We start from the raw sequence: 1,153,433 nt of genomic DNA on the forward strand, positions 1-1,153,433 counted from the left end.
AGGGCTTTGAGTTCTTCAGAGGCAAGACGCTCCAAAAACACAACGTGTTATTACCTCCAAGTCCACAGCAGCCAAGAACATCACAGTTCAGGTCCCTGCAGAAATCTCTTCTCTCCCCAGACCTGAAAGGATCCGGCGTGGGGGCAGTGGTCCTTCAGCTTCTCCTCCAGCTGAAATGCCCAAGTTTGGAGAATGTGGGGGGACTTGACCATCTGGTTAGGGATGAGGAATGTGGAAGTGAAGAATGTGATCCTTTAATCGCTGACCCTCAAAGATGAAAAGGATATTAGCTATTTAGCCTCCACTCCTATTTAGAGAAGGAGAAGCTGAGTCCAAAAACTTTCATCACCAACATTCCGTGAAGTCCTGCGAGATGTTAGACAGATGCTGGTTAAGAAGACGACTGGGGAATTCCCGTCATGGCTCAGCGGAAATGAATCCGACTAGGAACCCTGAAGTTGCAGGTTTGATCCCTGACCTCACTCAGTGGGTTAAGGATCCGGTGTTGCCGTGAGCTGTGGTGTAGGTCACAGGCACAGTTCAGATCCCACATTGCTGTGGCCATGGTGTAGGCTGGCAGCTATAGCTCCGACTGGACCCCTAGGCTGGGAACCTCCATGTGCCACGGGTGCAGCCCTAAAAAGCAAAAAAACAAACAAACAAAAAAGAAACAAGATGACTGGGATCTGGTCTTCACCTTCACAGGACTCCTCACCTAGTAGAGAACACAGGCACATTCACAATTTGTGGATAATATCATATGAGCATTATTGCAAAGTGCCACCAGGACTCGGACAAAGATTGAGCTGAAGTTGTCCGGCAGTCACATGTCCTTCGGCAAATCATTTCAACTTTCAGGCTCAGAAAAATGAATACACAAGCGATGACATCACTCGCTAACGTTTTTATCATGTTTGACAGCTCCCTAATAATTTCATAATCACTGACTGACTTAATCCCCCTGTGAAAGAAGAGAAGGAAGCATTATGATTCTCTTTCTAGAGATGGAGTCCCAGGCATAGGGCCTTGATCTGACTCCCAGATGGGTCATCTGGAAAAGAACCAGGAAGGTAACTAGACTCTGGTCCCCAGTGGCCTGCCTCCCTGCCGGTCAACATTAGCGAGCCCTCAATTCTTTAGATCCTCATATTCATCAAAGGTTCAAGGCCACCTGGAACTGAGGAGGCTTTGAATAAGCATTTGTAATGATCAGAGAACTATGAAAAGAATCAATATTTTTCCTTCTAAACTCAACTGCCAACCTTTCCTTTTTTTTTTTGCAGCATAAAAGTTCCCAGACCATGGATCTCACCAGAGCCCCAGCAGTGACCCAAGCCACAGCAGAGACTACGCTGGATCCTTAACTTGATGAGCCACTAGCAAACTCCTAAAACATTTCTTTTTTTTTTTTTTTTTTTTTTTGTCTTTTTGCTATTTCTTGGGCCACTCCCACGGCATATGGAGGTTCCCAGGCTAGGGGTCTAATCGGAGCTGTAGCCACCGGCCCACGCCAGAGCCACAGCAACGCTGGATCCAAGCCGTGTCTGCAACCTACACCACGGCAACGCCGGATCGTTAACTCACTGAGCAAGGGCAGGGACTGAACCTGCAACCTCATGGTTCCTAGTCGGATTCGTTAACCACTGCGCCACGACAGGAACTCCCTAAAACATTTCTTGATTTAAATGACTTCATATGTTTTATTTTGGTTTATTTTACATTTAATATTTGAAATTATACAAATAGATCCCACTGTATAGCACAGAGAACTATCTAGTCACTTATGATGGGATATGATGGGGGATAATGTGAGAAAAAGAATGTAGATATATGTGTGACTGGGTCACTTTGCTGTACAGTAGAAATTGATGGAACACTGTAAACCAGCTATAATGAAAAAAATGAAAATCATTAAAATAAAAAGGTGCCTGTAAAAAATAAATAAATAAATTACACAAGTAGAATGTGAGTATATTTTTACTACAAAAAATTCAAATATCTAAAACAAATGTCCATTTAACTGCCCCTCTTGATCCTAATCCCTACTCCCTGCTAACTCCCAACCCTTCTCCTTGTCCCCTCCGACCCCTACTGTTAGTAGTTATCAATATCATTTTAGCCCTTCATTCTGTGCAACAATCATATGCACATACAAAAATACTTCCATGTGTCTTGCAGTTTGTTTCTTTTCTTTTTTTTTTTCTTTTTCTTTTTAGGACTGCACCCGTGGCATATGGGATTTCCCAGGGTAGGGATCAAATCAGAGCTGTAGCTGCCGGCCTACACCACAGCCACAGTAACACCAGATCTGATCCACATCTGTAACCTACACCACAGCTTGCGGCAATGCCGGATCCTTAACCCACTGAGCAAGGCCAGTGATCCAACCTGCATCCTCATGGATACTCAATCAGGTTCTTAACCCACTGAGCCACAGTGGGAACTCCTTGCAGTTTGTTTCTTATTTAAGTGGTCTAATGGTGTATACATTGTTCTACAATTTTTTTGTGAGCCTCGTTAGTTGCCACAGATGTACCGTATTCCCTTATATTTCATAATGTCACCATCCTGCAGGTAAGCCATATCCCTGTGAATAAATCTTTACTGATCAGTAGCTTTTTCTCTGTCACAAACAACGTTGCAATGAACATTTTTGTACCTTAAAAATACACACACAGTGCTATATATTGTATTCTAAAAGATAATTGCTAAGTTTGACTCTGAAGGTATTGCACTGATTTAGACACTCCAGCAGTGTAGGGGAGGACCTATATTCTTATATCCTTTGCTAAGACTTGTCATTGATCCTCTTAATTTTTTTACCAATCTGACAATTTTTTTAAATGCACTGTTGATATAAATTTGCATTTCAAATATAATTCCTTTAAAATGGAAAATAATAAAAAAGCATTAAGATTGAAAATATGTTACCTTCTCCAGAGAAAACATGACATAATGAAAGATAAAATCTCTGGCCTCAAAGGGTCTGGGCTGGCTTCCCAGATCTACTGCTTACAAGCTGGGTGACTTTGGCAAGTTGCTCAACCTCTCTGGGGCTCACCTTCCTGTCTGTCCAGCTTGTGAAAGAGGTGTCATGAAAGTGTTTGTTTCATCAATGGTTCACTCTGTGCAAGTGTTAGACATTGTCTGAATTTTATAAGGTGAGTAAACCTATTCTCAATGAGGTAGGTTACTTATTTCCAGGCACCAAGTAAGCACCTCATACAGCTACAAGAGTCCCTGTTTTATGTTGGAACATATTTATTCAGACTTTTTGGCAATCTGAAAATTAGACTCTGAGTTTTGTTTATTTATTTGTTGGTTGGTTGGTTCTGATTCTTATTTGTTCGCTTGTCTCTCTCTTGCTTTTCTTTTATTTTTGCCTTGCCCCAAGGCATGCAGAAGTTCCCAGGCCAGGGATCGAACCTGAGCCACAACAATGACAATGCTAGGTCCTTAACCTGCTATGACAATAGGGAACTCCTTGTGGTTTTTTTCTTTAATAGAAGTACATACAGTATAAGACATGGGTTAGCTGATCAACATCAGGATATCATGTTACCTAAACCCTGAACTTCACCAAGTGAAATGCCTCAGTCTCTTCACCAATTTCTACTGTCACAACTGCACCGTTTGCTAGACAGCAAAGCACTCCCTGATTTGAGGAGATGAAAGATTTGATGCACTTAAGACACAATCACATTTATTTTCAGAGATGGGAGCATTGTGGAGGCACAGAAGACATTTTTCATCTTTTGCCACTGAGCCCCATTTCCCTTTCCTGGCAGCACCCCTCCTTTCCATCCATTGAGTCAAGTCTGAGTAACCTCCATTCCCAGCCCTGGAATAGAGCATGTGACCCAAGCTTATATCAACTGACCCACAGGCTTTAGCCCCTGTGATTGGCTTACAGCTGGGCATGTGATACAAGAACCTTGTATTTGTGCAGAGTGAACCTTAGGATTTTTGCAGACCAAGAAGGGACAGAGAACTTTCGTATTTTCCCATGGCACATGATCCTGAAAGGAGTTCATCCTGGAAACGTCCGGTGGCCTTATCATGGGAAAAGATTAGACGCACTAAGAGATGGAGAGAAAAACCAGATCCCAAGAACTTTGCCAAAGCCAGGTGTCCTCCTGGACATCGCAGTTATAGAACCTAATAAATCCCCCTTCCATGCACAGACCCTTTTCTGGGGGAGGGGCAGGCTGAATCTGCTGTTCTGTCCTTGGTGATGACTGACACTAATGGAATCACACATGAACATTCATGCTCAATGTTTCCTTCTGTACACGGAGGGCAGCAAGGTGTTATGGTGGAAACCCAGGCCTGGAAGGCAGGACACCTAGGTCTGTCACTGGCTTTGTCTCCTTGGGCATCTGTTTCCATAACTGTGAAGTGAGAGAGTTGAGCAAATAAGCTTAGGACACCTTCTTGCTTTGACACTCTCTGAATCTGTAAACCTGAGATTCTTAGCGCTCTTGTGACCACTGGAAGCTGAGATGGTCAGATACTGACTCTTTGAGGCATTCCATTCACTGTGGTAAAGGAGGGCTTAAGTGGCCCCCAGTGGAGGGGACCTGAAGAACCTTAAACAATTAGATTCCTGTATCTCCACCAGAATTGGCTCCAGAAGAGGGTCAGTATTTGCAAAAACATGGAACATTCTTCCCTCTGGGCTCCTTGGGAAAAGCTCTCGGCACGATGGAGGGTGTCTCTCTCTCTCTCTCTCTCTCACTATTCATGGCTTGCCAGTGGGAACAGCCAAGAAAGAGAAGTCACATGGCCGGGCCTGCTGCTGGCACAGAATATTCTACGCAGCTGATGGGAAGAGGGCTGCCCAACTCCTTACTGGGGCGTCCGCTGAAAGGTGGGCCCAAGAGTTGCCACAACATATTCTGCAACAATCTCTATAAAGGGTCCCATAAAGCAGGATTCAAATTCAGCAGTTGTTGTTTGTCTTTTCTACATGAAGCGTCAGGCAAAGCATTTTCATATGCATTCTTTTTTTTGTTTGTTTGTTTGGTTTTTAGGGCTGCACCCATGACACATAGAAGTTCCCAGGCTAGGGGTTGAATTGGATTACAGCTGCCAACCTACACCACAGCCATGGCAATGCAGGATCCAAGCTGTGTCCTCAACCTACACCACAGTTCATGGCAATGCCGGATCTTTAATCCACTGAGCGAGGCCAGGGATGGAACCCACAGGCTTGGATACTAGTCAGGTTCATTTGTACTATGTCACAACGGGAACTCCCTATGCATTCTTTTTTAAACCTCACAACAAGCCCTTGCCCCCTAATATCACCTCCAGTCTTATAATTATAGAAACTGAGGCTCAAAAAGGTGAAGTTGAAGTAACTTGCCCAGGGACAAATAGCAACAGAGCCACAGTTAGTGCCACCAATGGGAGGGCAGATAAGGGCCTGAAGGCTGCATTTGCCTCATCTCCATCCATCCCACCACTGTGAAGTGACCAGGACTCACAAACACATAGGTCAGAAGCATGTGTTCCAGTCACTGCTGCTTTTGTAAACACTCAGAAACAGAGTGTTCTGGCTATTTATGTGCCTGTCACTTCCTTGACCGGACTGTGAATTCTTCAGCAGGGCCTGTGTGATCCAGCTGTGTGGCTCCAGTTCCCGTACAAAACAGGAATGTGAAAAGCCGTCCTTCTGTCTGACCGTCCACTGACCTCAGAGGATGACTGGACCTAAGCAAGGGTCACCAATGGGATATGCTCAGGGACCAGGCAGGCAGCGGAAACACAAGAAATCCCTGGCCAGGTCTGAGATAGTAGGGAGTGGTAAGAGACCGAGGGAACCAAACATGCAGGACCCGCCTAAGACACTCAGGTCCAAAAGTTTCAGAAAGATGGTACAGCCAAGAAAAGCATGCAGCCAGGGCCCCAGAGCCAATAGGTCACAGCCCCTCATGTAACTCCGCCCCCAACAATTGAGCTTGGCTTGGCTTGATGAACATCCCTCCCTCCCGTATTGTCATGTCAGTCTTCCCAGATGGAGACCATGGCTGCAACATTCATACAAGGTTCTCATTTAACACAGTGTGTAGGAGACACTGGACATTTAATAAATGTTTGCTAAATAAACTTTGAAAGAATCAAATTAGGAGTTTCCATCGTGGCACAGCAGAAAAGAATCCGACTAGGAACCATGAGGTTGAGGGTTCGATCCTTGGCCTTGCTCAGTGGGCTAAGGATCTGGCATTGCCATGAGCTGTGGTGTAGGTCGAAGACGTGGCTCAGATCCTGTGTTGCTGGGGCTGTGGTGTACGCTGGCAGCCATAGCTCCAATTTGACCCCTAGCCTGGGAATTTCCATATGCTGCAGGTGCAGCCCTAAAAAGAGAAAAAAAAAGAATCAAATTAATGTTTACCCCAACTGCTGTAAGCCTCACTAAGCCAACACTGGGCAAAGGAAGCTATGGACTCAATTTCCACTGTTCTACAAATCAGCATATTGAGTATAGGGTTTGGGTGGGGAGCCACTCACACTAGGTATCTAGAGGTACTATAATACCTAGAGGAGCCCTTGAGGACAATAAAATGCCTCCTTGAGTGGTCTCTAAATGGAGAAATATACGCAGTTCATGATTCGACAGTATACCCCATCAATCACCCATTCTCCCAACAATTATGGTACTGGGGCCATAATGGTGAACAAAACAGATAGTGCCTTCCCTCAAAGAACTTACAGTCTTGTAATCAGCTCATCACATAAATAAACGTTAAATCACAATGTAATACTTGCTCAGAAATAGGCCGTGCTTCTGGAGGGCTGGCAGGGAGGATCAGGGAAGTAATATATTCACTGGCTAAAGAGGGGAAGAAACAATTCTCCTATGGTACAGCAGGTTAAGGATCTGGTGTTGTCACTGCAGTGGCTCAAGTCACTGCTGTGGCAGGGGTTCAGTGTCTGGCTTGGGATCTTCCGCATGCCATGGGTGAGGCCAAAAAAAAAAGTGGGGGGAGGGAGAACAGCATATGAAAAGGCCCCAGGAAAGAAGTGTGTATGGCAAAGAAAAGGATGTGTAAGGCCCTAATGACTGAGCAGAGGAGGGAGCCTGAGGTTGAGGAGGTTGGTAGAGGTCAGACCATTCCAGGCCTATAGGTGATGGTAAGAATGTTTACCTTTATTCCATTAGCATTGTGAGTCTTTTTACTCCACTAGTGAAAAAAAAAAAAAAATGGAGAAAAAGAATGTATATATGTATGTGTGACTGGGTCACTTTGCTATACAGTAGAAAATTTTTTGTTTTGTTTCGTTTTGATTTTTTGTCTTTGTCTTTTTTAGGGCCACACCCGCAGCATATGGAGGTTCCCAGGCTAGGGGTCGAATCAGAGCTACAGCTGCCGGCCTATACCACAGCCACAGCAACACCAGATCCAAACCTCGTCTGCAACCTACACCACAGCTCACAGCAACGCCAGATCCTTAACCCAATGAGTGAGGCCAGGGATCAAACCCTTAACCTTATGGTTTCTAGTTGGATTTGTTTCCAATGCGCCACAATAGGAACTCCTGTACAGTAGAAAATTGACAGAACACTGTAAACCAACTACAATGGAAAAAATAAAAATCATCTAAAAATCAAATATAAAAAATAAATGCTGATTTAGAGGGGAAAAAAAGATCATTCTTAACCTTATGCTAATTCAGTGAAATTGAAAAAAATAATAATAAAATGGTTCGTTGCTGCCACAGTGCTTCATTCCTCTAACCTGGACCCCATCCCCAGGCTGTTTGTGAGTCTGTGACAAGGAAGAAGAGTTTTCAACTCTTTTGGATGGAAAAAGTTATTTCATTTTTAGAGTTTGAGCTGCAAATGAGATTTTTCTTTCCAGTGTACCATGACATTGCCACAGAAACACCATTAGACACCCTTCTGGCTGCAGGCGCCCAGAGCCCTACTGTCGGTTACTTCATGTCCAACATCACGTCAGCCAGCACTTTTTCATCTTTGGGATTATACAGACCACATCTTAACCTGTAAAAAGATCACAGACTTCCCACTTGACACCAGTTATACTTTCAAATTTTAATAACCTAATACTATTTACGTTACCAACCCCCAAATTGAAATATTTAGGTATAAGTTCAACAAAATATGTGAAAGATCTATATGAGGAAAACCACAAAACTCTGATGAAAAGAAATTTAAAAAGATCTAATAAGTGGAGAGACAATCCGTGTACATGGATTAGAAAACTCAGTATTGTCAAGATATCTGTTCTTTCCAACTTGACCAATAAAGTCAATGGATTATTCATCCTAGCCAGTTATTTTGTGAATGTCAACTAAGTGATTCTAAAGTTTATATGGAAAGGCAAAAAAAGATCCAGAATAATCAACACTTTATAAATATGGAGGAGTGACACTACCCAAGGACAAGATTGACGATAAAGCTACAGTAATCCACACAGTGTAGAGTTCCCACTGTGGCTCAACAGGTTATGAATCCAACCGGTATCCATGAGGATGTGGGTTCAATCCCTGGCCTTGCTCAGTGCTTAAGGATCTGGTGTTGCGGTAAGCTGTGGCACAGTTCGCAGACATGGCTCAGATCTGGCATTGCTAGGGCTGTGGCATGGTCAGCAGCTGCAGCTCTGATTCAACCCCTAGCCCAGGAACTTCCACATGGCACAGATGTGGCCCCAAAAAGTAACCCCCTCCCAAAATAAAAAACAGTGTGGCACTGGTAAAGGAAGAGACAAACCAATGGGACAGAAGAGAGAGCCAGAAAATAGACTCACGCAAATATAGTCAATTGATTTTTGACAAAGGAGCAAAGGCAATTCAATGGAGAAATGCCAATCTTTTCAACAAATGGTGCTGGAACAACTGACCATCCACATGCCAAATAAATAAATAAATAAATAGTGAATCCAGATAAGGACTTTACATCTTTCTAAAAATTAACTCAAAATGGGTCATAGACCTAAATGTAATTCAAAACTATACAGCTCCAGGAAGATAAGCTAGGAGAAAATCTTGGTGACCTTGAATTTAGCCATAACTGTTTAGAATTGACACCAAAATCACAATTTATGAAAGAAAAGATGGATAAGTTGGACTTCATTGAAATGAAAAACTTCCACTCTGTGAAAGACACTGTTAAAAAAAAAATGAAAAGACAAGCCACAGGAGTTCCCATTGTGGCTCAGTGTAACAAACCTAACTAGTATCCATGAGGCCACAGGTTCCATCCCTGGCCTCGCTCAGTGGGTTAAGGATCCTGCATTGCTGTGGCTGTGGAGTAGGCTGGCAGCTGTAGCTCCAATTCACCCCCTAGCCTGGGAACTTCCATATGCCAAGGGTGTAGCCCTAAAAAGACAAAGAAAGAAAGAGAGAAAGAAAGAGAGAAAGAAAGAGAGAAAGAAAGAAAGAAAGAAAGAAAGAAAGAAAGAAAGAAAGAAAGAAAGAAAGAAAGAAAGAGAAAGAAAGAGAGAGAGAGAGAGAAAGAAAGAGAGAGAGAGAGAGAGAGAGAAAGAAAGAAAGAAAGAAAGAAAGAAAGAAAGAAAGAAAGAAAGAAAGAAAGAAAGAAAGAAAGAAAGAAAGAAAGAAGAAGGAGTTCCTGTCGTGACTCAGTGGTTAACGAATCCGACTAGGAACATGAGGTTGCAGGTTCGATCCCTGGCCTTGCTCAGTGGGTTAAGGATCTGGCTTTGCCGTGAGCTGTGGTGTAGGTCGAAGACGCGGCTCAGATCCCGTGTTGCTGTGGCTCTGGCGTAGGCCGGCAGCTATAACTCCGATTAGACCCCTAGCCTGGGAACCTCCATATGCTGTGGGAGTGCCCCAAGAAATGGCAAAAAGACCAAAAAAAAAAAAAAAAAAAAAAAAAAGACAGAACAAATGAGAGAAAGAAAAGCCATAGACTGGGAGAAAATATTTGCAAAATATATACCTGAAAAAGGACTTATATCCAAAATATAAAAAGATCTTTTAAAATAGAAAACAAACAACCCAATTTTAAAATGTGCAGGAGTTCCCACTATGGTTCAGTGGGTTAAGAATCCAACTGTAGCAGCTCTAGTCACTGCAGAGACATGGGTTCAATCCCTGGCCTGGCATAGTGGGTTAAAGGATCCCATGTTCCCACAACTGTGGTGTAGTTCATAGCTGTGGCTTAGATTCAATCCCTGGTCCAGGAATTTCCATACGCCACAGGATAAATAAAATAAAATGGGTAAGAGAGCTGAACAAATGCCTCACCAAAGAAAAAATATATATGGCATATAAGCACATGAAAAGATGCTTGGCAATACATATCATTAGGGAATTTCAAATTAATACAACAATAAGATACACTATATACCTATCAGAATGGCCAAAATCCAGAACACTAAGAGTTCCTGTTTTGGACAAATACCAAATACTGATAAGACTATAGAGCATCAAGAATTCTCATTCATTGTTGGTGGGAATGCAAAATGACACAGTCACTTTAGAAGACAGTTTGGCATTTTCTTACAAAAAATAAACATGCTTTTAACACACAACTCAGCAATCACATTCCTTGGTATTTTCTCAGATGTAATGAAAACATACATCCACATAAAAACCTGCATGTGGATATTAATAGCAACCCTTTTCATAATTGCTAAAACTTGGAAGCAACCAAGATGTCCTTCAATAGGAGAATGGGTAAACAAATCATGACACATCCACATAATGAAGTATTTTCCAGTAATTAAAAAAAATGAGCCATCGAGCCATGAAAAGACACAGAGAAAACTTAAACACATATTAAGTGAGAGAACACAATCTGAAAAGGCTCCATACTGCATGGTTCCAATTACATGACATCCTGGAAAAGGCAAAACTGTAGATAGAGTAAAAAAAAAAAAAAAAAAAAAAAATCCGTGGTTGAGAGGGAGGAAAGGAGAGATGAATTGGTGGAGCACAAGGTATTTTTAGGGGAGGAAAACCATGCCGTATAATACTGCAATGGTGAATACATCTCACTATGCCATTTGTCAAAACCCATAGAGTACACAGCACGAAGAGGACTTCAGTTAATAATCATGTATCAGTATTGGCTCATTAACTACAACAACTATACCACATTAATGCAAGAAGTTAACAATAGGGGAAACTTGGCAGAAGGGCAAAGCGGTATATGAGAACTCATGTACTTTCCACTCATCTCTTTTGTAAAACTAAGAGTACTCAAAATGTAATGTATATTAATTTTAAAATGCCAATGATTAATAAAATATACGATGACAAAAACACCATGGTTTTGGTAGCCTGGTGTTTAAAAATTACATTAGATTGGTCACAACAGCGACCACATACACTTGAGAAAATACAAGTACATGAGTACATCAGACGCCTGTGTTTTGCAATTTCTAGACAATCTTGAGCGCACGTATAGATTCAGACATACTCTTGCAGTAACTCCACAGGCTTACAAGAATCCAGAGTCTGAGAACCATGATGGAAGGCTTTATAGACATTTCTTTTTCCTTTTTTATTTTTATTTTTTATTTTTTTGTCTTTATGTTTTTATTAGGGCTGCACCCCCCTGCATATGGAGGTTCCCAGGCTAGGGGTCTAATCAGAGCTGTTGCTGCTGGCCTACACACATCCACAGCAATGCCAGATCTGAGCCGCATCTTCAACCTACACCACAGCTCACAACAATGCCAGATTCTTTTTTTTTTTTTTTTTCCCACTTTACAGCAAGGGGGTCAGGTTATCCTTACATGTATACATTACAATTACATTTTTTCCCCCACCCTTTCTTCTGTTGCAACATGAGTATCTAGACAAAGTTCTCAATGCTATTCAGCAGGATCTCCTTGTAAATCTATTCTAAGTTGTGTCTGATAAGCCCAAGCTCCCGATCCCTCCCACTCCCTCCCCCTCCCATCAGGCAGCCACAAGTCTCTTCTCCAAGTCCATGATTTTCTTTTCTGAGGAGATGTTCATTTGTGCTGGATATTAGATTCCAGTTATAAGTGATATCATATGGTATTTGTCTTTGTCTTTCTGGCTCATTTCACTCAGGAGGAGATTCTCTAGTTCCATCCATGTTGCTGCAAATGGCATGATGTCATTCTTTTTTATGGCTGAGTAGTATTCCATTGTGTATATAATATATACCACCTCTTCCGAATCCAATCATCTGTCGATGGACATTTGGGTTGTTTCCATGTCCTGGCTATTGTGAATAGTGCTGCAATGAACATGCGGGTGCACGTGTCGCTTAAGTAGAGTTTTGTCCGGATAGATGCCCAAGAATGGGATTGCAGGGTCATATGGAAGTTCTATGGATAGATTTCTAAGGTATCTCCAAACTGTTCTCCATAGTGGCTGTACCAGTTTACATTCCCACCAACAGTGCAGGAGGGTTCCCTTTTCTCCACAGCCCCTCTAGCACTTGTTATTTGTGGATTTATTAATGATGGCCATTCTGACTGGTGTGAGGTGATATCTCATGGTAGTTTTGATTTGCAATGCCAGATTCTTAACCCACTGAGCAAGGCCAGGGATCGAACCTCATGGTTCCTAGGCAGATTCATTTCTGCTGAGCCATAATGGGAACTCCGATATTGCTTGATTCATGAATGAAACACGTTCCCCTGGAAGATAGGAGAACACTAATTCAGGTCAGCATTGTTCATATTAAAACTTTTTCCACCCTGGGATACTGTGCATCGAAGGGAGGACTGAGCAAGAGATTGTGTGTAAAACCATCTAACAGGGCGCCTGGCACATCTTAGATGTTCAGTACATATTAAGCAAATCAGAATCTGGTATTCTAAAGGAGATCTATCAGAGGGAGCTGGTCTGGATTGGCTGACATACAATAGCTCTTCCACCTGGATTTGTGACTCAGGCCCCACCCCCTTTTTAATGGTTTGGGTCCTCATTTCTGCTCTAGGCCAAAAGTTTTGTCACTCTAAACTGGGTATGGGACAGAGTTACAAATTCCCACAGGAGAGCTCTTAGGAAGGCACCCTCTCTGAACCATTCCCCAATTTGCCCTCATACCCTATGTTGTCATGTGCACCTAAGTATGAGACCCAAACTCAGAACTTTGGAGGAATACAATGTATCTCAGGGTTGAAGAAGAAATTAAAAGCTGTCCTGTCCCTCTACAGTGATATAACAGCTCTGAGAAGTTATTAAAAAGACATTCTAAAATCACAATGATCTGGAGGAATGAAAATATGTATCCATTACGGGATCAAGGTTTTTGCTGAATTTATTTATTCAAAGTATTTATTCCTTCAGTTCTGTGTGCAAGGCACTGACAGTGTTGGGTGCTGAGCTGGCTGCCTCTGCCTAGTGTAATAAAATTGTCCTTTCCATGTTGTTCCTTGTAACCTTGAGTACACAGGGATCCAACTGTTCCCACTCTGACCTACTGCTCTTCCTGGAGCCTCTTCTTCCTCAGTCTCTTGAGCAAATCACTGACCCTACCTCTTGGAATGATGAAAGGTCTTGGAAATAGTGCCGCAAGAAAAATGAAAGAAACTGGGGAGTTTTACTTGATAATGAGAGAACCCTTGATTTCACAAATCTGAAGGACTATCATAGGAAGGAGGGTTTGATTTTTTTGATTTTTTTTATTTTTTATTTTTTTTTGGTGTGGAGCCAGGAACCAAAATTGCAAAGCTGTTGGAAGTGGCAGAGAGACCGATGTCATCCAAAGAAAGAACTTTTCACCAGTAAGAAGATTCCAAGTGTGAAATAGACTGCTTTGGTAGGTAATGAGCTCCCCATTACTGGAGGTGTTCAAAGATTAGATGTTCAACAGACAAGAAGTTTATAAAGGAGAGTCCTTCAGCAAACTTGGAAAGTGTGAGACTGATCTTAATGACTTAATTTTTTTACTCCAAATCTGTTTCTATAAGCATTGGCTATATCCATCGATTTCTGCATTACAAATCAGATAACACTCTACTTCGTTTCTTTAGAGTTTACAAAGTGCTTTCAAGTACATGGTCTCATTAACTCTTCATGACAAATTTTTAAGAATTGTTATACTCACTTTATAGTTGAAGCATCTAAAGAAAGAAAAGGTCGAGAGAAGCAAATCAATGATAAAATCAAAGGAAATTATCAGACTTCATTTGGGGGCTCATTCTTCCTGCTGCAGAATCACAGGCCAATAACATTCATCCCATTTTCAAGATGAAGAGATGAGGGGTACCGGATCCCAGACAAGGGAAAAATGTTTTCCAAGTGGCTAAGATGCTGTCACTGATTCCTAGACGGGGCATGACTTTTTCTCTGTAGTTCAAAAAGCAGAAAACACTGAGTCTTTGAAGTTAACAAACTTATTATTCATGGGTCAGCTTCTTCTCACCCACAGCATGCTCTGGGGTGAGACCAGACTGACCACCGCCCAGGTGTGAAGGAGCAAGGCCTTTGTCGCAAGGGCAGGAGAAAAGAAGAGAGAAGGTGATAGTCTAGGGAGGATGTTGAACTGAAAAATTCCCAGGGGTGACCAGGAAATCAAGAACCACTGGTTTCTTCCTGTAAAAATGTTTTACATCTGGAAGGGCAGTCTAATGACCACCCCTCCTCCCTGCCAAAAGAGGGTATAGATTGAACAAACAGAAAACTCCCAAAGGCTGATGAAGGGATTAATTCCCACATAATAATCACGCTATGTTCTTCTCTTGCCTTTCATCTGTAGATTTCAGACAGTTTTGCAAACATCAATTAAATGTTACAACATTGCTTTGAAGTTGGTATTATTATGTCCATTTTCCAGATGAGAAAACTGAGAGGCTAAGGGGCTTGCCTAGAGGCAACCCAATCAAGATTCTAGGAGGCCAAGCCTTTCAAACTCTAGCTATGGGCCTCCCAGGCAGAGAGCGACCAAGACGATCTGACAATGCTATTCCTAGGCTTGGAGCAAGATTCTTGAAAATGCCTTCTCCCTAAGGGGCCCTGAGCTCTGTAAGAACATTGGAGGATTTTTCCTTATCAAAGGAACTGGGTCCATGAACCACAAGATTCAGGGGTAGACTCCATGAATCATTCCTCAGCTTTCCAGTGTGATGTCATTTCTCCTCTTCAAAGCTGTCAAAGACCCTTGTGGTTACCTCTTTTATGGTCTACCTTGGGTTATAATTATTCACATTGGCATCTGGCTTTTCTCTTAAGATTTCAGACAGGATACCTTACATTATGCCTTATGCTGGTATGAAGTCATAAGTAAATCCTTTTTGATTTTATTTGAGATGGGTTGATTGGGAAAAGTCAGAGCAGCAGACAACTTCTACAAAGTATAAGGACCTAAATTGATAACACTTGTCCTCCCCAGAGATAACAACAAGGTTTGCCTGCCATTTATATTCCACTAATTTTTAAAAAATATTTCATTACCTAAAGGCACTTCTGGGTTTTCAATAGGGGCTCTACTTTTACCCTAGGAACCAATGTTCAATTGGGGTTGTCAAGCCGAACCAAAACCCAGTGAAGTAGCTTCATGGGAAGCCATCAAAACTCAGTAAAGGAGCTTCATGGAATAACACATGTGGCTAAGCATATTTGGGAATAACAGACACATTGCATGGAATAAGAGCATGAGATGAGCAATGTGCTTTACAGACTTCACAACACATTTTTATAAGCACTATCATTTGAGCTTATTAAGGCATCATGAGATATGCAATTGAGATGCCATTATCTTGTTTATTGATGAATTTCATCAAGATTAAGTAACTACTCCAGGTCACACAACTATTAAATAACAGAACAAGGGAAGAAACCAAGAAACATAGAGAAAGAAAAGAATGGGAGCTCTCTAAATCCCACTACTTCCTTTTCCTCCCAGCTTTCCAAACTGGAATTTACTTTATGCTTTCTTCTTTGCCCACCTCTATGGCTTGCAACTATGTCAAGCAGCATCCATGCTAAGCTATTCTGGATCCTTCTAAGCCCTGGTCACGCTGCGGGCAATATCTGTGCAGCTGGAAATCCAGAGGTCACCTGAACATTATCTGCTTTTCAAAGAAGAGTGGAGCGGCAGGTGCAATTTTGCTGGCTTGGGAACCCACCTCACAAAAGTCAAAAAAGTCTCTATAACAGCAGTCAGCTGAAAACCATTTGCACATTCAGTGAAGTTGTCTAAGCCCATGGCGGAGAGATGGGAGACTTTGCTGACAGTCCCAGTGCTGCCAACCAACTGTGAGTATTTGTTTTCATTCCACAGATATTTAATGAGCACCTAGTCAATGCTGAATATTGAGGTAGGTGCTAGGGACACAGAAATCAAAAAGATGTGTTTCTTGTTCTCAAGGAGCTAACAGTGTATGAGACAAGACAGACACACAAGCAGATAAAGGCATTACAATGTAACGGGTGCTTTTATGGAGATGTCCCTGCTGAGTCTTCCCAGAGGAGAAAACTAAACCCAGTGTTGGCCTCTTCTGAGCGCTGGGTGCTGCGGAAATGCACAACTTGCACACCCATGAAGCCGCTCCTGCCAACAGAGATCCTCTGGGTTGCATAGTTTCTCTCCTGAGGGTGGTACCACCATAGGTAGGGACAAAGAGATGAGGAAATGGAGACTCTCAGAGACCTAAGAGTGAGCTTAAACAGAGGCCAGGAGGTAGGAGAAGAGTGAAGGGATCAGTAGCCACTGCAGGAGAAAGTGCCAGGAGCAAGGACAAGCTGAGGCATGACAAGGCCAGAGGGACTTGAGGGGCTGTGATGGGTCTCCAAGATGAAGGGATGGGCACAAGGCATGGTGACTGTTTCCAGAATGGCAGCAAACGTTTGCTCATAGCCTGAAGCCCAGCCTCACAGCCGCAGAGAAGCTTGTCTCTTCATTTCCCCACTACATCCAACTCCTATAACCTGAGGTCAACAGCATTTCTCTGACTCTTGCAAATCAGACAAAACCAAACCAAATATGTAAAAGCTTTTTACATGCTTATAAAACATCACACCAAGGGGGAGCAGGGGATGTTGTGAGAGTTTGGGGTTAGCAGGTGCAAAGTATTATATATAGAATGGATAAACAACAAGGTCCTACTACATAGCACAGGGAACTATATTCAAATCTTGTGATAAATCATAATAGAAAAGAGTATTTAAAAGAATATGTGTATATGTATATATATCACATACATATGTATGTATATGTGTATAACTGAATCACTTTGTTGTACAGAAGAAATTAACAAAATATTATAAATCAATTATACCTCAATAAAAAAAAGGAAAAAAAAATTCTATCATGCTTTATGCAAGGGAGACTTCAGCTCAAAGACTTCACCAACAGCCTAAACAAAGACAAAATTAGTCCTGCAGGTGGGTGAGGATGCAGGCATAGGCTACTCTTGAAAGTACTGTCTGCACCCTTTGGAGACTCCCTCCAAAGTATAATCATTGTTCCCACAAGCCCCTGCCTGCTCCTCAGACATTATTTCTGCTAAAACAGGAAACACTGACTACTTGATAACTGCATGGCGATAACTCAAATGCTGGCCAACCCATCCTCTAATATTCCCCAATGAGCTTTCCATGCTAAGCCTTTCGGCCAATCAGCTTTCTTTTTCTCAAAGCATTAGGATGCCATCAATAATTACAGATTAAATATTAGCCATTTCCCCTGCCCACAACAACCCCAATATTCCAGTTATCTATGAAGATTATTAACCTTCTTAAAATGTCCTAGGAAGCTCTCTTAGACACAGCAGACAATTGCCTCTGTTAATCACCTTTTCCTTTTATTCCAGTATTAGTGCTCAAGCTGGTCCTCCCATACAGAGAAGTGATGGCTGCTCCCCATGACACTCTCCCCATCCTAAATCTCATATGATAGTCATTATCGTCCCCAGCATGCTTCCAGAAAGTGGCTTTATTCTTGCTATTTGAAAGTCGATTCCAGAGACTTCCCAAGCAGCAAACAGCTCACGAGCCTGTCAGGCACAGCAGCTGGGTCTCTCCAGTATCGTGGTGAGAGAAGGAAAGAGACCTGGCCAAGGTCTTGGAGGAAGGTACACTCGCTCTCTTTAGGGTCTGACCCCCTCAACTGCATTCCAAAAATGCAGTATGACTTTGCTCTGTAATTCCCACCATGGCATTTACAGAGCACCCATCACGTCATCTGCAAAACAAAGACATTCGGCCACAAAGAAGAAGACCAAAGCATGTTTGCCACCCAGGGATGAATTCAACCAGCTTTGCTTTTAATGGTGATTTTTGTTGCAGGGGGGATGAATTTTTTAGGAAGTATCTAGCCGATACTTGTGTCAGGCCCTTTAAGGACCTGCTGAAATCTCACCTTTCCTATGAACCAGCTTCTTCACCCCACCCTACCCCCCGTGGGAATGAAGCTCTCCTTCAACAAAGAGCTTGTGCCACCACTCAAGCCCCTTTGCACTTCTGTCTTTCATTAGAATTACTCGTATGTGGTGAGAACGTTTCTGACTCAACTCCATGTCCTCTGCAACAGTGTCTGTTACACAGTAGGCTCTTCATCAGCTCTTGTTGAATCAAATACATGCAAGGTGTATGAGGCACCTAAGAAGGAGAGATGGGATTACTATTGCACCTAGTCATGGCCGTTAAATAATGAAAACGGCTGAAACAACAACAGCAGAAGTAACTTTTCCTAAGAGCTGTCTGTGTATCTCCTAGGACACAGTCAATGTGCTCCTGATTTTCTACAGCTCTTCTAAGCAGATAAGATTAGAGGTTTGGATTATCTCACCAAGAGCTATCACATCTATCCTGTCATCTAAGTCACTGAGTAAGCCAGTAAGATAAGAATGGAAAGGAGGCATATCCCAGTTTTCCCAAGGTCAGACAGAGGAAGTGATTGCTCCAAGATCCAAGCATTAATAAGTGGTAGATCCTGGACTCAAATTCTCCATTCTTGATTTGGAGTCCTTGCTGTGAACATACCTACACACTGTTGCTAATCATAATAATTATAGAAAGCCAAGAATCAACAGAGCTGTAATTAAAGACAGTCTTGTTTTCACCTTCAATTATTATTTTTTTTTTTTTTTTGGTAACTGCCCTAATAGTCGATTTGTATAAATCTAAACTGGGCTATATATTTGTTAATTGTCTGTAATAAACAGATGCAGTTGCACCATCATGCAAAGAACCCAGGTGAGGAAGGGTTTACTAAGGCTCATTTGCATTCAGATAGCAAAATAAGACATGAAAAGTACCTCACGGGAGAAATCAGAACTTTTGAACACTGATATTTCATAGGTCAATGATTCTCATAATTCTAGAGACACTGATGCCTGTCTATATCTGCAACTGCTCTTCATACTCACTTATATTTAGTTGGAGAGGATGCTGATGGATAGATAAGAGCAAATTGCAACCGACACAATACTGGTTCAGGTTTATGCTCCAGTAGCTTGAGGACACTTTGTGGCCAAGTTTCTTATGTTGATCATGTCAAGGTTCCAATCTACTTGAGTTTAGAGGAACTTTGTTGCTCAACTTTATAATATGCAAAAAAAAAAAAAAAAAAACCTGGACATGCAAACAAGATAAGCTATTCTATTTTTAGTGAAATGAATAAATATCATTTCTATCCTTTTATAATAATCAGAAACCAGGTATATATTCCAGCAGTCTTTTCTTTTTCTTTTTCTTTTTTTTTTTTTTTTGTCTTATTAGGGCTGCACCTGCCTTATGTGGAAGTTCCCAGGCTAGGGGTTAAGTAGGAGTTGCAGCCGCCAGCCTATGCCACAACCACAGCAATGTCAGATCGTGCCGCAGCTTGGGGCAACACCAGATCCTTAACCCACTGAATGAGGCCAGGGGAGATCAAACCTGCATCTTCATAGATACTAGTCAGATTCCTAACCCAATGAGCCACAGTGGGAACTCCCACCAGCCGTTTTTGATAAGCATTCAATTATTTTTTTCCCACTAGAATGTGTTGAGATGGAGGTGCATACATCATATATACACACACACACACACACACACACACACACACACATACACACACACACATATATATATATACACACACACACATATATATATGTATGTTTTGGTCCCATTTTGCTCTCATTTCCTATCCAGTGTATAAGACCATTATTCCATTGGGAATTAATAAGACAGTTATGGGCTAGAATAAATTTCCTTACCATATGGTTGTTAGGAAAAGAGGAAAACCTTTTCTTTACTCTCCATTCTGATGGTTCCTTCAGGGTGGTGAGCTACAAAGGTAGAATACCCTAGCCCATCTGCTCCCTACCCTGGGTAGAGAGAGGAGCAGGTATTTCTCCAATGGGCCATTTGGAAGTGGGGTCATGGCCTGTGCACCTTCCCATTTCTTCCCCTTTTCACCGTGCCCTCCAGGAGTATATGTTCTCCATTGCTCCTGCCCCAGTGTAAACACAGCAGTCAAGGCCTTAGGCTTGTGGGAGGCCACTGTTGTCCAGCATGGCTGGTCATAGGGTTGGTAAATCTATACAATCCTTGGTTCAGAATCAGGAAGTCTACTCACCCAGAGACATAAACCGCACACTCCCGAGAGGGTAAGCGACAGGACCACAGAGCACGGCAGATGGGGCAGCTGCTCCCTCATCAGACCCAACCTCAAGATGGCGACATCACTCCTGACCCTCCAGCACCCATCACCAGGAGGGGCACGTGGCAGGCACTACTTTATACATGTAGTGAGTTAAAGTAGAAGTCAGCATAAGAACTTAGAGGTCTTGGTGTGGGAACTCTGACACCACACTGCTGCTGTGGTCACCAAGAAACTCGCTCCGGTCTGTCGAATACCACACACATGCCCCCACCTGTGGTACATCCCCCACACAAGGCTCCGTTTTATCCCATCCTCCAGTAGAAACCAAAAGGGCCAGCACAGAGTCTGGCTTTCCCTCACAGTTTCTTTCTTCTTTCTCAGAGAATCTTGTACTACCATTCTGCCCCCTCTTTCTCCTCATTTACCACCTACCACTGAGGTAATTCCCCTCAAGCTATTTATTTTTGACTCGGGCAAAAGCAGCCTCTGTGGCCCCCTGCTCATGTCTCTTCCCTGGATCGTCCCCATTTACCACAGGAGATTCTCTCTTCACCCTCGTTTCCCTTCATCCACTCTGGTGTGAGCCGTAAACCACTCTCAATCTGACGGCCCTAAGTACCGTGCTCATGACACCCCAAGTGAAAGGCAAAGGAAGACCTGCATTTTGTGGTGAAACAGGCTTTACAAGGAGCCTGTTTCGTGTGCCCTTTAAAGTCCTTGAAAATGCGCAGAAGTTACTTCAGCAATTCTGCAAAGGTCCCTATCAATTCCCTCATCTTCTGTTTTCTTCAACTACTGATGTGCCACCTAAAAACTTAAACAAAAATACCACCCTATATTTTAAATTACTAGAATGGGTGTTACTATTTTTAACACAAACATACTATTTAATTCTATTATGTGGCCCGGAGACTTTAGAGAGACAGGCTGGGGCTCCACTTACCATTAAAAGCATTACCAGCAAGCAAACCCTGAGTTCCAAGGAGTCAACTCCAGGTACGTTGTTCACGCTTTGTGATCCTTGGAGACTCCCCCAAGGAGCTCTGTGATGGAATTGAAAAGTGGAAATGTGCAGGCCAATCATTCTGAACAATATTGACCCTCTTTTCCAAAAAAAAAAAAAAAAAAAAAAAGATATTTTACTGAATCAATCAAATAATGTTTGCCTGGGTGGAAGGGAAAATACATCTTGGAGGACTGTTACATTTTCACATTCTGTTCTGTGTTTCACTCTGGTCTGGGGTATTCTCAGTCTTTCTGCTTAAAGACCCCCGGGCCAGCAGGGCTCATCTGTCAGGCCTTCTGCATGCTGCTCTCTCATCTCCCTCGTCTGGTGACACAGTAAACCAGCATCCAAGTCTGTCATTCGGGCCAAGTCCTTTTGTTGTCATACCTGTTTTGCAACACGCAACAGGGCTCAGAGCACGATATGGGTTACACAACAGGGGTTATTAGTATTATTAGTAATCTTAAGATCAGCAGTGGAAGACATGGGGGCCAGTCTCTTACTTTTTCCTTGGAGGGGCATGCTGGGCCAGGACACCCTGCTAGATTTGCCATAGTTGCATGCTCCCTTTTAAAGCTCTCATTTGATGGAAAATTATTATTCAGCCATAAAAAGAAGGAAATTTCACCATTTGCAACAACATGGATAGATCTGGAGGACATTCATGCTAAGTAATCTAAGCTAGATACAGAAAGACAAATACTACACGATCTCAGTTATATGTGGAATTGAAAAAAGAAAAGAAGTCAAACTCAGAGAACCAGAGAGAGGATGAGGGAGATGGGGATATTGTATAAAACGTACAAAGCTTCAGTTATGCAAGATGATTAAGTCTTAGAAGTCTAGTGTACAACATAGTGACTATAGTTAATAATACTGTATTATATACCTGATATCTGCCAAGAGAGATCTTAAGTGCTCTTACCACAAAAAAAAAGGTAACTGTATGAGGTGATGGATGCATTCATTAGCTTGATTGTAGTAACCATTTCAAAATGTATATGTATATATTAAGTCATCACATTGTACACCTATAAAAAATTTACAGTTCCTCAATAAAATTGGAGAAAACAAAACAAACAAACAAAAATAATAAAGGCCTTATTTGAGAGTATACTTAAGGTAGGAGTAACTGTGGACTGCATATGTGCCAGGCTGTCTGGCTTTTATGTGGCAGTGAGTTTCAAAGTTTATAGGAGTTTCCTAAGAAAGCTATTATGTAGTGCCTGCAAACCTGGGGATCCTAGGAAGCTGGGTTCAGAAGCAGCCCTTCCCACCTGGGAGAGGAAACCTTCTGCCAGGAAGAAGCTGAATTTGGGTGCAGTTCCTCCTGCTGGGAGAAGGTGGAGCCTCTGGTCTCAAGGCAAAATAGTGAGTTCCCAGGGTTATTTTTAGGGAATCCTGTTTGTCACCCCAGAGTGGGACATTGAAAATGGTCAAAAATCTGCCTGCAGATAAATCTGTATAACAGGTCTTATAATTACTCCATTTTCAGAGTCAGCTTTGAATGTCATCATGTCTATAACTTAAGTTTCATCCTCCTGTCCACTGCCCTTCCTCACAGGTTCATTATCTCTTTTTTTGGCCTATTGAGCTCTCTCCTAAATCTTCTTCCTCCCTCAGATCTTTGCTAAAGATGATCTGTTTCCCACAGTACAGCCCTGAAGTGCAGCCTTGACCTTGTTACTTGCATCAGTCAGGATGGGTTAGGCTATGACACAGTAACAGACAAGCCCAATGTTACAGTGACTTGAAAGGGCAAAGACTTACTTCTCACTCTCACTGCACATCCATCTTTGGATGCTGGAGATTCAGCTCCACATCATTATTGTCCCCACTCCGAGATCCAGGTTGATGAACCAGCCACCATCTGAAGTACTACAGAGGCTGTAAAAGAGAGGGGAGAGAGTTTCAGAGGGTCTCACACTGACCATTCACTGTCTGTCTGGAGGTGGGAAAAGCCACTTCTGCTCACAGCTCACCAAGGCAGAGGTGACCTCATGGCCACACCCACAGCTGGCCAGGAAGTACTGTTCTATCGTGTACCCAGAAGGTGTAGACCCAGAAATATTCAGTGAATGGCATTAACGACTATTTCAGTGGTCTTGCTTTCTAAGCAAACTAGTAAAAAACAAAGTGATAGGGAGTTTCCATTGTCGCTCAGCAGTAACAAACATGACTAGTATCGATGAGGACGAAGATTCCATCCCTGGCCTTGCTTCAGCGGGTTAAGGATCCAGTGTTGCCATGAGCTGTGGTGTAGGTCATAGACTCAGCTCAGATATGTCATGGCTGTGGCGAAGGCCAGTTGCTACCGTTCTGATTCATTCCCTAGCCTGGGAACTTCCATGTGCCATGGGTACAGCCCTAAAAAGACCAAAAAAAAAAAAAAAAAAAATCAAAAACCAAAAAAAAAAAATACCTGATAACTTCCTGTGTTTTTCAAGATAAATGCAAAATGTCTTAGGCTTCAAGCTCTTCCAACTTCTCATCTAACCTCAAGTTACTAAACCAGCAGTCTCTCCCACTTTCTACAACACGTTGCAAAAAGAATTAACTGCTTCACATTTAACGGTACAAAAGGTCCTCATGCGTTGCTACCCCCATGCACCTTACCTTTGCTCCTACTGTTCTTTCAATCAAATTCTAGCCATTTCTCCAGGTCAAATTCAAATGACATCCCTTCTAGGAAACCTCCTACAACTCCCAGCCAGAATCAACTTCTTCTTCATGCAATGTCTTCCTAAAGCCCCATCTGTGCTTCTTTTTGGTACTTAGCGCAGATTCTTTTCTATTATAAAGAAGAATAGTTATAATTCAGTCATAAGGCTAAAAGAGATTTAAGAGATCACCTAATTTTTAAAGCTTCCACACACCACTGCCAAGTCTGCCATCATCTGTTTAAAAATCCACGGTTTAGGATTTCCCGTCATGGCTCAGCAGTTAATGAACCTGACTAGTATCCATGAGGACGAGGGTTTGATCTCTGGCCTTGCTCAGGGAGTTAAGGATCAGGCATTGCCGTGAGCTGTGGTGTAGGTCATAGATGTGGCTTGGGTCCCACAGCATTGCTGTGGCTCTGGTGTAGGCTAGCAGCTTCAGCTCTGATTCAACCCCTAGCCTGGGAACCTCCATATGCCATGGGTGTGGCCCTTAAAAGACAAAAGACAAAAATAATTAATTATTTAAAAAAATTTTTTTAATTTAAAAAAAATCCACGTTTTGGGGGGAGCTCACTGCCTCCCAAGTAGTCAGTCCATTTACCCTTCCAGACTTGAAGAGCTCTGACTGTTTAAAAAGCAATGCTCAGAACCTATTTTAAAGCTCTTCACCATATGAAGCAAGTGCTTACATGCTTTGTTTCCAAACAAGGGAACCAGGGAACCCTATGAGAATAGGAAACATCTTCTTAAGTAGCAAGGAAGGTAACAAAGGAAAGTTCTGGTTGAATTTATCTCGTTGTGCTGCTCAGAGGCTTCTCGGCTTTTGGACTGTGATGTGGATAATCTCCTGTGAGACTGAAAGGGATGGAAAGACACCAAGGCAACCGACCTGCCTTGTTTACCAGAAAACTCATGGGTGTCTTTCGCACAGCTGTGCTGGTGGAAGTGTTTAGACAGACGGCTGTGTGGTCCCAGACAGATGTATCCATGCCACGGCTCACTGTCAGACTGTCAACCTGAGCTGCCAGGAATACCACACAGCATGCTCTAGGTGGCCCAAACAGAGTAGAGGAGGGAGCGTGCAAAAAACACTTCCCTCATTAACCAGGGCAAAAGCCTATCACCTGCTGCACAGACTGACTTCTAATAGCAAAACAGACCATCTCTGTCTAGAAAGTATCCTCAGATTTTCTGGTGCCTTCTCCAGTTGTTCTATGGAAAAACACAATTCTTGAAAAGAGCACAGATTTTATAATCACCGCCAATTACTCACTGTGGGGCCCTCAATAGTCACTTCATTTTTGTGGGTCTCAACTGTAAAAGGAGGCAAGTAATAGTTCCTGAGATTGACCAAAATGCCTGGCCATGGCCTGGCTCAATAAATCATAGTTTCTTCCAGCCTTTTATTTATTTATTTATTTATTTATTTTTGTCTTTTTACCTTTTCTAGGGCTGCTTCCCGCAGCATATGGAGGTTCCCAGGCTAGGGGTCTAATCGGAGCTGTAGCCGCCAGGATGCAAGCCGAGTCTGTGATCTACACCACAGCTCATGCAACGCCGGATCCTTAACCCACTGAGCAAGGCCAGGGATCAAACCCACAACCTCATGGTTCTTAGTCAGATTTGTTAACCCCTGAGCCACAATGGGAACTCTCAGCCTTGCTTTAGATTAAAGCAACCTGGGCCCTGTACCTGGTTGGTTCAGCAGGATCTTGCACTTTTGAGGTCCCAGGCTGGCCCATCTCCACTGGGTGAGGCATCTACAGGCCCTAAGGCATATGCCCACCTAGAGTCAGTAGGCTTCTAGGCTACCCCCTAAGAATCCAAGACTCGAGCATTCCCTAACAAATAGTCCTGAACCTACTGCTAGTACCTTGCTTCCCCAAGTCTGTCCTGTGGAGGACAAACATGATGCTAGTGTGGGTATCCCTAGGCCAAGGGGCAGCTGTGTACAGGGTGCCAGGGATGGGCTGGCCTGCAGATTGGGTTGTGGGTGGATCTTTTTCATGAAGCTAGAGCCCATGCGTTGTAAGTGTACACAAGACACTGACCACTCATTAGCTGGGGTGGGGAAAGAGGAGGGGAGCAGCAAGGCAGGGGCCTCATTTTGCACACTTGCCTTGGACCTCACAAATGATAGGGGCAGGCCTTGTTCCTCTCTTCCTCGTTTCTAATCCTAACCAGAGCAAATCTAATCTAATCTAATCTAATCTAGTGCATGATTCTGAAGCTGTAACACATCTTTCCTTTTTTTGGCTGAAAACCATTCCATTATAAGTCTATATCCCAATATATTTATCCATTCATGCTTTGATGGACATTTGTTTTTTTCCACATTTTGACTGATGTGAATAATGAGCTTTCTATGAACATGGGTATACCAGTATCTGTTTAAACCCCTATTTTCAACTGTTTGGGACTATATAAACCTAGGACTGGAATTGCTGCATCATATGGTAATTTTATGTTTAACTTGTTGAGGAACTACCAAACAATTTTCCACAGTGGCGGAACCATTTTGATATTCCCAGCAGCAATACACAAAGTTTCCATTTTTCTACATCTTCGCCAACACTTGTTATTTTCTGGGTTTTTTTTTTTTTTTTAATAATTTTTCTAGCGGGTAGGAAGTGGTATCGCATTGTGGTTTTGATTTGCATTTCCCTATTGACTAATAATATTGAGCATCTTCTCATGGGTTTGTTGGTTATCTGTATATCTTCTCTGGACCAGTGTTAGGAATGACTTTTAATGAGTTAACTACCATTCTCAGGATAATGAAAAGAAGGGAAAGCTAAGAATAGTCTAAACTTACTACTACTCCCAGGGTACTTCTGAGGACTCTAACAGAGCCAGTCCCCCATCTTGCTCCTGGCCTGCCTCCTGGAGGCCAGGAAAGCAAGCCCTACCCCAATAGAATCACTCAGGAACCTCCACACCTTAGAGTTTGGACCCACTACAGACAACGCACTATACACAACCCACTGAATATGCCTCCCCAGGCCCCCTTAACACATAAACACACCTGGTCTCCTTTTTAGATTACAGGATTACACAACAGCATCTGGGATTTGGGTTCCCGTGGAGCAGCATCAACCCTCAGTATGTGGTCTGATCTAGGGCCCCAACAAAAATAGCCTACAGAATGCAAGCTGCACACCTTGTATAGAGCACCAGGGTTAGGGAAGCAAGGGGCAGCCCCAGCCCATCCAGGTGGGTGGCTCTAGGCTTCGTCCTACTCCTTTCAACCTCCTCACACATAACTTACAGTACAAAGAAAAGAGCCATAAAGAGAAAATGGCCAATACCCCCTCATCTAGCCACTCACCATGTGGGGAAACCAAAGCTTGGGGGACCTGCTCAATACCACAGCTCAACACGGGTCTACAGCTTGGGTCTTCCGCTTCCCAGACTCTGCTCCTGAAGCACAATATGATACCACAAATGTTTAGACATCCTTATGCCAACACCAGCAATTCAGGCCATGATGTGAGTCAAGTTGAATTTCTTCTGTGCCTTGATTTTTTCACTATATAACAAGGCTGGTGATAACTCTCCCTCCTTTCCCTCAGAAGAACTAACATAACATGTGTATGTATGTGTTTATATATGCTTCAAGCTCACTGGGAGGCAGTAGCTATATAAATACATGTGTATATTTGTACTTACACTTTTTTTCTTTGTGACCTAGTTGAGGTGGAGAACCATTTTGGGACTAGGTGAAAATGGCACGTACTAATTCTCCTTGCTTCTTCCTGCCTAGGTTCTTACCTCACGTTCCTGGGTAAAATGAGTCCCTTTAACTCTAAAAAAGGAAGTGGATGTTGTTCTGTGAGGAGCGTTCCAGGCACCCTAAGTGTGAGCACACAGCTGTTGGTCTGCGTTCAGGGTGACAGTTATGTCAGTGAAAGTGACAGCTAGGGGAAAACAACCCAGTGACCTGCCAGGAGCCCCAGACTGGTACCCAAAGACCAGGGTTTAAAGACAGATGGGCCACCCAACAACTGGAGTGGAACCTTGAACACGTTACTCCCTTGCTTGGGGCCTCAGTTTTTCCATCCACAAAATGAAGGGTTTAGACTAGCCCGGCAGATTTCAATTTTTTAAACAGCAAGAAATTCTCTTTTAAAGATCAAATCTCATGCAGAGCTCCAATATTACCAAAAAGCAGATAAAAATGGACCCCCTCTCTCTGAAGGTACCCTCTCCCATCCCCAAGTGAAACTATTTGCTCAGCCTCCAGCTCACTGGAGTGAAACTCTTCTAATTAAAATAATATATGGTTCTTTCATGAGAGTAACCAGTTAGATCTAGAGAAAAAAAAAAAAAAAGAAGAAGAAGATAGGCTAAATAGGGTAGTAGGATAATAAGGACAGGGGTCTGGGGAGATGGGGGGTAGAGAGGGTAGTGGGGAGAATTTGGGCATTGATGGAATTCTGAGACCATAGCCTACTTTTTCACCTCACATTCCCCAAGAGGAAACTGAGGCCAGGTGGTTAAGGTTTAAACTTTGTGACTTTTTGACCCAGGAAGTTTTGAGAATCATAATAAGGAAATGATTATAGCATGCTGTGAGCTCTTCAGAGACAAGCAGTATTTAAATACAAGGTATTATTACCTCCATAGAGCTCTTTTGATTACCACTGTGCTTGAAAATGTGGGCAAACCACTTTTATTTTTCAAAACTCAGGTGTGTTTTTTCTTTTTTTAAAAAAAAAAAAAAGTTCACATGTACAGTACCTACCCTATCCCCATTATAAGTTAATTCTCGCTGCCTTGTCGCAGGATAATTTAAATGTTCAAAGGTATATTATATTAATTTTATCAGCTAAATTGGCTGTCCCACATTTAAGACATCTATTCCTTCCAGCTCACTCTTCTCCCACTATTTGAAGGACTGTTACATTAACAGTGAAACAATATTATACTGGGATTTTAAATGTCAGGACCTAATATCATTCAACAGATGTACTAGAGAGGAACATAGCACTCATAGACTCTGAATAAATCAGATTAGCCCTGAAATATTTGGCTCCTTGATACAGGGCCTGCAGTTAAACCTTAGAAGTCAACCCCACAAAATTCAGACTGTTCTTCTTTCAGAACTGAGGGACCTGAATGTTTAGTTTCTACAGTGCTCTCGGACTTTAGGTCAGAGTGTGGGGGTTCCCGTTGTGGTTCAGTGGGATAAGAACCCGTGAGGATATGGGTTCAATCCCTGACCTCAACAAGTGGGTTAAGGATCCAGCATTGCCATGAGCTGCTGTGTAGTTCTCGGATGTCACTCTGATCCAACAACGTTGCTGTGGATGTGGCATGAGCTGGCAGCTGAAGCTTCAACTTGACCCTAGCCTGGGAACTTCCATATGCCACAGGTGGAGCCCTTAAAAAAAAAAAAAAAAAAAAAATCAGCAGTGTAGTTCAAGCCCTGATTTTATTGTGCATGAGCAAATTGACTTTGGTAAATCATTTCACTTCTCTGGTCCTGCTTTCTCTCTGTAAACTGGGGTCGTCTCCCCACCTTGCCTACTTCACAAGGCTGCTCTAAGGATCAAAATGATGTGATGTGGAAAGCCCCATCGGGTCCTGCTGCTTACTAGCTGTGTGACCTTAAATAAGTTGCTTTTCTACTCTGAACCTCAGGTTTCTCATCAGAGGAAAGAGGTTCTTGATGGTACTTTTCTCAGAGGGTTGTTTTGAGGAGTTTAAAGCCTCACCCATGTGAAGGCTCGGTCCATGTGGGCACTTATTAAAAAGCTGTAACACTCCATGTGCCTAAAGGGTTACTGTTGTTTCTCCCTAGTTCTGCTTTCAGTGCACGGCAGACCTAAAGATAACCCTATATCTATTGTCTCGGAACCGCCTGGGTGCTCTTACTCAAAGGAAAGGAAAAAGGAAATACACTGTGGCCCAGAATGGGATTCCAGAGAAATCCAAAATGAGCTGTGGTCTAAAAGCGACTTCTCTCCAAGCCTATTTTTAACCAGCTGTGAACTTCTCTAATACGCAAAGAGTGATGCTGGGCTCCCTGAATAACTCCACTGAGGAGCTGCAGCCCACTTCTGCTACTATGTGAATTTATGGAGTTCTGGTCTCACACTTCATTAATGAAATACACGGTGGTGCTGAGACAGGGGGCCAGACACCTATAACTCTTGTCCCAACCTCCCCGTTATAAATCTCCGTGCCTCATTCACTGAAGTGGAACAACTGAAGGGCTGTTAGCACCTGCTCCTTTGTAGTGTGGGCTCTCTCCTTTTCAGGCTGTTTGCAACAGACAGCTTTATTAAGAGATCACCATTCAAAAGTCTAGGCCCAGGAGTTCCCATCGTGGCGCAGTGGTTAATGAATCACACTAGGAACTGTGAGGTTGCAGGTTCGATCCCTGGCCTTGCTCAGCGTGTTAAGGATCCGGCATTGCCGTGAGCTGTGGTATAGTTTGCAGACGCGGCTCAGATTCCTCGTTGCTGTGGCTGTGGCATAGGCCGGCAGCTTCTGGTCTGATTAGACCCCTAGCCTGGGAACCTCCATATGCCTTGGGAAGCAGCCCTAGAAAAGGCAAAAAGACAAAAAAAAAAAAAAAGTCTAGGCCCAAAGTACAGGCCCAACTTTGTTAAGAATGCTATCAGTTGCAAGTAGCAGAAAACCCAACTACACCAACTTAAACAAATGGAAATTTCTTTTTCTCACACAAAATATACACAAGAAGATGACTGCTGGTGCTAGCTGAGAGGGACCATAAAATCATCACAATTCTATTAAGTTGAAATTCCCTGCGCTTTTCCTCATGGTTACATTCTGGCGGCAGCAGCTACAATCATCATATACATATTTCAGTGAACATAAAGGTGGAGAGAAAAACTGCGGTATCAATATCAGGGAGTCAAAATATTTCTGGACCCCTGCAGCAATTTTACTCTTTTTACCTTTTTACTCTTTTCACCTCAATGGCTCAAGAACTTGTCAAATGGCCACTCTTTCTTCGAAGGGGATTAGGAATAAAAGAGTGATTGCCTAAGAGTGTCTGGCAGTACACACCCAGTAAAGGGCTGCTATTTGAAGGAACAAAAGTAAATCATTGAATGATGACTAAAGAAACAGATGAGTGAGCATTGGACACAGAGGCCTATCCTGAGATTGATTCAGCTCACTTATCATTTTTTCTAATCCCCTATCCAGGTGTCACCCATTCGCATCCCTTTGATAGCTCTCCAAAGTCCCATAATACCATATTTCCTCCTATACTTAACTTACTACTCAATTATCTATTTTTTTGACTAGTATTTAAGCCCTTTAGTGGCAAAGTGTGCATCTTATTCACCACTGGCACAATTCCTAGAACATGCTAGTTAATGTGTAAATAATTGTTGTTGTATTGAGTATGCTCTCAAAAAAAATTTTTCCAGAAAACATTAAAAGACTTATGACTTAGCACACACATACACATATACTTTTTTAATTTTCTTTTTTTTAATTTTTTTTTTTAAAAAAGAAACAATTCATAAGAAGAACCCTATAGTTAGGATATTAGAGTAAGGTACCCAGTGATAGTGCCTGGGTTCCTTAAATTTGCTGTTGACTAACCTTCCTGTTTCTTTGAGATGGCCCCTGACCCCTTCTCTTCATTTCCCATTGACTCTATCCCTTACTCCCTAGTTTAGTAACTGTCTTCATTGTATTGGGCCTTGGAAAAGAAGCAGGGTTTAGACATGCACATGTGTGATAAAAACAGCATGAGAAAACGAGTGACAGCAGAAAAGCATGGAATCAGAGTGGCTATCTGGGATTAGAGCACAGGAGTTTAAAAAAAAGCAGAAATAATGCTGGAAATATAGTAGGGATCAGATTAATTAATAAGAGACTTCAGTTTACAGCTAAAGACTTCAGACCTGGCATTCCCTGGTGGCTCAGTGGGTTAAGGATCTGGCTATGTCACTGCTGTGGCACAGGTGGCAGCTGTGGCATGGGTTCAGATGTCTGGCCTGGGAACTTTTGCAGGCATGGCAAAAAAAAACCAAAACCAAAAACAAAACAAGTTCAAACTTCATTGCTTGAGCAATAGGAAGCCATTTTTATGTAGAGACTCACAAAACCCAAGCTCTCCTTTTACAAATTTTCATCTGGTAATGGCCATGAGTAAGGACCATAGAGCTGAAGAGATGAAAGCCAGGGAGCTCAGTTAAAAACCTATTTGCAACAATAGAGGCTGAGATGAAGCAGATCTGAACTAAGGTCATGGTGGGGAGTGTGAGCGTGACTCAGGGGAACAGCTAGAGGCACTGGCATATTCAAGTAAGATGTATAACTTGCCACTCCACCAGGCAGGCAAACCAACCAGCTGACACGCTGGCCAAAGAGAGGGATGCTTAGAAAGAGTGGTTAAAGAGAGAGAAAGCAAATCTCAATTTTGGCTTCAAGACCATCTTGAAGAAGACTCTGATTGAACTTTTATGGCCCCTCGTGGAAAAGTGAGAGCATCTTTTTCTCCCAGAGATTCTTCCCTATTGCAGTGTGGAAACCAGATATAAGAAGGAGAATGATCAGATCTTTAGGGGGTGCATAATGGATGTCCAACACAGTCTACCCCGTGGACCAGGTCCGACCCTCTTGGCCTCACATTACTTGTTTCATTTCTGTGTGGATCTGGTGAATTGCAGAGGGACAAAGAGATCTTCTAATGCTCACACTGAACCTTTTCCTCTCCTACCCAAGGACTGTCGTCAACATTGCTGAGGATCAGGTCAGTAGCCCTGCATGCGCATGCACTAGCTAGAAGTGTAGGGGATTTAACATGCTATGGAGCAGACCTTTGACCAATGGGAGCTGGGAACCAGAGGATAAACTCTTCCCTCTTCTCCCCCACTCCATTAATGGGTAGTATTTATATGCAGTTTCTAAGGCCACTTAGGGGTGCTGTCTCACTTATTGAGCAATCAGTCTCACTGAGTAATGACAAGCTCAATAACCATTTTCCTACTGAATTCTCCCTTTTTCCCTCCTTTGCCTCCTTTTTCATTTTTGTTGCCTGAGATAAGATTCCTTAATAAAGCAAAATAACATAATCCCTCTACTTCAATTCTGATTTCTGGTGGACACACGCTAAGACAAAGAACAGCGATTTAAAAAAAAAAAAAGGTACAACTCACAAAGTACACTAGAAAGAAAGTCAAGGATATTTATTGCAAGATTACTTGTGATTAGGGGGAAAGGAGGAGCAGGGGTTAAAAATCAAGTGATTAATTCAATAAAGGTACATCCATACAATGACATATACCACTCAACTATTTAAAAAAATTGTGTGTCTATGTATGCAAGGTTGTTTGATCAAGAATGCAAATAGCCTAGCAGAGTGATCTCATTTGTATAAATAAGATAAGTATCTGTACTTTATCTGACACTAGTATGTATCTCTAGTGTGGGACTTCTCATCCTGGCTCAGCAGTTAAGAACCCAACTAGTACCCAGGAGGACTCAGGATCGATCCTTGGCCTCACTCAGTGGGTTAAGGATCCAGCGTAGCTGTGAGCTGTGGTTTATGTTGGTGGCTGCAGCTCCAATTTGACCCCTAGCCTGAGAACTTCCATATGCTGTGGGTGTGGCCATAAAAAAAGAAAAAAAAAAACAAAAAATCTAATGAGTATGTTCTTTTGTTTCTCCTGTCATCCTTTGTTTCTCCTGTTAATGTGATGGTTGGAACTCTAGCCACTGTCTTGGACCATGAGGCTAAAGTTCATGCTACAGGAATGGCATAGAGGCAAGACCGAAAAGGAAGAGCCTCCAAGAGCAGGGCTTCTTGTCCAAAGCAGCCTGCATCCCAACTCACATGACATCTTTTGCTTCTCTGCAGGGGCTGGCCCTGGGTTTTAGGGCCTTGTGCTGCACAGCAGGCTGGGCCCAATAGTACAACTTTCCAAATGTGTGTCCTCTCTCTACATCTTGAATGCAATGTATTCCTTCTTTCACGTGATGGAATTTTTAAAAAGAGCCTACATTGGGACTCTTTTTCTTCCTTCATCTCCAAATAAGGAGAACTCATTGCAGGCTGGCTCAGTGTCTATCAACAGGGCAGAGGTACCGAACATTCCTCAGATGTCCCAGGTTTCTGCCAGAGCTCTTTCCTACAACCATCCCTGGAGGGGCAGTGTGTCTGTGTGGTGCGAATACACCGCCATGGCCCAATGTCTGCTGTGGAGTGGGTTGTCTACGGTGGGCTCTGCAGTGTGTTGAGAAGAAAATTTCTGCTTCTGCCATCCTCCCGTCTCCTCATGGGTGTGGGGCGGGTGTATTTGTAATTGGACGCAGTCTACATATTTTCACTAGACAGAGTCTAAGCCACAGTTTTGAACTAGATGTCTCTTCTCTGTTTGTCAATGACTCAAAAGAAAAAGACCCAGGATACCCAATAATTCATTGTGAGGCCAGTGCTCCTGGAGCAGACAATCACAATTCTTCTCTGCCTGCTTTGAACTGCCTTTTAATCCAGTGTTATTCCCTGGGAAAAAAAAAAAAAAAAAAAAGAGTTTAAGATCAACACACCAATAACCAAACAAACCCTGAATTAAGCCTTTTTGCAACAATAGGAAGAAGAATATTACAGTTTCACAACTCTATTTTGTCCAAACAAACGGGTCAATTCTCACTCATCCACTTGATGAAAAATCAAGAACAAGTGTTTCTTCCCAAACCAGTTTCTTCCAGACCCCAAGCCAGCTTCACGCCACGGCTCCAGCAGATGGGGATGTGTGTGGATTTGGGATTACCCACTCTTTGCTGTCACTTGCAGCTTTGCCACCCTCCCTCCCCTCTCTGTGTGTGTAGAATGGGAAATTAACTACAATATTATTTCTACCTCTTTCCTGCACCCCCACAGCATCCCTTCAGACTGCCTCTGTGAACCAGACTTTGATGCCAGGATTGGAAGGGAAAGCCTCAGACTCTCTCTGTGATGTTAATTTGGGCAGAGCACTGCCTACTCCTGCTGTAAGGGAGCTCACCTGCCCTCACCGTCTCTGTTTTCCATTCCTGCTCAGAGTGGCAGGGAAGAGAGAGGTGGTGGCCTTGCCCAGCTAGCTCCAGCCGAAGAGATCAGAAATGCTTTGGAAGCTTAGGGGAGGCAAAAGAAAGGCAAGCTTCTTTCTTTGGAAGACTCCTAATAGGAAATGAAGCTGGACATGGGAGTGTGAAGTAGTAATAAAAAGAGATGAGAGGTGAGCGGGATCAGGCAGTTCTTCAACTACATACTTCAGCTTTAGATACTCCCTCCAGTGGCAACCTAGAAGCTGTCTGTTTCTTTTCTTTTTTCTTTTTTTTTTTCCTCCCTTTATTCCTCTTTCTTCTTTTCCTGAAACACATCTTAGAGAGACTGTCTAATGAGGCAAGACAAGCAAGACATTAGCCTCTAGCACCAATTTTAGCTCAGGCAGTTGAAAGCATCCCAGTTACTCGGTGAACACTACCTGCAGGGCCATCAGCTCGCCTTTTGAAATGTCCAGCCCCCGCTTTGAAACTTTTTTTTGGCAGAACCAAGTGTTCTCTTTATCAAAAGGGCTCTCTCGGGCAGAGGTAAGAGGTTGAGCTTTCTAAATATTTCTTTGCTCTGGGCAACAGAAGAAAACAATGTTTCCTCAATTTGTAACACAGGCTCCTGCATAGCATCTAGTTGGTTTGTCTGTCCTCTGCTCACTGAATGTGTCACACGTCCATGGCGCAGGAGGGGAGAGATACAGAGACGACTTATAACCCATAGGATTTAGCAATAACTAGATGATGATCAGGTAAAATGGCTGGAAAGAGAGGGAGGAATAAAAGATAATCCCAATGCTTTTAGCCTGGAGACACAGACTTGGTGACGTGGGCGGGGTGGGGCAGTGAACCGATGGAGAAATTCCATCTGGGGGAATACCAGTCTGTCGACACAGATTCTGAGAATGAGGAAGCCCACCCTACAGCTGACACCTATCCTTGCTTTCTATCTCTTCTTCTCCCACTTCTACTCTGTGCTTAGATCTCTGCATAACTGATAAGAGATTATACACTGCCACAATTTTGGATAAGTTTTAAAACCTATCCCGGAATATGATCAGTAAATTCACTTCCCACCCAGAGATCTGATTAGCAATGGAAAAGGACTCTGGTGCAGTTAGGCAGCCAACACCCAGCCAAGCACCTTTCGACATTGCTCCACTGCCAACCACCAGCTGGGATCCTGGGCAAGTCACCTGACCTTCCTGCACTTCCCTATCCTCGGGTGGGGGAGGTTGGGGGTAATTACATCTACTTCCATCCCCCTCAACAAAATGCCAAATGCTTCCGAAAGAATCCAGATGAGAGGTGATGACCCTCTGCCTGAACAAAAACAGGCAATCAAGGTGGAGGGTGACAGGTTCTGAAAGGCAGCTAAGAGGAGAGGAAGGCTGACAGCATGTGTGAGGCCAGAAGGAAAGGGTGAGAAGACAAGGAACTGACACTCTGAGAGTCTCCATGCTTTCTCACTGTGCATCAAGAGCAAGTTTTGAGAGTAGAACTTGTTTTCTTAAAAATCTAAGAGAGAAAAGGAAAGACTGTCATTATTATGCCAGAGTCTGTTCATTGCCTCCCAACATCTAGTCTCTCCTTTCAGTAATTGCCCTGGTTTTTGACTGGCCACAGAATCAGTCAGCTGGATTTCCCAGCCTATCCTGCTGCATGAGTGTCCAGATGACTAAGTCCTAGTCAGTGAAAAGTCAGCAGATGTATATATGTCTGCCAGAAACTCTCCTTAGAGGGAGAACATCTCCTCTCCTCATCTTCTCCTCAGACTACAAATGTAATGGTTGGAGCTCCAGCAGCTATCTTCTTCCCTGAGGTGGCCTTAAGAATGGAAGTCCTCACATTAGGGTGACAAGAGAAAAGGAGTCTGGGTCCCTGATCCGTGGGACACTAACTCCCTATCCCAGCTGCCTACCTCAAATGTATTTCAAGTGATTGCCTTGGTTTCCGATTGTTGCTCGGACAAATCACTCCAAAGTTACTAGCTTAAAATGACACTTTTTTTTTTTTTAACCATGGTATTCTATAGACCAGAGTCTGACAGGGGTCTTAATGGGCAAGATCTAGGTGTCAGCAGGATGTATGGTAGTTGTGCCTCCTAGTCTTTTCCAGATTCTAGAAGCTCCCCACACTCCTTGGATCATGGCCTCTCATTCTGTCTTCAAAGCAGCAATATCAGGCGTATCCTTCTCATACTGCCATCACTTTGGTTCTCTCTTACGATTTCCTCTTCCACTATAAAGTATTTTGGGGATAGCATAGGACCTACCTGAATAATCCAGGATGATTAAGGTCAGTTTATTAGCGACTTTGATTTCAACTGCCTCCTCAATTCCCCTTTGCCACATAACCTAAGATATTCACAGGTTCCAGAGATCGGGACATAGACACACAGTGGAAGAGAAATAAATTTCTATCTTATACAAACCACTGATTTTCAAGTCTTTGTTGCCCACAGCTGAGCCTAACGTATTCCTGTGACAGACACTTGTTGAATACCCACTGCCATGCCATGGTGGTGCTGGCTGGGGTCTGATAATACTGGATGATCTAATATTTCTGGTCCTCCAGAGGCCGTGAGACTCATCTTACAACATCACATGGCCCCAGAATCATCCACAAGCCCACAGTAATGCCACCAGAGAAGAAAGAGGCCATTCACCAATGAACTGACCACAGCTCCTGCTCCCCAGCCTCTCAGGTTTGCCTCAGCACAGAGAAGGATCAGGGTCAGGAAGAGACTTGCCCAGGTGTCCATAGAAGTTCATGGCATTGCCAAGACTAGAACCCAAGTCTCTGAATACCACTCCTCCATCACATTATTTTCCTGGGTTTTTCAAGGAAGGACATACTGGACATACTACCCTTGGTCCCTGGCACCCAGTCACAACCTCTGGCACAGGCCGAAGACCGTGTTTACCTCCATTGCAATGATTCCAGTGACATCAGAGACTTACAGAATTTGGCTGGCCTTTCTTTATTCTCTTTCTACCTCTGGGCTATGCATAGTGAAATTCTCTGATGGTATTCATTTTCCTGCCCTTCACACCCTCATGCTCCATTTTTCCTATTTGTTAAGTAAGTTCCTATGAGTACTTAATAGGACTTATGAGGTAACATGGATAGCCAAAGATCAAGTTAAGGGCTCAGGCTTGTGAAGTTATGTGATTCAGTGCCATCTTTGATTTTGTCCTCCTCTATCTCTCTGATTGTCAGCATTTCCATCTTGAAAAAAAAGGGGGGGGAGGAGACAGCAAATGTGCTTCAAAATACTTGCAAGGAACAGCTCATAAAACTCATTGTGAGGCACATTAGCACCGCACACAGTGTCATCTAACTGCTTATAATGAAATGTTGAGCAACTAGGAATCCAGCTCACCCCATCTGGCTCTGAGTCACACTCCCTAGTAACACTAAGTGAAAGTGAAGAGAACTTGCACCAGGCCAGGATACAAAGCCGGGAAGTGCCTGACAGCCAACCTCACATGGAGATGTGCCTGAGAGCCAGTGGACCTGGAAAACCTTCATAAAGCCATTTGCTTAAACCCTTTGCTCTGCTCTTCTTAAAGATCGATTTCCCAAGCTCTCTTTGGTAACTGTTTCTGGGTTACACACCCAGATAGTTGGAAAGACTTCCCTTATGTAATTCAAGTGTGTTTTCTTTGGCTCTGCCTTCAGTGGGAAGGGAAAAAATTTATTTGCATTTCCCCCATACCCCCACCTTTATAGTAATATCCTTTCTGATACCTCATGGCTGGTATTGAGATAGCTCTTCTATAGGACTTCTCAGTGTTCATTGCACATAAATGCAGTGGGGTGTGTGTGTGTGTGTGTGTGTGTGTGTGTGTGTGTGTGTGACATTTGCCAGGACTAGAACCCAGGTCTCTGAATACCACTCCTGCATCACATTATTTTCCTGGGTATTTTGATGAAGGACATATTGGACATAATCCCACAGGACAAACTCCCATAAGAGTGTTTTGTTGTTGCTGTTGTTGTTTTATGGCTGCACCTGCGGCATATGGAAGTTCCCAGGCCAGGGATTGAATCCAAGCCAAAGCTGCAACCTACACTGCAGCTGCAACAATACCAGATTCTTTAACACATTGTGCTGGGCCAGGGATCAAACCCACACCTCCACAGCAATCCGAGCCACTGCAGTCAGATTCTTAACCCACTACACTACAGTGGGACTCCCCCGTAAGAGTTTTCACATTGTGTTAAAAATGCTTGAGTCTGAGTGGTTTAGACCTGGATGAGATCTTATAGATCATTTCTTCAAAATATCTAAATTCTGCACATGAGAAGATTGTGGTTCTATATGGTCTTGCTCAAGGTTATACAATTAGTGTTGAGACAAAGAACTGTCAACCAGGCCTATGGAATTTTGATAATGATGTATCACTAGATAATATTTAGCTTATGCTAATTCCTAATTTTTACTTTCTTTGCATAATACCTCCTGATATTTGTAGAGCACTCATATTTATTTTGAGCAAAAGCAGTCATCCCCCTTCTTGTATAATAGTTGTTTACTCTTCTTCTGTCAGAGAACTCATTTTCCCTCAATTAAGCATAATCCTGCACATTCATGCCAACTTCTTTAACTTAAGGGGTCATATTGAATTGCAATTCTACTCTACTTGGTTTCATCTTAACTTTATGGAAGAGCTCCTATAAGCCAGTCGCTGTCACGTAGCACCTCATCTGATCCTCCAGACAACCCTATCTTAGGGATATTATTATTCACATCTTAGAGTGGAAACAAAATGAGTCAGAAAAAGATTAAGCAGTAGACCCAAGGCTGTCCATCTGCTGAGACCCATGTCTTCTCTTTTGTGCTTAGGACAGCATGTGACCTCTCACACAATGGCAGCCAACCCGCATAATTTTCTTCTAGCAGTAAGTCAAAGAATGGTGCTCTTTTTCCAACACACCTACCATGGAAGTAAATACTAAGTAGCATAATTAGCCAAGGCCAATAGGTAGAGAAAGTCACATACTCTTCAAGTTGAAGGTGAATGATAACTTCAACATTCCCCACAACAGAGGTTAGTGAGAAGAAAGTGTAACTTTTCCTTTCAATATATAGTCACAGCTATGTAAACAAGGAGGAAAATGAAGACGGTAGATGGTAGAAGATGCCTGGAGTCTGAATGAAGGAGTGGTTGTTTCTGAGGGGGATCAGGGAAAATGCCTTGGAGGAAGGCCCCAGGCATGCGTGAGCGGGAGGACTCAAAGAAGAAGACATCAGGGCACAGGCAGTTGAGCCAGATGTTAAGAGAAGGAGACCAAAGTGAGGACAGGTTTGGGAAAAGGCGTGAAATGAAGAACTCCTGAAATAACTGGGAGTAATAAGCTGGGGCGGGGGGAGATAGATAATTCTGGGTTTCCGTGTATCTGAAGGGTAACCAGTCTAAGGCAGGTGAGACTTGCTCTGTGAATTGAAAATTCCAAGTTATCGGTTAATTAGGTTATACACAGTCAGCAGTGGTCTCAGAAAAGCTAAGCCAAGAAGGAGGCACATGGTTTCTAACCATTAGACCTGCTCAGTAATGGCATGGCTTTCTTTGGAGAGAAAGCCACCCAGGAAACCCAGAGACCCCCCCCAGCCCAAGGAGCTGGGTTGTAGAAAGTATTTCTGCATTCTGGGGGGGATGGGCTTAGATAAACCCCAAAGGCACTTTCGTTTCTGATTTTCTAAAATTCCAAAAGCCCCACACAAGAAAGAACATTTCAGACTGGAGAACAACATGAGGGAGACTGGATCTCCTCAGAAGATGGGCCTTCCCTGTGCAAACAATGCTCTGTCTCCAAGTGAAAGGAATACTTTCCAAGGTACCATCCAGCCTGGGTCTTAAATTAGACCTAACAATGCTTTTGCATCTTATATTTTTTTACTGCCAAAAAAAAAAAAAACTTCAAGAAAATCATTACACTCCTTTTAACCTTCCATCCTAAATTTTACTGATTGTTGCATTAGAGGTGAATTTTGTACTGAATATATATCATTTGGCTGGTAAACTTATAGTCTGAGCTAATATACGCCACATCTGGAGTTCCCATCGTGGCTTAGAGGTTAGTGAACTTGACTAGCATCCATGAGGATGTGGGTTCGATCCCTGGCCTTACTCATTGGGTTCAGAATCCAGCATTGCCGTGAGCTATGGTATATATCACAAACACAGCTCAGATCCCACATTGCTGTGGCGATGGAGTAGGCTGTGGGTGCGTGGATTAAACTATTTTTTAAAAATCATATATATATAAACATTGGAATTCCCGTCATGGCTCAGCAGGTTACAAACCCGGCTAGTATCCATGAGGATGAGGGTTCAATCCCTGGCCTCTCTCAGTGAGTTAAGGATCCGTCATTGCCATAAGCTGTGGTCTAGGTCTCAGACACGGCTTGGATCTGGCATTGCTGTGGTTGTGGCTGTGGCGGACAGCTGCATCTCTGATTCAAGCCCTAGCCTGGGAACTTCCATATGCAGCTCATTTTTAGATAATCATCTATCATTGCTTACATTTTTGTAGTCTTGTTATGGTTTTTACTATGCATTCATGACCTTGTTTAATTTTCAGACAAGCCTAGGATGTTGGCAGCACAGCTATCACTACCCTTAGAATGAAGAGAGAGACTTATGTGCAAGGCAACTGGGGCCTGAGGTCTGCCTGAGTATCCTGGAGGCCACCCTAGAAGCTGCAGTTCCTGGCTCCTGTCCCAGGACTCCTCACACCCCTGCCCCGGGCTTCCCACAATGACTCAGGGCACTGCAGCTTTGTCACAATTTTCTGAGGAAAAAGCTAAGACAATGAAAGGTCAGTTGATGGGGCCTAAGGTCATAGAGTTCCCTTGTGATGGGTCAAATTAGTTTTGAATATGTGGCCCCAGAATCTTTGAAAATCCCTTCACTCACTACTGGTCATTCATCTAGAGAGACCCAGAGATAAAAATTGACTTGTCCAAGTCCCCTAACCATAATCAGTGAGTCCCCAGTCTCTCACTCTGAGTGCAATAGATTTCTTACTTTTCGTAACAAGCCAAAGATGGAAAACCAAGATCCATTTCTTGAGAACATCAGTCATTTCCATAGGCCTCTGTACTCTAAACCTGCAGAAGACACTTGGATGGATTATTAAATATTGACATCATCTTCCCAAGCATTTCACTAATGGTTCTTTATTCCTCAAATGAATATTGGGTACAATAATCTATTAAGAACCATAGGTAAGTTAATTACATTTAAAGCAGCTAAGAAACTGGTGGCAGGGCATGGGGGCTGGGGGGAACCTTTCTTTTTTAGTCCCTTCTCTGAGATCTCCCATGCTGCTGTTTCAGCAATGCTTACCTCTGTGCCCTAAAAATACCCAGACTTTCCCACTTTCAATCCTTTATTCATGTCATTATCACAGCCTGGAATGCCCCCCTTTCCTCATTCTTGATCTATCAAAACCTTACTCATCATTTCAAGATTAGTTCAAGGTCACCCTGTGTGAAGCCTTTCCTAATCTCCCCAGTTGGGATGAATCTCTCTTTTCTCCAGCTCTCTTCTTTCTTTCTTTCTTTCATTAGGGCCACATCTGCGGCATATGGAAGTTCCCAGGCTAGGGGTCCAATCAGAGCTGCAGCTATGGAGCTGCAGTTGCTGGCCTGTGGCACAGCCACAGCAACACCAGATTCAAGTTGCATCAGTGACCTACGCTGCAGCTTGCAGCAATGCCAGATCCTTAACCCACTGAGCAAGGCCAGGGATCGAACCCAAATCCTCATGGTCACCATGTCGCATTCTTATTCCGCTGAGCTGCGATGGGAACTCCACCTCCAGCTCTTTTTTCACTCAGTCTGTAGAAGGAATTTTTAATTACATGTCTGTCTCCTACACTAAGCTGTGACTTCTTAAGGACCCAAATCAAGTGGGATTCACGTGGGCCGGGTGCACAGACTCACAATGTGCACTTGACATATGTTTACTGGAGAAATAAAATTACCATCAAATGCCATTTCCTCCTTTCCCTTTTCTTATCAGACATTCAAAGATATTCAACATCTCGAGTGTCTTCCTGCTCACAATCTGTACCTCCTTTTCTACAAATATTCCATAAGGGGTAAGCAAGCTGCCACTGTTATGAAACACTTGCCAGGGATTGCTCGAAATGGTGCACAGCTCACTAGTTCTATTAAATCTTAAGGGTTTCCTTTTTCTTTCTTTCTTCTTCTTTTTTTTAATTGCAGTTCAGCATAATCTTTTCTCTCCTTGTTAAGCACTAAGAAGAATGCTCACGAATCAGAAATCACTGAATATCAGAGCTGAAGAGAATATCCAGTAATCTAGGCCCATCACTTTATTAAGAAACAGCGAAAGTGAACCTTAGAAAGAGCAAATTACTTGGAGTTCCAGCTGTGGCTCAGTGAAATAAGAATCCAACTGCAGCCATTCAGGTTGCTGCAGAAACTCAGGTTTGATCCCCAGCCCAACGCAGTGGGTTCAATGATCAACATAGGTTATAGCTATGGCTTGGATTCAGTCCCCGGTCAGGGAACTCTCCTATGCGATGGGTGCTGCTATAAAATAAAATACATAAAATTACTAAAATAAAATAAAAAAGGACAAGTTACTTGCCCAATTACTTGCCCCAGTCAAATAGCACATTCCTGGCATGCTGAGACAAGATTGAGATCTCCTGCCATCCAGCCAACGTTCTTTCCAAATCTGGTACTTTGTTATGTGGTTTAATGGCTAAAACAATATTTGACCCTATTCTTCATTCCCAGCTATGAATTCCACGTCTTCATCTGGGAGAAGAGGGAATCCCAGCTTCCTGGTGCAGCCTCGATTAGCCTGACGTTCCCAATCCTCAGTGAGGGGGTCTGGCCAGCCCTAGCCACCAGCTGCCCCGCTGCATCTCCATGTAGCCCAGAGCAGATGACCTTTCCTCTTATCATCCTGTTACTCACACACTCACCTCCCTCCAGCCTCCAGACCTCTCTGCTTCAGCTCTTCCGTTGGTAAGGAAGACCTGTCCCCATTAGATCCAGAAAATCATTTCCTACTCATAACAAGCAGTCTTATCCCCATGTGAAGTACAGAGAGTTTAAGTCGCTTAATCTCAGGTCACATAGCTTGTGAATAGTAGACCTGGCTGTCTAGGTCATAAGGAGAGGAAAAATCAGGAGATGAGCCCAGGGGTCTTCCATTCCCAGAAGGCCCCTGCTCCTTCACATTCATTCCATTCTCTCAGGAGGTGACATCACTAGTTTTCAAACTCTTCTTTCTTGAGCTCATTTGGGGAAATGATTCTTACCCTAGAGAGTCACTTCCTAGGGCCATTAAATGTGGGAGAGATGGGTCTTAAGAATTTTTTTCCTACTAAAAATGGCAAACACTGTCATGATTTTTTTTTTTTTTTAATTTGTAAATGGGATACTCACATTTCCTCACCTCACTAGAAAAATTCACCTTTAGGGTAGAGTACTCTATGGAAAATTCCAATGGAGAAAGGAAAATTTCTCAAAGAGCCATGAGTAATCACGAATAGAAATTTTGAAACAGACAGGACAGGCATTTGGGAACCTCTGGTGTTTGGGACTGTAAATGCTAGGTCTTGCACAGATAATAACTTCAGTTTCAGAATAAATGAATGTGTTAGCCAGACTTCAGACTTAAGAGAGATTTTGCACTGACTTTGGGTATAGATTTCTTTCTCTCTCTCTTTTATTATTATTATTATTATTTTATCTGCTGCTGCAACATATGGAAGTTCCCAGGCCAGAGATGGAACCCACGCCACAGTAGCAAACCAAGCCACAGCAGTGACAACACTGGATCCTTAGGCCACTGTGCCACAGGAGAACTCATGGGCATAGACTTTCTTAAAGAACAGTGTCTGATGGCCCATTTCTATAGCGCTGCATTCTTAAACTGGCAAAGAAGCTGAAAGACAGAATGAAGCATCCTTAACGTAGAGCAATATGCACTAGGTCTTTAGAGCGAGGACATACTCATTCTTCAACCGATGAGCACCTGCAGTCCTGAACTGGAAAATTCAGGAGGAAAGGAAGGAAAAAGGTAAGGAAGGGAGGGAAGGAGAGAGAGAGGCAGAGAGGGAGGAAGGGAGGGAGAAAGAGAAAGAAAAATGGAAAGAAGGAAGGAAATAGTCAAATGCTGTTTCTCTCCTCACTCCATTAAAAAATTCTCTCAACTATTATAAGGACAAATTCTATTCTATACTAAATTCTATTTTCCACCCAATACTAACTCTCATATCCAACAAACAAACACACACACAAAACTAACCCAAGGGAGGATTAATAAGTAGAATTACTCAAAAGAATGCTTAGTCTGTTAATTTGAAAACCTCAGTGATGTGAGTTGCAGGGGGTTTTTTTTGTTTTTGTTTTGTTTTGTTTTGTTTTTTTGTCCTTTTAGTGCCACACTTGCAGCATATGGAGGTTCCCAGACTAGGGGTCGAATTGGAGCTGTAGCCAGCAGCCTACACCACAGCCACAGCAACACAGGATCTGAGCCGCATCTTCAATCTACACCACAGCTCACTGCAACACCGGATCCTTAACCCACTGAATGAGGCCAGGGATTGAACCTGAGTCCTCATGGATTATAGTCTGGTTTGTTAAGCACTGAACCATGATGAGAACTCTGAGTTGCAGATTTTAAAACATTGACATTTTGCTTTATTTGGGGAGAACACTGTCTACAGAGAGTTGCATGCCTTCCCCAGGCCCGGCTGGGAGTGAAGGTGGCACTGACCATGATGGGGCTGGAGCTCTGTGAGCTCAGCTCCAGCCTCTATTCATCCCACAGCAGAGGGCACTGGCCCCAGTGGGACAGAAAGAATAGATACCCAGGGAGAAACAGGAGTTGACATCCAGAACGAGTGAGAACACTATGCTGAGAGATGGGCAGCCATCTTGGCCTCACTATTGCTCACTTTGTGAAGGTTGGCAATCACTCCCCTTCAAGGTTGTAGGAGAATGAAGGGACATGGTCAGGGGGCCCTAAGATCCTCTTCCTACTCTAATGTTTAATGGCGTTTGTTTCAAGTCACATATTTCACTGTCTGTTTTCCAAACTATAATGTGGCCAGGTGCACCAAATGACCTCTAAATACCCTTTAGCTCTGGGAATCTGTGATTCTTTGACTAAATCAGGGATCACTAAACAGATGGAAAAGGAGAGAGGCTGTGGTTGCCAGAAGTATAATGGATATCAGCCTGCTCCTAATGCTCTAGCTCAGCTTAAGACATGAGGTTCTCCAGTAAGAAGTCAGAGGGCAAGAGGGTAAGGCCCAGAATAGGAGCTTCTCACATCTGAGGTCATCATTCTGCCCCACCACCCCTGCTTCTAAACCTGCTGTTTCAACAACCCTGATCATCAGAAGATCAGCCATGCCTGGGTTTCACAAGTCAGGGTTCTTTATAGGACCTCTGAGGTCACCAAACCCCAAACTTCTTCCTTAAGTATTCCTAGTAAATAATCTTCCAGCCTTGTTTCCATTTTTAAAGAGATTTGACTCCCGAGAAATGTCTTGGGTCAAAATGTAGGTCAAGATCTGTCTCCCTTGTAACTTCTCCCATTGGTCTGATCTGTCCTCCATGGCAACCTATCCTCTCTTCCCTCATGGAAACCCACCAATCCTTTGGAGGACAATACACAAGGCCTTATTCCATCTCCTCTAGGGTAAGAAATTCTAGTTCTTCTGATGGCACAATTTTCAGCTACATTACTTTCCTGGTCTGTAGATTCTCCAAACTGTCAAACATGACATGGGACTTGGTGGATAAAAGACCTAGGTTTGAATTGTGCCTCCATCAATGGGCTGTATTCCATCAACACAGCTGAACTGAAATTTTTATGTAGGAAAATGAAGTATTGGACAAGAAAGCATGTAAGTGATGAAAGTGGTTCATAAAAATTATGACTGCTGAAAATAACAATTACTATTAAATCAAGAATATAATCCAGTTGGGCTCCAAGAGTACAGAATAGGAGAGAGAGATTGCTTCCCCTGCTCTGGATATTACATTCATATGCTTTAGCTTATCACCACCATAGTTATTTTGGAGGCTGTCTCAGAGCGAGTTCATCCTGAGGTCACAGAAAATCAAATACTGCAGATTTATTACACATGCTGTTGTCAGCCGAGGTTTTCCCAGTTCATGCTATTGTAAATTTGTGGGATTTACATTTGTCTCTGACATTTTATCTTTGTTTGTTCACCCTTTTCAGATACTTTTGGACTATGATTCAGCCATCAAAAACAGTGCTTTCCAATCCAGGCTTCATATCAGAATCACTGTGGAAATTTTTAAGCATAAATATTCCTCCCAAACTCTATTCCCGAGACTTTGATTCATTTGTTCTAGAGAAGGACCTAGGAAGCTATACATAAAACAAGAGTCTTACGTGGTTATCAGTCAGTACATCAGGCTCCATCAGCCTGCATTTGGAAATCCAGGGTATACCACAACCTCATTTGCTCAGTTTCACTTGCATACTAGATAAACATGATTTTTTGAGGGAACTGCCTAGAGGGTAAAAAGCTGTCTGCATGGAAGGGCAGGCAATGACTCTTCCATACTTCCTGCATTCTATTAATGTTCTTTTACAAATAATTTACTTCTTCATTCTATAAAATAATGTAGATGCAGCAACCTATAGGTGCTCAGGGCATATGGATTATCAGATGCACAGAAGCTCCAGAATGTCCCATTTCTTTTCCATCAGGCAGCGTCCTGCCTGCCCAAACCAGAAGTATACAATCTGGCCAAAGAGAGAATCCAATGAAAGAACCTAGAAAAGTTGACCATCTCCTTTGTCTATTTCCATCTTATTTTCCCTCTGAAGTTCTCAGTTTAAGTAATAGCCAAAATCCTAGATGCATATATCTCTGGCTGAGAGCTGACACATGCAACTACTTGCTACTCCAATGCCCATGACAGACACAGATAATCACTCACAATCTTCTTCTTGACTAAGTCCAGATGTGGCTTCTAATTCCTTCCCAAATTAGAGCTCAGTTCAGCTACTAGCAACCTAAGTAGCCATGTAAGTTGAAAAACTGCACCCTCAATCTGGCCAATACTTTACCTTTTTATTTTACAGGAAAGCCTTGGAGAGATGAAGTTTCTTGCCAAGTTTACACAGCCTTATCTAAAATGATCTGGAAGAATTATTCCTGGACTGCAAGAAGCCTTATGTCTTCCTAATTCTGTTTCATGATTCATTCATTCAGCATACACGTAATGAGAATCCTCTATGTGCTAGGCAAGCACGGGGTAATGGAGGGGGGCAAGGAGAAAGAAGAGACATAGTTCTTTTTTCTCTCATAGAAGTCCAATAAGATAGACCTGCAAATAATGACCCAAGGTGGGTGAGGATGGATGACAAAGAAACTCAAGGCAAGAAAGACTCATATGATCATCATTTTAGGAAACAGAGTTCTTCACATTTTTTAGTTTTAAAAAAAGGGGGGGGGAGTTCCCTGGTGGTTCAGTGGGTTAAGGATATAGTGTTGTCACTGCAGTGGCTCAGGTCACTGCTGTGCCTCAGGTTTGATGTCTGGCCCATGAACTTCCACATGCCCCCAGGGTGGACAAAAATAAATAAATAAATAACATGAATTTACCACAATAAGAAAACATACTATATTAAGTTCACATCTGCGTCCATGTGATCCCTTCAAGTTTCCTGCAAGGTAGAGACCCTCTTGTCTCTATTATCTCAATAACACTTAGCATGATATCATGTACAACCAGAATTTTGCCTATAGCCTAAATCTTCTTACACTTAAGTCCTGGGTGTATAAGAGCACAATTGTGTTACTGAAGACTTTTAAAATGTGTTGGCTCTATGACTACTAGATTTCTTTATATGTTTCTATGTTAAGAGGTTTTCCCCACATTACTAAGGTTCTGGTTTTCTTCTTATATACCTCTTAGACAAGAGCCTCCTTGTTCCATAAACCCAGAGATCATTTCTCTGGCCTGTTCTGGCCCTTAGAGCCCCACTCTAAGCCCCTGAATTCATTGTTCTTAGAAATAGGCATTTCTGAAAACAAGATGCCATTTTGTGTCTGGGGTCAGAGCTCAAATCTTTCTTATTGCCTCTAGTGAAATGATATTCTGTTCTCTTTTCTCCTTATAAGTATAAAACATGCCCTAAAGTATGTGCTAATTAATACATCTGTTTGTCTTACAAAGTAGTTGAAAAGCATCTATTTAAACTGTGATTCACATTTTCCCTTTCAGCCTGTCTGCAGATTTTGTGCATGAATCAAATGAGGAGCCTGATTGCACTACTATTTTAAAGAGCCAATTAAAAAGTTCATTAAGTGATACTGGTGTGTTTTAGTTCAGGTAATGGAAGTGTAAAGTTATACATGGCATTAACAAGCTGGAAGTTACCTCTGGATTTAATGGCAAAATTCATTTCTTCCCCTTTCTAAAATACCCTCCTGGAGGACAGCTATGTGTTTCCACCAGAGACAAGGCATAATTAGGGCACAAAAAAGTAAGCCATATATGTGTACTCAGAGAGTTCAATGACTAAAGCTTTATAGTCAGTCCTTTAAAAGAAAGGCTGACTTGGAGTTCCCATCGTGGCTCAGTGGTTGGCAAATCCGACTGGGAACCATAGGGTTGCAGGTTCAATCCCTGGCCTTGCTCAGTGGGTTGGGGATCTGGTGTTGCCATGAGCTGTGGTGTAGGTTGCAGACACGGCTTAGATCCCGTGTTGCTGTGGCTCTGGCATAGGCCAGCAGATGCAGCTCCGATTCAACCCCTAGCCTGGGAACCTCCATATGCCACAGGAGCGGCCCTAGAAATGGCAAAAAGACGAGAGAGAGAGAGAGCGAGAGAGAGAGAGAGAGAGAGAGAGAGAGAGAGAGAGAGAGGGAGAGGGAGAGGAAGGAAGGAAGGAAGGAAGGAAGGAAGAGAGAGAGAGAGAGAGAGAGAGAAAGAAAGAAAGAAAGAAAGAAAGAAAGAAAGAAAGAAAGAAAGAAAGAAAGAAAGAAAGAAAGAAAGAAAGAAAGAAAGAAGAGAAAGGCTGACTTGTAAGTTCTCCAATCTAGAGCTTGGAGCTTTAACCAATCATGCACTTGCTACCAGGACTTGGAATCTTTAGTAAATGAGTCCAGATAGAGGAAAAAATTGCAGGTCGGGCAGAGCACCCACACATGGACCAGACTGTTCCTAAAATATGATCTGGACTGTAGATCTTGCCTGTTTCCCAAGCTCATTCTTTCAGTCTCCCACTTGTTTTGTGAGCCCAAATATCACTTCAGTAAGTACCTTTTCACAGGAGACCACCAGAGTCTGTTTCTGTTGCTTACAGCCAACGATCCTGATTATCTCTAGAGGAGCTAATTCCTCCCTTAGAAAGCTTGATACAAGCAAATGACAGACATCCTTACTCAGTTACAGAGAGACTGCTATGGCACTATAAATTTCTAATTACTCTACAAAAATGGGACTAGCTGCCACATTAAAAAAGTGGTACATTTCTGGTTGAGACAAAGAGGGAACTACCATTTGTCAGAGAAGCTCTGGAAGGGACTCTTGGATTTGGCAGGAGAATGGACAAGAATATAATCAACAGGTTTAATGAAAATGCTTTCCGAGGGCTAGAGACCCATGGTTTTTTCAAGCTATGCCTCTCAGCTGGCTGAGACTCGCTGAAGGCTCTCAGGCTGGAGGACTTGGGATTTGGGCTGAGCGCTGGTGGGAAGAGTTGAAGGTAACATCTTTCTCTGGTTTCCTTGAGACCAAGTTGTTAAATCTGGACCAGTTCCTTGATTGTCTGTGAGGGGTAGCAAGCCCCATTCTCAGTGATGAGGTGTGACCTCCCCAAAGCCTTTTTTATCTAGCAGTTTTTCAGTTGGTTCTTTGCACATTCTAAAGTAATATCTTTTTGCTCAATAAGGAGCAAAAGCTACTCTGTTCCTGGGGTAGGAATCTTGGACTGGATAATCCATCAGGTGGCTTATTCAAAGACACATAGTCTACAAGGTGAACTAGACTGCCCCGAGATAATCTATGAGGCTGAAAGAAGATCCAAAAAGCATACATTAAAATCCAACTCTAAAGAATTGAAGTCTATAACCAATGCATCAAGTGATGTGATCATGCACAGACCATCTTATTAGGTTCCCTGGCCATCTGTCAGCTCAAGTGCCTCCTTTCAGGCTGAGAAACTAGCTGCCTGGAGAAACAGTGTCTTCCCTGCCATCACACTCTGAGTTGGGATCCACGCTAGAACAGCATCTATGGCACCCTACACCGTGTTCCTCCAGCTGTCTCCCACAACGTTCCCTGTCACCTCCAGCCCCACCTGGCAGGCTGCTATCTTCTCAGCAAGGACTGAGCAGGTCTCCGCTCACACCCCCTCAGGGAGCTGTCTGTGACGCTCGTGTGTGGGGGGAAGCTCTCACTAGGTTCCTGCTTATGCCAAAAACACCCTGGGAATAAATAAAGGTCCCCACTCTCACGCCTTCTCCTCCTACCAAGGATGTACGTGAAAAAAAAAAAATTTAAAAATAAAACTCGCAGAGGAAGGGATTCTCTGCTATTGAAAGACATTCCTTAACACATATTATTCAGTTAATAATTTGACTGATTCCATGAATATTTTTTAGAGCCAGAAATAGGGCCTAAGAAAGCAAATAGTCCAAAGCCCTTTATTTACAAGTGGACAAACTGGAGCTCAGAGCCGAAAAGGGCATTTGATTAGCTCAGTGGGCTTTCCCTTGGACTAGAACACTATTTTCCCTTCCTCGGGGGCTTCCTGAAGTGGTTAGGGCTTGCATGGATGACATAGACTAAGTAGCTTAAGAACACTGGTGCATAATTCTTTTGGACTCCAGGAAAGAGTCTGAGCTGCTTTCACCAAAGCCTTCTGGTAGGGCTGCTGGGGGGAAAGGTGAGGGCTTTAGAGCCAACAAACTCTTTTTGCAGTGGAACCAGGGACAAGTCAACCTTTCAGAGCTTCAGTTTACCTGTCTGCAAAATAAGAAGGATAAAACCAGCTAACCTGCTGTCTCTATGGTTGTCTGGAGGATTAAAGATGATAATTTTGCAAAGCCTCTAGCCCAATGCCTAGCACACTGTCAAGGAGCAGTACCAGTTCCTTCCTTTCCTGCCTGCCCCCCTGCCCACCGCCTCACTTCTTCCTGCCTTGGCATGTGTGGGAAAAACTGAAATAGACAAAAACCACAAGGGGGCTTTTCTTCTTGTTGAAACCTATCTCCCCAACAGTAAAGACATTTGGCCCAGGGGCTTCAAGACCCCTGAAGGCCCTACTATAAATATCTTTGGTATGGTAGTGTGCACATATAAAGGGCTGGGGAATTTCAGTAGCCAGGTTAGCTAGTCAAAACAAATGTTCTTTATGTTCTAAAAGAATAAAGAGTTCCTCAGTGTCTGGGAACAGATGCAATAGCCCTTTGCCCTGCGGACAAGATTTTTCAGAGAAACAATAAAAGCAGCAAACCCCACTTAAGTCCAAGGACCTGAACTTCTATACACTTCCTTATAGGAATCTGAGATGTCAGATTACCTAGCCTCCTGACTAGCCCTGGAGTCCCATCTGTGTATTTCTGGACATATTAGGGACAAGGAAGTGCTAATTATACGATGGCGGTTAGGTTTTTTATTTAAAAAAGCTTTTTAAAAAATATAAGCTAAGGGAGTTCCCTTCATGGCTCAGCAGTTAACGAACCCAACTAAGATCCATAAGGATGTAGGTTCGATCTCTGGCCTCGCTCAGTGGGTTAGGGATCCAGCGTTGCCGTGAACTGTGGTGTAGGTCATAGATGCGGCTCAGATCCCACGTTGCTGTGGCTGTGGTTGTAGGCTGGCAGCTGTAGCTCTGATTCGACCCCCAGCCTGGGAACCTCCATATGCTGTGGGAGCAGTCCTAAAAAAGCTTATATATATATATATGCTACAATCTACCTCCTGCCACTTCCAACTTTTGATTCTTTTGATTCTAATCCCTGTACCTCTGGGGTCACAAGGGCAAGATCATTACTTTTCTAGGAGTTCTCAAAGAAAGAAAACCATTGCTTTTCTAACATTTGGGTGCAAGGGTTTCTACAAGAATGTTAAAACATAGGCTATTTCCAGTCACTAAAAAGTAATCATGAATATTGGTTTACGGTGACCATAAGTGGGCAGTTATATACATGTAGTGTATAATTTTTCTGTGGTTGAGCTTTAACTCAACTTTTAAGTCACCAGTTTCCAAACATGGCAGAGGTGAAAGGTCTGGGTTTAGATTCAGTAAACTCAGGTTAGACCCTTGCCCAGTCTGCCTGACCTCAAGCAAGTGTCTGAGCCTTGACCTCTCACCTGTGGAAAATGGAGATAACCATGGAGTTGCAGGCTCTGCAGTTAAAAAAAAAGTCTGGAGGAGTTCCCGTCGTGGCGCAGTGGTTAACGAATCCGACTAGGAACCATGAGGTTGCGGGTTCGGTCCCTGCCCTTGCTCAGTGGGTTAACGATCCGGTGTTGCCGTGAGCTGTGGTGTAGGTTGCAGACGCGGCTCGGATCCCGCGTTGCTGTGGCTCTGGCGTAGGCCGGTGGCTACAGCTCCGATTCAACCCCTAGCCTGGGAACCTCCATATGCCGCGGGAGCGGCCCAAGAAATAGTAACAACAACAACAACAACAACAACAACAACAAAAAAAAAAGTCTGGAAATCTGACTTCACGTGTGTGTGGAAGGGAGTGGGAGTTCACTAACTCACTTTAGTTCCTGTCTGAGAGTGAACTGTATGAGCTATGTAAGTGTCATTGCACTCATTTGTAGGGACTGAATCCTTCCTTCAAAATATATCTTAATTGGGTCTTCCCTATTTAAACATTGTTAAAAGGGAAGGTTGGAGTGACGGCCCCCAGGTCATTTCTAAGTCTGTGATACCAAGTTTGAAAACCCCTGAATTTATGACTCTAGTCAGCACTAAAGAATCTTTTTATTACAAACCACAAAAGATGCTGAAAGTAGTTGGTAAACTATGAACTGGACTCAAAATGTAAAAATCATTATGAATTATTTTGAAAAGCCAAGTCTTTGTAAATCCTGAGTATGTAGTTACTTCATCCTCACAAAAAGCCAGCGCCTCTGCAGTTAAAAATCTGTTCCTCAGAACCATCCGTTACATTATTTTTCTCTGTGGTGAGCTTGTGCCCACAGTCTAAAATGGACACTTTCATTTCAGACCCATTTTATTTTATTTTATTTTATTTCCATTTTTAATTTTTTACTTTTTAGAGCCACACCTGTGGCATATGGAAGTTCCCAGGCTAGGGTTACGCCACAGCCACAGCGACGCCAGATCCCAGCCACCTCTGTGACCTACACTGCAGCTTGTGGCAATGCATGATCCTTAACCCACTGAGTGAGGTCAAGGATGGAACCTGCATCCTCATGGATGCTAGTCAGGTTCATAATCTGCTGAGCCACAATGGGAACTCTTCAGACCCATTTTGAAAGGCCCAGAGAGCTTGTCAACAGTCCAGATATCTTCACTAAAATAAGGGCTACTATTTCTTTCAGTGTTATGCATTATACGTATCCTTTAGTCTATGCTATGTAATAAGCCCGTTCAAAACCTTAGTGACCTCAAACAGTCATTAGCTCACAATTCTCGTGGTCAGTGATTCGGGCTGGGTTTAGCTGTGTGGTCATTCTGATGACCTTGCCTGGATACACTCATGCAATTCCAGTCAATTGGCAAGTCTGCTTGGAGCTGATTGCTGCTGGCTTATAGCAAGGCTGTGTGCCTGCATTGTTTAGCAGGTTAGCTCAGGCTTTTTCACATAGAGTTGAGTTTTATACAAAGAGAGAGAGGGCAAAAGCAGAAGCTGTGAGGTTTCCCAAGGCCTAGACTCAGAAGTTGCAAAACATTGGAGTTCCTGTTGTGGCTCAGTGGTTAACAAATCTGACTAGGAACCATGAGGTCATGGGTTCGATCCCCGGCCATGCTCAGTGGGTTAACAATCCAGCATTGCTGTGAGCTATGGTGTAGACTGCAGACGCAGCTCGGATCCCGCATTGCTATGGCTATGGCATAGGCCGGTGGCTACAGCTCCAATTAGACCTCTAGCCTGGGAACCTCCATATGCCGAGGGAGCGGTCTTAGAAAAGGCAAAAAGACAAAAAAAAAAAAAAAAAAAAAAAGAAGTTGCAAAATATATGGCTGCTGTATTCTTGTATCAGTCAAAGTCATGAGGCCAGCTAGATTCAAAGGGTGACTAAGTAAATTCCTCTTCTTTGTGGGAGGAAGAGCAAAGTAACATTGTAAAGAGACTATTGTAGCTCTCTTTGCAAACACAGTACACCTCTAACCAATGTCAGTTTTTGCTTAGAGATACTACAATTGATTTTCTTACTCCTTGATATTTCAACAAGGTCTAACATATGATAAATGCAGTTTGGGATCCAAAATACATACAAGTTGTAGAGAGAGTGAAAATAAATCAGAATTCTTCAGTCATCGGTGCTACTGTAAAGCCTAATCTCCTGCCCACAGTGTCTTGAGGTCTGGCCTGTGCATCTGCTTGCCTCATTAACCTGAGGCTTCTCTTAGGATTGCAGTTTGTCACATGTTACTGGGAAATGACCCATGAAATTTCCTCTGCTGGAGGTCTCTTAACCCATGCATGGTAGAGCCAATGAAGTCTTTAGAAATGTCCTGTGCTTGCTCCTTGCTAGCAACAATTATCTGTCCATAAATGAAATTTGCCTCAGAGAGAAGTGGTCAAATTTATAAAAACATAAAAATGGGGAGTTCCTGTTGTGTCTCAGCAGAAACGAATCATAATTACCCCTCAGACTCTGGTTCAATGGATCTAGAGTAGGTATTCACAGAGTAGTAGAGAATATAAGGTATGAACAGGAAGGAAAATGTAATAAAATTGCTTTTAATATAATAAAAATGTGATAGAAGAGGTATAGCAAAAGCACTGTAGGTATTCAAAAAAAGGAAGATATTTTTAGCTGGAGAGGGAGAAATCTAGAAAGACTTTCTAGAGAAAGAAAACTTTGACTTGAACTTGAGCAGTTGAGATATATTACAGATGTACTGAGGGATCACCTATGGTTGAATGAAGAAAATAGAATGTCTCTATCTCTGGGGATGCAGCAGTGCTGATGATTGGTCTCTGGCCTGTGTTGGCCACAGCAAAGTGTTAGAAGGAGACCTCTCTTGACACCTTTTTTTTTTTTTTTTTTTTTTTTTTTGCTTTTTTGGGCTTCACCTACAATATGGAAGCTCCTAGACTAGGTGTTGAATTGGAGTTGGAGTTGCAGCTACTGACCTACACCATAGCCACATAGCTGCAGCAATAGCAATGCAGGATCCAAGCCATGTCAGTGACATACACCACAGCTTATGGCAAGGCTGGATCCTTAACCCACTGAGCCAGGCCAGGGATGGAACCCACATCCTCATGGATACTGGTTGGATTCGTAACCTGCTGAGTCACAACAGAAACTCCTTTTGATATTTCTTATCTGCCACATATTTGAATGTCAACTCAAAGTCATTGATATGAATTCCAGAAGACATGACACATACATACATGGAAACCATCCCTAAACCATAAAATTGGAAATAAATGCTAGCTGTTTGTGTTCTAGTAGATTATGCGTTTCATATCATCCAGTTTACACAGCATAACTATGGCCCTAACAGATTATCAATAAAATTCACATGGAATGAATTAAAAATTGGTCACTTAATTGGATCTGGGGCTACACATTGCGAAGACTGACTTGCCTGACTCAGAACTAGAGTGCAAGAAAACTTCATTGTTGATGGTTTGTCATGATGATGATGGAGTTTCTCAGAGGCTAGGACTGCTGAGTCATGGGGGCTCATACACTGACAGTAAGGCAAAAGGTTATTTGGGGACAGCTGTAGCTGCAGAAGGTGTGTCTCCACTTGAGAAGGCAAACAATCAGAGGTGAAGCCTTTAGCTCTAGGTTGCTCTGGAAAAAATAAGGAATACTATAGCAGAAACTAGGTGATGTGCAAATCAAGAAAGATTCAGACTGCGCATTCTTGTAAATATTAAGCATTATTAATAGTTACAGTACTTTGACATTATAGTATTCAGAACACAACAACTGAAGTCCCTAAAAGCCAAACTTGGCTTTGTCATCATTTTTAGGATTACAGAAGGCTAGATTTGGAAGGGGCCTTAGAGAGCTCTTAATCCAAACTCATTTCTTCTAATTTTAGAGCAAATGGTTCCTCTGGAGCCCAGGAAGCAAGTTGCCCAAGGCAAGATAGTAAGTTGTTCCAAATAAAGAAAGATACAACATGTTCTTTTGGTGCTTTTAAAAAAGAAACACTTAAGTATTTTCTTGGGTTTTCTATTTGTCAAGCCTAAAAATCTATTGATACTTAAAGCACTCGGTTGCTATATTAACCAAATTCAAAGCAATGCTACACAGCCAGTAAAAGAGAAGAAAGAGCATAGTGTTTCCACCATCTTTTGGACCTACCTCAAATCCTAGGACGAATGATGATTTAGTCCCTTAACGATCACCTATTGAGGCTTATTATAATCAAGGTATTTTCAAAACTCCCAAAGGCCTAGAAGAGCTCATAGTACAGCCAAGGCATTAGAATATTACCACTAATACTACTATTACTACTAATAACATAATAATGTGAGATATAACATGTTAAAGACTTGAAGAGACATACAGGGAGTTGAAGGAGGGCCAGAACAACAATGGTTCTGACTATGAGAGAAGTCTTTGCAGAGAAGATGACACCTGAACCGGCTTTGAAGGATTATAGGATTTGCCCTCACAGGTGTTTTTGGTAGGCTGAGAGAAGTGGACTTCCCAGTTAGCAAAGACACTGAGGTGGCAAAGCATGAGATGGGTTTGATAGAACAGAGAGCAGGAAGGGAAATGGTGAGAGAAAAATGCCGGAAAGGAAGGCTTAGGGAAAATACCGCAATAAGTTATGGTTTGCTTCCCGGCTTCCGTAGTCTCATGATGCCAGAAGACATTTATTTTTTTAAGTTTATTTTTATAATCTATATTAATCTACTCATTCAAGAAAGCTTGAAAAATATAGAGATTTAAGAAGAAATAATTTTGTTTAACAATTTGCTCTATTTCTTTCCAGTATTTATTTATTTATTTATTGCTTTTTAAGGCCACAGGTGCGGCATCTGGAAGTTCCCAGGCTAGGGTTCGAATGGGAGTTACTGCTGCCTGCCTACCCACAGCCTCAGCAATGCCAGATCCTTAACCCACTGAGCGAGGCCAGGGATCCAACCTGCATCCTCATGGATAGAAGACATTCATTTCTGCTGCAACTCCCTCCAGTACTTTTTTTTTAAACAGACATAGCTGTTTTGACTTTTTTAAACATTGTCTTAATCGCACTTAATTGTTTTTCTCAATAATGTTAAACCTTACTTGTGTGATAGGTCCCACAAGAGAAATTTCTTGTGTCCAATGACAATATTAATCTCAAAAGACAGAAAACACCACAGTGAAAGGGATAAAATGAAAACTTTGATCCAGACATGGCTGTGAGAGGGCACCACTCTTTCCTACTGCAGATGCTTCATCCTACTTGTTTAGTCATGGGTGACCTTTTTTTTCCCCCAAGAGAAGGGTTTTACTTATTTTTGATTGTTTTTAATCTTTCCCCATTTTTAAAAAGTTTTGTAATTAAATTTTTTTTTTAATTTTTAGAATTTTTTCAAGTTTCATTGAAGTACTTGTGAGTGATCTTGACCATGCTCCTCAAGGACCTCCTGCTGAGGTGGGGGTCTCTGTCGACAGTTCACAGAGCGGTTTTCCGATCATTTAAACCATCATTTCACTATTCCTGAGTTTTTAACTTTGGTTCCCTTCTTGGTCTGCAGCGTGTGTCTTACTTATCCAGTGTTTATCAGACAGTATCATGCTTAGGAATTATCTGGGAATTTGGTGAAAATGCAGATTCTAATTGAGTAGGTCTCAGGTGGGCTGGAGATAACACATTCCTAACAAGCTCCTAGATGGCGCTGATGCTGCTGGTCCACAGACCACACTTTGAAAAGTGAAATCTTGGAGTATTTTCTTTTTCTTTTTTTTTTTTTTTTTTTTTTTTTGCTTTTTAGGGCCGCACCTGCGGCATATGGAATATGGAAGTACAGCTGCCGGCCTACACCACAACCACAGCAATATCAGATCCAAGCAGTGCCTGTGACCTACACCACAGCTCATGGCAACACCAGATCCTTAACCCGTCCAGCAAGGCCAGGCATTGAACCTGAATCCTCATGGATCCTAGTCAGGTTTGTAAACCACTGAGCCACAAAGGAAACTCCAAGAGATCTTGGAATATTTCCTTTTTCATATCTGAGATTTTGCTCTTGTTGCTTTTAGGCAAGTAAAATGCATTCACTTGGTTAAATCCTTTCTCCCACAAGTTATATAAATCTTATATTATTTACTTTCACCACTTTATTAGAGCCAAAAAACCTAAGTCTAAAGTGATTTTTATTCCTTGCTAAATCTTTTTCCACCTAGATATTTAAGGAATTCTTTGTTGTTGTCTTTCTTTACTCTGTGCTATAAACATTCCGCCCTGATGTGTCTGTGAGAACTTCTTGTCTTTGGTTTTGCCTCAAAAGCAGTCTGGACCCTATAACTTGCATACCCAGGTAACTTCTGCAGCCCAGGAAAGTTTCTTCTACTTATGCCCTAGTCAGGGTTTCTGACCAACACTTGTTTCTGACGGAGGTCCTGCTTTCTTCCTAAGGATGTACTTTCAATAATTCTTAGGTTGGATCTCTGGCCCCTGATTTAAATGGGTCATTTTTTTTCTCTCTCTCTTTTTAAATCTCTTTAGCTTTTTCTCCATAATCTAGAAGAAATTCTCCTTTATCTTCTATGTCATTGGCTAGACTCTTCTAGGTGGTTTCTGCTCTTGGTTCTTGTCCCCAAAGTGGATGTTAATTCTGCTATTGCACTTTTTAAATTTCCTAAACTATTTTTCCACTTTATTCATTTCCCATTTCAGGTATTCTGTTGCTTTTCCATGTTGGAATCTCTCTTTAATACTTATGTCTTTATGGAGTTCCCCTTGTGGTGCGGTGGAAACAAATCTGAATAGGAACCATGAGGCTGCATGTTCCATCCCTGGCCTCGATCAGTGGGTTAAGGATTCAGTGTTGCCAGCTGTGGTGTATGTCACAGACGCGGCTCGGATCTAACATTGCTGTGGCTGTGGCATAGGCCGGCAGCTGTAGCTCTGATTCGACCCCAAGCCTGGGAACTTCCATATGCTGCAGTTGTGGCCCTAAAAAGATGGAAAACAAACAAACAAACAAACAAACAAACAAACCCCTTCATGTCCTTGTTTCAAAGGCATTACATTTAAGCTTTTAGGGAATGTTAAAAACTTCTTTCTCATTTTCTCCTTGTTCCCCTGGCCAATCAAATCTTGTCCTCCCTTTGTTTTTCCAGGATAATGGTCTCTTTTCCCTTGTTCTGCAGAGTCATGGGCATTTGTCATTCTTTTTGTGTCTCATCATCTGGATCTCCTTCTTCTCCCTTCCTGCATTTGGAAAATATCCAACTTCGTAGAGCAAAGTTTGTTTTCCTTATTGGAGCTGAAAATGCCAGAAACTTTTCTTTTTCTTTTTCTTTTTGGCCATGCCTACAACATGCAGAAGTTTGGAGGCCAGGGATTGAACCAGTGCCTCAGCTGTGACTAGAGACACAACAGTGACAATGCTGGATCCTTAACTGGCTGTGCTACCAGGGAACTCAGAAAATCCAGAAACTCAGTCTCTCCATCTTCCTTACCATCAGGGCACATAGAGGAAGCAAAGCTGAACTGGCCAACCCCAGTTTACAGATGTATCATGGTGGCAGTTCTAAAGATAGCACCTGGTGGTGGGTACAAGAAGGACTGTCCATAGCCAGCTATGACATTTAGGCATATCACCAAATGATTGGTCCCTTTATTTAAGGGACCAATTAAATAGCTTCACTCCTAACAATATAGTCCTTGAACCTGTTCTTTAGTCTGGAAGTAGCCTAGGGAAACTCCTCAACATCAGTGTCACAAATTTATTTTCTGTTTACAGTATCAGAGTCCAGTTTACTTCTTACAACTAAGAACAATCAGTATTCTTTCTTTTTTAATCTTTGCCATGGCATGCAGTGGATATGGGATTTCAGTTCCCGGGCCAGGGATTGAACCCAGGCTACAGTTGTGAGAGCTGTGAATCCTAACCTTAGACCACCAGGAACTCCCAGAGCAATCAATATCTTAAACAGATCCCAGGGTGGTCTTACTTTCTGGTAACCATTTCTTAAATGAATGGTCTTCTGCTTTTATTATGCAGTAAATCCTTGACTCCTCTTTGTCTACTTGGGTATGGTCAAACCTATTCTCAGAAGAGAGCTGGATGTCATACCACATTTAGAACCAGTTGCTGGTGTCTTTAGGATGTCATCCTGTTTAGGTCTGTTGGAGTTGGGATTTCCTAGCTCTGAGAAAGTAGACATAGAGGTCAGATGGAGACAGGAAGAGCTACCTAGTGCTCTTTTGAACAAATCTTGTTGTACAGTTCAATTTCTTCATCTATTAAAGTGGAGGGTGGGATTCAGTGATTTCTAAAGGCTGCATACCTGTATATGCATGCAGGTTGACCCACTGGTGATGAGGCCGGCTAAGAGGGGCCAGAGACAGGAACCAAGCTCAACACCCACTCACCCCACCCCTACCCCTGTCCCTCTGCTTAGAACGATCAACCTGAGCATAGCTCTGGACAGTCTATCGCTTGCTCAAAATTTCTCCATGGGCTTTGGATGAAGTTAGTGGCCAGCATAGATGGCCACCTGCTCTGCCAGGCCTTAATGCTTCTTCTTGTTCCTTTCTCTGAATTGCATCCCCTCTCAACTTTGGTCTGATATTTGCTAGCTTTATTGCCTTCTCCCTCATAAGTTCTTTTCTTATTCTCCCCACATTCTACACTCAATCCATAATGAACTATTTTTAATTCCCAATCCTACTGTGATTTCACAGTTTTTGGTCTTTTCTTGTTCTGCATCCTTGGCTGAGAACACTCCTCATCCTGCATTCCTACACCTAACTAATGCCTGCTCTTCTCTTGTGTATCAACATATTGATTGTTTCTTTCAACAAGTCTATGGCCTCCCCCTAAGACCTAGGTGCTCCTCCTTTAAGCTCCCATGACACTCTGATTCATCTTTATTTTGTTTTGTTTTGTTTTGTTTTGTTGCTTTTTAGGGCTGCACCTGTGGCATATGGAGGTTCCCAGGCTAAGGGTCAAATTGGAGCTACAACTGCTGGCCTTCGCCACAGCCACAGCCACAGCCATGCAGGATCTGATCTGCATTTGCAAACTACACCGCAGCTCAGGGCAACGCCAGATCCATAACCCACTGAGCAAGGCCAGGGATCAAACCCACAACCTCATAGTTCCTAGTCAGATTTATTTCTGCTGCACCATGATGGGAACTCCTGATTCATCTTTAACACAAATCACTCTCTAGAGTAATTGCGTGTGTGTCTATTTATAACTCCAACTAACCTCTAGCAAACTCTTTGGCTATGTCTTAGTATCTGTTGTATTCCTAATATTTAGTCAAGTGCCTGCCTTATTGTAGGAACTTGAACATATTTGTGAAAGAACATAAGAATAATTAGAAGTAATTCCTCCCCAATCCTGAACACACATAGCACTTTAAAATATGATGCCTGGAGTTCCCGTCGTGGCGCAGTGGTTAACGAATCTGACTAGGAACCATGAGGTTGCGGGTTCGGTCCCTGCCCTTGCTCAGTGGGTTAACGATCCAGCGTTGCCGTGAGCTGTGGTGTAGGTTGCAGACGCGGCTCGGATCCCGCGTTGCTGTGGCTCTGGCGTAGGCCGGTGGCTACAGCTCCGATTCAACCCCTAGCCTGGGAACCTCCATATGCCGCAGGAGCGGCCCAAGAAATAGCAACAGCAAAAGACAAAAAAAAAAAAAAAAAAAAAGATGCCTTTTTTCTTCGTGTAAAGAACAGTCTTATTAGACTGTTCTTTTAGAGTAAAATCCATGACCATTTCAATTAAATGTCATGTTTAGGGGCTGCCTCATTAACAGGTACTCAGGAATTCCTGTGCTGTACCATAACCAAAAAAAAAAAAGAAAAAAAAAATTAACTGTCCAAATTGGGCTATCTTTGAGAGTGAAAGGCAGTGGTATTAACAACTACCTTATGACAATAGGCATTAAATTAGGATTGCCCAGGGCTAGTGGGACATATGATCATCTTATTTATTTAGCAACATCCCTTTGCCAGATCATTAATAGTTGATCTGAGACTTTGATTTAAGCTAAAAAGTGCAGGGTCAGGGAGTTTCTGGCTTTATACTCACTCTTTAGAAGGAAAAACTGAGTATGAAAGCTTATCATTTCATAATCAAACTGTAAGCAGTGAATTAGCAACAGGGAACAGGGTCAGATAAACTGCCTGTGATTTTTTTTTTTTTTTTTTTTTTTTTTTTTCTTTTTAGGGCCACACCTGTGACATACGCAAGTTTTCAGGCTAGGGGTCAAATTGGAGCTACAGTTTCTGGCCTATGCCACAGCCACAGCCAACACCAGATCCCAGCCACATCTGCGACCTACACCACAGCCAGCAGCAATGGTTGATCTTTAACCCACTGAGTAGGGCCAGGGATCGACTCCCATCCTGTTGAATACTAGTTAGGTTCATTACCGCTGAGCCGTGATGGGAACTCCCAACTACACAGGATTCTTGATTCTCTTTATTCTTTACCCCAGTGAATGCTACTTCCCTTTTTACGAAGTTGGGAACATGCAAAAGGAGACATTGCAATTTAGATAATTTTTGAACTGTAATAATTAGTCATTATAAAATAGAAAGAAACAAAATCAAATCTGTTTCTTCTACCTCTGCCATGGTGATCAAGCATAATCTTCTAATTGTAATCAGAGGTAGGAATAAAATGTCAAAGCCATGTGTTTAGAGTTTAATTGGAGACTCAGCCATCATCCTAATGCAGCAACAACTTTTTTTTTTCTTTAAAGAAGAGCACTTAGAGCATTTAGACATTGGTTCAGCAATCCTCCATTTGGAGCCCTGGAAAGAATTCTTAATTCCACTTCACTTGGGAAAATCAAGGCTCAACATATATTGTATTTTGGTCAGTGTGTGTTTTAGTAGATCTACTGTTATCAACAGGTTGACAGATTTAGGGTCAAATGGTCCATGAGAGAACACTGAAGGCTAACTTTGAGAATGGTGTTGTAAATTTCAATGGGGATAGGAAAAGCAGTGCTAGGAATACCAATCATTTCATACATTTGCATAATGTTTATAGTTTGCAAGGCGCTTTCACATCCATTATTATTAGCAGAGTTGGGACTAGAACCCAAGTCTCTTGACTACTTGCCTGAGCATCCTCCCCTGTGCTCAGTTATATGGTGCTTGATCTGTGCATGGTATGGAGGACCTAAAAAATGTGACCTGGTTACTCAGAATTTGCAAGTTCTACTAAAGTTGATTCACATGGCTTCTATTTCTGTTAAAGAAATCTTGAAGTGTTCTGGTTCTCTCCCTATCTGTCTATTAAACCACATGTTGTGAGCAAAGAGAAAGCTTATAATAAGCTAGTCTACTGAAATAAAGATAGATCTCATAACCAGAGCCTTCTCAGTGCCTTGCTAGTATCTGAGACTCAAGTTACACAGCTGTAGCCACCTGGGTGATCTGGAATTAGAAGGGATCAGGACTTACAGGTGAGATATTAAAGTAGTTTGGTTCTCCATAAGTCAATATGACAAATGACATAATACTATGTGCCTGACTGGAAATTTGTGTGGTTCAAATAGAAGGTGAAAACACCAAGCACCCTTGGTTTTTATTGTTTTTTGTCTTTTATGGCCATACTCACAGCATACGGAAGTTCTCAGGCTAGGGGTCGAATTGGAATTGTAGCTGCTGGCCCATGCCACAGCCACAGTGACACCAGACCCAAGCCAAATCTGCAACCTACACCACAATGCGCAGCAACACTGGATCCTTAACCCACTGAGCAAGGCCAGGGATCAAACTTGCATCCTCATGTATACTAGTCAGATTTGATTCTGCTGAGCCATGACCAGAACTCCCCCGAGCCCCCTTGGTTAAAAAAAAAAAAAAAAAAAAAAAGGACACAAACATGAATTGCTGACCTAATGTTCTCTATGGATATCTATTTTGATTCCTTTTTTTTTTTTTTTTTGGTAGGATCACACTAATATGGTGTACTCAAAGTGTCTTTGAATTTTCCTAGTGACCGTACAATTGGAACCTCATCTCATTTTGGTTGAAATGAAAGCATATAGTAAAAATTTTTGCTTGAAATTATCCTTGAAATATATTTAAGAACGTGTCATGTTGGACACCAAACCAGCTTGTTTTTCCTCCAGATTTGGAACTAATTGCTGCTTATTGGTTGAACCCAGAATAACCAGCTTACTTTTAATCAGGGACAATGCTAAATTTAAAAAATGAGTATCTTTAAACAACGAAATCATAGGAGTGAGAGATTGTGACAATGAAAGGTAGGCAGACTCGGTGGGAGACCCAGTGTGGGACAGCAGGTTCACATCTTACATCTCTTGCTCCTAAGAACCATGAGGAGAGGACCACTGGCAGCATTTCCATGGTTCCCTCTGTCCTCTCCCTGCTCTCACTGTGAATGCTAAATGCATTAATGATGAATGAGACTAGACTCTCATGAGAACCTGACCTCACAGAAGGGGACAAGCAGGAAATAACTTTTTAGGGCAGAGTTGGCCAGAGATGACAACATTGAAGAGTGAAGCTGGAGAGAAAAAGAGATATCAGGAACTACCCTGGGTTGTGACTGGGGTGGTTGGAAGCTGGGAGGTATAAAGCAGAGAGAACTGAGAAATTTGAATTTAGAGGCATGTTGAATTTGAGGTTCTCAAATAAAGGTTGCAAAATCTAGAGAGATGCTAGATTTAGTCTACAACTCAAAAGTGAGAAATACAAATTTGAAAATTGTCTATCACTGGGAGCTTTTAATTTAAATTAAATTTATTCTGCAAAGTAGGAGAAACCTGGTTTCATTCAATTTGAGGTCAACCCCACCTGTTCACTGGGGATACACTAACAGAGACTGTCTTAAGCTACACGGTTGAGTGAAGGGTTGTAAAGATTAGAAATGTGGGTAAAAAATCTCATGAAGTATTTCAAAATAATATCCCACCACAAACCACCTGGCATGGATTCCTGAAAAGATTCAATTGTAAAAAGAGGGATTGCAGAGTTCCTGCTGTGACGGAGTGGGTTAACACCATGATCACTGGGTTGAGGATCTGCTATTGCCACAGCTGTGGCACAGCTACCACTTGGTGCTTGGATTTTATCCAAGTCTGGGAACTTACACATACCTTGGGTACTGTAGGAAAAAAAAAGAAGAAGAAGAAGGAAAAGAGGGATTGAGGGATTGCAACTTTCTATATATTTGTTGCTGATTTTTGTCTTAAAAAAGGAAAGTTTAATGTCTTTGTCTTAACCAGACACATAGGAAAATTTAAAGTAATATAGGTTTGTTGTAAGAAAATTTAGATAAGTCAGAGGAAGAAAGCATTCTACCACTTAATGATAATCATTTTTTAAAACTTTGGTTTAGGGAGTTCCGTTGTGGCACAGCGGAAACAAATTCAACTAGGATGTGGGTGTGTTCAGGATCTCTGACCTTGTTCAGTGGGTTAAGGATCCGCATTGCTGTTAGCTGTGGTGTAGGTCACAGACATGGCTCAGATCCTGCATTGCGTGGCTGTGGTGTAGACCAGCAGCTGTAGCTCTGAGTTGATTCCTAGCCTGGGAACTTCCATAAGCTGCGGGTACAGTCCCAAAAAACAAAAAACAAAACAAACAAAAAAACTTTGGTTCTTATCCTTTCAGACTTCTTTACATTTCCCTCCTTTTCTTTTCCCACTTTAAAACCTCATGCATGCAAGATACAGGAAAATACATGACCACATAGTTTCATACGATATGTTCACAGAAGCATCATTCATGATAGCCCCAAAGTTGAAATCATCTAAATATTCAACAACTGGTAATGGATAAATAGAATATGGTATATCCATCTCATGGAATATTATTAGGTCATAAAAAAGTACAAAAACTATTAATACATGCTACAACCTTGAAAACCTCCTAAGTGAAAGAGACTAGATGCAAAGCCACAGGTTTTGAAATTCTATTTATATGAAATGTCCAGAATATGCAAATCTATAGACAGAAAGTAGATTAGTGGTTGCCTGGGGCTGGAGGCAGGAATTGGGAATGTCTGTAAATGGGTTTAAGGTTTCTTTTGGGAATGGTGTTCTAATATCAGAGTGTGGCGATGGTTATCCAATTCCATAAAGTTATATAAAATCATTCCTATGCTTAAAATGAATGGATCTTATGGTATATAAAACTGTCAAAATAGAGATCACAGACCTCTTTTCATTCATGTTAAACTGGTTGGAAATGTAAATCTTCTCAAATCCCTATTGTTGGGCAGAGATCCTCTCTCCTGCCCTGAGAGCTGCTGTGATTCCCTTGTAGTTGGGTGAGGCTGTGTATTGCATCCATGAATGAGGCAAGGCACATCTTAAAGCATATCCTCAGGAAGATGTCCAGATCACCAAGAATTATCAGCTCTTCTGAGGAGTCACACACCTCTTCGCAGCTTCCTAAACAAGCCCAAGAGGCCCCCAAGACCACGGCTGCAGGCATGGACCCCTTGCACATCATCCTTTACCTCTTGCTGTTTTGTGCAGACAGAAATGCGTGTTCCATGTTTGAATTCCTCCAATAGGTCTTGGGCTGTGTCTTCAGGCTCATCGTTGCCTGCTTCATCACTATCAAGGGAGGCTCCCAGTTGAAGTAGCAGATCCAGTCCATTCAGTGGTCCATTGAGAGATCTCAGCTGAGCCCTCCCACCCACCCTTTCCCTTAGAGTTGCTATGGTATACTATCTTGTGTTAGCATGTAGAACAGGCACTGTGTATTTTTCTGAACACTGTAATCCTAGGTCTAGAATCGTTAGCAAGTGTATAGTACATATTTATTAGAATATAAAGTGTGTATGGACTGCCTCCCTTTGTGTTTGAGGCTCTATGAAACTTCGTTGGTAGTGGACCTAAGTGGGATTAGAGCTCCATCCATCAACATTTCTACTACCACAGACTGACCCCCTGTCAGACTGCTCTGCCTGACCTCTGAATTCCATTGGCTTTCAGGTGTGGTCACAGCTCTCCTAGGTTCTGGGCCTACCTGATATCAAAAGCCAGCAGACTTGTACTAGGGACTGAATTGGATGGGCCAGAATGCATTCAAATAATCTGGTCCTGTGATCTAGCAAAATACAAACAATGATTACAGTTTCTGACTGAAAACTCGGCTGCAAAGCTTCGTAGGAGTTTTGTGGGTTAAGAGATCTCCATGGTTTAAGGATCTGACGTTGTCACTGCAGTGGTTTGGGTCGCTGCTGAGGCACAATTTTGATTTCTGGCCCAGGAAATTCCACATGCTGCAAATTCAGCCAACAAACAAACAAATAAACAAAACTCGGTAGTAAAGTTGTGTAGAAATTCATGGCCAGATACAAGCTATCATTTGTCTATATTGGCTTGATTCCTTTAAACAGATAAAGTAGTTTGTGACACCATTTTTCTCTTAAGACCAAATACTCAAGACATTTGAAAACTTGATAACGTATTCTTTTTTTACATGGACATCATTTTTTTCCTCTATTGTACATGAGGTGTGAAGAGCAGACAGTAAACAAACCTTTTGTAAACTGCTTCATTATATTGAATGCTGCATTTACTAAAAGCCTATTACTATTGTTTACCATACCAAGTTTCCATCTCTTTACTTTTGTAAAGGAGGCTGATGCTTCTCTGACCCAGCCAGAGGTCTTGTTTGCATCCCAAGCTGGCAAAATAATCTCGAGAAGACAACTAAGGTCAACTACAGAGCAGGATACATCAAATATTTAAACTGTCATGAGTGCTTAGTTCTTCCTGGAAAAAGATGACCTTGGATTTTTTTTTTTTTTTTAAGAATTCATTTCGTATAAAATTGCAAATAAACATTGCTTTAATTCTGTATCTACTCCTGGAGCAGAACTATATATCCTTAGACCTTTTTATAAAAGTGACAAATGCTGAATGAGAAGGCCTAGAACAGTGCACACAGAGGATCTTGAAACAAATGACAAATATTAATAATCCCCTCTCCTTCCTCCCTCCCAGCACCTGCCCAGAGTCATGGTCTAAGATAACATGAGCAACCTCCCAGAGAGAGGGTGTTAACTATGTTGCTTTTCTAGTTAAGGCGGGGGATTCACTCACTCACTCACTAGGTAACATTTGTCCATAAGTCCTAGGTTTTGCCTTGGCTGCAGGAGGAGAGAGAAAGTCAAGGAGCCCACTGTGAAGGGTTGGTTGTATGTTTGAGAGGAACAGGTCAAACACACTTATGTAAATTTACAATGCAATGGAACAATCACCTGCATTCCTTTTTCAGAAGACAGAGAAATCATTTTCATATCAATGGAGATTTGAAGAGAATGAGCCACAGAGAGGATGCTGGCAGGACAGTTTAAAACTGCATTTATGGAGGTGGATCTGGGAAAGTATTTCAGGAAGAGGAAACTAAATGAGAAAAAGCCCAGAGACAGGAAGTGCAGGAAGTTCTGTGTTTGTGTGTGTGTTGTGTGGTGATGTTGGAGAGTCGGTGGTGCCGCGTATAGCTGGAAAAGCTGTTCTTGGAACCAGGGAGGGATAATTGAAGAGTTTGGATCTAATGTGGTTGATATCATGGAACTGTTATAAGTTTCAGAGTATAATATGGAATGCTGTGCTTTCGAAAGACAAATTTGGCCCACAGGTTGAAAATGGCATTGAAACTGCACAGCTCAGATTGGAACTTAAACCCACTGTATTTTAATTGAAATCACACACTTTGCCTCAGGACTTGCTGAGGTTCAGGGACTTTTTCTAAGTGCAGAATGAATTCAGTGAGAGGCGAAGGATAGGTAAGAAATAGATTTACTGTTGGAGTTCCCCTTGTGGCACAGTAGAAATGAATTTGACTACTAACTATGAGGTTGCGGGTTCAATCCCTGACCTCGCTCAGTGGGTTAAGAATCTGGAGTTGCCATGAGCTGTGATGTAGGCTGCAGACCCAGCTCGGATCCTGCATTGCTGTGGCTGTGGCTATGGCCTGCAGGCTTTAGCTCTGATTGGACCCTTAGCCTGGGAACCTCCACATGCTGCGGGGGCGGCCCTAAAAAAAAAAGAAAGAAAAAGAAGTAGATTTACTGAGAGAGAAAGACACACACTCCTTAGACAGCATGGGTGGCCAGGAAGATACACATTCATTCTATAGAGAATTCAGTCCATCTCAAAAGGTTTGAGAATGCCCCCAAATATAGAGTGCTTGATTTTTATGGGATGACTAATGTGAAGCGAAGGGATGGTGAAGGAATGAAAGGATTATTCCAGCTTTTTTCAGTAAGAGTGGCAATTTCCAGGAATTTCCCCCCCTACACTTTTTTCCTTTTTTCTTTTTTTCCCTTAGAACTGTCATAGCGCCTACGGGCGTGTCATTTAGCATATGCTAATATATTACAATGAGCGCATAATGAGGCTCAAGGGCTCCTGGGATTGACTCCTCCGCCATCTTGGACCTAGCTGGTTCTAACCAGTTTATGTCATTTCCTCAACAGCTGTCTTTTTTTTTTTTTTTTAAGTTTTTCACTGCACCCTTCCCTCCTGTTTCAGCATCAAATTGAAGAACTGGGAGCATGTTGGACAGTATAAAATCTAAGAACCTAATTACCTTAGAAAATGACACCTGGGGTTCCCTGGAGGCTTAGCCATTAAGGTAACTGCTGTGGCTCGGGTTCAATTTCTGGCTTGAGAACTTCTGTATGCAACGGGCTTGACCGAAAGAAAAAAAGAAAGGAAAAGAAACAGACCAGAAAGGTGTTGACTTACCATGAGGTTACAAAGCAGTTTTAGGGCAAGGAAAGGACTCTCAACCATATTCTCCTCTCCCAGTCCTGCTTCCATTTCCAAGTGACCAGACTCCGCTGACTCCCACTGGTCTGCTTACATCCAGGCCTCATCTCTTAAGGGAAGTATCTGTATACCTTCCACATCATGACCAGGAACAAGAAGAAGAAGGGGGAAAAAAAAAAAACCCAAAAGACAAAAACCACAACAGTTGAAAGCCTACAGTGATAAAGGCAGACACTTTATTAAGGACTCAGAGACAAATTACACCCTGATTCCAGCAGCAGAGAAAAACAAGGTGACCAGGAGCAGGATACAAAGTCATGAGGACTGAGGGTAAGCCCAGAGTGACTGGGGCACTCTGTGGGGGATATATCCACTGGAGGTGGTGGGATGGTGTTGAAAAGAAAGAGGGCTCCTGGGAGGAAAAAAAAACTGGTATAAAGGCAGTTAGGATGTTTGGCAAACATCAGAACTTCCATTGGCCGGAGCGCTAAAGACTGGCAGATGTGATGCTGAAGGACTATGCCAACTACACTTAGGAGTTTGGCCTGATGGGTTTTAAATTGAGGGGAGACCACATAAGGTTGGTGTTTACCTTCCATCTTCAATGCTCTTGCTGTTATTATTTCTCCAATAGCCTCTTTATATCTTTTCCTCTTGGTCAGCTGTGGCAAATTATGAGTTCTGCACATTGGAAGGTTCAAACTGAGACCAGATGGTTACTCAGCAGTGGGTGAGAGAAGGAAGAACCAGGCTGCCTGGGCTCGGGCAGGGGGTGGGGGGGTGTCTCAGCTTACCCATGTACTAGCTCTGTGTTAAGAGCAGACTATTTAACCTTCCAGGGCTTTTCTTTCCTCATGGGCAAAATAGAGAAAATAATAATGCAACCTCTAAAGTGTTTTGTGAAATGCAGATGAATCCTTAGAATATTGCTGGTCACATATAAGCCCAGAAGAAAGACTGACGCAAGGTACACAAAAGCCTTTGAGCAAGGGACTGCCAGGGTATGGTGGGACTACAACTTAGCCTTGTTCAAAGTCTTTTGTGCCATCACTGGACCAAGGAGGTGGCATCTGTAAGCTTTTAGGCCACCAGGGTGTAACCCTCTCATCACATGCCCTCTACCCCCCTGAAATTCTGTGCATCTCCTAGTCTCTGAATTGGTAAACCTGAATTTCTCTAGCATTAAGTCTGTGCATTTATACAGCCTTCCCTTCTTTCCCAAGTCCCTCCACGCAGCAGGTTTTAATAGGGTTGTTGAAAAAAAAGTGAGAATACAAAAGAAATCAGATCAGCAAATGAGAATGAGGCTTTTGATTTGGGTTTGCACTGAGACAACACTGCATGCGGTTCACCAAGCATCCAATTTATGACTTTGCCTCTTAGACTCCTGGTGAGTGCCTCAAGAGTAGAAATTATCTTTTGTGATTAACTTTATATAATGCTTGTGCTAACACCATGCCCACCTGAGCAATTCATAAATATTTCAGGAAGAGAGACACAGTGATCTTACCCAACACACTCATACAACAGTTTCAACATAATTAGGAGCATTTCTGGATCTAACAGAGCACTCTTACAATGTGTATGATGAAGGAAATGAATGACTCTAATTATACCTTATTAAATCTTATTAATCCTCATTAGAACCCTATTATTCTTGGTAAGTGGGTTACTGGGGAAGAAAAAAAAGATTCTGGTCAAGGCTTGTTATAGTCGATGGGGAATGGGTGAATTCATTCTTAGTTTGTGTGATATTAGGATTTTTTCATGTTAAAAAATAGCACTCAGAACATGGGTTTGCTGAAACACTGAGGATATTGTAAGTGGACAGTGTTGTAATAGAATCTGATCTTTTTAAAGCCCCAGAACAAAATCTCTTTAAGAGCTAATACTTTCTATTTCAAATTGTATTAGTTTGCAAAGAGAAAAAATATTTCATTATTGCCTGGAATAGGTACCTTAATCTTATATCTCTGCTACTATTTTCCTATTTTTTTATGAGTAAATGAAAATTTGAGAACAAGAAAATAATTTGGACCTGAAACTGACAACACTTATGACCTGAACTTAGCCAAGAACCTAGAATGGGATTTGAACCCAGCCAAAACCCAGACTGGGAACTGAACCCACGTTCCTGAACCTGAACCTGACAGCAGTAATGGGCTGAACCTAGCCAGAATATAGTTTGGGGCTTGAACCCATGTGTCAGGACTCGAACCCAGCCTAAACCCAGATTGGGACTTAAACCCAAGGTTTGAAATTAGAATCACTACCCTGCGTCTGGACTCACTGAGATACAGGTTCTTCATGTCTCCATGCAGAAGGAATTCAGCAAGAGACAAAGTGATAGGCAAGAAATAGATTTATTAAGATAGGACACTTGTGAGAGATGCAGGAGGGCAGGCAAGGAGGCTCTGCCCCCAGGATCCACTGGGCCACAGTTTTATTATCCAAGGGGAGTGGGGATTGGAAAAGCCCGCCTCTTCCTTTCTGGGAATACTGGCTCCTCCTTAGTATCCCTAAAGTGTGTAAAATCCATGGAAGGGTGGTCCTCAAACTCTAGCCCTTGGTCTATGAATGCAGGCCTCATCCCATCCCCCACCCAACAACATGAGGCAATTCTCAAGGCTCCACTAATGAAGCAAGCCTGCCTTGTGCTGATGGTTTTCTTGAGCAATTTATTAACTCACAGTGATCTCCCAACGTCCCCTAAGTTTCTCTCTATAAATGTGGTCCTTTGTTGGGACTTCTACAACTACCTGTGTCTACTCTATCCCTATCAAATTCATGGTTTTTAAGTTAGAATCACTAACCTGGTGACTTACTGTGGTTCAAGTTCTTTGTGCCTCAGCGTAGAAGGAATTCAATGAGAGACAAACTGATAGGAAAGACTTAGATTCATTAAGAAAAAGTGCTTGTGAGAGATGCTAGCAGGCAGGGAAGGAGGCTCTGCCCTGAAGATTAGGTGGGCTACATTTTAATAATCCAAGGGAAATGGGGGTGGGAAAAGACTGCCTCTTCCTCTTTCTAGAGTAGTAGCTCCTCCTCAGTAGCTGGTAAGAGAGTATTGACTCTGTAAGGTCAAACTAGGACTGTCCCGGAGCTTATTCAAATCAGAAGGGTGGTCCTTAAACTCCTGCCCTAGGTCTGAACCTGAATGCAGGCCTCGCCCCATCCCACACTCAAAGACCTGAGGCTTATCTCCTGCCTCCACTAGTCATTCTGATGGCCCTCCCCATTGATCAATCGCCAACCCACAGTAATTTCCCAAATCTCCCCAGGCACCCCTCTCCATCCATGGTCCCCCACTGGGACCCCCACAACCACACGTGCCATTATCCTATTCCATCCCTATCATACCCAGGAATGTGTGAATTCAAAAACTTTGCACAAAAAAGATGCTTGATAAAAGGCAGGAGCAAAAATGTTTCTGCATTTTTTAATTCTTGGTTAAAAAAAAAAAAAAATCCCACCAAATACCCCCAAAAGCAAGTTTTCTAGGTTTCATGAATTAGTAACTCACTGGGTACTCTCACTATTTATTAATAGGAATTAGAAGATCAGGGCCTCCTTGTTGAGTGGAAAAATCATGGGATTAGTCAGGGGACCTGGATGGGGGAAGGTGGGTTCAGGTGTTTCGTTCTGTTGCTTATTTTGTGTTGGGCAAGCCTCTTTACCCGATTTTTTCCTTAAATGGAAACAAGGGACTACAATTTGTCCTAACAAAAAAACATAATATGCCAGTGAGAAAAAAGTGCTTTATCACGTGCTGAGGTGAGGAATGATTAGACATCAGTAGGATAGAAATACAAGGAAACAAAGTCCCCAGCCTTAGAGTGCCTTCCAGGCAATGGCTGCTGCCCCTTTCCTAACCTTTTAACATAATAAATGGTGGCTCTCCTGGTTGCTCACATTTAAATGTCTGAGGAAAAATATCCAACCCCAAACTTCCAGTATCAGGTCTGCCTTTATTCAAACCAGTTCACCCAGTTTGCAAACTTTTTTGAAGCTGGAAGCACCCAGTAAGCTTTCTGGGTTTCCAGTCAGGGCTGTGAAGTAAATGTTAAACTCCTGGGGTTCATTTATTTAAGCAAGAGACAGAGGAAGTTGCCTTGAAGCAACTAATTGGTATGGCTATTCAACGCTCACTGGCAGTCAGAGCCTTCTAGGAACTGACTTCATCGCGGCCCAGGCAAGTTCGGAATCTCTGTCTAGGGTGGTCCTTGTAGCCCGAAGACATTTGGTTCACTGCTCTGCAGGAAGCAGGGAGCCAGGGTGACGGGAACAGGGCTGGAAAGATGAGCATCCGGGTCTCATGCCTGGATCTGTGGAGTACATGACCTTGCACAAGTCACTTCTCTTCTGAGGGCTTCGGTTTCCCCATGTGTGTAGTGGACGGGTTGGAAGTTGATGTTGGTGCTCTGACATCCAGTACTTTTGAGCCTGGCTGGGAATTCGGGGCGGGGCTCAAGAGCAAGTCTCCGAAGGGGATTCAAAGGCTGGATCTGGTTTGCTCAGGCTTACCGCCCCCCCTCACCCCGCCAATCTGGCGCCCTAAACAGTGGACGCGCTTTCCCCCATTTCTTCAATAGCCCCTCACCCCGGCAGTGTCCTCCTTCTTCGTTTCCTTCCTCTTCCTCCAGTGCAGGCAAAGCCTCCACATCTCCCTCTTTCCTTCCTCCTTTGCAAGCTCCCCGCGTCTTCTCTCCCTCCCAGGAAATCAACGGCCCTCGGGTGCACCCACCTTGGAGCAAGGCCATGGCTCGCGGAGGGCGCCCCCTCCCCCGGCGGCGAGCGCGGCGCGGCGGCCCCGCGGGCACCCGCCTTCCCATACCTTACATGGACAAATGCGTGCAGGCAAAGTCAGGAATTCAGGCCCCTGACGTCAGCCTCCAGCTCTCAGGGCACCGCACGGGAGACCGAGGGGAGGGGGTGGGGACGGTGGGGAGGAAGGAGGGGGAAAGGCACCAACCAGCAGCCGCTCCAGCCCTGCCGAAGTTTCACTTTTTGTCTGTGGGTTCGCTCCCGGGCCCCGCGCGAGCTTTCCCGGGATAAGTAGCTTTAGGAAGCGGGGGAGAGCCGGGCGCTGTAAGGTAAGGGCTGGCGGCGCGGCGCGGGGCGCGGTGCGGGGCTCGGGGCCGGGCCTGGCCGGGGCTGGGGACAATAGGAGGGGGAGTGCCCGGGCACCTCCTCCTTCGCCGCTGCCTCCGCCTCCAGCCGCCGCTGCCGCCGCCGCTGCCCCGGTCTCCTCCTCCCCGAGGTATTGCTGCAAATCCTCCTTCCTTCCCCCCCACCCTCCGCCCGCGGGCGCCTCGGGAACCCCCAGCCCTCCCCGGGCGCGAGCGCCTCCGGGGTGGCAGGAGCGCGGGCCGCAGGGCGCCGAGCGCGCGTCCGGCCCGGGCCGCAGGGCCCGCCGTGCGGAAGTGCTGGCCGCGGCGCGATCACGGGGTGCATGCGTGGGGGAGGGGGACCCCGAGTTTTTCGGGAAGCGTTGGCCCGGGGTTGGGCGGGGTTGGAGCCCTTCCCTGGGCGCCCCCTGCCCGGGCTTTTCAGGGCTCCCAGGGGGCGGGGCCACACCCAGCCGCTTAGAGCTTTCGCGGAATCACAGTTGTCACAGTGGAAGGGGCCTAAGAGTACAGGCTTCGAGTTCCCCCATTTTCCTGTTGAGGCAACTGAGACCCAGAGAGAAGGAGAGCCTCCCCCAAAGTCACTTATTAGAAGCCGGGCCATAATTAAAATAGATGGCTCCCAACTCCTAGGTCTTTTTTTTCAAGCATTTCTTCCTTCGGCACACACTGGTGCGGGCGCTGTACTGGGTTGTAGGGTCCTAGAGGCATTTAGGGCCCAGACTCTGACCTCAGTGGAGCGCTCAGCTGAGGAGCCAAGCCTGACCCAAGGTAGACGATGCTAAGTGCTGGAGAAAAGGCACGAATAAAGTTTGAAGGGGCTCTGGATAAAGGATTTGCTTTTCTGGTTCCTAAGGAGGGGTCAGAGGCTTTTGAAGGGTGGAGGGTTTTCTGAAGCCAGTCAGGGACAAGGGCAGAGGCCATTTGCAAGAGAGAACTGCAGAGCAGAGAAGACTAAATAAAATGTGGAGAGTGGAGATGAAGCTGTAAATGTTACTGTGCAAGGAGGCAGGGGCATGAGGTTGGACGGCCGGGGGTGGGGGTACATGAGATGAAATAATCAGTGGAATTGTGCCTCAGTTCTTGAACGGAGGGGTGTCTTTGTGACTTTGGGGTGCTAGAGGTGCTGAAAGATCTCTCCGGCTTCCCTTTCCTTCCCAGGGATCCAAAGCCATCTGGCCCTCAACACTACACGCAAAAAATGTAGGTTCGTTATTTGAGCTTCTTTACTTGTACCAGAGTCACTTAACTTTGTATCCATCCCCTCTCTCTTTTCATTTCCTCACCCTTTTCTAAATTGCTTGCTTTCCAATAAAACTCATTCTCACTAAAGTGTTAGTGACTTAGTGGCCTACCTCCTCCAGCACAAGTGCATTTTAAGAAAGCTTTTAAGTGGTAGGAGGGAAAGCAACTAACATCCTCCCTTCCCCACATCTTCACCCTCCCAGCTCTTAGGGGTAGGGAAACAAAAAAAAAGGTTCAGCGAAGGTGGGTGCTCCTTCTAAAGCCTGCAGTAAATAATGGTAGACTATGGAAGGCCAGAACTCCCTGGAGGGTTCCTTCTACCCCATGACCAGCCTTCTTCCTTTCAAGGTCCCTACCTGCACCAGGGTCAGTTAAAAGGAATAATGTGTATCATATTAAATCTTTACAAGGCAGTTCCCCAACCCCAACCCCAGGCCTTTACAGTCAAGAATGTAGACTCTAGATGGGTGACAAGTAGTTGGAGTTAGCTGTCTGAATGATAGGGGTGCAGGCCTGGGGCCTTTGTGTCTGGCAGCCCCCCCAAGGTCATGCTGCTTATAAACAGTAGGCAGTTCTAGTGCTGCTTGGAGGATTGGCAGAGGGAGGAGAAACTGAGCTGTTGAGCTGGTTACTATGGCTGGGACTGGTTGGACCCTTCTTGGAGTGGTATGTTCCAGGGGACAGTCTGTTCCAGGTGGGGGAGGAGGCTTCATTTTGAAGGTCCTTATGCCAGGCATGGATAATGGCTTAAAGTTATCATTTGAAGCTTTTGAGCAGGCCAGGACATGAGCGAGAGGGGAGGAACTGGCATTGGGAAGACTTCTGCCACCTATTCCAATGAGAGAGGCAATAATCTGGCCTAAGAGTATTATCGGTGGATATTTGATCATTTATTCCACATATGTTACTGAATATCTATTAGGTGCCCTTGGCAAATATGAAAAATTTATGGCAGGCTTCTGTATTTTATTGAGACAAATAAGTTGAGTTTAATAAAAAAGCATACTTTTTCACATTTTAATATCACCGAAATTGGATTGTCTTAAAGTCACAAATGTGTCATAGTTGAGCAGTTCTTCATTCTAAGTTGTTAATGGTACATCTTACAGTTGATGGTTTAGAGTTGATGAAATTGGTTAATCATACCCTTTATGAATGTACAGTGCTTTGCACTTTTTTATAAAAAGTTTCCCATCAGATATTCTATTTGAATCTCAAAAATCCCCTGAGAATTGGGCCTAGTGACACTGTCATCTCCATTTTACCTCATGTCTAAGGTCACTCAGATAGAGATACCCTCAAAATTACAGTCCTGAAGTTTGACTCTTGGTGTTAATATGTGACTTTAACTTGTTATGGAACTAGCATGGGTTAATTGGGAACTGGGAAGTGTCAGGTTGAATTTGATGTCAGAACTATGCCTTAAGATGCTGGAATGATGAGGTTTTTTTTTTTTTGTTTTGTTTTTTGGTTTTTTTTTTTCGGTTTTTGGCCAATGGCAGAGTGTAACTAACAAGGACTGAGAAGCTCCCGTAGCCCAGGGATTCACTGCATTAAACAGAAAATGGGCAGGGAGATAGAAGATGCCAGGTAACATAGTAAAACCAGAGGATGGAGCACAGTGCTATTTTTACACAGAAGGGAAAGGAGCAGTGCATGAAGCATGCAAATTCTGGAGCCTACCTGCTGTGAACCAGGAACTGGCTGGTCCTGGGAGCACAAAGATGAGGAGAACATGGTGCCTGTTCTTGAGGAGGGTGTGTGCATGTGTGTGTGAGCATGTGTGTGTGTGTGTGTGTGTGTGTGTGTGTGTGTTGTGTTGTTTTAGGGGTATGTTTCTGCTGCACTGAGGAGGTTTGACCTCAGGGAAACTACCAGAGGGAATGGTGTCTGAAGAGAATCTTTAGGGCCAAATAGGAATTGCCCAAGTGGAAGGACAGGTAAGAATTTAACTCGTTTGTCACATGTAGATGGATGTAGGGAAGAGGCTGGTTTTGAATGGCCAGCAGTGATTGGGGTGGTGGGAAATGGAGAAAAGGGAGGGCTTTCTTTTTTTGCTAAATAGAATTAAATGGGCTACTAAAGGATTCTCTAGAGATTTGCTTGAAAACAAGTCTGGTTAAGGGCTCTGGGACCCTCTGTGGGATTAGATATTGGGTTGGTAAGGCAGGAAGAAGAGCAGCACATTTAGTAACTGGTTGAGTGAAGCTGAGACTTTGACCCTGGGCAGTAATTAGGAGTCCTAGTTCAGTGCGTTGGTGGGTGGGGAATTTCCTGGAATAAGGCATCAGAAGGCTGCACCTAGCTAGAAGAAAGCTAGGCAAGGAAGGGGGAGGTTTAGTTGTGAAGCATGTAGGAAGCTCCTATCTGAATGGAAAGGCACTGGCTTGAGGGTGTGTGTGTAAACAAAGGTGGGGATGGGGAGTTCCCATCGTGGCGCAGTGGTTAACGAATCCGACTAGGAACCATGAGGTTGCAGGTTCGGTCCCTGCCCTTGCTCAGTGGGTTAACGATCCGGCGTTGCCGTGAGCTGTGGTGTAGGTTGCAGACGCGGCTCGGATCCCGCGTTGCTGTGGCTCTGGCGTAGGCCGGTGGCTACAGCTCCGATTCAACCCCTAGCCTGGGAACCTCCATATGCCTCGGGAGCGGCCCAAGAAATAGCAACAACAACAACAACAAAGGACAAAAAAAGACAAAAAAAAAAAAAAAAAACAAAGGTGGGGAAGTGAATAAGGAATAGAAGTGTGTTACTGAAATCTGTTCCACTTGGCTTGGATGAGTGGAAGAAATGGTGGTGCATTCTTAATGCAAGTCGTAGGAATGGGAAAGGACCCTGGTGCATTGATGAGGACTGCACCTTTCCAGACTTTCTACAAACAGGGTGGGTGGGAAGCCGGTGGGGAGGGTTTAATGGCTTTCATACTTGAAAGCCACATAATTGATGCTAGAAAATGTTTATCTTTTTGTCCTTTTTTAATAGTAATAATAATAATAAACGAGTACTAACCATGTACTTATATAATTCTCATACTGATTCATTAAAGTAGGTTTTGTGATTATTAATTTCATTTTGTGAACTTTTCCTCATTTACAGCCTCTTCACCACTTTTCTGTGCCCACAGAAAAGTGCAAATTGTAGATGAAAAATTAAATCAGTCGATCTAAGAAAGAATTGGAAATTTTTATTCAAGCCAAATTTGAGGATTATAACCTTGAAGGAGCATCTCAGAAAGCTCTGAGAGCTGTTCTGCCCGTTAGAAATCAAGGCATGGTTATATGAGTTTTTGAGACAGGGCTGTAAATCAAATTATTTACAGTTTACAAAATCCAGATCTAAGGATCATCTTGGTGGGTCATGTGACCCCTTACGAGATCAAGGAGGAATGTTATCTTTTAAGGAGTTGTCTTGTTGATGCTAGGAGAATGTTATTCTTTATGGTTAAGCAGATATTCCTGCTGATGGGGGAGGTTTAGTCAACATGCATAATGCAGATCCACAATGCACAGTGAGGGAGAGAGGAGGCCAAAGGGCAGAGTAGAATTTTATGTTTAAATTTTTCTTGCCTTACCATAAAATATGAATTTTATTTCACAGAATCATTACTGTATTTCAGTGTTATTCCTCAGCATTTAACTCAGTAACATTCACTGGGCCCAGCTTTTCACTTCTGTAACTGTTGCTGCCCCAGTTCTGCGTCTCTCTTGAGATGCTACCATTCCCTCTATCATTTGGTATCTTCTCTTTTCAAGAGAGACAGAGCTTTCCTAGCAAATATCTGCCTTCTCCCTCAACATTGCCACCTCCCCAGTCCCTTGTAGTAATAAGGATTTGAGGAACCTTATAGAGAGACAGTGGGGACATTATGATAACAAAGTAGGGAAGTGATGGAGGGTCTTGATCTCAGTCATTGTGCTTCATCTATGGCTCCTGGAAAAGTGTTCTCTGGAGCAGAACCAAATAGCTCCTAGGTCCCTATGTTCCATAGGTCTTGCAGACCCCTTCCTCCAAGAAGGCTTTCTGGCTCAGGACTCTGAGGGGTCAACTCAGGTCCTTGCTGTGACCTACTTACCTTTGGTGAGCCATTTGTATTTTGATGACTTGCAGATAAGGCATTTTCTGGTGAGAGGAGATAGACCCTGGGAATGGCACCCAGCAAAGTATATGCATCTGTGGCTTTCTCTTCTTTGAATCCTTCTGTCTCTGGTGCTTTGAGGGATGTTCAGCAACTGCTTGTTTAGTCATTTAGAATGACTGTGATCACACATACATGTGGAGTAGAAGGGGACAAGGAGTCTGATAATGGCTTCATGGCACAAGGTTCATTTTCACCTTGAACTTAAAAAATCAGTCTCTTGTATTTAGTTCTGCACATTATTCAGGTACTGAGTGATTACCACATGCTGGAAATGAATCTTACAAAGTCAGTTAAGGCTCTGTCTTCAAGGATCTTCTTTCCAGAATAGGAGACAGACAGAAATAGAACATAACACTCTACTAGCATGTTGAACAAACAGCTAATGGGGGCACTAAGAAAGGGGTGACTAACCACCTGGAAGGACAGGCAAAAATGCTCACAGAAAAGAAGACATTGAGTTGGGTTTTGAAGGGTGAGTAGGAGTTCATTTGGTAGACAAAGGTGGGACAACTTTCTAGGCAGAGAGACCTTGATATATATGCATAGGCCTGAGACCTAAGAGTATTTGAGGACTTTGGAAATCACTGAGGAAGGTGGGGCCGGCCAGCGAGGGTTAGACTGTTAGACTGCACAGGGCTGACAGCGTGAGTTAAGGATGATGGGAGTGGTCTTGGCAGTGGGGACAGGAGGGCTTTTGTTACTTTTCGAGTAAAGGGTGTTATTAAATCTGTGTTTCAGAGGACTCTGGTAGCAGAGTGATAGCCGGTCAAGGCCAGAGGCAGGGACCCTGCTTAAGAGGCTGCTGAAATGTTCCAGGACAGGAAATACCGGGTCTGAACAAGGTCAACAGAGTAGAGAGGGAAAAAGTTGTTTGCTGTTAGAATCATATCAAGCACCATAGTTCCTATTCTTGTCTTTCTAATTATTAACCAGCTTATTAGCCTTGACTAGAAAAACTGTTTTATGGGTACCAAAGCTTGTAGGCAGTAGTAGCAGTAGACTGGCAGCGGGTTCATGCCTCAGAAGTGTAGACTGGGCCCTTGGTGTGGCCAGAGTGACTTGACCCCTTCTTTTGCAGATGAGGCCCCAGGGAAAGGACTGAAGTGCTCAGTCACACCCTTGTCAGCTGAGCTGGAGTTGGGTGTTGGCCTTTACTCCCTTTCCTGCCTTCTTTCAAGGTGTTTTTGATTCTGTTTCTGCTGAGCCTGGCCTGATGCATTCCTTCTCCACCCTACCTGAAGGGCTTTGCTTAGGAGAATTTGGGAGGGGATAAAACTTGGAAATCCTTGTTACTGGGCTTGAACATTGTCCTTTGCACTTTGAAAACAAAGTGATTAGGAAGGTTCAGTTTGGGTGTGTGTGTGTGGCTTGGGGATTTATTTCTTTTTCTGCCATTTATGCCACTCTCTTGTTTCTAAGAACCAGGCTTCTGATTTGGTGATAATGTTAAGATTCCTTGCCTGTGGCAGCATCCCCCCCATCACCTTTTATTTTTACTTATTTTTGCTTGCTTAAAGATTTTCAGGATGTCAGAATAGATCCATTACAGGTAGAGCCTGCTGGTTTTTCCTTCCATCTTAAACCTGCTGTTAGAGTCCGACTCACAGAACCCATTAGCATTTCACAGCCTTCATAGTACTTTTTATATGGTGAATGCATTTTGCAATCATTTTTATTACTTAGCCTCCCAATTTTCATCCAAGAGATGGGTTAGCGGGATCATTCTTATAGAATGTGGACAACAGTTGAGAGGTGAATACATGTCCCATGGGGTGCTTAAGTGGTAGAGTGAGAGTCAGACCCCCAGCTTCAAAGTTCCTGTCCTATAACTTCCTTCCCTTCTGCAGATGAGCAGGAGATGATTGATGTGAAAGTCCTTAGCCAGCCTGATACTCAGGCGAGAAAATATTATTATTTCATGGTGTGTCCATTATTAGCATTAGCTGCCCACATCTGTGACTTTGGAAGGCAACCAAAACTCTAGTTGGAGGAGTTCCCATCATGGCTCAGCGGAAACGAATCCTACTAGGAACCATGAGGTTGTGGGTTCGATCTGTGGCCTTGCTCAATGGGTTAAGGATCTGGCGTTGCTATAAGCTGTGGTGTAGGTTGCAGATATGGCTCAGATCCCATGTAGCTGTGGCTGTGACACAGGCCAGCAGCTATAGCTCCGATTTGACCTCTAGCCTGGGAACCTCCATATGCCATGGGTATGACCCTAAAAAGCAAAAAAAAAAAAAAAAAAGACTGGTTGGAGAACCCAGAGCCTGGTTGGAGACCCCAGAGCCTTGAGGGAAAGGGCTTCAGATGCTTTCATTTTAGTTGTTACCATCACCATCTTGGTTTTTGGTGTAAGAAAACGGACCTGTGTTTGAGCAACTCATTAGCCCTGTGATCTTAAGCAAGTTCCAGAAAGTGCCTCAGTTACCTTCTTACAGAGATCATATAATAATCCTGATACATATGTGAGAATTAGGCATTTCCATGATAGTTTTTTTTTAATTTAACCAATATGGTTGCTTTTTATTTATTTTTAATAATTTTTTTGGAGTATAGTTGACTTACAAAGTTGTGTTAGTTTCAGAGTAAATCACTGTATCCATTCCTTTTCAGATTCTTTTCCCACATAGGTTATTACACATTATTGAATAGAGTACCCTGTGCTATATGGTATTTTATAAGCAGTCATATGGTGTGTGATGTGGCCATGCAGTGGGTACATGTGGATAGTTCTGGGTTCCCAGCATGGTGTCTAGCCCATAGTAATGGCATCTTGTCTTCCTGGAGGGGATCGTGGGATTTAGACCCAGGCTGCTCCAAGTTCAAGTCTTAGCTGTGCTACTCAACATGGTGGCCACAGACGATTTGGTTCACCAGCTTACTCATTTTAGACTTCTTATTCATGAGGGCACCACTGTTGAGAAGTGTCACTCTGGAGGGGTGAGTGCCACAGATGTTCACATACATTTGCAGGTTTTGCAGAGAGATGGTTTGTCATCAGTGAATGGTTGTGCAATGTCCCTTCTTCCATGTGGCCATCCCACTCTCTCTTGGGTTTTGTTCGTGTTGTGTTTGTGTTGTGTTTGTGTTTTACATCTCCTGTAGTCTTTTCTTCTGTCATGGCCTGCCATCAGAGCCCCCTGAAGTTCACATGGAAAGCTGGTGCTAAGGGGTGGGTTCAGGCCTTCCACAGAAACTTGTATGGGAATCTTTCATGGGGCAGGTAAGCCAGATGATCAGAAGAGGAAGTGTTATTTCACTCATCTTCAAGGCATGTGCTCTGGCCTCCTTCCATCCCCAGTCTGGGCACTTTTTCTGCCATAGCCCTTATCAACATTCCTTAGCCACTCAGCCATCCACCACAGCTTGGCCGCCATAGTGCAGAGGGCTTCAGGAGGCAGAGCTGCTTATCCCACTTGGAGAAGATGACTGTGGCCATATGTAGTGTGAGTTCCTTGGCATTTTTAGGAGACTGCTTTTTGAATCCTGTCCTTAAAGTTAGTCTCAATTTTCTTGTCTGTAAAAATGTCCGTAGCAACAATACTTTCTTCAGAAGTAGAAGAACCGTACTTTTTGGTTTTCCCAGGACAGCCTAAGTTTATGCCTGTGTCCTGGTGTAGCATTGCTAGTGACCCCTTTCACTTTCGAAGATGTTCTCATTTGGAGGATAAATTATATGGTCACCCTACTTGTTAGTATTGAGTAAAGTTTATGAGTAATATGTTTAAGGCCAGGCCTAGGGTAAAAAGTCTGCAAACATCTACTGTTTTTGTGCTCAAGAAATGTTTGTTCAGTGAACTACTAAAGTTGGGGGTTGTTTGAGGGGGATGACTAGTTAACAGGCAGTTAGAGTTCATTAGTGTTGATAAAAATGTGTTAATACCTGTTTAGAATATAAGAAAGTACCAGGAGAGTAGTACAGATAGAGGACTTAAGGAGTTCTCTGGAACATGTGCAGAATCTTGCTGGAAGGGCTAAACATTGAAGAACAGGAAGGCCTTGTCCAAGATATGATGGGGCAGCTAAAAGTGCTCTGGCTACTAATAGTTAAGAAATAAGATGGATTCTCTGTCCACTGTCCAATGTGTGTACTTTATCTTGGTTTTTGAACCTATTTTCCATCCAGTGTCCCACCTTGATAAAGATCTCTAACTGTAACTTTGGAAGCCCCAGTGTGGTACCAAATTCTATGCCAAGAGGTCATCAGAGTAACCTGTGCTTATTCTGCCTAATGAATTTCCAAAGAATCTGGTTCTTGTTTAGTTCCCAAGAACAAAAACAAAAACCAAAAACTTAATTGGCACCTGGAGCTTCTGTCTTGTTTGGTATGAAAATGAATCATTTTCAGGAACTGTAGTAGGGAGTTGCTACCCAGAGGGCTGGGTGTGTCCTGACTCGTGGGAAAGGCAAACTCTGCAGTGACCTGGAAGGTAAGCAGCACCTTTTCTTAGAATGAGGTGAAAGGTAGGTCAGCTTTCCAGTAGTCTGGTTGTTTCCAATCTGCTCACAGCAGCTTCACTTGGAGACTGAGGGTTCCAGTAATGACAGCTGACAGGACCCTAAAGACACATCTGTCCGTCATTTTGCTGCATTTGTGTATTCATTCATTTGACACCAGGTGCCAGGTGTACCTGCGAATGAATGAGTAAAACTTCAGTCTATGTTTGGGGGAGAGAAACATGAATGCTGTGCTATCCCTACTTCCAGAGGTCATTTAATAATCCAGAGCGTATGTAAAATATATGCAAAAAATATCTGGTGACTCTCCTTGAACAATGACCAACTCTAGGCACCTGGGGGTAACTTCACAGATAAAAAAAAACTGTCATTTGATTCGGCCTTGAAGGATGACGGAGGGTTTGTCTGAGGAGGAGGGGGTCACTAAGCAAAGGAAATAACATAATAGGGACTTGGAGGTGAGAAAATACATGGTGCATTGGAAAATTGGAATTTTGGGGGGCAGACTGCAGAGTAGAGAGGCCATTGGAAATGAGGATGTGAGAGTAGTTTGGGACTTGGATTGAGACAGGTCTTTGATTGCTGACTGAGGAGCTGAGACTGCACTGTGAAAGAAGCATCAGCTAGGAAAAGGAGGTGACTAGATCTGTGCTTTAGGACAGTGATGGGTTACTGTGTGCTGGATGGATTGGAGGGGGAGGGTACTGGAGATGGTGAGATGTGCTGCTGTAGTCCAGGCACAACATAATGGTAGCTGAATTAGGGTTGAGGCAATGGATCTGTGCGACAGTCCACAGGTGGAATAGAGGCCATCTGATATCCTAATTTAAACGAGCGGAGACTAGGCCTTGAATAGGTAACACATACAGAGTCACAGCCATGGTTTTGAGATAACCCCCAGGTGATCCATCCTCTGTGCAGTGTCTTTAGAGGGGTACAGGTGCCTAGTTGTTGAGATAACTGTTTGTCAAGAGGAGGATCTCCATCATTTTGTATCTTTTTTTTTTTTTTTTTTAATCTAATTAGGAGATTCCATGGAATTGGCTCTTTCTGGAGTTGTTGAATCTCTAATCACCAGAGACACTCAAGCAGATTGTGATGTAGTAGTGAAAACTCAGGCACTGGTTGAAGACTTGGTCTAGAACGTCTTTGACGTATATTAACCCCGATTCTTTTTTTTTTTTTTAAGTCCCTCCTTCCCTCCCTCTCTCCCTTTTTTCCCTAGAAAAGTTTCTTATAACAATCTTACCTGAAGTTCTTCTATCCATTTGGCTCTCCCAGATCATTTTAGCCAAACTGGACAAAAGGCAGAGATAATTAAACATGGATGATTAGGCATTAAGAATGGTGGACTCTGGTTCATGTAGAATGTGGAGGGAATAACCATTTTGAAGATAGTAAGTTAACACTCACCAGGGATATCTTTGTGGCCTAGGCCAGCCTGCATGGTCCCGATCAAAATGGGATCCACCATATATTTAGGACACCTTCTACTAGTCGACATTTTTACAATGCTTTACAGTTAATCATGTGTTTTCCTATAGGTAGATCCTCACAATAGTCCTGTGAGTTGTTATTATTATTCAAATTTTACTGTTCAGGAATGAGACTGGGAAAGATTAAATGACTTGCCCAGGGTCCATAGTAGCTGGACATTGAACCATAACTTCAACTTGAGTTTTCTATTAGCATAGTTTCGCATTCATCCTATTGCCAGCCCACGTAGATCCCCAAGACAGGCTCTAGCTTTTGTTCATATTCATATCCTAAGATCCATTGGGGATTCTGCTATGTGGTAAGGATTTAATAAATGTTTGTTGAATGAACATGTGCATGGATAATGTGAGTGAAGTAATAAATGACAACTTGATTTTTAGGAGAATCTTTAGTAGTAAAAAACCTAATTGAGAGAGTTCCCATCATGGTGCAGTGGAAACAAATCTGTCTAGGAACCATGAGGTTGTGGGTTCAATCCCTGGCCTTGCTCATTGGGTTAAGGATCCGGCCTTGCCGTGAGCTGTGGTGTAGGTCGCAGACGAGGCTCGGATCTGGTGTTGCTGTGGCTCTTGCGTAGGCTGGCGGCAACAGCTCTGATTAGACCCCTAGCCTGGTAACCTCCATATGCCTCAGGTGCGGTCCTAAAAAGACAACAACAAAAAAGCCCCAAAAAAACAAAAACCTAACTGAGCTCCTCTAAACATTAATCAATCTGTTATCAAAAGACAATGGAAAATATCTCATTTAGAATATATTTACTCAACTTCATTAAAAAAAAAAAATCCGCACTGAAAAAGCTCTCACCAAACTCTTACCTGACTGAATACCTCTCTCTGATCTCTTAGGAGACCATATTCTTGATCTTAACCCTAAAGGAGTATGTTCACCTTTCTGTGTGTGTACAGTGTTTCCTTTCACTAAATATTATTGCAAGAAAAGCTCTTCCTTCTTTTGGCCTGGGCCTTATATCTGTCTCTTATGTAACTAAAGATTTGTTGAAATTGACAAATCCTGCTGTAAATATTACCACTGTGGGCACTAGGATATTTTTCAAAGAAATTAGGTAGAATTCAATATGTTAAAACATGCAGTGTAAACATCAGTGGACAAATGGTTTTACTTCCTTCTAAATTATTTCCTGAAGACAAGGATTTCTTTGGCATTCCCACTTTCCCTTACACTGGTTACCATTTTGTCCCTTGTATTATGTGGCTATGTGAGTATGTATCTGATCTCCTTAAGGATGTAGTAAAAAATGCCTGTATGGCTGGGGAGTCAGACAGTTCTGGGTTCCAGTCACAACTCTACCTTTTGATAGTCATATAATCTTTTTTTTTTTTTTTTAAAGGGCTGTTGCACCCGCAACATATGGAGGTTCCCAGGCTAGGGGTCGAATCAGAGCTACAGCTGCCGGCCTACACCCCACATCCACAGCAGTGGCAGATCCGAGCCTCGTCTGCGACCTACACCACTGCTCACAGCAAGGCCGGATCCTTAACCCACTAAGTGAGGCCAGGGATTGAACCAGCAACCTCATGGTTCCTAGTCAGATTCATTTCTGCTGTGCCATGACGGGAACACCCATATAATCTTAATACTGGTTACTCGGCCTCTCCGAACCTCCAATTGCTTATCTGTGAAAGGGGTAATAGTGCCTTCTGTGTAAGGTGCTTGTGGAAGGGATTCCGTGGTCAGTGTAGGAAAGCACTGAAGCCTGACCTGTGGAAAAAAATGCTATCTTTGTTCTCTTTGCTCTCTGCCATCCACCAGATGATAAGACAGCTAAGATCTTTTCCCTTATATTTCCCCATAAAGTATGACCCACAGCAGGTAGACCTTAAATAAATGTTTATCAGCTGGTTAAATAAGTTTTAAGCTCTTTCAAAGGAGAATTATAAGGACATAGTACTGAATAATTCTATTACTTTTTATACAGTTTGCCATTCAGCCTCCAGAAAGATTGTACTAATTTGCAGAGTCATTAGCAATGTGTGGACTAACTGGTTTCTCTACGTCTTCCCCAGGATTTAATTTTATAACTTGCATTTGTCTCCACTAAATTAATATGTAAGAAATCATATTTCATTATTGTTTCAAGCTGCATTCCTTTATTTAGTGAAAAATTTTCCAAGTAGTGTTTTAGAGTTTGTGTGTCGTCTTGCGAGAGCTGTCAAATGGCTATATATATACATACACACACACATATATATATATATACATATATATATATATATTTTTTTTTTTTTGGTCTTTTTGCCTTTTCTAGGGCCGCTCCCGCGGCATATGGAGGTTCCCAGGCTAGGGGTCAAATCGGAGCTGTAGCCGCTGGCCTACGCCAGAGCCACAGCAACGCAGGATCCCAGCCTCGTCTGCGAGGTACACCACAGCTCATGGCAACTCGGAATCCCTAACCCACTGAGCAAGGCCAGGGATCGAACCTGCAATGCCCTCATGGTTCCTAGTCAGATGCGTCAACCACTGCGCCATGAAGGGAACTCCAAATGGCAATATTTTAAAATGGTTTGGGCTGGAGAAGCTTCAAATGAACGGGCTGAAAATGTTTGGTGTTTGGAGTTGCCTAAAATCCAGTTTATATATTCATTCACTCAGTCAGTGTTTATTGGGCACCTACTATGTACCAGGGACTGTTTCAGGGGCTATGCATTCTACAAAGAAAAAAAGTGAATAAAGTCAGTGATCTCCACTCCAATCTCATTTAATGTGTGTGGTTGCTGAGATCTTGAAGAAAGAGGTTAATTACCAAAATCATTCAGCTTGTTAAGTAACAGAGCCAATCATTTATTTGCACAGCAATTATGATTTCTTATGTTTTGTATTAATAGCCATTTAAACCATGGGAACATCCTGGAAATTACAGAATTGTGATATCTAAATAACATCTCCAAACTGTATCTACATTGAGGAAGCTGAGTCCTGATTTTTGTTGTAGAAAATATGATCACCTGCTTTTTCCGTCTCATATGTAACTCCTTCATAGACCTCATTATCTCTTACATTTGTGTTCATTCTTAAATGAATAAACATTATTAAAAAAGGACTAGAATTTTGCATAGCAAAGGAAACCAAAAAGAAAACAAAAAGACAACTTACAGAATGGGAGAAAATAGTTTCAAATGATCCAACCGACAAGGGCTTAATCTCTAGAATATATAAGCAGCTTATACAACTCAACAGCAAAAAAGCCAATCAATCAATGGAAAAATGGGCAAAACACCTGAATAGACTGTTCTCCAAGGAAGATATACAGATGGCCAGCAAACATATGAACAAATGCTCAACATTGCTGATTATAAGAGAAATGCAATCAAAACTACCATGAGATACCACCTCACACCAATCAGAATGGCCATCATTAATAAATCCACAAAGAACAAGTGCTGGAGGAGTTGTGGAGAAAAGGGAACCCTCCCGCACTGTTGGTGGGAATGTAAACTGGTACAGCCACCATGGAGAACAGTTTGGAGATACCTTAGAAATCTATCCATAGAACTTCCATATGACCCCACAATCCCACTCTTGGGCATCTATCCGGACAAAACTCTACTTAAAAGAGACACATGCACTTGCATGTTCATTGTAGCACTATTCACAATAGCCAGGACATGGAAACAACCCAAATGTCCATTGACAGATGATTGGATTCGGAAGAGGTGGTATATATACACAATGGAATACTACTCAGCCATAAAAAAGAATGACATCATGCCATTTGCAGCAACATGGATGGAACTAGAGAATCTCCTCCTGAGTGAAATGAGCCAGAAAGACAAAGACAAATACCATATGATATCACTTATAACTGGAATCTAATATCCAGCACAAATGAACATCTCCTCAGAAAAGAAAATCATGGACTTGGAGAAGAGACTTGTGGCTGCCTGATGGGAGGGGGAGGGAGTGGGAGGGATCGGGAGCTTGGGGTTATCAGACACAACTTAGAATAGATTTACAAGGAGATCCTGCTGAATAGCATTGAGAACTTTGTCTAGATACTCATGTTGCAACAGAACAAAGGGTGGGGGAAAATGTATACATGTAAGAATAACTTGATCCTCATGCTGTATAGCAGGGAAAAAAAAAATAGGACTAGAAAAAAAAATTACCCCATCTAAGCTTTTTAGATCAACTCTGAACCTTTTTGGACATATTTTTGGTAAATAGGAATAAGAGGTGACATATTTCTTTATCAATAACATAGTTGATTTAGTTTTAATAAGGCAGTTATCTTCAGGTAATAAAAATTCAACTAACTTGCTATAACTATCTTGTTTAAAGTCAATTAACAGCCTCATATTCCTCACTTGGTGGGTAAAATTTAATAGAACTTGAGTTAAGCATTTATTGCTTATTTAATTCAAAATTAAGTTAATCACCACAGTTGGTAACAACCACTGAGTATTTAATTAACATTCAGCAAACTATCTTATTAAGTCTAAATTAGATACAGACAGGTCTTGTTTATCCCCATCAGTTTGTAAACACCATTTCCCTACCTCCCACCCCAGAGGGCCTTTGGTTTTCTCCTGGTTTTACCCTTTGGATTTGTCATCCTTATTTTCTTCTGGTCGACACTCCATTTGGGTAAAGAAGGAGAAGAGTTAAGGGTCCGCTCTGTTATGGGAACTTCTGGCTTGGGGCATAGATGAGAAATTTTTCCATTCCATTTCATTCTATTCCTTTTTTTGTTTGTCTTTTTGCCATTTCTTGGGCCACTCCCGTGGCATGTGGAGGTTCCCAGGCTAGGGGTCCATTTGGAGCTGTATCCACCAGCCAACGCCACAGCCATAGCAATGGATTGTTAACCCACTGAGCAAGGCCAGAGATCGAACCTGCAACCTCATGGTTCTTAGTCGGATTTGTTAACCACTGTGCCACGACGGGAACTCCATTCTATTCCATTTTTTAAGAATTACTGAACACGTTCTCTGTGTTAGACATTCTTTTAAACACTTAGAAAGATAAAGGGGAGGTCATGTTGACATATTTGTTTTATTTTCTCATGTTAGAAATGCATTCATTTAACATGTATTTTTTGGCCTACAGTTTGTAATGCACTCTGCTGGGTGTCAAGGATACTGTGATGATTTGGACAAGATCCTTGCTGTTAAGGAAAACACACAATCTAGTTTGGGAGGTACACTAGTAGAAATATTGGATAAGATGCTGCTCTAGGAGTACTGAGGTCTCTTAGTGTTCTATGAGAAAAGGTCTCGTGGCTAAGTAAGTTTGGAAAAGTCCAGGCAGGTTAAACAAAATTAAATTTGTATCTTTACTGTGGGACTTAGCTGAGTCTTTAGGAAACTAATGTGCATTGTGACTTATCAAGAGGTTTGTTCCCAAAGTTTTAGATCCTAGAATCTCTGTACACCAATCCCGCCACTCCGACATTTCTTGGGTATTGTTCTGAAGTGCTTTGGGAAAAGTCACTGTGGGCTATGGATCCTGTCTCTCAGCATCTCAGCCTAAGAGTGGGGTACTCAGGCATTCACCTTAGTAATCCATACAGAGTTAGAACTTCTGATTTGTATGAACGGCATGCAGAAAAAGTAGATGATTTCAGGCACAGGGCCTTCTGGCTGGGGTTGAAGGTGGGAAGTCAGAGCAGACTTTACTCACGGAGAGGAGCTGGGCTTGTGAGAAAGACACAATTTGCATAAGCAGAGAGGCCTGGAGGATTGCTAAAGTGTCATTGGGAATAGAACAACTGTGACATGACTGATTTGGTAGAGACACCCCTCCCCTCCAGACACACGGATACAGCTTAGGCCAATTTTTGTTATAGCCTGAATCTGGAGAGGTAGAGGTGGCAGACTTGGGTGCAGAACTCTCTGCTTTGGGCCTCGTTTCAGCTGAGGAACTGTCCATGTGCAGTAGCGATATCTTCTATAAGACATCTGATGCTGTGTTTGGGGAAGAGCCCCTGGATGGCTTCACGGATGGCTTGGTTCTGTCAGGTCTGGTGTCTCTTTGCTCCTTTGCGTCCCACCTCCTCCACCTGTCCTTCCTTCCCAGCATCCCTTCTTCTGATGAGTCACTTGTGTCTGCATTTTTCATTATCTATCTGTATCATCCTTTCCATCAGAGGAAAGTTACTGTTTATATTCTTCCTGACAAGTCATTTATTCCACTTAAAATGGTGCTACCAATTTTCTCCTCTCCAATAGCAACCAGCAGCTGAAACATGCTTGAGCTGATCCCCATGCCAGGGGAGATTTGTCGTCAGGCTGCGTTCTTTCAGTGTCCACCTTTTAAACCATGTCTGTATGGAAAGAAGCACAGGCAAAGGAGTAGATCTGGCTTCTGTTTTTGGGCATGAGTTTTCCCCTTTCTGAGCCTCACTTTATCCATCTGCGTAAGGTTAGCGTAGGCTAGGTGTGCTCGTGAGGTCCTTTCAACTAAACATGTTGAGTGTTAGTATTTGCTAAGTCGACATTTGCTGGAGTCAGTCTGGGTTGTTTGATGAGATGTATATCTTTTTTTTTTTTTTTTTGTCTTTTTGCTATTTCTTTGGGCCACTCCTGCGGCATATGGAGGTTCCCAGGCTAGGGGTCGAATCGGAGCTGTAGCCACTGGCCTATGCCAGAGCCACAGCAACGCGGGATCCGAGCCGCGTCTGCAACCTACACCACAGCTCACGGCAACGCCAGATTGTTAACCCACTGAGCAAGGGCAGGGACTGAACCCGCAACCTCATGGTTCCTAGTCGGATTTGTTAACCACTGCGCCATGACGGGAACTCTGAGATGTATATCTTTGAGCCTGGTAATATGATGGAATGGGCAATGAGCTGAGCTCCATGTCCTTATATAGGGGGCATGGTTCTCCTATGCCCAGCCTCCTACTGGACTCATTTTCTTTATATTGCCTGTGACATTTTAGTCATATCTCCTCTTTTGCCACTCAAGCTTATCTGTTCTTTGCCAACACTCCTTATGCTATAAATGTTCCTCTCCTATTGCCCAGCTGGATAACTGCCTATCTTGTAAGGATTTTTTTTTTTTTTTTTTTTGGCTGCACCCAAATCATGTGGAAGTTCCTAGGCCAGGGATTGAACCTGCCACAGCAGTGACCCAAGCCATAGCAATGACAACGCCAGATCCTTAACTCACTGAGCCCCTGGGGAACCCCTCTTAAGGATTCTTTTTTCCTTTCTGGCTCTGCTCATGGAGGGTGTCCACTCTGGAACCTTCTAAAGACAAATGGCTATAATGGTGGGGCAGCTAAGGAAATGGTGATCCTGGCCAGCTGCAAATCTTTCCAGGAGCCTATTTGTTCTTCAAAACCAGTTCTTTTTTTTCTTTTTTTCTTTCTTCTTTTTTTGCTTTTTAGGGCTGTACCCACTGCATATGTTGGTTCCCAGGCCAGGGGTCAAATTGGAGCTATAGCTGCTGGCCTACGCCACAGCCATAGCAACACAGGATCCAAGCCTCATCTTCGACCTACACCACAGCTCATGGCAACGCTGGATACTTAGCCCACCGAGTGAGGCCAGGGATTGAACCTGTGTCCTTGTGGATGCTAGTCAGATTCGTTAACCACTGAGCCATGACGGAACTCCTCAGAACCAGTTCTTTATTGAACAAATATTCTTCAATGCATGAGACCAAGTCTTGCTTTGAGGAAGCCCACAATGAAAGTGAGAAGCTTTCTGACCTCTGTTTGATACTTGGTGGAAACCATAGCCAGTGAGAAACATTACAAACTGAAGAGGAAGGTTTTTTGCTTTCTAGAACTGGGCAATGTGCTCTTAAATACTCAGCGTGGATTCTTAAGCACCTGGGAAAACTAATCACATAGAGAGCTTGATTCATAGACTTTGAAAAGGCAGCCTACATATTTCATTTCACTATCTAACTGGATGGGGATGAAATGTCAGCAGGCAGTCTGGCAGAGGCATAACATGAGCAGGGGGTGCAAATAATCAAGAATGTCGTGTCACGGGGCACAGGAGCCAGCACGAGCCCAGAGACGTTGTTCACGCGTGGAGTCACCATTAGTAATGGCAATGAGGTTTGGTTTTGTTCTGGGAAAGATTTTCTAAAGTTAGGGATTTACCTTGAGAGTCCTTTGGCTTTCTATTTTTTATATTAACCGTAATCCTCACTTCTTGAGCTTTGTGATTAGTTCTTTGGATTTTCCTAGTTATATATATCTACTTAAAAATCCAGAAACATTTTGAAGCTTTGATGGGAATAAGAAAATTACCTGTCTCCTTGTGGTGATAAAGTGAGTTGATACAGAACCAACCCTTAGAACAGAGTGTGACACATGGTAAGCATCCATTAAATGTTAGCTACTGTCAGTATGTTATCCTTAAAAATTCAGAAAATTGTGATTTGGACAATATATTAGATATGAGTGGGGTTTTTTTCTGTCTTAAAATAAACTTTTCATTTTGGAATACTTTTAGCTTTATGGAATAGTTGTAGATTGTACAGAGAATTTCCATACACCTCTCACTGTTTCTCTCATTTTCAACATCTTATTACCACAGTACATTCATTTGTCAAAACTAAGAAACTGGGAGTTCCCGTTGTGGAGCAGTGGAAATGAATCCGACTAGGAACCATGAGGTTGCGGGTTCGATCCCTGGCCTCGCTCAGTGGGTCAAAGATCCAGCATTACCGTGAGCTGTGGTGTAGGTCGCAGACGCAGCTTGGATCTGGCATTGCTGTGGCTCTGGCATAGGCCGGCGGCTGCAGCTCCGATTAGACCCCTAGCCTCGGGTGCGGCCCTAAAAAAGCAAAAATAAAAAAACAAAACCAAAAACCAAAAACCTAAGAAACTGGCATTGGTACATTTCTATTAACTAAACTCCAGACTCTTTAGCATTTACCGATTTTGCCATTAATGTTCTCTTTCTTTTGCAGGATGCAGTCCAGGGTACTACACTGTATTTAGCTGATATGTCCCTAGCCTAGAGTGGCTTTAAAACTTTCATTTTTCTTTTTTTAAATAGCTAGGGAGGGATTTTTTTTAATAGAAAAGCCTGTTACAACATGTAATGCTGAATGAATAAACTGGAGCAGCTGTGGATGAAATGGGGCAGGATGGGGCCCATTTTTCTTGCCCTTCTCTGCTTTTTCTGTTTGAAAGGGCTCTGGTAAAGGAAGGCTTAAATATCACTATAATTCAGTGTCCTTGTTTTCAGGGGAGGAGACTGAGATGAGGACTGGGGAATGATGATGGGAATGGGAATGTTGATGTTGGATAAAGCTGGAAGCCCAGAAAAGGTCAAAAAATGATGGAAGTGCCCTGATCCTATACCTGTTAGTAAAGGGATGAGTGAGCAGCGGTCAGGGACTCTGGAAGATCTGGATTTGAATCCAGGCTTTTCCACTGTATGCCTCAGTCGTCCTTATTTGTAAAGTGGGTCAGTGGTCAGTGATGCTTCACAGTACTTAATACTAATAAAGTACCACAGTTTACCTTGTGAAAGTTAAGTAAGCCAAGACGCTTACTTTTAGCATAGCCTGCAAGATAGTAGGTTCTCAATAAATGTTTGAAAAGAAGCAGCTTTGGAAATTAGGAAAGTTCATCCTTAGAACTTATTTCAAGAGGACGGGGACAATTTTGATGTAGAACAAAAACCAGCCATTCATAAGGAAATCTGTGACACTCAGGAATGGAAGCAGTGTTTGAGTTTCTGATAAGCAGGGTATACTGTCTGTTTTTATTCTTGGAGGCTTTTATCATACAATACTACATTATGTTGCAGTCTGACTTTCACACAAATTGGATCCCAAAACTTCTTACAGGAATTAAAAATACAAACTCGTGGGCAGTATGTGTTTTATAAATTACAGAAAACAGTAGTGAAACGACATGGCATAGTAAGTAGAGTTAGCCTGCGGCAGGCACTGGTACCCTGGAGGAAGACAGGGATGTGGTGGCTGAGTAGTTTTAGACTCACAGCCAAACTGAGAGGAAGGTACAGAGATTTCTCTCATGCTCCCTGCCCCCCATACATGCATAGCCTCCTCCCTTATCACTGTCTCCCCCTGGAGTGGTACATTTGTTGCCATTGATGAACCCATTGATGATAATGGTATATATCATTATCACCCAGAGTCCATAGTTTACATTTGGGTTCACTCTCAGTGTTGTACATTCTATGGGCTTGGATAAATGTATAATGACATGTATCCATCATTATACAGAATATTTCAGTGCCCTAAGAATCCTACCAACTGCGTATTCATTTCCTTTTTAAAATTTTTTTTTATTTCTTATTTTAATTTTAATTTTTTTTTTCTTTTTAGGGCCGCACCCACAGCATATGGAGGTTCCAAGGCTAGGGGTTGAATCACCACAGGCACAGCAATGCTGGATCCTTAACCCACTGAGAAAGGCCAGGGATCGAACCTGCAAACTCATGGTTCCTAGTCAGATTCGTTTCCACTGTGCCATGATGGGAACTCCCTGCCTATTCTATTCATTCCTACCTCCTAATCCAACACTTGGCAACCACTGATCTTTTTACTGTCCCCACCTATATCCTTTTTAATCTCTCATTTATGGACCAACTGACTGTTGGAACTTAACCTCCACTGCTTTCACTTACTCTTGCTTTTGTGATAGCACTCTCTCAGTTTGGATTGCTGTTCTCTGCCATCATCACCTGTTATAATCCAATTTGATCTTCAGGGTCCAGCACTTCATCCATTAAGCAGGTCTTGATTTCCACCCTTCATCCCTAAGCAGGAAATAATCCCTTCCTCTTAGGATTTCCTGTGGCCCTATCTGGACTATGTGCAGGGCACTGAACACTTTTCACCTTCTGTTATAGTTATCTGTATACCTATCTTATTTTGGGTCTTCAACTTCTTTAGAACATTCATTCCCATCTGGAATCTGGCAGAGGCATAGCAAACACTTGTTGAATGGATGGATGGATGCATGGATGGTTGGGTGGATGGATGATTGGATGGATGGATGGACAGGTTTGACATCACCCACACTACTCTCAAACTTAATTCCTTTACAACAGGATTGTAACTTGCTAATCTTTACATACATCCCCCAAATATCAGCCCAGAGAAGATGCTCTTTTATTTGTTCATTCATTCATTCATTTCACAATAGACTTTCATGCTTTATTTCAGAGTTGCAGCAATGAATAATCCATTTATTGATAGTCTGCATGGAGAGTAGGGTATTCTTTGGGATATGTTTCCATTCTTCTAAGGTTGATCTGGAATTTTTTTTTTTTTGAAACAGAAGTACTAAGAAAAAAATATTTTGTTAAGAGTTCCTGTTGTGGCTCCAGCAGGTTAAGAACCCAACACAGTGTCTTTGAGGATGCGGGTTGGATCCCTGGCCTCTCTCTGTGGATTAAGAATCTAGCATTGCCGCAAACTGCGGCATGGGTCATAGATGTGGCTTGGATCTGGTGTGGCTGTGGCTGTGGCTGTGACTGGCAGCTGAAAGTAAGTTTGACCCCTAGCCTGGGAGCATCCATATGTTGCACGGGCAACCGTAAAACGAAAAAAAAATTTTTTGTTTCATGTACATGTGTCACTGATGTACAAATCAAATCCTCTCATTCTTTCAGCTCACTTGGTAGTAAAGAGAGATTGCTGAACTTAGGAAGGTAGCAGAGTATATGGGAGTCTCTTACTCACTTGCCTTAGGGTTTTGAAAGATGGCACCAGGATGCCACAGTGCTCATGCTTGGGTTTCCTTGCTAATGTCTCTACTTTTTTTTAATATAGTGACAGGATGCATACTGCTGAGGTGGTAAATTGGAAAAAGAAGTGCAGTGGAGTCAACTATTTCTTAGGGCCTTCTGCATTAGTCACAGGAGGAGATGTCAGACTCAGCCAGATGAGAGAGCCAGCTGACTGAAGTTCATGCCAGGTTGAAATCAGAGTGGCATCATTGGGAGGACTTTGATGATGCTGAATTGAGGAAGCTTCAGGTTCTCAGAGTGGAATAGCTGGAAGGATCAGAGAAGTCATCTAGTCCAGTGGTTCTCAGACTCAGAGGGTCACCAGAGTCATCCTGGAGGGTTTGTTGGACCCTGTCCCAGGGCTTAGGATATAGTATATCATGAATATGCAATTCCAACAAGCTCTCAGGCTGTGTCTGTGCTGATGAGAACCACTGACCCAGTCTAGCTACTGATCTGGTTGTTTTTTCATAGATGGGGAAATGAAACCCAGAGATAGGTGGAAAGGACTTGCCCAAAGTCACACAGCATTCAGGAGTGAAACTGGAGTCAAAATCCTTGCTTGAAGTCATTTTCATACTATTGCCAGGGACTACCCAGGAACAATATTATTTTTGGTTTTGCTGCAGGGTGATGGCAGGTTTCACCAGCCTTGCCTGGTCTGATCACAAATTATTTTTCAGGGCCTTCCATTTAGCTGTCTCCAGTTACGTTTTCTTATTCAGTTAACCCGCACTTTTGACCACTGCTGTGCACTAGGAATTACAGTTGAACCAGAGGTGATACATCACTGTGGTAGTCTGAAAGCATGGCCTTCAGCTAGTCTCATATTTAGTAAATTACTTTTTCATGTTCTCATCTGAAAACAAGAACAGTAACACCTCTTAGGGCTGCTGGTAGAGCACTGAGCAGGTACAGGGCCCTCACTGGTAACTCTTGTTGCTGTCATTATTACTAAAGAGGATGAGATGTGGTCTCCACCCTCTCATGCATAGGTGGCTTCCTGAATGTTGCAATAGAGAGAAAGTAGGAATTAGCGGAACAAACACAGGGCTTGGCTTTAGGAGAGCTGAGTTCAAATCCCAGCTTTGCCACTTACTAGCTGTATAGTCTTGGGCAAGTTATCTGCTCTCTCTGAGCTATCATTTAAAGCAAGTAGACTTAGTTTATGTAACAGAAGAGCATAATGAGCAAGAAGAAGGATAGAAATTGGAAAGAGGTGGAAATCTGTAAACCAGGTGCAAGTTTTGGTTGACGTAGAATAAATCTTACTCAGGAGGAAGCCAGTAGAAGGAGATGCGTGGCCTGAGGCTTGGTGTTGGAAGGGGCATCAGGCCTGGGGGTAGTCCAGTAATGGTGGACTCTGCTGGTCAGCCCAGAAAGGGGACTGCTTGCAACTCAGAAGAGATGTCTTCCTCTCATATCAGGGACTGCGCCTGTAGAGCCACCAGTATAGGAAGGGAGGCCTGGTTGAAGTGATGTGGGCGCCGGCACTGGAGCATGGCTGGAGAATCTGGCTGGAGTGATGGCATCTGCTTTGGACTAGGGCTTTGAGGTGCATTCACGGTTCTGCACTGTGGACCAACACATGAGGGTGAAAGACATTGCAGTGATTAGAACCTAGGATTGACCTAGGCACAAGAGATTAGATTAGAAAGGTACTGAATATGATTGCTTTATGATATGTATCTCTCACAGTTGGTTCAGGAGCTGGGAGAGGCCTGGCTAGAGGTTGGGGTGGTCCAGGGGAAGATAAAGTCTCCTAGAAGCCTCAGTTTCCTTATCTGTAAAATGGGAGTAGCAGTGGTGATTATGTTGATGTCCCCCATTCTTTCTGGATTAAGGGTGAAAGTACTTGTCTGTGGGAAGGTGCTTCATGGTTACAAAATACTGGAGAAGAGCATGGTGTTCATGCTATAGGAGAGTACCAAAGAGCTGTAGAAGCATGAGAGATGGGGAGATGAAGCAGCCACAGGACTCTGAAAAGTCATCCCAGGGAGAAGACAGGGATGCTGAGATGGTGGGACCTATGTGATGACTGTGTAGGGTTTAGGAGTCCACAAAAACATTGCCTGGGCTGATCCAGAGCACAATCTTCCCTTCTTCTCCATGGAGCTTTTGGCATGGGTGGGCCCAGGGGCTCTGTTTGGGTGGCCACTGTAGCACCCTTGATTCACATGGGTGAGAAGAGTTAGGCTCTTGCGGCCTAACTAGGAGGGAGTGTTGGAGGAGGATGGTGCTTCTGGGATGTCCAGGCTGTCTGGGTGCTTTACAGCCAATCTGTGTTTGGATCAGGTTCCCCTCATGCTATACCCCAGTTAGGCTGCCCCGCCCCATGTCTTCTTTTCTCCACACATCTTGATTGGTCCCCCTCTTCTCTGCTGCCTTGGGACTACTCCAAGCAACCAGGCCGCTTGCTGCCTACTACTTTATTTTCCAAGGTCTCTGAATCTCCCTTTCTTCAGATCTTCACTCAGAGCAGTATGGTATCATTTTCCCAATGTTTGTCTTCTGCCCACTGCATCAAACTTTTCTTCCTTGGTTGGAATTAAATCCTGAGTGATCACTTACCTCTTTGCTTCCCTCAACTGTGGGTCTCACTGATGGTGAGTCAGAGCGAGAATCCATCAGGCGTTTTCTTGGTGCAAAAGGAGAGTCATAGCCGACTTATGGAGTTGACTCTGTGTCCGTTGTCTGCCATTCTCAGAACAGGGCGGGGAAGGTGAATAAAGTACCCTTTCGGCCGTCTGGGGCCTTGTGGTCAACACAGGAAACAGACATGCAAACCAGATTGAGGCATGGGTGAAGCAGTGCCGTGTCGCTGGGTGTGTGTATAAGCAGAGGAAGCATCCTGGCAGCAGGGTGATGGAGAGAGCCTGTCAGGTTTCCACAGTGATGGCCCTGTGGACATGGAGACATGTTTGGCCATCAAGAAAGAAAAAGACGTTTTGAGAACGTTGATGTGGGCCCTGTAGAGCCAATCCTCCACATTCCCTGTTGATCGTTGAAGCCTGCTCACCCCCAGGGCTTTTGAATTTGGTTGGAAGGCTGTGCTGAATCTTCCTCAGTGACCCTCTTTTGCCTTCCCTTCATCTCTGGCTCATCCTTGAACCTCTGACAGATGGCCCTCCACGTAGCCCTGTGAGCTCCTCCCTGGCTCCTACCCCAGCCCTGCAGCACATTTCCTGTTTCGGGCCTCAGGGCCCCTGGAGGCCTGGCAGTCTGGCCAAACCTGTCTCTCTCCCCTGGTTTCCCTTGTGATTCTGGAGCCCTTGTCCTTCTAGAGTGCCTGTATCTGCTACACATTTGTTTGCCCAACTCATGCTCTGCACTTCTAGATTCCTCCCCTGCTCAGATTTCCATTTAAAGCCACTGTGAACAGGTCTGAGTGTCCACTGCCAGCACCATTCCCGGTTTACTGGAACCCCATTTCTCTTCCTGCTGGGAAGCCACCCTTGACTGCAACTTGAGCAGGGCCTCTCTGCAGCCTTTTTTTTTCCTCCAAGAGCATGACCTCTGGCTGGAGAAGGGATCATCTGGCCCTGTCTTAGCTCATCCTCCATGTGTGAGGCTTTTTTCCTCTAACTCCTCGTCCACTCAACCTCCTGCCTTAGGTCTACTGAACAGAATGGCACCTGCAGGCCTGTTCTTTTTCCTGGCATCTGTGCCTAACACTCAGAAGTAACTTGTGAAAAAACAGGGATGCTTCGTTGGGTCTACTTTTAGAAGGACGTCAGAATGGCCTCTGGCAATGCCTGGGGGCGGTAAGAAAGTGTTGGTTTGATTTTCCAGTTAATTTTATTTCTAGGCATAAATACATGCATGGCCTTGTTCGGAGAAAACGAATCGTTTTGTGAGTGGAACTGAGTGGAAGACCCTTACCTACCAGTTTTCTTCCTGCTCTGCTTGAGCTTCTGCGATTCCCGGCTCTGCTTCAGGGCAAGCATTTCTCCAGCTTCCCTGGGGGCTTCCTGCCCTCTCACTCACCATCTCCCCTGGCCTTTGGGTAAAATCTTTCCCTGGGCACACCTCCACCCTGCCATCATCTGACCTTGCCTTGGTTCTAGGAATGTCTCCTGCCACCCCCTGCCTGCCTCACTCTCTGCTTCAGCTAATGAGAGTGTTACTGGTCACACTGTCTCGCACGCCTGTATGTCTTCACATGTGCTTTCTTCTTGGCCCTGGGCCCTTTGTTTCTATCTGGTGAACACCTGCTCATCCCTCAAAATGTAGCACAGATGTCTCCTCCTCTCCAACCTCCTCTCAATCCCTCAGGAAGAACTGAAAGCAAAAAACAAATGCAAATTTTCTAAGTATTGCTCTCCGAGTAGTACATACTCATAATAAAATATTTCAAATATACAGAACCAAATAAAGAAGGAAATGAGACTCACCTGTAAATCCACAATTTAGATACAAACACTGTTTGTTTCTAATATTCTTGAGTAATTCATTACATTTTTGTGCATTTGCGTTCTTCTGACATGTTGTCTTACAGTATATACAGTTTTGTGTACTACCCTTTCACCAAAAAATAAAGCATGAACATGGCATTAGGAATTCCTAATATATGTTATTTTTGATGACTGGATATTATTCCATCATAAGAATATGCTGTAATTTTTAATTTTTTTTGATAGCTGACATTTGAGTTTCTAGTTTTTCATCATTGTAAATAGCACTGTGATGAACATCCTTTTTATCAATTCTTTATCTACACCTCCGATTATTTTCCAAGATAGATTAGTGAGACATCAGATTGCTTGCTCAAGGTACAAAAACTTTTTTTTACTGTTAATTTCAAAGTAATCCATGGTCACTGGAGAAAATTAGGAACATTACGGAAAAACACAGAGAAGTAAATGAAAAACTGCAAGTAGCCACTTGCAACAACCAATGTGAAATTTAAGTATAATTGGCTCTCTGCATCTCTTTATCTTTCTAGCCCAGGGATCAACAAACATCTTCTGTAAAGGGCCAGAGAGCAAATATTTCAGGTTTTGTAGGCTTTTTATTGTCTATGTCACACCTTCTTCTTACTTCAAACAAACAAACAAACACCTCTTTAAAAAATATAAAAACCATTACTGGCTAGTGAGTCATATAAATATAGTTTGCTAATGCAGTTCTAGCCTCCAAGGTGGGGCTGTGCTGTACATACTATTTTGTGTTGCTGGCCTCCACCAGGTAACTACCCCCTCATTGCTTCTTATGGTTTTCTGTTTTATGCCGCCCGGATATTATTAATGGCTTCTTGTTGGAATGCCCATGACACCTTGGCTCTGCCTCTCATGTAGAATTTAAAGCATGTTTTATTGTGAATGTTTGCTGAGATGTCTCTTTTCCATGTCTTATTCATCTCTGTCTTGCCAGACCCAGCATGGTGTGGAGTGGTACCTAGTTGATGCTCAGCAAATTTGTGTGTGAATTTATCCCTTCAAAATGTCTGTGTCCAGAACATTGCTTCTCAAGGTTTGTTTCTTGTGCCAGTCCCATCATTATTACCTGGGACTTGTTAAAAATGAAGACTCTCAGCCCCATCCCAGAATCTGCATCTTAACAACTTCTTCCAGTGATATGTTTGGATAGTAAGGTTTGAGCAGCACTACTCGAGCTCACCTCTGCTCTTTTGGGCATATGCTTATTCATAGGCACCCCTTCCTCATTCTTTCTATTGGTAGGAACTTCCTGGGAGTGGACCACTGGCATGCACTGGTTCAGATTGGCCTGGTTGGCTAACATAGTTTGTTTCACAGTCACCATCTTGCCTACTGGAGCCTGTGTGGCTGCCACTGCTTTTGTCTGGAGGTGGAGGTAATGTGAAAGGAGCAAGCCTTTAATTAGTACCTGTTGAGTGCCTGGCCCTGTGTCAAGATCTTTATACACTTTTTCCCAAGGATGAGGCATGGTGATCTCAACTGAACAGTATGTAGGACTCTTTAAGGTTGGCGATTCTTCTTCCTTTTTTTTCCTGCCTTGAATTCTTTTTATTTATTTATTTATTTATTTGGCTGCGCTTGCAGCATGGGGAAGTTCCCAGGCCAGGGGTCAAACCCACACCACACCAGTGACCTGAGCCATAGCAGTGACAATACCAGATCTTTTACCACTAGGCCATCAGCGAAGTCCTTTTTTTTTTTTTTTTTTTTTTTTTTCTTATTTTTTTTATTTAAGTATAGTTGATTTACAGTATTGTGTTAGTGTCAGGCTTACAGCATAGTGAGTCTGTATTTTGGCAAGTTACATTCCATTATAGGTTATTACAAGATAATAGGTATAATTCCCTGTGCTATACAGTAAATCCTTGTTGTTTATCTATTTTTATTTATTTACTTATTTATGTCTTTTTTTTTTTTTAAGGGCTGCACCCATGGCATATGGATGTTCCCAGGCAAGGGGTCTAATTGGAGCTGTAGCCAACAGCCTATGCCAGAGCCACAGCAACGCCAGATCCGAGCTGCGTCTGCGACTTACACCACAGCTCCTGGCAACGCCAGATCCTTAACCCACTGAGCGAGGCCAGGGATTGAACCCGCAACCTCACGGTTCCTAGTCAGATTCGTTAACCACTGAGCCACGATGGAAACTCCTATCTATTTTTATATATGGTAGTTTATATCTCTTAATCCCATACCCCTAAACTGTCTCTCCCACTAAGGCCAGTGATTCTTTTTTTTTTTTTTTTCTATTACTCAAATGAATTTATCACATCTGTAGTTGAATAATGATCATAACAATCTGATTTCACAGGATTTCCATCCCACAGCCCAAGCACATCCCCCCACCCCCCAAACTGTCTCCTCCGGAGACCATAAGTTTTTCAATGTCTGTGAGTCAGCATCTGTTCTGCAAAGAAGTTCAGTCTGTCCTTTTTTCAAATTCCACATGTCAGTGAAAGCATTGGATGTTGGTGTCTCACTGTATGGCTGACTCCACTTAGCATGATAGTTTCTAGGTCCATCCATGTTGCAAAAAATGCCGGTATTTCGTTCTTTTTAATGGCTGAGTAATATTTCATTGTGTATATGTACCACATCTTCTTGATCCACTCCTCTGTCGATGGACATTTAGGTTGTTTCCATGTCTTGGCTATTGTAAATAGTGCTGCAGTGAACATTGGAGTACATGTGTCTTTGTGAGTCGTGGTTTTCTCTGGATAGATGCCCAGGAGTGGGATTGCTGGATCAAATGGTAGTTCTATGTTTAGTTTTCTGAGGCATCTCCATACTGCTTTCCATAGTGGGATTTGCAATCCCACCAACAGTGTACTGGGGTTCGTTTTTCTCCACACCCTCTCCAGCACTTCTTGTTTGTAGACTTTTTGATGATGGCCATTCTGGCTGGTGTAAGGTGGTACCTCATAGTGGTTTTGATTTGCATTTCTCTAATAATGAGTGACGCTGAACACCTTTTCATGTGTTTTTTTGGCCATCTCTACGTCTTCTTTGGAGAATTGTCTGTTTAGATCTTCTGCCCATTTTTGGATGGGGTTGTTTGTTTTTTTGGTATGGAGCTGCAGAAGGTGTTTATAAATTTGGGAGTCGATTCACTTGCAAAGATTTTCTCCCATTCTGTGGGTTTTCTTTTTGTGTTGTTTAGGGTTTCCTTTGCTGTGCAGAAACTTTTACGTTTGATTAGGTCCCATTTGTTTATTTTTGTTTTTATTGTCAATACTCTGATAGGTGGATCTGAGAAGATGTTGCTGTCGTTTATGTCAGTGAGTGTTTGGCCTATGTTTTCCTCTAAGAGTTTTCTAGTGTCTGGTCTTATATCTAGGTCTTTAATCCATTTTGAGTTTATTTTTGTGTATGGTGTTAGGGAGTGTTCTAATTTCGTTCTTTTCCATGTGGTTGTCCAGTTTTCCCAGCACTACTTATTGAACAAGCTGTCCTTTCTCCATTGTATATTCTTGCCTCCTTTGTCATAGATGAGTTGGCTATAAGTGCTAGGGTTTAATTCTGGGCTTTCTATCCTGTTTCACTGATCTATAGTTCTGTCTTTGTGCCAGTACCATGCAGTTTTGACGACTGTTGCTTTGTAGTATAGTCTGAAGTCCGGGAGCCTGATTCCTCCAGCTCCATTTTTCTTTTTCAGGATGTCTTTGGCTATTCTGGGTCTTTTGTGCTTCCAAACACACTTTAAAATATTTTGTTCAAGTTCTGTAAGGCCAGTGATTCTTAACCTTCAGTCAGAATCAGCCGGAAAAATTTAAAACCATGTACATGTCCAGCTGCCATCCCAGTCCTGAATCAGAATTTCTGAGAGCTAGCCTGGTCACGAGTACTTAGAAAATATTCCCTAAGGGTTTTGCCAGGCATCCCTGGCTTACGAACTAACAGTCTAGGCCACTATCTTGCTGTGCAGATGAGGACAGTGAGGCTCAAAGAGGTCACTGAGATGTGGGAGTCACCTAGATTTTAATCAGAACGATGCTGGGTCTTTTGCCCGAGGACCCACATCTCAGCCCCTCAGCTGCTGCCAACCTGAAGTGATGGGTAGGAAGGAAACCAGGGGAAGAAGGGGCCACCTGTCCCTGGTGCTCGAGGCAGACGTGCCCCAGGGCGACAAGTGACTCTGCAACCTGGGTGAGGGGCGCTGACTCAGTATCGACTTGGGATCATGCTGCTCTTTCCTTTCCTCCCCACCTCTACCCTCCTTCCTGGTCCCTGCGTTTGGGGCTGTGATTGGAGAGGCGTGAGCACCATCCACATCTCCAAGTGGCTGAGGCACCTGCCATGGCATCTGTTGTCCTTCACTCTGCAGAGTGGTGGGTGGATCGCACCCTTCAAGGCAGTAGCCAAAGAACCTGTGTTCCCTCTGACTTTTCACTGCCCTCTCAGTGTCAGAGTTTTAATGGGAAGTCTGGTCAGCCCTTGCTTCCAGTCCTGACAACCAGCGGCAAACACAATGGGGTGTTGGCCAAGGCTTTGCAAAGATCTCTTTTGGAGGGGTGGATGGGCATCACGGAGAGGTCAAGGGTGTGATTAGCAGTCTGATTATGTGGCAGGCTAGAATAGGAAGCAGGAATAGAACTAATTACCATGGTAGCTGCCATTTATTGAGTGCTTACTGTGCCAGGCACTCTGCCTGAATTATATTTCTGTTACTCCTTTAACGGCTATGAGCGGCCTGGGTTGGGGGCCGTGGTTGATGTCTTTCCCCAGTGGTAGGCTGGAGGGTGAACCCAGTTCTTGATTCCAAAGTCCAGGCTCTTAGTTGTCACGTGACACTGCTTCCTCAGCTGGTCCTATGCTCACTCCCTCACCTGCTGCTCTTAGAGATTTAACCCAAAAGCCCAAGGAGATAGATTGAACTCAATATTTAAGAATACATAGTTAGAGATATCAAAAAAAAAAAAAAAAAAGGTGTGGACTGTTTGAGTGTTGAAACACTTCTGGTTGTTGGAGGTGATCAAGGGGAGATGGTGCGCCTCTGGGTGGGAGACAGTCAGATGGGGATTCGAATGGCCAGGGTGTTGTGAATCTAATTGAAGGAGAGCCAGTCATAAAACAATAAAAAGCACATGAGGTAAAAATGTACAGATTGGGCCCTGCAGAGACTCTGAAGTTTTTTTTTAGTGTGGCCTACTTCTGGCTGTGGTGGCTTCTGAGGGCCTCCCTTGTGCCACGACTGTCAGCCTGGGGAGTCCTGCATGTAAGGACCTGCCCACAGAGAGCTCTTCATCCAGTAGTGGGGAGGACAGGCTGCCATGTAGAGATAAACAACCCAAGACCAGGTGTGTGGGGAATGCAGACAGGAGTGTGCCTCATGGGCTTACAAGAAGGGGTGGGCTCTATGAGCAGGGAATTGTGGTTTTACAGCCCTAAGCCATGCTTTTGAGGGTGCTTAGACTCCTTCAGATGGAGCTCACTGACTATGCTGGGAAGGCGGGTCGGGCCCTGTGTGGAGGACCTCTTGGGCTTCTTCCTAAAGTTATAGAGATCTGGTCTCTCCCCCTGCTCCCCCTGCCTCCAAAGTAGTGGAGGAAGAGCAGGCTGTCTTAATTCCATTAGCATTTACTGTGTGGCCACTGTGACTGGAATAAGCAGAGGCCACCTCTAAGGATAAGCAGGGGTGAGCTGGAAGAAGTCAGGCAGGGCCCTTTTAGGAGGAGGGAGCCATGTTGGTAAAGGTGTGGATGAGACTTGGTTATCTCTGCGGGCTCGAGATGTGTACAGATCCCACATCTTTTTGTCGTCCTTGATCTTGACCTGGGTTCAGTGCCTTGGTTTGTGGAGCCAGAAAGAGTTGGGAAATTCCCTGTACTTTGATCTCCGTCTCTCTAATACTTTCTAGTAACTGAAAACCGAGGAAGAGGAGTGATTTGCAGCTCCTGGAGAATTTACTTTTTATCTCTATATTTTCCTCCCTTTTCTTCAGCAAGAAATAAATTCCACTGTGTATTACTAACCCAACAGGTTCTTTATCTTCCTCCCACCACTTCCAGCTGAGAGACTTTTAGCATTTTTTTCTTTTAAGGGCTGCATCCTTGGCATATGGAAGTTCTCAGGCTAGGGGTCGAATTGGAGCTACAGCTGCCAGCCTACAACACAGCCACTGCAATGCTGGATCTGAGCCACATCTGTGACCTACACCACAGTTCACGGCAATGTTGGATCTTTAACCCACTGAGCAAGGCCAGGGATCGAACCCAATCCGCATGGATACTAGTTGGGTTCGTTACTGCTGAGCCACAGTGGGAACTCCAACTTTTCGAATTTTAGAGTGGTCCACGGATGCTGGCTTATGGTCATGTGCATTGTGGCCCCTGAGGAGGCTGTAGATCAGGAGTGGATGTCATGGCTTCTGCTGTGCTAATACTTGTTTAATAATTTGCTTGTCCTTGGCTTCCTATTAGGCTGAATACTTTAATGGCAGCCTCCATGTGTTTTCAGCTCTGTATCCAGAGCTTAAACACTTAACACAGCATAGTACCTACAGGAACTAATTGCTCAGTACATTTTTGCCAGATGTATGACTGAAGGGCTCCTGTAGCCTGCCTTCATATGTTTATGTCCAATGTAAGTTACTTCTTACCTCCTGTTGCAGATCATTAAAGATGGGTGAGAGAATGCCTGGGAAGTTCCCTTAAACTCACTGGCTGGAAAGTTTTGAAGAATTCATGGAAAATTCTAATGGGAGTATCTGGGCATCTGGTAGCCAGGTGGACACTTGCTAATGTGTAGTAGACTTACAAACGTGGGCCAAGGCCTGTAAGGCACAGCTATATTTAAGGAGTATCAGTATCAACCTTGGTTCCAATTTCATGATGTCCAAATAAAGGGCCAGGAGTGTCCATGTGTCTACAAAAGGGGTTTGGGTGAGAGGAACTGACCGGTGGGTGTGATGTAGGAAGAACAATGCTCAGACTGTGTTTTTTAGTTGAACACCATACCTCTGGATTTCTTTTTTGTATGGGATAGCGTCCCTAAATCATGGAGTTGCCACATGTAATGGGGAAACTGGTACATCCAGTACCTGAATTGGATCCTAAATCTTTGTTTCATGCAAGATCGTGATTTAGTCCTATTTGAAGCCTCCCCTCCCCAGTGTCTCTTCTCTTTCCCAAACAGAGGAAATCTGACATCACCCCTGTCCAATTTATGAGGAAAGTTTTGGGTGGATATGCAGGGAAAATTAGCTGATAGACATAGACTGCAGAAGGTAGGTCTCCCTGTGCTGTGTTTTGAGAGACAAGTGCCAGGCAGAGCTGCTGTCCTGGGAAGCCTGGCTATATTTGGATGGTCTCAGGTGGGTGGATGCTGAGATGTGAGAGATAAGGGTGTGAGGCCAGAGCTGCTGAGTCCCCAGGCTTGTAGTGATGGAGCTCAGACCTATGGGTTTTTGGTGGGTCATGCTGTACAATTCTTTCCTACTTAAAACAAGGGCTGTGTGGAGTATAGACTTTGGTAGATGAATGCCTAGCCAGGGCCCAAGTTTTAAAAGGTTCTAAACCCTGAGGTGGTGACAGCTAAGGTGCTGGATGGTATAAGAAGGAAACATTAAACACCGGCACAGGTGCAGTGTGGAATTTTGGAAATCCCTAAAAATGGAAATCTGTGAGAGTGCTGTTTTGGGCTCTGGGAAATATTCACACAGCGACACTGGCCTATCTCCTTAGCCCTCTCTATAGAGACACCTTTTATTCCTGTTCTTTTGATGACAAAGGGAGAAAAGGCTTTAATTTACAAGCTAAGGTGGACTGGATTTGAATTTGTGCCCTATTACCCCACAGCTCCATGACCTTGGGAAGGTTGTTTCTCCTCCCTGAGCTCCAAATTCTTCATCTGAAAAGCAGGGAAAAACTTTACCCTATAGGATGGTTGTAGGTCTTGGAGAGAAAGTTGGCCAGGAGTGCTGTGTGCTCTAAGTTCCATTTGTGCCCAGTCTCCCCTGTTGGCTCCCTGAGGTCAAGAATCAGGTCTGACTCATCCCTGCCCTCCCTGTAGCACTGAACACATGCCTGGTGCATAGGAGCGCCCAGTAGATGGGTCCTAAGTGACTGAAAAAAGGAGTGTTTGGTCTGATGGCTGGCATTCCCCTGGTCTTAGAAACCAGAGAGGAGAGAAAAATGGTTTAGGAATGGAGAGTCAGGCCTGCGGGTTCCTGTTTCCTCATTCAGGGTGCGGTTGGGGATTGCCCGGAGCCACAGTTCCTTGAGACTTACCACCTCAGGCCTAAATCTGCCTCCTTTAATTACCTCCTTTCCAGGGAACAGGAGTCCTTGTTGTCTGCCCAGAAGCAGCTAATTATAGCTCCAACCTCTAGGCCCTGGTGTGCTTCTAGGCCACAGGACTGTGCAGCCTGAGCTGTCTGTTGATTTTGGGGTTTCCTTGGGGATTCTGTACATTTTCAAGTTTTCATTGGGGTCTGCCTTTTATTTTGAAGCCAGTGAAGAAAGTTGAGGGGCATAGAGTGTTCACAATTTTATAGGAAGATGTTTAGGAGAGAGTTAAAGAGCTTGGGGAGAGAAGGGGAGAGGGGAGTTTTAAAAAGCCGGCAACGTGACTTAAAAGGGGGATCTTGTGCATTTAATGTTTCCACAAGAGTGACATTTCATAATGGTTTTCCCAAGAAAGTCCCTTCACATTTGATCTTGGTGACCTCTGGGTCATGCTCTTTGAAACAAATTCCTTTTTCCTTTGAAATGATATTTTTATTATTTAAAAAGATTTTAAAAGATGTTCAAATAAATGCTCATAGTAAAGATAAAATACTATAAAACAATTATTTAAAAAACCCAAAAAACTAGGAAGAATTTCTTGTCCCATTTCCCCCCCACCCTAAATCCCTTCCCCACATGTAACCACTTTTTGTTTTTAATTCTTCTAGTGGTTATTGTCATATCTCTAAACAATGTGCCTATGTCTTTAGTTTTTGAGTTGTTAATATGAGATGTACCTATTGGTTTTTATTATAGGTAAGAATTAGCTCATATGCACACTGGTACTTCCCATCTCCCTTCTCAAATTTTGATAGCTGGATCACTTCTTTCACTCTCTGGGTTAGTTTCCTTTATAAACTTATATAATATGTACAAATCTCCATTTCTTGGCATATCAGCTTTTGACAGTACTTCTTCACCCCCCATTTTGCAAGATGAAGATGTTGAGGTTTCTCCCTACTTTCCTCTCCCACTTTTACAATTTGTCAGTTATGTTTGTTACCCTTTGCATCTCCACCTTTTATAACAACATTCATGTCTGCATGTACTTTTATATAGTTTTGTAATCATAGTGGAGGCTTCTTTGCTGTGTCTGTGGGTTGATTTCAAAAAACTGAAAACAGTCAACAACATTTACATTATGATTTCTAGGTAAATGTTGCTCAATACAGAGCTAAGTCATGTGCTGTGGTTTCATTTCCTTTTCTAGGCTTCTGAGGTCGCCACCTTTAAGCCACTCGAAGGAGACTGAACTTTCCCTTAGTATCCAAATTTAATAGATCCTTCTAATTCTCTTCTAGTTGTTCAAAATCATCCCAGGTTGTTTGTTTTATTTGTATAATGAGTTGCTTTGTTGTTGTTGTTGTTGTTACTGATATCCTTTGAGTTTGAGGTTGTATTTTTTTGATTGGGAGAAGAAAATTAATTGTTTTTACTGTATCCTATATATCTTCTGTCTTTCAAACTATTCCTCTGCCTGCTTGGGGTCTATTCTATGTTGCGTCTTGAAGTTCCATCAACTTTTTCTTTTACTTTGGACTGGTTTCTCCAGATTTCTCATGCAGTCTTTTGCTTTTTTTCTGGAGTTTCTGATTGCCTTCTTCTATTTAAACCCCTATGTCTTTCTCATAACTTCAGATATTTCCAAGCTGTCATGGAGGAGTACTGAGTCATGCCATTAGCTGCTAGTCATCATCGTTATTAGTCAAAAAAAGGTATATTATTAAAATATCATCTACCAGTACTTTCCTTTGCTCACTCTTACTACGCAGTTTTGTTTGCTATTTTCTTTTCTCCAATGAATATGTATAAACATTTTTAGTTTATTTTATAATTCACGCTTTTTAATGGCTACTTAATACTCCATTGGATATGGATTATTGCCAGTTAATCTGCTCTTCTAAATAACAGTGCTCTGGGAGTTCCCATTGTGGCGCAGCAGAAACGAATCCGACTAGGAACCATGAGGTTGTGGGTTCAATCCCTGGCCTCGCTCAGTGAGTTAAGGATCTGGCATTGCCATGAGCTGTGGTGTAGTTTGCAGTCACGGCTTGGATCCTGAGTTGCCGTGGCTCTGGTGTAGGCCAGCAGGCAACAGCTCTGATTCGACCCCTAGCCTGGGAATCTCCATATGCCGTGGTGCGGCCCTAAAAGGACAAAGGACAAAAAAAAAAAGAAAAAAAACCAAAAAAACAAAATAGTACTCTGAAATTTTAATGCATGAAGGCTTTTTCTTTAGTTTGTTTTATGAATATTTAGTAGGGAAAGAAAACGGGTTGTGTCATCATCTTTGAGGGTGTATTCCAGGGACTTAAGTTTCTGTTGCATTCTAATAGTGGTCACTTGGCATTTCTTATAAAGAAACCCTTTTCTCTCTCTCTCTCTCTCTCTCTCTCTTTCTTTCTTTCTTTCTTTCTTTCTTTCTTAGTAGGAAGCAGGAAAGAATTACCACCACTAAATCAGCACCTTGAGTTTTCTTCAGGAAAGTTTAGGAAGATTTAGTGTGATTTATTGCTAACCTGATACTGCCTGGAAATCCACTGAGTACCGCCCTCTAAGTGAGCCCTTGGGGTCAGCTGTGGCTCTGTGACTTATACCCATGATGCTTTATCACTCCAAAACTTTATGTGCTAATTTTCTTGGCCAAGTATTATTCAGCCTGACCACCTGGATCATTTCCCTTATTCACTGAGGTTGTCTCTCAGTGACTGTTAATTCTCAGTGACTGTTGGAGAAATTTGAATCCATCTCCAAAATCAAAGGGGTACTCCCATTGAGAATATTCTACAAGATGTATAACTGCTTCTTATAAGGATAGGATTTGAAGAATGGCAGGGTTATTAGAGTAAAGGAACCACAGTGAAGAAATCCACAGTCACAGGAAACCTAAATTTTGATACATTGATGAGACTATCTTATTGTTTTGTTATCAGCATTTACTCTACGGGATTTTCAAAGTCTGTGTGACATAATTACATAAAAATGAGACCCTTATCTTTGAAAAGCTTTACAATTCATTGACAACACTGATCTCGTGCTTCAGGACATATACCCAGGTGCATTATGGAAAAATTCTGAGTTTAATGAGTCACAGTCTAATTATTTTGAATAGTGGGTGATAACATATTGAAGGTGATGATGAGACACATAGATCCAGAGTATCGCAGCTTGGAGAAGATCTGCTCCAACAGTCCCATTTTATTATGAAGAAAAGGGGACGCAGAGGAGAGAAGGACTTGCTCAAGGTCATATAAGTGATTTGTGGCAGAACCAAGTCTAGACTCCATACCTCGTCGTCTCTAGTCTATTGTTCTTTTCTAATACAGTCTCTTATAATTTAAATTTGTAATTTTATTTCTAGGTGTGTAGACTGTAGTTCACAGGACTGGACATTAGAGAAACTTTCTATCATCTACAGAGATACAGAATATTTAAACATGGAGGGAGTTCCTGTTGTGACTCTGTAGTAATCGGGGTGTGGCCCTAAAAAGCAATAAATTAAAAAATAAAAATAAAAAATAAAAATGGAGAGAATACATTTCCCTGGAATGGAATCAGCAATAACTTAAGCTCCAAGACATAAGGAATCATTTCTGAGATGAGGGAAACTGGTGGGCAAGCCAGGGTCCTTTCTTAGGATGTAACTGGAGGCATGCTATTGTTACTGGTCTCTGGGGAACTTGAGGGTTTGTTCTTGGCTAAGACACCTCCATTCTCTAGGACACAGATTCACATCTATAAAATAAGAGAGTTGCACCTGATGGGCTAGGCTTTGTAGATCTTTCATCTCTGAGTTCTGTGAGCCCATGATTGTGTGCTATGTCCTATGTTTAAGATTACTTGGGGGAAAAAAGAAGACCTTGCTGAATCACTAGCAGCATCACCTGCTTTGGTCTGTCTGGGAAGTAGGTCAGAGCTTGGCAGACATGAAAATGTGGTCGTCTGCAGCTGTGAGCTCTGCCTGGGTCTCCGTTGTAGACACCTGCCACAGGAAGGCTCCACAGGAGGGGCTGACTCTTGGAGGTGGAGAAGGGTGAATTTGTGGCCCTGATGCTGTCATGGAGAGGACTGATTGGTAGGAGGAGACATTTGGGAGGGATGAGGGAAGCACAGCTAAGTGACTGGTAGAGAAAGGGGACTGGCTTTTATTGACTGCTTATCTTGTGTGGAGCACTGGCAAATCTTTTTTTTTTTTTTTTTTTTTAAACTCCTCTTGGGGAGTTCCCTTTGTGGCTCAGCAGTAATGAACCTGACTTGTATACCTGAGGATGTGGGTTCAACCCGTGGCCTTGCTCAGTAGGTTAAGGATCCGTTGTTGCCGTGAGCTGTGGTATAGTTCACAGATGTGGCTAGGATCCTTCGTTGCTGTGTCCTAGGCTGGCAGTGGCAGCTCCAATTTGACCCCTAGCCTGGAACTTCCATTTGCCTCAAGTATGGCCATAAAGAAAGCAAAACAAACCAAAACACCTCCTCCCCAACACACTGGAAAATAGGTGTCATTATTTGTATTTAAGGATGAAGAGGTTGAGGCTTGGAAGAGTTTAGTTGTCCATTGTTAGGCTGCTTGTAAGTGAGGGTGGAAGGTGTCAATACTGGGTCTGACTCCACATCCTCTTTTCTTTTTATAGTCAACTGTGCTCTGTTCTAGGTGTTGGGGTATAGAGATGAGATAGGCAAGGTCCATGGCCTCAAATTGCTTGCAGTATCTGACAAGTAAACAGATCCATTCTTTGAGAGAGTGAAAAGTGCTACACAGCAGAATATAGCACCATAAGGACACAGCAGGGAATTGTATGTTGCATTTTTATATCCTAGTCCATAATATTGTGTATTCAAGAGATGCGCCTATCCAAGGAAACCGGACAGCTCTGGATTGAGATTTTTGAGGTTAGAATTCAGTTGTGGCTGATGTGATTCAGCTGTGTTACGTGGCAAAGTCACCTCCCATCACTAATATTGGAGAAAGTAATCCCTGTTTTTCCTACTACACTGGATGATGAAGGAAGGGAAGTAAATCAATTTGATGTGCCACTGTTTTTAAAACCCCAATGGGTTATAAAACTATAAGGAGTTGTGTTTAACAGCTTTGCCTAACTTGTAAAAGATAACTTCTTATATTTATTCCCTATCCTTTGTGTACTTTGAGGAAACGCATTTCCCTTTGGTCATTTTCTTCCTAGAAGGACATCAAGAATGAGGACCCCTGTGCAGCTTCAGGAGAGTTGGCATTGGACTTGTCAGAATCAGGGGAACATTGTGGGTGTGGAGCACAGAGCCGGTCTCTAGGTCATGTCATTGGAAAGGGTCAAGATGGATTGGAGAGGCAGCAGCTGGGGTCAGAGTGATGGACTGGGCAGCTGGGGGAGGTGAGAGTCACACTGAGTCTGACTCGAAAGCTGCACACAGCAGGGGCATTCGGGCAGCAAGTACTTATTGAAGGCCTACTATGTGCCAAGTACTGGCTGAGGAGGCAGAGGCATAGGAGACATTGTGGATCACTTCAGTGTTTGCCACAAGCTTTGCCCTGTGTGGAGTGGAGTGTTCTGTTTGCTGAGGAGTCACGTGCTTCTGACTCTCAAGGAGCATCCTACCCAGTGATTAATTCCCACCCTGTTCCAAAAAGCATGCCAATCAACATTTCATTTACAGGTGACTTATCTGTATAGACAGGGGTGATATATAATGTATATAATATCCTTTACTGAAGGGGCACTGGCTCTGCTATGGGGAACCTTTTTGTTGCTGGATTGTGGGAAGGCTCAAGGGGTCCTAAGGGAGGAATTAAGAAAATTGAGGTGGCAGGAGGACATTTGGGAGTCTCGAAACAGAAACTATTTACCAATGAGTAAGCACATATTTAAATTGATTAAAATATTTAAATATTTTAGCAACCTGTGTTGCCATATCTATGTGTACTGGTCAACTCTCTTATTTTATTTTATTTTTTTTTGTCTTTTTGCTATTTCTTTGGGCCGCTCCTGCGGCATATGGAGGTTCCCAGGCTAGGGGTCCAATCGGAGCTGTAGCCACCGGCCTACGCCAGAGCCACAGCAACGCAGGATCCGAGCCGCGTCTGCAATCTACACCACAGCTCACGGCAACGCCAGATCGTTACCCCACTGAGCAAGGGCAGGGACCGAACCCGCAACCTCATGGTTCCTAGTCAGATTCGTTAACCACTGTGCCACGACGGGAACTCCTGGTCAACTCTTTTAGTGTCATTAGTGTAATAATTGATGTGCGTACAAAGCAGAGAGGAAGAGATTATTGGAAAGGCTTAATGGAATCAAAAATGACACTTGTATTGGGTTTTGCAATATGAATAGGAGTTCAGCAAAAGCTTTCTAGGAAAAAGGGAGAGCGTGGGCAAGAGCATCTGTGTGAAACAGCTTAGGACATGACTGGGTGCTTGAGGGGCTTAAGGGACTTTGTGCTTAGGTGACTGTGAGCATAGCAGTGCCACTGAAAGAACAGGAAGAAAGAAATAAGAGCAGCATATCCATTTTATCCTTTCCTCAAGGGAAGAGGAAAGATCCAGAGGCAGGGGGCATGTCAGGCAATTTTTGTTTTTATTTCAGATATAGCAGTTTTTCCTTATCTACAGGGGATGTGTTCCAAGATCCCAGTGGATACCTGAAACCGAGGATAGTGCTGTGTTTTTATACTGTGTTTTTTCCTATACATACATACTGTGGTAAAGTTTAATTTATAAATTAGGTCAATAAAATATTAATGACAATAACTAATAAAATAGAACAATTATAATAATATGCTATAATAAAAGTTATGTGAATGTGGTCTCTCTCAACGTATCTTATAGTATAAATTAAATTTACTGCCTTTTCCATCTTAACTAAGTACTTATCACACACTGTAGTCATAATTTTTTTACAGTTTGAGTTGTAACAGCAAAACTAGCATGGATTTCATTTTTCTTCTTAACAATTTCATGGATAGAAGAAGATTCATTCTTCCTGTAGATCTTAGCAACCTCGGCATACAATTTTTTTTCCTAAGTCGAGAACTTTTCACCTTTTCACTTGAAGGAAGCTCTTTACAGCTTCTCTGGCGTATCTGAATTGCCAGCTACTCTTGTGTTCCGTGCCATCCATAAAAGAAGGATGACTTGAACACAAACACTGATACTGAGACAGTAGGTCTGATAACTGAGCTGACTGCTAAGTGACTAAGACAAGTGATACACTTGGTGCAGGGGTGATTCACTCTGGGGATGACCAATGGTGTGAGATTTTATCAAGCTACCTCAATATAAAGCCGATGATTTGCTTATTTCTGGAATGTTCCACTTAATCTTTTTGGCCCATGTTGGCCTCGAGTAAGTGAAACGGCTGATAAGTGAGAGGACTATAGTAGCTGCCCTGGGCCAGGTGTTAGGCTATTTGCAAGCATTGTCTCTAAATCTCCAAGTAACCCCACAAGGTAGGGGTATTAACCCTATGCATATCACAGGTTAGGAAGTCAGAACTCAGCATGTAACTCATACAGTGTCACGTGGTGGCAGGAACAGGACCCGAACTCAGGTTTGTCTGACTGCAGAGCCTGAACAGTCCACCTCTATACCATGTTGCTGCTGTGCCCCATGAACTGGTCTCTGTGAGGAACTGGAGGCATCACTATCCTCCTCTGTGAGATGGGGATCAGAATCCCTGCTGCAAGGGTCGGCAGTGCTCAGGGAAGAGGGAGCCTCCCTGAGTGCTTGCCAATCCCCGCAGTCTGACCTTGGCAGGGATAGAGGTGACACTTTAGTCTGTGTCTCCTGCCAACTCTGACTTGCCTCCCCCCCCTTCTGAGACCACCTCCTGGTGGTGACAAGGAATATGCTCATCTCATGGTTGCTGTATATTTCTGGTCTTGTGACTGGACTTTTCTCAGAGCAAATCAGTAACTTGGTTCTTGGTTAAAATTGGCCTCTCCTGTCACTTAACTTTAGGGAGAGAGTGTATTGGTCGTGTGCCCTTCATATCTCTTACTATCCATTAATGTTTGTGTTCTAGTCCCCTCCCCCAACAATAAAAACTAGAAAGATGGGGAGTTCCTGTTGTGGCGCAGCAGAATCAAATCCGACTAATATCCATGAGGATGCAGGTTTGATCCCTGGCCTCGCTCATTGTGTTAAGGATCCAGAGTTGCCGTGAGCTGTGGTGTAGGTCGCAGACATGGCTCAGATCCCGTGATGCTGTGGCTTTGGCTGGCAGTTATAGCTCCAATTTGACCCCTAGCCTGAGAACTTCCATATGCTGCCTGTGTGGCCCTAAAAAGCAAACAACATTAAAAAAAAAAAACAAAAAACTAGAAAGACAAACAAAACCAGCTGAGAGGCAGTGTAGCATGTGCAGAAGAGCACTGGGCTTGAGCCAGATTGCCTGGATTCAGTTCCCAGCTCTGCTGCTGGCTACCTCTGTGCCTCAGTCTTCTTGTCGTAAAATGGGGATAATGATAATGGCACTTAGTTATAGAGGTTGTTGGGAAGATTGTATGAGTTAATATTTGTAATGTGCTTAGAAGATTACCTGGCGTATAACAGGTGTTTGTTAATCAACAACAGCACTTATAAACGGGCCCTGCCTTCCGCTGCCAGGATGTATTGCGTTCTGTTTTGAGAGCACTAGTCTGGCTTTGGCTGTGTGGTCAGCACAGAAAGGTGATGCCTTCACGTGTGTGGTCTGCTGGAGGCTGGTTGTGATGGCTGGTTTGCCAGAAGTACTTTATTGGAAAATGTGTGGCTGAGAAATACCAAGTAGAGCAATGATTTACCTTTCACTAGTTGAACAGAGTTCAGACTAAATGGCATATATAGTTGAGTTTATCTATTTTAAAATTTTTATCAGTACTGTACTCTGCAACCTGTGTATCAATAGTTTTATGTGGCTGGGTAATTCTTAGTTTGGCTTTTAAACAAATCAGGAGTCACATAAAGGGAGCCAACAAAACATCCGGATTCTGACCAACAGGGTTTAAGGCTCTGCTCTGCCACTCACATAATGTGACTCCATGGGCAACCCCCGCCCTTTCCATCTAGGGACCTCCACTTCCTATCCTTGTTCTTTTTTTTATTTTTTATTTTTTGTCTTTTTAGGGCCGTACCCGCGGCATATGGAGGTTCCCAGGCTAGGGGTCAAATCAGAGCTGGAGCCTCGGGCCTACACCACAGCCACTGCAGTGCCAGTTCCAAGAATGTGTCTCAAACCTACACCGCAGCTCATGGCAATGCAGGGTCCTTAACCCACTGAGCAAGGTCAGGGATCGAACCTGCATCCTCATGGATACTAGTCAGATTCGTTTCCACTGAGCCACGACTGGAATTCCACTCTTCTTGGTCTTATTGCTAAAATTAGGTGCTGGATGGTTAGATGAGCTTTTAAGTCTTTACCTAAGGCTTGTGACCATGTCTTCTGTGGGTTTTGAAGAGAGAAGGGAGGACTAGTGTTTTTGGAAATTTAAGTATTAATGTTAATGTGGTCACACAGAGTTTTATTTGCTTTTGTGTGTGTACAGGTAGACATTTATAGTATTATAAGCTCATATGGTTTATATTTATAATACAGGAAAAGTTGTGGTGATACTTTACCTCTATATAATACTTTAGTATTTTCCTTATTCTGAATTTTTAGTGAGTTAATGAGATATGCAGAGTTGTGTTATACTTTTATAGCAGGGAAAATGGAGGCTCAGGTACATGACCTTGAGACCTGTGTGAGTGGTAGATCTTCTGACCAGTGTTTTACAGAGTTGTTTTGCTCTAACAAAATTAGAGAGGCTGACGATGTTTGTGGTTTTTGAAGGAAGAAGGAAGTTTAAAAGGAATGGAAGATATGCTGTTTTATATTAACATTGCACTATACCAAGGGTCCAGTCATAGTGTGAACTGAGACTAGAAATTTAAAGTATAGTTGATAGAGGCAAAGAAGCATTGAGACTTCACTAATTTTCTCAATGGAATGACAATCCATCTATTCTTCTTTCATCCATCACCTGTCCATTCATTTTATCATATTAAAAAAAAACGCAGTGTGCCAGCTTCCGTGCTGAGTCCTGACTCATCAAATTTAAATAGGAATGACACGTGGCTGTTGAGGATTTAAAATAAACCCAGTTTAAGTTGAGATGTGCTATAAGTGTGAAATACTAGATTTCAAAAGCTTAGTGTAAAAAAAGCAAAATATCTTATTAATAAGTTTTATGTTCATTACTTATGCAGTAATAAATGTGGATATATTGGGTTGAATAAAATATATTATTGAAATTAATTTCTCCTGTTCCTTCTTGATTTTTTAAAAATGCGGCTGCTAGCAAATGACAGATTGCATTTGTTGCTTGCATTATATGTCTGCTGGGCAGCGCTGCTCTCTAAGCTTGTTGTCTAGTAGGGGAAGTAAGATATATACTCACATAACCTTCTTTGACAACATGCCATCCCTCTTCTTTGCTCCTCTGTCTTTACACTTGTCTCTCCTTCCTCGCCTTCTTTTGGCTTCTTAGCCTATTTCCAGTGTGACCGAAGTCGCTCTCACCCAGGTCTATGGGGTCAAGTTTATTTCTTGTCAGCACTTCTCTGATCTGGCCTCTGTATGGTCACTCTTGACCGCTCTTGCTTCCATGGCTTTCTTCATTCTTCCCCTGCATCTTTGTCTGTCCTCAAGGTTCCTTTGTTGGCCCTTGTTCCTGCTCACATCCCATGTGTTGCAGAGCTTTGTCTTCAGCCTCTTTCTGTATCTGTGTGCTCATGACCCCTGGGGGATTATATTGAGACTGGAACTCCTGAGTTCCAGACCCATATATGTAAGTGCCTTTTGGACACTCTGAGTGGAAATCTTAATGTTACCTTAGACTCAGCATGTCTTTTAGCATTGTCACTTTGGTGAATGAAATCAACATCTATCTATTCACTCAGCCAAGCCTGGAAACTGGGACTCATTCTGAATGCTTCCTCCCTTTACCTCACCTTTCTATCCATTCATCCTCAGACTTTATTGAGTCGACCATGGTAACTCCTCTTAATCCATGCACTATAGGTAACTAACTACACCTGACCCACCTGCTCCCTCTGCCTCGGTTCACCCTCACCATGTCTCTCCTGAAGTGTTTCGGTAATTCTCAACTAGCCTTTCTTTTCTATTTCCACTTTCCTCTGTTCTATTCTCTGTCCTTTTTCTTGAGTGATTTTCCAAAAATGCAAATCTATTCATGCCATATCTCTGTTTTAAAAATCTTTCAATGATTTCCTCATTCAGGGCAATATCCAAAACCCTTTTTATAAAATAGAAGACTTAGGAATTTGGCCCCTGCCTCTTTTCATCGTTGTCTCACTAATCTCTAAACAGATCCTGTGCTCCAGGAACACACATGGGGTTCTCTGTAGCCTCCATGACTTAACATGCACTGTTACCTTGTCAAAACATCACTCCTCTCCTACCTCATCAGGGTAGCTCCTCTGTGCCTTTTAAGACTTTGCTTTGCTGTCACCTCTGCTTGGAAGCACCTCTGACCCCTGATATCTCCACTTCCTTCATATTTGATTATTTATTGAAGTTAGTTGCCCTTCCTTGAGGGCAATTGTTATTCCTTTTATTTCTGTATCTTTAAGTACAAAGTACGTGTGCAAGAGATATTTGTTGAACAAATAAGTGCCAAATAGAAAAGGATAGAGATAAGGCATTGTGGAAGTTGTGATGAAAATTCTAGCTAGGTAGGGTTAGGAGCAGGGAAAGTCCCAGGAGAGGTGGCATTTGAGCTCTGCCCTTGAGTCTGATGGCATTGGGTTGTGAGGATACAGAGGAGACCTGGTGGCCATCATCAGGGTGCTATGTTCTACAGCACGCAAAAGTGAAGAATGCATAAGGAGAGTGATCTCAGGAGTGCATCTGGTCTAGTGTCTGTCTTTGGTCCCCAGCTGGCTTGTATACCTCATCATAGCTTCCTTCCCCCAGTACACAGCTGGCCTGGCAGCTCATGAGCATCCTTGCTCCTGAGCGGCCCTGGAGGAAAGGAATGCACAAGAGTTGCTTGCATTTTTATCTTTACTTCTCCTTTGGAGTTGCCTTTCTGGAGAGCAAAGAGGTGACCTCAGCAGCCAGAGTCTGAAAGAGCAAAATGAGTCATCTTAGGCCCTAATGAGGTACATGAGGGTCCCTTCCTGGGAGTGAGGGTCAGGTGAGGTCATGCTGTGCCTGGGGTGAGCTTTGCCTCGGGGCTCCAGGCAGCACTGGAGCAGAGCTGTGCTAATTTTACCCATAGGAGCTGACTGTGCTGAAGGGCAGGGCTTATGACATTGGCCTTATCATCATCCTGTGATGCCCAGAGTTCCCAAGGTACAGCCCCGTTATGTCTGGGCTGTTTTTCCTCTTCCTGTTTAATACCTTTTTTCCATTAGGTGTGCATATTAGCAAGCAGGATGCAGAGGTGCAGAGAGCTTCAGATTTGGTGGGAGGTCATGGGGCTGGATTTGGATTCTGCCTCCACCCCTTGCTCACCAGCCATCTGACCTTGGGAGGGTTATAGAATCTGAGACTGTTTCCTTATTTGTAAAATAGGACTTAGACCTGTGCCCTAAGAATGCTTCTAGGTTATGCACTAGGCCAGACATAGTAAGCAATTATTGTGTGCCAGTCGCTGTTGAAGCTGCTTTTTTCACAGTGATCCACCTAATTCTATAAACAAACCTACAAGGAAGGTACTGTTGCTATCCCTATTTTACAAATAAGGAAACAAGGACAGGAACAGACATTTCTGAAGGCCTCCTCTGTGGGGCTGCACAGAGCAGATGGGCTAGGTGTGCTGCTGATATGCCTTTGAGGTACTGAAGTATTCAGTGGCAAATCTGGAAAACAAAAAGGTCAAGCCGAAGAATTCTCAGGCGAGTCAGTAATTATGCTAAAACCATGCTTCATTTTACAGGAATTAGAGTTTCTGTTGATCATAAACTAGTTTCTGACACCTGCTACTTATGTCCCTGAGGTCTGTTTGGCTCATTACAACAAAGTAAGATATTTTTCTCCCCTTAATAGAGGCAAGGGACTAGGTCTTGGGTATGGACAGTCATAGGTCTTACTCGAACAGATCAGAAATAGATGAATGGATGATCAGTTAATGGATCTATATTTTCCCCCCTCTTTCATGTATCAGGCTTAAGTGCTAGAAAGGCATTCCACATAATTTAAATGGAAAGGGATTAATTCAGAGAAAGAGATGCTAACAAAATTGTTGGAAAGGCTGGAGCAGTGGGAACCAGGAGGCTACACCTATAGCAATTGTGTTTAAGAATATATTTCATAGCTACAATCCAGGGATAAGGAAGGTGGGGTTAGGAATCCCCTGCCAAGGACTCTGACACTTTTCTCAGTATCCTCAAAGTTGGTGGCGGGCATTGGATTGCCAAATGGAGCAGTGTTTTCACTCTTGATTCCAAGGTATTGTTTGCCAGTTGAAGTAGGACTTAAACTTTGCTTCCAACTTCTAAGAGTCCTACAGATACATCTTATTGATGGAATCTAATTTATTACTTTCAAGAAAGTGTGGGGAATGTAGTTTCTAGCAGTCTGCCTTTGCAGTTCAGGAAGTCACTTTGGCAGGTGGAAATAACCTGAGCCAATGGAGAGACTATGCTTGTCACTAACACAGCCATGAAAATGCCCAGGGTTATTATCCACAAATACTTAATATGTGCCATTAATTATAATACTGTGATATAACTGGTATAATAGTCTTCTTAATATTTGTTTATTTAGATAAAATATATCATATCAATATACTTAATATCCCAAAAACCAGGCCACTTGCCTAGTCTCAGTTTCTGAAATGAGTTCTCCTTAGTTTTGACAGCAGTAGTTGATTTGTAATTTTCCAGCTCAGTTAAATCTCCTCCTGAGAATCATGCCCTGGACAGTTGTCTTGTTTACATAATTTGCTCATGAATGTTTATTAAACACTTACTATAAGCCTCCTTGCTATATTTGGCACTGTGGGCAGAGATAAGTCACGGATTCTCCCCTCCCTGGAAAGGGAATATATCAAGTCCATAGTGAGAATAGTACTGGTAAGGTCACGGTCAGTGTCCTAGATAGCAGGCTGAGCAAATTCAGAGAAGAGAGGCTATTCCAGCTGGACTGAGAAGCGAGGGAGCTTTCATGCAGTGTGACAGTGGTCAGGTGATTGGCTCTTGGGGACAGTAGCATCACTTTAAAGGGCTTTTGCAAATGTGGTGGAGTGTTTTTTGCCTCAGAGCTGGAGGCCAGACCATTGTTCTGTAGTTATCAGATGCTGGGTATCCTGTAACATGTGAGACATTGTAGAAATAATGGCTTTTCTTCAAAGAATGATCTCATTCCAGTTGAGAACTACCAGTAGGCCTTGAAGGATGTATAGGATATTTATATTTGATCTTGGTGCGGGGAAGGGTATTAGGTTGAGCAAAAGCACCACAAGCTAAGAGTTCATTCTGAGTAAAGAAAAGAATGTGTGCTGAGTGGCACTGGGAGAGAGTTTATGGTGGAAATAGAAGATTGAGTCTGAGTTATTGAGAAACTGAAGATATTAGATAAAGCATTTGAGCCATTGGGAAGCCACTGACGATATTGCTGCAGGGTTCTTGAGAACCTTATCGTCTTATTGCTGTGCATTAAAGAGACATCAGTGATGCTTTTTGATTGAATGAATGTTTCAGACAAGTTGTTTATAGGAGTTGGATCAGTTGCTTCTTGGGTTTTGCCATCTGTAGGATGCTATGGTCCTGGGAGAGCGTGGCAGTGGAGCATTTGGACTTGAGAACACACAGAGAGGGCATGGTGGCCTGCTCTCCAGATACTGTTTGGAGGTGGAACCAGACAAGAGTGTTGTGGTCAGGCACAGTTGCAGTTGCCTATGCTAACCAGAGAAGCTGATGTCCTCAGAATCTTGAAGGAAAGAGAGATTTTTCCTTTGCCTTCCCTTTTGGAGCTGTAGGCCATGAGGCAGGTAAGATGCAAACTGTGCAGTCCACATTAATGCTCATGCATCTTGAGCTTATTAAAAGTTGTCAATCAAACCAGTAACTTGCTGACAAGGTTCATGCACTGTGACCATGACTGCAGTTGTTCTTGGGGAGTGGTTTGCCGGTCTGTCTGCGTGGTGATGCTGCCACATGGCATTCCTTGTGCTGTCCTGTAGGTCCTGGTGGCTTTTTTTTTTTTTTTTTTTTTTCTTGTTAACTTTTATTTATTTTTTTAAGTTTGTATAATGATTTTTTTTTCCCATTATAGCTAGTTTACAGTGTTCTGTCAATTTTCTACTGTACAGCATGGTGACCCAGTTACACATACATGTATACATTCTTTTTTCTCACGTTATCAGGCTGCATCATAAGTGACTAGACATAGTTCCCATTGCTACACAGCAGGGTCTCATTGCTGGTCCATTCCAAAGGCAATAGTCTGCATCTATCAACCCCAGGGTCCCCATCCATCCCCCTCCTCCTCGGCAACCACAAGTCTATTCTCCAAGTCCATGATTTTCTTTTTGGTGGAAAGGTTCATTTGTGCTGTATATTAGATTCCAGATATAAGTGATATCATATGGTATTTGTCTTTCTCTTTCTGACTCACTTCACTCAGTACGAGAGTCCCTAGTTCCATCCATGTTGCTTCAAATGGCATGATTTTGTTCTTTTTTATGGCCATGTAGTATTCCATTGTGTATATATACCACATCTTCCTAATCCAGTTATCTGTTGATGGATGTTTGGGTTGTTTCCATGTCTTGGCTATTGTGAATAGTGCTTCAATGAACATGCAGATGCATGTGTCTTTTTAAAGGAAAGTTTTGTCTGGATACATGCCCAAGAGTGGGATTGCTGGGCCATGTGGTAGTTCTATGTATAGATTTCTAAGGTACCTCCATACTGATCTCCATAGTGGTTGTATCGGCTTACATTCCCGCCAACAGTGCGGGAGGGTTCCCTTTTCTCCACAACTCCTCCAGCATTTGTTATTCGTGGACTTACCAATGATGGGTTGGTGGCTTTTTGACACTTGGATTAGTCCCTCTTCCTTCTTTTGGGATGGGTGTGGGAATTTGGGAAGGAAAACTCAAGATGGAACTGACATATACATAAGACATTACCTTGTTGGTTCCTCTCTAAGGTTTTATTTCTGAAATCTTTCGGGGGGAAGAGAAAGGGGTGTGACCTCAAAGCCCTCATTTTATGGCTCAGAGAAGAAAAATGATGTGCCCAGGGCTGTGAAGTGAGGTGGCTGGGAGGCCGGTACCTTTTATAGCAGGGTTTCAATTGCATTCTGCTGCTGGAGGAGAATGTAGTGTTTACCACCCCTGGACCCAAAGCGCTGTGCTTGGCTACCAGCTCAGCTACTGACCGTATTCTGGACTCTCAGATTTCTCATTTGTAAAATGGGTTTCATGGTCATATCTTACCTTAAACATTTAAAAAGGTATGGCAGATGAAAAGCTTAGTTGACTACAAAGAAATAAAGAAATATTTCTTCTTACCATGGTGTTGATGTTTATGGACCAGTAATTGGCGGGAACATCTTTAGAGAAAGGATGGGGCAATGAGGTTGCTGCTGACTACACACTGATCATAGAACATTCCCAAGGGTTCCTCTTCCTTACAGCAAATAAAGAGATCTTTGGAGGTACAGGCCAGGGGGAAAGCGTGGCCAAATCTTGGAGTTGGGAGGAATTGGGTGTGTACTATAGCCTGGTGCCCTCAATGGGAGTGTCGTGGGAGATGTGGCTGGAAAGATGGGTTGGGGCTCATCCTGAGCGCTGGCCTGAGGGAAGTTGGACATTACCTTTTTTGCAGGGCAGAACACTGGTGAGGAGTCCACTGGGAAAGCCATGATGAAATTGAGGGTTAACTTGGCAGCCCCTTCAGGATGTTCAGTGGAGCTGGGCAAAACTCTGGTGAGAGACAGGGAATCCTGTAGCTGGAGCAGGGGCCTCCAGACCATTGGGAATTCGTGCAGGTATAGAGTTGTGAAGCTGTCAAGGTTTTTCTCACCCATTAACTCCCTGGTTCTATACAACATTATTTGGAGGTAGAAGGCAGGATTGCCTTACTTACAGGTAAGGAAATTTAGCCTCAGTGAACAGGTGGCATTTTCAGGCTACTGAGCTGGTTGGTGTGGAAGCCAGGTACTGGGGTGCCGAATCTGACACTTCTGTGCTAGTGACTGGATCAGTTGTTTTCTCAAACTCACTTTCTTGAACCTGGACTGTCTTGGTTGACATACTTGGAGGCCTAAGATGGCTATGAGTTTCAAAATTCCAGAGACAAAATGCAATATTTTCAAAGACAAGCTGTAGGGAATTTGGAACACAAAATGTCCTCCTCCCTTAGCTCTTTATTGCCATCATCTTGTTTTTTTTAAGTTGAAATGTCCATGAGAGCAAGGAAGGAAAGAAATGAATCCCTGTCACTTACTGAGCAACTTCTTTGCTCTGGATACAGTACTACCTGCTTTTCCATCTGTGGACTTAGATACATTTATAGATGGGGTGATCTTAACGCAGTATTTATCGTTACATTCTGCTAGGCAACTTATGCATTAAATTAGTTAATTCCTATAAAAAACTTATTAGGTGGATAATAATATTATTTCCTATTTTACAGATGAGAAAACTGAGGCTTAGCAAAATTTAAATAACTTGCTTCTGAGAACACAGCTCCTAAATAGATTATCATCCAAGTTTTCTAATTTGAGACCTCTTTCTTCCCTGCTGGACTGTATATTGTCTATCTCACTGGTAAAAATGCAGAGCTGCTTATCAAGGAGGTATATCTCAGAACTTGGTGGTTACTAGAATCTGACCTGGAAGGTACTATAAAGAGCTCAGAGGATGCTGGTCTCCCCTGAGCCTGGGAGACTCTGAGAGGGACCTTGGTGTTGGGGTGTGTTTAGGGGAGGTGACGAGTGCTTGGAAGAGTAGGAGAGAAGGAGGCTCTGGAGCCCAGTTTTAGCACCTTTGCTTTTATCTTTGTTACAAGCCTAGCATCTGCAAGCATTTTGCCTGAAGGAAAGCTCTACTGCTGAGAAGAAAACCATTGTGCTAGCTCAGTCTGTCCTTGTACTAAGGCTAAAAGGCAAAGTGTTTACAGTTGTGAGGGTCCCGGAACTTCGCCCCTTTCTTAAGGAAGTATGTGTTCTGTCTGTCTCCCTCTGAAGGGACTTTGGAGCACCCATCTGCAGGTTCAGGGTCATGCAGCCCCTGAGTAGCTGTGGAACCTTTGCACATGATCCTTGACCAGTATCTTTTGACTTGGCTCTGTATCCCCCTTGGATCTTGGGAACCTTGCTGAGATTAGTTCCATTTTTGTGACTGGATCAGTTGTTTTCTCAAACTCACTTTCTCGAACCTGGACTGTCTTGGTTGACATACTTGGAGGCCTTGGATCTTGGGAACCTTGCTGAGATTAGTTCCATTTTTGTGAAGAAGACAGTGGAAATTACAATCAGTGTTGTGTTACTTCCCTGGCCCAACCTTCAAAGACGTTGTTTAGCTGAATAATGTGTAATTATTGATTGTCCACTGTATGTAGGGTGCTGAGAACAAAGGCAAGGTTCCTGACTCTGAGGGCTTCCTGGAGAGACAAAACCAAATAAGGAATTTTGTCAACTATTTTTGGAGATGATTATGTTTGTTATATAGTATTTTTGTGTGTGATAGTTATGTGAAGATGATTTTATCTCATAGAAGTGGGACAAGGGAAGTTTGGGTAATAGCAAAGAAGAGGTTAGAAAATGGAGAGTATGGTGTAGAATTGCAAGGGGTTAAGTTTGCACTGAGAGTTAGTTAATCCTAGCCTCTACCATTTCTGTCTCTGAGACTGGCACAGCTTATTTTTTCTTTAAGCCTTCATTTCTTCACCTGCATTATGGGATCCAGACTGTCCAGCTCACTGAGTTGTTGATAGGATTAAATGGGACATTGTATGCAGCATATTTTGTACAATGCTCAGCGCAGACGAAACATTCAAACACTTAGAGTTATTATTTAACAGTGAGGAGCCAAAGAAACTATTTTTTAAATCTGATCAATGGTGTGATCAGAGATTGCTTCTGAAAAAACAAACAAACAAACAAAACACACTCTGCTTTTTTTTTAATTTTTTAATTTTTTAATTTTTTATTTTTTTAAATATTTTTTTTTTTATTTTCCCACTGTACAGCAAGGGGGTCAGGTTATCCTTACATGTATACATTACAATTACAGTTTTTCCCCCACCCTTTCTTCTGTTGCAACATGAGTATCTAGACATAGTTCTCAATGCTATTCAGCAGGATCTCCTTGTAAATCTATTCTAAGTTGTGTCTGATAAGCCCAAGCTCCCAATCCCTCCCACTCCCTCCCCCTCCCATCAGGCAGCCACAAGTCTCTTCTCCAAGTCCATGATTTTCTTTTCTGAGGAGATGTTCATTTGCGCTGGATATTAGAATCCAGTTATAAGTGATATCATATGGTATTTGTCTTTGTCTTTCTGGCTCATTTCACTCAGGATGAGATTCTCTAGTTCCATCCATGTTGCTGCAAATGGCATTATGTCATTCTTTTTTATGGCTGAGTAGTATTCCATTGTGTATATATACCACCTCTTCCGAATCCAATCATCTGTCGATGGACATTTGGGTTGTTCCCATGTCCTGGCTATTGTGAATAGTGCTGCAATGAACATGCGGGTGCACGTGTCTCTTTTAAGTAGAGTTTTGTCCGGATAGATGCCCAAGAGTGGGATTGCAGGGTCATATGGAAGTTCTATGGATAGATTTCTAAGGTATCTCCAAACTGTTCTCCATAGTGGCTGAACCAGTTTACATTCCCACCAACGGTGCAGGAGGGTTCCCTTTTCTCCACAGCCCCTCTAGCACTTGTTCTTTGTGGATTTATTAATGATGGCCATTCTGACTGGTGTGAGGTGGTATATGCTCATGGTAGTTTTGATTTGCATTTCTCTTATAATCAGCGATGTTGAGCATTTTTTCATGTGTTTGTTGGCCATCTGTACATCTTCTTTGGAGAAATGTCTATTCAGGTCTTTTGCCCATTTTTCCATTGATTGATTGGTTTTTTTGCTGTTGGGTTGTATAAGTTGTTTATATATTCTAGAGATTAAGCCCTTGTTAGTTGCATCATTTGAAACTATTTTCTCCCATTCTGTAAGTTGTCTTTTTGTTTTCTTTTGGGTTTCCTTTGCTGTGCAAAAGCTTTTCAGTTTGATGAGGTCCCATGGGTTTATTTTTGCTCTAATTTCTATTGCTTTGGGAGACTGCCCTGAGAAAATATTCATGATGTTGATGTCAGAGAGTGTTTTGCCTATGTTTTCTTCTAGGAGTTTGATGGTGTCCTGTTGTATATTTAAGTCTTTCAGCCATTTGGAGTTTTTTTTTGTGCATGGTGTGAGGGTGTGTTCTAGTTTCATTGCTTTGCCTGCAGCTGTCCAGGTTTCCCAGCAATGCTTGCTGAATAGACTTTCTTGTTCCCATTTTATGTTCTTGCCTCCCTTGTCAAAGATTAATTGACCATAGGTGTCAGGGTTTATTTCTGGATTCTCTATTCTGTTCCATTGGTCTGTCTGTCTGTTTTGGTACCAATACCACACTGTTTTGATGACTGTGGCTTTGTAGTATTTCTTGAAGTCTGGGAGAGTTATGCCTCCTGCTTGGTTTTTGTTTCTCAGGATTGCTTTGGCGATGCTGGGTCTTTTGTTGTTCCATATAAATGTTTGGATTGTTTGTTCTAGTTCTGTGAAAAATGTCATGGGTCATTTGATAGGGATTGCATTGAATCTGTAGATTGCTTTGGGTAGTATGGCCGTTTTTACAATGTTGATTTTCCCAATCCAGGAACATGGAATATCTTTCTATTTCTTTACATCTTCTTTGATTTCTTTGATTAAGGATTTATAGTTCTTGGCATATAGGTCCTTTACCTCCTTGGTCAGGTGTATTCCAAGGTATTTGATTTTGTGAGGTACAATTTTAAAAGGTATCGTATTTTTGTATTCCTTTTCTAATGTTTCATTGCTGGTATACAGAAATGCAACTGACTTCTGAATGTTAATCTTATATCCTGCTACTTTGCTGAATTTATTAATCAGTTCAAGTAGTTTTGGAGTTGAGTCCTTAGGGTTTTCTATGTATAGTATCATGGCATTTGCATACAGTGACAGTTTGATCTCTTCTCTTCCTATATGGATGCCTTTTATTTCTTTTGTTTGTCTAATTACTGTGGCTAGGACTTTGAAAACTATGTTGAAGAGCAGTGGTGAGAGTGGGCATCCCTGTCTTGTTCCAGATTTGAGTGAGAAGGCTTTCAGTTTTTCCCCATTGAGTATTATATTTGCTGTGGGTTTATCATAAATGGCTTTGATTATATTCAGGAATGTTCCCTCTATGCCCACTTTGGCGAGGGTCTTGACCATGAATGGATGTTGAACTTTGTCAAATGCTTTTTCTGCGTCTATTGAGATGATCATATGATTTTTGACTTTTTTTTTGTTAATGTGGTGTATGATGCTGATTGATTTGCGTATGTTGAACCATCCTTGTGAACCTGGGATGAACCCAACCTGGTCATGGTGTATAATTTTTTTGGTTGTTGTTGGATTCAGTTAGCTAAGATTTTGTTGAGAATTTTTGCATCTATATTCATCAATGATATTGGCCGATAGTTTTCTTTTTTGGTGGTATCTCTGCCTGGTTTTGGAATGAGGGTGATGGTGGCCTCATAGAATGTCTTTGGGAGTATTCCTTCTTCTTCAACCTTTTGAAAGAGTTTCAGGAGGATGGGCACCAATTCCTCTTTATATGTTTGATAGAATTCACCTGTGAAGCCATCTGGTCCTGGACTTTTATTTGTAGGGAGTGATTTTATGACCTCTTCAATTTCATTTCTAGTGATCGGTCTGTTCAGTTGGTCTGTTTCTACTTGATTCAGTTTTGGCAGGCTGTAAGATTCTAGAAAATTGTCCATTTCTTCCAGATTGTCAAACTTGTTGTCGTATAGTTGTTCATAGTATTCTCTTACGGTTTTTTGTATTTCTGCTGTATCCGTTGTGATTTCTCCTTTTTCATTTATAATTTTGGTTATTTGGGTTCTTTCTCTCCTCTTTTTAGTGAGTCTGGCCAGGGGTTTGTCAATTTTGTTCACCTTTTCAAAGAACCAGCTCTTGGTTTTATTAATTTTCTCTCCACTCTGCTTTTAGAAGTAGAATCTAGTCACTTTAGCCTGCAACAATTATTTGCTTTCAGTTTACCTTTCTGAGTCATGTTTGTCTCTAGCCATCTGCACCCTTCTCCCACTAGTGCCTGCGCATCCTCTAAGCTTTCTCTTCACTGGACTTAGCTCCTTATGGCCTGAACTCAAATCTTTCCTCTTGCCTGCAATGTCCTTTACTCCTTCATTTCCCCTTTCCTCTGTCCTACCCTCTTTTAATAGCTAGCCCCAAACTTCATTCCTTCTATTGAGGGGGGATAATCCTGAAGTCTCTTGTCCTGTATTATGGTTAGTCTTTCTCTTCCACACTTGTGAAGTCTGTGGTACTGTCTGCATCTCAGAGTCCTTTGCTGTAGCATACCTGAGGATGTAGGCACACACTCCTGGTAGTTACTCACATATTTATGTAACAAATTAACCAAGTGTCTTTCTCCGAGCACAAGGAGGAAGCAGATGGTAAAATGCAGCCAAAAAACAATCATCTGGAGTTCCCATTGTGGCTCAGCGGAAACAAATCTGACTAGTATCCATGAGGACACAGGTTCAATCCCTGGCCTCATTCAGTGGGTTGTTGCCATGAGCTGTGGTGTAGGTCTGAGACGTGGCTTGGATCTGGTGTTGCTGTGGCTGTCGTGTAGGCCTGAGGCTACAGGTCCGATTTGATCCCTAGCCTGGGAACCTCCATGTGCCATAGGTGTGGCCCTAAAAATAGACAAAAAAAAAAAAAAAAAAAAAAAAAAGAAAAAAGAAAGAAAGAAAAAGAAAAGAAAAACAATCATCACCTGAGTTGTGTGCTGCTCAGTCTTGGGAATGGATTTCTGGGGTTGAAGCAAATCTTGATGACTAGTGTTGTGGGAGAGGCCTGAAGGAAACCAGAGCTGCACCTGTGCTTTCAGAGCTTCTCGGGTGCCCTCTGGCTCCTGGTGACCTGTAGCAGGACCTCTGGTATGTAAATGGGCTTCTCTGCTGCCTGGGCTGCCCAAATGACAGGCTGATCCTCTGTGAGCTGGGCTAGAGGTTTAATGGGGTTGGAGATTTCTTTTGGAATCTGCAACTTGAAATATCCTGTACCCTTGATTAATTCATGTTCGGGAGCTTCCTTAGTGCTTTCTGGTAAATAGCTCTGTACTGTACGTTTATTTCCCCACGGGCTTGTTGCAGAGACTGGAGCCTGTGTTTCTAACAACTACTCCAAGGAAAACATCGCAGGTCACGTTTCCGGAACAGAGCCTCTCAGAGGGTCTTCCCAAGCACCCATCTCTATTACTTGCTTTTGGCTTGGCATTTGCTTGTAGCTAAAAAGGGAGAGTTTATCTTGAGTGGTCCTGTAGACATCTGTGACTTGGCAGTTGAAAATCTGACAGTTGCTGCTGAGTTTCAAGTGCAAGAGTGAGTCGCATATGGACAGAACCCTGTAGAACTGGAATCATTTCCCCTCAATTCCCAGAGCCTTAATGTTTCTTTGTCTTGAGCATGACCTCACTGCTTTTTGTTTTTGTAATGGAATGCATAGTCATTGACAGGTAATCAAAATAATCCCCTACATTTTTGCAACGCCTTTTTGTTTTCCAGAAGGCTTTCACTTGCATTATCTCATTTGATCCTCATAACTTCTCTGAGAGGTAGGCAGAGGGGCTATTTTAATCTCTAATTTTCAGCTGTAGAAACTGAGGTTTAGGAAAGTTAAACAGTTGGCCTGAGATCATGTATTTTGTATGCAGTGGAACTGGAATCTTAAATACTTTTCCTCTTAAACCAGTGTTCTTTTAACTACTTACTGTCAGTGTGACCTTGAGAATATACTTAACCTCCTTGAGCCTCAGTTTTCCTGTCACTACAGTGGGTATAATCTTCCAGGGATAGTTGTCAGTAGAGATTAAATGAGATTGTCTGGGAAAGCATTTGTTTACTCAACAGTAAAGCATACTACTAATGTGAGGCATCATTCCTACACAGACTTGAATCTAAATAGTGCCACACCTGAACTGTGGCAGAAAAGAACATTTTCCCCCCATTTTGTAAGGACACTGAGGTCCAGAATGGTGCGGGCAGTTGTTAGAGATCACGACAAATTGGCCCTGCTGCCATGCCTGTTATTCTGAGAGCACTTGTGTTGGCAAGGCCCTCTTTTCCTACACAGCTCTCTCTTCATGTTCCTTGGAACAGTCTTGTATCCTGGAGACAGTTTTAGGTCTGGCGGGATCAGAGAGAGCCAGTGGGGAGCTGAGAATGTGGATCTGCATTCCTGAGCTTCCTCCACAAAAGGTGGGAATATGGTGTGGTTGAGGGAATGGAGGTGGATAAGGAATTGATCTTGAAGGTCTCTCCTCTCCTCTCTCAGTGACTGGGATTGAATAGGGTACCTCTTGTGAACCCACAAGGCTGGTGATACATAAGCAGAATGGGTTGTTTAGCATTAACATTTACTGTAAAAACCCCAAAAGGATGGCTGTCAAGTTGGCAGCAAATGCAGTAAAAGTTAGCAGTGTCATGTGGTCAGGATGCAGCCAGGGGATCTTGGATAGCTTCTTTCTGCATCCATATTCACCTGCAAAAGTTCAAAACCCATCTGACAGATATAGGTTGTTTGGATCAAAGACGCGGGACAAGGAGCCGGAGATTGAAGGTCTAGGAGCCATATTTATTTCCATATAAGGAAGAACTTTCTGTTGGAAAGATGGAATTTACAGCTGCAGGAGATAATGGTCTCTACTTCACTGGAGACCTTAGGGATGCTGCGGGGGGATTCATAAATAGGAAGGGCATTGGGTTCTGTGGCCTTGTGGTCTCCTGAGATCCCAGAGCCAGCAGTTTTCAGTGGTCAAAGAGGAAGAAGGGCATACATGCATTGAGGAATGAAAGATCCCTTTGAGGATATGGAAACTTACCTCATGCTGCTTTTCATACCTATCCCTGTAGCTGTCTCCTTGGTCCTTGCTTTTCAGAGTTCTCAGGCTATCCCTGGGCAAGTATTTTCCATGGAATCTCTCTTTCCTCTGCTAAAATGAAACTGTTGGAATATTGGAAGGGACTCAGAGGTCCTGAAAAGATGACAGTCTTTCTACAGAACCACTGAGTTGGTCTAGTTTCAGTTATAAATGAGGACCACCTCCTTACCCTCTTCAAGCCTACGCCAGGGACCTCCTGGGAGTACCGCATTGGCAGGAATTCTATGCTGAGTTCTAGTTCTGGCACGAGGTGGAAGGTTTTCTGATCCTGTTTCCTTATCTCACTGAATAGTTACTTATATTTATGTTCATTTATTAAACATGCAATCAATATGAAATGTTTGCCATTTTTTTAAGGTACTTGTGGCATGCTTGCAAAAATAGAAAACAAATGATCAGAATAAATGTCAGGACTATATCGATAGGCTGGGGAGAAGCAGCTTTTAGAGCATATAGCTGGACAATTTTGGGATACTACTCATTTTGTAGATGAGATAAGATAAGCTACAAGAGAAGAACCAATTTATCCAAAGTGGTAAGGAGTGACTGATCTGTGTGTAGGGCTTGGGTCCCCTCACTCCCCAATCAGTGATGTTTATTGCTGAAGATTGCCAGGGGATGAGAACAAGTAGCCTCCTGGTGAAGGACCAGAGTCCAGGAGTGGGTGATGATTCTGAAAAATGGCTCATCTGATGTAGAAAGCCTCTACAGCCAACAATAGAACAAGATTCTTCTAGGACATAGAACTACCAGGAAGCCAAGATACAGATTCCTTCTCTGAGCACACCCCTACTTCCCCACTCCATCATTTCCCCCAGCATCTCAACTTTCCTTTATCCTTCTCTAGAGTCATTTTAGACTAGCTTCATCACTGATTGACTTCACTGGTTCGATTTAATCATCAAATAATTTTTAGGACATTGAGATCAGAACTAACATTGCAAACTTACGGAATTCATCTTACAAATTGGACGTTTCACCCTTCTGTCCCACTCCTCCTTTCCCATGTTCTCCTGGAAGTCTGCTTTTATTCCTGGTCTTCCTGCCTGCTGTCTGCTCTATGAAGAACTCACACGAAACTGAGTTCCAAGAGGACTCTGCCTGAGAGAGTCAGGAATCCGAGTTTGAGGGTTGTTTTAGGACTCATCTGCTCCCCAAAAACTGTGGGCTGGATTTTTGGTGACCTCTTCAGATGCATCCCCTCAAACACCTCCTCAGATTAATAAATTGACTTCACAAATGTAGCTGCATTCTAGATGGCCCCATTCTTAAGGGGACCTTAAAGCCTTAGTTGAAGGCCAGTCACTTCCATGTTTGGGCGAGGGAGCCTATTTGCTGTAACAGGAGAGCCTATGGAACAGTTGAGACTCTACTTCTTTTGGGGTTAATCATTTACTCCGAGTAAGGAATTCTGTCTTTAGTGGGGCATGTTCTTCAAGTGCCAGAGGAGAGAAGGGTGATTTTTCTGACATCCTCCAGCCTGCTTCTCCATATATGGAAATGTTTACCCACCACACTGATCTATTGGAAGGGAAGGAGGTGACTCAGGGTTTAGGAGAAGCAGGATTTGAATTCTTGTTTCCAGAAACAAAGTCGCCCCCTCCCCCCGCCCCTCCCCCTCCATTCCTTTGCCCCTTGTTCTGGGAGCTGAGGCGAGAATGTTTCAGTGCTGTTCCCCTCAGGCCTGGGGACCACCTCCTTGCAGTGGGACTCAGGGTGTGTGAGAGAGAGTGAGGGCCAACGGAGGGCCAGCTGCCTGTGGGGCCTTTCAGCGCGTGAGTACATCATTATTGCCAGGTCGAACCGCATTTGTGCCTGCAGATCCAGGGCTCAGTGTCCTGAGGGCTGCCCGGTGATGGGATATGTGGCTGGGAGCTCGGGCTGCTTTCATTTAGGGTGTGGGCAGCTGTTTTCCCAGGGGAATATTTCTCACAGTGGGATCTAGTGACGGGCTTTGTCTGAGCAAAAATTCTATTATATATATATATTGTGTGTGTGTGTGTGTGTGTATATATATATATATATATATATATATATATATATATAAATTATTTTCTTCCACCTGAGGCCTAGTTTAAGTTGGGGAGAAAGATAATTTGGTAGTGTTGTCTGTCTGATTGCTAGTCTAAAGTAATATGCCAGAAGGGATGTTTGTGGCACTTCGGGAGGGATAGTTTTATCTTTAAAAGCAGAGTTATGCTTAAGAGTTAAGAGTATGCAAAATGTTGCTCTATAGCATTTGCGCGACATACCATCTGCAATAAATACCCGGTGTGCAGGGGATTGTGTAGAGTTGATGGACTGTCACAATTGGAAGGACTCCAATTAGAGATGATTCAGTTGATCTGTCTCATTTTACAGCATGACGGGACAGGGAAGGCCCAGCAGCACAGCTCACCTGCCTCATAGGTGCAGGCTAATTAGGTGGGTTAGAACCCAGATCTTTTCACTCGCCGTCATTCTTTCTAACACAGCAGTGAAGATGACTTTTAGGCAAAGGCAGAGAAGATGCCCATTTTGCAGATGAGGAAATTGAGACTCAGGATGCCAGAGTTGTCCACATTTACTCATCTAATTGGGGAGAAATTGAGAACTAGAACTAAGTTCTTCCAGGTCAAACCTCTTTCTGTCATGTTCTGTTGACTCAGAGGTCTGAATTTGTTGTTTTTTAAAATTTTACCCTTTTACCCTTCTTTGGATTATACTTACCTTTTTCAGTTTTGCTCATGTGAATATTGTTTGAATGTGAGCTGCTACCTTCTGATCTGCTTTGCTGCCTATATCTTTTTCTTTCCTGAAAGGGGATGATAGTTTGTCCAAGGGGAGGAACTGAATAGTGGAGGCCCTTATTTCAGTTTCGTCCCTCACGGAGAAATTATGCACAGGCCTTGAAAGAATCTGAGCAGGGCTTTCTATCTAAGCTTCTACCACTATTATTGAAGCTGCAAGAATTCAATAGTATAATTCCCATTCACAGATGAGACTTGATTCTGACTAGATTTTAAACATACACACACACACACACCCCCAACTCCTTTAGCCATCTTTGATGTGACAGCAGCTTTTGACAGAGATCAAGAGGGCACCACCCTGTTACAGTCCAGTCCCACAGATGTTACATGGCCTTGACGAGTATCACTTTGTAGTCAGATCAGTTTTTGTTTAGCTTGGGGGCCGGGTCCCCTTTCTCCACTTCAGGGAAAGTATTGGAGAGGTATTTTGGGGAAGCACTTGATTCCCAGTAGCGTTAGGTGGCAGATCATAACAGAGAGGAGGAAGTGCTCTGAGACCTGAGTTTGTGTGATCAGTGAGGCAGCTCTCTAAGCTGCTCTGAAGCATCAAGGAGGCAGGGACTTGCCCAGGACTCCCAGGAACCTGCACACACCCTGCCCCCTCCTTGCCGATGGTACCTGGGCCGTGGCTGTAGGCTCTGTTCTCTGAGTGGGAGGAGGCTACCTTGAAGCATGAAGGCTTGAAGCACCTGCCACCGTGGTGCTGATGACAGGGGCACTAGGAGGTTATGGCTGGTCATATGGATATAAACGCTATTACTACTAATAGGGAGAACTAACTCGCCTTGACTGCTCTGAGTGCCATGTGCCGGGCTAAGCCCTTGACTTAGATTGATTTACCACCACAGCTACCTGTGAATAGGTACTTCTAAGGGGGGTATTTATTTATTATTATTATTTTTAAATTTTATTGAAGTATGTTAGTTTACAATCCTAATTTCTGCTGTATGGCAAAGTGATTCAGTTGGTACTATTTTTTAAAATTTTTAATTTTTAATTTTGGTATCATACACATTACCATTTTTTCCATCCTAACCATTTTCAAGTATATGGCTCAGTAGTGTTAAATACAGTCATATATCCTGGGCAACAATCTTCAGACCTCTTCATCTTGCAAAACTGAAACTCTGTACCCATTAAACATTCACTCTTCATTCTCCCCTCCCCAGTCAGTCCCTGACAACCATCATTCTACTTTCTGTCTCCATGAATTTGACTTCTGTAGGCCTCTTATAGAAGTGGAATCAAACAGTGTTAGTCTTTTTGTGACTGACTTATTTCACTCAGCATGTATCCAAGGTTTATCCATGTTGCAGCTTCTGTCAGAACTTCCTTCCTTTTGATGGCTGACTAATAATACATTGTATATATACACCATATTTTGTTGATCCATTTGGGTACTAACTTTTTTTCTTCTTACTGTACCTGTGGCATGTGGAAGTTCCTAGGCCAGGGACTGAACCAACACCACAGCAGCACGCTGAGCTGCAGCAATGACACTGGATCCTTACTCTGCTAAGCCACAAGGGAACTCCTGGGTACTATTTATTTACCTTCATTTTACAGCGGAAGAATCTGAGGCTTTGAGGGGTTAATAAAAGTTCCCCAACATCACACAGTCAGTAGTGGAGCTAGGATTTGAACCCAGGGAGTGTGACTTCAAGGAATTCAGCTAGTGAGAGTGTGAAAAACCAGGGTGAATCTCGCCTGGATGGTGACACCTTCTCACACATTGCTGTGACATTTCATTACTGTTATGTCTAAGGAATAGCCAGCCTGGAGCAGAGGACAGGGCCTAAAGATGAGATTTTCTAAGCTGGCTCTGCTGCTAACTCTGAGTCTGACTTGGGTGATGATGTGTGCCCCTTTCTGAGTGTCATTTTTCCTACCTGGAAGATGGGGCCGTAGTTGATGACTGTGAACGTTTGATCATTGCGGAGTTGGACTCTAAGCATTCTACTTGGTTTATTGCCTTCAATTCTCCTGGCACTCCCACAAGGCAGATGTTGTTGTCCCCCCCCCCAGCCTTTTTTTTTGTCTTTTTGTCTTTTAGGGCCACACCCGAGGCATATGGAAGTCCCCAGGCTATGGGTTGAATCGGAGCTTTAGCTGCCAGCCTACTCCAGAGCCACAGTAACTCGGGATCTGAGCTGTGTCTGCGACCTTACACCACAGCTCACAACAATGTCAGATCCTTAACCCACTGAGCGAGGCCAGGGATCGAACCTGAGTCCTCATGGATGCTAGTCAGGTTTGTTAACCACTGAGTCACGACGGGAACTCCATATTGTCCCCTTTTTACCTGAGAAAAGTTAGGTCTAGAGAAGTGGAAAATTTTATCTAAACTCCTCCAGTTCCTGAGAGCAAAGCATTAGTGATCAGCATCTGACTCTGAAGCCCAGGATATTAGTGCTGGGCTTCTTGCCTTTAAGCAACCTTTAAGGTTTCTGTCTTCTGTGGCATGCATTCATCTAATTTTATTAAAGCTTTATTGGATTCCCACTTATGTGCCTCATACTCTTCTGGGCACTGATCCAGTACCGGGTTTAGAGTGAGAAAAAGACACGAAAAAATGATCCCTTGGAACTTACATTCTAGTAGGGAAGTGTGGAGGAGGCAGATAATAAATGAGCATGTAAACAGCAGAGAATGATAAGTAACACTGAGGAGTGTTCCCAGAGGTGCTCTGCCTGTGAGGGAATGGAGGAAGGGCCCTGGGAAGTGATGTGTAAGCTGAGCTCTAAATGACAAGGAGCCAGCCCTGTGGCAGGCAGTGGGGAGAACATTGTAGGCAGAGGACATGGTCAGTGCCAGGGCTGTGGGGTGGTAATGAGTTTGTGTCTTAGAAACAGAGGAGCCCAGTGTGCTAGGAATAGGGGGCTGCAGGAGGAGAACATGAGATGAGGGCGAGGCGAGAGCTGGTAGGTGTCAGTGGGCTCAAGAAGGGGCTTGGACCTGAGTGGGGGTGTGATGGGAAGCATCTGAGTTGTGTTTACCAGCATCACTGGGGCTACTGTGGGGGAGATGGATGGCAAGGAGGAGGCAAGAGTAGAAGCAAGGTGAGGTGACTCTTGAAATAGTCCAGGTGAGAGGTGGAGGTAACAGTTATTAGGGCAGTCAAAGTGGAGCCAGAGAAAAGAGGATGAGTTCATAACGTGTTTTGTTGGGATGGTCTACAGGATGTCAAGTGCAGTTCCCTACAGAGAAATGTCAAGCTCAAGTGAGCAGGAATCTGAGAGACCCTGATGGAGGTGAAAACATGTGCAGTGGGGAGTGTACAGACTTGCAGCTGGTCCAGACTAAGGAGTCTAAGTCCTCCCTGCTTTGGTTTCTAATCTTAAGCTTCTGGCCAAGGAATGGAGTGGCTTCCTGACTCTGACTTCCTGGCTGGGAGCTGTTGGAACACCCGAAAATAAGCCCTGAAGAACACGCTGCTTCCTTTGCTCTCTCTGGGTATTTGTATAAAGCATTCTTTCCCACCAAGAATACGGAACATTCAGAGTGATGTTGACTTTATGGGCCATATTTAACTTAGTGTTTTTCCTTGATGTGTCCTCTGTTTTTGCAGAGACTCCTGCCTCTTGTAAACTCCATGGTGAGAAGCCTTCAGCTACCTTATATCTTATGGGTCTGGAAGGCTCTGGGCGGGGGTGCCTGGAAAAGCTGGGCTTCAAAACCTCACCTTGGCCTGGGGACCCTGGCCCAAGAATACCCACCTGCTCCCTTATTTACATTTGAATTCACACTTGCTGGTCCTTCCACGCTCCCTGTAATTCCTCTTAATGGGCTGGGCTTTCCTGTAAACACTCCAATTTTCAGTGCAGAAACTGGTCTCAGAGAAGTTAGGCCACTTAGTCAGTGTAAGGAGGTGGCCGAGTCAGATTGGGAATCCAAGACCCCTGACTGAGCCTTGTGCTCTGGCCACCAGGTCAAAGTGACCGAGCTTGTAACCTTATGCCCCTGGGTGTCTCATGGCGATCTTATCCTGTACTCAGCCTAAGCCTAGAGATGCTCAGAGATCATAAACAAAGTCATCTGAAATTCACTCCTTTGGCTTCATCACATACTTCTTTCCAAACAGTTTATAGTGTATAGTTACTGGATTTTTTTTTTAAGGTCTTTAACATCATCTCTTAAAAACAATGTTTTGTTTTTGCTCATGCGAATTTCTTTTAAAATTTCTCTCCTATTACCCATTCATTTAGTCAACAAACATTTATTGAATTCTTACTGTATGCCAGGCATTGTGCTAGGTGCTGGGGATGGATTCAAAGATAATTTGGAGGCGTATGGAAGGGGAGTGGATAATTACAGCACAGTGAGATAAGTGCTATAATAGAGGGATATATAAAGAGCTAGAAATAGCACTATGAATAACATCTCTGAACAAATTGCTTTCTTTTTTTCCTTTTGGATTATTCCCTTATGTATATTGCCCAAAGTGGGATTACTGGGTCATTTAAAAGATGAAAACAATTTGGCACAAAAAGATGTAATGACTTGCCTGGGGAATACAGCTCAATTTTCAACTGGGGAAAAAATTGTTGACAACTCCAGATTTAGACACCTCACCAGGAGGATTGGGCAGTTTTTACACTAGTCCTATAAGCATGGTGGTTTTCAGGGGAAGCACCTATTCTAAACATATCATCCCGAGTGTAGAAACACATATCTTTATATTTGATCTTACAAATTTAATGTTCATGCCCACAAGAGCCTATCTATGTAAGTTATTATTCCATTTTATGATGAGGGAACTGTGCTTTTGCTAAAAGGAAGTGACTTGCTCAGGATTCCATAGTTAATTAGTGGAGAATCCAAGGAGTTTTGTAAAGTCTTTTGATCCTACCACTGCTGTCCTGTTCTCCATGCTCCGTTCACCAATTAGAAGGTACTTATGCTCTGGTATTCATTTACTGATATGCAGAAACTCTTCTCAAGAAGATCAGGAACTGCCAGATAGGTATAGAAGTCCTAACCTCCAAAGGGTCCAGTGTCCTTCTGCACATTGACCTGAAAGGACCTGAAGGTCCATTTCTCCCACCACCCCCACTTACCTTCCCCTGCCCAGGTCCTGAAAGGTTAACACGTGGCCTTAGCACTGAAGCAAGAATTCCAAGGAAAGCTGAGTCCATGCCACAGTTATTATTTTCCTAGTATATTCAACTGTATGTTCCCTGACTATAAATTTTCTTATTTTGATATTCATATCATTTTACTAGTATTTTTGGTATTTAAGTAAAAATTCCTGCCTGTGGTCCCCAGGGCTAATCATAACCAGACAGCCGTACCTGTCCACTGTGAGTGTCTTTGAGTCAACCACATGCCCTGCCATTCCCCAGAGACATACCTGGAATTTTCTCATTTTCATGTTCTAACTCATGTTGTTCCTTTTGCCTGAGATGACCTCTCCCATCTTCATCCATAACACTCCTGCTTCTATAAATTTCTTCACCGAGACCACCTCCTGAATGAAGTAATTTCTCTTGTCTCATTTTCCAAAATGCACACTCCCCCACTAGAAGTGATCTCTGTGCTCTCTGTTCTGCTGACTCACAACACAGTGGGCTATGAGGCGATAACCATGGGATCTGGATTTGAATCCCAGCTATGATGCTTCCTAGCTGGGCAGGCTGTTAGGTCAGCTAACTTGATGAGTTTCCTCATCTGTCAAATGGGTAGAAATAATCACACCAACTCACAGGATTGTTATCAATGCTTCTTCTGTGGCACTTCCTGTCTCCCACTTTATGCTTTATCTCTCTTTCTAGACCGGGAGCTCTGTAAGGACAGGGAAGGATTCACATCTTACCTGTGTCTTTGACACCGGGGACCACAAAGTCTTCTTTAAGAGAAAGCATTGCATGTAGTCTTACTGGTGGCATCAGTTCAGACTCATTACTAGAGCCCATCACGTGGTGCTAGGACTCTGTGATGTGGAGCTTTGAGCACACACATTATAGGCTGGATAGGCCTCTGGCTCCTGCTTCCTTAGTGACAGGAAAGAGGCTCAAGCTTGTGTTTAGCCTATGTTCTTCTGATTCATCAAATTGGGGGTAGTACGAGCATTTCCCTAAAGGCAGGGTGGAAATCTTGTCTGTAACATGAGACTTGGTTTCTTTCTTGGGTCTTCCACAGGTGAGAGTTCCAGATTAGAGGAAAAGGTCAGTAGAGGTGTGGTTTTGGGGCAACAAGAGGGCCACCCACTCCTTTGACTTCTCTGGGGGGTGGACCATAGAGAAGAGGACTCTCCAGAGGAGCTTTCCTTTATTTTATTGTATTTTTATTTTTTTTGCTTTTTAGGGCCTCATCTGCGGCATATGAAGGTTCCCAGGCTAGGGATTGAATCGGAACTGTAGCCGATGGCCTACACCACAGCCACAGCAATGCAGGATCCGAGCTGTGTCTTCGACCTACACCATAGCTCATGGCAACGCCAGATCCTTAACCCACTGAGCAAGGCCTGAATCCTAATGGATGCTAATCAGATTCTTTAACCCCTGAGCCACGATGGAAACTCCAGGAAGCTTTCCTTTAGCTGTTCCCACCCTTGCCCAAGGGGAAGCTGACCCTGGAAGGGGATTCAGTTCCAGTAGCTCTACCATTTAACTTTCTCTTGTCTCATTTTCCAAAATGCAATAGCCATGAGTCTTGAAAGCCAGTGTTTTAGTCTGGCGCATAAGGTCCTCCATGTCCTGGCCACAACATTCCTTTACAGGCTCTTGTCCCACTGCATCCTTCCATGTTTTCTGTCACTGGCCGCACCAGATTAGTCACTTTCCCCAAGAACACCCTCAACTCATCTTCCTAATGCCTTGGTACATTGTATTCTCTGGGCCTATTGCCCACCTCCTCATACATGGAAATCCTCTTGGGTGTTCAGACCCAGTTAAAAGTCATCATTGGCAGAGCTCTTCCTGATCCTCAAAGGGACGCTGCATGTACTGAGACTTTGCACACTCTTCCTCTGTTTTGTGTATCCTGAGTGAGCCTGTGAGTTCTTTGAGAGGTCAAGGCATGTCTAATTCAGCTCCCACATCTATCTGCTGGGCCCATACATGGTGCCTTCTTAAGGACAGGAGGTGCTAGCAAAAGTCTGTTCTTTGCACCTCTGAATGCAGGACGGCTGACATCGTTACAGCTAACATTTGCACCAAGGGGTGTTGGAAAGCTGATTCTAAGGTTACCTGCTATTTGTTTGATCACGAGCCCAGACATTTGAAATCTTTTTTTTAGTTGCCCTGATAGCAGCTCATTGCCAGTCTTTCTCAGCCCTGCTTCCCACATACCCAGCTGAAGTCTGCTTAGTGCCTGGGCGCTGAGCTTTTTATTTCATTTGAGAACATAACAGCAAGGTGGCATTCAGTAAGGATCTACCTGCTTTTAACGTGAACAGTTTTTAGCTGAAAAGTTCAGGCTTTGTTTTTTTTTATCCCAAAGCTCCTTAGAAAGTGAACATAGCAGAAGAGTTTTTTCAGGTATATTTCTGCCTCTAGCAGGACAGCTGTCCATAGTATAGCTGTAACTGCAAAGTAACAAACCTCAGGTCATGGAGCTTGATTTTGAAGACCTCAGGTCAAATCCTGGCTTTACCATTTACTAATCCCAATTCTTGGGCAGTTGCCTGACTTCTCTAACCCTCAATTTCCTCAGAGGAAAATTGGAAAATCTTTCACATAGGGCTGGTAGAGAATTTAAGTGAGGTCTTGGGCATTAAACTAGGATTTTTACTACTGTCAGGTTCATCAACTGGATTTGAAACCTATTTATTTATTTATTATCTTCTTGGGGCCGCACCCACGGCATATGGAGGTTCCCAGGCTAGGGATGGAATACGAGCTGAAGCCGCCGGCCTACACCAAGCCACAGCAAAGTGGGATCCGAGCCTTGTCTGCAACCTACACCACAGCTCACGGCATCACTGGATCCTTAACCTACTGAGCAAGACCAGGGATCGAACCTGTGTCCTCATGGATGCTAGTCGGGTTCATTAACTGCTGAGCCATGAGGGGAACTCCTTCAAGGCCATTTTAAAATAGCAGTTCTAAGGAGTTTGCTTTTGAAGGAAAATGCCTGGGTGTGTAAGGTGACTTCCATGTGTTTTGTTTTATGTAAGGTGACATCCATGTGTTTTGTTTTATTTTTATTTATTTATTTATTTATTTATTTACTTTTGTCTTTTTGCCATTTCTTGGGCCGCTCCTGCGGCATATGGAGGTTCCCAGGCTAGGGGTCTAATCGGAGCTGTAGCTGCTGGCCTACCCCAGAGCCACAGCAACGCAGGATCCAAGCCGCGTCTGTGACCTACACTACAGCTCACGGCAACGCCGGATTGTTAACCCACTGAGCAAGGGCAGGGATCGAACCTGCAACCTCATGGTTCCTAGTCAGATTCGTTAACCACTGCGCCACGACAGGAACTCCTGTTTTATTTTTTGAATGACAAAATAGTTGAATTTATAGTCAGGGGCCACACAACATCTAACATACTTAGGGAGCATACATGGCTTATAAGCCTCAGTGGTAGTCCTCATAAATTAGAACCACAGAACCATAGGCTTTGAGAGATTGTAGATAGAAACTTTGGAAGATGAGGGGTAAACACTGATTAATGCATGCTGCGTGTAGGCTCTGTCCTTTGCAGGCTGGGTATGGAATCCTAAGAAGTGATTACATACACCCTGGTGAGTAGGTGATATTTTAGCCCCAGTTTGCAAACAAGGAAGCTTGTAACTCAGGGAGGTCCAATAATTTACACAAAACATGTCAAAGCCTTGAACTTCATCCTTGTCATGACCTCTAGAAATCCTTTCCATATGTGACAAGACCTGCCTTTACTTTGTTGATCCTTTATCCTTTCATTTCTGGGCAGCCACAAGTTCTGGGCAGATAAAACAGTGAAAGTTGGTGGTCTTGATGGCTCATAACTTGTTTCATGAATTTAGAAGTTTCTTGACTTTTCCTGCCAGGAATCTACTCATTTGGAGCTCATTTGACTATACTCATTCATCAGCTTCCACTTCTGTTTCACCATTTTTGGAGATGTTTGCCTTTACTCCGCTCCACTTTTGAGGTCAGTGTATTTGAAGGCAACGTCAAACTTACTTTGGAAAAAACAAAAAACAAAAAAAAACCACAGGTAAAAAGAAAAAAAATTGGTTGAGTATTTCCCATCTTCTCCATCACGTAGAGGTGGGAAGAGACAGCACCCGCTGGGAGTTAGGGAATTCTCATCTGAATCTGTCACTGACCAGTAAGATGACTTTGGCCAAGTCTCCCTTTCCCTTGGACGGGGGGTGTGTGGGGGTGTCTCAGTGTCTCTATCTGTAAATGGTGAGGACACTGTCAAGTGACTCCTAGGATTTTAAGACACTGCATGTTTTGTGGTGTCAAAACCATCAATTTCTGCTGAGGTGCATAATCCCGAAGCTGTTTCTCTGACACTTTTCAATCTTTAGGTTTAATCTATTCAACAATGTATAATTTTTTAAAGGGAAGCTTTTATAGACACTTCTAAAATATAAAATGGGGGGGATAAATGGGTGTTAAAAAATAGAAAACAACCAATTAAATAGTGTATAGTATGTAATTCTCCTTGGAAACTTACCACGAAATTGAGGAGCACTTTAACAACTGGTAATTTAAATTGCATTTGAACTCTGCTAATGGTTTGTTTGCATAGGAACTTCAATCATTTCACAGCAGTTCTTTAGCAAAACTGCTTGTTCTCTTTATGGAAAAGAAGAAAAAAAAATGTTAAAAGAGAAGTTCACTATGGAAAAGGGGGACCACAGAAGTTTGTGTGTGGAGGGGGAGCTGTCAAGTGCCTGAGGCATGCCCCAGGGCCAGGGTGGAGAGCTTTACCTTTCAATGAAGTTTAAAAAGCTGCCCTTTGGGCCTGTTGCAGAAACTGTTCTGGTTTGTATTTCTTGCTGCTAAAGGGGTGTGGAGGTTTGGGGGGGGGGGGGTCTGTTTTTTTTTTTTTTTTTCTTTTTAATGGGATTGCACTGTTCACAAGGCCAGTGTTGGCTTCTTCTTCATACTCCCATTTCTCAGTAAGTTTGAAATTATGGCTTTCTTTCATTTTAGCATGATGTCTTTGAGAATTCAAATGCCCTTTAAGACCACTAGCTCTCAGGAAATGTGTTTCTTTACTGGGCTTATCTTGATTATACTCCACTTTCCTAATTTAATTTCTTTCTGCTGTCTAGATAGACTACAAAGCTTTGAAGCAGATGTTCTGAGGTCTGGGTGCGTAAGTCCTGGTTCTGCTCCAAAGCTGATTGCGTGACCGAGGGCAAATCTCTTTGGCCAGTGAATGTTACTGACCTCTTCTGTTAAAGTGGCTGTAATTTGGTCCAGTGGAGCAATCCCTGGCCTGGAGCCCTGGACTTTCTGCCACTGAGTAATGGGGGGCTTCTCTGGTGCCCACTTCCCTCCTCTCCACATTTTCCTCCTGTCAGTTGAAAGAGCTGAAGTGGGTCATTTTAAGGTCCTCTTCAATTTTGAGCTTGTACAGACATTTGAAGATTGAATGAGATAATATACACAAAACAATTGTATGATTGATTCAATAATGTTTAAAATGACAACAGTGTAAATGAGTCATCATTTTCTGGTATATGGATTTCCTGTGCATATATGAAAGTCACATTTTATAACAATCTACTACCGTGGAATACTTGCCTGTTGGAATTTATGTTGCAGAATCCTTAGCAAAATAGTAGTGGTTCTTAATGAAATAAAGCTGGTAATGAGGATTTACCAGGAAGTTTCCAGCCCTCTGTTGCTCACTGGTACTCATTTTTACGTTAAATAAACTAAGGTTCACAGCGGCCGCTAGATCCTGTAGTTAGAAATTTATGTCCTAATTCATATTCCTTGTCTCTTTTTTATTTATTGTGGCTCAGATTTTGCTGTTAATTTATTCTTGCCTAAAATGTAAGTAACTAATTGATCTCTTTCACTTCTGATATTCTGATGAAGCAGTTGTGCCCCAAAGCTGAGGTATAAACACACAGCATCCGTTTCCCCATCATTCTTAGACGTATTAGTGAAATAGAAGTGCCGGAAACTGACTAGGGGCTTAGAAGGTATAGAGGTCCGCCACGAGATTTGTGGGTTTCAAGCCTGGCATCATTCCCAATATGATTTATCCAGAAAGTTCACAAATCTGGGAAGTTCTAAAGCTGGTAAAATCCTAGAGATTCATAAGCAACCTCCTTTTCCTTTTCACAGGTGGATACATTGAGGAAGCAGAACTGAAGACGGAGCCCAGTCTTCTGATTCCAGTTTAGAACTTTTTCCATTGTTCTACTGTTACTCATAGGAGGGAAGATATTTTTCCTCAGTTGGTGAGTCCTACGCAGAAAAGACTCTACCCTTTTGTAATCAATATGCATATTTCAATGAGTTTTAAAAGTCAGTGGTTTTCTCTTAAAGCATGGGCACTGGTACCTGGGATAGACTAAGAACTAAGAAGAACAAAATGTTCTTCCTTTCTTCTGGAATGGATTTCATTGGTGATGGACAAGATATAATACTTATAAAATGTGTGGCAAAGCAAAGGCAGACTCAGCTCTTGGAAGGTGGCAGGAAGAGAAATTGGAAGAGGACTTTGGGTTGCCAATAATTACATTACTTCCTTCTTTCTCCTTTGGCATGGAGGGAAGTGTTCTTAAAATTGAATGACCAGAAAGTCTCAATGAACAGTGTTATGGGCATTTGCGAGGAAAAGAGGCAGTAGTATGGAATGGCTAACCCCTGTGCAAGTTGTTTTTTCTGTGTTTTATAGCATTTTCACAACAACCCTTTGAGGTGGTGGAGGCTAAATTTGCTTAGGCAAGGGTATACACCTGTGCCTTTAAAGGGCCTGCGTGGGCTCCATGGGGATCTGAGTTTGAATCCTCTTGCATACTCAGAAAGGGGACTGGTGAGCAGGTAAGGTAAGCTTTCTTTTGTGTTTTGGAATCCTCTGTGTTTATAGCAGGTGGAATAGAACATCATGTCCTAGAGAAGAATCAGTGACATGGGATTTCCTGGGCTGTTAGGGAATCGAAGGAAAATAGCTGGGGGATTCTGGGAAAGGCTTCTATTTAGAATTCTAGATCTGTGCTCACCATCCCCAGTGCTGCTCCCTATGTGCCCTACCTCTAGCTTTTTGCCAGATAAATAATATAACTTGCCATGTTTATGGTGCAGTTTTTCAAAAGAGCATGGAGGCTGTTGTGATGTGATCCATAAGACCTAACTTCATTTAGAAGTGTGGCTGAGTTTATAGTTACATTTTGCACACTTTTTTGTTCTTAATCAGTGTATCTTAAAAGAACACCCGACTTTCTTTGTGCCTATGGATCTGCATAAGATAAAAGGCTGGAAGCCACTGCTTTGACTCTTAAACATTTCAAGTCTGTTAACATTTCAAACAGAGTCTGGAATGTTTTGCCCCAAGCATACACTTTGAGCATCAGATGTAAATCTTTGTTATCTGCTCCACCTCCTGAGTGTTTTCAGTGCTTAAAGTTAAATTGTGATGAATATGAGGCCTTGTGTGTCATGACAGAGTGGGAGAGAGCATCTTAACTGGAGCAAGTTGGAAGAGACTGAGATGGGTCTGCTGTCTGTAAGCTAATTATGAGCCTAGAGTGGCCTTTGTCTCCGAGACACCAAAGCAGCCTCAGATTGCATTATAGAGAAAATCCTGCTGAGTCCAGGGAGCCCAGTGGATTGGTGAACCTCAGGCCCGTTTTTAGCAGGACCTGGGCTCTGTTCTCTGCAGTGCTCCTTGTTCTACCCTCTTATATTCTGGTGGCTTCATCCTCAGGATGTTCCCCCGCACCCCTGTGGTCATGAGCTGGCTGCCTGCTGTCGCCTGGCAGCTCAGAGCAGCTACACAGTGGAGAAGAGGTAGTCCCTCCAAGGAATACCAGGTGAGGTTAGCAGGCAGAGAGAGGACTAAAGCTTTGTGGACGACTACAAACCTTCTTTTTTACCCTCTCGTTGGAGTTCTCCTAGAGTGTTGGACTTTAGTTCTTGCCTCTGCCTCCAAAAGGGACATTAACCAACTGGTCTCTCCACACTAGGATGCTGAAAGTACCAGAAGTGATCTCCCACCAGGAACCGTTACTGAAATGAGACCTGGAAAAGGCAGGATGCAGGGTACACAGGACAATTGCCTTTAAGAATATAAAATGTGGGGAGTTCCTGTTGTGGCTCAGTGGAAACAAGTCTTATTGGTATCCATGAAGATGAGTGTTTGATCCCTGGCCTCACTCAGTGGGTTAAAATCCTGCTTTGCCGTGAGCTGTGCTGTAGTTTGCAGATGTGGCTCCTATTCTGCATTGCTGTGACTGTGGCATAGGCCGGTAGCTGCAGCTCCAATTTGACTCCTTGCCTGGGAACTTCCATATGCCACAGGTGTGGCCCTAAAAAGCAAAAAAAAAAAAAAAAAAGCAAAAAAAAAGAATATAAAATATGGTCAGAAGAGGGCCAGTATCTCCTGCTCATGTGTATATCCCCAGAGGTTAGTGGACTCTCTGGCATTTACAGGTGCCCAATGCATTTTCATGGATAGAAAGAGTAAATCTAAAGCTAGTGACTGTCCTTTTCCTGAGGGTGTTCTATCAGGGCTGGCCAGTTCTCTGTTGGAAAGCTTTAGGAATTCTAGCACAGGTGAGGTTGGACTGCGTGGTTTTATGATAATGAAACAAATATCTGGACAGAAATAGGTTTTTGGGACCAGTATGGCTTAAATGTGTGAGTGCATAAAAGGGCACTGAGTATGGTGAGGTGGAGTATCAGAAGGCCTGCCCAATGTGCAACCCTAGAAAAACAACATCACTCCACCATCATTTCCCCGATCTGAGAATTAGGAGTAATAATCTTTGTCCTGCCCCCCTCTCATGTTTGTTTAGAGCAAGAGGACTGATTGATGCCAACTTTTTTTGCAAATGATAAAGTGTGGTCCATACATGATAGGTTATTACAGTTGTTTTCTTCTTTACTTTGAGTATAAAGAATATAAAGAAAAATAAGACATTGGCTATAAAGAAAAATATAGATCTTGAATATAAAGAAACAGGATTATGTACTGTGCAGTCCCCTGCACTGGTCCTGGTACAGAGTATATGCTGTGTGTGCCTTTCCTTCCCATGCTGCACCCTCATCATCCCCAGGTCTGGATGGGCACTAATTTGTCCTCCGTCTTGGAAAGGAGCTAGATCTGAAAACTTGCTTAATGATGATGGTTGAAGTTGAGATGAAATCGTGTGTCATTATTTCTTTTCATAGTTGTTTTTGTTCTTACAGTGGGAGGTGGAGGGAGGTAGATTCAAAGACAGAGGAAGTCACAATGCTTGAGAAATCCCCTACAAGCTACAGTCTAGCCATTTGGGTCTTGATTTGTTTGATTAGATAATCATAGCTTCTGCTTTAGGCGTGACTGGCCCAGTTGGAGTCAGGAAGGAAATTATTTCCCTCTGTTGATACTAGTGTACAATTGTTGATGGCAGCCAAGGGCTTTCAGTTTTAATGTTTCCTCTTTGATCCTCAGAAGAATCAGGTATTAGTCTCTGCCGGAAGCAAAGCATTGGCCACTTCCGTCAGAGGTGAAGGTCTTCATTCCCCACAGTCAGTTGGTCAGGTGGTTTCCGGGCATGTGTGACCATCCGTGTAGCCAGCTTTCATTGCTTTTATGTTTTCACTTCAAAAGTTATGAAAGGATTTATTGGGTCCAAGCAGGGACTCATCCAGCCTCCTGAGGCCCTGTGGGTCTTCTGTAACCCAGGGAGGTGTTTGCTGTCTGTGAAAGTGGAAGGTGGAGCTAACTGTCTTTCTCTCTTGCTTCCTTTCTTCTAATTCCATATTTTTCATTTTCTGACCTCAGCACAGTGGACATCTACTCTACCTTGAGCAGAGCCCCGGGATGTCAGGAGTTCTCAGGTTCTCCCTTACTGGGTTGCTGTGTGGTTTAAGGGGCTGATGGTGAATGAATGGAGAGCCCCATGAGTCCACGAGTTTAGATTGCTGCCAAATATTTACTCCTGGTTCACAGAGTGTGTGCTTTTTCTCTGCCCTGATCCCAGTGTTTTTCTGAAAGTCGGTGACACTCAGGATTTTTAGGATACCAATGGTGAATTAGGCATAGCCCCTAACCTTGAGGAGCTTATAGTCTAGTTGGAGAGAAATACATACAGAAGAGTGAAATACATTTTAGAAAGTACTATTTACAACACACATTCATTAATCACCAGATATGTTTCTGGTCTCATATTAGGTGGTTGGGAAATTGTGGGGCTTAAATGAAAGGTTGGGGGAGTGCAAAGAATTAGGAACACCGGGAAGGTTTCTAGGAGGAGAGGGTCTGATCTTAGAACTTCTCAGTGAACCATGGAACTGTAGTTTGACTCAGTAGGGCTGGATAGGTTCTGAGGGTGGTGTAGCTGATAGCAGAACACGGACGGTCAGGCAAGGAGCCGGTCACCTTCCACGTGTGCTTCATCCTCTGGTTCATTCCCTGTCAATGTGCTGCTGGTGAAAGCATCATGTTGTCTTTTGTCTTTTTTTATTTTTGGGAGGGCTGCACCCTCGGCATATGGAGGTTCCCAGGCTGGAGGTCAAATTGGAGCTGTAGCTGTCGGCCTACACCACAGCCACAGCAATGAGGGATCCGAGCAGCATCTACAACCTACACTACAGCTCCTGGCAGCACTGGATCCTTAACCCACTCAGCAAGTTCAGGGATCGAATCTGTATCTTCATGGATGCTAGGCAGATTCGTTTCTGCTGAGCCACTAAGGGAACTCTTGAAAGCATCATGTTGACTCTGAGCTGCACTGATACATGGTCGTCTCCTGGTGGTCAGAGCATGCCTGGGTATATATACCCAAGCCAGGAAGCATCTCTACATTCAGGGGGACAACATCTCTGCATTTCAAGAGTTCCTGATAGTGAATCTCTGTGGTCTTCTCCCTAAGCCCCAAGAAAAATTGTGGCATCAGTAGGGACCTTTCAATCCAGGACTGGATCTCTCAATTCGAGTGCTATCTTCCTTATCTATTGCTGCGTAACTAATAACTCCAAACCTAGCACTTGAAAACAGGAAGCACTTATTATCTCACACTTTCTTTGAGTAAGCAATCTGGGGGCAGCTAGGATGAGTTCCTTCAGGTCTCTCCTGACGTTGCAGTCTGGGTGTCTGCTGGGTCTGCAGTTTTATCTGAAGGCTCCACTGGGAAGGACCCACCACTGATCTCACTCAGTCATTGGCAGGATCCAGTTCTCTGGGGTTGTTGGACTGAGGGCCTCAGCTCCTTGCTGACTTAAGGCTGGAGGCTTCACTCAGTCCTTGCCCTGTGGGCCTCTCCCTAGGCAGCTCTCAGCATGGCAGCTGGCTTCCCTCAGAGCAAGTGAGCAAGCCAGAATCCCTCAGATCAAGCCATATTCATAGCCTTTTCGTAACCTAATCCTGGAAGTGACATACTATTTCCTCTGGAAGCAAGTCACTGCATCCAGCCCAAGTCAAGGGGAAGGGCTGCAGAAGGGCCTGAATAGCAGGAGATGGAGGCACAGGGGGCCATCCCGTGACTGCCTGCCGTACACACCCAAGCTTTCAAGGCATGTGCTGAGTGAGGTGCATGAACTCACAACATCTGTGGATCCATTTTACTTGAAGATGTTTTGAGGAGAACTCCATTTAAAATCTGAATATAAGCATTGATTTATAATTGCAAAGAATTCAAAATTGTTTGGCATGGCTTTTCAGAGGAAGAACAGAGATTGGGGAAAATAGGTCAAAATTTGGAGGCTTGAGCCTTGATGTTGTCCCTTTAGTTAAATTTCAGGGTCTACATCTCCTGTTGAGTCATGCCGTGTCCTGAAAAGTTGCATAAATCAATATTACTTGGCTCAGACAGTGTGTCTCTGCAGTTATGAATAACATTTGTATTAAGAACAGTGAACCGATACACAACATTACTGTGAGACTGACAGGATCAGACAGAAAACCTCAGCCAATACTTTCTGTCTGGCAGAAAGCCCTTTTCCAGAGCATCCGTCTCCTCCCCCCACCAAAATAGTCTTTTTAGAAAACCAAGCTCAGCTGTACATTTTATAGAAGATGACAGGTTCCCTTAGAGCCCACCTTAGCATTCCTAAAAAATTAATGGATATGGGAGACTTAAAAATGATGGTTGAACCCATTAGCAGCCTTGCAACCAAATTAAGGAAAGCTAGCTTTGGTCATTGAGACTGTCACTGGCCAAAGTGTTAATACTACTCCCACTCCATACCTCCTTTTGGCTACACACACACACACACACACACACACACACGTATATGTTTTGTGATTGCAAAATGTTTATTATCAATGATTTAATTTTTATCGAAAGACCATGGTAGGAAATAGCTTCTATTGGGTGAAGGAAAGGTAAAGTGGAAATTGGAGTAGAGAAACTGTCATATGTCAGTTGCATAATCTTACTTAAGTCATGTAATTGTTTTAAAACTGGTCTCCCTCTCTGAAAACAAAATAGTGCCAGTAGCACCTACCTTACAGATTTTTTTGGGCTTGCAAAGCAGCATAATATATTTAGAGTGACAGTTATGTATGATACTTAGTGCGTAGTTGATGCACATAAAACATTAGTTTCCAGGAGTTCCTATCGTGGCGCAGTGGTAATGAACCTGACTAGTATCCATGAGAACGTAGGTTCGATCCCTGATCTTGCTCAGTGGGTTGAGGATCTTGCATTGCTGTGGCTGTGGTGTAGGACAGCAGCTGCAGCTCTGATTTGACCTCTGGCCCAGGAACTTCCATGTCATGGGTGTGGCCCTAAAACAAAAACAAAACTCCCAAACCATTAATTTCCATTCTCCCTAGTAGTCTGAAACTGCTAGAGACCACTCTTTGTCAGGCCATTATTTCAATGTCCTCACTTTGCACTGTCCCCTCCACTTGGACCAGACCTGCATCATTTGCATATTTTTCTCCAGATTTCATCTTTTCCTGAATAACTGAAAGCCTTAACATTTACAATTTTGCTCAATGGCTCCCAAGACATAAATACAGACATCATAATATGCTCATGTTTTCTGGTCTTTGGAAATATAGTCATTCTGAGAGCTAAATATCTGTATACTTTGTTTCATGAGGAAGGTCTATTGAAAAGTCATTGTTGGTTTTCATGACAAAATTCTCCAGTGCAGAGGACCAGCTCCACTCAGCTGCCATCAGCCACCTCTTCCTTCGTGAATGGAAACTTCTCTGAGACCTGCCCAGGGCTGACCCTCTCTGGTTCCTCTTTGGACTTCTTTAGGATGACATCACCTCCTCCTGCTTCAATGGTGACTGGCTTGAGTTATATCAGTTATTAAAAATGATCTAATATTTTCCTTTTAAATCTAGGGCCCTGGCTTGTTCTATGATTAAGCTAGTGATTTATTTATAATATGGTACGAGACGGCTGCAGCCACTCTATGATGTAATCTAAGAATGACATGAAAACAAAATAGGCTTTTACATAATGAAAGTGTTCCTGTAATACAGCTTAGAGCAAGGCTTTTTTTTTTTCCCCCATTGAGAATGAAGATAGATTCTTTACTTTCTTTCCATTCCTTTCTTATCTGCTTTTCCCAATAGTGAGTCTTAAGGTCTTTAAGTCAATTAAAAAAAAAAAAATCAGCATTTAAAACACCACAAAGACTCTGGTTGACTCTTCTAATCTCATCTTGTCCTCATCTTCATCCCCTCCCCCACTGCTCTCCATGGCCCCTGTTTTGGCTACTGCTCTATTCAGCAGCCTATAGCCTCCTCTCAGCACTCCATGGTCCTCACCATTCCTTTGCTTATGCCGTTCCTGCTACTGGAAATACTTCCTTGATCCTGAATTTTCTTCTGACAAAGGCAGATATAGTACACTGGTTTCTACAGACAGCAAACTTCTTCAGGCCAACTCAAATGCACCTCTTCCTCCAAGCTTCTCTGAAGCTTCTACCTCCTATTTGGAAGCCTTGGTTTGTATTTCTTATAGAACTTAATACAACAGCAAACTTCTCATCCCCACCTCACCGAACACTGATAGAATATCAGAGTTAGAAGAGGAGGAGGGACTCAGGTGAATGGGGGGAAGGAAGGGGTCTTTGTAGTTCTGGTTCTGCTCCTAACACTGACACATGGGAGAGCATAGCTGATCTTTGAGCTTCAGTTTTCTTCATCTGTAGAAAGAGTGGTTTGGATTTCATTTCATGTGGCCACATGGTGGATTGGTAGTGGCTCCTCTAGGTGCTGTGTTGAGAAGGATTGTGAAGCTGTATCCTGAATGAGAAGGGGAGAGTCTGTGATCATTTAGCAGTGTCTGACATGGCTGAGACAGGGGAATGGCGGCATACAGGAGGTCTCTGGGCAGTTTTTGGACTGCATAATTTGGAGATCCCTTTTTGTTTTACCTTCTGGGATGCTTTGACTTGCTGACTTTAAGTGTCTTGCCTAAGGTCACACAGGCAAGTAGTGGCTAGAATTCAATTCTCAGCTATAGAGCTGGTTAAAATTACGCATTCTAATCTTACCTTTATTTATGCAGGCTGGCCATGGGAGTTGAGAAGCTGGGATCAACAGGACTTGAGGGGCCATGGTTTACTGGAGGCACAAAGCTTCTCAAATTCTGTATGTTTTTGAGGTGGGGTGGGGTCTAGAGATGCTCTTCACCTCTTTGTCTTCTTTGTATCCAAAGAGTAATTATGTAAGCAGTACTCTAATTTATGTCAAAGATGGCATTTCAAGGGCCAGGTCAGAAAGTTAGGTTTCTCTGCCATGGTCTTTCCATGGGTCAGAGCTCACAGTGTTATTAACTCATGGTCCTTTGGATCCTTTGTGCCCTTCTGCTCCACCCCAGACAAAATTCTTAGCTCTTTGGAGAATGCTAAATTGCTTGAGCACTAGGTCAGCTTCCCCCTAAAAAGTTGGGACAGTGAGAGAGAGAGATAGAAGAGGGAAAGGATGGGGCAGTTTAGGATGGCTGATGGCACTGGAAACTAGAGCGTTTGAGGGATGGAAGAAGGAACTGGAAGTCATTAGTGTGGAGAAGAAAGAATGGGGATGGAGGAGGAGGGAGCAGATGGGACCCTACCGTAGGAGGGGACATGAATTTACTCTCTGTGACTCTAGAAGAAGTTCTCAGAGCAGTGGGTGGGAGCAACAAAAAAGCAGTGTGAAGAAGAATTTTTTAATATTAAGAGAAGACCTCAGTGGCCTAGGCCATTTTGGGGATTTTAAGTTCCCCCATCACTTTGGGGATTTAGATAGAGGCTGATACTGATGGGTCCTTGTAGAGGAAATAAAAAGTTGTGTTGGATGCCCTTTAAGATCCTTCCTGTCCAGGAGCCTGGACTTTTCTGAAGAAATATTTGTGTGCATTTTGTGTGCAAATTAAATAATTTCCATTTTAAAGTGAAGGCTTTATGGAGAAAAGTGATTCTTATTTTCTCCAAGGTCTGGGCACACAGAAAGGAAAAAAAATGCTGACTTACCTTGGGCAATCTTTTGTTTCACTTAGCAATATTGATGAAGGAATGGAGGCTAACTGAGGATGTCTTAGTACTTGTTTGTAAATGTATTTTTAAGGATGATTTCTGGCTTTTCAAGATAGTTCCAGAGAATTCTGTTCTGTTGGCCTCATTCAATCTGCTTCCTACCCAATCCCCCATCTGATGTCAACTGTTAACTTTTCTGTACTATCTTTAGTAAGTGCATTCATGTCACTTTACTCTGCTGTAGAAGGAGATTTCTAGTCTTTCTTCTCCACTACATTGTAGAAGGTTAAGCATAAATCCTGTCTTATTCCATAAGACGCCCCAGTGTAGGGGTGCCCAGTGTAGTGGTTTACAAATAATGATGATGACCCATTAACCTAAGTGGTATTGAGCACCTACTATGTGCTAGACTACTGCAGGTGCAGGGAATAGAATGGTGAAAAAAGTCAGACAAATCTTCTATTTGATGGAGACAGACAACACACCAATCAGTAAGTAGATAATATTCAGATTTTGATCTATTTTCAGAAGGAAAATAAAGCAGGTTAAGGGCACAGAGGGTGGGGAGGACACAGATTTAATTTCATTGGTCTGAGAAGGCCTTCCTGATTAGACTACACAGGAGCAGGGCCTTGGATCAGTGAAGCAGTAAGTTGGAGATGAGAGGAAGAAGAGTGTTTCAGGCTGAAAGAAAGCAATAATGGCAACACCAAATATTTTTTTAAGTCCATATTGAAATGCTCAGAAAAAAAAAAATTCGGTTGTGATTGAAAGAATACAGAGAAATCTAAGAAAAGGATGACAAGGGTTATATCTGGTTTTCAGCTTTAAGAAGCAGGGACAGGGTCTGGAGACTTGGGACAGTTCCCAGGGCAGTCTGGTTGTGGAGGGTATGGTGGTGCTCCGTGGCGGAGGACCCTCCTTTCTGAATCTCTGCTCCTGCATTAGGCGCACCTGCAGGGAGGTTGGGGCCCTGGGTGCAGATGGGCAATTGCATGCCTAATCACCCATTCAAGCACCCACTTATTTGTTTTCCACATGCAAATATGGGTTTTTTGCAGATGGATTTAATATATTTGTTGCTTCCCCATTTTATTTAAAACAAAACAAACGACCAACCATGTCAGTTGAGGGCAACAAATAGAAACAGGAGTATTATATGGTCTTTGCTATTCGTGCTGATTACATGGCTGAGAGAGATCCTAGGCAAATCAGTTTTTTCTGCGCTCAATTTTAATTTTACTTTAGAGTACCTCTTCTTTATTATTAAAAAAAAAAAAGTTTTAGAGAGGGATGTGGTATTATTTACCCTAAATCATTTTCTCAATATTTCAGGCTCCATATTTTTACTGTGTGTGGTTTCCACTTTCACATTTTTATTTTCTAAACTTCTGGCCCATTGTTTGGAAAAAAAAAAAAAAAAAAGGCTTCATGGAGTCTCCAAAGGCCATTGGCAGGTGGTGCCTGCAACTTCTTTAGCCTGGAAATAAACAAATAAATAAGCACAAATTAGAAGTATTTGCCCCTATTGATGTGCTATTATTACTTATTGTGCAAGATCATGCAAAAAGTTACCTCCGTTTACTTGGGAGCCCGTAGATAAACACCAGTACCCGAGAGAGGGCTTTGGAGAGTGTCTGCTTTGATTTCTAGTGAAATTTTAGAGCTCTAAGTAGGATGTCAGAATTGGTATATGCTTTGGCATTTATTTTATCCCACACACCTCACTTTACAGATAGGGAAACTGAGGCCCAGAGAAGTAAAATGACTTGTTCAAGGTGTCAGAGAATAATAGGTAGAGATTGGACTTGAGCAGTTGGAGCCTTGGCAGGTGGCTGCCTCTGTGGCCGGGGGAAGAAGAGACTGCTGGAGCGCACAGAGGATCTCATCTAAAGGTGAGGTCTATGTGTAAATGGGAGCCATGGGTCCCGGTTTTTCTCTTATAAACTAATTAAAAAATCCTTTAAAATTTTTATTGAAGTATAGTTGATTTACAATGTTGTGTTAGTTTCTGGTGTCTGGCTATGTATGTATATATATTTTTTCTCTTTTTAAATATTCTTTTCCATTATGGTTTATCACAGGATATTGAATATAGTCCACTGTGCTATTAGGACTTTGCTGTTTGTCCATTCTATGTATAATAGTTTGCATTTGCTCCTGTCCAAATCCCAATCTACTCCTTTCCTACCTCTTTTGCCTAAAAAAATTTTTTTGTTGTCAAATTTTAAGCAGAGAAGCAGTGATAGGGAATGTGGGTAGGGATTGCTTACAGCTTCCTGAATAACAAGGTTGTGGACTGAATAAGAGGGTCATTGGGGTGATTGTGTGTGGGTGTGTGTATTTGAGAGAGAGAATGCTCAGACGTGTGCACAAGAGAGAATGAGAGAGGGAGAGGATGAAGATGAACAAACTAACAGGGAAAGAGCAGATCATTTACTAGTAGGAACTCAATAGTTAGGCAAAGGATTTCTGAGCCAGGAGAAGGTCTAAAGCTTATTAAATTGTGTTGGACTGCTTTATTTTGTAGAAAAGGAAGCTAATGTCCAGAGTGGTTGAGTCATTGAGAGCCTTGCTCCCAATCACCCAACTTGAAATGAGTAGTTAGAATATCAAACCAGCAACATCCTTTGATAGGAACTTTTATTTGAAAAGTACTAGTTATCGGTATCAAAACGTATTTACTGGTTGGCCAGTAGGGCTGCTCATGGGAGAGGAAGCATCTGGACATTCTTGGGTTCTTTTCTCAAATGTGGTTTTGGCAGGAGAAGCTTGTCAAGGGCTGAGAGAGTTCCAAGCGCAGGGCTTCTGTTCTTGCAAACATGACAGAGACCTAATCAGACATCAGATGAACACTCAACTGACCTCCCCAATAGCCAGCTTCCAAGTGATCCTCTCGAAAAGTTAGAATTGGAGATGAAGGCCAGTTTGTGGCTCTTATACATGTTTTTTAATGTAGGAACCTTTCGCTTTTAAACATTAAACGTTAGGGTGCTGGTTTATGGGGGCTGTATGCAAAGTCCAAGGTGATATTTTTGGAGGTAGCCTTGAGAGCAGGAAGAGGTATGTATGAAAAGGGCAAACTTGTTGGGAAAGTATTGAGAGAGGGTCAATGGGTAATGGCTGCAGGATTAATGAATGGTCTTGGGGACAGCTTTCACCCTGAAGGCCTCTAGGAACCCAGTGTGATGAGCCAGGAAAGGCTATTGATATAAGATGCAGTCAGCCTGCTGAGACTGCCCTGTGTATGTACAACTGTCTGCCCTGAAGTACTTTTTCTCCTGAAGTGTCTTTTTTTCTCCTGCTGAGACTTCTTGGCTTGATCTAAATGCTTCCTACTGTGTGCTGAACAATCCCAGACACTGCCTGCGGCTTTTGTGTCCAAGTCAGACACAGCGTGTTGGGAGCTGAAGTGGCTCCATCCTTATTCCCAAATCTTTCTCTCCTCTCTCCCCCACTGCACCATGCCCACCCACCTACCCCTTCGAGAAAAAAAAATCATCCAAATTGTTGGAAGGTTCATTTGCATTTATTTGTGTTTTGTCCCTCATTTGTTTCTTGTTCACATCTGAGATGAATTCACCTTATGTGAGACTACGTTGAAACATACTTGAATTCTCTCTTGTTCTATGATTTCTTTTCTTTTACTTAAAAAAAGGATTTTTCCTTTTCTCCTCGGACCTCTAGCTTTCTCGTCTACACAGACAATCTATTTTTGAAGACTCTTTAGGGAGCTGCTGACTTTGTTAGAACTCCTAGTATGCAATTCGGATGACAGAATCCCACAGTTAACTTGCTTTTCTGGAAACAATTTATTTTCCCTTTAGCTTCAAGGAGGAGCAGTGGGGAATAGGGTGTTCTGAAAATAAGGGAAAATGTGCCAAATGAGTTGCTGATTTCTAGTAAGGCACATGGAAAAAAGGTTTTATTTCAGTGACCTCTCTGCTCACTGGAAAACTCTGGCGTGGTAAATTTTGTGATCTGAGGCTGAGTGCTCTTGGGTTATAGTGAGTGATGCAGGAAATCTCAGGGTGGAGGGTGCTGTCTTTTTGGGCTCAGGGGTGTTACAGAGACATTCAGTCCTTTGGCATTAAGACACATCATTTCTTCCAGTCTGGTCCTGGTTAAGGGATAGTTCCATCAATCCCTAAGTATATGGGGCACAGAAGGAATGCAGAGAGTTTAGAGAGCCAGCCTTAATATAAGTTGGCATTTGAGCATGACCATTGCATGCTCAAACTTGGTGATGCCTGCTGGATTTGTTCAACACATTTCTCATGTCTAGACACAGGCCCCTATCTTACATCCCTGCCCCCTTCCCCAACCCCTTTTGGTGGTGTCTCTATTTAATTCTTTTTGTATTTACATCTATTTGGTATTATTAAAAATAACACACTAGGTAATGGGGGGTGGTGAGCAGAGCTCTGACCCCAGTTCTGTACAACCACCTGCAGAACTACCCTCAAAATTTTCATTTATTCAACAAATATGTAAATGAGCACTCTTTACATGTCAGGTACCCGAGACACAAAAATGTGTAAGACACGGTTCTCTTACCTTGGCTGCTTAACAGTTGGGGGTAGATTACGAAGTGACTTCTCCTTTCTGGGTCTTCTTTTTATATATGGAAGAGCCAGTGCTGGGCTAGGTGATGGCCATGCTTCTTTTTTAAGGCTTAATTGTAGTCATTTACACAAAATTCATTAATCATCCGATAGCCCGCTGATCTAACTAAAAATTGGGAAACATTTCCCCTTGCTTCCTGGTTTACCAGGGGTGATACTGAAGATGAATGAGGAAATATCTCCAAAATGCTTTAATAAGCAAGTTGGAAAAAGACATGCTATAAGTTCGAGGCATTATTATTAATGGAAAAATGAAAACAAGGGCTGATGTTTTTAGAGTGAGAACAGATGGTTCCTTTGTTTAGAATTTGTGTACAAAGGAGAGAGAAAAAGAGATACTTGCCATATTGTTTAGGCCTTGAATGTGAGTGACTTTAAAATGCCAAAACAATCTGGTGAGGAAAGTCCCATGGATTCAAAATAGCTCTGACACTGATCAAACTATAATTAATTTAACAAAAAAAATGACAGTAAGAAAAATCCTAATAAGAAATGCCACAGTGACAATTGACAGAACCTAACAAAAACTCCCATTTTTGCGTCAACTCTAGAAACTTAATTCTTCCTGTGTTCAGGACTTGTACCACACAGCAGAACAAATTAGTGGGAACTGATTTAAAACTGTATTTCTTTCTAAAGTCGTCCCCGCCCCCCGAGTTATTTCAGTTTCCCATGACTCATAAAGGAAATCTTCAGGATTCACAAGAAACTGGCAGCCCTTTCCCACCTTGTTGGATACTGATAGAAAACTGCAAGTTGGGGCCGTTTAATGGGAGAGCACATCTCAAAGGACATGGGTGTTGGTATTGCAGAACGCAGGGTCTGGGAAGACTGAGAAATTTGAGGGCAAAGAGTTGTGAAATGGTTTCTGTTTCTCTTCCTTCACTTCTTATGATCTGTCTTTGCAATCCATAATTAGTTAATGTGTCCTTTTGGGATGATCCTTGCCCTCTTGTTGCCTGTCACTCTTGAGATGACAAAAAAAAAAGTGTGGGCTGTGAGAATGAGGTCTTAGGCCACAAGGACTTTCACCTCCTCTTAGGAGGCAGCTTGTGTGAGAATGCCTCCCGTACAGTGGAGATTGCAGAGTGAACTTAATAATCAAATAAGAAAGTGTGTATTCTTCTCCAAACCCCGACGTTTCTTGTGGGTCGAAATAACTCTGCTTTTGGTTGTGCCCAGCTTTTAAAAAATCAAGTAATGGCAAATATGTCATGTTACGCAGAGTTCCATTTGTGGCTCAGTGGTTAACGAACCCAACGAATCCAACTAAGATCCAGGAGGATTTGGGCTCTATCCCTGACCTCACTCAGTGGGTTAAGGATCCGGCGTTGCCATGAGCTGTGGTATAGGTCGCAGACATGACTCGGATCCGGCATTGCTGTGGCTGTGGCATAGGCCAGCAGCTATGGCTCTGATTTGACCCCTAGCCTGGGAACCTCCATATGCCACAGGTGCAGCCCTAAAAAACATTATACATATATATGTATAATGTTACCCCTACATTTGTCCTTTGTCCATGAATTCATATGTTAGGGAAACAGAAAGATTTCCGTTTCTTGACTATAATTGTTGAAATATTATTCCAAATTTTCCATTTTATTTATTGATTGATACCATAAAACAGTGTGATACAATGTAAGGATTTTCTAATGGAGAGATGACTTAGAGTATCCCTTGGGTATTCTATCTGCTGCTTAATTGTTTTGTCATCTCGAGCAAGTTTCTTTATCCCTTGTCATTTCTTCATCTCTAAAGTGAGAGTATCCACAACTTTTTTTCCCCATTAACATTAAATCCATAGTACCTGAGAGCTTTGGGAACAGACAGGTATTTCTCCTCATCTATTCATTTTTCTGACCTTTAAGTGGAATGGTGACTTTTAAACCCGTGTAATCATCAGCCTCAGTAACTTTCAGACGCCTCTAGGAAACAGACACTCTGCACTTCATTGCACTAATTTGTTTGTGATTAACATTCTCTGCCCTTTATTATATCCCTAAGTCAGGTTTTGAAATGTAATTATAAGGTATTCTTTCCTTCTTGTACTAAAATACCTTGCTCAAAGTTACTAATCCATTAAGTGACAACAATTTATTGACGTCTAAGGTTTTTCTTCCATTTTAATAGTCTTTGGGGAGAGGTTTTAGGGTATCAGCCTCCTTTGCCAGAGGTTAGTGACCAAGGCCTGGCAAGGGGACTCTTGTTGTCTCAAGTCACCCACATGAACTAGAATAGGAACTGTATTCAGCCTGTGCTTAAAGGTCCACAGGAAAGTGTCTGGTCTTCAGAAATCGGAGAGGAATGTTGATGTGGAGTCTGGAAACCTGAGTGTGACTAAGCTCAAATCACTTGAGCTTTCTGAGCCTCGCTTGACGCATCCATGAAATGGGGTAATGATCTCTTCTCTGCATGAGGGCTGGGAGCTCTCCAGACAACTTCTGTGGAGCTCTTTCTTTCCTGGGATCTATGATTCTGTGAGCTAGTCCCATACCCACAGTACTAGATGCCGGGTACTTGGGTGGGGAAAAAGTGATTGAGGCTGTTTTTGGAGCCTTAGTTTTTTTTTTTTTTTTTTTTTTTTGACTTTTTGACTTTTTGCCATTCTTGGGCTGCTCCTGTGGCACATGGAGGTTCCCAGACTAGGGGTTGAATCGGAGCTATAGCCGCTGGCCTACACCACAGCTCACAGCAACGCCAGATCCTTAACCCACTGAACAAGGCCAGGGATCGAACCTGCAACCTCATGGTTCCTAGTCGGCTTCGTTAACCACTGAGCCACGATGGGAACTCCAGGAGCCTTAGATTGTTTATAGACTACTCAGTAGAAGAGCAATACCTTTGAAAAGTTAGGGAACACTTTTATATATTATATAAGGGACTTGATAAAAACATGTGATAAAAACATGTTCACATATGCAGAGTTCCTTAAAATTTATTGACTTTTCGTCTATAGATGGATGAAATTGGTTTATTATTTTTGCCACTTTATTTTTGTGGAAACTGAATCAAGGAGTGAAATAAGATCATGCTATCAGTGTTGGTCTGTAAAGCAGCAAGTGGTTGAAGCTTTTCCTAGAGCTTAGGAGCTGCAGAAGAGTTTAGATTCTTCCAGTCCAGTGGTTTGCAAGCCAAGCCACCTATTCAGATCTCTAGCGGAATTAACATAAAGCTCTGTCCCTAATCTGCTCACTTGAATCAGTTTTATTTTAAAGCACCTGGGAGAACCATTGATCTAGTCTTGATCTTTGATCTGTGTTTTTGGTGGCATCTTGGTAAATATTTCTCTCCATGGGCCACACTCCTGGGCTCTCACACCTCTGACACCTAAGTGAAACTGCTGGACGACCAAGAGTTCACTCAAACAACATGAACATGCTGAAAACTCGACTGAAAAGGCTCATAAATTCTGCGAGGCCTTGAAGTGAAGGTATAAAGGAAGAGAAGGAGTTAACATTTTTTACACTGGGATGAGCCTTCTTTTATTCTTCTAAGAACATTTAAAATGATAGCAAGGAATATATTTCATTGCTTTAATTGTTCAAGGTCTTTTTAAAGTATGTACAATAAAATACCATTTAAGCTAACTGACCTTTATATTTTAATGCTTTTTGGAAAAGAAAAATACCCAGTATTCAGCTGCAGTATAATTTTTGATTTCATATATATATATATATATATATGAAATCAAATATATATATATATATATGTATATATATATACACTCACTTTTTTTTTTTTTTAAAGTCAGCAGAGCCTGTTTTGGAATCAGAGGGCTGAGAATTCTGCTGCCTTCCGATATATTTTACCTGTTTCTGTTTAAACATCAAATTCTATTTAGTTGATGGTTCTTGACCTCATAATGTCTAACCTTCATTACCTTTTTTTTTCCCCTCCAAACTTACCCAGGAAGGAAACCTCAAGGTCTGATTCACTACTTTTTTTCTTCTGCTAGGAAGTTCAGGTGGGCAGTGGAAGGTAGCAAATGTGACCTAATCCATAATTTGGCACAAAAGAGTACTCCCTGGCCCTCCCATGCATTTGAAGGTACTTAACCTCAAAGGCCACTGCTGATCAATTTTTAAAAATTGATGCTAGCTATTACCTTGTTAGATATGGCTCATCTTCCAACTCTAAACTTATTCTTTCTAGAAGGGAAATAAATAGTACTCGGATTGCAAATGTGGTGAACTGGAATTTCAGAGGCTTGAATTGACCCACAAATCTTGTAATTGTAGCCCTAGTTACATATACATTGTGGCCTTGGACATGTTAGGTATTGTTTATACCAAGGAATTTTTTTTTTTTGGTCTTTTCTAGGGCCACTCCCGCAGCATATGGAGGGGTCGAATTGGAGCTGTAGCCACCGACCTACACCAGAGCCACAGCAACGAGGGATCCGAGCTGAGACTGCGACCTACACCACAGCTTATGGCAATGCCAGATCCTTAACCCAATGAGCGAGGCCAGGGATTGAACCCGCAACCTCATGGTTCCTAGTCGGATTCGTTAACCACTGAGCCACGGCGGCAACTCCTATCCCAAGGAATTTTAAAAGAAACTGTGTAGGATATTTTTCCATGTTAAGAAATTAAAATAGACAAAATTCTTTGTGTAGCTCTCAAATGTATGGGTACATAAGTATTATATGGAATGAAGTAGTTTGGGCTTAATTTATTTATTATTTTCAAATCTTGTTAGAAAATAGAGGAGTTCCCGTCGTGGTGCAGTGGTTAATGAATCCGACTAGGAACCATGAGGTGGCGGGTTTGGTCCTGCCCTTGCTCAGTAGGTTAACGATCTGGCGTTGCCGTGAGCTGTGGTGTAGGTTGCAGACGAGGCTCGGATCCCACATTGCTGTGGCTCTGGCATAGGCCAGTGGCTACAGCTCTGATTCGACCCCTAGCCTGGGAACCTCCATATGCCGCGGGAGCGGCCCAAAGAAATAGCAAAAAGACAAAAAAAAAAAAAAAAAAAGAAAATAGAGCTACGTCTTCTTTTTCTTCCCCCCACTTTTTAGGGCCGCACCTATGACATACGGAATTTCCCAGGGAAGGGATCGAATTGGAGCTATAGCTGCCGACCTATGCCATAGCCACAGCAATGCCAGATCTGAGCCGTGTCTGTGTGACCTGCACCATAGCTACCAGCAACACTGGATCCTTAACCCATTGAGTGAGGCCAGGGATCAAACCAGCCTCCTCATGGATGCTAGTCAGATTTGTTTCCACTGAGCCAAGATGGGAACTCCTGGCCTCATACTTCTTTGTGACTACCTGTGACTGTGCGCCTGATGTCTGTACTACCTGGTCACAAGAAGGGACTGCAGAGGTTTTGGGGTCTTGGTGGCTGGCTTTACAGGTCTGTAATTCTCTTCAAAGTTGGGAAATATACCAAAGTCTGTTTTCCCTAGATTTTGGGGAATGAAGAACTCCAAATAAATATTACCTACCTTCAGGAGTTAAAACTTGAAAGTTTGTTAATTTCTATAGGAAGAACAATAAACCCTCCTGTCTTTTAAAAAATAACTTATCTGATGATAATTTAATAATGATGTCATAGCCGTTATTGTATGTTTTGCAAACTGAGTTCTGCTAAATGTTAGCCGTTGATCTGTTGATAGGTATTACATGAAAAGGGGAATATTTGTGGTCGAACATGTTTGGAAAATGCCAGCTTATACAAATTTGAACACATTTCTTTGCTGTAGGACTTCTCAGAGATCTTAGTATGAATTTGTCAAATGTATTTACTCAAGAACAAATGTCTGTCCTGCACCCCAACCCATTTACACTCAGTAACATCTTTGATACTTTGATCACAGTAAGGTTTATTAGGGCTGTGATAGTGTATCATATAGTACGAGGATTCCACATCCCCTTTTTGATTTTTCTCTTAAATTCTTCTGACGTTAAGCTCTGTGAAGACAGGGACTGTGCCTGTTTTATTCACCACTGTGGTACAAACACCTATAGTGCCTGGAGTGTACTAGGTGCTTTATTAAGCATTTCTGAGCTTGAAGTTATTGGCTTCTTATTGACCTCCCTGCAGTGTTTCTGGTTTGCTTCTCCTCCCAAATGCTTTTATTTATTTGTCTTTGGTGCCACACTTGCGGCATATGGAAGTTCCCAGGCTAGGGGTTGAAATGGAGCTACAGCTGCAGCCTACATCACAGCTCACGGCAACGCTGGATCCTTAACCCACTGAACAAGGTGAGGGATTGAACCTGAGTCCTCATGGGTACTAGTCAGGTTCATTAACTGCTGAGTCACTACTGGAACTCCTAAATGAATTTGTTTTTAACAGCAGTTTCTTTTTAGTCTTGATAATCAGATAAATGTATTTGCAAAGGTTTATGTGTTTAACTTCCTGGCCTCTTTAGGGGTGTACAGCTTTAAGCAGGAATCATTTATTGCATAAATGATTTAAACGTTGCTGCTTGTCACCCAGGAATAGGCGTATAGAACTGCCCCTGGAAGAAGCAGCTAGTTTACAAGGCAATGCCCGCACTTGGGAGCTCTGCCTTTCTGCGTTTTCAGTTTTGGAGTCTTACTGGAAACCATTGTTGGTTTTCTCTGTCCCATGCATCTTCTATGTTTGAATACCTTTTCATTCCTTCCTTCCCTCCTTTCTTTCTTTTCTCTCTCTCTCTCTTCCTTCCTCCCTCCCTGTCTCCTTCCTTCTTTTCCTTCCTTCCTTCCTTCCTTCCTTCCTTCCTTCCTTCCTTCCTTCCTTCCCTCCCTCCCTCCCTCCCTCCTTCCTTCCTTCCTTCCTTCCTTCCTTCTTTTCTTCCATAGCCACATCTGGGGATATGGAAGTTCCCAGGCTGGGGTTGTATGGGAGCTGCAGCTTAGACCTACACCACAGTTTGTGGCAACACCAGATCCTTAACCCACTGAGCAAGGCCAGGGATTGAACCTGCATCCTCATGGAGACTACATTGGATCCTTAACTCACTGAGCCATAATGGGAATTCCATTGAATACCTTTTCTAATCAATGGCTACTCTGAATACCCAAGTTTTAGCTGCTCTGAAAGATGACAACCTATCTCCTGAGGCTGGTTCAGTCTTCCCTGTTCAGTCTTCCCTGTATGCATCTCCCATCCCAACCAGAATCTTACAAAGGATTCCATGTTTCAGGTTTGTTAGTATCAACCATAATGTGTGCTTAAGTGTGTGCATGTACACACACACACACACATGCACCTCTGAGTGAGGTGCTGAGTTGTCAAATACACATTCTGATACAAATACAAAGTTCGATATCATAGCTCTTTGGGAGGTTAGAGTTCTGAGCTATTATTGTGCTTTCTTTCTTTTCTTTTTCTTTTTGTTTTTTAGGGCCACACCTGAGGCATATGGAAGATGAAAATTCCCAGGCTAGGGGTAGAATCAGAGCTGCAGCTGCCTGTCTACTCCATAGCCATGGCAGTGCGGGTGGGATCTGAGCTGCGTCTGCGACCTGCACCACACAGCTCATGGCATTGCCAGATCCTTATCCCACTGAGCGAGGCCAGGAATTGAACCCACATCCTCATGGATACTAGTTGGATTCGTAACCTGCTGAGCCACAATGGGAACTCCCTAGTGTGCTTTCTTTATTTTCAACATTATGTTGATGTTCTTTTTGAATATACAAGTAATTAATTTTCATTGTAGAAAATTTGCAAAACACCAGACAATATAAGTAAAAAAATCTAGATTGGCTGTAATTCTGTTAACCTCAAATACAATATAGTGATAATGTGCTCTCCTGTGTTTGTATACATTGCAGACTGCAGTTTTGTGCTCTCATGTTTAAACCAGTTCGCTGTTGTTAAATATATCCTGTACTTTTAACATGAAAATTAATATTATAATATTTACGTATTGCAACGCTCAACAGTTAACCTTTACTCAGTGCCTGCAAGGCAAATCCTTGTCTTCATGAGTCAATGGTTATATCTTCATTCACTTCTGTACTTCTGTGGGCCAGCTCAGGACCATCTACGCACATGGTTTTTGCTTAGCAATTGCCAGATGAATTTCGGTGACTAGATGTTAAACCAGAATTGGATCTGCCTACCTCCTCTTAAGCAGTTAAAGCCTACTCTTGATGTATTTCAAAACTGCATAAGAAAGTGAAAACCAAAACAGGGGAAGCTGCCTTATAAGGGCAGGATGAGTTCAGGAAGATTATACCAGTTCAGTATGTATTCCCTTTGGTGATTTGAAAGTGTCTGACACTTCTGAGACAAGGCCTCAGTTTATTGTGTGGTCACCACAGTTTGTCTCTGATCTTTGTCATTTTAGGCCTGGAACCTCACACCCCCTTTTAAAAAATTAGCAAATCAGGTTTTCAGTAGTGGGATAGGGAGGAAATTGAATTAGTGAAATGCACAAGGCAGCCCAGGATCAATCAACTCAGTGCCACTTTCATGCATGCCTTGGAGGAAGAGCTTTGCCTTCATTGGCTTGTGCTCACATGCCTTGGGGATGAGATTGGTCGTCTGAGGAGAGGCATTGCATGGTGAAGGAAGAATCAGAACAAAGCATTTGGAGGATTTAAATGAGGATATTCACTGCTTCACAGGCATCTTCCTCTTTGGAGCCCCAAGAAGCTCATGTCCACCAAACACAGTGCCTCTCCTCAGGTGAAAGATGGGGCCTTTGTAGCTGAACGATAAAAAATAGACTGTGGTGGAGTTCCTGTTGTGGCTCATTGGGTTAAGAATCTGACTAGAATCCATGAGGATGTAGGTTCGATCCCTGGCCTTGCTTGGTGGGCTAAGGATCTGGCATTGTTGTGAGCTGCTACATAGGTTGCAGATGTAGCTCAGATCTGGTGTTGCTGTGTCTGTGGCGGAGGCCGGCAGCTGTGGCTCTGATTTGACCCCTAGCCTTGGAACTTCCATATGATGCAGGTATGGCCCTAAAAAACAAAAAACAAACAAACAAACAAAATCACCCAGGGCAACCTTACAGAAGGATCATCGAAGTCTTGGAATGTAACCTCCCAACAGTTCTTTTAACAGAAATCGATGCCTAAATGTTTAGATCCCTTGGCCGTGGTCTCAGCACGGCATCTCTCTCCTCTGTGTAGTGCTGGATAAACACAGATAAACCCTCACATCCTGACTCACTTCACTCATGTCAGGGAGGTTATAAAATATTTGTGTGGCTTACTTAAGTGTTATTCCTATTAGGCTTTTTGGGAAAGTACCCTCTGCCTTGATGGAGCTGTGCAAACATCTTGGTTGTTTCAGCAGCAAGGTAAAGAACCTTTTGGTGGAACTTTGGGTGAGCTCATATATTGAGCATGTGAATTGATACTGGAAAGGAGCAAAGAGGATACAGCGGGGGATTATGCTAGATGCTTCCACTAGACACTTCATACAATCTTTCCAACACGCACTCAAAATATGGATGTTTTTCCATTTTATAGGTGAGAAAGCTGAGGCTCTGATATTTTGCATTACTCTCTCAGGTCACAGAGGTAATATAGAACTCAGCCTCAAAACCAGGTTTGGAAAGCCATGAAATTTGTCACTGTTCCTGCCTACCCTGCCACCTGCCATTCAGGAACATCACTGTTTTCTCTGAGTTTGTTGATAGATTTGGGACAGGCAGCCTCCATTTGGGCCTTGAAAGTCCTATTCTGTGAAGGCTTTCTTCGTACCTGCAGTCCTACCACACACACTCCGTGCCAGACCTCTGTGAACACAATGATAGTTATATACATATTTGTCTCCTGTGCTGGACTGTGAGTTCTTCTAGATAATCTGACTTAGTCTGATTTGTGGAAGCCTTTTGATACGTATGTATTGAAAATTCAAGTTTTGCCCTGGGTTGTGTTTTCATGATAAGACACTAAAAATCTAGAAGTGCTATCTTAAAATTAGGTGACTCAGTTGCCTTTAAGTATGCACTGACTTTGGTTTTTGCTTTAATATTTGGTGTAAAGATGCTCTTTGCCTTAGGTCTCTGCTTCAGCCCTTGGAAGGGTAGTGTAGCTGAATGCCTACTTCATTAACATTTTGGGCATCTCTGAGTCTGTGCAGGAAATTATTGAGTTCTAATATTACGTAGGTTACTGTCACAGCAGCATAAAACCATTTGTAATATGAACAAACATGCATTGCAGATTTGCTATTTATATCCAGATATTACTTTCTAGTTAATATCTGGAAAACTAAGTTAATTTCCAGATTAAGTTACTTTCAAATATAGGTAAACCTTTTACATGTAAATTGAAGTGAAAAACCTTTAGTGTTTTGTACCCTGAAATTAGACAAATCAATTGAAATATAAAATAAAAGAGCAAAATGCAACAATATTTAATGGTGATTGTGAGTGCTATTAAATTTATGGGTAAAACAATTATTAAGAATTTTTGCATGAACAATTAGGGAAATAAATTGATAGTAAATGCTAGTATTAGATTAGGTAAATCTAAATTTGATAACTGAGAAGAATGTCATGTTCTTTCTTAGCTAATGTGTTTATAAAAATTGTAATAGAGGCACTCTTTTTTTTTTTTTTCTTTTTCTTTTTCTTTTTCTTTTTAGAGCTGCACCCTCAGCATATGGAAGTTCCCAGGCTAGGGGTCAAATTGGAGCTATAGCTGCTGGCCTACACCACAGCCACAGCACTGCAGGATCTGAGCTGTATCTGCAACCTACACCATAGCTCATGGCAGTGCTGGATCCCCAACCCACTGAGCAAGGCCAGGGATTGAATCCACATCCTCATGGATACTAGTTGGATTCGTTTCTGCTGTGCCACAATAGGAACTCCAATAGAGGCATTATTATAAGATGAAATTATTTTGTAATTCCTAATCGTTATAGGAGTGGTTGGTGTGTGCATTTGTAATTAAAAAAATGACTATTAAGAATTATTATTATTTTTTTTGTCTTTTGTCTTTTTAGGGCCTCACCTACGGCATATGGAGGTTCCCAGGCTAGGGGTCTAATCAGAGCTATAGCTGCCCACCTACGCCAGAGCAATAGCAACGCTAGATCTGAGCCACGTCTGCAACTGACACCACAGCTCACGGCAACGCCAGATCCTTAACCCAATGAGCAAGGCTAGGGATCAAACCCACAACCTCATGGTTCCTAGTTGGATTCGTTTCCACTGCGCCATGACAGGAACTCCAAGAACTATTTTTAAGTTTAATTATTTAATTTTACTTAGGGTTATGAATCTTTCCAGAAAAGTCCTATTTAAGAATTCTTTAATTTTTTTTTTTTTTTTCTTTGTGGCATGTGGAAATTCCTTGGCCAGGGACTGAACCTGAGTCAGTGATCGTTTTCCAGTGATCATTAGGGAAGTTAGTCCCTTATTAAAGAGAAGGAACCTGTGCGTTAGAGAAGTGAAGGGCTTTAGTTGTCCAGGTGATGTGTGGAGGCTGAGCATTTGATTCCTTCTCCATCTTGGTTCTTGGAATCCTCCAGACCTGGCTTTTAGTCCCAACTCTAGAGCTGCCGCTGGCACAGAGTAAAGCATTTAATTTCCATACTCCCTCTCTTATTAGGATAAGTATTGGTAAGCTTATTAATTAGGGTGTGTTTATAGTTCTATTCTGAACTTCAGTCGCCTCTAAGTAATTAAAATTGACCACCTTCTTGATGATGGACATCTCCTGATGTGATGTGCTCTGTGTCCCCAGCTAGCCTTGGTTTCCTCTCTTACCTTGCAGAGTGAGGCTGATGGTCATTTCACCACCAGAGACCTTTTAGCTTTGTCATTTTCTTGTGTGATGAGGGCTGAATAGAGGACAGGCAAGTCTTAATGACGGTTGAAGTTCAAGCCAGTTTGTGTTTGCTGACAAAAATGACTGAGGGCAGTAAATTAACATCTAGGTTTAAACTGGCTGGTTTTGAGTTGACACTGGAACTGTCAATAAGACTTGTTCTCGGTTTATGAGATGAAATTGATTATCTACCACATATATTTCTTATTTGTGTCTTTAAGTTCATTGTGTGACCACAGAATGCAATTTTGGAGGCAATTTCAAGTTGGTTTATTTGCTCAGTAATGATAATAATGTATTCATTATCATTTAGTGAGCATCTAGTATGTACCAGCCTACATCCACATATCATTTTTAATCTTAGAAGAAAAACAATGTGCAAGGCGTATATTTTAATTCCCACTTTGCAAATAAGGAAATGTAGGCTCGGAGACATGAAAGGACTTGCTTAAGTTCTTGTAGAAAGTGGCAGAATCAGCATTTACTTAGTAGCAAAGCCTGTACCCTACCTATATACTTCCATATTGCCTCAACATTGAAGGCTGGAAACTGAGATCCCTATGCTCTTCCTTCCCCTGTCCTATTGGTGGGAAAAACTTTGCATGGGCCAGTGCTGGCTCCTGCTGCCCAGGTGTCCCTTGACTTGTATTCTGATATGGGGACACACCTTCATTGATTACGTGATGCAGAAGACCCTCTTGTGGCATCTGCAGACAGAAAAAGGGGAAAAATCACACCCCTCTATAAAAAGCTCACTCTGAACTCCCCAACCACAGGGAAGGAAGCCTTGAAAAGGAGCTGGTGTGTGATTGGGAATACTGCACTGCTTGAGCTGAACAGTCAGTTCTTTTATTTGCTGTCTTGCTTTCCTGCGAGCATTTTATCCAGACTTTTAGCAATGACTCCCAGTCCTGGCTGCACAGTAAAATCACCTGGGGAGATTTTAATTATAACCATCCCTGGGTCCTGCCTTCTAGATATTCTGATTTAAATGGGTGGGGATGGGACCCTAGGTCTCAGCATTAAAAAAAAAAAAAAAAAAGCATTTCAGAGGATTCCAATGTTCAGCCATAATCAGTGCTTTAATGACAGAAAAGCTCTCTCTTTAGTCTTTCGTTGATATGTATACCTTCTTCTGATCCCAGCGAACCCTCAGTCTTATTCTATCAAGAGGCAGAATTTACACACCAAAAATATTCGTGCCTTTTTTGAGGTGTCTTTGACTTTGGAGAGGGTGCTACAGGAATGGATATAGATGCTGATATCAGTGGCGTTAGGATGGGAATGAGCCACTTTGGTTAGGATCATTGGGAGCAACCAAAAGAAAGAACTTTGGTTTTGCTATCTTCCTTCCTAATTCATTCTCCCTTCATCACCCTCCTGCCCCCATACCAGATTTTCAGCATTGAAGTAGTGTGTTTTCTAGTTTGGTGTATTCATAGTCACATCCAACAATTTTACTCCTGAGCCTATTGTGGCTTATTTACACTAGTTGGATATATGTTTATAGCCTCGTTACTTTTTGTTCACTGACTTAATTTACTACTACATGGAAGAGAATGGTTTCAATTGAGGAGATGACTATGTACACAGTACACATACAGAGGGACTCCATCTTGCTTTGGTGGAAGTATACCCAGACTCTCAGCCTGGCACTCTGAGTTCTTTCCATCATCTGATGCCAGTCTTTCTCTCTAGAATTAAGGCCACTCTTTACTGTCCCTGGGCTCCAGCCAGCTGAACTGTACCCTGGGCCAGGATCTGCCTGATCCCAGCCTTTGTTCCCTTCTTACCCTGGTGAAACATTACCTCTGTCCCTCATCCCAGTGGCTAGAAATAACCTTTTCTTTCCTAGAACCCCACACTGCTTTGAGTGGGAACACTTTTAGAACTTGTCGCATTGTACCTTGAGCTATTCTTATTTATGCGTGTGTGTAATTCTTCCCCTCTGTAAGCTTCTAGAGGGTGGGGCAGCCCCAATTCTGATGTCTCCTGCGGTGCCAAGAATATTGGAGGCATTCCCTAAATGTTTTTTGAATAAATGTGTTACTTTTAGCTCAATTCAGCAGTTGTCAAAAATTAACCTCAAGAGATGTTGGTAGCTTTGGTGAACATTTGGAGAGGTCTACTGTGATGGAGTGAAATCCGGTGACCTAGTTACAGAATATCCCCTGCAGGCTCCCTGGCGAGGAAGGCTCATGTTTAAACTCTGTGAAAGAAGAGCCTTGGCTTATTTATGGCAGTGGTTGTTTACGTGTCTTTTAAAATGACCACTCCCCTCCCCCCTTTTAAAGTATAAAAGCAATGCGTTCTCATGCAGGAAAATTGGAAATTTCAGAGGGCTAAAGAAGAAAATAAAAACCACCTCTAATACCTTCTCTTATTATTAATAAAACCTGTTCTATTTTAACAGTACATGATAATGCAGGGTGCTGTATTTGGAGGAGAGAGTTTGCTTTTTTTTTTTTTTTTTTTTCCTTTTGGCTTTTTAGGGCCATACCTGCTGCTTACAGAAGTTCCCAGGCTAGGGGTACAATAGGAGCTACGGCTGCTGGCCTACACCACAGGCACAGCAATGTGGGATCTGAGCCATGTCTTCGACCACAGCTCACAGCTTAACCCACTGAGCAAGGCCAGGCATTGAACCCATATTCTTTTAGATCCTAGTTGGGTTCGTTACCACTGAGCCATGACCAGAACTCCCAGAGCTTGCTTTTTTGTATTTTTTATAACTTGTGTCAGGTTCGGTGTGTCCAGTGGGTGGGCTATAGTTGTTATTATGTGGGCTGTTTTTATCATCATCATCATTACTGAAACTAAACCAAAATAGATATTGCCACCATTGGTACAGCTCAAGAAGGTCTTCACTGGCTGCACTGTGGTTGAGCACTGTACATTTACAAGTGCTTGTACTCTTTTTTTTTTTTTTTTAAACAACTGTCTCAACAACAGCCACATAGATGACATTGGATGAAGCCAGTGTTTCGTAAGACAGTGTGTCTGGAGTATGGTGGTGAGATTTTGGGGTGGCCACTGGAGGGGGCCAGGTGGCAGGCCTGGCTAAGGGCAGTGAGAGGGGCTGGAAACACGTCCTATGAGAGGCCTCCATGGCTCTTGCTCCTTTATTGGAAGATGCTCTGAGCCTACAGCAATCACTTCATCTTGGTGTACAGTCCATTGTCCTTGCAATATTTTCACCCACAGTAATGGATTTTTACTAGTTATGCAAAAAGAGGAGGGGGTAATTTTAAAGATTGAGGGACCCCCTCTCACAGTGTATTGTGTGTATACCAGATGAAGCTGTTGGGGAAGTAAGATTTGTGTTTAGAAAGCATGTTTGGGCAAATGCATGGGCTGGTGGGTGTGGTTTTATTTTTATTTTTTCTCTCTTTTTAAGTTTTTATCTTGTTCACTTTTATTTTTAAGTAGTTTTATTATTTTTTTAGAAAATGTTTTCTGAGCACCAGAGAAAATTCGAACAATGAAGAAAAGTACGAAGAAGAGAATAGAAATCTCTCCAAATTCATTCTTTAGTGAAAATTATTGTTGAAGTTTTGGAAAACACGTTTTAAAATCTCTCTTTTTGTGTGTGTATGTATATATGTGTATATATGCGTGTGTGTGTGTGTGTGTGTGTAGTATAGATACAGGCATACCCATATTTACATGAATGAGTAATTGCAGGCTTTTCTATGATGTACCTTTTCACTAAACAACATGGCTTGAAAACATTTTAATTTCAATAAATGTAGACCTCTCACACTCAAAGTGTAATGTTCTTAAAGAATGGTGGTAATATTTAAAACCTTCTTTGTATATATATGTATATATATTTAATGAAATGTATGTATACTCATGGCTTCATGATTAAAAATATTTCTTTAGATATAATTGGATAGTATCAGCTTTACCTCTATAGTAGTTCCAAGAAAGGTCCTTTGTTAATTGAGGACATACTGTCTAAGTGTTTCGAATGGAGCCAGCACTGTGCTTGGTGCAGGGATCAAGAATCTGAGATGCTGCTCCTTCCCTTCTGGGTTCAACCTGGCCAAAGTGCAAACACCTAGAAGCCCCAAGTGCTGCCATGGGTGGGTGAGTGGGAGCCCAGGGGACAGTGATGACAATCATTGTTATTGAGCTGCTGCACTCTCCCGATATTCCCTGCAATATGATTCTGGTTATTATTAGAATTAATTAGTAATAAAATTAATATTAAAAATAGTGGTTATTTTGGTAAAAGTAACATGTGCTCCTGTTTTAAATTTAGAATGTACAGGAAAGTATAAAAGAAAAGGAAAACCACCTGTAATCTCACCCTTGACAGGTAACTACTCTGACACTTTATTTGTGGAGGTCTGTTTGGCTTTGTGACCCCAGGTTTTTTAACTGAACTCACTCTCCACAACCTAGTTCTCAGCTCTACTTTACATAACATTTTTAAAGTGTTCAAGATTAAAAAATCATATTTTAACCAAAATGCACTTTCTCTCTTTTGACACCTCCCAATCTCACACACACATACACACAATCACACAAAGGGCATCGATCACTCTTGTTAAGAACCAACCTCTCATTTTGCTGATAGAAAAACTGAGGTTTAGAACTTATCCAAGATTATGTTAAAAAAAAAAGTGGGAATCAACCCTTCAGCCGAGGTCTCCTAAATTCTTGTTCAGTGCTCTTTCTTTTCTACAATGATGCCTCTGTACTAGGTCATAGAAATATGGATGGAGAGAGAAAAGGAAAAACACGTCAATTCTAAAGAGTGCAGTTTTTTTTTTTTTTTTTTTCCTGCATCCTCTTGCTGAGCTATTTTGGTGACTATTAAGCACATGCACAATCCTGCCTGTCAGAATGTTCTGGCTGGACCAAGAGGCCATTCACTGCTGACTGCCGCCATGCTGTCCCTCTATCATGGCAGGCTGCACGGAATCCTGGGCACAGAAACTAGATGGGAACAGTCTTTTTCAATGTAAAATCAAATTTCAGGGTCTGAGTGTACACGGAAAAAAATTGCTGCCTATTTTGTTAAACTGTACCTAACAATGAAACAGTGATAATAAGAGTGTGTTACTGGCTGGGGGTAGGGCAGTGGGTGATGTTGGGGTTGATTCATCTTAGTCTCTAATTCACTCATGAGTTCCAATGAGTCTCATACATGGATACAAATTATTAATTCTCTCTAGATGTGACCTTATCATTCTAGCTCCCCAAACCTTCAGATGTTTCCTTTTGCATATAGAACCAATCATGGACTTCTGCTTGGCATTTAAGGCCCTCTATGATATATCCTTGACATTGATATAATAAAAAGATGTAAAAATGTAGCAGTTAAGAGCCAGACTTGGCAGCCAGACTGCTCCACTACTAATAGCACTGTTACCTGGGCAGGTTACTGACCCTCTCTGTTTCAGTTTCTTCATGTGTAAATTGGGAACAGGATTGTTCTGGGGATTAAGTGCGTTAGAATTTGTAAAGGTTTACCAGTGACTTGGTCGTAATCCATCACATAGAAAGTGCTTTACTTGTTTATTAAATTGGTACGTTTCCAGCTCTTCCACCAATAGCACATCCCTTTTGCATTAGACTTTGAGTCATTCCTGAGACGGTCACCTCATTTTGCTGCCTCTGTGCAGCTATGATTCTCACTTTTAACAAGTTGGCTCTCTCATTTCATTTCTGACTGTCCAACTCCTCATCATCCTTTTAAGGACAATTTCAAGTGCATTTTTATCCATTTCCTTCTTTACTCATTCACATTCTTCATTCCTTTAACAAATTTTTACAGAGCATCTTTTGTGCCAGGGACACAGTTTCTGAACTCGGGAAGGTCTGTTACTTCTGCCACCCTCACCCTTCCATTGACATATTGCCATCAACCTTGCTTTACAGTTTCTAATGGATTGGTTTGCTCTCCCCTGCTAGAATATTGGCTCTTTGAAAGTAGGGTGCTTAATACTAGGTGCTTATTGAGCTATATTTAAATTGAGTAAATGAACAAATAAAGACTTATCCTTTGTGGGTATAATACCTTCTAATAAACGCAAGAAAATAGAAACAATATTGTGTGTGTGGTAGAGGGAGGAAGAGAGAGAGCAAGAGGGAGAGTGGGATAGAAATGTTGAATGAAGAGAAGGATAATCCTGGTTCTTAGGGCAGTGAACTACTTCCAAGTTGAAGAAAAGCAAAAAGACAGGAATGAGATGGAAGCTGCCGAAGTCGAGAGAAACTGGGTGAGAGAGTAGATTATTCTCTGAACTGTAAAGCATTTTCTCCAAGAAATGGTTTTCCTTAAGTGGTATAAAATGTGGAGTGAATTGGGTCTCACTTTTCCTTTTCCTCTTTAGGAGGTTGGAGCTGATTTTTAAAATGAGGTGGGGGAGGGAGGTGGAGCTTGGAGAAGGAAAGTGAAAACTGTTTTCTGAAGCCTTCTTTTTGCCAAGCAGCTCTTTAGAGAGAAAGTTAGAAGGAGATCCTGCCAAAACTGACCAGAGGCATTCAGACCAACTTGTTGTTTCTCTCATCGTTGTCCTGGTTCTCTCCCAGCCCTATTCTCTACTCCAGATACCTTCTTTCCTTCTTCCTTTTGTTTTTAAACATGTAAGTATTAAAGTGAGAAGCTGGGGGATAGGGGGGCTGCAGCATTAAAATGAAACACAAAGTAAGCAATACATTTCAATCTTCAGTTATAAAAATGATGTTTTAGATTTATTTACCCAATCTGTTTCCTGCTGGGAACTTCTTCTCCTGCCACTGCTCCTCATTTGTTTCCCAAATTTCTACCCACTTTCCGACTCAAAGCAGGAGAGGAGACTCTGACCACACAATGGGATTTGAGAAGGGAGCAGGGCAGCTTTCAAGTGCTGACTCTAGAGGCAAATTCCTGGCCTTTTTCCTTCTGAAGATTTTTCAGCTTTTTTTTTTTTTTTTTTTTTTTTTTTTTTTCTTTTAAGTCTCTTGAAAGTTTACTACTAAAGACCCTTCGCTGTGGAAGGCACAGTTTCCATGATGGACCTGCATTGACTGTGTCCTTGGTGTTTGCAGGCCTCAAGCTACTTTGTAGGGATGCTGAGATAGAAAAATTGGACCTCTGACGGCAAGGGCTTGGGGTGTGTGTGTGTGTGTGTGTGTACATGTGCACTGTGGGTGCTGTGGGGAGACTGGTTTCTGGGGATGGAGGGTGGGCCAGGCAGTAGGTAGATTGTTATGTTCATACCTGAAGATCACCTGGAGACCTGCTGTAAACTTATCAGTGACACAGGGAGGGCAGAAGGTTCTGTTTGTTGCCACTGGGGAAGGCTTCACTGAGGGTGTGGTGTTGAAAGGTCTTGAAAGATAGCTAGAACTTCAATAAACAAGGAAGAGAGACGTGCTTTCAAGACAAAGGGAATGGGGAAGACAGAAAGCGGGGAGTGGCAGGCTGCGTGTGGAAGGTATGTGAAGGTGAAGCATTGATGTCAAATCATAGAGGTGATAGATGCCCCCCATCATGTGTTTGGGGCTTTTCCCCCCTGTTAGCAGTAGGGAGAGTTATGTGTTTTAGAAAGAGCTGTGATAGGATTTCTGTGGTGTGTGTGTGTTTGTATTTCGTTTTACTTTTACTTTTTAACTTTCTGAGCCTTTTTAGGAACTGTGAGGCAACCTTAGCTCTGGGAAGTGTTCACTACCTGTCTCTCTGTCTTGCCTTTCCTTTTCTGGCCTGGCTTGGTGCCTTGTCAGGCTTCTGATAATGAAGTGTGTCAGGGCTGGCTCCTGGGAGCCATGCGAGCAGACCCTGGGCTCCTTCTCCAAGGTTCCGGGTCCTTTATCCTCCTCCTTTCCTCTTCCTCCTCCTCTTTCTCTATCACCACCCCCAGCAGCAGCAGCAGCTCTCCCCTCCCTAAAATAAATAAACCAGTCGCTCCAAGAGGTTCCAAGCACATTAGTCACATATCCCAGAAGTTTAATACAGAATTATTTTGACAGCGAGAACAAGAAGTGTTTTCTAGTTGAACGCACAGAACTTGCTTCTTCCAACTGGGCTTTCTGCCGCAGAGACAGATGATATGTTTTTTAGATGGAATCGGCTGCGCAGGAGACTGCGTCGCTTCCCTTGGAAACATGACAAACTGCTCACTACCAAAAGTGGTCCGGGAAATTATGGGGGTGGGGGAAGAGAAGAGAGAGAGAGATCACATCCTTGTTGAGAATATAACTTTCTCCCTAATAACTTCAGTCAGCCACTTAGAGCTTCTATGTGTTTATTTATTTATTTGGCTGCCCCTGGAGCTGTGAAGTCCTTTTTAAATCCTGGGCTTATGGGTGTTCTAAAAGATGAGGACAGCTCGAGTTATTGCAATGCGGGTGGCTCTCCAAGCATTCCAGTTGAATAGCTCTTCCAGAAATATTTCTTGACTCACTAATTTAGCACTTTCTGTTGCTGTTACTAAGCAGATTGAAGAGTCTTCCCTGTGATTTCACCAGACTACTCTAGGGTTGACGTGTATCCGATTATTCCTATCTGGCCCATGGAGAGATGGAGGAATGCAAAGCTGAAGTCCACTGGCGCCCAAGAGGGCCTTTTCCCTGTCTTGCCAGAGCGCTGTCTGAAGAGTCAGGGAAAAGAAGAAAAGTGTGTGTTTCTTTCCCAGCTTTGCTCTTCTCCTTTAGCGCCCCACCTCCAAGTTCTTCCTGGGTGGTTAACCTGGGCAGGAAGACCCAGAGCTGAGCATGGAGGAGAGACATTAAGGAAGTTCCAGACCTGGGATACCCATTCGTTCTGGCTCCCATTATCCTTCCCCTCTTGATTCTCAAATCTTTCTAGAGTTACAGCCTTATTGGGGGTTGGGGGTAGCGAGCTGACCTCTCTAATTGCAATGCATGCTCTCTGGAGCTCTTTTAACTTTCTCTGATTGTATCTCATTAGCCCCTCATTCCAAGGCCTTCGTCCAAGAAATGTCTTTGTGGTCCAGACATTGACTGGCTGTATGACCTTGGTCAGTAGACTCATTGGGCCTTGGTCTTTTCAGAAACTTTTTGTTTATGGAATTCTTTCTTAAACCCCTTGTGAATTGTCATCTGAAACCCCAGTACAGGTTTCCCTGCTATCTGAAAGTGAGAGTGTTCCTATGACACATTTTGTGAGCTGAAAAGGAGTCAAGTGCAGAAGCAACTGCAAACTCTGAATGCTATTTTTGCTTTTTGCCATTTTTTTTTTTTTTTTGTAAGAACGAATATCCTCTTTGGCTTTCTTTTGGTCAATGAAACAGATACTAATGTAAGCCTTTTCATAAAAGCAAAGTGGTGTAAAGAAAATTTTTGAAAGGTAAATGATACCTTTAAAATAATCAAAGTATAATTATATGGTGGCACTGTTATGTCATTAAATGGTTAAATAGGCTTCCATCTAGGGCTGAGTTATGGTCCTAAATTCTGTGCCTCTGTGGAACCCACTTTGAAAGCCACTGTATTGGAGGTGCTTCAAGCTTCTGTAAGCTTTCTGCCTCTCTGGACATCTCTTAAGGTTGAGAAAGTGGCACCTGTACCGATGAGGAAGATGGGCCCAGAGGGAGACTTGGCCCTTCTGGTTTCCCTACACTGGCTGTGAAATTCCATGTGATGAAGGCCTTTTAGCCTGCTCACTTTCAGTGATTGTTCTCAGGGGTTTGTCAGCTCCTAGGCCTCCATCCACACCTGGGCCTGGTCACGTGCCTGGTCAGCACCTCCTTATTATTCATTATATAGTATTGAGTGGTCATCTCAGTAATTTCTTCCCAGAGCCTCTGTCTCAGGAACATTTATGAGAGGAGTAACATTGTATTCAAACCCCTCTTTTTCTTTTTAAAGAGCTGAGTTTACTTTTTATAAGAAAAGTATTCCTCCACTGATACTTATACAGTACCTGCATTTGTATGACACTCAATTATTCCCCAAAGAAGTTTCTGACCTTTATGATATACTTTACATTTTCTCATTGCAAAACAATTTCTAAAGAGCTTTTTCTTTCTTTCTTTCTTTCTTTCTTTCTTTTTTTTTTTTTTTTTTGTCTTTTGTCTTTTTTCAGGGCTGTACCCGCAGCATGTGGAGGTTTTCGAGGCTAGGGGTCAAATCGGAGCTACAGCTGCCGGCCTATATACCACAGCCACAGCAATCCCAGAACCTTAACCCACTGAGTGAGGCCAGGGATCGAACCCACAACCTCATGGTTCCTAGTCGGATTCGTTTCCAATGTGCCACAATGAAAACTCCCAAAAGAGCTTTTTCCAGCTAAGATTCCACCATAACTCTGAGGCAAAGGAGACTCAATGAGATAATCCATATATAATCAGAGTTAGGCTTGTAGTTTATAGTTAGGTTGAGAAGAATTGTAGGGATGTGAACTTTAGACTCCCTAAAGTTCATTGCACCAAACCATTCCTTCTCCTTGTAGCAGGAATTATGAGTGAATTTGCTACTAACAGCTACTGTCTATGAAGTGCTTATTTATGTGTCAAACACTGCTAGGCAGGCACTTTGTAAAAAGCTCATTTAATCTCTTCACCTGTGGTATAAAGTAGAAATGATCATGTCCAGTTTGCAGATGAGTCACTGGGATATTGAGAGGACAAGGAACTTGCTCAGGGTGCTGCCTCGCAGAATCAGTGGATCTTGCACTCTAACAAGGAACACTTGCCTCCAGAGGCCTTTCAAATAGAGGCTGTGATCTCTGCCCATCCTTGGTCCTCACTAAGGAGACAAGATATGTTCTCTTGAAAATGGCAAAGCTAGTTTGTGGTGACCATGTGCTACAGTGAGTGCAGCTCATTGTTATGGGTTAACGGTGGCCTTTTCCCCTCTCTTCTCTTGGAGGCCATGACATCTTGTTTATTTGTTTGTTTTGCTTTTTAGGGCCTCACCCGCAGCATATGGAGGTTCCCAGGCTAGGGGTCCAATTGGAGCTATAGCTGCTGGCCTACACCACAGCCACGCAACGTAGGATCTGAGCCGTGTCTGCAACCTACATCACAGCTCATGGCAACACCAGATCTTTAACCCACTGAGTGAGGCCAGGGATTGAATCCACAACCTCATGGTTCCTAGTCTGATTCGTTTCCACTGTGCCACAATGGGAACTCTGGAGGCCATAACATTTTCACCTTGTCCCTTCTACTTTCATTTTAGATTTTATGTGCTCCTCATTGAAATTACGGATCCTGTGCCATTGGGCAAGTTATTTCTATTCCTAGGGCCTTGGTTTCTCCCTCACTCAAATTAGCTCTTCTTTCCTACTCCCATCTTTTTGTCTTTCTAAGTTTACATGTCTGGGGAATGTGCTTATTGAATTCCCTTTGTATAAGTTCTTTCAAAAATATTGTTGGGAATTATAGATGCTTGGTAAATTCTTGTTTTAAATTGAAATGATAATTGCAGGTTACTCCTGTTTTCAAAGAGATTTTCTGCTTCTGAAATGCAATTTGTGAAGTTTGAAAGTCAGACACTGCATGAAGAGATAACTAAGTCATATCAAGACAGATGAATGCCTAATACATGTTCTGATTGGTTTGTTGGTGGTGTCTTTCTTTTACAGTGTCTCAGTTTTGTCTTTCTAACGCTTGCGTTTGAACTATCCTTTACCTAACATACCTGTGAACGAGTATATGCCCACACACACACTCACACACATTTTTTGAGAAAAAAAAATGCTCTTGTATTTGTTAAACTTGTCACTTTCCCCACAGAATCTGGTTAGCAGACCTTCGGGTGAACAAAAGAAAAATCTTTTTTTCTGGTCCAAGTTCAGGGTGTGAATCAATTCTCCCTGCCTTTTGCATTTTAGTAAATGTTTCCTAGATGGATTCTTCGGATTTCCAGTAAAGACAAACAGCTCAGAAACCAGATTGCATTCATACCCAAGGCCTGAGTTCTGTGACCCAGGCATTGGAGCTCAGTCCATATATGGCCAAAAGAGAAGCAGGGAGAGGGAGTGGAAGAAGAATACCAGACATCAAATGCATTCCTAGGAAGTGTGCGTTCGCAACTGACAAAACAGGATCCTTATTGGTTTCCATCTTCTGTAGAAAATGACCTGTGACGTTTTCAGAAAGAAGCGGATGTTCCAAGCATCTGCCATGGGAAACAGTTTTATTTTCCCTTTTCTTTTTGGTCACATGTAGGTTTAATTTGGAGTCGGTATTCAAGTCAGTGCTACCAAGGAATAAGGACTAAGAAATTATTCTTGGAGTCAGCACATGTGGGTTCTCAGCCCAATACGGCTGCCATCCAGCTGTGAAACTCTCTCTGGCCTATTTCTCTCAATGTCAGAGTGGCCGGGCTGAATCTGATGATCTCTGGGATCTCTACTATTTCTGTTTTCTTTGGTTCTAATTCTGCCTGAGATTTTCCAGTTCTTGTAGAATTCCCCACAGAAAGTAGTTTCTAATTCTTCCAAATACTTTCTGTGGTTTGTACTTAAAAGACAAAATAAAAACCCTGGTCTTGAATTTTTCTTTGTGATTTTCTTAAATATATCTTGGACACATTAGCTTTCACTTGGCAGATAACTTCTTACTGAGGGTGGAAATGATTGCATTTACCACATCTTCATGGTCTTACTTCTCTGCTTGTCCCTCTTGTTTTTGGAGAAGAAATCTGGGTAGGCCCAACACAGAGCTGTAGGAACAGGTGTGAATTTGGCAAATGCAGCCTTGTGATGGCATTATTAGTTTTCTGCTTCTCTTAGAAATTTTTTTTCTATGTGGGAGCAGTGAGTCGGTAGGAGGCAGCTCCAGAAACCTCCTCACTCCTTAGGAAATGGAACTAGGGATGTGAAATTGAGGTGTTGGTTTTTTAGTTAGTAATTGGATGAGTCAGTTGTCTGTCACAGATGTTAAGATTGTTAAGAAGAAATAAAAAGCAAAATTCTGGCCCTAGAGAGGACCACAGTCATTTGTACTTTATGAGACGTGATTTCTTCCTCTCTCCCTCTCCCTCCCTCCCTCTTTTTTTCTTTCTCTGTCCTTCTGTCCCTTCCCCTCCCTCCCTTTCTTTTAATTAAAATTAGTTGTTTTGCACTGTTGTGATAATTTCCACTGCATAGTAAAGTGATTCAATTATGCATATGTACATATCCATTCTTTTTCAGATTCTTTTCCCATATAGGTGATCATAGAATATTGAGTAGAGGTCCCTCTGCTGTACAGCAGGTCCCCATTGACCATCCATTCTATATACTATGGTGTGTATATGCCTGAGGCATGATATTTAATACTCCTCTTTGTCTTTATGGATTCTGTAATCTATTGGCAATAGACTTACAACAGTTTTGTTGCAAAAATTTGTTAATCGTCTGCTCCTTCTGGAAGAAGTTCTAGCCAAAGTTAACCTCTCCCTTTTCTATTCTAAAACTGTAGCATTCCTTTCTCAGCTGAGATCAAGGGAGGTTTCTTTCTTCCCTGACAAAATATTCCAGCTCTCAGGCTTTCTTATCTTGGTGGCAGCCCATGCCCTCCAGCATACTGAGTGACTGTGGAATGGTGCTGTTCTGAGGAAGCCATTGTGAGGTTTGCAGGCACCCAGGGAAGGCCCCTTCCCCCTGCTGAGGCCAAGCACAGTGCCACTTTCCTTGCTGCAACAGCCCTTTCAATGGGACCATAACTGCTCCAGAGTAGCTGCTAAGTCCTGGGCAGAGGAGAAGGATGCAGACAAGTACTGAGAAAGCAGAGAGCAATTGCTTCAGAAAAAGTGGGAGCTCAGAGGTCTGTGTTCTGATAGTATCTGTGCCCTGAGCTTGCTCTTGACTTGGTCAAGATGCTTCAAATCCCTGGGCCTTTATTTCTCCATCTGGAAAGTGAGGTGTGAATGGGCCTTAGAGGTGTCTTGTGAAAGCATTAATTTAATGTATTTCCAGATTGTCTCTTCATGTCTCATATTCCTCCTACTTCATATCCTCAGTAATACTGAGCTCATCAACTTGCTCAGAGTTCTGACCATGCCTTCTTAAGGTCAGATAGAACAAAGCCCTCTGAGAGCTCCTGCTCACGATACTATGTTGACCAAATTCTTTTTTTCTTCTCTTTTTAGGGCCCCACCCACAGCATATGGAGTTTCCCAGGCTAGGGGTCCAATCAGAGCTAGAGCCGCTGGCCTATGCCATAGCCACAGCAACGCAGGATCTGAGCTGTGTCTGCAACCTACACCACAGCTCATGGCAATGCCAGATCCTTAACCCACTGGGTGAGGCCAGGGATCAAACCTACGTCCTCATGGATGCTAGTCAGATTCTTTTCCGCTGAGCCACGACAGGAAATCCTGACCAAATTCTATAGTAAAGCATTCAACTCTTTTCACAGTGTAGTTCCAACTAATGGTTCTAGGTTGGGGAATGGAGGCTTCAGCTACCTTTCCTTGCATGTGTGGCCTTCATCTTCACTTTGAGCTCACTTAGAGCCTTGGAAGCAAGAAGGTAGGTGTATATATAAAAAGAGGAAGCTTTGCATGATGACAAGGCAGCATTCCTGGGGCTGGAGTAGAATTAAATTAGGATTCTCAGGCTCTGTGGTAGATTCTACCAATAATTTAGGGAATATTTAAGGAAACTGGGCACAATGTATCTTCTGCTTTGGTTAAAAGTATACATTGTAATGGTTACAAGTGCTTGGTGCTATTATGAGAAAACCACAGGGAAGGCCAATCATATAAACAGTAATAATTCATTGGCCATGACTAATCCTTTGGGGACTATGGTATGTGATGGAGGTTTCTACAGGGTTTTCCAGTGGACTAACTCCTTTACATACCCATTAACTCATCAGATCCTCACAACAGGTCCATGAGGGTGGCAGGCTATGAAATATACCCTCATTTTATTTAAGAGCGAAGTGATGCTCAGATAAATTTAAAGAGGCTACCCACATGGTAAAAAGATGGCATAGCAAAAATTTCTCTGTTGCTCTAATTTCTGCACTGTGTTTCTTGCCTTTTGAAGTTTTGGTCTAGCCAGTAAATCAGGATAAACACACACACACACACACACACACACACACACACACACACACACACACGATGTAGAAGATGGTATTTAATTACTTGTGAATTGTGTGAGCCATAATATTTGGTGAATCAGTCTTGGTGATGAGTAAGGAAATATGATAGTCAGTTCACTTTCACAACCGAATTCTCAACTAGGGTACCATGCCAGAGAACAGAATTGAGACTTTCTAGTTTTGGACTGTTTATTCTTGCATGTGTACTTTCATTTACCTAAGACAACAAAGAATGAATAATTATTGAACATGTAATACGTGCCAGGCTTGGTGCTAGTTCATGGAAGTGAATCATAAACTGGGGGTTGGGAAGGACTTTAAAATGTGTGTAGAGTACCCCATCTTTCCTTTTATCTATCCGTCTCTCCTCTGTTATTCTTATCAAGTGATAAGTCCAACTGGACCTGACTATTTAATGTGATCATTTGTGGTAGAGGGGAGTTGCTGCAAGCACTTTAATCTTTAATGTTTAGAGAAATACCCAAACTGTTTGTAACTTTCGTCATTGGTAATTTATGCGTCTGTTAAATGGCTTTATGAAAATAGAATCCTCTTAATTTTTTTTTTTTTCTTAGAGTAAGTTCCTTATGTTGGTGCCTGCTCTTGAGAGAGATTATTAACTTTCATTTCTCCTAAAATTTGGATTCTGGAAGGTGAAAATTGAGGAAATAAGCCCATGCCGTATTCTTTCCTTTTAATTCCATTTTTGAGACCGGAATTGTGTCTATATAATTGCTCACATTTTGGGTCATGTGGGAACATGTTCTGGCAAATGGTGTTTGAAACCTATTTATACTTTCTTAGAAATACAAACTCTTCAATTTGGAAGAGACCATAAAGATTCTTTCAAATAGCCCTAGACTATAAATTCCTTGAGGTCAAGAGCTGTGTCATGTTTATTATTTCTGTCCTCTTCCTGCTGCAAATCCAAATGCCTAGCACAGGGCTAGGGGGCCTTGATAAAAGAGTTGGATTAATTGAATTTCTTACTTTTAGTCCTTTCTTTGCCCCTTACTCCACTTGTCCCATCATTGGGAGGAGTTGTGTGGACCCATTGAGCATGATGGGTAAGTATATCATAGAGTTTGCGCCCTCTCCCCCACCCACCAGGGCTTTAGCTGTGTTTAGATTTAAGAACTCTGAGTAACTAATAAAATGTGATTCCAAAGCACTCTGCAGATGGAAAGTGCTTCTTGTGTAATAAATAATAACAGGCTCTCAAGATTAGGCAGAGCCACAGAAAGAAGTGCCAACCTTGCAGGCCATAGAAACTTCAGATAGACCTCACTGTGGAAGAGTGAAATGGTTGATATTGACTCCTTTCATTACTTTGTAATTAGCTTGTTCGTCTTCAAGGTACTGCCATTCCTCTTTAAAGGCAAAGTTACCTTCTGAACTAGCTGGGGATTAAGTCTTCCAATTACCATTAGGAGAGGCATGGAAGGAACACCATGGAAATTGGTAGTCAAATCCGCTAAGTAAGCTTTAAGCCAGTGCTGAAACCTAGTCCTTTCTAGATCCTGCCATGTTTCTCAATGCTATTTCTTTTACGAGCCTATAGTCATCTCTATTTTACTTCTAGAGCATTGCTATTTTCAGGAGGTGGAAAATGGCACCTTCTCTAAAGGAGACAGTGGAATGGTCAGAGCCCATTCTGCTTGAACCATTGATTTCAGAGTGATTTGAGTGGCGTGCCTTTCCTTTGCCCTGGAGTATGGGTCAATCTGATTCAAATTTGGTGAATATATGGTGACTGCCCACCAGGAGCCATGAACTGTGTTTCCACCTGTGTTATCCCACCTTATTAAAGTGAGTGAGCTGAAGTATAAACAGAATCTTACTATTTTTCTTGGTTCTTTCAAAGCCTCTTTCTTCTTAGCAACAGTGACCTACTGTAGTGGAGGATTATTCATTTAAGCAGTAAATATTTATTCAGCACCTACTATATTCCAGGAACTCTTCTTGGTGCTGGTCAGTGAATAAAACAAAGTACTCTCAAGTTAACATTTGAGGGATTTAACGGGAATATTATTTTTTTAAAAAATGACTAGGCAGAAATATGCTTAAAGAAATAAACACCACTAACAAACAACATACCAGCTCTTTCCTTTGGCCTTTCTTCCTCTTTCTCTTGTCTCTTTTTTCTCTTTATAACCTGACTCAACACCCTTTACCCAGTCTTACCAAGAAGCCCATATTTTCTTCATTCCTTTCATTGTCTCCTCTTTTGTCTGCTTATGTGTAGTATGTGGAGTGCAGCAGATGAGCCTTGATGCTGGCTTGATCCCAACTTCGTGCTCACTCTATAGCTGACCTGTGTTGGTGATTCACTTCTGGGCATGGAGTGGTGGGTTGATGCCCATGTTGCCAATCAGAACTTGGAGGAGGGAAGGGTGGCTGGTGGCTCTGGGGCTTTTGGTTGCCCATCTAGCAGCACTGCAGTGTCAGGATCCTGCTGAAGAGATGAACATGGCTCCAAATCTTCAGCGCACTAGCTGTTAATCAGCTCAGAGGGGCCTTTCTCAGGAAGTCTTTCTTGATTATCTCCTTTCTTAATTCTTATCATGCATCTATGCCAGAATAGGAGCTCAGTAAATTTATTTATTTATTTATTTCTTATTTATTTATTTCTTTATTTATTTGCTTTTTAGGGCCATACTTGTGGCTTATGGAGGTTCCCAGGCTAAGGGTTGAATCAGAGCTGTAGCTGCTGGCCTACGCCACAGCAACACAGGATCCAAGCTGCATCTGCAACCTACACAATAGCTCACGGCAATGCCAGATCCTTAGCCCACTGAGCAAGGCCGGGGATTGAACCTGCATCCTCGTGGATGCTAGTCAGATTCATTAACCCCTAAACCATGACAGGAACTCCGAGCTTGGTAAATTTAGTTTCTTTCACTTCTCTGAAGTCTCATGTCTCTTTATTTGTGCTTGACTTAATGGCACTTGCTCTTTAATTTCATGGTTCTTGTGCCCATTTCTTACCCCCCTAGGAGGCATGGACCATTGCCATGTGTGTTGAAGTGTGTTAAATGAACTAGGGATGCATGGGAGGTGGGGACACATTTTCCTTTTATAAAAACTAAAACTACTTTCTTGTTTTGTGATGAAGATCTTGGAGCCACATTTAATATTAAATCTTAGATTTTAGTGGCTCAAATGCAGATGGCTAACCTCTCCATTGACTGAGTGGTTGAATTTTCAAGTGCTTCAAGTTCAAACCTGGATTTGAACTCAAGTCTGAGGTTTTTCAGATGCCTGATTATTTTTGGGTTGTTGTCATCCACCCCTAAACTAGATATTTGGGAATGGGACCATGATAATTCCCTAGTAGATACAAAGTAGACCTGGAGCTTTCTTCCCAGTTTCCATGATCATGACCCCCCTCTTTCATGCTTTACTTCTTGCCTTTTGTTTCTGTGCTGGATTTCAGCCCCCAGCCTCTCTGGTTAGCATGATGACTCATGTTTATAGCACATGTACTAAGTGTCAGGCATTGAGTAAATGACTTTCCATACTTCCTTTCATTTAATCCTCAAAGCCAGCCTGTGTAGTAGGTACTAATATTAGCTATGTTGGATGATGAGGAAATCAAGGTTTAGAGAGGTTTAAGTAACTTGCCCAACATCACACAACATGTAATGGCAGGGCGGTTAGAAGCTAGATCTCTCAGACACCAGCTTTTGATTTCTAAATTATTCTATTCATTCCTCTTTTTCGTTCCTGCCCTTTTCTGCTCACCTTGCTTATGAGAGCCAAGGACCAGGTAGTGGCTGGGAGGAGTGCTCTGTCCTCATTTTGCCTATTGGCACCTGTAGCCAGAGCTCTTGAGTGTATGTTCTATTCTTCTGACCTCTCACCAGATTCTAAATTGGCTTTCAGGGCTGAATTCACTGACAAGCACCTTCTAATTGGTTCATTGTTTTTCATGGTTTACTTGGTTTATTACCAGTGAGGGACAGCTTGACATTTACTTTCCTATCTGTTGGATTCTGATCTCCTCTCAGTGTTTCTCTACTCTTAGTAAAAGCTCTGTGACTGTAGATACAATGATAGCAAGTGCCTTTTCACATATCCACTATAATGTAATATATTATAGTAAGATCTAGAGGAATACTTGAGTATTTGGGAGTAGTCTAAGAAATGAGAGTGAGGTTTGGAGAGAGATGTGGCCTTCACATCTTCTGGTGGTTGATGGTGGGCACAGTCTAGCCCCCTTGAAATCACTGTGCTCTCCAGGGACCTGTCTCAGCCCGGAGCTTATATTATTGGTCCATAGCATTTTTATATTGCTTTATACTTGCAAAGTGCTTTCCAGTGATTTATTATCTGTTCTTGTTTTTAATAGTCCATAGGTAAGTTGATATCCAGCCTTCTGGGAACACAAATGCATAGAGAAGGCTCATCTCATCAGATATTATTGGATCTGGGGTCAGAACTCTGCACTCCTGGGATAAAGCCATTTGAGGTCATTGCCTCATGAGGATTAATAGGAGATCAAGTGGACTTAACTTTAGCTTCCAGTCTCTCAGGCAGAGGTGGAATGATGATAGCTATTTAAGGAAATTGCATGAAAGTCATTATCAAAAGATCAGGATTCCAGTTCTTACTCAGCTGTTGACCATCTGTATTAACCTTGAGTCATTGCTTTGCCTGTGTCTTGAATTCATTCTTTGGTAAAACAAAGGTTATCCTTCAAGTCCCTTTTAGATCCATCATTGTGTTAAGTGTAATTCTATGACTTTAGATCCCTTCTTTGGAAGGGGTAGTTGGTGAATTATGTGACAGGAGACATGGATATACATTCTCAGCAATTAGGGGATGTGCATTCAGAAAATGCTCACTTTCCCTCTTCTAGGATCCAAGGACACCCTGACAATGCTAAGCCTTCAGATTCATCTGATGAAGCACATCGTCTTCACTCACTATGAAACTGAAGTAGTGAGTGGAGCTGTTAGAGGAAAGGCAGACTGGAGCCAAGACCATTAATCCTGCATCTTATGGATGTTCTAGAAAGTAATTAGCAGGCTTGATTATCTCACTGGTTCAACACACGTTTTAGGGATGTGATGTAATGTGAGGAAACATTTAGTTGTCAGATTTTAGGTCTGTATCAAATTTATTCTTGCAGGAAAAGCTAGTTGTCCTGGCAACCTGAAATTGATTTTCTTTTTGCTCTTGTCAGCTGAAACTGTCCCCTTTGAATCATTCCTCTAATTTAATATAGAGACTCACCTGGGGACCAAATCGTTCCTGATGACAGGTAACCCCAGCAAATGGTTCCTCTTTCCTACCTGAGCCACAGACTATAGTTTATCTCTGCCTTCACCCCACGTCGTTCTCTTTGTGGTTATTTATTTGTCCGTGGAGTCAGGTGCGGAAGTAAAGTGGCATTCAATTAATTAGGAGTTTGGTCAGGCCTGTAGAGCAATGATGTCATTGGCAGCCAATCACAGCCCTTCATTTCCAGTTACTTCCTGGGCAGGGATGGGATTAGAATGGGTTCCAGGAGACGGAGTCGTTTAACAGGGACACCTAGCATTCTGTAACCTGGGGAGGTGATGTAATGGCCCAGATGGCAGAGAGAAAATGGAACTTCATGGCTATTTTTTGCCTGTCAGTCATCTCTATCAAGGGGAAGGGGATGATCTTTAAGCTAGGAAGAGTAGAATCGACATCATGAGGAAGAAATTGATGTCCACGATAGAAGGGGAGGTTGCAAGAGAGCAGTTTGCTCTACTGAATTATTTCAGAGTTCATGGGCCACACACATTGCATCTCAGGATGCAGAGAACGTCTGATGGTGACTGTGGAAGGGCTGCCAGTAAATGTGAAGAAACCTGGAAATCAGCAGAAATGCCAGAAGTGAGAGATGAGGAAATAGATATCAGTTATTGAAAAATAATAAATAAATAAATAAATAAATAAATAAACAAACCCCTCAATATCTAGGGTCTAGAATCTGCTGACTTTACTGTGATTCCTGGTATAATTCTAGACTGACTTTTTAGATAGGTGATTTATGAGTCTGTGAAGGGAAGCTGTGTTCGTCAGGGGCCAGAATAGGGTCACTTCACTGTTTCTCTTTTTGTCGGAGTTAATTAGCTGGTGGTTTAGAGTGATATCACAGACACAGTGTAGACAGCAAGGCTTTGGAGTCAGATTGTCTGGGTTTAAATCCCGAGTCCTCTGCTTAGTAGCCATATGACCTTAGGGAAGCTGCTTAATTTCTATGACTCAGCTACCTCTTCTATAAGATGGGGCTAATAGGACAGAGGAAGGATGCTGTGAAGACTCAGTTAAATAATGCATGTGAAGTTAAAACAACACCAGGCACATATTAAGCATTCAATAAACATTGCTATTATTACTTGTAGTAGGGAGACATTTGAATTTAATAAAGCATTTAAAAATCTTATATTTATAGATAAGATGGAGATATGCGAGGTGGATTATGAAATAGGCAGTGGATTAGTTTATGGGTCCATGAATGAATATGCACTTCTTAGTAACATGGGTAGAAAAACTTCAAACTTACTTTGCAAGGGTGAGGATGCAAGGAGGGTGTGAGTTTGTGACCATTTTTGCAGCTTACCAATGCCTTCCCACTCCCTTATCCTTTTTCTCCCAAGAAGGAGCCATCATAAAAAATTGAATATGTGTCTAGTTTCCCCCCATACACTTATATTCCTATAAATATATTTTTTGGTTTAAAAAACTCAAATTATTTGTACAAAGTTTATGTTCTTTGTTCTTTCAAAATATAACAGGACTATCAAAATTGAAACAGTCACTTGGAGTTGCAGTACCATATTTAATTTATATATAATCATCCTTATATCCATAGGGAGTATGGTACATGTACTTCTTTCCTATCACTCTGTGGCCTTGGAAGACTTTTCTTTCTTTTTTCCTTTACCTACCCTTACCGTCTCATCTGTTCCCTTTCTTTCTTCCTTCCCTTGCTATCTACTACCTTACCTTTCTTCCTCTCTTTAGTTTTGTAAATCTCTATCCTTAGCTTAAGTTGGGTCTTAGTGACCATACTTTACATGATGCTATAGGCTTTTGGAGAATCAGGCTTTGGCCACCTAGTTCCAGCTCTGAATTGTCAGGTCTCCCTAACATATTTTCTTGGGCTTCTATTTCCTTGTCTTTAACACTGGAGGTTGTGATACCATGTCCAGCCTCAAGAGGCCATATTGGGTGATGCATGTCTTACATAATTCCTTGTTCTGTCTATGGGGTAATAGGAGGTTGGCCTGCATACAGATGCATGTTCTCTGTAATATTTGGAGGGGTAGGTTTTATGTTGGTGGGACACCCTAAGAACAGTGAGCTCAGAACCTCTGTCATGAGACTTAATGTGTTCTTTTATGGCCTCCCAGTGTCTGTAACATACGTGATAGTCCTGCACAGGGCCTTATCCATTCTGACTTCAGGCTGCCTTTTCTCCTGCTCCCTAACTCTTCCTTTCCACTCCACGCTCATACTCTTCATCCCACGTGGAGGACCATCCTGCATGGCCAGCTATGGATGCCAAGCGACATCCATCCATCCCTAGCTCCAGTTCCACCTTCTCTGAAAAGTCCTATTTAGAATCAGTCTTTTCCCTCCTGCATCCCCCATCTCATGGTTTGAATTTTCAGAGACACTTTTACAGACTACCTCATATTTTAATGAGTGTTCTGAGCTCTGATCTGCAGAAGGCATGTTTTCTGAGCCTTTGGATCCTAGCTCAGTGGCTGGCATTTTTAGGAACTCTATAAATGTGTGTGAAATTGAATTACTTAGGAGGCCTGAAGGGTTGGAAGGTTATCTGCAGTTAACCCAAGGAACTAGAGGAGCTCTTGGGACTGGGTTAGGAGAATATAGCTTTTAAGAGCAGCTATCAGCTTTGCCCTGGCTTCTTCTTAATCCCGTTTTTCTTGAGGCAGAGGGAAAGGGGATGTCTTCTTAAGATGCTGGTGACATTCTCAGTGAGATTAGGGCAGGATGTGCCATCTCCTTTCCTAGCTCTCAAGTTCTCAGAGGATCAACCTTCCTTCTATCAGGATTTGCCTTTGAAGAGGAGGAAGTGGTTTACATGATGACCTCTGAATTTCTGACTTTGGTTATGAACCTCCTGTCCAAGGAAGGTGGACAAGCCAAGGTGTCTGTTTATGAAACTGAGTGAAATTCCAGCCTTGCTTTGTGACCCTGACCCTTAGGAACACTTCAGGTTCAGGCTGCACTCACATGCTGTTCTCTAGAAACCCATCTTCCATATCATCATTATTGGGATCTGAACTCAGTTGCTGCTTGTGAAACACCTTTTCTTGATTGGCAGTGCAGATTCTGCATGTACTGCTGAATGTTGCTTCCAGTGACTCATGCATAGGAAAAAACTCTTTGTGTTTAACATGCCATAGACAGAAACCTTAGGTGGAAAGAAGATGTGTGATGAAGAGGAAAGAGAAAAAGAGCAAGGCCAGGACTCCTGGTTCCAGTCCTAAATGTGCCAGAGACATATTGTGTATCATGTGGCCTTAGTTTCTTGATCTATAAAATAAGACACTAATAATTACCAGGAAAGGTTCTTTTTTTTTTGGTCTTTTCTAGGGCTGCACCCATGGCATATGGAGGTTCCCAGGCTAGGGGTCTAATCGGAGCTATAGCTGCCGGCCTGTGCCACAGCCACAGCAACGCCAGATCCGAGCTGTGTCTGCAACCTACGCCACAGCTCATGGCAATGCCAGATCGTTAACCTGCTGAGCGCTGCCAGGGATTGAACCTACAACCTCCTGGTTCCTAGTCAGATGTGTTAACTATTGAGCCACGATGGGAACTCCTAATTACTAGGAAAGATTCTTATGTAAGTAAACTGGGATTACTTAGGTTAAGCATCTGGCAGAGCACCGGACACTGTTCAACAACAGAGCATCTCAATGAAGTTGTAGAGACTCACTTATGAGCCTGGGCTCTAGTACCATTTGAAATTGGATGATTTATATAACTTCAGTGTGACTAGGTTACTAAACCTCTCTGAGTCCCAGCCTAAATGGATTTTATTTGGGATTAAATATATCTTGCCTACTAAGTTGGAAAGATTAGAGAACCTTTGTTAAAGACCTAGCACAGTGGTGTTTCTCAGCTTCTGGCCCTGGGTTGACCCTCCCCACTGCCCCAGCTTCTGTGGAGTGATGAGATGGACTCTCTGGGGTGATGTGCCACACAGGTGCTGATGGAAATTTCCCTCAGAGTCAAGGTGCTTTCCTGTCTCCTGGGCAGAAAACATTCTTCTCTGGAAACCTGACCTATAAAGTTGATTTAGTTATGGAGAGGCTGATTTTAGGAGGATACAAACCAGAGTATGTATGGAAAAGTGCAGCCAGTCTGGTGGAGGTTGTTTTAAGAACTTTCATGTGAAGAGCTGTTGAAGAGCTGGCAAGAAAGATGGACTTTGGGTGCCAGGAGAAGGTTGAGATGGTGATGGAGAGATGAGGAAGTGCTTGTCCAGGGTGGAAGTGACCAGGCCTAACACAGGAGAGTAGCAGGTGAGGATGGAAGGGTGGGGCTTAGCAGAAGGAAGATGGGGATTAGGAGGCCCAAGGAAGAGGTGGAGGGTTCAGATCAGAGTACTGGGTGCAGAGACACCACAGAACAATGAGGGTGTAGTTGTGGGGCTTCCAGAATAAGGACAGGAGCTTTCTGTTGTCACCATCCTACTAGGGAGAAGAAGGAATGGTCCTAGATGTTTTTATATGTGTGTGTGCATGAGTATGTATTAGTAATAGGACCAAAGAGGTTGGGGACTTACCCAAGGCCATGCAGCTAGGAAACATCTTTCATTTGCTTAAAGTGCTAAGTTTGGTAATGACTATGAGTGACAGAAATGGGCAGGAGGAGTGTGTAGGGAAAGGGCCTGGGCCCCATTTCCTGCTCCCTCCCAGGCAGGTAGTGAGTAGGAGTTTTAAGTTTCACTGTTTGATAGCATCACCTCCTCTGCTTTCCCAGAAATTATTCCTCGAAGTATGACTCGAATCGTTACTCTGCTGGGAGATGTCTCAGTTCAGAGCTGACTTTCTGCTATGGTTGTTTACTAGAAAAATGGTGGCCCTGGCAGTTCAGAGGTGGCATAATGAAGTGAAAGAACAGGGGGCCTGGATCTGAGAGTTGGCCCTGCTCTCAGAGGCAAATGAGATTGGGTGAGTGAATACACATCTTAGTGCCTGGCTTTTTCCTCTGTAAATTGGAGGATGATGATTCCTACTTGATGAATTTGTTGTGACGATGCTTTGCGAATTGCAGTGTTGGTCCTGGTACAGTAAAGTGTCTGGACTTGGATTTTGTTTCTGTGTGTATGCAGCAGAGGGGGAGGTGGTGAGTTGGTCAGCTCTCATGGCTGGTGCAGGTCTCTACTAGTAAGGTTAGACCCGCATTTTCTTCTTTTGGAGGTGGCATGTCTTGAAATATTGTGATTACTGCCTGCTTGGCTCTACCCTGCCTTGGCCTGATCACTCGTCTAGCATTTCCCCTTTAACCCCAGCTATGGGCTGAGAATCTCCTAGCTCTTGTGTTACTTGGGTGGATTTCTGAACTTCTGGGCCTTTATTTCTTCATCAGCAAAGTGGGGAAAATAATCAGCTCAGCTGCTGTTTGTATTGTGAGGATTTGCTGAAGAAAGAGATGTGAAAACCCACTGTAAGTTGTATTGAACCTTGGTATTTTTGGAGCCCATTTTCTTTCTTTTCTCCCTTCTGCTAATAGCCAGGGGCTATCTTTGGCCTTCAAAAAATGAAGCTGTACAGAGTAAGAAACGGGAGCTTTAAAGGAAGGTGACTCTCCAAGGCTCCAGAGTGAATTGGCGTCCTGGATCTGTGCCCAGTTTTGTCACAACATGTCAGATTCCTCCCTTCTGTGCAAGCCTGTTTTGTCCATGCCTATGACTTTCCCTGGGGGGAAATAGAAACTTCTGGACAGGGTGTCAGCTCTTTGAAGCCTTGAAGGTGGTGGGAGAAGTCTGTGGAGTGGCTGCTGCGGCTGTTGAGGTTCCTGTTCACTGCCCCTGGTGTCCAGCAGTGACTAGTAACTTGGGTATTTCGGTTTGGGGTGAGTCACCAGGCCCATGAGCCAGAGGACCTGTGTGTGCTTGGCAGCAGGCTGGGATTAATCCGAAGGCAACACTGCTCGTCCTGACCCCAGGACCCGCATACTCTGGCTGGATGAGGAAGTCCTCTCTGATCCTCAGTCACCTTAGCTACATATGGAAGCTTCTGGAGAAAAGATTTTTCTCCTTTCCTGCTTTATGGGGTTCATGTGGAAATCAAAGGACAGAAGGGATTTTTAATAAATAATATTTCAATATTCAGGTAACATTAGTTTCTGCTTCTTAAGACAGGCAGCTGATTTCTCTTCTTTGCTCCCTGCCAGAATTAATGTATTGATACCAAAAAAGAAAACCAGGTAAAGTCCTGAGGATGGTTGGTTAACAATCCAGTGTTTTTTATTTTTGTATTTGGTGTCTGAGGTCTCTGAATTTAAGCCTGCACTATGTCAAATATGTCTTGGGGGTACAAAGTAAGAAGGGACCATGTAAATGTAAATCAAAGCACAAGTTCAAGATCTCAGGTTTTCCTGACATGTCTATCTTGTTTTACAATATTCCATTCTTCACAGACACTGGGGCTCTGGCTCCTGTGGAGACACTTCTTACAGAGACGTAATCTTTTGGCTCACAAGGTCTATATGTGGGAAACTGAGTCCCAACAAGGCCTCGCATGGAGGAAATGGCAAAAACAGAGATGAGAAGCCAGCTCTTGGGATCCTCAGTTCCCTGTTCATTCTGACACATCACTCTTCCCTCCTGTCAGGTGAAGAGAGAAGCCAGATGGTTTGACAAATGGTTCTTGTTGCTGTCAAATCTGGCTTCTCTTTCTGCTCAGAAAGACAGTTCTTACCTTCCCTTTTTTCGGGGGATTAGGAGGGGTGGCGGAGAGGGAGGGAGGTGTATGGAGGATGAAAAACATTTTACTGCCTGGTTCTGTGGCAGAGATGACCAACAAGCTCTCGTTTCTTTGTCAAGTAGTGAAGCTGAGGCGATGAGGCATCGTCACCTTGAATTTAGAGCACACAGAGGCCTAGAAATGGCAGGCTGTATTAGGAGACAAACATTGATTTTGTATATATTCATCTGAAAAAAAAAAAGTTTAAGATGCCATATCCATAAATACTAATAAGGCTGTCTGATTCCAATTTTCAGGTGAGATTAGCATTTTATTGAGTATTTTATCTGTCAGATTCAATACTCAATGTACCATCCTCCCAGGCTTATTAGCATAATTGCTGTGCTTAAGCAACAATAAAAAATTCAGCAGTAAAATAGCAGTTAGTGCAGGCAATTTGTTATCAAAAGCTTTTACTTAAGGACAGCTCCAGCCTGCATTTATTAGCAAGTTAGGGTTATAATTTATTTTTATTTGGAAAAACAAAAGGGGGGGAAGATTTTTGCTTTTTTTGTTTTGGAAATAATAGAGAAATTAAAAGGCATTGCCTCTCTGGGAAATTGTCTACATCCGTTCTTCTTGTGCCCAGAGCAGGCTGGGATGGGAATGGATTCCGCTTGTGAGGTACAGTGGCTCAGACGAAAAGTCACTCTCCTCAGCATTGGAATAAGTGGGTAGTAAACGCCCATTTATGTTAGTACAGGTGTTTCCAAAACACTTTTTGTATCCCTTTTGTTGCTTAAATCTCAGACTAGTCCTGTGAGGGCTCCCTTTGGAGCATTGGAGACAGAGTTGGAATGGTTTTTTGTAGATGGGGCAGTTGGGGGTACTCTTACAGCTGTTTTTCCTTTGAAGTCCTGGTTGAAGCAATTCTGTCATATGAATTTTCTGTTTATATCAAGTGTCCTCCATTTCTTGTATTTATAATCTATCTCTCTCTGTCTCTTTTCTCTTTCTGCCCCCACCCCGCTCCGGCTCTCTCTTGCTCACTAGTTCAACTGACTCAGGAAAGCCCTGTGATGATCATCTGTGAGGAACTCAGTGCAAAAATAGATGATTTTATAAATAATGTGGTAGTTTTTATAGAGAAGACAGATAATATTTTAAAAGGTGGAGGTTGGGAAGTCATTTTTCTTTGTTTCTTAGGAAATGTATCAGAAGTAAGAACACTAAATTGAAGCTTTTGAGTATGTTTTAGGCTTCAATTATGAGTAATAATTTTCACATTGAAGGTAACGTTTTGGGTGAAAATGGACAACTGAAGCTCCCAAGTTTTCAGAGAAGTTATCTTAGCATCTTAGGATTTCTTTCCTCAGTAAGTTCGGAGAAAGATTATATGAGCATTGACTCTGAATATCTCTAATGTGCAAGGTATGTGCTGGCCATTGTGGGGTTTAGGGATCAGATCAGAAAGGGCTGTGAGACTCAAGATGTGTTTAGACTATTAGAGAGGAAATTCATAACAAAACAGCTTTTTTTTTTTTTTTTGCAAGTACGATTCTTTATGACCCCCTCTCTTTTTAAAAATTAAAGCATGATTTATAATGTGCCAATTACTGCTATGTAGCAATGTGACTCTGTCAATATATATATTGACACATTCTTTTTTATATTATTTTCCATTGTGGTCTATTCCAGGAGATTGGATATAGTTCCCTGTTGTGTACAGTAGGACCTTATTTATCTGTTCTAAATGTAATAGTTTGCATCTACTAACCCCAAACTCCCAGTCTGTCCCACTGGGCTCTATATATGACTCTAGTAGGAATTGATTTTAGATTCTGCCATTTAATCTTCATGTTTCATTCAATTATTAGTGAATTTTTATTGAGTACTAATTATGTATTGGTCACCGTCATAATACTTTACATGCATGATCTCATTTAATTTTTATAGCAATACTCGAGGTGGTGGCAAGTACTCATTACTATTCTGAGGAAGTTGAGGCAAAGGGAAGCTAAGTAACTTGTTAAAATCACACAGCTGGTGATGGCACCTCTCTGCTCTTCCTGTCTCCTAAACGCATGTTCTTTCCACTGCATCGCTTGGCAAAAAATGAATGAGTAGCTAGCTAGGCAGATAGACAGTACCAGTGATGATTACAGGGCTGGGTTGTTCATTGATATCAGAGCTGGGGCAGAATCTGTTTACAAAGAGAACTAAACTTGAAGCTGGTAGGGGTTCAAATCCTAGTGTGCTGCCCAGTATTTTTTTAAAACCTTGGTTAAATGACCTCTTAGTATCTCAGTGTCTTTCTTTGAAATCTCCCTCCAGTGTCACTGTGATTAAATTAGAAAATGTATATGAGAGCTTTAAATGGTGCCTCCTGGTTGGGTGTGTAGCAAGTGTTGGGAATACCCAGGAATAGGCAGTCTGTGCACAGTTAAGAACAGCTATTAAAGCCAGACTCCTAGGGTTTAAATCTCTCCACTGTGTGACATTATAGAATCTCAGGTAAATAGCTTTATCTCTTTTTTTGCCTAAAGTTACTCATCTATAAATTGTAGTTACATCATATTATCATTGTTAGGGTTAAATAAGTGAAGAAATAAGTTAAAAATGTATGTAAAAATATTTAATGATACCTGGTATAGCAAGCCCTCTTATTATTCTGTCCTGCTTCAATAAGGAGGGATAGGTACCGAGTGAAAGTTTTAGGATCCTGGCCTATTCACTCAAGGACCAGAAGCACTTTAGCCTGGAGTATAGGAATTGCTATCCACAGCCACTCATGATCTTGGAGAAGTTTTGGCTTCTTTGTCCCTAATTCTTGATTATCTGCAAATGGTAGTTGAGAGTACCATTGATAGAGGTATGCCTGGGGAGTAGGCATCTATGTCCTTGATAAGCTGCTTCCTGGAGCATCTCCAAGTAGCTACTGAGGGTTAGTTTGCTGCTCAAAGATGGTGTGTAGGGTGGAAGGTTTTCTTTGTCACCCAGGCAGATGTTGTCTTCCCTTCACCCAGTCCACATGTGCCTGGGTTCTGTCCTCAGAGCTGTCTCCCACTTCCCTCCTCTTCCAAAAGACATTGATATACTGGGGCCACTTCTTCCTGGGACTGTTTTTCCTGCACCAGAAGGAGGTGAGCTGGGATTTTGGCATGACACAATTTTTTTTTTTTTTTTTTAGTCTTTTTAGGGCCACACCCTCGGCACATGGAGGTTCCCAGGCTAGGGGTCGAATCAGAGCTGTATCCGCTGGCCTATACCACAGCCACAGCAACACTAGATCTGAGCCTCTTCTGCAACCTACACTACAGCTCATGGCAACACTGGATCCTTAACCCACTGAGCAAGGCCAGGGATAAACTTGCATCCTCACAGATACTAGTCAGATTCTATTCCGATGAGCCACAGTGGGAACTCCTTGGCATACCACTTTTTGAAGAGTGATGTACTCTAACATATTTCACATACCTTCAAAAAATAAGAATACACTGAAAGACACTAATTTTTATTTTTTCCTTTTTATTATTATTACTTAAGAACCACACCTGCCGCATATGGAAGTTCCAACAGCCCCAGATCTGAGCTGCATCTGTGACCTGTGCTGTAGCTTGCAGCAATGTCGGAGCCTTAACCCACTGAGTGAGGCTAGGGATCGAACCCGCATCCTCTTGGATACTAGCCAGGTTCTTAACCTGCTGAGCCACAACAAGAACCCTGAAAGACACTAATTTAAAGTTGTGCTGCTGAGAACAGCTCAGAGATGAAAGATTCTTTGGGCACCTGTGCTTTCTTGAGCTGATTGTTCTGCACAGCACTTATCATACAAATCTTGTCTGTGTGTGTGTGTGTGTGTGTGTGTGTGTAAATGAGTGAAGCTTCTTGGAATTGGTAGCGCTGATTTTGGGGGGTGTTTCCTTGGTTTATTCAAAATAGAAACAGAAAGGCAAAGGTGTTTGTTCATGTCAATTGAAAATGTCTTCATAGGAAAGGACATTAAGATAATACTTTTGAGTACCTTACATTATGAAGGGGGCTTTGTGGTTTTCAAAACGCTTTAATAGATATTTTCTTATGTGCACCTTATGGCATCCCTGTGAAGTAGGCAAAGCGGAGCTTGTCCTTCATTTTCCTTTTATAGATGATGTAACTGAGGTTCAGAGAAATGAGGTGAGTATTCTTAAAGCAGGAATGGAGCCTTTAAATCTGAGTTGCTTTCTGCTTTACCACCCTCATTTGAGGATAATGAGGTAATTCTTACCAATGTTATCCAGGTTATATAACGTTGTAATAATCCTGAAAGATGTTCCCCTTTATTTTTCTTTTTTCTTTGGTTAAAGAGTTAACTGTGATTTGATATTAACTTGTTTCTCTCCAAATGTGAGCAGCAATGAATTTCTACAACTTTCTGTTAAATCAGCATGTGGTTTTTAAAAAATCAAATGTCAAAGTATTTCCTGAAATTTGCTTTAATGAACAAGAGAGGTGAAGGTAAAATTCCCTTTTTTGCATGAGGTAATTAGGGAAACAGGATGTATGAACTTGCTATAGGAACTTGCTAAAAAGGAACACTTGTACTCATGTACCAACTGGATGAATACATTAAACAATATTTATGCTGGTAGAAATTTAAGTGAAAGAAGTTTTCGTTAAGTGTATTGTTTGTTTTTGGTTTGCGTGAAAACCAAATCTATTTCATGAGTTGGATCCAAGGAAGGTGTACATCCCTACAACCCAAAAAACAGAAGCATGAGTTAGACTTCTAGTTTGACTGCAAAATACCTTTACCTGGGAGTTCAGGTGTGTCCTCAGGATACAGGGCAAAGGAATAGAAGATGCTCTTGAGCTTCATAATGACTAGGAGTTACCTCTCCACTTGCTTAGAGGGTAAGAAGGACTGAGTTCTCTTTGGCAAATATCTTTGAGTCTCTTAGACACATGACACGTAATAAGCCCAGTGCTGTATTATTAGCTTCGTGTACCAGAGTGTGAGTTAGGTTACATGTGTTTTGGAAGCTATTTCTTATTCACAGTTCGTGGTTTCTTAGGTAGCAACTTCTAAGTGAATTGCCAGGTTCCTGACAATGTCTTAAAAAGCCTTCTTTAGAAGGAGGCAGAAAGTCCTTTGGTTTGGACAGATGACCCCCTTGACTTTCCATCTTTGATGGTTACTTTTTTGGTCTACATCATCTGGTGATGCTGCTCAGATGGATGATGAAGTTGGCTATGATTTATGCTCTAGATACATATCAGTTTGTACTTTTCCAGGACACACATAGATATGAATTCTCTGTCTCCATGAAAGTCTTTGTACCGTCTATTATTGTCATGTCATAATTAGCTCTCACTCTATAAACAAGGTTAGAAATGAAGTTACTAACATGGCAAGTTGGATGTAAAAAACTAGGGAGTTCCTTCTCTGAGTTTCTCTCACACCCATAATTCTGTTAATCTGGCATTGTTTTCTCCTACATGTACTCATTTGGTCTCTTCTACTAGATTTTAACCCTACAGAGCAGGTGTCATATCTTATTAATCAACATGATGGCGCCTGGCACATAGTGGATGCCTATTTCTAAGATGTTGGGTCATATCTTAAGAAGCTGGGAGTTCCCAGTGTGGTGCAGCAGGGTAAGGATCCGGTGCTGTCTCTGCAGTGGTTCAAGTTGCTGCTGAGGTGTGGGTTCAATCCCTGGCCTAGGGCAGTCGGTCCTCAATTACTGTAGCTGTGGGATAAGTTGCAGCTGCTGCTCAGATTCCACCCCTGGCCTGGAAACGTCTATATGCCAAAAAAAAAAAAAAAAAAAAAAAAGAGGAGCCACCATCTACAGTGTCTAGCTACATCATGTCAGTGAGAGTTCTTTTTTTTTTTTAATCTTTTTGCCATTTCTTGGGCTGCTCCCGCGGCACATGGAGGTTCCAAGGCTAGGGGTTGAATTGGAGCTGTAGCCACCGGCCTACACCAGAGCCACAGCAATGCGGGATCTGAGCCACGTCTGCAGCCTACACCACAGCTTACGGCAACACCGGATCCTTAACCCACTGAGCAAGGCCAGGGATTGAACCTGCAACCTCATGGTTCCTAGTCGGATTCGTTAACCTTTGAGCCACTGAAGGTCACAGGTCATATGATTCCATTTATATGAAAAGTCCATAATAGGAAAATTCATAGTCTATGAAGACAGAAAGTAGATTAGTGGTTGCTGGCAGGGGTGGGGTGGGGCATAGGGAGTGACTGCTAATGAGTATGGGATTCTTTTGGGGTCAGTGAAAATGTTAAGTTAGATTGTGGCAGTGGTTGCACAGCTCTGTGAATATACTAAAAACTGAATTGTAGATTTTAAATGGGTGAACTGTACGGTTTGTGAATCATATGTCAATAAAGCTGTTAAAAAATCAGTACCTTGCCTTTCGATCTACAATCTCTGAGGGTTGTTTCAGCAAATCGGATCATCTATAGTGCCAAATTTTTAACTCACCTGATTTTTTTTTTGGGCCAAGAAGTCATGTATACTTAACAATGGTGACCATTCAGAAGGAAAACTTGTTAATACAACCAGAGCCACTAGACTTGAAATTTATTTCTGCCCAACTTCATGCACAGTCTTTTCAGGAGCTTGAAAAATTTATACTTCCAGAAATGTTGATTAGTGAGATATCTGATAAGAAATAACAGGGTACTGACAGCCCTGATTGTATAAATAGGCGTTTGGGATTGTGTTCATGGTTTGCTTGTCAGTATAGGAGAAATGTGTGATTATGTTGAATGGTGGTTAATTTCCTTATCCACCCATTTTAAAAATAAAGATGTACGGCTGGGAGACAGGTGCCCAGGGAGAAGAGGAGCCCTGAAGCCTTGATAATGAACCCCAGAAAGAAACAGGTTCCTATTGAGGAGTTGGCATTTGAGTCTTGGCCCATGTCAGGCTGTCTGATGAGCTGGGGAACTGTAACTGGTGCCTTAAGATTTTCTATTTACTCTTGTTCTCTGTTTGTTTAGACAGCTTTCCCCCCTCCTCTTTCAAGATCACTGTCCTACCCTCTGTGACTGACTTACTGTGTCAACAGAGTTGGAAGAGCAGCCAGTGGTTGTGTGTAGAGGCTGGAGGAAAGCTGTGCTTTCTAGCTTTGTATGTGAGCAGTTCATATACAAACACTTCTCTTTGATTAAGTATCCAGTGAAACCAATTCACATGAACTCCAATTAAACTTTAATGAACAAGTGGGTGTATTAATATCAGCTGAGTAATGCAGGCAGCACAGATTCCAGTAAGTGAGTCACTTCTGAGCAGCTCATTCCCCATGCACGGTTAGAATTACTAGAAAGCTTCCAGCTATATTTGAGTGGATCTGGTCTGGGCCTTGTAATTCTAGCAATCCTCAGGGCTTGTTATTCATCTCGTGACAAAACCACAGTGATCCAGACCTCTGTTTTCAGAGCTAGGAATGGGGTTGGGGAGACTTTTTCAAATTGAGCAATTAGGCCTTTTCATGAAGGAGTGACCACATGGACTTTTATGTTGCTCTCCTTCTGTTTTTTCTTTTTTCTTTTTCTTTTTTTTTTTTTTTTGGTGAGAGTTCTTTCTCCTTCAACCCAGGGACAATTGTAGGTGAAGGTCAAGGCAGTGAAAGTGGAATCTTCAGTTTTGAACTGAACGTAGTCCCCCCTAAGTCTCACGTCATCCCCTCCTGCTATTCTGCCTCAAGTTGGCAAGCCTCCGATAGTTATACCAGACACAGTGAGATGTGCTTGGCATGGTGAGCCTCTGAGGGCACAGACCCTGTTCCTTCAACTGTACCTATTTCCTAGGGAAGATTTTTTTTTTTTTTTATTAAATTTTATTTTCCCACTGTACAGCAAGGGGGTCAGGTTATCCTTACATGTATACATTACAATTACAGTTTTTCCCCCACCATTTCTTCTGTTGCAACATGAGTATCTAGACATAGTTCTCAATGCTATTCAGCGGGATCTCCTTGTAAATCTATTCTACGTTGTGACTGATAAGCCCAAGCTCCCGATCCCTCCCACTCCCTCCCCCTCCCATCAGGCAACCACAAGTCTCTTCTCCAAGTCCATGATTGATTTTCTTTTCTGAGGAGATGTTCATTTGTGCTGGATATTAGATTCCAGTTATAAGTGATGTCATATGGTATTTGTCTTTGTCTTTCTGGCTCATTTCACTCAGTATGAGATTCTCTAGTTCCATCCATGTTGCTGCAAATGGCATGATGTCATCCTTTTTTATGGCTGAGTAGTATTCCATCGTGTATATATACCACATCTTCCGAATCCAATCCTCTGTCGATGGACATTTGGATTGTTTCCATGTCCTGGCTATTGTGAATAGTGCTGCAATGAACATGCGGGTGCATGTGTCTCTTTTAAATAGAGCTTTGTCCGGATAGATGCCCAAGAGTGGGATTGCAGGGTCATATGGAAGTTCTATGTATAGATTTCTAAGGTATCTCCAAACTGTTCTCCATAGTGGCTGTACCAGTTTACATTCCCACCAACAGTGCAGGAGGGTTCCCTTTTCTCCACAGCCCCTCCAGCACTTGTTATTTGTGGATTTATTAATGATGGCCATTCTGACTGGTGTGAGGTGGTATCTCATGGTAGTTTTGATTTGCATTTCTCTTATAATCAGCGATGTTGAGCATTTTTTCATGTGTTTGTTGGCCATCTGTATATCTTCCTTGGAGAAATGTCTATTCAGGTCCTAGGGAAGATTAAATGAGATAATGAGTATAATGCTCTTATGTTCATGGCTAGTACATAATGAGTTGTCCATAAACATTAGTTAACTCGTGCCAGTGGAGGAGTGATGGGAGATGGAGATGATTGTGACTTGACAGTGGAGGGACTAAGACTCTCCTAGATATTTGACTTACACTTAAAAATGTCTGTGATTACAGAGTGATAAAGATCAAGTGTGAATGAGCAGGGAGGATTCAGGGACCAAAGAGGTTCCTGAGGTTGGCCGCACCTGAGAGGCTGCGTGATCCTGGCCTGTGGGTCAGGTAGAGGGTAGGGTGAGGGAAGGATTTGGAAAGGCAGTTTGAGAATGAATGAAGAAAGTGAGCGAAGGCAGAAGCCCCTGACATACGACGTGCAAGGTAGGGAATGTTTGGTGTGGTTAGATTGGATGATGTGTTGGGGCTGGAGGGGGCTCACTGAGGCTGAACCCAGCCTCTGCCTTAGCCCCCGAGCCTCAGTTCTTTGGTGTTCATCTAGAAACCAGTTGAAGGTAATGCAGTGGTCAGACAGCTGGAGATAAACACTAGGTTGGAGAATGGGCTTTAGGCCTGTTAGCTCAGTGGGCTTGTTAACACAGCATCCCTGAATCAGAGTTACCCTCTTCCTCTCAGATGACATCTGTGTGTGAGGACCGTAGTGGACAGAGCCTGTAAAATTCCTAACCTTGAAGGGCAGAGAGCTTGTGCTTCCTGCAGTCAGGTACCTCCCAGGACTGGGAGGAAGGGCCTGAATTGTACACTCCCAGTTCCTTCTCCAGACTTGATACTTAGATAAATCATCGCTTCTTCCCTGTGGACAAGGGAGTGGAGGAAGGCCAATCTGAAAAGGCTTAAAGCAAGATAGAAAAGAAATATTCTTTCACCTCCAGGTTTCTCACCCTCTACTCTCACAGTTTTTTTAGGGGCAATAGTGTTAAGCTGGAAGATAGGGCAGAGCTGTATTGTGAAGTGAGGGACAGTTTTCTGAGCAGAGAATGATGTGATTCATTCAGCCTGTCATTCAGGCTAGTTCGTCTTTTTAGGAATCACCAGTTGAAGGACACATTTAGATAAATCAGACTCAAGTAAACAGGTCTTCTGTAATGCTCTCAAGGTATGTGGTCCATCAGTCACAAAATCAGCCTCAATTTCAGAGATGGCAACCACTCCTCAGTGTTAAACTTCAGACCTCACATGTGAATATGAGACTCTTTGCTCTCCTCTCAGATTTCTTTTCATAGAATGCCATAGCATAAAGAAATCCACAGGGTAAATGCATAAATAATAACAGCATAATAACAAAGCAGGAGAATCTACTCAAAAAGATTAATTCCGTATTTGGAATTTTGGATAAAAGCAGAAGGGATTCTTGGAAATCAGGGTTTGAAAATGTTGATGATACAAATTAGGAGGTATATGTCTCTTGGAAAACAAAGGGCTATATCAGGTTTTAAATATGTTAAATCATTAGTTTATTTAGCAGTTGGAGCTATGTATTTCATTATTATTTGCCAACTGCCTAGGGTATTATTTCTTTTTTATCCTGAAGAGAGAAGTCTGTTATTCCCAACTTACAGATGAAACAATGATAGGCAAATATGAAGATCATTATCCTAGGACACCTGGACTAGAGTTCATCAGCCGGATTAATCCTTTATTTTATATTGAGGCTTTCATTTTGAAATGAAACAACAAAATTTGTTTATAGGGACTCAAAAGATAAATGAATTGGACTTGATTTTGACATCCAAAGGGATCAGGGGGATGTAATTAGCTAAGGGCTCTAGCTTGATTAGGCTGAAGAGCTTTGTCATAGAAAGTTAGTAGCCGTGATGGATTATACATATTTGGTTTTGGGGCTGGTAACAAATTCCTTCCAATTCAGGGTTCATCCAGATCCTGTTGTTGTTATTGCAATATTTAAAGAAGTATGCAGAGGGATATGCTCATCTATTTTTATCTCCTGTCTTTTTTTTTTCAAGTTAATGAATATATTGTATAAAGTGATCATACAATAATCACTTGAGGTGGATACCTTTTGCAAAACCATCCCTTCAAAACCTAAATCCTATCCAAATTTCCCTGTTTATTTCACACCAGGTCTCCTAAGTAGATCTTCTTTTCTGGGGATCTTTGACAGGTCAGACTGCTCTTCCTCTGGGGCTCCTGTCTGTTACCCTGATCACTCTTTGATCCTCCTTTCCTCCCTTTGTCCACCGTGAACACAGGTTACCTATTGGCAGCTTCATCCTCCTGGGAACACTAGCTTGGGTGTCCCACTGCTTTCCTTCCCTTTGGTTCTCCTGAATTCCTATTTCGGCAATTGCTCTATACAGCAGTAGTTTCTCACCTATGTGTGCAGATCAGCCTCTTTTAGGGAAGTGTTATGGGAATTCAGATTTTTTAGTTTGCATTCCTAAATCTTTGGGTGTGGATGTGGGCATTCCAGTGAATGCTCTGCTTAAAAGCTACTGTCTCCAGTTTACTGACATTGTGCAGTGCTTAGAATTAAAGTTTTTTAAAACTACATTTAAGGTATTGGTTCAGGATGAGAAAGACATAGTCAAGGCATGAAAAGAGAGTCCAGGAGGGTGGAGAGGAAGCTGGATGATGCTACAAGGGAACCAAGGCTCAGTGTCCTGACCATTTGCTTCTTTTATTCCCCATACTCATTTCCAGAGTGAGTTTTTAATCTGCCCAGCAACATTCTCCTTGTGCCCACGTGTGTGTTCTGAGTTCTATCCTAGAAGTCTCTACAGTAGGGGGACTGAGGGCAGGAGTTTTTAGCTCAGCCCAGCTAAAGATGAACCCAATCATGAGGCTCTATCTTTTTCTATAGGTTCCTACCTTTTTATAAAAACCCAACTTTTCTTCCTGCCCCCAGGCCCTAAGCAGCCCAGTGTTTTTCTCTGTATGTTTTCCACCTAACTAATCTGTCTTATACCTTTCATAATACACCAGCTTTGGTCAGAATTTGTTACTTCTTTAGTAAAAATCCAGAACAGACAGGCTATGGTGTGTTTGCTTACTGGTGCAGGTGACATGGAGGCCAGGCTTCCTTCAACTAGCATTTTGCTCTCCTTGGGCTTTTTTGAGAGTACATTGCAGAATCAGTGTTCTGACCTCTCAGTCATATCTTCCCTATTTTAAAACTGCAGAGTGGATCTTACCACCTTCCTGGGGAGCACCTCATCAGTAAGTTCTAATGGAAAAAACTTGTCTGCTAAACAGGGCAGGAAGGCGTCACAGAAGTACTGGTGAGTCATCCCAAGACCAGCAAGATTTGAGCTCTGGTGCTTCTTCAATGCTGACTCGAAGCCTCCCTCTGCATACTTAAGCAGCTTTCGAATCTCTGTCTCAGATTTCCTTATCTAGGTCAGACCTCGTCTTTTTAAAAATTTTGCATGGACTCTACTTCATAGATTGGATTGGTCCCTTTAGGTTAATTGGCTTTGTATGCTTTGAAAATAGCAATAGTAGGACATTTTGTAGTTCTTGAACAATCTTTCCTGCCCATTCTGGGGTGAGGTATTAAAGAGCCCAGAAAAGCTTATATGTATAGTGTTTTTTTTTAATTTAATTTTTTAATAGGAGTTGATACTTTGGGGTTAGGAAAAGAGCAAAACAGAGCTGGAGCCCCTTTAGAAAAAAGGCTAAAAAAAAAGCTCTTTTCAGGAAACCCTGAGTTGGGTCTGCCTTGTCTCATTTTGTTGTATGAGCTTGACTGCTTTCTGTTGGTGAGGATCCTTGAGCCCATGTTTCTGAGTTGTTGAACGGATCAGATGGGTTAATAATGCATATGAAAATACTCTGTAAGTGGGAGAATAAAATAAACGTTTCCTATTTGTTAGCACAGGTGCTGGACTTTTTCCTTAAACAAAATAAACCTTTTTCACTTATAAATATGATGTACACCCATTTTAGACCTTTAAAATGCCAAAAATACATAGTTAAATCCCACATAACTCATCATACAGAGATTGCCATCATTCTTTTCACACATGTAACCACTTTATACTTTTTTCTAAGAGGGGTCATGTTACACATAGTTAGTATTATATGTTTTCTTTGCATGATACTGTGGTGTAAATATTTCCCCTTTTTTTTCAAAAGAACATATTTTAATCACTGCATGATATTACATTATATGAGTGATATGTTTGGCCATTGTTTCCATTATTAAGCGCTGAATTTATCAAGAAGAGAGCTTGCTTTAAAACAAGGCAGGGGCCTTGACACTGTTTTTACAATAGAGGAATTTGAGGTATTTTATTTCACCCAGTATTAATATATATTGGACTAAGTTTAGAGAAAATTCTGATGGTAACAATCTCTTAGGCCAAGTTGTCTTAATTAACATAACATTAATTAGAGAAACATTGAAATGTAGTACTAGTACAGGTAATCTCATGAATGTACTGCATTAGGTAAGTTGCTTTATGCCTTCTGGGAGACTTTTTAATTTTCTCTTATTAGAAGGAAGTGGTAAATTTGTTTTGCCTGAGGGGTTAATTTTCCATAGCTGGGCATATATGTAATAGTATGGTTACCACATATTTAGATGTGATGACATAATGATGAAAAGAAACATTTGAACTTTAAAAAAATTTTTTTTGTCTTTTTAGGGTCGCATCTGCAGCATATGAAGGTTCCCAGGCTCGGGGTCGAATTAGAGCTATAGCTGCCAGCATATACCACAGCCACAGCAATATGGGATCCAAGCCACATCTTCGACCTACACGACAGCTTATAGCAACGCCAGATCCTTAACCCACTAAATGAGGCTAGGGATTGAACGAACCCATGTCCTCATGGATTCTAGTCGAGTTTGTTAACCACTGAGCCAAGATGGGAACTCCCTTTTGGAACATTTTTAAAAATGATGGTTTAAGGAACAATGGGCTAGAAAAGGAATCATGCTAGTATTTCAGTTCTGAGATTGACCTTTTTGTCATGAATTTATCTCTTTGCCTGCCTCTCTGTTTGTGTTTCTTTCTTTCTTTTTTTTTCTTCTTTTTCCTTTTTTTTTTTTTTGTCTTTTTGGCATTTCTTGGGCCGCTCCTGCGGCATATGGAGGTTCCCAGGCTAGGGGTCCAATTGGAGCTGTAGCCACCGGCCTACACCAGAGCCACAGCAACTCGGGATCAGAGCTGCGTCTGCAACCTACACCACAGCTCACGGCAACGCCGGATCGTTAACCCACTGAGCAAGGGCAGGGACCGAACCCGCAACCTCATGGTTCCTAGTCGGATTTGTTAACCACTGCCCCGTGACGGGAACTCCATTCTTTTTCCTTTTTGGCTATGCTTGCAGCATGTGAAAGTTCCCAGGCCAGGGATTGAACCTGCACTGCATCAATGACTTTAGCCACAGCAGTGACAATGCAGGTCTTTAACCCACTGAGCCACAGAGGAACTCTTCTTTTTGCATTTCTGTGTGTCTGCTTAGCATTTTGCACTTCCACATTTGCCTGAATTCCATGCTGCTGTTTGTCCAGGTCCCACCTATCCATCCTTCCGCTTATCCATCCAGTCATCCATCTAATCCTCTATCCCCTGGCCATTCTTACCTACCCCTCCCATTTATCTGTCTTTCCCTTCATTGCTCATCTTTACCCATCTGTTCATACAAAATGAATGGAGACTATTTTGATGGAAGCATATGCATTTTTTGGTTGCATTTTACAAAGGTGATCATAGGAACCAAGGACATGAGAACCAGAAAGTGAAAATGACTAGAATGCGACCATTTTTGTTTCACCTTGAAGTTGGGAGGATGTTCAAAACTGACTTGATTACCTATTCTGTAATGCTCATCAGAATGTTCTTAGTATACTGCATTTTGGGGAATGTTGTTTCAACTAATATTTTTGCTAGAAATCAGTCACCAGTAATAGACTAAATGGGAGCTTTTGAGTAGTAAATTCAGAGGGAAAAATAATTTTCTTGAGTTTGAACTAAGAAAGGCAAAGATGTACAAATGACATCTTTCTGAATTTATTGACTTAAACATATATTGTGGAGTTTCCCTCGTGGCTCAGTGGGTTAAGAACCTGAGTTAGTGTCCATGAGGATGCATGGTTGATCCCTGGCCATGCTGAGGGGGTTATGGATCCAGTGTTGCTGTAGTGTAGGTTGCAGATGTGGCTTGGATCCAATGTTGCCATAGCTGTGGTGTAGGCCTGCAGCTGCAGCTCCTATTCAGCCGACCCCTAGCCCAGGAACTTCCATACGCCAAAGGTGTGGCCCTAAAAAGAAAAAAAAAAAATGTATCGTGTCATTTTCAGGGAATTTAGATATAACAAACAAGGGTATTTTTGAGGTTTAGGGATCTATAGATAAAATGGAAAGGAAGGAACCAACTCTTACTGAAAACTTATTTTCTTCTGATTCTGAGAAAGCTGCTTTACACCCATTTTCTTTAATTCATATACCAGCCTGTGATGTAACTTATATTATTTCCATTCTGAAGATAATAAGCAGAGACTCAAAGACACTCAATGATTTTCCCAAATTTATGTGGTTGATGAGTGGCACAGCTTTCTTGGAATCCAAACTTGTTTGGACTCTGAAACTATTACTCTTTGCAGTAAACCCTACTTGCAAATACCTATGCCAAAGACTTGTAAAATCTTAAGTTGTATATCAGCTCTTCACTTTCAATTTTATGGTAACTCAGCCTCTGAAAAGGATCATGCGGTATTCAGTTCTTTTCTTGAAAGATGAGAGGGTTTGCATATGGATGTGAAAAAGAAGACCATTCTTAGGATAAGGATATAAGATTCAATTTATAAACCTGACTTTGGTAATTAACAGAATGGGGGTTTTCCTCATGTGCAGCTGTGTGTTTGTGTTTGACTTAACCTGAGTCTTATTAGTCAGCTTGATCCAACAGACACAAAGATCTCCTTCACAAGATACATCTTGTGAAAACAGATAAACCAATGAAATATAATAGCAACTCTCTGCAAACTTTTGTAAGTTCCAGAAAGTCAGAAAACACAGGTATTGCAATATATTTTGCCAGACCAGCTGTTATGATCACAAATGGGCCTGAAATAAGCCTAATTTTGAAGACACAAAATTTATTTAGTTCTTATATTTTCCATAGATTTGAAAGCTTGTCCCCTCTCTTTTTATCATGCCAAACTGTAGCATTGCTAATCACATTCTGGAAGTTAATTTTGACATATCTAAGAACAAATGTAGAGACTGGGTAAAAGCGGCTCTGCCTTACATGATCTTATTCTCATTTTCCATCTTTAGTTTTCTCTTAGCATTTATTAGTTGCCTACTGTCTACCAGGCACTGTGCTATGTGGGAAGGATACACTGGAACTGGGGTCAGCAAACTTTTCTGTAAAGGGACAGATAGTATTTAGCCCTGTTGCAAATACTCATTTGGTTATCAGACAATATGTAAAATTGTAAATTGTAAAATATCAGACAATATGTAAAATATATCTACCACAGACAATATGTAGACAATTGAGTGTGGCCATGTTTCAATAAAACTTTTTACAAAAAACATGCAGTGAGCCGAATTTGGCCTGTGAGCTACAGTTTGACATCTCTGGTCCTAGAATGCCCATGAAATAGGGAATGTTCCGAAGTGCGTTGGTATGTCACCAATGCCTAGAACAGTGCCTAGCACGTGGTAGATGCTAAATAAACATTTGTTGCATGAATGAACTAATGAATGAATGAATGAGACTCCTTTTCTGATCTCTAAGAGTTCATAACCCAAGAAAGGAGATAAGAAATACATGCATGGGCGTGTGAAGGGTAGTGGAATCAGGTGGTATTTTAACTGGATCCTAAAGAACAGGTGAATATGTCACCAGCCAGAGATGGAGGAAGCATACTGCATGCAAAATGAACGATGAAGAATTTAGATGTTCTGTAATAGGATTTCCCTGACTTGTCTAATCATTGAAATTGCTTGTTATTAATAATGCAGATTCTCAGTACCCTCCCTAGAAATTTTGATTTGGTAAGGCAAGTTTGGTCAGTACTAATTTATGAATAAAGGCTTGGGAGTAGTAGAAGATGACATGGCAAAGATATACTAGGTTTTGTTTTTTGTTTTTTTGTTTGTTTGCTCTTTAGGGCAGTATCTGTGGCTTATGGAATTTCCCATGCTGGGGGTGGAATCGGAATTGCAGCTGCTGGCCTACGCCACCGCTCCAGCAACACAAGATCTGAGATGCATTTGCAACCTACACCATAGCTCACAGCAACGCTGGATATTTAACCCACTGAGCGAGTACAGGGATTGAACCCGAATCTTCATGGATACTGGTCGGTTCGTTACTGCAGAGCCACAAGGGGAACTTCATTAGGGTCATTTCTGATGGAAATTACATATTTTACTTTTCCTTCCAACAGAACAAATATTGACTGATGGCAGCTGGACCTAGAATTATGCTATTCCTTCTGTCCATAGAATAGAGGGGAGATTCCGTAGATAACCACCATCCTTATCCACACACATTCATATTATCCCCTTTTGATCTTATAGGAGTAATCCAGACTTTGTGATGGAATGGCATATAATTTAGTCATTTGTATAAATTATAATAAAATCCCAAATTCTGTGTAGTTACTCAACTTACTGCTTTTGAATTTTTGATTGGCAACCATCTAAGAGGGCAAATGTGTTCAAATGACAGAGTGGAGAGCTTTCTATCTTTTGCTGTAACTCCAGCTCAGACGTTTGTTTACTTGAATGCCCAGATTTCTAGACTGCGACCACTGGGAGGGTCATATGTCTCCTTTTTAGTGATGGGGGTAACTGAACTCTAAAACATAGGAAGTGACTTGCTCAAATCCTGTCACCAAATTATTGGCAAAACCAGAAGTATAATGGAAATATCAAGTTATGCAATTCAGTTTTTTTGTCATAGTGCCATGTCACACTGATCAATAAAGTTCCCAATGTACATATTTTTTCTTCCCCTTGAATCTCATAGCCTTTTGCCCCTACCTTTTCTATGCTGCTTATCATCAAGTTGTATCCTAATATCTTCTCTTGGACCTGTATCTCACTGTTACCCCAAATAAAGACAGCTCTGTTTCCCTGGAGAGTTTAACATATTTCCTGGCACTTTAGCATGTATTCAGCAAGTAATTGTAGACTTGAAATATCTTGAGCATTTTTTTCCTTTCTTGTGTGTTTTGACTCAAGTTTCTTTGCAGTTATATTGTCAGGAAAGTCAGGCTCTTCCAGAATTGCTGAAATACAAAGATACTTCTCTTAAATTTCCTTAAAAAAAAAGCTGAATTCCCCATTATGGCTGAGACCTTACTTAACAGCTCTTTTGATAGCTAAATGTCAGCAACTTCAAAAAAGAAATGTCAGTAAATTATCAGAGAGAGAAATTGCACATTTGTTTGGAGAGATATATTTTAATTGACCACTTAAAGATTATAGAAAATCATGAGAAATTTCATATCTTGCACATTTCTCTCAACTGCTAGAACTTTTTTTGTTTGTATCTCTTAGGAGACTTAATTTTTATTTCTTTTGCATTACAGTTATATGTATATATATACATTTGTCTCTCCAATAGATGGTAAGCATCTAGAATCAAAGCTTTAAAAAAATGAATCTCTACATCTCCACAAAGCCTAACTCTGTAGGTGCTCATACTAAGTATATTTGTACTTGAAGAAACATGGATAGAAAATCTTTACCCATCTTTACCCATTTACTTAATTCACTCTTATTTTGTATCTGACTTTGTGCCATGCTTTGTGCTTAACACTGGTGGTATGACTAGATTGAGCAGGGCATATAAAAATGAATAAAAGAACCATGGAATTCTAGTTTTGTGGGGATGTTGACACATAACACATAAATATAATGTGACATAGAAATCTTGGATACAAATAACCTCTACTAGAATCTGGAGGCAGGTTAATTCTGACCAGGTGAATTAAGGGAGGCTTCAGCAAAGAGACAGTTTTAAAAATACACCTGAATGTGTCTTGCTTTTCCATTTTAATCCCTGGGTTTGGTCTTTGTCAACATTGCACATACAAACACACACATGAACACACAATATGATTTTTTTTTTTTTTGCAGCAATCTGTTTGGTTGTAGATTTAAGAATAGAACTATCTTTACCTGGGACAAAAGTTAGAGAGGAACAGGTTTCACTGTGTCACCTGCAGGTTTTCAAAGTCTGACACAGATGGCCTTCATTATCAGAGGCATGGGCAGCAAGCACATTGGCTGGAGAGAGAGTATCCTGTTCTAATGGTGTTCTTTCCAAGAACTTTCCCATCTAGTTGCTGTTCTCAATAGTTAAATTACACTAAATTGTTCCTTGGGTGGAGGGAACATCTCATGGTGGAAGAAGTTTCAACTTTGACGTCAGAAGGTTCTGGTTCCATACCTGACTTTACCATCTATTATTGATGTGACCCAAGACCATTGCTTATCCTTTCCAAGGTTCAGTTTCCTCATCTTGAAAATGGTCGTAATGGAAAGTACCCCCCTGAGTTGTGGGATTAAAGGAGCTAATGTTTGCCAAGCTTCTGTTTCAGGGCCCATGATATAAGAAGTCATTGGCCTCAGAGCCAGGTCAGTTATGTAAAAGAGGGGCAGATGACATGTAAGTTTCATGCTTTTGACACAGACACAGTGCATTGACACAGTTCATAGGCAGAGATCCTTGACTAACACAAAGAAATGCTTCCAGCCCTTTGCTTGACGCACAAAAAGCCCTCTTACCTAGGTTTCATTTTCCCACCTTAGAGTCTTAGAGACATATTTTGTTTTTCTTTTTATTATAGGGAAGACAACTGATGAAATCCCATTGGTTGTTGGCCACTGTCTGAGCCCGTATCTAGTGGGGAGAAAGGTGCAGGGCATGGTGGGGAACATGGAGAGCTTGAGAGGGCTGTGTCTGAGAAGAGTGGCAGCTGTCTGGTATACACCAGTTATTTTTGCCTGGCATAGATCAGTTATTGCACATAGGAATGCATGGTCAGATTTTTTGTGTGAAGTGTTTAGGTTTTCAAATAGTGGCAACTCATTCAAATAATTTTAAAACATCACAAGAGATACTTCCTCATGGAAGTAGAAAATTGCCACTTACAACCTCACTTAGTAACATCAACTTTGGCTCAAAACTACAATAGCAACAAAGTGTTTTAAAAGTCTACACTGGACATGGCATAAAGAATCCATTTAAGGACAAGATTTGACCTGCAGCCGTCCAGTTTGCATTGTCTGTGCATGTTTTTAACCGATAAAAGTAACGGTAAATGATGGCCAACACTTCCTGAGTCATTTCCATGTCCCATGCACTCTACTATGGACTTTATATGTATCATTTAATTTTTATAGTAACCCAAAGAGATACTGTTACTATTATTATCATCCCAATTTATAGATAAGGGCACTGAGTCTCAGAGAGATTAAGTCTCTTTCCTGAGATCACATAGATTGTATGGACTACCAGGTGAGTTTCAAATTCAGGTCGGCTGTTCAAAACCAAGCATACCAGTGGTTCTCGGACTGATTGTATGTTAGAAATCACTGGAGTACTTTAAAAATACCGTTGTTCTATCCTTACCTCCAAGCTAATTTAATCAGAATTTCTGGTTTTAGGTCCACCTCAGTGAGTAGAGGTAGAAGCACTATAGATAACAATCTTTCCACATCAAGTGCTCTGTATTTCCTGCATTTTATTTGTCTTTAAAGTATTTATTACTCTTCGAAAATTATGGTTCATTTACCTATTTGTGAATTTTTCTTCTTCAGCACTGGGGTGTAAGCTCCATGAATACAGGGGTTTAGTTGGGTTTCTGGTTTTGTTTGGTTTTTGCTGTGTCCCCACCATCTAGATTAGTGCCTGAAACTTAGTAAGTATTTATTAAATAGTAATTTGAATGAATAATTGATCCTTCACTATAGGGTACTAACAATCAAGCGAAGAAGACAGATAGGACATATTTGGTTTTATGAGATAAGCTGATGGTAGTGATGGTCAAGCTGATTCTATTGAAACTTGGAATACTATTATTTATCTCAGACTTTGTTAGGACGAATTGTCTTGATATGCACTGGATGGACTGTGGGGTATTTTTGTTCATCTATTCTGCTGGGCTGTATCCATTCTGTGCCCTGGTGTGTGTGTGTGTGTGTGTGTGTGTGTGTGTGTGTGTGTGTGAATTCACTAATAGGTAGCACACTCATATTACCCCCTTTGGGCACAATATTTTAGTGAGACAGCTAGGAATTACAAGCAGGGCATTCTGAGTTTTGTTATCCAAACAAAGGGCTGCAGAATAGATTCAGGATTGATGGTTGAGGTTTACCCAGTCTACAGAGAATTCAGATCATCTCTTCTCTTTCTAGGAAAGCCAATTTCTATAGGTCATGCTGCCATCACCATCTATAGCAATAGTTCGCAGCCTCTATTCATTGCAGACTCTTATGATAATGTTCACATAAGAGAATACCATTGGCTTTGACCAAGGGAAGCAGGCTGAGGTTATATGGAGTAACTGGAGACCTAACTATAACTCTGCCTCTTGTTCTTCAACTTAAGAAAGGCAAAGGGGATGTGCATGACAATATCTTCTGGATAACCTTGCCAGGACAGTAGTTTCTAAATAAAAACAATTCATTTGGAACTCTAGGACTTTAACAATAACTAATAACAAATTGTTTGTGAAACACCTGACCATGGATAGGATAAACCTGGTAAGAGTGAAAATTCTTAACTACTGGTATGGCCCAGGCACTGAACCATCAAAACTGACCCAACAGAAACCATTGCTCCATCAAGTACAGCCTTGCTGATGGAGTCACAGCCTGTCATGACAAAGCAGCTAAGAGCCAGCAATGTACCGAGGATGGAAAGAGACTCCAGCTTGCTCTTCTTAGGCAGGCAGAGTGTGCAAGAACCCTTGTTTCACAATGATAAAAATTGGGTTGAGGACCTGCTCTTGCCAGTTATTGCGAGGGGCTTCTGGACAATTCATGTGCCCTTTCTGAGCCCATGTTTCTTCTAATTCAGTATGAAGGAGAGTAATTTTGTCCCCTATTACCCATGCTTGATAGGATGGGTAAGCCCCCATGAAAGAACTTTTCAAGATGAAGCTCTATAACCAAGGTAAGGATGATGATGAAGAGAATGATGACAGCAGTGGTTTTTCTGCTCTTGTAGGTTGATAGTCCCTGCTTTCTCTGTCCAAATGTAGTCAAAATGAAGGTTGAGGGGACTTTGGGAGAAAGGGGAGAAGAGCACAGTTGTGACTGGACTTTTCTTCTGTGCTTCTCGAGAATAGTCATGTCCTAGAGTCCAAAGGTAAAATTCGGAGAGTCAGTTTCATAGTTAAGATTGCGTAGTGCAGTATTCTGGCTCATGCCTCTATACTGGTATTCATGAAAAGTGCCATGTCTGAAGTGGCCTGGTTGTTTTGAAAATGGGCTGATTTTGACAAAGGGGAAAAATTGGGATTCGTTTACTGTAAATTGCAAGTAAGAAACAACAGAAAGTTGAATATTAGAAGAACTTGGCTATCGCAAAAACCACACACTTTCACATCAGTAAAACATGGAGTTCTGATTTGAGTGAAATGTGAAACTCCTTGCAGACCACAGAGAGTAAAAAGGAGTACTTTTGTTTCATTATTAATACCATTGTCCTTATTTCTCTAAATGAGAATTGATAGCAACCATAATAGAATCTTTCTCAAAGACCCAACACAAAAAGAAAAATAAAACGAAATAAACAAACACAAAAACCTCACCACTAACAAACCCAGTGCACGAGGATGCGTGGTCTCTAACTAGCCACTGTTAAGTCATCAAGTACTAGAGGAAGGGGCCCACATTTCTTCTTATTATCACAGAGTTGTCATTAGATGTTCTTTTTTTTCCCCCCTCTGGAAGACTGGCAAATTTGGCCTTTTGTAACATGGCAAGAAGGGTAATTTTGTCCTCTCATGTGGCTGGGCATCTGAAGCAGATGACTTTGTGTGTACCAGGACTATCCAAGTTCACTAGGAGAGAGAGGCAGGGATGCTGGATTGAGGGGTGTGCTATAGAGTAAAAAGGGAGCTCTCTCAAGGTAAAACAAGGTAACCTTTAAAAATGAGAGGCCAGTGGAGGTGAGTGAAAGAGGTGCATTCTTTGCTGACAGGACATGTGAAAGTCTATGGAGTGGAGGTCAATAGCTTTGAGTTTTCATCCCTTGGACCTACCGCTTAACCACAGCTGGCCTCTGCTCATTTCTCAGCAAAATGTGGGAGTCAAAATAGATGATTTCCAGTCATTCTCCTGACTGGTATTTAAAATTGATTATTATGTATTCAATTCTTGCTTCATAGGGACTTGGGGTGTTGTGGCACTGGGAAGGGAAGGGAAGCTGAGGCCAGGGGATGGCGTTAGGTGTTGGGTTGAATGTATGAGGCTGAGCAAAACAGCACTAGAATTATTATTTTTGTTGTTGCCGTTATTAAATTAGGAACAGTTTTGTAGTACTGGCAGCTAAGATTTACTGAACATATATTCCTTGCCGTATCTTGGGCTAGGTGCTTTATACATGTTATTTAATTTTCATCACAACTCTGTTGAGGTGTGAATTTTAGCTTTCTGTTTCACAGCTGTAAAAACTGAGGTATTGCAAGAATAAAGAACGTCCCCAAAGTCAAAGCAATTGAGTATCTGAATTAGGGTTCAAACCCTGACATTTTTGTCATTCTTGTTCACATATGCCATAGTCAATTGCAGAATTGGAAGGTTGAGATCATCCTGCAGGTTTCCTTCCTCTCCATATGAAATTCTCATGGATGCATTGTTGATCAGACTCTCTTTAAAGAAAAATAAAAGTTAATTTGAGTCAGCAACACAAAAATATAGTACAAAATTTAAAATTTACAAAAATGCATGTAAATAGAAACAAATCTTTCTCTTATCACTGTCTCATTTCTCTACTTCCCCAACTCAAGAGGCAAACACTATTATCAGTTCCTTAAGTTCCCTTCTAGAACTCAACTGGGTATGAAGAAGCATGTATATATATGTGTGTGTGTGTTTATATTCCTTTATGTTGCAGTGTATATAGAATATTTACACAAAGGGGTGCACACTGCACATGGGCATCTTGCTTTTTTCAAATAATTATATACCTAAATGATCATTTCTATATTAGTTAGTGTCTTGTGTCAGATATCTTAGAAATTTAATTTACATTTCTGTTGTTTAGTGATTTTGGACATCATTTTAAATAGGCTATCTGGGAGTTCCCATAGTGGCGCAGCGGAAATGGATCCAACCAGAAACCATGAGGTTGCAGGTTCGATCCCTGGCCTTGCTCAGTGAGTTAAGCATCCGGCTTTGCCATGAGCTGTGTTGTAGGTAGCAGAGGTGGCTTGGATCTGGTGTGGCTGTGGCTGTGGTGTAGGCTGGCAGCTGTAGCTGCAATTAGACCCCTACCCTGGGAACCTCCATGTGCCATGGGTGTGGCCCTAAGAAAAAAGAAAAAAAAACAAAAAAAACAAAAACAGGCTATCTGCATTTGTATTTCTGTTTTTGTGAACTGCCTTTTGCCTCCTTTCTATTGGATTGTTGGATTTTTTTCTTGTTGATTTGCAGTTAATAAATGAATCCTTAGTCTGTGATAGGAGGAGCAACACCCCACTATTTTGCCATAGTTAAACTTGCAGACTAAAGTTAAAAAAAAAGTATATATACATACATATATATATGTATGTATATATATATATATATATATATATATATATATATATAGTCAATTCAGTCTTTTGGTTTTATAGTTTTTGTGTTTTGTTTAACACTTAGAAATGCCTTCTCCATGTTATAATTATTTAGAAAAAATCTTATAATTTTCCTGCTAGTTATTTCATCTGGTCTCTCTCCTCTCATTCTCCCCCTCTGTCTTGCTATCCCTCTCTATCTCTCTCTCTTTCTGTTTCTGTCTCTCATCACCGATTCAATGAAATTATATTTTAGGAGTTCCCACTGTGGTATAGTGGAAACGAATCCGACTAGGAACCATGAGGAGGTGGGTTTGATCCCTGCCCTTGCTCAGTGGGTTAAGGATCCAGTGTTGCCGTGAGCTGTGGTATATGTTGCAGACACGGCTCGGATCTGGCGTTGCTGTGGCTGTGGTGTAGGCCAGCGGCTACAGCTCTGATGGGACCCCTAGCCTGGGAACCTCCATATGCTGCAGGTGCGGCCCTAAAACGACAGAAAAAAAAAAAAAAGAAATTATATTTTGGTAAAAGATGTGAGGTAGGGATCCATTTTGATATTTTTCCGGGTCCATCAGCCCAAAAACTGTATATTAAATAATCCATCTTTTCCACACTGATTTGAAAAGCCACTTTTATTATATATTAATTTATTTAATGCTGAAGTACTTAAATATTTAATCCTTAGGAATTTGCCTAATTTAGGAGACCTTCTGTTCCATTCATTTGTCACTTCATGTATCTTTATCATGCATCAGTTATTGTAGCTATATGTTTTTATTGTCTGATTGTGCTATCTGATCATGTTACCTCACTTTCATTCATTCCTTTTTTTCCAAGTTTTTGTCTGTTGGCACCTGTTTATTTTTCCATGAGTTTTAGAATGAACTTGTCCAGGTCTGAAAATAATGCCTGTTGACATTTTATTGGGAATTGCTCTAAATTTAGTCATTAACATCTTGCATTATGCATTGTAAAGATGTTATTTCTTTTTCCTAGAACACTATGCCTTTGCATTTGAAGTCTTCTTTTATGTTCTCAAGGACCATTTAAATTTTTCATGTAGACCATACATATTTCTTACGGGTTTATTTTCCTAGGTATTTTCTGCTCGTTCTAGTAAATGAAATTATTTCTTATATTATGCCATCTAACTGATTATATGTGTGTATATGTGTGCATGTGGGTTTGTATAGCCTTTTGATTTCAGTATATTTTCTACCCAGCCATTTTCCTAAATTCTTTTATTACTTGAATATTTTTTTCTACTTTCTAATTAAGTAATCTTATCACCTGCCAATAATTTAACTTTCTCTTTCTAATTTTTATAACTTATACAGCTTTCTTCTATTCAAATGTCTACTGCCTGTAGAAGACTGAATATTAAATAGCAGTGTTAGAGTGAATGACCTCTTTTTCCTAACTTTAATGGGAATGCTTATAACATCCCTATTATAACAATTATAATATTAATTGTGATGTTTTGAGTTTTGTTTTGAGAGATATATTGTGTTAAAAACTAACCGTCCTTATTCTGAGAGTATTTTTTTTAAGTGGAGATTGGTTGTTAAATGTTTATCAAGTAATAATACATTGTTTCCTTTTCTCTTTTCTAAGAAAATATCCTAGATTTTTCTCTTTTATCATATGAATTTGATGAAATATGTAAACACATTTTTCAAACAGGAAATCATGCTAGTGTTCCTGGAGTAATATCCATGTTGTCATAGTTAGCGTGTTATTTTATTTTATTTATTTTATTTTATTTTATTTTATTTTTCATGCTGTTAGAATCTAGAAATCAGTAATTTACTCACAATTTTTGCATCAATTTTCATAAGTGAGACTATTTGAAAGTTGTGTGTATATGTATGTATTTGCCTTATCTAGTATCGATGTTTTCTTTAAATCCTCATAAAAATAATTTGTCAGCTTTTCTTTTTCTTTGTTTTTGAAATAGTACAAATATGGTCTGTTACTTAATAATGTGATAGAATTCCTCTGTGAAACTGCATTGACCTCGTACATTTTTTGGAAGGGTGGAGATGTTTGCTTTTTAACAATTTTTTATTTTTTCTATGGTAATTGGACTGATTTTTTTTAACATCTTTTTTATGGCCACTTTTGTTAACTGGGTTTAGGAAATTCACCTATTTCAAATTATTTGAATAGGTTAAATAATTTCTTGTAATTATTTTCATTTCCCCTCTGTTTATGGTTATATCCGCATTATTCTTTTTTTAAATTAATTAGTTAATTATTTTTATTACTCAATGAATTTATCACATCTGTAGATGTATAATGATCATCACAATCCAATTTCACAGAATTTCCATCCCACAACCCAAGCATATCCCCCCACCCCCCAAACTGTCTCCTCCAGAGACCATAAGTTTTCCAATGTCTGTGAGTCAGCATCTGTTCTGCAAAGAAGTTCCGTCTGTCCTTTTTTCAGATTCCACATGTCAGTGAAAGCATTGGATGTTGGTGTCTCATCGTATGGCTGACTTCACTTAGCATGACAATTTCTAGGTCCATCCATGTTGCTAAAAATGCTGGTATTTGGTTCATTTTAATGGCTGAGTAATATTCCATTGTGTATGTCTACCACATCTTCTTGATCCACTCCTCTGTCGATGGACATTTAAGTTGTTTCCATGTCTTTGCTATTGAAAAGAGTGCTGCAGTGAACATCGGAGAACATGTGTCTTTGTGAGTCGTGGTTTTCTCAGGATAGATGCCCAGGGGTGGGATTGCTGGATCCAATGGTAGTTCTATGTTTAGTTTTCTGAGGCATCTCCATACTGTTTTCCACAGTGATTGAACCAATTTGCAATCCCACCAACAGTGTACTGGGGTTCCTTTTTCTCCACACCCTCTCCAGCACTTCTTGTTTGTAGCCTTTTTGATGATGGCCATTCTGGTCAGTGGAAGGTGGTGTCTCATAGTGGTTTTGATGTGCATTTCTCTAAGAATGAGTGATGTTGAACATCTTTTCATGTGCTTTTTGGCCATCTGTACATCTTCTTTGGAGAACTGTCTGTTTAGATCTTCTGCCCATTTTTGGATGGGGTTGTTTGTTTTTTTGGTATGGAGCTGCAGAAGGTGTTTATAAATTTTGGAGATTAATCCCTTGTGAGTTGATTCATTTGCAAAGATTTTCTTCCATTCTGTGGGTTGTTTTTTCATTTTTGTTTAGGGTTTCCTTTGCTGTGAAGAAACTTTTAAGTTTAGGTCCCATTTGCTTATTTTTGTTTTTATTGTCAATAGTCTAAGAGGTGGATCTGAGAAAATGTTGCTGTCGTTTATGTCAGAGAGTGTTTGGCCTATGTTTTCCTCTAAGAGTTTTCTAGTGTCTGGTCTTATATCTAGGTCTTTAATCCATTTTGAGTTTATTTTTGTGTGTGGTGTTAGGGAGTGTTCTAATTTCATTCTTTTCCATGTGGCTGTCCAGTTTTCCCAGCACTGCTTATTGAAGGGGCTTTCTTTCTCCATTGTATATTCTTGCCTCCTTTGTCATAGATGAGTTGGCTGCAGGTGCGTGGGTTTATTTCTGGGCTTTCTATTCTGTTCCACTGATCTATATTTCTGTCTTTGTGCCGGTACCATATGATTTTGATGATTGTTGCTTTGTAGTATAGTCTAAAGTCTGCGAGCCTGGTTCCTCTAGCTCCATTTTTCTTTTTCAGGATGTCTTTGGCTATTTTGGGTCTTTTGTGCTTCCAAACAAACTTTATGTTCTTTTTTTTTTTGTCTTTTCTAGGGCTGCTCCCGTGGCATATGGAGTTTCCCAGGCTACGGATCTAATTGGAGTCCTACACCACAGCCACAGAAATGCAGGATCCAAGCTGTGTCTGCGACCTACACCACAGCTCACGGCAACGCTGGATCCTTAACCCACTGAGCGAGGCCAGGGATCGAACCCACAACCCCATGGTTCCTAGTCAGATTCGTTAACCACTTCGCCATGACGGGAACTCCCAAACAAACTTTAAAATATTTTGTTCCAGTCCTGTGAGAAATGTCCTTGATAATTTGATAGGGATTGCATTGAATTTGTATATTGCCTTAGGTAGTATAGTCATTTTTATAATATTAAATCTTCCAATCCAAGAGCATCGTATGTCTTTCCATCTATTTGTGTCATCTTTGATTTCTTTCATCAGCATATTATAGTTTTCAGAGTACAGGTCTTTTGCCTCTTTAGGTAGGTTTACTCCTAGGTATTTTATTCTTTTGGAATATTCACATTATTCTTAAAGTTTTAGGGTTTTGTGCTTTTTTTCACTATCCTCCTTTTGATGAGTTTAGGCAAAGTTTTACTATTTATTCAAAAAATGGTCCTTACATTTACTTATTGGCTCTGTCATTCTTTATTTTCTTTTTAAAATCTTCAATAATACATTTCTTCCACTTTGCCTAGGTTTATCTTATTGTTTTTTTGATTGTTTCACCATGACTTTTTTTTTTTTTTTTTTTTTTTTTTTTTGTCTTTTTAGGGTCATACCCATGGCATATGGTGGTTCCCAGACTAGCGGTCAAATTGGAGCTGTAGCTGTTGGCCTGCTCCACAGCCGCACCAAGTTGGGATTTGAGCCGCATTTGTTACCTACACCACAGCTCAGGACAACACTGGATCTTTAGCTCACTGAATGAGGCCAGGGATCAAACCTGCATCCTCATGGATACTAGTGGGGTTCGCTAACTGCTGAGCCATGACAGGAACTCCTCAGCCTGACTCTTAATTCACATATTTTCATGTGTTTCTTTTTTATTAATATAAATAAAATATACATCGTTTTCCTTTAAAGATTGCTCTACCTGTATGCTACACATTTTGTTAAGCAATGCTTTTGATGTAGTTATTTGGCTACTTACAATTTTCTAAAATGACATATCTAATTGTAATGTAAGCCTTATGAGGATAGGAACCTGTCTGTTTATTCATTTGGAGCCTCCCATAGTGCCTATCACATAGCAAATGCTTAAGAAGTATTTTTGTATGAATAAATAACCCTGTGAAATAATTATGGGATTTGTGGCCAGTTGCTCCTGTTGCTCTAGTTCATCTCTACCATCTTTGGACATTCTCTCTTGGTTTCTCCTAATGTGGAGGCAAAGGAAAATATAAGACATGCTTCATGTTACATTTTCAGAGTATGTTATTCATAGATTTATTTTTGAAGTCCACCAGCACAGTTTCTCCCAAATCAAATGAACCTGAATAAAAAGATGTTTATAAAGATTAGCCCAGAGAAAATATATTTGAGTTGAATCAGAATGTTAGAGCTGATGAGTTTTCTGAGATCATGCTTATAATTTTGGTGGACTTGAGTCCTTTGTTCAAGCCAAATCTTGTAAACAGCCCCAAGTCCAGAATGTAAAATGATAAAAACAGAGCTGTTGTAGTGGTAGGGAGGGCAAAGAGCCAGGGGAAGCCCAAAACTCTACTGCTGGCTGTCTTCCCTCCTGACCTCCTCCCATGCGTCGTTTGCAAACCAATAGTTTAAGTTCAAAAACTCTCAATTTTCAGATGAGAATGAAAACAAAAATGTAAAGAAGGCGAATGATTCATTCAAACTTACTCAGTGAATTATAGGCATAACGTAGGACTACAACGCCAGCCTTCTATTTCGCCTTTAGTGCTATTTCCAGGCTCCCGGTAAGCCCCCTGTACTTTGCTTCAATGTGTGCTTTTTGATGGACCTGATATTTGATGTCCTCCCTCGGCAGGCCCAACAATCCTTTAAGGCATAGACTACTTATTTACCAATCCTGGAGGGGAAAGCTTTGATTCAGGCTCTGAGTTCTAAGAATTGCAGACTTAGTTTCTAGTCTCCTGATGAAACTGCTAATCTGGTGCCAGTGGTGTTTCTGCTGTATGGACACCTGCCCACACAGCATGATTAGAAATTATAATGACGACGATGAGTCTTCTAGGACACCCACGTTCTTTGCGTTCTTTGCAAGATATTTCTGCTAATAGTCGCTACCAGAATCAGTTGGAAAACTTTTTTTTCTTTTCTTTTTCCTTTTTTAAGCTTTTACTCCCTTTCTAAATCAACTAAAAATGCGAGTCTAATTCTGGTGTAGGTTAAAGATTGGGGCGCTCCATTTCCTGGTGGGTTACTTGTTGCGCAGGAGATCCTAGAATCTTGGGTGTGTGTGGTAATGGAAAGCGCCTTGGGCCACATATAATAGGATTGGGATCTAGTTTCAGCAGTGCCAAAAATTACCTGTGAGCCCTTGGTAGAGGCTACTTCCCTTCTCTATAACTTTGCTTCCTTTCTGGTAAGTGGGCATCCAGTTCTCTTGTGCCTGTTTAGTAGGGTGGTGGGAATCAAATGTGGTTAGTAAGTAAGGAAATGCTTCATTAGCTGTACACGGTAAATTGAGAAGATTGTTATCGGAAGTTATTTTTGCCTTGTTGTTAATTAATGCTAAGTTTATATTTATATTTAGTGTAGTATAATCAAACAGTATGGGAGTGAGAGCTGGGAAGACAGACCATTGGGGTTGGTTAGGCCAGATAAAGAACCAAAATAATGCCTGAAATGTTATAGTGTATGGGCTGTCCCTTGAACCAGGAAGAATACTGCCATGAAGATAAGGTGCACTGGGAGAAAAGAGAGGGTCTCAGGAACTGAATGTCTCCATGGAGAAATAAAAATAAAAATTAGAGATGAGATTATAGGAGGCTAGAGTCAAGGGTGTGTGATGGTGGAACAATGAAGTGGATACAATAAGAGGCAACTAGGAAACTTCTGGCACTGACTTTGGACTCTGTGTGTCTGGCGTGTGGGAGGACAGGCAGGCACAAACAGAGAGGTTGCAGGGAAAAGAGCATCCTCAGAGAAGAGCCATCTCCAAGAAAGCCCTCCACATGCCCTTCAAGCAGTAGAAGCGGTTCCAAAGCTCCTTAGAGCCAGGAATGGCCTTATCTTCTTTATTTGTCTCTCTGTCCTGACCTTTACATGGCACTTTGTTCACAATACTTGCCTTTAAAAATTTTTGTTGTGGGCCTTGCTTTTAAATTCAAGGTGTAAATATCTGAAGGAGCATTTAGGGGGGTTCTGACAGAAAAGAGCTGATTTGGGTAATTCCGTTTCTCTTTTTAGCTTCACTGTTTCCTCATCCAAAAAGTACTGAGATCCATGACTTGGTTTCTATAACACTCACTATGTTTGTTAAAGGGAATTTTTTTTTTTTTCTAAAACTAAGACTAAAAAGAATTCTCAGTGAATATGTTGATATTTCTGATATAGTGCTGAGGCTTCAGGAAGAAGTAAAGTGTTTCCAAAAGTCTTTTTCCTTTAATAGAGGACTTCATTTTGTATACTGGACTTGGATAATCTCAGCTTTCATTCTTGTTATCTACCTACCTACCAACCACATAATTTTAGCATTATTCCTGTCTGTCTGTCTGTCTGTCTGTCTGTCTGTCTATCTATCTATCTATCTATCTATCTATCTATCTATCTATCTATCTATCTCTCCATCCATCCATTCATCCATCTGCTCACCTACCACACAACTACCTACCTACCCACTTGTCTATGATAGGATTTAGTTTCTCTTATTCTTTAGACTTTGGTTGGTTTGGTGAATCAAGACAACTGAGCTGAAAAAAAAACTGACTTTTGAAAGAAAAGTTTGGAAAAAAAAAAAAGTATGATTCCTTGAAAAGGGTTTTCCCCAGCCTAGGTTATATAGTTTCACAGACACTTAGGATGGGGACTAAAAAGCCTGGACACGATGAATATCTGAAACCCTCTAAATAAAAGTGTTGGCTAAGCTTTTTTTCTTCTTAGCACAGATGGAGACAAACTCTTTTTCAGTAAAACAGAGCCAATATAATCTTTGAAACTTTCAAACGTCTTCATTCCCCAGTAATGTTTGTTGCTATTGGTGAGTTACAAAAATAATAGAGAGTTCCTTTATGCACTTCACCCAGCTTCTGCTAATATAACCAAAGAACATTTACTGAAGCTAAGAATGTATTACTGGTACCCATAATTGGTTAAACAGCTTTTATTTTGATTTTCGCCGTTTTTCCACTAATGCTTTCTGCCTGTTCCACAGTCCGACTCAGGATACTCTTCTGTATTTGCATCATGTTTTCTTAGTCTCCTGTCTACAACCACTTCTCAACCTTTCCTAGTTTTTCACCACCTTGTAGTCAAATATACTTTTTAAGTGTATTTGGCAGGTATTTTGTAGAATGTCCCTCAATGTGAATTTATCCTATGTTTTCTCATGATTAGGCTGGGGTTGTGGGTTTTAGGAAGATTACCATAGAGGTAAAGCCTTTCTCATTGCTTGCTATCAGGGAGTACATGATATTAACATGACCTCTTACTGGGATGTTAACATTGCTGCTGATCTGTTTTGTTTTATTTTATGTGTGTGTGTGTATACATATATATGTATATATTTATTATTTTTATTTTTATTTTTTTGCGTTTTAGGGCCGCACCTGCGGTATGTGGAAGTTCCCAGGCTAGGGATCAAGTCAGAGCTGCAGCTACCAGCCTGTACCACAGCCACAGCAACATGGGATCTGAGCTGTGTCTGCAGCCTTTGCCATAGCTCATAGCAATGCTGGATCCTCCACTGAGCAAGGCCAGGGATCGAACCCACATCCTCATGGATATTAGTTGGGTTCTTTACCATTGAACCACAACAGGAACTCCTGTTTTATCTTTTTTTTTTTTTTTCTTTTTAAAAGAAGTTTATTTTTTATATTTTTGTCTTTTGCCTTTTTAGGGCTGCACCTGTGGCGCATGGAGGTTCCCAGGCTAGGGGCTGAATTGGAGCTATAGCTGCTGGCCTATACCACAGCCATAGCAACTCAGGATCTGAGCCACGTTTGCAACCTACGCCACAACTGACGGCTAAGCTGGATCCTTAACCTTCTGAGCGGAGCCAGGGGTCAAACTGCGTCCTCATGGATATTATTTGGATTTGTTAACCACTGAGCCATGACGGGAACTCCCCTGTTTTATTATGCTTTAATTAAAGACCATTTGTCTAGGACTGTTAACATTCTGACACATTACCACATTAGTGGTGACCATCACTAACTTGTCTTCAAACTGACAGCTTCATTCTAATGGAAAGTCAAAACTCTGAAAGCACATGTCCCCAAAAGCTCGATTAGAAAATGTGATTTGTATCTGAGGTCGTTGTTGGGACTGTCCTCCTGTCCTAACCCTGTAACTTGAATGACAGTGCTGGTTTTGGGCATTCTTACCTACTGAACAACATAGGGATTGGGGCCCAAATCTGAGACCAAATCTCCAGTAGAAAGTGGAAAACTAAGGAAAGCAAGAAAAAGTGAGAGATGGACTCTGCCAGACTTTTGCATATGACCCTTCCCCTTGACTAATAGGGCTTAGTGGGTGCCAGCCATTATCATCCTCCTTCCTGTCCTGGAGGAAGGAGTGCTGCAGAGTGGTAGAGAGAGAGCTCTTCATTGTTTGACAAAGGAACAGAATCTTCGGTATTCATGGACCAAAACCAGAAGGTATGGAATGGTGAAGAGTTTTTTTTTTTTTTTTAAAAGTATTGCTACATGCACTGATGCATTGCACATTTACTGAATTTTTACCTACATTGTGTTGTCCTTAGAGGATGCACAATGGGCTTGGGAAGAGAAATCCTGATGACTAGAGTTGGAAAACAAATTTTGGTTCAATCCACACAAAAGATTTGAAGGTAGAACCTTTGGTCCTGTATGTGATGATATCCTAATGGGTAGAGTGCCTAAGTTGCTATATTGTTGGTAATAATCCTTAGTCCTGTTAGATTTTCCTCATCCTCACAAATGGGACAGAGCCATTTTCTCTCTCTGGCATTTGTTACCAGAATGTCCTACAATTTCTTGGTCTTGAGGTATAGGGTTGAGAGAAATACTGTGCAAGTATTGGTGGGTTGGGTCTGCCTGTGGGAGTCCAAGTATCTTAATAGCTATTATAAAACTTCTCTCCTTTCTCCAATAAGTGTTTCATTCTGTTCATTTACTGGAAGGTTGAGGAAAAGTTGTAGATGTGCTATCCAACATGAGAGCCGCTTACCACATGTGGCTATTGAGCACTTGAAATGTGGCTAGTGCTACATGTTTAAAGGATAAAATTCTGTATGTATTTGTAAAATAAATTTCTTTTTAATATTCTTTGAATATGTGGTGACTAGAAATTTAAAATTGCATATGTGATGCACGAGATATTTCTATTGGATAGTGGTTAGAATCTGGGAAGGGTTTGGAGCACAGTGAATTGACCTTGTATTTTCCTCTGAGTTCTAATAATGTTGGCATTAAAGGGAAAAGCTTCAACAGTCATAATTTTCATTTAAAAAGTCTGATTCAGAAGAATTGGCTCATTTTACATTATTGCTTGGACTGGAGAAGAACCTGACATTTGGTATTTTCATAATTGAGAACATAACTTGCTGACTTAAAAAAAATCACAACATTTTGTGCTTGGCCTTAGGTACTAGACTTTGAGCTCTTGGAAAATAGGGACGGTGTCCTTTCTCTTTTTACCATCCTTCTCCCCAAACCACACACTAAGTAACACATAGAAAGTGGTTAACTGGCATTTGTTGAGAAGCAAAACAACTTTTAAAGAAGTGAAAACCTTATAAAGCTACCCTATATTTATGGTTGAAAAAGAGAAATATCTACCTTTATAAGTCAACCCTTTTTCTTAAGTCAGCCACCAAAAGTAAAGAACATTGATCCAAGTGTTTATTTACTTCTTGACTTAATTATCATTCTCATCAGGTGTTCCTGTCAGCTCTGCATATGATAAAGAATCTTTTCAAAATGCCTAACCTCACCATCCCCGTGGGTAAGGGGAGACAGAAAAAGATTCTCCTTGCACAAATTAATCCTCACCTTGTTCAGATATTAAATCTAAGGCCCTGAAGTCTGGATTATTCTTACTTTTCCTCATGTTTGATCCTTTCTATTATCTACCTATACTGTGGAAGATCTGGGAATAATAATGAAAGATGAGTTTAAGCTTGGACTATATTAATTTTTCACTTGGTTTTAAAATTTTATTCTTCTTCATGCTGAACCAGAGCCTCTGTGAACACATGATTTACAGCCCTCACTCTTCTATTTAGTTAATTCCCCTGCATTTTCCTTCTGCAGTTTAAGACATAGGGCTGTGTAAGAGAGCAGGCTTTGTGTGGTGTTGTTACTCGGCCCAAGCCCTGTGTTGGGAAATTAAGGATCCTCCATGGTTTTTGTTTTTATATTAGACATGGTGCAAACTCTGCCTAATCCCTGAATATAGACTTAGTTAAAGACGTATTGCCTTGGTCAGAGACAAGACTTATAGAACCTATGATTGCTTCGTTGCTCATTATTCCTAGTAAAGTCCTTTTGAAAGAGGATTTTTGGTTATATACAGTTATATACAGCTTTATTTCTAAGAAATATTTGAGCATTGATTCTTTTGCTGAGCAGAATGGAAGATTTTGGATTCTCTTGGAAGTATGGACATGGCAGCTGTAATGAATAAAAGAAGTACTGGTTTTGGAGTCTGAAGACTTGTGTTTACTTCCTAGCCCTGCTGTTTTCTAGCTGTCAGATTCTAGATAAGTAGTATATCATCTCTGAGCATAAATTCCTTCATCTGTCCAAATTGGACAATATCTACTTCACAGGGTTGTTGTATGTTAATAAAGGTGGCATATCTATTTAGGGACCAGTATTTAGGCTTTATAAACACTGAATGAATTGATTTTCTCACACAGGTCTTGTGATGTTGCTGGTGATAGAGCCATAGCCATCTTCTTTCTTCATCTGAGAGGTGGGGGAGGAGAGCATTGGGGTTATTGTGTGGTAAAATCCACTTTAATTCTAGCTGTGAGAAAAAGAGCAGGGAAAATGTGGTAAGCAATTGCCTCTAAAAAGCTCGGACTAAAAGCACTTGATGGATTTGTGCTGGCTTCCCGGTAGACTCATCTCTGTACTGCCCGCATAGTACAATTAATAGTTATTACTCAAGAAGGAACAAATAAAAAAAAAGAAGGCAGGCATAAAAACATCCTTTCATCTTCCTGAAGATGGTCCGTTTTGTCAGGTCCGTGGAGCCATACCTGTGAATCATCCTGGGAAAGCACAGTGTGGGTGACTAGAAGGAAGATCTTGTGGTTCGTTTCTTACCCACTTCCTGGGCTGGGAAATGTCTAAGCTCATCTTTCTTATCTGCTGATGCCTTGTCAATATCCACTACCGTTCACCATGCATCTTCACAAACAAGGGCCTCTTTTTCACATCCTTACTCCAAATACATCTTTATGTAGAGAACCTGTTACTTTCTGGGCAGAATTGTAAAGCAAAAACAGAATAAAATTGAGAGGGTAAGCCTGGGGCCATGGAGAAACACTGGCATAGGTGTGGAGAGATGTAAGTGTGTGAGCACAGAAACATTCTAGCTATGTTTGTTTTGTGAGGGTATGTGAGGGTATGAAGTAACTCACAGACTTGCTCCTGATCTTGGCTGCTTCGCTCCTATGCCACTAGAGTTCATGGGTCAAGCTTGGCCACATGCAGTCTCAAAGTTTAGTTAGACTGGAAAAGAACCCTGACTTTAAGGATGAATGCTCCAAATGGGCATCTAATTCTCCTACAGATTCAACTTTGTAGGTAGAATGGAGGTGAAGGTCATGGATTATAGGGTCTCCTTCCCTGATTGAATCCAGCTGAAGCAGGAGTGATTCTGGGCAAGCTACAAATATCTCAGAGTTTCCGCTCGATCTTCTGTGAATTAGGAGGAGGGTCGTTGTCATTACTGGAGGTGGCACATGTTGTAATGTGCCTGGCACAGAACAAGCTCTCAGTAAGCGTTTGGTATTGTGGTTGTTATTGTTAGTATTTGTCACCACAGCCATTTTCCTTGCCCCTATCTTACAGGGGTAGACTGTGGATACAGGATATATTAATTGTGAAAGTGCTTTGCACTAGAGAGATGGAAACCATCAGGTAAACCAAGTCATTAAATAAAGCCTGGGATCTATTCTGCCATCTTCTTTTTTACTTGCACTCATGGATTGCTTGGCCTCAGGTCTTAAATATTCTTTTTTGCTGTATCCCTGGGACATTTTCCTTTTTCTCTCTTTCATCTATTAGTGCCCTGTGACATGTTCTCATTGCCTCCTGCTTGACTAGACACTCCTGGAGCCCTGGTTCTCGAAGTATGGGTTCCCAGAGCAGCAGCCTCACCATCAAGCCTCACAGCTTGCTAGACATGCAGCATCTCAAGCCCCACCCAGACCTGTTGAATCGTGGGGGCATGTTCCCTATCCTGCTGCAGGGTCTACCTACAACTCTATTTGCTATCACCTACTACCTTTGCTCTGAGTACATGCTTGGCCAGCATGTGTTTGTTCTGTTGTTTGAGTAGTTCCTGATTCTGATTGTTCAGAGATGGTTGAGAAAGTAAGCACAGGCCATGGAAAAGCATTGGAGTAGAATAGTGACCCAATTCAAGTCACCATTTGTACCCTGACTGTGCAGTAGAGTCTGAAATGGTTTCAATACTTTGATGATTTCCCCTTGTGACCCTTCTCCACGCTATATGGAGATAGCTTCTGAAATTGTTAATTGGATCCTATCACGCCCTCTGGCATCCAGTGGCTTCCATGGTATTTAGAAACATTCCTTTATCTCCCACCCCTAACCACTTTACTCAATAAGCTGCAGACACATTGACCTCCCCAGACCCCTGTGTATACACCAAGTTTCTTCCCACCTGACCTTCCTCTGATTCTCTGTGTGGCTGTCCTGGAGTCATCATCCAAGGCTCAAAGTTGTCTCTTCAAAGAGATCTTCCTTCATCTGTGGGTAGAGTGCCACCTCACGCACCCTCACCCCATTTCTTTCTCCCATTATTTTGTTTTATTTTCTATATAACACTGCTGGTTCTCTGAAAGCATGCTTAGAATGCCTTGTTTTCTTTTTTTTTTTTTTTTGCTATTTCTTTGGGCCTCTCCTGCAGCATATGGAGGTTCCCAGGCTAGGGGTCGAATCGGAACTGTAGCTGCCAGCCTACGCCAGAGCCACAGCAACGCAGGATCCGAGCCGCGTCTGCAACCTACACCACAGCTCACGGCAACGCCGGATCGTTAACCCACTGAGCAAGGGCAGGGACCGAACCCGCAACCTCATGGTTCCTAGTCGGATTTGTTAACCACTGCGCCACGACGGGAACTCCTGTTTTCTTTACTATACTGAAATTTCTTTTGGTGAAAAACATCTTAGTTATAATAATAATGGTGAAGATTTGCTTAGCGCTTAGCATAAGCCGGCACTGCTGTAGTATACTCCATTAGTAGTATACTCTGGTGGAGCCGTTCATATGGATTATCTCTTTCTCTTAAAGTGTTATTTATTGGCATCTTTATCTTCTTCTTGTCTTACGCTGTCAGCTTCCTAAAGATGGGGACCTTATCTGTTGCCACTGTATTTCCAGACTGTGGAAGACTGCCTGACATAGGAGAGGCCCTTGGGAAATGGTTATTTAAGGAATGAATGGGTCTCAGAAGATTATCTTTTGGGAATAAATCTACATGCAAGGAGAGAACAGAGTCTCTTTCACCTCCTATACCAGATATATTCCTTGAGAAGATAACCTTAAGTTGGTCTTTAGTCTAAGAAATGGATCAGGCATTGGAATCTGATTTAGCATTTGTTCTGGTGGCCTTGGGCACACATGCAGATCCTGACATGTGTGGCGGTTGTTGAGTGGCACCTTAATGAGAACAGATCCTTTCCAAAGTCTTAAATTTGGCACTTGGCCTGGTTGGAAATACAGGGCCTTCTGACTTTTACGTTCTTTGTGCGCACGTTGTCGATGTGCGTATGTGAATCTTTTATTATGGACTCAGCCGACAGTAACCATGGTGAGTAGACCTATCACACAGCATTTTTCTGAGTCAGTTTAAAATGCTGACAATTAAATATACCGTACTCTTTTAAGCGATCCATCAGTCTCCCTTGTTGTCATGGTGACCGGAGTATATTTAGAAATGTGACAAGTACACTGAGTTCAATTGCACTTTTGCCAAAACATAGTTTTGCTGCTAAAATTGAATTTCCTGATTGAAGATCCAAGTGCTGTTAAGGGGGCATGATCATTTCTATACATTCTTCTGGAAATGTAACTTACATCATTCTATTAAATCAGCAGTTAAGTCTTATCAGGCTAGTAAGAAACTGACACTAGAAATGGTTATACTTAAACTGGATGAAATAGAGTGAAGTAAAGGCATTTTTTTCCCCTTATAAAAGAAACTTGGGCATCATCAACATAACTAGTTTAATGATTTAATTCTTTCATATATTTGTAAGAAATTATATGTATGTGTACGTAAGTTTATTCCTCTAGATTATAGTTTTTATTTAAACAAACTTATCAAGGACCTCCTCTCTACACTTGTAATCTATTAGCAATGTTAGGGCATCTTTTTCATTTTGGGTCATACCTCAGATTGGTAAGTGTCCTTATTGTCTCCATAACCTCATTCCTTTTGGGTTTCAAATGAAGTGGAGCAAAGAGATAAAATGAACATGACATTTGGCCAAATGAAGGGAAAGAAAGTCTCTTGTCTAATTAGGAACTTGGTTTGAATCCTCACCCCCCTCTTGTCCTTTATTCTGTCAACACAGTGCTAAGAATGATGCTGAGTATGAACTGCTTGCTTGTTTGACCACAGAAAGTTTAGAAACCTATGCAGTGGCTAGGTCATTATTACAACCTGGATTTCATTCCCAGTCAAGGACAGATTCTTGTTCTTGATATGAGGAACAAGTACTCCTGGATAATTTTGCTTCTCTGTTTCCATGGAGCTGAAGGCTTTGGTAACTGGGGTTAATTTTGAGCCCCTGATAATATATATGTTAAACTTTTTATTTCTCTCATGTACATAGCAAATGGTCTGTTTTGGTGAGTAATGAAAGTTTGTAAGATTTATTGAGTTTTTAGTATATGCCTGACACAGTATATACTAAGCTCTCTGATGCATCATTTCACTGGAGCGACACAGTAATCTTATGAGTAGGTCCTTTTGTCATTCTTACTTTACATTAAAGAAACAGATTTAGGGAGATTCTGTATCTTGACCAAGAGCATACCTTGAGTAGTGGAGTCTGATTTCTGATCCATGTGTCTGCCCCATGGAGGGCACACAGTGAACAGTTGTTGATCGATCAGTGGCCTACTCCATGGTGAAGTCATGCAGGTGTTTCTGGGTCTGCACATGCTAAGATTGCAGCTATAAAGGTAAACACGTAGCCAGATCTAAAAGTAGAGCTGAGCCACTTTGTATCTTCCTGAAGGTTTAGTACTAAAGATTAGTATGAGGCAGGAAGGAATAGACATAAATGCCATCAAGACCAGTGGTTTGGCCTCAGAAACTATTTACACTCTTAAAAATGAGTTTTTGTTCATGTGAATGATAGCTAATGCTATTCATTATCTTAGAAATTAAACAAAAATAAAACTGACATTCTAATAAAAATATTTGCATGAAAATAAGTACATTTCCAAAATAGACAAACAAAAAATTAGTGAAAAATGTAAAAACTGGATTCTTACCTCTGCATTGGCTTTTTCGTGATATGTATTTTGATTAAAGTTTATGATGAAAATCCAGAAAGCATTTCTAGAGAGAATTGGAAAAGGAAGTAATTGAGGTAATTGTGGATTTTCTTCTTTGATAATACACCAAAATTTGATAGTGATAGTTTCTTAAAGTTTAGCTGTGATGTAACATTTGAAATCATATCAATAAACATTTTTTTTTGGTAATCTGTTATATTAAAATCCACTGGTCTTATTTTTACTTTGATTTGATCTTCCCCTGTGATTGTGTAACATCATTCACTGTTTATTTGGAAAATATTAGTTCATGGAGTTATGCATGACATGTTTTATTATTTAGCATTAAAAATTCATTAATATCACTACTGACTTCATCAAAACAATATTTTAAATATTAGGAAGATGTGAACTGTATAATAGTAGATGCAAGTTTCAAAAATTTTAATTTTCACTTTTACTTTTGAGTTTTATCATTGACAATAAACCCTGTTAGTTGTTTTCCTTGGTAAGATAGATTCTCTTGGTTTATTTTTGAGAAATGTGTAACATGACCAAGCCTGAATGACAAGTTTGTCATTCTTTCAAATAAAACTGGTGTTTCATGCAGAGAGCTGTTAGTTCAGCTCTCCATTCAAACAGTCATACACATGCATTTCTTTTCCTTACTTTTTTTTTTTTTTTTTTGCTTTTTAGGGCCACACCCGTGGCCTGTGGAAGTTCCCAGGCTAATGGTCGAATCAGAGCTATAGCTGCCAGCCTACGCCACAGCCACAGTAACGTGGGATCTGAGCCACATCTTCGACCCACACCACAGCTCATGGCAACACCAGATCCTAAACCCACTGAGCAAGGCCAGGGATTGAACCCGTATCCTCATGGATACTCATCGGGTTTGCTACCGCTGAGCCAGGACGGGAACTCTACACATGCATTTCTTGGAGACAATGATTTGTTTGGGATTTAACGGAAGTACCTCATGGATATTTCCTACTATCTCACACAGAATATTAAAATGCTGTAAGGACCTTGGGATTGAGATTTAATAAAATTAAGAATTTCGATGCATTAATGACAGTCTTAAGTGAAACAATACTCCTCAACCCCTCTTTACTGTGGGGCTTGGGGGTGAAAAGTACAATGACTATCACACACTTTGGTGCACTTCCTTGACTGATGTTAAACTCTAGCCATTTTTACTCACTTATTACTTTTGCACCATTGATGTGAAAGTCAACACAGTGAAAAATAATCATAATATCTTAGTTTTATGATCTTGAGTCTAGAGAGTACCCCACTAGTTTATGGATCCCACATTGAGAGCCACAGATCTGATCTAGCATTTTATAGGAGAGGAGTGCTGGAAAAGACAGCCCCACCAGTTAGTGGTAGATTAGGGGCTGGGTCTCAGTTGTTAGTGCATTCCTCTTGTTTTTCATTGGATGTCCTATTTCAGTTTCAGAAATTTCAAAGTAGGTGTTTTTGAACTTCTTTTGTGAATATGCTGATGCCAAAATGTATAATTAATTATTGAACATATAGGAAGATTTTTATGTTTTTTGCATATTAAACCCTTTGCATATTTTCCCTGCTCTATACTCACCACTGCACCACTGCTCTCTCTTCTGCTTTTTAAGATTTCAGTAGTCACTACTGCTGCCTCTTTAAACAGAACATGCTTTGTCTTTGCCAAGATGGAGAGAAGTCGAAGGAGCATTTGACTACTTGTTCATTTTCTGGTTTAGAATTCCAGCTTTGTGGGGAAAGAAGAATCACTGAGTTTGAGCTGAAGCAACCACTTCCTTCTTCACTTAGATTAGTTAAAAGTCACAGGAAAGGAAATTATACATACAATCATTATCTTTCATATCATTACAAGTTATCTCACTGGCCAACCACCCTAAAACTTCTATTCTCTAGTAAAGCCTCTCTCTCTCCCTCTCTCTAACTCCACCCCACTGCCCCACACTTCCCTGCAGGAAGGAAGTTATCCAATAAGGCAATAGAACCAGACCCAGAAATTGCATTTTTCTTTTTAATACCGCTCTCCTGTTTTAGAGTAGCTTTGGGGAAGGCTGGGGGTTGAAAGAGTTTGCAGTGTATGAAAATGAGTAAATCTGGCAAATTGTGAAAGTAGATTTATAGACTCTCAAATGTGTTGTTCTCTCATTTTTAAATAAGTTGGATATTCTCTTGCGAGATGTCATTTTTTCCTATTTCTCATCCAGTATTTGATCACTTTCCCTCACCTGTGAGCTTTGTGAAGTAAACTTTGTTATCTGACTTTCTGATTCTTCCCCAATGACTGTTTTCATTGCCCAAAAGTATGATCAGATTTGGCCTTTGATCACCCTTGTGAATCAGCTCTTCCCTAAACCTAGACCTTTGGTAACTTCCTCTTCTTTCCACAAAACTGATGTTTCCTGCCATTAGTTACCTGCAAACCATTTAGTCTTTTTTCTTTCTTTGTTAGATTTCTAGTTGTGGTTTTCCCCAACCATTTATTAGGCTCAAAAATTACCTAGCAACAGTTCTAACTCTTCACAATGTGTCTTCTGCCTCTTTGTCAGAACTCCTGAAGCATGGAGACTGTCCGGTGCTTGGTGCATCATAGGCTCCGTGGATGTGTTGAATGGGTGTTATTTTTATCCAAGCGTCTCTTCAAAGGGCATTCTTCAGATATTTATCTAGTACTCTGAGCTGTTGTTCATCTCTCATTATTGGGCAGCTAAATCTCTGAAACACAGAGCTGCCCTGCCCCATCCTCCAATGCAGACTCCCTCCCATTGCTAGGATGTCATGCATACTTTTCCTGGCAGATGGCCACTTAGCCTCTACTTGAACACTTTTAATTCTTTGTGAGGCAGTATGTTCCACTGCTAGACAGCTTCATGGTTTACTGTTCTCCTTTGCATTGCATTGAAACTGGATTTTTCATCATTTTAACCTGAATGGTTGTAGTGCTACAGATTTTTCACAAGTATAATATGACTTATACAGGGCATGTCCTCAGATACCCAAAGACAGCTTTGTTTCCTCATTCATCTTCTTCCTGCTTCAGTCTTTTTCTCACTACCTACATCCTAGGACCTGAAAAGGTCTGGAAGCTCATATTTTTTATACCATCCCTGTTTCATCATGCCATTCAGTTCTACATGCCTCTTTGTTATTTTCATCATGCCATTCACTTCTACATGCCTCTTTGTTATTATACTGGGAGTAATATGAGTTTGGGGGCTTAAGAGCTGGGATATGAATTGAAGAACTGTAATTTACTAGGTGTTTGAACTTGACCAGATTACCTTTTCTAAACATTCATTTTCTCAGATTCAAAATGGATATGTAATGATTTCTAAGAATATTTTTAAGAATTAAAGTATGTGACATGCATAGCTCAGCTACAGAAACATAACATATTTAATACATATTACTTTTAACTTGATCAGCTTTGATCTTTTTTTTCTACACATGACTTGATTTTTAGAATTCGTTATTTTAAGAATTTCTTTCTCCATTTCTCCCTGTTTAGATTTTATTTATACCTATAATCTTTTGCCTACATTTCTTTTTTTCTTTTTCTTTCTTTTTTTTTTTTTTTTAACTGTTTTACAGCCGCCCTTGTGGCATGGAAGTTCCCAGGCTAGGGGTCAAATCAAAGCGTAGCTACCGGCCACAGCTACAGCCACAGAAGCATGGGATCTGAGCTGCGTCTTCCCCCTACATCACAGTGCACAGCCATGCTGGATCCTTAACCCAGAGTGGGGCCAGGGATTGAACCGGCATCTTCATGGATACCAGTCAGGTTTGTTTCCACTGAGCCACAACGGGAACTCCTGCCTACATTTCTGTTCATATGTTCAACCTTTATTATTCTGCCTGTGAAAAATATTTCTTCACCTCTCTAATGGGTTAGTGACAGCTGGGTAATTGCAGGTTACTTTTAACTCCTCACTGAACCTCTCACTTAGTAGCCGCTAGAATCATTTAGTTGAACAATGTGTTTTTTTAAATTAACTATTCAATTAATTTCAATTCAACCAACGTTGACTAAGCACTTCTTGTACGATATGTACTGAGCTAAGTGCAATAGGAGTTGCCTAGAACACTTTTATCGTTTGTTATATAGTCATTCAATAAATATTTTCTTGAGTACCTACTAAGGGCCAGCTTCTTGATTAGGGGTTTGGATTCAAGAAACTGAGTTAGACAGAGTTTCTTCTTCAAGACACACTAGCAGGTAAAAATTACAAAACTGTGTGGTAATTTCAGTGATCTAATATGAAACTAGGCATTGTGGTCATCTTCAGAATGGCTGCTTTATCAAACCCTTTTGGGTCAGGAAAACTCCAGAGCATGGGAGAAGCTTAAAGGCTAAGTAGAGGCTCAGAGTCCACTGGCAAGATGAGACCTATACTAGGATTTAGTTATGTTTAGTTATAAAGCCAGCCTTTAAATTCCATGTGTTACAGTTGACTCCCCCACCCCTGCTTCCTAGAGTTGAGTACATACACCCTTTTCCTTTTTTCTGTTTAGTTGCCTAAGAACCAGCTTTGGGGACTAATTACTGTATGAATGCATATTTCTATATTCCAAGGTAGAAATAATAACATAAATACGTAAGAATAATATCATGACTGTAGGACACATTACAGAGCCTCTCTCCCTCATTTCATTTACTTATAAAATAGCTTATGCTTGCGAGTTTCCTAAGCGAGTACTTTCAGCACTGTTACTGATAGATATTATTACAAGAATTAGCACTGAATAATTATGTATTTAGGATTTGCAAATAATGTTTTCTCTCTTTATTCCAAAGTGATCATGCTGTTACTGTCTGATTTTATTTAGATCATAGACAGCTCTGCCCATAACCAGGTATTTAGGAAGGAGTCCCTTTTCCACTCTGTCTCAGCTTTTCTACTAGTTAAATGGGAATATTACTGCTATCACTACCAGTAATACCAATTTCACCTCATTGGATTGAAGTGAAGAATAAAATCATTAATCTGTGTGAAAGCATAATGTATTTAACTGATCATAATTGTAAACACAAAATGTAACTTTGGAATGACCAAATTATTGGCTGCTTTGTCAAGGTGAGTTCAGCTTAATTTAATTAATTTTCACTTGTTTCTCTGAACTTTCTGAAGTAGCTTCATTTCTAACTTTCTTCTGTTTAGCCAATAGGTATTGCTTGCAAGAACTATGTATTCAATGTACACTTGTTGATTGAATTTTTTGAAGTACTAATGTCCTGAAATCCAGTGTTGGAAATTTGTGAGCTACTTACTTATATTTTCATTTAGGATTCCTAAAGCCCTTGATTTAATTTCTAGATTATAAGTCCCACTGATAGAACCCTTATAAATATCACATGAAGAAGATGAGCATTACCTTTAGGCCAAAGCAATTTACTTTAAAAAAATCTGATTAATTTCAACACAATCATCCAGGATGTCAGAAGATCTCAGTGCCTTTGATAGATGCTGACAGGTGAACAAATTAAAATCAGGGAGGGAAGCAATTAAATACTGGCAAACATTACTTTAATGAGACAACCAAATCGTTCATAAGCCATGGAGTGTGTTGTATTCTTGATAAGTGTCTTAGGCTATCAGGTGAGCATGTATTTAAAAATGTTATTATATGGGATTTGATGATGGCAGTGGAGGACATTCTGTATTTGTCATCTAATGCCTTTGGCCTAATCTCACATTTTAATTGCTTTGGAGGTGAGACTTCCTAATAATCATGTTTATGACATTATTTAATATATAATTAATCCTCTCACAACCACCTTAGTCAATCCATAAAACAATAAAATGCACAAAGTTTAGACAAAATAACTTTTGGCTTTTTCGCAGTGGTTTAGAGATAACCATGGTTGAGACCTGTGGAAAGAAAAACAGAAAATCCATATTTCATACAACTTCTGTGCAAACACTTGGGGATTGTAGTGCTAACACCAGAACCCAGGTCCTCAGTCCCCTTTCCAGTGTTCTTTTCAAGATAAGAACCCTTATTCAGAAGGAACATCTGGGCCCACATGACTGGAGACTTACTTGTTTATTGGCTTAGATGAAGATTTTTACAAGGCTCTGATAGGACTTGGAAAATATGAAATATTAAGGGGAACCTCTAAATAGGCCTTAGTGATTCTCATGCCACTTGGTGGGAATTTTTGTTCCTAATGTTAGGATCATCATCCTTGAGTAATATTGCTTAAATATTGTCCTGGGGTGCAGTGGTTGATCATACCATACCATGGTTTGTGAAAAACCTGTCAAAACAGGTCTCTCTGCTCTTTTTGTTTCTCATGTTCTTCCATTCTTTTATTTTTTCCTTATTCCCCATCATTTTTCTTTCTTCTTTCTCTCTCTCTCACTCTTTCTCTCCCATTGGTTTCATTTGTTCTCTCCAATTTTCCCCCAATACAGTAAAAATTATCAATTATTTAATAATAGTTCTAGCTAGGCTTGGTGAGCTTTGCTTTGCATTGATTCTAATTAACAGTTTAAGTTTGGTAAGTTAGAAGTTGATTACACAGATTTCTTTATTTTTGGTTGAAATTGCTTCTGGTTGAAATTTTTCTTGGGAGAGGATGGGTGATTCGATAAAGGATGCAGACCTACCGGGTTCTGGTTCAGCAGTCATAAAATACACAAAGGCAGCCAAGGATAACTGGCTTCATTACCAAGATGCTAGAGTGGGATTTGTCAGTTGTCCAAATGTCTTTATGGGTCTAATGGAGAATTCCACTGCATTGGGAAATACTTGGTTTACAGAGGACATGTGAACTCCAACTGTGTGAGAAGAAGATGGTGAACGTCTTAGCTAGAAGGTTTCAACTTTCCTGTGACATGAATTGACCCCTTCAGAAAAATTCAGTGGTGCTGCCTTCTGTTGTTTCTGTGGCTTATGTTTTGATAGCTTACCCAAGGATGTTGCATCTCTGAAACTTCACTGAGGAGAGCTGAGAAAGTGTTCATGGCAACCCTGCATTGAACACTCCTCTGCCTCAGCTTAGTAATGTGTTACCTTCTGGTTAGACCACAGATGTGAAGTCTCTCTCTATCTCCTTTCACTTGCTAGTGAAGCAGGACTCAATACTAAATGTGCTTTGGTGCCTTGACAATGGACTTTTAAAGGGTATAAACTCATTGTACTTTTCTCCCCAAATAGAGCACCCCCAAATAGGAGATTGCAACGTGTAGGAGAAGAGTCTTTCCTTGTTTGGGGATTGAGATACAGGGTTAAACTTTTATCTGCTCCAGGTTAACCATGTGATCTTTGAAGTTTGGATTTCTGATTGGTAAAATTGGTGTAATAAAGTTTCATAGGGCTTATGTCAGTGATGATTTGAGATAACATGGTCATGAAATATTTTTCCATTAACCATAAAGTATAATGTTAAAAGATGATTAATGTTTTGATTTTGGTGACATATGACAAGGAGTTTTTGTAGAGTATCCCATCAACCATGCTCTGTTCATAATCTGATTTGAGTCCCGTATGAAAACGGGACATATTATTAAAACTTCCCAGAGGTCTTTTATGTCTCAATAAACCTATTCCTATGTTAAATCATCCCCTTGTGCTTGCAGTCCTGTTGACAGCTCCTTATCTCTGAATCTAAGGCATGATATAAGCACAAACTTTAGGATGACCTGTGAAACTTGTACTTCTTCACCTAAAGCAGTTTCTTTTAAATATGATTCTGAAATTTTGAGGCTTTGTTCTTTAGAACTAAAATTCTTTATTCTAGTATTAGGTGAGGCCATGTAAGACTGATATAGATAAATATTGTGGTATTTTAAAACTAGGGACACAAGTCGAGGAAATGCCCGATCCAGAGATATCCTCTAGCCTTATGTGTTTAAAACATCAATCATATAGGCACGGACTCATAGGAAGAAATGTTACCATTTTGTGCACCACCTTTGTTCATACCTATAGATATGAAATAATGGAGGATAATCTTCGAGGAAAAGTTTAACTCAGCTTTGGCTCTGAAGTTGCTATGCTATGCCTCATTTACCTAGAAGGAAATTGACTTGCCTGAAGCCATTGGTGAGAGAAAGACAAGTCTGACTGGCTCCAAATCTCATGTGTTTTTACTTCTTCCTTGCTTCAATAAAATGGCCAGTTTTATTTCATTATTCCCTCCCCCACTAAGTCTAATATATCAAATCAGTGAGTTATCTGTCTTTGTATTTTCCCAACCTAATATCCCAGGAAAGACTGAGGTAAGACCAGTGAATGGACAGACCACTGGCTGGACAGGCAGAGCCCAGAAGGTCCAAACTTGCACCCAGCCCTGTACTTTACTGTGTAGTTTTGGGCAAGTTTCCTACCTTTTCTGAACTGAGTTTTCACATCTGTAAAATGAAGATGATAATACCCATTTCCCATGACATTTGTGAAGTTAGTCATGGGAGAGATGTTAGTTCCCTTCTTGTCCTCCTTATCCCTCTGTGAACTTCTTATTCTTACTTATGAAGTGAGTAGAATGCTCTCTTCCTGCTTCTTCACCAGGTTGTTGTGGGCTGAAATGAGATAGTGAATGTGAAAGTGTTCCGCAAAACAAAGAAACTGCTGTGTAGATAGAAGAGCTTCTAATTATTAATGAATAAATAGAGCTTGGAACCTATGAGTAACTTTTACCTATTTCATTTACAGACACTTGCATTGCAATCTACTGAACCTTTTGTCTACTGACCATTCCAAGAGCTAGCTATCTAAGGTAAGAGAGGCTTGGCATTATTGCATTTATTGCTAATAGGCATCTTAGCCAACAATGTTTAAGATTGATTTCACCACCAACAGAAGAAATACAAAGGCATTTCATTTCTTGAGCACCGAAACCTGAAAAATCGCCAAGATAGTGTACTGTCCCCTCTTATGTCTTCTTCTTTTTTTTTTTTTTTTTTTTTGTCTTTTGTCTTTTTTTTTTTTTGTTGTTGTTGTTGTTGTTGTTTTGTTGTTGTTGTTGTTGCTATTTCTTGGGCCGCTCCCGCGGCATATGGAGGTTCCCAGGCTAGGGGTTGAATCGGAGCTGTAGCCACCGGCCTACGCCAAAGCCACAGCAACTCAGGATCCGAGCCGCGTCTGCAACCTACACCACAGCTCACGGCAACGCCAGATCGTTAACCCACTGAGCAAGGGCAGGACCAAACCCGCAACCTCATGGTTCCTAGTCGGATTCGTTAACCACTGCGCCACGACGGGAACTCCCTTCTTCTTCTTTTTTTAAGGGTCATACCTGTGGTATATGGAAGTTCCCAGGCTATGGGTGAATTGGAGCTGCAGCTAGCCACCTGAGGTCTGAGCCATGTTTGCAACCTATACCATAGCTCATGGCCGTGCCAGATCCCTAACCCACTGAGTGGGGACAGGCATCCAACCTGCCTCCTCATGGATACTAGTTGGTTTTGTTTCCACTGAGCCACAACAGGGACTCCCCCCACCCCACACCCCTTATGTCTACTTGATTTAATTTCCCCTTCATTTCCTAGCTTTTTAAGGTTTCCTACCAAAAGCACAAAAGTCTGGGCAACGTGGAAGTATTTAATGTCTCTAGTATGCCATACCTAGGATATTCTTGTCTGTTGCCTTCTTGTTTCCTCAGTTAGTATGTAGCAGGAGGGCTTTATCTCCAGTTTCCTGGCCCTTAATTGAGTACATAGCTGCACTATGCTGCCAGTGTTACCTGGCTCTGAAGGGGCCACACTTTACTAGTTGGGTCTGTCACTGTCTCTCATCTGCCCAAAACACTTCAAATAATTTAAGGCTACAAGAACAACAAATCTCAAGGATACAGAAAATGAGTTAGAGCCCTTTGAGACCTAGGACCCATAGTATCTGCATGTCACTCTCCTGGGGAACCAGTGTAAAGTAGGTAGCCCTTTGGCAGAAGAATTCACTCTTCTTAAGTTTGCTAAGAAAACAGATACTAGTAAAAATAAATTTTAAAAAATTAAAAAAAAAGAAAGAAAAGAAAAACAAGAAGCATAATGGTTGTAAAATTTGTAAAATATGAGTTTTCTCCTGCAGATAAACAGCTGATAGCTGTATTTCACAGCTAGCTCTGCTGTGGTCCGTATACTCTTCTAGAAGTTTTAGAAGAGGTGGGGTAGTCAATGTGCTGTTCCTAACTGCAAGCCCTGTAGAATAGCAAATTTGTGGAAGATTTGTTATCAGCATTTAAAGTACTGTAAACATTTGTTCTGCTGAATATTTTGTTTACCTTTTGCTGTGTATTTCCATGATCTTAATCATGATTTTATTTACACAGACCTTTGAAAGAATTGAAGTCTGTTGGTACTACCCCATATTTGTATGAGTTAGAAATTTAGAATTGAGTGGAAATTTTAGTTTTACATTAATATGGTTTTCAAAGCTGATATTCACCATACACATAGAATAAGGACAGGTCATGTGCAAACAAGGCCAGTGAGGAGACGTATGGACCATGAAACTCCTCTATGAGTAAATCAAACAATGCAGCCACTTGTGTTGTTTGATTTTATTCTCATTTCTACAAAAATACCATCTTATTTAAAAAAGATGGTAGCCAAAAATACAGGAATAGCTCCTACCTGTCTTTTTGTCCATCTGTAGTCCACAAAATGCCCCTGCAAAAAATCCTTTCCTATGTATTTCATGTATTTTCATGGGTAAACATATCAGAAAAGTGTACTATAGACACACCATAGATTTTGATAGCTCTATGAGGCAGAGACCTATTTGTTCATTAAGAAACTGTAGTTATTACATTGTTTCCTCCAATGCCAATTGTTAAATATTAATAAAATAAGTTTTGAGAAGTGGTTAACTATGCCCCCCTTCTTCACTAAAACCCATTTTGAAATTACCAAGAAAATTTTAATCATGTCTTGAAAGATCATGAAAAATTGCTCTTGAGACAGAGGGATTTAATATTTATTTTTCTGTCTATCATCCATCTGTCATCTATCTATCTATCATATCTATCTGTCTGTCTATCTACTTTTTTTTGTTTTGGAAGAGGTTTTGGTGTGGAAAATAGGATAAAACTTCTCAAATAGCCTTTGGAAAGTAGAGAAGTAAATATTATGGAGACATGCTACAGAAATTTAAAATAATCTTGTGGTAAGAATTGGTATCGGTGGCAGTAATGAAGACAGAATAACTGTTTAAATAAATAATTAGACTTGACAGTAGACGTGTCAACAGGTACCCACTTAATGAGTGTAATCATTGTTTTTCTCGGCTTTCAACGTTGATCCACTGACTGTGGTGTGTTCCCTGTCCAATTTCCAAACCAAGTCTATTTAAAGCTGTACTTCATGGAATCTGAAACTGTATACCCTGTTTACTATTTAGAGCTGATACCCGATGTTCTTTAACAGGGAATATCTGTACTTGAGCAAGAACAGGTTTCTGGCCTCTGGTAGAACATTGATTTTCCTTATTTTCTACAAGGTGATTCATTAGCAGGGATGAATAATGCCCAATTAATTCTCATGGACTTGTCTATATTGCTAGAGTGCATTGTTTATTATAATTTAATAGAAACAGCCCTAATCTGTCTTAACACAAATAAATCAGTGATTTTTTTTTTTTTTTTTTTTGAGGTGGAGGTAGAGACAGTAGTTATAAGTAAAATTATTTTCTTAGTCATCTGGATAGAATCTCATTGTTTGCAGGAGTGAAGCAATGCATTATGGGTTATGTTCTATGAACCCAAATTCATGAGAATCTAATTCTACTGCTAGCTCTGGGCCTTGGACAAGTCACTTTCCCTTCTCTGGGGTCCTTTTCAGTATCTAACAACAGATAAAGTTGGACTGGTCAGTATGGCATTTCTTCTAGTCAAATGTCCTATTTTTTACAATGTTTTTCCCTTGGCCAATCCTTTCTCCTACTGCCGCTTTTCCAATGTCATAGGAGAATGCAGTATGTGAAAATAGTTGTTCTTTTCAGCATTTGACTTTTGTACATACCAGAAGGGCAGGTAGTGATTTGAACTATACATACAGTATGATTGGCCATTTATGCATTTTTTTGGTTCCCATTCAGTTTCTGGTAGAAAAGAAAAAACATCTGTTCTTCCGTGTTTCTCTGCTCTATAATCTGGGTCTCAGTTTCACAGACTCTGGTAGCATAGAGAGGTTCCTCTTCTGTTTGTTGTTTGACTTTTCCAGGGTTGCAGTCAGTGACCTTAAGGAGAGATCAGAATGTTAAAGGCAGAGGGGACTTTAAGAACCACTCTAGCCAAATTCTTTCATTACAGAGATGGAGATTTTGGGTCAAGGAGAGAATCTGATTTGTCTAATGTATTAGTGGGCTAGAAGATCTGGGCTAGAATTCTTTCTTCTGACTCCATAGTTATATCTCTGTTTTAGGAGAGAAATCTCTATGTGAAGTGTGCTTTCTCTTCCTGATTTTAAAGGGACGCCATTTTCAGGCAAAACCAATCCCATTGTCAACACAGGGATGTGAGCTGCCCTTGAAACATAAATGGATGCCAAGCCTCTCTGTTTTTTCCATGAGGCATGGTATAGAGGATTCTGGCTGCTTGTCTTCTCTGTGTTTATTAGGAGGCTGTGGATTTCCCTGTAGTTCTTCCTGTAAGAGATTACTTGCCCCTGACCTCACCACTGTGTCTTCCTGCCCTTTTCTGATCCAGTGAATTATAGGAAGCTGAGTATGAGTTCCTAGCTGGCTATGTACTACGCATAGTTGGGAACATTAATAAAGAGAAGACAGATGCAGGATTAATACACAGGGGACAGGAGAGTAATAGCCAACATGGTGAAATCTAGTTCAAGGCCTGCAGTTCACAGTCACTGTGCTACCCAAGATTAACAGCAGCATCTTTCATTCTTTCAGACCTTCTCTCTGCCTTGTTCTCGTGGGACTGGGCTGGGACTGACAATCAGCTGGGATGATCTTTGCCAAAATCAAACTAATGTTTTCATGAGATTTCCAGAGAAGAGAGTAGTAATTATCTAATAGTTAGAAGATAACTTTGAGGCCACTGGGTCTTAACACTTATCTTATACCTCATAATCCTGGCATGTAGAGTGTGGCAATTATATTACTGAGTCTGTGGTTCAATCCTGGCTCTACTTAATTTGCTGTGACTTTGGTGAAAGCATGACTTTCCTCTGAACCTCAGTTTCTCCATCTGTAATATGGGAGGGGGAGGAGGCGGAAGCGAGTGAAATAGATGATGTCTGAGTTTCCCCAACTCTGATTTTCATGAGTCTCTGATTTTTCTAAGGTCCCATAGCAAGTTTGCAGCCAAGCTGAATCTGAAATTCTTTGTCTGGTTTGGAGTGCTCATCATGAAAACTTCCACTGTCTCTTTCTAAGCTGCATGCTTGTGTCTTTTAGCCTTGTTTTATTAAATAAACTTCTTTCTCTCTGAGTTGGAAGATCCCTTTCTGTCAAGGGACTTGCCTAAGGCAGTAGTTATTAATTTGTCTCTCTGTGTGTGTGTTTAGCGGTAGGGGAAAGGATTATGGAATATTTGGAAATGCAGATGAATCTATGAAATAGAAAATGCATGTCTGCATAGAATGTTGTCTATAATTTCAGGAGGTCTGTAAACCTTCTGAAGATCATATATAGGTTCTAGATTAAGCAAAAGATATTTTTCAGTGTGGGAAGTCTGTGATGACATTTGGGTAACATACATTTCCTTTGCTGTTGGATTTCTCCCACAATTCACCTATTGTTTTGCTCTGAGTGTCAGACTCATTTATGAGCATGACTCTGGACATTTATTACATTTCAAGTTGTTGAGTGATGTCTTAATATTGAAATTCTTATTCTACTTATTTTATTCATTCACTCACTCACACACATTCACTCACTCAGGTGTTGTTTTAATCCAAAATCTGCTAAGTGCTATCCATTTTAATACTTCATTTCATTAATCTCATAAAGTAGAAAATTATTTTTTCCCACCTTTCTTATGTGGACCCTGAGCTCAGAGAGTTTGTGTAATTTGTCTAATGTCATACAGCAAATAAAATAGCAAAGTCTGGATTCAAATGCACATCTGCTTCAAGATGTGTGAATACCTCCAGAGATAACACAGACTATGAATAGGGACAGTGAAACAATTCTAAAAACTGTAGAAGTTTCTGGTAGGAATTGGACAGAGGCCCCCTGAAGAATACTCTGAATGTGAGCAATGGGAGTTCAGAGATGAACAAGATCATATGTCCTGAAACATTTACATGAAAATTCATTAATTAAGTACTCTGCTGGTACCTTCAGGCAGAATAAGAAAGTTGGGCAGTTGTATAAACTGCCTTATAAATAACTCATATTTTTCCCATTCTTTCAAACTTGTATCAGGTTAGTATTCTCAGTTTCTCCATTTTTATAAGTGAGAGGAGGAGGAGACAGAGTGATAGGGTCATAGAGCCCTGATCATACTGCAGGTTATCAACTGAATTGGAATCTCAATGCTTTGGGAAATCCATTTGTTGTTTTCTCCCTATTATGCGGGGGATTTTTACTAGAGATAGACTCCTGGCTGTGCACAGATCAGCACAGATGCAGATGTGAGCAGTTAGAATTTGGATCGTGCCAAGATGTAATGACTGCCACATGTGTGAAGCTCATCTCAAGGCCTGGTGACCCACCGTGAGTCTATGTGGGAGCCCTGGGACTGACCGCTGGTGTGAGACATGGAAGAGGCCTTGGAGATTGTCAGGGGCAACACCTTCAGATGGGCAGGCAGAACAAGGACCAGACTTCATACCAGCATCCTACAGTAACAGCTAATTAAATTTTCTGTCATCTGTTCGCTCATGCTCATACTTCCCAGGTAAATATAGCTGGATTGGGAATCCAGCACTGTTAGCTGCCGGACCTTGGATGCAGTATCTTGATTTCTTTGGATCTCAGTTTCGTTGTCTGTAAAATGGAAATCACACCCTAGTGGCAGGACTGTTGGGAGGATAAGTGGAATACCACTGTGCTATATAATACAAAAATATTATTGTCTGTGTGATTAATAGTTTGCATCCTAGCCCAAATGAGACAGGCACATGCGACCTGTTCTTATAGATTCTACTTCCTAACTTCATCTTTAGATTTTTTAGATCCTTGCTTCTTAGAGTTTGGTTTGAAGACCAGGAGCATCAGCATCACCTGGGAGCTTGTTAGAAATGCAGACCTCAGGCCACACTCCAGACTTACTGATCAGAATCTGCATTTTAATAAGATCCCTAGGTAGTTCCTAGGCTCATTAGAGTTTGAGAAGCATTGTTTTCGGCTGGAGACCAATTTCGAGTCTGTTGGCTACAGGCCTGCTGACAATGACTGGGTCTGTGCCAGCATTCCTAGGCATTCCTTCCCCAAGCCTTGAGAGACAGGAGGGAGCCCTGTGAAGTTGCTCCCTGGGAATCATGGAAGGCGGGTTGAAGGAATCCAGCAGTCTTTATCTTTTCAACGCCCTTCATTTCCTCAGAAGTGGGATTCACCAGGGGTCAAACTGGGACTGGATCCCAAGTCTTGAGGCTCCCAGAGTCCGTGCTCTTTTCATTATACACTGATGTCTCAGTCAGGAGGAATGCTGGGCTATGGGTACGATAACTCTTCATTCCCCATAGAGCGAGTATTTCCACACTGGCTGTTTTACTCTATTACTCAATTCCTAGAGGGGAAGAATTAAAAAAAAAAAAAAAATTAAAAAAGCTTGAGTCGAAAGCCAGGATCCTGCAGCTTAATCAGTTATTTTCGTTTTTTAATGAGGGAGACTATTGTGAAATAAGTAATTATTAATTACTCAAAACTAATGAAATATTTTAGTTTCCTTGCTAAAAAAGCATATGGAAGCTAAAAGAAAGCATATGGGTGTTTTTCGGGAAGCATATTGGTGAATGGACAAATTACAGTGGTGCCAATATGCCTTTGCTGTCTGGCTGGGGCCATCACTACATGTGCTGGCATCTGAGTCCTCATGTGTTTAAAGGGATTATTTAAAATTCCCATCTGATGTGTGCCTTGGGTTGCCTCTGGAGTTACCCAGCTCTGCCTCATAAATCTTTCTGTCATGCTTTTACTCCGATATTACTGGTCGAGAGTCACTTGGTTAAAAACCTTGGTGGTTGGTGGCTGCCATGCTCTTCCTTTCTAGATGTTTCTGTTTCTCTGCAGTAGACTGAGCGGGCCTGTCCAGCCAATGGCTAGGGATTGAGACCGTGTCCACCTGACAGTTTACCACAGCATCCTTTAGGCTGTAGAACTGGACCTCCTTGCTCCACTGGGGACTAGGAGTCAGATTTTAGGCCCCCCACTGAGTGTCTGCACTGCAGATTTGTCCCTTGTAAAATTGGCATGGTAATTCTAGTGCATCTTCACTCAGAGGCATGGCTGCTTATCCAGTTTATAGTCCATGCTCTTTGCTTCTCCTCACCTTTTCTTTATGTCTCTTCCTTCTTGTGTATTTAGTCATTCTGGTAAATAGCTTGATGGATTGGGAGAAGGTTGAAACTATTTTGGCTGCTCTGGGGAGTGTGCACATCCAGGCTGGTGATGGTCAGAGGAGGCATGATGTGTTTGAGAAGGTACTTGACCCAGTGTCAGAAAACCAAGGTGTAGACCAACCTGACTTAAGAAGCAATTACTTAGCACCTACCAAGAAAGGTGGCTTGCTAAGACATTGAAGGAGGGAGCTGGCAGGTATGTGGAGGTGAGTTTGATTCAGGGCCAGCCAAGTCTCAGTGTGATGTGTGGGCTCAGTAATTATGCTTTGTGAGCGAGAGTATTTGGGGAACTCTTTCTAGAGGAGGTTTCTTACAAAACCAGGGACTGGATTTGGCTTTGAAGGATGAATAAATGGACATCAATGGGAGATTACAGGGACCTGAGGGGAAATCTCTGACAGACAAGAATCAGCTTGAGGCAACACTCAGAGGCAGGTGAGTATCAGCCATGCCCAGTAAACTGGGCACGAATGATAGAGATGTATAATTGAGAGAAATCACCTGTTTTCTGGTGGGCCTCAGTCTCATCTGCAAAGCATAAGCTTTGGACAATTTGGTTCTCAAGAAACCTCAAGAACTCCAGTTGGAATACTATAAGATATCCTATTCCACAGCCAGATAAGCCATTCCGCTAAAGGCTGGCAGCTGATAGTGGCAGAGGAGCAGGACCCAGAACTTAAGTGTCCTGTTTCCTATTTCAGTGCTCTTCCTACCATTCCATAGAGAATTATGATATGATGAGTGGATGGAATGACCATTATTATTCTAGTCTTTAATGTATGAAATGGAATTTTGAAATTATCTAAGATGTAAAACATATATGTAACCATCATACATACATGTTGACTCTTCCACCAGAGAGGTCCAGCTTCTATAAAATGCTGCTTTCTTCCATTTTGTCCATGTGGGCTTTGCTTTCTTGCCTGAAGGACTGGCATATTTCCCTCCTCCTAGGAAAGCCTTCTTTCTTTACCCCTTGGCTTGGAAGCATTGCACTTTGTTTTATAATTAAACTTTATTTTGTATTGCCATCTTTTTTCTTTCTTTCTTTTTTTTTTTTTTTAATTTTAAGGTTGTACCTGCTGCATATGGGAGTTCCCAGGCTAGGGGTTGAATCAGAGCTGTAGCTGGTGGCCTACACCATAGCAACAGCAACGTGAGATCCGAGCTGCCTCTACAACCTACACTGTAGCTCACAGCAACACCAGATCCCTGACCCACTGAACGAGGCCAGGGATCGAACCCGCATCCTTGTGGATACTAGTCTGATTCTTTTCTGCTGTGCCACAATAGGAACTCCTGTATTGCCATCTTTTTATGTTTCCTTTTATCCACCTCCCCCAACATACACATATTATAGGGGTTCTGAATCTAAAGACAACTTTATTCTGCTTCTCTGAATTCCCTTTAGCTCCTGGCACAGTGCCCTCGATATTGTGCTCAATAAAGAAGCACACAACTGTGTTCTTCAACGGTTTTCCCTCTGTTTGTTCCTTGTTTTTAAGATGGATATGACACTTAGAGGCTTATAGAATTTCAGAACTGGAAAGGAACTTAAAAACTCTGTATAGTTGAGCCCCTTCCAGGGAAGAAATAGCTTACCTGACTTTATCTGCCCAATTAGTGGCCTGAGAACAGTGTCCCCATCTGACTAAGCAGCAGAGGGCTGGTTGGACCTGAACTCTTGCTCACTGCTCGGCAAGCCTTGGCCAGGTTCCTTCTTTCTATGAAGAACGTTAGTAATAAAGGTGGTACCCAGGATGCTGCTGCCATGTGAGGCAGATGGAAACAAGCAGATGTTTAATGGGTATCTGCTATGATATACCATGTGATGGGCACTTCCACATAATTTAGCTTGGTCAGTCATCATAAGCTAGGATTCCCACTCCTACAAGGGAGATAGGTTGTAAACAGGACATTTAGCTAAAACCCTTCCCTTTATCCTCTGAAGAGTGCCTGGTAGTGGATTGGTGCTTGCCTCCTGAATGTGGGCAGAGGGTCTGCAGAGTGGTATTTCCTGTTCTAAGAGTAACTTATGGGGAAGACAGATGAAAGCCAGCTGAGGTTGTGGTCACAATTGTGTTGGCAGGACCTGTGTACTCCCAGTGTAAGAGAGGACTTGATTCTTCCCCTCTCCTCCATATGTGCATCTCCGAGTCTTTGGAGAGCTTCGACTTGAGCGTCTCACAGTTGGGGGTTGGTAGTATTGGCCTGTACTTGCTCTCGTTACACCTTACTCCCTTCTCTCCCCTACCCTACAGCCCCAACTGAGTCTGTTTTTCTCACGCCTATTCATTCTCCTCACTCTGCCTCCTTCTCCTGAGTTAACCCTGGATGGCCTCAGGTCCTGATGTCTCTTCAGTGGCAACGTCCTCTGTACTGGACTGTGAAAACCCTGGCATGGAAGATGATACACAAATCTGTTAAATACATAGTAAAAATAGCTTGTGATCTATGGGACTCGGTATTAAGCAAGATGATATTAACGAGGTTTGAGTGCTGTTCTGAAATGTGGCAGCTGCGCACGCATCTTGGCTGCTTTCCTCCCTACCTCTGGCAGCTTGCGAGCAGTGTTGCCATGACACTCCTTGGGCTCTGTTTAGATCAGCTATTTTCTGAAGGAGTCCCTGACCTTCCCCACAATAGAAACCGTTGATGTGGTCATGCCAGTGCCTCTCCAGAAGCTGTGTGACTGGTGGGCCCCCAGGTTGTGACTTGGAAATTGCTGGAAGCTATTGGTGAGGACACAGACATTGAACATTTAGGAAGCAAGAAAGACTTTTAAATATCCTCTAGTCTCCTTCGTTGAGTGAGCATACTGAGGCCCATTGAATAGAAGTGACTTGCTCAAGGTCGTAGCATGAAGTAGGGACAAGGCTGGGACAGGAACTCAGGTCTCCTGAATCCCAATCTACTCTTCCCCTGCCTAAGGGTCCTTTTCAGCCCAGGTGGCAGTGGATGGAGATGAGCCAGGTCTAGGGACATCATTGTCCCTAGGAATGGGTAGAGGAAGTGAAGAGAGAAAAGGGAGCTCTGTGCAGAGGGAGAAAATGGCTGGGGGGTGTGTGGTTATGGATAGTGCAGGGGTGATAGAGACTAGAGTAAATGCCTGAGGTGCCACTCAGCAAAGCCCATCTAAAGAGGTTCTTTCCTAGCAGATTCCATAGACTGGTACATTGAGAAGTAGATGCTTACAGTGGCAGGGGGATAATAAATTCATGTTCTCCATTGCTCGGAACGCCTTCCTGACCTCATGTAAGACTGCTCATAAAACTTCCATTAAGAGCCATTCTTCTTTTTGGGGTGTTTTATTATATAGTACTAATTATTGTTCAGGGAGTTCATGAATGAAATGGTGTCTCCTCCATAAGATCATGGGGGTCCTAGAGATAGGACTTGTGACTTAGATGGACCTTCCTCTCTTTTTCCTCCCTTCCTTTCTCCCTCCTCCCACTGCCCCCTTCAATCATGGCACCTGGAAGAGACCTAAATCATATGTGTTGCACATCCAGTAAATTTTTGTTGAGTTGAACTTAGTGGAATTCAGATGACTTCTTAACTAACATTTTTATTAATTATGGTGAAAATTGGCAAATAATGATCTGGGGGAGGAGTGTTCTCAGCAACGTGGATTCTGTACAGTTTCTTGTACACTCTTGGTTAGCCTTAATGAAACCCAGTATACTGTCCAGTATTATCCTTATTTTACACTGAAGAAACAAAAGTGAAGTGACCTGTTTCAGTTCATTTCAAGTAGTAAATAAATGGTGGAGATTTGATTTGCATTTAGATCTTCTGTCTTCAAATGTTATGATGTTACTTCTACCCTTCCCCAATACTTATGGAAGGGGGGCTATCCCATAGACAGGGGTTTACCCTTCTATCAAGGAGTCTCCAACCTTTTAGGGTTGTAACCTACCCCCTTAAGAGTTTGGAAATTAAATATGAGGCCTCAGATTCAAACAGTGATTGATTATAATGCTTTGCATATCCTTAGGCTGATTTTTGTTTTCCTAGTAAGCCAAGGGAAAAAAAGAGTGTTTCTATATTCTTCAATTTGCTTAGTTTGAAGTAAATTTAGAAATAGTGTGCAAGACACTTTTAACTTTTAATAAATTTGGGTGCATCCAGACTATGGGGAAAAAAGGCCTTCTGCCCTACATGAATTGACTAATTTAGCTAAGAACAGAATTAGACCACTTTTTTTGGTTGCAAATGAAGGATGCAAGAATTCTTTGAACCTGTAGCTAAAGCCTAGGCTTTGGTTGATATTGATGTTTTGTAGGTTTTTTCTTTAATATTTACCACATTCATTAGGTGATATCCAGTATGCTTTCCTAATTTGTATAGGATTTGGATGCATTTGATTGAAAACATTCTGCATCCTTTGTGAAATACCATATATGTGGAATAGTTTTCCTTTGTTATGTATGTGCTTCAGAAGAACACTATTGTCTAATTTAAATTTCAGTACAGAGGCAAAGCTTATCTGTAGTGAGTAATATCTTGATATATATAGATCTCCTGTTTCTTTTTTGTGTCTAACTTTCCAGGTGTTTCAGGAGGAGAATGAGTTGAATAATAATGGTATAATGTCCAGAGAGAAGGCGGAATACATGCAACAAATATGCTTGTGGATCTATTTCTGTAGTGTGTGTGTGTGTGTGTGTGTGTGTGTGTGTGTGTGTGTGTGTATGTGAATTAGCTCATAGTCTTTTTTATAAAATTGTCTATACTTTGAAAGTACATAGTAACTTTTGAATTACCAGAGAAAATTGAAATCAAAACTTGGATGTTCAGTGGGGTGAATATCTTATCTTTTATTTTAGAGCTGTAGGTAAAATCAAAAGTTAGAAGATAATATTGTTTGCTGTTAGATGGAAACTAGCCCTATCTTTATACTTGCTTTGAGAGGAAAGTTTGACTTGCAAATCTGAGTATTCTTGCAAACTTCCTAAATTTCTTCAGCACCCATTGATGCTCAACTTTGCTTAATTCAATTGCATCAGTTTATACTGGTCAGTGGTTTAGAGAACATGTTATTTATTATAAGCAATGCACATACACGATAAATGAAAGAAAAGAAGCAGCAGCACTTTACACTGAAATGTTTGAAGCAATCTGCCTTGTTTTAGAATTGCTTATGTATATGTCCCTCTCTTCCTTTCTTGCTTTCCTTCTTTCTTTTTTTTTTCTTTCTTTCTTTCTTTTTTTTTTTTTTTTTTTTTTTTTTGCTTTTTAGGGCTGCACATGCAGAAAATGAAAGTTCCCAGGCTAGGAACTGGCCTACACCACAGCTCATGGCAATGCCGGATCCTTAACCCACTGAGCGAGGCCAGGGATTGAACCTGCATCCTCATGGATACTAGTCAGGTTTGTTAGCGCTGAGTCACAATGGGAATTCCCTGTGTGTCTTTGTTTAAGTAGATTGGGAGCACCTTGAAAACAGGAGAAATGTTTTATGCATGTTTGTGACAATGATTTTGTGAATTCAGGTGCAGTAAATCAAAACAACTTTGATAATATCCTTTATTTGAAGTTGATAGGCTTATTCAGAATTTCTTTAGAGGTCATCTTATTACTTTTGAAATCTCTCTGCTTCATAGACTTTCTGTGGAATGAAGAAATATTGTCCATCTGCCTACTTGCAAGAAAAGTGGATAGTTTAGTGGTGCAGGAGCCTGTTTACATACTGGCCCAAACTGTCACTGTAAGAAAAGGTTGCATATATTCTAAAATGTTACAGAGCTAGGAAAAATACACACACGTAATATTTAGAGTGAATATATATGTACATATATATATGTATGATCATATATATATGTATGATCTGTTCCTTGTCACAATATTTAACCCAACGTGCTATTTACAGTAATGAATCAAAATGTCAGTTTTAAAAATATAAAGTGTCAAAGTGTTCCCACGTTGCGGGAAAGTTTGATGTGACAGTTTGTTAATCATATGACTATTATATCAAATGTGTCTCACAATGTTTTTTGCTCAGTGCTCTTATAGGCTCCTCGCACTTTTTCAGTGAATTCCAAGTTCAAGTTACTAACCAAAGGAACACATTTGGGTTACGTGTCTCCCACACCTCACACAAATGCTGCTATGTTTTCCTGTACTTACAGCTGAATGGATTTAACATCACTTAGAGTAGTTGGATTTTGTGCTTGACACATTTATATATACAAGCTAAAAGAAAAACAAAAAAACAAAAAAACCCTGCTGTAATTTTGTTGTTTTCCCTGCAAAACCATCACATGAAATTTTGGCTGATAGAATGGATGTTTCGTGTTTCTCCAAGCTGGGTTTTTGCAAGGTATAATTTAGATGCCTTACTCTTTGACCTTGGGCACATTTTGGAATTTTGCTTGGCACATTGATTATATCAACTTCTTCATCCTAATAAAAGGATGGAATCCTAGAATATAAATACTATATATATCTGGGAAAAGGCAGCATTGTTTCTTTCAGAACAATTTGTGGCTCTGTTGCCTAGTAGCTCTGGTACATGGACCACATTCAATATCTGGGACTCAGTTTTCTCTGAAGAATAATTATGAAGGTTGAGGTTAGATTAGATGAGTGAATTTTTAAATTTATGGCTTCAAGAAGCTCAGAGCTCTGAGATGTAGGGCTTCAGGTGATGGGGGCGAGGGGTGAGGACTCTGGGCCTTTCTACCTGAGCAGCTCACCCTTAGATCTGATTTTAGTCTTATATACTATTTCATGTAAATGAAAGTTTCCACTGATTAAACATCCAACTTCTCTACCTATGGGGAACCACGCTACAAGGTTACCTTCCTGAGCGATTTCAGTGGGTAGCCACACCCACAGATCTCACTAACCTGGCCTCAGGTTCTTTTTGTGCATCCAGGCAGCCTTCAGGGAAATCCTTTCAATGACAAAGGATTCTCCATGGTGAGATTTGAGAGAAGGGCTAACCTAGGTCATATCTAACTATATGACCTAGGTAACTGAGGTCATATCTAGTCTAATTTTAATACTTGTATCTTTTTAGTCTTAATACACTTATGTTCCAAATTCACAGATTTTTAGATCAGCAAAGATTATTATTTAGAACATGTACAGGCAGAGGAAGATATAGAAGGTTTTGCAGCTTCTGTTCCAAGATATGATTAGTACTCCTTAAGCTGGAGCATTTCAGCCAGTTTGGGGAGGAGGGTAGGCACCTACAGCTTGAATTTGTAGTTAATCCATCATTTTCTCCCTCCCTCCACTCCATACACATGCAACCACCACTACCTTGATCCACAGTGCAGAGCATATTCCAATGTATATTTCCCATAATGTTAGGGAAAGAAAATAAAAAGTTGTAAAATACAAATCAAGGAAAAGGCTATGAGAATGGCAAATGATCAAGGAGCAAAACTTAGTAAGACTTTAGAAATGCCTTTATGTATGAACATAATAAAATCAAATTGGTGAAAATATTTCTTATTTTTCTGCCTTTTTTTTTTTTTTTTTTTGGCCTTTTAGCCCGTGTGTGTGCAGCATAAGAAAATTCCCAGACTATGGGTTGAATAAGAGCCACTGCTGTGGGTCTGCTCCCTAGCCACAGCCATACCAGATCCAGTCCACGTCTGTCACCTATTCTGAAGCTCACGGCAATGCCTAATCCTTAATCCACTGAGCAACACCAGAGATCAAACCTGTGTCCTCATGGATACTAGTTGGGTTTGTTACCGTTGAGCCACAATGGGAACTCGAAGAAGATATTTCTTATAGATAAAAAAATGTCGTGAAGGTTGGAGAAAGAATGAATGTCTATTTTTCTAGATACTAAAGTATCATTTTCAAAGTTCCTCAGGGATCAAATTATGGGATTAGTGTAACTCTTCTAATATCAGAAATGGTGAAGGGCGAGAATGGTCAAGTCTGTAATTTTGTCATGATACTTTCTTGTAGTGAAATGCTTCTTTGTGACAAATCTTACAAAAGTCGTATGAGCTCAGAAGCAGTAACTGAGTGCCAAGACAGAATGTGCTTTTATTGAGTCTCATATAAGCCACTGGGGATTCACCTGGGTTTATTGGGCTGGGGGGAGGGGTGACCCAAAATACATGCGTAGGATAATTAGAAAAAAAACCCAGGTGTGATTCCTGATGCATCCCTTGAAGAAACTAGTGATATGAGGCAAAATGTTCTAAACCAATGTTGAACTCTAGAATTTTGAATGGAACAGGAAGCATTTTGTGTATAGTTTTGGTCAAAGTAAAATAGTACAATAGATTATTGGGAAGGAGGGGATGACATGAGGACAAACCAAAATAAAAACCAACACGTTTGTTTTCTCATTTGTTTAGTATTTAACTTTTGCATGGACTCCCTCTGCCTCTTGCTAGATTGTAAGGACTGAGAATTCAGAGCCCTGTCTGTCTTCTCTGTATTCTAGTTGCCTAGAGTCACTCTTGGCTCATCTATGAGCTCAATAAATATTTACCCAATGAATGAGCAATGCTGAAAGATAACATTATTGAGGAAAGAAACATGACATAAATCTGGAAAATTCTGACCTGGCCACTTCTAAACTCCCCTGGAACCCTTACTAAATGCATATTGAGGAGTTCCCATCGTGGCTCAGTAGTAATGAATCCAACTAGGATCCATAGGATGCGGGTTTGATCCCTGGCCTAGCTCAGTGGTTAATCAATCTGGCATTTCAGCTGTGGTGTAGGTCACAGATGTGGCTTGGATCTGTCATTGCTATGGCTGTGGCATAGACCAGCAGCTACAGCTCCAGTTCGACCCCTAGCCTGGGAACTTCCATATGCCACCGTGCGGCCCTAAAAAGATTTAGAAAAATGCATATTTAGTTAGGTGTGAGTACTTTGCCTCATTAACTCACTTAATCCCCATAATCCCCCTCTGAGGAAGGTATTGCTATTACTGCCATTTCACAGATGAAAAATTGAGAACCAGAGAGTTTATCTAGGACTTGAACTCAGATAGTCTGTCTCTAGCAACTCCACTTCTAACCACTAAGCTACATTTACTCCATACTATGAGTATAATTATACCTGCCTGTTCTTCCTCCCAGCATGTTGTAGGGATGAACCAAGATGACAGGTGTGAAAGTATTAGGAAAGGGGTGAACCAACTGGTGAAGGTGAGACAGCACACAGATAACTATCATTTAAGGTAGAAAGTGGAAACTTGCTGAGAAAGTTCAGTGAGGAGCAAAGAACGATTACTTCCAACTGGTGTGGAGGGCAGGGGATTAAGGAAGGCTTCTTGGGGGAAGTGACATTTGGGTTGGCCTTGAATTAATAGGATTTTGATAAAGGGGATGCTTCCTAAGCAAATGGAATGAATAACATAATAGAGGCACCGATGTGCAAAGTGTTGAAAAAGAAGGCATTAGTTTATCGAATTAGCAGATTCTTTGTAAAACAGCGTGCACAGAGTAATGGGGAAGGGAAAGGGCTTGTGGAGGAAGAGGAGGATGCGGTGAGTATAGATAATGAATGGGAAGGTGAAGAAGCATAACAAAAATGCTGCCACCTTCTTAATCTTTCTGGGAATGGACTCTAAGCAAACGGATGATCCCTGCCTTATCTATATCATGCGCTGACGTATTGTTTTCTCCTGCATGGTCAGTAAATAGTAGTCCAAGGAGATACCACTCTTAAAATTGGTCCCTGTAAGCCTGGAGAATGCGGCATACTCTGGCGCCCTCTTAGGTACTGACAAAGTACATTAGCTTGCTAAATCTTTCAGGAAACCCTGTGGGACAGCGGTCAGCTTGCTTTCAATTGACTCTGGAACTTGGTTTTTCCCTTTGAGCAACCCTAGTTAATATCCCCCTGTAGACAGACTCTTGGAGACCTCCAGCCAACCTGCTGGACTGATTCATGTCTGCTTTCCAAGAGATCATCTGGGAATGGACCTAGATCCATTTTCAGGCAGCCCAGAGTCCCATTCTGAAAGAAGAAGTTACACAGAGCACTTTTGCCTGTAGAAGTGGTTATGTGTCATTTAGAAAGAAAGCTGTGCTCAAGATAACCTTGAGAACCTGCAGCCCCTCTGAAAAAAGTAAGAGTGAGAAGCAGGAAGTGAAGGAGCTGTAGGTCTTAAAATGGAATGTGGCTGAGTGTGATGCTTCATAACCACGGGACCTCCCCCAGCAGGCTGCCCTGTGAACTTTTATGAGAAAACATCCTCCAAATCAGTCACTTACCAACCAGCCCGAGAGAGGACCCAATGCCTAGCTCACTCTCACGAACTGCAGTGGCCTGGAAGAGAAAGAAAGTCAGTGTACTGTGTTGAGTGTCCACTCTGTGCCGGACATCACATTTGGAGTCATTGTGTAGAACTGTTTTATTTAATCTTCTCAATAGTTCAACTGGGTTAGGATCATTAATCTCTTCTTGTACAGATGAGGACACTGAATCAAGGGTGCCTCACTGGTGCTAAATAGATCTTGTTTTACACCTTGGCCCTTTGCCATGGTTCTTTCCATCCTTGTCTGTCTGGTGAACTTGTGTTTCTCCAGGTTGTAAAAGAGGTTCTCTTCTGAAGACCTTCTAAACCCTGAGGGACCTCTTGTCCTGCATCACATGATGCTTTTGTTGCTTAGGTCTACATACTTTCTCTCAAGATTTAAACTTTGGGCCTGAGTGGTTCTAGAGACTGCTCTGCTTGCATTCAGCTTTCTCTAGTTCAAGATTTCACCCCAGGTTTATTCGGACCCTGTCCTTCACAGGATACTACCTTCCCAGCCCAGTGTTCTGAACCTTTTTTTGCTGACATTTCTTGAATTTTCTGGATTCTAGGCCTCCTAATTTTTCATGTTGTCCCCCCTCCCCAACGCCCTTCCCCCCTTCCCCCTTTTTAGCCTACCTGTAACCGTCTTGTTATTTACTCAGGTCTGACTTTTACTTTCAAGCAACACTTTTCAAACTTTCTATGCATTGGAATCACCTGGGCAGTCTGTGCCTCAGAGGTTATTGTCCTGGAGGCCTGAGAACACAGTGTGGAAAAATTTATATTTCTAACAAGCTCCGAAATGATTCTGAAATTGTCAGTTTGTGGGCTTGCTTTGATTAATACATCTTTAAAGGACAGTTCAAGACCCCTGTTTTCCAGGAAATTTAACTATCTTTACCCGAAGTGGTTTATTTCTTCCTTTCTCTCTCTCTCTCTTTCTCTTTCCTTCTTTTATGTTTTAAGAGAACCCATCTGAGGCTCTATCCAATTAGATAACTTCCCTAGGGCTCCATTATCAACTTCTTGTGCTTGATTAAACACTTCAGATAAGAGAGACAATGTTGAATAAGTGAACACAAGTTTAGTTGGAGAATCTCGAGAATCCTGAATTCACATCTTGTCATTACTTCTTATGAGCTGTGTGTTTTGGGGCAAATCACATCTTGTAGAGTTGAATCTCTTCATCTCTAAAACAATTATTCCATTTCTTCCTGCTGCAGAAGCTCATGAAAAACATCAAATGAGAGAGTAGATATATAAGTGCAGTACAAATGCAACAATGTTCACAGTAAATTATTGTTGGTGTTTTGTTTGTATAGTTGACTCACTTTATCATTAATTATGAGGCATGAAAGAAATGGCTTTGTTTTTTAATGAGATGTGGGTTGGAAGGTGGGGCTGAAGTGGTGCTGAGATTTTAGGAAAGCTGTTTTTGGTTTCTGAAAATGATTCTCACACCAATGGTTGTGGGCCTGTGCTCACATCAGAAAAGCAATGTGCATTTTTATTGGACTTCTTCAAACTATGATAATGATTATGAAAATTGTGTTCATTTTCTGAACTTCTCATGTAAACCTGAGAAGACTGATGAAATACTAATAGTGGTTGTCATTTACAAGGGTTTGTAAGATTGCTAGTGGGTAAATTTATAAGTCCTTATATTTCTGTTTTAAATTCTTTTATTTAAAAAATTTATTTTTTAATTATAGTTGATTTACAGTGTTGTGCCAAATTATGCTGTACAGCAAAGTGACCCACTTACACACACACACACATATATATATATACACACATTTTTTTTTCTCATATTATCTTCCATCATGTTCTATTCTGAGAGATTGGGTATAGTTCCCTGTGCTGTACAATAGGACCTCATTGCTTATCCATTCTAAGTAATAGTTTGCCCTAACCCCACATTCCCAGTCCATCCACTCCCTCCTCTCTCCCCCTTGGCAACCGTAAGTCTCTTCTCTACGTCTGTGATTCTGTTTCTGTTTTGTAGATAGGTTCATTAAATTTCTGTTTCTTAGAATAAGAATACCTAAAATCCTTATATTTCTGTTTTTTTAGAACAAGAACTGTTCTCTTCTAGGTTTTCTTAAGATTAAAAATCCATTTCTTAAATGCCTACTATGCAAAGCCTAGACAGGGCACTGAGGAATAAAAATATGGGTAGATGGAGTTCCCGTCGTGGCTCAGTGGTTAATGAATCTGACTAGGAACCATGAGGTTGCAGGTTCTATTCCTGGCCTTGCTCAGTGGGTTAAGGATTTGGCGTTGCCGTGAGCTGTGGTGTAGGTCGCAGACGCGGCTTGGATCCCACGTTGCTGTGGCTCTGGCGTAGGATGGCGGCTACAGCTCCGGTTCGACCCCTGGCCTGGGAACCTCCATATGCCATGGGAGCGGCCCAAGAAAATGGCAAAAAGACAAAAAAAAAAAAAAAAAAAAAGGGAAATACGGGTAGATGTAATTTATTTTTTCACTGGAGTTTTCAGTCTGATGTGAGACATATACACATGCATAACTAGCTGTTTTACAAAGCAAAACAACCTAGGTGATAAAGGAGAGCTTCAGGTGGCCTGCTTTTGGGAACCAAGAGGAGGCTTTTAGTGGGTGTGCGGGTGGGGGAGGGGCTCCTAAAAGAGGTGGTGTTTGAGCGCTTGAAGGACAGAAGGGATTTCAGCCAACCAACTTTAGGTTGGAGCAAGCCAGAGGGAGAGAGAGACGTTTCCTACAGTGTTTTATAGCTGAGGTTATGGGGAAAGTATCGATGCACAGAAACAGAAGAACTTCTTTGAGGATCTTCTGCTGATATTCTGGTCCATCTGACTATGCTTGCTTTATTTATTTTAGTATATTTGTCCCTCCTTCCTCATGGGATATTCATTTATGCTACTTCCTTGCTGGCCTTGTCTTTCCTGGTCAGCCTCTCTCTCTCCTGCAAAGTTGGCTCACCCTTGCTACCATGTCATACTCTTTTCAACCATTTCTTTTTCTGGTCTCCAGCTATTTTAAAACTCCCTACCATCCTCAGCTTTTTAAATTTTTTTTAGGGCTGCTCTTGTGGCATATGGAGGTTCCCAGGCTAGGGGTCAAATTGGAGCTATAACTGCCAGCCTACGCCACAGCCACAGCAACACAGGATCTGAGTTGAGTCTGTGACTTACATCACAGCTCACAGCAACGCCGGACCCTTAACCCACTGAGTGAGGCCAGGGATGCAACCCGCAACCTCCTGGTTCCTAGTTGGATTCATTTCTGCTGTGCCACGATGGGAACTCCACCTCTTGTTTTGATTTGTAATATTAACGATAGCCTTTTAAAAATTTCCCTGATTGATGAGATTGATGTTTTTGCAATATGAAGACACTGATTTTCTCTTCTCCAGGCTCTGGATCACCAGACCTGTAACATCAAGTCTAGGCAGTGCTTGTATGTGTAAAGTGCCTATTGTGGCCAAGAGGAGATAAGGTCACAATGAAAGGAAACAGGTTGTTAAAATCTGTTGGAAACATCCAATCAGTTGGCAGATGTGTCTGGGAATGCAGTATAGACTGACTTCACATTCTGTGGCCCGCATGTTAGAAGCTTTTGATGTTCAAAGCCTTATATTTTGATACTTATAATAATGTGTAATATAAGTATATCAACCAAATCCAGGCAATTTCACCATCCACTACATTATTAATTCCAGATGGGAAAATTCATTAGGGCTCAAATTTTGTTTGAGGCCCAACTGTTTCTTAAATTATTATTACAATTATTATCTATTTATTTATTTTTTTACAACCGATGGGAAGAGAAATTTAACAGCTGTGTGATTAGCAGGGCATGAAATTAAAAATGTTTTGCACAGAATCAAGAGGTTGTTTACTACAGAATTCCTCATCTGAGAATAAGTATCATTAAGATTGGCCACAAGATGCTCTCTTTCATTATTTAAGTTTGAGTTTTCACATCCAGTTCTTTGCTAAGAGGTCTTTAACCTTTTCTGGAAGGAAAATACTGGCCAAACTATCACAGAGCATCTCTGACGTTGACAGTCAAGGTAAGAACCTCATTTCTTTCATTCACAAAATAATAGTGCAAGGAGAAGTTCAACCTCACTGCTCTCAAGAAAGAACGAGTAATTTTGAGGAAGTCAGGTAAATTAGAAAAAGCTACAACCCAATGAGTGGTTTTAGTCTTTTTAAACTCCAAGAGTGTCACCTTTCTGTGAGTGCTGGTATAGTCGCCTAGAATGTGCCGTTTATGCTTAATGTTTCCTTTACTGGCAAAATGTCACTTCTTGAGTCTTTTTGCAAAAATTCCTCCTTTGACAGGGTTCTAGAAAGTACCACCTCCTTCTTTTGTGTTGGATGTCCACAGCATTCCCCAGAAGCAGGAGAGTGAGTCCTTTTGCTAAAGTGTGAAGCCAGCTCTTGTGTTCGCCTGAGCAAGCATGAGTGCTCTGCTGTGCATTTGCCCATCCCCTTGTCGAGTGGAGGGAGGTCAAAACAGTACCTACCTCCATGGTTGCTTTGAAGATTTATGAGAGGGAATGGCTGTAAAGTGTTTCACGCTCTACCTGACTCATAATCAATGCTCAGTTAATGTTCACTGCCCCATTTTTTAAGGCAATGTATTGTTCTGTGTGTGAAGGTCTAGCACACATCCTACACAGACTTGTTTCACTTCTAGCCTGGGATCTTTCCTCTATCCCAACCTTTCTGTCTTCGACTGAATTGTTCCAGTAAGATAGTTATTTATATACTTAAATTCTTTCTTTAGACAGATTAATTCTTTTTTATTCTTTTTTTTTAATGGGTCGCATCTGTGGCATATGGAAGTTCCCAGGCAAGGGGTCGAATCGGAACCATAGCCACTGCCCCCTACACCATAGCTACGACAACTCCAGATCTGTGCATCCAAGACCTATACTGCGGCTTGCGGCAATGTTGGATCCTTAACCCACTGAATAAGGTCAAGGATGGAGCCTGCATCCTCCTGGACATCGTGTTGGGTTTTCAACACACTGAGCCACAACGGCAACTCCTAGACAGATTAATTCTTAATTCTTTCTTTCAATTTTATCTTTCTATTTGATGAATTCAACCAGATCCAGTCTCTGCCCTTAAAGGGATTTTTCGAAGGGGAGATTGAGATTGATGAAAGTTAATGCAAGCTAGTGCTTATTGGAGATAGGCTAATGAGAGTTAAGATATTTGGATAGTATCCCTGAGGTCTAGTTAAGGAGTTTGTGGTCATTAGAGGAGAGAGACATTAGTTTTGTTTGTGGTTGGAGGCAAATGTGGAGAAAATGAAGGAAGTCTTCCTGGAAGAGGAGGGATTTGATTTGGAACCTGAATGCTGAGTAGAATTTGACCTGATAGAAAAGGGAAGAAGACAGGCCACGTGGAGGGTGTGAGCTACCCTTGGCTTTTCATATTTTCCTCCTACTGCCCTCTGGCCACCATCCAGGCCCTTTAGAGAGCTGTTACTGCAGGTGGGACATCTGTTGCAAAGCCAGTTAGTGTGTCTTTCATAGCCCCCAGGTCCTATATAAAAAATGAAGAGCCAACCCCTGGTGAATTCTAATAAATGTCTTTTAAAGGGGATGTGAGAGAGGAATAGCAGGAGAGACAAAGGCAGAAAACATTAGATGTTTGTAGAGGGAGTATAATGAAGGCAACCAGGTGCTCATTATCTTTTTTTTAGGAGAGAGATAAGTACCTTTGCTTGTGTGTGTGTGTGTGTGTGTGTGTGTGTGTGTGTGTGTGTGTGAGTGACTGTTTTCTGTTTTCTCCTGTCCCTCCTCCCCCTTCTTCTTCTTTTGAGATGGTATTAAAATCACTTTTGTCTTTTGCCCTTAAAAATAGATCTAGGTGAGGTTAGGCAAGAGAGTATTTCCTGGAATATATTATATGCTGGGCAGTAGATCTGGGTATTTTAATGTCTCTCCTGTAGAAGAATGTCATTGTAATTTGGGATGCCACCAGCAACCCTGTGGTATTTGGTGAGTATGTTTCAGTACTGTGGCTACTCTATATCAACTCTCTGCCAAGTCAAGGTGCTTTTAAATTTACAGTCACTTTTAGCAAGTGACCTATGACCTTGTGAGGCACCATAATGTGCATGTTGTTGGTTAAACACTACATGGCGTGGTTGCAAAATAACGAGACAGAAACACCCTGGAACATGTAGATGCAAGTAGTAAAGTCATCAGAGCATTGCTTCTTGTGGGGCTGCCATTTTGGCACAGGGAGCAGCACTTCTTCCTAAGCACTTGTTCCTAAGTTGCTTCCCCTGCTCAAAGCATCTTTGGAATCATCTTCAGAGATTGTGATGAGCCATCTTAAAAAGTCATAGAACTATGAGATGTGAGATCATGAAAATACTTACCTCATTCTGAATGTGAGAAAACTGAGGTCCAGAGACAAAGTCTGCTGTGTGTAGCAGAGTCTTTCCCTTCGTGGGAGAGGCATCAGTTCTCAATTACTTCATTAGCTCTCTATGCCCTATATTTTCTCATTCTTTATCTGCTTTTATAAGCTTGTGATTTAATTAGAAAGAAAAAAAAAGAGAGAAACAATCGAAGGGGTGGAAGGAAGTTCCTCTTAGCATTGCTTGACATCAGAGCTTATCTGTAGTGCAGGGAAAACCCAGCCTTTGTGGGATGAGGCTTCTTTTGTACTTATAAGACAGTCTCAAGAAACAGAAGTCACTTTGTCAAAGTTTTTAGTTGGTTATTGTTACATCTATTATAAAATCTGGTGTGAATAAAGATAAATTTAAAATACATGTTCCTGATTGAACTGTAGACCTTATCTTTCAGAAATAGGATACTGTCAGGGGCAAAGCTACATCCCTGCCAACATTCCTTCCTAAATGTGCTCCATAGGATACTTGCTCCACACGTGGTCCGTTCAGGTTGGGAATCAGTTGCTTTTTTAGCAATCTCCATTTTGGAGACCCTTCATGCACCCTTAGCATGATTAACTCTGAGAAGATTTATAGGTAAAAGCAATAACCACACCGTTCAGGTTTTCTCAAATTTATTTTATCACAGAACCATTTTGTGGCTGATTTCCCAGACCCACGTTCTGTCGAACATTCTTTGGATAGCATGACTTTATTGCTAAAATTCTCAAGGTTCATATCAGTGATCTTGTAATAATCTTGTGTGAAATATGAAGTTATTTGAGCTAAGCTATAGATCTTCACCTGCCCTCCCTCTCCATAGGAGAAATTACAGGTTTATTTCAGGATCAAACACTTTTCAAATGAAATGTTGCTAGGAGGAAAAAAAAAAAGCAACCCTTTTAGAGCCTAATAATTGCAGAAAGAAGACAGTGTTATACCAGCCAAACTCAATTTTGTGAATTAGGGCTTTAGCTTGGAGAGTTGTTCCTGAAAATAGCTTGTTTTTAAGCAAAACTTTGTTGGCTTTTGGTGGTGGACTTTTTCACCATCAAAAGCATGAATATGGGTGATTTTAAATGACGTGTTTCTTGCATTCAAAACCAGGGATTATGGAGTAAACAACACTTTCTTTAACTTTTCTGAAACAGTTGGCTTGACCATCATGGCATTTTTTTTTTTTTTTGTCCTGTTTATTTGGGATATTTCCTTTTGTTTTTTTGTTTTTGTTTTTGTTTTTGTTTTTTGGAGTGCTGGAATGGCCTTTGTCAACCTTGTCCAAGCCTGCACTTGACAGATGAGGAAATAGAGGCCCAGGAGGCTTTGGTGACTCTTTACTAGTTGGTGACCAACTAGAGCTAAAATCAAGAACTTTCACTTCCTTACTAAAGCTTTTCTTGATTAGATAGTAGGTAGATAGATAGATACATGTAACACAGATGATAGTTGGATGCCCATAATTAGAAATTCTTTTACTTTTACTCACGAGGTAAGAAACCCTCCATAGTCCCTTAACCAAGTTCTTTTTTAAAAGAACTTCACTCACCTCAGGCCAGTTCTTTGATATTATTCACTTGAGAAATTAATTCACTTTGATGGGAAGAGATAATTGTGAAAGAGAGGATCATGCTGCCCATCTTGATGTCTTATTTCAAGCTGAGAGATTCATACAGCAAGACGATGTTAAATTTTTCGACCTAAGAAGAACTGGCTCATCATCAATAGCTGGAACACTCTGGCTTAGTTATACATCATTGTGTGGTTATTTCTCTCCTCTTTCCCTCCTCCTTTCTCCTAGTTTTGGCCTTTCTTTATGCATTGCCCCTGTCTTCAGCAGAAGGGCTATCTTGCTTCAAAGACAGGAAGAAAGCTCAGATCCAAGGAAGACATTCCTTCTGCTAGGTTTCTCCCAGCTGTAGCAAAAGCAAAGTAAAATTCTGATGCCTTTGAGTTTGTTCCTTTAGGTAGAAGGATTTGACAATTAGGAAATTCCCCAATAAAAAGCTGCTATGGGAATCTGTAGTCTGGGGCTAGCGGTAACTGTGGTGTAGTATCATGTGAAAGGCAAGGCCATTAAACTCAATAGTGGAAAATATGAGTTCTGGGCTGCACTTCTCTCCTACCTAGCTATGGGATCCCGGGAAAACCAAAAAACCTCTCCAAGCTTCATTTGACCCAGTCTTCTCATCAGAACCTGGGGAATCATGATTCTTGGAGTTGTGTTGATTAAATGAAATAATGGATATGGAAGGCTTTATAAACTATAAATCACCCTATAAATGTGTCAGCATATTATTGCAATCAAGTAAGCAATAATAATAGCAAATACATCCACACTGCTGCCTTTGAGCCAGGTACTGTTTTAAGCCTTGACGTCTATTAGTTCACAGTTCTGACCAACTCTGTGTGTTAGTGAACAGCACCTGGCATCATAAATCACCAAGCCTGGCTGCTTACCTGGATCAGCTGCTGATTTACCAATGGTTGTGGGCACATTTCTCCCTTCCCTGGACCTCAGTTATACTCTTTGTAAAAGAAACACTTGGACTCTGTTGAACGTAAGGGCCCTTCTATTCTGGCATTTGAGATTCTGTTTGGTAGGTTTTTTTGCCCCTCATAGGCCCAGGCATAGATCAGTAATCAGAGCTCACATTTAAACCGAGGGCTATCATCATCTTAACCATTTTACGAATGAGGACACATATAAGCACAGAGAGCTCAAGTAACTTTTCCAAGGCTGTGCAGCCAGTAAGGGTACATCAGAATGATGGCAGCTAGATTGGGAGAACTCTTCAGCAACCCCAGGTGTGTCATGTTTTCAGACTTCTCACCTAATCAGCTCCATGATTATCATTTAGCTCTTTAGGTTTTTGGTGCTTGTTGTCATTTAACTCCACAATTAGATTCCCAGTGTCTTGATTGCCGGTAGTGCTGGAATGTGTATTTCCAGTGTCTGATGCAGGGTTTGGCAAGTGGTATAGTGTCTCTTTGTGTGTGCACAATTTTTCTGCCCAAACTTAGATTCTTTGAATCCTTTGGGGAGGCCAGCCATTGGCATCTCTCAGAAGTGTGTTAAATGACCTTTTCACATAAAAAGTTGGTTAAAGTTGATGACTCCGGACAAGTCTCCACATGGGAGACATGTTTCAAGTGCGGCCCATTTGTTTTCTGCATGGCGTGCATGCTCCAACTTTTTCAGGGCTGCTTAACTTGAAGACTCTTTTCCAGAGTCTTCTGGGTGCTTCACCTTGTTTTGGCTTTGCTGTTATTTAATTTTTCTGAAGATCTGGTTTTCTTGGGCTCTGGAATACAACCCAAGATTTGTGGCTCAGTTGCATCTGGGAAAGAGTCACACCCATTGAAATTGGGAGAAAATTGACTTTTAGAGCCCAAAGAAATTGACACAAATCTTAGATCATAGACATTTTCTATCTCAGACTCTGCCTTCCTTCTTTGTGTGGTGCCATTCCAAGGTGTCTTGGAGGGTTGCCTTTAACTCCTAATCCATTCGATGTACTTATTTTACCATTAACACATCATTCCAGTGAATAGTCTCTCTGATCTCCATAAGTGATCCACTCTCATTCATTTACATATGAACTATGTGATGTTATCTACCCATCATACACAATTGTGATACCAAAATGAACTAGACACAATCCCTGTTTATAAGGACCTAATACTTTGAAGGGGCAGGGGGTCATGATTTCAATCAGCAATTAGTTCTTGGTGCCCACCATGACCAAGCATCAGGCCCTTAACCAGAACTGTGGATACCAGTAGATACCAGCTCTCTTATCACAGTACTTCTGGTCTAGGAGTGACAAACCACTATATTCATAATTTCACAAATAATTATATAATTTTTATTGTGATAGGAGCCACAAAACAAAGGTGCAGAGTGTGGTGGGAGTATTAAACTTTTTTTTTTTTTTTTTCTGGCCTTGTTTGTGGGCAAGGTATGTTTTCCCAAAGAAGTGGACTGAGCCAGGGGAAAATGGACACAGGGGAGCAGGCATGGATGGATACTCATATGAGGTAGAAAATGGTCAGCACTCAGCTCAAATGCTGTGGAAGTTGCTTTGAGGAAGAATTTTTTAAAAGCTGGGTTGATGATAAAATTCCTTTCAGAATATTTTCTTGCTGTTCCCTCTATAAATGATGGGCTTTTGTAATATCATGACCTGCTTTAGTAACTGTAAATTGACTTATAGAAAAAACTTAGGTGTTTTCCTTGCTACTTCCTAAATGTGTTAAAATAATTCATATGTACATCCAAAGTCCTTGAATCCAATTAGTAAGTAAAACACTTTTCGGGTCATTATTAAAATAAATAACAGGTAAAGAAAAACTGAAATACCTATGCCTTGAGCTTTTTGCTGGTATTTGGGAGTGTCTTAAGAAATCTTTTCAGATGTATCATTTTCATTCTGCATGTATTTATCTATTCAGAGTGTCTCCCTTGGGTTTCGAATTTTACTTTTTTGGAGGAGGGGAAAACAAGAAGGGTAGAGGCAGAGCTGCTAGTTACTGCCATTCAGATTATATCCTGCTTCAGGGCAAGAGGTCAAGTGGGACTCAAGTCTTGCCCTCCCTCTATTTGCCAAGCCAAGGTAGGATGCATCTTTCTAATGTGCTCAAAAAAACCCTAATGGTTAGCAGAGGCCTGGGATTGGAAATGTCTGATGCAGGTTTGTTTTTCCCTGAAAGCACTCATAGTTTAGTGGGGGAGGCAAACATGGGGATAATAAGCATAATTATATTGCCAGCCAGGATGAAATATGTTAACCAGAGGTACAAATGACATTCTGAGGGGACTCAATTGAAGGATTTTACTTCTGACATAGTAGAGAGAGCAATTGAAAAGCCATGTTGGATGGGCAAGTTTCTTCTTTTTTAAATCATAGCTTTATTGAGATCTAATTCCTATGTGACGCAATTAACTTTTTTAAAGTGTCAAACTCAATGGTTTTTATTATATTCACAGAGTTGTGCAACTACCACCAAAATCAATTTTGGAGCATTTTCATCACCTCCAAAAGAAACCCTGTACCAATTGCCAGTCACCCCTTCTTTCCCCTAACCTCCCTTCACCTGGACCTAAGCAGCCACTAATTGACTTCCTGCTCTGTAGAGTTGCCCAGTCTGAACACTTCATTCAATGCAATCACACAATATGTTCTCTTTTGTGACTGGTTTCTTTCATTTACCATAATATTCTCCAGTTTCATCTATTCTGTGGCATGATGAATAGGTTTTTGGTTGCTGGGGAATGGAAGGACGTTCACCTCAAAATGATGTATTAGGGTGAGATAAGAGAAAGACCTTCTTAAGACAGTCTGGGCTGTGTTTGAGAGTTGAAAGTAGAATATTGCATCTGCAGACTAGGTCCTGTCAGGGACGTTGTGATAAGTGTAATGGGAAATATAATTTAGAGTAGATTATGAAAATTAAGAATAAGTTTCAACTTCCTTCAGCATGCAGATGTTTTTGAAAGTGGATTAATATGACTCACTAGATGTAAGATCGAGAGAAACTGATAATTAAAACTACAAGGTCACCTAGGTTGGTAGTAGAAAGCCAGGTGTGAAATTAAGAACTCCTAACCCCCAAGTAATTTTTCCTTATTTTCCATTGCCTCTTACTTTTTGTTTGTTATCTGAAATGAGTAGAAAAATACAGGTGACTTTATAATTATTAAAAAAAAAAAAACTGTTAGAGGCATGTGAAAAAAATAAACCTGTATAGGTCATAGTTTAAAATGCTCTTCCTTGAGTGCTTGGGATAAGGCAGTATTTTCAAGATAAAGCCTACTATGTATGTTTGTCACATCATGAAGAAATAGGCTCTCCTCTGGCCCATTTGGTTGCCTCTGTAGCATCCTGTCACGTGCTGTTTTGGAGACAGAGTCTGTATTAGTCAGTTTGGGCTGCCATAACACAATACCATAGACCAGGTGACCTAAAGAACAGAAATTTATTATTATTATTTATGGTTTTTGAGGTTAGAAGTCTGAGATAGGGGTACCAGTGTGGTTGGGTTCCAGTGTGATATATTTTCCTGGCTTGAAGAAGGCTGCCTTTTCACTGTATCCTCACATGGAGAGGGGCAAGAGAGCAAGCTCTTTGGTGTCTTTTCTTATAAGGGCACTAATTTCATCCTCAGGGCCCCTACCCTCATCAAAGCCCAATTACCTCCCAAAGGACCTACATCCAAATATCATCATATTGGAGGCTAGGGCATTAACATATGCATTTTGTGGAGAACACAATCCAGTCAACAGCAGAGTCTTACTTTGTTCTGATTTCCTTTGGACTGATTGCCTTGGATGAAAGTTAAAGGTATTCCAAATGTAGTTACCCTACATTTGCCTTTCTTAGAGCCTAGGGTAGTTACTCATTGTTTGTTCTGGAGCTTATGTCACAGGCTTTTTCAAGAGGGATTTTTAGGGATCATCTGGTTAATTGACTGTTAAGAGTTAGTGGTCCCTGAGCCTCCTGAAATTGTTTGTGTAAAATTCTCTAAATTTGTGTGGGGACATATCCCCTTCTCCTCAGTATGTATAAAATGTTCAAGTGGTTTGTGTCCCTTCAAAGAGAAGGAATCTCTTACATACTAATAATATTGAGCTCCTTTACCAATATCATTAATTTTTCTTTTTTTTTTTTTAATATGATATTTGGAGTCCAAAGACCTGGCTCCAGCATTTATTTATTTAAAAATTAAAAAAAGTTTTTTTCCATTATAGCTGGTTTACAGTGTTCTGTCAATTTTCTACTGTACAGCACAGTGACCCAGTTACACATACATGTGTACATTCTTTTTTATCACATTATGTAAGCTGCTACAACCACTATGGAGAACAGTATGGCGGTACCTCAGAAAACTATACATAGAACTACCACATGACCCAGTAATCCCACTCTTGGGCATATATCCGGACAAAACTTTCCTTGATAAAAACACATACATCCACATGTTCATTGCAGCACTATTTAAAAAAAAAATTATTATAGTTGATTTGCTGTGTTCTATCAATTTCTGCTGTACAGCAAAGTGGCCCAGTTATACATACATGTATATATATATGTATATATACAATTATATCTTCTTTTTCTTATATTATCTTCTGTCATATTCTAACACAAATGATTGGATATAGTTCCTTGTGCTATGCAGTAGGACCTCATTATTTATCCATTCTAATAGTTTGCATCTACTAACCCCAAACTTCCAGTCCATCCCTCCTCCTCCTCCTCCCCCTTGGCAACCACAAGTCTGTTCTCTGTATCTGTGAGTCTGTTTCTGTTCTGTAGATAGGTTCATCTGTGACATATTTTAGATTCCACATATAAGTGATATCATATGGGGTCTTTCTCTTTCTGACTTTCACTTAGTATGAGAATCTCTAGTTCCATCCATGTTGCTGCAAATGGCATTAGTTTGTCATTTTTTATGGCTGAGTAGTATTCCATCATGTATATGATCTTAACTAATTCATATATTGATGGACATTTAGATTGTTTTCATGTCTTTGGCTATTGTGAATAGTGCTGTGATGAACATAGGTGTGCATGTGTCTTTTTGAATGAACGTTTTCTTCAGATATATGCCTGTATTTTTACAACTCATTCTTATGGATTAGGAAACTGAGTCATATGGCAGTTGTTAACTTGCTCAAGGTCACAGAGCTAGAGCTAATAGGTGACAGAACCTAGACTCAGACCCTGCAGTTAGATGACAGAGTCCAGGATCTTTACTATTATGCATTCTTTTTCTTTTTTAAATGGCCACACCCTTGGCGTATGGAAGTTCCTGGGCCAGGGACTGAATCTGAGCCAGACCTGTGACCTACTCTGCAGCTGCATGAATGCTGGATCATTTTACCCACTGCATTTGGCTGGGGATTGAACCTGAGCCTCCACAACCACCTGAGCCACTGCAGTCAGATTCTTAACTCACTGTGCCATGGTGGGAACTCCTCTTAGGCATTCTTACCTTGCATGTCCTTTACTTTCTTCTCTTTTACCCTTTTTAGACTCTGGAGTTGATTAATCCTCCTTTGACAAATGGGCAGTAGAAGTCCAGAGAGAAGTGAAACATATTTAATATGGTGCTGTGATTAAAAACACGTAGCTGTCACTATGTGACAATAATGCAGACAGACCAAAAGTCAAACTGAGAGACTTTAAACAACATTTTAAAATTCAATTAAAAATGCTCCTTTTTCACCTTTGGTTCTACCACTGACCTCATCCTCTCCCCACTCCTTTCTTTCTCTTTTTCATCTTCTACTTCTTCTTCTTTCTTCTTCTCTCTCTCTCCATTCCTCTCTCCCTTCCTTTCTTTCTTCGACAAGCGTTACTGAGCACTTACTTCATTGGACTAAGATGGAATCATTAGTAATTCAGTGTTTTAATGTTCCTAAAATGGTCTTATGGTGGGGGACCTGGGAACTGTCTTACTCCTCTGTGGCTGACATCTCTCTATCCTAGAAAATCCTTGATGGAGCTGTCACACTGAAAACAGTGTTGAGGAAAAGCAAAGTACCTAAAGCCAAGCCTTATCATTGTACAGAGTAGGCTCCCTGATTTCTGATTTTGGAGATTGGATAGTGCCAGTCATTGAAATAGATGATGCTGAAGGGAGCTTACCTGTAATGTGGGTATAGGGCTGAAAGGGATTTTTTTTTTTAAGCTTTTCAAATTTGAAGATTTTGCAAATGAATTACTGTCTAAGACTAAAATTTCGAAGAAAGTGAGAAACTTTAGAAGAGAGAGAAAGAAGTCCTCTTCCTCTTTTCCTTCCAGAGGATGGCATGTATCTCAAGTCTCAATTGCCCAGACTGCCCTTTCTTCCTTTCTTTCTTTCCTTTCCTTAATTCCTTCCTCCCTCCCTCCTTTCCTTCCTTCCTTTTCTCTCTCTCTCTGTTTTTCTTTTTTCTTTTTTGGCCACATCTCACAGTATGAAGAAGTTCTTGGGCCGGGGATCAAACTCATGCCACAGCAGTGACTTGAGACCACTACAATGACAATGCCAGATCCTTAACCTGCTGTGCCACAAGAGAACTCCCAGACAGCCCTTTCCATAGTAAACTTGGACCTTGTCACCAGCCCCTATTCTATAAATCTCCTTTTGTCATTTAAACATGTGTTCATCCAGGTCACTTGTATATTTACTAAAGCTGGAAAGGAGATGGTGTGATACAGTGGAACTCATTTTTACTTTGAAATCAGTAGTGTCCAGGCTTTGTTTTTTGCTATTTGTGCAATTGATTGATTGATTTTTCTCTCAACACCAAATTCCAAGTCTGTAAAATGAGGTTAACAATAACTTACCCTATCTGTGTCACAGAGTTGATGTTCACTTTTTGACTATGGTAATGATGTGAAAGCTCTTTAAGAGGAATCTTTAAAGAAATCACTTTTTCCACATTTATAATATAGTAATTATGATATTTATTTGTTTTTACTTTCCAGGTAGAATCTAAGCTCTTTTGGATATATTTATTTATCACTTCTTCCTTTTACATACTATTTTTCTTTTTTAGCTTCCTCAGTACCTATATATATTAGATGTTCATTGTGTGGTAATAGACTCTCATTTCTTTTCTTCCGCTTTTTTGCTATTGTTGTTGTTGCTGTTGTTGTCGCTGTGGCATTTATTTTGAAGAGGTTTTACCTGTATATTAGTGGGAAGTTAACTTCTCTATAAAGAATTTATTCCTTTACTGTCTCTTGCATCTGTCCCTCGCGTCTTACCCTCTGCAGGTGTGCCGTCCTCCTGCCACCTAAGGTAGGTCTCTCTTGATATCCTCACTCTGCCCCAGCAATGATGGCATTAGGGTGTCTGCTAACACTTAAAACCCTATAGGGACATAGGGTCCAACCACTTCATAGAAAACTAAGGCTGAGAGGGAGTTTGTCCATATTTGGTTCAGGTCAGTGTGGGTGCTGGTTTTGGACTGGTGCCCATTCTGTGCTTTCTATTCAGGCTTACTGGTGTTTGTTTAGCTTCTTCTTGCCTTTAATTTTTTTTTTTTTCAGTGTTTAGGATGAAATTACTGACTTTTGTCACATTAAAATTTTATGAGGATTCTATTTTTGAATCCAGTTCCATTCTTTTCTACCTCAAATTACACTCTCCTTTCCAACCGGTTGTGGTACATTTGTTCCCAGACATAATCAGGGATGACACCAGGCATAGAAGATATTTTTCCATGTATTAATGGAAAATTTAATATGTTTGTTTTATCTGATGAATGTCGACAGTATAGACCCATATAATCCATTTTAACTGTTTTTTTTTGGTAAATATTATTCTCAGTTTACTTTCTCCTCACTTCCTGAGCATGGTTTGCCACTTAATAAAATGTATTTTTTTTGAAATCAGACATTGTGTAAGGTGCTTTAGGAATTGAAACTGTGATTAAAATGTAGCTCCTACCCTCAAGGAGCTTCTTGTCTGGTGGAAGAGATAGACATTCTAATAGGAAGTATATACTATTGGCTAGGCTGGGTTAGGATACTTTCAACATTAAAGCCACCAAAGTGTGTCTGAAGAATGTGAGAAGAAAAGATTAAATTTGAATGGGGATTCTTGTGAGGTTGCTAGTATACTAATCTTTCACGTGTATTTAACCCCCAAATTCTTTCTCTTTGCTGAGGTGATTTGTGTTTATACATATATATATACACACACAAATATATATTTTTTTAATTGAAAATTTCTACCTGGCTTTTGCCTCATTCCAACTCTCAGTCTTTTTAATTTTAATTTTATTATGATTTGAATAATATCAAAGAGAATAAAAGATTTATGCTTTTTTTTCTGAAGATGAACAAAAAAGGTATGAGGATGATGATGTGTATCTCAATGTTTAGAAAACTGTAGAAATTAGAGAAAGGTTTGCAGCATATCAGGAAATGGGAAACTATCTTGCCCATGTCTGGAGGTGGTTTGCTCAGATTCTTAGAAAGTATTCCTTCCATAGATGATGCTTAAATCATAGCGTGTGTATAGTACACAAACAAACATGTACACGTGCCAATCCCTCCATATTTTTAACCATTTATTCTTGACTCTTTTCCATTTGATGAATCATTTTACCTTGTTCCTTTCTAAATATTACCTCCACTGGGACCTAATTAGAACCCCTCAAAATTCACAGAACATTAAAATACATGTGGGCTCTAAATGTTATCTTTAGGCATTATACAATATTAGAAACTAATTATGGTTATCCACTGTGTATACAGGTATATAAATATCTCTTCTCCCAAATTTGTTGTCAGGCTACAGTGAGAAAAGTCTAGGAAATAATTCTCATTAGCCTTCAAATTTCGAAGGAATTTTCTTCCCTAGAGTGATAATACTACAAGTTGAGACTCCACAGGCTCTAAAGTAAGTGTCTGAAGGCAAAGTTTACCTTTTTATTAAGTTACTGCTTAACTCAGCACTGAAATTGCTATATGACTCTATGAGGCAATGACTAGTTCTACTAAGCAAGCTTTTGTAGAAAAGATATACTTTGATGCTCTCTATTGAAAAGTCATGTTTAGAAAAGAAATTTAATTCAAACTCTAGCACATCAGAGTATATATACAAATATTAAAATGACCCGAGATTTGGTTGTAGAAAAATGACAACACAAAATGCTGTGTAGGAAATTACACAACCTCTCAAGTCTGAAGGTCTGGATTTTAGTCCCAATTCTGCCTGTGACTTGATCTGTGGGCCTTAGAAAAGTCAGTTCACAAGCCTGAGTCTCATTTCTCCAACTTTAATAACCAAAGAATTGCAAGCCTTAAAACTGGAAGGCTTCTAAAATTGGTCCCCTCTTTTCAAAATTTTATAAATATAGGATGAAATCTAATAAGAGGGATTCTCATGGCCTTATCAACTCTACCATTCTGTGCTAACCTACTTTTCTTTTTTTTTTTTTTTTTTTTGTCTTTTGTCTTTTTAGGGCCGAACCCGCGGCATATGGAGGTTCCCAGGTTGGGGGTCTATAGCTATAGCTGCCGGCCTATGCCAGAACCACAGCAATGCCAGATCCAAGCCGCGACTGAGACCTATACCACAGATCACGGCAATGCTGGATCCTTAACCCACTGAGCAAGGCCAGGGATCCAACCCGTAACCTCATGGTTCCTAGTCGGGTTCGTTTCCGCTGAGCCAGGATGGGAACTCCCTCATGTTTGTTAATGTAACAAATAGCTTGTTCTCATCAATCTATTTATCTCTGAAATAATTATGTACATGGTTGCTCAACTAATAAATGCATAAAAATGAAAAATATAAACAAAATTGCAACATTGTATCAAGCTCAGACCATTTAGAAGGAAAAATGTTACCCATAATTCTGCCATCTTGATACAGGTTCACCCTATCATTTTTGGGTATTTCCTTCCAGTCTTTAGCTATTAGCAAAAATTACCATAGAGCTGTGTATCGCTTAGAATCTTACATTAAGCATTTTCTGTATTGCTGCATATTATTAAATGATTACATTTTTAATATGTTTAATACTCCATTGAGTGGTTATGCCATATCTTAAATATTCTATTATTTTCATATATGGCTGTGATTGACATTTTTATGCATAAATATAGCTTAGTTCATCAAAAATCTTAAACATGTAGGAAGGTTGAGATCTCAGAGTCAGAGGTTAACCTTTCATGGTTATTCAAATTCACTGATGATTTGTGTTCTGCAACGGATGTTTCTCTAACTGCAGCAGGAAGGTGCGAGTGAATCAGAATCTCCCCAGTTGTGCCAGAATTACATATATTGTCTTCTTGGTATTAGTGTTTCTTTGGTTATTGCGATGTTAAACATGTCTCCTGTCGCATTTCCAGTAATATTTTGTTTATGGCATTTGAACATAAATACCTTGTGATCTGTGAGAACCTATTAACAGCAAAATGAAGCACAAATATTTTAATGAGAATTGTTCATGGCTTATCTTAAGAGGTTCTAGAACTTTTTGAATTTTATGAAGGAGGCTTTGAATAAATTGAAAGACATACCTTATTCCTAAATGGAAATATAAATATTTTTAAGTAGTTATTTTCCTTTACATTTCATGTAATCTCAGCACAACTCTCAAGAGAATTGTTCTTAAATCCTAACCAAAAATAAAAAAAACTAAAATTATCTTGATAATAAACAGGCAAAATAGCTAAGAAACATTTGAAAAATAAGGGTAATAGGGACAGGGACCAGCCTGGCTAGAAGCTGAAGTTGATTATAAGGGATTCCTAACTCAAGTGGGTAAGTGTTAGTGCTGGAATAGAAGAAAGCTGTTGTGGTGACATAACCCACCCTGATATAGAGCAACTACACACGGGATTGAGTATGCCATAAAGGGACCATCTCAGCATTCTGAAAAGGGGGTTCCTCTAATGGCACTGAATAATTGATGGGTGCTAATGAAAAAGAGTTATATCATAAATATGTATATAGACTTTGATATGAATTAAAGGTCATGTTATAAAGAAGACAACTAGCAAAAGGCTTTAATTTAATAAGAGAAGAGATTGATTATATCTTTAGTAATTGGAAGCAATAACTTTTTTAGTTTAGAACTTGAGTTTGCAAAATTTTTCTGTAAAGGACCAGGTAGCAAATATTTTAGGCTTTGAAGCCAGTGTGTCTCTGTCACAACCACTCAACTCTGCCATTGTGGCACCAAAGCCGCCGTAGACAAGAAGTCATATATCTAATAAAGAAATAGAGGATACATCTGTTTATAAGAAGAAGCATAATATTGTGATAGTTTCCTTACACATCTGTTCCCAAGTGAATTTTATATGCCTTTTAATTTTTTGCCAAACTGTGTGTGAAAAGCAGTATCTCCTTACTTTTTAATTTGCATTTCTCTACTATTAAAATTGTGTGTGTGTGTGTGTGTGTGTGTTTTATTATTATTTGCTCTGTTTGTTTTCCATTGGGATCTCCTCTTCAGTGAATTACAAGTATGGTTAATTTATCTCACTTATTTCATCTTCTTGTCACCTGATGTCTCAAGCCTTGGAAACCTGTGGTATCTCCAGACCAGTGCATATAACAGGGCACCATTTTGCTTCATAAATTATAACTCTTCCTGTAACTTTGTGCTTAAGGGCCTGGGACTTGATTTTCAGTTCAGATCTTACCTGTGTCCAAGTCTGGCTTATTGCCAATACATTAAGGCTGGAGGACCACTTTGTCTGTGTCCTGAATGGTTTTGGCTGTGTGGATCTATTGCTTAGTTTCTTCTTTAGAGTTAGTTGTTGTCTGAATGTTATCAGAACCTACCTATGCCCTTTGGACCATAAAATCCAATTGTGGGCAAGATCTGCCTTTGCATTTTGTCCATCCTGGTGAGGAATCTTAGAGCTTGAGCCTCATTCCTCTAATTATGCTACTTTAAAGAAATGGCCAGAATTATGTTTCACTCCTGAGTGATGACAGCTATTTCTGTTTTCCAAGATATGTGACTGAGACAGTGATGATATCACTTGCATAGAGCCACAGAATTCTTAGACGCACCATGAGATTATGATAATGACTGAAACATCCTTTTCTTAGACCAGGGTTTCCAAGTCCTGGGTGAGCTGCCATCACAAAGGCTGCTCCTGCCCCTCCCTGCAGTCTTTCCATTGTGTGTACTACAGGAACTGAGACCATTATGACAGAGCTGAGCTGGTTTCTCTTCTCTTTCGGGCATTGTTGTTTGTCACAATTCTGATCACCATTTCTTCCTCCTGATTATAAAGTTGTAAAATCATGGCTATATTTATATTTCCTTTTGCTGCCTAAGCTTGCAAAGTACTATTCACAGCCTTCCTTTGAAATTCCTTTATTAATAATCTCTCTCTCTCTCTGTGTATATATATATATATAATTTGCTATTTATGAAATGTTGTTGTGTCCAGTATCCACTTACTCCCCATAAGCACCAATGAGGTAAACAGGGCAGAGATTGTTGTCTCCATTTTATAGATGAGGTAGCTAAGGTCAGTGAGGTTTGGAAGGCCCTGGCCTGAGGCTACCCCTGGAGCTGGTAGCATCACTGTCTTTAAATTCATGACCTTGACTCTTCAGACATTTTTCCTCCTATCTACGGAACTGCTTCGCTTTTATGAGTTTCAGGCATTTTGTTGTCCAAGACATGAAAAAATTGGTGACTTTTCTTAAGATATCTAAGCATTATTGCATTTGCCTAATATTTATTTTACTATTTGTCTAAGTGCTTTCAGAGAAGACAGATATATGTAAATATTCCCCCCCCCCCTTTTTTCAGATAGTAAGGCAGACACATTCAAAGAAGATAGAGACCCTGAGGAAACTGTTTGTTCTTTGGTATTCTTAACAACCACTGCAACCCTGAGTTTGGATTTTTTCCCTGAGGTTTTCTAGTTGTAGGCTGCCACAATGCTTAACATTTGGGGGTCACTGATTCTTGTTCCTATTTTAACTGTGAGGTTTTTGTGTTATGTGACCTTTGTGTTCTGACTTTCAGATTTAGGGAACTGAAAATTTAGGAAGTTTTCTTAGGACCTGAATCCAAGTAAATTCCCTTACGGGTATAAAGACTCATAGAATTGTGGAATGTTAGAGGTTAAAGGGACTTTCATTCATCTAGCCATCTTGATTTGAAAACATGGCCAGTTATTAATAAAACTGAGGCTAAATTGCTGGGGCTAGATTAGGCTACCCATTGGCTTGTTCCATGTCACATCATACCTCCCCTGCTGTGTCATGCCTCTTGCCACCAGTCTTGAAGCTCTGAGAGGGCTGGCACTGTCTGTTCTGTGCATGGTTCTGCTCCCTAGTGAAGATCAGAAGGATTTGCATAGGCACTTGAGACCTCTTTGCATAGGAGTTCGGACAGTGGCTGAGTGGGTTAAGAATCCAACTGCAGTGGCTTGGTTCACTGCAGAGGCACAGGTTTGATCTCTGGCCAGGCATAGTGGGCTAAAGGATCCAGTGTTGCTACAGCTGTGGCTTGAATTCATTCCTTGGCCCTGGAACTTCCACATGTTGCGGGTGCTCCCATAAAATTAAAAAAATATAAAAACTAAAATTAAAAAAAAAAATTTCTTTGCAAAATGAGTGATTTGAATCTGTCTCTTGTTGATAAAATATTACTGTCTATTGGCAAACAGAATTTTAAAAATATGTGGGGATTGGTCAGGGTTTACTGTGGGAAACAAACCATTCTAGATGTTTTAAGCAGATAGGTTTTAATGCAGGATGTTAGGTGTTTCAAAGTTGTGGGAAGGATTGTATAGAGCAAGCTGTAGGCTGAACTTCCAGTAAGAAATCTCAGAATCACACAAAATTGCCATGTTTTCCACAACTGTGACACAGAGGTTCATGAAGCTACCAGTGAACTGTTGTCTTCAAGAATACAGCACTCTGCTTATGAACCAGAGATTAAGAAGCCATGGTTGGGAAGGTAGTCACTGGACCCTAAAACATGGAGCCCAGCCACTGTCTGCCACAGCTGCTTCTTGACAACCACAAGGCTGAAAACTGAATATAGGAAGGTGGATGCAGAAAAACCCCTCTGTCTCCGCGACTATGCTTCCAGCTGAAAGCAAGCCAAAGCCACAAAGCATGATCTCCATCTTACTTTTGTCTTCCAAGTCTCCCCAGTATTTATATTTTGGTGGAATCTCTTTTGCCTCCCCTGTAAGTCAGCCTCTGCACTGTGGCAAGTTTAATCCACCGTATCCAACACAGGAAGGCTTACTGTCACATTTCGGACATGTCTTCCATAAGGTTCTGATATTAAACTGAGGATGAATTAACAATTATATTCCATTAAATCTCTCTTTGTCAGTGTAATTAATTATATAACAGAAGGGAAGGCAACAGTTTTACTTTAGGGAATCCCTAAGGGGAATTCCTGTTTTATCAGAAAAAATGCCATAAGGAGGGAAGATCCTGAGTTGGGAGAGTATTCTAAACTGTTTTGGTTTCATACGTCTTGGAAAGTACTATGAGGAGACATGCAATATTATGATATAACAGAGCTTACTGTGTCTAGGGGGAGTTCCATCTTTGGCAAGGGTTGCCAACTTTCCATCTTGAATGCTTCACCTTCTCCCCTACCTCTGTGGAATATACATTTAGAATTTCCCAGGGAAATCAATATAAAATAGTTTATTTAAAATGTATTAAGTAGACATATAGCCTATGTGCCTGCACTGATTTCTTTTGACTTTATTTCCCTTAACTCTCATGTAACCCCTTATTTAAAAATGTTAAACATTTGTAAGTAATCCCCCCCATCTTCTCTATTATACCCTATTGAATACATTTGGGGACATTGTATTTGTTTCCTGTTCACTCCCTAATTTTTTCCTGTTCCAAATTAAGAATTAGGCAAATGTGTTGTCCTTCTACTTGAAACCAAACAGACACAATAAAATCACTGGTGATACTGCTGGTCATGAGGAGTGGGCATGTGGTAAAGATATAATTGAAGTAAATAATCCGGTTTTCTTAGGAAAGGTGATATTCTTTGCTTCAGGAGAAAAAGACTGAGAGAGTAGGGTCATTGATACCAGCTTCCTCTAGATTTCTGCTGTATCTAATATTTTTCTACTCCTGCACAATCATTTTGGTACATTTTTCTCTCCTTACTGGGAAGCACGTGCTTCTGCAGGAGGGAATCCCCCAAGGCCCTCTCTCCTTCCCATTGCTAATTGTTCTGTCCTCTTAACAATTGCAGCAATAAACTCAAAGTGTGGGAGGTCTTTGGCCATATGGACCCTTTGGGAGAGGACCCTATCATGTTCAGAATTCTCTTGGATTCAGTGACCAAAACCTCATTATTATTGTCTTGTAAGTAAAGTGACTATATAGATTAAAATATAGTCTAAATTGGGACACTTCTGAGAGGGAAGAGGGCACTGCTGATAATTACACTGAAACAGCAGGCATAAATTGGATGTATGGTCCCCCTAATTATAAGGACTTGTGGAAAACAGTGTTTAGCATGTGAAGTTCAGAAGCAGAACTTAACTCTTTATATTCCCAAATCTTTAAGTTTACTTTCTTTTATGTAATAATCACTTGCTGAACACTGCTGATGGGACAGATTCTCTATTAGGAAAACAAAGGAAGACAACATCGTTGTTCTTTTTGTCCCTCACAATCATTATAATATTTTAGAGCAGAGGGTTTTCAACCTGGCTCATAGCATAGGTCTCAAAGGAGGGCTAAGGAGTAATAATGTTTTGTACTTCCCCCTACAAATGAAGTTGTGAAGTTGCCAAAGGTTAAAGATTTAAATAAATTTGAGGAGCTATTTTATCAATTTGCTTATTTTATTCTTGGGATTTTCTTAAAGATTTGGCATCAAGAAATATTTTTTTGCTAACAGAAAGTTTGAAAACTACTGGTTTGAGATTTTTAATTTCATCTTATTGTTCTAAAGCTATAAGGCTAAGTTAAAGAAAAGGGAGAACTGGACTTTTTAAACTTGGTACACAGAAAAAAAAAAGTAGGAAACTAGGTAAATATTTAAAATATCTGGAGGGCTGCCATGTATACGTTGGCTTGTGATTCCAAGGCCGAGGTAGGACTGATCAATGTTTTCTTAGGGGAATACAAGTTTCAGCCTCACATAACTTTCTAACAGTTACAACTTTTGTGCCATGGAAGGGGTGCCATGAGGTAATGAGTTCCTGGTCATTGGTTGTGGGCAAACAAACTGGCAGAGGGTGTTTAAGTTGCAGCTTCAGCTCCACATTAGAAGAAATAACTATTAATTTTATGTTGCTTGGATATTAAACTTCTATATTGCTGAATAAGTCATCAGCTACTACCTTACATCATATGGGTGTGTGTTATTTCCCTAGAATGTCAGCCAATCCTGTATATTCTTCATATTTGGCATTGTCTTTTTTTTGCATATAGTCAGTAATTGATAATAATTCACCAGCCCTCACATCGAGAGAAATTAGAAAGGGAATATCATCCACCTATGTCATTTTGAAACTGATCCGAAACAGCCTGGCTCGTTTTTACTCAGCGGCTATTGGTCATTGCTTTTACAGATTTTTGTCTCTGTTTCAAAATCTTGAAATAAAAGTGGAACAACTTCCAACATGACTTAAGAAAAAGGTCACTAGTTGAAAATGGTTTCAATTGTTTTGCTATTAAATGTGAAATTGCAAAACTAGCCTCTCTTACATAATTTGAATTTATAACACATTCTAATGAGAAACCTGTTTTTTCATACCATTTCAAATATTGAGAAATTTCTCCAGGCTTTTGAATTGGTGTTAAACAGAAATTATTATTTTGGAGCATATAATACATAAAGTTGAATCTCTTTGTATTTTAAAACTCTATCTCATGGCCCTTGAAGGATGAAAATTTGTGCCTCTTCTCCCTCCTCCTTTATTTTCCCAATGATTGGGCATGTTAGTTTAATTAAGCAATGTCCTTATATTTTACCCTTAGAGTGAGGTAGATTTTGGATTTAATAGAAATTTAAGATGAAAATTAATATTAGAGAAACAAAGATTAATTTGGAAACTTTAATTTATAATAACCATATTATCTAAATTCAGTGACATTAATTCAAATTATACTGTCAAACTCTATGCAAAAGCTCTAAATTAGTGTACAACCATTAATTGAGATGATAGGATATAAACAGCACAGTTGATAGGTGACAGTTTTGTGAGCAATATAATGTTTAAAAGTCTGACGTGTAATAGTTAACTCTGTGTCTTGTTGCTGTGATTGCTCTTGGCAGGCTATGTGGCCTGGGCAAACATTGCTTCACAGAATCACAAGCTGCAGTATCAGATGTAAATACAGCCTGAGATTTGTCAAGAGAGGGTTTATATTAATTGAAAATGAAATGAAATATTTCTACTTTTTCAAGCTATATCTAAAATAAAGTTTTTTTTTCTCTCTTATTCAATATACTTTTACTGGGATATCAAGGTGAATTTGTAATAAAGGAGAATACAAAATTATTAAAAAAATTCAAATCAATTAAATCATCCTTCAAGTGCTAGTTAGTCTCTGACCTGTCTAATGGGTACAATGGACTTGTAAACAGATAACTGAAACATGGTATTCATGTATTTTAATACAAGTTTGAGCAAGCTGTTGGGGAATGCAGACAATGAGCAGCAATTAACTTGTGGACTTACTCACTTCACAGTGGTTTTAGAATGAGAGGATTCCAGCCAGATACCATCAAAGGGAGGCCAAACTAGAGAAGTTGATATTGATGCTTTTTCCCATAGTCACTTTTTCATCCTGATGGAGGGGCAACATATAAACCAGGATTTTAAGCCCCTATGAATCAGAGATTCAGAATCTCATCTTTGTAAATCCAGATTTCCACCTTTAGAAATAGATTTACTGAGCTCAATGGGCTCACGCTGTTATTACCCCTTTTCTTGGTCTTGTACAGAAAAAATCTGTTAGAATCAGAGCCATAGAAGAAACTTACTTAGGAGAACTTTTTTTTTTTTTTTTTTTTTTTTTAAATAAACACAGCACATTCCACAGACCAGCTATACCAGTCTGTAACATAGCATGTTGTTGAAAGCAGGGTTTTGGAGATCATCTTGTTAATGCTTATTATTTTAGAGCTGGAGGATTTGAGGTCCAGAGAGGGTATATATTTTCTTGGTCACTTAGCCAAATAGAACCACTGTCATTAAATGTGACCCAGAGTGGGAGGTCGGGGGTCTCCTGACTTCCATGCTCACTTCCAGCGGTGTGGGTACTGACTCTTTTGGAAGAGAAATTCTTAATGTCTATGTCCTTTTCTCTGCCGTTTACCTACTCTTCCTAGTATCATCCAACAATCGACAGAGTTTCTTGATTCTTTAATGAAACTTTTCCACTGCAAACACTTTCTGGAAGCAGAATAACTGGGTTTGAATCCAATTTCCAGTATGTACTAGCTGCTATATTACCTTGCATAAGCCACTTGAACTTGTCTAAATCTTGGTTGTTGTATATTCAAGTTAAAAAGAACAAATTGTTCCCTAAGATTTCGCCACCTGAGACTCCATATAACTTCTTGGACATCAAATGGCCTGTCCTGGCTGTTGTCACCCGTTTGTAGCAAATAAAAACCAGTGAGTTAGTAATTGGTTTGTTTCCATTCTCTCCTTTACCTTCTCTTGCAGCCTGGTCTTCCAGTGCTATTGTTTTCCTGTCAGGGCTGATTGTTTCATTTGCAAATGACATTCTGAATCTGAAGTGACAGTGCAATGTGGAGTATGTCTCTATTCAGCCTCACTTCTTTATGGGAGACAATTACTTACTTGAATAGATTGATGCTTCTCTTTTTCTTCTTGGTTTACTGGGATCTGCAGATGTAGTTGGGTTTTTCTTGCCACCACCTGTGTTGCCAGCATGGGGATGGCACCTTTAGCATTGATTTGCATTCACGCTTACTCTGTGCAAGGCAGGTTGGCCTTAATGTGTTGATTCCTAGCCTACCTCCCTTCACTCTACAATTCCTGGTCAATGGGACTCATAGGAGTGAAGACAGTTTTTGTAAGAACTTCATCTTACTCAGCTGGCGGACTTTTAGGAGGAATCACGGGACATGAGAGTTGGGAGGAATGGTAGCCAGCATCTAATCTTCAGTTTACAGATAGGGAGATGCGCTGGGAGATATGCTGAGGTTCAAGACACAAGAGTTCAAAAGACGAAAGTGGTAGAGCCGGTGAGTGGCTGAGCTGAAAATTATGCCCAAGTCCTTTGCATTTCAGTCTAGTGTTTTTTTTTTTTCCAGTATTTCCAACTGTCTCTCAGATAGTCTATATAAAGGTTTGGCATTTCTGTGGAGTTGTTCTCTCATCACCCCTTCCGAGTAATGCCAGCTGTCCATGCAGAGAGTGGGGCACTTAGCCAGTGCAGGGCCAAAGCTGCCTGTAAAGAGAAGTGGAGTGAATGCATTGACATTTTCAGTCCATGGCAGATCCTGTTTGCCCTTCCGGCTCTCATCTGACCTGATGCTTCAGAGGAAGAGTGATTACATTTGCTGTTCAACTAACAATTGTGTGCAATTTTCAGCCTGCCTTATTCTTGAACGTTGTCTTCCCACGCTTCCATCACATGCCACAGCATATTTGCTTCGTAATTACACTGGTAGGGACTTACCTACACCACTTGGAAAAGGTTTGCCTAAAGTACTTATTTACTTGTGCATAATAAATCTTGATTGATACCTTGGTAATCTCTGAGATCAATCTAAGGTTCCCTCCCACAAGAGGGAGGATTGAAGAGTCAGGGCAATGAGTGACAAAAAAAGAAGGGGGAAAAAAAGAGGACTGTACTTCCTCACTGGTGATCTAAGAGGAGAATTATAGATGATTTGGCTGACTTTTACTTGTTTCTAGCTATATATATATAATCAGGAGCTTCCATAGACTCATGAGTTTTGAGTAGAGTTGTTGTTAGCGTTTATCTAGTAACCTAATGACATCTTTTTCAGAGGAGGACACTGTGATCCCAGAGAGAGCAAAGGTTGTACTGTGAGCTCATGGTATAGCTAAGACTGGGAGCTAGGTCTGAATTTAGAAGATCAGGTATCTTTGAGCTGAGTTCCAAGTTGGAGAAAAGGATAATTAGCTGTAACCTATAAGGGGAAGCTCAGTGTAGCATTTTAATACCCCCTTAAGGAAGCAGTTTTGAAATTTTAGGAAGGCACTGATTTTTATATAAAGAGAGAAGATAGTGAAACATCTCTAAAATATAGGAGAATGTTATTTAAATCTCAGTTGTTTAAGTGGACAATCCTAAAGTTTAGTTGGCTATCAACTACATCTGATGTTTAAGTCGCAAAGTATCTCAGCTTCTCAAATCTTCCATCAATAAAATGGTGATGTTAATACCTGCCATGTCCCTCAGTATCATTCATTTATTCAGCAAACATTGACCAAGAGCCAGGTCTTGGGTTAATTGCCAAGGGAGATTTAGGGACTAATGCAACATGATTTAAAGATTAATATAAACACTCTGAGTCAATCATTAGCAACACTTGAATCAGAATACATACATAAAGATTCCCAGGTGAATCTAGTGTGCAGACAGTTTGAAAACCACTTCCTTAAGCTTATAGTACTTGGTGTTAGATAATACCATGCAATGGGTGGTTGGTTGTTTTTAAATTTTGGTAATCTAAGTAAATATTTAAAGAAGAGTACACTGTGGATTTTAGAAAAGAAGCAAAACTTGAGCAAACACTAGTTCATTCTATTTTTGTGGATGACAGTGACTTGTCATTTACATGCCATCTTTAGCAAGGCTTGGTAACTTTTTTTAGTATTAAATGTCACTTTACCTGTAGTCTTATGTATTCCCTCTGGTGAGGAAGGGTCTTGGTTGTCATATGGCCTTTTGCAGTTGTTTGTGTTTGGTTATGTTTGATCAGTTTGGTCAGACTTTTGGCTTTATCAGTTTGTGTGGCTCATGATAGATTTGATGGAACAAAGCAGAGAAGACATTGCGGCAAGTAGCACCCAAGAGCTACGAATGGATATAAAAGCAAAACCTCCTGTTTCTATGTGATGACTTCCTTTGGATTTTGGTCTTTTCCTTTTTCCTATAGAGAGGCTGTACCATGGTGGAGACCATGGACTTGGGGGTCCAAAACTTGTGTCCAAGCCTCAGCTTTGCTATTTGTTAGCAGTGTCTCTTTGAGCAAGTTTCTTTAACTCTTACAGCCTTATATTCTTGATCTGCTAAATGTGGAGAATGATAATCTTACCTCATATAATAAATAGGATGATTATGTGGCCAGTAGAAAATTTCATCACATATAATAAGTCCTCAATAAATGCTTGCTATTTTTTGTCACTCTGTAGCTTTCTTGTACTCACTGAACAGTTAGGAGGAGAAGACAGAAGAGCAACAGAGCAGCAAGAGGTGAAACCTCTTAGGTTCTTTGCTTTGCATTTGAGGACAGTTCCTGAAAGACTAGTGCTTAGGGAGCCCCAGTCCTCTAACTCCCTTCAGCTTTAGGCATCTTGCTTAGATAAGGGTCACTTCTCTTGTTTTCCACTCTTCTGATGGTGTTTGTATATTTTCAGAGCCTCTGTGAAGATTTTTCCTTTCACTTCTTATTTTCATGATGATTATAAGCTTAGAGTGAAACCAGTCTAGGACCAGAGGAAGTAAGAGCAGAGTAAGTTTTGGTCCAGCAAAACCAACTCTCCCCAGTGCTTATCTTTGTGTTTACAGTGGGTCTCTTTCTGAGAAACTGAGAAACCCCATGGAAATGTTGTAGTTTGCTCATTCACTAAACTTGTGAGGTTTCCGCAAACCCACTTATCAAAATGAAGGGGTTTATTTAAGATTTCAGAGAAGGAATGCACTATAGAATATTAGAGCTGAATGGGACTTTACAGACATTCATTCTGCAAATGAGTATCCTCTCTGGTTAAAGGTCAAAAGGACTATGTCTATACTATTGTATTTAACACCTTCTTTGGATCCATCCTGCAGGGATTAGTTTTTCTTACATAGTTTTTATTCCTGTTAGATTTCTTTCTTTTTTTTTTTTTTTAGGGCCTCACGGCATATGGAGGTTCCCAGGCTAGGGGTCTAATAGGAGCTATTGCTGCCGGCCTATGCCACAGCCACAGCAATGCCAGCTTTGAGCCTCATCTCCAACCTACACCACAGTTCACAGCAACGCCAGATCCTTAACCCACTGAGCAAGGCCAGGGATTGAACCTGTAATCTCATGGTTCCTAGTTGGATTTGTTTTTCCACTGCGCCATGACGGGAACTCCTATTCCTGTTTATAGAGAATAGTTCTAGCTGCTGCTGCTGCTGCTGCTGCTTCTTCTTCTTCTTCTTCTTTTTGCTTTTTGGGACCACACCCACAGCATATGGAAGTTCCCAGACTAGGGGTCAAATTGGAGCTACAGCTGCCAGCTTATGCCACAGCCACAGCAACGCAGCGTCTGAGCGGCACCTGTGACTTACACCGCAGCTCACAGCAATGCTGGATCCTTAACTCACTGAGTGAGGCCAGGGATCAAACCCGAGTCCTCATGAATATTAGTCGGATTCGTTACCACTGAGCCATGATGGGAACTCCTCTCCGCCCTTTATAAGCTTCTTTTGTTTTCTTTATATGACATCTTTAAAAAGCACAACTCATTTAATCTTCCAAATATTTTCCCCAAATATTCTCTCTGAGTCCCTCATTTCAATAAAACTTGTCTATACCCTGTCCCACTGAAATGACTTCCTTTTTCCTTCTGTTCCAGAATTTCCAGGCATTATTTTTGTTGCTTGTTCCATTTATCTTTCAGAGCTACCTAGCTTTCAAATTCCTTGTTAATGGTTACCTCTGTGCTAGATCCTGTGACATATCCCAGTTCGTTGTTTTGTGTGTGTGTGTGTGTGTGTGTGTGTGTGTGTGTGTGTGTGTACACTTTGTGTTGTTCTCTGTCTCTTTTCACATAGAAAAATATATCTTCTTCAGGTAGGCTTAGAATTCCTTGAATACAGGATGATAATCTGATTCATCTGAGTATAGGATGAGACTTTGCTTTTTATGCAGCTCCACTGCTAGGCAAATAAATCTATTCATGCATTAAATTAACAGACATTTTTATTGAGTGCCTATCATGTATTAGGCCCTGATGTTAGAGAACGATAATTACTCTATGCTCAAGGATTCAAGAGTTTAGTTTCTGATACAGGCAAGCAGAGAGGCAGAGTGACATGTGATGAGCATGATGTCGGCGGTATTCCAGGTACTGTGGAAGTGTAGTGAATGGGCACATAACTTGAACTGGAGGATAGAGAATGTGATTATGTCTTTCAGGACAAGTAGGAAGTGATGCTCAGGATCTCAGTGGTACATAGTTGATAAGACATCATTTTTAATTGAATGGAAGGGAGCAGAGGTAAAAACCTAGAGGAAATGGATGAATTTCCAGCAGAATATAAATGCTGAAAAATGACCTCAAAAGAAGTGTAAAACTCCTATGATTTTTGTAGAAGTTATTAGAAATATGATTAATCTCTATTATTAAAGAAAGTGTCACTGAATTCTGATAAAGCATTTAAAGATTGGATAGTTTCAATCTCATCAATAAATAAATCCAAACAGTAGAAAAGGATACAAAACCCCCATATCAAAACCTATAATGATAAGTAAAACAAGTAGAGAAAAAATACTGTAGAAAGGTCTTACTTATGATTATACGTACAAAAATTCTCTATAAAGTACCATATTTAATTCATCAGTGTACCAAAACTTTACAACTATGATTGAGCAGGATTTTTTTCTAGGATTGCTAAGATGGTTCAATATCTGGAAATCTATCAACAGGATTCATTATATCTCTAAAATAAGGGAGGAAAAAAAGGCAATTGCCTCAATGGATGCTTAGAAGGGTGATACAGAGATTCTAGAAAGGGATCAGTAGTAACCAAGGAGATCAGCATTTATTCATTCACCCATTCATGTGTAACATGTTTTTCTAAGGGCTTCCTAGCCAGGCATAGTGCTGGTATAGTGAGACCACTTAGAAATTTCCAGCCTATTGGGGCAGATAGGCAGGTGATTAAATAGCTTATGTGCAGAGTTTTATCAGTATGAAACAAGTCATAGAAGAGCCTGAAAATTAACCTACTCTTTTTGGAGAGAGGCAGGGGATTGTTCACAACATCAGAGACATTTTAGCTGGGTCAAGATGAAAATAAAGGGGTGGCTTGGTAGAAAGGAATGGGAGATATATGGCATTGGAGATGGTGGATACAGCATGTGTCATTAAATTTCATTATAAATCCTGGGAATGGTGTCGCTGGCCCATTGTTAAAATACGGAAGAATGGTTTGAGAAGATGCTGTTAAGGTCATATGCAGATACTTGCCCAGACCCTGGCACTTAGTGGAGGTGTTGCTGGAATTGCCTCCATGGGGAGTACACTGTCAGGGTAACATGTGGTGCTGCGGATACCGAAAATATGATCAAGTCAATGGTTTGCATATGGATGCTTAAATTTTCCTTTTTCTTACTCTCTCAGAAGTTGCCTCTTCCTTTATATCTACAGAATTTCTGAAAAGGCCAGGATTCTACAGTCAGTTGGCAATGTGGGCTTGCTCTGGAAATGTGCCTTTTTGCTTTGGAAATCACTATATCCTATATTAACCCATTTTTAAAGTTTCTATTTTGGAATAACTTTAGAGTTATAGAAAATTTGCAAGGATAATATTAACCCATTTTAAAAAAAAACTCTACAAATAAAGTTTATACTACAAATGTGCATGGTGAATTAACATTTTCAAATCTTTATCTTACTTTTTCCCCACTTATATTCACTTTAGTCTTGTTGAAAGTAGGACATATTTTATCCCCTTTTAGTAGAAGACTGATGCTCAGTTAAACAAATAAAATCAAAATTAATGTTTCTTGGAGTTCCCATCGTGGCTCAGTGGTTGACAAAGCTGGCTAGTGTCCATGGGGACGCGGGTTCGATCCCTGGCCTTGCTCAGTGAGTTAGGGATCTGGCGTTGCTGTGAGCTGTGGTGTAGGTTGCAGATGGCCACTTGGATCCTGCATTGCTGTGGCTGTGGTGTAGGCCGGCGGCTACAGCTCTGATTAGACCCCTAGCCCGGAAACCTCCATATGCCTCGGCTGCGGCCCTGGAAAGAACAACAAAAAAATTAATGTTTCGCACCCCTGAGAGATGAGCTTGGTTTTGGTATTTTAAAAAAAAAAAATCTCAAAGAATTCTGAATGTACAGACAGTTTTAAGAACCAGGAGTAAACCAGAATTATGGTTGTTCTTCTATATTAGTTTTGTGTTGGGCTTTAATGGTGGTTTAGTGATGTACAAAATAGAGTTCCTGTTCTTCCAGGGAACTCACAGATTGTCAGGTTATCTCATGTACATAGCATATGCACAGGTACAGGGGAGGAGGAGGAAAAGAAGGACCTGCAATCAGAGTGAAAATCCAATGATGCCACTGGCTTAACAGAACTCCTCTGATTTCTTATTCAGAGTCTTCCTGATTGATTCCTCTCTTACCATTAGATTATGAAAACTACACCTCCTACAATTTTCCTCGACTTACTTGCTTAGCCCTAGGCAGTATATAAAACACTTTAATATTGTTATATCATTGTTTGTCATTAAGAAACCATCAAAAGTGTTTTAAACTCTGGGAGTTAAGTTAAGTGGAGGTACCTGTGGCTCTGGGTGTGGGGAGGGGGCTGCTCAAGGTTCTGCCACCTGCTCCTGGTGTGGCCTAATGCTACCCAGGACCCATCTCTCCCTTCACCTCATCTCTCCGTGGCCATGCCATGTGCTGAGGCCTTTATTTTTTCCTGTATTTCCAGTGTTCTTTGTCAATACAGACATCTGGAAGTCATTGTGCAGCCCTCTCAATTAATTCAGTCCAATTAATAAATTACAGGGTGGATTTGGGGCTGGGAGTGGTGGGGGAACCTTCCAGGCATCCCCGGCTGGAGAGCTCTTACAATCAGACTTGGAGAGCCCTCCTCAGAGGCAGTCTGCAGGGCTGGGCCCCAGCCTGCAGGCTGCCTGGAGGATGGTTGGCCTACCCTGACACCAAGACATTTTTCTTTCCTTACAGAGTGTATTTTAATAGGAGGACAGCCCCTGGGCTGGCTGGTGTCTCTCCTTCCTGACTGAGTTTTTCCAGATTAGCCTCCTGTGGGGCTGCCTTGCACATTATAGCAGTTGAGTACTTTAGCCCCTGGCCATTAAGTACCAGTAATTGTCCCAGGCAGTGTCGCAAACAGTGCCCCCTTCCCCAATATCCAAATGCCCTGTGGTGAGGAACAGTACATTAAGTGTCCTGCCATGCACTTGTGATGTCCTTATTTCAAGAATAAACTTTTAAAGGTTCCTGAATGCCTGAAGAATGAATTCAGACTCCTTAAGCTTGCTTGCAGAGCTGTCTCTGTTTTTGTTCCATCCCACATTTTTAGTTCTTTTGGTATATCTATGTTTCCTTATCCCCCTTGTTTACTTTTCTGCCCATGTAATGTTGCCTACCTTGTTCGGCCCGACCTCTGCTCAGCACTCAAGGCCCAGTCTGAAGGTAACCTCACTAATGAGGTCTTAGTTTTGCTCCCAGCAAGAAGTGATCTTATCTTTTCCTACATTCCAGCAAAATTTTTATTTATTTTTTTACCTCATTTAGTTACCTTATGACCATTAAATTGATATAGTAATCATATTAGTGTTATGATTACTATATAATAAATTATGATATATTTATAATATTAATAGGCTATTAATAAATTGAAGCTTTTTTTTTTTTGTCTTTTCAGGGCCTCACCCACAGCATATGGAGGTTCCTAGGCCAGGGTCTAATCAGAGCTATAGCTGCCTGCCTCTGCCACAGCCACAGCAATGCAGGATCCAAGCTACATCTGTGACCTACATCACAGCTTACGACAGCACCGGATCCTTAAGCCACTGAGTGAAGCCAGGGATTGAACCTGCATCCTCATGGATACTAGTCGGGTTTGTTACCACTGAGCTACGGTGGAAACTACTGTGTTTTTTTTTTTTTTTTTTTGAAGCTTTTTTTATACCAACGTTGCTGTTTTAAGTGTCTGTTTTATCACAGACACTTCTTTAGATTAGCGACTATTTCTTACTCCTATTTATTTCCTAAAGACTGCTAGGCACTAAAATAGTTAACTGTTGGAAGAGAGGTATTTGAGACTGGTTGAGGGAGTGCTCAGTTTTTCTCCTCCTGTTAAGATAAGCTTTTCATAACTTTCCTTCCTTCCTCCTCCTTCCCTCCCTCCCTCCCCTTCCTTCCTTCCCCTCTTCTTAGAGTGCTCTTTAAAGATTTCATTACATGTGGATTAAGAAGTAATAATGAAGTGAACTAGATTGCCTTCATTTCCATGTTTCTTTAAAAACAGCAGTGCTTATTTCTTTTTAATTCTAGATTCAACAATGTCTCACCCATCTTGGCTGCCACCCAAAAGCACTGCTGAGCCCCTTGGCCACGTGCCTGCACGGATGGAGACCACCCATTCCTTTGGGACCCCTAGCATTTCAGTGTCCACACAACAGCCACCAAAGAAGTTTGCCCCAGTTGTTGCTCCAAAGCCCAAGTACAACCCATATAAGCAACCTGGCGGTGAAGGTGAGTGTGGGGATTTCAGAGGTGGGTGCCTCTAATGGGAGAGTTTAATATAATAAAAGTGATTTGTAGCTGTGGTGGGAAAAGGTAGCTCAAAAATCTGTAGTGTGCTTATTATTGTGTGTAGACTACCAAAGGTTAAAGAGCACCTAGTAACCATCTAAGCAACTCTTTTTTGGGGGCATAAAGAGTCTGTCATCTTTTAGGGGTTGTATGACTAAGATCACACAGTAAGTTAGGGCCAGAGCTACAACTGGAACTCTCATCTCTTCATTCTTAGCTTAGTGCCCTTCTATTGCAGTGTCCTCCAGCCCATCCCATTGTCTTGTAGAAATGTGTTTATCACCCAATTGCCCCTCCCTCCCTCTTGTGTTTGGACAAGTGTCCTGAAATGCTGGGATCTGATGGGAAACCCATACAAGACAAAGCTAATAAGGCACTTAGAATTGTTTTCCACTCTCTGCTGTCTGGAGAGTTCTGTGTGATCTGCATTTGTTGAAGCCCACAGACATTTGAACGAAGCCTAGTTTTAAGGGTTTTAATAATGTACATTCAGTTGACATCAAGGGGAACTTGAAGATCTTCCTGATCTCAGCATCCCAGGTGTACATGCATGGATAAGCTCACACACTGAACCCCACAGGCAGCATAAAGAGTGGCATACTATTGGAGTTACCTTTGTGGCTCAGTGGTTAACGAATCCGACTAGGAACCATGAGGTTGCGGGTTCGGTCCCTGCCCTTGCTCAGTGGGTTAATAATCTGGCGTTGCCGTGAGCTGTGGTGTAGGTTGCAGACACGGCTCAGATCCTGCGTTGCTGTGGCTCTGGCATAGGCCAGGGGCTACAGCTCCAATTCAACCCCTAGCCTGGGAACCTTCATATGCCGCAGGAGCGGCCCAAATAAATAGGAAAAAAAGACAAAAAAAAAAAAAAAAGAGTGACATACTTTTAATAAAGTTTCCATATTCTTATCAATCCATGTCAGCAGCTCATCTAAGCCCATGAAGCAGTAGAATGTTAGACTTTTGGGAACTGAGGGAGAAGAGGCAGTGAATGGAGATTATTCCATGCCTCTATTTTCTCCCCCATCCTACTTTTTAAAACAATTACCTCACCTTCTCCAGGATGTTTGTAATTCCTTCTTGGATGACATTAGCGTGTTTGTTTCAACAATTTTGCATGAGACTGTTTCACACTCTGTGATGTAGTCCAGTCTTTCTCTTTTCTTTCTAGTCCTCTCCATGCCCCCATAAACACTTTACTTGTCTATTCATGTTTTAGGACTGAAGTCAGAGGCCTAGTCCAGATGTCCAGTTGTGTCAGGTAGCTGGACGCTTAGGCAGGTGGAAGGGAGGAGGTCATGAACAGCTGGGCTGTGGCTTTTTGGGTCTCCGTCGTTGAGAAAGGGCAGCAACAAGACCATGAGAGATCTGCTCTGGAAAATCAGTACATGAAGCCCTTGGTGCACTACCTGTCCCCATGCAGTGCCTGAAACCCTGTTGGCCGTGAAGGAGACTACACCGTTTCAGCCAATCAAGGACACAGTGGGACTGGTTTTCTTTGGCTATTCTTCTTTAGTGATTGCAGGGCTTAGGAATGGGATGTAGAGGAGAATCCCTCTTCACATGACAACAGGAGTCATTGTTGGCTTCTGCATCTGTTTTCTCAGTGTTTCCTCTGCTCTGATCACTAGGAGGTTTGTTATTTTGTCTCCCCACTTTGGCAAGAGCTAAAATCCCTTTAATATGAAGGGGACAAAGACAGGCTTTCTTGTAGAGAAGGAGGCAGAGGTGTGAGGAGTCTAGTAGGTATCACCATCAGTGCACCCCTGAGGGCCAGGGTGAAGCAGGTCCTAAATAGTACAGGCTAATAAATGGTATGTGTGAGAGGGAGGAGAGAGGCGTATAATGGTTGCCCTTCAGACTCCTGTACTCTGAGTGCTGGGAGTTCTGGTGAACTGGCCTCTTGGTAGACTTCCTGTGTTGAGATGCCCTATCCTCTTTACTATACTATGTGAGGTGCTCCCGCTGTCTAGCTGGTTCTCCAGTGACACTGGCATCATCTCTGATGCTTTGCAGCTCTTTACTCAACTCTTTCTTTCTTAACATGTCACTACACACCTTTTTGTCACCTATCACAATCCTGCTTGTTTCACCTTTCCCAGTGTCTGGGCCTGACCTAGATGTACAGATGTACTCTCTCTCTTCCCTGGGGCTCCATATACGTCTTATTTCTACTTCTTTTTTGCTCCTCCTGCTCTCAATCTGACATTACTGAACATAAAGTTCAGGTGAGGCACTATGCTTTTTCATTGTCGTTATTGCTTTGTCCAAGTGTTTTGTTTTGTTTTTTGTTTTTTTTTCCCACATAATGAAGTGGAACTTAGAGAAGATAGGTGACATTCTCTATGTTTTTGTGGCTACTAAGTTTCTGAATGAGAATGTTGTTCCCACTCAGTGTGCTATACTTCATGGCATATGTGGCACTCAGGTCCATGCGATGGTGATGCTTTTCTACTTCCGAATAAGAGTATGAGCTTTGTTTCCCCATTTAAGCAACAAGACGTGGTTTCCCACTCATCCTTATGTTCCTCTTGGCTCTTATTATGCTACTGTGTTTTTAGTGGCAATGGTTGTGTATGGTCACATGTATGTCTGTATGTTCTTATGTGTGTATATATTTGGATGGATGGCGGATGGCTGGATGGGCGAGTGTACTGTTCGGTGAGTCTTCTCTTGCAATCAACAGTTTGGAATGTGGCATCCTCATTCCAAGCAACTCAGTCTCATTTCATTTCTGAAGTCTTGATTCTTTCTTGCAATTCTGCCAGTCTCTCTCTTTTTAATATAACCTTTTTTTGAATACATGAAGGAAGAAATTTCCCTTGCATATATACATTTTAAAGACAAACATGGGCAAAGGTTCATGGATATTCAGACTTTTTAAAATGTAGTTATATCTCTTCATCTGCTGTATATTATGACATGATATTTGTTAGAAGTGTAAGATTTGCTTCATTTTATATTTAATTTAAATGTTAGTGCATCTTCTCTTGCTTTCAATTTTTTTATAATTTATGTTACTCTTTGTTTAATTTTTTTATACATTTGTAAAGTTTATATCCATCTTTTTTTCCTTTTTTGTCCATTTAAAATGTTCTATACCATTAGTGAAATCCCCAGGTAATAGGTAACTCATTTTTTATGTACAGGGTGAGTTGATGATACCATGGTCTCATTCCTCAGCTCATGCTATTCTTTGCCTCTATACACACTCACCCCTTGGTTTCTAGCCCATAAAGTCTTAACATTCATAGCTTAATACAGAGCCTGACTCTGAAGAACCTAAGCCACAAAGGCAGAGCATTAGAACTAATAGGAATCACATAGTCCACCCTTTTCTGATGTAAGAGTGAGAACTGCAGTGCAGAGAGCATATGTGATTTTCTTGGAGATGCATGGCTTGCTCATGGTTAAGTTGGCATTGGATCTCAGGTCCCCTCTGTCTGAGTCCAGAGTTATCCAGGATCTCGTGAATCTCTTTGTCACCCTGCCATAATTGTTATGCATCTTGTACAATCCTTATCACAGCTGGCCTTCTAATAGTAAATCTATTTTACATAGGCCTGTCTCCTTCAGTAGACTTGGACCGTTATAGGCAGGGGCTGCCTGATTCTTGCCTTTACTGCCAACAGCATCCAGCAGGATACCTGACACAGAGTAGGTACTCAGTAATGTTTGCGGTGAAAGTTAACCACAGTGGAATGAACCTGCTTATCCAGGCAGCAGTTTCAAGCTTCTCAGCTGCTTATTAGGCTTTATAGTTCTGCAGCTCAATCTACATGTTTGAATGACTTTTACCTCCTCTTTCCATTCCTCGAGCTTTTTTAGCGCAGGATTTGTTTATCCACTGCTACCTTGAAGTTACCGATTACATTTCTTGCCCTGATATTATGTCTGTGATCTCTGGGGTTTGCTTTCTTATTTTTAAATTCTCATTGTGAAAGTAGGAAAAAAATGCCTACATGTTTTCCACATCAACTTATATTTATGTGATACCATATGTTATAACCTTCTTTTATAAGATATTCTGCTAATAACTTTCTTTACAGGGCTTTGGCACATCTAAAAATGGGGTATGCTCACCTCCCCTCCTTCCTAGTTATTAGCTCTTTAGGCCTCAGGGCCCTTTTATTTTACTACCATTATTCTGATTTTTTGTTGATTTTTTTTTTTTCCCTCAACAACTTGTGTGTCTTAGAATGTCCCTAGATTTCTAAATGTCTTTTTTGTGGATTTCCTGTTGTGGCCTATTGGTAACAAACCTGACTGCTATCCATGAGGACATGGATTTGATCCCTGGCCTTGCTTGGTGAGTTAAGGATCCGGTGTTGCTGTGAGCCTTGGTGTAGGTCGCAGACATCAGGTCCTGCATTGCTGTGGCTGTACCTAGGCTGGCAGCTGCAGCTCCAAATAGACCCCTAGCCTGGGAACTTCTATATGCCAAAGGTGGGGCCCTAAATAGACCAAAAAAAAAAAAAAAAAAAGAAAAAAAGTCTTTTTGTCTCCTGTACCATATGCTTATGAGTCCATGTATATTTTTTATTGTTTTGTCTTACAAATTTTACCATATGGAGTGTCTACATTATTTTTTAGTTTAATGAGTTTGGTATGTATGTATGGTTTTATATCATCACCTTCTCTTCCAGACTGATGAGGGCAACAAGATGATGTGATTTTTTTTCTGGTTATTAAGGTATTAGTCAGTCAGTAGTGTTCTTTATACCGAGTCCCCTCTCTGCTTCAAATTTGCAAACAAAAATACCCCAAAGCCTTAGAGTTTGATGCAGAACAAGATATAGATATTTCTTTTTCTATTCTTGAAAGATACCAAAGTAAGTGAGGTTTCCTACTTTACTAATTATTTTCATAAAATGGCTTGAAATTTTCCTCTTTTTGCAAGTCTGACAATTGGAAATTTGCTCTCAATAGTTTGGCTGAATGAAATTTGATAATATTTTGTATCCATTATTATCATAAAGAATGATTTGTAAAGTTTTCAAGTTTATAAGGTTGAAGTTATCTTGTGGCCTGGAGTTAACTTTCTTCAATATCTGAAATTCCTTTTTAGGTTTGTTTTTTTAGTGCCGTACCTGTGGCATATGGAAGTTCCCAGCTTAGGTGTCAAATCAGAGCTGCAGCAAGTAGCCTACATCACAGCCACAGCAATGCCAGATCCAAGCTGCATCTGTGACTTACACCACAGCTCATGGTAACACTGGATTCTTAACCTACTGAGCGAGGCCCGGGATCAAACCCTCATCCTCATGGAGACTAGGCAGGTTCATTACTGCTGAGCCACAACAGGAAATCCTAAAAATATTATTTATTTATTTATTTTTGTCTTTTTGCCTTTTCTAGGGCCGCTTCCCGTGGCATATGGAGGTTCCCAGGCTAGGGGTCGAATTGGGCCTGTAGCTACCAGCCTACGCCAGAACCACAGCAACGTGGGATCCGAGCCATGTCTGCGACCTACACCACAACTCATGGCAACGCCAGATCCCTAACCCACTGAGCAAGGTCAGGGATCGAACCCGCAACCTCATGGTTCCTAGTCGGATTTGTTAACCACTGTGCCACAACGGGAACTCCCTAAAAATATTTTTTAATGTAAAGTTTTAATACAGCGTATCCATAGGGTACAAATTCAAGGTAATCCTTTCAGTAGAATTTTTTTTTATTTGTACAGTCCTTTGTAGCTTATACAACACTTTTATATTCATTGTCATTTAATTCTCAAAAGAGATTTCTTAGTGTAGCTCTCTGAGTTAAGTAGAACAGATGTTATTGCCATTTATTGAGTGGTAATCTACCAGAAGTGAAATAACTTATTCAGTAATCACATAGCTAGTAAAACTGTAGAGCTAAGCTCTGTTCTTTATATCTAGGGCTCTTGCTTATTTTAACCGGTTCTTTCTATTTATTGGATGTTGGGGTAGATAGCCCCATCTATTCTAACTCCATTATTTTATTATTTCATGACTCTTCTTTGAAATTAATTTGAATATGGTTGCCCTTTTCACAAACTTTTCCTACACATATTACCTTTTATACTTCCTTACAGTATAAACAAAACCTCTGTTTTCAAGCTTTGCCTGCATTGCTTCATCTAGACTTGTAAAGTCAGATTGGAATAGATGAATTCTATTCAATGACAGTCCTAAGCCTGGAGATCTTTTACTAGATCTCATTGTGTTTTCTGCTACCTGAGGTTACTGTTCTATTCTATGGAGAGGGAGTAGTTATAGGTGATTGCTTTTGGGTTAAACTTAGTAACTAGAACAGAATGCCATCATAAACAATGGGTCTCCCTTGTTTCCTTTCTACTTCCTTGCCAGAGCCATTCTTCGTGCTTTAATCACAGTCTTTAAGCAGCAGAAGTAGAAAAGAGTTTGAAGATTATCTAGGCCATTTCTTTCACTTGTCAATTGTGAAAACTCAGTCTGAGAGGGAAGAGAATGTCTTCCCAAGGTTACCCAAGAGTTTGGGCTGAACTGGCTCCAAAATTCAGGCCCTAAATGTGCTTGTTCCGATGGGTCTCCACTGTTTTAGATTGGAAGAAACAAGGTTGGGGCTTGGTTCCCAGGAATTGATGAGTCTGATTATTGCTTTTGGGTGGGAACTAGACGTTAGTGATGTGAAGTCATGTAACCTGGTAAGCAAGACATTTTTGTTTTCTCAACAGATAGCTAAAATTTGAGGGAAATGGATGGCTACCTATGGCGATGTATTTGAAGAAGTAACTTAGAATGGACTTTTTCTGCCATTTTTATGTTGAATGTGTAAGCCAAGTTGATGCTTCTTCTCTTACAGTTAGTAAAATCTTTTTCTTTTTTAAACTTGGAATAATTGGTAGTAAAAAATGTATGAGGACTGATAGTGAACTCTGAACAAGTGATATCTAAATATTTATACTCATAGCATACTCTCCCGTCTCTGGAGTCTTGTAGTCTCTGTCTCTGATGTGAAAGGCGAATATGGCTTGCAACTTTGGACGTACACATGGGAAACATCTTGCTTATTTAGTTCTGCCAGTCCTGTTAAGCTGCCAGCCATCACAGAAGAGCACTTGCAACTTCTCAGACTGTTTGTTATAATTACTCCTGGTCGGTCATGAGGATAGTCACAAATTCACTGAACCATCACAAACTCTAATGAGACTCAGTTTGACTGGCATGTCCCTTTTCTAGTTCAGGGTAAGTATCTTGAGCCTCCTCTATCACGTGGAGCGCAGTACATGAATTTTAATTTTCAGAGCCTCAGGGGGGAAAGAGGACAAGCCATTCATTCATTAAAGGGGAAGATAATAATTGTATTAATTTGATTTTTACATTGCATCTCCCTGAAAAGAAAAGAACCTATAATTCTTTGGGTGAAATCAGATCTTACTAAATATTCCTAGGCCTTATTGACACTCAAAAGAGCCAAAGTTCAGTGCTATGTTGGTGGTGAGGGCATTTACATTCAAGCCTCAGTTTAACCACTTGACCTTGGGCATGACAATTTCTTATTCCATATTTTCTTAATTTATAAAACAAGTTGGTGATATTAGTTATCTTATGAGATTGTTTTGAGGATCAAATGTAACAATAAATGTAAAAATGTTTTATAAGTCATAAAACACCTAGGAATTACTATTACATACTTACTAAACGATCACTTACCTGAAACAGAATTTGTGCCAGACACTCTTCTAGTGGGCTGAAGTGATGAAAAAAACTTAGATTGATTCCTGTTCTCATGAAGTATGATTCCTGCTGTAATTAAAATAACTAGTTTTTATTAATACTAAGTAATATTGATAATATTATAAAATGGTATTTATTTAATAAATGCATTTCATAATTCTATACATACTGTTACAAATAATTCTAAGTTATCCAAGTACATAAGACTAATAAATGTATAGTGATATAAATATTAATAGTGGTAGTATTCATAAATACTGAGAAACAGTAATTAATTTCTAATAACATCGATAAGAATCACAGTGCCACAATACTATAATATTACAAAATTCTTGAACTTGGAGGAATCCTAAAAATTATCTAATACAACACCTTCATTTCTTGGAAAAGATAGTTAACTCCCTAATAAATTTGTAGGAGTTATAAGGTCTTTGCTCTAGAGATGCTGTAAATAATGAATTGAAATTGTCGAATACAGGCAAAGGCTATTACCTCAGTATTAAAGGTGCAGAGAGATCAGTTGGCTTGTTCAGTATTACAGAATAGTAAGTGGTGAGGCTGAGTTTGGACCCTGTGGACCCTTCCATGATTGCCATAGTTCTGTGCCACCAAAGCATTATGGTTGACTTGTTTAAAAGTGACAGTGATAGAATTAATATATGTGCAAAGAGTAGATTAGATGTTTTAGAACAAAAAGAATTCATGTTTGTTGGCTAAAAATCTCTTTTATTTTGCAACCTGTCAGATTAATTTACTGCTGAAGTGAATTCCGTAATGAGGTGGTGGATTCCTCATCCCTGCCTTACCCAAAAACTGTGAATAATGCAATATTGTATAGTGAGGTGCTCTTTAATCCTCTTCATTTTTTAAATTATATAAAATGTGTAATACAATTTTCACTTCATATTTTAAACCTAAACAAAGCTTAATTTCTTTCTTGGGAATAAAAATAAATATAGAACCACAATAAGTTATCACCACACACCTATTAGAACAGCTAAAATAAAATAATTGTATCATATGCTGGTGAGGATGTGGAGAAGCTGGATCTCTCAAACATTGCTGGTAATCATATGCAAAAACTGGAAAACTTTTTGGCAGTGCCCCCCCCCCTTTTTTAACCAAAGTAATTGTGTACTACCTATATGATTTACAAGTTGTACCCCTGGGCATTTTATCCAGAAACATGAAAAGTTATGTTCACGAAAACCCTGTATGTGAATGTTCATAGCAACTTTTTTCATAATGGCAAAATACTGGCAATAATCCCAAATGCCCTTCAGTGGGTAAATGTTTAAGTAGACTCTGGTACATCCATGTAATGGAATAGTACTATTTATTAATAAAAAAGAGTGATCTATTGATACATGTGATAGCCTGGATTGAATTAATGGCATTATGTTTAATGAAAAAGAAAAATCAATCTTGAAGGATTATGTATACCATATAATTCCATTTATAAAACATTCTTGAGATGACAAAATTCTGAAGATGGAGAACAGAGTAGTGATTGTTAGGGGACAGGAGAGAGGATGGAGTGGGGCAGGGAATGCATATGCATACCAAGAAAAGCAACATGGAGCCTGTGGTGGTGGTTATGTGAACCTGCATATGTGTTAAAATTGCATAGATCTATATATGCACACACAAAGGAATGCAGGAAACCGAATAAGGGCTAGTTGTCAGTAATGAAATAATGTCAGTTTTCCTGGCTTTGATATTGTGTTATATCTATATTACATGTTACTCCTAGGAGAAGCTGGGTGAGCCGTTCATGCGATCCTTTGTATTATTTTTACAACTTTCTGTGAGTCTATATTTTAAAATAAAGAAGTTTAGTAACAATTATACATCTCTCTATCTCTCTATCTATCTCTCTATCTATCTCTATCTGTCATCTATCTTCATGTTTTCTTCCCTCTTAAGGTGACATCTTGTATGCACCATGCTTTGACGGTTATAATGGTAGTTTGAACCAGTAATTTTCTGTTTTGGGGCCAGTCATCAGAAAGACTTGGGGAACTGACAAACAAACAAACATACAAACAAATAACACAGTCCCTGAGGCTCATGTCAGTCCTATAGAATCAGAATCTCAGGGCGTGGGCTTCAGAAATCTGTATTAAAACAAAACAGAACTCTTCAGATAATTCTGATTGGTGCTCAACCAAGTTTGGAGACCATTTGTTTATTTCAGTAATTCCAGGGGTCACTGGTGTAATACCTTCGAGCCTTCTCCAGTTCCTATGAGCACAGACTCTCTCCTTAGTTAATGATGCAACTATTGAAGTCATGCATCTTTTATCATATGAAAAATGTGGAGATTCAGAGAGAATCATCCTACATGTTGCTATGGTATTCCCTCTGTGCTTTCATCATAAATACCAGTTTCTCACATATATTGTCCTAAGGACTTTTAATTTGGATCCCCAAACAGAAGAAGATGTAAATAAAAATGAAACATTCTTTTAGAATGCCTCAGCAATGCCCAAGCTTCTGCATTTGCTCTCATGTAACTTCAAGTAACAGTGCCTGAAATTCCAGCCGATTTTGGGTCATGAAAGGCCTATGTAAATCATCTATAACTGGATTCATTATGAATGTTATGAAAATAAACCTGATACTTAAGCCTTTGGGCGAATATACCATATAAAGAAGTCTACCCTGGAACAATAATTGACCCTAGGAGCTGTAAAAGAAGAAATAATATCATGATATTGTATTTTTAGCATCCTTCTTTAAATTTATGGTATCCAGAAACTGGACGGCGGAAAATAGCACCAGGGACAAATGAATACAAGCCCCTGAGGTGTGACACCTTGAGCCTGCTAGCACTTTGACCTTCTAGCATTCTCTCTTATTATCCATTCTGTTTGTCGTTTTGTACATTGCCTCTCTCAAACAGAAGAGATGATCTGCCAGTTGAGATAGACATGTAATAGCCACCGTATACCCATGAAGTTGTATTCTGTAAATTAAGTGTAAAAGCTGATGAAAGATGTGCTGTAGGAGAAATTGGGGGAAGCTTCACCAATGGTGCATATGGAGATGTCAGATGAGGGGACATCTGAGCTGAGTCTTGAAGAGTGAGTTAGTTGTTAGCCAGGCAAAAAGGGTGGTGGACAGCATGACATGCCAAGCAAAGGGAGCGGCATATACTAAAGCAGAGGAAGTTGCCCATTTTGAACCTTGTAATTTTAGCAGCTCTTCTCTGACATACTTAGACACTTGGGAGCTTTGCAATGAGCAAAGTAACTTCACTGAGTGGACTCAACATCTCGTGTGCTTTGACATATATCTCTAGGAATAGCTCCAGGAAGTTGAGTAGCTACAGGGAAGAAGCACCAAGAAATAAGAATATACTAATCTTATTGCACCGTGGGCAAGAAGTACCATCTTGCTGGTCCTGGCAAGAAGGATCATGCCATTTCTCTCCAAGTGTCTATCATGCTTGAAAATGAAATGTTTCTGTATTTGCAGATGCTATGACAAAAAAGAAGGGGAAAAAAATCGTCTCTCTTTTAATTCTACGCAAACTAGGTCAAACCAGCCTTTTTACCTAGTCAAACACTCATCTTTAAGAATGTGTGATGTGAGCCAACTAAAAAAAAGTATTTTGTTCTGGTTTATCTCTTTTTTTTTGGAGTGATCCTGAGAAAATAGGAAGCAATGAAAGAAGAACTTTATTATGAAATATTCATTACAACTTGCAACTTTAAAGATGTGTGTGTATATGTGTGAGAAGAGATTTTGAAGCGCTTTCCCACATAATCTCTAATTTAATCACTACCATCTACTGTAATGTATTATGGTTCCTTTATTATTAAGCTTCCTGGAGACAAATGAAAAAAAAAATCTGAAATTCAGAGGACCATTGGTGAAGCTTATAAACATAGAAGCCACATTTGACCAAAATTTTAGTATTTTCCTTTAAGTAAAGCATGGGCAGGTGATATTGAATAACTGCTTTATAGTAAATGTTGATTATTGCTATTACTAAAATGATTTCTATGGCAGAATGTTGTTGGAAGAATGAAAAACTTTTTAATGGATTTTTTTTTTTTCTTTTTATGACTGCACCTGTGGCATATGGAAGTTCCTGGGCCAGGGGCTGAATCAGAGCTGCATCTGAGGCCTGTGCCGCAGCCATAGCAACACTGGATCCCAGCCTTATCTGCAGTCTACGCTGCAGCTTGTGGCAATGCCAGATCCTTAACCCACTGAGCGAGGCCAGGGATTGAACCCGCATCCTGACAGAGAAAGTATCAGGTTGTTAACCCACTGAGCTACAGTGGGAACTCCCTTAGTGGATTTATTAGTCATTTCTTCTAAAGTCCACTCTGCTTTGCTGTTAATCTAACCTTTTTAGTTACACTGTAAAAGTTGGTTATTATGACCCTGGGTCTACAGAGATTATAACACAAAGTGAAACAATCAGCACAGGGCAAAGCTGGGATTTGAATCCTTGCTTTTTACCTTCAATTACAGAGCTTTTCCTCAACACTAAGTTGTATCTCATGTTAGTGCTATTATTATTTTCTATTAAAAGAAGAAAAAATTCTCACCATTATTTTTCCTAATCATGACCATTCAGAGCTGTATGGAAATTGAAATAACATGTGAAAATTGCTTAGAATCACCTGTGCATTGGTGTATATGGAATGATGGATGAAAGTTAAAACAACCAAAGTGATTCCTATACGTCATTACCAAGAAGACATTATTTCAGAGAGTCTTTGGAAAATCACTTGACATATCCATTAATTCTGGTGAATTATGTCATCTTGCTTAGCTTGTTAGATGTCATTGATGGTTTTATTGATATTAAAATGAGATTAAAATTACATTTAAGTTTACTGATATTTTTGTTATTAATATGTTCATATATTATCATGTCCTGTGGTGTATTAAGTGCTTCCTCTGTAAAAATTATTTACTGAGAAAGAAATCTCCAAGTTATATGATGTGTATCTTGAAATGTCACCATTTGAAGTGTCATACATACCCACCCAATGTGGTTCCTGGTAGACTGAATTTGCATTTTCATATCTCACCCTCTGCCTTACTTCAGTTCCCCTACTAGGCCCAATTCAGATTTATCTCATACCATTTTTATTAAACAGGGCTCTATAACAGATGGGAAAAGAGTAAAAACACATTCCAGCCCTTAAACAGTTTTTATTTTCATTAGAAACCTGACAAATGAAAATGATAATGTAACTAAAAATATAAAGCTATAAATTCTGTTTGTGAAGTGGCTTTATGTTCAACTTCTCAGATGGTTTAATTGAAGTTTCTTGGGGCCAGGACCAGATCAGAAGGTTAAAAGAGGGGAGGTATTGGGGTGGCAGGATGTAGATTAACCTCAGGTAGATCTGAGTTCAAGTTTTGATTTTACCCTTTACTTCTCTAGGAATTTGGCCTTACTAGTTTAAGTGGCTACCTAAGCTCTTTCAATTTGTTCTTACATTAAAATAGAGGTACATATATCTCTAAGAGTTGTTTTTAAAATTAAGCAAATAAATTGGCAGAGTGTCTGTCACAAGATAATGGTCAAATTGATGGAAGCTGCCATCTTTATTGTTGCTATTATTATTATTAAAATTAAAGTGTGAATATTAACCCTAGGAGTAATAATTCATAGTTTTTTCATCCATAGATTTTTAATCATAATTGTCCAAATATAACTATGGTTGGCCAATTTTGAAAACACCTTGGTTTTATCCTTTTTTATTCTATGATAATGCTTTGCTAATTGACACTTTAGGATTATCTTGTTTTATTCCTGTTAAATTATACTATGTTGATAGGTCCTTTTTCTGAATGCAAAACACCTTTCTCGGAGAGAAACGTTACTTGAACTATATCAATATAGAAGAAGAAAGGATTCATTTTTATGGTATCTCTTTAAGAAGGAGGGTTTTGTTTTTTGTTTTTTGTTTTTTGTTTTTTTTTTTTTTTGTTTTGTTTTTGGCTTTTTAGGGCCTCAACTGAGTCACATGGACATTACCAGGCTAGGGGTTGGATTGGAGCTGCAGCTACTTTCCTACGCCACAGCTCATGGCAACGCCAGATCCTTAACCCACTGAGTGAGGCCAGGGAGGGAACCCTAGTCCTCATGGATGCTAGTTGGGTTTGTTACTGCTGAGCCATGATGGGAGCTCCCAAAGAAGGAGCATTTTTTTTTATTGAATTAGTATTATAGATAATAATGTAAGTGAACATTATGTAATGAAAACTATAAAGTAAACCAGTGATTTTTATTAATTTAAAAAGTCTTTTTTGTTTTCCAGATTATCAAATGAGGCAGAGAGATTTTAGAGATGTTAGTAATTATATCATTACAGGAAAATAATTAATTGATTTGCTAGGAATTTTATCTTGGGTCCTATTCATCTCTGGGATTCATATTTGAAATTTAGCCAGTCTCTTAAAATTGTGTTTACTCTTGGTCTATGTGTATAACTTTTTCAGGGAGAGGGTCCATATGTCATCAGATCCTCAAAGAGATGCTTAACTCCACTCATTAAGAAAGATAACCTCCCCTGTTTTAGAGGTCACCAGTCTCCCAAGCCATTTATATCAATGTTGGTTAAATGAAAGCCAGCTTTCCCTTTTCCTCTTGCCATATTAGGAGGTAGAGTCTAAAAAGAGAACTGAGAATTTGGTGGTGATGGAAGTGGGGGTTCTAATAATTACATTAAAAAATGCAATGACTGTACAATATAACATGTAGACACAATTATATCACAATATATGGTTTTGATAACATGTTCATATTTGTTTGCACATCTCCTCTGGGCAGTGCATTTATAAGGTGAGGCATAGAGATGGATAAGGCATGGGTTCTTTCCTCTGAGAGGGAGGCCACACAGATATTCATTCACATTTGATTATTGAGGCGATGGAAGTTCTGTGATGAAACTGCTTGTACCCGGTTCTACAGGTACAAAGCAATCAAGGAGATTCCTGAGTCCTTTATACTATAATATGCTTTCTATTGCCTGGCATGTAATTATTACCCATACATTTTTACTTATTCCTCTTATATGTGAATTTAAAATGTCATATTTGTTCTGCTTCCATTAATGCAGTTTTGAATGATGATTCATCAGTGCAGTGGCCTATTTTAGTGAACCACAATAGCTTGGGTAGAAAGAAAAAAAAAAAGATTCAACATACTCAGGAATGGAAAGCAGCCATCTTTTTATAGCTAAAATTGCAAACATCTGGCAATTACTCTATTCTACCTCCCTTCAAAAAAAGAAGAATCGTCCGTTCAACTGTGGAGCCTGCCACTGTGTTTAATCAAGGCAGCTATGCAAGCCTCAAGGAGCGATAGGTTTTGATTCAAGGAGGCCATTGCCTAACCCAGTTGGCCAGACTCTCTTTGGAAAATACACCATTTAATACTGCCCATATGCTACTGTGTTATGTAATGATAATAATGGTAATATGGCAATTAATGGCTGTAGAAAATCCGTATTTGCTTTCCTGCCCTAGCTCATTTGTGGTGTCTTTTATGATAGCTTTTATGTTTTTGCAACTTAACTGTTCAGGTCAAGTTTGCCTCTCTCCATCCTCTGGAGCTTTTCGTATTCCTGAGTCGAAGGTTCAGCTATATCAATGCAAGTCATACTTACTGATTTGATTTTTATTATAAACTGGTCTAGTAAAACGTTGAGGGAACAAATTCATTTCTTTTGAAAGCCTGACAGTGATCTTATAGTCAAAAAACAATCCACTGTGCCTATGATTCCCTCATACCCCACCCTTTTTTCTTATTATGATAATTGCTTGTGAAACTAGTTCTTCCCTCCCTGGCAAAAGTCAGCTCTGCTGGCAGGGGAAGTGAGAATGACGGGTGGTTTGCAATAAGGGCTGAGAGTCAGAACTTCTGCATTTTTCTCTTGGGGCCAATGCCAGCTTTCACTCTGGCCATGACCAATGTACTCACCTTTCTATTCCCCATTTACCTTTCTCTTCCTCTGAGCCACTGAAGGGGATAGGTGGACTTTTCCCTTCCCAGGTTCTGCCAACCTTGCTGTCACTGTTTGCGTTTGGCTCTAGGGTATCTTGGTCAATGATCATTATGTGAAGGGATGGAAAAGATGTAGTTTAAAAAAAAAAAAGTTTCAATGGCATGGCAATTTTCAAAAACAACCTCAAGTACTAAAAATAGGATGTTTTCTGGTGTTATAGTGTTAGCATTTTATGGTACTTGGAAATCATAGGCATGCAGTGGGGGCCATGAGCTTATTATACCCTTGCTTTTTATGCCTTTGGTAGAACTATGTTCAATACCAAAGCCACTGCCTTAGCTTTGATATTATAATTTTACTAAGCTGTCTCTCCTGCCAGTCTTCCCAAAATCCCACTGAATTTTGCAAACATTTCATTAACTTAACTGCAACTTTACAAAAGTTGAGATTGTGATTGGGGGGGGGGGTTCTGTTTAAAAACATATATAAAGGGAAGAAAAGAAGCAAGAACTCCTAATAACCTAAAATGCATATCTTAGTACAACTATTCCATAGAGACCTTGATGGAATAATGGTCTCTGGAATCTCAAAATGTGTGTCTCCCTTTCTCTGTCTGTATCCAGTAAATTACTGATAGTTCTAGCTTTTCTCCCTCATGAGCACATCTTAGAACTTGGACTTGTTATAGGCAATATTGTTGCCCAGTGCTTTTCTCCTTGATGACCTTCCTAAAGTGGAAGAGCCTGTGCCACTTTATGGCTGTGTTGTACTCTTACTTAAGGGCTTAAAAATCCACAAACTTTTTAGAACACAACCTGTGCTATATTGCAGAGGACTTTAAATGTCTCAGTAGTTCTCTACCTTCACGACATGCAAGAATCACCTGGGGAACTTTAAAAAAATGCTGAGACTTGGCCTTCACTCTCAGATAATTCTAATATAATTGGTCTAGGATAGGCACCTTTTCTTTTTTAAAAACATTTTCCAAGTCTTAGAACCACTGAGACAGTCCAATCTCTCCTCTGATACTTGAGTTCCTATCACGTCTAACAAGATGTTTTTCATGCTTTTCTTGAATATTTTTAGTGTGTGAAACTGAAACTGCCCTTTCTGTCTTTGGACAGTTCTGAGTTTTTGGAAAGTTTGTCTTTATTTTGATTAGAAATCTGCTCTCATAAAATGTGGACATATTTTTTAATCTTAGGAATTTATAATCTTTAGCCATGGAGTTTAGTTAGTACTTAAAGTTTTAAAAATGTGCCCTCAGGGAGGAAAAATCTGTAACAATCTGATCACATCGCTTGAATGGTAACCAGTTGTCATTAAATAGGACCTCTTCCTTAACCACTTTTGAGTTAGGAGTCTCTGGAAAGGAATGGTGAAGAACAAACAGAAAAACAAATTAAACAAATGTTTTTTCTAGGGAGGCATCATCAGAGTTACCTTGCCAACTAGCCAATTTGACCTCAAGAGCAGGAACTCTTCGCTGGTCACCATTCAATTCATGGTGTCTAACGTGGTTGAGGTGCAAATGAGGCATTCAATGACTACTTACTGAATAAATGATAAGTATGACATTTATTGAGGTGGCTCAAATTAAATATACAAACACTGATAGTTTTAAGCATAACAGCAGGTTAGAAAATACAGTGGGAGAAGGTCCCTTTTGCAGGGGAATAAAGCTAAAATGCCCAAATGCACACATTTAATAAGAGATATGAAACATATGTTCACACAATGAAAAAACAAACAAAATATAACCCTCAACTCTCTGGAAAAACATAAGTCTTGGTAGCAGTGTCCCTGGTATAGATCTGTCCTCTCAGGCAGCCATTAGATTGCTTTGGCTTTAACATATGGTGGAGGTGGGAATATGTTTTATTTGTAGGGTCACTTGTATTTCTTTTGGATTAAAAGATATTTTACTATATTCAGGTGAAACCTGCTGCACCCCAGGTCTACCTCTGGTCCTAGTTCTGCCCTTGAAGATTGCAAAGGAAAGTCCTCCTCCCTATTATTTCCATTGTAGGGTTCTAAAGCTTTTAATTATTTTATTCAGCCTATCCTGGAAAGCCTGGTTTATCAGGGCCCAGAACTAAACTTAATGCTGTTGAGTGCAGATAGAGAATGGCAAAATTCTCTAAAAGAATTACTTTTCCTAAGCAAAGGTGTAAGTACCAAGAACTGCCTTTCAGCACAGTTTCTTAGGCTTACTGATAGGACTAGTCTATGTGGTATATTATAGTTGACTTTTAAAAAAATCACATATAGTTTTGATAAATAGAATAGAATAAAAAGTCTTGGTGGAGAAGGGTGTGGTAAGGTCAACAAATAACTTTAGATCTTTCTTGAGATTAGATTAAGTAGCTTGATTAGGGCAAATATGACATAGCTGAATAAATGAGTTGGAGTTCTTGGAACCTAGGCAAGTCTAAATTTTGAGGAAACAAATTAGAAAAGTTAGAGTTTAGAATGAGTAATAGTAAAGGCAAAACTAAGGTAATTAAGATTATTTGGAATTGCCCATGTAATTGTTTTTTGCAGTAGCTATCCCTGATTTATGCTGTTCATAGGTTTAAGTTGTTTTATGGCTATTTATTTATTTATTTATTTTTAAAGGGAGATGGATAATCTACTATTTTCCCTCTGCCCATGCCAGTGATTTGTTATTTGTGTGTTGCAGTTACATGCTACCCCTACTTGGTTGTAGCATGCCTAACACATTGGTCAATCATAAAAGTGAACATCAAAACCGTTGAAACTCAACCCATAAGTTAAGGTGATAAAGTTGCAGCATCATTCTGCAAGTACACTGACCTTTGTGATTTATTATCCCATATATTTGATTAGAATGTGAAAAGCATATAGTTAGAGTAATAGAGGCAGATGATTGAACACTCATAGACATCTGGAGAGGAAGTACTGGGGAGATGGTTGCCCAGAACTTCTAAGAGCTTTTTGTGGCAACCTGAGAAGGCAGAGGCATAGGCATGGCTTGGAATTCAAAGCCACAAAAATAAGGCTAAGTTCAATAAAACTGAAAACACTTTTATACCATCATTGATGTATAACTACCCCCACATCAATTTAGATATTTTTTAGCGTAAGTAGATTTTATTCATTTTGATATTTTTCCTTCAATTCATTTAACTATGTTATAATTAAGTTCTTTTTTTCCTCTCAGGCTTCTTGGATTCCAAATAATACTATGTTTCAGCCATAGTTCCCTTTAAAGACAGGGTTTTTTTGAGGCATTGCGTTTTGCAAATAGTGAATCTCTAGCATTCCTAAGCAGTGTATCTCATTTAATTTGCTCTATATTGGATGTAACCCAGATAAATATTATCCTATGTAAAAATATTAACAGTTCTAGACTGAAATTATAATTGGGAATTGCTGCCTCTTCTCCTGGAAAACAGTCTTAGCTCAAGGTTGAGAAAGAGATGTCTTAGGATCTGTGCCTATTTTAGAGATTTCAAGAAATTTTCCTTCTCTCCAGCAGCTGCTAGGAACCTTGTTGCTAATAGATCAGTGCATTAGTTGGATATTTGCTGGAAGCAGAGCAAGGGCAAGCTAGAGTCACAGAGAGAATTCCAGGGCAATAGGTTTGCAGGTAGAATCTGGACACCATTGGTGAAGTGCCCTTCAAGCCTTCTGTTTCCAGAAATAAACTTAATCCTCATAGCACATGCTATTTCTTCCCTAGAGTGTGAAGCACTGTGAATCCTAGTTAATAGCTTGGATCTCTTGCAGAGTTTGACTTTGTTCTGAACACAACCTCAGAATCATATATGGATACTCAATTGAAAGGAGAGAACCAATAACTTGCTAGAATAAAGGAAATTTTACCTTAGCTAAACCCAAAGGGAAGGAGTAGCCAATCAAGAAGGCAACTACTGCACATGACAAGAGCTAACTGAAGGGAAGTGTGGTCCAGTGGAAAGGATACTTATTTGTTGCTCACTTATAGCTTTCATACGTCACCAAATCACCCTAGGTTGATTTCCCAATCGTAGAACAGTGAGATTGAACAATATTATCTCTTCACTTCCTTCCTGCTCTAAAATTGTATCAAAGTATGATTCAGCTACAGAAATTAGTTAAAACTGGTTACTCCTGAAAGGCGTGGACTAAATTTTTCCCATGGAGTTATCATGACTTTAGTAAGCCTGTGAAATGGGCCATACACTCTGTTCCCTTTGCCTCCTTCTGCTATGCCCTTTCAGCTCTTCATTAGAATGGAAGCCTCCTAGAAATATCCTCCTACATTCTTTTTCCTACACTAGGCAAAATATAAATTGATTTTGTCAACTATATATAGTCCATGAGGAAGCTAACATTTTATTAGTTTCTACTATATGCCAAGTATCTCTATCATCTTTTTTTTCCTGTATCATCTTTACAACATTATTTGAAATTTGGTACTAATATTTCTAATGTTCATATAATGAAATTGAGGCTCAGAGAGAAAATAAGTTGCCTGATGTCTCATGGCTCATAAATAATGAATCTTTGATTTGAATCCAGCCACCTCTAAATCCAAATTTCATGATCTTTCTATTGTATTTTGTATGCTGATTTCCAAAATCTGTGCAAGAAGTATTTGTTAAATATGCTCACACTTAGCCACAGATCTATATCTGTATCTACCTGTATCTCTATATTCATATTTTGCTAGTTAGCCATCAAAAAGAGAGAGGTCCACATCTTCAAGAGTATGCCAAAATGGAACTTTGCCAGAAGGATTTCTATTTTTAATAGAAATCAGAGCTTTAAACTGAAGGTATGAAGTTCTAATGATAAAAATTTAGATATCAATTAGGGGAGGAATCTAGGGGGCATGATGTCAGTGGATATATACTATAGATGATATATGAACTTGGCCTTACCGTAAAAAGAGAGATAAAATAAAAGTACTTCCAAGTTAGCCTCCTGATGGTGTGAGGAGGGGAGAGAATGGATAAATGTCTGGCTGGCTGCCTGATTCTTTGAGGTAGTTTAGAGGAAACATAAACCAGGGATGATACATTGGATAAAGATTTGGAATCTTTGTTATTTCCTTAAACTTATTTACTTTTTAAACAATCATGGTCTGTTTTAAGGGCATCAAAACCTTTAGAAAGGAACCTATTACCATTTCTTTTAACCTTTACTGAAATGTGTGGATTGGTGAATTGGAGAGGAGCCTCCAGAGATGGGAAGAAGAGCTTAATCTGAACACTCATTTATTTATTCATTCAGCAAACATCCATTGAACACCTGGGACATTTAGGTGTCCCAAGAGCTGTGCAGGATTAGAGATAAACAAGGTGTGAACTTTACTTTGGCTGTGTTTTGGAGGGTAGACTAGAAGGCTCTGGCTAAGAAACCATTTAAGCATTTCCTTTCAGCTTTGTCCTTTTCCAAGCTGGAGATGAATCAAGAGCATTTTTTGGTCTGTTTGTTTTCCTGTGAAATAAAACGTGTATATATTAATACTATAAGGAAAGGGCATGGGGCCTTTATTGAAATATATTTCAGTATGGATATTGGCTGCTGTGATGCTAGATACCAGTGATGCATCATGACCACCATTTAAAGGAAGACAGGGAAATCGCCTTAGATCCTTATAAAAATGGACCTTGGAAATCTTGATCCAGTGGTTGTGAGAGGGTTAAAGAGTCCATCAATTTGTAACCAGACCCAGTGATCTTGTATGAGCCATGTCAGAATGTTGTCTGCATGCCGTCTTTTCTGATCGCAATAATCGGGTCACAAGAGAAAGAGAAGTAATAGAGTGTCTCTTAGCAACCAATCCCAGGAGAAAGAGAAAATTACTCAAACCCGGCCATCCAGCCAGGGAAGTAGGAAAAAAAAAAAAAAAAAAAAGCCTGAAAGTCTGTTGAAAGTGCTCAGGAACACGATTCCTATGTGGTAGTTCCTATAGGCTGGCTTGAGTCTCTTAAAAAAAAAAGTAGAAAAAAGAAGGAAAGTAAGAAATAAATAACTAAACAAACAAATCTCTAAAATTGAAACCTTTCTTTTATTTGCCTTCCTTCCTTTCTCTTGTTTTAATTTATTTTTTTAAACTTATGTCAGAAAGAGGGAGAAAGAGGCAAAGGGTGGGCAGGGACCAAAGAATCTTTGTCTCTTAGAACAGGAACTTGGTAGTCCAAAGCATGAGTGGATGCTGGTGGGGGGAGGTGGTATCATTTCATTGCACCCAAGGTTTCCAGTTCAGATTGGAAATACTAGAATGCTCTGCTAAGGAACAGGAATGCAAAGTCTGGAGCTGGTATTATTAGTTTTATAAAACCTGTTTCCTCTGCCCTGCTTGTTAACTGCGTAGCAGTCTGCTCTGTAGTTGTTAATATGTATCACTACAGACTTTGGTGTGAGGGAGTGGTTTTCAAACCTTTTTTGACACAAAGGGCAGCAAGAAATAAATTTTACATGGACAATCTCTCTCTCTCTCATACACACACACTTATATATAAAGATATGAAAGAAAATTTCACTTAATGGTACATGTTCTTTACAGAGTAGACATTTATGTTTTCTATTCCATTTCATTTAAAAAATACTTTTGGGGATCCAGTAAATTGATTATTTGTTCCATTAATGAGTTGTTTTCTAAAGTTTGAAAAACACTAGTCTCAGGTCAGCATTTGCCTTCCATTTTAATTGTATTAAAATGATGCCAAGTAGCAAGTTCAGCCATTTTGATGAGCCCTTACGTAGCATTGTGATATTCTGAGTAACTGTTGTTTAAGCTAAATATCTTGTATGTATCAAGAAGATGCATCATAAGATCCTGGTTTGAAATTTAGGGATATAAACATGAGGCAGTTCCTCTTGGCCTGTCAACAGTTTAGAAAGGTACCATTCTGTGGCCAAGAAGCAGTAGACGGGGCTCAGGAGACTTGCTTCCACTTGGACGTATTCTTTTCTCCCATGGAGCTCCTTGCTTGGTGATGGGATTGCATTAAATAATGTCATAAATTCCTTCTGACTGTAACGTCTTAGAATTTTCAGCTGTAAGGAGCCCCAGAAGTCATCCACTCCAATCACTTTATCTCCAAGATTCCATTTCTGAAGAAAAACATTGGTAGACTCCCTTCTTCCTTCAAGGCTCTGTGTTAGGAAGCATGGTACACGAAAGACTGAGTCTGAGCTTCTCACTCCAGATATCTCAGTCTGGTGTAGGAGCAGAGACCTAAGCAACTAATCTCACAATTGTTACTAAGTCAAATGTGCTAAACACTGTAGTTTGGGTAGAATTAAAATATAAAACCTCTGAGGAAAGGATAATTTAGTCTTGACTGGGTAGGTAATGGCTGGAGGAGGAGGAAGCTTTGGGCCTGGACTTCAAGGAGAAAAATGATTTATACATGGAGATCTCAATGATAGCGAGACATTCAGGTAGATAAATATGATAAGTAATGGAAGAGTGGCACCTTAATTGCCTCCTCTGAGTTATGTTTTTTGGCCTCACTGAGCTCACCATTCAGTATGGTGAACCCAGTGTAGTAGGTTGGTTCCCACCTGCAACCCTTGAAGTTTTCTGTATTTTATGATTTTTTTTTTCTTCCCAACTCACCTGACCCCTTAACAATGACCCATTGTCCACCGCCTAGCGATAAGGTGAAGTTTGATTAAATATCTATACAGCGTTCCCTGCTGCTAAGAGACACATACTTATGTAAATACGAGGTGTTATTACAAACTTCCCTCCACTGCAGGTGGGGAAAGTAAATAAGGAAATATAAATTAATGCACAAGCTTTTTAAAAAAAACAAAAACAAATAATACTTGAACTTTTTTCCTTTTCTTCTCTTTTTTTCCCTTTGGATAGGACCTTATTTAGTTCAAACTGATCTTTTGGTAGTTTATAAATCATGGAGATACCCTGCACTGTTGTGAATATTGGAAATAATGTTCTCAGGGATGTCACTTTCTGAACAAGACTGGTTTGGTTAAGTCAGTTAAAGGAATTAAGTGAAAAAAACCAGAATGAATCCAAGGATTTTGTAATATAGCTCCCATTTTGTACCTCTCCTTGAGGAAGACCTGAATGCTCATATGTTTTAGTCAACTATTCAGTTCTCTGAAGTTTTCTTATTGGTGTAATGAGGCAGATAGGCATATTGCTCTCTTGAAATTCATTTATGAACCTGCTTCTCCATAGGCCTCTTCTAGAACAATATTATATTCTCAGTGCTTCCCTCTGGCCCCAACCTAATACTAACAATATGACCACACTAAATGTAATTCCTTGTTATTACATGGTATTTCAAGCATGTACTTATAGCCATTATTGTATATGATCCTCAGAACTCTTCTTTGATAGATAAGTGGCAGGGGATACTCTTCCTATTTTGTAGATGACTAAGTTGAAATATCCAGAGGTGATGTCATCTAGTATCACTCACCTATAAGGCATGATATCAAGGCCAGAATAATAGGTCTCCTGACTCCTGAGCCAAGGGAGATCAGGTGGATCATGGAGGGTCACTGCTATTGCATAATTCAGATGACCTGTTTGAATACTTTTAATTTTAGATGAGGAAACCGAGGCTGAGAGAAATGGAGTTCTTAGTGTTTTGGAGTTAGGTACACAAAATTGAATCTTCTGTTTCTTGTCTCAGGTGTTTAGCCTAGTACCTCACAGGTTTAGCACTCTCCAGACTCCCTATTCTGATCATAGAAATGTATGGTGCTTGTTTTACTGAGAAATATATATGCATTTCACAAATGACTCCTCTTTATTGTTGATATTCATCTATGTATAATTACTATTTACTTAGGACCTGTTATTTGTCTAGTACTATTAATTGCCTTGGGAAACACTACCACCACCACCACCCCCACCAGAAACTTTAGACGTGAGATTTTTTTTATTTAATGATTTTTATTTTTTTCCATTAGAACTGGTTTTAGACCTGAGATTTATGTTTGTAAGGCTCAAAAGTTCTTTTAATGAGATTTAAAAAAACAAAGAACTTATTAGAAAATAGTTCAGACTTTGAGTTCAAAAGAAATTTTGAGAAAGAGTATATATCTTTAGGTCCGGACAGTCAAAAGTAGGTGGGCTCTGAAGGTTAGATTGGTACAGGTCGGCTGTGGGGATGGGGCAAGGGATGGGGCATGGGATGGTGGGTGGTAAGCAAGCAGAATTGGAGTGGAGTAGGGTAGTCAGCTTGAATAGAGACCTGTGACTGGGATGGGAATGTGAGATGAGGCACTTAGGCTGCAGGAAGTTCTAGTCTTCTCAGTGTAGAAGGGGTGATCAGAGAGACAGCAAGAAGACACTGCCAGCCTCCAGCTTGCAGCCCAGAACCACGGTATGAGTTAAGAATGTAAACTCCTTGGAATTAGGGAGCCTCATCCAGCTGTTTACACAACCGCTCACGTGGAAATAATTAGAAATTAAGATGATGCTCTTTGATGTGAACACCCATCCTAAATAGCACTTGAGGCTGCTGATGATTGAGACTTCTTCTGTGGGCTTCAGGCTTGGATGGATATGGGAGGATATGAGAGCTTCCGCTCCCAAGTGCCTGCATTTGAGTGACGTGATAAATAATGCCTGGATTTAATTTGGGGAGTACTTGTGTATCTTTCAGAAGGAAAAGTTCCTGCTATTAAGATGATATGTTATGCACTTGAAATTTTCTAATGTATTTCAATCATATAAATCCTTCTTAAGGTATTTTTTTCTTTGTGGACTTTAGGTAAATTTGAAGATTATTGGTAGATTTTGAAAATGTGCACATGTGCTTTTTGTAAGAATAAGAAAACAAATTCATTAAAGAGTACACCCACAGTCCTGCCTCCTTAATATATTGATCCCATTTTCTAGGTACCAATTTTGTCTCCAGCAATATGGTCTAATGTATAGAATTACTAAAATTATTTTTAATAATGTGTAATCAGGAGAGACATGCTTTTGCATTTTTTTTCATTTAATGTTATAGAATAAGAATTTTCCCCATCATATTTACCATTATAGTGTTTGGAGTTAGATAAACCTGAATTTATTCAGATATTGCCCTGTGGCCTGTTGTATGTGTTGCTTTCAGTGTTTTCTGCTAGAGAACGTAGTAGAGGTCTTCATGGCTACAGCCTTTTGAGGAGATAGCATGTTGAAGAAAGTGGAAGCATGCTTAATACCAGCTTATTACTGGTACTTGCCAAAGTATTCTTTTAATTAAATTCCATTCTGCTGTAAATAAAACAACGTGGTAAAGTACTTGGGGGCCATAAAGGATATTTGAAACTGGTTAGTTTAGAAGATTTTTATGTGTTTGAGATGGGTGAGAATGGGATGGCCAGACTATTTCTTCAGCCACACTTATTGAATTTAAATAGGCGAGTGGAAGAAGTCAACCACAATGAGGGAGAGATTGTCCAACTGGATTGCTTGAATATAATATCCCTTAGGGCTGGGGCATGTGGTTTCATTGTAGTCAGGACAACAGAGCACAGTGATGGATCATAAGTGAGTAAGCAGATGGAGATCTGTTGGCATACATGGCCAGGGTCATAGCTGTGCAGGTGGTTCTATTCCTGTGAAGAGTCATGAAAAACCCCCCTCTTAGACTGAGTGGGGTAATGATAGTAATGAGAATGATAGTAAAGTTTTCTGAAGTGTTACGTTGCAGTTACTATTCCAAGCATGTGTGTGTGTGTGTGTGTGTGTGTGTGTGTGTGCGTGCGTGCGCGCGCGCTTATTTCATAATAATCTTATAAAATAGTGCTGTTATTCATTTCTATTTGTTGAATGCACAGAGGTGTGAAATGACTTGCTCTAAGTCACATAGTTATTGGAGTTCCTGTTGTGGCTCAGCAGGTTAAGAACCAGACTAGTATCCATGAGGATGAGGGTTTGATCCCCGATCTCTATCATTGGGCTAAGGATCTGATATTGTGGCAAGCTGCATGATAGGTCATGGATGTGGCTCGAATCTGATGTTTCTGTGGCTGTGGTATAGGCTGGCAGCTATAGCTCTGATTCAGTCTCTAGCATGGAAACCTCCATATGCTGCAGGTGTGGCCCTAAAAAGATTTAAAAAAAAAAGTAAAAGGAGTTCCCATTCTGGCTCAGTTGGTTAAGAACCAGACTAGTATCCATGAGGATGTGGGTTTGATCCCTGGCCTCACTCCACGAGTTAAGGATCTGGTGTTGCCGTGAGCTGTGGCATAGGTCAAAGATGTGGCTAGGATCCCACATTGCTGTGGCTGTGATGCAGACCTGCAGCTGCAGCTCCAATTCTACCCCTAGCCTGGGAACTTCCATATGCACAGGTGTAGCCCTCAAAAGCAATAAATAAATAAATAAACAAACAAACAAACAAACAAACAAACAAACAAAAAATTGTCGCAGTTATTAAGTAGTAGAACTGGGTTTTGAACCCAGGCACTCTGGTCCTGGTGCTACACTCTGCTGCCAGGTTATGAAGTAATAAAGCTATAAAGGCAGATATGGCATGCCTTTAGAGTAGGACTGCAATCCCTTAGGTTTTTAAACCAGATTGACCTAAGGTTTCCAGCATTTTCTAAAGCTGTTGAACTGAATAAATCTCTCAGCTCTAATGCCAGGATAACCTGCAAACAACACAAAGAGATTTGGCCATAAAAGAGGATAGAGATCAAGACATTTATTATAGTTCTTATCTCTTTTATTTAGTTCTTTGTGTCTGAGAGAGTATGAATCTAAAACATAGTAGTAGATACCCATAAATACTTAAATTTCAGGTTTGAAGGAAGGAATGGATGGATGAATGAATCATGTAATACATATATCCATTTCTTGGAGGTTTAACCTTGAGCTTAGAATCTTTGTTTAACTATAATTAGCTTAGACTAGGTATGGTCATTTTACTAAAGCATAATTTTAGGATTAAAAGGTAACTCTGCAAACTGTAAAGGAATACTGTTAATTAGTTTCAAAATGTGTTAGTTTGATTTATTGTTATCTTTTTCTGATAAAGAAAGGGTGTAGTCTCCCCAAAAGTTTAGTGATTAAGTCACCAGCCGTCTTTTCTATTTTGGTAGTTGTGGTAATTGATGTTTCCTGGAAATTTTCCCCCTGTTCTATTAATACCGCCAAAGGGGGTTACAGCCATGACTCACTCCAGGAAGTCAACCATCATTTGCTTCCTCAATCTCACCAAACAGTCCCCATGTACAAAATCAACGACTTCTGCAAATGAGTTACTTTATAGCTCAAGAAAGTTCTAGATAATACAGCTTTTGTGGTTCACTTTCTGCTTCCTGCTGTAATGGGGACTAAAACAAAAATTCATGTTTTGCTTCTTTGTGTTCTTCAAATCTCTGACCAGTTAGGTCACTAGTGTGGTCTCTTGGTTAAGAGAACTCCCACCTGCTGTCTAGCAAAAGTCCCTTGGCGCTCATGTTTGCAAAGTTACACCTGGGGACAGGGGCTTTAGCAGTCAGGGAACTTGAGTTCATGAACTCCAGTGTGGTCTATATTTCTTAACAGTGTACACCTGACTTTGTGTTTCTGTATTCATTCATTTGGCCTTTTTTAAATCAATTAACACATTCATTTATTCTATGACTAATTCAGTATTTCTTGACCATGAGTGTGTGCCAGACACCATCCTAGGCATGAGGATATAGTGCGGATAGCACCTGTCCTCAGGAAGCTCCCAGTCTGCTTACTGTGTACTCTATTACCGAATTACTCACACAGGAAAGAAACTCAGTGAATGCAGAGAAAAGGAATCAAGCCCCAGTGATATATATAAATTTGTGAAGCATAAGGTTATTCCCGTTCATTCTGTAATTTTTTCTGCCTGGACTTCATCTTACCTACTCTCCACCTACCCCTACTCCCTCCTGACCGCATACCCATACACACTGGGATGGAACTCAATTGTGCATTTTTTGTGGCACCTCATATTTTCTATCTTGGATTATAGTAATTTATCCTCATGCCTTAGCTTCGCTGCAGATTCTTTGGGTAGAAGCAGTGTATGGCCCATTTCTGGGTCAAGGATGTCTCCCTTTTGACCTTTGCCCTCCCCCAACTCTCCTGGCCTCCTTACACAGTGCCAGATAAATGGTGTTCGACGTGTTTGACCAATGCTGGCTGTGTGATCTTAGACAAATAGGTGAACTTCTCTGAGTCTCCATGTTCTCTTTCACAAAAAAGAGGTTAATTTTGCCTACTTCCTAGGTTGTTGTGAAGGTTGGGTATTGTATTGAAAGTTCTTGTAATAACGTCTGGCACTTAGTAAGCACTTGCTAAATGTCATCATTAATAGGTGATTTTACTGCTACTTATGAATTGCCAACATTTCCTTCTAGGATTTTCTTGTAGTTCCTTATGATTGGTAGAGAAGAGACATATAGTCTAGGACTCTACATCAGCCTTCTTTATATGGGAAATTAGATGTAGATAAGCTGTTGTATATATCTCATACCCTTATATGATTGCTGACAAAATATTAAGTAAAAATTATGCTACCATTTCCCCTTGATGTCAAGTCATGGTATCATTAACTTCTCAGAATTTTTCTAGGTACTTCCTGCTGACAACAATTTTTTAAGGGGTTATGTTAATTGGTACCATCATCTAGTGATGCAGCTTGATCTTTGGGTTTTGACTTGGGTCCTTGGTCCTTGGTCTTTTGTTTATTCTTGTTGTGTGTGGCGGAATTAGGCAGAAAGACTTTGATATCCTCTTACCTCCCTCTCCCATCTCCTGCTGGCAGAGAAAATGTAAAGAAGAACAACAGAGTGACTGAAAAATTGCTGTGATGAAAAAAAAATGTGTAACATAATGAGAACTCCAACTATACACATAATATATATGAATTTATGTGTATATATATGAATATATGTATATATTTCATATGGCTATATATATCAGACTTTTGGGTTGACATATTTCTGTGTACACACAATATGCACTTTTCAAAACGTGTTTATACTCCACTGTCGTGGAATCCTTACAGATTAACCCTCTCTAGTTGTCACAGCAGTGATAGTGGTCTCCATTTTATAGATGGGGAAGTTCAGAGTCAACAGCTAATATGTTCTAGAGCAAGGGCTGAACCCAAGTTTTCAAAGTCCTGAGGCAGGAATAGTTTTTCATCACATTGTGTGTCAGAATATATCAGATGACAATTTAGAAACGTGGATTTAGATCAAAGGTGAACATTTATTTCTGTTGTAATGTTGCTTAACTTCCTAATAAAAATAAAACTGCAGTGAAGCTGCATTTGTCATCATTTAGGAACCTTCATACTCCTCTTCTTATTTTTATCACAGTTGCCAGGATCTGTGCTCCAATAAATGGTCCCTGGAAGGTTCAGTGTTAGCGTTGAATGGATGTTTTCAAATCCTCCTAAGTTTGTCCATTTCAGTACTTACCACAGTTTCTAATTGCATATGTGTGCAATCATTTGATCACTGCCCAGACTTAAATGTAAACTCCATGGGGCACTGTTGCATTTTAGGGGTCTAAGCAGGCAATAGGTATTTAGTAAACAACTGTTTAATGAATGAAAGGACACACACTTGTTAGATCCAGAATGTCAGTGCTACAAGGAGCCTTTTAAGTATTTGAATTTGGCTTAACAAAATATTACTCAAAACTTCTTCTGTTCCAACCTCTGACATAGATGCTTTGTAGTTTATATTGAGAAAAAAGACACGATTTCCATCATCAAAAACTAGTAATTTATTGGAGGGAGCATTTAAAATATGTGATATGAATTCTAGCCGAGCTCTAGGCAAAACTGTTGGGAACTACAAAGAGGTATAAAGATATACTTCTAATCAGAGACATTGCGCAAGGCTTTCTGACCATGTATTTCATCTGGATCTTGGAAAGTTGATTTTGAATGGGAACAATGTTAGGAAAGAACAGTCTATTTAATGAATGGATCATGGGGATGAATCATTGGGTCATAGTGGAGGAACAGCAGGAATTGTGAGCACTGATGGCAGGACTCAGTATAACCATGCAAAGTTAAATTATTCTTCCTCCTTTTCCACCAATTATTGTGTTTCCTTAACCCTTCTCTTAGTAGTCCACACCACTATTCTCCCTTTCTCTTCTTTCTCTCTGTCTTCCTTGCCAGAATCTGATACTTGGATTGTTCATACATTAATGTGACAGATAGGTGGCCTGGGCAAGAACATACTTTCTATGATTTGTAGCTGCAGGCCAAGTGAGGTGCTTCCCAAAGTAGATTTCTTTGGCTTTTCTTGCTCAGACTGTTTTGTGGCTATGGCTGAATTCAGTTCATAACTTTTGCTATGGAGAGTTTTTCAAGCTTAAGACTCAAGCACTATGTATGCCTGTTTAAATATAAACCTTTTTAAAAAAAAAATGGAAACTGCTTTGCTAAGATGCACGGTGCTTTTCACTGTTGTGTATCTGACTGCAGTGTTTTTCCTGAAGATGTCATCTGGCTTTATAGAGCAGGATAACCCAGAGGAACTCCCACTGCCTCCCAGGGAGGGCCTCCTAGCTTTAGAGCACATTGAAGGAGTTTACCTGTCTGTAAAACCATCCGGGGGCGGGGGGGGGGGGGGAAGACAAAAAAGTCTCTAAGAAAGACACTTTTTTTTTTTTTTCCTGTTTCAAAGGTAAGATAGGGGCAGATGGACAGTCATGAAAGCATGTTTGTGATATATCCTCTTAGAACTTGATTTTCACTGCTCGATTTTCCTTGCTCTTATGACTGATATTATCTATACACAGAGGAACACGTAAAATTTGATAGAAGTCAAGGAAGCCATTTCCATACTTGGGCTTCATTTACTGGTTCATTCATTTACCATTATCCCACCAACAGAAATGCTGATCCCTGTATGTTATTGAAAATGATGTAAGCAGAGTGAAAGAGCAACCGAGTACTGACCTGTTTTTGAGATCTGGCCTGAAGCTCTGTAATATGGGAGAGGTCACTCATCCTACTGAACTCAGTTTCCTTATTTATCCGGTGGGGGTAAACAGTATGTTTCTGATGTTCAGTATGCTTCAAATGGTAGCTATGTGCAGAAATGAATTGTAAATTTCAATTGCTGACTATGAAGGGCTGTAATTTTTCACCCCCTGGCTAAGGAGAAAATGGGAGCTCGAGTCTTATGTACCTTTCTCCTCTATTTTGACTTCAGTGGCACCAAGAGCTTCAGAACTTCTTTTGCTGACATTCCTAATTAGCAATGCCGAATCTCAGCCTTGTATCAATCCTCCCCATTGCTTAAGATGGAAACAAGTGTTCCTGTTATAGCTCTACCCTGTGCATGACAGGAAAGAATCGTGTTGCCATCAGAACCTTAATTTATCAATCTTACTGACTTAAATTTTAAAATTGCCAGCTTCAGATGATTCATTAACAAAGTAGTTTTTCAAGCCTTAGCTTGTTCTCCAGGGAACAAAAGGAAATGGCTCACACTAGCACTTCTAATAAGCTCTCATTCAGCAAAGGATGGTGTGCCCTTAATTTTGTCTGCATGCGTATGAAGAATGTTCTTTAAGAAGAGATTCTTCCCTCTGCAAATGCAGTGCATAATTTTCAAATTCGCCTTTAAATCTGCCACAATCCTGTTCAAAATCTGTGTTTTTCCTCTCTTCATTAAAATGTTCCAACCTGGAAATTTCATCTTTGGAAATTCAGACATTTTTTACTTCTTTTGAAGAGAGCAAATAAATGATTTCACTACTTTAAAACTACAAGGATGACATATTTTCAGCCTGTATGGCATTGGTATGGTTGAGCTGTATTCTTCTTCTAATAATACAAATAATCCATTTGTGTCTATGTGTGTTTGCATTTGGATCTCTGCCTGTATATTTTGAAAACAAAGTGGTCTTACAAGTTTAGCTATGCATCAGAATCCTAAACTTGGAACCAAAGGTTATATCTGTTTCTTTGATTATATATTGACTAGGAAAGCATCTGTTATACCCAACTAGATTGTTCTCTGGATTTTGTGAAAAGAAAGATGCAAGCAAAAGTTCATAATAGAAAGGAAAAGAGACACTCATTCATTCACTTTTTAATCAGTCAAGCAGTATTTGAGAACCCATTATGTGCCAGATACTACTGTTTTAAGACTTGGAATAAGCAATGATCAAAGTCCTAGCCCTCATGGATTTTACATTGTACAAAGGAGGATAGACCAGAAGGAAATATATGATAACTCAAGTGGTGAAAATCTCTCTCTCACTCTCTCTCTCTCTCTCTCTCTCTCTCTCTCACACACACACACATCAGTGCAAGAAGATAAAGATTTCCTCTGTCATTAATGATAGGGAATAGATATGATGATTTGCCATCCATTTCATCATCCTTAAAGGCCTCTCTTCTTAAAATGAAATACTTAATGTGTTCCTTTCATGACCTATCTAGTAAGGAGTGGGAATTGTCTGCCACTTTTGCACCTAATGCTTTTAGTTTTCAGTAGAAACAACTTTCTCATACTCTGCTTGAAGGTAATGGCTTGCACGTGTGTTTTGTGCTTAATAATCTCAGGAGAGTCCTGTCCACAATACTTGCCTTAAAAAGGCTTGTGGGGTACCACTGAAATGACTAGAACCAGCTCTCTTTAGTAAGCACACTGGGATCATCTCGTTATTTGAAGTGAGCCTGTAGGTTTGGCTTCCTTCTGCTACTCAAATCTCACCTGGCCTTTATGAACCAGTGAAAGTAGCAGGTGGCTTTTGGCTTTTAGTCTTTCTGAAGTGTATCTCTTTCTGCCACTCTCCAGGCTCTGTGCCAGTGAGCTATCAGGGTCCACACTTCATGAAATAGACCTTAGATCATTTCAGCCCTTTTCTTGTAAAAGCATCTTTGTAGCCTGTTGGTTACTATTGATGACATTTAACTCCTCTGCCTTTAACTCCTGAGGTGACTGCTTTCACAATTCATCTGAAAGCTTCTGTTGGTTTCTTTCTCTTTCTTTCTTTTTTAAAAAACTGCTTGTTATAAATAAATATATATTTAATATTCTAGTCCTACTCTATTTTTCTAACTTCATTTCCCTGAGCTTTCCTAGTTTTTTACTGACCGATGAAGATACTGTGCTGTCCCCAGACTTGTCCAATCTCTCTTGGTGCACTGAGTTCCTTGCCATCTCCAAGTCCCAGCTTGCCTTCTTCTCCTTCATAGCTCTTTGCTTGCTAACAGTTATGTTCTCAAAGTGGCAATGAGGTGGCATTGTCCAGAGTAGGACTGGATGATTTATATTGCTCTTTTTACATTTCCTCCATGCCCCTTTTATCCCTAATTCTCATTTTTGAGCTTTCTAGAAATGTTCTATTTACCATAGACCTGCTGAGCTGCTAGTTTCATAGTTGTTTTCTAAACTCAGATGCTGGTGACTGCATGACTATTGGAAGATAAGATGCTGTCTCTCCTCCAGTTGTTGGCCTTAGAGAGGCTTCCTGAAGCATAGAAGCAAGGAAGCTTCAGAAAGCCTGAAGTGGTGTTGTGGCCTGAGTGATATAACTCTGATTCTTTTGGGCCAAGAACCTAGAAAATCTTGAGAAAAACCTGGAAGATCATCTGGGCATCAACTCTGACTATACCTTAGAATCAGGAACAGAATTTTTATGAACTTACCAGTGCCAGAGCATTCCTCTGCAGAGACTGATTTAATTCTTCTGCAGTGAACTTATCTGCACATTAGTGCTTTATAAACATTTCTCATATGATTCTGCGAAACCAGGTTTGAGAAGCACTGAGTTATCTTACCACCTGATTTTACAGGGAAAAATAAGGTCCAAAGCAAAGGTAACTTGGCAGGCTTCCACAACAGTAGGACCGTAGACTTGAGACAGAAAGATCTGACTCCTAGTTTACAGCCAGCACTGTTTCTGCTGTGTTTACTGCCATTTACTCTCACTTGGTGAGTCAGGTTGTCAACTCTGGACGTGGGAGGTGGGGAGACTCCCTGACCCTCCACCACTTAGGAGAGTAGATGGGAGGTTGTTCAGTGCTCCAGCTATTCAGTGTTACAGACAGGGAGAGTTTGCAGACTGTCACCTCAAGAGGTAAGACAAATCTGGATAGCTGGGTGTGTATAGATTTTGAAGAAAAGGGTCATAGAATTTAGCTTTAGGGCTTGATATTTCGAAATTTGAGGTGTGTTTATAAGAGGTGTTTGTCATAATTGTAAAAAATGTCCTATTTGTTGACCAATATTTTGGGTTCAAGTTATGATTCTGGCTTTTGATGGCTTGCAGCATGGGCAGATTGTTTCTTTTGAGCTTTCTTTCCCCTGTCTTTGTAATGGAGATAATAGTCCCTTCTCCTTGGGTTTTAGGCAGTTACTTTGAGATGACATATGTGGAAGCTGACACATGATAGAGACTCAGTAAGTGTTAATTGATTTGGAAGCAAGGCCGGTCTTATTTACTGCAGCAAATGAGACAGGACTAAGTTTGTGGCCAAATCACAAGGGTGATTTCTGTCAAATTTGCTTAGGACATTCCCTGGGACTTTGGTGGCAGACTGTGGACAAGTCTTACCCGTGAAACATGCATGGCATGTAATGCCAATGGGAGGAAACAGCTGAGCCTGTAAGACAGCAAAGTCTCAAACACTGGTATCACAAATGCATTTTGCACTATTTTCCAATATACCTGAGGCTTTTATGTTTATAAAGATCTTAGTGAGTCCTAGAATCATGTACTTCTGAAAGTCCTTGAAAGTTAAGTAGTTTAGGCTCCCATCCAGATCTTGAATCCTGGATTAATGTTTGCATAGACTCTGCCTGCACATCTAAGGTGATAAGTGATTCATTACTCTCTGGAGCCTGTTTATTTGTTGGTGAATCATGAGTTGGAAACATGTTTCCTATACTGAATTCTGCCTTCTTAAGTCTTTGCCTTCTGAGTTAACACAGAAAATCTGATCTTTCCACTTGAGGGCTTTTCTTAGTCAAATACTATAAAGTAGCTAGAAACAGAGCTAACTCTTGAAGGCTGGTTTGCAGTATGTTAGAAAATCTAAGAGAAGTTGAAAGCCATGAATGAAGTTGGGAGCCACAGTTGCTCTTTTGTCCTTGGAAATAAGAGTTTCAAGACTTTCACTCTATTGTACCTCCATCCCATGACTCCATGAACATCTCTGCTCTTTCTTTCTTCTGTACATCAGATCCCATAGACTGAATTAACAAGTGACTCCAAGGATGGTAAATTTTCATAATTGGTCCTTTAAGAACTTCTCTCTTGTCCTTGTCTTCATTTTTCCTTTAATTTTTTTTTTCTTTGACTCATCCTTCATCGTCATTTCCCTTCTAACTCATAGATCCCTGCTTTAATGTGTTTGGAGTAGTCCTTATATATGCATACATCTTTAGACATATATAGTATTTTGATTTACCTAATAATGATGCCTAATGATTATCACATGCTAAGTTTTGTCCCAAGTCTTTTACACATATTAAATTCAGTAATTTTCACAACCAACTCTCTAAGGCAGGAGCTATTATCTAACTGGTTTTATAGATTAGAAAACTGAGCACAGAGAAGTTGCTTTCCCAAAGTCACATAGCTGGCAAGCTTATAGCTGAGCCAGGATTCAAACCCAAGCAGTCTGACTCTGCACATCTCATTCTTGGCTGCTTTGCTCTAATGCCTATAGATTGTGATACTGTGCTATTACAATATATAGATAACAATTGTGGAGGATTTAGGTTTTATCAGACACTTCTTGTATGGGTTAAATTGTTTAATTTGAATAGTTCTAAAATACTGGTATTAATTTTTTTTAACAAATGAGAAAAAATTGCCTACACTTCAAAACTGGGCAAATATATGTGAGATACATTTAATCATATACACAAAGAACATTCAATGAGCATGTAATGGTTGGGACCCCTGCCCCATTTCTGATACACACTCTTGCCCCCAGAATGGGAACTACCACTCCATTATTACTAATGGATTAAATAATTATATTAATTTGCAGATCTTAGCTCAGGTTTGTGACTAGGAGTAGCATGCTTGGTCACAGTACATTCTCATATTCAATTTCACTGTGTTATGCCTTTTTTTTTTTTTTAATGCTTACAAGCTGCACCAGGGTTCATTTCCCCCAGTAAAACATTAGGATTCGTGTTTTCTCCAACACATTGTATCATGTGATTTTATAATTTTTACAAATATGATGGGTGTAGAGTGGTAACTTCCAGTTTCTGCTTCTATTCTACACATGATAAGCTTACTCATTCTCTCAAAATTACAGGGGCAACAGGTTTGTTTCACAATGGCAAAGTATCCATTTATGGTCACATAGATCTCTAGGATTGTGGTCATGAGAATCATTTTGCCAGCAGGGTTTGTGGGAGGGAACAGATTCTCTGAGGAAGTAGTGTTATCAAGGCAGATTTCTCTACTGATGCTCCTCCATCGTGTGAGGGGAGGTCTTATTTCATTCCTCCATTTTTCCCAAAGAGTGACAACCATATCTTGGGAACTTTTCCAGGTACTTGGGAATGCAGTTGTGAGCAAAATCGGCGTGACCTTTGTTTTCTTGGAACCTCTAGTCTAGTTGCTGGGATAGCTGTTAATCAAGCACTCATGCTGACATGAATCATGGCCAGTGCTATGAAGGGGAGACAGGAGCTCTGGAATATAATAGGGGTAGCTAATGTGCTTATGCTTATTTGGTGCAAGCATTTGGGGATACTGTATGTTGGGAAAGTTATAGGTTAAGGTAAAGTGGTGGGGAAGAATATTCAGACAGAAAGAATAATATGTGCAGAGATCAAGAGCAAGACAGAATCTGGTATCTTTAATGAATGGCAAAATCAGTGTTGTTTTGAAGGCTTTTATTCATTTATTTAACACATTTCTGTAGAGTGATTATTGTAATTCAGAATATGTTAGCCAACAAGACATAGCACTGAGGGGTGAGTGAGATGAACCTGGATTTGCAGGCAAGGGGTTCTATCCTGCACTCATGCTTCTAATTAGCAGCCCATGGTCCAGTGACCTTTATTTGCTTTTGTTTATTAATGATTTCAGATCTCTCTTAACTTTCTGTTTACCTTTATCATGAGGTGGTACAGTTTGTCTGAGACCCTCTTCAACAGTGTCCTATATAAAATTTTGTCTTACTATCACAAAGAGATGCATTTTTTTGTAACGATTTTTATTTTTTTCCATTATAGCTGATTTACAATGTTCTGTCAATTTTCTGCTGCACAGCAAGGTGACCCAGTCACACATACATGTATACATCCTTTTTTCTCACATTATCATGCTCCATCACAAGTGACAAGACATAGTTCGCAATGCTATAGAGCAAGATCCCATTGCTTATCCATTCCAAAGGCTATAGTTTGCATCTATTAACTCCAAGTTCCTAGTCCATCCCACTCCCTGCCCCTCCCTCTTGGCAACCACAAGCCTGTTCTCCATGTCCATGATTTTCTTTTCTTTGGAAGGGTTCATTTGTGCCATGTATTAGATTCCAGATATAAGTGAAATCATATGGTATTTGTCTTTATCTTTCTGACTTACTCCACTTAGTATGAGAGTCTCTAGTTCCCAAATGAAAAAATGGGCAAAAGACCTGTATAGACACTTCTCCAAAGAAGATATACAGATGGCCAACAAGCACATGAAAAAATGCTCAACATTACTGATTATTAGAGAAATGCAAATAAAAACTACTATGAGGTACCACCTCACACCAGTCAGAATGGCCATCACTAAGAAGTCCACGAATAACTAGAAAGGGTGTGGAGAAAAGGGAAGGCTCCTGCACTGTTGGCGGAAATGTAAATTGGTACAACCACTATGGAAAACAGTATGTAGGTATCTCAGAAAACTATACATGGAACTACCATATGACCTAGCAATCCCATTCTTGGACATATACCCGGACAAAACTTTTCTTGAAAAAGATACATGCACCCGCATGTTCATTGTGGCACTATTCACAATAGCCAAGACATGGAAATAATGTACATGTCCATCAACAGATGATTGGATTAAGAAGATGTGGTATATGTACACAAGAGATGTATTCTTAACATTAGTTAAGTCTCCTTGCTGTGTTCAGCAAATATTGCTCCTTACTTTTTTCTTTTGCCATAAGCCAGCAATATATTATTTGTTGTTCAGGGGCACGCAGTCTGTTTGTGTGCAATTGCCTTTGGGTTCTGAGCCTATTGTTTACCTGATTGCCACACCTCTTGTTTGTTCTTGTCCCCAGAAAAACCATACTTGCTACCAAAGTCAGGCTCTTGTCTGCTCACTCAGTATTGTCATACCGACCACTTAATAGGTCTTTGAGTTTATTTTTTTTCTCCCAAGGGTGATGAAGTCTCCCTTTCCTTCAGTTGACATTTGATATAAAAAGAAAACAAGAAGAATAAAAAATTGAACAATTTCTATCCATTCCTGACTTCCTGACCTTATAACATGTTTTGCACCTACCACTTTTGCCCCCTGCCACCAAAGTTTGTGAGTGAAAAATGGCTAAAGTTGAGGTGAGATTTTATTATTGGCCCTTGCTTAATTTTCTAAGGGGCGAAGTGGACATAACACCTAATGTAAATGGTTGATATCATGAGATAGAGACTATAGCCTGTTATTGCCTTGTCTGTCTAGTTGATGTTGTTAGTTCATGTCCTGTGAAAACCCGTGTTTTGTCACATCTTGTTCTTTCTTTATATCAACATTTCTCTTCTCCAAGTATGTGCCCCCTCCAATTCCTTTCTTGATTCAAGATCTTTGGGTTCAAACTCACCTCAAACATTAAGCTAGCTCGCATACTGTATATGGGCATGGTTCTCATTTGTACCCAGTGTCCTGCACGAAACAGACTATAGTTGGTTGTTTAAGACTCCTCCTTAGGTGGACCTTCCCTTGTGGGTTCGTGGTTTCATCTCTCTTAAATTTGCTCCTCCATAGGCATCTGTTTCTGATACCGTACAGCTATGTTATTTCTCTTCGACCCTTCCTTCTTTCTTAGGTGTTGCGATCCACTTGTTCTACATCCCCATCATCTCGGCCGTTCCATGGCATCACACCCCTCCATTCTTCAGCAGTTGTTTTGTTTAGACCCTTGTTTAGACTCTGGCACTCCTTGTCTCCAGGCCCTGGGCCTCCAATCACTCTGCACCTTGCACTGTTTCTTCTAAAATATTGACCCAATCCTGTTAATGGCATATTGCAACCATTACTGAATCCACATGCCTGTGGGAATAAGTCCCAGTCCAGCCAGGAATCTATGATCCCTCGCTGATGGAATCTGCTTGTTTAACCTCAACTCCAACTGCTTTTCTTTACACTCTTCCCACTGGCCAGATTGGACCCTGTGCTGTTCTCTGAAAACATGCCATGCTTTCCTTTCCCATGTCTTTGCTAGGATGGTTCCTTCTGTCTAGAATACATTTTTCAATGTTTCTGCTTATGCATATCTATTCTATGATCTTTATCAAAATAGTACCTTCCTTATGAAGCCTCCTTTGATTCCTTAGCTGAAAGTTATTTTCATTTCCTTTGAGTTTCTGTTACATTTTATGGGTACTTCTTTTCTATTTCTTAGCATTTTATAGATGAGGAGACAGGACTCAATTTAAATAACTCTAACTCACAAATAAATATAGCAGGTAGAACTGTGGAGGTTCTAATTCACGTTTCATGAAATGTTCCTTCTACCATATCCCATTCTTCCCTTTTCATATAGTTCTACATTATGTAATACAGTTAAGGGCAGGGTACTGGAATAAAGTCTACTTTTTTTTTTTTTTTTTTGAGTGCTTAGTGTATTCCAGACACTGTTTTCTGTATTTTAATGTTTATTTAATTTAATCATCATATGAATTCCTATAAGGCAAGTAATCTCACTGTCCCCACGTTACATATGAGGAAGTGAGGCAGAGAGGTTGAGTAACTTATCCAAGATTATGTAGCCAGCACGTGATTGCTAGAGTACCAGTCCAGGAGTCTGGCTACACAGCTTATGCCCTTAACTGCTCTGCAGTGATGGAGATGAGCAGGAGCTGAACATAGAAGCCTAAAGCTACTAACATTTTCAGTTTATAATATTTGAGAATTGTGGGCTGTGTTATTTCTCAGTAACTTTTCCCAATAGAAACCTATTTCTTTGATTTATGTTTCAAGACTTTAATATTTTCAAAGATTTCTCATTTGTGGAATCTGAAATTTATAATTTGACATAAACTACTAGAACTTTCCTACCTGCAAATAATTCAGCCATATAAACTTTATTTTGTATTATTTGAAAACAACTGCAATTTTTAGGCATTATACATGGGGGAAAACTATTTTTGTCTTATGTTCTAGAAGATATTCACAATATGCTATTGGAAAAAACAACTTCTCTTAGTAGTGAGCGTCTAGAGAAGTATTTATAGAAGAGAGATTACACAGATTGTTAATACTCTGTTTTTATGTTTGTCTATCTAAGAATTGAGCTTAAAATAGAATCATAGTTCTAGGGCAAGACAATTAGAGTGGAAGGCAGTTTGATAGATAATATAGGCACTACTTTATCAAGTTGGATGGTTTTGGGGTGGTTTATATAGACAGAAATTTTAGCTGAGAGCCTGATGTTCTCTCATGACCATCGTTAGTAATAACATTTGGGGACAAGCAAAGGGCTACCATGGAAAGGACAGACCTGATATTCTTGGCCTTCTATTCCTAGAAAGATTCTTTTATATAGTTTATGTAAAATGGAATCTGTACACACTTAGGAGAATGTGATTTCCTTGAAGCTGAAGACTAGGTTTTATGCATTCTTGGTAATAGGCTTCCATTAATATATTTGGAATAAATAAAACACACTCAGAGGAGGAGTGCTCAAATCCTTGCTTTCCTTGATTGGTGAGGTAATTCAGAGCATGTATGAGATTTAAGTCAGTGGAATTTTATCAGTCACCTCTTCTATTTGTTGACTGAAATGCACAACTTGAAAGTTCAGAGTTTTATTTCATTCATTGGACAAAACTGAGGACGTAAGCCTGGGACACATCATCTCAGATAACTCTAAGATACTGCTCTGAAGAGTCAAGGCAGAGAGCCAGGAGGTATAGGAGCTTTTGCAACAAAAACCAGGCAGTTGGAACATTAAAAGATAACTATTAATAAAAAAAAAAATATCTCAAGGAATTTAGCACTTTTCTATGTGTGGGAAGATGCAAGAGTTTGGGCTCACTGAAATCATCCTTTGGTATGCACCCCAGCTATCTGGGGCCAGTATCCTGCATCTTCTCATTCTCTTTCCTCACAGGGATGTGCACAGGGGTGGCTACAGCAGCAGACTGCTAGATGAGGTGGAGGGGCGATATCCTACTTCTATCCTGAGTTCGCTCAGGGATCACTGTCCTGGTGGCTGTAATGTAATGGTTTGATGGCTGCAACATCCTTTATTTTTTGATAAGGCATAGGTTATGTTTGATGGTAGATATGTGTACTTTTGATTTAAATATGAGCCTTAAAGTGAACTCTTTATGATAATATATTGACTAAAGGAGAATAGCAATGTTGGTGAACTTTAAAGGGAAAAAAGTGACTGTGACCTGGTCTGGCTATGGTAAAACCAGCTCTACAAAGAAGATATTAGTTTGGTCCAGCATTTTGCAAAGAATCTTTTTATTAAGGGAAAAAGAGAAGTACCATTGAGAAATATGGCTGTGAAAAAGTAAATCTTTATTGTTGCTGACTCATGCATTCATTTGACATTTTTTGATACAACATAAGAAACTGTATACTTCACATTACCAAAGTGGGTCACAACCAATTAGTAGGTCAGGAGTCAAATTAGTAAGTTGTGATATGACCAGCAAAAGATAAATACTTCATGTGTAGTGAAGGTACGTATTGCTTTCATTTCAGTTGTGTGTGTGTGGGTGCACGCACACATGTACTTGGGTCATGCTGGATCTCTGTAAAATGCATTTCTTATTTTGGTTCATGATCAAACATATCTGAGAAATTGCTAGAGGGGGGTGTATAAATCAATCATAGTTTCCATCAGCAGGTAGCTTACAGATTAAGTAGGTATATATATAACAATAAGGTAGAAAGTGATAATGCTATAAGGAAGACAGATTATCAACTATGAGAATGCAATGAAAATAAAATAATTTGAATAAAGAAATTAGCAAAGGCTTAATGGAGGAGATGACTTTTGTGCTAGATTTGAAGAGTTGGTTTATTCTGAGTGGGATTTGGAACATGGGAGTTTGGATGGGGATTTATGTGTTGATACTGTTAAAGGGTCAAAAATATTCCATGATATTGCAAGGAAACATTGCATTTCTTTTGGCCACCCATAGCATAGCTAACTTTGGCTTCTGAGAAGAATGTGAGCACATTGAGTAAATAAGTAAGCTAAATCAATGGAGCTGGGGCATTGGGAAATGCCTGTGATTTATGAGAAATGGAGCTAAATCCAAGGAAACTGCATGGAGTAACATGATAATAGTCTCTGTTTACTTTTAAGTTTGCTCATGTAGAGAATGCAGCAGTCACTTAAACCCTGAATCCTTTGAGGAGATGGAAAGAGGTAACTAGCCGGAGCTGGCATTGCTCCTTGCAGAACTTTAGGCAGCTCTAGTATCTGCATTAACTCATTAACTCTTTGGAAAATCTAGTACTGACATGTGGTATCCAAATCGGAAGTTTACTAAAGAGTCCCAGAAATTCATATCTGGAAGAGAATCATTTGAGAACCATTAGGAAGAAACATTCAGTTCTCTCTGGGAACACATACATGGGTGGTCAATTAGGAGTGACTCTTTCCCCGAATTTGGGCCTCTTAAAAAAATAGAGCAGGGCTCCTCAGAAGGTGCTGCAGTCTTTGAGTCTGGACAATGCTACTCCTGGGTGAGCCAAGAGAAGAGGTATTTCAGTACGGTAGGAGGTTTGTGTCAATGTATTCAGGGCATTTCCTCTTCTATAACCCACCACTTTACCCTGAAGTCACTATGTTTGTAAAGTTAAACAATGTAATTTTCAAAAATTCCCAGTACACAAGAAAAATGAACTGGGATACAGGGATTTTTGGGTGCCAATCTAATTTCAATTGCATCTTTTTTTAAAATTTAACTTTATTTTTAAAATTATTTCCCCAATACAGTTTTTTTCCTGCTGTACAGCATGGTGACCCAGTTACACATACATGTACATGTTCTATTTTCTCACATTATCATGCACCATCATAAGTGACTAGATATAGTTCCCAGGGCTACACAGCAGGAGCTCATTGCTAACCCATTCCAAAGGCAATAGTGCATCTATTAACCCCAAGCTCCCAATCCAACATACTCCTTCCACCTCGGCAACCACAAGTCTATTCTCCAAGTCCATGGTTTTCTTTTCTGTGGAAAGGTTCATTTGCACCCAGTATTAGATTCTGGATGTAAGTGATATCATATGGTATTTGTCTTTGTCTTTCTGACACATTTCACTCAGTATGAGAGTCTCTAGTTCCATCCATGTTGCTGAAATTGGCATTATTTCATTCTTTTTTATGGCTGAGGAGTATTCCACTGTGTATATATATCACATCTTCCTAATCCCATCATTTATCAATGGACATTTGGGTTGTTTCCATGCCTTGGCTAATGTGAATTGTGCTGCAATGAACACGCGGGTGCATGTGTCTTGTTTTTTATTTTATTTTATTTATTATTTATTTTTTGTGTGTGTGTCTTATTTTTTAAAGTGAGAAGCAGCCATTAAAATGCTAGAATTTGCCTGGAGAGAATTTTTGCACTGAGTGAAATACTAGCTCTTCACTACAATGGGTCTAAACACATGAACTGGTCACATATTTAGAATCCTATTGTTTAAGTGTCATTTATCCCAACACTTGCACTCCTCAGGGCGATGATTTGACTATTAAAGTCTGGTAGTATTCCCCTTCTCCTCTGAGGTCACTGAATTGGTGCTATACAGAGAATGATGGCATTATTGATATAATGCGCAGCATATTAGTATTAAACTATGAGCTAATATATGGAGCAGTAGATATTGTATTTTTAGTTCATTTCCTTAGGCAAATGCAAATATTGTACTTTCACAGTTACCTCAGGCGTTCACAAGTGAGAGTTACAGTGCAGGCATTTTCCAGTAAATATGAACCAAGTGGTATTATTAGTTTTGCATCCACTAGGTAAGCTTCTGAAGAGATAATTGAAGGAGAACTTGTATACGGGGCAAATTGGATATGTATATAAAAGATTCAGCAGGGATTTGAGGCACTTCCAACCCACATGAAACATTAAACATATTGAGACTAGCTTGAAGATGGGCTTTTTCTTGATCCTTGAAGGGCTGTCTTTTTTATTTTGTCAAACCGGATGAGGGCAGCCCATTTAACTGAGAAGTGAAGTGAACACAGTGAAGCTGCATTACCTTTCTTAGCTTTAGGAGAGAGGGGGTTGCTGTTATAACTTTTAAAAGTATATACTTTTCCTTTTTTTAATGTTTTGCTATGGAAAAGTTCAAACATACACAGAAGTAATAAGAACACTGTAATAAACTTCCATGAATATATTACTCAGCTTTAGTAATGATTTGACTTAGGCCAATCTTGTTTCATCTATACACTTGTTTGTTTCTCTCACCCAAGATTAATTTGAAGCTAATCCCAGATATCATACAATTGAATTGCTGTTGTAAATTTTCAGTGTTAGTAGTTGTGTCTAAAAGATTTCTCTCAACCTCTTTTGAAAGGTATTTATTGATCTTGTGGTTTTTGTATGAGTATAGGAGTGGCTACTGTTTTATGGAAGAGGAGATTAGAAAATGCAGTCTTTTGTGTTGCCTATTTCTCTGCTTTCTGAGGTAGGCTTAGCTTTAGGGTCTCAAAGTGGGGGTGTTCAGGGTCTAACCTCTAAGTGATTAGGAGAGGCACCAGTTTAATCTAAGTTTATTGTAGTTATCTAGTCAGATAATCTAGACTAAAATTAGTGATCCTTTTGCACTGAGGCCCAAACCACTAGCATTCTTTTTTTTGTGTCTTTTTATTTTTATATTTTAATGATTTTTATTTTTTCCATTATAGTTGATTTACAGTGTTCTGTCAATTTCTACTATACAGTAAAGTGAGCCAGTCACACATATACACATATCCTTTTTCTCACATTATCCTCCATCGTGTTCCATCACAAGTGACTAGATATAGTTCCCTGTGCTATACAGCAGGATCTCATTGCTTATCCACTCTGAATGCAAGAGTTTGCATCTATTAACCTCAGACTCCAAGTCCACCCCACTCCCTCCCCCTCCCCCTTGGCAACCACAAGCCTGTTCTCCAAGTCCATGAGTTTCTTTTCTGTGGAAAGATTCATTCATGCCATATATTAGATTCCAGATATAAGTGATATCATATGGTATTTGTCTTTCTCTTTCTGACTTACTTAACTTAGGATGAGAGTTTCTGGTTCCATCCATGTTGCTCAAATGGCTTTTTTTTTTTTTTTTTTTTATGGCTTTGTAGGATTCCATTGTGTACCTATACCACATCTTACTAATCCATTCATCTGTAAAAGAAGAGTGAGGCATGGAAGGAGGGAGAGCAGACATAAAGGCCACATTTGTTCCTAACAAGTGGAACTGATGGCTTGGTTTCACAGCATGTCTTCAACAAAAGCCCATATACTAGTGTGCTTCAAAATAGTCCATGGAGAGAAGGAAGGGAGAAGAAAATTTGCACTGGTTCCAGATTCCCATTGCTCATAGTATGTTTTCTGTTCAGTATCATCTTTTCCAGGAAACCTGTTTCATTAACTCTATTTTCCAAAATAATTCTTTTCAGTATGATTTTGCTTTTCAAAATAAAAAATGTGGAAAAGGAAATTCTGGGGATCCATATGCATAGAGGTCTTTCTAATCAAAAATGATCTCGGAGTTCCCGTCGTGGCTCAATGGTTAACAAATCCGACTAAGAACCATGAGGTTGTGGGTTCGATCCCTGGCCTTGCTCAGTGGGTTAACGATCTGGCGTTGTTGTGAGCTGTGGTGTAGGTCACAGATGGGGCTCGGATCCCGTGTTGCTGTGGCTCTGGCATAGGCCGGTGGCTACAGCTCTGATTTGACCCCTAGCCTGGGAACCTCCACATGCCGTGGGAGCGGCCCCAAGAAATGGCAAAAAGACAAAAAAAAAAAAAAAAAAAAAAAAATGATCTCAAGGGAATTATAGCGTTTCATAATATTCTACCCCAAATCTAGTTCTGTACTTTAATATCTGATTATCATCAATAGAATCAACTTAATAGTATAGTTATTTTCCTCTTAGTAATGTATGTTGAGTATTCATTTGGATTCTTCATTTTGAGGTCAGAAAAATGCCCCAGTTACATGTACCTGTTTTGTCTCAGTCAAGAATTTTTCATCTTTCTTGTGTTCGTGAGTCTCTTGCTTGAAATTGGACTGTCTCCATTTAAGGAAAGATGGAGAGTTGGTTGACAATTTCATAGCAGCAATTTGATGAATTCACTTCCTGCACATTAAGTAAAGGACTCAATTGTGTAAGAATTCTAACTTTGGTTTTTTTCTGCCTTATGATGAAAATTTTTGGAAAATAAACAGCTGCCTCATTAATTTGAAGACATCTTTCTATTTATCCACACCAACAACCAACTTTATTGGCTGTGCCTGCCTTGCCTGTTTTTGAATTTGAACATGATTTATAAACAAAGAGTATATAGTTCTTAGAGTTGCCTGGAGTTGGAGTGCAGCTATCAAGGCTATTCAGATCTCTTCTCACAAAAAGCTTTTGTCCTTGAGAATGGCACCTCTACTTTAGATTCGGTTTTCCCAATCCCCTACAGAGAGATTGAGCAAGATACCCCTTAAGTATTCTCTCTACTTTGGTCTTTGAAGACTTCAAATGACTGATCCCTGCATTAAACATCTCCTGGAGAGAATAATGTAACTTGAAAACCTAGCTTTGTTGCAGAAAGCAACTTTTTCGAGGGATAGTGACCATTGGAACAGCATTCTCCTTAATCCTTTGTCCCCATTATCAGCACTGATTCTATTCCTAGTATGAGAGAACAAGCTATTCTAGATACCTCATTTATGGCTTATAAAGCATGATAGCATTTTAGAAAACTATATTCTTAGTTTCTTAAATTGTATGTATAAGCTTGACTTCTAAACATTTATTTTGAAAGAACATTGGTAAAGTGTTGAAATCAAGAAGCATGATTAAGATGATGAGGAACCAGTTGGTGATGTCTGAAATTGTTTGATTAGGAGTGGTTCCTTGGATAAACTTGATATGAATTAGCAATGTAAGAGTGTTCATTAATGGAATTCATCTAATGTATAAGTTTACTGTCTTCTAGCCATTCCTCCACCTGGAATCTTGGTATTCACTTTTGAGCACAACACTATAAAATAGATATTTTTATCCAGAGAAAAGCAGCCAAGATGGAGAGAGTGATTGACACCATGTTTTACAAGGAACTGTTGATTAAGTTGCAACCATACAGTGACCATACAGGGACCATACAGTGTAACCAAATATTCTTATTCCATGTTCTTCATTTTTTAGTCAGGTTTAAATAGCAATGCTCATCTTGTTGATAACTTTTAACATATGCCAGCCTTATGAAATAAGGAATCATAGGCAGGGTTTTACTGTCCATGTAACCAACATTCTACCATTAGGAATTTAGGTTCTTTTCAGTTTTTCATTATAAAAGCTTTTGGACATAGAGCTTCCCCAGCTCTCTGTCCCCATTTCTTTACCCGCATCATTCCACCCAGTATTTCAGATTTACTTTGTGGAATTAGTAAATAAAGTGGTATGATGCATTTTTTAAATTCTGGATTTATTTTACCAAATCTTTATCCTAATGTTGCCAACTTAAACATCTATTAGTAATGCAGGATAATGCCTATTTTACTGATGCTGGTAATTTTAAAAAATATGTTAATTTTGAGAAACTCTTTCTTTACTTGAATTACTAATATGACTTTTTTTTTTTTTTTAAACATATTTGTAAGCCAGTTATACATTTGGTACCTATAACTGGCCACCATGCTAAATTCTCTCTCTCTCTCTTTTTAATTATTTCCCCAATATAATTTTTTCTCTACTGTACAGCATGGTGACCCAGTTACACATACATATTATATACATTCTATTTTCTCACATTATCATGCTCCATCATAAGTGGCTAGACATAGTTCCCAGCACTACACAGCAGGATCTCTTTGCTAATCCATTCCAAAGGCAACAATTTGCATCTGTTAACCCCAAGCTCCCAATCCATCCCATTCACTCCCCCTCCACCTTGGCAATCACAAGTCTGTTCTCCAAGTCCATGATTTTCTTTTCTGTGGATAAATTATCTTTATATTATCTCTTCTACTGCTTTATTTTTATTTTATTTTATTATTATTATTTAAAAAATTTTTTCTTTTTCGTTTTCCTAGGGCTAAACCTACGGCATATGGAGGTTCCCAGGCTAGGGGTCTAATTGGAGCTGTAGCCACTGGCCTATGCCAGAGCCACAGCAATGCTGGATTCGAGCTGCATCTGAGACCTACACCATAGCCCACAGCAATGCTGGATCCTTAACCCACTGAGCGAGGCCAGGGATCGAACCCGCAACCTCATGGTTCCTAGTTGGATTTGTTAACCACTGAGCCACGACGGGAACTCCTCTTCTACTGCTTTAAATTAACTTTTATTTCATTTTATTTTATTTTTGGCCAGATCTGTGGCACGCAGAAGTTAAGAGACCAGGGATTGAACCCACACCACAGCAGTGACACCAGATCTTTAACCTGCTGAGCCATCAGAGACCTCCCCAATTAACTTTTAAAATATATGTTGTTATTGTTATTATTATTATTTCTCTTATTTTTAAGATGGGGAAACAAGACACTAAGGAACATGTCCAGTGTAATGAAGCTAATTAGTAGCACGTTTGGGGTCCTAAGTTCTATAGTCTTTAGCTTGATACTCTACTATGTCTCACATATATATCCTTTTCATTGAATATTTTAAATGATTTTTATGTTGTGTTAGTGTCTTTAGGCAATTTGTGTGAGTTTTTAATTTAAGTGTATGTATGCATTGCCTTATTAGGTGTTGATTTTCAATTTTGTTCCAATTTGGAGTCATGTACAAGTTGATTTCAGTTTTTTTTTTTTTTTTTTAATTCTGCTTTTAACCAAACTGGAACTACTTTGGTTTAAGGTGAGGATCTAAATTAATTTTTTAAATGACATATATGTGTTTGTGTACATATATATATATGTTTTTGCATTTCCATTTAATGAATAATTTTACCATTACTTATTAATTTTGCTATCTTTTTGCTATATATGTATTGAGTGTACATGCATGCATATTTTGTTCCATTAATGTCTGTCTATTCTTGTATAAATACTTCCTCATCATCTATTTCATTTTACATTTCTTAGCCATCTTTGCAATATCTTTAAAAAGAAAGAGGACTTGCAAGAATCCAGTTCTGACCAACTTAATTTTATTAAGTGCTCTTTTCTTTGCCAGAGGGCATGGGCAGCATGCTACCTTGTCATAGCTAGGGGAGAACCTGAGTAAAAACTTTACCAGCTGTACAGTCCTCTTGCTCATTTACCTTTTAGTAAGGTGGACAGTAAACACAACTAGATTTTGTTTATTGTCTTTTCTATGCAAGGCTTTCCTAAGATGCTTTTGTATCTTTTCTCTAATTGTATCACCAGAACACCCTTATGAAGCATGCGAACTGCCTTGTGTACTGACTTGTCCCAGGTTTACAGCAAGCCCATGGCAGAGCCAGCACTGAACCCTGTATTTCTTTTTCCTTTTTATACGTCTGCAGACTGAGAAAACTTCCCATTTACAGTCTCTTATTTGTAAGTGTGCTTGATATAGTATTGGATTTGGAGTTTTGAGAGAAAGTAAGACATACTTCTTTCTCTAAAAACTATTGCTCCATTTAAATACATGGAAACGCAGGTATGTGTTCATGTTTCCAGCTCTTAGTCTAAATATCTTTGGGTCGTTTAAAGTTGTTATTGAAATCTTGATTCAGACAGAAAAGTTGAATTTCTTGCTTTTATAGCAGAAATTTTTGTGGGGTGGATGGGAAGTGGAACAAACCATTTTAAGTAAAACATGATGAAATCTGTGAGGTCCAATGTGGAAGCTACAAATGTGACTTTAAGTCTAAATTAATAATAGAATTTAAAATTTTACTCATTCAGTCACTAGCCACATTTCAAGAGCTTCGTAGGCACACTTGGTGAGTACTGACATAATAGAGATCATTTCCAAAACTGTAGGCATTTCTGTTGTACAGCATTGGTGCACATGATCTACACACAGAAGATTTAAGAGAAAGGAAAAGCAGGCATTGAGGTATACTTTATTGGTTTCTGTGTGTTTTAGTCAAAGAACCCTTCTTTAATGATTGATGCATTAGTGAAATAATCATTATTTCAAATGATTTCATAGACAATAATCAACAGAACAAGATATATAAATCTTTGTCTACAAGGACAGACGAAACTTATTATACTTATTTTATAACTAAGGAGATTAAAAGGTATTTCATAGCCCAATACCTTAAATACCAGACAAACAAAGGCTGTATATATTGGAATAAAGTGTTGAGGTCTTTCTCTTTCTAGAAATATGTGGTCTTCTTACATTTATAACTCTGAGGGTTTGAGATGAACAGTCATTCTGAGTCCTTTAAATGTTCAGGAAGCTTAAAATGAGACTCTTTGTATTCCACATAGGGGTCTAATTTTAGTCCCGGTTCGAGGCTTTTAGAAAAGCCCTGCTATGAAAACAAACCAGAAAAATCAAACTAGAACCAAGTGGATGCCAGGATCTTTAATCCATGATCTTTTATTCACAGGAAAATATGGAAGTAGATCATGTGATATATGTTTGGGGAATTTATTTATTATTTTAAGAATGTCCCTGATTGAAATTTAAATTTAAATAAAACCAAGAGTATATCTCCTTTTAGCCATCTCCCCAGACACCTTTTAGTGACAGGTAGAAATGAAACCTAGTAAAATTTCATTTCTGGAGTACTCTGCTTGCAATTTCATCCTCTGGCACTCAGGATCTGGTGTTTGGTTTGTGACTAAGATGAGTGGTTGGGGGTTCACATGAGAAATTCCACAATGAATGAGTTGGAACCCTTTGGCATCATGTCCAAGAAAGCTCACATGTCCTAGTTAACACCATGTGAAGTAAACTGGACCTTCTTAATGTGGTGGCCCCAAAGATTGGGTTTTAATCCTCTGGTGTGAAGGCTTTCACAAGTCTTTTCAAGAGCTTAAATACCATAAAATACTCTGACAAAAGCCTTCATTCCAAAGAATTTGTGTGTTGGCTCATGTCAAGAGCTCTTAGGGAAGAACAATGTGCCTAATCTAATAAACAAACAGATAATCTAGTTCAGTTTTGCCTAAGTAATATAATGTCTCTATCAAACTATTTCCTGCACCTTGAGTTCTATTCACAAGGAAAGGGTTCTGCGTGGGAATGTGTGTATATTTTCTCCTAACAGGAGGGCATTGAGCCCCTGTGACTGGATGTCTTGTTTTTCTCTTCTGGGTAGCTCTGGTTGTTTTTGGTGGGAATTTTCCGTCTTGGTAATTCAGTATTTTACTTGGTTTTTATTGTAAAGTGTGGAAATGTGTACACCTTAATTTAAGAAATATTGTTGCATCACCTCCATCTCAGTTAACAAGGGTCAGGTCAGAAATTTCTCACACGATTTGAAGCCTTTCTACCAGATTTTTATATATCTATTAAGTCAAAGTGTTTAAACTATTTCCATAAAGCAAGTTTCTGGATTCCTGAGGGGTAGGAGTTGCACAAATTGATAGCCTAAATGTTCCCCTTCACACTGCTATGTTAGCATTCATTTGTCCTTTGGAGAATTAGAGTAAAATATAACTTTTTGGGAAATTTTGAATACAAATAGCTTCGTTTTCAGTGAGGCAGCGTGACTTGGGAATCAGGGTCAGACCATAGGTATTGTCTACATTACAAGTTGCTTTCCACTTGATCTTGCTTAGAGAGTTATGTGCTATCCTTGGTGAGCACTTACTTTTAGTTGGGATAACTGTCCTATCATGGTGTCTGAAGGTGTTTTCTGATTATATCTATTAAAAAGAACCAGAGTCTGTTATTGCCATTAATTGACTCTGGTACTTTGAGTGGTGGAATCATAAATTACCGGTGTTGAAAGGACCTGTAAAGGCCATTTATAAAGCTCAGAGCTCCTTTATAGTGTTCACATCAAATAGTCTTCGTGCTATACTTCCAATTACTTGGCACTTACACATTCTCAAACGAGGTAATTTCTCCTCAGTTTTTACTTTTATACCTTAGGATTTATAAATGTACTTGCACTCTATTGAGAGACCTTTGTTAATGTTTCTGTGATATTCTTAATATTTCTTCTAAACATTTTTTTCTATAACATAATAAGAGTAAAGGCACATATTTTTATATCTTTTAGTATCAGTTATATTTTTGTCTGAAGAGCTAAATATACTTGAAATAAAATGTTCCCATCATCTCTGGTATATGCTGTATATAGCTCTGTCATTTTGCTAATTCATAACATTTATTTTTCTCAGAGTAATAGATTTTATCACCCCCTTTGAAAAATTGGTGCATATTTAATTGTAATGATTGTTATTACTATGAATATTATTATTGACTAAGATCTCCTGATGGGGTGTATCAGGTAGCTGTTGCTACTACAGTATGTTCTATAACAAATAACTCAGTGCATGCAAAAATACACACTTATTTAACTCATGAGCAGGCATGTTGACCAATTTGGGATGGACTTAGCTGGGCAGTTCTTCTGGTCTTCTCTGGACTCACTCATAGGTGCACTGGTTGCCTGGGCTTGGAGAGTGGGGCAAGTCCATTCTTCTCCATCTGATTCTTATCCTCCAACATACTAGCCTGGACATATTTTCATGATCACTGCCTTTTTAAAGCATTGCCATGTAGATCATAGCAAAAACACTGCCCTAGCATTTTTTATTCTATTTATATGGTTCAGAGAAATGACATTAACTTTCTCTAGGCTTTAGCTGGAGTTTATGTGGGCAGATTCCTAGTCATTCTGAGTTTTCTTATTCACCAGATTGACCTAAGGAAAGCAATCACACAGGGAGAGTATGAAATCCTACCTCAAACTTCCTAAAATTCATCAATCTGATATCTAATACGGTTTCTTTTCTTAAATGTGGTACCAAGGTGATAGTTGCAAAAGGAAAGTAACTATATGTAACAAACTGAAACTATTTTAAACAATATATTTAAATTTTAAAATGTGGTGAAATATGTTGACATTTTCAGAAGATTGTGGAAAACTCCACAAAATGTGTACCATGAAAGAGCTTTGATGCTTTTCTACATCATGCCCCTATGCTGACTTACTGTCCTTTGAGGTTTCTAGCACTGTGTGCACACTTCCCTTCTTTATGACAACTTGTGGCTAGCACAGTAATGGCCCCAAAGATGTTAACAGCCTAATCTCTGGAAGCTGTGAATATGTCCAATAACATGGCAAAGGGAATAAATTTTGCAAATGGAATTAAAGGCCTTTCGTCCTGAGGGGTCCTTAGAAATGGATGATGGGGCTAGAAGAAATCTTTGGAGTGATACAATTTGAGTAAAAACGCCATAGCCTTTGCTGGCTTTGAACATGGCAGAAGGGGAGCACAAGCCAAGGAATGAGGGTAGCCTTTAGAAGCTGGAAAAGTAAAGACATGGTTTCTCCTTAGAGATCTTGCAAGGAAAGCACACATATTGACACCTTGATTTTAGCCAAGTGGGATTCATGACAGCCTTCTTATTTATAGCAATGTAAGATAATAATAATAAATTTTCAGCGCTTTTCAGTAATTGTTTCTGGTAAGTTTTGCAGCAACAATAGAAAACAAATACATTATTATATTGATATTATTTGTTTATGTGTCTATTCTCTCCTCTAGACAATAAATTTCTCAAAGGCAACAATGTTGTCATATAAAAAAAAAAACCTAAAAACTTAGCACTATTCTACATTAAAGAAATAAAATTTACTGTCGAACCTTGGAGAGGTCTAGTATTTACTCAGTGTGAACACTATATATGACTAGTCCTGCCCTAATTATTAGGCTCTGAATTTTTTTTACTCCCTAGGAACACTGTTTAACCTTACTGAATCTTAAGTTTCTCATCTGTACAAGGAGTTCAAGGGCCAGATCAGGTTTGCCATATTTTTCTGAGAGTCCAAATGGAACTACTCAGTTCTGCCAACTGAACACAAAGGCAGCCATAGGCGATAAGTGAATTAATGACTATAGCTGTTTTCCAATAAAACTTTATTTATAAAACAGGAGATGGTCTGCATTTGGCCATTGTTTGCTGACCCTATACTAGCAGAACCTCCTATTCCATTCTGATTCCTTTCTAATCTGATACTTTTGTGAGTTTATATAGAGTTAGTGCCATTAGTGCCGTTAGTGTCAGCTAAGCCATGGAAGTGTCAGTGGGACTTGGTGAAGTAACTCAAGTAATGAGATGGGTCTGTTTGTAAGAAGAAGCAAGATATTGCCGAATCAAGGGCCAGGAAGGGAACTGCCATCATGTCCCTGGCAAACAGACCTGGGACAAATGCTCTTAAGGATGAGACATAAGGAGAACCTTGAATGCCAAGGCTGAGCTCACTGAACTTGAAACTCAGAGAAGTGGAACTACTGTTGCAGGAATAAAAGGGAGCCATAAATCCTTTGCCCTCTGGAATGAAAGGCCTTCCGAGGCAGCTGGCCAAATGAAGCAGGAGGAGGGGGTGAGGTTTGCACTCAGCTAAATTATGTCTTTGGGCAGCCAGACCAGGTCTGCTAAAATAACAAGGTGCTTGAACTTCTGCCCAGAATACGTCATCAAACTTTGCATTTGGGACAGTCTTCTATCACATGACTTCCTAATCTGAGCAAGGGAAGAAAGCAGAGTGAATGAAATACAAAGAATGAGGTTTTTCTTGGAGTGCCTCCCTGGAGACAAAACTTGACTTTTCAGGAGATTACTTTTTGAATTCTCTGTTCTAATTAAACAAACAAACAAAATATAAGTTCATGGATCTAACAGATTTTGCAGCATCTAATAAGATTTTGGAGGCCTTTTGAAGTTTGCTCATGATGTGAGACTTGCCCATTGCAGGTATTGGGTGTGGGTTTATAGGTAAACATGGGCCAAGAAGAGCCCATCCAGAACTAAGAAAAGGCACAGGGATTTGAGGATGTCCTTGTTTGTCTGACTGCCTGGTTGTGGTGGTTGTTTTGCCTTAGCTATTTTGCTGAGTTTTCGGGACAAAACCAAACTGTTTGATTGCTTCATCACAATAGCTTGTTTAGGTCTTACAAATTGTTCAAGATCAGTTTGTCCATAATAAAAGTGACCTAGTAATATCCCCAGACCCAGTCACAGAAGCACTTGATGTGCCAAGTTAGTGCCACCTCAGGGCTCTTTATGTGGTCCCTCTCCAAGATTTCTAAACATTCCAGAGAAAGCACAATGCTTGTTTATTTGGCTGCTAGGTCTTCATTTTGCTTTTGTTTTAGTTACACTCCTATGCCTCTCTCTCCCTTTCCCTCCCCCTCCCTCTTTCTCTCATTATATATACACTTATTTTTACATTGAGAGCCACTCAGATTTTCCCTTTAAGGAATAATTTAAATTGGCTAGGATTCAACTTATGGTTGTCAAGAATCCATGCATATACCCACTTGGAAGATATTTTCTTACCTCTTCTCCATCTCAACTCTCTGAGGCATGGGAAGAGGTGCTTTGGGACTGGAGTGATGAATTGTACATGGTATGTGCCCTCAAGGAACACTTTGTGCAGGTAAATGGCTACTGTATTCTCAATAAGATGTATGGTGAACATGCCCTAGCAGGGCTCCAGAGGGTGAGAGTTGGGAAGGTTCTTTTGTTGGGGGCAGCCAAGGGAGGCTTTGTAGGGTTGGCAGGTGACCTGGGCCTCTGAGAACAGTTAGGGGTGTGAAATGAAGACGTGGTGGAGAGGAAGGTCCTGATACAGGGAAAATCCTGAGCAAGTTCTTGGAGTCAAGGAAGGTAGTCAGACAGACGACTGGGTAAATGGCTTAGCAAAGTGAGCATTCTGAAGTGGAGAACTTGCAGAGCTTCTGTTTGCAGCAGTGATCTCAAAAAATGCATAATCACCAGAGCACTCTAGGAGGGTATATGGTAGAACTTGTCAGCTTGCTCCATTTTCTCATAAGAAGCCCACCTTGTTTGGGGATTCTGACCGTACAGGAGGAGGTCCTATTGGATCCTGGGAAGCCTGGAGCAGGAGCTTTACCAAGCCTCTAGTATTCCCAACCCATCCTTCTCTAAAATTCCAGCACTGTTGCCATCCACTCAGTTGGCCATATATGTGAGGGTTTATTTCTAGATTCTCTATTCTGTTTTACTGGTCTTTATGCCTGTTCTTACGCCAGCACCACACTGTTTTAATTACTGTAACTTTGTGGTGAGTTTTGAAACCAGGAAGGGAGAGTCCTCCAACTCTGTCTGTTTTGTTTCCAAAAATTGTTTTGGTTATTTGGGGGGCCAATGGAAGTTTTCAGTCTGGCAACAGTGTATATGATTTGTTGGAATGAACTAGATTGGGAAGAATGGAAACCATTTAGGCTGTTTCATAAATCTATGTATGAGGTAATATTTTTGTGGCAGTAAAACTGGAGAGTGGTAAATGGATTTGAAAATTTTGGAATAATTTAATGTGGCTTGCTATATTCAGGGTGAATGAATGAGACAGAAAAGAGAAAATAGTTGTTTTTTTTTTTTGTTTGTTTGTTTGTTTGTTTTTTTCACCCAACCTTTGTGATAGGGAGAATTGTACTAAAGTAAATAGAAAAACAGAGGACCCAAGGGAAGGTGAGCGGGTCTGTGGGTTAGGGGATCTGAATTCCATTTTGAGCACTGAGCTAGAGGTTCAGATGGGGATGCCCAGCTATCAGTTACAGATATAGACAGGGAATAAATGAGTACCACTATGATCTTGGTCTCATGTTGCTTATAAATAGTATGCTCATTTATAATTGATTTTTTTTAATGTAATACATTTATGGTTACCATGGTGGCAAGAGCCAGATGAAGGGTCGTGGTTGGAGAGAGCAGCAAAGATGGAGAGCTGGAGAAAGGTAATTCCACGAGGTTTCTGTGCATTGCCTTGGCTCAGAGGAGAGAGAATGCTAGATGCTATTGACGTGTGTTTTATTTTGAAGTGACTGTTATTACTAGGGTCCACAATCCTTAGCCTTGATCTCTTAGAGCCTAATGTTCCTGTTCTCCAGCTGAGAGAGACTAATTCACCATCTTGTGTTGTAAACACTCACTCATTTTAACTGATTACACCTCCAGTGATTCTCAAATCACAAAAATTACTAATTGCTATTCCTTACACATCAAAGAATGAATCCCGAATAATTAACCCCAAATAAAATTAGATGAATTGGCCCTTTTAATTAGAGTCCCTGCTGCTGTTTGTTCTGAGCTTCCTTTTCTTACTGTTAAGAGACTTTTACAATGATTAAAACTGTTTAAGACTTAAACAGCCAGTGACCTTTTAATACAATATAAATCCATGAAAGCAATATTTCAGCTAGCAGGTGGCGAAGTAAATTTTTAGAGCAAGTACCTGTCAGCTCCAGTATTCTTTTGGAAGAAAAAAACATACATGCCAAAAAACAACCACCTTGAAATGAAATGAGTGTCTCTATTTGATTATTTTTAAAGCATTTATGCATTTGCTAAAGCCTTAGTCTCGATGAAATGGCAGGGTTGAAGGAGAGTGAGTAATGGTTGGCATCATTTTATATAAATAGTAGCAACAATTTCTCAGTGAGAAAAATTTGAAGTTATTTGTGCATAAAAGACGAAGGCTGGAGAAATCACAGAAGGCCCCTGGTCTCAGTCAGCCCCTCATATCTTCAGGGAGTCTCTTGAGGCAGGGAGGTGGGCTCCCACCATGGGCTCAAGGAAGCTTTGTGGGACTTCATTGCTGCTGATCGTCAAGCTAGGAGTCCTGGTCTATCTGTACTGCATTCAGCCAGAATGGTACTGAAGATCTTTCATGTGTTCCGGCTCACCTAATCCTAGTCCTAGATAGCAAGAAACTCTTCTCTTCTTCATAGTCTTCTGCAATGTAGGGGTTGAGCAAGTTTTCTCTTCATTCCTAAGCCATTTCAGTTTCTCACACTAAATTGCCGCCTGCTGTGGCAAAGGTGTCGTAAACCAGAAGTTAGGAGGTTTGGGTTCATAGTGGGTTTCTAGGTATGATGCTGCTCTATGTGATTCTCTTTACCACGATAGTTGAAAATTTCTCCATCTATAAAATGAATTTATTGGACTAGGTAAATGGCTTTTTTCCCCTTACAAAATTAATATTAAATTTTTACTTTTCATTTTGAAATAATCTCAGACTTTACAAAATGTTGAAAAATAGTATAAAGGATTCTCACTTAGTAGCCTTTATCCAGTTTAGCCAAATGTTGGCTAACATAATTATAGTACAGTTACCAAAACCAGGTAATTAACACACACACACAATACTTCGTGCCAATATATGTAATTTATTCAGATTTTATCAGTTTTCTGTTAGTATCCTTTTTCTGGTCTAGGATCCTATCTAGAATCATAAGTTGCATTTAGTTGCCTTGTCTCCTCAGTCTTCTTTAAGCTAGGATAGCTTCTCCGTCTTACTTTGTTTTTTATGAAAGTCAATGATTCTTAATTAGGGCTGCACATCAGAACCATGTGGGGAGCTTGCCAAGATACTTGGTCCCAACCCCAGACTCTGATTGAGGAATTGCAGAATGGGTCTCTCTCTGTGTAGTAAAAGAAAGTGTTTCACAAGATAATGATGCATACCTTCGTTTAAAAGTCAGAGCTGTTTCAACACCTCAAGCAGTACCATTTTTAGTTTCTATCCATATGGCTTCTCTCTTCCCATTTCCTTCATTTGCCTTTACCTTTTTCATTCCCATGTTTTTTTTTTTTTTATTTTTTTTTATGGGCAGAAACCTTAAGCTCCAGAATTCCTGGAGGATTTGAAGGAGTTTCTAGCTACCTTGTAGGGTATAGATACTATTAAGTCCTGTCTACAGGCCGTTTATTGCAGAAGAAAGGACAAGTACAGAACACATAGTTGCATGTTTCTTGAGGTAATGGTGCTTCCATGACCAGGTGGTGACTTAGGGATGAGGACTCAGTGCCTGTATCCTGAAGACATGCTCTGAGTAAGTTAACATGTAAAAAGAATGGCAACAACAACAACAGCAAAGCTAGGCTGCTGTTTTTAAGACCAATGTTATTAACTGTTCAACTGTGAACATCATGCTGAATCTACCAGTACTACAGTGTATTGACCTTCTGTCAGTAATTAGAAGGGGATAAATGATCCATTTTAGAAATACATATGTTCATTTAGGCAGAGTTCAATTCAGTTTAATATAATATAGAGTTATAATAAAGATCATTTATAATAGTAATGCTATTCTATTTATCAAGCATGTCTATTTATCCTATGTTCTCTATATACTCTCTAAAACAGAGAGCCTGCCCTCAAGATGCTTATGGTTTAGTAGGAGAAACCAGTAGATGCACAGTTAAACTAACAGAAAGCAGAATATATGCTTCAGTTAAATCAGGAAGGAGCAATATGTTAAACAATAAATGTGAATTATAGGCATGCATTTTTTTGTAAAGTGAAATGGTTCATTCATTGAAAGTGAAATGGTTCACTCTGTCCAGATATATAAATGGTGAAATAAGTTAAATGAGCTACTTAAAGTGTTTTTATTCTAAAACCACACTGCCTCCAGCACCATCACCCTGTTTTTGGAGGGAAGGTAAATTTCTTGTCTCAATAGACATCACAAGATGATGTCCCATCTCTATAAAGAAAAGGGGTATTTTTAGAATGGTCTCTCGACACATTGATATATATATGTATATATATATATATATATATATATTTTTTTTTTTTTTTTTTTGCCAGCTTCTTATTTCAGTTGCAAGATTTTTCATTTCCCTAGACTGTTGCCTCATGCTCTGTCCATGGCATGAATTTTTTAACTTTTATTTCATTTTTAAACTGAGAGTATTTCACTTTTTGGTGTTGGGGCTGATGGTACCTGAGTAGCTGATAGAAGATTGATGCTTAGGCTTAAATCATTGACTTATTTATTTTGAATGCCCATCTTTGGAAGTCAAAATATATGGTGTGGTTTGTGTTTGAGTGGGAATTACTATGTTTTTGTAAGACAACTGACACTTGGTAGGTTCAAAAACGCTGTTTGGTTTTAGTCCATTTGCAGAACCAGATTGTCCTCCCAATTTCATATTATTTGAAAATCATTCAGTGCTTTTCAACTAAGAAATTGAATTTGCTTTTCAACAAATGTAAACCACTATGTGATAGATATAGTATGCTTAGATATGATGCTCTGAGATGTTTTCCTTCATACAGACTATTTATTTGTAGTTAAACATGAGGACTGTTGAACAAAATGAAGACTCAGGGATTCTGTATTAGCTAGATATAGAGTGAAACTGTCCATCTGAAAATCAAGGAGACTTCATCTACTTTAAGATAATCATTCTTCCTGCTTTTAATTTGTGAATCTCAAAGAGCATTTCAAGTGAAGTTATTTAGAAAGATGACGGAGACATTACATTTTGGCTTGGGTAAATATAGTGGTGCATTAAAATTAAACACTGGCTTAAGTAGATTCTGCAATGCATTTCAAAGTATCTTCCTTTTGATTTTTAAAAAATGCATGCCTATAATTCACATTTATTGTTTAACAATTAAACCAAAGGAAAAGGCATTAAAAAACAACACCTTGTCATCCCATGAGCTATAGACAGCTATTATTAACATATACAAAATGTTTATATGGAAATAGTGCCCTATTATAAACACTATTCAGTAGCCCACAGAAATAGTTATTCATGTTCTTCTCCAAGATACTCCATGACTCACACCATCACTAGATATAAGTCTTGGTTTAAATATTACCTCCTTGAGGCATTTTCCAAACTTTCTCTTTAAAACTGCAACCTTTCATCATCACCCTAGCAGTCCCTTATCCCCTGCTTGCCCTATTTATTTAAATAGTACTTATCAAGATTAGATATTAAGTATGTTTTATGTTTTTTTTTATACTTATTTCTTTATTTCTTTTTGCTTTTTAGGGCCGCACCTGCAGCACATGGAGGTTCTTGGGCTAGGGATCCAATCGGAGCTGTAGCTGCTGGCCTACACCATAGCCACAGCAGATCTGAGCCCCATCTGCAACCTATGCCACAGCTCACGGCAATGTGGATCTTTAGCCCACTGAATGAGGCCAGGGATTGAACCTGCATCTTCATGCTACTCAGATTCGTTTCTGCTGCACCACGACAGAAACTCTTACATTTTATTTTTAAAGTATCCTCCAGATAGAGTATAAATTGCATGAGTGCAGCAGTTAGCACTTAGCTTTTTTTTTTTTCTTTTTTCTTTTTTAATGTTGTTTGATGTTTCCTTTTAGTATCTAGAAGGATGCCTGGAACATAGAAGTTACCCAGTCAATGACTATATAGATGTCAGATCTACGTCAACATCATCATTTTGATGGCACCATAATTTTCCAGTGTGTGACTTAGTGCAATTTTTCTTTAACCAATAATTTATTGATGGATAGTCTGATCATTTCCATTATATTTCACTGTGATGAACATTTTTTAATGTGCTTCCCTGTATACTCTTTTTTTTTTTTTTTTTTTTTTTTTTTGTCTTTTCTAGGGCTGCACTTGTGGCATGTGGAGGTTCGCAGGTTAGGGGTCTAATTGGAGCTGTAGCTGCTGGCCTACCACAGAGCCACAGCAATGCGGGATCCAAGCCGAGTCTGCGACCTATACCACAGAGCCACAGCAATGCGGGATCCAAGCCGAGTCTGCGATCTATACCACAGCTCACGGCAATGCTGGATTCTTAACCCACTGAGCGAGGCCAGGGATTGAACCTGCAACCTCATGGTTCCTAGTCGGATTTGTTAACCACTGAGCCAGGAGGGGAACTCCCTTGTATACTCTTAAGTTACTTCTTTAGTAGGATAATTTATTAGAAGTGGCATTATGGATCAGTGTATAAATATATATATATATATATATATATATTTTTTTTTTTTGTCCTTTTTGCTATTTCTTGGGCCGCTCCTGCGGCATATGGAGGTTCCCAGGCTAGGGGTCGAATCGGAGCTGTAGCTGCCGGCCTACGCCAGAGCCACAGCAACGCGGGATCCGAGCCGCATCTGCAACCTACACCACAGCTCACGGCAATGCCAGATCGTTAACCCACTGAGCAAGGGCAGGGACCGAACCCGCAACCTCATGGTTCCTAGTTGGATTCATTAACCACTGCGCCACCTCAGGAACTCCACGTGTATAAATATTTTTGAGGGTTTTAATACCTGTTGCCAGATTTTCTTGAGAAAAGTTTTATCTGTAACACTCCTATTTATATGTAAGTAGTGTCCAAGAGTGCTGAATTTCTTATACTATCTTGTACTAATATTGCTTCATTACTCTTTTTAATCTTATTCCTTTTATTTAAGTTCCATGACTTAACAAAGTAAGTACTTTTGGAATCAACAAATTGTTTTTTAGTTAAACAGCAAAAAGGATAAGTGGAAGAAAAATAGAAAGGTTATTTTTATAACATATAATTTGGAGTTCCCGTAGTGGCTCAGTGGTTAACGAATCTGACTAGGAAGCATGAGGTTGCAGATTCCATCCCTGGCCTTGTACAGTGGGTTAAGGATCCGGCATTGCTGTGAGCTGTGGTGTAGGTTGCGGACGCGGCTCAGATTCCGCGTTGCTGTGGCAGTGGTGTAGGCTGGTGGCTACAGCTCCGATTCAACCCCTAGCCTGGGAACCTCCATATAACGCGGGAGCGGCCCAAGAAATGGTAAAAAGACTATATATATATATATATATATATATATATATATATATATATATATATAATTATATGCAATTAAAGCCTCGATTCCAAAGATGTCTAGCATGGGAACTAAAGAATTGAAGCTAGTTAGTCCACATCGCCTATCTTCTCATTTAAAGGTGAGGATGTTCCATTTGATGGAGGCAATGTTGTTGCTAATTTGAGGACAGTGAGAACAAGGAACTGGGGATGCCCAGCCTTGCCCTTGTGATAATTATCACTTCTGCCAGAGAGTTCTTAAAGGGGCTTCACACTCAAGGAACAGAAGCAAAATGGGAATTCCATAACTGCTTCATGAATGTTTAAGCTCTCCAAGACAGAGGTCTGCGGTCACGCTGAGATGATGCCGAGGCTTTGGCTCGGAATGAGCAGGCTTTTTATCCTATCTCTCATATGAAAAACATGTTGTGTAAATTAGGGCAGTTCCTTTCATGTTTTTAGTGATAACCAATGGGTAGTAAATCGATTAAGAAGACTGGAAGATGATGCGTTAGATGGATCTTATCCTCAAGAGTTTCTTTTTTTTTTTTTTGTAATTTTTTTTTTTATTTTCCCACTGTACAGCAAGGGGGTCAGGTTATCCTTACATGTATACATTACAATTACATTTTTTCCCCCACCCTTTCTTCTGTTGCAACATGAGTATCTAGACAAAGTTCTCAATGCTATTCAGCAGGATCTCCTTGTAAATCTATTCTAAGTTGTGTCTGATAAAGAGTTTCTTAACTTCCGCCATATTCCCAGTATTTCCTGGTAGTTTTTAAAACCTTATTCAGCTCACATTTGCAAATGACACATTTCTAGGTCCTGACGAGACTCTTCTTTGAATCATGTGTATATGTTACTTTAAAATTATAAGTGGGTAAAACAATTACAGGTTCAAATTTTTATATAATGGGAGTTCCTGTCGTGGCTTGGTGGTGAATAAACTCAACTGGTATCCACGAGGACTCGGGTTCGATCCCTGGCCTTGCTCAGTGGGTTAAGGATCTGGCATTAAACTGAGCTGTGGTGTGGGTTGCAGATGTGGCTCAGATCCCACGTTGCTGTGCCTGTGGTGTAGGCCTGCAGCTGCAGCTCCAATTCGACCCCTAGCCTGGAAACCTCCATATACTGTGGGTGCGGTGCGCGCGCGCGCACACATACATACACACACACACACACACACACACACACACACATAGTGTACTTTGTGTACTTTGAACACTTACCCAATACTATCAACTGTATTTATTCTTTAAATTGAACCCGTGTATACTCTGGCACAGTAAAAAGGCCAGCACTTAGTTTTATAAAAATAATGAGGCATAGTTTGAAGCTTCAAGTATCTTAGAGGATAGAAAAACTGCCCTATCTGAAAAATCCACCAGACTGCAGTAAATCCTAATGGGAAATAACTCTCAAAACAATATGCACCTTCCTTTGGTTTCTCCTTCATGATTTGCTGCTAATTCCCTCTCAATTAAAACAATCTCAGATTTAAAACTACAGCCTCAATGTATTCCAAGAACTTCAGACTTGATACACAGCTAGTTACCAAGTATCTCTAATAGGATGCTTAATAGGAATCTAAAACTATATAACTATAGAAGCTTCCCTTCTATTCTTATTCCCCAGTTGCAAAATTTAGCTTCTTAGAGGCAACTTGATGTTACTGATGTCCTTGGAATCCATGTAAAAGATACTCCATGATAATAAGGCATATATGCATATATATCACCACACAAATAACATTTATCTGCTCTCCTAAACCTTGAATCCTTTGTTTGAAAAATATTTTACTCAGTGTGCTTTCTGATATAGTGTTCTTCGTGGCACATGTGATATGGAAACTGAAGATGGATCTGAAGGTAGAATTGTAAATAACGTCTTTAATACTTGGTTTCATAAACTAAAAAATAATTGCCTCTCATGTATGAGGAAAAAGCTATAATTGTGACATAACTCAATCATCTTACAGAGATTGTCATTCCTATTACATTTGATTTCTCTTCTCCCTTGCTCTCTTTACTCAACTTTGTTCAGAGAGCTTAATCTTCTCAGATTTGGTTTCCTCTAATGAATGGGCAAGTGTAGACTCAGCTGCCCTTTTGTTCATAAGTGAAAAGAAGAAAATGTCATCTCTCATGTACATGTTGTCCAAATCACTTACATATAATTTACATTAGCAATGTTCAGATTGTGGACTGAGACACTTTTATGGGTCACAGTCACCCTAGTGGGTCACAGACAACACCTTTAAAATAAATAATTGAATAGAAAATGTCATTAGGCATTACATTGAATAACTACGGTTTCTTGAAACAAGGGTTTCCCTTACTTCCCTTCCTTTGTTCCAGATATACATGTGCTTATATATGTCCAGGTAGTGGATTTGTGTCACTATATAAAAGGTTATTTCTTTATACTGCATTGTGGTAAAAAAAAAGTTCAGGGTCTCAGTTTTAACTGCTTTGATCCGCAGAATGACACCACGAGTGGATATTGTTATCCTCAATTAGTAGATGAGGAAATCTGAATCTGAGATGATAGCATTGTCTTTTCCAAAGTGAAGGACAGAGCTAGGATTTGTACTTTACGTTTTTGAGCTTGAAATTTTGTACTGTTTTCTTTGTAACATATTTCTTTTCTCTATTAGTTAATGGAAAAGAATAGCTGTACTGGAAGCTTATGAGTTGGTCACCATAATTGCTTTTTATTGTGTGTGTGTGTGTTCCATCCCAGTATCTTTTGTATTCATAATTTAAATTCTTATTTTGAGGAGCTCATAAGTGATTTTATCCACACTCACCTTAAAGTTTAGATTTTTCTTAAAAAAAAAAAAATCTCCATTTAGGAAAGGTAGAGAGCCAATACTGCTAGCTGGAAGAACCTTCGAGCCACACTCTTCCTTGCGCAGTCCACAGATTTACATCCACATGACCTGGGAACATAAGTTAGAAATGCAGAATCTCAGGCCTCAAATCAGGATCTGCATTTTATCCAGATCTTTTTGGTGATTTGAACATTGATATTTGAATAGCATCTAAGGTATTAGGTAATATTTAAAATTTTTAAAATGCTTTTAAATTTATTTTTTTGGAGTTCCCGCTGTGGCTCAGCGGGTTAAGAATCCAACTATTATCCTTGGGGATGTGGATTCGGTCCTTGGCCTTGCTCAGTGGGTTAAGAATCTGCAAGCTGTGGTATAGGTTGCAGACACGGTTTGGATCTGGTGTTGCTGCAGCTGTGGTATATGCTGGCAGCTATAACTCTGATTCTACCCCTAGCCTGAAAATTTCCATATGCTGCAGGTGTGGCTCTAAAAAAATAAATAAAGTAAAATATAATAAAAATAAATAAGATAAAATTTATTTTTTCAATTTAATTTAAATTTTATTTTCTATTGGTGTATAGCTGATTGACAATGTTGTGTTAGTTTCAGGTGCACAGCAAAGTGATTCGGTTATCCATATACATATATCCATCCTTTTTCAGATTGTTTTGCTATGTAGGCTATTACAGAGTATTGAGTAGCATTCTCTGTGCTATATAGTAGGTCATTGATTATCTATTTTATATAGAGAAGGGTGTATATATGTTAATCCCAAACTCCTAATTTATCCCTTCCCTCTACCTTCCCCCTTTGGTAACCATAAGTTTGTTTTCAAAGTCTGTGAGTCTTTTTTTGTATTTAAATAATTTCATTTTTTTTTCAGATTTCATATGTTAGTGATATCATATGATATTTGTCTTTCTCTGAATTCACTTAGTATGATAATCTCTAGGTCCATCCATGCTGCTGCAACTGGCATTATTTCCTTTATTTTTTTTGGACGAGTAATATTCCATTGTACATTTATACCACACCTGTGCTTTTTGGCTATCTGCATGTCTTCTTAGGAGCAATATCTATTTATATCTTCTGCCTATTTTTTGATTGGGTTACTATTATTTTTTTATGTAGAGCAGCATGAACTGTTTGTACATTTTGGAGATTAGTCCCTTATTGGTCCCTTCATTTGCAAATATTTTCTTCCATTCTGTGGGTTGTCTTTTTGTTTTGTTTATTGTTTCCTTTTCTGAACAAATTTTTTTCTGTTTAATTAGGTCCCATTTGTTTATTTTTGTTTTGATTTCTATAACTCTGTGAGGTGGATCCCAAAAGATCTTGCTGCAATTTATGTGAATGATTGGTCTGCCGCAGGTCATTTTTTTTAAAAACATCAATTGAGTGATCACATGGCTTTTTATTTACTTAGTTATTCTATCTACATTTATTGAGGGATAATATGGCCCAGGCCTCATGCCAAGTGGTGGGGTTATAAAGATAAATGATGGGAGGGCTCTGCTTGTTAGGAGCGAATGATCACAAACACAAAAGATGCATTCAGGTCTTACAGATGCTCTAATAGAGTTATGCGTTAGACATGAAAGGGGCTGTTACCTAAACCCATGTGTATAGGTTTACTTCATTGATGATCTGATGATATGACTTGAAGATCTTGGAAGCAGTTCTTTTTACTTGGCAGGTTTTAATTGTTTTTTTAGGGCTGTTTGACCAAATGAAGGCCACTGATTTTCTCACTCCTGGATGCACATTACAGTTATCTGGGTTGTAAAGGAATATGGACATCTGACCCCTCCTCCTCATTTCCTTTCCCTATCTTCAATGTCCTGAATGCACTGGTTAGAGGTAGGGTTTGGGCAGCAACATTTTTGATAAGGTTCCTTAATGATTCCTGTATGTAGCCAAAGTTTAGAACTACTGGGTGGAATTAATGAAGTTTTATGACACTTATATTAAGGATATAGGGCAAAGCAGTCTCCAAAGGTGCACACCTTAGAGTGATAAGAGAAGTAGACATGTTTCCTTCTATATGACATGTCTTTGAACCTTCCAATTCTGTGGGGTCTAAAATAAGAACAATATGGTACTTTGATTAACGCAGTGGTTCTTCAAGTGTGTCCTTAGGACCAGTAGCACCAGCATCATCTGGGAATGTATTAGGAATACAGATTATAAGGTATTGAATCAGAGCCTCTGGTGATGGGACCAGCAATCTGTGTTTTAAACAGATCTGCCAGGTATCTTAGTGAGCTCTAAAGTTCCAGAATCACTGCTGAAAGAGTTGTAGGAATAAAAGATAGCCTAGGAAAGTCTTAGCACAGTGCCTGTTGCATAGTGAGAGTCCAAAAACCAGAATACTCTAAAGGTTGTGTGTTTGACTCCTTGTAGGCTGAATATATGGCTAGGAGCTAGATTTGATAGCTGTTGGCTACTCATAAGGCAAATGCAGCTCAAATGAACAATCTCGAATGTATATCAGCACAACTAAGTCACCAATCCTTCCACTGCGAAATTTAGACTCTTTTCTGAAGACCTAAGTTGAGACGTTTTAGCACTATCCAAAAGTGACTCATTGAGTGGTAGTGAATAGTTCCACAACACATCTAAAATATTATTTTTAAAAGGAAAAAAAAATAGAGAAATTATTTTCTGTTTTTATTTTTAAAATGAAACTTTCCTTTTCTTATTTGAATTTCTTGCAGAAAGTATTTAAAAAGATTCCATCCCATGAACCTATAGTGATGTTGGGTTTCCTGGTACCCTAAAGCCTGGATTGTACATAGATCTCCAAATTGGATATTTCTTATTCCTACTTCTCCTAATCTGTCCTGGACATACTTTTAGATTAGTTTTTAGTAAATCATATTCTTAGAAGTGTTTCTTTCTCCGAAATCCTTAATGGATCCTCACTGCATGCATGTGTGATAAAATTCAACCTCTTTGCTAGATGTGTAGTACACTGAGAAGCTTATTTTTATACTAATTTTTATAACCTACTAATGTTATTTTACATTCCTTTGTTTATACTATATCATACCTTGCTCTTTATTTTCTAGACCCTGATTTTTTAAAATTTATTTTTACCATTATGCCTTTATTTCCCTTTCTTTCTGCCTAGCATGGACTTACTCTACATCATAATGTTCAGGGGCTATTTAAATGCTCCAGTAAAGCTACCTTGTTCATCCAACTGGACATAGCTTCCTTTATCTTAACTTCCAGAAGAGTTTATTTGTAGATCTTAATAAAATCCATCTTCTGTTACCTTACCTGTTTACATATTTTTTCCTCCTCTATTTGACTGAAAATTTATGAGGACCAACACCAAGTCTCATATACCTCAGTAATCTACCGCCCAAAGCACCTTCTCTGTTTTGGCTAAATGTACTCTACATTTACTTTTATGTCACTTTTAAGTATCAAATCTGGTTCTCATTCTCCTGAAAGTTAAGACTGCTAATTAAAATGAGGAGAACTAAAATAGGCAATAATTGCTACTCAGGACAAAAAGGCATGTATCAAAGCCAGTTAGAAAGCAGTAAAATGCCAGCTGATACAGATCTTCCTTGACTTGTGATGGGGTTAGATCCTGATAAAACCACTGTAAATTGAAAATATTAAGTCAAAAATGCATTAATGCGCTTAGCCTGCCAAACACCACACCTTAGCCAGCCTACTTTAACATGCTCAGAACACTTATATTTAGTTTCTGATTGAACAAAATCATCTAACATGAAGCCTATTTTACAATGAAATGTTGACCTTCTTATGTAATTTATTGGACGCTGTACTGAAAGTGAAAAACAATGTTTGTATGGGTACAAGAATGGTTATAAGCATATTGGTTGTTCACCTTGGAGATTGCATGGACGACCTGGAGCTATGTCTGCCTGCCTCTGCCCAGCATCACAGGAATATTCTCCCTCATATGGCTAGCTCAGGCATCAATCAAAATTCGAAGTATGTTTTCTACTGAATGTCTGTTACTTTTGCACTTGTAAAGTTGAGAAATGATAGGTCGAACCATTATGAGTTGGGGACTCTATATTTTTTAAGTGCTGTGAAATTGCATCTGTATTTACTGCATTGTGTTTCCTTTCCATAGGTGATTTTCCTCCACCCCCACCTCCACCTCTAGATGATTCCAGTGCTCTCCCATCTGGATCTGGAAACTTCCCTCCTCCACCGCCCCTTGATGACGGTGCTTTCAGGGCACAGGTAGGATCTGTGGTTGAAATTGTGTTTATAAGCCATGCTAGGAATCATGAATTCTGAGATTGTTTCTGTGGTGGATAAACATTTATCCAGAGCCTACAGAGAGCTTTACAATTCACGAAGAGCTAAGGCACTTTAATGCAAAATGCCCAGCTCAAGCTTCTCAGAGTTCTGCTGGCTTGCACTCTGAAGCCCTGGAAATCCTTTTACCTGCTAATTTTATTTCAAAACTGAAAGCTATTCTTTAGGAATGCTATTTGAGAAGTCCACATTTTCTTGTTATCCTGGGGACACACAACGATGCTTTTTTGTTGCCTCATTTCTCTATTCACAAATGTTGCATTCTAAATGAGTAAAGCTGATATTTTAAGGCTCTGGTTGGTCACTGTGGGTACTAATTGGTCAGCAACATCTTTCTAGCAAAAGCAGTAGCAAAAATTCTTAGGGTTTTCCCTTCTGAGTGAGGTCAGGCATGCACAGTATAGTTTGTATTGACTCTTCAGAAGTATTGTGCTCCAGGGAGCGTTGATAGCATAGTGACCCAGAGCTGGAGTCAGAAGCATGTAGGAGCACTGCTGACCAGCTGCCGCTGTTTAGGCAGTTAAATGTCAGTTACACCTGGAAGGAAAACTAAATAATAGTCAGAATTATTCATATTTTTAGAGGTGATGTTCTTACTATAGAAATGTTAAAGAAAAAATTATTATTTTTTAGAGAAATGTTGGCAAGATTGGTGAATGAGATGGAATAGGGTTTGGTGTTTGATTTAAAATAAAAAGAATAGGGAGCTACTGAGTGAGAATATAGGTGAGAAAATACTAGTTATGAGTTGATAATTGTTGGGTGAATGGAGTTTTATTTCATTATTTCTTCTACTTTTGTGTAAGTTTAAGATTCCCCATAGTACATTTTAAAGAGGAAAAGCCATAGAAGGTAAATGCTGAAATAGTTTAGTGCATTTTCTGGCTTGCTTTCTTCTAACCCTCTTCTTGAGGGAAGACAAAGGAAGAAATCATTCATTCATTCAACAAATATTTCTGTGCTCTGTGTCATCCTTTATAGCACTAGGAATTCTATGGCAAAAAAGACAGACAGGGTTCTGCCCTCATAAAATACATACGTTAAAATGTTCATCAGAATGAGATCAGTGCTATGAGATCAGGTCATGGGAAAGGGAAAGAGATAGGGCTTACCCTATCAAGAAGGTGACACCTAAACACAGACTTGGAGGACAAGAGGAAAGAATGAGCCATGTGGATGTTTTGGGATGTATGCTTTCATATAGCAGGTCTTAAGTAATAGAATAAGCTCTTCCTATTATTGGTCAGTTGAAATTTGTAAGTTCCAGTTATAACCAGTAAGCTCTAATTAAGTTTGGGGACCAAGTCTTTTAAAGGCTATTAAAAACAGTATGTTTTACATATATATGTCATTAATTTCTACATTTTATCTTGCCGTGGCTAATAAAATCAAAGATCACTTGCCAGAAATGGATAAGACTCCTGCAACATACATATTTATTTTATGCAACAGGTAGATCCCTTGGTAAATAAAAATAATATGATTTTCATTACTTTTAGTCATTTTTTATTAACAATTAAAAAACCCTTAAAGTTTGCTTCTTATATTCCTTTGCTCTCATTTTGTTGGGGGCTGATCTTTGTGTATTGCTTTATTTATACAATCACTTTATGTAATCTATCTTCCTTGAATAGCTATGAAACTATCTTTGTAAACATTTAAAATCTTAAGCTCTGAAAAGTTTACTTGACCTTGTGATGGAAGACTTGTGTTTGAACACTAGTTGAGCCGTTCTTTCTAGCCACATTATCTTGAACAGGTCACACACTAAGGCTCACGTTTCTCTATAATTAAAAATAAGGTACTGTATTACTTCTAATAATTAAATGAAATACAGATGGATTTGAAAGTGCTAAACTATAACCACTGTACAGACATTTTGATGTTATAATTGTCACCATATAAAAATAGCAAGAGCAAGAATAATAATAAGCCTTCCCAAAGGGTTTCATTAGGAAAAATTCAAACATGAGACTTTCATAAAGTTATAAAAATTCTATTTCTTTTCTGTATGGCCCTTGTCTTGGTAACTATATCCAAACCATGACTTTGTTTTTGACAAGGAAGGAAATAAACAAAAAGCCTGTTGCCATGTTGGCTTGTGTTCTCAGTAAAACAGAAGGAAGAAGGATAAAAAATAAAACGGAGTTTGCCAAATGGAAAAGGGCAAATCTGGTAGGAGAGGCATGATGTACTTGAATATATGGAAAATTATCAGCAAGTTCAAAAGAAAATGGGTGTTTCCTCTCCTTGTTTGATAGTGATGTGATGTGATAGAGGCTTGGACCCACTCTGGCCATATTTGCCCCAGCTTTAGATATGACCTGCAGTGGAGCCCCAAGGAATATAGTCACTGGAGAAAATTTTGCGCTTTTTCCTCTCAGCCATGGTGAAAACTCCTGTTGCCAAGTCCAAATTATAGCTGGTAAATGTGTGTTTTTATGTAGAAGTCTGTTTATGTTTCCAGCCAAATTTTCAGGTCAGAGCCAAAAGAACCTCTACTAACTGTGACTATAAGAATTATAAGATTTTCAGAGCTGAAAGGGACCTAAGAGATCATGTCGTCCAACCCTGGCGCCAGGCATCTACTTACTGCCTTTTGAAGTACTTGCTAAGTGAAATGATTTCCTCTCTTTGCAAATGGGGAAACTGAGACCCAAGAAGGTGTGGATCCTGTGGTTCCTGACAGAGCCCTTTTGAAAAATCTTGATTCCCGATCTGCCCTGCCTCTCACTGTGCACATGGTTTTGCTTGAGGCCTCTCAAGGCTCTGAGATTTAGATGAGATGAAAGGTTTACGCACTTGCTTGGAAGGACCAAATGCTTTTGGAGTTTTGCTTGACTCTAAATTTTTGATGTGTGCTCTAATTTTTTTTCCTTTGCAAAATGTGAATATTTAGTGACAAGATTTCTTGTTTTGAGGATTCTCACTTTTATAGGTAAAGATGAGTCTAGGATTTTTTTTTTTTTTTTTTTTTTTTTTGGTCTTTTTAGGGCCACAACCACAGCATATGGATGTTCCCAAGCAAGGGGTCAAATCAGAGCCATAGCCTCTGGCCTACATCTCAGCCACAGCAATGTGGGATCTGAGCCATGTCTGCAACCTATACCACAGCTCAGGGCAACTCTGGATCCTTTACCCACTGAGCAAGGCCAGGGATTAAACCTGCATCCTCATGGATACTAGTCAGATTTGTTTCCACTGAGCCAGGACGGGAATTCCAAGTCTCGGAAAATTAATGAGAGATTTTTTTTTCTGTTATTATCTGTTTGAGCTCAGAGTCTATAAGTTTTGGCGTGACCATTTAACTGTCACTTTATTTATCCTTTTGCTGTTCATTCATTTATGATAAATTGAATACATTCTATAAGTCAAACACATACACTAGAGATATTTGCCTTAGAACTTGGCATCATGGTTCTAGTTCTGAGTCTCAGTCTTGGGATTCTTAGCTTTGTTTGATCTGATGCCACAGTTGGTAATTCCTTTCTGTTTCAGCCAGTCAAGGGGCAGACATGTAGTGTTGTTTAGAATAGTTTTAAAGCGGGAGCATATGTCATAGAATTTGCAAGGGAATTAGAGATCATAACTCAAGGGCCTTTCCATTATTTGAATCATCTAATTCTTTTCAATTTAATAAAATGTGTATGGGTGGCTATTACATGTGAGGCAATGTTGATGGCAAAGGAATAGATCAGGTAATAACCTCTGGTGCAAGCTTGGGAGATGCATATTTAGACAAATTCTAAAATAAAGTGTTTCATGGAAAATTATGCTTCAGTCATCATGTTTCGATCAGAAGTACAATCTTAATTCCTGTTCTGTGTTAGAGGATGGGGGTAATAAATTACCTATGACTAGAAACATGCAAGTAGGATTCTTGGAAACAATTTTGATTGAACTGAACTTTGATGACCAATTAGGATCTTAATTTTCAGATGGGGGAATGGCTTTATAGGCAATAAAGTAAGAAGAACCCGAATATTTTTAAATTTTTTTTTTGTCTTTTTGACATTTCTTGGGCTGCTCCCACAGCATATGGAGGTTCCCAGGCTAGGAGTTGAATCAGAGCTGTAGCTGCTGGCCTACCCCAGAGCCACAGCAACGCGGGATCCGAGCTGAGTCTGCAACCTACACCACAGCTCACGGCAACGCTGGATCCTTAACCCACTCAGCAAGGCCAGGGATCGAACCCACAACCTCATGGTTCCTAGTCGGATTCGCTAACCACTGAGCCACGACGGGCACTCCCCAAGAAGAATAGGAATACAGAATATTCTGAGGAATATTCTGAAATCATTGTGTGTGTTTGTTGTTTTTTTAAATATAAGGTTGCCATCCTCAGGTCTGTTGTGGGATGCCAAGTGGTGCTTTGAGCCCTCTCATCCCTTGTGGGAAGCCCTGTGCAAATAGGGGTGTGTTGTCTAGTAGGCTTCCTGGAGCTCCTCAGGGATTTACTCGCTGATACCTGATGGCTTTGACTTCAGGTGCCCTATATTTAATTTCCTCATTTTATGACATCTCTGCTTGGCTTTTTTTCATGACCTCCAGCTGTTGCCTCATCACTCTGCCCCTTTGTGATACAGACCATGGCTTACTTTCACATGCCTGTGATACAGGGCTTTTACCCATCCAGGTCCCATCTCCTTTCCCATCCATCCAGGCAGGATGGCTGCCTTTGAAAAGTAACTTCAGCCCCTCCCTCAGGGAGCAGACTGTTTTGTCCATTGCTGGTTACTCTAAGTATTAACAATATCTTTCTCTCATTGAACTGAAATTCATCCCTTTATGGTTTCCTCACACTGATTTTCTTCCTACGCTCTTAGAAAATGATGCATATTCAGAGTGTCAGGCCAGGAGAGAGAGAGATGTGTAGGTAGGTTTACCTCAAGGAAGTCGTCATAAAGCTCCTGAAAGAGGTGAAAATAGTGTCCTGTGAGCTATGCACTGAACTTGGGGAAATGCCCAGAGTTTGCTGAAAAAAGAAGGAAGAAGAGAAAACTTCTGAAATCATTTAAGGTCTTTTCTTAAAGTCATTTTCCAAAAGTTTTTAGCCCACCTCATTTCTATCCTTGTGAAAACAGTTTCAAAGATCTTATACTTGTAAGACGAATGGTGGATTACAGTCATTTATCCATTTACTTATTGTGTATATTTAATTTGTCAATAATAGCTTACAAACCTACTGATGCTTTGGTAGAATTGGCCCTGGGATCTGTATTGTGTGACCCTTAGTCTAGGACTATCATGAAACAAGGTATGGGATGAAAGGATTTTCTTTGTAGACGTAGAGGACTCAGGCCCACAGCCACGCGTACATTCATTCATGAGCTCACAGAAATAGGGAGCAGGCCTTGCTTTATATGATTTGGACATACCCTTCCATAGAGCTCATCCCTTCTGCTGCCTGGTAGTGGGGTGAGGAAGGAAGAGGCAGGGTGCAAAAGGGGATCCAGGCTTCGTAAATTAAGAATGGAGATGTGGTATTGCTAGAGCAAAACCAGAATTGTCAGCAGAAGTTTTAATCTGCTATGAAGTACTTGTCCTTCCTGTGCAGTGAGGATACAAACATAACTTGATCCATGAAAACATACCAAAGGAGTGATTGATATGCTTATTTCTTCCTGGCCTTTTGCCTTGTTCCTTTGGGCCTTGGGTTAATGAGGCCCTAGTTGATTTGTAAGGTTGTTTGTGACCCTGGCAACGGCAGTAGCAGCAGCAGCTTGCTTCATGATTATCTCCTCCTTTTACGGTCCACATGTGGAGGTCAGGGTCAGTTTAGCAGAGGTGGTAGGTTCTTAGGCATTTCACAGGCTCTGGTCACTGTGAATTTCTAGGGGTGAATGTCAAGGATTTCCTCTGCCTTGTGCTCTGAATTATCCTCCAGTTGGGTATTCAGATGATAAAAGAGAGATTTCTGGTATCTAAACATAAAAACTTCTTTGAAAGTAGCAGCCAGAGCCAATAGGGAGTATTCCAATGATTCATTTAGTAATTTGACCATTTTTCATGAACTGTCATAATTTTTCTTCATTGTTTTTTAAGACCCTGTTTTAAAAAGGTAACCTTTTTTCCTGAGATCTATAGTGGAATATGTGTACACACACTTATTTGACCATATCAACCCAATTACCACTGTTGCCGCTACATTGAAATAATTCAGGACACATGTAGGCATCCAGCAGTGAAATTTGTTGTGGTCACGTCTGTTGTGTGTTGGGATAACCAATGAGGCTAGTTTTGTTTTAGCTCCTGAGTCTCGCTGTAGGGAGTACTTTACAGTATTTACATATTACAGAAAATTTCCTTTACCCAGAGTTAAGCAAAACTTCAGTTGGTTATTTCTGAGTCAGTGGAAGTTTTTATTCCATTTTGTCTTTCCCATTGAGAATTTTAGTGATTGCTTGAAAGCTGAAACATATTTATTTTTTGCTCTGTCTAAAAAGTTAATGCCTTTTTTTTCTAGTAATGTAAATAAATAAAACAATATGAATTAAATATTTTCAAACATGTTTCTCTATCAAGGAAAAATTATGATAGTCATACTACACACCTTATCCCCCTTATGAAGTCTGAGCACTCTTTTCTCTGTCTCAACTAAAGTACTGTTAACAGCTTGGAGACTGTATTGAAACATATTAATCTTTAAGCACTTCTTTATAAAGAATTACTTTCCACATTAAATTGTACCACATTATTAATAAACCATAGCTTTTATTTTTTTATTACATTGTTTCTTATTTGCTATTTTTTTTCCTTGAATTCATCATCCTGATTCTTTTTTAAAATTTTTATTTTTCTCTTGCAATTCTTTATCAAATAGTTTTTTTGAAAGGCTATCTATATATGTGATATATTTTTTGAGTCCTTGTATATCTGAAAATGACTCTCAAAAAAGGTTTTTAGCTTCATAGTTAAGTAAAAGTTTGGCTCTAGTAGAATTATAGGGTCAAATTTCCTTATTAATATTCAACAAAGATTTCTATGTTATTACTTTGTATCATTTAGTCTTCAGTGTTGTTGATGAGAAATCTGATGCCAGTCTGATTCTTTTCCCACTTTAGTAACTCTTGTTTCCTCTGTAAGCTTTTTTAGTGGAATTCAGCAGTTTTATTAGTTTCTAGATAGTTTCCCTTGCCCTCACTGCAATATTTCTGCTCAGCATTCAGTGAATCTGTTTGATCTAAGAAGTCAACTTTTTATTTGGCTAAGCGGGATTTTCTTGTGATGTTGGGAAAAACGCATTTTGATTTTTCACTTGCCTATTTCTTCCTTATGGAACTCCTGTTTTATGGCTTTGGATTATTTTTCCATTCTTCTTATTTGTATTCTTTTTCAACAGTTCTGCCATATGGAAGAATCCTTGTTTGCTTGCTTCTTTTATTTTTTATTTTTGTGGTGATGATGTACTCTCAAATTATAAATGAATTTATAATCCCTGAATTTAGGGAGAAAATATGCTTAGGGGTGACTCTGGATCTGCTATTTTGGTAGACCTTGCTAGCTTGCACTGCAAACTTTTATCTTTTATCTAGATCAGGAACATACAGTCCTTTAAATACCAGGGCAGCCATAGGGCGGGTGTATCCAGTTGTCACTGTGTGTGTTTAATTAGTGGAGGCTGGCCAGGGAATGGGTTTCCCTTAGATTCACATGCCAAGAGCAGAACAACAAGCATCAAAGTGTTTTATTAGTTATTGAGATCCATTGGAAGGTAGCAAAGCCCCTGTTTTCCCTGTAGTACATGCCCATTGGTACACAGCAGCAGGCTGTGATGTGGTCTCTGAATTCTCAAGCCTTTTCAGTTTCCTCCTTCACTATTTCCTTATTCATGCCTTTTCAAATGACTATGTTACCAGGAGTGTCACGGAACATGGCAAAGCACCTTTTATTAGAAAAAAAATGAACTCATTAAGTGATTTCACTGCTATTTTGACTGGTTTTCATTATATACCCTAAACTTCCTTTTCCAAGAGGCCTCCCCACCCCCCACCCTTTTTGTGTGGCAGTTTGAAGTCAGCCTAGATATTGCTACCTTTTGCTATTTATCTCAAGCTCATTCTACTGCTCTTGAGGGCTTCACCACAGAAAGCCCTCCATGATTGCATCATTGAGGCCAAGCTAAGCTTCGTGGACAACGTAATATGATGGTGAACATCATAGGTGCTGATCCAGACTACCCGGGTTCACATAGGGCTTATCACTCACTAGCTATGTGACCGCGGTCATGTTACTTAACCTTTTCATGCCCCTGTGTGCTTATCTGTAAAATGGGAATATCTGTACTTATGTCTTTGGGTTGTAGTGAGGTTACATAGAGAATATTGTATATGCCTGATAGATATTGGTGATAGTACTGTTAGACTATTTGGTGGGCTAACTGATCTCTGTGCTGAGTTTTGGTCTAGTTATTGCTGTCCTTTGCTTTGTACCACACCTACTCAAGGTGCACTAATGATGCCATCCCTTGTTCTTTTTTTTTTTTTTTTTTTTTTCGTCTTTTTGTCTTTTGTTGTTGTTGTTGTTGCTATTTCTTGGGCCGCTCCCGCGGCATATGGAGGTTCCCAGGCTAGGGGTTGAATCGGAGCTGTAGCACCGGCCTACGCCAGAGCCACAGCAACACAGGATCCAAGCCGCGTCTGCAACCTACACCACAGCTCACGGCAACGCCAGATCCTTAACCCACTGAGCAAGGGCAGGGACCGAACCTGCAACCTCATGGTTCCTAGTCGGATTCATTAACCACTGCGCCACGACGGGAACTCCCATCCCTTGTTCTTTTGCTTGAGGACTTTAGGTCCTTTTGAAAGAAATATTCCCACAAACTCTTTCTGCAAAATAAATGTTTAGGTTAAATAATCTTAGCTCTCTGATGGCTCTAAAATTCAATGTCACACTAATAAAACATTAGCTCTTTGTAACTTTGTACTTATTTGCAAAGTGCAAAATACTTTATGTTATTGAATTTGATCTTTACAAATAAGAATAGCAGGAATTCCTGTCATGGCAGAAACGAATCTGACTAGGAACCATGAGGTTGCAGGTGCGATCCCTGGCCTCACTCAGTGGGTTAAGGATCCGGCGTTGCTGTGAGCTGTGGTGTAGGTTGCAGACGTGGCTCGGATCTGGTGTTGCTGTGGCTCTGTTGTAGGCCAGCAGCAACAGATCCAATTAGACCCCTAGACTGGGAACCTCCATATGCCTCGGGTGCAGCCCTAAAAGGATAAAAGACAAAAAAAAAAAAAAGTATAGCACGCATACTATTTAACAAATACAAACAAAATTAAGGCTCAAAGAGTTGAGGTGACTTGTTTAAATTTCCCAAGTGTCATGGAAGCAGTGATTTATTTTAAAATTGATAAAAACAAAAGCAAAATGCATTTGGGGGCCTTTTAAGCCTCTTGGCTTAGTATCAATTGCCTTACAAATGAGAGAAGGCAAATCATTTTAAATTCTCAAAAAAACAGCTGAAGTCATCAACAATATGTGTTCGTGGCTAGTGGCCAAGGGCCACTGAGATAGCTTTCTGTGTAATTCTTTAGTGGAAATAAGTACATCTTCTATCCAGGCCTCCTGCCTCTTCCCTGGCAATCCTGTCGTGGATTGTACCATGTACTTCTTATCCATGGATTTAGTAAGGAAGCCCTATTGGGCTCACAGATCCTTTAGTTCCTTTGTAATTTACATAATCCACTCAACACAGGCATAAAACAACTTGATCTGAAAGAAGGGGTAAAAGTGGAAATAGAGGATGCCAAGACCAAAAACCTAGGGCATTAGCTCATATTTTATTTTTGGAACTATAATGTTTGGGGGAGATTTTCTGCTCATAGCTTATTTGGGTTGATCCATTCAAAAGTCAGATATTTAAAGCTGAAAATATATTATAGCATGTAATAGCTATACAAATCCTTGAAGGGGGTAAGCCATTATTATCAATATTTTATCATTGATTTTCGTGAGTCTGACCTAAGAGTTTCACCCTGCAAATTTCATAAATTCCAACTGACAGGGAGTGTTTATATATATATATATATATAAAATGATTTTATGCTTTGTGTTTAATGAAAGACTTTCATATACTTTATCTCCCTTGAACATTTAAATAACTTATGAAGGGGAAGGTAGGGATAATTCTCCATCGTGTGTTAGTGAAGGGATTGAGGCTAGCAGAGGAGAGGTAATATTACAGGTTTCCATTGTATTAGGTGTCCTAGTAGTGATGAGACCCTACATTTTTCTGAGTTATGCAAGTCCGTTTCTTTCTCTTTCAGCATCACTGCTTTATTGTTACTCTTCCTTTATATTATTTTTCAGTGAAGGATAGAAAATACCAATTGTCATGTTCCTCTCTAGGTAGTATCATTACTTGGTAGTCTGTGGTCTTATGAGTTCATTTGTAGAATACTCTGTTACAATATTGTCTTCAGCCTTTTAAAAACTGTTTGCGTCTTTACAGATTGGAGAATTGTACTTTGACATTAAAATATAGGAAAGCTGTTTGTAGGCCTTTAAAATGGAATTCTTTCCAACATTATAAATTTGTTTTTACATTTATTTCACCAATAAAATTTAGTAAAGATGTCCATTTTTATTACTGCAGGAAAAAGTCAAATTGGTGGTGCCTGGTATAAACTATGTTTCTGTGGGGTTTTTTTGTTTGTTTTTTGTTTGTTTTTTTAAACTTGGGGATAAGGGTGACACAAGAAAGAGAGGATTCACTTTGTAAGAAATGTAGCTTTACTGGAGGTAAAGGATTCGGTTTATGAGAGTCCCCCAGAGAGAGAAAGAGAGAGTGAGCAGCAGCTCAGCCATTCCATCTTTTCCCTATAGTTTGTTTCATTTCCTTTAGTGTTTAAAGGAGTCTGTGCCTGTCCTACAACCACCTCCTGTTTTGAACTGTAGATGACACATTGAGATGATATGTTGTTATATTTTGGGGGGCAGATCATTCCTAAGACCCAAATCTTTCCATTTTTTTGGTCTTAGAATTAAGTGTGAAAATTCTATTTCTCTTATCTTCTGTTTTTTTGGGGACACTCAGATGAAAATAACCCATTTTGATAGCACTGTCTACATCAGTAAGTAAAGCTTTACCTTAAAAAATATATTTTTTGTAACATTATTTTAAAGTCCATATGCTTCTATTCTATTATGAATTCTCTATTTAGAGCAATAAGTAATTCCATGGCTTTCAATGGTATATTGGATGTATGATGTATATTGAAAAAGAGAATAGCAACTTTCCCCTGGACAGAGATATGAGGATTCAAGCCATAGCTAACTATGATATGGGGACTTGAGAGTCAAGATCCTGACTTCATATGACCTGCCTCAGAACTTCACAGAGGACCTGCCTGGCTCAGGCTCAGATATTCCATTGAGAGATGATGAAACACTTAAATAAAAAATAGTGCACCAGAAGAGTATTTACTGTGCACATCTAGGAGACTTCACCATTTTTATTTTCATTTTCCAACAAGCCATTTTCTTAAGTTGAAATGTGCCTGTTGGATTGTTATCATTTCCTTTTAGCTCATTGAAAGCCATACAGTGTCACTTTAATTCTCTTCTGATCCAGTGGAGATAGAAACCAGTTTGGGGCCTGGTGACTACTACCAAGAAGTAATTCTGTTATTATAGATTCTGTCAGTGAAATTTTCGCCCTTTCCTTCTCCCACCCTGTTTCTTTCCCTAAACTGGGATTTAAACCCCAGATTATCATGAACTTAAGTCATTTCAACTCTGTTGAAATGGTTCTTGCATGTTTCTGCCACCTCCCCTGATTCTCCAATGACTGCCCTTTTTCTGACAAGTTCTTCTACCTCTGTTAGGCAGGAAACACTTTTAATGGTTTGAACCTCCTTCTTCCACCAATTTTCACTAAAAATGAACTTCCACGTTTCCTCTGCTAGATCTGAAACTGTTCTCTCAGAACCCTGTTCTTTTTTTCTGTCCCTAATTTTTTAGGTAGCCACTCAGTCTTCTCCCTTTTGACCTTCTGTCTTCTCTCTGTAGAAGTCCCAACTTTCATAGAGTCAACTTCGATCCCTGTCTACTCAATGGCTTGAACTGGTTAGTTATGATTCTTGGCACTATGTCTTCCTTTGACAATGTTTGTGCCATTTATTCATAGAAAATCTTTCCACAGGGAAGACCTTCACCTTCTTTGCATTCAACATGTCCACAAATTCTACTCATCCTCTTCCCCCAAAACTTTCATTCTATTAGAGGTATTTCATTGTCTCTTAAATTCTAAAATCTGTGGTCATTATTAATATGTCTTACTTTTAAAATATTATCTATCACCAACATCTGAGCTGTCTATCTGTCTATCTGTCTGTCTGTCTATTTATCTGTCATCTATCTATCTGTATGTATTTGTTCAAAATGAGTTTCAGGTTTGTTCTAGTCTCTTCATTTCCCAGTATGATATCCTATCTCATTCCTTCTCCATCTCACAATAGAACTCATTGCTTTATGGGTCCCTCCCCTCCTTCAGCTGTACTTCGCTAACCCAATTAGTCTTCAAAAATTTTTATTTTCATCCTATGGCTTTTTGCTGACTGCTACATTAAATTTCCCCTCTTGGTTGATTTTCAGAGTACTCCAAGACCTTTAAACACACTTCACCTCCCACTGTGCTCTTTCTGTCTTCTCTTTTGTGAGACCAATGTCCTCATTGTCAACTTCTCATGCCGAGTTAATTTCCCTTGTGTGTTTCTTGCTCCCTGAAGCATCCTCATCTCTCAGCTGATGAGAAATACTCCCCATTTTTTTAAAGCTTGATCCATACCCTCTAATACCACCAGCTCATCCTGATCTCTCCCTTCTTTGCTTCCAGACCCTATTGACAGGGTGGTTTGGTATAGTGCCAGGAAGCCCTACTCTATTACTTATCAGTTGTGTTCCATCTTCACATGAAAAATGGGAACAATAGCTTAGAAAGTCATTTTGAAGATTAATTAAGGTAAAGAATTTAGAGTATCCAGTAGTATCTGGTTCATAGTAAAGGCTACAATGTATTAGTTAATGTATAAATCAGTTAATTACGTTTCATTTTCCTGCCACTGAATATATGCCTTTTTTGGGACTGATTTAATTATGCTATGTAACTACAAACTATATATCATAAAGCCAGAATCAAAATATGCCATAGGGGAGACCTATAGAAATCACTTAACATCACGAATTGTAGAGCCTCACCTTTTAAAGGCTCATAATCCAGCTCATCTTTCCTGTGATGCAGAAATGGATACCTAGATTTCTTAAGTCAGCTGCCCCAGATGACACATTTGGTAGGAGAGCTGGCCTCAACCCCAGATGGAGGTTTCTGGACTTACAGGTTTGAATGTTTTCAATTATCCTCTTGTTTATTCCCCTTTTAGAAACTGTTTGAAGGCTGGATTACAGCTCACATTCCTCCATCACCCATAGTCTTTAACCTCATTAAGGGATATGTGGTTGATAGTTGTGGATTTTTGATTCATTCCTTGTTTTGGCCATAAGAATTCTCTGGAAACATCTATGGAGTATGGATTATACATGGGCTTATCACCCTTTTGATGCTTTTAATACTGTTGTAAACATACAAAGGGTCCAACATGTACACTGCTGTGCCTTGGTTCAGTGTGGTGGGGAAAGCAAATGGGAGAGGAAGTTATATACATCTTGAGGAAATCAAGCTTTTCTATTTTTAGCCCTTGCTACTGTTTGAAAAGTACAGTCCTGTTCATGGCAGTCTGGCATGTGTTTCCTTAGTACCATTTCAAACAGGGAAAAAATAAATATGGGAATTTTTTGTAGTGAAAATAGTTATTTAGTGAAATCACGTAAGTTCCTTCTTTTCCTCTTGATGAAACCTCAAACCCACTAGGCACAGATTCCTCAACCTCAACTATGCATGTCAAAGGCTCATGCAGAGGAGGAAACTGCAGTCAGCAAAACCAAGTACAGCACAATGTGCTCTGGTGCCTGAGAGAGAGGCCAGGGAAGGCTGGGGGAGGGGAGGGTGAATTCCTCCGTCAGTGGAGTCTTAGCCACCTACCAGATGGTGCCCCTGGAGAAAACTGAATCCTGAACTATATAGATAGAGACACCTAGTGTCACAGCCCTTTGCTTAAACTGTTGCTCCTGCCTGAGTCTCAGCTCTTCTTTCCCTGAGTGCCTAACAGCCACTCCCCCAATTCAAATATGTAAATTGCTTCTCTTTAGCTGTTTAGATGACATTTTGGGGATTTTTCTAATCTGAGACTGTGTTAGTTCTCATAAGAGAACAGTAAAGAATCTTATGAAAGACAGGATAAACACCTGGTCTCTATTTATTTTATTCTATTGTTCTTTTCTTTTTTTCTTTCTTTAGCACCGCATGTGCAGCATTTGGAAGTTCCCAGGCTAGGGGTCGAATCAGAGCTGCAGCTGCCAGCCTACACCACAACCACGCAGGATCTGAGCAGCATCTGCAACCTACACCACCACTCATGGCAACACCAGATCCTTAACCCACTGAGTGAGGTCAGGGATTGAACCTGTGTCCTCATGGATACTAGTTGGGGTTGTTACCACTGAGCCACAATGGGAACTCCCACCTGGTCTCTATTTAGATGGATTTTCTATAACAGAGCAGGCCTTGGTCAGAAGAGGCAATGGTAGGGTGGTTTGGAGTCTACTGTATGAATTGAGGCAGACCAGACCCTGCATTAGGGTGATGGCCATGACCATGGTGAAGGTTGGCTAGAGTCCAGAGTCATTGGGAAAGAGGAAGGAATGACAAATGGAGGAGTCTGAGATACTTTTCAGGATCGTGACTTTCTTCAGTAAAGAGATATTTGCTTCCTATCCTAGTGTTTACCAAATAGGAAGTTCCTCTGAAAAGTGAGAACTCTGAGCTAAGTGCAATGTGAACCTTACTAAAGGAAATGTTGATACCGTAGAGAAAAGATTACGCCTCATTAAGGAGAGGGACTATACAGTCTCCAGATATAAACAACTCTACTTATATAAAATTGTGATGGTAGGGTGAGAATAATACATTGCTGTAATGAATGCTAATTTGTGGATATTGCTGTATTGTTGTCAATGTTTTTTAATTGAATATGTATTAATCTCCAACAGGGTGCTATGAATAATGCCAACTTACAGTTGATTTATCAGAAGACTTTATAAACACTAGTAAAATGGAAAGTCACAGCACCCCTTCAGGGTGGTAAATGTGGTTGCCATTTGTACAGATGAGGACAAGTGAAGTGGATTGTGTTTGCTCTGTTGGCACCGTGGGTGAGAATGTGAAACTGTCAAATGAGAGAAAAGTCTTTTCCCTGTCCCTGGGAACTGGGTTAGAATACATTAGTAAAGAGCTCTCCTTAAATGTGTTCAGAGTTGTGGGATTTTAATTAAATCATTCTGGTTATTGTTAGCACTTGCATTAGCACCTGATATCCAAATTCCAGGCCAGCAGATTTCAAATCAAGTATGGGAAAGAATTCGGGTGAGGCTTGCAAAGGGTTTGTTAAATGCAGATCACTAGGCCCTGCTCCCAAAGGTTCAGATTTGGTAAATCTGGAAAGGTGGGTGGGGGGCTAAGGATTTTCCCTTTTTTTTTTTTTTTTGGTCTTTTTGCCATTTCTAGGGCCGCTCCCGCGGCATATGGAGGTTCCCAGACTAGGGATCTAATCAGAGCTGTAGCCGCCGGCCTACGCCAGACCCATAGCAACTCGGGATCCGAGTCGCGTCTGCGACCTACACCACAGCTCACGGCAATGCCGGATCCTTAACCCATTGAGCAAGGCCAGGGATCGAACCCGCAACCTCATGGTTCCTAGTCAGATTTGTTAACCGCTGCGCCACGGCAGGAACTCCAGGATTTTCCCTTTTAATGGGGGTCTGAGGTGCTTCTGTCCCCAGAGGAGGCTCAGCTTTCCTTCAAACCTCAGCCTTTTCTTTCTTATAGGATAGGACCTATCTTTAGCCACTCAACTCTAGCCTCATCCTGAGACCAAGACTTGTTACTTAATATCTGTAGGGTCTCAGCTCACTTAGTATAATCCTGCAATCCTCTCATTTACAGAACACACTAAGACCTTCTGTACCCTTAGTGTTCTATTGGACATGTTGTTCCCAAGACCTCAGCCCACTTTGTTTTCAGAGTATCCCTTTGCAGTTTGTATTCTTATTCTTCTATTTCATATGCAGGACTAATGCTGAGAGGAGATATGACTTGGTGTGATGTTGCACTGCTATAAATCCTTTGGGCCTAAATCCAAGTAGACACCCAGATTCTGCTTTGAACCACAGTTGGGGACAGAGCCTCTGGAACTGGTTTAAGTGGAATTTATCATAAAGAAAAAAGTTCATGATGGAATATGTATAGTGAGGGCAGGGGTGGTAAAAATAACAAATTCAGTTTTTCGTTATTTCTTTGTTATTTGTCCTGGTTCTTTAATATAGACTAAGTATTGAACTATTGCTAAGTAAATAGTAGCCATTTGATTATTGCTTGACTCTACCTTTTCTATGAATAGGAAGCATTTCTCAGGAAAGCCTCAAAAGGGGCCTGAGCAGAATTGTGGCACAATGGAAGGCTTTTTCGGTGGAGATAAGAACAGTGAGGCTGGAGCCAGCATCATCTTTTGCCTCCTTTGGCTGCTTGAGCCTCTACCTGGGGAAATACAGTCTTCTCGTAGCACCAGTTAATTTGTGTTCCAGGGGTTGAAGGCAGAAATGCTTGTTGTCTTGTGGATTCACATTTATTTCTGATTAAGGCAAATTCAACTTTTTGCTATTAGTCCTATACTCACTTTTTATCAATGGCACCTTTTTCATAAAAAATAGAAATTCCTCCTGGGAGTGTCTTTAATGTAATTATCTGTGCATGGCCTGAAATATATGTTATTCATACCACGTGTTTATTCCCCCATCAGCACTATGTCCCACAATACAACCACCCCTCCCTACTCACTACTTCGGCCTTGGGGACCACATTTATCCTTTGGATATCTGTACCCTGGATACCAGTCAGGCTCCTTCTGTGTTTAGGGTTTGCACACCTGCATAATCTGACCACAGCTGACCCTCCAACTCTGAACTTCATCTCTTTTTACCTGAAAGAGCACTTGTATTAGCCAAGTGCTGTGCACATTGCAGTGTTCCTTTAATATTTTTATATTCATGTGGTAAATATCTTACATACTTTTTCTCCCTCCAAGATCTTCTTAATTCTCATTGCATCCATGCAGCACTCCACTCTCTGATTTCTCTATTTTTCACTCTGGCATCTTGTGTTTCATATATTTTAATACTTGCCTGACTGTATGCAGCCCTATAATGTGGTTATTTGTGGACAAACCAAGCCCTCTAATGCAATAGTTAGCATTTGGAAGACAGAGAACCAGTGATTTTCCTTGTTTTCTGTTTCCTTTTTAAAAATATTTCCTGTCCTTCATATCAATTATCAGACTGAATATCTGATAAATATTGATGGAAAAGTGAATGAAAACTGCACTAAACGGGAGGTAGGAGGCAAAAGAGAAGCTTGGAGCTTGGCATTTAACAGTAGCTGCAGCTGTGACCTAATTCAGGTAACCCAATAGGCCCCTATAATCTCCATTTCATGGTTGAAAGGAAGCCCTTTCCCCTTTACACTTCCAGCCTAGTGTCACAGAAAGTGCAGGATCGAAAGCTCTAGGACAAAATGTTGGATCCCGTAATTCTAATTCTCACATTTTCTACCTGAGTAACTTCACAAAGTCTCTTTTTCTTTGAACCTTGATTTCCTTTTTTTGTAAAATGGGAGTAATGTCTACCCCTTTCTAGGATGGCTGGGATAATTGAATGTGGTAGTGTTTATGAAAATACTTTTATAAACATAGACTCTTCTCTGTTGACAATGGCAGTGTAGAGGAAGGTATGATTTTCTTTTCCCATATTCCTAGTAGCACCTGCATCTCAGGCTAGTGCCACTGAGTGGACTGAGTAGCTGGCCAGCAATGCTGCTGGTTCAAAGGATATTTTCCGGAATAGCAAGTTTGACCAAGAGAAAATGGTGGATGGATCTAGAGTGATTATTAGGGAACCAATGCATCTTTTATTATTAGGAAATATGATTCCTGCCATTTTAGGTGATTTCCCCCATATTTTTTTTTTCCATTCTTAGCCTTTGAGATAAGACATAAATGTATGTTTTGTCTTTTCCCCTCCTGCCTGCTTGCTAGGATGCTGTCACTCTCACCTATCTTTTTCCATTAGTCAGCTAGCACCTCTGAAGACAATACAGCTGAATGCAGCTTCCTCTCTAAAGTTATCAGTAACCCTATTTTTGAAACGAGTGTTTCAAATTGTATCTTGTTAGTATCTGCTCTACATTTTCTGTGTTTTCAACTATCAAAGTACACTTACACTAAACAGAAACAGGTAATTTGGTTCCAGTAAGTGGCTTTAAGTGAAAAAAAAAAAAAAATCACTGGTAACAATGAAAAACTTTAAATTCCTTATAATGTCAGGTAGGTTGTATTTATATGACTATGTTCGATTAATAGAACTTTTAAACTAAAAGGAAACCTGAAGATTGAGTCTAAACCCATTATTTTGCTGTTTAGAAAACACAAGCTTAGAAAGGGAAAGTGATTTGCCAAGGTCACTTCATTGAATTAAGGCAGAAACAGGACAAAATGCCTAGTTTCTTGTTTCTCTACTCTCCTTGCCTACACTTTCACCTCCCTTTTCACTAAAGGGAATTCTGTGATTGTGCTGGGTGGGTATTATGTCACTTTTCTGGGTCAACATTTTTAAAGATTCCGTCATCTTCCGACACTAGGGCACTTGTAAGTTTCTTAAGAGAAAATTACAATGCTATCTTCATTTACTTTACAGTGAATTTTGTGTGGGAGAACTGGGGGAGGGGAACACGGATTCAGGTCTCCCTTTCCAATCCTTACCATTGATTGTTGGGCCAGTAGTAAATCACTTATGCTTTCTGGTCCTTTGTTTCCTTTTGGTTCGATTATGGTATTGTATTGTAATAGGTGCTAGTTTAGGTGCATCCTGTCTCCAATGGCTATGAATCTAAATGTCTCCATCCATTCTGACCATTGCTCATCTAGAAATTTTTGTAGCACTGATTTCCACCTGTGTTCCAGTGTTGCATTCTCAACTGCCTGGAGTATGGACTCTTCTTCTTGCTTAATTTTGTTGATCTTGTCCTACCAGTGAGATTGGAAATCCTGGGACAATGCCTGTGCTCCTCTCTTCTATAAAGTTTCCTCATCTGAAAGATGGGACAAGAATAACTTTTTGCTTATTTCATGGATTCTTAAGAAGAATAGTTGAAGTAATGGGTGAAATATTGCTTTGGAGAAGTCGTTTTACAGTGTAAAGTGTTCAAGTTTTAGAACTATTTCAGTCCCTTCCAAGACATCTAAATCACTTCTTGAGGGGATTTTATTATCTTTAAATGAAAATTTTGAAATAACTGCTTACATTTTGCTTCCAGTTCTAATATTCCATGAGCCTGAGTTACCTTTTCTATGCAAATCATCCATAATCTATTCATACTTACCCAAACATCTTTTATCTGTAAGTCCTGGTTGATGGTGCTTAGCACATAGAATCAGGTCCACAAAAGTTTAAAGGTATTTCTCACTCCTTTATCAACTTTGTTGATCAGCCCCTTGGCTTTATAGCTTTGCCTACTTGACATGGAATGCTTGATGCAAAAACTTAATGCTTGCCTTGTTTTTTAATTTTGGTAACATTTTGAGGGGTCATAAAAGGATTCAAGGAAAAAAGGTGTAGAGATAATGAACCAATATATAAAATTGAAGTCAAATTTCTAAGTATTTGAATATTTGCTTCCAGTTATTTCTGTGCCATTGTTGGGGAATGTGAGAAGATGGTTTCTGGAATTTATCATGCCCCAACCTATTGGTACTGTATTGTCAAAATGCAAAATAAGAAAACTATCATCCATGAGGTTTTAAAACAAAATCAATAGCAAAAATACCTGGTGTAGTCTATTTTCTATTTCATGCTACAGTGGGGACCAAAAATACTTCAGTCACTCTACTTGTTTCATAGGTTCAAATTCTTCTTCTTCTTCTCCCTTCCCCTCCACCCTCAAGCATTTTTTCCTTAATGGAAAACCAAACTCCTTTTTATCTCTACCTTTTAAAATGTCTACTAATTGAATTATTTTGTGTTAATTGTATTAGGCAAAAGCATTCCTGGGGAAGTTTCCATGATGCCATACGATGATACCTTTATAGTTATTTCAGTTGTATGTGTCTCCTTTTCTCTCTCTCTCTCACACACACACACACACACACTACAGAAAAGGCAGTAGTGTAATAGAGTGTTTGCTGAACTATGTGTGTGAACTGACAAGGTGGCTCCTCTTAAGAATCCTGTTTCTTTTTTTTTATAATGATTTTTATTTTTTCCATTATAGCTGATTTACAATGTTCTGTTAGTTTTCTACTGCACAGCAAGGTGACCCAGTCACACATATATGTGTACATTCTTTTTTTCTAACATTATCAAGCTCCATCACAAGTGACCAGACACAGTTCCCAGTGCTATACAGCAGGATCCCATTGCTTATTCATTCCAAAGGCAATAGTCTTCATCTATTAACCCCAAATTCCCAGTCCCTCCCACCGCCTCCCTGTCCCTCTTGGCAACCACAAGCCTATTCTCCATGTCCATGATTTTCTTTTCTGTGGAAAGGTTCATTTGTGCCACATATCAGATTCCAAATATAAGTGAAATCATATGGTATTTGTCTTTCTCCCTCTGACCCACTTCATTTAGTATGAGAGTCTCTAGTTCCATCCATTTTGCTGCAAATGGCATTATTTTGTTCTTTTTAATGCCTGAGTAGTATTCCATTGTGTATATATAACACATTTTCTTAATCCAATCATCTGTTGATGGACATTTAGGTTATTTCCATGTCTTGGCTATTGTGGATGCAGTGAACATGTGGGTACATGTGTCTTTTTCAGTGAGAATCCTGTTTCTTTTTTGATAGCTTGCCCAGAAAATCCACAACAGAGATTTTCCAACTATCTTTCATAAAAGCGCTTCAGAAGATATTACTGGAGACATAGGGAAAAGACCCAGTGGGTGGAACCATGTGTTTTCCTGCTTATTCTTGAACCAAAGAAGCTCTGTTTTTATCTATTTTAAGTAATGGGGTTCTGTGTATGATTTCATTTTCGGTGTAGGATTCTGCTGCTTAAAAAGGTGTGCTAGCTCTTTCTTTTATTGTCAGATAATTAATCTTATTGTGTTTAGTGTTCTTATTTTATTGATGGATAGATACTCTGTGTATTTTTCCATGTTATTTTGTAGATATTCTCATACAAATTAACCTTAATTGTAATTGTAAAAGGGACCACTTTGAGTACATTATCAACATTATTTTATTAAGTTTAGAATTTAGTAGAAATAATTCATGAGTAGATAAATGGAGTGAAAAGTGAAGTTTTTTGTTTTTTATTTTTTATTTTTTAATTTGTATATGTGTGTGTATGTTTTGCTTTTTTATTTCAATAGAACAGTGAACTAAGGGGCTGCTTGTGTGTACTCAAACACAGACCACTTTAACCCTGTCCCTGTCCTTGATGACATCTGAGTTGGCTTAAACTCTGAGTGGGCCTAACTCTGGTGGGTTTGGTTCTGGTTGTGAGTGGGTATCAAAGATAGTGGCAGGCAAGTTGTGAAATGTCATTATAGACTCATGCAAGAACTTAAAAAAGTAAGAGAGGACCCACATGGTTCATACCCCTCCTTTTATAGAGGTGAAAGCTGGGTTTCAAAGAGGAAAAGTGACTGCCTGATGTGTCACAAGTAGACCTAACCTCTTGCTGTCATCCCCATGAATGAGAGGGTCTTGTGCTGGCTGCTTCAGGAAGGCTGACTGTGGAATAGAGGTCCCTTGGGATATTTACATATAAAGGAGTTTATCTTAAGGGCCCATGTGGATGAGATCTTGCACCAGAAGGCTCAGAGATGGGGCCATATCTCTCTCCTTTTCATTCTCCCTGTTCTTCTCCTTTCTTCTCCCCTTTCTTCCCTTCCTCTCAGATCCTCTGCTTTTCTACTTTTTGCATGCCTGTTAATTTCCTCTCTCCCATAATTGCATCTTATCCTCTTATGTTCTCTCATTATTAGCCACAAACATTTTCCTTTTGGTTTATCCTCACCACTGTTCATCCTCATGGCAGTTTTGTCACATACTGCTTAGTTCGTATTTATAAGAGAAGAAGGTTTGGCAGCATCACTCTTTTTTTTTTTTTTTTTTGGTCACAAGTCAAAGGTTAGATTCACCAGTTGTTGTGGACAGGTTGTCCAACTTTGCTTTTGTGGGTCTCAGTGTCTAAAACATGATTCTTTTGGCAACAAAGGCCAGGGCAAGACTGTTTCCTTTAAGGATATATGGGTTGATCAACTTTGGGTGAATGGACTAGGACAGAAAAGGATGAGATTATAGGGAAAATGCAGGGAAAAAATGAGGCATGTATCCATCCTAGTGTTAGGTTTTGATGCTTTTTGCTTCAAGTATAGTAGAACCATGAAAATCCCTTTGTCTCCTGTTGGTACCTTACTTCCTGTTTATTCACTGCTATCCTCTCATTTGCCAAGCTATTATTCTCCTTTGAATTCTGAAGATGTTGTCTCTGTTTGAATGCTACAGTGTTTGTACCAAAGATGGCTTATTATGGCACCTTTCCCCACTGTCATTAACATGTAGGTTCAATGAATCTTCTTAGATAATAATGAGACTCAAATTTTAGCCTGGTTTTGCATATTAGAAAAGTTGAGTTGTATTTCTATCAGCCATTGGATAATAAACTGAAGAAGTTTTTTTTTTTTTTTAATCTCTATTTTTTCCACATGGTTTTACAAAGAGTCTTAAAGAATATACTGTATTTATTATCACTAGGCAAATATGAAAGTCATATTATTCAGTAGACTGTAACCTTCTTGAGATTGGGGATCATGCTTTCCTTAGACTGCTTGCTACTTAGCATAAATGATTTCATAGAGCAGGATGGGAGAAGAGCCATTCACAGGAAACAACAATGAGTTACCCTGTGAACATTACTATCAAGAGAGAATTAGACAGAGGAGAGTCATTTATCATATAAGCTGTCTTCATGGAGGAAAGTACATATGATAAGATAGATGGGATTTTGAAATGATAAGTCCTTCAACTAAATGAGTGGGAAGAAGGATGCACAGCCATGAACTAAAGCATTTTTTTTTCTCATCCAACATTTTGGGCCTCATTCAATAAAATGACATTTTTATTAGATAAAATAGCTCTTATATTCAGTAATTCTCACTGCTGAAAGCTGCCTGTCTCAACTCAGAGTAACTGGAGTCAGTGTAATGAGGGTGCTCATATTATTACACAGTGTGTGGGATTGTTTTAAGAAGCAATGCTACTGTTTTCATTTTGTTTTAACCTGGATCTCTCTTACCCATTATTTGGATTGTCTGTTGGCATTTTCATGGCCTCATTAACTGTATAAAACACACACTCTTTCATCCTTTTAAATGTTTATTGTCTTAGAAATGTCCTTAGAGCAGTGGTTGTCAAAATGTGGTCCTCAGACTAGCAGCATCAACATCTCTTGGGAACTTGTTTAGAAATATAAGTTCTTGGGCCTCACCCAAGATAAACAGAATCAGAAACTCTGGGGTGGGATTCAGGAATCTGTGTTTTAACAAGCTTTCCAGGTGGTTCTATAGAGGTTAAAGTTTGAGAACCTAAAAGTATGTTCCTCACCATTAATTCACAGCACTATTATGTGTTAAGAAACACAGGGGCCCCATCTAACTGAAGCCCCTCACAGCTGATATTTTCCTTTGACTCAAAATGCTTTTTTTTAAAAAAATTGAATTGTAGTTGATCCTCAAAGTGGTGCTAGCCCCAGGAGCAAGCAAAGCAATTCAGATGCATTTAAAAGTTTTAAAAGTTTAAAAGTTAACTCACCATGTCAGACAAAGCTTTTATTTTGAGACTTTGATTAAGGTAATAAATGAGTATCTGACTGCTTAAGTTGTGAACAGTACTTGACATACGTGAGCTCATTTAATTCTTACAGCAATTGTATGATGAACTGAGTCACAGAGAGCTTAGGTAAATGTTAGCTTGAAGTCACAGAACTGGTAAGGTTCCAGGTTTCAAACCCCTCTAATCTGACTCCAGAGCCTTTAGCCCACTCTTTTTTGTTGTTGCTGTTAAGGATGCTTTGGGGGCAAAATTTAATAAAAAATGATCACAGAGAAATTCATTGATTATATTCTCAGCTTCATCAAAGATGGAAAGGTGATGGATACATAAGAGTTACTTAGTTTTGTTGCTAAGAGGTAATACAGCTTTTTTGTAACCATTTTTTTCTGTCACCAGTCATCTTCTTTTCAACTTTGGTATTAGAAATAAAGGGATAATGAACTTAACTGACCATAAAATTTAAAAAAGGAAGTGGAATTCATGCTATATTATTAATACTCAAATAATACCATTGAAAAGAAAATAAAAATTTTGGGAGTTCCTGCTATGGCACAGTGGGTTAAGAATCCAACTGTAGTGTCTCTGGTCACTGTAGAGGTGTAGGTTCAATCCCTGGCCCAGCCGGTGGTTTAAAGGATCCAGCATTGCTGCAGCTGTGGTATAGGTTGCAGCCATGGCTGGGATTCAGTCCCTTGCCTGTGAACTTCCATATGCTGCAGATGCAGCCCTAAAATTTAAAACAAACAAACAAAAATTATATGTGAAAGGAAAATACTGTTTTGTGCAACTAGCCTTCTAGGATTCCCTAAGGTGAGGTAGTTTTATATTCCTAAACTATCGCCAAGAGCTTTTTTTCTCTCCCCTAATGAATCACAAAGGGAAGTCCAGGCATGGTTAGGGGTTGAGAATCCCTTGGTGTTATGCCTGGGGTCTGCCCCAAGGAGTTCTTTGAGCTTTGTGAGGCATAATGTGAATATCACAGATTTATCACCTCTAACATCTAGTTTTTTCTCCGTTTATTGGATTTCCTTCCCAGGTGTGTTTTTGAGCAGTCAGATGCAGAACTTGGCTCTTCCAACCTCCCTTTTGCCATGTGTCAGTGTGATTGCTTGGCCACTTCAAAGACTGAGGTTGTTGAGGATTAGGTCAGTTTATTCATGTTTTGAGTGTGACACTGGGTATTGGCTCTAATTCTATGATGCAAACTTCCTAGAGAGAGTGGTTCTTAATTAAATAGACTGTGTCCCAATCCTTTGTTTTTCTTAACAGCCCGAACAAGAACTCTCTCTTTAACAGTGTTGATTTGATCATTAGTTCCCCAATGTTTTCTAGCAGAAGACTGTGTAGTTAATTCTACTCCCTACCTCAAAAAGGAAATGAATACTTGACAAATAAATTGTATTATATTAAGCAGGATCTTTTTATTTCCATTAATTACTAATAGATACTCTCACCATTTTGCAACCACCAATGCAATACTCCAGTAATCCATTCAGGCAAGGATCATCTATGGATGCTGAAACCAGTAGGTGAAAGGTTTGTGAGGAATAGAATATTAGCAAAGTCTTAATGTCTCACCTCTTAAAAGGGAAGAAGGGTGTTCCTGCTGTGGTGCGGTGGGTTAAGAATCTGGCATTGCTGCAGCTGTGGCACAGGTCAAAGCCTTGGCTTGAATTTGATCCCTGGCCTGGCAACTTCTGTAAACCACAGGTGTGGCTGAAAAGGGGGGGAAAGGGAAGAAGACACCTTTTCAGTGAAGAAATCTTGTGCACCCTAGCTTCACCAAGTCATTGAACTTGTCCTCAAAGGGCCAGACACCATCATGAGCTTCCTGATGTGATGCAGTGGGAAGGACACAGCATCAAGCAGCAACTATTCCTGATAAACTTGTGTAATCTGGATCTGATCATCAGACAAAGCCAGATCGTTCAACTTCTTATAGGATACCTGGCCTGAAATCTTTAAAAGATCACAGTTGTATGAAAGACTAAAATAGACTGGGGTCTGTTCTGAATTAAAAGAGATGAAAAGGTCATATCAGTTCAATGTGTGATCTTTGATTGGATTCTGGATGGAAATTAACAACAATAGATGAAAGAACATTACTGGGACTTCTGGTGCAATGTGAGCATCCTTGCATATCGGATAACTCTACCCACATTACATTTTTTTGGGCATAACTATAGCAGTGAGAAATTTGGTGTTCTTAGGACATTTAAGCTGAAGTATATGGAGGGGGTGTTTCTGCAACTTCTTCCATATAGTTAAACTACAATAACAAGCAAGAAAATATATCTTTCTCATAGGAGAGAGAGAGAGAGAGAGGCAAAATGTTGACCATTGATGAATCTGGGTATCTGGGTGGAGGGTGTGTGGATGGAGTTCATTTTACTACTTGTTCAACTTTTCTATGAGTTTAATTTTTTAAGATAGTTGGATATAAATATATGTGAATGAATACTCTTTCATGACTCATTGCTGGTATTCCTTGTCTATCACCTCTAGTTAGTGGATTAGCAGTATGATCCTTTTGGTCTCACATGATATTCATTTTGGTACTAGGCTCTGTTTGTTTATTTTTTCTTTTCTTATTCTTAAGCTTTATGGAAACTCAATTAATAATGCTCGTAACATATTTGGGTAAGTAGAGAGAAATAGATGTGTTTAACCAGAAAATAAGATATTAAACTGCTAACAAGCCAACAGTTTTCATGCTAAAACTATGTGCATTGGGGTTATTAGAATGAATAAATTTCAAGGGTCTCATGTGCTGGAGTTCCCGTCGTGGCTCAGTGGTTAACAAATCTAACTGGGAACCATGAGGTTGCAGGTTAGCCTTACTCAGTGGGTTAAGGATCTGGCATTGCCCTGAGCTGTGGTGTAGGTCGCAGACGCGGCTCGGATCCCACATTGTTGTGGCTCTAGCGTAGGTTGGCAGCTACAGCTCTGATTAGACCCCTAGCCTGGGAACCTCCGTATGCTGCAGGAGCAGCCCTAGAAAAGGCAAAAACAAACAAACAAAACTCTTATTGACAGTACCTAATCATAATGCTACCACTTGTTATATGGAAGGTATATTCCTGAATATTTACAGTGGGGGAGTCATTACTATGTAATTCTACTTGTGGCACTGATAATTTTGATTTCCCAAATTATAGTAAGCCCTGATTGTGATTTGGTGGGCTTTTATCATATACATATTTATTAAATAAGTGAAATTAAGTGTCTTATAGAAAATAAGATCCAATGAATGGCTTATTCATATGAGTTTTATAGCTGTTAGTAAAAGGGTGCGGTCACTGGACCCTTCATACCCTACCTTTCATCCCACCTTCAGGCACCATCCATTACTACATCAACCACCTCTCTGAAAGTATAATCTGGCAGCACCTTGCTTCAGATGCACAGCTTTTCTCTCATTTTCTGTCCTGGGACTTTTCTGCTACCACTGTATTTTTTGAGACAAGTATGTGGGAGTTTACAACCCCATAGGTGTCTCTAAACCACTGGAGAACTAGAACCAGAGGATAGATGCTCTCTTCTCTCATTTCCTTGGTGGGAAAATCTGAGGTGTATTTCATGGGACTCCTAAGAAGGCTCCCAGGAGAATGGAGTGCTGGTTGCCCATTTTGGTGACCCATTCAACTCAGCATCTTTGAATTGGCTTTTCCTCCTTTCCTGCTTAACTTGCCCAATTCTTCAATATTCTTTCTTGGAATCGATTCTCCAAATCAATGACCTGCACACAAGCTTTGTCTCCGGGTTTGTTTTTGGCAGAACCTGGACTAAGACAATGGAGTCACTCTAGTTACAGTGGAAAAGTAAGGTAATTGTTGTTATTACACTGACTAGAAAAAACACTAGATAAAGAGTTAGAGAGTGGTTCTTTCTTATTGTTATTTGGCTTTAGGCAGGTCATTTAACCATCAGGGGTCTAGTAAGGCTGCAGTGAGAGAAAGTTAAGGAGAAGACATGTGGGTCAGTGTGTAGGATTCCGTGAGCTGGTTTTCCTCCAGTGTATAGTGTAAAGTGTTGACAGTAGCAAAGTAGTTCCTGGATCTAAAAGTGCTGCAGTAGTAGATGAAGCATCAAGAGAAGGGCTGGTGGTGGGAACAGGACATCAGTTATTTGAACTGGGACATTAAATAGAGACTCAGTGGTAAGAAAGAAGCCGATCCTAATCCATAATAGGGATTGAAATGCAGAAGCAAAGCTCTTATGAGAAGGCCAGGCAGGGTAGCAGGAGGGTAGGAGGCAATCTTAGGTGCACAATCTCACAGCATTAGCCTGGATCTTATTCCATTGTATCAATCTAATATGAAAAACTGAAAATGAGGAGCAGTCTCAACTTGGAGGGAAGGGAGGGTGAAGTCGTACATGTACGGGCTGGTAGGACACCATAATTACTTGTTTCATTGCATAGCTCAGGGTAATTCTGTAACTTTTGAGTCTCTGTGGTATCCCAGTAGTTAGGACATGGGCAGTTGCTGTGCCGTCTGCTACAGTAAAGTACTGATGTTGAAGACCTGATTAAATCCTGTCTCTTTACTGATACCCCAAGGGAACACTTAATGAATGATGTTCCCTTTAAGAAGAAGAATAATTAACAATAGCCATATTATTCATATTAATTTATGGTTACTGGTTGCTATAATTAATGCTATTTATAAAAATCATCATAATTATAGCACTTTACAATTTAAAGAGTATTTTTCCCATCCATTTTCTCAGCTGAGCTTTGTAATATCCTCTGGCTTAGCTAGGGCGAGTGATGTTCTCCTCGTTTCGTAGATAAAGAAGCTATGGCCCAGGGAAGAATTTAACCAGATTCCAACCCACCACCCTTACCAATATTTTGTGCTGTCTATGAGTATATGGAAATGTATTTGTCATTCGTGATAATGTTTGATAACTGCATATAAGAGAATTAGATTCACAGAGTTCTCAGTTGACTTCTGTAACAATAATGTCCTACCTTTCTTTGTACCAGAATCCTTTGCCAGGATGTTCACATGAATTTTAAATTTTTAAGGGATTTTTTTCTCTTAATAACCCCATGCTATTTCATAGTTATTAATTCTTAGTGAGGTGAAGATGAGATCACCTCTGATAGATGGTTTAGCTCTTTGAAACATCTAGTCATAGGCAAGGGACCTACTGGCCTTAGAGAGTTCGGTAAGCTGAAATTTCTGACTCTAAGAAAACGTAACTGATTTCCCATTACTGGCTATAGCACGGGGGTTGAGGATAGCTTCTCAGTTTTCACAAGGACGACCTTCAGATCTGGGCCATATAGCATGAGCCTCTCTCTCTCTCTCTCTCTCTCTCTCTCTCTCTCTCTCTCTCTCACACACACACACACACACACACACACACGACCTTCAGATCTGGGCCATATAGCATGAACCTCTCTCTCTCTCTCTCTCTCTCTCTCTCTCTCTCTCTCTCTCTCTCTCTCTCTCTCACACACACACACACACACACACACACACACACACACACACACACACAGAGCATTTTGCTTCCCTTTATATCCGCTGATCTCGTTGTACTTCTAGCTGATTTTACCCAAAAGATATGGATATGAAAAAGGTTACTGGCTGGACCTGTGGCAGACTCTGTCATTACTAATACATTTATTTACTCCTATTATTTATTGAACACTTCCATGGATTAGTCCCTGAGCAAGATTCTGGGGAAATAGCGAGGAGGGAAATAGACAACTTCTTTGCCTTCATGAAGCTTACATTCTCCTGGAGAGATTGATGATAGAGGAAAGATAATATTAGATAGAGATAGCTATCATGAGAAAAATAAGCAAAATAGGGTGAGGGAATAGATTGCCATGGAGACGTCATACAAATACACCCAGAATGAGAATATGATGAGAATATTGTTTCAGATAATGTGATAAAAATTCCCCATAGTTAAAGAGGCCTCACGAATAAGGATGCCACTACCTCTGGCGCTGGGCTACAGCTCTTTAGAGCTTGATGTTATCATTATGCCAGGGATAGAAAAGGCCAAATGGATTAACTCATGCTGGCTAAATTTACAGGAAACTAACCAATATACTAGATCCTGTTAGAGGTGTTTTATGCAAAGAATTAAAGAAGTTTAAGAACTCAAGGAAGGTGGTTTAGGAGCAAGCTCCTAGGAGAAAAGAAACTAGTGTTCTTAATGGGAAATACTATTATGCTATCATTGCCTGATGCAGCATCTTCATTAAACACATAAATTTACTCATAAAATTGTAAGATTTTAATGCTAACTTGTCTGGGTATTCTAGTTTTTTGTTGGTGCTGAGTATCCTTTGGTTTCCTGGCTTTTTCTGAGGTCTTCCAGGCACTATGCTGATGTTTAACTTCCCTAGACAAGTGCAATAAAATTGATTAGATTACACTAACTTCCCATTATTTCATTCCGACTGGGCCCTCATTTTGATTTTTTTTCTCTGATGGAGTCTTAAGAGATATTCCCATCATATGTTCATGATCATTGTTCCATTGGCACCTTAAAAAGATTATTTTGATTCACTCTGCTTCCAAACTCTAGGGCCACCTTTATATTTCCTTTGCATTTCATTCTGTATTTCCTTGCCTTAAGCCCTAGGCAAACTATTTACTTGTTTTTCCCAAGCATACTTCCACTTCCTGGGAATGCCCTATGGCAATGTTATTGCCCTCTGCTCGCTCCACATGGATTCTCAGTGCAGATAGCAGTTGGTGCTCCTGTTTACGCTGGACATTATAAATCCTTAGATCCCTGGCTTCAAAATCCATGGTCACTGCCACGTGCTTTCCCTGCAGCCCCTTGGCCAGGATCCTGATTTGTCTTAATCTGATTCACCTCTGGGTCATTTCTTGGGCTTGTGTATCTCACATAAATACACGCCTGGATCACTGATCTCTCACTGATCCCTCTTCCTGGACTGTAAGTCTCTCTTTGCCCTTTCCTGCTCCAACGAAAACCCCATCATTCTATTTAGCAGTCTCTGAATCCGGAATTTGCATTATCTCCCCAGTTGGATCTGCTCCTGGAGTGCAGGGATGGAGGCATTTATTTCCTTTAACTCATATATTCATCAAAGAAAATATCCTCTAAATAGCAGTCTGACTTTAGGAAAATCATCTCATATATTTTAGTTTTCTTACTTGTCAGAGAGGGATAATTCTGCTCTATCCTACCTCACTGAGATTTTATAAAAGCTTAAAAGAAAAAAAAAAAATGAGGTGCTGAAAAGCTTGGACAAAGCCACAGTATAACTTGAAAAATTTGAACTCAGACTGACATGGATGGAAACTGGATATATCCCTTTTTCACGTGTTGATGTTGCCTCTTGCAGGGAAATCCTGGAGGCAAGACCCTTGAGGAGAGACGCTCCAGCCTGGATGCTGAGATTGACTCACTGACTAGCATCTTGGCTGACCTGGAATGCAGCTCCCCCTACAAGCCTCGTCCCCCACAGGTAAGAGCTATCTGTAAATGTCTCCTCAGTGACAGCCACAGATCATCTGCAATTACTTGAAAGGACATCTTCTTATAACCTTTTCATTCTTTTTTTATTTTCTCCATATCAACTAAGTTGTCTTTTTAATATCAATATGTATTAGTTAAGAGGCAGAAATTTCTTAAGCTGATTCGATTAGTTTTTTTCTTTAAATTCACATAACAGTGTTCTACAAAAACAATTTTATAAAATTAAATCTCTTCTCATTCCCTTGTTCTGCTCTATTTTTGGCTTTGCCTAGGTGGATAATTTGTTATATGTTGGCATGATGTTTAGAAATATAGTTTACCATGGCTATGTTAAAGTTAAGATGAAGGCTACATCTTTTCAAGAAATTCATTGCATTGAATATTGAAGTGGCTTCCCTTTTTGGTTTCAAGTAATGCTACAGGGGATATGTCGGTGCATATTTTCATGTCTCAGATATTTTATAGTGGGATTTTTGCATTGACATTTTCTTTACTTTTATTTCCACCAGTGGTAAATAGATTACATTGGCACCAACAGTTTGAATATATCAATTTCACCTTAATCGCACCAAAATTTGGTGACAACGATTAATCTATTTTTTTTTTTTAATGAAAACAGTGCCTTGTTGTCAGTTCTTCTTTGCATGGCTTTGCTTATTTTGGAGCTTGGCTATTTTTCTGCACCTTCGTTTATTATCTGCATCTCAGAAGCTAATCTTTTCACTGCTAGTGGTTATTCCCTGCCTTCCTCAGATCCTAAGAAAGTAATGGCAACTTGATTTTAGGGCTTCTGCATCTTCAGAAGATAGCAAACAGGACTTGTCATGTAGACCTTGGACTGGCACTGTTGCTACTGTGCTGTTTGATTCTTGTGTGATGTTTCCTTGACCTACAGCATTTCAGTTCTTCAACAGCAACTCCTACATTCACAATGGTTCCTTTCACGAATTAAAAATCAGTCCTGCTTCTCTGCTGTCAGTCATTTCAACACAGAACTGCATAAGGCACTTTCCTCTTTAGATGTATTCCCATTGCCTTTTCTAGACATATAATAGGATTGTAAGCTATGTAGCAGTGCAAGGCAAAACCCACCAGAGCTTAGCTCTTCCTTAGATGCAGTCACTCATGACTCCACCTGGCCTGTCTGTAGTGAAGATGCACTTTGTTTCTGTGAACACGTGATGAGCTGAATGTTGGAAGCATGTGCTATGATCTTTTGGGGGAACTGTTAGGAGAAGGAACGAGGATAGTTGAAAGGGAGAAAAATAGGACCGAGATGTCGTCTTCCAGGAGCCCATATTACATCTTCCAGGAGCCCATATTACAAGTTCAACAGTGACAGACATGTAGCAGCACAAGGGAAAGAGTGAGATACTCTTTTAAAGGTTGCAAAGTCTTAGAAGGTTTATCTGAAGACTTTCATGTTCAGCTGAGGCCTTTGTGAAATTGTGATGTTGGAGGCAAAAAGGGAGAGCAGCCTGAGCCACAGGGCAGGGAGTCCAGGCTGCATTCAGAGAAGTGCAAACAGTCTGGTCGCTGCAGACAAGGCCATTGAAAGATGAAGTGGGGTATGGGCCTGGAATGTTTCCTGCTGACAGCCTCTGGACAAGTCTGAATGCCAGATTAGGATTTTGATCTGTCTTTTATAGATGATGGGGGATAGTTGTTGATTTTCAAGCAGGGGAAAGCTACTATTCATCCGGAAAAAGAATGTAGGAAATAAGATAATCTGTGGAAAGATGCAAGAGAATGGGCTCAGATCTCAGAAGTGGTCTCAAGCAAGCCTTGATTACTTCAGAGTTTCTAACTATTGTTTGATGTTAAGCATATTCTACCCAAGAAAATTCTTCAAGCCCAGTTTCTCAGAGCAGCAAGACTGCTGGCTTTGCCATTGGACTCATTTGTCTTGTGCTTAAGTGCCTCCATGCCCTCTCCCCATTTTTTTTTTTTATTTTTTATTTATTTATTTTTTCCTCTCCCCATTTTTAAATAGAGTTTTTGTTTAATCTTTTTTATTTCCTCCTAAATTCTCATATCCTAATATATACTGGGAAGATTCTTCTTAGAGGTTTTTGCTTAATATAGCCTTCATTCTTGAAGGCTGTGTCTGTGCCTGCCTCCCATAAACCGCTGCATTTTAATGGGTTTATTCAGCAGCCACATTCTTGTGCAATCTTACTGTGCACACAAACTCATAATCACTGATATTTGGACAATGCTTTACTGATTGTAAAGCATTTTCACATATATTCACACTTGAATGAAATACAAATGTCTTAACACTGAGATATACATGGTACACTTATTTTGTGGATGAGGAAACTAAGACTTAGCAGGTAAGTGACTTGTTTTAGGACATATGACTACAGTGTGAGCACAGCTGGAACTTGGATTTAGACTTGTGTTTGATTTTTAAATTCTAGAATCAGATTGAGAACATCCCTCTGAATGTTTTTCTTTTTATGAGAAAGCCAGAGTCAGGGGACACTGTTATTCATATGACTGATCAGGGTCCCTTGATTATGGCTTTCTTATAAAAAAAAAAAACACAAAACACTCAGAGGGTTAAAAAAATTATTAGGATGGGCAATATAGGAGTGGGGGAGTGAGTGGTACAAACTATTATGCGTAAGATAGGCTCAAGGATTATATTATACAACACAGGTCATATAGCCAATATTTTATAATAACTAAATGGAAAGTAATCTTTAAAACTGTATAAAATTAAAATTAAAAAAATAAGAAATTGTCATAATCCATAAGTAGAACAAGTTGAGAATTGTACTTTTGATGTGCCAGTTCCATTCAGAAATTGAAGAGCGAGCCTTTCTAACTTCATGATTATTCTAATTTAGGAAAGCAAGAGTTAATTGGGAGATATAGCTCATTCGTCTGAATTATCCTCACTCTAATGAAACTGAATTAGATGTGTTAATATTTATTGGTTAACATAATTATATGCTGTGAGAACAATAATCACATAGTTAAAACATTAAAAAAAAAGTGCCAAGAAAAGATGATGTCTGCAGTAAACTGTGTTATGCTGTAATTAAAAGGTACTTGAAAAGTACTAGAAATGTAGACTGTTAATGCTCAACTTTGATGTTTTCATTTTTGATCCAAAGCAAATTGCAAAACCCGTTGAATCCTCTGACTACTTAAAGCAGGCTAGTAGGTCTATGATTTGTCATTATTCAGCGTGTGTTTTGTGCTTAGCCAAACCCACCTCTGAATCACCTTTGCAAGGCTGTTTTGACTCATGGATCTGGGAAAAAAATGCTCATACCTGTGGAATGTTTCTACAGTAAGAGATCCAAAGTTATTCTGTTCACATAACATGTCTGAATTCTTGAAAATAGATTTTATGGGGCATTTTCTTCCTTTTTCCAAAGGAGCATTTTCCACTCTCAGATTTTGCACTTTTATTTTTGTTCACTGATTTATGCATATTTTTATTTGGGAAATATGGCTTCATTCCTCATTTTCATTTATTTGACTAACATTTACTGAGATCCCACTATGGATTAGGCATTGGAGGTATAGCGGTTAGTATCAATATGTTCTTGCTCTAGAGTAATTTATAGTCTTATAGAGGAGACAAATGCATAAATAATTCAAAAGGATACAGGAGAAAAGCTTTGTTGGATGTGCTACTTTAAGTTGTCATGTGAATCATCAGATGTTGAAATTGTCAGGAAATCAAAAACAGGATTATCAAAGTCATATTTTATACCTTTTTAGGGAAGTATCAGAGAGGACTGCACAGAGCAGGTAGAATTTGTGTTCTCCTGGCTGCATATGCCCTGGGAAGGGCATGGGATTCAAGGTAAAAGAATTATAGGAGAGAGGAAGCCAAGGAATGTCGGCAGTGAATGTCCTTGTTGGAAGAATAAGGATTGCGATATAGGGTATGTGGAGTACAAAGTGAACGTTAGATTAAATCATATGCACTTATTACCTAAGTAGCCTTGATGCCCAAGGACTCTCATAGTAAGAAGGAAAATTGAGGGTGTGCTACAACAGTGTTTCTGATATCAGGGGATATCATCTTTATCAACTTTTACAGAAGATGTAAAAATATACACTAGTGCCAGCCACTGCATAGAGAAGTGCAAATAAATTATATTTGTGTTTAGCACTAAATTTTTTAATTATTTTAAAATGTGTGTATTAGGGAATAGTTTGGGAAGAAGAGGCATGAGAAGTTTGGAGGTAGTTTTGGAGTAAATTGTAGATGGTATGATCCTCAAGTACTACAGCTTAGAGGTCATGTAGCCACTCTTTACAGAAGCAACATTTTTGTCTAGAGGAAGGAAGAACATTGCTCAATGAGGCCCAGGATCAGTGATTTTTTTTTTTTTTTTTTTTTTTCTGAACCATGACATAATGGTTCCCTATGCATTCTAAGTTTAACCAAGGCACAGTTTGTTTCCCTTTAGCATTTTATTTTATTTTATTTTAGTATTTTTTATACTAAAAAAAATACTAAGCATTTTAATTAGTTATTTCCAAAATATATTTTGTGGTACTTTCTGTAAAATATAGCTTGAAAATATAAAGAGTAGACAAATCAAAAACATAACATAAAGGTAAACAGAAGTGTCTTTGAATTAGTATGTATCTAGGCCCCACCCCTATTCTACTGTTCATAAAAGAACACCTTATACTCTTGGGAAGAGCTACATCAGGGGTCACATTGAAAATTCTCTTAATTTCTTTCTTTTTTTTTTTTTTTTTGTCTTTTTGTCTTTTGTTGTTGTTGTTGTTGTTGTTGCTATTTCTTGGGCCGCTCCCGCGGCATATGGAGATTCCCAGGCTAGGCGTTGAATCGGAGCTGTAGCCACCGGCCTACGCCAGAGCCACAGCAACTCGGGATCCGAGCCGCGTCTGCAACCTACACCACAGCTCACGGCAACGCCAGATCGTTAACCCACTGAGCAAGGGCAGGGACCGAACCTGCAACCTCATGGTTCCTAGTCGGATTCGTTAACCACTGCGCCACGACGGGAACTCCGAAAAAATTCTCTTAATTTCTTAGCAGACAAAGGATAAATACATGGATTTTTGATTTTCTTTTCCTTCTCTTGCCTAAATGAAGGCTAGAGTCTGGTCTTCTCATTCCTAGTACAAATCTGCCTTTTCTTCCCTGCGGTGAGTTGAGTAGCATTGGAGCTGGTACATAGATGACTTGGAAAAACTTCCCGAGATTTTATATTCATAGGGATTTAGTATTTTTGAATCAAGTTTTATTGGAATTGGTCAAATGTGATTTCACTGTTCTCACTTAGACTAGGATGAAAAAATTTTGAGAGATTCTGGGATAAGATAGGGTTGGACATAATTTGATATCCTAGATTCCAAGTTTACCAATAAATCTACTCTCTTTTCAATTTCATGTGATCACTTCTCTAAAAAGAGCACCAATTTTTTGTGTGAATTTTCCACATCACCAGTCTGAGCTTCCTCCTTTATTTCTAAAATGGGTGTAGTAGCTGCACTTTTTCCCCTTTGTAAAGATGCAGTATTCTAGAGTTGCAAGAAATTAGATGTCGTGTTTGAGGAACAGTTTACTCAATCCTTCCCATTTTATTTTGGGATTGTTAGCTTGTGTCTGGAGCTTGCTACTTTAAAGGTTTGGAGCTTGTACTTTGTGAATGGTGGTTATTGCATCAATGATATATTTATCTTTGTCATTTAAAGCACTTAAAAGGTATTGTAATTTCTTAGTCTATTTGGAAACTGAGTTCATGCATACTCTTTAGTTATATTAACAAGTCTTTAGTTGTAATTTCAGTGCTCCCACACTGAATTCCTTTCATACAGCAATAATCTATGAGACAACCTAAGAAATCATTTCAGGTGTGTCTAGGTTGTATGGAAGGTTTTTTATTTTGGATTCATGTGGTCTGAGGCCTTGTGGGCAGAGTAACTAGGGTGGAGTCTTGCGGTACCGTGGATCTTCTATTCTCTTGTGTTCCCTGTTCTAACTTGCAGAAGCCATGAGCAGCTGCAGGGGAGATTAATTAGTAATTAAACTTTTAATAGTCCATATTTTTCCATGAACCCCATCATGTAGGCTACTTGGAGATGAAAGCTGCAACGTACTAATGCTGTGTGATAAGACATAGATGATCCTTGCAGACTGGGACTCTACCGCTGCTTTGTTTGGCTTCTTGGGAATGGAGATAGGAACGAAGTCCTATACTGTTGAAAAAGAGAAGACTTATGCATGGTGTCTTCCTCTCCCTGTGCTCCCCTTGGGGGTTGGGGGAAGATTAGGCACATAGTGTGATTTGCTTAAAAAAAAAAAAAAAAAAGACCAAAAGACCAAATTTATCTATGTATTGTATTGTCTGCTTACTAATAGCTATTTTTGAGAACTTTGGTAAAAGTTGAAATATTGCAGAAACCTCATGTATAAGATACCAAATGGAGTCTAGTCAAATAATAGGGGTAAAAATACCATCTTAATAGAAAAAGGGATCTAATTCTTTGCAGTGCCCATATTTAGAAGATCTAGGTTTTATTTTGAATTCTTTCATACCTGCCAGGAAACCTCAACAGTTAAGTAACAGTGAGGTGGGGGTGCAGGAGTGGTTAGCTGACTCAGAGCTGCATGCCATGAGTCTGATGACGGGTAATTAATTTTTAGATTGTATGTAATTGCATCTCAACAGTTATACCTCCTCCTGCTTTTTTATAAGATGATGTTTGTGTTTGTGTCTTCTGTGACTACCATAACAGAATTAGCTTCAAGACTTTGTTTTGAGTTCTATGAACATGTAGAGTGGAACTTTAGGTTGAAAAATTGCACCTTTACAAAGCTTTTGTCCCCAAATACCCATTTTACTTGCCCCAGTGTAAGAGTGTGTAGTGTAAGTTAGCTCAAGCAGTGAAAAGGGAGGAAGTTGAGCAGACAGAGGAAGCCAGCTCTGCTGGAGCCTAGGCCAGGGAAGGAGAGAAGTCTTCTCTGGTACCCTGGCCACATTCCTCTGGGTAACCTTTAGCTGTGATTTGTTTGCAAGACCTAGGCTCAGAGATCATTGTGTTACAGTATACTGAGTCAATCCATCCAGGAATTGGTTTAAAATGAAATTCACAAAATGCCTGTTGAGCTTCTCTATATTACAACAGCATCTCAGTAGAAATAATTAGCCCTTTGTCCATGCAGAAGCACATACCACATTTGCAAAATTAAAGAGCTTTCTTGTCAGGACTGGTTTCTGTATTTCTTTTCTCCTCTCCCACTGTTTAAATATCTATTTTGGGGGTAGCCTTGGTCTGAAGCTGTATGGTCCCCTTTATTCCCTTTACAACTTTTTTTTTTAAAATAAACAAAATACAAATCCAGCTATACTTTTTACTTAGGAAGATTAGATTTTTACCATGGTAAGTATATAGGAATGCTGTGTTTAAGAGAAAAGGCCATATCTCAGATAAGATATTGTCACTGTTTTGTCCTTCTTGACAACCATTTCCTTTTATGTGCTTTATAGCTGAACTAATGTATAATGATGATAAAGATGGTCTCTGTAGACAGAAGGTTGGAGGTGGTTAATAACCAAGCCTACATGTCACATTTGTCATGGTGAATAACTGGTCTGTCCTCTCCACAAAATACCACATTGGAGTATAACTGCTAAGTTTCTTTTCACACTGTGGAAAAATTACCAGGGAAGTTATACATTGCCTTTCAGTGAATATATTAACTACAAATATGAAACTTAAATTTGTTATGCTTCATAATTTGAACATATATTTTCCAGTTTACATAAAACTGCAAACTCAAATTTTACTGAAAAAGATACAAATTAACTGCTGTTGTGCCAGCAGGTGTAGTTTTCATTCATAAGTGCAGACAGGCCACTTGTGAATTTTGGAATTTATGTCTCTGTGAACTTGACTTCGTTGAAGTCCCAGATCCTCACTCTAATATACATCTTTCTGTTGGGGTTCTAGATGACAGAAGAACGTTGGATCTTGTTTTGTTGTTCTAAATCACAAATTACGCAAAAGTAAAGTAAAAATTCTAATAATTTTACCTCATAGAGTATATGTTATAGAGCCAGCGTAAAAGTGTATAATGACTAAAAGAAAGAAATAATTGTGATAAATACCAGACTATGAAGTCCTTGAAGCAAGATGAACTTTTGTTTCCTGGCACACAAGAGGTATACAAATTTGTAACTGCTGAATAAATAAGTAAATGCTGTCATCAAATCCAGTAATGATGGAACTATTTACACCTTAGAAATCTGTTAGAGGACCCAGTCTGGAGTTGATGTTGAGTTAGTGCGTAATACAGTGATAACTACTTTCTGATTTTTCCATAATTCATAGTATTTGCACAAATAAAAAATAGCACGGCTTAGGCAAATGAGGTTTGTAAGGACATCTTAATGGTGGCTGCTGAATCAGCTATAATTTCTAGTTCTGTCCCAGCACTGCCTTATATCACTTGAAGGCAATGCACATGGTTGAAAAGATGATGCTATCTGGAGTTATAATTCATTGCTATAACTATTCTCTTATTATGGGGATGGTATAAAAATAAACAGCAAGTTATTTTCTGTATCGTCTATAGAATTGCTAAAAAGAGAGGACCATTATGTTACTCGGTGTTTCCTAATGCAAAAAGCAGCATGATAAATTCTTTAGATTCAATGATAGGAAACAAAAAGTTACGTGACTGATAAACTGATATATGCATCCTTTTTTCAGAAAAAAAAAGAATTATCATAGGACTCTTTTCCTTGAGCCCATGATTCATCTCCTTTCTTTACCATGTCATTGTTGATACCTCATGACCTAATGTTTGAGATGCTATAAGTATATGCCAATTTAAGTCATTTCAAAACTAATTAACTGCCTTAGTCTAACTTGTGCTTTTTGTAATTTATTTATTTATTTATTTGCTTTTTTAGGGCCGCACCTGCAGCATATGGGAGTTCCCAGGCTAGAGGTCGAATCGGAGCTACAGCTGCCAGCCTACACCACAGCCACAGCAATGCAGGATTCAAACCATGTCTGTGACCTACACCACAGCTCACGGTAATGCTGAATCCTTAACCCACTGAACAAGGCCAGGGATCTAACCCGAGTCCTCATGGACACTAGTCGGTTTATTACCACTGAGCCACAATGGGAATTCCTAACTTATGCTTTTTTTTTTTAAATTTAATTTAATTTTATTTTTTTTTGTCTTTTTGCTATTTCTTGGGCCGCTCCCGCGGCATATGGAGGTTCCCAGGCTAGGGGTCCAACCAGAGCTGTAGCTGCTGGCCTATGCCAGAGCCACAGCAACGCGGGATTCGAGCCGCGTCTGCAGCCTACACCACAGCTCACAGCAACGCCGGATCGTTAACCCACTGAGCAAGGACAGGGACTGAACCCACAACCTCATGGTTCCTAGTCGGATTCGTTAACCACTGCGCCACCACAGGAACTCCCCTAACTTATGCTTTTTAAATGGAAATAAACTTTCTATCTATATGTGCCTGTAGACATTTTTTAAAAATATGCAAAATTCAGATGTACTTTAAAGAGATAGTTTAATTCTAAATGGATTCTTTGTTTATATTGATGGTAAACAATGGATCCATTAAAGTAACATATTTTGATGGCATAAGTAAAATATAAGAATTAAAGTGGGCTAAAAAGAGAGCATATGTATTTATTCCTTTTAAGAAATGTGATGTTTCAGAAAGCTTGAAGTACCAGTAGTCAGACATGTAAGCCCCTTACCCAAATCATTTGTTAAGTGTCTTGAACTGCTTCTAATTCCGTCTTGATATTGTACTTATTATATGAAAGTACTGGAAAATGTTACTTCTTAGGTATGCCAGAGGTGCTAAGCTTTTTTGCAATAAGGAATCTTCTTGGCTGTCTCTGCCACCCAACCTACACAGAGTGATGTTTAATTTCCTAAATGACTGATGTTAAATTGATTGTTACCAAGGCGGTCAAAGCTAGGGAACAGATTTTATAAATAGCATCCTGGATGACCTAATATTCTATGTAATCCTAATTTTAGGGCTCCTTTTCTCATTAGCCAACCTAGCATAGCTAAAGGTTATGATGCTTAAATTTGTTCATGGGGAAGTCTACTTATAAATCAGACCTCACAGCCAGCAAGTAGAAAAAAAAGAGGGAGGATCTGGGTGGTCCGTTGGCTGCTGTGTTAGAACAACTTTGCTTAGTACCTTCTGAGGAAGGGTGTGTATGGAGATGCATCATTCAGCCGTCACCTCTCTACCCCAGTCCATCATAACAAAGGACAAAAGAGAAAGAAATAAACAATATAATTTATGACCAGAAATGTGAGAAAAAGACCAAAATGTTTCTTGAAAACTGGGACTAGTGAAAAGTGGCTCTCTGAAAAGAGACATGCAATTCAAGAATGTGGCCACTCTTTATGTTTTTCTAAGAGCTTCTGGGAGTCTCTCTCTATATTCATTGATTGATTTTTTTCAGTCGCTTATAAATTTTTTTCTTTCATTTGCTGATTATAACTGATCATAAAGTCTCTGTTGAATTGTTGAGTGGTATTAAAGAAGTGAAATTAAAGAAGACCCAAACAAATGGAAAGATAATCTGTGTTCGTTGCTTGGAAGACATGATATTGTTTAGATGGCATGTTCTCCAAATTAATCTACAGATTTCGAGCAGATTTAACTCCTGTCAGAATCCTAGCTTTCTTCTCTGGCAAGTTAAAAGGTGAAGGATAAAATTCATACAGAAATTCAAGGAATCCAGAATAACCGAAACAATTTTGAAAAGAAAGAAAAGCAGAGACTTGCACTTCCCAATTTCAAAACTTACTACAAAGCTATAGTAATCAAGCAATGTGGTACTGGCATAATGTATACATATAGGATGATGGAATGGGATTGAGAGTCCAGAAATAAACCATTACATTTGTGACAATTGATTTTCAACAGAGGTACCAGGTTATTCAATGGTGAAGAGTGGTTTTTTCAACAAATAACGTTGGGTCAATTGGATAGCCACATGTGGAAAAATAATGTTGGACTCCTGTCTTATATCACATACAAAAATTAACTTAAGGTGGATCAAAGACATAAATTATAAGAAGTAAAGTTATGAAACTCTTAGAAGACAATATATGAGCATTCTTCATGATCTTGAATTAGTGACACCAAACACACAAACAGTTAAAAGAAAATTGATACATTGGACTTTTTCAAAATTAAACACTTTTTTGCTCCAAATGACACCATTAATGGCATGTATAAACAGTCCATGGAGTGGGAGATTACATTTGCATATGCTATATCTGAAAAGGGATTTGTATCTGGAATCTATTAAGACTCTTACAGCTCAGTAAGGAGATAAATTATCCAGTTAAGAAATGGACAAAGAATCTCAATAGACATTTCTCCAGAGATGTACAAGAAGCCAATATGCATAGGATAAGATGCTTGACATCATTAGTCATCCAGGAAATAATTAAATCAAAACTAAAATGAGGTACCACTTCACATACATACTAAGATGATTATAATACAGAAGACAGACAGTAACACATGTTGGTGAGAATGTAGTGAAATTTAAATTGTCATATGTTGCTGGTTAATTGTTAAATGTTGTAGCCACTTTGGAAAAAGTCTACTAGTTCCTCAAAAGATTAGAATTATCATATGATCAAACAACTCTATTCCTAAGTATATATCCAAGATAATTAAAGCATGTCCACACAAAAATCTGTAAATGAACGTGCATAGCAGCATCATTCGTAGTAGCCAGGAAGTGGAAACAACTTAAAAATCCATCAGTTAAAGAATGAAAAACAGGAGTTCCTGCAGTGGTTAACGATTCTGACTAAGAACCATGAGGTTGTGTGTTTGATCCCTGGCCTCGCTCAGTGGGTTAAGGATCCAGCGTTGCCATGAGCTGTGGTGTAGGTTGGTGGCTACAGGTCCAATTAGACCCCAGCCTGGGAACCTCCATATGCCGCGGGACCAGCCCTAGAAAAGGCAAAAAAAAAAAAGACAAAAAAGTGTTTTTTAAAAAAAAGAATGAAAAACAAAATGTAGTATGTGCAGAAAATTAAATATTTTTTAACTGCAAATTAGAATGAAATACTGATACATGCTATAACTTGTATGAATCTTGCAATTTATGTTACATGAAAGATGCCAGATACAAAAGACTTCTTACTGCATGACGCAATTTATAAGGATAGACTAACGTATAAACATAAAAACATTGGTGGTTACCAGTGACCAGGAGTTGGGGGAATAGGAAGTGACTTCAACTGGGGAAAGTAGTTATTTTAAAAATGACTTTGTCTGAGTTTCCATCGTGGTGCAGCGAAAACATATCTGACTAGGAAACATGAGGTTTCAGGTTCAATCCCTGGCCTCACTCAGCAGGTTAAGGATCCGGCATTGCCATGCACTGTGGTGTAGGTCGCTGACATGGCTTGGATCTGGCATTGCTGTGGCTCTGGTGTAGGCCAGCAGCAACAGCTCTGATTAGACGTCTAGCCTGGGAACCTCCATACGCCACGGGTGCAGCCCTAAAAAGACAAATAAATAAATAAATAAGTAAATAAAAATAAAAATGACTTTGTCTTCGATAGTGATACAGGTTTCACAATTCCTTGATTATACTAAGGACCATTGTACATTTCTAAAGAGTGGATTTAGTGGTATGTGAATTATATCCCACTTAAAATTTTAAAAGATAAAGTGAAAGTCTATATTGAACAGTGTGCCTGGAATACACAGATAAAATTGTGCATGACTCCCACCTTTAGAAGCTTGCAGTCTGTTGGGAGAATACAATATGACAATTACAGCGCAGAGTATACATCCTAAGGAAAAAGCACATATAGGATGTTCTTGGACAAGGAAGAGGTAGAACTCAGTTTGGATATCATGGGAGCCTTCTGTGTCTGCTGTCCTTACTTGGATAGGCATCTCCACAGATAGGATAAGACTTCCATGCAGCTCCAGAGAGCAGAACAGAGACTAAAATTTAGAAACCAAGAAAGGGATTCAGCAGTCTAATAAAAGGACAGTACCTTTCTAATAGCAAGGGCAGTCGAAGTTTAAAATAGGCTGCTTCAGAAGATGACAAGTTTTCCTTCATCAGAAGCATTGGAAATGATACTCTGGCATTTACCAAGTATGTTATTTAAACTCTCTAAATCCTCAGTTTTTAACCTGAGTTAATAATACATCTTAGATTCTACATGAGGACCACACAAAATAAGGGGTGCACTATAATGTGTGAATACATTATCTTGCACATCATAACACTATTATTATTATTGCTTTCACCACCATCAGCATTATCAAGTAATGTTGGCAATAATCCTGGGAAAGGAATTCGGGCAACAGATGGGAGAATTGATTTGAATGATACTAGAATTTTGCAGTACTCTCATTCTTAGTCACAGTGCTTGAGTTTTCTGTTCCCTGATATAAATCTTGGAAAGAAAGAGAGACCTTGTTTGTATTCCAGACCACTCCAAATTGACTATTTATGTACCTAAGGCAAACTACTTAGTGTTAGTAATGGTTTTGTATTATTTGCTATGATAGCTAGTATAGATGTGTGATTTTTTAGAACTGTTATTGACAAGAACCTTCAGTGACCTTGGAGAATGGTTTTTATGAATATCAATAGAACTGGTGAACATGGAGAAGGGTTATAGATGAAAGAGTGAGGGTCAAGCCAAAAGAGACTACTTTCTTAGCCTTGCAAATATGTGTTGTCTCTTAACAACAAACAGGTGGGAATTTCCGTTGTGGCGCAGTGGAAACAAATCCGACTAGCAACCATGAGGTTATGGATTCTATCCCTGGCCTTACTCAGTGGGTTAAGGATCTGGCATTGCCATGAGCTGTGGTATAGGTCGCAGATGAGGATCGGATCTGGTGTTGCTGTGGCTCTGGTGTAGGCTGGCACCTGCAGCTCTTTTTAGACCCCTAGCCTGGGAACCTCCATATGCCACAAGTATGGCCCTAAAAGGACAAAAAAAAAAAAAAAAACAACCAACAACAAACAGGTGGCACAACTTGGTTAGGCCTCTGGAAACGATTATGTAAGATATCTTCTGAGGTCCAGAACTTCCATGATTGGCCAAGAAATCCCCTCTCTGGATCTGTTTCAATATGTGTAAATTAGACTTGAGAAATGAGATTATCTCTCATAGTGATTCCAGCTTTGAGCTGGTATGTCTATAAGCTGTATAAAAGATGAAAGCTATATTCAGTTTTCTTTCTCTATTTTTATTTTCTCACTGTAGACAATTTTTCTGTAAGATTGGGTTGAAGTTGTTGGGAGTCATTATGTACAACCAGAGGGCAGTGTCTTCAAATTGAAGGGTCAAATTCATGTTTTTCAAGATAATGTGAACCCAGATTTAAGATGTTTAGGACAATTTGGAACCCACCTCATAGAGTTTAAGATTGTTCAGAATGCGGTATTGTAGTGAATAAAATCATGGATTCTAGTGCCAGACTGCCTTGAGTTCAAAACCCAACTCTACCTGTTTTTGTGTGACCTGGGATCAGTTCTTAACCTATTGGTGCCTCTTTTTTCATTTCTGAAATGAAGAAAATTTTAGTATCTACCTCATGGAATTATAAGAAAGAACAAATGAGTTACCATGTGTAAAGCACTTAAAATAGTGTTTGTCATATAGTTAGTGTCATTTGCAATAGCAGATCTTATTATTGGGGATTAAATGATTATTTTAAAATTGTCCAAGTTACTGCTTTTATGTAAAAAAAAAAATGTTGTTTTATAAATTTTGTCTGTGATAACCATACAACTCTCTAATAAGATTATCTCAGATAAACTGGGAATGATTCTTACAATACCCCCAAAGAGTAGGGGTCTAGCCTTTCCTGGGCCTTTATCTAGTCCTTTTGGTGATTTTAGTGGCTTCTAATGCATGGACTCTAAAGCCAAAGATAGAGCAATAACCTTTCATTTCACATATGCGTGAATCACCAACATCTATTTCTGTGGGTTACAGGATAATCCCTCCGATAACTGAATAAGGTTCACTTTAAAAACAAAACAAAAATCAATGACATAGATTATGAATTTCACACAACTTAAGAAGCCTTACTTTGGATGATGGGTATACTTTGTTCCCACTCTATCCCACCTGCATACAAACTAAAGCATGGACAACTGTGGTCAAGTTACTCTTCTTCCAGATGCCCTGGAGGGTATGTAAGACACAGAATGCTGGCCTCTACTCCCTGAGTTTCTTTTGTAGCATTGGCGCTCAAACATTTGTGTTTTGAAGAAGTTCCCAGATGGTGCTGATATTGGGACCGTGCTTATAATCAAATGTTTTATAAGCAGCACCCTCTTCCTCTTTTGTCTCATCTCTATAGCTGTATTCTCCGAAGGCTTGCTCTTCTGTCAAAAATGGACACTAGTCTAATGTCTTCATTTTCTAGAGGAGGAAATCCTAACTCAGAAAAATATTTTCCCCTGGTCACAGTAAATTGACAGAATCTGGAAGATTTTCTTAAAATTGAGGATGATTTGCATCTGTAATTTTTAGACTAAGCATTTAGACTTAGAAAACTAGCATTCCAATTCCAGCTCTGGTATGCTAGGAAGTATGAATTTTAGTTGCTTTATCTCTCTGAACCTCTCTCTTTCCTCCTCCATGATAAGAATACCTCCTCTGCTTACCATATATGGTTTTGTGAGAAGTAAATGACATACTGTGCATTCAAGTGCTTTGTAAATTATGAAATGCTATACAAATATTTTTCAAACTCATCCCAGTTATCAGATGCAATATCATATTAAACATAATATATTTTATGATAGGCATAACATTCTCCCACTCATCCAGGGTAAATTATTGACTTTTCCGACTGTTTTCAGGAGGAAGTAGTACAGTATAAACATGGCACATTTTGCGTAGAATTTTTTCTATTTCCTTCCTACATTGATTTCTCTGCTAATATGTTTTTAAAAATTAGCAATTGGAATTTGCCATTTAGCTATTTATTCATCTGAAGACTTAGATGTGAGATGTGGTTACATGCTATGAGTTTTTCTCCTAGAATCCTTTAATATAAGACATCCTACAAGTCACATTTATTAAGAATGAAATAAGTGAATTGCAGTTTTACTTGAAATGAATCTCTCTCTTTTTTATTTTTTGGCATTTGCATTTGTACTGGAAACAGAACTCAGGCAACTGAAGTGGATTCTGCTTCCATTTCTGCAATTAACATGTTGTGTAAAGTCTATCATTTCCTCTCTTCAAGCCTCAGGTCCCCATTTCTAAATGTGGCCAAATCTTACTTATTCCTTCCACTCACAGTGTTTATAGTATTAGAATTATGAGGCAACTTTTAAATGATATTCCTCACCTCCTTGTGAAACTCTGAATGGCATATCCATATTGATCTGGGTCTATTCTAATAAGATCTTTTCCTTTTCATGCTTCAGGCCTAACTACTGCATTTCATCTTAAGCAGTAGAATTCCTCCATACCTTTTGATCAGTATATGACTGGGTTTGTTGGGGTTATGTTTCTGTCGGTGTGACTGAAAGTTTAAGAAGACTATAACAAAATTGTCAGCTTGATGTAATGGAAACAGCTCCAGATTTGGAATAAAAAGATCGGGCTTTGTGATTTTTGATTTGCTTCTGAGTAACTATGTGACCATGATAAACTTTATTCTTTAAGATGTGGTTACTCATTTGGTAACATTTGTCATGTATATTTATTTGTATATGACAAATACATCAGTTCTTGTTTGTAAAAATTCGTTATGAACTATAACAGCCTTTTAAAAAACAGTGTGTGTTTTTAATGAAATTAATGAGGTGTAGTTTGAGGAAAACAAGCATCACCTTTTGCCAACAATATTGAGTATCACTTTCTAAAAATACAGATAATTTTATGTATTTTTTTATCTGGATCAGTTATTTATTGGTATATGATAAGCTACCCCAAATCATAGTACTGCTTATTTTTCTAATGAATCTGCAATTTGGGTAGTGCTCATGAGGATGACTTATCTCTACTCTGTGAAATCAGCACAGGTGGCTTGACTTGGGTGTGGAGGATTCACGTTGAAGATGCTTGACTGTTGGTCAGCAGGTTGGTGCTGGGAGCTTTGCAAGAGCTGTGCATCAGAGATCATGGTTTCTCTCTCTCCACACACTACTTGCACTTTCTTATAACATGGTGGCTAAGTTGCAAGAGCAAATATCCCAAGAGAACAAGGTGGAAATGTGTGCATTTTTATGACCTAGTTGGAGAAGTCACAAATAATAACTGTACGCTGTCAGTTGAGATAGTCACAAGGATTTACCCAGATTCAAGTGCAAAGGACCTAGACTCCACCTTTTGATAAGGTTCTAGAATAGTATATGTGACAGAGATACTGTTGGGGCCATCTTTAGAAAGTATAGTCTGCCCTTACACTATATTATGTTGTACTGTACCTATAGTACTGCATTACACTATGTCATTCCATCTTTTATCCTGTCATATTGTAATGGCTTAACATTGGTTTCCATTGTTGAGTACTTACTAAGTGCCAGAAATGTTGTAAGTTCTGTAATTCTCTTAGAGTTCGATTAATTTCTATAACAAACCTGTGAGGTAATCATTATTCTCGTTTTCACAGATGAGAAAAGCCCAAAGCCCAAAGATGTTAAGTAAGCTGCCCAAGGTCAAACCAGCTAGTAAGTGGCAGAATTCAGATTTTAAACCAGGCAATCTAGTTCTGGAACCCATAATTTTAACCATTCTGCTAGAATACTTCTATGCTATTCTCTCTATCTCAAATCAATACCCAAACCATGCTCTTACCCACACCTTTCCCATCTCTGTCTCCATCTGTATACCTTATAGAGTAGATGGAGAAGCAGAATTCATTGGGAGGAATCACATTTAGGAGCAGTATTATCTTTGAAAGTGATGGTCTGAGCATGTCCCCAGGTTCTCAGGGGGCAATGCTAGAAGGCCCCAAGAAAAGAAACGACTTAATGTGTCACTAGTTCCATCCACAGTTTGCAGTTGTCACTATGACTTTGCCTTTGATTTCAAACGACCTATGGGAGTCTGGGCAAATCCACGACAGCAGCTGAGTAAAAAGAGACAGAGCAAAAAAGAAAATCAGAAACAGGGGCCAATATTTGACAACTAAAGTCGTTGAAGGGCATCTGTCTTTGCCGCCCCCCTCCCCCCGGAAATTCAGCTGTTTGGTGTTCTGCCTGATGATCTACCCAGTAAATTAAGTCCTATTAGTTTCCATATTGGAATTTTTATCAGTCTAGCCCCCAAATTGAAAAACTGTAGCTAATTGTATTTTGGTTTTATCAATTTAAAAATATTATTTATTCATTAAATAATATCACTTCTTTATTCAGCAATTGTTAGGCTCGTACTGAATACAGGATGGTGCAATTTAAAATAAAGGGAATCATAGTTCTTAGCTTTTCTCATCCCACAAGGGACTTGTAATGTAGGAAACAGATGTGTAAACAGATGACAGGAATACATAACAAGTACATTGAACAAGGTTTTATGGATTCATAGAGGAAGGTGCTCCAGTCCCCTCCTGGAGAGGTCAGAGGGAGATTTCCAGAGGTGGCATTTACATAGATATATTAAGAAACTGGAACTAGTTCAGTCTGGCTGGAGCTCACGGTGTATAGGGCAAGTGTCATGACGTAAGTCTGGAAAGGAAGGCAGGTAGATATGTATCTGCCTTAAAGACACAGTGATGATTCAGGACCTGGAATCCCAGGCAACAGACAACAAACATATACCATGTTACATTTCTCTGTGATCCTTCTATCTGTCTGTCCTCATTGCCAATGACTCATCTAAAAACTGTCAGGATGGGGGCTAGAAAGCCCTCTGTCTCATCGGGGTAAAATCACACCAGGCCCAAGTCACTAGAGCCGCTAAGCTCAGCCTTCTTTCCTCTCGCACCCTTTCTTTATAAAGCTGCTGGGCCAATGTCCAGCAGTGTCCTGGGGTAACATTCATGATTCGGAAGTGTTTCACTGAACAAAAATTACATTTACAACAGAGAGTCTTTTTGATTACTTGGCACTTGTGGATTGTTAATCCATCTAACATAGGATGAAACTGAGGCCCAGTAATGTGAAATGTCATACCTTAATTATCACAAAAAGAAAACTAGAAAACTCATTGCTTATTAAATCTATATCTTCTGTCTTCAAACCCCAAAATATTTCTAGTACATCATTGGTCCCCCATTGTGCAATCTCTGTTCAAATGAACTCTGAGTTGGAACTTGATATATAGTGGCTGAAGTAGAATAGCTCTGGTTAAATATGGAGCTGGGACTCTTAGAGCATTGCTCAGCCTCATTCTGCTCACTCCAGATGCTGCCCTGAGGCCGCTCCATGTCTAATGTGAAAATCAGACCCATTTCACTGTACTAATTCCTTTTTTTTTTTTTTTTTCTGTCTTTTATTAGGGCCACATCCACTGCATATGGAAGTTCCTGGGCTAGGGGTTGAATTAAAGCCGCAACCCCCATCCTATACCACAGCCACAGCAGTGCTGGATCTGAGCTGTATCTTCAACTTAGACTGCAGCTCTTGGCCATGCCAGATCCTTAACCCAGTGAGTGAGGCCAGGGATTGAACCCTCATCCTCATGGATATTAGTCAGGTTCTTAACCCACTGAGCCACAATGGGAACTCCGTGCACTGTGCTAAATTCTTCATGTCCTTCCTTGGAGCTCTCAGGAAGACCTAATCATCATTTTGCTGCCCAGAATGGGATTAATGGGGAACAGGAGCCCCTGCCCATGTGGGTCAGTCATACCATTCTTCCTCTTATCCCACTGTGAGTTTCTACGGATCAAAATCCAGGCCATAAGAGAATAAAAGAACTAGATGATGATGAGGGCAGTGTGGTACAGTGGGTAGAGCACGTGACTTATCTTAATTCTGTCCTTAACTGATGAGGGATTTTTTTTTTTTTTTTTTTTTTTTTTTTGGTCGTCTTTTTGCCTTTTCTAGGGCCACTTCCAGCAGCATATGGAGGTTCCCAGGCGAGGGGTCTAATTGGAGCTGTAGCCACCAGCCTACACCAGAGCCGTGTGGGATCCAAGCCACATCTGCAACCTATACCACAGCTCACAGCAACACCGGATCCTTAACCCACTGAGCAAGGCCAGGGACTGAACCCGCAACCTCATGGTTCCTAGTCGGATTCATTAACCACTGCACCACGAAGGGAACTCCTGCTGAGGGATTTTTAGTAGACACTCTTAGTCCTTTCTTTTGTGCTGGCATTTCAGTTCACAAATGAGGGATTTGGACCCCAGTTTCCTCAGGTTCTGTTGGAAAATATTCCATGAGGCCTTCATTCGTTGAGGAAGACACATAGCTTGTCCCACTTCAGACCCTAAGAAGCATCAACCCTAGTGTTTCGCACTCTCTCTCATGATCCCTGGTGGTATATATTTTGGAAGTCCATGTTTCCTGGATAGAGGGAGCTTGACTTGGTGGGTTGGACCAGTTATCATCATGTAGAAATTAAGTGCTTCCTCACTTTTGTCTATGAATAGGTTCATTGTTCAGACATTTCATTAGACTTTGTGCCTTTTAATGCTGCCTTGAATATGGAATAATAAGTGAGGAAATCCTTTGGGTGAAGGAGAGGCAGGGGAGAAGCAGAAAAGGAGGACTATGAGTGTAAAAGTTGCCAGTTGTTATGTCTCTTGTCCTAGAAGAATCAGGACAGATTGGATTCAGATGTGAAAAAGAGAAACAAGGGCAAGCTAGATACCAGGAGGGGCATGGTTGGTATTGATGGCAGAGCCCTTTGTAAAAGGCTGCTCATTTCACCTGTCCTCTGTCCAGCACTTCAATGTGGGAAGGGTTCTTGGAGGTCCTCTGGATCAAGCCCCTCAATCTGACAGTAGAGGACTCAGGCTGGGGGCTGACTTGCCTACTCACAGTGCTGTTGCACAGCCCTTCCACAGTGTGGTTCATGGTGAATGGCCTCTGCTTGAAGTGGTGGGAGCAGGGGCCAGGTAGTCCTAAGCCCCAAAACTGTGGGTCCATCTAAATAGTCATTAAAAGGTGCTTGGTGCTAGGAGTGAGACCTGATTGAGAGGAAACCAAGACTCCCACAGGAATGGCAAGAAAACCATGAATATAACATTTTGATAACAGGCGCCACTGTAATTCCTGGAATATATTTGATGTGGTTAGAGGCCTTGAATTTATAAAAATAGTTAAGAGATTCTTCAGTACAAAGTAGTTTCCCATGTAAGCTGGATATTGGTGGACAGTTCAAGAAAAGTCTTTGTTTTCCTCATTTACTCATCATTTATTTCTTGGATTTGGAACATAAGATATGGCAGTAATGAAGTATATTATCTCCCCTCATATATGAAAGCTCCACAGTATTCTTTTAAAATACAGGAAAGATATAAATTGATGGGGGCCTCATTGTGGTGCTTCTACCTCTCCAAATCTTTTTTTTTTTTTTTTTTTTCTGATTCCATGGATGCCATCTGAAGAGATTAGAGGATGTTGACTTGACTGTTAGTTCAGAGACCTGCAAATGGTGGTTTTTTTTTTTTTCTCTTAAATAATTTGTTTAGTTTATGTATCTATGGTAGCTCAGATCCTAATTATCAGACAATTCTGTCTTATAGCTATTCTCTGGCTTCACCACTGAAGGCTGTAGTATTGTGCTTTATCTCTTTATCTCCAATTACGGCAGCTGAGATACAGAAAAGACTGATAAACCCAATATACATCAGCTAGGTTTACCTAAGACTAAGTAGTACAGAGGCCCCTACCACCACCCATTTCCTTTTCTCTATGGGAAAATGAAGTTCTTCATTAAAAATTAAATTTTTGACCACTTCACAGCCTTTCCTATAGTGGGTAAGAAACAAACATGCACAGACTCACACATCTATCTTTATGCTTGTTCTCTGTTCAGCAATTTCTGAGAAGAAAAGACCTTAGAATGGGAGAATAGATTGGGAAACTTAATCTAAAGATGTTTCATTGTAATATGAGATATCTAATTGCCCTTTTAAAAACAAACAGGATAAGTGTTTCTATAGCTGTTATCGGTTAAGACCTTTATTTTTATTTGTAAACTAGCTTCTTCCCATCTACGTGACCCTGAGTTCTCTAATCTTTTCTTCACTCCTTTCCTAGATTCCTCAACCCCACGTGCACACAATTATACATGCATTCACTTATACCCACATACTCACACATTTATACAAACGTCATGTACACACATATACTTAGGCACCCTACATGTGCGTATAGTCATGTACACACAGTCACAAACAGACATACATATATGCAACACACACCCCACACACACACTTACATGCATACACCTACACATATAATAGGTATGCACACACATACACCTATATATTTTGAGTACTACTTAGAGGTGTGATCTTTAGTATCTGAAAATGTCATAGTCATAGTTGGTATTGTCTAAGTTCCTATTGTTTTTCATGATCTCTGCTAAATACTTTGCATGTATTATTTTGTGATTATATTTAAGTGTGGTGCTAGTAGTAGCCCAATGAACAGAAGAAGAAACTGAGGCAGGGGGATGGTTAAGTAAGTTTCCCAAAGTCACACAGCTCATGATTGTGCAAGTGGGATAACAGCTGTGGGTGTCTCATCTCAAAGCCCGTGCCCCTATCTGCTACACAACGGTAGTTGGAGATAGTACTTAGAAACGACTTAGCTGCTTAAAAGAAAGACTCTTCAAAAATAAAGGAGAATTCTCACATTGAGATTTATATCAAGTAACTTTTCCAGGCAGAGAGGCAACCAATTATGATAGGAATAGATCAGAACATCTATATCCTTATCACTTTCGCTGTCTCTTTCTGGTCATTTTTTGGCAGGTATGTTAATGGGGAAAATAATTCAATTTATAACCTCATAGAGGTGTAATTAAGCTCTGTTGGGATGGTGCCAAATGAGGTCTGTTGGAAAACATGCAGAATTATCTGCATTTGAGGTATGGGTACTCTTGTCTCATTACTTCTTATACCGTCTTCTGCTGTTGACCTTTTCACCAAGTTGTTTGCCTAGGGATGGGAAGCCATCACCGATCTCATCAGTGCCCTTTTGTTTATTCTAGCAAACACTTGGGTTGGCTTCTCTGTTACCTCATTGCAGGGATATTTGGAGCCAAGACACAGCTCTTAGTTGATATGTACAGTCCTACTCTTTGTGAGAACCAGTGTCTTAGGCCTGTTCATTATTATCCTTTACATTGCATTGAGTAAAACTGAGAAAGAACACTGAGACATAGGACTGGCTTGAAGTTACAGAGTTAATATTTAGAAGATAGGGAATTTAGAAAATAGAACTTAGAAAATAGAATCAGTCCAATTGTCTTTTCATTATTTCATCATTCCTACCTTGGAAATTGATAAACACATAGAGATTCAGGGTTGGTATGCATTAAAATATTAGTGCTAAATTTAAAAAAATATTATAGTTGATTTACAATGTTCTGTCAATTTCTGCTGCACAACAAAGTAACCCAGTTATACCTATGTACACATTCTTTTTCTCATATTATCTTCCATTATATTGCATCACGAGTGAGTGTATATAGTTCCCTGTGCTATGCAGCAGGACCTCATTGCTTATCCACTCCAAATGCAATAGTTTTCATCTACTAACCCTCAACTCCCAGTCTATCCCACTTCCTCCACCCAACTTAGCAACCACAAATCTCTTCTCCATGTCCATGAGTTTGTTTTTTTGTGTGTGTGTAGATCAGTTCATTTGTTCCATATATTAGATTCCACATATGTGATATCTTATTGTATTTGTCTTTCTCTTTCTGACTTACTTCACTTAGTATGAGAGTCTCTAGTTCCATTCATGTTGCTGCAAATGGCATCATTAGTGCTGACTTTTAATTGATGCTTTTGTGGAAAGTAGTATTTGTGAACTGTCACTGTATTCCCATCATCACTTTGCACTCTGGTCTTGAGGCATTCCTGAACTTCATGTGGGCCTCCAATGATGCAGTAGTTTGACAGGGTTCTTCTATGGTAAGAAAAAAAGGATGGTGTTTTGGTATTTGTTTGACCAAGGTACTTCAAAGGCAATCTTATTTTATCAGACTCTTAAGAGAACTCTTCTTCCCTCCTTTTGATACTCTTCATAACTTCTACACTTGGTCTTAGCCAAAAGGCCGAGAAGCGATCTTCATAACTTCTAAATTAAAAAACTCTTTGTGTTATAAATAGTAATTTGTGCAGAATTTTTTTTTTTGTCTTTTTTTTTTTTTTTTTTTTGCTATTTCTTGGGCCGCTCCTGCGGCATATGGAGGTTCCCAGGCTAGGGGTCTAATCGGAGCTGTGGCAGCCAGCCTACGCCAGAGCCACAGCAACGCAGGATCCGAGCCGCGTCTGCAACCTACACCACAGCTCACGGCAACGCCGGATCGTTAACCCACTGAGCAAGGACAGGGACCGAACCCACAACCTCATGGTTCCTAGTCGGATTCGTTAACCACTGCACCACGACGGGAACTCCCCTGTGCAGAATTTTTAATGTGTAATTCAGGATAGAGAAGAATAAGAAATCAAATAAAGTAAAAACTAGCAACAGTTTTTGAAAAATAAGACAGATAAACCAAGCTTTGTGGTAGTAACTAAGCCCTAAGCATTTCTTTTTGGCAATTGAGATCTTTGTAAAACACAAATTAGCTAGTCTATGGCACTCACAGGCTTTAGGCTTTGACTGGAAAGTCTGTTGGTTAGAAATGGTGGGTTTCATAGATTATGGTGAGAAAAATTGTATGAATGAATATCCCTTATTTCTACAATGGAGATAATGGTAGCTGTGCTGCTTAACTCATGAGGTTGTGTGTTTAAATGAGATGATATCAATGACAGTGCTTTATTATGTCTCCAAATATTAGTTGGTGTCATGGATTTTTTAGCAAAGTTTCCCCTTAAGAGTCTCAGGCTGCTTGTTACTTACAGTAAGAAACTGTATTATAGGATATTTTCAGTAAGAATTATATAAATTTCTGCACAGTGAAATAATATTTTTAAATTTAATAATAAACCTAGTTGTTTATAAAATATCTAATACTTCCAAATATTTGAAAGCCATGTTGGCCTCTCATCAAACTAATAGGCATATATTGAGCAGATATTCTGTTAATCACCAAATGATAAAAAAAATAAACTTTCCCAAAAAACTATAATATATGTACTAACAGAGGATAGAGAGGAGGAGTTTTCCATAAAAGGAGAGTAGAGAATGTACAGCTTATGAGTGTGAGAGTGGGAGGGATGATGGTGTGTGTTGAAGTTTAACTTTCTGCCAAAGGGATTGTTCTTCATTAAAAAAAAAAGTTCTGTTCGAGCCTGGCATTTATTAACTGGTCAGTTGTGGGCATTCAGTGATACTGGTTGGAGTTCTGCTCTGGCAACAGAGATCTCCAACATAAGAAACTTCAGGGAACTGAAGCAATTCACTTTTAATTTGGAGTAAGGTACAAGGAGGAAGAAATGGTACAAGTTCAAGTTACAAAGTTGTGTTACTGTCTTGAAGGTCCTTGGACATCAGGTGGAAAAGCTTAGGCAAATAGTTTAAATATTCACTGATTGATTGCATTGTGTCCATGGGGCCTTTCCATGCCTTCTGTTTGCTCATCTATCAAATGAGAGTCTTTGCTTGCTAATCTTTAAGTTGTAACTCTGATCTCTAATGTCATAATTCCTTGAATTATTAAATATTAACATCCCACTGAGAATTATTTATTCAGTACATATTCATAATAAAATTGCAGTGGTTTCTGCAGTAAACCTAGGTGCTAGGGACCTAGCATTGAATAAACTCAAGTTATGAGAAGTTCAGTGGGAGCTGGTGTAGGGAGAATAGACATGGAATACTGATTTAAATATGATCTGGAAAATTCTATGAGAAGTAATTAGAGGATGTTGTAAGGACCATTACCTACTCAGGAAACATCATGAGCTAAGGCCAGAAAGTAGACTTGAGCTTGGTGTATATATTAGTTTTCTGTTAGTGTTGTAACAAAATATCACAAACTTGGTGACTTAACCATTTATTATCTTATAGGTCTGTAGTTCCGAAGTCTAGCACAGGTCTCTTCAGCTAAAGAGAAGCTGTTGGTAGAACTTCAATCTTTTCTGGAGGTTCTAAGGGAGAATCACTTTCCTTGTATTTTCCTGCTTCTAGAGGATACCATATTTCTTGACTTTTGGCCTATCCTTTTTTTGGCTGTTCTTTAATAGGCATATCTTCCTCTGACAACAACTCATTAAGGTTCTCTGTTTTTAAGAAGACATGCAATTATATTAGGGTCACATAGATAATCCGGGATATCTCTCCATTTCAAGTCTTTCATCTTAATCACGCCAGCAAAGTCTCTTTGGCCAAGCAAAGTAATGTTTTCACAGGTTCCAGAATCAGAGTGTGGACATCTACAGGGGAACCATTATTCTGTCTACCACAGTCATTTTATGGGAATGAAAATGATTTCCCATTGTTAATAATGACTAGACTGAGGATGTAAGTAAGAAGAGATGAAGTCAGATCATTAAGTGTGTTTTGTACTTTATGGAAAGATTTCTGAAGCTATCCTGATGTCAACCAGGAACTATTCACTTCCTTTTAGTACAAGGATATTTAGCCTATAATGAAGTTAAACTATTGAAGTAAGTAACTTGGTGGTACCTGACAATCCTTTGAATTTATTTCTATAAGAAAATTAAGTCTATTTTTTGGCTTAGTATACTGGGACATACTCTGTATCATATGCATATTATTATGTTCCCCATTCATTTTTACCTTTTTACCATGTTCTTTTCCCCCCTCTTCCCCTATTTAGTTTTTGTGGAAGCTGAGGAAATGCCATTCTTGGTCCGTGACTTGTTGCATGAAAAGTTCAGGATGGCTTTCATCAGACAAAGGTGTCTCAGATTTTATAAACTGGAACTTGGTAGCAGCAAGGGGTGCTTAGGAGGACAAAGACATGCCTGTTTCTTGGCACAGTGGTACATGGAACTTGTGCCTTCTGGAGCTGACAGGAGTTTGAGTGAGCAAGTAGATGGTTTCTTCATGTATTCAATACAAGTGCTATAGCCAGCTTTCTCTGGGGTCCTGCAGAAACAGATCTAAGAAGTCTAACGAAAGAATCGACACCACTTCCCTGTGCCTTTAATGTAAAAGTGGGCAGTTAACTTGTGTACTTGTTTGGGAATGATTCGTAAAGCTGAGAAGGAGCTAGTAAATAGAAGGAGCCTAGTAAATTGAAAGATTCTCCTGATGGAACAAGGAAATTGAGATTTATTGTTCAGTCAGTTCCAATTACCTGTTGTGTTGCAGAGGAAAGCAGCTAAACAGGATGTTGGCTTGTAACACCATCAAGGTGGAATCAACCTCAAAGGAGACCGTGTCAGAGCAGTGTTCAATGCCTGAACTTCTACCAAGTGAGTCACTTGTGAGAAGAGGCCTTGATGCAGATAGAATCAAGGTGCCACATTATATCTGATCACAGAAATGTTAATGCAGAAGAACAAACTGGCTTTGATCTTCATGGGATTGCAGGCTGAGGAATAAAGAGGGAGGTGTATTTCTAAAGGTCATCTCTACAACTTATGAGAAAATGCTTCTGTGTGGCTGCATATCAAGAATAGGAAGTGAGCATATTTGAAGGAAGACTGCAAGCTGTTTTCCATGTGTGAATTTCACATGTGTGTTTGTGTGTATGTGTCTTCACATATGCCTGTGGGTTTCTGGAAGTGTTTAGCATCCTGAATACTCATTTCTTCTGTGTTGTAGCTGATAACATCTAACGTCCAGTGTGGTGCATGGAGAGGAAAAAGCTTCTATCTCCTGCTTTAGATGTAAATTAGATAACTTTTTTTTTTTTTCAAAAAAGGTGTGCCATTTCAAAATGACTTCTTTCCTGACTTGAAAGTAGAATTGGCAACAGTGAAATGATCTCTACACAAACTCAGAAAGGATATCTTTTGAACAAGTAGTAGTTGAATTTCATACCAAACTAGAAAATGTTAAGAAATTTGAGGTGGATTGTTGTTTATACGGGTAAACTAGGAGAGCCCACAGGGATGAAGCTGTTTGTCTGAGGTCATGCAGTAGGTCAGTGGCACTGCCAAGACTGGAACCATCATCACCTGACTCCTATTTCTTTCTAGTCCAGCACAGCTGCCTCCCAAGTTTAATAGTCTATGACTCACAGTCCAAATCTATGGTGACATATAATATGTTACTTTGATTCTAAATCAACAAGCCACTTTTAGAAGTGCTTACACTGTTACATCACTTTCTATGCTATTGGATTCTTCAAGTTGAGTCTTATTTCTAGAACTCCAACAAGAGTAACAAGAGGAGCCATTTATTCATTATCACGACAACTATGTATTAAACACTTGTTGGGTGACAAGTCTCCTCTAGAGAGTGAGGGTGCAGCTATGAATAAAACAGAATGTATTTCCTTAAATGGTTACTTTTCCTCTGGAGAGAGGCATCATAAGCAGATAAACAAGTAAACATTTACGTCTGATAGAAATAAGTGCTGTAGAGAAAAATAAAGCAGACAAAAGGAGAGGGAATGCTTTGGTTGGAGTGGATTAATTGTGGCTGCTTTATATAAGGCAGTTAGAGCAGGCTTTATGAGGAGGTGATATCTGAGCAGAAATCTCAGATAGGTGAGGGAGTGAGCCATGCAGATATTTGGAACAGGAGAAAGCGTGTTCCAGACAGAGGAAGTATGAAAGCACTGGGAGAGGAACCTGGCTGGCACCTGGCTTATTTGAGAAAGACTGAAGTAGCCAAGTAAAGCTGGAGTTGAGTGATCTACAGGGAACGAGAAAAGATAAGGGCAGGAGGTACCAAGAACCATTACCTCGTCATGTGATCAAACTTACATTAGCGATCCCTCTGGCAGCTTTATGGAGGATAGAATGTAGGCTAGAAATGATAGTTGGTGGGCAGGTATGGGGCACCTGCTAAGAAGTAGTGAGGTTCCAGATATATTTTGATGGTAATGTCAAGTTTTGGGGACAGATTAGATGTAGAATATGAGAGCAAAGGAAGATTCCAGGGGGATTGCTAGGTTTTTACTAGGTAATGAGAAGAATGGAGATTCAATTTGGTGAGGTGTCAGGAGGACAGCAAGACAGTTTTGTGGTTTATTCTTTTTTTTTTTTTTATGAGAATTTGATCAGCAATTTGGTTTTAGGTATGTTAGATTAGAGCTGACCTTTAGCCTTCCAAATAGCAGTTGGGTAGACAGTTACATATTTGAGTCTGGGGTTCAAGGATGAAGTGTTGACTTAATATAGACTTGGTTAGAAATGAGTAGATCCAAATTTAAAATTTTGATACTGAGTGACATTATCTAAAATAGTGGATTATGCCCTTGGGCCAAGATTTTGATATCTCTTGGAGACACCTAGGAACCATTAGAGATGTCATGAACAGTGATAATGAGGTGGAAGGAGAATCAAGAGACAGAGCCTTCCAAAGATATAGGGAAAAAGCACTTCAGGAGTGAGTGAAGGATAAGTTAACTGCTCTGTGGATCAGCTGCCATGAAGATTAAAAATCAGACCACTTGGGAGTTCCCATGGTAGATCAGTGGTAATGAACTTAACTAGTATCCATGAGAACATGGGTTTGATCCCTGGCTTTCCTCAGTGGGTCGGGAATCCAGTTTTGTCATGAGCTGTGATGTAGGTTGGCTTAGATCCTGTGTCACTGTGTCTGTGGTGTAGGCCAGAAGCTGCAGTTCCGATTCGACCCCTAGCCTGGGAACTTTCATATGCCGTGGGTGTGGCCCTAAAAAGACCAAAAAAAAAAAATCGGACCACTGGATTTACATCTTTGATGGTTGTTGCATAAAAACAAACAGTTCTCACCACTCTTCTGAGCTCTTGGCTCACGCTTGTTTTTCCTTTTCCTTTGTCTAGGTGAAATCAACACTAAATAATCATTAAATACAAGACTAGAATTACATTGTCTGGAGTTCAGTCCTAGTCACATTCACAGTTGTCTTATTTGATCTTATTCTGTGCTTCTTCTTAAGGAGGGGGGCGGTGATATTATCTACCTCATAGATTATTGGGAAGACTGAAAGAGATAAACATTTAGCACAGTATATGTCATATAGAAAATGGCTCATAAATGGAATAAAACGATCAGTATAATTAACAAAAATAAGCTTGCCTTATATTTTCTTTTTATCCTGAGAAGCCCATAACATCTTTCTAGAGTTGGGGCTGAAATGATTGTCCTATTTTATGGCATCTGTTTTTTTGTTTGTTTGTTTTGTTTTGTTTTTTGGGTGCATTTTGTCCTCATTCCATGAACTGACTACATTATAATCTATTGACTTCTACATAGCTCTCCCCTTTAGATGGTAAGCTCCCTTAGAACTCCTATTCTGCTCATATCTCAAAACTTTTGGCATTTCAGAGTTGACTTTAAAGTTCCTGAATGTCCTGGTGATGGATCAAAGTGTCACCTGCAGGGTCATTCTAATACTCTAGGTAGTAAGACAGGGGCAGGGATAGACACTTAATTGCTAGAATTTCTTATAAATGAATTTTAACTTCTTAGAATAATTCCTCAGTGTCTTTTAAATTACATTCCCTTCCTCTGCAGGAAATATACTAGTAGAAATACACAAGTAAACCTGTGTAATTTTCTTATACCTGTAGGAAGGGATCCTGAGCTTTTATTCAGCAGAGTCGACCTTTGAGATGGGTGGTTTTCCTATGGCCTATAGAGATTGCACTTTCTCTTTTCCTAGTACCTAGGACTTAAAACAGGCCCTCACTTGAATTCTTCCCCTTCATAGTTCCGGAAGCTCAAATAATGGGTATCTTTAATAGTTTCAGAAGTGTCTTCAGGAATTAGAAAAAAATAGTAGGCGTTTGATATTTGTTTCTTTTCTCTTCTTTGAATTATATGGATAAAGGTAACTTTACAAATCCAGCAAAACTGTGTTTATTGGGTTTTAAAAGCAGGTTTTCAAATCTAAATCAACACTGGGCCAAAGGAGTACATTAAGCAACAACTCCAGGAGTAAACCTGCATTTTGAAAGTTGGTCTGTAGACAGAAAAAACTGTTGTGAACAAATATCTGCTCCAATTCCTGCACCTTCATTTCCTAGTCGGAATAAGGGCAATAGGTGTTTCTTGCTTTTCTCACATCACTTTAGGCTGGATGTTAAGGTAACGCCTTTACCTCCTCGTTTTGCTCCAAGACTGCTAAGTTCCTAGGGAAGAGGCTGTATCCATACTTCACACCTGCCTGTCCTTCCTCAGAATGCTGTGTACCCTGTTGCACAACCAGAGTACATTGGCTAAAATATTTTCCTGAGTAAGGGTCAGAGTCAGGAAGGATCTGAGGGAAATCAAGAATGTAGAAGTCAAATCCTATTATTGCTAATGCCACGAGTTATTCAAGATGTTATCAAGTCCCTAGACTGTACTTGTGAGTGCTCTATTGTTCCCTTTTCTGTGCTTGTCATTATACAGTAAGCAAAGCCTTAGAGGACATGAGAGTTGAGGAGACCCCAATTTTAATCCTTCATGTTATAAATTATCAAACTTGCACCAAGAAGTGAACTGACTTGTGTGAGATCCCATAAGCTGATAACAAATGGAGATGATCAGTATCATGAACAGAAAGCATGCAAGTGTGTGTGTACATTTGCTTGTTCCTTCTCCCATGGACACTCAGACATAATATTATCTCCAGTCCTGGCCAGGAAGTTCCTTGTCTGACTCTCAGGTTTTTTTGTCCTTCTACAGAAATATAAGCTTTTCCCTCACATTGACTACTTAATTTTGGGTAAACTATGACATAGAAAAAAACACCAGATAAAAACCCATACTGTCAAGCCCTGCCCTCGCATCCCACTGTGCTGAATTTTATTGGGCCCATAACCTCTCTCTTGTTGCACACCTGCCCAGTGGGCTTTCCAGTTTTCTAGTTCTTGGTCTTTTTCTCTTTGTGTTTTTTTTTTTTTTTTAACTTATAATGGCTCTCATCACTTTATACCTGATATTCTCATCCTTCATCCTTTTCTGGATTTTGCCTATCACCCTATTAGACTTGGGGTATACGGTTCTTCTGGCACTTGTCACTTCTGGGCTCTGTTATGCTTTGGTGAGCTGTTTACATTCTGCTTCTCTGATTAGACGGGGGACCTGGTAATGGTGGGGGTGTGTTTGTGTGTCCTCCATTTCTGGATTTTCCATTGTGTCTAACACACTAGTACTTGGTATGGGTTAGGCTCTCTGTCGTTGTTTGCTGAAAAAAATGAAGATAAATGGGGTGGGGGTTCAAACTGGCAACACTTTTTAAAACAATTCAGCAAATAGAGTTACCCGGACTGCCAGGCTATAGTTATTTTTGTCATTTATACCTCCCACTTGCTGCTCTAAATACAAGCAAAATAAAACTGCAGATACCCCAAAGGCCAAAAATGAATGTGATGGTCCAGAGGACAATGGGCCACATGGATTACCTTTGATTAACTTTCTGCCTAATGATGTGCATAGGACTCTGCTTTTCTCAGAGTAGCAATGACTCTGTTTTATTCTGCATTCATGGGGAAAAGAAGAGTTATGGATCCAATAAAGATCCTGACTTTTTGTCTCCAGTTGGAGACACACATCTCCGCAAAGATGAGGAAACAAAATATCTGTGTTCTACCTCTGTGTGCTCTACCCGCGTGTCTGTCTAGCTTTGTGACCCTAGTATATCCCTGTCCCTCTGGGCCTTGGTCTCCTCAGATGTAATAAGGGATCTGAAGCAGTTGATTCCCAGTGTGCTTCTTACAGCCTGGAATTCTAGGTTGAGATACAAGAGTAATTCCTTCCACTGATATATGGCCCAACCTTCAGCTCTTAATTGGTCCACAGTCATGTAAGCACAAGTACCTGATTATTCACACATTTTTGAATATATAAATTGCGTAAAACTGTTCAATGATGGTGAAAATTGAGTCCTAAATATTCTATCAGATGTATATGTAATGTAACCTATTCAGGATTTCATTAGAGTGTAAAATGATAAGTGAAATATGCACTAAGTGAGAAAGACTTAGAACATTATAAAGGAGTAATACCATTTGTTTTTATGAGTTAATGATGATGGTATAATAAGAGCTCCAGTTAGATGAAGCCTGGAGCTGACCTAGGTAGTTCTGTCTGCAGTCGAGAACCAATGAGCATGTCTTGTTTTCATTATTGTATTTCTATGTTCAGAGAATCAACTGTTGTACTGAAAATTGGAAAACAAAGCTTCCAGCTAGCCTCTTTGTCCAAGTCATTCTGGCCCCTTACGCATGCCAGCTATATTTATAGTTTTGCATATTTTATTATTCTTTTACCACAGCAGAGCCATAAAAAGAAATATTTTTCCTTTGAAAAAGGTACCCAGAATCCCCCAGTTTCTCATCAGAGAAAATGAAAACACTTACCTCGCATAAACTCACTTCAGAAAATGTGAATGTGACACTGTTCCCAAAACCACTTTCTCCTTTGTATGCCAGCTGTCCACACAGCAGCTTTCCTGACTCCTCCTTCCAGCACCTCAGACCCTTCAGCCTGCTGGGCTGGGACTGGACCAGGCCCTACATCTGGCAAAGCACAAAGGGCTCCTGGTCTCACTCTGGCATCAGGAACCTTGGATTTTCTCTCTCTCTCTCTCTCTTTTTTTTTTTTTTTTTTTTTTGTATTTTTAGGGCCATACCCACAGCATATGGAGGCTCGCAGGCTAGGAGTCAAATCGGAGCTGTAGCTGCCAGCCTACGCCACAGCTCACGGCAATGCCAGATCCTTAACCCACTGAGCAGGGCCAAGTATTGAACCGGCATCCTCATGGATACTAGTTGGGTTACCACTGAGCCACACTGGGAACTCCAGGATTCTCTTCTAACACTCAGAAGCTCTGTGAGCCCTAAAAGGATATTTGACTTCTCTGGATTCTAATTTCCTCATCCTCAAGAGAGAAGTGGTTACATTTACTTTTTGTCCTGACTGGAACTATAAGAAAGAATGCATAGAGAGCATCCATCCCCTACCCTAGTATGCACTGCCTTGCTTCCCTTCCTCCAGATGGCCTGTTGTCATTGTTGCTTCAGGTTTTTTTTTTTGTGTGTGTGTATCTTTTTGCCTTTTCTTGGGCCGCTCCTGCAGCATATGGAGGTTCCCAGGCTAGGGGTCTAATTGGAGCTGTAGCCGCCGGCCTACGCCAGAGCCACAGCAACGCGGGATCCGAGCCGAGACTGCAACCTACACCACAGCTCACGGCAACGCCGGATCGTTAACCACTGAGCAAGGGCAGGGATCGAACCTGCAACCTCGTGGTTCCCAGTCGGATTCGTTAACCACTGCACCACGACAGGAACTCCCGCTTCAGCTTTTTTATCTCTATGCTATGTTATCCCCCAGAAGGGCCTTCCACTGCTCTGGTAAGATAGGAAAGAAGGCAACCAACCACCCCTCAGGATCCCATCCAGTTTAATGAGGCCTCAGATGACTACCCAGCAGTCTCTACAGCATTGTGACATCAGTTCCCCTGTGTGTTTCTCAGACTTCTTTTGTTTCATAGTCTCCATAAGGTAGTATGGGATCCACCAGCCCAGGAGTCCAGCCCTAACTCTCAGATTAACCTACTCTAAGACCTATGCCAACTCATTTCCTCCTACATGTTTATATGGCAGTCCTATGCTTTAGGTCTTGCCCAAGCTGCACAGATTATTCATTTAGGCTTTTGATTATTGGATGTTGAAGAATTGAGGACCATCCTTTCCTGTGTTCCTATCCTTTCCTAGGACTCAAAGTTTACACGTTCCCACTTTTACCCCTGATCCTCACAGGTAATATTTCTCAGCCTGGCTGATCTAGAGGCCTTTTTGGACTGATCTTCCTTCTTGATATTGAAAATTCAACACTTTCCCCTGATATTTTAGAGTTTACAGAGTATCTTCACTTGTTCTTTAGTATTGAAGTCTCAGGATAACTTCTGAAGATGGGAATTCTTATGCACAATGTAGACATGAGAAAACAGGTTGAGATGAAATGATTTGCTCAGAAGTCCTATAGTAAATGCTTCATAGCCTAGATTTCAGGCAGCAATCTTCCTCTTCCAAAACAATGCCCTGGCCTTTGTTCTGAAGGTAAACTTGACTCCCAACCTGAGTTAGGATGTCTGTGTGCTTATTAGTCCCTAAACAAATATGTCTTTTCTTACATGAGAATAAATTGAAATGTTCAAACTTTTTCTGAAGCTTATAGGATCTACACTTCCCTCCTCTTCCAAAATATTCCTTATTTTAAATTCTTTTTTAAGCTCAAAGGACATTTTACTCCAGTGCAGAAGGTCTTTGTTACCATTGGCTTCTTCAGAATTATTAGTAAAGCACATTTCTTCATTGTGATTGACAAGAGAGGTTCACTTTGTAGCTGAATGTACATTGCCTTGGGTATTGTCTCCAGACACAGTCACTGTAAAAGGAAGTACTTTTGTTTTAATAAGCACCCTTGATTTTTCTCCCCTCTCTTTAATGGAATGCCATCCCATACTTACTAATCCACTGAGCTTGTCAGTACACATCCCTGTCATTACTCAAAAATGTAAGGGAATGGTACGGTGTAGAAAGAGCACTGGGCTAAAAGTCAGAAGAACAGATTACAAACCCTCCTCTTCCACTAATTATTTGACTTTGGAAAATCTCTTATCTGAACATCTTGTTTATCTTTTACAAGGCATTGAACTAGACTATTTCTAAGGTTCTTTTCAACTCTAAGGATTGATGAATTCTTCAGCATGTTTTTCTTCTTAAGTTATTGGAATACTATCCTTTATTGTTTGCATTTTGCAAGGAAATGCTTGTTGCAGGTAAAATTAGGAGGCTTTGCAGCTATTGATTGAATACAGACTATGCGAAATATAATTGAATTATAATAGAAGTTTGGAGGAGAGAGACATCCAGAAGAGGAAATTTAGAGTAAAGTGCAAGTTCTATAGAGAATGGACATTGTTGAGGATCTTTATGCATGGAGGTGAGCAGGTTGAAATAAGTTTGTGAAAAAGGGTCCTTTTTCCCTGAGTTGGGGGGTTTTTCAGTGTGTACTGCATGTTTTCTCTCTCTCTCTCTCTCACACACACACCTCTTTTCAGCATCTCCTGACTGTTGTCCTTTTTAGTTCAACAAATAGATAAACTGCCAAGATTAAGTAGATTTGTACATTTGAAAAGTAACTCCTTTAAAAAGATGGGGGAAAATCAGATGTACCAGTATCCTTAAGCCTTATGATTGTCTTTTGGGGTTGTAAGAGTTTATCTCCCCCTTGGCTGTGACTTCCTGCAGGACAGAATTTTTTATGTATTCTTTCTTGAATTTCAAGCACAAAGTATGGTTCCACCATAGCTGGTATTCAGCAGTAAATGCTTGCTTCACTGAATTGCTCCCTGCTTAAATTCCTAGGGAGGAAGGGAGAAAGGTGTTTTTTCTTATATAGAATCATTAGGAGAATTTGTTTTTCTCATTTGGTATGTTTTAATAGTGTAGTCGTGGAGTGGGCTCTAAAAAGGGTTAAATCTAAGGATGAGGAGTCACAGTTCTCTAAAATGGAAGATCTTTATCTAGCATCTCTTTTGTCAGCTTTCTGTTTACCTACTAAGAGAATATTTTTTTGTGAGCTACCAATAACAAAATAAAACTGTGGCAAAAGAATTGACAGCCTGGATCTATTATCTGCCTGACCTGACAATTAAAAGAACTTATAACTGTGTTAGCCTGCCAGATGGATCTCCTTGAAGTATAGCGTGCTGCACTTCTGAGCGCGATTCAAGTGCGAGCTTCCTTTTCTCCCCACTTCATGTTTGTTGAGCTTGGGAAAGAAGCAGTTTTATGTGAACTAAACCCACTCATCTCAAGTGTGTTTAATGACAGCAGTATATGACAGATAAAATAAAATCCTACAGCCTCATTTGATGTTTGTTTTCATTTCAGACCTTAGTGAAAGGAGATAAAATGATGTGGCTCAAATGGAGGAGTTTAAAATAAATTATCTATTATCACACACTTACTATTTTCTCTCCAGAGAAATTTGAGAGGTCAAATAATACAAACATGACTAGTACTAGTTGAGATTTATAGAGAGCTTAGTAGCTTGTAGGGTGGGTTTATGTTTATATTTCATCCTTTCCTGATGTCAAGTCTGTGAGTTAGCCTGGCCAGAAACCACTATCCCCTTATTACACGTGATATTGAATTAATTTTCCCCAAACCTCTACTTCTAAAGTGGGTCTGTTGATTTTGGTTTTTTAAAATTTTGAATCCAGTGCTTCTTCCAGTTTTCTGTGCTGGCCCATCAGTCCAGCACAGGAGTATGTGTGCAGGACATTGGAGGCATCCTGTTCTTAACTTTACTGAAACAATATATGAATGGAGCATGTGGATAATCTCTCATCACAATATCCCAACAATCATAATTATGTAGACTAGAACTTCAAAGTTATCCCTTACTATCCACTCTATTTCTTCTACTCACACTGACTCTGTACTTTCTTCATAAAGGAATCCTTACTGTCTGTTGTACATCTTCCCAATCTTTTATCAGTACATTAATATATATGACTGAGGACATACAAGTGACACTCATTTTAAACATAAATAGTATGATATTATCTTTTATTTTTAATTTGTTCTTTCCTTCTAAATCTCTATGTCAGTAAACGGGTTTGACCATATTGTTTTTAATACCTGTCTAGTGCTCCATAGTTTTGAATGTACCATCATGTACTTCTTCTGCACGGATAGGCATTCAAGATGGGCTTCAGCTCTTCCTTATTATAGCTAATGTTACAATGAACTTCTATGCATGGATATCTTTGCCTTTGTGTGAATCCAGAATCAAATGTCCAGAATTGGAATTTCTTGGTTTTTCAAATTTTATCAAAAGTCAGTTTCAACCACCATCCCAAATGTTAGCTCATGTTACAGACATGAGGATGTGTTCAAGGATGTGTTCAAGGATGTGTTTTTCAGGCTAATCTAGACACTTCTCTAAACAGACGCTTGTGGCCAGGAGAGTAAATGTTGAGGAGGTTATTTTCCATGGCTCTGTGGTTTGGAGAGAGGCGGTGCTCACCATGGAAGAAGAGTAGGGTATTCTTGTGACAATTTTGTTTACTTAAAAAGCCACATCCTTCATTAAGCTACAATAAAGTACTTAATGCAATAAAAAATATGTCCTAGAATTAAAAGGCAAATGGTGCAATGCACTCAAAAATACCTTGAGTTTATTCTTTGTTAAGAAACAAGTGTTTTGCATCATGAAGCTTAAGAAAAATATGGTTCAACTTTCTGTACCAGTTATATCATATGAATGTCCAGAGAGTCAATTCTACCTCCACATTTTCTCACTGCAGTGTACTGGAGGTAATTTATAGGGGCTCCAATCTGAAAATGTGGGTATGGAAGAGAGTAGAGCTCTTAGATGGTATGTAGATTGTGGAAGAGTATTTTCACAGGTATTTTCCAAATCATGGTTAATGTGTAATAAGGAGAGACATAAAATAAACTCCCTTTTCCCCTCATCCTTCTGTTTTCTTTTTCATTGTTAAAACACTTTAGTTATTTTTAAAACCATAAATACTAGTACAGGTCAGAATCATGTTTGCCTAAGTCCTTTTAAAATAAAGAAATTGTTTCTCAGGTTCATTGTCCTTAGGTCCTTTCTAGTTGTAGGAAGCCAAGATGTGCTTAAAACTACCTCAGATGACATTAGATGGTGAGAATTTGTGGTAAGATCACAAAGAGAAGAAAGTCCAAAAACCATGTCAGCAGCCAGACAACCAAGCCTTGTGGAAACTTGGAAGATCTCTGAGAACACAAGAGTAGCTGATATTGTCATCCCCTCCAAGCAAACACCCTATGTTTCCTTATCCACTGGGTTTCCCTTCCTAGGACTTAGCTTCACTCAGTTTTTCTTTCCATTTCCTACTGCTGCTCCTGTTGCTGATTCTGTTTGGTCTTCTGGACAGCACTATGTTCCTTCTATAACACCTTTCCTGCCTTAGAGCTTCTTCACACTACTCTATCCATCTCTTGCTTTTGCTCCGTTCTCTTTTTGCTACCAGCTGTTCACTCTCTGTATTCCTAGCACTCAAAGCAATGGGAGCCAAGATTTTAGCTGGTTCCTGTCCAGTACAAATTGGGAAGGACTTCTTCCCACACAGCTACTGGAACTGGTTTTGGTTCAATCTCTGATCCAATTAGTTGTGGGACAAATTCAGAATTACCTGTTTACAAAGCAGTGGTAATGGCTTTATTAAAGACAAACAAACAACTTTTTGAGGTTCTTACCTACACAGAGCTGTGGATGTGGTAGAGACTCAACATTTTATGTGCTCCCCTGTCATGGGAAGGTTTTAACCTAGCCAAGTGGAAGGTTTTGAAGATGTAGCATTCAAGCCCACATCTTGATTAACATTCAGAAGATTCTGGTGCTCATGTTACTCTAATCAACAGTGGAACTAATTGGAGTTTAGCTTTCCATTTTAAGATTCATTGTATCCATCTTTTCAAGAAATTTGCTATAAAAAAAGGGGGTGGGGGTGGGGGAAATACCAGATTAAGAGGACTAAGGCTAAGTACCCACTATCCTCCACCCCTAAGTAAAAATGAGACCTATGTTCTCACCTGCGTTCAGGAGTGGAAACCCTGTAAGATACTAATGAGTGTGGAGAAGGGAATGAATGAGAGAACTAGGTTCTGGAGGAGGCAGTATGGGCTGGAATCAAGAACACAACTGGAAAGATTTGCTTAGCATGGAGATTGTTTCACAAGAGAGACAAGTGCATCTCTGGAAGCAGATAGGTTGATGAGAAAGGAGTCATGAGGGAAAACATTTATGCTATATAGCCTCTTTCTTCTCCAAAGTAGGGAAGGAAGTTATGTATGGGAAAAGGGCATGGAAATGTGTGAGGCCAAGGACATTTAGGTATACCCTTTGGGATGTGCAATAAGCAGATCCTTGAAAAGGCTGTGTTGTAGCACTGAGGCCCACTTGAAATCTCATAATCAGGGCTGAACTTTTTCTTATCTTTCTCAAGAATCTATAAAATCCAAGAGCAGAAAAAATAAAGAAAGAAAGAACGAACCAATGAACAAATGAAGGAAGGCAGGAAGACATTGTGAGTGACTGTGAGTTAAAGTTAGCATAAAGGTTGAGTGAAAAACAAGGGAACAAGGCTAATTGACTATTAATTTTGTGACTTTAGAGAACACAGTAGATAGTACCTTCCTGGCTCCATGTTCAGCAGCCATGGAGAAGTAGAGGAATCAGACAGATGGAGACCAAAATGTCTGGCTTATGACAGATAAGTACCTTGGATGACCGGCCTTAGCTTTAAGTCCAAGGAAGTGACTATTGTTTTGCCTTTGAGTAGACAGCCCTTTGATCATGGTCATCCTTGTCACTCGTAGACTTCTCCTGAGATGAAGCTGTCTTCTATACCCCCCTTACCAAAAAAATTAGAGTTTGAAAAAATAGAGAAAAGCATGATCCTACAGGCAGCAGAATCTGAGTGGAACTTGGAAAGGAGTTGAGATATACCTGCCCTCTTTCTTTCCTCCATGTTACCAGTGAGCTAAATCACTGCTTCTCATCAGGGGAATGAGTGGGGTATAGACAGATAAAATGAATGTTTCTTCACTGAAGGTCCTTCCACATGGAAGACTCGAGTAGGGAATGAACTTTCCCCCTTCATTTAGAGATGGCAGTTCCAAAAAGTGTGTCAAGGGACTGAATGAAGTTGGGGTGATTTGATGTCTTGTGTAGGCAGAGAGATTCCAAATGGCTAAGGCAAAAATGATGAAAAGGGGCACCTATTCTGGAGTGTAGCAATAGGTGGAGGTGGGTCTGGAATGAGCTGGGTGGGTACTGCTGAGTGGATCTGAGTGGCCAGTGGAGAAGGAAAGAGGGAGGAATTTTGAGTCAGGGTGATTGGATGATCTGAGGTGGGATTTCTCCCCCATGCTTGCAAGGTATCAAGTTCTGTAACCTAGAGATTTGCTCCTCTAATTTTCCTATTGCTTCTGCCTTGGGCTCTGGGTCCTTGTTCCATTTGTACTTAGTTTTCACTATAGTTTCAAAAGCCTTTTATCTCTGACACTGTGGGGTTGCACACTCACTAGCTTTATGTTTGCTGAAAGGCAGTGTAGAGCATATGATTTTTCCTAACGTTCCAGTCTGTACAAAAGCTCGTGTGTGCCTGCCTCCAGTGGCAGTATCACATCTAGATACTCATTCCCTCATCTGCAATAAGATGTGCCCACTTTCGTAGATTTTAAAGTGAGTTTGTAAAGTAATCATTTTGCCTGATCCTGACATTCTAAGGAATACTTAGGATTCTGATGGTCAGTCTCAGTGAAATTTTTGTTGCATCTAAAATGGAAATTTTCCCATAAGAGCAAGATTAATAGCAATTGCTGCAATTACTAGAGATTTGTATTTCAAGTAGTCTTTATTACATCTTAATGACTCTTAACGGTATACAAGATCAAGTTTTGTACTGGCCTTTTTTTACAGATTTTAAAACCAACAGCCGGAGAGGTTTAGCCAAATGACTTTTGAGCCAAAGCTCATCCAGTAGAATCTTTGCAGGAGGAACTGTCTCCCTTGACAGTGCCACGTTTCTAATGCCATCAGAGAAATACAGAGTTCCCCACAGGTAGAGCAGGCCCCTTGATACCCAAACACATCTGTGACTCTACACCTGTGGGTATAGGGCAAGTAAGTTCCTGTCCATTAAACCTTTCTTTAAAGTGCCAGTATTCCTTAAAAGGGATGCATTGATACAGATATACTTTACAAATTTCTAATAAGGAGAATGAGCACAGCAGTGAGCCCATTAGAAAATAATTGTGAGAAATCCTCAGGTCTTTGACAACTTTCAAAGGTTTTATTCTATTTCTGAATGTTCAAAGCTAAAATTTCTAGTAGTAGTATTTTTAAATTCTGAATAGAATTTTTATTCATAAATATGTTGTTAGATATATCATGGATTGTGGGGAAGAATAAATAAAAACAAATAGAATAAGAAATTTTTGATATTAAAATAATTGAAAGCATTTGGTATTTGATGGACAGAAAGGGACTTTTACAATAACTCAAGGTTATTTTTTAGAAACATAAATATATGTTATAAATGTGTATAATTTTCTTTATTAACAAACCCTCAAATTTTTGCAGATGTGGATAAGGCTGTTTGCTAGAATGTGCAAATTGTGTCTGCTAAGAGATGGTGTGGGCCTGTCACTTAGGGCTTGGAGACAAAATGATTTTGGAACAGCCTCTAGTTCTTAACCTGTGAATAAGGAAGAAAACTTTTACAGTGTAGTTAATAGAACTTTTCATATGACAGAAAAATGGATTAATACGGTTCAATTTTGTATTCTCCGTAAATTTTCAGCTAGCTAAGATCTTTGATGAGGAACAATTACAGAAGTAAACAATTGTGTTTCTTTTCAGTCTTCCCTTACATGATTCTAAGAGGATAGGAAAGGGTTTACACCTTGATTGCTTTTCCTAAAAGGTCTTGGCTTTCATATGTGGGTGCAGGACTCCACACACAACTTTTCTGTACTTTGAGGGATTTTGTATGTAGAAGAACATTATTTTGAAATAAGCATTGATAGGAACTGTGCTCTTTTTAATCTGTGTCATATTTCATATGTTAGCTTCATTAGCTTTTTCTTATAAGCTCACCAAACAACTCAGGATTTTTTTTTTTTTTTTTTAATTTGGGGCCGCATGTGCAGCATATGGAAGTTCCCAGGCTAGGGGTAGAATTGGAGCTCTAGTCACTGGCCTACACCACAGCCACAGCAACTCAGGATCTGAGCTGAGTCTATGACCTACACCACAGCTCACAGCAACACGGAATCCTTTAACCCACCGAGCAGGGCCAGGGATCTGAATTTGCATCCCCATGGATACTAGTCGGGTTCATTACCGCTGAGCCACGATGGGAACTCCAGGATTTTTTTTTGAATCTCAACTATGATCAGCCTAAGAACAGTGATCAAGCCTTGGTACTATCACAGTCACCTATCTGAAAGCGCTCTGTATATTGGTTTTGACCTTCTGTCCCCCCCGCCATACATACCACACCCCATATTATCCTTTTAGTTCAAAAAGCCATGGTCTGTTTTTATGTAAATTATACCAAAATTGTCACTAATCATATTTGGGGAACTAACAATAATATACACTTATTTCTAATATCATGCTGTGAGATATGATGCCAAATCGGATCTCTTTTTTGCTTTTAATTAGTCAGCAACATTTATTTAGTGCCTCCTAAACTCAGAGCAAAAAGCCTGGAGAGTGGAGAAGGGCACAAAGTAGATCTAAACACAAATAGACTATCATCCCCAGAATAGCTTCCCTTATCTTTATGAATACAGAAAACATATAAATGAAAGGATTAAGAAAATTCAAAAGCAAAATCTAAATGAGTGCAAATTGGTCTGGTAAGAACTAAGTTATGTAAATGCAAAAAGGATGCAAATTAAGAAAACTTGAAGTTCAGTATTTAAAACTGGCATCTTTCTACTTTTATTTTGGTAATACTTTGCCATGAGAATTGTTAGAATTCTGTATACCGTACACTTCAGTGAGGAATATTTCCTGCTTCTGTTGTATCATTTAGGAAAAGCAAACCTAATTCATGACATTTTATGGAGAGCTGAAGCTGTAGAGTTTTGTGAGTGCCTGGTAATCTTTTCTCATCATCAGTAAAACCCATTATGTAATCTTAAGTTATTCAACCTCTCTGTGCCTCAGTTCTCACATCTGTAAAATGGGAATGAAAATAGGACCTATCTGATAGGATTGTTAGGAGCATTAAATGTATAAAACTATATTTCTTCTATTTTATGAAACACCTTTTTTTCCCCCCATGGTTTAATTTCTTTGAGATTGACGTGCATACTATAGTTGATTTGATGAGAAATCATTGTGTTACAGATTGAGACACCAGTTATTTCTTTCTTAATTCTTATAAAAAATAAATAATAATGTATCTAATTATCAAATGTGTCATATTGCACGTGTAAAGCACTTATTAGAATAGAGCGTGATCCACAGCAGGTCTTATAGAGTGTTACTGTTATCATTGTTGGAATATCATATCTGTGATTTGTAAGACATTCGTACCTAATCACTTTGACTTCTGCACTATGAGGCAGATATACTTAGCATCTCTGATTTTTATTTGAGTAAATAGAGCCTGAAATATTTGTCAGACTGATGAATGAAAGATGTAGGCCATGAGCTCAGGTTGTTTTATTTATGCCACATATTTCTCACCTTTATTGAGTTCTACTACATTGTATGAACTCTGCATACTAAGGATGAGAGGTAACTAAGGCAGATGAGGTTTTTTCTTTGACCTTAAATCCTGAAGAGAGGTTGGAGGAATGTAAGGCATAAACAACAAGTCAGTAAACAAATGGAGATGGCAAAATAGGATAAAAGGTGCAGAGTGTCAGTAAAGATGTTTTCTGAGAAGGTCAGGGAATGTTTCTCTGAGAAATTGACTTCTGAAGTGACACCTTAATGTCAAGTTTTGAACTTGTACTTGCAGAACAATGCATGTGTCTAAGACAGAAATGAGCTTTTATCTTTTAAGGAACTGGAATGGGTTAGGGAAATAGATGTCTATAGTCCTAAGCTAGCAGTGATTTTAGGCTTCAGATAGCAGATTCTGAATTTAGTTTCTCAGGAGCAAGGATCTGGGTATTCTTAACCATACGTCATAAGCTCATTTTTGTTTGTTTGTTTGTTTTGAGTGCTTTAGGGAGCTTCTAATATTCCAGAGAGGGATGTGAGCATGTGGATCAGTTTATCTTCTTTTCTAGATGAGTACGCTTAAGAACAGGCTATGAAATGATTTTTCCCTAGTTAGTTTTCTAATATTGTACAGTACCAAATGATATCTATTTGACTTACATATGTATGCCTAGGTGTCAATTTTGGAGGGTTTTTAAAATTCCAAACTCTTCCAAGTGAAAATTTCTAATACAGTGAATCTTAACTTTTCATAAGTGTATGGAATTGTTCCGTAAAAGGAATCATTAGTGATTTTTTTCCCCTACTTCTGTGGTTCTTTGGTATTTCTTCTCTTGGTATCAGCTATTTAGAAATATCAAGTCTGTCTTGAAATAGCCCATCAAATAATGACTCATGTCAAGCCAAGAGGTTTTTTTTTTTCCTTTTTTCATGATTATCAGCATCTGTTTTGTATATCTGATCATATACAAAAAATAACTGATGATCTATTTATTTCCAAACATAGCTTTTAGCACCAGTATTTGCTTCTTCCATAGTCCATACTCATAACTCTAAATCTGACTTCATCAATGACGTGCATCTTTCTAAGTCAGATACCATTAATGATATTGATTTGGGATGAAGCATTCTTTTGGGGTCCTGTCCACATGCTCTTGGGTAATTTACTTCTTTTACTGATACTGAATCCTTATTTATAAAATATGGATCTTGAAATATATGAATTTTCTAGCTATATCATTTGAGATATCATTATTAATTTACTTAATGAGAAATATCACATACCTTTGTGATTTGTACAAAATGGTTCATTGGTTTAGAATCTAGTATAACATTTTCATTTTTAATAAATCGTTAAATTTAATTGACCATCTTTTAGGTACCAGGTTACACAATAGGGATGTAACATATAAGATCTCTGTCAAATAACTGAGTGGTTAAACTATGGTGACAATTACGGATTGGTAACTCAGACTTTTTAAAAAATATTTTAATGGCCACGCCCACAGCATATGGGAGTTCCCAGGCTAGGGGTCCAATCCGAGCTGTAGCTGCAGACCTATGCCACGGCCATAGCCATGCCAGATCTGAGCTGCTTCTGAAACCTACACCACAGCTCATGGCAACACTTGATCCTTAATCAACTGAGAGAGGCTAGGGATCAAACCCTTGTCCTCATGGTCACTAGTCAGGTTTTTTACCACTGAGCCACAATGGGAACTCCTCATATTTTTTAAGTAACAAATTGTTTTGATATGTAATTCATTTACCATACAATTCACTGACTCAACTTATTTTTAACGGAGATAATTACTACATTTACTGAACAGATATTTTACGAGCATCTACCATGTGCCAGGGACTTTCTAAGCGTTGGAGCTAGACTGACAATAGTTCTATAAAACCTAGCTTCTCACAAAATGTCCATCAACAGATTTTTTTTAATTAAATTGAAGTATAGTTCATTTACAATGTTTGTTAGTTTCAGGTGTACAGAAAAGTGACTCAGTTATACCTACATATATAATTTGTCTTTTTTTCAGATTCTTTTCCCTTATAGGTTATTACAAAATTTTGAGTAGAGTACCTCTGCTGTACAGTAGGTCCTAGTTGGTTATCTGTTTTCTAAATAGTAGTGTGTATATGTTAATCCCCAACTCCCAGTTTATCCTCCGCTTCCCCTCTCGTAAACATAAGCTTGTTTTCTGTGTCTATGGGTCTATTTAACAGACTCTTTTCTAAATGGTGTTAAATACTGACATTGGGTCAGTAAAGGATATTCTGGCAACACATCAGGGGGACAAAGAAAACCTGATCTGGGGAGACCTGGGGAGCCTTTTGAGAGGTTGTCATCTCTAAACAGAATCTGAGAAGCCTGTGAGAGTTTTCTAGTTGATAACCTGGGGACAGTAGAGAGGGGTGAGTTTTTTGGGAGGAGGAAAGAAAATGAGCCACTGCACAAAGGTGAGACATAGGTAATCCATAGAGTTCAGTAAGGTGAGAGCAGGGGGGACAGCATGGGAAGTACACTGGGCCTGAAGGTCAGAGCTGTCAATGTGTGCCTTCATAGAATTAATTGTGTGTCTTACTATGAGGTCACAAAGGAGGATGAGGTCAGCTAGAGGATGTGATGTTTGAGTTTAGTCACAAAGGCTGTCTAGGAGGGGTTTTTTTTGTTTGTTTTTATTGAGGCAGTCTATAGTTAGTCCAGGCAGAAGGAACTACAGTTGTAGAAATACATGTGTTTAAAAGAATGGTGTTTTCAGCTAGGTAAGGAATTCGAAGGACTTAGAAGATAAGGTAAGTGAAACAGAGAAAGAATATAGCCAAACTATTACATTGTGAGAGTTGAAGAGCAGCTTATAAATGGATTCAAGCTGTATAAATGAATGTATAAATGAATTTGTACATTGCACTCTTCAGCCTGTAGACATTTGGGGGTGGGGAGGTGAGGAGTTTGAATGAAGACTGGAACATTGAAGATTTTAGAAAAGAAATTAGAAGTATGTTTTCGAAGATCACTCTGGATATACCTGAATTGGAGGATCCGTGGTTTTTAAATGAAAGTTAGGAGTGTGACATCTCTGTTGTTTAGTGTAGCTTATCTAATTAACATTTTATATAAAATTCTACCTGTCAATTACCCTTTCCAACAATGATCAATCATTTCTAATATTAGGAAATTGTAATTAAATATATGGCAATGGTAACCGATGTTCACTGAAAATTTACTATGTCACTTTCATGTATTAATTCACTTGATCCTTGTAATAGCCCAATGCCTCAGCCTATCATTTCCCCACATTTTACAGATCATGAGGCCACGGTCCAGAGAGTCGAAACTGAAACTAGCGAGTGGCAGAGCTGGTATTTGAGCCATGGCAGTCTAGCTCCTAAGCCTGATTATATGAATTGACAACTGAATACATAATCGAAATTACTAACAGTGATTGTGTTAGTGAGAAGGGATTTTGGGGCAGTTTTTTGTTAGTTTTTTACAGTTCAGTGATTCAGTGATTTTGCAACAATTACCCAAGTCTAATTTTAGAACATTTCTTCCATCCCAAAAAGAAATCTCATGCCCATTTGTAGTCACTCTCTATTCTCACCTCAACCCGATGCAACCTTGAATCTGTTTCAGTGTTAAATCAGTCTTTAAATGAATATGACTTCAGTTTAGTGACAATTTGTTTTGAATGGAAGCAATTTGATAGGCTTAGCAATTTAGGAGTGTAACATAGTTTGAACCTCTAATTTCTAACATCTGTTCAAAGTAGTGTTCTCTGTTCATAATTTAGGGCAGCGAAGGGTAGAAGTGCCAGCCCTGAGTCAGTCATTGGTCATAAGCACATGACTAAGACTGCTCCAGGCCCCACACTTGAGTTCCCCATTTGTCTTTCGGAGATGCTGGAACATAAATAGACACATTATTGAACAACATTGGAGAATGGAATTCTTCTAGAAATTTTGATGTATTTGTATTAAACTTCTTCCTGTTATAAACTATTGAATTGTTTATAAAACATCTAGTATGTATAAAGCATTTGAACTGCTTGGCATTTTGAGGATAAAATCCACATCAATTTTAAATGAAATAAAACTCCCCATCCAGAATAGAATAGTAATTGCCAGACATAAAATAGCCCAGCTGTGGAGTGACTTAAAGGACAATTGGTCTAAGGCAGAAAGTACCAGCTAGGATGCTGCTATGCAAATAATTGTAAGGCCTGAATTACTCTACCTATTTGGTAGCACATATATCTAAAATGGCTTAAAATAAAAATTGCAAATGTACCAGATTTGATCAATCTTAGCATTGCTTTTTCTTATTCTCCTAGTCCCAAGTTAAAAATAATATCCGCCTGCCTCATTTTCCTGTGTGCTAGTTAGTAAGGATTAACTAGAGTTCTCAACAGGAAAGCAAGATATAGTAGACGACATTGTATAGTGAGTGAGAGCCTGCTAGAGATAATTACATAGTCACTCCCACTATATTACCCCTCAAAGAAACTGAGCCTAATATTCTCATCCTAAGCAATTTAACCAACTTCTAAAAAAAAAAAAAGTATAAGATATTATTTAGAGAATGAAATAGCTACTGTATGTAATCAGGAGGGAGAATTATAGCAAATTATAATACTCATTTGATAAGTATATAAAGAGCTACTCTCAAAGCTTTGTACTATACCTCCTAGGTAATTGTTGAGTTGTGCTAACTGTCCTTAATAAAGGAGAAGAGATAAAGAACTGCTAAAAAAAATCAATTGTTACAGTTGTTCTTTAGGTTTTCCCCTCTGGGCATAGATTAAGTCTAATTTCATGCTCTGCAAGGATCAGGCACACATTTGGTCTTCAGATATTTAATAGTGGTGATTTCTTTGCCTTTTCAAAGCTAATATCCATGTAGAAACATAGACACTAATAAAACTAAATGTGATAAAAATGTGTTTTAAGAGCCACAGCATGTTTGTCTTTGTAGGTATATATGTTGTATATCTGTGTTCACTGCATATACCTCCCAATATAAAAAGATAGGGCTGCAGGCATATTCTGTCAGTAATTCTTTGAATATAACCAAAAGGAGGCCCAGACATCTGCTAAATTGTCCCTTTAGTCTATTAAAAAGAGTTAGCAGTAATGCAAGGGTTGGTTTCCCTTTGGTTTGCTTTAAACAAAGTAGCCCGGTGTAAAAACTTTAAGAGACTTGAGTGAGCACTTTCCTTAGAATTTGTAATTCTTGTGCCTGCATTGTCCAAAAAAAAAAAAAAAAAAAGTGCTGATCTGATTGCTATAATGAGAAACTGTACCACATAGTCACTAAAAACAGTTACTCGAAAGATGGCAACTATATTAGATGGAAAACACTGGATCCTGTACTTACTGTGTGACCTTCGTCAGGCATTGTAGTATCTCTGTGCCTCAGTTCCTGATTTCAAAATGGCATGGTAATACAGTGCCACCTCATGCAGCTATTAGGAGACTAAATAGCTACTATACATAGATCAGTAAAGCACTGTGTCTCTCACATACTTACATTTTGTCAACTCTAAAACCCATATTCACATCCTGAATATTTCTGATAATTATTGTTGGTTAGTAATTAATAATGAAATGACATAGTTGTCATTGTTGCAAATGCACATCAAAACTCGTGTGGAAGGAAATCCTGCAGGTGACAGTGGAACCGGAACCCTCTTATCATTGCTTTTGATAGCCAAGAAAACAAGACTATGGGAAAAACAGAACTGTCATGACTTTCAGTTGAAAAGTAGTTTGAAGTGGTGAACTCTAACTACGAAGAAGCTTTAGGAATGCTTCAAGTTGTTTCATTTATATATTTAAATGGTGTCTTTTAATATGAATATAATGAAAATTCTAATAACAAAAAACAATAATAATTTAAGTCAGTATTTTTTGTTTCTAGTCAATAACTGGTGGTGCATTTATAATCAATGACACCTTTTTTTGATAGGACATTGTGGTAAGCACTCAGAAAAAAATGTTAGCAGTTCTAATTAGTACTGGGTGGAGGTTAATGTGGGTAGGTGTATTGTAAAATTTAAGGGTTCTAAAGCCTTTGATTTTGAGTAAAGTGTATTGAAAGCATATCTCGGACTTAGCAAAAATCTAGAGAATTTGACTTGCAGTTCTATCAATATGACTCGCCTAAGTTTATTAAGTGGATATTGCACTAACTTGGGCTGAAATTCATGTCTGCTAAATACATACGCACTATCCTTTTCTCTTGATTATGAGAGGTAAGTTGAATAATAGAAGTGAAAGCACTTTGCAAACCAAAGTGAGAAGTATTAGTCAGGCTAGTGCAGGTAATGCTGTGCTAACAAATATTCTCCAGATCTCAGTGTTTAAAGCCAAGGTTTATTTTTTGTTTCTATTGCTTGTTCATTGTGGGTCAGAAAGACTTTGCAGGCTGATGGAATAGCCACCACCTCAAACATTGTTGGCCTCTATCCCAGAGTATAAAAGCTCTGAGGTTCTTGACCTGGGAATCGCATACTCTGGCCTATAAGTAAACCATGTGGACTTGCACTCACAACTTTTTAGTCGAAAGTATTCATATGGCTCCATCTAGCCATAAGGGTGCCAAAAAGCAGAGAGCTGAAATATTTGGAAAATAGCATAGATGACTACCAAGTTTGTAATACTACTTCTACTGCTAACAGCTCCTACATACCAGGGATTGTTGTAAGTACTTTCCATGTGTGGAGTCCTTTAGCCTCATGAAGTAGGTATGCTCAAGACCTCCATTGTACAAGAGGGAAATTAAGGCACAAAAGAGGTAGACTAATAACCTCTGCAGAATAGGCAGAACAGGGTTTTGCAAAATATAGTGTGCATCGATATGTATATCAAACTATAATGGAATATAATGTATCTTTTTAAACTGTAAAAGGAAGATACAGTTGAGAAATCTTCTATTCTGAAAAACAAGAGAGTAGACTAAGTGATCCCTAACGCTCCCTAAAATTTCACCTGAATCCTAAAGTGACCTGTGGAAAAGGTGATGCCCCTGTTTCTTTTGGAGCCTCGTCTTCAGAAGCCAGGGGCCCTCTGCTGACCAGCACACTTACCTCAGGAGCTTAGGAAAAGAGTGTTGTCCCAGTAGATGGGCTGCCAGGGTTGCTATGATTGATCCCCCTTTGACTTATTTGAACTTTCTCTTTGAGAATTTTAAACATATGTAAAAGTAGATTATCGTGAACTCAATATACCAAATTATTAGTTATCCATACACAGTTATCAATGCCCACCCCATCTTGCTTGACAGCTTTGTAAATTAACCTGGCCACCTATCAAGTAGAGCTTTTTTTTTCTTGGCTTTGTAGGACTCAGAGAACAGAAAACTGGTGACCACTTGGCAGCTTTGTACCAGGGAGGCTTAGCAAGGACATGGGAAGGATGGGATTGAAGAGATCAATTTGAAGAAAGTGCACCACTAATCAATACCTTGGACAAATTTTCCAGCTGAGGATAAATGTGGTGACAATATTTAATCTTATCCATGGGACACCCTTGCAAGTTAAGTAGGGAGGGAAAGGAGATATTTGCCCTTACTGTATGTCACAATTTTTGCCTTCTCTCTAGCGAAAACTGCAATCTTGCCCACCACTGAGATGGTTAATAAACAGGGAAAGCTGGACATCTGATATCTGTTATGGGGTAGTGTTAGAGAGCTTTGTGTTCTCGGTCCTGCCACCAGGCAGAGAATCCACTGAACTAGAAATCAGTGACATCTGAGGGACTTGTGTCCCCAAACCTCCCTGCCTCTTTCAAAGACTCCTATGCTAACTGTCTGGGGGCCTCGCAAACCTGTTGTAACATTCAGTTAACAAATGTTCCTCAAATGCTGTGAGCTCCCTGTTCCGATAGATGTGACTGAAATGTAAAGTACCTTTCACTGCCTTATTTATTGCTCCAGCGAACACGGTATATGTTGGCACCATTTATCTTCATTTTAATTTTATCTCTAACAAATATAGGCATTAATTTAAATCACATACAGAACATAACAGTTTTTATAGAGGCAAACTTATTCCAGTGTGCTGCATTTTAATATCACACTTTACCATCTTTTCTCACTTGATTCAAGAATAGTATCTCTTCCTGCCTCAGCATTTAATCTGAGGACAACAGAAACTTTTTCTTGTGCGTGCATGTTCTTGCTCTCAAACTTCATCTTTTTTGCCGATTTGCTGTTGGTTGCCTAGAAGTTTGTAAGTGTGAGCGCAGGCATATATAAGTGATTCTCTTTCTCTTTGGCCAGCTTTATAACTTCCCCTTGGGCAGTGGGGGCACCCAGCATGCTGAGTTTTACTTACAGCTGAGTTTAACTCTAGGTATTCAACTTCAGGTACCTGTTCTGTTAACAGACACAAGGAAAGATACCCTGCTTCTTCAACTCACACGTTAAAGAATCTTTCTGAATTGTTCATTTTTGTCTAATCTTTCTTTCTTTCAAAAGGAAAATTTCCCTTTCTTCATAACTGTTACTTTTGCTGCAGCTGGGTCTCTCCCTGAGGGGAAGCATGCTAAATGGGCTCCTGTATTTATGGCTACAAACCCTTCCAGTTAGCTATTACCCCTTAAGCAAGGGAAATTTCCCAATCCTTAATTTGTGGCTTGAAAAGCTGTGTCCCTCCTCAATTAAGACTTGCTGGATTGCCTCTGACATGGCAGCGTATTCCCAGAAGTCAGGGCTGTGGGGGCAGGAGTGACATGAACATAGTCAAAGACAACATGGATTTAAGATTTTCCAGGCTCCTTTGAGAAGTTTTCAGGGTCTTTCCCTCCAAAGCAGTAAACTGAAAAGAAGAAGCCCCCCGCCCTTTTTTTTTTCTAGTTTTTTAGGCCTCTGAATATCTAGGTTTAAAGACATCTGCTGTAGCCTCTTTTTTTTTTTTTTGGTCCTTTGTCTTTTCTGCAGCTGCACCCGTGGCATATAGAGGTTCCCAGGCTAGGGATCAAATCGGAGCTGTAGCTACCAGCCTATGCCACAGCCACAGCAACACGGGATCTGAGCCACGTCTGTGATCTACATCACAGCTTATGGCAACGCGGGATCCTTAATGCACTGAGCAAGGCCAGGAATCAAACCCTCAAACTTCATGGTTCCTAGTCAGATTCATTAACCACTGAGCCATGACGGGAACTCCTTCTCTTTCTCTCTCTCTTTTTTTTTTTTAACGTTAGTTGGAGCTTTAAATGTAACAATTATTAAGTCCCCTGTTTTATCCTTGTAACAACCCTATGAGACAGATACCATGACTATACTCATTTTACAGATGAGGAATCAAGACCCAGAGGAGTTTTGTTTTTTATTTATTTGTTTTCCCTTGAAATAATACTGCTGGAATGTGGCAGGCCTGGGATATTGAGTCCAGTCAATTTTCACTCATTTGCTTTTGGTATATATAGCTAGCTCTCTTCAGCATAAATTCTTGACCTCTCATTTGATGCTGACTCTCCCCAAACTCTTAATCTTTGTGCTACTAGGTGCATTTTATCTGTGGCAAGAACACGGTTACCCTGGAAACTCACTAGCTCGAATGGCAATCCAATTATAGCACCGCAGCTCTGGTTTATTAAATTAGCATTGCTGATGACGTGGACTTCTTGATTGAATGATGCTAAGAAATGGGTTCTCACCAGTTGTTCTTGCCTCTTGGAACCATTTGGGTTCATTCTCTCCCCCCTTCCCCCCCCCCACAAAAAAAAGTTACTTTGTGTGATTGATTGGACTGGAGATACCCTAGGATTGTCTTTTTTGGACCTTGGGCTTTCAGCAGTAGAGTAGCTGGAGATGCATAAAAGGAAGCCTGACTGGATTCTGCCTGCCTTTTGAGTAGCCACCTCCACCTAACCCCAGCCTCCTGATGTAGGGCCCTGGTTTGAATGGCTGAGGCTCATGGTCATCTGTTTGTATGGTTGTTATTTCCACTTCAGCCCATTGTGTAGCTGCAGATTTGGTTCAGGAAAAGATGCAGCTCTTTGATAGACTTTGGCTCTTTACAGACCTCTGATAGACCAAGAATTTGCTTTGGTTCACATTGATTTGGTTTGTGAGTTTCCTTTAAATACACAGAATTTAGATGAATTGAATATAGTCAGAATTGAATATAGTCAGTGCTTAGCCCAGTGACACCAGCTTGGAGGAAATGATGTTCTTTATGCTAGTGGGCTCTCAGCTTCCTGAAGTGGTAACAGGTAGGCTGGTAGAATTTTGTGTTACTTCCTTCCAGTGTCACGCACTATGCCAGGCGCACTTCCTATTACCCCGGTGAGTTTCATCAGCTCTATTATTAGCTCCATTATAGAGGAGGTAAAGGAAGAGCTAGAAGAGAGGGCTTGCTCATTTGCTGGGTTGTGCAGGGATGATGAGTTTGAGCACAAGTTCCTAACTTACAGTCCAGTGTTCTTTCCTTTATACCATAGTGTGTCAAGGTCAATCTTCTGTATCTCAGAAAACAAAACAAGGATTAAAAGCACTGCATCTGAATTCTTGAAGAACTAGTGTAGCTGGTATCTTTGGGGCTCATTTCCATGAGGAAAAATGGAACAATAATGATATTGGATAAAAATATTGAGTGGTAAAGAAATGAGTGAGAATATTTTATCAGCCACAAAATGGTAATCTCATGTAAGGTTGTAGTGTTACACTTGTAATTACCCAGCTGTCTCTCACATTCACTCCTGTCTCTACCCCAGTACTTTCTAGTTGTGTAAAACTTAATCTGAGAGTACTTTAGGTATTCCTTATCTATAGTTGTAGTTTTATATATAAGTATAATACTTATACTTCCTTATGTAGTATTCTGTGTCTATAGTTGTAGGGATTTAGATTTTTAAAATCCTAATTCTTTTATTTCCCTGACAGTATTAAATTCTTCTCTAATTTACTCTGAGAAATAACACCCTAGATACTTCCACATCTATTGTATTTTTCTCTTAATTAGGTATGGATCTATGTATTACTTGAATTGTGACATGTAATTATGTATGAATATTTAATAGCATTTAAAGTGATGTGTACACTAAGTTATTTCTGGGGTTGTAGGAGATAAGACTTCTTTCTTACACTTCTCTACATATTTTTTCTTTTTCTTTTAGGGCCGCATCTGTGGCATAAGGAAGTTCCCAGGCTAGGGATCCAGTCAGACCCTATGCCAGACCTATGCCAGATCCCAGCAACATCTGCAACCCATGCCACAGCTTGCAGCAATGCTGGATCTTTAACCCACTGAGCGAGGCCAGGGATCGAACCCACATCCTCGAAACTAGTTGGGTTCTTAACCCACTGAGCCACAACAGGAACTCCCTCTACATATTTTTTAAGTTTCTATAATTAACCTACTTTGCTTTTGCTTTACATGTATATTGTAATTTATATAAATATTTCTATAAATGGGTACATAATGTTTATTTTCATAAATTTGAATAAATGTATGTACACCCAGAGAGTATTTTGGCAAAGTATAACATCTTTTAACAATAAACATCTGACAAGGCAAATTTAAAAACTATTGATTTTTCTATCCCTCCCTTTCTCTCTCACTTTTCCCTTTTTCTCCACCTCTTCTACCTACTTATCTATCTATCTAATCTCTCCCTTCACCCCCTTTTCTTTCTTTTATCCCTGCCCAGCACCTTTTTAGCACTTTTCAGAATAGAAACTAAAACAATAGAAAGTAAAATGATCTTAAATATAATGTTTTAGAAAAATAGAATGTTTTTTGAGAGGAGACGGCTTTTTTGGATCCATATATCATTCTGGTACTTTTATCTATCTCAAAACAAAAGTAGAATTGTGATTTTTAATACTAATTTCAATTTTTAATGAATAGACTTTCCTTTCCAACCACTCTGATGAGAGGGAACAGAACACAAACACAAACCTGTTGGTTCTAGTAACACACATCCTAGCTGAGTGCCTTTTATGGTTTCCAATGGCCCTTATGATTTCTTTTTCTTCCTTTTCAAGTTTATAATCTTGGTTGATTGGCGTTTTAGCAGTCAGAAGTTTGGGTCCTCATAACTAAAGCTTCTACACTTTATTTTTTTCTCTCCTGATGTCTGCTATAGGACCGCCCTGCTCTACTTATACTTATGTCTTTGTATTGTTTCCCTCATCAATTCCTGTTAATTTTAGTTAGAATGATATTAACTTAATCCAGAGTGAAGGGTGCAAGTATTTGTGTGTCTCTCTGAATTTGCTAAGGGGAAATATTATTTCTCACTTTAGGAGACTTGCTTCTCACTTTTTTTCTTTTTTCAATTTGGTCTGTCCAATTAGGAGACCACATTTAGTACTTGCTAGTTGAGACTTGTGTTCTACAGTTCTGAGTGAGTTCCTCCTGTGGCCCCCCTCCCCATGAGGCACTGAGTCACAATGCGATTACCAGCTGCTAGCGTGTTTGTGCACATAGCACATTAGATAGTGGGGTAACCAAGGTTTGGCCTGGGAAGTGCTTTCAGGAAAGATAAAGACCCTTTCCTCACTCTGATCATCTTTGAATGGGTTATTGTAGCTGGTATTAGCGTTATAAGTGATCATCTCTGAGTCTGTCTCTGTTTCAGCCCAGATGGAGTTTTGATTTTGGAAAATCATTTAATGAAATGTATTTCCTGTGCCTGGTAGTCAGTGATCACTTACCAAAAAAAGGAGGTGGTGGGAGAATAAAAATAAACTTATGATAATTCACATTACACTTAGCCTTTACTGAGTAAGACCAAAAAGGGAATGAAGCAGGCTCTACTGACCAGCATTTGCAAATGGATTCCAGGAATGTGGTTAGAGTTGCCAAAGTAATCTTTGAATCCTGCCAAAAGCATCCCTTGGGATTTTGTTAAGGTTAAGGGAAGTGAGAGACATGGAGGTGTGTATGCGGATGTGTTTTAAAGATTTCTTACCCAACAGTGTGTGGTGGAAAGAACACTGGCAAGCCTGAATTCTAGACCTGGCTTCACCTAATCTCCATCATACTGGAAATGTTACCTACCTTCCTTGGAACTTTATCATTTGTAAAATAAGGATGTGATTAAGGTCTTTCATCATTGATGTTCTATGATTTAGAGTATTCTACAACAGAAAGGCCATGCATGTTCAACATGTCTCTGTCTTAACTAAACTAAAATAAATGAAAACAAAACGAAAAAAGCAATCACATTAAAAATAAGTGATCCCTCCCCCCCAAAAAAACTAGTTAGTCAAGCTATGACAATTTTTTATCTAACTTTATTTTTAAAGACCCTGTTAAGAGCTCAGGTTCAAACCACAGCATGTGCAAACTATAATACTGTATTCAATGCAAATGACAAGGATCCAAGAGTTATTTTACCAAAAATCCTCAATTTTTATTAGTAATACTGTAGCAACTATTTTTCTCAATAAATTCCTCTTTTCCTAATATTTAAAAATATGATCCAAAGATTTAGTAATTAGTTATGATTACAAGCTTATATAACCTGTAACATTTTGCTGTAGCTATAATATCTAGTGCCTCTGCCTTCTCAATCATATGTTTTTCTCTGTTGCTAATACTACCTATTGATCCTCTATTCCTGATTTCGGTTCCTTCACTTTGTATGTAGAGTATAAAGATATTTTTGTTAGGTTTCTGTGTCTTGTCATTGTTCCCTCCTTTCTTATGTGTTATTGAAAGCTCCCAAGCGAGCCAGGAAGTCTCCATCTTTAAAAGGCTTTGGGGAAATATATTCCCACTATTCTCAGCTTATTGTAGGAAGGTATACTTTTTCAGAAGCAAACTTACAGCTTTGTTTAGGGTGGAAATCAGAATGCAACAAAAATGGTCTACATATAATCTTACAGCATCATTGGCAGACCTTATGAATGGTTTGTTTTCTACCAAAAGTCAAAGAGCAGCCAGTGTGACTGGTGATACCTAGAGAAGGTATATTTAGTCAATACTTTACCAGAGCTGGTAGGAGATAAAGATTAAGAGATTTATTGCAGGGAATTAATTTATGTGATTGTGTGGGCTGGCTAGGCAATCCAACATCTGTAGTATAGGCTGTTAGGAAGGACAGGCTGAAACTTTGCTACAAAAGCTAATACTATTGTCCACACGTAGAATTTCTTCTCCTTTAAAGAAGTCTCAACTTTGCTCTCAAGGCCTTTCAACTTTCAATCAGGCCAACCCAGATTCTCTAAGATAATCTTCCTTACTTAGTCAATTTATTATAGACTTTAATCCCTTACACAAGATAATTTCCCAAATATACCTAGATTAGTGTTTGATTGAATAACTAGAGAGATTGTAGTCTAGCAAAACTGACATATAAAACTGATCATCACAGAAGGTTAACTATTTTCTACAACAGATCAATCTATATAGAGAAGCCATGAGCACTGAAAGGTCAGAAACAGGAAAAGCAGAAGAGGTACCTCTTAATCATCCTAGCATAATCATCAGAATTAGTGGTTGGGGGTGATGATAGATGTAGGGGCAATAAATCTGGGCAGATGATGTTCTATCTCATGCATGGTGGGCCTGAATAAGCTTTGCCTATCTGCTCTGGGAATAGAACCATTGCTCTACAAATAGTTCCTTTGTGCTAATTTTAAGTTCCAAACAGCAGAGTTGATTGCACTTTCTTTTTCTTTCTTAATTATTACAACTTAGTAATGTGTTTATATGCTTCTTTAAAGTTGAAAGAATTTGACCAAAATGCTTTTTCCTTCACATTGTTATCCATCATCTCCTGATCTCTTGGTCCTTGCTGTTATTCACTTGGCAAATTGCACACTGTCTCTGCTCTGGGTCCAGGCTTTCAATCTTTTTTTTTTTTAATCATTTTTTATCCAAGTGTAGTTGATTTACAATGTTGTGTTAGGTTTAGATATTCAGCAAAGTGACTGAGTTTTTTGTATACACACACATATTCTGTTTTCACATTCTCTTCCATTATAGGTTATTACAAGATATTGAGTATAGTTCCTTGTGCTAGGCGGTAGGTTCTTGTTGTTTATCTATTTCATATGTAATAGTTTGTATATGTTAATCCCCAACTCCTAATTTATCTACATCAGCCCCTCCTTTCCCCTTTGGTAACCATATATTTATTTTCTATGTCTGTGAGTCTGTTTCTGTTTGATAAATAACTTCATTTTTATCTTTTTTTTTCTTTTTTTGTAGATTCAACATAGAAATGATATAATAAGATATGGGTCTTTTTCTGCTTGGCTCACTTACACTTTCAGTCTGTTTGGAAGGTTTCAGAGGTCATCTTCCTGGCTTTTCAGTCCCTTGACCTCTTACCTCCTGTGACTTTTATCTCCACTCAGTTGTAGCCACCAATCCCAGGGTTACACCTTTGATCTTATCATTGCTCTGTTCATTAATCAGAAAATCATAAAACAAAACTAAAGAAAACAAAAATACAACCCTGTAGGTTTTCAGCTCCAGGTTAGACAACTCCCACTCTACTGTTTTTTAACATCTTCGCCTTCTATTATCTTTATTTCTATTTCCCCATCAGTCTCTTGATTGTATTTCTTCTTTTCAAACTTATAGTCTATGATTCAGTATTTCAGCTCACCCTTGCCTCTATTGACTCTCTTTCAGTAAGCTTTTCCCAGAGTTTTACGTTGTGTACCTTTCCTGTTTAAACCAGCAGCACACTTACACCTTTTTGCCAACTTTTCTAGGTCTTTCATGCTCTCTTGGTTTTCTTTCTAATTTTCTGAACAAGTCCCCATATAGGGATCTGTTTAGCTCCTCTTGTTCTGCCTTCCCTTGGATGTTGGTTTCTTTGGTAGTGGTGGCGATGGGGGTCAGGGGTGTGGGGTGTCTTTCCTAGAGTCTGTTATTGTTATTCTTCCCATACTTGATTTGGAGACTCTCACTTCTGTGGCCTCAGTTACCTGTGTTGTAATGTTGTTATGTAGATCTGTTTCAGCAAGCTTTCTTGCACTTCACATCCAGACCTTTCTAAGTGCTTATTAGCCTGGTGCATTTGCATATATCACACAAGATTTAGTCTCAACATGTCTAAAATAAATTCATCAACTTCTCTCCAGAATTCTTTCTACCTTCTGTGTTGTTAAATTGAATGGTGTCACCATCCAACCAGATTCCTAAGCCAGAAGTCTACACTCCTGTCTTTCCCTTATTGTCGATTTTACCTCTCAAATATTTCACAGACCTTTCTGCTTCTTCCCATCTCCGCTGCCTTCAACAGATTTCACATGTACCATATTTGTATGGTGTTGGTAAAACGCTCCTAACTGGTTTCTTGGTAGCCCCTTTTCTGCCACCCAATCTGTTCCTAAAATGCAAATCTCACTGTAGTATTTCCCTAACACCTTAGTTTTTTAGCTCAGTAGTATAACAGAATGATTAAGTAAACAGACCTTGAAATCAATTAGAAATGGATTTGAATCTCACTTTGAATCTCATTGTTATGTGATTCTGGACAAGTAACCATTTTTGCTTTGCTCTCATATGTAAACTAGGACTAGTAAAGCACTTCTTTTTCTCCATTCCCCCCCCCTTTTTAAAAGATGTTATATGCCCTTTTGACTTCTTTTACTACTGCCCTTCTTATGCTCTATGAAACTACACTGGGCTTCTGTCAGGTCCCCAACGGTATTGAGCTGCTACTGGACAGTCATATGCTATTTTCTCTACCAGGACCACTATCCATGGCCCCAGCCCTCTGCTGCCTTGTCTCAGCATAGATGTCATTTCCCTTGAGAAATTGTTCAGCAGCTTTTTCTGCTCTTATGTAGTTTAGATACCCTTGTTAAACAGTGCTCCTATATCATTTACCTTGAATTTCCCAATCCCCATACTTTGCACCCTTCCCTGTAAATGCTCATTTAGTCCCAGCCTCCTCCTCCCACTTGATCACATGCTGTAAATTCCCTGAAGACACTGACCTCCTGAGAAAGAGAGAGATGCTGTTCTTACGGTTAAGCTTCCTGTCCCTGCTGCCCAGTGCTTAGCAGTGTCTCACAAAGACTGAGCACTCAGTAAATATTTGATGAATGCTTATAAATAAGATGGTTTCCCTAATTTACTTATGTTTCCAACAAAGTGATCACATTGTTCCTTCTGAGGGTGAAAAAAACATACCATAAAAAATCATTACCCTACCTCTGTGATGGCTCTGCAGGAACCTGACTGCTTCTAGAGAGTTGTTTACACAATCAAATCAAGTGGTATTTTGCTAGGAGGGAAAGCCCCAGGACAAGTCCCTGTCTTGACCACAAAGTTCTGTGTTTTCTGTCTTTCCTTTTGAAATCTTGGTTTCAGCAAAGCAACATTTTATCACCCCCCTACAATCCTATAAATGTAATATAGAAATGTGCATACACTGGTTCCCAATAGGTTGTAATGTTAGGCCTTGGATGGGTTGTGGGAGAAAACAGCAACCAACATATCTACTTTTAACATTACTTGGAAGGAAGTTTCTAGTTCTAGGTATGTAACTGACAAGCTTTCATGGAGAGCCTCTTTACTTTTCTATCTAGCTTTTGGGAGGTTTTTTTTTTTTTTTTTTTTTTTTTTTTTTTTTTTTTTTTTTTTAGCAGTTCTACATGCTGAAAGAAAGTTCACAAATTTTAAAAGAAAATGTGGCCCTTTTCATTAGCTCCTTTTACCTCATGCTGAGTCATGGATGAGAGAGAATTTGTAGGCGGCTGAGCTGCAGGAAAAGTAATACTGTCATTTACACTTGCAGGCTGTTATGCTTTCCAGAAAACTTTTTCCGTAGGTTGTGAAAGTGATTAATCTGCTGTTAAAACTGACAAAAAGGTTCTCTGATAAGAACAAGAATTAAATGAGGGATTTTTTTTCTTTAAAAAGTAGCTCCTATTTCCAGTTTTAGACCAGGAAAAAATAGATTTAGATGTTGTTTTTTACTTTTGGTCTTTTTTGCGTCTGTGTGAATTTGTTCGTGGCTTAAAACAATCACAGGACATTTTCTATTTAAATTATGTCTATTTATTGGCATGGTTCATGCCTTATGTTTTATATCTAAATTATTCATTTTTACATCCTGTTCCCTCACTTTTTTTCCCTTTCATATTTCTATATCTGGGTCTTACTTTTTAATACGTTACGCACCATCTTACTTCTCAAATCCAGATTTCTTCAACCAGCTTCTTTTTTGAACATTGAAACTGGTGAAGATGGTCTTTGTTCCTTCTGTGATATAATTTTCTCCCTCTCTGAAAAATTCCACTCATGTAGCATTTCTACAAGTTTTAACAATTTGAACAAAAGTTGTTTGGTATAACGGAAATGAAACATCTTTGCCTTAAGAGTTTAGAAAATATGTTTTCCTGTTTTATTTACAAAAAAATGCTTTGAGATATAAAGCTTTTCCCCTGAGTTCTGGCAAATAAGCATGTCCTTTGAACATTTCTCCAGGAACCTCACATTTCAACTGGCAACCTAAAGGAACAAATAAATATATAAATCCCATGGCATAACTCAACATTTTTGTAATTTGGTAGAGAACCAGTGACTCATTTAGAGAATTCAGAGTCCTCAAGAAGGTAAAATAACATGTTAGAAGTTCATTAAAGTTGTTGCCGTTAGCATTTTTATGCCTTTTTTTTTTTTTTAAATAACAAGTTCGTATGGGTTGTTAAAATGCAGTATGGAGGTACCTTAGAAAACTATACATAGAACTACCATATGACCCAGCAGTCCTACTCTTGGGCCTATATCCAGACAAAACTTTCCTTGAAAAAGACACATGCACCCGTATGTTCATTGCAGCACTATTCACAATAGCTAAGACTTGGAAACAACCTAAATGTCCATTGACAGATGAATGGGTTAGGAAATTGTGGTATATATACACAATGCAATACTACTCAGCCATAAAAAATACAAAATCGTGCCATTTGCAGCAACATGGATGGAACTAGAGACTCTCACACTGAATGACGTAAGTCAGAAAGGGAAAGACAGATACTATATGATATCACTTATATCTGGAATCTAATATATGGCACAAATGAACCTTTCCACCAAAAAGAAAATGATGGACTTGGAGAATACACTTGTGGTTGCCAAGGGGGAGGGCGAGGGAGTGGAATGGATGGCATGCTTGGGGTTAATAGATGCAGACTATTGCATTTGGAATGGATTAGCAATGAGCTCCTTTGGTGTAGCACTGGGAACTTTGTCTGCTCACTTGTGATGGAGAATGATAATGTGAGAAAAAAGCATGTATACATGTATGTGTAACTGGGTCACCATGCTGTACAGTGGAAAATTGACAGAACACTGTAAACCAGCTATAATGGAAAAAAATAAAAATCATTATATATGTTTAAAAAAAATGCACTGGTTTGACCCTCATTGCTTTACAATTTTACTTCTCTGAAGGCTCACCATTTTATGTTAGGGTAAGCCAGGATATTTTCTCTTTTTTTCTTCCTCCTCTCCTTGTGTTTTGAAGACTGCCTTCTGAGTGTGTGCCATTCCTTTGGCAGCTGAATGGATGGTGCCTGGGAGTGGAATCCAGAGAGGATTCTCTCACAACTCTGACAGCACAGTCCCCAGTGGACAGAGAAATGGCCCCTTCTCTAACTAGATGGACCAGCCTAGATGACTTGGCATTCTTCTTTCAGTCCTAAAGTTTGGATACACGTACTGCTTTTGCCCTTGGGCTACAAACCCAAGTTTTAAAATTCTTAGTTGAAAATGTCCAAACCATTTACAATCGAAAACTTGTTCTGCTCTGTATTTTTATGGTATTTTATAGGGGAAAAAGTAGAGAACATGTAAATGCACTTGTTTTATATCTGAATTGCCAAGATTATTTCTGTTCCTTCATTAAATGTGTGTGAAATATATGAAAACACACACACAAGCACATATCTGTATATTTATATACATATATAAATCTACATAAAGAGCAGCATTATTAGATAACACTCTTACAGTTTTTTCACCCATCTCCAAATGCTGTCATGCACTGCATCTTGTGATAAAAGACTATAATTTTTTGGAAGGGGTCTCTTTGAGGTAGGATGAGTTGAAGAGAGCTTTTATATTCTGCTTTTAAGAAGAGCAGGGTCACTGCTATCTGCAGAAGTGGCTTGTCTAAGTTTTTCATAACAAAATGGAATACCTTTTAAACCAGAAGAAAAAAAAAAGAAAATCTTGTTATTTTTATTGTTGTTGAGCTTAATCATTTTAATATGACTGTAGTATTTCTAGGTTAGGAACATTTTGACTTAACATTTTTAAAAGAAAAAGGTTCTTTAGGTTATATGGAAAAGTTTTTTTCTTACCCAAATACCAATGACAAAATTTAGACCAGAAAGTAGTCATGAAGCAACAATAATGAGGTATGATTGTGGTAGGAGAAAAAAAAGCCCTATAAGGAACAGGGCAAGTGCAGTAAATTATGAATCGCTACTGAATAGGTCTCATTAGTCCACCATTGACTGTGTTTAATTGACATTAGAAAGGATTCTGGAAAACTTTGGGAAGTATAAGAAAACTTGATGTCGAACTAATGAAAGTCTTCAGAGTCCTGTTTTAAAAATTAGAAACAGTTGATTGTGTGTGAGGCTCCACAAGACAGCACCATGTCACTAACACATGCTTATAGAAAAGCTGTTTGTGTCTAAGAGAAATGGACCCACAGAATGCTGGGTGATGTAATATGTGACAGTTGCCAACGCATTTCTCCCTTTGTCCTAGATATTTTCCACAAAATATAATGGATCTTGACTGTTGTTCTAAAGAAAGTTGACTCTATGGAGGACTGAAACACAAGAGGGCATTTATAGTGATTATCTTCATGTCGTTACTTTACGTGGTCTGCAAAGACCAAGTGCCAGATGCTAAATTCTATCAACATAATGTATCTTTAATTAAATATTATATTTGCAATACAATTAATAATGTGGCCTGTTTCCATAAGTTTATTAAGAAATTACCATAATTTTTGTATAATAAGGTAATAAAAAGGCAGTGTATTTTGAAACAGGCTTTCCTAAAATGGTTATGTGTTTTGTGTCTGCTGAATTTTGAATTCAGATGAAGAGACTGATGGCCAGAATTAGCTGGTGCAATGTACTCAGGACTCTACATTACTAAGGGATCTTGTGGTGGTGTTTTTCTTTTAAAATGAAATAGATTTCTTGCTTTTTAATGAGCTCACTATTTAAGAAATTTAGAGAATAATTCTTCTATTGGCTTTGTGCTCCCTCCCTCCCTCTAATTCTTTCTAAAAACCCCAAGCAATACCAAATAATGTCAATTTCAAGTAGTATACAGTACATTGGACTGTGATAGTTCCTAATGAAAGGAGGTCATGCTTCTGGTTCCATGGCCATCATTGATGTTGTTTTAATTTTCACAATGTGTTAACATGGTAATTAAATTCCCTCAATGTCCTGTGAGGAAAGCATTTTAAATGGCATCATACATGGAGGAAAATCTTTGCTATTTCAAAATAAGACCATCTTTTAAACTGAGACCAGACTTGGATATGGAATAGTGTATCTAGCTATGCTAATGGGACTTTAATAAAATGATATTTTGTAAGCTGCCTTTTTCAAGACTGCTTGAAAATGTCACTCTCAGCTAAACAAAAGTAATTTCCTTCAGAGGTGTGTGTGTGTGTGTGTGTGTGTGTGTGTGTATGTCCTTACTCTCAATGAAACAACAGGCCCTCTTTAGAAACTAATTGTTCTCCTTGTAGTGTGTGTGTGTGTGTTTTCTCAGCGCTGAGTGTCCCTTCCCTGCCCTTCTTTTGCCCTAATAGTTGTCCCTTAATTCTATCAGATTGGTTGTCAACTAAAATTAAAGGCAGATGTTACCCTTTACAATCTGTCCTGATCTAATTTTGTAGTCTTGCTTTAGGTACTTGCTTTTAGTGTAGAAGTGGCTAACAGAACAACTTTGGAACCGCAAAGTCTAGATTCAGACACCAATATTAGATTATTTTCTGGATAAGTTACCTAAGCTCACCAGACCTCAGTTTCATCATCTATAAAATAAGAGTTATAGGTCCTTCCTCCATTGTATGTAAAGCACTTAGATAACGAGTACACACATAGAATGTCTCAGCTATTGTTAAATTCCTGTTGGATTTTATTGTTCTTCATATGTGCCCTAACCTTTGTCTGCGCCTCTGCTCACATCTTTTGCTTGAAACAGAATCCACCCTCCTCCTGCAAGGCAGGCACATGCAAGCACATGATATAAACCCATGTTCATGTTTTAATTCTGTACACCCCACAAGACAACTCAGAGAGACCCTCTCTGCAAGCCAGTTTGGGACTAAACCATCTGAAACCATAATAACGTCTCGTGTTTCTTAGCATTTTCAATTGTTATGTTACAGGCATTTACTAGTGTTATTTTGTCTCTCTTGCTGCTATGTGAACTCCTGGAATCAAGGGAACTCTTATTATGATGAATTTCTCCCTTCTTCAAAGAGTCCATTCCCTTGTTGTCCTTATTTAATTAGCAAAGAGTGCTTTTCTTTATATCTTATTTGAAACACTTTTGAATGTGCATGATGTGTTCTCTTATTTTTGCATTAATTCTATCACTTCTGGGCATTGGCAAAGGTCAGAAAACTAGGAGGAACAAAAATAAATACATTTAGTCCATTTAAGCAGTGTGAGTTCCTCTTGTGTTTCCTTCCCTCATTTAGCTCTCAATAGCTTTGCAAAAGAATGACAAATTCCTTATTAAAGGAAAATGAAAGCAGATGTTACTTCTATTATATGAATGACATTTTTTTAGTCAATGGATAATTAGAACATTTAAACATATAAATATGTATAGTTAATGCACATATATCTTTCTGAAAACTGCAAGAAACCCTCAATGGCTGTAGGATGTGTGTGTGTGTGTGTGTGTGTGTGTGTGTGTGTGTGTGTGTGTGTGTATCTGTGAGGTTCATGTGGGTTGTAAACCAACAGTTACATTCTGGAAACTCTAATGCTGTTGTTTTAAAAAATCTTATACTCTGAAGTAATATTTTTTAATTCTATATTCCATGATAAATGTTAAGTTGCATTATTTCTTTACTGCTAAAAGCTTGTGAGGTTTTAAAATAGTTTAATTTTTATACATTGAAGCTACTTCAATTATATTTTTATTATGTTTTAAAAACAAATGGTAAAGTCATAAAACATGGTTTTGCAAATTCTATTGGGAAACATTTTATTATTGGATTTTTTAAACACTAGATTTTATTTAAAATAACAAAGTTTGAATTAAATATATGAGGTGCATAGCTAATATAGCTTAACTTGAAAATATGAAGGTTTTACTACTTGCAGCATTTTTTGCTTTCTAAATGTAGTATTTTGTTTGTTTTTATAGCAGTTTGCATGTCTGCCTCTTGTTTCTGTTGCATTGCATTGCACTCTTGCACATAGATTTGAATAACCTCTATGGTTTTTCAAGGTTAAGTGAGAGTTAATTTACTCTAGGATGGTAATTTCAATATCATAGATCCTGGCAAGTGATTTAAGCAGACCAAAAAATATTTTTGTTTCATAATTGTATTTTCAGTTATGTTTTCCTCTTTATAAATACTTCTTTACATTAGAGCATACTTAAGAATTTACACATTTTTTTCTTCATTTATTTATTTATTTACTCATTCACTTGTTTATTTATTTATTGTCTATGCCTGTGACATGCAGACATTCCCAGTCCAGGAATGGAACCCAAGCCACAGCAGTGACAATACCAAATCCTTAACTTCTAGGCCACTAAGGAACTCCTTTCCCACTTTTAAAATAGGTTATTACAAAAGAAGTATCTCACTTTACCCTTCGTTAGAGGAAAAACCACAATGTAAGCAAGGACAAATGATTAATTGATACCTGGTTTCTGATTGGGGAATACTAGGGAGTAGTGGGGAATATGGCAACTTTGACCCAAGCTGCATGTAGCATTTCATACTCATTGTTGCTAGATCCTTGGGACTGAGTTCTATTTAATTGGCTTGTGACCTCTAAGACCTTAAATTTGTAAGATTTGACACAGCTGGAAAAGGGTTTAGTGCCTTTATTTAACAAGGCCAAATTGGTCATGCTTTTCTAACCCCAAATCCACATTTTGGTTGAACTATTTAGACAAAGTCTAATAAGTATGTGAAATAAATACAGTGTAATTTTGGGGTTTCATTGTTTTTTTTATTTCTCCCCTCCCCACTGAGGGTTTATAGGAATCACTACAACCAGATGATAATATTCCTAATCAGAGATGAGATTATGTCTTGGAATTTTGGTATCAGTCAATTCATTTAGGTCACTTGCACACATATGGTGTGCTTCCCCATAAAATTATCTATCTCTTCCATTAAGACATGTGCATAACTACTCTAATATTTGGATTTCCCCAAAGAAACACATCACCCTCTTTCTTGAAGGAATCATAGACTACTTATTATAGATAACATCATTTACTTTTGACTACCAGTCTTGAGATCTTCAGTTTTAACAGCCTTATTCCATGATTCTATTTCTCTCTTCTGACACCCTAGATGTATTAACAATGATCATTTTAAGCATACTTTCTTGGTTCCTATCAAATCAGTCTTGCTACTGGATCTCATTTGCTCTGTACCTATTCATATTTGGAAATAGCATGTACAGAAAAAAGGTCTGCTGGGACCGAATTTGTATGGGTATAAGCTATGGAAGGATTTTTCCTGCAAACTTTGTTCTTCATTAGGGCCTCATAATTTCTTGCCTGGATTATTGCCGTAGCTTCTTGTCTGGCTTCCTTTATGCCCTTTATAAACATATGGTTTTCCAGATTAATATTTCTTCAACACATCCCTGGTCCTGTCATTCTACATTTGGCTTCCTAACAATCTACCTGTTAGGTAGAAGGAATGTAATGATAATAATGGCAATAATGATAATAACAATGATAATAAATGAATGCTCTTACATGCTCCCTCTCAAATAACAAATGTCTTGAGACAACTACGGTTTTGGAATTCAGTATTAAGTTTAACATTGAGGTATTTGGTGTGGGTTTGAATTGCTTGTGTATAGTGTGACTGATTGAAAGATCATCTGATGTACATAAGGAGTGAGTAGGTGGGGAGTTGACATTTTGTTAGAAGTGCATGTTTGGTGTTTTGATAAACCATTGCACCTCCTCAAATCTTTGTTATAGGAAACAAACTACATTGTGAAGAAAATATAGCTTGATTCAGGGCAGTGGGAAAATATTAATGCTTTCCATCTAGGTTTTGATTTTGCAGTTAAATGTGTATGCTAAATAGTAGATTATTGCATTTGAGTGTTCATATCTGTTAAAACAGATTGACTACTTGGTTACCACATTGTAAACAGCTTTTTGAGGAATTTTTAAATTTGTCATTTATGATATGTTAAAATAAAAGTAAGCTATAAAAGTACATATATATAGGGTTCACATTTAAACACCAACATCCATACCAACCACACACATGTGTACATGCCCACATATACACAAATATACTCAGACACACACACACACACACACACACACAAATTCATACATGTAAATGCATAGGGAAAAAAGATGTAGAAATTAACCAAAATTTTAACAGTTACTATCGCTAAGGTTTTGAATTATGAATGTTTTCATTTCCTTTCTTAATTTTTAAAATATTTCCTGTGTTTTCTACAATGGGCATTATTATGTTGATGAAGAAATTAACTTACATGAGGGTTTGTCTAGCACTTCCATTTACAGCTCTAAGAAAGAGTGAACAATATTTTGTTCAAACATCACTAAAAAATCATGGTGTGACACAGGACTAAATAGCTAAACCAGATTATCTTTTTATAATGGTGAAATAACATCTTCAGTAGTTCCACTGCCATCTATGAACATTATTTCTGGGAAAAAGTATATTTTGCTGCTTTTTTTTTTGACCTACTAGAGTATCGAGTTAAAAAAAAATCTAGCAATAAAATGTAAAGCTCTGTAGATTAAATCTCTGATGCTTGGAATCATTCGTGGCAATTTTCCTTTTTTAATTTCAATGATTTTCCCCCCTTTCTCACCAAATTGTGATGTAATTGATACCTAGAACCCACAAGTGCAGACACACACACACATATAGACCATAATTAAGAAAATGCTGTGAAAATTAACTTCATACCTTTATCTATTTATTCATTAATTCGTTACTCCTCAGTGATGTTTTGGTAGCCCACTGTGGCTTAAATCTTTTGTGTTACCATTTTCTAGGTGTTATGAAATGATGAAGAGATGAATATTAGAACCTGGTCCCTACTCTATACTTATACCAGTTAGCACAACAGTTCTCAAACTTGAGTGTGCATAAGAGTTAGCTAGATGATGGCATTTATCTGCCATATATAGGATATCAGCAGAACAGGCTAGGGGAAGATGTTTGATTTTAGCTGCTTATGTGATATTCAAAGAGGAAGCATTTTTAACTAACACATTGAGGCAGAAGGAGCTAAGAAAGAGAGAAGATGGGGACTTGCCTCTCTTCTAGTAGTTACACAGTAGAAAGAAGGACTCTTGCCCTTGGCCTCTTAAGACAGTGTTCTTTGGCTGGCTGGTACTCAGCTTTCTGTTTAAAAAATGAATGGGTTGCAGTAAAGCAATGTCTTTTAAGAAATTTGTCAGACTTCCACTGGTTATCTGACTGTTTCCCCCTACTATAGCTGATTTCATTGAGGCCTGGAACCATTACTTGTTACCCAGCAGCTGGCAAAATTTCTGGTATTTAGAAAGTGGTCAGTTAATGGTTGATGACTATATGACACCATTTTTCAAAACAAAAACAAAAACAATTCTAATGTCATACATTTAGAGGAAACATATTTCTTTGCTGTTGGATGACTTGGGGAAATGCAGTATGTTCACTTATAGGAAAAGATATCTGGAGGCATGATACTTTTTATCTATAAATAAAGCTAATTTATCTTAAATATAAGTATACATGTTCATTTTATAAAAGAAAATGAAGGTGAGAAAAAAAGGGACAAGATATTCATATTCTTAATTATAACCACTCAGTTTTTTTTTTCTTATTCAGATATTAGAGTTAAATCATGCTATAGTTACAAGTTTATGTCCTTTTATTTTCTTATAACATTATAACATAAGGGGGGTTAGTATTCTGTAACATACATAGATCTTGAAATTTATCACAAATCTTGAAAATAGTGTCAGAATGAGAATTTTTTCAGTTTACACGCCATTCTGGAGGGCCCCAGGTATCAGAGTTTATGGGATCAAAGGCTTTTCTGAAATGCTCTAAGCAACCAGAGATCTTTGAATTTTTCCATTCAAATCCCCTTATCTTAGGAAACTGAGACCCAAAGAACAACATAAGTTAATGCGTTTCATCCCACAGCTTTCAGATCTTATTGTCCCAATTTAAATTTGTGTCCTAAAGAATATTTATCTTTGAATTTTTTATGGTTTTCTATTTTGTAATTCTAAAAAGAAAGAAAAAAAGATAAACTCTTCATTTACCTTTGGAAGGAAATTCCACTAAAGAAATGAGCCCCCAAATGACTGAACTCTGTCAGCCATTTGTAAGATTTCAGCTGTTGATGAGTTTCAGTAGTGGTGCTAATACCCAGATAGTGGTCTAGCCCCCATTCTCTTGCATTCTCTTCCATAGTGTTTGTTCACCATATGCCAAGACCAAAATAATGGTGTTCCCTCTCCCAAGCCATTCTCAAATTGCCAGCTGACAATGTCTTTCTAGAAAAGAAAAAACATAAAATCCTTACTACTTCACATTACATCATATTTACTGCATCATGTGATCTGAAACATCATATGGACTCTATCTGCAAAGCTTTCAAAAATACAAATGGACAACATCATAAAGGGTGGTTTGGTGGACCATTCACACTAAGACTATTGTTGCTCTTGTCACGGATATATTTTTTAATTAATTATTATTTTTTTTTTTTTGTCTTTTCTAGGTCCACTCTAGCGGCATGTGGAGGTTCCCAGGCTAGGGGTCTAATTGGAGCTGCAGCCACCGGCCTATGCCAGAGCCACAGCAACGTGGGATCTGAGCTGCGTCTGCAACAGCTCACGCTACAAAGCTGGATCCTTAACCCACTGAGCAAGGCCAGGGATCAAACCCGCAACCTCATGGTTCCTAGTCGGATTCGTTAACCACTGAACCACGACAGGAACTCCTTGTCACTGATACTTTTAAGAAGACTGTCTGTATTTTGCAAAACACTGTGCCAATTTCCCTTCACTTCTTAGGTTATAAACTCAATCCTGTTACCTAAATAGATGACCAGAGAAACTGAGGAGGGAGCTACTTTTTAACTGTGTACCTGCTCCGCAATTGAGTGACAAAGACAGGCGTGAGAGAAACCTTTGCTTCCACATCAACTCCTCCATTGCCTCACCCTTTTTAGGCCACACCAAGGACCAGAAATGAATCTACCCCATGTGGTCAATGCAGGATTTATCCGGGCATTTGCTGAACCTGCTCACGATTTATTTTTATTCCTTCCGATAGACGTGGATTTGGCACAGGAGAGGGAATTCTTTTCTGGAACAGCAGATGTGCCTGGTACACTCATTTGCTATAACCATTTGTGCTGTGGTTGAAAAAAAAAATTGTTTTAAGAGTGCAGAATTGTTGAAGGGGGAGGGTTAAAAAACCAGAACCATTTTAGCGATTATGCAAAGTTAGAATGTGAGTAATTTTGCTGCAGTTAGTCATTATGTGCTTTCATAGCTTGTTTTACAAGGATAAAGGGATATGTACAGGTTTGGTGAATAGAGCTCTTATTTGTGCCTAATAGTCGCTTTTTATGAAAACATTTTCCACCCTTTCTCCCACTCTGTGGCAAAAGTGCTCTCTCCTTAGAAATTATACCCTTCTGTGATTCAGCCTTTTTATCTATCTACAATAAATGGACAAACAGCATCCATTTATGAGAACAAATATGTTAGGAGAAGAGAAACTTCATCTTCCCATACAGTATATAATGTGGATGATGTATTTGAATCATAATAATATAGTGATCATTTAAAAATGAGCATGTTTTCTGCAAAAAAAGGGAAAAAAAACTGAGCAAACATCTAGTGGCTGTGCCATGAGCTTGATGTGCTGTAAATATGGTGTGGTTTCAGCATTTTATTGGAGATATTTGATAGGTCTTAGCAAATTTTTTTCACCATATTCTCTAAAGACTGTAACTCACCACCTATTCCTTTTTTGCTTTGCTTTCGGTCACCCAAATTTCTTTGGACATATGTGAACGCAGGTCTGTTTGTTTCCACTGATGCAAATATAGCCACTTGCTCACACTGGTGGCTTGTCTCACTGAATTCCACTACTATTTTGGAAACTCCTGTATGAAAACACAGCAACCCAACCAATCCCCATTGAGCCTTGTGGGTGATTTCTACTCAGTGCTGCCCAGTGTCTATACACCGAGGTTCACTTTTGTTAAAAAACAAAACTGAATTTGTTGCCGTTTTATAGGCTTGTTACTAAGTCTGGACATTTTGGTGTGATGGCAGGAATGCTGGCATTAAGGTTCCAACAGTGGTCTTGGAAAGGTGGATTCTAATTCTGACCCGTCAAGGCCTTATCACCTTTGACAAATCTTTCCTGTGCCTAGTTTCCTTGAGGAAAAGGTAGAAATTTATGACTTTCAAATTCCTACAAGTTCTAATGCTCTGTGATTCTGTAAAGAATATTGTGTATTTTAATGATGCACAATTAAGTCACTTTTATTTCTTGCTCAAAAATTCCATCTGCCCCAGATTACTCTTTTCAGACTGTGTCTCAAAGACTGCCACATTTTAACTTCCACCCCATCAGCAAGTGTAAGACTTGGGGGTTTCCTGAGAAAAGGGATCTCACCCTTCTATCTTTTTGTCTTTTAATGACCTCTGAATAGCAGTAATAGACTGTAATGATTGGTTCTATTATGGTAGTTGTGTATAACCGAAGGCTCTGAACAAGGCTCACCACATCTCCTGTTACCTACAGCTAAGAAACCTAAAATGTGTAAAAACAGAATTTATTTTTTAAATTACTTTAAGTTACGAGTCTGCTATCATACTTAAATACTTCATGGATAAATAACTGATGGTTTGGCTTCACAAAACTGGTGGGAAAAGAATAACGTGGGATGGTTATTGTTTAGCCAACTACTGCCATTTTGTTTTGTTTTATTATATGTCTCTCTCATAGACTCTACCAATAATACATTATTGAAATAATCTTATTCATTAAATAAATACATATGGGTGTATGTTTGCTAGACACTAAGCCTACCATGTTGAGTGAGAAAGACAAAGTCTCCGTCCATATGAAGCTTGGAGCAGAAGAGAATACTAAAGGAGGAATTGCAAAACAGTGGACAGTGGTTTTAAGTGCAGTCTGTTAAAGGAATATCAGTGATAGACACTTTACCTAGACTTAGAGACTTGGGAACGGCTTTCCAGAATGTCATTCACTGGAAATCTGAAGGATTAATTCTAGTTAGAAGTTGGGAGGAGGGGACAGGTTGGAAAACATTCAAATCAGGTAACTGCAGGATAGCTGGAGCATCATATTCCAGGGGATGGGATAGAAAAGAGGAGACTGGAAAGCAAAGCAATGGCTCTATCAGGAAGAAAAACTGAACCTCGTTCTAAGAGCACTGGAAAGCTTTGAAAGATTTAATAAAAGAAGATATATATATATATTGTAAACTGGGGCATCGGTAGAACTAGGGCATCAATATGTTGATAGTGAGAACTGGAAAGATTGAAAGAAATTGGGAGATAGAATCAACACCCTTCTCAATACAGAGGGGAGGAAAAATAGCATGGCCATATTTATAACATTCAATCACATCGCTCTTAGTCTTTGAAATACCTACTGACCTTAAAATGTTACTGATTTACAAGTTTTATTGTAGTATATGTGTGCACTCATTTTACTTTTTGTTATAGACTATTATTTTGAACACCTAATCCCTCGCTTACTTGATGAATAACATTCCATCAGAGCCATGCACCATTTTCCTCATCCATCCTCTAAAATTTTATTTTAAAATATATTATAGGCATAAGTTGTGGGCATTTTAATGGTTCTTCACTGCCAGTTTACCCAGCAAAGGAATTATTCCAACTTGCAGTGCTACCAGTCCTGGAATAATACACCTGCACCATCATATTCTCACAGAGATTGGGTTTTATTATTTTTTGACTAGTTGGTCCAACTCCAGGTGCTTTTCACCAGCCTCCTGGCCTGATTGGAGAAAAGTACATAGGCCCTCGAAGGGGGGATGACTCAGTGTATGAGGTTGCTTGCTATGGAAATAGGCTCTTTTCTCACTACATTCCTAGATTATAGAACTCACTCAGATTGCATGAACCCTCATCACAATGACATTTTATCCGGTGCCAACCACATGCATGCTTGGGACTAATTGTTCTGTACTGTATGGGTATTTATATAAATAGGAGCCTCAGAGACCTCTCCAGTTCAAAGCAGATGACAAGCCGTCTCATTTGGTGGTTATTAGGGGAAAAGAGTCCTTAAAACACTGGCTTCCTTGCTTTTAACATGATGACATGCTAGTTTTATGTAAAATATGTGAGTACAGGGCTTTGTCTGGCTTATTGATTCTCTGTTTAAGAGTTGGAGATTAAGAAATGAGGACTTAAGGCTGCATCTTAGTGTTCCCAATTGCCTTGATTTTATTTTTGGGAAAACAAGTTGACATGCTGGCATCTGTGTCTTCAGTAGTCCAGGGAGCCACTTGTCTTCAAGGTATATTATACCCATTCCGAATGTTGTGGAAACAGTTTAAGTGGAAAAGGTTCTAAGACAGAAACTGCTCTGGAGTGCCACAACAGACTGTACTATTTTTGCAATTTGGGCCTCCTGAAGGTATTAAGCGTAGACCCTTGCTAGCTGTACTATGAGTTTGCAGAGCACCGCACTGTGAAATGAACAAGTGCTGATTACAGTGCATGGAAGTATGACAATTTTGTTTGAATCTCTCAGATAAGAAGTCTTTGGAGGACTTGTCAGTTGTTGTGCGTGTGCCTGTGTGTTTTAGGTGTCCATCACCTACTGAGAATTAGTGTATTAGTAGTGTCCCTGCATTGGCAGCATCGTTTTGAATTCAGTGGAACCAATTTAAATCCTGTGATTTTTAATTTCAAAAGTAATTTTTGAGATCATTTTAACCATTTACCAGGTTCCAGCTACCATTCTTGAGGTAACTTCTTTCTTTAATGTAGAAAATACAGAAACATATGAAGATGAAAGCAAACATTTCTATTAATTGCAACAGCTGATGCAATTTTTAAAATCATTTAAAAATTTTTACTCTGTCCCTTCCTTTTTTTTCTATGTACACACACAGACACAGACACATAAGTTGGGATACTATGATGTTATTTTTGTGGAATGTATTTTAAAATAATTCAGGTATTTCATATGTATCATTTAAAATATACATATATATGTATGTGTGTGTGTGTGTATATATATATATATCAGAGGAAGGTGTGTGTATGTGTATGTATATATACACATACACATATATGATTATATATACATTTTTCCTGGTTTTAAAAAAGTAATATGTTATTATGTTAGAAATTTTGGAAAAAAGGTAAAGTATATACCCCCAAATCACCTCCTTAAAATAACCATTGTTACCAGTTTGGGAATAAATCCTTCTCATATATGAGATATAGATAGGTGTATACATTGATTAACATAAAACAATGTTGCCTAACCTGATTTCAAATATATAAAATTGTTGATTTTTCACTTTCTTTCTTTCTTTTTTTTTTTTTTTTTTTTTTTTTGGTCTTTTTATGGCCGCTCCTACAGTATTTGGAGGTTCCCAGGCCAGGGATTGAATCAGAGCTGTGGCCACTGGCCTACACCACAGCCACTGAAATGCAGGATCTAAGCTGCATCTGTGACTTACAACACAGCTCACAGCGAGGGCCTGATTCATAACACACTGAGCGAGGCCAGGAATCGCACCTGTGTCCTCATGGATGCTAGTCGGATTCATTACCACTGAGCCACTATGGGAAATCCTCATTTTTCACTTTCTTATTTCCTTTTGTTTTCTTTTTCCTCCCTCTTGCTTCTCTTCTCCCTCTCTCTCGGTCTTTCTATTTCTTTTTACTGCAACAGGATGTTTATGAAAGAATTGACTGGAGTTCCCATTATGGCACAGCGGAAATGAATCCAACTAGGAACCATGAAGTTGTGGGTTTGATCCCTGCCCTTGCTCAGTGGGTTAAGGATCCGGCATTGCCTGAGCTGTGTTGTAGGTTGCAGACGCAGCTCAGATCTGGTGTTGCTGTGGCTGTGGCGTAGGCCAGTGGCTACAGCTCTGATTAGACCCCTAGCCTGGGAACCTCCATATGCCGTGGGTGCAGCCCTAAAAAGACAAAAAAAAAAAAAAAAAGAAAAGAATTCACCACTTTAACCATTTTTAAGGATGTATTTAAGTGACAAGTGTATTCACAAACTTGTGCAACCATCACCACCATCCATCTTCAGAATTTTTTACATTCCCAACCTGAAAATGCATATAAATTAAATAATTACTACTTCCCATTTCCACCACCCCCACCTCCCTGGTAACCAGATTCTACTTTATCTTCATGAATTTGATTATTCCATATCATTGGAATTATACAGTATATGTCCTTTTGTAAGTGGCTTATTTCCTCTTAGTATAATGTTTCCATGGTTCATTCATGTTGTAGCATGTGTCAGGGCTTACTGTTTTAGGCTGAATACAACATTGTATGTTTATACTACATTTTGTTTATTAATTCATCAGTCAATAGATACACTGGTTGCTTCCATATTTTGGATATTATGAATAGTACTACTATGAACACGAGTGTACAGATACATATTACAGTCCCTCTTTGCTCTCTCTTTGAGGTATATATCCAGGTGTGGAATTGCTAGATTGTTGATGTTTTGAAACATTTCAGTGAAACATTTCAATTTAATTATTGTATCATATTCCATTATATGAATATACCATCATTTATTTGACCCACCCCCACGTATTATTTAATTTGCTTATAATCTTTTATTTTTATAAATTACATCACCAGCATTTCTTGAAACTGAAAATTTAGACATCTGTTGTTATTTCCTTAGGTCCAATTCTTAGAAATAAAAGGTATGGGCTTTGTTAGGGCTTCTGATGTATATCAGCAAATTAACCCACAGAATGGCCATAAGAAGTTTATAGAAATAAGTATTACCTTGGACACTATGTCTAAATTATATAAGAATTGTCTTTTGAAGACAACTGAGTTAACCTCTTCCCATTACCTATAGCCCCCCAACTCCAGGTTTTATTCTTTGTCTTTCACAACAGTACCTAAAAAGGAGGTTCTTAACTGTGGTTTCAACAAAAAAAAATAATTTGTTCTTCGCCTTTTTAATTTCCAGATTTCACTCCTTAAGTGGATGGATCTAAGATAATTTGTATCTAAAAAGCTCTAAATGAAAGATACTGTGTAATTAAAAAGCCCTCCATGATTCTGTTGTACAGATTTGAAAAGTACTTCTCTTCATACATAATAGCATATTTGTATATTGTACTCTTCATCTGTTGGGTTGTTTCCTAGCTCATGAGGTCATCTATCTTGTGTATAGTGTATAAACTGAATGAGTGAGGAATGGAGCTGGGATCTGGCGTTGCCATGAGCTGCAGTGTAGGCCGTAGATGGGGCTCAGTTCTGGCTTGCTTTGGATGTGGCATAGGCTGGAAGCTGCAGCTCCAGTTCAACCCCTAGCCCAGAAACTTCCATGTGCCAAGGGTGTGGCCCTTAAAAAAAAAAAACAAAAGTAGTAAATAAGGAATGCTTGGCAGTATAACTGAAATAGATAAGCCATGTTTCCACTTTTTCCCATACTGTACAAAAACAGACACTAGCCTGTTCATTCATTTATCTAGTTATGGATAAGTACATACCTGATATAAATCCTTAGTAATGGGATAAAGCTCTATTTGGCTATTAAAACTCATTGCAAATACTCAAAATTTACTCTCATAATCACTGGATTTTGAATGTCATTTTGTATTCTTTTATAGAAGAATAATATTAGAAGAATAGGAAATATGAGCAAACTCCCCTCAACTCTGTGCCTTATCCATTGAAGCTCACTTTTTTTTTTTTTTAATTTGGGTTTTAGAAAGACTTTTATTTGAAGAAAAAGATAGACTGCTCGTTTTTAAAGGAGGAGAAAATAATAGTATCCCCTAGGTCTTCATTGTTGTTCAGATGAGTAATGTCTGAGAAGTTCAGAGTTCTGTCTGAGGAAGTAATGTGAATTTTTCAATGTCATTCAACTCTAAACAGTGGCAAAACTGGAATTTATTTCTCCCTGAAAAATAAATGACCCTTCAATTTAATTGTTTTTTTTTTTTTTTTTTTGGACTTTTGTCTTTTGTCTTTTTAGGGCCACACCTGTGGCATATAGAGGTTCCCAGCTTAAGGGCTCAATCAGATCTGTAGCTGCCGGCCTGTGCCACAGCCACAGCAATGGCAGATCCACGCCGTGTTCATAACCTACACCACAGCTCATGGCAATGCCAGATCCTTATCCCACTGAGCGAGGCCAGGATTTGAACCCACATAGTCATGGATGCTAGTTGGGTTTGTTAACCACTGAGCCGCGATGGGAACTCCACCTGGTGATATTTATATTTGGTGATGTCCTTAACTTACAATGGAAGTTGCAAAATGTTCTTCATGCAGTGTAGTTGGCCTGCAGAAATCCTTTGTTTGGCTTCTCGGTATTTGAAAAAAGTCCAAATGTTAAAGTCAGAAGAGGACCATTGGATCCATTTTTCACAAGGCAGCAATCAGCTGGCACAATATAGCAGATGCCTTAGAGTAGGAACACTTATTTTATACAGTTCATGTCTCTTTGTTGTCTCCCAATAACAACACTGAGTATCACTTGCTGTTTGTTGTCCCATTTACTCCCTTAAATTTCTTCTGGGATAGAAATATGTTTTCTGTACTCACGTAGACTGAGAAGGCCTTTCGTTTTTGTTTTTCTCACATATGGTTTATTTTACTTTTTCTTCACCCAAGAAAGGTAGAATGGTTTTTAAAACTTCAGACTGTGGAAATGGGCTACCTGGATTGGATCCTGGATCTACCACCTGCTAGCTATGTAACTTGGGACAGTTACTTAATTTCTCTGTGCTTCAGTATCTTTATTTGGGAAATAGGGATAAATAATAGTTTCTGCCTCAAAGATACTTGTGGAATTAAGTATAAAATGCATTGAAAACAAAATGTTTAAGATATCAGTAGGTATTTTAGTTTGTTTTTCCTGTCACAGAGATCCATGGACAAAATAGATAACTACAAGTGACAAATGGTCATCAGGTCTAAACAGTTGTCATGAAAAGAAAATTTAAGTTGAAATACTCGTAATCCTATCTTCCAACAAACCAACCATCTCCTTTCCATAGTCTGTCTAGTCCTTGTCCATATGGAAATGTCATTCTATGTATCCTCAATTAAATTGCACATATGATTACTTTCACATTCTGTGTTTTTCATTTAACATTTACATTTTCATTTAACATCTTGAGCATATTTTTGTGTCTTTATAGTAGCTAAAATCAAAATGTAATGAAGGGGCTTTGAGTTTTATGTTGCTGTTTATATGGTGGGCTTTAGCCTTTGTATATTTTCCCCTTCCGTTGCCTTAAAAAGTTTCCTTTTTAAATAGAAATCATTGGAGTTCCCGTCGTGGCTCAGTGGTTAAAGAATCCGACTAGGAACCATGAGGTTGCGGGTTCGATACCTGGCCTTGCTCACTGGGTTAAGGATCTGGTGTTGCCATGAGCTATGGTGTAGGTCACAGACGAGGCTCAGATCTGGTGTTGCTGTGGCTGTGGTGTAGGCCAGTGGCTACAGCTCCAATTAGACCTCTAGACTGGGAACCTCCATATGCCATGGGAGCGGCCCCAGAAAAGGAAAAAAAAAAAAAAAAAAAAAAGAGAGAGAGAGAGAGACTAAATAAATAAATAGAAATCATTTTTGCTCTTTACACCAAATTTTGTCAAAAATTGAATGCACTAAGAATTCTTTGACTGCAGTGACTCAAATTCTCTTTGCCTTACTGTGGATTTAGCAATTAGATCAATGCCTAATACGTAGCAGAATTTTAGTAAGTTTTTATTGAATAAATAACCGGGATTAATTAAATTTGGGCTGATTGGGGTATTGTAATTATTTGATAGTTAATTCAAAATCTTATTTCTTTTCAGTATATGTTGTTAAAGATTACTTTAAAATGCTTTAGTCTCTTTCTTTTCATGGTATGTTTATTTAAAATTTATACCTTGATTATTTCTGTAAGGGATTTGAGCCAGAATCAAGTAGAACTTACATATACAATCTGATCATTGCCATGTAAATAAGCACCTCAAATGCTTTTTTGAAAGATAGTAGTATTAATAAATCGAAAAACTAAAGTCCTTAAACCAAAGGGATAAACTAATGAGATTGCTGTAATTTAGCATACATTAAATATATCAGAGTTCCTTGATTGTCAAGTAATAAGATAAATGATTTACTTCTTATTTTGCATATTTGGTTGTAATCTGACAAGAGAAATGTATTTTTCTTTGGAGATCATTAGTCATTTATATTCAAATGTTACATGCCTACTATGTACTATGGTATGAAAAAGCCAGTGGAAAAGCAGTAATGAATAAAAGGGACAGTCTTATAGAGAACAGACTTGTGGTTGCTAAGGGAGCATAAGGGTGGTGGAGATATGGATGGGGAGTTTGGGATTAACAGATGTAAACTATTATATATAGAATGGATAAACAACAAGGTCCTACTGTATAGCCTAGAGAACTATATTCACTATTCTCTAATAAACCATAATGGGAAAGAATATGCAAAAGAATATATGTATATATATGACATATATATATATATATATGTGTGTGTGTGTGTGTGTGTGTACTTATATACATACAACTGGATCACTTTACTGTACAGCAAAAATTAACACTATACTGTAAATCAACTATACTTCAACAAAATAAATTTATTAAAAAGTTAAAATAAAGGATGGTATCTAGCCCTATAAAAACAGACATTTGCAAGTGCGATACCTATAGAAGTAGGGGGGTAGAGTGGTCTCTGTGTCAGAAGGTTTGGGCAAATATCCACTGAGGAACTTGACACTCAGGCTGAGACTTAAAGGATTCTTAGGAATTAGCTAGACTTAGAACTCAGAGAGAGATCGGAAAGCAGAAAGTTATAATCGCTGAGATCCGAGAGAGTCTGGCACACTGGATATCAAAGGAAATCAGTGTCAGAGAGTAACATGCCATGTACCTCTCAAGGAGAAGCAGAAGCCATAGACTTAGTACAAATCACTCCACTAAACCACCAAAGACTTTCAAGCAAGTAATGTGATCAGATCTGCATTTGAGGGGAATCACTTTCTCTAGAATGAAGGGTTCATTGATGTTGAAGAAGTGTAGACATTGGGAGCCCAGTTTGGATGCTGATGGATAATTCCTGGTGGGAGGTGGCTACAGCAGAGGAAACAGGGAAGTATTTGAATTCTAAATTTCCTATTTAGGGAATAAGATCAACAGGATTTTTTACTTGAATGGGATGTGAGGGAGAGGCTCAAGAAGGACTCCTAGTGTTCTCATTTGAACAATACTGAGGTGGATGTGAAAAGCAGACAAAAAGCATGAAAATTAGATTCAAGGAGGAAGATGAAGTAGTTTTTAACATCTTAAGCTTGAAGAGCACATGAGACATCCAAGTAAATACATGAAATAGAATTGAATATTTGGGCCTAGCATTTCAAGTACAGATGGATTCTGGAGAGAGAAGGTCAAGAGATTCTTCATAATATAGAAGGTATTTCAAGTGTGGGCAAGGTTGTGGCAAGAGTTAATAGAGAGAGTTAAGGGAGGTCTTGTGTCAGATAAAGAGAATCATTATTCATCATCCTTTGGGCACTATGTTGACTAGTATCAGTAGCACTTTGGTAGAAAGACTAGAAAAGCACTTCTAGCAAAAAGCTAGAAAGAGCCTGAATTCTTGCTGTCATTGTTGAACAGGCATAGTGGTTCTTGGCTGCCCTTCCTATTACAAAAGATAAATCTCTATATGTTTCAGACCATGATAACTTGATTTTCTGTAGTTTACAGTGTGACTTCTTCCCAACTTATAAACACACAAGACAATCATTAAAACACTAGACGGTAATTTATTTTATTTTATTTTTTTTGGCTGCACCCGCCACATATGGAGGTTCCCAGGCTAGGAGTCAAATCATAGCTGTAGCTGGTGGCCTACACCACAGCCACAGCCATGCCAGATCCTTAACCCACTGAGCGAGGCCAGGGATTGAACCCACAACCTCATGGTTCCCAGTCAGATTTGTTTCCACTGTGCCACGACGGGAACTCCTAGCAGGCAATTATGTTAATGGAGGTATCTACAAAGCCCATTGGAAATATAACTGAAAGACCATAGAAAAAACTCAAAATCCTTCCAGGGGATTTATATGTCTTTTTATGTTTTTATTTTCCTGTTAATTATTTTATAAACATCTTTAATATATAAAGTTAATGGGAGGAGGATAGTGTCCTAGGATGTCTCTCTATCCCCCAGGAGTTAATCTGGTAGAGAAGCCAATCCATAATCAATAACTATTGAATGGATGTCTCCAGACTTCCAGAAAGACTTTACGGAAGAGGCACAATTTGATTTGAGACTCGAAGAATCAGTAGCCAACTGCCAGACAGAAATTGACTGAGCAGCAGGGAAGAAACATGGTGAACAGTCATAAAGAAGAAATCAGAGACTGTAGAAGGAAGTTGTGGCTGACAAGCAAGAGTACATACATAAGTGTATGGTCTATTCTTGTCTTTATGTAAGCCTAATATTGCTGGAGTGTATGCTGTGTGTGATGGAGGAAATAAGGTGGTGGCTGGACAGGAAGGCAAGGGCTAGATTGGAAAGTCCTTCTAAAGTGTATTAAAAACAGTGCAACATGATAAAAAGAGTTCAACACAAGGCGGAGTCATTGGCAAATCCAGATCAGCAGAGAGCCAGGATCCAGTATTTACGTCAGAGAGATCACACTTGTCAGTATTGCGGAGGAGATATGGGAGAGAGGTGAGATTAGATCATGGCAATAAACAGTTCAGGGTGATGAGAAGGGTCGGAACTAGGGAAGAGAAAGTGAGACTGGGGTAAAGTACAGGGATTCCAGAAATAATCAGATATTATTTAGAAGACGTAGTAGAAGGTTAGAGTAGGAGTGTGTGTGTGCATGTGTATGAACCTGTGGGGTGTGTCCAGGGAATGGGTGGGTTGGGTAAGATGGATAGAGGAATGTGAGATGTGATCTTGAATTGGACAAAAGGAAGCTGTGGATCTGCTCCCTAATATGAGCCAGAGAGGTGCTCTCATGGCCCCTTGACTATCCTTGTCGCCTGGCCACAGTCAGTTCTGCCTGGTAGAGGAGACATCCATTCAAAAGTTACTGATTATTCATCAGTCTCTCTACCAGACTACTAACTCCTGGGGAACAGGGAAGCATGCACTACTCATTCTAGGACACTATCCTCCCATTAACCTCACTGTGCTTTCCATGCTTAAGAGGCTTGGAAATCAATTAATGGAAAAATAACCACGTAAAAAGACTGCTACAGCAATTCAATTCTCAGGAAAAAAAAATTGTATATGCATATATATGTATATCTGTGTGAGTATAATTTTTAAAATGTGTTTGGTTTTTAAAATAAATGTTAAATCATGATAAAACTTTAAGAATTCCTGCAAAAACAAAAAAGAAATGAAATGCCAAAAATAAATATTCGAAAGTGCCAATGAATCCAGTAAGTAGAAAAGATTTGCTGTGTATTTAATTGAATATGTGGGCCAGGAAAGTGTTGCCATAGCTTTCTTTTTACCACGAAGAACATAAATAAATATGCTTTAAGATGATTCCTGTTCTTTACCCCTTCCACCTCCAATGAGGTAAAAAAAGAGAAAAAATATATAGCTAAATGTGCTATTTTCACACACATAGTTATGAAATAGAAAATACTCAGAAACATGCCGGCATATACACAGCAGACTTCATAATAAAATTGTGGAAAAACTTCATCTAGTGAGCTATTTCCTAGAAGAAAGCAATGGCGTCTGAAACTGTGCTCCGATGCCTTCCTTCAAAGAATTGAGGAATGTTTAAGTTGTGTGTGTGTGTGTGTGTGTGTGTGTGTGCGCGCGCATGCGCGCGCATCTACATGTTCATCAAGAAAGAAAAAGTAAAAGAGAAATTTGTTGAAAAAAAGTTGCTTCTAAGTGGTTAGGTCTATATTCTTTTTTGTTTACTTTATGAATATGATTGGTTTTCGTCTTGACAGTATATGACTTTTCAAGTATCTGTTTTGGGGGCAGACTCTTTTACAGCTGTGGTGGAGAGGATGCCTATCATTAGCCCAGTTGCTCAGTCACTGTCTCCATTTATAGTTGGGTTTGTAAAGTGTTCAAAATAGGAACTCTGGGTTTCTGCTGATCTTGAGTCATCAAAGAAAAGAAAAGCTTTATTCCTTCTTATATTTGATTTCATCTCTGCAGACATTTTCTAAGACTGACATGGTAAGCTAGAAAAATCTGACTTTTTTTTTCCTAGACTCAAACTGACTTCCATGCTCTCCTACAGAATATCAGGGTTTATGGAGTATTTATGTAGATGTTTCTTCAGGATATATGTTTTAATAAATTGTGTTATGTGGAAACTGCATCTCCTTCTATTGGCTACTGTTGAGGCCACCATACGGGAGGGAAAGGCTACTCCACCAAGACAAGAATATCAGGTTGCTTAAGTTACAAAAGTAAATAGCAAGTTTGCCTCCTGAGAGGCTATCAAAAAGGAAAGAAAACTATTCAATGGCCTTCTGCAACTTAACAGAAAACTAAATCTAGAATTACAGAATCTCTAGGAAACCACAATTGAGACAATGATGTATAGGAAAGATAGCTGTCACAGTCAAGTTCCCAGTGAAAATGATAGCACATGGAAACTAGCCCCTCTCAAGGAGTGATTTATAAATGTGTTGTGTACATACACCCATTTGGGTATAGAGAAGCCATAAGAGAAAAAGTGATAATCTGGGGATTGCAGAGTCAGAGCTGACATTTCCCTAGCTTCAAGAGGACCCAGGGGAAGAGTGGTTATTTGAATAGGAAGAGAGGGTGTTAACGAGGAGGGATTCTAGACAGGACCTGTGTGTGACCTTCCTTTGCTGATAGCTAGGAATTTCACAATCAGGTCGCTGGAAGAAATTTGGCTCAAAATTTGGTTCTGTCTTCTTTGGTTTGATAATGATGCGTCTTTGCCTTCTACTCATGTAAGGAAACTAGCATCTTCTAATCACTGTGACATTTAAAAATATTGCCATTCATTTCCAAACTCTCCCCAGTCACTAGGTGGTTTTCCCTCCAGTTGAGAACCATTATATGTTAACCAGATATCTCTGGGATGTTTTAATCTTTATCTTTGGTTCAGTGTAGATCGACAGAAAGCTACCCCCAGATAGGCATATTTCTAAATCAATATACTTGTCTATTATGGTGGAAAGAGGATAGCTGCACCATCTCCAGCCCCACATTCCAGGAAGATAGGAGGAAAGAGGAAGAGTAGGAAGAGATGATGCTTTGTCAGAAGAGCTCTAGTTTTTCCAGAAATGCTTAGTGTACATCTTATTGGCCAGAACTGCTTTACATGGCAACTGTTACATTAGAGTAATAATCTAGGGAAGTATGGGCATATTGCTGCCCCAAGCAAAATTGAAATTTTGAGTAATGAAGAAGGGGGAGTGGGTAGAAGGAAGCAGTTTGCAGCATCTGCCCCACATATATAAATCTCTAATGGCTTGGAATGGGTAAATGATACTAGGGTAATATAAAGTCTTGCATCCTTTCTTCCTATGCACACTAGAATTTTCCTGGAAATTAATAAACAACAGAATTAGGCTGTGGTCATTCACTTCTTGTATCAACAAATCTAGTCATAGTAAGTAAGAACAAAATTAAAACATTCTGTCACTGGCAGGTTTATTGATTCCTAACAGACTAATGCCTTAGGATGAATGTTTGAATCTCCATGCCTACCCTTAGCCTTTACTTATTCCCATCCTAACCAAGATCTCTCATAATTCAGGAAAAGGTGTTTTCAGCTTTGTGTCCTTAGGATATTTTTAAGGCATTCAGTATTTCTGAATTGAATGAATGAATGCAACAGAAATCAAGAAGACATAAAGGGAGGAGGAGACTGCATTTGAGTTATCTTTGGTAAATCAGTCTTTGATAGGAATCTTTTATCTAAAATTTTGTATTTCTTTGATTGTTCCAGGGGTATTTATTTCTCTAAACACACCCCCTCATTGCTTTTTTTTTATTCCCTGTGCTCAGCACTTCATCTCTCTTTCCCTAGTTCCACCTTTTAGCAGTATGACCAAGTCGTTTAGTAGTTTGATTGAGATCACATTGTTCAATTTATCTTTTTTGGCAGCGGGACGTGCTGCTGCGTTCAATATATATTTTATATGATTATATATAAATATATGTGTGTGTGTGTGTATAATTATCACCAGGTATAATGTTATGAAATTTTTCCTCTGCGGTTTTTAAAGGGTTTTATAGCTTTAGATCCTATAATTCAGAGCTAAAATTTTGGGGTACGTTTTTGTGTATGGTTTAAAATATGGTCAAACTTCAGTCTTTTGCATGTAGATGTCCAGTATTACCAGCTCCATTTGTTGAAGGACTGACTCTCTTTTTCCTATCAAGTAGTCTTTGTACCCACATCAAAATCAAATGACCATATATGCACAGGTTTATTTCTGGGCTCTCTATTCCATTGGTCTATGCCTGTCTTTATGACAGTACAACACTGTTTTGATTATTATAGCTTTGTAATAAATTTTGAAGTTGTGTGGTGTGAGACCTCCAATCTTCTTTTTCAAGATTATTTTGGCTACTCAGAGTCTCTTGAAGTTTCATATGGATTTTCCTTCCTTCCTTCCTTCCTTCCTTCCTTCCTTCCTTCCTCCCTCCCTCCCTCCCTCCCTCTCTCTCTCTTTCTTTTTCTTTCTTTCTCACTTTCTCTCTTTTTCTTCCTTTCTCTCTCTCTCTCTTCCTTTCTTTCTTTTCAGAAAATTCCCAGTGGGATTTTGACAGGGATTGTGTACTAATATCTTTACAGTATCAAGTTTTTCAATACATAAACACAGGATGTCTTTCCATTCATTTGTGACTTTAATTTATCAGCAACATTTTGTACTTTTCATGTATAATTTTCATGTATACTTTTTTGTGTTCTTTTGCCTCTGGTTAAGTTTATTCTTAAGTTTTTCTTTTTTATATTTTGTAAATGGAATTGTTTCCTTAATTTCTTTTTTATACTGTTCATTGTGAGTACACTAAAACACAACTGATTTTTGTGTTAGTCTCTGAACTCTTATAAGGCAGGAACCATGCCTTATTTTGCAGAATTTATACAAAAATAACATTTATTAATATTTGTTCTTTTATGTATTTTTATTTTCCATTTTCAGCAATCCTTGTCTTTTTCTCCCTTTTCTCTCTCCCATTTTAGGGCTCTACTAGTTCAGCAACAGCTTCTCCTCCAGTCTCCACTCCTGTCACAGGACATAAGAGAATGGTCATACCAAACCAACCACCTCTGACAGCAACCAAAAAGTCTACATTGAAACCACAGCCTGCACCCCAGGCTGGACCCATCCCTGTGGCTCCAATTGGAACACTAAAGCCCCAGCCTCAGCCAGTCCCAGCCTCTTACACTACGGCATCCACCCCTTCAAGGCCTACATTTAATGTACAGGTGAAGTCGGCTCAGCCCAGCTCTCATTACATGGCTACCCCTTCACCAGGACAATTTTATGGCCCAGGGCCAGGGGCCCAAGGCTATAACACTCATACAGTTCCTATGTCTGCGCAGGGTCCACCTCCTTCTGCACGAGGAGGCATGGATTATGCATTTATTCCACCACCAGGACTTCAGCCTGAGCCTGGATATGGTTATGCCCCGAACCAAGGACGCTATTATGAAGCCTATTGCCCAGCAGGGCCTGGCTATGGGGGCAAAAGTGACTCTGATCCTGCCTATGGTCAACAAGGTCACCCGAATGCCTGGAAGCGGGAACAAGGGTATGCTCCTTCCGGAACAGTGAACCAGAACCCTGCTGGGATGTATCCAGTTGCTGGTCCCAAGAAGACATACATCACAGATCCTGTTTCAGCACCTTGTGCACCACCACTGCAGCCAAAGGTAGGGAACACAGCAATGGGAATAAAGGGGAACCTATCTTGGCCTGCCTTCCTCATAAAGCAGGTTCTAAGGCAACCTATTTGTGGTTCTTTTATTTTTTTAAAAAAGTACAGTCCCAGGGAAGTGCATGAAGGGAAAAGGGGAAGATGCTATCTGGGGATATGGGTATTTGTTACCAATATGGCTTCTGTTTAGTATCATGTGCAACTAATTGTTCCATCTTGGACCATATTCCAAAAGATCATATGAACTGTAGCAGGTCAGAACAGTGTGTTCAGGGGGAGGAAGGATAAATAATTTATCTTCTAGCTCTTGTTTCTTGTTGGCCAAAACTTCCTTCTGTGGGCCAGAGAGCTCTCACACTTAGATTGTTGTATTTACTTAGACACTATTTAGATCTGAAGTATCTGGTGCCTGAGCAGAGACTGGAAATCCCCAAATATGGAGATGATAGATGTGTGTGGCAACATGAGATGAGCTGCAGTCAGGTTGGGCTTATGCGAAGGTGGTAAAACCCAAGCAAAGTTGGTATCATGGTGAGTGCAAGGGAAGAACAAGTGGAGAAGGGCCCAGAAGACAGGTGAGGTTAAGGGCATCTAAGATAATGCCCATACCTTGTATAGTTTTCTTGGGAAGGGGCTACAGTATAATGGCACTTATTACCCCTTGCTTACCCACTTTAATAATCCTCCAGGGAGAATATAACCCTCAAACCTTTAACCCTATTATGCACCTTAAAAAATCATTTATAACAGTGGTCTTTTTGTTGTTTGATTTAATTTCAATCATGTATGTTTTATGTCAACATGTTCAGTTACTTCCTGTGAATAGTAAGATAACACTAAACACACCTACTCATCTAAAACTTGTAGTTTTCATGAGTACTAGAACCAACATGATGATATTTCCTGTTATCATGAAAAGAGGAAACAAAGAGAGTTACTTGGAAGGAGCAAGATAGGGAAACAATTCTAATTTCTAGCCATTCTGTTAAAACTAAAACTTCCCTCCCCTTTACTTAGATATGTAAGAAATCAGAAATTCAAGAGCCCTTGATTAGCTAGAAGTTCAGTGGCAATTTGGGGGGATATATTGGGTAGAAGATTGGGCTATATATTTTTTTAATTCTTTATACATTGAGATTGTCAATTTCTAGGCATATAGGTTCAAATTTTCAATATTATAACAAAAATCAGGGAGGTTCTTACTCTCCAGGTAGGGAGTTTACCAAATTACTATTTTCACATGAAAGCATCTGCTCTTTTAATGGTTCAGATGAATTTTATGTTCTTTAGAGGAAAAGAACCCTTCCAAGCAACTGGAGCCTGTGGGTAGCTGGAGGCATCCGTCAACCTCCTGAATGCCCATTACATGAAAGTGGACTAGCCATGTTCATTTTCCAACATAAAGATTCCAAGTTAAAATGTTAAGTGTTTTTGAAACATTATTCTTGGAAGGGCTTTCTTTCCAAAATCTCTATATGCAAAGAAATGTTATTAAGGGCTTTTTGTTTTATTTTTAAAGTAAATATTTCCCCAAATAGCCACGCTGGACAGCCTTGCCCTTTGTTAACATTGCAGTGTATTTGCATTAGTCCCTCTTGGCCCCAAAGCAGTGGGTTCAGGGAAAAATGGGCTCATTCAATTTGACCTCACTTTAGTACAAGCACAACAAATTTTCCTACAGAAGAGTGAAAGTTTAGGTTGGGACAATAGCCATCAATATTTAAGTTTAAGTAGGTATGCGGTTTTTCCCTATCCAAAGCAGCCTGACTGACAGGATGGCTAAGTGATGTTCCTAAGGGAAGGAGACGGGTCCTGAGTTGTTTAAGGATCTTATTATCTGACCTGGGCAAACAGACATGAGACATAGCAAAAGTATGTCTAGGTGGAGAGAATGATCTGGTAAGAAGTACTGAGCCAGTCTTTGAGTTTCCTGTTTTCCAGTCTTGTCACTGGGCACTCTGGCTCATCCCTCTTCAACATTTGGAACCAATCCAGTGGTATAGTAAAAAGGATCAGCATCCACTACAAGAGCTGGATTTAAGATGGTAGGTCCAGATACATCACTAGCATTTGATCAATCTACTCAGGGTGACAGAATGAACTTACATTAACCCCTCTCTAGTAAGGGATTATTATTCAGAATGATCTATTACATTATTAAGGATTCTAAATATCAGTGGATTTCGTGTCATTTCTTGAGGATTTTGAAATATTTGTTTTTCAACAGTGTCATGTGTTTTAACATCATATTGTACATTTAAAACATGAAAATCAAATCATTTACTTTTTGCTGTGATTATTAAGGAGAGTGGTTAGAGGTTGATATTTAGCCATCTGTCTGTGTTTTGGGAAAGGGGAAAGAGGCTGATGAAGCTACAGATATCGTCTGTGTGTGCAGTGGGAGCATTGGTGGATGAAGGGGTAGGCTCTTTCACAGTTGGTCTTTGAGTAGAACACTGCTGTATTCAACTGCACCTGTGCACAGAGTATCTTATTGTCCCAAATATTGACTTTACTTGGCTTAGTGATGTGACTCCTGCCTTGAGAAATGAGCTCCAAGTTCTAACCCCAGTTCCTCCCTTGGCATTCTTCTTTCAGCTTGAGGAAAGCCTCTAGACTTCTTTATGTCACGCTCCCAACCTCAGTGAAGTGGAATGTCATCTTCACTAATTAATTAATGATTGCAAAGGGCTCGGAAATTTCCAAGAGCTGAATAATTGCCAAGTGAGGACTATTCAGCTTTTTCCCTGGCTTTCATTTATTTCCAATGTTTTAGTCCTTGATGGAAAACTTACCTCCATGCCCTAAAACAATTATCTTTTGTTACCTTGAAGGGATCTTAGGAATTTAGCATTTAACCTGTCAAGGAAAAAAAAAAATTTTAAATGAAGGAAAGAAAATCTCTTTTATATTTTATATGAGCCATTTTAATTTTTCTATGCCATGATGTCATATAAAGAAGAAATCAAAGAAGAGAAGGAGAAAATAGAATGAAAGTAAGAAAAGGGGAAAATAAGGAGTTCCCGTTGTGGCACAGTGGAAACAAACCCAACTAGTAGCTATGAGGATGCAGGTTTGATCCCTGGACTCACTCAGCGGGGTTGAGGATCCGGCATTGCCCTGAGCTGTAGTGTAGGTCACAGACATAGCTTGAATCCCATGTTACTGTGGCTGTGGCATAGGCTGGCAGCTGCAGCTCCAATTTGACCCCTAGCCTAGGAACTTCCATTTCCCACTAGTGCAGCTCTAAAAAGCAAAGAATAAAAGAAGGAAGGAAGGAAGGAAGGAAGGAAGGAAGGAAGGAAGGAAGGAAGGAAGGAAGGAAGGAAGGAAGGAAGGTAGAAAAGAAAGAAAAGAAAAGAAAAGGGGAAAATAAAAAGGAAAGGAAAGGAAGAAAAGAATGAAGAAAGAAATGAGACCAAATCAAAACCAACAAGGCCTGGGGGATCATGATTATATTTGAGCACTGAACTACATGCTATGGTAGACCATAATGTGTTTCCTGGACCATCTAAGCTGATTTCCTTGAAAATATTGTTATAAGAAATCTTATAAGAGAAACATTCCCTTCTCACTGGAAATCCTTATAAAGACACGGTGGAATCTTTTTTTTTTTTTTTTTTTACTATTTTATAAAAGCTAGTATCTGCTAGTTGTGCTGCTGTTCACAGAACTCTTGTTCTGTGCATTGTCTTCACATCCCCTTGAAGTAGGATGTATATTTTCTTCAATATTCAGATAAGGTGAGACAGCTTGAAAGCCCCAGAGCCAGGACCTGGAGGCAGCCATCACGTTCAGGTCCACAGTGCCAAGAAGCTTTAGCTTCCACTTCCTTGTCCTAAACCGAATCTGTCAGCCTTGGCTCTGTCAAAGAGGCAGGTATTTGCTCCATAATGTGTAAAAAGCTCTTGAGCTATGCATCTTAGGAACTCTGTGGAGGCCCACCTAGTATGAGGGTGAGGTTACATTCTTGGAAAGTCCTTCGGGAAGATGAGACCTTGGAAATCAAAATGTTATCTCTTGATAAATATAACACAAAGTTTTTTTCCTATCCAGAGTTAGAAGAGATTGCTGCTGTTCGTATCTGTGTGTGTTTAATGGGTCAGAGAGGAAGGTGAAGAAAAGAAACCACCAGGGTCAGTACTGAAGGGTCTCCAAAACCTGTGAATTGATCAGATTAAGAAAATATTTGAGAATGTTGGAGTTCCTGTTGTGGCTCAGTGGGTTAAGAACTCAACATGATCTTTATGAGGATGTGGGTTTGATCCCTGGCCTCACTCAGTGGGTTGAGGATCTGGCATTGCTTCAAGGTGCGGCATTGGTTACACAGATGCAGCTCCGCTTCGACCCCTAGCTGGGAAACTTCCATGTGCAGCAAGTACAGCCATAAAAAGGAAAAAAGGAAAGAAAGAAAGAAAATATTTGAGAATGTTGATATGGTATCATTCAAATATTCAAGTAATATCAAAATACTTAAAATTTCTTTTATTTTAGAAAAGAGAAGGATATATATATTGGGTGTCCTGCAGAGAATTGGTGGCATTTGGGAGAAAACTATCTTTATGGTAATCCCTGTACTAAATATCTCAATTCCAGGGTCAGAGAAACAAAGAGGATGAGATGATGGGGAGAGGATGGATGAAGATATAGGTCTTAGGTCAGGTGCTAATAATACCTAGGTCTGTGTAAAGTTCAGGATGGAAGATATTGCTTGAGGAATACAGTGACAGTAATAGTCATTCCCCTTTGTACAGGATTTTTTACAGCTTCCATCCTGCTTTGTGGACCTCACAAAATCCACGAGAGTTAAGCACAGATAGAGGTTTTTTCCTCTCTTTTACACTGATGGGGATTCAAAGGCCCAGTAATGAGTCTCACTGATCTGAGGTTGTAAGTAAAGTGCATAGGCCAGCTCCAATGCTGGGTTGGGTTTTCTGAAGGTTGGCCTCATGCTTTCCACCTGGTGAACTGTGGGGCTTGGTTTGGTGTTTGGATGAGATGAGGGCCACATCAGCATCACCAGCCACTATATGTGGCTCTGCCACGGCTCATGGCAGACATGTCTTTGGACTCAGGCAGTGGTGGTGCTGTGTCATGAGGTCAACAGCAGAAGGGAAAGCACCAGTTAAAACCCTTTGGGGCACCCGGACTCAGCACATAGGTCTATGCTTCCTCTTCTGCATCACCCACATACAACTTAGACCAGTCTTCCTACCTTCACAATATCTCAAATCTGTTTTCCTATCTAGATTCCCTTTGCTGCTCCCCTGGTTCAGTTGTCACCATTTCTCACCTGAGCCATTGAAATGGCCTCTTAATAGGTGTCTCCACCTCTAGTCACTCTCCATACTCATTCATCCTACATGTGCTACAAGATTAATCTTTGTACCCACCCTAAAATTCTGCCCTTATCACTAATTGCCTTTATTTCAAAAACCTTCAGAAATTCCCCAGACAGTTAATGGGATGAATTGAAACTGTAGTCTCAATTTCCAGTTTCATCTTCCTCTTTAACTTTCCCAGATTTTAGCTATGAACTTATATTCCTAGTTATTTCTCATCTCTATAGCTTTTGTCATGGAGCTCCTTTTTCCTAGAATGCCTTCCCAGACTTTCATCCACATAAATATTTGCATATTCAATGTGACCCATTAAGACCTAGTTCAAGTATTAATCTGTCTTGTTAAGCCTTCTCTTTCTAAAATTAATTTGTGCATTATCTCATGTTCTCTGTGGAAAATTTCACACTCTTACTGTACTAGAATAATTTATGTATCTGTCTTCCACCAACCTATGCCTCAGCATATATTAGACTCTAGGATTTAGGGGACAGAGATGGTATCTGGACAGTTTTCCTCCAGAGTAACTAAGACAGTGCATAATACCTTCTTGTTTAATGAAGGTGCTTGAAGAAATTTCTTATGTGCTATTGAAATAAGGAGTAAGCCCTGCTTTAGAACTTAGGAGATTGTTCATCAAAATGCTAAAGCAAACCTACACCGCCAAATCAACTTAGGTGACCTTGGTAACACATGCATTGTCACATTAGCAACTCAGTATCCAAAGTGGCCAGATAATTTCGCATGTTCAATATTTCACTAGCATTTTATAATCCTTCTGGGATAGGTATGTATACGCTGTTATGTACACAGTGGGTTTTTTGGTTTGATTTTGTTTTGTTTTTGTTTTTGTTTTGTTTTTTACTTTCTGCATTTGCCACATGTCCACAGAATTAGTTATTGTTCTTTGATCACCTTTTTTTTTTTTTTGGTCTGCACCCACAGCATATGGATGTTCTCATGCTGGGGATCTAATTGGAGCTGAAGCTGCTGACATATGCCACAGCCACAGCCAGATTTGAGCTGCACCTGCAACCAACACCACAGCTCACGGCAACACCAGATCCTTAACCCACTGAGCGAGGCCATGGATCAAAGCTGTGTCCTTATGGATACTAGTCATATTTGTTTTCGCTGAGCCAGGGCGGGAGCTCCTCATCACCTTTTTGAGGTTCAATTTATATACAATAAAATGTGCCCATTTGAAATGCACAAGGCAGTGAGCCTTTGGCAAATGTATGCATCTGGGTAACCACCATCACAATCAAGGTAGAGAACATTTCCAACTACCCCATGGAGCTCCTCAGGCCTTGTTGCAGTCAGCCCCCTTCTTCTTTCTAAGAGATTATTTTCCCCCTTCTGAAATTCCATGTAAATAGAATCATATAGTATACACTCTTGCATCTTGGCTGTTTTTACTCTCTATAAATTGTTTGAGGTTTACTTATGTATATATCTATTGTATGGATGTGTAACCATTCACTTGTTTGCAGGCATTTTTGTTCCTTTTTAATTATGATAAAGCTGCTATGAGTATTCATGTACATGCCTTTGAATGAACATAATTTTTATTTCCTAGCAGAGGAAATGCTGGGTGTGTGGTAACTATTTGTCTTCATAAGAGACTACCAAAATGTTTTCCTAAAGGTGACATTTTACATTTTCACCAACTAGGTATGAGAACTCAAGTTGCTCCCTAATCCTGCCAACACTTGATATTGTCAGCTTTCTTTCTTTTTTTTTTTTTGCTTTTTAGGGCCAAACTTGCAACATATGGAGGTTCCCAGGCTAGGGGGTGAATTGGAGCTACAGCTGCAGGCCTACGCCACAGCCACAGCAACGTGGGATCTGAACTGCATCAGCGACCTACACCACAGCTCATGGCAACACCAGATCCTTAACCCACTGAACAAGGCCAGGAATCGAACTTGTATCCTCATGGATACTAGTTGGATTAGTTTCCACTGTGCCACAATGGGAACTCCTACATTTTCCTTTGGATTAACAGTGTGGAACATTTATTATCCATGCACTTATTGGCCATTTGTTCATCTTATTTGGTAAAGTGTCATCAAATTTTTGGTCCATTTAAATAATTGGATTGTTTCTTTTTATTGTAAAAGTAAATTATGTATTCTGATTGAGTCCTTAGATGTATATATTGCCAGTATTTCTTCCAAGTCTCTGACTTGACTTTTCATTTTCTTAATGTTCTTTTCCAAGAGTAGAAGGTTTTTTTTAATTTTGTCGAAGGTCAGTTTGTCACTTTTCTTTAGGTTATGCTCTCTTTCTTTAGATATTTTTACCTCCTCATGGTCACAAGGATTTTATTCTATGTTTTCTTCTAGATGTCTTACAGGTAAATTTGAGGATATAATTCACTTCAAGTTCATTTTTGTGTATTGTGTAAGGTAAGGGTCAAAGTTAATATTCCGCCGTTTTTTTCCATCATGACTTGTTGAAAGACTCTGTTTTTCTGTTAAAATATCTTGATACCCTTGACAAAAATCAGTTGCCAGAACTGTGTAGGTCTATGGACTATCTACTCTATTCCATTAGTTTATATATCTATCCTTAGGCCAGTGCTACACTATTTTGATCACTGACTTTTAGAAAAGATTTTGATATCTGCAGTTTGAGCTTTCTATCTTCATTCTCTTTCAAAAGTGTTTTGATTATTCAAAGGCTTTTCTATTTCCTTACAAATTTTAGCATCAGTTTACCAATTTCCACAAAATTGCTTGCTGCAATTTCAATTGAGATCTTCTTGAGTCTATAGATGAATTTGAAAAGACAATTGAAGTAATACTGAATCTTCCAAATCATGAACATTATATATCTCTTATTTTATTTATGTTTTTATTAATTTCTCTAAACCATATATTGTAATTTTACCCATATTTTCTTAATTTGTTTCATATTCTGGATGCTACTATAAATAGTATTTTTAAAAAATTTTAAATTTGCAGCCATTTTTGTGGTATATACAAATTCTATTGATTTTTGTATATTGACCGTGCATCTTATGAACTCTTTAAATTTAACAGTTTTACTAGCTTCTTTAAGATGCCTTAGACTTTTATACCTTATCATTTCATCTGCAAATAAATTGTTCATTCTGTTGTTTATTTCCTTGATGGATAAGTCTATCCATCAGCTTTCTATGTTTGGAAGATTTGCCTCTTGATTGAAGAAGAGACAGTTGAAATTGTAAGACATCAAAGTTATCTTCAGAATCACAAGGTTATAATCCCTTAAAATTATAGATAAGAAAACCAAAGCTGAAGAGTTACAATGACTTGAGTTAATTATATAGCTCGTAAGTGGCACATTTGAATAGAAAACTAATACTTTTTTCTAAATCACAATTCCTCTCTACATTGGTGCAAGATCAGTGAGATCAGAAGTAAAAAGGACCTTTAAAAGGTCAAAATATTGTCAAAGAAAGCTAATATCCTGGCCATTGACCTCCATATCAGTTCTGTAAGTCCTCCTAAAAATAGAAAATGATGGCCATTCTAGTGTTCCTACTGTTCCTAGGATTAGTTCTTAAGATCTATATGATAATAACTATCAAATGACTCTAACAATATGTAATGTTTAAAGAGTATAATTGTTTAAGAGTGAGAGAATACATTTCAGTTTGCCCATGGACCCATTGATATGTCTCTCTAGGAGTTTCCTTCCCTTCTTGGCCAACTGCAGTCATCATGCCCTATTTAAGAGGAGAAACTATAGTTGTTTTCCTCTCCAGCAAACAAAGAATCTTAGACCACTATTGATATATAATTATCAGGGGTGAATATAAAAACTTTGACAGATATAACATACAGTATTGGGAAGTATCTCAATTTGAAAGTCTAATAGTTGACTTTCCAAAGGTGACATTGTCCTGGAAATACTTACTTGTTAAGTTAGCTCTTTGATTTTACGGAATATGGAAACCACAGCTTTCAGATATACTCTTAGTAAATAGTATGGTATTTGCTCTATTTCATCTCTGGAATTCAGTGAATGTTCTTCAGAAAGTACAACTTGCGGAGTTCCCGTCATGGCTCAGTGGTTAACGAATCCGACTAGGAACTATGAAGTTGCAGGTTCAATCCCTGGCCTTTCTCACTGGGTTAAAGATCCGGCATTGCCATGAGCTGTGGCGTAGGTGGCAGACGTGGCTCAGATCCCGCGTTGCTGTGGCTCTGGCGTAGGCCGGCGGCTATAGTTCCGATTAGATCCCTAGCCTGGGAACTCCATATGCCACGGAAGCGGCCCAAGAAATGGCAAAAAGACAAAAAAAAAAAAAAAAAGAAAAGAAAAGAAAAAAAAGAAAATACAACTTGGTTTATTTCAGAAGGCTACTTAATTAAATAACATCTTAAATTATATAATAATAACATTTAGCATTTTTATAACTCCTTACAAAATTTACTAAACACTTTCCTCTATGGGGAAAACTCAGTGATGTGTCTGGAGGCAACCTGCCTGGTGTCATACCATACCCAACATCTGAGGGAGGAAGAGATCTTAGGTTTTCTGACTACCAGCCCAGTGTTCTTTCCACTCTGTGACTCTCGCCTTCATTCATAGCTGTCTGTGTTTACTTGTGTTAGCTTATTGTTCAAACATCAAATATTCCTTGGGCTCAGCAGTGTAGGAAATAAAACTTTAGAGTTATATTTCTGGGACACAACGTGTATTTAACATTGGAAACCCACGATTCAGTCAACTTTATATTAAGAATCCAGGAGCTGAAACTATATACTGAATATAAGTTCTGGATAACAGACCCCCTTTTATTCTGTCTTTATAAGTATTTAGTATATTTATGGCTCAAACATAGACATCTTGTTTATTTTTGATGTACCTTTAGGGATTATTATGAAATGGTTGGATAAAATTATATAAGTGTGCTTTCTATTCTTTATGAATCTGTTAGCTAAGCATATTTTCATGGTGCATACATGCAATCTTTAACATAAATTTGATAGAGTTACTATAAAGATGATATCTATAATCTTTACCAGCTGATACCCCATTTTTAATCCTGCTATTTATTCCTTCCAAGAACACAAAGTATTAGGTCAGCTCTCTGAGACAGCTAATCCTGGTGATCCCTGCAGAGGCAGGGAAATTGCTTGTGACCAGCAGAAAACCAGAGAATAGTTAAAGAAGGTTGGCAGGATCATATGGGATAGGGTCCAGCCCACTGCAGCTCATGGGCCAAATCTCACCTGACATGTAGTGTTATAAATAATGTGTTATTTGAAGTTTCACCATGCTTACTTGTTTATATATTAATTATGGTTGCTTTCACACCTCAACGGTAGAATTGAGAAGGTGCAACAGAGACTTCAAAGCCCACAACATTTACTATATGTCCCTTTATAGAAAAAGTTTAAAAAGTTCCTTATCTAAAATTTGGAAATTACTTTGCAAAATGTAGGTTCTCATTAAAATAGCGCGAATATTTTTCAACTGTTTTTTTCTTATCCAGTATATCCTACATTTTGAGCTGGTGGTTGTTTGAGGGGAGGGAAGAATTAAATATCAAGATACCAAATTAACCTGCTACTTGCAGAATTGCTTCTGCATCCCTCTTGTTTCTCCCATTTAGTCAACCACATTTTAACCCTCAAGAACTATCTGTAACAAACTTATGTTTACCAAAGGGGACAGGTTTGGGGGAGGGATGGACTGGGGGTTTGGGATTGGCATGTTCACACAGTGACTGGCCAACAGGGACCTGCTGTATAGCACAGAGAACTCTACCCAATGTTCTAGGATAATCTATATGGGAAAAGAATCTGAAAAAGAATGGATCTGTGTATAACTGAATCATTTGTTGTACAGAAATTATCACATCATTGTAAATCAACTATACTTTAATAAAATTTTTAAAAAAGAACTACTTCTAATATTAACTGCTTGAAGAAGTTTGACCATTCACCCAATCCTCACTTATTAATCTTTCCTCTGAATTTTTTTCATGGCATCTTTTATTCCTTTCTCATAGTGTGCACCTTATTGGATATTTTAAAATAGGTAATGACCTTTATTGAGATATAATTCATATGTAATAGAATTTACCCATTTTAAATGTACAATTCTAGTAGTAGTAGCAGTAGTTGTTGTAGTAGTTGTAGTAGTATTTAGTATATTCGAAGAGTTATGCAACCATTATCATGATCAGTTTTCTCATCCCAGAAAAAAAAAAATCTCCTTACCCATCAGCAGTCATCTTCATTTCTCTCAAAATCTCCAGTCGACAATAACTAGTAATCTAATTCCACTATCTATAGATTCACCAATTGTGGACATTTGGAATTATACAATATATGGTCTTAGTTATTAGATTCTTTTTTTTTTTTTTTGCCTCTCCCAGGCATTTGAAACATTTTTATGGAGATATAATCAACATACTATTAAACTACACTTTTGCAGGGCATGATTTGATTTTTTAATATTTAAACACTACCTACCACTACCTCAAGCCATTACCACAATCAGGAAGTGAAGCCATCACTATAATCAAGATAGCAAACATATGTTTCACGCCTTAAAGTTTCCTCCTGCCTCTTTATAATCCCTCTCCCATTCCCTTTTCCCCATCTTTATTCCCAAGAAAACAGGGACCTGCTTCTGTCACTCACTGTACATTAGTATGCATTTTGTAGAATTTCATAGAAATAGAATCACAAAGAATGTATTCCTTTGTTCCTGGCTTCTGTCACTCAGCCTAGTCATGTTGAGATTCACGTGTGTTGCCATGTGTTTCAGTGGTTCACTCCTTTTTATTGCTGAGTAGCATTCTGTTGCAGATTATGCCGTGGTTTGTCCATCCATTCAGCTGTTGATGAACCTTCGATTTGTTTCTTCTTTGAGCCTATTACAAATGGATCAGATATGCTCAGTGAATGCAGTGTAGTGTGAACATATATGCTATTCTTTCTGGGGCAAGTACCTCAGAGTAGAATAGCAGGATCATATGGTGGTTATATGTTTAGCTTTTTCAAAAACTACTATATTCCTTTCCAAGGTGATTATACCATTTTACATTCCCACCAGCAGAGTATGGGATTCCCAATTCCTCTGTATCTTTGACAGTAGTTTGTATTCTCAGTCCTTTTCATTTTAGCCATTGTAAAAGATGTGTAGTTGCGTTTCATTTTTTAAAAAATTTTATTGAACTGTAGTTGACTTAAAATTTTGTGTTAGTTTCAGGTGTACAGAAAAATGATTCATTATACATATCCATTCTTTTTCAGATTCATTTCTCATATAGGTTTTTACATAATATTGAGTAGATATCCGTGTTCTATAAGTAGGTTCTTGTTACCTGTCTACTTTATATATAGTAGTGTGTATCTGTTAATCCCGTCCTCCTGATTTATCCCTTTCCCCTACCACGTTTCCTCCTTGGTAGCTATTTGGTTTCTAAACCTTTGAGTCTGTCTATGTTTTGTAAGTTCTTTTGTATCATTTTTTATTAGAGTCTACATATTAGTGATCTATATGGTATTTGTCTTTCTTCGTCTGACTTACTTCACTTAGTATGATAATTTCTAGGTCTATGTTGCTGCAAATGATGTTATTTTATTCTTTTTATAACTGAGTAATCTTCTATTGTACCACATCTTTTTTATCCAATCCTCTGGCAATGGACATTTAAGTTGCTTCCATGTCTTGGCTATCATAAATAGTGCTGCACTGAACATTGGGGTGCATGTATCTTTTCAAATTGTGATTTTCTATGGGTATATACCCAGGAGTGGGATTGCTGGATCATGTGGTAGTTTTTTTTGTTTGTTTTGTTTTTGTTTTTGTCTTTTGTCTTTTCTAGGACCACACCCGTGGCATTTGGAAGTTCCCAGGCTAGGGGTCCAATCAGAGCTGTAGCCACCGGCCTACACCAGAGCCACAGCAACTTGGGATCCGAGCCACATCTGCGACCTTTGTCACAGCTCATGGCAATGCCGGATCCTTAACCCACTGAGCAAAGCCAGGGATCGAACCTGCAACCTCATGGTTCCCAGTCAGATTCGTTAACCACTGCACCATGACGGGAACTCCGATCATGTGGTAGTTTTATATTTAGTTTTTTAAAGAATGTCCATACTGTTCTCCATAAGGGTTACACCAACTTCCATTCCCACATCCCCTCCAGCATTTTTTTGTACACTTTCTGATGATGGACATTCTGACTGGTATAAGATGATACCTCATAGTAGTTTTGATTTGCATTTCTCTAATAATTAATGATGTTGAGTATCTTTTCATGTGCTTTTTGGTCATTTGTTTTCTTTGGAGAAATGTCTGTTCAGATCTTTTAATCATTTTTTAATTGAGTTGGGTTTTTTTATATAAAGTTGTATGAAGTGTTTGTATATTTTGAAGATGAATATCTTCATTTGCAAAGATTTTGTCCCATTCTTTGGGTTGTCTTTTCATTTATTAATGGTTTCCTTTGCTGTGCAAATTGTTTAAGTTGTTACTGGATTCTTAACATAATATTTTCAAATTACATTCATGTTGTAGCTTGTATGAGTACTTCATTCTTTTTTATTGCTGAATGATATTCCACTGGATGGATTTACCACACTTTTTTCTTTCATCAGTTGATAGATGCTTGGGTTTTTTCCACTTTGCTTATTATGAATAATGTTATCAATATTTGAGTGCAAGTTTTTGTATGATCATATGCTTTCAGTTCTCTTGAGATATACCTAAGTAGTGGCCTTGCTGGGTCATATGGTAATTTTTTGTTTAACTTTTTGAGAAACTGTTAGGGCTACACTATTTTACATTTCCACCTGCAGTGTATGAACATTCCAATTTCTCCACATCTCCACATCCCATTTGAGGTTAATCACATTATGTGTCTGCCTTCCCACGTACATATCCATGTTCTTTAAAGGTGTGAACCATGTCTAATTCAGTTTTGTTTCTTGTACACCTTACATAGTATCTTGCATGTGTCAGATAACGCAAGAATAAATGAATCAATCAGTCAAAGTGAAATGACATTGAATTGACATGGACCCTTATACCGATTTTATCACTGAGTTCTTTATGTGTTTTTTTAATAAGTACGCTTTTATAGGTATATTATTTTTTATTCCACTGTATTCCTGGTCTCTTCTGGTCTTTAGCTCCTAGCTCTTATTACCAGTCAATTAATCTTCTTTCGAATGCATTTATATTAGTCCCTGTTCACTTTCCAGCCTACACCTTTGCAGTTATTCTCTCTTTTGCTATAGTCAGTTTAAAGTACGCTTGTCTCTGTTCCACATGTTGTGTGTAAACATGATGATGCATTTTTCATCACTGAGGGAAATATGATCTCCTGATCTCACCTCCTCCCACATGGAATTGTTGCTCTCTTTCAGAAGTGATTCTGCCCTTCCAAGAGCTCAGGCCTAAAGCGTGAAGTCATGTTTTACCCCTCTTTTCTCTCACACAGCAAAATGCATTCATCTCTACCTTTAAAGTCTGTCTAGAACCTCATCATGTTTCAGTTTCTCTGCCTGAACCTGTCCAAGCCTCAGCCCATCTTGCCTGGATCATTGAACCCCCTCCTACTGCTCTGCTCTGCTCATCTTTGCCACACTTCAGCTTGTTTTCAATGTAGAGTGACCTTAGGCATCACATTCTTTCACTGTCCTGCTCAAAACTCTCCAACAGCTTCCTATCTCAGTCTGAGAAAAAGCCAGAACTCCACTTACAAGGCCCAACCCTGTCCACCATTAACCACCTGACCTCATCTATCCCTGCCCTCTTCACTCTGCTCCAGCCTCACTCTTGTTTCAGGGCCTTTGTTTCACTGTGTCCTCTGCCTGGAATGCCTTTCCCCAGATATCCTCTTGGCTGATACTCTCCCCTCGTGCAGGACCTTGCTCAAAAGTTACTTTGCTGGAGAAGTCTTCCCTGATCATCCTAAAATACCTCCCCTGCCCCAAAGTGTCCCTGTCCAACTGTACTTCATTTCCCCTGTGCTACTGATTACCACCTAACATACCGCATATCTTAATTGTTTGGATTTTTGTGTCTCTCCCTGATAATATGTCACAAGAGCAGTTTTTTGTTTTGGTTTATTTTTCTGTTTTTTTTTTTAACTGCTATACAGAGAACATTACCTGGCAATTAGTAAGTCCTCAGGAAAAAAATGTGTTAATAAATGAATGAATAAATGCTGGGCACAGAATCATTCCTTCTGTTAATCTTTTATCCAAATGAGCCTGCAGTGTTGCGACAGTGGCTTTTATATGTGAAGAGGGTACACAGCCCTGAGGTCCTCCAATATATGACATTCATTTATGTATAATTTCCCCAAACTATGCATTCCCCATCCCAGCCACCTTCTCCTACTTAAGCTCCCAGCCCTCCTTGAAACACCATGTGTTGTCTGCTTTGGTAATGTTGACATGGTGCATAGACCCTGGTATTTGACATCAAATCTGAGTCTGAGTTCCAGACTACAAGGAAAGTCATGTGTGATGACAGATGCAGAAGTACTCTTTGATTATAAAATACCACACCTATTTGAAGGGTTATCACTATATTTTGAAGGACTTTGAATAAAGGAAGGGGACTAAAAATCTGAGTGATAGATGGGACTGTTAAATATCTTAAAATTCTATGGATTAAGAGCTGTTAATACTGATTAAACATTTGTATTGGGTACCATGCTAAGTACTATCCATGGATTAGTTCATGAAATCATCTCAGTAACACTTTTCAGATAGATAGTGTCATTATTTTCATTTTGCAGATAAAAATTGTCTTGAGAGATTCAGTTGTTTGCTCAATCCAGAAATTCTTTCTTTTATAAATTTCCCCAAATGTAGACAAAATTAAGTGTTAAAGCAAATGATCTAAGTTTTATCGGATGCCAACGTGGCACCATTTGTTCATTCATTCATTAACAAATATATTCAATGCCTATTTTTAGAGGGTTAGAGTCAGAAAGAGTATAACATTACATTCCTTTAAGACTAATGTTATACTCTATTAGTGTATTCAGAAGAGAAGCAATAAGACATAATTTTAGGCAATGATACTTGCTCTGGATAAAATAAAAGATTTTAATATTGGGATAGAGAGTGACTGGTTTAGGTAGCCAACTCAGGAAAGTCGTTGAAGAGGTGAAATTTGAGCTGAAACCTAAATAATGTGAAGTGGTCAGGTGTTCCAGGATCCAGGTGAGGGATATTCCAAGCAGAGGAACCAAGAATGAGTCCTCTCAGCTTGGCCTTTCCAAGAGTAGGAAGTAAGCCAGGGTAGCTGGAACTTAGTCAGTAGAAGAGAATGAATAAAATGAGGTGGGAAGGGTGAACAGAGTCCAGATCCTATGGACCGTTGTAATGAGTTTGTCCTTTTTCTAAGAGAAGTGGAAATCCGCTGGAGCATTTTATGGAGAGAGTGATGGGGTTGGGTGGTGTTTTAAGATAATCCCAGCTGCTGTGTAAGATCCAAGTGGATGTAGGAAGATTTGTTAGGCTCTGATGCCTCTGGGGTTTCCCTTAAAAGTATTAAAAAGATTGGCTTATGAATGTTCTTATTTGCAAGTAGAAGAGCTTTTTATATTAAGAAATGTGAGGGTATGAGCCACTTTATGAGTACAGAGTTTATACCTCCAGATTTCTATAGTTGTACACTTAAACAGACTCACAGCCTCTAGCTCTAGGAGCAGTGGAGAAGTGTGGTTGTTGAATGAGAAGTGAAAATAGAAGATACACACCACTTAACTCTTTTGCAAGGGGCAGGGAAAAATTTTCCAGAGACAACTTGTTATGAATGCCATGATGGTTCAAGACTTAAGAGTTTGGGAGATGAACTAGAGTTTTGTGTTTTAAAAATCCTCTAGTTTTAATTACTTCACCAAAAAAAAATGACACTACTACATTTTTTAAAAAATGGCACGTGAGCAGTTAAAACTGAATACTCTAAAGTTAGGGACAGCATGGGCACAGGTCAGCGATGGGGTTTCATTTACTTCTATTTCTATGCCAAGGTCAGTAAGATAACAGGGACATTCTTTTAAGCAGTCAGGGATCCTGCTGGTCTTCTTATCCAGTCTCCACTCCTGGTGGAAATATAACCAATAAAAGGCAAATGATGACATCTTCAAGACTTTCTATTCACACATATGTCATTTACCTGGTCACGTGCTTCTTGTCTGCAAAGAAAATCATTGATTTTCTTTCTCCTTCCTCTTTCAACTTATCCTTTTCAAGTTAACTCTTTGTTTTGAAATGACTGCTGCAATACTTTGCAGTCTTCATAATGGTTGTTTGTGTAAATGGCCCAAAGTGTTTATCAATAGAGGACCACTTTCCCAGCACCTGCAATTTGGGGACATCTTAAGGTCTTTATGTGCAGCTCAAGAGTTACTTACGAAGTACCATTGTTATTATATTGCCTCTTAGAACTATTGTTCTTAAATTTTTACTTTCAATAAATAGTGGATCCCATCTAGATAATGTTTTTCTAGATGTCAAAGGACATACAAAAATCAACTAAAATTTAGCTCATCCTCAAATTGGATACGGAAAATGAGATATGTGTTATTAGTGACACTAGCCTCTAACCACTTACCTTCTTATTAATCAATGTGAATTACTATTAAAAAAAACTTAGCATCCCCACTTGTTTGGAGAATAGAGTGTATCCCCCATGATCAGATATTTATGGACAAACCGTTCACACAAAACAAGAATTGTAAATGCTAAAAGAAAGGCCCTGAGAAAGTTCCAGTATTCTTCAAAAGAGGTAGAGTGGGAGTTCCTATTGTGGCTCAGTAGTAAAGAACCTGACTAGTATCCATGAGGATGTGGGTTCAATCCCTGGCCTCACTCAGTGGGTTAAGGATCCAGCACTGCTTCGAGCTGCAGTTGTAGGTCACAGACACGGCTTGGATCTGGCATTGCTGTGACTGTGGCATAGGCCAGCAGTATGGCTCCCATTCAACCCCCATCCTAGGAACTTACTTGTGCCACGGGTGCAGCCCTAAAAAAAAATGTAGAACAGATTAGCCTTGCAAAGTTTCATGTAAGATGTTGACCTCTCTTGGTCTTGAATTCATGGAAACTAGGGGTGGGAAAGTAAGCATGTTAGTAATTTTCCACTGCCCCCAGTGGGTAGAGAATCAAAAGATCTTCCTTAGATTTATGTCAATATTAATTGGCTGCCATTGTGATTCTCTATGTTTATAACCATTTACCTCTAAAAATAAGATCAATTTAAAGGCTGGCTCACCACTTGCATCTTTTCATGTGAAAGCTGAAAGACAAGCGTGCATAGCAAAGACCTTTATATAGCTTTCTGTTACCCAACAAGTTTAGTAGGTAAGTAATACCTAATACCTGATGTTATGAACAATAGTGATTTTTAACTACGAATAACCCATGCCCCCTTAAGAATCACATTCTAATCACTTGAGGAAGTTTATGCTTAAAAATCTAGTGTGGCAAAATGTCTATTTCTTCTGAAATTTTGAAACCTGCTCTCAAGTATGAATGATAGCTATAACCCAAGACAACTTATTTCTTTTGTGATGCCTTCATGTGCATTGGCTCATTAGTCTTTGTAGTAAGTGTAAAGAAAATATTATTAATATCCTGAATTTTTTTTCTTTTTTTACTCAGTGAGGAATAGATGTCAAGGTATTAGTTTACTTGCCCAAGAGCATATGACCCAAGCTTTTAACCATGATACCACACTTCTTCTCTGGAAAAAGGTGTTTCTTAATAAAAATCCTCCCCAATGTGCAGCAGCACAGCTTTAAACCTTAGATCAAGTTCTCTTTTGATTGTGAATAGGACCCATGTGCTAAGCCCTTTTCTCAGCATGAGGCTATATTGGGAAGTTATCTGCCAAAAAATCTTCCTAATTATGTTTCGAATGGACTATTTAAGCCCAAATCTCCATTCCTTATCTACTGGTCTGCCCTGCCAGGCACTTATGAAGTAACAGTGTGAGGGGTGATTGGCGGGCTATGGGACAGACTAAATGGAATGTAGTAGGCAGGAATCTAGGCAACTGCCCTGAGCCTCATAGAGGAAACCACTACCCTGAGTTCAGAGATGCAGGAAGAGTTGCAAGAAGAGACTTGAAGACAAAGGCCTCCCCAGAACCGATGTGTGGAAGTGTCTCCAGGTGAGAAGGGAAGATTGTGACAGAAGCAACAATGCCCAGTTTTTCAAGTGTGATATAATTTCTCCCAAACGTGTGAACTGCTTGCCAAATGCTAGGAGTTAACATTGTTTTGTACATTTTCCCGAATAATTGGCATTGTCATTGAAGAGCTGATCAGAAAAGGGTAAGAGGAAAGAAAATGTTAAAATCGGCTGTAAAACCCAGCCCATTTATACTTGAAGTTTAAAGTCAGACAAAGGGAATGTTCCACTGACTATGACATTGATCAAAACGAGCCTGTGCTGAGACAGGATTAAATCGATCAATAAATATCCCAAACTGTCAATCTTGAAACTTTTGGGTAGAACATTCAGTTGCATTCCTACAGGAGAAATGCCAAGTGAATGAGCCTAAGCCAGGTTTGTTTGGAAAGCCTTATTTAGAGAACCATGAAGTGTGAACTTGATCACATGAAAAGCCTAGGACTGTTTAGCCTTCTGTGGCAGTTCTACGAGTTCTAGTACCAGACTGTTAATAGGGAGGCAAGACAAGTGTGCTGCTTGCTTTTGCCTCCACCCCCTTTTTTAAATTTAAAATTGCATGAATCATATTTACAAAGGACCATTGCTTTTTGTAAGACATTATCAGGTGAGGAAGTCACTGGTTTCTATTTTATTTCCTCTGGTTCCATGCTTATAGCCACACTTAATGTTAGCATGCCCTATTTAAAACAGAAGTCTATATTCTACTTCAAGTATTAACCAACTGTGCAAAATCCGAAAGTCCTAGAAATGAAAGCAAGATTTCCCAATAGTCTTCTGGAACATAATAATTACCACAGTTTTAGTGATGGGGAATTCATAGATTTTTAAGCTGTCAGAAATTAAATAAATGTGTTGCCTTTGCTTTTCTAAGAAGCTGTCTTGCTCATTTACAGTAAATTAAGATCCAGAGACTGACTGTGCAAGGTCTCACAACAGAGGTACAACTTTAAAGCAATTCTTAGACCTCTAAGCTTGGGAGATCCAGGAGGATTCCATGTGAACATTAACCATTAGCTTTCATAAAATAGCAGTGGATATTTTAATGTCACACATTTTCATATCCATTCTCTCATTTATTCCTTAAAACAAAACAAACTCAGCTTGTTGAGATGGACAGAGAATGGGAAAGTATCCTTTTATACAGATAATGATGCAATTTTAGACAAGCCACTTCCCAATTTTGCACACTATATAAATCATAGAGTCTTCGTCCCTTGTCTCTAAAATCATAGCCTGAAACGTGGAACTAGAAGAAATTGCAATCCCTAGCTTTTCTTTTTACAGAATGCCCTCTGCAGTTGCTTAACATTTTGATTAAAAAATAGGAAATTAATTAAGCAAGACAGTGAATAAAAGGTGCGAGCTAATATCTGGGTGTTCTTCAGTACTCTGAGAGGTGAGAGGTGATAAAGTTACACAAATCTCCAAAACCAAAGAAACTTGTTGATTAAATGATTGAATCCCGTTGACCATTTGGTAGCATAAATAACTGTTCAAGGTGGAAAGCTTTTGTTTTTTAAAAAAAAAGTCTGTACAAAAAGTAAGGATTTTTGACAAAACAGCATAGTTAATTACTATAGTTAATATACAAACAGTGAGCAGTGAAATTGTGTGTGTGTATGTGTGTGTGTGCTCATGTGAAAATATATTCAGGTTCTATGGGAACTAAAGCTTTGAAGCATATCACTTTGGGGAGACCTTTAAAAGGTACAAAATTATGAATAATTAGTTTGCTAGGGCTGCCATAACAAAGTATCACAGACTGGACAGCTTAATCAATAGGAATGTTCTCATGTCTTTGGAGGCTGGAATTCTGAGATCAGGGTGTGGGCAGGTTTGGCTTATCCTGAGGCCTTTCCCCTCAGCTTGTACGTGGGCACCTTCTCCTTCTGTGTTCACTTGGTCTTTCCTCTGTGTGTACTTGTGTCCTGATCTTCTCTTCTTGTAGGGACATCAGTGGTATTGGATTAGCCCCGACCTAATCCCATTTTAACTTAAGTGTCTCTTTGAAGACGCTCTCTCCAAATACAGTCACATGCTTTGGTACTAGGGTACTTCAACATAGGAATGTGGTGGGGGCAGGGGGACTTAATTCATTCCATAACAATTATGTAAACAAAATAATATTTATTTCAAATGAAAAAAGTGAATGAAACATTTTAAGCTGATTTTAAAAAGCCAGGAAATGTGACAAAAATAAAAAAATCCAGAAAATATCATTTTAGTTAATTAATTAAACAGTGACTTTTTCCTTTGTTTTGTGGCTGCCTGCTCTCTGGTTAACTCTTCATGCAACCTAACTTTATAATATTTTCTATGGGGAGAATAGAAAGATAATTTCAGTCTTTCATCTAATGTCATTGATAGACATTTAATGATTATTATTCAAGGCTTGCAAAATTTCCTTTAATCTGTACAACTTTTATTGGTAATATTGTAAAACATGATTGTCCACTTAGGGAAAACTGCTATCAATTTCCTTTCTTCTTTCTTTCTTTCTTTTTTTTTTTTTTTTTTTTTTTTTTAGTCTTTTTAGGGCCTTACCTGCAGCATATGGAAGTTCCCAGGCTAGGGGTCAAATTGGAGCTGCTGCTGCCAGCCCAGGCCACAGCCACAGCAACGCAGGATCCAAGCCATGCCTGTGACCTATGCTGTATCTCACAGCAACACCAGATCCTAACCCACTGAGCACGACCAGGTATCGAACCCATATCTTTGTGGATACTAGTTGGGTTCTTAACCCCCTGAGCCACAACGGCAACTCCTCAAGTTTCTTTTATTTGAAAGCGGTTACAAAAATACTTGTACTACTGTTGTAAGTTCATACACTGATAAATTCTATTTTGTGAAATCCACATCAAAAATGAAAATCAAGTCAGTGGTGCATTTATAATTGCTTCGGGTACATTTTTGAGCACAGTCCTGATAAGAGAAAACATCTCTTTTTGCTTCAGAGTACCGAATGGTCCTCCCTGTGTGGATGCTTTTACACATCTGACAATTGGTAGAATGTTTGGCTGACTTAGCTTCTGGCTTCATACATTTCATACCCTATTTCTCTCCTCTATCAGTTTAATCCACATACTAGGTACTGCAGGACACATTTTTGTCACCGGATTTCTGGCTCCATACCCCTGAGTCCCAGAGCTAGGAGAATAATGGGCCCAAGGACATTGAAAGTATGCCAGGAATTCATTCTTACACAATGGTAATTGGTGATATCTTAGGCATATACCATATGACAGCAAGCCACGTAATGCATCCCACTATACTTAACTAAATGTATCCTTAACTCATCTTCCACTATCCCAATCCCCAAATTCCTGAGGCCATTCTAACACTATCCCACATGAGTATGTGACAGAGGACAGTCAGAGTAGAAAGGGGCAGCAGGGAACACAGCAGGGACACCTAAGAAGGGACCAAAGGAAGTGAGGGGCCCTGAAGCTTCATTTCCTTTCTGCCAAACCTTATGTTTGCTTAAAATTATCTCTTCTACTCTGGGTATTTGCTTGGAAAGAATTATTCCCTCCCTTCCTTCCTCCTTTCCTCATTTGTATCTCCCTTTCTCAAACATTTATTCCATGCATACCATATTCCAGACCCCATGTTGGGAGGGATAAGATATATCTGATGATGTATACAGCATGGGTATAAGTGATGAAGCTGTTAAAGATAAGATCTACTGGTAGCAGATGATTAGGGTCACATTCAGCTGAGCCATCTGGCTTTATGAGGAAGCAGTGTTTGATCTGACCTAAAGGACGTCTAGGATTGGGATTGGTGGTACTGGGAATACAAAAGGGCATTCCAGAAGGCTGGTGCTGAATGTGGACTTGTGGGGAATGCAAGCAAGGAAAATGCAGACATTTTCTGTATCTGTAACATATAAAGTTTTAGTTGGTTACACGGTCAAAACAAATGGACTAAGGAGAAATCCCTGATTTTGTGGCCGTCTCCATGCTTTTGAGGAATATCCTCCAGAGTTCAATGCCTCTTTTTTTTTTTTTTTTTTGCCTTATGGGGCCGCACCTGCGGCATATGGAGGTTCTCAGGTTAGGGGTCTAATCAGAGCTACACCTGCTGGCCTATACCACAGCCATAGCAATGCCAGATCCGAGCCACGTCTGTGACCTACACTGCACTCACAGCAATGCCGGATCATTAACCCACTGAGCGAGGCCAGGGATCGAACCCACAACCTCATGGTTCCTAGTCGGATTTGTTTCCACTGAGCCACAGTGGGTACTCCTAATGCCTCTTTGAAGGCTGAAGGTTCACAACATCTGATCACACCTTTGTTCTGGGAATCCACCAGTTGTTTCTCTGACAGCATCTGAAGGAATTAAGCTAGTAGCTTTATCCATTTCACCTGTTCTTAGGAAATAGACTTAAAGAGTTCCCATCGTGGCTCAGTGGTTAACGAATCCGACTGGGAACCATGAGATTTCGGGTTTGATCCCTGGCCTCGCTTATTGGGTTAAGGATCTGGCATTGCCATGAGATATGGTGTAGGTTGCAGACGCGGCTCAGATCCTGCTTGGCTCTGGCTCTGGCGTAGGCCAGCGGCTACAGCTCCAGTTAGACCCCTAGCTTGGGAACCTCCATATGCCACAGGAGCAGCTCTAGAAAAGGCAAAAAGAAAAAGAAATAGACTTAAGACAACCGTCTCACTAAGACCTCATGTTTTTATACTAGCACCCATGGACAAATGGAGTCTTTTTTTCAGTAATATTTGGTAGTAATGCTGATGCTCCATTTTTGACTGGCTGTTTGTTTTTTTGTTTTTTTTTTCTTTTTTTTTTTTTTCTTCTCCTAATAATCCTTAAATCTATCCCCAGTTTAGTATTTGCTCATGTTGTCCTTTTATTTCCCACTCCCACTTGCTCCCTTGTTTGGTTATTCTGGTGACTCTAGGCATGGTCTTCTTTCCAAACTTCCTGTAGCTCAGAGGGAGAAGAGTCTAGAAAAGTGTCTCATTTACATACAGTCAGTGTGAGACAAGTAGTTGGTCTAGCATCACCCAGTGTGATTTGGTGGCAGAAGCAGTAGGAACCAGTAGGGGTATTTGAATGTTCAATCATCTTTACATGATTCTGCCAAGTTATGTAGATCTGCTGATTATTTTCTTTGTGAAAGAGTCATTTTGCTGCAAACATATTAGATTGTAAGTCACTTGAGGGTAAGGAACTGGGTAGTGAAATACATAATATCTTGATGACTGGTAGTGCATAGGCACCAACCTATCTAAAATGAACCCAGCCTGGTTGCATCCTACTTCTGTGCTGACACACAATTCTTTATACAGAGTACGTGTTCAGTAAATGTTAATTGATTTTGTCATGTCTTCCATGACTATCCTTATTGTAACTTGAGGAGTAAACATTATGATGAATCAGTTGCTGATATAACTGCTTTTGTAGGGCTTAATGTTAGCATATAACAGCCCTTCCTGTGCACACTCTTAGTATTACTCTGATGGGAATGGCTGTCGTGTACTGAGTTTTTAGAAATAATAATAGGAAAGAGTATACAAAGACTGCTCTTGCTTTTAGGGTGAATGAAAACACTTGTCTCCAACACATTTAGATCTTACATAATTTTGTTCCCTGTGGTGATTTTTTCCACCAGCTAATTTATTCTAATGGCATAAGCATATTAAAATAAAATTGGATGGAGTGAGAGGTATATGCCAATAAAAAGGATCAATCATTCTTCTGACAAACGGCAAGTAATGCAGTCACAATATTTACATGTGAAATGACAGAGATATAATTGAAAAATATATCTGTATATCACTCATGCAGTAAACCTTCAAACTATCACTGATAGTTTGACCGACGTTTCATCAAAATATTGTGTAATGTGGTATAATATTCTTCCTTTTTATACCTGATTTGGTCATAAGAATTAACTTGAAGGCTTTTTTTTTTTTGCCATTTCTAGGGCCGCTCCCGCGGCATATGGAGGTTCCTAGGCTAGGGGTCTAATCAGAGCTGTAGCCACCAGCCTATGCCACAGCCACAGCAATGCGGGATCCGAGCTGTGTCTGCAGCCTACACCACAGCTCACAGCAACGCCAGATCCTTAACCCACTGAGCAAAGCCAGGGATCGAACCCGCAACCTCATGGTTCCTAGTTGGAGTCTTTAACCACTGAGCCATGACAGGAACTCCTTTTTTTTTTTTTTTTTTTTTTGAAGGCGTTTAACTTTGTGATCTCATTTTCTAGTCTGTTCCAGACATGGCTCATTCTGTCTGCCACAAAATATCAGGTAAACGACACAGCTTGATTAGACCAGAACTGTACTACCTGCTAGCGGTTTAGCACAAAATAGATTTTAAGGGGATCTGTAAAAAGGGCTGAATGAAAATGTTCCATATAAAGTGTAGTTACATAAACCTTAATAAAAACAAAGTACCAAAAAGTACTTAGTGCCTCAGATTCTGGAATCAATCCTTTCTTCCTTATTATCCCTTTTCTCAGATATTCACGTGACCACCCTGATGTTTTCTTAGCTGAACTAAACTTGAACACTAACTGGAGAGGGATTTATGTAACATCTGGTTCAAGCTGTTGTTCCTCTCATTTGCTGCACACAGATTGATTGGACACTTACCTTGTGCCAGACCCTGAGCTAGATGCTGCCTATACTGAGATAGAGAAGATACAGTTCCGGCTCACAAAGATTTCAGTCTGGTATTAAATAAGCAAGAAAAGTAATGCTTAAAGCCATGTGCTCAAGGCTTTTTAGGCATAGAAGATAGAAGGGAGACGAGAAAAGATCTGGACCTCCATCCACTTATGATTCTTCACAACCACTCCATCTTCCTAACTCAGAACATCACAGAGAATCTGTAGCTGGATTGAAATTATTCTTGGTCCTGGCTACAAACTTCATGGGCTCCATGTTGAAATTTTAAGCTTAACGTATGCATTTTTGCATTCGGTATTACTTTCGTAGATACCTGGAAAGGAGAAAGGATAGATTTTTGAGTGCTCTAATTGTTTAGAAGCCTCTGCTCTCACATTCTGGGTTGTGAGAAAGGTTCCCTTTTGTGACAGTGCTCCTTGGCCATCAGTAGCAGCAGTTTAGAAAGCCTGCATTGCATCTACCCAGTCTGGATGTGTTTCTCAAGCACTTTCATTTGAATTGTGGAACGTAGATCTCATAAGACAGCTTGTTCTCAAGAGGTTTTCAGTACATTTGGTGCTAGCCCCCCACAAATACTGTGAGAGCAGGCTTTGTCAGACTCTTTTGACATGCTCAGACAGGGCGTTCTGAACCATGTGAGAGCTGAACACATGTGTTCCAGGGAAATACAGACAATGCTCTTAGGACTGTGGGGTGCTCCACTCTGAGTATGGGACTGGGAATTGCCTCTGTATACCATTTCTGATATAGCGGAATCTAGGAGTTCTCTTTTTTGTAATTGATGCCATGAGAAAGAAGAACACCTTGGGGAATGGAGGAATGATGTGCACTTCCCTTGAAATAGTGAACATTTATTCCTCAACTTAGAATCTCTCAAATGGCACAATAAATATGCACTAAACATTTGTTAAGTCAATTTTAATACCAAATTTAAGTGACCAAGCTAACTTTAAAAAAAATGAAGTGGTGTGGGTTATAGGAATGTGAATTTTATAGGTCAAAAGTCCTAGGCTCTAGTTCCAGTTAATAATCCATAAGTGATTTCAGACAAGTCATCTATCTTTTCCTCAGTTTTATAAAATAAGGTGATTGGACTCCTTTGTTTTTTCCAAGTGCCCAAAGAGCATATAAATCTTCATGCTTATTATTTATCTCATAAGTTCATTGAGAACTTCTATAAGTAGAGTACCAAGGAAATGTCAATAACAATATGTCAAATGACAAGGTTATCCGTAGCTCCTAATTTGTTTTCATTGAATTCCAGGTTTATGTTTCATTCCCTTCATGTTTCTAGTGCCTAGCATATTTCTGACACCTAGCCAATACACAGTACACATTTATTAAAGGGCAACAATGGAATGAGATCATTATAATAGTGATCTGCCTCCATTTCCTAAACCCAGTCCTAATTAGACTATATTGAGAAGTGACAGGAAAGTGGTGGAATCGTGTGTGTGCGCGTGCACACACGCAAGCTCACATGTGTGGTTGTGGGGGTTGGGTGCATTGTGCTACTAGTCATCTGTTCCACTCATTGTCTGGCCTAGATTTTTGGCATGTAACTTGAATGGTATGATAGATTGAGAACTAGATCACTAATGACATCCCATGAAAGTCACCTTAAAGGGTGAAATTCAACCTACTCAACGTGGTTGCCTCTTTTTACAGCATAAATGACTTACACAGGTACACTTCCAGTGGCAGAATTCCCATTGCCTTTTGAACAACTCCATTTTTTACTCAAATCAGATCATGTACTGGCATCAGACAGGAGAAAAAGCTCTGGCCTCTGGTCAAAAGACCAGTCTTCATGTCCATACCACTGCCAGAGATTATTGATATTGTTTTTTCCGCCACACCTTTCTACCCAGCAGTTACTGTCCGCTTGTGTTATTTCGGGGAAAACAAAGTCTAAATGCCATAATGTGCTTGTTTAGAAACAGTAGAACACACTGTTAAAATGATATGAGAGCACACTCTACCTCATCCCAGTTGTTCCACATGATTAATCAGAAGTGAGTTTTCTAAAAGTCACCAGGCTCAAGGGAGGTGGCTACATTTGCAGTGGATTTTTCTCAGTAGGTTAAATCTAAAGGAGTAATTAAGACTCCATATTTCTGATTTGCAGGAAACGGTATTATGCCTTTCTCTCAGATGAGAATAAGTAAGGAGGATAAAGGAAGACTCTCAAATTGCAGTCTGTGTGACCTGTTTTTGAATAAACATCATCATATTCCACAGTCAATTATCTCCAAAGTACAGTGTGTTCTCTAGCCAGAGAGAGAGAGAGCTAGCGAGGAGTAGAGACTGTCACTTAAAAGTGGTTAGAGAACAGGACACATGCATTGGAGTGTACATTAATCTATTGTCCTCTAAATAATTTTATACAATTTGGGAGGGAGTAATAGGGAAGATTATACATTATTTTTACGTGATTTCATAAATATCGAATTGCAGTCATCAGTGAAAGAGACAAGCATGGCTAGGAAAACAAAATGAGGTATGTTATGTTCAGCACAGTAATAGGGCTCCTAATACCAGAGGAAAAACAAGCCATTAGTTACAACCATTGAATGGAAGTGGCCTAATCGGAGCAGCAGGATAAGTATCCCATTTTATTATGGCTTCGTTATGTGCTTTGCAAGACTCTCTGGCTCTCCGTTAAAATTATTTTCTACAGCAACACCGTGAGGGTTCAGAACCCAGGAGCGTAACTATTATTTTTGTTTACACCATGCTGCTCTGCTGGGAGAGTAAATAGTATTTGCAGTTTTGTTTGTTTCTTTTATCCTTTCCTTTCTCATTACCATGAAAAGATCAAAATTGGAGGAAAATATTTGTTGGAGAATGATCATAAAAGAAGCTTAGGTTTGATCAAAATAGTGTTAGCCACGGTGAAGACAGGTACATCACCATTGCCTCTATAATCACTTGGGGTTGTTTTGTTTTTCTTTTTTTTTTTGATTTTGAGGTAAAGTTGTCAGCAAAGGAAGGTCTTAGATGTACAAAGTACAGAAATAACATTTCTGTTAATTCACATAAGAACAGAATAGCTGTGACATTTGGCCTGTCCTGATAGAAACTCTTTTCTTTCTGTGTGGCCTGGGATTTGAATCTGGAGGCCTTTGATCCTTGGCCTCTTTACTGGCTGGTTGCTGGATGGGGTGACTCTGATCATTCATTCTCCCAAGAGGCCTATCTGTTACCATCTAAAGCAGACCACAGCTTTGCTCTTACAGCAGTTCAGCTTGATAATTATTGCTGAAACTAGCCTCTGCCTGCTCTTACTTTCTTATTCCTAAGCCTGAAGTACTATTACTTTTTTTAAAAGTTAGCATCCCCCTTTGGGGGAAATAGATCATTTCCCCCCCATTAAACCCTGAGGTTTATAACAGAACACCAACAGTGGAGTACCCTCCTTCTCATTGTGCCAACAAATCCTCACAAATTATTTATTTCCCATTTTAGACATTGGACAGTGACTCAGTGTGCCCTGGAAATACTATCACCGTAGTAATTTTCTTGTGTGGCTCAGCTTAATGTTAGAGAAATGGGTAGTTACAAGTCCAGACACTATAAAGATGGAGCTAAATATTCTTCTAAAAATAGGATATTTGGTTAACATTCAGTAGTCAACAACTTTCCTGCAGCCACACGCAGTGCCGGACTAAGAAATGGAATAAATATCCCCATGCAATGTTTGGTGAGATCTCTCTTTAGGAGATTAACTTTTAATGTTAAGGATTCGGGATAAGTTGATTTCATATGTGAGGCTTTTCTGTATGGCATGATGGTGTCTTTAACTCAAGGGATCAACAGTTGGGAAGAAATGCCCTGTTTATGGGTGATAGAAGGTGAGTATAGGCAAATTCATTAACTCAACAAAAGCAAAACCAATCCTTCTGAATCTTACATTTGTTGGAAAGATCCATTCCTAGGTGGTAATGACCTGGTATAGGGTGCAGAGAAGAAAAGGAATAGGAAGAAAGAGTTTAATATAAATTTTGAAATGAGGCAGAACTGCACTCAAAATTTTTCTCTGCTTTCTATTCACTATGTGATGTTAAACTTCAGCTTTCTTGTTTCCAAAGTGGTACAGTAGCATCTACCTCTATAGGACTGTGGTGAAGAGTAAATGAGAAAGTACATGTAAACAATCCAGTTTGACATATAATATATATTTAGTTAATGGTTACTTCAGTTATTATAACTTAATTATTCCCAGTGATGTGATGTTTATTACCTTCCAAAACAATTTATCCCATCTTTGAATAGATCTACTTTGTTTTCCTATTATTTCCAAACCCTAGTCCTAAATTTAAGCCATAATTCTAAGCCCTGGAACTTTATTTTTTCTTGATAATGGAAGAAGGGAGGGAAGGAGAGCATACTTGTCTACATGGCTGTCTTTTAGTATATTGAAGACAATACTCACAAATGCATTCATTATTCTCGTCATCTGGGTGATCATTGCCAGTTCACAAATGATTCTTTATTGATATGGTTTTGAGGACCATCTGTGTTCAGGATGTTGCCCTTTCCCTGTTATGAAATATGTGGCTTCAGATTAGACGTTGTCCTTGAAGTGTGGACTCACCCATGGTGTTCAGGGTCACTTTCTTCTCATAAAGTGATAGGCGCCTAATAACAGCTATTGTGTAGGAACCTGGATCCCTTCTTTCTAACATTAGTTTTACCGTGTGGTCCCTTGCACCCAAGTGTAGTTTCAGAGAAACGTACTGAGCCCTTTTTTCCTTGCTCATAGAAAAATATTTGTAAAGTGATAGTACATTTAGGATAAATTTATTGTATGCCTCCCTTACCAATGCCAAATATCACTCCTTGAACAGCAAAAAAGGAATCCCCCCAAAAATCTTCAAATAATTTAAATCAGTAGAATGAATGTGGTTCTAAACAAAATTCATAGAAAATAAATTTTTCTAGCCATCAGGTAAATGTTGAGTACCAAGCATTTTTATATCTTATACCTTTTCCCATATCTCCCAAAGCTTGCATTTCAGTTTTCCAAAATTTAAACAAAGAAGTAAAACAAAATCATTTCTAATATTTCTTCTAATTTTGCATAATATATGTTCCCACATCTGTAGAGAAAATATCAGAGGGGCGTTGTCAGGAAAGAATGATATTGTTGATATGATAAAGCCTATGCTAGAGAAATCTACTATATATCTTTATCTATTCACCCTGTTATCCTTGTGTCTATCTGCCCTCCATGTTCCTTTAGGATTTACCCAGGGCAGATGTCAGCAGTGACCATCAGAAGAATCTCAATCTATCACCTGAGGCAGCAATGCCTTGGATAGAACCATACTCAAAGTAGAGAATATTGAGGCAATTCTGGAACCATATAAGCTAACTCTTGGAGGAGCAGGAGTGCTGCTAATATTTACAAAATGACTCTTTGTATACAAAGTACTATAAACTCATCTGATCTTCCCTGCAAATTTGAGTTAATTAAGGCAGGGTTATTATTATCTCTTTGTTACCTTTGAGGCAATTGAAGCCCATAGAAGTAAAGTTGTTTATGGAGGTAAGGATATCAAGTAGAATCACCCATGGTGAAGCTGGTACATTGTGAAGCATGACCTCAAAACCACTAGTAGTAGCTTGCTACATTTAGGTACAGAAAGCCCCTAGAGTTCCATAGAATTGGAACATTACCAGATCTGAAATGTTCCTTAGAAATCATATCATCTGATGCCCTCATTTGGCAGAAGAAGGCCAAACTGTTCCTGAGGTGGACATAAAGCACAAGTTTCTCTTATACACTGTGCTGAGGGTTAAATGCATAAAACTAGGAAATCATCAGGAAACTGTAAAAGGACCAAGGGCAGTCTTTGGAATCATTGCGACCTCAGTGCAGACCTCCTTGCCACTTCCTGGACATTTCTGTACAGCTATGCTGCTTCCCCTCCCTGACCCTCACTGGCAATAATGCATGCCAAGCTAGATGTCGGCCTTTTTTAAGTGAGATAACATGTCAGTACCTGGCTTAATGCTTGGCCCATGATGGATGTTCCACTAATATTTACTTTCTTTCTTCCCCTCATTCCTCCTCTTATGCTATTAGGACTGCTGTTTGGGGCTATTCATTTCTGGCTCTCCCTGTGTAACCCCACTTGAATGCCCATGGTGTACCTTCCACCACCCAGCCCCACCATGACAGCCTTGGGTCTGTCCTGTGTGAGACCCTACCTACCTTGGGACAGTAGCCATGGTCCTCATATAGCACTTGCCATATCAGAAGACCTGGCCTGGTGTGGCTAAGGAGCTTCTGCTGGAGAACCTGGTTGAAAGCACCTACCTAATTAGGAGATAGGGCTGCATGAATGAATCTTTCATTAGAGACAAAATATTTGCCAGGAAGGACTGTAAACAGAAGAGAAGACTTGATTCACTTGCTCCTTTTCTCTTGCCCTCTCTTAGTTTTTGTTTAATTTAGTGTGTTTACCCCCAGGACACAGCTGCTACTGAGGCTCTTCCAAGGTTAAGAGAAACCTTTCTCTGCTTTCCGCTTCCCCCTCCGCTCCCTCTTGGACGTCTTTAAGAGAATAAAAGGCATGTGGGTATAAGACAGAGTGTGCGTTCACATGAGTGCTGGTTATTATGGGGCCCTCAGACCAAGCATTACCTCCACCCTGGCCGCAAGGATTTAATGGAGACCATCTGAGCACCCGAATTTCCCTCAAACACATTCTTTCAAGTAAAGGGTCACTATCGGTCATTTCCCTAATGTATCACTGTTGTCCTGACCTGATCCTTTTCTGCTCGGCTGTGGCTACCCCAGCATATTTTTCACTTCTCAAAAAGTGTTACTCTTTCATAGTTAAAGACCAGGCAGCACCGGTGAAGGGAGCTGCACAGTTTGTGGCCAGCACACGGGGCCTGTGGTCAGAAGATAGGACTTTAGTTATTCAGTCATATTGGGCCTTGGTGTTTTGATTTGGAAATTTGGGATACTTATAGTTGGCCTATTTCACTCTGCTATGGTGAGGTTTAAATGTGAGACTCAGTGAGAAAGTGCTTCATAGACAATAAAGCACTATATAAATAAAAATTTTATTGAATTCCTCTCATGTTCCATTAATAATTGGCACTCTGCATTGATCTGAGCACATGCTGCAGTCCACTTCGTATTAAACTTTACCTAAGAATTACTTGGAGAGAATGAGCTACCAGCATAATTCTGTGGGCTGTGCAGACTAGACAAAGTATGTTGAGTTCCTGCTACCACCAGCATGAGCTCCCAAAGGACTGTGCCTTATTTCTACTGTATAAATGTTGAATACAGGCCACTAGGAATCCATTGAGCTAGCAGGGGTTTACCTAATGCCAAATCAGGATGAGAAGTTAGATACCAGGTGGTGCTCATGACTGGTTTTGGTGTGGGGGTAGGAGGGTGTCTTTCTTCTGGGATAATGAATAATCACCAAGGAAGATAAATGGGGAGGGAATCATGAGATAATTTAATTGTAGGCCTGACTTATTTCTCATCAAGGCATCAGATTTAGCCCATTGCAGTGAAAGCCTTGTCCTCTGCTGTATTAGTCTCTCTTTTTCCCCTTTCCTTCTATGGTTCTCTCCAGCCCCCATGCTTCTAGAAGCATTTTCTGCATGGTACTCTTCATTTTAAATAAATGGTGCCCTCTTTTAGGTATTTGTTTTCAATATTCTTGAGGCTAGGAGATTTTCCCAGAGTTAACTACAGACTTTGGTAACTCAAGCACCAAGAAAATTTCCACTTGAGGTGGATCTGGCACTGGAAGTTTATTTTTTCCCCTTTCTATTTTATTGTTGGCCAGTTTGGGCCAGCATGTTGCTAGGTTGTATTGGTTTCTTAGCTCCTGTAACCAAGCTAAGATGCAAATGTCAAAAAATATGTTTTCTTTCTGAAAAGGTCTTCCCTCTTTTCTGTAATGCTTCAGGATAGGGAAGGAGTGTTTGCTTGATTCTAATTCTGGCATGTGAAATGTTTGCTACAAAATGTTTTTATCACTGTGTTATCTTGTCAAAGTTCTATCCTCATTGTCATTTTCAGCTTAATAGCATGAATGTTCTATTTCTATCAAGGATATTCCATATTTTAAGTAAATTCAACAAAGGAAATTTCAAAAGCAAAAAAAATTTGATAGAGCTAATTAGTTTTACAGTTTCAAAACCCTACAGTTAAAATAGCTTTAAGCTTCTAGTGCATCATGCTCTGACAGTATCATTTATAGGTAAAAGATGATGCTTAATCCAGACTATTGTTATATTGTAATTACTCAAGAAAAAAAATTATCCTTGGAGGAAGGTAGGGGAATTGGGGGAGGGATGGGGCTATTTGCCAGAGGGCTTCCTGTTTTGGGTGACAGTTAAGGCACTTTATTCCAATGATTCTCTAGTTTTAACAATTGTAAGCCAGCCCTCATTTCAGCCAGACCAAAGAAACTGGCCTTGGCTGTAAGAAAACTCAGAGCTCCTGCAGTGAAGCCCTGTCCCCTGTGGGAAATGATAACCACATAGGAAATCGTGAACTAAAGACCATCTTTCTAGTCATGAGGTGATAGCAAAATCCCTATATTCCTCTCTTGGGTGTCCAAAAGATTTCAGTCTTCAAAAAACTATGGAGATTTTTACTATATCAGACCTTGCAAGGAGCCACAAAAGAAATGAAGCACTGGCCATAATGGAAAAAAATAAAAATCATTAAGTTAAAAAAAAAAAAAAAAAGAGAAATGAAACAGCATCTGAGACAGAGATAGAAAGTGAATCAATTATGACGCCTGAGTCAACTATGATTCCTGTCCATGGAGAGCTCATCATTGAGGACTGGAGACAGATGTGTAAATTGCTATTTCCAATTTCGTAAACTGAGTATAATGAACAGAATACCAAGGAAGCACATAAGAGAATTTGATGAATTCTTCCTGAAGGAATTTGCCTCAGCCATAATTAATAATTATTAATTTGGCTTCTACTTTATCCTTTTTCTATATCTCTATGGCCATTTACTATATATAGCCTATCTATCTATCTGTCTATCTATCTATCTATCTATCTATCTATCTATCTATCTATCTATCCATCTATTTATCTATCTACCTACCTATCTACCTACCTACCTACCTACCTACCTATCTGAGTCAACAACTAATGATATGTTTCATATTGGGAAAGATTCCTCATTTAATATCACAGTCTCTCTGGTACTTTGTATCCATCCACCCCTTCATTCTACAAAAGTTCATGCCCTCAATATGACAGATATTTTGCTGTATCCTAAAGAAGATACAGAATTTGGTTAGGCAGTAACTTGTAATTTAGCAATGCAGATAAAAACAACAGCAAATGTTTTATGGATCCATAAAAGAGTTAAACTACATGTAGTACTTCTTCAAGGTGATGTCATTATAATTCTAAACTCAAGCAGTTCCTACTAAGAATGATGCCTGTGAGTCAGAATCACATGGCTTCATCATTTATTTCATCATCTATTCCTTGAGTGTTTACTGTGTGCATTCATTCCATGTCAGATACTATACTAGCATAAAGTAGGGATATGCAGTCTTCTGCTATCACAAGACATTGTTTCTAACCCTGAATGCTTCCCATTGTGATTGCATCTTTTCTTCTGTTCATCTTAGCCAAGAGATTTACACATTGGCTACACAGTTTGGCTTTCTTATTATCTTCTGTCCTTGTGGTTGGATTTCAACGGACATATACCAGGTGATGTCAGAAAATAAGAGACTAGGAGTTGCCGTTGTGGCTCAGTGGTAACAACCCCGGCTAGTATCCATGAGGATGTGGGTTGGATCCTTGGCCTTGCTCAGTGGGTTAAGGATCTGGGGTTGCCATGAACTGTGGTATAGGTTGCAGGTGCGGCTTGGATCCCACATTGCTGTGGCTGTCACATAGGCCAGAAGCTATAACTCTGATTCCACCCATAGCCTGGGAACTTACAGAGGCTGTGGGTGCTGCCCTAAAAAGATGAAAGAAAAGAAAGAAAGAAGGAAGGAAGGAAGAAAGAGAAAAAATAATAAAGTCTAAAAATCAAGTTACACAGGTGTTTTCACAAGTGTTAAGCACTTGTTGCAATAGGACATTTGATACATAAAGTTTCACATTATCTAAGTGACTTGGAACTGTTGGAAATGGCAGGGAAAAAAAGAGATTTGAGTTCTATATCTAGGACAATCGTCAGCGAACTTTGGCCTGCGGGCCAAATCCAGTCCACTACTTGTGTCTGTAAATGTTTATCAGAACTCAGTAATACCCGTTTGTTTATGTGTTGTCTGTAGCTGATTTCTGTCCATACAGAAGAGTTGGGTAGTTGCAACAGAAAACCAAATGCCCCGCAAACCCACAACATTTACTATCTGGCTTTTTACAGCAGAACTTTGACAAGCTAGGAAGACTTATGAATCTCTGAAGGAAAGCAGAAAGATAAAACAAATTCTAATATCCCAAATCATACTCTTCAATTTATGCAACGTGTGTTTTTGAAACCATGAATAAAACTCAGAACAATTAAGAAGAGAAAAAAAAAATTTAAAGCTTAAGCTAAGAGGTGCTGGACAAGAAATCCATAGAATATAATTCCTCATCTCCTTCAACCATCTTGTTCTGAGGATATTGTCTGTTTCAGGAATTTCTGCCAGATGCTGGATATTCTGGCAAATACATCATGATCTGAGCTGCCAGTCTGTTAGCAGAGATGGACATGCAAATAAGCAAATGCTTCTCCCAGTGATAGATGCTATAGGGGAAATGGAATAAAGAGGCAGAGAGAAGGCATAGACTGGAGGTGGCCTGCCTTCTAGCGAATCTAGGAAAGATATCACAGGGTTTTTGAATTTCACTTGTGTCTGAAAGGATGAGCCTTGATAGATGATCAAGGATGAAAACAAATATTTTATTTCTGTTAGCTTCAACTCTACTTTGAATGATTTGGTATGCTAATAACTGCATCACAGTTTATGAAATACAATTCATTCATAATCTGTCTTTATAACAGAGGTTATCTATAATAATTTTCTACATTTTATTAGATCAGTACAGATATGTCACTGGCTCAAAATTCCATTGTTTGTCATTAGTAAAACTGACCTGATCCTTCTTCTGTCTCCAAGGCCACGAGACTGTCCTCCTGAGTCAAACTTCCCTGACTTCAGTCTACAAATATTTCCTAGGACTTGTAATTGGTCTGAAAGACAAGAGAAAAGAGCCTTTGACTTTGTCTGCAACTAGAGTAACCTGTTTTATTTCAGACATTGCTAGGAAATGTTTTTTACACCTGACATTATTGCACTTGTTGCTGGTTGAAGTAACCACGGTCTGGACTCCAGATGCTTTCCTTTTCTATAAGTACAGGTACCCCTTATTAGACTGTCATAGGATTCACTTTCTCTCAGTTTACTAGCAGATTTCTTTACTTTCTATTCTCCTTTTTCCCTTCCTTCTTGTGGACACCCGCTCATAGACACCCCCTCACACACCTTTTGTGCCCCCTCATTACACAGTTTCCTTCATCACCAAAAGAGTTTTGGATAGAGGGTGGGGAAACTGGTGAAAGGCCAGAAGCTCCTGGAATGTGAGAGAAGAGGGAAGGACTGAAAATCCCACTATTCCCCCAGTTCCCTTATTCACAGTACTGGAAACCATAGCCTGTATCCTGTGCTCAGTCCCCTCACCAAGTACTATTCCAGATGCCTCTTTTACATGTATATTCTCCATCATTTCTCCAAATCCCTAGCTTCATATGTTCAAGTTTTTTACCCTTACCCCCTGCCCACAACCTCTATTTTCTCCTTAGTTGTCTGACTTGGACCTAGAAATCTCTAACACTGCATTGTAAATGTGTGTTAGAAATGTCTGCAGCTAAGTGAACAGATTCTACTACCAGGTCTTACCCCAGAAGGAGTGGTCTTAAAAAAACAAATAAGTTGGAGTTTTCAGTACACATTTTCTTTAGCCAGAAGTAATAAAACATAGAAGTTAAGAGATGGGCTTTGGAATTAGCTTACCAGGATTCCAGTCTTTCTGCTTAACTTACTAGCTTGGACCTTAAGTACCTCTCTTGGCTAGGACTCTCCTGATTCAGCTGTTGTAAGGATTAAATGAACATATGGAAAGTTCCTAGGACAGTTCCTAGCTGTGCAGTTTTAGTTATTATTGTTATCGACATTATTTTTCTCTTGTCTTGAACTATTTGTACTGTGTCTTTATTTTGGGTTCAGAAATTAGGGTTCACATAATCACAGGTGTAATAGAATTTTTGGATTAGCCTTGGAACCTAACCTCCAATTATAGTACTGTTTTTTATGAAAGAATGAATTCCTGACTTCCAAAAGATGAGTTATTGGACCAAGTCATTCATCTTTAAGAGATGGCCCAAATTAAAAAAGGGGGCCTGATGGTGACAGATAACAAAGTCAGAAAGAAAATTTTTTTCTAAATTGTACTCTACTTTTAAATTTACATTCATAAACATTTTTAAAGCACTTGCCCCAATGCAACCAATTGTGGTCATGTATACAGTCCTCAGTCATTTGGTTTATTAATTAAATTTGTTTTCTTTATTGGCTTTTGCTTTATATGTTTTGAGCTTGTCTATTTCCTCAATTATTAATTAAAGAATTACACTCAGTAGTTAGATATCATCTACTCCTGGGTTTTAGACATAAAACTGATAAATCTCTAATTGGTTATCCTATTTTATCTGTCCTCAGGCTTGCAGATTAGTTAGTGAACTCAGTTGGTGATTTGCCACCGTTGCTCTTGCTTGGTGCTGGAGTGGAATGAGAGATTACGGTACCAGCATCCCCTGTTCTCCATGAGCTTAGGTTCCAGAAAGGTATTCATTGCTTGCTTTAGAAAATGTCCAAGACCTCCATTTTACACTTCAGAAATAAAAGTTATGTCAGGTTTTCTGAGGACCCATCATATGCCTGGAACTAAGAAGAATACTGAGGTTTATACACAAGATAAATCCAACTGATTTGCACCAATACACAAATGAGTATAGAAAGTGGAATATATTCAGTGCCATGAAGAAGAACAATATCCTTTGGGAACTGAAAGGAGGTTCAAGAGGGAAGTGGAGCTGGTTGGATCTTAACCACTGAGCTTGGGAAATCAGTGACCTCAGAGTAGGGAATATCAGGAGAGTAACATTCCTATTAGAGGAAATAATGTGAGTATACTTAGGGAAGTAGGGGATTCTGGAGATTAAATCTGCCTGTGCATGTTAGTATGGCTTAAAAGTGACATTTTCATTTAATATAACCACATTTCCTTCAAGATTCCCATATATTTAGGGTGAAAATCAACAAAATCCTTAAAATGCAGAAAATCAGACTCTTTCTCTCTGAATTGTGTGTATATATACATGCACACACACAAACTCCACATGTTTCCACAAATCAATGACAATGCCAAATGGAGCAATTTTCCACAATTTTCTCCAAATAACTGCATGCTTAAGCACTGCACTCAGCAAAATGATGAAATCCATCAATATTTCTCAGTCCTGCTGAGTTTCTTCATGGTCTCCAAAAGCTTAGCCAGTGCCTTGCTGGATTAGTGGCTGAGGATAGGAGATTCTGAAAATATAAGGATCACTTTACAGATGAACTTCAGACTACACCAATCTGCTGTACCTTTAATCAGTCAGTAATTAGGAAGATAGCTTCAACTTGGTTACACCAGCAAGGAGAAAATAATAATACTTAGAGAATAGACCCATAGAATAGCTTCAGTCCAGGAATTTATACTGTTGAGCTGGCATCCTATAGAAGGGAAAAATTGTCCTAGGTTAGGGTGGGAGGAGACATACTTTAGAGGGAAAAACATATGTGTGTGTTTTTATATCCAAAATGTGTGTGTATGGCACAAATATATATATATTACTTGAAGTTATTAATTGGGTGAAGGCATTTGTATTGTTGGGAAGCCAACTATGACCAGAAGATCAGAAGATGCAAATTTAAGTATTATTAGGCTTTTGTTTTACAGTGATGGGTTATAATGTACTATCCCTTTAACTGACATATCTGTATAATCTAGTCATCTAATATCAGTGTGGTTCTAAAATATGTCCCTGTTCCTCTCTTAACCCTCAGGGCAGGAAGATCCAAAAGAGGAGGTATAGTTCCTAGTAGCATCAACAAAAGAGCCCAGAGTTTTGGTCAGCACTATAAGGTTCAAGCTGAGGGAAGGGATATCAGAAAAGGGTAGAATAGTCATGCTGGGCTTCTAGGAAGAAATGAAGTTTAAGTGGGTATTAGAAAATGAATAAGGCAAAACTGGCAGACAGAATTAGGGAGATTGCGTAATAAACATCATCATATAGTAAGGCTAGGTGGAAGATACATAGAAGAAACATAAGATTAGCTCAATGACAGGAGGACCAAAACATAGCTGTCTGAAAGAAGGCTCCATTACTCTAGAAAATAGTGAGATTTCCATCTCTGGAGAGGCTGGAAGATTGCAGAGGAGATCGAGCAACTGAAGTGGAGCTTGGGGGTGAATAGATCACCATGGAGGTGTTTTCCAGCCTTAAGATTCTAGTTGTAAAAATGAGTTCTTCTCAAAGGATAAAGATATCCTGTCTACTAGAGGTTAGAGAGAATTGGCCCAACTACAAGTTTATTTACATTAGTTAATCTTGACAAAATCTGCCATATGTAGCTTTTAACTGTGACTTCAGAAAGCATCAACCTGTGATGTTGATGTTTCCTTGCACAAATAGCAAGCAGTAAAAATCTCACATTGAGAAAACACTTTGATTGAAGAAGAGGCCCCATGCCAAGGAGTACCCAGACATTGCCAGGCCTCTCAGGGAAGTGTCCCGAAGACACACTTGAGGGCTCCTTCCTCTTGTGATGCCTGCAAATAATGGCGGCTTTAATGCTCAGTCTGTGACAGCTCGTTGGTTTTATGTCTTGAAGCTGATCTTCAAAGCCGTGAAGCAATAGCAAACTGTTTGAGATCCCAAATCAAAGAACAGATTGTTTAGACTCAAAAAAGCAAACAAACAATTACATTTAAAAACAAAGTATTGGGGAAAAAAAACAGTGACAACATTTTTTGCTCACCTGCCAAGGACTCGTGGCTAAGCTTCAATTTTTCCCACATTGCAACAGGTGACATCAGACCTTGTCCTGCCCCCAGGGTGAGCCATTTCTAGTGGTCAAATTTGGAGGTTTTTGGAGCTCTCACTCTTAACCTGATTTTCCCACCAGCTATAAATGTGAGATTGAGGAAATCAATCATTTTTTCTGTTTGGAATGAAGGTTCTATAAAATCTCTCCACTTGAGGCAATATTAGTGATAAATAACTAATACTAACATTGGGGATTCATAACAGCCCTCTGGAATGCATGAGGAAACTGGGGCTTAGAGAAGAGACCTTGTCAACATCACAGGACCAGAAAAATACGATGCAAGAATTCAAGCCCAAGCTTTCCAACATCACATCACTTGTTCTTTCCACTATATGATCCTGCTTCTAGCTAAGCACCCATTCAGTAGCTCTTGAAAAGGAGATTCTATTACCCCCTTTGAAGATAATACCAGATTTCTACTTTCTCACAGGGCTTTCCAAATAGAGTCCACATTGGCCCATTTCCATGGGCTATTTTGTAAGTTTTCAGGTATTTTATTAATTGCCTAATTGTTTGAGGGGTTTAAGTTGTCCCAGGATATCACATCTGAATTCTATTATTTTCTCTCTTTCACCTCCAGTGTGCACATTCTCCTTAACACTCTCATGATATATTAGTTTCCCAGAGCTGTCAAGGAAAGTACACCCAAAGACAGAGAACACGTAAGACATTTACAATGGTTGTTTTCCATTATCTGGGTAAGAAACAGTATAAAATGGTAAAGAATTAGCCTTAACTGCAAAAATGTTTGCCCTTAATGTTATTTGCAACCCTTGGCCTTCCTCAATATTTTAAATTATTTATCACATGCTGATATAAATTCAGCCTTACTATTATTCACTTTATATTTTACATGCTTTAGTCATTTTGCTGCTCACTAATTTAGCTTTGAACAGCTTCCCATGACTGTGGAGGGAAGCCTGCCCTCCTGAGCCTGACATCCATGGACTTCTTACTGTTAACCTTTCCATTCTTTTTTCCCAGTTTTCTATCGCAATCCCCACAGTTGACCCAATTGTAACAAAGAGCTGTTAGTATCCTTATGCATACTAACCTGTGTCATCCATTTCTCTACTTTTAATCAAATTGCCCCTCTTTGAAGAAGCCTTAAAAAAAAAATCTGGGTTAGCTAAGCTCAAAAATACCACCTCTTTGACACCTTCACAGATTCCTCCAGATGGAAGTAATTTCTTCCTTTGTATACCGGCAGCTCGTCATTGAACCCCTCTCACAGCCCTCTGAGAGTGTGCTCTGTAAGCTGAACAGTGGCACGTAACAGTATGTATGGTGTACCTGACGGGAGGGCAATCTTAATGTCCCTACTAAATTTTGATCTCCTTGACCTCCTTGGGGTTATCTGATAATTTGCTTATTAATCAATACAGTGACAATGATGATGAATGAGTAACCGATGTTCTGTCATTTATTTTTATTTATTTATTTTATTGAAGTGTAGTTGATTTACAATGTTATGTTTGTTTCAGGTGTACAGCCAAATGATTTTATTTATGGTATCCTTTGCTGTGCAATCTTGTCATTTAAATATTCCAGATTTCTCAAGTTTGTTGTTCTCTTTTTTAAAAATTAAAGTAATACATTCTTCTAGTTTAACAAGCCTACTAAGATTTATAGATGTGAAACAAACAAAACCCTTTTTAAGCTCCATCCTTTTCCAATCTCCCTGTCCTACTTTGCAAATGACATTTAGCTGCTTTTCCCTAGCATTTGCACTATTCCATGTTCCAAATAAAGGGTATATTTTCCGAGAGTTCATGAATTTTAGACATATGAAGATTAACATACAAAGGACGTGAATATGCCATCTATATGTGTGTTTGACTTTTTTAGAGCTTCCCACTCTGTGGGGCTTTAGCACTTCTCTCTCCAAAATTAGGAAACTGTGACAATGAGGTCCTTTCTTGCTGCTGACTATATTGCTGGCCTGCTGACCTGGTGTTTTAGGCTGATTATGTTTGCCTCTGAACCAAAAGAGCCACTTGATGGTCCTCTAGAGCCCCATTTCCACACAACACTTAGGCTTGAAAGTTGTAAGAGAAATAATGATAGGACAACTTGGAAATTTTTAATGCCCTTACAAGAAATACAAGTTGCTCTTAGGACCACAGAGTTGGCAGCCTATATACATCTCAACTTTGTTAACAAATACAGTCTTGATACTTAATAAATGTTATAAATAATAGTGTATCTTGATGGATTTTTTTTCTTTGGAATTGAGTTAATTTACAATGTTTCAGGTGTATAGCAAAGTGATTTAGTTTATGTATATATATATTCTTTTAAAGATAATTTTCCATTTATAGGTTGTTACAAGATACTAAATATAGTTCCTTGTGTTATATAATAGGTCTTTGTTGTTTATTTTATGTATAGTAATGCGTATTTGTTTTTGTTGTTGTTTTTTTGTCTTTTTAGGGCTGTACCTGCAGCATATGGAGGTTCCCAGGCTAGGGGTCTTATCAGAGCTGTAGCTGCCAGCCTACACCACAGCCACAGCAACACCAGATCCTAGCCGCGTCTGCGACCTATACCACAGCTCATGGCAACGCCAGATCCTTAACCCACTGAGCCAGGCCAGGGATCGAACCCACAGCCTCATGGTTCCCAGTCAGATTTGTTTCTACTGCGTCACAATGGGAACTCCAGTAATGTGTATTTGTTAATCCCCAATTCCTAATTTATCCTTTCCGCCTTTCCCCTTTGGTAACCATAAGTTTGTTTTCTATGTCCCTGAGTCAATATCTGTTTTTTTTTTTTTTTAACATTCCACATATAAGTAATATCATATGATTTTGCCTTTCTCTGTCTGACTTGATGGATTCTTTATGGTATAAAATAACCTATTAAGTATCAGGAATAATTGATCATATGTGATATGTTTCTCTGTCTCCTCGGGACTTAATGATATTTGTTTAGAGGTGGTTGGAATAAGATACAGTGGATAAAACATTATTTCAGAAAAGAGACGTGGACTCAGCTGCTTTCTAGCAAGGCAATCTTCACATGTTACATCTTCTTTCAGAGCCTCAGTTTTCATCTATAGAACAGTATTATTAATCCTTTCCCTGGAATCATTTTTGTATAACAATCACATGAGCTAGCATATTTTGTTATCTCTGTGGCTCACAAGTAGCTAACTAACGAAGGAATCTGGGATGGCCTCTAATAGATTCTCTCGCCATTCATGTATTTAACACCTGTTTGCATAGTTGTTTAGCAAATTTGATTTATACTAAATAAGAGTCTGGCAGGCAAGGGGGTATGTTGGGAGCTTCAGGAGAGGCCCAACTAGAACCTAGAAGTGCAACCAGAGTCTTGCTCTCCCAGGATAGCTTCAGATCCTCACTCCATCTTATAGCTTGGCAAAGGTTCTCACTGTCAGGCTTCTTGCATTGCACTGATGTGTAGTGTATTCAGTTTTAATTTTATATTATTTGGTCCATCTTGTGTATTGGATCCTACGTACACACACACATGCACACTTACATGACACATGAAATTTGAGAGCTGGAAAGGATATTGCAATCCTTCTAACTTTTGTCATTAATCCTTATTGTTCTCAATCCATCTCCCTTCCTGCTTCATCTCTTGCCCAGGTGGTTTTCATTTTGCATATAACAGAAATGCATTGATTCTAGATTACTTTGGTTAGGTCTTTTAGGCATGAGAATGTGGGAATAACTGGATGTGGCACAACTCACATATGTGTGCATTTGTGTACATGCTTTTTGTTTTCTGTTCCCAACCTCATTTCTGCCTGTCCTCAGGGTGGGTGAGAATCCTTCTAAGACTACCAACTTTACTCCAACTTTATTTCCTCGGAGAATGCAAGATAGTTGTTCTCTTTTTCATATGCAGAAAGAAAATCTAAGTTCTTTGGTTTAAGGAAGTTAGGGCAACCACCTAAAAATGGAACGATTTAGTAGAGCTTATGTGCTTTGAAGTGTGTAAATGATTTGTGGGTCCATTATCTCATTCTCATGCTCCCCAAACTCCTTAAGAGTAGGTATTTCATCCCATCTTACAGGTGTGGTGATTGTTAAAGAAGTTGTTAAATAGCTAGTAAAGATTAGAACCCAGAGTCAAACCCATTCTCTCTCTTAAAGGCTTCTTTCTTTCAACTATTTTAGGCTCCAATGCTAAACATCACAGCATTTCTTGTCCTTCCCAGCCTGATGGACTTCCAAACATGTGTGTGTATGTGTTCACATTTAAAAAATAATTTTTGTAACAATTTTAGGCCACAGGAAAATCGAGCAGGAAGATCAGAGACTTCTCTCACACCCTCTGCCTCCATACACATATACATACAGCCTATCCCACCATCAACATTCTGCACCAGAATAGTACATGTGTTACAATCAATTGAACATATATTAACACATCATAATCACCCAAGTTCTTGTAAGGGTCACTTTGTTCATTTCTTTGGATATATGTATAATGATATGTTTTAATATGTTTCCACTATTATGGTATCCTACATAACGGTTTTATTGTTAAAAACTTCACTAAAAACCCTTTGCCTATCTACCCCTTCCTTTCTATAACCTCTCACAACCACCCATCTATTTACAGTCTCCATAGTTTTACCTCTTCCCAAATGTTATGTAGTTGGACTCATACATTAGTGTAGCTGGGTTTTTTTGTTTTTTTTTGTTTTTTTCCCTACTCATTAATGTTTCTTCCATGTCTTTTCATAACTTGACCTCTCATTTTATTTTTAGGACTGAAAAACATCCCATTGCCTGGACTTGCTACAGTTTATTTATCCATGTATCTACTGAAGGATATCTTGGTTGCTTCCCAGTTTGGGCAGTTATGAATTAAGGTGCTATAGACATCCATGTGCAGGTTTCTGTGTGGACCTAAGTTTCCAGCTTATGTAGGGAAATACAAAGGAATGTGATTGTTGAATCTTATGGTAAGAATATGTCTATTTTTGTAGGAAACTTTTGAACTGTCTTCCACAGTGGCTACACCATTTGCATTTCTGCAGTAATGAATGAGGTTTCCTGTTGCCCCGTATCCTGAGCAGCATTTGGTGTTGTCAGTGTTTTGGATTTTGGCCATTCTAAAAGATACATAATGTATCTCATTGTTATTTTAATTTACAATGCCCTAGTAACATAAGATGTTTAGCATCTTTTCATGTGTTCATTTTCCATCTACATATCTTTTTTAGTGAGGTGTCTTTTGAGCTTCTTCCGATTTTTTTAATCAGGTCAGTAATTTTCTTATTGTGAATTTTATGAGTTCTTTGGATATTTTGCACAACAGTTTTTTATCAGATAAATATTTTGCAAATCTTTTCTCTCCATTGGTCGCTTGTCTTCTCATCCTCTTGACAAAGATATGTTTTTGCTCCACTGTACCCTCCCTCATCTATAGCATATCTTGAGGTGGATTTAACTTGAAAGTAGCTGATTTTTTCTCGGAGTTCTCTGTATTCCTTTTCTCTTTGATTCACATGATAGAAAGGAGCCTGAGTGGCAATAAGAATATTCTGAGGCTCAGTGAGTGCTTAATCTCTCTGAAGTAAAATTCTTGACTATTGACAAGTTTGAATAAACTTGTAGCACATGATGACATTTCAATGTCTGCTGTTGTTCTCATCAGAAAGAGAGAAGGGAAGAATCATTGGCTGAGTCCTCTGCTTATATGAAACAGTAACAGTATTTAAATAATTGCTCTCAGTTCTTCAGACATACTACTTTTTTATTTTTTTCCTAAACCTTGGGCTCCTCCAGAGGAAGAGATTTATCTCAAAGAAGATAAGGGTGCCCAGTAGTGGTAGGCATTTAAGCAATGTTTCTTGAAGTGAATTGACTAACTTTACTTATTGTAAGATGATATGGCATAGTTGGGCTTCTGCTCACCATCTTTGTCTTAATAGGCTCAGTTGCCCACAAAAGGTTATAAAGATTTGAGGGAGCAGGTGGCTGGCGGGTATACGCACTTCCCTGAATTCTAGTTCTTTCAGTTCCATTTAACTTAATATCCTTCCTGCTGGTAAGGTTATGTAACTGGGGACTGATAGAGAAATTAATATTTCTTTCATTCAGGTTCATTTTTATTCTTAAGAAAAGCATAATAATAATAATAATAATAATAATAATAATAATAATAATAAAAAAAACCCAGCTAATGAGATAACAAATAGAGGAAAATAGCTTTGAAAACTGCACTTATTATTTCAATTTTAAGGTTAATATGGAGTTCCCATAGTGGTGCAGTGGTTAACAAATCCGACTAGGAACCATGAGGTTGTGGGTTTGATCCCTGGCCTTGCTCAGTGGGTTAAGGATCCAGCGTTGCCGTAAGCTGTGGTGTAGGTTGCAGACGAGGCTTGGATCCCCAGCAGCTGTGGCTCTGGCGTAGGTCAGGGTCTACAGCTCCAATTAGACCCCTAGCCTGGGAACCTCCGTGGGAAGCAGCCCTAGAAAAGGAAAAATAAATAAATAAATAAAGGTTAATGTTATTGAAGCTGTTAATAATCTCAAACACCTTATTAAAAACTGAAAGCTGGAGTTCCTGTCGTGGCGCAGCAGAAATGAATCCAACTAGGAACCATAAGGTTGCATGTTCAATCCCTGGCCTCGCTCAGTGGGTTAAGGATCCAGCGTTACCATGAGCTGCGGTGTAGGTCACAGACACGGCTTGGATCCTGCGTTGCTGTGGTTGTGGAGTAGACTGCTAGCTGTATCTCTGATCGGACCCCTAGCCTGAGAACCTCCATATGCCATGGGTGTGGCCCTAAAAAGCAAAAAACAAAACAAAACAAAACCAAAAAACGGAAGCTTACTTACATAAAGAGCTTCCTCTTGACTCTCCCATGCCCACTTTCCTTCTCCATCACCCACAATGCAGACACAAAAGTCAAAGCTATTTAGGGCTGTATGAATCAGCGTACTACCTATATCACATATATCTTTGCACAATGCACAGTTTCCTGAATTTCTCAAAGGCATGTGTCTTTCAAGGATTCTTTAAATATGTAAATAATATCACAAAGTCCCTGATGAATTCCAGACACACTGCATTATTCTGGGTGTCTGAGGGATGCAAAGAAAGGCTCAGATTCCCTGCTGAATTACCCCTTTCGCATGTTTCATTAATAAACATCAGTCAGCTTGCAAGAATGGTATGTTATCTGAATTTAATGAACTTCTGAACTGAACGGAATGCATCTAATTGACAAGGTGTCATCAAATGGAACAGAAGACAGTTTAAGTCCCCTGAAAAACTGTAGGGAAAGGAGAAGCAAGAGAGAAAGAAAAGACCCAGCACAAAGGACAGGGGGTAGAAAGCATCTCTATCTGATCAGGGCCCTGTGTATGGATTTCCCGTTCTTATTTCATGTGCAAGCATCTCAGATCTGGATGATTAAAAGGCTGTAGTGTCTCTGGATGTTAGGCTTCATATTTCCTTTAATTGCAGTATACAAACTACAAAAAGGGGTGGGGAAGAGTCACATTAAACATAATTCACAGTGAAGATTTCAAGATGTTAGATAAATGAAATGTTTCCATGGGAGGCTCTATTTTTCTGCCATCTAAATCCCTTTGCACCTAATAAATTAAAGATAAATTCTTTCAGATAATCTTTCTCTTCTCTTCCCCACCCTACTTTGCCATATTAAGTATGAAGCATGTTGTCCCCTAAAACTGTAGCAAGTAGCATGGATATTACATGCTGTATGTGTACACATGAGAAATAGTACCCACATTTTCAGAACACAATACTATGTCTGTGTTTCCTCATGCAACATGAAAAGCTATCGTCAATGGGAAAAAGCAAAATATTTTCATTTTGTGTCTTTAGGATGATTTTTGGAAGAGTGTAATTGGGGCACATGATTTTGTAAGGTACTATAATGAAATTGGCTCTAGAATTTATACCATTAAATGTTACCTTTTTTGCACACTCATTCTATTGCAATAGCCACCACATGCCATATTTGAAGTGGCAGGGTGGGTAAGCAGGAACATTTTTGTTTTCATGTGCTACCTGACCTGTGAGCCTTTTCAGATCCTTGAGCTAAAAGTGAAGGTCCCTCTCTGAATTCCTATTGCCCTTGATCATACAGCTCTAATGGAAGTTTTAATCTCCCACTTCATATTAACATTATTTGTCTGTGTGTCTTAGCATCCTTCTTAAATGGAAGGCTCTGTGAAAATAAGCTTTTTATTGACTCACGTGGGTATGCTGCTAAGTGCATAAAACCTAGAAGGTGTTCCATAACCTTGCTTGAATAAATGAAAGAAAATCACACAATGTGTTTCAAGTTGACCTATTTCTTTGACCATCAGGATGTCTGCTTTTATTAAAACTGTGAAGTTCAAGACCTGTGTATTCTAACACTTTCATATGCTCTGTGGCCTGATCAAAACAGTTTTAAAATTTTTATTTACCCTTACCATGAAAGAGAGAGAGAGAGAGAGGGAAAGAGACAAGATGTGTGTGTGTGTGTGTGAGAGAGAGAGAGAGAGAGAAAGAGAGATTGAAGAGAGAGAGAGAGACAGAGACCCATTGACCCCTGCTCGGTCCTCTAGTTATATGAAAAAATAAAAAATTTTAAATAATTTTGAGATTGTCAGTATCTTCTATTTTGTTTTGTCTGAGTGATCTTTTTGATCAAAGACTGATTCTTCAGGTGAAAGTTTTATTAGTGTTTTCCAGAGGAACAGAACCAATAGTATATATGAATTTATTATAGGAATTGGCTCAAGCAATTATGGAAGCTGAGAAATCCCAGTGTCTGCTGTCTGAAAGCTAGAGAACTAGGAAATTCTGTTAAAAGCTAGAGAACTAGTAATTCAGTCAGGATCCACAGGTTTAAGAATCAGTGTGGAGGGGCTTGGGTGGGGGTGGGGATGCACTGATGGTTTGAGTCCAAAGGCCTGAGAACTAGGAGCATTGGTACCAGAGGGGAGGAGATGTTCAGAGAGCAAGTCTCCCTTCCTCCATTCGGAGGTTGGAGTCAGGCCCTCAGGGGATTGGATGAACCACCTGCACTGGTGAGGGCAGCTCTTCTTTACTTGTCCAGTGATTCAAATGCTAATCTTTTCCAGAGACACCTTCATAGACAGACCCAGAAATAATATTTTACCAGCGATCTGGGCATCCCTTAGCCCAGTCAAGTTGACACATCGAATTAACCATCAGAATAGCTACGGAAATATTACCAGGGATGAAAATTACCGAAAACTGGGGAGTAAATTAGGGGGTAGTTTGATGTTTTTCAACTGATGCTATTCACATTTAGGGCAAGAGAGTTCCTCATTTGTTGGCAATGTTTTTGTGCATGGCAGCCCATTAACATTCTTGGTCTCTACCCACTAAATGCTGGTAACACCTTGCCACACACACACCCATTGTGACAACCAAAAACCACTCCTGGTGCATTAAGCACCCTCTGGAAGAATCTATCCTCTCACTCCTGGTTCTTTGGAGAATGTCTGGATTTATGGTGCTCTAAGACTGGTTGTGATTAAGGATCTTGTGCTGTTTTTCTTTCCTCTGCTTCCTCTCGAATTCAGATCTTGTTACCACATGCCCTGTTTGACCTATCGAACCATCTATTAATGGAATTGAATGTGTTGAATATTGTTACAAACAGTACATGCTCCTTTTCTGTGCCGAATGTTGTCAAGTTCTAGAAAATGTAAAACTTCCAATCTAAAGGGTTGGGTTTTAGGACAAAGGAAAGAAAGGTTCTGGTAAATCACTTTAGTTCATCATAGTTCCTACAATTCATGTTTGAGTAGTTACTGTTTTATTAGAAAATTGTAATTTCTCTAAATATAGCTAACATATTATTTTGTTCCTAAATAGAATTTTAAAAATACATGTCTTGAAACCAGCTTGTCTTTTTCTTTGTAACATGTATCAGTTTTTTTGAAGAAGTAGTGGGGACCTATGAATCTGGCATTTGGTGCGTAATTTTATCTTAACCTCTGCCTTTTTTAGAAGGCTCTGACCAATCCTATAATTCTACAATTAATGTTTTACCAGAAATACAGTCATTTACATTTATCCCTCTAAGATTTTTATCATTCTTACTCATTTATGCAGTCATTTAACCTCAGAATGCCAACTTTGAGAGACACTGTTTACCAAGCCCTGGCCAATTCATTCATGAATAGATGAATAAGTGCTGTGCCCAAAAAAGCTTACAAATCAAGAATCGTAATGTCAGTAACTTAATATTTCTCTAGGATTTTATAACTTGCAAAGCAAAGTCACATATCCCTATTTGTACCCAAGGGACCTGAAAACACATTCTTATTTCACAGTTTACTCACTTATGACTTGATCTTGTTTGATCCAGTGACTCTCTGAAGCATTATATTATTAACTCATCCTTGCAAGTGTGGAACTTGATAAGTCAGAATGATTCACAGCCTTGTGTGTGGTCAAATAAATTGACCCATGCCTTTCAACTTAATGGTTCCTCAAGGCAGCCTGGATTAGGAGAAAGAATAGGAAACTAAATCATGGTGGGATCCTGCTTCAGGCACTCTCTCAATACATAAACTTAGGTGTAAGATGCTTAATTCTAAATACAATGTTTTCTGATTTGGGAAAGAAAGCAAACCTCACAGATCTCTTTAGGACAATGATTTTTCAGCAAGGAAGAGGGAAAGGGATATGCTTGAATGAGCCTTTCATGTATTTAATAGTCATTTGATAAATATTTTTGAGTGTCTCTCTTCTAGGCTCTGGGGATACGGTATTGAACACAATAATAAAAAATTCCTGCCTCCTGGGTGCTTCTATTCTGACTGTATTATATCAGGGGCCCCAGCTTTTCAAAGGAAATAGTATCCAACCTCTTGCTAAAATCCTAAAACCCCTCTCTCTTCCTACTCATCCCTGTTTGAGTAGTCTCACCTTAAAGGAATCCACTGTTTCTGGTCGCTGCATGTTCTAGCCCTCAGGTTTGCCCATACAGAAAAGGTATTGAAAAAAGTTATCAACTCGAGGCTTTTTTAAGGTCTTCTTAAGATCGATGTACGTTACTTGTGAATGAACATAATTTTTTTCTGATTACATAGGATTGTTTTAAAATCCATGAAATCTTTTGAAATTGAAGTGGAAGTTCACCAAGACTGTTCCCTCCATTTTATCGTAAAGTCAACTGGACTCAAACACAAGAAGGGAGGGTGTGAACCTTGAAAGTCTATGGGTGCTTTATTTGTTTTTGACACCTCCCACCCCAGCAACTTTGTACGCTAGTTATTGATAAGCATATCTTCCAGATATGCACACTGAGGCACAGAGAAGCCCATTCATAGAGGAGCTGAAATGAAAACTATAAGAGCTTCATCTCATCCAGTGCTTTTTTTTTTCTCTCCCAGAATGCATCTCATTTGTAACCTGTTAACAGAGACTGAGTTAGTCCACTGTGTTAACTGGAGAACTTTTCATAGCTGTTTTCTTCCCTTTGCTCTTAATGTCAATTTAAAACATGTACGAGAATCTGAAAAGAGAGTTTCTGAGAAATTTGTGCAGCTCCTGTTTCAAAGAAAAGATAGACTTCTCTCGATGAAGCCTTGACGGCAGCAAATTTAGACAAAAACTGAAAGCAAAACAGCCTACTCAAGGTTAGACAGTGACTCAAGTCATTCCGTGCACTTAAACAATATTTAGGATGACCCTATGTAAACTCACATTATCACTTAAAAGCCAGTATAAAAATACTACCCATCTGCTGTGCTAGTCCTGCTGTTGCTTGCCACATTTCTCTGACAAGCTGTTACCTCAGAATATAGAGAGTATACATTTTGAAATCCGGAGTTTGAGTTTGAAAAAAAAGAAAAAAAATGGTATCTGGTACATATGGACTAGATTCTGTTCTTCCAAATGTAGATTTGTAACCTCATTTATTCTTAAAGATGATGTGTTAAATTAGGGGCTTTTTTTTTTTTTCTATTTCCTCTTTTTTTGACTCTAAAATGGAAACTCTTGTAATTGTATGCCTGTGACATGAGCAGTGTACAATGGGAAGTCATTTAGTTTACACCCACTGTGTGTTATGCAGAGTGAGTGTTGGGAGGTGTTTATTGCAAACACCATAACTAAGTGGTAGGGTTTCTCTGTGAACTATGTAACTTCAGGTATTAAATAGTTGTTAGGTGACTTAAGAAGTACAGCATGTGTAATTGTTTACAAACAAGTAATTTTCAGTGCTGAACGACTTAATTTCAGAATCAGAATCACCAGTGGCACTGACACAGCCAAGGTGTAATTGGCCTCCTTAATAGGTATTTGAGCATAAGAGGCAAGGCTGGAAGTTAGACCTTCAGTGCTTATCCTTCTCTCTCTGATGTATGAACCTGTGGATAAAGCCTTTAGCTAGGAATTGCAGCTTGGCCCAGAAGTGCAAAATCGCTAGTGATTTGCTGATTTTTTCCATGGGACAGTTAGTTCTTTCTGTGCCAGCTGCCTAAACTATCTCCAAAGGTAGGAAAAAAAAATAGTAATAGGAGCAACAACATGTAATCTTCCTTAATATTTATTAAGATAAATATAAATCCAAGATTTTTCTGGAAATATAAGCTGCCGCATTACTCAGAAGCTCTGACATTTGATTCATTCTTTCACTCCACAGATATTTATTGAATGAACATTATCTGTAAGATCCTGGGCTAGGAGCTCTATCAAATAGAAACATGAGTCTAGCAGAATATTCAAGGGGTATAGCGACTAGGAGAGCAGGGATACTTTTAGGAAAACTTCACAGGGAAAACGTCACAGGGAAGTAGGGAGCCTTTAGATACTGGGTAGCAGCAATGGGAGTCATGATACAAAGAGGCCGTTTCAGATTCCATGTCTGCCTGAGGTAGTCATAGAGTCTTACCTATTCAGGGCATGCAGCAAATGAAGTCAGATTATTAGAGTTAAAAGAGTTCCCTAGTTTGTCTAGTCAGAGCCTTGTTTACAGATGAGAAAATCAAGAGTCTGGGTGAGGAAGGGATTTGCTAATAGCCCCATAGATGTTTAACCTTATTTAATAAAAACATAGGATGAGCACCCAGGTCGCCCATCATTGTAGTCAGGCATCTACAAAATCTTTTCGTTTTGTATTTGTTTTCCCTGTTAGTCAAGGCTACTTCAGGCCAGCTGTGGGGGTTTGAACCCAGTCCAGAGGAGGGTACTTTTGAGACAGGGATCTCCTGTTGAACTAAACTCACCTCCATGTTGGCACACACATTACTTCCTCTCCCCCTTTATAATTTTGCTATGGGACTTAACACATGTGGTTGGAGCTAAGGCCTTTACCACAAACCTATTTGAAGAGTCTGCTAATTTTTGGATGCAGCTTCCTATGCCTCTAAGCTGGATGGGCATGGGAGTGGGGGAAGAGCAAAACAAAGTCAAGGGATTCTGAACTGTCGCATCTCATGGCCACAAGCTTTTTATTTCGGTCACTACCATTATTACTTCTGGCCCAGTTGCCCTCCCAAGCCTTCCATAATTGTCTTTCATTACCTTTTTGGCCTTGCCTCCCATTGTTGCTATTTGTCAGTTGACTTTTCTCCACATCAGTTGACTTTTCTGCACACATATTTTCATGCACTTTAGCTCTTCCTGGAATGAATATTCTCTCTGCCTTTTAAAATCCTTCCAATTTTTAAATCTCAGATTAAAAACCACCCAGGCCAAAGTGCTTCTGCCTCTTTTATGGCATGTATTAAAGTCTACCTTGAATCATAGTTATTATGTTGACACAAGATAGTGAAACCTTGAAAAGAGAAATCATTTGTATTCATAGTTACTATCTCCATTGGACCTATCATTTCCTCTTTTTCACTTAATAAATATATGGGGAATACATTATTTTGACATAATATCCCCTATCCCTAAAAATTTTACACAACTTTCTTTGCAATCAAGTTAAAAACTATAACAGTTGACATCTAGATGTTTTGGCAGAGCTGTCAGCATTTCCTTCAGTTTATCACATTTTTATATTTATTTCATTGAAATCGAAAAAATAATTGACCATTTTCTCAGCACAAAGAGCAAATCCGACTGGTTCATGCCTTCCCCTTTTCCTTCATCACAGCAATAGGGAGAATTACATCTTGGCAAAAGGAGAAACATTCTGTTAATATTAATAGATTGTCCCATTGCCCCCCTTTCCACAAATTCATGAATTCTAAGAATCTAACTAGATGATTCTTCAGACTTGAGTGGCTTCAGTGAAATGGGTCAGGGCAGTTGTGACCAGTGTTAAATGTAACAGCTTCTTCCTCAGAACTGCTTGCTTAGGCAATGGAAATCAAATGATCTGTTTTAAAAATAAACTCTCATGTCACCTGAAATGAAGGTTGGTCAAGAGGGTCACTGAGGAGCTTATGGCATCATAAGAGGGAAGACTAGTGAGGTTATTGGATTGGTGTCACTCATAATAAAGCAAGTGCTCTTAGCCTTCTCCTTTTAGGTGAAACTTACATTATAAACCTTCGTGGTTAATCTGATTCCAACTTCCTTGAGAGCTATCTCCCAGCCTCTGGGGGTTTATGTGATCTTTGGTCCACTCATAGATAACTCTTATTTTTCCTTTTGGCCTTTTTTATGCATAGAGCACTACAATGCCTCACACGAAGTTGGCATTCAATATAGTTTGAACGAATGCCCTCAAAGCACAGGAAGTTGATTTATGTCTGTTAGTTGAGTGCTGCTTCCATCTTCATCTTACATGTCAAGATCCTCCCATCTTTTAAGGATCTACTCCAGGATTTGAGCTCCTATCATAGGTTAGGCATTGTCCTAGGTGCGGAAGTGTTTACCCCAGCAGTGAACAAATTAAAGTTCCTGCTCTCATGGAATTTAAATTCAAGAAGGTAGAAAAGGGCAATTAAACACACAGACACATAGACACACAAACACACCCTGAATTCAATAACATTAAATGCTAGGAAGAAGAATTAAGAATTCCATAACATTAAATGCTAGGAAGAAAAATTAAGAAGATGGAGGACAGATGCAGTGGGGTAAATTATGAAAGTGCTGTTTTGATTAGGTGCATTTGTGGTGAGACTCACATGACTCATGGGATGTGTGAAGGATCTGGGGAAGAGCATGTCAGGCAGAGGAAATAGAAATGCAAGGCTCTGAGGTACAAGCATATTTGAAATATACAGGTAGAAGAAAAGGCAAATGCCTAGAGTACAGTAATGGAGGAGAGTTGCAGGATATGAGATCAGAGAGGCAGCCAAGAACCAGTTCTGCAGGGTCATATAAGCCACATTGAGGACTTGCACTTTATGCTGAATGAGTTGAAAAGATGTAGTAATATTTTGAGTTGAGCATGGCATGAGCTGACCAACTTTTAAAAGCGATGACTCTGGCTATTCTGCAGATAATAAACTGTAGGGGTAAAAGGCAGAAGCTGGAGAGCAGTGAGTCAGCTATTACCATAGATTGGGCAAGAGCTCATGGTGTCTTGGACCAAGGTGGCAACTGAGGTGCTCAGGTTGCGAGTCTATTTCAAAGATAGAGTTTTCAGGATTTGCCACTGGGTTGGGTTGAGGTGGGATAGACAGGAATCAAAATGTCACCATTCTATGTGAGACTGGCAGAATGCCTTTTTATTCTGAGCTTCTGTAGTCTTTTTATTTTTATTAAAAATAAAAAGGGCCACACCTGCAGCATAGGGAGATTCCCGGGCTAGGAGTCAAATTGGAGCTACCACAGCCACAGCAATGCAGAATCTGAGCCTTGTCTGAGACCTACACCACAGCCCTTAGCAATGCTGGATACTTAACCCACTGAGCTAGGCCAGGAATCGAACCCACAACCTCATGGTTACTAGTTGAATTCATTTCCACTGTGCTACCACAGGAACTCCCATGTAGTATTTTTACAGATGTTTAAGATTACTTACCATTTTACATCTAGTATTACCAGTAATAACTGAGTTTTGGGAAAACTATGGCACACAGACTCTCTGTGTTAAACCTTGTGTCACTGTCTTATCTCTGTACATACACTTCTGCACAGAATGGTGTCACTTCTATCTTCTGGTTCTCCACATGATGTTATATAGCCCAAGATCTTCTGCATGTAGAGGTGCAATAGCTCATAAGAGAATGAATTAATTTGAATACCCATATATCATCTATTTTTCAAATGAGCTTCCTGGTAATTCTGCTCCATACCAAACATGATTTTCCTTCCAAAGTGAAGATAACCTAAACACTTTCATTGAGCATGTGTGTGCACACCTGTGCATGTGCACATGTATTTGTATGTGTGTATATGTGGGTTTAAACAAAGGAGATGACATTAAAAACAATCAAGAAGTAGTTGCATATGTTATGGGGGTGGGGGGAATCTTCTACCTAATTCTGTGCTGTTCCTTATTTGCATTTTGAAATGTAGCTGTTGTAGAAGGGTTGACCCATTCTCTCTGGAAAGCAAGGAGTCTATTTAGACAAATTACTGGAATAGGTCCCTGAATTCAATGAAATACAGAACCCTTCAGGCTCAGAATGGCTATAATACCAGAAGTAGCTTTTGAATGTAACGTCAACTAATTATTTAACTATAACTGACAGCTCTGAACATTGTGTTCTTTTTGCATCACTTACTGCATTTGTGGGACATCTAATTATGAAAAAAATAAGTATTTGTCAGTGGTCTCCAGCAATACTGCCGCCAAAGAGTGAAAACACACTCTGTGCAAAACATTGTTTAAATAGAAGTGCTTGAAATTCCTCCATTAATCTTCATTTTTGCATTTTGAATGCTTTCCTGCTCGCACTTTTGGTATCAAGTGACTGAACGAGTCTGAACTGACTGTACAAGAATTTAAGTAAGAACTGGGAGGAGCAGAAATGAGGAAGCTATTTGCATTCCTGGAAGGCAGGACTCAGGTTTATTATAATCTTTCATGGTACTTCATAAAAGACAGTCTGTTTTCCAAATGCTGTTTAGGGTGAGCTTTTTGTGTTTGATATTTAAATTGTTTTTTAAAATGTTATTTTTTTTAAATCACCAGTGCAAAAACACATGAAAGAAAGGGTAGAAGGCACCCATAGTCACCTTTATTCCCCAGGGCTCACTTTATTGAGAATTTATTGTCTTCTAGGCTTTTATTTTGTTTCTTATTTTTTTTATTTTGATACAGTTTTAATGGTTATTTTCCATTTACAGGTATTACAAAATATTGGTTATACCCACATTATGTACAATACATCCTTAACCCTATCTTAGACCCAATAGTTTTTACCTCCTATTCCCCCACCCTATGTGATAACCACTAGTTTATTCTTTGTATCTATGAATCTGCTTTTTTTTTTAACATTCACTAGTTTGTTACATTGTTTAGATTCCACTTATATCATCCAGTATTTTTCTTTCTCTGTCTGACTTATTTCACATAGCATAATGCCCCCAAGTCCATCCATGTTGCTGCAAATGACAAAATTGTTCTTTCTTATGGCCGAGTAGTATTCCAGTGCGTGTGTGTGTGTGTGTGTGTGTGTGTGTGTGTGTACACACCATGCCACATCTTCTTTATCCATTTATCTGTAGATGGACACTTAGGTTGTTTCCATACCTACTTTAAACATGCTGCCATGCGTGTATCTTTTCGAATTAGTATTTTTGTTTTGTTTTTGTTTGATGTTTGGATGTATGCCCAGGGGTGGAATTGCTGGGTCGTATGGTAGATCTTTTTTTTTTTTTTTTTAATTTATTTTTCGAGAAGCCTCCATACTATTTTCCAAGGTGGCTGTGCTTATTTCATTTTAATATGTGAATTTTTTTTTTCGTTTTATGTTTGTTGCTGTTATTGTATGGAGATAGTTAGAAGACATGAGTGAAAACATGTCTCTGGCCCTTTCTCACATTCAGTATATGCGCTTGTGTGGTATGAAGGGAGAATGATTTTATATGCTCCATTTTGTGTCTATTTGCTGCTGCCAACTCACTCCCTAACCCTGGGAACTGCAAGCAGGTGTCTTCCTCCTACTCCATGCCATCGAAGGCCTGCATCTTCATTGCTCTTGAGTCACCTGTTCTTTGCATGGAAAACTTTGTTCATTCTTTTCACTGCTTTGGCAACACCTTCTAGAGCTGCTCCCTGAACTGCTGCCAAACAAAAGCATAGCATCTCTTCTAAATGTCTGGACCTTGAAATGACAGGAACCAGAGGAACTGAGTTTATACAGTGTATGAATCACTGTAGATGTCTTTAAATAAAATTTAACGTAAATTCTATATCCAAGAACAAGACTTTTTTTTTTTTTTTTTTTTTTCCATTTCTTCTTTTGTTTTGCTTCCATTCAGCACCCTTTTACTGAGACCCTGCAAGCTGTCAAGTCCCATTTGGGACAGTAATATGGAGGCAACCTGGGGCTATTTGTTCAAATAGAGGAAATGAAATATATAAATAACTTGCCTGCAAGTTATGGATTTGCTTAGGGAGGTATACCTTAAAACAAACAAACAAATGAACAAACAAACAAACAAAACTTGTGGTATTTCCAGTGAGAGAAAGCTTATTGCTCCCCAAGAGAGGTTCAATTGGAGCTGAGCAAATTCATGATAAAGAAGGTCCTCTTCTTTTCACTGTAAGGGCCCCTGTGACCTTGGTCAGTTTATACTGAGTCACCTACATGTGAAAACAAAGAAAAAACAAATGTAGAATAGTGTCAGAAAAGAAACAGATGTGCCCATCAATGTCAATACTTATATAAATTATTAAATATTTATAAAATGGTTTGAAAGTATACAGCCTCTATAATGAACGGACAAAGCACTTTCTCTGTGATATTTTCCATTTTAAATTAGGATCCACAATACCAGTGATAAGTAGACTCTTTTTCTGTCTCTCTGCGGCTTTTAAGATATAATGTGGAAGAAATCGTTTGGCAGAACTCACTTATCAACTAAGAAAGAATTAATTTATAACCCACTGATCTTGACTGTTCTTACTCTCCCTGAAACTATGGTTCTGGATTCTTTGCACCTTCCTCCCCATCTTGGCATAAAAGAAACGGACAGCTTTGCTGCTTTTCCGTATTGAGGACAGGAAATGAAAACTTACCATGCTCTGCTGAAAATGGAGTGGGAGGGTATTGGTGGAGTGACTGAAAAGAGGTAAATTGGAATACCAACACACAATCTCTTGAGGAAAATTAGAGTCTCTTATTTATTTATTTATTTATTGGTAATTATTTTTGTCTTTGTCTTGGCTTCAAAGAAGGTTGAGTAAGATTCAGTCTCTCCAAGAGATGACTGATGAAATATACCCCTTGGTTATTTGCATCTCATTCCTGTAGAGTGTAAGGAAAAACATTCCCAACCCATTATAGCCATGGGCATGTTATAACAAACACAAAAGCTTTCTGGAATATATTATTGAACTCTTGGTTTACTGAATTAGCTTAACAGCCCTCCTTATTGAATTTTCCAATTCTTTGCCAGTCATATTTGGCCAAGTGTTTATTTAGTACATTCTCAGACACTGGTTTACTTAAATGTAGCTGGAAACTTTTTAATGCTTAATTTTGAAACAAAGGAGTTCCCAGCTTTCAAGTTTCTAATAATCTTTCTTCCCACTATTCTTCAATTCATTGTTTTCCAACCTCTTTTCTGTGAATACTTTGGGTAAAGTTTTACTATTTTATGCTTGATTTCTTTCCTTACTTTCTACTCCCTTTTCATTCATAGCAGATATGGGTTGGCTTTCCTCCCTCTCTCCCATCCTGCCTTGGCTACACAGTAACGTATTTAAATCTTTTAAATATCACAGTATTGTTTAGAATAAAAACGTTTTCCCTTGTAGACATCACTTGTTTTTGTTGACACTGCTGTGCCCAAGTTCTGAGTTAACTTAGTCCCAGCCTCTCAACAAAGGTAAGGAAGGAAATAATAACAGGTACCCAGTTTGCAACGCATATTGGGCTAGGCTTCTTCTTATACAATTTCTCACTTAATCTTCATGATAACACTGCTAAGTGTGGGCTACTATTCCACTTTGCAGTATGGAATCTGGGGCCCAAAGATATTAAATATTTTGCCTGAGGATATGCATTTAAGGTGATGTCTGAATCCAGGCACCTCTGACCTTAAAGTCTACATTCCCCTCCACCTATGGAAGACCATACAGAAAATTGAGATGAAGCCTTAAGAGGTCAGAACATATCGTTTACTTCAAAAGTCATAATCCCAGGAGTTCCCATCATGGTGCAGCAGAAACGAACTGACTAGGAACCATGAGGTTGCAGGTTCAATCCCTGGCCTCGCTCAGTGGGTTAAGGATCTGGTGTTGCTGTGAGCTGTGGTGTAGGTTTCACACACAGCTAGGATCCTCCCTTGCTGTGGCTGTGGCATAAGCCAGCAGCTGAAGCTCCAACGTGACCCCTAGCCTGGGAACCTCCATATGCTGTGGGTGCAGCCCTAAAAAGCAAAAAAAAAAAATTCATGATCCCAGAGCATGCATCTTTGCCTTAGCCACTGGAGATTATGAATGAAGTGTTAGTATTGTGTCCTTTAAGTCATTGGCAGAATGACCTTTTGGTGCCATTCTTCTTTAAAGTAATTATGATTATGTGGGCATTGGAATTATCTAGAAATATTTTAAAAACATTTTTATGTGCCTAGCATTAGGCTTAATAATTTAGAAGGAAAATTGTCCTTCTACATGGTAGATAAAAATATGGAAGAATTGAAATGAGTAAATATCTAAATGGTACTGATTGGATTCATTTATAGAGATGTCAAGTCACTTTTGGCTGAGATACAAGGAGAAGCCCGCACAGAGGGAGGGGCTGAGTCTTGAGAAATAGTAAGATCTGAACAAGTAGCTTACATCTTCATTTACATCATTTGACTTCCTTACTTGTTCAAAAAGTTGACCAAACTCACACACACACAGGTATGCAGAGAAGGAGGAAGGGAAAGGAGGGAGAAAGAAAGAAGGGAGAGAGGGAGAGAGAGACTGTGAATAGCTCAAATTGGAGCAATATTTTCAAGTCAGCATTTCTTGTGTTATGTATTTATGTTTGTATATAAAGGAAAACACATCACAAAGTGGTGGTGATAAAATCTGCTAAGTTTAGTAGCCAAGTGTATCAATTTTAGTTAAAATTATACCATCAAGTTATTGTGTAGCCTTAGGCAAATAATATAGCCTCTCAGTTCTCCCCAGTGCCATGGAATTATAGGGGTTAGTATAGTTGACCATAAAGTTCTGTTTGTACTCCGGCATTTAATGATTTTACAGTTCTTAATGTGCTTTGATTGCCCATTGCATAGCATGGGCATATTTTAACTATGTCAGTACACATCAAAAGAGGTGTGTTCTTTCTTCTCAAAAATATTTAATGCTGAACATGTTATAAGAAAACATTCTGCAGTCATACTTTCAAAATTTTTTTTTTTTTTTGTCTTTTTGTCTTTTCTGGGGCCGCACCTGCAGCATATGGAGGTTCCCAGGCTAAGGGTCAAATTGGAGCTATTGCTGCCGGCCTACGCCAGAGCCACAGCGACGCCAGATCTGAGCGGCATCTGCGACCTACATCACAGCTCACGGCAACGCTGGATCCTTAACCCACTGAGCAAGGCCAGGGATCGAACCCACAACCTCATGGCTCCTAGTCAGGGTCGTTAACCACTGAGCCATGACGGGAACTCCATAAATCTTAACTTTCTGTTTTTCTTCTTGTATTTTAATGTCTCTGCTGCTGTGTTCCTCTTTGGTAGAGTAGAAGCCAGTTTTAAGTTTTGGTATGTTCTTACCTATTACACTGGAAACCAGTGTTAAGTTTTGATGATTGAAACCCCCTCCCCTTTTTTTTATTAAAGAGTAAGAGTCCTGGGGTGAAAGATTACGCATATCTATTTCAGAATTTGAGATAGACTATCTAAAAAGATAATGTTTTTAAGAGGAAAATTTTCTTTTTTTCTTTTTCCTTTTTTTTTTTTTTTTTTTTTGTTTTTTTGACTTTTCTAGGGCCGCTTCCGCGGCATATGGAGGTTCCCAGGCTAGGTGTCTAATCCCACCAGCCTACACCATAGCCACAGCAACACGGGATCTGAGCTGCATCTGCGACCTACACCACAGCTCATGGCAACACCAGATCCTCGACCCACTGAGCAAGGCCAGGGATCGAACCTGCAACCCCATGGTTCCTAGTCGGATTCGTTAACTACTGCGCCACAATGGGAACTCCGGAAAATTGTCAGAAAGGGAATAATGTTAGAGAAAAAGTAGATAGCAGTCATTATCATATTCTGGAGGAATCCAACCCTTGAATATTTGTCTATTCATGGAATTCTCTAGTTAAAATCCTGCCTTACAGCTTTTGAGAGGATATTCCAAGTTGTTGTAATAGCTACTGCACTTTATCCAAAGGGCAAGTTGTACCAACCCTCAGTTAAGCATTTTCACTCATTTACCCTTTTTTTTTCCCCACCTGTAAGGTGATTTGAAATCGGTAGAGGACAGGTCATTCTCATTGAAGTTGAGTCCAGGGCAGGACTTCAAAACAAGATTAATGTATCTCAAAAAAACTCTTGAGGTTTCTCACTCTGTCCAGAGGTTACACTGAAAAGGATTTAAAACAACAACAGCACAAATGTTTTCTCCATTCTTTATCATATGTCTTTGTACTTAACAGAGGGAAAAATATGTGTTCTGTATCAGACAAGCCATAACTCTGCAAAATTTTCATCAACACCTAGAGTTCTCTTGCATTTAAGATCATTGTAGCCTCATAGATATTTATGCAGAAGGCAGGAAATGTCAAGAAGGCAAATAGACCCAAATTTGGCTCCCAATTATCCCCACCTCCTGGTATTCATGCCTTTGTGTTTGGCACTGCCCTTGAGAATGGGAAGGACCTGTGACTTGCTTCTAACCAATAGAATAAAGCAAAAGTGATGGCATATACAAGATTACTTGTACTGGATTTGGGAGTTCCCATTGTGGCTCAGTGGTTAACGAACCTGACTAGCATCCATGAGGACACGGGTTCAATCCCTGGCCTCTCAGCAGCCTGGGTTAAGGATACGACGCTGCTGTGAGCTGCGATGTAGACAGCAGAGACGCAGCTCGGATCTGATGTTGCTGTGGCTCTGGCATAGGCCGGCAGCAACATCTCCGATTAGACCCCTAGCCTGGGAACCTCCATATGCTACAGGTGCTGCCCTAAAAAAAAAAAAAAGAAGAAGAAAAGACAAAAAGATTACTTGTACTGTATTATGTTTAAAAAGATTGTAACATCCATCCTACTAAGAGATTCTCTCTCTTTGAAGAAACAAGCTGCCATGTTGTGAATGCCCATATGGAGAGGGCCACATGGCAAGGAGCTCTGGACAACTAGTAGCTAGAAGAAACTAAGACCCTTAGTCCAGCAGCCTGCAGGAACTATATGTGCCAACAACTATGTAAACTTGAAAGTAGATCCTTCCCCAGTCAAATCTAATGGTGAGACCATAACCTCAGGGTACTTAGCCTCAGCCTTGTACCCTGAGGTATAGAGGACCCAGCTAAGCCATGATGGTACTCAAGACCCACAGAAACTGAAATAATAAATGTATGTTGTTTCACTCTAGTAAGTTTTTGTTATTATGCAGCAATATGTAGTAAATATGATCAGGTTATTTTTATAATCCAACATTTTCTTCATCTTTCATTCTAATCAGAATAATTACTAAAGTGAAAGTGCCTTGTTACCCTATAATCTGAATCATTAAAGGGGAGTTCTTGTTGTGGCTCAGCAGTAACGAACTTGACTAATAATCCATAAGGATGTGGGTTTGATCCTGGGCCTCTTTGGGTTTAGGATCTGGCATTGCTCATTGCTGTGAGCTGTGGTCACAGATGCAGCTTGGATCTGGTGTTGCTGTGGCTGTGGTATAGGCTGGTAGCTGCAGCTCCGATTGGACCCCTAGCCTGGAAATTTCCATATGCCCCAGGTGTGGCCCTGGGGAAAAAAAAAAATCATTAAAGGTATTTTATGTAAGAATTGACTTATCTGTGGCTTTGTGATGATCTTAAATGTGCCCTGCCCCCTCAGTTTCTGGTATCTCTTCAAAGGAGATGTCCCTTGACTGTTTTATAAGGAAGTTGGATATGTTTGAAAATCATTGCTGAATCCAGTTAAATTATATGAAGATGAGTTTCTCAGAGAACTGTTTTTAAACCTTTCTGCACCTGTGCCATAGGTGGTATATCAGAACTTCTGCTGGGAAATGGAATAGGGAGATGATTCTTGGAGTTTCTCTTTGCATACTAGTGAAATTCAGTTAGAAATCATGATAATAAGAGCCTTTAAATGAAGCTGCTATTTTACAATGTTACTCTTGATCCTGAAGAATGTTATGGAAGTGGAACAGGCACCCAAACTGGCCCTAAGAAGGACATATGTGTCTGTATCAGAGCTGTCTCTCTGTCACGTCCCTGGGTCTAGATGACCCCTGGGTGTCATTGCTGAAAGACAGGGGTTTGATAGTTTGGAAATGACAGCGGATCCTAAGAACCTGAAACAAGTTGTAGCCCTGGAGTAGCCCCAGTGTGGCCCCAGTATGTTCATGCCTCTTCTGATTTACATGGGAAATTACCAAACTCTTAACTATGCTCTCTAGCATGTCTTTATTCATTCAACCAAACAGAAGATATAGAGCTATTTGGAAAGTTCCCAGAAACAGTTTCATACTTCTTTCTTTGTAACACTTACCAGATCATTCTAGCTTCTGTTACAAAATCAGCAAAGCCCCTCTTTCTTGCAGCCTCTGTTTCCATCATAGAGCTGTGTTAAATTTCCCTCAATTCTGAATGAATGAGTGAAAAAGAGAATGAATGAGCAGATGAGGATGTGAATAAAATAAACCAATCTCTTCTTCTCTTGAGGGACATTACATTTGGTGTAGCTACATGTAACTCAGATTTATTTTATGGGTTAAGCATTTTGTTAAATTATTTCTAAAACACTCTAAATAAATCACCCCCCAAAATATGGGAAAATCAATTGGACTGTGACTTAACCAAGAAAATATTGATTATCTTCGTGGTTCACAGTATGTCATATGGTTCTATGTTACTAGTTAGCAGAGAACTCCTGAGGCTTATGAAGACTTTTGCAAGAACACAAAGCTCAAAAATAGCAGAGGAGAGGTACAAATGCCAGTCTTTCTGATTCCAAAATTTATATCCTTTCCTTTATGCACAGACATGTGTTCTGCTACCAATTTCTGTGCACCCATCATGTCCTGTGTATCATGTTACATATGATGATGGATAAACAGATAAATAAGGCCTAGAGCTCACCCTTATAAGGAAAAAGATAATTAAGGAAGTGAAATTTTGAGTTTTCTGGGAAGAAAGAAAATGATGCACAAAAAGAAGTCTAGGTTCAAGGGAGTGTGGTTAGATTATAAATCTGCCGTTGCAGGTAGGTAACTTGACCTTTCTGAGAACTGGTTTCCTCATGTGAAAGTTAATATCTGCTTCGTAGACTGGTTGGGAAGATTGAATGAGGAAACATGGGTAGTAGCTGTCATTGAACAGACAACCCATAATAGAAGTAGCACCATGAGATTTGAGGTATCTTTTGCAGCAAGGCCCCTGTCTTAGGGAGAATTAGTGCTGGGCAGAAGAAAGCATGCAGGATTGGAACCTATGACCTGGGCTACAGTCACCCAGCAGTGACTGTGGTCCAACAACTAGCAGCTTAGACCTCTCGGACTCTTCAGGTATAAAACGGAGATCATTGGATGGCCCACTTCACAGGGTGGTTAGAAAACATGCAGAGAACAACACAGTTGTTGCTATAAATCATGCAAACCTATGGGAAAGTTTACTCCTTTTTCACTATCAGGAATATGAGGAGCTACTTTCTTTAAGATTGTGTTCTTTCACCTGTTTTTAAAATCATGGCTCTTACTTAATGTCCTCTCAAGCCAAGCTAATGAGCATTTTAATCTTTGTCATTATCTTGATTTATTTGGCCAAGATGTTGAATACTCATGAACAAGCCTCTGCGTGTGTGTGTGTGTGTGTATGTATGAAAACTATTTGGCCTCAGTAGGGAATTGGTTAATTTGTTTTTACTCCTGAAGGTGTTAAACACATCCGCTGTATAATCACTTTGTTTCTTACACCTGAATTGTCCACAAAGCTTAAGCATTTTCCTCCATCAGAGACAAAATTAATAATAATAATAAAATAATAATGGTAAGTATTGTAATGGCTTATCTTGAAAACCTTATTCATATACATTTCATATTTCCCCTCTTTCATGTAGGCCATTCAAAGCATTTGAAACCTCTTGACGACTCAAGGTCGTCATCTTGACCATCTATTATTGTGCTCTGCTGGAATGCAGTAATTTGTCTCTCCTGTCCCCTCAGGCTGTCAGCTGCCATTTCTGCTGTCACTGTGCTGCCTCTCGCAGTCTTTCCCACCACCTTCTGATGTTTATTGGTTCTAGTCTCCTCTGGTATGAGGAAGCAGCAGCAAAATGGTCATTAGAATTGCTGGTGAATAGGAGCTGATAAGCACTAAATGATTATTGCTCCCAAAGGAGCATCCATCAGAGGAAAGAAGTGTTTTATTCTGGTGGGTTTTTTTTTTTTTTTAAGTCACTATTTACAAACACAAGAGCTGAGGCTACTGTTCCTTCCCATCCTTCATCATCATCATTTTTTTCTTCTCTTTTCCATCTCTCAGGGAAACGGGAAACGTGGGCTCTGACTATATGCTTTCTTACCCCTGCTCGGATTTTGTTCTTAAATCATAACAATTAGAGGAATGTTTCTAAATTGGATCATGGCTGATTGTCTCCATTTACTGTGGCTTTAAGAACAAGCTGATTTGAAGCCACATACTTTTGGCAGCTTTCATCCATTTATTTGGACTATCAAGCAAGAATGCTCACAATCTTTCAAATGAAAGAAGACATCTTTATTTCCAGTTCACACCCTTCATAATAAGAAGGGTATTTGAAATAAAGCCAAAAAGCATAACTTCCTTCTCTAACTTCATATTACAGATGACTGCAGTAATGGAAGAATACTTCCTTACTACTGACCTTATCCCCACATCAGCAGCAAAAAATGACAGTGACACCTTAAACAGAAACAGGGGAGGGAGGGGAATTCATTTGCTTCGATTTGTAGGAATTCCTGAAAGTCCGTCTTTAGTAAGCAAGTACAGATGTAGACCCAATAGAGGAAGAAGTCTTTATTTATCATTTTACTTAGAAGTCTCCTTTGAAAGGATCATTGTGCCATTATTACTGAAAAGGAGCCCAGGTAATAGTTACCCAAAATTTCAAAATTAGGGAAAATCTCATTATGAAACATAGATCTCATTTCGGTCTGGTAAAAGACCAGAACTTGGAGGCTGGAGAACCAAGTTTCTCAGCAGAAGCGAGCACTGTGTGTTACAAAGGAAATAGAGCTGAGAACAGTCAGTGGCCAGTTCTCCCCGGTGGGGGGGCTGATGGATCCCCATTCCATCTTCCCAAGTTCATTTCCCTTTTAGGTACTGGGAGCCAGCCAATGTCATAGCCATGTTAGGACACACTCCTGTTTCTTCCTTCTTCTCTGCCCAGGCTCTGCCTCCCTCTCACCTGTAGGAGGTGCTTCTTGGGCTGTTTCCCTCCCAAGTGGAAATGATTTCTTTATGGGAAATATCCATGGCATCAGCCCCATCCCTTTCCTGAGAGGGCTTTCATCACTACATACCTAGGATGATGGTGATTGAAATAATGCCTTATCTTTATGGCATCTGCCAGCTTCCTGAGGGCAGGAACTGCTTTTAATGTATCTACTTCCCTTATGAGCCTGCACCCCAATGCAATTCTCAAAGTATGCATTTAACCAGTATTTATGGGAGGAAAGAAGGAAGGGATGGAGGGAGGAAGGAAGGAAGGAAAGAATGGAGGAAGGAGGGAGGGGGGAAGAATATATCACAACTATAGAAGGCTTCTATTTAGGGCCCTAATGTAATAATGCTATAAATAATATTTTCCTTGAATGCCATTTTACCGTGTAGTTTATTACATTTAATCCCTTAGTATTCATCATTATCCTGATGTTGGATGCATGGGTGTGTAGTGTTTATCTGCCATGTGTATCTTTTTAATGTGTATGTATATTCCTTTTCTCTTTCTCACACACACACATATGCTTTTTGCATACTCATAAATGTAAACTCTCTTAAGGTAAAGACATTACCATGTTCATGACTATATCCCCAAATTCTTGAACAGTGCTGACAAAGGGGAATAATTGTTAGGTGAATGAATGAAGATAGTGCCTCTTTGGTCATCATAACCTTGTGAGATGAATACAATACAATGTTTGTCTTCCTCTTTTACAGATAGCAAAACTGAGGCCTTGAGACTGCTCAAGGTCCCATAGCTAGGTATTGACAAAACCAAGACTTGAACTCACATTTTCTATTTCCATATCTTTTTTCTTTCTGCCTTCTGGGAATTTTCTGTATTAGTAGCAAAGCAAGAAAAGTCACACAAAGAAAATTTGTTTCCACATTTAAATGCATGGTGAGTACACAAGAAATTACTGACTTTTCAATCCAATGATAACACAGATTGTGTGATTTTTAGAAAAAGAAGCATTTCTTTTCCATTCTCTTGCATTTATTAGCATAGTTTTCAGCGCATGCCCGTGTGCGCATGCATCTGCGCACATACACACACATACACACACACAGCTCTCGGCTTGTACTTTTCCAGTCTCCTGTTAATTCTTCCTTCTAGACCCTCCCTGCTCTGACCATCCCCATTTCCTGTCAGGGCTGTTGCTTGGTCAGGCCAAATTCAAGGGACATTCAGCAGAATTTGTCATGGTCCCTTTGGTCCCTTTGGCAAGTGCAGAGGGCTTAAAGGAAGCAGAACAGCAGGCATTTCAGGAGTGGGACTAGGCTGGCCTGTTATAAAAAGTTCATATTCCCCTTAATTGTAGCTCATATTGGCAAACAGAGAAAACATACATACAAATTGCTAAGTTATGCTGAGTGTCCAAGAATGTCAGTAATCCCCATGAAATCTCAATGAAATATCTTTTTTTTTTTTTTTTCACTGAAACAGGAGCCAGAGATCACATGCTGTCCATTCCACTGCCCAATCATTGTAGACAGGTTTGATACATACACATTGACCAGGAAAGGACACCCCTTAAGGCCCTAATGCATGGAAGAAACTGCACACATTTGGCAGCAAATTGAGGTGTAGCAACAATCACTTTCTATTCTCAGACACCGCTCTGTTTTTCTTTTATCTTAAAACGGTATGACTACAAAGGGGAATAAGGTATACAGTGATATAGGCTCCTACATTAAAGTACAAGAGAAAATAGGCATTTGCTTATATCTGAAGCCCATGCGGGGAGAGATGAGTCAGTAAAAAACTGTACAAAGGAGATCTTAAGTCACCAATTGTCACAGATGCTATGGCATGGCAGTGAGTAACCCATGAACTCCCTGAGGCCTTTTTTCTTTTCACTCAGACAGATCATAATAGGGTAAAAAGGATGTCTATACACATTCATGAAACTGATCCCCCATTTGACCGTGAGTCAGGCTATAGTCCATGGACTTGGGCTGTTCAGTGTAGTAGGACTCATTTCTTTCCCTTTTCCTTTCTCATAAATGACTCAGGCGACTCACTGGAGACCCATGTGAGCTTCTCTTCCTGGAATCATCATTTTGGAAGTGCATGTCCTCTAAACTTACTGGATTCACCCAATGAAACACGCCTCTGCTTTGATTTCACCTCCTGTGTGTGGTTTGCAGAGACGAGCTGTTGGGGTTTCCCACCCGTCCACGACTCAAAGTTTCTATTTCTACATTTTGACTGCCAGTTCTATATTTGGTCAAAATCCTGCTTTTTGCCTGGTTTCCTAGGGAAACAGCTTGTCAAACTGCTGTTTTTTTGTCCATCTGCCTTGCCCACTTGGGTTTTTGATTGTGCACTCTGATTATTTCCTAATCTGACAGGCACAAGGCCAAAAATGAGGGGAAACCCCTTGAAATTTCTTAAAAATAAGTTTATGTAAATGAATGGTCAGTTAGGAAATCACAGTTGTGTGTGTTGTGGTAGGGAGGGCGGTTTGTGTTTGTGTTTCTAGTTGTCTGTATGTTTATAGCCTATGATAATAAGAAAGCCAATGTAAGGGAACAGTGGGAGGGTCAAGAAACCTTATTCTATAGATGCAAAGGTACTATACGTAAAATATAGATGTGGACACAGTAACATTCCTGCAAGGACCATCCAGTCAGAAGTACCAGCAATGACACATTTAAAGAAACACTAGACTTTGTCAGAAAATCTGAGTTTTTGTGTCATTTAAACCTCATGCTGGATCTTTTCATTACCACAAGGACCACATTTTACTTCTGGAATTAGGACCCCTTGTGCCAAAGATTCTGTGCAACTGAGAGCATTAATATAAGGAAATGTGCCTTCCTTTTTCCAGCTTTTACACTTCAAACACATACATAGTGACCAATCAAACAGTGTAGAGTGACATACATAACCAATGTCACAGCACCAAGTTGATGATCTATCAATAAACAATCTAACTCCAGATAAATGCCTGTGTATTTTAGGCTTTTTAAAATATGAAATTGACCTGAAGCTCTGTTATACAGATATCATAGAAACACCAGGTTCTAGGAACAACACATTGAGAATCAGTATCCTAGATGATTTCAGAAATATTCTCCATGTCCTTTGGTTAAATTCTCTTTAGGACTTTTTTGGGGAGAGAAAGCTGGCAGAGAAGGAGAAGGAGGTATGCCTTCTTACATTATGGAACACCTATGTTTCACCTTGCCCAGGGAATTATGTCAGTGGGCCTAAAGCATGCCGAGTTTTTTCATGGTTCTGAAATAGTTGTGTTCCTGAAGTCATAGGTGAGCCAGGTCCTTCCCTGTCTGTGGCTCATGGATAGACTGGGGGAACAGGTGTCCAGGTCTTATTTCAGAACATCATCACATACCTATTGTGAGAAACAGAGCCCTCAACAAATAGAATCTGTTGTTTCATTTAGTTACTTTTCAAGATGCCATTACCAGAAATTTTATGTAAATACATATTTTATTCCCTGAGGCATGTTAATATGAGACCAAAATTATAAAACATTGAAAACAAAATTTCCTTTTTTACTAGTTTTCTCTGTGTGCTATTGGGAACATGCATGCTATAGGAGAACAAAGGTGTTCAAACCCAGCCAAAGCCTCTTTGCTGTTTTGTTTGCAGAATCATAGGAATGTGGTATTGATTTTCAGTAGTTCAATGCAGTTCAATTCAGTGAACATTTACTCTTTGCCTTCTCTGGGTCAGGTCCTGGGTCCATGCTGTGAAAGAAAGTATGGACGTTATTAATAAAGCCAACACTTAAGAGTTCCAATAAAGTGCTGAAAACATATGACTACACTATGGCCTAGATAGTAATCAGTGCCTCAGAAGAGGTACTTATTTATTTATCAAGTACTCATATTGTACTTATTATATGTCAAGTACTGTTCTATATACTTTATTAACTCGTCATCCTCCAGACAGTCCTTTAAAATGTAAGTTCTGTGGTTATCTACATTTTGCACTGATGCATAGACAAGGTAAGTAATCTACTCAAGGTCACATTGTCAATAGCAGTAGGTCCAGGCAGCAGGCTCTGGTGTGCTCTTAACCACTATGCCATGCTCTGAGAGGTGAGAAAAAGAAGAAGTTGCTTTGGATGCAGTGGATCAAGGAATGAGGGTTTCAGAAAGAAGATATGCAGATGAGTAGCATTCATCCTACCGGGGAAGTTTGGGAATGTCTGGCTTTTGGCATTCATAGCAGTGGGCGTAATATGGGCGGTAGCTTTGAAGCAGAAAATGTCTCTATGGTTGTGTTCAGAGAATAGTGATTTCAATTGTCTACAAGGCTGTTAGAGGTCTGAGACCAGCATGGCAAGCAGAGCATGCTTGTGTCCATGGCAGCACTTTGCTCAAGGTCAAGAAGCTACTAATACCTGCCACTCTGAGACAGCACATTCTCAGATACCTAAAACCAATAGGTCCAAGCTGGAACACTTCCCTAAGAAGTATTCACCTCTTTGTTGCTGAAGAAAGCTTCCCAAATTCAACCCATTTGCTTTGGTACAACCCATACCCCATTGGAGCCAAGGAATTCTGATTTGCAGATATTTTTCTTGCTTCCTTGGCCACCCTTCATTACTCTTCTTAAATACTTTCTAGGTCATTCCTTCCTAGGTAGGAATAAGTCTCCACCAAGGAAAAGATAGGCAGAAGTGAAGAGCTCACTGACGGGGGTGTCCTGTAGTGGGCAAGGTGCTGAGGAAAGCATCTTTGCCCACCTGGGCATCATTTCCAATTGTTCATGCACAGCTGCATCTCTTCTTCTCCATGGAGCTTTCTTGATCAACTAGCAAGACAAGCCCACTGTCTAGGAGCTGCACAGCTCACTCTTTCAGATGCCACTTGAATCTTTTGGAAAAACATTTGATATCGCAGCCTGTGCTGAGTGTAGGTGTCGTGCTTCATTTATCACCTATGTTTAAAAATATTCTTAGCTTACCAAGAGATTTTCCTCCAAAGATTCTCTTTCTTCTACCAACCACAGCCTCCTGTTTCTTTACTCAGTCTAGCCTTTGTTTAGGCCTGCGTCATGGTATTATCAGGCACCCAAACAGGTTCACTGGATGCCTCTTTCTTACTTTTGGAGTCAAATACTCCCATTCCTCATTTCCCCTCCATCCTTGAATACATTGATGCAAGTAGGATATCCCATGGCCTAATGTGCATAATTACAGACTTTGGAGTCAGGCAGCCCTGGGCCAGAGTGTGTCATATATTGTCCTCCTCATTGAGCCTCAGTTTTCTCATCTGTATAATGGGGGTATTAACTGGACTTGCCTCAAGGGATCTTTGAAATCAATGCAATAATGTATATCAAATACTTAGCCCAGTGCCTTCACACTATGTGTCCAATAAATGTAGCCATTATTAATATTGATAATGACACAAAGCTTTTAGGATGATCATACCAGCCAAAGTACATGGCTCTTCCTCTGATTTTATTTTATGTAGCCAGAGGCCCATACCAAAGCACTGATGATAAAGGGAAGGTATAGAAAATTCTAGGCTCCTTTAAACTAAGGTGAGTGCCTCCAATTTATTTCCACAGCTCTTACAACACTTACCCTGATTGATGGCTCTGGGGAGAAATCTAATGGGCGTCATGGACGCAAGGGGGTAGACAATTCCCAAGAGAAATGCCAGAAAAAAAAAGGGAGTGGTGTATGATATGACTTTGAGTGGTTAAACCAGCATTTGTTCTTATCCACATCCACTCCTCAGCATTATCTGGGGAGCCCCCCCTTTTTTTTTTTTAACAACATTTAGTACACACACACAAACATACACACATTGTGTATTTTATTAAAGTATAGTTGATTTACAATGTTTGGTTAGTTTCAGGTGTACAGCAAAGTGATTCAGTTATATATAATATGTATTTACTTTTTTCAGATCCTTTTCCCTTATTTTAACCACACCAATTCCTGAACTCCACCCCCAGAGTTAATTGTTCTTAGGTGGGGAGTGGGGATTATTATTTTTTAAGCTCCCCAAGTGATCCCAACAGGTAGCCGGGATTCAGAACCCATGACTGAGAGGATGGGCAAGCAGAGGGAGGAAATGGAAATGCTCTGATGGCAACCAAGAGAGGAATCAATGCAAGATAGACGCAACAAGTGCTCAGCGAGCTGGAGCTTTGCTTCTGCTCTGTCTCTTATCTCAGGGCCACGTTTGCAGGCAGCACAAAAATAAAGGGGGAGGGGGACGTCGACATCAAGGATGTGAAAGTTGCTTCTAATCTTCAAATAGATATTAGGCAGGGGCTCTCAGATTCTAGCTTGGGGACTAGCGAGGCACCTGGTATGTGCGTGCTGAGGTAAAATGTATGTACTGATGTGAAAGCCTCAGTGTCAGGCCCTCTGAAAAGACAGATTTTCTGAGCTTTGCTTGCTATCAAAATAATAAAGGAATTCTGTGGCTTTCTTATGAGTCTTTAGATTTATACGCTTGGTTACAGCTTATCTCTTTTCTCCATGCTTTCTCATTTCCAGTTTCCAAATTATGGGAAATCATCTGGTTCAGTTTCAGCTTCCTCATTTTAAAGATGAGCAAACTGAGTGATGCCTGACTTCTCACAGACCTATAGGGGCAGATGTCTCCTCGCAGTGGACCAGGGTTTACTCAGTACTGGGTTCAGAGATGGAAGGGCTAACTTCAGAGTGTCTCCACCTTTCTTACTGACACTTTCTGTTTTCTTGACCAAAACCTGGGATATTCTCATGTCATCCTGACTAACCAGGTGTTTATTTTCAAAGATGGCTGAACTAAACTATGTTTAAAAACACAGATCTTACCTTAACTGCCCCAGGTACCACTGCAGAAAAACTGTGACCTTGCTGGTGTCACTGCACACCAAATGAGACTTAATTTTCCCTAAGTACTCAGGAGAAGAAAAACAATAATGTATATGATGGGTTTTTGGCCCACACCCATACCCTTTAGGAGAAGATAGAATTTGGCACAGTTCATATTCTGATTTAAAGAAAAATGTTTTGTTCTGATGTTATTTGTCTAATTAGTAGTTCACAAAAAAAGGATTGGGTTTTTCCTATGCAATGTCATCTAGCCTTTGAGATTTTAGAGTTAGATGGTTCAAATCAATTGACTTCTGTGAAGCTTCCTAATGGATGCATCTAACCTTGATCTTCACACTGTATCCTTATATTCAAGGCTCATACATAGCTCAGATCTTCCCCTTATCATGTTTGTATGTTTATTCAGTAAACATTTGTTGAATGCCACCCAAATGCCCAGATGGTTGAAGGACAGAGACAGTACACAGGGCATGTGGTAGGGAATGAATGGTGGATGCTGAGGCTATGAAGGCAAAACTGCAAAGAACTTTTAAAAGTAATTCTCAGGGAATTGGCAAAGAGCCAGCGGAGGTGTGTGAGAACAGAGGAGTAATATAATTAGATTTGTATTTTAAGAGAGAAAACATCTGATCATGGTTTATCCATTCAACAGACACTAATTGAGCACCTTCTGCATGGCAGATACCACGCTTGGCTCTGAAGATACAAGAAAGAATAAAAAATGGTCCTTGCCCTCAAGGAGCTCACAGTCTATTGAGTTGCCTTTCTGTCTTCCCCACTAGATTGTGAGCTCCTGGAGGGCAGGCACTTTTGTTCAACTGAAAAAAAAGTACAAGTTTCAGAGTTCAACCTGGATTACAGTCCCAGCTGTGTTATTTTTACCCTATGTCCTCGGTTCACTGATCTGAAAATCAGAGCTAATGGTGCCTTCCTCACTGAGTATGTGGAGAGATTACATGAGAGGATAGGATGCACCCAACACAGCAGGAGCTTTGTAAATACATTTCTTTCTATATTGCAGTGCCTGGCACATGGTAGGCATTCAGTAAGTAAATGGCTGCTGTCTAGCTGGTTGGAAGGCCTGTAGACTCTGGTGCCTGAGGGTTGGGGGAATTTCAGCCTGGGATCTATAGCTAGCAGACCCCTTCTCTGCTTGGTCAGTGGTCAAGTTGCTTACTCCAGGCTGTGAATTACAGGCAGAGCCCATGTTGGGCTCTGAATCTTCAGTTCCTGAATCCCAGCATGCATCTTGCAAAAGTCAGAACCAAAGTCAAAGGAAAATGATGAAATTTTCTCTCTGGCCAAAATGCTATCACTTCATCAAGGGCAACAGATCTTCTTGGCAAGTGAAGTTGATTTGCTTGTGCTTATGTAATCAGTTGTATTTGCAAGTGACTGAGGCCTTCTCATAGTGGCTTAAAGGGGTGGTGTTAGTTGTCCCTGTCCTTTGTTTGACATTTTGTTGTTTTCAGAAAATATTCATAATTCATGATCTCACTCATTCCTGACAAAAATCACTCTGAGGTCCACATGGTAGGAATCCAGACACTTGACTATATTCCTTCAGTCACTGGGGTGACTGAGACTCACAGAAGTAAACTGACTTGCCTAAAGTCATTTAGTTCCTTGTACTATGTGTTTGTAAGCAGTTTGCTGTTACATCAGAAAAATTGTGAGACAGATAGATGTTAGTACTTTCTGTTTGTTTAGCCCATGATGGTATATCAGGAAATCTAAATTCATTTTTTGTTTTTTTGGCTCAGTATGTGAGCTTAGGAAATGCAGAATGGGATTCTTAAGATTGATATGCTTCTCTGACCTGTAAAATCATTGTTTTTCTTCCCCTGACTGATCACAAGATAAACCTGTTCCATCATGTGCTATATCTTCTATTTGTGATATTATCAATACTTACATTGACAAACTCTTAAAGATTTATATAATGCTTCTAAGAGTCACTATCTTCAAACCTACTTTATGAAGTAGAACCTGGTCCAAAGTAAGGTCTAGAGAGATTGTGTGACATGTCCTGTGACCAGTATGTGACAGATTTAAGGCTGCCATCCTAGTCCTCAAGCTTCTGAATCTGATACTTGCTATAACGCATATCTCAGACTCCATTGAGCCTCCATGTGTTTGCTGTGGGTTAGGCTTTTCCTTCGAAAGTTAGAACTTAGTAAACATAAACTTTACCACAGTAATGCTAGTATGACGTACCCTTCAAAATGAAAAACATGTATCTTCAAAGGGACTGCTCCACTTTTTCATTTATTTCTCAATTTTACCTCTAATTTTTTTTTTTCTTTAATGCTCCAAAAAATGTTCCAAGTTTCTTTAATCTACAGGTTGGTAGTGAGAGGTTGGCCTAATTTCTATATTCCCTTTGAGCACAAGCAATAACACATTTTAAAGGATGATAAATAGCAGTGTGAAATATAGAAGGATTCTATAAATACCCACTGAAATCCCTGTAGTCAGAACCAGGTAGAATAAGAGAACAGTCAAGCCATCCTCTTTCCTTCCACATTATCTCCCTTTTCTTGTATAAGTAGTTGCATGGATAAGACCTCAAACACCAGAGCCAGACAGACAAGGATTTGAGTCTTGGCTCTGCCTATATGACCTGCAAGACTGTAGACAAGCTACCTAACTCTCCTGGGCTTTGTTCCCCTTGTTTATAGAAAGAGGTTTAATGATATTACATGTAATTTGTAGAACAGTCATTTAGAACAATGCCTGCACATTTTTAGTTGGTAATTATAATCACTTCCTATCACTGCGTTTATCTTCCTCCAAGACCCTATTTCTCACCTTTTAGGATACTTCTGTCCGTGTCTATTCTATAGAGAGGAAATACTATCAGCCTACATTTAACATCAGTTTATGCTCCTATGTCATGGGGTATTTTGCATTTCTAATTTCATCCTTATCTTTCTAATCAAAGTGCTGACTGATGCAGTATCTACCACCTTGTGCCTGTCTAGTAAATATGATTTGGACTAAAAAAGTTTAATTTTTAGTTACAAGAACAGTATCATAACACTGCCAAAATTTTATAAAATAGAAAAGAGAAAACAAACACCCACAATGCAACACACTCATGACACCATATGTGGTGTAACAGTCAAGGCCATGGATGTCGTGTTTGAATCCTGACTGTAATACCTTAAGCCCTCTACTGCAACTGTGGGCCTCAATTTCCTCCCCTCTGAATGAAGGCAGTAACAGTAACCACCTCATAAGCAGGAGATTGGGAGGATGCTGTGCATATAAAGCATTTGGAACAGGGCTTGCTCAATAAATCTTAGTCGTGAAGAGGAGGAGGGGGAAGAGGAGGACTTGCATGTGTGTCCCCTTTATGCTTGTTGTTGTTCACAGATTACTTGAGGAGTTTCACCTCTCCTGCTCCCTGTTTTTGCCACAAGAAACATGCATTTGGAGACTGAAGAGTATACTCATTGGAGAATCCCCAGACCCAGGGAGGGGAAATGACTGTCTGGATTGCACTCAGCAAGTTTATAGTGAAGAGAGATCTAAAATTCCTAACCAGCAGGCTCCTCTCCTCATTTCCTATATACATTTCTTATTTGGGGTCACTAATTTTTGACTACTGGTTGCTATCTGAGATTGTAGATTAAGCTTCAGGAACAATAAAGCACGCTAAGATTTTTCAGTCTGGCTTTTATGGCACTGCTGGCTTTGTATGACAGGATTTCATATCCACTGGGATGTCCATACCTAAGGGCAAATGGAGAGGACTCCTCAAAATGTATAGCCATAAAAAGACAGCACATCCCTCTATGCAACCTGCCCCAAAAAACCCCACATAAATAGTTTCCATCATGATTCTCATCTTTTATGTGTGGGCATAAGTCCTTGTAGCAAAATCCCAGGGCACCCATGTTTCTATACCCTGAACTTCCTCTAAGCACTGAATTGTTAGTATCAGAAGTCATCACAGCCACTTCCAAGCTCATTTCCTTCAGTCTTTAATGAAAGCAATCTTTTTTTTTTTTTTTCTTTAGATCAGCAGCAAAAAAGCAAACATTTACATGAGTAGTATTCACCCAAGTGTGGAGCAGCTAACTTGCTGAACCAGGGTCCTGGGTTGATCTGTAGACATCTCTCCTCACTTAGAGGTGGGCTGTCCCAGCAGATGCTCCCCTCACATTTACAAAAATATCACTGACATCATTGCACACAGCACAGACCATGAAACAAACAAAAAGTCACATAGAGGGACATAAGAGCCAAAGGTCAAGTACATGAGATTTTTACCTGAAAAGAAAGATGGCAACTTGTCAGCTTGACTTTCTTATATGTACCTCTTGGGGTCTTCACTTTGAATGTCATTCTTGCTACATCTCTGGATGTCCAAATTCTAACCTTGTCCAAGACCTGATTAAAATGCCACCTTCTCTTACTGTCCCTCCATCTCCCCACGCTGAGCCATCTCCTCTTTCTCTATGTTCTGGTAGCAGTGATTAAAACCTTTTACTTTGGCTATTGTATTTTTGAATATTTCCAGATGCCTAATGTTTCCTGCCAAATCTCCTAGAGGACAAGGCCATGTCTCAATTATTTCTTTAATTTCTTTACCGCTAGCACTTGTTAGGCCCTCAGCATTTGTGCTTTGACTAAATTTATTACTGACCATCATATCCTCAGCTGTGTTTAGTTTTTGTGCTACTAGGAACTTGCTAGGTTGTATCTCATACATGAAACAGTGCTGTCCTTATGATGCTTGACGTCCTCTGTAACATCTAGTACTTATTCTTCTCCAAAAAGCTCACTTTATATTCAAGAAGCATTGGAAGCTGAGTCCCTAACCTTAGGCATTGTCTTGAGGGTTGAGGCAGTGCTGAATAGCCTGGGTCAGTGACCATGACATGTCTCTTGGTTAGAAAGAGAATAAAGCCAGTAACAACTTGCTTCTTCCTATTACTGAGGATAGTTAGAATGACAGAGAAGGTAGAGCATATAGAGTTTTTGGTGATATTCATGGTAGTGTTATAACAATAACCCTTTGTATGTTTCTGGCACTTAAGTATATCAAGTCCACTTCATTCTGATCAGAGTGACACTTTTGACCCCATCCTTCCTAGTTACTAGACATTGGAAGGCATTTTCTAGCATCAGTGTGGCTGAGTGCAAATCCTAGCTCCTTCTCATACCAACTTGAGCAAAGCTCTTTAGCTTCTCTATGTTTGTTTCTTCATCTGTAAAGGGAGGTAGCAAAAGTACTTATGTCATTGGATTATTTCAGAGGTTAAAGGAGAAAGTACGTGTACGGAGTAGTAACTCCACATGATATTATTGTAATCCCAGGCACTGAATAAGGCCCTGGATCAAGAAAATTCTCATCAGATAGAAGTATTTGTTTCAGAAAGGCATGTGTATTTTTTGGGAACAGTGTATGGGAAGAAGGCAAAAAGGGATGGGAGAGGTTCGGGCTAGCTTGCCTAGGACTTTGGACTCACCTGTATAAAAAGTGGTTCCTGAGGTCTGCATAATGTGAGGAGAAACACCCTTTGTTAAGTCGAGGAAAGGGAGACTGGCACAAAGGATTGCACCAGCACAGCCTGAACACTCCTCTGGGGACCACATCTGTTTGTGCCAGCTGTTGTCAGTCTGTGTAGGCTTGATGAGAAGAACAGCCACGATTTTCACTTTACAACTTCCATCTTGGAATCTCAGAATACTGTGTTAGATGAGGGCTTCCAAAGTTTTGCCAAGAATGAACATACTTTTCCAAGAATGCATCACTGTGCACCCTTTGATGATGGAACAAGAATGAACTAGTTTCAGAGTAGACCTGTTTTTCTGATTTGAGCCATCTTCTTTTTTCTACCACTTATTTTTCAGATGACATGGGACAACTCAGTTCTCCTCCCTGACTCTTAGTTTTTTCATTATAAATAAAAGGGTTTATCTACCACTAAATGATTTCCAGTATGTCTTCTGTTTCTGAAATGCTCAGAGTGCAAGGGATATACAGTTTCCTCCCAAATAGACTACAGCTTGGAACAATTTGGGCCAGGATCAAGTTCTCGTAGAATAGCATATTTTGTAGTATTTTGTTCATGCTTGCATTATAATCCAGCAAGGGGAAAAAAAAAAAAGATTATTAGTTTGATCACTAGGAAATGGTATTATTATCTTTTAGTTTTTTTATACGAGAGTATTAATGACCCTTTACATGATTTTTCCTTTGCCCACCACTAGTACAGTACTATTCATCATTTCTTTTTACTATTTTAAGATTTAGGATTACCCTTCCAGCTTGTCTCAGAGGTTAAGAGGCAGTCTTTTCAAGAGCAGTTCTTCTCTTGCTGAATCACGAGTGAAGACATTAAAAATGGCTCTCTCTAAATCTTGTACTCCATCTATCTACATCGGAATTACCAGGACACTTGTTATTTTCTAGGTTTCTATCTTTCTACACAGAGGAAATATTATATTTACAAAACAGAAATAGATTCACAGACTTCGAAAACTTATGGTAATCAAAGAGGACAGGAGAGGGAGAGGGATGAATTAGGAGTTTGCAATTAATATATACACATTACTGTATATAAAATAGATAACCAACAAGCACCTGCTGTATAGCACAGGGAACTATATTCAATATTTTATAATCACCCATAAGGGAAAAGAGCATTGTAAATTAACTATTTTTCACTTTTCAAAATGTCTTAGTATTTTTCCCTAAGGAAGTGTCCTTTGATAGTTCAAGACTTTGTAATACAAGGTTAAATTCTCCTAAACATATGTAGATGGACTATAAAATCCCTCTGAAACAATGGTGATGGATCGAAGACTGAGGCAGTGTGTATGGTAGGAAGTATGCACTTTCTGAACTTGATGACCGGAATCCAATTTCAAGTTCCCAAGTTCTGTCAAGGTGATCTCTGTGCCTCAGCTTCCTCTTTTGCAAAACCAGAGTCTAAGATCTGATGGGGTTGCTGTGGTGTTTATATGAGTTAACATATTGTGAACATTGTCTGGTCCCTGCTGATCTACTCAGGATACATTATTTTCACTCAAATTATAAATCAATGAATATGTAAATTAAACACATGTATTTCTATCTTTCAGAGTTTATGGAAAGGGATATTCCTTCAATAGGATTACTATTATTTGAAACCAGGTTGCTGATGAGTTAGACGTACTAAACGCTATTGGCTCTTCAGTATCAGAGCATGATGTTTTCTCCCCTCTGCCGCAGTGCTGATGAATGACATCGAGTCATTCAAATTCCCTCGTCCACCTTCCTGCCACATTTGAAAGGCATCCATAGCTCAGATTTGACAGGCTGTTTGTGAGCATTTAGTACAAGTCATGAGCCCCTATGAAATATTAGCATACATCATATCACCTTAGGTATTACTCACAGTGGCCCTGAAATGGAAGCATTCCCTCTCCCCCGCCTGCCCCCGACCCCATTTACAGACGAAGATGCTTATGCTAAGGGAAGGTTAAAAAAACTGATGAAATGTTATGCAAAATATGTGCTTCATCTTGGTATTTGAACCCGCTTTTTCTGCTTCCAAAGCCCACACTTTCTCCATTACACCACAATCAATGTTTCTGAAAGTAAATGGGGCCACACTGGTCTCCAACCTCTGGTATAATTAGCATCATGCTTTAATCAGTGAGGTTGACTGTCTTGATTAACCTTTATGACAGATCATGTAAGTTTCATATTTCTAAATGAATATATAGAGGCAGCTGTAAATTAGTGGAAAAACACTGAGCTTGGATCAGAAGCCTCATGTCTCTGTCACTTACTATGAGTATGATTTTGGTTAAGTCATTTAACATAGTCACTTAACAAACCACTAACTTTGTTTTTTTTTCTTTGTACAAAAAACACACAGTCCTGTTTCAGAAAATATTAAATGAAATGTAATACGTGTAATCATTGCGCCGGAGTTCCTTGTAGCCTGTAAAGGAACGTGGAAATGTGAATGTTTTTCTTCCTTTCCTTCAAGTCCTAATACAAGCTTCTTTTCCCCCCAGCCTGTTTTTGGTATGCCCCAGTTCATGATAACCCCTTTCCTCTAAACCCCTATCATCCATTGGTGTATCCACATGGTATTTATAACAGTATAGCCTATGATTTACATAGGCTATCTCATTTAGCTCATGGGCTAAATCCTATTGACCCCATTTTATAGTTTAGGCAACTAATATTTAGTAAAATGAAGCATCTTGCCCTGAGCCACACAAGTGGTAAGCAGTAGATGTGGGACGTGAACCCAAACAAGGTAGCCCTTAGAGCCTATTTTTCTAAAGGTCTAAACCATACCAATTACCATCAACAGTCAATGTTTTGCTTCCTTCTTTACTCCTCCCCCATGTGCCTTGATTTCTTGACTGAATTATAAATTTCTCAAACTGGAATTTCCAATTCTAGTAATTGAGGTATTGAATATACCTCAGTTATCTTGATAATTGCCATAATGCCTAATTACTAGTATTTCTGGGTAATTTAACGTAGATTTTGCTGCAACTATGGTTTTCCACACTGCTCCAATACCCTAGAAGCAAGGACTTTTGACGCCTTCCTCTTCTTTGTCTCCAGGAGCTAATCTTCCCTCCACGTTGCACTACTTTGATTTGATTTTCACAGGTCAAGCAAAAAACCTTTTCTCCGTTATTCTCACCAAGACAACTCCTGCCTCCCTGCCGAGGCCCAGAAATCCAATGTGATCAGTGCATCTGTCAGAGGGTGGACCTGTTTGCTTCGAGTGGCATTGTTACTGAACAAAAGACATGGCTTTTCTTTGCATCCGAAGTGCCTGGATCTCTGAGCAAGAACCTTTCTGACTCAAATGAAAACCACCTTGTGTTAGGTGAAATACAGGGAGTTAACCATTTGTTTGCTGGCGTGCATTTCCCACGAAAAACTCAAAAACAGAAATTTACCTCAGCCATGGAAAGTGATGTGCCAAGCGTCATATTTGCATATTAAAACCGAAAACTGATTTGCATGTTATTTCAGTGTCTTGTGTCACGTTCAGGCATCTGTCAAGCCCACTTAGACAGAAACAGCTTGTATAGTAGGAAAGTGTTTCTGTGCATATCTGACTGAAAATCTAAGGGCCTTTCCTTTTTTCAGCAAACTGTCCCCACTTTAGGCTCTTCTTTTCTGTCTTCGTCTCTGAAAATACTAAAGAAAAGACTGAAATCCCTCATTTTATAAAGTGGAGTCGTTATTTTCTAACGGTCATCCATTTTTTATTATATTCTATTCAGATAACTTTAAAATTATTTTAGAAAATTAAATTACTCATAATCCCACCATCCTCAGCTATTAACATTTCGATATATTTTCTTCTATTGTCTTTTTTTATACCTGCACAGGCACACATACTGGCATGCTTATGTATGTATTTGTGTACATTCATAGTTATCAGACAGTACTATTTTAATAGCCTCCTATTTTTTTTAACATGATAATGATGAGAATTGTGAAACAATCTAAATGTCTATCTAACAGTAGGGAACTGGTAAAACCTCAGTGTGAACAGTGAATTAGAACCCTGATCAAGGCCGGCGGAGCCCTGGTGAGAGAAACACTTAAATGTCTGGTTGAGGACAGCTTTTCTGTGGGACAATGCTTGGAAAGCAGTGCATTGTGATAACACTTTTCTTCCCAAGGTTGGAGCAACCCAGACCTTGGCATTGTTCCAGGCAACCAAATAAGAGTGAAATGTCTTCTCAGCTATGGTCACCACCAGGTACTAATGGAGCACAGCAAAGACCAAGACCTTTTTTAGTTTGAAACTTTGAACAATAGATCATCCCATTCATCAAACTTTTATGTCTTGAATCTTGCTGAGGTGAAACCTACCAAAGGAAGTAATGTCTTGTAATCGCCTTGCCTTTGTTGTGTCAAATCCCTTATGTATAACATACATAAAGCCTAATTAACAGAGCAAAGAAATTTATATAGGTTTTGGCTAAAGGGTTGTGGAAATACCTTCTTTTGACCTTGGGTGAGAATCACACAAGGTGATATGTAGGAAGGAAGCAAACTCATAGAGGTCTTATTACCTGCCACAAAGGCCATCGGCTTTCTCTTTTATGGAGGGCCTACCTTCTTAAAGAATGGCAGTTATGGAGAATGTACAAGTGTGAAGAGAAGGAGCAGTGAAATGAGAACTATGAAGTGGGTTGGCAAGAGATCTTTGCTCTAGCCTCTCCCTGACCCTGAGGATCTGGAGCTCCTGCTTCTCACCTTTCCTACCTGCCTACCAGGTGAGAGAACATCTGCGGTTGTGTCTTTTTTGCTTGGAGCTCATCTAGGCAAAAACGCAAAAGGGAGGCTGCTTCATCCTACATAACCATACATGAACTCTGTTCTACTGTTTATCTCTGTTGCCAAAGGCTAAGATGCAGGGTTTAACAATTTGGAGAGCCAGCAAAGCATACATTCACCAAATGCCATGTATTTTAGGTTCATAATTAAAAGGACTCAGAGTAGTTATAACAATTAATGTGAAATTGAAATAGACTAGACTAGACTGAAGTACTTTCTCAGCAAATAGAAGAGTGAAGAGTTACTGGAGAGACACTCTTACTCTGCAAACATGCCACTTCCAAAAAGAAAATCATTTTTGTTAATGGTTTGTAAGGTATCTCTCCTGGTAATTGTAACTGTCACTTAGTTGATGTTTAATATTTTACAGAGCTTCTTCATATAAATTAGATATTATCATCTCCCAATTTATAGATGAGAAAATCAATAATAGAGAAACAAAAACCCTTGGGGAACTGAAACGGAACCCTAGACATTAGGCACAGGAAGAAGCATGCTCTAAGCCAGGGCACTCTGGAGGCTACCCTGACACAAGGGGACTGGAAGGGGTGGGTGTAGAGAGAAGCCACTTTCTCTCAGCTCAGCCTACATCACCATAATGCCCTGGTGTGCAAGCACCATGACCTCTTAGTGGACACCCAGCACTTTCCCCTGGCTTCGGGGACATCCAGCAACTCCACCAGGCTGTCATTCACATTTATCTGTCCTTGGCTATGACTCCAGATTTGTCCTAAGTCAGGTGATTTAGAGATACCAATGCATGGCATGATAAAAGGAATATGAAAAAGAGGTTATGAGAAAACCAAGTTTTTGAAAGTTGAAGACTAACTGGAATGGATTTCCAAGCTAAAATCAAACTTTTGAAGTTGAACTCCCTGGGTGGTCTTTTTTGTGTTCCTCCCATTCATTCTTCAAGAAAAGGGGCTTCAAGAATGGAAGAGCCAAGTGCATGCCTTTCTGCTTCCATGAAGCTGTGAGGAATGTTCTGTGGGGGGATGTTTCATTGTAAATAAGTGGTTCTCCTCTTGCCCTTCTCTTCTCTGTATGACCCAGTGCTTTAAACCTGAAGCAGTGGTGAGTGTCCAGCAGATCTTCTGCTCTTGGCCTGAAGGAGTGCTGTTTCCACTAAACAGCGAGATATTGAGCATAGAGTGTGATAATTCAGTGAGTCAGAAAGTAGAAGCAGCCGCAGGAAATTGCAAACTGCAAACTTGACACAGTTAAATAGGGGGAGAAAAAGAACGAAAATATCAGAAATATATTTTTTTTCTGGCAGGCTTTCAGCTCCAAAATGGGGCTAATTCTACCTTTTGAAAGAAGATAATTTCAATGTTTCTTTTTTCAAGAACACATAATTGAAGTTATTTTCCCTCTGAGAGAAGGAACCTCTTGTACATCATTGCAAATGGACAAGAAAAATGAGCAGCTCTGGTACCCAGAGTGATAGAGTATTCATTATCATGTAATCTCTCTGAATATCTTGGCTGCTTTTTCCTGGTGTTGTATCTGCCTGGGTGGTGCTTTTCTGGTAAGGTTCAGATTTGCACTAAGTTCAAGATACCTAGCACTGTATAACTAGGAAATCAACAGCAGGTAAAGACTCAGGGAGAAGAATGACCCATGCTGAGGTCAGTATCAAAGTAACTCACAGGCTGATGTAATGACAGTTTGAGTAGCCATTTTACAAAATGGTTCCTTAGTGAATATATTTAAATAGTTAAATTGGTGGTAATAAAGATTCAAGGTGGTGAGTGTTCTCCTATGGGTCTTTGCCATTTCCACCTTAGTGCAGGCTGTTTACCACACTTCCTTTGTCTCTTAGGAGGGACGGGATTCTGCTTTCTGTGCCCAAGGAGGGATGGTGGTAGGAGAGGGTGGTTAACCTTTGTACGTTCTTGAATTCATGCCCTACATGTAGTGAAAGTTCAGTAGGCTGCAGAAACCCTGTGACCTGCCAGCTGCTTACTCAGATTCAGAATGCTGAATGAAGTTCTAGATTGTCTCAAGGGGTGCTGACAAGTGGTTTAAATCCTCCTGTAAATGGAAATATCTGTAATAATGAGGTTTCCACTTACTCAGTGTGTGTCTGTTTTTATAAACTACAAAGTATCCATAAATATGAAATCTGTGATTTCACTATAAAAATCTCTAATGATATGTGCCTTGCATTCTATGGGTACAAAAATATGATAGAGTAGAATCAAAGGAATCTTTGAAAATACCGTATTACACATAAAGATACTGAGGCCCAGGAAATATAAATGATTTGATCAAAATAGCTGGACAAGTTAAAGGCAGAACAAAGATTAGAGAGATAAGTAAATCTTTTGTACTTAATGGGTTCTGGTGTAAGAAAGTGCAAAACACTTCAAATACCATGAAGTGTTATATAAATGTGATGGATACTGTTATTTGTGTTATTCTTAATCTGGCAGAGTTTTCTTGCTCACCAAGCAGATTCTGTCCATGTGTATTCTGTCTGCAGAAACAGTCTTTATTTTTGCACTGTCTCACCCATAACCTTTACCAGGAGCCTAGATCCAAATTTGGCTTTGGTATTCATATTAAGCTTTCCCTGGAATTATAAGCAGCTGGGCCCCTAGCAAGAAAAGAATGATGACAGAGAAAATCCTGTTATAGATTCTTGGTCATTTTCTGTTTCCTGACACTTTTAAGCCAGGGGGGGGGGAATGATTTTTTCATAATCTGAGGGAAAAAATCTTTATTGTAGAAAAAGGAAACTGTGGAAGAATACAAAGAATATAAACCACTGTCCTATCCCTTTCAATCATTAACTTTTGAGCCTATTCCCATCCAGTCTCCCTTTTGGAGCAGCTGGAAGCAGGCCAGCCTAGGCAGTGCATGGCTCATCTCCACAAGTCAGCTCCTTCCTTCCTATGTCATATCTAATCACAAAGGAGAATGGAAAATACAGTCTAGCTGTGTGCTCAGAGGAAGGGGAAACAAATTATGGTGAGTAGTTAGCAAATTCACATTGTAAATATCAGAGTTCTTTTAAAGCATATTAGCAGTTAAATTACTCGGAAATGCTATAATGTCTGGTTGCATCTTTAAAAACATCATTGACTTTAGTGTTTAAGATGTTTGCCAGCAGGCATATTTCAGGAGCATGACTTTAGTAGTAGTCCACCATTTTTAAATTTCCCAATGATTCTCTATTGCCCGAAACAGTTTGGTTTTTTTTTTTTTTTTTGTCTTTCTGCTATTTCTTTGGGCCGCTCCCGTGGCATATGGAGGTTCCCAGGCTAGGGGTCGACTCAGAGCTGTAGCCACTGGCCTACACCAGAGCCACAGCAACGCGGGATCCGAGTCGCGTCTGTGACCTACACCACAGCTCACGGCAACGCCGGATCGTTAACCCTCTGAGCAAGGGCAGGGACCGAACTCGCAACCTCATGGTTCCTAGTCGGATTCGTTAACCACTGCGCCACGACGGGAACTCCCCGAAACAGTTTTGACCACAGTCCATTTCTCTAGCCTCATCTTACCTCTGTTCCTCTTCTATTTCTTAACATTTTTGCTAATATATATGTTGCTTTATACATACTATTCTTGGAATATCTTTACCTTTTTATTCTCTCTCTCTTTTTTCCTTCCTTCCTCCCTCCCTCCCTTCCTTCCTTCCTTTCTCTCATCTGGTGAAATCTAGTTTGTTCTTTAATATGAAACCAAGTGGTCACCTCCTTTCTGGCAACCTTCTCCCATCTCAGAACACTGAATTAATACCTGTGTTTCTGTACTTACAGTTTATCATAGTTATCTATTTTCTCGTCTTTTTCTTCCTAAACCGAGTTGTCAAAGGCAGGAATCCTGAATAATTTGACTTTAGAATGATGGTGTTTAGCACTTGGCATTTCCTTTTGGAAAGGTATGTTAAGAGAATTTTGAAGGAGTTCTCTGAAACTTATTTCTCAATAACTCATCTGCAGGTCATATAATGTTTGACTGACTTAGGAGGTTCAGGCAGTTCAAAGGATACACATATTACTGAATAAAATTGATACTTATAAGAATGTCTCTTTCTTAGAAAAGTCTAGAGGCTGTATTTCTATTTGTTTAATAGTTTTTTGTTTCAGTATTTAGCAGTAAGCCTCCACTCTGAGAACATCTTTGTATATTAGAGAATACAATCAGTAGCTTAAAATCCAAATGACTACAGAATAATAGAGTTAAAAGGGCTTGGAGACAACATCTTAGGACCCCGGAGAGCACCGAAGTGGAGCAGAAACACGCCCAACTCAGCATACCAGGTCTCGACCAGGGCTTTGCCGTCTCTCAGGCTGGTGCTTTCCACAAGGTTGCTCAATAATCTTCTCCGAGCCTCAATTTCCTCATCCATAAAACAGGATTACATCTCACACAGGGCTGTTGTACAGACATTTAAAATTATATGTATGTGAAAGCAGGCACTTTGGAAAGCTTCACACAGATACAAGGAATCATTATTATGCCATGATGAAAAAGCCAATGATACTCTTCATAATTCCACTTTTGAAGAAATAAAAATAATATAACATCCCGTGCCAGCCCTCCCTGACCCCTGCTTACAAATTTTCAACTTGTGTTCTATCGCCTATACACAATTTTTGAAGTTGTTTATTAAAAAATGAATTGGACGCAGTTATTATTTTTTCTTGGGATATGTTGAGTCCTAAGCACTCCTGGGAGAGAGAAATTGAAAGGGGTCTCTTCATCCAACTGAGGAAATTACTAAATTACTACTTACGGAATTTGAACCCTGAAAAAAGTCCTGGGCTACATCTTCCTGGGTGTGAAAGACAACCAGAAAGCACTTGTGTTTTTACCACTGTCTCTTCCACAGATGTTAAGTATTACCCACTGGAAGCTGGAGGCGAGGAGAGTTCTATAGCCAAAAAAGGTCCGGAAACACTGGACGAGATGATCTCTCAGGGTCTCGGGGTCTTTATTCATTAAAAAATGCTCACAATCCAAGATCAGTTTTATATGAGTTTAGAATCTAAAAGAAACAAGCCTTTCCAAATGTGTTATTTTAGAGACAGTACTACCAGCAAATAGGAAGGAGCATTTGTAGAATCAAAGGAGTGATATACATATTTTTCTTAAAATCTGTATAATACTGACAGGTAAGTACTTTGAAATTTCTGCTTGAAAGTAGAATGCCAAAGGTAGAATGTGAATTGCTGGCTTTGATTTACAGGCAACGGACTTGACTTTCTAGGTTGCCTTTATTTATACTAAAAGGGAAGAAAGCAGATATTAGGGCCAAAGAATGATAAATAATATCTATTCCCTGAAGGTTCATCCTAAAACTGGAAGCAGGAATTATCAGATTTTTCTTTACTAGTGTTGATTTAAATTAAAACAGCCAACACCATGAATGTTAAAGGTAATATTTCATACTTTTTTTTAGCACTTTTTCTATGGAAAGCAAGGTTTTTTTGAATAAAATGCATGTAATTTGGAATCAGGTGATACCGAATTTCTGGCTCAAGTTCTGTCTTAATCACAAACTTTTAAAAAAAAAGGTGTAGGTAATTTTCCCATCTCATCTTCAATGTTGACCTGGAATAGTACCCTCTCTTAGAGGCAGGTTAGGGAATCCAGAGTCCCATTTTCACTATGGTTTGAAAGTAGTTAAGCTCTATATAGCATGAAATGCAAGTCATCTCATTTTAATTCTTCCAGACTGTGGGGTAGCATTGTCAAATCCATTCTATAGAAGAGGATCTGAAGTTCTGAAAGGTTCACAAGTTCACCTAAGTTAAATCTCTACCTCCAACCATAATGCCAGGGCCACAGTGTGTATCCCTTCACTGCCTCTAGCCACAATAATTTTATGTTGTTATGTATTTCTGTAAAATTTTCCTTAAAGTGGATAGCACATGAACAGTATTAAGCTTAATATTAGCAAATCATCCCTGCAGTGTTCATTTGTATAAACACTCCCACCAATATAGTGTACTTTTTATAAGTAATTGTCTATGTTTCTCTCTTTCTCATCCCTGCTAGAATCCAGTCTCTCAAAGGCAACGACTGTGAATACATCTTTGTGCACCTCCCAGGGTACACAAAATAGACACTGTAAGAATGTGCAGATAAACTAATAAGCAAAAGAAATGTGAATGATTCAAAAACTTCCTTAACTTTCACAGTGACTCTCTAGGGCAAGCATTACTTGCAGTTTAGTGGAGAACCTAAGCTGAACATTTAATGTTTATAGGGTACATGAATGAATCTAGGATGGGCCCTTGCCCTGATTTTATTCTAACTAGCGTTTCCCTGGTCCTTGGGGTGTCAATTTCTTTACCTGACAATGAGTTAAATGAGGTAATGATTCTTCAGATGCCAGCATGCAGCTCTACTTTTTGTCCCTGTCTCCTAGCACATGCCATAGTCTATTCACTGCTGTCCAGTCTCCAATCCAAATTGTCCAGCAATGAAATAAAATCTCAGAGCTAAGATTAATGACCAACGTAAAAAAAAAAAAATGCTCAGCCTCTTTAGCCTTCTGCATGTCTGTACTCCATCTTTCTGCCAATAATTAAAAGCCTAGAAACGAAAGACAATTATGAAGAATAGGTCAAAAACTTCATGTATGTTTAGAAGACATTTCATGCCTTAGACATAACGCAGATAATTAATACCCACCTTTAAGTTGTTGAAGTAAATGGTGGTAGTAATAATGAACCTTTAGAGATTTGTACTTTATGGTTTTTTTAATATCCAAAAACTCATTTGGTTTAGTGAAGATAATGGATGAATGAATATTTGAGCTTCAAGTTTTGTTGGACTGATTCTTGTAAACTATTCATAAAAAGAAAAATTCTTGATCAACAATTAAGAATGTATAAACATCACAGAAGTACAGTCCCAGTCTCATTAGCCACAGAGAACTTTGTCACCGTAATTTCTAAACCTTTAATAACAGTCTTTCTGTTTCTAACATTTTGACTGAAGATATTGGGATGCCAAATTAGAAATGGTCAAAGATAGAACATAGGCAAAATAAAATTAATAAATTTCCTCTTATTTACATTGCATAAGCTATTTTACATATGGTATTTATTTTATATCTGGTATTTCTTCTTTCTTTACATACTTTGGATTCTTGGTTGATCACCTCAATTTTTTTTTCACCTATCATTTGAATCCCTTACATTGCTATAATTCAGGTCCATCCACAGTATTTAAACACCAAGCTAGTGTCATTGTTAATGATTTACCTCCTCACTTGCTATCTGGTTTTTGCAGTGCCTTGGGTCGGTGGGGGGATTACTTAACCTTATTAACTAGAACACAAGCCCTTCACTCCCTAGACCCCTGTGTCCAAAAAAATTCATCTTCTTTTCTATATTAAACTTTATACATGGCCCATAAATATGCAACTGCTGGGAGCTCCTTATGCCACTTGGTTTTTTCCTCACCTGAATATAAGAAACCTCAATTTGTGTGTTTGCTTTGTTTCAGTTGAGCAAGTCCAGTCTGTGCCAGTACCCTTCCACTGAAATTCTTCCTCCCAGGCCACATGAGCAGTCTCCCTTGCACTTGATTATGGACTTTCTATTTTTTTTTAACCTTTAATTATTAAGGTACCTGTATCTCTCACATAACTGTAAGCTCCTTAAGGGGGGAAATTCAATTTATTCATATTTTTAAAATAGATATACGACTGGCACATAGTGACTGCTTAGCAATTATTTGGTGAAAAAGAGTCCAATTCTTTATAAACATGGATTTCTAAAGCCTGATAGATGGCTCATCTAGATAAGGCAAGTGAAAAAAGTGATGCCTCCAAGGCCAGACACTGAATAGGTGATAAAACTGATTCTAAACCCCGGTCTCCTAATAACCGCATCCATTGCCTTTTCTTCTAAGATGCAAACACTACTTGCTTTCTTTGGTTGATGTCTAGATTCCACTTTAAATATTGTGTTTTCTGCCTTTCAGGGTGGACAAACAGGGCCCCTGGGGCCTCCGGCTGCTCCCCCTTCATTCCGCCCTGAAGATGAGCTCGAGCACCTGACCAAGAAGATGTTGTATGACATGGAAAATCCACCCGCCGACGAATACTTTGGTGAGTGGGGTCTAGGGCTGACTTCGGATATAAAGGTTCTGTTCTGTTTTCCTTAATTAGTAATTAGGAGTAGTATCAGCTCCACTGGCAAAGGCTAGAGTCTAGACGCATGGGTGTTGATAAGCATGTACACACCTGAGTGTTCTGGAAATTGCTTTGTGAGACTGCAATAAAAGTGGTGTCTGTTCATCTTGTACTAACATTTCAGGGAGTAATGCAGAATTTCTTGACATACTAATTTGAGTTTAAAAATTAATTTTTTGAGTTTCTGGGTGGGTCAGTGGGTTAAGGATACAGCATTGTCACTGCTGTGGTTTGGGTCTCTGCTGTGGCATGTGTTTGATCCTTGGCCTAGGAACTTCTACTAGTATGCTGTAGTCATGGCCAAAAAAATTAACTTTTGACAATTTATTAGCTTTTCTTTAGACAGCAATAGGATTTCTGTGTGGGTTCAGTTCTCTCACTGATCTAAGTATTCATCTACAAAATGTGGAATTGGGCAGTATCTAAACTCTATGCTCTCAATCTTTTCCCTATTTGAGTTCAGGAAAAGATGTTTCCTTTGTATTTTTTTTGACTTCTCCCTTCTCCAAACCTGTGATTAAATATGAACAATTAATAAATCCAGTTCTTTAGTATAATGTGAATTTGTGAATTATATGCTAGTTATAATGTGTTAAGGGTAAATAACCTATACTCAAGGAGGTTGTGATTATTCAAGAGAGATAAGAAAAAAGCACAAACAATTACTACTCTAGGAAGATATTTTAAGAGGCATAAGAGAGTCATAGGTCAGATGTTATAAAATATAAAAGCTCTGTTCATCAAGAACATCAGGAACGTTTTAGAGAAGAGTTGGTAGCTCTTAAACCTGGACCCTTTAAAGCAGTGCCTCTCAAATTTCCTGATGAAAGACTATTTCCTCCCTAGTCTTTTGGAGACCAATATTTCCAGAGCGTATAATTAAAATTAGTTACTAGGAAAGTAAAATTACAAGAAAACAAAGTGGAAGATCCAGTTTTACCTTTATTAGATTTAACAGTAATAAATTACTCTATTAAATTGCTGTAATATTTTGTAAATACTGTTTCCATACTTGTCTTATTGCAGAGTGTTAAACATTTCTTAGTCAAATAGGCATCTATGGACTGCGTTCTGAGTAGCACTGCTTTAATGACATCTAGAAAAAAGGATATTACGGAGTTCCCGTCGTGGCTCAGTGGTTAACGAATCTGACTAGGAACCATGAGGTTGCGGGTTGGATCCCTGGCCTCACTCAGTGGGTTGAGGATCCAGCATTGCTGTGAGCTGTGGTGTAGGTCGCAGACGCAGCTTGGATCCCGCCTTGTTGTGGCTCTGGCGAAGGCCGGCAGCTACAGCTCTGATTAAACACCTAGCCTAGGAACCTCCATATACCAAGGGAGCGGCCCTAGAAAATTCAAAAAAAGACAAAAAAAAGTCTCTGCATTAAGGTATGTTAAAAACAAAAAGCTAGCATACCAAATATATATGCTTCAATTATTACAGCAACAGGATAAATATCAATTAAAAAGATATTGAACATAGTAACTGTGTTAATGAATGTATATTAAGCCCTCTGGGAAGCAGGTATGTTTTGGCCTTCAAGAACTGTGCTAGCTCTCCTACTCACTAGTTTAGACAATTTGAACAAATTGCTTGCTCTTTACATCTTTTTGTTTTATTTTATCTATAATATGGAAATAATGGCTAGTTTATAATGTTATTGTGAGTATTGAATGGAATATTTATAGAAAGCACTTAGTCAAGTTCTCGGCATGTAGAATATGCTCAGTCATCAAAGTTATCCCATGCTTTACTTAAGAAGACAAGATATGCCCATTAAAAATCCATTAATAATAATTGATTTAAACCTACGTTCCTAACAAAAATAGAACATATGTCACCAATTGGTAAATAATCATTGCCAAATGAGTATTACAAACCATGAAAGAGAATGTGGAGTAATGATTAACTTTTATTGAGTGCTTACAATATGGCAGCACTGTTATACAACGTGTACCTTTTAAGAATTAACTCATTTCATCCTTTCAGAAAAATATATAACCCTGTGAAGTAAATGCTATTATTATTTCCAGATTAGGAAATCAAGGCACAGAAATGTTAAGTAATTTGCCCAATATCAACAGCTAATAAATTGCGGGGCTGGATTAGAATCCTAACTCCAGGTTTATACATTTTTTTCTTCTAAAAGCTTTTCCCTCAGCTTTATTGAAGTACACAAAGAACTTCAATTAATTAGTGTATACAATTTGGTGGGTTTGAATGTATGTATATACTTGTATTCCCATCACCACAATCCAGGCAATAAACATATCCATCACTTCCGAAGTTTAATTTGGATATTTAGAAAAGGTTTTATGGAGGAGATCAGCTTTGAACAAATGGAAAATAAGAGAATACATTCTCTTGTAAGCAGATAGAATGAACAAAATATGAGTTGAGGCCAGAATCATTTAAGGAAAATTACTTTACATGGAAGACATCCACCAAGAACCTACCTATGTGCAGGATACTCTGCTAAGTAGATGTTGGAGGCATATGGAACCAGGTAGACATGGATCTTACCTTTAAAGGTGCTTATAGTCTAGTAGAGAATGTGTACAATGTTATGGTGTTTAATCATAACACAAGATAGAAAGTGACAAGTAATTTATTCAAAGTTCAATCCAAATCCTTTAAGAATTCAGAAAGAGATAGGACATTCCAAGGCAGGAGTGGAAAGTATTTATGGAGTAGATAACCTTTGAGTTGTTTTTAAATTATGGTAATAGAAATTGGAAGTGATATGATAGAGAAAGTGATGCCATTTTTGATGAGAAGAATTTTAACAATAGGGTATAAAGTCACTGGAGTGCAGTACCCATGTGGGAGGGAACAAATATTGGAATATAAGGTTAGAGAGGTAGGTTGGGACCAGTGGCCTAAAGCTAAGGACTTTATATTAAATAATGAGGCTTGCACATTGAGATCAAAGGTTATGGGAATTACTTCATGAAATGTGGTTAAGAATGTGGGCTTCAAAGCCAGAATGCCTTGGTTTGAAAGCCAGAAATCTCTCTTACTGGCTAGGTAAAAGCAGGAAGCAAAGGATGAATTAATAGAACTATTGTTTACTGTTCCACTCTTTATTTATTTATTTATTTATTTAGGCTGTGCCTGTGGGATATGCAAGTTCTAGGCCAAGAACCCCTGCCACAACAGTAACCAGAGCCACAGCAGTGACAGTACCAGGTTCTTAACCCACAGGTCTGCCAGGGAATGACTTATTCCCCTCTTTAAACATTAAACATTTCCTAAGTGAATTCTCCATGTCCACTGCTGTGCTGGGTGCCAGAGTCACCCAGATGAAGAGTGTCTGCCCTCATAGGATTCACAGGTTCCTGGGAAGGACAGGAGAGGGACAAGCATGAAAGGGATGTCAGTAAGGCAAGGGATGCAGCACTGTGTTGGGTCTGCCTGTACTATGTGAGCATACAGAGATGAGGGAAGTATGTCAGTGTGTTTGTAGCAGGAGGGCCTGACCCAAGAGAGATGAACAAGGGTCATTTCTTTTTCTCCATCAGAATTTTACCTTAGTTCCATCCTGGGCTAGAAATAGCATTGCTAATTACTACCCTAAAAGAACTTCTTGCCCTTGCATTAACATCCCCAGCACTACCTCAACACTATTGCCTGCTTGCTTTTTCTATCACTTTGCCTATTTCATGCTGGAATTTTCATTGACACTATAGTTGACTTTTTTCACTAAGTGCTTTCATATCAAAGATCTCCTACTAGATTATGAGCATCACCAGTGACTGTGAGGGAACAAAATGTAAATAAAAGGTGTCAGTGGAGTAGTTTCCCCTGTGGTCATGTTGGTTTTTTCCACGCAACTCCTAATTTCTTTTTCTCTTAAGTGGAACGGTGCATGAATGTATTTGTTTTTGTTTTGTTTTTTCATTATGGAGTTTCCCATCACTCTTAGCAGTTTTTCTTTGTAATTAAAGAACTATAGGGAGTTCCCATTGTGGCTTATCAGGTTAAGGACCCAGCATTGTCTCTATGAGGATGCAGGTCTCATCCTTGGCCTCGCTCAGTGGGTTAAGGATCCAGTGTTGCCACAAGCTGCAGTGGAGGTGGCATATGCAGCTCAGATCTGGTGTTGCCATGGCTGTGACATGGGCCGCAGCTGCAGTTCTGATTCGACCTCTGGCCCAGGAAACTGCACATGCTGCAGATGTGGCCATAAAGAGAGAATTAATTAGTTTTTTAAAAAGAACTATAATTACGGTATGTTTCAAAGTATGGGAAGGGATATCAAAGATCACCTTGCAGGTGACTTAGGTACAAAGGAGAAAAGATACCTTCACAAAACTGGAAACTTTCTTAATCCAAGTGATGAAACTTAGCATCACCAATAATGGGACATCTGACATATGCCAGCTGTTGTGATATAGTAGAAAGTACACAAAATCACTTATGTAGTAGTCTTGTTAAAATATTTAACCTAAATCCAACTATTAGGAAACAGGCAAAACCAGATGATGTACCATTCTTCAAGGCAATTGTCCCAACTTCTTCAAAAATGTCAGTTTTGTGAGAGACTATTTAAGAATAAAGGAGGAGTTCCCATCATGGCGCCGTGGTTAGCAAATCCAACAAGGAACCATGAGGTTGCGTGTTCAATCCCTGGCCTTGCTCAGTGGGTTAAGGATCTGGCGTTGCCATGAGCTGTGGTGTGGGTCGCAGACGCGGCTCAGATCCCAAGTTGCTGTGGCTCTGGCGTAGGCCGGTGGCTTCAGCTCCATTTAGACCCCTAGCCTGGGAACCTCCATATGCTGTGGGAGTAGCCCTGGAAAAGGCAAAAAAAAGGACAAAAAAAATAAATAAATAAAAATAAAGGAAATGAAAAAAATTTGCCGTTCAAATACAAGGCACGTGTCTTGATTGGATATAGATCAAAAAAAGTATTTGGGGCAAGGTTAGAGGAATATAGATACGTACTTTGTATCATATAGTACATCAGCTTTAATTTTGTGGGTATGATCATGGCATTATGGTTATATACGACAGTATCCCTGCTTTTTAAGAGCAAAATGTTGAAGTATGTAGGGTGAAATATCATTATGCCAGCAACTTATTTTTTTTTTTTTTTTTTGTCTTTCGTCTTTTTTTGTTGTTGTTGTTATTGTTGCTATTTCTTGGGCCGCTCCCGCGGCATATGGAGGTTCCCAGGCTAGGGGTTGAATCGGAGCTGTAGCCACCGGCCTACGCCAGAGCCACAGCAATGCTGGATCCGAACCACGTCTGCAACCTACACCACAGCTCACGGCAACGCCGGATCGTTAACCCACTGAGCAAGGGCAGGGACCGAACCCGCAACCTCATGGTTCCTAGTCAGATTCGTTAACCACTGCGCCACGACAGGAACTCCCCAGCAACTTATTTTGAAACAAGATAAACAGATAGATGCAGACATATTGTGAGAAGGGCAGAATCTCTTCAGAACTAGAGATACTATAACTGCACAGCTACAAAGGATACCCTTTCTCTCCCTAAAAGTATTGAAGCCGTCACAAATAAATTATCTTAACACTCCCTTTGCAGGTGGGAGAACTAGAGAGTCATTTCTGTGCCTTTTGAATGTGACCATTTTAAAACTTACCTTTCTCTTGTATCTGTTTCCTTATTTTCTACTGGACACATACGCTTTCTATTGTCAGTTAGATGATAACCGTCGTGGTGGTGATGACAAAAGCTGGTATTTAACTAAAGCTCTACAAGTTTAAAAAGCCTATTTATAGTCATGATCCGACTGATATATCTGGTGGTGATGTTGTCATTTTTCTGTTAAGGAAACAGAGATTCAGAGAAGCTCAATGCTTTGGTCAAGGTCACACAGCTAACAAGTTTCAGGATTTGGACATATTCTGATCTCAAGTCCATCCTGGTTCATTACCATTACAGAAAGGCATAGACTATCCTGTGCTTACCTATTCCTGCTTCATGTCATCCTTTCCCTTCTGAAGTCAGGATTTTCAGGTGAGACCAACTGTCCCCAAGGCTTCTGTAGCCCTGACTTCAGTGTCACTGGCAATATATTTTAACTCTCTTTAACTCCTGAATTAACTGATGTGACACTAAGGAGAGGCTTTTTGTCATGGCTCACACATACTCTGTAGGGAGATTGCCCACCTGATATCCTCTATCAACCATGCTAGCTGACTATAGCCCTTCTGTTTAACCTCGGGGGAAGGCAAATCACTGATAGTTACAACTCATAGTGTTTTCTCAAGTCATTTCTTGATAAAATATTGCAAGTTGTAACCTTCAGCTGAGTCTCAGCTGACTTTTTTTATTTAATGATTTCTTCAGAAAAGTGCTAGTTTTAGTATTTCTATGCCCTTTTCCATCTTCATCAAAAATTATAACTGTTGCACTACAGTATTAGGTAAATGCCACAGAGGATGTATCATAACATAGCAGTATGGTAAGTCCAGATCTTTGAAGGGAAGATAAGCTTCTCATGCTGTGAACATTTTTATCTACTTGGACTTAAATGTTGGCCATCCTGTATTCCCAAGTGTCTTTCCTTTGGCTGTAACGTACTTGACTAGGCCTCAAACACTGTGCTGTCAGGGGAATAGAGGAAATATAGAAGAAAGTTGAAGGTAGGAGAAATTCTCATCTAATTCGATAACCATGTAGTGGATCTTTAGCCCAAATTATTTGCAAGGTTACATGCCTTCGTTAAGTGCTTACATCTTAGAGCAGCCTGTTTCCCTGGGCAACTAGGAAAATGTTTATACTGGAGGAGACTCTCGGTTCTAGGGATAGATACATAGAAAGAACAAAGGGTGATGAACTATAAATTATTATAATTTAGGGTCAACTTCAGAACTTAAAATTGGAGAGGGAAGATTTGAAAATTAGCTATGAAGACTAATGGGGAAGAAAATTTTCATTGCTAGAAAATTAGGGAGCTTACAAGGTGAGCCACCAGCATTGGAGCTTTTATTTTTCAGATAGTTTTGAGGGGAAAATGTAAGGAAAAGTTGAATTTGTCTCTGGATATCCTTGAACTAGCTCAATGAATTTATCCAGGTATTCTCCATGATGGTTGATATACCCAGAGCCTCTAAGTTTTGTGTTTTCATTCATTTTGAAAAACATGTTTGTAGATGAGTGGTTCCACAGGTCTTGGTATCTGTGACCATTATTCTCCAAAATAATGGTGTTCTGGCTGTGCAGACCCTAAGGCAGAAGGCAGACCCTGTCTGGCTGTGCAGACCCTAAGGCAGCAATCTTGGAATACAGTATTTCTGAAAATGAATAATGTAATGTTTCCAAGGAGGGACTGAAAATATCTACCAGCTTATTTTTAAGTATGAAGCTGTAATTATCTTGGCAATGTTTACATGGTGTTGTCTTATTCCTCCTTCTAAAAAATAAGAACTGAAGTGTGTGAGTCTTAAAATTGTTTAGTGAGTTATTTGAAGAATCCCTATGCCTTTAGAGCAGCACTAGGTAAATTCTCTTCACAGAACTTGGCATTTATCTAAGAATTTTTTTGTTTATCTCTTGAGTATTGTTAGTCAGGCATAGTGAGAATTTTTGCATAAATCCAGAAGTTTGTTCTAGGGGAAGGAGGCTTTATTGCTTCAAACGACAAGCAATAAAGACAGAATTGGAAGATATGAGGCAGCAGTGGGGACCTGGCATGTGTTAATCCCTAAGAGAAAAAAGGTGTGGATTGTCATGTGCTATCACTTTATTGATCAAACCACCTCACCATACTTGGTACTATATATCTTATTAATTGAGAGCAAAATGGAGATCCAGTGAATATTCATGAGTAGAAGCAGAGTGCCCCCCCCCCAAAAGGGGTAGATAGTCTATCTCTTGTCTATAGCAGTAAGACCAAAGGTGAATGATCATGGCTAGAGGAATTGAACTAAGATGCTTAGGAAACTGGAAATTGCTATTGGAAACACTGTTGAAGGTGTACAGAAAAGAAAACCTGGCATTCTGAATGCTATTGGAGGACTTCCATGCCGAAAAAGAATTAAATTTAATATGTGTTATTCCAAAATTAGCTCCAAAGGCAAGTGAGGGGAAGTTGGCAAATTATCATTTAGTATAATGAATTAACTTTTTTAACAGACAGAAGAAATTTCTTGGAAGAGCCTAGGACAAAGCCCAATAACCCCTTGTCAGGGAAGTAGTGATCGGTTTTCAAGCAATCAGTAGACTATGGGATTTCAAAAATACCATCCAACTCTGACATTCAGTTGACTGAGGCATCTCAACTTGCCTGGGAATCAAGCTTTTGCATCTAATTTCTGGTGCTCCCTCTAGCTTATCAATATTATGTGATTACAACCAATATTTATATAACGCTTTGTAAAGCACTTTTATATTTGTTATAGCATTTAAGCTGGACCGAAGCCCTGCAAAACAGACAGTATGTTTATTTCCACTTAGCACATGAAGAAGTAGAGGACTGAGGCACTAACGGAGTTATCGCTCCTCAGAGCCCTCTACCACCCCTACTAGTATAAGTCCCTAAGCAGGAGAATTGCACAGGGGCCCAGGCCTGCTGAGTCCCGTTCCTGTTGTCCTTCCACCCCACCACGCTCTCCTAGCACCACATTACTGGACTGGTCATAAACTATGAGATGAATCAGGGAACATACTTGATATTTTAGCTTCTTCATTGGTACAAGGAACAGTGTGACTGCTTTGAAGAGTTTTTAGAGGATCACAACTGGCTGATGTTAAGTAACTTGCACTTCATTATTTTTTATTATTTTGTGTCAAACTGGTTTAAGTGCTCCTGTTGATTACAAGCTAGAAAGTGATTCCAAGTGGGAGCTGCCTTTAATACAGATGGAATTTTAGGCCTTAAGGATCTTATTTTCACCAGAAAATGACCTAATTAATTAAGAACCCCAAAACCGCAATGCAAGAATAAGTAGAAAATAAGTGGTTTAGAGAAGAGGTAGTATTGATTTGGGGGGAAAAAATGGATTTCTTGGTTTTGTTTCTCTCCAGCTTTTTGTTTAAGTTGCCTCTGGGTCATGAGAATAGAATGTTTTCTAGTTAATGAGACATATTAGATATATTTCCTTTTGTGGTGGTGATTTCTGGTAAAATGTTTGCTCAGGGCAATATATGATTACAACACTAAATAAATAATCTAAGCATTCTATGTGTTCTATCTTAACACACGTTAAATTTTAAGTAATTTGGCTGCATGGTGTGTTTTTAAGCATTGATTTGGAAAACTAGATTTATAGTATCGTAATAATTTAATCTTAGAAACTATTTAGGACAACCTTTCATTTTCCAGAAAACTAAAGCCCAAGTGACTCGTTCAAGGTCATACAGCTGGGAGTGTTTCGAACTCTATCACCAAAATTTCCTTTCTAAACAAAGAAATTAGTCTCTACTAGCAGGAAAAGGAATGGCAGGGCTATTCACCAAGGTGAGGAAGTAGGTTGGTCTGCTATTTTTATGAACCCAGAAATGGTTTCACCTTATTCAAACTTGGGGTAAGAACACATTGCCCTTAAAAAGTAATAAAATAAAATACATAACTTTTCAGAACCTATGTACATATACTGTCCTTATCTTTTTACTTACTTCTAGTATATTTTCTGTCTGCCTCACTAGAATGTCACTCTGATTGATGTCGCTTTTTTTTTTTTCATACACCTCTGTGGCCCCATCTTTGGTCCTAGAACTATAGTTGGCACATAGGAAATGTTTAGTATTTAACTAATTAACTGTGAATAAAAATTATAAGCAGATATTCCGTAGTCACTGTGGCCAGGCCTGGTATAAAGTAAACTGTGGAGGGAAAATACTTCATTTATTTAGCCGATACTTATTTAGCAGCTTATAGAACCATAAAACATTTAAGCTAGAGGGAATCTTTGAGATTACCTAAGAAAATCCTCGTATTTTTAGACATGATGAAAATAAGGGAGCTTTCTAGGTTCACAAATTAATTAATGACAGAGCCATGGGTTAAATAAAATTCAGGACTTTCTCATTCTGTGTGTGCATGTGTGTGTGTGTAAAAGAGAGAGATACTTTTTAGGGCTGCACCTGTGGCAAAAGTTCCCAAGTTACTGGTGGAATCAGAGCTGCAGCTGCCGGTCTGTGCCACAGCCACAGCAACACGTGATCGTACCCACATCCGTGACCCACACCAAAGCTCACAGCAATGCTGGATCCTTAAGCCACTGACTGAGGCCAAGGATTGAACCCAACTTCATGGATAGTAGCTGGTTTTGCTACTGCTGAGCCACGATGGGAACTCCTCTCATTCCTTTTTTAAGTCACTTAAAGGCACTAGAGAATGTTTTAAGATAAAGCAACGCATGATTGCTACATTCATTGATCTTCAGTCAAAACTAGATCGATACCCTTGAATTTGAACTCATTTCCATGTGTTTTCTGTGAAAATTAAAGATTTTAATTGGTCAATGGATAAGTTGCACACTTAGGATTTTCTTTTCTTAAGTTTTAGATCACATTTCCCCCTCTCTGGGGTTCCTTCGTGGGCCTTGGTTCCCAGAACAATCTCTTACCTCCTCAATTTTCTTCTATTCAAATATAATTGGGGCAGACAGGCAGGGCATCACATTGAAAAAAAGTCATTTCCCCAGGCTTACCTGTGTTTTCCATAGAAACCCAGTGAGCCAAGTCATTCTCTTACCCTAGGCCCATTCAAGGCTGGGAAGCACTATGCAGGGTGGGTGTTTCATACAGTCTTCATGCAAACCATGGATACACCCACTTATTCCACTGCATTGGGATCACCATTCTCTTCATCACTGGAGAATGAAAAGCAGAGTAGAAAAGAGATTTTTACTTTATCATCAAGCATCTTTTACCTAATAACTGTGGAAACAAGTTTGATATCCTGAGAGAGAATGAGTTGGTGGGGCATACATTGTATATGGCAAAAGAAAGTTTCAATTCGTAGGTTTTCTGTGGTTGTGTACCACAACATGGTAGAGCTGAGACCTGAACCTAAGTGCTAATTATGCATTTTCTGATCTTAAACACACAAATACAGATAACTGTGAACTCAACTCCCTTTCCCCTCCAAACCACCCTCCTTTCCCCCAACCTGAACTTTCCCCACAACTTTCTCTAAAACACTCAGATAGTCATCTCCTTCCAGACTTTGAAGTGACATTAGAATTGTCAGAGGCATAATTAATTGACTGTCAGCAAAGCCATTGTTTGAACATCTGCTGATTTCTACTTGGTAGGCATCTGTTGTACTTTTAATTGAACAGATTCGCTCATCTACAAATATTTATTGAGTACTTGCTATACACCAATCATTGAAGTGTGTGCTATGGGAGATAAAAGAAATAAGGTCGCATAATGGCCAAGGAGAGAAACTGTTTGTTCAATCCTCTAGCAGCATAGGCTTTGATGGAAAACACAGCTCATGACTGGCAGTGGAAAATACATTCTTTTTCATCCAGGTTCAGGGGCTTTTGCCACTATTGCCAGCTGACCTGTGCCAGATAAAATGCCAAAGAAGTCCACATGAAGAGACAACTATTGGTGAGGAATACAGGCCTGTTGGCAATGAACTATTTGCAGATAGAGTTCTCAGAAAAGACAATTGAATGCTTTAAGAGAAATACAAGAGAAAAAAATATCCAAGGCCAATAAGCTGGGAAGTCCCAGATGCATGTCCAAATTAATGGCTTTATCCTGATTTTCTTCCTAATTCTGACTCCAATGCCAGCAGTGTCATGTTAAGTTCTCCCAGATTCATTATACCACTGCACAGTTCTGACCTCAGTCCCCATTTGGTTCTCTATCAAATCTTCAACTTATATGAGTCCTGGGCCTGGCACCACTTCTACTTGGAAGTGAACATCATTTGTTAAAACTCAGCGAGAAAGAGTAAAAATACTGTGCAGGAGTGACTTGCTGAAGGAGGCAAGACAGTGTAGTAGGCAGGTGGTAATGGAAAACAGTTATTAACCTCTATTGACCCCCCAACACACACCCACCACCATTCAGCCCTATGGTCATGGCAAAGTCAGAGAGCCAATTATAAATCTTACAACTCAAGAACTTCCCATTCTTTGGCCACTGGAAGCCACAGTCATAATTTTTACCATATATGTAAACTATCTGTACTATTAATTTCCTAGCATATTTGTTCAAATGAAATAATTTGCTTTTTAACCTATTTTATCTTTATCCATATCATCCATACTTTGATTTGATGGACTAAAGCACTTATTTCTTTCCCCTAAAAGAGAGAAAATTGAATACCATAATTAAATTTAAAATGTTCATCCCTGAACCCTCTAATATTCAAGATATTGAGAAATGTGGACATAATTAAACCAGAATATAAATTGATGGAATATTATACTGAAACAATGTCATCAGAGTTACCCATTGAGTTAAGTTTTATTAATAAAAATTTTTTTTTACATTCAGCATCATCATGTTATCATGAGAGGCAGTATAGTGTAAAGATTCCGGCATTAAGCAATCAGAGGCTACATTCTGGGCCAGCCACTCTCCCACTGACCTGTTCTGACATCTTAGCCCAGCCTCTTTTCCATGGACTTCATCTCTTGTGTTAGGAGATTAGATTTCATGATGTCTTGGTATCCTTTGGCCTCAACTTATTTATCTCAAATACTTTTCATATATTGTCCTCTGTATACTGTTAAAACAGAGGTAAGTGGGAAAATAGCTGCCCTGTGTAGAATTACAACATTGCTTGCTTCAGAAGAATTAGAAAAGAAACTCAAGAGTTATATTTCCTAGACTGTTTTATAATCTGCTCAATACTGTTCCTTATTCCCTAAGGTCTATGAAGATTCACATCAGTTAGAGTAGCTTTTTTTAGGGCCGTACCTAGCAGCATATGGAAGTTCCCAGGCCGAATTGGAACTACAGCTACCAGACTATGCCACAGCCACAGAAATGCGGGATCCGAGCCGAATCTGTGGCCTCTACCACAGCTCATGGCAACACCACATCCTTAACCCAGTGAGCAAGGCCAGGGATCGAACCTGCATCCTCATGGATCCTAGTCAGTTTCAAAAACCGCTGAGCCATGAAGGGAACTCCCAGTTAGAGTAGCTTTAAGTCTCATTTAATAAACACAGAATAGGGGGGAGTTCCTGTCGTGGCTCAGTGGTTAACGAATCCGACTGGGAACCATGAGGTTGAGGGTTCGATCCCTGGCCTTGCTCACTGGGTTAAGAATTTGGCGTTGCCGTGAGCTGTGGTGTAGGTCGCAGACGCAATTTGGATCCCTTGTTGCTGTAGCTGTGGCATAGGCAGGCGTCTACAGCTCTGATTAGACCCCTAGCCTGGGAACATCCATGTGCCATGGGAACGGCCTAAGAAATGTCAAAAAGACAATAAATAAATAAATAAATGTAACACAGACTAGAATTGTAATGTATAAGGAATGTTGTGTACTGAGTTGGATATTTTAGAATCACTGTTTAAGGATTTCTCTCATTTAATACATTCATTAATGATACTTGGCATATATAAATAATATTAATATTGGTAACCATTAATACGGTAATGGTCTTCAGTGCATTATCATAGAAATAGATAATTCGTCTTTTGTTACAGGGCATAATGAAACTAGCACTGGGCTTGGAGTCTGGAAATCCAAGCGTAGGTCTTGTATCTTGTGTGTGTGACATTGGTGCCATTTGACATTTGCAATGTGCTTTAGAACATATTATGCATTATTTAAAAACATTCTTTTAGCAGTTTTAAGATTAGAGTTATCATTTTCAGAGTTATCATTTTGCCAGAGAAATCAGCTTATCCAAGGACAAGTTAAGAAGTAGAACCAAATTCTTAATGTAAGTTTTTTGGGTTACATTACATGTACTTTAAGCAATTTTATATAACCTCTGAAACTTTTTGAATTTTAGTTACTTATTAAGAAAAGATTGTCTCTATCTATATTTTATAAAATTATTGTGAGGATCAAGTTAAATAAATAGATGTGAAAATGCATTCTGAACCATAACAAATCAAAAATTTAGGAGTTAGTAGTGCTTCTTAATGCAGAATCTATCTTGATTTATGCTGCTTATGATTAGTGTATAATAATCAGCCCCTCTGAATTTTTAATGTTAGTGTTTGTTTCTATTTGAATTAACTCTTTGTGTTTTCTTATGATGTTCTCTTGTTATTGGAATATCATTACAAAAAGTGTTTTCCGGTCATGGTGTGTGAGAAAGCAACACACAAAGCCATACCACAATGTTCTTATTTGCTGAGCCAACTACTCTTGTTTTTTAAATGTGGAATGCAGAAGAACTAATTGAAAAGAGACAAAAATGAATTTTGACTCAGATTGAGCAAGATGAATCATAACCCACTTTCTCATCTGAGATGTGAAGTAAAAAGAATTAAAATAAAGCCAATCACCACACGGCTTTACTGTCAGTGTCAGCATAATCAATATAGAGTGTTTTTGAGTAGAACAAAGAGTGTATTACTACTAGGCTAAGAATTGCAGATAGTAGAAAACATAGTTAATGTTTTCTTTGACTATAGTCTGCTGAGTGTTTATTTCCTGCCTTGGTTAAAGCATTCCAACCAGGAGAATTTGGGACCTGTCAGCAGTTGTCCAGACCATTCTGAAATGTACCTGTGATATCTATGGAGCAATAAGAGGCGAATCAGAGACAGGACAAGCGTGGACCACATATAATCCAAGTTTACCTTTGTCAGTTGGTAGGGAGCAGGGGGACAGCAAAATAACAGAAACTTGGCCAGGGTAGAATTGCTGCTTCCTTGAATTTACCTTACTTGGATTATTGATGTGAATGATTAAAGAGAAATAAAGATTTTGTCCTGCTGGAGTCCAGGATCCAGATATATAGTCTACCTTACTTGCAAATGTAGCTTTTTTTAAAAAATGGGGCTTGGTATAGAGAGAAAGACACTGTAACCTCCTCTAGAATGTAGTCTCTAATTCCAAAGTCAAAATTAATTTCTTTATAATTTTTGTTACTGTTGTATTTTCATCATAATTTTATAAGCTTTATTTCTCATTTATATATGCATACCTGCATATAGATATGTGTTATATATACTATGTAATATTCTTAATATATGTTTATATGTCTGTACCTTCTGCTTTACTATAAGATCATTGTGAAGAAAGACAGCATCTTCCTTATCTTGATCTTTCCCTTAGGGCAACATGAGGAGCTGGAGGTATATGAGTTCTTAAATCTCTCCATGGCACTCCATTAAGACTTTTGCTTGCAGTAGAGATTCTCTAGTCTGACTTGTTTCTGTTTAAAATAAGACTAGCATATACTGAGCAGTCACTTTATACTACAGGTTTTAAATGCTTTACACATATTTCTTGACTATAACCCTGTGAGGTGTAGGTACTGTTCTTTTATAGATGAGGGAATTGAACCACAAAGAAGCTAAATAATTTCCCCGAGTCTATTAATTAATTATTGGAATTATAGTTTGAACCCAGTGACTGCCTTCTCACCACTGTACATACTTTGCCTATGACTATAGCTTGTAGATTAGCTAACTAGGCCTGACAGAAGATTGAGCCACAAAGCCGGTGCCATCATATGACTTTTCTTCCAAATTCCATTCTATTTCTCCCTCTGCTTCTCTTGGGGAGACTTTTTTCATATGATATGATTTCCTCTGATTGCGGGTACCAGATGTATACAGGGACACTGCCTTTGCTCCCCTACAAGGACAATTGTGCCCACCCCAGCCACTTACTCCAGAAGATATGACAAATGCTGAATGTAAAACTGTTTTTGCTAACAACACTGATGCACATTTCTATTCCTCTGTTCCCTCTTGAGCTTGAAACCTGGCTCTTGTGATTTTAGCATTATTTAAATCCAGAAACTCCCTTTTCCCAACACTTCATCCCAATCCAGTGTAGCTTTCTTTCACACATGGAAACAGTTTACTTTTAACTTTTAGTAGTTCATCCGTAGTAGCTTCGTCTAATCTAGTAAGTCTCAGGAAAAGCCAAGTTCAGTCTCACTGCCAAAGTAGAAATGAGAGAAAGCAAGGAGAAAGGAACTCATCTTGAAAATAAGGTCACCCTATTGACATATTATCAGGTAGAAGAGTTCATTGCAATAGCTAGCAATTGGCTCACTCAATCGGAAGTTGATGCTATTTTAGGGCACCAGCAGGAGTGTCAATGTATATGTGAATTTTGGTATTTTATTTCATCAAGATGGTTCAGGAAGCCAAACACTGATTACCTGATTCTTCAACTTAGTTCCCACTCTTAATTTTGGATGTGTGGTATCTTCCGGCAGCTGCTGTGACACCCTGATTCTAAAGGAAATTTTTCTTGGGCTTCTAAAGCAATCCTGGAAACAGTCTACCTCACATCCTACTCTCCTGGAATCTCCCATGCTCTACCTGGTCACAGGTGGTGTGGGGTACTAGTGCTTCTGGTTCTCCTCTGGCGGAGCAAGGAAATAAAACTCAGGTGTGCGCATCTAGTTACCTTCCACAGTGTGTCTGTCATAGCAGCGTCCTCCTTGATACACTGGGCTCAAGGTGGATTTTCATTTGGAGCTCACCTAGGAAGATACCATTGGAAGGAATGGCATCAGCACCACAGTTACTTTTAAAGTCGAGAGATACCGTAGACAGGCTTCAGGATGCTTTTAGGTAAGCCTAGGAAAATTCTAAACTTTTGTCTTGTTGGTAAGGATTTGGGTTCTGATTTATTTAGAAGCATGCTTTAAATTAGAAGAAGGATTTCCAGATAAGACATTTATGGTATTTGTTTGTTCCTTCATTTCTTTATTCAACAGTTATTAAGGGCCTACTATGTGCCAAGTACTGTGCCTGGCATTTCCATTAAATATGAGTCTACGAAATAGAAACAGAAGTTTTAAAAATAACTGAATTACAATATGATAAATGGTTTACTAGAGTTAGGTAGAAAGTATTATGGGAGGGAAAAAGTTAGAATGGCTTATTATGACTGGAAAAGTGGGGAAAGGTTTTCCAGCATAGGTGATGGTGGGGCTGAATGTGGTGTACTTTGCCAGGTAAACCATGAATTTAAGAGCCTTTAGATGAACAAGTTGGTGGGTACAAAGAGACCGACAGAGAATTGCAAAAAGTGCAGTAAGACTAGGATATTAGAGTGAGGAAATGACACTAAAAGGAAGATTAGTGATCAGAGCAAAAGGGATTTTTCTATCCCCCAAAGAGTCTAGAGTCTGATCTGAAGGCCCTGAGGATCCATGAAGGACACTAATGAAAGATCATGCTGGGTACTGTTGAGAAGACAGTTGTTAAATAAAAGACCGTTTGGGGGACTAAAGGTCATTTGCATTAGTTAAAGCTGATAACAAAGAACCTGAAATACAGACAGGTGAGTGGAGGCTTATTCCCAGGCTTCTATCTGATGATGGAAATGATATTGCTATGAGAAAACAGATGTTAAATAGTGACATGCCTTCAGTCCCCCTAAGATCCACCTTATCCAGAGGCAATGTAGTTCCATTTGTCAGTGCTTATTGTGCACCTACTGTGTACAGGCACTGTTGTAGGCCTTGGCACAAAAGCAGGCAATTAGACAGACACAAGGCCTCTGTGATGGGCTTCCATCCTGTTAAGGAAAGACAACACATAAATAAGTCAAAGACATCATCTGTCAGATGGTGATAAATCCATAGAGAAAAATTAAGCAGAAGAAGGAGGCTAGTGATTATTACAGTGGGGGTGGGGGTGGAAGTAACACAGTAAATAATGTGACAAATGTAATTGTGAGGCTCCTATTGCTGGTGAAATCTGGTCTGCCTAATTTTGTTTCCTTTCCATTTGTGTTTTATAAATTATTATTTCTCCTAAACAAAGGAAATAAGCAAGAATAGCAACATAAACATTTACAAACACATAAATGTATACACAATGGTTTGTATTGCCAACATAACACATGCCAGGAAAAACAAAAGAAAACAGTAGCTAAAAAAGTAATTATATATATATATTTTTAAGTTTAAAAAAAAAAAAAAAGGAGTTTCCCTCAGACACTAATCCTTGTCTTTCAAAACTGGATAGTATGAAGTAGAAAGACACAGAAAGGACAGATAATATTTGAGCCAGGATAATAATTTTTATATTTTAATGCTTGAGAACCTTGGGTTCAATCTAAATCTTTTGGTTTAGACAGAGAAAGAAAGAAAGAATGTAGCTTATTAGAGGACACCCAGGTAGGTCTAGAATTTAGGTTTCCTGACAGTTTACCTAGGGCCCCTACTATTATCCACCATACCAGACAGGTCCAAAGCTTGGGATTTGGGGTCTGTCTTCCTGGGTTTAAATTTCTACTTTGCCCCAATGGCTTTAAGCAGTTTTTACCTCTCTGTGCCAGTTTCCTTATTTGCAAAATAGGGGTGATTATAATAGTATTTATGATAGTGTTTTTGAGGATTGAATAAGTTAATATTAATGTAAATTACTCACAGCAAGGCCTGACACACATCTAGTGTTCAGAGAATGCTCACTGTGTTATTGCAGAACTGAAAGTATTAGAACATCATGATATAGGTTGTTTGGGCTTTATGTGTTTTCGTATAAACTTGAAGCCAATCTCTTATGATGGCTACATGTAAGATTTTCTGGAATTTCAGTTATTAACAAGTTTCTTTGGGTCACTGAGTAAATATAAAATACATTAAAATAACTTCGATATTAATTTCACTCACAGTAGTTCTAGATAATTTATTCTAGGAGCTGAGTTACATGAGGTTCTAAACCAGAAGTGGAACCCTAGTCTTTAAAGCACAGATTGGCCTCATAACACTTGACAGCCATTTAATAAGTACTGACTATGTTCCAAGCACCATGCTGAATGTTTTACACCGCTGGTCAGACTTAACCCCACTGCAGGGAGGCATTTGTATGCAGATTTTACAGATGAGAAAATTCAGTCCAAAGGTCTGAAGTACCTGTCCAAGGTAATGCAAATAAGATAGTAAGAGGCACAGCCTAAATTTCCGTAAACCGGTCTCTGTTCTTGTTGGTAGCACATGGCTTTTTAAATTATTATTATTAAAGTATAGTTGATTTACAGTGTTTCTTCAAATTCTGTGGTACAGCACAGTGACCCAATCACACACAGTTCCCTGTGCTGTACAATAGGGCCCCATTGCCCATCCATTCCAAATATAACAGTTTGCATCCAAAAACCCTGAACTACCCGTCCATCCCACTCCCTCCTGGGAACCACAAGTCTGCTCTCCTTGGCCATGAGCTGTTACTGTTTTGTAGATAGGATCATCTGTGCCATATTTTAGATTCCACAAATAAGTGGTATCATGTGGTATTTGTCTTTTTCTTTCTGGCTTACTTCACTTAGTATGAGAATCTCTTGTTCCATCCTTGTTTCTGCAAGTGGCATTAGTTTATCTCTTTTATGGCTGAGTAGTATTCCTCCTTCACTGTTGGTGGGAATGTGAATTGGTATAACCACTACAGAAACATTATGGAGGTACTTTTGGGAACTAAATAGAGAACTAACACACGATCCAGCAATCCTGCTCCTGGGCATATACCAGCACATGGCTTTTTAGTGATAATACTTTTTATTATCCAACTAATATATTTTGCAATCAGTCTCCATTTTACTCTACTGTCCTTTCTGTGCCATTCGTACTATTCATTCATAAAATTATAAAACCATAGATTGTTTTTGCTAAAGGGATCTGGAGGGAGTTTCCTGATTCTCAACTTGAAGACTAAGAACCTCCTGAGGGAACTTTATCACTATACCTACACACCCACACACACCTACCTTGTATATACATTGTGATTCTGACAAACCTTAGGCCTACCTCCAGTGAGAAAACACTATTCCTCTGAGAAAATTTAGCTGGTGGAGTGTGCCAGATTTCCCAGGTGGTGGAAAGAAAAACAAACAAACAAAAAGAAGTTTTGAGAATTACTGATAAATTTCATTGGTGAAAATTGAGAACCAGAGAGTCACAGTAATTCCCTAAGATCACAGCTCATTTATGTCATAGCTACCTGTAGAATCTAGGCCTTCTGACTTTCAGTATTAGGCAATGTTCTTGTTTATTCTTCAAAATTGCCTTTGTGGAATGTGCTGTCTCCCCTTTGATGGTTTTAGAGAAATATAAGGCAAAACAAAGGGAGTGACTGATTTCTCCAAGATTCCATAACAAATCAGGCAATCAAGAGAAGATGAGTTTGTTATACCATGCTGTTCTTCACCTATTCACTTGGTTCTACTTAAGTTAACAGCTCATCAATATGGAATGCATATTTTCAAAATAGTAGGTTTGTGGGTTGCATAGCTTTTTGTGTGTGTCTGTTTTCAATTTCTGTTCCTTTGATAACAGAACAAATAGTAGAGATGACAAAACTCAGCAGGAGAATTATCTCCTAGATTTTCTGTGATCTTTCTTCTCTAGTGAATCAGTATATCTAGTAATGACACAGTAGATTATAAGGTTATTTGATTTGTTAAGTAGATATTTATTGAGAGCCTACTATATATCCCTCACTGGCCCAGTGGGATGAATCAAGGGTTGTTGTAAATCCTTTCTGGGGGAAACAATGTGGTATAAATAATTAAATTCAGAGATCTCTGCTCCCCAAAAATTCATAGACTACTAAAAGTTAAAGAATCAAAAATATAAAATAATCCTTTTACCATGTGATAAGTCTTATAAAGGAGCTTCGTGCATATGACTATGAGAATTTCTGGGGGCCTTTGGGTGAGCGGAAAGATTATGGAGTGATATCTGAGCCAAGGCTTCAAGAAAGAATAGAAATTTTCCAGGAGTTCCCATCGTGGCTCAGTGACTAACTAATCTGACTAGCATCCATGAGAATGCAAGTTCAATCCCTGTCCTTGCTCAGTGGGTTGAGGATCCAGAGTTGCCATGAGCTGTGGTGTACGTTGCAGATGAGGCTCGGATCTTGTGTTGCTATGGCTGGGGTGTAGGCCAGCAGCTACATCTCCTATTTGACCCCTAGCTGAAAGAATAGAATTTTTCCAAATAGAGAAGGAGGGGAAAGATGTTAGAAAAGAAACAGCATATGCAAAAGAATAGAGATAAGAAAACAGAATTTATTAGAGAACAGTTTTACAAACTTCACAGCAGTAGTTCATTAGGACTAAAGCAAAGCTGAGTTGTGGGAAAAGTGGTAGGATACAGTAGGCTAGAGAACCTGAGTTCTCATATGACATGTCATAGAAAGGATCTTTTTATCTTTTTCTGTGCCAAAATGTGAAATTGTTGACTATTGTTAAACAGAGGATAGTATCAGATTAATGTTATAAAAATATTGAGGGATAGCCGCTTTTACTGCCACGTAACACTACTAGTAGTCTACATAACCTTATAAAGCCACTTCATAAGGGATAATGGAGCTGGAAATTTCATGAGAACAGATTTAAGTGACTTGTGGGGTGAGAAAAAAGATATGGCTATCTTTTTACTCATAGTTCAAAACAGGAAGTGCCTAGGTATGCAGAAATGCAAGTCTAGTTAATTATGTTTTTGGTGTGTTTCATGTGTATTTTGCTTTTTGCACATCAGCAATACTGCTAGAAACACTGTTATGTGAATAATTCACCAAATTCATCTGATGAAGCACCATGAAATTTTTTAAGTCCATGATATGAACGTACAAATTTAAAGATGACTTTTGACTTTCAAAAACTACACAGATCCTAAGAAAATCATTTTGTGTGTGTGTGTGTTTAGTGATGGTGCAACCTTCAAGCAGAAAATACTTCATTTCAAGGTCTGGATGCCTCCTTAAGAATTTAGAGCAAATGTAATACTGGAGTAGAAGTGGTATTTAGAGTAGAAAGTACCTTGAAGTCATCTCCTAGGTCTATCATTCTTTTGATAAAGAAAATGATGTGCAGAGAGAAACAGAAGTCCAAGCCATAAGTGGCAGTGCCCAGGTTAAAACTTGGTTCTTTCCATTATTACAAATTCATTGTAAAAAAAAAAAAAAAAATGGAAACCTCATTTTATTTGCAAAGTGTTTGGTAGCTATATGTTGAGAGAATTATCCTAGGGTGACAGATACCTTAGTACTCATTTGTAAATACAGAAACACTAATATGTGGGAAGTTTGTTAAGGAAGTATGATTGGATTTCTCATAAACAACCGTAGTTAAAATCACCTTTTATAATGCCAGGCTCATCCTTGTGACATTCATGGAGGTGTCCCAAAAGCTTACCTACTAAGGGCCCAGATCTTCTTATGGACTCTAGCCTTGGCATGAAGGAAAACATGAAATTTGCCTACAAATTTTGTAGTGCTGATACCTCTGCTGTGGAAAAAAGAAAAAAAAATTATTCTGATTTAAACAATCGTATGAAGATCCTGGAGCATCAAAAACAAATTTGCCAATTTCCTAGTAACCTTGATCCTTTTGCTGGAACACTTAAGCTTATAAGTTATTAAAAGCCCAGCTATGGTTTCTCCCAACCTTGGTCATTCTTTTCCAGTCTTTCTCTTACTGGATCTAGGCTTTTTCCTTCCTTCATTCCTCCTTTCCTCTCTCCCTTCTATCTCCCTTTCTTTCCTTCTTGTCATTTACCATGAATTTCTGGAAGAAAGGAAGGAGAGGATCAAGGGAAGAAAGATGAGGGGAAAATAAATGTGTTACTGAGTATATGGGTAAAGAGAAGAGGTAAGAAGGAGCGATCTCTATCCCCAACCCCATGGCAATCTTAGGTAGTCCTATAACACAGTTTTGTTTTCTGTTATTCCTTTTTTTTTTTTTGCTTTTTTAGGGCAGTACCTACAGCACATGGAAGTTCCCACGCTAGGGGTCGAAGCAAAGCTGCAGCCGCCAGCCTACACCACAGACACAGCAACAAGGGGGCACAAGCCACATCTGTGACCTAAACCACAGCCATAGCAATGCCAGATCCTTAACCCACCAGTCGAGGCCGGGGATCAAACCCACATCCTCATGGATGCTAGTAGGATACTAGTTTCTCCTGAGCCACAACGGGAACTCCCTTCAGTTAATTCTTAGGTCAGGATTTCCAGAATTGAATAGTAGCTCTATGAAAGACAATAAAGGGAAATAAGGAATCTTGTGACTGATACTATAGGAAAAGTGTATTCATCAAAGCATAGGTTCTTTCTGAATTAGAAAATAAACATGGGAGTTCCCATCGTGGCACAGTGGTTAACGAATCCAACTAGGAACCATGAGGTTACAGGTTCGATCCCTGGCCTTGCTCAGTGGGTTAACAATCCAGCATTGCCGTGAGCTGTGGTGTAGGTCACAGACGCGGCTCGGATCCCGCATTGCTGTGGCTCTGGCTTAGGCCAGTGGCTACAGCTCCGATTCGACCCCTAGCCTGGGAACCTCCATATGCCGCAAGAGCGGCCCAAGAAAATGGCAAAAAGACAAAAAAACGAAAACAAACAAACAAAAAAAGAAAATAAACATGGATCCCAAGTGGAAGTGTTCATTCTGACAATAAGAATCAGGTCAGACACGATTCAGAAATGAGTGAGATCTAGGTAGGAGGAGAAATAAGGCAAGAAGCTTCAACATACACTTGCATTTACATCCAGAACTCCCTCTTCCAGGAACCACTGTCCTGTTGAGTTGCCATATTAATGCTCACTGATTATAATAGTTAGATGAACCAATACTGATCATAAAAGAATATACTACTGAAAAGATAAAAGAAAAAATTTAAGGTATCTAAATTTCTTCTTCATAAAATAATGGTTAAATATATCTCCTACAGTATTGGGAGATAGAGCAAACTGAATAATACCAGTGAAAATGCTCTTTAAACTATCAGAGTTGTAAAAGTTCATCTCTGCCCCTTTTTATTCTACTGTTTCACCTTGGAGATAATTCATTGTCTTTTATTTGGGGCAGATAGAAAAGTTGGACTAGGCACTCCTTTGGCCATGGGTACCAAAGTGGGAGAATCTCTAGTGCAAAGTTCCGGCACTGGCTGTCTCCTGCCGCCAGAGTCAGGTCCACAGAGGGTTTGAATTTTGTTTCTTTAGGGATGATTACCTTTTCAGCAGTAATTCTGAAATTAATTAGTGAATGTTAATACAGGTGTCATCATTACTGTCTAATGGGCACAGCCTAATGGGAACATACCTATACTTCTATGCTTCAGAGCAGATGCATATGTAGTAAAGTATCCTCATCCTATCTTAGGAACTTTATTTTCCTTCACAAAAACTGTGTGTGTGTGTGTGTGTGTGTGTGTGTGTGTGTGTACACACCCCTGCTAATATGCATCGACACAAAAACCTCTGTAAAAATGCTGAACAATCCAGTAATACTTCTGAAAAGAATTTACTATTTGCATGTTGCCCCATAATTCTGTACTCACAGAATATGTCCCCATAAATCTGTACTAAAGTCTATTTTTTAAAATTAGGCTTCCCTGTGATATTCTCTCCCTTTATTTAAATGCTGTTTCATGCCTTCCTTTCAATACATTTTTTATATAATTTTCTTCATTTAAGTCCTATATCTTTCCTCAGTAAATTAAGTCAGTTTTTGTTGGTTTTGTGCAATTTTTTTGCTTGTTTCCATTTCTACATGATAATTCCTTGTATAAAATAAAGCTCTTGACTTTTACTTACCTATCCAGACACCTTACTGAGTTGTTATTAGTTCTATAACTCTTTTGTTGAGGTCACTTGGATTCTTTTAAGCATATGGTGTCATTTACCAACTTTGTCTTTTCTTTCTTAATATTACTTATCTCGTTTTCTTATCTTATGGCTTTACTGTAGTTTTTTTGGAAATATTATTCAATGATAGGAACAATATGAGACATCTCATTACTTATTTTAATAGAAATACCTTTAGCATTTCATATATTCATATAATATTTAATAGTAGCTACAGTCTATTGTAGATTTCACTCTTTCTCTCTTACATGGATTTTTGTTTGGGAGGCTTTTTTCCTCTCTCTCTCTCTGTTTTGTTTTTTTTTTTTTCATGCCGCAGCTGTGGCATATGGAGGTTCCCAGGCTAGGGGTCTAATCGGAGCTGCAGCCACCAGCCCATGCCGAAGCCACAGCAACATGGGATCCGAACCGCATCTGTGGCCTACACCACAGCTCATGGCAATGCCAGATCCTTTAACCCACTGAGTGAGGTCAGGGATCAAACTCGCTTCCTCATGGATACTAGTTGGGTTCTTAACCCACTGAGCCACAATGGGAACTCCCTCTTACTTGGATTTTTAAAATTAGAAATGGCCATTGAATTTTATTAAAGTTTTGGATTTACTCAACCTTGTGTTTTTTTCTTTTATTTGTTCATGTACATGAAATATTAGTAAAATAAGGTGGCTCTATCCTTAACATTGTTAGTATAAATTCTACTTTATAATTTTTACTACTTAATAACCTGATAGCTTCAAGTTGTTAAAGCTATTCATTTAGAATCCTGTGCCTATGTTCATAAATTAGATTGAGCTGCACTTTTCTTTTTGCACAACAGTAGATATTGACATTAAGTGTAGATAGGCTAACCTCCTAAAATCAATTTAAAAGATTCCTTTTTTTTTTTTTTTTTTCTTTTTAGGGCCACACCCACAGCATATGGAGTTTCCCAGGCTAGGGGTCTGATTGGAGCTGTAGCTCCAGGCCTACACCAGAGCCACAGCAACACCAGATCCGAGCTGCGTCTGCGACCTACGCCACAGCTCATGGCAACGCCAGATCCTTAACCCACTGAGCGAGGCCAGGGATGGAACCCGAAACCTCATGGTTCCTAGTTGGATTCATTTCCGCTGCACCATGATGGGAACTCCAAGATTCCCATTTTTTAATACGGTCTAGAATAGTTTGATTCATTTAGAGATTATGTCTTCCTTAAACACTAGGGTGAACTGATTTTTAAAGTCATCAGTCTCTTTTATTGGTAAATCTTTAGCAAACTTTTATATTTCTTCAGTAATTACTGGGCTGCTGAAGTTTTTTTTTTTTTGGTTTATTTTTATTTTTAAACTTCTCTTGGAATTCATTTGAGAGTTTATATCCAAATGCTAGAAAAAAATTATCCATTTCATCAAGATTTTTAACTGCGTTAGCATGATGTAGGCATATTACTCACTTATAATTTTTAAAATATCTTTCTCTATATTTATCTGTCTTTTTAAAAATTTTGTCTGACTTTCCTGTTTTCATTTTAGCTAAGCTTTTCTGAGAGTTTTCTTATGTGTACGTGTGTGTAGAGTTTTTTTTTAACTCATTACTTTCAGAGTGTGGCTTTATTAATTTCTACTTCCTACTTTATTTTAGTTCATTTAGTTCATCCATTGTTGTAACATCTTAATCTGAATATTAGTTCACTTTTTTCTATCTATTTTGTTTAATTCTATAAATAAAATATTTCATAATTCACCTGTTCTTCCACCTAAGATTATTTAGAAATTTTATTTTCAAGTTATTTTCATTTTTTGACTTTCCAGAGTTTTAAATGGAAAGAAAATTAAGCCCTAAAATTTATTACTGACATATAAATTCCAGACAGAGCATTATAAAACATGCCCAGCATTGCTGAACTTGGTATTTTGTCAGCTGGGAACACTAAATACCCCCACTTAACTTGATATTTGTAAAGCTCAGAGCGGCATTGGGGTTCCTGTACACTTTGGCAATTGCCCCATGGCTAATTTGGCCAATTTCCAATTCCTCAGAGAGGGACAAAGTGTTGTCTCATTGCCACCTGCTATTAACTAAATACTTAGGATTCAGTGTCCTACGGGTGACTGGGAGACATGGGAATGGATTATTGTGGCAGCCTGTAGAACCTCCTTCCCTGGGGAATTTTGAGAACAGCAAAGAACCATCTGTCTTGGGTGGTTTTAAGAACAGCCCTGCCTAAAGGCAGGTGCATGGATTAGATGACCTGTAAAGATTGTCATCCATCCCATTGACTTCAATGGAAAGGATGCATTTGCTGAGTTTGAAAAGAGTCCAGGCAGAACACTGACAGGTTTGGGGAGCATATGGTCAAGAGCCTGAGGGTATTCAGACTTTCTTGAAATTGGAGCCACTCACTGTGCCCTGAATTCAAGAATACCATCCTCTACATGTGAACTCAGCATTAACTTATTCCACCCTTGAAAGTTATATCCATATGTAGTTCAAATTGGAGTAGTTAAAATCTTTGATCACAAGTACAGTTCTTTAAAAAAAAAAAAAAAAAAAAATAGCCTAACTGATCCATACCTATAAAGTTAAATGCACTGTCGAATCTGATTCTTTTTGTTAAGCCAGATCATCATGCACTGACCTTGACTTTTCTATCCTCAGAGGTTATTCTTTGTTTGCTTCAGGCAATTAAATGACCTGACTAATCCTTCAGCCGAACTGTCCTGAGCATATCAACAAGGAATGTGTTATAGATACAAAGGCAAGCTGCTTAAACGAATTTACCAAGTTAAATCACCTTAATTGTGATACAGTTTTCATTGTATGTAATATACTAATCTATTTTAAAGTCAGAGAAGAAGAGAAATGCCCCCAAATCTTTTCAGAATGATATGTCAGACAAAAGGATTTGCAAAGGTAAACGTAGAATAGACCAACTGTTTGAAAATAAGGGCTATAGCCTATCCAAAGAGTAATGCTTTCAGGGAAAAAAAAAAGATAGTAACTTATAACTTCAACTTAACTTTTACTGTCAACTCATTTCAGATGGATTCAAGAATTCAATGTTTAAAAACTAATAGCAATTTTCAAAGGACACAATGAACTTCTTTGCAGAGCAGATAGTGTCTCACAGACTTTGAAAAACTTATGGTTTCCAAATGAGACAGGTTGCGGGTTGGGGGATGGGCTGGGGCTTTGGGATGAAAATGCTGTAAAATTGGATTGTGATGGTCCTTGTACAACTATAAATGTAATAAAATTCATTAAGTAATTTTAAAAAGAAAGAAAAAACTAATAGCAATTTTAAAGTAATCTGTGATGAAATGTGATCAGATCTGGAATTGTTCCAATTTAGTATTGAGAATTTTCTTTTTGCTTTATGCTTATAAAGCAATAAGGCAATAACCAAAGAAATTAGCAGTAGATTTGAAACATTTAAAATGTTTGCAAATGTCAGAGATTAAAATTAAGAAACAAATAAATGGGAATTATATTTGCAATAAATATGATACTTGTGATACAAAAACTTTGATGCAGTTGGAGAAATCCCAATAGGGAAACACAAAGGCTGTAAACATAGTAAATGAGTAACTTAAAATAAATGTCATTGTCACTAAAATGAAATGAAAATTATTTTTATTCAGTAATTTTTATTTTTTTCCATTATAGTTGTTTACGGCATTCTGTCAATTTTCACTATACAGCAAAGTAGCCCAGTCACACATACATATATACATTCTTTTTCTCATATTATCATGCTCCATCACAAGTGACTAGATATAGTTCCCAGTGCTATGCAGCAGGATCTCATTGCTTATCCATTCCAAATACAATAGTTAGCCCCTCTTAACCCCAAATTCCCAGTCCATCCCACTCCCTCCCCCTCCCCCTTGGCAAACACAGGTCTGTTCTCTAAGTCCATGAGTTTCTTTTCTGTGGAAAGGTTCATTTGTGCCCTATATTAGATTCCAGATATAAGTGATATCATATGGTATTTGTCTTTCTCTTTCTGACTTACTTCACTTAGTATGGGAGTCTCTAGTTCCATCCATGTTGCTGCTAATGGAATTATTTTGTTCTTTTTTATGGCTGAGTAGTATTTTGAAATGAAAATTAAAACAACTGAAGTCTAATTTCGCACCAATGAAATTATCAAAGATTTAGGAAAAGAAACTACTCCTATTTGCAGATGGAGGGAATGTACATTGGCCCAACTGTTCTGGAAAATCATTTGTCAACATTCCTAAATGTTTCCTATCTATAAATCCAAATAAGTAGATGGGCAGGCTGAAAGAGATAGATGTATACATAAAGAGATATGTCATCTATCTATCCTAAGGAAATGTTAACTTGAATAAATCTATTTACCAAAATGTTCACTGAGCAACAATTTTAAAAGAGATATAGAAAGCTTGAATGACAGGAAAAAATAGGGGACTTGTTTTATAAAATTCTATTGATCCAAAATTAAAATACTACATCTGAAGAATTTAATATATTTAAGAAAATGCTCTTCTGTGGGGGCAAGAATGTTTTAAACTTGCATATTTAGTATGAGCAAGCTTAAGTGAAAAATATGTAGAGAAAGTCTTTAAGAAAACACATTAAAATGTAAACAGTTTCTCAGTAATCAGATTCTATGATTATTTTTTCTTCATAATTTTCTTTAATTTTCAAATTATCTGCAGTGAACATGTGTTATTTTTGTAATCAAAAAATACTTTTAAAATAGGGATATAGATAGAACAAACTAGCAAAATAAGAATATAAGAATGAACAAGTAAGGGAAGTTATGCGTGGGATAATGAAGAGATCCCTAGATTGAGAGTCAAGGAGCCTGGATTCTAGAATCCAGAGAGGTATATTGAGAATGTATCCTCTGGCTCAAAGAGTCTTTGAGTCAGTGTTTTACCCAAGAGTTCATCCCTGCTTTACCCAAGACCCAAGGGCCTGCCAACCTTGGTAGAGAGTAAGCACCCCAGAATAAATTTCCTGTGGATGAACTTTAGAACTCCTTCCAATTGATCATCATTTTTTTTTTTTTTTTTTTTTTTTTGGTTGCTATTTCTTGGGCCGCTTCCGCGGCATATGGAGGTTCCCAGGCTAGGGGTCGAATCGGAGCCGTAGCCACCAGCCTACGCCAGAGCCACAGCAACGCGGGATCCGAGCCGCGTCTGCGACCTACACCACAGCTCACGGCAACGCCGGATCGTTAACCCACTGAGCAAGGGCAGGGACCGAACCCGCAACCTCATGGTTCCTAGTCGGATTCGTTAACCACTGCGCCACGACGGGAACTCCTGATCATCATTTTTAACTTCTGGAAGAGAACTAAGAAATTACTATTTGACCCCCCCTCCCCCAATTTAAGTCAACTTTGAGATGGGGGAAGCACATATTCAGTAATATCTTTGGCCTTAGGTGATTCTAGACCTAGACACCACTTCAGCATCAGAGTGACTTTTGGCTGGTGTTGGCTGTGGTTTGTTGCTGAGTATACCCATCATGGATTTTTGAATTGTTTAGTAGCCTTAGGAAATAGGGCAGTGCCCTCTGCTTATAGCACTGAGGAAGCCAAAATCCACCTTTTCTTACCCTGCGATTCAGATTAAAATTGTAGTCATCATGTCCAGGAACCCTTAGTTTAGAAAAATCTGTGCTGCTTGAGTGGTCTATAGTTAAGCCTTCATTTTACCTCTTTTTCAGCTCCAACCTACCTTATTCCAAAATGTGGCCTATTCTGCTTAACCTGTTTTCACTTGCTTTTTTAAAAAATTCAAATATAAATTGAAATAGCTTGTCTATTGTAACCTCCCTCCTCCACATACATTCTCTTTTTCTTCCCATTCCCCTGTCCCTCACTTTGTGCTATTATTATTTTTCATATTTATATGCTTTTATTTCAGTAGAGTCTGGGAATACACTTTTGTCCTTAGTTCAGCATCTTGATGTGTTGTAATTATAAGGAAATTAAATTTTATAGCAAATGAGTCCTTGGCAATGTTATTTCCAAATGATAAGGATCAGTCATGTAGGGAATCTGCAGACTCTTGGGCCATACATATTTCAATAAAGATATTGATTGCCAGGTACTATCTAATGCTCTTTATATTCATTGACTTGTATAATTTCCATAGCAACTCCAATTAGTTGTGATATCCTTTTAATGCATATTTAACAGTAATAATATATAATAAACATTAAATAATATATATTATTAATATTATTATATAATAAAATATTATATATGTTTTACAAATGAGGAAGCTTATGCCCAGATTGGTTAGATGACTTGCCCAAGAACACACACCAATAAGTGACATAGCGAGGTTTTAAAGGCAGAGACTATGACTTCAGAAACCTTGAGCTTAGGTGTATATTTCTAAATATAGTAATGTGACTTAGACTTATCTGGAGAATTTTAGTCTGTCCTAGTGGTGAGTTTAAAGCTCTTTATTTTACTGTGGTGATTTATATAGGTACAAAGGATTCCCATTTCCAAACATAGTCACCTGACAGAATGTTTTTAATCACAAATATAAATAGTTTCTTAGTTGCTAAACCAAGCTTTCTGGTGTCCCCTAACTCTTAACTTTGAACATTTAATTGAATCCCTGGTACTATGTCTATTTGACTTTTGTCCTGAAAGTTATATTCATTTTATTCCTTCATTTGGTGCTATCAATGCCTAATTCTTATAAACCAAGCAGTGGAGTACCTTTCAGCTCTCACTATGAGAACATTTTCTGGCACAAATATCAAACTCCTTCCTTGAAAAGATTTGCTGCCCCGATTTTTTATAAAACAATCACTTTAAAATGATGGCTTGGGCCTTCCCGTCATGGCTCAGTGGTTAACAAACCTGACTAGTATCCATGAGGACGTGGGTTCGATCTCTGGCCTTGTTCAGTGGGTTAAGGATCTGGTGGTGTTGTGAGCTGTGGTGTAGGTCACAGAGGAGGCTCAATCCCAAGTTGCTGTGGCAACTACAGCTCCAATTGGACCCCTAGCCTGGCAATCCCCTTATGCCACAGGTATGACCCTAAAAGACAAACAAACAAACAAACAAATGATGGCTTACCACTGTATATATTTATTTGAAGTCTTTCTGATATCAGGCATTGGTTGGATTCCATATGGAGTACATAATCAAGTGTTTTTACTGTAAAGGTTCCTTGGGATCTTATAGTGGGGATCAGGCAGTTATATAAATTCCTATAACACAAACTGAGTTCATCTGATTGCCTGAAAAGTTAATTTGAAGAAGAGAGATGTTATGTATACTTTGCACGTATAAAGAAAGGATTTCTGAATAATCTAAAATTTTTAACAGGCAACTCATAGACAGAGAAATACTGCAGAATTTATTAGAAAGAGAGAAGGAAAGAAAGAGAGGGAGGAAAGAAAGAAGGAAAGGGCTGATTTCTTGTCTGGTATCTGTCAGAAGGCAGCACTTGAGACATGCCTTGGCTAATAAAATTTGCTTATAATTGGTGAAAAGGGGATGTAAGGCATGGAGAAAGTAAGAATAACCTGAGCAACGACATAGAGATTGGAAAATGTGTAGCAACTGGGAAATAGAAGTCGGGAAGGAAATTCATGTAATTCCCTTTAAAACTAAATTCATAGATATTCATATATCTGATTCATAGATATATAGGAATCACATTTTATAGTCTTATGGTGGAAGGCTTTTCATTTCAAATGTTGGGTCCTTACATAATTCCTTAGGAGATGGAGTTCTGGGTAACTGGGGAGTGGATGATAAAATAAATTTAGAAGTTCTTTGAAAACTGGTTCTCATCTGATAGAAGAGGCTTATAACTAAAGATGGAAAGTAGTTATTTCAGAGTCACGAATTCTCTTGATAATCCAATGCTACATAGATGTAAGAGTGGTGTTATCTATGAACCTACTAAAGGCCTGAATTATCGATAGCCCTTTGAGTTGCATCATCCTATCTTTATCCCCTTCTAAAGGCCAGAATTGGGAGTAATCCCTTACTCATGCTTGATACTAAAACATTTTGACTGAGAACAGTACCTTTTTATAATGCTCTCTGAAAGTTTGTTCTCACGTCTTTTTATGTATCTCACATTTCATGAAGGTGAATGATAAACGATTATCATTCAATAGCCATCATAGTCTTGAATTTGTTGATGCTAAAGTAATAAAAAATTTGGGATGGAAATCCTGTGAAATCAGATTGTTATGATCATTATACAACTACAGATGTGATAAATTCATTTGAGTAATAAAAATAAATAAAAATAAATAAATAATAAAGCAATAAAAAATTTGCCTTCTGCTGCTTGGGCTGAATGTACACGGAACTCTGCCAGAATGTTATCTACACCCATCCAGGGCCAAAATGTTTTCCATATGCAACTAATAGACTCTGGAAGGTGATATCTTCCAGGTTGTTGATAAGAGAGCTAATGTGTTCATTAACACAGGCGTCATCAAGCCAATTACTCTGTGTACTAAATGTTGCTTTTGCAGTAGGGACTGTGGTGCCTAATGTGTTCTGAGCTTTAATTTTCTCATATTAATAACAGTGAGTAAATGGATCTATGTGCATACTTCAGAGAGCACTCTTGCGTTTTAGGACAGAAAGAAAAAAGTACTATAGTAATGTGTTTTATGCTCTGCTACACTCATATTTTCTACTAAAGCATACCTATCTAAGCCCAATATCTGACATCAATTTTAATAAGGATAAATTACACTTAATTGTGTCTCTATCCTTTCACATTAATCCATTATGAATATTTTATTCCCCAGAGGTAGAAAAATTACATTAACTTATTAGTGAAGAACATTCCTTTATAAGGAGTGCTTCATACTTCAGACCCTCATAACTTACTTTAAATATTTTGGGCACGGTAAATGGTAAGAAATGAAAAATAAGCCTGAATTCATAGGATAATGACCATTCAGAAGTCTTTTGTCTTCAGATTTTGATCATATGGTTAAACTTACTTGATGGGCTCAGCAGGTTGTAAAATTCTTACTCTTTCTATAGTGATCCATGAGAAATGGCTTCATCATAGTGAAACACTTTTAAATTTGATTCTTATGATGTGCAAAGTGATTATCATCTTTCCTACATCGGGGGAAAAAAGTGTGTTTTTGTTTGCTTAACATAAATTCTGATCTCTTGACAAAACGTAAAATCTCTTCTCAGTTTCCATGGCCGTGCACAATTATTGTCTTCAAGCAAATTTTTAAAAATGAAGGAAAACAATTAACTTACTTGAGAAGATTTACATAAATGTTCTTCTTTCTGCAGGAGAAAATAAATTAAAAATCATCAGTATGTTTCACTGGTATGCACCATCAAAAAAAATCAAAACACTAGTTTTTAGTAAATTTATAGAGAAAATTAATAAAGGTAGCATGATGTTTTTCTGGACATGTTATTCAAGCAAAAAACCTTGAAATTTTGTGGCAAACTTTTATGGAAAAGAAATACAACAGGACCTTCTTCAATGCATTTGGGTCTATGAGCTAATCAAAGTGAATTTTGAATTGGAGGATTCAAGTTGAGAAAGAGAGGTTATATAATTTAGTTTTAATATTTTTACCTTTGTATCCATCCATATACTACTACCTCACTCTCTTAGTTACTATAACTTTAGAATAAATCTTGATCTCAGACAATATAAGTTCTCCAACTTTGTTCTTTTTAAAAATTATTTGGACTATTCTTTATTCTTTCTATTTCCATGTAAAATTACAAAATTAGTTTATGAATTTATATCAATAAAATCTTGTAGGATTTAGATTTTAAAAATCAAATCAGAGAGAAATGACATCTAGGAATATTGTCTTCCAATAAATGAACATGTCATATTTCTTTCTTTATCTGGATCTTCTTTAATTCTCTCAGCAATGTTTTATGGTTCTTGTTATAAAGATTTGCACATATTTTGGGTCATAGACTTAAATGGCAAAGCTAAATTATAAACATTTACATGAAAATATAGAAAATCCTTATGATGTTGGGGAAAGCAAAGCTTTCTTAGAGAAGATACAAAACAAATAAACCACATAAGCCAAAAAAGAAAAAAAATGATAAATTGGATTTTATAAAAATTTTAAAACTTTGGCTGTTTGAAAAAACCCTTTTTAAAAATGAAATGAAGTTCCAGCCCTAGTTGGCAGTGTAGGAAGACCCTGAACTCACCTTCTCCCCTTAGACACACCAAATCTACATCTGCATATAGAGCTATTCCTCCTAAGAAGAACTGAGAGCTAACTGAGCTTCTGCACAACAAATAGTAGAGGGACCACATATATACAGGAGAGATGGAAATGCAGTATTGACGAAAACCCCACCCCCAAGGGGGCAACCTTCAGCAAGAAGGGATATCACTAGGCACCTTGCACATACTTGCTGACTCTGAAGCACGTGATAAAAGAGCAGTTTAAAAGGCACCTAGAGCATACTTTCAAGAAATCCATTTATTAACACTAGAGCATCTGCCAAGTGGTCAGAGAACTGTTGAAACTCTCTCTGGAGTCAGAGGTGCCAGAGAGTGCCATTTTTGCATTCCCACTCTGACTTATAGCATGTCGAGGAACATGTTTCAGGTGCCCTGGCTGACCTGACAAGATCACCCCTGCATGTTTCAAGACCTTGACCACACCAACTCTAACCGTCCCACCAAGGCAGCCTTATGTGGCTCACACTAGGATCATCCCAGCTTGTTCTCACTTCAGGGATCCCATCAGGGACTCCCAGCCCATGCTCACTCTAGTTCCATAAAATCCTTTTATAAAATTGTAGCTGAAGAATACAATAACTAAAATGAAAAATATACTAGAGGGAATCGAAAGCAGATTAAATGATACAGAAGAACAGATAAGCAATTTGGAAGACAGAATAGTGGAACTCACCTAATGAGAACCACAAAGAGAAAAAAATTATTTTTTTTTAATGAGAATATTTTAAGGGACCTCCAGGACAAAATCAAACATACTTACATTTGCATTACAGGGGTCCCAAAAGAAGAAGAAAGTTAAGTTTAGGAAAAGTATTTGGGGGAAAAAAAAAAAATGACTGAAAATTTTCCTAACCATGAGAAGAAAACAGATCTCAGGTTCAGGAAACACAGAGTTCCAAACAAAATGAAATCAAATAGATCCTCACCAAGACATATTATTATTAAAATGGCAGATGTAGAAGATAGAGAATTTTTAAGGTAACAAGAGAAAAACAGCTATCACATACAAAGGAACCCCCATAAGACTGTCAGCTGATTTTTCAGCAGAAACATTGCAGACAAGAATGGAGTATCATGATATGTTTAAAGTGCTAGCAGGACAAAATTTGAAATCTCAAGAGTACTCTATCTAGCAAGTTTATCATTAAGAATTGAAGGACTGGAGTTCCAGTCGTGGCACAGTGATTAACAAATCCGACTAGGAACCATGAGGTTGTGGGTTTGGTCCCTGCCCTTGCTCAGTGGGTTAAGGATCCGGCGTTGCTGTGAGCTGTGGTGTAGGTTGCAGACGCGGCTCGGATCCCGTGTTGCTGTGGCTCTGGCGTAGGCTGGCAGCTACAGTTCCGATTAGACCCCTAGCCTGGGAACCTCCATATGCCGCAGGAGCGGCTCAAGAAATAGCAAAAAAACAAAAAAACAACAACAACAAAAAAAAAAGAATTGAAGGACAGATAACAGTATGCCAGACAAGTAAAAACTAAAGGAGTTTATCATCACTAAACTGGCCTTGGAAGGAAATGTTAAAGCATCTTAAGTGGAATAGAAAAGGCCATAGCTAGAAATAAGAAAATATATGACAGAAAAAAAATCAGATAAAGGCCAATATACAGTAAAGTCAGTGGATCAGCCACTTAAAAAGCTAGTATGAAGATGTCAATTAGAAAAATACAGCCCGAAAGTTGAGAGTTAAGTTTGGGGTGAAATTAGGACTTAAGCCCTGGAGACAGAATCTCAGGTAGCCCAGAGAGACTGCTCTGAGGAGGCAAGGGGGGAGCTAGGACATATGAGTTTTTGCATCAAAGGGAAGTTAGTAGGAACAAATGGTTTACAGATAAACAGATTTACAGAAAAGCATTTATAGAAAACCAGTTTCCATGGGAAAATGTAAGGGTCTGGGCTTACAGGAATCACTCCTTTGATATGCACCTCAGCTGTGGGTCAGTCTTTGTTTCTTTCCTGAGTTCCCTCAGGGCTCATTGGCCCACCCTTGGGAGTGGCTGTACTCACCGATGACATCTTTTGTTTTGTCCACTAACTGTAGCCTAGGAGGCAGTATTTCAGAGCTGAAATGCTGTCCTGAATAGGAAAGGGAAAATAACTAGATATAAGTCATAAAGGTGAGGGTAGCCATGCACCATTTTTATAGAATTTGCTGCTCATCTTGAGAAGGTTGCTACTACTCACAGACATCTGTTATCATTGATGGATTTTAGTGTTTTTCTAGATATGAGGACATGCATGAATTGGGCTTATAAGATCTTCTCCTAAAAGTATCTAACTATCTGAAGACCTGCTGGTCCAGTTTTCCCAGAGCACAGAATGCCTCACTCTTGGTCTCCACTCTGAGCTTTGCTCAGGGGGTGCTGCGGGTCAGGAGCTACAGTGGCTCATGTTTTACTCCATGTAGAGGCTGATGGCAAGTGCCAAACTTCAGTTGACAAAGTTTAAAAACAAAAGCAGTAAAATGAACTATAAGTGCTATTAGTAGTTAGGGATACACAAAATAAAAAGTTGTAAAAATATGACATATAAAACATAAAACAGGTAGTGGTAAGTAAAAAGCTAGTACTTTTAGGATGAGTTTCAATTTAAGCAACTCTCAGCTTAAAATAAACTGAACCACAAACCAAAAAACCTATCATAGAGATACAAAAAGTAAAGAGAAAGGAACCAAAACATAGCATAGAGAAAATCATTAAACCATAGGGGTAGAGACCAAGAGAAGAAGAAAGGAACAGAGAAGCATTATAAAAACAATGGGAAAACAACAAAATGACAATGAGAATATACCTATCAATAATTACTTTAAATGTAAATGGACTAAATGCTCCAATCAAAAGACTTAAAAGTGGCTGAATGGATTTTAGAAAAAAAAAAAAAAAACTACCAACAGTAAGATCCATCTATATATTCCCTACAGGAGACTTGCTTCATGTGTAAAGACACATACAGACTGAATCTGAAGGGATGGAAAAAGATATTCCTTGCAAATGGATATGAAAATAAAACTGGGATAGCAAATACTCATATTTTAAAAAATAGACTTTGGAGTTCCCATCATAGCTCAATGCTAATGAACCTAAGTATGATCCATGAGATTATGGGTTCAACCTCTGGCCCTGCTCAGTGAGTTAAGGATCTGGAGCTGCCATGAGCTGTGGTGTAGGTTGCAGATGCAGCTCGAATCTGGCATTGTTGCAGCTATGGTGTAGGTCAGCAGCTGTAGCTCTGATTGGATCCCTAGCCTGGGAATTTCAATATGATGTGCGTGTGGCCCTATAAAGCAAAAATTAAAAATTAAAAAAAAAGTAGGCTTTGAAACAAAAACTGCAACAAGTCAAAGAAGGGCATTGAAAAGGATGTAACATTTGTAAATATTTATGTCCCAACATAAGAGCATCTAAATATATAAAGCACAGTGGAGTTCCTGCTGTGGCACAATAGGTTAGGAATCAAACTGCAGTAGCTCATGTCACTGTGGAGGTGTGGGTTCAATCTGTGGCTCAGTACAGTGGGTTAAAGGATCCAACACTGCTGCAGCTGCAGAGTAGGTCACAGCTCTGGCTCAGATTCAATCCCAGACCCAGGAAGTTCTGTATGCCACTTTGTATATAAAGTGCATAGTCACAACATAAGGGGAGAAATTGACAGAAATACAATAATAGTAGGGAACTTTAATACCTCATTTACGTCAATGGATAGATCACTCAGACAGAAAAATCAATGAGGAAAATTTGTCCTTAAACAATACTTTATACCATATAGTTTAATAGATATATATAAAACATCCCATCCAAAAATTATAGATTACTCATTCTTTTAAAATGCACATAGAACATTCTCCAGGATAGATCACATTAGGCCACAAGACAAGTCTCAGTAAATTTAAGAAGACTGAAATCATATTAGGCATCTGTTTCAACCACAGTGTTATGAAACTAGAAATCAATTATAGGGAGAAAACTGGAAAAGTAACAAAAACAGAGACTAAACAACACACTAACAAAGCAATCAAAGAGGAAATTAAAAAAAAATACTTAAGACAAATAAAAATGGAAACACAACTTTCTGAAATCTATCAGACACTGCAAAATCAATTCTAAGAGGGAAGTCCATGACCATACAGGAAACAAGTCAAGAAACAACAAAAATCTCAATCTAATTTTACATATAAAGGAACTAGGGAAAGAACAACAAAGAGAGCTCAAAGTTAGTATAAGGAAGGACATAATAAAGATCAGAGCATAAATAAAAGACATAGAGAATAAAAATAATAGAAAAAATATTAATGAAACTATGGGGAGTTCCCGTCGTGGCGCAGTGGTTAACGAATTCGACTAGGAACCATAAGGTTGCGGGTTCGGTCCCTGCCCTTGCTCAGTGGGTTAACGATCCGGCATTGCTGTGAGCTGTGGTGTAGGCTGCAGACGCGGGTCGGATCCCGTGTTGCTATGGCTCTGGTGTAGGCCAGTGGCTACAGCTCCGATTAGACCCCTAGCCTGGGAACCTCCATATGCTGCGGGAGCAGCCCAAGAAATAGCAAAAAAAAGAAAGAAAAAAGAAAAAAGAAAATAATTAATAAAAAAAAAGAAAAGAAAATAAACTATGGGCTGCTTCTAGAAAAAGATAAATAAAATTGATAAGCCCTTTGCCAGAGTCATCAAGAAAAAAATATAAGGAGGTTCCTCAGAAAACTAAAAATAGAAAACTACCAATAGAACAAAGCAACTCCTGGTTATATATCTGGATGATACATGCACCCCTATGTTCATAGCAGCACTATTCACAATGGCCAAGACATGAACACAACCTAAATGTCCATCAACAGATGAATGGATTAAGAAGGTATGAAATATACATGCAATGGAATACTACTCAGTCATAACAAAACAAAATAATGCCATTTACAGCAACATGGATGCAACTAGAGATTCTCATAGTAAAAGTGAAGTAAATCAGAGAAAGTCAAATACCATATAACATCACTTATATGTGGAATTTAAAATATGACACAAATGAACCTATCTACAAAACAGAGACTCACAGACAGACGTAGAGAACAGACTTGTGGTTGCCAAGGAGAAGAGGGAAGGGAGTGGGATGGACTGGGAGTTAGGAGTTAGTAAATGCAAACTTTGAATGGATAAACTTTAAAGTCTTACTGTATAGCACAGGGAGTGATATCCAATCTGGGATAGACCATGATGGAAAATAATATTTTAAAAAATAATATGTGTGTATGTCACTTTGCTTTACAGCATAAATCAACTATACTTTAATAAAAAAAATTTTTAAAGAAAGTAAAAAAGAGAAGGCTCAAATAGATAAAGTCAAAGACAAATACCATATGATATCGTGTATATCTGGAATCTAATGTATGGCACAAATGAACCTTTCCACAGAAAAGAAACTCATGGACTTGGAGAACAGACCTGTGTTTGCCAAGGGGCAGGGGGAGGGAGTGGGATGGATTGGGAATTTGGGGTTACTAGATGTAAACTATTGCATTTGGAATGAATAAGCAATGAGATCCTGCTGCATAGCACTGGGAACTATATCTAGTCACTTATGGTGGAACACGATAATGTGAGAAAAAAGAACCTATACAGGTATGTATAACTGGGTCACCATGCTGTACAGTAGAAAATTGTCAGAACACTGTAAGCAAGCTATAGTGAAAAAAAAATCATTATATAAAAACAAATGAAAGAGAAGTTACAACAGATACCACAGATAAATAATTATGAAACTACAAGTATACACTAACAAATTGTACAACCCCGAAGTTACAGATTAATTCCTAGAAACAAACAATCTTCCAAGAAGATTGTTCTTAGAAGAAATAGAAAAACTGAACAGACCAATTGTTAGTAATGAAATTGAATCAATAATCAAAAAACACCTAACAAACAAAATTCTAGGACCAGATGGCAAATTCTATCAAACATTTAAAGAAAAGTTAATACCTTTTTTCCTCAGACGATTCAAAAAAACCTGACAAGAAGAACAATTCCAAACTCTTTCTACAAGTCCAGCAGTACCCTGATACCAAAACCACACAAAGACACTAAAAAAATGGAAATCACAGGTCAATATCCATGATGAACATAGGTGTAAAAATACTCAGCAAAATATTAGCAAACCAAATTCAGCAATACATTAGAAGGATCATACACTATATCAAGTATGATTTATCTCAGTGATGCAAAGGATAGCCCAATATTTGTAAATCGAGCAATGTGATACACCATATCAACAAAATGAAGGATAAAATTCATTTGGTCATCTCAATGTAGATAAAATTCAACATCCATTTATGATAAAAACCCTTAACAAAGTGAGAAACATACCTCAATGTTATAAAGGCCTTATACAGCAAATCCATAGCTAACGTAACAATTACTAGTGAAAAGCTGAAAGCTTTTCTTTTATCAGGAAAAAGATAAGAGTATCAATTCTCACTGCTTTTACTCAACATAATATTAAAAATCTTAACCATGGCAATCAGACAAGAAAAAGAAACAAAAGACATCTAAACTAGAAAAGAAGAAAAATTCACTATTGTATCACTATTCTAGATACAATATCTAGAAAACCCAAAAGACTCCAACAACAACAAAAACAACTGTTAGAAATAATAAATGAATTTAGTAAATTTGCAATATACAAAACTAATATGCAGAAATCTGTTACACTTCTATACACTAATAATGAACTACCAGAAAGGAAATAAAGACAATAATTCCATTTACAAGTCCATCAAGAAGAATAAAATACCTAGGAATAAATTGTCACTTTTCACAGAACTAGAATAAATAATCCTAAAATTTGTGTACAACCATAAATCACCCCCAATAGCCTATGCAATCTTGAGAAAGAAGGAAGATGGAGAACACACTTTCTGATTTCAAACTATACTACAAAGCTGTGGTAATCAAAACACTATGATATTGGACAAAAACTGACACATAGATAAAAGAAACATAACAGAGTGCCCAGAAATAAACCCCCACTTATATGGTCAATTAATCTATAATAAGGAAGTAAGAATATAACAATGGAGAAAATACAATCTCTTCAATAAATGTTATTGGAAAAACTGGATCTCTCTATATGCAAAAGAATAAAATAACCGCTTTCCCACACCATGTACAAAAATAAACTTAAAATGGACTAAAGACTTAAATTGTAAGACCTGAAACTATAAAACTAAAAAAAATAGGAAGTACAGTTTTTGGCATTAATTTTAACAATATTTTGAGGTGGATCTGTTTCCTCAGCGCAACAAAAGCAAAAATTAACAAATGGGACTACACTAAAATTTTTAAATGTTTGCACAGTGAAAGAAAACATCCAAAAATGAAAATCAACTTAATGAATAGAATATATTCATAAATCATATTCTGATAAGGAGTTAATAGACAAAATGTGTAAGAGCTCATACAATTTAACATCAAAAAAAATAAATGGTCTGATTGAAAAACGGGCAGTGGCTCTGAACAGACTTCTAAAGAAGAAATACAAATGACCTACAGGCACAAGAAAATATGTTCAGCATCACTAATCATCAGGGAATTGCAAATTTAAACCACAATGAATGATATTACCTTACAACTCTTAGAATGGCTATTATATCAAAAAGACAAGAAATGACAAATGTTGGCAAATATGTGGAGAAATGGGAACCCTGGTACACTGTTGGTGGGAATGTAGATTAGAACAGCCACTATGAGAAATTCTATGGAGTTTCCTCAGAAAAATAAAAATAGAGCTATTGTACAATCCAGCAATTCCGCTTTTGGTATTTATCCATAGAAAATGAAAACACTACTTTAAAAAGAAATATGCAACCCAATGTTTATTGCAGCATTATTTATAATAGCCAAGATATGGAAGTGACCTTGTGCATTGATAGATGAATGTATAAAAAAAGAATGGAATATTCAGACATAAAATACAAATGAAATCTTACCGTTTGTCACAGAATGGATGTACCTTATGCTGAGTGAAATGAGCCAGACCTCTCACCCCACCTCCCCCAACAAAGAAGATGTACTATATAATTCAATTTTTATGAAATCGTAGAAAGGGAAAATTTAATCTATAGTAACAGAAAACAGTCTTTGGTTTTCTGAAGCTGGAGGAGAGGGCTGACTCTAATGGAACACAAGGAAACTTTTCAGGGTAATGCAAATAATCTAGAACTTGATTGTGATAGTTGGAAGTGTCTATGAATTTCTTAAAATTTGTCAAAACACATATAAAATGGGTTCAGTGATTACTTGAAAATTATACCTCAATTTTAATAAACTACAAAATGCATATTTCATTTTTTTTTGTTATATGAACAAAGCTTATTGAGTAAGGGCTGTTGGCTTTGTGTGTGGTGTGTCATAGTGCATAGTGTTGTCATGGGTCCTCTACAATTTCCAATTTGGGTTCCTTTAAAGGAGAAGGAGAATTTAAAGGCGCTTGTGAAACAATATGAATGCAAAATGCTTTACAATTTTTAAGCTTTTTTTTCCTTAAATCTTAAAGCTGCTTATCCATACCTTACTGAATAAATTTTTTTTCTAAATGAGGTTTCTATGGAAGTTTTCAAAACATTCTATTTAGATATTATTTTTTTAAATTAAAACATTTTCACTCTTTTTTTGTTAATTTACACAGTAGTCGACTAAATAGTATTATTACAATAACTATAAATTGTACAACTATAAATTAATAAATTCATTGAGTAATAAAAAATAATAACAATAAAAAGAAGAATGTATGTTCAGCTGCATTTAAATGAACTACTCTGTACAGATCTATCAAATCTATCTGTTCTAATGTTTTATTTAGGACCGTGGTTTCCTTGTTGACTTTCTGTCTGGATGATCTGTTCATTGGTGTAGGTGAGGAGTTAGAGTCCCTTACTATATTTTTTTGGCCTCGCTCATGGCATGTGGAAGTTCCCGGGCCAAGGATCGAAACTGTATCACAGCAGCAATCCAAGCCACTACAGTGACAATGCCAGATCCTTAACCTGCTGAGCCACCAGGGAACTCCTGTTATATCTTCTTGATGAATTGTCCCCTTTGTCATTATATGATGTCCATTATTATCTTTTAAAAAATGTTTTTATTAAAGTATAGTTGATTTAAAAGATTAAATTAAATTAAATTAAAACATTTTCACTCTTTTTTGTTAATTTACATAATAGTCAACTAAATAGGATTGTTACAATAACAAGTTCAAATGGTATGAGTAGGTTTGGATCAAATCCAACCGACTCAGTAGCAGATTGGAAAAGGAGTCAGGCTGTGCATAGTGTCTTTTATTGGTTGTGCACAATGACACATGACTGAGTGGCCACTGGGATGGGAATTGGAGTCCTAGTTTTACACACAGTGCCTGACATGTAATATGTGCTCAATATCTGCTTGATGTGAATATTTACCTTTATTTATTTATTTTTTGTCCTTTTTTTTTTTGGATCTTTTTTTTTGCCTTTTTCTAGGGCCGCTCCTGCAACATATGGAGATTCCCAGGCTGGGGTCAAATCGGAGCCGTAGCCACCGGCCTACGCCAGAGCCACAGCAATGCGGGATCCAAGCCAAGTCTGCAACCTACACCACAGCTCCCGGCCAGGGATCAAACCCTCAACCTCATGGTTTCTAGTCGGAGTCACTAACCACTGTGCCACGACGGGAACTCCAATGAATATTACCTTTATGTTGTCCATCACAAGTCTTAAGGATTTGATAGTAGGTGCTCAGTAAATACTGAAAAATTACAGGCAATTACATGAGTTAAGCATCTATTCATTTATGAATTTTTGGCTATACTATATTAGAAATTATGTTTGTGACATGAGTTCACAGAGACATATCTGCCTTACTACTGTATCTGAATGTTAGCCCCATAGTAGATTACTCCATAAACATTTTGTCAAAGGATAGCTTTAATGTCTTCTGCCTTCTCAGGAGGAGTCTTTTGAACAGGAATATGTCTAAAACTAATCTCTGATACCTTTTTCAAACTATTTAAGACTAGAAATTTCTTGTGCAACCATCTAAGTCAGCAAATTCCTGAAAAATTATTCTGAGGAAGTTGATGGCATAGAGATGAAACTGATAGAGGAGCTCTTGCCAGCCTCACTCCCCTCCACACTTCTCTTCCTGATCTAAGGATCCAATATAGCTGAATCTTCAGAACCCTTAAAGTCCTTTGGAGCACATTTTAAATATCTCTAATTCTAGTTCACACTTTAATTCACAAAAGAAGGATCTGAGGCCCATGGTGGTTAAATTACCTAAGGTTGCATAGCTCTGTATGTATTGTAAAGCCAACCCATAAACTCATGTCTTCTTACATTTTTTCCAATGCTTTTTAGCTACCTTTCTGTTCCAGTTTTGCTGTATTCCACTAAATGCTTGCTTTTCCTTAATAGAGATCTTCCCTTTTCTTTAAGATGCACCATCACTCCCAGTTGTACCACCTGTACCAAGCTAAATTGCTCAGTGTTTACACCTTTCAAATATTTATAGACTGTCCATTATGGCACTCTTCACCCTTCAGCCTCATTATATGTACATAATACAACTCCTCGCAGCTTTTTGTCTAAGTCAGTCTCTTTAGTCTGTTCATCATTTGTACCATTCTTCTCTCTAGTGCCTAGAAGAGAACAGTTTGAGTATATTCCAGATGGGAAAAAAATAACCCCAACATGTTGTAACAGGGGGGAGAACAACACACTGACTAGATGAAAGGAACAATCTACAGGTTAATTAGTAGTATGGCCACAAATATGTGCACAGTTTTGTTTCAGAAATAAAGCAAGCTGTATTTGTTGTAACTATCTCTTCTTTGAACTTAACAGAATGCTGATAATGCCAAGCTGTGTTTACAGTCCAAATTTTTGCTAAAGACCTTCAACTTTGCGCTCCCCTTGTGTGGTATCTCTTGCCCAAGACAGAACTACAAATAAAAGCACATAGCAGGAGCTGATGCAAGAACACATTATTGAGCTTATCTGCTTTTGTGCAGTTTCTGTGGATTTACTTGGTTTCTGGGAGCTCCCTATAAGTCTTAGGATGGGAGAGCCCTTGACTTATCTCACTAGATATTAGGCATTTGGTATTAGTCATCCTGTAAAAATTAAATGTTTACCAAATACGATAATCTAAAAATGGAAACCATATCATTACAAAAGGAATCACCCAGAAATACTCTGTCATAAATAAAACCTGCCTATTGCCTTGGTTTTCTTGTTTCTTTTACTTCATAATGTTTATAGTTTTTCAACAGATTTAGGGTCTTGAAAAGTGTACAGAAATTACCATTGAGTTTATTCTCCTTACCTTCAGGCAGACTTAATCTAACTTCAATTTGTATATTCATATTATAAAATTTATCTTAGAATGAAAAGTTAAAGACTGGAAAGGTGCTTAAAAAATACTTGCTACTTGATTCAGTGTATTCATTTTGTAGCAGGAGATAGAGTATATGCCCAGCCTGGGCACATTAAGGAAATGTTCCATTTTTTTCTTAAACTCTCATATGGTCCAGAAAGGGTTCCTTCAATCCCAACTAAATACTTCCTTTAGGACTTTCTGTGCCTTTTTTGTGCTGCTCTCTCATGATCTCACAGAACTATTAGTATCTACAAGTAGAAATGTAATTCCTTGCTGTTTTTTTTTTTATTTATTAAACATTCCACTATACTTCTGAAATGATAATAGTAGAGTTTATTAGAATGGAATCTAAACTTTTCTATCTGTAAACCCAGTGATCGTGCTATTCTGGAGGTTGCAAAGAAGGGTGACTTTCCTCTCTCACACAAAGCAAGACTGTGGAGAGACTTACTCTCTGAATGAAAGGGGAGAGGGAAAAAGTAGGAACCTTCTCATGTTTTATTCAGATGTTAACAAAGAAAATTGAGAAGTGTGTTTCCTTAAAATTGACACCATTTTTTTTTTATCCCAAACATTCTGGTAAGTGATAGCAGACAATTGTGCAAGATTTTTGAGAGAGGAATTTTTCCAGGAGCATAGTCCTGGTGGGAAATATTACTTAAAAGTAATGCGCTAATCACTTTCAAACTTGCATATTTCCACATACTGTGTGCATACATACAGTTATTAATAACTGTTCCCACGATGTCACTTCAGCACTCAGAGAGCTGTGTTGCTATGCAAGTGCCAGAGATGGAATCCATGCTGACTGCAGTTTAGCAATGAGCATTTTACAGACACGCAAGGGCGAAGATGGCCTGAGGTCTAAGACTCCATGCCTGGGTCTCCTTCTGAGCCCTGATGTAGCATCATGTGTCAAATATTCATGGCATCCATCTGCCCACTCTACTGAGAAGATAAATGGCACTGCCAGCATTGCCAAGAAGCTTAGATCCTCAAAATCTATCCACTCACATCCAGTACCGCATTCCATCTTGTGACTTTTGCATAGGAATTCCTTAGAATGTGATCTCTGGATTCAAGCTCCAGATACATAAATATTTTCTACTCAGTTGTGCACATTATTTGTATTAATATTCATAGAAATTTATTTTACAGTGATATATCTTATGGAATTCCTTACATTTATTGTTGTTTATAATTTTATTTATATAAAATATATGTAACACTTTGAGTAACCTAGTTGCTCCCCAGTAACACTTTGAGTCACCTCATTGCTTGCCCAAATTTTCTCTAACACACACACACACACACACACACACACACACACACACACACACACACACACACTGGTAGAACTAGGACTAGAATCCAATTTTTCTCACCACAAATCTGCTACTTATTCCACTCAAGTGTTTTTTTATTCTTTAAAAGAATAATAATATGTTATTTATTATTATTAACAAACCTGCAAATGAATATTGAATGTAACTCCAGTTTACAAAACAAATCAGTTCAGACCAGCTATGGTCAAACAGAAACCAGAGCCTGGCCTTCACCGATCCCAAGATTCTTCTGCAAAACCTAGTACTCTACATCCTGCTGCCATATTTTCCATTTTTAGAACATACAGATGTACAAATCCAAAGTATACCAGGTGTTTCAGACAGAAACAGAGTGGTTGTGCTGGTTCGAAGGATAATGGAGTTATCCTTGCTCTGGAATCATGTAGGAGTCATCTATGTGGGCTGCAGATTCCCACACAATACTTCCATTTACAATGAAACGTTACCTTATGTGGAGGGAGAAATTCTTTATGCTCAGGCAACAGCGCCTACTAGTGGAATGAAACTAATATTTGAAGTAGAAAGTGGAGAATGCTTTTGTGCAGCTGAAAGTGTGCTGTACTGAGAGCTTAAAGGCCTTAATTGAGGTGTCATTTCTGCTGTTAGCTTCCTGTAGGATCTTAATCAAGGCACTGCCTCTATCTGAGCCTTTGTGTTTTCCTCTCTAAAAGAAATTAGACGGGATGTTTTCTAAGTTTTCACATGCTCTTACATTTTAGGACTTTTAAAAGTCCTAAAATATGTTATGGGCATTTCAGCACCAAGTAGAAAAATCAAAACCCAGGAAGACTGATTGGCTTCCCTGGGACATAGTATCAAGCAAGAAGATCATCATCTCTGGGTCCAGCACCATGCATACAGGAAATGTGGTCCAGTTCAAAGATCTCTAGACATGGGGTCAAATGAACTGAACTTGATTTCCAACTTCTCCATTATCTACCTCTCAAGTCATGCACAAGGTTATTCCTAGGTTAACACATTTTCTAAAAGAGGATAATTGTCTTACGTGGCTTTTAGTTATTGTTAAGATTCAAATGAGAACATGGAAACGAAGTTTTATGTGAACTTGCAGGATTACTCAGTTTTCATCTATTAGAAATTTAAAAGAACTAATGTTATAATTTTCATTCTGCGCTTTTGGCAGTATCAGATGGGAAAACACATTTACTATTATAAGGCAACGTTAAATATAAGGTGCACTTGTTACTATTATAAGGAGAAGACTGTGGATTTGAAATACAATTCAGGAAAACCCAGTGTTAGGGTTGCTCTTAAATAACCAGAATATGTTTGGAGATTTCCCAGCAATAAAACTAAAAGCAACTGGGCAAATTTAAAGTTTTTTCAACTTTAAGTGGAGACTGAGGGAAACAGAAGTTCCCATGAGAGTTACCAAAGAGCACATTTTAATCATATGTCAAAAATCACCACAGTAGCAGTTACTAGTACTAGTAAACATTGTTTTTCCTGTTAACAGATCCATCATGAAACAAATTTTAAATATAGAAGAATAGATTAAAAATTAATAGCCAGATTATGAAAATGTCTATGTGTAAAAATTAACTCGAAATCTTGCTTTAGCCAAAACAGATACTAATATTCCTATTAGGGATGTTGTAAGGTTTGTGCAAGTTTCCTGTCAGGCCGGATGTTTTTTAAGGATTTTGGAATTCTAAAGTTAGAGGACAGGTTAAGTGGGCTTTAAGGCTGGACTGCCTGGCCCCTAATTGCAGCTTCAATAGTTAACTCTGTGGTCTTGGGCAAGTTACCTAATCTGCAGGCTGCCATTTCTTTAGCTATGATGAAGATAATGAGAGGACCTACGTCATCAGATTGTTGGAAGGATTACTTGAGGTAATATATTTAAATACTTAAAACAGTGCTTCGCAGATAATAAGTGCTGAATAAATCCTGATTATCATTGCTCTGGGGTCTACAAATTGTTTCAGGATCAGGATTGAATTTTCAGCACTGAATTCTATTAGTACCCATTGGTGAAAATAAATCTTACATAACTGCTTCAACGACACAGCTGCCTCTTTCCCTCACACTGACCACAATCTTTTCTTTTTTTTTTTTTTTTTTTTTTGCTTTTTACGGCAGCACCTGAGGCATATGGAGGTTCCCAGGCTAGGGGTCTAATCACAGCTACCTACAGTTGCCAGCCTACACCACAGCCACAGCAACGCCAGATCCAAGCCATGTCTGCGAACTACACTGAAGCTCACAACAACGCCAGATCCTTAACCCACCGAGTGAGGCCAGGGATCGAACTCACAACCTCATGATTCCTAGTTGGATTTGTTTCCGCTGCGCCCCGATGGGAACTCCCCTGACCACAATCTTTAGAGGAGGGTCCGGAGCGTACATGTCTGGTCCTAAATAAAATAAGCTCTTCATTTTCACGTTGTCTTCTACCTCCTATAGTTGGAGGGAGAAAGAAGCAGGACCTGCTGGTTCTAGTGCTATTGTATCATTGCTCCTAATGATGACTGTTCCTATCATTGTCCTTTGTGGCCAGGGCTTCAAGGCAGTCATCATCATGGATTTTTTACAGAGACTGGAAAAAAAAGGTTACCACTGTGCACAGGACTCAATGCAAAATAGAGACTCAGTAAGTATGTTTGTTGAGGGGTTTAAAAAATAATTGGATAGATGACTCAACTACTTGTTTTGAAAACAAGGGACTTTAGGCTCAGAAAATTCAGGAAATTTGTCCAGGCTTCCATAGCTCATGAGTAATACTGGCTCTCAGTTCTGTCTGATTGCCTGATATCATCTAATATGTAATTTTATTCAAAGAGCACCATGTGTTATATCCCAAACTGCAAAGCAATGTTGTTTTTTCTGCTTTTGTTGCTGTTGTCTGATTTTTGGTTATGTTTGTGCTGTTCTTCCTAAGAAGTTTAGTTTAGTGAAGGTTAGGAGCAGGGTGTATGGTGCCCGACTCACTCCCTCTGTCAGCCAAATAAAGTACAATTTCCTGGTCCTTGGGGCCAGGACTTCTGGTCCCAAACATCACTGCTTTCTAAGAGTACTCTAGGACAGATAAACACATAAACACATGGTTCCCAGCCCCACTGCACATTAGCATCTGGATTTCAGGGCCCCACCTGAGAGAAAGTAAATCAGAATCTGCTAGTGGAACATGGTCTTCAGTATTATTTTAAAAGCTTTCCTGGTGGGAAGCCAGAGTTTGAGGCTCAACATTTTAAGCTCTTCTCTGAAGGACCCTTACCTGTACTTATTTTCCCACCTATAGCCAATCCTGACACTTGACTGAGCTCTCCTGAGACCAAGGGGGTTAGAGAAGTAATGTTGCACTGGCTCTTCTTTCTCTGGGAGTGGGAATGGGCTCCACTCCTCAGCAATGCTGAAAACATCACAGTTATGATTGAATAATGAAGTGTATTTATAGACAACCTGGTGCTGATTAAGAAGATAGGCTTTAAGAGTTCCCATTGTGGTGCAGTGGAAACAAATCTGACTAGGAACCATGAGGTTGCGGGTTCAATCCCTGGCCTTGCTCAGAGGGTTAAGGATCTGGCATTGCCGTGAGCTGTGGTGTAGGTCACAGATGCAGCTCGGATCTGGCGTTGCTGTGGCTGTGGTGTTGGCCAGTGGCTACAGCTCCGATTAGACCCCTAGCCTGGGAACCTCCATATGCTGCAGGTGCGGTCCTAAAAAGAGAAAAAAAGAGAAAAAAGAAGAAGAAGAAGAGGATAGGCTTTAGAAGTCTGACCTGATTCCAATCCCAGCTCTAAGATGTTGGCCAAGTGACTTAACCTCAAAATTCTTATCTATCTAGTAAGGATAGATAAGAGTTGATGGGATTAAATTAGAGTCTACAAGTAGCATGCTTAGGGCAATGTCTGGCACAGAGGAAAAAATTCAGTAATTTTCTTTTATGATTTTGTTATGCATCTTCACAATGCAGTATATATTTAAATCAGTGAAACATACTTGCTTTTGCACCCCTATGTGAGATTCCCCTTCTAGCTTACCTCCTTACCTGAAGGTTTACCTGAAGCAAATACATATCTATAAATAAACCACCTCGTGGTTAGACTTCATAATGAATTTTTTTACACTAGGTCACTCAGTTCTCATTCCATCTCATCAGTTTTGTTGCCGAGGCTTTTGTCCACCCATTCCCAAATCATTCTCTATGACAGTTTCAGGGGTATTTTCATTTTGTTTTTTTGTAACTTAGCCTAATTTCTTACTAAAATGCTTCTTATTTATTTGGTCTGTTTCCTATGTTTACCACTGGTTGTAGTGCTGTCGTAGTCATTGCTCCTCCTCTTGTTGTCTGTTCACATGTGTGCATGAGAGAGAGAGAATAGGGAAAAGAAAGAGAGGGTAACAGCTCTCTGCCCCCTACATCTCCTTCCATCCATGTGCCCATTGAATCTGCAATTATCTCTGCAAGGACCATGTAAGCAATAGCGGTAAAATAGTATGATACAATTATATACACACAAGCAGTGACAAAATTGGATGTGTCCTACACTCCAGCTTTTAATATATGATAAGGATTCTAGGATTCACAGAGCTAAATAGCACTAATGATAGGAGACTGAATATTGCTACATTATTTAAAGGCAGAGTCCAAGAATAACTTGATTTGATATATGATATATACTATGCGATATTGAAATTGACGGCATTTATTGACTTGAACCTAGCCAGAACCCAGATTGGGACTCGAACCCATCCTACACCCAGATTGGGACTTGAACCCACGGTTTTTAAATTAGAATCACTCACCTGGTGTCTGTAACACAGGTTCTTTGTGCCTTAGCACAGAAAGAATTCAGCAAGAGAAAGTGATAGGCAAGAAATAGATTTTATTAAGATAGGATGCTTTTGGGAGATGCAAGTGGGCAGGCAAGGAGGCTCTGCCGCAAGAATCAGGTTGGCTACAGTTTTATAATACAAGGGGAGTGTTGATGGGAAAAGACTGACTCTTCTGCTTTCTTGAGTAGTAGCTCCTTCTAAGTATCCGCTAAGAGAGTATTTGACCCTGTAAGGTCAAACTAGGACTGTCATGGTGCTTATTCAATCAGTAGAAGGGTGGTCCTTAAAACTCTTGCTCTTTGTCTGAACCAGAATCCAGGATTCACTCCACCCTGCACCCAATGACCTGAGGCATATCTCATGCCTCCACTACCTTGTTCTGATGGATTTCTTGAACAGTGGTTTTCCAGAGTTCCCTGGTTTTCCCCCTCTGTGGTCCCTTGTTGGGACTTTTATAGCTACCAGCATAACTATCCTCCTCCATCCCTATCAATGTCATACCTTAAATAGCTCTCGGTTGACAGTATTTGTGTGTTCTGTATTGTCTAAGGCCATATAGCAGCACCATGTAATAAATTTATTTATGACGCAAAAGAAGCCTATTTTATCGGAGTGCTTGTAGTTAATATATGTGAACTACTTTCTATGGTTCAATGCTGGCAAGTGCTTTTGAGAAAATAGCCAATTCTTCTGTTCATGTATGTTATCAACGAGTGGAAAGCCACTGAAAACTCTTCAAACTAAAACATCAAGAGACAGCATTAGGGAAATCACTCTTGATGGTGAGAAGAAACATATATTATGATGCCACAGAAATTTCTCTTTTTCAGCCAACTTCATTGTTAACAGTCTGTCCCCTGTTTTACATGCAACATGAAATCTGTTTGGACAATACATGTCAGCTTTTATCCTGACAAGCATTTCAGAAATAGGCAACCTTGGAACAGTGGCTTAACTTGGCTGAATATTGCAATCATCTGGAGAGCTTTTAAACATTCCAGTCCTAAGGCATCGACCTCAGAAACAAAATCAGAATTTCTGGAGCTGGGACCCAGGCATCAGTCCTTTTTTTTTTTTTCTTTTTTTTTTTTTTTTTTTAATTCCCCAGATGATTCTAACATATAAGTGTCAGCTTAAAAAAATGCACAACCTGAAAGCTGAAAGTTCAGTTTTATTTGGGGCAAAATTAGGACTTAAGCAAGGAGGATATGAAGACAAATGTGACCTGGCTTCATGTTTGCGTAAATGTAAATTTTTAAATGAAATCTTCTTTGCGTATTATAAAGGAAATAAATTCAAGTTACAAAAAAGAGAAAGCTGGAAGCATTAAATATGAAAACCCATGTCTCACTACCTTCCTTGCCTAACTTGTTGATTTTCGTGTAATCTTCACCCATGCCATTCCTAAAATGACTTGTTCAAAAACTATATAACCTTCCAGACTTAGCTCAAGTAGTTGGACTACCATAAAGCCTTTCTGTTTGTAAGAGGAAGTAAGTCAGACCTAGCAGAACAATCAGGAAGCCATTGCAATGGCCTAGGAAAGATAATAAGCCCAATGTGGGTAGCAGGCATGAGCAGGAAGGAAGCATTTCAGAGACATTGCAGAGGTTGCGATGTTTGAGGGAGTGGGGGAGGAGGGGGAAGGGTGAGAAGAATCCACAATTTATATCCACAGTTGATATAAAGCAATATATATATATAAACAAAAAAATACGTGGGCAAGCTTTTTTTTTTTTTGGTTCAGTTATCTCAATTCACTGACAAAAATCTCCCCAGGCTGTCTAACCCTCTGTCATTGGACTTTTTAAAATTAGTGTGCTAAGTATTGCCAACAAGCTCCTCATACCAACCATGGGTCTAAACTTGACCCAGAGCTTTCTGCTGGCCCCTAATCAACTTTGTTTCCTTCATGCTCTGATGCCTTCAAGTCTGGTACCATCCACCTGGTTTTTCTTGTTTAAAAGTGCTCAGATACTTGTCTTCAAATGGGCAGTAAGATTGTGGGATGCTTTTAATGATATGTAGCATGGGCCCCTCTAGGGGCAAGGATGCACTGTGCTTGAGTAACTTTTTTTCCATTGTGAATGCCTCCCTAACAGACATAGTGTGTAAATTTTTGTTAATGTGAAAATGGAACATTTGGGCACCTTTTCTGTCCTGCTGATGCGTAGGGCTATTTTTAATTTTTGTTCTTCGCTCTTTTTTTGAGCTTGTGATTTTAAAGGTGCCAGACTGACTGCCCTCCAGCCTGGTGTCCCCGATTTCTCCCAAGAATAGGAAAAGTACGGGAGGCAGTAGAGCTGGTCATGTCTGGGTCTAGCATATTAGCCTGACCCATTCTGGAAGAATATTCTCCAACATATAAAGGAGAAGATTGTTCCTTCAGAATACAGTGCATCTGCTTTCACAGCTGAGAGGACAAAACCTTGTTGTGCTGCCACCAAGTCACTGCAGAGTTTTTGGATCCAGTAAGCCCAGCTACTCATTCCTTCGGTGGAAAAACTAGAATGTTTTTCTCTCTTCCATCCCCACCTGTCAAAATTACATCCTTTAAGGTTGGTCTTAACTGCTTCTTTCTCCAAGAAACCTTTTCTGAGCCTTCTCAGGTGTGATTTTCCTCCCACATCTCCATAGCACTTTCTCAGATGATACCGTGTTTTGTTACGTAGGATGTATATAGCCTCATGATTAATTCAAAAGGCACTGCCATTGTACCATACAGATTATCGTACTGGGCAAAGAGTATATACCCGGGGAATGCCTGTTGAATACAGTGAGAATCCCAAAGCTTAGCTTTTCATCCTGACTTTTAGGGCTCTGCTCTGACCTTTCCCTTTAATTAGTGACTGAAATTTCCTCCTAGATCCTCATGGGTAGCCCTCAAACTCTCCATAAACCATGTAGGCTCAGGCTCTTGGAATCCCAATATTACACTTTGGGCAGCCATGGTCTGGAATCTTAATTGCTGCCTCTACCTCCATCACAGGCCACCATGACCAATAGTCAATAACATTTGGCCAGAACAATTTTTTTCCAAAGTGTGGTCCAGAGATCACTGGTAGTCCCTGAAGGAGTATCAAGGAGTCTAGAAAAGGAAAAAGTAATAAACAATTATTTTCTTGACTTGCTTTTAACACATCTGAAATGTAAAATGACAACATTCATAGAAATTCAATATGCTCTTAATGAATCATCACATTCTTAAAGATTGCACATGGACCACAAAACCTGTGTTGATCGGTGTTGTTTAACTGATGTTAAGTAACAGTGCCATTCAGCTCAGTATTTTCATGTCATTGGTATGTTTTTTTTCCTGCTGCTGTTAAACCTACATTTTTATTATTACTATTGTATTACACTCTTTCTTCAGTTCACCAAAATAGATCAGTGATTTGAATGAGTCTTTGAAAGTGGAAAAAAAACAGTAATAAAGATAATACCATAAATACCACTTCAGATTAATATTACAAATGTAAATTTTAGTGAACGCAATTCCAATATAAATATTGGAAATGAATCTGTATACACTGGGATGAATGTGATTATTTTGCACAAGCAGTTGAAAAAGAAATTTTTGAATGTTATGATGATATAATTTTTTTAATTATATTTTATGGACTGGTGATCTATTTGCCTGTAATCTCAAACATATTTTCTGTAATGAAATGTTGTCAGATAGTAGCATGAAGCTCTTAGAATTTTAGCACCATTTTACAACATAGTATAGTAAACTAATTACTTTTTTTCTAAATAATCACAAAAATAGTGCCATGCAAAAAACTCAATTTTCTTACTAAAGACAATGAAAGTCCAAAATTTTAAAAGCATCTTTGTAAGGTTACACATTTCATATGATAAAAAAGCAAATACAAGTTCATTCTTAGATAGAAGTTTATAAATCAAGCCATATAGTTTATTACAAACATTATATAAAAGTTTATCAAATGTCAAGAATATGCTATTAAGACTTCATAAAAATGTCAACTATGGTGGAGGCAGCTCAGTTTCCAAGAGTTTTTTAACTTTTTTTAAGCACTTGATATTGCTTATTCTTTAGGGGGGAAATGTTCTATAGTTTGAGGTATATTTTAAAGATGCATTCAAATCCTGTGACAAATATAAAGAAATGCTTTCCAGGGCTAGTGCAACCAAAGAAGTTTAGAAATATATTTTCCTCTTTTCTCCATGTTGAAACATTTAAAGTTCCTCCGCCCCACACACCTTTAGGTGTGAAATGGTTGTCAATCCAATATGATGGAGTGCTGAAAGCAGTCTTTAGTGAGAAATCTTTCCATAGTGTCAGCTCTGTGTTCAATCCTGAAGCACAGAAGCAGCACAGAGGCAAGTTAGCAGACTGGTTAGGACCATTGACCCTGGGACTAGACTGCTTGTGTTAAAAGGTAACAAACCACTTTTATAACCCAGTTTCCTCCTCTGTATAGCAGAGATGATAATAGTCCCTTGCCATAGGTTGTTAAGTATGTGTAATGCATTAATATACATGAAGCATCTAGAAAATGCCTGATCTATATGAAGCATTAGGTTTGCTATAGCTTATCTGTTAAATCTCACTGATTCTTGCTGATGTTCCCAGGGACCTATAATTACTTGTTAAGCCTTTTTACATTTGTAGAAATAAAAAATAAGAAGGGAAACTGAATGTGACTGTGAACTCTGGCTCAAGACTCCCACAGTGAAACCAGCTATGGATACAGACTGCAGCCAGCACAATGCCTCTCACTGACATCAATGTTTTCTCTTGCATTACATTTTAATGTTATTGTTCAAAACTTAATGCAATCTTTTTAACCTAAACATAATGTCTATATGTGGTCAGAGCCCCCATGAATCAATTTCATGATGCTGTAAGTTTATAGAACCCTGGGCTGGACAGTGACAACCAAAGACGTGAGGGTCTCAAAATGCTACAGTATGTGGAATAGTGGCACCATTTAGAGATAATTCAAAGTAGGAACAGACCTGGAGGCAGTGCTGAGTTGTAATGTCTTAAAGAGTATCAGGTATAAAAGATGAGACTTATTTCCTGAGGCCCCAAAAGACAGCACTGGGACTACTGGGTAACAGAATGAGGAAGCATCTGGGCTCAGTACAGGAAAGAACTTTTTAGCAGTCAGCACTGCCTGGAAATAAAAGGGACTACCTTTTTCTCTGCCTGTCACTGAGGGCTGGATGCAGGAAGTTGCAACCCAGGCTTTTATGAAAGGAGTTGAATTTTGAGTGTGAACCCAGCTCCCTCCCAGTCTAATTGGACACAGAGTGTCTCCAGGGAGAAAGACTTTCCTAGACTTTGCCTATCACTCCTATTATCCTGGGTCAAGTTTTTCTTATACTTGTATGTGACATTAGAGGCAGAGCACTGGCCTCCAATGCAGGAGACCTGGGTTCTACTGGGTCACTTTCTGTGGCACCTTGGCTGGGAGGGTTAGCTCCTCAGCTGACCGGTAAAGTCACCATCATGCTGGCCTTATGGGGGATAGTGGTGGCTGTGGTGGTCATCTTGCTCGTGGTGATGATGGCTGTAGAAGTGCTCTTATTGCGGCTGCTGGCAGTACATATTTGCTGTCTCCCCATATTGACTTCTTTAGAAAAACTCAAGATGTTCCTTGTTGTGTTCTTTTTTTTTTTAGATTTTAATTTTTTCCATTATAGTTGATTTACAGTGTTCTGTCAATTTCTACTGTACAGCAAAGTGACCCAGTCATTCATATATATATATATATATATATATATGTATTTATATGTTCTTTTTCTCACATTATTCTCCATCATGTTCCATCACAGGTGACTAGATATAGTTCCCTGTACTATACAGCAGGACTTGGTGAGTTCTTAGCAGTCTGTCCCTCTTTTTTTCAGGCCGCTGTGCTCGCTGTGGGGAAAACGTCATTGGGGAAGGTACAGGATGCACTGCCATGGATCAGGTCTTCCACGTAGATTGTTTTACCTGCATCATCTGTAACAACAAGCTCCGAGGGCAGCCCTTCTATGCTGTAGAGAAGAAAGCCTATTGCGAGCCCTGCTACATTGTAAGTTCAGATTTGATCCTTGGGTACTTTACAAAGATGTCTTCTTTGGCAAAATGCCAGTCACTCCAGATCAAATGTAACCATCAGATCTTTGCTGCTGATCAGATTTCAAAATATGTGCCTGGGAGTTCCCATCATGGCACAGCAGAAACGAATCCAACTGGGAACTGTGAGGTTGCAGGTTTGATCCCTGGCCTCGATCAGTGGGTTAAGGATCCGGCCTTGCCACAAGCTGTGGTGTAGGTCGCAGACACGGCTCTGATCTGGCATTGCCTGGTTGTGCATAGGCCGGCGGCTACAGTTCCCATTCGACCCCTAGCCTGGGAACCTCCATATGCCACAGGTACAGCCCTAAAAGGACAAAAAGACAAAAAAAAAAAAAAAAAAAAAATGTGCCTGTGTAATTGGCATATCTTAAGTTTTATCCCTATGTCCTCGGTTCATATGAGGTCAAAAGGTGTATGGCTTGCAGAGAAAATCATCGCCCTGTGGTTTATCAGCGTATATGTACAAGCTAGCACCTTGAAGCATCAGAAGATTTCCCAAGTAGCAGTCACACCTCTTATTATTAGGTCTCACTCTGTATTTGTAGAGAAACATTGCAGGGCCTTGGAACTTGTGAGTGTTCTTTCAAACTCCTGGGTCCTTTGAAATACTTTTTTTCTACCTAGAATTTCTCTTACCTATTATACCCGGCAGGTTTTCAATGATGCAATTACAGAAACTCTCTATTATAGTATCTATACCTTAAAGGGAAATAAATAGTTATGCCTACTGAGCAAATAAATTGTTTCTTTTTTTTAAAATGCTCAACTATATTTTAATAACATAGCTGGGTAACTAAAAATACTCATAGTGACATTATCTTAGCTGTTTGCCAGGCTACTTAAATCTACACATAAAGCTGTCTTCTGATATAGCTGTTTGATGAATGAACATAAACTTTTTTAATCTAAAGTAAATTCCCTTGCTATCCTTCTACTTGATTCTATATCTCTGTGTAACACTTGTTAGTAGAAGAAGTAGTGTTTTTTTTACAAGCCCACGAAATAAACATGATTTGGTCCTCAGTGCCCAGGCATCAAGGTAAGAGAAGCCTTGAGAGCAAAGTAGTGGGAGTTGGACATATCCTTGCAGATCCCCAAGGTTCAAGTTTACTGTAGAAGTTTCTGGCCTTATTAGAATTTTTCAATAACCTGAAAGCTCTTATTCATTGCAGCCCTAGAATCTGTACTACAGATCTCATAAAATTTATTTGAGATTAAGATCGCACAGGGTTAAATATTGTTTTGCATCTCTTAGGTTCTATTTTATTTCATTTTCCTGGCCAAAGGCAACTTCGTTGCATATAGTATCATCATAGTGCCATCAATGTTGGAGCTGGAAAAAAACAGAAACAAAAACTTGAGATCATTTGCCTAACCCCTCTTTAGAAGTAAGAGCACAGAGATACAGGGAGGAGGAAAGTGACTTATCTCTCATTAGTGTCAGAGCTAGGTCTGTATTCAGTTGTTCACACTCCTAGTCCCCATGTGTTTTGCAGACACTGCAAGTTTTTAGCTTGTCCAGAAAATAAACCCAAACACAATGATGTCTGTTGTTGATTTGGAAGGAACACTTACATATCAGGGAAAGTCTAGTGAACAGAAGCTTGTCTTTTTAGGAAATATGAATATTTCAGATACCACTCTTTGAAATCTTCTTTGTTGAAAAAGAAAATGACAAAATTCCCTGCCTTTGTAAACATACTGTGTGGATTGTCATTCACAATGACCTAGGACCACAGTGAAATTATTTATTGCAGTGAGCTCTGTAGCAGTGATGTCAGCAGAGCCTCTGGAAACACCTAAGGCCATTTGTCCATACACTAAGTGACCACAGGTGGCTTTGTAGTTCTTGTGCCTATTTTTCATTCCCCCACCTTTTTTTTTTACTGCATTTTTATTCTTGCTGCATTTTTATTCTTGCTATTTGAATGATGCTCCTGTGGCTGCCTCCTTCAGTTTTCTTATGAGCTAAAAATGTCATGAAAATTGGGAAGGTTACTTGATCTTTGCTGACCTCAGTTTCCTCATATATAGAATGGTGATGGTTGCAGGATTTTGACCAAAGGCCTATGAATATGAAATGAGGCAATCCAGCAATCCTTGACTGGCTCAGGGAGTGGAAGTGGAATGAATGTTATTCTGAGATTAATTTTGATAAGATTTCTGGCCTATTCAGCATTTCTGAAAGGGAGGGCCTTACATGTGCAGTGAGATACATTGGGCTTGGGAAATTGTTTTACCCTCTCAGACATACCTCTCTCCCATTTTTTTTTAATGCTTGGCTTGCTCTCCTGAGTGTGTGGTAAAACTGAAAAAAAGTTTAATCTAGCTAATTATGGGTTTCTCGAATAATGGACTTAAGTTTCAGTCTCCATCCCAGGTGTAACATCTTGGTATTTCTTTAGGACCCATTTTCCTTCTGCTTTGGTTGCCTGTTACTGTACTATGTTCATGACAAGGAACATGACCTGGCTCATATTTAATCACATCCTTGGAAGAAGTGGGTGAATTCAAATAATGGAAATTTTTACCATCCTTCTTGACTTCACTCCCTCATAAGAAACTTTAATCAAGATTTCTCTTTAATGAGATTTATCCGTGGTGACTCTAAACGTAATTTAATTCTTATCAGAATTTAGTTAAGCTTTACTCCAAAACCCTTGTTCGATATTGATTTCAGAGTTCAGTACAGCCCTCAAGTCCTCAGATGGATGTTTTAGCATTTTAATTTCTTCTGAACTTTTATAAGTCCAATAAGCTGCCGCACTAAAAATGTAAAGGGTTTTCTTGTGCGGAGGTTGGGGAAGCGGGAAGAATAAAATGAAACATTTGTTTTGAAGATAGAGTTTGTATTGAGAAGAACCCTAGGGCTGTGTGTATCTCCCTTTGAACCAGAGCCCTTAGAAAAGGAAGCACCTGCAATGTCATCCAGTCAAATTACCTCCTGTTCCATTAGTGGAAACAATATGTCTGAAGAGATCCCTTTCAAAGCAGAGAAAACCTAAGCCCTGGGCCTCAGTCTGTGCCTTTTTTATTATTATTAATGGAATCAGAATATTGAAGATAGCGTCTTAGTTAATTATTTCTGTGTAAGGACCATCCTGTTTGATGCTCTGAGTTCGGAAAGGAGACGAGTCTAACATAAATTTAATTTATTCTTGCCCCAATTGGTTATTGATCAACTGAAGATCATATTTAAATTAAACATTTAAGTAATTTGGAGAGAAAATATACCAGTTATGGCTTTATCTTTGATTCAGTGATTATTCAGATTTACCTATATCCTCTTGAATCCTTAATCCTTACATGTACATAGGATTAAACAAATTTGATTCAGTAAGGCATTGTGTTTCACTTTAATCATTTTGTACATGCTTTCTTTTGTATTTTCTATTGATTGACAATATAAATATATGTATATATATATATATATATATATATATATAGCTTTTCATTGTTAATAATTTCCATTTTTAGCTTTTCATATGTTTAGTTTACACACTACTTTTTAAAACCATTTGCTACTGGACAGATAATGGATATTTTCCAATCTTTTAGTATTATAAAAAACATGCCTATAAATAACTGAGTAAAATTTTATTTAATTTTATTTTGAATTGCTTTCTTAGCATAAATTCTGTGATTTATATTACCAAATTTATGGCAATTTGAAGAGCTTTTACTAGATTTCTTTAAAAAGATATTTTCACTTTAGAGAACCATCAACAATAATGAGACCAAATGTTAAACTATAACCTGTCCACTATTGAAGAGGTTTATTTACATTTATTTTGAACCAACTGAATAGGTGCATTATATAATAGTTTTTAATTTGGGTTTCTGTAATTAGCAAAATCATTAAGATGCTTTTTTTCTTTGGTGATACATCTCTTAAAAGCTTAGTTTTGATTATTCTTATGGATTTGTTTAAATAAACATATTAAAATTAGAGCACTAAGCTTCCTTGGGAAGAAAAGTGATATAAATAGCATACCTTGGTCCTAGTCTTTGCTTTCCTGGTATGATGTGAAATAAATCATTTAATCTGTGAGTACCAGTATCCTCATTTATTAAAGGGAAATATTAACTTCTAACCATTCTTCAAAGAGAAGGAGTGAACAGGAGTAATATTTTCTACATGATGAAGAAATCATTTACTAATACAAGGGCTTAATCTGATTAATAACATTTTCATTGCTTTTTTTTCTTTGGCTTAATCTGATGGAATTTAGAAATCCTCTAAGTTTGGGGTAATTTCATAGCTGCAGTTGCTATGGAAATCCTGCAATAAATAGATGTCATAGAAGGAATATGAGGACATATATGAGAAGAGGTTAATGTTTTTCTTAAGATTTTTGTGTTGGTATGGGAAGCAACCATACTTCCCACTGCCCTCAATGAGACAGGCTTCTAAGTACAGATTTACAAAAGAATTGCTGTGTTCTCAGCATTGCCAAAGAGTCTGGGCCTAGAGACACAGTGCATCAGAGATGCTCAGCAAGTCTGTTTATGAGATGGCAGCCAAGGATCTTCCCCTAAACCAGGGCTCTTACTCAGAGTGGATGGAATCCAGCTCCTGACTCTCTGGTAGTGGAAGTTGGTACAGGCATTTTTATTACAGTTACAATCCAAGTGATTAAAAGACTTAAGGAAATAGGAGGCCAACTTCACATGAGACTAAACACTTAAAAGTTCCTGAATTTGCGCATTAGTGGCTCACACACTAACAGCTTTTTTTCTCCCTGTGTCACTAAATGGCTACAGTTAAAACATTCTAACTTTTCAACCTACTTTAAGAGGTAGGTTTTGTACCTTTGCAGGAAGGTTGTCTTTTATATGCTCAATTCCACCTAATAAAATGTTTTAAAAGCAGTTATGGCTAGTGCTTTATGTGGGTATTAGCAACGGACCTGAGAGTTTAGACTAAACTTGAGAAATTCAGGTGAACTTCTCTCCTCTTTCCTTAATTACATACCCCTCCTGCTCTCTCATCCCCAAGTAGTGGGTCTCTCTCTCTCTCTCTCTCTCCCTCTCTCTCTCTCTTTCCCACATACCACCCATCCACCCACACACGCACACACGCGCTTTCTTCTTAATGTTAATTACATCATCCTCCTATAAGCACTCTCCCAGGAAAGAGAAAAATGGTTCAAGAGAGAGGAAAATTTGTCAAGTATGCTCTTGAGAGATTTAACCATTCTAACTACTACGAATAGTTTTCTCCTCCATTTGTACAGCCCCTTATATTTCACAGTGCTCCTGCGCCTCTTTTACTGCACCTTACGCATTAGAACCTTGTGAAACAGACAGAGGGGAGATTATTGGTCCCATTTATAGTGGCTTTGATATTTTCAAAGAAAAAGACAAAACGAAGCCTAAGGAACAGATCTTTTCACTTGCATTTTATTACTAGATCCATTCTGCTGCCCTGAAACTACAGTTCAGCTTCCTAAAAATGTGCGGATATTGACAGCCCCCTGGGATTATATAGCCTTTGAGTCCCACAGTTTTAATTGATGACCACATGAATCATGGCTTCCAGTATTACAGAGCCTAAAATGCTAAACTTCTGCCAACTTAAAACCACAGCCCCTGCCTTTCCATGAGCATTTACTTGTTGCTCTCCCCGAAATGTCTCAGGTTTTAAGACAAAAGCCCATTTTTATGGTTAAAAATAATCACAGCAATAACTAATGTTTCTTTAGTGCCTTAATTTTTACACAGCACTTTTTGTTTATCTCAGGTCACTTTCTCAAAATCTTAGAATATAGGTACAATTATTATTGCCTTTACTTCCAATAGTAATAACTTGGGTTTTAGAAAAAAATCAGCTTGCTCAGTCCCACAGAGCATGAGTGTCAGATCCAGGACTTGATCCCGGTCTTTGATTTTCAAGTTCAACTCTGCACATATCCAACAAATTATTGGAAATTTCATTTGTTATTACTAGGTTTCATTTTTCCTCATTAATTTTTTTCTCTATTACCATATATGAGCTCAGAATATTTTTTTCTTATAGTAGTAATTAAAAAAAAACTCAGTTTTTAAGTATCACATGCTCACTAGAGAAAAATTAGAAAATACTTTTAAAGGGCATATAACTCTCCCATCTAAATATTAGAACAGTTTACATTTTACCACATATTTTTTCTATTTTGGTGTACCTGGATATGATATATGTTTATAGATGTAACCACATACCTATATATATGTTTACATGTACATACAAACACAATGAGATCATACTGTCTGTACTAATTAATAACTTGCTTTTATTATGTAACAGTATATCAAACTTTGCCTCCTACAGAAATAGTTTCTTTTAAATATTCCATGAACACTCAAAAAGAATGTATATGACTTGCATACCTTTTCTGAAAAAAAGTGACTCAAAAATATTCCAGCAGGCAAATAAATTAATCAAAAAGTATGTAGGAAATCTAGAATAACTAAAATTATGATAAGCCATGAATCAACAAAACTAATAGTTAAAAATAGATAGGAATAGGTGTAATGCCAAATTCAGACCAAAAGAAAATAATATTAATTACCTACTCATTATGATATTAATTATGATATTAATAATAGACAAAATACAGTTCAGGACAAAACTATCACATAAGCCAAAGAACACTATTTTATTGACAAATGTCATAGTTCCTGAAAAATGATCTTGAGCCTTTTTTCATTAAATAGCATTACATTGAAATATGATACAAAAATATTGATGAAATATGAGATGAAGATGGTAAAACCGTAGTCTTTATAAAACTTTAACATATTTCTTATAATCTCTGACAAACCAATTATAGAAGTTGGATAATATGATTAGATATCATTGATTTAATCCATACAACCAAAGAGATTATATCTTCTTTCCAAATCATGGAATATTTAGAAAAGCATCATATTATAGTCCAAAAGGAAAATATAGACAGCTTCTACTTTGGCTGACTGGTTGTGCATGTCAGCACAGTAAGGCAAGAAACCCATAAAAGGATAAACAATAAACATACTCTTGAGTTTAAAAAAATTTCTTGGAAAGTAATGGTAATAACACTGCATGACAAGGAGAATGAGATGCAGCCAAAGTGGAATTCCAAGTAAAGTTGGTAATCATTAATTGCAACAAGAAAGAGTGCAAATATATGAACCTAAAAAACTGGAAATGACAAAAGCAACCCAAAGGGAAAAGGGATTAGTTTAAATGAAGGCAGTTCTTGATGCATTGAAAAATATTAGAATTTTTAAGTTCAGGAGATGATTCTTTGAAAAGCATAGTAAAGTGAACATCCAGTGAAGATAATCAAGAATTAAGGGGAAAACCAAAAATTATAAAAATTTAAGAATGAAAAGGAAGCTTTCAGCATCGATGTAGAGGACATTTAATTATTACAGTTAAAATTTTATAGAAAAGAGGCTATTCTCTGTGCAAATCTAAATACAGGGGAAGAAAACTTAAATAACCTCATAAACATGGATGAAATGCAGAGCTACTACCTGAGAAAGAACCAAGAACTTTTACAAACAGGAGTTTTCAAATCTTTGAAGAACAACTGATTCCTGTGCTATTTCAATTTTCAGAGCTTAGCAAGAGAAGATAAGCTTCCCAAATCATCTTGTAAAGGTAGCCTGATCCTGATTAATTATACCTAACCTAGGTTGCCCCCCAAAGAACACTCTATGCTAATAGAACTTTCATAAGTGCAGAAATCTTAATTGAAATATTAGCACACTGAATGCCACATAGTGAAACAATCCAGGTTATTCCATGATTCCAGTGTTAGAACAATTATTAGGAATCTTTTAGCATGATTAGTTGTAGTGAAATATCAATTTTAAAAAAATTAGTAAACATCCATTGATGCCAAAAAAGCATTTAATGAAATTTATCACACATTCTTTTTTAAAAATGAAAATAATTGCAATAACTTAAAATGAGCTTTAAATAAAATAGAAGAAAAAAAGAAGATATTTAAGTTTAATAGGATAAAATAAACTAATGGTGAGCCCTCTTCCTAGATTTTCCTAGATATCCACGGAATTCCTGCTATTATATTAGTATTATTCTTAACATTCTAGCCTTTGTAATGGAAATTTGGAAACAAAAACAATATATATTATACGACTTTTTTCTTTTATGTATATACTATTTCAAGTATATAATATTTCTGACACAAAGTTATAAAGCATAATAAGACGATATACCATGTACCCATTATCCAATTTAAGAAATAAAATATTAGAAATCCAGTTGAAATCTCTTAGGTTCTTACCCCAATCACATTCTCAAGGCTCCTGTACAGTGGTAGCTAATATGCTAAATTTGTTTTAACATCCATGGGAGTTCCCATCATGGCTCAGTGGTTAATGAATCCAACTAGGAACCATGAGGTTGCAGGTTCGATCCCCAGCCTCGCTCAGTGGGTTAAGGATCTGGCATTGCCGTGAGCTGTGGTGTGGGTCACAGATGCAGCTCAGATCTGGCGTTACTGTGGCTCTGGTGTAGGCAGGCGGCTACAGCTCCAATTATATCCCTAGCCTGGGAACCTCCATGTGCTGTTCTAGGTGCAGCCCTAGAAAAGACAGAAAAAAACAAATAAAACATACATTTCTGTACAGTTTTATTGCATATCTCTAATATGTAATATATATCATATATTATTATATATTAGCTCTAATATATATTATATATAGTATATGTTATGTATTATCTCTAATATATATATTATATATATCATACTTTATATATGATATATATTATTATATATTATCTCTAATATATATGTTGTGTTGTTTGCATATAGTATTTCTTAATTTTAAATGAATGTATTGTATCATACTTATTTTTCTGAGACTTTTTCACTCAAAATTGTAAGACTAGGGTGTATAAATATGTATGAATTATATGATAATTATTTAAGAAAATCTAAGGAAACCTAAATTATTTATTAGTAACCTAGCAAAATCAAAATAGAAATTTACATTTAGAAAATAAAATGGGAAAAAAATCTTTATGAAGAAGCAACAAAAACAAAATACCTAGGTAAACCTTTAAAAGGGTAAATGATCTAAGTGAAGAATGCTATAAAATTTTACAGGGATAATTAACTCAGGAGCAAAATGATTGGAGGATTGAATATGCTTTGGAAAGCACCTCTCACTTTAACAGGCATTTATATCATCACCCTGTAATTATACAACAGCTCAACTTTCAGTGGGAGAATAGTTACTGCACTGTCCTTTGCTGATGGATTTTATTTAGCCTTTTCCCCTATAGAGCCCCTAGCCCTTTGCTGATTTTCATTACTGCCCACCACATCCCTGCAGGCTATACGGCCCTCCCTGGAAAGGGTAGTAAGGCTCCCACCTGGAAGAAGATGGCCCAGAATAATAGAGACCTAGCCAGACATACCTTTTGCCACAGTCTGCTATCCCAAACTCTACTTTTTTCTCTTGTCATAGAGATAGAATGCTTTTTAAGAGCCAGGAGGAACCTTAGAAATTCAATAACGTCATTTTATAGCTGAGAAAACCTAAAGCCTGAGAAAGCTGACTGATTTGCCTGAGGTTATATGGTTTATTAATGTCAGAGGCAGGAATAGAAACCATGAGCCTTGATGATGCCTTCAAAGAACTGCTTTCTTTGGGACTGACATGAGAGGTTTAACCATATGTGACTACAGGGCCCAGAGTAACATCCCTAGAAAATACTGGATTGCATAAATTTTGGTTGGAGAGTTTAGACATAAGACAGAAGTTGCTTCAGCCCTAACCAGAATGGAGAGTCTCAGATTTCCAGGTTACATGCCTCTGAAACTTTATGCTAGAACTTTCCCACTGCCCTAGTTTGTTTATTTTTAAATCAAGCATGAACTCACCACTTGGTGTTTGCCAGAGTTTGGATGAATGTCAGCATCAGGCCGCTGTAATAATGGTTTAAGATTATTTAATCCTATTACTTATACACTTCATTAGGTTGAGTGAATTGTTGGCAGTGGTTCAGTAAACTTCCTACTTTAGAGATAGATAAAAGGTTGGAAAGAAAATGGGGAAGGAGTCTGTTCCTTGTTTTCTTTCATATTTATCCTATATCTCCTAAAGGATAAAGGAATGATAATTACTCAGTACAGTGCAAAATCTGTATTAGTAGGGTCTTTTTAACTGGACTGTACCCTCAGAACCGAAAAATGAATACATTTTCGATTAGAATTAAAGATTTGGGCAGAGGAGATAGAGGGAGGAAAGGAGAGAGAGAGAGAGAGAGTGTGTGTGTGTGTGTGTGTGTGTGAGAGAGAGAGAGAGAGAGAGAGATTATGCTTTCAAACTGATCTTAAAAATAAACCAGAAAATAAGTTGGAAGAGTCCTAAGTAAGATATTCAATCTTTCATTTAGGGGGCCTGAGATGAGGCAGCAAATATTTTTAGAGAAAGAATATGGAATTTAACTTCAGACACTAGTCTGCATTCACTTCATTTCTTTTAGCTTAAATTTCCTCACAAATAGAATGAAAATGGTATTTCTTACCCCAGTGGCTAAGTGAGGGTTCAGAGAGGCTGATGGGGCTGAATAAAACTCAAAGTGTGGAGGCTCTGAGCAGTAAATAACTGCATAGACTGAGGCTCAGGAACATATGTACAGAACCTGCAGAAGAGAAGTTTGTGTAGCTTGAATCCCCAAAGGACAGTTATTCTTCCATGTTTCAGTCTCCAGAATGTTATCTGCACACTGCTGGTTTGAGAGCTTGAAGAGTCTGAGGACCAGTCACCAGTCATGAGCCTCAGGGAGCTTGGTTTTCCCAAAATGTGCCAGAGGCCACCTGCTTTGGAATCACCCTGAAGTCCTCATTAAAAACAAAATTCTGGACTACTCCCCAGAATTCCTGCACAAGAAGCCAGGAAGTTAGCATTGTTTATAAGGCTCTTGGAGAAGGTTCCTTTGCACACCCAGATTTGAGATCTATGTGCCTAGACCTCCAGCCCAGCTCGTGTAAGAAGCAGTCCTGAAACACTTCACTTTTACCCCACACGCCTCTCCTACACATTCCTTTTACAATACTGGGCCAAACTGGACACTTCTCCCAGACATTGCTATCTTAGCCTTCTCTCTCTGTGCCCAGCCTGCTGTCTGCCTTGTACCTTTCTCCATCTCCACCATTTGAAAATCTATCTCATCCAACCTTAAAAAAGCTTTCCTGGAACTTCCCTAAATAGATGGGGCCTTTTCTGAACATGCAAGGCTTTTATTTCTCCCTCTCTCATAGGTTTTAACCTTCTACAATTGGTGTTATAGCCATTTGAGATTTTTGGCATATTCCCTTATGAATTTGAAACCATTATTGGGGTGGGGGTTATCACATTTTATTCTTTTTTTCTTTCCCTTAGTTCTTGTCCCAACGGGTGTGCCTCTGGTTGCTTTGATATTTATTTGGGGCGGGTGGCTGGAGGGGAATTGGGTTTCCATTTAGATCCCAGTGTCTGCTAAGAGAGTCTTTGACTCTTTGTCCTTTGCTGTACCTTGGATTTGGGACTCTATGTGTGTATAAGAAGCAGAGAAGAGAACTTGGCTTGGGGAGCCTGTCAGCAGTCATTGCTGAAATGTAAATGTAAAAAATTGAAAAGAAGGATGTGAGAGTGAAGCCAGCTGTCTTGCTTCCAGCTGTAGAATTATCATAAGAGCTGTTGCACTCAAGGGCAAATGCACAGGCCCAACTTGTAGATGAAAATTGCTGGGGAGTTTGGGTGGAAATTCTCTGATATTCTGATGACTTTGAATGGGGACATGGTAATTCCTTCCCCTAGTCAGGCTTACTTAAAAAAAATTAAAAAAAAAAAAGAACTTACTTCCTGGATCTCTCTTTTGCTCACCTCCCTGCAGAATCAGAGGATGCCAGGCAAGGCTGGCATCATCTTTATTGCAAGGCAAGAAGGCAAGTGCTCTTTTTGAGTGTTTCATAGTAACAAGCATCTGATATACTGTCAGGTCTTAAAAATATTTTTTTTTAACTTGAAGATTATTTAATAATTCAGTGTCCTACATTTATGAGAAAATAGGATGCCATGAGAGGGGGAAAGACATGTTTAGGATGTCAGGAATGCGTAGATGCCCTGAGAACTCTGAGAAATCTAAATCACAGACATACAGGTGTGATGAGTTTTTGAATTATATCAATTATTTTGCATCATGAATGTCTTTCAAAAAAGTAACTTTTGTTTTACAAGCTCTTGAATAATACTAAAAGGTATTTGGGGCAATTTATATAAATAAAGCCATTGGGACACGTTACTTAAAACTGAGCCTTCTAAAATGTATCCCTAAAAAAAAGTGAAAGTTTATATTTTTATTCTAGTTTAGGCAAAAACTCTAAGTAAAATCTATTATAGAAGCATAACAAATATACAAATAATTTCCCCACAAAATACTATTAAATGTACAGGGGCCTCAGAGGCAAGAACTCTAGGGGAATGAAGTAGAGATATTTGGAGGAAAAAAGAGGAATTAAACAAAAGTCTTCATGGAGGAAGAGGCCTGTACCTGTGTGTCATATGGTAAATCTTAGTTTCTTCTAATACCAAGTTTTCATTCTTTTTCTACCCTGACAGGTAAAAGAGAACTGTTACAATTCCTTTTTACAAATTAACAAAATCAAGGCTTAAAAAACCAAGGGCTTTGGAAAACGAGGAATTAGCATAGGATTAGAGCAAAGCTTTGAGCTCTTACACTCTACCTTTCTCTTAAATAAATTCAAGCTAAGAGATGGCCTGTCATCCGGTAGGGCTTTTCATCAGCAAGGCTTTTTTTTTTTTTTTTTTACAGCCCTCAGGTCCTAGTTTGGTTTCCCCTGTTGTTTTGTTTTGTTTTGTTCTTTTGTCTTTTTCCTTTTTGCCTTTTCTAGGGCTGCTCCTGTGGCATATGGAGGTTCCCAGGCCTACACCAGGGCCACAGCAACGTGGGATCCTTAACCCACTGAGCAAGGCCAGGGATCGAACCTGCAACCTCGTGGTTCCTAGTCAGATTCATTAACCAGTGTGCCACGACAGGAACTCCTCCCCTGTTTTAAGAATCCTTCCCTGTGTCCTTCCAGCTGAAGATAAGCACTTCCTCCTCCAATTCCCCAGAGTGTTTATCTATACTTTTTTTAAATCATTTGCCTTTGTTTTAACATTATATTGATTAACATTATATCTCACCCACATGTATATAGACTGTGAGCTCCTTAAGAAGCAAGCTCATTTTTTTCCTGTTCTTGTTTGTGTCTCTTTTCCTATTCATGCCCAAACCTTACTCCACATCTCCCAAAATAGTGCCAGAGCACTCTTGCCCTGAGGGTTATTTAGTACTTAAAAAAATATATATATGAATGCTTTGTCTGCTCAGTTGTCATAACAAAATACCATGGGCAGTGTTGTTTAAACAACAGAAATTTCTCATATTTTCAGAGACTGGAAGTTCAAGGTGCTGGCATGGTGGGTTTTCTTGAGAGCTCTCTTCCTGGTTTGCAGAAGGTTACCTTCTCATTGTGCCCTCACAGGACAAACAGAAAGCAAGAGAGTGCAAGCTCTCTGGTGTCTGCTTTTATAAGAGCACTAATCCCATCATGAGAACCCCATCCTCTTACCTCATCTAAAATTATTTGTCACCCAAAGATCTCATCTGCGAATACCATCACATTGTGAATTCAGGCTTCAACATACGAAATTTGTGGAGGACCCAGTTCAGTCCATAGCAATAAAATAAACCTTTTCACTATAGGCCTGTGAATGTATTGGTACTGGTTGATGGAGTGGTGATTAGAATATCCTGTGTTTTTGGAATTCCCATCGTGACTCAGCGGAAACAAATCTGACTAGCATCCATGAGGACACAGGTTCAATCCCTGGCCTGGATCAATGGGTTAAGGATCTGGTGTTGCTGTGAGCTGTGGTGTAGGTCGCAGATGCATCTTGGATCCCATGTTGCTGTGGCTGCGGCGTAGGCGGGCAGCTGTAGCTCCTATTCAACCCTTACCCTGGGAATCTCCATATGCCACAGATGTGGCCCTAAAAAAAGAAAAAGAAAAAGAAAAGAATATCCTGTGTTTCTAAATATAGAGTATATATCTTGAGATATTTAATAGGTATTGAGTATCATGTTGCCTTTAAAGACTTTTGGTGGGTTCTCAGTATGGTCCTATTAATGTTTAAGATAGTATATAGCCCTATTGCATTTTCCTTTAAGGTTACACTTCTACCCACTAGGTCTTACCTCATTTTTTAGGCCAGAGAAAAGCTTGGTTCTTTGGAGAGTTGTTGCACATTCCTATTAGATCATTAGGAAATTGGCACAAATGGCAGGAAGCCAGACTGGTCTGTGTCTGGCTAGGCAATGTCTGCAGGTCATTCCAGAAAAGCTGCCGGAATAACGATGTGTTCTTCAATAAAGTGCTTTTTGTCAAAATCTCTTTTGGAATTAACTCCTCATGCTTGGATCAATAAGTCTCACTGACTTGCCAATGTAATTAAGAGGTGGCAGGTTAAGCATTACTATTAATTAAGTTCAAAGTAAAATAAAATGAAGAAGGTTGTTTTTGTGAAATTGTGCTGTCAGGTTTTGCTCGAGTGTTTCTGAGTTTTTATAAAAGAGATTCCAGGAGATGGAGCAGATTACTGTCTCCATTGCCTTGGGAAAAGCAAGCATCAACGTGTGTCTCTTGAATATTTTTAACTGAAGAGTAAACTATTTGCTGATTGATTGTGACAGCCATCAAATGAGCACCTTTTGCATACAAAGCCTGAGTTCAATGTCTGGGAGACAGGAGCAGCATGAGACCCAAGCCCTGGTCTCACAGGACTCTTAGGTGAAGGAGATGCACCAGACACATACACAAGTATAATATAAGGCAGAATCTGTCTGTGAGGGAGATTTGGGCAATGATAAAGAGCTCAGAAAAGGGTGGGTGTGGAGGAGGCCATCATCAAGAAAGACCTCCCAGATGATGCAGCATTTGAGATAGGTCTTGAAAGTAGATTCAGATATGATAAGGGGAAAAGAATACACAAGAACAATTCTAATTTCTAAACATTTATTTTCGATGTTGAACCTCTTTACAACTTTGGGGGTAAAAGGAAGAAAAGAAGCCAGCCTGTTGGCAATGAAGAATTTGTTGAGCATTCATTATATGTGTATTACTCTGCAGAAAGTATAGGAGCAGAGGAGGTAAAGATTATCTTCTGGTTCATGGGTTTTTCTGCTTACGTGACAAGATGGTCTTGGACTCATTACCTTCCTCTGATGACATCTTAATGGGATTCATTGCAAAGGCCAAATTCTTTTGTTCTGAGACCGCAAGAAACATTAGCCAAGGGAAAAGCCATATTGGTGAAGTTCTTCTTTTTCTGAAAATGTGGACACTTAAAAGTTATGAAAAAGTGTGACTATACCTTTAGACATTTTACATACATTTTGCTAATAGAATTGAGTGGAAGTCAATAATGATGCCTTTAAATACTGAAAGGACCTTAAAGACCCTAACCAAGCCTCACTTTTTGCACATTGGTAAACTGAAGCCCAATCAGAGTGCAGGTAAAAACAACCAGTTATTTATTAGATATTTATGTTACCTTCCCATGGAAGAGAATGATTAGACTTTCAGGAAGGAATACATTGACTCACAATTCTCTGAGTTACCATTGGATAGTATTAGGCAACTTCACTTAATAATCTACCTGTTTTCCAGCTATGATAATTATATACCTTTTAGCATTTACCACCTGTACCAATTGCTTAGCATAATAATACCTTATACTTAAATGCATGTGCCCAAAGTACTTTTATGGTTGTTTTTCATTTGATGTTCACAACAATCCCACAAGGCAGGTGTTATTCCTAGATTAAACATGAGAAAACCGAGGCTCAGAGAAGATAACCTATATAGCTAAGAAACTGAAATAAGCTCTCTGATATCCATCTTCTTGAGAGGAGTCCAGTTTTTTACTGTGGTATCTCAGTTGCCTGACTAAATGATCTTCAGCCATTTATCCACCTGGTGATTATTTCCTGAGCACCCTCTATATTTTAAATATTGTAGTGGGCATTAAGGGTACAAAGTTTAAAAACATATAACCCTGAGACCTTGGGGAGCTCACCTTTTGAAAGAGATAGCCATTGAAACAGACAAATATGTAGTATGTTAAGTGCTTACTGGGTCTTTGAGGGAAGGGGGAACATATAAAATTGTAGCTGTTTATCTAAGCATGTCACAGTCCTGTCTCCGCATTTAGATTGTAAGTGTCTTACCATGTCATGTGTCTCTGCTTCCCCTGAGGCTCCTTGCCTGATACTCCAACGGCATTCAGTCAATATCTGTTGATGATGGTGATGCTGATGATTTTTCTCTCTGACTTTCACCACACTGGAGAGGTTTCCTCCTGGCCCTTGGCTATAATGGAGTTTAATTTCCATATTTGCATTACCCTTTAAAAAATCATTTTAAAGGAAAATAAACAACTTTATGAGATAGGTTCTAAGTACTAACATACTCAATATAGTAATGATACTCTATTTTAACCAGTTGATGCCCAACATTTGCAGTTTCTAGGATTATGCTTGTTTGACTATTCTCTTCTCTGAGTTGTAACTTTTATCAAGGGCTCTTAATGCATCAGAACAGCCTTTAATCAGCCTTTTAAAATTCTAATTATTCTCCAGTACCTAATCATTACTATACCATTGATATTTTGAGTGGTATCAAACGTTACAATGAAGGGGACAGATTTCAGTGCTTTTCAGTGGAAAAGAATATCCATATTTTCAAAATTATGGGGGAAATTTTCCTCATAGAGAAGTTGTGATTAAGTGTGTCAGTTGCACAAGCTTGGAATTCTGCTGGACAATGCCAACATTTTGTATTGCCTTATTTTGGCCATATATTATAAACAGAATATTTTCCAGCTCATTTATGTATATTTCCTGGTTTCTGAAATCTTACTGGCAAGCTTTGTGAACAAATATTAATTTCAAAGTTACTAGAAATAAAATGAAATTGAGGTTCTTTTCTCTCATATACCTAAAAGTTCCTTTAATCATTAAATTTCCAAGATGTATTTTGTCCAATTCTACTGTAGATAGGAAGGAGCTCATTATAAAGATTCGAGGTGAGAAGTCTCTCTAGCAGAAGTGACCTTTTTGATTGTCTCTGACTGTCTCCCAGCATTTCCTAAAAATGATAGTGTACAGAGTGAACACTATCAACACAAACTTGATTTATCAAACACCGAGACACACACCTATGTGTCATACAAACACAAGCACAAACTCACACCAAAGCCAGAAACCCTACCACAAAACAGAGCTCCCTTTACCCTGAGAGTAAATAAAAATTTATATCTACCACAAAATTATTTTCTAGAAAATAATTTGGAAATTTATAAGCAGACGCTACAGCACTAATTTGTCAACCAAATAACAATTTAAATGGGACTAGAAAAGAGAAACTGTAATTTAAATATTTTTGAGTGTGATACTGGTTAAGGGTGTGTGTGTGTGTGTGTGTGTGTGTGTGTGTGTGTGTGTGTGTAGGGATGTATTGAATTTGAGAGTAATTTATGGAAAGTGCTGCCAGCATGGTATTTCAAATGCTCCACAATTTGAATTTAAACTGCTCAATGGGATCATTAAGATTATTATGCATGTTTTCCAAAGAGTTTAAATTCAAATGACAACTTTAAAAGAAAAAAAAAAAAGATGCCCTTTAAAAACTGAGGAATGTTATTGCACTTATAGAAATTCATGCAGTTTGAAGTAATTTGTCACACACCCCCCTTCTGAAAAATACCTGATGATAATGTTCTCAGGAGATGGGGATGTTGGAGAAGGTGCACATTGCAGACACATTCCCTTGATGAGTAAAACTAGACTGTAAAGCAGACTTTATGGACATTATTTCATTTAGTGCAGTTGACAGCAGAAAATCAGGAAGGGTTGTGGATCAGTGTAGGCTGGAGCACAGAGATCTGATGATGGCAGAGACTTACTTGAGTAGGCCATGAAAGGCCCCTTCAAACTCCTAAGTGTGCCGTTTGGTTCTCTTCCTGTGGGTGGGTCTTGGAGGTCTACTTTCATTCTGTGCCAGTTAGACAAGTGAACAATCTATAAAGGAACAGGCGTGCTTACTTACTTTTCAAAAGAAGTCTTTTTGCCGTGGACTTTGCAAAGTTGTTTTGCACTGGATTTACCATTTTATTCTTTTAAATAAGCATATTTCCAGTGATGGGAAATTTATTAGCTCTCAAGGCATTCCTTTGTTGAACTCTGTAGAGGTTATAAAGTTATTTCTTGTTTTGGATGGAAGTCTGTTTCCTTAAAACATCTACTCATTTGTCCACAAAGAAGACAGCTAGTAGTTGTCTTCCATTTGAAAGCCTTTTAAGTATTTGAAGAAGTTTTCTTCTTCAGGCTAAATCCTCCACCCACACATTGCCCTGATATCAAGGCCACTTACCATGCTGACCACTTTCTTCTGGATTTGTCCAGCATATTAATATCATTCTTCTAGTCTAGTACTTAGAATTCCCATTGCCTTAGGAGTTCCTGTTGTGGCACAGTGGCTTTAGGATCTGGAATTGCTGCAGCTATGGCTTAGGTTGCAACTTCAGCTCAGATTCAATCTCTGGCCCAGGAACTACCATATGCTATAGGTGTAGTCAAATTTAAAAAAGAAAAAAAAAATTTTCCTTTGCCTTAAATAAAGAAATTGACCTATTGGGATATGTAGAACTTGATTTAAAAAATAAATATGCCAGGAGTTCCTGTCGTGGCTCAGTGGTTAACGAATCCGACTAGGAACCATGAGGTTGCAGGTTCGGTCCCTGCCCTTGCTCAGTGAGTTAACGATCCGGCGTTGCCTTGAGCTGTGGTGTAGGTTGCAGACGTGGCTTGGATCCTGCATTGCTGTGGCTCTGGCGTAGGCCGGGGGCTACAGCTCTGATTCGACCTCTAGCCTGGGAACCTCCATATGCTGCGGGAGTGGCCCAAAGAAATAACAAAAAGACAAAAAAAAAAAAAAAAAGATAAATATGCCATAACAAAAATAAGATTCAGAGTTACAATACATGTTTTAAAGTTGAAGGAAAATTTTATAACCCATTTCACAATCCTAGTAGAGTAAGTTTGCATATTGGATTTTATTGTCTTCTACCTATTTTAAGCAGAAGCGAGATTTATGAAATTTTTCACCTCCATCCAGGTGTAACTTACTTCTTTGTACCTTTAGCAGTTAGCACTGTCTTGGTCTATAGATGATGTCCATTAGTTGTTTTGAATTAAGGAACAATAATAATAATAACATTTAATGTTTTCCAGTTTATAAAACATTTCCAATGTAAATGTGAGCTTTGTTGTACAGGGTTTTTTGTTGTTGTTGTTTGTATTTTGTTGTTATTGTCTAATAGGAAATCAAGGCTCAGAAAGCATAAGGGGCTTGCCCAAAAACACAGCTGGTTAGAGGAATTTTTTTTTTTTTTTTTGGTCTTTCTGTCTTTTTAGGGCCGCACCTGCGGCATATGCAGGTTCCCAGGCTAGGGGTCCAATCGGAACTGTAGCCACTGGCCTATGCCAGAGCCACAGCAACACAGGATCTGAGCCGTGTCTGCGACCTACACCACAGCTCACAGCAATGCCGGATCCTTAACACACTGAGCGGAGGCCAGGAATTGAACCCTCAACCTCATGGATGCTAGTCAGGTTCACTAACTACTGAGCAATAACAGGAACCCCGGTTAGAGGATTTGAATGTAAGACTTTGTGGCTCTAAACTTTGTCATTTAAACTGGAGCATCTGTTAGTTGCTTATCACATCCTTGATTTCTGCCGGGGTAGAAGGTATTTTTAAATTTTGTAGGGAAGGGAGAGCTTTGATTTCTATACCCTTGTCAGAGGTATTTTTCAAATTCAAGGACTTTTGGTAAATTTGAAAGCAATTCTTTGCATTTCTAGGAGCTGGATTAGAGCAGTATTTCTTTGGAGCATTGCAATTTATTTCTCCAAAATGAATCTGCAGTAGGTGTGGAAATGGGTATCTGTGAGGACCAGAACTTAGGCAGCAAATGAAACCTCTTGACGGGTTCCCAGCAACAGGCTTATTTTGTATCCAAGTCTAGAAGCACAAGCGGGAGAAAGGAGGCTTTGGTGAAGTCAATGATGTCCCCACATCATCTGTAAGGTCAGAGAAAGAGCTCAAGCTCCGAGTTCCTAGTCTCCAGACAGATTCTCCAGCCACTTGGACAGAGTCCTATAGAGGTCTAGGCTTTTGGTAAAAGTCCACCGCTTCTACCTGTTTCTCCCTTCTAGTGATTAAACCTTGTCCTCACTGCCTCCCTGAGCTCACCACCATTGCTCCACATCCATCCCACCTCAGTGTTGCTTGGGTGCCTTCCGTCACATCATTCTGTTTCTGGATCCATATCTTTATCAAAGGGGACCCATTTGTTTCTTTCAGAAATGCTCCTAAAAATTTTCCCGTATTTGACTAAGTGTCCCAGTCATAAAGCCCTTTCCAGTAATCCCAGTACTGGGCAACCAGTTCCAGTAATGGAGGAGACACTTCCAGCTGTTAAGCAATGGTCATCCTTCCAAAGGAGATTGAGCAATCCCTTTTTTTCAAGTTATATTTAAAGCATGACTCCAGAAAGGCTGGAAGGCTCTCTGGATTCTGACAGTGCTGTAGAGCTTTTAGGGGAAAGGGCTGTGAAACTGGTCCTGGATAGAACTCTCAGAGAGAGGTAAACAAGGTTTTCACTTTCTTCATTATGTAAAATCACTTTAACAGTACTTATCAAGGTTTTGTGAAAATTAAATAGAAATTTTTGAGACAGTGGCTGCTGCCATTCATGAAACATAGTCAGCCCTCAGCAATATGTATTTCATTAAAAGGAAGGTAGGCACTTGAGAGCTATCCAAAGAGACTGACTCACTGTGTTAAACAGGAGCATCTGGCCACTGGAAGGAAAGGAGCAGCAGAAGGACTCCTGTCAAGGAAAGGGGAGTGGAGATTGTGACCTATACCAGTCTTTTCAGCATGAAAGTGGAACCCAGGAAAAGGACCTAGTTATCCATAAACCCAGGGCATGCTTACACCAACAGCCCACATGGTGTATCCTGTCTTCCATGTGCCCTGGATGGAAATAATATGGTAATACCAGCCAATGCCTTTTGCATTTAAAGGGTGCTTAGCTTTTCCATGCAATTGCAAATTCACATCAGGAAATATCAAGATGAAAAATCCAAACTCACTTTCTCGTGACATTCAGGACCATTCTTGTCACTTGGCTCAGTTTCCATGTACCTGAATTGAAGGCTGCAAGGCAGTATACAGACATTGAATCAAAGAGAAATCAATTTGAACCCAGACTCCATTACTCTATACATTTATTCAGTTCTCTAAAGCAAGTGTATAAAACGAGGTTGATAGTACTTACTGTGTTGGACTCTTGGGAAGATTAAATGAGTTCAGGTAGGTGTCAAGCACAGTGTCTGCCTCCTAATAGATGTTTAATAAATGCTAGCTGTACTATTACTGAGATTCACTCTGAAGACATTTATCATCCCTTACCTCCTCTGGAAAATAGATTATATAAATATATCATAAGAATTTACATCATAACGTCTTTCTTCAGTCTTTTGCTTTTCTCTTCTGTCACTGTCTCCTGGCAAGGCTGTAATCTCAATGAGCCCACCCACTTGTGTTTTGCTCACCCACCAAAGCAGTTGAACATTGCAGGAGAAAAGCACAGAGCCAGGAATATTGATATCGTGATAAATTGTGACCAACTTTGACCCCAATCACAGCCTACATTCTTACACACTGCTCTCAGCTGTTACCTACAGCCTCCACTCTACCCCAGTTTCTGACTGCCCTCCACCCCCACTCCCTCCTCCTCCAGGGACGACTGCCTCATTCTCCACAGTGAGAATGAAAGGCACAGGGTGACACTCCCTCAGCTTGTGCCGTCAAATTTACTCCTGTCCTCTCCATTCCTTCTGTTAGAGTAGCAGAAGAGCCCGTCAGCTTATCAAATGCCAATTAGTGTAAACGTACTCTGGGTCTAAAGGTGTTCTGATCCTGTTTCCCCTGTCTTCTCAGGACCCTCACTCCATAGGTCATCCATTCTTCATCCTGAATCTTCTAGCTATTCTGGATTGGATGCTTCTCATCAATGCCCATTTGTGTTCCAGCGTGGCATTTATTTCCCCTCCATTGACTCTATGCATTATCTAGCAGTTGCATTATCTCTTCTTCAAAGCCAGACTCTAGAAAGTTTTTCATTATATACAGTGCCTCCTTTTCCTTACCTCATATTCAGGCTTTCTTCCTGCCTGGCTTTTCTCTCTAGCACTCCTATCCTGGCTGAGGACATCTGTGACTTGGGACTTACATGTTTTCAAAATGAGGGTCAATATCATTGTTCATCTGACCTGACATCTCAACGAGGGGTTGGACATTTCATCTTTAAAAGGTTATCTTCCCAGCTTCCCTGGTATCTCTAGGTTTCTGATCTTTTTATTTATCTGCTTTGTAGATTTTTGTTGTTGTTATCTTGTTCCTTCCTCCATGTCCCCTAAATTGTCTAGCTTTTCTTGGCTACTTTTCTCCCTCAGTTCTCTCTGTAGTCAAAAGAGCCCTCATAAGTGTCCAGGTACCATCAGTATACTGACATGTCTTAAATACGAACCTTGATGGTGTTGTTGATGGATATGGAGAAGAGATGAGTGATCATTAGGGCTTAGGGTTGAAGGGAGAGATCAGAATGGCTGGGAGTGAATGTGGTTATAAGAGTGCCACAGGAGGGATCCTTGTGGTGTGGGGACTGTTCTGTATCTGACTGTGGTGGTGGCCATACGAATCTATATATGTAATAAAATTGCCTAGAGGGAGTTCCTGTTGTTGCTCAGCAGAAACAAATCCGATAGCATCCATGAGGATGCAGGTTCAATCCTTGGCGTTGCTCAATGGGTCAGGGATCCTGTGTTGCTCTGAGCTGTGGTGTAGGTCACAGACACAGCTCAGATCCCACGTTGCTGTGGCTGTGGTGTAGGCCAGCAGCTATAGCGCCAATTCACCCCTAGCCTACATATGCCACAGGTGAGGCCCTAAAAGACAACAACAACAAAAATTGCTTAGAAATAAATATGTACATATGCACACATGTGCATGCAAAGACACACACACACACACACACACACACACATACACACACACACACACACACACATCTAAGCTTTGTTCTCTCTGCTCTCTTGCCTCCCACTCACTACTCACCCCTGCAGTCTGGCTTCTGTCCCCATACTTGCATTGCACTCTTAGCATCACCAGTGGCCTCTTTGAGGTTAAATATGCTGGGGACTGCTCAGTCCTTATCTTTCTTGGGTGCTGTGCACCATTTAAAACTGTTGGCACTATCTTCTCCTTGAAACATGTTCTTCATTTGGCTTCTGTGACACCATCTACTCTAGGTTTTCCTTCTACCTCTCTACCCACAACCCTCTCCTTTTTTAACAGATTTCCTTTCCCTTCTCTTCTTCATTCCCTAAATTTGATGTTTTTCTGATTTCTGCCCCTTGTGGTCTCATTCCACACTCTCCAAAGTGATTTTATCTGCTCCCATAACTACAGACATCATCTGTATGCTGAAAACTCTCTGCTCAAGATCTGTAGCTGAACTATGTGTAAAATAGATAGACCTACCAAATAGCACAGGGAAACTTACTCAATACTGTGTAATAACCTATATTGGAAAAGAATCTGAAAATGAAAGGATATATGTATAACTGATTTACTTTGCTTTATGCCTGAAATTAACACAACTTTGTAAGTCAACTATAGTCCAATTAAAAAAAAAAAAATTCTGTAGCTGAGATCCAAAGAGCTGAGATCTCTCTGAGCTCCAAACTATGTATCTATCTGCTTATCAGTATTCATAAATAGGCTCATGGATGCACAAATCCAACACTTAAAAAACAAAACCCACAATTTTCCCTTTTAAGCCCATTCTCTCCTGTGTTCCACTTTGGTGAATGGGACCGCTTGGTTACCCTGATCAGAAGCATGGGAGCTGTCCTTATTCTGCCCTTCTTTCACTCTCTCCTCCATCAATCACTAAATTCTAAAATAATACTTTAGCTTCCTTTATGGCCTTCAGTGACTTTTCATTGCCTTCATGATAAAGTTTACACTGCTCAGACTGGCATATAAAAAGTCTGTAGCCACACACACTACCAAAACAGGAAGATTGTCTCTTACCTCTGGGCCTGAGCAAATACTTTCCTTTCTTGGAATGCATGACTTTCTCACTTCCATCTCTGTCACCTAGCCAAAAATTCTCCTCCTTAAGTCCTCAATTTAAACGTCACTTTTCCCTCAAAAGTGAATGTGGTCCTCTGTACCCTGTCCTCCCAGTAAGCTGTGATAGCATCTTATACTACTTAGAAGATTGTATTTAAATCACCTATGCATTTCTCATGTACCCCATCAGCTACAAACTCTCCCTAAGGGCAGAGATGATGTCCTATTCCTCATCGCATCCTATAGTAAGCTCTAAGTAAATGTTTCCTTTGTGTGTGTGTGTCTTTTAAGGCTGCATCTGTGGCATACGGAGGTTCCCAGGCTAGGGGTCTAATCAGAGCTACAGCTGCGGGCCTACACCGCAGTCACTGCAATGCCAGATCTGAGCCTCGTCACACCACAGCTCATCGCAAGGCCAGATCCTTAATCCACTGAGCAAGGCCAGGGATCGAACCCTCAACCTCATGGTTCCTAGTCAGATTCGTTTCCACTGCGCCACAACGGCAACTCCCTAAGTAAATGTTTCTTAACTGAGGGGTTTGACAGAACTGAACAAAGATGAGATCGCTGAGTACAAAGCCATACACATAAGCACTAAAGGGACAGCTAAGGGGTAAATGATCATGTCTAGGATAAATGATTCTCCACTGCAGAGACTCTTATTTCCAAACCTTTTAATCATTTCCTCTGAATCTTGCCAGCCCTCTTTTCAATTGTCTTTCCATGTTCTCTGCTACATTGTACACACCAGTGACTCAGGGTCTAACCAGTGCTGACTGTGTTGCGTCATGAATCTTTGCAGCCCTTTCTCAGTTTTTCCTGCTGCCACTTGGTGGCTGGGTCATGGTGGTAGAGTATGGCTGATCCTCCCAGCCTGTGGTCCCTCCAACCTTCTTGGTTATTTGATCTAATACATTACCTCATTCTTAGTCTGTTGTGTTTAGTTGTTGTTTAACAATTATTATACCATGTCTAGCTTAGTGGAAAGTGTATTGAACTGGAAATCAGGAAGGCTGGACCCTCCTGGCTGTGCCGCTGACTAGGTGGCTGCCCTGGAGTAACTGACTGTGCCTGTCCCTTTAATGGGTGTCTTTATTTTATGGCAGTAAACACTTACCTCATTGTGTTCCAGATTGTGTATGTGAAGAAATTTGGTAAAATATAAGAGTCACATGTCTGTGGCACTATACAGTTCTCAATATGTTTTCATATCCCTTATTTAATCCTCATGCCTTTAGAAACTGAGGTTAAGTGACTTATTCATGCAAACAAAAATAATAAACCAAAGGAAGTAATTCTGATTATATATAAATATAGATCACATGAAATTTAATTTAAAAAGCATTACCCATTAGACAAAAAGAACAAGGACATCAACAGGCAATTCATAGAAGAGGCAATAAAAATAGCTGCTAAACCTATGAAAAGATGTTCAGTCTTATTTTATTTAAAGGAATGCAATTTAAAATACATTTTTCCCTTATCAGAATGGCCATGATTTATACATTTAATACCTAGTTTGGGCAAAGATATGGGAAACACGTACTCTCATGTGTTTTTGATTGGAGTATGATTTGATATGATCTTTTGGAAACAAAATTTAGTACTATTTTTCAGAATTTTAATTGTACCGTATTTTGACACCAGGATTTAATTTCAAATAATATGCTGTTTGATAGATTTGCACAGGGGCACAGCAGAACCTGTTCAGAAATATGCATTGCGGTATTGTCTGTAATATTAAAGATTAGTTAAATAAAATTACAGAATATAAGATATAGCAGTTTTATACAGTAACAGGAAGACTATTAGAAAAAAAAAGACACCCAGAAAAACTAGTTTAAGGAAAAACAATGAGCAAGAAACAGAACAGTACATAAAGAATCTCATTTGTGTTTAAAGAACAACTTCTTAAAAGACTGTTTTTTGTGAATGTGTGTGTGTGTGTCTGCACACACCCACCCACGCATGTACAAGCATAAAGAAATTGTAGGAATTGTCAACTTTTTTTTGGTGGTTACTTCTGGACTGGGGTTTTTCCACTTTATATATTCTTCTGTACCAACTCGATTTTTAAATGAGTATACAAGTATATAGATATAAAAATTTGTAAAGTTATCATCCAGCTTAGGTAACTTTTTTTTTTTGTTTTGGGTTTTTTTTTTTTTTTTTTTTTTTTTGTCTTTTTGCCTTTTCTAGGGCCACTCCCGCGGCATATGGAGGTTCCCAGGCTAGGGGTCCAATCAGAGCTGCAGCCACTGGCCTACGCCAAAGCCACAGCAACATGGGATCTGAGCTGCATCTGTGACCTACACCACAGCTCACGGCAACGCCGGATCTTCAACCCACTGAGCAAGGGCAGGGATCGAACCTGCAACCTCATGGTTCCTAGTCGGATTTGTTAACCACTGAGCCACGACGGGAACTCCTAACTTTTCTTATTCCAGCGAGCTGTAGTAGTTTTCATTGGTTTGCCCAATTTAATTGACCCAAGAAGAAAAACCTTAAAATGCACACACACACACACACACACACACACACACACACACACTCACTCTTTGGAAGCTTTAAATGTGTATGACTTTTAAAGTAAAAAGAAAATTACTAATCTCATTCAGCAAGTCTGAATTGCCACCTTCGCCCCAAACCAACAGCAAGCAGGTAACTAATCTTTGGCCTTTCCTGCACCTTGTGACGTGTCAGCAGTCCTGGGGCACAGGCCTCAGAGTGAGCTGCTCCAGAGGCCCCCAGTCACTTCTCAACAAGTGCCTTTTTCTGCAAATAAAGGCCCTACATCTGAGACAAAGGAGTGCTTGGCCACTTCTACCTCCCTCTGGCCCTTTTGCCACCTAGACTCACATTTGCCTCCTACTCCAGAATATCTTCTTAACAGTAGAATGATTTTTCTGAAAATCATAGCTAATCGTGTTGCTCCCCTATTCAAACCCTTCAGTGGGTTCCTCTTCCCAGTGCTCCCTGTCTCTAGTTATTCTGTGTATAAATGAAAAACTTAATGTATTTTAATGTGCCCTCGTCTGTGGGACCTTTTGTCCCTGGCCTTCAGCAGGTTAGCTTGTGTTGAATAAGTGAGTGCCTGATGGTGGCTGAGCAAATACAGACCTTTTGTGCATCTCCAGCCTCATTCCTTCTGTCTCCACTCTAATCACATTGGGCCACTTGCTCTTTTCCAGTCTAACTGTGGTTGGTCCACTCACAGCCCTCGGCACATAGTCTTTCTCTGCCTAGAGTACTTTCCCATCTGTCAGATCTCAGTTGTCTTTTCACTTCCTCTGTGGAGACTCTCTGGCCTCTCAAGACTGTTTTGTGTTACTGGTGTGTACAGTTCATAGGGATTTGCTGTCCCTTCCTAGCACCCATTACTTTTTAGTCTGGTTTTGGGTTTGTCTGCATCCCCACTCTTTGAGGCCAGGGAAAGTTTCTGTCCTCCGATATATTGAAGACTCTGTTATAGCCCCTGCCACAACCTGGTGCCTGACATGTAGAAGATGCTTTATCAGTGCGCACTGAGTGAATGAGCTCTAGACAATACAAACCCCACATCTTCTGAGCCTGAACACCCTGCTCTTGCTCCTGTGCTAGATTCCCTTCCCACTGCCTCCATCCCCTTGTTCTGTCCCCTCAGCCCAAGCACTGTGCAGCCTGATTGGGCATAAGTTCAGAGTTTTTAGGACAAGATAGGAATGGACAGTTTAATGTCCTTCAAGATCGTTAAACAGTTTTGGAATCATACTATACTTGGAATCTTTCTCACTCTGAGACTTGTTTTCCATCTTTCCTAGTTTCTGCTCTGGTCGGATTGGTTCGGCATGTCAGTCAATGTTTATGGGTTTAGGGAGTGGCACCATAATAACCCTTTTTCCTCCCACCTAATGCAGGCTCACTGACTCCACCTCTGATTGTGCCAGGCATTACCAGTTTTGAAGCAGGGCTGCAAATCCTACCTTTCTGTTTAGGGTTTCAGTAAACCTCTTATTAAAAGTCTTAAGAATTCAGATTTGCACTGGCAGAAATTTAGAATTATTTGTTCCCTCTTCTTCTGAAGGGCTCCCAATGACACAGTGCAGTGCAGTGGAAACCATCTAAAAATGTACAGATTTCTTCTAGGAGTAAATAAACTTACCCTGCTGACCCTGAGGCAGAGGAGAAATAGCAGAAAGCAAATAAGAATGGATTAGATGAACCTGTACCTCCTCTTCCCCACTCACTCATAATGTGCGTTGAAATCAGAAATCAGGTAAAATCAAAGTGGGTTCCTCCGCTGAGTCCCCTACTCTGCTAATAAGACTTTTGGGATACATGAGGCACCACATTCAAGTTTAGCTCTGTGGATAGAGTAAGATAAAGATGAAGCTACATTTAGTTGAAAACTTCCTCACTTTTTGGAGTGAGGGAAGAATTTTATAAAGAGTGGAAGCCACAGCAATCTTGAAGCTCTGAAGAGGGGAGGAACCCGGGCTGTGAACTGTGAGTGTGCCTCTAGTCCCTCTGGTGGGCACTGTCCACATCACAGCGAGCCTGGCTGTGGTGGCCGTTAGCTTCAGAGGGGCTAGCAGATAGCAGTCAGAGGCACAGAGAAGTCTTCTGTTATTTAGAAATCTAGAAGGAAGAGATTATAAAGATAAAAGATTCAAGTCTCTTTTTTCCATTGTACTGATGGTGAAAGTACGTTACTTCAGATTATTTAATAATCAAATATCATATAGAAGTCTGACATTATTTTAATGGCTCATTTCTAAGGAAGATAACTCCCTAGTTCCCCAGGATCACCAGTGTAACAAGTGAATTTAGACTTCTTTTCTCAAACTTTCTGGCATATTCTGCACCTGTAGTTCAAGCGGCTGTGGTTGTCTCCCACCACTCTATCCTCCTCCCAATTTATGTTTTACTGGATTTATATTAGAAGATAAGGAGGAACACATAGTTTTTAAAACCCATTTCTTTAAGTGCTAAAAGAATAAGTCATTGGAATAAGCCATAGAGGATATTTGGGGGTTCAGCATAAATAAAGGATTTTGTAACAATGAATATAAGGTGAAAAGAGCCACCTCAAGGGTCCCTCCCACTTTCTCTCTTATGAAGGTCTTGACTGAGGCTGTTGATGACCTGTGATGACAAGGATTACTTTCTGCACTGGCTAGGAGCTGGACATAATGGCCCTAAGTTCTTTTGCATCCCTGGGAATCTACAACCACTGAGAAATGGAGCAGTAGAACTGGACAGAAAAGCCAAGTTAGAAGTAGATTTGAAATCTACCCTTATGCTTTCACCTCAAACATTAGGGAGAAAGATAACTCAAAAAATATAACTTTCTTAATGTCATGCCTTATATATTAGTTTGGCCAAATAATACTGACTGCTGTCACAAATAAACCCCCACACCTTAGTGATTTAACACAAGATTTTATTTCTCTGTGATAAAATCAGCTATCTGGCAGGTGCTTTCCAACTGGGGGATGGGGCTCTGCCTTATTCGGTCCACTGGCTCCGTCATCCACTAGAGTTGACGGGTCCCATGCTAGATTCTCTACACTGGGCAGGAGAGGGAAGACACAGCACTGAGGAACTTCTGAGGTCCTAGTGGGGATGTTTATGGGCCAGCTGGCAAATATGGTGTAATGTTCCTTTCTGCTCATATTCCATTGACCGGGACTCAGTCATTTGGCTACACTTGCAAAGAATGCTTGGAAATGTAGCCACTGTGTGCCCCCAAAGAAGAGGAAGTGGTTTGGTGTACATTTAGCTAGTCTCTGCATGCTTTCACCGCCATCATCATCATCATCATCATCATCATCAGTATGCTTTCCTGGAATTTTCCAAATCAAATCTTGTGTGTTCTTTAGCTTAAAGTATTTAAAAGACCACTTTACCATAATATGATTTATTTTTATTCTTCTATATGTTTTCTATCTTGGTCTGCTTTAAAATAATAACTAAGAAATAAAATCCATTTGCCCCAACTAGGTAAATTAACCTCTAGCTCTCCACAATTGGGGGATATACCTTATTTTTGAGGAAGAAAATGTTTATTTAATCATTCAACAATTAGTGATTGAGAGCCCACCACACGTCAGGGATCAGATATTTGGTGGTGAGCCAGAACAGACAAGTAGCCTGTTCTCAGGAAGTTTGTGCTCTGTTAAGGGAGATGGACAGAATGCCCATTGTCTTAAAAGGAAAGAGGATGGTCTTAAAACAAAGGAATCTGACCCAGACGGAGGGGTCAAGAAAGCCTTCCAGAGGAAGTGCTCCTTCCCTGAGCCAGGAAGAGTAAGTGAGTTTAGCCATCTCAGACAGTGGAGCTGACCTGAGGAACTGAAAGAAGGCTAGTGTGCTTAGAGCTCAGAGGCTGAGGGAGAAGTGTGGTGTAAGGCGAGTTTTCGGAGATGGACCATAAAGAACTTAGGCCATGCTAAGGATTTTGCCCATTCTCCCAAATGTAAAGGAAAGCCTAGCCATTTCATTACTTCTTACCCCACCCATCCATCACAGACTTTTCCTGAAAGGTCTTTGGCAATAGAAGAGAGATAGAAGCAACATCATGAGTAACTGAATGGTGGAACTTTTCCCCTAAGTGCTGTGGTTTTTAGCCACACATCACATGTTCTCCCTCTCTCCAACTCTCCTCATTGTTTCCTAGAGCTAGGAGTAAGACAAGCATGAAGGAAACATGGCATAGTTAAGAACACAACCTGAAGAGGGAAAGGATTTTTCCTCTTTCTGGTGTGATCTGTGTCTGAATCTTGTATTAGGTAATTCAGTAGAAAGACATGGATTTGGAGGAATATTTCCAGGCCTTCCTCTGCTAGCCAGCTACATCTTATCAGCAACTTTCCAGCATTTATTTTCAGAAATGGGTCTAGATTACAGCCTTCTGATTCCTACTCCCCACTTTTTCACACAGATCCAATTGTAGTTTTCCCTTCTCCATAATCTTAAAAGCATCTCCTCTGATTGAACCAGGTCACCCATTCTTTATCCTTTTCTCTCTCCACTGAGGTGACCTTTCTTTTCCTTCTAAAACTTGAACTAACTTTAAAACTGGTGCTCAAGACTCTCATCTCCACAAAAATGCTGTGACAACAGATTTGTTCATTTCATTCTCCTCCCACTGAATAGAAATCTGCTTGAGGGAATTATCTATAGCTACTTTTCTTAAAAAAACAACCCTGGACTCTGGACTGGGAACTGTGGGCTTTGGTGACTTAACAAAGCAAAGGAAGGCAAACTGACAGGACATGGAGGTAATCTTTGTCCTGGACTTGCTAGAAAACCATGGTCAAACCATTAAGTATTCTTCCTCAATTTGTTAATACATGAGCTGATACATCCTGTGTGTTAACTGTGTAAGAGCATTGAGATGCATGGTAATTAAAGTGGTGGTAAAGCATTTTACAGTTAATTCAGCCCATCCTGTCCACGTTGCCTGATGAATGTTCATTCCTGCAGAATCAGTGTTGCCTAAACATTAAAATCATGGAATCCTCTAGACTTCTGGATAAGAGTTGGGGAGATCAAAGCCTTGCATATGACCTGAATTATCACAGAGCAGATAATCCCATCTCCTTTCACACATCCAACACTCCAGCTGTCCTGATCTGCTTTGTATTCCTCAAAAGGTCTCACCCTTTTCTGACCTTCCGCTTTTTCTTATTCGGTGCCCTGCGTTGAAATGCCTTTCCCCACATCTTTATGTCAAAATCTTACATGGTCAAGTCTAATATTGCCTCATCCCTGAAGCTCCTTTGTCTCACTGTCTTGGAAGTAATCACTCCCTCTCACTTTATGATGTAGATGATCTTTATTTATATACTTATGCATTTATATGTGTGTGTCTTGTATTTTCTACAAAAGCAGCTTTTGAGAGTAGAGCCTATAACTTCATATCTGTGTTTCCTAGAGCTCCTTCTAGTGGGAAAAATGTTTTGAGGTCAGTAAGAATTCAGTTCAAATAGAGCTCTGTTATTAAAACATTTATTTATGACCTTGGACGAGTTTCTTAACCTATCTAAACCACCTAAATTCCTCACAAGGAGAATCTCATGGGTAAGGAGTAAATGAGAAGGCCTATAAGAAAGCTCCTGGTATGGGGTTACTTATGGTAGATATTTGGAGGGAGTACTTTGCATCCTGCATGCATTGTTATGTCTGTGGTTGATACCTAGAGTTTATATGAAATACAAAATATCTTATAAATAAAACTAGTATTTTTAATATTCAGTAAATACTTATGTGGTACATTTCATCCCAAGATGGGTACTCTGATCCATCCTATTTTATAGAATAGAAAACTGAGACTTAGAGAGGCTGAATCATTTGTCCAAACTTGGCACAGATGTTAGGGCAGTTGGACTCCGGGACCTGTGCTCTTGATGCTGCTTCCTCGATACTTTCTCCATGATGAATTATCACTTAAATAGACAATGCAGTTCATAAATCTAACCCTGTCCAGGGACATGGTAAAGCCCCTTCACTCTCGCAGACATTGGAAGAGAAAGCTCAGTCACCCCCACCACCACCACACCCCCCGCATTGCCTGCTCTGCAAGGTAAACAGTCCAAGTCTGTCCTGTCAGATTTTCTGCTCTCTCCCTGTATTCATCTTGGTCTGTCTGCCCTGGACAGGCTCCAATTCTTTTATGTGCCTCTTAAAGTCTAAGATATAGCTGCTTTGAAATACTACTCAGAGAGGTGGCAAAAATAGAAGCTATAGTTCCTGGTTTCATGGAACACTTTAGTGAGACCCTGAAGTAGCCACTTGTTGATTTGGGTCAAGCACTGACCATCACTGGTGCAGCCCAAGCTGGAAGGATGCTAAATCGAAATGAGGGAGGACGCTTAAGAGAAGGGAGCTTTCACCCTCTGTAAAGCCTCTACAGATTTAGGTTTTATGAACTCTGTCATTTGTTGGTGAATGTTCTTGCTCAGTGTGTTAAAATACAGCTGCAGTTGGGTTCCACCCTCTTCACTTAGAAGGGTGATTAACCATTTGTGATGAGTAATTATTTAATTGCCAGTTCAGCTACATGTATGTAGTTGTTTTGCTTCTTTCTCCTTCAGTGTAAGCCAAGTCTTCTCAATAATAAAAAAAATCCAGAATTAGTCAACTGCCTTTTAACAGGTTTTCTCTCAGTCTGGCACAGCAAGAAGGTTCCAATTTTATAACATCACCTTTAGCTGAAATAGATAAATAAATGAGTTCCCACTCAGCCAGTGCATTTTTTTTTTTTAACTCTCACTGCATCTCTTGTAACTATTAATAAAGTCTTTACTTCATTTTCAACATTTTCCACTATCTTGGGGCCAAAATTTAATCAGAAATAGTTACTCCTCTTTTAATACCCATTTAACCTTTGTATTTACAACAGATACAAAACCACTTAAAATTTAAGTCTTTCTTTTTATGGGCTTGTATGCTGATCCTCTTTTTCTCAGAGATATTTTTCCCAAGAGTTGTGGAGGCATGACATGGGGGTCACTGCAAACTTCCGGGCTCCACTCTTGACTGCCTTCCTTTTTCCATTCCTGTTCACCCTATTAATTTTTCTAATAGTGACTTGTTTTAAAACGGTCTTTCTTAATATCAAGTCCCTTTTTAAAATTGCTATTGGAATCCTTTTTCTTTCCCTCAGTGGAAGTATCTGACGTTTTCTTGTCTTCAGAATGTGTAAAGAGCTGAAATTCCCATAAAGTGTGCCTGCCAACTCCTTTTTATAGGCTTTATCAACAAAAGGGTTTGGAAGTGAGGTTCAGAATTGTCTCTTGAACTTCATATCAATTTAGGCTTAGATTTCCTCACTCAAGCAATTTTTTATGTAGAAAGGCAGCATGCTATACAGTAGAGTTCTTTTTTTTTAATTATAAAAGTAATTGATCTTCTAGGAAAAAATAAGTATCTAAAATAAAAAGTAGAATTCTTCCCAACTCCTTTCTCTAGAAGAAGCCATTGTTAACAGTTCTGTGTATCTGTTTCCAGAATCCATAATTGGGTATACCTTACAAACATTTATGTGTTTGTATACATTCACACAGTTAGACATTGTATATGTAATATTCTATATCTCACTTTTGTTTTTCCCTAATATGTACTTGATATCTTTCTGAAAATAATACCGTATTTGGGTCTACTTATGTCTTTGTAATGATGTCGTAGTATTCTATAGGATGAGTGAACCATAACTTAGTCATTTCTCTACCAATGGATATTTATATTATTTCCATTTTTACTATTAAAAGCAAATATCATCATGCAGTTATATTTATGCAATTTTGAGACCCTCTGTAGAATAGATTTCTAGAATTAGCTTGCTGAGTCAAAAGTGTATGTGCCTTTGCATTTTGATACCTACTGAAATAGTCCTCCAAAAAGGTGGTCCTAGTTCGTCCTTCTCAATGGTGTGTAAGAATATCTGATTCCACATACCCTCACTGACCTCGTACATGTTCATCTTTTAAATTTCTACTAAAAAAATGTCTAAAAATGGGATTCTGTTTTCTTTTTCATTTTTATAATTTTTAGTGGGTTTAGCGTCATTTCATATGCTTAGTAGCCACTTGCCTATTCATATCCTTTGTCCATTTTTGTTGTTGTTGTTGGGTTGTTCATGTTTTTCCTATGAACTTACCAGGGTTTTTAACCTTTTGTTAGTGGTTATTTTGAAACTGCTCCACAGAGCCCTGTGGTTTCCTTAGAAAAGGCCCTGAGTTGGGGAGAAGTAGCCTGGTTAGCTAGGGTCTCTAAGGTCTTACCTCCTCTTTCTTACTCCAGCCACACAGAAACACTGATCAAACAGAGCAGACCAATTCTTACTTGCATTTCATGTTAGACTTTGGGCTTAAGATAAAAGAAAGGCTCCTGGAGTTAAAAGGATGTTGAGAAAACACTGCTTTGAGAGGAGGAACCCTAGATTTGTCATAAAGTGATCTGTCTCGGGCTCTATGATTTAGCATTTTCAAATTGACGGAGCCCAGAGAGAGTAAATGTTAAGTTCTAATTTTATGACAAACACCTAAATCATGTAAACTATATTGTTAGTCTCTGTTGATATATGTAAATTACTGACAGACAGCTGTCCTGAATTCCATAATACTTAATACTGAGAAGTATTTTATTCTTCATAATAGCTTCAACATTTATTTGAAACTAGAAGTATGCGAAATTCCTGTCGTGGCACAGTGGCTAATGAATCCAACTAGGAACCATGAGGTTGCGGGTTCGATCCCTGGCCTTGCTCAGTGGGTTAAGGAGCTGTGGTGTAGGTCACAGACGCGGCTCGGATCCCATGTTGCTGTGGCTCTGGCATAGGCCGGCAGCTATAGCTCCAATTAGACCCATAGCCTAGGAACATCCATATGCTGCGGGAAGCAGCCCTAGAAAAGGCAAAAAGACAAAGAAAAGAAAAGAAACTAGAAGTATGCATATGACTATAGACAAAGTTCAGGGCTTATTATTATAATTTCGATTATTTATTTATTTTGTCTTTTTACGGCCGCCCCCTTTGGCAAATGGACATTCCCAGGCTAGGGGTTGAATCAGAGCTGTAGCCACTGGCCTACACCACAGCTACAGCAATGCCAGATCCAAGCTGTGTCTGCAACCTACGCCACAGCTCACCACAATGTTGGATCCTTACTTAACCCACTGAGAAAGGCCAGGGATTGAACCTGCATCCTCATGGATGCTAGTCAGATTCATTTCCACTGAGCCATAGCAGGAACTCCCTGATTATTTATTTAACTATTACTTTGTATAGTCCATAGATGATGCATTTATCTGAGGACTCTGCTGACTCAAAGCCCAGCAGGAATCTGCTGCCCACAGTTGTGAGTAGCTGATTTGGGCCAAGCTTTCAGTTCTCCAAGTGGAGAGATAATCTTTGAGGGCCCTCAGCTAGTTAAGACCAAAGTGGCACTCAGATTCTTAGTGTCCTGATTCCTACTGCAGTGTATTTTTCCTCACTTTGCCATTCTTTGCTGGTTAATCTTGCGCACATCTTCTTAACATCTCCCTTTGAATAAGAGTACTAATGTGTGCATTGTCATCCTGACTAGGGTAAAGTGCAGGCATAATGAATGTTCTTACCTTTTGTGAATAGCATAGCACCTTACAAAAATGTGAGGAGTAATGCAAGTAACTATTGCCCTTTATTATGGTGTTGAAAGAAGTACTGCTGGTTTGAACAGTAACTGCAATAATTAAATGTGTTTTGTTTTAAATATATTCCCATATCATGTAGAGGAGTGTTGATATTTTAGCACTAGTCTCCTCTGAAATGGGCTTGATTTTTTCCCAGTTTCATTTTTTAGATTTGAAAGAAGAAAATAAAAAGAAAGATGTAACTGTGGCTCTCATTCTTTCATTTTCTCTGAAATAAGAGTGGAGTAATCACTCTACATGGTCCAGGTAGTAGCCTGAGGGCATTCTTCTGAATGCTTCTCTCTGTGTAGGTTCATTTAAGAAGGGGCTTATTTCTGCAGTCATCTACAGTACTCTTTTATAACCAGTTCATTAAATAAGACTTAGTGTAACAGATTTATTCAAAGACTTATTCAAAACAGATTCTTTTAAATGAGGACGTGGGATATTTATATTACAAGATAATTTACTCTTACATACTCAAAAATTTTCTGTATTCCTTTAAAAATATGGTTTTCTATTGTCAATATTCTAGAAGGTGGATCAAACAAGATGTTGCTATGATTTATGTCCAAATTAGTTTGTAAATTATAAACATATAATTGGCTAAATTATCACATAGTGACCACACTCTTGTAATCACCACCTGTGAGAAGATAGAAAATAGCAGTTCATGATATCACCAAGAACCTCCCCTTGTGCCAACCCAACGCTATCTCTTTATCTCTTCCCAAAGATAACCACTATTCTGACTGGCAATGCTACATATTAGTTTTAACTACTTTTGTTATATATGCTTTTATTTGGGTTTCTTTCACTCTACATTATGTTCAAATGGTTCTCATAAGATTTCAGGTGGAGCCATAGTTCATATTCTTTTAGAAGTTTTAAGGTTTTACATTTAGATCTTTGATCATTTCGAGTTAATATTTGTTTAAGGTATGAGTTATAGATTAAGGTTCTTTGATATTCCAGCACCATGTTTGGGTTCTGAACCATATGAACTCTATGGATCATATGAACCATGTGTAGATATGTTTCTAAGATTTCTGTTCTGTTTCATCATTATACGTATTTGTCAATTCTCCAATTGCCATACTCCCTAGACAACTAGAGTTTTGTAGTAAATCTGAAAATCAGACATTTTTGTTCCTTTTTTTTTTTTTTTTTGGAATTGTTTTCACTGTCCTAGTTGTTATGATTTTCCAAATAGATTTTAGAATCATTGTGTCAATTTTTACAAAAATCTTACTGGAATTTTTATTGCAATTGTGTTGAATCTGCCAATCAGTATGAGGCGAAATAACATCTTAACAATATTGTCTTTCAGTACATGAATACAGTAGGTATATCTATCCCTTTGTTTAGATTTTTTATTTCTTTAATCAATGTTTTGCAGTTTTCAGTATAGAGATCTTGTACATATTTTATAAGATATAGTGAGGTATTTCATGGTTTTTGTAAATGGTTTTGTTTTTTTAGAAATTTTCCTTTGCAACCATGAATGACAGTAAGATTTTTTTTTTTTTATTAACCCTGTATTCTGTGACCTTGTTAAACTAATTTATTAATTCTAGTAACATTTCTTAAGTGGGGGGTTTTTACTGACAAAAACTCACATTTTCTGTGAATGGAGATAGTTTCATTCTTTCTTTCAAATCTATCCCTTTTCTGTTTCTTGTCCTGTCGCGTTGGCTAGGACATAGTCTATTAATATGATGGATGGCATTGATCAATTTTTTAATGTATCAGCCTAGCATTCTCAAAATAAACCTCACTGGGTCATGCCGTGCTAATCATTGTTATATATTGTTGTATTTAATCTGCTGGTAGTTTGTTAAGGATTTTTGCATCTATGTTCAGGAAGGATACTAGTTTATAGTTTCTTGTTGCTGTTGTAATGTCTTTGTCTGGATTTGGAATCAGGGTAACACTAGGCTCATAAAAGATATTGACAGGCATTTCTTCCTCTCTTAAATTCTGGAAGAACTTGTGGAAATTGGTATTATTCCTTAAACGTATGGCAGAATTTACTAGTTGAAGCCATCTGGCCTTGGAATTTACTTTGTTAGAAGACTTTTATCTACAAATTTAATTTATTCTAAGTGAACTTTAACAGTTTGTGTCTTTCAAGAAATTGGTCTATTTAACCTAGGTGACTGCATTTATAGGCACAATGACGGTTTATAGTATTCCCTTATTATTATTATTTTAATGTGTGTAGGTATTGTGGTATTGTTTTCTCTCTTATTCATGATATTTAAATTTATAGCTTATCTAATTTTTTCCTTTGACTAGTCTGCATAGAGTTTATCTACTTTATTTGTTTTTTTTCTTCTCAGAAGAATCAGCTTTGGTTCCATCAATATTTTCTGTATTGTATTTGTAGCTTTCACTTTCATTGATTTCTTCTCTATTATTTTGTTTCTCTTTCTTGCCTTGGTTTTAATTTGCTCTTAATCTATTTCTTTAAAGTTAAAGCTTCAATCATCAATACGAGGTCTTCTGTGCTTTCTAATGTAAACATTTAATGAATAAGCATTGCTTTAATTGCATCCTATAAATTTTTATATGTTATGCTTTAATTTTCATTTAAGATATTTTCTAATATCCCTGTGGTTTCCTTTTGACCCAGTGATTATTTAGGAGTACATTATTTAATTTCTAAATATTTGGATTCTTTTTCTATGCCTTTCTGTTGTTTCTTGTTTATTTCCTTATAGTCTGTGAACATACTTTGTATTACTTCAATTCTCTTAGATTTGTTAAAGTTTGCTTTGTGTGTCAGAATATGCTCTATCCTGGTGAATAGTCCGTGTATTTCAAAAGTATTTGTATTATTTTATTGTTGTATATGTGTCAGTTAGATTAAATTGACTCTGTATTATTCAGTTTTTTTCTATCCTTCCTGGTTTTCTATCTGCTTATTTAGTTACTGAGAGAGGGATTCTGAAACCCCTGACTATAAATGTAGGTTTGTTTATTTCTCTGCTTAGTTATAAGTTTTTTGTTTGCATAAATGTATTTTGAGGCTCTGCTGTTAAATGCATATGCATTAGGATTATTGTTCTTTCTCGATGCCCAAATTAATCTTATAATCATAATTATAACAATATTGTTGTTCTGAACTCTTATCTCATATTAATATAGATATAGATTTCTTTGATTAATTATCATTATTGGCCTTTTTTTCCCTATCAAAGCTGTTATGTTCAAAGTGGGTCACTTTAAGAAAGCAAATAGTCATCTTGGATTTTTATCCAGTCTGACTATCTCTATATGTTACTTGGTATGTTCAGAATATTTGTATTTAATGTGATTATTGACATAGATTAAAATTCAACATCTTGTTAGCCTTTTAAAAAATTTTTTTTCTGGAGTTCCCGTTGTGGCTCTGTGGTTAACGAATCTGACTAAGAACCATGAGGTTGCGGATTCGATCCCTGGCCTTGCTCAGTGGGTTAAGGATCTGGCATTGCCGTAAGCTGTGGTGTAGGACGCAGACACGACTCAGATCCCACGTTGCTGTGGCTCTGGCATAGGCTAGCAACTACAGCTCCGATTAGACCCCTAGCCTGGGAATCTCCATATGCCGTGGGAGCAGCCCTAGAAAAGGCAAAAAATAAAATAAAATAAAATTTTTCTATCTGTTCTATTTTTCTCTTTCTGCCTCTTTTGGATTGCATATTTTTCCACAGTTATATTTTTACGTTTTTCAATTATTTATACTTGATTTTAATGTTAGTGTCACCCTTTGATTTGAGGCATAATCTTAACTAATCAGAGTCTAATTTGAGTAAAATTATGTCACTATGTGTACAGTGTCAGGACCTTATAATAGGTATATTCCCACTCTCCTTGCTATTCTTTTTACTTGTGAATATGCTGTAAACACACACAATGCTGCTAATTGTGCTTTAGACAGTATTTAGAGCAATTAACAATAAGAAAAATTGTATTTATTTAGGCTTTTCTAACACTTCATTTTGTGTGTGTGTCAATACAGGTTTCTGTTTGACATCATATGCCTTCTGCCTGAAGAACTTCCTCTAACACTTCTTACAGCATAGGTCTGTTGGAAATGAATTCTCTCTTAATTTTTGTTTGTCTGAACCAGTTTTTAAGTCTCTTTCATTTTGAAAGATATTTTTACTGAGTAAAAGATTACGTTGACAGCTTTTTCCTTTCATCACTTTGAAAATGCCATTCCATTATTCTCTCTCTTGAATGGTGTCTCTGTAAAATTTTTCTTTCTTGCTTTCTGTAAAGTATGTATTTCTCCCCACCTCTGGTTTTAAGATCTTTATTCCTTTCTTTTTCCTTCAGCAATTTTAAAATATTATGTTCATAGATTTTTTTTTTCAGTTTTTTGTTTTAGTTTTGGTTTTTATATGTATCCTGCTTGGTGATCCCTTAATTTCTTGGATCTCAGATTTGCACTTTGTTTATCCTTACCATTATCTCTTCAAATTTGTTTGTTGCTTCATTCTTTCTTACTTCTTCTTCTGGGATTCTAACTACATGTGTGTTTGATATTGTCCTTCGGCTCTTCACTGCTCTATTCTTTCACACACTTTTCTTCTGTTTGCATAATTTCTACCTATCTTCACCTTTTATGATTCTTTCCTCAGTTGTTGAGAGTATACATGAACTTGTAAGCATTTTTCTTCTTCTCTGTTTTTCATTTCTAGCACTTTCATTTTATTCTCCTAAGAGACAACAAGACATAGTTTCACAGGACATAGCCTCTGTGTCTCTGATGATTATGCATGTTTTTCTGCCTTTTCCACTAAAACCTTTAACATTAAGCAGTTATTTTAAATTCCCTGGCAGGTCTGACATTTGTGTTCTGAGTCTCTTTCTGTTAGTGGCTTTGTCTCTTGACTGTCTGGCATATTTTCTTGTTGTTGTAAGGATGGTAGCAGTGGTCTTTCCAGCTTTCTTCATCCCATGCAGAAGCCACATCTCAGTTTATTCATTTTCTTGTACATATAGCTTTCCACTATATGAAAAATAATTTTTTTCTCTTCTACTACTGAGAGAAATTTATGTTATTTAGAGTGGGATTCATTACAGCAAATAGTGCTTCTATGATCAGATGTCTTTTGGTGCACATATATAAATATGTTTTAAAATAAAGACATAGGAGGAGAATTGATAAGTTAAAAAGTACACACACATACGCACATACATTATAAGGTGTATATATTATTTTTACTTTTTATGTGCATTGTAAATTTTTGCTGAAAGCCAGACATTTTATTTAGGATAGTACAGGCTTAGGCCAATATATTTTATGCCTGAAAATAGTCATTTTTTTTTTCCTTTTTTTTTTGGCCTTTGGTATAGGGTGTTTGAGTCAGTCTAGTCATGATTTGCCCTTAGTTTGAGGTTTTTTTTATTTTGGGGGGATTTTTTTTTTGTTCTGGTTTGGGTTATTTTTTATCTTATTTATTTATTTATTTTGCTTTGGTTACCTTCAGTGTGTTGCAGGTTTCAGATTTCAAATTCCTCTAATGTTGTCTTTGCCATGGGGAGTGGTTTGCCAAAGGGATCCTCTCAGTATCTGCCCCACCCTCAGATTCAGGTCTTTTCTTTGTGCCTGTACCTCAAAGAAGTCTCTCTCCCAGTACTAAGTTACTGTTATTTGGGGTTTTTTTTATGTTCACAAAGCCAAGGAGGTGCTCTCCATTCTGTTTCAAGAGTTTTGGAGAAGTACTGTGTCTCTGGATCTTAGGAGCAAGTTGTATCCATGATCCCACCTCTTTCCCAGGACTAAAGCCTTATTCTGTTTCCTTTCCCAGCCACAGTGGGTCCTCACTGATGTTCTAAGGGCAACAGGATTCACTGCTTTCCTCTCAAGGGCTTAAGGCTTTTGTTCTAAAGGGAAATATGGGAGAAGGATCTGGGCAGGGCTTTAAGCTATTCACATAGCTGCTACTGTTCCCCTCCCTGGGCTCACACCAGAACAAACACTTTATCAGGACCCTCACCCTACCTCAGGTCCTTCTTGTGAAAATCTAGTGAGAGCTGTGGAGAAAATCCTACAAATGGAGTGTGCGTGGTGAATCAAATTTCCTTTCTATCTCTACTTCCCAGGAGTTCTATGTTCTTATACTAGTCCACAACCAGCCTTCAACGATGTGTTAATAATGTTACGTGACTTCTTACCAGATAATATGGCATTCAAAGGCATTTGTCTCAGTTATCCTGTCATCTCTCTTTAGTTGGTTTAGTTAGTTTTCAGGTTAGTTGGTTGCTGTATAGCCTTGCTTCTCTAATGGCTTCAAAAAGTTGTGGATTTGAAGACTATTTGACTTTTTTTTTTTTTTTTTGTCAAAAGGGTGGTAGCAGTGGTCTTTACATCTTTCTTCATCTTATGCAGAAGCCATATATTTCATTTTATCCATGTTCATGTGCTATAGCTATCCAATGGATGAACAAAATACCATAATTTTTTCTATTCTATTACTGGGAGGAATTTTCATTATTTAGAGTTGGGTTTATTACTACAAATAATGCTTCTGTGATCACACATGTTTTAGTGCTCATATATAAATATTTCTGTCAGGTATAGACATAGGAGTAGAATGGATGAATTATAGAGTTCACTTAATTATACATATATATATGTGATAAGGTATATATGTATAATTTTGATAAATTACTTTTATAAAAATTTTCCATAAAGTATAACTTACGGAAAAATATACCCATCTTAAATGACCACAAGCCATCTTTTAAAATGTAACATGGTAGATCTATGAATATTCATATACTAAAACATTAACTGAGGGCCTCAATATAATAGGCACTTAGAGAAATGCAAAGTGAAGGAGAAGTCACTGCCATCAAGGAGCTTAAAAGATAGGATGTGACCAAGTTCTGTACACACACACACACGCACAATAAAAGAATGGGGAGAGAGAAATCATAACTGGGAAAATAAGGAAAAGCATATTGGAGAACATGTCATTTGATTTAGACTTTCGAGTATAGTGGTATAAATATGAGCTAAGAACTGGAAGAACTGGAATCTGGAGATTTGGACTTGGATCCTACTTCTGCACATCCTAGCAGGTAAAACTCAGTCTTCCTTCTTCTAAACAGTGAATCATCAACATCAACATAAATTAAATAATGTGCCATCATGCACCTCTTAAGTGTTTAAGAAGTGCTACTGCCACCATCATTATCAGCATCATCTTACATCAGTTTTATCTTGGAGTCATCTTCTTCAGAGATTTCTTAGAAATTAGAGTCATTATGTCAAGAATGAAACATACGACCTTGTTTTATAGGAAGGAGTGAGGAATCTGGGTCCTTAATCCCTGGAAGAAATAATCTTAGAAGCATTCATTAAGGCAAGGCATACCCTTGGGTATCACTGGGTCTGAAACTCTCACTTAGAGATGAGGAAACTGAGGCCCAGAGAGAAGAAGGGACTTATACAGGGTTGCACTCTGCTGAGGTGTATACTTGTTGAAATCCTCCAGCTATACTCAAAGTTCTGAGTGGTAGAACAATGTCTTACTCCTCTTTTTATTCACAAAATGTTGTGTGGTGTATTTTGTTGTTGTAGAGATAAGGAAAGAATTTTTATTCCCTTGCATTTCTCCGGGCCTGTTCAAGGGCAAGGGTGAGCAAGTTTTTAAATATTTTGTAATTATATTTTATTGTTCAAAACCAAGTGTAGTTTATACAGATGATGATCTAGACAACAGAGAATAGAGTAAAACCTGGAGAATCCAGGTTACTCTCTTTTTCCTCTGTGTGTTTCAGGTACAAAATTCTTTGTTATAATGCTTCCCAATTCCTTTTATTGGTACTTGCAGTGCCAGTGGGCAAACAGCATTCTTCATGCAACCAGAGAGTTCTGAAAGCTTATTTTTTGCAGCTAGGATAAACCTCCAATTCCATAGTGGTGGCAGTGGTAGATTTTACCCAATGTTTTAATGGCGAACGTAATCAGAACATAAAAAGATCTAAATGCATATTTTGACAGGATTTGCAGAAATGACTAGGAGGATCTAAAAAAGCACAATTCAGTTTGTTTCTTTCACATCTGTGTTTATTTTTTCATTTCTCTTGTGCATATTGAGGATTTTTTAAGATTATATTTTAAAAAACCAAGTAAATAGTTTCCAAAATATTCACTGATGGGGTAGATTAGTGTGTTGTTTATGGATGTGATTATTAAATAATTCAAAGAGCTAACCCCAGAGTGACATTTTTTCCCTTATTCAAGGGTAATTTTTAAGATTTCCTCCACCCCCCCAGGAGCCAATTATATTTTATTGTTTTTGTATGTAATTTTACTCCAGACAACCTAATGTTTCAGGTACAGGCTTGACTCAAGAGAAAAATTTACACTTCTCTTAGTGTCCTTTATGTTTTCTGTTTAAATTAAAATATTAATCAGTGAAGGCAGGGGAAGGAGAAGAGAATGAACCCAGATGAATGAGGGAACTGATGGGTGATTATGAACAAAATCGAGCTTCTGAATCAATGTGAAGTTTTCTATAGTTTTCCACAATTTCGAGAGCCATTCCTCATAACAGATATAGCACTAAAAGCTTAAGGAGTTTTGCCACCAAGATAGGCACAGACAGAATTCATGAATTAAATTTAAATATGGTCTTTGAATAATGGAAATTATTCCATACATACAGTTTCACATGCATGAACTTATTAGCCTCCAGTGAGACTAACATATACCTTAGCTATTTAATTTCAGTAACACTAACAGCCATTTATTCAATCATGCATGTCCCTCTGGGTTCTTCAGGAATATCACTTACTGCATACTTTACTCTGTGCTAGTTTTTGTGCTGAGCATTTTGCATGCCAGATCTTATTTAATCATATTGGTGATCTATTAAAGTATTATTATGATTGTTGATATCAAAAGAGAAAAGTAGATTACTATTAAATTAAAAGGCTAGGGAGTTCCTGTCATGGCGCAGTGGAAACGAATCTGACTAGAAACCACGAGGTTGCAGGTTCGCTCCCTGGCCTTGCTCAGTGGCTTAAGGATCCAGTGTTGCTGTGAGCTGTCATGTAGGTCACAGACATGGCTCGGATCTAGCCTACACTACATCCCTGTGGTGTAGGATGGCAGCTACAGCTCCGATTAGACCCCTAGCCTGGGAACCTCCATATGCCACTGGTACGGCCCTAAAAAGACAAGAATGACAAAAATAAATAAATTAATTAATTAATTAATTAATTAAAAGGCTAGTAGATAGTGAATTTTTTTTTTTTTTTTTGTCTTTTGTCATTTTAGGGCCAACCCATGGCATATGGAGGTTCTAGGTCAGGGTTCTAATTGGAGCTATAGCTGCTGGCCTACACCACAGCCACAGCAACACCAGATCTGAGCCGTGTCTGCGACCTACACCACGGCTCACGGCAACGCCGGATCCTTAACCCACTGAGCAAGGCCAGGGGTCAAACCCACAACCTCATGGTTTCTAGTCGGATTCTTTTCTGCTGCGCCACGACAGGAACTCCAAGAGTGGATTCTTAATCAGTACTCATTTGTTCATTTTTTCAGTATATCATTGGTTGCCTGCTATGCATCAGGCAGAGTTTTATGCTCTCTTCTAGTTGCATTTATAAGCTCTCAGCCTGATGACACTAGCTACCACGCAAAAGTTGCACTTCCCCTTGGGGCTGCCAGGCTCCACAAAGTTAATGTCATTGCAGAGTTTGGGGACCTACTTGGCAAAATCTAGCTTGTATTAAAGGAGCTAGTTCCCCAAGGGAATTTGGTTAACAAAGCACTCATTTACTATCTGTCCTGGGCAGCAGAGCCTAATATCACCTTAGGGAAATGCTAACAGTCCTTCACTTAGGAGATAATCTGGTCTACCACTCTCATTGGATGAGAAGGTGTCCACACCTATACACCAAGATAGTAACTGAGAAGACAAGCCACAATAAGGAGTCAGCCTGAGAACGAGTTTACAGCCTCACTTTACCAGTATCATTATATCGCACTGACTCATTTCAGAAGTGGAGGTCAAGATAATTAGTACCCCAGAAGAAAAATTAAAATCTCCCCTCCCCCTTTCTTTATTATACCCTCACAGTATTATAGTCTACTCTCATGGAAATGACTCTGAGGTAAAAGATTAAGGTTTTCTATTTTCTTTCTCTCTCTCTCTCTCTCTTTTTTTTTTTTTTTTTTTTGCCACCCTGTGTGGCATATGGAGTTCCAGACCAGGGATCAGATCTGAGCCACAGTTGTGAACCAAAGCTGCAGCATGCCAGATCCTTAACCCACCCTGCTGGGCTGGGGACTGAACCTGCGTCCAAACACACCCAAGAAGCCACCAATCCTCTTGTGCCAAGAACGCCTTTATTACCTTCTCTATTTACTTCTAATTGAAATTCCACTCAAATGCCCCCTCACCTTGATTCCCCATATTCCCCTTCAAATAAACTAAATAGGTTCTTCCAGGTCAAGTGGGATTAGAATTCCTCTTTGTTTTTACTCAGATTCTTCTTTTCTCTCTTATAGTAGATTTGTTCAGGCTCGGATGAGGCTTGTCTACGCACATGTGCTGCCAAAAACGCAAACTCTGCATGTTGAGTAAAACAAAGCAGAAACATGAGTTTATCACAAGACTTTTGACTTACAGGCTGGGGAAACTAAAGGCTACAGAACCAGTGGGTTCTGAGTTACTCACAGGCTAAGGGATTTGTATTGGACGAATATGGAAATTATTTGGCTTCTTCAGCTGATTGGGTGCCTAGCGATCTTCTTTCCTATTTGGATCAAGGTAATTGAGTCAGGGGTACAGGGAGGTCTAGAGATGGTGTGAGAAGACTTGACATTTGAGAACTGGCTGGTGTCCTCTGCTGGTTTCTGAGAAGAGCTGTAAATCCTAGTAAGGTTAGATAAAGTCTCCTTTTTTGTGCCCACATTGACCATCTCTGTTTTGTCTCTGACGTGACTCATGTTTAGTTAGTTCGGGTCTACAGTGAATTCTCCACACCTCTTGCACTGTAATGCACATGCGCACACACACACACACACACACACACACATACACACACGTGTACTAGAATGCAGACCATTTCATGTAAGCTCTTAGGAGACAGAAACAGTGTGTGATTCACCTGTCTCCCACTGTGGGAAGTTGGGCCTTGTACAGCTTTAGTCTCTCAGCCTTGATAGCAGAGTGGTTAGAGGCAGGTCTCAGAGAGAGGCTCCCCTGTGGTGTGTTAAGCCAATTATTCTATGCCTCTCCACGACTCAGTGCTCATATCCTTAAACGGGGACAATGATAATATGTCTTCTTCCCTTTGGGTAATTGCAAGGATTAAATGAGAAATTACATGCCAAGCAGTGCTTCACACACACTAAGAACTTATTGAACACCAGTTATTATTAATCTCAGTCAACATGTATTAAAGAGCTACGAAGACCCAGACACTTACTAATAAGTACATATTCCATGGACTCGAATTTTGTGCCCCAACCTCTTTGCTCTGATAGCTAGCTACCATCCGGATCACAAAGCTTCATCATGCCATTTGGATTTGTTCTGAACCCAACTCTATCCCTTGAACTCAAAACAGCTCCTAGGCCACCTGGATAATTTTTCTGGCATGTTGATAAACAGTCTGATGTGATACAGGTATAATTGGACTTTGCATCTATTCCCAAAAGTGTTTTGTGAGGAAAGCCAAGATGTTCAAGGACTATAGAGCCAGGTAGACGTTTGCCATTAAAGTGCTTCGGTATAGACTCATTTCCTTCTGACTGATGTTGGTTAATAATCTAAGTCTGAATTTAATATTATATCTCTGAATGAGACAAAATAACAGGGATTAAAACTGCTTAAAATAAAAAGAAGCCGTAATAGACTTTTATTTTTAGGACAGGATGGACTCTGAAACAGATTTGTTGAAAAATGCAATTATTTTCATGGTTTTACATGTTGGTTTGGATTTTCTGTTGCTGCATGTGTGTTTTGAAAGAAGACGTTGGGTAAGCGTTGTGATTTTCCAAGCAGCTGGTCTTCTCCTGGCATTGTTACAGGGTCAGTCCATTTCACCTTAATCAGACCATAATGTCATAAATTTCTGGCTGTTCCCTTGGCAACTGTTCAGAGTTAGACTAGCCACTTTCTCTGCCTCAAGCCAATAGTGGACTGCAGGCAGGCTCCTACAGGCCGCAGGGAAGCATATTTCATTACTAAGGTCTTCACATCAGCTGATCACTTATGTCCATTGTGTTCAGAGAGAATTCAAAAGTACATTGCACAAGAAAAAAATTTTGTCTTTATTTAAAATTTGGTGTTAATTAGAGTATAGTTTTCTTACAAGGTGTATTAGTTTCAGGTATACAGCAAAGTGAATCAGTCATGTATATAAATCTATCCATTTCTTTTTTCCCATATAGATTATTACAGAATTGAGCAGGTTTTCCTATATAGTTGGTTCTTATTAATCATCTGTTTTACACAGTAGTGTGTATGTGCTATTCCCACCCTCCCAATTATTCCCTGAATCTGAACTTTGCCCATAGGATTTTTTAGTTTTGCAAGTTTTTTTTTTTTTTCAAATAAGTAAAGTTTCTGCCCACTTTTGACTTTGTCTTCTAATGAGATCATTGAAATGAAGTCAGAAACTATGATTGATAAATTATAAAATGTTCCATAGGTACTTTGGTACCCCATAGTCATTGTTTCTACTGTTATCCAAACCAGAAGTCAAATGTCTTCTCATCTGCTGGGAAGTTTTTCTCCCAATTCCACCTCCTAAATCAGGCAGAGCTTAAGCCTCCCTCCATGTATATTAAAATCATTATTAGCAAAAACCTTCCTGAGATTTTTCCCCTTTTCTAAAAATACTATGCCATTTGGATTCAGTATCAAGCAAATTAATGTTTTTTATCTACTTGCTGAGGAGTGAATGGAATTTGAAATGTACCTGGGACGCCAAGACCAATATTTGAAATAACTAATCTTGTGTTCCTAAAAACTAAAAAAAAATGTTGTATATAATCCCCCACAATTAGCATAGTGCTAAGCACCCAGTAGGGGTACAAAAAATACTGCATCAAAACATTGATAACAACACCTTTATTGATAGAAGAAAAGCCATTCTCCATCTTCTTTTTCCTCCTTCAAAACTAAACAGGGAGAAGCAAGCAGCACCCTGCTATTTCTTTGGCTCTTTGATCGTTGCATGGAAATGGGCATTTGTAAATAATGGCAAGGGGAAAATCTGGCTTCTTGAAAAGACAGGACTATTTCCAAGTAAGTTTGAAATTAACTAATACAGAAGCCAACACAAAGTCTTCAGAGCAAATGAGTCCTTTTCCTGTCATCTCTTCATTGTTTGCAACTGTGAGGATGCCCTGTGTTATGGGCACTGGCTCCCAAAGTGGTGTGGCTGGAGTAGACAGTAGTACAGTTCTACAGATCCTCCCAGCACCACTTGCCCTCTTTTCCCAAAGCTCTATCAAAATTTGATACAGACTCTGGTACAAAGGGCAGTGACCTCCCAGGTGACCTTCCTGAACAAGAGCTAGTTTGAGTCAACGTACAGCTCTGAATGAATGGAAAACCCATTTTCAGATTTCAAAAGGGCTGCTAAAGCATTTAGCTCTGTACTAGAGCGATACATAAATGAATATAACAAACTGGATGCCTCTTCTGCAGCTGTTTCAGTAAGGATGCCAAGTTTTCCCATCCTTGCAGCTCCTGGCAGCTTACCCCTTTTCTAATGTATCACACCTTCTTCCATCTTACAAGTATTTTTGCTGCTCTTGCGATTCCCCACCCCAAAACAAAACTCAACCCTTTTAGAATTCTTGTGGGCCTGTGGGATGGATAGGAGATCTGCTTGAATTCGAAATGGTCGTAACTTCGCCTTGTATGTAGAACAAAAGTGGAAAACCAGATTCTGTGTTTGTCTCAAAACTGAAATTCCAAAGCCTAACCTGAAATGAAGAAGCAGATGCTACTGTGCAGTGAAATGTCTGGGTTCCCTTCAAAGGAATGCAGCGAGGAAATTACCTTCAGACGCCTATTTTAGGAGTTTACATTTTAGCTCTTTCTTCTGATTCTTAACATCAGCAATGAGCTAATACTTTAGGAAAGTGCAGTAGATTATAATTCAGTGGACATCAAATAATGTTCAGGAGCAGTCTGTCTTCATTGTTAGTGAGATCTTGTAGGTATCTCAGCTAGTAGCCTCAGGCTCACAGGATGTCAGAACCAAAGAGTGCACTGGAAGTCATGTGGTCAACCCCTTCACTGAATGAATGGGCGACAACAACAACCCAGCAAAGGAAAAACTTAGTCAAGATACCATGACCAAGTTCATGGTTTTCTGTACTGAAATCTAAATTTCATGGCTTCTAATCAGTGCTCTTTCTGTTTTTCTAGTACATCTACTGATGCTTTTTTGTGAATAATAATATAGAATGTGTGTAATCTAACAGAACTATTTGTAAATATAAATAGGCATCCTCGTTTTAATAATTTTCAAGTTCTTCTGAGTGCTACACTAGTTTCTACTGTTATTTTCTCTCTTGAGCTATTTCTTCCTTTATGTCTAAGCAAATGCCAGGGTTTTGTAGTTCCATGGCAGTTGGACAGATGTTGCACTAAAGCTAAAATTTAAGGTAGAATAAGAACTATTCACTTTTTTATCTTAAGAGAAATTCATGTGTGTTTACACACACACACACACACACACACACACACATGAAAGGCAGCTTGGTGGAGTGGAAGTTGTGTAGATTTTGTAATTCTACAGTTTAGAGTTTGTACTGTTTTCTGGCAGCATGACCTTGGGCAAATTTTTTACATTTCTTGGTCTGTTAATTCAAATTTTAAAAAGTGTGGGAGGGGTTAAGTTTCTTCCTTGCAGTATTACTACTGGATTACATATTTGAAAGACCTGACTCCTTGTAAACACTTAATACATGCCAGCTTCTTTCCTAGCCTTGTATGGTCAGCATCTATTTTGTAGGTTGTAGGAAGAAAAGATAATTTTCCATGAAGATAATTGTCTGATAATTATCGTGAGAATTCAGTTGAAGCTAATTTAAGAATTTGTTTTCTTTCTTCTCTAAAGAGTTGCAACACATATGTTATTTCTATATGGGTATAACTTATGAAAGTTTTGCCGTCTCTATTATTCCTGTATGACTTTATTTGATTACTTTGGTTTTAAGATTTCAACAACATTTTTAAAACTATGTACTGAATATCTATAATATGCCTCGCTGTAGAGGCTACAAAGACCCACACAGCAAGGTCTACCTTCTGGGAATTTGTAATAGGAAGGAAAAATATTAATTTGTTTACAAAAGCATAAAAGTTGAATTTGAACAGGGTTGTAATAGAAATATAAAATGGGGTGAGAAAGGGACCTATGCTAACTAGGTGATTAGGAGTACTGTGTAGAGGAGGTGGGAACTGGGTATTAAAGACTGAGTAGATTCTTTGACAGATAATGTTGGTTGGAAAGGAGGAGAAAGATTGAAGAACTTGAGGGGAGATTAGAGGCAGAAAAGTTAAACATGTGGATGGTGAGCATCCAGCCAGTGAGGAAGGAATATAAAAAGACAAAAGTATAAAACAAAGGTAGAAGGATCATTTATGACTGGCTCATGGGGGTCCTGAATGCTGTACTCACCTCTGGGGGTCAACAGGAAAGTTTGTGAGCCATGAAATCCCATGATCAAACCTGTCTTTTAAGCAATTAACTCTGCCAGCCATCAATTTAAAAGCCTACAGAGATTAAATTGTATATATGTATGTATAATCTTTGGCCATCTTATCTGAAAAAGAAGCCTGATGCCCTTGAAGCTTGAAGCAGAGTCAAGGTTTCAAAAGGTTACATAGAGTCTGTGACTTCAACTACACACGCAAAGTCCACAAGGTTTGAGTTATTTTCGCTGTTATGTAATAGGGTTGGTTTTGTTTTTAGCAGAGTCTCCCAAGGAAGTGTGGCAAGCACATTTCTAAAGCCCTCACATTAAACACTGTTAGCAATAAATCATTGCTTCTGTGTTAAAGTTCAAAAATTTTCCCTTGTGAAACTTCTCTACTCTACTCCCCGGTATGTTTTACTCTCCTATAAATTTGTGTGTGCGTGTGTGTGTGTGCAATAGAGTAAAAATCAGAAGAGACTCAAGTTGAAAATTTCAAGTTCTTTTGAGTCAAATGTTTATCACTAAAATAGTGGAAGTTACGAAATATGTTGGAAGTTATCTATCACTAAAATGTCGATAAAATACAAAAGTATGTGTGTATCTTTTTGTTTACAGCTGTCTGAATCTAGGTGCACTAATTGGGATAAAAGATGAAAAGCAGTTCTCAAAAGTTCACGTAGAATATTCTTCCCAAAAAAACCTACTTCGTTCTTTTTTTGTATTTTCATCTCCCCAAGATACCCCACTCCTTAGCATATCCCAACTGAAATTTCCTTCATCTGGTCAGTTTACGTATTAGAAGGTGCTAAACTGAGAAATTGTCTTCTCTGTTTCAGATATATGGAAGCTCAATGAAAAGGATACACATTTTCATTTTCAATGTTTTGAATAATCCTTTTTATTATATATAATTGTATTGTCAACTACAGTAAGCCAGGACCATTTAGCTCAGTGTGCCACTGAAATGCTTCATAAAATTAAAATCTAACAGTTTATAATTTACTTATATTTTTACCTTTGGCTTTTATGAGAACTCGGTTTAAGAAACTTGTGTAAGAAAAGTTATCTTAGTATTTTTTGTGAAAGTGTTGTTGAAGATGTTTTCTACTATGTTATTCTTTAAATGTGCAAGGTAATCTTCTCTAAGAATTCAGTTCTAGATTTCTTTAATATAATTTTTATATTAAATTCCTTCTTTGTCCTGGCCACCAGGAAGCTTAAACCTAAATTTAATGCTGTGCTACAGTAACTATCTTTTTTTAGGTTTCTGTACAGTTCTCTCCTCCATTCTTCTTCGTAGTCTCTGATTTTTTTTTCAGATTTTAATTGCAGCAATCGTAATGGATTTGACTTTTACATGTAATTCAAGTCAAATTCTTTTTTGAACATGTATATTTAAAATAAATGAAGCAAATGGTTGAAAAGAAACACACTTTAAAAACTGGCTCTCAGTTATAGCTAAACATTAGAGTTACCTGGGTGCTTTTAAAATTCTGATACACAGGCAGCAACCCAGACTGAATATCTGGAGGTGGGTCCTAGGCATCAGTGTGTGTGTGCGTCTGTGTGTGTGTGTGTGTGTCTTTTGCACCTGCCGCATATGGGGGTCCCCAGGCTAGGGGTCTAATCAGAGCTGTTGCTGCCGGCCTACACCACAGCCACAACAATGCCAGATTCTTAACCCACTGAGAGAAGCCAGGGATTGAGCCTGCAATCTCATGGTTCCTAATTGGATTCGTTTCTGCTGTGCCACAACAGAAACTCCTGGATTTTTTAATTGTGATTAAATTTTTTAATTGTGATTCCATCGTGGGGAATTATTGTTTTACATCTTTTTTATTAGGATATTCAACATTTTTTTATAGACACATTTTTGGAAAGACAAGGACATTTCAAATCACCTGTCATTCCATAATTCACTATTTAATTACTATAAACATTTTGGAATAGCTTACCTGCTAATCTTTTTCTTTAAAAAAAAAAATTGCAGTCATATTAGAGTTACCTTGTGGCTCAGTGGGTTAAGGATTCAGCATTGTCACTATTGCAGCTTGAGTCACTGCTGTGGTGTGGATTTGATCCCTGACCTGGGAATTTCTGCATGCTGTGGGTGTGGCCAAAAAGAAAAAAACTGCAATCAAATAAATTACATATATAAATAATCCTAGGTTTATGTATTATATAAAATTTATGCTTATATATTGGATATCTATTTATGTGTTTCTTAATATAATATGTGTGTGTAGCTTTATTCCAAATCACTTTTATTTCCAGGCACATTTTTCCCAAAAGTATACTCTAAGAATTTAATTTTTTATATTGTGGAACATTTATACTACATGATTTTTTTATACCACAATTTACTTAGTCCTGTATTCTATACATTGAGATTGCAGAAAACATCCTTAAACAATTTGGGGGCATTAATCCAGTTTATACCTTGGGACTGTATTGAGTGATCTATTGATACCTCCTATGTGGGATGACTTTTTCACGGGAAGGAGCATAGCAGCTCCCTAAGAACTCCTTAATACCTCATTTCTTTCTGGCATTTAAAGGAATGGCTGGAAATACAAAAAATAAAAATAAAAAATTGGAGTTCCCATCGTGGCGCAGTGGTTAACGAATCCGACTAGGAACCATGCGGTTGCAGGTTCGGTCCCTGCCCTTGCTCGGTGGGTTAAGGATCCGGCGTTGCCGTGAGCTGTGGTGTAGGTTGCAGACGCGGCTCGGATCCCGCGTTGCTGTGGCTCTGGCGTAGGCCAGTGGCTACAGCTCCGATTCAACCCCTAGCCTGGGAACCTCCATATGCCGAGGGAGCGGCCCAAAGAAATAGCAAAAAGACCTAAATAAATAAATAAATTAAATAAAAAATAAAAAAATAAAGGAATGGCTGTTTCTGCTCTTCCTAAAGACTCAGAACTTAGTACAGAACTTTCCCGGGTTTTAAAAGCATTGAACTTTGGCATTGAAAGAGTCCCTAGTAACTGACAAGGTAGTCATTGGCCACACTTTCTCCTCTGAGAAAGGAAACTGAGGTCATTAAACAAGGACTCTGAGGTGAAGTAGAAAAATATTGAGGAGTGTGGCATGTGAACACTCCTTTCCCTGACATAAAAGGTTGAGGCCATCTACTTAAGCTAGGATAACTAAACCTGCATTGGGAGGCTTGAGGCATCAGGATGGTCTGAGCCAAATTCTGGGAGAAATGGGTCAACAGTGGTAGTGGAAGCAGCACCTTGATGAGAGCACTGAGTTTCCATGGGGTCTTGGGTGACCTAAGTTTGGCATGGCATATGTTCACAGGGTGCTGATAGTATGCCTGGAACATCATACCTTAGGGTTATAAATGATTAAGTTTCAAAACTCAGTGGTCCGCAGAGTGTCCTGGCGGTCCCTACCCTTCACCATTCCACTGCTCTCTCACTTGACAGTCTCCTAAACACAAATTTCTCTTCTTGGAGTTCCCGTCGTGGCGCAGTGGTTAACGAATCCGACTAGGAACCATGAGGTTGCGGGTTCGGTCCCTGCCCTTGCTCAGTGGGTTAACGATCCGGCGTTGCCGTGAGCTGTGGTGTAGGTTGCAGACTCGGCTCGGATCCCGCGTTGCTGTGGCTCTGGCGTAGGCCAGTGGCTACAGCTCCGATTCAACCCCTAGCCTGGGAACCTCCATATGCTGCGGGAGCAGCCCAAGAAATAGCAACAACAACAACAACAAAAAAAGACAAAAAAAAAAAAAAAAAAACATACTTTAAAAAAAAAAAAAATTTCTCTTCTTACTGTATTACCTAGTCTGCTGCATGGATCATTTTAAGACCATGTAAATGGGACAGAGTTTGTCATTGTGCCTGGGACATAGTGGGCATTCAGTAGATGTTTGTTGAAGGAAAGAAGCAGGCACAATCACAGCTTTCCCTTCTGGTGATCTGCTTTATGATACAATTTCCAGGAATGCATTGTGTCTAAAATTGGGGACCATATGTACAGGAAATTCTTTCTTATGTCAATGTGAAATCCCTCCAAAGTAAAATCCCTCGTCATAGTTGTGTGGTATGGGGTGTGTGTGTGTGTGTGTGTGTGTGTGTGTGAAAACTGTAAACCTTAAACTAGGGTAGCTTTCTTCAGAGAGAAGCAGTCCTGCGCAAAGGCTTGTGTATAGGTTAGATAACTTGTCTTTTTCTGTAAAGGTCTTACTTGGACATTTTATAATTCAATTACGTATTTCCTTCCAAGAGTCCTATTTAGATTTCCAGCCAATCTGTGAGCCAGAGAGGAGCAAGGCAGAATAATAATCAAGATAATATGGAGGCATTCCCCATTGTGGCTCAGTGGAAATGAACCCAACTAGTATCCATGAGGATGCGAGTTCGATCTCTGGGCCCGCTCACTGGGTTAAGTATCCAGTGTTGCCCCAAGCTGTGGTATAGGTTGCAGACACAGCTCGGATCTAGTGTTGCTGTGGCTGTGATATAGGCTGGCAGCTGCAGCTCCAACTTGACCCCTAGCCTGGGAGTTACATATGCTCCAAAAAAAAAAAAAAAAAAAGGTAATATGGAAAGGAGGTGTGAGATTTCTCAGCTTTTCTAGAAGAAGTGAGTAAGAATAAATATCTTTAGGATCATAATCAGCTTTCCATAGTGGCTGGAGAAAGCATCTGTGGCCTTGCTAATGCTGGCCCTTCTTTGAAGGGTCCACTCCAATGCTGGCAAGGGTTGGTGGGCTCATATGCTGCAGGACGCTTTATCTCACTATTACAACTGTAAGTTTTGGTGTGAAGTGTTGTTTTAAGGAGGGTTCACCCAGGGATATAAAATAAAGTGGAATTTAATGGAAATTTGGCATCCTAGTTTGGAAACATTTTTTATTGGGTACAGGTTTGGGTGAGGGGGAGGAAAAAACAAACAATTTCTATGTTGTAAATGTTAATATAAAAGGAACAAGTAAAACAAATTAAAATGTTTTGTTTTGAAGAGGCTTTTTTGCATTCCCATGACTCCAAAATACTTTTGGATTTTATGGTGATCCATAACTGCTTCAGTGCAGAAAGACAAAGAACAAATTAAGTTAAAGTTAGCAAATGGCGGAGGTAAGATATGGAACTGTAGTAGTCATCTGGCAAAGATTTTAAAGGGGGTTTTAAGCATGTTTTTATAGTCTAAAAAGAATATGTTATTAATAATCATTGTTAATTTAGGATTTCAAACTATGTCTTCACCTCACCAATTCTGTCATTTTTTAGTCATAAACTTTTATATTCTGCCCTTTGTATGTCTCCCTAGTCTGTGTCTGGGCTTTGTCACTGATACTGTTGCTAACTCTTAAAACTATTGGATCTTAAGTATATTTTACTATCAAAGTCATCAATGTTAAGGAAAAAATAGGAGGTTAATGGTCATGATTTAACTCATAATAATCTATTTATTTGTATCACAATTTCATCTCAGAAATATGTGGTTAGGTGGAAGAAGAACCACAGTAATCAGGAGGCTTATTTTATAATCCTGGCTCTATCGTGGAATGGCCTGCGATTTTGAGCAGATAATTTATCCTCTGTCACCTCAGTGTTGTCCTCAGTTGGATGAAATGAGGTTTAAAGGAGGTGACTCATGGGAGGAGTAAAATGAATGTGTTGGTTTAAATGATCATGCATGTCATTGTCCAATATGATAGCCACTAACTACATGTGGCTTATTTAAATTATACATCAGTAAAACTTAAAAGTTCAACTCCTCAGTCCCACTAAATACATTTCAAATGCTCGATAGGCACATAAAACTACTAGCTACCATATGGGACAGCACAGAACTGTTTCACCCTCTCAGAGAGTTCTGTTGTACAGCACTGATCGAGAATGACAGCACCTTCCAGAGTTTTGGGAATTGCTATTTGAGTTTGGACGGTATCAATTTGAGTTGCTCCATGAGCTACTGGGAATAGTACAACCTTCAGAAAACCCTGACTCTCCTTGAACCACGTGCAAGATCCTGAACCTGCCATGTATGAGGGAGCGGTTACTTTGTGTTGAATGGCATGTCAGCTGCACCACCACAGATGTGAAATCAGTGGGCATGCTTATTCTGAATTCCGTCAGAATCATTTTTAAGTACCATATGTCCAGTGTCATCTTTGGCACATTTCTCTGGCTTCATCTGAGTTCCAAAATGAAACCTCCCAGGCTCCTTCATAAATTTAGTCATCCAGGGCCAAGGTGAGGATGACGTACTGAGTTTTAGAACCTAAAGTAGAGTGGGATAATGGTTCTGGGAATGAGCAGTGAGGGGGACATCTGAGAATCATGTTGCTATTATGGATTGACATAAATTCATCTTAAGTGACCAGAAGCAGCTGCATAATAAGCAGAAACCATTTACCCCTTCTGATTATGGTTTGCCACCCTCCACATTCTCTGCCTATTCTGATTTTAAAAGTTCTTATTGAACTATAGAACAATATACACAAGTTAGTACTGATTATTGATATCATCATTTTTTTACAACATCATGATAAAGTCATAGAGCAATGGCCATCTATTCTGCCTTCACAACGTGAGGTTCATTTCAGTATAGGTTCAGGGTTTCCCGAGTTCTTGCATGTGCATTCACGCATACTCACTAGAGTTTTTGGGTGTGAACGTACATGTTCTCTCTATGTACGGCAGTTTCACCCTCCCCCCCCCCCCCAGCATAGACTGTAAACTGACTCCGTGTTCAATTTCCAGTTCCACCACAAACTAGTTAGGTGGTCTTGGCAAAGTTACATACCTTTTTTTTGTTTTCATTTTCTTATCTAAATGAGGATAGTAAGAGTTTCTATAACAGGATTGGTATGGGGATTAAATGAGAATGTGTGCATGTGTGTCTACAAATACATATGGGGGGATTGGTTCCAGGACCCCCCACAGATACCAAAATCCACAGATGCTCAAGTCCCTTATATAAAATGACTTAGTTTTTGCATATAACTTATGCACCTCCTCCCGTATACTTTAAATCATCTCTAGATTACTTACAATATCTCATACATTGTGAATGCTGTGGAAGTCATTGTAAATACAATGTAAATGTTATGTAAATATTTGCTAGCATGTGGCAAATTCAAGTTTTGCTTTTTGGAACTTTCTGGAATTGTTTCTGAATATTTTTGATCTGTGCTTTGTTGAATCTATGGATGTAGTACCTGCAGATATGGAGGGCTGACAGTATAGTCATACATATACACTCATTCACATAGAAGCATATGTGTGTGTGTGTGTGTGTGTGTGTGTGTGTGTGTGTGTGTGTGTATGTTCACATACATACATCTCAGAACAGTTCTTGGCACATTATAAGTGGTATTAAGTATTAGCTACAAATTAGCCATAATTATGAAGACATTGGTATGACCTTTTGTGTGTGTGTGTGTCTTTTTAGGGCCACACCCATGGCATATGGAAGTTCCCAAGCTAAGGGTTGAATGGGAGCTGCAGCTGCCAGCCTATGCCACAGCCACAGACAGCATCTGCAACCTACACCACAGCTAACAGCAATGCTGAATCCTTAACCCACTGAGCAAGGCCAGGGATCAAACCCTCATCCTCATGGGTACCGGTCAGAGTCATTACTGCTGAGCCATGATGGACACTCCTATCATGATCTTTAGTGAACCTACAAAGTCCATTGCTCTCTCTCTCTCCCTCAGAACTCTCTAGTCTGCCAAATAAAATGTCTCCATGTCCTGTCTCTGGAGAGTTGGGTTGAGCCCCTTCTTGTAGGATATCCACTCAACCCTTGAGTTGATAGGATGCTGCCTTCAGAATTAGGTAACCCCAATACTCTGGGACCTTCACAATACCTCCCTCTAATTATGAGAGCTTTCTTCACCACCACACTCCCTCAAATACATACACACACACACACACACACACACACACACACATTGCAACTCAATATATTTCTTTTTTTGCCAGAGATTTAAGGGCCTTGAAAATCTCTGCTCCCTTGGCTGAGGCACAGAGATATCCTGTTCCCATGCTGTTGATGTGACAGAGGTAGGGCACGTTTTTCCTCCATGTGCCACTGAACTCTCAAGCAGAATATACAAGATGTTTTCTGGTTACCTAGGCTACCCGCTGACATAATCATACCTAGCTTTCTTTTCTCTCTCCACCCCCTCAGCATCTCCTCTCACCCTCCCCTCCCTTGGGTCTTCATGTGCCGCTCTACATGGAGTTCAGCTCATACTCTATAGCCTGTCACTTATTCTGATTCAGAAGCAGCTGCCAGAGACCTGACTGGAGAGAACAGTACACTTGCAAATATTTCCTAACTCTCCAGTGGACAGGTAACCTCTTGAGAGAGAGCAACTCTATCTTGTAGATGGAGGGGTTTTTTGCCATTTTGGAATACATCCAAATTGTACTTGGTTCAGGTAGGGGCACTAATGAAATACTCTCTGGTTTCTGCAGATTTACTTATTGAAGACACCTTGCTGTCCTCATTGTAGACTCTTGCCCCATTAACTTCCATTAGTAATTAGTTCAAAGTCTCATCCGGAAAGTTCTGCCCTATTAGTCCTACCTGATCAATGTGTGTTAGGACAGACATTTTAATAGGCAGAAAACTGCATGCAAATAGGAATATGCCTTCATGTGCAATGTCAAATAATATCTATCATAATATCTGCTTATCTTAGACTGGGATTCTAGATCCTCCATGATCTGATTTCTAACTCCATGTTCCCTAACTCCCTTCATACTCCCCTCACACCAGCAATAGATTTTCCCATCACTGCATCCTTGTTTGTACTATTGTCTCTGCCTGGAATTTCTTCACTGCCACCATCACCAACATCACCACCACCACTACCATCATCGTCACTACCACTAGCATATGTCCTGTCCTTTATGATCCAACTCAAATACCTCTTCTTCTGAAAAGTATTGCCATGACTGTCTTGGCTGAAAGTGACAGTCCTTTCCTCTGAACTTTCCCCAAACACCCAGTCCATCCCACTCCTTCCCCCTCCCCCTTGGCAACCACAAGTCTGTTCTCCATGTCCATGAGTTTGTTTCTTTTCTGTAGATAGGTTCACTTGTGCCCTACACTAGATTTCAGATGTAAGTGATATCATATGGTATTTGTCTTTCTCTTTCTGACTTACTTCACTTAATATGATTCTCTTAAAATATCCTCAACCACATTTTGTCTTGTGTTCTTTTTTAGTTGAATGTGCCTTGTCTCTCCTACTAGATACGAAATTGCTTGAGATGATGGTAGGGTCCCATCTCATCTCCTCTCACTCCCTTTCTAATCAGGTTTAGGGCAGGCTTAATTCCTCATACACCAAAGTTGTTCAAAGACTACTGATTGAATAGGTATATGAAGAAGTGGCAGAAACCATATGCAGAAATCTGGAGCAAGATGTTTCATTGACTGGGGCTATTGAAAAGAGATTGATTATATAAGATATCTGAGAAATTTTATTAACAATGTGATGGAATAGTAGAGTTGTCTGAAACTTCAAAATCTAACTCCCACTTCCCCTACCATACCATCTTTATTTTCAAATGAGGAAACTAAGATTTATGGCCGGTCCAGATAACAAAGTAAGGGAATAATAGAGCTAGCACTTGTAACTCAGATCTGGCAGACATCCAGGATGTTCTTCTGAAACAAGGCTAGAATAATAGTGACATAAACAAACTATTACCCAGACACATTATTGTGGGAAGATCATTTCCCACCCCTCAGCAGATCACCCCACACACTATTTCCTTGTTGAGATATATATATAGTACAAACCAAAGGGCAGCAACTTAAGAGGAAAACATGACTACTTGCATCACATGGTAGTTCTGCACAGCTGAGTCAGAATCTCGGGTAAGGGGATAAGACCAGTCTTACTCAATTTTGTATTTGGTAAAAGACTTAATGAGTGATGTTCAGGCAGTCAGGTTATCAGCAGCACAAAATGAAGTGGTAGATTGAGCTGGCTGAAATTCCTACATCAGGAGAGGAGTAGAGAGGAAGAAAATACTGGAAGTTCTGCAGTTCAGTAGGAGGAGGAGATGATGGCGGGAGCCAAATGGTGGGGTGGGGGAGATTCCTTTCTCCAGCCATGTAACAACATTACGTGAGGGAATTCAGAGCTTTGAGCGCGTCCTGAGCTGAGTGCCTGCTGGAATGTGGACTGTAAATCTCTCTCATCGTCCTTTTCCTCACTGACCTGCAAGCAACCCCTGTTCCTCCCATCTGCTTCCCCACCACCTGCTTTCAGTGTTTCTTTATCTACATAACTTTTTCCATTCTCCTGCTATCCTCTCTGTCTACCTTTTCACGGTACCTCTCATTCTTCTTCCAAATGTTTCCATCTGGCCACCTTTTCCCCTAGCTATGAGACTCACAGTAAGATGAAGTAGGATAATGTGATCTTTTAACATTTATTCATTTATCTGCTCCACAGATATTATTGAGGACATACCTGGGCCCAGGTACTATTCTAGTTATGGAGGATACAACAGTGAGCAAAAGAGATAAAATTCTGCCCTTGTAGGAGCTTCCATTTGAGGGGGAGGAAAAAACCAAAATAATTGTAAGTTATGTAGAATATTGGGAAGATAATAAGTGCTGAGAGGAGAATAAGCCTGAGGGAAGAGGGAGAACAGAAGAGAAGGGACCAAGGATTGCAATCCAGAGTCAGACAGCTTGGGGTGGAGGTAGAATCCTAGCTCCAACCATCCCAGTCCTGAGACCAGGCAGGTTAATAGATTTCCCTGGGCCTCAGTGACCTCATCTTTATATCAAAGATCATAAGAGAAATGGGTATCTTCTTGGGTTGCTGTGGGAATTACATGACATGATACCTGTTAAGTGTTCAACACAAGGGCTGGTACCCTATAAACACTTAATGATTATATTATTATTAATGTGATGTTATATATTGTATAATATATAAATAATATGTATCTATAGATTGTGTATATGTTGTGTGTATTTTATCATCGGAATATGACTATAATACTCCTTTTTTCTCAAAAGACCTATATTTTCACCTGGTCTCTTTCTCCCACCGATTGAACTTTTGAGGATGGCAGTCACCTCTTGTTGATCTCTACATCCTCCATAGTGCCTAGCACATAGGGGATTCTATATTTGCTGGCTAAATTAGAAACAAAGAGGATATCCCTTTCCTAGACGCAATTATCTTTCATCGAAGCCAGTTTTTAGACGCCTTCTCTAATTTTCACCGTTCTCATATCACATCTAAACACAAGCTGCAGCCTCTCTACCTCCCTTCTCTCCCTTCTAATCACCATTCCTTCCCACCTCTTACAGAATATCAGACTCATGGTCCTTGTCTCACAGACTCAAGCATCCCTCCACTCCTTCACAGAAGCTTTTTGAAGGTCATTTTACTGTGGATCCAGCCAGTTCCTGTGGCCTCATTCTACCTTCACATCATCTCAACCATTTCTTTCTATTGAGAGCCACTCACCCCCCTACCAAGACCCATGTGTATGCCCCACATCTCTAGTTATGATGTTCTCCTACAGCTATTTAATATTTTCTAGTAGAAATTTCACACATTTTCTCATTTGATCCATAGAACAACTGTGTGAGGTACAAACTTCAGATAGTATCAGCTGCATTTTTCTAATAAGGAAGCATGCTCAGAGCAGTGAAGTGAAAAATCCAAGTACACATGGCTAAAAATGGCAGAGTCAACACCTGAATTCCTATTATCTGAAGCAGTAATACCAGGTTGGAAAAAATTCATGCCTGGCACTTGGATGACCTGAATTCTCACCCCAGTTTTGCTGTTTACTCATCCTATGACCCTGGAAAATGCCTTAATGTCTCAATTTTCACTTCTGTAAGATAAAAGTAACTCTTGCCCTCCCTGATTCACAGGAATATTTTGAAGATTAAAAGACATGTTATGAAATTTCAGAAAATGTAAATCGTCACATATACATGTCAGGGGTATGAATGAACTCTGTGAAAATATAATGACTTGGAGTTCCCGTCGTGGCGCAGTGGTTAACGAATCCGACTAGGAACCATGAGGTTGTGGGTTCGGTCCCTGCCCTTGCTCAGTGGGTTAACGATCCGGCATTGCCGTGAGCTGTGGTGTAGGTTGCAGACGCGGCTCGGATCCCGCGTTGCTGTGGCTCTGGCGTAGGCCGGTGGCTGCAGCTCCGGTTAGACCCCTAGCCTGGGAACCTCCATATGCCAAGGGAGTGGCCCAAAGAAATAGCAAAAAGACAGGGAAAAAAAAAATCTATATATATATATATATATATAGTGACTAATGTATGTGAAGGGAAAAAAATGCATACTTTTTGTAAATTCCACACACCAGGAAAACAGAAGCCTTTTGGAACTTTTGGACACATCTAAGGTTTGACACTAAAGGTAAAGAATATAGAATTGTGCTTATGAAAGCATTTTTAAACTTAAAAGGCTGAAAAACTAGTGTATGTGCACAGACACACCCCACCCCCCCAGAGTTTAAATATCATTTTCTCCCAGTGAACACACACACTTGAGAAACAGTGAAGAAGGTTGTTTCTGGGCAAACCCCAGAGGTCTGTGTATCTACCTGTATAATTCAGTGATGGTAAGTGACACGTTGATCCATCTTATTAGAGTAAGAGGCTCAGCATTTTGTGTCAAGTTTGTTGCAGAGTCCAGGAACCTATTCATGTTCTGTGGTTGTCCTGGATTGTTTCTTTTGCATCACAAATCAACTCTCCTTTACAAACAGATTCTTCCTCAGTCAAGCCTCCAGATGAGAATGCTTCACAGCCAACATTTCAATTACGGCCTACGAGACTTAGCAGAGGACCCAGAAAAACTATGCATGGACCATCAAAAACCATGAGATAATGAACACATGCTGTTTTAAGCCACTAAGAATGTTAGGCAGCAATTGAAAGCTGCCTAACACTACACCTTATGGTATTCTAAACAGATAGTATTTAGAAAAGCCTTATGCAGTGAAGGAGTCCCTTCTGCTGTTGTCCAAGTCAGTGGTTACCAAGGTTCTGCTTAAACATCTTCAGTGGTAGGGAGCTACCGTTTCACAGGGCAGCCCATTTCAGAGTTATATGGATTTGCATGTTGTCAAGGTCAGCTCTTTTGAAGGTAATACACTCTGAAGAAATAGTTTAGGACTCCTTCCATGGAGTCCCAAGAAAGCTGGTAAAGGGGTCCTGGTTCTTTTGGGTCTGGACTGTCCAAGTGGCTAACAGAACCAACTTTTTTCATAGAAGAAGGACTGGAGGGGAACCTGCATGTGACAGGTCTATAACCCTGGCTCTCTTGCTCCCAATTTTACCACCTGCAGCATTGTAAACTTTCACCTACTTAAAGTTAACAAGCTCTGCTCTGCATGTTTTCCTTACAGAGTTGTGGCCATTAAGTGAGATAATGCCTATGAAAATGTTGTTAGCTGTACATCAGCAAATGATGGCAAATGATTATTACTATTAAAATAATAGATGTTTGTCAGTAAACATTTGTCAAAGCTGGTCCACGCTTATGGAGACAGGCTCCCCAGGGAAGCTACCGATGTATAGATAAAGAAGAGACCAGGCCCCGTTTGGAATTGCATCACTGATCCTGGATTCCCTGTAGTACATTTCAGGTCTTGCTTCAGGAGTTTGTTTTTTGTTTTGCTTGGAAGGAACAAGAAGGCCCTGGAGCCAGTAACGTTGTCATCAAACTTAGTTGATAATTAGGCTCAAAGCAAACCTGTGGCAGCGAGATAGAGTTGAAACTTGAATTCCTTTCCACAGGTGGAGAGTTGGATCCTAGAGGCACTGTATACAGCTTGACTATTTGTGTGCTTCTGCATGCAGGAAGGTTCAAGAGAATCTGGGCAAAGCAATTAGCATCACTGTGTCTGCAGGCAAAACTGGTTTGAACATGTTTGTCTGTTCTTGAAGGGCTGTTGGAGCCTTGGCAGTTTATCTGATGAGAGATTTCACTAAGCAAAATGTCTTCACTTACAAATCCAGCCACTTTATACTCTCAGCCAGCCTCAAACTCGTTTATTTTCTTTAGAGTCCTTCCTACAACCATGAACCACGATGAAGTAAATTAATCCCCAAGAGCCCAAGAAATTATGAAGATGTTTAATCTGTCCATTTGAGGATATCCCAGAAAAGTGCTGCTAATTCTTTTCATGCAGACTGTTTATGTATTGTAATTCTTCTCATCTGGAAGAGAAAAGTATGTTTATACATGTATTTTGCTGGGTCTATTTGATATCTATGTTTATATTATATGGTTTACATTATTATTAAAAGTATCACTATTTTGTTAGAGTGACAATTTATTGTTTTGCTCACTTTAGAAAGAATAAAACAAAGATCTCATTATTAAAACCAAAATCCTCCACAAACCCCTCTTTTTAAACACTTAGATTAAAAAATGTCCAGTCAGCCAAATATCTATATAGCCTTTTATATTGATCCCACAAGTACCTTTCCTGCCCTTGGCCTGAATTTTACCTGTCTCTGTACACACCCTGTTCTCTTGTCAGCATGATGATACGTGTCCTCATGTCAAGTGGCAGGAACCTATAGAAATATACTATCAGTGTTCTATGGTAGGTCTTCGCCCTTTATCAAACCAATTTTTTTAATTAAGTTGATTTCTGTTTTCATTTTTTGTTTTTATTTGTTTCGGAATGGGGATTTTGTTTTGTTGGTTTTCATCCTTCCACTCTAGGCCTGAGGTCCAGTGCTAATTTGAATGCTAGTATGAAATATTTGAACCTGGTTCCTTAGAGTTCTTCCAGCTAATTATCTGAGTTGTTCAGATGTCATGATAGCAGCCTTCCCCACCAGGGGAGTTACCCGCTTTTTCATCTTTAATCCTAGATAACTTTTAAGTAATCTACCATAAATCTCACCACTGAAATTTTAATTTATCTCTTAATTCCTCAGTTTCCCTGACTAGGTGGTGAACTCTTGCAATGCAGAGAACCTCTTTGCCCAGTTCATTATAATCCCAGTGCCTAGCACAAGGCCATGCAGAAAGCTGATATTCCATAACTATTTATTTCCTAAATGAAGGACTGTTGATAGATTACACTTTTCTTATGGACCTGATAATGCAGTCCTAAACTTTGCCATAGCACCTGGGACACCAAGTGAGAGGATCTGAATGATTGGTGACAGTCTGTGTGAAAAGCATCCAAATTACTGATGGATTGTGTTCCATTAGTTCAGAGATGAATGAGTATTTCAATCCATAGACCTTAACAGAATTCATTTCAGCCTTCCCTTTTCAGAGATGAGACAACTCAACCCCAAGAGAAGGTTTTGCCTCACTGAAAGTCCTGAGAGGAGATGGTGGCAGAACCAATTCATACCCGATTCAGTTTATTTTCCTTACTGTGTTCATTTTATCACATATGCTTATACCAATTACTTGCCTCCCTTGGCCCACAAGGAAACTCATTTAATCCACTGTTAGATAAATTAATTATTCATGAGTCCTGACACTACTAGAAAATAAGCTATAAGGCAAGTGAGAAGGAGCTCTAACAGCCATCCTTGGTGGCAGCAAGAAAGGACATCTGCTACTGTGAGGAAAGACTCCATCCACAGTGATGTCAATGGAGAGCTTGTAGGCAGGGTGTCTGTGCCCATCCCTACCTAACAGGAGAGGTGTTTACAATAAGCTAGCAGTTCTTGAATCAAGGACAAGCCTCTGCTCAGTCTTCATAGGCAAGGACAATGGTTTCTGTTATAGGGGAACCATTATAATTGTCTCCCACGTGCACCTTGTTCCTATGCATGTCTTTTCATTTTTGGCAAAGAAAACAAGAGCTTTGTTACCTATCTTGTGAACACCTGTCTGCCAGGATTTAGAACAAATACTTTCAGGCCATTTTGCCTTTTACTTCAGGTAAATGTCATATGGTACTCTGTCCAGAACTGTAGGGTCATGTTAGGTTTGTCAAAACCCCATGAAATGTTTATTTTAATTTTCTTTAAAGAAGCAGGAGAATAAAGAAAAATGTATCAAAAGCTTCTACTGCCAAACTACTGTTTTGATTTCTCTTTGTGTGAGCTTTGGCTTCCCCACATCTTGAGCTTTAAACTCTTTGATGTTGTCCCTTTAAGCATAAAATAAAAGATCATTCTCTTTAGTCTACAAGCTCGGAGGAGGGCAAACACAAAACATTCCTCTGTGTTCGTATTTCTATAGCAATACTTGGTGACAGTCTTAGGGCTCTCATATTTGCCCTAGACTTAGACAATAAGCATTTGGTGTTTCATGACTTTTCAGTTCTGCCAATTCCCCACTCCTGTATGGAGTTCCTTCTTATTGTTTCTGTGTGAGCAACTTGACAAGGGCAGCATCCATGGTCTCATTCCCCACTTTATCCCTGCAGGGCTTATAGTTAGCCTTTGCGCACAGGAGAGGCTCAATGCACAAATGAATGCACTGATGAATTTTCAGTTAGATTCCAGGATCTGTTTAATTCTATTAGATGCACCACCTAGGTTTTCATAAGACATTTAATTGGTACATTTTTTTATTGCTTTTTAATACCTAGATATATGGTTTATGTTACTTTCAGTAGAGCTCAAATGAATAGAAATTAAAATATTTCCAATGATAGAGTCAATCTTTTCAGTATCTTCCCACAAAATCACATTGGATCCATGAGACTCAATTCCTGGCTTTCCAGCTTGGTCGCCTAACTTTGTGTTCATAAGGCATAAAATCCTAAACTCTCAGAGCTGCATAGGCTGTTAGAGATACTATCTAAATCCTTATCATTTACAGATGAGGAAGCTGACATACTTGCATTCTTTATGGTTAGTGAATGAATTAGGAGTTTGCACCCTCCTTAATCAGGATACTCTGTGTATGTTCACAATATGTTTTTCAATAAAAATCTGACATGACCCTGTTTTGTAACTGTTCCTAGACTGTTCTAGAGAAAAGCAGAGAAGGACTCTGGGCCACCTGCTTCATTTCCAGAGTTGCTGTTCTCACTGTCAGGCAAGACCTCTGTCCTTTGTGCTCATAGCTAAATCGGGGTCACTTTTGGTCAGGCGAAAGAACGATAGTCATTTTCATAACCAATGGAGAAATTCAGTCCATTCTGCTGACCATGTTCATATTTCTTGACAAATCTTGAAATTTCCCCTGTTTGCAGTTTGATAGCCAGAGACTGAGTATTAAAGCCATTGTTTGCTTTTTCTATGCCTGCAGCCCTGCTTTCCAGAATCATTTCCACCTTAGCAGCCTTTCTAAATATTGTCATTACTTGGAGAAAAATTAAAAACTTGACAAGAACAAGTTAGAAAGCATGAAGGGGATGCTCACGTCAAGAGTGGCAGTGAAATGAAGAGAGCCTTGTTTGGTTCTCTAAGATCCAGTCCTGAATCCTCACACTGTGTCCTTTTAGCTTTGTGACTAGGAACCCTCGAGACCTTATCTCCCCATCTATCTAGTGTGGGAAAGTGGACCAGAGATTAGCCTATGCAAACTCATATTATTAAAAATCACAGTCTCTAGTGATTCTTATTCCAAGTCTTCTTTGGTCAGGTAGCTTTTGATGCGTAACAATTTCAAATGATGGTCAATATTTATTTAACATTTTATGGCTTACCAAGTACTTTACTATTTGATCATTCTATTCTTGCCAATATTACTTAATGTCATTCTAATATTAAAATAAATGTTCTCTTTTATTTTAGTATTCTGTTACTGAATAATAGAATGTAGTAGCACAGTAATATATTAATAAGATATATATTACATTCTATATAAGTCTAGACTATTTTAAGTAATAAAACATAGTAGCATGTTGAATATACTGTGACTACATTTCACAGATGAAAGAAGAGAGATTCTAGGAGAATAAAGGATTTGGTGACATAAGTTTGCTTCTGGGTAATGGGAGAGATTTAAACTCACACTTTGAAATTCCTAAAGCCATGTTGGTTCGTAAGGCTATGGAGATCCTAAATGTTCGGCGTGATCAGAGCCATACAGACAGGCTTGGCTTCTGTAGCCTCTCCCCCATCGCTGTCTCCTCTTTCTCTCAAAATACTCTAGAAAGAACTTTATTCCTTGAAAACATACAGCCTTAGATTGGAAGGAGTTTCATTTCACAGAAGTGGTTTTCATTCCCTATTTGAAAATGTGAAATGTGATTTCTCATGTAAGACTCTGGAAGTTAAAGCTGGGGGATGGGAGCCACAATTTGCAATGGTCTCTCTCACACTTTGGCTGCTCACAGCTTGATGAGGATGATCTTTGTTTCCCTAAAATTCTTTAGGAAAGAAAACCCTAGCTGCACCTACAAGTAGGGAAAGGCATTTAGACTACACAAACTCTCTTTAAACTCTGAGGCTGGTGGACAGTCTGTTTTATAAACAGGGAAAAGGATTTTATTTGTGCTTTTAATAGAGTCTTATCTAAATATCTAAAAGCTGTCTACAAGTGTCAGTTGTTGCCCTAGATTAGATTTCAAGGCCTACAACTCCCTTATGAAGTCAAGAAGGATAACTGATGTTTATTTTGCACTTGGAGCCCCCAAGGCTCCAGCAAACATTTTGTACGTCACTTCTAGGACCAGCAATAAATGTAGTAATCATTGTCAAGACTGGGCTCACACATCTGCTAAAAGGGTTATTGTCACAGTGGGGGGGGGGGTCATAGAATTGAATCAAACAGGCCAGGCCTGAATAAAAAACCCAGCCTCACCACATAAATGTAGTACAGCCCATATAGGATAAGTACTTAACTTTTCTGGACTTTAGTTTTACTACTCACAAATTGGAAATTATAAATGCCTTCTTTAAAAGTAAGATGTGAGAAAAATGCACCAATCAAGTTAATTTAGGGTGACAGATATTATTCCAGTCCTAGTTCCTAGAAAACCCAAAGACATAAAGATTTATCACTAGACAGAGGTATTTTTTTTTTCCTTACCATATGTTTTCCTACTCCTTCATATTCTAAGAAATTCAAGATTCCCTTCCTTTTTCCCAGCTGTTGGTGGAGGCAGGGAGTGATATGTTTGGATCTTGTTGCATCCCTTATCTATTTGAAAACCAGTATCTGTGAATTCAAGGGCTAGTTGAGTGTGCAACTGTGTTTTACCTGCATGCAACCATGTCTTCCTCTCAGACACTAAAGACCAGATGTTGAAGTTGAGAGAGTAGGCCATGTTGCCTATTCCATATTGCTATAAGGTGTTATGCCACTCCTTATAACAATGAATCCCTGCATTTGTAGAGGGCTGGATTTGACTTCCTCTGTGTCATTTAGTTCTCTCAGCTCCACAAAGGGACATTATTATTCTCATTTCACAGATAGGGAAACTACATACAGTAAATTGACTTGCCCATGATATGAAATTTCACAAGCCAGGACTAGTATCTTGGCCTGTTCCAGAATCCAGTTATGTCCTTTTCTACCCTTGCTCAGGGACCCAGAGCAAGCTTGGGCTCATTTTGTACTAAAGGTGGAGCAGTCTGATGTGGCAGCTTCCAGACTCCATGAGAAAATGGTGCACTCTCTGGGACTTGCTTTCCTTCTGCCCAGGTTCCAGCACATGGGTTACTGTGGGCTGTGGGGTCCTCTGACTGACCTTGACCTGTCAGGAGAATTAGGAGAGGACCAGAGCTGTGGCTATACTACAAGTCCTTCATTAGGACCAGCCTAATGATAAACTGTACTTGTGAGTCACAAGCTTTATGGATTCTTTTTGTCAGCCCATATGGAAGACACATTTGAAAAGCAATCTCTATAATTTGTATCTGTATGCATTTAGTATTCTTGGTGACAGTGCTTTTAAAGCAGGGTGTCTGAAGGCAGGTTAGCTTTAAGACATCTCACATGGGCCAGTGTCTTACAGTGAAAAGAGCTTATCCTGAAAACAGAAAACTAACTTCTATCTCGCCTCTTCCAGTACAGTCACCCATCTTTTCCAAATTTGTTTTCTCAGCCACCCAGTTATTTGAACCAGATGAATTTAAGCATCCCTTCCTTTTCTGAAATTATTCTTTAACTTTTCTAAGTAGGGAGTTGATTGAAAAGCTATTTGAAAGAGCTGTAGACCTCATTATGAAAAAAAGGTTAAGTTATGAATAGGAGCTATTAAGACAGTAAAGAAATAGAACAGCCCTTTCTAACGATGTCCATCCTTAAAAAAAAGGAAAATACAATTTTAGTTTCTTTCTTTGCACTCTGAGAGTTAAACCCTTGCCTAGCTAGGACATTAACTATGTTAAACAGGCTATAAAATTAATGTTCTTTCCTATTTTATGTATTTATTCACTTTGTTTATATTTTATATTATGTATTAGTATATTATAGCATTTATCTAAATATTTATATTATTTGTTGCTTTTTTTCATTTTTATTAGAGGCATAATTTACATGCAATAAAATAGTCAGATTATGAGTGTCTCTGTGGGTGACTCTAAACTGTTGATGAAATTTGACAATTACATACATCAGCCCAGAAAGTTCCCACTTTACTCCCTCCAGCCATTACCCACCTGCCACCTTCAGAGGCAACTACTTTCAGACTTTGGTCACCATAAATTATTTGTCTTTTTTTAAATTCAGATAAATAGAATCATACCATTTTATTTTTGTATCTGGCTTCTTCATTCAGCATACAGGTTTGTGAGATTTATCCATTCATCCGTACTAATGTATCATCAGTCTATTCCTTTTTGTTATTGAGTAATATTCCATTTTATAAATATACCTCCACCTCCTTTATCTGTCTCTTTTTTGATTTAGTCATTAATTTATATGAGTGGAAAATATGAGGATGTAAGTATTGAATCTGTGGGTCAAATCCATCTTCTTTTCAGTCCCAAGGGCCTCAGGTGTTTGTCATGAGGGGCTGTGACACCAACCTGAATCACTAGGCATATACCTTTGTTTCTTATAGCAGCCACTTTTTACTTCATTGTTTCCACTACTGTCTTGTGGAAATGGGATGAACATTGGCCTGAGATTCGTGTTCAGACAGCCACTCTGCTCCGACCCAGCAGTGTAACTGGCCACTTCATCATAAGCTTCAGTTTCCATCAGTCAAATGATCTGGTTGGGCTGGATAACCCTCAGCTTTTTCATCTCAGAGATCCTATGGTTCTTTGCATATCCCTCCTCTGGGCTCTAGACACTTCATCCTTCTCAGTCAGTCCTGGGATTTCATTCATTTGCATCTTTGTGGTGAAATATTCAAAGCATCAGATTATTAAAGAAATATCTCTGGTCCCTCTTCCTCTTTGATGTCCTACATGTCCCTTTTCTAGACTTGGAGCACAGAAAAGAAATGTTATATGGAGAAACATTATGCTGCAAGAAAGATTTCCCTGAGAAGTGTTGGGTCTTAGATTTTCACCTATTTGTCAAGTTCTTAAATACTATTAATTTGCCAAGCTAATCAGTGACATCATACTTTATTATACTTTTTATCATACTTCAAAACTACATTGTAGATGTGTTTCCTCTGTCTTCCTCCCATGTTTAATCATTGTCTTTGGTGGTAGATACTTAACTATTGACTTAAGTTTTTTCCTCCTGTTTGTAGTAATAGTTGTGTCATCTGAGTTTAGGCACCAGATAGTCAAAGTGCTGGCCTACCTAAATTTCAGCTAGTCCTGGGCTTATATCATTCACTTGTCAGTATCTGTTTTACTTTAAATTCAACTTACTAATACCTCCTCCCCTTCTCTTCACAATTCATGGGGGAAAGGGGGGAGGGCTTTGAAACATAATCCCTCTCCCTAGGAGAAAAGCTTTCTATGAATTTTTTTATTTTAAGGGAAAATTTTGGTTCGCTTTAAGAAATAGTATCTGTCCCTAGAATAAAATAAATGAGGGAGTTGAATAGTAAAGGAGGGTATTTTTCCAGCTTCTCTTTAGTCAATAATATAATTACCTTGGATACCAAGGGATTTTAGAGGTTAGTATATTTACTCATACATAGTGGAAAATTCAAAATTCCATCTCTAAGCAAAAATGGATCTATAAAGTATCTATCATTTTTATTATACATCTCCTTGGGTATAGTCTTTGCAATATATCAGAAAAGAAAGAACATGGACTTGCAGAGTCAGAAAGGATAATTTTTTTTATCTTGGTCCAACTATATTTCAGTTGAACAACTTTAGAAAACCTTAGTATTTTTATCATAAAAAGGGAATGCTAATCTCTATTTTTCAGGTGTTTTGAGGTTCTTAGATAATATATATAAAATTCATGGCACATAAAACATGAAAATAAAGGTGGTAATGCAATTACTTTGGAGTTGTCATTTCTGCTACTTCTCATTATAACATTAAAATTAAAGTCCAAAGTTTTAATCTCTAACTTTAGAACTTCCAAAATGAAGTGTAAATTGTATGTTCACACTCACAGAATCTAAGACCTTTTATTATTGCGTTATGTCTTGCCAAATTGTGGTTAGATCCAGAAAATCATATTATAAAGGCCTCATGAATGCTGTTTTCCAGTGGAGGGCCAGGAGGGACATGATGAGAATGTTTATTAAGTGACCAGACTCCATGCTACATTTTGGAGATAAGACCTCTGCATGGTGTAGTTTTGGCTCAGATAGCCCCAGAATCTGGAAATCATCCTCCTGTCACTAGAAAGTATCAGGGAGGATGGTTACAAGCTTGAGAGAGATTTAAAAATTCAGTGGGCTTGAGGGAGGATTAGTGAATTACAAAAAAAACAAAAAAATCCACGTCATAAAGTAAATTTTCACTTGCAGGAGACACATTATTCATCTAGAATTTTGGAATGGTCCTCTCTTGAGGTAACTGGAGTGCTTGCGATTTGTTCTCCTTGATAGAACATGATTGAGTGAAAAGCATATCTAAGCTGGTCTTGCAGCCACCTTCTTTCATAAATTTCCTCTTGTGTATGCCACATGTCCTTGACAAGAAGAACACTGTTAATGGAGACAGTGTGCTCTGGAACTCAAGAGTACTGACATGGGAATTGGGAGCTCTTAAGTCTGTTGTTTCTGCTGAAGACTGATTCTATGACCTGGGAGCAATTTGATTCAAACTCAAGGTGAAAAAGATTATATCTGCAATGGGCTGAGAGCTTATCCAAGAAAGGAGAAAGATGCTACAGGTTACAAAGTGTTTCCTATTGTGCTTGTCTCAGATAAGGAAAATGGTTATTATAATTAGTGCCCAAACTTCCAGCCTAGTCCTTTTGTCTTCCAAACTCAGCTTTTCTCTGTGAATTCTAGTCTACTAAACCAGAGGAGGATTCACACTGTTAACCTCAACATAATCAATGTAAAGGCTTTTTTTGCATTTGAACCTTTATTGAGTCATTCATTAGTCAAAGTACTCTTATTGCATCCCTGTTGTTTTAGACCAGACACTGTTCTGGGGATGCAAAAGATGAGTAAGACTTGGTCCCTTCTCAAAGAGCTCAAAATAATGGGAGAGATCAGTGTGCACAAAACCAGAACACAGTGTAAAAATGCCACAAGAGTACACCTGCAGAAATCGTGTGGATGAAGAAAGAGGTAGCAGCCAATTCTATCTGAAAGGGACTAACTTAGGAGAAGTATCAGGGAAGAGTGCACATATTGCTGGAATCTGGAGTTGTCCAGGCAGAGATAAACTGGGAAGAATCATAGGAAGGGAGGTGCCACAGGGGGAGATAGAGGATACATTCAGGGGAATGCAAGCATCTGATTTGGCTGGAATGAAGGTTACATAAGAGGAATGGCTGGGTGTCCCGCAGTGTCAAAGTTGTGAGAATTCTTACTGTGCCACAAAGAGTTGGATTTCTCCTATCAGCAAGGAGTTAGATTTTGGCATCAAGGAGTTGAATTTTGGTATAGGGGTATCTTTTTATGGTTTCTAGGTAAAGTAGAGATGCTATGCCCTCTGTGCTTTAGAACTACACTCTGACCAGGTAGCACAGGTGATTGAGTAGGGCAAAGGTCACACACTGACTGCTTTCACATCCCATTCCAGCAGATATATTTTGTTTGATATTCAAAAAATTTTTTTAAAAATTTAAACTGTTGTAAACTCCTAAAATTTTGGAGAATTCACAGAAAAATACAGATTTTCAGCTTCTGCTGAAAAGCAAAACTCCCAATCTCTGCCAGGTAGCAATCAGTTAGAACTGAGAAGTACCATCACCAGTGATTGGGGCATGCGTTCTGCAATTTGTCACAGTGCCCAGCACCCACTGTTTGTTTCATACACATGAAACATGACAGTCATTGATGTTATTTTTCTGGGTCTGGTATTTGAATATGAGGCTTCTGGAGTAAAGCAAACCTGGTGTCAGAAAGATCTTTTAGTTCGACTGCCAGGAATGATGAGAACCTGAATAGGGTGTGGGCAATGGGAAGGGGAGGCGGGGAAGAAGGGTGCTTAGATGTGTAAGGGATGGGAGAGATGAGACAGAGAAGTCAAAGAAGGCTCTCAAGCTTTATTTTGGATGTTAAGAGGGTGGGATTCTCATCAAATCAGAAACAAAGGCAGAAGAGAAGGCTGCATAAAGATGGCATTGTATTCACCTTGACTCTTTGTAGTTCAAGGCTTTGGAAAATATTATAAGATTGTTGAAAATAAACTTGTAGGTCAGTAGCCTAACTGATTAGAAAGTACTGTGCTAAAGGACAACAAAGCTTTTCATTATGACCTGAACAAGCAATGAAAAGCAATGTTTTTCATTGTCTATGTCATGCACTTTAACTTGGACCCTGACAAGTTGTCGAGAAAATATCTGTCCTTGAAACCAGGAGAACGAGTAAGGAAATAGGGATGGATGTACGAAATGTCTAGAGTGGGCTAATTACTGTATATGATATTTCATAATGGGAACAGCAGAAACAGTCCTTAGTTCAGCTCCTGTGAAAGAAAAGAGTAGTGTTAAATATAAATTTTAAATGGATTATGCCGTTAGGTAGAATTTCTTAGGGGGAAAATGTTAATACAAAACATGAAGCAGGGCTTGAATTAGGATAAGTGAAGTGAGGCTTCCGGTGAACCTAACTGAAGGATTCTCAGATACTTGGAAGGCCCTAAAAGTAGGTACCTCCTTAAATTTTGTTCCCTAAGTGCCTCACTTGCTTCATCTTAGTGCTGACCCTGATAGGGAGATTTTGAAAATAAGCAAGTCATAAATGTTTATGATCCTAAATCATAAAATGTTATTCTCAGAGTTTCTGTCATGGCTCAGTGGTTAATGAACCCGACTAGTATCCATGAAGATGCAAGTTTGATCCCTGGCCTAGTTCAGTGGATTAAGGATCTGGTGTTGCCATGACCTGTGGTATAGGTCTCAGACATGGCTTGGATCCACCATTGCTGTGGCTATGGGCCGGCAACTACAGCTTTGATTTTATTCAACCCCTAGCTTGGGAACCTCCATAGGCTGCCAGTGTAGCCCTAAAAAGATAAAAATAAATAAATAAGATAAAATTCTATTCTCCATCCCATGAGAGTCCATGGGCGTTGACTTCAGTTAATCATTGGAGATAAATTTCCCTGTCTAATTCTTATGTATCTCTCCACCATGGGGTGACACAAACTCTGGGTTGAGACCTGTGAATACTAATAAAGCCTGAAGTCTTGCCTCATGACTTTCAAGGTGGGGTTGAGTTGACTGGAATATCATTAGACTATCCAATTATAGGCAATTGTTTGATAACTGGTTATACTGGCATCCTACACCAGATGGATTTCTCCCTTTCAGTAGCTTCCGCTGATACTGATGTAGCAATCTTATGGATTTGGAAGGGCCAGTCACTAGCAGGCCATGATGTCAAACTGCCTAGAAGAAGGAATATTTTTTAATGTTAGGATGGGATTATTTACCTCATTTAACAGCTTTATTGAAATATAATTGATATACAAAGAATGGCACATATTTAAAGTGTATAGTTTGATGAGCAAACACCCATGATACCATCACCACAGTCATGGTAACAGATATATTCTACAACTCACAGGGTTCCCTCGTGTCACTTTTATTTTGCTGTGCTTCATTTTGTTTTGTTTTTTTTTTTATGGCAACATTTAGGATGAGATCCGACCTCTTGACAATCTTCAAAGTGCACAACGTCCTATTATTAACTGTAGGCACTTATGTTGTATAGTAGATCTTTGGAATTTACTCAACTAGCGTAACTGAAACTTTATAGCCATTGAATAACCACTTCCCATTTCCCTCTCCTGCCAGCTCCTGGCAACCACTATTGTATTCTCTGTTTCTACGATTTGACTATTTTAGATATCCTGTGTAAGTAGGATCATGCATTACTGGTCCTTCTGTGACTGACTTATTTCACTTAGCATAATGCCCAGAGTCATCCATATTATTGTGAATAAAAAGAGTTCGTTCTTTCTTTCTTTCTTTTTTTTTTTTTTTTTTTTTTTGAGGCCCTATAACATGCCATTGAATACATGCACCACTTTTTCTTTACCCAGTTATCTGTCAGGGAACCCCTGGTTGTTCCCATACTTTATATCTACTATGAATAGCACTGCAGTGATCATGGGAGTGTCAATACCCTGATTTCAATTTGGAATCTTTTCCATGAGTTGTGTCATTCAGTCACAGAGAATGTAGCACTTGATATAGGCCTTTAGGATGATCTAGTCCAAGCTTTTTTCTTGCAAAAATAAGAAAACTGAAGCACAAAGGAGGGTAACTCGACTTGATCACAAAACAATATTAAGTTCAGCTGGAGTGACAAAACAGTGATGAAACATGACAATGTTCATTTCTCTCTATGGAAGCAGGAGATCCAGGACAGTGGTGGACAAGGACCAGGTTCCTGCTATATTCCTCAGCCACACTCAGCTTGTGGCTCCTGTTTAGAGGCCCAAGATGGAGGCTCCGGCATCCCAATGGACTGAGGCCAGACCCCATCCTTCTGAGGACACTTCCATTCCACTTCCAAGTCTTTGGCCAGAACTTACTCTCATGGCCAAACTTACCTGCAGGGAAGGCTGAAAAATCTTATATGTATCCTGGGCAGCTGTGTACCTGGCTAAAATTAGGAGGGTCTACAAAAAGAAAGGAAGAACAACTCTAGGGCATCAGGTATCAAGGCATGCCACAGCAAATTACGGCTATTTCCAGGACTACTATCTATCTTCTGACTCTAGATTTTTCTCATAGAGGTGTGATCTTTAATTAAAACCTATAGATCACTTTGAGATATACAGATTCATCATTGTATATGCCATACTGGATGCAGTGTTTCTCCTTGGTATATTTTTGTATTTATTAATCCCTAGACCTTGTAGATAGGAGTCAGGCATATCCATGTTCAGTTCCTGTGTGCCAATCTGTGACTTTGAGTGCATATGGATTAAAAATCTTAACTTCATTTTTTTTTAATCCTCTAAAATACTGACGATATTTTATCACTGGCATTGTGTTAACAATTAAATGGCGTAATGTCCATGGAAAGCCCTAGCCCAGTTCTTACAAACTGATATCTAGTGCTGCAATATTGGCTCTCATCTGTTTTCCCCTTCCTTCCTCAGCTTTCCTCTGAGATTGCCTGGGTGTCCCAGGAAGTGATCAAAAGGAATCTAAATCTTTGACAAACTTTTCTCTAGATGCCCTCATTAAATTTGTTTAGATGCATTGGCAAGGCTCTTTTGATTAATTAAAACTCAAATTTCAGACAATCTTGGAAGTTCAGGAAGCTCTAGCCCAATCATAGAACTCTGTAAAAGTTATGGATGCCTGAGCCCCAATGCCAGAGGTAATGAATAGGTAGGTCTGGGAATGGCCTGGAATCTTTAGTTTATAAAGCTGTCTGATGAGCTCTTTCAAATCTAGTACAGTACTAGACTGGAGTAGAGAGAAACAGGGAGGCTCAGAGGCCAATTAGGAGGCTTCAGTGATTACCTAAGTGAGAGGTAATGGAATGATATGGTAGAAAAAGACAATAGTGAAAGGAATTAAAATATTTATTGGGCAAAATAATAGAACTTGGTGTATTGTGTGGGTGTAGGAAAAGGGAAATTGATACTGATTTTGATGCCAAACATCTTTTAATAGTAACAAAACTGTAGCTCTTGAAGTTTATCTAAACTGAACTTACTGGCATGAGGAAAAGGATGGGAAGTAAAATATGATTAATATTACTAAAACTTTGAGTTAGATGTAAAAATAACCCAAATCCAATAGAATAAAATATAAGAAGGGCAAAAGTCAAATCTTATCTTAAAAAATCAACTGTATGAGTACATATGAGAATCATTTAACTCGACCCCAAGATCAGTAATAATAAATAGGACCACAAAAAAGTAAATGCATTCTTTGGCTGCACTCATATAAAGAGGAGTGTGCAGAAAAGGGGAAACAGGAGTTCCCGTCGTGGCTCAGTGGAAGCATATCTGACTGGCATCCATGAAGATGCAGGTTCAATCTCGGGCCTCACTCAGTGGGTTAAGGATCTGGTGTTGCCGTTAGCTATGGTGTAGGTCACAGATGAGGCTCGGATCTGGTATTGCTGTGGCTGTGGTGTAGGCCAGTGGCTATAGCTCCAATTTGACCCCTAGCCTGGGAACCTCCATATGCCACGGGTACAGCTCTAAAAAGACAAAAAAATTTAAAAAGAAAGAAAGAAAAGAGGAAACAGTAATTCCGTGAGTGATTGTTTATTTCTGGGCCCTAAGTATTGAAGGAACTTGCGCAGAGGAGGGTGGTCAGGAAGATAAGATGACAAAAATCATGTCCCATAAGTAATTACTGAAGGAATCCAGGTATTATCCCAGTAAAGAGAAGACTAAGGAGGAGGGAGCATTTTTTTCAGTATGCTTTAGGGCTTTTACATAGAAAAGGCAACAAATTTGTCCTTAGAGGGCAGAAGTAAGGCTGATGAGATAGCAGTTATTTAAGTTGAAATAGTAAAGGATATTCCCACAATTATACCTAAGAATGGAATGGACACCTTCTAAGACAGTCTGCTGTGACTGGACATGATACAGGCAGTCCCAGGGGCTGGACACATGTTGGTTGACTGAGTGAGGATGGTACAAAGGGAATTTACGGATCAGATTGACTGGTACAGATGGCCCCTAAGATCTTTCTCACTCTGATATTACTGCATGTTGTATGTGAAATTTTAGCCTCTTAATTTCTTCAACAGTACAATTAAATAGATAATTTGTCTTATGTTAAGACAAAACAGTATCTTTTTACATGTAAAGATATATTAAGAATAATACTGGAAACTTTTGAAGAAAGGGAATTCTATACATATATTTCTGTACCAATATATTCTCAGGCTATTGCTGGGAATAAACTATACCTTGCCAGATTTGAAAAACACATTATCCCCTATATTGATGAGGAATATCTATTTTGCATTCATATGATTTGGGCATTATTGTCACTCAAAATGCCCTATAGCTGAATAAACCTAACTAGCTTCTCAAAGTTAAAGGACATTAATTTGCCTGGCCATGTCTAAAGTTAACATTCATTCATTCAAGTATTTGTTCAATAGGCAATCTCTTCCATATTTCATTCACCTTCTTTAGTGCTAGCAACATACTTTTTTAATTGTTGTATTTGTAGAGCTCATAACCAAATATGGAAGCTGCACTTAGACTTCTACTATGGCTACATGCCTAACCACTCCAAAAGTTGGTGGCTAAAAAGAATAGTCATGATTAATTCTCTCTCACAGTTTGGTGGGTCAGGAATTTGATAGCATCTCAACTGAGCAATTCTGGCTTGGGGTCCCTCATGAGATTCCTCGGCCCGAGTTCTCCCAGAGGCTTCTTTACCTCCATGTCTGGTGATCATCCTAGGAATACTTGAATCCTATTCTGAAACAACTCAGGCATCCTCCTCTATCTGTATGTAGTCTCTTCAGTATGGCAGCTTCAATGTAGCTCAACTTCTAACACGTCAACTCAAGACCTCAAAGGTATGTGTCTCAAAAGAAATCCACATGACATGAGTGGCATCGGGTGTTATACAGCATCACTTCTACCACATTCTGTTGGCCAGGCAGTTACAAATGTCTTTCTAAGCATCCATCTCTGCCTGATAGACTGTCGGGATCACAGTGGAAGAAGAGTTTATGGAATGAGGTATGTGTTGATATCATCACCTTTGGGATGTACACTTGATCGAAGCATTTCCCAGAGCATATAAACTGATGACACAGGATCCCTGCTAGAATGAAGGTATGAACAGTGTCATGAAAGAACAGAAAAGAAGGGAAATGATTAGTAAAAAGATTACATTCACATGTCCTGGGCCCTAAAAGGTGAACCAACTAACTTGTTAGTAAATGTTCAAGGCAGAGGCAACAGTGGGTGTAAAAGCATGCAAGAACAAAGCTTATGAAGTGTTAAAAAAAATTTGGATTGAAGGGTTAAAGACTAAGGGTGGGGCGGGGACGGGTGGTGGAATAGATGCCTGGAGAGTGGTGGGAAGACAATATCCTGAAGGGCCTTGAATGTCAAATCACATTGGCTCAGGGGAGCAGGACTGCTTCAGAGCACAGACAAATAGGATGATGTTCTTGTGTAATCTCTTCCATCCACATTCTTTTTTGCCTTTGATAGTAAACATATCATCTCTGTTAAAGTTTACTTCCTAGCTTAAACTGAACACAGACTCTAAACCATCAAATCACTTTTGATTTTTTTTTTTTTTTTACCCTCCGCAAACGTCTCCAGGATGGCATGCATTTGAACAAACCAAAAGTGATTTCGCTTTTCTAATTTTCAGAGCTTTTGGCTAGATGCAGAGTGAGAAATTCATACCTTTTTCAAGTAGCGTGGGTTCTTTTTTCCCCAATTCCTCTCATCCATCTGGTTCTCTGGAGGTCTTGGAATCCAGGAAAGTGTTAGTTCACTGTGCTGAAATCCAAAAAAGACTGCTAAACTGTGAAAGAAAATTTGCATTCCAGAGACGCTGAAGGAGTTAGTCCACCACCCTTTCGCAGCAGCAAAGGGAAAACATCTGTATTTGCTATCCCCTTTGTCTTTCAGCAGTTACAGAATGGAAAATCTTATATTCGTTGTTTCTGCCTTTCTTACCTACTTAATGCAAACCACTTTTGGCCATTTGGCACAGTGGGGTAGGGGGTGGGGTGGAGAGCAAAACATGGAATTATTTTATTTCTAGTGTCAGAGAATATTACAGCCAAGATACGGTTGAAAGGAAGCAAATCACTTCACTGGCTTCCTTTTGTACTCTTCAGAAGGTCACGTTCTCATGAGTGGGTGCCAGAGCCCCATGTTTGACATATATATCAACGCTGCTCTGCTCAGAAGGAAACTACACAGTCGCAGCCATGATGTTGGCATGTCATTAGGGCCTTTCTAAGTTATGGTGCTGTCTTTTGTCTTCCACTGGCAGAAGTATAATTAGAGGGACTTGTTTTCAACAGAAGCCAAATCATTGCCAAATCAGTTTAACTGATCTCTAGAGAGTCAAAGTTAGCTCACGGCCCTCTGGCTGTTCTCTTTGACACTCCCAGGAGTTAAAGGCTTAAAGTTCTCTTTCTTTTGAAAGAGGATAAAGTTTGGTTCAAACAAGCTTTTCTGTCATCCCGAGAAGTACAAGGAGAAACCTTCTGTGACCCTAGTTGTTTGGCTCAGACCACTTGTGGCTTGTTATAATTTAGGAAGTAATTGCAATTCATAAAGCCAGGTAGAAAATAAACATCTTGGCAGAGCTGAGTTTCAGGCAACTCTGAAGGGAGCTGACACGTGAGCAGAATGGTATTGGGAACATTTCTAGTCTCTGCTTGCAGTTCTTAATTCTAATGGGTGATTCACAGTAGATTTAATTCTGATCTGAAATGCACAGGGAGGCAGTCATTACTATGTATACATGTAGCTGAAAATATCATCGCTTAAACCCATTTGAGATTTTGCCTTTGGATTGATCAGTTACCCACAGTGGACAGATATTGTAAGTAAAAAGAGTGTTGTCCTACCTACCATGTTGTGTGACTCACTTCAGAGCATTTATCTTCTTACTGAAATTTGTAGCACTAATTTTTCTGAGAAATATACTCTGCTAACTGAAGAACTCGAGTTGGAAGAGTCCTTAGATGTTAAGTAGTTTAATGTCATTTACTTTTTTCATTCAGCATGTACTTATTAAGTGCCTATTATGTGTTAAGCACTGCTCTAAAGGCTGTGAATCTAGTACTGTCTCAAACAGACTTGTGGACTGATAAGCAATAAGCATGTCAGCAACTAAATATCAGATGGCGATGAGGAATATGAAGACAGCACCAGGTCATGAGATAGAGTCTGGCTCCATGGAAGGGACTGCTTAATGACGGTAGTGATGGAAGCCTACCTGAGGATGGTGATGGAATTTCAGGTCTGTCTATGGGAATGGGTGCTATTGGGTGACTCTTCCGGGTATTCATTCCAAGCCATTCACTTATTGGCTTAATAAAATGTGTTGTGTTCCATCTGTGTCCCAGTCATTTTTCAGTGAACTGGGAATGAAAAAACGAACAAGACAGTGAGCCCTGCCCTGTTGGAATTTTGTTCAGCTCTCAGCAGTCACAGAGTTTCAAGAGACTAAGAGGTCTATTAACTTCAATCTTTTATTTCATAGGTGAAGGAGTGTAGACCTAGAGAAACAAGAGCTTTGCACAGGGCTCACTGTCAGTGGCTGCCTTTGAAAGACTAGAGCACAGCCCCTAGTTTAGGGTCATTTCTCTGTCACTGCACCTTGCAGGGTTTCCATAAATATCTATTTCAACAATCCCAGTTTCAAATAGTGGTGAGCTTACTTAGCACTGAACACAAAGATAAGTTATATTTTTCATCAGGGCTTCCTGTCTACTCTAAATTGAAGGTAACATGGTTGAGGGTAGTTAAGATGGTGCCACAGGAGTTCCTGTTGTGGCTCAGTAGGTTGAGAACCTGACTAGTATTCATGGAGATGCAGGTTTGATCCCTGGCCTAGCTCAGTGGGTTAGGGATCCAGTGTTGCCACAAACTGCAGTGCAGGTTGCAGATGCAGCTCAGATCCAGCATTGCTGTGGCTGTGGTATAGACTGGCAGCTGCAGCTTAGGTTGAACCCCTAGCCTGGAAACTTACATATGCTGCAGGAGTGGCCATTAAAAAAAAAGAGAGATGATGCCACACAGGCACAGGTATCAAAGTTTAGTTGGGGACCCTGCCAAGCTTATCTATGGTAAACTATATGTTCCATGAGACTTCTGTATACACTCTAAATGCATGATGTGTAATTGCTCCATCGCTTATTAGGTGTTCCAGGTATGTAAAAATATAATAAAGAAAATATATGTTGCAAACAGAACAGAAATGAAAAAACCTCACTATATTTTCTCAAACTCAATATGTATAGGATTGTGGATGTCTGTGCATGCATATCATATTTTCTTCTCTTCAATAATAAGAGTAATGCAAAATAGGATCAGTTGATGAGTCAGAAACTGAAAAACTAACAATTAGGGTCTATCTTCACATGGAAGAGTAATTTTGCCCAGAGAAATTATAATAATATTTTTATAGCAGTATTTTCATATCTTTACATTCTTTTTAAATTATTTATTTTAAATTGTAGTATAGTTGATTTACAGTGTTATGTTAGTTTCAGGTGTATAGCAAAGTGATTCAGTTAAACACACACAGACACACACACACATTCAAATATATATGTGTTCTTTTTCATCTCTTTACATTCTTAAAGAGTACATCTTACATTTCTTATTTAATTTAATTATCATAATTCTGGAAGGTAGACAGGACGGAATAATTATATCTCATTCTATAAATGCAAACATCGACACTCAGATTATGGAATTTTGTTCAAGAGGCTGTGAAATTCTAACTACTGTGGGAAGTGTCTACCCCAGCAGAAGAATTGGTTTTAGTGTCTATTAAAAATCTCTGTTTGCAAGTTCCAAATGGCAGGAATTATAAAAGCTGGACCTCAGACATGGTGCCATGATGCTGAATTTAAGCTTAACTCCTCTGAGTTATTGGGCAGAGATTCCTATATTTATCAGTGTGAGGCAGCCGTGTTTGACAGTAGCAAAGCCCCATGTAATTAGTATACTCAACCCAATGATTTTCCATGGGTTATGTAAATAAGTGTCAATAACAATCAACAGTAGTGATCATATTCTCATTGTTAACAAGGGCCAGAACACCAAAGAGAAGTTTTGGTATTCCAAAAAGCATCTAGTGTTGGGTTTTAAAAGAGCGCTGCATAGAAACCAAGGAAGTTGAGTCCTGACCTCACTTCTTTCACTAGATTAGGCAACCAACTTCTGTGAATGCAGTGTCCTAGTCTATAAGGGGAGAGAGCTGGACAAGATGATGATAGTAATTTTTTCAAGCTAAAGCAAACCGTGTGCTGTGAAAGGCTCTAACAGAGCAGTTTGCTAAAGATTAACTGCATTCAGTGTATAATTACCATTATACAGAACTAGATAGAAAGATGTAGGAAAAATTTGTTAATTGGAGAACAGTGTGAAAAAGAAGAATAAACAAGTTTGTCTTCAGGTTTAAAAGAATAGGTTCACATCCAAACATATTTACAGTCAGTCACATGGCATATAGTAGGGATAGGAATTCTACCTACTGCAGTAGATTGTTGCAGGGATTAAATGAGGTCCTGGTTGTGCACACTTAACTAAACTTTAAAAACTCTGCCAAAGTAAGTTGTCAGTTTTTGTTTTGAGAGCATAAAACAAAGTAAATTACCTTTATGAAGAACTAAGATAATTATGAGTTTGAGATAAAATAATTTTATCCAGAGGTATGAACAGCTCTTCCACAAAATTCTCATGGAAGTAGGGGGGAAATCTCTTAGGACTCCAGAATCCCACTTTATGTTATTATGTTGTCCCGTTGTTCCAGAATATAATGCACAGGATTTCTTCAATAATCCATTTTTTAAAGTAAAAATATAAAATATAGAAGAATTGGAGGGGAAGGAAGAAATTAGAAATGTACTGCATATATTCAGTAATTTAATTAAATGATCAAGGCATGTCAAGTTGATTAAATGTATGTTCTAGTCCCTTAGAATCTGTGAGAATCACACAAAACTAGCATTTATTATACACCCAGGCACTATGTATCTGCTTTCATATATGTGATCATACTTAGCCCTTATAACACTGTGATGTAAATGTTTTCATTCTTCTTTAGTAGACGAGGAAACTAAAGGCCAGAGAGGTAAAAAAAAAAAAAAAAAAAAAAAAAATTGCCTAAACTTTCAAACCCAGGCCTCTTGAATCTAACAGTAATTCTCTTACAACATACAATAGACTCTTCTCTGGTTCCTGAGTTAACAAGCCCCAACAGACTGTGCCTTGTCTATGTTGTAAAGGCAAATCTGTGATCTGACTTAGCTTGGAAGGAAAGGAATTCTATTCTTTTTTTCTCCTTTCACAATAATCTCAGTGGAGTGCTATGATCTTTTAATTTTGCTCCTGGCATGAAGGTCTGATGCGCTCATCAAGTCTCGGCTCCCCTTCCCCCATCATATTTCTCAAGGGTTAGGAGAGGTTCAAGACAAGTATTTTGGAAGAACTAGCATTCCACACAAGCTACACATTTTAAGGTAAAATGCCACCTCTGTGGACCTTAAGGTACCCAAACTAAATGTCCTTTAATGGGGATTCTTTTTTAAATTCACTAGAACTTAATGAATTAAATTCACTGGATTAATTCACTAATCCCAACCCAAGTGCTTCAGAATAAACAACAGGGTATTATTTACTTCCTGAAGAATGTGACTTGTAGTTCATGATAAAATTATCTAATTGTTCTGATGTTTTTGTCCTTTCTGTTGTTTTTTCCCTTTAAATTCAACATGTTTGAAGACGTTTCTCAATTTTAAATATAGTTTATTTAGTCCACATATAAGCAGAAATTTCGTAAGACTTTTCCCCCTAAATTCCGTGTTAATAATCACAGGTGTGTGTTATGTTAGTTTAGTACATAGACATTCATCTCTGACAATGTTGCTTTCCCCTTCACCAACACTGCCCAATGTTTCAGTATTTTTCCTGTGAAATGAATTGTGTCTCAATGTAGGCATATCTGGGATTTAAGTAATGAAGACTTTTGTTATAATACAAAATTACTTCCAAGGAGTTTTATAATGCATTTTTTTTTCAGAACCAACTCAAATCCCACCAAGAATAGGTTCCCAGAATCATACATCACCACCACACTACCTGCTCCCTCACATAAGTAATTACTCTCTTCCCTGTGTTCCCATCACGCATTACTCATTCCTCTATAATAGCAATTTGTTGTGTCCTTTTCCTGTACTCAGGTATTTATAGCAGTGTCCACCTCTCCGACCACAGTGGGAACCTCTGAGGGCAGGGCTGGTGTCTTTCTGTTCTCTCTTCCTATACCTACCAGGATGTTGGCAGCTTTGTCCCACTCTTTAGGCTTTCTACAATGCTAAATAAGGTGGGAAGGCAACTCTGCTCCTCAGAAAATCATGTGAAAAGTTCTTTAAAGGGGGATTTATAAGAAAGCTGGGGTAACGTAGGCATTGGATGCAAAGAGTTGTGCTAAAAAAGATTAGCAGAAGTGAACAAAAAATAAAGAGTGTTGAGGTTCTTTTACTGAATCTTCGATTACGTGTTTTATAGTTGTCATTTTTGTTTGTGTGGGTAATGACATCAACAGAAAATACGTCTTTTTTTAACTTCATTGAAGTATAGTTGATTTACAGTTTTGTATTAATTTCTACTGTACAACAAAGTGATTCAGATACACACACACACACATTCTTTTTCACATTATTTTCCATTATGTTTTTTTTTTATCACAGGATACTGAATGTGGTTCATTGTGCTATATAGCAGATAATATCCATTCTGTAGACAGTAGCTTGCATCTGCTAATTCCAGACCCCCAATCCATCCCTCTCCCACTACCTCCCCCTTGGCAACCACAAATCTGTTCTCTACGTCTGTGAGTCTCTTTCCTTTTCATAGATAAGTTCATTTGTGTCTTATTTTAGATTCTATATATAAGTCATATTATATGGTATTTGTCTTTCTCTAAAAGAAAATACATCTTAAGGGTTTGATGCCATTTGATAAACTAAATCATCAGTTTTGAAATTTTTCCTGTTTTGAAACATTAGAATTCTCATCCATAGAGTACGAATTTTGATTATAATTGGAAAATGATAGTCATAGAGATGGGATTTTATTAGGCTTATCCTTGTTATTTTCTGTCTGCTTTGAAACACATATCCAATATAAATACAGATAAAATATAGATTTAGATTAAGATATAGATATAGGTGAAAGACATTTAGAAAGTGCAAAGAAACTTTCAATAAGATATGCATGCCTTACTGGGAGGTAGAGCTGTTGGGCAGTTTTGTACTGTAGGCTTATAAGGAAAACTACCAAAATAATATGATGTGTTCATCTGCAAAGGAAGCCCAAGAAGTAATGTCATTATTGGGGAAGTCTTGATTAGCAGAATCAAGAATAAGTTTGTATTCCAAAATTAAGGTAGAAATACAATTATCTGAGTTCAAATAACATCAGTGGCATTTCAATGGAGCTTGCTGAGTCATAGCCCCATTCTCTTCATTGTCACATTCTATTCTGTTGGGACTACCTACACAGGCTGTGCTTTCCAACCTTTTTGACATCATGATTCATGTGGAAAATGATGGCATTCATTCAACACATTGGAGTGAGTAGATGAGGCTTCTCCTGGCCCAAGGCGACTGCTCAGGGACTATGGGGCCTCTGGTCTCTTATGACACTCCCAAAGGTGGTACACTTGAAACCTGTTTGAGGCACACTGTGTCTTAGCCTACTGGTTGAGAAGCTCTGCACTGGAGACTTGTTCTGAACAGTTAAATAGAATTTTATGTTAAGTACTTAACCAGAGTATAACTGATTCATGATCTAATCAATATTTGTGGAGTATCAATTTTATGGAAGGATACTGCTGTAGATGCCAGGGATCAAACAGTGAGTTTTCTGTCTTTCCTGTGGGAGCGTGTGAAATTAACAGTAGAAAAACTATCTTAAGATCTCAATATGTCCTCTCTATTTATATGCATCTAGCTTGCAGGTCGTCAGCCTTGTACTTGTAGTATGGAGTATGTCCACTGAAATATGGAATAGGTATCATGTGATATGGCAGTGGGGTTACATATTGGATGGAGAGTTAGGAGACCTATACTCTAAATCCATATCTGCCTCTAGCTGTTCTCCATCTCTATGCCTTAGTTTCTTGAAGCTGGTGATTGAACCAGATGGATGGGTTTTAACCTGGACTATGTGGATCCCCCACATGCTCCATCCTTTCATACTCTTGACTCAGAAGTGATTTTGGACTCTTTTGAGTGTGCTTCCTTGATAAATTGTTTCCACGAACAAAGGGTTGTGGAAGAGGGAAGCAAGTGAGAGGAGTTTTGAAAATGCATGAGCTAGAATAATCTCTAAAGACTTTTAAAAGTCTAATATTTTTAAACTCTCCTTCTTTTTCTTTTTATTCTTAGCTCAACAAGACCAAAACTGTATCTAGAACATGAGATGTCACCCTTATCTTTCCAAGAGTCTTTGCTGTTCCAGCATTGCTTTCATACCTAAAAAAATACAATAAAGACTGAATATAAGATCACATTTTAATTTTATGAAATGAAAATCTCAACATTTCTAAATGGCAATACTTTATAGTCTTCCAACCCTTCAAATACTTATGTCTCTTGATTTAAAATACTCAACATTGGAGTTCCCATTGTGGCTCAGCTGTAACGAACCTGATTATTATCCACGAGGATGTGGATTTCATCCCTGGCCTCGCTCAATGGGTTAAGGATCTGGCGTTGCCATGAGCTGTGGTGTAGGTCGTAGAGGCAACTTAGATCTGGCATTGCTGTGGCTGTGGTGTAGGCCAGTGGCTACAGCTCTGATTTGACACCTTGTCTGGAAACTTTCATATGCCACGGGTGGGGCCCTAAAAATACTAAATAAATAAAGACTCAACATTAAACACACGTACACCTAAGCAATATGTGAATTTTAGAAATGTTATCATTTTCTTTATTATCTAAGCAGTTGTCAGTGCTTGTGTTTGTTACCTGTATGCTTCATTTATATTCAGATGATTCTCCCAGGTTTTCTGCCTGTGAATTAGAGAAGTTATTTATACAATATCCAAGGATAGAAAAGATATAACCAGACTGTATATATGATTTTAAAAACACTTGCATTTGGGAGTTTTTGTATACAAGATTTTGTTGGTGATTTTATTTTTATTTTCACTTAAAGTCTTGTTTTTTACCAGAGTTGTATTACCATCATTTCAGAAAAGTTTGTAAGCTCTGCCTTTTAGCAGTTAAATAGTTTCTTACTTTTTCTGCTACTCTAATATCTCTCTTTAACTATATTTTCATTGGAGTAACTGCTTAAAACATTCTCTAAAAATACTAAAAAAAAAAAAAAAAACCATCAAACAATGGGATTTTTTGTTTAAAGCATAAAATCTTGGGGAGTTCCCTTGTGGTGCACGGGGTTAAGGATCAGGCTGTTGTCTCAGCAGTGGCTCCAGGTGTTGCCATGGCACGGGTTTGATCCCTGGCTCAGGAATTTCCACATACCTTGGGTGTGGCAAGAAAAAGAAAGAAAGAGAGAAAGAGAGAAAGCAAGAAAGCAAGAAAGAAAGAAAGAAAGGAGGAAAGAAGGAAAGAAAGAGAAAGAAAAGAAAGAAAGACAAAAGAAAGGAAAATACCCATAAAATCGAGACTCTTCATTCAACTTATTCTAGGTGTTTCACACCTGGCTACCCTGTTGCTTAACATGTATCATAGACTATGTAATGAGGCTGCTTGCCGTAGTGCACTGACCAGATCCCCTTTAGGACTGAGGCTCTCACTCCCCCAGCTGCTGGGATTGTTGGCAGCTAATGGTTCATAGCTGAGTCTCTCTCTGGTGATCACCCTCAACTAAAGGGAATCTCCTCACCCAAGATCATCCCTCCTCTTTGCAAGCAGCTTGTATCCATTGAGTGGCAGACGCAGGTGTATAAAGGCCCTACCCTTAGCTTTAAGAAAGGACAGTTCTTCAGAGCCATCCTAGCTCAAGTTCTCCATGAACCCATCAAAGGCCTTTGCTGTAACTGCATCATAGTTCAGCTCCTCTCTCTATCCAGGTGCTTCCTATTATCTCAAAGCCACTGTTCAATACCTTCTTTTGTGCAAATTTCTCTTTCAGAATCTATTTCCTAGAAAACTCAACCTATAGGGAGAATGGAAGGGTTGAAAACTCTCCCATATAGGGAGAATGGGGTAGCCACTGTTTGGTTATGGAGGGTGACATAAATCTTTCAGTCAAGGACATTACGATATTCAGAAGCATCATACAATTCTATGGGAGTAAAAGAAGCATCATACAATCCCATGGAGTAGAAGAAGTGACTTATTTTGCTTAGAGTATTAAGGGAGAATTAGGAAAGGTTTTGCAGAAGAGGTGACATTTGAGCTTTACTTTGAAGAATGAATAGATATTCTCTAGACAAAGAAGGGTATGAGGTGGTCTCGGCTTGTAAAAGAAAACAGCTTATTAAAGAGGTGGCAGAGAGCTCTGTGTGGCAGCTGGAGGGCAGGGTCCATGAGCCAAATGGAACTGGCTCAAGAAGGTTAATATGTCCTCCTTGAGCATTTGTTAGTCCTAGCTTCTCTTCAGCTGCATTCTTGGGGCTTTTATTTTCTGATTCAGGGGCACTTTTACAATAGTCTCACTTTGGGTATATTTTACACTGGTTTCCTCTGTAGCAGAAATGTTCAGATTACCTCTCCTTTAAACATTGCTTCCATGGACCATAAAGTCTTTCTGTAGAAACTGACACAACCTTATATGTTGCTGCTGCTTTTGAGTAAATAGACTGAATGTTGCAGCCAAACATCAGTGCAAACAAAAACATTTTCTGGTCAAGCATTTTCTGCTTTGCTCAACTCCATAACAGGGTTGGCTTTAAAAGAAAAAGAAAAAAAGAGGAGGGGTTAAAACCTTCAGAAAAGCCAAACACAAACCCTGGGAAGACAGTTTCCAGCCACATTAGCTCGGATCACCAGGGTAGAAAAGAAGCAGAGCCCTCATTGTCCAGACCATCGTCATCTCCAGACTCTCATCTTCTGTTCTTCTGCTATTTTAATTTCACCACTTCAAAATGGGGGGAAAATAGGTTAATAGTTTCCATGAGTTTAGACTGTGACCAGAGGCGTACTAAGCAATTTCAAAACCTCTGGCAACCACAGCTTTGAGGAGAGGATGGTGATGGATTTACCGTCTTCTGGATTCCAGAGTTAAGGGAGTCAGGCCAGCACCATGATGCCAAAGTGGGCTGTAAACAATATTCCTTCCTTCGTTCTTTTTGCACACATTCATCCTAGGTTTCTTTTTATTCCAGGTAGTATACTGGATGTGGCAAGGGACAGAGAAAAACATTCTTGAGACATAAAACCTGTCCTTAGAGTTGTAGTATGGTAGGGGAAATAGATATATGTGCAAATAATTTTAACACAGCGAACACTGTAAGTGCTAGTAAGCAATGTAAATTAAGTGCTCAGGAAGGAGAGAGAAAGACGCAATTTATTCCAACCGAAGGCTTGACTGGGGAGTTGCCTTCTGAGCCATACCTTGAAAGATCAAAATAGCAAATTATGATTCATCTTAGGTATTAGCCAATGCTCAGAAGTATAGAAGTTTCTCATAGGTTTGAACAAGAGTGAGTAATCTGAGACATTAGGGGAATCTGAGCCTAGAAAGGGAGGTTGCATATCAGGTAAAGAATTAGCTCTTTTCACATGGTGGAGCCATGTAAGTTTTTCTAGAAGGAAAGTGACTTGGTATTATATATGTTATTTGGAAATGAAACTGAAAATCACTCTGAGGATGGGGAAGTATTACAGGAGGAGAGATGGAAGCAAAGAAGCCAGTCAGAGACTGTGGCTGTAGTTGAGTCATAAGCACACTGGTATGTACTTACAGGCATTCATTCCCTGACTTGTGCCCATTTATAGGTTCTCATGGTGAGAGGGAATTGCTTCTTGATTTCCACATCCTTTCCAGTTCTGCATCTTTCTGATCAGATCCCCATCCCAGGTTTACTCTGGATTGTAAGCTCAGTGAATCAGTCCAGACATCTCGATGAGAATATAGCGTCTTACATGTATAACAAGGCTGTTTGCTAAGAGAGCATGCGATTCTAGAGAAGGATGGAAAGTTAACAGCTAGTTTTATCAGTCTTTCTGAGCCCTGACTCAATAAATGGTAGCCCTTTTGGCAGGGGGTGGGGATTATTTTTAAAGCCAGATAAATTGACTTTTAAAATTGACTTCTCAAAACTAAGTTCAACCTTTCAATGGAGAGTTTTCAACACTAAACCTGGAGATGGTGTTTGAGTCAAGGCTTTAAATGATCAAAAGCCCTATTGATTATGCTGAGCTCTGATTGGATCCTGCAACCAGCAAGCTTTCTGCAAGTCTCAGTCCTCAGAAAGACCACTCCCTAAAATGGGTCCTTGGTGATCCCACTAGGATTTTGATGACTAATCAAGTTTTAGAAGTAATAGTGTTCTTCCAGTGGAGATCCTGGATTGTATAGTTCAGGGGTCAACATATTACAGCCACAGCCAAATCCAGCCTGCTTTTGTAAATAAAGTTTTATTGGAGCACAGTCATGTCCATTTATTTACACACCATCTATAACTGCCTTCCTACCACAACAGTAAAACTGAGTTGCTATGACAAAGCCAGCATGGACCTTTATGGAAAAGTTTGCCATTACCCCTGCTACACTGGGAAGGAACTAGAGTAGAAGTCAGATAATGTGAGTTTTAAGTCCTAGATTTGCTACTCAGTACCTGCATGACCTCAGAGAAGCCACTTGATTCATCTAACTGTGTTTCCTTCTCTCCGTAATAAAGAAAAACACCCTGCCTTCCCCCCATCCCCAGGACTGTGATAAGCATATGAGCCCAATGTGTTCAGTGACAGTGCTTATTGGGCTGTAAGTTTCTATAGAAAGGAGCTCCTCGCATCCCAGCCTAACATTGGCATTTGTCTTTTCCTTCCCAGAATACCCTGGAGCAGTGCAGCGTGTGCTCCAAGCCCATCATGGAGCGGATTCTGCGAGCCACTGGGAAGGCCTATCATCCACATTGCTTTACCTGTGTGATGTGCCACCGCAGCCTGGATGGGATTCCGTTCACCGTGGATGCTGGCGGCCTCATCCACTGCATTGAGGACTTCCACAAGTAGGCAGACCACTCTTCCTCCTGAAGCCTGCTTATCCTCTTGGAGTCTGTTCTTATTGGTCTTACCTCCTACCCTCTGGGCTACACATTCTTATTCTTCCCTCTCTGAGCTACAGAATCTCAGGATTTGGTGGGACCTTAAAAAGAAGTTATTTAGGGAATTCCCATTCTGGCACAGCAGAAACAAATACGACTAGTATCCATGAGGATGTGGGTTTGATCCCTGGCCTAACTCAGTGGGCCATGAGCTGTGGAGTAGGTTATAGACACAGCTCAGATCCTGCATTGCTGTGGCTGTGGCTGTGACTGTGGCCAGCAGCTATAGCTCCAATTCGAGTCCTAGCCTGGGAACTTCCATATGCCTCAAGTGCAGCCCAAAAAAGCAAAAAAAAAAAAAAAAAAAAGGTTATTTATCCCCTCCTCCAGTACAGGGATTGATATCAGGTAATCTCCAGTCTGGCCTGCTTCATGGCTTCCCTGGGGCTCCCCCATCACCTCTTCATGTGGCTCTAATTCTGAGAGAGTTGACTCAGCTGCAGAGCATGTGTTCTAGAAAGAGGCAGGATCCCATGGTAGCTCTCCCTGGCCTAACTGTGAGCAAGATGTGTGATAGTGGACAAATTGCCCAATTTCTCTGAGGTCTTCAGTTTGGTCATTAGACCAGACCCTGCGTTGAAGCTTCCCATCTGTGACAGCCTAGGGTTCTGACCTCTCCATCTTTACCGCCCCACAGATGGGAGGCTGTGGGAGGATGGGCACGGGGAACAATTCAGCCCCTCTTGCTAAAGCAAGCCTCTCACATATTGGGAGGCTGTTTTATGCTGTTATCAGCATATTCACACCCTCCCTTAAGCTCTTCCCTGAGCCAGGATATTTTCTAATAAGATAAATAAATGCAGTTTTTTGAGGGTGATTCGAGACTAGAACCACAAATCAAGACCACTTAACTGATGGGCCTGGAAAAATATGTCCCTGCTTCATCACTTCTCTTATTTGTAGACCCCTCTTTATTATACCTGGAGTTTTCATGAAAACTGTATAGTTTGGCATTTTGCTTATTTTTATTTGGCCAGTTTGCTGGTTAGGTTAATTGGTTGCATATTTCTAGGAACCATATGAAAGCTATAAATGCGGTTTGTAAATGGCTGTCGCGGAGGTTTCTGGCTCATGTTTGCTGGGCAGTGGCTTTAAGAACAGTCTGAAGCCCTCAAAGACATGAAGCTTGTATGGCTCACTAGTCTGGGTATCTGTTCTATGGCCTCCAGATGTGCAGTCTTGTGGGTTAATTTTCACCGCTCTGTTGATTGTCAACAACCGGGAGGTACTTGCCACAAGCAATTTGGGGACCTGAGACTCATATTTTAAAAAAGAATTTCCTGACCACTTTCCAAGTAGCAAAGAAAGTGAAAACCTCACCAAAAGATGTGAGACTGAATGAATTAAAAAACCCCAGAGGCAGGAATTCTCAACCTGAATCAGACAAGGAAGGGCTCGCTTTGAAAGGGCAGTCACAGCATAAATTGTACTTCACGTTATTGATATTTTTAGCTTGTAATTATACATGAAAGAAAAAAAAAAAAACCTGCGTCTATTTAAGGGAAGTGAAAAGATACCAGTGGGGAGTGTGTTTCTGTCACTGTTTCTCCCCTTTCTTAGACTTGCGCTAATCCAAGAAAGACTGATAGATATAATCAGAGCACACATGTTTCTGTTGCTGGAAAAGACTGATATATTACACCCCTCAATTAAAACAGGAAATCAATGCTGACAAATGTAAGTTTATATCTCTGCCATTTATCTTTCATTTCTAGAAGTGGGGAGCATAATTAGAGATTAGTGACTGGTGACATGTGTGTGGGTCTGCCAGGAAGGCAGACTTGAGCAACTGAAAGGCAAAAAGAATCTGAAACCCTAACCCTCCTCACCACCACCAATTCAATGGCCAGTTAAAATGCAAATTATTTTTTTTAAATGATGCCTGGTCCACAGATTGGCAGGTATGTGCAGCAGAAGCTTTTCGATCTTTTCCCCATTTCCCAAGGAAAAATTAAAGATAAATTTTACGGAACTCTGTTTCTGAGTCTTGAAAGTACTAGAACACAGGGCAGCTATAAGTCCAACCGAGGGTGGGCATCGAAGGCTAAGGAGAAGGGGATCAGAGGGGGATACAGCTGCCTGCCGCAGATTCTTGGTTGTTCTGAACAGGTCCTCCATGTGTGAGTTTTTAGGAAATGTATTTCAATTCAGTTCAACCACATCTATGAAGAGCCCTCTATGTGCGAGTGACTATGCTAAGTGCTAAAGAAGAGAGACAGCAGCAGAGAAACTGCATAGGTAGAAATAGGTAGAGAGAAGCCGCTATCCACAAGGGGCTTGCCAGGAGGAGGGGAGAGCGCAAGTGCAGACTCTGTGCTACTAGGCAGAAAAGGCTAAGTGTGAGGAGGTAGGCACAGGTGAAGGCTTAAGCTGTCAGAGCCAGAAGAGAGGACTGTGCCTTGGCACCTGAGTAGGCTTCTGGAAGCACAGTGTTTTAAGTGGGAAATGGAGATTCCTGGCAGAAGGATCAACTCATGCAATAAAGGGGAGCAGAGTGCAGAAAGGCTTCTGTGCCTTCAAGGAAGATTTGTTTGGCTGTAACTAGAGCAGCCTGGGAATAGAAGCTATGGTGAGATGCAGGGGGCCCAGGAGAAGGGATTTATCTCACCTGCTTAGAATCCTGTCCTTTAAACCAGTTTGGCTCAAACTTTGGTGGCGTTCATAAGTCACCTAGGGATCTTGCTAAACTGCAGATTTTAGTTCGGTAGGTCTGGGGTGGGGGCCTAAGATTCGGCATTTCTGACAAGGTAGTCTTGGACTGCACATTGAGTAACAAACTTCTGAAATGCAATTTTTTTTTTTTTTTTGGTCTTTTTGCTATTTCTTGGGCTGCTCCTACGGCATATGGAGGTTCCCAGGCTAGGGGTCGAATTGGAGCTGTAGCCACCGGCCTACACCACAGCCACAGCAACGCAGGATCCGAGCCACATCTGCAACCTACACCGCAGCTCACGGCAACGCCAGATCGTTAACCCACTGAGCAAGGGCAGGGACTGAACCCGCAACCTCGTGGTTCCTAGTCGGATTCATTAACCACTGCGCCACAACGGGAACTCCTGAAATGCTATTTTTAAAGCCTTGCTAATGGGCCATCCCCTCCATAACTATCTTCAGTCAGGGTTGGCCCAAATCCTCCATCCTATTAGGCCAAACTCTTTCCCATATGTCATTTTAGATGACTGCTCAAACTAGTCATCCAGTCTGCTCAAACTGGATGCAGACTGCCTGTATCCCACCCTCTCCTACCACCATTCTCTCTCCTCCTCTCTCTCCCACCTCCACCCCGCTTCCCCCCACCCACCCACACACAACTTTCCCAGTTCACCTAAATGACCATCTTTCAAGGCCCGCTTCAATTACCATCTACTCTAAGAAGCCTCCTCTGATTTCAAACCCTCCCTACCCCCATGTTTGAACTTATATCTCCTATCTGTAAATTTGCTACAGATAGCATTTAACATAATAATATAGAAAACACACGCATAGTTTTACAGTAACCCCCCCCAAAAAACATTTTTGCAATAGGATAGGATATGTATATATGTTAATAGAACAAATGCAGATATATATATATATATATATATATATATATATATATATATATATCCCTTGCCTGTCTGATTGCTAGAGTCCTAGTTTATTTCTGTACTCCCAGTGCCAGGACAGTGAGCTCAGAAAAGCAGATTTATTTAACTGACCCTTTCATTGCATTGAGCCTTTTTTCCCTATCTGTGCTTTCTTATCAGGGAGATTACATGCATCCATTTATTTATTTAGTCAGCATTCATTTGTGGATGGCCAGAAATCTGCCAGGACCCAAGATGATTAAGACTACCACACTCTGAGCTTTGGCTCCCATGGCTATAAAGCAGAAATGATAAAAATATTTCTTCATAATGTTGCTATCAGTAAAAAATAAGGTCAAGTGTATAGAGTGCTTAACAAGGCTTGGCACATAATAAGTACACAACAAATAGTAGCTATTTTGATCATCAGAAGTGTTTTTATCAAATTAATTTTATTATTATTGTCTGCTTAGTGAGTTGAGCCTTGAAATAGACCACCTGGGATTTTTAACAATCCTCAAAATGCTGGCCAAGGAACACTGTGGGAACTTGTGGAAACCACTTCCTGTCTCTTCACTTTGCCTTTTCCCATCATAGAAATGAGGCCAATTGGTAAGAAGGAGTCATTACTCAGCAAGAATACAGTTTGTGCTTTTCCAAAGAGGAAGGACCTTGAGACTGAACATAAAGACTGAAACAACATCTTTCTGTGCAAAATATGGCAAATACTTCATTCCATTATATATTGCCTGACTTTCTGTACCAGTCACAGTGGTTATTTCTAGAAACTCAGAAATAGAGCAAATCCTGTCCTTTGGAAGTTCACAGTTTGGAGGTCCCCAAAGACATGCAAATAATTACTACTAAAATAGGCAAATTCAGGGAAAGCTATTTTATCCTCGAGAAGTAAGTAATCCTACTTGGGGACACTAAGGAAGACTCACAAATAAAGTGGTAGGCAAGACACACTTCTGACCTCACAGAATTTACAGTCCCAGTGGGTTTGGGGAAAGGAAATTCTGCAGCTGATTCCAGAAGCCTGCTTATATCACTACTGATGACCCAGATTCAAAAATAATCAGGTAGTCCAAAGCATTTTTTTTTTTTTTTTACCTCTGAGTATAAACTTCTTGCATAAAATACCAATTATAACAACTCTGATTACTGCTGCAGTTGTGCCATGATCTTTTTAATTTTTCTTTCATAGCAATCAATTGATCTGCTGTTTAATTCATATTTATTTAGATTGCAGCCATACAGATACCTTTTGGGTGCTTCCAGGAAAATTAATATGTACATATAGAGTATAATGTATGTAAAAATGCTTTGACAACCATAAAGTGCTCTGCAAAGTGCTAGATTACTCTCATTATTTCTCTTTTAAGTCTCACTACAAATAGATAATTTTTAACATCATTAATCTTGAAACCATTTCCATGGAAAAACTGAGTTGCACAGTCTTTTTTTTTTAATCTTTTCAGTTCTTATCCATGTCCATTTCAAATCATGTCTCATTTCACATCTTCATAAATGCCACACCTAATTTCCAGAAGATACAGATGGTTGCATGGCCTCTTCATCTGTTATGAGAAAAAATTGTTATGGACATTGGTCATGTTAAGGAATATTAAGGGATTAGGAAATATTAAAATTCCTCACCAATAGGTAACTTTAAAAATATATGTATATGTGGAGTTCCCGTCGTGGTTAACGAATCCAACTAGGAACCACAAGATTGCGGGTTCGGTCCCTGGCCTTGCTCAGTGGGTTAACGATCCAGCGTTTCTGTGAGCTGTGGTGTAGGTTGCAGACTCGGTTCTGATCCCACGTTGCTGTGGCTGTGGTTTAGGCCAGTGGCTACAGCTCCGATTCGACCCCTAGCCTGGGAACCTCCATATGCCGTGGGAGTGGCCCAAGAAAACACAAAAAGACAAAAAAAAATGTGTGTGTATATATATGTATGTATGTATGTATGTATGTATATGTGTATATACACACACACACACAAGTCTGTGTATTCATATACATATACCCTTTGGAAGTGCTGAAGTCCTTTAAAGATTAGGAACTTGACGGCTTTTTAACCTTTTCCTTTCGAACGAAAGTTTAACACATTCAAAATGTAAGAAATACAGACTTGGCCATAGTAGGTTTGGTAAATTTAAACTCCCTCTACTAACCTCTACTGTTTTGAAAAGATATGTATTTGAGGTTTCTTGTGCTCATTCCTAGAGTTCAAGACATTTCAAAGAAAAAGACTCTAATAATTGGTAATGGGGCAACATTACCAACCTCAGGATATTTGGGTAGAGCCTGGGGAGCACATAGAAAAGTCAGGAAGCAAAAGTCAGAAACAACTAGGGGCCGCAGGACCTTTGTTCTTCCCTCTGGCTGAAATGCCCAAGCCCAGGATTTGTGTTTGCGATCTATCCACAGGTGAATGCCACGCCACACACGGAGGCACCAGTAGCTCCTAGATGCAGAAACAGTTTACACACTCACTCCCCTCACCCCATCAAATATCATGATATTTATGGTCTAAAGGATTTCAAATATCATCATGTCTAAATCCCTTATTTTATTTTTTTTTATTTTTTTATTTTTTTTGTCTTTTTGTCTTTTTGTTGTTGTTGTTGCTATTTCTTGGGCCGCTCCCGCGGCATATGGAGGTTCCCAGGCTAGGGGTTGAATTGGAGCTGTAGCCACCGGCCTACACCACAGCCACAGCAACTCGGGATCCGAGCCGTGTCTGCAACCTACACCACAGCTCACGGCAACACCGGATGTTAACCCACTGAGCAAGGGCAGGGACCGAACCCGCAACCTCATGGTTCCTAGTCGGATTCGTTAACCACTGCGCCACGACGGGAACTCCTAAATCCCTTATTTTAAATTGAAGAAGCAGATACAGGAAAGGAAAGCAACTTGCTCAAGGTCACATAAGATGGCAGACCAAATGTCCTGGCTCTTGGTTTTCACCTCTGGGCCTCACTTCTTGTCAGTGTCTCACTTCTTGTCAGTGTCTATCTTCAGTATCTAACCAGAACTCTCACTCCATTTTCAGGAAATTTGCCCCCCGCTGTTCTGTGTGCAAGGAGCCTATCATGCCGGCCCCTGGCCAGGAGGAGACTGTCCGCATCGTGGCTCTGGATCGTGATTTCCATGTTCACTGCTACCGGTGTGAGGTCTGTGGTCAGCGTCCCCACACCCTGCCAGGCTCATTAGAGCCAGGTTTTCATAAATACAGCAATTGTGAAATCTGGGAAACTCCTAGTGCCTGTGTTCATAGGACTAGGGTTTTACAAAGACCTGTAATCCAGGCTGGAGGTAACAAGGGAGACCTCTTGCCCAAGGGCCATGTCCTCATTCACACACCAAAGGGCAGCAGGTCTTTCCCCTATAATCTGAGTATTAAAGGGGAACCACACCTAGAAAATAATTTTAAAACATTGTCTTATGCTATGTGTATGACTTACCCAGAGCTCCTCTTTTGAATCAGTTTTCTTTTTTCTACCAGCTCTTCTGAGTGCAGCAAGAGATAATGTGAACTTCCTTATTACTGCGTCCTCATGAGATTGTCTCATCTAGTCCCATGAGGAGATTTTCCTAAGACAGAGACTAGTGTTGCTGGTGGGGCTGGCGGGGCCATCCCTGTTCTCCAGGATTGCATTTATTCCATTCACTGCCTGACTTGTAACTGACCACCTGCTTTATGCATTGTGCCTTGTTTTGCCCTATAGCCCAAGTTGCATGCCTCTCTCTGGCTTTAACATGAGCAAAGAGAATAAAAAACTTACAGCTTTTACCCTAGGTTTTATGACCAAAGAGAAACAGCAGTGTCCAGTCCTACAACTGACCTGAATCACAAGTTTGAAAGAATTAATACACATCCTAGAGATCATTTTGTAGATGGAGAAACTGAGACTCAAAGGAGCAAGGCTTCCCAATATTTTTCATACCCTTGCTCTACCAACCAATAGGCTTTGACTTTTCATGGTTTCGTTTTTGGTGCTAAGAGTTACGTGAAGTATACCTTTCCTCCTCCCAGATCAAATGAGAGCAGTACACAATAAGTTTGTTTTAAGATGCTGCAATTAAAAAAAAAAAAAAAAAAAAAAAACGCTATAGACTGAGAGCAACCCTGAATTAAAAGAGAGCAGACCTACCACAGACATTGCATAACACTGGACAAATCACCTCCCTCTCTGCTGCTCACTTGCCGCCTGTGAAACACACTTGTTCAGCATTCTCCCATTGTCACTCCTTTTGGTTCTAAGAATTAGGGCATTGGTGGTTCCAGCACTGTGGTCAACTCTGGGCTCTTTAGGGTGCCCAGGTGATTGTTGATGTTAGCTTATTAAATGCTTAAAATCATTTCATTTATGAAATTTTCTTCTTTTTATTGCAATGAAAAGATTCTGTTTAGTTCCATCACTCGAGTTTTCCTGACTGCTTCTAGAGCTGCAAAATATCTGCTTGTTCATGTGGGTAAAGCTGACCTTCCCAGGAGGCATAACTATTGCTGCTGCTACTGTTGTGTTCTGGGCAACACCCTTTTTGAACTAAAATTTCATTATTTGTCAAATTCAGATAGAAACTTCAAAGACCCCCTTGCTGTCATGGAAAACAGCAGAGGTGAGGCGCACAGCAGTTGTGGCCTTTTCTAAGAGTTTCTACTAAAGTTAGCAAGGGCACACACCACGAGATGAAATACTGTATTTTTCTTTTCCAAAGAAACTTCTGTTTCCTGCAAAGGTAAAGGCCAGCATCTAACTGCCATGTAACACTGTCCAAACTGGATGCTCAGAGGCACTGTCTACAGTAGTATAATTCTCTACAGTTACATAGCTCTTTGCATTTTTTTTTCAAACTACATTCATATCCATGTTCCTCTTTGATCCTACAAACAGCTCGGTAAGGTAGGAATTGTGGGGATTATTTTCAGAGTGACCATTAGCCTTGCCTGCAGTGACAGAAGAGGGGGCAGAACCAAGAGTGATGCCCCAGGGGCCTGTCCCCAAGTCCAGCACTCATTCCTACACTGTACTCTGTCCTTCACAAACTACAACAGATCATTTCTCCTCAGAAGCCTTAGGTTTAAGTTTCTTTCTCAAGTTGGAGTAAGAATCCGGAGCTGGTTGGTGGCCCCTCTGTTAGCAAGAGTCTACAGCTTAGCTTTTGCCCTGAAGTTACCAAGAGATTCTGTCTGCACCTGCGCATTACTTTTAAGAGATCCTTAAACTAATGATAAATGGTAAAGATGAACCAGTGATTCATGATCTACTCTTGTTTTATTGTCTCTTGCTGTTTTTTGTTGTTGTTGTTTGAGTGAGGGGAGCACAACTACTACTTGGGAGCCTAGACCCTCGGATTCTTCTCTTCCTTTATCTGTATTTCTAGTAAGGAGGGTCATTTTGCCCTGTTCATATTTATGTCCCCAGTCTCTACTTCAACTTGATGCAACACATCCCATGTTCTATCCTGGGGTGGCCTTGGAGGGGGTGGTGCTATATGAAGGTAGTCACTGGCCTCATTATGGAGGCTGTGAATGGAAAGCAAAGGAATTTGTTTCCATTTTCACTGATGTCCTTTCCATCTTTCTTCCTTCTTCTAGGATTGTGGTGGTCTCCTGTCTGAAGGGGACAACCAAGGCTGCTACCCTTTGGATGGACACATCCTCTGCAAGACCTGCAACTCTGCCCGCATCAGGGTGTTGACTGCCAAGGCTAGCACTGACCTTTAAATTTAGTCACCTGTTTAGTGGTTTGTTGATGGCTCTGAGAAGAATGAAACACAAGAAAAATATAAGAAAAGAAATAGGAAAAGAGAGGAAAGTCAGTCAAGCTGTGGGATGGTCTCCACTTCTATTAACCTAGGAACACATAGAGTATGAGATTTTTTTTTTTTTTAAGTTCTTAACAAATACACATTTCACATTTAATCATGTAGAACCTTGATGGGTCTTTGTTCCCAAGGACTCGCACATTTTTGCACGGATTATACTCCATCCCATTCACTTCTGCATTCCTTTAACTTTTAATCCCTGTGCTTGTCTCACTTTTCATCTGGTTGAGTGGCTTTTTTCAGTGTGGTATTTGCTGTTGCAGTTTTTCCTGGGTGATTCTGCCAACTCACAGGTGCTTTTAGGCTTGAAGTCTCCATCCTCACTTCCACATTGCCCGGGATCATAAAAAATAGCCATTTTCCTGTTTTTTGCAAAAATAGATCTTTCTGTTGCTCTAAACTGATCATGTCTCTTGGGAAAACAATGCATAATTCTAAGTCAGGCTATAAAGAATTTAACATGTAAATTACATAGGTTAAACCAAGCCCAGATTTAATTTACAGTCATCCAAATTCAAAATCTATAATGACCAGTGGTTGGGGCTCATTTGAAAACTGATATTGGAGAGAGAGAACCAAACTTCAATATTTTTCTAAAGAAATTATAGATGGAGTATTCTAGATAAAGCATTTTGAAGTTATATTTGAAAAGTTCATTATTACTGCAAAATATTATCTTGAGATTTTCCTTTTCCACATTACCTGGACATGATAATACAAACTTTTTTTTCTCTCAAATACAACTTTTCTAATACCGTGCCACTTTTTATATCAGAAATATTACCACTTTTTTTCTAATATCCAAACAAAACTATCAAAATTGACTTTTTCCTCTAGAGGAAGATAGCTATAAAGAACAGTTTAAATTCTTTTTTTTTTTTCCCCAAGCTTAAGTCCTTTTTGCCTGACAATTGAAAATCAGGGCACATAAAATTGTGTTAGTTTCATTTAGTTTACTTTTAAAAAGCAAGAAAGCTTGAAAAGATTGTGAAACCACAGTTTCATTATTCTTATAATCCTTCTGCAACTCAAATTACATATTGCAGGAGACATTTTCATATCATTGATGTTACATTTACACCACACTTTCAAAGACAATCACTGAAAAAAAAAAAAAAAAAGCCTTTTTGAGCTAAAAATATGCAGAGTCTCCGCCTGGAATCTTCCTTCAAACTCTTATCGGGCAGTAAAATGCTTGCCTGCCAACTGCAAAGCCACATATACTTTATTACATTGTATAAGAGGGATACTTATCTTAGTAGCTTGTTATTGTTTTGTAAACTAAGTATTTTGGGTTAACATTAGTTAAACCTTTCTTCAAATCTTCCACAAGTATATACTTTTAAGTTATGAAATATTTTAAATATACTCAAAAGTATAATAATAATATAATGACTCCCTATGACACCCGGTTTAAGAAATCAGATAAAACAAATAGTTACATTCTCCTGTATACCCTTCCCTAACTCTACAAATATCTTTTTCATGATTAGAAAGTGATCAAGTAAGTTTTCTAGTCTGACTTCTTTTTTGTAATTTTTACACTTAGAAATCAAAAACTGTGCATGTTTCGAACTGCAACTCAGGCTTCAAGAATCCCAATTAAATTTAGTTTACTTTCATAGGCATAGTTGTAAAGGTGGTTCATTTTTTTTTCAATAAGAAATTCTTAATACTATAGGTCTTCTAAATTAATCCGTGGCTCATTTGCTTTGGTCATCAAACAGTTTTGTTTTAGAACCACCAGAGTTAGAGCTTTTCAGAGGTTCCTTTGACCACTGTCCTATCCTTACTGCTGCCCTTATCCTTGATCTTACATATCTCATCATGTGAAAAACAAGGGATCCACTTTGGGCAGTGTGAATTTTAAGATACAATGGCAACTGTATCTATGAATTTCTGTCTTCCAAATTAAAGGCCAGAGTATATGCTAATGGCCTCAAAGAGCACTGACCATGAGACAATTTGGGTGATAATACAATCTGCTTGAATTGCTTTAGTAACTTGTTTTCTATGAAATACTTGGGGGATATCGTTTTTAGGTCATAAGCAAAGAGCCCAATTTATTGAGAGATTTTTATCTCTTGAAGTACAGTCATATTATTATGAATTTTGCCAAAAGAAGGAGAATTTATGAAATATTTATACTATAAAAATGCAATAACCCTTGTTTTTTACATTTAAGTCCTTATGTAACATAATGTTTACATGCCAAAAAAAAAAAAAGGAATTATAAGAAAATGCTGTCATGGACCCATCACTGTGGCATTTGCTGGAATACTGCTTGCTTATGATCTTTATAGTGCATTTTTATCACACAACCTCAGAGTATCTTTACCAAAGATTTTTAAAGTAAATTTCTTTTTAATATAGACTTATCATACTTTTATAATAATGAATGTGCACACACGCATATACAGAATATTTAGATTTAGTTTTTTTTTCTTTCACATGGTATAATAAGGAAAGGATCCTAAAATATTTTATTTGAGGATTTCTTAACTATTGATTTGTATTGCTTTCTTGTCTTGTATTAATCATTTGGTGTCAACAATGCCAAATCACTCTTTACTGTCCAGTTACATGAAATTTTGCCTATAACAGAGATATAAAGATCTAGTACCTTGAGGATTGTAATTCCACTGTCTTTTGATATATTGCCTTGATTATGATCACTTAAATACATAAGTAATAGAAAAGAATCATAGCGTCTATAAGAGAATGTTTGTAAAAATGTACTGGTTTTTAAAAAATTGTCAACAACACAAATATTTGGTAATTCCGTGTAATATGAGAGGCGTGGAAAAGGAAAGAAAACCCACAATGTCCTTGGTTCTGCAGACCATTTCACAGTTAGATTTCTTTTTCACCTGGTTCTGTGGTGCAGAGCGACTCAGCGTGGAGTCTCACCTGCGAACAAATTGACCATTAGCACTCAAAAAGAAGTCTGTGTCCTCACCCCATATAGTGCATATCAAAGATTCGAGATGCTGGATGGCTCTGCAGCTCAAAGACGTGGGTTCTTTTTCCTTTTCCAAATACATTGTTTCTGCGGGAGCAACTTCTCTGATCCAAAGTACTTCACTGAGTGTATGCTGATGAATACAGTGGAGTTATCAACACTATAATTGTTTTCTCACTATGAAAGAGTTTGCAAAGATGTTTGTGATGATGTTTCAAGTATATAAACTCTAACTACATTTAAACAATATTTAGGTCCAGAGGAAATAAGAGAGCATTTTGCCGCGGGGCTATAGTAGAGGGTTTCTGGAATCTAGACAGGACTCTGAAGATACAACTTCCAACAGTTTTCCTAGTTAGTAAAAATCCTATTAATGTGAACCAGCCAGGAATAACAGTGTTATTTCTATTTGATATGGTTTGGGCTTCTCTTGTCAAATCTATGTCGGCTGCCCCTTGATCCCTCCATTATCAAGTTCTGAAGGGTGTTGGGGAAATTATGGCAGCTGCTAGGGAGATCAGGGAAACACTGATGTAACCTCACAGCCTCTCACCATTCCTCTTGGCGTGGAAAGGCTTTTTTTCCATATACATTTCTAGAAATATTGCTATTCTACCTTAGTATTTCACATTTGTAGTTTAAACAAGCGATTGTCCATCTGTTGCCTAGAGCTACAGTACATGTGTGTTATGAATGAAATATGACAGCATGTTCCATACCCTGCTTTAGCCATCTGTAGGAAACCAGGAGGCTGAAAAAGATATACCTCTGCAAAATATGCCTCAAGTTCATTTCCTGAGATCGCTCTTTTGGTGCGCTTTCATGGTTGACAATCAGAGAGCAGCATGTACTTGTGCCTTATTTTTAAAGCATCTTTATACTATTATGAATGCTCCACAGACGAGTCTGTCATGTAAATAACCATCCCCAAATCTCAAGGATGTACTCATCAAAAAGTCAAAATCCAGAGAAGTCTGAACTCTTTATCTTAATGTACTCTAATAGTATTTCTATTTGCTGTCTCTTGGAAGTATCTGGGAATATCTGAATTAGGAAAACATTCTTTTGCCATAAGGTGATGTCTTGGGTGTTGTTGGTGATTAGGTGGTCTTACTTAGTGATCCTACTCTAATTTTAGATAAACAGGACAGACAACTTCTGCTTGGGTCTTTAACACCCATTCAACATACCCGCTTTTTTAAATTGCTGTAATTTTTGGTTTGTCTGGTTTTGTTTTTGTTTTTTTATTTAATAATGGACAGAACAAGTGGAGGACCTTGGTTCTGAGTCATTACTGTGGTGTAATCATGGACATTTCAGGTCAAGTTATTTCCTTGACAGATAGCTTCTCTCATGAGGCTGTTTAGTTCACTTATTATTTCAAATTTTTAAAAAGTGATCTGATTAAAGCTGTGTGGCATGGTGAGAATTCTTCCTCCCTCTTTCTCTTTGTTTCCTTTCCTTCCTCCCTTCATTCCTTTCCATTCCTACTTATTAATGCTATCCTGCTTGGACTTTTTATAAATAAATCAACATATTATGATCCTTACAGAATTATGATCATATAAGGGAAGAATTGTATCACAAAATATATGCAGCATCCATAAATCCTTTTAAAAGAGCATATTTTCCAGATTGTGTTTATTCATAAAGTGAGGTGAGATAATAGAGTCTTTCAGTTTTATTTTAATGAGTTTTCTTCAGGGACTCAGATCATAGAGTTCTTGGCAAATTCATTTATTACTGTCCTACTTTTCTCAGCTATAAGCAAAGTGATCTTTCTCAGACTAGGTTAAGATTTTTTTTTTTTTTAAATCCAAAGCATTTTGACCAAGAAAACAATCATGTTTTTAAATGGTAGCATGTTATTTTAGATCAATGAAATTTGAGAATTTTCCTTATAGCAGGGAAAAACTATTATCTTTCTAGAATTTTTACACATATCAGCACTTTTCCAATGACAATATTAAATACTAATGCTTGAATCACAGTATTTTGCAGGAGTAGGTCAGCAACAGAGCTTTTCCCTAAAGCACAGATTACCAGCCCTTTAGTCTGTTTATAAAAAGCAACATGAGAAGAACAATCTGGGTCTTTCTGTAAAGCATTATCTTAAAATTTGGATCTGAGATTTTTTTTTTCTTTTGTCTTTTGTCTTTTGTCTTTTTTAGGGCCCCACCCGTTGCATATGGAGATTTCCAGGCTAAGGGTCCAATCAGAGCTGAAGCCGCTGGCCTGCGCCACAGCCACAGCAGTGCCAGATCTGAGCCACATCTGTGACCTACTCCACAGCTCACACCAATGCTGGATCCTTAACCCACTGAACAAGGCCAGGGATCGAACCCATGTCCTCATGGATGCTTCTTGGGTTTGCTAACCGCTGAGCCACAACAGAAACTCCCTGGATCTGAGATTCTTTTGAACTCTGGCTAATATTGACCAGAACATGCCCTCTGTGTCATTTTATGTAAAGTCTCTTTGGAAAAAGCTTACAATTCTAGGAATGTATTTCCATTTTTGGTTTCACCCTTACTCCCACTTTCTATAAATTGACCTTGATTTTCCTTTTTTCAGAGGGTCACCTATACAGAAGGTAAAAGCATACCTAATACAAACATAATTCAATACATAAATGAATTTGCCCAGAATTAATGATAATCTCAATGAGTGTGTTGTTTTGATATGTAGGCAGAGGGGTTTTGGGGTTTTTTTTGTTTGTTTGTTTGTTCGTTTTTTAACCTGTCTCCAAGAAGAGTGGGATTCAGGAGGGGAAGAAGGAATGTGAAAGACAGGGCAGGTCATAATTCAAACAATGACAAGAGAGCTCTTGTATAGTATAACTCTGAGAATTTTCATAGGGGTTTTAGGGATTAGCAACTGTAGTTGTTTAAACAAGTGAAACATTCATAGCTTCAAGTTTATGAGGTGTTTAAAAATCGCTATGACTAACAATGTATTTTTCCCTTGTCAGAAGAGTCAACTGAGACTAGCTTCCAGGCCCCATGGCATAGCCATAAGCAGCTCAGACTTTTATAATGCATGTCCTTTCATCCCTCTCTGAGAAGGCCATACCTCACACTCTCTCTGACAGATGGCAATGCATGTTCTTCTATATTCTTAGGTAAGATACACTACACCCTAAATATCTCTGAAGGCTAGAGGTTTCTATTTTCACATATTAGATGTTTCGTCCCTTCCCAGTGTACTTACCTGGTGAGCGCAGTAAGCAGGAGTTGTTTTGGTCTGTGGGGCTCTTGTTCAAATCCAGTCATCCACCTTCTGCAATGCCTTGCCTAAAGAGCTATACCAAAATAGATTTGGACATCTTTTCTCCTTTTTAATTGCAAGCACAGAAAACTAACTTGAGCTTACTAAGGTCAAAGAAGAAATCTAAAATGGCATATTTTCCCTTCAATATAGAAAGGAGGGATACTTAGTCCTTTCTCTCTTTTACTTGCCATGGTCCCTGTGCAAGAAGTTGTAGGCTCTGTTTTAGTTATCCAACATGTGTGTGGCTTATTTCGTGTAAAGCTATGTGGAAGATACATTTAGTTAAACTCATTGACTTGCACCCTCATATGGTGGTTCCCAGGCTAGGGGCCAAGTCAGAGTTATAGCCACTGGCCTGGGCCACAGCGACAGCAACTCAGGATCCGAGCTGCGACCTACTCCACAGCTCACAGCAACGTCAGATCCTTAACCCACTGATTGAGGCCAGGGATCGAACCCACAACCTTATGGTTACTAGTTGAATTGTCTCCACTGCGCCAACACGAGAACTCCAATCTCATTGTCTTTTCTCCCTTGAAGTTTCAAAAAAAAGAGAAGAAAAACTAAAATCTTTGCTCTTTATTTCTAATTGTTATTTGATTTACAGCAGTTTCTAACCACACTAATAAATATCTCTAATTCTAGCCTTGTTAAAAGGCAAATTAACATTCTATAAGCAAAAAGTTCTGTATCCTAGAAAGAGGAAGGAACCCTAAAATATTTATAATATTTTAAGATGGTGGCATTAATTCTTCCCTACTGTGCGTCTTTGTCACTTTTTCCGAGATACTGGTTCACGAGTGAGTGAGAAAAAACATCATTCATCTAACGCTGATAGATATTTACCTAATATGCCCAAATGGAAGTCTTATTAAACGACCTATGAATACAATCAACTTGGTACTGAACATATCTTCTAAATTCAATTTTCAACCCCAGGAGTAGAATTGAGACAGGTTTCACGATGTCGTCTTCTGTTCTACACCAGTGTGGAGGGTGGTAGCTGACCCCAAGCCCCAGTGCTGTTCTTAGACAAAGATAGAATCATGCATCTTCAAGGATCTGAATCACCTGTCATTTTCCTGACAAATCACCATGCTACGTCTTCTTAGACCTGGCCAGTGTGTACTATTCCCAGCGGCCCCTTCTACCGCTGGGGCAGCTTTTTTCTGTGAAAGTTCTTCCTCATGATAGACAAAACTCCAGTTCTGGAGCTTCTGCAGAAGGCTAATGTCTAAATCTTTGCCTCTAGGTCAGATCACTAACTCTTGCAACTTCTCCTCATTTATTGATGTGGTATCAAATCCAGTCACCCTCTTGCTTCTCTTTTGAACAGTTGAACCCAACAATACTTTCTAATTTTATTTCAGTCTACTCAGTGAATTGTAGCAAACACTTTGGGTCAGACTAGGTAAAAATACTTTCTTCAGGGTTTAAAGTAAATGGAATTGGAATAATCCAAAGGAAACTGATATTTGATGTGGAAATTTCCCCCAAAGACTCAGACTTAGGATAGTGAAAGCTAGGTGAGGATAGATCTCCCATGTGTGCAAAACAGTCCTCCGCTCTGTGCCCTTTCCTGGTTTTGATGTTACTAAAATCAGAGTCAAAATAAGAAGTGAGCTAGTACATATGTCACCAATTAGATTCCCACTTCTTGGCAAGTGTTCACAAAGTCTCTTCAACCCTTTCCCTTTGTCCTTGCCTGCTCAAGAATAAGACATTTCTTGTGTAAGTTCTCATACTGAATATGCAAAAGGAGGCCTGGGCCGATGTTCCCATTGTGGCTCAGTGAGTTAAGAACCTGACTAGTATCCAAGAGGATGCAGGTTTGATCCCTGCCCTAGTTCAATGGGTTAAGGATCCAGCATAGGTCACAAACTGCAGTATAGGTTGCAGATGTGGTTTAGATCTGGCATTGCTGTGGCTGTAGCATAGGCCAGCAGTTGCAGCTTTGATCTCCAATTCAACCCCTAGCCCAGGAACTTCCATATGCCATAGGTGTGGCCTTAAAGAAAAAAAAAGGAAAGAAAAAAAAGGAGTCCTGGGTATTTTATAGGTTCCACACCAATGTCTCTGGCTGGTTGGTTTTGGAGATTTGCTTTCATTCTTCTGTGCTCAATTGTTTGTACATAGAGAGATGTTGCACTTTAGATCAAGTGAACAACTTCCCTACTTGATCAATTAAGAACTATCCTCAGGAGTCCATATTTTCTTTATACTTTTGTCTTTCTAACATCTTTATCCCTTACTCACCTCCTCAATTTAATAATCACTGTAAGAGAGTCAGCTCCTAAGTAACTGTGATGCAAGCCAACTGCAATACAATCAAATTGGTTCTATCTGCATCCCTTAAGAAGGGATACAGCATCAGGAAAAATAATTCTTCCCAGTGGCGTCAGTAAGGTTTTATGGAAGAATGAAATCTTTTGAGAAATCTTGATTTGATTCATTGGCTTGAAGTTGAGAGAAGAATATTTAGGGCATGAGAAACAGCAGGGAAGCATAGTTTATACCCAGAGAAGATCCTCTGCTTTAAGTATCACAAATTCTGGAATGTCCTTAACAGGAGAAAAGGTTTCCAGATATTCAGGGTCAGTGAGAAGAGAAAGACACAGAGGAAAGTTCATTTGATTGATGTTTGCTTTTTCATCTCGATATAATTGTGAAATAGGATAAGTTGTCAAAATATAATCCAATATATACAGTATGAACAGGAAGCTTTATGATAACATTCAAAATGTACATTTGCATTGGCTCATAGCTACATACTCCACTTATGCACTGAACACCCCCATCTTCTGAGGCCTCACAAGATAATGAGCAGAGCACCTCTATTGGTCCACAGTTGGAAAGGATTCCACATTCCTCACTTCCTCTCACTGTTAAAATTCTCTTTCAGATTTATTGCTAAGTGATAATCCAGACTCTGCTCAAACATCACCTGCATCAAGGAGCACATTACTTCTTGAGCTTTTCCATTTTCTCCATCACACTTTGTTCCAAACTCCCAGAACCAGCCTTCGGGGCATAGGTGCTTCCAGGTGCCACACAAAATTAATCTTTAGTACATAATAAAATATTGCTTCCTCCCTCCATTTTCCTTTCAAATATATTTTAGTTTTGGCAACGCATTACTTTTTAAAAAATTTTTTTTTTGATTTTTAGCTAAAGATTATGAAAAACTTTAACATTCTTAAAAATAGTCTGAAGGGTTTTCTGAAGGTTAAGTTTTAGAGTTTATGAGTTTGGGGGTGCTGTTTTTACTTTCTTATAAAAGACAAACTTTTCTGATAGTCATTATGTAACCTCATGCCTTCCCCCAGTAATTAACTCCTGAAACACTCTCCAGTTATCCAGCTGCTGATAATGACCTTAAAATGTTGGGAAATGTCAGTGTGTGATCTCCACTTCTTAACAAGGAAAACATCAAAAGCAGAAGATACTGGTTCTGTTGAAATGCATTACTTCTGGCCAGTTGTTCTGTGCAAAAGGAAGGTTACGTTCTGGTTTTATGTAGAAATGTATAAATTCTTTCCCTATTGTCTTGAGTTACTGTTTAGTTTCAGTAGTATTCCTTGGGCTTTGGGAGGACCAGGCTTGCATCCTCTTCCACCTTGGCCTTGAATTTGAGAGCCCTATGGGCAGAACCTGTCATCCTTCTCCTGGGCAGGACCTGGGGGTAGCTTTTCGAGCTCTAAAATAGTAATTCCTAAGAGAGCTTACAAACTGCTTTTGCACATGAAACAGCCCGGGAGGAAGGTTATTAATAGCCCTATCCTAGACAAGAAAGCTGAGGCTCAGAATTGTTAAGTGACTTGCCAAAAGCAATAGAGCTGGTAAGTGGCAGATTTGGGGACATACCCAGGTCTTGCAAGTCCAGTGCTCACTCTGGTGGCTGTTCCCAGGGCACAGAATACCTCAGAGCACGTGGCATGCATCTCACAGACCACCATGCCCCGTGTTAAGGGCATCCAAGGAAATTCACACGGATCACTTAGCTATCAGGTGGCAGAGCTGTATGTGCACTGTGGTGCTTGCGACCATTTAGAGCTTGCGTGCATTTTCTGTGTCATCTTGTGGGAAACTACTAGCTATTTTATCTGATTGGCAGCGTGATGGAGTGGGTGAGGAAAGGCCACCGCTTAGAACAAACACTGTGGCACTGAAGTACACTGCAGCAAATTTCCCCTGGGACCGTGGTTTGCTTTACATTAACTGAAAAACTCTCTGGAACTGTGAGGTTCAGAATATCAACCGAGACCATGCCATTTAGAATTCAGTGGCATGTGAGGGTGACTTGATCCTTACAAGAAGCTGCTCTCCCGTGGGCTACAACTTATGCCCCGCAGAGGCAGGAACTGCTGGAGGTAAACAATGCATATTCTTCTCTCTGCTCACATTTATCGAGGCCCACAAGTATACCTTACAGTATCAGGCATTTCCCAGCCAACTAGCTGACGCTGACCTTGAAATGTCTATGAACAAATGCTACAGGACTGATAGCGGTCCTGCAGCTTAGCTTTTGCCCTTTGAGGGCCTGGACTTTCCCAGCTGTTGTCGTTTTGTTTTTTGTGAGTGGTTATCATGGGGAGTTTGGTACTGTGCCGTTTCCAGCACACTTCCTGAGAAGCCTGCATGCATGTTCTAGAACCTGCTCTGCGTGGCATTTCAACAACCAGGTCTTCTCTTCAGCTTCCTCCCTGGGGAACCCATGCCTTTTAATGTGTGCTCAGCTTTTCATTTCCTCCCATTTCTCATTATAGTTGTTGGCTTTAAGTTAAAATCTATTAACTGGTTGCAAAATATTCTTTCTTCATCCAGTTCAATCTACTGCAGGGAACCTTTAAAATGGTCTTATCTGATAAGCTTTCTAGGCATTTTCCCTCCCTAGAGTCTACCATCCATCAAGGCGGTCTCATCATCTGTCTGCTAAATTCCCTTGGATTGATGAGGGCCAAGTTAAATGGCAAATGGCCCCTCACCCTTTTCCAGTCTTCACACCTGGGAAATAACATGTGCGGCCAGTGGGGCTAGCACAGTAGTAGCCTTGGCTGAGAAGGCAACATTCAGACACTGGAAAGGTGCTTCATGTTCCTGTAAGGTTTGATGTTATGATTGATGAAGTAGAAAATGATTCTTGTAGAAAAAATGGCATACCCCCACCACAGGCATGGATTAGCAGGAGCATTGAGAAAACTTTTCCGAATGATCTAGGTGAATACGCCTGAGCAGAGATTCACGTGGGTGGAACCTGTGATATCTTATTAGAGGGAATAAGAGGTATCAATATGAAAAAGCAGCCCTTTAAAAAAATTAAGGGAGCCACAGACTCTCGTTTATCTTTACAAAATGTAAAGGAAATTTTGAATACCTTTTTTCTTTCTCCATTCTACAAAATATTGCCCCCTATACTTAAGGAAAATACAATAGTGCTGTCTTCAAAATACACATCTGTGCTTGTGCATGCACATATGCATGCGCGTGCGTGCACGCACACACACACACACACACACACACACACACACACACACACACCTTCCAAGAAAGCTGATCTTTCAAAAAGGAAATTTTATTTTAAAACACTTGGATTTTTCAGGCCAAGAAACTAATAATTCCTAGACCTGACCCATTTTTTGTGACTGCCAAAAAAGAAAAGGAAAAAAGGAGCTATTTAAATTTTGTATGGATCCATTTATCTCTTAAAATATGCCAAAGCAGTTTGAGATGGGGGTGGAAACGAAGGTATTCATTTCTCCTGCTTGATTCTCTCTTTATATTTCTATCTGTTGGGAAAAGGGTAAAGAACTATTCTTGGTCAATTATTATTGATACATTCTGTTGCCACTTTGTATGGTGCCTGCTTTGCTTCATACTGAGGCGTAAGAATAATACTTGTGTTTTCAACTCCTTTTCCTCCATCACGAGGGAGTAAATATGAAACCTGAATGTCCCTCACTACCAAATTATTTCACTCCACTTCTGAATTAGTTTAGAAATTGCCAAATGAAGAAAGCTAGCTTTTCTTGGATACATTTCTCCTTTTCTTTTTCTCTCTTGAGAGACAAATGTAAAGGGGAAAAAAAATCCAGTTCTTTTTCATCTTTCTTTTTGTGTGACAATTGATGATCACTTAGTAATTATAAACCAGAAGTAAGAGAATGAATAGCTTAGCCAGGTTATGATGTATCTGCCAACATATTTCATTCTTTCAAACACAGACTTTGAGAGGAAAAGGGATTTTATCATTTAAACACCAACTATAGAAATGGCCTCATGGTTTAACTTCCAAAGACTAAAAGGTGAGTTGATATTTGGGCAGCGTTTGCATTATACTAACCCTGCATGCCTTCAGCTTAGTTTGTAGATGAATTCCATCACAGCAACGTATCCATGAAATTGCCAAAAAGTGTTAAAGTGCCTTGGACCTTTCTCACTAGGTAGTAAATTGAAACAGGTATAGACCATGCCAGCCTTCTTAGCAATCTCTGAACTGATGTGTATCCTTGATGAAAGAGATTTGGGACCCTGAAAACTAAACCTTGTCACTCCCCAATAGTTTATAATGAATAGTTGCAAAGTCATTTTTAAATGACTTTCTTCCTTTTAGTATCATTTATTCTCTTGGGAAAGCTAATGAGCAAATTATCCAAGAATTCTTTCTTATTCAAAAAAGTCAGAATATTCCTCCCTCCCCCCAGAAATCTGAATTAGTTCTCATTCATTTCCAGGAAACATATGAAAGAGCAAACAGAATTAAAGATGACATGGATTGTCTGATTATTTAGCATGACTAAGATGATGTGATTTAATGTGCCTTAAGCAAAAACTTAAACTAGATGCAGAACTTTCACAGCTGGATGTAGCATTGAACTATTATAATGTTATCTATGCAGTTACCTACTTTGGTTTTTGCTTTGTCTTTTAAGCCTCACCTTTGTCATTAATTTAACAGATTTGGGGCTACCTCTCTCTCTACTGGGAATATGTGCAATTATGAGACACTCCCCCAAAAAAGGAAGGGAAAAGAAAGAGCTTTCTGAGTAGCAAATCTTGTGCCATGAAGTAGACGTGACATGAAGATGCAGAGCGGGAGGATAGTAATTTTCTCTGAGCCGCACACACCAGCTTTTATTTCATGGCTTTGTCACAGGCTTTTCTCCTTCTGTGCTGTCACCTTTGAGAAAAACGATTGCACCTTCTCCAAGTCTGCCTTTTAACAGCTACAGTTGAGTTGGCAAGACTTCCCCAGCTCTGAATATAGCCATTTGCCGACTCCGGCCTCTTTGCGAGACTGACTCAAATCTGTGATCTTCTGTTCAGCATACACATCAGCAAAGTGAGAAGATGAGCGCTAAATATAGGCTCTATTAACTTTACTTTTAGATTTACTGCCTTCAAAAAGTGCCTATTCTGAGAAACATAAACGTTATTCCTACATATGTATGTACACACGGTACCCGGAGTCATACTGTGCAGCCTTCAAAAACATACCATCGAAAAGGAGTAGGTGCTAAGATAAGAAATCTTGGCCAAATGGAAGAAAGTCGCTCATTTCCAACATCCCCTCCCTAGTGGCACCAGGGAACAGGCTGCAAGCACATTTCCCTGAGCATTCCTTGCTGATACAGCCACTTTATATTTATATCCTACTGGATGGTGGCATATTGCTGAGGTTTCCTGCACTCTGCTTCAAGGGAATATATTATGCTTTATGGAATTGGAACATTTAGTCAGAAAAAAATTGTTTAAGAGAATTAATGAGCCAGGGTCTGTAATAGGATATGTGTCATATGTATGTTTTATAAACTAAGAATTGGTGGGTTTAGAATGTCAGCACATTGCTTCTCCTTTTATCTCCCAGGCGAACAAGAGTGAACACTAAAGAAAAGTCTTGGCTGTGAGAATTGGAGGCTCAGGGGGCCAAATGCCCTTGCCAGAGCCTTAGAGCATCTTTACTTTGACTCCTAAAAATAGTAGCACATGTTAAATAGTAGCCTTTGTTTCCCTGGGTCTATCATTGACATTATAACTATAGATGGTGTCAATGGAGCAGCAGCCCAGCCTAGAAAGACAGGTTCTTACCCAAGTGCGGCAACAGTCGAGGGTTTAGACAAATAGGACGAGGAAGACTATGCATGATTTTAGGAAAAGGGTTGAAGGGAGGACGTGCTTCCAAAAAAGATCTTTCTCAATGTGTCGTCTGACTCAACCAGCTGGCAAATTACACTTGCCAAGTCGCTCTCTTCCCTTCTAAGTCGGTTGTCTCCCTGTTCACTTGATTCCACCTCTGCTTCGGGAAAGGAGGGGCTATCTCTCATGAGCCTTTCCCCAAGGAAGCTCCTGGCATCCTCTTGGTCACAAAGTTGTTGCCCCCTGTCCCTCACAGTTTCATCAAATAGAAGTAAAGGGGACAAGCAATGGAAGATGCTTTCTATGGCATTGCAGTCAGCCACCACTCTGTTTTCCATTCAAGGAACTCTGCTACTTAAATTAGGGAGAAGAGCAGAATGGATCTGGTTTCATCATTTCAAGAGTGTGGATCACCCTTCCTTAGTTGTCCTCATTTGATGAGACATTTGTTTCCTTGGAGAAAGTGATAATCTTCACTGAAACTCTACTCTTCCTGATGTTCTGTTTATACCTTATTCAATGTCAACACTAGTCACTTTCTGTTTTTTAGAGAATCAGGTGTTAGTGCTAGATAAGAGTTCAGAAATCTCTGTGTGACGTCAAAAGGGGCATTGGAATACTATGGAGTTTTTCCTCCTTGGGAACAAGATGGGCTGGGAAAGAGACAGCATGGCTTTGCTCCAGGTTTCAATCTGATCGAGACTATAAGAGTTTTATGTAGATATTAAATGTTATTTACAAGTGAATAGATCAAGGAGAAGGGGGAGAAGCCAGGTTTTGTCTATGCTACTTGTGTCAACAAGAACTTCCTACTAACAAAGTACAGTCATAGCCCCACCATGATCAGCTGCTAGTCTGAATAACATTCTCTGACTTAAAAAAACACACACACACAAAAAACATATAGGGAATATGCCTTTTTCATATGTATGATACTGACAGAGCCATAGTATTCCCAAAATATATTTCTCTTTTTCATTCTTAGCAAATTGCATTTGTCCACTACATCATGAACCATCACTGACACATGCAAAATAGCCCTCATGGTTCCTTATGAAAATAAGAGAATAAAACCTGTTATAAGCAAGTGATTTGGGTATTTTCTTTTGTATTTATACATCACCAACTATTTTAAATCATGTTTCTATTTACCTTCTATGAGTTTTTTCCTATCAATTATGTTTTTACACTGCTCTATGAGAATAAATATGAAAATCATATTCCTTTTTTCTGTAAAAGAATTACAACTACTTTATTATATTTAGAAATCCAATAAACTTATTACATTTACTTGCCTATGTGTGGAATTCTTTTTTGAGTTGGATAATCCCTGTCTCCTTTCTTCCAGCCTCTTTGACTGTGATTCATTTTGTACATCACTTGCTTTCCATATGGTCCTCTTGAGAAAGAGAACATCTCTCAAATATGATGCCAACAAGAGTATGACAACCATGTAGTTCAGTCTCAAGTAAGTAGAGTTGGCGTTCCTGTCATGGCGCAGCGGAAACGAATCCAACTGGGAACCATGAGGATGTGGGTTCGATCCCTAGCCTTGCTCAGTGGGTTAAGGATCCGGTGTTGCTCTGAGCTGTGGTGTAGGTTGCAGACACGGCTCAGATCCCGCATTGCTGTGGCTCTGGCGTAGGCCGGTGGCTACAGCTCTGATTAGACCCCTAGCCTGGGAACCTCCATGCCGCGGGTGCAGCCCTAAAAAAGACAGAAGACTAATAATAATAATAATAAGTAGAATGTACCCTAGGAATATAGGAGTGGTCAAACCTTAGAAAGTCTATTAATATAATTAACCACTTCCACAGAACAAAATAGAAAAGTGTTACCATTATAGCATCTCAATAGATGCAGGGAAAGAGGGTAAAACAATAAAACATTCCTAATAAAGAACAAACGGTTAGCAAACTAGGAATAGAAAGAAACTTCCTTGGGTAAAGTCTATGCAAAAATCACCCCCAAATGGTGAAACACTAGAAGTAGTTATTTTAAATTAAAAAGAAGATACCCACTATCAACATTTCTATACAGCTTTGCATAGAAGATTCTAACCAATACAGTTATAATAAAAATATAAGCAAAAAACTATAAAGGCTGGAATGTGAAAAACCAAAGCGGCATTACTCAAAGCTGTTATAACTACAGAAAACTGTGTAGCAACTCAAAGTAACATACAAATAATTAACATGAAACAGACTTATAGATAGAGCAAATTGCTGATTCCAAGAAGGAAGGAACGTGCTTGTTGGGTGAAAGGATGTGAAAGAACGTGTGTGTTAGATGAAGGGGATTAAGCGGTATAAACTTCCAGTTATAAATAAGTCGCAGGGATGTAATATACAACATAAAGCATATAGTCAATAATACTGTCATAATATTGTGTGACCAGTTACTAGACTTGTAATCATTTCCTTTTTCTCTTTTTCTTTTTTTTTCTTTTCACTTTTTAGGGCTGCACCCGCAACATATGGAAGTTCTCAGGCTAGGGGTCGAATCGGAGCTACAGCTGCCAGCCTGCGCCACAGCTCATGGCAACACAGGATCCCCAACCCGCCAAGTGAGGCCAGGGATCGAGCCTGCATCCTCATGGATCCTAGTAGGGTTCGTTAACTGCTGAGCCACGAAGGGAACTCCTAGACTTGTAATCATTTCTTAATGTATTTGGTTGTCAAATCACTATGCTGTACACATGAAACTAACATAATATTGTATGTCAACTACAATTTTAAAAAATAAATAAAAATTAAAAGCTTTGCAGTTTGTTTCATATAATAGTAATATACCCAAACTACATTTTATTTCTGTGCAATAGCCACAAAGAGTTTAATATACTTTTCAATAAACCATATATAATAGTGACAAAACTATAAAGTACCTAAAAATATCTTATTTTATTTATTTATTTATTTATATATATTTTTTTCCCACTGTACAGCAAGGGGGTCAGGTTATCCTTACATGTATACATAAAATATCTTCTTTAAAATGTAAAATACCTTAATGAAGAAAATCATAAAACTTTACCGAAAAACACTAAAGTAGATCTAAATAGGCAGAAAGATATACTGGTAGTCTTCAAAGATAGGGAAATAATATCATAAAAATGTAAATTATCAAAAAAATGTAAATTCTCTCCAAATTGATTCATAGATTTAATGGAATGTTAATCTAACTCCCATCAGAATTTTTACGGACTTTGGCAAGCCGATTCTAAAATTTACTCAGAAAAGCAAGTGACAAAATCTCCAAAAATTTTTAAAGAAAAAATGAATAATTTTCTTTACCAGATAAGACTTTCTATAAAGCTACAGTAATTAAAGCAGTATATTATTTGTATACTTTACAAAGACATATATAATCAAAATGGACCAGAGTTAAGACTCTTAAAACAAAGCCATCTAGTTTTTGGTAGCAATACATGTTGCAAATGATATTGCAGATCACTGTGGTGAGAGTAGATGCTGAGATAATTGGTTTTCCATGTGGAAAAAGATAACATCTGATGCCAACCTCATGTAGACAAAATTTTAAGACCTACTTAAAAACCTTTACAACCTTTAGATTGCAAAGATTTTCTTGAACAAAACTTTAAAGGGCATTAAAGCAGTAAACAAAAGAATAATTATAATTTAAACCCCATTAAAATTAAGGAATGTAGTTAATCAAAAAACTCATAATACCTTCAAGTTGGAAAAGCTAAAGGACTACCATACAGAACATACAAAGAATTCTTATGAAAAAAAAAATCAATAGAAAGATGGGCACAAGAACAGGCATCTTATGGAAAAAGAAATACAAATGGCTGATTCACGTACGAAAGAACATTCATGTTAAGTCACGTGGGAAACGTAAATGAAAACCAATAGAAGTTACCATTTTATACCAACCAGATCAGCAAAAATCTAAAAGGTTGATGATATCAAGTGTCAGAGTTGACATGGAGCAATGGGTATTTACATGTAATATTGGTGGGAGTATAAAGTACTAAAATCACTTTGAAGGATAATTGAGCATTACCAAGTAAAGATGAAGATGTGGAAATCCTGTGACCAGGACTCCTGCTCTTGTCCATGCAACTTAGAGATGTGTACAAAGATGTAACAGAGCTCTGTTTGTAAGGCAAATAGCTGTAAATAAGACAAATGTCCATGTAAGAAGAACTGGGAAGTAAATAATAGCATGTCTCTGAAACAGAATAATGTGAAAATTAACTATAGGTAAATAAATCAATACGGTCAGCTCTCAGAAACATAATGTTAGTGGAAGAAAACATTTATAACAGAACATCTTTCATAGAAAATTTTAAAACTAGCATAACTAATTTTGTTGTTCAAATATATATAATATATAATAAATATACATATTAAATATATATATTCTGTGGAGGTAGGATTAAAGGAGAGAGATGTGATTGGTAAAATTCATGGCCATAGGGGATCTTTCATGCTCTTAATATTAGATTTCTTCAGTTGGACCGTAGGCTCATAGGCATTCATTTTAATATCATACATTATAATATGTGTTGAATATCGATCATACATTTCATATTCTAATGGTTAAAAGAGAAAAAAAAGGAAAGAAATGCTTTCTGATAACTTTTCCACTACAGTGCAGAGTCAAGTATTCAATACATCCTTAATGACCTTAAGGCTAAAATTAGAAGAAAGCTAAGCACTTTTTACATAAAATTATACAGAAAGTAACTTCTTTAGTAAATGAAGAGGAGGATGAATGAAAAATGGAAAATGGAGAGCAAAGCTCTCAGTGTGGGCCATGCAATTATATAGGACGGGTCCCCTCTCTCTTCCCATACTTCTCTGCCCCTGGCACGTGTAATGACTTACCTCCTTTCTTTATTGAAACTGACTACCTCCGCTTTCTGGATTTCCACTCCAGTGCAAACTAGCATACCACTGTTCCTCAGTTAGATACATGTCTGCATGCCCAAACTTTTGCCATGATTTTTCTGGGAAGGAAACAATCTTAACTTAGGTGTCCCCAAAGTATCCAGCACAACCTGGCATATTACAGACCCCCAATACATTATTATTCAATGGAATTAAATCGATCCTTTTTCAATTCACCCCAGAGTCATGTCGAAAGCAGCGCATTTCACCTCTTTCTGCCTTGGCTAGTATACTCAGGAAGCACATTCCCAGTACTTCCCTACCGTTGTAAATGGTAGAGAACTCTGCATCAAGTATCACAAGCAAGATTCCTAAATTCAGGTCAGACAGCTTCCTTCCTCCCAACTCTCTTTCGAGGGGAATGAGCTGGGTAAATAGGAAAGAGGAAGAAACACAGGATAGCCATGTCAGCAAATCTGCCGTATCCTTTATTTAGGTCACACAGGGTTCAAACCTCTCTTATGTCCCAAAGTCCTCCCTCTTATTTTCTCATGCAAGGCTCCCCACATGCTGTGCCTTCCTTCTCTTCCATTTCTATTTCCCACACTCTGTCCACCCTGCTTTCATTCCAGGCTTTCATTCCTTTAGGAAATCACCCATGAACACTGAGCTCCCTGTCCCAACCTTTTTGAACTTAGCACCTCTGAACCACCCTCCACTGGGGCCAGCCTGTTTCCAAGACACAAATCGAATCACACTAATCCTCTGATTCCAAATTTCACCATCTCTCGATTGCCCCCAGAATTCAATGTAAAATCTTTGGTGCGACCTCGAAGACTCTAGGCAATCTTTTTCTTTTTCTTTTTGTTTTTTAGGGGCATACCTGAGGTGTATGGAAATTCCCAGGCTACAGGTCAAATATATAGCACAGCTGCCAGCCTACACCACAGCCACAGCAACATGGGATCCAAGCTGCATCTGTGACCTACACCACAGCTCACGGCAAGGCTGGATCCTTGAGCCACCGAGAGAGTCCTGGGATGGAACCACTATCCTCATGGATACTAGTTGGATTCTTTTCCACTGTGCCATAGCAAGAACTCCTATCTTTCTTTTTGGAGGGTCTAGATTTCATCACCATCTGTAGTTGACAGTTTTCCTAAGTTATCTTTCCATACTTATCTCCTCCTCCTCCTCCCCCAACACACTGGCCATTAAACCATACAAGGTTCCCAAACAGAATGCACCTTCTCACTTCTCAATGCCTTTGTACTCACTTCTGTGTGTTCGCACCACTCGTTCCCTCCTGTCTGGCACCCACTGACAACTACAAAAGAACTCTGGCACAGAACTCCATCCAAACCCCTGCGCTAAGAGACTTAACCACCTCCAGCACAGATGCTGGCAGCCTGAGGGCACATCCCTGGGATAAATCAACTCCCCTCTGAGTGTCTGTCTACAAAAGTTCAAGGCTATGAAAAGAATGTACTCAGGAGTTCCCGTTGTGGTGCAGTAGAAAAGAATCCAACTAGTATCCATAAGAATGCAGGTTTGATCCCTGGCCTTGCTCAGTGGGTTAAGGATCTGGCATTGCCGTGAGCTGTGATGTAGTTCAAAGACGCGGCTCGAATCTGGCATTGCTGTGGCTGTGGTGTAGGCCAGCAGCTGCAGCTCTGATTTTACCCCTAGCCTGGGAACTTCCATATACTGCAGGTATGGCCTTAAGCAGCAAAAAAATAGAAATGAAAATGAAAAGAATGTACTGTTTGTTCAAGCCAAAACCTGGCAATAGGCCCCTGATCTCTCTTTCTTCAAGAATTTGCTTTAGAAAGCTTACAATTATAAATCCTTCCTGTCTTTTTGAGATATCTATACCTATATCTATACTCACATCTATATTTCTATACTATATCTATGTCTATATCTATATGACTCTCCTACAACCCAAGAGTATCTTTATCAAGTACCTGAAAGCCATCTCTTTGAAATGTAATCATCAGGAAGGATAGGCCGGGGTTCCTGTCATGATTTAGTGGTAACGAACCCAACCATGAGGATTCCTAGCCCCACTCAGTGGGTTAAGGATCTGGCGTTGCTGTGAGCTGCAGTGTAGATCGCAGTTGCGGCTCAGATCTGATGTTGCTATGGCTGAGCAACTGTAGCTTCCATTCAACACCTAGCCTGGGACCTTCCATATGCTGCACTTTTGGCCCTGAAAAGCAAAAGCAAAAATAATAATAATAATAATAAAAGGTAGGATAGGCCTTCTGTCGCCCTGCCTCCAGGAGGATAAAATCCTAGCCTCAATGGTTGCCTGATCACATTTACACTGAAACTACCCTTTTACTTGCTTTTTGTAATTTTTCACATCTCTGACACTAGCTGAGCCCCTGTCAACTCCCCTTCCTATTACTTTCTTCTCCCCTTAAAATGCCCAGTCACCCCTATGGAAAGCTCTTTGCCCTACTCTCTGCAGTTACAGACCAAAATCCATTTTCTCCACTTTAACTAAAGTCTGGCTTTATTCACCTTTGATGCTACTCACAGTGACAACTACTCCCAGTGACCCAGGCCCTATGTCTCCTTCTCCAGGAATTTTTCTCTCCTTGATTTCCACTATGTTATCTGTCACTGTATGTGTGTTCAAAGTTGTATGGTTTACACACAACTTCACACATAATGAGATAATTATTATATCCAACTAAAATTTTCTTTCTTTTTTTCTAGTCAAATTTCCATCTGGACTAAAACTCTGAAGGTTGAAAATTGTGTTTTATTCACCCCGCATGCATTGAGATAGGTATGTAAAAAGCCTGGCTTACACATGTGTTGAGAGGAGGTAGGATGAAAGAGCAGAGTGAATGAATGTTCCTGCATGGAATGGTAAGGGTTAAGATATGCCTTCTTTCCAGAGTTGTCCCTAAAGGAAATGGAGACCTAGAGGTGTGGTTGCAGGGCAGGAGGAAAGCAATTACACTTTTCTAGACGGAGAGGAAAATGGGCCAGTGTAGACGTGCCCTTTCTTGCCCCTGACGGTTTTCTACTCTACTTTTTCTCCTCTTCCCAAGTCTTTCTGAGTTTGTAAGCAAACCCTTTTCTTTCGAGGCCTGTGAAGAACCCTTTTCTACTCTGTGCTGTAATACAGGCACAGGGAGGAATCCCTTCAAACATGGACAAACTCTGCCCGCTGATAGGACTTCATCTTGGCCCTAACCAGACGCAAATGTATGATGTCAGGCCAACCCAAACCATCCCATTGTTTTCAAGTGTGAGTAAGTACTGACTAATATTACTTCCTCCAGCATTTTTTTTTTTTTTTTTGACTCATGAGAATGGAAACCTTCCAGGCTGTTGTTCTACATTGCTGTCTGGACAGAATGACTTCCTGCACATCATAACCACTTGAGAAAGAGGATAAAAAAAAAAAACAACCTCCCAAGGGTTCCTTTAAGTTTGGCAGTGGTTTGTGATTTTATTTTTCTCTTTTTTTGCTGCACCCAGAGCATATGGAAGATCCTTCAGCCAAAGACTGAATTCAAGCAGGAGCTGTGACCGACACCACAGGTGCAGCAATACCCGGTCCTCAACCCACTCTGCCATAGCGGGAACTCTTAGCCATGGTTTGTTGTTGTTCTCTGATTTTGCTGTTTTGTTGTCCTGTGTTAGTCACAAAAGCAACAAAGAATATTCAAAATCCAAACTGGAAAGGACCTGTTGGGGTCATCCAGTGAGGAGCCAACACTTTCCCTGCCCTTTCTGAGATCTGTGAATGCCTGGTGACGGCCCCCTCACCAGGCGCAATGTAAACACCCTTTTTCTTTGTTCAGGAGTTCTGCTCTTTGCAAAACAAGTCCTCACACCTTGAGGCTGCCAGCAGTCTCTTCCACCTCCTTATAGACTATTCTGTGTAGTCCTGCCTTCTGGGAAACAAGCAGCGATTGCAGAGAGTAAAGAGATTCCCAGCCTGTCCCATGTGGATGAGACCACTAGACGCAGGTTGATAATGACTTCGGTTAGAGAGAAAATGGAGAAGTGAGCAGCTCCAGAGCTCTGGAAGTGTCTTCAAAGAGGGGAAAGGAGAGGAAAGACACCCATCAATTGTGCCTTGGGAAGCTCAGAAGACACCCTTCTTCCTGCTGGAGTGTGGCAGATTCTGGAGAATCAAAATGGTCTAACCCAAGCCTTTCTGTTCCAGTACTCCCCCCACTCATTCTCTCCTTCCAAAACATTGGACTGTATCAGCCTGTGCCTCACCCAAGCTTCCCAGGCTGCAGGCCCCATTAGTGTCTACTCAGCTCCTCTCTCCCGCAGCCAGTCTGGTGGCAGGAGGGGCCAACTGTCCTCTGCTACATTCCGAGAAAGCCTGTGATCCTTGGGCAAAGAAGGATCGCCCCTATCTGAGATTTTGCTCCTTTCTCTGCAAGAAGCTGGACGCCTTCATAGGCAGGCACGGTGCCCCTCGGAAAATCAATCGAAGCCCCTGCCAGCTGTAGGACTCTCTTTCCTCAGGGTGTGAGTCACTTCTATGACCTCTGAGTTTCCACCAGGTTCAGGGTCAAAGGAAAAGCCAGTACCCACAGGGCCTTTTGGCTCCCTGGGAATTGTAGGATGAAGGATTCATTATAAGGCGAGATGATTGCCTTTTTCTTTTCAACTGTGATTGGTGGCCCAGAAACCACAGCCATCAAATACACAGGCTCTGCTAAATCATCACTATTTCAGCTACTAATTAGGACTAATGTTCACAGCAGAGGAGTCTGCGGGGGCAATAAACCCCTCCTTCAAGTGGTTAAACTTGCAAGCAGACACACTTTGATGACCACAAGAGCTGTTCCTTGGGAAGGGTGCTCCCTGGTAACAGCATCCCCAAAACACGGCTCCATGAATGGAGGATCAGTAGCCTAGAAATCTGGGTGTCCAAGGCACCCTGTGTCCCCTGGCCAGACCCCTGTTCTGCCACCAGTTCTATCAAGATGTCTTCGGCAGCCACGTCCACAACAAAGTGAATGGCAGGTTCCTTGGGTCAGGGTTAGCTGCAGGATGACACTGCCCAAAGGCTCGGGCTGTGAAGGGAGAATGACTAGAAGCACAGCTGGGGAGACAGTCACCTGCTGCTTCTGGGGTTTAGAGTTCCCTGCCCCTGGGCCCCCAGTTAAAGGAGTGAGTTTAGAGAAAGGCACCACGGTGCTGAGGACACATGGGCCATGGTGCTAAATACTTTCACGTGAGTTGTCTCATAGCAGACATAGAGGTATTTGGGTGTTCCCTTCAGTGGTTTGTGAGGTTTCGGGTTCAATCCCTGGCCTCGCTCAGTGGGTTAAGGATCCAGTGTTGCTGTGAGCTGTGGTGTAGGTCGCAGACGCAGCTCAGATCCTGCAGCTGTGGTGTAGGCCGGCAGCTACAGCTCCAATTAGATCTCTAGCCTGGAAACTTCTATATGGCCCTAAAAATCCCTCCCCTCCCCCCAAAAAGAAAAGAAATAGAGGTATTTGCTCCAGATCTTTTTTAGAAGTATTCTCTTCACGTATTTTGCAAAAACAAAGAAAAACTACACAGGAACTACATGCTCACTGTAGACCAAGTGAAAAATAAAAGCAAGCAAGCAAGAAAGTTTATTATTCCATAAGCCCATCACCCAGAGGAGGGTTTCTCGACCTTAGCTCGGCTGACATAGCTAACAGTGCTCTGCTGCGGGGGCAGCCTGTGCATTGCAGGATGTTTAGCAGCATCCCTGGCCTCTTCTACCCACAAGATGCCAGTAACACACTATCTCCCCAGCCCTGCAATTGGAACAACAAATAGGTCACCAGGCATTGCCCTATACCCGCAACCGCAAAATTACTCTCATTAAAAACCGAAACTCTAGAGATAATCAGTAATGCCATTTTCCAGCCCTTTTTCCTTGCCTATAAACAAGTGATACATATTTTAATGGAGTTGAATATATTGTTTTGTATTTTCATTTTTCACTTAAGCAAAGATCTTGAACATTGGCCCATGTTGATATCTGTTCTGCAATAGCCTCTCAAACCCTTCATTGTGCTCCACTGCAAATTGTAACATGATGTCTTTCATCCTCGGTATTATTTCCAAGGATAGTAAGAATATTAAAGGAAAAACCAAATTATTGTCCCTCTTTTGGCTTCTAAAATGGGAAGCAGTTGGAATAATGCATATGTATGGGGACAAAAATCTTTCTATTGTGACTTTCCATTTATAGCCACCACTGGGGAGCAAGAAAGGGAGAGAAATTTCAAGTTAAGACTCTGCTATGCTGTTAGTGGGTAAGATACCAAGTAGAGTCCATTCATAAGCCTCTGGTTAGTGTGGGTTGGGAACTGAGGAACAGAGAGCCAGATGAATTTGAAACATATAAGGGAAGGGACATAGCCTGGGAGTGGGTAGTTGAAGAGGAGGCCAAGAATGAGGGATCCTGGAAAAGAGAGAGGAGAGTTGATGGAAAGAGGCTTAGAATGGGGTGGGATGGGGTTGGGGTATGTGCTGAGAAAGGTATTTAGTTGTCTGCTCAACATCAAACCTTTCCCTGTCCAAACCCTTAGGAAAACCTGACCACACGCCTTGCTGTGTCCTCTTTGCCAAGGTACATGGGGGAATGAAAGGCATTTGGGGTGGATTTTATTATGCAGAAAAGGGGCAGTGGGGGCAGATGTAAAATACAGATCAGGGATGGAGAATGAAATAGATTTTGTAGGCAGAGTCAATTCGGAAAATGAGAACCGTCAGAAACATTGGGATCAGGGTTACAGGGTTTTCCCTGCACATGAGATGAGCACCTGAGACAACTTGTTTAAATATTTAAGGCCAAAGTGACCTCAGCAGAGAAAGGACTTAAGGAATATCCAGTCTCAGCAGACACTTAAATTACATTCCTTTTTTTTTTTTGCTCTCACAAATAGTACACAGAATACCATTATAGGAGTTCCCATTGTTGGCACAATGGAAAAGAACCTGACTAGTATCCATGAGGACTCGGGTTCAATTCCTAGCCTCACTTGGTGGCTTAAGGATCTGGCATTTCCGTGAGCTGTGGCAGCAGATGAGGCTTAGATCTGGCTTTGCTGTGGCTGTGGTGTAGGCCAGCAACTGCAGCTCCGATTTGACCCCTATCCTGGGAGTTTCCATATGCCCCAGGTGCAAGCATAGAAAGGAAAAAAAAAGAAAAAGAAAAAAAGGTATGTCATTCTAGTTAAATATTTACAAACAGTACTTAATGTTTATTACTAGGTCCAAGACAATGCACATACTTGAGACTTCTGATGCATGTTGCCAAACAGCCCTGACAAGATTTTAATAACATTGGGATATGTTCTTCCATTTCTACAGGAGAGATAATGAGGCTTGTCCATGTTTAGAGTGGTGGAGCTAGACCCAGAGCCCACGGATGTTTTTTTTAAACTCAGTGAATTTTATTACATTGATAGTTTTACAACAATCATAACAACCCAATTTTAGAGCATTTCCATCCCAAACCCCCATCCCATCCCCCCACCCCCCAGCCTGTCTCCTTTGGAAACCATACGTTTTTCAAAATCTGTGAGTCAGTATCTGTTCTGCAAAGAAGTTCACTGCGTCCTTTTTTTAGATTCCACATGTCAGTGATAGCATATGATGTTGGTGTCTCACTGTCTGACTAACTTCACTTAGCATGATAATTTCTAGGTCCATCCATGTTGCTGTAAATGCTGTTATTTCTTTCCTTTTAGTGGCTGAGTAATATTCCATTATGTATATGTACCACAGCTTCTCTATCCACTCCTCTGTCAATGAAGACCACAGATTTCTGACTCCAAGTCCTCAGCCCTTCTCTATCCACTGTGCTGCCTCCTATAGCAGAACTGGGAGTAGTTAACCTTTAAAAGACTCAGCCAGCATCAAATCCTCCACTTAACCTCATTGCCCTTAGGTTAAAGCCTGAGGTCTTTCACTAGCTTGGAAAGCCCTTCACATTCTAGTCCCTAGTCCTATCTCCATCTTCTCCCTGCCTTGAATTTTAAGCTCTCGCCATTCAAAATTTCTTGAAGTTCTCTAATGTAATGTGTTCTCTCTGTTGCCTCAGGGCCTTTGCACCTGCTCTTCCCTCTGTCTTGACTCATTTTGCCTGGTACCCACTGTTTATCCTTCAGATTGAACTTGAACATCAATTCCTTCATGACGTTTAAGTTCTGAGTTATGTACCCCTATCTCTCTAAGGGGTTTCTGCAGCATGGTTTACTTCCCCATGATAGTAACTATTCATTGTGTTGTATTTCTTATCTAACTACCTGATTTCCCCATTTGTTTTTAAGCTACAGAGAACAACATTTACAAATCCAAAATCAGTTCTCACTGAGGAGCGCATTTTCCTGTAGACTAGACAGCTACTTTCCCAACCACTCTTGAGGGTTGTATAAACAGCCCGTCTCACTCTTTTGTGATCCCTGCTGGCATCTGTAGGCGTTTGCGTGCACCATCCTTGCAAGAGACAAACATATTTCCTGTCAATGCCGCGAAGAAACTTCCAATGTCAAGAGTTCTCCAGTGATGGAGTAGGTCTTCCCTTTATGTTGGAAGATGATCTTCTGCCCGTTAGAAACGCTCCACATGACGGGAGGGGCCAGCCATCAGGAATGAGCCTGCCGCCCTCCCGACCAGGCCACCGATGTGTGCCAGGTGGTCTCAGAGTGTGTGTGGAGCCAAATTGAACTAAAAGACTGTCTTGGCAACAGATACTTTCCTAAGACTCGACAACTTGCTTCCAGCCCAGCCAAAGGCTTGCCGCTCGGAGGCAAATGTCACTGTGGTGGAGTTGTCTTAATGAGAAGGCACGCTTGCCTCTCTTCTGGGGGAGTTTCCTAGAGCAATGCTCTTAGAAACTCCTTGGCAGGAATCCTGAGCCAGGCTTGGCATTGACAGCGTCCTCCTGCTGGCATTAACAAGCCTCTTATTTAAATGTAAATGAGCTCTCAGTGCCAGTTTGTGAGCGAAACACATCACTTGTGTTAAACCAGAGCTGGGAATGCTACAACACACCAAATGTCGGCTTGGTTTCCACTTCCCTACCACATCCTAGTTCTGAGGGGAGCTCTCTGGGTCCTGTCTCCTGCAGCATCTTGGGGCCTCAGGCCGTCAGGAGAATTTGTGGAGGCCAAGGGGGCCCTATTTATCGCCCTAACCCTTCTTCCATACGACCTTGATCAAGTGATTGAGAGTTGCCCCTGCCCCTCCCCGACACTGGAACCTTGTAAAATTGAAATCACACATCAAATCTCAGTCAGCACAGGTCTCTACAGGGTCTTTCAGGCCCAGCCAAGGGTCCGAGCTGGCCCTTCTGCTTTACTGACTGTGTCAGTCCAGATTTCCCAGGAAACCTGCCTAGTCTGGATGCCCTGTTCACACTCTCTTTCCTCCTGGCTGGGTTCCGCTGCCACCTAATTCACGTCGCTTAGTGATCTTACCTAATATCTGGATCTATTTAGCCATCTGCTTCCCCGCTCACTTTCCTGGCCCTTATTTGTCCATATTCTATCCAATTTCCTGTTTGGGCATTTTTTTCTTTATTTTAGATCTTTCTGGAATTGACTTGTGTTCCCCTGCTATCTGGATCCCAGCCATTTCTCCCCCAGACTCCCTCAAGCCCAGCATTCTTTCAGCATGTACATGCTAGATGCTAGATTATTTCTGTTTTCATATGTTCAGTACATTTGGATATTAAATGCACCTTGAGGCCAAGGCCTGGGTCTTATCTGTGCTGACAGCCCCAGATCCCAGCCCAAATCCGAACACGTAAATAAATGAAGGGGTGGAGGAGAGAGCAGGAAACTCCATTTCCCCCTAGGATTTTGCTACCAGAGACCAAGTAGCACTTTGTTCCATTTCACCTTCCTTTGAACTGACATGTGATTTCTAGCCAAGTGTTCATTTTGACAAAAATCCACGGCAGCAGAACGATTGAGAGCCTGCAGGAGGTGCTATCAACATAAACCACATGTATTATGGGGCCTTCCATGGGCAGCACAGTGGGCTACACTCAGCGAAAGATGCAAAATGATACAAAGGAAGCCCCTGAAAGATAACAGGTAGTTTTCCCTGTGACACTTTGAATTCAGGAAAAAGTGCCTCTCTTGCTAAGGAGAAGCAAGGTCACCAGCTATGCTGTCTAAATAGCAGAATCTCTGTGCTGCCTCAGCCCAGCTACTGATGAAAAAGTCACACTTCTGACTGCCAAGCTCAGATGAAGGTAGTGTAGACACCACGTCACACTCCTCCAGGTCCTGTCCCCATCAAAGTCCCTTCATAGACTTGGTTGAGGGCTTGTGCCGGGGGAGGTGATGCAGGATATCGGTGGTACCTGCTGTCCCTCACTGGTCCTCAGGCTGATATGTGGCTCCTATAGAGAGAAAGATTGGAGACTGATAGGATCTGGAGGATTTACACAAGCCTTTGTGAGACTGAACACAGAGAACAGTACATAAGGCATGAGGGAGGGAGACGATGCTCTCCTTTCTTCTACAGAAAGCAGGCGACCGTCACGCATGCTGCAGAGTAGAAATATTGGAGACAGAAGCCTTGACACCAAACTTGATGTACCTGCAATGGTGGGTGGGATCCAGGAGGTTTCAGCAAACTCATTCTGCAGGAAGCAGTCGTGAGTGATGGTTGTGGCTGACACTCTGCTTTGTGTGTCCTTGTGCCTCTCCTCTCTGGGGACTCCCAACTGTAGATGGGAGGCATCTTCATAGAGGCTAGTTTCTGGCAACCAGGTCAATAGGTGTTTGTATGAGCATACTTTCAGTAAAAATAAGACCCTCCCCCAGGCCACAACCTCATTTTTTTGGTAGTCACAGACCAGTAAGCCCTGAGGCATTGTAGTTATACTCCCGAAGAAAAAGTACAGCATGGAAAAGGCCTTGTTTTCTTTCCTTAGAGTCAGAAAACCTGGTGCTTGGTTCTGGCTCAGCCTCTAAGGCACAGCATGATGCTGAGCAAGTTTCTTTCCCTCAGGAGTTTGGTTTCCTCATCTGTAAAATGAGGCAATTGGGCTCTATAAGCCCAAAGGAGAATATAGGGAAAAGCAGAGTTGAAGCCAAATGTTCATTAATTCATTCCCTTAACAAATATTAAGGGCCTGCTTGGTATCTGGTAACGAGCGAGGCTCTGCAGATAGGGTGGTGAAGAAGACATATATGTGTCTTATCTACATGAGGGTTTTGTTCAAGTAGGTGAGAGAGCCATTAATTAAAGAATGAAAATAGGGAGTTCCCGTCATGGCTTAGTGGTTAATGAATCCGACTAGGAATCATGAGTTTGAGGGTTTGATCCCTGGACTTGCTCAGTGGGTTAAGGATCTGGCATTGCTGTGAGCTGTGGTGTAGGTCACAGATGTGGCTCAGATCCCTAACCCTGAACCTAACCCTAACACTAACCCTAATCTGGCTGCAGCTGCAGCTCCAATTAGACCCTTAGCCTGGGAACCTCCATATGCTGCGGGTGCAGCCCTGAAAAGACAAAAAGACAAAAAGAAAAAAAAAAGAAAAAGAAAGAATGAAAATAAAGATAAAATTACATATGTGCTAATGCTATGAAGCTGTGAGAGAAATGGCTCTTTGGGAGTATTTGGAGAGAAAAAATATTGGACCCTCGAAATAGCGCTGGTGTCTCATAGTTCAGGATAGCAAGAATTTGGAAGGGAGCAGGAGGGAGAGAGAGTCTACAGGTGTGGACATGGAAGATGCCTGTGCAGAGAAAGGTGGGAGTGGATGTGGGAGTGAGACAGGATGTGATCCCAGAGAAAGAAAATGGCATCACTCAAGCCACGAATGGAAAGCGCTAAGAGTTAAGCATTTTAGGAAGCACTCAGCAGAAAGGACTGTGTGTTGCTTATTTCCTTTCTTCCCCGCTCCCCTACTCTCCCCACCACCGCACACAAAAACCAGCATAGAGCCTGGCACACAGTGGGTGCTCCATGGATGTAGGTGAGATAAATACCTTTTTCTCCACTATGCTCAAAAATAAGACTCAGTGGTTAAATGAATCGTTCAAGGTCACTTTGGCTGTCGGTGGCCAGAGATAAGATTGAAATCCAATTTTGAAATCATAGAGTGTTTTAAAACAGAATTGTTTTCTTAACTGCAACCACAGAACTGATTCCTAAGCAGCAATTCCAACTCCAGTCGAGGTACCAAGAGGAAAGACTCGTTAGAAAGAGGGCACTTCAACAGGCTGGCATACTGGCACAAGTGCAAGCACTCACATATCCCCTTCCTTCCTCATCCCCCTTCGGCTTCTCATTAATGTTATGCTACAACCACATGCCTTGTTCATGGAGGTGAAGAAGGAAAAGGACATTGCCTGAGACAGTCCCTCTCTCCTCTGGCTCACTTTTTCTTCTAAAGGGGCATTGGAGAGAAATGCCGTCTGGAAGGCTGACAGCCGGGCAGTCGCCAGATTTATGGCAGCAGCAGAAGAGGTCAGAGGCTAAATGGAAAACTGTGTAGATGTAAAACATCCGCTTCCTTGAAATATTGTCTTCCTCTGTGAAACGGACATAGGAAGTGATCTATTGTCTTCGGTTCTCTTCATTTAAGGAGTTTCTGCGTCACCTTCTCAGATCACAACCTCTGAGCAGGATGCTGCAGACTTTGCCAGGCACTGCTGGGCTGATGGCTGATGGGCTGGTGAGGGACCTCTGAATGCTTCTGCAAATGAGAGGACCCACCTCCAAGGGGTCCCGGTGCAGCTGGGGCTCAGGCTGCCCCGACAGCCTTTGGCTTGAGTGTTCGAATTATGAAAACGGATTTCACGTGGTGGTGTTCATGCTTGGAAAATGCAGCACAGTTGATGCCCATTCTGTGTCCCTGGAACAGCCTGTGCTTCTTGCACTGTTCAAGATCAGGGAGAAAGCGGGAGTACCTGTCGTGGCTCAGCGGAAACGAATCTGACCAGGAACCATGAAGTTGTGGGTTCGATCCCTGGCTTCGCTCAGTGGGTTAAGGATCCCAGCGTTGCCGTGAACTGTGGCGTAGGCCAGCAGCTGTAGCTCCGATTTAACCCCTAGCCTGGGAATCTCCATGTGCAGCGGGTGTGGCCCTAAAAAGCAAAAAAAGATAAAAAAGATCAGGGAGAAAGTAACTAGCTTGACAGCCTGAAAACCTAGCTCACAGTTACTTGTATGCAGCTAAATTGCATCCTCTAGTTGCCAGTACAGCCCAATTTAACAATTTAGTATCTCTGATTATCTCTGGATTATATATGCATATTTACACATGTGCATACATACATATGTGTGTGTGTACACTTGTGTATGTATGTAGTGTGGGCATCTGTGACATGGGAATGCTGATGTGCAGCTAGGCTGAGTTCATCCTAGCCTAGGATGCAGATATGCCTGCAGAGGACAAGAGCAGGTCAGCAGGTGACTGTTGCAGTGGTGACCAAGAACCTGCTGAGAAGGAAGTTTTCTAAGAGAAGGGAGAAGGTGGAGGCTTCTAACAAAAGTCCATAGAACATGAAACTTAGGAAAGAATGGGGGCTATTCTCAGAGTCTTGTACTCATTGGCTCCTGGTCTGCCTGCCGACTTCACACATGCCTGAGCTCAGGAGAATGGATGCTCATAATAAATCGGAAACAAGGTTTCACCAAAGCCTATTAGGATTAGCAGCACCAGACAGCTCCATTCTGGAGCCCCTGGAAGACATCCTACAAAACACTGAAGGAGGCTGCACAAGGGATCACTAATGCTTTGATGGTACAGCTAGGAGGGGTGTCTGCACCTTTGACAACCATGTGCACTTGAATTTGGGATGGCCACACAGAGCTTTCCCCTCAGTTCATTGTCAGAGTCAACAGAAGGAACTGGAAGGGACAAAATGAAAACTTTCAGATGATGCTGTGTATGAGAGCATGTGTGAGTCACCCCCTTGGGCTGCTCAGAAATAGTTTGAGAGAACTCTACAGGTGATTGTAGCTGCTCAGGTATGGGTAAGACCAGGAAAATACTGTTTGGGAACTAAAACCGTGCCCTCACATTTAATGCAAGGTTGGTAGTACATGGAAAATATGAGATTTATTTTTATTGTTATTAATAATGTATGAAAAACCTTCACTATAGTACCCAGCATGTAATAGTCAATGAATGTTATATGATATAAAAATTTCTAATACTGACACATAATCAATGTGAACTGATTACTTTGTCTGAGGCTCTAAGACATCGTCTTCATTTAGACAGTATTCCTCTTGTCTGCATAATAAAATTTTCATGTGTATATTTTCACATAATGTTTTTATTCATATGTTCAGTCACCTATATATCCTCTAGTTGTTAATTGCAGGTTGCGTATCCTCCAACTAGGGTCAGAATCACAGCCTCTGCAGATGATCTGCTGCGGTCTTGTATTTCCTTTTGGAAGAATGTGACCAAAGTTCATAAACTTTAAAAAGTGATGAGCATCACAGAATCCCAGCTCCCATGTGCCTCTGATGGATTTCCTTCCACCCGTCACCCTGCAATAATATTCAGGAGAAAGGGCAAGAGAGGATGGTTTTCATGGCAGCCATGTGGTTATCACCGTTTGGGGGAATGGGTCCGCTTAACCAACATCTGCCTCTGGTTTGGAGGAATAAAGGGGGGGGGGCAGTAAACCTTCCCAGTGCATCAAAGATATATATCCTCGGCACATGTTTAGAAAGATTTCTAACATCTTCCTTCCTAGCTGGCCATATCACCCACAGCAACAGGAGACCACGTTTAGAAAGAGAACTGCATAAGGATTCAGGGCCAAGTTATCACTCAAGAAGCAACTTTTAGGGAGCTCCTCTTGTGGTGCAGTGGGTTAAGAATGTGACTAGTATCCATGAGGAGGTGGGTTCAATCCCTGGCCTCTCTCATTGGGTTAAGGGTCCGGTGTTGCTGTGAGCTGTGGTGTAGGTGGCAGCTGCAGCTTGAATCTGGCATTGCTGTGGCTGTGGCTGCAGCTGCAGCTCTGAGGCTCGGATTTGACCCTAGCCTGGGAACTTCCATATGCCACGGGTGCAGCCTTAAAAAGAAAAAATACACCTCCCCCCTCCCAAAATGAACCACTTTTTACTTTGGCCACAGTCACGTCTCTTAGCTCCCTCAAGCTTCAGTTTCTTCTTCTACAAAATGAGGATAACAACAACAGTCCCCAGTGCTTTCCAGGATTGGTGGGAACATCAACCTAAACGGTGAACGTGAAAGTCCTTTGAAAACTGTAGATTCAGGAGACAGTAACACATCATCACTGCTATTTGAGAAGGTGCTTCAAGAACAATGGTTGATTGTCTGGTATTTCCTGCTTCCTTTCCTATGGGAGGTGTTTTTCCCCAGGAGGTCTAGTTCTTCTCAACAGTTTGACCAGGTCACCAGTGAAAATCTGCTGACCGAGCCACTCTTCTCTGCATGCTGTCCTAGTGTAGATGTCCCAGCACTGGGGCCCAGAGTTTTGAAGCATGTGATATGGTCTTTTGGGGTGGAGAGTCCAGTGCTTCCAAGAGTCTGAGGACTGGACTTGCCTCTTATTTTTCGTTTTTGTCTTTTCCTTCATGCTTTCCCAGCTAAGTGAGTAAAGGTCTCAATTTTGATCCTGCTATTGTGTTTCCCCAAATGAGTCATTTCCTAACTTGCTTGCCTCGGCTTCCTCAACTAAAAATTTCTGCCCTTCCAACCACTGGCACCAGAACAGCCCCACCTTTACCTCTTTTTACACGGGGGTGACTTGACATAAAACTTCACAAAAAAGATGTCTTGCTGGAGTTCTCATCGTGGCTCGCTGGTTAACGAAACTGACTAGTATCCATGAGGACTCAGGTTTGATCCCTGGCCTTGCTTAGTGGGTTAAGGATCTGGCGTTGCCTTGAACTGTGGTGTAGGTCACAGACTCAGCTCCCGAGTTGCTATAGCTGTGGTGTAGGCCAGCAGCTACAGCTCCGATTCCACCCTTAGCCTGGGAACCTCCATAGGCCGTGGGTGTGACCTTAAAAAGACAAAAGACAAAAAAAAAAAAAAAAAAAAAGAAAGAAAAGATGTCTTGCTAATTTCTCTAAGCCTTTTGGACCAGATCTTTTTTTGGAATCCATAACTGACCTATGATACTTTGAGTTCATGAGGATTATATAATCCCCTCCTAGGAAAGTCAAGTAACCAACTATAAATGGGGGTATTCATACATTTTTAATTAACCGGGTTTTGAAGTAATGGCTGCGTAAGGACCCATGTGAAGGATTATTCTTGTTAATGTTTCTCCCATCATGTGCTTAGAATGAATTTCGGTCTAACTGAATCTTGCCAAGAATCTCATAGGAAAAGCTATGCTTTCCCTGCAAATATGAAGATGTGTCAACCTCAGAGGGTTGGTTAAGTTTTCTATTTCACTCAAAGTCTGGCATCAAATCCATTTTGCTTTGTGAGGCTTATCCATTAAAGACACTTGGCAGATTGTGCTGGCCATTGTGGCAAAGATGTAGTACTTTCCAGAACATGCAGAATTTGCAACAATGAATAGTGGCCTCCTTATTGGTATCCATACCCAAGAAATGATTTATCTTCCAGGGAACAACCGAGTAAATAAAATATCAGCAAAGTCAGTAGCCCACTGTGAATTGTTCTGGGGGCCTTTCAGATTTTAATTTTCATGAAAAGACATGGGAAGCCAGGAGGCTCACTCTTTTGCCTTTGTTCTAAACTTGCCCTATGGATCTCTTTAACAGTTTCCCAGAAATCATAGCCTACAGACAGGAGATACTGTTTGTATGAACCCAACATGTAGCAGTAACGCAGAAGGAAGAAGCCCAGGATTTTTAAAGTTAAAATATCTGGCTCATTGTCCTTGGGGAAGAGACGAGCCCTTGCAAAAGAAATGGGTGTTGGTCTTTCCTTCACACTACAAAAGGAAAGTGACCACAGTTAGAATTACGGAATTTCAGCTTTGGAAAATTCCTAAATAGTCAATCAAATTGTTCAGCTTTTACTGACAGGTGGAATCTTTGCTTTTTCCCATCATGTTCCTAGAATGAATTTTTTTTTTTTAAGTCTTTTTAGGGCCACACCCGCAGCATATGGAAGTTCCCAGGCTATGGGTCAAATCAGAGCTGCAGCTGCTGGCCTATACCACAGCCGCGGGAACGCAGATCCGAGCTGTGTCTGTGACCTACACCAATGCTCATGGCAATGCCAGATCCTTAACCCACTGAGTGCAGTCAGGGATCAAACACAGGTCCTCATGGATGCTAGCAGGGTTTGTTTCTGTTGAGTCGCTGGAGGAACTCTTGGATTCCTTTCTAAAGCATCTCTTCCAAATAGTTACTGAGCCATTGCTTGATTATCTCCAGTAATGGGGAACTCAACCTCTGATGAATTCTGCTGTTGAACAGCTCTACAAAAAGTCATTTTTTAATGCTGAGCTATGTGACTTAAATTTCTACCCATTGATTCTAGTTACATCCTCTGATGCCACAGACGACGTCAGCTCAACAAAACAAACCTGACTTTTTCTTCCATGATCAACCCTTCCTCGATCTGAGCACAGTGCAAATTCTTCGAGAAGGGAATGAACTTTCCATTGAGCTCCTGCCTTAGGCCATCTCCTGCTGTTACCTCCCATCACCCTCACTATTACGTATGGTGTTGGGATTACCCCGTGTCCATTAGCCCGCTAACACTCAGAGAGGTAGAATTTTGCAAGGCCACCCAACTTGAAGGAGGCAGCTCATGAATTCAGGACTAGCTCTGGAAAACCCAGATATTTTCCATCATTTTCTGCTGCTTGCCAGCTCAAAGGATCCTGGCAAGACCTCTGGACTTTTCTTCCCATATTTTCTACCTCAAAATAAGCAAAGAAGAGTAGAGAAGAGACTAGAATTAAGTGGTGGTCTTGACGGCCTGTCCTGGTGCCAGAGATCCTAAAGTGTGAACTTATCTCCAAAATGAGAGGGTCTGGAACTAGGCAGAGAACTCAGATACAAAACACTGCTCGGAGGCCAGACCAGAGGGTTCCATTTCAGAACCGTGCTGCTGTCTCCGAGGCAGCAATCATTCTGTGGCGATGTATGCAAGAGACAGTTAAAAAATATCTCTTCCCCATTTACTGCTTTAGAAACAGAATCCACTGCCTAATTGAGAATCCTTTCTGCCTAATTACTCCATTCCCAATTTTTTTTTTAAGCAGCAGAGTTGCTGTGGAATTATGTACTGTATAATTTCATCATTTAGCAATATGTAAATGAGGAGAAGAAAGGAAGAGGGAGAGACGATCACCCTTTTGAATTTCTATGTGCAGCAATGGGTGGGGAGGTGTGCGTAGACCAGGAAGAGGCCGCGTGGCAGAGTCGGCTCTGGGTTCCAGTTCCCCTGCTGAATAGCTCTGGACTCCTAGGCAAAATTGCATTGTCTTCTGGAGCCTCAATTTCCCCTTCCGTCCCCTTTCACACATGTGTTCCCAGCATCTAGCACACCTGCTAACACAGAGCAATGTTTCATTGTTGCTGTTGTTGCTTTTGTCTTTTTAGGTCTGAACCCTTGGCATATGGAGATTCCCAGGCTAGGGGTCTAATCGGAGCTGCAGCTGCCCCACAGCCATAGCAACGCCAGATCCGAGCCACATATGCACCTACACCTCAGCTCACGGCAGCACCTGATCCTTAACCCACTGAGTAAGGCCAGGGATCAAACCCGCATTCTCATGGATGCTAGTCAGATTCATTCCTGCTGAGCCACGATGGGAACTCCAGAGCAATGTCTTATCATTACCTAGTAACTACCTGGTGGATGAATGAGTATTTGGTTTGCTTCCCTCACAGAGTTATTATCGGGATGAAGTGATATAATGGATGTGAAAACATTTAATAAATTACAATGTGCTGCTGGTGTATAGAGTGCTGTAAGGACTAACAGAGAATATACTAATGCCAAAAATCAGAAAACACCTTCTTCTTGCCTCGCTTCTTGATTAAATAGTCTGCTTTTGGAGAAGTGAAAATAAAACAGCAATGTTCTAATGGGCCAGTGTCTGTCAATGATGAAATCACCTGTAATTCCTCTTGTTGTCCTGCCATGTTCTGCAGGGAAGATGGAGAATTGGAGCTTGAGCTTGTCATGTTCAGTGAGTTTAGGGAAAAATCAAGTCCTGTACCTCCGGGTGGTCCCTGGAGCCCATTTAGATCAGGGACCCTTGAGGGAGGTCTTCCCCTGGGGGCACCACTCAGGTTTCCAGCCCACCTGCACAGGCAGAGGCAGAGTGTGGTTTGGGCAGAGACCCTCAGGTTGTCACGCTTCTCAAGGAATGAGGCTTCAAATCACCGGGCTCCTGAGAGCAGCTTTGCTGTGGGATTTGCTTTGAGGGACCTAGGGCTGCAGTCTCTATGCCTGGAGAGAAGGGGCCCTTATTCCTGTTGCTTCATTCCTTCAGACTCTCCCCACCAGGTCAGAGCAAATGCAGGCCAGGCTCACTTTTCTCCTAAAGCAGACAATCCAGTGGTGAAAACCCTGTGTCTTTATGAGCCACTGAGTAGTTATAGTACAATAACTTAAAGATCTGGGTTCAGGAGAACTCAGAACTCACTTCCTTTTTGAGCCTGAGTTTCTCCATTTCTTTGCAACAGCGTAAAGGTAGGTGATCTCTAGATGCTCTTCTATTTCCCACCATAACATCCTCTTCCTCTGGACCAGTCCCTGGGCCTCACAGCCCAGAATACTGACACAGCTGCACTGACCTTGCGTTGACAGAGAGAAGAATTAAATGGCCCAGTGAAGCCACCTTCTTATGCCAGCATGAGAGAGGCAGCAACTGAAGATTGGAAATTTTGACATATACTGTTTTTCATACAACATGGAGCTTTACCTTAATGGTGGCTAAGAGGCAGTGAGGTCCAGGGAAAGCATAGAACTTGTGTTTTGTTTTTCCTTTTTATGGCTGCACCTGCAGCATATGGAGATTCCCAGGCAAGGGGTCAAATCAGAGCTGCAGCTGCCGGCCTGCACTACAGCCACAGCAATGTGAGATCCGAGCCGTGTCTGCACCCTAGGCTGCAGCTCATGGCAAGGCTGGATCCTTAACCCACTGAACAAAGCCAAGAAAGAAGCCTGCATCCTCACGGACACCATCGCAGATTCTTAATCCACTGAGCCACAACAGGAACTCTGGAAAGCACACAGATTGGGAGCAAGACACTTGGAGCCTTGGCCATAGCCAAGCTGGGTAACCCTGGGCTAATCACTTTACCCCGCTGAGCTTTGAATTTCCTTACTTATAAAGTAAGACAATAATATTTTTTCCCCAGAGGTGGTTGCAGGATCAAGTGAGAAAATGCATTTTATTTTATTTTATTATTTATTTATTTATTTTTGTCTTTTTGCCATTTCTTGGGCCACTCCCATGGCATATGGAGATTCCCAGGCTAGGGGTTGAATGGAGCTGTAGCTGCCGGCCTACACCAGAGCCACAGTAACGCAGGATCTGACCCGCGTCTGCAACCTACACCACAGCTCACGGATCGTTAACCCACTGAGCAAGGCCACTGAGCAACCTCATGGTTCCTAGTCGGATTCGTTAACCATTGAGCCACAACGGGAACTCTGAGAAAATGCATTTTAAATTACAGTCCTCAAAAAAAACAAAGGATGGTAGGTAGCATTTTCAAGAGTCTTGAAAAAGAATTAGGCCACCAACTACATAGCAAAGAACAAGCGGTCACAATAATGATGGAGACTTAAATTTATATTTCATTTCAGAATTTCCAAGGGCATCAGCATATACAGAATGAAATGAACAGTGGTATGGTTAAGAGACAAAATTTTCTCAGAAATCGTTGTTTCTTACTCCCCAAACTTTTTCTATCTTATAGGTAGCCCAATACTCAATAATTATTGAATGCCCAGAATATGGCAAACCCAAAATATGAGGCTAATGATAAGAATCAGAAAGGCAGAGTTCCTGCCCTCAACATGCTCATGGCACACACACTATTTCAATGTAGGTATATCTCAGGCCTCATTATTCTATGGCTCTTTGCTAAAGTCACCAACACAACTGACTTCAACAATGATGGGCTGACTTCTGGTCATTTGAAAGGTATTGTAAGAGATGCTTTGGGAGCTCAGTAAGAACTGACCCTTGCCCACAGGACGTTACTCAAAGTCTGTTAAAGGATGGGACAGAGAGAACAACATAAGAGCCCAAACAACTATTTTTATCCATTCACCCCTCAGTTACAGAGCACTGGCAGTGCATAGGGCATTATGTAAGGTGCTAGTACACTGACAAAAATAAATCAGGCAAAATCTGCACTCTCAAGAAATTCTGAGTTTGGTGAGGAGGAGAGCCTTAAATACACAGATGATTACAATACTGATTTGATACTTACAATACAAAGGACTGTAATAGATATTACAGGGAAAGCATCATTTTATTTTATTTTTTATTTATTTTTTTAATTTTTTGTCTTTTTGCCTTTTCTGGGGCCACTCCCACGGCATATGGAGGTTCCCAGGCTAGGGGTAAAATCGTAGCTGTAGCTGCCGACCTACTCCAGAGCCACAGCAACATGGGATCCGAGCCGAGTCTGCAACCTACACCACAGCTCACGCAACGCCGGATCCTTAACCCACTGAGCAAGGCCAGGGATTGAACCCGAAACCTCATGGTTCCTAGTTGGATCCGTTAACCACTGAGCCATGACAGGAACTCCAAAAGCATCATTTTAAAAAATACAACCAATGGTAGGGAGAGAGTATTATGTCCTTGGATGTCAACCCTGGAAGGCTTTCCAGAGGAAACGGCATTTGAGCTGAGCCTCGATGGGAAGGAGAAAAACCAGCCTAAGTGGAAGGAGAGGGAATAAGCCAAGGAGGCGGGAAAGAGAAAGGGGGGTTGGGTTGGAACACATACAAATGGAGGGGAGCAAGCCCACCCCTAGAGAGCTCAGTCTTCTCACCCATTCTTCTCAGCCTCTGCTCTCAGCCTGAGCACCCCCTCAGGCTGGCTTTGATCGTGGGGCCACAGGGGCTCTGTTTCTGTTTCTTTGAAGACAGTACCCACAATTGCTCCCTCATTGTGGCACATGGAAACGTCATGTCTGAGAATCACTAGAATCACTAGCCTGGGGGTGGTGGTGGAGCGGAGGTGGGCTCGAGAGGTGGCGGCAGGTGGGGGGATGTTCTTCTTGTCCTGCTAACTTCAATCTTAAGAACCGGAATTTCTGCCTTGTTGTAACAGTTCTCAGCAACTCATTTTGAAAACTTATGTCAGCTGTGACTTGTGCCAGACAAATGGGGGTGCAGCCAGACATAGGGTGCCTTGATCTCTCAGTTGTAGCCCAATTCTGAAAGCCCACCGACCTGCCAGCAGCTCCACCTGGAAGCCCCACCGGCACCTTGCCTTCAACAACCTGTTCTACACTGAATCCATCCCCTTCCTTCCTCATACCTCCTCCGTGTCTCATGTACCTTTTGGCTAATGGCTCATCTAATAAACAACCAAATTGAACAATAGGAGGGTATCAAATCCAGCTATTGCATTTATAGCTCTATCACTTCCAGGGTCCTCACTTTCTATCTAGAATTTATTCCCAAATCCTCACGTTTACTTCTTTGGTGTCTCAACATCTTCCTGTCTTTTCCAGGCCATTGCCAAAGTCATCATCTATTGGTTTGGCTACTACAACAACTTCAAACTGGTGGCCTCATCCTCTTGTACATCCTGCCTCTCTTGTATGTCCTCCATGCTGTTTTAGAAAGGACGGGCATTTCTAAAAAACGTTTGGGTCTCCCTCCATAAAGAACACACATGGTTTTGATAGGGATAGAGTAGGCACAGGTGGTTGTAGAAGTCCCAGTAGGGGATCATAGAAAAATAGGGAAACCTGGGGAATGTTGGGAGACCACTGTAAATTCAAGAAAGCCACCAGAACAAGCCAGGCTTAGAGTTCCCGTCATGGCGCAGTGGTTAATGAACCTGACTAGGAACCATGAGGATGCGGGTTCGATCCCTGGCCTTGCTCAGTGGGTTAAGGATCTGGCATTGCTGTGAGCTGTGGTGTAGGTCACAGATGTGGCTCAGATCCCACATTGCTGTGGCTGTGTCATAGGCCAGCGGCTACAGCTCCAATTAGACCCTAGCCTGGGAACCTCCATATGCCGAGGGTGCGACCCTAGAAAAGACAAGGGAGAAAAAAAGAAAAAAAACAAGGCAGGCTTGCTTGATTAGTGGAGGTGAGAGAATTACTACCACCCACTGGGTGGGGGATGGGATGACCCCTGCATTCAGAGTCAGACCCAGGGCTAGAGTTTGAGGACTGCCCTTCAGCTGATTTGAACACAGAAGTTTACTGGATATTAAGGAGGAGCTTAGTATCCCAGAAAGGAAGAGGCGGGCCTTTCCAAGCCCCACCCGCCCCTTGGATGATAAAACTGTGGCCCACCGGATCCCAGGGCAGAGCTTCTTTGCCTGTTTGCTTGCATCTCTCACAGGGGTCCTATCGTCATAACACATCTGTTTCTTACCTATCACTTTGTCTCTTGCTGAATTCCTTTTGCGCAGAGGCATTAAAGAACCTGAAATTTAGTGAGTCCAGAAACAGGGTGAGTAATTCTAATTTAAAACCGTGGGGGTTCAAGTCTCAATCTGGTTTTTGGCTGGGTTCAAGTCTCAGCACGTGCGTTCAAATCCCAATCTGGGTTTTGGCTGGGTTCGAGTCCCAGTCTGTGTTCTAGGCAGGTCCAGGCCATTAGGGCTGTCAGTTTCCGTTTCCCATTGCATTGGTGGTGCTCCTCAGTTTAGCTTCTTCTCTTGGGATGTCCCTCCCCCCACATAGATCTTATATCCCACTCTCACCAGATTGTTTTGTCACCATGTTTTCTGTCATCTTGCCCTATAAAATCCTACCTTTCCGCCAAGATCAGTCTTAGTGATGTCCTGATCCCCCAGCCTTTTTCTGGAATTTACCATGGCTTCCTTCATACGCCCAAAGCACCTAACAGTTTCTGTATGTGCTTGAGAGAGTGATGGCCCCCCACAAGGCCCAAGTCCTAATCCCCAGAACTGTGGAACTCGAGCCGCAGCATATTGGCTCAAGCACAAAACCTGAAGCTGATGGACAAAACCTGGAGCTGAAGCTCTTAACAGGCTTGGCGTTCTTCTGATAAAGAAGTAGTCTACCCTAGTAAGCTCTCATTTACTGGGTAAAGGGATGGCTTAGTCAAGCAAGACCTTATCCAGAACGAGGAGAGTTTTAGATCCCCGGCTAACCAGTAAAATCACATGACCCTTTCCCTTACTCGCTGGCTATAAAATAGAAAGAAGCAGCCAGTTTGCACTGGGGTCGGCTCTCCCTGACAACCAGGAAGCCAAGCTATCCCGCTGTGCTCACAGCGTTTCTTATCTTAATAAACTCATCTCTCTTCTCACCCTGGTCTGTGTCTGGAAACTCTTCTTCTGACCCACAGGAGGACCACGACAAAAACCTGTGACCATGTCACCTCACATACCAAAAGGAACTTTGCTGATGCAATTAAGTTAAGGACATAGAAATGGTAAAATTACTGTGGACAGTAGACCAGTGTAATCACAGGGTCCTTATGAAAGGGCAGAAGGAGGTCTGAGAGGAGAGAAGCTGCTTTCCTGCTGGCTTTGAAGATAGAGGAAGAGGGCCAAGAGCCAAGGAACACAGGTGGCCTCTGTAAGCTGGAAAAGGTAAGGAAAGAGCTTCTCCCTCAGCATCTTCAGAAGGAAGGCAGCCCAATGGAGTTATTTCCCATTTCTGACCTCCAGAGCAGCAGGACCATAGAAGGGTGTTATTTGAATCCAGCGTGGGAGAATTTTTCTTTTTTTCTTTTTAGGGCTGCATCCACAGCATATGGAAGTTACCAGGCTAGGGGTTGATCAGAGCTACAGCTGCTGGACTACACCACAGCCACAGCAGCTTGGGATCTGAGCCTCCTCTGCATCCTACACCATGGAAACCCCAGATCCTTAACCCACTGAGCAAGGCCAGGGATCGAACCCATGTCCTCATGGATACTAGTCGGGTTTGTTACCATTGAGCCACAGCAGGAACTCCTGTGGGAGAATATTTTTTAAAGCTGCAAGAAGAAATTAATACTCACTTAGCATTTATTCATTATTTGCCGGGTACTATTTTGTTCTTTGTAATTTTGTAAACTCCTTGAAAGCAAGGGCCAATTAGATTAATAGTCTTACCCCCTGAGTGCCTAAAATAGAGCTTCACATGCCATGTAGATGCCTACTATGTCTTTGCCTTTAAATCCAATGCCCTCTTTGGGGGTATTGGATTTAAATCAAATAGTCTTTTGGGTGAAGTCCCAGAACTAGATTGAAACTGTTGCCCATGTGAAGCCAGGTGGGCTGGAACGGCTACACAGGCATCATGTAAGGTGGTTGGGTTTCATCAATTCAGTAATGATGCCAGGCCTAATGCAGTGGGGGACGCTTCCGTGTGGCATTTATTAAGCGGTGCCTGTCACTAATGCCTTGGGACTTATGTCACTATTTAACCTTCTGTCTTTCAGACTCCGTGTTGGTTTTGTTCTCACTCAACTTTGCAGGGGAGTAAATATTAGTGGTCTCAGGAGAAGACACACAGAGACCATGTCCTTGGCTCCAAGACGCAGGTTTTCTTAAGTAAGAGTCGCATTTCATGTCTCTCCAGCCCCCAAGGCAGTTGCCTCTTGATACGTCCATCTATTCCTTTATTCCCCCATGAATTCAACATGGGCTGAACACAGTATGTGCCTGGCAATGTAATAGGCATGGAGGACACGTAAGGAAGTCCTGGACATCAAGATGCTCCTCCCATCAGAGCAGCAAGGAGCCAGCAGACAGGGCAGGGGTAAGTGTGATCTTTAAGCGGGATTGGGAGCTGTGTGCATGCAGCTTATTCATTTTACCCCATTGGTTCTATTGCACCTGTCAGATAGGAGAGGCCCAGACAACTGTGAGTGTTGTCCACTCAGTACTCAAAACCGAGAGATGGCAATCTCCCTTTAGACAGTGTCCCTCTGAAGGCACATTCTACCACACAGCTGGCTTTTTGGGGATCTCACCTTCCCCCACCCCTTTCAACAGTGTGGCCTTCCAATGCCACATTGCCCAGGAGGACAGTCGCTGTTCATCCTTTCCAAAGGGAAGCCTGCTTCCCTCTTCACGGGGACTTGGCAGGTCCAACTTTCCTCCTTCCTTCTCCCACCTCCAAATCCTGGCTGCTCTGCCACTAATTTACTGTGCAATTGGGCAACCCACTTCTGGTCCAGAGCCTCAGTTTCTTCTTCTGTACAATGCGTGCAGCTGCCATCCCTGCCCTGCCTGTGGGGTTTTCGAAAACCAAGTGCAATAATGAACAACATTGAAGACTGTGGTGGCCTCAAAACTGTTTATATCTGGTAACTGTCCTTAAAGTAACAGTAGTTATTTTAATATATATTTATACTAATAATTACCACTGCCGTTCTTATTATTTTTATCACTATTATTGTCGTGGGAGAGTTGTTAGCTGCTTCCAAGAATCAGGCAGCTGTCATTGCCAAGTGACTCAATCACCACATGACCAAAAATAGGCTAAATTAGGATGCATTTGAAGCCCCCTTCCAGAAAAAGCCATGGCTCTGCTTAGAGCTGCATTTTCCATGGCTTTTCTCTCCCTCTCAGGGTCACTATAGGCAGACTGAACCTATTCTGAAAGTGTCTGTTGAGGGAGGGGATGACCTAGTCCTGAGCCCCTCCTAGGCACGCTCCTCTGTCCCCCACCGAGATGGAGCCTTTGCCTCAGGACCAAAAATGACCAGGGTCTCTCAGGAGCACCTTGTTGGTCCCCTGGCATCCAGTCCTACCTGTACTGCAGACCCTTTGCCTTTGTCCTTCTTGCAAGGCTAGTCAGATATAGTCACCTTCTCAGCACCTGAGCAGCAGAGGAGGCCATGCTGGGGCTTCTGGGTGCTGTGTCTCTCAGAAAGGAGACGTCGTGGCTCAGTGGTTAGTGTATCTGACTAGGAACCATGATGTTGTGGGTTCGATCCCTGGCCTTGCTCAGTGGGTTAAAGATCTGGTGTTGCCGTGGCTCTGGTACAGGCTGGCAGCTACAGCTCCGCTTGGACCCCTAGCCTGGGAACCTCCATATGCCGCCGTGTGGCCCTAGAAGAGACAAAAGACAAGAAAGAATAAATAAATAAAAAGAAAGGAGATGTCCCTCCTCTTCACTGAGACCTCCAATCACTGCTGGTTCCTCAAGATGCTTTGGCTCCTAGTTAATTACAGGTCCCCGATTGGTCTCTGTAATGACTTCCATGTCCATGTTGATGAACTATGATCAAAGAAGTTGAAGTGTTATTTGCGACACTGTAACTTAGCAACGGGGTACTCTTCCTTCACCGTGGAGTTCAGTCCATAAAAGGCCACTGAGGAGAGTGTGGGTACCCTCAGGGTGCATGGTAACTCCTGGGTGCAGGGTCCCTGGTTGGGGGCCAAACACTGAGACAGCTGGGTCTTGGCCCTCCCTCCCCTCTTGCTGCTGATGTGGTCATTCATTTCTCTTTTGTCTGAGTCGTCTGTAAAATGAGTATATCACACCATTCTTCACAGTGAACGTGGGATTATGTATGTGAAAGTGGATACTGAATTAGAAAATGTCGTACAATGATCAGGTAATATTAAAAGAGTCTGTTCTGGAACATTTTTGAGCTTAAAATAAGACAGACGCTTATTCATCACGGAACTTTCCTCCTCTCTGTCCTCAACAATGGTGGAACTGGGGGTGGGCAGCAGTGGGAGTTGCTGTGAAGATCAAATAAGATAATGGATGTGAATTATGTACTTGGGGGTCCGAGAGCTCATTTCCAACCATATTTTGTAACTTATTCACTTACGTCATCTGCCCAAGTGCCTTCCTTTCTGAGCCTCTGTTTCATCATCTGAAAAAGACGCTGCTACTAAAACCAAACCCAACCCAGATAAATGCCACCAGTGAGAAAACCATTGGACTGGACTCTTTCGAAAGTCCTCTCCAGCTAGATCATAGAATGACCTCAATAAAAATTTCCCAGAAAATAGGTTCAATGAAAATGTCGCCCTAAAGTCAAATCAAACACCCACCGGCTTGTGGACAGTCTGAGCACATCTGTGTAGGGAATGACACTGATACATTCATGATTCTAGAGGCTAAACTCCCCTTCACACCTTACCCACCTACAAAGGAAGGGCAGAGGACAGGTCAGCAGACCTCCTGGCCCTGAGCTCTGAGAGTGACCCTGGGCCACCCTGGGCCTGAGTTTCCTTTTCATCAACCAACCAAAGGGCTTGGGCTCCGTGTTCTCTCAGGCAGTTTTCAGTTGCAAAGCCTGTGAGTCTAACTTCTTTGAGTCCCACTTCTTACAAGTGCTGGGCACAGGGAGTCAGGCTGGGCTCCTATGTGCAGGAGACGTGTCTTGTCGGAGCAGATGGAGTGTGTCTATCATGGCAGCGGCGTCACCAGTCTGGTCACTTCAGATGTCTCTCCAATTAACACTCCTGGCGGCAGCCAACTGCTCAGGCAGCAGAACATGCTGGTGGGGAAGATGGCGGGAACTCCTGGGCCCGCTGCCACGCCTATTATCCAAGCTGGGGAGTGGGAGGGTCCGGCCAGACTTAGGGGTGTGTGGGAGGTGGGAGGAGGGGTGGATAAAAATGGGAGGTGGAATGCGTGCGGGGAGATTTCTTTAGCTGTCGAGTCCTAGAAAGTCAGGGATGGAGAATGCTTATCTTGTCACAGCCCTTACTCTCATCTTCGATTTCACTTCCTTCTATACTTCCGTCCTACCTGACCTGGATTGGGACATCTTCCTCTCTTTTTCTTGCTTCCTGAGTGATCTCCCTGCCTTCTATTTCTTTTTCTCTTCAAACTGGGCCCTGCAAGACAGACAGAGGGAGGGTTTTTTTGGTTTTTTTTTTTTTTTTCTTTTCTTTTTAGGCCCACACTTGCGGCATATGGAAGTTCCCAGGCTAGGGGTGCAATTGGATCTCTAGCCACTGGCCTATATATACCACAGCCACAGCAACTCGGGATCCGAGCCGTGTCTGCGACCTACACCACAGCTCATGGCAACACTGGATTCTTAACCCACTGAGCGAGACCAGGGATCAAATCCACATCCTTGTGGATGATAAGGAGGCCAGGGACTGAACCCACATCCTCTTGGATCCTAGTTGGGTTTGCTAAGCGCTGAGCCATGAAGGGAACTCCAGAGGGAGATTTCTAAAACGCAAATGTGACCATCTTATTCTTCTACATTTCCAGCATTTCCCATTGCCTTCAGGAAAAAACAAAAACAAAAAACAAAGAACAATAAAACATAGTAACTCCAGAATCTGAAATATACAAAGCCTGAGGGCCCTGGAGATCTGATTTGCTTCTTCTCTTGTCTTCTCTGCCCTTCTCACCCCCAGTTTCTTGTCCTTGGTTAATTACTTGAAATTCTCCAAACTCTCCTATTTCCGTGTTCTTCTCTCCGCATCCCGCCCACAGCTTGGTGCTCAGCCTTGAAAATTCAACGTGGCGGTCACTTCTTCTGGGACACACTGTAGGACCAGCCTCTCTGCAGCCACATCACCGCAAGGTGACTGCTACTTGACCATTGAGGTGATTATTTTTCAACATCACACTGCCTCACTACCCTGTGAACTTTCCGAGAGATGGGAACGCATCGCAGCCATTGCCTTTATGGAGGCAGAACTGCCTTTGACATCAGCGACCCTACTGACCTCTGAGTTAATTTCACCCATGTGGCCATTCCTTGGGCTGTGACCTTGGTCAAGGAGAACCACTTCACCTGAAAGCAGGTATGTGGTAAATGTGGGGTGAGTGAGTGTAAGTCCCCTATATTTCACAGAGGAGGAAACAGGCCCAGAAAAAAGAGGTGACCCACTGGAACTCTCACAGAGGGAGGGTCCAGGGACTTCTCCATTCCTGGTCCAAAGCTGATCCCACTAACCCACATGCTCAGAGAGTCCCAAGGCAACCCACCTCTTGTGGGAGAGGGCAGCAGAGGGTCCTCCCTGGGTGGTGTGTGTGCACATAAGGGAGGTCCCCAACTTCAGCTGGGCTTGCCACATCTCCAGGCAATCATGGAATTCCTGGATGTGAGGGCTGGGTATTGAGCGATGAGCAACCGTGCAGTCAGGCTGGCACATGGGAGAGCAAAATCATCTAAAAGAGGAAGCCTGGAGACTTGGCAGCAGTGGGAGGTGTTTAGAGTAAAAAGAAGTGGCCCTTAGCCGCCATCCATACTGACTCAGGTGTGCCTGTTACCTGTGGGTCTTACTGGCCAGGCCGGCGCATAGGGCCACCCAGAGCCTTCGTCCCCCGAGCACATTGAAAATCCCTGTCTGTGTTGTTCTTGGGAGGGAAGGTTTGGCTTGGAGTAGTTTTTCCTGAAAAATCAAAACAACTCCTCAGAGTGGGCCCAGCTTCCAGGGGCCGCCTGAGAGCCGGGCACACTTCCCTTGGCTGGGGTGTGAGTGTACCGGTTTCTGGAGTGGAGGGGGCATCTGAGGGTCACGCAGCGGGGAATCCAAACCTCTGAGCCTGATTTACAGCTCAGGGCCTCCACTCTCCTCCCCACCAGCCCACATAAACCCCCCCAATTTCCTCCTCTGCGCGCCAGCACGCCTCAGAGCTGGGAAATGGGATCTCACCAGTGGCTTTTTCTGGGCTTATGTATGGATTCTTTCCTGAGAGGATGGCAGAGGGGAGCAGAAGTGGTTCTTCAAAATGTGAGCAGGAGAGCGTCATGGTGAGTCAGAGAAGGACAAGCCTGAGACAGCTTGGAGATCAGCCAGCTCAGAGCTCCTATTTGCCTTCTTTCTTTCCTTTTCTACTCTTTATTTCCCCCTTTCCTTTTCCTTTTTTTTTTTTTTTTTCTTGTGGCTTCCACACAAAATCTTATATGGATTGCCAATGGATTAAACTTCAAAATGGAAGTGCTCCAGGCATTCCCTGGCGGGGCAGTGGGTTACAGATCTGGCATTGTCACGGCTGTGGTGAGGGCTGCAGCTGTGGTGCAGGTTCGATCCCTGGCCGGGGAAATTCTGCATACTGTGGGTATGACCAAAAAAAAAAAAAAAAAAGGCAGCATTCCAGGCAATTGTGTGTTAGGAGCTTCTGGCCTCCCCTTCTGAGCTTCCCTCTTCTCTGACCCTTATAGAGACTCATGAGGCCCCTCCTCAGATCACTGGACTTCACAGACAGCAGCTTGGAAACCTCTGCTGTGATCCAACTCCCTTATTTCACACAGGAGGTTACGAAGGCCCAAGGAGGCTATGGAGCTATTAAAGGCCAAACAGGGATTTAGTGATGGAGTTGGGCTCTCCCAGGCCCCCTCCTGGCTTTCCAGCCTCTTTCCAGTAACTTGTACAAGATTCCATGGAGACCTTGTAAAGGCTTAGCCTGGCCCTGGTTTCTGTGGTGCATAAATCTTATTTTCATTAAGGAAAAAAACCAATTAGAACTGAAGAAGCCCTGGGTCAGTAACTCTGGGAAATAAGCACCAAGTCAGCATGGCTTCTTGACCCCTTTGGCTCTGGTACTGGGATTCCTCTGCCTTTATTTAGAACCTGGGTTCAATCTGGCCTTCCTTGGCCTGAGGCCCTTGACACCTCAAGCTCTGGGGCCTGAAATTCTGTGACTATCCCTATCTCTGCCCCAAGCTTGTGTCTTTTCCCCTGCCAAGGGGTTAGGTCCTGCCCATTTCTAGGGGTTAGGTTCTGCCCAGAGATCCCTTTTATGGCCCCACTTATGGAGGCCAAGCCAGGACCCCGGCCTGCCCTGGCTGTGTCCAGCTGCCCTTTCAGAAGGCCAGCATCAGAATAAGATCCCTGACAGCCTGCTGTTCCGGGGCAGGGAAACCAAGCCGCTTCCTTCCTGAAGGCCTGGAGTCTGAAGGCACAAGAAGCTGAAGCATTAGCATTTTGCCTGTTCTCTTCCACACCCTTCCTCCTCCACAGCAACCCTAAACTGGCCCTTCATATCCTCAGCCTCCTGGACCCCTCCCAGTAGTGCCTAGGCCCAGGCCTGAGGGCTTTTCTGCAGCCCAGGAACAGAGTCAGGCTGGCCTCTAGGCCTAAGGCTTCTACAGCCACAGACCAACTCCACCAAACCCTGACCGGGAAGCCCCAGGCCATGGTTGAGGGGTTGTGAGCTGTAAGACTTCCGGAGGCCCACGTGAGAGCTGGAGAGCTCAGGGGCTGCCCTGAAGCTTAGCTGTAAAAGGTGGAGCTACCAGGAGGGGCAGGGGCAGAACTGTGGGTTAGGCCTGTGGGAGCACCACACCCACTACCAGCAGAGGAGTGCACTCTATCTGGGACCCCAGCCTTGACTCCAGATCTTGCTTATTCAGAGATTCAATGAAATTCTTAACTTCAGGGTGTCCTAGAGCCAGTACTGCCTAATCCAGAATGGAACCTGTATCAAGGGCTGAAGTGGATAAAACAAACTTGGAGGCAAAGCTCACGCAGCTTCCCGATCTCCTTAGAGAATCTAAGAGTTGTTTCACCTTCAGGATGACAGTCTTCTCTCCTGAGTCCTGTTTTGACTGCAGACCAAGAGACTCCTTCTAGAACCTACTGTAATTGTCCCCAGGTGCAGACAGGAAGGTGGAAGGCTCTCGGGCGAGGCCATGGCTGGCTGGGAATCTGCACAAGCCATGCCTACTCACTGAGTGAGACTGACATGGCAGGTCACCTGGAGAGTGTCCCCTGCCACATGAAGACCATAGAGCTTTGTCCTGGGTATAAGAGTCCCCTGCAGGGACTCCCTTGAGCAGAGAAACCAGGAACAGACCTGAGGAGGCAGAGCCTCGAAATGTCTACTATTGTTGTCTGGTTAGACAAGAACATTCCCAGAAAGAAGTGCTTTGCAGGAAGGGAGGAGTCCACCAGCTTTGGCCCAGCCTAGTTTGGAGCTTGGTTCTGACACCTCACAGCTGGTTTGCTGGCCTCATGTCCAATCATGTAATGCCCAGGAACTCAGACAGAGATCTGGACTTGGAATTCTGAGTAGGCTTAAGCAACTCACTTCATCTCACTCAACCTCAGTCCTCACCTTGAAAGTGGGGTGATGATGACACCTGCCTCACAGAGGTGTCGGGATTCAGCTAAATGCCGTGAACTTTCCCCAGAAAGAGTAGGTCCTTGGTGCCTAGTTTCTGATCTGGCTCTGAGAGGTTAAGCTCGGAGAGAAAGTACAGGTTTCAGAGAGTCAACTTGACTGTCTTCTGGGGTCTTGTGGGGAGGGCTTGGAGAGCGGCACCCAACCCCTCTGGGTTACTTGTAAAGCTTACATCTCTATGCTGCTTTCTATCCAAGAGCAATGTGCTGAATGTTAACAACTAGGACAGGAGGCAGGAGGCCAGAATTCCTCCCCAGGTCTGCCCAAAGCTGCTGAGTTAGCCACTTCCAGACCATGGCAGGGTGGGTGGCGGAGACCAAACAATTTCTCTTCTTGCCAAAATATATGATCACAAAAAGCTTTCAAAATATACAGAGACTTATAGCTCTCCAAACTTTGTAATACCCTGGATCTCCTTGGAGGATGGGAGCCACCCTAGGAGGCTGCCAGGCAGGGTTTGTTCCTTGTCTTATGAGGAGGAGCAGCCCGTGGTCCAGAGAAGGGACTGGTTCAGAGACCCACAGTCTTGGGCAGCAGAGGCAGGCCAGAGCACATGACTTCCTTCCACCCACTGCTCTATGTCTCTCTTCTTTGATTCCGCACTTAAACATTTATGTGGGGCATTTGCTTCAATTGTGCCATTTCCAGGATGGCACGCCATCCTCACTCAGCCTCGTCCCTCAGACGTGTCCTGGGCTCCTTCTGTGGAGGGACACCCCCTCTGTCCTCTGCATGGGCCAAGCTGCCCAGGGCTACAGAGGCCTGAAGCTCAGCATATAGCTGGAGATGGGGATGGGGTGGGGTGGTTTGGGACTTCAGTGGGCTCTGGGCACAGGTTCAGGAGAAAATTGATAGAGAGAGGGTTTACTGAACTATCCTGAAAGAAACAGTGCTGAGTACGTGAAACGGCCACTTGCCTGTTGGCATTTGCTTATGTCTTCCATTTGGCCTGGTTGGTCTAGGCTACCGGAAGGAGAGTGAAGAGAGGACTCTTGCTAGTGGCTTTTGGCCCTTTGTTAATGCATCCCAGAAACCACAAGTGGCAAATAAACTGACCGATTTGTAAAATATACTTAATATTTGAATTTTTATTAAAGTTAATATAGCCACGTGGTTAAAACAGGCACAGACACTGGACTCCTCAGGGAGTGGTTTTCAATTTTCAGGTGGAGAAGGTGCAGGTAACAGGTCAAAAGGCCAAAAAAAAGACTTCGGCTGGGATTAGGCTGACCCCGCCTCAAAGGCAAATACTCCAGAGGCATGTGATATATAAGGGCAATAGGCTCTTGATCCATGCCCTTCCCAGTGTGAGTCCTTTTACTCAGAGGCAACAACTTCTAACCATCGTTGCTCTGGTTGTGACTGTGATTACCCCCACAACTCTTAAATCATCTGCTTACTAGTATAGTTACTTCTTGTTTGTTCTTGGTATGGGATGAAATCATGCCCTGATGTACCACTGTAAAGTGCTATAGCATGGATCCTTATTATTAGAGAATGTGTGCAAAGAATGCCTGCATAAGATTCTATAAATATAGTTTGATGGTGCATCATTAATTTTCCTTTCCATAAGTCAATGACTCCTGCCACTGATTTATCATGATAGTGATTCTTATTCATCCTCTGGATAATAAGAGAAATCACAATCAAGTGTGCTGGTGGCATGACTCCTTTCATTAAGGCAATCTCCAGATGTTCCCTCTGGCTCTCAGAGATTGATGGCTAAAACGGTCCCACAGTCACTGTGTTTAAGTTCATCTGCAGGTTTAGCCTTTGAGGGTGGGCTCTCATCTCAAGCATAGGCACAAAGTGATTTCACTCTGCTGCGTGAGAAGTCCATTCAAGTAAACTGAATTTTAATGAAAGCTGCCTTTCGCAAAGAATTGTGTCGGTGAAGGACTGGGAGGGTGATTAGAGATGAATGTGACCTTTACCCTGAGAGTTAAGGGCTCACTCTGGTGGAAGGAGCAGACACGTGTGTGCGCGCACGCACACACACACACACACACACACACAATTTAACTCTAGATGGTCAGCGATCAATGTTAAAATGGCAGCAAAGTTTTGCGCAGTGGGAAACACACACAAGAAAAATTAATTCTGAATTGGGGGTATCTGAGACATACATACATGTGGGGAAGGCGCAGTTTAAACGGTCTTGAAAATTTCCCAGAACATTGGCAGAGTAGAAGGGGAAGTGCCCGCCTGTGCAAAGACCCGGGGGCAGGAGGGCTCAGTGCGTGGCTGGGAGGAGCAGGGTCTGAGGGGCTGAAGTGTGGTAGGAGAGGGTATTCAAGAAGCAGTTTGGAGAAGGACCAGACTGGACAGAGTGAAGGACCCTTGAGGTCCAGCTGAGGTTTGGTTTTATTCTGCAGACCACAGTGCCTTTCAAGGTGTCAGAGTAGGTCACATCACAGTGAGAAAAGTGAATCAACCAGAAGCAGACATAGAGATGGTGTTTTCCTGTCCTGCTCCAGAGTGGGGCGGTTTTACAGGAGGCAAGACTGAGCAAAGGCTTCTGGAATGGATCTGCCTGGCCCCTCCCAGAAACCACTCCTGACCTTCTTGTGTAAATACCAAATTACCTGTTCATTTCCCCAATTACCTCATCAGTGAAATCAAATCAATCACTGTTAATTCTAACTTTAATAAACATTCTTCAGTTTGCATATAGGATGCTCTTCCTCAAACCATAAATAACTGCATGATGCGTGTGAACTTTGCAAAGGAGACTTAGGTGGGGGAAAAAATAACATTCAGTTAACAAGCTTGTCAGAAGCTGAGTCATTATAAATGACAGGAAATTTTTTTGTGATATTAAAAAAACCTAACTAGGATATATATTTTCTAGAAAGCCGTTCCATATTAATGAGAGGGGAAAAGCCTATGTATCAAATCTTAGAACAAGGCAGATAGGCCCCTTGTGGGTTACTATCCATAATCATGAGACACACTAGAGCTGGTGGGTCCGCACGATGCTTTGAGTGGAGGCTACTTGCCTTAAACCCTGCTTCTGCTCCTGCGAGCCACTTGGTCTCAGGGATGTGCTCCATCTCATTGAGGTCACCCATTGATCACATGAGGAGGAATACCGTTGGGAAAACTAAGTGAGTCAGTCTAAGGAAGCCTTCTAGCACAGTGTTTTCTACCTCACAAATGCTATAAAAACATCAGCTTTTCCTATTATTAATGTTACTACGTTTCTCTGGCCCCATAAGGAAGGAAGGAAACCTATATATTCGGAGACTTATTATGCCACAGACACTTTCATAGTTGTTACCTCATTTAATTGAATACTGATAACTCTTTTCATTGGTTATGATTATTATTAATAACTATACTATATGGAAAAGGACATTGTGAGAAGTTAGGTGCCCTCAGAGTCAACAGTCTGAAGTGGCTCCTTTAGAATAGAACCCAGGATGATCTGGCTCCAAGTTTCCACCCATTAGAATAAAATCCCTTTATCTGAGAATGTTCCAGGCAAGGTTGCTGATGCAGTGTTCTCAGATCAGCTTGGCTATGCCTCGCTGTGGGTTATATTAATGGTGGGAATCAGGCTGCTTTCTTTGCCTATCTTACTGCTTCTGACACAAGGAGTGGAAGCTGCTCTCACAGACTGGAGATGCTGAGGAGCTCCACGCTCCATAGACGTGTCCATTCCACGGGGACAGAAACATTGAGAAAATACCTGGAGAAGGCCAGTGACCTCAGGGGACAAGGAGCAGCAGGTGTGGTAGAAGAAAATCCACTGGACAGATTTAGTCAGTGCATGATTACAGCCTCTGCTGGGTAGAGAGTCCAAGAGCACCAAACCATTCTCCCTGTGCACATATTATCTATATTCCTTAGAACAGCCTGAGAACTCGGGCAAGGGGCATCAGACACTTGAAACAGAGGCCCAGGGAGGCTAGGAGGCCTGCAAGCAGCAGAGTGTATTTTGAACTTGGGGCTTTTTCTATCCAAATTTGCTGCTTCCCATGGTAAACAAAAGAATATCAACATCAAAGACAAAGGAAATAATTTAGAAATTGAGATGAAAATGATGGGCCTCCCTTAGCCATGGATCTGCCCTAGGGAGTAATATCTTTTTTCCCATTGAAAGGTTCTAGCTGAATGCTTTGGGGCCTTAAAAAGAACATGTGGCTTGCACTGACTGTCAGCCTCTGGACAGGATCCCCTTGCACCTCCAGAGGTGGTCAAACTCTCCAGGGGGGTGGGAGTGTGGACTAGGGTTCAGAATCAATCCCCTCTGACAGCCAACCCCCTTCTCTCCCTGTGCTTCTTTGATTCGAGTAGGAAGTAATTCTAGGAACTTCTGACCCCGTGTCCTTGCCAGTAGTCGTTTCAAAGCTTCCTTCTTGGCAGATCCGTGAGGGGCGACTTCTGCCACAGCAGGTCTCCTAGAGGAAGCAGCTGGGGGACTTCTCATCCTGCCTTTGTGTTTCTCTTTCAAGGAAAAACTCCTTGAGAGCTGAGCGTGTCTGCATTGATCTGGCCTCAGGCTCCCCATGCCTGACCCTGGAAGACTGGTGAGAAACAATGTTCTCTCTGTCCATTGTCATGACTGACTTACTGTGGGGTCCCCTTCACCTTGGGAAATTCCATGACACCAGTCTGGCACTTGGTAGGTCTCCTTATTACTTATGTTTGGAAACACCTAGGAGTGTAATCATTCTGTCTGTCAAAGCTAAAGTTTCTCCCAGGAGGAGAATTTTTTCTAACTCTGTGTGGGTTTTTTTTTTTTTTCTTTTTTCTTTTTTTTCCCAAGTCCATCATTTCCTTCATCAGAATGCAGGGCTCCAGATGGTCAGAGGGAATTTAGCTTTGGGTACTTGGAATGTGGGGTGGCTGAGCATGGTTACATGTGCTGGGGAGAAGGGCCCAGCAGAAGGAGCGCTAGTTGAAAAGGTCTTCAACTCAGGTGATTTTTCAGGATTCAAGAGCAAGGCCTACATTTACGTCAACCATCAAATGACAAGCAAGGTGTGTCTCTGCTATTCGGTTTCCAGCGAAAGAGGCAGAAAGAGAGTTCTAGCATCCTGGAGGACTGGGGGTCACTGTCCGAGGCTCAGGCTGAACTATTGTGCAGGGAAAATCAAGAGGGTATGTCCCAGGAGGCTTTCATCTAAGTCTTACTAATTCTGGTACCCACTCTGGGCAGGTGCCACCTAAAGGCACCTCTCAGTCCTGATATTCTTTTTCTGCTGGGTCGTTCCCATTGATGGCTCCTCAGCACCTCCAATACCAATGCCCCATCAAACTCTCTTACTTCATCCCCAAACTCCTCCTCCTTTTGCTGTCTTTATAATCTCTGCTCACAGCTCCACTTCCCTTCAGCCTGTCTCCCCTGGTAGAAACCTGAGGGTTCTTGCTCAGTTCTCCTTCTCCTGCCTCCTCACCTACAATTCCTTTCAATCATTCTGCAGCCCCATCTCTGATCTTTTCATTCCTACCAGAGCCACCCTCGTCAGGCCCCCATCTCCTTCTCCACAGAGGCCTTTAGCAGCTTGCTAATTATCTCTTTGCTCTCCAGTTTCTTGTTCCACCAGTTAATTCTTCAGAGAGCTTCTTGAGCCGTTTTTGTTATGTTCTGGCTCTGCTTATTTTATTTTTCTTCCCCTAAACCCAATAATGGTTCCCACCGCCCTTCCTTTAGTGAGTCACTTGTGGGGAACACTGCTCTGCCCCTCGCTATCATTTCAGTCACTCTCACCTACACTTTCCCCCTTCCTGGCTTCTAATCATGCCGCTCCATCCTGGAATTCTCTTTTCCAAAATCTCTCTTTGTCCGAATCTTTTTCAAGGTCTTGCTCAAATCTGGAAGTGATGTCATGATGACGAAGAGAATGTAGCAGGGAGTATCATCAGTGGGGAAATGGGTGTGCGAGGACCCTGCGCCAGGAAGGAAAGAGCCTTGCCAGTCCTTCAGGTTGGATTTGACTGTTCTGTCTCCTCTGTACTCACAGAGCCCTTGATATCTCCATGATCACACGTATTGACACCTGCTCTGTTTTAAAGAGCACTGTCCAGTTTTATGTCATCTGCTAGACAGAGGATTCTGCTTGGGAAAGGGCTATGTACTACTCATTTCATGCAACAACTCATTGATCCAACAAGTATTTCTGCACATCTAGGATACAGGGACCAGAGGCCTTTGTAGGCACTTGAGGTACAGTGGTGAGTGAGGTATCCCAGGGCCTCTTACAGAAATAGACTCTGTATCTCCAGGACTTGGCAGAGTACTGATCACAAGGTAGAGACTCAGGGAAAATGTGGAACTGAGCATCCAGGAATACATGCTTGTGTGACAGCAAGATGAGCTTGACTTCCCATCGAAACTACTTATTATAAATGCCTCCAAACAGTCTCCATTCCTCAAGGTCATTGGAGACCAGGGCATCTTTCACGGAACATCCTGCAGAGACTGCTGGGGCACATACTCAGCCCTCCTTTCCAGTCTCCTGGAGGCTTGGGCACAAACAACCCCCTTTGATAGTGGACTTGCTGCTGGTTTCCAGTCATTTGACCGTGTTCTAGTCTGAGCTAATTTTGCAAGTCAAATTGCTTAAGAGTGAATATGAAATCTTTGACTGGAGCCCAAATATATAAATACCCATCACATTTCCTTCCTCCCCAATTTTGCAATCATCCCCCAAAGCAGTTCATGTTGTCCAGCATAATTAGTTATTTATACACCCTCATGTGGTCCATTGTTCAGAATTAAATTGTCTGGTATACAGAGAGCTTCTCTTGCAAGGCTTGTTTTTACCATTTTCCTGCTTTCTGGAAGCTGTGTATAAATATGTCCTTGTGGAACCCTTTGGGATGCTTCTGACCATGCCCATGCTGGTGGAGAGGAATAAGCCAGTGCCTGAGAGCAAACACAGCCCCCGAGGTCTCACACTCCTTCCTGTCTTCCAACACGAAAATCACCAAGAATTATTCATCCTTTTCTCGAAGACCCAGGGGAATTAAGATGAACACAAAAGGAGTCACAAAGAGGTAGATGTGGAAATTGTTTTGGAGACCTAGTCACTAGATTCTAGTGACTCCATTTTGCCAAAAAGGAAGCTAGTTCCCAGAAAGGAGAAGTGAAAGGGACCAGCCCATAGCGTCCTGTGGGTTAGCGGCAGAGCCAGGCCCAAACCCTCTTCAGCTGACTCCCATCCTCTTTCTACTAAACCACTGAGGGTACCAGTTCAGGAGGGCCCCAGGCGCTTCTGGGCTTGTTAGACTTTGTCCCAGAACTGGATGGCCCCAGACTGCTCTGCTCTGGGCCCTTGTGTCTGTATTTTATAGCTCATCTGTCTCCTCCCAAATGGCTTGGCAGTCAGCTCTTACTGATGAGTGTTGCCCATTGAGAGGCAATTCTGCTTGTTCTTCTGTCATGCTGTAGTCCGAGACTCCAGATGGTCCATCGATTATATTTGAAATGAAACTTGTTTCTGAGTCTGAAGGGCTCTGTTTCATGGGAGACTTCCAGAAGGTGTATGACCCAGGATGTTGTCTGCCTTGCTGAATGTTCCATGTGCACTTGAAGATGTGTATTCTACTCTTGTTGGGCAGACTGTTCTATAAATGTCAATCAGATCCAGTGCTTGATGGTATTCTTCTGTTCTTCTATGTCTGGCTGGGTTTCCATTCATGAATTCTAGTTTATAAAGTTTGTAACATTAGCTTTGATGGTCTAGAAATCTGTTCAGATTTTCTTTCCATATGAGAGTATAAGATCTTGGTTCTTATCTTAAAATGGGACTTTCTGGGGAGTTCCCATTATGGCTCAGCGGTAACGAACCTGACTAGTAACCATGAGGATGTGGGTTCGATCCCTGAGTTAATGGTCTGGCATTGCTGTGAGCTGTGGTGTTAGGTTGCAGACACAGCTTGGATCCAGTGTTGCTGTGGCTGTGGCGTAGGCTGGCAGCTGCAGCTCTGATTGGACCCCTAGACCGGGAATTTCCATATGCCACAGGTTCAGTCATATGCCCATTCAGGGCAGCCAGGGGATCAATGGAATCCCTGTTTGTACATTTCTGGAATGGTTGGCCAGATAGTATGTTTTGAAGAATCCCGAAACCTTCTTCCTAACACATATACAGACTGTCAGTATGTAAACCTACCATGGACATCATATACAATCTAAATAGATTTAGACCTATTGTTTTACCTGAGAAATATCACATCAGCTAGCCAACATCTTAATTTTAAAACGCCTTACCTTCCTACATTGTTATTCATAAGATCTCCAGATTTTCTATAATGATTACATATTAATAGTAATATAATTTATTAGAGTTTAAATATACTTATTTATTTATATTTTATTTTAATTTATTAAATATGTAACCATTCAGAAAAGATATGACAGATGTCATGTCCTTACCATAAGAATTAACAGATGCTAACATTTTGCCATACTTGCTTCAGATCTCATTTTTCTCAAAAAAAAAAAAAAAACCCGAAAAACCAAATGTAACACACATAGTTAAAGCCCCCACTTTCCATTCCCTCTTCATCCCTCCTTTTCCTCCTATTCTCTACCAAGGAAAACACTATTTGAATTTGGTAGATATCATTCCCACGCATGTTTTGGTACTTTCACTCCAAACGAATGAGTCCACTGTTTATGGCCAAGATAATATCATGTTTTTTTTTTAATTAATTTTTACAATCAGAGGGAAAAAAGACTCATCTGTCATGTTCAGAAGCCTTAGGTCCATTTTTTTTTTTTTTTTTTTGTCTTTTGTCTTTTTGGTTGTTGTTGTTATTGTTGCTATTTCTTGGGCTGCTCCCTCGGCATATGGAGGTTCCCAGGCTAGGGGTTGAATCGGAGCTGTAGCCACCGGCCTACGCCAGAGCCACAGCAACGCGGGATTCGAGCCGCGTCTGCAACCTACACCACAGCTCACGGCAACGCCGGATCATTAACCCACTGAGCAAGGGCAGGGACCGAACCCGCAACCTCATGGTTCCTAGTCGGATTCGTTAACCACTGCGCCACGACGGGAACTCCAGGTCCATTTTAATCTCTATTCCTTCCAACTGGATTTTGTTTAATCTTGGTTCTTATGCTCTTTGTCTGGAGATCTTCCCTCCACCTCCTTATTTCCTCCTAGCTAATGTCTTGTCTGGCTTTTGCCAGAAATGGTAGCTTGGACCTTGCTCCTATGATTTGGCCTTTCTGAAACTGTGATCTGTCTGCCTTTGGCTTTGCCCATCTCAAAATCCCTGCACTCTGGACTGAAGAATATCTGCCATGGATTCCCAGTTGCCTGGTCTGTGAATGGATGGAGCTCTGTTACCAGACCTGACCTGTCTGCTCAGCATTCCAGCACCAGTAGGCAGGCTCGGGTCCCATCCTTCCCTACCTGTTCTTCTTAGATCTTTCATGTTTGAGCCCAATCCCTTGAGAGGACACATCAGGGGAAAGCCGAGGGTGAAAGCTGATGAGTATGGTGATGGTGAATTGATAGTAGCTAACATTCTTGAGTAATCTAATCAAAATGCTAAGACCTCAGGTATAACAAATATGCAAGATATGTTGTTTAAAATAATAATCTCTGCTGATTAGAGAGCATCCATTGTACCTCGAATCCACTTTTTATCTCATTTATTCTTAAAAATGTCCCATATTTTATAGATGAGAAATCTGAAGCATAGAGAAGCAGTGTAGTACAATGGAAAAAGTATGGGGTTCAGAGTAAGACAGATTTGGCTTCAAATTTATACTGCCTTTTTAAACAAAACAAAACAAAACAACTTTTCTGAGTTTTGCACAAGATAGATGCCCAGCAGTGGTGGCTATTGTTACTGTAGAAGATCTGCCTAAACTTTCTTGCCTCAGGCTACACAGCTAGTGTATAGTAGAACTGGGATTCAAACCTGGTCTGCTTCTCTCAGGGCTACTTTTTTCCCCCCTCCCAGGGAAATATGAGTGTTCTATGTTATCATATGAATGTCCCTTCATTAAAGGGGGTATCATGAAGTATGGAAAGAGCACTCAGTTCGAAATTTGAAGTCTTGGGTCCTGTTCATCATCACAAACAAGCTAGGTGAACTTGAACAATTCATTGCCTCTCTCTTTCTTTGGTTTCTCATTTATATCATAAAGGGACTGAACCAGATCACCTCTAGGTTCTGTTTCTTCTACTTCCAGCCTTCTGTGCCTCAGGAAACACAACACCAAATTGCCATCCCAAGAGAGAGGAAGAAGGGCAATGACATTGATTCTTTAAAGAAAGCTAAGGTAAGAAATTAGGCAGAGCTTCTATTAGCCAGGTGCTTGTCCCAAATCCTTAATGACTGAAACCAGTTGGATTTCTTTTCTGCTTCCCAAGTTGAGTTGGGAAGGCCCAGGTTGAGTTGATCCAGGTCCTAGAGGGTTTTAGAAGACAACAAAACCAGTTGCTCACACTCATAGCTTCCTTGGGTAACTTCTTTCTTCTCTCTTTCTTCCCTCTCTTCTTTTTTATTTTTATTTTTTAGGAAGAGTGAACTAAAAATAGAAGATAGCTAATTAAGCTAAGTAATTAAGAGAGAGAGAATTATAGGAGGAATTTTGTTTCTGCTCCAGGTTTCTTCTTTCCCCTTTCTTCCCAGTTCTTTCTGACTTTATTTTCTAAAAATAGACATATTTGAAGGATCATGACACAATTACTGCTTTCCTGTTCAGTGAATTTTTAACTCCTTTCAATTACCCTGAGGACACTTGTTTGCTGAAGGAAAAGAGGAAAAACCATGGAGAATCCTTTGACTGCTTTTGGACCACTTGGGTGGTCCTTTCTGCCTTAGAATTGAGGGAGCATTCATTTGCTCCCAGAGTCGCTATTGCGCTCCTACTCTGCGTCAGTCACTGTGGCAGACACTGGGGATAAATGAGAAAGGAAAGACTTATTCTTGTCTCTCAGGGAGCTTCCATGTCAAAGGAAAGAAGGAAACACAAATGGAAATATACAATTATGAAATCTGAGAGGTGCTCTGGAGGAGCTATGAAATCACCCCAGTTCCCGCTATTTCAGCTCTGGCCCTGGAAAAGCATTCCTTCATGCCGTCTGTACTTCCACTACATGGGATTCTTCAGTTAGACAGTGAATCATTATCCATAGACTGTCCCCAGCGCATCTTCCCTCCGTGTCATCAGTGGGGATCTCAGGGCCCTCCTAGGCTCCTGGGACTTTACTGCCTGGTCTGCTGCTCTCCCCGGCCCTTCTCTGTCAGGCTATGTCTTCTGCATGCCTGGGGAGGGGGGAGGATGTCTCCAAAATACCTCCTTTCTGTCCCTGCTTTGGTGCTTTTGCTCTTCCTGATCCCTTTACCAGGAATATCTTTCACTTACCTCTGTCAGCACCTGGCCAACACCCACTCATTCATCCAGATTCTGTTTATGCTCCTGTATCCTTGAAGCAGCCATTCCTGAACTCCTCTTTCTGCCTCACAGTATCTGCTTGCCCTCCTTTCCTGCTGCCTCATGACATTTGGTTTATTGTGCTAATCAGAGAGCTCATGGGCCTCTGCCTGGTGTGATATAGTTAGACCCATCCTAGGCATTGCCTACGTAGCCCCACTTTGAATGCATGGACATTACTTATCTCTGAGTCTCAAACAGGAGGTGCAGTTAACACACAATATGTATTGAATAAGTGCCCCAATAATAAAGTTAATAATAAAGCATGTGAACAGTCCTCTATAGTTTTACAAGGAGTATTCATATATATCATGGAAGTAAGTCCTCAGAACAACCCTGTGTGAGAGGAGTAATCATAATCTCATTTTACAGATGAGGAAAAAAATAGTTATTATTATTACTGGGTGCTGACCCGTATAGGGACTTTCCGTATATTACATCATTCAGTTCTCATCAAGTTCCAATAAAAAAGGATAGGCATCTATACTGCCACTTACTGTGTGCCGAGCAGTATTTCCAGCTCTCTACATGTATTAATTCATTTAATTCATGCAACACTCTAGGAGAGGTACTCTTATTATCCTCATCTTATACATGAGGAAATTGAAGCATGTGGAGGTTAGAAGACTTGTCCAAATCCTGTAGCTGAAGGTGAGTTCCAAGCAAAGTAGAGGTTGTAGAGACAACCATTTACAAGGAGTATCCCCTCCTTTCCGAGCTCGGCACTGCCAGCACTGCTCGGTACCACCTCTATGAAGTATAATCACGCCCATTTTAGAGATGAGAAAATGGAGAACTAGAGAGATTAAGCAACTTATCAATATTGTACACCTGATCAGGGCAGAGCTTGTACTTGCAAAGCTCACGTTCTTGAACCTCTCAAGAACCTCTCAAGTTTCAGGACTAGGGCCAGACTAGGTTTAGAGAAATTTCCACAGCCATGTGAAAGGTTTATGATGCTTTAACATCTGTGGGGCTGCTCTGCACAGTGTGTTGGGCTGGACCTGGTATGTGTTGAGCAAGGTGGGGCTTTATGGGTTCTAAGACTTTGCTTCCAAGAGGCAAATTAAAAAATTAAAAAAAAAAAACAATGAAAATGTCTTTCACACCTTCTTTCTCTCTCTCTTTTTTTCAGCATGGTACTGGTTGCCACTTCTTTATTCATCCATCTGGTAGAAATTTGGAGGGCACAGGGGAGACATAGGCAAAGAGTTAAATCCAGAATGGTCAGCCAAGGTAAGGGGCTAGGCCAAGTCCCAGAAGTGAGTGAGACTGGCATTGTTTTGAGAGTCAGGAGCAGTGAGAGGGCTTGAAGACTTCTGGCCCTAGAAAGGCAGTAGCCATTTGTGCCTCGTTGCATGCTGTGGACTAGGATGGAGGAGAGAATAAGGTAGCAGTGACTCAAGATTGTGGGGGGAGGAGGCTAGCAGCCAGCTTAGAGAAACCCAGGACACTGTGAGTGACCCCCTTCCATGACCAGGTGGATCCTTGCTCCCCAGTGTAGACCATAGCATGAGTACTGAACAGAACCCAGGAAAGGGGTGTCAGTCCTGGATTTGGCTCCCAGCTTGCCACTCACCAGCAGATGACTGTGAGCAAGTTGCTTCTACTCCATTTCTGCAGAGACTCTGTGATATGGACATGTGACTTTCTATTGCACTTGTGTGGCCTGGATTAGGTCACGATGCTCATGAGAGCACTGGGCTCACTGTGGGTGCTAGGGGTTCCTGAGATGCTGAGGAAGACAAGTGTAGGCTTTGCCTCCTGGGGAGTTCCTCCCTACCCCGTTATGCTGAGGAAGGGCACATTGGTTGACTCACATCTAACTGATGGGAAAATGAGCATGGTTTTTTACGTTGCTCCGTTTCCAGGCCCAAAACTATTAAACCTACCATTGAGAATTAGCTGGCACTAGCAATTTGTCTGTGTGGGAGTGGATGGGGGCGCGGGGTAGGAAGGGGGAGGAGCTGAACCGGGAAAGGAGGGGGAAGCACATGTACAAAGCCTCCATGCCTGGAAATGGATGTCACTGAAGTGAAGTTCCAACCTGATGAGGGAAAGAGAGAGGCCATCAGGAAGCTGGGCTGTCTGCACTGACACATCCTGTGGCCCAGAAATACATCCCAGTTTCTCTCGCAACCTCAGTTTCTCCATCTGTAAAACAAAATGCTACTTTCCCACAGCTTGAAAAGGCCTGAGGTTCTTTTCAGCCATGGGGAGTTTTCTAAGGATGGAGAAAGAGAAAGAAAAAGACTTCCAGGCACTGTCCCATTCCCTAGGGTCCGGGTCTCCTAAATCAATTCTGGAACCACTGCCTGGCGATGGTGCGAGAGAGAGCCAGAGGATTCGTGTACGTCGGTGAGCGTGCATGCGTGACAGAGGGCTTTTAAATGAATCACTTTGTATCTAGCGGGGCAGCACCTGCTCCTCAGCCTCCAAAGGCAGCCGGAGCAACACGATCATTCAAAAGCTACCGCTTTCCATTCACGTCTATAATTAGAGCACAGGCTGCGGCTGCAGCTGGCGCTACAGGGGGACGGGCCTAGGGGCGGGGCCTATCCCCTTAGCCCCTCCCCTTCGTCCGCTCCCCTTCCTTCCAGCCGGGTGTCTCCAGCGGCCCCTACCTCAGCCCCGCCCTGGGTTGGGAGCTTGGCCCTCAGTCGGAGGATTCTTTCTCTTATTGCCTGGACGCCGGGGGCCTCCGCAGCCTCACTTTGGGGTCCCTCCAGTGCAGCAAATAAGCACCTTGGGGCTGCGTGTCCAGGAGGGCAGCTATATGTGGGGTGGCATCCCCCTCACCCCGCCCCAGCGCTTCGGCGCCCCGCCCTCCGGGCTCCTGCTCGCTCCCCCGCCCTCCCTGCGGCCCCTCCCAGCCACCTCTCCCTCTGTCGCATTACATAGTAATCTGAGATGCTTTGGATGAGCTCCAGGGAACAGAATGTACTTGGCAGAGACGCGGGGCTTGATGTCTGCAAAATGTCGGAAACGCAGCCAAGAGCTGCTAACTGGGTCATTAACCTCCAAAAGCAAAGCGAGGACTGTAGGCCCGCTCTGCCTCCCTTCATCTCGCCAATAAAAGTGCCTCAGTGTGAGGGGAAGAAAAAGCCCAAGGTTGGCTGCTTTGATTTCTAGGCACCAAAGGCAGACTCGGCCCCTCCTCCTGACCTAAGCCCTCCAGCCGCCCCTGCATCGGGTCCCAGTGTACAAGCAGCCTTTGAAAGGCTGGGCCTCCCCGAGGGGGCCCAGCTAGAGCCTCAGGAAAGACATTACCCGGCAGCGCCTCCCTACTGCACAGCCTCGGACGCGTTTTATTGGGTCTGAGAGGAAACCTGGGAGTGAGATGGGAAAGGATTAAGGGAGAAGATTCTAGGTCCATCCCAGACCTCACAACTAGAATGAAGGGTTTTGCCTTTCCTCTTCTCCAATGATGCTTCCCCTTCCTCCTCCTCTCCTCCCAGTCCACCTCCTTCCTCTCCTCATTGCCTTTCTGAGGGCAGGCTGTGTGGTTGCCGCCTGTGTACATGGCGGGGCTCCAGGAGACTTGAGCTCTGTCATTTGCTGTGTGACCTTGGATGAGTCATCCATTTGTCTGCTCCTTAATTCCCTTCTATGTCAATTGCTGGCCACAATAACACCTTACTGACCTGTCTTGCAAAATTTGTGAGGCCCAAATGTGAATGTCACTCACAAATGGCAAAGCTCTGCTCAGCGTCACAGATACAGAGATAGTCTCCCTCTCTTGACTCCTCTGATAGCCCCAAGGTCCCAGCTTCTTCTGGTCTTGTGTATACTTCTGAAAAATAGGAATATAAGTAGTCGCACTATGAAGCTTCAAAGGTTTGAATGTTCACAAGGGGATAGCCCCTAAAATCCACCCCCTGCAAGCTGTCCAGTCCTGTTGGATTACCAAACAGACACTTCCCCCTAACTTCCAAACCCACTTCTCCAGCGGCTGGATGGAGAGAGAAAGTGCTGAAACCAGGAGAGGTGTGGTGCAGTTCCTCAAATGATGAGACTCCCTCGCCTGTTGGAGGGAAGACAGTTGACCTGGTGAGAACAGCAGCAGTCTGTGGTCTGTGAGTCTGGACATCTGGGTAGTCTCACCCCAAGTCCAAGTCCAAGAAAGCTGATTTGTGCAACCTCACTTAGGTAAGGAGGACATCTCACCCTTGGTGGTGTCCACACAATTAGAATCAAGGCCAGCCCGGCATCAGCACTCTTCTGCCCTGTCCTTGCCTGGTCTCCCCATGCCTGCCACTGTCACCACAGCAGTTCCACTCTGCTTCCTCACCATGTTCCACAGAGGCCTGTGCTCCCTTGCCCCTGTGCCTTGGCTTCTTTTTCTTCTTCCTCTTCTTCTTCTTCTTCTTTTTTTTTTTTTTCCGTAAATCACCCAGAAGACTATGTGACCTCTCACTACCAAACATTTAAATCCTTTGCATCCCTCAAAACTCAGCTCAAATGCCAGTTACCCTCTCTAGAAGTGATAGCTTTCTCTTTCAACTCTTGGGTCTTTTTAATAATGTCAGTATAACCAGCCAGCCCTGTGTTATGTCATCTTGATGCTTACATCCTTCTTATGGAGTGGACATTTCTCCATGAATGGGGCCCCTTCACTGCTGATATTAGCCCTGGAGGCTAAGGTGACCATGTATCCTGGTTTACCTTCCTACTTTATGCCTGTTGCCCTGGTGTAATTATTAATAGCCTCCTCTTTCACTCTGAAGTGCTCTGGTTTGGATGATAAGTACTGTGGTCACTTATAAGCCTGAGGGTATCTGTCCAAGTAGCTGGCACTTAGGAAATGAGTCGACTTAGTAACTGTCGTGAACTGTCGTGAAGAATATGTCAGGGCCGTTTCTTAACCCATTCCCTGGGGCTGTCAGTCCTGGCCTTTTCTCCAGCCTGAAGGCATTTGTTTCTCTTCCTCTTCGCAGGGAAAGTAATGCAGAAGGACCTAGTACCACTTGCTTTTTGACAAGCCTCTCTAGGACTGTAGAATGTTCTGACCCAACTAGAAGTGGCTTACCCCAACTCTTCCCGTGTGTCTCAGCCCCTCAACAGTCAGACAGCTGCTGGATGTTGGGAACAGGTATCAAACGCTTGAGAAGGTCATCTGGTCTGTAGGATGAAGCCTTTGTTTCCAGCCTCAGCTGGATTTGTGGTTTTGCCCAATTTCTTTAACCATCCAGCTTTTCAAAATTACTTTCATTTGTGCAGTTGCCTTAGGAGGTCACAACTTGGAAAGCTCAGAGCTGCTTTATGACCAAACATGTAATTAACATTCTAGGTATGGCTCAGAGGTGAGGAAACACATGGTCCCTTGCCCTTTTGCATCATAAGTTTTCTCAAAAGTAAGCCTGTCTGGCTGAGTGTTTGTCGACTTATTTTTAAAGATATCAAGCATTTGGAAATCACAGCAGGCGAGATGCCTGGCTTGGAGAATGGAGCACCAGCGTCAGGAAGCCTGGGTCTTCTTTCTCCTTCTCCTCTGACTCACTGCTTTCTGGAGCATGAATCATACGCCCTTTCTCGGCATTGGGTCTCACTTCCTTCATCTCCCCTATAAAATGGGCGGATTTGCCATTCTTACCACACAGGAGGGGGCTGAGGCTGTAAGAGGCCTTGATAATTATACAAAAAATATTATTAAGAACAAAAATGTGCTGTCAGTGTGTTTCGGACTCTGGAGGGGCACACAAGGTGGGCATGTGAGGCCATTTTAGGGTCCTGCTTTTGTTTCTGGGACACCTCTGTGCCCTGAGAACAGCCTTTCAAAAAATGGAAATGGGCAGGAGAATCGGTCTCGGAATGGAGGTGGGAATGAGTCTGGTCTGTCTGAGTGGAAGCGAGACTCACAGGAACAATCAAGAAGGGGACAGAGAGCCAGAATAAAAAGCTTACAGGACTCTTCCGTGGAGGGCTTTAATGCTGGGTGGGGACATTTGCACTCTCTTCCGAGGGCCATGGGGGATCAATGGTCGGCACTGGGGTAGGGGCGTGGCACGATCTGCAGTGTGTTTCAGTGAGACACATCCCACAGATGGAGGGACAGACTCTGGAGCTGGCATCTGTCTCATCCCAGTTTGCCTTTAAGCAAATGGTGGTTCCTTTCCATCTGAGTTTCTGCTTTCATCTCTGTAAAATAAGTGGTAAAATGATCCGGAATAACTTTAACATGCTGTGATTCTGCAGTGAAAGGTCATGCGCAAATAGCCTGTGTGTGTGTGTGTGTGTGTGTGTGTGTGTGTGTGTGTGTGTAAGAGGTAATTTCTCCGTTAGATACAAAGCCATGTCCAGCGGCCTTGTTCTTCAGGGAGGAAGCCTGCCCAGTCTCAAGATCTCAAGTGGGTCTGAAGGACTTCCCGTGTGTCCAGAGCCCAGAGATCTTTCTTCAAGCCGCAACACAGCACATCTGTACTTAAGGCCTGGTCAGCAACCTCTGTCTAGACTTGTCTGCTGCCTACTTCCTAGTCTGGCTGAGACAGCTGATGTTTGAACAAACTGCACTGAGATTTGTGCTAGCTGGCTGTTCTTCAGGATTCTTCAGCTCTCTCCTTATCTTGTACTAGGTTTCTAGAAAACCTTATACCAACCAGGACTATGTGGCTCAGGGTCTCAGAACTCCAACTTAAAAGTGCAACTGGATAATGTGCTCTTGGCTTTTATTGAGATCCACTGTAAGGTAGGCATGTAGACGTTTCTTTAGTATGCAAGTACTATTGGGATATCGTCCGTTCAGTTATTTAAGTTATTTAATGGTTCCTATGTAAAGACCCACATAGAAAATCCTTCAGTTAATTCATATGGTGAAGAAGAAAACATCAATGAGAAGTTTTTGTTTTTTGGTCATTTTGGGGTTTGCGGTAGTTCCCTAGGTTCAGGGATAATTGCATTTATATCCCTGTCTTATATAGTTGGGCTTAAAAGTACTTATGCTTTTTAGTGTAAGCTTCCTCAAAACATTTTTTTTCCGCATAGGCTTATGTAAATAAGTAAATAAATAAATAAGCAGTCAGTTGGACCCAAGTTATTGTGTGAAGTGGAGAGATAAGCCCACTTATGACTAGTGGGCTGACGAGACCCTCCTAACTTTGGTTGAAACAAAAGATCCAAATGTCAGAGCATCATGAGTGAAAGCAGTCTTCACTCAAACTGTTGACTTCATGCTCCTATGACTGAGTTGCAATTTTGTGTGAGAAGGTTTGGAGGGATTATGATTATCTGTAGGCAGCGCAAGAACCCAATAATAATTAGAAGAAGAAAACCTATTTGGTTATGGGATTAGCAGGTGTAGAAGTTATATGAGGGAAGTCACATTTAGCCCATAAGGACACCATGATCCAGGTTGATTCTCCCAATTACTGTGTTGCCTAGAAGTCTGTTTCTCAGCATCTATTAAGTGATGGGGGGAGCTGTTGAGCTCTGAGGCCTCTTCTAGTGCTCATGTTCTATTTGCCTAAAAGTCAGGTTGGCTGTCTATGAACTGGCTGGTCAATCTCCACCATCCACCTTGGAGTCCATTAACCAGCCAAGAAAGTGATGCTCCCTCCCTTACCTATAACCCCCACAATGCACCCCTACTGCTGCTGGCCGAAGGGTATATCTGGATGGGAGTGGGGCTGGGGCTCAAATCTTCACACAGGCTCTTCTCACTGAAGGACATGAGTGTTCACTGAATAATGAATGACTGAATGAATGAACAGCTACCCTCAACCTGCCTTACATGGATTCCCTAAACATATTTTCAATTATAATTCTAAGATGCTAGAAACCCATAGGCTCAAAATATAAAATGTGAAATGAATCTGATAGATTGTATGGTTCAACTCTTTCACTTGCTAGATGAGGAAAGTGAGGCTTAAAAAGACTTGCCCAGAGTACTTGACCTAAGACACCAAAGCCAAGAAGCCTCTGAGCCAGGGCTGGACTCCAGATCTGCACTATTCCTTGGTGCTCATTTTTTGCTACTAGCTGGAGATCAGTCTCTGGGTTGCAATGGATAAATCTTTTGCTAGGTGACACAGTTGCTAGGCTTTCATTGCATCATTCTTGGGCTTAACCTTGGTGGATTTCTGCTACCCATTCCTAATTTAAGGATCATTTTTTATCATTACCTGGCTCTGCCCATAATATCCGGAATCACTCGTAAAAAATGTACACATTCCATCACGGATGGTTAAGTAGGGAGAGACAGACAGGTGATCCTTCTTAAGGCTGCTTGGACCACTCCGACTCACATACTGAACCTGGTTAACTTTTCCCTGATTTCTTAGTTCTCAGCAGCTTTTCCGTATAATTGCCTGGATGTCACATTTCTTCGCTCATTGCCTATCTCTTAAGGATCAGTTTATTATTTTTTTCTTGGTAGTGGGAAGAGAGGAAGAGCTGAAAAATGGGATCTTCATCGGTTTAACTGGACTATGAGCAGAATTCTATAAAGCAAGGCAAGAAAGACCAATGACCTCTTTCAGGTCACGAGAGAAGACTCAGATAACTCCAGCCAGCCCTCTGGTGAAGGAGGTTGAGATTGTCCTCCCGGAGTTTCCCACCACTGTCTTTAATTCTGCTCCAAGAGCGCCCTCTGCTGGACTGGAGCAGGACCTAGCAGTCTCAACCATCTTGGAAATGGGGCCAGCAAGAACTCTGAAAAAGTGAAAAAGGATTCGGGTTTCCTTGAGAGATGGGCTCCCATTCAGGGACGCTCTGAGCTACCCCTATTTAAACACAAGTTCAAAATAAGATGGATCCATTTCACAAGGTTCTCTTGCTTCTCCATTTCTCATTCCCTGTATTTCAATTTTTTTCTTTTGTCTCATTTTGCTGGTTAGCATTTGGGGAAAGAATCTGCATTGGTAATTCAGCCTAAATGATCATCTTAGGTGGAAAAATAGGATTTAAAGAGGGGAAACAAGGTCTAGTGAACTGTGCATAAAATTATGAATACTATCTTCTTGAGGGCAAATGGCTGGGTTACAAAGAGCAATTTCTTGGAATAACTCAATTTCTAATCTCAGATTGTATTGCTCCTTAGGTTAAAAACTTTCACCTGCTATTTATTGCTCACTAAATTAAGTCAACATTCTTTACCTTAGATTCAAGGTATGTTTATAAATTCATAATGCATTATTTTGTTTGTATTTCATTTATCAAGGCTAATAGCATGCTTATTTTAAACAAGAACTTTACCGTGATCTAGTTTTTAGGAAATGAAAATGTATTGGATTTTTAAAAAGTATATTTGAATATCAAAGTCATACATTTCACATTAAAAATCAGGCTCAGCAAATACTTAATCTTTGTATAATTTTGAACAAGGTAAAAGGCCTTGCTTAAATGATTAGCTTTTTTAAACAGAAGCGATAATTGATAGACTGGATCCTATCTTTAGCATTGAGTTTAATGCTAATATGTTCTTTAGGAGGGAAACAAAGTGAAACTTACTGGGCATTAAAAAAAATTTGAGGGGTTGATGATCTTTGAAGTACCAAGTAGGCAATGGGAAAGGCAGTGGCTAGAAATGCTTATTGAATAAAAAGAGGCAAGTATATGGTAAACACTGAAATTATGCTGAAAACTTGGCGATTGAAGGTGAATGAAACCTTAGAGATGATTCCACCCTCATATAACCCAGGTGGTACAATGAGACCTAGAAAGAAAAAAATTTCCCCAAAGTTCAAGGGCACTTATTGGAGGAGCACTATTGGAATCTGGGTCATCTGATTCTCAATGCAGAGGTCTCACCACTTGCCTACACTGCTTCCCGACAATGGCATGAAAAAGGACTCACTGGTGAGAGAGTCCCCATGTGCATTTGAAAACTTCTGCCTAAATCCTAATGAAATTAAAAGTGTTTCCTCACTCAGGCTCTGTCCCATTTCGCTATATTCTTAAGAGGCTGAGGAATGAGGCATTCAGATCCTTTCCTCACACTGACCCTTCCTGCTGTTTACACATGGACTGGCCCAGATGTTGGAGAAATAAAACAAACATTTGCAGCTGTTATGGTGGCGGGGCGGGTGTGTGTGGGGGGATGGGTGGAACCCATGAGGTTTCCAAGTTTTGATCTAACACATCAGAACACATTTGATTTTTACTGCTGGCTTAGATTTTACTGCCTTTAGCTCCCTGCACAAAGCCTGGAGGTTGTCCCTTCATGTCGGAGCCCGCACTGATTGATGCGGAGGGTTTCGGAAACTAACTTCAGCCGTCATCACGGTGGTCCCGGTGACCTAGGCAGCTACTGCTCCATTACAACACTGGGGACCCCTCTCCCCTCATCCTCTGCATTCCTTGATGCAAGGTCTGTGGTTCTCTCCGACAGGCGAAGGCCAGGAGGGACATTGTGTGAGAGGCAGTGTTTTCTAGTTATGTAAGGCCCAGTTTTAATCCAGCCATTCACTTGTCATGTGATTTTGAGTTAGTTGCCTTAAGTCCAAGCCTTATTATCCTGCTTTTCCTTAAGACAGGAATACTAATACTTATTTTTCAAAGTGAAAGGATTTAGTGACAAAATGTATTTGAAGTTTATAGTATGCAGGAGTGTCAGATATATCACAGCCATTACTATTAATTCCTGAGGGTTTTTTCCTCTCCCTGGAGCCTGTATGAATGATGTAGCTACTAATTTGTGAGAATCTAGGGCACGGGATCAGGCCTCTTGCTCTTATGCTGTTTCTTAATATTCAAAAATGTGATGACTTGTTCTTATTATCAATAAGAGCCTATTCTATTTGTATGTTTTTAACATTTTTCAAGGCACTGTTTTTTCCATTTTATTGGGAAAAATTTCAGGTTGGTAACAAAGACGAGATAATTTTATAACACCTATGTACTCACTCCTTAGAGTGTACCATTAACATATTATAGAATTTACTTTATCATTTATCCATTCTGTTCTCCATCCATCAATCCACATTTTTATGTATTTCAAAGCAATTTGCAGACATTTGATACATTCCTTAAATCCTTCAGCATGAATATCATTAACGAGAGATTAATATTTGACAGTATTTGACTTTTAATATACATTTATATACAATGAAATGAACCATCTTAATTATACATTCACCGTATTTAGACAGACGAGTACATCTGTGTATCCCACACCTCTACTGGGATGTATAACATATTAACATCACCCTGGAAATTTCTCTCATGCCCCGTTCCAGTCAATCCCCGTCTTTTCCAACTAGGGGGAAACTCTGTAGTGAGTCTTTTCATCATATATTTGTTTGAGCTGTTCTAGGACTTTACTGCATATAAATGCAATAATATAGTATATACTTGTCTGTATACATCTTCTTTCATTCAATATAATGTTTTTGGGACTCATTCCTGTTACTGGACATATTGGCAGTTTACTCATTCCCACTAAAGAGCTGCATTTGGTAGGTGGTGCGCATCCCTCCTTGAGAATACCCAGTTGGTAAAAACAAAAAGCTTGTGTGTGTGGGTACAGAAAGAAAAATATTTGGAAGGATAATCACCAAAATGCATATAGCCATTACCTCTGAGATATGCAATTGGAGCAAGAGGGGGAAATAGGGAATTTTTATCTTTGAATGTAGACACTTTTATATTGGTTGGAATTTTCATACACATATAGATATTTTAAAATACAGAAAACAAATCCAACTATTTTAAAAATAAAACCCAAAACATCACTAAACCCAGCTCCTTGTGGGATAGGAAGAGGCTTTTTGCTGTCCTGAGCCAAGGAGCATGTGTCACGGCTTTTCCTCTGTCTGGGTCCCTCTGTGCTCCTGGGTGACCAGAACCCAGAAAATGAGTAGAGGTGGTAAGCTTCAGAGGAGAAGGATACTTAGAAAAATGGTTCATCTGAGGCATAAAGTATGGACAGGTTTTGAGGGGGAAAAAGGTACAAAGAATAATTCAGATGGTTGAAAGAATCTTGAAAGGCTACAAGAATTAGAATAGCCCAGCAAGTAGAGCCATAGAAACCTCAGCCATTGATCTGTAAGACATTTATTGTGACTCCTTTATTTTGAAAAATGTAAAATGAGGCTCTACTTAAAATGACATATAACCTCATTTAATAATTGAACTTTGGAGCTGACACCAGAGGTCCTGAGGATTGTCAAAGCTCCTTGAGGGCTGGTTCATGCCTGTGTTTCCTGTGGACAGTGCCAGGCACTGAGGTGCTATATTGAGTGAATCTAATACTGGACTCCCGTTCTACAGATAGGGAAACTGAGACATAAACTGGCACTTGCTCAAAAGAACGTGGATCTTATCCAGGGGTTAATAGCCAATAATTAACCAGTGTCCGCTGAGGCACCACAGTAAGAGAGAAATTCAAGTTACATTTGAGGGATCTAGGTCAAATATAAAGAAGACTGTCTTGGAAGAGAGGGTTGTGAAAACTGTTTTTTTTTTTTTTTTTTTAAGAAATCTTTAAGAATGTAATAGAGTCTCCCGTGTTGAAAGTTTAAATGTGGCACTACTTGCCAGGCTAGACCATCTCTCATTTCCTCTCAATTAAAAATAATCCAAGACTTGGCTCGTTTTTGAAAGTCTGACACCTAGTGGTCACCATCTCTGGGTTGTGCCAAAGGGAGAAAAGGCCAAGAAAAGGGGACCACTCAGACTCTGATTTGGGAAAAGGAAATAATCTTAGAAATTTCCTAGTCAAATTAACCAAAACACAAGAAATGATTTCTAGCACCAGTGACTTTGTAGTAAAGCTTGAAGTGGAACCCAGGACATTTTGCTGGTGCTCTAGTTTCAAGATCCAGTGCCTACATCTTTCAGAGTCTCCACCTTCAGTGACTCTGGAAGCCAGACTCTGGCCAGATTTTTAGGCTTCTAATATGCCTGCAGTCTTGTTCACTAGTCATTAGAAAGAAGACATTTTCTTAAGGTAGTAGAGTAAGAAGAAGAATCTATTCTGTTCTGAGCACTATATCATGGACAATTGACCTCAGAAACACAGCCCTCTCTCAGCCTTTATTTATTAAAATGGGGGACACTATGGACCTCTAAGGGCTGGTGCAGAGCAATGTTTATGATTTTCAAGCATACACTCTATCTTGGCTGGGTTCCTCACAAGTGATGGCACTGTTAACCTTTACAAAAGCACTCTTCCCTGTTAGAATAGTAACCCCTAGTTTGGGGTTTGCAGAATCCTGTAGGGTCAGACTTCCTGAGGAGGTTTGTGAGCTCACTGAAGCTGGGTGGTGTTGTTACTATATCAGTGTCTTTCCTTGGAGAAAAGCTTCCTTAGATTTCATCCGAAGGATCTACTACCACCTCATAATTCTTACAAATCACTGAATTAGCCTTGGAATGAAGTTTCTGAGAAAGTGAAAGATGCAAGTTCTGTTTTCATAGAGTTGGTGTTTCTTTGGCTCCTTGATGACCTAGAGACAGTAGATATACATTGCTTCTTTTTTTAATTTTTAAATTATAGTTGATTACTATATTCTGTCATTTTCTGCTGTTCAGCAAAGTAACCCAGTTGTACACATATATATACATTCGTTTTTTCACATTATCCTCCATCATGTTCCATCACAAGTGATCAGATGTAGTTCCCTGGGCTATACAGCAGAATGTCATTGCCTATCCATTCCAAATGCAATAGTTTGCATCTACTAACCCCAAACTCCCAGTCCCTCACACTCCCTTTCTCTCCCTTTTGGCAACCACAAGTCTTTTCTCCATGTCCACGAGTTTGTTTATTTTCTATAAATAGGTTCATTTGTGCCATATATTAGATTCAAGATATTAAGTGATATCATATGGTATTTGTCTTTCTCCTTCTGACTTACTTCATGTAGTACGAGAGTCTCTAGTTCCATTCATGTTATTGCAAATGGCATTTTTTCTTTTAATGGCTGAGTAGTGTTCCATTGTATATATGAACCATATCTTCTTAATCTATTCATCTGTTGATGAACATTTAGGTTGTTTTCCATGTCTTGGCTATTGTGAATAGTACTGCAATGAACATAGGGTGCATGTGTCTTTTTCAATGAACTCCTTGTTGGGATTTATGCCCAGGAGTAGGATTGCTGGATCGTATGGTAATTCAATATTTAGTTTTCTGATGTACCTCCATACTGTTTTCTGCAGTGATTGTACCAATTTACATTCCCACCAACAGTGTAGGAGGGTTCCCTTTTTCCCCACTTCTCCAGCATTTGTTGTTTGTAGAATTACTAACGATGGCCATTCTGACTGGTATGAGGTGGTACCTCAATGTAGTTTTGATTTGCATTTCTCTAATAATTAGTGATTATTATTTGAACACTTTTTCATGTGACTGTTGGCCATCTGTATATCTTCTTTGGATGCTTCTGCATTCAGGATACAGTAATTCAATTCTCATTCTCTCCTTCTGTCCTTCTCTTCCATGTTGACGTGTTGAGGAACACTCATTAGTCTTCAGATGTAACTTCCACTTAACTGACCATTAACCTTTCCTTTTGTAAAGCATGACAGATCCCCTTAGCACACTAAATACTCAGGGCTGTGAGGCTACTCTGTGGGGTCCTGGTTCCCCTCTCCTCCCACCAGTTGAGTTGCATGCTTACCAAGGGTCATTTGATCTTTTACTCAAAATTGTTTATGACAGTTGCATTAATTAATACAATTATATAACTTAAACATTATGCAGACAAATGAAGTATGAATGTGAAAATCAAAAAATTAATTTTATTGGATTGTAGTTAATTCACAATGTTGTATTGGTTTCAGGTGTACAGCCAAGTGAATCAGTCGTACATATAATATATACATTCTTTTTTCCAATATAAGTTATTACAAACTATTGAGTAGGTTTTCCTGTGTGATACATTAGGTTCTCATTAATCATCTATTTTATACAGTAGTGGTATGTATTATTCCCACCCTCCCAATTCTTCCCCCCCAACAACTTCTAGGGTTACCATTAGATTGGTTTTGAAATCTGGGAGTTTGCTTTTTAAATAAGTCCTTTTGTATCATTTTTGAAAATAAAGAGATTTTTTCAATGACTATTAAATTAATTGCTCTAGAAAGGCTTAAAGGAGATGAATTCCTAAAAAATACTCTTATCATTAATTTAAGGATGAAGCAACCATAAGGAGGGACAAAAAATTAAAAGCTGGAAGAACTCTGAAAGTTTTTAAAGAAAAATAAAACAAAAGCAACCAAAATAAAAACAAAAATACCTGTATCTGGAAGTAATGGAGAATACATTATGGGTGGTTTAGTGAAGAAAAATGAGAAGGAACTCTGGAAGAGGCTTAAAGAAAGGACTTGGCCCATTGACTGGCAAATGAATGTCATCAGTTAAAAAATATGCATTCATATATCACCTTTTCTGACTAGCTGACAGTGGTGGCAGTACATTTCTTTAGTATTAAGATAAAAATACTAAAGTGAGGTTCAAGAGAATTAGTTTGCTTATGTTTCCTGAGTACAACTCTCTTGAGGGTCTGATCTTTTTAAACTTCTCGTAAAATCTTTTTAATTCCTGTAAGTCTGTTTCTTGCAGGCACTTCTCACAAACCTTTTCCCTCTTGATAGTTAAGTAAGCTTTGCTGTGGAGCCAAGCACCAAAAATTCAGTATTCAAAACCTCTGTTAATTTAATGTTCGTTCACTTTAGAAAACCAGTCGTATTCACTCACAATCTGGAACCAGCTTTCACTGCTCAATGTCTCATGATTTTAACAGTGCAGGGCCATTTGTGGTCACTATCAACATTACACACTCCATCTACAGAGTGTATGAGCCACAAATGTGGGTCTGCTCTTGGCCTTAGCCTTGCCTTCTGGGGAATGCATGCTGTGTAAACAATATACCTGATAAGGAGAATGAACTGTGCAAAGATGTTCACTGCAGCACTATATATAAAATAGCAAATACACCAAAAACTGATTAAATAATTTAGCAACAGGGGGAATCATTTTATTACAATATTTTGGCCAATATTTATTACATTGTTATAAATATGTAAATATAACTGTAAATTTAAAATATATTTATATATTTTATAAAAATGTAAATAGTTACTGCTGATGTTTATGTAGTCATGAAAATAATAATCATGATAATTATGAAGACTTTTAGCCATGATTATTGGGAAAATGTTTATGATAGTAAATAAACATAAGTGAAGAAAGAAAATTGAAAAATGGAATAAACCTCATGTTTACAAATGCATAAATGATTACCAATGAAATTGGTAAGCTGGGGAAGAGTTGGGGTTTTTATCTTTTGCCTATTTTTCACTTAAGTTTCATTCTTTCGATGATTAGAAAATCCCACATTATGCAACAGTTCACCAGTTTTTCAATCCTGGTATCCCAGGAGGCCTTGAGATGTCTGAGGTTTGACGTCGAGCTGCCCAGAACCACAGAATTACCCCCCAGAGGAGCGAGGATTAGGCAAGAGCTCCCTGAATTATGGATGGACTGGGTTGGAAAGTACCTTTGAGGTCATACTAGTCCAATGCCCTCATTCGACAAATAAGATTTATTATCACACATACTAGTAATTTGACCTGAACAAGTTACTCATCTACTCTACACCTTGGTTTCCTCATCTGCAAAATAGAATAATAAAAGTCTCTATGCCCCCTGTTTGCTGTGAGGTTTAAGTGATATGAAGGCAGTGCATGGCACAGAGTAAGCCCTTAATCAGTGTTTGTTTTGAATACGACAAAAGCTAGTGGCTGAGTCTAGGCCAGAATTCAGGTTTCCTGACTCCTTCACTATTTCTATCTCACCACATCAGAGACCTTTCATCTGAGTCCAGGCTGCAGTCCTTTGCTTTGCCTGGTACTGGGCAAGAAAAAGCCTAGTCCAGTACCACTGAGGATACTGTCCTTTACGTAACTCTTGCCTATCAGGTGATTAATGGCATACACTGCAGTCAGGACTACATATGAAAACTGTCGTGATATCATACTTAACTGAACTGAAAATATGTTTTAAATACGACAGAAGAGGGTTCAAGTCCTATGATTATTTAGGTCCTGCTTCTTTTTTTTTTTTTTTTTTTTTTTGTTGTTGTTGTTTTGTTGCTATTTCTTGGGCCGCTCCCTCGGCATATGGAGGTTCCCAGGCTAGGGGTCGAATCGGAGCTGCAGCCGCCGGCCTACACCAGAGCCACAGCAACGCGGGATCCGAGCCACGTCTGCAACCTCCACCACAGCTCACGGCAACGCCGGATCGTTAACCCACTGAGCAAGGGCAGGGACCGAACCCGCAACCTCATGGTTCCTAGTCGGATTCGTCAACCACTGCGCCACGATGGGAACTCCCTGCTTGACTTCTTGATCTGTACTTGCTTTTATGAGCTTTGCTTTTCTGCTTGACTTCTTCTTCTTTCTTTTTTTTTTCTTTTTAGGGCCATACCCGAGACATATTGGATGTTCGCAGGCTAGGAGTCAAATCAGAGCTACAGCTGCCAGCCTCTGCCACAGCCACAGCAACACAGAATCTGAGCCATGTCTGTGATCTATACCACAGCTCATGGCAATGCCAGATCCTTAACCCACTGAACGAGGCCAGGGATTGAACCTGTGTCCTCGTGGATCCTAGTTGGGTTTGTTAACCACTGAGCCATAAAGGGAAATCTCCTGCTTGACTTCTTGATCTGTACTTGCTTTTATGAGCTTTGGTTTTCTTATTGACAAGATGGGATCAATAAGGATCATCTTTCCCGTACAAGTGTGATGTGAGCTGCCATAGGTAAATGGGCTTTGTAAAATGTAAAGTAAAATACAATTCAAAGCGGTACTTTAGTTTTTTTAAATTATTTTTATTTTAAAACTACTTTTGTAGTGCATTCTATGTGCCATGCATTATCCCAAAGACTTTACAAGAAGTAATTGAATGCATTTTCATAGCAGTCCTATAAAGTAAGTACTATTATTGTCCCAGCTTTACTCAAGGGGGTGCAAGGAGATTTAGGAGCTTACTCTACATCACAGAGCTGGTAAGTGGTGGCACTGAGATTTGAATTTAGGACTTTGTAGTTTGACCACAGAGTCCGTGCATAGGCCTCATGCTGCTTTATTAGTGCCTTGGCCTAAAAGTAAAGAAACATAGGTTTTAGAGTCTGTTCTCCTTCCACACATGGTTCTATATAGTCCATACAGTCTAGTTTAATGCATATAGTCCAGTCTAATGTAATGCAATCCAGTGCAGTCCCGTCTAATCCAATCCAATCCTATTCAGTTCAATGCATTTCAACTCAAGACATACTCTTGAGTATTTAATTTGTGTTAGCAGTCACTGCAGTGTGGCAGCTAATAGGAGTAGGACCCAAGACACTTGGGTTTTGATGATGGTAAAATATAGGGTGAATAAGTCAGTCTCAAGAAAGAAGGTCAAATCTGGAACTATGAATTTTAGGATAAAGTTGCTTTGTAAAGTCTCACCTTTCTACTGCTCATTAAATAAAAAGTGGCCTAGGGAGTTCCCTGGTGGTTAAGTGGGTTAAGGATCTGGTGTTGTCCCTGCTGCAGCTCAGGGTACAGCTGTAGCATGGGTTTGATCACTGCCCGGTGAATTTTTGCATGCTGTGGGTGTGGCCAAAAAAAAAAAAAAAAAGTGACAAGTGGCCCAGCCATCTGGGAGATATAGGTCTCCTGGAACCCTGAATCTGGGTTGGAGAAGAGTTGGAAAAATAGGTACTGAGGACCCGTGAAAAGTAAATGATCATTGACTGGGTTTATGTCTTCAGTACTGGCACCTTTGCTCTCTGTCTGGTTCCAGGCATTTGGCCAGCAGCCTCATTTTAAGTTACAATGAGGCTATCTCAGTGGCCTGGTATGTGTAAATTCTTATTCCTCCTCCTCCATTAAGCATTCCAAGGGAAACATTCCTATTGGTGGGATTTTCTGTCTTTTGTCCATTTAAAGAGATACTCCCCATAAGGTACCTTGAATGGTGTCTGGCCCATAGTTATAGCTCCTGCAGTGGCCAATATTGCCATCATTATCCTAAACATTTGTATCTGACCACTTTTCCATAGTTCCTTCTGAGAGAGAGTTTGAATAGCCCCATAGCCCGACCGCATATGACAATCATTTGTTTCTTTTAGGGAGTTCTATCTTCCTGTTCTAAGATGAAAAGTGGGACAGACCAAGCTAAGCATCACAGATCATGCTTCTGCTTGTTCAGTGGTCACACTGCAAAGAATAGGAACATTCCCCATGGGTAAACTGTTCCCTTACACAACACTTTTGACGTTACGCAATTAAAAAGGCTTGCACATTAAAATCTGAGGCCTGTGTAAGTACTGCATAATTAACTGCTGTCTATTTAACCAGACAGCTCCAGTAAGTTAATTTGATGTCTGTTACGAGACTTAATAATTGTCAGTGATTTTTAAAAACAATTTACTGGTATAATCATTAACTACCCCTAGATTATCTTGTCAAATTGATAATTAAATGCCTCAAAATTCATTACAGAGTCAGTGCATTAATAGGAATGTAATTAAGTAATGTTTGCTTATGTAAGCTAGACTTTATTATCTGTATGTACACTTATTTATCTTTTCTATCAAATTTTCCTAAGGACCTCTTCAGAATCAATAGAAAACCAAGAATCAATAAATGTCGTATTAGATCCAAATGGGCAACTTAATTGAGAAACTGTGAAATAAATACGGCTTCTTCATATCTGTGAAGAGGGAAGAGAGATTATTCCTATTTACAGCAGGATTTTCAGTTGTGAAAACAGAGTTCCTTTCATTCCTCCTTCTGTTTCTTTATCGTTCTTTCTCTCCCTCCCTTCTGTCTCTCTATTCTTTTCCTTCCTCCCTCTTTCTTCCCACTCTTTCTTATTTTTTTTCTTCTTTTCATCAAATATTTAAGTACCTGATGTGTGCCAGACATTGCGTAAGACACCGAGGATGTTTAAGGTCTGAGTCTAGTCTAACATAGCCAAGGAGAGAGCCCTGTCAAAAATTGCAATGCAACAGTTTAATGCTATCCTGGAGGTATATACACAGTGCTAAGAGAGCACAGAGGCAGGAACAACGAACTATACTGAGAGTTAAGGGAGCGTTCTCAGAGTGGGTGACATCTAGGCTTGCCAGACAGCTGGATATAGGAGTTTTCCGGGGAGAAAAAGTCGGAGAGGGGTGTCCCAGGTGGAGGGAATCACTTGTGCAACCAAGAACATGTACCACTCTGCAGACAGATGGAAAGGGGTGGATTCTGAACTGCTCAGTATCATGAACAGAGCTGTGTTTTCTTCAAAGGATGACTTGGGAGGATAGAGTGGTGATTTTGGTAGTTCTCAGTTACGCAGTCACAGTGCTCAGTGGCTTGCCCCAGGAGCCTTGAGTTGTCCAGAGGAGCATTCAGATTGCCGTCTGGCTGGCCCTTCCATTCCACTGCCTCTCCTCCTGGTGACCATCATATGCCCAGGGTTTTACAGGTTGCATCAGCTTTCTGCTCCATGGTCACTGTAAAGATACCAAACCTTTCTGACCACCTATTGAAATTCCGAGTTTGATGAATAACAACATGTTTTAACCTGAGCCTCCTAAAAAGAGGAATCCATGATCCAGTTTAGTTATTTCTAGAAACTCTCTGGCTTGTCCAAGAGCAGCAGAAATCAAACTCAAAGATGTTTGGTTATATGAACAGTCCTGGATATGATTTAGAAGGGAAAGAGGGAGTTCCTGTCGTGGCGCAGTGGTTAACGAATCCGACTAGGAACCATGAGGTTGCGGGTTCGGTCCCTGCCCTTGCTCAGTGGGTTAACGATCCGGCGTTGCCGTGAGCTGTGGTGTAGGTTGCAGACGCGGCTCGGATCCCGCATTGCTGTGGCTCTGGCGTAGGCCGGTGGCTACAGCTCCGATTAGACCCCTAGCCTGGGAACCTCCATATGCCGTGGGAGCGGCCCAAGAAATAGCAACAACAACAACAACAACAACAAAAGACAAAAGACAAAAGACAAAAATAAATAAATAAATAAATAAAAAATAAATAAAAAAATAAAAGAGCCTGTTCTCTTAAAAAAAAAAAAAAAAAAAAAAAAAAAAAAAAAAAAAAGAAGGGAAAGAACCTTAAATTTAAAGTAATTTTCAAACCTCTCTCTGGAGCCCAGTCATTTGTCACCTTCTCATCCTCCATAACTGCTAAGACACACAGAAGTCAGGGGTAATAATTTTTGTCTTTACGGAGAATCAATCACTATAAAAGTGGCTGCCTGCATGGAGTTTCCCCTGGGAAGATGGCTAGGTGCCTTTTGGTCAAAAAGGGAAAGAGGGAGAGAGAGTGGGTAAAAATTTTAAAAAAATTCCGGTATTTAAAACTATATTGATTATACTCAGGTGTGCAAAGTCCCTGAAGACTCTTTCATGATGCTTGGGAATCAATTTCATATCCTAATGCTATTCTTAAGCTCAGACTCATAGAAGAATCTGCTTGCAGGTCTCTCCTTGCCCCAGGAATTAAGTATGGTGCATTTCTGATGTGATCTGCCTGCGCCATGGCCTCCCTAAGTGATAAGTACAGAGACCATCCATGTTTTAAAATGACTAAGATGATCACATTAGATGATCACATTAGACAAGGTCAAGGGGGATCAAAGTCAATGGTAAAGTCATCCTGAGGGTACAAAATTCTCTAAACTCTGCGCCTGAAAGTGTTTCGAAGTAACAAAAGACATTCTATAAATACAAAGTAGTTTTACTTAAAAAATTGCAGGTTTATGGAAAGCAGAACTTCAAAGCCCTACTCTGAGATCTCGTATAACACACCTGCTGCTTTGACGAAAGAGGTGATCAATTGGTCAAAGCTCCTGGACTAAGATGCTAGATGATAGTAGTGAAGTCTGGACCCGAGTCTGATGATCTAATCTGAAGTTCTCGGTCTGCCTTTTCTCTCAGGGCCTCACTTTCCTTCGCTCTGAAATGGGGATAATTGTCCCAGCCCTGCCCATCTCCCATCATTGTGGGATCAAATGAGCTCATGAATGCAAAACACTGTGTCAACAGGTCATAAAACTGTACAAAAACATGCAGTGCAGTATTATGATTAGATCTAAAAGGTTGTAAACATTACAGAGGAAAATACTCAGTACCTGAAACATATGATCAGCGTGAGGTGCTGATTCTGACTCGAAGGCACAGATTGGCAGACTTACAGGTTTCCCTTCCTGAGAGGGGCTGCTCTTCCCAGATGCCCCTCAGGGAGGCAGTTACAGTCCCTGCCTGTCGACCTGTCTGTATCCTCAGTTAGCCTGTAAGTTCTGTGAGAATAAGGATCCTGTCATTGTGACAGTCTAAATGCTGGTAACTGTACAGGATTTAGAGACAGGCAGTCTGGGGTGGTCCTAGTTCTAGCCCTCACCTTGCTGCTTGCCGTGTGACTTTGGGCAAGTTACCCAATTTCTTCAAATTTTAGTTTTCTCATCTGTGATATAAAGTGAGTAAATATGCCTACTTAAAAAAATTAAATGTGCAAGTTCATGTCAAGTGCTTCATACAAAGCCTGGAATGTAGAAAGTGTTCAAGGAGCACTGGGCATTTTATTATTATTATTATTAATTATTATTATTATTACTGTGATTACTCTTCCCTTCATATCTTCAGTGCCTAGAACTTCCTAGAACAATACAATACATTCAATACATAGTCATGAAAGAATAAAAAAGTAAGTCTTTATCTCAGCAGCTGCTTATACTGAGACTAATGAATCCTAAAGATCAGAAAATAAGTGGGAAAAGATTGAGTTGTGTGGGCTGGGGTTTCAAACTTTGGGGCTATTTCCGCTGTTTATCTCTATTGGTAGTGAGCAGTTCTGTCACGCTGGAAATGTATAGTACTGGTACAGCACTTTAGAGTTTATAAGTAATTTTTAAGGCCGGGATCCTTTTGGATTCCCACACCAACCCTGTGTGACAGGTATTATTACAGGACCCACTTCACAGATAAAAACATTGAGGTTCAGAAAGGGGAGAATGTCTCGCTCAGCCTTCACAGCTCTGGAGGAATAGGCACTGAAATTAATTCTTCTGGCTCATTCTTCTTTCCACCCCCCCAAGAAGAGACCCAAGGCAAATCCACCCCAGGACGGGTCTCTGGTAGTGGCCAGGGAGAGTGTTCTAGAGAAAGGTCTGGTTGTCTCGCTGACGGCAACAAGTCAAATTAGGGAAGTGGCTCATATATTTCTAGGCATTTTTTAGTAATCCATTAAGAATTACTTATGGGTTTCACCAAACCCTTATGAAGCTTATTATCAGTTTGGCTTACACTTTGGTTTTGAATCCTAATTTCCCAGGCAAATGAAATGTGCTTCACTATGCTCTGTGCTGGGTTTCCCCCCAGGAGAGCTAAGCTGCCACAACCAGTCCCCATTCTGAAGATGGAAACCGGAAGCCCCAAAGGTCAGTCACTTAGGCAAACCAGACAGAAGTGTATTTACACCATTGCTCAACTTTATAAATCCTTTAGATTTCCTGTGGAGAAAAGCATTTCTCTAGATATATCTAACTCCCCTGATAATTTCTTCCAAGGAATTACCAGCAGGTTGCAAAACCAGCATGGTTATCCACCAGCTGACATCCCCAGTCCCGGGCTCTCCTATCTCTTAGCTGCATTGCATACTGTTTTTTTTTTTTTGTTTGTTTGTCTTTGTTTTTGTTTTTGTTTTTTTTTTAATTAGGGCTGCACCCGTGGCATATGTAAGTTCCCAGGAGGCTAGGAATAGATTTGGAGCTGCAACTGCCGGCTTACACCACAGCCCCAGCAGCACCAGATCCGAGCTGTGTCTGTGACCTATACCACAGCCCACAGCAATGCCGGATCCTTAACCTACTGAGCAAGGCCAGGGATCAAATCCACGTCCTCATGGATACTAGTCGGGTTCGTTTCCGCTGAGTCACAACAGAAATTCCCACATGGCATGCTTTTGACACTCTTTCTGTCATGTTTCCTGCGGCCCAACATTACTCTAGTTCTTCTCCAACATCTTCATCCTGGCCTTCTTAATTTTTTTTCCCCAGCCTCCTAACTTTGGAGGCATTTCCCTCAATCCAAGCCTGTGCCTTTTGTTTTTTTCTTCTCTTACTCTTTCACTCCTCTCATCAGCTCTGGTGCCAGCTTTTAAGTCAGGTACTGGATACAGAAAGGTGAATAAAGTAGAGCATCTCACCTGAAGGAACCCACAGGCTGGTAGAGGGATGATGATGGGTAGATGAATGAAGACCTCTAAGTTGAATGAGGTGCTGTGCTTTCATAGGGCTGGTTTGGGCTTGAGTGGAGGGTACAGTGAAGAGGGAAGGGCAGAAAAGTCCTTGTCTTCAGGGATGTCTTAGACGATAAGAAGCTTCTCATTCGGATAAGAAAAGAAAGGGCATGTGACATAAGAGCACAACTTGTACAAAAGAACCAAGGGAAAAAATTTGAGTTAGGCTTTCCAAATCTGAGAAACGGGGATAATAATACTTAACTTGCAATGTTAATTATGTACATAAATAGAGCCTGGAAGGCAATAGATAATAAATGAATGGCCAATGATACAATAGTAACAGCAGTAGCAAGACATTTTCTCTTACCAGTCTTCCTATCTCCCCCCCACCTTTTTTGGTAAAAAGATTGGATTGGACTAGAAGATTATTTTAAAGCCCTTTCATCCCAAGATGCCTTAAAATCCTCTAGGGAAATTTCACAACAGTACAATCCTTGCCCCTCCAAATATCCCCTAATGCTGGCCCAGCCTCAGCACTCTCTCCCCTCTGAACACACAGATCATTTACTCTAAGAACCATCAATTTTCCTGACAAATAAATGCTGCCTCATTCAATATCTCTCACCATCACACAGACTGCCAGGTTTTGTGTTGTTTAATTTTATACATGGACTCAGCTTGTCTTCTCTTTGCTTGTAACAAGGATGGGGGGCACTGGATTTAGAGCAGGAACAAAAGAGTCCAATTCTGGTTCTGGTGCCTGCAGAGTTTGGGTAGTTGAGTTCTTCTCCGTTTTCTCCTCTATTGGGGATTTTTTATGATATCTAAAATGATATAATGTATATGAAGATAGGAATTTTAGGTTACATTGGTCTCTGCACCTATACTCATCTGGACTCTTGGTGGCAGCTAACAGAAACCCAACTCAAAGTAGACTAATTAAAAAAAAATCACACTTTGGACACATATAATAGGTATTGAGTGAGAAAAATCAGAATGAAGTTTCTCTTTGTCCATCAGCTATGATTGTCTCTGTGTTGGCTTCCTTATCAAGCATTTCTTATTCTTGGTTTTTCTCAGCAGATGCATGTTTACATCCCATCAATTTTAAAAACCTTCACCAAAAGTTTTTTTTCCTCCCCTCAAGGAATTTTGGCAAAAATTGTGCATTAACTCCTCCTGGAGTGACACAGGGCATGTGCCCACCTCTAATTCGGTTATCATGGCCAGCAAGTTGAGATAGGCCAATTGGCCAAGCCTGCGTCTACTCCACAAGTAGAGCCTAGTGGAGCAAGGTCAGTTCCTCGTAAACCACAGGAATTGAGAATGGGATGGTGGTTCTCTAGAGGAAAAGTAAAGAGCTATTGCCAGAATAGGGGAAAGTAGGTACTGGAAAGGCCAAAACAACAGAGGTGCTCTGAAGCACCCACCACAGCAGCCTTATCCATCAAAAGCACGAGAGCTCAAAAGGCAAATGTTGCGTGGCAACGCCACTCTGCATACATGGGGAGGGTACCGTGGGGAACTGGAGTATCAATTCACTCCACAACAAGTCTAAAAGAACATGGGCTGTGGAAAGTTCCCAAGTGGGGAATGTTCATAGGGCCTACAATGGGAGTCCAACCAACGTTTAACAGCTTTGATTTTGTTGATTTCAAACTGGCCTGGTTTTCTTAACACTGGCATCAGTGAGCAGGAGAGCAGGGGGAATGGAGAAAGTTCTGAGACCATATTTTTAAACAAAGTCTTTTAAAATAAAACTTGCACTCATTTGAATACCTGTCTGAAAGCAGGAGGGCCTCTGATGAGTTCACCCCAGGACAAGGCCGGCACTATGGAGCCAGGCTGCCGGGAGGCAGGAAGGGCTGAGCCCACAGCCACAGGACTGTATTGTCTCCTGCCAGCTGGGCCCGCTCCCTCCTCCCACGAGCCTCCAGGCAGCGGGGCCTCCTGGCCTTCGGTGTCCTTTCCGGTGGGCCTGGGCCTGGTGGGGGCTTCTTGGGTGTCCACGTTCAGGGCTCCATCCTAGCTCTGGTGGCAACTGTCTACATTCCTGGGCAGCCACGGGACAGGATCTTGTCCCCCAGGAAATAGCAGAAATGGCCCCACTTTGTGCTGCTGATACTTTGGGAAAACGAGTTTCACTAGGGGAGTACAGGATCTTCCACCTCTTCTTTTTCTTCCTCCTTCCCCACCTCTTTCCTATCTTCCCTCCTCACCAACTTTTTCTCTTTTCTCCTCCTCCCATAGGCCCCTTCTCCTAAGATGAAATCCCCTTAAGGATGACATGTATGTCTTAATTTTGGTCCAAGCCGTGGTTAGAGGAAGATATGAAAATGAGGAAAATGCAAATCACATCTCTAAACATCCAGGGAGTAGCCCCACTAAGGACAAACCAGAGGCAGGCAGTGGTGACCACCCCATCCCTCAAAGGCACATTCAGTGGTTTGGGAGTTTAGAGGCAATTTCTGTCTGGGACTCATGGGATGTTTTCTGAAAGAGGTTTTGCTTAAGTGGTCTTGAAGGCCACTTATTGAAAAACACAAGTGAACTTGGCAGATCAGAGCAGAGGACATGGACACAGCCACAAGAAAGCCTCAAGCTTAATGCAGCAGTGTTTTCACCGTTTGCTGATGGGCTAGAGTCCTTCACTCTGAGCTTGATTAATTTTAGTTTATATAAACTGTGCATAAATTTAGTTTCCTGTAAGTACTTAAGAAACCAAATCCAGCAAATTAAAAGTAGGAGAAGGGGCTGCTACAGGCAGGCTCCTGAAAATGGAGAGAAGTACAAGGTGGACGGCTTGATAAGAGAGGATACAGAACATCAAAACAAAACCTTCCCACAAACCCTCAAGAGTGGAAAAAAAATCACAGCAATCTGGATTGAGTGGGAAAGTCAAGCAGTCCTTTAAATTGAGAGAGTCTTCTAGAATGTCATCATACATTAGAGTTCAATGAAGAAAGTGATAGCCTATAGTCCCTTCGAACATGGCTAATTTATATTCTTTGTGCTGCTTTGTAGAATATAGACAAACACATAATTGATTTTAGAAAGAGTTCCATCCCAAGTGAGTCACAATAAAATTTGTATTAAAGCCAAAAACCTTCAGCATTTGCAATGCTACCTTCTAGAGAAGGAATAATGTGTCTTGACTTTTAATAAATGCAAGTGCTGTGAGTCATTTTATGTTATACCCCCATCTTCCAGTGTCCTTCTTATCATCTCTATGTCTCCTTCATTCATAAGGCTGTTTTTCCTTCTTCCCAGGCCTGTGGCTTTCAGCAGCTCCCCTCCAGAGCCTGGCACACTGAGGCTGGTAGCCCCTCGTTGGCTGCATTTCCAATATGGCATTGAGGGGCAGGGGAGGGACTCCAAGCCTGGGCCTGGGGACCCCGGCAGTGGGCTTGGCTTCCTACCTAAGAGTGGGAGATTTTAGAAAAATCACTTTCCTTCCTTGAAACTCTGTTTTCCCATTTGGAAAAAGGGGATAATTACTCTTATCCATTGAGTTGTTGTGAAAACCAAGGACATTAATTGATGTGAGATTAGTAAATTCAGCAGTCCCATTCTCAGCCCATACACTGTGCTTATAACCAGCCCTACCTCTAAGCATCATTTGCATCTACATCTGCCGTACTCATTTGATTATTACCTTACTTGAAGTTATGCTTTTCTTGATTTTTTTTTTTTAATTAGTGTCACCTTGAAGAAAGCCTCTTTTGAATGGCTTTGCAGGTCATGTGCACTGCCCAGCACTGGGGAGGGTCACTATTCATTTGGCCACGTGGTGAACAGCTTGTGGTTGTGTGTTGTACAGGGTCTGACTCAAGTGCCTGGCAGCCTGCTCTCTCTGTGAATATTAAACATCAGGGATTCTGTTTTCTATTCCTGATATGTAAGGCCTGTCCTAGGGCATACAGTATTACTAAATACTGGATTCTGGGCTCTGGATTGAAAATTGTGCACTCTATGATTCAGTCTCAGGCCCAGCTTTCAGCCTCCCATTTCATCTTTGATTGGACTGTCCTGGTCACACTCTTGGCAGAATCCATAAGCCACAGAAGTTTTCTGGTGAAGAGGAGTTTTGGGTCATCATGATTTCAAAGTAAAAGTTAGTAAAAAACTTGGCAAGCCCACTGTTTGTACTTTGTTGTTTTAATCTCAAAATCCTTGTAAATGAAGATATATCAACAGCCAGGCTTGAAAGCAGAGGAAAAAAAAATCACACACATTTATCCTAAACTCTTTCCCCCACTCCAGTTGTTAGGGAGATTTTATATCATCTGTGAAATGTCATAGTCTGACCTCTACTTGTTTCTGGATGGGCTTTGGTTTCCTCATCTGCATAATGGAACTAACCCTGTCCACTTCTCTGGATTACTAAAGAGATATCTTGGGAAAGTACTGAGGTCCAGAGCCTGACCCCTAACATGTGCTCAGACAGGATTGGTAAGAGTTCCCCTTGTGGCTCAGTGGTTAATGAACCTGACTAGTATCCATGAGGCTATGGGTTCTATCCCTGGCCTTGGTCAGTGGGTTAAGGATCCAGCGTTGCCGTGACTGGTGGTGGGTGGTATGAAGCCCATCTTTCTCATTCTCTGGTGATGTTTTTTGTCATTGGATAGCTTTGGCGTAGAACCATACCTCACACGAGAGAGGGGAAAAAAAAAAAATCAATTCCTCTGAAACTTCCACTATGGGACCCCTGGGCAAGGAAGGAGTGTCTTCCAGTTTCCTGGCCTCCCCGCTAGTAAGGACAGGCAGCAGAAGGCCTTGCTGTGGTCAGAGGGCCGAGGAGCCAGACAAGCCTCTGTGGTTACGCACTTATTTATTTCCTTATTTATTACTTTTGCAGCTAACATTTTTACAATCATGTTATTTTGTGGTTTGTTTGCGAAATGCATTGTGAGCCAAGTTTGCGTCAAATGTTCTCTGAGTTGGAAGAGGGTTGCATTGGGGAGCCCAGGGAGAGGTGAGTGGAGGGCAAGAAAGCAGTTATAAAAAATGTTACATAATTGATATATCTGTTAAAGATCCTTTCTTTGTAATCAGGCTACCCAAGGCAGATGGAGGAATGAAAACTGAGAAAACATTGTAGGCTCTCAAGAAGTAGTAGGGACAGGCTTGGCAATCTCAGAGGTGAAATGGGGCCACAGCCTGGGGACTCGGGGAAAGAAATCCGGGAAGAAACCCTGCTCCTGCTCACGGAACCCCAAGCACCAAAAAGGCATCTTTTGAAAGACTTTGGGAAAGAGTAGAAGTTGGTTCTAGAGGAGTGATGAATAATTAATTAATTCATACGTGTTATTATTAGGGAGCTTATTATAATCGTTTTTTGAAGATTTTAATATAAACAAAAACCCAGTTTTCAGAGATTAGCTGAAATGGGGCTCAAGCGATGCTCTCCCAGAGCTGTTTTCTTTTTAACTCTATATTCGTCTTTTCTCGCCCCCAGGCAGTAGTAGATTCCTGAGAGGCTGCCCTGTTGTTGCTGAAGCTCATTTTGCCTGTATTCAAGTTTGTTCTTGTATTATTCCATCTGGTTGCTCCCCAAACCACTTTCCTTTTTTACTCTCCTTGTAAATATTTACATAAGAAGGTTTTTGCAGAATCTTATATTGGTGGATTGGCGCAAAGAGTTTTTGATGTGTTTCATTCCTTTTACGAACAATTTGGTTAAGTGGATTTCCTCCCAGCTCATTGAAATAAAATCCTTTCAATTTAATAACATCATCAGACACTAAATAACATCAGAGGGAAAAATAAGTTTGCATGGCATAGCCTCGAGTGGATCTCAGCTGCTCTGTAGCTGTTAATGGTTGATGCAGAAACGGGTGATTATAGTGGAGGGCTGGATGCTGTGAATGCGAGCGTTTAAAGGCCTCCTCTTCCTAGGCAGGACAAGAACTTGGGCTGTTTTCTGGGTTGGCTGGGTGGATGAGAGATCAGGGCAACTGAATCATGAGATTAAGACACGGTTCCCAAACTTCAGACACCAGCTCATCTTGCCACCTGCCCTAAGGCTCTTGTCTTTGCTTCTTCTTCTCTGCCCTCCCTCTTGGACAAGTTCATCCTTGCCACAGCTTTAATAAATACCTCTCCACAGGTAAAGTCAAACCTGCTTCTTTAGTTTGACCTCTTTTCTAAGCCCCAGTTCTGTATTTTTAGCTCTTTTAGACATTTCGGCAAGAACCATCACTATCTTAATTCCACAGGCCCAAAGCCAACCTTATCTCCATCTGGACCTGGTCTTAGTCTGACTCCTGGGAACGTAGCCTCCCATCTCCACCTAAACCAGCAGCATTCACTCAGACACCTCGTTCCTAAGCTGTCACATTTGACTCCTCCCTCTTTATTGCTAAGTCCAATAAATTACATTGCTATTGTTTTTGACACCTCATAGAGACTTACCTGGGTTTATTGCTTATCTCTGTTTCTATCTTGGCTGTCATTGCCTTAGGTTTCTTTAGGTTTCTTTCTTTCTTCCTTTCTTTCTTTCTTTCTTCCTTTCTTTCTTTCTTTCTCTTCCTTCCTCCCTCCCTCCCTCCCTCCCTCTCCTTCCTTCCTTCCTTCCTTCCTTCCTTCCTTCCTTCCTTCCTTCCTTCCTTCCTTCTTTTTTCTGGCCATGCCTGCAGCATGTGGAAGTTCCTGGGCCAGGGATGGAACATGAGCCACAGCAGAGACAATGCCAAGTCCTTAACCACTAGGCTGCCAGAGAACTCCTGCTCTAGGTTTCTTTACATTTTATATATTCATTTATCTATATGCTCATGCATTCAACACAGAAATTCATTGAATATTTCCTATATGCTAGCTATCTAGTGGGTGGTGAGGATACTGAAGTGGGTAAGACAAAAAAGAATCATATTGCTCTCATGAGGGAAAATATAGATTAAAAATTTTAAATTATAAAACAGTGTGGCGTTCCCACTGTAGCACAGTGGGTTAAGATTCCAACTGCAGACTGCAGTGGCTCAGGTTGCTACAGAGGTTTGGGTTTGATCCCCAGCCCAGCACAGTGGGTTAAAGGATCCAGGGTTCCTGCAGCTGTGGCATAGGTCACAGCTGTGGCTCAGATTCAGTCCCTGGCCAGGGAATTTCTATATGCCAAGGGCGCAGCCCTTAAAAACAAAAACGAAAACACGAACAACAAAACAAAAGCAAAAACACAAACAAAACAAAACCAAAATGAAACAAAATACAAAACCAAAACCCAAACCCCAGTGAGCATAGTGTGATCACAGGAGCAAATCAAGGGAGGCTACAGGTTTCTCTGTCTATGACTCTTCTAAGATGCTTGCAACCCACTGTTGTCATATTTATTTATCTGACCCTGTTGCTTTCCTTCTCAAATGCCATCAGCTCCTTTTGCCATTGCTTACTCATTTCATGTCATTCATCATTTATATATTTTTGTGCTTCTACCATCTGTTTATTATCTCCATTCTCTTGCCATTTCGGTTCCTTCTTCCTTTGTAATTTTTTTTTTTTTTTCGGCTCATGACATCCAGAAATTCTTCACTTGGTTAATTAAAAACAACTTCATTCATGCAGGTATCCATGCTTCTCGGAAGACCTTCCACTCCTCATGGACTATAACTTGCCAGCTTTCCCCCATCCCCTCTTTTCACCTGTTCATGCTCCAGGAGAGCATGACAGCATTTGATACAGATTAATTTGGCTGTGAACTCTCCATTCTGTAATGCTATCTTTGACCTAAACTTGGTATTTACAGAGAGTCTTCCTTGAGTTAAAACCCCTGCTTTCCCTAACACATACTCTTTGATTTGCTTGATCCCTCCCAGCCTTGGTCACTTTTGCCTAGGAAAGAGCCTGCCTCTTATAAGCTGCAGTTCGCAGAAGCTTCTGTTAACCTGAGCTTCTTGGTCAGTACCAGACTGTGCCAGAGCAGAATATGCCGAAGAGATAGTTTCCATATGACTATTTATTATGTGACCTAGAATATAAAGCTGGGCAGTAATATCTTCATAAGAAATGTACTGTTCTGTAGTCCTTCTTCTTCTTTTTTTTTTTTTTTGTCTTTTTGCCATTTCTTGGGCCGCTCCCACGGCACATGGAGGTTCCCAGGTAGGGGTCGAAACAGAGCTGTAGCCGCCGGCCTACGCCAGAGCCACAGCAACACGGGACCCGAGCCACGTCTGCAACCTACACCACAGCTCACGGTAATGCCGGATAGTTAAGCCACTGAGCAAGGGCACGGATTGAACCTGCAACCTCATGGTTCTTAACCACTGCGTCACGATGGGAACTCCTCTGTATTCCTTCTTTGTCTTTGTCCAATTTGCAGATGAGGAAGGACAAAGTTTAAAGAATAATATCTTGTACGTGTTGTAATGAATTAGAAGAGATGATAGAGATGTTAGAAACTGGTTTTTAATGAACCCAAATTTTAACATTTGATCTCCTAGATGTGTGTGACTGCAATAAAAATTTGTTGGATGATGTGATGTTTTGTCTGTCCAGTTAGTCTGCTTTGTTTTAATTTTCTTCCTGTTTAGTGTCTCCTCACCCCACCCCTTTTCAAAAAAAAAAAAAAAAAAAAAAGAGAGAGAGAGAGAGAGAAAGAGCAGGATTCCTGAGAACACAGAGCATCTGCTGTGGAGACACTGTGAGCACCAGAGCAGCCCAAGGCTGTTGAGTAACACCTGCCTACAGCTGGACCAAAGATGGGCCTGGGTTCTGAGAAAGACTGCGCACTCTCCCTGCTGGAAAGACAGACATCATTTCGGGAAATATTCAATAAAAATTTTTGAGACACAGAGTCCCATTCATGGTGGGAGGGATTGAAGGGAGCTGTTTTCCCTCTTAAGGCTTGGCTCGGTCTGGAAGGATGCTATTTAATGTAACCCAGACTGATTATTTTGTTGATCATGTTTCAAAACCCCTGCCCTTTAAATGAGTTCCCAGAGTAAATTGAGTGCCATTGTGGGAAATTTAACCTTAAAAGAAAATGTCTTCTTCTTCTTTTTTTTTGAGATTTGGGGGAGATATTGACAGGAGAGGGTGCATGGAAACCCGCCCCAAACTAAAAGGGGCTGGGGGTGCAGAGCAAAGAGAGAAGAGGATTCTGGGTCGGAAACTCTTGCTGAATGAGTCATCCCGCAGGACAAATAAAACCTCACTCATCACCCTGTCTTCCTTCTCTGTAGTGAGGGAAGCAAACAGTGGGGCCCTGGAAAAACATCAGCAACTTCTTGTAGCATCTGTAGGTGGGGAAGGCTTCCAAGCCACAGAGAGGGCTGTGAACGCGCTTACTGGGGCTCCAGTTTTTCTCGGCCAAATAGGAAGAACCTCCAAATTGACCTTGGAAAAACATACTTGCTGAAGGAAAAAAAAATTCTAAGCTCCCCCTGTGTATTTGTATTAAGAGTTTTTTTTTTTTTTTTAAAGAAACAAATAGATTGCTTTCCAGTTTTCCATGAAAAGAGTTTGAATGCTCTCAGATTCACAGTGCTAGAATCCTTGAAGTGGGTTTTGAAAGGCTGCTGAGAACTTAAGCCTTGTCGCTTGTTAATGAATACAAGGTCGTCCACATAGCATTCACATTAAAAAGCCGAAGGGGGAAGCATTCATGCCACTCCTTTCTGCAAAGATTGCAATTAGCATTTTTATGAAGAACATAAACTCTCTGTGTATCAAAGATGCACTTTTATTACTCTGAAACTGGCTCGAATAAGCATCCCGCAAACGTTTGGCTCTTTCCCTTCCAGGAGGAGGCCAATTAAAACACAGTCTGTCTCACTGCCAGCCCCTACCCACCCCTCAGTGGGGTAACAACAATACCGAGATGGTAACATTGGCGCCTCCAAAAGTGGCTGCTCAGTTATTGGGCACCTGGAAGGAAAATAATGATTCCGTGGCTGTCATCACACACATACACACAAAAACAAAAACCCCAGGATTATTTTACTTTTCCCTCCTCCCTCCAGCTATGAATTGCTTGCTTCAGGAAGATGATTTAACTTGCCACCAATTGTGTTAGCTGTTTCCCCACCTCTGGAGCAGCCAGGCTCAAAGGAGAATGGCAGATGACCATGTCTCGGTGGCGCCATCATGCTTTTACAAAAGTCATTGTCCTGTGGAAAGCAGCCTGTGCCAGTGGGCTGCTCCCTGGAGCAGAGACTTACTGCTGCATTGTCCCCTTGGGGTCATCAACAGACTGTGCCTTTGAATGTTGTTTCTTCAGGTATTTTCTGTTAGGACCAGTGTGGGTTTCTTCTTCCAGGTAGATGCTCTATCATGGTGTGAGGTAGAAAGTACAATGAACAGTGTCTGGCTGCTTTTGGAGCCAAAGGCACCAGGCCAGGTTTTACCTCACTCAGCTGGTTCTGCTCGTTAGCCAAATGGGTCTTGCTAAAATATTTGGTCTCTGTATACACAATAAACAATCTTGAACCAGAGTCAGGAAAAAGTGTAAATAAGCCCATATCCCTTTCAATGGCAACGGCACCAAACACAGTGTAAGTAGGCGGTGCTCTGGAAATGGTTCTGGAATGAAAGAACCAAGGCTAGGGAGGGAATACCTTCTACCAAATGGCTTTAGGTACAATTTAATGGTATACATATGTGTGTGTGTGTATAGTTGTATTTCTATCCATTTCCCTCCACTTTCTGAAATATGATGAAATTCATTCTGGTGTTTGCTATACTAATATTATCTCTGAAAATGAGTCTTCCAGATTTCAGACAAAGAATGGGGCAGATTTCATATGAAATAGTTAATGCAATGCTTTGAGGTCTAGCAGTTTTGATGCTTTTGGTTGCAAATAGGGAGTACCTGTCAAAACCAATCCAAATAATTCAAGTTTATTAATAAAACTTACAAAATAAGATGTCCAGAGATGTGTGGTTCTGGCATTTGATCTGCAACTCATCAATGTCAAAGCTTAAGACCAATGTCCCTGGAATTTTCTCTTTCTTTTTTTCATGCTTTCAAGATGATTATTACAGTTCTAAGCATCCTATCATCACAGAATAATGTCTACAGCACAACGTAAGAGTTTTTGGAAAACCTTTAAAGGGTTCATCTTAGACATAATTTTTTACAACTAGGCCAGACAAAAAATACAAACAAAATTCAACGATCGACTTAGACCCATTGTATTTGTTTCCCAAGGCTGCCGATGCAGAGAGACACCCATAGCAATGACAAGGTTGCTCAAACAGCTAAAATATATCTTCTCATGATTCTGGAGGCCATCATGATTCAGCTTCTCATGGTTCAGCAAGGCTGGTTTTTTTCCAAGTCTTCTCTTCTTGACTTGTAAATGACTGTCTTCTACTGGTGCATCACATGGTCATTCCTCTACGTGTGGTTGTGTCTTGTAAGGACACCAGTCATAATGGATAAGGCCCACTCTAATGCACTGATGACTCCATTTCACTTGATTACTTCTTTAAAGGCCCTGTCTCCAAATATAGTCACATTCTGAGGTAACAAGGATTCAATATAGCCTGAGTTTTGGGGGGATAGAATTTGCTCATGATACACAATGTGATTGATCCTTTAGGATTTGGCGTATCAGTGCCCAGGCAACACTGGGTTTTGATTAACAAGAAAGAAGAATGACTCTTACAAATATTTTTACTTATTAGCATTATTATTTTTCATATAATTTTTATTGAGATGCCTTCATTTCCCCAAATATAACCAATTTTGATGAGGCCAATGTTAGAAATGACTCAGAAAAACAAAATCAGGGTAATCAGTCACCTCTGTCTCCAGATATGTCCTTCGACATACGGCTAGCCAGTATTCACTAAGAGTATACACTTTTTTTTTAATTGAAGTAGAGTAATTTACAATATTGTGTGTTAGTTTAAGGTGTACGGTAAAGTAAATCAGTTATATGTATAACACACGCACACGCACGGCATGTATACACACACATGTATGTAAATATTTTTCAGGTTATTTTCCATTATAGGTTATTAGGTGACACTGAGTATTATTCCCTGTGTTATATAGTAAACCCTTGTCATTTATCTATTTTATATACAGTGGTGTGTATCTGTTAATCCCACACTCCTATTTATCCCTTCCCCCACCCCCTTTCCCTTTGATAACCTTAAATTTGTTTTCTATGTCTGTGAGTCTGTTTCTGTTTTGTATATAGATTCATTTGTATTATTTTTTAGATTCTGCATATAAGTGATATCATATGATAATTGTCTTTCACTGTATGACTTATTTCATTTATTATGGTCATTTAATCTCTAGGTCTATCTATGCTGCTGCAAGTGGTAATATTTCATTCTTTTTAATGACTGAGTAATAGCCACTGTATGTATGTAATAATAGCCACTGTATGTATGTACCACATCTTAAACCAATCATCTGCTGAAGGGCATTTGGGTTGTTTCCGTGTCTTGGCTACTGTGAATAGTGCTGCAATGAACATTGGGGTGCATGTATTTTTTAGAATTAGAGCTTTCATCATTTCCACATATATGCCTAGGAGTGGGATTGTTGGGTCCCATGCTAAGAGAGAACATACTTCTCTACTCTGATAAGAGAAATAAATGGGTTTCCTTAACAAATGGCACAAGGGTTTCCCTTAGGGAAGGAAATGTCTTAGTTTGGAAAAATTCTTGACGAAATGCTTATTGGAAAAGAGATATTTACAGGTCATGGGTTAGGAGGAGCCAAGACAATGAGAGAGAAGGCTAAACTTCTTTGAATGAATGACAAAGAGAAATTTGGGAGTGTGGGGAGAAAAGTGAAGGAGTAAGAGGAAAAAGATGTTAGAAGTAGCCTAAGGCTGAAGACCTTGAGAAAAAAGTGGACAGTGACAGTACCCATTTGTGGGAGAATCAAAGTCTTTCTAGAACAAAGAAGTCTGGTATTCGGTTTGAAAATATTTTTATTGGTGGGATGTAGTTATCTCCTCAGCCTCCTTCCTTTGGTCCTTGGTAAAACATACTTAACTTATCTCAAGAGAGTAGAGTATTAGTAGAGTATTAGGAAAGGGGCTGGGCTACAACGCATTGGATATGTCATGAGAAGAATTGCTACATGGTCCACAAATGGGATTGATTTAGCCAAAGCAGGACTTCAGAAACACTGTCATCTAGGTTACATATATATTGTAACGACATTACTTTTTAGAAATAACAGCCCAGGAGTTCCCGTCATGGCACAGTGGTTAACGAATCCGACTAGGAACCATGAGGTTGCAGGTTCAATCCCTGCCCTTGCTCAGTGGGTTAACAATCTGGCGTTGCCGTGAGCTGTGGTGTAGGTCGCAGACGCGGCTCGGATCCCGCATTGCTGTGGCTCTGGTGTAGGCTGGCAGCTATAGCTCCGATTAAACCCCTAGCCTGGGAACCTCCATATGCCGTGGGAGCGGACCAAGAAATGGCAAAAAGACAAAAAAAAAAAAAAAAATGTAACAGCCCAACCTTATGTGTACCATGAGTGAGTTTAAAATGTTTCTCCATGTATTATTCTTTATTTCTAAGTCTTCAGCTTTTAGTATATATGATTATTGAAATCTGAGAAAAACAGCACAAATTTATAAAAGCATTTATTTGTGTCCATATTTTTTTTTAGAGTTTATTTTGAGATAATTTAAAATTGAGATAAAGCTGTAAAAAACAATATAGAGAGGATCCTGTGTACCCTTTGCTGAGTTTCTACCTATGGTAATACCTTGCAAAACTATAATACAATATTACAACCAGGATTTTGGCTTTCTTAGAGTCAAGATACAGAATGTAGCCTTCCCATAGGATCTCTTTTGTTCCTCTTTTGTCCATACCCACTTCCTGCATAGTCCATCATCTCCTTAACCCCTAGAAGCCTTTGCTTTATTCTCTATTTCTACAATTTTGTAATTTTGAGGATGTTATATGAATGGAATAATAGAGTATGTAACCTTTTGAGGTTGACTTTTTTTCATGTAGCATAATTTCCTGGGGAGTCATTCAGGTTGCTTTGTGTATCATTGGTTCCCCCCCCCCTTTCCATTGTGAAGTAATATTCCATGACATGTACGTGCCACAGTTTGTTTAAATATCTACCTTGAAAGGCATCTGAGTTGTTTCCAGTTATGGGGTATTACAAATAAAGGTGCTTATTAGGAATTGAATTGCATCTCCCCAGAATTCTTATATCAATGTCCTAACCTCCAGTGCCTCAGAATATAACTATATTTGGAGACAGTCTTTCCAGAAGTAATGAGGTCATTAAGATGGGCCCTGACCCAGTATGACTGTTATTCTTATTAAAAAGGTAAATTTGGAGACAAGCATGAATATAGAAAAAGTACCATGTGAAAATGTAGACAGAGATGGGGGTGATGCTTCAACAAGTCAAGGAACACCAAGAATTGCCAGCAAACCACTAGAAAGGAGAGAAGAGGCACAAAACAGAGTCTCTCTCACAAACTCTCAGAAAGAAGCAACCCTGCTGACACCTTGATCTTGGATTTCTACTTCCCAAAATGTGAGACAATAAATTTTTGTTGTTAAAAATATCCAGTTTGTGGTATTTTGTTATGGCAGCACCAGAAGCTGATACAATGCCATAAACATTTATGTGTAAGATTTTGAATGAATGTAAGTCTTCATTTCTTTGGGATAAATGCCCAGGAGTACAATTGCTGGTTCATATGGTAATTGCATGTTTAGTTTTGAAAAAAATAGCCAAGTAGTTTCCAAAGTGGCTGTATCATTTTACATTCCCACCAGCAAAGTATGAGTGATCAATTTCTCTGCAGCTTCTCCAATGTTTGGTGTGGTCACTACTTTTTATATAAGCCATTCTGATAGCAATATTTCATTATGGTATTTATTTGAATTTTTTGGACAATGACAGTGGACATCTTTCATACACTTGGTTATTTGTTTTAGCTGTTGAGTTGTGAGTGTTTTTATATATCCCTGATAATAATCCTTTGTTGTGTATGTTATTGCAAATATTTTCCCCAGTCTGTAGCTTGCTGTATCATACCTTCAACAGAGTCTTTGCTGAAGAGTTTGATTTTGATGAAGTCCACTTTATCATTTCTTCCCCCTCATGGATCATGCGTTTAGTGTCAATTATAAGATTTCTTGCCTAGACCAACACTTTTTCCTATTTTTTAAAATGAAAGTTTTGTAGTTGTCTATTTTACATTTAAGACCATGATCCATTTGAGTTAATTTATAAACATGAGGATTATATGGAAGTCCATTTTTTTTTGTTTGTAGGTTTCCAATTATTCCAGTGACATATGTTGACAAGGGTGCCTTTCCTCCACTGAATTGTTTTTGTATCTTTGTAAAAAATCAGTTGGGTATATTTTTGTGAATCCTATTCTTGGTTCTCTATCTTGATCCATTGATTTATGTGTCTATTCCTCCATCAATACCAAACTGAATTGATTACTGAAAGCACATAGTAAGCCTTAATATCAGGCAACGTGATTTCTATCACTCTCTTCTTTTCTTCTCCATCAGTCTTTGCCTTTTATTAATGTACTTGGCCCATTTATTTTACTATAATTATGGATATCTTAGAGTTAAGATTGCCATCTTTGTTTTCTGTTTATTCTATTTTTTGTTTCTGTCTTGTTTTCCTTTATGTCCTCTGAGTTACTTGAAAGTATTTTAGAATCCCTTTTTGATTTTTCTATAGCGTTTTTGAATGTTATCTCTTTATATAGCCATTTTAGTTGTTGCTCTAGGTTTTATATCATATATACATAGCTTTTCAGGTTACTGGTATCATTTTACCAGTTTGAGAGACATATACAAAGCTTACCTCCCTTTATATTTCTTAACTTTCCCCCATTTAAAATATAACTCTTAAATATTTCTCTATACACATTTAGATCTGCATCACACAGTGTTATGATTTTACTTCATGTCAAAAATAATTTAGAAAATAGTAATAATTTAGAAAAGAGAAGGAAAGTCTATATTTATTTATCCATACTTTTGCTTACCATGTACTTTCTTCCTTCCTGATATTCCAAGATTCCTTCTTTTATCATTTCTTTTCTCTTTAGAGAACTTCCATAGCCATTCTGTTATGATAGGTTTTCCAAGGACAAATTCTTTTAACTTTCCTGTATCTGAAAATATCTTGATTTCCCTTTCACTGCTGAAAGACATTTCACTGGATATTGGATTCTGAATTGACAGTTCTTTTATTTAAGCAGTTAAAAAATGTTGTGCAACTTCCTCTGGCTTCTACAGTTTCTAATGAGAAATCCACTGTAATTTGAAAAGTGTTTTTCACAGAAGTTTGCTTTTATTTATCTTTTGCTACTTTCAAATATTTTTTCCTTATTTTCAATTTTCATAACTTTGACTATGATATGCCTTGCTGTGAATTTCTTTGGGTTTTTCCTCATTGGGTTTGCTCAGCTTCTTGGATCTGGAAGTTTATGTGTTATTTGTGTGTGTGTGTGTGTGATTTTCTTTGAAAAATTTGGGCAGTTTTTAGGTAGTAATTATTTAAGTACTTTTTGAGTACTAGAACTCCAATTACAAAATTGTTAGCTCTTTTGTTATATTCCCACTAATACTTGAGGGTTTGCTTATTTTTTGCTTAGATTGGGCAATTTCTACTATTTCTTTCTTTTTTTTTTTTTTTTTTTTTTTGTCTTTTTGCTATTTCTTGGGCCGCTCCTGCGGCATATGGAGGTTCCCAGGCTAGGGGTTGAATCGGAGCTGTAGCCACCAGCCTACGCCAGAGCCACAGCAATGCGGGATCCGAGCCGCGTCTGCAGCCTACACCACAGCTCACAGCAACGCCGGATCGTTAACCCACTGAGCATCGTTAACCCACTGAGCAAGGGCAGGGACCGAACCCACAACCTCATGGTTCCTAGTTGGATTCGTTAACCACTGCACCACGATGGGAACTCCAATTTCTACTATTATTAAACTTCACTAATTCATCTGTCTCCTCCACTTTGCTGTTGAATCTATTCATTGAGTTTTTTTGTTGTTGTTGTTCTAGTTATTATATTTTTAAGTTCTAAAATTAAAATTTTTTGGAGTTCCCATCTTGGCTCAGTGGTTAAGGAATCCAACTAGGAACCATGAGGTTGCAGGTTCGATCCCAGGCCTTGCTCAATGGGTTAAGGATCTGACATTGCCGTGAGCTGTGGTGTGGGTTGCAGACGTGGCTTGGATCCCATGTTGCTGTGGCTCTGGTGTAGGCCAGTGGCAACAGCTCCAATTCGACCCCTAGCCTAGGAACCTCCATATGCCATGGGTGTGGCCCTAGAAAAGACAAAAAAAAAAAAAAGATTAAAAAAATAAAATTATAATTTTTTTGAGTTTGCTACTTCTTGCTGAGACCTATATCTATATTACTGGCACTTTCTATTTTATCTTGTGATTCAACTGTGTTTATAATTGTTTACTGAAGCATTTTTATAATAATCACTTTACAATATTTGTCAGATAATTCTAACATACTGTCATCTTAGTGTTGACATCTATTGATTATCTTCTTTTATTCAACTTGAGATCTTCTTGATTCCCGGCATAAGGTGTTTTTTAATTTCTTTTTAATTTTATTTTTTGTCTTTTTAGGGCCACACCCATGGCATATGGAGGTTCCCAGGCTAGGGGTCTAATTGGAGCTGTAGCCTATTGCCTATTCCACAACCACAGCAACGCAAGATCAGAGCTGTGTCTGTGACCTATATCACAGCTCACGGCAGTGCCAGATCCTTAATGCATTGAGTGAGGCAAGGAATTGAATCTGTGTCTTCATGGATACTTGTCAGATTTATTTCTGCTGAATCATTATGGGAACTCCAAGGTTTTTTTTTTTTAATTGAAACTTGGACATCATGATATTATGTTATGAGAAACTGGATTTTACTCAGATCTTCCGTTTCAGCTTTCTTTTTCTGACTCCACATAGGCAGGGGGAGGGGAGGACACTGAATTGTTCCTGCCACGTGGGGTAGAAGCTGGGTTCCCACACTGGTTTACACTGTCACACAATGGGTGTGTCCTTCATTACTGCTAGGTAGAATTGTGAGGTTCAGTTTTCTTTTCTTTTCCTTCTTATCTTTCTTTCAATCCATCTTCTTTGAACCATTTGAAAATGAGTAGCAAAACCTAACAACTTCTATGTGTGTGTTCTAAAAACAAAAATACTATTTTACATAACTGTGGTACATTTTCAAGAAATTAACATTGATACAATGTTATTTAATATTACAGTGTTCCATTTACATTCTTTGTAGCACAAGAAAAATAAATAACTCAGATATTTTACAAATAAATATATTCTCTCATGTTGGATCCTGAGATTTACTATATTATATTTTACTGGGCAATCAATCCCCTGATTCTCTTTTTCTTTTATTCTTTTTCTTCACCAAACTCACCCTGATTCTTCATATTTGAATCAAGAATATCTGGTACTTTATACTCAACCAGCCTAGAATCTCTTTATATATCCTACTGGTTCTATACCTGTACCAGTCTTCATTAGGACAAAAAAACAGAATATGTTTAATATAGAATAAAAATATATAATATTTATTATATAAAGAACATATAAAGTATTGAATTCTACATAGAATATTTTAATATGAGAATTAGGAATTTCCTGAGAAAGGAAAAATTAGGAAGGGTGCAGTTAAAATATCAGAGAAATAGCCTGAAACCCTATAGTGAGTAGTTGCAAAAATTTCACTAGGATACTGCTGCAACTCTTGAGTTTCAGGGAAAGCTTCCAATCAACTATATTGATTAGCTGTGTAACTTGCCACTGGCCACCTGTGTGGCCATCTTGACCTCCCCGCATCATTTATGCCTTCCAAAATCTCATGTGAGTTTTTTCTTATTGGCATACTCTAGAATTCCATAACAAAGGGGATTCTGAGAAATATAGTTATATGGCTTCTGGTTTATCTAAATCTCCCTGGTGAGTAAATAGTGCCCCATAACAGGAGAGATAATGGATGGGAAAACATCCAACTGATCCAGACAACATATCTTTCTGGAAAATTACCCAAACAGAAATACTGTCTTAAATTCTGCCACTGAACCTATGATAGGGATAATTTGATCTTCCTTTCTCATCAGAAGGTTGAATTTGTGTTTGTTGTTCTCATCTCGCTCAATTGATTCACCCAAATTTCTTTACTATTTCTTTTTTTTTTTTTTTTTATTTTCCCACTGTACAGCAAGGGGGTCAGGTTATCCTTAGGTGTATACATTGCAGTTACAGTTTTTTCCCCCACCCTTTCTTCTGTTGCGACATGAGTATCTAGACATAGTTCTCAATGCTATTCAGCAGGATCTCCTTGTAAATCTATTCTAGGTTGTGTCTGTGATTCACCCAAATTTCTATCTAAACTGGACATCTATAGTATTTTCTAATCTATACTCTTCATTTTCTTTTTTGTTTCTTCTCCCATTCCAACCAACTGGATTTAGTTGGGGCTACCATGATTTCCTGTGACCCTGATTCCATTCTTGGATAGTTTATTGATCCATGATGGCACATTACTCATATTGTGGGGCATTCAGAAAATTTTCTTATGTGGAAATGATTTAGTGGTTTAAGTATGGGTTCTTGAATAGACCAGGAAATCAGAATTATTTCTAGTTTTTTTTTTTAATTCTTATGGCTGCACTCACAGCATATGGAAATTCCTGGTCCAGGGATTGAATCCGAGCTGCAGCTACATGAACAGCATATCCTTTAACCCACTGTGCAGGGCCAGGGATCAAACCCACACCCCTGCAGTGACCTGGGCCATTAGTCAGATTCTTAACTCCCTGTGCCGTGGCGGGAACTACTAGAATTTCTTGAAATGTAATTGAGAAGCAGAGTAAGGCTTTGTGTTCTGGTGGAAAATTCAAGAAATGTTGGCAGCTTTGTTTCCTGTTATCTGGAATAAGCCAATTTGCAGTGAGAAGAGAGGAAAATGACACATAGAGAGAAAGAAGACAAAAAAGGAAAAGACATGGAAAAAGAGGTGTGGTCATGTTCAAGTCCCTGATTCCCACTCCAAAGTCCAGCTTCATCTGTTTTCTTTTTTTCTTTTTTTGAATTTTTTTTTTCCCACTGTACAGCAAGGGGGTCAGGTTATCCTTAGATGTATACATTGCAATTACAGTTTTTTCCCCCACCCTTTCTTCTGTTGCAACATGAGTATCTAGACATAGTTCTCAATGCTATTCAGCAGGATCTCCTTGTAAATCTATTCTAGGTTTCTTCTCGTGGTTTGCTCACTCAAATCTTGTTTTGTTTATGTGATCCAATTACCATTCTCCTCCCATCCCTTCCCCTTCTCTCTTTTTTAAAATAAATTATCTGAAACCAAATTTCTGTTTCTTGGAAACACATATTATCATAACAGTGGAACAAGTGTAGTATAACTCACATTTGTAAAGCTTCTGAAACCATTTAGTTTGGAAAGTGGTCATTTCTCGTATTCACAAACATTACCTTTATATTTTATGAAGGAGTGTTTCAATAATCAAAATTGATGTTTCAGGTTTGAATGCTATTGGTCTATGATGTGGACACTATATATGAACTTTTATTTATCTTATTTAAATCTGCTAACAAGTGAAGAGGTAAAAATTTTTGTTCATATATTAAAAATGAGAAAAAAAATGCAAACCTTAGAGAAGTTAAGTGATGTCTCATAGAACATCCCCAAAGTAAGTGAGATCAGCTTGAAAGCTGATAAATCAATTTTGTGTAAATTGGAGAAAGCGATATTGGGCACAGTGCTGAACCACAATAGACACTTAGTGAGAAAAACATGGGTTAGATTTCAGTTGCCACTTGTTTTTACCTGATGGTTGTTCTTGTGCTTTGTAAATCCTTGGCAACCATGACATGGTACCTGGCAGAGTTCATGTCTTAGAGTGGATTTGAACTTTTAGGTTCAGTTATTTCTTTTTATATTTAGCCATGCTGCATTGTTTTTCATGCCTACAAATGACTTAGTTTTATGGTACGTGTAGAGCAAATGAAAACTACCTCAGTCAGTATAGACTTGGGATATCCTGCCATAACAAGCAATTTCAACATCATAAATCATAACAAAATTTTATTCAATGATCTTTCAAATTCTACTGAAAGTCCAAATGTTTGTCCAGAGTAACTGTCTCTCAGTACCTTAAGCTGTTTAGGTCTTATGGTATCTCCATATGGTTACATGATTCTGTTATTCCTACATCAAGGGAAGAGCCAAACTGTAGATTCAAGCATCTGCAATTAAACATTTCCACATGAAAACTATGCTTGTCATCTCCACTCACATTTCATGGTCAAATCAAATCACATGGTCACGCCCAATTTCAAGAGGCAGATCAGTGCAATCCTCCACATATTCAGAAGTAGTGGATACCTGCATATTGGTGAAAAATAGTAATAGTTAATAGTAATATGAACTTATGACTATTCAGCTGGAGTTAGTGATTAAGAAAGCTAAGTATGATGCCCTATAGTTTGGATCAGAACACTGTGAGTTAATACTAAGGAATGTCCTCTCTCTCTCTGCTTTTCCATTACTTTGATCACTAAGTAAAAGTCAAACATAAATAATACTACTTCTTTTTATTTGACCAAGCCTTGTAATTATAGATAATCTACTTGTCTTTTATAAGATAATTCTTCACAGTTAGAAACTCTAATGTTGAAACTATTGATAGAGTCTTATTTATAGAGCCTACCACAAAGTGTTGTTATAAACCTCAAATGAAGTAATAGCTACAAAAAAGCTGGGTATACTTCAATATTTTAAGGTGTTCTTGTTTTCCATTTGGATTTCCATCAGGTCTCTGATGACTTTTCAGCTAAAAGTTCTCTGGGTGATTCTTCAGAGGGCATAAACTCCCATTTCCAAATAACCTAAAGATCTTTCTTGGCAACAGACTCCTGCAAACATGTGTTTATTCAGTGAAAGACCAAGTGTGGCAGGGTGGACTAGGCCTGGGGTAGAAGGTAAGGGTGATCAGGACAAGTTGGTAATAAGGATGTGGCTCAGATGGAAAAATAAAGCACACTGTAGTATAAATGTGAGCCCGCTGAGATCTGCTCTGTGATTCTCTTTAATAACGGAGTCGAGAGGTGTTAATGAGCATGACACAGGGCACACAGCCATCAAGTGAATTAGTCATAGCTTGATTCTTTTATGTGCCTTGTCTAATGGCAAACATTACCCAGCAATCACAGCAGCAGCACTCTCAGATGGAGCAGAAGGTGTGGAAGGGAGTAATGAGGCTGCCTAAAAACTGTTTTACAGAGCCCTGCACCAATTCACAACAGATAATAGAACTCAAAGCCAGACAGATAATAGAAGCGACAGCCATTTATTGCTAAGAGACTGTCTGAATGTTTGTGCGTAAAACAGCCCACTCCAAGTTCTTTAATCACATTTCCCGAGAAAAAGTGGCAAAAAGGAAAGCCACGTGGCAGGCTACTTCCATTAGTGTATTCTAAATGAGTATAAAGAAGAGGAATGAGTAGATACGAAGAAAAAGAACACTGACAGAGACTGCAGATCAGAAACAGAGCCTGGCTGTTTGAATCCAGCAAATTGGGACATGTTCTTCTTGTGGGTAGGGCAGGGTGTTGGAAAAAGATCTCATCCTGGAGTTCTTTGATATTCAGCATTGTTAAAAGAATCCTAGTTTACAATTCTCCTTTGATTCCTGAAAGAGAAGATGGCTCATTCAGACCCCATTCTCTCTTATTTCATGCCTGGATTTTGGCACATTTTTAGCATCATGGATAGAAAATGGGGACAGATTGTCTTCGGTAAACTTTGGGGGATGAAATGCATAGTTTCCCATATATTTTTGTAAAAGCTGAGTCTTATCTTTTACTAAAAGATCCCCAGAAAGAACCCCAAAGGAAACACTTTACAGGGTACCTTCTAACATAATATGAAATTTGGAAACTGTTTTTCATACTTTTCCTACTTCATCTGGCAATCATGTGTTCTGTTCTAGTGTCATATTTTAAGAGGGACATTAACCAGATGAAGTGCATCCAAAAGAAGACATCCAAAATGTCACTGGACTGGGAAACCATATCAAATAGTTGGAGGGCCTGGGAAGAACTTGACATCGGGGGGATTATGGGTGAGTAGCTTGACAATAATATTCAAATGGCTGACTGCTTTCTCGTGAAAGAGGAATTGTACATGTCCTGTAAGTCTTTAGGGAGCAGAAAAGGATGACTAGAGTGAAATAGAATCGGACAACCTTAACCTAAGTAAAGGAAATGATTTGGCAGTGATGAGAGCTATCCAGGAATTGAATGGACTACCTGGAGTAGTGAGTTTTTCATCAGTGGATATATTCAAGCAGAAGCCAAATAACCACTTATCAGGGATACTGTAGAGAAAAGTTAAGCTGGGTAATGTCCTAATTGATGTGAAGTCCATTTGAATCCTTAGGAGCTGTGATATTCCTCTTGTTATTAGTCTCCTCAGGAAGGTCCTTGATGTATTGTAACCTGGAACCCAAGGAAGGAAAAATGAGAACTTGAGAGGCTCTTGAATTTTTTTTCCTCTTGTGAAGTCAGAAAGACATCAATATTTACATTATCGTGATTAGGGAAGCAAGGCTTACTGTTGAGATAAATCAATCATGATTGCTTGAGTTTTTGTTTAATTCTTTGGTTTTCTGGAGTTAATGATTACCTTATTAATTTTCTTCATTTTAAGTACATATAATTAATTAATCCCCGCATGATCTAACAGCTCTACTAAATAATCTGCATTATTACTGTGTATGCCGTCAAATGCACATCATTTATCAAGTCCACATGTAACAAGTTAGTTCCCAAAACTGTGAATCCAAAATCCATTCTTCCTTTCTGTTTCATAAATGGAAGCCTGGTATTCATTTAGGACAGCAATATGTATAGCTTAAAAAACATTTCTCAGCCTCTCTTGTAGCAAACATTGTTCATAAGATACTCATAAGATCCATAATATCCTTCTCCTTTTCTTTATTCTCTTTATCTTCTCTTTTTTTCTTCCTTCCTGAGTATGCTGATTTTATATAAGGGATCTAGCAGCGTTCATATGATGTGAAGCAACTATGACAATACAATCTACAAAGAAAAGAAGAATGGAAAGAGACTGGGATATTAATGACACTACAAAACCCAATCCAAGACTTCTTGTTTTCAGATTTCTGCTTAAATGTGGGGGAAGCATCTATTTAATGTAATCATTTTGATTCAGAGAATGGGGATTTCTAAGATATTCAGCTCAATGTCACCCTAACTGATAGCAATGATATTTCAAATCAGTGAATTTCTCAATAAATTATGTTGGGAAAGATCCCTACTTATTTGGGGAAAAAAAAACAAAGTGGAATTTTTACTTCAGTTTTTATACCCAAATTAGTCTCAGATAGAGTGACAATAAGCATGTTAAAAAAATAGATGTTTTAGAAAAAAATGCAACATTTTATAAAATATAATCTTGGATTATGGAAGGCTTGTCTCACTATCACCCAAACTTCTGAAATAAAATGACCATTAAATTTAACCACATAAAATTAAAAACTTTCTGTACAAACACTCAAATCATATAAATGATTAATTGATAGGAAAATGGTTGCCACACTGAACCATAGATCAAATATCCCTAATGTATAAAGAATTCTCTGATAGCACAAGAAAAGTTTCTGAGGCTAATAGAAAATTTCTTAAAGGAAACAGATAATCCCAAGAAAAAGAAAAACATCTGAGAAAAGTCCCTCAAAGAATAGAATAAATAGATAAATAAATAAATAAATAAATAAATAAAACATTAAAAGGAACTTTGAGCCACACTGCTCAATTTTGTACTCCATCCTACCACTTACTAACTGTGAATCCAGGTCAAATTAACTTCATTGACCCAGTTTCCTCATGGAGGATAGTAAGTAATATACATCTAACTTTATGAGGATTTTGTGAGGATTAAATGTGTTACATGGAAGACACTTAGAAAAATGTCTGATAAGAAATAATGGCTGTATGATATCCATTATATAAATATATTTTATATCATTGATCTTCCCCTTTGTCAAACATTTAGATTATTTTCAATAATTTCTATTAACTATAATTTTTAAGAAATAATTTTCACACCCATGCCTATTTTTCCATTATGATTATTTATCTAAGATAATTCCTACAGTTGGATTTGCTGGTTCAAACAATCTGAAAGATGCAAGATATAAGGCTTTTGTTCCATATTGCCAAAGACTATACAAATTTATACTTCCACTCACTGTGTCAAATCTGGACATTATCATAAAAAAAGAAAACAAAATTTTATAACAAAATCCTTATAGGTTAAACTGATATTTAAAAAGTATTGAGAGCTTTATGTAAAAATTAGGCATTGGCCATTATTCTATTCGTGTGTTTGATCTTTCTTTTTCAATTTGTAACAACCATTTACTGCTACATGTTCTTCAATCTAATGTAGTTAACCGGTTAATTGTTCAATGTGTAAATCTTTTACGCTATACATCTGCCTTCCTTATACTGATATCATATGTCATTCATAGTTTTAAAGGGTTAATTAAACTAAAATTTATTTTAGTGTATACATTTAATATCTAAGTTTTTATTTTTCAAGATGGTTAAATTGATCAATACACATCATTGAATCTTTTTTGTCTCTAATTTTAAATGCTTGCCCTAAAAAATTATTGAGATATACCTACAAAAATTCCTATGTAAGTATACAGATAACTGAATTTTAAAAATGGAAAATATCCATCTTACTTTTTAAATTTTCTTTTTCTTTTCTTTTTTTTGGGGGTGGGGGGCGCACCCATGGCATATGGAGGTTCCCAGCCTCGGGGTCCAATTGGAGCTGTAGCTGCTGTCCTACACCAGAGCTCACAGCAATGCTGGATCCTTAACCCACTGAGTGAGGCCAGCGATGGAACCTGTGTCTTCATGGATGCTAGTCAGATTCGTTAACTGCTGAGCCATGGCGGGAACTTCTTTAATTTTATTTTTAATGGTAGCACAACTGCATATAGAAGTTCCCAGTCTGGGGAGTGAATCCAAGCCACAGCTACGACATACACCACAGCTATGGTGGTGCTGAATCCATTAACTCACTGCATCAGGCTAGGGATTGAACCCGCATCGCCACAGCAACTTAAGCTGCTGCGGTTGGATTCTTAACCCACAGCACCACTGTGGGAACTCCTCACTTTGCTTTTAAGGTGCATAATTATTACACATGTTTGGCTCTGTTTTTGAGCTTTCTCCTCTTTTCCATTTACCCATCTCTGTGTTCCTGCAGCACTGTTTAAGGAATTGTAGCTCTTTAATCCCATTTAATATCTGGGTGTGTTAAGTCCTCCAAAGTACTTTCCTTTCAGAAAGACTGTCAAGTTTTGACTGGAATAATATTAAATGTAAAAATAAATTTTGGAGAATGTTAACAACATAATACCTCAAAGCTTCCTACATGGGACATGCATTCATTCATTCGGGTGTTCTTTAGGTTCAGCAAATTTGAGTTGGCATATTTAAACTAGAAAGACAAACAGCAAAACCAAAACAAAAATAGAACAAAGAAACCAAAAAAAGAGGAGAGAGAAGAAAGTTCTTCCTCTAGGAGATTTTTTTTTCCAATTTTTTTTTTCTTGTGGCAAAATACCTATTACATAAAATTTACCACCTTAACTATTTTTGACATAGAGTTTAGGGGTATTAAATACATTCATGATTTTGTGCAGCTATCACTGCCATCCATCTCCATAACCATTTTCATAATGTAAAACTGAAACTCTATACCCATTGAAACTCCTCATTCTCCCTTCCCCTCAACCCCTAGCAACCACCAGTCTACTATCTGTCTCTATAATATTGGCTACTCTACCCTGTGTAAGTGACATCATACAGTATTTGTCTCTCTGTCACTGGCTTATTTCTCTTAGCATAACGCTCAAGTGTCATCCATATAATAGCATATTGAAGAATTTCCTTCCTTCTTCAGGCTGAATACCCTTCCATTAATACGTGTATACTACATTTTTCTTACCTATTCATCTGTTGATGAGCCCTTGGGTAGCATCTACATTTTGTTATTGGAAATAATGCTGCTATGAACATGGGTGTACAAATATATATTTGAGATCCTGTTTTCAATTCTTTGGGTTATATACCCAGAATCTAAATTGACCACATCACTCTTATGTTATTTCTGTTTTTAATTTATTTAAGGAGCTTCTATACTGTTTTCTAGAGCAGTTATACCATTATGCTTGCCCACCAACAGTGCATAAGGGTGTCTATTTCTTTACAACCCTCACCAACCCTTGTTTTTTTTTTTTTATAGTAGCCATTTTAACAGGTGTGAAGTGGTATCGTATTGCTTTTTTTTTTTTTTTTTTTTGTCTTTTCTAGGGCCGCACCCGCAGCATAAGGAGATTCCCAGGCTAGGGATCTATCTAATTAATTGGAGCTGTAGCTGCCAGCCTACTCCAGAGCCACAGCAACATGGGATCCAAGCCACATCTGCAACCTACGCCACAGCTCACAGCAATGCTGGATCCTTAACCCACTGAGTGAGGCCAGGGATCGAACTCACAACCTCATGGTTCCTAGTCAGATTCGTTAACCAGTGCACCATGATGGGAACTCCATTGTATTGCGGTTTTGATTTTCATTTTTCTAATGATTAGTGATATTGAGCACATTCTCATGTGCTTATTGGTTTTCTGTGTTTCTTCTTTATAGAAATGTTTATTCAAATCCTTTTCCCATGTTTGAATTGAGTTTTTGTTGTTGTTGTTGTGGTTGAGTTTTAGGAGCTTTTATATACCTGGACGTTAATTCCTTATCAGATACATAGTTTGCAACTATTTTTCCCATTCTGTGGGTTGCCTTTTACTCTATTGATATTCTTTTTATATAAAAATTTTAAAATATTCACAATGTCCAATTTTTATCAAATTTTTTCTTTTTGTTGCCTGTTGATCATTGCCAAATCTAATGTCTTGAAGCTTTGCCCCATGTTATCTTTTTAGAGTTTTATTGCTTTAGGGCTTACATTTAGGTCTTTGATAAATTTTGGGTTAGTTTTTGTATATGGTGTTAGGCAACGATTCAAGTTTATTCTTTTGCATGTGGATTTTCAGAACTATGTGTTGAAAAGACTGTCCTTTTCCCATTGAATGGTCTTGGCACCTTTGTCAAAAATTATTTGATCTTATACATGAGGGTTTATTCTTGGGCTCTCTGTTCTATTCCATTTGTTACATATCTATTTTCATCCCAGTACCACATTGTTTTGATTATTATACATTTGTACTATGTTCTGACAGCAGGAGCCTTGCAGCTTTGTTCTTTTTCAAGATTGTTCTCACTATTTGGGGTCCATTGAGATTCCATATATATTTCAGGGTGGGTTTATCTATTTCTTCCAAAAATATTGAATTTTTTGATAGGGATTGCATTGAATCTGTAGATTGTTTTGGGTATTATTGACATCTTAACCATATAAAATATATCAATGTATTAACATGGGATGAGTTTGCATTTATTTATGTCTTTAATTTCTTTCATCAATATTTTGTAGTTTTCATTGTACAAGTCTTTCACCTACTTGGCTAAGTTAATTCCTAAGTATTTTACTCTTTTTTATTCTAGTATAAATAGACTTGTATTTGTATTTACTTTAAGATTTTTCTTTTTTTTACAGATTTACATTTTATTATTATTTCATATATCCCCAATACATTATGTTTTTTCTACTGTACAGCATGGTGACCCAGTTACACATACATGTATACATTCTTTTTTCTCACATTATCATGCTCCATCATAAGTGATTAGACATAGTTCTCAGTGCTACACAGCAGGATCTCATTGCTACTCTATTCCAAAGGCAATAGTTTGCATCTATTAACCCCAAGCTCCCAATCCACCCCACTCCCTCCCCCTCCCCCTTGGTAACCACAAGTCTATTTTCATTGCTAGTGTATAGAAATGCAACTGATTTTTGCCTGTTGATTTTGTATCCTAAAATTTGCTTAATTCATTTATTAGTTCTAATAGGTTTTTTTTGTGTGTGGAATTTTGGGGGTTTCTACATATAAGATTATATCATCTGAGAAGAGATAATTTTACTTATTCCTTTTCAATTTTATTAGATTTTGATTTTATTTTACTTAGAAATGATGAAATAATAACATCCTTGCATTATTCCTGAACTTAGAGGAAAATTTTAGTGTTTCAACTTTGAGTATGATGTTCACTCTGTTACACACAGTGTGATACACACTGTGTATGTTTCATATATGGTTTTTATTATGTTGAGATAATTTCCTCCTATTTCTAGTTGGGTTGAGTGTTTTCATAACTGCAGGGTGTTGAATTTTTGTCAAGTGCTTTTCTGCATCAATGGAGATAATCATATTTTTTTCTTCATTTTATTAATGAGGTGTATTTTATTGATCAATTTCTATCTCTTGAACCATCCTTGCATTTCAAGAATGAATGCACCTGGTCATAGTGTATAATCCTTTTAATATGCTGCTGAATTTGATTTGTTAGTATTTTGTTGAAGATTTTTGCATCAATGTTCATAAATATACTGATCTGTTCATTTTTTCTTGTTACGATTTTGTCTAGCTTTGGAGTCAGGGTACTATTGACCTCATAGAATGAATTAGAAGGTGTTTCCTCCTCTTCAATTTTTTGGAAAATTATGAGAAGAATTGATATTAGTTTCTTAAATGTTTAGTAGAATTCATTCAGGTCCAGGGATTTTCTTTGTTGGGAGATTTTGGATATTGATTCGGACTCATTACTAATAATAGATCAATTCAAATTTTCTATTTCTTCATGATTTAGTCTTGGTAGATTTTGTATTTCTAAAATTTGTTTATTTTATCAAGGTTATCAAATTTGTTTGCATATAATTATTCATATTACTCATAATTCTTTTTATTTCTATAACATAGTAATGTCTCTACTTTCATATCTGATTTTAATAATTAGAATCTTCTGTCTTATGTAGTAGTCTATCTAGATAACATTTTGTCAGTTTTGTTAATCTTTTTGCTTTCAACCTATTTGTGTCTTTGGAGCTAATGTGGGTTCCCATAGACAGCATATAGCATATATTTGGATAATGTGTTTTTATTCATTCTGATGATGTCTTGATGTCTTTGATTGGAGAATTGATTCCATTTACATTTAATTACTGATAAGTAAGGGCTTACTTTTGTTATTTTGCTATTTGATTTCTACATGCCATATACATTTTTGTCTCTCATTTCCTATATCACTCTCTTCTTTCGTGTTTTCTTTTTTTTTTTGTAATGAAATTTAAAAATTTCTTTCTCATTTCCTTTTGTGTGTTTTCTATAGCTAGTATCTTTATGGTTACCATGAAGATTGCATGTTATATCCTACAGTTATGACATTCTTGTTTGAATTTTTATCAGTTTAATGCAGTTTAGCTATTGAAAAATCTGAAGTCTAAATCATGGAGCAGAAATATGACAATGTAGGCAGAAAAGACCTGGATTATAAATGTAATATTTAAAATCAAGGTGAATTTTTCAGTTTCTGGATTCACACTGTGTAGATAGGGGTTTTCTGTTCTGCCTGGCCACTGAGCAGATTCCATATTGTATATGGGATCATACATATGAAGAGTCCTTAAATGCAGCACCCCTATTTGCTAGATGGAAACTAAGGCCCAAAGAGGTGAACTAGTTGTTCAAGGTCATTGCATGCAAATTTGACCTTTGTTTTATTGAACGATGATGCAGGTAAACTCTAGCTCAGTGACTAGCAACCTGTGGAAGATTGAGTTCTCTGGGGAGCAGATTCTGATACAGAGATTAGTTATCAGGATGTTTACTAGGGAGCATCCTTAGGATCAGTGCCTATGGGAGGGAGGGGGCCAATGCAGGAATGGACAGAGGGAGAAAGGGAGATGCCATAGGGGAACTCAGTGGCCTGATAGTTTCAACTAATACCACAGGGACCTCTGGAGCTAAAATGGCACATTGGAGTTGTCCCACTGTGATTGCAATGGTCAGACCTTTATGGCCCAGCCTCCATCAATCTTGGATACATGCCCCAAGAGGAAAGGAAGTAACCTTGGTTGAGGCAGCTCTGCATGGGAGGCAATCCCTGAAGGGTTGATGGCAGAAGGCAATCTGTGACAGCAATCCCAGCAACTGGGGCAAAAAGACCTTCCTTGAAGGGGGATCAGGGCCATGTCTCCCCACATCCATCACGAGATCCCCGTTGAATGGGAGGATCAGAGATTGTGTCCCAGAATACTTGTGGCAAAATGTGGATTTGAAATCAGGATTCTCTGGCTTATAGTTCCTGTCTTTACGATTCTCACTTGCTGTTAGAGGACAAACTCTTTTTTAGGAGTTTGTGATTTGGAGTTATCTGTGATTCTTAGAAATAAGCTGATGAACTGTAGAGAGTCTTGCACATCTGGTTAGCTCGATCTATTTATCTTCATGCTCAAGCACCACAATAAAAACAGTTAAGTCTATCCCTGAAGGTTTAACAGCTCCAGCTATAGAACAGAATACTTAATACCGAGCTTTCCAAATATCTCTCCAGAACTTAAAAACAAACAAAAACCCCAAACCAAAACAAAATTCTGCATACTCATTCTCCCTTTAGTTCCATGATGATAAATGATGACCCTAAAGTGTTTTCTGAATCCACATCTTTCATGTCTGTAGATATAACCCTTCATAAGATGAATATTGAATCAGAATTCTCCAGCACCATCAAAGATTAGGGGACATTATTGGGTCCTTGCTCTGAACCCACACAGGTTTTCCCCAGGATTCAGTTATTATATTTTACCTGTCCACTATATTGACACGTCAGTCTCTCATTTTATTTTTTAAGCACTTGCTCAAAGGTCACTTCCTTCAGGAGGATTAAATGATATTACATTAAAAACACCTAATCACATCTAGCACACCTTAGATGTGTTAAAGGCAAAACACTCCCTCCCCCTTTTTTTCACGTGCCATTGTCATGTGCCTGTGGTTTCAGAGACAGTGATTGTACCTGTGAACTCCTTACTATGTGGTCCACATCAGGTCCCATTGCATAGTGTTCAAGTAGCATCATAGAAAGGGAGAGAATGAGAGAGTTACTGTGCCTAAGTCACCCACAAGGTGCTATCACCAGGCTTCAGGTTTGAAATGGCATTAGAGACCATCTGGCCCCCAGGGCTCCTGCAGCTCCTCCAGCTGGTGGAGCCCCATGCCTCCAAGGCCCTCCTTCCTCAAAATGCAACGCAGTCCATCCCATCTCTGGACAACTGTTTTTAAACTTTTTAAACTGGAGACACAATTTTACTTTGAAACTTTCATCCAGGCTTCTAGTTCTGTTCTCTGGAAACATATAGACCAAATTTCTTCCCTCTTCTTTAAGATTATCCATCAGGAGTTCCTTTTGTGGCTCAGCAGGTTAAGAACCTGACATAGTGTCCTTGAGGATATGAGTTCAATCCCTGGCCTTGCTCATTGGGTTAAGGATTTGGCTTGCAGCTGTAGTTATGATTTGACCCTTGGCCTGGGAACATCCATGTGCCTCAGGTTAGGCCATGAAAAAGAAAAAAAAACTTATTCTTCAAAATGTATGGAGATCTACTGTAGCTAACCACTCTAGAATGCAGTTGTAGAACTGTGACTATATGTCTGTCTGTCTGTCTGTCTATCTATCTATCTATCTATCTATCTATCTATCTATCTATCTCTCTATCTATCTATCTCTATTTCTCTCTATATATAGTCTTTTTAGGGCCACACCTATGGTATATGGAAGTCCCTAAGCTAGGGGTCTAATCGGAGCTGAAGCTGCTGGCCTACCCACAGCCACAGCAATGCAGAATCTGAGTGGAATCTGCAACCTACACTGCAGGTAGGAAATGCTGGATCTTTAGCCCACTTAGCAAGGCCAGGGTTCAAGCTTGCATCCTCATGGATACTAGTTGGGTTCTTTACCACTGAGCCACAATGGAAACTCCCTGTGCCTTGTATATTGATTGACTTTTAGGGGCAATTTGTGTTGTCTAGTTTCCTGTTTCATTTCTGGTGTCTGAGTATGAACTAGAGATTTAGTTTGATCCTTGGTTGGATTGACTTCATGGTTCTCTTTTGGAGGCTAGTCTGAGAAGTCCTCTCTCATTTCCTCTACTTACCCAAATAGGCCTATTTTTTAGGGCCACACCCATGACATATGGAATTTCCCAGGCTAGGGGTCCAATGGGAGCTACAGCTGCCTACATCACAGCCACAGCAACCTGGGATCCGAGCTGTATCTGTGACCTAACCACAGCTCATGGCAACACCAGATCCTTGACCCACTGAGTGAGGCCAGGGATCGAACCTGCATTCTCATGGATACTAGTCAGCTTCGCTTTTGCTGAGCCACAATGGGAACTCCCCAAATGCGACTTTTTAAAAAGACCTTTCACATATGCCAGAGAATTCCATGGGTCAATATTTATGTTAATTTCTTCATCAGAGTTGTCCTTGCTGTGATATTTTAGGGATATCCATCACTCTATGTGATGGGTACTTACCACCCATCCTCTGGGAAGCCAGAGAGAGTTAAACTATTAGTTTGAGGATTTGGGGATGAGTCTTACCATGTGGTTTTTGCTCCGGATTCAGTCTGCTTACAGTTTTATCTGAGTAGAATTTAGTGAAAATTGACATTATTAGTGAAGCCCACAAAGAGAATTGATGCATCTGGAGTGCTAAAGAAGGATGGGCTATTGGGATGCATATGAACAGCAGGTTTTCTTTATGTACATTTTAGAAGTTGCTATTTTTTTGAAATAGTAATACATTTTTGGATAATGGTAATAATATAGCAATGTGTTTCAATACATGTTAATAGATATAAACCGAAAATTTGGCACCCACACTTCCTCTATTCACTCTTTTCCCTTGCTCACTGTCTTTACCATTCTACTGTTTTTTTATTTTAATAACTAAACATAAATGCACTTTCTTATTTCCCTTCTTTTTCACACTGTGTATTGTATAAACCAGAAACCACTAATGCCCACCAACATTCCTGCTCTACCTTTATATAGGAAAGACTTTGAGTGTGTTTATCTACGTGAGGAACTGACAAGAAGCAAATAGATTATAAACCTATCAGACTTTCTAGTGTATTGTAACTTCAAAGAAACGATGATCCGGGATTGCAAATGCTATTCTATTTTCTTCAGGTTCTCATATTTGTACCATCAGGAAACTGGCTGTGAAATTTGGACTGTTCCAAAAGAGCAAGACATTCATGGCGGATATGGCCACAGAGTAGTGGACAGGGAAGAACATCCCAGAGGGGGAGCCAGCAGCCGTAGAAATAAGTGGACAGTTGAGCTCCTCCCAAAGGCAACATCAACATCTAGCCAATTAATCTTCCCCACCCTCATAGTAGGAGGCCTTCAAAATGCCCTTCCTGGAGGGATTTAGAAATTAATATGGGGAGTTACCATTGTGTAGCAGCAGAAACAAATCTGAATAGTATCCATGAGGATGAGGGTTCAATACCTGGCCTCGCTCAGTGGGTCAGGGAACTGGCATTGCCATGAACTGTGGTATAGTTCACAGACATAGCTTGGCTCCTGCATTGCTATGGCTATGGCCTAGGGCAGCAGCTGTATCTCCAGTTCAACCTCTAGCCTGAGAACTTCTTTATATATATATGTAATGATTTTTATTTTATTTTCATTATAGCTGGTTTACAGTGTTCTGTCAAATTTCTACTGTACAGCATGGTGACCCAGTTACACATACATGTATAGATTGTTTTTTTTATATGTCACAAGTGTGGCCCTAAAAAGCAAAACAAAACAAAACAAAAACAAACAAACAAAAAAAGCAAAAAAAGAAATTACTGTGTTTCAATCACTTCTGCTTATCTCTCATTCTTTTTTTTCTGAGTAAGTATTTCTATTTTTTCCTTCTCCTTCTCCTTCTCCTTCTCTTTCTCCTCCTCCTCCTTATTCTGTCATGCCAATGGTATATGGAAGTTCCTCAGCCAGAGATCAAATCCGAGCCACAACTGCAACCCTCACCACAGCTATGGCAACACTGGATCCTTAACCACTGCACCTGGCTAGGGATTAAACCTGCGCTGCTGCAGAGACAAAGTTGGGTCCTTAACCTGCTGTACCAAAGCAGGAACTCCAAGTATTTCTTTTTTGGTGATCCTTCTTTATTCCACCATTATATACTCCAGGTAGCTTGTAGTTTGCTGGACCATAGGAATATATCCAGATGGACAGAGAGAATGGATTCAGACATCCTGGGCTTTGAATTTGGTGCAGTGACTGGATGGAACTTTGCATTGTGTCCATTGGGGAGAATGTAAATATGTTCAATATGTTGAAAAAGAGAACCAGAAGTCTGATAGGCATAAGGGCACACTGTGGTAGAAGCTGCTAGTATTCTTTAATATTGATTTATTCTCCTCTTCCGGAGCATACAGAAAGTTTTTTCTTGTCTTCCTTGTGGTTCAGGATGACTACATGACTGAGTTATGACCCATGGAATAAGAAAGGAAGTGATGTGTTCATTTCCAGACTTGACCCTAAAAAACCTTCCTCATTGACCCTGTCTCTCCTTACACTCCCCTCAATCTAGTGTGCCCCCCTCAATGATTCCATAGAGCAGAACTCCTCAGGAATGTGCTCTTCAGATTTCCTTTTGAATGAGCTGGTAAAGCTTCTTCCTCTTCATCTAGCTATTATTTCCTCAAATGTCTGCCTAGAGGCCAGTACTCAAGGCAAACACACTACCACTAGAAGTCTGGATCTGGGAATTTGCTCAGGATCTGGAAGCTTTCTCTGCCTATCCTGGTTCACCCTGCTCTCTCTCTCTCTCTTTATCTCTCTTGTTTTCTCTCTGGAATTTGAAGCCAACAACCCATAGCATACTTTAGAGTCTTTTTCAGAATTGTCCATCTGTTCTTCCTCATCAGTTCACAAACTGCTTGAACTCATAGATCACATCTTTTGCTTCTTTCATCATCTTAGTGTCCAGTAAAGTATCTGATACATAGTGGGGGCTTATAGTCTTAATCAATCTATAGCTAATTTACAGGTGAAGCAGGTGAGAGGTGCTTGGGGAGCTTAAGTGAGGTATCTCCAATTCGAGCTTGGAGGCTAAACTCTCGACCATCTCCAGAGTTCTCCAGGGGTGTTTTGAGGTATGTTTCAAGAAAAATTCTGAATCCAGAGGAAATTACTAATTTTTTTTTTTTCACTGATGATTCAGCCAAAATTGTGCATCTATCAATCCAGAAAAATCCTGCTGACAGCTTTGCTTTTGTTGACTTTTAAGCATTGGTGATTCTATAAGGAAGAGGAATCAGCTAGGATTTATGTTTCCTTATTTTATGTAGTTAACCAAAATGTTTCTGAGCATGTGCACCTGGCTAAGGAGATTCGCTTTGAGTTGGGAAGGAAATTCCCTTTCTGTATTGCCTTTTTAAAAAATAGTTAGGAGTTGCCATAGCGGCTCAGCAGAAATGAATCTGACTATTATCTATGAGGACACAGGTTCGATCCCTGGCCTCAATCAGTGGGGTAAGGATCTGGTGCTGCCATGAGCTATGGTGTAGGTCACAGACATGGCTGTGGCTATGGCACAGTCCAGCAGCTATAGCTCCTATTGAACCCTAGCCTGGGAACTTCCATATGCCACGTGTGTGGTCCTAAAAAGAAAAAAAAGACAAAAATTAGTCATCTAGTATGGCACAAATGAGCCTATCTACGAAACAGAAATAGACTCACAGACATAGAGAACAGACTTGTGATTGCTGAGGGGGAGCAGAGGAGGGTGGGATGGACTTGGAGTTTGGGGTTAACAGATGCAAATGATTACATTCAGAATTGATAAACAACAAGGCCCTACTGTATAGCACAGGGAACAATATCCAGTCTCATGGGAATGACCATGATGGAAAATAATATTAAAAAAGAATGCATATATATGTATATATATATATAAAATATATATATGTATGTGTGACTGAGTCATATTGTTGTATAGCAGAAATTTGCACAACATTGTAAATCAACTATATTTTAATAAAAAATAAAAGAAGTCTAATTTTCCTCTATCCTTGGGGATATTTTCATTAGTTTTAAAAGACTTATGGCTGAAAGAAATTTTAAATATAGGCCTATATAAACAAATCATTAGTAAACTAACAAATTAATTAAATTCATTCAGCATTAATTTAGCACCCATTAAATTAAAGGCACTGTGCCAAATACAATGAAGCCTGCAACAGTGAATGGAAATATGTGCAAAAGGGAAAGAACCCTGGATAAGCATCAGTAGCAGCAGCAACAACACAACAACAACAATGACAATAGCAATAGTATGAATAGTAGTGGTAATGGTAGCTGTCATTACTGAGCACTTATTAATTATAGGAGTATTAATCAGATTGTCTCTAATTCTGGAAATAATCTTGAAGGGCAAGTAATTACTGGTATTCATATTGTTATAGTTGAAGAAACAAAAATTCTGAGAAGTTGAATGACTTGTTCAAGATTATAAAACTACCAACTGAATTTTTCTTTTTTGGTGTTAAAAATATTTATGTTTAGAACTAGACAGTTGGTTGCAGTCTGGATGACCCCAATGTTGTTGGTAATATTCAAAGCATCCTAGTCAGAAGCCAGCCAGACATGCCTTCTTCTCTCCATCAGGGAGGAGGTCTGATCCGAGGGTGCTGACCTTGGATAGGTCAGAGTCTTATGGCTTTTTCACAGCCTTTTTGATCTGGTACTATTTGGCCTTGTCATCTACACCAAACACAAGTGTGCTATTATTGTCTGCCTCCTACCAAGTGACTTCCAACACAGCTTTCTTTGAATCCATATGTAGTTTCCCCACTCCCACTAAACACACTTTCTTACAACTCCAAGATCTGGATTCAAGTTTAGACACCACCTCTTAATGCTTAGGAATCTTGTTGAGTCTCAGTTTTCTCACCTTATCATCCAGGTGATGATCTTCAAAGGATCCATCTGTCTCCTAGGAGACGTTCCAATCAAAGGTCCTAGTGGATGTGAAAGGGATTGTGAGCTGTAAAGCACTACACACATGCAAACAAGAACACCAGTAATAAGTAGTACTAGTAGTAGTTGCAGCAGCTATCCTCCCATTGCTTATGATCTGGAATGGGAAATAGAACACTTAAAATAATCATGTGAAAAGTGACATGTGATACAAGTACAAAGAAGAAGCTGGAGGTGTCTAGAGGGAGATACCTCCCTTTTGGGATATCAGGAAGGTAATATACATGTGTGGATATGGGCTCTTGGGGAGCAGCCATGGTCTCTGCCCTCTGTTCAACAGCAGGAACAGGCAGAGGAGTAGTATTCTGCAGGAGACAAATGCACGTCAACCACCGTAGCAGAATTCTAAAGACCACTGGCATCAGAATCACTGTAGCCCCAGCTTTTTAAAAGGGTAGTCATTGCCTTATATGTCTTAGAGACTCTAAATCAGGAAACTATAGCCTGTGGGCTGGGTGCTGGTTTTTACAAATAAAGTTTTATTGGAACCCAGTCATGCCCATTACTTACATATTCTCCATGTAATTTCTTTCTTGTTCCAATAACACAAGTTGAGTAGTTGTGCTATTGGAGCCACAGAGACTCTGTGATTGCAAAGTCTAAAATATTTATTGACTCCTTTAAGAAAAGGTTTAAAGAATCATGCTCTAAATGAAGACAGCAGCCACTGGTTAAATAAACAACTCATGATAACATATGTGAGTAGGGAGCAGGGGCAGAGAGGGGAAGCCAGCTGGGATGAACAATGCAGGTGAGATCTACTCTTTGCTCACTGTCTGAGGGAGCTAGATGCTTGGCCATTAGTCACTAGGAGAGGCGGTACACTGTGATCAGTGGTTTGCAAGCCTGGATGCCTGTTAGAGTCATCCAGGGATCTTTTAAAGCTCTTGATATGCAGGCCATACTCCATGTCAATTAAATCAGAATCTCTTTGGTGTGACTGGACACTGGTAATTATTAAAGCTTTATAGCAGCTGAGGTTGAGAATCATTAATGTAGTGGAAAGAACCCTGGCCTGGGTTTCTGAAATAGAGTTCTAGCCCAAGCTCTGGCACTATTTTATTTTAACTAAATCGTGGAATATCTCGATGAGGAATTAATTCATATTCTATGCTTTCTTCTTTCCAAAGCAAGAATTTTTGCTGCGTTTCTTGGGCTGGGAGGATGCCCAGGAGGCTCTAAATTAATGGCATTCTTATTTGGGGTTTGCTCTTTGCCATCTGAGATTGTTTTTGCTCCGTGAACAATGGATTGCAGGGCTTATAGACTCTGGAAGGCATCGGATGGATGATAGTAAAGGGAACAGTTCTGGGGCAGGTCCATTTGGAATTGAAGACGTGCTAAGTAAAACAAAACAAAACAAAATCTGTTTGTTTGAATAGAGTCTTTAAGCATTATGCTATATTGTCTCCTAGCAGGGTGAGACATAGCATCTCAATACTTATTTTATCTCTCTAACGCCTCTTGACTCTTCCAGACTGAGACTGAGCAGATCAGCAAAATCAGTTAAGTGAAAGGTTAAGGGAATGAACTACAACTTTGTAATTTTGTGTGGAAAGTCCAAATTTGGGGGGCGGGGTTGAGGGTCTGATCAAAATTCAAATATATTAATTAGGGTTGTAGAACATGTAATGCTATTAACTCATCAGCTCCCATGAATATGGTCAGTTCATTTGACTGACCCTAGAAAAGGACATTGACCTGGTGAATGTCAGTGATACTTAAGAGTGGATGCTAGACCAAGGAGCTGGGCTAATTGGGGAAGGCAGACCTATTGAAATCCTATAAGGAAAGGACCTGGGAGAATGGATAGGTAGGAATTCTGTTCCTCCACAACCCCATGACTCTAAAAGTAATTCTTGATTCTAGAGAATATTTGAAAATGCAGAGAAATGTTAAAAAAAGAAAACTAATCTAAAATCTTTTCTCCTACCTACTGCCACTTTTTGGTCCTGTGTTTCTATTCCTTAGTTAGTACAAAGTCATTTGCCAACCAAAATAAATCTAATATTTATTTTTAATATTTACTATAGTGTTATCCTGTGACCCTCAGATGGTCATGGACCAAATGCAATAATTCTTAACTGGATTGCTTATGTGCTTTTGAGGAGTGCTTATGAAACATGAATAGTGTGTTAAACTAAACTGTAGTATGACTGACTGCACACACTCCAGTGATTGGCATTTCACCTGAAATAAGGGTAAGAGCAGGGAGTAACTTAGTGACAGTGAAAGGGAAGAGACATGGCATAATCAAACCTGTGTTTGCTTTCTAGAATATTCTCTAGAATATCTAAGAATGTCAGTTTTCAAATGTTTAAGAAAGCATCATCAGATCAGTCAACATGTCTGCAATAAACAAACACAGTTCTGTGTAATGACCCTGAAAAATTGTAAAAATGTGATGTTTTAGCATTGAAAGACAGGGAGTTCTTGTTGTGACTAAGTGGTAACGAACCCAACTAGTACCCATGAGGATGCGGGTTCAATCCCTGGCCACACTCAGTGGGATAAGGATCTGGCATTGCTGTGAGCTGTGGTGTAGGTCGCAGACATGGCTCAGATCCCTCATTACTGTGGCTGTGGTGTAGGCCAGCAGCTGCAGCTCTGATCTGACCCCTAGCCTGGGAACGTCCATGTGCTGCAGGTGTGGCCCTAAACCAAACCAAACCAAACCAAACCAAACCAAACCAAACCAAACCAAACCAAACCAAACCAAACCAAACCAAAATAAAAAAAAAAAAATTGAAAGGCCCTATTTTTTCTCAGAAGCAATTGTGTTGTCTTTAATAGTGATTTTCTGAGTTAAAAAATATTTTTTTAGTCTATTAGTGCATGACCAAAATTTAAAGGGCTCAAAAATAGTCATTGAATACAAGATTGAGAATCACTACCTTAAGGAATAAGGGCATTGGTCTGCTTGGGCTGCCATAACAAAACACCACAGACTGGGTGGCTTAAAAAATGGAAATTTATTTTTTTTTACACTTGTGGAGGCTGGAAGTCCAAGACCAAGATGTCAATAGCATTGGTTTCTGGTGAGGCCTCTCTTCCTGGCTTGCTAATGGCTGCTTCCCTGCTGTGTCCTCACATGGCTTTCCCTCTGTGTGCCTCCCTGGTGTCTCTCCCTCTTATAAAGGTCCAGACATAGGATTTAGACATACCCTTGGGGCCTCATTTAACATATTTTTACCTCCTTAAAGGCCCTATCTCCAAATATAGCCACATTGAGAGTTAGGGCTTCAACATATGGATTTGGGGGGCTATCATCCAGCCTATGACAGAGAATGTGTGATCTTGAACATTGGGAGACAGGTGAGGTTTCCATTAACCTTAGTACTGGGGAGAGTTTTACATGCCCTGTGGATAAGATCAGGGACATAGGAAAATAAAAACTGTGTTTTGGGAATGGCAAGTAGGGTTTAAGTTTAGCTAGATCATAAGATTCGTGGAGGTAGAGATAACAGGAAATAGACTGAAAAAGGAGGCTATAGGGTATTAGAGAGCCTTAGAGTAGCAGAGTGAGGATGTAGCTTTTGATGTGGGAAGATGGCTGAGAGGCACTGAAGAGTTTGGAGAATGGCATGGGTCAAAGCTGCCCTGGAGGCAGATTATGCTGGTGAAGGATGGGTCGGAAGGTGGGCGTGTTGGATGGGAAATACGGAGGCTGGTTCAGAGACCACTGAAATGATCCAGAACGGATCGTCCAGAGGCAGCTTGGTATGGTTAAAAGCATCCACTCTAGAGCCAGGCTGTCTGGTTTCATGGTGTCAAACATGATTTATGCCACTAATATAACTGAATAACCTTAGGCAAATGATTTAACTTCTCTGGGCTTTTGTTTCTCTTTTTTCCTTGGCTGTGCCTGTGGTATATGGAAGTTCCTGGGCCAGGGGTTAAACCTGTACCACAGCAGCGACCCAGGCTACTGCAGTGACAATACCAGATCCTTAATCCATTGTGCCACCAGGGAATGCCTGGGCATTTTTTTTTTTCTTCTCTTTTCTTTTTAAGAAAGGTGGGGCTGGTTAAAGTGGTATGAGTTTTAGATGAGCCAGTATCTGTAAGGAGCTTAGACAAGTACCTTGTATACAGTGCTATGTAGCTGTCTACTTATATAGTGAAGGTGGGAAAACACTAGATAAAAAAACCCAAATCAACACTTTTTCTTTCTCCTTGACCAACCTGAAAATAAAAGTTTTTCACTTAATGACTCCTGTGGTTTCCACTACATTTATACTGCAGGCCTACTTTTGTAAACAATTAGATTTCCACTCTGCCTGCCCCACTCTGCCTCCACTGACCCTGCCAAAAGAAACCCAAAATATACCCCACCAGGGTTCAGAATGCCTGTAAGCCACCAATAAATCTTTTGCATCTAAAGGATGCAGCTGTTCTAAAAGTTTACATCTGGACTAAGTAAGGTATGTAAATAGAAAGTCAGAACCATGCTTAAAAATCTCATTTTTTCTGTATTCACTTCAACAAGCAGGCTGTAATGAACCAAAACACCATAAATTCTGCATAGGAATATAAATATATACATGGTCTGTCCAGGACAAGCTTACAGAGGCAACATTATTGTGATTAAAAATATTGTCCAGTTGTAGTTTTCACCAGGTTTTCAAAGGCACACAGAATTTTTTTTTTTTTTAAACATCCAATGCAATGTTCCATGGTGTTGGTGGATGGTAACTTGGACTCAGACTGAGTTAGTCTATGTTTAGGATGAATTATGTAAAATCCCCAAATCATCTGTTTTGTAAACATAAGAAAAAAGTGATTCCAGTGAATGGGAAAAGTTGTTCCAAATTGGGAAATGGGAAAACCAGGGCCAGATGGACGTGTGTTGGAAGGCTTGAAAACACCAGCATTGTGAAGAGTGAGCTCATATCCTCTCTCAGGCCTTGAAGTGAAGGGGAAATCTTATTTATGGTTCCTGGGAACTGAGTAAGTGCCTTATTTTTGTTGTTATTCTTTTATTCCTTATTTTATCTAAATATTATTGAGAATTACTGGGTGCCAAGTGCTGGGTTTCTCAGGAAACTCATAGTCTCATGGATTATAGGCTGATACAACTAGAAGAAAACTTTGATTATATAGCGTGGCCTCATGACTTCACTGATAGAGAAACTTCGGTAAATTATGGTGTCTGGACCAGGCTTCCAGAGCCCCACTCCCCATCCCAGTGCCCTATTTGCCACATGACACTGTGCATGAGGTAGATCCTTGGGCAGTCGTCACATTGCCCACTGTGCAAAGGTGGGGAGAATAATGAAAGGCCAGGTAATTAAGCCTTGGAAGATGACCAATGGAGTCACTGAATGATCTCTTCTCCAGGGCCATATGCCCTTGGAAGAGCATGCATTTGCTTAGGTACTCCTTGATCCTAAGTGATGGATGAGGAAGGATCACTATCACTGTCTCAAGTCTGAGGTCTTCACTCATTATAACTAACAACTAAGAAAACAAAGACCTTCTGGAGCAAAGGGATCTAGATTCCCACTCTGGCATTTTCTGGTTGTTTTTAATTACCCCTGTCCTCAAGCATCAGGTTAATTTTTCCTTTTTTACCTGTAAGTGAGGTGTGCTAATATCTCTTACTACTCAGTATTATTGTGATGTACTGTGAATAAGATGCTGAGCACTTCCCCCGAAGTGTGGTAAGCTCAATCAGTGGTAGTTAGCATGAGCATTTGTCTCTGGGAACAGTGAAATGACAAACATAATAATTTATTACTATTGTATGTGTTAGGGTTCAACATAGCCCCTGCCCTCAGGGAGTTCCTGTTCCAGCAGACAAGGAAGACACATGCACAAATAATTTGCCAACAGAGCAGATTACAACAGCATTTTAAAGAAAACACCAAGTGTTTTAGTATAGAGGAATGAGGGAGACTAATTTAACTTTCTCTCTGTCCTCAATCATAGTCTACTTCTTATTCAAGATGGTATTGAATAAGTGTTTTCAATGGAAAAAAAACCCAACAAAACAAAGTGATTTAAAGGGGTTGGATGTACGAATTTATTTTAGGTAAATTGAACAGTTTTGGAAGAGGTTCAATGAAAATTGACCTTTTTTTTTTTTTTTCTGCCCTGGAGTTGTTAATATGATAATGTTCATTATCCTGTGCTAAGGGAGCCAGAGAAAATAATAACTTTTTATTGAAATTTAAATTTGTTCAGGGAAGAAAAAAAGAGAATCAGTTTGTGTGTGAGATATGATTTCAGGGTCAAAAACAGGCATGTGGAAATGTGGTTCATTTAGAGGTGCAATGTTTTATGATGCTGCTGCTTCTGATAAAAAGAGCAGGGAATAAATAGTATAAAATGTTGATGTTACAAAACATTCCACGTGAGCTCACATCAATAGAGATGAATAGGGTTTTAACGTAATTAATGCCAAACTACCTCTATGCTGTTGTGTTGTTTATTATAGAACAGACAAAAGCAATTCAATAAGCTTTCCCAGTGTAGGCCTACACGATCTTAATTGATGGGTTCATGGTTTTAGGAACAACAGCAATGTAGTAGGGCTTCACAAATGATTGAGGAGCTGGACCCCAAATCTAAGAAAGGTATTTTTAGGTAACTGAGTCGGGGTAGGAACCAGCCATGTTTCTCCTCCTTTTATTTGCTTTTAACCTGAATACTCCTGACATTTGTGTGTGTGTGTGTGTGTGTGTGTGTGTGTGTGTGTTTCCCTGAAGAAAAGACAGCATAAGACCTGATTCTTGGATCACATTTGCTAGACGGAGGGGACTTAATTTCATCATCGGTTTCAAAGTTTCCTCATCATAAAATGAGGGAATTGAGTGAGATGATTATTGGAGTTTCTGCATAGGGTTGTCACATTTAGCAATGGACCAAAACAAAAACAAAACAAAATAAACACAGCTAAATTTGTTTGAATTTAACTGAGCATTCTGTATTTTATCTGGCAACACTATCTCTGAGTGTCAATCATACTGCTTTCTCAAGCGAGTTTTGAATATTTGCCTGGACCCTGGATTCAAACTACCCTTGGGCTTGGCTTTTTATTTTCCCTAGTAAATCTGCATTGGATAAGTTGGCTTTGAGTTAAAACCAAATTCACTTTCTCATGCCTCTAACCATCATTCCCAATTAAATTTACTAAAAATTAGATGCAGACAATCCACTGTAGAGGAAGAAGCAAAGAGAGAAGCTGGAAAGGTTACCCCACCCTATTCCATCCCAGGGAAGTGGAGTGGACCCCCTCTCCTAGAGCCATGAAAAAGGGTTGACGGCAGATTAGCATCTACAACAATCTCTCATGGGATGGGATAAAGTTCATTTTTCTGCTACTCATGCAAACTTCCCAATGCAGTATAAGGGAAAGAATATTTAATATATTCATTTAAAATTGACTGAAGTCTTCATAAACTCCATTTAAAAAATAATAGCTAGCACATAGAGAGCTTATTATTTGCCACAAACTATTTAGGTGCTTCATGTTCATTAACTTATTTAATCCACTCATAAATTCTATCAGTTAGCTTTTATTATCACCATCATCCCATTTTACAGGTGAGGAAACTAAGGAACACAAACATTAATTTGTCTAAGATCACACAGCTAGTAAAAGAAAAGCTTAGCAGCTGAACCCAGACTATCTGGCTCCACAGTCTGTGTCCTTAACCACAATATTAGAGGCCTCGTATCATCAATGCTAGCACTCCATCACCAATTGCTGAAGAAAGTATTCAATACAGATTTAAAAGGGACAAAGAAAACTGTGTAAAGTTGAAAAGTGGGTGCGACAACTCCCATCTGCCTTACAGGATACACAGTACCCATATACTTCATAGGAGCATGATTGATGTTATATGTATTTATACATTTATATCAAGTTTTTTTTTTTTTAAACATAGATGTGGGTATCTCTGGATGTCGAGACATGCAATATTGAGAGGTAAAGGAGTATTTTTTCCAGTGTCTCTCCCGCCATATCCCCTATATTGTTGGCTTCTGTCTTTTTGCTGCGGATGTCACATAAGGACCATTACAGTTATTCATTCAGCAAATTTTACTGAGTAAATACTGTGTTCCAGGCAATGTTTTAGGCTCTTGAAATACAAATTTGCACAAGATAGTGTTCTTTATTAATACTTTTGATGACTGGCTTTGTGGAGAGGTGGTTGGTTGAGACAAAAATAGGAAATTATAGGCAATCTTTTTTTGAGAAGTGGGGACACAGAGATTGTATATGACATATTATAAAGAATTTTCCAAACAAAGACCTTCTCTGCAAGCACTTTTGGAAGAAATGTCCTAAGAAGAAAAGATGCAACAAAACTAATAAAAAGAAGCAATAATGAGAAGAAAGTAATAGTTTTGGAGATAGGGGAATATTAGAATTTAGGTCTAGTTAGGTGTAAAACTGATCCAAGGTAACAGTTATTTAAATAAGGTCTTGCAGGTATGTATAATAATGGTCCCTTCAAAGATGTCCACATCCTAAACTTGGTAACACTGCGTATGCTATTACATGGCAGGAGAGACTTGGTAGATGGGATTAAATTGCAGAACTTAAAGAGATGGATTATCTGGTGGGCCTAATGTATTCCCAAGTGTTCTTATAAGGAGGCAGGAGGGCCAGAGTCAAAACAGGAGCTCTGATGCCTAAAGGAGAGGCTGGAATAATACAAAGAAGGGGCCATGACCCAAGGAATGCAGGTAACTTCTAGATACTGAAAAATTCAAGGAAACAGATTGTTCCTGAGGGCCCCCAGAAGGGATATAGCCTTGTCTGTCCTTGATTTGAGGACTTCTGGTCTTCAAAACTGTGATAACAAACTTATTTAAGCCACTAAGATTGTGACAGTTATCGGAGCAATATAAATCCAACAGACAAAGAATGAATTATTCTTTTACAAAAGAATCAAGTGGTAGGTGGTCCAGGGCTGGGGGATGGTTTTGCTCCATGAAGTTGCCAAGAATCCTGACTGTTTATATCCTGTTCATCTTTCCTCTGAAGAATGTTGGTTACATTTATGGTCAAAAACGTCTCACAACTAAAGTTTCAAGTAGCTGGATGAAAGAAGGGGAAAAGAAAGGTCATGTCCCTTCTGTCTCTTTTTTTGAAGTATAGTTGATGTATAATATTATGTAAGTTACAGGCATACAGCATGGTGATTCAGAATTTTTAAAGGTTATATTCGATTTTTAGTTATAAAATATTGGCTATATTCCCTGTGTTGTACAATATATCCTTGTAGCTTATTTATTTTATTCATAATAGTTTGTACCTCTTAATTCCATTTCCCTATCTTGCCCCCCCCTTCTCCACTGGTAACCACTAGTTTGTTCTCTACATCTATGAATCTCTTTATTTTTGTTACATTCACCAGTTTATTTTTTATATTTTTATATCACATAGAAGTGATATCATAAGGTATTTGTCTTTCTCTGTCTGATTTACTTCACTTAGCACAATGCCCTCCAAGTCTATCCATGCTGCTGCAAATGGCAAAATTTAATTCTCTTTTACAGCTGAGTAGTATTCCATTATATATATATATATATATATATACCACATCTTCTTTATTCATTCATCTGTTGATGGACACTTAAGTTGCTTCCGTATCTTGGCAATTGTAATTAATGTGGCTAAGAACTTTGGAATGCATTCTTTTTAAATTCGTGTTTTTGGTCTTTTTTTTTTTTTTTGAATATATACCCAGGAGTGCAGTTGATGGGTCATATGGTAGTTGCATTTTCAGTTTTTTTGAGAAATTTCCATACTCTTTCCACAGTGGCTACACCAATTTATGTTCCCATCAACACTAAAGGAGGGTTCCCTTTTCTCCACATCCTCACAAACATTTATTTTTTGTTTTCTTTTGGATGATGCCATTCTGACAGGTGTGAGGTGATATTTCATTGTGGTTTTGATTTGCATTTCTCTGGTGATTAGTGATGTTGAGCATATTTCTATGTGCTTTTTGACCATCTATATTTTCTCTCTGGAAAAATGTCTGTTCAGTTCTTCTGCCCATTTTTTAATTGGGATGTTTGTTTTTTGATGTTGAGTTGTATGAGCTATTTATATATTTTGAATATTAGCCATTTATCAGTAATATCATTTGCAAATATTTTCTCCCACTCATTAGGTTGTCTTTTTGCATTGTTGATGGTTTCCTTTGCTGTGCAAAAGCTTTTAAGTTTAATTAGATCCCATTGTTTATTTTTGCTTTTATTTCCTTTGCTTTAGGAGAAAGATCCAAAAAAATATTGCTACAATTTATATCAAGAAATGTTCTGCCTGTGCTTTTTTTTCTAAGAGTTTTATGGTTTCAGTCTTAACATTTAGACCTTTAATTCATTTTGAATTTATTTTTGTATATGGTGTTAGAGAATGTTCTAATTTCATTGTCTTAAATGTAGCTGTCCAGTTTCCTCAGCACCACTTATCAAATCACATCCCTTTTCTTGAAGTAAACATTCCAGAAATTTACACACATAATTTCTGACATATCTTTGTTCAGAACTATATCACATAGTCATGCTGCAAATGAGGCTGGGAAATATAGTCTTTATTTTGGGAGGCTGTGTGCTGAACTGAAGGCCAGGTGCTCTCTCATTGTAGGAAATAGAGAGACTATATTAAGTAAGCAACAGTAAAATTGCTACCCCTCTTAATAAAAGAAAAATGATAGAATAATCTATGTGTAGACTATTAATGATAACAACAAGGCTTGGGGAGATGCATGAGGAGGCAAAAGATTCATGAGAAGATGTTAAAGCAATAATCTGGTCAAGGAAAATAGCTATTGATTAGCTTTTATATTGTAGGTGATTTATGGAGTTCTCATGTTGGCAATGTGGCTCAGTGGGTTAGGGACCCAACATTGTCTTTGTGAAGATAGGGGTTCAATCCTTGGCCTCACTCAGAGGGTTAAAGATTTGGCATTGCCACAAACTATGTCATAGGTCACATATTTGGTTTGTATCTGGTGTTGTCATAGCTGTTGTGAAGCCTTCAGTTGCAGCTCCAATTCGACCTCTAGTCTGGGAAATTCCATGTGCTGCAGGTATGGCCTTAAAATGAAAAAAAAAAAAAAATGTTGGTGATTTAAATATTAGTGTGTGTCTTGAAATTTAAGAATTACTTCAGAATATTAAAAATAGAAAGCATAATTTCCAGGCAACCAGAAGAAGTTTTGATCTATCCAATGATAGGTATCTTGGGACGAAAAATATGAAACAAATAAAAATTTTATGTATTAAAAAAACACAAAAAATTAGTAGAAGTAAGTTCTAACACAGTGTTAATTACAATAAATGTAAATCGATTATACTTATCCTCCCAAACAAACCTTTTCAGTTTAGATGAAAACTACCATGTTACTCATGTAAGCTACATTTAAAGAAGAGTATAGAAGATTTTTAAAAAGGCGTAAAAGAGATACTACACAAATATAATCCCATAGTAGGGAGAATAGCAATTTCAAAGTTGAACAAATTAGAAATAGGGAAAAATTATCATCAGAAAAAAAGATATATGTGATATACTGGTAATCTGAACAACAGATAAAGATATATGACAATCACAAACATATTTGCTTCCAACATACCAATATATGTTCAAACGTACAAACCAATAACTGACAAAACTAAGATGGAATAAAAGTAAATTAATATCTGGGGTTGGAACGTTCAGAAAACTATTAATTAAGACAGATGGGAGGGAGTTCCCGTCATGGCGCAGTGGTTAAGGAATCCGACTAGGAACCATGAGGTTGCGGGTTCGGTCCCTGCCCTTGCTCAGTGGGTTGATGATCCGGCGTTGCCGTGAGCTGTGGTGTAGGTTGCAGACGCGGCTCGGATCCTGCGTTGCTGTGCCTCTGGCGTAGGCCGGGGGCTACAGCTCCGATTCAACCCCTAGCCTGGGAACCTCCATATGCCGCGGGAGCGGCCCAAGAAATAGCAACAACAACAACAAAAAAAGACAAAAAGACAAAAAAAAAAAAAAAAAAAAAGACAGATGGGGAGTTCCCGTTGTGGCTCAGTGATTAACAAATCCGACTAGGAACCATGAGGTTGAGGGTTGGATCCCTGGCCTTGCTCAGTGGGTTAAGGATCTGGCGTTGCCGTGAGCTGTGGTGTGGGTGGCAGATGTGGCTCGGATCCCGCATTGCTGTGGCTGTGGCGTAGGCCAGTGGCTACAGCTCCAATTAGACCCCTAGCCTGGGAGCAGCCCAAAAAGACCAAAAAAAAAAAAAAAAAAAAAAAGGCAGATGGAAGGAAGAAAAGGAAGAAAAGATTGGAACAACAGCATTTAGAAGGAAATTTTCTACTTTAAAAAAATTTATAAAAATAAAAATTTAAACAAGTTTTCCACTGAAGAAGAGAAACAGCAACAATATAACACTATCCCATACAAATGAGGAAGAAAGAAACAATAAAGAGAAGATAGTAAAATTGATGAAATAAGGAACAATTATATAGATGAGCACAAATGAATTTTAATTCTTTGATAAGATAAATAATATATATAGGCACTTGATAATGCTGATAAAAAGATTAAAGTGGAAAGATATAACTATAAATGTAATGAGTAGATGTATGATTATAATTATAGATTATATCTATATAATCTATAATTATAATCTGTAATTCTAGATATATGTATATAAGATATAATTAGAGGAGAGCACAAGAATGGCAAATACTGTTGAAGACCTACAAACTGATAAGCCTAGATGGAAGAGATAATTTTTTTTTGTCTTTTGTCTTTTAGGGCCACACCTGTGGCATATGGATGTTCCCAGGCTAAGGGTTGAATCCCTGCTGTAGCCGCTGGCCTATGCCACAGCCACAGCAGTGTGGGATCCAAGCTGTGTCTGCAACCTACACAACAGCTCATGGCAACGCCGGATCCTAAACCCACTGAGCAAGGCCAGGGATCGAACCCACAACCTCATGGTTTCTAGTCGGATTCCTTAACCACTGAGCCACGAAGGGAACTTTGAATAGATAAATTTTTGAAAAATAATTCCAGAATCAGTAGAAGAAAGGAAACTGAGATGATTTTTGGAAAAGTCCCCATCCCAACCTCTATCCTCCACTAAAATGGATTGTAAGTGATTTCTTAAAAGAGAAAGAAATTAAGAAACAAATAATCCTCTTTATACAATATCCTAGACAATGAAAGAATAAAAAAGGCCAAATTTCTTAAATTATTTTCTGAGGCTACTGTAGCATTGATTTTTGACCATATATAAATATCATTTGTAAAAAAAATACACCAGTTTTATTTATAAGCATAGATGCGAAAATCCTAAAGTAATCATTAGATCACAAATTATATTATTTAGAAAAAATAATACATCACAATCTTATATAATTTATCTCAATAATGCTAGTACTTTTTCACATCAAAAAGTTATTATGTAATATAGCATATTAATTTTCTAAGGAAATAAATCATATGCTAAATTCAACAGAAGTAGAAATTATTGAATAAAACTCAAATTTTACCTATGATACAATTTTTTTTTCACGAAAATAGGCATAGGGAAGTACATCATTAACTGTCTAGAAGCTATATATGAAGTATTTCCTACTTAAAGAAGACACTCTAGGTATATTTCATAGATATAGACAAGATTTTAGATGTATTTCTTAGATATAAGAAAAAAGGGCCTTATGTTACCACTACTAGTTAACCTAATACTACAGAATATAACCATTATAATAAAGCAAGAAACACAATGAGGTATCAATATTGGCAGGAGAAAGACTTTCAGATGATACAACCATTTATGGAAACTAACACAAACTTTTACACTATTTGGTGTTGAATCATAATTTGGATAATGATGGTACAAGGGCCAGGAGCATTCTTCCCATCAGGATTCAATAATTAAAAATATATTTGTCCTTCACAGTATACCAAAATTATTTTAAGATATAAATATATTAACCTAATAAACGAGTACAAGATGATTTTGGAGAAATTAATGTCTTTATTTAAAGGCATACAAGAAGATCTAAATAATGTAGATTGGAGATAAACCATGTTCATGGATGGGATAACTTAGCATTTTAAAGATGTCAAATTTTCCCAAATTAAATAAACCTCACATAGAATGGTAATCAAAACTTCTGCAGAGAAACCTGAAATACTGGGTCTAAAAAATGTTTTGAAAAATAAAAGTCCACAATTAAATAACAATGTTGGAAAATAAAAGCAAAAGGACATATTCACTCTACTCTATATTACTACATAATCATAAAATAAAACAATGTGGCCTATAACATTAACAGATGAAGAGTAATGAACAGATTGCAGAGCCATAAACAGTCCCATATGGTATAAAATCAAGGTGACTATTCAAATTTGCCTAGCAAAAGCCCGTTGGCCTAGCAAAATTCCAAATAATATCCCCCTTTACTCTCAAATCTTGGTTTGGCTTCTAAACTATAAGATGCCCCCTTTGTGCCTGTTGACCTAGCAAAATTACAGATAATATCCCCCTTTGCTCTCAAATTTCTGTTTGGATTATAAATTATAATATGTCCTTATATGTATAAATTGATTTGATAAATGAGTGAAGGAAGGGGGATTTTTTTTTTTTAGCATATAGTGTTGCCAAAAGTGACTTAATAAATAGAGAAAAATAAGAATTGATAAAATTTCTAGTGCACTGAACTCCTAAATGTACAGATGAATTATAAGCTAGTAAGAAAATGCTGGAAGACAGCTTGGTGACTTTGGGGTGAGAAATGTTTCTGGAACAGTACCCAAAAAGTCCAAACCATAATGGGAAAAAATGGATCTGACTACATTAAAAATTAAGAATTTCTGTTCAATGAAGGACACTGTAGATAAAGGTAGCAGATGGGAGACAGCCTGGGAGAAGATAATTACAGCATTTAAAACTGACAAGGGATTAATATCTAGAATAATTAAGCCATTCCTGCAAATCAACAACAACAAAAAAGAGGACTTGGCAAATACTGTGAATAGGCAATTCACAGAGGGAAACCCCAATTACCTACATGTTCATGAAGAGATCCCCAACATCACAGGCAATCAGAGGGGTATAAATTAAAACCACAATGAGACTCATTTTACACCCATCAGATTGGTAAAAATTAGAAAGTCAGATGGTACCACTGATGGCACAGATGTGGGGAAATGAGAGTCCCTTGCGCTGCGGATGGGAATGTAAACTGGTGAGCCATTTTGGACAGCAATCTGTCAGGAAATTGAATATACGTGACTCTCATGACCAGAAATTCCTCTTCTGGATTTATAACCTAGAGAGACTCACACAGAGCCAGAGATGGCATTTATAGGATAGTCAGAGCATTAGAGTTTGGGTCTGCTCTGTGGAAACAACAGAGAGAAACAAAGCATAGTAAAGCCAGAGCTGGCTCTCTGTGTCTCTGCAGGCTGTATTCCTTGCTGAATCTTTTCGTTAGGTAGGCATGTGATTGTCCCATTCTGCCTCAGTCCTAGGGCATTGTCAAAGCCCAGATAATGCCCCTTTCCCACCACTCTCCAAACTTTTCAGTGCTTTGTTATGGACACTATCTAGAAATTTAAACACATCAAAAGCATTCAGAAGGTGATAGTTTCCCAGTCCATCCCACTCCCTCCAAACTATTGCCTTTGGAATGGATAAGCAATGAGATCCTGCTGTATAGCACTAGGGATTATATCTAGTCACTTATGATGGAGCATGATGGAGGATAATGTGAGAAAAAGAATGCATATATGTACATGCGACTGGGTCACTTTGCTGTACAATAGAAAATTGACAGAACACTGTAAACCAACTATAATGGAAAAAATAAAAATCATTTAAAAAATGGCATTCGGAATATAGTGGAGTGAGTGTTGGGTTACCACAGAATGAAGGGAGTTCTTAACCCAGGAAGAGGGTGGTGGTGATAGGTTTCAGCAGCAGCCAAATAAGAGAAATCCATGACCTCCCTGAGTGCAGACATGTGGAGGCTCCAGAGACAGGGAGGCCACTTCTGCTCTTTCCCTTCACATAATGAAAGAGAAGCATCTCCATAAGTGAGCATGGCTGCGGAAAACGTGTACTAATAGCCAGAAACAAATAATCCTCCTTATAAAAGTGTCCTAGACAATGAAAGAATAAAAAAGTCTGAAGGTCTTAAATTATTTTCCGAGGCTAGTGTAGCGTTGATTTTTGACTGTATGTAAATGTCATTTGTAAAAAAAATTTTGTTTATTTTTTGTTTTATTTTTATTTATTTATTTATTTTTGCTTTTTAGGGCTGCACTTGGGGCATATAGATATTCCCAGGCTAGAGTGTGGAATCGGAGCTATAGCTGTCAGCCTGCAACACAGCTCATGGCAACGCTGGATCCCCGACCTCTGAGATTAAACCTGCATCCTTATGGATACTACTCGGATTTGTTTCCTCTGTGCCACAACCAGACTACACCACAAAGTTTTTTCAATTTTTTGCAGAACACTAGTATTGAACAGAAAGCTACTAAGAGAGAATTTTCACCTCTTTTCCTGTCCTTTTGGGAAAACCAGGAAAATGAGTGAAGTTTGTCTCAATCCAGATGGCACCTCAGAATGGAGATCAGTCTCAGACATTTCCCTCTTGCTCCAGATAGTTTCATTTTTCAAAGAACCACTGAACATTAAAGCTGAAAGTGGCTTTCAAAAAGTTAGCTATCATAGCTCTAGTCTGCTATGGAATTCTCTCCACAAACATTCATTCCCTGATAAGTTAATCTCAAGAACCTACTGGAACCAGACCATGGATCATACTTTAAAAGACATCCCTCCATCCTTAAGAGAGTTTCTCGGCAACCAGGTGATAACTCTTGGCTCTCACCTCCCTCCATGAAGTGGGATCTCATTTCTCATGAGAAATGTGTCCCCAGAGATAGACCCATGAATGCAAAAATAAACCTGCTCAGTCTTGGTTGCCAAAGAGCTTGTTTCCCTGGTGGTTTAATCACTGTCCCTGCTGCTGGCATGCCCTGTGGTTGGTGCCAAGAGAGTCATGCCAAGGGTTCCCTTGGGCTCCTTTCTCGCCCTCTAAATCCCACCTCAGGCCAACTGCTTTGCATTATGCTGAGGCTCTTGGCATCTACCAGTGGAATCAAAATGCCATTGTGTCCCCCATGAGGAGGACTTCCGTGTCTTCCTTCTAAAACTGGTATCACCTCTGATGCTGGTGTTCTTTCTGCTGATGTCTGTGAGACGGCAAGAATCCCTTCCCTTCCTTTGAGTCATTGTCCCTTACACTGTTCCCATGGTTCTGTAACCCCTTGCTCCCAAAGCCTTATGGTGACCATAGGTGAAAACACCCCATTAAGGGTTTACTTGCAGGTCTTCTTTCCCCAGGATCTGGGCACAACTCAGTAGGGACTGAGCTGGGTGAAAAATTTAAATGGAAGACGTGGGGTGCTCTTCACTATTATTCCTCCTCTGCAGCTCAGATGCAGTTTCAGGCATCCCTGCCTGGGCTCTGACAGCTATTCCTTAGACTGACATCTTTCCCAAGGGACTCCTCCTCCTGTCAGTCCTGGGCATTGTCAGTCCCGAGGGAGGGGGCACTAAAGGGCAGACCAGCCACAGCTATTTTAGGGTAGCTCTAGGCTCCTCCCTTCCTCTCCTTTATTTGCTTGCTCTCACTTCCTTAGGGTGGAGCTCGCCTTCCCCTAGAAACTGGATCATTTCACAGCCTAGAGTCTTGCTTAGCCTGATCATTAAATTTTCTGAACTCACTGCCAGGTCCAAGATGATGAACTACTTCTTCAGTTATCCAGATTACAGGGAAAACAGTATTGTGGCTAAGAATTTGAACTTTGAAATCAGAGTCTCGGGTTCAAATCCAGACTCTGTCTCTAGCTGTGTGATTTGGGTAAAATGCTTACTCTCAGTTTCAGTTTTCTTATCTGGAAAAGGAGAATAGCAATACTACCGCATTCACAGGAAAACTGTGAGAATCAAGTTAAGTCATTGAGTATACAACATGTGGGAGATACTTCTGCAATTATTAAGGAGCAAACCAAAATCACACACAGGGCATGGGTGAGGTGCTCATGGTCTCAATTACCACTTTTAAGCTAGGAGGTAGAACTTCCTAGCCTGAGTCCTTTACTCAGAAGCTGGCAATTTTCTGCCCTGTTACCTGGTGGTGGGGCCCTCTGGTGGCAGAGCAGAGTATAATTTTTTTTTTCTTTTTGGACCTCCTGAGCTTACTCTACTAGGCTTTCAAATGAGGAAGAATCCAGCAGATTCTGCATGTGCCTCTGCACAGAGCCCTCACATTTACACACCGAGCCTTCTTGTCCTTGTTGTGTCAAGTCTTTTTATTGCCTTAGAATGCTCAATGCAAATATACAAGGGCTTAATCTCTAGAATATATAAGCAACTTATACAACCCAACAGCAAAAAAACCAGTCAATCAATGGAAAAATGGGCAAAAGACCTGAATAGACATTTCTCCAAAGAAGATATACAGATGGCCAAAAAACACATGAAAAAATGCTCAACATCGCTGGTTATAAGAGAAATGCAAATCAAAACTACCATGAGATACCACCTCACACCAGTCAGAATGGCCATCATTAATAAATCCACAAATAACAAGTGCTGGAGGGGCTGTGGAGAAAAGGGAACCCTCCTGCACTGCTGGTGGGAATGTAAACTGGTACAGCCACTATGGAGAACAGTTTGGAGATCCCTTAGAAATCTATACATAGAACTTCCATATGACCCTGCAATCCCACTCTTGGGCATCTATCCGGACAAAGCTCTACTTAAAAGAGACACATGCACCCGCATGTTCATTGCAGCACTATTCACAACAGCCAGGACGTGGAAACAACCCAAATGTCCATCGACAGATGATTGGATTTGGAAGATGTGGTATATATACACAATGGAATACTACTCAGCCATAAAAAAGAATGACATCATGCCATTTGCAGCAACATGGATGGAACTAGAGAATCTCATCCTGAGTGAAATGAGCCAGAAAGACAAAGACAAATACCATATGATATCACTTATAACTGGAATCTAACATCCAGCACAAATGAACATCTCCTCAGAAAAGAAAATCATGGACTTGGAGAAGAGACTTGTGGTTGCCTGATGGGAGGGGGAGGGAGTGGGAGGGATCGGGAGCTTGGGCTTATCAGACACAACCTAGAATAGATTTACAAGGAGATCCTGCTGAATAGCATTGAGAACTATGTCTAGATACTCATGTCGCAACAGAAGAAAGGGTGGGGGAAAAAACTGTAACTGCAATGTATACATCTAAGGATAACCTGACCCCCTTGCTGTACAGTGGGAAAATAAAAAAAAAAAAAGAATGCTCAATGTCAAATATAAAATCAGACATAGATCTCAAGCCTAATAATTTGGATTCTTTATAAAAATCAACGTCCCCTTAAAAGGCCCCAAACTTTGAAAAACTAAAATAGTCACATCTTTAGGAATTGGAAAAATCTTATGTCATAAAACAATTATCAGAAAGAAGAAAACGAACTTTAATGACAAGTTTAATGACATTTTTGAACTATCAAGTATCAATTTCTCTGCCTATCTTATGCTTTTTGGTTGCATTTATTTTTCTACTATCTTGGCATGTATTTTATCCCCTTTTGGGTCATCCAAGTCTGCTAGACACATAAGTTTTAAGTCAGAGGTGAATTAAAATATTGGTAATAATTTCCATCGCTAAGGTATTCATAGATTGTTTAGATTGCTACATCTCGTGAAATGATGTGAAATGATCCAGTTTCTAGGGGAGTTCTGTCGTGGCTTGGTGGTTAATGAATCCGACTAGGAACCATGAGATTGTGGGTTCTATCCTTGGCCTTGCTCAGTGGGTTAAGGATCTGGCGTTGCCTGAGCTGTGGTGTAAGTCACAGACGTGGCTCGGATCCTGCATTGCTGTGGCTGTGGCGTAGACCAGTGGCTACAGCTCTGATTAGACCCCTAGCCTGGGAACCTCCATATGCCATGGGTGCGGCCCTAGAAAATACAAAAAAAGAAAGAGATTGCTACGTATCAAAAACTTCATGCTAACCCTGGTCCATTGTTGATTTTCAATAAGTGGGTTTTGAGTGAAGAGCAAGGAGGAAAGTGTCATCTTATGCCTGCTGGTGAGTAGATAGGGTCCCAGAGAGTTTATGTAAATAACTGGGCTAGCTGGGGCAGAGACAGCCCTCACCTCCAGGGCTTTGGACTATTTCTTTATATGATATTTCAGCTGCTGGGGGCACACTTGATAATCCCTTGCAAAAATGAACTCGGTCTTGCCTGAAGAAAAGTACAATAAGATAGAAAATGAAATAGTTTTCCTAGGCATTTAGGTAAAGCATCACATCACAACATATAATCTGCTAAGACTGGGGGAGTATCTTATTTTATAGAGGAGGAAATGGATACCCTGAGAGGGGGAGAGTTACTTGCACAAGAGTTGTGGTAGCTCACCATCAGGACCAGCCCTGGAACTCTTTGTCCAATGACCTGCATAAAGGGAACAATGGAAAGAAGCCAGAGAATGCCTGGGCCCCATCGCCACTGGCGCCCGGCAGCACTGGCCATACTGTCCATCCACTGTTTGTTCTCCTTTGTGAGGCCAGGAAGAATACTTTGGTTCCTACTAACCAGAAGGTCTTTCTACTTTCACCTGTCTCCTAAGGTTACAAATCAATGGGTCCTTCTCAGAAAACAGAGGCATGGATATGTACAGACAAAATCCAAACTAGAAAGTAAATCTGAAGCTTTACAAAATACCAGCTTGAATAGAGGGCTGAATGAAGTCTGAGTTTTTATGAAAATAAGGTCCTTTATTTGAAGAAAAAATACGGAGAGGCTACAGATGGAAAAGGACACAGAAGGAGCACTATAAAGACCCCAGGAACAGAAAGCAGGGGTATCAGGTAGTGGAGAAGCTCCTGACACATCCCCTGGCTTTCTCTGTGACCTGGAATGAGCCAATTCTTTCTGAGCCTCAGCTTTTCCGTCGGCCAACATGGCAAGGTTGGACCACATATCACACAGGCCTTTTTTGGGTTTGACCTTCTGTGACATTACGTATTTTCTGTATTTTTCATATTTTCCCCAGGTGAAAGAACAATTTGTTGATTTACTAAGAAGCAGACTGTCACCAAAGTCAATCCTCTGCTCAGCCTGTTGAAATTTTTTTGGGCGACAACTTCCTCCAGGGACTGGCTTGTGTATATTGACAGCATGCCACTCACCACCTCAATTTCGGCCCTGGAATGGCCCTGGAATTCTATGACGCCCACTCTTTTGAATTGGAGAAGGGCACGGTGACATTGGCATTTCTGCTTGGGGCTAGTGGTTGAATTGCCCTTTAAAACTAGTAGTTGGGTTGTGATCCAAAGATGGCTACTGACTGGAGCCAAAAGTTTCCACAAGGATGTCATTACGAGAAGGGACTTTCGTTACCAGAGGAGAAAGCCGGCTTGCTCTTGAAAGAACGAGGTCTCTGAATGACGAGTGCCACCTACAGCATTTGAACTATACACCCAGGAGAAGGAATTTACACCAAGAACTTCATTTTTTTCCACATCTCCTTTTACTATCCCATGACCCAATATCAATGTTTTACTGGTGCCTATATTTTCTATAAACAGTAGGCACAGGGCAGATATCCAGGGAACGTTTGATAAATAAATGGATCTTGATGTCTAAAATCAGTCCATCTCCTCAAAGAATTAATGGTAAAGAGAGAGAGGAGGCATGGACTTAAACTGATAGATGCAAGGTGGCCTGTGACCTGCACTATAAGAAAGAGATAAGAATCATAGAGACATCACCGCTGGAAAGATTAAATGGGACAACATAGTCCCATTTAATGATGGGACGGGGGTGGGGGGTGGGGAATTTTAGTCGAACCTTGAAGAACACATGGGTTTTTCATATGTAAAAATGGTAAAGAGTAGGAGAGGAGTCCCAGGTTAACAAAGGCATGACAAAGGCAGGAAAGAACTACAGTCTGTAGAAAAGAGCTGTGGTCTAGGGTACATGAGGTAGAGAAGAAGTTTAAATATGTCAGTTGGCGGGCTTCTTGAGAAGAAACTAGAATGACAAGACTTTTTGGACTTCTGTGAAAGTGGAGAGCTGTGGATGTTTTTGAGAAGAGGCAAGCTATGATCAGAACAAAGGGTTAGAGTTCATTCATCTAAACTTATAATAGTACACCGTAAAAGGGCCATAGTATTATGTTTTTTGTCCAAGTGCGATTGCCCTTTTAATGTGTAATGCTCATCCTGGGTAAAGAAAACAAACTCTTTCAGGCGATTAGAGTGTTCATTAATATTCCTGGAAATAACCAAATAAAACTGCTACACTGGAAGGTTTAATTTATCTAGCATAAGCAGAAATGTACCTTTAGAGAGTTTATTTAACCGTGCCCTTCATTGGCTAAAGTCTATTTTTAATCAACAGTCCCATCTCTCTCTCTCCCCTTCTATATATATATCTTTACTACAGTAAATATAAGCATCCTATATGACAAACATGATGTTTCAGTTCTAAGAATACTAAAGGACTTCACAAACACATATGATTTTGTTTGTTTGTTTTGTTTCTTTTAGGGCTGCACTCACGGCATATGGAGGTTCCTAGGCTAGGGGTTGAAATAGAGCTGTTGCTGCTGGCCTACGCCAGAGCCACAGAATGTCAGATCTGAACCTCGCCTGCGACCTACACCACAGCTCAAGGCAACACCAGATCCTTAACCCACTGAGCGAGGCCAGGGATCAAACCTGCAACCTCATGGTTCCTAGTTGGATTCGTTTCTGCTGTGCCATGGTGGGAACTCCCACATATGATTTTATTTCCAGCACTAATACAATCTAATTGCCAATTGCACAACATTCTATTGAAAGAATTACAATAGATTCATCTATGTTCAGGTTCAATTTTTCCTTTCATCTATATGGGCAAATGGTCTATATAATTGTTATTCATCATTAGGAGAAAGAAGATTGTAAGTCTCAAAATGTTCTAAATAATAAGATCATTTTGCAGTATAAATGGAAGAGAGGACAGGTAATGAATTAGATATTTGGATTCAACTTTGACTCTGCTGGTCATAATAGCAATCCTGGGACAGATTCCTTGACCTTTCTAAACCTCAGTTGTTAATCTGTAAAATGGAAAAATATTTGTGTAGTGCATGGAATAGGAACTTGCAGAGTAGCTAGAATTTTAATCATTATCATTGACTTTAAGGTAGATTTTTTCTTTTTTTAAAAATTGTCTTACTGAAGTATAGTTAATATACAATGTTGCGTTAGTTCCTAGTATACAGCAAAGTGATTCAGTTATACATATATTATAGTAGTTTGCATCTGCTAATCACCAAATCTTAGTCTGTATATCCATACAGTGAAACATTATCTATAGGATGGCTGAAACAATGTTGGGCTCCTGGGAATAAGTGAGTCACATAACCCTGGACTGTGGTGGAAGGGACAAGCCAGTTAGAGACTGAGGCAACCTGCCTGTGGCAGGGGCTTGGCATTTGGGAAGGCTGTGGTCTGTCCTCAAGGGTCCAGTAGCCACACCAAGCTCAGGCAGGGGCTGGAGCCAGGAAAGGAAGCCCTCCTAGGAAGGAGGGGGACAGTAAGGGAAAATCCAGCAGCAGAAATGTGCTCCCCAAAGTCAGGCAGAGAGGCAGAACCCAGAGAAGGCCGGACCTCAGCTAGGGCACAGCAGCTTGCTAAATGGAACTTGTGGGAGGTCAGCAGGCTCCTGGGGCCTTGCTAAGTGGCAGGGTGTGGGGGGCTGCTAAGTTGAGGAAAATGAGGTAAAAGCATGACTGAATCTTTGTTGGGGATAGGGGTTCCTCATGTGCACACTGCAAGTCTAGGTCAGTGATGCCAAGATTTAACTACAGGGTCCATTAGTTGGCAGAAGGAGAAGTCTGGTAAGCCCTGTTCCTCCTGGGCACTAAGTTATGCACAGCCTGTGTGGACTCAGAAAACACCCTGCAATCCTGTAAGACATATGGTCAGGTCTGCTTCTCAGGACTCTTGCAAAGATCCAGTGATTCAATATGGAAGGCAGAGCTAGCTGTTTCTCAGAGAAATATCTAGGAAAATTTTCCTGGCCTGACTTACGCAGTTATGGGGAGTAGTTATGCAGGGAATTCTTTAAGTCAAAACCCCAGCAGGGAAATACAGTGAAAGGGGGAGTGATTCATCTGACAAACCAGGGAAAATTCAAAGATGGTGTAACAGAAACATCACAACAGGGTTTTTAAAGCTTCTCAAGAAGAATGACTGGTTTTTCTAAAAAGTTTGGAGATTAAAGATATTTTCCATTCTGCTTTCCCTGTGATGGCAGCTGCCCAGGGAAGGCAATTTTTTGTTTTATGGCTATTAGTCAACACTTTCAATTGCCTCCCTCACTGCTACCTCAGATTGCCACCAAGAAAAACTGACAAAAACACCTGAGCTTCAGCGAAGCCAGAGGGGAAGGAAAAAACATTGGAAACAAGACAACCTCTTTTAAGTCAGGGAAAGATCTTGGAATTCAGGCAGCTTTAGTTTACTTTATTCTATTTTATTTTATTCTGAAAATACAGGTATGGCTCTTTCTGTCAAGACCAACTAGATGGAGAAGGATACTATTAAAACTGATATCAAAATAATAGATTTAGGGAGTTCCTGTTGTGATGCAGTGGAAACAAATACAACTAGTATCCATGAGGATGCGGGTTCAGTCCCTGGCCTGGCTCAGTGGGTTAAGGATCCGGCATGGCCGTGAACTGTGACTTAGGTTGAAGATGTGGCTTGGATCCCATGTTGCTGTGGCTGTAACGTAGGGAGGCAGCTGTAGCCCTGATTCGACCCCAGCCTGGGAATTTCCATAGACCGCAGGTGTGGCCCTAAAAAAGCAAAACCAAACCAAACTAAACCAACCAAACAAAAACCCCCCAGAAAACAAAACAAAACAACAACAACAAAAAAACCCAAAACTATTTACCCTAAATAAGTCATCCTTTCAAAGAAATTCTTACCTGGTATTGAGTTATATAGTTTCCCTGGACCAAATTAAAAGTTCTGCACATGGATACTTAGATCAGAAACAGGAGGTACTTTTCCAAGGTCTCCAGTTTGCTGTGGGAGAACACCTCCAGATTCCCAGTCTAAAAGCCTCAATGTCACAGTAGACTTCCTTTAGTGTCACCTCAGTTCATCTTCTTTCTATAAACTTCCTAATGTTCCCTGTTTTGGTTGGGATCACTGGAGCGGAACTGGCAGCAAGAATTCATTTTTTTTTTTTCTCTTTACAGCCACAGCTATGGCATATGGAAATTCCTGAGCTAGAGATCAAATTGGAGCTGCAGCTGAGATGTACATTACAGCCACAGCAATGCTGGATCCTGAACCCACTGAGCAAGGCCAGGAATCAAACCTGCATCCTCACAGAGACTTCGGGTCCTTAACCTGCTAAGCCACAACTGGATCTACAAGGATTCAGTTTTAAAGAGAGCCAATTTTCAGGAAGCTTCCCAGAAACAACTGGAAGGACACAGAGGGAAGTGGGACCCAGAAGGTGAGGAGGCCAAGCAGGGTACTTCATGCCTAGTCCCACTGCTATAGTACTAGACGGATTGCTGTTTGTTTTCTCTCTCTCTTGTTTGGGTGCCCAATAAATAGGCCTTAGTAATTGTTGAATACATGGCTGAATAGAGCTCTAAGTCTCCTTCCACTTGAACTCTCCGCCTATAAACTGTGATGACATCATTCCCTTTGAGTCATAATTATATCCATGCATGTGCTAAATCCTCTGCTGGTTTATAAATTCCTTGAGGTCAGGAATAATGGTTGATGAGGATGAGGGTTCAATCCCTGGCCTTGTTCAGTGAGTTAAGGATTTGGCATTGCTGGATGCTGTGGCATAGGTACCAGATGTGGCTCCAATCCTGTGTTGCTGTGGCTGTGGTGTACTCCAATTAGACCAGTAGGCCTGAACTTCAAAAAAAGAAAAAAAAAAAAAATAGGTTGAGTAGGTCTCAGCTGTGGCTTGGATTCAATCCCTGGCCTAGGAACTTCCGTATGCCTTGGATATAGCTATTTAAAAAAAAAAGAGAAGAAGAAGAATGGTTGAATTCTTCAGGATGGAGCCTAGTATAGGATTTTAAACGTGATAGGGGCCCAGACAATCCTTACTGGAATGGTTAAAACATTTTCTCAATGCTGACAGATGGACAGCTTGAACACATTGTCCTGGGCCAGGGTGGGATTTTTAGATTTAATATTCCTTCACACCTACTTCTTTGAGGCTACACGGTCTTGGGCTACTAATCAAAATGATGGCAAAACCTTCACAAAGCCTCAATGCCATGCGGATATCGAAGAAGATATACAGTCCCAACTGCTTGGGATATTTTACCTTCACTCACTCTTTACTCTTCCAACAGCATCTTGTAATTCTCCCCTCCCGCCCCACCCAGAGGGATAATTTCTGAAGTGTAAGAATTAATCACTCTCGCATCCTCCTTGAAGCATCGCTAAATTAACGACTTGACATCACATCTATCATGTTTCTGTAAGCTCTCTAAGGCCCCTTAGGATTGGGGAATGGCTGGGAGCACAGTACGAGCTGAGTAAAGAAATATTCCTTGGGAATCAGTGAGTGAATCCAAAAATGTTCCCTATGCAGTGACATTTGAGGCCCTGGGCTTGATACTGTTTGTGTTGCCAGCATATGATATATGCTTCAGCCGTGAGGTGCTTACTTGGGTACCATATCTCTTTGGGTCTAAGTCACTGAAGTGGAAAAATATCCCCTCTGGGCTATACCATGAAAAAGAAGATTTTTGGATTGGAAATTATTGTGTAAACCTCTAGCAGTTTTATTTTGTCTAGATACAAGGCTATAAAAAAGAAAAATCATCAGAGATGATAATAAGATGGCATGAGCAAGAGGATGTACTTCATGCAGAGCCATGATTGCTTTTTACACATTTGGTGGCCTCCTTTCTTCAATCTCATCACCCTCTGTGAATTCTTCAGCCCCTCTCCTCTGTGACCAAATGTTAACAGCTATGGGAAAACCTTACACTGAAACAAACAAAAACTTAAAACACCAGAAGAAATGGATTCACTGATAGAAGATGACAATATTATTCTTATCCCCAAAACACAGTTCATGTTTCTCTATGGATATTAACATAAGAATGTGTGTGTGTGTGTGTGTGTGTGTGTGTGTGTGTGTGTGTGTGTATGTATGTATAGAATTTCTTCTTGACCTCCAGTATTAATTGAATCTCATTTGGTTTGGGCTACTTATTACGAGGATGGTGAGTTCTGGACTTGTGGTTTGTTGGCCAGAAAGTGGCCTCAGAAATGACCTCATATATCCCCACCTACACAGCTCATCCCAGAAGAATGAGGCCTCAGAGACGACAAGTAATTTAAATATTTGCTAGAGCCAAGGTTTTAACCTAACAGCTGGGATCTTACCTCCACCCCTTATTGTTCTCCTCAAAGCCAGCTCTGACCAGTTTAGCAACGGACCCCTTCCGTGTGATCAAGGAGTGTAATCGAGGCACAATGTAGTTTGGTCTCAATTGACAGTGTAATTGTCAGGTATAAAGAGAAGAATTGACTCTATTGTTTTATACACATATGTATCTTTCTATGGACCACTTTGTGAGGTCCATAAAGCATCCCACTGGGTCAATGACTTTAGAAGGGTCAAGGTATTGTTAGGATTAATACAGTCTCCACAAATAAGGATCTCCAACAAAGAGACATGCATCATGAAACTATTTTAAGAAAAATAATTCTCAATCCTGTTTTTTTTTTTTTTTTTTAAAGCTGACACTTTCTTGGGAAAGCAGTAGGTTGTCTGTGAAGGTGATTTACCCAAGATGTGGCGAGCATACAACAGCTGTATTTAAAACACACATTCGGTCTTTATCCCTGAGGCTGGGGAAGACATGGATGATTTACACTTTTGCTGCTCAGGCTGAACTGGTGAAAAAGGCCTCAAAATATATTAAGTAGAAGACATACTCAGAGGCTTTGAGAAAGTCTCATATGTGCAGAGACCAGTTTACGAGCAAGATATAGCCAACTCAGACAGAAGAAGTCCTACTTAGACAATCCTCCTTCTGTGAGCATATCTAGTTTTGCCCCTCTGAACACTAGCATGGAGACTCCAAGGTCGCTAGGATGTCCCAGGGCACATATATACCTGTTTTGGCTCCATCACTTACTAGTTCTAAAATGTAGATAATGATAGCATCTAATTTACAGGATAGTTGTGATGATTACATGACATAGTCTCAAGTATATAGCACCTAAGGAGGTCTCAACAATAACAATAATAATAATATTTACCACACACTTTCTATGTAGTATACACAGTTCTAAGTGTTTCACATGTATAAACTCAATTAAATACTTACAACAACTCTGTGAGACAGACTTACTTTTCAATTTTACAAATAAGTAAATTGAGGCACAGAGAGGTTACAAATTTACCAAAGGTCACACAGCCAGTAGTTGTGTAGCTGGGATTCAAATCTTGACAATCTGACTCCAGAGGCCCTTAATTTGTTGTCTATTATGGTTATTGTCGTCCTAGAGGAATACATAAAGACAAACTAGGACGTTAGGTAAGTTGCATGCAGAGTAACTAATCATTTAACAAATCTTCATTGAGGAAGGGGGATTCTTCCAGCTTCAGGAAGGAGAGGATTAGAGGAATTAATAGGTGAAGAAGGGTTGGATAAGCAAAGTGTTCCAGGTGTGGTATCTTTGTGGAATATGGGGAATTTGAGTTTCCAGTATCTGAATTCAGAGTCACAAAATGCAGGAGATAAGGCTAGAGAAGTACCAGGTCATGAAGATCCTAGGATAAATCATGGTAAGGAGCCAATATTATCCAGCATCTGAAGAAGCATCAAGGAGAGGTGAGAGTTGGAGAGGTGGAGACACTGTGTCCCAGTCACTTCTTTTGAACTATTAGATCCAGTAGTGGCTGAGGTTTTCCTGTGAACTCCCTAGTTATCAAAGTTAATGCCTTTTCTTTGTATGCTGGTGCTAGTTTGAGTTGGATTTCTATTACTTGGAATGTAAAGAATCTTGACAAGACCAATTAGTTCAAAGACTGTATTATTTTAGGTAAGAATATGTGAAGGCAGGATTTAAGTATAGGCCAGGTGAAGACTACGAATTAGAGAACTAACTAGTGAGTATGAGGGACTGATGGAGATGAGCAAAATTTTTCACAGGCATTACTTTTCCTCCATCATGTATTGTGTTTTTTATTTTTATGTTTATTTTTTTGTTTGTTTTTTTAGGGCCACACCTGTGGCATATGGGAGCTCCCAGGCTAGGGGTTGAATAAAAGCTATAGCTGCTGGCCTACACTACAGCCACAGCAATGTAGGATCCAAGTGGCATCTGTGACCTACACCACAGCTCACTGCAATGCTGGATTCCCCAACCCACTGAGAAAGGTCCGGGATCGAACCTGAGACCTCATGGATACTAGTCGGGTTTGCTACCACTGAGCCACAATGGGAGTTCTCTTGTCTTGAAAGGTTGTTAACCAAAGAACTTGACTTTGCTTCTTTTGACCAAGGAATAGGTCTGTGACAAATGTAGGCAAAGGGGTCCTTTTTTACTGGTAATTTGAGTCTTAATACTATACCTCTGAAATGGAAAAAAAAAAATGTTTCCTGCTCATTCATTTAAATGGGCAGACTGATGAGGTTTTCAGAATGTTTCTCCTATTGAGACTCCTGGGGTTGCATGTTTATGACCTATCAAACCCGATTCTTCCATATTCTCCCCCCTCTTTTTTTTTTTAATTCTGAGTGATCTGTCTTCTTAAAATAAAATCATTAAAAATATTAATTGATCAATTTATTATGTTTATGTCATGGTCCCAAGGGACATAGAAATTAATCCAGGAAGTGAGATGTTGCAAGTGACTGACCAGAAAAACAAAACAAAATAAAAACAAAAACGGAAAACTGGCTGAGTTGGATGAAAGACAGAGAATTCATTTACTCTTCTGGGAAGTATGCAATACTTTTCACAATATTAGAGTCTACTGGCTAACATGATGGCTTACAGAAAAGTTCTGTAAGACAGAGACTAGCCAAGATTAAATCTGGCTTATTGATGAAAAGAAGGACACCTGGACATGATAGTAGAGATCTTATTCCTCCTCTCTAAACGCAAGTATAAACCCTCTTACATTATTCAGTAGGAGGCAAATGAAAGGAGAACTCTAAAATGTGATTAGAAAAAGGAAAACTGGTATAGAACCCCAGGACTGGAGGAAAACCACTGTGGAAAGATATCCTACTATTCCCCCAACCCTGAAGCAGAAAAAGGAGTCCCAGAATTTCCTGACCTCCAACTTATTAGCATAAGGCAGCCCAGGTAGGCACCTTCTTCCTTAGATTAAACGAGCCCGTCTGACAATATTAGGTGTGCTAGACACCACTAGGAAGGAGGATTGATCTGGAGCAGCTGAAGGAAGTGGGCTTGCGAGCTGGGCTTGAGCATTTCCTCCTCTGCACACAGACATCAGGGTGAGTTGGGGGGAAGCAGGAAGAAAGATTTAGGCAAAAGAAGAACCTGGCCTGGGAAGCCTCTTAGAACCTAAGAACTCAAGATTCCCCTTTCTTGTTCAAAGACACTAGGGAGCTGGGGAGCATGGCTAGGAGGATCCTATCACAACAAGTACCTGAACAGGAGAGCCTCTTGGTATCCACAGGCCTGAAACTTGTGGTCCCCACCAGGAGACATTCATTGGCCAAGTCTGGTGAAATCCTTCCATCACCTCAGGCAGCATTAGCAGGGACCAGTGAAAGCTCTGATAACCTCATATAAACCAAAGACAAAACTAACATTGAAAGTTCTGTGCAAATTACACTATCATTAGAACTGTAGAACAAAAAAGTAGGCCAAGACCTAGCTGCATGCTTAATGTAAACCAAGTGATAATGTAAACCAAATGATAATGTAAACCAAGTGATAATGCAAAAAGATTTAAATAAGACCTAGATTCTCCTAACATAACAGAAACAATGTTCAGAATACAATAGAAAATTATTCATCATACTTAGAATGAAGAAAATCACAACTTGTATGAGAAAGACAATGAACTGACACCAACTGTGATATGAATATGATGTTGGAATTATCTGACAAAGACTTGAAAGCAGCCACACAAAAACATTCAATGTCAATTACAATTTCTCTTGAAACAAATGAAAAAAATAGAAAATACCAGCGAAGAAATAGAATTTACAAAAAAGAACAAATGGAATTTAATGAACTGAAAAATAAAGTATTATATATTAAAAAAATGATTGGATGGGTTGAAGGATAGCAGGGAAGAAATAGACAATAGAATCCATGCATTTGAGGACAATCAATAGAATTCACTTGGTCTTAATAACGGAAAGAAAATACACTGAAGAAAAGAAAACAAAACAGATCTTTAGGGATCTGCATGACAACAACAAAAATACCACTAATCATATCAGAGTTCCAGAGAAGGGGAACAGGGAATAGGGCTGCAAGAGTATTCAAAGAAGTTATAACTTAAAACTTTGCAAAACTGGCAAAAACAGAAACAGCTTCAAGAAGCTGAGCAAATCATAAGCAAGACGAATCCCCCCCGACCCACACCAAGACATTTCATAGTTAAATTTATGAAAACTAAAGACAAAATCTCTATTCTCAAAGTGGCTTCAAAATCTTGAAAGCAGCTGGAGAGAAGTGAGGCATTATTTATTGAGGGACACTAATCTGAATGCAAGAGATTTCTCAAGCTCATAAAGGTCAGAAGAGAGGCACAACATTTGTCAAATGTTAAACGGAGGCGCTGTCAACTGTATATTTTTTATCAGGTGAAACTATCTTTTGAAAAATAAATAGGAAATTAAGACATTCTCTGATGAAGAAAAACCAGGAAAATGGTTTGCTGCCAGCAAGCCTATTCTTAAAGATTGGTTAAAAACATTCTTCAATCAGAAAGGAAATGATTAAAAACAAAAAAATCTTGGAGTATCAAGAAGGAAAAAGAAATAACAAAAAAAGCAAAAATATGAGTATGCACAATAGACTACTTTTCTCCTCATGAGTTTTCTAAATCATAAATGATGATTGAACAAAAATTGCAACATCATCTAATACTCAGGATGATGATATTTAAAAGTGAGGAAGGTAAAGGAAACTAAATGGAAGAAAGATTGCCACACCTTACTTGAAGTAGTAAAATGTTGATGCCAGTAGAATGTGATGTGCCATAGATGATTTTTGTAATATCCAAAGCAACTCTACAAAAAGCAACTCTCAAAAATACTAAAAATAAATCAAGATGGAATTTTAAAAAATCATGTAATCCACTAGAAGGCAAAAAAGAGAACTCAAAACAAGAACCAGAGAAAACAAACAGAAAAGAATCAATGACAGGCGGGGATACTCACCACTATACTAATGAGGATGTATCTGTAACTGGGTCACCATGCTGTATAGTAGAAAACTGGCAGAACACTGTAAACCAGCTATAATGGAAAAATAAAAACAATTATATATAAAAAATAAATAAAATTCAAAAACCACACACACAAAAAGAATCAATGAAATGGCAGGCTTAAGTACTTGTATATCAGTAATTATTATAAATGTAATTGGTTTAATTACACTGATCAAAGGCAAAGATTGGCAGAGCTGATTATAGAATTAAATAAGTAAACAACACAACTATATACTGTTTACAAGACATACACTTCAAATTCAATGAGATAGCCATACTGACAGTAAAAGAATGGGAAAAGACATACTATGCAAACATTAAGCAAGACAAAACAAAAAAGCAGGCATATTAACATCTAATAAAGTGGAAAAAGAATTAAATTACATATGAAGGGCTCAATCTATCAGGAAGATGTAATGATTCTAAGTGTGTACATACCAAACAAAAGACCCTCGAAATACATGCAGCAAAAACTGATGGAACTAAAAGGAGAAATAGACAAATCTATAATTTTAATCCAAGACTTCAACACTTCCTCTCAGCAACTAATGGAACTCCTAAGACAGAAAATCAGAAAGTATATAAAATATATGAATTACACAATGAACCAACAGTATCTAATTGACATACAAAAAACACCCCAAGACTCTATTCAGCAGCAGTAGAATAAATATTTTTTTAAGTACCTGTGAAACATTCAACAAGATAGACCATATCCTGGGCCATGAAATATATTTTAATAAACCAATAAGAATTTAAATCTAACATGTATTCTTTGACTATAATGGAATAAATAGCAGGAAGGCAACAGGAAAACCTCTAAACGTAGTTAAAAACACATTTCTAAATAATACATTGTCAAAATGGAAAATCTCAAAGGAAATTAAAAAATACATAAAACGATTTTTTTTTTTTTTTTTTTTTTTGGTTTTCAGGGCTACACCCATGGCATATGGAAGTTCCAAGGGTAGGAGTTGAATCAGGCTACAGCTGCTGGCCTATGCCTCAGCCACAGCAATGTGGGATCTGGGCCATGTCTTCAACCTCCACCACAGCTCACAGCAACACCAGATCCCCAACTCACTGAGTGAGGCCAGAGTTCAAACCCACATCCTCAGGGGTACTAGTTGGATTTGTTTCCTCTGTGCCATGACAGGAACTCCTATAGAACAAATTTATATTGAAAAATATAATTCATCAAAATATGTAAGATGCAGTTCTTACATATGAAACAGTTCTGAGAGGAAAATTTACAAGCACTAAAATGTTTACATTAGAAAAAAAGTATATTGAGGCTTCCCAAGACCACTCCAGTTTTGGTGATTTATTGGAAAGACTCAGAATGTTCAAGTTATTATGCTCATGGTTTCTGTTTATTACAGTGAAGGAGAAAAAAAAGGCAGAATTAGCAAAAGGAAGTCTGCATGGGGCAAAAAGTCTGGAGGATACCAGGCACAAGCTTCCAAGAGCCTTCTCCAGGGGAAGTCACACAGGGTGCACTTAATTCCTCCAGGAGTGAATTGTGACTGCATAGGTTAAATGTCTGCCAAGGAGACTTCCTTGAACATGAAAGTTCAAGGTTTGCATCAGGTAATGCCACTTAAAATCACTCCAAAGAAAGTGAAACACATATATACACTTAGAAAAAAGGTGTTTTTTTCCCACTTTTATTGAGATATAGGTGACATATAACATTGTATAAGTTTGAGTAAAATATAATGATTTGATAATATGTACAAAATGATTACCATATAAGTTAACATCTGTAACCTCACATAATTATAAATTTTTTAAGTATATGAAAATTATAAAATACTGATGAAGGAAATAAAATAAGACCTAAATAAATGGAGAGGCATACTGTGTTCATGGATTGAATGACTCAACATCTTAAAGATGCCAGTTCTCCTAAAATGGATTTAAAGGCTAATGGTATTTCTTTCAATATCCTAGCAATGACTTTCATTCACATGGGCAGGATTATTATAAAATTTATATGGAAATCCACAGGCTCTAGAATGAGTGAAGGATTTTCAAAAAAAGAATAAAGTGAGAGGAATCATTCTATCTAATATTAAGGCATGTAGCTACAATAACTAAGACAGTGTGTGGAGTTCTCGTCATGGTGTGGCAGATGAATCTGACTAGGAACCATGAGGTTGTGGGTTTGATCCCTGGCCTTGCTCAGTGGGTTCAGGATCCAGTGTTGCCATGAGCTGTGGTGTAGGTTGCAGATGCAGCTCAGATCGTGTTGCTGTGGCTCTGGCGTAGGCCGGTGGCTACAGCTCCAATTAGACCCCTAGCCTAGGAATCTCCATATGCCATGGGTGCAGCCCTAAAAGGACCAAAGACAAAAACAAACAAACAAAAACCAGTGTGGTATTAGTGGAAGGATAGATGCATAGGTCAATGGAACAGAATTGAGAAACTAGAAACAGACCCAGCAAATATACCCAATGAATTTTTTTAATAGACTTTATTTTTTAGTGCAGATCTATATTCACAGCAAAATAGAAAGAATATCCACATATTCCCTCCCTGCCAAAAAGCCTCCCCCACTTGGAGTTCCTGTCATGGCTTAGCAGAAACGAATCTGACCAGCATCCATGAGGATGCAGGTTCTATCCCTGGCCTTGCTCAGTGGGTTAAGGAGCTGGCATTGCTGTGAGCTGTGGTGTAGGTCGCAGATGCAGCTTGGATCCTGTGGTGCTATTGCTGTGGCTGTAGCAGAGGCCAGCAGCTGTGGCTCTGATTCTACCCCTAGCCTGGGAACCTCCATATGCCTTGGGTGGTGTAGCCCCAAAAGCCAAAAAGCCAAAAAAAAAAAAAAAAAAAAAAAGCCTCCTCCTCCACTATTAACATCCCATACCAGAGTAGTCAGTACATTTGGTCTTATCAACAAACCTTCAGTGACACATTGTTATCCCCCAAGTCCATATCTTTGTTATCATCTCAGTCCATTAGGGCTCCCTTTTGGAATTCTACATTCTATGGGTTTTGACAAATGTATAATGACTTGTTTCCACCATTATAGTATCATACAGAATAATTTCTCTGCCCCAAAAAATCCTCTGGTTCTTGTGTATTCTACCCTCTCTCCCCACCAATCCCTGGAAAATTCTAATTGTTTTACATCTCTGTGGTTTAGCCTTTTCTAAAATGCCATATAGTTGCTGTACTAAAGTATGTAGCTTTTCAACTGGTTTCTTTCACTCACTGATATGCATTTAAGTTTCCTCTATGTCTTTTCATGGCTTGATAGTTCATTTCTTTTTAGTGATGAATAATATTCCATTGTGTGGATATACCACAGTTTATTTATTCACTCAGCTATTGAAAACAACTTGCTTTCTTCCAAGCTTTGGCAATTATGAATAAAGGTGCTATAAACATATGTGCTCAGGTTTTTTGAATATATAGATTTCAACACATTTGAGTAGATATCAGGGAGCATAATTCCTGGTTGTATGGTAAGAATATGCTGAGTATTGTAAGAAACTGCCAAACTGTCTTCCAAAGTTTCTATTCCATCTTGCTTTCCTACCAGCAATGAAAGAGAATTCTTATTGCTTCACATCCTCTCCAGCATTTTGTGTTGTCAGAGTTTTAAATTCTGATAGGTGCATAGTGGTATCTCCATTTATTTTAATTTGCAATTCTTTAATGACATATGATGTTGAGCATCTTTTCACATAAGCACACACACACACACCCCCCATACCACAAAAATAATCACAAGTAAAACTGGAGGAATTGGAATAAGTTTGGTAGATTATATCAAAGTCCATATCCTGATTGTGATATACTATAATTTTGCAAAATGTTGCCAATGGGGGAAATGCAAAAAGTGTGTGGAGGCTATCTCTGTGTTTTCTCTTACAACCATATGTGAATCAACAGTAATCTCTATAAAAATTAAGTTATAAAAACATGCAGTAAAGAAAAGAGAGGGAATGACATTAGAGTTCTGTTCTGAAAGCCCCTCTACACATAGCTTGAAATCTAAGATATCTGAATATCCAGGAATCCCAGAGTCTTAAGTTTTGAAAAAACAAATTTCCTCCCATCTACAGTTAGTGTGAGCAAAGGCAGTGACCCAAGAAATATGGCAGGAAATTAAATTAGAGCGTGGAGTGAGTTGATTCCCTGGGTGGCCATTGTTTCTAATTGACCTTTGACTGATCAAGACACAGACCACAAAGCTGAGGGTGAAGGGAAGGAAGAGAGGCCTGTTGCTAGGAAACAGAAATTCCCAGACTAGTTTTTGGGTTCAAATATAGTGATTTGATAAGACATCTGGGTCTATTATTAGCTCCAGGAATTGCCCAGAAGCAAGGAGGCTAAAACAAAAAAGGAAAGTGCTTCAGGGACTGCTCAGTGGAAGCTCCCAGGTCAGCTGACCAAAAGCAAGAATTCCAGGACAGGGAATCCCAGGCCCTCCCACTTAACAGCATTGTGCTGGGAATTGGTCGCCACCAGGTGTGGTTCTCCTTTTCCCCCTCTCCCCAAATGGAAATTTAAAGCTAACCCTGGACAATTCAGTTAAATGAGTCAGTAAATTTCCTTTTTGTTAAATTTTCATTTTGGTTTAGTGTCATTTACAATTAAGAGACCCTTAATAGTTATATTGTTCATCTGCTGTATACTCAACAGTGTGTAAATTATGTACATGTATACACAGAAATACAGCAATACAGGGTTGTCCACAGGCCTGCATGAGGCATGAACCTATACTTAGAAGCACCAGTGTGCATCTGTATACATACACACACATGCACACATTCCTGAAAGAGGCAATTATATAGGTATAGAAAATTTCATTCATAGTAGCATACGTATATACGTACGGAGATCTCCCTACAAGCAAAGGTCATACTTTGGCATAGAATTAGCCTCAGAGTATTTAAATGCAGGGATGATGCACTTATTGCAATAAATTAATGAACAGAGCTATGTTTTTTTTTTTTTTATAGCTTCAAAAGATGATGTGGGATTTTAACATAATGAAGGTTTCTAAGGTTCAGAATCTGGTAATTAGTTGTGTGCTCAATTCCATCCAGCTTTGGTTCCTACAAATAGAGTCAGGATCTGGGTCTCTATAAAGGAGTCTCCATGGAGCTGGGTTCAGGCTGGCTGCAGACTGAGCCTGGTATCATCTTCTCCTCCTTGGAATGTGCATGAAAAATGAAGCAAAGCCTTAATTAATTGAGAAGTAGAGATCAGGGATGTGAAATTTTGGCCTTGTTGGATCTCATCAGGCAGGCTGGATAGTGATGAAGGGGGAAAAGTAAATATTTAATATTCCCCCTGAACTTGGATTCTAAAATATATGGAGGAAGGGCCATAATAAATGGGCTTTGCACTCAAGGATTTCCCTTCTTTCAACAATATGTTGAGGAACTTTAACATTGATACAGTACTTTTATCTACAGATCATGTTCCAGAATTATCAGTCGCCTTGTAATGTCCTTCGGAACTGTTATTTGCCCCCCAGTTCAGAATCCAACCTAGAGTCATGCATTGCATTTAGGTGTCATGGCTCTTTATTTTCTTTTAATTGGGAACACATCAGTTGTTCTTTGCTTTTAATGTCATTTATAATTTTGAAAAATATAGGTTCACTGTTTCAAAGATTGATCCTCAATGTGAATATTTCAGATGTTTCTTAATGATAACATTCCATTTTTGGCTTGTGGACTCCATAAATGATATTGTGTCTTTCTTGGGGACATTACATTCAGATGCACCTAATTTCTATTTCCCATTCATTGGATTCATTGGTAATGTGATGTTTAGTCACTTAAAGAGTTTAGTTTCTCCAGTTTTTTTCTTGTTTAATCTATAATTTGTAGTGATATATTCTACACTTTGTAAATGTCTTATCCTCTACAAAACTACCTTCCTCTAGCTAAAATCCATTGTTTTTTGCCTAAATTTAATTTTTACTACAACAGTTTCAAATTGTTATCTTCCAATTTCATTCCTTCCTTATTTACCAGCTGGTGTTCATCCATAAGGAAGCATCTCACCTAACTATTTATCCATTCATTCATCCGTCCATGCATTGATAGACCCACCTATTTATTACTAGTATGGACTGATGGATTCTTATATTCAACTGTCCAAATCCACAGCCGTTATTTTTAATTTTTACACTCAAATTATCCTATATTTTAAAATGTGAGCCCTTGGAAGCAGGCTTCTGTGTATTAGTACATACCTCCAAGTTTTTAGTTGCTTTTTAACTTTCCGGCACAAGATATTCCATATTTATTTTGTATCTTCTCTGTTCCAGTTCTCAAATCAGCCATTTTCCCCAGGAGCACTGGTTTCTTTAGGTGATAATAGTATTTAGAATTCAAGATGCGGGCATTAACTGTGTTCATTGCTATGGGAGTGTCATTGTTTCAGGATCTTTCAGTGGACACTTTCAGGAGATAGATATCCATATGAAATCAAGATTTTATTTTATTTTATTTATTTTTTTCCCACTTTACAGCAAGGGGATCAAGTTATCCTTGCATGTATACATTTTTTTCCTCCACCTTTTGTTCTGTTGCAATATGAGTATCTAGACATAGTTCTTTTTTTTTTTTTATTTTCCCACTGTACAGAAAGGGGGTCAGGTTATCCTTAGATGTATACATTGCAGTTACAGTTTTTTCCCCCACCCTTTCTTCTGTTGCGACATGAGTATCTAGACATAGTTCTCAATGCTATTCAGCAGGATCTCCTTGTAAATCTATTCTAGGTTGTGTCTGATAAGCCCAAGCTCCCGATCCCTCCCACTCCCTCCCCCTCCCATCAGGCAACCACAAGTCTCTTCTCCAAGTCCATGATTTTCTTTTCTGAGGAGATGTTCATTTGTGCTGGATGTTAGATTCCAATTATAAGTGATATCATATGGTATTTGTCTTTGTCTTTCTGGCTCATTTCACTCAGGATGAGATTCTCTAGTTCCATCCATGTTGCTGCAAATGGCATTATGTCATCCTTTTTTATGGCTGAGTAGTATTCCATTGTGTATATATGCCACATCTTCCAAATCCAATCATCTGTCGATGGACATTTGGATTGTTTCCACGTCCTGGCTATTGTGAATAGTGCTGCAATGAACATGCGGGTGCATGTGTCTCTTTTAAGTAGAGCTTTAGACATAGTTCTCAATGCTGCTCAGCAGGATCTCCTTGTAAATCTATTCTAAGTTGTGTCTGATAAGCCCAAGCTCCCAATTCCTCCCACTCCCTCCCTCTCCCATCGGGCAGCCACAAGTCTATTTTCCAAGTCCATGATTTTCTTTTCTGTGGAGATGTTCATTTGTGCTGGATATCATATGGTATTTGTCTTTGTCTTTCTGGCTCATTTCACTCAGTATGAGATTCTCTAGTTCCATCCATGTTGCTGCAAATGGCATTATGTCATTCTTTTTTATGACTGAGTAGTATTCCATTGTGTATATATACCACATCTGAATCCAATCATCTGTTGATGGACATTTGGGTTGTTTCCATGTCCTGGCTATTGTGAAAGGTGCTGCGATGAACATGCGGGTGCATGTGTCTCTTTTAAGTAGAGTTTTGTCTGGATATATGCCCAAGAGTGGGATTGCGGGGTCATATGGAAGTTCTATGTATAGATTTCTAAGGTATCTCCAAACTGTTCTCCATAGTGGCTGTACCAGTTTACATTCCCACCAACAGTGCAGGAGAGGTCCCTTTTCTCCACAACCCCTCCAGCACTTGTTATTTGTGGACTTATTAATGAGGGCCATTCTGACTGGTGTGAGGTGGTATCTCATGGTTGTTTGATTTGCATAAAATCAAGATTTTAAATAGATTCTTCCAATTGCATTCCACCCCCCCCAGAGTTTTCCTTGTCTTCCCTCATTCCATATTTTTATTCCCTTCCTTCCAAGTAAGAACTCTAGCTCTACAACATGTCAACGTATTTACCCTTTTGCTCAAATCCCTTAACACAAATTATTTCAATACTTTCATATTCAGTATTATGAAAATAGCAATTTCAAAATTCAAGATTTGCTTCTAGTTCTTTTTTCCCCTTTATTTACGTATTTTTGTCTTTTTGTCCTTTTTAGGGCCGCACCAGAGGCACATGGACCTTCCCAGGCCAAGGGTCTAATCGGAGCTGCAGCCGCCCGCCTATGCCACAGCCACAGCAAAGCCAGATCTGAGCCGCATCTGCTACCTACACCACAGCTCACAGCAACGCTGGATCCTTAACCCACTGAGCAAGGCCAGGGATCAAACCCGAAACCTCATGCTTCCTAGTCAGATTCATTTCTGCTGCACCACAATGGGAACTCCTTTTTTTTCCCTTTAGATGAAAGGTATTTAGACAAAGGGGGGTACCAAGTTATTTGAATAGGTCTTTCTTTCCCATTTAATGCCCAATTATGTTATCCATTTGATATACACTTTTTTGTTTGTTTGTTGTCTTTTTAGGGCCACACCTGTGGCCATGAATGTTCCCAGGCTAGGGGCTGAATCAGAGCCATAGCTGCCAGCATATGCCACAGCCACAGCAACACCAGATCCAAGCCAAATCTGCAACTGATGCTGCAGCTTGCGGCAATGCTGGATCCTTAACCCACTGAGTGAGGGCAGGGATTGAACCCACATCCTTATGGATATTAGTTGCGTTCTTTACCCATTGAGCTACAATGGGAACTCCTTGATATACACTTATGTTCATTTATTTCTGTTTGTACTTGGTTTTGTCCTTCTGTTTCACATATTTATTGATTTAATTTGATGTTTTGAATTTGTAGGTAATTAACATGATCTCCTATGTTAAACATTATAATACTCATGGAAGTATTACTTTCTCCCTTACCTCTTACACTCCTTATAGGTAAGCAATTTGATTGTATTCTGGTTTACCCTTTCAGTGTTTCTTTTAGGGAAAATAAGCACAAATATGTATTTTTTTTCTTTCTTATGCAAAATATGTAAATTATATGTATGTTTCTATATATACTAAAAAACAGTGCTACCATTATTTTCTTTTGCATTTTCCTTTTTATATTTATCAATACATTCTGATTGTACACCATATTACTTCATAGAGTTTATCCTCATTTTTGAGTGATAAATTAACAAGGATTTAAAATTGATTTGACCATTAATTTTCATCAGCACATTTAATGTATTACCCTATTTTTTGGAATTCATTCATGTTGATGAGAAATTTGCCATCAGTATAATTGTTGTTATTTGTAGAATTTGGCTTTTCTCTTAGTCCTTGAAATTCTGCAGATTCATTAAGATGTGCTATAGTATAAATTTGTCTTTCCTAATTCACATTGGTATTTGGAATTTTTTTTTTAATGGTCACACCCATGCCATATGGGAGTTCGTAGGCCAGGGATTGAATCTGAGCCTCAGCTGTGACCTACACAACAACTGTGGCAACATTGGATCCCTTAATCCACTGTCTTGGGCTGGGGATCAAACCTGAGCTTCTATAGCAACCTGAGATACTGCAGTTGGAGTCTGAATCCACTGAACCTCAGCAGGAATTCCTGGAGTGTTTTTTATTCTAATAACATTTTTTGTTCTTTAAGTTGGGAAACTTCTCTGATATTTAACTTGACTTTCTTTCATTCCTTTCTTCTGTAACCCCTTTTAGATATATATTGGAGCATCTCAATTTATTCTCTATGGTTATTTACTGTCATATCATATTTTTATTTTTTAAAATCTCCATGCTGTTCTCTCTCTTCAGCTATGTTCATATTATCATACCTACCTATTTTTGTATTATTTATGATTTTTTAATATCTTTGGTTCATTTTGCTTATGTTATGACTTTCTTTATCTCTGGCTAGCCTAATATTCTTATTTTAGTCTTTGTCATACTGTCTCTTAAAATTAATTTCATAAAGAGTTAATTCATGTTCTAATCACTGATTTCATTGATGATCTTTCTTTACTCCAGATTTCATCATCAGTTTTAAAATTTGGAATGATGGGCTTATTTTGAGCCAGAGGGATTATTTTTGTCTCTTTTCCTCCCTAGACAGTAGTATTTTAGTTTTCAGGCATTTGAAACTACCTTCCCTATGGACCTAGTCCTGAGTTTGAATTTCATACGGGTATTTTAAGGTTTCAGCTCTATAAGATTTTATAGCTATTGAGATCCAATCTTTGAGTCCATTGTTGTCTAGCTTAGTTTCATATCAGGCTTTGTTTTTGTATTTCTTTGAGTCCAGAACTTCCCATAAACCTTAGCTTCAGGGATGAAATTGGCAATCTTTTTCTTTTCCTATCCTCTTTATAGTAAGGATATGCCCCACAGCAAATCCCTGACCTTGAAGCAGTGAGCCTACTTTTTGTCACTCAACTTGTCTAGAACACTTTTATCCCATTATTCTTTGCCACTTCTGACTTCTAGCTTCAGAGAACATTGGGTGTGAGGCATATTATACTAGTGTAGGAAAGCTACTTTGGGTAGATCAGGAAGTGCATGTTGAGCAGTATTGGGATTAAACTGGTCAAACAGGATATGGTGTACTTTGAAAACAGGAAAGCTTTAGAATTTTTTTTTTTTTTTTAAAGAATCATGAAAGGTATTTGAGTAGAAGAGTGACATGATGAAAATGATGTTGAAGGAAGATTTTCTTGAAGGGGTCAGCAGGGTAGATTGGAGTGAGATAAGACCAGAGATAGGGAAGCCATGCACACACAAAAAAAAACAGTGCAATAACTCACATGTGGACCAGCTAGTCTTGGCAAGCTCATGGTAGCAGTTATAGAGAGAAATACATAGACTTCAGTGTTTAGCATACTTTTCAAATTATAGGCGGTGAAGTGAAAAATAAGTTAAAAATGATGCCAATTTTTCAGCCTGACTACATGGAAGAATAACTGTAATTGAGATGAGCTAGTGAGAGAAGATGATGAGTACCCTTTGGATGAGTTGGATTTGAGAATAATGGCAAGACATAAACAGACCAATCTAGGAAAACAGAAGACACACTACTGGTATGTGGTTGAAAGAGCAGAAGTGGCAGTGTGGTTTTGGAGGTCATCAGCTGGCCAGAAGAATGAATAGGGGAGGAGATGGCATGAGAGAAGGATTATTATGAGAGTAAAGGACTAGTTTTGGCTAGTGTCATGGAAGGAGCAAGAGACAAAAAGGGAGCTAGTAAAGGAAACTATACAACCAAAATGGTAGGAAGACAGGATGTAAGAAGGAAAGTGAAAAATCAGGGCAGATGGGGGAGTCAGTTTTATACAAGGACAGGAAATATGATTCAACTGGTAAGGTATCCCCACATAATCAGTGATCCAAAATTTGTGTTTGAATGAAAGAATAAGAAAAAAAAAATATGGTCTTAAAGTGTTAAATGATACAGAAAATTTGATGAAAATACAGACCAGGAAGATATCTCACTAGATCCACACCATACCCTTTAATAACAAAGATTACCTCTCTGTTCTCCAGGGTTTTTTTTTTTTTTTTTTTTTTTTTTTTTTTTAGCCATACCAGCAATGGGTCAGGGATTGAACATGTACCACAGCAGTGATCCGAGGCAACACCTCTCCTTAACTCACTGCACCAAAAGGCAATTCTATCTATTCTCTTGTTAAAATGTAGTGAAGTATTCCTTTAAAAATTCCATTAAAAAATCTACCACGCACACATACACACACTCAATATAACTATCTTCTCTTCCACTGTTTCTTGCCTTGTGAAAACTGCATGTCAAAATTTGCAGAATGTCCTAGAACATTAATGGTGATACAGTTTTTAGATTTCCCTGGTTGTAATTCCATGTTGATGAAATTTTCTTTTTGTAGTATTATTTATCTGTCTGTGGAGGTTGGAATTTTCTTGGGAGTCATCTAGATTCAATTAATTTCTGTTTTGAGATCAAAAGAGATTTAGGAGGGGATTAAACTCATTTGTGAAGAGTTGGAGGCCATTTAATAATAAGTGTTCTGCTGGCTTCAGTTCAGTGGCAACAGCAGACTGTATATCTGTCTCTCTAAGGAGGACCCCATTAGTAGTGAGTGAAAAGAAGTGGAAACCCAAGGGTGAAAATAAGAGAGGGTATGTGTCATATGTGGAAAGACACTGGCAAGCCATGCTATTTCAAAAAAAAGACCTGGGTCCCTGCCTGGCTCTGCCATTCCTGGGTGCATGATTTTAGACAGATCATTAATTAACCTCTCTGGTCCTTTCATGGCTATTGAGAAGGTCAACCAAAGAAAGATCAATGTGTGGACCCACCCTCACCCCCCCTTTTTCTTAATATACTTGATCCAGGAAGGCAAAAGCCAAGAAGCCTGTTGGGCTTCTTTTTTTTAATTTTTTAATTTTTTAAAAATGGTTTTTATTTTTTTCCATTATAGTTGGTTTACAGTGTTCTGTCAATATTCTACTGTATAGCAAAGTGACCCAGTTACACATACATATATACATTCTTTTGTTGGGCATCTTGTCGAAGGTCGGACAACAGTTGATAGATTCTCTTCCCTAACTCCTCAAGGTTGCAGGCAGTTTCTGTGCTTTATCTGTACACATTCATGGTAATGGAGTCCCTACAACTGATTTCAAGTTCAATTCCAGACTTGTGACATCTTGTACCAGACCAATAGAGACAAAATACTCTCAGGTGCCCTGTCACTCAGTGCAATTTTGTCGGACTAATTTCTGTTTCTAGCTTTACGGTTTACCTTGAATTTCTTGAGCTCAGAGAGATAAATTCCAGTGGTTAGAATTTTTATAAATGCAGCTGTAGTAGCCATTAACGGTATGACTGACACTTAAAAAGGCCAGCAAATTAATACCAAGCATAACAGAATATTTGACTGCTTACAACATCCCTGGTGCATTTATACACATTCACACACTGAAACGCACACACACACACAGCAAATATTTATCTCTATTTGTGTCCTTCACATATGTAGCTGCAGGGAGAGAGATGAAGTTTGGGAGGGAACAGAGCCTGTGAAAATAAAGAGAAGAAAAAGAGAGAAGATGGCCTGGGTAATTTCTTTTATTTTTCCATTGACTGGGCTGGAGTGTCTATAATTAGTGCAGACTGGGGTGGGGGAGGGTGGGTGGAAGCTGGCAGATCTGTTTAAAAAATATTTTGAGAGATTCTTGGCGTAAGTGGAACCACAGGGGCCCAGGTGACCAAGGGTGGCACTGAGCTGGGGAGGAGGCCCTGCTCACTGACACTGCCTGAGAGCCAGCACAGCCGTGGAGACAGAGGGTTGGAAACTTTGACAACTTTGGATGGAATGTTGGGTTCTGTCTAGGGCTAGAGCAGCAGCAGTGAGGCTTCTTCTAGTGGGTTCGCAGGTAACTGAAGAGAACCAGCAGAAGAACCCGGAGGAGGAGAGGGAAGGCCAGGGTGGAGGCATCCTGGTCACTGAAGCTAAATGACTATTTCATGGGCCTGGGGTGTAGTCTGTCCAAGGACCTCCAGAACTGCTGGAGCAGGGATCATGAGGCTTAACTTTTCTTATCAGCTTTGCCACTGACTTTGTTGCCTTAGGCACGTCATACATCCTTTCTAGATCTAAGTTTTATGGTCTGGGAGATGAAGATCTGGGATTTGATCTGAAAGATCCTGCTAGGTCTGACATCATTCATCTCTTAAATTTATGGTTCTATTGTCAATTTTTTGTTTGCTTGTTTGCTTTTTAGGGCTGTACCCATGGTATATGGAAGTTCCAAGGCTAGGGGTCGAATTGGAGCCATAGTCACTGGCCTATGCCACAGCCACAGCAACTCAGAATCTGAGTCCGGCTGTGACCTACACCACAGCTCATGGCAACACTGGAGCCTTAACCCACTGAGCAAGGCCAGGGATTGAACCCAAAACCTCCTGGTTACTTGTTGGATTCGTTTCCACTGAGCCACTATGGGAACTCCTCTATTGTCAATAACTCTTTTCCAAGTGTCTCTGTCAAGTGACTATTGACAAATTCTAGACATGGAATCATAAACATGTCATTACCTGAATCTAGTTTCAATGCCTGTTTTTGTCATTCACCATCTGTGTGACTTTGGACAGATTTTTTTTTACCTCTATCACCCTCAGCTTCCTCATCTATATAATGAGGATAGTGACATCTCCTGTCAAGGTCATTAAAGACACACATACAATGCATTGGGCACATAGTAGGTGGTGCTTACTGTTAGTGCATTTTTAATTAGATAGTCTAGTAATAGACATTATCAATCCATTAATAAAAATGTAACTTGATATATAAAGCATACAAAGAGAAATAACCCATACATTTGAGTTTGTGAAGACTTGCTAAATCAAAAAAAATCTTCCCCTGAAGATATGTTCTATCAAAAAATATGGAGATGTGAGAGAGTTTATTGGAGAGAGGATTAAGATGGCGGAATAGAAGGACTGGAGCTCAACTTCTCTCCTAAAAACAACAAAATTCACAACTAAAGACTGACTACACTTCACCAAAATGGACCAGAAACCTTAAACAAGATACCCTACTCCAGAAGAAAAAGAGGAGACCACATCAAGAGGTAGGAGGGGAGATTTCATGATATAAGCAACCCCATTCCTCCTGGGTGGGAAGCTCCACAGACTAAAAACTAACTGGTTCACAGAGACTCACCTACAGGAATGAGAGTTCTGAGCCCCACATCAAATCCTCACGTGTGGGGATCTGGCACTTGGAGAAAGAGCCCCTGGAGCATCTGGCATTGAAGGCCAGTGGGGCTTGTGCGCAGGAGCTCCACAGGACTGGGGGAAACGGAGACCCCATTCTTAAAAGGCGCACATGGACTTTCACATGCATTGGGTCCCAGGGCAGAGCGAGGTCTCCATAGGAATCTAGGTCAAATCTGACTGCAGTTCTTGGAGGACATCCTGGGAAAACAGGGGTGAGTGTGGCTTATTGTGAGGGAAGGACATTGAAAGCAAAGCTCTTGGGAATATTCAGCAGCTGCCTTTCTCTGGAGGTGGCCATTTTGGGAAAATCTGGCCCCAACTGTCAGTCAGCACTGAGAAGCCCCAGGGTAAACAACAATCCAGGTGGGATCACAGCCCCACCCCTCAGTAAACAGGCTACCTAAAGACCCCTCAGGCACACAGATGCCTCTAATCCCATCCAGAGACTAAGCCCCACCCACCAGAGGGATTAGAATCAGCTCCACCTACCAGTGGGCAGGCATCAGCCCCTCCCATCAGGAAGCCTACAGCAAGCCCCCATACTGACCTCAGCCACAAGGGAGGCAGACACCAGAAGTAAGAGAGGCTACAACTCTATTATCTATAAAAAGGTCACCACACCAAAAACCTATAAAAATGAAAAGACAGAGAACTATAACTCAGATGAGGGAGAAAGGAAAAACCCCAGAAAATAAGCTAAGTGATGAGGAGATTCTCAGCCTCTAGGAAAAAGACTTTAGATTGTTGATGCTGAAGATGATGCAAGACATTGGAAATAAACTGCAGGCAAAGATGGATAACTTACAGGAAACACTGACCAAAGAGATGCAAGATATAAAACTTAAACAAGAAGAGATGCAAAATACAATAACTGAAATAAAAAACTCACTAGAAGCAGCTAACAGCAGAATACAGGAGGCAGAAGAACGAATAAGTGAGGTAGAGGACAGATTAGTGGAAATTATGAATGCAGAACAGAAAAGAGAAAAAAGATTGAAAACAAATGAGAGTCTCAGAGAACTCTGGGACAACGTTAAACACTCCAACATCCATATTATAGGGGTGCCAGAAGGAGAAGAGAGAGAGAAGGGGACAGAAAAAATATTCCGAGAGATAAGAGCCGAAAACTTCCCTAAAATGGGAAAGGAACCACTCACTCAAATCCAGGAAGTGCAACAAGTACCATATAAAATAAATCCAAGGAGGAATACACTGAGACACATATTAATCAAACTGACCAAAATTAAAGACAAAGAGAAAATCTTGAAAGCAGCTAGGGAAAAGAAACAAGTAACATACAAGGGAACCCCAATAAGGTTATGGGCAGATTTTTCAGCAGAAACTCTGCAGGCCAGAAGGGAGTGGCATCTTATACTTAACGTGATGAAAGGAAAAAACCTCCAACTAAGATTACCTTACCCAGCAAGGTTCTCACTCAGATTTGAAGGAGAAATCAAAACCTTCACAGATAAGCAAAAGCTTAGTATTCAGCAATACTAAACTAGCCTTACAACAAATACTAAAGGAAGTTCTCTAGGCAGAAAAGACAGCAACAGGAAACAAAAATGCCACAAATGACAAGGCTCACCAGTAAAGGTATATATACAGTAAAGATATGAAATCATCCATGCACAATTATATCACCAAAATCAGAAATCATGAGAAGAGGTGGGTACAAATGCAGGACACTGGAGATGCACTTGCAATTAAGAGAACAACAACTTAAAACAATCTCATATACATATAGTCTCTTATATCAAAACTTCAGAATAACTGCAAACCAAAAATCTACAATTGATACACATACAAGGAATCTCTGGAGAAGAAATGTATCTCATAGTAAATAAGTGCATAATCCACCATGAAGGGGGTCATTTGACATCATTCTGGGAATGCTTTAGTCTTCTTACATCTGATTCTGATTTCCTCTCCATCAAAGAATTTATGATCATTATAATTAAATAATGCAACTGTGCAATTAAATAATACAGTTCTACAATTGTATTATTAATAACCATTTCTCTCCATGGTACAATGTAAGGTCTATAATGTCTTTTTTATCACATCACCTAGAATGGTGTAATGCCTTTATTGAAGAATCAATAAGATGTAACAAATTGTGAGGACATATTTATATAGTTACACTATTTTTTAACCAACTTATGCATTTTATATTTTACTTATTTTCAGAGGATGTATTATTTTTGTTGTTCTTACCAGTTAAGTTATTCTTTTTATTATGCTATATAAAATATTTAATGGTAAAAAAAAATGAGACGTCCTATTAGAATGCACTTTTCTCATTTAAGTTTGCCTCAGAATTCCTCTTAAGTTGTTCTTCCTCACGTGTCTCTCAGCAAGAGTCCCTCATCCCCTTCTCTGACAAGAATCTCAACAAAGTCCTAAAGTCTTCTCCACCTTTACAGCTCTTTTTTTTTTCCCCTCAACTTAATTAAAATAGCATTTGCTTAATTAGGCTAAAGATAACTTCTTTCATTCTTAATCAGCCTCTAGGGAAAGCTTCTCCTTAGCTAAGGCTCCTATCTCTTCCTGTGTGGCTCTCTCAGAAGACCCACCTCTCCTCATTTTTCGTGGGCCTCTGGCTTCTCCCATCTTCCTGGAAGAACGCTGTGATGTCGTCTAAACTGACAGTCACTTTTGTAAAGCTGTTTCTCTGTTATAGTGATAACCTTATCTGATGCCAAGAGAACAGGGTACCTGGTAAATCTACACAGTTGCTGCAAATATGAAGATATAACCCAAATGTTTCAGGAGAGACTTTACATCCTTGGAGAAAGGCAACCATATTTTTCTCACTTCTATCACCTTGTAAATAGTAGCGGCTTAATAAAATTTGTTGAGTAAGACGTAGTACCCACACGCATGTGACCAAGCACAGCTGCAAGTAATTTCTAGAAATTCTGTAAGGACAGTGTTATTCTGCTGTTTAACAAGTGAGGACACATAGATCGAGTGATTTTTATCCCCAATCACATAAATCATTTAGTAGTCAGCCTAGATCCCAAAAAACCAAAAACTAATGAAAAGCAAACAAAACAAGAATCCAGTAGCAGGCTGTCAGCAAGCGGGGCCCTGCTGGAGGAGAAGTGTGCAGGCTCCACCATGCCTGAGGATGGGTAAGTCTGGCAAGGTTGGTTTCAGAGTGAGCTCTTCTCACCATCCAAAGACATACATGGTATCTGGGAACAAAAGGGAAAGATGACTGCTGGTGATGGGGGCATGGTTTGCACGAATATTCTGCATATACTCTGTGTGTGTGAGTGTTTGCGTGTGTATTTACTATGGAGTTTCAGTACCTTGCTGTGGTAGCTCTGCTCCAACTAGAGTTTGTGTCACTGGAGGTGATGGTTGTGGGTGATCCGACTTTGGTTCATCCACTTCCAGACAAGTCCCAATACATAGACCTCTCCCAGTAACGACTCAGAACTATCTTCCTCAGCTTCTTCAAGAGTCGTCTGGAAAAGTGGGTTTAAATACTGGACCAACCAAAGCAAATATTTGCACTGAGCTTACAACCCTCTACTAATTCTTTTGCTCAGTTAACACCATTTTTGCACTTGCTTCTTTCATTTTACTTTATGTTTTCTCTTTATTATGGAAAGCAGTAGAGCAGAACAGTATATGACCTGGCTTGGAACCCTGGCTCTTTCATGTTACATGTTTAGTTACGTTCCGTAAAGCCTCTGTGCCTTCATTTCTTCAACAATAAAATGGGAATGACTATAATCAAGCTAAATTCACTGACTTGCAGGGATTAAGGAAATTACTATATGTAAAGCATCTGAAACTTTGCCTATGAAACAGTGAGTACTGAATGAATGTTAGCTCTTTTTATCATTATTTTTTTTCCCTTTCCATTTGTATTTGTTGAGTTAATCAGCCTTTTTCTGATCCTTTTCTTTTATCTAGTGTTTCAGAAATGGTACATCTAATTTTTATTCTTTGAACAGTTACTTTGTATATGGGACACATGTGTTTCAAAAATCAACTTTATTGAAGCGTCATTTACATTCAGTATAGTATATCCATTTTAGGTGTACAGTATTTTGGTGAATTTTGAATAGCTTATAAGTGCATTGAACCTTTGCCACAATTGAGAAATAGACATTTTTTATCATCCCCAAAATACCTTGTTCCACCTTCTATATAGTACATCTCTCATTCCCTATTCCTTTCCAGCCCCAAGTAACCATTGATATGCTTTCTGTCACTATGGGTTAGATTTGTCTTCTCGAGAGTTAAATATAATGAAATCTTATAGCTTGCAGTCTTTTGTGATAAGTACATCTAAACACACATTGCTATTATTATCTAGTTGTTCAATAGCTCTATTCACCCCTGAATGGGACTAGAACTTAAGTAGTTTTTCTATTCTAGTTTTTCTATTCCTTCTTCCCTCTTTTTCCCCTCCCACTTTCCATTTTGAGATTAGCTAGGATTTTAGTTATAAATATTTTAAAATTATGCATCAGGAGTTATTTAAGCCTAATATAGGCTTCCTACTTCATTTACTCACCACTCTTTCTCATACCTTATATGTTATTTAGCCTTTGATTTATTTTCTTTGTGCTTTACACAATTCTTTCTTTGTCCAAATCCCTCTGCCTCCCCATCTCCAGGGGGAATTTTCTGAATCTGTGCAATCCTAAATATGTCTTTATTTTGTTATTTTACTTCATTGGTAATTTACATACTAAGTACAGGATACTAAGACAATTTTTTTTTTCCTTTAATTTCTCTTAATGCCTTGTTCTGGCCAGTCAGAGCTCAGATTCAGTACTAAAAGACACCAGCACCACTGGGGCTTTGAACTCATTAATTTTTAATTTAGCCAAATCTATTTCTGCTTTTCTGTCCATTGATCATTTTTTCCCCCCAAATCAGAATTTCAAACACCAAGCCCTCTAGCATAGTGCTTCGCTGATGTCAGAGGGCAGACAAATCACCTTTGCATTTTATAAAAAAAGTGTATATATAAACGTTTTGTTTTAGTCATTCTGGGGAGAAGGATGAGATTCTGCATTTTCTTCTCTTTCTTTTTTTTTTTTTTTTTGTCTTTTTTTAGGGCTGCACCCGCAGCATATGGAGGTTTCCAGGCTGGGAGTCCAGTCGGAGCTGTAACCACCAGCCTATGCCACAGCCACAGCAGCATGGGATCCGAGCTGCATCTGCGACCTATACCATAGCTCACAGAAATGCCAGATCCTTAACCCACTGGGTGAGGCCAGGGATTAAACCCTCATCCTCATGGATGCTAGTCGGGTTCTATGTGGACCACAATTTGAGGAGCAAGGCTCTAGCTACCCATTATTTTCATGAATGTGATACTCTCCTTAATCCTTCTGAAGGTGTGAATCATTAATCCTGTGTCTTTATATCCTCTATTAAATCTGCTTTTTTTTAAAATTTGTTTCGTGTTCATACTTGTATCTGTTGTTTGTGGCATCTCTCTTCTGCTGTTGTTTTTCTCCAGGTCTTAGTTTTCTCTCTTCCCTTCCCTTCCTTTCTTTTTTTCTTTTATACATCTTTCAAATTTGGTTGTCAGAGTTACCTGTGCTTACCAGCTCCTGTTTGATGGATGAGGAACGGTCTTCTGCTCAAAGGAGTGCACCATGTAGCTTGGATAGCAGGTGTGGGAGGTTCTAAATCCACCCCCGCCAAAGCTAAAGGGGACAGTGACCACTTTAGCATATGAGCAAACCACTGCTACTGACTGTTTAGCACATGCTGGGAATAGGGCTGACTAGCATAGCTAATAATTGAGATGATAGAAAAAACTAAATTAAGTTTTGAGTGTCTAAGACATGAAAGGTACTGAGTACCTAACTCATTTAGTGGATGGAACTTGTCAGGCTTTGAAAATCTAAACCACATTAACCCTTCTTCTTGGTACTTTTAGTCTCTCTAATTTAGACTGAGGAACACAGTTTGTCTTTATTCTCATCATATACTCTTTTCTTTCTTCATTTCTGGGAGTAAATGGAAGGATGTTGAAGACATGGTCTTTTGGATGAAATGGAACAAATACTCCAGAGTAACTGGATAATACCCAAAGCCAAATCCTACATAATGGGAAGGGAATAAGAGAGAGACAAAGGAAGAGAAGAAAGAAGAAATAAAAAGTCGAGGAGAAAGTGTCAGTAAAGAAGAGATGGGGGGAGGGGAAGAGAAGAACAGAGTAAAGGTAAAATTTTCACAAGTGTGGGGAATTTAGCTGCATTTGCTTGGTGTAAGTTTTTGACCTTCTTTAAATGCTTTTGAATCTCTGCAAACAAGAAGATTAATTGAGTAGCCCTTGACATTCAGAGGGAGCTCTGGCTATAGCGACCTTGCAGACATAACCTGGGAGAACAAGGGGAATATTAATTTTGGCTTACAAAAAGGCAGATTTTCATAAGTTTATTGGAGAGATATCTTGTTCTGTGTTGTATGGATTGTTTCTGTGAGCTGAATAAAAAAGAGTATCTTATTTTGTGGGCTTACAGAGATTTTATTAGCAATATTTACCTAGATAGCAAAGAGGAAGCCATTTAAATCTTGGAACCTGACTGATTTGATTTTCAGTTTAATGTGATCTTTTATCACAGGGATTTTCTTGTAGTTTTCAGGATGTGGATGGACAATGGAAGGACAGGTGAAACCATCTGTATTTTGGGCTCAGGCTGCTAATTTCCAATATGTTGCATTCTGGGAATTTGAAGCTCACTCACTTTAAAACATCTCCCATATTTTTAAAAGTATTTGTTTTACAAAGGAAACACAGTCCCAATTTTCTATATCATAATCTATTTCTTTAGAATTTTAAATGTACCATTCTTATGGGAGCTGTTCTAATTGTTTTTCATTAAGATCAAACTGTATTGTTCTTGGTAAAGAAAGTGGCCCCACTGGAAGACATGGTCAAAGTAGCTCTTGGGACACTAGCTTTGTTTAGGGCTACCTTCACTTCTAATTAATTGTTCATTTTTTAGTCTGTCACTTGAATCTCACTCAAAATACAGCCTCTAAACACACTAAGTTCCTACCACAGGCCTAGCTCTAGGCTCCAACCCTGGGACCCAAAGATAATTGCAGCAAGTCCCTGAGTTCTGGGGCCATCAGAGACCTATAGGGAGACAGACTTGGAAACAGAGTACCCTGACACATTACATGTCCCGTAAAAGGGTTATGCAAAGGGTATCACATGACATATGATATGGTGCCTCATGAGAGGGGGCTTTACTTCATCTGAGTAAATGAGAGTCCAGGACAGGTAACCTTCCACCTGGATCACACAGGATGAATAGATGGTTTTCAGCACAATTAGTCCTGCCTTACATGTCCTCAAACACTCCATAACTTCCCCTTGCTTTTTCTATTCACTCCACTACCCCTCAGAATCCTCCACTTTTTAAAAAAGTTTTATTGAAGTATAGTTAATTTACAAGGTCATGGTCATTTCTGCTGTACAACAAAGTGACCCAGTCAGACATCTATGCATTTTCACTCTCCCCCAGATTCTTTTCCCACATCAATTATCACAGAATACTGGACAGAGTTAGAATCCTCCACTTTTAAAGCTTTGTCTATAAACAAACAAACAAAAACTATCTATTGAAAGGGCTCGAGAGTCCCCTTTAAATGGTGTCTGGGAAGTCTTGGGTTGACCAGACTGCTTCAAGTCCATGGGTTTGGGATTTGACTTGCTATTTATCCTGGTGAAATGCTTCCACTTCCTCACTGACTCCTGCTTGCATCTTAAGTTTGCTTCATTTGTTCTGACAAACATGGCTCTGTGAGCTATGGCACCAAAGTTCACCCAGGTATAATTAATTATCTCGGGGTGTCACTTGTCTTGGCAGCCGATCCCAAAAGGGGAAGTGTTTCAAATGTGAGTGTTTTTGAAAATGACGTGTAGGGCTGAAACTCAGTGCGTGTCAGTGCTGATAGGGGCAGTGGGAGAAGTATACAATATCCCTTCTTTAGGGTGATAATTCCCTCATGGTCATCCATCACTGAAGCTTCCTCCTTGCTCTGGTCAAGGTGGGAACCAGGCCCATCCATCCTTTGGAGCATAATGCACAACCTTAGGAGATGATTGACATCAGTTTTACAGGCTGCTTCCCTGTTTCAGGGCATCATATCAGTCTTGTGTCATGTGTATTGATTGTAGCCTTTCTTTTGGAGATTCTGACTCATGGCTAGGGTACCAATGCAGTTCTTTTGGCCCCTCCCCACTAAGCAAGGGAGATGAGAGGGGCTGCATAAAGGTGAAACAGACTTGATCTGCAGTGGCTGCTGTCTCAGTGACTACTTAACAAAACTCTCTCTGCAGCGAAACAGGACACCGTTCACCTTTTGATTGACAGTACAGGAGACACTGCCTGCAGTGGTAGGTTTTGGTCCCAATAACTGGCATGGGGAAGGGGAGAGAAGGGAGTCAGACTACAGCATAGATCGTATGTGGCATATTCAAAGTTGTCTTAGAAATGGCAAGGAGTTACATGGAAAGATGCTCAATAGCATTCATTGTTAGGGAAATGTAAATCAAAAACATAATGAGATATCACCTTGCACCTCTTAGAATGGCTATTATCAAAAAGATAAGAGGCAACAAGTATTGGTGAGTCTGTGGAGAAAAGGCAATCCTTGTGCACTGATGGTGGGAATATAAATTCGTATAGCCATACACAAAACAGTATGGTGGATCCTCAAAAAATTAAAAATAGAACTACCATATGATCCAGCAATTCCACTTCTGGTTAAATATGCAAAGGGAATGAAATCACCCTCTGAAAGAGGTATTTATACTTATATGTTCACTGCAACATTATTCACAATAGCCAAGACATGAAACAACTTAAGTGTCCATAACATATGAATGTATAAGCGAATGTGGTATAGGATTAAATGGAATATTATTCAGCCATAAAAAGAAGGAAAGTCTTCTATTTGCACCAACATGGATCACTTGAGGATATTATGCTAAGTGAAATAAGTCAGACAGGGAAAGACAAATACTGTGTGTTTTCCCTTACATGTGGAATCGAAAAGAAAGTTGAACTCAAAGAAATAGAGAATAGAATTGTGGTCTCCGGGGCCTGAGGTGTGGAATAGGAAATGGGGAGATGTTGGTCAAAGGGTACCAACTTCTAGCTTTAAGAGGAACAAGTTCTGAACAGCTAATGCACAGCATGGTAACGATAAATAACAATACTGTATTACATACTTGAAAATTAAGAGAATAGAAAAACTATTACCACTCATAAACATGGTAATTATCTGAGATGGAGGTGTTAACTAACATTATTCGGGTAATCATTTCACACTACATAGTGCAACAAATTGTGTTGTCCAGCTTACATTTACGTGTGAGAGATGTCAATATTAATAAAGTTGGGTCTCAGTAGCACATCTCTTCCTCACCCTTGCACTCAGACTAGCTCATTAAACATTTATGGAGTGTCCCTTGTGATAGGCACTGTGCTGAGTGTTGAGGATCCAGAGAAAAGAAGACAGACACAGAGTCTTAAAAGAGCCTTGATTACATGGATGAATGCTCTGTATCTCTGTATCTAATGGGTTTTCATCCTTTAACAGTCTCTTGAGGAATTCCCTGGTGACACAGTAGGTTAACGATCTGGTGTCACTGCAGCAGTTCAGGTCACTGTTGTGGCATGGGTTTGATTCCTGGCCTGGGAACTTCCACATGCCATGGGCATGGCCAAAAAATAAATAAACTCTCTTGAATCACTTCCATCTTCTCTATCCCCTCTTGAAACTTCATCATCCTTTAGGCAAAGATCCTCCCTGTACTCTCTAATTAGAAGCAAATCTTTCAAACATTGACACATTTCATTCCCAAATTCAAATAGTCACATTTGTTACATTCACCACTGATCTAATCAGCAAGGTTTTGTGTATGGTGAAGCAGTGAAGTTTATGGTAGTGGATACACGTTTTCCAACATTCTAATTTTTTATCAAAAGCTTGAATGCATGCTTGACAAAAGATATTTATCAATTTTGCCTTTGAAGTGACATCCTCACTTTGTTATTAAGAAAATATCTGCCAAATACATATACAAATAAGTATAATATTTATTTATTTTGCTTTTCTTTTAGGGCTGCACCTGCAGCATATGGAGGTTCCCAGGTTAAGGGTCAAATCAGAGCTGCAGTTGCCAGCCTATACCACAGTCACAGCAACATAGGATCCGAGCCATGTCTGTGACCTACACCACAGCTCACAGCAAGGCCGGATCCTTAACCCACTGAGGGAGGCCAGGGATGGAACCCGCATCCTCATGGATACTAGTTGGGTTCATAACCCACTGATCCACAAAGGAAACTCCCCACCAGTTTAGATGACGGTAGTTTTCAGGTAAACCTGGAAAAATTGGTATAGCTTACATTTCAATTGCATCACCACTTTTCCTTGAGAAAGTCATTATAATTCAGTAGGCAGCAGAGGGGCTTTATGCCCATTTCTCATTTTGCCATGGAATAGAAAGAGATGCGTACTCAATGTTCTAAATAAAATAAATGACTTAAACTGCTTCTTTAAGGGCATTCTTAACTAAAGTTTACTTAAAAAAATTTTTTTTATAGCAGTGAAGAGTACAATTGGACTTGTGTCCCAATTTGGTTTCAATGCCTTGATGTGTGCTAATGCCCCAGAAATTTTTACCCACTGTGGTTTCTGCACCATCAGTTCAAATGTTAACATGGAGAAAATGGCAGATAATATCTTCACATTATGATGAAAACAATCTTGACCTTTTAGAGCCCCTCAAAGAGTCTCAGACATCCCAGGGGTCCTCAGATGATAGTTTGAGAACCACAGCTCTGCAGGGTAGGCTTCTCTATTTCTTCCCCTTTACATATATTCATCTTTTCTTTACTAAGGGTGAAGAGACCCATCTGTGCTCTGTATGTTCTGAAGATTTGAAGAGAGAGATGTTCTCCTTAATTTGACCACTTTCTGTAACTTCATTTTTTCCTAGGTTTATCGTTATATTTTTGGATTCAACAGGAGCCAATAACCTATTCAGAGGACTCCAGAGCTAAAACTGATCAGTCGACTGTGCCTTGAAGCACAAGGCAGAAAGTAAGAAAAGAGAAAGGGGTCAAAGAAAGCACAGAAGAAACAAAGCTTAAAGAGATAGAATATGAGAATGAAAGAGAAGTACTAAGGAGAGAAAGCAAGAAGGGAAATCATGAAGAAAAAGAAGGACAATAAGAGTAAAGAAAGACAAAGGGAAGAGGGCTTCCAGGGGTGGGTGGAGGCATGATGAAATCTAGAAAGTTCCAGATAGGAGATCTGGGTTCAGTAGGACCAATTCTAGCCTTGATCCTTTCAAGAGTCAACATATTTTCTGGGCCTCACCTTTCCTCTTCTGCAAAGTGACAGGGCTAAGGAGGAAAGGAATGGTACTGGAGGCAGACACAAACATCCGCAGATGAGTTCCAGGAGTTCCTGTGCTCCCCAAATAGGGAGTAAAATCTTGTGTGTCCATGCATTATTTTAGGGCAGAGAATGAGTTGTTTTCATCAGTTACTCAAAGTTCCCTTTACCAAATTGGATGAAGAATCACTGACTTGGTTGGTTTACAATCTTTTCTAGCCCTAAAACTTTATGATTCTTGCATACAAGGGGACACCATAAACTGATCCTAAAATTGTTTCCTGGCCTTAGAGGTTCACCATCACTGTCTTCAAACATGAAATCCCTGGCCTCTCTAATGATTTGGTTTTTTTTTGGTTTTTGTTTTTTTAATGTAGAGTTAAAAAAAAAAAAAAAAAAGGCATCCCTGGGAGTCCTGAACCTTGTCACACTGCAGTGCCCATCAGTGTAGGGAATCAGTGTCTCTGGGTGCCACGGAGCACAGCTGCTGCCCGCGGTGTGCACGCAGACAGAAATGGCTTTCCCCTGCGTGCCAGGGCTGCAGCTCCTCCGGTCTGGTCTCAGCTTGTTGACTTGGTCCCAGGGAAGGAACAAAGCTGGCCAAGTCCAATGAATGGCCGGCAGTGGAAAACCAGTGCTGCTGTCTGCTGGCAGCCAGGGCGGCCGACACCACACGTGGTCAGCCCGCACCCCCCCGCCCCCCAAGCGGCGCTCTCCTTTCCCCGCTATGGCTGGCTTTGGCAGGCGCTGCCAGGCCTGAGAATGCAGGAAGTTTTGGGTCATGGTGACCTCTAGTTGCTGATGCCAGATGAAATATGCCCTGGAGCTTCTCCAGGGTCACATGGTGTGTGGAGCAAGAGAAGGCAGAGCTACTCTTGCGCTGACAGAGTGGATTTTGGCTCCAAAATGGCACCCCTTGGGGAGTAGGAGGGGTTGTGGGTGGGAAGGGGAGGGAGGGTGGGGTGGTGGCGTGACAGTGGGTAAGAGGGGGAACCAGTCTTGCTTTCTTTTAGCCCCTTTTGCCTTCCAGGAAGCCACTTGCTCCTGGAGGTGGAGGCACAGCCCTAATTTTATGGCACAAAAATGTAGGGAAAGATTTCTACGTATTTTTGTTGTTTGTATGACAGTGTGGGTGAGCTTCTGTCTGTGCACATGCTGAGCTTCAGAGCTGGAGAAAAGCTGTGTAATAATGAGTTTGTGGCCCTCAGTAGCTCAGCTGCTCAAGATGGAAGGAGAGTGGATGGTGAGTGGTCAGGGATCTGCTCCCTCTAGTCCAACTGTTTTCAGCCATTACTGGGGAAACAAGGTCTCTGCCATTCCTCCTCTGGAATCTCTCTTCACCTTGTTCTTACATGTTAGGTTATCTAGTCTTGTTTTTCTGAGCCCCAGACTCTTAGAGGAGGCACAGCTGCCCCCAAGTTAGGCCTCTACTGAAGGCCAATGATGGACACCCATCTTTTGTCCCATCTAGGCTCCTGGTACCCAGATACAATCCCCCTGCCTTGACCTGGGTGGAGGGAAGGAGCTTGGCTACTTTTGCTCTCAAGAATCAGGAACAGAGGCCTAAAATGGAAACAGCTGAGAAGAAAGACGCCAAGTCAAAAACAAGATCCAGCTGGAGGAGGTCAGGCCCGATAAGCAGGCTGACCACAGGCTTAAAAAAGAGGTCAGGCCCCAGGAGCTGGGCTGGAGCAGCAGGAAATGTTTTTGCCAAGGGAAGACGATGGCCTGTGAGGTAGGTGGGCTCCACTCTTTCCTCCCACGCCCGACTTCAGTGAGCATAGGGAGGCCTTACTGGTTTTCCCCCTTGTTCTATGGAGATAGGAAGGGTATGTCTGGGGGTCTAGAGGAGAGACATCTTTGGGGAACATGAAACACATCATTTGAAGGCCAGCTCCAATATCCCTTCCTCCAAGAACCCTTGCTGAGTCACTCCCTCTGGTTCTTGGTTCCATGTCATTCTCCCACTATATTGCACCTGATATTTTGTTCATAGTATGCATTTCAAACTGGCACATCAGAAATTATTTGGGAATTTGGGGTTAGTAGATGCAAGCTATTGCATTTGGAGTGAATAAGCAATGAGGTCCTGCTATATAGCACAAAGAACTATATCCACCCCTTGTGATGGAACATGAAGGAAGATAACATGAGAAAAAGAATGTATGTATATGTATAACTGTGTCACTTTGCTGTACAGTAGAAATTGACAGAACATTGTAAATCAACCATAATAATTTTTTTAATTTAAAAAGCTTTTTAAAAATGAAATTATTTGTTAATAGTAGTGACAGCGTATCTCTGTTAGGAAAATTTATTGCTTTTGCAAATATGAACTCATTTGCTCTTTCTCTGTAATGACCCTGAGAAAGAGCTAGAATAGTTTTTGGCTGTCTGCTTTAAATAGAGGCAAAACTAACACAGAAAGCACAGCCCTTGATGCCATCAGATAAGGGCTGGTTATAAGCTTTATCATTGGGTGACTAGCTGAGCTGGGAAACCTGGCTTGATCAGTCCATGCAGCACTGGTGCCACCAAGAGAGATCTGTGCATTCTTAATTTGTTGGTAGAATTGCTGCAGTTTCCACCACAAGCTACTCTTTGGGTAAAAGAAAATCCTGCCCTGCACACGCAGAAAGAGATGATTTTGGAAGCATCGTATTTTCACCAACATGCTCTTTGGAACCCCGAGCAAATACCATGGGTTTCTAGCATCAAAACAAGTTTATTCTAAAGTTTCTTTTGGAAATTTGAAGGCAGTGAGCTCTGCCAGGCTTCACATCACAGCTCTCCTTGGCAACTGTGCCCTTGGGTCATTACTGCTCGCCAGGGCACACCCCTGCATCCCCACCCTGCTTTGATCCCTCCCCCTTTCCCTTCTGCATCTTACCCCTGCCAGTCATTGGCCTTGCTCTCTTGAAGCATGCCTGCCCATGCATATAAACTCATATTTACTGAATTCTTTATCTTCTGCCTCAATTGAAAGCTGGCCTCCCCAGGGGGAACCACTCATCTGGAAGTTCTCTTACCTGAATGTCCAACACATTTTTCTCATCTGAACCTGATATTAGAGCAAGGTGACCTTTTCCGATACCCCACTGCTTTGCTGCTTCCAAATCATTATTCTTCCTCCAATTCTCATTTCTCTCAAAGAAACATTGTCTTTGGCTACACCATCCAAATTCTCCGCATCCCACCCCCACTACTGCCCAGGGCCCTCTTCATCTCTTTCCGCATTCATTGGAAACTCAGGCCACAACTTGCTGTTTTCCCTCCTTCCCTACATCCTGACACTGTACTGGGTGGTTGCTCTCTGGTGGGCTCTTCAATCCCTTGACTTCCCCAAACTTCAGCGTTTCACCCTTTGACCACAAACCTCTACCTTTCCATCTCTCCCACTTCATCTGTCCCCTGAGATCTTGGTGACTCCTTGTGCTATTAATGCTTATCTTCCTTCACCTAACAGTTCTCTGTTTTCTTCTTCATTCGGTCCAGCCTAGCGAGTCATTCGTTTGCTCTATACACCCCTTTTCTTAGCCACTGTGCATTCTGATCATTTCTACTGTTTCCTCTGGTCCTGCACTTAGACAACTGAGCCAAGTAGGGAAAATTTTAAACTGAAACCTCTATAAATTCATGGTTTCAACCTTAGTCTGGCCCTCAGTGACATCTGTAAAGTCTTTTCTCTGTCCAGAATTTGTTCTTGTTGTATTTCCTACAACAGACATTTTAGAATTTTCCAGGGACTCCATCTTTCTATCCCATGGCTCTATCACTGTCAACAAGGTACCGTAACTGAGGTTGATGTTATAGATGAGAATGGTATCTGGGATCATTCCTTATCTTATATACACCTGCCTCTGTAGAATAGATATCTCTTCACCTTTCGGGTCAATTTCCCCTGAGCTCTGGATTCCATCACATACCTCTTCCTTCCTCAAGCCTTTTGCTCTAATAATTCTCTTCTATCCCTTGAATTTTCAGCCTCTTGTCCACTCCTTACCTTTTCCCTTCAGCTTAGAAAATTACCCATCTCTCCTATATTAGCAACCCATGCGTATTAAAAACTACATCCCACTGACATCTCCTTTAGCCAACACTCCTGGTTTCCTTGACCTACAAACCATTGGAGAGGATTCTTGGCTATTATTGACTCTGCATCTTCACCACCCACTCTTTCCTCAACCAGCTGTTGTCTGGCTGCTACTCCACATGTGACCTTGAAGTGAATAAACGAAAGAGATCTGGTTGAGACCTGTATTTGATGCTTTGTATATTTCCTGTCTCTTGAAGTTTGTCTTTTCTTAGCTTCTGGGACAATACCTATTCCCAGTTTTCCTATTTTACCAGTTGTTTCTTTCCTCTTTTTCCTTTTCAAGTTAGTATGAATAATAAAACAATTATAGCCAGTGCTTGTTTGAGTATTCACTATTTGTCATGCTTCCTGGTCAGATTTTTACACACATCCTTTCATTTGATGCATATACCCAGCAGGTAGGTGCTATTATTATTATCATTTTGCAGATGAGGAAACAGGGATAGAGGAATCTGAATGACTTGTTCTTAAAGTCATGCAGCTTAATAAGCAACTGAACTGGGATTTGAACGCAGACATTCTGAAACCTCACATAATTTCACATAACCACAGCCACTACTGTCCCTCCTATAAATGTTTGTTCCTGAGGTTTCAGCCTTAGTCTTCCTCTCTTCTCATCCTACATAGTCTTTCCTAATATACTTGTCACCTGCTCCTGAACTCAGACTCAGTAAGTCTGGGTTCTATAATCCAGCTGGAGTTATTGTAAAACAAAACAAAATAAACCCCCTTGCCCTGGCTGCTTCTTTATCCCAGTTTCTCCAACTGTGAAATGGGTATAATAACAGCACCTGCCTCATCAGGTCGTATGTAGTAAGCAGATGTTTGTAAAAAGCTGATCTACCTTCACAGCCATTTAATGACTTTCCTTCTACAGCTCACCTTGAATGTCCCACAGGTATTTCACATTTGACATGTCCCAAACTGAAACTCAGCAGGCCCCAATTTTTCAACATTGGTGACGGTCCACTTTTATCTACCCAGTTGCCCTAGGAGTAACCTTTTTTCTCCTTCTCTTGATCTTGCTTACAACCTATCTCCAGGTTAATCCTGTTGATTCTGATGCTTCAGTTGACTTCATTGCCTACATTCGGGGCTTTATCACTTCACATGTGAACAACTGTAATGTTTTCCTGCCTAGAATTCCTGTGTCTACTTTGTATAGTCCTGAGAATTTATTTTAAAAAAAGAGCTATGGCAGAAGTTTGCGAATGTGGTTTTAAAAAATAAGTCCTCAATATTATCTATATATTTTAAGTACTCGTGGTAATTTTGTCCTTTAAAAGCACAAATGGATTCACATATACTTAAACACATTACAAAAAAATGAAAAAAAGGAATTAAATGATATCTGATTGACAATTTTAGGCAGAGGATTTCTGCCTAAAATTCTTTCATGGCTCCCCAAAACTTTAAGGATAAAGTTTAAATTTCTTAGTATATTAGGTCTTTTTAAATGTACTCTTTCTTTTCTTTTTTTCTTATTTTTGCTAATCTCCTAATTTTTTTGTTTTTCTCCCAATAATAGAGAACTCTTGGCAATCCCTCAAGTATCAAGGGCTCTCAAAACTTATTGTATTTGTTTTTTAATTTTTATCTTTTTTACCTTTTGGGCCACACCCATGCATCTGGAGGTTCTTAGGCTTGGGGTCTAATCAGAGCTACAGCTGCCTGCCTATGCCCCAGGCACAGCAACGCCAGATCTGAGCTGCATCTGCGACCTACACCACAGCTCACAGCAATGCCAGATCCTTAACCCACTGAGCAAGGCCAGGGATCGAACCTGCAATCTCATGGTTCCTAGTCGGATTCATTCCTGCTGTGCCACAATGGGAACTCCAGATTATTGTGTTTGTAAATGCTGCTCTTCCCTACCCATCCCTTCTTGCTCTGGCTAACTCTCCTTTGTATTTTGTTGAAAGACTTGGCTCAAGTGTTATCTCCTACAGAAATGTTTTTTTCCTAATGCTCATGGCATGGTTTGGTTCTTCCTCTGAGTTTCTACAGCACCTGGTACATACTTCTGCCATTCAATTAACATTGAACATTGTGGTTCTGAACTTCACTTTGTCCCAAACACCTAGGTCTAAGGTTGACTCACTATGGCCCATGTGCCAAATCTGGCCTCTCACTTGTTTTTGTAAACAAAGGATTTTTTGGGGGAACATAGTTATGATCATTCATGTAATATTCTCCATCACTGCTTTTTCACTATAGGAGCAGAACTGAATAGTTGTGACAGAGTCTATTATTGTCCACAAAACCAAAATATTTATTATTTGGTCTTTTATAGAAAATGTTTGCAGACTCCTGACCTTGCATCAGTAACTGCATCACTATAGCCGGATTTTAGTCAGAGATGCCCATGCCTGGAGGGAGGAAGTAGATCAAGATCTTGCAGATGATAAGTGGCAAAGGAAAGGGGTAGCTGGGTGATTCAGATACACACCATAAGGGACCATGTCTCCACCCTACTCCACTGGCAATGTTGTAATGATCCATGTCCACATATGTGTTCTTGTGAAACACCTCTTAAGAGTGTCGTAGGGCAGGGACTCTGTGTTTTTCATCTTTGTGTCTTCCATGCCTAGCACAGTAACAAGTTGTTAGAAGTTTTAAAAAAAGGCAAGCTTAAGCAGAAAGACTTTTTGAAGGATGCTGGGATGCTGTACTCTTGGGAACACAGGAAGAGGTGAATACCTAAAGAAAAGCACACCACGGAGCAGAAAAATGACTGCCATTAGGATCTGGTCTTTGTCTCATTTCTCTGCTGTTTTGCGCTATGTCAGCTTCATTTTTCCCTTTCACTATGGAATTCCTCCAGCTGGCAAGAGTCATGGTCCAGCAACTTAATATTTCATTTTATAGTTTTTAGCCAATGACCAGACCTTATTTTGGTGTTCTCTTAGTCCCAAATCTCAAAGTACTAAGTCAGTTGACCATCCTTTGTAGTCAGGGAATAGGGGTTAGGTGAGAAAATGGGGTTTTTAGTGATACATTTAGATAAACTGGAGAAAGGGGAAGATCCAAAAATACAAGTGGTATTATTTAGAAGAAGTAGTGCTGGACAGATAAAGCAATAGGTACTTCCTATAGGAATTCCTGGCAGGTGCCTCCTATAGTGACATTTGATAGATAACCCCACCGATAGTAGCACATAAAAGGTGCTTAACTAATATATGTTGACTCAACAAATGAATGACTAAATAGAATGAATAAAGGAGTTATCCTCTTCTTCCACTGTTAGATGAGAACAACATTTATCTTAGAGGCTTGGGTTGAGAATAATAGCACTTAGGTAATACTTGGCAAATAATAGACACTCAGTAAATGCTCTCTAACTCTAATCCCTCACTGGGGTGGATTTGGGAAGGAGACTTAGGGACAATTTATAATAGCAGGTCACCTTTTATAATTTCATCAGCATGATGACCTGATAAAATCTCTATCTGTCTCGATGTTCCATCTCGTCTCCTAATCATACTTAAGTCAAGATGGATAAAACCAGGACTTGCCCTTGGCTCAGGCTGAGTTGCCAGATTCCTTAAGAAAAATTCTAGGTCATCAGAGAACAAAGCCCTCATTTGCAGCAATAAAGGGCTATATTCATAGGTTCAGAAGACTTACAGAAACACAAGTTTGAGAATTCCTGACCAACCGGATCAGGTTTATTTTTTCATGAGTAAATCTCTTGCTTATCTGTTCACCAAACCAGCTTACACAACATACACCCAGACTGTTCATTCTTGCAATTTCCTGACTGTACCTTCTTTCTCAGGTCACATGTGCTCTTTATCTCTTATTAAATTGCCTTCTTGTGCCCAATAACCTTCATGTACATAGCTCTTCAACCTTCAGTATCTGCTCTGGCTCCATTAACTTTCCTGACCCATGCCCATCCACATCCAGAAATTATAAAACAAACTTTTTCCCAGACCTGGTACATAACATTTCTGCTCAAGCCAGGTACCTGGGGCTTTCACCTCCTATCCCAATTTCCATTACTAAACTGTTTCTTCTAAACCCATACTAAGTAATGCTAAATAAGACTGCTGATTTAATGAAAACTTTTCTGTGCTGATAGTTTGTTGGAACCGTTTATAGTTTGCAAAGCTCTCTACAGCTCTCCAATGGCAGTGGTATGAAGATTATCTCCTGATCACAGTGCCAGTCTCTGATCACTGCTCCAGTCTCTTAAATGATTAAGAGTTTTGGAAAAATACAAAGAAAAAGTTTTTGGAGATGAAACTTCTCTTTTACTGAAAACAGTTTCTTAAATATTTCTGTCAAGGAGACTTTTTTTCAATGGCATCTCTCCGTTCTGGCAGACACTTTGGAGTGTTTACTACATTGCCTACTACATTGGTCTTTAAAGATACCTGAATCTTCTCTAAGTGTCCCCAAGTGGTGGTCTAATCTGTACTTACATTTATGATTTATTTGTGACTTCTAGAGGAATATCTGTTTCTTCCCTTTGCAAAATCAATCATCTCCACTCTAACCCCTTATGTATCGAGGAATGTTTTGCTCTCTTGCACATTTCAGCTGTGAAATCTTCTCATATCCATTAAAGAGAGTAGTCGATGTCTCCTCTTTTCCACATGACAACTTGTGTAGGTATGTGGGATCATGACTCTGTCTCATTCATGTTCTCTTTTCCAGTAGCACCAGCTTTAGGATCTTCAGCTGCTGCTCATATATTATAGTTTTGGCCATTAGCTTTCCTTGGGATGGATTTAGGTCTATCAATTTTCCTTTTAAAATTCTTAATTTTAACAGGTTGACTTTCTCTTTGAGGCCTATAGAAGAGAGGATATCTTTAATGTCCTTCAAGTATAATAAAACCTAAATATAGAGGGATTAGAATTTGCTTTGGAAATACAGGCATTCTAAATTAGAAACTTTTGTTGAAGAAAGGAAGTTTAGCCTAAAGTCATTAGTGTGTCAATATTCATAATTGTTCTAGTCTGTTCTCCAAAATAGTATGAGATCATCATTGTGGTAGCACAAACACAAAAACCATCAATGGTGACCCTGGACTTCTGCTAGTGCCTTGAGTATTTCCAGTTTTTTTTTTTTTTTTCTTAAACCTCTAGGGCATTGGATGTGTTTTTTTCTATTACCTGGGATACTACCTGCAACCTATTCTCAAAATTTTGCCTGCCAACCCCTCATGCTTCAAGTCTCTGAGGAACTTTCCTTTGATTCCTTTACCTGACTCACCCCCAGTCCTCATCTAAATCATATCACCCATCATGATGTATTTTCCAACCTGCCTTCAACTTTTCCTTATGGCAAACATCACAATTTTAAATATGTTTGTTTGTGTGATTATTCAGCACCTGTCTTCTCCACTATACTATAAACTCCAGAAAAGTCACAATTCTGTCTGCTTTACTTACTATGAAATTCTGCGCACCTGGCAGAGAGCCTGGTTTATGTTGAGAATTCATGTTTGCTGGATGAATGAATGAATGAATAAATGATTCTGGTAGCATGCTATTTTCTGTCTTCCTTGCTTACCTGTGTAGAGGACCTTGGTGGGTCTGAAGGGTTTTCATGTTCCAGTCATTTTAGGAAAAGAAGGGTGATTATTACTGCCCGCACTTCCAGCTGATGAAACTGAGGTCCAGAAAAAGGAACTGACTAACACAAGCTCACTTAGCTGGTGGCATGTGGAGATGCTAACTAGTCTAGTGGTCTTTCTTTTCCTATTTAATTAAAATTTTTTGATTAATGTTTTTGTTCTTTTAAGATTTTTTCCTTATTTTTTTGCTAGTGTTCTATTAGTAATTAAAAAAAATAGTTTCTTTTGGAAATAATTTAAATGCCCATAGTGTGTGTGTGTGTGTGTGTGTGTGTGTGTGTATGTGTGTGTGTGTGTATTAAAAAACAGTATTTGCTGAAAAAAAACAGTATTTTCTTCCTGGAAAGATCTAGGTAGACTATAATCTCCTGATTTTTTTCTAGTAGATTTATTTATTTTTTTTTTTTTAGAGCAGTTTTAAGTTCACAGCAAAATTGAGCAAAAGGTACAGGGCTTTTTCCATTTGCCCTCACTGCCCCATGACTTTTATGACTTGATTTCTTCATGTGACCTGTGGAGAAGAATATGAGGGATTTCACTGACTTAATCCTATTTATTTGGGGTTCACAGAACTTCACACAGGCTGTATGTAATATATATTGATTAAAGGAAGTACTGTCTCCCTCTGAACACATTTAATGTATTTTCTTGGGAGAGCAGTTGGTCAAAATGAAAATATTAGTTTTTATCAAAGCAGCGGCTTCAAAAATTAGCCAAAACTCCCCCTAACCCACACACCAAAGCAAACAAACAAAAAACCCAACAAAATCCAACAACATAGTTCCTGCTGTGGTGCAGCAGGTTGGTTTGCTGCTGAGGCATGGATTTGATTCCTGGTCTGGTGCAGTGGGTTAAGTGGAGTAGGTTGCATCTGCAGCAGGGGGAACTTCCATATACTGTGGGTGTAGCCAAAAATTAAAAAAAAAATACTCTTTAACATACTTTCTGTTTCATAATATGTCTATAACATATTACACTTTTTTTTCTATTGATTTACTTCACCTTTGCAATAACATGGAGGCTGGAAGCAATGCAACATCATTCCTTTGTAGAAATGTCATACGTTAGCCTTTTTCCCCTCACCAAGTTATACTACTCTTTCATTATTTCAAATTAGTGAGGTATATTTTTTATTTTCCTGCATTCAGAAAACCATAGAATCTCAGAACAGTGATATAACACAAACTTACTTCAAATGAAGAATTATGTATATCCCTACAAGCATTTTTCTGAATTGATTATTATTTTCTTAAATTCCCTAATCTGTACACTATCTTTTATAGCTCAGGGTATATAATTCATGAATATATCATTTTCAGTTCTGTGTGGAATCAGCCAGGCTTTGATTCATGAGGGAAGAGAAGTTTCTCGTCATGTAGTATTTTTTCACCCCTCTTTGAAAAAAGGCAATTTCAGAGGATCGTAAGGCTTTATGATGGCAGGAGACTTTAGAAGTCATTTAGACCAACTGCCTTTGAATCTCCTCCACACTGTATCCTCCAAAGTCGTCTCTTGCCTGCTGGGTACTTTGTGTGACGGGGAAGTCACCACCTTACTTCTACCACATACACCAGGAGTAAAACCGGTTAGTTGCCTACCCAACTAAGTGTGGTCCCTCTAACCCACTAGCCAGTGGCTGGCTTCTGAAACATGTGGGGCTTCATTATGTCTGAGCAGCAGCTTCCCTGAATCCCTGACATCTGGAGAGCCTGCTCTCCACTTGGAGACACTGTGCGATTGTTTAGCCTGTCTGGTAGCAAGGCAGGCTGACTTCATCTGGGGCTGCAGGCAGGAAGAAGCTGACAGAGGCTTTTAGAATATGGAGATTCCTGGCTAGCTGCTTGCCAGAAAAAAAGAATGTTTTAAGTGAGTTTAGGTTTCCAGATGTCCCCCTCAAAAGTACATGATTGCCATTGGGGAGGATTAAAAAAGGAGAATATGTAAGATGTGAATTAATTAGTCTTTTTCACTGATTATTTTTCACTTAACGTTTGGCAGCAGAGTGTTCATAAATTTTATTTTGTAGAATCTGGTTTTCTTTTTCTTTTTTTTTTGCTTCAAAATAACTGTCCAGAATGCTGATAGACCCACAACTTTTCTTAGTAAGATTTTATGCACATTCTTTTTCACTTGCTGGTTCACATGTTATTCCTTACATTTAAAAATCATTCTGTGTCTGCCTTCTGTAGAATAACATAATTTTATAACATAATAATGTAATTTTAACCATGTCAAATCAAAACCCAACATTTATGATACCTTGTGAAATGATGTAGTTGGCTCAGGTTATTTCCATCTTCCAGTAAAGGAGACTGCAGTAAACGTAGCACCTTAAAATTTTTTTTTATCCAAGTGAGGTGCAGTAATATTTTAAGATATCAACCTGTTTTATTTCTACCAGTGTTTCTCTCCTCCCTCTCTCTGCACCCCTGTAGTTAACTCAGTACTTGATTGCCTCAGGGAAGGCAGGAAAAGGGCTGAACTCAGAAATAGCCTACTTGTCTTTCTGACATTTGTCATGGAAAAGCCTAAGCCCTCAGGGAACCTTGAGAGTTTTGTGGAGAAGGTAAAAAGGTAGGTATTTAGGGATATAGATAAAGTATTTGGCCAGAAGCAGGTAGAGGAGAGAGCAGAATATTCCTCTGGGCACTTTGTAAAGGTGTGAGGGTGTGTGGGTTATGAGAGGAGGTGGAGAGAAAGAGAGAGAGAGAGAAGGAGGGAGAGTGGGAGAGAGAGAAAGAGAGAGAGAAAGAGGGAGGGAGAGGGAGAGAGATAAAGGGAGAAAGTGAGGGAGAAAGAGAAAAAGAGAGGGAGAAAGAGGGAGAGGGATAGAGAGAAAGAGGGAGAGATTGAGAGAGAGAGAGAGAAGTAATGAGTCAGAGAGTTCTGTAGTCCAGAGAGAAGGATGTTGGCCCCTACTTCCCAGCAGTGCTGATAGAGCAGTAACCAGATCCTAAAGAGGAAATGGCTGCCTCTTGCCTGGAATACAATGTGAAAATTGATATGCAGCAGACTTGTAAGAAAAATTCCCTTTCCCAAGGAGTGACAGGAAAGCAATAAAGTTACCAGAGCTAATGAGCCATGTATGGTGGGACAGTGAATGCAGCAACTTGAGTGGATTTAAGACTACCACTCTATTGTAATTGCTCTCTCACCTTGCTACTGCATATGGAATCCCAACTATGGCATAAACTTGGGAGAGACAAGGATACTGGGGCAAATCTAAGGAGGAATTGCCAATGTTTGTCTACCAACTGAGCAGAATAGAAACTCAGGATAAACACCTTACACTGAATGACAGAAAGTGAATGTTTATAGTACATCTAAGTGAATGGACTGAGACGTAGACTTGCTGTACAGTCAAGGACATTTTTTTCTCAATTAAAAAAATAAGATAAAAAGTACAAATAGTAGAATTCATCCCTTTCATACACAGTTCTCCAACTCTTGGCAAACATTTAGTCTTGTCAGCACCACTACAGTCATGATATAGAACAGTTCTCTCATTACCCTGAGTTCCAGTGTTTCTTTGTAGTCAGTCTCTCTACCCTGACAACCATTCATCTGTTTTTCTCCTTACAGTTCTGGCTTTTTAAGAATGTCATATAGGAGTTCCCGTCGTGGTGCAGTGGTTAACGAATCCGACTAGGAACCATGAGGTTTCAAGTTCCATCCCTGCCCTTGTTCAGTGGGTTGAGGATCTGTCGTTGCCGTGAGCTGTGGTGTATGTCGCAGATCCTGCGTTGCTGTGGCTCTGGTGTAGGCTGGCAGCTACAGCTCCATTAGACCCCCAGCCTGGGAACCTCCATATGCTGTGGGAGCGGCCCAAGAAATGGCAAAAAGACCAAAAAAAAAAAAAAAAAAGATGTCATATAAAAGGAATTAAAACTATTGAAATCTTTTGAGTCTAACTTCTAGTCTTCTAACACGTTTGAGATTCATCTGTTGTTGTACGTATGGGATTGTTTGTTCCTTTTTTATTACTGAATAATATTTGATTGTATGGATGTACGATGGTTGTTTCCGGTTGTTGCTGACTGTAAATAAAGCTGTATAAGCATTTACATACAGGTTTTGTATGGACATAGATTTACCTTTTACTTGGGTAAATATCTGGGAATAGGTTTGCTGCATTGTGTGGCTTGTGTTTAACTTTATAAGACACTGCTAGCTTGATTTCCAAAGTGGCTGTAACAATTCACATTCACATCAGCAATGTGTGAGGAGTTCTACCTGCTTCACTTTGTCAGTTATGTATGACTGCATCACTTTGTTGTTCAGCAGAAATTGGCACAGTATTATAAATCAACTACGCAAAAAAAAAAACGAGTCTAATAAGTATGTAGTGGTATTAATAACATTGTGATTTAATCTCTGTGACTTACTTGCCATTTTTATATTTTTGGTAAATAATGGGTTTAAATGTTTTATCCACTATAAAATTTTTTGTTTGTTTGTTTAGTAGTTGAATTTTGGGAGTTTTAAAAAAATTTTTCTGACCACAATCAGACATATCATTTGGAAATAATTTCTCCCAATCTCTGCCTTGTTTCATGCTCTTACCAGGTATAGCAGAAGTTCTTGCATTTGATAAAGTCCAGTATATCAAATTTTCTTCTATGGCTTATGTTTTATCTAAGAACTCTATGTGTATTCCAAAGATAAAAAGATCCCCCCCCTTTTTCTTCTAGATGTTTTATAGTATTTACATTTAGGTCTACGATCCATTTTGAGTTAAGTTTTGCATAAGGTGCAAGGTATGATTCAGGTTCTTTTTTCTTGTTTTGTTTTTGTTTTTGTGCAAGTGGGCCTCCAATTGTTCTAAGGCTATTTGTTGAAAAGATGACTCTCTGTTGAACTGCCTTTGTACATTTATTGAAAATCGGTTGACCGTGTGTGGGTCTGTACTGGACTCTCTATTGTGTTCCATCAATCTACATATCTAGCCTTTCTCTATCTAGCAGTCTGTTTTGACAATTTTAGTGATTGACTATATACTTCTCTTTAAACAATTAGAGACAAAGTCTGGAATTTTCTGATAATTGAGTTTATTCCATGAATAACACATAGGATAAGAGTCCCCCACCCCTATTTCCTTCTAATAAAGTGTTTGATGAGCCATCAGGAGAAAGAAGCCTAGTGATGCCAATGCCTAGATTCATTCTTAGCTTATGTCACTAAGAAGGAGCCTGTTATTCACTTTGTTTAAGCCTTAATTCCTGGTACTTAGATCAGAAGGTTGGGTGACAGAAAAATCTAGGTAGATTAGGGGATACATGAAAGTCAGACAGATTGTTGACTGGATTCCTCAGTTATAACCTTGAGGGACTGTAAGACTCATAGGAAAATATCTGCTATAATAGGACTAAACCATAACTGTGGCTGAGGGAAGGTGTAAGAAGAAATGTAATCCTACTGTGACTTCCTTAGTACACAAGGTAGGGATTTCTGTTTTGGCAGAAGTAAAGAAAAAATAGCACTTATTTTTGTTCCACATCACTTACCCTTGGAGAGACTTTATCCCAGAACATACACACTGTGTTTGGTTGCACCTTGTGGTTATATTGTCCAGCTCTGTTTAAGGTAGGATATATACATTCAGATCAGGAGAGTGGAACATGAAACTGAGGAGGAAGAAAAGCCATTTCTATGTGATCAAACTGATATTTTGATCTCTGATGTTTCCTGAATCACTTCTCAAATGGATAGAATCTTGAGAGAAGAGAGAAGTGTGATATGTTGTCTCCCAATGCAAACCTCAACGTATGGGTACATGGGCTGGAAACCTTGAATAATAATCCCAAGGGGCTGGTATTTGGAGGTTGCGCTCCAGGAGAAATTGAGCTTTCCACAGTAGCTAGGGCGTCAGGTGTGGTCTTTGATACTTTGGTAAGGCAAATTCTTATGTGTATTTGACTTAGGTGATTGACACTGGCTTATGTTTTATCTGTACAACTGGATTTCCAGTGGTAACAAATACTGACAGCTCACCTTGGACCAAAGAAGGCACAGCTTTTTACAATGCAGTTGTGCTTCATTATACAGGCCTTTTATTAATAGTTGATGAATGGTTCCCTGAACTGTATATTTTTCCCGGATTGTAAGTCTGGGCTTTAAAATTGCAAAAGCTAAAACTAAGTTCCACGAAGTTACAGTAGGTAAGGCATGGTGTGTAAATTTTATTAGGTGTTAGCCTTTAGCATTAGATCAACCTGCCTCAATTCTATTACTCTGCATCTTGTTTTGAATTGCATTTAGTTCTGCAGTGGAGATAACAATAGAGTTCTAACTCTCGTCATCATCCCTCTCTTTCTCTGTAAGACTTCCCTTGGGCTTGTTACCTGTTTGAATCTACTAACAACTGAAAAAGTCTTTTTAAAAAAATCCCTCTCAAGGAAATACAAATTAAAACTACACTGAGATTCCACCTCACACCTATTAGGGTGGCTCCTGTAAAATAAATAACACATGTAAACGAGGATATGGAGAAGTTGGAACCCTTGTGCACTGTTAGTGGGGATGTAAAATGGGACAAATCCTGTGGAAAATGGTATGATAATTCCACAGAAAATGAAAAATAGAATTAACATATAATTCAGAAATTCTACTTCTAGGTATATATCCAAAAGAAGTGAAAACAAGATTTCAAAGAGATATTTTATACACCCATGTTCATAGAAACATTATTCACAATAGCCAAAGGGTGGAGGCACCCCAAATAATCCTTGACAGGTAAATGAATAAATGATATGTGGCATATATACATACAATGGAATATTATTCAGCCTTAAAAAAGAAGAAAAGAACATTCTGAAACATGCTACAATATGCAAGAGCCTTGAGGATATTTGCTAAGTGAATTAAGCCAGTGATAAAAAGACATGCTGTATGATTCCATTTATATGAGCCATCTAGAGCAGTCAAATTCAAGAGATGGAAAGTAGAATGGTGAGTGCCAGAGGCTTTAGGGAAGGGGGAATGGAGAGTCGTTTAATGCGTGGAGCTTTTCAGTTTTACAAGATGAAAAGAGGTCTGGAGATTGGCTGCACAACAATGTGAATGTACTTAAAACTACTGAACTCTACATTTAAAAATGGTTAAGATGGTAAATTTTATGTTTTACATATTTTAACAAACCTTAAAATAAAAATAATTTAAAAAACCCTAAAAATATTCTCTTCCAAGAGAAGTTAGACTTGGCCGTATCTCCTTTTCCTTTCATATCAGTTTGCCTGTCCTTCAAGATCTCAAATTTTCTCTTAAGGAAATCTCTCTTTCTCCAGCTCCTTCAGTCTTGCTTCCCTTAGGTGAGGTGAAGTTTAGTACAAATGTATCCCTGGGAGGTACAATCTCAGGCGGTGAGAGTGAGAGTAAAGGGGAGAAGAAAGTAAGCAAATACAAGGAGGGGGCTACAAGGTGGGGCGATGTCTACATCTTCCTAAGCAGTCACCAGTGGTTTTCAATTGTGAGGGTCATCTCTGGAGGAAGGAGGACAGAGGAATTTATCTGCCAGCTCTGTACTGCCCCCGTCACTCAGCAACCAAACTTCTCTTTAGAGAGAGCCTCCCTGGTACTTAGGCTTGGGGGAGCCAGTTTCCATACCCTGTGGGCCAGCATGGCATCCAAGTCCTGAAGTGGTAGAAGGAACCAGCAGCTTTGTGGCCTGGCTGCTGCAGCTGCTCTGGTTTCCAGCCACTGTAGGCATCAGGAGGCTGTGCTGGAAGATGAGGTGGTGGAGATGGCAGTGGGTACACAGAGCTCTCTGTGGGCAGGATCCAAGCATCTGGGGGACAAGTGAGAACGTGTTAGACCTGAAAGGGCATTTTAATTAGTTAATTAATTTTTGCTTTTTAGGGCTGCACCTGTGGCCTATGGAGGTTCCCAGGATAGGGGGGAAATTGGAGCTGAAGCTGCTGGCCTACACCACAGCCACAGCAATGCGGGATCCAAGCTGCATCTGTGACCTACTCCACAGCTCACAGCAATGCTGGATCCTTACCCACTGAGTGAGGCCAGGGATGGAGCCCTCTTCCTCATGGATATTTGTCAGATTCATTTCCACTGTGTCATAGGGACTCCAGAAAGGGCATTTTAGCTGAGTCAAACCCAAAGGCATACCGGAGGAACATATAGCAAGTCAATAGAAATAATATAATATTGATCTGATGGAAAAACATGTTTGAAATGTGAGCATGTATGGCTGGGAGATGTGGGCAGATGAGATCAGGTTGAAAATAAATGCAATCGGAACTCATGGCTTCATAACTTTCTCTATGGAGGAGTCCTTGTATTAGTAATAGTAAATGACACCCCAAATATCAGTGTTCAGATTCTAGGTACTTTGACCATAAGCATCTTTGCCATAAACCTTTTTTTTGCTGTGTGACTAATTTGCCGTAAAGGAGAAAATCATGAAAAGTAAAAGAAGGAATTTAAAAGGACATAATGGAACATGGAAATAAATAACAAAAAGAAGACTCCATTGCAAAATACAAAATATTTGAATACACTTAAAATGTGTATAGGTTCATGACAATACTCTGCAAATGAATGATTTTATCTTGTGGATTGTACCTAAACAGTTGTCTTTCAAGTTTTCCATTCATGGTATATAGTGTTATATATATTTTTTTTAGAGCTCGCTGATTCGTCTCCTGGTTTCAGCATCACACCTTTTCACTAAAATTTCTCCCTTCATCAAGAGAGGTATCAATTCCAGTCCTCTGATGCATGTTTGTAACTGAGCTTTGTGTTGTGTAATGAAAGCCTCTACACTGTTGTTTGTTCTTGGCATCTTGTTACAGGTTCGTTGACAGACACTCCAGGGTTCTATGGGAAATGTGGATTCAACTCTGTGCCTTTGAGGCCCTCTGTCTCACTTCTCCAATGTAGTGTGTTTCAGAATAAGAAACCAACTCTTGGGCTAAATCATCATCCTCTGTCAGCTCAATAAAACAATCAATAGTGTTGCTAACTGGAAGAAATACTAACACATTTCAACCAGTTAAAACCAAACTGTCAAACAGTTATTTTATTTTTCATAGCAAAATTGCCTTAAGGCCAATTAGTTATGTAGTAAAATGTTTGTGGCATAAATGTCTACAGTAAAGGTGCTTAGTGCAAAAATACTGAACATAAAGTGTCATTTTATGCCCAGAGGCAGGGGCAATAGCCACTATGCTTAGAATGGCTGCTTAAAATAGACTATATCAGCTCTTAATCCAGAACTGAAGTATCAGGAGCACAGGTTCAAGATAAAGTTGAATATTTTAGAGGTTTAATACGTTGGACTGAATAAAACAAACAAACAGACTCAACAATGACTCGATACCTAGGGCTGCTGCTATCGAAAATTTCTAAATTTTGAAAAAAAAGCAAGCAAGTTGGTCTCCGAAGAAAAATTGAGAGTATGGAACAAGTGAATTCTCTCCACTTGAAATTAGGATAAATATCTTTATTCTTTCTTTTTTGGCTTTTTTTAGGGCCGCACCTGTGGCATATGGAAGTTCCCAGGCTGGGGGTTGAATCAGAGCTACAGCTGCCAGCCTACACCACAGCCACAGCAACTCAGGATCCAAGCTGCATCTGTGACCTACACCACAGCTCACAGCAATGCCTGATCCTTTACTCACTGAGCGAGGCCAGGGATCGAACCCGCATCGTCATGGGTCCTAGTTGGGTTTGCCAACGCTGGGCCATGAAGGGAATTCCCTAAATATCCTTATTCTTAATTTACCGATTTTCATTATCAACAAGTTTAAGTTCCAAGTTTTGTCCAGAATAGACTTTAGTCAAAAGAACTGGAAAGGCTAAAAGGTGTGGATATTATTTTTTCTCTTTGTTCTCCTTTTCTCTGACCTGGTTATCTTCTTGTGCCTTGGCAACAACTATGTGTGTTTTAATGTTCCATATCTTAAGATCTAGGGCGTCATTTTGACTGGTATCTTTGTTCTAAGATCTGGGAACTTGTTTTTGGCTTTATATTTTGAGGGTGTGAAGCATGCATTATGATAACATTTCTATTAACTTTTTAGTGTTTTTCACTAGTGGTACATGAGAAAGTCTTGATTAGATTAATTTAATTTGGAAGGCATTTAAGGAAATACCCTATTCTATTAGTAGAGAGTTCAAGCTGAGAATAATATAGGAATGCAGGCTCTGTCCAGGGTTCTGAGACAACTGACCCTGTATCTGAAATAAAATAGAAAAAGGAATAGGGAAGATTTTGTTACTTGGCACAAAACTTACAATAAGAAAGGACCTAATTTTTTGGACCTCCATCTCTCCATGAGAATATGATACTGGGTTGAAATTCTTTTTGTTTAAATCTGGAACATTTTCATATTGCATTTTCTAAAAAGTGATCTTTACTTTGACATTTGGATCTCATTGTTCCTATATGTATTGAATGGTGCAAATGGTAATAGTTTGGACTAACAAGAGGATATTTGGTACAGTATAATATTGAATCCCTATTCTTATCCATTTGAGTATTTTATAGGCAAAAGCTAAATTGCCCATCTTGGTCCCAGAGGATACACAAAGGAACAGGTTGGTTGATTGAGAATAACTCTCATGAAGATGTGCGCTGATTTACTCCAAGAGTCTGCTGGTCTCTTTCTTCAAGGAGAACAGCTAGTCTGCCTTCAGATGACCTATAATGAAGTATATTAAATGGTTAAAAGACTTTCCCATAATAAACCATGATATAAAACTATCCAATTTGAGTTATATACACCTTATGATTTATCCAGGGCAAGAATTGCTATTTCTACTGACAAAGGAGAATACTAAAACACAGGGAGTAAGAATTTACCTAAACTCATGCATCTGCTTTATGGTCTGTAAACTATTTGTCATTGATATTCCTAAGCAATTATATGAACTGGGAGACAGACTGGGATCAGAGACTTTATGAATCTGCAAGGACACACAGGGCAGATTTGAAGATGTGAAATTCTATTGTATATTCAGATATAAAATTATACCCAGTTCAACAGGCATTTATAGGGGATAATATCTACAACACATATTCAGGAATCCTACTATACATACAGCTGTAAACTAAGTATTAAGAAATATACTGAAACAGAAACTAGTCTTTGTCTTCAAGAGTTCAGCATCTAGTTAGAACTGTGTGACAAAGACACTGGAACAAAAAGTCACATATGTTTAGTGCTATAAGAAGAATGCAGCACATTATAGGTACTGTGATTAAGGAGTATGACCACTTCTAAGTTGAGGTGGCCAGAGCAAGTTTTGTGAAAGAAGTGATGTTCAAGCTTGCCTTGAAATCCACCTCCCCTTTCTCAAAGATAATCCTTCTGAGACTCTTTTATTCCCATCTATATGAACTTCACTTGTGGTCACCAATTGGTAACACTGTTTGGCCTCCCTTAAAGTACTCCAAAATTTAATAGCTGCTACTTTTCCTTATTCATGCATCATTCATTTATTCAACAAACATGGTTTTGAGGATCTACATGGCTTTAGGAGTTGGAGACACAACCATCACCACCACCACCACTACCCCCACCATCACTGACACCAGAACCCATCTTTATGTCAAAGAGCTTATGGGGGAGTTCCCATCGTGATGCAGTAGAAACGAATTTGACTAGAAACCGTGAGGTTGTGGATTTGATCCCTGGCTTCACTCAGTGGGTTAAGAATCTGGCATTGCCTTGAGCTGTGATGTAGTTCACATATGCAGCTCGTATCTAGCATCACTGTGGCTGTGGGTAGGCTGGTAGCTGTAGCTCCGATTCAACCCCTAGCCTGGGAACTTCCATATGCCATGGGTGTGCCCATAAAAAGACAAAAAAAAAAATAGCTTACGGTTCTGTGAAGAACATTGACCACTTGACCACCTGCTACCCTACACCCCTCAAAAAAAAAAAATGGTGTGGCATAAGAGAAAATACACTGTGAGTTCACATAAAAGGGACACCCAAACAGACTTTGGAGGCCAGGGGAGTCACCCAGACAAAAGTGATATCTAAGTTTAGACCTGAAAGATGAATGAGGATTGGTTTGCTCAATGGAGCTAGAGAGGCAAAAGTGTTAAGAGGGCTCAGGAAATTTTGTCTAAACTACAGCTGAAAGGCACACCTGATCAGCCTTGGTGGTATGGGTCAAGTGATTTCAGGGGTTTGAAATCTAAATTTTTCCTCATGGTTGGGACACCTCTACCTGAGCCCAGGTTTTGTTGAAATCTCTGCAATTTCAAAGGAATGTGGGAAAAATGGGAAAATTTAGTTGAACAGTCCAGCATTTTCTTCTGTAAAGGAGAAAGAAAAACACTTGTAGGAAAGCTAAAGCTAAATTATATTGTACAGAACCGTATGCACAAAAGTCTTTTATCTCAGAATGAGGTTCAGTCACAATAAAGACACAGATCTATATATTTTTATTTTTTTTAGAGGATGAAACCAGAGGGATTGTAGGAAGAGTTGAATTAGGAGTGAATTTTTCCAGTTAGGTAGAGAATCCTGAGTATTTGTGAATCTTAGTGTCTGAAAAATCTCTTTTCAAAGGGTAGATAATCTAATTTCGGTATCAGTTCTTATGACGTTGAGTTCACTGAACAACTTCCAGCTTCCTCTTCTTAGACACATTAAAAGGCTACATCTCTCAGTCCCCATGATGTTAGATTAGGACTGAGTTTTGTGTGATTGAGTGTTAGCTCATGGACTGTGAGCCCAAGAGAGATAAACCACTTCTAAGCTTGGCCTGTAAAAATATCTCATATATTCTGTCTCTCTTTCTATAATACACTTTTTGTAGCTAAAAAGAAGAAGCAACTGAATCCTTGAATCATCGTTTTTAAGAACCACTGAATAGAGCCAACCAACATCAAACTATAACATGAGAAAGAAATCAATGTTTGCTATGTAAAGCCACTGATATTCCAGTGGTAATTTTTTTTTTTTTTTTTTTTATTGAGGCATAGACTGGTGTATTCTGACAAATGTACTCCTCCACTTAAAGGTCTTCTCATGGTCTTCTTTGGATTTTGCAAGGATCATTTATAAAAATAAGGCTCAATAAATCAATGGGCATAGAATGTGAGGGAGCAGAAATCAAAAGGAGCTTTTGTGTTTTGGGGTTTGCATAGGTAAAACGGTGAATTGAGATGAGTAGGTTTGAAGAGTAAAAGTATGAAATTAATTTTGGACATGTTACGTTAGAAGGATACTTAGCCTTATATTGTGAGTCATAATATCATTGACGGTATTGTGCATATATACTTGTGGCTACTATTATCAAACACCTTCATTTGTTGGTGGGCTGGTTCCTTCATGGCTCAGCTGGAGTCAATGAATTCCTCTGAGAGCTGTGAAGGTACTTCTTTCTATGTCTGGAGTTGCCTTGAGTTTTCTATGCACTCAAAGGAAGTAGCATGTTTAAATCACAATAGAAGGTTAATGCTGATTTTTCCTTGGCTTCCCCTCCCCCCCAAGGCTTCATTTTCTTGAACATTTTCATGCAGCATGCTCCTACTCTTTGTAAGGATATTTCTTTTAGGTAGATGGTAAAAGCCAACAACAAATGTCAAATCCAAGTTTGTTGCACAAGCAATTTGGAAGGTCAGAATGATCTCTACAAGATGCATACCAGCAGCTAACTCAATTTTTGATTTCCCCAAGTGACTTTTTTTCTTGTGAAATCTGGATTTCACATCTTCCCGTGCTCGTCCCTTAATGGCTGGCTTTTATATTCCAAAAAATAACCAGGAAGAAGAATTGTAGAAAAGTTATTGTTTGTGTTTTTCTTTGAAATCTCTTCCATTATTCCTTGGTGCTTTTTCCTAGAAGAGTATTTTGCATCACGTGGGTACTAAATATATTTTTGTTGTCTGGTTTAAAGAAGTTGGTTTGGGCTGGAAAGAAATTTAGGGATCATCTAGTCCAATGCTATCTGTTTACAGATGAGGAAATGAAAGCCTAGAGATTTGAAATGTTTTGGCCAAGGTCACAGGAGCTGATTAGGTACAGACCTGTTGTTGCTGTTACTAATGGTGCTGCTCCTTTAGTTGTAAGGACAGAACTCAGCGTTTCACAAAGCCATCATTTATCTCATCTGATTCTTACAGTGATCATGTGAGCTGGAAAACACAGACGTTATCAATCCTTCTGGTTTTTACACAACCAGGAAATTGAGGCCCAGAGCAACCAAAACAATTCATTGAGTTATCTTATTCATTTATCCACAGATATTGGTTGAGCCCCTGTTATGGGCCAGGCACTGTTCTTGTTTTGTTCTAAATAGGAAGAAAACAAGCTCTCCCTTCCTTTTATCAGGGAAAAGGAGAGAGAAATCACTATAATAAATATAGCTAAAATAAGCGAGCTTGCCCCCTGACTTCAATCCAGTGGTGTTTTCCTCTACATTTTTGTAATTAATTAAAACAAATGAAATTTCTGGTTGATTAATTATCTTTTGCTAAGGTGAAATAGAACCCTCAAAGAAATTACACTGTAAAGAATGCAAAGCATTTTAGATGCAGCAACATAAAGAGGGCTTCAGAGAGTTATATAATTTTATGTGCTCAAGAGAATATGGGGAAACATCAGTACATGTTCCCTTTTTCTCCAGCTTTGAGATTTATGATTGGTCCGTTACAATAATAATAACAACCGAATATTGGTGCAAGAAATATATTTGATTCAGTGGGTAACATGTGACAGCTTTAACTTGTGAAATGTTGAAAAGTTCTTGCAGGAAGCTCCAGTAGAATATGTAATCCACAAGAAGGTATTCAGGGAACAGAAAAATAAAATCAAAGGAACCTGCTACCCCAATCTGTTTCATTAAATATGAAAATTAAAAATGCCTTAACAAAATGCTTCTCTTCCTCTCTCCTCCCAACAAACAAAAGCTTTAGTAGGCAGCCTGAAATTGCTCATCAAGGAAGAAGACCAGACTCAGATTCTAAATGGCCTCTTTTGAATTAAGCAATTAATGCTAAAAGGAACATGTTGTCTCCTCAGCAATTGTAAGGTAAAACATTCATTGTATTTCCTGGCACTCTATCAAGGCTTTCCTTGGCCAAAGCCAGCCGAGAAATGGTTTGCTGCCTGTGCTCTTGACCTCTGGTAATCAGGAGGATTTGGCTGATTAACTTGACAGCAGCCATTCTCCTAAGGACCACGAATGTGCCTGGGAACACTTCTCCTGGTTCCTCTTGCCCAGACCTTAGCTTGCAGGTCTTGGCAGGCCCATGGAGGCTGCTGTCGCCTCCATTTACAAAATAGAGATGTTACTCTGTGATAGTTTAGGTTGGGAGATGCATTCGTGTAATGCAACAGAATATTCTTGTTACTTCCTTGTATTTGTTGTGATCAGATTTTTCAAGAATATGGCCTCCTAAAGATACTTCTTGTTCATTTGCTCACCCAAGAATTCATACAATTAGTCAAAACATATTAATGAATGAATTCCAGAGTGTTGGAGACAGTGTGGCGAGGCTCTGCAGAAGGGAAATGAAATAAGACAGGAATCCTGTCCTCATGGAGTGTCGGTTTCTTTGGGGTGGGGTGGCAGTCAGGCAGGAAGATTCCTTATGACAATAAAATATGCTAGCTTGGAAGAGAGGCAGGTGCAGTGTGCCCTGGGAGTGCAGAGAGGTGTGAGAACCTTTCCTGTCAGTGAATAAAGCAGCCGTTCTCTAACTGGGCTTTGGCAGGAGAGGGCTGGAATGACATGACCAGGAGGCCCTGTACCAGCCAGCAACTTCCTCCCTTCAAGTGGAGACTTCCTCTTTTACTCGCTTCATGTGCACATATTTCTTATATGAGTTGTTTTTTTAGACCAAAGGGCTTAATGCAAAAATAGAGACAAACCATATAAGCTGTCTTTATTAACTCCTGGTGGCAAGAGGCCATGTCCTCCCCATTTCACATATGAGGAAAATATTTATCTTAAATAAATATTTGTTATTTAATAGAGCTAAAAATAGTGACCTTTATTTCTTCCTCCATAACACCTATCTAGTGAAGAATTTTCATATTAAATTGGCGAAGGTCAGCAACTGGCATGGAGCAAGATAAATATTTGTTGAATGGGTGAATGATGGCCATAACTAGACCTATCTTTAGATAGAAGACCAATGTTAAAGAAATCGTGACATTTAGTCTATTAGCTTGAAAGTTAAATAAACTTTCTACCAAGGCAACAATAGATCTTGCAATGAGGTCCTAAGTGATTCACTTTAATTCGGCTTAGTAGGTCATCTTTTAGGTACTTGCCTGCACTAAATGTTTGCTTGTCCCTTCTGTTTTTCTAATCTTGGATGGTAAAGGCAGATTTTATTCATTTAATTAATTTCTATGCAACTACATAAAGAAGTTTGCTTATACAGTGGGTGTTATTGTTTCCAGGATTTCCTTTATGATAATAATTTTATATAATGAGGAGAAAACCTGTATTTTATTTTATTTTATTTTTTTATTTTTTATTTTTTTGTCTTTTTGCCATTTCTTGGGCCGCTCCCGTGGCATATGGAGGTTCCCAGGCTAGGGGTCGAATCGGAGCTATAGCCACCGGCCTACACCAGTGCCATAGCAACGCGGGATCCGAGCCGTGTCTGCAACCTACACCACAGCTCAGGGCAACGCCAGATCGTTAACCCACTGAGCAAGGGCAGGGACCAAACCCGCAACCTCATGGTTCCTAGTCGGATTCGTTAACCACTGCGCCATGACGGGAACTCCGAAAACCTGTATTTTACAGTCAGACAAATTGGTTCAGATTCTTATTCTGCTATAAACTGACTGTGTAACCTTGGCCAAGTTTCTTTCCTTCTCTGTATTTATGTTTTCTCCAATATGAAATGAGGATTCTGATCCCAGGTGACTTCCCTTATTGTTTTTTAGGATCAAAAGAAATGGTCTAACTGGAAGTATATTGAGAACTACAAAGTGCTACATAAATGAAGGTGCTTATTATTCGTTAAGCCTTGGGTCTGCCAGACCATCTGATCTTTTCTAGGGTTGTTTGTTTATAGCTGATTAATTCCTCCCCGCTCTTCTCCTGCTCTTTGAGGTCTACAGAGGTGGGGATTGGCAAAGACGTGAAAAGCTACAGCTTCATGTAAACAACTTCTCTCACACTCAACTCTTCTTTGGTCTCCCTATTCATGAATCTTTTTTTTTTTTCATTTAGCATTATTTTTTATTAAAGTATAGTTGATTTACAGTGTTGTGACAATTTCTGTTGTACAGCATAGTGACCAAGTCATATATATATATATATATATATATATATATATATATATATATATATATATTCTTTTTCTCATATTGTCTTCCATTATGTTCTGTCCTAAGAGATTGAATGTTATTCCCTGTGCTGGACAGTAGGACCTCATTCCCTATTCATGTGTCTTGTTAATCAAGATGTAAAGGAAGCATCCCCTGCCCCACGTTAGGTTTCTGGCAGTTTCTGGGCTTCACATATCCAAGAAGACCATCCTGTTCTTCTTCAGGAGTCTTCATAGCAGAGTTTCAACTTCTTTTTTTCAGTGAGAGATTTCATAGTCTGGTTATAAAATGGATCCTCTGTTGTATTTTTTTGTTGTATTTTGTTTTATTTTAAAAATGTCCTTCATGATCAGTAAAGTTTTTCTGCAGGAACATCTCCCTCATGATGCTCTATCTTTACCATCTCACATCAGATGAACTCTTTTGACAAAGTGCAAGGTGGATTTCTCCCTGCCAGCATGATAAGCGCTACTGATGCCTAGAACAGAGCATGGCTGCTTCCCTTAGTTCAGAGCATCATTAGAGATAATAAAAATTCTGGAAGCCAGACTTTGCTGGCAATTTAGGCTTGGGGGATGATGCATGAGACAGAAAAGCCCATTTGGGGCTGTGAGGTGCTGACATCAGGAAAACTCCTTGTTCCAGGTGAAATAAGTCAATTTGACTCAGAAGACACATGGATGGAAGAGCCAAACTCTTGTAAGGTGGCATGACCTTCTTCTAGTATTAAACAAATGTATATACCGTTCTACTTTCAGACAGAACTTGAAAGCTTTGCCTCTTGCTTTAGCCGAGGGAATCAGGTCATGGAACCAGATGATGAGTTTGGCTCCTAGCTTTGCCCCTTACTAGCTGGACAAAAATGGGTCTGATCTATGCTTATCTATAAAGTGGGGATAAAGTATCTGCCCTATCATCCCTTGATGTGTTATGAGGATTATGTGAGGCTTCATGATCATGAGACTTTCTGATTTTAAAGTGTTTTCCCATGAGAAGTGGGGAGCCTGGGTTCATGGGTTGGCAATATGAATATGAACCCCATTCCAATTAGTTCTTAGCTTTGTGACCTTGTACAATTTGCTTAAACTTACTGAGCCCAGATTTTCTCATCATTCAAGTGGGAAATGAAGTACCAGAGTTATGGGGCATTAGAGGGGTTAAATGATATATGTGAAATGCTTGGTCCCTGGCTTGTAGAGTGTACTTTACTTGGTACCTGGTTTTTGATATATGCTTTATAAGCGATTGCTCCTATTCACAGGGTTTCCATTATGGAACAATTGGTAACCCGAGCGCCAGAAACATGAAATGTGTTCCTCTACTTAAATCCAGTAGGAATGAGTTCCCATTGTGGTTCAGCAGGTTAAGAACCTGACATAGTGTCTGTGAGGATGTGGTTTTGATACCTGGCCTTGCTCAGTGGGTTTAGGATCTGGCATGGGTTGCAGATGTGGTTCAGAACCAGCATTGCTGTGGCTGTGGTGCAGGCCTGCAGCTGCAGCTCCAATTCGACCCCTAGCCTGGGAACTCTCATAGGCTGCCAAGTGCAACCATAAAAAGATTAAAAAAAAAAATCCAGCAGGAATTTCCTGTAAGATAACGTATAAACTCAGAGCTTGTGACTATTGCTGATTAGAATAAAACTGCATCTTCCCTTTGAGGCAGTAAACATTCTTCCTGAAGCTGATTTGAGGGAAAGGACACCCTGAGATTTCATGCTGATGATTCACAGAAAGCCTATTACTGTTCATTCCTTGGAGTCTGGGACATCTCCTGCAGAAGACCCTTGCTTTTCTTATTTCTGATATGCTTCCAAGGTGGGGAGAAGGAACATGGGAATCCTAACCAAAAGGGAAGATTGTGATATCGATAGGAAGTTGTTTACAGTAGCCAGGAAGGTATTGGCTCCACAAGACCATTATCCAGATGCCCGCTCCCTCAGACATCAGGGTCCTGGAGTGCAGAATGTCAGAACTGGAGAGATCTTCTAGGCGATATTATATGTGAATAAACAGATGCTGTTTACCAATGTTAAAATTGTACCTGTAACAGTAGGTACTATTTCTAATGGGCCAAGTTTGTGGTTAATCTGAACCAGGACTTGGCCTCTCAACCCCCCAATTTAGAAAGTCTCACCTTTGCTTGGCGACACTGTAGGAAACCTTGATGTGAACATGACGCAATCTTTGCCCTCAAAGCCAAAAAAGGAGACAAAATGCGCAGCTACAACCTTGGGTCAAAATCTTTGTTCTTTTCAAAGCAATACGGAGAGTCAGAAAAAAACAAACCATGCCTGTTTTGGAAAATCAAGGATGGAAACTCACAGAGAAGGTGGCCTTTGAGCAGAATCTTGATGACCAGATGCCATGGAAGAAGAGTAAGAGGCAGATACAATGAAAGGCCTAAAGCAAAAAGATGGTCTTTTCCTTATGAGTTAGAGCCTTGAGTTCTTTGTCGTCCCTCAGCTTCAGTTTCTTGGGAAAGAGAGAACAGGTAGACTTCCCTGTATGTTTAGCTGATGTATGTGGATGTGCTGTGCTCAAATGCTCCCTCTTTTTCCTCATTCCCCCCGCCCAGCCCCAAACCACACCACTGGTACTGAGACGTGGTCTATCTTCTGGACTGTTGGTGGCTCTGATTTTTCCAAGTGGCTTAAAAATCTACAAGAGACTTCTATCATCAGGCTGTTGGAGGGAGTGGGTGATAAAAACAGCCTAACAATTTTAAAATAAATTGTGCACAATTAGAAGTCAGAGAGAGGAAATTCCTCTGAGTCACACATTCCCCATGAGCTCCATTTGCCAGAGCCAGAAGTCTGTTATTGACTAGCCTTCCTGGGTCTTTTCTGGAGGGGCAGAAGCCATAGTACAGAAGTGAAGTCCTTGTACCAGGGGATGCTCACAGTATCAGCGTGGTATAGAGAGAGACTGAATGAGGGAAGGAAGGGATGTCTTAAAGAAAGGGACAGAGTATTGAAAGTTAGGTAGAGGTAGGTTTGCCAGATTCAGTAAATGAAAGCACAGGACACCCAGTTAAATTTGAATTCCAGATAAACAAAAATATGATTTTAAGTGTATTTCAATTTTTCCAGGGGGCATACTTATACTACAAATTATTTATCTGAAGTTCAAATTTAACTGGACATCCTGTATTTTATCTGGCAACACTAGGTGGATGAGGCAGGTAAATCCAAGGGCGGGGGGTAAATGATAATAAAAGTATCTTTTTAAAGAAAGAGTTATTAATTTTTTCAGGTCCTTTATCTCCCTTTAACCTCACATTAACAAAATTTTGTGACTGTTCAAGGTGAAGTTCTGAGAGATTAGGTGACTTAGCCAAGGTCATGCATGGATGCTGAGAGTATTAGCACTCAAGTTCAGTTATTTAAAAAAAAAAAATTCTTATTTTGAGATAATTTCAAACTTGCAAAAAAAAAAAATTGCAAACGTAGCACAGAGCATTCCTATCTACCCTCCACCCAACCCCCCCTTAACATTCATGCTTTACGTAACCATAGAACAATAATAAAAATGAAGAAATTCACCTTGGTGTGGTACTAGTCACTGACTTGATTCAGCTTTCCGATTCTGATTCCCCCACTACTGTCATTGTCAAGTTTCCTTCAGCTCCTGCCATCTGGAACTGTTCCTCACAGTTTTTCCTTGTCTTTCATGATCTTAACACTTTTGAAGATTACTGATGAGTTATTTTGTAGGATAACCTTCAGTTATGGCTTGTATGATGTTTTCTTGTGATTATACTGAAGGTATTCAGAAGGATACTGGCAATGCGTTTTTCTCAGGGCAAACCAGATTACGTTGATAAGTATTGTTGGTGACACTGACCTTGATCACAGGGTAACGATGGCCTCTGCTGGGTTGCTCCGTTGCAAACTTGCTATTTTTTTTTTCTTTGTGATTACTAAATTTTTTGAGAGAACATACTTTGAGAAGATGTATCTTGTTTCTATCTAAACATTCACTAACAAATTTCAGCATCTATTTGTGGATCTTGCTTCCTGCCACAGTTATTGTGGGATTCTAGCCATTTCTATGTTTCTTATTCCTTCTACATCTATTAATTGAAAATTTGGGGGAGGAAAGTGTTGTAGCTTCATGGTCATTTAAGCTCAGTTATTGTAATTCCAAGTTTATTGCTCGTGTCACTAAAGCACCGGTGAAGGAGGAAATAAATGAGTTTGGGTTACTGTAAAGTTATGATTGTTTCAAGTGTGCAGTGGAAAGGGGCTGGGAATTATTTTGTTCATTTCACAAGTATTGATCAAATACTTATGTCTATACAAGTCATTGTATGAGGTACTGTGAAGAAAAGAAAAATGGACAGAAATCTCAAAGAGGCTGATAAAGATGAATACTTGAGGCACTCTTTACAAAAGTGATAATGAAACCTTTCAACTGAATATTGAACTGATAACTGATCACACTGATGGTTATGGCAAGGACAGGTGTATCCTTGATGCAGTTTTCAAGCCCTCACTCAGTGCAAGGTCAGCTCTGTTGTGTAGAACATCCCCAACCAGGTGATTATAATGCATGTGCAGATCTTGGATGCCTCAGTTCATAGAGTTATGTGCACCATAGCCTCTTTCTTCTATAAGAGAAAGAACACAACTAGAAGATAACCATTTGACTACCTTCGGGACCCACAATTCCTTTCCAGCCTGAAAGATACTATGAGGCTTGAATGAATTCAAGCCTTGTTCTTCATTAGGAAGATGGAAAATATATATGTAGTACTTGGAAAAGTTAAATGTCTTGGTACTTTCTTGGTATTTTCTTGTTCTTGGTGCTTTTTCTTTTCTTTTTTTTTTTTTTTTTTTTTTTTTTTTTTTTTTTTTTTTGTCTTTTTGTCTTTTTGTTGTTGTTGATATTGTTGCTATTTCTTGGGCCACTCCCGTGGCATATGGAGGTTCCCAGGCTAGGGGTCCAATCGGAGCTGTAGCCACCGGCCTACGCCAGAGCCACAGCAACGCGGGATCCGAGCCGCGTCTGCGACCTACGCCACAGCTCACGGCAACGCCGGATCGTTAACCCACTGAGCAAGGTCAGGGACCGAACCCGCAACCTCATGGTTCCTAGTCGGATTCGTTAACCACTGCGCCACGACGGGAACTCCTTGGTGCTTTTTCTTAACAGGGGACTTGAACAGATCATATAGGTATAATCTCAGTGACCCAAATATCATCAGAGTATACAGGACTGGTCAACGATTTCTAAACTGTAGCCTCTTATTTTAACCAGTAGTCAATAAAGCTAGAGGGAAGCTTTAACAAGAATACTAATTGTCCTTTTATGTGGAGTGTAATGATATCCATCTAGGGGCAAATGTAGATTCTCCTTGTGTGGGTCAGTGGTTTTCTATGCTCTTTCCTGTCAGAGGAACATTTGCATATTCAGGCAGAATGGAATTGTTTAGATGACCCCATGAAAAATGTTGATGTGAAGAGAACCCAGCTCCACGGCACTAATATCATTAAGAAAAAATCTTACCAATAGTAGAGCATTTTCCATCTACAACAGCCTTTTATTTACATTCTTACTCAAGTGCAGGTAAGTTTGAGATGCAGGTAATAGCTACATTTTAAAATGAAGAAACTGAAGTTCAGTGTTATTCCGTTATTTTCTCTAACAATGTTGAATCCCTGCCTTGGACCCAAATGCTCTGATTCTAGAGTGTATTTTTTTTTTTTTTTTACCTTATACAATGGTGCCTGAGGACAGTGATATTTCTAAAATTCTTTATGACTGTACGTAAAGTGGCCATATGTCCCATTTTGCCCAGAAAAGATTTATGCTTTCTGTCACAGCATAATTATCAATAGTATGACTTTCTACTCTAAAAAAAAAAAATGCCCTGTTTTGGACCGGAGAACATATGGTCACCCTATTTATAGGAAGGCTCAGAGAAATTCCAACTTGGGCTGCATGCAATCTTTAAATTTATGTTAAGGCAATCACTAATAAACTACTTAAATGTTAAAAAATAATTGTCATTGAAATATACTACCATGTGTTCTGATGCAATAGTATGTTTGTGTGTATATATACACACACACACACACGTAATATATATGTATATTTACTATACATATATATATAGTATATATATATATACTGGGCAATGAGAGATAGTTGATTTTCTTTTTTTAAAATATGTTTCTGAATTCCCAAATAGTGTACAATGAGCATGTGAAGAATACATAGCTGAAAATAATTTTTAAAATCTTTCATTTAGAATTAGGGGATCTCTTTTAACAGGAGACTCTGAAATCACCACATTGAAGAAATGAAGACCCATAGGTAGGAGTCTAATGACTCCTTCATAATAATAATCCTTCTCACAAGTAGAACAGAGCTTTATATTACCCAGAACTTTCTGACCATATTTTCTCATTTAAACTTTATAAGAATGCTCGCAGTCAGTAAATGAGTCCCCCTCTGAAGCCAGCATGCAGAAGTGGAGTGAATGAGGCCAGTCTGGGACCTCTGAGGTTGTCCTAGTTAAGACTCCACACCACGGACTCTTATACTAATCCTATATTGGCTTTTAAAGCCAACAGCAAGACACTGAGCTTATTGTTGGAGGCTAATTCCTTCCCTTGTGCTGCTAGTCTCTCACTGTGAGCATAGCTAAAGGAGACAGTCAAGCTGCCAGGGAATAACACAGGGGAAATTAAGAGAAGCTTTTCCTTTCTTTAGGCCACCATTTAGCCAGCTGTTAATTTCTATCTCAAACCATTCAACAGTACCCTGACTATAACCTAGAGACTTAGGTTCCAAGCCTGACTTTGTTGTGATAGTGCCTGCCCAGTGAATTATGGTGACTTGCTTTTTCTCGCTGGTCCTGGATTTCTTCGTCTGTACAATGAAAACTGGTAACCAGATCATCACTATGGTTCTCTCTGGCTCTGATAGTGTGCGATTCCAGGTTTCTGAGCTTCTGGGGAAAAGAGTGGTTTCCAAAGTTATATTCCAGAAGCGCCCTTTCTAACTGGGGCTCTACTTTTCTTTGCATTTGGAATGAGCCCAAAGAAAAGGTCATTTTTGCAGACATCTTGAGGTTGTGCTCCAATGTCCTCATTAAATAACAGGAGCCCAGACTGGCAGGCCCAGGGGAATATTCAATCAAGGAGAAAAAGGCCAAGTCATTACTGGAACCCTATCATCAGAGCTGTAAACACAGAATTCATTCCTGGGCTTTAGCTGAAAGCCTTTTCAATCCAGCTCATTCTCCTTATATAGGTTCCGTTTGTCAAATGTGTGTGACCATTCCGATAAGTCACCAGAGGCGGGAAGGGAGAAAGAGAAAGAAAGAAAATTACAACCGTAAATAGACTCTGAACATAGAAAGATCAAAATAGACAGACTCTGGCTTTACTGGATGAGTCACTGCTGCAGCCCAGACCGCAAAAACAAGCGTGGCTTCTCTCCTTAGCGGCAGGCTTCCTGTCTGGAAAGGAAATGCTGCTCTGATTGGAGATATTGCCATTTTACAGACTTCAAAGCAACTTAGGCAACTGAACAGACAAGAGGGGGAGCAGGTAAAACTTCTTCCAAGTGCTTGTCTGGAGAACAAGCTACTCAACTCTGACTTGAAGATGCATGTAAATTCTTTCATCTTCAGCCAATGGTGGTTTTTGTTTTTTTTTTTTTTTTTTTTTTAATATGGTGGGCTTCAGTTCTGGTGTGGTGTCTGTATCTTTTTTTCCTTCAATACTTCCTGAGACTTGCTTTTCAGGCACTAAGCAGAGTGCTGTGGGGGATGAACGTGAGGACCATCTAATGAGGAAGTGGGACAAATATACACATCATGACATGATGAAAGAAAATTGTGCTAAAAAGAGGAAATGCATGCGACTATGAGGGTACAAAGAAAACAGAAGTGGACCTTGATGAATGGTCTGCCAGGGTGTGAGATGAGTGTGAAGAAGGCCTATGTGTATTCAGGATTCAGCAACGAGTCAAGGTTTAGCTTGGAGTATGGCAGTACAAATAAGAGAGTGGAAGAAAATAAAGCTTGAAAGACAGATTGGGACCATCTCCAAAAGGGGTTTGAATGAAACATTGGGTCTTGCTTATGTGTTGCGGACATGGGGAGGGGCAGAAACAGTGCCACCCTGGGAAGGTAATATCACCTACTGTGGCAGGTTGGTGGGGGGATGAAAGAGAAGCAAGAACCAGGAGGATCAGTTAGGAGACACTTGCCTAAATAAATCGTGGTCCTTGTGGCATAATAAGAAATATACACTATTATGTTTTTGTCTCTGGTTCTTGGCATAGAGTTCCTAAAGTCCTTGTAATTTCTTGAGTGATAAAAATGTCTTTTGTTTTTTTTCCTAATGAGATGAGTGGTGGCTGGGGGTCCCTATCTAGCTTCAGGATGGAGACTGGTCACCAGAAAGACCAGATATGATCAGAGGGCTGGAACTTTCAGCCCTATCTTCCAACTCCTGCAGAGGGAAGAGGGATGGAACTTGAATTAATCACCAATGGGCGATGATTTCATCAATCATGCCAAAGTAAGGAAACTTCCATAAAAGCCCCTACAATGGGGTTAGGTGGGCTTCCAGGTTGATGAACATATTGATGTACTGGGAGGATAGCTGCCCAGAGGGTGTAAATCCTTCCTGCTGCTCCTCCTATACATTGTCCTATGCATTTCTTCCATTTGGCTATTCCTGATCTGTATCCTTTATAATAAATCCATGATAGGAAATAGTGTTTTTCTGAGTTCTGTGAGTTATTGTGGTAAATTATCAAACATGAGGAGAGGGTTGTGGAAACAAACTGAATTTATAACTGTTTGATCTGAAGTATACATGGTAAGACTTGCTCTGAAGTGAGGAGACTCTTGTGGAAATGAGCTCTTAACCCAAGGGTCTGCCATAACTCTGAGTCATTAGTGTTGGAGATTTGGTTGGTGTGGGAAATCCTCCCACACACATTTGGTGTACAAGTGGTATGAGTACAATCAGCCCATTGCTTCCCACCTAGAACATTCCCCCTGGGGTTAGAGAGAAGAAGATCTATAGGAGAGAGTGAAGGTAATATGTCTGAACTTCTAATCCAGTCAATGAAGATATCAATGTAAAAATACTCACCATCATAGAATGCGTTAGTGTATGTTGAAGTCATGCAGCTGACCTGCCAGCATCAGCTGTGGCCAACTCACTTTGATACAAACACAGGAAGACTGCTCATTTGTAGAAATATGGGGTAAATAGTTTTAGCTGGTTTACTCAGACTGCAGGCTTGATTTGCTAGTGGGGGTTCTGAATACTATAGTTTGGCTACTCAACCACAATTTTTTTTCCAGCCTATAATTTCTTTCCAGCCATGGTCCCAGCCCCTGGCCTTTGCAAAACAGTGGTGCTTAGAAGAAAGAGCACACACTTATCTATTGGCTCTGTTCTGTCCCCTGTGTGACCCTGGGTAAGTCGCCTGCCCTCCCTGGGACTTGGTTTCCTATCTGCAAAATGAGCTTGTTCTATGAGTCAGTGTTCAAGGCCCCTTGAGGCTCCAACAGTTTAAGATGTATATTTAGAACAGGCAGTCTCCATTGCTAATGTTATCGTTCATAAAACAAACCTATCTCATTGAGGCCTCCTGACAACCTGAGGAAAAAACAGTGCAGGTATCATTATTTTAACATATTCTACAGATGTGTAAATTGAGCTGTAGAGACATGTAGAATGTAGGTAATTTTACAGAGGACATAAAGTAATTTAATGATATAGTTGGGACAGGAGCCTTGGCTACCTTCAGCCCAGTGCTCTCTCCACTCTCCCAGGCTGCACGGCTGCCTAGGAAGGGTCAATGAAGTACATTGTAAGGAAGACACTCAGCTTTCATGAGAGTTCTTGAATATCCTGTATTTCCATTTTTTCTCCCCAGTGAGACCAGGCCAAAAGAAAAGGAATCATTTTATGGGTCATTGCAAAAGTTTTACTAATGAAAGATATTTCTTTAACAAACCAATTCTATTCTTTGAGTTGTGTGCAGATGTCAAAGTCTGTTGTGGTCATTACTTTGGTCATGCAGTCATGACCAGCTTCAAGAGGTTATACACTTGGATATGATTAGCAGACAGAAGCTGAACCATCTACACTTCAGTATGGGCCCCTTCGGCCATAAAATCATCCTAGCTCTAGGCCCAAAGGGACCTTGGAATTTAGCCAATCCAATGCCCTGTCTAGTGCTTGATCTTTTCTGCAATGGTGGTCTAGCATCTTCTTGACTACAGCATCAGGTCTTCTGGAACCGTATCATCAGCTCTCTGTTGACATCTTAACATGATTGCCTCATAGTCAACTTCACATTCAACAGGACTGAAGCAAAACCTATGTTACCATCCTCAAATAATTCTCTCTCAAATTGCACTGCCAATCATTCAGTCCAACAAGCTAAAACCTTGTCCTTTTAGATCTATTCTTCTTCTGCACTTGGTAAGTCCAATTATGCATCCTCTGAACCCTCTCACATGCATGCCCTTTTGTACTCACTTCCACTGTCCCCTGTCACGGGGCATATTTTCACCATATTTCCCTGGACAATCTATGTAGCCTCCTGACTCTTTTTTTAGGGACTTTGATAGGCAAATGCACATTTAAATTTCTAAATGGGAATACAGGATGCATTTCCCAAACTTATTGGCCACAGGACATTTTTTTTCCCCAGAGCATCTCCTGAAAAATGCTAGTTTTGCCATTCCAGATGAATTGCAGCCCCCCTATCATTGTCACATGTGTCCACCCCTCTTTGTCACTGCCCTTGTTATTTCCTCTGCTTAGCATGCCCTTCTTCCTGGCTCTTGCCATCTGGGGAAATCCTACGCATGTTTCACGGCTCAGTTCAAATGTCTCCTACTCTCTGAAGTAGGAGAAGCCTTCTTTGATCCCACGTCTCAGCATAACGTCTGAGCTCTCAGAGAAATGTGTTACTTGTGTTTCTTATAATGTTTAAATTATATTTTAGTTGTATGTGTTTGTGTCTGTCTCCCAACAAATTCTAAGCTCCTTAAGGGCTGGGAACTATATTTTATTCATGTCCCTGTCACAAGTCTAGAATGGTGATTCTGTTCTCTTTCACTTCCTTCAACATTGATTGAGTAACTTATGGCAGATGCTTGATGAACTTCATGCAATACACAAGCTTACAATTATAGCGCAGTGGTCTCCGGCCTCTTCCCCTCCCTCACTACTACCCAGTCTAGATGGCAGCCAGTGGTAATTATGCTGGGACATGGGAACATGAGAGAGGGAGATGGAGTGAGTGTATTGGCAATTACAGCACAGGATTGGTATGGTAGAGTGCTTTGGAGAAAGGAGAGCCACTCATGGAGAGCAGATATTAGGGAAAATTCCCAGCTTAAGTATCAACTTGTGTATTTACTGAGCATCTGCTCTGTGCAGGGCATTTGTGGGGACATATGAACCCTCAAGGAGCTTCTTGTAAGTAGTTGGATTGGTAAAGACTCCTGGGTCCTGTGCATAGAAACCCAATCTGCTAGCTGGACTGCAAAGAGAAATTTATTTTAAGGGTGTAAGGTGTCAGCATCCAAGGCAGGGAAGTAACGAGGTCTGAAACCTAGCTGGAACCAGAGGATGGGGAAACAAACACAGAGAATCTAAGAAGTGGCTCTACTTCTGTCCTTGTTCTATCTGTGTGCCTGTTTTGTTTTGTTTTGTTTTTGTCACACCAGTGGCATGCGGATGTTCCCCAGGGCCAAGGCTCGAACCCAAGACACAGTAGCAACCCGAGCTGCTGCAGTGACAGTAATTGTTTGCTTTTATCTTCTTGCTTACTATAGGCCAATATCTGTGTTTCCAACTCTTGGTGATTCAGAAGGCTGTGTTCACCATGTGGCTAGCACTGAATATGGTCCCTAGCTGAGTTACCTTGGACACATCATTTTCTTAATTCTCCCATCTAGAGAGATTTGACCAGCTCAAATGTCAGCAGGGATGGTCTATTTTGACGAGTTCTGCCATAAGTCATTTCTCAGACTTGGAGGGATCATCAATAAACATAAAACACATTAAGAAAGAATGACTCCTTGGGAAAATTCTTGTCTGACTCCAGATTCCAATGACCTTGGCCAGCCAATAAAACCTGTTTTGCGAGAACAAGTGCGCATAAGATTTGCCTCTGACGTGGAACTCTTTTCTGCTTAGGAACATTCCAGGCCTCTCTAACACATGCTTCCTTCTCCTCACCTCATCTCTGTTAAGATAGCCACTACCTCTCTGCCCTTTCTCCCACTTGAATTGCATTCCTGGGCCACTCCAAGGACCTTTTGCATATTTGAAACATATTTGCTAAAGTATCTTTCAATGTTTTAAAATAGCTAAGTAACTCTAAGTTTGAGGACAGTCCATGCCTTCCCCAACTGTGTGATAATTATGTTTTCCTGTGTACACCACCATAGGACTTACAGAGTCTTTTCATGTCTATTACCTTATTTTGTCTCTGCAACTGCCAGTCACTGAACAATCTTCACCGAGGACCTAAAACATAGCAAACATTGAACAAAGTTTTGAACAAAACAGACATGATCTCTACCCTGATGGAGCATCCAGTCTAGAGGGACGGTGTTCATATTTCTATTCCTATTTTAGAGACAAGGAGACTAAGGTGAAGGGATTTGTCCCAGGTGGGTTGTAGAGCTGGGACTCACCTGGGCTGCCCATTCCCACTTCAGGACTCTGATTTTGCTATCCTCTGCCTCACTGCCATTGGGGAAAAAAATCCCTGAGCATTCTCTAGGAGTTAACTGGAAAAAACAGCTAACGTCGCCACTGTGGATGGATGTGAGGGTGGCAAATAGAAAAGCCCAAAGTAACAAATACAAGGAAGAAAATAAACAAGCTTTGGAAAACTCAAAAGTGAGGGGAGGGGAACATATCCCAAACTAAAACAAGGAACAACAGCAATAGCCACTGGAAAACAAAAACAAGACTGGTTTGTTCCCTTGGAGCTGGAAGCCAGCAGGATGTCCTTAAGTTGTACAAAGTGGTGTCTGATGTGAGCATCGTGTCCCGCTGTGAACAGAACTCTACTTTTGTATCTTTCCAGCGGCCCTGATTGACAGCCTGAGCTGGAAGCAGATGTGCATAGGCCACAGCGTTGCCTCTTGCCTTCTGAAGGGTGATCAGTAGGGGTCCCAGTAAGGTGGCAAGGGGACGTGGGGTGAGCAGAGAGAGGAGGAGGCCTCCATTCCCAGGGGCATTCTTCATGCTCAGAGCAAGTTCTGGGGGCTTTTATTAGGCCAGTCCCTCCCCCTCCTCACATCTCTGTAGGTATCAAGTGCAAGTCTCTCTTGGTGGATGCGTAGAAGGGAAGATGTGATCTTGCAAAGGTCAATGGGCATTTACATTAGCCTCTTGCCCTTCCATCTTTGAGCTGAAGGTAAAGCCCCAGGGCACCCCACCCCACAGGTTCTTCGGCGCTGAGCCCTGGAAGGAGGAGTCTGCTCAGTAGAAAAGTATAGTTGGGATTGAGGGGAGCCAGGGAGGCAGGGAAAAAAAAATCACCATGTAAACAAAGGCTTGGAGGTGTGAACGTGCACAGTGGGCTAAGGGCATATTTGATGAGCTGCTCATAGTATTTCTGGTAACACATACTTTACGTGGTGAGATAAAAGATGATTGTTGGGGTTTTGAGGTAGGCTAGCTACTTTTACATCCAGCCCAGTAACCGCAGTGGATCAAGAGAGTTGACGTGCATTTCCCACTCATTTCAGACCCTAGTGCAAGTCAGCAGGGAATTACGCTCCAGGACGTCATTCAGGGGTCCAATTTCCTTCCATCTGTGGCTCTGTCCTCCCTCAGATAGTGGGTGGAGAAAGAGAACAAGGCTGGATTGTGCACAGACAGGAAGCTTAAAGGTAAGGCCAGGAAGTTGTATATTTCACTCCTGCTCATATTCCTGTGGGCTGGAACCTAGCCGCATGGCCACGCTTAGCTGTTCTGGGGATTAGTGGCTAAGAGGAGAACACGTATGGCTGAGCAGATCAGTCTCTATCACAACTTGGAGTCTGGAGAACAGAGGGTAGAGAGAATAAAGGCATTCTGAATCCTTGATGGGATTGGATGAAAGCCTTGAGCTTCCCTACAGGTGAAGCATGGGATAAAGGAGTCAAGGCAGGTTTCAGGTGTCAGGTGCCCTGTAGCCAGACTCCTCGAAGGAGGAAAGTGAGTGATTCTTACTCAAAAGTGCTTGGACCTACACCAAAAATTCTGCTCCAACTAGAAGACCATAGGCAACTAATCATTTCAGCTCAGCTCTTAAAATGGGAACAGAAAGAAACTCAGTCAAGTAGACAAATTATAGCCCCAGCATTTATAGAGTACCACGGGTTTACTGTATGCTCACACACCAGTTCTCAGCTGATTGTCACAATATCCTTGGGAAGAAGACCTGGTTGTGCATTATCATCCCCATTTTAGAAGTGGAGAAACCTATGCCCAGAGAGGTTAAATGACTTATCTAGGGCTGCACAGCAAGTAAGAAAGAGACCTGTCACTCAAACCCATGTGGTACTCTTTCTATAAGTCCACAGATCCACCTCTGCCTAGAAGAGATGCTGACCATACTTTGGAAAGCTGACCCAGATCCAGTCTTTGGATATGAAGTCAGGATCCTGGGGAAATTCTCCTCCATCACCCGCCCTTCTGTCTGCCTGACTTTTGGAATCAGTGAACCAACTCCTCATTCAGAGAGCATGTACATGTTAGCTGTCAAACAGCGCATGCAGCATCTGACAGCCCTAATATCACTGTTTGTATTATCAGACAATTACCAGTCGAGCTCGTATTCATAATTTGACTAACAACTCACGACAATGATTATTTTTCCTTTCCTGGCAAAACAAATATAGCAGCATTTTCTTTTCAGCATCAGCGCTGATGCTCCTTGGCATTCTATCAGTTGAAGGATTTTTTTTTTTCAAAAAAAAAATGTTAGTCGTACTCCCCCACATCTCGCTAACTTTACAGTCCCCCATGGCATCTGTGTGCAGTGAACTGAGCTGTTGAGACTAAATGTAATTTGCAATCAAGCTTCTGTTAACATGGAAATGTACCGGCTGGTCTGCTGCAATATGGGTTCTCATTCTGTCTAGCATATGGTTGCATTAAATCCAGTCTCCAGAATGTCTCTTGTTACCACATTGTCAATCCGTGCAGAGCAGAGAACCCTAAAAAACCACTAAAGGAACATATTTTTGGAATTGGCTCTTCTATTGGATCTTGACAAGAGCTGTCCAAAGACATACTTGGTTACTTGAAATGAACTAGCCCTGTCAGATCTATACACACATACACACAGAGACACACAGGAAACTTGAAACCTGGTTAGATGCTCAGTACTCACAAGCCTGGAGATCACACTGGAGGACAAAGAAAGGGAGAAGGCAAAGCTCCATTAGTTACATTTGAGACAGGCTTATTGATTGTTTTCTTGATATCTCAATATTCAAAAAGTCCCAGAATATTAGCTTTGCAAGGGACTTTGGCAGTTTTGGGGGCACAGATTTCGAAGTCAGATGAACCTGGGCTTGAATCCTGATACCATCCCTGACTTGGTGACCTTGGGTACATTCTGAAGCTTTGTGCTCCTCAGTTTCTTCATCTGTGAAATGGACTGTGATAAGCTTATCCTTACAACTTAGGATGCTGTGGGGGCTTAAATGCCTAAGCACACACCTGACTCAATCAAGGATGCCCACTGGTGTTCACTACCCCCTCCTTACCATCCCCACTCCCAAATCAGATGCCTAAATGTCTTTGCCAGCATCATCCACCATTGTTGTCTTGTTCGGGCCTGGCATCCCTTTGGTGTCCAGGATGTCAGTTCCTTGTAAGGCAGCCCATTCTCTTCTGCACAACAATAAGAAACAGTTTTTCCTTAGGTTAAACACAAATCTCACCCCCACCTTGAGACTTTCTTCTGGGACACACAACAAAATTCAAATTAGATGGTAAACCCTGGCATTTGGAGAGGCTATCGGGCACCCTGCAAACACTCTCTGCTCTCATTCAGCACATCCTCTTTTTTTTTGGCTTCTTGGGGCAGCATTGAGACCCGCTGGTAGCCTGGTCCCTCTTCTTGGGTATGTCCATGCGACACAGAGCACATTTTGGAGGGGACATTTTATCAGCTGCATCCTACCTGGTGATGAGTGATGATTTGCCAGACTATATGGAGCTTAACGAAAGAGGCCTCTCCTTGGGAAATTTAAAAAGAGCAAATTTCAATAAATCACGTGAGGCTTTAAATTCAGTGGAGAGGGGAGCTTCATGCCTACAGTTCTCTGCATCACTGTGTAGAGAATAATTATTTTTTTCAAGGAAGTTGATGCCCTTGTTGTACAACTATTCCGTAAATCAGAAATTTTGTAGGTTTTACCAGCTGTGCTCCAAGCAGGAATCACACCTACAGAAGGTGTATGAGACACCAGAGAGTGAGGACATAATATTCTTTCAATGACTGAAGAGTACTTTGGAGGATCAGGGCAAAATAGGGAAAGACATTCTACTCATTCATTCATTCTCTTAAAAGTTATTTTTGTGCCACCACACAGTGTTAGGCAGGAGGGATATAATGGTATATAATCCATTCCTGCCACAAGGAAGCTGGCTGACAGATTAAACCACAATTTATTCTTTATTATTCTTTTAAAATCTGCCATAAGTGTAATGAAGGAAAGAAACTGAATTCTAGCAGACAATAAGAGGGGGCCCTGATTTAGATGCGATGGACTGCTTCTCTAAACGGTATTTAAGTGGACGTGGATGCCTGCGAGCAGAGTAGCAGTAAGAATGGGAGAGATAGGAAAGTGCATGTGCAAAGTCCAGTAGGAAGCAATCAGCTTGGAGAGTTTGAGAAACTGGGAGAAGCAGGATGGCAAGAAGGGGTGATGAGGAAGGGCTTCACAGACCAGGTGGCCCCACCGAGGATGGTTCTCCAAGCCAGAAAGAAAAACAGGGCATTTCAGGCACAAAGGGCAGCGTACACACACACACACACACACACACACACACACACACACACACACACACACACACAGGGGTAGGGGCTTGACAGGACACCCCAGGTCTGAGAGAAGCTCCAGCCATACCCCGTGTGTGTTTGTGTGTGAGAAATTCAGGGCGTGGTCAGAAATGGAAAGGGAGGCAGGGTCATGTCATAAATGGCTTCGTAAATTATGCTGAAGGATTGATTATATTTGAAGATACCTTGGAAGCACTGATGCTGTTCTAAATTATCTTTTATTTATTTATTTATTTTTATTATTACTGTTTTTTCTTTTTAGGGCTGCACCTGGGGCATAGGAAGTTCCAAGCTAGGGGTCGAATGGGAGCTGCAGCTGCCAGCCTTTCCCCCCACCCCGCCCGGCAATAGCAATATAGGGTGCAAGCTGAGGGGGCTACCTATACCACAGCTTGCTGCAACGGTGGATCCTGAACCCACTGAGTGAGACCAGCAATTGAACCTGCATTTTCATGGATACTAGCAGAGTTCCTTCTGAGCCACAAATTGTCTTTTAATTTTTAAAAGTCATATCTATTTCCTTAACTTGTTTGAAGGCTTGTATGAGGAGGGCAGGGGTCTGCTTTTTATATCTCTGTATCTTTCCCCCACTCCACCCCCACCTTTAGTGTGGATTAAATTAAATTCCATCTCCTCCTCTTTGCCAGTTTGTTCCTAGCTCTAATCTGTATTCTGGGGTAACTTTCACTTTGCAATTTTCTGTCCTTTTTCGTGACATGGTGCTGAGGTCCCTTATCTTGAGGAGCCTGCAGCTTCTGGAGACCCCAGAGGATCTGACTTCAGTCATGCTTGGTGTTTGCGACTTGCTCCTGCTTTCTGATGTGAAGGTTTCTCCCAAAGGTGTGAAGGATGAGTCACCCCTGATGCAGGTTATTTTCAGCTGCCAGTTGGACATCCTTTATTGAGATCACAGAAATCCGAGGCTTGTTAGACTGTTTAGCCCAGCACACAGGATCAGTGGAGAAATTCATTAACTCCATTTAATTAGGGAAACCAAACACTTCCAAACCTACTTGACTGTCCGCCCACTTCCCACCACCTCATTAATATATTTTTTAAAAATTTTGCACCTTTAATGTGGTAATGATTTCCTTAATTCTTTCAGCATCAGAACTCCATAGATTCAAGCTATTTAGCTAAACACAAGTAGAATGATTATACAAGTGGCAGTCAGAATCCTTTGCATCAATATCTTTTGGTATTACTAAATATGAGATTTTTGGACCTGTTTTTCTGTGTACAGGTTAGACAAAAGGCAGTCGTTCAGGTTTAGTCTTATACTGTTGCAAATATTAAGACCATCTTTTTTTCAGAGAATTTTACAGTTTTCTTTTTTAAAAAAATATTTTTAATTAAAGCATGGTTGACTTACAGTGTTGAGCAGATTTCTGCTGTTCAGGAAAGTGACCCAGTTATATAATATATATATATATATATATATATATTCTTTTTCTCATATTATCTTCCATCATGTTCTGTCGCAAGTGACTGGATAGAGTTCCCTGTGTTATACAGCAGGACCTCATTGCTTATTCATTCTAAATGTAATAGTTTGCGTCTACTGACCCCAAACTCCCAGTCCATCCCACATTTTACAGTTTTCAAAATGCTGAAGCCAAGTGGGGCAGGTGGTATCGCCTCCATTCAACAGATGAGAATATTGGGGCTCAGAGGAAAGAGAAGATGTCTGAGGATGGCAGGTACCCCCCTCCTTAGAGTGGTAGAGAGTGACAATGAAGATGCAGATGTCAGGCTCCAGTGGCTTGAGATACATTTTTATCAGCAACATAAATAGGGATGACTGATTGTCAGCAAGAAGATTGTAACTTCAATTTAGGATGTGCTGAGTTGTGGTGGACCAGAAAACATGGAGCTGGATGAATATTTGAGTGACTTTGTCTCTCAGCTGCCCCAATAGTGCATAAACACTGGCTTCTCTACTTGATGGGATCATTTTTCCTAATTCAGAAATAGTTCAAGTTTGCCTGAAAACACACAGTTAGCTAGTAGTCTCTTAATCCATCCTAACTATATTCTTGTAATCCACTGCCCATCCGTTCAAGCTGATCCCAATGTAGATTACATGGAGGAGACACTGATTTGATGATGTGCTTCTGTGCTCTTTGCCTCATTAGAGGGTCATAGCACTTCTGTGAGATGGGACTTCTTGTTTCTATCACATCACATAGGATTAAGACTTACATGTTTGAGACTCATTTAATGACAAACAGCTAGTAGCAGACACCAGAGCCTTAAACCTTGGACCTCTGTCTCCAACATTATAGCTTATTCTGTTGTTTCCAGGGCAACTCCCTGGCTCCTCTGCTTTTCCCTTCCTCTTCCTCTCTCTGCAGCTTTCCCATCCTCCTTTAGGAATCTTCGGGAAAGCTTCCTGCAGTCTTCCAACAAGACCTGGTTTCTAGAAAATCTTTTGTATCAGTCATACATATTTTAGTGAGTCTAAAACTCTGAGTTCCCTCTTCTAAATGTATACATTTTAAAAATATTTTTTTATTCATTTTAGTCTTCAGCCGTTGTATCTTCTACCCCTTTGTCATAACAAATACTTTCCTGAACACTTACTATGCTCCTGGCACTGGAGATAAAATGGTGAACAATCTAGTATCACCCACATCCTCCTGGATTTAACATGTTTGGAGTGAGAAAGCTATTTCCTTTTATGTGTGTACATGTGTGTTTAAGAAATCTCTTTTAAGAAAAATTATTGGAATATAGTTGACTTATAAAGTCATGTTAATTTCAGGCACATAGCAAAGTAAATCAATTATACATATACGTATGTCCACTCTATTTCAGATTCATTTCCATATATATATAGGTCATTACACAGTATTGAGTAAATTTCCCTGTGCTATACAGTAGGTCCTCGTTCCCATCTATTTTATATATAGTAGTGTGTATGTATCAATCCCAACCCCCTATTTTATCCCTTCCCTTTGGTAAACATAATGTTGGTTTCAAAATCTTTGAGTCTGTTTCTGTTTTGTAAGTTAGATTGTATAATTTCTATTATATTCCACATATCAGTGATCTTATATGATATTTGTCTTTCTCTGACTAACTTCATTTAGTATGATAATTTCTAGCTCCATCGTGTTGTTGTAAATGGCATTATTTCATGCTTTTTATGGCTGAGTAATATTCCATTGCATTTATGTACCACATCATCTTTATCCAACAATAAAATAAAATAAAATTTGTTATTGTTACATATATATAATATAATGTATATATATATGTGTGTGTGTGTATACTTACACTTATTTTGCCTTTCAGGACCGTATCTGTGGCATGTGGAGGTTCCCAGGCTAGAGGTCTAATTGGAGCTACAGCTGCTGACCTGTGCCACAGCTACAGCAGTTCCAGATCAGAGCCATTTCTGTGACCTCCACCACAGCTCATGGCAATGCCAGATCCTTAATCCACTGAGCGAGGCCAGGCATTGAACTCGCAACCTCATGGCAACTAGTTGGATTTGTTTCCATTGTGCCACAACTCTTGTTATTGTTATAGTTTAAGATTATCTTTTAAAATAAGATCAATATTTTATATTTTATCTTTGTGGCATAAATCACCTTCCATAAGTGCTATACAGTACCAAAGAGAAGCTATAACCCAACAAATGTAAGGTGAATTCTACTTCAACCTAGCATATGTGAGTTGAATGTCAAATTTCTCTCCTTTTTGTTTTGCTAAATAAATAAACTAAATAAAATCCAAACAAATAAACAAACAAAAACAAAAAGAAAAAAGAGGGAGTTCCCATTGTGGAACAGTGGAAACAGATCTGTCTAGTATCCATGAGGATGTGGTTTCAATCCTCGCTCAGTGGGTCAGGGATCCAGCATTGCCGTGAGCTGTGGTTGTAGGTTGCAGATGTGGCTCAGATCCTGAGGTGCTGTGGCTGTGGTGTAGGCTGGCAGCTGTAGCTCTGATTTGACCTTTAGCCTGAAAACTTCCATATGCCATGGATGCAGCCCTAAAAAAGCAAAAAAAAGAAGCTGTTTTCTGTGAGTGGACTTCTGAGATCCACCTACCTACTTCATAGGCAACCATTTATTCCTACAAATTCTAAAGAGGTTTTAGCCTTTAATTTTGGAGTTCGGCAAGTATAGCCAAATGTTCTGCCAGTTGACATATAGGTGATAAAAGAAAAAAGGAACACGGAATGCTGATGTAACATCACACAACGTAAAGAACAAGGGAGAGGTTCTGTTGTCAAACTTAACATTAAATGTAACCAACTTCTCAATAGCCCTGGGAACCAGTAACATTTGGACAAGTTCATAAGGATTGCCGCTTTTAATAAAGTGGTTTCCTTGGCAGTTTATCACAGCACTAAACACTGAAGCCAGGAAATACTGTGAGCTTTATCTAGGTTCCTACTGAAATTTTGGAACAGATCATTACTCAGTTGATTTGTGGGCATTTTGAAGAAAAGGTACCAATCACTAGAAGTTCATGCAAGTTTACCACTAACGAGTCATGCTAGACACACCACATTTCTCTTCCTTATTTTGCCACTAAATTGGCAAATCAGCAGGATGAAGAAGATTTTTAGCAACAGACTTCACACGGCCTCCTGTGATGTGATTTTGCATAAGATGGTGACACATGAGTAGGACTGTGTTGCGTATTCACTGGTTTCATAGTTGAGTAACAAAAGTGTCTCTTTCGGGTTGCTCACAGCTCCATGTCAGCTAGAACGGAGTCTCTGTTGAGTACCAAAGATTTCTTTTTTTTTTTTTTTTTCTGGCCAATGTTTTTTATTCATGACTTGAAAGTTTCTCTAGAAGAAATGTCCAAATTTGCAAATGACACCAAAGTTAAAGGAAAAGCACGTGCCACAAACTGGCACATAGAGATGGCATTGTACATACAGTGGCCGTGGAGAAAGGCTGGGTTGACCCTGTCTCTTGTCTCTAACACCCATCAACAAGCTAACATTGAACAGGAGTTAATATCTGAAGGTTTAGCCTCCTTACCTGGAAAGAAGGAATGTGGTTGCTTGCCTTTGCAGTACAATAAGAGTAAAAAGAAGCCTAGCAGAATTCCCTAGTGGATCTATGGGTTAAGGGCCTGGAATTGTCACTGAAGCAGCTCAGATCACTGCTGTGGTACAGGTTTGATCCTTGGCTCAGGAACTTCTGCATGCTGTGGGTGTGGCCAAAAAAAGAAAAATAAGTCAATAAAAAGAAACCTAGTATTGGAGTTCCCGTCATGGCTCAGTGGGTTAAAACCCTGACTGCAGCAGCTCAGGTTGCTGTGGAGATGGGGGTTTGATCCCTGGTCAAGCTCAGTGGGTTGAAGGATCCGTCGTTGCCATAGTTGTGGTGTAGTTTCAATCCTTGGCCTGGGAACTTCCATGTGCTGTGCGTGCGGCCATTAAAAAAAACTCCCAAAAACATCTGGTATCATGCTTGGCATATACTTTTAATAAATTAATGCAATGCTAATAACAATAATAAAACATTAATATCTAAAATTATCTATACCTTCTAGAACACAGAACTGAAACTGACACGATGAAACAAATCAAAACTTGTCAGTATGCCAGTGGTGTTGGAGGTATCGGAACTAAATTTGCGACACTCAAAGCTTCTAAGAAGTGCTCAGCATATGTTAGGCACTTAAAAATGTGTGTTAATGATGGCTTAATTAGCTGTGTGTGTTTGAAGAGAAAAAACTCAAAGAGGATTTTGTATTGATATTATATTTGTCTGATGTCTTCATATCGTTGATGGGCTGCCGTGTGGAGGAGAATACGAACATGTTTATTTTGCACTGTTCTAAAGGGAAAAACCAGGCTCAAACTGGTGGGAAATTTTGGATGACATTAGAAAACTTTCTCTCCTCCTGCAGTGGATTTGGGTGACTTGATGGACAGTGGACCTTCCATAGATGAGCTGTTTTCCCTGGACTGACTGAATGAGGGCTGTGCCAGGTAGCACGGTACAGGGCAGGCATGGTGGTGCCATGAGGGAGGCTCCATTGTGCATCACTATTGCTGAAGGCTAGTTTTGTGCTGGACACAGAGTCAAGTGCTGGGGCCAAAGTAGAAGTGTGTGCCCCTCACGTTCAGTGAGATCATAGTTGCTGGGGAGAAGACGCTCCCAAGTCTCCTTGGGGGGACGGAGGAAGACCTATCACAGTGTTATTCAAAGTGGGGTCTGACTGCTCACTGCCCAAAAGCTAATGCAAGGTTTGTGAAAAGGAAAGTTTGCTTTATTCTGGAGTCTGGCCATGGGGGGAGAAGTAAAACTCAAATCCAAAGGCCATCTCCCTCCATTTACAGTAGGCAAGAGCTTTTATGTACAGAGAGAGAGGCCTACCCACAAAAATAGCAGAGTCAACTGTGACAGTCATCTTAAAATGGTCATGCAGTGGTCTGATCAGCATCATCTTCCTGGTTTCAAGTACAGTTAATCTTCAGTTCCAGAGTCAGTTTATTCTCATTTCATTGAGACCAGTTCTTGGAATCATGACAGCTTATGTTATGGCTACAGTTTGGTCATCATGGAGTTAACTTCTTCCACCTGGTGGGGGTTTCAGTCTCTAAAAACAGCTTAAGGGATATGGCTCAGAATATAATCTATAGCCCTTGAGGAGGCACTAAATGTCCTTGACTTTGCTTAGTGACTAAACTATTATTATTTGGTCTTGTTTGATTTCTTTCATTTGCTTCTGCATTTTCTCACCTCTCTTATTAAACATATTCTTTGGCTAAAGTTTTTCTACAGACAAAAGGCAGGCAGAGGACATGGGGGTGGGGTGGGGAAGGACCATATTGTCCTGCTCTGGTACAAGTGGCACCACTTTTAGTTAGAGATTTGGAGAATTGGTAGGAGTTTTCTAGGCAGGAAGGTATTCCATTAAGAGAGACTAGTCCGTGCCAAGTTTAGAGATATAAGTTATCATAATATATTGTCAGGGAGACAGTTATTTTGGGAAGCAGACACATCCAGGAAGTCAAGGCTTAGAGCATAAAGGACTAGCAGTGTCTTGCAAGGTGGGTCAGTTCTCTGGGTCCTTCCCTCTGTGTCTGCTGTATTTTGCGTACACCCAGATAACAGCACGGATCCCACTATATTATAATTGCTTAGGGGTGGGCTTCTCAGTGCACTGTGAGCTCCTTGAGGACAGAAACCATGTCTCATATATCCTGGTGTCTTCATGGCCTTGCCTGAGCTTGCCACAGCTTATATACTCAGCTAAGTCCTACTGAAAGAAAGAATAAGTATGTGAGAGCAATATGGATCTCACTTAAGGGATGGGTCCCGACATGATTTGTGAAGAGCTTTTGGATTCTTTAAATGTTTCTGAAGCTGTGCTGAGTGTAACACTAAGAATTACTTCTAGGGAGCCGTGTCTTCTGCAGAGTATTTCTGCTGATGCTAGCAGTGATTCTTAGCATTTATTTAGTACCCTTTGAACTGGCACCATGCTAAACTCTTTACCTGCCTTATTTAATTGGCACAACCTCCCTCTGTGACGTGTAGATATTTTCCCCATTCTATTGCTGAGGAAGCTGAGATTTGGAGAGGCTAAGAAATTCCCACAAGATCACACAATTAGAGTCAGAATTTGACCCAGAGTTAGAATCTGACCCAGGTCTGCTGACACTAGAACTTGGGTGCTAACCATCCTGGTATCATTAAATGAAGCCTGTTGCCCAGGGTGGGGCAGAGTCAGCCCAGTGAGGCCCATCTACAGGGACTTGGAAGATGGTTTTGTTAAAATAGGTTGAACTCTCCAGAATGTTATTGACTCATATCCCCTTATAACCTCTGCTCTAGCAGTGGAGGATGGAGAAATCCCTAGGAATAAGTAACGTTTAGAGAAACTAGAGCATCTAGTTTGTCAAGGCAACACAGCAGATTTCAAAGGAGCAAGAAGGGAAGTTTGTGGCTTCTTAGACTGTGGTGAGGGTAGAGATACACAGAAACAGATGGAAGTGAGAAAGTGAGGTCCTTTTTTCCCCTGAGCATTTTTAGTTGGGAGCTCCTTTGGGTATGTTTCTCCTTGTTTTTCATTTGGACTGGGAATGTCTTCCATTTGGGAACCCTTTGCTTCTGAGAAGCTCAGAGCAGAGCACAGGGTCCCCATGTAAAGAGGCGAGGGGCTCTGTGATTAGAGCACCTGCAGCTCTCCTGAGCCAACCAGCTCCGTGGTCTCAAATGGGAAAAGAAACAAGAATGCAGAGAAGATGCCATTTTCACAAGTTAGCTGGCATGTTTGGCTGACTTTTGCTTGCAGCCTGGGTCTTGCAGATGGGGGTGGGCAGGAGGTGAAGGAACCTCAACAGATGGCAGCAATCAGTGGGTGTTGGTGACCATTTTTCCTCACTGCTGAAAACATGGTCACCTTGTGCCTGTGACAATCAGACTCAACTCCAAGTTCCTCCGTCCTAGAACACAGAACAGTATAATCCTTTTTCAGCTTGCAGAAGGAATATTTTTAGAGAGAAGAGGTATCTAGGGAATACAAGGGCCACCTGAGATTCTGATTCAGCGATGTGAATTCACCTGCCCAGTTACAAGTCCTGATGTCTGAGGAGATTTGTTTGTCAGTCTCACAAGGACGGAAATGAAAAGCAATTTGCTGTAAACCCTTCCTCTCCCTTCTGATTGGTAAGGGGAAAAATGTCCACACACTGCCATCTGGTGGGAACTTCTGGTCACTGCATTTTTGAGAGTTCTTGCAAGAAACAACTGAGAAGGGGCCAGGCTTTTTCCTCCTGTTCGTTAACAAAGAGGCAATGAACAAAACATGGTCCTTGCCCTTGAAGAGCTCCCAGTCTAATGGAAGAACTTGACATGTTAGCAAGTAATTATAACTTGAAAAGTACCGTTTTAGGAATGTAAAGAGTAAGTTGTGAGGTAGTCTGGTTGGTAAGAAAGGAACATGGGAAAGCAGCTATAGGTAAAAGCTGGAAGAAGGTTGAGGCCAGACCGTGAAGGACCTTGAATGTCTGAGCAAGGCAGTGAGTCCGCTCAAGTTTAGTTAGAAGGAAAAAGATGGAGTCAGATTTTGGTGGTAAAGCAATACAGACAACAAGCGTCTGTATATATGCTTTCAAAGCATCCAGATCCTCTTGTTAGCAGAAGTCTCCTATGGAAATCCATTATGTGAACTAAGTGAAACCATGGATATTCAGACGGAAGTGGAAGAATTGTCTCCCACTCCACCTCTCCCATCCTTGGTACATATAGCTGCTTTGGGGGCAATATCTAAGGCCCAGCAGAACCTGGTTTGATACCTACTCCTGTGGAGTGTCCCTTAGCTAACATGACACACATGCTCTGGTTTTAGAGGTAACTCTATCCTGTCTCTCCTGACATAGGTCTTTATATATTAGGCTCCAGATCTTTTCCTATCTTTTAATCAAAAATTGCTATTTTTCATTTTAAAAAAATTTCTATTTTTCTTTTTTTTTTAGGGCCACACCCATGGTATATGGAGGTTCCCAGGCTAGGGGGTCTAATCAGAGCTATAGCTGACGACCTACACCACAGTCACAGCAACGCCAGATCTGAGCCATGTCTGTGACCTACACCACAGCTCACAGCAACTCTGGATCCTTAACCCACTGAGTGAGGCCAGGGGAACCTCATGGTTCCTAGTTGGATTTGTTTCTGCTGTGCCACCACGAGACCTCCAAAAAATATTCTATTTTTTTTGGAGCAGTTTCAGGTTCACAGCAAAATTAAGAGGAAGATTAGGAGAGATTTTCCATATCCTCCCTACAGCTATACATGCACACCCTCCCCCATGATCAGTGCTTCCTCACCAGAGTGGCCCTTTGTTACAACTGATGAACCTCCATTGACACATCATAATCAACCAAAGTCCATAGCTTGCATTAGAGTTGCACTGCCCTAAAAATACTCTGTGCTCTGCCTATGTATCCCTTCCCCACTCCTTGGTAACCACTGACTTTTCTACTCTCTCTAAAGTTTTGCCTTTTCCAAAATGTCATATAGTTGAAATCATATAGGATATAGCCTTTTCCAATTGACTTCTTTCCCATGCTTTTTACTAGAGCTGCTGATAGTTCTGAAGATCCCATTTATGGTAACTCCCATTTTATGAATAAATTAACTTTCTTATGCACAAAACCTATATCACCCGTTCCCTGTCCCTACTGCTTGAGGACAATATGTAGGAAGGTGGCTAGAGACCAGCTATCTCTGAGTGTCTATGAAGCATCATTTGTCTGCTGGCCAATATATTAACTCACATTCAGTATCTACACTTACGTGCCATCCTCAACCCACAGACCATCTATGATGGAGTTTTGAGAAGGAATCTTTTGGCTCTTACTAATGACATGCAAATCATTGCTTTCATTCTAAGAATTGAATTCTGGGAAAGCATTCAAGAGCCATCTGAGTAGTGACTGAATTATGGAGATCTACAGGAGCAGGTCTTTCTGTTCTGTTAAGACATGTAGCCTCTGGATGGCATTTGCCACAAGGAGAGAGATTTCAATCCAAGAGCTGATCAAGTGTGACTGGTCCTCCCCTCCCCGCCATGGCCAAAGGCTGCTTTGTTCCACCAATGTGGTTATCTTCCTGCCCTTTCAGATCTACACTTTCAAATGCAAAACACAAATGCCACCCACCCAACAGCATTTCCTCTAATTCTTTCTCCTGCTCCTTGTCTTTCCTCACGCCTTGCCCACTCTTGCTGCATGATGGGGTCAGTTTGCTCTCACCTTCCCACACTAGCTTCTCTGTTTCAAGCTTGTGTCCGGAACTGCCTCCTTCTCGCCATCTGGCAGCTGACATCTGCCACATCTTTCCAACTCAGGCCCCCACCTTTTCTTGGAGTCTTTCAGAAAAAAGATGTTAACTTTCACTGAGACTTTTCCCAGGACTTGATTATGTACACAGAATTTTCCACACGGTTGAACAATTACTTTTGCATCAACTCTGGCCCGCATTACTTAAGTTAATTGTTATTTTCCTGAGGACACACTGGCCAGTGTCCTTTTAGGTACCCAGAGCCAAGTTCAATAAACATTAAGAGAGTGAATATCACACTTTAGAATGAATGGGTTGGGGTTCTTCTCTGTTTTATTAGAGAAAATGGAAATGTCCCTCAACCTAAAGCCCTTAATAAAGACAGCAAGGTGGAGGAGGGGGTTTTTGCACACTGTGCAGTGTGTATGAATATCCACTGCTCACATATGTCACTCAGTTGATCACATATGTTACTCACTCATGCTTGTCTCCCTTTGTTAAACAATGGGCACATTGGGTTAAGGATCTGGTGTTGCTGCAGGTGGGTTGTAGGTCGCAACTGCAGCTTGGTTCCTGGACCAGGTGGCCAAACAAACAAAACAAAACAAAAAAAACCCAAAAAACAAAAAACTCTGACCTCCTTGAAGGATGGAGGTTTCAGTGCTTGGCTTGGGACCTGGATCAAAAGGCATGATCAATAACTACTTTTTCAGTGGATTTTTCAATGTATGTATTCAGATAAAGAAGACACATGGGCCCTCAGTAAAGTTTCCTTAAGACCAGATGGTCCTTTTTTTCATCCTGGAATAATTTCTAATTAAAATCAATAAAACAGTGCAGTGTGACTCATGTACTGTCTGGTTTATTTGGCTTTCTCTGGAGCTTCCTGAGGGCAGGGTTTTGAGTGGATGTTGATGGAGAAAGAGCCAGGCTGGAGGTAACGACACCTGTGCTAGAGCCCCACCTCTCCCAGCTTCTGTGCATGTGGTCCAGGGTAAGTCGCTTTTCATGGAACCTCAGTTTTCCCATCTGTGAAGTGAAGACATTGTCTCTCCAGGATCTTCCATCTCTGACAGTGCCTTCGATTTCCTTGGTTTTGCCTCAGGTACCAAAAAAGCCCCGATCTTTCGATTGAACTTGCTGAGTCATTTTGAATTAGTAAAAGCCCAGTGTTGGCTCCCTTTCTCTTCTGAAGTTATCCAAACAAAGATCAGCACAAATGATTCCAAGGGAAAGCATACCTCCAAAATGAGTCCTTTAGAGCTGATTGTCTTGGTGTTCAATAGTTCAAGCTTTCACAAAGCAGGTTCCTGGACATTGACTTATGAGACACTCACCAATGTAGTAGAAGCCAAGTTGAGTTGAGAGGTAGAGCTGATACCCCAGCAACAGTCTTCTCACTTCATAATGTAAGTACATTGTAGATGTATGTATTACAGAGAATCAAATTTGTCCCTAAATTTATCTAAAACCACACATAACAAAGGGCTTTAGAATAGAGCCCTTTGTACTTAGTTATTGAAGGTGTTAAGCTCCCTTGGTTGTGAGAAAGGGAAACACCCTTCAGTAAGATCAGGTCATGGAAGATTAATTTTAGGGGACATACACATAGAAACAGTCCTCTGGGTTTACTGGAAGCCAGGCCAACCTAACTACCAGGCTTCACAGTGTCTGGAATAGGAAGGTGGTCTGGACCCCACAGATTGACTTAGATCTGCTCTCAGGACTGTGGGGCCAGACACACCTGCCTTGATCTTGTGCTTCATCTTCAGTACAACTCAGCTCTCTGTCAGTTTCTACTTCTCCTAGAGTCTGTTCTTTTCTCTTCATGTTACCAAGCTGCATCATTTACTCCATGTTATAAAATCTGGAGAGACACGCTCTGACTGCTGTGGTTAATTACCATGGCCCTTGGTTGGGTAGGTTGTTTTCTTCAAGTCTCTCTATAGTTGCTGATTATCCTATAATTTGGCAGCTCTTAGATCATGGGCACTTCCTGGTCTGATATTCTTTGGCCAGAAGCAGGTTCTAGCCTATACATATAACTACTCCTAAACCTGGAGGGAAAACCCATTCCTCAGTGAAGGCAGTACATGGATGGTTTCCTTTGCAAAGGACTGTGTGATGGTGGGGTGGGTATGTCTGCTCCACCAGGAATGCTCATTAGGTGAAGAGACCACTTAAGAAGGATCAGGACCAGGAATGCTCATTAGGTGAAGAGACCACTTAAGAAGGATCACTCAATTATTTGCACAGCTATCTTATGAAAATGATATCAGGGGTGGCTTGGTTCACTCTAGAGAAGAGAAATAGGATGAAGGAAATGACATATATAGGGGAAAATTTTTTAACTTGAGGAAAATATTTCTTCTGACAGTCAGAGCACAACATAGATGGGGTGGGAGGTGATATCAGATAGTGAGTTTACTGTCATCAGACTTCTACAGACACCATTGTTAGCATAGAGTGGGCATTTGGGTGCCAGGCACTAGCTAGGATTGTTTTGAATAAATTTTTATTTCTTTTTGCCTGGCTATCAGTGGAGATCTGTCTTAATTCAGGTTCCCTAGAAGCAAAAGTCGAGAAGGGATTTAGGTGAATGTGGTGAATTGAGGGCATGCTCTGCGGAAAAATATCTCCAAGGGAATGAGGAAAGTGGGGTAGGGAAAGGGATTGCTGAGCAACAGCATGATCTCAGGTGACAGCAAGCCTATTCTGATTCAGGGGAGGTCTGGAGTGTAGTTCACACACGAGAGTGGTTCCAACCTGAAACAAGCAGTATGGGCTCCTTGACTCCTGGATCAGTCTGTCACTGAATGTAAGGGGTGAGGGATGGAGCAATGTCCCATGTGTCTTTGAACGTCATGCGCATAAGCTTTAGCTGCATTACCTTCAGTGGCTGCAAGATGGGTGTACCAGCTGGCAAATGGGATCTGGGTCGGTTGCTAGTATCATCTACCTATTCCAGATCTCCTCCAAGTCTATTGCAGGGGGCTTGACTGCAGGCAACAAAAACTTGGACTAGTGTATGATAAAGAAGAACAAATTGGAAGGTAGAGAGGGCTGACTGATTTGAGGAGAAGTAGGAGGACTGGATTGGGACCATTGGCAGAAGCCAAGGCAGTCTTGGCCAAGAGCGCCTTTCAAAGGCCTGAGCATACCAAGTCCTAGAAAACTCAGTGCACTGAGGGTCTTTCAGCCATTACTGCTTAGCCAGGACTGTGCCATGTCTAGATGCCACTGGACCTCACCATAGGCACCGTGGGTAAATCCCATCATCCCTCCAAAGCCAGGCCTCTTGTTAGAGGCGCCTGTTGACCAAATCTAGATCATATGTCTATCAAGCTAGAAATCAAGAGCAGGAAGCTCTTTTTTTCTTAGGTGGATAGAAGGCAGTTCATCTCATGTATAACTCTCATCCATGGAATAGTCTTCAGAAATAGGAAGAATGTTTGGATGCTGGGCAGAAAACATGAGGCATATGCAGAGCATCTCCTGAAAAGCTTTCCAAATGGATATTGTTACTCCCATTTTATAGTTACAAAATCTGAGGCTCAGAGAAGTAACTCTATTCATTGATTTAAGGGAATTAAGAAACTTCATTTATTCCTCAAATATTTGTTGAGTGCCTACTGTATATTAGGTACTATTCTAGGTGCTGGGTTCTTTTTACCTTTTTCTTTTTTGGCCTCGCTGAGACATATGAAATTCCTAGGCCAGGTATCAGATCCGAGCAGCAGATATGATCTATGCTGTAGCTGTGGCAACATGGAATCCTTTAACCCACTGAGTTGGACTGGTGATCAAACCTGAGTCCTGGTGCTACAAGGGTCCTACTGATTTCATTGCACCACAGCGAGAACTCCCCTGCTGGGGTTTTAGCTATGAGCAAAATCAGCAAGAATCCTTGCCCTCACACATTGTACATGTCTCTGTGTGGGACATGTACAGGGATTGTGCAGGAGAGGATTGAGGCAGAAAATAACAGCAAAGAAAATCCTGTAGATTGAGATAAATACTAGAAAGAAACACAAATCAGGCCATATTATGAGGATTTTGCAATTTTAAGTTGGGCAGTCAGGGTAGGTCTTAATAAAGCAGTGCCATCTCATCAGAGATCTGAAGGAGATATAGGAATGGGATGTGAAGGTCTGGAAAAGAGTGTCCCAGGCAGAGTGAATAGCAAGTGCAAACTGCAGAGAGGCACCTGGCAAGCTAGAGGATCCCCGTGGAGATCAGTGTGGTTGGGGCAGAGTGAGTGGCCAGAGGAGATAGATAACTGGACTGAATTATGGGGTCTTGGGGGGCCAGAGAATGTATGGAGCAGAAGATTGACAAAATCTGACTTACACTGTAAATAAATCACTCTGACTGCTATTTCTAGATGAAGTCATCTGTGTGGGAGGAGGGAGGTATTAGTAGAGGGATGGCAAAAGCAGGGAAACTGGTTAGGAGGTTACTACAGTAAACCAGATGAGTAATAATGGAGGCTGGGATTAGAGCAGTTATAGAGGTGCTGAGAAAATGATCATATTTTGGCTATGTTGTCAGCTGAATAATGACTTCCAAACATGTGCATTTCCTAGGCCCTGGTGTCTTATGCAAACAGGATATTGCAGATATGGTTCATGATCTTGAGGTGGGGAGGTTATTCTGGGTTATTTGGGGAGTGCACAGCAATCACAAGGGTCCTTATAAGGGGGGTGCAGCAGAGTAAGGAAGAGAAAAGACAGTGTGAGAATAGAAGAAGCAGAGAGAGAAGATGCTATGCTGCTGGCTTGGATGATGGAGGAAGGGGCTGGGAGGCAAGGAATGAAGCTGACTTCTAGAAACTTCTTTGAAAAGTCAAAGAAAAAGTTTTCCTTTAAAACTTCCAAAAGGAATGCAGCCCTGCTGACTTATGAGTGCCAGAACTATGAGAGAAAAAAAAAAATTTTGTTTTAAGCCACTGATTTGTGATGATTTGTTGCAGCAGCAATAGGAAACAAATACAGACTATATTATGGAGTTAGTGTCAATGATGTTTACTGATAGAATGGATGCAAAATGGAATTAAGTGAGTAGGGCGTAACTTTCATAAGAGTTTGTGATGGAGTCTCTGGAAGGATGGAGTGTCCTTTATAGTGATGGGGAGGCCCTCTTCCAAATGACATGAGACCAGGTCCATCTGGCTCTGTTCTTTCCACGCTTAGCTGTACCAGGGAGCTGAGCCAGCATGACATTCCTGGGAGGTGCACCCAGCTCAGTGGGTCAGATGGGTTTCTCTGCTGCTGTCACCCTTCGCTTCATTTCCCAGCAGAGTTTCACACTTGCTCTGCAGCCTTTCTCTATCAGCACTTCCTCACTGTTCTCCGATGGCAGCAGGCAGCACAGAGCTGCATGAGATTAGACACATATATTTTATTTTAAGGCACAGCTGAGAAAACACTCAGGAAATAAAAGTTGTTTTGACGTAAACTGTATTATCTGAGAGGCCTGTTGATGGTCTGCTGATGGGGTTCTCAGGCTGTGGGATAGATTCCTTACACAGAACATCACTGAGACGCCACTGACAGCACTGCCCTTCTCTGGTGAGCCTCAGCCAGGACAGAGAGTCATGTTAGACCAGGGAGAGAGGTGACAGTGCAGGGAGATGGGACACCAATTCTCATTCTGACTCTGCAACTCACCTGCTGCTACTCTCTTACTTTCAGCCTCAGTTTCCTCATCTGTATATTTGTTTTTCTTTTTTGACCACCCTGCAGTATACAGAGTTGCTGGGCCAGGGATAAGACATGAGCTGGATCCTTAACCCACTGTGCCAGGCCAGAGATTGAACCTGCATCCCAGTGCTTCAGAGACCCTCCCACGGATCCCATTGCACCACAGTGGGAATTCCAGGTTCCTCATCTGTAAATTGAGGGTGCTGGAGCCAATGTTCTCCATGATCCCCCTTGAACCTGGTTCTCTGGATCTCACTGATGTCAGTTGTATGTCTTAGAGAGAAGCTCGAGAGCTAGAGCGAACATGCAGCCAGCCACAGTTAGTTCTGTCTTGGGTCCTATGGAGCAGGCGCTGACCTATTTCTCTCATCTGCTCTCCCCTGCCATCTGATTGGGTTTTATCCTCACCCTGGAGCTATTATTTCTTAGGCTGCATTAGAGGGCTTGTTTCTGCTCCAGCTGGTCCATGATTCACATGTCCATGGGACTGAGCCGTGAGATTCCGTCTATTTGATAGAATCCAAGGCAGATGGCCACTCTTCCGTTCCAGACTGGACATCAAATGCCAGGAACTCAGTGAGGGGCACTGTCCTTCTGGCTTGGAGCTCTGTGAGGCAGACACACAGGGCATGTTCCGGCCACCTTCTGTACTGGTTGGCCTAACGGTGCTTTTGGTGAAAGCTAAGGAAGAAGAGAGAGCATGAAGGAGGAAGTGATTCATCTGTTTAGGGAGTGTGGTAAAAGTCCTTTACCCTTCAGGAGGATGTTTCCATGAAAAAAAAAAAAAAAAACACAAAACAAAACACCCTACTGCTGCATCCCAGGAGGACCAGCAGATCCACATTGTAGACATGCTCCCTGTTTTTCTCCCTGGGCCAGTTGATGAATTGGAGCCTGCTGGGTCTGCTTGACAGGAGTTCTCATAAATTCTGCCATTCTCTTTCCTTTCTGGCTGTGAGGAATGCGACCTATCTAGTAGTACCAAAGATTGAATTACTAGTGCAATGCATGTTATATAGACTAATAAAGGCTTATATAAATAAATAAATGGATTAAAAGGATGTGATCTATTTACCATGGGACTTTATTATGATATTATGTCACTCTTTTGGTTCTCAGGGATCACACTTATAAAACAAAGACTCTGGCCAAATCTTTTATGGTCAAGAAGGTTGAATGACAACATCATAGTCATCCACCATCACCAGTGGAGGGTCCTTCAGACCATCTCATGTGGGAAAGTGTAACTCTTATTATTCCCTGGTTTTCAAACTGATTTGTATCACTCAGTCCCTCAAGCAGCTCTTGTGGACTGGGTGGCATTATTATTCTCTTTAGACAGCTGTGGAAACAGGCTGCAAGAGGTCAAGCCTATGGATCTAAAGCCTTTCCAAACGGAAGAGTAGGCATCATGTTTCTTAGACATCATTCTCAACAACATGGAGTTGCTCTGACCTTCCTCTATTCAGTTTGCCTGGTCTCTGTCTCTTTGGGCTCTGCCTCTTTCCCTTCTCTTCACAGCTCTTTTGTCTTTTTTTTTTCTTCATTCACTCTTCTGAGGAATAAAACCAAATTCCTCTCATTATCACTGCAGATGTTGGTCCACTTCTCTGAAGCTGTCCTCAAAAGCACATTGTCTCTCCCAAGAACGTAGCAAGGTATTTTTTGTCTTTTTGTCCTAACAAAGGTGCGTGTCTTCTTAAAAAGAGTTATTGCAAAATCCGTTAAGATCATAAAGTGTATTGTCTCCAAAATTTTCTCCAGAGTAGCTGGGAGTTATTCCTGTGATGATAAAAATGTACTCTACTCACACCACATTGACACCCCGCTGCCCTGGGTCTGTGCCATTCTCTGCTCACAACTTTTTGCTTCAGTGTTAAAGTATATGCTTTCAAGAAATATTGAACATGATAATTAACCTGAGCAATGCACTTAAAAAAAGATAATAAATTTATTTCCAGCTTTTTAAATAAAGAGATGAGCATGGAAGAAGCAACTCTAAGAATTATACAGAAGTTCCTCAAGGACTAGGTCTCAGAAGATGAGATACCCGATATTCCATCAGGTGAAGGAAGAGATGGAGGTGGTGTTTCAGGTAGAGGGAATGGGCTCGTCAAAAGTAGAGAAGCAAGAACAAGCACGGAGTGTCAGGGTAATAGAGAGGGTGAGAGGGGAAAGTGAGAGATGATTCTGGAGGAGTAGGCTGGGAAGAAGGAAAAGCAGTTTTACATCCAGTTCTGGTGATTTCTTAGAACTGTCGGGAAGCCCAGCAGAGATGAGTGATGGGATGTTTTCATAGACTAGAGAGCACTACAAGGCAGCAGTGTTTGCTCATGCCTATATTGTTATTTATGTGTCCTTGTCATTGTTAGTACCAGTGACCTAAAGTCAGCCACGAGTCCCAATCAGGAATGATTTGATTCAGTGGCTGATGTGTTTATATTATTGTGTAGGTTGTTCCTGGCTGTAGGAGTATGATTGTGGGATGGGGAATGAGAAATAGGACTCCAGTTTTTCTCACATGTTGCAGATTTTTACCCACAACCCTGGAGTTAACTCTGCTATTGTAGGTGATGCTCTGATGGAACTTTTTTCTGTTCATGAGCTACAAAGATCCTCTGTCATCGGTCTTGATGAGGACTGCAAAGCCGTGTAGGAGGTGGCCTTCTCAGACACTGCCACTCTCTGCTACTGTCATAATAAATTCTCGAATTCAAATTCCAAAGGAAAACCTCTCTGATGGATGGGTGGGCAGCTGGGTGGAGGGGTCAACTGAATGTGGAGAAGGAAGTGGGTGGAGCTGTCAGCCTGAACTGAGATGGGCTGCAGAGCTCCCTGGACCTGCGGATGTCCAGGCTGTCAGTTAGCACCTCCTGGCAAAGGATCTATGGGTTGCATTTTCTGAAAGAAAAATAATCTCTAGGGTCCTAGTGGAAGGACCCTAGGCACTCTGTGAGCTGACTGGAGATTTGATTGGGGTATTTCTTCTCCATTGTGGGAAGATGATTCCACGTAAGCATCAAGAGGGAGGGGCCCCAAGCAAGGTTCATGTGTATTATATATGATAATGTTTGGCTGAGGGGATGCAATAGATTTTGGTGCTCTGTAAACCCCTTTTCTAATTAGAAGTCTAGGAATCCATCATCTCTTTTGTGCTGTTGTTATTTTCTTTATTTACATTTAGGTTTTTCTTAGTGTTTGGTAAATTTTGTCTTGAATATGTCAGTCTGTCTCAGTTGTGCTAAGAAAAACAAGGAGAGAGATTATGTTTACCTTGAGCTGAAAAGAAAAGAGGGAAAGTATTTCTCCCTCATCCTCCCCGCCTCCCCAGCCCTAGGAGATGAGCCCTAGCTTGGTGGAGGCAACAGGCATCAAAAGAAAAGAACTCCAGGGAAAGATAAGAGCTCGGAGGAAGGACTGGGATGCTGATGTGGCCCCACCCTCTTTACCTGCTAGGCCTGTTTCCATGTATATTTTTCTCTAGGGGATAAAAATTTAGATCACCGAATGGAAAATTCTGATTCCTCACATTCAAAACAATTATTCCATCTAGGGCGATTTTTTTGTTTTGTTTTGTTTTGTTTGTGAATTCCTTATGGTTGACTCTATAGAGAAGAGGAAATGAGATTTAATTGAACGTGCACCTCATAATGATCTGGGTTGGATTTTTGGCTTGGCCCTGTGGTGTGAATGTGGACACATTATTCAGCTTCAGTTTCCTTCCCTGTGATGGTGTTTGTCATCCCCATCTCACGGCGTGGTTGGAAAAATTTAGGACAATGTGTGTAATGTACCTAATGATTGGCTAGCATGTTGATAGATGTTTAGGAGGTACCAGCTTTTATGCTAATTTTTTATTATATATAACTGCTGAGGTAATCTAGCAGAATATCACCATGGAGGGCAGGACCAGAGGGACTAGACAGGACCTTTCCCCTTTCTTTGTGATGAGAAGCAGTATGCAGTGGGGAAGGAGCACAGGCCTTAGAGGTAGACTACCTGTGTGGCCTTGAACAAGTTACTCTGCTAGGTTTCTCCTGTTTTCTCCAGTCCTCAAATGGAGGGATATTCTAAGGACTGAATGATACAAACACATCAACCACCCAGCAGAACACTTGCCCTCCTAGCCTAATAAACAGTAAGTTCTTCCTTGTGTTTTTATCCATATCTGCTTGCCTCCCCTCACCAGCCACTATTTTTTTTTTTCAGGTGTGACAACCATACAAAGCAGTTCATTCTCTAGGCCCCTAAGCCTGGCAGTAGGTCTAAATGCAATGCCTGTACTTAGGCCTTTATCTGTTTTTTTTTTTTTTTTCACCTTTTATTTGTTCCACTTTATACCACTCCTTTCCCTGAATAAGTGAGCACCTATTTATTATGTGCGAGGGATGATGGGATGTACAGTAATTAATGTGACACCTCTTCTCTCTAAGAGCTCACAGAGAAGTCTGGGAATGGCACGGTCCAGAAATAATTATAATGCGAGACAGAGACAGTGTGTGCTGGGAAAGAGGTAAGAGGATGCAGGGGGTCACAATCTAGGTAACTAGCAACAGAGCGGTGGGAGGGTGGGGATGACAAAGGAGGCTAAGTTGGGAACAGTCCTGGGGCTGTGAAGACTTCCTCTAGGTGGAGGTGGTGGGCTGGGACTCCAGGCCGAGGGCGCACCCTGAAAAAAGGCTTGGGTGTAGAGCGTGTGAGATGTATTTGGGGAATGGGGACAGTTTAGTTTGGATGAGTACTAAAGGGAAATAATGGGGAATCAAGGTGGGCCGTTATGGTTGAGCCTTTAATGACAGGATAGTCTTTGTGTACCCAGTTTAGTTAGCAATCCAGAAACATGGAGAGCATTTTTGAACAGGACAAGAGAGTTGCCATAAATTGTATCAGAGGTGGTGTTTATCTCTGGCACTAGCAACGACCAGGTGATGGTATTTATCTGCGTCTTCAAAGGCTGATGAGCAAGAGGGGGCGGGGGTGTGTGGGAAGGAGAAATGGCAGTGTACCAATTTCTAAGTCAAGGGGACAGTAAGGACACAGAGGTAGGAAAACCTTGAGAATCATTTGAAAACAGATGAATCTAGGCTGCTATGAATATAAGATACAAGTAGGGGAATTCGAACCAGATGACCTTCAAGTAAGCATGATGGGATCCTCAAAGTTTATATCAGTGATGCTGATCAGAGTGTAAGTCTATCTGTCAAACAGAGAACCTAAATAAGTTAACTTTGATTGCTGGTTCTTTGAAGTCAGCTTTCTTGGAAGGTTCTTGTGTTATTCAAGTTTTTAAATTTTTTTATTGTGGTAAAATTAACATAACATAACATTACCATTTAACCATCAAGTATGTTTTACGTGTTGTGTAAGCATCATCTATTTGGCTTCAGAATTTTCCATCATCCCCAGTGGAAATCCATAACTATTAAGCTGTCACTCCCCATCCCTCCCTTCCCCCAGCCCCAATGAACATGGATGGATGGATAAACAAATTCTAACAGAGGCATGCAGTGGGATATTATTTAGCCCTAAACAGAAATGAAGGACAGATACATGCTACACCATGGAAAATGACCCTTGAAAGCATTATACTATGGAGGTTTTAAATTATTTTTTTCTTTTTAGGACCACACTTGCGGCATATGGAGGTTCCCAGGCTAGGGGTCTAATTGGAGCTACAGCTGCCGACCTACGCCACAGCCTCAGCAACACCAGATCTGAGCCACATCTTCAACCTACACCACAGCTCACGGTAATGCTGGATCCTTAACCCACTGAGCGAGGTCAGGGATTGAACCTGCAACCTCATGGTTCCTAGTTGGATTCATTTCTTCTGTGCCATGACGGGAACTCCAGGTTTTAAATTTTTGTGTTACTTCAATGTTAATAAGAATGATCAGTTGTAATCCTAACTTTGATGCTGTGCAGTGGTAATATGCAAATTAATTTGTTGGAATTTTTTGTGTAGGTCACAGCAATTACCTTTAAACATGTTGATTTTTGAATTGGGCTCTGCCAGCTCTCAGAGATTTTTGATGTATTTCAGAGGTCATGATACTACTTTTTTTTTTTTTTTCTTGGAAAAGATGTCCATTACTTTTCTCAAGTTTGAAAAACTCTGGTGGGTTCTCCAAAGGTCACTTGCCACAGGGAGCCCCTTGGAGTATCTTGTCTGACAGCTCAGGCTCAAATGCTTCAAGGATCCAGGCTAGTAACATAAAGGCATGAATCGGGCAGAGTGTGAGATGGTGGGAAGAGGTGGGAACTGCAGCATCCTGGAAAGGGCATGTCTCCTCTACAGGGGGAAGCCTCTACCATTTTGGATTTTTTTGTTTTTGTCTTTTCAGGGCCACACCCTCAGCATATGGAGGTTCCCAGGCTAGGGGTCGAATCAGAGCTATAGCTTCTAGTCTACGCCACAACCACAGCAACGCAGGATCTGAGCCACATCTCAGCTCATGGCAATGCTGGATCCTTAACCCACAATGTGAGGCCAGGGACCGAACCTGTGTCCTCATAGATGCTAATCAGATTTGTTTCCACTGAGCCACGATGGGAATTCCCCATTCTGGATTTTTTATCGAAATCTCTCAATCTGCAGAGTTTAGCATCTTGTTCAAAAAAATTGTAAAAGCACTGAGAGCCAAAGAAACAAATCTGCAGGAACCAATTAAAGAACTCTGGTAGAGCACACACTGGGTAATGAGATTAAACTGTGTTTGAAGGCCAACTTCATCTTTTAGTTTCCCATAACTTTTGGCATTTTTGTAAACTCCTTGAGTCTATTCCCTCAGCTGCAAAACGGGTCTAATGACAGTTTCTCCCTAATAGACTTGTCCCGTATGTAAGTATTAATTCAGTGCCTGCAGAGTAGGAAGCATTGATATCAGATGAGATTATCAGCTGATTGTTAATAATGAAATTAATGGCACAGAGTCTAATTGGTTCTGGCTTAGAGGTCTTGTAATAACTTTGGGGGAGTCTGGTGAAATAATCCTGATGGTGACCTAGGCAGGTGTCTTTGAGATTTGTCACACTGAATAGTTATGTGATAGGGATAACTAAGGGTTACTTAGTCTTTTTATAAGTAGGTTCCCCATTTGTAAAATGGCAATGACACGGTGTTGTTGTGGGGATGAAATGATTAATATTTGTAAGGCGCTTACAGCCATCTTGGCACACAGCAAGTACTGCATAGGTATTTGTTAAATAATTGGGAATAAATAAATAAATATAGGACACAAGTTGATCCAACACAGGACTTTTATCAATACTTTTTCCTCTGAGTGACTGCTTCTCACTGTGGTATTGATCCAACTTGATGGCACCTTGCTGCAGTCTGTATTTTGAATAACATTTAGAATGTGCCAGCTCAAGTTATCTGTGTTGTGATTCAAGATGGAGCTGTGATCAACACTGATATTATTCAGCTGATCTGGAGACCTTTGAGAATGTCAGGCTGGTTCAGCAAGAAAAAGTTTTGCAATCTACCTTCAGTTTATGATTATCTCCAAGCTGGTTGTTCTGGTTATTTTCATGATTGACTAGTTTCAGGCTTAAGTGCTAACATTTCTAGGAGATAAACAAGCTTCTTTCATCCATTTATAAGAGTTCTGTGGGGCAGCAAGTTAACAGTGAAAAAGGAAATACTGGACTGAAACTAAAATATAGTATATGACTTTGGGGATGTCACTTCTCTGTGCATCTTAGTTTCCGAAAATGTAAAATCAAGGAATTAGGCTTCTGGGTGTATGAAAGAGGTATCCTCCCTTCCAACTACTTGAAAATTAAATGTTATGGGTACTCCTGATACATACTCAGGGAACAGGAGAATTGCACTAGTTGGCTTGGACTGAGCACCCACCAGGTCTACCCTCTTGGACTCAGCCTTGGGCTTCTTGGTGGGACCCCAGGGCCCCTCAAAACTCATTCTGAAAACAGCTTGGTAAGAGGACGCTTTTCGGAGTTCCCATTATGGTGCAATGGGATGGGTGGCGTCTTGGGAGTACTGGGATGTAGGGTGGATCCCTGGGGGGGCACAGTGGGATAAGGATCCAGAGTTGCCACATCTGCAGCTTAGGATCAGATCCCTGGCCTGGGAACTTCATATGCCAGGAGGCTGCAAAAAAAAAAAAAAAAAAAAAGATACTTTTAGTTAATACTCTCTGATTCTAAAAAAAAATATACAGGTTTTTTTTTTTTTTTTCCAAATAAGGTGAGCTTTGTGTAGTAATTAATTAAATGATAAATAAATACATATATAAGGAATTTATTTGTACTTTACCCAGAGTTGGGGATTTTGTTAAATGGACCTCAAGGTAAAATGAAAAATTCCTTTGTAGCATGAACAACTCCTCGATGTCTCTGTTTTTCTAGATTCTGTGCCTTCTTTCTCTTCTTAATGTGGGACCCTTTGGGCTTGAAACACGATTGAAAAAACTTAGGATGCTAGCTCTTTTCCTTCAGTTTCTACTTTCCGAGTCACTGGTGTTTGTCATTCTTTTTACCTCTCTTCAACATCGGGATAATCTGAAATGGGAAAAAAAAACTTCCGTTTGAAAAAAAAGGTATCTGAAATTTCACAAAGTATGCTGGCATCACAGCATTCCATGAATATTTAATCATCGTCATCAAGACAGGAGGCTGGAGAAAAAAATCAGGTTGTGATATTTGGGAACAGCAGGTGTGGGAAGGAGGGTGTTGACACCCTCTGAAAACGGATATGGCATGTTGTGTGGCAGGTTCCCTCTGCAGTTCCCACGTCACCTAGGTGCTTTAAGAAAACTCTCAGGAGCTGGAGCTTGTCCTCACTGGCCCCATACTCTGCGTATGGCAGAGAGCATCTCTGGAAGCATGGATGGCTGGCTAAACTCCTTCCCTTCACAAGAGCCTTCAGGCTTTCTCTGTGAACTTTTTCATCATTCGGGTGACTCTGGTCCCTGTCCCTTGCATCTTTTTTATTTCTTGTTATTGTTGTGAAGCAAGCACCTCTCTTGTGTATAATCAGGCAGTGAGAGAACCGGTATCCAGCTATTAGAATTTGGGATGGGGAATGTGGAAACTCAGAGTTCACCTAGGAGCTCTCATATCCTACAGTTGGGAGCAGGACAGACATGGAAGGGCTGTGGGTCATCTAGGTACAAATTCGTTTTGTCCTCTAATTTTACCACGTAGTCCCCTCTGCCTATCACCCTGCCACATGGCTTTGCCTACTGCCTCCTTGCTGTGAGGCCTGATACCTTCTCTGAGCTTCTGCCTCTGGGCTTTTCACAACCTATTCCATTTCTGAGTTTTCTGACAGTAGGTTGGGACAGTGTAACACTCTACTTCTCAGACTTTTATGTGAAGAACAGTCCTCTGGCAGGACCTCTTAACATGGAAATTCCTGGGCCCAGCACCAGCCCTGCAACAGGGCTTCTCATTTAGCAGATCAAGAATGGGGCCTGAGAATAGGCATTTTTTTGTCTTTTCTAGGGCTGCACCTGCCGCATATGGAGGTTCCCAGGCCAGGGGTCTAATCGGAGCTACAGCTGCCGGCCTACACCATAGCCACAGCAACACGGGATCTGAGCTGCGTCTGTGACCTACACCACAGCTCATGACAATGCCCGATCCTTAACCCACTGAGCAAGGCCAGGGATTGAACCTGCAACCTCACAGTTCTTAGTCGGATCTGTTTCTGCTGCGCCATGATGGGAACTCTGAAAATAGGCATTTTTAATGAAAAGTTCTGGGGCAGATGGTGCAGAGACTGCCTACACATCAGACATTAGCTTCGGGGTTGTCTTTCCTGGACCCTGCACTAAAGAAGGCCCTGGGGTAAATGTCTGGCCTGAGGCTGGGGTCATGAAGCCCACACTGCGGGACTGGCTTTGGTCCAGATGCCACGGGCTGATACCGACATGCCTACTCCTTTATGTTGTGGGAGTGCAGCTGGGTCAAGGTCTAAGTCAGGCAAAGGGAACAACCCCTGCCCTTCCTGATGGGACCTGGAGGGGATATTCAAGGCTGTCTCTTTGCAGTTTGGTCGCAGCTCACAGGAACTCATCAAATGTCAAGACAATCATGGAACATGGTCCCCACAATATAATAAAGGTGAAAATTAAGAACACCCTCCTTGACCTAGTGTGCTATTCCCTCAGGAACATGGCCTGGCCTTAAAGTCTACTTGTTCTTCATTCTTCACATATCCCAACAGAGCAGAATAACTGTTCAAGTGATTGTACTTGGGGTGGGGGTCAGTCCAAACTGAGTCACTTTGGAGTGGGGTCTCCATTGCCCAGGGCCTCGCCTTGGATAATAGGATCACTCCCTCACCCATATACTCTGTCACTCAGAGTTGTATTCTTCTCACTTTGACATTAGAAGAATTCTATAGCAATTTCTTCTCGGTGTCACTTCCTATAGTCAGAACTCAACTTTTTATTTTTTGTCTTTTTAGGGCCAGACCAATGGCATATGGAAGTTCCCAAGCTAGGGGTTGGATTGGAGCTGCAGCTGCCAGCCATAGCCGCAGCCACAGCCATACCATATCCAAGCCACATCTGTGACCTACACCACAGCTCATGGCAACACCGGATCCTTAACCCACTGAGCGAGGCCAGGGATTGAACCTACATCCTCATGGATACTAGTCAGTTTCATTAGCCCTGAGCCATGACAGAGACTCAAGTACTCAATCTTTTAAATTGAGTTCTCTCACTTCTTCCATTTTTTTGCTATGCCAACGTGGGTCCTAAAATGTCATTTTACCCTGCAAATCAGTCTTTGATATAGAGGTGATTACAAGTGACACTTAGAACCCCAGAAAGCCAGGCCTGGAAAGGACTCCTTGAATGTGTCCAATCTTCTTCATGCTGTTGACCAGGAAGCCAAAGGCCAGGGAGAGAAATTTCCCAGAGATACACTTGCCCAGAATCACCCAGAGAGTTAGTGAGCTGGGACTCAGGAGTAACTCTCCAGGCCTACATTGATATATAGTACCTTTCATCCTAACTAGTGCCCTTCCTCTTTTCCTTGGAGTCTCAATGTTTCAAAGGCTTGTCTCATTTGCATTGTAGTTGATCACACATTTCTTTATTTACATGTTTAATTTTTGTCAAGGTTCACCTCCTCCTTTGATTTCTTTCCTGCTGAGACCTGTGAAATGAGTCAGGCTATCAGAAGAGCTTGGGATAAGAGAAAAGAGCCACTGGTAATCATTTTGTCTTCCTGGAGTTTTAAAATATCAAGGGCATCTTTAATTTAACTTGACCCATTTAAATTGAGCATCAGAATCTGCTGGTCTCCACACTGAGTGTGGACTGGTTATCTGTGTGACAGAGGAGTAGATTTTTTCTCTGTGGATCTCAAATATGTAGAAAGGGGAATGGATCCAAAGAGAATTGATGCGGAGAGCAGCCTGGGAAGCTGGCTAACAGTGTGAAGTTGGGTCAATCCATTCTCTAATCTTTGGTGGTTTGTTTCACTGATAAAGAATGTGAATTGTGACAGTAGCCTGCATTCTGCACTAAGATCCCGCCCAGCTCTGTGATGTTGGGTGGGGTCTAGGTGGTTCCACATCCACACCAGAGCAACCCACGTTTCTTCCTGAGCCCTACAAGCAGGGAGGAGCCCCGTGCTTGGCAGGAATAGTGAACCACACCCTGGCATGAGTCAGGGCCCCATAGCTACCAAGATGGAGAAGGTCGATAGGGGTGGGGCCTGCGGCCAGTTTCTTGTTCTCCCACCTTGTCCTTTCTTGGGTTTTGGGTTTTATATTTATAAAGGAGGGAATTCCATGGCAAGGCTCTGTGTTGGGGCGATTGTGGCTGGCAAAGCAGTACCATCGTATCCCTCTTCCTAATGCTTCCTAGTTCTATGATTTGGAGGAGGAGTGGTGGAAGAAGAGGGGCAAGATTAGCTACATAATTTGCGACCCCAGCGCAAAATGAAAACACAGGCCCCTTGTTCAAAAATTATGAAGACTTTCAAGATGGCAGCAACAGAGTAAAACCAAGCATGGTGCCCTTCTGCTTGCCAGGCCCTGTGCAACTGCTCAGATCGCAGGCTCATAAAGCTGCCCTGGTGGGGGCATCTCAGGGTGTGGTGTGAGTATCTGAGGTAGGAGGGTGAGGGGGGCTTCAATGGACACCAGACCATTGCTTTGAACCAAAGCCAAGAGTGATGAGGATTCATCCTCTGTTGCACTGGATGTGGAAAATGGCACAACCCTTATTGCACCTGGTATCCACAGAGTTTCAAGCTATTGCACCTAGATTCTGTGGCAGTCAAGAGCAGACTTTATTTTGCAAAGGAGAAGTAGTCTGAGATAGAAAAGGTGATCTGTGGAAGGTCATACTGCTTGTTAGCGGAAAATGGGGACTAACTCTCAGACCTTCTTACTTCTGTGCCCTTTCTAGCCCTCAGTGAAGCTGAGTAACAATGAACTTGTGCTCTCTCATTGTCGGTGAATTGAAACTTGGGAGGAAGAGAGAGATGCAGGAAGGGAAATGAGATAAAGAATAATCGAATGGAGAAAACAAAACAGTTTAGGAAGCCAAAGCTGTTTGTCTGAGTCCTATCTGATGCATAACACACAGCAAAGCAGACAAATGTCTGTGCAGCAAAACAAAACTGGAAGAAGATGATATTTTCAAATAAAATACGTATATTTCCAAGGAGCCTCAAGCTCATCTGATAAGGGACAGATTGTCCAGAGTAAATAGAGAGAGGAAAAAAGATGCTTTGGGCCGAATGTAGTTCCATGTCAAAATCACTACAGAACTTATGGCTTCTCTTTTTCCTGCTTATCTTTGGCAGGACATCATGGAGCTGGGAGAGGAAACAGTAGATCATATATTCATGCATTTGTTCATTCTTCTGTCTTTCAAGCATCTTTTGAGCACCTCTGTTGCCTTACTAGATGGTACCTCTAGCTCCTGTATTGTGCTCGATCCTGAACAGAATGCTTAAGACATTACCCCTACCTTTAAACAGAAAAGATAGAAATGTATTAGGGGAGAAAACGAACCACAATAAAGAGAAATACTGATGATGCCTGCTGTGCGCTCTTGGAACTCAAGAGAAGGAGAAATTCACACTGCTTAAATTTCTCAGTTGATAACCAACTGAGATATCAACTGCTTGGATAAAACTGCTGCCTGGATCTATTCATCATCACTGTGCTTCTTTTTTCCAAAAGACTCCTGGTGAGGGCACATAGATGGGGAGTAGGGATGTAGGATTCTTACAACCAGAACTTATTTACCCTCAGTGATGTGTGGTTATGTACCAAGCCTTCTCTGCATTGGGGTGGGGGGGCGCATTCTAGAGTGGATGTGGTTCTCATTCAGATATGGTGAGGATCTGTGTCTTCTCATGTTTCCCCTCCCATTTGCTGCCCTGGGCACGTGTAAGTCAACATCCCTGCTGAGGTCAGGGTGAGGGCCAGCTGAGTGCCCATGGGGCTGTTACTCCATCCCCATCTGAAACATGGAAGGAAGGAGGGGAGGAGGTCTAATAAGCCCATGTTTCCTAAATCAAATAAGTAGCAACTTACAGTCTCTCCCAGGGACAGCAGGATTGAAATAGAGGAGGAATGGGAATCCACTGCAGAGCCTGCTGCAGAAGATGGGGGGAGCAACAGTCCAAGAGAAATGATCTCCAAGTGCCTATCAAGTAAGAGTTCTCAGCGACTCCATGCTCCTTGGCTGTTGAGCATATGATCCACCAGGAGAGCTGCACATGCCCTGTGAGGTAACTGGAAATAATAGACATGGGGCAAATCCTATGTGTCATCATCTGTCTCATCAAAATAGCACTGCCTATTCATGTCTAAATATGAGCAGTTACAAATCTGCTATCACCTCTAACATCTCACCCAGGGAGGTGGGTAGGATCTGGATTATAATTCTCAACACATGGAAGAGGAAACTGAGGCTTGGGGAAGACTCAGCTACTTGCTGAGGATCCCAGGAAATGGCTGTGGAGGGGCCAGAGCTCTTGTTTTCTGTGTGACATTCTTCCTTCTGCTCATGTCCTTCCTGGATGTATTATTTCTTCCTCCAGTTCCGACTGGGTGCAGTGTGATAGGAATGTAGCAGGAGCTGGGTGGAGCCTTCCATAGCCCCTGGAAACTGAGTGATAATTAGCTGCCTCTGGGACATGTGATATCTTTTCACAGAATGTCTTGCCCTTTAAACTAACTTAATACAGCAGTGCATGGGTTGGAGCTGCTCTTACATGACCAGGCTGCGATCCAGCATCTCCCTGCTCCTCCAAGCTTTTTTGCCCCCATCCTGAGCCATCATAAAAACACTTGGAGCTGAGTGGGAACAGTATTTGTCTTGCAATTACTGCTAATTGCCCTGTAGTTTTGTGGTGGTAAGTGGAGTGACCTATATACCAGTGATGTGAAAGTGTTTTCATCCTGGAGTCTATATTAAGGAGGACATATATCAGTTAGATCAGAGAACAGCGGCTTAGTCCATCACACACAGTTAACATTTATATTCACTCCACCGTCGACACCTGTTGAAATGCCAGATCTTAACAGCCCAGAACTAAGGCTGCCTCTTCCTCTGTGAAGCCTTTCTGGATTGTGCTTTCCTGTGACTTCCCACAGAGCTTTTTCTGATCCTTCCCAAGGTGCTTAGCATTTTCTACATATTTCATCTTCCTGAACTTCTTATGCCAGAGACTGTCTAGTTCATTTTTCCATCTTTGTCTGCTCTGAGGACTAATAATGCCCAAGGTCATTGCTCAGTTAACTACTTGCTGAATGAAGGCATAAACTGATTATGTCATAGAGATTGCGGAGACTTGCAAAAAGACACATGGACCTGTGATTCTTTTCATGGCTCATGTTTTACTTTATACTGACTATGCTCCTCTTTAGGTTTCAAAATCGATTCATTAATCAATTTCATTTCCTAGTCATTGATGCTGTGTCAAGTCTTATCCTAGTTTCATTTTCATATGCTGCCTTTCAAATTTTATCCACATCTCTTAAGGGGGAATGATAACCCCATGTAAGCTGGACCCCTAACCCACTGAACCACCAGGAAGCTCCAAGGTATTTATTTTAAATATTACCCTATTAAAAATTACTGAAGTCTAGTTGATTATTGTAGTCTCTTATTAAACTCTTTTATGGATGTCTCTTTGAAGTGGCAAAAAAAAAATTGTTTTTTTTTGTGTGTGTGTGTGTGTGTTTTTCTAGGGCCACACCCATGGCATATGGAGCTTCCTAGGCTAGGGGTCAAATTGGAGCTGTAGTTGCCATCCTACACCACAGCCAACGCAGGATCTGAGCATGTCTGTGACCTACACCACAGCTCATGGCAATGCTGAATCCTTAACCCACTGAACAAGGCCAGGGATTGAACCTGCAACCTCATGGTTCCTAGTTGGATTCGTTTCTGCTGCATCACGATGGGAACTACATGATGTGGCAAAAGTTTATGTGCTGGCATTTGAAAAAAGAAATGTGCCAGGTCCCTGAGTCCTGGGTCCTTGGTCCTGGGTCTGCAGCCTTTCTTTTGCAGGTCCCAGCGCCTCCCCCCTCAACTCGGCCCAGAGTGGAGAAATGTGCACCAGGAGGATGAGGACCAGGTCTAGTGCCCCAATTTATACAAATATTAGACCACAAATATTAGCTCTGGTAAAAATATGACTTACCATAGATTACAAAGCTATTAAATGGCAGATCGAGATTAATTACATAGGTGCTAACTGATCACTGTTCATTCAGTAAGTATTTATGTAGTGCTTGACCCACGCTGAGCACTGGGGGGAATCTATGGGAGAATAAGATGTGGTCCTTGCCCTCGAGGAGCCTGCAGTCTAGTGAGAGTGCCATATGCTTAAATGGAAAACAGTGTCATGGGGCAAATACTCCAAACTCCAGAGAGTTTGTGTGATTCTGAGAGAGACATCCTACTGTCCACAGCACTACCCTACTGATTCAAAAGTGGTGATGAAGCTCAAAAATCACAAATATACCCTCTAAATCTAATTGTCATTACTATTAATAAAAGGTGTATAGTCTCCAGGCTTCATCAGCTTTCTTAGTGTGAGTGGGAAGCAGACAGATACCAGGAAGATTCTGGCATCCAGAAGGCTGTTCCTGCTCACCCTCTCAGGACAGGTCAAAGAGGGAGTGGGTGGAAGAATCCAGGACATCTTGAAAGAGAAGACAGGAGAGAGAGGTGTGTGTGTCATTGTAGAACGAGAAAAGCCTCACCCGTCAACCTGGTTCCCAGGCTCTGGCAGGTGGAGCTCCTCCCTGTAAACAATCCCAGTCCTCTCCTTTGACCCTTTGTTGGAGGTTGAGCACGTCCCGCTTGGCCATCTAGGTGAGGCAAGATTCAAATCGTGTGGGGTGACAGCACCCCACACCTTCTTGTTTGGCTTCCTCTGAGCCTCACCTCCACCAGCCACTGTGGTCTAACCCCCTTTATCCAAGAGAAGACCCTAGAGGACCGGCCACAGTCTAGTCAGGTAAGACCAGATGGCTTGTCACTGGTTCTGCAAAGAGATGGGGCTCCTCTCTGTGAGCTGATTCCTCCTGTCCCCAGCTTGAGTCTCTGGTCCCCTCCACACTGCCTTGGAGTTCTACATTCCTATTTTCCATGACCTGATGAAAATGCTCTGCTCTTCCTTACTACACAGGGTTGATGAGATTTGTAGACCAGCATTTTTCAGCCTATAAAATCCCTTGACATACTTATCTCTATATTGATTTTGATCTTAACTGCTCTGGAAGAACAGTAGGATAGGTATAATTTTCTCTATTCAGTGGCTTAGGAACTGAGTCTTGGTGAATTGAAGTGATTTGTTCAAGTCTGATCTGCAGACTAAGACCCAGATTGGATTTGCTGCCTCCTTTTCTCTCCCTCTGCTACACCCCCAAGCAGGTCAGACCTTATCTCAAAAAGCCAAAAGAAGTGAAAGGGCTTCTTGAACTGTCAAACGGCCAACAAAAGTGTTCTTTTCTTTCAGGCAGGTTGGGAGGGATATTTTTTGAATCGATCTGAGAGAGATTTTATAGTGATATATAGGCACCATCAAATGGATTATTTTTAGGTGGATGAGACTATGTATGTAAAAAGGCCTCACAAACTGAGAAGCGATATGCAAATTTGAGAAAGTGGCTACAGGGAGCCTGACACAGGCTCTGGATTTCCTTTGGGGCTGAATGACACTCTCTTAATGTCAACAGCAGTATTATGAGGTACTGATCACACCAGCCCTGGGGAAATATTTCAGCTTTTCTGTCTTACTGTGGTATGTGGGAAAAGCAAATCTCAAGGGGGGGGCACCCCCACATCCTTTCAAATTGACTCCTGCAATTTCCTCTCTTATGACAGCTATCATTATATCTCATTGTTCTCCAGTTTTAAGAAAATCTCATCTTCAGTGATTATGTAGTTTATTTTTTAAGAGGCTAATTTTAGCTATCATTTTTCTCTTCATGCTCTAAAGGTTGTGTCATTCTCAGTTGTGGAAAGAGATGTTTCCTGTGTGTGTGTGTGTGTGTATGTGTGTGTCTGTTTGAGTTTGTTATGACAGTGCTAATATTCATCCCCGTGGGCCCACCACAATCCAGTGGGTTGCAAAGTTATGTCATCTTTAGCAGGCTCCTGTATATTTTTTCTGGCTGCAAGGGTCTTGATAAATCCTTTAATCAATTACATGATTCAAAGTAGAGAAACTGAGGCCCAGAAAGAAGACATGATGTGCACAAAGTCAGGCAGCCAGTGATCACTGGAGCTGTAGCTTGTTCGCTTCTCACTGCTGAAGTGCTGGGTATCCCTGAGCAGAAGCTTAGCTGTATCAATGAGGGGACTGTACCCAGATGTCCTGTAAGAGTCTTTCCAATTACAGGTTTGGGGGCCCTTTGACATTTTCTTAGCATCCGGTGGAAATGCCACCTTACCCTGTAGAGGAGGAGACTCTTCCAGAGAAGCCTCTTTCCTTATTAACTTGGTTCTTGTGACATATTTGCTATCAACCAAATTTTGGGACTTCTTAGGGGTAGGGTTGGGAGATGGGCAAGCCGTGGTGGTGTCTACAGTTGAACTAGTTGCAAATATTAAACATCCAGGACATTTCTTGTAAAAATTCAGGCATCTCATTTTCTAGGAGGATCAAAAGTTTTGGTAATGGTGGATCCAGGAGATTCCTTGTGGTATAATGGGTTAAGGATTCTGCATTGTCACTGCAGAGGCTAAGGTTGCTGCCATGGTTGAATTCAGTCCCTGCCCAGGAAATTCCACATGCTGCAAGCACAGCTTCCACCACCCACCCCCAAAAAAACTGACAAAAAAATGAATGGATCTGCATTCCCACCATCAACTGGGAGGGGGCAGCCTGTGCACCCTGTAAATGGAGCATGTATTCCCCAACCCTCCACATTCCCCCTGGGACCTGACTGAGGAAACCGAGTATTGAATTTGTCAATACTTATCTCTTTCAATCTCTTATGGGTTCAAATCATTCTCTTTCAAGAGAAACCTACTTCTACATTATGAAAGACCACAGATCAATGTCACCAGGGAGGAGGTGAAATTAATTCTTTTGTCCTAACCTCTCATTATTTCAGAGGTAAGAGGAAAAATGATGACTTCTGCAGAATATGCCTTTGGCTCTGATACCTGCTCAGGATATTAAGCCAGATATCAAGACTCAGTGACTTGAAAGCTGAAGTATTAAACAAGATGACACAACTCCAACATCATCTCCAGGGACAAGAGAAAAGGAAGGGAAATTGACAAGTACTGGGTAACACTGCTCCATAGATCACTGACATAAAAATAAGAAAAGGCATTATAATATATGACAGCACATGGATAATGATACAATGCCTGCATCCCAAAGAATACAGAACAAATTATTGAAATCTTGGAAACTAGGCCAATGATGTGGTTTCTATAATTAAATCACTAGTAAAATATTACGTCTTGATCACTTATGGTGTACATCACTCTAAGCTTGGGGATTTAGTAATAAGGAGCAATGACCCTCCCCCAAAGGGGCTTCCCTAACATTATAAAGGTGTATGCAAATTACTGCAACACTTGATAAGAGATGATAAATGCTGCAAGAAGAGGAAAGCAAGTGTGGTTGATTTTACTAAGGAAAAATTCATGAAAAACAGTTAGGTTGCCATTAGGGATGGTTGTAAGGAGGAAATGACATTTGACCTGGGCTTTGGACAGAGATAAGAAGGGTTTCCAGCAAAAAAAGAATTTGATTACACTTCTAAGTTAGTACTCTCTGAAAACACTTGAGAGTGTTTGCTGTGGCTGCCTATAGGGCCAGTGGTGTGGAAGGGGGAATGAGGTTGGTTCTGCACCAGATCCTAGTTGCTGAGCAGCAGGCTAAGGGCTTTAGATCAGGCACAGCATAGTGGGTTTGAGGAACATGGCAGCTATTGACTAGACATTTAGTCCAAGTTCATGATCATCCATGTCTATTATTTGGCAGTATCATAACATCTGTATAGGTACTGCTTAGCTCTGCTGTAAGTTTTTCAGGAGAATTAACAGGAAAAAAACAAAATTGAGCAGTTTTAGACACAGTGGACAGTATCAGATACTTAGGGAGGAAGGGGTAATATATAGTGAAAAGATGGATAAAATATCATAAAAACACATTGAAAAAATCATAAGGGATATTTTGAAAAAAAATATTATTAACCTTTCTTTTTTCTTTTTCTGGCCATACCCACAGCTTGTGGAATCTCCAGGGCCAGGGATCGAACCAGAGCCATAGCAGTAACAACACCATGTCGTTATGCTGTAGGCCACAGGGGAAGTCCAACCTTTCTTTTCTTTAAAAGTCTGTTCCTCTGGGTTATCTGAAATTTAGAAAAGTTATGTTGCATAAGTTCCCAACATGTGGGATGTGGGGTCTTATTTTTAGTTGATAAGCTTTGTCCTTTGGTCAGGGAGTAGTCACCCACTAAGGAATAGTTAGAGAATGTTTGTCTCAGCCCGGACTCTTCTGTAATAAATGTGCTGGGAATTCCACAAGTATGTGGCTACTTCTCTGTGGTCTACAGCATTCCTCATGAGTTGAAGGGAAAGTTCTGGGCTTGTGAAGAGCTCTACCAGTCACCAAAACAAGAGTTAGCACAAATACCCAAGGTATTTGTATAATTAACTAAACTTTTCTCATGCACATGGTTATATGAGACATGATTCAGATTATATCTATAACTCAGAAGTCTGTGCTTCAAGGGAAGTAGGTAGTTGTCATGACAAAAGTAAAACGAAGTATTTGAATAAGATTCATTCATTTGGGAGTTCCCATCGTGGCGCAGTGGTTAACAAATCCGACTAGGAACCATGAGGTTACGGGTTCGGTCCCTGCCCTTGCTCAGTGGGTTAACGATCCGGCTGTGGTGTAGGTTGCAGACGCGGCTCGGATCCCCACGTTGCTGTGGCTCTGGCGTAGGACAGTGGCTACAGCTCCGATTGGACCCCTAGCCTGGGAACCTCCATATGCCGTGGGAGCGGCCCAAAGAAATAGCAAAAAGACAAAAAAAAAAAAAAAAAAAAAGATTCATTCATTTGGAGTTCCTGTTGTGGCTCAGTGGGTTAAGAATCTGACATAGTGTCCACGAGAATCTGGGTTTGATCCCTGAACTAGTTCAGTGGGGTTAAGAATCCAGCATTGCTGTAAGCTGTGATATAAGTCACAGGTGCAGCTAAGATCGGGTGTTGCAGAGTCTGTGATGTAGGCCTGCAGCTGCAGCTCTAATTCAACCCCTAGCCTGGGAACTTCCATATGCTGCTACAGGTGAGGCCTTAATAAGAAAAGCAAAATCATTCATTTAAAACAATTTATTGGGAGTTCCCATCATGACTCAGCAGAAACAAATCTGACTAGTATCCATGAGGATGTGGGTTTGATCCCTGGCCTCTCTCAGTAGGTTAAGGATCTAGCATTGCCATGAGCTGGGTTGTAGGTCACAGACATGGCTCAGATCTGGTGTTGCCGTGGCTGTGGTGTAGGTCAGTGACTATAGCTCCGATTCGACCCCTAGCCTGGGAACCTCATATGCTGAGGGTGCAGCCCCCAAAACACAAAACAACAATAAAACAATGACAACAACAAAATGTTTATTGAACATCTGCTCAATGCAAACATCTAGATTCATTCATTTCACAAAACTAATATGTGTTCTAGGGTTTAGGAAAACAGGAGCAGTGAACAAAAAGAAACAATCTTCTCTCAAATAGCTTACATTTCTAATGGAACAGATGGTCAATAAAATCAATCATTGAAATATATAATCTATGGGACACAGAGAATAATTAGACAGAGAAGGGGTTAGGAAGTCTTTGGAGGTGAGATTCTGGAGAGGGTGCTTAGAGAGGAATACATTGTTATTTAAGCAAAGAGCTTAATGATTCAAGAGAGCAAACCAGGTAAATAACTGGAGAAACAGCATTCCAGGCAGCTGTAGCAGCAAGTTCAATGGTCCTGAGGCAGGAGCTTGCCTTCTTGCTGCCTTTGAGAGTAAGGCATAGATTAAATTGAGTGAAAAAAAAGTCTTTGGAAACCAAGTTAGAAAGATGATGGTGGAGTGGGGATGGGGCAGTGAAATGGGCCCTGAGAGACAAGGGGAGGTCCTTGACATTCACTCTGAGTGAAATGGGAGCCAACAGCACATTTTGGGCAGAGGTATGACCTCCATTTAAACATTGTATTGAAGATAGATGAAGACAGAATAGGGAGAGGGCAGGCAGAATGAGGCAGATTCACCAGGGAGATCATGCTGTAATCCAGATGATTGCTGTGGAAGCTTGGACAGGTAGGTAGTGGTGGAGGTGATGACATGTGTTTGGAGCATATGTGTGTTTGATGGAATGGGGAGTAATGACACAGGCAGGGGACCAGGAGAACTCCAAGATTTTTGCTGAGCAACTGGAAGGAAGGAGTGGCCTTTATCTGAGATGGAGAAGACCATGAGAGGAAGAGGTTCTGAAGGAACATCAGGAGCTTACTTTGGGACAGGATGACACTGGAGATGTCAAAAAGTGACTTAATATGTGAATCTGAAATTCAGTGAGGATATCTGAGCTGAAGATAAAAAGTAGGAGTCATCAATAGATACATGATATAGCAATGAAATTAAATGAGGTCTTCTGAGGAGTTAGTAAAAGAGGCTTAAGGGCTGATGTTTGGGGTGTTATAAGGTTTTAGGTTAGGATGGTGGGGAGAATCTAGTCAATAGTGTGCTAAAGGGGGAAGGGCATGGTGGGGGATATCTTGTACTAGCAGAGAGGAGGATTTTGTCACTGAAATTGTTGAGAGTTGCCAGCACATGGTAATAATGAAAAGCATGTTTCAATCACATTTTCTATAGACAGCACTCCCACCCCTTTATCTTCTGCATCCTGGAGCAGGCGACTCCTGCCACCCCAACTCCCTCTATCCCCTCTGGTTCCATGGGAACCAAAAAAAGATGGAGGAGGAGCAGTGGAAGTGGCAGGTTATGACCACTAGGAGAGATGGTTGTGTGCTGGGATCCAAATGATGAAGACTTCCAAGGAGGAGAGAGGTGTTGGATGGCATTCCAGGCAGCTGTAGCAGCAAGTTCAATGGTCCTGAGGCAGGAGCTTGCCTTAGAAGTGGAGAGATGATGTCAAAAGATAAAGGGAGAAGAGGAACTGGAGCTGGTGGATACAGATGTTTCTTTTTTTCCTTTCTTTCTTTCTTTATTCTTTTTTGCCTTTTTTTTTTTTTTTTTAGGGCCGCACTTGCAGCCTATGGATGTTGCCAAGTTAGGGGTCGAATGAGAGCTATAGCTGCCGACCTACCCCACAGCCACAGCAATGTAGGATCCGAGCTGTGTCTGTGACCTACATCACAGCTCACAACAACACCACAGCTCATGGCAATGCCTGATCATTAACCCAGTGAGTGAAGCCAGGGATCGAACCCACATCCTTATGGATCCTAATCAGGTTTGTTAACCTCTGAGCCAGGAAGGGAACCCCCCAAATGTTTCTTTCAAGGAGCTAATTTGGAAATGGACCCAGAGGAATTTGGCACAAGCTAGAAATCAAAGAGAGAAGCTCCCTGCCCCCCAATTGTAAGAGAAAGATAATAGAATTGTTCTTTTGTAGAGATTGTACCTGGATTAATCCACACAGATATAGTATTTTATTTTCTTTCTCCTAGCCCTATAGGTAGTACTGGTAAGGGTTATTTCTTACATTTTTTTTTTCAGGGAAGGAAAATTAAAGTTCTGGGGGTTGAAGTCATCTGCCCCAAATCACATAGCAAATTAATAGCAAATGGGACTCGAACCCGGGTTCAAAAAGTCAAATTCATTGCTCTCTTCACTGCCACTGCTTCATACCAAACAGATAATTTTGGAGCCCACTTATAGCTTTAGAACTCTCTATAAAGTTCGAGGAAACTTTCACTGTTATTGTTTAAGGATCTTTCGTAAATTCCAGGAATTCACACTTCTCAGGTATATCTCCTGAACTGTAGGTGTTTTTACACCAGATGCAGGATGTTTGGGGCCCTGGGAGGGAACTAGAACTCGACAGCTGCATCAATGGAAACTTGCAATATTAGAGAAGTCTTTCTTTTTTTTATTTTAAGTGATTTTTATTTTTTCCATTATAGCTGGTTTTCAGCTGTCAGTTTTCTACGTACAGCAAGGTGACCCAGGCACACACACATATATACATTCTTTTTCTCACATTATCCTTCATCATTTGCCATCACAAGTGACTAGATATAGTTTCCAGTGCTATACAGTAGGATCTCATTGCTTATCCATGAGAAGTTTTTCAAATATAGTCAACACAAGGTTGATGGTTGAACCGTCTACCTGATGGAGGAAGGGAATCCTTTCTTGCATCTGTAATCGTGGGCTGATTCTCACATCAGTCTCCTCCCCTGGTAGTGAATTTGTATCTACTTACTCACATTCGTGATACATCTATGATGCTGCCTGCTTTCTGTCCACCTGAGGATCATATGCTGTTAAACTTCTTTCTGTTCACATGAAGCTCCAAACACATATTTCAGGGTCAACCCTTCTTGCTCCCCAATTGAGATATTGCTACTCTATAAATAGGGATACATTGAAACACATATTATTTGGTCCATCCTTGGACAATGCATTCTGGTAATCAAAATTTTAGAAATGGAGACCTGATTGAAATAATGAGACATTTATTTGGTGTTTGTTAGAACTGCAGCCCAGGTGACACAGATTCAAGAAGCACCTGAATTGTGTTCTGCTGAGCTGCAAAACGGCAGAAGCTTATAAAGGCAAAAGCTGCAAGGCCACAGTTAGTTGCATAAGTTGTTTGTCAAGAATTATAATTGCAGCTGGCAAGAAGTGAGAATGCTTGTTAAGCAAAGATTGGTTTGGATCTGAAATGACTTGCATCATTACAAGGCAAGACTTTGAGACCATAGGGTTAGAGCTGGTGGGTGTTGTTCTGAATACGTCGGGTAGTGTCGCTGGGTAAAGAAAGTTCATGTTCTCAGTGGTGCAGAATGTGTCTGAGACCAGATCTCCAATGGCTGCTCATGACTCCATTTTTGGATACCCAAACTATGATTATTTAATTATAATTTCAGTTTGTCGAGAATGAAAAACTTTGCATGCCAGCTGTTCTCTCCCATCATTGATGGTACCAAAAGGACACTCCTAGAGTAAAATGTAGCTTTCATCTTCCAGCAGCAGGTCATCCTGGGTCCTTGGTGTCTGTTATGCTTTTTGCAAGAGCCCTTTGATACGTATGTATCCAGACAGCTCAGTGAGACTCCTAGAATGTCCTATTGCACCTTGCACAGATTACTGTCTAGTCTTTATCCAGTCATCTTGTAATTATCTATTTGAAGATCTAATTTCTTTCATAGGAGACAGTGTATTCCTTAAAAACAGAAGGAAATTCTATTTGTAGATTTTCTTTTACTGGGGAAACTTCTATCTCTTTTCTCCCTAGCACAGTGATTGTCACAGAGAAGGACTCCCTCCAAAATGTGTTTCAATTAATACATTAAATGAAACAATTTCTACCATATAGAATTTCACTCTGGAAGTTAATCTAAATCGTGTAAGAAAAAAAGTGGAGTATCCAAGTTAAGATATTCTTATAAACAGAATGAACGCCACTATAATCATTAACGGCTGCTGACATAAACATTTATTTGATTTTGAATGTGTTTAATAAATAAATAATTCTTGTGAATCGGTGAGACCAAGAAGATGAAATTAATAAAAATGTCCAAACACACACACACACACACACTCCAACTTTTTAATGTCACAAAAAAGCACTGCAAATTAACACAAATATTGGACTATCTTAAAACTTTTAACTATCACACACATATTTTAAAATTAAACCTTCTTCGGACCTTCAGAAAAATGGGCTTCTTATTCCTTTTTAAAAAATTTTTGTAATTTAAAAAATATTGAGGTAAAAAGCTGACCTTTAATATTGTATTAGTTTCAGATGCACAGTGTGATGATTTCACATTTGTATATATTGGAAATTGATCAACACAGTAAGTCCAGTTATCATCCATCACCACACATAGTTACAATTTTTTTGTGTGTGTGTGATGAGATCTTTTAAGATCTACTCTCTTAGTAACTTTCAAATATACAATATAGTACTATTAACACTAGTTGCTATATTGTACATAACATCCCCAGGACTTATTCATTTTATAGCTGAAACCCGTTTAGCCCACCCCTCACTCTCTGCCTCTGGCAGCCACCAATCTGTTCTCTGCATCTATGAGATTTTTTGTTTGTTTGTTTCCACATATAAATGGGCTTTATATTTTAACGAGACTTAAATTACTACATTTCTCAGAGGGGCAATTTAGCCATATACACCAAGAAACTTAAATGTACAAACCCTTTGACCCAGCATTTCCATTTCTAGAAATTTTTATAGAGGAAAAAATTAAGGACTTTTAAAGGTTTTACCAACAAGGGTCTTTGGTGCCTGATCATTACAAAAGCAAGGGGTGGGGGGGGGGGGGCTTCCCGTTGTGGCTCAGTGGTTAACGAATCTGACTAGGAACCATGAGGTCGCAGGTTCGACCCCTGGCCTTGCTCAGTGGGTTAAGGATCCGGCGTTGCCGTGAGCTGTGGTGTAGGTTGCAGATGTGGCTCGGATCCCGAGTTGCTGTGGCTCTGACGTAGGCTGGCGGCTACAGCTCTGATTAGACCCCTAGCCTGGGAACCTCCACATGCTGCAGGAGCGGCCCTAGAAAAGGCACAAAGACAAAAAAAAAAAAAAAAAAAAAAGCAAAGGGGGAAAATAAAGGCAACACGAGCAAGTAACAATAAGGGATGAGTTAAATAAATATGGATGATTGTATAATGGAACATTGTACAGTTACTAATATGCTACTGTGGAAATTATTCATGTACTGAGTAGTGTGGCACAGTCTGGAAAGCAGGGGTTTGAGATCTGAGAGATCTTTGATCAACTCAAAGCTCTTATCATTGACTGCAACCTTGAGCAAATTCCTCAACCTTTCTGAGTTTCAGTGTACTAATATGTTAAATGAGGATAGTTGTAATACCTGAACCATAGGTCTATGGTGAGTGTAAAATGAACCAACACAGTTAAAGCCCTGTGTTTGGAACACAGTAAGTGCTTGATAAACATTGCAACCATTGTCTGTATCAGCATCCTCATCAATATGCTAAATGTAAAGGGCTGCTTTTGAAACAATATTAACAGCATAATTCAGGTTTTTTTTAATGGCTCTACCTGTGGCATATAGAAATTTCCAGGCCAGGGATTTAATATGAACCACAGCTGTGACCTATACCACAGCTGTGGCAAAGCCAGATCCTTTAACTCATTGAGCCAGGCTGAGGATTGAACATGTGCTTCCACAGTGACCTGACCTCCTGCAGTCAGATTCTTAACCCTCTGCACCACAGTGGGAACTCCATAACTCAGTTTTTGAAGAAGAAGGAAAAAAAAGATATAATCTAAAGATAAATGTAGAAGAAGTCTTAAAGGATATATACCAAAAACAGTTTACTTTCATTTTCTCTGCATGGTAGGTTTAAGAAAAGATTTTCGTTTCCTTCTTTTGCTCCTTTGTATGGACCACAATGTAATAAAAGTTAAATGGGTCCAAAGAATCATTAATATCCAGGTCTAGCTGGGTGATGCCTAGGAAGGTCAGCCCTCTCTGAAGTGTCACTCTCATTGGTTGGAGGAAACAGATAATGAAACCAAGACAGACGTTCCTATCATTTAGTGTATTTTGCCTGCCAAATCCATAAACAAACAAACAAACAAACAAAAAACAAGCTAGTAACTTGTTCTCTTGTTCTTATTTATTACTTATCCTGGATGCTCTTAAAAATGCAATTTCCTGTGAATGCATAGCCAAGGACTAGAAAGCTTTGATTTGCAGTGGGGTAAATGTGATACAATTAAATATATCCCAACTTTATTATGTTGGGTATTTGACCTGCTTGGTAGATGATCTCTTAGCGTTCCAGCTTGAATTAGAATAGAGGCTCCCCATTAGGTCTATGTGGAGTCTTAGACTGGCACGACTGGAAGATACCCTCCTAGTACATATGAAAAAAATTTTAAAAAAATGCCAAAAGAAGTGGAATAACTTTCATCTGAACCCAAATTTCCTGACTCCTATTACATTAAGGTATTTTCCACCATCACTAGTTTTGTATAGTCATCCAATTGTTTAAGTTGTTCTAATATAAATTCAATTGATTATTAGACTCCTTCTAGCCTTTCCTTTCCTCAAACTTTTAAAACTCTATTTTGATACCCATTATATTTTAAGTATTATACCAGGCCTTTAGATCCATTAGTCCTCTGATTCTTACACTGTCCCATAAAGTAAATACTGGATCCACTTCATGTTTGAGAAAATTGAAGCACAAAAATTTTCAATTGCTACCCAACCTCAGGCAGCTGGTAAGTTGTAGAGTCTGGACTGAAGCCCAGGTCTGTCTGACTCCAAAGCTTTCTTTACTGTGCCAGACTATTTCCTGATATGGGAATTGATTACCTGAAATAAATCAATTTGTGTCTTTCCCTGTCCATTACCTTGTGGAAAGCTTGGCTTAATTAATTCTCCAAACATTATTGTGCCTTTAAGTTGTGGGTGAGTGATCTTGACATCCCACCCAAAAAGTTGTGTTTAAATCAAAAGTAAAGACATCTTTCAGGTTCCAATGGAAGAAGGTAAATTGTGGGCTTAGTCACTCCTACTGATGGGTTGAGCTCCCTAACAGAATTGAAACTTAGCAATTGAAAACAAATAAGAATTAAAGTTTTGCAAAAGTTGAAGTAAATAAAAGCATGAAAGGAAAAGATAGGAAAAAAAATAACCTTGTTCAATGTAAGTAATATCTTTATGAAGAGAAAGAATGTATTTCAAGGAGAAGCACTGATGTCAGAAGGTCATGGAAGCATTAGCAGACATGAAAAAAAGTTAGGGATATGGATTCCCTTGGCCTTGCATTTTCTCTTGACCTTTTCTCAAAGAAGATGGCCTGTAGTGTGACTGCTAACTCTTTGGGCATAACACAGGAAGAAGAAGGAAAATTATTTTACTCTAGTTTGTTTCAAAGATCAATGTTTTTGAAGCTGGCCTAGGTCAAGGTCAGGGTGATGTGGAATGGCTCCCTTCCACAGCCCCCCAACTACCCCTCCCCCAGGTCACTCTTTAAAACAAGGCCATTGCCACCTCTTTCTTCTCCAACTCCACATCACATACTAGGGCCTTTTGCTGGTAAAACTAGAACTTTTGCCAAATTATTCTGTCCAGTTCCTCTGTAACTAAGGGCTTTGTTCTCAGAGAATCTGTTCACTAGAGGTGCATTGGACTTATCACTGTAAGAAAAAATTTCCCCCACCTTTTTCCATTACATAATTTACATAACAGGTTTGTAACTTCTCAACCTACAAAGCAGTTTCATGATTTATTGTGATAAAACTTACCCTAGAGACACTATCTTTCTTCATCTCTCAAAGCTTCTTTGATTTTGTTTCCTGAATGTAGATTTTGCATATTAGTGGGCAGATAAAAGTCACTGCCCCAAAATATAGCTATTCATGTATAGGAACGTCTTTATTTGGGTATGAATTTTCTTTTGACTTTAATTTTTGGAGAGTTTCTGAGGGCCAGATTTTGATGATCTTACTGTATGAAACAATTAATTTTTTCCTTATACTGGAAAATAGTGTATTTGTGATGAAAACGTGAGTGCTTAAGCTTTCAAATGTTCTGACTAGTGCCAATACTTTTTTCTTATTTTATCCTCTTTGTATAAAATTAGAAAATATATTTAAGTTAAAAAAATGATAATCCAAATCACCCAGAGAAAACCTATGTTCACATTTTTGTGGATATTCTCATAATACATATGCATTAGCTATACATAACCATATTTTATTTTGATAAAAACTAAGATCATGCTATGTCCTATTTTACAACTTTAAAAAATATAACTTGGATGTTTTTCTATTGTACTTATACAGTGTTAATTATACCAGTTACATAATATTCTATCTAAATTAAATTAGGTAGTTTAGCTAAAGAAAATAAATTATAAATAAAATAGTATTGATATTTTAAAAGAACATTAGCATAAGGAATGAACTTGGATTTGCCACTGGAAGACGATGAGTTAAAAAGATAGCTAGATATATCATTTATTTTAAATAGTCTATTTCATGTGTTAAAATATACCAACACAGCTTCTAGTCGTGTACCAATTAATCTCACTTTGTCATGAGACTTAAATCTGCAGATAGGTAACATTATTAAAGAACGAAAGTAACCATCTTAGAGATGCCTACTAGATATGACGCTGAACTGTATATGATCCCTCCTAAATTGAAGGTTTTTCATTCAGTCACTCCCAACAAGAAAGTTAGTTTCAGCTACTCTCTGTAGCATTTTCTAAGTCTGTCCACTGGCTGGGCTTTTGTGGGAGAATAACAGAGTTTCATGGTCAAATATTAATGGCATTTGAAGCCTACATTGCCTATTTTTGGTAGGATGCAAGAGAAGAAGTAATGGATAATATTAAGCAGGAATAGTACTAGTTATTGTAGATTGGGCCCAGCTCATTAGGAAGAGAAGATAGAACTGCCCTGACAGATAACAGGGATTATATTTTGGAGATGTGTCAAATGTTTCAGTGATCTCTTTAAACACCATGCAATGTCATAGTTGAAGTTCTTAAATGCAGGGATACTGCCAAACAGCACTACTTTGAGCTAACCCACTTTTGGTGATGCTTATCTCAAAAGAGAAGCTCTAAAGAGTGGTCAAACTAAGTCCACGCAGTTGAATTTCTCCATCACAAATAGGGCCTAGATAAGCCACAGGTGGTTTTTTTTTTTCCTTTTTTCTTTTTAAAATGATTTTTTTTTAAAAAATTATAGTTGGTTTGCAGTGTTCTGTCAATTTCTACTCTACAGCAAGGTGACCCAGTCACACACACACACACACACACATACATTTTTTTCTCACTTTATCCTCCATCATGTTCCATCGTAAGTGATTAGACAGACATAGGCTTCTGTTCTATACAGCAGGATCTCATTGCTTATGCACTCTACATGCAATAGTTTGCATCTATTAACTCCAGACTCCCAGTCCATCCCGCTCCCTCCTCCTCGGCAATCACAAACCTGTTCTCCAGGTCCATGAGTTTCTTTTTCCACAGGTGTTTTTCACTGCTTTCATATTTGGAAGAAATACTCTGGAGCAGAAATTGACATAGGAAGTATGTGTACAAGTTACTTGGGCAGCATCAAACTCAGGACCTGTAGACTTGGGTTTCTGTCTAGTCCCCCAGACAATAGCCTCCTGGGATGGTTTGACATATCCCTGGTTCAGACACATTCCATCTTCTTACCATCACCCCATAACTTGCCAGTAGTCTTGACTTGGTCAAAATAGACTAGACGATCCCTAAAATTTTGGGCAATGCCACTTTCCCTTTGGCATCTTCCAGGGATTACCAAGAGCACCCGCTTGAATATTATTTTATTTCTTCCTCCTTCTATGATAATATGCTAATGGCTCTTCAAAAGATGCAAGATCAAGACTCCACCACTCACAAAGTACTTGCACAACTTCTTCATTTGATCTTCTCAAAATATCTCTGAGAGTAAGCAGTGCAGGCATCCACATGCACTTTTGTAGATAAAGAGTTGAGAGATATTATTACAACACACATGTACACTTAATATATGAAGATGACATTACTGACCACACTTAATAATGGCTATTTTGAGTCATCTTTCCCTGGTCCATTCTTCTACCCCTCTCTTGATTGCTGTACGTATAGCCATACATTTACAGAAAGGCTGATCAAAACCAGAGATCTCTCTCCAGGAAGCCAGACTTGAGATACATATTCAAAGAAACAAGGAAATGTGACTATCAAGATATCATGTTAATTTTCTCAGTGCATATACTATTTATTCTGGCTAATGTTGCTCATTGCTTTAACAGTCATTGCAATAGGTCACAGATACATATATATTTATCTTTACTATGATATTATTTACTTATGTGCTTATATCGTTATCTTAAACACATTTTTTTTCTCTGAAATACAGAAAAAGAAAAGGCTTTTTTTTGGATGGATGTTATTGTTCTTCATCTGTGTCTCTTATCTAACTACCTTCAGGAAGCTAATATGATTTTTTTTTTTGGTTTTTATTCTTTAGCTGTCTAAGCTGTTCACTTAAGTCATCGTATAATAAATCTGAATGTCACTCTTGAAGCATAACTGCTTTCATTTTCTTTGTACTTCTACCCTGGCTTTCATTATTTTCATGAGAGCTCCCCCTTTGCTCTAGCTCTCTTGCCTCTTCTCTCTGGTGCAATGCTCTGGACCTATTTGGATCTTCTTGCACCTCATAGGTTAAATTTCAGGGATTTACCTTCTCACCAATGAGGAGTGAAATGGGTCAAAGTTGCCATAGAATACTCTCTAACACTTTCTTATATCAATTATTCTGTCCAATTAGGTGTCTTGTTTAGCATTTAGCATTTTAGGAACTTTTTTTGTCTTTTGTCTTTTTAGGGCCATAACCTGAGGCCTATGGAGTTTCCCAGGCTAGGGGTTGAATTGCAGCTGTAGCTGCCGACGTATGCCACAGCCACAGCAATGCAGGATCCAAGTCACGTCTATGACCTACACCAGGTTGGATCCATAACCCACTGAGCAGGGCCAGGGATTGAACCCTCGTCCTCATGAATACTAGTTGGGTTCATTAACTACTGAGCCACGACAGGAACTCCTGTATTTCATTATTGAAACATGGATTGTCCTTCAAGCTATGGTGACCAACAAGATGAGAAATTAGCAGTGTTTTTTTTATGACCCTAAGCCCTTCTGGTCTTTTCCCACCCCTTTCAAGTGTCTGCTCCAGAATGAATATTGCCCTTTGGTTTTGAGATAAACTTCGCTCTATTCCCTCCATCACGCTCTTAGGAGAGGCTTTTATATTTATCACTTACCCCGAAGGGTCATTTCAGGCAGAAGTGAGTTTTTCCATGTTCTATCTGTCTCTTCTGGTGTAGACATCTTCTGTGACAGTCTCTGTGACTGACCTCACTATTCCAAACACAGGATTCAGCACTCTGTGGCCATACAAGAGGACAAAGGAGGGCATGGCTCCTTCCCTTACAGAGCTCATGATCTGTTCATAGAGACCAGTCCCAGGCAATGGTTAAAAAAAGATCATAGTACCTGGAGAGCACAGGAAAAATTGCATTTCTCAAATGCCATTTGTTCATGTTAAACTTGAGGGAATAGGTGAACTTGGAGCTTGGTTTAGAAGAAAGAGCTTTAAATCATCTCTTGTCACTCTGGTTCCATCACATCCAAGGAAACAGACTCTCTAAGATGAATCTCTTTTGCATTTTCTGTCATGTGAGCTCCATGGAGTGTGGATATTTATTATTGAATGCTTTCTATGTGCTCTACTTGGTGTGAAGGATACCATAGTGAGGGAAAAAAGCCTGTCCCTATCTTCAAGGATCGTATGTGTACTAGTGAGTAGAATGTGAAAATTAAGGCAAATTGACAGGTAGGTGCATAATAAGAACTGTTACAATGATAAACACGGTCTACAAGGAGAAATGGTGGAGAGGCATATAACTCATGAGAAAAGACTGGCCAAGGAAGCCTATAGTTGCCTTCTAAATTGAGACAAAAAAGATAAATGGTAGTTAATCTGGGAAAGGAAATGAGAAGGAGCTTGGTGGACTGATGAAGCTGAAAGTATGGTATAGCTGAAGCGTAGGGTGTAAGTGCTATGGTGGAGCAGGGAAGATGGAAGGAGGAGATAGAGAAGAAAGAGGAGGGAAGAGATGTGATGAGAGGTGAACCTCTATGAGTTAGTAGGAGTTCAGATCATGAAGGTCTTGCCCAGCCTGCTCAGCAGTCAGGTTTTATTTAGATGGTAACGGGGAGTCATCAGAGGGTAAGGGGCCAGTGACACAATATGTTTTGAATTTTAGGACAATTAGTCTTCCCCCTCTGTATCATGTACATTTGAGAGAATAATATTGGAGAGAAATCAGTTAGAAGAATTTTACGGTAATCCTTAAGAGATGAACTGAGGCTGTGGCAAGATGTGGAGTGAAGTAGAGAATACAGTGGCTATTGAGGAATTAAAAGCTGTAGGACTAAATGCCTGAGTGGCCAGTATCAGGCAAGAAGAGGGAAGCAGGCACCTTTCCAGACTGGGCAGCTCTGTAGCTGTGATCTTATTCACTGAGCTTGGAACAAAAAGGAGGAGCATGTTTATGGGGGAGGTACGAAGATAAGTTCATCTTTTTTTTAAAATTTAACTTTATTGGATTATAGTTGACTTACAATGTAGTATTAGTTTTAGCAAAGTGAATAAGTCATGCACATAAATATATCCATTCTTTTTTTCCATATTGCATTTTCCTCTGCAATACAATAAGTTATTGAATAGATTTTCCTGTGCAATACGATAGGTTCTTGTTAATCATCTGTTTTGTACAGTAGTGTATATATGTTATTCCCGCCCTCTCAATTCTTCCCTCCCCCAACAACCTCACCAATACTAACTGTAAGTTTAGTTTTGAAATCTATGAGTTTTTCCCTGCTTTTTTTTTTTTTTTTTGTCTTTTTAGGGCCGCACTTGTGTCATACAGAGGTTCCCAGGCTAGGGGTCAAACTGGAGCTAAATAGCTGCCGGCCTACATCACAGCCACAGTAACCAGATCTGAGCTGCATCTTCTCTCTACATCACAGCTCATGGCAATGCCAGATCCTTAACCCACTGAGCGAGACCAGGGATTGAACCTGTGTCCTCATGGATACTAGTCGGGTTCATTAACCACTGAGCCATGATGGGAATGCCAAATTTTTTTTTTCTGTTTTTTAAGGAAGTTCTTTTGTATTGCTTTTATTAGATTCCACATATAAGTGATATCATGGGACATTTGTCTTTCTCTGCCTGATTTATTTCACTCAGTATGATAATCTCTGTCAATCCATGTTGCTGCAAATGGCATTATTTCTTTCATTATTTATTATGACTATGTAATATTCCACTATATATATGTATCACATCTTCTTTATTCATTCCTCTTTTGGTGGACATTGAGGTTGCTTCATATCTTGGCTATTGTAAATAGTGCTGTAGTGAACATTGTGGTGCATGTAACTTTTTGAGTTGGTTTTCTATGGCTATATGCCCAGGAGTGGGGTTACTGGATCATATGGCAGTTCTATACTTAGAAGTACCTATGGGCCAGCAAAGACAACAGATCTAATAGATGATTGTGTAGATGGATTGGGGGTTTATGAGAGAGATCTGACTGTAGATGTATATATGGGAGTCACAGATCTATAGATTATTGCTAAATAATGAAAATAAAGAAGATTGCTTAGAGAAAGCATCCAGAGTGATTTCTGTCAAACATCAACATGGGAGACATAGCAGAGTCTCCATAAAGGAAACTGCAAGTCATGAACAAAGAAGTAGAAAGAAAACTGGGAATCTGCCATTCCAAGGAAGAGAAGGCAACAAGAATTTCAAGACACATTAGTCAGCAATAACAATGCCAAATAGATCAAAGAGGATAAAGAGTGGAAATTATCTATCGGCTTCAGTCTTAAGATCTGGGTTGAGAATATTTCAAAGATATGCTAAAAAGCAGATTTCTATGGATTAATGAGATAAAATTAGAGACAGCAAGGATGGACCATTTTTCTTTTCTTTTCTTTTTTTTTTTTTTTTTGAAAAGTTTGGTCATGAAAAACAAGTCATCCTTCTCGTGCTTTCTAAGTTCAAATGAAATAAATGTGGTCTTTTCCTCCTGGCAAGGCTTTAGACATCTGAAGAGAGTGATCAGAGTACATCACATTTGCTCTTTTCTCGGCTCAGTTTCTCCAGTTCCCTCTGCTGTTCCTCCTGTGACACAGTTTGTGGTCCCTCACCATGTAAATGATAACTTCTCTAGAAAAGAGGAAGGTCATCTCCCAGAATATGGGTCCAAATGACCAGTCTGATAATGGAAAAAGAAGAATTTGAAGAAGATCTGTTGATAACGTGTAATGTTTCTTTCTGAATTTGCTTAAACAGTTCGCTGTATGTTGGATATATATCCTGTGCCCTGACATAAGAAAGTGATGATTTATGTGGGTTTTAGAGCAATGTTTTCAGGACAGCTCCACAGAGCCTGGCTTTATGGGGACAGGAGAGAGTGGACCTCAGACTCCTGAAGAAAGGTGTCACCAATCAAGTTCCTCCTGCTTCACAGGCCAGCAAATCCTTCCTAAGAATTAAAGGCAATGAAGACAGGAAAGAGGAGCCTGAAACCCTAGTACTTCCTCTAACTTGCTTTGGAAGCATCTGGTTTCTTATTTGTAAGATGAGGGTGTTGAATTAGATGATATCTAAACTGTCTGGCAACCTCTCAGATTCCATCATGTGAAACCAATTGAATATTCACTTTGAGAAAATAATCCTGTCAGGGTGCCAGTAATATGGATTTCTTGACCTCTGTGTTGGTTCCATGGGTGTGTTTATTTTTATGATACTTTATTGATCTGCATATTTATGATTTTTGGAATGCATGCTCCACTTAAATAAAAATATTTGTAATAAAAAATGTCGTTAAAATAGTAAAGGCTGTAGTTTTTATTTGGGGTGTGGGGGACAGTTGTCAGCATTTAGGTGAATGTCTTTCCCTGAATTTCCTGAAAACGGTGCATGAGCTGTCACAGTTGGCCTAGCAGGAAACCCAGGCTTTGGGGTGACTTCCTTAAACAGAGCTCCCAGCCAGGAACATCTGGTTAAGGAATGTGGGCTGGTGCCCCTCCCTGACACCAGGATTAAAGAGGGGTAGGTAGTAATCCCTGGTAGAAAATCCACACACTCCCCTGGGATGTCCCAATAACTGAGAAAGAGGCTGGTTCTAATTTCTAAGCACTGTCACCATCCTGTTTCTGAATCAGAAGATTCAAAGTCAGGATCTTATTTACTTTGGAGAGATATAAAAAGGAGCTGCTGCCGGCTGAATTGTTGGCCTTGGTTGATTCTTTTTCTTTTTCTTTTCTTTCCTCCTTTTTTAAAAACTTAAAAAAAAACATATAGTTGATTTACAATGTTGCTTCAATTTTTGTTATACAGCAAAGTGACCCAATCACACACAGTTCCCTGTGTGTACAGTAGAACCCCATTGCCCATCCATTCCAAATGTAACAGTTTGATTTTTCTGTTTCTTTTTCACTTACATAGAAAAAAACAAAACAAAACTGGAGTGCTTATAAATCCCGGAAGTATATCATCAGGACCAACATCTTCATCCTGGTCAATTCCTGTATGCTTCTCTTTTCTGTCTTTGGAGGGTGTGGGAGGCTGGTGAGTTAGCCTTAATTATTCTCCTCTCCAGGAGGAGAATGCCACCACTTTCCTGTCCCTTCCCTGGCCTAGGCTCTTTATGGTCAGGCCATTTGCAAAGTAGACAGATACTTCTGCTACTGCCAGAGCTAAGTCACTACCCTTGATGTTCAGCTAAGTTGACTTTCTTCTACTTTTTCAGACACTCTTCCAGCCAGGTCTCCCCTGACTCACAAATCCTTGCAGAGGTTTATCTTAATGACTACCTCCAGAATTTATCTTGGTGGGGGAATTGCATTTGTTTTGGGCATGTTGAAAGGGAGAACTTGAGAGACCTGAATAGACAAGCATTTCGAATAATAACCACACACACAAAGCAGAAATGGTTACCCTGGAAAGTGAGAAGTCACAGATGAACAGGGCAAAGATGGAGTATATGCAGTGTGGCTCATCTCTCCACGAACGCTCTAAATCTTTAAGGAAGTTGTTAATCTCTTGAGGCTATCGTACTGAGCCCAGACTCTGTATCTGGGTTGATTATGCGGGACTTAGCCCAGCAAGGGTGGAGGTGTGACAGCAGAGAAGGGAATACAGAGGATGTATGGGGAGGATTTCAGGCTTTCATCTCATCAGAGAGCCTTGGCTTTGACCAAGTGTTACCAGTTCTTCAAGGGGTAGGGTTGGGGGTAGGCAGCTGACATTTACACGCCCACATTATATGCTATTCTTTGAACACCCCTCCTCCTCACACCTCACACCTTTACACCCTTTCTGGGAAATTCCTTGCCCATCCTCTAAAATGCAGTAAGCTCTGAGGCACTTTCCTCTATAGCTCTAACTTTCCACCCTCTCTATCCTCTTATTCCACTCACCCCTGTGTCTCTCATCTTCTGTTTCCATTGTGTTTTGTGCACATTCTTGTATTTGGGCTTTCTCATATAAATCTGCAGTTATCCACTTATGTTTTCATCATCTCCTCTAGACTATGAGCTTCTACTGATGAAAGACTGTGGCATGTGTTTCAATGTGTGTCTGTGTGTGTAAGTGCATGTGCACAGAAGATGTTTCCATTCATGCCCCACAAAGAGCTTCATTACTCAATGGGCATTTACTGAGCCTCATGGATGAGGTACTGGGTAATGTGCAAACAACAGTGGATCAGACATCAGACATGCCCTCATATCTCAGACCCAAGAGAGAAACAAGCAAGGCACCCATTCATCCATTTGAGAACTTGTTCTTAGCGCCTGCTCTGTACCATGCCCATGCCAAGTGCTGTCTCTGAAGATGGATGCAGCATAGTCCCTGCTCTGGAGTTGCTCGCAGCCCAGGAGTGAAGACAGGAGAATAAAATAAATGGCGTTTATAGAACAGCGTGACAAATGCTACAGAAGTCAGAAACTCCAGTGTCATTGTAACCTTGACAAGATGAGTGGTGGAAGTCTTCATGGAAATGTGCAAATTTCAAGGGATCTGTAATCTCACCAAAATCTGTAGTCACTATCCTACCTTAATCAATTATTTTCTCTATATTTTTGAGGGACTCCTCTAAAAATTAAGATTTTGTGTGAGAATCTTGGCAAACCTGTAGAATTTTCCCTTCTTAAATGCAAGAATAGTTATCTAGGCACTAGCATGTTTCTGGCCCTGGCCCTGGCCCTGGTCAGGTGTCCGCCATTCCGCTGTGGGGTCCCTAGCATCTGTGGTTATTGTGGGTATCCATTTGCATCAGAGGGAAGTCCAGGCTAAACATCCCAGAATGTCCATAATGGATGCCTGAATTCATGACTGCCATCACAATCCTCTTCTGACTCCAGAACATTTGGAACATTTTGAAGAGGAGTTGGGGGAATCCATATTAAGCAACTTTTTTATTTCTGGCTGCACTGCAGCCTATGGAAGATCACCGGCTAGGAATCAAATCCAAGCTGTAGCTGTGACTTATACCATAGCTGTAGCAACACTGGATCCTTAACTCACTGTGCCACTGTGCCACTGTGCCACTGTGCCACAGGAATCCCTGGAGCAACTTCTATGGGCTTATCTGGAGTATTATAGGCACTGGAGAAAAATTATTTAAATCTTGGGAGTGTTGAACCGGAAAGTCCTTCAACATATTTCCCCAAAATGAAAGCTTCAGAGGTCCAGAAACAGAGAAATAGATCTGTTTTGTTTGAAACGGGTTAGCCATTTGCCATCATAAAGTCTGGACCCTCATTTTATGGATGAGGAAACTGCCATGCAGAGAGGGAAAGGAATTGCCCAGGGTCACCCAGGGAGGGAGGGAGGGAGGGAGCGGGGCCCATATTTCTTTCTCCTGGTCCTGTATTCTCCCCTCATTCCCCCTCTGCCTGCTGAGGGAAAGCTCAAGGAGCAGAGCCAAGGGCCTTGCCTACAGAGGAGGAGCTGGGAGGGAAGAGATCCTCCATCAACTCCATTTCCCCCCCAGATACAGAGCAGCAGCCCTGCTGGCATGTTATCGCTAATGTACAAAATGTGAAATTGTGAAGAATTGTTTGCCAATTTTCTTATCTCAACTGGCACAGAGGAGGGCTCGTGGGAGAGTTTTCGAGGTGTTAGAGTATTTTTGTTTATCCACTGCACATCCCTCGGCTGTTCTCACAGAGACTCAGGAAAGGCTGCACACATAAATTCACATAAATTACCTTTATGAAATGTCAAAATTAAAAGCGGATTTTTATTTTGGGGCTGTGCCTCGAGGATGTTAACCCCTTCATATGAGTCGAGATGTCACCATCAGAAAAACAGTTGACATCTTTGAATGCAACCCAAGCCACAGAAACTACCACCCACACTTCCTCCCCAGCCCAGCACTCCCTCACCTGCATGTGGGAAGAAGTTCCTGTTAACAAACCACAGACTTTTCTAAGCTCCTGGTTGGCCCACAAATATTCCTCTAGATACTATATGTTTAATCTTGTGGTGGCTGTAACTTTATTTTTCATTGTCTTTAACATTTAAACAATTAACTAAACTGAGAGTTTAGGGGACACATAATCCATCTGAGCCTCAGGATCCTCATTTATAAAATGTGGAGGTTAGAATAGATGGGTGTGTTCTAACTAAGCAATCCATTTTTTCAAGGATCCAGTGAGGTAGTGATGAAGACACTCAAGTAACTATCAGTATTTCTAAAACTTTGTGGAAATCACAGATACCTGCAGTAGGGTGGCATAGGATTGAAAAATAAATCCCAGGGACACATAATGGAGAGCTTAGGAGACCCACGTGGAAAATGAAGAAAGCAAGGGAAAGAGCGGATGTGCAGGCTCTCTAGGAAGGCAGAGAGAGCAGGGAGATGAAGGATTCAGAGGAAAGGCAGTGCTGAGGAAATGGAGAGTACATAGCCCTACGAAGGGGTTCTCCATGAAACAGCCCTGAGTTTTATCAGCATCTCTATGTAATGGCAGTCTTGCTATCTTCATCAGAAACATGATGCTTTTTGTTATGTCTAAACTTCTTTATTAAATGCTTGTGTAAGGGGAAAAAAAATCTTCAAACACCCTCTTTCTTTTCCTCTGGCTGGGGTTGTGGCCACTGAGTGTTTGAAGTTGATTAGAATTTCCCAAGATAATTATTCATCTCCTTCTCTGGGAAACATATATTTATTGGAGGTTAACTATACTGGATTTCCCTTTGATTTTCAGAAAGCAAAAATTGTTATCTTAAGATTGTAGCGTTTGTCTATAGGACAGAAATTTTTCGGTACATGGTGGAACAGAATCTTCCAGGAAAGGTGTTACCGAGCTAGGTTCATTTTGTTTGACATGCAGCAAGTCAAAATGCTGATGCACCAAGGTTTGCAGCAAGAGAGGGTTTATTCGCGGGCAGCCAAGCAAGGAGAGGAGAGCGCTACGGGTCTCAGATCTGCTTCCCAGAAGGCAGGGGGCCCTGGGTATTTATAGGATAAAGAATAAAGAAGCAGGTTAGTCTGAGGTGTGGGGGCTGTGGAGAACATGAGGAAAGGAGGAAAAAAAGGTGCAGTAATTGATGTTCTGCACAAATGTAACTAGGCTACAGGCCTCTGAACGTTAAAAAATGGAGGCACTTTAGCACAATCCGAGGGTGGAGTCTTTGGTCCTCTGGCATCAAAAAGTCATGAAGCAGACACTGCACATGCCCAGATGGAGGGGAAGTGGTCCTATCCAGTCTCACCAGTACCTGGGTCAGCTCTAACTAGACACAATTGACTCCAAATTCCTGGAAAAGAGCTTGGGCAAACATCTTATTATTTAGGCTATGTGCAGCTCAGATGACATACAAGTCTTCATTAGTGAAGGTACAGGAAATGGTTTTGACTAATGATTACCTGTGCTTTTATAAGGAGATTGGAAAGTGCTGGAATAGGGGGATGTTTATAGCTCTGATGGTCTAGGATAGAGTCCCAGAATGGAGTATGAAACAGGAAACAGTACTGGTAGAGAGATTCAAGTCAGCACCACAATATAACTTCTGTGGATCTAGAACTCTTTTGCCTTTGCAGATGTTTCTACCATAATTATATCAATATTAAAATGCATATTTCTATAGCCATAAGTTGTTCAATATTTTATCTATCTATCTATCTATCTATCTATCTATCTATCTATCTATCATCTATCTTTGTTTTTAGGAAAAATATAATAGATTTTGGGTACCCTGCAAGTTTTATTTTTTCAAATATGAGAAAAAAACATTTTCACCATAAAGTTTAATTTTTCTCTTCTGATTTTAAAATGCATTAAAACATTTCCCAAGCCCCTAAAAGTTTTGTGGATCCAGACACTGCCCCTCCTGTGCCTAAGGATAAGTCAGCCTGATGCCAGGTGAAGGAGGAAGCTTCCCCTGTGGTGCTGGGTGTGGGCTGCTGATGGGGGAAAAGCTGGGATGCAGCCCGGCTTCGTGCAAGCTGAATCCCAGAGCAAAGCAAGGCTGACTGGTGGCTGACATTTGGCAAAAGTGTCTTCACTTTACTGATATATACGTTTGGTAACTGCTTCTCTTCTTTTCTTCTAAATGTTCTGACTTGAATCAGTGAACTGGAGCCCCAGAGTCTGATTTCATGTTTTCATTCTATTTCGCTGTGACCTCAGGCGATTCTTTTACATCAGTGTTCCAAAATTTGCAAAATGAAGGAGTTGGACCTGACAGTAATTCTCTAGCTATCCTTTATGCCATATATGCTTCTGAAATATTCTTAGCAAAAGTCCCAGAGAGATAGATGAAAGCGGGTACCAAGCGAGGCAGGTATACATAGATCAGGATCCAGAAACAAGTTATTTACTCCAATATGATATTAGATTTAGCCCTGAATTTGGTGGTGGCTGAGACATACAGAATTCTTACCGTCTGACCAAAGGAAGGTAACACTTCTTTAGGCATTGTTGGAGGAGGTCATCTGGAAGACATGGTTGCAAGTTGACCAGCAAGTGGACTGGGCAATGGGAGATTCTTCACCCCCTGCCCTGTCCTTGCAATGTACTTTTCATCCAGAATCCCCCAGCTCGAGCCCTTTTGGAGGATGCAGGCTTGACAGCAATGTGGTGTTGAGGCCATCCGGATTGAAGATTTGATTGAACCCAGTTAAAACTTCTCTATAAACTTTAAATATTCTGGTGCGCAGGTGGGTGTGGAGATCTACTCACCTTGTGGCTGCACCCAAGACAAGCCTGGTATTTAAGTTCTCTTGCTTATTAACCCTGCCACCTACCAATCTGGAGTGGTCTGTCTCTTTCTTCCATCTCTTCTTGCTCTTTCTGCACAGGGGCTGATTTCAGATTTCACCTGGGAAGTTCCTAAGTTTGTGAACCAGTGCATTTATTCGTATATTTTATTTATTTATTTATTTATTTATTTATTTATTTATTATTACAATAGCAGCACGAACATGATTTAATTTTTTTGAAAGAGAAAAAATTCACTTATAATCCATCTACCTCGATAAATCGAAGTATTTCCTTTCTCATCTTCACCAATGTAAAAGTTATTCAGTTATTACCAGAAAAAAAGTCTTTGTTTTTTTGCTTTTTTGACCCAAGAAGATCCATTCTTTACTTCGTCCTGCAGTAGTGCTTGTACACATTATTTTAAATGTCTGCTCATTATCAACTGGGTAGCTTAGCAGTTCCTTGGCCATTGGGTATTTAGTTGGTTTCTAATTTCTTGTTATTGCCTAGAATATATAGTTAATATCGTAGGCTTTTCGAGGATAATTTTTATTACATGAATTCCCCAAAATGAGAAAATTAGGTAAAAAACATGGACATAATTACTTTATATGTCTTGGCCCTTTACTTCCTTTAGATATTGTACTGTTTTTCCTCAGTAGGGCATCACATGCCAAGATAAATGTACTGGACCATCTTAGGTAACAATCCTTTTCAATTCTAAATGGCTCCGGATGGGTCTGAAACAAGCATAATTTATCCAGGTACAAGTGTTTAGTATTTTGAGATATATTTAGTATTTTATATATATATATATATTTAGTATTTTATATATATATATATATATATATATATATATATATATATATATATATAGAGAGAGAGAGAGAGAGAGAGAGAGAGAGAGAAAGGGACTGGTTGAGCAAGGACAGAGGGCATGTTTGATTGAATTGGGAATAAACATTGTCTGGGCAGGTGGCGATGGGGACTGGCATGGGCTACTTGGTTGCCTGGCACTCCTCTATTATCCAGATGGTTGTTGAAGAAATTATGTTCATTGTCCTGACAAAGGTGTCCCCAGGAATGTAACAGAGCTGGAATCATTCTGGATTGAGGCATCTGGGCTCAACTTTCCACTCCTCACGGCTGTCAGAATTTAACTGGAGCTGAGAGTCTCCTTCTTTCCTGGACTTCAAAAGCTCAGTCTCAAAATGCTCCATTTCCCTTCCCCAAGAGTTTCCAGAGAAGACAGCCTGAGGGAGAGGAAGTAGTGCTAATTAAAGCCTCCCTCTGTTTTCCAGGCTCTGGAGCCTTTCACAGATGTCTGCTGTTAGGCTCCAGTTCACCAAATGCAGCAAATACAGAAGCAGGCTTTCCTTCCCTAAAGGCACAAACTTTCCTTCACAGGTTATGGGGAACTCTAGAAACACACTTCCTTCCAACAGCCACTGTAAAAGAGGTGGCAGACCTGCAAAAATAGAGCATTCCCCTGCTGGGGAGGACACAGTGCTTCAATTCTTTCTCTCTCTCTTTCACACACACACACACACACACACACACACAAACACACACACACTACACACTACACACACACACTACACACACACTCACTACACACACACTAAATTACTCCTGCTTCTCCATGCATGCCCTTGTATTCCTCACAAATTATCTGAACACTTGGCAAAGCTCTTCCTGTTTTAAGAGCTTGAAGCATGGTGGGCATATTGGACTCAAGCCGTGGTTGGGATTCCTTAGTGGGAGACTAGCTGCTGTCACTACTATCCAAGTGTGCCCTGTGAGGGAGGGCCCCACCAACTCTGGGATCCCCAGGGAGATGGAGATGAAATCATCTTCCTAGGAATGCTGGGAGAATCAGAGGAGACAACCTCAATGTAATCTGGCAGAGGGCTTTTCATTCATGAGTCCCCTAACCAGCTGTGTTTTCTCCTCCAGAAAGCTCCTCAGGGAGACTCTGTATATGTCCACATTTGCCCAAGACAATGCCAGTTTACTCCTGGCACAATTTTTTTTTTTTTTACTTTTTTAGGGCCACACTCATGGCACGTGGAATTTCCCAGGCTAGGGGTTGAATTGGAGCTACAGCTGCTGGCCTACACCACAGCAATAGCAACATGGGATCTGAGCTGTGTCTGTGACCTACACCACAGCTCAAGGCAATGCCGGATCCTTAACCCACTGAGCGAGGCCAGGGATTGAACCCACAATCTCATGGATACTAGTTAGATTCATTTCCATTGCGCCACAATGGGAACTCCCTGGCACAACTGTTAATACCACCCTTTTCATACTCAAAAGTGTCCAGGGTTAGGCAATAAATTACATGCTCCTACTATTTTTACCTCTCTTGAATACTCTAATTATCCCCAATTTCAATCATGTAAACTGTCTTTGGATAGGGGTTGTTTCTCACATTCTGGTGTTGCACAAAAACCAAGGAACTGGAATTTGTCTGATTAAGAACACTGAAGCTGCCCTGAGAATAAGATGGCAGTCATGTGATGATGCTGAATTGGAGCCTCCTACCTGGTGGCACTGGTAGTGTGCACACCTTAGCCACAACTACGTAGCCTCAGCTTGAAAATGGCCACTTGATTGAGGCCACTTCTTACTAGGCCAGCATGTGCCTTCTATTTTGTTTTGGGTCACTTTATCTTTACAAAATGTAAATAAATCTATTGTGTTTCTATTTATTTTAAGTCAGATAGAGCTCTTGTAAGCATCCAGAGACTTAGAAAACAGAAAACAAAAATCACCTGTAACCCTATATACAGAGGTAATCATTGTTTTCTTTATTGAGGTATAGTTGATGAATGGTATTATGTTTCAGGTATGCAAAACAGTGATTTGCAATTTTTTTTTTTTTTTTTGTCTTTTTGTTGTTGTTGTTGTTGTTGCTATTTCTTGGGCCGCTCCTGCGGCATATGGAGATTCCCAGGCTAGGGGTTGAATCGGAGCTGTAGCCACCAGCCTACGCCAGAGCCACAGCAACGCGGGATCCGAGCCGCGTCTGCAACCTACACCACAGCTCACGGCAACGCCGGATCGTTAACCCACTGAGCAAGGGCAGGGATCGAACCCGCAACCTCATGGTTCCTAGTCGGATTTGTTAACCACTGCGCCACTACGGGAACTCCTGATTTGCAATTTTTAAAGGTTATATTCCATTTATGGTTATTACGGAATATTGGCTATATTCCTTATGTTTTATAATATATCCTTGCAGCATATTTATTCTATACATAGAAGTTTGTGCCTCTTAATCCCCTATCCCTATATTGCCCCTCGCTTCTTCCCTCTCCCCACTGGTAACCACTAGTTTGTCAGAGATAATCTTTGTTAATATTTTATCTTACTTTTTTCAGATTTTTTTCTAACCTCTGTCCTACCATATATATGCATACATATATAAGTTTAGGTATTATTTATTCCCTCCCTCTCTCTCTTCTTCCCTCCCTTCCTCCCTCCATTCCTTCCTTCCTTCTATCCTTCTTTCTGAATTATTTTAAAAAAATGTTAGGGGTTCCTGTCTTGGCGCAGAGGAAACAAATCTGACTAGGAAGCAAGAGGTTGAGGGTTCGATCCTTGGCCTCACTCTGTGGGTTAAGAATCCAGCGTTGCTGTGAGCAGTGGTGTAGGTGCAGCAGACATGGCTCGGATCTGGTGTTGCTGTGGCAGTGGCATAAGCTGGCAGCTGTAGGTCTAATTAGACCCCTAGCCTGGGAACTTCCATATGCTGCTGGTGCAGCCCTAAAGAAAAAAAGCAAAAGTAAATAAATAAATAAATAAACATTTTAAAATGCTAATAACATCATTCATACTAATTTATAACATTTTTACATTAATAATATATTTTGGACATCATTCCATGGTGAAAAAATATATATATATATATATAAAATCATCTCATATTTATGATGATTACATGGCATTCACCCTTGGGTCTTATTTAGACAATCCCTTACTGATGAATACTTAGTTTCACTATATAGTTTTTGATATTAGATACAAGGTGGTGAGAGTGTCTAATGTTACTGTAATACAGAATGTTTTGCCATTAGATATAAAGTTATGTATTTTTTCTGCTATTAGAAACAATGTTGCAATGTACAACCTTCTATCTATGTGTCTTTGGGTATTTGTCTAAACTATTTTTTTCACATACATTTAAATTTTTCAATTTATTTTAATTAATTTTTATTGAACTATAATTGATGTACAATATTATATAAGTTACAGGTGTACAATATAGTGATTCACATTTTTTAAAGTTCATATTCCATTTATAGTTATACAATATTGGCTATATTCCCCATGTTGTACAATTTGTCCTTGAGGATACAGTTTTAGAATTGCAATTTTGCTGTTAAAAATATGCTCAGTTCTAAGTTCTTTTGTGCCCTATCACTACCCAAGAAGTATACAGAAAGATGCATTTTTATCACTTTTGATTCTTATATAAGCTTTTGCGCTGATAGGTTTTCACGCAAAAATGCTATGAAAACTTGAAGAGAAATTGTCTGATAATGATTTAATTCTGCTGTTCCCCGGTTCAGCTTCTTGTTCCCTGGGATTAAAGATGGGAGAAATGGAACTTTGCAGATTCCTTTTAACTGTCTGGAGCATCTCTGCTTCTTTTTCCTGGTAAATGTCCCCAGAGGATTGTGGAGTCTGTGTTAGTGAACTGCAGCCATTAGTACCTCTGTTTAATTTATATGTGGTGGGTTTGTCAGTTTCAGGAATATCATTTGTTCATTGTCAACTGTTTTGCCATACCTAGGACACAGGTGCTTTTTTTTTTTTTTTTTTCTGATGAGAAGATTGTTTCTTCCTTTGTTTCAGGCTGAAGAAATGTCAACAATTGGGAGTTTTGAAGGATTCCAGCCTGTGTCTCTGAAACAAGAGGGAGATGATCAAGCCTTTGAGACTGATCACCTGTCTGCAAAGGAGGAGGACCCAGACACGCTCTCAGGTCCAAGGCAGATATCCAGGTTGCCAAGCATGACTGAATCATCACTCTGCCCCAATCCTTATCACCGGCCTTATAGCTCAAGGAAGTACTTCGTTACGTGGGTAAAATTATAAAATCATTCGTATTCTTAAATACTACATCAGACTTCTCCTTAAAATCCTAATATCCTTCCATGTACCACACGTTACAACAACTATTTTCACATTTGTTAGCTCATGTAATAGTCACAATAACTTATCTCCATGTTATAGGTGAAGGATCTGAATTTCAGAGAAGGGTCTAACATTTTTAGTGTTCATTAGATTTAATATTATTTTTTTATTAGAGTATAATTGATTTACAGCATTGTGTCAATTTCTGCTATAGAGCATAGTGACCCATCTATCTATCTATCTATACATACATATTCCATAGATGGATGGGTGTGTGAGAAGCAGGTCCTCCAGTCTCCATGGGTCTTTGACTCCTTAGTCCTGTAATCCTCCTAAACTTGATCTTAGTGTTCTATGAAGAGAGAATCAGACTAGCTAGAATATAAAGCTATGATCCCACAGTGGGTACTTGTTTTACGTTTGAAAAAGACATGGATGATACAGTGGAAAGGGTTGCTGAGAATGAGCCAAACCTCAAGGGTCTAGGTGGGCATGCTTGTATTATAGAGTGCGGGCAGGCACTTTACCCCAAGCCTGTAGCTGTAGTCTGGAGCTGAGCTTCTTCCCTATGAAGATGGACAGATGTGTGATGAGGATGGGGTGTGTATATCTAGATGTTAAAAATATTTTGAACTTCTCATATTTGGACCAAGCAGAAAGTGCTTCCTTGGTTTCTAGAAACTTCTCTGTCTTGAACTCTCCTTACTACTTACAGATCTCCTTTCTGACCCTTCAACTTTCTTGTCAATGTAGTAGCAGTGAGCTCATAGGCAACAATCAGTTGGGGGCAAAATTGCAGACCATGCACTGTGGCAACAGAAACCACCTGATTTTTCAAGTATTGAACATTGAACATCTCTTTGTTGAAGTTTGTCTTTCAACCTAATCTCCTGAGTAAGTGGTGGCCAAGAGTTTGAGTCTATTGACAATGCTTTAACTAATAAAGCCTGATGCATTAGCTTTTAAAATATATCTTCCATTAAGATACATTTTTAACTAAAGAGACTCAATGTGTGTGTATGTTTTGAAGGTATATACCCATATTAACTATATTCAGTGATGTAGGTACAAAGAGCTTTGGTAATTCTAAACTATGTGTGTATGTGTTTGTGTGTTTTTGCATGTGTAGAGCAAATGTCTTGCTTTCCAAAGTGTATAAACTTCATTGAATATGCAAAGTTAAGTTGTAAGATACAGCTGTGAAGGAAATAAAAGCATCCTCTGAAGTGTCCTTATCTTTGATAGTGATGGTGTATCTGTGAGGATTTGATGAGAGATGAACAGTGATGAGTGATACAGAATAAGGGATTTATCACTGGAAGCTGGTGCAACTGACAGTTGCCTGAGAAGTTTGTATGAAGCCATTGTCTTTGCATCTGATGATGGGTCCGAAGTGGCTAGAGGTCAACCGATTGGCCTATAGCCAACAGGGAAGTAGGAATAGGGAATAGGGGAAAAACGGAATCTGCATGGACAGACTAGAATTCCTTATGCTTGAGTGGCACTTATGAAGGAAAAATGGAACATGGTCCCTCTCCCACCAAGTCTGAACTTGCAAGTGTGAGTCTTTTGGAGAAGGTGGTGCTCTTCTCCATTGAGCTGCACTTACCCCACCTGGGGGAAGGAGGATCTGAGGGAGGAAGTCTGACTGTAACACAAGCAGCTATAGGTCCAGGGGCTGCCCTCATCTCCATGCCAACAAGTGAATCAGGAGATCGGCAGCTATGAACCTGAGCTATGTCAGGCCTTTTGGCCTGCCCTGATCTCCAGCAAGGAACATGACTGATGTTTCATTTCTTCCTTTCGAATCTGACACAAATATCTCTTGTGGCCAAACTGAATTTGGAAGCAGATGGGAGAGGGAATTCTAGAAAATGTCCTTCCAGCTTAGCTAAATTGACACAGTCTAAAGCTACAACAGGATATATGAATGTGTGTATTTATTTACATGATGCATTTATTTGTGTGGCTCTACGTAGCTTATTTGTGTGGCTCCAGTCCCCTGGAGCAGCACTGTGAAGTAGTCAGGGGAGGGCTTATCACTCTCACTTTAACGGTAAATGTACTGAAGTTTCAGGGAAGTGGAGTGACCTAGGTCATAAAATATTAGTGGAAGAGCAGTAGCTAGAATCTGTATCTTCTGTTCCTAAGTCCAGTGCTCTTTTTACCATAATGTGCAATTGAACTTATGGCCCCTTTGTAAAGATTTTCAATGATTGATCTTGATTCATGTGAAGAACGTCTTCTCTATCAGGTATATATAAACCAACTTTAAGTTCTCAAAAGCTTGGGAAGGAAAAGCTTCGTCTAATGTTATCAGTGAATCTAAGGTAGACCCTAGGACTTTTAGGAGATAGCTGTAAGGCAGGCAGCACTCACTTTTCTTCAGATAAGGAGGCAAAATATGATGATTTATTTTTGAGCATGTAATACAATGAATGTGCTTTAATGCATATGAGGATAATGAAAATACAATTGTTGGCTCAACTGAAACTGCCCTATTTTTGTTGGTCTGGCATTGTAAGGTGCCCATGACCTCACCATGACCTCTGGGCTCTGTAGTAGGAAAGACGTTCAAATGAAGGAAGCTAACTCATTTTCTCAAGGGATAATTAGATAAGGCCAAGACTCTGAATGACTCAGATCTATGAAACATTCATCAGAAGGTATCATTTCTTGGAACTAAAATGAGATCTACAGATAATCTTGCTTAGTGGTTCTCAGGCTTTGTCCTGCAGACAGATCACCTGGAGAGCTTGTTGAAACACTTGCTGAATTCAGCAGATCTGGGTTAAGGCCTTGAATTCTGCATTTATATAAACTCTCTGGCAATACTCATAATTTCTGTCCACAGACCACACTTTATAAACGCCAAGTTGCTAGTCAATGGTCTCATTTTCAGAGGCAGCTAATGCCCAGAGAGTGGAAGTTGCTCACTCAGAGAGGGAAGTTAGTGAGCACTGACTTGCCCAAGAGGCTAGTAAGTAGCAAAGCTAGGGTTTGAGCCAGTGTTTCCCAATTCCCACTCATAGTTCTGTGATCCTATGCAGTAATTAAAAAAAATCAATTTATAGTGTAAGAATTTAAAGAATACATGTTGCAAATTCAGAAGAGCAGTAAGTGACTGAATGGAGAAATTCCTTGGCCAGGCATTTTGTTAAAAGTTTTAAAGTAATTTCACAAGAAGCTGTTTATTGGAAGAAAAAAAAAAAAGAAAATGTGGATAAGCAAGATAAAATCACCATAAACCCACAGCTTGAAGTTAGCCAAAATATATAAATGTGCTTTTATACATTTTGGTGCATTTCTTTTCTTCCCTTTTTTTTCCCTTACATATACATTTTATTGTGCAAAAATAGCATTACATGTCAAATTGGTCTTATGTCAATAACTACATGTCTGAAAAATCATTTTCATCACTCTATAATATCCTGCTACAGAGATGTACTATACTTTATTTAAGTTTTGCTGAATATTTAGGCTGTTTCTTGTTCATATCTTTTAATCTGGGAAGGATATTTTGCCTTAGTTTATTGAGACAGGAGAACACACAGTTCTCATCTTCCAGGAGTGCACGTCCAATGCTATAATAAGGAGGACCAATGAGATGAATTTCAAGCTGAATATGTGAAAACATAATGAATATGGAAGAATAAATCAATTTGGGACAAACAAGAGGCATTTTTAGCATCATAAGATCATGCTTTAGGTAACATCTCTATACACCAGGTTATAAAAGAAGTGAATCTGTTCCCTTAAGCCTTTTGCATTCTTCATGGGTCTCTCTGGATTGTTGCTTCCTCCCCTCAGGCTCCCAGCCTATACTTTATTTCCTGCAACTTTGGTCTTCCAATAGAGCTTAGAAACATTCTTGTTCAGAGCCAGGACAGACCTCAGAGAATAGCTAATCCCATGCCTGGGACATGCAAAAGAGATGTGACTTGTCCAAAGGCAACCAGCAACTTAGGGGCCAAGGCAGCCCTGAAACCCAAGATTCCTGGCACTTTCCACCACCATCCACTGCCTCTGACCTTGGACAATGAATGAAAAGTCACAGTAATGAAGGTCTGAACCCCTTGCTATCAGTCTGCTTGGATAACCTTTTCCTCCTATTTTTGTTCATCTGTTATTATTGCTTAGACATGTCTAAAAATGGCCTACTGCCTTCTCTCAACAAAAGTACCCCTCAAGGCTAATAACTCGAGGTATATTATGATAATCACTTTAGTTGTGTGGAGTGATATTCAAAAGCAACTTATGAAAGGAACAATACTCGATCTGCATGGGGAAAGATATATTTAAACTCCCTGTAGGAATCTATATTTGCAGATACCTTATCAGAAAGTTGAAAGCGATTAGAGATGGGGAATTATCTCTAAATTTATACTTGAGAATGTAAATTACATACAAACTAATGGGACTAAAACTATTTGATCTTTTAATATTTAATTAATGGTTCCCCGTGGCCTTTTTATAGCCTGTGTTCTATTGTGAGCAACGAGACTTTAATAAGCAGGTTTGGGACTTCCCATTGTGTGGAGAGATGTCATTGCTTTCATGACACTAATTTGGCTTTCATACTCTCTCCTTTTCCCTTTTCTCTTACTATAGGGTTCCCCATGTCTTGCTCTCGAATTGGGAATGACTAAATATACTAGTTGTATTGTTACTGGGTGTGTGAGCTGCTTTCTGGCTCAGAAATCATCTATCTCACTGGGGGCAGAAGGTTTCTTGACTACCTTCCTCACACTAACACCTTTTGGAGATTGTAATGAAGTTGATGTTTCTATCTGAGGGCAGACACTTAGCGATAATGAAATAAGATGCATTTCCTTCCTTTTCAGGGAGCAACACATTTGCCTGGGCTTTACAAATCACATCCACTTTAGAGCTGGTTTTCTTACCTTATGCATTTGCCACAGAGCAAACCCTGTCTGGACGTGCTGACATCCATGAAAGAAATCATATTGTGTGTGAGTCCCTAGGAGCATTATTTTTATCCTGCCCCCTCCTCTCACTGTCAATCAAAAGATTTTAGTGTAAGGAGGGGAGTCAAGAAACCTTTCCCAGAACATGGGAAAATATTAGCAGCAGACAGGAATATTGTTTGTGTGACAGCTGGCCCCGGGCTAGGCTAGCTCCAGGAAACATGAGGAAACAAATACATATGTCTTTGAAATTTCCTCAGTACATTTGTTTTGACTGAAAATATTTACTGCTAGATTCTTAGAGATGATATTGCCCATTATCCTATTTAGTGACTTATAGATAAGGATCCCCCTAATGATTTTTTCTTAAAATTTAGAATTAGCAATCCATGTGTGCTCTCTTGAGAAGCTTTCTTTTTATCGGATGATGAGCACATTCCATCATCCTGTCCTATTAGTCTTAGGCTGTGAAGAGGCTCAGAGCTAATTGCTCCATTGCGGTAACCATTTGATTCCCAAATCCTGGTACAAAGATTTCCCTTCTATTTAATACTAACAAGAAGAATGATAATAAAGTCTCTCATGATTCAGCATTACCAAGAGATTTTGGCATTTCCTGACAGCTGTGTTATAGTTAATGTCATTTTTGCTACCTAACAAATGAGTAAACTGATGCATGGGGTGACAAGGTGACTTATTATGAGTCTCACAGCAAATGGAAAGGCTGAGATTTAAAACCTTGTCCTGGACCCAAGTCAAAGTGTTCACACACTCTATTTCATTTTTGACACTAAATGGCTGAAGTTAATTTATTATAGTAACCAATAATAACACATGGAGGAGAGTAAAATATTCTTTCAGGATAGAATGCATAACTGTTCCTTAAAGGCTTGATTGATGCTTTTGCTGAAGGTAAGAACACAGGCAGTGAGCACACAGATAGAACTCCAGAGACTTCCGAACCATTCTGTAAAGAATACACTTTATTTATTTATTTATTTATTTATTTTTGCTTTTCAGGGCCATACCTATGGCATGTGAAAGTTCCCAAGCTAGGGATTTGAATCAGAGCTGCAGCTGCTGGCTTACGCCACAGCCACAGCAATGTGGGATCTGAGCTACATCTGTGACCTACACCACAGCTCATAGCAACACCAGATCCTTTAACCCACTGAGTGAGGCCAAGGATTGAACCCACATCCTCATGGATACTAGTCAAGTTCTTAACCTACTGAGCCACAATGAGAACTCCCAGAATACACTGTATTGTTAACATTTAATTCCTGAAAACATGTGCAGGAAAACCCCTCTCTACACCATCACCATTCATCAGGTTCCCTACCTTTAGAGTACCACTGTTACTATTTTCTTTTTTTTTTTGTCTTTTTGCCATTTCTCGGGCCACTCCTGTGGCATATGGAGGTTCTCAGGCTAGGGGTCCAATCAGAGCTGTAGCCACCAGCCTATGCCACAGCCACAGCAAAGTGGGGATCCGAGCTGCGTCGGCAACTTACACCACAGCTCATGCCAATGCCGGATCCCTAACCCACTGAACAAGGCCAGGGATCGAACCCATAACCTCATGGTTCCTAGTCGGATTCATTAACCACTGAGTCATGATGGGAACTCCCACTGTTACTATTTTCTATGCATCCTTCTTGAGTGACTTTAGGAATGTACAAATAGATACTTTTTCTTTATCCATTCTCCTTTTTTTCACACAAAAATGTGGCATATTTACCCTTTCTTCTGAGCATGTTTTCTTTCACTTAATATATTTTGAAATCTTTCCATATTAACATGTTCATTGTTTTTACATATTTATCATATTTCATTGCATGGATATGTCACATAATATATCTAACAAGTCTGCTATTGATAGACATTTGCTTGATTTCCGAATTTTTGCTAGCCACAAACAAGACTGCAAGGGACACTTTATATATATGTCATTTTGTGCATATACAAGGGTATGTATAGTATAACTTCACAGAAATGGAATGTGTGTATCGAAAGATAGATCACTTTGATAGATTTTGCCAATTGCTTCCCATAGGGAAGACGTTAGGTTTGGAAAAATTCTCCATTTTTTAAAATTCATCTTCACATATTTTTGGAAAAATGCCTGGTATAAAAGCATTCAACGAAATGCTTATTTTAGAATTATTTCATTATTCTCCAACTCTGCATATAATTCTTTTCATCTGAAAAGCATTCATTTCACTACCAAGCTATATTAGCTTGAGGCAGAAATGATGTGAACACAGGAAGAGATATAAGAAATATAGCCATGATGAGTCATCAAAGAAAGTATGATTTTTTTTTTTGAGAACTCTGACCGGTAGGACTGATCGAGTCAGGCTGTGTCACAGGGAGCTGAGGAAGGGTGTTGGGACAGTTGTCATGGAATCATAGGAAATTTCCCTGCAGGGTACTTCAGTCCTACCAGCAGGATCATTTGAAACCAGTCATGTTGGCATAACCTCATTATCAGTGGGAGCTCAAGGTGTACTTGATTAAGGTCCCAGAGCTTGCTGATTTCATGACCCTTGGGTTTCAGCAGGCATGGGGTGCTCTATCAGCTTTCTGACAACCCTTTAACCAGCAGCAGAGGATGACAATAGAATCAGAAATCAATCAGTCCACTGGCTGACTATTCAATTCTACGGGAAACTTTTAAAAATTGAGACATCAGAATCTCTTGGTATAAAGGCTGTGATCATATTTTCTTAAAGATGTTCCAGGAGGTTTTGATCATTAGCTTGGCTTAGAGGCTTTGGTTCCGTCTAATGAGTTGTCTTGTAGATAAAGAAATGGAGGCTGAGGAAAGTCAAATAATTGTCTGTGGGTCACAGACTGTATTCATGATAGATCCGGAACATGAACCCAGGTCACTCGACTCTATGTAGTTGTCCTGTCCATTTCCTACATGACATGGGCTGTGTGGAGTTAATCGAAGGGGAGGGGAGAGCTAAGTCAGTAAATTCTGTACTTTTTGCCACCTCCTCATCTGAGGCAGCTCCATCCCTTTTCTATACTTCACATGTGAACTCTTGTGAGATTTTTCTTAACCAGTGGACTCTGTGGCCAACATCTTTCAAAGCCTTTTATCATTGACTGAGAAAACAAGTAAACCAAAATCCTACAACCACCTTTTCTCTGTGGGAGGAAGATATTTGAATGGGTCCTAGCTCTGCTGATATTCCATTTTGTTTTGGGAGAGAAAGGTCTCAGGCTAGGAGGATTAGGAATATTAATATTTATGGAAGATTAGGTGTGTAGCATAAAGCCCTATTGTAGAGAGACTATATGAGAACTTGCAACATCCTTGTCCCAGTGTTGGGCATGAGGCCAGAACTGTGTTGTAGGCCTGGACATGGAATGTCTGGGTTTCCTGTCTTGTCTGCCATTTGTTAGCTGAGTGAATGTGATGAATTTCTTCCTTACACAGACCCTTGTTTCCACACCTAAAAAATAAAATGGCTTATAATATGTAAGCTATGAGCTGCTACACATTGGAGTAATCTGGGATGCTTTTAAAAAATCCAGATGTACTGTTATGTGGGCCCCATCCACTTAGTATCTGATGGAATTGGGCAGGTATACAGCCTGGGCATTAGGATTTTTCAAAGCTCTCCTGGTGATTCTAATAGGTAGCCAAAGCTGAGAGTGATTGTCTAGAGAATAGTGGTTCTCACATTAGAGTTCCACACCTACAGCATTCCCTGGGAACTTATTATAAATGCATATTCTCAGACCTTCCTCAGAACTACTGAATCAGAAACTCTAGGGACTGTGCCCAGAAACCTGTGTTTTAAAACACACTTCAGGTGATTCTGATGTGTACTGAAGTTTAAGACTCACTGAGCTAGAAGACCTATGGATTTATTATTAAGATAGGGTTAACCCATTTTTAAGCTACTATGTAGGCACATCGTAGGAATACCTATTTGGAGAAGGGTGAAAAAAGAGAGATAAAGAAACCACAATGGTTTACTTCCCAGAGCCAGCTAAAATTATAGTCAGAACATTGGAAGAAGGTTTCTCTTCTGTATGTTATTGCCATGTACTCTTTGAAGAAAGAAAAGTTCCGTTTACATTTGTTTATCAGAATAACTGGTCCTCTGAAAATGGCTGTCTTCATTTCTATGAGAAATTATGAGTAAGTCAGTCTCATAAGACTTGGATCACTTTTGTCCCACCCAAGGAGAGCAGCTTACTAAATACCAGAGTTCAAGAGTAAGCTCTCCGGCAGGCAGTGCCTATGACAAATAGGAAAATCCAAGAATGATTTTTCCTGGTCAGCTTTGTGGAGGAGCTGCAGGGATATGATAACTAATCATGAGCACAAGGAGGACTGACTTCGTCTTCTCTCAACTAGGTATTTTCTTTTTCCCACTCAGCCGGGCACCATTGAGACTGCCATGGAAGACTTGAAAGGCCACATAGCCAAGACTTCTGGAGAGACAATTCAAGGCTTCTGGCTCTTGACAGAGTGAGTATTTAAAACTAACTGAAGGGCAGTGGAAGTCTAGTATTTTCCTTGACAACATAATAGAATAGGAGACGGTCATATGGAAGAATTTCTCTTGGATACTGTGTAAGATAATTAATTGACATATCCAGTTGGAGAGCAAAGCTTCGTGGTGTGCCATAGCTGACGATATGACCAGGTTTGACCCCTGCCACTGTTTCCCAGGCTAGTTGCTCTATTCAACCATCACTATGACTACATTAGGTCAGGCCCACATCATTTTCTCAAGGACTATTGCATTAGCCTCCTAACTCCCCAGTTCCAATCTCTGTCTCTTGTAAGCACTCTCTTTCCAACTATCTCAGGCTACTAAGCATCCTACTCTGGGTTCTGTGGAAAGAAAAGTTAGGAAAGAAGATGAATGAGGCCAATATGTACAGCGTGAAGTTTATCTTACATACAATAACATGAGCAACAAAACTAGAGAAATCACACAGGTAGAGAAGATAGGCCACCTGTCCAGAGTTAGGATAAAAACCAAATCTAACACTGAAGTCCTTGTCACGTAAATAACTACTCCATTCACCCTCATGGCTTAGCTTAGCTACCAGGGTTTTCATTGCAAAAGGCACCATGAAGATGGTTACCTTTCTGTCCTACACTGAAACTCTAGTGTCTGTGTGACCTTTTCTTCACCACCCAGTGACTATTAGGAATGCCACGATCTTTACAATAATAAGTAAAATATGCACATAATAAGGGTAAGAGGCACCTCTTTTCTTCCGCAGCATTCAAAATATTAAATGGAAAATGCAATCAGAACTCTGTTTCAGACACTTAATTGGTTCAGAAGTTTTCTTAGGTATAAGGTCATCAAAAGTTCTAGCAGAAAAGCCCAGAAATTTCTATACTTCTGGGAGGGACTTCTTCTTTGAGTAAATTTTAGGAAGACAACACTGAACTATTCCACCATTCAGAGAGCAGAACAAATCCCTCAATCAATTGAATGCAGGACCAAATAAATTGTGAGTCTGTCTCAGCACTGTATTACATTATTTTTTCAAATGCGTTCTAAGAATTAAATTAAAATCAACTTTTGACAACCAACCTGACAACTTCTGAGCATTTATGGCTTCATCTATAAATTGAAGATAATGCTATATACCTGAAGATTTGTTATGAAGACTAAAAAAATAACATTGTAAAATTCTTAGCAAAGTCCCCAGCACAGAGTGGATTTTCAGTGGATATTACTATCCTTCCTCCATTCTCAAGTATTGACTCTTGGTAAAAAGCTTTTTTTTGGTAGCCTCTATCTTTATTTCTATCATATCCATCTCTACCTCTGTCATCTCTGGGTTACCTTTAATGAAAAGCCTTTTCATTTATTCACTTTGCCAAGCTACATTTTATTCTCCACACTTCACCTCCCATCTACAGAGTAAAATATGACTTGTGCAGATGAAAACTCTGCCTTGATTAGGATACATGTCTACTTAAATTCTGAAGGTTACATCAGAAGTAAACACTTACCTATTTTGCTTTTACAATGGATTTCATTTATAAGAAGGATTGGACAAATGTGGTCTTTCAAAATCCATTGGTGGCTGTTTTTGAACTCTCAAATAATAGAATCCTTAATTTCTTTAATGGTGCATGTTTTGTTTTGTTTTATTTGTATAGAAATTTGACTTGGCCTTTTGTTTGTTTCAATGTTTTTGTTCAGTGATTATAATGGCCTGAAGATATCAATTGTCAAAAGATAAATCTGCTTGTGTGATCTGCATGGAGGCTTAGCACTATAATTGTGTGCTTGATTTAACATCCATGAGGGTGATTGCTAAAACCAGCAATTTTCAGATAAATATGAAAAGCTTTGCCCCAAAGACCCAAGTTTTGTTCTTAGCTCTGAACTTAATAGGACGCTCAAAGAATTGGTAATGACTCTCCGGCAACTGGTTTTCTATTTCTCTTTTGTTTTGTGGCACTCATCTATATTAAGGACAATAAAACAGTATGTATCCTGTGCATATAGAATTTCAAGTAATTATATTTGCTTATTTTCTGTAAGACTTGCTTCCTTTGCACATTGGAACCCATTTATCCCCTTTAAATTATAGGATTTTTATGTTCTTTTTTGGTCATCCTCTCTGCCAAACTTCCTTTACTTTTCTTCCCCAAGCCCTTCATCAAAAGCTATTTTCAAGAACAGATCTGATTCCAGTCATTTCTACCATAGTAAGAATTTCCTGGTTTCTTTTCTTTGCCTGTTAATCCTATAGCTAGTTCATACTGCCTTCGTGTAAGGGAAAGGGCTGCCAGTTATAACGATGGTTCAGACATCTGGACTAAATGAATAGGCTCCCAGTCACTGCAACTGTTCAAGTAGAAGCTAGGAAGCTGTTTGTCAAAGGAGGAGCATGCATATAGGTTTTATTGTTGTGGTATTTTTTTTTTTCATTGTTAAGAATTTCATTGAAGTATAGCTGTCTCACAATGTCAAGTTAATTTCTGCTGTACAGAAAACTGATTCAGTTATACACATACACATATCCATTCTTTTTCAGATTCTTTGCCGTATGGTTTATCACAGAATTCTGGGTTCCCTGGGCTATACAGCAGGTCCCCATTGACCATCCTTTCCAAATACAATAGTGTGCATATACCAATCCCAAACTCCCAATCCATGCTTTTGCACTTAAATTTTCTGTTTGTTTGTTTGTAGGGCAGCAATGTAGGGAAAGGCAAAAAACAACAGTAAAAACAATCAAACAAAAAACAAAACCTCCAAAATAACAGTGACAAAACTAAGCAAAACAAGCACACACAGGGCCACAGAAAGGTGAGAGCCTGAGGATCCTTTTGTCCCCTTTCCTCTTCTTTCTAATGGAATAAAACCCACCCATTCTTATGAGTTATAGGGGCTGTAATACAGACCAATTTCCCCAACCTTGCCAAAACTCTTTTCAAGCATAACACTTTTTTTTTTTTTTTGGCTACACATATGGCCTGTGGATGTTCCCAAGCCAGGGACTAAACCCACATCACAACAGAGACCTGACCCATGGCAATGATAATGCCAGATCCTTAGCTTACTGTGCCACAAGAGAACTCTACATAACACTTTTGTATATGACAGAAATGACTGGGCTTTATGTCAGCATTCAGCTCCTTTTGAGGAGATGAGAAATCCCAGGCTGGTCATCCAATGATTGAAAGAAAGTCTGTTTTCACAACTTTGTAAATCAACTATACTTTAATTTAAAAAAAAAAGTGAAGAAAGTATGTTTTCAAATCAGTATTCCAGTTTCAGAATGATGAATAGTAAAAACCCTATTGATGGCGTATTCAGCAAATTACAAACTATCTTCACGGTCATGAACTTACTTTATACTCCCTATATCCTTGCTGGTTTTAGGATTCCCACTTTACAGATGGCAAGTGAGGAAGAGAAGGTGAAGTGGCCAGATGAATATCACATAAGTGATAGAGCAAAAAATATGGACCACACCCCTGCATTAGCTGGATTCCAATTCTTTCCCATAGGATGTAAGGCATAGATGTGGGATGACTAATGAGCCCAGCTCCATCTTTAGTCATGTGCGGTCAGACTCCTAGATGTAGTTTGATATGGAAGAGCAAGGTGGGAACTGTTGAGGGGAAGCTTGAAAAGTGCTCATGGGCCTTGTGTATCATGTTTAAGAACTTTAATTCTATCCCTTAGGTGACAGAGAGGTATGGATGGGTGAGAAAATGTGAAGCTATTTCTATTTTACAAAAATCACTGAAATTCCAAAATCCCTTGTCCAAAACCCTTGGGACCTCATGAATTAGTTGAGAGTTTTTCAGATTTTATAAATGTAACACAATGTGTATTTTATTTATGTCCCAAATGGAGGTCTGGGGCAGCCCTCCATAATCAAACATATTAATATTTTTTTTTGCAGGGAAACATGATATTAGAATAAATGGCTTCATGCTGGTCCAGATCTAGTTTTATTGCAAAGTGAGTTTGTGCCCTGGCTGTGGTTTTCAGAGCTTTTCTGAATTTGGAACTGTGGATGAGGGTTTGTGGCCTGTATGTGTTTGAAATGTGGAGGATAAAGGAATAGGTGGGTGGCTAGCTGACAAATCTGATACTTGGGCAACATCAGTGAGGGTCTGGTTCAGTGGCATGCCAGAGCTTCACTCTGGCTAATAAGAGGGGAATGGTCTAATTTCATGAATTTTGAGAGCCAATTGTTAAATTGTTTAAATTATATAGTTTCACAAATTATTATAGTATGCTAAATTAAATTAGTTTCATGCCAAGTAAATTGCCTCACTCAGTGGGTTAAGGATCTGGCGTTGCTGTGAGCTGTGGTGTAGGTCGTAGACATGGCTCTGATCTCTCACAGCTGTGGCTGCAGCCTTGGCCAGCAGGTATAGCTCTGATTCAACCTGTAGCCTGGGAACATCCATATGCGCAGGTGTGGCCCCAAAAAGAAAAAAAAATAAAAAGTCCCCATCTTCTGATGATTTTGGCTCCTTTTGCTGTTACATACACTCTTGCCTATTCTATTTGCATGGTGGGAATAATACATGACCGTGTGCTCCTGCTCATCTCTTACCAACTACACACACACCGATGTCCTGTGTCCTGTCGGTGGCTTGGAATTGGCCCTGGTGGAAGCAATTACATCATGGAAGTAAGAAAACCTTGGAGATCAGAGTTTGATTTATTCTTTTGTTCATTGTCTATACCTAATGGGGGTATGTTAACAATGAGGATTGTTTAAAGATATGTCATGGAGAACAGTATGGAGTCTCCTTAAAAAGAAAAAAAAAGAAACCAGAAGTAGAGTTATCATACAATCCTATAATCCCACTCCTGGGCATATATCTGGAGAAAACTTTAATACATGCACCCTCAATGTTCGCAATAATCAAAACATGGAAGCAGTCTAAATGTCCATTGACAGAGGAATCGTTAAAGATGTGATGCATATGTATATACATATTACTCAGCCATAAAAATGAATGAAATAATGCCATTTATAGCAACATGGATGGACCTAGATACTATCATACTAAATGAACCAGACAGAGAAAGGCAAATATCATATAATAGCCCTTATATGTGTAATCTAAAAACCAAATGATACAAATGAACTTATATACAAAACAGAAATAGATCCACAGAACTAGAAAATAAACTTATGGTTACCAAAGAGGAAGGGGAAGGAGGGATGAATTAGGAGTTTGGGGTTGATACACACACACACACACACACACACACACACACATATGTGTGTGTGTAAAATAGATAACCAACCTATAGCACAGGGAACCATATTTTGTAATAACATATAGTGGAAAATTACCTATCTACATCTATCTATCTATCTATCTATCTATCTATCTATCTATCTATCTATCTATCTATCTGAATCACTTTGCTGTGCACCTGACACTAACACTGTAAAACAACTATACTTCAACAATAAAAAGTTTAAAAATGTGTTATGTGTGTGGCTGTGACAGTGTCACAGCACTAAAACATTGAGGAAATATCATTCCAGCATTCAAAAACTATTATCCAATTCAGCAAAATGTCACTTTTTCACTGATGCATGGATGAAAGTGGCTGAGGAAAGATTACTGCCAAGCAGAGGCTGCAAGCCTGCAGAGGGTCTGCATTCTGGCTGGGGCAGAGGCCATTGGCTGCTCTCATACCTGCACTGCTGACCCCCAGCCCAAGCCAGAAATTACAAAAAACCACTTCCTTTCTATCTCTCTAATGCTCTTTATTGCGAAAGCATAACATGGTGCACACTGGAAGGCAGACATGCTTAAAGGAATTCTGTTGTTTAACACAGAGTATATATTGAAGTATGCATTAGGAACTGAGGAGCAATAAACTGATAACTGACATAGCTGGCCTTTGTGGGTCTTTGTGTTTAATCATCTGTGAGGAGAGAGTTTAGGGCCATGCTTGGGCTATAACCTGGCAAACTGATGAGTTTTCTGTGCCACTGTCCCAGGTTTAGAAAGACATGGTAACTCTACTTTATTGTGAAACCACCATATGCCAAACACTGGATAAGACACTTTGGGCACACAGTATCACTTAATCCTCCCAACAGTCTTGTCATTTCCTTTTTATAGAACTTGTTGAATATAGTTTTGGGGAAAAATGTGTCTGAGGTTTCCATAGAGCCTCTTCATGGTGGTGTTGATAGATAGTTGTTAATAGATGGTGGTACCATCTATGGTAAAGATGGTCCTAATGTCATCTCCCTTAGTCATTTTCAAAAGAGACAGTAATCCTGACATATTTGTATAGCCTTGCCCTCTATAGATGCTAAGGGCATGAAATTAAGTCAGTCAAGGCATTTTCCAAGGGATATCACTCAAATTTGTTCAAATGAGCTTCTCTGCAAAGTTCTACATTTATACACAAATATTATTCAGCAAAATTAGAAAATGAGTTTGAAGGCACTTGGGTGGAGAATAAGAGAAGAATGGACAGAGAGACCAAAAGGAGAACTGGAGAGATGCAGTCAACTCCATTGAGATCCCAGTTAGCTGAAACCATTAAGAATACCCTGAGGAGGAGTTCCCATCGTGGTGCAGTGGTTAACGAATCCGACTAGGAACCATGAGGTTGCGGGTTCGGTCCCTGCGCTTGCTCAGTGGGTTAATGATCCGGCGTTGCCGTGAGCTGTGGTGTAGGTTGCAGACGCGGCTCGGATCCCATGTTGCTGTGGCTCTGGCGTAGGCTGGTGGCTACAGCTCCGATTCGACCCCTAGCCTGGGAACCTCCATATGCCGCAGGAGCGGCCCAAGAAATAGCAACAACAACAAAAAGACAAAAAGACAAAAAGAAAAAAAAGAAAAAAAAAAAAAAAAAAAAGAATACCCTGAGGAGAACTATATCCAGTTTCTTGGGATGAACCATGTTGGATGACAATATAAGAGAATGTATATATATGTATGACTGAGTCACTTTGCTATACAGCAGAAATTGGCACAGCATTGTAAATCAATTACACTTTAATAATAACAAAAAAGAATACCGTAAGGAAATTCCAGTTAGACCCAAGACTCTATCCCAGCCCAGCCTCTCTGCTATGAAGACAGGATGATGTTTATCTCAACTTTCTCTCCTTCTCTCACTGTCTTTCCTGGCCCTTCTGGGAAAGGACTATAAATAAATAGTGTGTACCCTGTTAGAAGTGGTCCATTAAGCCAGCACCAAGGAGAACATCTTGACACTCTGTGGAGTCTCCAAAAGTGCGATATGATGGCAATGAAGTGGCTCTTCAGTTGAATGTACTCAAGATGTCTTTGTCTGCAGTGGTTAAGGAGGCGGGAGGAGATAGGATCTTCCCTCCACAGACATTAGTGTGAAGTGGTGGTGGGGGTTGCTGTGCTTATTCCTCTTAGTCCTGAACGAGAAGACTGGCCTTTAGTGGCTGGGATCAAGTAACTCTTGCTCTTCATCTCAATGGAAAATACAACATGTTGCATAGCCTGTCTCTCCCTAAGCCCACCTGGGTTTTTATCCTCAGACTTTGTTGAAATCCAGCTATCTCTGTTGACCATATAAACAGTGGAGTGAAAGTGAAGTTGAGGAAGCAGCCTGGTGACATAGAAAGAGTCCTGAATTTGAAGTCAGTAGACTTGGGGTTGATTCCTGGCTCTGCAACTTATTGTCAGGGTAGCTGGATGAACTTGATTAGACTTTTCCATTTTTTAAAAAATTACTGAATTTGTCTTAATACATTCTTCAGTCCATTAGATAGTCCCTGCTCTTGAGAGAAGCACAGCTACTGTTAATTTTTGGTATATATCATTCCAGCTTTTCCCCATGCATTTTTGTCAAAGATTGTTATAATATTAATATATAACATTTAGTGAGCACTTAAATTGTACCAAATATTATGTTAAGTGCTTCCCATTCACTTGCCATTTTATTGATATAATGTGTATAATTTTGATGATCTCTAAATGGCATTTTTCTTAGGTTTTTCATTGCACTTTTCTCAGATATCATGTAGTTTTGTAATGTATTGGACAATTACTTTTAACCTGTCAATGACTACACAAATGTAAAAGTTTATATTATTCCTTTAAAATTGAAGCACTAAGTAAGGGTTATTTACCAGTAGGCCAGAGTAACACTCCACAACTGGAAAGAGAAATGAAAAAATATAGGGCATTCTCCCATTTTTGCATAAAAAGTAGGTCATATTTCTATAGAAATTTATAGTTTTAAAAGTATTCTTCTTCATATAATTCAATCTTTTTTACCTTTTTATTTGATTTAAAAATTTTATTCACTTTTTTTAAAAAAACAGTTTACTGAAGTGTGGTTGATTTACAATGTTGTGTTAATTTCTGCTGTGCAGCAAAGTGACTTAGTTATACATAGATATTCTTTTCATATTCTTTTCATTTATGGTTTATCACAGGATATTGAATATAGTTCCCTGTGCTACACAGCAGAAACTTGTTGGTTATCATTTAATTCAGCCCTCGTAGCAAATGTCCAAGGTAGGAAATATTACCTCCAGTTTGCAGATGAGGAAATAGAGGCTCAGAAGAGTCACACAGCTCTAAAGTAGCAGAGATGGGGCTCCAATGCATTATGCTGCCTTGACTGTTGCTAAAATGGTTCTTTTGCTCTTGTGCCCAGATTTCATGGGTGCCCCTTATCTGACTTTAAACCGATTGACAAGCTCAGGATTCTGCCTCTTGGGCTTGGTGGGGTAAGTGGAAGTGTGCAGGGCATCTCTGCTTAATTTAGAATGACTTCCTGAAAGAAAGAGCTATCCTTGATGTTTAAATGAAAAGAAAGATGTCCTGTGAGCAAAGCAACACTGAGACACAGGAGCCTGGGAACCATTTTCCAGGCACAGGTGCCTCTGGATTACACTAATCCCCAAAGCAGCAGTGCCTGTATTCACTTTCACACCTGCCCTCACATTTGACCCTGAAAAAGACTCCTGGGAGAAGGCAAAAAGGAGTTATTGTCTTTATTTTATGGATGAAGAAACCCAGAAATTAAATGACCTGTCTAAGGGCAACCACTTATTAAGGGTCACAGAAGGGCTTGACTTCACGGGACCTCTCTCCCAGCCTAGTTGTCACCTCCTTGCTCTGTTCTTGCTACCTTTTGTGATTTTTCATCTCCTAACACAGAGATCACCATGGTTTAAATTGGTTAAATGATCTTTGTGCCTATGTCTGGTTTCTTTGTTGATTGTCTATTGTTTGCCCAGAGGAGGACAGAGATTTGTTGGGCAAGTTCAGAGACCTTTTCCTCTTTTCCTCTCCAGATCTTTCTGGCCTTGTGTTGTCCATTTGACTTTATTTAGTCTTTTCCCAGAATCAACCAAAAGAGTCAGATACCTGTAGGGAATGGTAGATGCTGCTGATGGGCTAAGGTCAATCACATCTTATGTTGTAGAGTCTAATTAGAAGGAGTGCTGAGGTGTTCCTGTCGTGGGGCAGCGGAAATGAATCTGACTAGGAACCATAAGGTTGCGTGCTCGATCCCTGGCCTTGCTCGGTGGGTTAAGGATCTGGTGTTGCTGTGCCTGGGGCGTAGGCTGGCAGCTGTAGCTCTGATTATACCCCTAGCCTGGGAACATCCATATGCCACAAGTGTGGACCTAAAAAGGCAATTTAAAAAAAGGTGTGCTGAATTACTTTTGTAACGAAAAATACTGCTACTGATAATTTAAAAAATACCCCCCAAAAAACCCCAAACAGACTGCAGAGTGAGGGATTACTACATACTTTAGTCATGAATGATAAATGTAATATGCAAATTAATAATTTGAAATGTGGCTTCTATCCAACTCCACTCATTTTTTTATCCTTCCATCTATTCTAGACTTTGCCACTCAAAGTGTGGTCTTGGAATCAGCAGCAACAGCAGCACCTGGGAACTTGTTAGCAATGCTGACCCTCAGAACCCCTCCCCACATCATAATGAACCTGAATCTGATTTCTATGATTAAACATTTGGAGCATTGGTGTAGGTCACTGTCATGCTCATGATCTGAGGACAGCAGTGGATTCTCACTACCTGCATCCCCTTCTTTGCATCTTTAAGACTCTGCATGTCAGGGATTGAATTCCCTTTCTGGCTTGATTTACCATTATGCCTCTTAACAAATTCTATCATTCAAATTCATCTGCCTGCTGTTTCCCCAGAGTTCCTGTTGCAGTGCCTTGGTCTTATGATTGTATTCATCTCATTTTCTCTACTTCATGTGCTTTCTCTACTTCCTGGCTATCCAGACCTTTCCTGTCCTTCAGAAATACTGTGGCCATAAATATTTTCCATATTCACACAACCAGAATAACCTTCTCTGTGGTCACCTTAGGCTACATAGTATAGTTCATTGTGCTTCTTATGAGGAAAGCATTCCTTAAGTTAGGACCTGATTCTTTTTATTTTTGGTTTTTTGTCTTTTTAGGGCCGCAACTGCATATGGAGTTTCCCAGGCTAGGGGTCAAATCAGAGCTGTAGCCACCGGCCTACACCAGAACCACAGCAATGTGGGATCTGAGCTGCGTCTGCAACCTGCACCACAGCTCACGGCAATGCCGGATCCTTAACCCACTGAGCAAGGCCAGGGATTGAACCCGAAACCTCATCTTTCCTAGCTGGATTTGTTAACCACTGAGCCATGACGAGAACTCTAAGTTAGGGCCTGATTCTGATTGACATTTATAAGCCCATCTCTGCCCACCTCCTGGGACTTGGTACAGTGTCTGGTACATGGTAGGGGCTCAGAACCTATCATGCACTTGATTTGCATTTAATTTTGATAGAGTCATCTACTGTTTGAAGCCCCGCACTGATACTAATAATGTCCACCCATAGAGTCCTACCCTCCATCATCCTGGCCCTCCAAGCAGTTCAATGCCCAACGAGACTTCTTCCATCATTGGGTGAAAGTACTCAGGCTGAAAAATGCCTCAAATCTATCAAGATGTTAATGACCTGTGGCAGTACTCTGGCAGCAGCAAAAGCACCTCTGTTGCCAGAATCCATTTATACTGGGTGGGTGTTTTAGACAACCACTTAATTAAACACATTGCTTTTCTCTATAACTTCCCCAATGGCAGCAGGCTCATCCAGATAGCTAATGGTCCCTGAGTAGCCTGAATTATAGGAGAGTGAGGGCGTTTAGTTACTGCAATCACAAACTTACCTGAAAGTGTTTTCCCAAGACTGCTATGAATTAGGGAGGAATGGGGAAAAGCCAAGAGCTGAAAAAAAAAAACCCTAATGCAGCTCCATCACTTACTAGCTATATGACCTTGGTATATAAATCTCTTATATCCTCTGGGCCTCAGTTTTATCATTTATCAAATGGGAATGTAAAGAGGGATACTAATTTAAGGGTTAAATTATTTAATATATTAATAAAGCCTCACACAAATTTTTGCTACATATTATGTGCCACCTAAGTGTTAGCTTTTATTATTGTTATTATTAATTAATATTTACTCATTTATACATCCATTTATGTATTTACTGAGCTCCTTAAATAAGCCAAGACTCCACCCTAAATGATGAAAATACAGAAACAAATAAGATAAAATTTAAATCTTTTTTTTGTGTGTGTGTCTTTTTAGGGCCACACCTGCAACATATGGAGGTACCCAGGTCAGGGGTCGAATTGGAGCTGTAGCCACCAGCCTACACTACAACCGCAGCAACTCAGGATCTGAGCCATGTCTGTGACCTTCACCACAGCTCATAGCAATGCTGGATCCTTAACCCACTGAGCGAGGCCAGGGATCTAACCCACATCCCCATGGTTACTAGTCAGATTCCTTACCACTGAGCCATAAGGAGAACTCCTAAAATTTCCATCTTGAAGGAGCTCTCAGTCTTGTGGGGAAGGAGGATGTGTAAATGAAGTCATGACACAGTGTGACAAATGGTGATACACAGTCCTGCAAATGATTATGTGGGAGCACAGACCTCAATGTATCTACATTATTGAGGTAGATCAAGGGGATATCCAGGACTAAAGAAGGAAGAGAAATTTCCAAAAAGATCTGATGGGAAAGAACAGCCCAGGAAGAGGGAAGAGTCTGTGCTGAGTAACAGAGACAGTCTCAGGGAACCACAAATAGTTCAGTGTGGCTGACTTACCCTGAGCAAGAGTCAGAGAACTAGAAACAAGCCAGAGAGGCAGAAAGGAAGCAGAAAGTAAAGGATTTTGAATGCCAGGCTAAGAAGTTTGGATTTTTTTTTTCCTGGAGTCACAAATTGGGGATCCATAAGCCATTTCCACCCGGCTCAGTATTTTTCAAAATTTGAGTTTGAATGTTTTTAGTTAAGGTATGTGCTCCCAGATTATGAACACCTTGTCACTACTTATTGCCTTCTACTGGCACCTTTTTCTTCCCTGATGCAGTGGTGTGTGTGGCTCTTCTACTCTTGACAGCCAACTGAGTGCGTCTCTTCCAACTCCATGTCCAGTGACCTCACTTTGGGATGTTGAAATCAATCACAGGAGATAGGAGAATTTGTACAAAGGAAATAAAATCAGGACGTCATCATTATCATAATTATTATTTTAGAATGTGTTTACTATTTATAGTATACAACTGCCTTTATGTTTCTTTCATGACCACCATATAGGCATTTCCATTTGGAGCTATCAAATAAGATGTTTGACATTATTAGAGAAGTAATAGATTCTGGAAATAATTGCCCAATAATTTAAACTTAGTCTTGATTTTTTAGGGGATTGCCAGTGTGTGTTTTATTAAAGAAAATAAATAAGACCCTAATTTTAATATTGAGGCTAACAACACAGGCCACTACAGCTGTTATACAAACAACTATTATGTCTCATATGAATAAACATGCTGCCTGATTCTCAAAGAGGAAATTGTCTCCTCTCTATGGGGTCCCTAAGTTGTCCCAAAATGCCCTGTTTTAGGGAAAGTAAGTTGGATCTAGGGAGAGTAATCAATGTGAAGAGAAGAGAGGCCCTGCTTTTACTAGTATGTTCAATAGAAAGATTTAAAAAGTTTAAGAATTACTGTGGTTTCTGAAATACTGTGCTGTGTGAATTAATAAAAATGTGGACTTATGAGCAATGGAAATTACCAGAGAAACTGAGAGGAAATTGTATATGATGAAAGGGTTAATACACCAAGAAGCAAAGGTAATCATAAAGAATAGAGCTGAAAAATATGGGAAATAAAACTGTTAGAACTGAAAGGGGAAATAGAAAAATCCATGATTATAGTTGGAGACCTCAAGACCATTCTTTCAATAACTGGTATAAAAAATGGACAGAAAGTCAGCAAGGATTTAGAAGATCTTAAAAACACTAGGACCCAATCAGCATTTATAGAACTCTAGCAAGTAATAGCCAAGAATAACTCCACCAAGGATACATGTTCTTTTCAAACACCCATAGAACATATACCAAGATCCATTATATCCTACAAACCTCACCAAATTTAAAATAGTCAAAATCATAACAGAGTATGTTCTCTGACTACAGTGGAATCAAACAAAAAATCAATAATAGAAAGATAGGAAAATCTCTGAACACTTGGAAACAAAACAACATACCTCTAAATATTGGTAAATAATGGAGTTCCCGTTGTGGCGCAGTGGTTAACGAATCCGACTGGGAACCATGAGGTTGCAGGTTCAGTCCCTGCCCTTGCTCAGTGGGTTGAGGATCCGGCGTTGCCGTGAGCTGTGGTGTAGGTTGCAGACGCGGCTCGGATCCCGCGTTGCTGTGGCTCTGGCGTAAGCCGGTAGCTACAGCTCCGATTGGACCCCTAGCCTGGGAACCTCCATATGCCGCGGGAGCGGCCCAAGAAATAACAAAAAGCCAAAAAAAAAAAAAAAAAATTGGTAAATAATCTGTAGTCAAAGAGAGAATCTTAAAAATTTTTTTAAAAAAGTTTATTGAATGGAATATACATAAAATTACAACATATCAAAATGTGTGTGCTGCAGCTAAAGCAGTCCCGAGAAAGACATTTATAGAACTAAAGGAAAAGTGCTCAAATCAATTGAGAAAATATCCCAAGTCAATGATATAAGCTCCAGATTCAAAAATTAGAAAAAAGAACATACAAACCCAAAGTGAAAAGGATGAAGGAAATAATACCAATAAAAGTAGAACTAATGAAAAACAAAAACAATAGGGAAAATTAAAGAAACAAAAAGCTGGTTCTCTGAAAAGTTCAATAAAATTGACAAACTGCTGGGAAAGCTGACAAAGAAAAAAAAGAAGATGCAAATTACCAATGTTAAGAATGAAACAGGGGATGTCACTACAAACCCTGTAAATAGCAAAGAGATAATAAGAAACTATAGCTAACAACTCAACACAAGTACATTTGACAACTTAGATAAAATGAACCACTTCCTGAATACACACAAACTACCACAACTCACCCAAGATTAAATAAATAATTTGAGTAGCCTTATAACAATTAGAAAATTAAATTTGTAATGAAAACCTTCCCCCAAAGAAATATCCAGGCCCAGGTGGTTTCATTGGAGAATTCTCTTAAATGTTTAGAGAAGAATGAACACCAATTTACGTAATCTTTTCGGAAAACAGACAAGAACACTTCCCAGTTCAATATTAACTTGATACTAAATCCAAAGACAGCACAAAATTAAAACTACAGACCAATACCCCTCATGAAAATAGATGTTAAAAAATAGCAAAACATTAACAAATAAAATTCAGCAATATGTAAAGATAATTATATACTCTGACCAGGTGATGTTTACTCCAGGTTTGGAAGGCTGGTTTTGTATTACAAAATTAATCAATATGATCTACCATACACAGGCTTAAGAATAGAAATCATGTGATCAAATCAATGAATTCAGAAAAAGCATTTGACAAGATTCAACACACCTATTCATGACAAAAACTCAAAAAATAATGGGGGGGGTGAGCTTTCAACTTGATAAAGAATATCTAAATAAAACCTATAGTTAACATCACTCTGTTGGGAAAAGATAATTTTTTCCCCCTAAGACTGAGAGCAAAGCATGTGTCCACTGTCAGTACCAATATTCAACATAGTCCTAGAAATTCTAGCCAGAATAATAAGACAAGAAAAGGAAATAAAAGGAATACAGGTCAATCAGAAAGAAATGAAAACTGTCACTAATTGCAGATGACATGGTAATCTATGAAGAAAATGCCAAGGAATCTAACAAAAAATTCTCAGAACTAATAGATGAGTTTAGAAAGTTTGCAAAAGTACAAGCTCAATGTAACAAAAATCAATTGCATTTCTATATACTAGCATTAAATGAGTGAAAACAAAAATATAATAACAATAGTAATTACTCAAAAAAGAAAAAAATATTTAAATGCAAATATTTAACAAATGTGTATAGGACTTACAGAATGCTGCTGAAAGACATCAAATAAGATCTAAATGAAGGGAAAGACAAGCTACATTCATATTGGAAGAATCAATATAGTAAAGACGTCAATTCTCCATAAATTTGATGTACAGGTTTAACATAATTCCTTTCCAACTTAGCAAGATTTTTGTAGGTATAGACAAGACTATCCTAAATTTTTTATGGAAAGACAAAAAGTTGAAACAATTCTGAAAAAGAATAAAAGTGCTTCTCACTGGCAATTTCTGTTTTCTACTATATAACTTCAGCCTCTGGCCATAGCTGATTGGACAAAGAGGAGCTAATCCATTAGTCAACTTGAGACCCCAAAAGGCAACTCAAAGGAATTGTTTGGACTAATAGAACACCCTATCTTGAGAGTCTGAACTGACATATAGGGCCACAGAGGCCACTTAGCTCTGAGAGCAGATTGAAAATTCATAGATAATCAAGACTAAGGAAACAAAGGTCACAGGTAAGGTGGAATTCAAGGGGAATGAACACTGGCAGTAAGCAGAAGGAGCACATCGGTCAAGAGGAAAGATATGGGATGTGTAGAAGGATACACAGACATCATGAAAGAGACGGCCTCCGAGAGAGCAAATTTTATTCCTTGTGACTTTCCAGGTTTCATAAAGCCCAACTGCGCTATGGTTCCTGTTCTTGGATTTCTGTGGGATTCCTCAGAGTATTTTTATAACACATCTCTTCTTGGACTCGCCTGATGTGGGCTGTGTCTGCTGTACCCAAGGAGATGTAACTAACACAGTACAGTAAGCAAACATCTTTCCCATTTAAAAGAACAAAACAATGGAGGTGGGGAGATGTGAGCCTTTGTTGCATTTTGTCCCTCTGTTCTTCCCTCTCTGCCGCCTCCTCAAAATTAGTCCTTGTTCTCCTGCCAGCTGCTCTGGCTTCTGATCAAGTGAATCCCCTGAAGTGAATTTGGGGGAGGAGGGGAGGAGAGAGCCCCTCAGGGGGTGGACCTCTTGTTAGTGCCTGCCTTCTGCCTGGTGTGCTGGAGGACTAGAGCTATTCAATAGCCCTTCAGTGGTTTTGTGGGAAAGAGAGAAGGATGGAGTGTGCTCAGAGTCTTCTCTTTTGTGTAAGCTTTTAAAATAGCCTCTTGCTTATGGTACTATGGTAGGGAGAGCACAACTGCCTGACTGCACGGGGAAAGTACAGTGGGAGAAGCAGCTAGATGGAATGTACCTAGCCTAGGTGGGGGTCTCAAAGACCTGGATTCTCACCTTGACCCTGCCGTTCATACTAGAAGCATGTCACTTGACTGGGGCTTGGTTCCTCCCCATGTAAAGTAGGGGATAATAACCATCTATGTGAAAACATTCACACATTGCAAAGAAATCGTGGTATTCCAGCATGTGATGTGGCTTCTCCTTACCCCTCCTGCTAGAGCTCCTGCTCCTCTGAGTTTCCTTTGCTTTGCTCATGATGACTTCCTTCCTATTTCATAAAGCATGATGGATGCCTTCTCATGGACATTCTTTTCCAGGGGAAAAGTTGACCTTTGCATTTTCTGCAATCAGCTGGAGCAGTATGAAACTTCAGGGTAGGAATTCCCTTACTCAGGAAAAAAAATAGTCTTTGTGGATTCAAAAATGAATGTTTCCAGGTTTATCCTCCCCATATTTTATGGGGACATTTAGTACTATATTGGTACATGCTAAAGGCATAGTGAAGAAATGAATACATATTCCTGAGAGTCTTTTTGTGTGTGTGTGTTTATGTGTGTGTGTGTGTGTGTGTATGTTCCAAAGAATTGTCCTTTCTTTGTGACTTGTGCTTTTCCTTCACCAAATAGCAGGAAATGAAAAGCTGGTAAGAGGGTCTTCTTTAAGGGCATTGGATAGATGCCTGGGGCTTCTTTTCCTCAGCCCTGGGGACGGTGGGTTGGGAATCCAGTCACCTGAGTTTGTGGTCTTGTGGACTTGTATTGTCATTATCCAGTCTTATTACCCCACATCGACTCTTTCATGGGGGATTTCATCCCATATCTCAGAGAACCATGTATCCCTTAAGAGCTGAATGCTTTTCTCAGGACTCCTGGTAGCTCTCACAGGGCCTGATACATGACTGGCTGCATGGAGTAGTGGGGAAAAACACGAACCACAGGAAGTCAATTCAGGGGACAGGAACAGGGAAGGTTTATGGACATCGGGTTTTTATTAGAATGCTGTGTTTACTTGGAGGGTCCCCTATTTTAAACAACTTGGAGAGGCCCAGGGAAAGAGTAACCAAATGATTGAAAGAGTTGCATGTGGGTTATTTAGCTAAAGGTTTTATAAGACTTCACTTAACTCAGGGAGAGGGAAATTACTTTGCTTCAGTGCCATGCATTTTTCATCTGTTTGTGTTTGAATAGCAAACCCAAATTGGATTCTCTTTAGAGCCTGGAACCCAGTGGGTGCTCAGGGAATATGTGTGGAATGAATGATTCAGTGTTTTCCTCCCGAGTTGCTGATTCCTGGCTAGCCAATATACTGTCGTCTTCTTTCAAGGGCTGGGTTGTGCTAGGAAGCTAGAGGGTCACAGGAAAGAAGATTGATTTTTAAATCAAGTATAACCACTCTATTCAATATCAGGGAAGATATCTCACTGAGTGGTATGCGCACATGTACGGCCTACACACGTGTGCATGCATGTGCATACGTGTCCGGGGGAATGATAGAAGAAAATATTTGGGGGAGAAAAATTATTTCCAAACCACAAATTGATTTGACACAGCCTGAAAAGAGCAACTGAAAGTATTGTTAGGCCTAGGGCCACTGGGAAGCATCTGGGAAGATTTGAGTAACTGGGGGGTTAGGGGGTGGTCCTGGAAACTTCCTCAGATGGGTCCCGCCTGTCATTGCTAGTTCGCTGTTGCCCTCTGCTGGCGAAACTGTTGTAATCCCAGGAAACTGCAAATCTCCTGGAGCAACTAGGTTCCCAGTTTCCATGAGGAGGTCTAGGTTCCCTCCCTGTCAAAAGGGTGATGAAGGGAGAGCTGAGGATGAATGGATGTGTGGTGGAAGGGTGTGGCAAATCGTCTGCCAGGAAAGACAGGCTCTCATAACCGAGAAGATGAATCTTATTATTCTAATATTTTTATTCCGTACTCTGTTGATTTGCTAAGACCTTGCTCTCTCTTTGGCTCTGTGCTGGGCACAGTAATGGACCCAGATAGGACTCAGGTGCTGTCTTTACCCCCAGAGGGCCTCTCATCAAATGTGGGAGAAAGAGAAGGACAAGTACAGGAAATTGTGACTAAGACCACAATGGAAGCACTGATAAAGGCTTTTGTGTATTTAAAGGCAAGAGATGACATCTACTTGAAGGTGAGGGACGTGAGGGGAAGGTGCCATTAAATAGGTAGCATTTAAGCTGGGAACTTGAAGGATAGTGATTTTTTATTTCAAAATATCTCTTTTCTCATAAAACTAGAATGTTTATCATAAAAATTAAACTCTGGCTAAAAAAAAAAAGCATGAGAAGAAGTGAAAGTCATTGGAAATCCCATCACTCAGAAAAAATAAGTATTAACATTTTCATCTATGTACTTTGTTGTTGCTACAAAATTGGAATTATACTGAAGGTAATATTTTGTATTCTGCTTTGTCTCACTTTATGGCATGAACATTATCCCAATGTTACTGATTTTTTTAAAAATGTGCTATTTTATGGGGGCATATTTCAATGTGTAAACCCGAGTATAGGATTCTTCAAGCAGAATGAGGCAAAGCATGTAGGTTGCATTTCACAGAGATGATTAATTCTTCATTAATTTTTCATTAATTCATTTCAGAAGCATTTTTTGGGTACCTATTGCCTTGGAGACACAAAGCAAAGAACTGACTCTGTGAAGTGTACAGTGTAGGAGACTGACATTAATTAGGTAATCATAGAAGTAACTATAAAATTGCATCTGAGATAAGTACAGTGAAGGAGAAATGTGCTGTTCTAAAGTCTATATTAGAAAGAAGAGAAGTGGTCACAGAGATCTGGAAAAGTGTAATGCCACAGAAAGGAGTAATTGAGCTCAGCACTATAGGCGCTAAGTAGGTACAGTAGATCAGGAAGAACATGGTCAGCAAAGGGAACAGCATGTGCAAAGTCCCTTCAGTAGGAGCAGGCATCGTAAGTCCAAGAAACTGAAAGAAGATCAAGGAGAAGGGCGTGCAGAGGCCTGGCCTGAAATGAAGTTGAAGACATAGGTCAGACCTGACCCTGCAGAGCTTTTTAGACCAGGTGAGATTTTTTTCATTTCTCATAAGGGCTATGGAAAACAGTTGAACTTTTTGAAGCCAGAGTTGGTATGTGTGGGGGGCAGGGGGAGGCGGGTAAAAGGCCGGATGTGTTTTTTTTTTTAAAAGGTCTACCTCATTGCAGTATGGCGACAAGATTGGGAGGGAACTAAAGTTTATGCAGATCCATCAGGCCCAGGTGGCTAGTAACCCAAGCCCATGAAAAGGTGGTTGCAATAGTCCAGGCAGGAGATGTGGGCAGACTGGATTAAGATGGTGAAAATAAAGATGGAGAGACGTGGATGGTTTTGAGAGATGCTGGGGAGTAATATGTTTAGGACTTAGCATGAGAGGTGAAGAAATAGGATGAGTTCAGAAAGACTCTTAAATCTCTCACCTGCATAATGGATGGAAGGAGGGTTCTTCCTTAAGATAGGGAGCACTGGAAGAGGTCAAAGTCTGGAGGGGACAGTTATGAGTGTTGTTTTGGGGGAGAGATTTCCCAGAGAGAACCGTTCCAGAAGTGGTATAGACCAAATCGGCTCCTTCCATAGGTGGGTTTTACTACATTTGCCTACCACACTGAAGTGTTCTCTACTGGGAGGTGAGGGGTACCAGGGAGAAAACCTACATTATATCTGGAATTGGTGTCTCCATACTTGTTTCAGGGCTTGCTAGGTGTAAGGGCACCTAAGTCATTTTAAGGATCTCTGGAGCTGAGTTTCTTGTCTCTAAAATGAGGGTAATAGAATTTGGTCCAAAGGATTGTTAGGAGGATTAAATAAGAGTATTGCTAGTCAAGGGCTTTGTGAACCTCCATGAACTGCACAAATACAATGCATTATTATTATTTCTACTTCTCTACTTCTTCTGAATATTATTGCCAACCAAACTAAAATTGTAATAATATTAGAAATATAAAATTTGATGTTTTCTCCAAGAGTTCATTGGGGGAAAAAAAAGGTGTGATTGAAGTCTAAGTGAATAAATATACCACCCAAGAGCTAGAGATGATGGCCCCAAACTATTTATAAGCCTGTGTGTTTACTTGGATTCAGACTTTCCCGACATGTAAATTATGCAGAGTCTGTGTCACAGCAGAGCACTTTGTGTTCCTAAAAAGAATCTTCTCCCCCCACCCCTCGAATCCATCCTTTACCTTTTAAAATAAATCTCATTATGGAGTGCTGACATTTTCAGTAAAGCCATTCAACCAAAATCTGAGGATTTTTTAGACTAAAAACAAATCTGGTTTATTAGGCAGCAGCTTATAACTTGCTGCTAAGTAGATACAATCTATTTAGAGAAGTTTATGTAGATAACTGATAAAACATTTCACAATCCTTGTCTCTTTCTGACTAAGACTGAGAATGTTAAACAGATTATCAAGAATTCTCTCCTTCTCTCAGTGGAGTAGAAGTTGAGTATTGCAGCATTGTTGGAGTGGATGGAAATCACAGAAGCAAGATTTAAACCAGATCTCTCGGACTCTACATCACTAATTCTACTAGCATTTTCTAGCGAGTGACTGCAGATGTGACCTTCTTCAAAGGGTTGTGGGGAGATGTAGAGCTGATACTGTACATGCATCCTGGTTGGCATATGATAATGCAATGATCTCATCTTTCTTTTCTTCTTCTGTTTCTTCCTATTTCTTCCTCCTTCATCTCCCCTTTTCTCTCCTTCATGTCGCCTCCTGTTTCTCCCCCAATTGACTTAACTCCTAACATTATCTTGCCTGTCTGTCTTTAGACTGCATTGATGAATGGCATATACCTTGGGGTTACCCAAGGTCACTTAGTCACTTAGGTCCCTGCCAATGACGATGACAGCTAAATTACAAAGCACTGATTGAGAGTCATGTCCTTTCATCCTCTCCCCAAACTTAGGAGATGAGTAGAAGTACTGTCTCCATTTCTCAGATAAGGAACATGGACTACAGACAGACTCAATGTCCAATCTTACAGAGTTAGTCATTGGTAGAGCTGGCAGTTTTCACCTCCACACTCATCCAGCCCAAACACCTTCAAAATGATTATGATCAACACTCATTGATGTACTCAATAGATATTTATTCAGTGCATGCTATTTGACAGGAAAAGAGTAACTAGCTCCAGAGGCAAGTCTCTGCCCTCATGGAGTGCATGCATGTGCACACACACACATACACATGTAGGGGTGATGCTCAGACCACATTCACTGATATGGTCCTACCCTTTGCATTTGGGGATCTGTTCTAATTTGTGGTGCCAGTTGCTAAATCTTTCATGCCTTGTTCCTTCTTACAAACCATGGTAAGTGCTGAAAAGGAAAAAAGGATCAGAATGCTTTGAGAGAGTGTAATAGGGGGACAAGCTTATAAAGGAATTTAAGAAATCTTTCAATGAGGCAATTGAACTATGCTTTGGACAATGAGTTTTCTCAGCCTGCTGTAAGATGACCACGGTCAGACCCCAGACCATCAGGAAATTGTAGTCCATGTGAAGTGACTTGGATTTGAAATCTAAAAATAACCCTGAAATCTAAAGGATGCTGTTTAATAAAGTGAACAAGGGAGTAACATCATTGCCTTTTTATTTTAGGAATAGCATTGTGGTGGCTGTGTGATGATGAATGGGAGCAGGGTACCCATATTATCTTTGCATTAAATTGATTGTGTGTAGTGGGGCTTCAGATATGAATCAGTCAAGAATCATCCTTTTCAGTCTCTTAGGGAAGACAAAACATGCACTGAAATAATTATAATAAAAGTCACAGAGTGCTATATAGGAAAGGCTGTAGCAGACAGACAGCAAAAGTGCTGTAGGTGAGAGAAATTTCAGACCGTGTTCACTTCCTTTTACCCAGAAGCCACCACTTTGATTCCTTCCTGGTCTCTCTGTTAGAGAGATTCTTAACTCTCAGAATGTTCCATGTGTACCCTGAAAGGATCTCAAATCTGAAACAAATCAATAAACGCTTACCTAGTGTCAGCTTTGTCTCTGGCTCATAAGACTTTCCTTCACTTGTTTCGCTATATTCTTACCACAAGAAAATGATAGAATGAGCTTGAAATAGTGACGGCTAGAGCAGGGTCAGTGACTGATATTCAAGTCTCCATTTTTTATATTCAATCAATAATGTGACCTTTGGAGATTAGCATAAACCAGTGCTTAGTAAGTTGTCCACATTGAATTAGAACAAAGAGATATTTTTGATGTCCTTTGAGGAATATGTGCTCCACGAAGGTTTTCCAGAGAGTGGAGGAGATGTAGAGGAGCATCTGGTCAGTTTACTGCCAACATGATGTAATCTTGCTCTTCCCCTAATGGATCCTGTCAGTGGCAATCATTTCTGAGCTCTGTGGTTGTAAAAACATTTCTCTGTGATCTTCCACCTCTCTCTCCCCTTGGTCACAGGACCAGAATGGGAGAGAAGGGATGGCGTTCTTCAGCTCCCCTTTCTTCTGAGGTGATCAAACCTCCTCATTTTCTTCTAGTAGAAATGTGTCAGTAAATGCCATTATCTTCAACTTGGAAAGATTATGTCATTGACTCTTCTTCTCTCTGGATTTTACAGGATAGATCACTGGAACAATGAGAAGGAGAGGATCTTGCTGGTCACAGACAAGACTCTCTTGATCTGTAAATATGACTTCATCATGCTCAGCTGTGTGCAGTTGCAACGGATTCCCCTGAGTGCTGTCTATCGCATCTGCTTGGGCAAGTTTTCCTTCCCTGGGATGTCACTGGACAAGTGAGTATTGATGTCTTAGACTTGGGAAAGTGGTACAGTGGGGGTGAACCAGGCAGGGAAGCAATCACATAGGTCAGTTCAGTCCTGTAAGCTGAAAGAATGCAGGGAAGAACAGCGCAGTTGTAGTTTGTTGGTTGGTTGGTTGGTTGGTTTACTTTATTTATTTATTTATTTATTTATTTATTTATTTATCTATCTATTTATTTTTCCTTTTATGGCCACACCCAAAGCAGGTGGAAGTTTCCAGGCTAGGGGTCAAATCAGACCTACAGCTGCCGGCCTCCACCACTGCCACGGCAACAGGGGATCTGAGCCGCATCTGAGAACCATACCACAGCTCACAGCAATGCTGGATCTCTAACCCACTGAGCAAGGTCAGGGATTAAACCTGCATCCTCATGGCTCCCAGTTGGGCTCATTAACCACTGAGCCATGAAGGGAATGCTGCTGCTGTAGTTTAATTCATCCAATAATCCTTGAGTTTCTACTCTGTGTCAGATACCAGGGATACAATTTTAAGTACATGTGTACTTTCATAGGAGAACCTGACAAGCAAATGGTTACAAGTAAAGTGAAAAGAGCTGTGGGGGCATGGAGGAAATGTTCTCAACCTAATTCGTATGGTAAAAATCAGAGAAGCTTTCTTGGAGAAGCACTTGGGCCAATATTTGACATGGGTGGGAGTTAGTCAAAGAAGTACAAAAATTTAAGAATATTTCAAGCAGAAGGCAGAGCAAAACCAAAGGACTTGGGGTAGGAAGAAAAGTAATGTCTTTGGGAATTGAAATTATTCTGGAAAGCTTAATGGACAGAAGCCACGATAGCTAATAGCTCTTCTTAAGTCTCTTGGGGACCTTCCCTGGAAGCTTAGCAGAGCTTGGTCAACTCTCTTGGAGATGTTGATGGTTATCAAGAGGCCTGGTGAGGTCTGTAGAAGAGAGTTGCTGAACTGAGTAGATTCTTATGGTCTCAGAAGGAATTGACTTTTCTAAACATTTTAAATCTAAGCCAGAAGGAGAACAGTCTTCTTCTCTACCTCTGAATGTGAACTCTTCCCATGGGACTGTGAGCTACTACTGTGAGCTCTTTGAGGGCAGCTACCTCTTTGTTGTTGTTATTCCTTAAATAACCAACAGTGGGTCTGATATGAAGTAAAGTAAGAACTAAAAGTCTTTCTAAAATACAGAAAAAAAAACCCACAGGTCAATCAAGTGATTGATTTTCCTTACAGAAAGCATATCAAGTCAAATACATTTTTATTTGCTTTTTTCATGGATGCTAGAAATGATTGATTTAGTTCACTAATGTCTTGAACTTGTGGATTTTTCAATAACAGGCACATTGTAAACATATTTAAACATGGCAAAAAAAAAAAAAAAATTACTGTCAGGATACAGTCTCCTACCCCAGACTTCTGGTTCTCCAGAATTATCTCCATAGCTGATAGTCAGCGTAAACAGTTTCATTTTTTTAAAGAAATAATCTGTAAATATATAAGAATAAAATGTCTTTGTATGTTTATATATGTTTATATATTTTTTAATATTTATACATATATATATATTTCTTACAAATTATTTTACTTGATGGGTCCACATGTCATAAAATGTCCTACCTCAAGCTATTTTACCCAAAGTTATGCATTGGGACTTTAATATATAATAGTAGATTAAATTCATTCTTTTTAATAGTGGAACCTATACCATTTCAAGTCTATTTATCCAGCTCCTTATTCATAGTTATTTATTTTTATCTTTTCTACCACAAACAAAGCTGCTATAAATATCCTTATATATGCAAATTATCTGTAATGCAAATTCAGTAAATGAAATGTAAATGAAATAATGCCTATTTGAACATAGCCCATATTTTTTTCTATTGAGATATTGATTTTTCTTATTGATTTTTAAGAGCTCTTTATATATCAAAGAACATCATGTTTCTGCCATATGTATTGCAAGTATTTTTTCCCATTTGTTATATCTTTTGTAACTTTAAAATGCTATTTTCTTTCTTTTTCTTTTTTTCTTTCTTTCATTCTTTTTTTTTTTACTGTCTTTGAGTTTTAGGTTATCAGATGTTTATTCTTTCAAGGCTTCTAAGTTTATTTCTTTTTGAGAAAGATTTTCTCTACACAAATTGTAAAACAGGTTTTCAGATTTTCTTCTAGGGTTTTGTAATTTTATTTTTAAAAATCCTTACATTTATGTTACATCTGGAATTTACCTTAAATAAGGAAGAAGATATGCAATCAGCTTTAGTTTTTAATCCAGATGGCAGGCTAGTTTTTTCAACATCATTTATTCAATACTCCATCTTTCCCTCTCTATCAGTTTATATTTTACATATTTATTTGTGTTTATTTCTGGATTATCCATTCCATTTCTTGTTTATTAGAGTACAAAAGGGTTTTAATTACTATAACATTTTATAACATTTTAATATCTGATATATTTACAGCCCTCTTATTAATCTTCTTTTCAAATTATTTATCTATGCATATTTATTTTCCATCAGCTTGCCTAATTAAAAAAATCCTTTTGTTAATAGGATTTTCAAATATTAAATCAATCTTTCAGTCTTAAGATAAACACATTTAGTATTGTCCTTTCTATACATTGTTGAATTCAGTTTGCTAATTTTTTATTAGGGAGTTTTGTCTATGTTCTTGAGAACATTAGTTTTTTATTTTCATTCTTTTGCAATATCTTTGCCAGGTATTTGGGTTAGCTGGTCTCATAAAGCAAGTGGGAAACTGTTGCCTTCTTTTATTTTCTAAGTGCTTTTGTGTGTAAATGCTGTTATCTCTTCCTTGAATGTTTGATAGAATTTGCAAGGGAATTTTTCTGGTCCTGAAATTTCTTTGTAGGATAGTTTTAGATAATAAAGTTAATTCATTTTATAAATATTGAGTTATAATTTTTTTCTGTGTTGTTTGGTAAATTGTGATTTTTCAAGATTTATTTTTTAAGTTATTTTATTTGAAAGCATACATAGTTAATATTCCATTATTATTCCTTTAATGTCTTCTTTCCTAATTTTTGTGATCTATGTTCTCTCTCTCTCTCTTTTTTTTTTTTTTTTTCTTGTTGATGAACCTATAAATTTTGTTGGTTTTAACAAGGGCACGCTTTTCACTTTGCCAATTTTCACAATTGTCTGATCTCTATCTGGTTGATTTCTACTCTTCATTTTTTTCTCCTTCTTCATTTCTTTTGCTTCTGTTTTTCTTTTTAAAACTTTTTAATTTGCAACCCAAGGGCATTGATTTTAGACCTTTCTTCCTTTCTAATGTGGGAATTTAAACCTATAATATCCTTCTAAGTGCTGCTTTCACAACATCTTGCAGATTTTTGTATGTTTTGCAATCTTTCCTCAGAAATATTTTCTAATTTTTTTAACTTTTTTTTGACCCATAGGTACTTTAGAAGTTGAATTGGCACATTTCCAAATATTTTGATTTTTTCTAGATATTTTAATATTACTGAATTTTAATTTAGAAAACCTATTGTCTCTGACTTTAATCCTTGTAAATATATTAAGACTCGTTTTATTGACTGAATTATAATACATCTTTTGAGTTTATTATGTGCATTGAAAATATTTTTTGTATAGTTTTCTATAGCTATCAATTTGTTCAATGTATTTGATAGCGTTTAAATTATTTATGTTATTACTAGTTTCTGTCTAGATTTTTTTATCAGTTACTGAGAGGGGAATGTTAGAATTTGTTATCATTGCGGGATTTTCTCTTTTCTCTTTAATTTTATTATTTTTTGCTTCATGTATTTTGAAAGTATGTTAGATGCATACACATTCTTGATTAGTATGTTTTCTCTTGATGAATCAAGCCTTTTTTCATTGTGAAATGTTATTTTGTCTCTGCAAATATCATAAGTCTAAAAGCCTACTTTATATCTCGTATAATTATAGCCACTCTATCAATTTTATACTTATTTTTGCATAGTACATTTTTCATCCATTTGTTATCTTTGTATTAAAAGTGCATTATCTGTAGAGATCACACAACTGAGTCATACTTTTAATCTGTTTTGTTAATCTCTGCCTTTTAATTGGAGTATTTAGTCCCTTCACATTTTATGTAATTTTGATATGATTGAAGTCAAGACAGTTACCTATTATTTGTTTTCCATTCCCCCTTGTATTTTTTATTCCTTTCCCCCTTTTTAACCCTCTCTTTAAATATTTAAATTATTTTAAGTATTTAAATATTCCTCTTAAATATATATATGTGTATTACATATGTATGCATATAAGTATATATATGGATATACACATGTATTTAGGCTTTTTAGTTATAACATTTTATGTAATATTGTAGTTGCTTTAGACAGAGTTTCTCAATCTATTTACATTTTGATAAGGACCATTTTTTGGTGTGGGAAGCTGTTTTTTACTTTGCTGGATGTTTAGCAGCAACCCTAGCCTCTACCCACTAGGTGCCAGTAGCATCCTGTCTCTGTGTTATGACAATCAGAAATGTCCCCAGACATTACCAAATGTGCCCTCAGGGCAAAAATCACTGGATTGAGAACTGCTGCTCTAGGAATATAAATATTTAACTTTTCATAGTGTACTCAGGGTTACTATTATAATACTACACTTAAAACATAAAAACCTTGTAAACATATTGTTCTAAAAATGTACACATTGGAAATGGCTCTATACAGTCAGTATGGTCACAGGAGGAAAAAGAATAGGCTTGGAAGGATAAAGTTTGTTATGCTCACAAATTCCAAAGAAGGTGTCATACAGGGCCATAGAAGAATACATAGTATCTGTCAAGAGGCAGAAGGGGCAGGAGCTAGGGGAGAAATTAGGCCAAGTCCTTTATTGGAGTTTCTACTGGAAAGGCAAGGCAGGGCAGGGTAAAGAGTTTAGGATTGGCTAGTTTGAAAACTTTTTGTAGGCTTTAAGCTACAGGTAGTTCTTCATTGTCTGGTACTTGGCCTTGAGCCAAGGAGGAGGAATATTGCCTCATGAGAAGTATGGGCCAGAGAGAGAAGGTTTGCCTCTGGATTGTTTAATTTGCATATCAAAGTCCATGGATTGGGCCATCACTCTCTCTAAGAATGGGCTACCCCTAAGGGAGGCATCTCTTCTCAGTCAGACATCAAAACATAATACTCAGAAATTTATATACATATAAATATATATAAATGTATATATGTACACATATACATAGAGGTCCATTTACATCCCCTCCTCACTGCCTTTTCTTTTATAGTTTGTCACATGTATTACTTTCAAGTGCATTTTAAACCCCGCAAGATAATGTTATAAATTTTGCTTTAAGAAATCATATGTATTTCAAAGAAAGCAGGATATAAAATGTCTCATATTTAAGCACATGTTTTCATCTCTGATGTTCTTTGTTCTAGAAGAGTCAGGTTTCTCTTTGATGTCATTTTCCAAATACACAGCACTTTGCATTGTAATATGCTGGGATAAATTTCTTATTTTCTTTTTTTTGGGGGGAGGTGACATTTATTTAACTTTCATTCTTAAAGAATGTTTTCTCTAGTTAGAGAATTCTGACTTGAGTTTTTTTCTTTTAGCATTCACAGTGTGTTGTTCCACTGTCATCTGGTCTCCATAATTTCTGAAGAAAAGTTCATAGTCATTTGAAGTGTTATTCCTCTGTATATTCTCTAGCTGCTTTCAAATGTTATCTTTATGCTTGCTTTTCAGAAGCTTGACTATAGTGTGCCTACTCTCTTGAGTTATATTATTAATTTCTAGTTTTATTACATTGTGTTTAGAGAAAGTTGTCTCTACTATTTCTACTCTTTGCCATTTACTGAATATTTTTACATTTCAATACTTAATTTGTATGAACATTTCATATATACTTGGATGTGGTGAAGTCTCTGCTTTCTTTGTATCGTATTTGATAAATGATACTTAGATCCATTATCATTAAGTTATTTATATTTTCTCTGTCTTTTCCAATTATTTATTAATTAAATTTTTGGATAAATTTATTAATTAAATTTTGATCTGTCATAGACTGAGAGAAGGTAATTAATTTTTTTAAATTACTATTTCTCTTTCTTTGTTTCTTTGTTTCTTTCTTTGTTTCTTTCTTTGTTTCTTTTTTTCTTTCTTTGTTTCTTTGTTTCTTTCTTTGTTTCTTTTCTTTCTTTGTTTCTTTGTTTCTTTGTTTCTTTGTTTCTTTGTTTCTTTGTTTCTTTCTTTCTTTCTTTCTTTCTTTCTTTCTTTCTTTCCTTCCTTCCTTCCTTCCTTCCTTCCTTCCTCTGGCATGCAGAAGTTCCTGGGCCAGGGATCAAACCACAGCAGTGACAATTATTATTATTATCTATTACCCTCTAATATAAACTCATTTATGTTAACAACTCCCTTTTTAATCTTCTTTTTATACTTCCATATCATTTACTTTAAGTTTTTTATAAGTATCATTATCAGCTATATCAGTGGTTGTTTATTTAGATAATATGCTTCCACTTGATGTGACATCTTCAGTAGTATATATTAAACCTCCAGTGAAGCATAAGAAATCTGCATATTCATACTATTCTTACATTCTATTGTCTTTCACTTCCCTTCTTTCATTAGTTTTACCAGACAAATTTCATTTTTATGGCATATTCGATTTTATTTCCCATGAGGCATCCAATTATTACTGCAGAGAATTGATATAATTTCAGTCCTCTTAATTAACTCGTATGGCTTTATTTAGTTTTTCATTCTAGGGCTAGAGTAAGAAAGCCTGTGCCAGCATCTAGCATGCTGTTAAAAATTAAAGGGCCTTTTCTGGGCCCCTGGGGTTAGAAACATGATGAAGGGGTGGTTTTTAAAGTTCCGCTCAATTTTTTTAGCAAACTTCCATAGTTGAGTTCTGGACTAGGGGGAGAGCCCCGGATTTTGGTCCCAATTTTACAACCGCTAACTTTGTTTCCTCATCTATCAAAAGGTCATTCATATTGTCATTCTGTTTCATTAATAGTCTTATTGTACAACTCTAATTAGATACCTTGAAAGCCTTAGTAATATGCCTTCTAGATATCAGGTGTTAACAAGTTCTGATTTTCTCTCAGATAAAAGATTTTGTTAACATGGAACTAAATAGATTAATTTGATTGTTATCTTTATTTCCAAGTCAATTGGCCTTGCTTGGTTGGGCATTAAGTCACCATTATAAGTAAGAGGTCAGGCGGCAGCAGGCAGCAAAAGGAGGAAGAGGCAAGGGAAAATCAGCTGCTAAATAGTCATAAATTGACTCAGGGGAAAGACTGAAGAGAGTGAGCAATTCCCTTGCTAAAAGAAAACACAATGACAATATTAGCACCTGCTGGCCTTAGGTGGTCATGCTGACACTGTTTACCAGGAGCTTTAACATCTTCTGTGCCATTTGACCTTCAATACCAAGAATAAATACCATGGATTGACTATATTTTAGAAATGAAAAAAGTGATGATACCAAGAGAGGTCCGGAGATTCAGGTACCATCAGCTATTTAGAATGAGTTGGGTTTCAGTATCAATTCTTCCAATTTCCTGTCCAGTGTTCTTTTAATAAATAATATTTTATTCCTTTTTTCTCTCTCCCTTCACTCTCCCTTCTCCCCTCCTGTTCCTTCCTTTTCCTTCCCTTTCCTCTCCTCTTTCTCTATGATCTTGCCTCTGTTTTTTTCATCCTCTCTCCTTTCCTTTCCTCCTCTCTGTCCCTCTGGGAGAAGATAACCTCTCCTGTTAATGTAGATTCTGCTTCTTTTCTAGGAATAGGACTATTGGAACTTAGCAGAACATGTGCCAGCATATTCCACATATGGGTGCTTACAAAACAGTGTTGTTTTGTTTTATTCACTCTTTTGTCTTTGGCTTAATGTGCAGTGAGAGGGTGATGGACAAGAGAAAGCTATAGACTATGGATCATTTATTTTTGAGATGAAGGAAGATTCTCTTGGATTAAAACATTCACCAGACACAAAAATCAGGAAATGATAAAAGGTCTGGTTTATCCTACAGGGTAACTGGTTTAACTAGTTGCTAACACGCAGATTTGGTAATTGTTCCTTATTCGAGATCAAAACCCCAAATCTTATTTCTATCATAATTGGATTCATTCCCACATCTTAATTTAAAATTTAATTTTTATAATCCTATTATGTATATAATCTCCTGAAAAGTGGAGGAAAGAGAGGAAGACTCAGTTTCTAAGATTAACCATAAATTTAAAGCTTTGACTAATCTTAACCACATCAATTTTCTTACTGTTTCAATTTGGACAATTCACTTTAATTCCTGGGCTCTCAATTTCCAATCTATAAAATGTCAATGATAAAAATTCCTGTCAAGCCTAGCTCATTAAATATAGCCCATTTAAGTGATAGGTATGAGAGTGTTTTTTAAATTGTAAAGTGCTAAAATGATTTGTTCCTTAAAGAGTTCTAAAAATCCATATTCATTTGTTAATGCTCCCAATTTTTAAAAAATATATCCACAAGAAATAATGATGAGGAAACTGACTGGTCAATTCACTTGTGTATAATCATGTAGATAAATAATGGTGGGATCTGAATCATGAGCTTCTCTGATGTCAACTCCTTTTGTTGTGTACCTAATTCCTATCTGTCCTCAAATGGATTGGGATTTTTGAGGTTAAACAGGCCCCATTTTGTGACCTCTGTCCCATCTGAAGTCTATAATGAAGAGGTAGAGTGTAGATAGTCTAGAGCTTAGAGAGCAGGTCCTGAAGTCAGGCCACCTGGGAGCCAATTTGAGGTGTGCTTCTGGGTGACCTTGAGCAAGGCACACAACAGTCTATGCCCCAGCCTCTTCATTTGTAAACTGGAGAGGGTAATAGTATCTATAGTATTGGGGATTAAATGAAATAATGCCTATAAAATGCTTAGAAAAATATGTTATGCAGTAAGCTCTTGAAGGATGTAAGCTTCTATAATAGGTTTTTGAGAAAGGCCCTGGTTAAGGGTTCAGGGATTTGCATACGGAATCACTTTCTTGATTAGGAAAGTCTCCTCCTTGTTAATTTTGGTTTCCTCATTTATAAAATTTCTAAATTTTTAAAATTGAAGTTTAGTTGATTTATAATGTTATGTTAATTTCAGGTATATAGCAAAATGATTAATATAACTGTACCTATACCTCTATCTATTCTTTTTCAGATTCTTTTCCCTTATAGGTTATTGTAGAATATTGAGTAGATTTTCTTGTGCTATACAGCAGGTCCTTGCTGGTTATCTATTTTATATATGGCAGTGTGTATTTGTTAGTCCCAAATTTCTTATTTACACCTAAACCTCTAAAATATTTCTAAAATATTTTTTGCTTTTTTTTTTTTTTTTTTTTTTGGTCTTGAAACCCTGTGCTTTTGTAGTGCTCCATTGATGTATCAATTTTACCAAAATAAATCATCTTAGAGGACTGAATGATTTTACCTAATCAATTACTCCTGTGGAAAAAAAGAGGTTTTCTGCTGGAAAATAATGTTGCTTCACACTCATGTGCTAACAAAACCTAAGCAGGAAGGTCAGGCCAAGAAATACCTTCCTGCAAGAACAGGTATTATATGTTTCTCTCTCTGTACTGTTTAAATGTGTCTTCTACAAAATCTGAGGGATAGGAAATGTTGCAGGAGTGAGGCTTGGAAACTGCTGGAGGGGGTCACCCCTCATCCTGTCTGTAGAGATGCTGGTAAATGCAGGACCTAGGAGCTGCCCCCTGTTGACTTATTATCAGTGGGAGGAAGGCATGAGAAGGGAGGGCATCTCAGACATTACTCCACTACCTAATCCTTGCTTCCTTGGATCCAAAGGCCAGTGAGCTGCTCTGTGCCCCTAGAGTTCTGATTTGGCATCTCCTTCTCAGACAAGAGCTTCAAAGGGCCTCTGCTCCGCTTTGCTCTGCTCTGGGTGAAACCGGCTCATGGCCCAGGCCAATTCTGCTGGCTTCGCGTCTGTCAGTGGGTCCTAATCACTGTTATAAGTGTGGTTCTGCGGAACACCTTGTAAAATATTTTCCTATTGCTCCAGCAACATCTCCTGTCTAGACAATCTAATTATGAGCACGGAGCAAACAGCTCAAATGTTTGCCGCTCCTAAGGGTTGCCTAACTCCAGAGGTGGGGGTGGAAGGGCAGGGGAGGGGGTGTGGATGGCCTTGGTTACTTTTTGTTGACTTGACCAGAAAACTGAGTGCTCCAAAAGAATCCAGCTAACTTTTAATTAAAAAGAAATGATCTGGTTGAAAGCTGGCATTTTGTTGTTTTTCCAAACTCAGTGGAAGATTAAAGGTTGCGATTCATTTCCCTCCAATCATATCTTTTTCTTGGCTTCAAAGGTGATTTGTGGTCTCTCTGCTTAAAAAAAAAAAAAAAAAAAAAAAAAAAAACCTGAAAAAAACCCCTACTTATTTAATAATCTGCCCTCCCAACAGCATGTCGAAAATAAAAAGTGGCTTCCTAAAAGTATGTTTTTTCCAAGTAGTAATTCGATTACATTCAGGGAGAATTTCCTGAGCTGTGGCCACGTGGCAAGCATGATGATGACAGTGATGAGACCTGGACTCTGCTCCCAGGATGTTTACAGTCTCCTGGGAAGGCAGACACATACGCACTGACACTTTAACTAGGCTTTGATTAGTGCTTCGGGAGAAAGTCAGCAGTGCCATGGGTGCAGGAGAGGGAGAGAAAATTTCTCCTTGGAGACATGGGAAGGTCTTAGAGGGGAAGTAGAATCTGAGGGGGTCTTTATAGGATGAGCAGGATTTGGGCAGAGAGCTAGTGAGGAGTAGGACTTCCGGGCACAACAAACAGATGGCTAACTATTGTGACCATGCTGGGTCTCCTTAGGGGCTGGGTCCCAGCTGTTGAGAAAGTCTGGTGGAAGTTTTTGAATGACTTTGGATAATGTATGAGATATTTGGGTTTTAGTCATCTTAGGATCTGAGATGTAGAAGGTTGGCACAGAGAGGAGCCTAAAACAATTGGCATTTTGCTTCAGAACGATAGGAGTGGTGACGATGGAAGAGACAGTTTGGAGGAAACAGAAATGGGAGAATGGAGTCAGCTAAGGCAGAGATTCTGAGATTCTTTGAGGGTCAAGGTGGGGATTATAATGACCTGAACTGGGCCAGTGGATGAGAAAAGGAAGGCATGGGTGTGAGAATACTTGGCTTAGTAGAACCCTTGGCACTGGCACGTGATGACTGAATTGGGTGTTCTTCATATGTGATGGGGAGGCAGAGAAGGAACCCTGAGACTACAAGTGGAAAATGCTCTTTATTTATAATGCTTATTATTTGGGGTGCATGCTTGGCTATGGGAAAATTCCATGGTTGGGATAAACTATTGGCGCCACTGACTTTTACTGAGAACTTTCCATTTCCAGGTACTGGGCTGGGTATTGTGATGTCATTGAGCTAAAGAGAGAGTTTCTGCCCTCATGGAGTTCTCAGTCAAGGGCATAGTCAGATCATTAATAAAGTATAAAATTACAACAGTGGCAGTGCTTTGAAGAAGAGATACAGGCTGGGGTGTGTAAATTATCCATTGCTGTGTAAATACTTACCTCAAAACTTGGTAGCATAAACTAAAAATCATGTACTATTTTTTTTGTTTCTGGGTCAGGAATATAGGTGTGTCTTAGCCAGGTCCTCTGGTTCAGGTCCCTGGGGACATGGCATCTTAAGCTAAAGTTCACATTGCTGTCGACAGGCTCAGGTCCTCACTGGTGGATATCCAGAGATATTGGTTCCTGCCATAGAAGCATTTCCCTAAGGCTACTGACAATGACTCCTGGCTTCCCTTCCAGGGAACAAGGGAGGGAATGAGAGGGAACAAGGGAGATTGAACAAGATAGAAGTCACAGTCTTCAGATAATCTGATCTTGGAAGGGACAGCTCATCACCTCTGCCATATTCTATTCACTGGAGGCAAGTCAATAAATCCAGCTCACACTCAAGGGGTGGCCGTCACATAAGGGCATGGCATATCAGAAAGCAGACATTGCTGGAGGCCATTGGAGAAGTAGCCTGCTGTGGAAATGATATCAGAGCATTTATTACAAGATTAAGACCTAAATGGGAAAGTGAAGATGAGGGAGTTTTCTCTGAGGAAGGGATTCTAGAACTGGGGTTGGAAGAATGAGTAAGAATATGAGTTAATGAGTAGGTGAAGGTTATGGAGAGTGTTCCAGGGAGAGCAATGAGGTTTGTGTAAGGGAGGGAGAGACCCCGGGTACCTCTGGCTCTCCAGCACGGCTTGGTAAACATGAAGGGCCCGAGGACACTGACAGGAAGATGGGTTTTGTATTTAGATGTCCCTAAGCTGCGACATTTGGGAGAGTTAGTGTAATTTTTCCTGTATCTACCTTTCACTTGCACTGGCATTCACTGGAGGGTGAAGGGGTTCATAGTAAGAACTAGTTTGAAAGCCCTTGCTCTAAACTGTTCGGCCGTTTCTGGAACTGCTGAGGAATGGGTCTGATTCAGTATATAAAATGAATAAAATTGCCCACTTATGTCTTAGGATAATTACTTACTGTGGAATGAGATAATGTTCGTAAATCTCCTTGGGCTTCTTGGAGAAAGACATTATATAAACACAAGGCTTTATTGGTGATGATGGAAACAGAATTGGGGATTAAAATCAGATGTGCATTTTGATGCTATGACCTTTTACTCCAAACTAAGAGATCTATAAAGTTCATGTCAGTTCTTGAGAAGGGTTTCAGGTTAAGAAATGGAGGCAGCAGGGCATTGGGAGGTGAATGGAATGAATGGGTGTAGGCCTGGAGAGGCAGGGTAGGGGTTGGGGTGCTCTCTTTTTAGCTCATTTACTCTGATGTTGAAGAACATCTTTCTTTATTAATCCAAATCTGATGAAGGTGACCACTTAGAAATTCTTCTGGGTTGGAAAGAGGAAAATCTGAATTCTCCTGATTCTGCTTTCCAGGTTCTGTGCATTCTTGAGAGAAAGTTGTTTCCCTTCTCAGAGCCATACTTTACCTCCATGTAACATGAAAGAGGTTAAATTAGATGATCTTTAAGGTCTCTATCATCTTGTGGGCCAATGATTTTATAACCTTCTTCCCACTGGTGCTCCCATGAAATGAGAATAATAAGAACTCCTTGTCAGCAGTCAAGGAATATTGTGACCAGTGACAGTTTTTGTTTTGGGAAAGTTTAATATTGACGGCAGAACTTGAACTTTTGTGCATTTATTTTGCAGACCCCAGGGAAAGATGGAATCAATGGAAGAAAATAGGCCAGATCTGGTGTTTGATACATTTTTTTTTCCCTAGCTTTGACTGACATATTCTCTTCTTTCTCCTCTTTTTTACCCCCCTGCTCTTCTCTTAGTCCAACCTCTCTATACCCAGTCACCTAGTTCATAGTTTGGGGTTAATAATATCCATCCTATAAAGTTGTGAGGATTATTATTATTATTTCTATTTGTTAGGGCCACTCCTGGTGCATATGGAAGTCCCCAGGCTAGGGGTCGAATCAGAGCTACAGCTGCCGGCCTGCACCAAGGCCAGAACAACACCAGGTTTGAATCATGTCTGTAACCTGTGTTGCAGCTCACAGCAATGCCAGATCCTTAACCCAATGAGCGAGGCCAGGGATCAAACCTGCATCCTCCAGATACTAGTCAGGTTTGTTTCCACTGAGCCACAACAGGAACTCCTAAAGTTGTGAGGATTAAATGAGAACATTCAAAAGTGCCAAGCTGGTGCTCCAAACATATTAATTTCTTCTTTGTTTTCCAATGTACCCTGCTTTCTTTTCAAATCAGGAAGATAATTCTGTACTTTAAAAAATATATCCTTTAAAGTGTTGCATATGCTAATAGATAGCTACTCCCTGAACAGTTACTGAGTCATTGAGTAGGGCAATTAGGACTACAGTACTGTGCTGTAAATTCCACAGGAAAGGAATACTAATCTAATCATTCACTCAACTCAAGGCCTGGAGACCTGGAGCCTGTTTTCTGATGGAAATGGGAACTTGAGGAGTTGATTTGAGAAAGGCTAAGCTCTGTTAATGGGAGACAATGGTCTATTTCTGAAAGCTGGAGAAGCACTTGTAAAAATGCTGCTAGGGTTGTTCTCTTGTTGCTCCATAGGTTAAGGATCTGACACTGTCACTACAATGGCTTGGCCTGTTCCTGCTGTGGTGTGGGTTCGATCCCTGGCTGAGCATGAACTTCTACATGCTGTAGGCATCCCCCATTCCCAAATGTTCCTAGGAACAAAATGGTATCCCCCAATTCAGACCACACAGGAGGCATATAAGAAGGGGTGACTCTACAGGTATGCATAGAGAAGTGACCTTAAACCCAATGCATGGCCACCTGAAACACCTAGGCTTATATATATATATATTTACCACTCGATGATGGGGCAGCAGGCAGAGGAAGCTTGTTCCATCAGAAGACCTAATTTATAATTATGAACATTAGGTAATTAATGATCTTTGATTTTTTAGTTAAGAAATTGTTTCAACTATTTCATATAGTTACAGCCTTTGTGTGTTTCCCTTGCATTTTATTCTCCTTCATGGTGAGTTCAATATTGCTACTCCTAGATCCTGGAAACAAGCTTTAGTTATAATAGTTTTAATATGGTAATTCAACAAATAGAGGACAATGGTCTAATATCTCTGTAGGGAGAGATGAATTATATATTGGCCTTGCCCTCAAATAGCTTGAGATCTATTTGGGAACAGGGAGAGTAAATGTATAGAAACCAATTTCCACAAAACTCATAACAACACAAACCCTAAATTGAAAGACGAGAGCAGTGCATTTTGGGAGCAGAGATGAGGCGATTATCTTTTTGAGGGTGAGAATTGTTAAAGAGATAGATTGATGAATTTTGATAGAAAAGAATAACATCACTTATACGCTGGGAGAAGAGGCTTATCAAAAGACGTGATGATATAGAAGTTCCTGTTGTGGCTCAGTGGTAATGAACCCTACTAATATCTGTGAGGACTCGGGTTCAATCCTTGGCTCCGATCAGTGGGTTAAAGATGCAGTGTTGCCATGAGCTGTGATGTAGGTCTCAGACACAGCTTGGATCCCGTGTTTCTATGTCTGTGGTATGTACAACAGCAGCTTCAGCTCTGATTCAACCCCTAGCCTGGGAACTTCCATATGCCACAAGTGCAGCCCTTAAAAAAAAGATGTGATAATACAAAAGTGTAAAACTTTGTTTCAGAAACCAGGACCAGTCTCTCTGATGGGAGAGAGGACAGAAAATGGAGAGTTTGTTACAGACAGTGTTAAATGACAGAATGAGAATATTGTATATATTTTGATTGGCCAGGGGGAGTCACAAAGATTTCACTGCAGAGATGTTTTATGCATCTTTGTGTCCCTGCAGCTTGTAGTCTGACATCAGTATGTGGCAGGCACATCACCACATACTCAGTGAATAGTGAATCCATGATCAGAACAGGTAGTGGTATGTGGGATGGACTGGGGCACTGAGGATATTTTGATCAGGTATTTGAGTCAGTCCTGATGGATGGGATGCTTGACCTAGGTGTAGAAAGGAGAAGTTGTAAGTGAAAATCTGAGTATCATTCTCTTGTGGGCAACACTAATTAATGGCCTTAGACTCCAATGGAGAAAGTCACTTGAGATTTGCTTGGATGGAAATAAAGTCTGAAAACAGAATTGCCATGGGGTTTATGGACCCATCATCCTCAGCAAGTATCCACTTATGTCACATACTGTGATGAACTGAGCAGCAGGCAAGGATTTTGTCACACTTGCTCTTGACTTTGCCTTTGGGAATCTGTGCCAAGAATGCCCTAGATTTGATCTTGGGTGCGGTGCTATCCACTCACTCATAGTGCCCTGGCAGGCGTGTTGACAAGGATGGGTGGATGGTGGGGTTTTGCGGAGCTATTTCTTGGCAAACCTGTGAGAGGAGGCGTCCCCAAATGCCACAATACTGTTATTTTTGAGTAATGGACTGAACCCAGGTGCCTGATTGGACAGGGCCACTCCCAATTTCTTCTAGATAAATATTTGGTTGCCAGGAGGTTGTATTTAAACGAGAAATACCTCCTTAGGAAGTTGTTGCCTAGGAATTCCTGCAGAGGGCAGGATCCCATCCCTGCTGGGAAATGTTTGAGATTCACCCCAAAACTTACACTACACTCACTATACACTTGGTGAGAGGGCATCTAGTTTGAGGTTCTCTAAAACTCTGTTCCTCTGAATAACAAGACAACCATCAGTGTCAGAGGCACTGGTATTTCTTTGGAGGAAATGTTTCTGGTCTTTAGCATCATAAGGGAAGGCTTCTGAAGCACAAATGGAATCCAAGTCAGAGATGTGGCTCTAAAGAGAAAATCAGTTCTCTGCGAAAAGAGCCTGATTCTTTCTGGAATCCAAACAGAGTCTGGGAATTTGAATTGTTCAGACAGCAAACACTGTTGACTTTTCTCTTGCTGCCTGTAATCAAGGTCTGAATGTTAGTTTTTTAGGCCCCATCCATTTAGCTTTTCTAGTCTCTCTTTGGGGAGAATCCTTTTATGTTTTTGATTTCCATTTTCATTAAATGAGACCATTAGGGTTCAGCAATTAAACCTTATAACTTTTTGGGGAGGGGGAATCAAAGTTTCTGTCTTTAGAAATTCCCCAGTTAACATCGTCAGTGTTTCATTTCGTTTTTTAAAGAACACAGAACAAAACACAGAAACACAGCAAAAAACAAAGCATAAGTAAAAGCACAAGTAAAAAGACTATCACTCTTAATATTCTATTAAGACTCATCTTAAACGTGCATTCTCCATAGCATATGGCATCAAGGTCATATGCTGTAACTTTCCACATGATTTTCTGAATCATTTCTTAATCACCAGCTAGCTATATATTATTTCTTGTTTTTAACACTTTAATGCCTTTCAATGAGGGGCTCCACTGACATAGATCACCTCAGAGAGAGGAGACCTTACCCATGTCTACCAGCTTAAATACAAGTGAGAAGAGGCTTAATGCATTGGACTGGGCCCCCAGGCAATGGGAGGGTCTGTTTTGGAGAATCCATCTGGAGGAATGACAGGGAGACTGGGGGACACTTGGCAGAGTCCAAGTTCAAGATCTGTTTCTTCTGATTTATTGCAGAAGAAACTGCTCTCTATGGTGTGTTTAAATTCTTTCAGTGTGCTATTATTATAATTCAATACATGAGAATGGGTGATAAGAAATATAGGATTTTGAAGCTGGGAAGGAATTTAGATATAAATTGTGGCCTTAGGGGACTGTGGTCTAGATCTCCAATGGCAAAGCCTAGAGTAGAGATAAAAGATGGAGAAACAACCAAGGAGGTGGTTCATTGACTTTCATTGATTTCAGTCTGTAAATTCTAGCATTTTAAAAGTTTTCTTCTCTTTATGTCTTCAGAAAATAGAGAATCTGCTTTTTTTTTTTTTTTTTTTTTGGACTCTTTAGTGCTGAACTTGAAGCATGTGGAAGTTCCCAGGCTAGGGGTTGAATCGGAACTGCAGCTGCTGGCCTATGCTAGAGTCACAGCAATGCCAGATCCGAGCCTCATCTGTGACCTACACCACAGCTCACAGCAATGCCGGATTCTTAACCCACTGAGCAAGGTCAGGGATCAACCCATGTCCTCATGGATGCTAGTTGGGTTCATTACCACAAAGCCACAATAGGAACTTCGAATCTGCTCTTTAGAAGCATCTAGGGAATGAAGCATTGGCCAGGTAGACAGGGGATGTGGAATAAGAATTTTGACTCTCCATGAGCAACCTGACATGACTTTTGATGGATTAATGTCTCTCTTCTCTGGATGTTTTATTTGTTTGTTTGTTTGTCTGTGCCATGGCATGTGAAAAGTTCCCTAAACCCATGCCACAGCAGTGACAATGCCGGATCCTAAACCCACTGAGCCACCAGGAAACTTTCTGGCCTGTTTTAAAAATCTGTATGGCAATGAGAACACCCTGTGATCTTCCAGGTGTCCTTCAGAACTAAAATTCTATAATTTGAAATTGTTATCTAAATACTCCTAAAAAGAGTAATAGTGATACATTGAGGCAGGAAAAAAAAAGTTTAGATGGTTGGACAGAAATTATACCATATGGAAGGGAACATGCTTGGATAAATTTGACCCGATCCCAGCATTTAATCCTTGTTAAGAGTCATTGCTGGTGAAAAGCCTTTCAAAAAATGTTTCCCCTCATTTCTTAGAATTTTTAAATTCTGCTTTTCTGAAATCCATGCAGTTCCCCTGGGTAGTTGCTGGGTGGCAGCAGAAGTGCTGAAGTGGTGGCCTATGGATCAAGCAGAATGACCAAATGATAATATTTCAAGGATCGGGAGTTCCCGTCGTGGCGCAGTGGTTAACGAATCCGACTAGGAACCATGAGGTTGCGGGTTCGGTCCCTGCCCTTGCTCAGTGGGTTAACGATCCGGCGTTGCCGTGAGCTGTGGTGTAGGTTGCAGACGCGGCTCGGATCCTGCGTTGCTGTGGCTCTGGCGTAGGCTGGCGGCCACAGCTCCGATTAGACCCCTAGCCTGGGAACCTCCATATGCCGCAGGAGCGGCCCAAGAAATAGCAACAACAACAACAACAACAAAAAGACAAAAAAAAAAAAAAAATATTTCAAGGATCACTTAGCATGAATGTATGCCCTAGTCCTCACAGCAAGTGACTGATACAGCTAGGAAGGGTACTAGGGCTGGAATTGTCAAAAAAAAAAAAAAAAAAATCCCATTATTTCTCACTAGGCATTTGAAAAGGGTGGTAAATAATTACAGTCACCACTACAATTTACCAAACAGCTGTGTGGGCCAGGCACTGTATCAGGCTCTTTATACATCATTGTGAATCCAAATATCACCATTAGCTAGGTGTTCTTATCCCCATTTTACAGATGAGGAAGCTGAGGGAAATATTATCTGAAATGTCCCCAAAGCCACAAAGCCAGCCAGTGCTTTACCTGGAATGGGAAACACAGATCCCTGTGTCACCCAAACCTACACTTTTTCTTACCATGGGACTGCTGATATCTCATCTGGTTTTGAAGTGAGGTAATCAATGGGTCAGGCAAAATTTTGGCTAGAGAGAGAATAATGAGTTCCAAGTACTTTAGTGTCCTGTAAGTTCGCAAGACATCTTGCACACTCATTATTTGATTGGATTCACATACATACACATATACGCACATGCAAATCTCACAATAAATGCAGGAAGGTTGGTTAATTTTGAATTTTATAAACAAAATATGGAGGCTCACTTGAGGGTGAGGTCATCTTGGCAAAGTCCTCAGTAAATAGCACAGGGTTGTTGGGTCTCCTGACCCCTAAGTGGGGACATCTTCATTACACCGGTGTCTTGCAGAGATGGGTTGTTTTCTCTGCATCGGCTGTCCTCTAAGGTCAGTTGGACCAAAGGCAGAGGGACCATCTTAGGCCTTAATACATGGCATTGAGATAGTCTCCATCCATTTGATGGCCCTCATCTTTCAACACTAGCTGACTCTAGCCAACGTTTATGATGATGCCTGTGTAAGCTGCAGCTGCTTACCGAGCTCTGCAAAGAGTAGATGTCTCACTTAAGTTTGCCCATCATGCACATAAAGAAACTGTGGATGTGTTGCTTCTTTACTGAAGGCCCTTGGTTGGTGCCAACATTCAGACAAATATAGCTAAATTAGACTTAGGAGAAAATAGAAAAGAAAGCACTATCTTAGATATTGTGCATGCTTATGTTTTGCATCATTTGTTTTTGGGTAGTTCATATATATATATAAATATATATATATATATATAACTTATTTCAAATCTTGAATACTTGCGGTTGCATCAGAGAACTTCTGAAATTAGAATGGACCTTGGAGATAACCTAGGTCCAAAAGAGGGAAAGGTACTTATTTAAATCAAACTCCTTGACAGAGAGACATGGATGGCTGGGGTGTCTTGATTCCTTGGGATCAAGCTTGGGCTTGAGAACCTAATAAATGCGGATTTGAATCCTGACTCTTATTTACTGATAATATGACAACAGGTTAAACACTTGATATCTCTGAGCCCTGGTTTCATCTTTGCAGGGTAGTTGGTTTGCCTAAATAAGCTAGTTGATTCAAAAGTCTAGGTACCTAAGTACAGTGCTTATGTACTTTGCCTCTCTTTTATACCCTGATTCCCTAATGCCTCTCATTTGGTTTGGATTCTAATGAGATCACATGTTTTAGAGTTTACAGCACAGATGAACTCCACGATACTAGAGTACGACTCAGTCCTTGATGGGAAAAATACAGTGCAATCAATCCGTTTATAATATATTTACGTCATGGGTTAACCATGTTATGGCATGCTTTTCTCATATGTACTTTTAGCATCTGTTATTACATTGGGATCTGCTTTGACTTGTATTTCTGAACCTGTATAATTAAGTGTTATATTATAGTGGGCTTCACAGCATTGGGTAATGAAAAGAATTCTGGCCTTGTAATCAGCAGAATTTTGTGCCAACTCTACCAGGCCCTAGCTGTGTGATTATAAATACCTCCTTTTGAGGACTGTATTTGAGCATTTTTGTTCAGGTGACCTATACAATTCTGATAAGTTTTCAGGTTTGATATTTCTGTATTTTCTTCTACTGGTGTATATTGAGACCTCTGTTTATTATGTCTTCTAGTGGGATATAAGCAAGTGTCATGCTTCTAACACAAATCAACTTCCTAGTGGAAGACTGAGCCACTTCCCAGACACAGACCTCTCCTGATAAGTTGGGTGGGGGTTTTGGTTGCTTTTGTTTTTGGTCTTTGTTTTGCTGTTATTTGCAGTGCCTTGATACTCAATAAGATCAGCAAGTTCACTCGTTGGCTCAGGCAAAAGTAGACCTTTATATAGTACCCCAGGTTACAGGAAGATGGCACTAGAGACTCTTGTCTCAGAAACATAATAAAACCTGGGATCTGGAATGGAATAGAAACATAGAAGCACTAAGCTGAAGACCACCCAAAGCAGACATCTTCTCCCCAGTAAGCCTGACAGGTGGTTATCCAGCCTCTGTTTTCAGGCTTCTGGTAAAAAGAGAATTCGCTACTTCTTGCCTTCCCTGTCCCACTCTGTGAGGCTGGTTAAAATGGTCTTTTCTGTATTAAGTAGCAGTAAGCTCCTCTTGAAACCGTCATCTGTTGGTCCTAGCATTTGCCTCTGTAGCTACACAGAATCAAATGTCAGTTCATTAATTCAACAACTATTTAGTTTTTATTCTAGTCAAACACTGTACTGAGCTCTGGAGAGACAAAATACGACATTTTTTTTTTTTTTTTTAATGAGGGGCTTATATATAATATGGCTGAAAGGCTAGAAAAGTACAATGTCAGTTGCAGTATGATATAGCAATGTCCTGTTGTATGAAAATATGGGGCCCTGTGGATCACAGAGGGATGTACCTTACTCAGATGAGGATGTCAGGAGAGATATCCCAAAGAGTTTGGAAATCAAAGTTTTCATGTCCTCCTTCACGTCTGTCCTCTGCTGGTTAACTGTACTTCTAGGATGTGGAAGGCAATGTACTTTTGGGAGTCACAGAAAAACTCAGGTAACTTGAATGCTAACCCCAGTTTTGTTACCATTGTCCCTGTGATACATGGAACATGTCAAATCATTTCCCACAGTAGAGGATGCAAATAGCATCATTTCATACTACCAGTACTAGACAAGTAAAAAACAATTGATGCACTCCTCTACTGAATCTCCCAATATTTCCTTCCTCTTTATTTCTACTTCTCACTGGTCAGCCTAGAGTAGAAAACCAGCACTTAATTCTTCTTGTGTTTGGGCCAAATCAAGTCTCACAAAGTTCTCTCTTCCATACTCTGTGCCTGCATTGGGGTGACCCCTAGCTTGTGCCTGAACTGTTCTCAGCATGACAATAAAAAGCATTACATTAAAAGCATACTTAGAGAAATGCACAGAAATTTTAAACATGCCCAGGCAAATGGGAAGTTGCCCCTAGGATCTTTCCATTGACCAGCACAAAAAAGATGACTAAGGCAATGTCTGCCCACTCCCATGTGGAAATAACTTTGTGTTTGTCTAGTAAAAATGTATGTTGAAGATGGCCTGATGACAGGTTATTCTGTACCCCCAAATGCCTTGATACATCAAATCTTTTATCTTTAGGATTCTTGCACTAATTTTTTTTCACTGATCCTTGGAGGGATATTTAGAGAAAATAGGGGTCTGAGAAGTCTGTTAGAACTGAGGCGTTACTCCTACTTGCTTCCGCCAAGCTTTGATAATTTTCCTGGAGCTCAAGTAAAATGAAAACATTGGGTGAGGGGGACCTCTCACAATCACTGGAGTAAAATCTCGTAATGATAGGACATGAAATCCAGTTTCCAAGTCCTGTCACATAAAATATTATTTTCCTTGGTATAGGAAAAAGTATAATGGCTATTTATTTGGCCTGTCTGGGCAAATTTCAATGTCAAAGCCAATATTTCTTGGCAGTTTTTTGTATATTATGGAGAACTTAAATCAGAACGTGGACTGGGGAGTTCCCGTTGTGGCTCAGCAGGCTATGAAACTGACCAGTATCCATGAGGATGCAGGTTTGATTCCTGTTCAGTGGGTTAAGGATCAGGTGTTGCCGTGAGCTGTGGCATAGGCATAGGTCCCAGAAGCAGCTGGGATCCCATGTTGCTGTGTCTTTGGTGTAGGTTGGCAGTTGCAGCTCTGATAATTCAAGCCCTAGCCCAAGAACTTCCATATGCCACAGGTATACGCCACCCCCCCCCGCCCCTGTAAAAAAAAAAAAAAAGAAAAAGAACATGGACTTAAAGGGTCAGTGAACTCACCACCTCACTGATTTTTGGATTTTGAATGATTCTCATGTGTGTGGTGGGGGGAACAGTGATTAAGGCATTAAGATTAGGGGTCCAGGTAGTAGCAATGAGAATTCTCTAGGACCATATTATAAGAGTATAGATTGTCTAATGCAATTTCAGTAAATTTTCACCATTGATTCATATTTTTGCAAAAGAATCCCCAGGATTTGCTACCTCCTCTTGTTTCCTCAGCTAAAGGAAATGAGTCTTCTTCCTCAGCTTGGAAATAGATATTTCTTATCAATTTAAAAGCATTTGGAGAGACTTGACTGATTTTGATCATGTCTGAGAACATATGAATAGCTATTCATTCCTACCTTACCTTTAATTTTGATTTATGCTTCTTTTAAAACAAATCCAAACCATTAAGTTTTCCCATGAGCACATCTTGGGAATTTAGTGAACTTTGATATATATATATATAAAAGCGAAGTTCATTATTGACTGCTATAAATATAACCTACAAAACCATTCATTTATCAAATATTTACTGAGGGTAAGTCATTGCACATATTTATGTCTTTTGATTGCTTTAGAAAGAAGAGAATAGAAGAATGCATCACCTATAGGGAAACCTGAGGCCTTTTCCTTTTTGACTGAACTCCTTCAAATCAAGCTTCTACTTGATAACTTGGCTCAGAGACCAAGACCCATGCATAAAAGTAATATTTCAAGCTAGGTTCGACTGATCTGTTCAAATAGAATAAACATGCATCAGGTATGAATATGTGTTAGGTGTTAGAGTGATATAGAGTGAAGTAATACAGTCCCTGCTTTCATAAAGGGTGCATTTTGCAATAGCTAACTTGAATATATAGACATCTGTGCTTTAAGGTGAGGTGGGCTTATGCCATTGGAGTGGCATTGACACCAAAGAGAAAATTCATACAGCTGTGGCTGTATCCAGGGAACATAAAGGAAGTGGTATATGACATGACTTTGAAGGAGGGAGCTAGGATATTGGTGGGGAGCTGAGATCAAAGATAGGGTGAGGATAAGAGGGTGGTCCAGGTGAAAGGTTCAGCAAGAATAAAGCCACATGGTCAGGATAGAGCAGGGAAGTACAGAGACCAGTGAGTGGATGCCATTTTGCTTGAGTATAATGAATGCATAGGGAATGATACAGCTAGAAATGGGGCCAGATAAGGGAGGGAGTATTTGAATGCTGGTATAGTGTTTGTACTTTCTTGGTGGTGATGGACCTACTATTTAATTTTAAATGAGAAAGTACATCTATTTAACAAAAAATTTTGAAGTGCCTGTATAGGTCAGGTAGCATATAAACTATTGAGAATTCAAAAAAAGAAAATAGACAACTCAAACCTCAAAGTCTTCAGTGAGGAGAGGCCAATATAATTCTTTTAATATAGGTATGAGTACTGAGAAGGATATCTTGTTCACACAACTAGGGGATTATGGAAAGTTTCTTAAAGGAAATGAACCTTAAGGATTGGCTAAGGGTCATGTATGTTGAGACAATGAGAAATGCTGCTCCAATAGGACCCTTGAAGTTGTTTATATGATTGTTAACACAAGGAACACTGGGAAGCAAGATTTGAGTGGGACGATGGGGACAGAGGGATGGGGGAGGGAGGGAGGCCTGTTAGGAGGCTGTTGCAATCTAACAGGGAAGAGAGGATGAGTCTGGACCATAGCAATGGCTGTGAGGATGAAAAGGTGGTGGCTCCAGTGAAAGCAGCAGCAGCAGCAGCAGATCTTAATCTGATGCTGGGAGTGGGGAAGGGGCTGGGAATTGCAGAAGTGGAAGAGAATGTGAAAAGGAGTTGAAAAGCAGTCTGGTAGGCAAAAAGATGTTACTTCTATTGTTACAGACTGTAGCAGACAGGAGAGGGTGGTTTCAGGGGAAATGTGTAGAATTCAGTGTTGAGTGACAACTGAAAAGCAGAATAAGCAAACTCCGTAAAACTGGGCCATGAGCAAAATTCTTGGGTTATGATGTCATAGTTTCTCCTTCTTCCCTCCTGGAAAATTTTAGGCCACAGGACAAGTGGCCAATATTGCCTCAAGTACATTTCGAAGTGTTGTCCTGGGAGTTCCTGTGGTTAATGAATCTGACTAGGAACCACGAGGTTGCAGGTTCGATCCCTGGCCTGTTCAGTGGGTTAAGGATCCAGTGTTGCTGTGAACTGTGGTGTAGGTCATAGACTCGACTTGAATCCTGAGTTGCTGTGGCTGTGGCGCAGGCTGGCGGCTACAGCTCGGGTTAGACCCCTAGCCTGGGAACCTCCATATGCCGTGGGGTGCAGCCCTAAAAAAACAAAGACAAAAGACAAAAAAAAAAAAAGTGTTGTCTAAGGTGAAAAGATTGCGAGTATTAACTGTAAAGTGTGAAAACCAGATATTGTTAGCAATTCCTTGGCTTGGCTTATGGAGGTTCTAAATAATACCTTGGGATTATTTATGATGACAGGTTTGGCGCTCTTCTTGGAAAATATACATGCTCCCTTAAGCAAACTGCTTCCTGGGGAAGAGACCAACAGAAGCAGGGTTTCCTCCAAACACCTAATTTTCATTTCTTTCCCTCTGTCTCTTTTTTTAACTTGGTGGGTAAAATTAGTGATTACTGGACCACATACATATATTTAATGACCCCACATGCTTTAGGGATGAATCATGGTGGCCTTCTCTCTTTGCCTCCTTATTACTTCATTTCCAACTCCATTTCTGTCTCCACTGTAATTGCAGCGCTGGGTGAGACGCTGCTGGAGGAGGAATTAGCTGAACTTCGGTGGTTTGGCAACAGAAAGGTAAAGAGGAAATCACATGGAACAGGAGGTCTGTGTGAAACATGTAGCCCTGTGGCTTTCTGCCCAACCAAGGCAGCTTCCCCTACAGCTCCTAGCCCTCCTCGGGCTTTCAAGGCATTGAGTGTGAGGTAGGGGTGAGGCCATATGCTGCTTTGGTCCCCGATATAATTATCTGGCCCTGAAGGGGCACCTTAAACACACATATAAGCACACACAACTTCCCCTCCTCTGAGATCCCAGGGGAATTTCAAAACCACATACATGTTTCAGGAAAACAGTAAATTTAGGGTAAGGAGAGGCACTGATTTGGGTTGTCTGATAGTTTAGTGGAGGAAAGAATACAGAAGGTAGGATGAAATTAAGAATGGGAAGGAGTTCCTGCCATGGTGCAGTGGGTTAAGAATCTGACTGCAGCAACTGGAGTTGCTGTGGAGGTGTGGGTTTGATCCCTGGCCCAGAAGAATCTGGCATTGCCACAGCTGTGGTGTAGGTCACAGCTGGGGCTTGGATTCAACCCCTGGCCTGGGGAACGTCCATATACTGAAAGTACAGCCATAAAAAAAATAAAAATAAAAATAATGGAAATATACAGCTCTATTCTATTAGAAGCAGTTTTTTTAAAATGTGTTTTTTTTTTTCATTTATAACTCAAGTCTCCACTAATCAAAATGTGCCACTCAATAGGGCTCTGCAGTCAGCACATGTTTGACCCATGTGCAGAATGTATAAGGCTACACGAATGTTCATGGCTTGAAATATTGCAAGCCAATTAATCAATTGGGAGACCAGTTGTTGGAAAACTATGTACAGGCAACCTCAAAACAAATGCATGAAGGAGTATGGGTAGCATCAATCCATGAATTAGAATGTAGTTTTTATCTTTCCTTCCAATTTCACAGTCTATGTGGGCATTGCTCTTAGCTAGCAGAGGGAAATTTGTGTCTGCTCCGGCATGCTCAGAAATGGAGAGCTCACTACCTCTCCAGGCAGCCTGTTCCATTTTTTTAATGAGCTATAACTCTGAGCACTTTCTCCTGTTTTGCCAAATACAGCCTGTTGGTGCTTCTTTTACCTCCGTAGCCAAATGGAAGTTTAGTTCTTCATATCCATAAACATCAGAGCCGTGAATGTGTGGTTTTTTCAGGATTTGTGTTTCCAGGCTGATTAACCCTCTTCACAGAGGACATTTCCTTTTATCAAAGACCCTTTCTTGTACCCCTGCTTGCTTACTTAGGCTTGGTGCCTTTTCTTTCCATGATATTTCGTCTTTGTGGAATTAAAATGGTGCTGTAACTCCAAGGCTCAGGGGCAGTGAAGGTATGTTCTGGGTAACGGGATCATCAGATGAGTGTTCATAAGGCAAGCGTTTGGGTAGTGGTGTCCACTCTCCTGAATGGGGATAGCAGCAGGGGCCCAAGGTCAGCAGGAATCTTGGGTCTTCTAGCCAACCACAGGGTGTCAGAGGCTGATGCTGGGAAGTGTTTTGATTTGCAGACTGAGAAGATTGTTCATCCAGATCCATAATGTCCTATCTCAGTAACATGGTAAATGATGCTATGAGGAATGCCTATTTCCCTCCATCTCATTATAGCCCATGCACTCATGCAATCAGGTTGGATGCGGCATCATGGAAGGAGAAAAGTGTCAAGACCTATCTCCAGTGTTCTTAGGAAGTGTGTACATAGTATAAAATAATAGAAATCCATAAGTCAAAACTTTCAGGATATATCTGAGGTCAGGTATGTTCTAGGCTAGACGTCAACAAGCTTTTCCTCTTTCTAAAGGGATAGATAGTAAATGTATTAGACTTTATGGACAATACAGTATCTATCACAGTATTTAACATTGCTGTTATAGAGTGAAAGCAACCATAGACAACATATAAATGAATGGATGTGGCTGTGTTCCAATAAAGCTTTTTCAAATAATAATAATAGGCAGTGGGCCAGATTTAGCCGCAGGCCCTAGTTTGTCAATCCCTGCCCCAGAGGGTGGACAGTTGTATAGTGGAGGATAGTCCTCGGTGACTTATAGCAAAGCCCTGTTCTGTCATGTTCAGCATTCCTGTGCATGATTCAGTTGAAGGCAGAGGGCACACCTGGTAACTTTGCTGATTTCAGGAAATTGAGAATATTCTCTAAGATATTTTGCAACATGGTTAGGGTGCAGAAAGAGGAAGGTACAGTCTAGTGGTTCAGACTAGCTTCTTTGGAGTTTGGTGGGCCTACGTTCAAATCGTAGCTCTGCCACTTTCTATTTGGAGGAATTCTTAACTAACTTGTGTAAGTTATTCAGCCTCTCTGACTTTTCCTCATTTGTAAAATCGGCATATTTTTACTTGTCTAAAGAGTTGTTGTAAGGTTTAAATTAGACAAAGTGTATAAAGCATTCGATACAATATGTGGCTCGTGGTGAGCCGTCAATGAAAGTAGCAGGAAAACCTCACTGAGTCAGTTACACAAAGGAAGCTGTCCTGTCTGGAGGAGCACTGATGTAAGCTGATTCATCACACCGAAGCAGAATCTTTCAACTGGTACTTCACATTGTGTCTGGAGACATTATCAACCTTTAGATTGTGACTTTGGATGGAAGAGTGCAGAGAGGCGATTCCCTCTTTAACGAGGTGTTTTAAGGAAAGATCCAGAGGGGGAATGTATGAATGAAAGGGTAAACTGGGTCCATGCCTTCAGAGAGGCAGAACAATCAGAAGAAGAGGGCTCTAAACAAGGCATTCGAATATTTTGAATATTCTATTACACCAGAAGTCTTCATCCAGAAGATCTCTAAGTTGGATCTGCCGTCACTTCCTTTGATCTCTATGATTGGGTGGGATTCCTATTGCAGAGGATAGGAGGAAGTAGTGATATTAATGCACCTTCTCTTTGCTACTTAGGGATCCTGCTGTCAATATAAATCCTGTATCAGCATTAGCCATTTACAGGACTCTCATCATGCTAGACTAGAAGATAGTCAGATGGTGAACTGGGTTCTACTTAACTTTGGATCTTTAGCCTAACACAGCATGGGATAAATGTTTTTTAAGAGTATGAGCATCATATTTGAAATAAATTAGTAGGAAAAATATACATCATAGCCTATGAGATACAGCAAACTCTAAAAGTAAATGTAGGCTACTCAGCAAAATTTTTCATATGTTCCTTACAAAAGTGAAACTATCTAAAAATTATCCAGTTCTCATATTTATAAAACAGAGAAAGAATGTTGAAGTAAAATGAAAGGAAATAATAAAATAGAAGTTAATAAAAAATAACAGTAGGAATTAGTGCAACAGACAAATCATCTAAAACCTGATTCATTTTAAGGCAAAAAAAAAAAAAAGGATGATAAAGCCATCACTATTATGGAAGCAGAATATTAGGCACTCAAATCACTAATGTTTGCAGAAATAGATAAAATTGAGAATGAGGAAAGAGATGTAACTATTGCTGCAGAAGAGGTTAGAATAATAACAAGAGAATATCATAAACAATTCCATGGGAATGTAATTGACATCTGAAAGGAAACAGATAAAAATCTTGGTAAAATGTAAAACTAATTCAGAAAGAAAAGTTAGGATAGACCTTGAGTCAAAGTCTATCAAAAGTGCATTAAAATTCATATCATTTCTTGCTATTTGTAAGCACCTAAGATACTTCTAATGCCTTTTAAGCCATGACAAAAAAAGCATGAGTGTCGTGAGTGAGATGACTCAAACGTTATTCATTTAATAGATACATTAAAAATAAGAACTGAAGAACTTGTGGCTCTTTTTTATGTGCTTCTTACCTGCTTCCTCCATTTTTCCAGTCTCCTAAGTTGTAGCCTAGAGACAAGGACATCAATTCTTTCTGCATTCAGCTCTCCAGGGCTAAGGGGAGAGACTTGGAGAAGCCTTGCATCTTCTGTTAAAGTGGACCAGATGATCATGATGGAAAGAACACAGGATTTGCAAATAGCCTGCTTCAAAGTGCTGACCCTATTGTTGCTATTTCCACCACTCTAGGCAAATTAACTGCTGAGTCTTAGATTCTTTGTAATCTGGGAACGATGTGCTTGCTCTGCGTTAGAGGGCAGTAATGAGGATTAATGGATAGGACGCATGTATTGGCCACTGTGGGTTGCCTACCCAACAACCACGTACCCCCTTCTTCCATTCTAGTCAGAACCAGTTTTATTTATGTACCCATTGTCTTCAGAGAAGTCATGTGATTCGAAGAAGGTGATCTCCAGCCCTGGAGATGGTGATTAGCAAGGCCCCTCTCTCCTCAGTCAAGGCTTTGGGGATGAATATATGACCCAATTCAGGCCCTAGAGCTAACATGTAATAGGAGTTACTATGAATCAGATACTTTTATAAGGTCTTTACAGATGTTTACATACAGCCTATGAGGTAAATACTGATAATTAACCTTATTTTACGAATGAGGAAAATGAAGGGAGAGGTTAAGTAACTGGTCTAAGGAAGCACGGTTAATAAGTGGTAGATCTGAGTTGAAAGCTACGAGTCTGGCGCCAAAATTTGTGCTCCTAAGCACTAAACAAACTGCGTCTCACGTAAGTGAAAGTCTGAGAGGGTCATATATAATTTTCTAATTACAAAATCAAAATGTAATTGCTATTTTTTCATCTTCCTTAATTTTAAAATACAAACTAAATGTTCACTGTAAGCCTGGGTTTCAAAAATATTGAGCACTGGTAGAGTAGGTAAATTTGTCCTCAAGGATTTGGATGCTCTCTCTGATTTGACTCTTTTTCCTGCTCAGGCATCTACTAGATTCCTGTTTTCCCAGTTCCAAACGCACACCCAGGAAAGACCTTGAAAGTCACCCACAGGAAGATTTTAAATGGTTGAAAACAGACTGGAAGAGTTCCCTAACCCAGAGCAATGTCAAGAGGCATCATAGCACTTTCCAAAATAAGTGAAGCAGGAACAGTGGGATTTTAGGCATCAGTCAGGGGATAGATGGTGTATTTTGGGCAGCGGGTCATCTAGGAGTTCCTGAAGTCATATCTGGTAGGCGTTTGTGTTTTCTTTCAGGATATCAGGCCAACTCTGGCTATAGCTCCTGTGCATCTTTATCTGCCTGGACACAAAATTTATTCAGAAGGCCGGGAGAGTGGGGGAGAGGGCATTAAACATGTGGTTTTGAGCCCATCGTGTTTTTGTCTCTTTTCTCCTTCTCTTTCAATCTCTTTCTCTTATTCTTTCTCTCTAGTCTTCTCATCAGTTTCCTCTCTCTTTCTCTCTCCCTCCTTCTCTGTCTCTCTTTCAGTCTCTGTCTTCCTCTCTCCCTTTCCCCACTTCTTCTATGATTTTCTTTTGTAGCTGCTCTAAAGAAATCATATTTTCTAGATTTTCTACAAAATTGCCTTGGGGCACTTCAAGGACTATCTTTCCCATCTCCTTGTTTTGATTACTACGAATAGGTATACACAGCTGGCCCTTTTCTTTTCCAGTGAAACCACAATCCGCTCAGCAAATCACTGCTTTTCATTTTGCTGGCTGGAAGGATCAGCTAGGTGAGATGAGGATGTGGAGGGGGGGATGGGAAGATAATGACAGATTTGATGATAATTAATATTTTCTGTGTCTGAATAGTGAAAGTCTCAGCCAAGTCCCCCAGCCAAGCTCAAGTTAAACTCTTGGTGTGTGGGTTTAAGAGCTGTGCAACCTGGCATGCTGGGGCTGGTTTAGAGGGAGTGATGCTGTATATGTGGAATTTTGTGGTTGTCTTTTATTATTATTACTGAGTAAACCATGCATATCTAAAAAGGAGACTTTAAGTCAACCCACTCTCAAGGTGAATTAACACATTGGGTCTGAGCTACCTCGCCCATAATTTAAATTACCAGAAGGTTTATGTATTAGTTATTAGAGGCTTGGAGTTCCTCAACCATTCATTTTCATTTTTATATCAAACCTCAATTATTTGTGTCTCATGTATATGCCCATTTTTTAAAGTAATGGGACATCTTAGATCTGATGGAGTGCTAATAATTTTCAGATCCATTAAATAGGTATTCAAAGTCTTTCAGTGTTTCAGACTGGAAATACCTCTAATGGGACTCATAGGTTTTATTCTGGTTTTTCTTTCAAAAAGCCAATGAATCACTTCTTTTATATCAATAATGAAAAATAATGAACAAAATATGATTTCCTTGTAATATGATTTGTTGGCAGTTTTAATGCTATGAAATTAGAGTGCTTTATTTTTTAATGAATATGTTTTTCTAGAGAGTAACTGAATGCAGTTACAGTTTACTGACTATGACATTGATGTTTTCAACAATTTCCTTAAAAATAATATTGGATGGAATCATGGAAGCCTAGAGAGAAGGTATTTTCAGGATCGAGAATTGTTGGTAGCAACCAGTCAGTCACTTGTCCAATAAACATCTGTTAAAACTGAGCATGGCAAGTAATTGTCACACCCTCACTGTTTCATTTAATCCTCATGATAGTCCTGGGAGGTAAAAATTATTTTCTTCTTACTAAAACCAGGGAAAGTAAGGCCTGGGGACATAGGTGACTTGCCTAGATCACGGAGCTAGAAACTAACAGAGCCAGGATCCGAACCCAAATTTGTGTTAAATAAATCACCTTAAACTTTGCCATTTTTAGTTTTTGCAATAGACACCATGCCTAGAGACTTCCTTTCTTCTCCTTTGACAACAATTGAATTTAAACAGGGCAGATCAAGGACATTTAATGGGAAAAGGATGCACAGACATTACAAGGGCAGGTATCTGACACGATCCCACTCATGTTCCCAAGTTATAGGTCAAAATTACCCCCTTAGCTTCAGGGAGAAAACTTTCTTCCTGTCCTCTCCCCTCATTTTTTTCTTTCCCTTCAAAATTCCCCACTTTTTAAAAGAGTAGACTTTATTCTTTAATACTGGTTGCCACATTATTGGGAGGAGAAGGGTATTGCAAGCAGTTTGGAAAGTATTGGTGGACTATGACTTGTGAATCTTTCTCTCCAAGTCCTATCAGAACCCAGCAGATCTATGGAAGGTGGGTCCAGGTGCTGCAGGGCTCCCCTTAGTGAGGGCACTGCAGCCTTTCTGCTCAGAGAGGGAAGGGCCCTTCCAGGATGTCAGGCTCGATGTGTTCCATGGAATCACCCCCGTAAAAGAGGTGTTCAGTGCTCCAAGCAAATGAAGAAATATCAGACTGCATGAAGTCAATTCACTTTCTTCCTGATGAACTTTCAGAATGTTATTAGGCTAACGTGCACTGAGAATGTCTAAAAGTGAGAAGTATTTCCCAAAACTCTTTGATCACAGAACTATTTCTTCATAGAGACTTTCTGCATGTAGATATCACAGGTACTGCGCATAATTTATTTCAATCTCACAACAATCCTTTAATGTGGGTGTTAACCCTGTTTCACCTGAGAGTCAGAGAGTGTAATTCCCTTGTCCAAGGTCCTGCAGTTCTAGTGGTCCAGGTAGGATTTGAACTTAGGTCTTTCTGACACTAAATTCCATCATCTACCCCTTATTCAATTCCGCCCTGTGCTTTCTCTGTAGAGACTTCTCTGACTTTCCACCTGAGATGATTTATCTTTTCTAAGAACTCTAGTCCACTTATGTTAGTTTGTATTAGGCATTTTTAAGGGATGTGGTCCAGCCCATATCAGTCTTGCTGGAGTGAAGGCCTTGCTCTAAAAGGCACAGCTCCAGAAGACATGGCCTGACCCCTCGACTGACTTATCTGCTACAACTTGCCCCGTACCTTCCTCTGCTGAAGATCTGCTGGCTTCCTCACTGTTTCTTAAAAACACCAATCAAACACTCAGTGTCTCTGCATTTGCTGTTTTCTGCCATTCTTCAGCTATCACATGGATAAATCCCTCATTTTTTCAAATCTCTATTTAAATGTCACCTTCCCAGAATGCATATCAGCCAATAGAAAAAATAATTTTTCCTGTCACATTTTTTTTGCTTTACCCTGCTTTATTTTTTTTTCATACCATACTTTTCCACCACATATTACATATTTAATGTTTCTTGCCTATCTTAATGAGTTGGAAGGTGAACCCCACAAGAGCTGGAACTTGTTTTGGTTCACTGCTGTATCCCTGGTGTGTAGAAGAGCACCAGCCCAAAGTAGGAAATCAAAGTGTAGTTGAGGAATTCCTGTTGTGGCACAGTGTAAATGAATCTGACTTGTATCCATGAGGATGTGGGTTTGATCCCTGGCTTCTTTCAGTGGGTTAAGGATCATGTTGACCACTAGCCTAGGAACTTCCAAATGCTGCAGGTGCAGCCCTAAAAAAAGCAAAAAAAGTATAGTGGACTGCAAATAAGTGAATAACTGTTTATTCTGTGTTAGCCCCATAACCAGACCACAGGAATAGATACCTCTTTCAGGTATTTTCCCACTCAGGTATTTGGAGTTGGAAATGAGAGACACTAGGTGGGAAATGGAAATTGGGATTGGGAGTAAGATGAGAAAATACTTAAAACCTTAGCTTTGGAGACCAGCCATGTGCATGGAGGCAGAGAAGACTTTTTTTCCAAAGAGAATAATGAGGCTGCAGGGAGAGCAGTTTAGTCATAACAGACCATGTGTCCTGGGATAGAGAGAAATGAAATAGCTGTCTGGGTTCCTGGGCAGCTTTCTACTTTCTGTTCTCTATTTCTCAGGAAGCGAGGCTGCATTTCTCTACCAGGTTTTGGGAGAGAGGTCTCTATGTTTATAATAAATTCTTTCTTTTCACTCAGGTGAGCTGGAATGGTTTAGTTGTAGCATTTAGTTTGTAGCTGTTAAGACTAACAGTGTTCAATGTTAAAAGTTCAAGGTTGGCATCCATGATGGCTCACTGAGGCCGTCAGGAATCCAGCTTCCTTTCATCTTCCCATTCTGTCATCCTTCACTCGGAGACCATGGTGTTCATGCTTGCCACCTCATGAGCAAGATGGTCATGCACCTCTTGGTGTCACCTCTGCACTGCAGACAGGATGAGAGTGGAGGAAGAGGCAAAGAATGTTGCTCCTGGTAAGGCTTTGCCTTTTCTTTTTTCTTTTCTTTTTCTTTTCTTTTCTTTTCTTTTCTTTTCTTTTCTTTTCTTTTCTTTTCTTTTCTTTTCTTCTCTTTTCTTTTCTTTTCTTTCTTTCTTTCTTTCTTTCTTTCTTTCTTTCTTTCTTTCTTTCTTTCTTTCTTTCTTTCTTTCTTTCTTTCTTTCTTTCTTACTTTCTTTCTTTCTATCTTATTCATAAATGTCTTCTTTGGGGAAGTCTATCTATATCTTATTGTCCAGAAGAGTGTCCTGTTCCCAAACAGGAAAATCAAGTATTTTAGCTTTTTCAGCCTTCTGTACAATGATAGTAAAGGAAAAGGAGGTTGTACATGGCTTTTTGGTTAGCTAGTCAAGAGAATTTGACACAAATAGAGGCTCAGAGAACCTGCTATACATCACAGAGGTGAGCCTTAATTGCTCTCAATTGTTTTCTCTTTCCAACTTGAGTGAAGGGCATTGGAGAGAAGAATAGATCTAATGCTTCTTCTGTGGCCTTCAGAGCATGTAGTATAGTGCTCAATATATAACATTTATCTATATGCAAATGTGATTCTGGATTTTAACTTGGTCTGAAAATCTTACTTTCTGTGAAGGAAGGCTTGGCTCCAACCATGTTAACTGCCATCTTCCCCCACTCCAATAGCATTCCTTACTTAACTTCCTATCTTAACCATTCTACAGCTTCATTGCAAGCCTTTGCTGTTTGGTCTGGGCCTTAACTTTCTCTTATATACTTCTAACATAAGGCTATCTTCATGGCCAGTGCTCAATGAATTTGTAGTAAATGAATATGCATGTAATTGAGTTCCAGATCTTAGAACTCTTGGTGCCAGAAGTCAATTATTTACTAACTTATTTGTATCTTTTTCTAGAATTCAAATAAAAGTAATGTATACATTTTTCTAGAAATACCACTGAATGCTTAAGATTCTCTAAAAAACACAAGACTATAAACTTTACTAAGGGCTTATTCAAAGGCTTGTTTTAAGGGGTCAGCTGCCAATGTTATGATGATAGAGCAGATATGAGCACAAATGAGAGGCAAAGTCGAAACCAACAAATAAGATGAGAAAAGAAGCAAGAAATACCTTAGAGTCCCCAGGCAGTTCAAATGACACTGTGATTTTTCCAGGAAAGGGTTTCTAATATCTGAGCAATTTGCTCTGAGTACTGATGATTTTGGAGGGGAAATATTCAGAACTGCTGATATTGCTATGCTGTTCTAAATGCTCTAGAACAGCATTTAGAACATTGTTACCTGTCAGTAGCAATGTTAATTTGCTTGAAGATGCTGAGTTAATGTCCAGAAGAATTACCAGGGTTTGCAATGAGGGTTTAAGATATCAGTGTTTTTAATGAAGACTCAAATCTTGAAAACATAAGTCATATGTGTTCACCTTTGTAACTTTTCCCTCAACTTAAGGTATGGTTTTTAAAGGAAAAAAAAAGAGCAAGAGAGAGACGTAGCAGCATGGGGAAAGATTTAGAGAGCTGAGTTCATAGTGATGATAGGACTCTATCGTCTAATGATATACTCAGGGAAGATAATTTTCTTTTTAACAGAAATTTTATATCAGAAATAGTAACAGAGGCAAGAGAGAGAAAGAGAGAGAATTATGTATAAAATGTGTGTATGTACACATTCCAAAATTCAGCTAAGAAATAAAATTAGTTTTCAAGTTTTTAAATTTGGACTAATAATGTTGCTACTTAATTTTTTTAAGTGAGTAATATATTGTGTGTAACAAGAAGATGCTGCTATTTGTGAAAAACTGAGATAATAAGGTTAATACACTCTGTTTAGTTCTTTCTGTAATCTGTCATGACATTGCAATGGGAAGTAAGAACAGAACTCCAAAGGTCAATATATATTGTAGAAGGAAAGAAAAGATTAGGATAGTATAAAGGACTACTATAAAAAGTTATATACTATTCATCAAATAAGTTTGGGCTCATGCTTATTTTTAGGAGGGGCTAACCTAGTCAACCCCATGATCGTGAATCCCTAGAAATTGACACCCAGTGCCAGCTGTGTAAAGACCCTATGTTCCATCTCTTATTTTTTCTGCCAAACTTGTACTTTTCTCCATTTCCCCCTTTTGTCTTTTCTGGTCCCACCTCAGCCAGGTAAGGGGCTCTCTTAGGTCCAACCCTGGGCAGTGGAAATCATTTCAAACTAATCTATGTTTTCAAAAATCCTAAACAGATTTCATTATCATGCAGGAACAAATTCACATTTACAAGGGCAGCTTGCTTCAGGGAAGGAAAAAATTACTCATATGTCACTGGATTTAGCCTCAAGCCACTGATTCAATTCATGGGCCTAACTCACTGAGTTTGGAAAATAAGCAGCTTACAGTGGTTTTGGAAAAGATTCCAGCTTGGTATGAGGTGTCTGTGTTTCTGGGTACCCGTGTCTCTGTGTGTGACTTTTCTGTTTTTTTCCAATTCCAAGCACTTATGGAAAATTTTATCCCGTGTCACTCACCAATGTGCAGGGTAACTCTAAGACTGAAAACCTAGGTTGAAAATAGCTGATTGGACCTTCAGCAAGTGTGGGGGCTCAGGGCTGTGAAGCACTCCACACCTGCATTTCTTCCCCTTGGCGGTCTCCACCTGTGTGCCCCACAGGCATCTCAGACTCAGCATATCATCCCCCCTCCTCCCACCCCCATCTCATGCTTCCCAACAGACCTGCTTCTCTTCTGCAGGCTTTTATTTATGAGGATGGCCTCATTATCTTCCCAATTACCCAGGACTGAAAAAATCATCTTAGACTTTTTCTTCTTATTTCCCCCAGTCTAATCGGTTGCTAGATTTTGTCAAGTTTATCTTTGCTACATCTCTCAAACCTAACCCTTTCCATTTTCACTGTCCAGATCTTCCTTTCTGTCTTTGCCACCTTTCACGTTAAGGATTAAGGCTGTTTCCTGTCTGTGCTTCAGTGTGGTGGTGATGAACCTAAGCTCTCCCAACCTTCTGTGCTGGTTTAAATTCAGTTTTAGCCACTTATTGACTGTATAGTCTTCAGAATGTCTTTCACATTCTTTTTCATTGGGTTTCTTCCTCTGTAAAATGGAGATGATGCTATTTTGTATTTCATAGAATTGTGTGAATTAATTGAGACTGTTTCAAATGTCTGATACAGCACAGGATAAATATTAAGTACTATGAAATTATTAGATCTTCCTGCCTCCAATGTTCACACCAGTTCCAAGATTTATGCCATTTTATACTACCAGATTATCATCTGAAAATATCACTCAAATCAATTTATTTCTCTGCTCAAAATTCCACCAGTGATGCACCATTTTCTCCTTATGCTTCATAAATTGGATTACAAAAAGCCTCAGGAAGCAGAGAGTTGTGCTAGGGGTTATGAGAAGCCCCAGGATAAATGTGCTCCATCTATCTACCTGAAGTCTAAATTTTGATCAATGTTAAATGGTTTAGATTTTAGAATTTTTTTTGTTAAAATCAATCTAAGCAAATTAAATGCAGTTGGAAACCAAAGTATATTATTTTAGTGATAAAACAAAACAAGAGATTGCAAATAAATTTTGTGTTTGAAGCAAGTGACTTTGACCCTGTGATGCTGATGATAGTCTACTGGCAAAATGTGAGAAGCGGTAACATATGACTTTATAGCTTGAGTCATAAGACCTTTGCAATATGATCCCAACTTAATTTTCTAGTCTATCTATTTCTATATTCCCTTATGTAGAATTCAAATCATTGTCAAATTAGACATATCAACATTTCCCATACATGTCCCATTACTCCTCTGCCAATAAATGGGCTCACCTGATTCCTTCCTCTTGAACTGTTCTAACCACTCACCACTGCCCCCCCAAGTACTCACACACATTGCATATACTTTCCTTTGGTTTAAATTCATTCAGGTCATGAGGATGAATTGATAAAGAGAGGTATGAAAAGTGACTTGAAAGTTTCTTTCATTGAGCACCCTAATGTAGAACACTATGTCTTAATCCCTGTTAAGAATAAATAAGCATAGAGATATTTGCATCAATATATCAGCAATTCAAGAGGGAGCATTGATTAAAGAGCAATTGGATGTCTTTGGAAGGGAAAAAATGTTTTGCGAAGGAAGCATATCTGAATGATCCCAGGGCAGATAGGCTTGGCCACGATTGATTGTAGACAGTTTTAGATAGAGAAGAGGTTTGGGGTGAGGCCATTTTGGAGAAGATTTGCAGATGTCTTTGGAGTTATATAGTCTGGAACTAAGTCAGGTAAACCTCCTCTTAAAATAGTGGGTGAGGGTGCTGACCGTGGGGTATTTGAGGAGTTAACCAGATGAGGAAGTTTTTGGTGATTGTGTGACTGAATACTGAGGCAATTTCAGCTCAGTTGAAAGAACCCAGATAGACTCAGTTGTAGCCCAAGATCTGACTTTTACAAGTTTTGTGGGCTTTAGATAAAATTGACTTTCTTGGTCCTAGTTTCATCATCCAACAAATAGAAATAATAATGGGGGTATAAACATCAAATGAGGTGGTCTACTTATATGTAAAAACACTTTGTTGGGAATTCCCTGTGGTCTAACAGTTAGGATTTGTCCCTTTCACTGCTGCAGCCCAGGTTCAACCCTTGGTCTGGGAACTGAGATCCCACATCAAGCTGCTACATGTTGCAGACAAAACAAACAAACAAACAAAGAAAATTTTGGAAATTTTAATGGCGTTGCCCTATCCATGAAATGGAGATAATAATATACCTCCCCACAGGTTATTCTGAGGATTAAATGAGAAATCCATGCAAATCATTTACAAAGTGTTTGAAAATATGATGCCACAGGGAATAGGTATTAGTCATCATTATTACCATTGCCATTAGTATTCGTCTTCTACACCTATGAAAAGATATGCTTTTATTATGGTAGTGTTTTGATTATGGTTTTGAAACTCATTTATGGTTTAGGGGTTTGAAGGGGTGGTATCATGACTCTCTTAACCCCTTGGCAAAATCTTCGTCTAAGAAGTCAATGTTAATTATTAGAGATTTTGACAATTATATTTCATTTGCATAGTGCTATGTTTATTTCAAAGGGCTTTCGTAAATATTTATCTCATTAACTCCTGTAAACAGCTCTCATCATCAAGCAGGGTGAGAAGGATAAACACCAATTGGTAAATGGACAAATTGGAGCCAGGGGCATTGTTTTTTGGCCATGGTCACAAAGCAAGCTTATAGTGGATCTCTGTTGCTGTAGTGGAGACCTCCCAGAGTTCTGGCTATGTCTCTGCTCATCCACGGCTGCCATTTCAAATGAGCTTCTGGAAGACAGGTACTAAAAGAACACCCATGCCTTTTCATTCTCCAGATACCAAGTAGTGTTCCAACACATAGTAGGACTTCTCCTCAAACTCACTGTTTAAAAAAACCTAAAGGTGGGAGTTCCTGCTGTGCCTCAGTAGGTTACAATCCTGACTAGTATCCGTGAGGATACAGGTTTGACCTCTGGCCTTGCTCAATGGGTTAAGAATCCAGTGTTGTAATGAGCTGTGCCATAGGCCTGCAGCTGCCGCTTTAATTCAACCCTGGGAATTTCTGTATGCTGCAGGTACAGCCCTAAAAAGCAAAAAAAAAAAAAAAAGCAAAAAATCTAAAGGTATCCTTTCTATTTTTTTCTTGATGATTCTGAATATAACAAAAAGATGTAATTTGTTTGAAATCTTCCTGTAGCATCAGTGTAGGAGCTCCAAAAAGGGAGGTAAAACTTCTGCAATTGCAGGATTTACAACAGAATATTAAGAGTGATTATCTCTGGGTGGTGGGATTAGATGTAATTTTCCTTAATTTTTTGCTGTTTTGCTTCTCTGAACCTGCTACATGCTTTTGCTCCCTATTAAGTTTTACGTAAAAATATCAATTATGTGAGGTTGGCAATTGGACTACACTTTGGAGCTGGTATATTATATATGTCTCCTTCACTTGCCACCTGGGTGACCTTGGAAAACTTCCTTCACCATCCTGATTCTCAATTTCTTCATCTATGAAATATGGTGAAAATAATAATAATGTACAGCTCATAGGAGGAATGAGGAAGAATTAAGAGATAAGTAGGGATTATGGTCTATGACAGGTGATCAGTTATATACATCTACCACTACCTTAACGTCTTCTCCCCTCTTTTCAAACTTAACAATTGTTTTAGGTTAGCAAAAAATTCTATGTGGAATAAAACATAACACATTTGCAAAAATAAGTGAATGCCTTCTGGTGACTAATTATCCTAAATATCAGTTCTTTCCTACACATCTTTTGGTGACAGGCTCTTCAAGGTATTCTAATTAGATGCTCCATGGCAGTGAGCAGAGCAGGCTGCCTGGTTGTTGTAAAAGGGAGGCTGGGAAGCACTGTTTGCAACGATGTCCTTGGCTGTAAGGAGACAGATGGAGAGCAGCCTCTGCAGTGTGGAGGGTCAGGCTGTCTTCTGGGACAGGCCAGAATTCAGGCATCTCAGGGTCCCTTGTCTGCTTGTTTTGGCCCTTGTACAATCGTTCGCCTAATAGGAACCTGCGGCCTCTGTTTCAGAACTTGGGCTCGGTTTAGGCAGCTCTCTAATTGGTTTATGTCATTCATTAGGAATTTCTTTTCTTTAAAGTTTGGCGACTTGAAGCCAGATGGTGAGAAGAGATTCCGTACCACCCATATGTTTTGTTGTTCCCAAGGTTATAAAGGTGGTGGTGCGGGGGATCTTCTGGCAGTGTCCCTAGTGGCTCCCAATTTCCACAGAGTTGGAGGCCTGCACTGTTTGAATGGGAGGCCCTCATCTTCCATCTCCACCTTGTAGATGGGGGACGGGCTGGTGGCAATGTCCCTGGCAGGGACCAGTCACTTTCTTCTTCTCTTCTGCACCTAAAACCAAGAGCCTCTTAATCTGAGGTGTGGATAATTAAAGAACTCTTTCATTTCTGGAGAGGGTTTGACTGAGGTAAAGTGGGGAACGATGTGACAGGAATAGGAGTAAAGAAATATCAAGGGTGGATTTGCTACACCACATACTCCTAAAACTCAGTCGGAGGGGGAATAAACCCAGCTTTGCCCCAGAACTTTACTGACAACTCTAGTTAAGGGCACCACTGTCTTCTCACTCACTGAGGATGAAAACCTCAGGACCATCAAAAAGTTGAGAGGAAGTTGCACTAAATGATTTTTCAAGTATATTTCCAGTGTGAGACTGGAAGCCTCTAAAGTCTCTCTTTCTTTCTTTCTTTTTTTTTCTTTTTAAGGCTGCACCTGCAGCATGTGGAAGTTCCCAAGCCAGAGGTGCAGCTGCAGGATTATACCACAGCCATGGCGATTCTGGATCTTAGCTGTATCTGCAACCTGTACCATAGCTTCAGGCAATGCTGTATCCTTAACCCACTGAGCGAGGCCAGGGATCGAACAAGCATCATCATGGACACTATGTTGGGTTCTTAGCCCACCAAGCCACAATGGGAACTCCCTTTTTTTTTTTTAATTTTTGTTGTTACTACCTTGATTCAGATCTCATGATTTCTCCAGGTAGAGGCTCCTAACTGGTCTCACTTACTTTTTACTCTCCCCAATCCATCCTACCTCTCAAGCTTTGAACACTTAATTTTCTTTCAATCAAAGCCATGATCAAGTTCATATCTCTACCCTTATGCAAAGCTTTCTCAGCCCCCCAATTAGTTGCTTATAGGATAATGTCTTATAGTATAAGAATAAACTCATTAGCCTAGTTTTCAATATCTTCTATTGCTTGACTCCAATCTTTTTGTCCAATCTCTTGATAGATTTCTTCTCCCATGTATACTAGGTTTAAGTCACACTGGATCACTCAACATTTTCGTGCAATATTTTACATTTTCTTCCGGGAATACGATGTGAAGTTCTGAGAACAAAGGATGGCTGAATGTCTAAAACATGTGAATGTCTCCCTATCAGTTTAACCTTCCCATTAGGTGGTTCTGCCCATGGAGGACTGACTGGTGATTTTAACTCAAGTTTAAGTTCCTGGAGAAGAATAAAAGTGAAGAAGATGTGGGATCCAGTATTTAGACTGGGTTGCTTCTACAGTGATATGTAAGATCCTTCAGGTGGGGTGGGGGATAAATCAAAAAGCAAGCTCTTTCTTGGAACTAACTCTAAGTAATACTAAATAACCAGATTGATGGCATAATATCACCATGTACAGTAGTAAAATTTGTGCTTGGGACCCACTTTACTCCTTGAGTGGGAGAGAATGAGCAAAGGTAGAACTGGAATGATAAGTTAACATTATTGAAACACTGCATCCTGCAAGATATTTGTGGGGAGTTTGGCTGGGTCACACTGGCCTGCCTCTATCTCCTTTGGAGGGATGAAGAGTGGGCTGTGTATCTTAGAGGAAAATAGAGCTTGAGGTCAAGTAGACCAAAGAAAATAATTCACTACTTTTAACTAGGGTCTTTGAATAGTTTGCATCTACTCTGAAAGATGCTGTTAAGACATTCAGGCAATGAATGTAAACTATCTGATTAATAAATAGCCCAATGTCTTTTATACCAGGCCACGACTTACCAGAGGGAGCTTGCCATGCACACTGTGTGCTTCCGTGTGGAACATGAATGCTCCCCTTTTCTATGCCACCCCTATCACTCACTACACACACACACACACACACACACACACTCTCACACACAATGGGGACAGTGGAGAGGGAGATTCTCTCTTATTTTAGAGCAGGGAGTAATTGGTTAATGACTCAAGGGCAATTCTCAGTGTTCATCCTGCCTAGGGGGAGAAGTAGAAAAACTGACACTTTCCTACATTCATGCTTTTGTAGCATATCCTTCTATTTAGAATATCCTTTCTCATCAAGGTATTCAGTTTGTATTATGCATTCAAGTTCCAATTGCTACTTCTTTCAGGATTCACTGATCCTCAAGTCAGTGGTGAAATCTTTCTCTCTGCTTCTCTTTTCATGGTTTTCTCCTCCTTTCTCCCTTCCTTCCTCCCTCCCTCCCTTCCTTCCTTCTTTCATCTGTCTTTCCTTCGTTCCCTCCTTTCTTTTTCTTTCTTTTTTATTTTTCATCTACGCCCATGGCATATTGGGCCAGGGATCAAAACTGAGTCATAGCTGTGACTTTCACCACAACTGTGGCAATGCAGGATCCTTCACCCAGTGCACCACAGTGGGAACTTCTCTTTCTTTCTTTCTTAGCACATACATGTCTTTTCTAGTAGACTGTGAACAATCTAACACAGAGGATTTCCCTGGTTTATCTCCAGTGAATGCTGCCGGAGAGTGTTTGGTTCCACTGAGCTCACATTTGCTAAATGTATCATATAGCTGCTAAGATAGAGTTTAATCCTTTACATCTTTAAAACACCATGGTCTCTGTGGCTTTAAATGAGAGTTCATTTTTATTTAGTATTTGGTACTTACTTAACATAAACTCTATTGGGCATCACTCAGATTACAAAATAGGCCTTGGTCTCTTTGACCTTTAAATTATAATGAAGAAGCTAGTTTGATACTCTGAGACTCATTTCTTCTATGGTCTCCATAGAAATATGTGAGGATATGGTAGAAGAAGTCATAGTTAGACTTGAAGCATCTTTAGGGGATTGTATGTATGTGCAAATTTTAATTTCAATGATTAGAAGTTCCCAAGGGTGCACATTGCTGTACTAGCCATGATGCAGGATTAATTAAAGACCATGATCAAACTTTGTCTTGATGGCTGTTACAGCCTTTGGATAATGCTCATAATGCAGATAGAATTAATTTTGCCAGACACTGAAATGTTCTGCCATCTCCTAATTATGTCGTAGAAAGATGATTTGTTTGGTATAGTTTTTAGAAAGAGCTATCTTTTTTAAAACACTTAAGCCATTTCTTAAGCTTTGTCCAAGATAGGAGAGAAATCTATCTATCTATCTGTCTGTCTGTCTGTCTATCTATCTGTCTATCTATCTATCTATCTATCTATCTATCCTCTATCTCACCTGTTTGGAGCTCTATCTCCTCTAATTTAGGAATTATTTCTAAAATGGAAGTACATTTTATGTTGAGCTGGTAATTCAATACCTGTCTTACCAGGATATAGCACATTGAATTCCTTTCGCTTTTGCCTTGAGCTTTTAGCCTAAATAAGTCATCAGAAGGGTTTGTTTGTTCTGCCTTATAGTTTCTGATCAAAAGCTTCTTTATGAAAGATGAGATGCCAAAGGTGGAATTTAACTACAAGGTATATTTTCCATGTCTACTTTCTCCAAAAATCAATTTGAAAAATCAACTCTTCATAAAATGTTTCAGTAACAACAGGTGTAAAAAAGACACAGAAATTAGAAACTGTACTTGACAGTGAACTCCAGGTGAGTCAGCTGTGTGGTAACTCACCAACACAGCTAATGTTGTTGTTGGCTAAATTAGCAGATATAGAAAAAAGGAAAGGGTTGCCATGGTGTATTCCACAGTGACTGGATCACTTTTGGAGTTTTGTTTTTCTTTCTTGGCCACATACTTTAATAAAGGCATTGTGAAAGTGGAACATATTCATAAGAGGGTAACTTGGCTGGTCAGGGAATTTTGACCTTGTCAAATGAGGAATGGTTGAAAGAACTAGGTGTTTGTTGTCATTGCTGTGGCTTTAATATATATATATATATATGTGTGTGTGTGTGTGTGTGTGTGTGTGTGTATGTGTGTGTATATATATATATATATATATATAGAGAGAGAGAGAGAGAGAGAGAGACCCTATGATAGAAAGTTGTATCACTATAAACATTTGAACAGCCTTCAAGCAAACCTAACCCAAGCCTATTTTCTTGATGAAAAATGAATTTTCTTAAGGACTTCTGTTTGATAATGACATTATATGATAGGAAAACTGTCTAAATTGTAGCCTTTGGATTTTGCCTTTAAATATAGATTACCAGTTGAATCTTCTTCTCTTATTAACCCTAACCCATAAACTATTGTTCCTTCCACCAGCCAACCAAGACCCCTGTCAGAGGCCCTCACTGTCGACAGCCCTCCTTTGATCCTTCTCAGGCTGTATCCATCCCTGTGGTGAGAGGAGCCCTTAGGGCCAAAGAGATATGCCCACTCACAGCTCATGTCCCTGACTCCCAGATACTTGTTTCTAGGACCGATGGCATTAGCATCACCCGGGAGCTTGTTAGAAGTACAGTCCAGAACCTCAGGACTCACTCCACTGAGTCAGAATTTATGTTTCAACAAGGTCCCTGGTGATTCAAATACATATTAAATTTTGTCAAGCATTGTTCTAGACCATTCTCTGGGTACCTGAAACACTAGAATTCTGGGCCAATATGGCCCCGCATCTGCTTTCAGGACTCATCCATGGGCTTGCCCTTCCAAGAGTATATCATGCTACCAATGGATATGTGCTAAGGCCTGAGGAGTGACCAAGAGGTGACCACTTGGGAGCACTTCTGTGGATGAAACTCAGAAACATTGGTTGATTTGTGCTCACTCATGCATGCAAAGCTGTCACACTGAGGAATACTGAGGTTTGAAAAAGAAGAGGGAGGTTCCCAGGTCTCTAACTGTATTGTTGCTCTGAGCCTGGGTGGAAATAGAATGCTCTGTGGTAGAAGTAAATCTTAAGTAAAAACAAAATCATAAAACCCCAAGCTCATATGTATGCAAAGCAATAATATTGCAACATGAAGATAAATCAAAAACCCCAAGTAAATCCTACATCACTTACCTCAAAGCAAATATACACTGTGGAATGTAGGTAAATCAGTTCTATTTCAGGAAATGTCTGGAATTTCTTAACTTTGTGCACAGCTTAGTATTTACACCATGTTCCTTCTTTGCCATCTACCCTCCCTCATCAAATTTATGATTTGGCAGATTTATTGGATGCAAAGGAAACTAGAAAGAGGGGAAGACAATTCAGAAATTTCTGTTCTTTTGATTTACTTTTCAGAGCTCTGCTAAAGGAATGCTTTAAACGTGTGTTGAACAGTACTGGGAACTCTCCATAGAGCCCTACAATAGTTCTGCAAATAGGCATTTTTATCCTCCATTTTGCAAATAAGGTAACATATTATAAGGATTAAAATGACTTCCCTAAATCATGTACTAAATGAAGGCACTGAAATTTGAACCCAGGTCTGTATCCTTTAAACGTTAAGACTTCTTTTATGATATCAAAAGGCCTCCTTAAATAACATGCTTCACTCGTGCTAGGTACAAGATCCTCACTTTGGTCAGGGATGGAAGAAGGGGGCACTGAACACCCACTTCTTTTTTTTTTTTTCTTTCTATTGCTGTACCTGTGGCATGTGCAAGTTCCTAGGCTAGGGGTCGAATTGGAGCTGTAGCTGCCAGCCTATGCCATAGCCACTAAAACACAGGATCCAAGATGCATCTGCGGCCTCCACTGTAGCTTGAGGCAATGCTGGATCCTTAACCTACTGAGCAAGGCCAGGGATCGAACCCACATCCTCACAGACACTGTGTCAGGTTCTTAATCTACTGAGCCACAATGGGAACTCCTGAACACTCAATTCTTGCTGAACAGTTTGAATGGCTCACATTGACCATGACCAAGAGAGAATATAATGTCAATGGTGGACTACATTTGTGTGCAGAAGTTAAAGATGGACATGTTTGCCTTGTCCATGTAATGTATTGTATTCAATACCATAAATAAACTTCCCCAGAAAGTGTTTTTGTAAACTTAAAGGGAAAAAAAAATATATGACATACAATCTCTTGAAATTTATTCCTTTTAATCCCTCCAGAGTGGAGAAAGCAAAATGTTTGCAGCCGTAGGACCATGATCCAGGGGGCACAGTTAGGGAAGGGGCTGGGTTCCCATTCTGTCAGTCAGAACCCTCTGTGCCCATCACCTTCCTTCGAAGCCTTGGTTGTTCCCCAAAGGGCCAAGGAGAGTTGGGCAAGGAGTTTGTAATAACTGATCTCTCTAATTGCCCTTTTATATATTCCAGACCATCTACTCTCAATCTCTTGTGAGGAAATAGAAACAGATAATATTCAGAAAATGTTTTTCTGAGAAACTTTTTTAATGTTAACTACTTTGTGCCTGTTGAAACTTGATTATCTGGGGAGCTCAAAAGTAACTTCCTTTTGAGAAAGGAGACAAAAACTTACACAAAACTGAGGCCAAAGCAACTTGCCAAAAGTCCAAATTTATAATAGAGAGAGTTGCCTCAGAATTGTTTCCTTTGTTGGGTGGCATTTTTCTTGTAGCTTTGTAGGAATTCCCCTCTCCTTTGTACACATGGTGACCCCTTGGCCCAGAAGGGCCCCCGTGTGGACCTGGCATACCAGCATCTACAGCACAGTGATTTCAGAACAGGGCCATGATACACTAGCTTCATGCAAAAATGTAACCCCTTCTGTCCTGGGAATTTCTCTAAAAATCTCGTTTTATGTACATCTCAAAATGGATGAAGTCCTCCATCTCCTTTAGACAAACAGAAAACAATTTAAGAACTCATTTTTAAAGTATGAAATTAAGAAACATAGACTAATGAAAGGGAAAAGCAGCAACCAGATCAATCTGGCCTGAAGGATGAATATTTTTGTTGTGTTGTGATTTGTATTTTTAATAGTAAAGACTATGACCTATTCGTTTCAAAACTGGTTGGCCATGTGTTACAAGAAGGATATTGTGAAGGCAATGGACATGATTTAGACATCAATAATTTCATGTTGGTGAAATTATCACAAATGCTTATAAGACTGGCTCAGTAAGTTGAACTGGTATTTTCTGTTGTTGTTGTTGCTGATGTTTTTTCTTTTTTTTTTTTTTGCTGCACCTACATCACATGGAAGTTCCTGGGCCAGGCATCGTGGAGTAGGAGCTGCAGCTGCAGCTGTAGGCCTATGCCACAGAAACAGCAACACTGTATCTGAGTTGCATCTGTGACCTATGCTGCAGCTGTGGCAATGCTGGATCCTTAACCCACTGAGTGAGGTCAGGGATTGAACCCGCATCCTTGCAGATACTCTGTTGGGTTCTTAACCCACTAAGCCACAGTAGGGACTCCAAATTGAATTGTTTAGTTGGAGACTTGAAGAGTTCTGGCTTTGAATATTGGAAATGAATGCTAGAACCATGCTATTCGAGGTTTTGAATGCCAGGCTGGGAAAGTGTTTCTGAATTTGATAGGCATCTGGATGTCCCTTTATGTTTCTAAGCTGGTTGGATCAGCAGCATGGAGAAAGGCAGAGGGTGGAATAATTCAGATGAAGAGAGAGTAGAAATGAAAATTGAGCTCTAAAATGACTGTCTTTACACAATTAATAAATGGCAAGTACGTACTGACTCTATACCACATGCTACATACAAACATTGAGTTGATATAAAAAACTCTGTAATAGGTGCTTTGAGCTTATCATATCCATTTAAAAATTATACTGTTAACAAAGTTACATGACTAAAAATTCCCTCTGTCAAACCTTAAACTTTTTATTTTTGCATTTACGGATCATCTTACCTGGTTCCTTGCTAAATGATGTGAATGGTACCTTTGTACATGTTGTGTAATGTACAACTTTCCCAACTAGATGTGGCAGCCCTACAGATTTTTACCATATATTTTTTAAATGATATTTGGCATAATAAAAGTATTTATAACTGCATAAAATAAATAAAATGACTGTCTTCATGTTAGCTCACTTTAGGAGCAAAAAACTGTTTGGTAATTAAATATCTTCTTTTATTTATTGATTTATTAAAGTAGATTAAATTTGCAATGTTGTATTTGTTTCAAGTGTACAGCAAAGTAATTCAGGAGTTCCCGTCGTGGCGCAGTGGTTAACGAATCCGACTAGGAACCATGAGGTTGCGGGTTCGGTCCCTGCGCTTGCTCAGTGGGTTAATGATCCGGCGTTGCCGTGAGCTGTGGTGTAGGTTGCAGACGTGGCTCGGATCCCATGTTGCTGTGGCTCTGGTGTAGGCCGGTGGCTACAGCTCCGATTCGACCCCTAGCCTGGGAACCTCCATATGCCGCGGGAGCGGCCCAAGAAATAGCAAAAAGACAAAAAAAAAAAAAAAGTAATTCAGATATCTATCTATCTATCTATCTATCTATCTATCTATCTATTTTTTCAGATTCTTTTCCCTTATAGATTTTTATAAAACATTGAATTTAGTTCCCTGCGCTATATTTTAGGTCCTTGTTGGCTATTTCTATAGATGTCTGTGAATCTGTTCCTGCTTTGTAAATATGTTCATTTGTATTATTTTTTTAAATTCCACAAGTAAATGATGTCATATGATATTTGCCTTTTCTTACTTCATTTAGTGTGATAATCTCTAGGTCCATCCAGGTTGCTGCAAATGACATTATTTCATACATTTTTATGGCTGAGTAATATTACATTGTGTATATACCACACTTTCTTTATCCATTCATCTGTATATGAACACTTGGTTTGCTTCCATGTTCTTGGCTATTGTAAATAGTGCTCTCTCTTTTCTAATTAGATCTTTCATCTTATCTGGATATATGCCCAGGAGTGGGATTGCTGGGTCATATGATAATTCTATTTTTAGTTTTTTAGGGAACCTCTATACTGTTTTCCATAGTGGCTGCAACAATTTTACTTGCCCATCAATAGTGCATGGGAGTTCCCTTTTCTCCACACCATCTCCAGCATTTATTATTTGTGTACTTTTTTTTTTTTTTTTTTTTTTTTTTTTTTTTTTTTTTGCTGCACCACAACATGTGGAAGTTCCTGGGCCAGGGATTGAACCCACGCCACAGTAGTGGCAATGTTGGATCCTTAAACTGCTAGGCCACCAGAGAACTTGTATTATTTATAGTCTTTTTGATGATGGCCATTCTGACGGGTTTGAGGTGATATCTCATGATAGTTTTGATTTGCATTTCTCTAATAATTAGCTATGTTGAACATCTCGTCATGTGCTTGTTATGTCTTCTTTGGAGAAATGTCTATTTAGGTCTTCTGTTCATTTTTTGATTGGGTTTTTTTTTATTTTTTTAAATTATTTTTTAGTTTTGAATGTAGCTATCAGGGATGAATTTCCGCAGTTGATTTTTTATTTTTTTAAATTATTTTTTAGTTTTGAGTGTGGCCATCAGGGATGAATTTCCTCAGTTAATTAAACCACTCCCCGCTGATTCTCCAGTGGCTTATTTCTAGCTTCTATATTAGGATTAGGCTGCTCCAGACCTTTCACTGTCCTGCTCACCCCCTACCGTCAACCCTACCAAGTTATATAGGCTTCTCTGGCTGGTCTTCTTCTACTCTGATGACTCACATGTAGCCCAATTAGGAATAAATAAGAGCATCATAAAAATACAAATCATGGTACATACACTGAATTTTCTCTTTTTCTCCTCACCCCCAACTCAATGGGCTTTTTGCTCTCATGATTTCCTCTGTCTTCAATGTACTTAATGCTATTCTACTTCAATCACCTTCTTGACTTCTCAGTAAGTCCTCATATCTGTCAGACTCCAGCTGAAAGACTACCTATTTCACAAAGCCATTGGACTGCTCTGACTTTCTTAAAGACTTATTATGTATTCTTTTAGCCCTTTGCATGGTACTTGGTACAAGGTTGAAGATCAGTAAACATGTATTGAATAAATGAAAACTTCTTTGACTCAACTCTAAGGGATTTTTCCCACCTCTGAGTTCTAATTACCATTTTATCCAGAGCAATTTATCTGGTCTTTATGGAGAAATGTTAACAAGGATCTGCTGATGATGTTGACATGCAGAACAATTGTTAAATATTGTGGGAGTTACACTCTAAAGGGTTTGAAGGAGAGTTCAGAACATGAGGCTCCTTATACAGACTATGACAATGCCAGTCTATCAGTATATGTCTCTAAGGGTGACAACATTTCATGTCATCTTCGTCAGTTTAAAAAGTTATCTTTTTTAATCCTAGGATCACATTTGTTTCATTCTGACAAGCATGGAGCTTTAAGTGGACCTTCTAAAACATGAGCATTTAGATGCCCAGGACTAAAAGAACTATGCAGTTTCTTTCCCTTTATCTAAAACATTTACCCTCAACCTTATGGGATTAACTTTCCATTTAGATGGCATCTGTGAATCCAAAGCTGTTGGCATAAAATGGACATATTTTCCTTTAGGAAAGGGACTGAGGTGGCTTTTGTTTGTTTGTTTGTTTTACTATTTGCCCATGACTCCAACAGTAATGCATTCCTAATATACCTCTCAACGGAAGTGCAGAAACGGCAAATTAGAAGAAGAGCTGCTGGAATGAGGAATGTTGATAGCAGCGAGAAATGCCAGCCTGATGGTGTGAGAAGCAATAGCTGATATAAGAACTAATAAACTGAACAGTTGAGAATCTTTTAGGTTTTGAGTAATAGCCTTACTCTTCATATACAATGGTTGCATTTCATGAAGGAAACTCTTAGAGGATAGGAAAGTATTACAGAGGTTTGACCATAAATCTAGGTAACCTTTCAGATTTCAGTCTCTGTTTTGGCAAAATTAAGGGATGAAGAATATAGGACATACATGGATAATAAATCCCTTCCATGTCTTAAAATATGGAGTTTATGATGATTTTTATTAAGCCATAAAATAGTTATTTTTAATGTAAGCTGTTTAAAAAATGAGAATGTAAGTTTTTAAATGACATCCATCCAAATAATCCATTCATACTACTTCTGAAATAGAAAATATTTCTGTATGTCATTAAGTGAAACCCCTAAGTAGGTAATCCTGGGCTCCTTCTGGTCATAAATGTTAGGTATGTGCACAATTGGAGTGTCTTCTAGTGGGTATCTAATCCAATGCCTTTATTACTCCATAGTAAGGTAGGGTATCTTTGTTCTATGGGGCTGCTATAACAAAACACCAGAGACTGAGTAGCTTATAAACAACCAGAATTTCTCTCTCACAGCTCTGGAGCCTGGGAAGTCCAAGGTGAAAGTGCTGGCAGATTCAGTGTCTAGTGGGGGCCTGCTTTCTGGTTCATATATGGTGCCTTCTCTCTGTAGTCTCACACAGTGGAAACTTTGAGGGGTCTCTTTTTTTTTAAAGTACTAATGTTCTTCATGAGAAGCTTCCCTTGTGACCTAATCATCTCCCAAAGCCTTCACTTCCTAGTTCCATCACGTTGTGCATTACAATTTCAACATATGAGTTTGGGGAGAATACAAACCTTCAGAAAACATAGCAAAGGGAAGTGGAACCACATACATATTATGCCCAGCTCTAAGCCACACAGAAAATTAGTATCGATGCTAAGATTAGACCCAGGTTTTAGTGACTGTCAGTTCAGGAATCGTACGTCCATAACATGTAACATTCTACAAATGGAATAAAAGCATTCAAACTCACGGGCATCCTAACTTGGTTGGTGAATTTATTTATTCACCCATCATCATTAAAGAAGGACTTATTAAGTGATTACTATGTACCTGGCATTGTAAGTGTCCATGTTTATTTTATTCTAAGTATTTGCTGTGAACACACACACACACACACACACACACACACACACACACACACACACACTGTGAACCATGAAATATTAGGTTGTACTTTTGTTTGGACCTCAGTCTTCTTCCCCTCATCCCTGAACATGACTATCTCAAGGACAAACTCGTCTAAAGTTTCCCAAGCAGATAGACTTTACTTTTAAGGACTTACAGCCTTGGAGATTCCATAGCCTTTTTCTGTTACTCTCGTTACTATTCATCTTCACCTTCTCTGAATTCCACTTTTGTTTTCACTATAGGATTTTTATTCTACAGTTTAAGATGAGACATCAGGTCTCAGCAGCCCATCTGATAATTTCTCTTAGCTATTAAGTTATCCTTTGGCTTTTTGTCTAACAATGTAATGCAATTATTTAGGTCTTTCTGCACAGATACTGGTTTATGGAAATAGAAAAGGACCCTAGAGATGATCTAGTTCAACTACCTGGTTTCACAGAGGACCCCTGGAGTGCAGAGAAAAGAAAATGGTTCAAGTTACTCAGCAAATGAGTGGCAGACCTAGCCTTTGATCACAGGCTTCCAAACTGCCACTGAAAGTTCTTACCCTGGCATTGCATTACCCCTGGAATTCTCTCTTTATAGATGCTACTGATCTGTTTTACTGCATCACGGACCTCTCCCTGGAGGAATATAACCCACAGAGTTTCTTGGTTACCCATGCCAGTAAATGGTTAATCTCACTGAGCCCAAGGCCTTGGAAACTCCTGGGAGAGAGCCAGGTGAGCAAAGAGAGCAGATAAAGGCAGCACCTGCCTATGGGTTTGGAACAGCCTAGGGACACAGAGAGAATGTAAACACATTCTGCAAATCTTATTGTCTGACTTGAAGCCAGCGTCTTTTGGGTTCTTGTCATGGAAAATATTTCGTCTGAGGTCATTCATTGAACAGAGGAGCACTGAATACCCTCCAGGGTGCCAACCCAGTTCCCCCTTTTGTCCAGATTAAATAAGCAAGGGACTAACATTTCAGGGGCCTAGGAGGCCTGCCTTTCAACAATACAGGCTGGGAGGTAGGGAAAAGGAGACATTTAGAAAATAGATTGTGTTGTTCTGAACTGCTCTCTCCCCCTGGCTGCCCGCCCTCCTTCCTCCTCTGGCGCGGCTTCCCTCTGTTTGCTCACCCATACTTACAAGCACACGCCCTGCGTTTAGAGCAAGAGTTAATGTCTGTGTTTCCTCATAAATCTCGGTTTGCTGCCTGGAGCTATGTTTTTAATTCTGTGGTGGAGCTTTGAGATTTGAGATGAGTAGAAAGGAGGGGCCGCTGACGGAGGTAATAATGGAAGCTGCCATTTTTTTTCACTCTGGGGAGCTGTCCTCCTCATTTGGTCCTTTGAACAGGTACTTTATACCTCAGTGTTGCGTCTGTGAAATCCAGGCTGGAAGAAGAGGAGGGCATTGAGGGAAAGGATATCGCCTGTCATGCACTGTACAAAAGGAGGCATGGCTTCTCTCTGGAGAAAGAAAAATGTATGGAATGATCAAATTCACCCAGACTGGTGACTGGCTGGAATATTTTTCTAGTTCGGCTAAAAATGACTTCAAGAAGGGAAGTCTTTCCGACAAAAACAATTCTTGTCTTACAGAGCTGGTTGTTGAAGAAAGTTATCCCTCCATTCACTGAGATCCTTTTTGTGCTGTTGAAACCATATTTAATGTCCATGGTTGATCCATCAGCCCTTGTATGATAACTTCTTCTGTTTAAAACTCATCTCTTCAACATGCCTTTGCTTTTTTTGGTTTAGAAGGCAAATCTTTTGGGGGCTGCTGTGATGATTTAAGGTAGTAATTGCTTAGGCCTTCCACCCTGCCAACAACTGTATTTGAGAAGAATTTGGCCTCTGAGTCACTGAGTAGAACATGTAATTAACATGACTAAAGGAAGAGCTCTGGTTTTTGCACATTCTGGTCTTCAGTTTATATACCTATAAAATGAAAGAATTAGATACACACCTCTAAGGGGCCTTCCAACTCACACAGTCTAGGATCCTAACAATCTCCAGCTTTTATAAGCCCTCTTCCTCCACCAAGTTCTTATGAGTCCTAATGGATCCTTTCTTCTGCTTCTATACCTTTCTGTGAGGTTTTGAAATTTACCAGCAGGAAAGGGTACCTTGGCCTTCTTGCTTCCACTAAGGTAGGAAAGGAGGCCAGATCCAGCTGGTTTCCTTGAGGATAGAAAGCATAAAATAAGTTGTAATAGGTGAAGTTCTATAATGAGGCTTTCAGGTTTCTATTGATACTTGTTTAGGCCTGGGAGGCATATGATAGTAAAATAAGATCAGAGATCATCAGATCATGGGCTTCTGGTGTTCAAGGACTGAACCTTATCCAGAGAATGTACCAATTAAATGGTGGAATCAAAGATAAGCAACTTAGGAATGTTTCAGAGAACCACATTTAAGGTGATTTAAAAGATTATTTTCAACCAATTACGGAAGTTTTCTAGAACTATGCTTATTCAGTCTGAAGAAAAGAGAGTTGAAGGGGTGTTTTAAGTTGAATGCAAGTCTCTCTGATGGATTTAAGTCTAAGTAGGAAATTATAAACATCAAGCAGAAGGTGAACCCATAAGAAATACCCTGGGACTCAGAATCAGGTGGAGGATGAGGGGATAAAGGGTGAAGCAGAACACAGAGGATTCTAGCAACCCCTCTCTGCTAAAGATTTGCTTCTCTGGTTTTGTCTATGTCCAGGCATCATGTGTTTTTTCTCCTCCTTTTTATTTTCTTCCACTTTCCTCCTCCTTTTTATTTTCTTCCACTAGTAGTTCTTGACTTGACCATCTGATTAACCCTGGTCATATTTTTTTTCTCTTATTTCCTCTTAAGTTCATCCATTTCTATCAAAGATGTTTTTAAATTGCTTGTAAGTGTTCAATAAAATAAAAAATATAAAGTCTCTAACAGTAAATAGTAACATTATGGTATATAATAGGGACTTAATATTTGCTAGCTGGACAGTGACTTCCAGCATACCAGACGCTTTCTCATGAAATTGTTACCTGAAGATCTGGAAGGTGGTGTGAAAAGCCCAAAGACACAGAGAAAATGAAGGCCAAGGTTTATACTGAGAGAATGATATTGAGAAGAAAGCTACCAAATCTTTCTTTGCTAAATAATTTGATTCTGGCATTCTTTATCTGGGACTCTACCCCCACTTTGATTAATTTGACCAGAGCAGCTCAGTGAGAAAGATCCCATCTTCTCAGCCTGACAACATAATGTTTTTCTAATTTCCCAATACACTTTTAGTGCACTTATTCTCCTATAATCTCATAATTGCTAATGTTGCAAATATTAAAATTTTACAGTTCATTTTGAGAAAGATATTTTCTTTCTGACCTTTAGCTGGGATCCCAGGGCAGGCTTTTTGCCCACAGATTAGGGCAGGCTCCTTAGGGCAATTTATTTAACTCTGTGTATATTGGAAATAAGGCTGCATTGTGTAATGGCAGGGGCTTAACTTGGAATGTATTTTGTAATGATAGCCCAGAATGGTGAAAAGATCCCCATATGAAATCTAGACAGAGCTCAGCTCTGTCTGCAGTGATGCTTTGGAAACCTTAGTCCTTTCTAAGCCTTGATTTTCTTATCTTCAGAAAGAAGGCACTGGGTTATAGCTTCCAAAAGCCCTTCTAGCTCTGACATTGTTCAGTTTGTATAACTTAAACTGCTATTCCACCACATGATGGATGATTTGCGCTTTTCTGTGTTTATAAGATAACAAGGTAGGTGTTGAAGTTCCCAAGGAATGTTGGGACAATACTTGGTATGGGCTTTGTAGCAGCAGATGTGTTCTATTCAGGGGGGCTAATTTGAGGCCCCTAAACTAAAGAAGCCATAATCCAGAGGCTTCCTGTGGATCTTCTAAGAAGCCATAATCCAGAGCCTTCCTTGATTTGGTGAAGGCTAGTAGCGTCATGACGATAGCTGCCTACACCATTCACACAGACTTACTGAGCTCATGGAATGTCACTACATGGAGATATCCTAAAGGACACATGGGGACACTGAGATTTAAAAAAGAAATGAGTTTGCCTATAGTAACACAGCATTAAGTACCAGAACCAAGACTCTAACACAGGGCTCCCTGCCGTCTTGGTGAATTCATTTTTTACTCCACTCTGTCAACTTAGATTGTCACTCTTATGGTAAGGATGAGTAACTCTTTAATAAATAGTTCCTGGTTGTAACAGTGTCTTATTGTCCACAATCGCCCTAATGTTTGACAGAATATGATAGTTGTTTATAGTGCTCTGGTACTAAAAGATTTGCTGAGAAGTACCACCTTAGTTTTAACTCGAAAGAGATGACTTAATTGTAGATTTATCTTCCCAGCTATCACCTCTGGAACTCAGGAGAGAAGCTTGGCTAAACTTGTATATTTAGAAGTATACTACATCTCTGAGGAAAGGCATTACCATGCTCAAATTGATTGGTTCGTTAGAAATAGGGTCCCTCTTGCATTTCATGCTTAAACTTCATTTGGAGTTCCCCTAAGGTTAAAGAATGTAAACTGTATTTACTAAGGAAGCTATCTTGGCAGATTTTCATCCCCTTTGGATAAAAGCAAAATTGCACCCAGCACATAAATTGACACATGAAGCAGTAAGTAATTGTATCATGCAAGTTGTTTTAATGGACTCGAGCGAGAATGCTCTATTAACTTGTGTGCATAGAATATTCATTGAGCTTAGGGCTTATTACCAGGCAAGGAAAAAAAAAAGAATAAGGGAAAATATGGGAGGATGATAAATATCAGTGTAGCAGCTGAGAAAGTGAACCTTAAAAGGAAAATTTTAGAGGTATCTATGATATTTTTATTTTCCGCTCTTTTTTCCTTCGTCCTTTTTTTACCCACTTTCTGGGCAAAAGATTTAAGTACAAAAAAGGTGGAGCATCAGCCTCCAAATATAATCATCAAAATTCTGAGAAGTGGGCAGCAGAATGTGCCAGGCTCTTTTCTTAACTTCCCTTTTGTAAGAAGAAGTTGACGAATCAGCCAGTTTGGGGTGTTTTATGCATATGTGTGAGATTGTGTTTATACGCATCTCTATATGGATAAAAATTCAGAAACCACAGTGACATTCCCAAAGGGATACTTCCTTAATACAGGAAGTGACAGCTTTGTGAAGGCATCACAATTGAGCTCTGCTTTTTCATTCTATATCCCCGGATTTAATTTCTAGAAAAAACGAGAGCTCTGTGATGTTCCATGGGGCTGCTTAGAATTACAGGCAACTTAGTATTAATGCTTGTCAAATGCAAAGCACCTGAGCTTGGCTTAACCTCCAGGGATCTCCGCATTTAGAGATGTTTAAAACCACAAACCATAAATTCTGACAGGTACATGCAAAGGAAGAGGCCACAGAAATTACAAATTTGTTATTCATTGTGGCCACATTCCCCGACACAACTTCTCACCCACCATCACTCCCAATATGACTTTCTCTTGCTCTGCCCTTGGGTTTATCAGATGACCAAGCTTGGGCTATAAGAGATAGTGGCTGCCTCCCACATATTCTGGGTCAGGACTGTCACCAAGTACAGTCTTCCTATGAGCATTGACATGTTTGTTGCTGCAGTTTCAGTGGGTGTAATGTGTTCAGAGCGTAGGAACCATTAGATATAAAAGCTGAGATCACAGCGTATTTTGAAATGGCCATTATCCCTCTTAAAAGTCATACATACTCTCTTTTTTGGGAAGTTCTAATGTCTTTTCTCAGTCATTTCTTGCTTGTGTTTACTGCGTTGTGGATACAGCAGTTGTTATCTTCCTTCTCCTCAAGGCTGTCTCCCCTGTTGACTCTGTCATCCACGTTTCAGTTTCCATGTCACCACCTTGACTCTTCCTTCTTCCTTGCTCTTTTAACTTTGACCATACGAATAGTGGTGAGTTCAATATCCATTATCTCCAACCCTGGCCTTTGTCCAGAGCACCAGAATCACATTTACAATGAAGCACTTACACATAGAATTCTCAATAACACCTTGAACTTATCATGTTAGAAACCAAATTCATCCTTTTCTTCTCACCTCCTAAATTACCTGAAACAATTCAATTAGTTAGTAGGTCAGCCACTTATCTCAGCATCAATAAGGAGGCTTGCTAGGGTATTACATTCCCTTCACACTCATTTCTTTTTGTTTTAATCTAATGAAAATGACTAATTTAAAGGAAAACTCATTTCTTACAGGAGACAAGGAGAAGGTCTTAGGATCTACTGGGGGAGGCCAGAGCAGCAGTCACTCTTGTCCCGCTGGAACCCATGGTCCACTGAAGTGCCTTATGCTACATTCACTGAGCACCCTGTGAAATACACCAGTGAGAAGTTTATTGAAATTTGCAAGGTACGAGGCAGCTTGGGCATCACTGTTAAATTAGCATTTTGGGGAAAGGTATGTGCTTTTAAAACCTATACTGTTAAAAAAAATTAAGCTGCATCCTTGGGTTTATATACATAAAATCTATAATAGGTTTTTATAGAACATTTTTTAGTAAACAGTGCAGCTGTTTTATATATGAAAAAATATATTTATATTCGGCCACAGCCATAGCTACAACTCGGAATCCAAGCCACGCCTGCAACCTACACCACAGCTCTCGGCAACACCAGATCCTTAACGCACTGAATGAGGCCAGGGTTCAAACCCTCATCCTTATGGATCCTAGTCAGGCTCATTAACTGCTGAGCCACGAAGGGAACTCCTATTTTTTCTTTGCTAATTTCTTAGCAAAGAGTATGGTGTAATAGTGTTTAAAATTGCAATAATTGTGTTTGTCAGTGTTTATTTTGTACAGAATATATATAAAAATTTCTATTTATAAATAAATTCTAATTAGGGAAGGAGAGTGCAGTAGTGTGAAATATGAAGGTAGACATGGCTCTGTGGTCATGTTTAAATCCATTTTTCCTCTGGGACTCTTGGTGGTCACATCTCTAAAATGCACACCATGAACAACTGTCCTTCCTTTCAACCTCACTGATCCATTGCAACATTAAACAGAGAAAGTATGTATAAATGCTCCATAAATTGTAAAGCAATTGAGTATTTTTATGTCTTTAAATATCATCTCCCCAAGTAGATTTTAAAATCATCAGTGGCAGGGAGGTCCCTTTCTACTACTATTTCATCTTCCCTAGGGAGACCTAATCCATGGTAGGACATGCTAAGTAGTCAGGAAATAAAACAGGAGTTTCCTGGTGGCCTAGCAGTTAAGGATTTTGGTGTTACTGCTGAATCTCAGGTTCAACTCCTGGCCTGGGAACTTCCACATGCTGTGGGCACTGCCATTATATAAGTAAGTAAGTAAGTAAGTAAATAAATAAATAAATAAATAAATAAAAAGAAAGGGAAGTAAAGCAGGTGGAGCTATGAATGCAGCTCCTTTGTATTTTATATTTTCAACAGAACCAGATGTATACATAGGAGTGTGCTTAAAGGCCTAGAAATTCTTGCTTCTTTGTCCTCTATCTGCTTATCTTATGTTTATATTTTATATTTTTACTTATTTCAGAATATCATAACTCTTTATTTGCTATAAATTCAAAACACGGCAACCTACATATAATGTTCTTCTGGGTTGGATGGCACATACTACATTTCTTGCATTATTTTAAACACCCTTATTCATATAAGTGAATATGAATATGTACAAGCAAGTATTTTTAATCAATGTCTCTTTAAAAAAAATTATCTGAGGCAAAATACATGTGACTAGAGGCTAGACAGGTTCTTTATTCCCCCAACAGGTATATGAAGCTGGTATGAATCCTATTCTGCTCTCAGGAAAGGTCAATGGTCTTCTCAAGATTTATACAAATGTCCTTAGGAGCTGATGATCTCAAGGTTTGCCTCTTACTCTAAGCTATTGAAAGCACTAAATTAGTTCATTGTATGGATCACCAATCTCCAAGATACTCCTATTGCACAACATCTCACCCCAAGCATCAACATCAGCCACCAGCCTGACTCTTAACCATCCAAAGTCAACAATAACAAAAAACCAAAATGAAAACCAATAAGAATAACATAACGCTGACACAAAGGCATTTGTGTAGACTCCCTGAGGACCTCTGGGAGATAGAGTGGGAGTTTACATCACAGCGACACAGGAAGTTCAAATGGAATATCAAATCCTTATTTTTAAAAGACTTCAGTAATAATAATGTTCCAATGCATCACTTCATAATCTTCTCTCTTCTCCTCTCTCTCTATCCTACTCTTGCTTCTCCCCAAACTCTTCTTGTTTTGCTTTTTCTTATTAAAAGTGGAGTCCTTTATCTATTTCTTTTTTGTAAACACTGGTTAATCCAAAGGAAAGTGCTTAATAATGTATGTTTCCAAAGCCATTTCCTGCCTTTAAAGGCAATCTGGTTCTAACAATTAATATAATGTATATTTTGAAGTACTAGTAATTCTTTTTTTAAGAAATGCAAGTAAAAAATAGATACCAACTGCCTCAGTTATTATGTCCATCAGGTCCTGGGCCAAATCTTCTCTTATTCCTCATACCTGATACGTTTAAGCACTTATTCTCTGAGTGTCCTTTGCTGGAAGAAGTTCAGGGCAAAGGATTATAAAAACAAGTTCTGTTAACTGCAGAGAAATGCCGCTGCATTACTCTAATACTTGATAGTGCTTTATTTTTTCCTGCCATATATAAATAAAATCAAATAATTTAAAAGGAAGATGAAAAATAAAATATCAAAATGGGGATAGAATAACTATTTTCCGAATATCCGTGAGTACAGTTAGTAGATGGAAATGTTAAGTTTTGCCCAAGGCTTTCTATCAGCCTAGGTTAAAGGAGAAAATTGATGTTCATATAACTCTCATTGGATGGAAATAAGAGCAGCAGGGGTGAATGAGTGAGTGAGTGAGTGTGTGTGTGTGTGTGTGTGTGTGTGTGTGTGTGTGTGTGTGTACATGCGTATGGGCCTGATGAGTGGTTTGTTGGTTGAATTTTGGTTAAACTACTTTGTGAAACTGTTAAGTGTATTTCCTTTAAGGTTTTTTTTCATTAAATTATTCTTCCAAAGTCTTTTTTTTTTCTTCTTGGCAACAGTCTGGGACTTTTATTTGCCAAGACATTTCTTGGTCAGAGGCCATCTTGAGTGAGAAGTGAGTCGCAGCTCACTAAGAAAACAAGTGATCTCAGGCTGGGATATGAGATGATGAGTTCTATGATCCAGTTCTTTGAGCCTTAGATTCTCTTTTATTGTTGGTTTTTATGTCACAGTGTTCTTTGTGTTTAGTATGTTTTCCAAAATTGGCTTTGATTAATACCCAGTTATATTACTACAAAGTAAATATGAAGGACAGTAATTCTGCAGATATAAAAATTTCTTTTATAGGCATAGTTTGGCATAACAAGATTTTAAAAGGACAATGTAAACTAGTTTTTCCATTTTCCTTTTGAATGAAATAGAAAAAAGTAGGGAGTTCCTGTTGTGGCTCAGCAGTAATGAACCTGACTAATATCCATGAGAATGTGGGTTTGATCCCTGGCCTTGCTCAGTGGGTTTAGGATCCAGCGTTGCAGTGAACCATGGTGTAGGTCACAGATGGGGCTGTGATCTGGTATTGCTGTGGTTGTGGCATAGGCTGACAGCTGCAGCTCTGAAAAAAAAAAAAAAAGCAAAAAGTAGAAGAATATGGGAGAAATGCATAGCTAAATGAATTACTTGAAGTAATTTAATTCAGCTTAGCAAAACTATATGGCAGAGGAGAGGAAATCATGGAGAGCTGAGATACCCACAGTTGAAAACTTCGAATTGTTTGCAACCTAATGGAATAACTTCTTTTTTTTTTTTGCTATTTTAGGGCCACACCCAAGGCATATGGACGTTCATAGCTAGGGGTAGAATCAGAGCTGTAGCTGCCGGCCTATGCAATGTGGGATCTGAGCTGCTTCTGTGACCTACACCACAGCTCATGGGCAACACCAGATCCTTAACCCACTGAGTGAGGCCAGGGTCCGAACCCTCATCCTCATGGACCCTAGTTGGGTTTGTTAGCCACTGAGCCATGAAGGGAACTCCCAGAAGAACTTATTTTAAAAAATACATTTTAAGAAATGTTTTGTTTTTATTCAGAATCTTTATAGCACTTGGGATCTCTTTATTCAACAAAAATTTTTGGCACTTACAAAGTGTGGGTATCATGATTATTATTAAAGATATAAACATAAATGAGGCCAAATTATTGCTTTTGTGAAAGGCATTGTTTAATTAAGGAGACAGATAAAAATGCAAAGATTTTTCAATAAATACTAATGGATGGAGTCCTAATAAGTACTAACAGAAGTCTGGATCAAGTGAAGGTAAGTAGAGACACTCAAATGTGCATTGAATGTCTTAGACACAGTTGAGCTGAAGTTTAATCTTCTGTGGTTCCCACCATAATTGTAATGGCTCAGATGATAGGTATAAGGGCCTAAATTAAGTTAGGGATGGTAGGAATGGAGAGAAGATGAAGGAATTTAGAGATACTCAGGACATTAATGGAAGAAGGTAACTAGTAATATTTGTTAGGTAAAGGAGAGGAAGAAGTCAAAGATAGCATGGTCTGTCTTGTGTGGATGGTGGGCCCATTCATTTGAAAGGGGAAAAGTGAAAGAAGAGTAGGGTTGTGGGTTCAGTTTAGGACATGCTGAGTTTGAAACGTCCATGGAACGTGGGGTTGAGTTGGTTGCCAGGCAGTTAGAAATTTACATCTGTCTGAAGCTCAGGAGGGAAAGCTGAGCTGGTAATATAGGTTTCAGATCATACAACACTGGGTCAAAGCTGAGTCATGGGGCTGATTAGTCAGAAAGATACCTGAGGAAGGAGCATTAAGGACAAAATTGCTTTCAAATTCAAATATATACTATTTCCAAGTCTTTTAGCAGTGGTCTGAAAAATTACCATCAAATTTATGAAATATTTTGTCCAAATACTTCTTTTACACATCTCACTGACTGTACATCATTTCTACATCTGTTAAGTATGTTGGTCAAATGGCCTCTTTCCAGACTTTCTTTCTTATCTCTAAACCTTACTAAACTTCTTCAATCTGTGTATGCATATACTTTGCATTTCTCATATAAAATGGTTGTGAAAATAGCAAATATTTTTGGCATTGGTTTCATTATTACAAGATGAAAATAACCTCATATAAATTATGTAATTATATTTTATATTTATTGATAACAATTTGCATGTTTTCATGTAATTCAACTAACAAAAAACCCTTTTCATTCAGGATGCTATCCCCACTTTTAAACAAGAAGACACTTAGAGAGATTAAGTGAATTGACCTAGGTATTATAATAATAACTGTATTTCCACACCCAAGCAATTTTCTAATACTCAGGGAAATGGGATCAACCAGAAGGAATTCTGTGTGTGTATTTATAATCATTACTATTATATAATATGTGATATTTTACAATCAAGGTCAGTTTTCCTCAATTGTTTCATCACTTCATATTTGTAATTTTTAGCCTTTCTTCTTTTAACCATTTGTACTGAACCAGCTTCGTTTGCTCAATGTGAGACAAGCCAAATGCTTAGATGTTGAGGTTTTCAGCAGAGAAGGGATTTATTCAGGAGACATATAAGCCAGGGCATGGGAGAACAGGTCTCCAATTTGCCTCCCCAAAGGCAAGAGGTTGGGCTATTTATGGGATAAAGAAACAAGGTGGACTGAGGTGTGATTGGAGGTAAGAAGAAACTGAGATGATCTGGCTCTGTGTAGGCGTATTTGAGTTGCATGCTTCTTCTTAGGAGGCATGTTCAGAAAACGGTGGCATTAGCATGATCTGAAGGTGAGGTTTTTGGCCCTCTGACATCAAATGGTCATCCTTTGGACACTTAGGCCCATTTGGATGGTCTGTGATCTTGACCATTTTGAGCTGGGCGAGACTAGCTCCATGCTCCTGAAAAACAACTTAAGTAACCATTACTATAATCACTCATTTGTTAGCAGTGCTATCTATAGGGGGTGGTTAAAAGAATCTTATATTCTCTAAACTAAAAATGAAGCTTAGATGACATGTAGTTTGCAAGAACAATTAATGTAGGCTTAGTCAGCAAAGGCAGGTTGCAAGATATTATCTATTAAGCGAGGTATAGTTCAAGGGAGCTCATTGATGCCTGCCCTCTGTTCTACATTCTCTTGCTGGGTTCTTGGATTGTGTGGAGAGTCTTGCTGAGCTATTGAATCAGAGTGAATGGATGGATCATGCCTGCTCTATAGCCAAATCAAAGTGATCTATAAACCAATGCTTTTTACTCTTGTGCAGCATCTTTCTCCTTATTTTCAAGGGAATTATGAAAGTGATCCAATGTTTTAGCAATCAAATATAATTTTATATCCTTAATCCATTTGTTTCCCATCACATCAATTCAACAGATATTCATTAAGTATCCACCTGGCATTGAATATTACATGCTGAGCACTGCTGTAGATAATTGCTGGATAGCAAGAAGAATAAAACAGATTTTGCCCTCTAGACACTTAGAGTGTAGGAGAAGGCAAAAACAGTGATTAACAAATTATAATTTAATGTGCAAATGCTGTTGATAGGGAGATCCAAAAGCTTTTCTTGGAGCCCAGAATAGAGAACAGATAAATCCAAAGGGTGACAAATGTGATGACATTTGATGTGAAATTCAAGGTAAGAGTGATTTCCCATCAGAGCAGGTGGGAAAAGATATTTTCAGTTAAAGAAACGTGATTGGAAGCTGCAAATTATAAAGGTTTATAAAATCTTCTTAGGCAAGGAGTAGTTCACTTAAGTTAGAGTTTTAAGTGTGTGTGTGTGTGTGTGTGTATGTGTGTGAATGGAATGGGATGAGGATGGAAATTAGGATTTGTAGGGAGTTCCCATTGTGGCTCAGCCATTATGAACCTGACAAGTATCCATGAGGATGCAGGTACAATCCCTGGCCTCGCTCAGTGGGTTAAGGATCCAGCGTTGCTGTGACTATGCGTATAGTCTGGCAGCTGCAGCTCTGATTTGACTCCTAGCCTGGGAACTTCCATGTGCCACAAGTGCAGCCATTAAAAAAAAAACCAAACCAAACCAAACCAAACCAATCCAAACAAAAGCAAACAGAAAGAAATTAGGATATGTTGAAACCTCCTGTTTATAGAAAAAGAGTTTCTGTCTCATTTTCTTTTTTCCCTCTATACATCTGACCAAACCCACACTCATGGTGTCTCTATAAATATAATTCCAGGTAAAATGCACAAATGTGATATAGGCATTCTGCTCAGCTGTGTGGCTTCCCAAGTGATTTCCATTGTTGGGTACTGGAGGGAATCACTCTTTATTCTAACCTGCTTCACTGGCTACTAGGGAGGCTGAAACCTGTAGCCTGAAGGCTTGGAAAACTGTTCAGCTAAGGAATGTGGGCCTGCAGGCATGAAACCTGGTCTCTTTACCCAGTGTAAACAGGAAGCTAGTGATGGTTGTAATAAAGAAAACTGAGACTCTGGGCAGTGAACTGCTGGCAGACAGCACCTGAAGCAAACCAGGGAACCAGTCACTCAGCTGGTAAATAATGGCTGTAAAGTCAAGAACATTCAACACACTCACACACACACACACACACACACACACACACACACACACACACACACACACACACACACTCTGCTATATTTTACCTTAACCAGCACGCAGGCACCATGTAACCCGAGTTGTTAAAACTTGACCCTCTGTTTTTGAGACTGGAATAAAAAAGGGAGCCAGGGGTGGGTGTATAAAAGCTTTTAGAGAAAAGTATGTGGCTGGTGGCATTCATATCAGATGACACCACGTTCCTGTCACACAGATTGAGTTCAGGTGCTTGAAATGCTCAAGAGCCAGCTTGGGGACTTGGCCTTTTGTCTGCCTCTCCTTTAATACACAGCTTGTCCCTTAGTCTTCACGGCCCCTCCTCTCTTTAAAAAGGCTCACAGAAATGACTAGAAATGACATGCATCTCACTCTAATGAAATGCCAAGATCACTGAGTATGAAATAGTGTCGACTTTTTCTTTTCAGCCCTCTGATTCTAAGGCCACAGAGACTTCTCATGAAATAAAACTCATGATGAGGACTAGGGGAGACATGCAGTAACCAATTTGATAACTATACACAAATCTATGAAAAGGTATCCTGACGATCCAGAGTGTTGGCTCTGAAAATGTTGAGGCAAATTGCACTTTGGACTTTAGGAAATCATTTTTCAGTGATGACAATGATGATGTAGTCAATGATTTATTGACAATATTGATTATTGATAGTAGGTTTCCTTTAATGCCTTTGCAACAGGACTCCAAATTCCAGCCTCATCTTATTCACTTTCCCCAACCTTTTCTAAAATACATTAGCATGTGGCACATGCACGTAGACCTTATTACAAATCCTTTATTTATTAAAGTTAGTTTAATCTTTAGAACCAAACTTGGAGTTTGATGCTGTTAGTATTCTTATTTTATAGACAGGAAATTATAAGATTCAGAGAGGCTAGATAACTTGCCCAAGGTCACACAACTAGTGAGTGACATATTAGCAATGTAAGACCAGATCTGTTTGATCTTAATACTCATGCTACATCATGCTATATACTTCCTTTATTCAGTGGTCCTCAACAGGAGATGATTTTACCCTTAGGGGTCATTGGCAGTATCTGGACAACACTTTTAGTAGCCACAACTGGGGTTGTGATGCTACTGATACCTGGTAGGTAAAGCTAGGGGTGCTGCTTTACTTCCTAAAATGCAGAATGCATGTTCCCCTGTAGCAAAGAATTATCCACTCCAAAATGGCAATAGTTTTAAGGTAGAAAAACCTCGGATTAGTTGTATAGACAGATAGCCATATTTGTGAATCTAATTCTTAGAAAACTGGATGGAATATTTCAGACGCATATATGAAATTCGATAGAATAAAAAATTAATTTTTGCCATGAGTATTTGGGAAGGCATTGTGGAAAAGATAGACTCAAGCTTCGTTTTGAAGATAAGTAAGTGTGTGGGCACTGTAGATTTTGTAGGTTGAATAGGCTATCAAAACAGAAGTTCATGAAGTTCCTGTTATGACGAGTCTGACTAGTATCCAGAAGGATGCAGGTTCAATCCCTGGCCTCTCTCAGTGGGTTAAGAATCCTTCATTGCCATGATCTGTGGCGTAAGTCACAGAAGTGGCTTGGATCCTGCAATGCTCTAACTGTGGCATAGTGGCATCTGCAGCTCCAATTCTCCCCCTAGCTTGGGAACTTCCATATGCCACACACGCAGCCCTAATAAGCAAAAAAAAAAAAAAAAAGGCAGTGATTCTTAGCCAAATACAGTGGGTTTTTCCAAAAAAAAAAGCAAAAGCTTCTAAAAAATAAAATCTTGACATTCCTGTTGTGGCTCAGCAGTAATGTGCGTCCTATCTTTCTACTTCCACTCTTGGCCCTAAGAGTAAATTCGTCACACAGCAGGCACAATCATTAAAACTAAACAAAATAAAAACAAAAAACATCTTGAACTTCTTAAAATCTCTTCAATCTGACAGAGGAATGGATAAAGAAGTTGTGATAAATATAAACAATGGAATATTACTCAGCCATAAAAAAGAGTGAAATAATGGCATTTGCAGCAACATGGATGGACCTAGAAATTACCATACTGGGTGACATTTGTCAGACAGTGAGAGACAAACATCATATTATATCACTTGTATGTGGAATCTAAGCAAAGGATACGAATGAACTTTTCAGAACAGAAACAGTCTTTGAAAAATTTATGGTTACCAAAGGGGACAGGTCAAGGGGAAGGGACAGGTGGATAGGGGTTTTAGATGGAAATGTTCTAAAATTAGGCTGTACAACTATAAATATAATAAAATATAAAATATAAAATAAAATAAATTTATAAAATAAATAAATAAAACATAATATAATTGATTGAATTATTAAATATTAAAAAAACAGCCAAAGTAAGCCATCAGGTTAAAAAAAAATCTCTTCGATCTGTGCTCCTTAATATAACTCTGAAGATTTTTTTGTGCCTAGTGCTTCAACCTCTTCCTTTTGGTCACTGTAATCCAGTCTTACAGGCAGACTTTTTTGTTGTTGTTCCTTGAATACACTATGCTCATTCCTACCTCACAGCTTTTGCAGGTACTGTTGTTTTCTTCCTGGAATACCTTCTTCACATTAATGCCTTCTTTTCACCATTTGGGCTCAAGTTTCACTTCCTCAGAAAGACTTGTCATGAAGACAGTCTATGTAAGGAACCCTGAATTTCATGACTCTATTATTCCCTAACCACATTTGATTTTCCTCCTAGAGTTTATCATGATCAAAAATACTTTATCTGCTTTTACTTTTTGTCTCCTTACCACA

At 39.9% G+C, this 1,153,433-nt stretch overlaps 3 protein-coding genes, 3 long non-coding RNA genes and 1 other non-coding gene across 21 annotated transcripts in view; 4 read left to right on the plus strand and 3 right to left on the minus strand.

Moving 5' to 3' along the window:
• Window positions 1-75,269: 75,269 nt before the first annotated feature.
• Window positions 75,270-81,806, minus strand: LOC106508360 (uncharacterized). Its single transcript, XM_084989973.1, has 3 exons — window positions 81,763-81,806; window positions 76,066-76,912; window positions 75,270-75,768 (listed from the first exon to the last, which is right to left on the minus strand). The coding sequence occupies exons 1-2, from the start codon at window positions 81,804-81,806 to the stop codon at window positions 76,207-76,209; spliced, it is 750 nt and encodes a 249-aa protein (XP_084846099.1). The 3' UTR covers window positions 75,270-75,768; window positions 76,066-76,206.
• On the plus strand, window positions 76,250-769,870 carry LPP (LIM domain containing preferred translocation partner in lipoma). 12 transcript variants are annotated; one of them, XM_021071248.2, is made up of 12 exons: window positions 76,250-76,581; window positions 151,342-151,457; window positions 253,692-253,755; window positions 308,078-308,278; window positions 378,974-379,086; window positions 410,526-410,648; window positions 499,763-500,455; window positions 594,546-594,672; window positions 653,065-653,234; window positions 748,529-748,707; window positions 755,434-755,554; window positions 757,984-769,870. In XM_021071248.2, exons 4-12 carry the CDS (start codon window positions 308,086-308,088, stop codon window positions 758,110-758,112), a joined length of 1,848 nt encoding a protein of 615 aa, XP_020926907.2. In that variant the 5' UTR covers window positions 76,250-76,581; window positions 151,342-151,457; window positions 253,692-253,755; window positions 308,078-308,085; the 3' UTR covers window positions 758,113-769,870. The 12 variants fall into 12 exon arrangements, with proteins under 12 accessions (XP_020926907.2, XP_020926905.2, XP_084846810.1 ...); XM_021071246.2 differs by having other exon boundaries at window positions 76,250-76,414; window positions 757,984-760,334; XM_084990680.1 differs by having other exon boundaries at window positions 76,507-76,581; window positions 151,342-151,528; window positions 253,650-253,755; window positions 757,984-760,334.
• LOC146397663 (uncharacterized) lies at window positions 237,941-247,650 on the minus strand. Of its 2 annotated transcripts, XR_014824517.1 has the most exons (5): window positions 247,534-247,650; window positions 246,616-246,765; window positions 245,010-245,076; window positions 244,547-244,686; window positions 237,941-240,275 (listed from the first exon to the last, which is right to left on the minus strand). It is a non-coding gene; the product is annotated as an uncharacterized LOC146397663 (long non-coding RNA). The 2 variants fall into 2 exon arrangements; XR_014824518.1 differs by lacking the exon at window positions 244,547-244,686.
• Window positions 464,407-470,499, minus strand: LOC146397664 (uncharacterized). Its single transcript, XR_014824516.1, has 2 exons — window positions 467,146-470,499; window positions 464,407-467,059 (listed from the first exon to the last, which is right to left on the minus strand). It is a non-coding gene; the product is annotated as an uncharacterized LOC146397664 (long non-coding RNA).
• MIR28 (microRNA mir-28) lies at window positions 576,992-577,077 on the plus strand. Its single transcript, NR_049166.1, has one exon. It is a non-coding gene; the product is annotated as a microRNA mir-28 (primary transcript).
• Window positions 769,871-773,926: 4,056 nt separating the features above from the next.
• LOC146397665 (uncharacterized) lies at window positions 773,927-783,558 on the plus strand. The gene is made up of 4 exons (XR_014824519.1): window positions 773,927-774,046; window positions 780,162-780,234; window positions 780,936-781,054; window positions 781,262-783,558. It is a non-coding gene; the product is annotated as an uncharacterized LOC146397665 (long non-coding RNA).
• Window positions 783,559-800,360: 16,802 nt separating this feature from the next.
• The window catches only part of TPRG1 (tumor protein p63 regulated 1), a 358,132-nt gene continuing 5,059 nt past the window's right edge, over window positions 800,361-1,153,433 (plus strand). The window contains exons 1-10 of one of the 3 annotated variants that reach the window (XM_084990688.1): window positions 800,361-801,025; window positions 801,890-802,136; window positions 802,973-803,292; window positions 806,956-807,269; window positions 815,052-815,126; window positions 869,129-869,260; window positions 1,050,795-1,051,025; window positions 1,060,408-1,060,499; window positions 1,083,702-1,083,878; window positions 1,143,262-1,143,415. In XM_084990688.1, the coding sequence (XP_084846814.1) occupies window positions 1,050,804-1,051,025; window positions 1,060,408-1,060,499; window positions 1,083,702-1,083,878; window positions 1,143,262-1,143,415 (645 nt within the window). In that variant the 5' untranslated portion in view covers window positions 800,361-801,025; window positions 801,890-802,136; window positions 802,973-803,292; ... (2 more) ...; window positions 869,129-869,260; window positions 1,050,795-1,050,803. Of the gene's footprint in view, window positions 801,026-801,889; window positions 802,137-802,972; window positions 803,293-806,955; window positions 807,270-808,096; window positions 808,223-815,051; window positions 815,127-869,128; window positions 869,261-1,019,573; window positions 1,019,855-1,050,794; window positions 1,051,026-1,060,407; window positions 1,060,500-1,083,701; window positions 1,083,879-1,143,261; window positions 1,143,416-1,153,433 lie in introns of those variants that run through there. The other 2 variants (XM_084990689.1, XM_013982284.3) reach the window with 2 other exon arrangements.

Source organism: Sus scrofa, chromosome 13 (genome assembly GCF_054392235.1).
Source record: "Sus scrofa isolate SSC_HxYL_T2T_F1_AM1 chromosome 13, Sscrofa_HxYL_maternal_Yorkshire_Landrace_v2.0, whole genome shotgun sequence".
NCBI classification, from domain to species: domain Eukaryota; kingdom Metazoa; phylum Chordata; class Mammalia; order Artiodactyla; family Suidae; genus Sus; species Sus scrofa.

Coding starts and splice junctions, on each gene's coding strand:
- LOC106508360 (XM_084989973.1), bottom strand. CDS start 81,806: ATGCCTTATCTGCAAGTCATCAAAATACAAATGGCTCACCAAAG. Junction 76,913..81,762: donor ATACAAATGGCTCACCAAAG/GTAAGTAGGTCA, acceptor ATTCCGCGAAAG/CTCTAAGCGGCTGGGTGTGG.
- LPP (XM_021071248.2), top strand. CDS start 308,086: ATGTCTCACCCATCTTGGCTGCCACCCAAAAGCACTGCTGAGCCCCTT. Junction 410,649..499,762: donor ACAAGCCTCGTCCCCCACAG/GTAAGAGCTATC, acceptor CTCCCATTTTAG/GGCTCTACTAGTTCAGCAAC. Junction 755,555..757,983: donor TTCACTGCTACCGGTGTGAG/GTCTGTGGTCAG, acceptor TCCTTCTTCTAG/GATTGTGGTGGTCTCCTGTC.